The sequence below is a fragment of the Bombyx mandarina genome, chromosome 18 (assembly GCF_030267445.1).
Source record: "Bombyx mandarina strain Sakado chromosome 18, ASM3026744v2".
Classification (NCBI taxonomy): Eukaryota; Metazoa; Arthropoda; class Insecta; order Lepidoptera; family Bombycidae; genus Bombyx; species Bombyx mandarina.
The window spans coordinates 3,421,383-4,574,815 of record NC_143224.1 but is presented as its reverse complement, the minus strand read 5'-3'; the positions used below and the strand labels follow the sequence as shown (position 1 = coordinate 4,574,815).

General features: G+C 37.8%; 24 protein-coding genes, 4 long non-coding RNA genes, 2 other non-coding genes and 1 pseudogene across 80 annotated transcripts; 17 read left to right on the top strand and 14 right to left on the bottom strand.

The window, feature by feature from the left end:
- The first annotated feature begins 18,600 nt into the window (after positions 1-18,600).
- Positions 18,601-46,509, top strand: Ork1 (open rectifier K[+] channel 1). Its single transcript, XM_028178833.2, has 6 exons — positions 18,601-19,184; positions 41,333-41,512; positions 42,395-42,516; positions 43,031-43,271; positions 43,551-43,813; positions 44,078-46,509. The coding sequence occupies exons 1-6, from the start codon at positions 19,040-19,042 to the stop codon at positions 46,274-46,276; spliced, it is 3,150 nt and encodes a 1,049-aa protein (XP_028034634.2). The 5' UTR covers positions 18,601-19,039; the 3' UTR covers positions 46,277-46,509.
- Positions 46,510-46,707: 198 nt separating this feature from the next.
- On the bottom strand, positions 46,708-230,690 carry IP3K2 (Inositol 1,4,5-triphosphate kinase 2). Of its 3 annotated transcripts, XM_089734744.1 has the most exons (8): positions 230,370-230,690; positions 187,291-187,366; positions 186,170-186,880; positions 54,400-54,579; positions 49,960-50,032; positions 49,542-49,669; positions 48,055-48,306; positions 46,708-47,569 (listed from the first exon to the last, which is right to left on the bottom strand). In XM_089734744.1, exons 3-8 carry the CDS (start codon positions 186,872-186,874, stop codon positions 47,237-47,239), a joined length of 1,671 nt encoding a protein of 556 aa, XP_089590870.1. In that variant the 5' UTR covers positions 186,875-186,880; positions 187,291-187,366; positions 230,370-230,690; the 3' UTR covers positions 46,708-47,236. The 3 variants fall into 3 exon arrangements, with proteins under 3 accessions (XP_089590870.1, XP_089590871.1, XP_028034697.2); XM_089734745.1 differs by lacking the exons at positions 186,170-186,880; positions 187,291-187,366; positions 230,370-230,690 and adding an exon at positions 119,790-120,358; XM_028178896.2 differs by lacking the exons at positions 186,170-186,880; positions 187,291-187,366; positions 230,370-230,690 and adding an exon at positions 99,496-100,876.
- Positions 213,151-218,477, top strand: LOC149500949 (uncharacterized). The gene is made up of 2 exons (XM_089734948.1): positions 213,151-213,160; positions 213,976-218,477. Exons 1-2 carry the CDS (start codon positions 213,151-213,153, stop codon positions 218,475-218,477), a joined length of 4,512 nt encoding a protein of 1,503 aa, XP_089591074.1.
- Positions 230,691-256,748: 26,058 nt separating the features above from the next.
- On the bottom strand, positions 256,749-265,990 carry sbr (nuclear RNA export factor small bristles). Its single transcript, XM_028178818.2, has 10 exons — positions 265,562-265,990; positions 264,753-265,346; positions 264,248-264,438; positions 263,708-263,817; positions 262,216-262,252; positions 261,845-262,092; positions 260,890-261,058; positions 260,070-260,234; positions 259,337-259,506; positions 256,749-259,212 (listed from the first exon to the last, which is right to left on the bottom strand). Exons 1-10 carry the CDS (start codon positions 265,617-265,619, stop codon positions 259,113-259,115), a joined length of 1,842 nt encoding a protein of 613 aa, XP_028034619.2. The 5' UTR covers positions 265,620-265,990; the 3' UTR covers positions 256,749-259,112.
- Positions 265,991-267,778: 1,788 nt separating this feature from the next.
- mnb (minibrain) lies at positions 267,779-395,426 on the top strand. Of its 6 annotated transcripts, XR_016324635.1 has the most exons (13): positions 267,779-268,811; positions 284,378-284,556; positions 285,457-285,558; positions 380,902-381,090; positions 381,984-382,131; positions 382,680-382,853; positions 384,559-384,671; positions 386,966-387,175; positions 387,773-387,861; positions 389,080-389,209; positions 389,538-389,676; positions 391,143-391,237; positions 392,691-395,426. XR_016324635.1 is itself a non-coding variant. In XM_089735000.1 (12 exons), the coding sequence occupies exons 1-12, from the start codon at positions 268,748-268,750 to the stop codon at positions 392,807-392,809; spliced, it is 1,656 nt and encodes a 551-aa protein (XP_089591126.1). In that variant the 5' UTR covers positions 267,781-268,747; the 3' UTR covers positions 392,810-395,426. The 6 variants fall into 6 exon arrangements, 5 of the variants coding, with proteins under 5 accessions (XP_089591126.1, XP_089591128.1, XP_089591127.1 ...); XM_089735000.1 differs by lacking the exon at positions 391,143-391,237 and having other exon boundaries at positions 267,781-268,811; XM_089735002.1 differs by lacking the exon at positions 391,143-391,237 and having other exon boundaries at positions 267,782-268,811; positions 284,378-284,499.
- LOC149500948 (uncharacterized) lies at positions 306,351-316,645 on the bottom strand. The gene is made up of 3 exons (XR_016324636.1): positions 314,980-316,645; positions 311,031-314,948; positions 306,351-307,022 (listed from the first exon to the last, which is right to left on the bottom strand). It is a non-coding gene; the product is annotated as an uncharacterized LOC149500948 (long non-coding RNA).
- A 2,956-nt stretch (positions 395,427-398,382) lies between the features above and the next one.
- Positions 398,383-398,454, top strand: TRNAH-GUG (transfer RNA histidin (anticodon GUG)). The gene has a single exon. It is a non-coding gene; the product is annotated as a tRNA-His (tRNA).
- Positions 398,455-398,803: 349 nt separating this feature from the next.
- Positions 398,804-775,506, top strand: LOC114244342 (uncharacterized protein CG43867). Of its 19 annotated transcripts, none has more exons than XM_089734982.1 (31): positions 398,809-399,122; positions 457,032-457,053; positions 497,682-498,084; positions 501,150-501,309; positions 707,393-707,455; positions 747,822-747,917; positions 749,428-749,613; positions 750,051-750,170; positions 750,908-751,081; positions 751,580-751,679; positions 751,886-752,037; positions 752,438-752,563; positions 752,783-752,909; positions 753,556-753,795; positions 755,053-755,227; positions 755,615-755,822; positions 756,051-756,212; positions 757,185-757,325; positions 758,142-758,286; positions 759,267-759,379; positions 760,152-760,364; positions 763,706-763,825; positions 765,050-765,207; positions 766,158-766,335; positions 766,878-767,033; positions 767,672-767,846; positions 768,696-768,867; positions 769,242-769,371; positions 770,185-770,316; positions 771,850-771,930; positions 772,316-775,506. In XM_089734982.1, the coding sequence occupies exons 3-31, from the start codon at positions 497,933-497,935 to the stop codon at positions 772,694-772,696; spliced, it is 4,536 nt and encodes a 1,511-aa protein (XP_089591108.1). In that variant the 5' UTR covers positions 398,809-399,122; positions 457,032-457,053; positions 497,682-497,932; the 3' UTR covers positions 772,697-775,506. The 19 variants fall into 19 exon arrangements, with proteins under 19 accessions (XP_089591107.1, XP_089591108.1, XP_089591111.1 ...); XM_089734985.1 differs by having other exon boundaries at positions 749,425-749,613; positions 757,185-757,316; positions 760,152-760,325; XM_089734983.1 differs by having other exon boundaries at positions 749,425-749,613; positions 757,185-757,316.
- Positions 402,634-405,157, top strand: LOC149500946 (uncharacterized). The gene has a single exon (XM_089734999.1). It carries the CDS (start codon positions 403,594-403,596, stop codon positions 404,227-404,229), a length of 636 nt encoding a protein of 211 aa, XP_089591125.1. The 5' UTR covers positions 402,634-403,593; the 3' UTR covers positions 404,230-405,157.
- On the top strand, positions 609,796-609,867 carry TRNAM-CAU (transfer RNA methionine (anticodon CAU)). Its single transcript has one exon. It is a non-coding gene; the product is annotated as a tRNA-Met (tRNA).
- Positions 655,455-656,224, top strand: LOC149500945 (uncharacterized). The gene is made up of 2 exons (XR_016324611.1): positions 655,455-655,610; positions 655,881-656,224. It is a non-coding gene; the product is annotated as an uncharacterized LOC149500945 (long non-coding RNA).
- A 243-nt stretch (positions 775,507-775,749) lies between the features above and the next one.
- Positions 775,750-783,768, bottom strand: LOC149500944 (uncharacterized). The gene is made up of 3 exons (XM_089734978.1): positions 783,557-783,768; positions 777,056-777,169; positions 775,750-776,323 (listed from the first exon to the last, which is right to left on the bottom strand). The coding sequence occupies exons 2-3, from the start codon at positions 777,156-777,158 to the stop codon at positions 776,244-776,246; spliced, it is 183 nt and encodes a 60-aa protein (XP_089591104.1). The 5' UTR covers positions 777,159-777,169; positions 783,557-783,768; the 3' UTR covers positions 775,750-776,243.
- Positions 783,769-786,947: 3,179 nt separating this feature from the next.
- On the bottom strand, positions 786,948-808,471 carry LOC114244356 (uncharacterized). The gene is made up of 16 exons (XM_089734966.1): positions 808,314-808,471; positions 803,372-803,541; positions 802,778-802,938; positions 801,277-801,650; positions 800,179-800,402; positions 798,815-798,917; positions 798,317-798,447; positions 797,778-798,065; positions 795,286-795,570; positions 792,673-793,163; positions 791,973-792,156; positions 791,311-791,506; positions 790,006-790,775; positions 789,588-789,780; positions 788,252-788,365; positions 786,948-787,521 (listed from the first exon to the last, which is right to left on the bottom strand). The coding sequence occupies exons 1-16, from the start codon at positions 808,408-808,410 to the stop codon at positions 787,442-787,444; spliced, it is 3,861 nt and encodes a 1,286-aa protein (XP_089591092.1). The 5' UTR covers positions 808,411-808,471; the 3' UTR covers positions 786,948-787,441.
- LOC149500941 (uncharacterized) lies at positions 789,409-1,025,422 on the top strand. The gene is made up of 2 exons (XR_016324633.1): positions 789,409-789,464; positions 1,025,286-1,025,422. It is a non-coding gene; the product is annotated as an uncharacterized LOC149500941 (long non-coding RNA).
- LOC114244338 (uncharacterized) lies at positions 821,672-822,729 on the bottom strand. Its single transcript, XM_028176098.2, has 2 exons — positions 822,613-822,729; positions 821,672-822,335 (listed from the first exon to the last, which is right to left on the bottom strand). Exons 1-2 carry the CDS (start codon positions 822,680-822,682, stop codon positions 821,959-821,961), a joined length of 447 nt encoding a protein of 148 aa, XP_028031899.2. The 5' UTR covers positions 822,683-822,729; the 3' UTR covers positions 821,672-821,958.
- On the top strand, positions 824,988-826,062 carry LOC114244472 (uncharacterized). The gene is made up of 2 exons (XM_028176312.2): positions 824,988-825,100; positions 825,416-826,062. The coding sequence occupies exons 1-2, from the start codon at positions 825,031-825,033 to the stop codon at positions 825,802-825,804; spliced, it is 459 nt and encodes a 152-aa protein (XP_028032113.2). The 5' UTR covers positions 824,988-825,030; the 3' UTR covers positions 825,805-826,062.
- LOC114244460 (uncharacterized) lies at positions 827,990-840,454 on the bottom strand. 4 transcript variants are annotated; one of them, XM_089734976.1, is made up of 3 exons: positions 840,204-840,454; positions 830,816-831,025; positions 827,990-830,300 (listed from the first exon to the last, which is right to left on the bottom strand). In XM_089734976.1, the coding sequence occupies exons 2-3, from the start codon at positions 831,009-831,011 to the stop codon at positions 829,426-829,428; spliced, it is 1,071 nt and encodes a 356-aa protein (XP_089591102.1). In that variant the 5' UTR covers positions 831,012-831,025; positions 840,204-840,454; the 3' UTR covers positions 827,990-829,425. The 4 variants fall into 4 exon arrangements, with proteins under 4 accessions (XP_089591102.1, XP_028032099.2, XP_089591101.1 ...); XM_028176298.2 differs by having other exon boundaries at positions 830,816-831,022; XM_089734975.1 differs by lacking the exon at positions 840,204-840,454 and adding an exon at positions 832,114-832,788.
- Positions 833,060-833,955, top strand: LOC149500943 (uncharacterized). Its single transcript, XR_016324634.1, has 3 exons — positions 833,060-833,215; positions 833,548-833,577; positions 833,782-833,955. It is a non-coding gene; the product is annotated as an uncharacterized LOC149500943 (long non-coding RNA).
- Positions 835,279-840,196, bottom strand: LOC149500942 (uncharacterized; annotated as a pseudogene). The gene has a single exon (XR_016324632.1). The product of XR_016324632.1 is annotated as an uncharacterized LOC149500942 (transcript).
- Positions 841,756-847,904, top strand: LOC114244375 (uncharacterized). Of its 8 annotated transcripts, none has more exons than XM_028176164.2 (5): positions 841,756-842,282; positions 843,657-843,955; positions 845,141-845,232; positions 845,312-846,646; positions 846,906-847,904. In XM_028176164.2, the coding sequence occupies exons 1-5, from the start codon at positions 842,171-842,173 to the stop codon at positions 847,216-847,218; spliced, it is 2,151 nt and encodes a 716-aa protein (XP_028031965.2). In that variant the 5' UTR covers positions 841,756-842,170; the 3' UTR covers positions 847,219-847,904. The 8 variants fall into 8 exon arrangements, with proteins under 8 accessions (XP_028031965.2, XP_089591099.1, XP_089591098.1 ...); XM_089734973.1 differs by having other exon boundaries at positions 845,312-846,660; positions 846,924-847,904; XM_089734972.1 differs by having other exon boundaries at positions 845,312-846,660.
- On the bottom strand, positions 848,995-895,151 carry PCB (Pyruvate carboxylase). 6 transcript variants are annotated; one of them, XM_028176124.2, is made up of 26 exons: positions 894,982-895,151; positions 879,815-880,153; positions 876,217-876,365; positions 875,626-875,766; positions 874,905-875,020; positions 873,862-873,956; positions 873,227-873,395; positions 872,690-872,796; positions 870,761-870,885; positions 870,216-870,425; positions 869,701-869,791; positions 869,195-869,330; positions 867,587-867,769; positions 865,611-865,625; positions 863,984-864,034; positions 863,014-863,263; positions 861,967-862,114; positions 859,808-860,067; positions 858,573-858,787; positions 857,753-857,963; positions 855,753-855,959; positions 853,953-854,061; positions 853,059-853,184; positions 852,507-852,668; positions 851,355-851,430; positions 848,995-850,771 (listed from the first exon to the last, which is right to left on the bottom strand). In XM_028176124.2, exons 2-26 carry the CDS (start codon positions 879,902-879,904, stop codon positions 850,599-850,601), a joined length of 3,615 nt encoding a protein of 1,204 aa, XP_028031925.2. In that variant the 5' UTR covers positions 879,905-880,153; positions 894,982-895,151; the 3' UTR covers positions 848,995-850,598. The 6 variants fall into 6 exon arrangements, with proteins under 6 accessions (XP_028031925.2, XP_028031924.2, XP_028031923.2 ...); XM_028176123.2 differs by lacking the exon at positions 894,982-895,151 and adding an exon at positions 894,533-894,777; XM_028176122.2 differs by lacking the exon at positions 894,982-895,151 and adding an exon at positions 888,088-888,242.
- On the top strand, positions 896,703-903,257 carry LOC114244369 (uncharacterized). 2 transcript variants are annotated; one of them, XM_089734974.1, is made up of 6 exons: positions 896,703-896,808; positions 896,932-897,103; positions 897,518-898,415; positions 898,951-899,110; positions 901,137-901,283; positions 903,041-903,257. In XM_089734974.1, the coding sequence occupies exons 2-6, from the start codon at positions 896,954-896,956 to the stop codon at positions 903,237-903,239; spliced, it is 1,554 nt and encodes a 517-aa protein (XP_089591100.1). In that variant the 5' UTR covers positions 896,703-896,808; positions 896,932-896,953; the 3' UTR covers positions 903,240-903,257. The 2 variants fall into 2 exon arrangements, with proteins under 2 accessions (XP_089591100.1, XP_028031954.2); XM_028176153.2 differs by having other exon boundaries at positions 896,735-897,103.
- Positions 917,335-976,906, top strand: Ugt50B3 (UDP-glycosyltransferase family 50 member B3). Its single transcript, XM_028176155.2, has 7 exons — positions 917,335-917,577; positions 931,307-931,405; positions 967,276-967,415; positions 970,394-970,577; positions 971,376-971,873; positions 972,464-972,692; positions 973,740-976,906. The coding sequence occupies exons 2-7, from the start codon at positions 931,403-931,405 to the stop codon at positions 974,300-974,302; spliced, it is 1,617 nt and encodes a 538-aa protein (XP_028031956.2). The 5' UTR covers positions 917,335-917,577; positions 931,307-931,402; the 3' UTR covers positions 974,303-976,906.
- Snmp1 (sensory neuron membrane protein-1) lies at positions 974,584-1,006,869 on the bottom strand. Of its 2 annotated transcripts, XM_028176309.2 has the most exons (10): positions 1,006,745-1,006,869; positions 1,004,010-1,004,131; positions 996,652-996,809; positions 989,868-990,018; positions 988,328-988,585; positions 985,554-985,765; positions 984,456-984,741; positions 983,797-983,922; positions 980,554-980,695; positions 974,584-979,960 (listed from the first exon to the last, which is right to left on the bottom strand). In XM_028176309.2, exons 2-10 carry the CDS (start codon positions 1,004,121-1,004,123, stop codon positions 979,839-979,841), a joined length of 1,569 nt encoding a protein of 522 aa, XP_028032110.2. In that variant the 5' UTR covers positions 1,004,124-1,004,131; positions 1,006,745-1,006,869; the 3' UTR covers positions 974,584-979,838. The 2 variants fall into 2 exon arrangements, with proteins under 2 accessions (XP_028032110.2, XP_089591004.1); XM_089734878.1 differs by lacking the exons at positions 1,004,010-1,004,131; positions 1,006,745-1,006,869 and adding an exon at positions 997,474-998,064.
- Aox2 (aldehyde oxidase 2) lies at positions 1,010,831-1,028,003 on the bottom strand. The gene is made up of 16 exons (XM_028176144.2): positions 1,027,843-1,028,003; positions 1,027,164-1,027,333; positions 1,025,995-1,026,155; positions 1,024,590-1,025,017; positions 1,022,300-1,022,523; positions 1,021,886-1,021,988; positions 1,020,885-1,021,012; positions 1,019,826-1,020,116; positions 1,019,245-1,019,532; positions 1,018,665-1,019,164; positions 1,017,998-1,018,181; positions 1,017,719-1,017,917; positions 1,016,884-1,017,650; positions 1,016,433-1,016,625; positions 1,015,924-1,016,034; positions 1,010,831-1,015,586 (listed from the first exon to the last, which is right to left on the bottom strand). The coding sequence occupies exons 1-16, from the start codon at positions 1,027,880-1,027,882 to the stop codon at positions 1,015,516-1,015,518; spliced, it is 3,858 nt and encodes a 1,285-aa protein (XP_028031945.2). The 5' UTR covers positions 1,027,883-1,028,003; the 3' UTR covers positions 1,010,831-1,015,515.
- Positions 1,028,004-1,047,059: 19,056 nt separating this feature from the next.
- Aox1 (aldehyde oxidase 1) lies at positions 1,047,060-1,069,929 on the bottom strand. The gene is given in 18 exon segments (XM_028176134.2): positions 1,047,060-1,047,201; positions 1,047,758-1,047,868; positions 1,048,518-1,048,536; positions 1,048,538-1,048,585; positions 1,048,588-1,048,710; positions 1,048,940-1,049,709; positions 1,050,371-1,050,566; positions 1,052,246-1,052,429; positions 1,053,013-1,053,512; positions 1,053,910-1,054,194; positions 1,054,553-1,054,843; positions 1,056,604-1,056,731; positions 1,058,717-1,058,819; positions 1,059,331-1,059,554; positions 1,059,889-1,060,289; positions 1,060,628-1,060,788; positions 1,063,798-1,063,967; positions 1,069,670-1,069,929. Coding segments are annotated over 18 exon segments (3,828 nt in total). The 5' UTR covers positions 1,069,713-1,069,929; the 3' UTR covers positions 1,047,060-1,047,130.
- A 19,286-nt stretch (positions 1,069,930-1,089,215) lies between these two features.
- Positions 1,089,216-1,095,875, top strand: LOC114244390 (pancreatic lipase-related protein 2). 2 transcript variants are annotated; one of them, XM_028176181.2, is made up of 6 exons: positions 1,089,216-1,089,311; positions 1,090,131-1,090,289; positions 1,091,012-1,091,380; positions 1,092,481-1,092,723; positions 1,093,426-1,093,548; positions 1,095,670-1,095,875. In XM_028176181.2, exons 1-6 carry the CDS (start codon positions 1,089,302-1,089,304, stop codon positions 1,095,828-1,095,830), a joined length of 1,065 nt encoding a protein of 354 aa, XP_028031982.2. In that variant the 5' UTR covers positions 1,089,216-1,089,301; the 3' UTR covers positions 1,095,831-1,095,875. The 2 variants fall into 2 exon arrangements, with proteins under 2 accessions (XP_028031982.2, XP_028031981.2); XM_028176180.2 differs by having other exon boundaries at positions 1,089,278-1,089,401.
- Positions 1,095,876-1,096,944: 1,069 nt separating this feature from the next.
- Positions 1,096,945-1,136,317, top strand: LOC114244478 (ionotropic receptor 75a). 3 transcript variants are annotated; one of them, XM_089734827.1, is made up of 9 exons: positions 1,096,945-1,097,066; positions 1,102,525-1,102,775; positions 1,124,446-1,124,598; positions 1,125,427-1,125,594; positions 1,126,573-1,126,796; positions 1,127,912-1,128,120; positions 1,129,261-1,129,411; positions 1,130,460-1,130,571; positions 1,131,685-1,136,317. In XM_089734827.1, the coding sequence occupies exons 3-9, from the start codon at positions 1,124,453-1,124,455 to the stop codon at positions 1,131,911-1,131,913; spliced, it is 1,239 nt and encodes a 412-aa protein (XP_089590953.1). In that variant the 5' UTR covers positions 1,096,945-1,097,066; positions 1,102,525-1,102,775; positions 1,124,446-1,124,452; the 3' UTR covers positions 1,131,914-1,136,317. The 3 variants fall into 3 exon arrangements, with proteins under 3 accessions (XP_089590953.1, XP_089590952.1, XP_089590954.1); XM_089734826.1 differs by lacking the exon at positions 1,102,525-1,102,775; XM_089734828.1 differs by lacking the exons at positions 1,096,945-1,097,066; positions 1,102,525-1,102,775 and adding an exon at positions 1,101,526-1,101,593.
- Positions 1,099,704-1,104,018, bottom strand: LOC114244391 (uncharacterized). 4 transcript variants are annotated; one of them, XM_089734829.1, is made up of 5 exons: positions 1,103,786-1,103,995; positions 1,101,402-1,101,575; positions 1,101,020-1,101,185; positions 1,100,271-1,100,358; positions 1,099,758-1,099,829 (listed from the first exon to the last, which is right to left on the bottom strand). In XM_089734829.1, exons 1-4 carry the CDS (start codon positions 1,103,909-1,103,911, stop codon positions 1,100,294-1,100,296), a joined length of 531 nt encoding a protein of 176 aa, XP_089590955.1. In that variant the 5' UTR covers positions 1,103,912-1,103,995; the 3' UTR covers positions 1,099,758-1,099,829; positions 1,100,271-1,100,293. The 4 variants fall into 4 exon arrangements, with proteins under 4 accessions (XP_028031984.2, XP_089590958.1, XP_089590955.1 ...); XM_028176183.2 differs by lacking the exon at positions 1,100,271-1,100,358 and having other exon boundaries at positions 1,099,704-1,099,829; XM_089734832.1 differs by lacking the exons at positions 1,100,271-1,100,358; positions 1,101,020-1,101,185 and adding an exon at positions 1,100,146-1,100,167 and having other exon boundaries at positions 1,099,711-1,099,829.
- LOC114244392 (uncharacterized) lies at positions 1,109,198-1,113,734 on the bottom strand. Its single transcript, XM_028176185.2, has 4 exons — positions 1,113,480-1,113,734; positions 1,111,401-1,111,589; positions 1,110,495-1,110,639; positions 1,109,198-1,109,457 (listed from the first exon to the last, which is right to left on the bottom strand). The coding sequence occupies exons 1-4, from the start codon at positions 1,113,564-1,113,566 to the stop codon at positions 1,109,327-1,109,329; spliced, it is 552 nt and encodes a 183-aa protein (XP_028031986.2). The 5' UTR covers positions 1,113,567-1,113,734; the 3' UTR covers positions 1,109,198-1,109,326.
- Positions 1,136,318-1,136,975: 658 nt separating the features above from the next.
- Positions 1,136,976-1,147,980, top strand: LOC114244321 (uncharacterized). 2 transcript variants are annotated; one of them, XM_089734834.1, is made up of 5 exons: positions 1,136,976-1,138,039; positions 1,138,168-1,140,159; positions 1,140,996-1,141,169; positions 1,142,766-1,142,934; positions 1,143,237-1,147,980. In XM_089734834.1, exons 2-5 carry the CDS (start codon positions 1,140,073-1,140,075, stop codon positions 1,143,344-1,143,346), a joined length of 540 nt encoding a protein of 179 aa, XP_089590960.1. In that variant the 5' UTR covers positions 1,136,976-1,138,039; positions 1,138,168-1,140,072; the 3' UTR covers positions 1,143,347-1,147,980. The 2 variants fall into 2 exon arrangements, with proteins under 2 accessions (XP_089590960.1, XP_089590959.1); XM_089734833.1 differs by having other exon boundaries at positions 1,136,976-1,138,369; positions 1,139,390-1,140,159.
- Positions 1,147,981-1,153,433: the final 5,453 nt, after the last annotated feature.

Here is a 1,153,433-nt window from a genome sequence, read left to right as displayed (position 1 = left end):
GCAGTTTTATTTTTCTTACAACATCGAATCATTACGCTCATCGAAAATATATACATACGTATAATATATAATATGCAGCACGAGTGATCACTGACCATTGCCACTGGGTTCGTTTAGGTGACCCGTATGTACATCTGCTTACGTAATGCATAAAAAAATGCGCAAAATTATACATTGTTTGGATTCAATTTTAATACATTATTTATACAGAGTGGTATAAATTAGACGTCTTGTATTTACGTTTTTCAGAAAATGTATTTATAATTGTATCGTCACAAAGAGAAAATTAAATTCATAGTAGACTTTTCTAAACCAATAAACTATTTTTAGTGATAAAAACAAAAAATAAATCCATGAAGCCTTCGCTCACATATAGTTTAACTATGTATGAATAGTGAGTAGATAGCTTATTTTTTTTTTGCTAGGATTATTGTTAGGAAATTATTTCAAGTTGATCCCGTGAGCTCAACTAGACGTCCGAGAATGCCTAGAATAGGCCCTTAGGCTACCAGCGAATAGGCAGGGATATATAAAGTTTACACCTCCCACCAGTATATCTATCACCTTTTTTGCCGATAAACAGGCTCAGCCTGGACAGACCTGCACTAAGAAATGTATTCATTGATGTGAATGTCGTTCGTGAACACATTAGCTACAAAATCATACAGAACAATTGCGAGTACACCGACTGTCTTAAGTCAAGGACGCTTCTTAATCTTAAGTACAAGTGAACTGTAACTTTCAATGCTGCGCCTACAACAGATCCAGTCAACAGCTTTACAAATGTTTGTCTGTATCACTACATAGTATAAAACAAAATCGTTTTCTCTGTCCCTATATCCCTATGTATGCTTAAATCTTTAAAACTACGCAACCGATTTTGATGCGGTTTTTTTAATAGATAAAGTGATTGAAGAGGAAGGTTTATATGTATAATAACATCAATTAAATAGTGGAGAAATCAATAATAAATTACAGTTTCCGAAGCGAGGCGAGGGCGGGTAGCTAGTACTAAATAAATTACTAGCTCTCGGTCTACTTCAGTTGTAATTACTTAGATTTGCAATGTCATCGAAGCGCTAAATAGTCGCAGCCGCGTACGATCACACGTGAAACGAGTGTTTGAGTGTTAATGTACCGATACTTACCAATTTAACAACTTAATCAAACCGCTAATTTGTCAAGGAAGACATCTGGTTTTCGTCGCTTCGTCTCTTTTGAATACCTTGTTCATTATGAGAAAGGTCAATTCCGAAGTGTACATTTTATTTATTTATTTTGAAGTTTATGGTGGTAGCTATTATTTAAAAAGAAATTAACACTTCAATCACACTTCTGTTCGCAGTAGCATTCAGTGTCAATACAGATTGTATTCCCATTTTATACCATACTAAATAGGATCTTTGGGATTGTTGATAGTCTAGATTTCAAGATTCATTTTGTAACTCAAGGTCCAAGTTTTTACGAGGCTTTCGGTTCTCTCTGTATTTGATACTGCATATTCCATAGATATTGCTGTGACTTTTGATATGACCGGGCCATTTCCATTTTACTACCAAACTACTGACTACCAAAGCAGAATCTATCCAAACTATATAGCTCAATACGGAAACCCATAGAACGAATGTAGAAGCTTTTACGTCCTTACTGATGGTATAGTGTTTTATAAGCCCGGACCGGCAGGCATCCATCGTCTTGCCCAACTTTACAGCCATGCAGTTCTGCGTTCCGATTTGAAGAGTGAGACAGTCGTAATACAATTAAATGGAGACTTCGAACACCGACAGGTAGACCGCGAGCTCGTTCACACGTCCAAAAAAAAATGTATCCCACCAGCTGAGATGACAACTTACCTTCATACTGCGCTCACTAAGCAACATACTTTCTTCAAACATCATTTGAAAATAGACCCAAGGCAAAGGCAGTGGCACATATATACTTCTGGCATTCCTGATGTTTTTGGATGTCGTATAAAGGTATATTATCAAATGAGCTCTATGTTTGTCTGTTCAACTATGGCACTTTCACTGACGTCTTTTCATTACCGAAACAGAAATTCCAGTATTCTAATTTTAATTCTTCATTTGTTTAGCTCGTTCATTTTTTCTGGCCTACAAATAAATGGTACCGTAAAATGGGAATAAGACGGAGATCACAATGGTTCCGGTAGTTTCAATTTTCATTTCTAATGGATTAAGATATAGCTTATTAAAAAATAATCATAAAATGTTACAAAAACTCACTTGTCCCTATTCACTCAGGCGTTGAGGTGAATCGGGTCGCTTAAGAGGTTAATAGAGTTTTTCGCTAGGGCTGGCATTATTTAGTTGTTAGACAGGTACCTAACTTTAGGTAATTAATGTTTTTAATATCTTTAATGAATTACAAAACTTTAATGATTAAATTAAACTATTTAATATTCTTAAACACTAAATAAAAGTCATTTGTAGTTCAACAAAGCGAAATCTCTAACAACTCAACAAAAGTATTGTGACATCCCAGATTTGTCCCTATTCTACTCCCCAATCTGCTGTATCAAAGTTTGTCCACACAAAGTAGGGAATAAAAAGTTCAATTAAAATCTCTCAAACACATTCACGTATACCATTGTTTCATTTTATTGCAATTTACAGTTTCCGCTACGTAAATATGCTATTAAACTTGAATAAACTAAAATAAACCGTGAAATCAAAACATTTATTTCGTAATAAACCTTGTTTCTATGATCAAAGCCTATGAATTAAAAAAAAGGATCCGTGCACTCATTAAGCATTCACGACATTAGCTTTGGAAAACTGTATAATACATACATGAATGCAAACTTACTCCGATATTGTCTTTGGATTGACGAGCTGAATGCTAATTTGTCGAAAGATAGGAAACTGTTGCAAGTACAATTAATGTTGAGGTCAAGGCGATTTCAATCTTGGCGAGGAAACGTCTTGTTGTGCCGGGTTGCCTTCTTGTCTCAGGGCAAATATACAAAAAAAAAGAAGAAAAGTTCTAAAATAACTATGTTGTTACGCAATTCATTGGTTTTAATCATATTTTAAAAAAAAAACCAACACTTTTATCCAAATAAAAGTTCAGCAATCAGATGAAAACTTTTGCTTACATCAGAATATCACGCAGTTTCTTTATTTAACAAGATTTTAGTCTCATAAGCGAAATAAATAAAAAAAACCCCGGAAGATTCAAAAAAATATTTTTTACTCATATAACAGTATAATATGTAACAATAAAAATAGCTGGTAATGTTATAGTATTATTACTTTATCAGGAGTAAAACACACAATTTTTTTACTCTCTCGTTCAAGGCCAACATAAATAGTATAAATTGGTTCATAAACAAAAAGACTTGCCTAAATATTCTATTATGAAACAATAAGGGCGATCGCGATACAGTAGCATAACTATAAACAAACAATACGAGTGTAAAATGATTTCATGGGACAGAATTATCTTAACCTAGCCTTTCAACAAAGTGGATTTCAAATAGTTAATTTTAATTTCACAGTTTGACAGCACTGACAAATGAAAGTTTATGAATGAAGACTTAACTCTGTACACAAATGAAAAAAAAGAAGAATTAGATAGTTGCCTAGCAGGATACGAGGTTCATCTCGCGGAAAATTGCCCGTGGACATCGCCAATGCTAAGAATGTAATCGTGCGTAAAATTTTCAATTTAGTTTGAATAACGATACACTGTTATGCTCAGAAATCTGTATTTTAGGAGCATAATGAATAAATTATGAGTTTCATAAAAAAAGTGTGACTTTAAAAAAGATGGTTCACTTTTTTGCTCTATTGCCTGTAGGTACTTTAAATCCTGTCCGTTCATAAATATGGATCAAATTGTATTTGTAAAAAGATTCCTTCAAATATAACTTAACTAGTACCTAATAATTATTCATATTAATTGAGAATCATATTTGTGGCTTATTACAAACATGACACAAGCGAAAATGCTAGTTTGGGGCTAAATAATATTTAATTTATAATTGCACGTAACAAAACATTCAACGCATCAATATGACGTGTTTGATTTTTGATACATTTTATTGCAAACTAGTGAATCCCGAACACGCGGCTATGACTACTGCTGGGTATATGTAAGACTCACATAATTATGTACGTTGTTAAGTGGTAAATGACATACGTGATTTAGAACATACCAGAAACTTTTCTTTCAATGCTCACAATAGCCTCAGTACGAACATACGAATACGCCCGAACTTACAAACAAACCAAACGCAATATTTTCATTTTCAGTATTATTTGTTTAAATGAAATTTGTTTCACAATGAAATGTACCAATAGGAACGAAGAGTTTGCTAAATGATAGTGACCCTTACTTACGATAACCATTAAATAATGAGTAAATTTTCCAATCTTAAATAAGATTTAACATTTATACTATGATTAGCTGACCCGGCAGACTTCGTAGCGCCTCAATCGATAAATAAAAGACCTAAAGTTTTGTATAAGATAAACTTAAAACAAACAAAAGGAATCCGTCCGACGGGGGACACATCAAAAACAAAATTGTTATTTTTATTTAATTCCCAGCATTTTCATATTTATCTACCTTTTAAACCTTCTATGGACTTCCACAAATAATTCAAGATTAAAATTAGCCAAATCGGTTCTGCCGTTCTCGAGTTTTAGCGAGACTAACGAACAGAAATTCATTTTTATATTTATATAATGATATTGGGTACTCCAGAATAAATAAACAATAAAAGACTTAATTGCGTTTTCTGTTATGTGTATAATGAGAAAACAACATTTAAAGCCCTTAATTTAATAAAATTATTATATTAACAAACTGAACTTTCTTTTTACTTAATGTCAAACTTCACTGAATGACATTTAAGAAAAATCCTTTTTATAAAACTAAAGAGTTTTAGACTATGAAGGTTTTTCTTTACATCTCCCCCCCTTAGGGAAACAATTACGTGTAATTGTTCATGTAGGAACTGATACTGGAGATAATTTTGTAATGTGATAGAGGTTCGATTCCATTTTTTTGTGTCCGATATCAACTAAATATATTGAATTTGAAATCTTTTTTAGAATTTTGAAGGGTCCAATTCTCAATTCATCCATTTTTTTCCTATTTAATCGATTTCCATTTTCTACATAAACTTGGTCTCCAACTTTCAGTTCACATTCTTTTCTATTAATATCAAATGCTTTTTTGTTATAATTGTGAGATTTAACTGTATTCTCAAAAGCTAATTTTCTATCTCTCTCAAGATCTTCAATTGTACCATTTGCTTTTAGTTCCAGTGGTAAAACATCCACATTTTTACCTTCCAAAAGGTATTTAGGGGCAAACCGCGTGACCGTGTGTTCAGTTTCATTGTATTTTTCCACACATTTCTGTGCAATCGATGTCCATGCTATTTTTTTATTATTTTCATTAATTTTACATCGAATCTTATTAACTAAAGTTTGATTCAATCTTTCATTAAGCCCATTTGAAAATGGTGCATCTACAGCAGTGAAAACCATTGTAATATTTTCCTTTTTCAGAAAATCTTTAAATTCTTTCGAATTTATGCCAGGATATTGGTCTGTTAATACTATGTCAATATTATAGTTTTGTGTCACACTTTGTATAAGTTTTATAAAATCTCCAGAGCTTTGGTTCTTAGATGTTAAAATAAATGCATATCTTGTAAAATGATCTACTAAAAGATGCATATATTTTTTTGTAGATCGTGACCCTCCAAAACCTCCAACTGTGTCAATAGATACTATCTCGAATGGACGTGTTGCTGGACCCAAATGTGACATTAATCCAAATCTTGACTTTCTTCTTGACTTATTCCTTATACAAATTTCACAATTTTCACAAATATTTTTAATGTTTGCGATCATATTTTTGGCCTCGTAAAAAGGCGTAATTTTTTTTATTAATTGCGATCTCCCTATATGGCAGTAGCTGTTGTGAACAGCTTTTATGAAATTCTTACTAAATTCTTCTGTAAGTACGATTTTTTTTCTTCTTCTGTTTAACTTGTAATATATTCCATTTTCGAAGATATGTTTTCCATTTCGTAGATCTGTATTTGTGTTCTGATCATTTTTTATGTCATTTAGGCTTATTAAATTTACCACTCTTAAAAAATCATCAGTGTTTTCATAAGACTCTAGAACAGGATTTCTGCTCAAACAATCAGCTTCCTGATTCGATTTTCCTGGATAATATTTTATTTCAAAATTATATTGAGATAAATAGTACATCAAATCCCCTAGTTCTTCATCAGTTCTGGCTCTAACATTCATATTCTCTAATGGTTTATGATCTGAATATACTATAAATTCTCTTCCCATAAGCAAGTGCTGCCAATATTTCACAGCTTCTTTTATTGCCAGACATTCTAGATATATTGCCTTCTTTTTCTTCTGGGCCTCTGTTAGTTTTTTTGAAAAATAAGAAACAGGTTTACTTATACCATTTTTTTCTTCTTGTTTTAGCACCGCTCCCACTCCTTTGATACTTGCATCCGTGTAAATATTTATCGGTAATTCAGGATCGAAAATCTTTAAAACTGGTTCTGAACATAGCAGTTCTTTTATTTTATCAAATGACTTCTGACATTCTGTAGACCAGATAAACTTCACATCCTTTCGCAACAGATTGTGTAACGGGTCTAGTATAATTGCACTATGAGGTACAAATTTGTGGTAAAAGTTTACTTTTCCTAAGAATTGACGTATATTTTTTCTTGTTTCTGGAACTGGGAACTTTTTTACAGCGGTTAAGTAATCTTTTAGAGGTTTAACTGAATTATTTTCTATTATATGACCTAAATATTTGGCGGAATTATTTGCAAAACTGCATTTCGAAAATTTCAGTCTAAATCCTTCTGTTAGTATTGCTTCCAATAGTCTTGATAGGTGCATTAAATGCTCTTTAAAAGTTTTCGAAAAAATTAAAATGTCATCTATAAAATTCACTACAAAACTCGAAAGTTTATGTTTCCTAATTACGTTACTCAATATTCTTTGGAAAATGGCAGGCGCTGTCTTTATTCCAAATGGAAGACACGTCCATTGAAAATGGCCTTCTTGTGTAACAAATGCAGTTTTGTATCTGTCTTGAATTTTCATTGGAATTGACCAAAAAGCTGAATTTATGTCAAGGGTTGAAAAATATATACAATTTACAGTTTTTACCATCAAATCCTCTATCAATGGAAATGGTTGTAATTGGGGTACAATTATTTTGTTCAATTCTCTGAAATCTATACATAGCCTTGATTTTCTCCCATCTTCTTTTTTATATGCCAGAGTTACTGGAGCAGCAAATGGGCTGTAAGACTCCTCGATCAAATTCCTTTTTAATAGTGTTGATATTTGGGTTTCTATTTCTTTTCTATCTTCAACCGTGCATCTGTAGGGACGTTTGAAACAATACTTATCCACCATTAAGTCAATATGAGCTTCATAATCTTTTACTGTCCCCACGTCATACTTATCTTTGGCGAAGACTGCTTTGTATTTTTCTACTAATTTATTAATTTCCGACTGCTGGTAGGCATCAAGATGGCTTACAACTATTTCAAATCCTTCCGAGTTTATGTGTTCATTAAAGTTAATCTCACCATTGTATGTAGAATTAATTTCTTTTTTTAATACTTCAGGTTCTGAAAAACCTCCTTCATTTCTGTTACTTAGTACATTAGGAATTTCGACAGTTGTAGGAGAATAATTATAGCTTTTTTTATCTTTCAGATTTTCTTCTGAATTGTAGCATTGTTTAATTTTTAGTTCTTCCGTTTGTATTAGTTTGAATTTTGTTATACAATCCAAACCAATTAAAAAATCATAATTAAAGTTGACGTTATCTATTATAAATACATCCATAAAACCTTCAATATTATAGATTTTTATTTTTAATGTTACAATACCTTTTGTTTTCTTCTCACCATTAATAGTTTTCAAATTAACTTTTTCTATATCACCTGAATTTTCTTTGGGTTGTATTTTCAATAATTTTGCATTGATCAAAGACACATTTGACCCAGAATCATAAATTCCAGATACTTTTAAAGTATCATTTAATGTTAACTTGACTTTTATTAATGGTGGCACCTCTAGTTTTTTGGATTCTTCTCATTTAATTCGATTTCTAATTCAGAATTATTTATGTTTCGTACAACTGTTTTTTTATTATTTTCCTTAAACCAACAGCTTTCTTCGGGATGGTAACGTTTACCTTTTTTTTCCTTTAAACATATTAAGCAAGGTTTTATTTCTTTATTTTTTCTATAATAATATGTAGTATCGGAATATTTAATATCAAATTTATTATCAAATTTATTTTTCCCTACAAGATGTTCTAGTCTTCCGATTTCGTTATAAAGATCTTCTGTTCCCTGTATGTTTTCCCTATCTATTTTGTCAGCAACATAATTAGGTAATCCGAATGCTATCAGGTCTATGAGTGTCCCAGTATCAATCGACTTCCTGACTTCTAGCAACAATTTTTCTTTCTTTAAAGCATAGTCAAGTAAAGATCCAACTTGATATTTGAAAGCTAGAGCATATTTAACGGGTGACCAGCCTTTGCTTGCAAATGTCCTGCAAAAATTTTCTTCCCATTTTTTCCATTCTGAGTCTATATTCAATTTCATTAACATACAATTATACCAATCTACACTACTGTACTCCAAAAAAAATTTTAAAATTTCTATTTTGTTTTTGTCTTCTATTATTTTAAAACGCTCACATTCCTTATTGAAATCTTTAATCCATTGTGAAGCGTTTGGATTTCTCCCAGAAAATTTTTCAATTATGAATTCCTTAGAAATTTTGTTTAAATTTTGAGTTTCCGTTTTATTTATTTTTTCTTCAAGCATTTTTTCTAATAATTTTTCAACGTTCTGATTCGAATCGTCAATAGACTTAGCATTGCTCTCCGAAATTTCTTCCAAATAAAAATCATCAAATTGTAAATTTTGATCCTCGTCTAAATAAATTCTTGACATATCATTTGTCAAAGTAATCCATACTTTTCTGGTTTGGTGTCTTTTGTTTAAAGATTTTTTTACCTTTGCATAATTTGAAGTTTTTGTAATTTCTTCATGAAAGTTGGCATTTTGATATTCGGTTGGTATCCCAAAAATCTGTCCATCAGGTGTAGCAATTGAAGTTATGCATATAACATTTGATTTTCCATCTTCCGTTGATTTCACAGCAAAATCAAACCTTAATTTTTCCATTTTATTCATGGTGTTGCAAAAAATGTTGTTTTATAATGATATTGGGTACTCCAGAATAAATAAACAATAAAAGACTTAATTGCGTTTTCTGTTATGTGTATAATGAGAAAACAACATTTAAAGCCCTTAATTTAATAAAATTATTATATTAACAAACTGAACTTTCTTTTTACTTAATGTCAAACTTCACTGAATGACATTTAAGAAAAATCCTTTTTATAAAACTAAAGAGTTTTAGACTATGAAGGTTTTTCTTTACATTTATATAAATTGATAGATTCAATAGTCATAGGTGATTTTTAAATGCACATGATATGCACACAAATGATGTACATAAATGTCTATTGGCGTCAGTCTATATGATCTGGTGCCTAATGTTAAATGACTATCAAATTCATATACATAACAAGTTGTGATTCTAATCGAGAATGCCTCTGTCCACTTGTAGAAATAAACCTGCATTTGCAAATAACTGCTTGAATACCTTTCACACTTACACGCATGACTATTTGGAGCCGCAATAGCAAGGAAAATGATGCTCAATACATGGTCAATCAGTTTATAATAGATAATTTAAAAACGTATCAAATTATCGTTGTTAATTTTCTTTCCTTGCTCCAAATAACACAGAATTACCGCCACTAAACTGTTATTAGGGACTGTTTAGCGCAAGGTACAGAAAACACAAGAGATAATCTGGCTTTCATGATAATGCCTTAAGCCCAAGTGCGGGATTAACCGAAGATTATGTTTGAGAAGTTAAATATTTGAGGCTGAGTGACGGTTTTATAGCAGTGACCGGCGTCTCATGGCCATCAACGTTGGATTACTGAAAATTCTGTGACGTCATCATAATTTTCTCATTTTTTTCATTTAACAATATTTTCAACTCACTGTGATTGAAATACTCTCTACTTTTATAATGACGATCCCCTCAAAAAGATGTGGACTTTCATATCTGCTAACTGTCAAACTTTAAGATATTTTCATTTCTTTCTGTCTTTAGATATAGTACTGCTAGAGATATATAGTCTCATAAGTAGTTATTACTGATTGTATGTGAGACGTTAGTTCCCGGCTCGGTAGTTTGTTTTAGCCGGTTATCGTAGCGACACACACACTGGGTCTGGACAAACCAATCGATCCCTGGTCGGGGATGGCTACGGAACTTGCCCAGCAAGGTATCCTAGGTCCCCGATGTACGTCTAGGATTCAACAAATTGTGTAAATGCACATACGCACCTGGGACTGCCACTGGAGCTCCTGGACGCGTGCACTGTTCTAGAATCACTAGGCCTTTGTTAATGTATTATAATTTAACTTCACCCGCGGTCGTCGATTTCGGTTAAGTTTAAATGTTCTAGATTTGGTTGCATGTTGCTCGGCTCCCGTTCGTAATCGATGTGTGTGTGCATGCGATGTAGCTTCGCTGTCATTTGATGGATCCGAACGTGGAGATCGATTGGCGTTGTAAAATGTCAGATTTAAAATTTGCCGCGAAGACGGCACACTGATTGTTATTAATCAAGTTTTAATAGCATCCCAGTGCTGGCGAGAACGATCAGTGCCGAAGATTTTATTGACCCGTAACTGTTTACTATTGCTAGCTCGGCAGCCCATTCCATGCACTATGACTTCTGGTCTATACCTTTATATTAAGCTTCCAATAAGAGTCTACTGTCAAAGGTAGGCAATGGCTTGGCTCTGCCTCTGGCATTGCTGAAGTCCATGAGTGGCGGTAGACGGTAGCCGGTAGGCGGAGCCCATAGATACCTACAACGCAAATGGTACCTCCAGATATGAGTTGTAAGGTTCACGTCCTTACGGATCCATCAGATCCATTAGACGCCTTCAGCTCTAACACTAGGAGCAGGCTTAGGGGCCCCGGTAACCGTACTCGTTGAACTCGATAAAGAGGTCGACGTGCAACCTAACCCATACATCAGCCCGCTGAGTTTCTCGCCGGATCTTCTCAGGCGGTCGCGATTCATTCGCGAAGCAATTGCTCTTGAGTTGTTTGGTCTCCTTCGGAGGTGCTCGAGCAGTTGTTAGCAAATAGCACCCCTCCTGGCTGAGCATTTGATCGCTCACTTGTCCTGGTGAAACTGGAAAGGCCTTCGGGCCACCAGTAATCTTTCAATCAAAAAAAAAAGTTGAAAGGTCTCCGTTTTTGGTGGTGGTACCTACCCGCGCGGACTCAGTAGAGGTCCTACCCCGAATAATTACGCAAATTAAAATTTGCTGGTTTGATTTTTATTACACGATGTTATTCCTTCACCGTGGGAGTCAATCGTGAACATTTCTTGAGTATGTATTTCATTAGAAAAATTGGTACCCGCCTGGGATGCGAGCACCCCGTGCATCGCTCACGACGAATGCACCGGACCTCTTATCCTTTAGGCCACGACGACTACCGACAAAAAACATTTATTTGATTGAATGACTACATTAATTATTATGAATAAGCAATTATAAAATATAGACCCAACGAAGATGACTTTTCGCATTAATTGAGGTAAAACATATTATTCAACAAACTCAGCTATGTTTCAAAAATGTGACGTTTGCGTGATTCAAAACCACGTGTATTTCCTATTTTATGACTATTTCCGATTTCATCATCAACATAACAGACATAAGGCGTTCGCTTTTGGACATAACCCATGGATAGATTTCTATAGTGACAGGTCGGACGCGGCCTACATCTGACGCATCACATGACCTCTACCAACTGGTATGTCCATATAATATGTGGGCGTAAGCAACGCTTGTTTCAAATCTCCATTCTAGATATTTTCTAGCCCTAACTGGCTGTGCTGGAACCTTGAATTCGTCTACAGACTTCCTCGTTTCAGATTTAAGTCGGATTTGTTATGATCTTAAATGATCATCGTATTCTATGCTACAGCTGAATAGTACAACAACTTTCCTATTATGTGACCGGTATCGAATAATCTTCATCTATTTCTTTAGCCAACTCCGTAAATTACTAGTTTCACCGGTCATCGTTCTCGTCGAACCCGTCGTTTGCGACCAAGGGCTCGACGAGTAAATTAACCCACAGACACAGCCCACTGAGTTTCTCGCCGGATCTTCTCAGTGGGTCGCGTTTCCGTTCCGGTGCTCTTGCTAGGGTCAGTGTTAGCAACACTCCGGTTTGAGCCCCGTGAGCTCACCTACACACGTTAGGGTGAAGCTGATATAGCCTCTCAAGGCTCTCAGTTTAGGTAGGAAAAAAAAACTTGTTCCAGTTCAACGTAATCATGGTATGCAATGCGTTTCGCTTTTAAGGGCCGAGAGCTCCAACTCAACCCAGCCCCACAGTTCCATGTCAAAAACAAAATTCTTACATATTTGTATGAAAATTGAATGATAATAAAATATTATCCTGTTATAAGTACTAAAATTGAATGATAATAAAATATTATCCTGTTATAAGTACTAAGTGAGTTATTAATGAGATAATAATAACTTAATAAATCATAACAGACAAAACATCTACGACCTACTGGTACTAAACAAGGATTACCTGAACTATGGAAACCAGAGATTGATACACATATTTAAAGATATACTTTATTATTACGACGACATAAACACACAAAGAGCAGATAATTTTTTTCGCCACACAAATGTTTGCCCGAAGTGGGAACGAATCCACGACTCTGTCCAGTGGTCAGGGGCGCTGACTAATAGTTCATGTCTATATGTAGGGTACAGTAGACTTAATTTATTTCTAGAAAAAGATAATACAATAAAATAATATCTTGAAAATAGGAATTAAGATCTTATTAACAGAATGGGATGGTATTGCAAATAATTAGCAACTGTAGCTTAGTTAGGAAATAGTAAAAATCAGACATGTGTCCTATGAATACAAGATCGTTTTTGTTTAAGTTAGTCTGAAATATTATAGCGATCAAGAAAAATTGCACTTAGAATCAAACTGTTAGGATACTGATTGTTTTATTTTATCTCACTTAATACGTAAAAGAATGTGTTAGCGTACGAAAATATTACAGCTATCAAGATATACGTAATAAAAATGCTATCTCAGTATTTTTATTCTATTTAATCAGTTATTTGACTCATATGTGTTTGTTTGTTTACATTTCATATCTCGCGAGAGTAATTTAAACTAAATTATGATTTTGTAGTATTCAGAAGGTTAAGTCTCGCAGCTTTTTATGATGATTCTACCATTTAAAATTGAACCTTAGAGCCCACATCTCAAGGTCTATGGATTCCGGGAACCCATAGACAGGTGATCTCGGGATCTACATATAGCAAGCCATTGTCGTGCAACAAAATAAAATCTTTAAAGACAATAGACAACTACTATAGTGCATAGGAGGTGTGATGATATATAACAAACAATCAAAATATCGATAAGTTCCTAATATAATAAGTTCTTTATCAAAACATCACCATCAAAAGTCAAAATACTTCACGTGTTTTTTGAATGCAGTTTTAAGTTTAATGCTAATGTGAGATGAACGAGGTTATGTCGAAAACGAATGCATGTAATACACGCAATACCTCTGTAACAATACCCTTGGATCTAGAATCAAGAACACTAAAACAACTTCTCAGTTTCCTGGGACAAGGAGCAGGAAATTCCGCAGAACAACAGCTGTACTAGTATTATTATTTTTTCATACAATTGTCGCGTTGCCGAAAATGTTTCTAAGATTTTTTCCTGTGTTATTGCTGCTAAGGAAATTACTTGTTTCTGTCTGATTCGTCCATGAGGCTTATCAATTTGAAGGCTTACAAGATTCCAATGCAAACGAGACTTTGAACTTATGACTCTGATCTCTAATCGAACCTCCGGTACTGAACACTAAATTGTTCGATAATTTGTAATCAATCCTTATGTACGTCAACAAAAGCATGCTCATATGTTTTTCTGTGACCCTTTGCCAGTCGAAGTTGGAGAAATAAAAAAAGCTGTTACACTTGCTAGTTTGATATTTAGTTATTATTAAAGTGGAAGGTGAATGCTACCATTAATAATATACTTAACTAGCTTTTGCCCGCGACTCCGTCCGCGCGGAATAGTTACTTGGCATAACGCTAAATTTATCCCCCACTTCATTTACGTAAAAACTGAAAATATATTAGAATTATAGAATGTTAAGGAGCCATTGAAACCCCTTATTTTGAAACATTATTTATTGGTGCTCCACTTGTATTGGTCTTACCGTGATGTTATAGCCTATAGCCTTCCTCAATAAATGGGCTATTTAATACTGAAAGATTTTTTCAAATCGAACCAATAGTTCCAGAGATTAACGCGTTCAAACAAACTCTTCAGTCTTATAATATTAAGTATAGATATGCAAACTAGCGTTCACTCTACCTTATTAAGCGTAAAGTGGGTTCATTGTCCTTTTGTCCGATGGCCATGTGAAAATCCCGACTTCAATCAATCAATTTCCACAAACCGAATGAAAGCAACCCGATTTCATATTGGTTTCATGACAGCTACAATATTTGTATTCAGCGGTAGGCAGTGGCTTAGTTGATGACGGCCATTGTCAACGGTAATTCACGATCAGGTGAGACGTAGGCTTTTGCCTGCCTTCTTCTTCTTCTTATCAGCCCACAGAGGTCTACTGCTGGACATAGGCCTCCCCCAAGCCTCGTCACAAAGACCGGTCCTGCGCTGCCTGCATACAGCGGATCCCCGCGAACCTCGATAGATCGTCGATCCATCTTGTGGGAGGCCTACTCACGCTACGTCTTCCGGTACGCGGTCGCCACTCAAGAACTTTTCCTGCCTACAAGGGACATAACAAAAAAAACTGTTATTAACTTACTAATAATTAGAATTCCGCACAAAAGATAAATTTAATAGTTTAAATTTGAACATTCAATTGAGTTTTAAAGCTATTTGATTTGTTCAACCTGAAAATTTTAAACGAGCAAATGTATTTTAATCATTTTTATTTATTTACTTATTAAAAGGTTTTCTCTTACAAAAAGTATATGTATATTAGTTTTTGACAGCACTAATTTTAGATAAGAGCACTGCTTTCGTATTTCTCTGTTATAAAACACTAATTACCCGAAATTGCTGCGAACTGCTATAATTAAATGGATTATAATTATTACCATTTTTACGGCTTAACAGCATTCTTATTAGTTTTAATTCGACAATGTCTGAATTTTAAAAAACTCCACAGTTTTCGTGGACACGGACGACAACTAATATATTATATGCTGTAAAAGTTAAAATCAAGGCTGTTTTTTCAGCACAATCAGTCAGTGAGACCCCAAGCATCCAGACTCAGAATATGTCCTTCCAGTACTTATTGAAGATTGAAACTAGACTTACAGTTACGAAGGTAAATGAGTGAGAGTGAGTGAGTAAATGAAGGTAAGCGGTTATTGACTTCTTGAAACCTATATTCGAAAATATAGATAGACTTGGAGAATAGTTTCAGAGTTTGTGACACTGTTAAGTTAAAAAAAAAATTCGTCATTCATCAAATTGATGAAAATGATTAGTATCGATGGCTGATGTCGTTATCGGTGGCCAGTTGACTGTTGGACTGAAGTTACATGGATACGAGCCCACTTCAGGTAAAATATTCTCGTGAACAAACACGTTCGCTTGCCCTTTGTCTGACTATTTATCATCTATACAGCGAGACATAGCAAGATATAGACCCTTATATCTATATCAGTATCTAGTCCCATAGTACGGGGAATGCCCGTGTGTGATTTGGTTACCGAAAAAATTCATTAAGAAACTTTAATAGGTGTTGAATTTCATGCTTCCTCTTTCAAACGTAGCGATAGTTATACTTTACGGGTACATTTTTTAAAAACGCCAATTTTTATGTGTATTTGCAATTGCAATTGCAATTGCCTACTACCTGCAATGAGAAATGGTATCATTGCAAGTAGTAGGTCGTCTTGTGAGTTCGGACGGGTAGGTATCACCACCCTGCCTATTTCTGCCGTGAAGCATGCATCTTGGTTTGAAGGATCCAGCAGACGTTGTGCTGTAAAAACGAAGACCTTAGAATTCAGTCTCAAGGTGGGGTGCCGCAATTACGTTGTTGATGATTATAGATTCCGGTAACCACTTAACACCTGGTAGACCGTGAGCTCTTCCATTCCATTCTTCCATCAAAGCAATAAAAAAAAACGAGAATAATTTTTACGTATGTATAATTATAATTTTGACGGGCTTATTTTTATTACACGATTTTAATCCTTCGTCGTAGAAGTAATTTATAACCGTGTGTTAAGTACGTGTATATTTCATTAAAGCAAATTTTTATCTGCCGGCGGATTCGAACACGGGCACATTCACATCGCTCGATATGAATCCACCGAGAGTCTTATGCTTTAGGCCACGACGACGAATTTTTACTTGAAAAGTAATTTGGTTCAGGCAACCGGCAACTGTTTAGTTTATTTTTTATTTTTTATTGCCCTTGTATGCAGACGAGCATACGGCCCACCTGATGGTGAGTGACAACGTACCGGAACACGTAGCGTGGGTAGGCCTCCCACAAGATGGACGACCTATTGAGGTCCGCGGGGATCCGATGGATGCAACCAGGTTTTTTTTTTCCTATGCTGATAGCCTTGAGAGGCTATTTCAGCTTCACCCTAACGTGTGTAGGTGAGCTCACGGGGCTCAAACCGGAGTGTTACTAACACTGACCCTAGCAAGAGCACCGGAACGGAAACGCGACCCACTGAGAAGATCCAGTGAGAAACTCAGTGGGCTGTGTCCACTGTTTACCATTGGGTCTATAGGATCGGGTATGTAGTTTCCAGCGGCCACGACAAGAGGGTTCTCATGTCGTGCCGCCTTCTCGAAATGGCGCAATTATGCCGACTGTAGATACATACTGACAGAGTCGAACTCCAGGTCATCGTGGAGATCCACGTTCCTCAGGAACTATGGTGCTCCGACGGCTATCCTGCAGAATCGGGATTGAATAACCTGAAGGGGCTTCAAGTTGGTGCGGGCTACAGCAACCAGCGCAGGACCGATCGTTGTAGTGAGTCTTGGGGGAGCTCTAAGGAGACCCAGCAGTGGACACATGTGGGCCGATAGAATAGATAATATGCAATGAATTAATGTTATTATTTTATCAATCCAAAACGTTTTTAGACAGACGTTTCAATCTTGTCCGTGATCTTAAAGTTTTCTATTTCAAATCAACTTTAAGTGGGGTTTCCTGTACAACAAAAATACATTTTGATTCCAAAACCTTATGGACATATGTATATTATAATGACATCACACAAAAACCCGGAAAATGGACTTGGAAACCGCGTGCTTAGAGACCACGTCCCAATTAACGTGTTAGAAGACACGTACCGAATTTAAAACCCATTCTCGATAAAATCGATACAATAGTGATGTTCGCGGTTTCGTGGGAGCTAGGAGCATATTCCGAACTGCATACGTCATAACGGCGTCACATTCTGTCGTCCATTCGATTTCCTCACGTAATACCTATGTCGAAAATGAATCTTTAAGGATTTCCCTGCGATGACCGAAATACCTGTTTAATGCTTGTAATGCTCATGACAATTTTACTGAATGGATTTCGACAATAAGTTTACCGGTAAGGAAAGAATGAAGAAGATTGGTGTGAGCATTCCAATAAAAAGAAAGAGAGAGAGTTATAGAAGTCGAAGGAAAACCTAAAGTGGTGAGTTCCAAAATTTGCCTTACCCTTCGGGAGCATTAAAGGTCTCTAAGGTCTTACCTTATTGGACATAAGCAAAAAAAAAACGAAATCAGCGTAGATGGACTTCTAAAAAGATTGTCATGAAAAGAAGTATAACCAGGTCCAGAAAGGATAAAAAGACTATATAGAATGAATTTGCAAGTTCATCATATATATTTGTTAATAAATTTAAATTAATGTATCTCATTTTACTAATAAAATTAGATTGATTCTGCAATATATCTCATTTTACTAATAAAATTAGAGATTAGAGATTCTGCATAAGAATATTCTGATCGAAAAAATCCTCAAATGTATTTTAAATGTATTATAATAAAAAAAATTCGAATTTAGAATGTTTTTTTCTCTATACTAGTTATGTTATTTAAATGCTAATAAAAATTAAAATTAGAACAAGTTATATACATTCGAAATAGATTCTTTTCGATGCTTAAAATCAACAATAATGATAAGAAACATAGACAATTTTCTTATTTTAACAAAAAACACTATCGGAGTGTGTGATGTAACGTTCTCTTCGCACACACACTACATTATCAAATGCAGAATCCTCTTTAATCCCACGTTGTAAACGAAATCTTTCCCATCGCGGCGAAATTATCAATGCGTCAGTGCCTCTATAACTATGTCGGTTACAGCCTTACTTATTATCCTTTACGACGAGCTAATGCGTAATGTAACTCGGATATTCAGAACTTGTCGTATAAAAAAAGGACATCGCCGTACGACTGTCGTGCAAGCGCCCGCGCCGGGAAAAATCATTCAATCACAACGTTCGCTACGTACCACATCGACGCATCGGGAACTAATAAAAAAACAACTTAGTTTTCCATCGACTAATCGAATGAAATGAACACAACATGACCACGCTGTGTCGGTACCGATCGGATCGTCGTGGGATATTGACGATGAAGATCATGAAACTTCAATTAGTGAGCGCGGAATGGACGAAACGGATTTTTTAATTGTGCGTGACAGTTTATTGCGAACATTTCGGTGCTGTGTTTCGAGGCTGGGGTGCTGTATATATTTAAAAAAAAAAAAAAAAGATTTTTTTTTATAAAACCTAGTCAAGATGATGTCCACAAAGCAACTAGCTTGTATGCTTGCTCTCCACATAATTTACCTTTTGGTGGGCGCAAGTATATTTTATCACATAGAAAGTCCTTTAGAAGTGCAACAGAGAGCCGAAGAAAAACTGGAAAGACTCGAAATTCAAAGTGAGTTTTGTCTTATTATTATTATTTTTTATTACCGCGCTTTCCATTTCCTACAATATGTTGTTTAAATTCAAAAGTTTTTTTAATGTTGAATGTTCTTTGTTTATTTAGACTTTGTTAATAAATAAATAAACAGCGTTTTCCTAAATGAATCTAATCAAATTTTCTTAATAAATAATATTTTTTTTTTTTTTTTCTGTAATGTTTAAACTTGTTTACGCTGTAAGAGACAGCTGTTGATATTTGAATAAAAATTAACATTATGATTATTTCGTTAGATTATTAGCGACAAATGAATGATACAATTTATTTTCTGAATATGTTATTTTTTTATTCTTATTGTTCCTATTTAGTATTTTTTTTAATACAAATTATAGAGGAAACTACCAGTGCATTAATTATTGACTGTTTTCTATTATACTTATAGCATTAAGATAAGTTTTGGCTAGGAATAAAAATTTAATAAATTACGTTATATTCAATTAATTTTCCAAGAAAACGTTTCATCTCTTTCAATATTTAGCATAGTAATAATGTTATGATACTAAAATTCATTAATGTTTTTTGAGTTTTATGTTGCCTTCGAGGGCACTTTCAATTATCTATGGTTGAGTTGCATAAATTTCCTTCTTTCACATTACTAAATACGCGAACGTAAAATACAGGGTGTATTTTATTCTTCAAACGGATTCCCATTCTCACGGATCGTTTGGAACCTCTGGGTCTGCGGAGGGACTTCGGTTCCCTCTGTATTTTGTACCGTGTGTTCCATGGGCAGTGCTCTGAGGAATTGTTCGAGATGATACCGGCATCTCGTTTTTACCATCGCACCGCCCGCCACCGGAGCAGAGTTCATCCATACTACCTGGAGCCACTGCGGTCATCCACAATGCGTTTCCAGAGGCCTTTTTTGCCACGTACCATCAGGTTATTGAATGAGCTCCCCTCCACGGTGTTTCTCGAGCGCTATGACATGTCCTTCTTCAAACGAGGCTTGTGGAGAGTATTAAGCGGTAGGCAGCGGCTTGGCTCTGCCCCTGGCATTGCTGAAGTCCATGGGCGACGGTAACCACCATGAGGTGGGCCGTATGCTCGTCTGCCTACAAGGGCAATAAAAAAAACTAAGCCTGTATATACTGTATAACTATAAACAAGTGGGTTGGGCGTATTGTGAGCCTGAAAGCGCAGGTACTAGCTAAATAAATTTCCTTCTGAACATAAGAAATAGTTGAACTTGCGTAGCTCTGATTTTAATTGCATTACATTGCCTGCACAGTCAAAACATTAGTGAAATTTAATATTTCAATCTCCTTTTTTAAATGACTTTTTTTTATTGCTTGGATGGGTGGACAAGCTCACAGCCCACCTGGTGCTAAGTGGTTACTGGAGCCCATAGCCATCTATAACGTAAATGCGCCACCCACCTTGAGATATACGTTCTAAGGTCTCAGTATAGTTACAACGGCAGAAATAGGCGGGATGGTGGTTCCTACCCGTGCGGACTCACAAAAGGTCCTACCACCAATAATTACGCATATTCAAATTTTTGCGGGTTTGATTTTTTTTACACGATTATTCTTTCACCGTGGCCTTCAGTAACCACTTAACACCAGGTGGGCTGTGAGCTCGTCCACCCAACTAAGCAAAAAAAAAAAAAGCTAGCTCGAATTTGTATGGGGTTTGGAACAGCGCCCCTAGCGGCAACCGAAGAGAAACTCGATCAAAATTTTTCAAAACTCACACTAATCACACTGATCTTTAAACCAACGAGACATCCATACGAGAATGAATAAAAAAGAACACAAGAATATTGTATTCATTTCTCAACATGTATTTAACAGTATTTGTCGATAAAAATAGTCGTCAAGGGCCGTAATAAGGTAATCGATCAGATAAATGACTTTTCAATAGAACACTTGAGTTATATTTACTGGTCACTTATAACGATATTCTAGTTAGCACAATAGTTGCAAATATTACGTTTAAGTTGAAAGCGTGTCCTTATTCTGTTTTATCAATACATTGTTTTGTGATCTAATTATACAACGTCTATTACGCTTAGCAAATACTTATAAAAAGTGTTTATTGTCCAGTCTAGAAAATAAAACCAGTCATCATTAACAGCCTATTTTAGTAACGACTAACTGACCCGGCAGACTTCGTAGTGGGTCAATCGATAAATAAAAGACCTAAACTTTATTTGGTTCCGAGAATTTTCATATTTATTTACCTTTTAAACCTTCTCTGCACTTCCACAAATAATTCAAGACCAAAATTAACCAAATCAGTCCAGCCGCTCTCGAGTTTCAGCGAGACTAACGAACAGAAATTCATTTTTATGTATATAGATTACTTTTTGCCTATCTACACCTGGCCGATATACTGACTTCAGTAAGCGTTTAACATGAAAGAGGCCAACAGCGGTGATTTAGAAATTATAAGGAAATAAATTTGATGTTTTCACAACAAATATTCGATAAGTTTTTTTTTTTATATATTGTATTGGGGTGAATGCCACGGCTCACACAGATTCATGAGGCGAAGCTTCAATTTTATTAAACTAGTGCAAAAAAAAAGACAAAAAAAAATTAGAATCCGTATTTTTTTCAAGATTACTATGAAACTACTGAAATTAAAATTTGAATATAAATTTGAATAAAAAATTAAATAAAATTTGACGTCTCATTAGATATATGGAAATACGATGTTTTTTTTTTTTTTGCTTTACGCCCATTGTCTCTTCAAAAGAAACGCCTATTTAATTATTTTCTACATATAATGGTAGAATTCATGACTGCTTCACAACAGGGCTGCTTAAGTAACTTACTTCAGTTTAAAATGTCATAATTTCCACACTAATACTAACACTCTCTACAATGCCTGGTAGATAACGTCTCAGGAATTTAGTTCGCCATCTATATCTTAGTAAACACTTAAGCAAAATAAATAAATTCCAATTGAATTATAAACATTTTTTTTATTGCTTAGATGGGTGGACGAGCTCACAGCCCACCTGGTGTTAAGTGGCTACTGGAGCCCATGGACATCTACAACGTAAATGCGCCACTCACCTTGAGATATAAGTTCTAAGATCTCAGTATAGTTACAACGGCTGCCCCACCCTTCAAGCCGAAACGCATTACTGCTTCACGGCAGAAATAGGCAGGGTGGTGGTACCTACCCGCGCATGAAATTTATGACATTTTATGTACATTCTGAACACCTTTTTTGAAGCGTAAAACTCATCACTTGATGAAATATGTAAGTGAAATGTGTACACCCACTCGCGTGTAACATATATTCATAGTACGTCGGTAGTAGTATGTCGGAAAACTTCCGTGATATGTTAACAAAAAACTATACGATACTTTAACTCAATTGGATAAACGAAAGACAAAGCAAAAAAAAAACTAGTAATGTTTTTTTTATATATCTATTAGACTTTCTTTGCGAAATCGACAGTATCATAAAGATGTAATAGATTACGGTTTATTATTGATTCGAACACAATTAAAATCATTAATCAGTCGTTGTATTGACCAATAGTGTCAGACATGAAATTCTAGAAGCAATTTTATTTCGCAAGCTTCAACAAAATTATATAAAGACGAAACTTTTAAGAAACATGTCTTCGTTCAACAGCGGTGATTAAAACTTTATGATTAGATTAACCATTTAATTGTGCAAGGTTTATATCATTTGTGCCTGCTTAGTAATTATTTGGGTTATTTAGTGTTAAGTAGACGGAGTGGTGTCAGTTACATAAGTGTCAACCAAATGGCATCTAATGTAAAGTAAGCGTCCTGAATAAGGCTAATTTCAATCAGAGTGAAATTTCAAATGGTAGAAAAAGAAAGTAGTGAAATACAGTTTAAAAAAATTAATTTGTATAATATATTGATAAAAATTTTAATTAAATATAGAAAAACATTTGTGAAAGAAAGACGAGATATATGTATTTTACATATTTAAAGAAAATGATGAAATATTTAGTTAAAATTTGTTGAGAAATTGTAAAATAAAAAATGCCTTATCACTGACTAGTTTTGACTATAAATTTGGATTCACTGGGAATTTAAATACAGTAGTGGCATCTTAAATTTTATGTTTTTCAGGATGCCGTTAGTTAACACACAGAGAGTTATCCCGTTAGTCTGTTGGATAATTAATGGTAATGCATTGAGTTTAAAAGATATGTTTGGAAAACAGTCCATTAGACGTATGGTGTTTAGGTATTGTCAATTTACAACGATCTTAGTTCAGGTGAACATTCAGAGCAATTTTTGGTTAATAAACTTCAAATTATCAAAAGGATAAGGTTCAATATAATAATTTGGTGCCTCTGTTTTTTTATCAAATTACGCGACAAGATTAGCTACATAAAACCAAAAAAAATCCACTCTTTTTCGGGGCGATTGGAACGTAGTAGATTTCTTAAGCCTTTTTTTTTTTTGAGAATATAATGAATTTTCTTCCTCATCGTTCCTTCACTGCTGAGGATCGCGACCATATGTGACTTTCTTCCGTAGTGTTCGGTCATGGGTGGCATGGGCGGCATAGTGTAGACTACCACGAACCACTCTCTTAGCCAGTTCTGATCATATGGATGGTTTTCTTCCCACGACGCGTATGCCTTCTATGCGATGTTATTAATGAAATTTATGTGTATTAGGAGCCTGCTTATTTATTTCACAAAGTTTCGATTTGAATAATGAGAAAACGTGTCTCACCAGTTACACTATTCAGATTACGGCGTCCATGACTTACAGTAATTACTAATAAGTTGTTGGCCATTCCAAAGCTCTAAAAGACTTCTTCATTAAAAATCATACATCTGCTAAGATTGATGATGATTTAAAAATTTTATGTGATTCAAGATTTAATTCAAATATCCTATTACACTAAATACTACTACTATTCACAAAAAAAACACACAGAAAACGTGCAAATTACGTGCAAAGAATTTATTTCAAAATACGGATATAAATACATAGTTGAATATCAAAAAGTTTTTACTAAAGCAGGTATTGAGGCGCAAATTTTTTTTGTCTTAAGCGCGCTAAGTAAATACCTACACTGTCAAATAAATTAGTATAATCTGTGCCAAATTAATTTATTACAACTAAATATTTACAAAAATTAGATAATGATGAATTATCTCGATTATATACAAAGAGTACTTGAGTTTTATATTAACTCGCCTATAATCTGATAAAGTGGATGTTTTTTTTTATTGCTTTATAAGACAACTAGCTACTCACCCGGTTTCACACAAGTGAATCAGGATTATAATATTGAATGCATCGACGTTATGGTTACAATATAAACTTCTTATTCATTGCTTACATGTGTGAATAATCTCACGGCCGACCTGGTGTTAAGTAATTACCAGAGCCCATAGACATCAAAAACTTAAATGAGAGAGATCTTGAGAGATGAGTTCTAAGGTTTCAGTTTTTACAGTACAACAGCTGCCCCACCCTTCAAACCGAAATGCATTACTGCTTCACGGCCGAAATAGGCAGGGTGGTGGTACCTACCCGCGCGGACTCACAAGAGGTCCTACCAGTAATAATTGGTTGGGAGTCCGTCATTATCAAAGTATCCCGTCAGGAGTGAAATACATCTTAAGTGGATGGGAATAGTATAAAGACATCAATTGTGAAAGTTTCAAGTTTTGCAGTTTTTCGATCAACCCGTAGACCCGACTAGACTTCGTAGTCAGAAAATAAGGTTAGAATATGTAAAAAATGGCAAAATTACCCAAAAGAATATCTGAACTAATATGATTTATTAATTATACGTAATTAATAACAACAAGGAAATCGCATAATTGACGCGAGAGATATAGATTGGCGTTAGAACAAAAATACAAAAATTAAGATGGAATCCGAAATGGATTATTCAGAAAAATAGAAATAGAGTAACCAAAGCACGATACTTGTAGCAAAAACTAAAATGTTTCAAAAATGATTGTGTTCGTAAGCACCAATATTAAAATTATAAATAACTAGCCCTCGCTTCGCTTCGGAAACTGTAATTTATTATTGATTTTTCTACTATTTAATGGATGTTATTATACATATAACCCTTCCTCTTCAATCACTTTATCTATTAAAAAAAACCGCATCAAAATCCGTTGCGTAGTTTTAAAGATTTAAGCATACATAGGGACAGAGATATAGGGACAGAGAAAGCGACTTTGTTTTATACTATGTAGTAATATGAAGGACCAATTGCCAATTGATGATCCTCTTTGAAAATTACAAATCGAATTTCGAAATATAGATCTGCACACCCCATTTACGACTTTCAGAGAATTGAAAGTAAAAATGGTGAGTCTCTGATTTTAAAATGTACAATCATTATCATACACAAAAAACCCCGTTGAGTAAGGGACTAAACGAAAAACAGCGTTGACCACACTCGTGAATAAGACTTGACGTTAATATCTCAACGTACGATTTCCTATGATACCGAAACTATGTCACTTTACAATAATTACATACCGACTCAATACTATCTATTGTTTTCGCGTCACGCGATCGATTACACATCACAGCCGTCAGGATTTTTCCTTGAGCGATGAAAACTGTAAATAATAGAATGTCTGCACGTACCAAACTACTATCATTCGTTAAAACAAACCTTTTACAGTTGGTTCTAGTCGTTGAAATTTCGAATACAGTTTTCGTGGTCACGCGAAACAATTGTTTTTGTTCTTGCCCACGTTTTTTTTATTTTTATTGCCCTTGTAGGCAGACGAGCATACGGCCCACCTGATGGTGAGTGGTTACCGTCGCCCATGGACTTCAGCAATGTCAGGGGCAGAGCCAAGCTGCTGCCTACCGAAGCTACGTCGCTCGAAAGATACATTCGAGTAACTCAACACCCAATCTCCACATTTACTTTTTAGTGACTACTGTTACTCTGTCTGAGATATGAGGAGCAGTGTGCTTAGTACGAGTGTTTTAAAGTTCTCGATATCGTAAACGTTAAATCAAATTTGTATGCAGTTGGAACAATGGGGGCGCAGCCCAATACGTTGGTCCGACCAGATCCGCACCGCTCTTGATTCCACGTTTCACAACGCCCTCCACACCGCCAGAGACAAGAATGGATGGAAAAAGATCGTGCGTGCGAAGGTGATACAAAGGGGTGGTCACGACCCTCAGCAATGAGGAATACGACGCAAGGAGGAGGAGGAGGAACAATGGTCCTAGCGGAAAATGTAGGTAGCCGTTCCAACTCCATACAAATTTAAGTTAACTTTTACGGTATCGAGAAAGTTAAAAAACTCGCACTAAGAACACAGATCTCACAGGCGTTGATGCAACGGTTTGTGCTTTACGTTACCATTAAGATGCATAACAGTTACTATATAAATAACATTAATTGATTCAAGCCCTACACTCCAGCAGATAGAATAAAAAATATTATAGAAAAAAATATATACACACCATTATTGAGATGAAAAGTATATAAAACGTTTTCTTATATGAAAATGAAGCAACAGCTCCAGTTTACACGTCAATAGCTAACCAATGTTAATTCGTTACGTTTAGTTCTGTTTCGAAATGTTCTAATAAGTTTTAATGTGACTCTAGGTAGAGACGAGGTCACAGTTTAGTCCTACGGATGTTTCTGTTTGTAGCACTCTAAAGGCTTTACATGATTTGAGTTAATAAAAGACAGCTTTGGATGAACAACCTTTATTATATTATACATAAAAAATAACTACAAGTTCAAAAACTAAATTCTATTGAGCTAACCCTAATTAATTAAATTTTTATTATTTTATACGGTAATAAAATTTCATGAGGTACATATATAAAAATAACAAAAAACATTACATATAGAATCATTGTTTTGACTTGTAAAATGTTTTATTAAGAAACTCGGTGATATATATAGACCAATCAAGTACAAACTATGAATCTGCTTTAGTAATTACGACTCGTGAAACCTATGAAACTATGATTTGCTTAAATCGATAAATATTAGTAAAAAGATTTTTTTTTTTTTTATTTCTTTTTTTTTATGATTGAAGGATTACTGGTGGCCCGGAGGCCTTTCCAGTTTCACCAGGACAGGTGGGCGAGCAAAGGCTCAGCCAGGAGGGGTGGGATTTGCTAACAGCTGCCCGAGCGCCTCCGAAGGAGACCTAACAACTCAAGAGTAGCTGCTTCGCGAATGAATCTACTACCGGATCGGAATCGCGACCCGCTGAGAAGATCCGGCGAGAAACTCAGCGAGCTGATTCATGGGTTAGGTTGCACGGCGAACTCTTTGTCGAGTTCGACGAGTACGGTTACCGAGGTCCCTAAGCCTGCTCCTAGAGCTGAAGGCGTCTAGTGCAAAGGTTATTGGATCTGATGGATCCGTAAGGACGTGTCTAGGGCGTCGACGGTGACTGGCTCCTGCATGATCAGGATTCGGGGAGTAGTCAGCGGCGGCTACGATAAGGCGATTATCATGACGGGTAAAAAGATGTGTGGTGTCGTGGGACACCGGATAGGAACGAAGTTCCTTATTATAAAAATATTAATTTAAAGTTCTATTCGAGATATAAAGAAAATAATTATTCGGGTATACATTTTTTATTATGATTTTTTATTGATAAAAAAAACTACTTTACAAAGTTATGAACTTTATTCCGGGAAAATAATAAAAATCTTACATTACGGACGTTTTTTCCCGGTTAGAGTACCCCTCCGAATCGTCCCATAAGGAACTTCGTTCCAATAAAAGATAACAGATTTTTAGAAATTCTTAGACAAAATATATTGAAGCAAAATATAATAATATTGTAAATTTATCGTAAGATGCGTCTGGGGACTGCCCATTAGTACCGCTCGAAGAGGTCCGCGGGATTTTTTTTAATAATAACGTCATTGCCTTTTAGTGTCGCACTATGAAATAGAGTAATGGGATTGTTGAACGTATTAATGTTTTCGAATTCAACTGACCAGGTGGACGTTGGCTCATCTAGACCAAAAAAGGATATCCAAGAAATGTTACTTTTCGCCCAAGTAATAGATATTAGACGCGTCATTCATTATTTTATGACGCATTGCTAATAGTTACGTTTTTAGTTCAAGAGGCAGAAATAAGCCGACGATTCGATTGGTTGACGTGAATTCTGTATTTAAAAATCATTATTTCGGCAAAAAGTATTTATATCCTCTTACGAACTGTCTAGTCTTTGATAAAGTATTTGACATAACAGAAATGTCAGAATATTTCGAACAATATTCACAGATAATACACAAATTACGGTTTTTCGACACGGTGGATTTGCGGCAACATATGAAGCACGGTGATACCATAAACGAGCAACACGAGATTAAAGATAATTTATTAAAAGAGCTGAGTCGTCATGGCCTAAAGGATAAGACGTCCGGTGCATTCGTATATAGCGATGCAACAATGTTCGAATCCCGCAGGCGGGTGGGTAACAATTTTTCTAATGAAATACGTACTTGACAAATGTTCACAATTGACTTCCACGGTGAAGGAATAACATCGTGTAGTAAAATTCAAACCCGCAAAATTATAATTTGTGTAATTACTGGTGGTAAAACCTCTTGTCGCTTCGCACGAGTAGATACCACCGCTCTGCCTATTTCTGCCCTGAAGCAGTAATGCTTTCGGTTTGAAGGATGGAGCAGCCGTTGTAACTATACTAAGACCTTAGAGCTTCTACCGTAAGGTAAGTGGCGACATTTAGGTTGTAGATGTCTATGGGCTTCGATGACCACTTAACACCAGGTGGGACTTGAGCTTGTCCACCCACCTAAGCAATAAAAAACAAAACAAAAGTATATTTTAATAATGAAACCTTAGAAAAACTGTTACTATTTCGTATTAATACATATTGTGTTAGATATGAATGCAAGACCCGCATTGTATATTGACTTGTACATAATAATATGTTAATAATGTATTTCCGAAGCCATAAATTACTGAACTAGCATACTTAATAATTGGTACTTGTGGTATGTGGTATATTATTTCCAATTAAAATATATGTTTAATGTTCAACCGATTTTATTATTATTTATCGAGTAGCAGTTAAAACAGGCAAGATGACTGTACAGACTCGTCTGTAATCCAGTCCTATCCACGAGTCATGATGCAAATTTTATTTTCGGTTTGCGTTTTTAATACAAGATGCTACTTTACTTTCATTTAATTAGGTAACAACGTGCTCTGTTAGTATTTCATTTAAAAAATACTATTTATTTACTTGCGGGATTTCAGCAAAAGTATAGGCGCATCGCTCGATAGGGCCAAAAAATATGAATGTACTTCATGCTGTCATCCACACCCTGTATAACAAACATTGAATAAGACCTGACACAGTTTTGTCTGGAACCCTCTCTGTCTCAAAGGAGAATTTGTTCTTTTCCCGCGACGCGAAAGAATAGTCTTCATGAACAATGACGTCATAATAGTAAACATAATTAGAACTAATTTTACTTTCGTATCAATTTCGCTTTCGTTATTTTCGACTTACGGTGACGGTGACGGACGGCCACCAAAGACGTAATAGGACGTAATTATTCGAGCAAATTAAATTAATATAATGCCATGTACTATCTATCTATAGAAAAAAAATGATATATCTATCAGCCCAGAGATGTCCATTGCTGGATCCAAGTCTCCCCCAAACCTGGCCACAACGATCGGTCCTGTGCTGCCTGGATCCAGCGTATCCTCGCGAACCTCAATAGGTCGACGGTCCATTTTGTGTAATGTATGCACACAATGCATGCAATGAACAGAAACAGCAATTGGTGACCCTAAATCATGAGCAACAAAAAATTCTAGAAAATCACAATTTTCATGCACACATTACATGCAATGAACAGAAACAGCAATTGGTGACCCTAAATCATCAGCAACAAAAAATTCTAGAAGATCACAATTTTCATGCACACAGTACATGCAATCAACAGAAACAGCAATTGGTGACCTTAAATCATCAGCAACAAAAAAATCTAGAAAATCACAATTTTCATGCACACAATGCATGCAATGAACAGAAACAGCAATTGGTGACCCTAAATCATCAGCAACAAAACAAATCTAGAAGATCACGATTTTCAAATTGTTTGATCAAATATCCTAAAACCATCTAGAGTTCTAGCTGTGCGTAATTTAATAAAATGCTTAACATGATCATTAATAATAATACAGTGGCGACCTGTTTGTGTCATATGCTCATGACCGAGATGTAATTTTAAGGCAATCCGCCTGGTAAAGCGTTAATCTTAAGCATTTCTATTGGCTTTATTTATTCAATGAGGTAACTCTTTGGATGCATTTTTGATGATTTTGTTGTATTTTCTATGCTCGATGATGTTCTCTGGTCAAAATTAACAAAATTTTGAATTCAGAACCTTCTAAAGTTTTCACCAAATGCATACTTTTTGGTAATTAGAATTGGAGCGAATTTAACTTTTTACTAACATATCTATGATAACATAGATTGGGGCGATCTTATCTTTTCGGTAACCTATACTAGATTGAGGTCGTTTTAAGTTCTTAAAGTAAATTGGAGGTATTTAAAATTTTTAGTAACGTACAAATTAGGGCGATTTCAAATTTTCGATAAAGTATATATTGGGGGGATTTGAAGTCCTAGCAAGCAACCCATGACTAATTTATTTGACGACAATGAGTCTATCCTTGAGACATGAGCTTGAACTCTTAATATGATTGAAAGTGCTCTTATTCTAGAAATTTTATGATAATATATGATTACTGTATAGAAGAAACAGAGCTGAAATGCGAGCTTCTCGCTAGAAAGGGCATAATAAAATCCTTTGAGCAAGTTTTATTTTATTAAGAACAAAATATTTCAACAATTACATTCGGTAAGCCATGGTCGCCTATCAAATTACGGCAATAAAAAACGGCTTGCTATAAACATTGAATTCATTGAATGGATTATGTTAGAACAAGACAAGATTTTCCTGCAAAATATCCGACAGGTAAATTTGAAATTCCCAATGCTAAGGCTTACTCACTTAAGCTGCATTTTTCTAATACGAACAGGTGAGATTATCGTATGCAATTATGTTATACAGAGATGTGAATGTTGTAGGATTATCGCCTTCAACAGTTCGCCCGACGAGAATGCTAAAAATAGTAACGCTCGAGAAATTTTAGGAACATTAAAGGGCAAAAACTCGGTTTTCAATAATAATAATGGTAATCATCATCATCATCATCATCATCATTCTTTCCTATTACCCTCTGCTGGGGTGTAGGGCTCGAATCAAATTTTACCATTTACATCGGTCTTGGGCAATCTGTTCTAGCTCCACCCACGTCATGCCCAAGACCCCTAGCTCCTGCTCCACCGAGCGACGCCAAGTTGTTCTGGGGCGGCCTCTCTTCCTTTTGCACTTTCCAGTTCAGTGCTCTCTTTGATAGGTGGGTATCGGGCTTTCTTAAAATGTGACCAATCCAATGCCATTTCCGCGTAAGGATCTCCTTCTAATGGTAATAATAGTAGTAATTAAAATTTTCGTGATCACGGCCAACTCGATGACGAGTGAGCGATCAGTCCTCAAACCGTAAATGTAGTTTTAATTATGTACGACACACAAAAACCCAAAGAATATCTTAATTGACTTTGCGGTTCAGTGTATTTTTAAATTCTTCAATAAATAAATAAATTCGTTGATTCACTAAACCAAGAAACGGGCTTTAGGAGTTTACATTTCGATTTCTAGCAAACATGTGATACGCTCATAAAGTAGTTTACATTCTGAGCCCGTGTGAGGAAGACACGAGGAAAACTGTTGTCGACAAGGGGACGGGTGCCAACGTCCTTACTAAATGGCACATCTGAATGTATGATTACGAATGAACAGAAACAACTTTTTCCTTAAAATAAACTTTTTTTTAGATTTTTCGCGATTAGTTTCGGTACTTTACAAAATAAATATCATTATAGAGGGATTATGAGTCCAAATGGATACATAACATTCTGCCGTAGAGCTCACAGCAGAGATATGCAGATAGAGATAGTTGTACATTCTGCCAGCCTAGGGACCGTGGGGTGAACTACGAGTCTGGTTATACGGTACCCCTACCTTACCTAGATTCTGTCTCGAGCAAGGACCAGCGTCATACAAGCTCGCAGGGTCTCGTTCAGTGGGTCAACCTATGACAACTCGGCCTCCAAGTCGCACATATCCCGCGCGTTGTATTAGCGCGGAAATCTCCAGGGAACTTTAGTTCCTACCCCGAAAAAAAAGAAAATGCTGGCGGTATATTCCTATAGCGACTCACACGAGTGATGCTGACGACGGACAATGCTTTTTCAAAAAACTGCTGGACAGATTTTGACGAAACTTAAACGTATTCCAAAATCAGACTCTCGATCCAAGGACTCTTAAACTGTGACGTGGAATTTCAAAGAACATACTTGAACTTCACGTGCTTAGTATAATATGATCTCGTACACAAACATCCGTCGGCCTCCCGTTCAATCGTGATGCGAGAATTAGTCTCTAATTAGAGATGTCGTATGTCGTCCAGCGTTAAGCAAATAATCCATCAATCGAGGAAAATACCTTCTCAAGTTTGTATTTAGTGAGCGACGTATTAACGATTGGTTTTTTTTTTCCTTCTTCAATGAAGAGCCCGTTCTTCTTCTTCATCGAATTTCTTCGATTCATTGAAATCTTAATTGCATTTCGGCATGAAGAAAGACGCGTAATGGCTTCTTCGGAAAAATGTGCTTCTTAAACACAACTGAACTTAATTTTTTAAATGATAATCATTTCGGTAGGCAGCGGCTTGGCTCTGCCCCTGGCATTGCTGGTCCACGGGTGACGGTAACCACTCACCATCATCAGGTGGGCCGTATGCTCGTCTGACTACAAGGGCAATAAAAAAAAATCAGTCCCTATAATAAAACTCTCATGTTACTACTATAGTCCTGATAGTCTCTTTACCTGCCTATTATAAATTTACGTGAGTTATAATACGTTTGACATTTAAAAGGAGCATAGATAAATTGGTATTGTATTATTGTAGAATCCCCTAACTTCGCTATCGCCCTAAAGGGCCATAATTTTCAAACCTATGACTATTTAGCGCATGATGGGTGTACGAGGTCACGTCCTACTCCGTGCAAGGCTTCTGGAGCCTAGAGAGATCACAACGTGACTGCCACCACCAACTTCGGGACATTAGGAAGTCTCTGTTCTACTATACAACTTTACTACCATTTAAACCGAGACGCTTGCTTCGTGATAGAAATAGACCGATCGCTGCATCCTACTCGTATGGGCCTATTGTCACCCAAACTCCAATGAATGCCGGTTGGCGCAGTACCCTGGCAAAATAGTGAAAAAACGCTACCCCATTTTCCGGCGGATCACATAATCTACTTTTACGACACTAACGAAAAGACGCTATTCTAGATGGTGCTATTCCAGACTGAGACAGCCAAAATTGTCCAAAAAAATCTCTCACGAATACTTTCGGACAACGGATAAAAACGGACAATAATTTTTACATGCTTTAAAGAAATAAGCCCAGGTTTTCATACTTAGTTTGTCGTACATCATTTTATTAGGCGCTCACGATTTCACGATGAATTTGTCACATTGTTGACAGAAGACACGATATTGAGATACTAATGTTATGAAACTGATGTTTTCTTAACACATTGAACGCCATGCGGTCCATCGGTGGGCCCAGCGTACTTATAACCATTCGGGCCAAGCCAAATCAGGGAATCGGTAATTTTTATCAACCTGAGATTTTATTCTAAAATTTATAACCTTAGCGTCTAATTTTTATGGTATTTGAAAAGGTTATAATCTTGATAAAAACTACAAATTTCTATTGAATTTGAAAATCAAGGCGTTCGGTTCGCTAAAGGACCACGCGGCACACTTCCATTCGCATTTTTTTTATAGCTGCAAAGTTTGGGTTGTAAGAAGCGTTCACGTTGGAACCCTCACGCGGCTCACGAGTGACCCTCGTGGCCCAAACGGTTCAGTAAGATAAGGCTCACCGGTGAGCAACGTGGCTTAAACGAAAATACTCGATTTGTCATGTAGCGTTCAACGTGTTAATATATTTAAAGATTTACCAAACGCTGTTCGCTTTGCTACCCGATCTTTGATCCGATCTCTAGGATATAATCGACTTTTGTATCTATACTTTATTTTATTTATTAATATTATAAAGCTGAAGAGTTTGCACGCGCTAATCTCAGGAACTACTGGTACGATTTGAAATATTATTTCAGTGTTAGATAGCCCATTTATTGAGAAAGGCTATTATAGGCTATATAACATCACGCCAAGACCAATACAAACAGAGCACCGATAAAGAATGTTTCAAAATCGAGGTTTTTTTCTTTCTAAGCAAATGAAGTCGCGGGTAAAATTTAGCGTAATGCCAAAGTGATTATTCCACGCGGACAAAGCTGCGGGCAAAAGCTAGTATATAATAAAAACACACACACACACACACAACACGTACACAGCATAATATGTGAATCTTTCTTATGTGCATCGAAAAGAACAATTGAAATTCACAACTAATAACTGTTTTAATACATTTGCTTGTCAATGTTTTCCTGTGATACTTTATAACTTGAAAAAAAAACAAATGTTAGAAACCCACGTAACTAATCGGCAGTACATTAAAATTACTACTTGTATTCATCCCAATATACTTAGGGTACTTCAACCTCAAGTTCCCATTTAGCGACAGCATTAGGCCTCTCTACAAAGCTGATTATTAGAAATCCATAAAACTTGGCAACTATGCGTGTTTTTTTCTTGCTCCAAAATTCGAGTCTATAAAAATTCAGTACCTACTGATTACTAATAGCAAAAAATGCAGGCTAGTTGCGTTCACTCATCAATTTATTAGTTAGTTTAATTGCAAACGGTATTCTCCATAATTTTATGGATATATGCGTAATTATTAAATAGTAGAAATCAATAAAAATACCACAATCAGTATCGTTTTCCGTAATGAATAAACAATGTTAATTGAGGCAGACATGATTTCAAGTAAAGTCTAATTTCTTTTTGTATGATCACATACATTTTTATTGTAAGAATCATTATGCTAAGGAGTAATAAACTCTAAGCCCTAAGATCGAAATAAAATAAAGCGCTCACCGCATAAGATCAATTACACCATAAAGTCTTTTAGCTGCATTATAAATATTTCCTTTTATTGTAATGCAGTCAAGTTGCCATACCAACTTGTTTTCACAGGCACGCTCTGTTTTAAAATAAAGTTTAAAAGAGTCCTCAATGGTAGGCTTGCTAAATGCTAGCTCTTTGGCTTGACTGTGCTCTTTCTACATGCCTGATGTTCCATAGCAAATCCGTCACAAACAAACGCATTTGTTTATATCCTTCTGTGACGATAAAAGTATCTGTAACATAATTTTCATTCCAAACTCTTAATCGTTGTGAAAATGAGACAAATACATAAATTTTCTGGAAGCATTTATAAGTTATGGTACAGCACGCGTCCTGTGTCCTTGGCAGTGACATCAACCAAACCCACAATAGTTCGATTCAATCTAAAAATCGTAAAAAGGTTTTATGTATGTTTAATGTTAATCAAACCACAATGATGCGTCCACCGCGCCTTCTTGTGTAGTCTCTTTTGTGAAACATACAACAATAGCTTAACGTTTACTGTCAAACGAATTATAAACTACTTTTTTTTCCTATCTAAGGTGATGGTCTAAAGAGACTATATCAGCGTAACCTTAACTAGTAGGTAAACTCACGGGGCTCAAACCTGACGATGTTGCTAACACAAATCCTAGCAAGACCCGTGCTTCGCAGAATCTACCACCGGATCGGAAACGCGACCCACTGAGAAGATCCGGCGAGAAACTCAGTGGGCTGTGTCTGTGGGTTAAATTACTCGCCGAGCCCTTCGTCGCAAGCGACGGGTTCGACGAGAACGATGACCGGTGCTTGGGGTACCTAAAAGTACTGTTATTGGATCGGGAGGATCCGAAATGACGTGTTTTGGGCGACGTCGACGGTTTACCATTTGGTCCGCAGGATCGGCTATGTAGTTTCCGGCGGCCACAATGAGAGGGTTCTCATGTCGTGCCGGTTTATCGAAGTGGTTAACTACCACTTAGATTACTTAGTTCATGATTTCGTCACCTGACATTTGTTCCAATATGCGTAATATTATATATCACTTCTTTAGGTGATCGGAAAAGTGTGCATACATTCTTTAGATCATCGCATAACATCAGATAAGTAACTTTCAAATAGACATATAATATTTCGGCGACATAAAATGTTGTCATTTGATAAATAAATTAAAATCATGTCTCAATAAATCTGACTCAAAAGAAATTTTACCTTGAGAATTATAGGTGTAATACATAGGGAGCGGACTTAAGCTAAAACGAAACAAATTCTAACGAATTAAACTTTGTTTTCTTGGCTACCTCTGGAACTAACTGTCTTCTTTGGCATTTCTTGAGCGAAGAGGGATTTCATGATTTTTTTTGTGATCTAGAATAGGTGGGGTCACGATTTGGAAACGTTGTGTCGTGGCTTTAGTTACATTGGAAATAGTTGTTTCACTCATGCAAGCATTAATAAACCTGTACATACGTAGTACAACATTAGAAAGTGATTGCTTAGGAGCAGTAAACGCGAGGGTAATAACACAAGAATTGAAAAAAAAAAAACTAGCGTTTGAATATAGCAGGAGCTGTAAGGTGGTTTGGTGTTCAGAATCTAATTCTTTTGTACTTTTCAACAACGTTTACATTATAAAATCCGTCAACATTATTTGCTATGAACCCTTTAACATGCACACAACGCCCGTCGAAAGCGTATCAATGGACCAATTATCAGCCATAAACGTTGTTCAATGTTCATAAGCATTCGTTTAACCACATGAATACTAATCAAAAAATGATTTGCGTATCCAACAGCTACACAAGTCTACTATTAGTAGAATAATATATGCTTAAATCGCGGCTTTTTCCCCTACCTAATCTCTGGAAACCTAAAAGGCCATTCCAGCAACGCTCGAATGGGTAGCTGAACTCACGGGCTCAACCCAAGAGAATTTCTAGCAGTAGCTCTAGTAAAAGCAGTGCTTACCAGAATATACAACCTGATCGCGACCCATTGAGAAGATCCGGCGAGAAACAAGAAACTGTGTTGAACTCGCCCATTTCTTACTCTAGAGCCAATTCTAAATATACAGATACAGAATTTTTGTATATTATTAATAATCAAGCAATGACTTTCACTGATAATACTATATTTAGGCACAGTCACGTTTAAGCACCAATTTATGTAAAATATAAGCGAAATTAAACCGTAAAACTGCTTTAATCGGGTCATCAGTCACTGATTGCTACTTTAAGTTTGTTGCTGTTTATTTGTCACTGTGTTTACCGGTCACCGTTCTTATCGAACCCGAAGGGCTCGACGAATAAATTAACCCTCAGACACAGCCCACTGAGTTTACTCGCCGGATCTTCTCAGTGGGTCGCGTTTCCGATCCGGTGGTAGATTCTGCGAAGAACGGCTCTTGCTAGGGTTCGTGTTAGCAACGTCGTCAGGTTTGAGCCCCGTGAGCTCACCTACTAGTTAAAGTTCCGCTGAAATAGCTTGAGAAAAAAAAAACTGTGTTTATATTAACGACGCTGCAATAAATGGTTTTAATCAAAAACTTTTGACACCGATACGTAGTTTTTTTTTTACCTCCAAACATCAAACGAACCGATTACTCTGTTCGATTTAACACCATACAATTAAAGAACTAGTTATACAAAAACAATCAATCAGTGTTGAGCGGCCCGTAAATTGTGTCCCATTTATAAAAACCTATTCAATTCCTAATTAACCTATATCTTGTTTCTTTTTCAACCTAATCGAATTTTAATTAATATCAAAAGAGTTTCAGCATGTCTTCTTGTAAATTCATCGTGAAATAATATTTAGGTAATTATGTTGAAATAATAAATTCATAATTTCGGTGTTTTGTTTGTTCCATTAAAAATTCTCACACTAAGCATGCCTTAATATAAGTCTTTTGGTACTAAGTTTTCATGCATTTCATGAATCAAATTCAATTAAAGAAGTTTTAAAATGAAACGGTCATGAAACTAAAAAAAAAAAACTTTACAAAAATGTCAACGAACTTGGTGGAAATGGCGTAAGACTGCTTAATAAGGAGGATTAACGTTCACGTTAAAATTCTAAAGTTGATAATTAACAAACAAAACGTGTCACAGTGACTGAAATACGAAATGAGTACCAAATTACAAGTAATATTTTCTTCGCTTTTTACTTTACGGTTCTATCTCGCGTTTTTTTATTGTCATATAATACTTATTTCCGATGTTTCGGATGCTTGACACTTTTCCTTGTCCAAATTATCACGGCGTTTAGAGCAAGCCGTACTCTCTAAAACTGACCATAAATCATAATCCAGCGGATTAAGATCGGGACTAGACGACGGCCAGTCTTCAGTTCTGATGAAGTCCGAAACGTTCGTTTCCAACCAAGACTGCGTAGACCGAGCTTTATGACCTGGCGCCGAGTCTTGCTGGAAGGACCATTCTTGATTATTGAACATGGTGTTGTTAAGGGGCTTCACTACCTTCTCAAGAATGGTATCTTGAAACACTTGTGCCGATGTTTTGATACCTTTTTCACAAAAGTATGGCTCAGTCACTCCTTCATAGCTAATACCCCACCAAACCATCACTGAAGTCGAATAGTGGCCACGTTGCACTCTGTGGACTAATTGGGAAGCTTCCTTAGAGCTTTGAGCATAAATAGGGTCATTTTGTGTGTTAAAATGTTGCTCAATTGTAAAAATTTCTCATCCGTAAACAAAATTTTTCTATGACCTCCCTTTGCGTACCGCTTCAGTAGTTGTTTCGATTTTACCACTCTATTCTGTTTTAAATTATCAGTTAAGAAATTACCAGTACGTCTCTTATAGGCTGCAAGTCTTAAATCATCTTTTAAAATACGCGACATGGTTCTAGGTGCTATTTCATCTCCCGAGAAATATTTTGCTTTCGGACAGAATTTCTTCGAATTCTTTCCCTCACTGCTTTGACCACCTTTTTCGTACGAACACTACGTGGACGGCCAGATCTTTTTCTGTCACAAACAGAGGAGGTCTCATTGCACCTATTAATAGCCCGGTACACAAACATTTTACTAATACCAAGCGTATGGAGAGTTTTAAAAATTGCATTTGGCTCCATACCTACTTTGTGTAATGCAATCACAGCGATTCGGTTCTCTTTATCACCCCACTCCATTTTACTATCGCAAAATATTGTACAACGTATTGGCGCCAAAATGAGAAAACTCAATGAGCAATCATATAAAAATGACAGATTCCAAACTCAAATGTAATATTTTGTTTATTTTTAATTGTAACAGTATTTATGGCCAGACTAAGTATATATGTATATGTTTTAACGTGAATACTCTAAGGCACAAGATCGAAATCTTTGTTTTTATTGCCTTAAGTCAGTAAACCAAGCTATTTGGTTGTATATTTTGGTGTTAAATGATTAGAAAGGTTAACAAAAAATCTTGAATTGAACACGCGGTGATAAACATCGTGTGGACTTTTCAAAGGTATTGTAAGCAGTCCTATCAGATTATGCGAATGATTAGTATCTGTAAAAAGTTGATTTTAAAATTGTCAAAAAGATGATAGTCTGTTAAAACACACCACCACTTAAGACGTATAAAAGCAATGCAGCATCAATAGATACAGCTATGGAATAATTGATAGTAACTATATGTTGTTTACTCAAATGAAATTACAAAACTTATAAATATAAATATAATTTGAAGACCCCGTGCTTTGGAAGGACTTTTTAACGTTGTTATGTATATCTTCTTTCATATACCTTATTTGACGAAACCTAATAATAAAATTAAATAACAATTATTTAGTTTTGAAAATCCATCAAAATTTACTACAGAGGATCTAAGTACCCGCGATCACGAGTAAGTGGCAAGTAATAATAGATCTTATTTTATCACTACAGGAAGCTCAGATTTAATTGTTCAAGTAATTTCTAGGATGTAATTAAGAACTAGTATTATTTTGTTTACTGATATTGAAAGCTGATTTTCAAGATTATGAGGAAACATTAGAGATTCTATGCTTAATGTACATACATAACCATGACTTAATGTGCGAAGGTATTAACGTTTTAATAAAACACTTTAATATCTAATAGAATTTTTTCTGAACAATTGTAAACAACAGGTACGTCCTGGCAAGATCCCACACTACGATTTACACATACTTATCCTTAATATTTTTATGAAAATTGAAAAAAAATACATTTAAGCAGAAAAACAATAATTTAAAATCAATTCCTAATTAAACTAAATCTTGCTTCATTTTCACTCTAATTATTGTCAAAAGAGTTTCAGAACGTCTCGTGGTAACCAACAAAAATGTAAGTTTCTCGCCGGATCTTTTTTAGCGGATCACGAATTCGATCCGATAGTAGATTCAATCGCGAAGCAGTTGCTTGCGGCAGACCTAACAACCGACCTAACATCGGATCGGACCTAACAACTCAAGAGCAACTGCTCTTGAGTTGTTAGGTCTCCTTTGGAGGCACTCGGGCAGCTGTTAGTAAATCCCACACTTCCTGGCTGAGCATTTGCTCGTCCACCTGTCCTGATGAAACTGAAAAGGCCTCTGAGCTAACAGTAATCACCCATTAAAAAACAATTATTATAATTTTTGTGAACAGTCATTTCTTGTGAAACAAATTTCGAAGTAATTTTTCCAATTAAATTTCTCACTCCAAACATGTCTTAATTTTCCTATACATTTTCTTGATCATGAGCCCACTGAGTTTCTTGCCGGATCTTCTCAGTGGCGATTCCAATCTTGAGATAGATTCTGCGAAGTGTTGCTCTTGGGCTAGTGTTAGCATATTCTCTTAGGTTGAGCTCGTGAGCTCACCTACCCGTCCAGACGTAGCTGGAATAGCCTCTAAGGCTACCAAAAATAGGTAGGGGAAAAAAATTGGTTATGCGACATGGAAATTATATTTTGAAAAATTGCCAAAAATAATCTATATTTTTACTGAATCACAGGTCTCCTTAACGAGTACTATATACCGGACGACCCGGAAAAACAAGAGACGATCCTGCGGAAGCTATCAGCCTACTGCGGCAAGTCTGTCCTCAACTCAACGACAGAAGATACAGAAGCTCCATACAAATGGGACTTCTACCATTCATTCTTCTTCTCTTATACGGTCGTCAGTACTATTGGTTAGTGTTTTCATTTTCTAAATAAATTACTGTCTATTTTTACTTATACAATGGTACTAGCTGATCCGGCAAACGTGGTTTTGCCATTTACATTATATCTAGGGGAAATTTTTTTTTGGGTTCGTTGACCCGATATGCACACAATATTTTGTGAGAATCGGTCAAGCCATTTGGTATTGGCAACCAGCACCGCAACACGAGAATTTTAGATAATATAAGTATTTTGCTGTTATGCAAGAATTGGTAACACGTACCAATCTATATGGGTTTTTGGCTCGCCTTACCACCATCCTCTAAAATGGGAATATTGAAGAGAGTAGTTACTGTAGCTCTTGACCATCTGAAATACCCAAGCATAGGAATTCCATTGAGGATCATTTATCTAAATAACGAATCTCTAACTCTCTAAATACTGCCGCAAAGCACATGCGAGCATGTTTGGAGATGAAGAGCAGATGATAAGGTAATGATAGTAATGAACCTCAAATGTGTAACAGTTCGGAAAATATCTGTAGATCCCCTTAAATAATGAAACTTGGAAATAATAATAGCACACAAAGACGGTAGTCGCGTTCTTATTAATTTGCATGATGACCGGAGAAACTATAAACACATCTCCGGACATAATCTTTAAAAACAATTGTTAAAGCTAGTTTTATAGAGAAAAGCGAGACATTTATAATTTTCATTTTATTATTTCCGAGCACCTGATAGTTTATTTGGCTTAGACCACAGTCCGAAAGGTAGTTTTAATTATGTCTACAAGTCGCAAAGCTCACAGGAAATACTGATTTACTGAAAATTTAACTCGGCATCAGGGCATGTAATCCATCTATAAATTAAGAAATGAACGACTTTTGTTAATCCTACTATATTTTTCAGGTTACGGTAATTTGTCCCCGACGACCCATTTATCGCGTATTCTTATGATATTCTACGGTCTCTTTGGCATACCCATCAACGGTATTCTACTTGCAAATCTCGGTGAATATTTCGGGCTTCAGGTGAGATATTTTCAAATTGTAAAATTTACGAGTACCTATATTTTTTCCAATATTCCACTTCAAATCAACAAGTAAACGACATTGGAAATGAAATAAGTGATCCCAATGGATCCCAAAAGGAAATGAGATAAATAATCCCAATAGGGATCGCCTTTTTCCTTGGTTTCTCGCTTAAAGTGGAGATCTTTATTTGTGACTAGCTGACCCGGCAGACTTCGTAGTGCCTCAGTCGATAAATAAAAGACCTAAACTTTTTGGATAAAATGTACTTAAAAGAAACAAAAGGAATTCGTCCGACGGGAGACACGTCAAAGGAAAAACAAAATATCATATTTATCTACCTTTTAAACCTTCTCTGAACTTCCACAAATAATTCAAGACCAAAATAAGCCAAATCGGTCCAGCCGCTCTCGAGTTTTAGCGAGACTAACGAACAGCAATTCATTTTTATATTATATAATATAGATTTATAACTTCTAATTTAAACCTAAAATATTTTAATTTTCTATTACAGTTAATATCAGTATACCGTAAATATAAGAAGAAAAATGAAAAACGAGCCGATAATTTGGACTTTTTCTTCAATAACCTTGGCATGCTCGGGCAGATTTTCCTTTATCTGGTCCCCGGATTTCTGTTCTTCATATTCTTGCCAGCTTGTATTTTCGTCGTGTTTGAAGGCTGGGATTATGTTGCAGCCATATATTACGCTTTTGTCACTCTCACGACGATTGGATTTGGTGACTTGGTTGCAGGTACGCGGAATGTCTTCGCAGATTTAGTTTCGTTCACATTTCATTTAATTATTCAAATTACTTCCATATTTTATTTAAAGAGTTATTTTAAAGAAAATAATGAATGTTGACTTTATTGAACCCAAAACATGCAAATTAAAATGTCTTTATATAATACACGTATACGTTTTGAAGGTTTTTGTGGAATTGTTTCATAAGCCATTGTTGCAATCAAATCTCCGTAATGATTTTTCAAATCAAATAATTTCATTTTTAATCGAGTTACTTTCTATGTTCCAGGAACTGTCAACAATGGTTTCAAGTGGGGATACTTTTTTACCTACCAGATATTCCTGATAGTCTGGATCACATTTGGACTTGGCTACATCGTGATGTTACTAGGTTTCATTACTAGTGGCATGAGATCAGAACGCATACATAGAATAGAACAGAAGTTTGCCTATCAATTTAAGGCCACGCAGAACAAGATTCTACAAGGATTCACCAAAGACATTTCCGCTCTTAGGAAAATCATAAACGAAGCCAATTTGATCAAAATTAAGGTAAGCTACATTTGGATGCTTTTATTTTGTTTTCCTTATCTAGTTGATTCCTTTTCTGTATTTTTTTTTTGTTTTGATGCGATTATCATCATTTCCTACTTTAGATGTTTTGTCGTGAAAATATTAGAAAATAATCCTTTATAAAATGTAACTTGCACTACATCGTACACTTGCATAACATTTGACATCGTCTGAATCAGTACTATAAAAAATCTAACATACATTTACTTTCACTTACCAATTTCTGCTTTTTACTATTTTCAGCCAATATATGTCGATACAACACCACACATTACGAGAAGTGCCAGCTGTCCAACGTTCACCTTTGACGTTGAACCAAGAGATCCAATCGTGAAACGAAAACGAGCAAATTCTGAAAATATTCAACTTTCTGCCAAAGATATGCTACGAATACAATCAGACACTGATTTACTAGGAATAGACAAAGAAAAGACATTCACAGCTTCTGCTCTCGTAAAACCAGCGGAACTCTTAGCTCGAGTAGTAAACGTACTCGGAGGCTTTGAATCACCTCAGCAAAAGTCTGGTATCAACTTGTTTGATGATGATCATATTTTAGCAAATGAAAAACCACCATTATTTAGCATAGGCCAAGATCTCATTACTAACTCACCAAAGAGAGCTAGGGCGCTCAGCGTGGCTGTACCGAATTACAGAAAAGAATCTTTGGCCACAAAACTAGATCATGATTTCACATGGACTAGCGGAGAATCAGGAGATAAGCTTAGACGAGAAGCTAATATGAGAAGTGGGAAATTATCACTGCCCTCTAAAGTCCCTCATTCAGATTGCTCTCAACCGCAAAGTATTATCTCAAAATTCTTCTTCAGAAAACAAAGTTCAACTGATAATCCGGCCGAATATATCAAAAGCTCTATGAGGGATCGGGTTAACAGTGCACAAGGCAGCACTGAAAGCATTAAAGACAATGGAAAACCTAGGCGTGGAAGTATATTTCCTTCATTTATATTCGGATCGTCTGAAGGAAAAAACGAAGCTGATGCATACAAAGAAAAGACTAAACGAGGGCGCCATAGTATCTTTCCCACTTTCGATTTCCATCGTAGCGAAGAAGATTCTGCAAACGCTTACCTAGAAAAGACTAAGCGTGGTCGTCACAGCATTTTTCCCACATTTGACTTCTCGGAAGACGAAGACTTTGCTGCAATGCGAGCTTACCAACAGAAACCTAAGCGGCACAGTATATTTCCTACTTTTGATTTTAGTGAAGATGAAAATGCATCTGCTGCTAAAGCCTATAAAGAAAAAACGAAACAAGGAAGACGTAGTATTTTCCCTACATTCGATTTTAGCGATCCTGACGATGATATGGCTGAGCGTTATAAAGAAAATACAAGGCGTGGTAGACGCAGCATTTTCCCATCATTCAATTTCAGTGGTCTTACAAGTAATGATGAGGATGATACAGTAGACGAAGATGAAGTGCAGAGATATCAAAACCGTACAAGGAAAGGTCGATTAAGTCTGTTTCCTACTTTCGGCAAGTCCAAGAAGAACGACGACGATAACTTGCCTGAAAGCTCTGACGAACTTGTAGATTATAAAAACAAGACCCGCCGCGGTCGCAGTAGTCTGTTTCCTTCTTTCGGAAAGGAACGTAAAGACAGTGCACAAACAGATGATCCCAGTGATCTCGAAACTAGTATTCGACAATACCAAAAGCAAAGACTGGGACGGAATAGTGCTTTCGACGGAGATGATTCCAGGAATTCTACTCCAGATAGAAGAAACAGTATTTTCTCTAGTGAAATAGAAAATTATAGAAGTAAAACAAGAGGCGGCCGTCCTAGTCTTTTTGACCCAGATGTAAATATTTCAAACTTACCACAATCAGAGCAAGTGGAAGTTTTAGAGCATACTAGTGTTGCTGATTTACTGAGAGCTCTCGCAGCATTAGAGGCAGCTGGTCAAAATCCTTACAGCTCCAATACTGGTGAGCCATCAGGCTTATTAGAAATGATATCTGAACCCTTGTCTGACACATCTAGAAGACGAGGCTCCTTGAGACATGATCTTCAGTCACAAACTCCTCCTGGTTGCGTAGAAGACTGTACTGGTCCACGCCGTCGTCGAATATCAGCTAGAGCGGCTGCTCCTCAATTTACTCCAACGCTGGCAACTGTTGTTGCTGGTACGGAATTACAATTAAGTACCGCAACAGCTGCTAGAGAAAATCGCATGTCCTTGTTAACACAACCTCCTCCCCCCTACTCTGAAACCCCTAGTGAAGAAGAGAACAAGCCTCGTCTTAGAAGATATTCTCCTGCACCTGTACCTAGTGATCCTGGAAGGTCTGCAGGTCCTGTACCGAGACTGTTTTCAAGGATGCGCAAAGAAAGCGCTCCCAACGCGGAGGACGGAGACTCAAGAAGAGGTAGCCTAACCGATATAGTCATTGATAGTTTTAAAGATAAAACGTGATACGATTCCATTAGCGAAATTTAGTTTTAAGTATTCTATTTATTGTTAATATAGTTATAATTAAATAAACGTCAACACAAATTCATTGGTTGTGGTTTTAATTTTTCTATTCGAATTTAAAAGGCAAATAAACACAAGAACTAGGTAATTAACAATGAAGCTTTGATATTTAACTACATCATGTTACAAAATGATATTCATCCTAAATAGGATATGCTCTGCTTAAGAAGATAACATTAAAATTTCCTACTAAAGTGGTTGTTGTAACCTTGAGAGGTTTATATCATAAGCAAAAGTAACACGTGAGATTTCGCACTCATCTGCTTAGTTTATGGATAATAGTATAATGATCATAAAATCATGGGTAAATTCTCTAATCTAAGACATTTTAGCCATATGATATTGCTCCAAGAGAAAACAAAATAACGTAATAAAATTGTTCAACATATTTATTTAGTACCATATTTTTGTACATTATACGGATAGTGTCTTACAAATATAAAATCAGTAAATAGTCCTCACACTAATATAGTGTATTTACAAGAAATAAATACCTATTTAAAATTAGGTTTTTTATCAGTTCCGTCGATAGCGCAGATCTATCGAGATCTGAAAATGAATACAAATTCGACAATACAATAAGAACATAGTGTACGTAATTTAAAAAAATATATATATTTAGGTTAATGAATCATAATATATTCAGTTAATCGGATGGAATTAAAACTATTGGTGGTGCTGTAACTTAAAAATTATTTATGAGTATTTCAAGATTATAATTAACACAAAAATGTATTCATACACAAATATTTACAGTTAAACTATAGGTAGGCACGGCGTCAAACTTTTAAAACAATAATGCATCTCAGATCTATACATCGCAGTCATACTGCGTTACGGCAACACGCCAGTGTTGAGATTGTCGTATATCATGAGAGTAACCTCTCGCGTCATATCACTTCAAGTATCAAAACTATCCTGTCTTATATTCTCTATTCTTTCAACTTCTATGTTACCGTTGTCATCTTTGACGAGAGATTCAAATATTGTTATCAAATTGTCCAGGCCAATGAGGTAGCCGTCTTCGTGATTCCCGACCTTCCAAGTTGTGTTGTGATCAATGCTCACGTTTTCTGGCACAGGAACAGTCTTTGCGAAATCTATCATCCAAACGGATGCTTTCCTTTTGTCATGAACGAACAACAACGAACTCCCGATCAGTTCGTGTGTTCTGAAGAAATGAGATTCAGTCAGTGTTGCTCGAATGCTTCTTAGCCTTTCTAAGTATCTCACCTGTAAATTAAAACAATATTTATTGAGTACTATGTAACTATACTGAAACGTTAGAACTTATATCTCAAGGCAGATGGCGCATTTACGTTGTAGATGTCTATGGGCTCCAGTAACCACTTAACACCAGGTGGGCTGAGAGCTCATCAACCCATCTAAGCAATAAAATAAAAAAATACAAAATATTGATACTCTCTGATTTTGTGGAATTTGAAACAGTAAGTTTTTTGTAGAAGCAAAAGCTTTTTCCTCATTAAGTTTATGTAAAAACTTATTTTAATATTAAGGTTAAGTGCGTACATATCTTAAGGTGCATAAAAATAGAACTATATGACCAAGACAAACTTTTAATCGTCAAGCTGAGTTAGTAAGTAGGTTTTTACTATGAAACCCTTAACACTTAAGACCATTAAGCACTTAACAAAACTGGGAGCATTCAATATGATTTGGGATTTCAATATGCTAACTAGTTAATATTACAATCTTACCGCAGCATTTGGACAACTACTTGTAAAGTCCTTGAAGGCTTCAGCTATTTGCTGTCTCGTCTTCGTGGTTTTGAAGTCTTTAGAACTTGTTCCATCAGCTTTTTTCACCCCGTCTATCCTGAAGCCTAAAGTTGAGGTAGAGCTGATAGTCTCCCTCCAGATCATGTACCTTGGCTTCGTGACTCCTTTGCTTCTGTGCTCTTCTTCTGAAGGTGCTTTTGGGTCTATTTGAATCATCTTTTCGTACATATCCTGGAATGATGAAAATAAACTTATTAGTATTTTTTTTTATTAGAGTTGTTAGATATTAAATATTACTTAGATTAGATATTAAAATGTTATTATATATTATTTCATTAAAAAGCTTTTACTAAATGTTTATTTTTATCCACTTGAGAGGTATTGTCTCAAGATATTGACATAAGGTTTTTAAATATTATTTTATTGCTTAAATGGGTATACGAACTCACGGCCCACCTGGTGTTAAGTGGTTACCGCAGCCCATAGACATCTACAATATAAATGTGGTCACCCACATTGAGATATGAGTTCTAAAGTCACCGTTTTTACAATAAAACCGGCTGCCCTCAAGACGTTCCCACTGCCAGTAATAGCACAAATAATATTTTTACGGCTTTGTTTTTTATTACATAATGTTATTCCTTCACCGTGGAATTCATTCGCAAACATTTGTTAAATACGTATTTCATTAGGAAAATTGGTAACTGCCCGCCAGATTCGAACATTGAAACAGTCGCATCGCACGATACGAATCCACCGGGCGTCTTATACTTTAGTCCAACAATACTTCAGTCTGTGGACCCCAACTATTTTTCTAGTACCAAAATGACGTATTTTTTCCCACATCACTATCCCAAACCTTTACTTGTGACACTTTAATGTGATGTGAAAACTATTTTTAATACAATCTCGTCTTTAAAGAGCCATTATGTTACTTTATCACTGACGTAAAAGCCTAATAATAGCGGCTTTATCTGTATGTTTATAAATTAATGACACCGTAAGATAAACTTTCAGAGATGCTTAAAAGTGGTTTTTAAATTTAACCCTTTCTTTGTCTTTTAAGAAATATGAGATCATTCTGGATATTAATTATTAATTCGTTGGCTTTATATAAAGTTTTAGACAACTGTCTCTATCACACTTTCTTGTTTTTTTTCATCTTCTGTCTCCCTCTTTCCCAAAAATTGTTTCAATACATAATAATATTTAATAACCAAATGATCGGAATAAACTTGTTTATTTAAGGCGTTTCACTGAAATCGCAATAGTTAAAAATACATGGTTCAATGATCAAATTTATATCTTATTATTTCAACGGTGCTTTTGTAGATCACATCAATTTTAAATCAGCTCAATTATAAACTTGCTTAGAGCTCCTACTACCTAAGATTCATCGACCGATTAAGATTTTTCAAATGTACTAGAGATTCCCGAATTTTTTAACACTGTAAGAAGATACTCACTTTTCTTAATTTAGTTTTTTCTTTCGCTTTGGCTAATTCTTCTTCTAAATACGTCCTGACTCCTATCTTGCAATCCATCACACAGGGACTATCGAAATCGCTCAACAGGTCTTGTAATTGTAGGTACACTGTATTATTGTGCTTGGTTAAAGAAATTTTTGAGATAGAAAATTGTGTATTTCAGAAAAACTGTAATATTACAAGTCACATAACTAACTAATTCGATACTCACACTGCATCAAATTTTTAAATTGAAGTTTAAACATTTTTGTAGTATAGTGGGATAAGCTAGTGGGATTATAAATTTGAAAACAAACAGCAATAGATACTGAAACGTGAAAAAGCCGTGAATAACTATCCCTTATATTATTATAATGTCTGGTGTATGAGAATTCATATTTTATTGTCAAAAGGATACGTTCTCCATCTTCACATGTAACTTGACCCTTGAATTCAGGTACAAATGGCCGGAGGATATCCTTCATCAGCAACTGGAATAAAAAAAAACATTTCAACACGAATTCGCAGAAAATACTTTAGGACTTATTGATAGACAAGTGCCTTTGAATTGTAACAATTTGAACAGACGCGCTCATAATTCATTTGATGCTCAACGTCTCAATAGTGTTGCAATAAAACTGGCTTTTCTTCAGAATAGTATGCATAATTTTATTTTCGTGATAGAGTGGAACCGTGTTATAAAATATCGTGTTATAAGAGGATTACGTGCATCGCTTTTAAAAAAAAGACGACCTTCTTAGTTACATAATTGTGTAAAAAAATATCTAACAAAGAAATTCGAATTATCAATAGCGTCGCGACTATTTCTAGTTCACGTTTTTGAATTTATTATTTCGTGATGAGAAGTACCTGTACACTTTTATTCTCATGTTGATTTCGTGTTCTTTAAAACTTATCGACGTCCACTCGTAAAAACCGGGTAAAAATTCTACAACTATTCCCTCAAAGTTTTAAATCTAAATCACTAGTTAGATTTTTCGTGTTTTCGAAAAGAATGTACCTAACTTATAATTTTATTTACTAATGAGTAAAATGTTTTTGAAGACACAAATGTCCAAAATCATAGGTACTTTTGATGACAACATCACAGTTTAAAAGCAAATTTCGCCTTTTTGTGTGCAATTATGATGTCTTTGCAAATATTCAAAAAAAATTTAGGTAACCTAGTCTTGTATTACAATAAATAATGTAAAATACCAAAGCGATTACATATGAGCGCACCTTATAGAAAAGTTTAAATTTAATTAGTATAATATATATAATTTGACTCTTCTTCTTTTCTCTTTTGGAATTAGCATATTTTTGTTGATGTCTCTTAATACATTTTAATTAAGTGGTCAAATTGATACCTCCCAAGAAACGATGCACCCTATTTATTTAGCCATCTTACCGACTAAATCACGATTGGTATTCACCAACGTTACCATCGAAAAGTTAATAAAGAACATAGCCCAACAATAAATCAAAAAGGACAATTTCAAAACGGTAATTCATGGCTGAATAATGTATAAAAGTTATTTATCTGATTCGAAGCAATAAATTGCTACGGTTAGACAATGCAAAAAACTTACAAGTTTTACTTTGACACTGATACGATTTATGACCGGTGACGTCAAAACATATTTGTCTCAGTTTTACTGGTGAAAATCCTTTTATTCTGGTCTCTAAGCTAATTTTACGGATATCGGTTCTGTTGTCGTCTTTTCATATAAAATTTTGTATTTTTTTGGGATTGCGACGCATACAAAATTCTTCTTTTTGTACCTACTGAATTAATAAGGTTACAACGTAATTTATTCGTTAACTGAGTACTATCCGAAATAAAACAATGAAATGATTAATTAAATTTAATGATAAAAATCATGTATAATGACGCGTACGATCCTAATCTTCGTGAATGACGTAATTGGTATCAAAACAAGCACAACAATAAGGACAAACTTAATAAATCAGACAAACTAAAGACTGTTAGTATCATCAGAGAAATGATCAGCACAATACTCTATCAATAGTAAATTAAACATGAAGGGCAGTTCATAGCTTTTATTATTCCTATGATTCGATTGAAAACAGGTTCGGGCTTTTAGTACATAAAAAGAACTTAGTTTAAGTACTACGTAAAAAGAAACTTTGAAGATAAAGGGATAATAACATCATTTAATAATGTTTCAAACTTTCATACACTTATAATTTGCTAATAGCAAAGGGTTTTTTTAGCCCAAGGGTTTAGCGTTCTTGTTCGAATGGCCGGTAATTTGCACAATTTAGACTTCTCAAAAGAATTCACTGCTTCACTTGACTGAGCTACGACAAAAATTAATACTTAGGCCGTGAGCACATCTTAAGCTGTATAAAATCCCGTTAAAAATTCAATGGCGGAGTAAAATTAATGAAATCTTTGCATTGTCTGTGGCAATTATTTTTATCATCTTAATAGTTAAGCGGGCATATAGCCAGCTTACTTGTGAGTGGTAACGGATTTCAGTAGTGATGGAACCTGGAAAGGCTTCCGGACCACCAGTAATCCCTCAATCATAAAAATAAAAATAGTAATATAAATAAAAAGTAGTGACGAGGCAAAGCCATGCTGCTGCCTAACGCTTTATTCAAGCCACGTTTGAAGAAGTCAGAAGAAGGGTAAATCGGAGCAGTCAGGAAACACCTGGGAGCTCATTCCAGAGCTGAATAGTAAGCACTCAAAATATTTCTGGAGTAGAACTATGCGCGACATTTATATTATAATATTATCGTGCAATTCATTAAGCGTTTAAGAATTTACGATTGTAATATGTTTAATTGGGGTTTTACGCCTGACGCTGGTGTTAACGATATGAGTAGTCATTTTTTACGTTTTATTTACTGTAGTTCTATTGACTGGTGGTGGTCTTTGGTCTTTTGCTCATGGTCAGCATGGTCTTTTTCTTCTACAATACCATTTAATCTGATCAAAATATACTAAAAAACATGCATAGGTAATTTTAATTTTACTAAATATGTAATATTATTTCCCACCTACGTTAACGCTTATATTTTACTTTTTAACTTCGGTAATGATTATGTCACACAGTGTTCGAGTTTAAATTTATATTTGTCAAATTATACGGTGAGGAGAGGGAAGAAATTAGACGTTCATTCGAATTATATTATACTCGTACGACTTTTATGGTTTAATATCAAGCTTTTCATTATATTATTTGTTGAAATATATTATTTCCGACATTTCGAATACCTTAGAGCTTTCGTGGTCACCTTTTTTTTTTTAAAGCTGGCGAATCCGTTTACGTATACTCCAGAGAGACCAGGTCATGTCGGACTCCGGCGTCTCCAGAGAAAAAGAGGGAGAAGAGGAAGAACCAGGTCCTACTCTTCTTCCAATTCCTGCCCGGAGACTACGCCTTAAGAAAGGCGCGACGTGCTGCGCGGCTCGACGACTCACTTTTACGGTAATATGTTTACTAGTAATGCTTAGCCAGGCTTAGTAGGCTTAGCCATATTCTCTAACTTTCCAATCCCCAAATTCCGCTTATTTCGCTTATTGCTGTCGCGAAGCAATCGTGTTTTAGGCTTTTATAGCCATATCATTATAGACTTGAAACCTCCATCTAAGTCTTAAACTTGGATACGGTATTCATGTCATGAATCATATTCATGTGGGCTCTAAACATCAGGTCGTTTGTGATTTCTCGCGAGTAAATTAAAATGATCTGGACTGTTTTCGAACAAGACTATTCTTCAAAAAAGAATTCAAGCTATAAGCAGATGTCAAAAAATTTTGTGGATACAAATGTTGATCAATTACAAATACAATACAAAAAATCAAATACATTATAAATCAAACAAAATACAAGAAATACAAAGAAGGAATACCGAAGACTGGGCAAAGTGGAGGAGCTTAAGTAAGAAAGCGATCCTTGAATCTAGACCGAAAAAAAATGTAGGAAGAAGAAGAAGAAGACAAATGTTGATTATAAATTGTAATCGGATTTGTAGTCTGATTATATAATCAGATTTGTCAAATTTCAATATGAAACATCAATTTGTAGGCAGCGACTTGGCTCTGCCCCTGGTATTGCTGAAGTCCATGGGCGACGGTAACCACTCATCATCAGGTGGGCCGTATGCTCGTCTGCCTACAAAGGCAATAAAAAAAATGTAGGATCAATCATATCTAAAAGCGAGCTAATGGTATATAAATCGCCCTTCTGCCTAGAAAGACCTACGAAACTGTCACTCCTGTAAACGTTTTTTTTTTAGTAATTTTAGTAATTTATATAATAACTTTTGTGACATTCATTTTAATTTTATTCCGAATTTATTGTTATATTTTGTATATTCTATTCTATGTGAAATGTTATTTTTAATGAATGTAATACCTGAAATAAATGAATATAAATAAAATAAATAACAGGGTAGTATTAAGCTAATCTCGCAAAACTCAATGTCAATTAGTGATGTACTTAGCGCTATAATAACAATAAGTTTTTGTTCAACTTCGGAAGTTCAACTCTTATTGGTAGTTCAAAATCATCCGCAACGTTTTCAATTTGAATGATTCATTCTAGGAAAGTGGTTCCAACATCCTTTTTTTTGGGATTTCACTTAAGATGATTTAGTCACTAGTTTTTCCTTGGTGATTAAGGCAAATATTGAATTTCGGATGATAGGGTAAAAGCATTTAAGTCAATTCATACCATTGAAATATTGTAGGCTCTTGTGAATGTCGATGAATAAACGGGTCTACCTGAACTTAATGGCGCTAACATCGTGAGGCTTGAGGTAATAGTCTCAATAAAATTAAACGCTGCTACCGTTTCATAAAATGTGTTCTTTAACTAACCTCAAAGCATTTTTCTTCTTGCGGGCTCAGTTTCTTCAGGATAGTCCCTTGGTCAGGTCCCGCTTTGAAATTTCCTTGATGGCCAGCTAACTGGACCCAGGGGTACCTCTGCTTCTTGTACGTTTGGAAGAACGGCGTCCATTGCACGATGTTGCGTAGTTTTCGCCAACGTTCTGATTGCTGGAAGAAGATAAACAGTCTTCTTAAAGACATTCGTTTTTTATGTTCGAAGCTCAGTGGTATATTGTTTATTATGTGCGTGTGTGAGTTCACGGGCTGTAGCAGTAACAGCCGGTATATAGTAATAATCAATCGATTTACTGAAGCCATTTACCCTCTACTACATTATTTCATCAGTCTCCTGCCCATCTATCTCCTGTTTTATGGTATTGAATCACCGATACAGGACGAGCCTCTTAAGCTATAGAATTCTGATATCTATGATCTGGTCTGATAACGTTTTAGATGTCTATGGGCTCCGATAACCACTTAACACCAGGTGGGCCGTCCTAGTCCACCTATATAAGCAATAAAAAAATACTAATTTATTTTACGAGTGAAACACAAAAATAATTAAATGAAATGAAAAAAAATCTTGCAATTTAAATTTAATATACTGGCAACGAATGCGTGTCGTCTAGCGGATAAATACGAAAATAATTACATTAACATGACGCAGATAGTAAAATAATTAATATTAATTCTAAATATAATAGATTAAATTGTCAATTTACATTTTGATATCGTTATTTACTAACGTCAGTGGTGCTCAAGATAAGCTTAAAATGTTTTAGAAAAAAAACACAAAATATTACGTAGAAACTAAAACTTCAAATGATTTTTAGTCTCTATTTGGAGCTTCTCAATGCAATATACGATTGCCTGCTGCCTATTTGTGCCGCAAAGTTATGATGCGTTCTAGTTTAAATGACAACTGTAATACCAATGCAATAATGTATAAATCTAATCTCAGACGAGCGCAGAAATATAAACTGTAAATCATATTTCATAAGAACTATTTAACCATGGCGCAACGCACGTAGACATACGCTGTTTAAAGTATAAAAATAAATACACTTTAATTTTTACAGTTACACGGGAGATTTTTATTATATTTCAAAGAGAAGTTAATAAAAAACCTATCAATATTAACAAAGGTCAACTCCGAATAGTTTATTCATTAGAATATTTTTAAAAACAAATATTATAATATTATAAAGACCGCTTTAAAATCAATTTATTTAACAACTAGCGACCCGCCCTCGCTTCGCTTCGGAAACATTAAAACACACATGAAACCAAAAAAATAAATAAAAAATAAATAAAAAAAAGTAGCCTATGTTCATCAGGGACAATGTCGGCTTCTAATGGAAAAAGAATTTTTCAAATCGGTCCAGTAGTTTCGGAGCCTATTCGAAACAAACAAACAAACAAATCTTTCCTCTTTATAATATTAGTATAGATATAGACAAGGTATTTTTTTTGTTTGTTGTTTAAACTTTAAGCATTTCGGATTTAAATGAATTATATTCTCATTTTCTCAAGACATGAGAGTCGAGACTCGACATTTAAATGTCCAATAATTTAAAATAAGTGACCACCGACCTTAGTGTTTGAAACGTAAACGCAAAACACAACATCCGAGAACTCCTCAATCGTGAAGCAAATATCTTTGGAATACATTATAGACACAAAAAAAACTTCACTTTAAAAACCAAACGAAATTAATCAACGAATCCACAAGATAATCGCAAGGATTATAACTATAATTAAAAACTCCCGAAATCGTATCACACACGACAACGTTTTCCACGACACTGTGCCTTCTGAAGATCGCTTCGCTAATATAAACGGCCGTATCAATGAGTCAGGCTGGATTCAAACCGCAAAACTGATACAATGACGTCAGTAGAATACTATATAAAAAAAGGCCATAGGTGGAATTTACAGTTGCTGGCAGCGTGAACGTAAGATATTACGTTTTATGCGAAGCAACGTAATCAGTCAGTTCTCCGTAATTTAGTTAGTTTAGTTAATTATTACTGGCGGTAGGACCTCTTGAGAGTCCGCGCGGGTAGTTACCACCACCCCGCCTATTTCTGCCGTGAAGCAGTATGCGTTTCGGTTTGAAGGGTGGGACAGCCATTGTAACTATACTTGAGACCTTGGAACTTACATCTCAAGGTGGGTGGCGCATTTACGTTGTAGATGTCTATGGGCTCCAGTAACCACTTAACACCAGGCGGGCTGTGAGCTCGTCCACCCATCTAAGTAATTAATAAAAAAAAAAAGTTTCTAGTGATGATCATTTTAGAAAAATTGACATATTCAGACCTTTTTTGTGTAGAGTAAGAAAAAAACTTGAGTTTCTGACCGAACCTTCACAGTTGTCAAACTGATTTACGAATCAGTGGTAAAATTGCGACATTCTGAAAGTGACCGGACAAACCTATTTGAATATAATTAAAGTAAATTGAAGAACCCACTTAGTTTTTATTTCAAATCACTAAATCACTAGTTGTGTTAGGTTTAATCAGTGTTTTAATTTTGTTTCGTTTCGTATTAAATTACTTTGTATTACCTTGTTTTACTATATTATAATAATATATCGTATCTTCTAATCCTAAATTTTTATTTTTATTTTTATTGTCGTGTACAGCAAAAGAAACCCATAAATATTTTGATTATAATTCATCGTTTTTCTGTATTGGGCCCCCGCAAATCATTTTCTGTGACAGGACTGTGATTAAATTCACACTCAGACCACCGCGATACGTAATACGGAGCAAGTCGCCTGCCTTAAGAATTGAAATACAAATTACGGTTATTCTGTTCTTAAATACTTGTTGTAATCTTTATAGCCACAGATTATACGTGCTGGTGGTAGGGAGTCTTGTGAGCCCGCACGAGTAAGTAACTCAACCTTTTTTCCCCCCTAACTATTGGTAATTGGCTAAGGGGCTATTTTAGCTACACCCAGACAGATAAGAAAGCTCACGGACTCAGAGAATTTGTCAACACTAGCCCTTCCAAGAGCAGTGCTTCGCAGAATCTACCACCGGATCGGAATCGCGACCCACTGAGAAGATCCGATGAGAAACTCAGTGTGCTACAACTACAATATGGTTACCGCTGCCCTGCCTATTTTCTGCCCTGAAGCAGTAATGCGATTCAGTTTAAAGAGTGGGGTAGCCGTTGTACTGTACTGTAAAAATTGAGACTTAGAACTCATGCCTCAAGATGGGTAGCCAAATTTACGTTCTTTATGTCTATAGGCTCCGGTAACCACTTAACACCAGCTGAGCCGTGAGCTGGTCCACCCATCGAAGTATTAAAAAAACACTTACCTGCGTGTTATGTAACCGTCAAGCCAGTTTTATTATATATTATATATACACGTATATTCGTAATAGAAGGAAATATCGTTTAATACCTTTTTTTGATCAATTTATTATAAACGAATGATACAAAAAATTAACCGTAGGGAAATACTCTGTGCTATAAATAAAACAATATTATTATAATTGCTAAGTTATTTCGAATTCTAACCCGTCATGATAATGTTTAAAATCATTTTTTGGGAAACTAACAATTAATTATGTGAGGTTTTTACTGCTGCCATAATTTAATGGATTCGTGTTTAATCTCTGAACGTTATAATTGGTAATTACGCTAATTTAGTAGTGAGTATTTATAATATCAGATAGGCCAGTAATCAGCTTTTTTGTATTTGACCGAATGTTTGATGACACATTGCGCGAGAGACCATTGCGGCTTTTAGTAAAACAGTCAATCATGTTATAGACTAAATTCAGATATCAAACTATTTCTTAAGGTTTTTTTGTCTTATCATCATCATCATGATAGTGTGTGCCTACAGCTAGATTACTAAAAAAATCTCGTTGCATTAGATTTCAAAATTTTAATACTTTTTTTTATTGCTTAGATCTAGATTCTAACTCTCAGTTTTATAGTCCAACGGTTGCCCCACTCTTCAAACCGAAATGCATTACTGCTTCATGGCAGAAAATAGGCAGGGTGATGGTACCTACCCGTGTGGACTCACAACACACCCTAATACCGGTGTACTGCAGCGAAAATGTTCCGCAATATTACTCAGGCTATTTTTCAAAGAGTCAATAAAAACTGTATAAAGACAAAACGATGATAGAACGTTTCACTTCACGGAATATTTTACAAATCGGCTGATGTTATAGGCAAAACCCGAGTACATGGGCTAAGGAAAATATAAGTTATACAATAATAAACGTCCTATATAAGCAAGGACGAAGTTCATTCGAAATATCTTTAGTAATGTTATCATTCTTTTAAAAATGTATTTTATAATATTTTTCGATCTTCATCAATAATATGTAATTACTTGCTCATGTTTGTGAACTTCGAAAGCAAAAGTGATGCCTATTCAAAAAAAAATTAAATAATTTTGCAGGTTTGTTTGATTATAAAGAAGTAATGACAATGGTTATTATTATTTTTAATATCATAATGATAATAGTATCTTTAAGATCTTTAAGATCCCTTATCTTTAAGATCCTTTGACTTCGTCACACAAATAAGACACAAAACAAACATTTACTTACTAGTTTACATTCTAGAACAATGTGTGACGTGAATTAGCGTATTTATTCTGATCGTAAATGTACAATAACACCACCCAAAGAAATTGCTGAAATCTAAATCGATAATTTGGACATAACTTTTTATTTATTTATTACCCTTATAATCAGACGAGCATACGGCCCACCTGATGGTGAGTGGTTACCGTCGTCCATGGACTTCAGCAATGCCAGGGGCAGAGCCAAGCCGCTGCCTACCAACTGAATAACTGAAATATTTAAATGAAATTAGAATGTCGTCTTAAGAAAGATTCAATTCAAAATACGGAAAATGGTTAAAAAATGGACATGATTTTCACGTTTTCAATTCTCCGTGTTTTCAAGACCATTTAGACTTCCCTAATCTTTTTGGTTTAGTCATTGGAGAATTATAAAGCACTTCGAAGTGCAAGTTCAACGCTCTCGAAAACAAAAGGTTTTAATTGATGAATAGAAATACGATTCGATGAACGTGACTTCCAATTGCTGGTTCAACTAGAGGTCATTGATGTTACGAAATAGTTATAAAAAAATATTGCTTGCCGTATACTTACTTATGAACTGTGTGCTTAGTGCGAGTTTTTTAACGTTCTCGATAGCGTAAAAGTTAACTCAAATTTGTATGCAGTTGGAACAGCGCCCCTAGCGACAAACGTAGGCAAACGTTCCAAATACATACAAATTTAAGTTAACTTTTACGCTATCGAGAACGTTAAAAAACTCGAACTAAGCACTTTGGTTACAGAGTGGACGAATTAGTAATCTGCTCAATTCTGCTGCGAAGCAGCTGTTCGTAACAACGATTATACAGTACAACTGAGATTTCGATCTCACTTCTTATGGCATGTATTAAATGCCAGGACTTCGCAACAAATGGGTAAGAATACATCAGGCGTATAAATAAAGCCCAGAAAAAAAAAACACAATCGGTTATAAATTTTGTCCTTTATTTTGTCTATGATCTTACATGTGCAAAATGAGTACGTTAAGTTAAAGACAACTTTACTAAGATAAAATTAAATCACTTAAGACGTGAATCCAGAACATTATCCCTTCTTACTACTATTCACAAACTAAGGATATGCGTCTCAGCCTTTTTTTTTAACGCTGGGGAATCCATTTACGGACACCCGGTCGAGGAGGGTAACAGACCGGGTTATCGGACTCCGGCGCCTCCAGAGAAGAAGAGGGAGAAGAGGAAGACCGAGGTCCTCTTCTTCTAATTCCTGCCGGGAGACTACGCCTTCAGATAGGCTACTGCAACTAACTCCAAGAATCCGTCCATATTAAGTAGTGTTATATTCTAGTTTGAGGGATAGGAAAGACGTTTTCCGAATATCATATATGAAACTTCGATTTACTTAAGGGTGAGCAGCCACGCTAACTAGCACCAAGCGAACTACTAAATCGTTTATCCGTCTCAACGAAAAAAGCATCTTTCATTTGTTTTTTTTTTACAAAAAGTCATAAACACGTCACATCAACATGTTTATTGCAAGTTATTCTCGGCGCATCAAATTATTAATTATGTCTAATTTGGAAATCCTTGATGTCCTTTTAGAATTCTCAAAACGAATTATCTTATTTATATCATTATGATCGCTCCAGTCAAATACAATGCTTAATCATTGATTTATTTTAGTAACTTTGGCGATGTCAGTCGCTTGATCTTCAAGAGGTCAATAATTCTACCACATCCGTTCTGCGGTTTCCTCACTTATTACTATCGATTTTATCGTGTGACGCTATACTTCGTGGTATATAGGTATTAACTGACTAAAACGTCATTAGTATATTTGCAAGGGTTTTTTTTTGGAATCCAATTAAGCAAAAGTCTTAAATCAGTTTTTTTCCCACAGTGTGCTGCGATTAAGATCCGTGGATGTAGTAGGTAGTATCATAATAAACTGGTCATAGGGCGTGGTGCGATCCTGTATAGGTAGGTCCATCATTATCTCTTTTACTACTGGACGTTACCCTCAACGTTCAACAATTCAAAGAATTCAATCTATCGTCTCAAGATGGGTGGTAGCAATCACGTTGTGATCTTCAAGGACTTTGGTAACTACTTAAAATCTGGTAAACTTGGATATCATCTGCTTGTGAATAACTATACAAAAATATCATAATTATTATATCAGGCACAAAACATCCCAAGCCACTGATCGTGAACGGGATCCTCAGAGAGTGCAATATTCAAATACACTTACACGACTGAATTGCGTCGAAAAAAATAATTAATTAAATACCACGTCACAGTAAGCGCATTAAACATTTCATTAAATTAATAATGGAATGAAACAACGTCATTCTTACTCACTGACGTCTGCAGTTATACTAAGCGAGTCATACTTAACCATCTCAGTCCACTCACGTATCAAATAAATCTAATCTAAGATACCATATTATATAATACTATTATACCACGATGAATTTATCTCTAAACGGATTAGTAGTTATAAATATTTTATGAACAGATATGAGTGGAAGGGTTATTTTGATAATATCCTAAGAAGCACCCCACGCTTTTGTACAAAAAAAAAAACATTTTTTCTTATACTATTTTTAATTCAAATTTATTAAAATTTATTTTCTATTTTTTAGTTGGATTTTCTATAAAAGCGTATTTTTTTAGTTTTTTTAAACTATTATTTATTTTTCCTTTTTTAGTTGAATTTAAATTTTTGCAATTTTTTTATATTGAAATATTGAATTTTCATCGGTCCATAATAATTATGCCAAATTTCGAGTTAATCCGACGTTTTAAAGGGGGTCAAAATCATGTTCAAAGATTCCGTTACATACTAACATACATACGTCTGAAGCTAATAAAAGCGTATTAATTTTAAAACATTACTATCAATTAGGATTTAATAACCCTAAGCAGATATAAAACATAAGCAAATTGAGAGTTAATGCAAACAAAACAAAAACTACTGCAAAAATCATAAGCTTAAGCCGTCACAGTATTGATACCTCAAGAGCAATTGTGACGCATTTAACGGCTTTGAAGATAGCAAATTAGGAGAGGCGTCTTAATATTAATCTAAGCATTTAGTCGACGCAGGTAAAAAGCATTTGGTTCACTTTGTTTCTAAGGTCGCGTAACACGGCTTATAACGAAACTCTTAACCTCATGCCATTGCATTGTTGCAAATTTTGCGTGTCTTTTGTTGGTATCTTCCTATCCCACCTTGAAGAGCTGTGTAAATATCCTCCCGATACTTCGGCTTCGGCTTTTTTCGCTTTAGTATCCAGAAGATTTCAGAATCTAATATCCAAAATCGTCCTGCCCAAATAGCCCGGTTGGAAGTCTATAGATTTCTTGGTTTGAATAGCTGTCGCGTTTGATGCTAAGTACATTCGTTTCTATTTCATGATATAGCAATATAGCTTATGTACTATTGTTCACTTCACTTCAAAAGTTTCTTAGTGCTAAAGTGTACTACAGGAACAGCAAGCATAAAGAGACATATGATCGACCTCTAAGAAGTGTATTCGTTGACTTTGTCCTTCGGGCCTTCACTTTATGATCTATAATCCTGGCGGATCGTTGGCCAAAGGAACTCACTTTTATTACTTAAAATATGTTCAGTAATTTAGATCAAAGCATACCCCCTCTTTTTGTTTACAAAATTCTCTCGACTTTTTTGTAATTAATACACCGTTCTAATTACGTGGATACTATCTACGTTCTAGAGCTAAATACGTGGCGGCAAGCTTTAATCCACTTCAAAAAAGCAAGGTTATCAATCAATTCGACTTTTTTTTGTGTAGCTGAGGTAACTTGTGGTAGCTGAATCGATTTTGATAATTTATTTTTTAAAGGTGGCGTATCTCATCTGATCCCATTTCAATTTTATCATGATGGTGACCCGTGGTTTTTGAGCATTTTACAAGCTGACTACTAAATTGATGATATTCTCATTTTATTTTGTTGAATTCGGTTTTTCGCTTATTTTTAGTTTGTGTTATGTACAATGTTTTTTGATGAATATAAAGTTATGATGACCTTAGTAACGCTTAAGATGATGTATAACTGCGTTACTGAGTCAAGAGCAGGTGTGACGTCAGAAGCGACTTTGAAACACATCCACTAACAAACACGAACCTTCAACTCTACTTGACTACTTGTTGTTTGAATCTTGTATGAAATTCCTGAAGATTGTCGAGGAAAAGGGTATTCCCCTGAATTAATTAACGCTCATCAGGTTTAATAAAATATATTAATTAACATTATCTAAACGTTATAGTTGTAGGTCACGTGGAAGGAAAGAGAAGTCGAGGAAGATTGCCAGGTGGACGGACATTGTCAAGGAGGCCACCAATACCAGCGTCCCGGACGCCATTAAGCAGGCCGAATGCCGGTAACATTGGAGGAAGCTGGTGCAAAAATTGGACCAAGGTGGTCACGACCCTCAGTAATGAGGAAACGACAAAGAAGAAGAAGAAGAAACGCTAATGCCGGGCAGTATGAGATTGTCCCAACGTTCATGAAGCAGACTGACTACTTCCCTGTAAGAATAGGAAGGACTTTGGTGCCTACCCGCGCGAGCAATTACGCAAAGAAATAGGAAGGAATTTTGTGTCTACTCGCGCAATTGCGTAATTAGGCGAATTGAACCATAAATGTACGAAAAAACAAAATTATTGCGATTCCTTGTAACTTCAGTTATTAAAACAAATCAGTGGTGTCACCAATACCAGACGCACTGACTGTAATCAAAGGAATTCAACGTAAATGTACCAATTAAGTTATAACAGAATTTATTAGCTCAATAATTATTATTATGTTAGTCATAGAGTTCATAATTCCCTAATTGTCTTAAAGGAAAAACGTGTTGCACAAATGTAAAACATTGTTTTAATTTTGTAAATATTCTGCTCGACGTCTTTCATTGAACGGATTCGGTCAGAAGCTGTACAGGATTCTTCTACTGTTCTCTCTAATTTCCAACTTCGGTAATGGTGGTACACAACAAAAACTCGCGAATCAATCTCGCAAATAATCTACTTATTCCGGTGTAAAGAGTAAGGTAATCGAAGTCCTATTAAACAAAACGATTGAGGTTTCGACCTCATGCCTCAAGGTGCATGGCGTTATTTACATTTTAGTGACTATAGACTCCGTAAGCCGCCGAGCACTAAATGAACTGTGAGCTCAACCCCTGTACTCTATTTAAGAAGAATTTATTATATCTTATCGGTTTATTTGAATTTTTGACGTCACTGTTAAAAAAAAAACATTTCAATTGGCACATGTTTATGTTCAACAATTTTAGCTCTTAAGGAATGAAGTTTAAGCAAAAATTCGATTGAAGATATTCAATAGTTATTGTTGAGCCCGTCATGCATATACAAAGAGGACATCGACACAATAGTTCCATACAAAAACTCAAGACTAGATTTTTTCTAAATACGTATGTATGTATTTTTTTCTTCATAATGGCTACATTAACGTCACAAGGACGTTTAGACTAAAGAAGCGCAACCTATAATTTGACGAAATGCAAAAAAATATAAAAACAATTTAGACTAATGAAGTGATGTAAGCTTTGTAAGAGCTAATTGGTAATTTAATTTGATTTGCGAATTTTTAATGCCGTTCTGTTTTTGTTTTTCTTTCATGCTAAATTAGTCCTTCCCGATAGCCTCTTCACCAATAAACTCAGTAATCTTTATTACATAGTCGGATTTCATCTGTATAGATAGATGATTCTAAATGTACATTTTTACATAATCAAATGGAAATAAAATCAATAGCATTAAATCGGTTTCATTGTTATCTCACACTGGATTGCTTGTTACTCAAGATATTATGTAAATTGTACTGGCGCCGTTCCCGTATACGTCAGTTTATTTATAAGATTAAGGTTATGTTAACAAAAATATAATCAACTTTTTACATTTACTTCTTATTTGAATTTAGATTCAGTGATTTTTTTGAAGTGAAAACCTTTAGAATCGTTGTGATTTCAAACCGGATGCAACGGAAAAAACGACAGGTAAGACACACAAATACAAAAATGTGTAGGATAAAGCCAGCAAAGAATGAGATAGAAATATACATACTATTTAATACAGCGCCATCTGTGAGATTTTTTAATACTAACGTGTGTATGAAAGCTCTTGTAGTGAATTTTAATTTAGGATTATACGTGAAATTAAAATATCAATTCACAGAGGGCGCTACCTTACAATTATTTACTAATGACAAAATTTTACATATACTTAAGACGTTTAGGATAATTGTATTTTAATTTTGGAAGGTTTCACTTCTACCACGTGTGAATTGCACACATGTATTTTTTTTCCTTAATCTGTTCATGATGGTCTAATATTACAAAATAAATAATAGCTTAAAAAAACTAACAAAATACGTTTTTATAGAAAATCCAACTAAAAAATAGACAATAAATTTTAATAAATTTGATTTAAAAATAGTGTTAGAAAAAATGAGTTTATTGTAAAAAAAAGCGTGGGGTGCATGGTATCAGTAATTATAAATATTTTATAAGCCGATATGAGTAGAAGGGTTATTTTGATAATATCCTGAAAAGCACCCCACGCTTTTTTACAATTAAATAATTTTTTCTTACACTATTTTTAATTCAAATTTATTAAAATTTAAACTATTTTTCATTTTTCATTTTTTACTTGAATTTAAATTTTTCCAAAAAAAAATTCCAAGTTTTTTTTAAATATTTAATTGTCATCGATCCTTAATAAGTATACCAATTTTCGAGTTAATCCCACGTTTTGAAAGGGGTTTAAATCATGTTCAAAGATTCCATTACAAACATACATGACATACGTCTGAAGTTAATAAAAGCGTATTAAAAAGTTCAAAATAAACAGACTAGCTGTTGAATCACATTGTGTCACATGAGACAGCTGCACTCAAATTTTGAAGTCTATTGACTCGGGTGAACTCTAATGGGCCGTGAACAGGCCTGCGCATATGAAGCTATAAAATAAAATAAAAGTATTTGATTAGCGGCGAGTGATTTGAATATGACGTCATTGAGGATGTTGAGGCAGGTCAAGACCCTTAAAGGGCTGCAGTGCCGACGCTGTTCATGCTGCTACTACGAATAAATGTCATGAAAGTACCGAGATTCGACGAAAAGCCATTAGTATCAACCCTAAAATGATTCCATTAGGTACCCGTATTAAATATTCATGGTTTTGACGGCAATTTACGGATATTTTAATATTTACCGAATTCACGATATATCAGTGCTGTTCCATGACCTAAATATGCTACTCTAATTTAAACAGCCGCGAAAGCTTAAAATATTTCGTCACTCGTATTGGTTGTAACAACGAAATAAGAGAGAATGGAATAATAATTTCTAAACATCAGTGACCATAGACCAAAAACAAGAACTTTATGTTTATACTAGCTGACCCGGAAAACGTTGTTTTGCCATGTAAATTATTTCTAGGAAAGATAGCTCTGCCGGGCTGATTTGTGAATCTAAACCATCCAGGTCGCCACTCAAATGCATACAAAAAAATCATTCAAATCAGTCCAGCCGTTTAGGAGGAGTTCAGTGACAAATTTACGCACAGAAAATATATATATATATATATATAAAGATTTATTATGAAAATATCGACGTAACGTAGCCTATTTTATTATTTATTTTCAACATCTACTAAATACACAAGTCATATGGTGACAGCCCTAAAAAACTCCCGAGAACTACCTGTACTATTTCGTTGACTCGATTCCGTTTATCGCAGACTTAGATCTAACAATTTAACATATCTTCATTGAATACTAGCTACTGCGGTACCTTTTTAGGTAACACGCCTGTGCCGTTCGTAAACTGTACCTAATTACATATTGCAATTACATTATATGTAGTGTATTAGATGAACAAACTAACAATCTGACAGTTTAATTATTTATTGCGTGTCTGATATTGAATAAAATGTCAACCGTATTTGTTCAAGGGCATTTATATCATTCCAAGGCAACTAAAATTAATTTACGCATTATTATGAGTATCGAAAAAAAAAAAACATTAATAATGTTTATGTATACTAAGTTATATGGGTTAATAAGTCAGTGTTTATACAGGCCGTTAGAATTATAATACACTTATTAGAATATTTTGTGATTATATTATTATGATATGATATTACGAGTATACTCCTTATAATAATATTCCAAGCAGACATACCTAACATATTGTACATTTGATTATTTCTCCAGATCTGTCTGTAATCGTAATATCATGTTACAAATTCTGTTTATATTTTTTTTCTTTCTTTCAGAACTATTGTTGAGTTGAAAGCGATTTCGACTTATTCAGCCGCGTTCATATTTTGTGGTGTGAGTTTGGGTGAATGGCTCCCCTATCTCAGATAAACATAATTTTAAAATCTCAGAAAGTTTTTGGCATAATAGCGTCCATCGCACAGGTAAAAAGGTGCGCGATGCGAATCAACAAATGGGTGTATTTGACCCAATACTGTTTAATAAATAAATAAAAAAGACAAAAATATCTCTTTTTTTAAGACAATTTATGACTTGGTAACTAAGACCTTTAGGTCAAGTCTTATTTTAATCTTATTTTTATGAAAAATGATAATATGGAGTGAAATTAAATGAAGATGTGTAATTTTAGACATTAAACAACTGAGATGAAATGAGATGAGATGATATGGGATGAAATATAATCTCAATAAAATGGTGGTTATTTACTTTTTGGAGGATCCCAAGAAGCGACGTCCAGCGGCTTTGTTTCATTTTCCCACATTTTTGCACTTTCACAAATATTAAACACAGTTATTAAACCACAGTTATTACACATTTAAACCTGAAGAAACACTAAATAGACAAAATAAAATAAATCACACAACTCCGCTCCTTGTGTTCCCCCAAAAAAATATCTCGTTTTTTCTTATTACCACAGAACATTTTTATTTATTGCTTAGATGGGTGAACGAGCTCACAGACCACCTGGTGTTAAGTGGTTACTGGAGCCCAGAGACATCTACGACGTAAATGCGCCATAGAGATATAAGTTCTAAGGACTCAAGTAAAGTTACAACGGCTGCCCCACCCTTCAAACCGAAACGCATTACTGCTTCACGGCAAGATGGTGGTACCTACCCGTACGGACTGACAAGAGGTCCTACCACCAGTAAATAAATATAACGAATTCGTAGCAAAGAAAAAGCTGAATGTGTTAATCAGGGTTTACTACTTTCCATAATACGGATATGGTAATGCAACATGTTTGAATATACATATAAAACTAGATTGTAACTCTAAGACAGAAAAAATACATTGATTTTTGTACACAATACCGATTTATTTCACTATGAAATGTGCCGATTATTGAAATTACCGGGTTAAGAACTCGAAAAACTGAGATAGGCATTTAAATATGAAAATATTCATAAAAATGGGTAGCCAACAAAATATATATTTTAATAAATTTCTTTACACGTAATGTAATGTTAAAAATGACCTGACACGCGAGATCAACGATCTCATTTGTGAATTGCAAGTTAAAAAAAATATATATTTCTTCTGCGCGTGTGTTTGTCACTGAACTCCTAAACGGCTGGACCGATTTTAATGAAATTTTCTGTGTACCTTCAGGTGGATTCGAGCATGGTTTAGATTTACGAATCAGCCCGGCAGATGGCGCTGCCTTCGGTATTTCGGTTATTTATCTTTCCTAGAAATAATTTATATGGCAAAACAACGTTTGCCGGGCCAGCTAGTATGATCTAAAATTACGTATATTTTGAGTCACAATACATTTTTCTTTGGTTCGGGCTTATTATTAAGATTGGTTCTGGTTAAGTTAACTAATTTTAAATACACATTATAATCCTCTTACAAACTAACAATAAAGGTAAAACTTTTGAAGAATTTTTATGGTATAGTTGGCCTAACGAAGTCATAGTTAAACTGGCACTAAGCAATTACCGGAGCCCATGGGCAGCGACGTGAATGCCGCAACTCATCTTAAAACTTTCTCGCAGTCTCTACAAAAATATACAACAGTAATTATGAAAAATTATAATTAACTAACTATAATTAACTAATCCTTCGTCGTAAATATCGTTCAAGTACAAAATTTATAAAACAATCTATTATCATGTTGAATAAGCCGCACAACTAGTCGAAATGTGGGCGGAGTTTTGTCTCTTTCGTATACATTCGGCTTCATACACGATCGAAAGAGACAAAAACCGGTATAAATTAGAATGAATTCGTTGCACTGCTTTTATGAATAAAGGGCTTGACCCTTAGTATATTTTTCGAAAATTTTATTACCAACGAAGTTGCTGGCTTAAGCTAGCGTGTAATTAATTCTGCTATCCAACAAGCAATTACATGCCTATTTCGAGAAGGGAGCACTTGTATATGGATTGGGTTGAGATTCCATATGCGGGCTATGATGTCACGTTTTGCAAAATCAAATTCATTAATTATTATTAAAAATATGGAGAAATAATCGTGAAACAGTTTTTGTTTATTACTTATGCCAAGGCCCGCGTGGACAACTACTTTTTGGCCTATTCGTGGCCTATTCGTGCCACGAATCAATTTTAGCGGCAGTAATAGGCAAAATGGTAATACCTCTGCCAGTGCAGGTTTAATATACACACTTCTATCAGTAAGTTTTAACAGTTAATGTTTGATCTATGGTTAGCTCGTATTCGGCCACAAATGACGTCACACTATGCGACTCTTAGAAAGTGATCAGGAAATTTTTGAAAAATTAAAACTGTCTAGATCCTTAGTCACCCAATTCAATAATATGAAACCTGCGTTTTTTTTTTGTTATAACTAATTTAAAATTTCTTACTCAGCGCATCGAATGTTCAAGGTTTTTTTCCAGGAACGGCAGAAATTACCTGGAAAGAAAAACAAGGATAAGTACTGAAAGCTGTTTGAATTATTTCGATATGTTAGCCCATATGTCCTCATTACATATGTATGTGTATTACAAGTATTTTTAGTTGCAAGGAACAATTTTTTTAAACAACATTACTATACGTACATCACTTAAAAGAATAGACGTATTAAATTAATTTCATACAATTCCATTATCAAAATACTTTATTTAAAATTATTTATTTGTATTCCTGTATAAAAATCCTGAATAATTTTGACAAATCAACAATCATAATTACTCCGGTTTTAGTCATTACGCACGTCAAATTTAATTATAACTGAATTACGTGGTGCGTCACAATAAGCTATTGTAATGTAACCGTAATTGACGTAAACTTTACCGGAAATAATTTAAAACGAGCCTTATTGAAAATTACTCGAACGCATCCAATCGAATAGAGGCAAAGCATCGGAAAAGGCGACTATGTTATCCACTGGAAAAATTGGCAGCAGTGTTCTCTAGAAAATTCTAGAATATTCCGCTTTCACCAAACAGTCGTGTACTTGTGCTATTACTACTCGCTACTTCTGCCGTGAAGCTATCATACGTTCCGTTTTGTAAAGTACACTGCGACTCTGACCGAAAATTGGTCTCAATGAAAATGATGTAGCAGTTAGTAAGCAAATTACTAACTTATCTAAATCATCTGGAAACCTTAACAAGAATATGTAGTATGAATACAAACTTCGGTATGAAAATAATTTGAAGCCTGAAATCTGAATCTTTAATTTCATTAAGCTCGAGTATTAACGCTAGAGAATAACTAACCATAATAAAAGAACAAGAAGGCGAAACTGCCGCCGGCGCAAAACTTGTGTAACCATACATTTTAATATTGTGACGTCCAGCACAGATTTATCGGGCAAAGCGTACTAATCTTATACCTTTAAACGAGCAATTCTTGAATCTCTTATAATCTGAATCTCGGAAACGGCTCCAACGATTTTCATAAAATTTAATATACAGGGGATTTCGGGGGCGATAAATCGATCCAGCTACGATTTATTTTCAGAAAATGTTGTTTTATTCGTGTTTTCAATAATCAACTCGTCCCGACATCTATTGGCGTATAATAACACTATTTTTCTTAATTGAGGGCAACTAACCGCTTTAAAGACGCAACAAGATGACGTTGTCAAAAAAAGAAAGCGAGCAAAGCTCGGTCATCATCTACTTATATTTAAGCAATACGATTCTTAACCAACCGAATTAAATATTAATCTCCAACAGCTAAACAATTATGTTTATCAATTACCTCTAAAAGTCAAAATCCACTCTATTTAACTGCAAAATGAAATAGGTTACGTAACAATTGTACTGCGCTAAATATTTTGTTTTGATAAACTTGTTAAGGTTTAAATGTATTTATGAAGAAAAAAAAACTGTGGAATGCGTAATAGCTAGCAATTTATCTATCGTACAAAAGTCTCGTTCGCTTAGTTCAATACAGTTATTAAATGTTTACAAGCAAGTAATTGTCCAAGGACAGCCCTATCGATAGCATAATAATTGCATTGATTTATAATATCTGGTTTGAATACTTATTTACTTTGATTGAAAATAATATTATTATTTTTTTACAAAATATTTAATACATTATATTAGTTGACGAAATCAAAGCCAACCTGGTTTACCCTAAGAGATTAAAAACCCTATGAACATCAGAACGGGAATGTTGAAATTTGCTCGAAGTGCCAATATGTTACCTATTATGCTCTCCCCAGCCCACGGAGTTTCTCGCCGAATCTTCTAAGTGGGTCGCGTTTCTGATCCGGTGGTAGCTTCTGCGAGGCACGACTCTTGCTAGGTTAGCCTTCGTGTTAGCAACAACGTGAGACTTGGGCCCCGTGAGCTCACCCACTCGCCCGGTGACGCTGATATGGTCTCTCAAGACCATCAGCTTAGGTAAGAATAAAAGCGCTCTCCTGTTCTTCGAACCGAATCGCATTACAAGAGTAAATTGCGACTCAACTAAGCAGAAAAGTGATACCGATCCATTCAAGTTCTGAATATGGCCTATCATGACAAATCACCCGAATTTATATAATGTGGGGTTCATTTTTAACCTTCTACGCTCAGACCAAACAGAAAATTCGAACATATCGAACAATAGAAAATATAGGTGTGAAAAAATGATAGGTTAGTATCTGAAAAAAGATTCAAAATTTAATCTAACATAACATAATTTCTTAAAATATGGATTTTGGACAATTTTGTGTATATCGCTCACATTCCTCAATACCTTGTTCTGCGATTACATATCACGCACTCAAAATAAACAGTAATATCACATACACAAATCTAGGCAATTCCAGTTCGCTTTACTGGTCAATCTGTTGACTTGATCGCCATTTTTTTTTTCTACCTAAGCTGATAGCCTTGAGAGGCTATATCAGCGTAACCTAACAAGTAGGTGAGCTCACGGGGCTCAAACCTGTCGACGTTCCTAACACTAACCCTAGCAAGAACAGTGCTTCGCAGAATCTACCGCCGGATCGGAAACGCGACCCACCGAGAAGATCCGGCGAGAAACTCAGTGGGCTGTGTCTGTGGGTTAATTTACTCGCCGAGCCCTTCGTCGCAAGCGACGGGTTCGATGAGAACGATGACTGGTACTTGAGGTACTTAAAAGCACCGTTAGTGAATCTGAAGGATCCGAAATGACGTACTTAGGGCGACGTCGACTGTTTACCATTCGGTCCGCAAGATCGGGAATGTTGATCGCCAATCCACAACTACCAAATTTCACGTGATCACCCAAACTGACGATTTTCTAATAATTTCACCGAAACACGTCCCGTCGTATCCGAGTTTAAAGGAAAACATACAAATATAGACGCACAGACGTCGACACCTATATATTAATACGTGAAGCAAAAACTTTATACCCCTTTTTACGAAAATTGCGCGGACGAAGGAGTATGAAATTTCCCACACTTATAGAAATATAGAGAAGGAGTGCAGAATGCTAAAATTTTATTTGTAATTATGCATAAAAAATTAATTAAAATTAAATCAGTAAATAAAAACGTTACACTACCATGCATTTGACACACACACACACACACACATTTAAATACTCTTTATTTATTGTCAATCTTTTGTTATTCCTTCAAGTCTGTGGTCAAATTGAGAATAGGTTAATATTGTTTATCTTTAATATTATTTGTATATAGTGGAGTCTTGGCGAAATCTGTGATTATAGAAATATAATAAATAGCCTTCGACAATAGAACCATAATAATGGTCAAACTTATAATTTTAATTAATTATAGTCGAATTTCGACTACTGTGGGACCACTAGTATACATAAATGTATAAAATGAATTGAATCTTGTTTAAATACAAAGAGACAAATACGCGTCACGACTTAACAGAAATCTGCCGCTTTAAGTTTTGACACACTTTACGCACGCCCTACAGCATGCATGATACTTTAAAGTAGGCCACCGATGACGTCAGCGCTTAAACACGAGTCCAGCAAGCTAATGTGAAACGCTTTCTATATTGCAAAAACAATTACTATAGTATAACTGAAATTTAACGTCGCCATAAAATTTACGTCACGCAATCTATATATTACTAATACGTGAAGCAAAAACTTTGTATCCCTTTTTACGAAAATTGCGCGGACGGAGGAGTATGAAATTTTCCACACTTATAGAGAATATAGAGAAGAAATGCACAATGCTAATATTTTCTTTAAATAATGCATAAAAGATGCATTAAATCATTAAGAAAACATTACACACACTACATACCATGTATTTGACGCACACACGCATGCATACTATTTATTGTCAAACTTTTGTTCTTGACGTCTGTTGTCAAATTGAGAATAGAATATGGTTTGTCTTTGTTAATATTTTTTATAGTGTAGTCTTGGCGAAATTTGTGATTATAAAAGTATAAAATACAATCATAATAGTGTACAAACTTACAATTCCAATTAATTATAGTCGAATTTCGACTAATGCGAGACCTCTAATACAAATTAATTACATCCAAGCTCTGATGCAAGCTTGACTTCAATTCATGAGCGGCGATGATTATTTACAAACCGAGCTATACAATTCGTTCATTACTTAGAAATATAAGTACACCGATATTATAAGTAGCAAGTACATATATGTACATACACACAGCTTCGATCGCGTAAAGGATAAAAATCCTTTGGGTATAACATTAAGATAATATAAACTATCCAGAACCGTTTTTATACTCTAAACAATGCTTATTGCTAATTTCCTTAGAACGGGTTGAGTAGTTATAATGAACAATAAAATAAATCAACTCACTTTCACGTTAGAATATTATGCACAGATTGAGAATCAAAACAATAGTTTCAATTTCGACAAATAAATTATTAAAACCATCTTGGCTATTTTTTACAAGCTGTTATACAATTGAGACTTTGAACTCATGTCCCATGAGCAGATACACGAGTACATGATATATATAAAAAAGAAACAAAATTAGAACATGGCAACTTATATACACACGTTCAATAACAAATTATCATGAATGTCAGCTAATGTGACGTATTTATAAGCTTGGTATTTGGAATGTAACAGATAACTGCACCTTTTAGAGTCAAAATAAACATAATATAAGTATTGAACTAAATTCATTTTCGTAAGACAGTGGAAGGCTACGATGGTCGAGCCGTTTGATTTATTTGACCTCGCGTGTTTGAAGTAAAGCGATTGATATCTGTAGGTACCTAAACTCATCAAATGGAAAAAAGATAGCTGACTTTTAATGCATCAAACGCAAAATGAATATGAAGTTTCATCAAACATCATTCAATACCACGTTGACCCACCGACCAAATTAAAGAATCAGTTGAGAGTATAGAATTAAAGACAGTATAGAAATAAAATAAAATCCGCAAAATTATAATTTGCGTAATTACTGGTGGTAGGAGCTCATATGAGTCCGCACGGGTAGGTACCACCACCCTGCCTATTTCTGCCGTGAAGCAGTAATGCGTTTCGGTTTGAAGGGCGGGGCAGCCATTGTAACTATCATGAGACCTTAGAACTTATATCTGAAGGTGGGTACATTTACGTTGCAGATGTCTATGGGCTCTAGTAACCACTTAACACCAGGTGGCCTGTGAGATTGTTCACCCACCTAAGCAATAAAAAAATGATATAACACAATAATAACACAGATATTGGTTTGGCCCCTGGAATTGTTGAAGTTCATGAGTGACGGTAATCACCAGACAAGCCGTATGCTAATCTACTAAGGTAATAAAAAAAAGTTTTATTTACTTCGCACGCAATGTAATTTCAACAAAAATAAATGACGGTAGAGGTCAACGGACTCGCGTGACGTTGGATGTACCTTTGCGAACACGTCAATTGATTACGAATTTAGAAACTACTAGCTGTCACCGTCCGCTTCGCTGGGCATTTAAAATTGACAGTATTATTTTATTGTCATTATTATTAGGGAGTCGAACACTCATATAAATATTTAGCCTATCCATTAAGTACATGTATTTTCTACATGGATACCAAGTATCAAGTCAATCGGATGCATGGTTCAGTAGTTATAACGGAACATCCGTAAAACCACTGTAGATTTATATAACTAGTCAGGTCATAAGTATTGTCACACAGTAAAAACTTTTCTTTTAGAATGCTGGCCACAAAAAAGTTTATTGAAATCGAATTTCGAATTGTTCATGAAAATAAAAATGTATAGGTACTTTTAGAATTTTACTCATTTTTAAATATGGAGTGGACGCTTAAAGAAGACCGTGTTGCAGTTATTGCGTTGCATCGTTGCGGTTACGCGCCAATTCAAATTTTTAACATACTGAAAAATTTGTATATAACCAAAAGATTCGTTTATCGTACCATCAAACGATACAATGAAGACTCTAGTGTAGATGACAGGTCAAGAAGTGGTCGCCCTCGGTCTGTTAGGACTCCAGCAGTGATAAAAGCTGTGAAGGCGCGAATTCAAAGAAATCCCAAACGTAAGCAGAAACTGTTGGCCCTTCAGATGGGGTTAAGCAGAACCACGGTGAAAAGGGTGTTAAATGAGGACTTAGGCCTTCGGGCATATCGAAGAAAAACAGGACATCGTTTGAATGCTCGTCTAATAGACCTGAGACTGAAGAGATGCCGCGCTTTGTTGAAGCGGTACGCGGGAAAAAAATATCGAGAAATTCTTTTTTCGGATGAAATTTTTTTTACCGTAGCAGAGAGCTACAACAAACAAAATGATAAGGTGTACGCACACAGTAGTGAAGAAGCGAGCAACCGTATTCCGCGTGTCCAACGAGGTCATTTTCCATCCTCGCTCATGGTATGGTTGGGAGTTTCTTATTGGGGCTTAACAGAGGTACATTTTTGTGAAAAAGGTGTAAAAACGAATGCAGTTGTGTATCAAAATACAGTCCTGACGAACCTTGTGGAACCTGTTTCTCATACCATGTTCAATAACAGGCACTGGGTATTCCAACAAGATTCGGCGCCAGCTCATAGAGCGAAGAGCACACAAGACTGGCTGGCGGCGCGTGAAATCGACTTCATCCGGCACGAAGACTGGCCCTCCTCCAGTCCAGATTTGAATCCGTTAGATTACAAGATATGGCAACACTTGGAGGAAAAGGCGTGCTCAAAGCCTCATCCCAATTTGGAGTCACTCAAGACATCCATGATTAAGGCAGCCGCCGATATTGACATGGACCTCGTTCGTGCTGCGATAGACGACTGTCCGCGCAGATTGAAGGCCTGTATTCAAAATCGCGGAGTTCATTTTGAATAAACTTTAGTGTCATAAGAATCTATGTTTTGTTAAGTTCATTTTGGTATATGAATAGTTACATAATGAATAAACTTGTTTCAATTATTTTACATTAAACATGTGACAGAATTTATGACCTGACTAAGTATAGATAGGTGATTATAATTATTAAGTTAGCAGTTAAATTAAATTAGGAATGTAGTGTTCGCTCGCATTGTACAAATGGGGATGTCTTACCGAAGCGTTTTATGTACCAAGCCCTGTCTATTTTGTTATAGAGAATACAGAGATGTATTTTGGAAATGTAAAAACAACAGTTTAGTTTATATTGAACTCCATACTACTCTAGGGCCTTAACATCCTGACTATAAAAAAGACGAGCTGCCTTCACGGTAGTCACTACATAGTATAAAACAAAGTCGCTTTCTCTGTCCCTATATCTGTCTGTCCCTATGTATGCTTAAATCTTTAAAACTACGCAACGGATTTTGATAGTTTTTTTTTAATAGATAGAGTGATTGAAGTGGAAGGTTTATACGTATAATAACATCCATTAAATAGTAGAGAAATCAATAATAAATTACAGTTTCCGAAGCGAAGCGAGGGCGGGTCGCTAGTAAACAAGAATTAAAAATAATGTAAAAAAAAAAACATTGCCATAAAAAAAAATCAACCCAATAAAACGTATTCAAGCTACGTTTATTGCTATAAACTCAATAAAATAAATGCTAATGTAAAAAGTGGAATTCATGTTTGTTTATAAGACTTAATGGATTTTTAGATCTACGCACGTGTCATACGTTGTATTATTTATTGGCAGTTGTTGCAACATACATAAAGTTGGATTGCTTAAGTTACGTATGCTGTAGAATCAGTCGTAGCTATATATGTTTTATCGCCTTGCCGGGTGATTAAGTGTTTTATTTTAAATATCTAGACCAGTGATTCTCAACCACTGTTCCGCGGCACTTTTGTGTGCCGCCAAATTTCAAAATATATCATTTTAAAGGAAAAATATTTTAAACATGAATATATATTAAATCCACAAAAAAAAATTATAGTATATTTTAGTTTATTTCGTATATTAAAACTTTTTGATAAACTATTTATGCAGTGTGTTGGAGTAAGTAAATAATTTTTATCTTTTTTTTTGTGTGCCGCCAAATTTTGAAATCGTTAAATATGTGCCGCAAAAAAAAAAGGTTGAGAATCACTGATCTAGACGATTGTGTAAATTGTAATTTACAAACATCACTCGGGGTGTTACGGCATGCAATAAAATGGTATTACTTTCTGAAAAATTATTCCAATTCTTATCCTATTTTCACTGAATTTAAGACTTGTATTTATTTGGTCATATTATTATGCCCCGAATTGTTTAATTAAAATAAATTTTTCGCAAACACACTTTTGCTCTGAAATTTACGTAGGTCTTCGATATTTCTACCCAATTCAAATAGCTGGAGAAGTTAATTATGATTTTTTTTTCCAAATTTTAAACTTTATATGGCTCTCCTGTAATATCGCAAAAATCTGGCTTAAACCAAATAGCCTTCATCTCTCGACATATGGCATCACTGATGTTAAATAGTTACTGGAGTCTAAAGAAACAACAATATTGAGATATGATACTTGAGAAGCGGCACAAAAAATGTCTTAACAGTAGTCAAACCAGCAATACCTTTTTTTTAACAAATATAAAACCAATAAAGTGTCACGAGGAATTTCCACACCATCACACATTTAATACGAAAGCTGATGTGCATGAATATAATGGAAATGATGCGTGAAGTACGTAACCGCGCGTTACTCCGTACAATATATCATAACTTTACATATAAGGAAATTCCCTTCAAGCCTTTAACACTGTTATACGAGAAATAGATATTAGCGTAGAGCATACTTAATTGCATATCAAAAAATCGATCACAAATAAAATAAAACACAAATATATAAAGGATGGTGTTATCCATTACAGCATTCTCTTTCAAATGTCCAGCGAGCGAAAATAAGACCTAAGTGCAATTACGGTACACACTCTAACCAACGCCATTTAGACGGGCTTCGGATAGCCTGCCGACCGAGAGGACTGATGTTCGTGGCGCCGACGACTGCCGGTCCAGTGTCCCGAGGGGGAGGGTAATGGGAGAGATGTGCTCGGCACTAAACGCTTCACTTTCCCCCCTTTGCCTTTTCATGAGCTCTATCTCATGCGAGGTTGGGACGCGAGAGGTTTTAGTCAGTTCGACTCCGACATGCCCGCCCTCCATCCCCAGTGGAGGGAGGAAGTCAGGCGCTTTCCTCCTCATAAAAAAAAAAAGTGCAATTACGGTGCGTTTAAATTTACATTAATAAAACTTAGCAAATTAGTGAAAAACTTACGTTATTCTATTTAATTTGAAATGAAATTCGTTGGCAATCGCATCAATGAAGAGCTGCTGGACCGATTTTAAGGCGGCATTAAAGTGTTTAGGTCGTTTTTAGTATAAAAGAGGATATAATCTTCTGAATCGACTGTATTGTTGTATTTTTTTTTATGTAAGTGTATATCAGTCCGTGATACGCGTGGAAATTTTTAAGTTAATTAGACAATGACTCGTTAGAGTGGCAATCATTTTATAATTGAATATTATTAGGAGCCAAGAACCTTCGTAAATTATATATTACTAAAATGAATAGCAAAATCAAAATTAAAGAAGAGCAAAATGAATAACCGAAAAACTTTTGTGAGTTACAAAGAAAACCAGCAATGTATTAAGTACATCCTAAAAAAATATTAGTAGTTAACTAAATACTAAATGGCTAGAGAATAATGATACCGATCATGACTCACCCAGAATCAGGGTTATGACGTAAAAGGGAACACTATTTGGTCCGTAATGATACCACGTAATTGCTAACCTAATAGCAATGCGAGACTGACTAACAATTGCCATTAACTACGTACTCAGGCTGGTGAAGCTGACGTAGCATCCAGAACTAACAAAATGAAGCCGTGAGCAACTAAGTTGCTTTAGAAAATTTTGTTACGATAAAATGTTGGGTTTTTTTATTGCTTAGATGGGTGGACGATCTCACGGCCCACCTGGTGTGAAGTGGTTACCGGAGCCCATAGACATCTATAATGTAAATGTCGCCACCTATCTTGAAGTCTCAGTTTTCACAGTAACGGTCCTAAGCCTTAATGGAGTAAAGTCGAATTTTCTAGACTTCTAAAAACGTTGGCGTGATATTGAGTTATCTATTTGTCGCGCACGTACTTAATGCAAATTTAAGGCTTATGGTTTTCTCATGGATACCATTAGCAGAACTGGACTAAATTGAAATGAGACCACACGCGTCAGCTCAGCAGCGTCAGCATTCACCTAGTCAACAGTTATGAGGTAACAAACATAAAATCTTACGTTACGGACGTTTTTTCCCGGTTAGGGTACCCCTCGGCATCGTTCCATAAGGAACTTCGTTCCAAAAACCTGGAGATGTATAGAAAGAAAAGCTTGAAGGCCAAGGCCATTTTTGGATCCATGAGCCGCTTCAAGAATTAAAAACCGTGCGTAAGTTGGATGAGTTACTAAAACATATGAGTACCAAATGAGCCATAAACAAATTTAAGATCTTTTTTTCCATCAATTGAAACTCCCACCATATTTATTCGACACAATTCCTTGCCCTAAACGCTACGCGTTGTACGAGCCGCATAATGACAGTATAATTATTTTGATCGTTTCTTGTGACGTCTGTTTGTTTATCACACAATGATCGCATTCTCACAATAGGCTCGACATTGTTGCTAACCTTCCATTGAAGGCATGGAATTTGTTAATGAAAAATAAATTACAATTATAAATTAATAACGAAAAAAGTGAGCGTCGTGTCGTGTTTTTTTTTTAAAAGTATCTACACATTTTCAGTTAATTTTATTTTTAAGCTTAAATCTTTATATTACTAAAATGTGTAGATGAGATCACGGTTCACCTGGTGTTAAGTGGCTTACGGAGTCCATAGATATAAACAACTTAAATGCCGCAACCCCACCTTGAGATATGCGTTCTAAGTCTCAGTTTTTTTAGTACAAGGTTGCTCCACCCATCAAATCGACACGAATTACAACTTCACGGCAGAAATAGGCAGCGTACCTACCCGTAGACTGTAGCTACCTGTGGGGGCTCAGAAGTCCCCTACCAACACTTTATAGCTATACTAACGAACCCAACAAACGTCCTGTTTACGCACATTTTATATCTGAAAATTACCAATTTTCTTGAATAAGTTGTAACAATCTGGACCATCTTGAAGGAATTTGTATAAAAAAATACTATTCAATATCTATCAAAATCGATGAAGCCGCTTAGGAGGAATTCTTTTTTTCATACCTATGCTGATAGCTTTAAGAGGCTATATCAGCTTCTCCTTGACGTGTAGGTGAGCTCACGGGGCTCAAACCGGGTATGTTGCTAACACTGGCCCTAGCAACAGTAGTGCTTCGCAGAATCTACCACCAGATCGGAAACGCAACCTATTGAGAAGTTTCGACGAGAAACTCAGTGGGCGAAGGAATTCACTAAAATGCACACGGACACAAGAATTATATATACATACCTACATATTAAGATATATAACGCTACAGAATGGTAAAATATGTCTCAGCTATTCCAATCTCCCAGCAACGGAAACCTAGATTTAAATTTAAAATTATAACTCGACTATTGCAATAGCGGTTTGAAAATAAACCAATTATTTGTACTCAGAAATTTGCTTCGAACTCACGAGCCATCAACAAAGTATCCACTATAACTAGCATGCACAGTTGCGAAGTGCTTTTGAACATTGCGTAATCTGAAAAAGCTCATTAAATTTAGCGATACTATATAATAATATAACGAGTAATGAATTTTCGTTTTCCATTTTTTAGTTTATCTTTGGTGAATAATAAAAAAATCTCAAAAAATTATCATTAAAATTCCTTTTTATATAATACTAGCGGCCCGCCCCGGCTTCGCTTGGGAAGTAGCGCACGCGATGTAAAGAATTTTAGATAATTTTTTTACACATTGGGTTACATTATTGGAGTTTCAGTAAGGATCCCAATTTTTTTTGAAAATATAATAAATATAGCCTATGTCACCCGGGGATAGCGTAGCTTTCCAACAGTGAAAGATTTTTTTAAATCGGTTCAATAGTTTCGGAGCCTATTCAATACAAACAAACAAACAAATCCTTCCTCTTTATAATATTAGTATAGATAGTTGACGATACAAGTGATATTAGATATTTCCATTAAATTAGTAATCATTATTATTCAAACATCTAATAACTACTATACCGTGGTTCACGTGGGTACGAGTCAAAGATTTAGTATCTGTGGCTTTTTTTTTAAATCCCTTCACATTATGCACCATTATCATCATCAGCCCACAGACGTCCACTGCCGGAATCAGGTCTTCCCAAGGTTCGCTATAATGGCCGGCCCTACGCAACTCGCGTCCAAGAATTCCAGTGACCTTCAAAACGTCGGTCTACCACGTTATTACTACGGTCTAAAATTGCCTGATTACATAGTATCACTATACTAACAGCAGTGATTACATGATACCATATTATAGCATAGATACTTTTTGCAATGACAATACAACACACAAAAGACCACCTCGGTGAAATCCTGATACATCTATGTCCACACTAGTCCGTGACATGCGTTTTAAATTGATCTTTACCGTTTTATTACCGAGTGACATACAATGTCGCAGTCAATATTGTAAAAAAAAAGACTGCTGTTGTAAGTTTTGTCTATGTGAAATCACAGCTCTGTGTACACATAAAATATCAAATTTTTGGCTCCATAAAGTCTTTTGACCTTGTCACACATTTTTTTTAAAACATCAAGTTCGCATGCATACATTATCAAGGAAAAACTTAGGTGCCAAATGAAAATCGTTTTCGCAAAGAACACAACAATGCAAAATAGCAATGATTGCACGAAAAGAAAAGCCGATACAATCTCAATCAAGAGCTCAATTAACTTCAGTTATTTTTCATTAATAACAAAAAAAAACCAGTTGCAATTAAAATTAAACTCGTTAACGAAAATAAACAAAAGTCATAACGATAGCACGTGTAATGATAATTTTTTTTATTATTAATTAGGATTATTAGAGACGTTACGTCGTAGCTTCTTAAGTCACAACATAGCACGTGCTAAGTGCTTGTGGGCGTGACTTAGCTTGTGTTTATTTCAAACGCGCTTATGAGTCAAAAGTTTGGTGGTTCACACAATAGTTTGTTCTGCTTGCTATGAAATTAGAAGATGAAATATGTTTCCAACTCTTACACAGTAGATATGAGTAGATTTCTGGGCCGGATGATACGTAACAAAAAGATTTCTAGAAACGTCCTGTAGATAAACGCAGCGCTTCCAGACCCTATAGAGGCGCGATGGTAATAAGGAGTGGAATGGTTGATCATCTCAAAGAATTCCTCAGACAGCTCTGACAGATACTAACTTTTTTATTTATTGCTTATCGATAGATGAACGATCTCACGGTCCACCTGGTGTTAAGTGGTTACCGGTGCTCATAGACATCTACAACGTAAATGCGGCCACCCATCTTGAGACATGAGTTCTAAGTCTGAGCTTTTACAGTATAACGGTTGCCCCGCCCTTCAGACCGAAACGCATTACTGCTTCACGGCAGAAATAGTCATGTTGGTGGTACTGGAAAAATTGGTACTATATGGTATGGTGTTGGTACTTTTTTTTTTCTTGTTTAGTTGGGTGGACGAGCTCACAGCCCACCTGGTGTTAAGTGGTTACTGAAGCCCATAGACATCTACGACGTAAATGTGTCACCCACCTTGAGATATAAGTTGTAAGGTCTCAAGTATAGTTACAACGGCTGGCCCGCCCTTCAGACCGAAACGCATTACTGCTTCACGGCAGAAATAGGTATGGTGGTGGCAGGTACCTACTGGAAAAATTGGTAATATATGGTATGGTATTGGTACTACATAATAATGAACGGGACGTCTTATCATTTAGGCCACGATTACTTAACTGAGCTAACCTTAGTAAAATTTTGTAAATTTTCATGGATTGCGTCATTCGCATCCTAAAACAAATATCGGAACAGCGTGGGTTGGATTGTACTCAGCGTTGTTCGTACAAATAATGAATACTAAGTAAACTGTTTTTGATTGCTCGGTCATTCACTAGAATGGAAATAGCTTGATACAAATAAAGTATTCACTTACTACATTCATAACTAACATTCAATTCAATTTGCAAAAGCCTTTAGTCCCTCAACCTTAATAAATAATAAAACAGTCAATTATTTAACTGTCACCCATCAAAAAGGATAAATTATTTATGTTGTTAACGTTTTGTGTAACCAATTTAACTGGTTTTATAGTGACTATTCTGGTCAATGGAGCGACATTTGTAATGGAAAACTAATAGTTTTATTAATTTACTATCAAAATAAAAAGACGATTTCTTTTTATCGCTTTTGATCGCAAACATGATTTCCCGTCCTTTAAATATTGTCACAATTTGTTCATTAAATTCAAATGAATTAAACATGAAAATGGCATCATGTACTCGTAAAACGGTAGAATATTACCTCTCCGCTATTAAACATAACATTTAAATGTAAAATTGGTTCGGAGGTTTGGCTTTTAGGAAGATTTTATGACTTACACTGATTGAGATAGTCACGAGAGCATAATGATAAAATCGACAACTGGATCAGACACCAAAGTCATTTAACCTAAACGAAAAATAAGAAGACAGAAAAAAGCAAAGGTCATGAATAAAAACTGGATCTGATATTGTTGCTAGAAGGAGGATATTTCGAAAATGTAACGAAAGACTTCGATGATCTATTTAAGTGTAAAATTTACGTGTCTTCTTTTTTATTGCCGTATATGCAGACGAGCACACGGCCCACCTGATGGTGAGTGGTTACCGTCGCTCACGGACGTCAGCCATGCCAGGGACAGAGCCAAGCCGCTGCCTTCCGTTAAGTACTCTCCAAAAGCCTCGTTTCAAGAAGGATATGTCATAGCGCTCGGGAAACACCGTGGAGGGGAGCTCATTCCAAAGCCGGATGGTACGTGGCAAAAATACCTCTGGAAACGCACTGTGGATGAACGTAGTGGCTCCAGGTAGTATGGATGAACTCTACTCAGGTGGCGGGCGGTGCGATGGTAAAAACGAGAAGATGGTATGAAAATGTCTTTACATACATCACGAAATCGTGACTGCTCACTTTAAAACTAAAACGTTGCCCAATTCATTTACGGCTTTTCAGCTGTATTTGTGTGCATAATTAACTAAGACATGTCAAAGAATTTAGTGGAGTTCTCAGTAAATTCGGATGCTTTTTTGATACCAAAAGAACGTTAAATCCAACCTAAGCATTTGCTTTGAGTTGCAAACATGGGCTTTTCTATCGCCATTATAATACATACATATTCATGTACTGGTGGTAGGACCTATTGCGAGTCCACGCGTGTAGGTACCACCACCCTGCCTATTTCTGCCGTGAAGCAGTAATGCGTTTCGGCTTGAAGGGCGGGACAGCCGTAGTAGCTATACTTGAGACCTTAGAACTTATATCTCAAGGTGGGTGGTGCGTTTACGTCGTAAATGTCTATGGGCTCCAGTAACCACTTAACACCAGGCTGTGAGCTCGTCCACCCATCTAAGAAAAAGAAAAAAAAAATGTGTTAGAGTTACAATTTGACCTGATTTTGTTATGACTAGACTAAAGTGGAAAAAATCATTTAAGTGGCTTTAAAGATAAGGAGACGACGTTATTTGTTAGTAATGATAGATAATTTGGCGGCAAGTTATCAGACGGGGCGCGTTTACACCAATCAATTCTTATACAACAATAAAAATTCGGACTCCCGTTTCTTTCCATTCTTAAACGATACTACTTCGATCAAGAATAGTAACTTGTTGATCGAAGCGACACTAGAACAAATATTTTTATAGCCTACCTCCAAACCTATTATTACCATTCGGCTTCTTTATTTTCGTTTATTCATAAAAATAAAATAATGAATGTCCCGAGGAAGAGGGTGACGGGAGAGATGTGCTCCGCACTAAAAGCTTCCCTCTCCCCCTTTGCCTTTTCATGAGTTCTGTCTCATGCGAGGTTCGGACGTGGTTTGTTGAGCGACAGGAGGTTTTTGGTTGGTTCGACTCTCACATGCCCCGCCCGCCATCCTCAGTGGAGGCCGGAAGACCGGCGATTTCTTACAGTCATTTTATTTTCTAGTTTTAATATCATATCCTTGATAAATATACAATATTTAAATATACAATATTTATTTCGCGGATAGATACCTTATTTTTATTTTATTCGTCTATTAACATCATTTTAAAGCAACCAACGTTCTAATTGATCTCCGGCGACATCAAAACAAAAAAAAAATCATCTGCAATGTTTGCTTCCTTATCCACGGACACGACACAATTTTGTTAGGAATATTCCTCTAAGCGTATATTAGATATGCTCGTGGTATTTATGTCAGGGGTATAAAGTTCAAATTTGTTTAGACGCAGAACCTGACATGATTACAGTTGGATGTGCCAGGAAGGTTATCACTATTGCTGCAGACGATTGCATAATGCGTTTCGTGGCGCTAACAAAACGTATTCCATCTACGGCACGGCGTTAACAAAACATTAGGTTTGTTCAACAAACTTTAACACAGTTCCGAGTGTGTCAAGTTTTGAAAATAAGCGATATGTTACTACAGCTATCGACTTAATGTTTAATTATAATTATTTGTTAAATAATAACAAGGCTTCATACATAATGATAGTGTTTGAGCATGTTGAAATTTTTGATGCTTGTTTTAGAATTTTGTATTGATCTAATTTGTCTCTGCTGGAAGCTGATGCCTAGATTACTAGGAATGATTAATAATATTTATTTTCTACGAAACAAAGTCTATGAATTAATCTTGATTTATATGTTCCTTGAATTTAATCCAAGAATGACCTCATAATTACTGGAACTCTAAATATATTGACCCAAAGCCTTGACCACCAATACAGTTTTATTAAAATTGACGCGGTTTAACAATGTTTCAAGATTTTATTCTTTAATTGAACACAATTCAATGTATGAGCTCATTCGTTTAGTCTTTTAACAAGCTTCCAGAATGGCTGTTAAGTAATCACTGGTGTCAATTTAGTAGTTCCAGACTAATAACTCCAATCTCCCTCAATCAAAGTGTTATTATTCTATTATTTGATAATTTTCGCTGGCAAACGAGCAGGCAGAAAGACTACCACAAATACCAGTGGCGGGCAAACTTTTTTCGACTACTACCCTCTCAGACTCCTGTAGTCGTCGTGGCCTAAAGGATAAGGCGTCCGGTGCATTAGTATGTAGCGATGCAACGGTGTTCGAATCGCCCTGGCAAGTACCAATTTTTCTAATGAAATACGTACTTAACAAATGCTCACAATTATAACACGGCGAAGGAATAACATCGTATAATAAAAATCAAACCCGCAAAATTATAATTTCCGTATATACTGGTGGTAGGACGTCTTATGAGTTCGCATGGATAGGTACCGCCACTCTGCCTATTTCTGCTGTGAAGCGGTAATGCCTTTCGGTTTGAAGGATAGGACAGCCGTTGTGCTGTAAAAACTGAGACCTTAGAACTCTTATCTCAAGGTAAGTGGCGGCATTTACGTTATAGATGTCTATGGGCTCTGATGACCACTTAACATCAAGTGGGCGGTGAGCTCTGGACGAGTGACGTTAGTGATAAATTCCAGCCTTTACTCACCTTGAGTCATTTTCGAATTTTTTATTGTACTGGAATAAAAGTAACAAGTAAATTAATTTAATAAGCAATTAGTTTAACTCTACAGCAATTGCAATTAGAAAACATTCATCGCCTTCCGTACTCGCCAGACCTTGCCACAACGGACTACCATTTTTTTCGTGATTTGGACAACTTCCTACCTGATAAAAAGTTTTCTTCCCAGGAGGCAGTACAAAATACTTTAACACGGTTTGTCTAGAATCTAGCACACCAGAGTTCTATCGCAAAGGCATAAATGACCTTCCTATTAGATTGCAGCAATGCATAGATAATAATGGTAGATATTTTGATTAAATAAATATGTTAAAAGAAAAAAAAAAAAATTTCAATTTTTCAGTACAATTTTCATACTTTAACTCCTAATATTAAAATATAATTTCTATTATTCGGTATATTCGGTAATTATGGTCCTTACCTCTAATTAAGAAGTGAATACAAATTCATTGCGATAACAGCATTTCTCCTAACCTTCGATCAATAATACTACTATTGATCGAAGCTCCTAACGCTAAGCATCCAAGAATCCAAGTAATGGCGTGTTTAAATAAGACTAGACGATGACCACCTTGTTGTGTCTTTAAAGCGGTTAGTTGCCCTCAATTAAGAAAAATAGTATTATTATTCGCCAATAGATGTCGGGAAGAGATGATTTTTAAAAACACGAACAAAACAACATTTTCTGAAAATAAATCGTAGCTAGATCGATTTATCGCCCCCGAAATCCCCTGTATACTAAATTTTATGAAAATCGTTGGAGTCGTTTCCGAGATTCAGATTATATACATATATATTAATATACAAGAATTGCTCGTTTAAAGATACTAGAGGTCCCGCAGTAGTCGAAGTTCGACTATAAATAATTGAAATTGTAAGTTTCTACACTATTATGATTGTATTTTATACTTCTATAATCACAAATTTCGCCAAGACTACACTATAAAAAATATTAACAAAGACAAACAATATTTAATCTATTCTCAATTTGACAACAGACGTCAAGAACAAAAGTTTGACAATAAATCATCAATAAATAGTATGCATGCGTGTGTGCGTCAAATACATGGTATGTAGTGTGTGTAATGTTTTCTTTATTGATTTAATGTATTTTTATGCATAATTAAAAAAAATATTAGCATTCTGCACTCCTTCTCTATATTCTCTATAAATCTGGGAAATTTCATACTCCTCCGCCCGCGCAATTTTCGTGAAAATGGGGTATAAAGTTTTTGCTTCACGTATTAATATATAGATAAGATAAAACACTCGCGGAACTATCTTTATTTTATTAAGCCAATGTTCCAATGTACGTTTGCTATGCAAAGACCTACTGCGGAGTTACTTGGCGTGATCTCGCCGTAGAGTTCATGCAAATTATTTACAGTAGAAACAGCATTCCTTTCGAAACTGCGTAGTGTTTTAATAAAGAAATAATATGTTTCTAATTTTAACGCAGCTCATAACATGTCGCTTAAGCCTTGTTCGGACTAGGCGAGTATTTTAGTCGAGTACCGAGTAATTTAGTGGCTAAACTACTCGCTACTCGCCCGAAATAATAGAACAAAATGGATTGACTTGACTAAATTCTTTACTAAACTATTCGACTAAATTTTTGGTGCTCAGACACATTTAGCTACTAAATTACTCGGTACTCGACTAAAATACTCGCCTAGTCCGAACAAAGATTTATTGTGAGAAGTTTAATCGAAATACGTAATATATTTGGAACGTAAACTCTAATGAATAATTGGTTCTATATATACTACTTTTTTTTTTTTATTGCTTGGATGTGTGGACGAGCTCACAGCCCACCTGGTATTAAGTGGTTACTGGAGCCCATGGACATCTACAACGTAAATGCGCCACCCACCTCGAGATATAAGTTCTAAGATCTCAGTATAGTTACAACGGCTGCCCCACCCTTCAAACCGAAACGCATTACTGCTTCACGGCAGAAATAGGTAGAGCGGTGGTACCTACCCGTGCGGACTCACAAGAGGTCCTACCACCAGTAGTTCTCGGAGAACAAGTTTCACTTCTTTCACGTGCACCAAGTTAAACGCGCATCATTTTTTTTATTACGAATGTTCTATATTTTGAAATTAAAAAAACTCGAATCCAATTTAAAACAAGAGACTGTTCAAATCAACATACCTGAATTGAGTGCCGGTCTGGGATATTACGTCACGAATCAAAATAAACGCGTCATTCGATAAATTTCAATGATGTTTTAATGCTTTTATAACGACAAATGTTTTAATTTACTGTTTGGTTGTTATTTTTTGTTATTATTTGTTATTTCGCCTTGTGGAAATCGTCAGATTATATGTTTTTCGTTATCTTTGAATTATTTCCTTTTTATATTACTCTATATTTTCAGATTTTCTTAAATGTTAGAAAACACATAGCATATTTAATATTATTAATACGTAAGTAGCACTATTAAGCATTCGTACCTAAGCAACTGAACCGATTTTACGGTTTGAAAACAGTTTGAATCCCACGGAAAGAACCCTCTTGAAGTCGTCCGGGACTAAAAGATGAGACGCCCGGTGCATTCATAACAAGCTATGCAACGATTTTCGAATCCAGCAGACAGGTAATATTTCTAATCAAATACGTACTTAATAAACGTTCACGATTGATTTCCATCATGAAGGAATGACATTGTGTAATAGAGATCAAACAGACCCACCCTGCCTATTTCTGCCGTGAAGCAGTAATGCGTTTCGGTTTGAAGGGTGGGGCTGCCGTAAAAGCCTAGAAGCTTATAACTCATATCTCATTGTGGGTGGTGGTGACATTTTACATGTTTACAATATAAGCAATAAAAAAGCCTGCCCACTCACTGATTGCTTAATGGACTACTGACTAATTGATGGATAAAAGAACAGAAAAAAATGTTAATTTATTTAATTCACGATTTACGGAGGCAAGCGTTACTCTATCTGTCATCTGAAGCACCTGCTCTGTGCTAGGGATATATTAAAAAAAGCGGGATTTGGATAAGGAAGGTCAAAGACGGAATTCAAGAACACGTTTTGGAAAAGCCTTTGTCCAGCAGCGTACTGCTGTAGGTTTTTAATGATAACACTTTATTTACGCTATCTGCAACGGATACATTGGACATTGAGAAAAATATATTATTATATTATAAGTTCACCTTTGAATCGTGTGCATCAAAATTGTACGATCGCTAAAATAGTCAATATTGAGTATGAAGCTAATTAAGTATTTAAACTAATGAAAGTGTTCAGCAAAGTGTAATAAAAATAAGAAAGGAGTAGCCACTACAGGAAGAGTAGTGCTGGAAATATTATTATAACCACAAGGAACCTACCAAATTACCAATTATCCTATGGATTGCGCTCTAAATGTAAATTAAAAACAAGAACTAAAGAACCAAGTCCAAACACACCGTTCATGTCAAAGAAATATATACGGATGTAATTTTATCATTAACTTCTCTCTATATTTCTATTTAACTCTTTATTTTATTTAAAATGTATCCCTGTGCGAAGAGAATTGATGCAACGGGACTAATTATTCCAACGATTATGTATATAATGAATATTTTCAGTGACTTCTTTTCAGTGTGCTATTTAATGGGATCTAAACGAGAGTGCTGAAGATTAAAAATCAGCTTCTGAAAGCTAAATAATGACAATAAACAAAAGAGCTAAAATCATAAAGGTTATCTGGGTCATTGAACCGTAACCGCATTCGCTTTGAATGTCAAATAAAAATATATAATACTGTCTGTCTGTCATCACCGCACAGAACGTATTTCGTCACTTATCATCTAAACTTCCGGTCAACTTGTTAAATCGATCCAAAATACTATCGAGCTTAGAGCTGCACAATCGTACAGTACAATGTTTAATTACAAATACGCAGATATGTTGTGTGGTCAAAAAAAAATTTCAGTACATTCGCTTTAGTGGCAATATTTTTTAAATCAATCAATTTATATTTAAATTTTCTTTGAATTACAACTAACAGTCACATTTCTGCTATATCGGAATACTAAGAATGGAACTGAATAGCCTGCGTTAATAGCGTGATATCTAAGATTCCAGTGGCCTCAATCTTCATATTAGTCAAAAGATGGTATTTGGAAAAAAGAGAATTCCTATAACATATTCGGGCATCATAGTTTATAGGCTTCTCGCCAAAATAGATATCCGTTGTTAAGTTAATGACCATTTCGAAATCCGAGTGTATTTCTTCTATTACCCATGTAAGTAAACGAATTTACGACCCACCTGATGGTGATTGTTTACCGTCACCCATAGACTTCAACAATGATAGAGCCAAGACGCTGCCTACCGTTAAGTACTCTCCACAAGCCTCATTTGAAGAAGGACTCTACTCTGTTGGCGGGTGGTGCGATGATAAAAACGAGATCTCAAACAATTCCTCAGAGCATTCCCCTTCCCCATAGAACATACGGTATAAAAAACAGAGAGAAGCAAAGTCTCTCTGCAGACCCAGAAGCTCTGCCTATCGTTAATTAGTTGAGCAATAATAATATTATAAGAACAAATTTACTTAATAGTAAAACGCGTTCATGCTCACTCATTAAACAATGCAATTAAAACTCATTCATAATGGCTATTGGGCTACAGTGGGAGCATCGGTGACCTACGCAATAAAAAACAAATATTATTTTATGCCTGCATAATGATTGATCAAATTCCATGCTAATACCTACCGACTAATTCGACATTTAAGACACAATTGGGATTATTGCTGCGACTTCGAAATCGAAACAAGCATTCAAAACAAGCAGTCAATAAAAAATAGCCTTAATTCAATAAATAGTGATAGCTTTCATAGTATAGCAGTCGTCGTGGTTAAGGGATAAGGCGCCCGGCGTGCGAATGTCAAGCGATGCGAATTTACCGTCCTTCAATTCTTATGAAATACGTACTTAACAATGACTTAACACACGTTCACGAGTGACATCGATTATGAAAGAATAATGTCGAGTAAAAAAAAATTCTAATTTCCGCAATCACTTGTGGTAGAGCGTCTTCTGAGTCGCTTTTTTTTCTACCTATGCTGATAGCCTTGAGAGGCTTATTTCAGCTTCACCCTAGCGTGTAGGTGAGCTCTCGGGGTTCAACTGGAAGTGTTACTAACACTGACCCTAGCAAGAGCAGTGTTTCGCATAGTCTACCACCGGATTGGAAACGCGACCCACTGAGAAGATCCGGCGAGAAACACAGTGGGCTGTGTCTATGAGTTAATTTACTCGTCGAGCCCTTCGTCGCAAGTGACGGGTTCGGCGAGGACGTGACCGGTGCTTGAAGTACCTAAAGGCACCATTAATGGATCGGGAGGATTCGAATGAAACTATTTGCAAATCTATTTAAATAAACATTAAAAATTTGTTCAGTCAGAGTTAGAATAGTTTTCTGTGACAAGTATGTCTCGTACAGTCATATTGTAATGTGATTTCTGTCATCATCATGATGTCATATTATAATGTGATAATATAATGTGATGTTGTTAGAATTTTACAGCATGTAACTTCTGTTTGAGGGGGGGAATTGTAACTTATATAATGCAACTATTTTCGAAGCTGATAGATTTTTCTTATTAAATCTTAAACTTAAGACCAAATTATATATTTATATGTCTGAATCTACATCACATATATATAGAAGTGCCCAGCTCTTATACAGAGATCATATTCGACTCAGGCAACGAGGTAACAAAGCAAAGCCACGTCACCCGAAACATGTCTTGTCCGATTCCCCAGATCCACTTTCGGTGCTTTTAGGTTCTCTAAGCACCAATCACTGTTCTCGTTAAGGTCATCTAATTCAATGCAACCTAACGATAGCCTATGCCCTTCTCAGTGGTGGATTCCAATCGGGTGCTAGGCTTAGTGCAGCACTACTCTTACTAGGGTAGTGTTAGCAAATTCTCTCAGGTCGAGCCCGTGATCTCATCCACTGCGCGTAGCTGAAACAGCCCCTTAACCTACCAACGATTGGGTAGAGAAAAAAAAACTGCTCACAGTTAGTTAACAGTTAAATGTCACGTATGCTGAACACTACTAAAAAAACAATGTAATTTTCACAAACAATTATTTAGCGCAAAAGTAAACAATACATTCGAAAGGAACCTCTCATCATTTTTAATGCACCGGCTACAGAGTTAAGAAAACGTGACCTAAAACCTACACAATGTAAACCCGAAACTCGCTACCGCCATTGTCTTGAACACTAACTCTCGTGGCCTAGAAAGGGCTTTACCACAGCCCTATTGTTGAACAATAAGCGTCACCTGTGTGAGTAGGGCTGCCATCAACTATTTTAATTTTGAAACAGTTATATGATGACAAAAAAAAAAAGACGTTGGGCGATAAATCCAATTAATGCTTAGTTTTTATGTTTATTATTTAAATTTTGTGGTTGAATTATCTTCTTCTTTTTAACAGCGAAATAATAACTCGAAGAGACCAAAGTCGCTCACACGTACATTTGGATTAATATCTGGACATACTAGTATAATGGACGATAATTTCGTTATTATTTTATTATTGCGTACCTTTATTATATGAGAAATGAATTGCAGTGGAATGTAATTAAGCTATTTTATCTAAAATTTAATGAAACGAAACATCATGAAAATGTGGTATCGCAGTAGTACTATGGGTATTTATTGAGAATGCATTATTCAGACTCAACAGCTCATAATTCACCATCATATTACATTACTAAGGAACATTTAATTAACAAAATAAAACAATTCACATAACTTCTCCTATTGCGTTCCAGCTAAAGCATAATATTAAGACAATCTGACCTCTATTAACATCACATTTACATTTTATCTACGAAATAAGTGTTAAGGGAAATTTATCAATTTCGGATTGACCGACAATATTATTTCATATTAGTTTCGGTGGTAGGTACTAAAGATTTGTTTTTAGTTTCTTATATGGGTGGACGAGCTCACAGCCCACCTGGTGTTAAGTGGTTACTGGAGACCATAGACATCTACAACGTAAATGCGCCACCCACCTTGAGATATAAGTTCTAAGGTCTCAGTATAGTTACAACGGCTGCCCGACCCTTCAAACCGAAACACATTACTGCTTCAAGGCAGAAATAGGCAGGGTGGTGGTACCTACCCGTGCGGATTCACACAACATTAAATTGTTATTTTCGTATTTTCTTATTACGATGTGTCAATGAGCTTTTAAAGGTCTTTTAAAACCTTCTAAACAATTCTTCCGAAGGCCCTCTAGGTCACTGCTATAAAAATTGAACGAAAAAAAAAACACTCTGTCAACCCTGTGTGAAAGTGACCCGGATAGTAACCGTGTGACGCGCAGTGAAAGCTGTATCGATTTGACGAATGGCCGATGCGTACTCGTAATGCAATATGTTATGATCATGAAAGGTTTTGAAGATAAAACACAAATAATATTAGCCAAAAAACCTGAGGCCACGAAATCTCAATAATCTATTCAGAAATTATTCACTTCAACAGATTAATTTTGTAGACGAAAGTACCTCACCTTATTTCAACTCATCCAAGTTTCAGATTAAGGTTGTTGAGCTAGAGGAATTTTTAATGAGGATTTTTTTTGTAAAAGGTTTGGTATTCGCTTTACTTATCGTAAGCGTGGGCCCATTGATTATAAAAAGTAAACATAAAAACTAACAGACTCTTCATTTTAAATTGTTCTAGAACAGATAAATTTAGTGATTTAATCGTTTTTTTTTATTTCTAAAATTTATAGACCAATCACGTGACTGTGTTTATGCTTTTTAAAACTGGAAATTGATCATTAAGAGACCAAACTTTGAATCGTGTTTGATAATCGGATGCTCGGTATTATAAAAGAAATATTAACTTGTTAGAACTGGTATCGCCTCACTGTTTACTTCTGTTGGCGTAACTCAAGACCTGATCAGACACAAGAAAGCAAGTCTAACCATCACTTTATTTTGCTCATGCACGTATATGAAACTGATAGCGCACTCAATATTGAGTCAATACTGGAGCACGCAGACAGAACGTGAATGGGGCTTGAGATACGAGGTTAAAAACGGTTGGCAGCGGGTCGGCTCTGCCCCAAGCATTGCTGACGTCCATGGGCGACGATAACCACTCACCATCAGGTGAGCTGTATGCTCATCTACCTACAAGAGCAATAAAAAAAAATCCTTTAAAATCGAACCGAAACATACCGATTGCGACAGAAATACGCAGCACGGTAATGTACCAATGAATATGCTCTCACAATACAATCAAACAAATAGAACTCATAATACACTAATATAGAAATAACGAAATAAAATTTTCATTCAAACAGAATTTCGATTGTGTACGCTCTTACGAAACACAGCGCTGATACCGTCTCATACAATTCACAAATTATCATTTCAATTAATTAAAATTCAACAACAGAAGGACGAATTTTACGAACAAAATTTTAATTTTAATTCAAAGTGATAAATAAGGTCAAAGTCGCATGAAGACTGGTTCTCGCAGCGGACTCAGAATTGCATATTTATATGTATGTTCTTTGAAATCAAGAGAATTTCAACAAAATCACTACATAGTATAAAACAAAGTCGCTTTCTCTGTGCCTCTATATCCCTATGTATGCTTAAATCTTTAAAACTACGCAACGGATTTTGATGCGGTTTTTTTTAATAGATAGAGTGATTGAATAGGAAGGTTTATATGTATAATAACATCCATTAAATAGTGGAGCAATCAATAATAAATTACGGTTTCCGAAGCGAAGCGAGGGCGGGTCGCTAGTTTATTTATAAACCATACCAACTAATAGAGATGCATGAGAAATTCAAGGGTCGGAGCCTATGGAAGGATTATGGCAAGAAAGCCAGTGGGTTATGTTTACGAGATTGAGACTGGAATTCGTTAACATTTTTTTTTATAGCTGAGATGTTGGGGCGAGCTCACGGGCCACCTGGTCTTAAGTGGTAACCGGAGACCATAGACATCTACAACGTAAATGCCGTGTGGACTCACAAGATTTCCTACTACCTGTACATTATTTATGATAAATGGAGTGCATTGCAAAAAAACTTTCATAAATTTTTATATGCTCTACCGCCTGTCATTGTTTTGGGGACGGTTTTTTTCCCTACCTATGCTGATAGCCTTGAGAGGCTATTTCAGCTTCTCCTTGACGTTTAAGTGAGCTTACGGGATTCAAACCGTGTGTGTTGCTAGCACTGGCCCTAGCAAGAGCAGTGCTTCGCAGAATCTACCACCGGATCGGAAACGGGACCCACTGAGAAGATCCGGCGAGAAACTCATTGGGCTGTGTCTATGGGTTAATTTACTTGTCGAGTCCATCGTCGCAAGCGACAGGTTCGGCGAGGACGGTGACCGGTAAAGATAAGGGGACGGAGCCGAAACCCGTGTTCATTTATATATTTTTTCGCATTCACGAATTCACGAACATTTCACAACAAAAGATGCTCGCTAAATCAAATGCGTAAAATTTAAATTTACATAAATTTTTCGTTACTTTGAAAATACACCGGGCCCCTTCGATGTTCAAACATTACAATATGATACGTTTGATTTGCAATTCAATCGGCCGATAATTACCTATTCTTCGTGCGTTGTTCAATTGTTTTCGGCAGTAACGATTTCATTTATATCTATTTATTACCTTTCGAATTATGGTGTGATGTTCATTATCTATGATTTTATTGCACTTCCAGCTATTTTTATCCAAGGAATTTTATTCATATATTGAGTAAGCTACGAAATTTGCATGACTAAAATACAAAGTCCCTCGTGAGCTATGGTAGTTTAAGAAAAACGAATCCAAATTCAATCTAGCCTCCTTCGAAGTCTTCACATTCACACAATTTAATGGTTAATTAATATAAGTATTACATCTTTAATAAATAAAAATTACGATTACGTAAGATGTTTCTTATTACCTATACCCAAACATCGTTCACCCACGCGATGTTTTTTCAGCTTGTAACTAGCTGCCTTAAGAAAAAAATAGGTAGAGTAGGACATAATTCAAACTGATATGCGCATATTAAGTGGCTTGGCTATGCTTCTAGCATTAGTAACGTCGATAAACGAATTATATTTTCAGGATTCCTGCGATCAGTAGTGAAACTGGAGTGAGCGAAAGGAACCACGTGTCATTAGGTGTATACCATGTTCAACTTGAATACAGTAACAATTAAAATATAGGTTTTTGATCTAGGATAAGTGATATTATTGACTGCAATAAAAATATTTGTTGAAGATATTTTATATTCGGAGCATATTTAAAATTAATCTGATGAAAAATAGAGTTTGGGCGCATTAAATTTAGAAAGTTTAATGAAGAGAAAACCTCAATTTGCACTCTACACTTACATACTACGTATACAGAAATGTTGTCAGCGAAATAATGAGAAGGAATACTTCAGAATGTTTCAATTTGAATACGTGTAAATTGTACAGTTTCATTTTTATTTCTATTCATACATTTCAAGGTATTAATGAATATATTTTTTATATCAGGTCCTTGTTTTCGTCATTATAATCAAATATACGAAGGAAGTAAATGTGGTTTCGAACACACCTCACATAGCAGCGACATTAACATGATCGTAGAAAAAGTTTAATATTTTTTTTAAATAATAACTAATAGTCAGATAATACCTGCGTGTGGTGGATACAAAGCCTCTTTAGATCTTTAGGCGAGAACCAAACCAACTACCGATTAAAAAAGTTTTGATAATACAACCCTAGTTAAACACACACTATACTAGTCGATTATTTCAAAGAAGAGTTTTAAATCGACATTAATAACTAGAAACTGCTTACATCGACGATAGTGGCGGTAGTTTTACCGGTGGCAGGGCCTTTTGGGGGCAAAACCGGTAGTTACCTACCAATACCCTGCCTATTACCTACCCCGGAGCAGTAAGGCGTTTCGATTTGATGACTGGAGCAGCCGTTAGTGTGTAGTGATACAAATGACACTTAGAACGCACGTCTCAAGGCGTGTTCGACATTCATATTTTAATGGTCATGTCCACCGATAACCAATTAACACCAGTTGTACCGGGAACTAATTCGCCCGTCTAATAAAAAAAATCGTATGCAATAATAATGCCTTCGTTGTCTCATGCAATATACGAGTGTAATCCTCAATCGTTGGATACAAAATAAATTACCGAACTATTTTTGGATAATTGAAACATGATTTAATGCTTATTTAAATTGGACATAAAAAAAAACGGTCATTCTAAATTTAAATTAGCTGCGCATCGCAACGCTTCAAAAATGAGAATAGTATAGAAAGCGCCAAAAGTCTGTAATAATTATCATGTATGTGTATACTTAAAATTTTATCACACGAAACATGTGTGTGAGAGAAACCTGTTATCGACTGATCACACGTTTATTGAGATGTAACTTGTATTTAATGTTTTTTTAAGATACATACACGGCCTTATGTTCACAATATAAATTGCAAACGTATATATAATCTACCTACGAAGCAAAAACAATGATTGAAGAAAAAAAAACCTGGTCGGTCTTTGTTTATCTACCGAGAGATTAATGATGCATGACGTGTTGATTATTTTAAAGTAACTTATTTCAAAGTCAATGCTACAATCTGGTTTCATAAGCATTTATTTACAAGTTATCAACAATAATGTTTTTAAAACTGAAATAGCTTGCGAATAGTCGTTTCCGTTCTATTAACGTAATAGAATTATGTAATAATCTGATACGCACGCACTAATTGAAGATTTTAGTCTCTAAACTACTTTCAAGTCTTTTAATTTCGATCTAAAAATCTAAAAGAAGTCACGTAATACTTATACGCAATTACGCTTCATCAGTATCACAAAATAGAGACATTAGTAGAGATAAATATATATTTATTCTTTGATTATTCGTAACTCTACCTTGTATGTTTGAGCAGGAGCTGGTTCTGGTACATCCGAATCCCATTCCGAACTGAGATCATCGCTCGATGCCTCCGTGTAATCCTCATTCCAAGGGACGTCCAGCAAAGAAATCTTCATCTGGTCATAACCAGGCGATAGAGTTTGCGGCCCGTAGCCAGGGGGTAGAGGACTTGACGCCCTGCACTCCTCACAATTACACGGCTTTGGTCCCATAGTCTCTTTGGTGGGAGATTCCTCTTTCGCGCCACTCTTAGAGTTGCTCTTAGAGTCCCTTCGCCGCGCACTTCTAGGGGAAAGTCTGTTATTGCACTGCGGAGGAATGTAATACTTCGTTGGCTCGGAAGACCGTCTCCCGCTGTCCGGTGTCTCGATCTTCACCGGCGTCAACAGAGACATCTTCTTGGTGATCGCCTGCCTTTCCTCGGCCGGCCTGTCGTCCTCCATCGTGTAACGTATTACAGGAATCGTGAACGCGAACTGTTCCGTACACTCGGGCATTTTAAATCACTTGACACGTTACCGAGTCGAGCCGCGTTGTTGATAACATTTTACGAGGGTCACGTTGAGTTCGTTTACGTGGCGACGTGTACGGGTGTCTTACGAGCCGGCGTGCTGCGTACTGAGGACTGAGGAGTGAGAAGTCGGGTCGCGTTCACGTCGGCGAACGGACGCTTCTAAACGATCCGTGTGTGCTTAGTTAGTGCGAGTTTTTTAACGTTCTCGATAACGTAAAAGTTAACTCATATTTTTTTATGAAATAGGATCGTTTGCGTACGTTTGCCGTTAGGGGAAATGTGTAATCGTGTAATAAAAATCAAACCCGCAAAATTATAATTTGCGTAATCACTGGTGGTAGGACCTCTTGTGAGTCCGCACGGGTGGGTACCACCTCCCTCCCTATTTCAGCCGTGATGCAGTAATGCGTTTCGGTTTGAAGGGCGGGGCAGCCGTTGTCATTATACTGAGACCTTAGAACTTGTATCTCAAGGTGCGTGGCGCATTTACGTTGTAGATGTCTATGGGCTCCAGTAACCACTTAACACCAGGTGGGCTGTGAGCTCTTCCACTCATCTAAGCAATAAAAAAAGGGCGCTGTTCCAACTGCATACAAAATTGGGTTAACTTCCACGCTATCGACAACGTTAAAAAACTCGCACACCGGGCGCTTGGTGTCACGGAACTGCTTCGACAGCTAGGCCGCCGATATGCGGGTGATAGTCCCGGATGGTGGCCGTTTAGAAATCGACTAGACTCGACTTCGTGACTAGAATGCAAGCGCACGTATCAACATTTTCGGAATACCTCGCAATGACGTCAAAGATTACTCGTGCAATTAATGTCTCCGCTTTTCGTGTTCAATGTCCTCATTAAATTGATTAGTAGGAGACTAGCTTAATGATCTAAGTCATTTAGGCGATTTATAAAAAATATACTGGTAGTGAATCGTAATGAGCTTGCACAGCCAGTTCCATCGTTGTAACTTGTTCCGCCACGAAGAAATCATACAGCAGATACTTCAAAATAATCGGTATTCTACTTACAATCGAACGATCGATTCTAAAATTGATCCTTATTATCGCCTAGAGCCCTCTCTATCAATCATACAACAATATTCTACGCAACACTATTGATAATTGATTTTGCTTTCATTAAATCAAAACAGCTTGGAGTAGGTAGAGACTTGACTATGCCTCTTACTAAGGTCCGAGAGCGAGACAAACCCCTTACTACTGTGTGGGCGATATGACCGTCTGTTTACAATGGCAAAAAAAAACTTTTTCAAATATATTCAAAAAAAGGTTCAATTTATCGAATGATTTGAAAAAACCCGGCACTAATAGGCTTATCAAAGTATCGTTTTCTGTTGAAATAATAATTTTCAACCATAGAACTTGGTTGGCAACAAATTAAAAGACATTTTTTAAGCATGATTACCTTTTATGCGTTACAAATAATACTATCGGCCAAGATTACAATTACTAAATAATAATTTTAAAATATTAAAAGCATTTTTGTAAATTTCGTTCGTCATTATCGTCGATTTCCGGGCAAGTATTTTATCCTATTTTTCTTTTTCTTAAAGTATTTGTAATAATAATAAGCAGCATAATGTAATAAGAAGCATTAAAAATACTAAAACAATAAATAAATCCTAAAGTTGACTAAAAGAAATCGCTATTGAGGTTACGTTGCTTCAATAAGAAGTCGTTAATTACATCTACATTTCTTCATTTATCTATATAAAGTTGTCATACTAAAGCGCTGGTAGCGTCGACGGGCTATTCCAGTTATGCACGATTTAGGTAGACGAACTCACGGGGCTCAACCCGAAAGGAGTTGCTAGCAGTAGTCCTAGCAAGAGCAGTTTTGCCCACTGAGTTTCTCGCCGGACCTTCTCATCGGTGGTAGATTCTGCGAACACTGCCCTTGCTTGGGCCAGTGATAGCAACACTCCCGGCTCCAACCCCATGAGCTCACCTACACGTCAAGAAGAAGCTGAAATAGCCTCTCTAGGCTATCAGGATAGGAAGGAAAAAAAGCATTGCTTCGCTGAAACTGACTTGAAGATTATAATCTCAGAATAGTAGTATGACTATAAAAACAGACCCCAGAAACACGGGACATTAGACACGGAAGAGGTTCTGGCAAATATTTGTTAAAGCTTAATACTTATAAGTACTATTGCATACATTTTGAAACCCATGTCACAGCTCTAGTCGTGACCCTAATTACCTGAACAATAGGTTTCAAAATAGCATTTAAAATGCTAAGTACGAATCGACACCTCCAAATTGTCATGGCGACGGTATACGTGGGCGAAAAGCAAATTGAATGTTTACATTACAGTTTTTAAAACATAATATATTTTTATACAAATCGTGACTTGAATTACAATAGTTTGTATGCAAGCATTTCAGTTTTATTATTTAATTATTATAGTACTAGCGACCCGCCCTCGCTTCGCTTCGGAAACATTAAAACACACATGAAACCAAAAAAAAATATATTTTTTTTTTTTTTAAAAGTAGCCTATGTTCATCAGGGACAATGTCGTCTTCTAATTTAAAAAGATTTTTTCAAATCGGTCCAGTAGTTTCGGAGCCTATTCGAAACAAACAAACAAACAAATCTTTCCTCTTTATAATATTAGTATAGATTGATTCAATTTACGACACTAAGATGTTATTAAGATAAGAAAATAGTGATGTCGTTTCATAAAATTCATTACGTAACAGAACAAAAATACGCATTTACTATTATTTAAAAAAGATGACTTTTTTGTTCTGTTCTGCGCGTTCAAGTATACGTAAGTATGTATGTATGTACATTTTCTTTTTAGACGTCCATAATCTACTGTTATAGGAATTTAATTGATATAGCCGGAGAATATCCTATATATTATATTTGTGTAAATAGAAGACATACTATAAAATTATAAAAATAGTATAGGAAAATAATGCAACCTCATTTATTTACGGCACTGAACGAACTAATCAAATGAAAATATATTTAATCATTCATTAAATTAAATGAATCCAATCATCGAAAACGATTTACTCTTTTAACAATTAAAGAGTAAAATCTTAAGATGAACTGAAAATAGAATAAATTATTTTTTATTTTATTTATGTAACGTCTATACGATTAATCCTTAAAGAGGTTAATATGTTATTTATATCATTCTTCTATAGATGACATAAATAGAATTTCGATTATTGAAACATTAGAACATTAGACATATAAAGAGCATTTTTGCAATATTAAAATATAAAAAGATATAAAAATAGTGGTAAAGCAATAGCTTTAAATGTTGTTTCTCTTTATAAGAGCAACTCAATTGCTATAGTTTTACAAAGCTAAACTGTATTTTGATTTAAATAAATAAATACATTATATTTATAAAAGCCCATAAACGTGGCCAACATAAATACACATTGATATATATCAAATGCTAACGTTTTCCAATTTTCTATGATATATACCTAATAACGGTTACCTTATCCTTCAAAAAGGAATGCAAGCTTATATATAAGATTCCTTAAATCGGAAATAAGTAGAGCATTAGCAGCTCAATGAACACACACATGTTGCTTTACAGTTACATATAAAAAAACATGATATATAAAGTATTTTCTTCGGTTTCCCTGACTCATTCAAATTTATGTCTTATTTTATACGTGACTAGCTGACCCGGCAGACTTCGTAGTGCCTCAATCGATAATTAAAAGACTTTTGTGTGTCCGACGGGGACACATCAAAGGGAAAACAAAATTGTTATTTTTCTTTAATTTCGAGCATTTTCATATTTATCTACTTTTTAAACCTTCTCTGGACTTCCACAAATAATCCAAGAGCAAAATTAGACAAATCGGTCCAGCCGTTCTCGAGTTTTAGCGAGACTCATTAGTCATTAACAGCAAATCATTGTAATACATATACATATGTAGATACGTATTATAAGATAGCCAAGAATGACTTACAATGAGATGTGAACGCGCCTGAGGCCCTGTTCTCATCTGGACAACTAAATAAAATACTTCAAATTTTCAAATTGACGTCGCTGTAACGTAATTGCTAGTTTAATAAAAAAAAACTGATAAGATTTTCAATTAAATAACAGCTATTCGGATTATGATCTTGATAACGCAAATGTAATTTAAAAAATAATATCGGGCGTGAAGAACGAGAGAAGGCGATTTAAACAGTAATTTAAGACCTTGGAGATTTTCGTTTAAAATTAATCAATTAATCTGGTAGGTTTACATATTATAAAAACGGCTGTCTGGTGTAGTGGTAAGTGACATGGTCACTACACAAGGGGGTTGCGGTTTCGAATCCCGCCAAGGGAAGATATTTGTATGATAAATATAAATATCTTTTCCAGGGTTATGGATGTATATTAAATATATTTATGTGTATAATAAAAACCTTACATTTATTCCGTTATCTGGTACCTGTAACACAAGTTCTTTACGAACTTATCACGGGACCAGTTAACGTGGCGTGATTGTTAGTAAATATTTATTTATTTATTTATTTATTATCTTTAAGTCCTAAAGGGGTGGACGAGCTAATATGATTGTATGGAAAGGAAGACTTATGGTTATCTATATTTAAACCGGTTAGTATGACGTACAGGACGCACTCAATATCGGTGGAGAAACCAACGATCGTGCTCAGTGGCGTGCAATAGATTCAGCAGTAGACTGTTATAGGCTAATAATGATGATGATGACGAGTATGACATTTCGTTATACTAAAAGTACACCGTCGTGGGTAAGATGCCCGGCAGAGCCGAGTCCTGTTTCAAGTGATACTCGAATTCAGTTCACCGTCTCCTAGGAGAAGATGCGAGAGAGATACAACTATTATTTTGAACCGAGAACGGGAGGAGTGCTCAGGCCCAGGTCCAGCCTTTGTAGAGGGTGGCCTCCATCGGTGATCTTGTCTGAGGTTAGTACAGAGCTCGGAGCGCCGAGAGTTGACATTTAAGAGCGGCCGGTTACAGGCCCAACCACATTAACCAACTGAGGCCAATAATATCCTTGTTCCATTGTTAATCGCAGTCGCTCTTTCTACCGGTCCAGACTCTGCCCCGGAGACTTATATTTTCGGGCGAAAAGCGGGTCAATGAATCGTCGGCTTTCATCTGCGATGAGGCATAGAGCACCAATACCCGATTCAAACGGGTACAACACAAAGGTCTTTTTTTTGGACAGGGGCCCGAACCTAATGCACCAGGTTTTCACGCCTAAAGAGCGCACGGGGTATTTGGTAGATGTGGTGGTATATTTTATTGTATAATATTTGAAACATTCTGTTACTTATAAATTGGACCATCTCATTCAAAAGTGGGGTTCATTGGTGGGGCATCATTGTATTAAAAAGCACATTATATGAAAACCGGTTCTGTTTTGTAAATTTAATACGTAGCTAAGCTCAGTTTATGTGTCCGCTTTTTGTGCTTATTAAAAAAAAACAAAGGTTACCATTAAGTGTTAAGTGATTTATTTGCCGTTTTAAATCAGATAAATTCACTTACATTTCTGTACCTGAATTTTTACATTTTGTGATAAAATCGTATTTTTGTGTGTAAAGAAAAACCTTTGGTTTCAAACCTTTAAAGCTCTTTAGTTTTAAAAAGATTTTTCTTTGACGAGCTCACTCACCTATCATTAAGTGTAGAGAGTAACTAGTTCAGTCTTAAATAGTACAATAAAAACTTTATAAAAAATAAATTTAAATGGAAATTAAGAGCTTTAAATGTTATTTTATAATGATATTAAATACTCGAGAATGAATTAATACAATAAAAGACTTAATTGCCTTTTCTGTAATATAATTAAGAAAATTTAAGAAAATCTTTTAAAAACTAAAGAGTTTTAAAGGTCTTAAACTAAAGGTTTTTCTTTACATGTATAATAATATGTCTTTCGAATATTTGTTGTCACTGTGATTGAATGAATGTAAAGTTATAATTATTAATTGTTTATTTATTTTTTAAATACACTGATACCAACTAGCTTCAAAGTTCAATTTTCCCTACCCAACCGCTGGGAGCCCTTAGGCTATTCCAATTACTCACAAGCTGGTAGGTAAGCTCACGGAATCGACCTGAGAGTGTTTGCTAACACTGGCCTTAGCAGGAGCACATGAGGTCTGACTACACCTCGGAACATCATGTCTGTTTTCATTGTATAAAGAAAGAGTTGCACTGTAAAATCCATATTACATAAAAACCGTCATATGTTCTTGTGTCTCTCGAAAAGAGTTATCAAGAGACATACGAATTTCGACATAATTAAAGTAAATTCACGACTTAATTTTGCTTTTTTATTGTCATTCCAATTATTTCCAATATTTTGAATATTTTAAACTTTCTTCTAGGACGTTGACTATGAATAAACTAATCAACTAAAACCAACTTAAATTTACATATAATACTATCAAATTAAAGTGTATAAAACTGTAAGACAGTACAAATAACATATAATATGTGCAAACTAAGAACTCAGCGATTTAATCTCCAATAGCTCAATGCCAAATATCAACAATGAAATGATTTAAGTTGTATATTAACTCAATTTTCACGGAAAATATGCATGAATGTTATACCACCTATAAATTATAATGTTTATGAGCCTCAGAATAACTTCATAAATATTTTCATAATTCATATTCATCATTATTCATTGTTTTCATAATTCTACGGATCATTCAAAAAAAATTCAATCGATATGTTGAAGTATGAGTATGAAGGTAGTATGCAATGGTCCTCCTCCTCCTTGCGTCGATAATCCTCAGTGCTGAGGGTCGCGGCCTCCTCTAATAACTTTCTCCTGCATCATCTTGCGCCATTCCTGCCTGTCCTCGGCTGTGTGGATAGCAACGTGGACTGAGGTATTGAGAGTGGAGCGTATTTGGTTCGACCAGCGCATTGGTTTATGCCTCTGTGCCTTCTCCCGCATACCTTGCCTGTCACCAGCAGCTTCTCCAGATTGTCACCGCTCTTTCTGGCTATATGTCCAAAGAACTCGAAACTCCTCCGCGCGCATGTAGTGCTGAGGCGCATTGGGATCTTGAGCTCGGTAAGAATGGATTGCAATGGTAAAAATGTGTAAATAAATACGTAAGACAAAACAGTTGAATACCATTTTCTTTACTGTCAAATGATTTTTGTCTGTTTATTTATTAGCTACTAGCTGTACCCGTCCGCTTCGCTGGGCATGTAAAATTAACATTATTATTTCTCACCCCCACAAAGATGCTCATCATTAACACCCCCCGCAACTGGTGTAGGGAGTCCAACACTCATATAAATATTAGCCTATCCATTAAGTATATGTATTTTCTACATGGATACCAAGTTTCAAGTCAATCATATGCATGGCTTATTAGTTATAATGGAACATCCGTAAAAACCACTGTAGATTTATATATTAGTATAGATATAGATTGACAGACTTTAGTACTGTCAACAAAACAAAATGGATTGTTTTTTATAAATAAAGTTGATCTATTTCTTTAGTGATTAGGGTCGAATTTCGATTACTGCGCAAACGCTAGCGCTCATAAAACCTTCACAAAAAGAAAAACAATATTCATGTTTCATATAGGCTTACTATATAGTTATCGGTTCATATTTTGCAAACCCGCACGCTGCTAATACCTAAACAACTGCCATTGACAACATTGTTTATTTATTTAAGGATTACCAACAGGGTTTACAGTAAGACATAAAATAACACTGACATGTATAGAGCAATTACCAACTCTAATTAGAGGCAATCACAGCATGCATTACATTAATATAACAACAGAGATTTAACAATATTAATAATAATTAAAAAAAAGTAAAAACAAAAGAAAGACAACAAGGACAGTAATACCCGAGTACTCAGACCTAGGCTGAGGTTGAGGTTCAACAACAACTTTTTATAATTTTGTTTTATAGTTTTGTTCTCTAATACAACGAATAAAAAGTCCAGGAATAAATTATAAATTAATAAATAGTTGGGAACAAATCACGCACGGTCATCCGACCTCAAATTATGAGTCCCTGTGTTATAAGGTACGAGAGACTGACATAAATATTTACTTATATACGATTAAATATACTGGGTGTCAGAGACCGCTTCCGAAAACGAAAATTTTGTACCTACAAAGTTGTAAGTTTTGGGGGGCCCATTTCTGCCGCCAATCGACTGGCGTGAGCCCGATGTAATGAGTATGGGTAATGGTTATGAGTAAGGGCCATGAGGAGTACTGAGATAGCGGGAAAGAGTGTTAGGTAAGTAAGAAGAAGTGCATCGGGAATGTATAATAACAGTTCGAAGGGTGGGACAGACGTAATCAATACAATTGAGATGCTATGAGCTTCGGTGAGCACCTAATAGCCGTTGAGCATTGTGCTTGCTTTACCTTTATTAATAAAAAGTTGATAATAATCGACTTGGGTTTTTCTATCTTGCAGGGTACAAGGGGCCAGAAGCATTAGCCTACTGGGGCCAGTGAGCAAGAAGGACCTGTGTACCTAAAATTAAATAAGGATCTCATTAACTACATCTCCTGCTTAAAGATTTCATATTGATCCTACATAAAAATTTTAAATGTAACACACTTATACAATAGAAACATCCCACGTAAATTTATGTGGCTGTGATTTGCCGCCTTTTTAGCGACTACCTACTAAACGAAAGACACTGGTATGACGCAAATAACTGTTCTGTGTACACAAGCTGTGTAATGGCGTGCGACAGAAGACCTTCAGAGATATTTATAATGGAAATTTGATAAATGAATTAAGTTTGACTTATTTTTTTTGTTCTGTTTTTCATTTGCTACAAAATATAATTTTATTAAATAACTAACTGACCCGGCAAACTTCGTAGCGCCTCAATCGATAAATAAAAGACCTAAACTTTTGTATACACAATAAACTTAAAACAAACAATAGGAATCCGTTCGACGGGGGACACATCAAAGGAAAAACAAAATTGTAATTTTTATTTAATTCCGATAATTTTCATATTTTTTTAAACCTTCTGTGTACTTTCACAAATAATTCAAGACCAAAATTAGCCAAATCGGTCCAGCTGTTCTCGAGTTTTAGCGAGACTAACGAACAGCAATTCATTTTTATATATGAGTCGACTATTATCAAAGCCGGCAATGTGACTTTTACACAATTATTGGTAAATCAGAAAAACGAATTATTGACTTTGTATTCCATTGGCAGTCACAAAACTCTTCTGAACGACATCTTAGATAAATAACAGCTTAAGTATTAACCTTTATTTAATGCAGGTTTTGAACCGTATTCTTTGAAGGAGACGATTATATTCAAATCAATCTGTATTGACATATCAATAATTTTTTTTGTCCAAATGCACAGATTGCAACCTTTGATAATAGACGACTCATATATAGATAGAAGAAGATAGATTATTTTTAAATATTTCAAAAAATATATCTTGTAGATAGAGAAGATAAGCATAATAGCCTGTAGCGTCTTCATCTATGAGTAGCCCTCTGAGTTTCTCGGCGGATCTTCTCAGTGGGTCGCGTTTCCGATCCGGTGGTAGATTCTGCGAAGCACCGCTCTTGCTAGGGCCAATGTTAGCAACCGGTTTGAGCCTCGTGAGCTCACCTACTCGCTGGCGAATCTGACATAACCCCTTGAGACTACCAGCATAGATAGAAAAAAAAAACACTCATCTTCAGGTAGGGTTCGTATGTTCCTCTGCTTATAATGGCAATCAAAAAAACTCTGAAACTACAGCGTTCACCCACAGTGCGTGTTCTTATAAACCTCTTCGAGTCCATTCACATTCAAGTCTTAGATGAGATTAGACACATATTTTATGATTTTTTTTTATATTTTTTTTATTGCTTAGATGGGTGGACGAGCTCACAGCCCACCTGGTGTTAAGTGGTTACTGGAGCCCATAGACATCTACGACGTAAATGCGCCACCCACCTTGAGATATAAGTTCTAAGGTCTCAGTATAGTTACAACTGCTGCCCCACCCTTCAAACCGAAACGCATTAGTGCTTCACGGCAGAAATAGGCACGGTGGTGGTACCTACCCGTGCGGACTGACAAGAGGTCCTACCACCAGTATACGAGTTAAACCATCCATTAAATTTTGGTGGAACTAAATTTTTTTCGTAAACAATAGTCAAGATACCTACGTGTCTTAGGGTTAGCGTTATGCGGTCGCTCAGCACGTATGATCTGTATCGATCGTTTCACAACGTGACTGACGGCATTGCTCTGGCGTCACAAAAACCACACTTGATACTGGACACGTAGACCTCGGAGTTCGTTGGCGAATGTAATGTGTTTAGTGAAATTCAAATGAAAAGACGTCAAAGACGTAAAATATATCTTACAGGAACTCCCTTAGAGCACTCCTCGTGGAAAAATTAAAAATTAAAATACAGAGAGAACCGATATATCTACGTAGACTCAAGAGGTTTAAAACAACCCGTGAAAATGGGATTATCGACAAATCGAGACGAACTCTACGCCGGCCTTAGGTAGTGAGATTATAAAATGGAAATGTCAGGGTCATCTGAAATAATACCTCACAGCTCTCCATAGAGACGGTATTACACACGATGATAACGATTGACTCAAGAATTAGATTCTAAACTCGCTAATAGCTCGTACTTTGCTGAAGGTCCTACACAAATCCATTTACTCTCGACTCTTTTCGTTAGGCAGATGTTACAGTTAGTAGCATTGTTTTATTGAACTAGATCTTTGAACGAGCTCACGGCGCGTCTGCATTTGGTGGTTATTGGAGCCGCCACGTATGGTACAGACCGGAATGACGGTTTACGGCATAAATAAGCAGGCTCATATTACGCCTTACCACCAGCCGAGTGGCCGGTCACCGTCCTCGTCGAACCCGTCGCTTACGACGAAGGGCTCGACGAGCGAATTAACCCATAGACACAGCCCACTGAGTTTCGCCAGATCTTCTCAATGGGTCGCGTTTCTGATCCAGTGGTAGATTCTGCGAAGCACTGCTCTGGCTAGGGTCAGTGTTAGCATCACTCCGGTTTGAGCCCCGTGAGCTCACCGACTAGTTAAGGTTACGCTGAAATAGCCTCTCAAGACTATCAGCTTAGGTAGGAAAAAGAGCCGCGTGGATATTTAACACTATACTTTCTAGTCTTAACAGTTGTATCGAATTGACAGACAAATAGTCCATTATTAGAGCCTTTTTCCTAGTGGCTACGGATATATGTACATACATCTAATATATAAAATTCTCGTGTCACCGTTTTCGTTGCCATACTCCTCCGAAACGGCTTGACCGATTTTGATGAAATTTTTTGTGCTTATCCGGTATCTATGAGAATCGGCCAACATCTATTTTTCATCCCCCTAAATGTTAGGGGTAGTCCACCCCTAAATTTTATTTTTTATTTTTTAGACAAATTTTTTAATTTCTATTTTTTTATGATACAACATACAAAAATACATACAATCCTCAATTTTCACCCCTCTACGATCAACCCCTATTTTTTATTGGCTAATTATAAACTTTCATTTTTTTGGCAAGATTTTCATTTTTATTTTGTCATGAATTAAAATAAAAAATCTGATGTTACTCTCAATTTTTCATCCCTCTATGATCAACCCCTATTTTTTATTTGTTAATTATAAACTTTAATTTTTTCGGCAAGTTTTTTATTTTGTTTTGTCATGACTTAAAATAAAAAAAATCATATTACTCTAAATTTTCACTCTTATACGATCAACCCCTATTTTTCCATTCCGATTAATATTTTTTTTATTCTATGCACAGATCCGCAATAAGGTTGCAAGATGGCAATCAAATATTATAATTGTAGTACGATAAATTCTTATTCAGAGTTTATAATATCAAGTTCCTTTAATTATGATTTTTTTTAAATTGAATTTGATCTCCCGCCCTCGGCGGTCGACTACTGATCAACTATCAATCGATCAGCTATCCCCGCCAGGTGTCACCACTCATCCAGCAAACATCACGTAGTAGGGATGAGGACGAAGCCGGTCTCCTGTCTTACGTACTCACTATACATAATAGATTATACACCTTAATATATTTGAGAGCTATACAATACTATACATTTTTCAGCCATGTTTTTTTGGTTTTATTTGTGTATCAATAGTATGTTCAGTAGGTCTGAGAATCGGCTACTATCTGTTTTTCATACCCCTAAGTGAATTTTTTTGGATTTTTTTTTTTGTTTATAATGAGGTATTATGTGGTTAAAGGAGGTTTTTTTTTCTACAGTAGAATTTCCCTAGAAACTTATTTAAGGCAACACAACGTTTGCCGGGTCAGCTAGTGTAAGAATAAAATTCTAATAGTTATGAAAGTTTTAAAAATACCGTTTTTATTTTATTTTGTTGTTTATTTATTATTCGTAACCAAGATACAAAACCACAACAACATCGTTATGTATTAAATATCATTACGTTCAATTTGCGACACCTCAATGACACACACGTGTAATTTATATTGCCATTTCATCAGCATTAATTGTTACTTAATCGGTATTTAATTAATTTTAGCCGTTTATTTCTCGATCTTATTTTTATATTGATCATTTATATCAGCCTTTCTCAAAGTGGGCGATAACGCCCCCCTGTGGGCGCTGCAGGCTTAAAAGGGGGCGGTAAGAGACCCAGAAAAAAAAGGGTGCGTTGTGTAGAGGCTTCGAAGGCGATTTGTAATTTCATTTAGGAGGACTCATAGACACCGACTGAGCTCTCGCTAGAGTGGTTTTTGAGTAGGTGAGAAAATTGGGGCGCTAAAAAATAATTTATTCTCAAAGTGGGCAGTAGACAAAATAAGTTTGGGAACCCCTGATTTATATCAATTAGCTTGTATCGAGAAATTTTGAAATGAAAACTTCATAACTACATTGTGATTTATAGTTAATGAAAGGATATGGAACTCAAAAATGACACCATATACCTTACATCTGCAGGATTTAGCCTACAAGAAAACGAAATAGAATTCTAGAAATACATCTAGCATTGTTTTTGCTAGTTTATGTTTCTAAATACAAACAGATCTATTTATCCAGTGGTCAACAACTTTGTCAACCAAAAGAGCCAAATATAGATAGCACACAATGGAAATTTGGTGAAAGAGCAATTTTTTTTTTAACATGTGGAATATACTTTTATAGCCTCGCGTTTCAAAAATATTTATTCGTCTCTTATAAGACAAGGTAGCATTCTATGCCTGAACAAAACAATTTTTTTTTATTACTTAGATGGGTGGACGAGCTCACAGCCCACCTGGTGTTAAGTGGTTACTGGAGCCCATAGACATCTACAACGTAAATGCCCCACCCACCTAGAGATATAAGTTCTAAGGTCTCAGTATAGTTACAACGGCTGCTCCGCCCTTCAAACCGAAACGCATTAGGTACTACTTCAGGGCAGAAATAGGCAGGGTGGTGGTACCTACCCGCGCGGACTCGCAAGAGGTCCTACCATCAGTAATTTTCGTGAAAAAACCGTAGCCGTGGAGTCAAAGAGCCACATACGGGTTGCCGACCCCTGTATTCATCTACTGATAGCTTTTTTTTTTCCTACCTAAGCTGATAGCCTTGTGAGGCTATATAAGCGTAACCTTAACTAGTAGGTGAGCTCACGGGGCTCAAACCTGACGACGTTGCTAACACGAATCTTAGCAAGAGCCGTGCTTCGCAGAATCTACCACCGGATCGGAACGCAACCCACTGAGAAGATCCAGCGAGAAACTCAGTGGGCTGTGTCTGAGGGTTAATTTACCCGTCGAGCCCTTCGTCGCTAGCGACGGGTTCGATGAGAACGATGACCGCTTGATAGTTTATGGATCATAGAGTACACAAGCAAAAAAACAATCCTGCGAAAATGCAATGTGTTTATTTATTTCTGAATCATAAATAAAACGCATGTAAAACCGCGAAACGAGCTTAGTACAATTTAATTGACACTTTGACCTCAAATTTCACTGTAATGGAATTCTTATTGTGATAACAATGACCTCAAGCTATCACTTAGCTTCAGAGAGTCCGTTGATTAAGGTTAATACATATAGATCTATACTAATATTATAAAGAGGAAAGATTTGTTTGTTTGTTTGTTTCGAATAGGCTCCGAAACTACTGGACCGATTTGAAAAATTATTTTTCCATTAGAAGCCGACATTGTCCCTGATGAACATAGGCAATTTTTTTTGTTTTGTTTTGTTTCATGTGTGTTTTAATGTTTCCGAAGCGAAGCGAGGGCGGGTCGCTAGTTATTTTATAATATCAATGAAACCATTTAAGCCAGAGTACACTAATCGAACAAAACCTGACAACAACAATAATTTATTCTTTGGACGTAACAAACGAATGAACATACAATTACCTCGGAACCAAGACCATAACGGAGCCTCGAGGCCTGCATCCCAAAAAACTAAACTGGAAAGGTTTCAAAAGAGAGCGATTGACGTCTTTCTGACGCACAAACCGAAGGCAAGGCATCTGAGCCGTGTCCTATGACGTCACAGGCCATAATTCCAACAATTCCAACGAGATAACTCTAAGCAAACAAAACTCAACTCTATGCCCTTTGTTTAAAACATAATTAAAATAATTATTCCAATCTCAAACAAATTCGAACCATCGTGCTGTCATGCAATATTGAATTTTATTTCATAGAGCAGAAAATGGGTATTCGCAAAGAAGACGTTTAATAGGGTGCCGACTGCCGACTCGGAGAGATGTTACATGCTAATCATTTTAATGTGAACTTAATAAGAACATCACTGAAGTAGCAACACTAAAGAGAGTGACTCGACAGAAATATGCGGATTACAGTTCAATTGTTAATCTGAGTCGATACGGAACGCATTGATTTGTGTGCACAATAAAAAAAAATACATAATTCCAACCGCGGGGACGTTGATGAAAATGATGTTTTTCATATTTTAAAATAAAATAACTAACTCATTATAATAATCACTACATAGTATAAAACAAAGTCGCTTTCTCTGTCCCTATAATCTGTCTGTCCCTATGTATGCTTAAATCTTTAAAACTACACAACGGATTTTGAATCGGTTTTTTTTAATAGATAGAGTGATTGAAGAGGAAGGTTTATGTGTATAATAGCATCAATTAAATAGTGAATAAATCAATAATAAATTACAGTTTCGGAAGCGAAGCGAGGGCGGGTCGCTAGTATTTTAAATAATTAAATAGGCCGCTTCTTAATAAAGGATGTCATGTTGTAAATAGAGTGCATATTTCGCTCTTTCTCCTTTTCAATGCAGCTTAAGTTCGGTATGCTCAAATTTGTATGGAGTAGGAATGTTTGCCTACGTTTGCCACTAACTGAGGGCGCTGTTCCAAGTGCATACAAACTTAAGTTAACTTTTACGCTATCGAGAACGTTAAAAAACTCTCACTAAGCATACAGAGTATGCAATCCTGAAACGTTTCCATCGAAGACTCCATTGAAACCTCCACGAAATCATACATCGCTGTCATCATCTTACATTTCATAGTCTTGTTCTTTCAATGAACGATACATAGCACATATCATCGCATTTCATTTAATATAATAATCTTAATTAAATTTATAACGCAGACTCCCTTGTCCTTCATCGCTACATATCGACGGAAGAAAGCGTTTTCGTAAATTTATTTATTTATTTTTTATTGGCCTTGTAGGCAGACGAGCATACGGCCCACCTGATGGTGAATAGTTACCGTCGCCTATGGACTTCAGCAATGCCAGGAGCAGAGCCGAGCCGCTACCTACTGTTGAAAATTTACTTGAAAATTAAGTATAATAAAGTGAACTTGAAAAACCCAAATTAACACCAGAGGCATACAACTATTTAAAAAATTCATAACTCATAATTATTATATTTATAGAGATAGAAAATTGAAAATTGTTATAAAATTTGATGAAAAAAAAGATGAACATTTTATTCGTAAGAAAACGAGACCCAAATCATTCGAAGCGGTATGCTGTTTAAACAAGAATATGGTATAAAGTGATTCAGCCAAAAATGCAAGACATATCCGCTTTCTCCCATCGATGTAATACTTCGCATTATAATTAGGCGTGCGAAATATGAAATGAAAAATATTTGTGAAATAAAAAAATAAAAAAATTAAAAAGTAATTTATTTATTAAAGAAAATTAAGAAAAAATTTAAAAATAATATTTATTAAATGTATACGTATGCATTTCATTGTCAAGTAACAGGAGTCACGGTTATAACTTTGATCTTGCCTAAATTTGAATACATTTTATTTCAAACTTTTATATTATCGTCTGCACTCCACATCCTTATTTTAATAAACACCAATAATGGGGTGATATTTACGGGCCCAACCAGATCCTATAGACATCACAACGTTAATGTCACCCACCATCACTACCTTCACTCACACAAGGGGTTAAAGTATATTATAACGACTCGCCCTTAAACAATTGATCTACTATCGGTTCTTTGCCCATATGGTCAAGGGAGAGTGTCGATATAGTTACCCGCGGGAATGACAGATTTTTTTGAGGATAAAAAGTAGCTTATGTCATTCTCCTGACTTAACACTATCTGTACATCTACACTGTAAAAAAATACTATCTACACTGTAAAAAAATATTTTAATCATTGCTCGGTTTCCACATGAAAGAAAGACAAACAAACACTTTTATAATATTACTAGGCGTACTCGCCCGCTTCCCTGCGCATTTAAAATTAACATTATTATTTATTGTAATTATTATTAGGGAGTCCAACACTCGTATAATATTAGCCTATCCATTAAGTACATGTATTTTCTACATGGATGCCAAGTTTCAAGTCAATCGGATGCATGGATCGGTAGTTATAACGAAACATCCGTAAAAACCACTGTAGATTTATCTAATATATAAAATTCTCGTGTCACAATGTTCGTTCCCATACTCCTCCGAAACCGCTTGACCGATTCTCATGAATTTTTTTATGCATATTCAGTAAGTCTGAGAATCGGCTACTATCTATTTTTCATACCCCTAAGTGATTAGGGTTGTCCACCCCTAACATATTTATTTTTATTTGGACTTTTTTTTTTTGTTATAATGAGGTATTATGTGGTTGAATGGGGTTTTGTTATTTTTATTATATATTCCCTCATCGTTCACAGCACTACATACCTCTTTCACTCATTTATCACATCCTTACACACTTACAATAAGTTTTTTTTTTTTCTACACTAGAAATTCCTAGAAATCTTATATAAGGCAAAAAAATGTTTGCCGGGTCAGCTAGTATTAGTATAGATTAAAAGTTCAAATACTATGTATATAGTTAAGGTATGTATAGTCTACAAGTCGAATGTCCCAAGAATGAATGACACATCCAAAGAAAAGAGAAAAACAACTGTACTTACGAGTATTTTAGTGATGTCGAGATTTGTTAGACATGTGAAAAAAAAAGAGAATTTCAGCCCAGAGGTCTTCCCATTTTCACCAGGACAGGTGGACGAGTAGGGACTCAGCCTGGAGGAACGACAAATTTATTGACCCAACATGAATTCTAAAGTGATTTCTTTATGCCATAATGATTGCTTGTTTGGTTATCTCTTATCAAGCAATATGAGTGTGCCACCTCATCCTACAACTTTCACTGCATTCTCATTTAATGTATACCAAGCTCCATCTATTTCTCCTCTAATTTCCACCTCCATTACTGATCGTAGATGTATGTATTTACAACATGATCAGCCCCTTAAAACTTAAAAAAATGATTGAACAAACTAAGTCAGCAACTGAATTATTTATGAGATTGACTGACCATTATACCCTCTTATTTTATATAACTAAATTAAAAGTACTATTCAAAATAGAACCAGTTTACTAAATATACTTCACGAAATCAACTTGCTTGACAGTATAGACTTCACTTTTGTTGTATATTGTAGGCTGTAAAAAATTGAGTTATTCAGTTACAACTCTACTATTATCAGCTAACTCAAAGCTCATCATTTTGAAAATCTACAATAAAATTATTAGTTTCAACTCAGGCGATTTAAACAATATGATCATTGATGGTATCTGCTCGTTCCGATATCGAGTCGAGGGAACGCGTTCCCGGCCCCGTCACGTCACAGCCGGAGTCCCGCAAGGCTCCGCCCTCTCCCCGTTACTATTTAGTTTGTATATCAACGATATACCCCGGTCTCCGGAGACCCATCTGGCGCTCTTCGCCGATGACACCGCCATCTACTACTCGTGTAGGAAGAAGGCGTTGCTTCATCGACGACTTCAGACCGCAGCTACCACCATGGGACAGTGGTTCCGGAAGTGGCGCATCGACATCAACCCCACGAAAAGCACAGCGGTGCTCTTCAAAAGGGGTCGCCCTCCGAACACCACGCTGAGCATCCCCCTCCCGACTAGGCGCGTCAACACCTCCGCCCCCGCCGTTCGCCCAATCACGATGTTCGACCAGCCCATACCGTGGGCCCCGAAGGTCAAATATTTAGGCGTCACCCTCGACAGTAGGATGACATTCCGCCCCCACATCAAGACGGTACGCGATCGTGCCGCCTTCATTCTAGGACGCCTCTACCCGATGATATGTAGGCGAAGTAAAATGTCCCTTAGAAATAAGGTGACACTCTACAAAACTTGCATACGCCCCGTCATGACCTATGCAAGTGTAGTGTTCGCTCACGCGGCCCGCATACACTTAAAATCCTTCCAAATCATTCAATCCCGGTTTTGCAGGATAGCCGTCGGAGCCCCGTGGTTCGTCAGGAACGTCGACCTCCATGACGACCTGGACTTAGAGTCCATCAGTAAGTATCTACAGTCGGCGTCCATGTGCCACTTCGATAAAGCGGCACGACACGAGAACCCTCTCATCGTGGCCGCCGGTAACTACATTCCCGATCCTGCGGACAGAATGGAAAGCAGTCGACGTCGCCCAAAACACGTCATCTCGGATCCTCCCGATCCACTAACGGTGCTTTTAGGTACTTCAAGCACCGGTCACCGTTCTCGTCGAACCCGTCGCTTGCGACGAAGGGCTCGACGAGTAAATTAACTCTCAGACACAGCCCACTGAGTTTCTCGCCGGATCTTCTCAGTGGGTCGCGTTTCCGATCCGGTGGTAGATTCTGCGAAGCACGGCTCTTGCTAGGGTTCGTGTTAGCAACATCGTCAGGTTGAGCCCCGTGAGCTCACCTACTAAAGTTAGGGTTACGCTGACATAGCCTCTCAAGGCTATCAGCTTAGGTAGGAAAAAAAAAAAAGGTATCTGCTTAAAAAAACTTTATAGATCAGCGCCATCTATTATCTTTACTCTGTACTAAAAGGTACAAATGACCATGCTGTTACCGCTACAGGGCGCGTGGTCAAACAAATTCTATCATCCGCAAAACTAACATCCGCACTAGATGGCGCTAGAAGACACAAACATACATTATGATTCTTCATCGGTATTTTTGAAACATTTCAAACATTGACAGCTTAATTAAAATTTGTTACATATTACAACAATAAAAATAACATTTAAGGGAGGCATAGCCACATTAATATTATACAATTAGATTAGATATAGACCTTATATTTCTATTTTGTTAGCGGCATTCACGATGTGATTAATGTCTATAGTGTCCAAATACACCTGGTCTGGTAAAACTGGAAAGGCCTCCGGGCACACCAGTAAATTCTCAAACATAAAAAAGTGTCCAAATTAAACCGGTAAACAAAAAATAAAATAAAGGTTATTGACACGTACCTTTTTCAGCGTCTTATTCACTTCATCCGGGCTGGGCATGTAGAAATCCACAATTCCGAGCAAGCAATCATCGCATCGGCAAACATCACTTGGCAGAGATGACATCGACCCGAAGCTGCTGCAACTATCCATCGAGTCCGCTCTGACCAGTTTCCCCGTGCTCAAGGCCTCCATTTTGGCCACCAGCAACGACTCCATTAGAGATCTAGGTCGAGCCGGGGAGCGGGAGCGTCGTGGAAAATCTGGGGTTACAGGTCTAAAGTCCAAGACGTCTGGTGAGAGCGGCCGGTGTCTGGCGAAGTTCAGCGAGATGTCGGGCGACAAGGCTCGTCGGGTGAGATCTGGTGAGCGAGGAGGCAGCTCCGCGGAGGACGCACGCGACAGTGGAGGCGTCACGCTGCGACAATGCGATGACGTCATCTTCGTACCCCGCATTTGTGTAGTCAATTATTCACTGATCTAATTTCACTTTTACGAGAACTCTGTCACTTGTTTTGATAATCAAGAACGTTGCTTCTTCATAGTCAAAAATTAATTTCGCTTAATTCATGCGTCAAGTCTATTATCTCATATATGTACAGTGATGTGTGTGAATATGGTTGTCGGCTGCGAATACCGATTATGTTATGAATCAAGATGAGGCTAGTGTAGACCGAGCGAATCTTGTATTTTTAACTTATTAGCTGAGATTTATTATTTTACTTGTGGCAGGACCTCTTGTGAGCCTGCACGGGTAGGTACCACCACCCTGCCTATTTCTGCCGTGAAGCAGTAATGCGTTTCGGTTTGAAGGATGGGTCAGCCGTTGTAACTATACTGAGACCTTAGAACTTATATCTCAAGGTGGGAGGCGAATTTATGTTGTAGATGTCTATGGGCTCAACGCCCCTAGCGGCAAACGTACGCAAACGATCCTATTTCATACAAATATGAGCTAACTTTTACGTTGTCGAGAACGTTAAAAAACTCGCACTAAGCACACGGATCATCATTAGTCGCGGGCCCACCCGCGGCGCACACACATGTACTAAGTGCTATTATAACCGCGTGTTGGAATTGTGCTCTACATGGCTCAGAATGTGGGCCTGGCCTCTCGGATATGGAACATTTTATTGCGACAAAAATGCTCAGTATCTTCGTGCTTGCTAAATGGTTTTGGGGTAGCGTGAAATGTATTATTTCGAAAACGGGAGTGGCTTCTGTTGATTTTTAATACGCTTTTATTATTATTATTTTTTTTAGTTATTTATTGTGGGCTGATAAGAAGAAGAAGAAGTATGTATTAGTATGTAACAGAATCTTTGAACATGATTTTGACCCCCTTCAAAACGTCGGATTAACTCGAAATATGACATACTTATTAAGGACCGATGACAATTCAATATTAAAAAAAAATTTAAAAAAATTATTGAAAATCGTTTAAAAAAAACTAACATAATACCCTTTTATAGAAAATCCAACTAAGAAATAGAAAATAAATATTAATAAATTTGAATTAAAAATAGTGTAAGAAAAAAGATTTTATTGTAAAAAAAGCGTGGGGTGCATGGTATCAGTAGTTATAAATATTTTATGAACAGATATGAGTAGAAGGGTTCTTTATTGTGATAATATCCTGAAAAGCATTAAAAACTATTATTTATTTCAAAAAATAATCTGATTTGAAATACTAAAGTTCACTTGTTTTATTTCCAATGCAATTCTTGTGATATGCCAAAATAAATAAAAAATACCACCAAAAACAATGGGTATAGGATAAAATTTATGAAACAAAATAATGAGAAATTGAGAAACTAAAGTTAACCTTCGAATGTGTTTAATAAGAACGAATTTCCTTAGCACTTTAAGAACGGTTTTTGGAACAGTATCGTCAATGTATGTTCATACATTGGATGACGAATGACGCCATACGATGTTTAAAAAACTGTTTTATTTCATATACCAGGGGTGGCCAACTTGATTAAATATTTTTTTCCTACCTAAGCTGGTAGCCTTGAGAGGCTATTCCAGCGTAACCTTAACTAGTAGGTGAGCTCACGGGGCTCAAACCTGACGACGATGCTAACACGAACCCTAGCAAGAGCCGTGCTTCGCAGAATCTATCACCGGATCGGAAACACGACCCACTGAGAAGATCCGGCGAGAAACTCAGTGGGCTGTGTCTGAGAGTTAATTTACTCGTCGAGCCCTTCGTCACCGCAAGCGACGGGTTCGACGAGAACGGTGACCGGTGCTTGAAGTACCTAAAAGCACCATTAGTGGATCGAGAGGATCCGAGATGACGTGTTTTGGGCGACGTCGACTGCTTTCCATTCTTTCCGCAGGATCGGGAATGTAGTTACCGGCGGCCACGATGAGGGGGTTCTCGTGTCGTGCCGCTTTATCGAATTGGCGCATCGACGCCGACTGTAGATACTTACTGATGGACTCTTAGTCCAGGTCGTCATGGAGGTTTACATTGCTTAGTCTGTTCCATGTATTTATATTTTTTTGTCTTGCCACGATCAACTGAACTAATAGCCACGATCGACCAGTCGATCGCGATCTACCGGTTGGCCACCCCTATACCGACCGATTGTCAAGGTTTGCAATGGCCGAAAATCGCCGATAACGAATAAAGAAACGCCAATTCCAGTCTCCTGAAGAGACCTCACGAAATGTAATTATGAACATCAACACTAAAAATAACCAGGCACTTTAAAGGAGATCTTACAGGCACCGATAATCATTAACATTCGCGTAATTAGGAGCAATTAATTCAATACGCAATATAGAAGACGCGAATTAGCTTAATCGCCTTAATACCGGATCGCTTCGAACGCGAACATTTGTAATATTAGAACATTACAACTGTCTTATTTATTAAAGACCTACTATCAAACAATACGCAGCCAAGAACTACAAAGACAACATAACATAGGAAACATATTTGATCACTATCTTGCACACGAAACTTTATATGCGATATGATTTATTTATTTATTGCTTAGATGGGTGGACGAGCTCACAGCCCACCTGGTGTTAAGTGGTTACTGGAGCCCATAAACATCTACAACGTAAATGCGCCAACCACCTTGAGATATAAGTTCTAAGGTCTCAGTATAATTACAACGGCTACCCCGCCCTTCGAACCGAAACGCATTACTGCTTAACGGCAGAAATAGGCAGAGTGGTGGTACATACCCGTGCGGACTCACAAGAGGTCCTACCACCAGTAATTACGTAAATTACAATTTTGCGGGTTTGATTTTTATTACACGATGTTATTCTTTCACCGTGGAAGTCAGGCGTGAACATTTGCTAAGTACCTACATATTTCATTACCCGCCTGTGGGACTCGAACACCGTTGCATCGCTAGATACGAATGCACAGGACGTCTTATCCTTTAGGCCGCGACGACTTCAAAAGAACTTGAAAGACATATTTAACGCATGCGCATGTCATTCGAGCCTAATTCCGGGATTCCCCCCGGATCCACTCTCGGTGCTTTTGTACTCTTCAAGCACAAGTTCGATGGGCGAACTAACCCATAGACACAATCCACTGAGTTTCTCGCCGGATCTTCTTAGTGGGTCGATTCTGACCTGACGGTAGAAGCAATGCTCTTGCTAGGGCTAGTGTTAGCAAATTCTCTTCAGATTGAACCTATAAGCTTACCCACTGGTAAAGACTGAGGATAATCGAATTATATATTATTATTATATCATTTAAATGCATTTTTCATTGGTTCGATTAAATTCTCTGTGAATTTAAATAGGCAAATGCAAAGATTACGAGTTAGATTGTAACGAAAGATGTGTGCCAAACTGTTTACGACGTCCGCTTATTTAGCTGTTTAACTATCTAATAAATTATTCACGTTATCTATACATTTAGGCTTTTGCATTTTGGATCTTTGGATTATAGACAGCGTTTATTTTTTAATTTTATTCGTTTTGCGTGTGCAGGTAAGTTAGTTCACGGTCCATTGCTTGTCACGGCTATCGGAACTCATAGACATCACACCTACATCAGATCGGAACTAACCCGAATGCTGAATATCATAACAACTACAGATGCGACTTGGATACGGCAGAACACACGCTCGTGGTCTGCCCCGTAAGGGAGGGGCGGCGCCTAATCCTCGTTGTAAAAAAACAGAACTGACTTATCACTGTCACAACGTTTGGCTTTTATTTCCTACCTATGCCGATAGCCTTGAGAGGCTATTTCAGCTTCGCCTTGACGCGTAGGTGAGCTCACGGGGCTCAAACCGGCAGTGTTGCTAACACTGGCCTTAGCAAGAGCAGTGCTTTGCAGAATCTACCACCGGATCGGAAACGCGACCCACTGAGAAGATCGGCGAGAAACTCAGTGGGTTGTGTCTGTGGGTTAATTTACTCGTCGAACCCTTCGTCGCAAGCGACGGGTTCGGCGAGGACGGTGACCGGACGCTCGGCTGCGATTTTCTTTCTCAACGCCAAACCATCGCTATTGAACTGAGAACTTGAATAGGGTTATCGCTTGAACTTTTAATACTTTAGGTCTACATATGCCAGTTAAAGGACTGACGAGAGAGACCTATAAAGATGACTTGTAAACTCCTCGATGTGTACGTTGCGAAAGAGAAACCAAGTGACGGATGACCGCACTTTCCGACCCGCAAATTCATCACCCATCATTCCAATATTCACCCAACGAAAAGAAGAAAAAAAAACTATTAACAACGAGCATTTCAAAATTCCGTACCAACATAACACAATTTCTACAGCAACAAAAAACCCTTGGATATAAACGTAATTACAACACTAGTATTCAGCCTGACACGAGCTTTATTAACTTGTATGCGTTTTCGCCATATACGTCTCACAAATCGTAAATAATATATAAACGGGAATGTGAACTATGGACGTTTGTGTATTTGGCCGCAGACTGTTTCGTTTTATGGAGTGTTATTGTAGTAACTTGTAATAGTATATGACATAATGAGGTCAATAAATCACGGGATATTAATTTGAAATTTGTTATCATTTTCGTGGCGGCGAATTGAAAAATAAAATCGTCGGAGCTTATAAAACATTGGAAAATATGAAGAATATTGCGAAAGGATTATGAATTTTTAAAATGTTAGCATAGTTGATTTAGTAATCAGTGAACTGCTCTTCGTAAAGAAGTGAGAAAACTTGCATAGGCACGGGCATGAGCTATGCAAGTGTAATTTTCGCTCACGCGGCCCGCATTGTGCTTATACCTCCAGGTCATTTAATCCCATTTCTGCAGGGCAACCGTCGGATCACCGTGGTACGTGAAGAATGTCGATCTTCACACCGACATAGATCCCTTAAGTAAGTATCTGAAGCGTCAGAACGCTCATTCGAAAAAGTGGAGCTTCACAACGACCCTTTCATAGTACCCTTTCTTTCGGAATTCTTTCAGGTTGATTCCCGTGAGGTTACTGGTAGATAAATAAGAAAAAGCACAACAGGGGTTCAGAGTACGTTAGGGGTCGATCCGGTATCTTGGAAAAATGATTTATTCGTAGTTAATTCTTTAATGAAGACTTTTTCGTTTACTTATGGTTCGACACAAGGAACGGCCTCTTAAGACCCTGTATTTATATATACCCTGTATGACAAACGAATGTAGTTCACAAAGTTCTATGCAATATCGCGATGGTAAAGTTGTATATCTCCATTTTTTTTTTAAAACAGTCACACCATTTCATGACAATGTGTTATTGTTCTTTATCCTAAGAACGTAACTATACTTGAGAGCTTAGAACTTATATATCTCAAGATGGGTGGCGCATTTACGTTGCGGATGTCTACGGTCTCCAGTAACCACTTAACACCAGGTGGGCTGTGAGCTCGTCCACCAATCTAAGCAATAAATAAAAAAAAAGAACGGCTACAAGAATATGTATATAACTAGTCAGGTCATAAGTATTGTCACACAGTAAAAACTTTTCTTTTAGAATGCTGGCCACAAAAAAGTTTATTGAATTCGAATTTCGAATTGTTCATGAAAATAAAAATGTATACTTTTAGAATTTTACTCATTTTTAAATATGGAGTGGACGCTTAAAGAAGACCGTGTTGCAGTTATTGCGTTCATCGTTGCGGTTACGCGCCAATTCAAATTTTTAACATACTGAAAAATTTGAATATAACCAAAAGATTCGTTTATCGTACCATCAAACGATACAATGAAGACTCTAGTGTAGATGACAGGTCAAGAAGTGGTCGCCCTCGGTCTGTTAGGACTCCAGCAGTGATAAAAGCTGTGAAGGCGCGAATTCAAAGAAATCCCAAACGTAAGCAGAAACTGTTGGCCCTTCAGATGGGGTTAAGCAGAACCACGGTGAAAAGGGTGTTAAATGAAGACTTAGGGCTTCGGGCATATCGAAGAAAAACAGGACATCGTTTGAATGCTCGTCTAATGGACCTGAGACTGAAGAGATGCCGCGCTTTGTTGAAGCGGTACGCGGGAAAAAAAAATCGGGAAATTCTTTTTTCGGATGAAAAAATTTTTACCGTAGAAGAGAGCTACAACAAACAAAATGATAAGGTGTACGCACACAGTAGTGAAGAAGCGAGCAACCGTAATCCGCGTGTCCAACGAGGTCATTTTGCATCCTCGCTCATGGTATGGTTGGGAGTTTCTTATTGGGGCTTAACAGAGGTACATTTTTGTGAGAAAGGTGTAAAAACGAATGCAGTTGTGTATCAAAATACAGTCCTGACGAACCTTGTGGAACCTGTTTCTCATACCATGTTCAATAACAGGCACTGGGTATTCCAACAAGATTCGGCGCCAGCTCATAGAGCGAAGAGCACACAAGACTGGCTGGCGGCGCGTGAAATCGACTTCATCCGGCACGAAGACTGGCCCTCCTCCAGTCCAGATTTGAATCCGTTAGATTACAAGATATGGCAACACTTGGAGGAAAAGGCGTGCTCAAAGCCTCATCCCAATTTGGAGTCACTCAAGACATCCTTGATTAAGGCAGCCGCCGATATTGACATGGACCTCGTTCGTGCTGCGATAGACGACTGGTCGCGCAGATTGAAGGCCTGTATTCAAAATCACGGAGGTCATTTTGAATAAACGTTAGTGTCCTAAGAATCTATGTTTTGTTAAGTTCATTTTGGTATATGAATGGTTACATAATGAATAAACTTGTTTCAATTATTTTACATTAAACATGTGACAGAATTTATGACCTGACTAGGTATATATCGGATTAAAATACAATTAGATTTTTTTTAAATTAACCTTATGACGAGACATGTAAAATAAAAATTGCATTGTATGTGTGCCTTATGCAGTAGATAATTTATTAATAACTCAACTATGACCTGTAACATTTAAGTGAAATACTGCGCAATATATAAATTGCACGGTTAGAACATATACATAATAATTTTAATATTATCATTTAGTTAGACGATATAAAGTATACTGATGTCTGTTTCTATGGTCGCTATTTATCTATCAATATCAATAATAATGCTCAGTTTTATAATTTTGCGCTGAATTTAAGTTACATTGATGACAATCTCTCGGCTCCCGGAATTAGGGACATAGGTTAAAAAATTGCATAGAAAAGTCATGAACAGATGTTAGTAGATTGACGTAATTAATACATATCTTAAAACTTAATGGTAATAATCTATATATTAATACGTGAAACAAAAACTTTGTATCCCTTTTTACGAAAATTGCGCGGACGGAGGAGTATGAAATATTACACACTTATACAGAATATAGAGAAGAAGTGCACAATGCTAATATTTTTTTAAAATAATGCATAAAAGATACATTAAATCAATAAAGAAAACATTACACACACTACATACCATGTATTTGACGCACACACGCATGCATACTATTTATTGTGAAGCTTTTGTTCTTGACGTCTATTGTCAAAATTGAGAATAGATTAAATATTGTTTGTCTTTGTTAATATTTTTTATAGTGTAGTCTTGGCGAAATTTGTGATTATAGAAGTATAAAATACAATCATAATAGTGTACAAAATTACAATTCCAATTCATTATAGTCGAATTTCGACTAACGCAGGACCTCTAGTCTAAATAAATAATAGTCGAACAAATTTTTACCGATAAGAGACGTTGAAGATTGCAAATGCGTATTTCGCAATCGCGAACCTTTGGTTCAGAACCGACAGGCGTGCCAAATTAAATCCTTTCACGAACATTAATTATAGTTGTTATTTGACAAATTACTTTTCGTAGCAACATGTAATTTAATCAACAGGCGTTCTCGTAAATGCAACAGTTGTCTGTGTGACGTACGACATTAGGTAAGGCTACGAGTAATTGTAGGTTTCAAGATTAGATAAATTTAAAATGATAAGTTTTTTTTTATTGCTTACTTGGTTGGACGAGCTCACGGCCCACCTGATGTTAAGTGATTACCGGAGCCGATAGACATCTACAACGTAAATGCCGCCATCTACCTTGAGATATGAGTTCTAAGGTTTCTAGTTACAGCGGCTGCCCAACCCTTCAAACCGAAACACATTACTGCTTCACGGCAGAAATAGGCGGGGTGGTGAAACCTACCCGTGCGGACTCACAAGAAATCCTACCACCAGTAATTACGCAAATTATAATTTTACGGTTTTCATTTTTATTACACGATGTTATTATTCCTTCACTGTGGAAGTCAATCGTGAAGATTTGTTAAGTACGTATTTCATTAGAAGAATTGGTACCCACCCGCCTGCGGGATTCGAACATCGATGCATCGCAAGATACGAATGCACCGAACGTCTTATCCTTTAGGCCATGATGACTATAAACCTATTATATAATATATAAACCTATATGCTATAATTAAATAGATATCTGCGTAATTCCTCGTGTTAAGGCGACGTTTGTCGGTAATTTGTTTAATGCTAAAATGGTTAACGAGCACAGCTCTGCTAATGGTGAATAGTTACCATCACTCATGGACGTCGGAAAGGGCAGGGGCACAATAAAGTTTCTTTTTCTTTCTTATTGCGTAGATCGGTGAACGAGCTCACAGCCCACCTGGTGTCAAGTGGTTACTGGAGCCCATAGACATCCACAACGTAAATGCGTCACCCACCTTGAGATATAAGTTCTAAGGTTTCATTATAGTTACAACGTCTGTCCCGCCCTACCCGTGCGGACTCACGAGAGGTCCTACCACCAGTAAGTCTTTGCCTACCGCTGACTTTGAAGAAGAACCTGTCATAGCACTAAAGAAGCACCGTGAAGGAAAATTCAATCCAAATTCGGATGGTACGTAGCAAAAAAGTCTCTAGAAATCCACTGTGGATGAACACAATGCCCTTCGAAAGATATGAAAGCTAATGCATTGTAGCCTACTGTAGAAGATGACGTGTCAAATACAAGTAATAATTGAGAAAACACCTTTTAAAATTATGAGATTGTTTGAAATGTTCTTTTAGTCAGTTGAGAGTTGTTGATCCTGAGATACGCATCATAGGATGTCAACAATGTGTACACAGGTACTTTACTGGTGGTAGGACCTCTTGTGAGTCCGCACCGGTAGGTACCACCACCCTGCCTATTTCTGCCGTGAAGCAGTAATCGTTTCGATTTGAAAAGTGGGGCAGCCGCTGTAACTATACTTGAGAGCTTACAACTTATATCTCAAGGTGGGTGGCATTTACGTTATAGATGTCTATGGGCTCCAGTAACCACTCAACACCAGGTGGGCTGGAGCTCGTCCACACATCTAAGCAATAAAAAAAAATAAAAAAAAGAAGAACGCGTAAGAACTGCTAAGGGTTGTGAATTTTTGACGCATCTATAAAAACAGTGACACGCTTTTGTTATTTATTATTTATTTGGTTTCAGAACGAGAACCACATTCATTAGTTCAAAACAATGGAAGATTTCAAACTATGTATTTGATTTTTAAGTCAATCACGGAAAATCATCTTAAAATCGAATGTAAGTAACGAAATTTTAGAGGAAAATCTAACAATTTAAATCAATTATTACAAAATGCTAATATGTTTAACAGGCTTAATAATTATCTTCTGGTGATTTGACGCAATAGAAATTCGCAGTAGAGACCTTCGTCGTAATGTGACCGGACTGTCATTAGTTCGCGTAAATCTTAAATCACTCAAAACTTGTATATATAACTTAATATTCTTTGAGATTTGGTCAAGTACCTATTTGTCAATAATGTGACCAATGTGAATATTGAATTTTTGGAACGAAGTTCCTTATGGGACGATGCGGAGGGGTACCCTAACCGGAAAAAAAGTCCGTAACTTAAGGTTTTTATTAGTAATGCACACAGTGTACGACTTAACTTTGTAATAATGTACAAAAAATAACATATTTTTTTTTAATTCATTGACCACGATCTCAGAGCGTTCGTTTGCGCAATACACTAACTCTTAAGCAAACAACCGTGAATGAAGTGTACCACAATAAGTTCGCACGTTACCGTATGACCGTGGGTTGTTGCGAAAGCTCCAGTTTTTTTTTCTTTATTCCTCGAATAGTACTTAAAATTAATATTTTTATAATAAGGAACTTCGTTCCTATCCGGTGTCTCACGACACCACACATCTTTTTTTAAAATTAAATATTAATTGGCTTCAAATATTATTTTATGACCCTAATAAATGCTGAATCAAACTCATAGACACTATGAACTAAGGTGACCGGATGGAAGAACTATATTCTCTTGTATTCCACGGTCCCTTGTACGGTGCATACATAATAATAAAATAAGCAAATAATCCAACATAATTCGCTCGCTTATTTAATACGATTACTACATTTACACATAGTATCGTAAGATCTTAAGATTTTTACATGAAATTTCATATTAAAGTTATCATATATTTTTTTTATAAAAAAATTAACAAAATGTCATAAATTACAAAAAAACAAATGTCACAAAATTACATACAAATACAACAAAAATTGTTATGGCAACAAAGAAAATGTCGCGGGATTATAAATTTTCACTCGCCATCAGGTAGGTCGTATGCTCGTCTGCCTACAAGGGCAATAAAAAAATTAAATAAAAAAAAACTAAATAATATACAAATAATCCAAAATAACAAAGGTCTTTCAGAATACATGTATCCACCTGAATATAATATTTAGCATAAGATCTCGAAATGAATTAGCAATGATTCACAAAATAAATAAATAAAAGCAATCACCATTACTGTTATACAAAATACTGTCTAAGCGTGACAGAGTCGTAAATCCTGCACCCAATAAATTCTTCGCGGAATTATATAGATTTCAACACATTTAATGCATACAAAATTACATTGAACGCACACCCGACGGCTATATTCATAGTTGTAATACTAACGAAATGTTTATTGCTATTATCATATGGCAATATAAAATTTGCAAATAGGTAAATTTAGTTGGGGAAACGGTTTAATTTAGAAAAAAAAAAACACATTATTACCCAGAATTTGTATACGGTTTAGTACAAAAATTAAATTCATTTACAGTGGAATTCGCGGTCTTGTGGAAAGCGACGAAAAGTTCGACATGCGTATTAGTAAGACTTCTCAGGTTGAGCCCCGTGATCACACTTACCAGTCCGCGTGTAGTTGGATATCTTTACCGACTAGAAGCGTCGTGCCGAGCAATGACACAGGCAATCGGTAAGCTGCGGCCTGGCTCCGCCGCCCCCTGGCATTTCTGAAGTCCATACGCGACGATAACCACTCACCAACAGGTGGGCCATATGTTCGACATGGTGGTTACTGGTGGTAGGACCTCTTGAGAGTCCGTTGGTACCACCACCCTGCCTATTTCTGCCGTGAAGCAGTAATGCGTTTCGGTTTGAAGGGTGGGGCAGCCGTTGTAACTATACGTGAGACCTTAGAACTTATATCTCAAGGTGGGTGGCGCATTTACGTTGTGTATGTCTATGGGCTCCAGTAACCACTTAACACCAGGTGGGCTGTGAGCTCGTCCACCCACCTAAGCAATAAATAAATAAAAAGTAAAAGCAAGCGTTCCTCTCTCACCATACTGACCCGCTGCTCTAAGGACCGGGACAGTGAACTGGCCGGAATTTTGAGCCTCTATGCGTTTCAAGTCGATCTAAGAAGACGACGTGTGAGTTGCTCCACACGCGTCTTACTACGATGATCGTACTAGGCTGCACTAAAAGTATCGGGAATGGAATATTTCCACTGTTCCTGTCATATTAAAACCTTTTTAATTGAAAACTCCTTGGTTTTAAAAATCGAATACCATTTATTTATTAAAAAAAAGATTCTCGGTCTTGTCACGAGGTTTTGTCAAACTTGTTTAGTCGTTGAGAAAATGGAATTGACTCGAGCAATTTCAAGAGCGATGATTTATTATGACTTTCGAAGTGGTTTAACACAAAAACAGTGTGTTTACCGGACGATTTCTGCATTTGGTGATGAAGCCCCATCCAAAACCACAATTTATCGCTGGTTTGCTGAGTTTCAACGTGGACGTGTCAAGCTCAGTGATGATCCCCGTCAAGGTCGTCCAAAAACTGCAGTCACCCAAGAAAACGTTGATGCTGTGCGTAAGCTGATTGAGGAAGATCGACATGTGACATACCGCGAAATTCAGGCAACTTTAGACATTGGCATGAGTCAAATACAAATAATCTTGCATGAACAATTAGGTGTAAAAAAGTTGTTTTCCCGATGGATACCGCATTCGCTCTGTGAAGAGCAAAAAGTGGCTCGCGTTACTTGGTGCGTTAGAACTCTCGAAAGATTCCGCGCAGGATCCTCAAATGCTGTATACAACATTGTATCAGGTGACGAATCCTGGATATACGCGTACGAACCCGAAACAAAAAACCAGTCACGAGTTTGGGTGTTCAAAAATGAGTTAAAGCCAACAAAAATTGTTCGTTCACGGAGTGTTGCAAAAAAAATGGTGGCCACGTTTGTCTCCAAAACAGGCCATGTTACGACTATTCCTCTTGAGGGACAAAGAACGGTTAATGCAGAATGGTATGCTAGCATTTGTTTGCCACAGGTCGTTTCTGAACTCCGTAAAGAGAACTGCAACCGCCGCATCATCCTCCATCACGACAATGCGAGTTCTCACACCGCGCACAGAACAAAAGAGTTTTTAAAGCAAGAAAACATAGAATTATTAGACCATCCGCCGTACAGCCCCGACCTAAGCCCTAATGATTTCTATACTTTCCCTAAAATAAAGAATAAATTGCGTGGACAGAGATTTTCATCACCTGAAGACGCTGTGGACGCCTACAAAACGGCCATTTTGGAGACCCCAACTTCCGAATGGAATGGCTGCTTCAATGATTGGTTCCATCGTATGGAAAAATGTGTCAAATTTCGCGGAGAATACTTCGAAAAGCAATAAATACATTTTTAAATAGTAATGTTGTGTCACTTCGTTAATTCCCGAAATTTTCAGTGCCGCCCTCGTATTTGCCAACCGAGAGGCCATGTCATCGTGGCGCCGACGAATACTAGTTCAGCGTTCCGTAAGGGAACGGTTGTGGGGGTAAAATGCAAAGGAGACAATAGCGCAGAACCCGTACCTTTTCCCTCCGACTTCGATTGTCTATATCATTCGAAACAACTGCCTAATCGCTACCACCCCTTCTTGAAATCGGATCAAGCTTTAAATCACTTGCAAATTGGACAATAAGCTTCATTGTTTATGACAGCTGTCAGAATAAAACTGAATTATTATTGATGAGTATCAGAGTCAAATAGTGAAGCAATAAAAGTAACATTATTCAAAAATGTTTTTGAATACTATTTAAACTGATTATCTGTTGATTCATTTCTTAAATCGATGTGTAATTGGCAATTTGTACAGGAATGGCAAGTACCTACGCCAAATTTTGTGTAGGTTCTTCACTCATGTACATACATACATAAATATGTCATTATTTTATTATTATAATATCTGTTTAATGGGTAGATGGTTAAAAATTGTTACGGGAGCTCATGGACAACATAACGTGAATGCCTCAACCAACCTTGAGGTAGGTATATTGTCTTGCTTGGTATGTACCTAATCACGCAAATTACAATTTTTACAGTTTTTATTGCACACCACTATTCCTTCATTGGATAAATATTATTATTAATATTCATGAATATGTATAAAGTGTGTATTTCCTAACAAAAATGGGTATTTGTCTGCGGGTTTTGAACACCGATATAGTCACATCACTCGTTACGGGTACACCGTGCGTCTTATTGTTCAGGCCACGAGAACTTCAAATAACAAACGGCAAATAAAAAGATAATACATGTTAGTTTCCTAAGCAATCATAACTCAGCTCAGCCCACAGCTGCGTTACTACCGTCCTACCTATTTCTACCATAAAGCTGCACGTTCTAATTAGAACGACAGGATTTCTATTATTTCAATAGGATTGAAAACTTAACTGCCTCACAAACAATATCCCATAAACCAAAGAAATAGCCGAAAAGTTCTTTAGTTGGGATAAATACGCATTGTTACATAATATTTTGCTTAAACTAAATTTTAGTGAATAATCATACCAAAAAATTATTATTTTTTCAAATTTCTTTTGAAAATGACCTCAGTTGCCTACAATTAGCTGCCTAGCTGTAGTTGCTTTTTCAATTTTTTCCCTACCTAATTGTTGGTAGCCGAAGGTCATTCCAGCCATGCCCGGTAGGAGATAGCTGTCTATGGTACAGCTCAGCATAAAGGAAACGCCACGCCGTGGAAGAGATAACCCATTCTGAAAGGTAATTATCCAAAATAATAATGATGATGAATAGATATTAAGTACATTGCTCTGGTGGGGAATGGTTTGCGTGTAAAAAGAAAGGTAACAAGAATGTCTCCGACATTTTTTAATTTTCAAAAGCTCGGCTTTTTTTCTGAATTCACCACGCAATATGAAAAGTTAAAACCCTTTTCACGAATTTCGAAGCGCATTAACTTAAATGTAAATCAATCAATCTGCCCATCAAGTTTGCTCTCGCACAAAAAAGTGACATGGACTTTGGACAATCAAATCTAAAAGAATGGTTCCCGCTAGCCTCTGTTCTTTTCTTTTCATTGCCGTATTCAACGGGTTGAATTGAACCGAATTCAATTCAGAGTCATTCTTCATTTCAGAGCTCTCCACTTCAGACACAAGTTTTGATCGGCTCTCTTGCACTACGCTCCAAGAGAAATTCTGATGGCCGATATGTCGGGTATCCCCTGTGCTGTCATCCGCATAACAGTGCATGCCATTAACAGATAGCATGTCATTGATACACAGGATGAAAAGCGTGGGGTAGAGCACCGAGCCTTGTCAAACGCTAGCGTTAATGCTCATGGTATCGGAGCAGCAACCGTCTAGAACGACCGTGATGCTCCGTCCATCCAAAAAGCTAGCGATCCACTAGCAGAGTCCCTTGGGGATTTCGTAAGATGGTAACTGAAGTGCCCTATGCCAGACCCTGTCGAACGCCTTCGCGATATCAAGGCTTGCAGCGAGAGCCTCGCCCTTGCTCTCCAAAGCTTCAGCCCACCTGTGAGTACGGTATACAATAAGATCGCCATCTCAGCGACGACATCTCGAATTATTTCTCAGATCCTTCCTCCGGAAACCAATTTTCGGGAATTGAAACCAATGATCCGAAGTAAACAAAATTGCGCATAAACTTGGTCATCCGTTACCACGAAGTAAAGTATTCGGAACGTTGGAAATAAAATAATTTCATGATAATAAAAAACGCGATATTAAACCGTAACAACATTTTTAATTTTGAACTTAATGCAGGATTCAATTTGGTGTGTAAACAAATTCACTCGCAAATAAACATATCTATATACACACGGAACTCTAAAACGAGTTGTTCACACAACAGTTACTCGTAAACTGACAGCTATATAAATGTTCGAACGAGAACAAATAATTCATTTATATAATTGCACCTGTACACTATTAAGATCTCTGATAAAAGCTAACAACGTACTGCCTATTTGTCTCTGTCTTGTTTTGGGATCCGCGTCTCGTTACTAAAGTATATTAATTTATTAGGTAATATTTATTCGTTACTTTTACCTGTTTGGTATGAGCTTCACTGCCCTAAAAAAATCTGCATTTAGTGGAAGAAAATTAAATTGTCGAAGCATGACAGAACGTTTTGGGGTTGTGTGTTATGGATTAAGAGTACAGCACAATAACTCAACAGTGCGATCCGCGGAAGTACAATTAATTTTGCGTGATAATCGAAGCGATTAGATGAGTCCTTACTTAATTTACATAAAAACTGAGTAAACTGTCTACCGGCGCCTTTGTCATGCTACTTCCCTCAATGGCTGGAACAATTGAATATGCAATTTCGAAAAGGGCACATGTCGTATATTTTGTCAAATACGTTTTTTCATATACATGTAGTTTTGAGGCTTACCTACAACCATTTTATAATAACTAGAGGGCCCGCAGTAGTCGAAATTCGACTATAATTAATTGGAGTTGTAAGTTTGTACACGATTATTATTGTATCTTATACTTCTATAATCACAAATTTCGCCAAGACTACACTATAAAAATTATTAACAAAGATAAACAATATTTATTCTCAATCTGACAACAGACGTCAAGAACAAAAGTTTGACAATAAATAGTATGCATGCGTGTGTGCGTCAAATACATGGAATGTAGTGTGTGTAATGTTTTCTTTATTGATTTAATGTATCTTTTATGCATTATTTAAAAAAAATATTAGCATTGTGCACTTCTTCTCTATATTCTCTATAAGTGTAGAAAATTTCATTTTCCTCCGTCCGCGCAATTTTCGTAAAAAGGGATACAAAGTTTTTGCTTCACGTATTAATATATAGATTCCAGTAATTTTCAATTGCTAATTAACACTAAAATATATCACAAAAGTTAATATTTTAAAATTTACACTGCTTTAGAAAATAATCGGTCTTTTTCATTTTCTAAAAATTTTACATTTTCAGAGATGTGCCCTTTTCGAAATTGCTTAGTCAATTGAGTATGAATTTTACATAGGTAGGCTTGTGTGCAAGACAAAAGTAAGACGAATTTCTATGTGAAATCGCATGCTAATTTACTAAAGTCTTGTGAACAAACTAATAGGTTAAATATCCTGTGTTTATCTGTAAAACTAAGCGCTTCGATAAATCTATAGAAATGGGAACGACAATAATTTATTGAATAGAATATCGAACTAAAGCCGATGAACTTTTCAAGTATATATAATCTACAAACGATTTGTTATTAGACAAGATCGCTTTATCAGTACAGATCGTACTACGACAAATCATACGTACAATAACTACTTACGTAAAGGACTGAAAAGAGTTTTAATACCAAAATTAATAAACTAAAATTTGTAAGTTATTAAATATCTGTTACCTATTTTTCTGAAGCGAGCAAGATAGAGAGGGAACTTTATAGTACGTACTAACATCGAGGCTCAAATGCTTTACAAATTCTATACTATCTCCCGTTTCGCATCGCAGGGCTTTTTTATTAGCTGGTTCTTTTCACTTAAAATCATCACTAAGTCCGGTGATTCTTATAAATACGTCAAATCAACCACTTTATTAAAATGACTTATTGTTCAATCCTATTTTACTTGAAAAAATATTGAAGCTTTTTTTATTGCTTAGATGGTTGGACGAGCTCACAGCCCACCTGGTGTTAAGTGGTTACTGGAGCCCATAGACATCTACGACGTAAATGCGCCACCCACCTTGAGATATAAGTTCTAAGGTCTCAAGTATAGGTACAACGGCTGCCCCACCCTTCAAACCGAAACGCATTACTGCTTCACGGCAGAAATAGGCAGGGTGGTGGTGCCTACCCGCGCAGACTCACAAGAGGTCCTACCACCAGTAATAAAAAAATGTGTGTGTGTGCAAGTCACACACGGTAGAAGTGACTCTTATAAAATATAAAAATAATCGCAAGGGTCAACCACTCCGCAGTGCAATGGAACAGCCGCACCCCGGGGGAACCGCCTGCATGATCACGGTATCGCGACGCCAGGTAGGTATGATTTTGCAAGAGAAATACGAGAACGTCTATCACCGTGTAACATCTCGTCACCGCGATTCAGGAATTGTTGAATTTACGTGCAGCGACATCTGTTGATAACAAACTAAATAAAAATAAAATAAACGTGGCGCGTAACGGAAAAATGTATAGAAATTAAGATGGCGCGTAACCGAAAAACGTAACATACGTTTTTACATGCTCTAAAATTCCTCCCTACGTCGATAAAGAAGTCTCACTTCAAAAAGCTACTGAACTCTATAAATAAACTAGTTCTGCTTTAGCAAACGGATCGCTTTACACCGTATATTATATTTCTGCGAATGTGACAGGCTGGCAGCTCTAATAACGGTAGCATTTATTTAGTTCCACCACTCATTATCATAGCACATGTCAATAGATAATCTCTGACAAAAAGCTCTTCGAATCCATCAAGTCTGAAGCTAGTTATTGACGACTAAAAGTGGTTGCCGGTTTAAATTGTTTGACAGGTCTACATCCACTTACCGACCTAAATGCGCGTATCAAATTTACGTTATAATTAATAAGTACTGATTATTTGAGAAATAAAGAAAAATCTTTTTTTTTTAACTCAATGTCGGCAAATTATTATTTTATTCCGAGACAACTTTAAAACATAGAAATGAAGTGAATATAAGCTTTGGAAATTTAAGAATAATGTTTTTTTTTTTTTTTTTCAGAAGGAAATCGCCGGACTTCCGCCCTTCACTGGGGATGGAGGGCGGGGCATGTCGGAGTCGAACCGACTAAAACCTCCTGTCTCTCAACTACCAACGACCAAACCTCGCATGAGAGAAAACTCATGAAAAGGTAAAGGGGGGAAAGTGAAGCGTTTAGTGCGGAGCACATCTCTCCCATCACCCTCCCCCTCGGCGGTCGTCGGCGCCACGACCACCAGCCCTCTCGGTCGGCAGGCTATCCGAAGCCCGCCTAGATGGCGCCGGTTAGAATGGTCTATCCTACGGAATACCCCGCTGGGTCAGAATCAGCGTGGGTTGAGGATAGCCGGCCTTCCATCACCCGGATGCTCATGCATAAAACGCGTGCAGAGCAGCTTGCACGTCGTCTTCTTAGGCTCCCTTCGCCGGTCCCCAGGCCGACATGTGAGGGAGACCCGAAACACTTAGAGGGCCAGGGCTTGGGCGAGATCCGCCTTCCTGGCCCCCGCTCGACGGCGGCGGGATTGTGCGTCTCTCACGCGCCCCGCCGCCTCCTTCTGCGAGATGGTGCACTCGCAGAAGTCGAGCATCGCCTTCCACGACTCGTCGGCACCGAGCATCGATGCCACAACACTCGGCAACGACAAGTCGTTTCCTATTTTTGCAACGAGGACACGGCGCCACCCCTCCCATGCGGGGCAGGCGACGAGCGTGTGCTCCGCCGTGTCCAAGTCGCAACCACAATGGTGGCACTCTGCCGTCGGCTCGGCTCCGATCCGGTGCAGGAACTCACCGAAGCAACCATGCCCAGTGAGTACCTGCGTGAGCCGGAAAGTGAGGCGTCCTCTGTCACGATTCACCCAGTTCACAAGAACCGGGCGAATCGCCTCGACGGTCCTACGACCAGCCGAAGAATCGGCCAGCCGTCTGGACCATGACTCCAGCAAGAATAATGTTACTGGCATATGTTAAAACATGTCATTGGTACGATTATAATTCCTGAAGTTCTAATTATCGTCTGCACTTTGGTGTGAATTACAAACACTTTGTAATAACCATCCAATCTCTCGGAAACATTATTTAACAAAATTCTCATTATTTCTTTGTGAAAATGCCGACGACTTCAGTATTGAATAAATCTCACTGTTATTTTGTAATGTATGGGTTGATAAAGGAACATATATCCTTTTAAAGGAAATAAAGTTATTTTAAATTTAAAATAAAAAGATTGGACTAAAAGTATGTAATAAAATTTATTTTAATATTAAGGACGGTGCGATAAACAGGCTCTAGGGCGGCATAAGTTGATCCAATTATTGACACTCCAGGAGAGGTTTACTATGATAACACTCAATTAGAGTAGGTAGGACGCGGGTTTTTTCCAGAATTCGATATTTATTTACAATTATATTTTTAACGGTAATCAGCGGCTTGGCTCTGCCCTGGGTTGCTGAGGTCCATGGGCGATGGTAACCACTCACCATCAGGTGGGCCGTATGCTCGTCTACCTACAACGGAAATAAAAAACAAAAAAAAATCCCAATACTAACAACTACAAAACGTAACCGGATTAGACTAGTGATTATAACAGAAAATAAAAAAATATCTAAGCCCATTTCTATTCAGCTGTTTATTCAATCAACTTCGGAGATGCGTGCCTCCGATAAAAGCAATGCCTTTCGCAGCCATCAAGATTATCTCGTGAAAAGGTTAACCCGTCTGGATGCAATTATACAAACGCGTTTAGTAGCGAAATACTTGAGAGACTTAGGGCTTATGCAGACCTTACCATTTTTGTTTCATGCAAAGTATATGTTAACGCATACGCCGTGGTTTTACATCTGGTTTTGCCGAGGTCTATGGATAGTGTACCTATAGTTTAGTGTGTAGTCTTAATGCTAGTCTATAAATGATTTAAAACTTTTTCGTGTAGGCTGTTTCTGAAGAAGAATATGCGCTCTGGATCGCACGGCTTGCTTGATTTTGCTAACGTCTACGTACGTATTTAATAAGTCAAACATAGACACTTATATTGAAATAATTTTAATTTTTATGAACCCGCAATGAACGTGTACAAATCGAGGAGTCAGTTACCTCGCAACTGAACGCCCTAGACGCTGCGGCGAGACCGTAAAGAGCGCCACTTCGAGAAGGCGGCACGACATGAGAACCCTCTTGTCGTGGCCGCTGGAAACTACATACCCGATTCTGTAGACTGAATGGTACACCGTCGAAGTCGCCCAAAGCCCGTCATTACGGATCCTCCCGATCCATTAGCGGTGCTTTTAGACACCACAAGCACCAGTCACCGTCCTCGGCGAACCCAACTCTTGCGACGAAGGGCTCGGCGAGCGAATTGACCCATAGACACAGCCCACTGAGTTTCTCGCCGGATCTTCTCAGTGGGTCGCGTTTCCGATCCGGTGATAGATTCTGCGAAGCACTGCTCTTGCTAGGGTCAGTGTTAGCATCACTCTGGTTTGAGCCCCGCGAGCTACACACGTTAGGGCGAAGCTGAAATAGCCTCTCAAGGCTATCAGCATAGGTAGGAAAATTAAAGAAACAACGTGAAGAGCGTGTTTATTTGACGTTAACTAAATCGAAAACAATGATTCGAGAAAATGATAAAATTTCAAATAACCTGTAAAATACGCAACGGGCTTTGCAAGAAAAAAAATCATGCCTGCACAAAGGTGCGATTGCATTAAATACGAATTAAATAAACATGGCTTCGTCCTAAGATGGACATCACTTACGCCGGAATGCATCTTCGCAGGGCGCATACAAAAACTGCCACAACTATCGACCGCTCGATATAAATAAAAATTGCTAATTGATCGATACTAAAAACTCGATAACAAACTCTTTGGAGTTGATACCAAATTAAGTGTACCCTGTAAGGTCGGTGTTCTGCAAAATAGAGGCAGACTAAAAATAAATTTTATCCCAACATTAAAATAGACATTTATTTTTATTCTTCGTTCCGTATTCCAGTGCCAATTTCATTACCGGATCAGGTATCGGTGGCGCTTATCGATTCGCGAAAATTTGAAGACTTCAAGTTTCAAGACGACTTTTGCTTAGAATTTAGATCACTTTTTCGGAATCTTGTACAAAAAGCCGATTGATAGTTCTTTACATGAAATTATTTTTTTACTAGCGAGGAGCGTACTGTGAGCTCTATGCGAGGTTCCACTACCGAAACCACAGAATAAAATCCCAACTTGGAACTGTTGAATGAATGTATAATTAATTATACGATACGAAAAACAAAATAATCACTATTGCGAGCACTAGTATAGTGAGCCGGTACGAGTAACGCCACCTGTCGTCAAATAGCAAAAACGTTTTTCGAAATTGAACTGTAATATCTCTCGAACGTTCTGGAAATGTTTCTTGAATGCTCAGAAACATTTCTTCAAGATTCTAATGGTATTGATAATAGCTTCGAGGAGAATGTTCTGTTCGAGAATGAATCTCAACATAAAAAGTCTACCGAAGTTAAACAATTTCTCGAATCTTCCTTTGGTATTAAGAGTTTTCTTACGGTTGTTCCTGTTCCATCAGAAATGTTCTTGACTATTGAAGATATAATCAAAACGACTAAAAAACCGTGACATAAGGGACATGAGACAGTTCTATTATAAAGGAAGCAATGAACGAATCACCTCAAGATAGCGAAAAAGTGATTTGTCTCAGAAGTCTCTGCTGGTCTCTAGTGCTCTGAGGAATTGTTTGAGAACATACCATCATCTCGTTTTTACCATCGCTACGCCCAGCCACCGGAGTAGAGTTCATACATAATACCTAGAGCCACTGCGTTCATCCACAGTACGTTTCCATATATCTTTTTTGGCACGTAACATCCGGCTTTGGAATGAGGTCGTCTCCATGGTGTTTCTCGAGCGCTATGACATGTCCTTTTTCAAAAGAGGCTTGTGGAAAGTATTAAAAGGTACGCAGCGGCTTGGCTCTGCCCCTGCCATTGCTGAAGTTGATGGGCGACGATAACCACTCACCATCAGGTAGACCGTATGCTCGTCTGCCTTTACGGCAATAAAAAAAGTCTACCTTAATTATCGTAATCATTAAATACGTTAAAAATGTACATCGAAATACCATAAATACTATTGCATACCGGCGTCCATCAAACCTCCAATAAACTCGACTAATACAAAGAATGAATAGCTTTACAAATCACTTTTAGTTCCATACGTAGAGCGGTCATGGGAAAAAACTTATAAACCTAGTATTGACCAACGTTTATATCGCAACTAGAAAAATTCAGCCAATACAGCGTACAGGACGTGCTAAAAAATAAATCCACTACCACGAAACTGTATGTTTGATGAAAATATTTTTGATAACAATTCTATTAGTTATAGACTAGATATGACTCGCAATGAAACTCAGTCTAGATTTTTCAAATGAATATTAATAAATCACTTGTAAAATAATTATAGACCCGTGCATATCTTTGGAAATCATCCCGTAGTCGTAGTCATAATGAGTAAATCACTACTTATCAATGAAACTGCCATTTTAAAACATTAGTAGAAAACATTTAACTGCATTAAAAATAAATTTCGCCTTTACCATTTTCCATTCAGATTCCGTTGAAGTTTTTCCAAAATTAATAATAATGATTTGATTTTACTCTCGCGTTACCTATTATATCCAACGCTGATCATAATATATTTATAGCCTTTCTGCTATTCTGGCTTGTAGTACATTATTAAATTTCCTCAAAATCGCTCTAAGAAAGCGCAATAAACATCTACAATTCCCACAAACTTTCACATGCATAATTTGAAAAGGATTAGAAAAGAATAATAGCATATTCCTTTGCTTTTTTAAACTTTAAAAATAAAATCGGTTTTATGGTAATATACATCACATCATCATCATCATCATCAGCCTTTATCTGCCCACTGCTGGACATAGACAAAAAAAAATAATTAATTTTTTATTTAGGCGAATGGTAAACTACAAGGAAAAAAACCAATTTTATTCTTCAAAATAACCATGCAGACGGATCACAGTACACTAATAACTCTTTTCGTGTTAACATTCTTTGGTGCAAAAACTCCTAACCCCAGGTATTCCATTTTATAATCTCCGTCCGTGACTCTGGGTACATTACCTACAATTCCAATAGTAGGGGAACGTTTTATCAGATTAGATTTTATCAGTGAAATATTTGACGAAGTGGCACATTCTACCTACGCGCGGTTATTCCAATAGATTTATCACCTCGAACAAATTTAATTGTTAAGTGCTCGCACGCGTTCGATTTGTATTTTAATTTATATGTAAAATAAAAACTAATAAATCTATCAATGATTGGATAAATTACTGTCCACGAACTTGTAAAGTGTGTTACATAGACAATATATTATGTGGATAATCGTTTGAAGTGATCCTGTTTTTACAACAGTACTACTTCGCTATCAGATTATTGGGATATTTTTTTTTTGCTAATTAGGACCGCATTATACGTTAATAAATATTAGCATGACTGAATTTAATGATGAAATTAACTCTCTCTTTATCTCTCTCTCTCTCTCCTTGTTTCTCTTTAATCTCTTTTTTTCTTGAAACGAGCAAATTTTTAAAACGAAAAATTTCATTTCTTTTTTTTTTCTAAAAGACTAAGTACACTTTCCGTCTCTTCCAAATCATGCGCACACTTTAAACTTTAAGGTATGATGCGTTGTAAGGCTTAAGTATAAAAATCGAAACTGAAAAACTACAATTTCTCAATTAAATTTTTTGCGTTTACCAAAAAACAAGAATGTTGCCTTATACTTTACATCTACAACTTACAGCTTACTTACGCGGATATTACTTATTGACAACTAGCTGACCCGACAGACTTCGTGCCTTAATCGATAAATAAAAGACCTAAACTTTTGTATAAAATAAACTTAAAACAAACAAAAGGAATCCGTCCGACGGGGGACACATCAAAGGAAAAACGAAATTGTTATTTTTATTTAATTTCGAATATTTTCATTCATTTATCTACCTTTTAAACCTTCTCTGGACTTCCGCAAATAATTCAAGACCAAAATTAGCAAAATCGGTCCAGCCGTTCTCTGTTCTTTAGCGAGACTAACGAACAGCAATTCATTTTTATATATATAGATTTGATATCAAATATATCGATGAATTTAAATGATACATTCTATTTAGGTACGCAAAAGACAAACTTATATACAAACAATATCTAATTATTTTAAAACAATCTTCGATCAATAACGGGCATTCAATTATTATTGTCGAGCGTATTAAATTCAACAAATCGGTTTCCTATTTACAATCGACAGCTATTGTTTTGTTCTATACAACAAACAATTGTTTCAGAGAAGCCTTTTACGTCAACACCGATCGATACAGGAACTAACTATAAGATAATCGAGTTATTGCGGGCTCTGGTGATGATAATTTATCAACTACGGATGAATGTTTTATTAATTTATCAATCAATTCGTGAGGCAATGTAATGACACGATTATGAGTTGTCATCGACATTCACGGGCATCAGAAAAATCAAGAAAAAGATGACGTCATTGAGTTTCTGGTGACCACTTAACGAGCCCTCACCCCGTCAATTATTAAGTTAATAAAAACAAATAAATATCATGTTCACTTATGACATGTCTCAAAGTGGGTGGCGGCGTTTACGTTGTAGATGTCTATGGGCTAACCACTTAACATCAGGTGGCCCATAAACTCGTCCATCCACATTGAAGCAATAAAATAAATATGCAAAATCTACTTTTTAAAGGTTTTGTAACATAGATGGGTGAATAAACTAACCATTGAATTGTTAAGAAGTGTTTACCTAAGCTAATAGTAATAGCAATATAAATTCAGCCACCTTTATTGAGACATGCGGTCCACAGCTCAATTAAAGACCCTTCCAACCCAAACACATCAATGCTTCACGACAGATACAACCAGAGTTTTTTTTTGCTTAGATGGGTGGACGAGCTCACGGCCCACCTGGTGTTAAGTGGTTACCGGAGCCCATAGACATTTACAACGTAAATGCCGCCACCCACCTTGAGATATGAGTTCTAAGGTCTCAGTATAGTTACAACGGTTGTCCCGCCCTTCAAACCGAAACGCATTATTGCTTCACGGCAGAAATAGGCAGGGTAGTGGTACCTACCCGTGCGGACTCACAAGAAGTCCTACCAGTTTTGGTATATCTACAAGTAAAATACAAATAGTCAAATACTTAAGCAGCCAAGTCATTACAATTCAACGTCGATTGTATTTACAGATTTTTTTTTAAATTTAAAACCGGCCAACATTTGTTACCATTAGTTCAGCTTCATAAATTTGCTTTAATTGGCTCCAAGCCCAGAGCAGTACACACCGCCCATACACATAATATTGAACGATTCAAACAATTTGTCTTATCCACGTTAGACTTATTTATTTATCGGTTTATTATTTTCGGTTAATTCAACGATATCACATGACCTTTTACGTGAACATCTGACTGATTTACTAATTGCAATCTGTAAGTTTTACAAGTGGGTAATTCATGTGGCTGAGGTAACGGAAAATGCTATTTTTCTTTCGTCAAAGCATAACTAACTGAACGCTAAAAATCATTGCCTTACATTGAATAATATTAGCGTATTTTGGACGAATATGTCACTGTTAATATTTTTTGTGAGTGCACTTCTTCAAGCAACACTTAATAACCGTTTAGTTATATAGGCTTATATTATGGCTTTTAATATTTTCGTATTTTAGACCGTTTCTTTAGACCGTTTAGTATTTTACTGATTTTAGGACCTCTTTTGAGTCCGCACGGGTAGGTACCACCCTGCCTAAATAGACAAAAATTTGCCGTGAAGCAGTAATGCGTTTCGGTTTGAAGGGTGGGGCAGCCGTTATAACTATACTGAGACCTTAGAACCTCAAGGTGGTAGCGGCATTTAAGTTGTAGATGTCTATGGGATCCAGTAACTTGACACCAGGTGGGCTGTGAGCTCGTCCACCCATCTAAGCAAAAAATAAAATAAAAAATATATTTAAAAGTCCACAGGTATGGGTAAACAAAATCAAAGCACTGGACTTGACTTCTGGGATTCTTCCCAAAAATTCCACTGAAGTCACAATTGATTCCCATTGTTTTAGTAAGACATTATATTTAATTTCATATCATCTTGTTGCATTCGATTGCAAAAGACTGAGATTTTGTAAGCAGCGCTTTAGTTGTAACTTGGTATTGCTGATTATCATGCGAAGTTATCCACTTGCCACTTAGCATCATGCTCTTGAAGGCAATAAGAAAAAAGCGCCGATTAGTAGTAATATATAAATAACATCATTAAAATGATATACTAAATTGCAATCGCATTTATTTTACTAGTAAACATTTTCAATAAAGTAATCCTACTTACGCATATTTCAATATTCAGTATAGAGGTTTCATTAATCTTCATTTTCCTTTTTTTTCTAGTAGATTTTTATACAAATGCTGATTTTTTCGAAAATGCACAAACAAAAAAAATACCTTTGGCCTTTTTCCTCAATACTTCCGTAAATTTATACAGGGTGCATTCGAAATGTTTCCAAAAATATACATTGTAATTCAAAATGAGTTTCAAGTCGTTAAAAACTTTAAATGACGTCCGAAAAATACAGTGTATTCATGAGTTCCGCGTAGCACGGTGAATACAGACGATATTTTTGACAGGTCGTTGCGACTCGGACTGCATTTGTGAATTTTATATTCACTTCATACATTTTTTTGGCAATTTGGTATTGTCATAAAGTGTAGTATTCCTCCGGTTTTCGCGAGGCGTAAATAATTGTTTATACCATTATATAAACAGAATATACAAATGTCAAGGAATAACGCCGTAGTCATCTGATCTGTGACCGCGAAAATTGTAAAGTATTTGAAAATTGTAAAGTATTTCTTCTTCTTTATTTTTTGGCTCCGGCACGGTTTGTGCATTAGCCAGCGTCAAGTAGTAAGATTTTTATAATTCGCCATTTCAATCATTTACAGTTTACGAATAATAAAAAACGAAGGTAATCTAAATTAATCAACTGAGATGAAATTATACGAAATGAGATGAGATTATATGGGATGAAATATAATCTCAGTAAAATTGTGATTATTTACTGAGACTTTTTCATTGGACTTTTTGGAGGATACCGAGAAGCTACGTCCAGCGATTTTGTTTCATTTTCCCACATTTGTGCACTTTCACAGATATTAAACAGTTAATAAACCACCGTTATTACACATTTAAACCTGAAGAAACACTAAATAGACAAAATAACAATTCACACAACTTCGCTCTTCGCATTCCCGCCAAAAAGTCGTAAGGTATCTATCTGAAAAGTCGGTAATAATAAGCGCAAGATTAAATAATTAATTTCAGCAAATGAAATATTCACAAGCCCACACGTTCTACTACCACCGTCCACTCGGTTAATATTCACTCACCTCGACAAGAAGCTGCTTTGGGAAAAACTCTTTTAAAATTGTATTTTAATGTTCTGATAACTTTTTTAACCTACATTTTTTTGTTCCGTGTTACATAAAAGATTACAAGAATGTATTAGTAAGATATTTTAAATGTGATTGTCATTTTAGTATCAATTTCTGTCATTAAATACCACTTCAGCATATTAACTAATAAACCTGACCCACTGTTTTAGTATCCATTGAACGGATATTTTAATGTTCTCGCAATCAAATAAACCTCAAAACTATCGCGTTTATCTGACAATAGGCTTTATTTACCATTCATGAACTAAATTGAAATATCGCGAGTCAAATAAATACCGAGTATCGAAATAAACTGGAGGGAACTATTAAGATAGCCACTTCTCTTCTTTTAAAAACTCCCATACACAGCTCTAGTCGCCATAGTGGCTCTTTCACAATACAAGCAGTGCGATTATGGAATTCTCTCCCTCAACCTATTCGTGCTAGTTCCTCTCTAGAAGTTTTTAACAGTCAAATGAAGAACCATTTCCTGTCACTTTAATTGTATTTAAGTTATTGTTTCATGTATGTTTATTTATATGTATTTTTCATTTTATATTAGTTTTTTTTTTTAAAGCTTAGTTTAAAAATCATGCTTTAATAGCTTTTATATTGTAAACTATTCCCCTCTTATACATCGTATTTCACTCTGCTAATGGTTTGCTGGAAGAAAACTCATGAATGAGTTAAGCTCGCCTTTGTACATAGTGTTTAGACATTCTTTAAATCTGTTTTTATCGTATTTTCTTTTTGTGTACAATAAGTATAAATTAAAAAAAAAAAATTAGATAGTTCACCCCACGTTCTATCATTCGTAAATAGAAATTGCGTTCCCATGAATGCAAATACAGCACGAAACGAATCTTTGTAGCGAAACAGACATTGTTGAACACAAATGTATTCGAAAGATGACCTTTGGGAAATGTCATCGGGATAAATCCGAACAAGGCGCAGGTAATAAAATAAATAATAGTTTAAAAAAGTAACAAAATACGCTTTTATAGAAAATCCAACTTGTAAAAAAAAGCGTGGGGTGCATATTATCATTAGTTATAAATATTTTATGACAGATATGAGTAGAAGGGTTATTTTGATAATATCCTGAAAAGCACCCCACGCTTTTTTACAATAAAATATTTTTTTCTTACACTATTTTTAATTCAAATTTATTAAAATTTATTTTCTATTTTTTAGTCGGATTTTCTATAAAAGCGTATTTTGTTAGTTTATTTAAACTATTATTTATTTTTCATTTTTAGTTGAATTTCAATTTTTTAAATTTGTTTTTAATATTGAATTGTCATCAGTCCGTAATAAGTATACCAAATTTCGAGTTAATCCGACGTTTTGAAGGGGGTCAAAATCATGTTCAAAGATTCCGTTACATACTAATATACATACGTCTGAAGCTAATAAAAGCGTATTAATATTAATAGCACATTTCATTTGCCTTAGCCTAATGCTATGTAGAAATGTATTTGAAATTAGTGAAGTCCGACTAATGTTATTTATTTACTAGCGACCCGCCCTCGCTTCGCTTCGGAAACATTAAAACACACATGAAACCAAAAAAAAAAAAATTTTTTTAAAAAAAAGTAGCCTATATTCATCATTGACAATGTCATCTTCTAATGGAAAAAGAATTTTTCAAATCGGTCCAGTAGTTTCGGAGCCTATTCGAAACAAACAAACAAACAAACCTTTCCTCTTTATAATATTAGTATAGACTATCAACATGTGACGTGTTCCTCAGAGGAGACTTTTACTCGAAAAGGGTCCGTACAGAAATAATACAAATAATAATCAACAATAAATTAATATAAGAAAGTTACTTTTTAATCCATTAATGTATGTTCAAATTGTTTATAATTAAATGTTAGCTATTTTTTGTATGAAATAAAGAAAGCTCTATTATTATTATTATTATCAACGTATACTGCTGAAAGAATGCAACAAATGAGAATGCCAATTAAACACACAACGTTAATATCATATATAAATTGTTTGCTTAAAAATTACACATATATAATTATGTATATGTAATCGAAATAATCGTCGTCCGAGGTGATGTGGGTTCTATCTACGTAAAAAAGGATAGCTTACCATCGTTCCTAAAACTAGAAATTACGATTACCATTAGGCTTGGCAGCGGTTTACCGGTAGGCAGCGGCTTGTCTCTGCCCCTGGCATTGCTGAAGTCCATGGGCGACGGTAACCACTCACCATCAGGTGGGCCGTATGCTCGTCTGCCTACAAGCGCAATAAAAAAGGCTTTGTTATTTTTGGCCAACCTATGCCAGTAATCTCGACTATACTATAATAGCTTCACAGAACGTGTAGGCGAGCTCACGGGGCACAGCCTAGCCAATTTGCTAACACTAGCCCTAGCAAGGGGAGTGAGTGCTTCGCTAAAATCGCGGTTCAATGTTAGCGCTTAGCTGCCCACTTTATATAGCAAAAATTTGAAACAGAGAAAGGTTCAAAGTGAATTAATATTTTACAATGTAATTTTAATATTTTTCTCAGATACCTCGAGTGGTGGACATAATTAAAAGTACTTTTACGGTTTAATATTGAGTTTTTTTTTCGTTTTCTTTACATTGATTTCCAACGTGCTTTAGAGTTTTCGTGGTCACGGAGCCGTATTTTCAATTATGTAATTTAATAGTAATAATAACAATCTATTTACTGGTGGTAGGACCTCTTGTGAGTCCGCACGGGTAGGTACCACCACCCTGCCTATTTCTGCGGTGAAGCAGTAATGCATTTCAGTTTGAAGGGCAGGGCAGCCGTTGTAACTATACTTGAGACCTTAAAACTTATATCTCAAGGTGGGTGGCGCATTTACGTCGTAGACTCCAGTAACCACTTAACACCAGGTGGGCTGTGAGCTCGTCCACTCATCTAAGCAATAAAAAAAGTTATTTAAATTCGTAATGTCTTGAACTGTTTATACATGTTCACATATACCCTCCTATCATAAATAAAAAAGTTAAAATATTAGAAAAAAAGCACTTAAAATCCTTATTACCCAATTATTAATTATTACACTACAGCGTAAGTAATATCGTTATGTACTTCTTGTATATGGTATGAGATACTTCGTTTTTTTTTCAATATATCATACAAGCAAATTGAAGTCTACAAGATTGTGCACGATTACAGAATACATTATCGTCTTTCGGTACGTGTGGAATTTAAACGAAGACGTCACGACTTGTCTTAAGATTTTATCAACACTAAAATATTCTTCAAGGAAGCCAATGAAAATTGAGAACATATTAGTGTTAAGAAATGGAAAATGTTCCTTAAATTCATGCGAGCAAAAACCAGTCGTTCAATGGTTTTGTGGTGATATTTTCGCTAGAGGAAGAAGTAGACCTAAGAAGAAATGGCGAAAGACGATATGTATACGAGAGGAGTGAGCGAAGAAATGGTTTATGAAAGAGGAGTATGGAACGAGAAAACATGTTGCGCCGACCCCAGGTGACTTGGAGAATGGCAGGAGAATGACGATGATTTACGATAGTGTCCCCCCAGAATATGTTACAGACCTATTTCAAGAAGTCACAGCGACTGTCACTGACATGTATGAAATGTGTAGCGCATATAAATATACAATAAATAGCGCTTTAAAAAACAGATATAAAATTGATATTAGCTTGTATATTTGGAACAATAATCACAGCTACTCTTCAGAAAACTTACTTTGTTGTCATTATTACAGATTACATTAAAAAGAGATATCGAATAACTCCTGAAACTAGACGAAAGACTACACAGGTGGAATCGCGACGCTTAGCTCCGGAGTCAAAAATATATAAACCGACATAAGGATTTGACCAATGTATTGGGTTATAATACTTTTTTTTTTCAATTACGGGGCACATCTGAACTTGCAACGCTAGTGACGTAGATAAGTCATTGCTTTTTAAAGGTATGAAAAGGCACACGGAAACTCAAGAGGTGTTATTCCGAGAGAAATTGTTACTACGAAAGCAACGGTTTCAAGGACTAAGAGTGAACTCTGTTGGCAGACAGTACGATGGTAAATAGAAAATAAAGGGTCGATCTAAAAAAAAAAATTCTCGGTACAACGAACTAGAAACATATGCTACAAAATACAGACAGAATTTAATTCAGCAAAATCAAAGGTTTGAAACGGTTCATGAGTATCGATAGCTATATAATCCGAACCACAGTCTTCCTAACGCTATTGTATCTAAGAAGCCAATATCAATTTTCTAATTAACGATTTAGCAAGCATTATTAATTATCCTTAATCGTTTCTTTATTGCTAGTTAATAAATAGGCAATCACTTTTCAAATAAGGCGATCTGCATTTAATTAGTTGGTTAGTTGAGTGATTTTAAGATTTCAGTGATAAAAGATACGACTTCATAAGATTCAAAGATAGCGATCGATATGTCGCATCGGCGCGCCTTTGAGCTCCTTTTAACGCCAATAAACATGTCTTGGAGAAAAAACATACCGGCAATAATTATTACCTTACATTCAAGTTTTTTTTTTATTGTAAGAATTTATCAACAGCGATTAATTGTTTATATTTCGAAGCAGATACCTTTGAATTTTTGGTAGCTCAGGAGAAGAAAAACACAAAAAGTATTTTCTCATGGTAAAATAAATATTTTAATATACCTCGCTAGAGTCGCTAGAGAGAAATATATATTACCATTGAAATCATCGCCAAATATTCATTATAATACATTTTTATTGCCTTTGTAGGCCTTGGACTCCAGGATCAAAGACTCTACACACTGCCCAGAGGACAAGAAGGAATTGAGGAAAAAAGTCCAAACTAAAGTGCTCCGTAAAGGCCACGACCCTTAGCACTGAGGAACACGAAGCAAGGAGGTAGGTAGAGGAGCTAGGTCATTTACTGGGTGGTACTGTGCGAACGATGCTCTCGCTGTTTGGATTTTCACTTGGCAATATGCGGCGGCGTGGATGTGCCCCTGGCATTTCCACGAAATACGTTGACCACTGAACTACCTCGCCAGATGTACCGCATACTCGTCTGCCTTTTTTTTTTTTTTATTGCTTCGATGGTTGGACGATCTCACAGCCCACCTGGTGTTAAGTGGTTACTGAAGCCCATAGACATCTACAACATAAATGCGCCACCCACCTTGAGATATAAGTTCTAAGTTCTCAGTATAGTTACAATGGCTAACCCACCCTTCAAACCGGAACGCATTACTGCTTCATGGTAGAAATAGGCAGGGTAGTGGTACTTACCCGTGCGGACTCACAAGAGGTCCTACCACCAGTAATTACGCAAATTATAATTTTGCGGGTTTAATTTTTATTACCCGATGCTATTCCTTCACCGTGGAAGTTAATCGACAAATCAAGTAAATCAACATTTGTTGAGTACGTATTTCATTAGAAAAATTGGTACCCCCCTGCGGGATCCGAACACCGGTGCATCGCTAGATACGAATGCACCGGACGTCTTATCCTTTAAAAAGTATTGAAATAAAACACAAAACTATCGCCTAACTAATAAACTAAAATCATATAAGAAACTCTGACCTTACCATACGTTTTCTCAAGAACGATTCGCGCATGCGTCTGTTTGAATTACACGGTAAAGAGCACACGCTATCAGTGTTATATCTGGGCTGGATAGCGAGTACGCAATAACAAATACAACACACTACTTTCACACATTCTTTTATACATACGTATTACGTACGCGGTAGTACGGTGAGATTATGACATTGATCGATAACGTTGCCTTAAGTACATCTTATTTTCGTTTTAAATTAGTTTAAAACGCGTCAAACTTAGACGGTTTCGTGCGGAAACCAACGCCATCAAAGTTAGGGCGAGCGCCATTCGATATAAATCCTAAAATAAAAATGACAGCTAAACAAAGAACTGCAACTTTGAGTTTATCAACAAAGGACAGGGAATTTTCTCAATTAAAGAGAGAGAGAGAGAGAGATAGATATAGACAGAAAAATACAGCTGGAAGACCGGACTTTTAACGGAGGGAAAGTTAAAACTAATCTATTTCAAAATGTAGTTTTATTTTTGACGTGCACGTTCGCGATTCATTTATCCGATTAATTACAATTGCATTTTTTTTATTGCTTAGATGGTTGGACGAGCTCACAGCCCACCTGATGTTAAGTGGTTACTGGAGCTCATGGACATCTACAACGTAAATGCGCCACCCACCTTGAGATATAAGTTTTAAGATCTCAGTATAGTTACAACGGCTGCCCCACCCTTCAAACCGAAACGCATTACTGCTTAACGGCAGAAATAGGCAGGGTGGTGGTACCTACCTGTGCGGACTCACAAGAGGTCCTTCTACCAGTAAGATTATGTGTTATGTGTAGTTTTTGTTTTAGGAAACGTTTCTAGCGTTTTCAATGTACCTACTTACTACAGACGACGCGGAAGCTGTTTCAATATTTCAATAATTTATCAATTGTTATGAAACAGGAACGACGCACTAAGCTTTTACTCGACTAATATAATAAAAACATTTTAAATCAAACAAGAATAGCAAACACATTAGACCCAAAGGGCAAAATTCAAAAGTTATTACCTCGATAATCGTTCATTTGAAACACTCAATTGAAAATCGAGACCGTAACATTTCGAATGATACAATTTATAAAACCGTGACACAAAGGCAGACCGACAAACTCGTAAACCATAGGATAGTTATTGGTTCAGGACAACTATAAATAAGGTTCGGTTCATGCTCGAGCCGTTTGTAATAACATTAATTCTGCATATGATTTACGAACTCGACTAAAAGCATGTTCAATATGCACTAATAAATTAATAACTGGATTATTATTTCGGTGTCATTATTATAAGTTGCTTATACAGCAATTTATATCTGTTTTGTTTGTTTGCACATTTGTGACGGTAGTCTGTGTTCAGCTGTGAACATCTTTTACATTGTAATAATGTTTGTTTATTTATTTATGTTTAAACTATTGAATAGCTTTTATCATGGGCTTTGAGCACGGCGAGCTAATCAAGAAATTCCGTAACGAAAATAAAACCTAACACCCCCACTCCGCCTACCATGTAGCTCGCGTTCCACACATTCTCACGTTGCGTTTGTGTAGTGTTTGTAAATAAGCGCGCGGCGTGACGTCGCACTGTATACGCATCATGAAAAGTCCGCCCGTGTCTCTCTCGCGCGGTCTAGCTTATGAGTGTGAAGGGGACAGTTAATGTTTTGCTTTTGTTAATGTTTTATTAAATAATTAAATAATTATTGTCTAATTATAATTGCATTAGTTGATAAAAATGCTATGCAATAGCTTTACTGCGCCAGTCCCCGAGTGCCACACGTGTTTTTTATTTATGGTTCAAGTTTTGGCCTCAAGTTTATGGTCTCAAGCTTATTTGAAAACCGCTTAGATTAAAAAATTTAGATCGAAAAACTTGAAGCTACAAATTTAAATTGCTGTACGGCCATTTTTACAAGATACAAATCAAGTCCTATTAAAAACCACCAAAAAATATTAAATTTTTTGATCCCTTATTATTCCACTAAATTATGAGACGCATCAGGTCATGATGTTCTAATCACACAGTCACATCTAAATGTTCCTAAGTATCAAATATTTTATCCCTATAATGCTTATTTTTCCAGAATCGAAAACAGCTTATTAATAACTAGAAGATTCGATACATTGCATTAATTCTGTTATATGATATGTAATGTGTAACCAGCAGCTACCGGATCGATTAAGAATATCACTAATAATTAATTTGTGTGAAACCGTCGGTACATTTCATTTTGAAAAATACAATAATATGTCATATGCGTAATATGCCTAATACAGGCTAACGTATTACCTGCTTTTTGACAAAGGTACTAAAGTAATATTTTGTATGTATTTTGAAATCTTACGATCTCTCTGTAGTGTCATATCTTTATGTTACTTTTTTGTTAAAGATCAATTACCATAAGAACAATAGCATTATAAAGTCATATCTATACGCGTTTGAATTTATATGTAGTAAAACTGAACATAGAGCACACACTGTCGTTTCTTTATCAGAAAATAATTAAAGTTTGGTTTTGAGAAAGGAAGCACGGAGCGAAAAGTCGTGATAAAATCATAAGGAACAAAAAGACATCGTATATTTTTTTATTGTCCCTATAGGTAGACAAGCATACGGCCCACCTGATGGTGAATGGTAACCGGCGCTCATGGACGTTAACAATATCAGGGGCAGAGCCAAAACGGTACCTATCGTTAATTTAATGGCGATTTTCCGATCCGAACTTCAATTGTGCCTTTCATGCTTTAAGCTGTGTCGGTTTTGAGACGCCGCAATGTAATCTAAAAAAGCCGTGTCCTGATGAAATGCAATTATTGACTGGTTCAATATCTGCGCTATATTGAACTCGCATTTAGCCTACCAACGTGTCTCTTATCCGAGGGGTCCGTATTCCAAACGTATTACAATTGCAAAAAGTTTCTGACAGTATTTTATTGTATGTATCGTTACGCGATCTGACCAAAGACTTCGTTTAAGAAAATCTTTGACATCACAAAACTTTCTTCATTAATAAAATTCCATAAAATAACACTTTAATATTACGACTTCCTAAACATTAAGTAAACTATAAGAGTTGCGTCCGCGGCGGCTTCCAGACTCTGCCTTTTGATTTTTGATTTCATTCAGCATGTAAACTTAAAATTGATGAGTGTGAAGGAAAAATACAAGAATGATATAGCTGCCGATTTGGTCAAAGTCGCATTGTTGAATGTGTTATAACGCTATGCTCAATATCAAATGAGTGCTTACTATTAAACTTATACTACACGATAATTGCCGACGTTAGAGAAACATAATATAGTGAGTCATATTTTTAAAAGTGAATGATCCGAGAACACCTTCAGTATGGTGGTAGGACCACTTGTGAGTCCGCGCGGGTAGGTACCACCACCCTGCCTATTTCTGCCGTGAAGCAGTAATGCGTTTCGGTTTGAAGGGTGGGGCAGCCGTTGTAACTATACTGAGACCTTAGAACTTGTATCTTAAGGTGGGTGGCGCGTCTACGTTGTAGATGTCTATGGGCTCCAGTAACCACTGAACACCAGGTGGGCTGTGAGCTCGTCCACCAATCTAAGCAATAAAAAAAAATGTAATTCAAGTCCAAAAAAATATATATAAATAACACCCTGAGTGAAAAGTCAAAAGATATAAAAAAAAATCTGGCTATGGTGTTAGCTTTGAGAGACTATTTCTGCCTTACCCTAGCGAGTAGGTGAGCTCTCGTGGCTCAAACCGGAAGTGTTGCTAACACTGGCCCTAGCAAGAGCAATGCTTCGCAGAATCTACCACCGGATCGGAAACGTGACCCATCGAGAAGATCCGGCGAGAAACTCAGTGGGCTGTGTCTATGGGTTAATTTACTCGTCGAACCCTTCGTCACAAGCGGCGGGTTCGGCGAGGACGGTGACCGGTGCTTGAGGTACCTAAAAGCACAGTTAATGGATAGGGAGGATCCGTAAACACGGGGGATACTGTAGTTAAAGAAACAGAAAACCATTTATAAGTAACAATTAGAATTATTAGCAGTTTGAATTTCTGAAACAATAAGATTCCTTCATCGTAATTTAACAGTGAAACGAAGCGTTTGTCATGAGCTAAAGCTTCAAGGCGTCTAGTTTGATTTTCTAAAGCTTTAAGGAAAGCATACATAGAGGAAAGTGCATTATAAGTATCTATAACGTAGTGAGTTGACAATTAAGATATGTAGTATTTTCATCGATTTTTTCCGGTGATTGTTATTGTAATTTCACTAGAGAGTACTTAAATGATAAACATTTCCAGCGTTTAAACAAAAGCCCCTTTTATGTTCTCGGCATATTATATTTAATCCAAACAAAAGGAGGGGGTTCTCAATTCCACTGTATTTTTTATGTTTTATACATTACAACTTTTTTATAAGTAAGCCGAGTTTGATGATTCTTTTTGTTTTTTTTTAAAGCTAGTGCTTCTCATGTGATACCAACATTTATCAAGATCTTACCATGACTTTTTTGGATTATCATTCTCACTCTATATTATTGAAGACAGTTTGCTTTTGTGTTAAGGTTTTGTATTGTTATTGTTACTAGTGGTCCCGCAGTAGTCGAAATTCGACTATAATTTATTGAAATTATAAATTTGTAAACTATTATGATTCTATTTGCAAAGATTATTTATTATACTTCTATAATCACAGATTTCTTAAAGTACTCGTAGTTTACTTTATAGTACATTACTTGTACAGTAGTTTGTGTAATGCTTCGTTATTGATTTAATGTATTATTAATGCATAATTTAAAAAAAACATAGCATTCTGTACTTGTTCTCTATATTCGCTATAAGTGTGGGAAATTTCATACTGCTCCGTCCGCGCAATTTTCGTAAAATGGGTACAAAGTTTTTGCTTCACTCATTAATATATAGACATCTCTGTTTTCAGTATGGGATCGTTTGGAAATTCTGCATGCGTTCGTACTACTGCATCTTTTTACATATTTCTATCGCGAAAAATCACATTTTCCTTGAACATTAGACGGTGTCCGTGGTACGGTAATAGTGGAAGAATTGTTGAAACTAAAAAAAGGGCGATTTAACAACTTTGTAATTATAATTTACGGTCAATAGCTTAATAATGTGTTCGTTTAATGAACCAAAATTTCCAGTTTTCAAGTTCAATAATATGTTCATCCCAGACGTAACATATGTCCACCATATTTGTCTGTATATTTTTTAACGTGACTTCATCGCAACGAAATATTTATGGTTTGTTTAAATTCGTGGACGGTAAAACATTACACAAAAAGAACTATGAACATTTTTTATTTATTTTTCCTACCTAAGCTGGTAGCCTAGAGCGGCTATTCCAGCGTTACCGTAACTAGTAGGTGAGCTCACGGAGCTCAAACCTGACGACTATGCTAACACGAACCCTAGCAAGAGTCGTGCTTCGCAGAATCCACCACCGGATCGGAAACGCGACCCACTGAGAAGATCCGGCGAGAAACTCAGTGGGCTGTGTCTGAGAGTTAAGCGAACATTTCACATAAAGCATTCGCGCAAAAATATAGATACAAAAAAAAGGTTCGTAAAAAGTTAGTGATTTACGCTTCGGAATCGTAAATGCATCGATACGATTGAGATGTGTTATCGATGTATCGTAGTGGCAATTAGCGTCACAGACAGCGTGAAGATCAATTTGAGAGATTACTTCAATCAATCGAAATCATTCTTAAAATCTGACGTGTAATGGATCCGGTAATTATCGATAGTATTATAAATAACGTAATTGTTAGAGAATCGTTTTGTTACAATTTAAGTTGTATAGATTTTTGTGAATTAAATCGATTTTTTTGTTGTTCGTAGCTTTCTTTAAAGATTTTCTCGTTACATTAAAAACATCACTCGTATCGCACTCGTGTTTCTTCCTGTAGAATATTTTTATATATTCGTAATTAATAATCAATCAAACACAATGTCACTCGCACTAATTAGTAACTTATTGCGTCAACTCGATCATTGAAACGATTGCAAAATTCGAGCACAGAGTTTATCTGTAACGACAGAGGATCCGATTAATTAACATTCACTGTCACCGCACGAATCACTCGCGACACTTTCGAATAACCGATTAACCTTAATAAATTTATCGATAGCTTTCAATGAGCGTCACTAGTTGGGTGCGATTTTTTTTTTTTAATCTCTGTCAACGTCAATTCCGTTCATAGTTCGTATGCGTGTAAACAGTTCGCGGGTTTGACGAGTACTGGAGTAGACGGGCAATACAATCGCGCAGAATCACGCTTTAGAGGCACTGGTTTATGAGAATTGAGCCTCAGAGGCTGCGACCAATATATTAATTCATGATTTAAGATAAGTCTTGCCACAAACGTGCTCTGTTACGCACAGTGTTTTTAGGCAGACCTTCTATGTAAGTACAGACAGAAAATTTTTGACACTAGATTTTTTCGTTATCTCCGTCAAGGCGATTACCACTAATGAATACATTAATGTACATTATTAAATGCTAATGTCTATTAAACATAGAATTTGTTGCATTAATTCAATTAAATTAATCCAGTTTCAAAGCAAGTCAATATATACAATTCAAAGTCAAATCGTGTTGCGTTCAAATCTGCTTCTAAAATTCTCCATTGTCGTATAACTGCGATAAAATCGCGGGCAAAAAACGCGTTACGAGTACCGTGAATTGACAGTTGAAACAGGAAATAAGATATCACGTGCTCACACGAACGAATTCCAAAATGAAGGAATAACATCGTCTAATAAAAATGAGACCTGTTTAGGCTGGTGATTCTTGATGGCAAAAGCTACGGCAGTGAAACAGTCATTTAAAGAAACTTACTTGCGTGATCCAGTGGTATTCTCTTTAAAAAAAGTCACATTTTCTAAATTGGGCAAGTCTTCAATATTCATATAAGCGAAATGCTCACGAGTACTCCCGTGCGGTTATTAGTTAATACATTATCAATGACGAGTGATAGCTGCCTTTGAGCTACTCAGGTTTTTTTTATTTATTGCTTAGTAGGGTGGACGAGCTCACAGCCCACCTGATGTTAAGTGGTTACTGGAGCCCATAGAATCTACAACGTAAATGCGCCACTCACCTTGAGATATAACTTCTAAGGTGTCAGTATAGTTACAACGGCTGCCCTACTCTTCAAACCGAAACGCATTACTGCTTCACTTACGATCTACTTACGAATCTGAATCACGACCCGCTGAGAATATTCGGCTAGAAACTGAACGATTAGAGTGGTAGAACGATGGAGTTCTCTGAGGAATTGTTCGAGATAATACCGGCATCTCGTTATTACCATCGCTACGCCCCCCACCGGAGTAGAGTTCATCAATACTACCTAGAGCCACTGCGTTCATCCACAGTGCGTTTCCAGAGGTCTTTTTTGCCACGTACCATCCGGCTATGGAATGAGCTCCCCTCCAGGGTGTTTCCCGAGCGCTATGACATGTCCTTCTTCAAACGAGGCTTGTGGAGAGTATTAAGCGGTAGGCAGCGGCTTGGCTCTGCCCCTGGCATTGCTGGAGTCCATGGGCGACGGTAACCACTCACCATCAGGTGGGCCGTATGCCGTCTGCCTACAAGAGCAATAAAAAAAAAAGATTAGATTCCACGTCGAACTCTTCAACTAAGTCGACGACTTACCAAAATTTAATTTAACGTTAAAAAGTAAATGATAAATTGGTTTATTAAAGTCAATCATTAATCAAAACATCGTTGTTGGTATTATAAGTTGCGCAACCCGAAAAGCAATCGAAAGGATTTGTGTCAAAATAAAATTAATCGTGATATTGAATATGATGATGATGATCAAAATGGCGTAATAATTGAGCTCACAGCTACTTAATAAAAACTGATTTTACGGTATAAACTCGCGTATATTATTTTCACTATATCATTTATGACGATTCGAATCCAGTTTTCGTGGGCACGGACAACTAAGTTGTAGAGTATTCGTAAAATCGATATTTGATTGTATTATCTACGACTCTTAATAATCGCCGAAAACATTGATGTTAATTGTTACACTAAATTGAATATGTACCTAATTTTTCTCAAAATGCGTGAGTTATCATACAATCGTACAATATGCGTGTGTATGGATGTGTATATGTATGTGTACATATATGTATTTCACTGAATTGGTACACCGCACGTAGTTCGTTTCGAAATGATTCTTGTCCACCTGATGGTTGTCTGGAAGAGATCGCTCTTAGCGATAAAACCGCCAATTGTACTTTTTTGTATTTAATGTATCGCACTGTTTAGTTGTTTTTTGGTGTACAATAAAGAACACTCTCTCTCTCTCTCTCTATCTCTACGATGAATCAGCGAGCTACAAAACTACAAATGTATGTATATCAAACACGAGAGCTCTGCTTATGCTCGTGGCGCTGTGAATGACCCTTTTAAAACTATAATGCTTACGTAAGCTAAAGTTTAAGAAAAATAAGCCGATCACAGCAGAATAAAGTACTATATGAAATAGAGTTTACTAAACATTTAAAAAAAACCTAACATCATTCAATTAAGTTGTACTAACAAAAACTATAAATATACCAACTAATAACTTATTTTCAGTAGAAGAATTACGAAGATTAATGACATTCGCAACAACGCAACAACAATCAACCGCGTAAACAACAACAATCAACCGCGTAATTCCGAAACACATAAGACATTTGCTTATTGGAGGCATGGTTATAATAAAACTGGGTACAGTCGATGACTTTTCAGGGAAGTTTTCGTCTGTTGTCTTATTGTTGAGGTGGCGCCCATGTTAGCTTACATTTAACTATAGTCACAACATACCGTTTCCGAGTTTTACCTACTAATTTTTCCTTTAACTTTTAAAAGTATGTATATGCTATTTTTAATTACTCACCAACTGCTCCCCAAATGTAGAGAGGACATACCTGCGAAACAAAGTGTCTATAAAATAAAAAGGTTTCCTTATATGTTTGTCATATATGTACTAGATGGATGTGCAATATATGAAGCATTTTTTAAAGCTGAGATTTCCGCGTCGAAGCGTTAAGTATTGTATGTTTAAAGGACAGCCAAAGCAATCTACTAAATGATTACCCTTCTTCCAAATTGTTAATTTAGTGCAATTAGGTATATATTGGTACTTCGAGGTAGGACGTCTTGTGAGCCCGCACGGTTAGGTATCACCACCCCGTCTATGTCTACCGTAAAGCAGTAATGCCTTTCTGTTTGAAGGGCGAGACAGCCTTTGTACTATAAAATTGACGACTTCGTGTTTCAAAGTGAATAGCTGCATTTACCTTGTTGATGTCTATGGGCTCCGGTGACCACTTAAGAGGTGGTCCGTGAGCTCGTCCACCCTACAACGCAGTTAAAAAAATGAGCTTGGAAAGTCAGTCGCATGAAAATACAAAACTTCTTCAGCCTAAATTGAATCTATCTAGTGTATTTAAAATACACTAGTGGCCCCGCAGTAGTCGAGATTCGACTATAATTAATTGAAATTATAAGTTTAAACATTATTATGGTTCTATTGTCAAACACTATTATATTTCGATAATATAATCACAGTATTCACCAAAACTGCACTATAGATCAATAATATTAAAGACAAACAATAGGTATTAATCCATTTTCAATTCGACCACAGACTTCAAGCAATAACAAAAGTTTCCCAATTGACAGTAAACAAAGAGTATATTTTTATGTATGTGTTGTGTCAAATACATGGTAGTGTGTGTAATGTTTTCTTTATTGATTTAAAGTATCTTTTATGCATTATTTAAAAAAAATATTAGCATTGTGCACTCCTCCTCTATATCTATACTAATATTATAAAGAGGAAAGATTTGTTTGTTTGTTTGTTTCGAATAGGCTCCGAAACTACTGGACCGATTTGAAAAATTCTTTTTCCATTAGAAGCCGACATTGTCCCTGATGAACATAGGCTACTTTTTTTTATTTTTATTTTATTTATTATTTTTGGTTTCATGTGTGTTTTAATATTTCCGAAGCGAAGCGAGGGCGGGTCGTTCTCTATAAGTGTCAGAAATTTCATACTCCTCCGTCCGCGCAATTTTCGTAAAAAGGGGTACAAAGTTTTTCCTTCACGTATTAATATATAGATTACATATATCGAGGGGTAGAAAAACTATTTTGGTTTATGCGACATTTCACTTAATTATTTTTCTTCTTAGTCGCATACTTCATTGCTGAAGGTCGTGTCCCTGAAAGCCCTTCGCGGCTCTTTGTACCATAAAACCACTTGCTTAATACACGATATATTTTATCTTTGTAATTAAAGGTCCGTTTTATTAACCGACTTCAAAAAAGGAGGAGGTACTCAATTCGACTGTATGTTTTTTTTTTTTTTTATGTTTGTTACCTCATAACGTTTGACTGGGTTAATCGATTTTGATGATTCTTTTTTTAAAAGAAAGCTGACGCTTCCCGTGTGGTCATTACAATAACGGTATCCATGAGAAAACCATATAAGTCTTAAATTTGCATTAAGTAGGTACGTGCGCGACAAATAGATGGATAACTCAATAATATTACGCCAACCGATTTCGATGATTATTGTTTTTAGTGTATATTAATTTGTTTTGGAATATCTTTTTTTTTTTTCTATTTAAATTCGGTTTTTGTTAAAGCTTATCTATTTACAATTATTTGGTATTAGTATCAACAGTTCGATATTTTAATTTAACTTCAATTAAGTTTACTCCGTTCAAATAGATGAAGAAGTTTTTTGTTATGATATTTTTTCCAAATTTCAAACGGCTCTCCTGTAAAATTGCAAAAATGTCGCTTCAACCAAATAGTCTTTCACCCGTCAATACAATCTTTGTATAAACTGTGACATCTAAATTGACCGGATACCGTAAGCAGCGTGGGACTGTCACCATGATTGACAATGTCCACGAACGGTAATGACTACTCTCCATCGGCAAGCAAAAAAAAAGTATTAATTTTTTTTTGTTTATTAATGTTGCTTTTCTAGTAAATAAATCATTCAACATCAATCCTAGTTCGGTTGATTTCCACGAACATAGAAATTTCCAAATTAGAATTAGATCCAGTTCAAACGGAGATCCTTTCTGGCTATAATTTAGCGCGAGCTCCGCAAAATACACACTGTTTTTTCAATCTATATGACATTAAACGGCTAGATTATATGGAAGCGGATTTTGATAAAAAATAAATCCTACACTGTATTTATTTGATATACCAATATATGGCATCACATTAACTACCTTTCACTAACTTTTGCGTCCCTCTAACATTTTCAATGTATGTAACGTTCACGATTGACTTCCACGGTGAAGGAATAACATCGTGTAATAAAAATCAAACACGCAAAATTATAATTTACGTAATTACTGATGGTAGGACTTCTTATGAGTCCGTCCGGGTAGGTACCACCACCCTGCCTATTTCTGCCGTGAAGCAGTAATGCGTTTCGGTTTGAAGTGCGGGGCAGCCGTTGTAACTATACTTGAGACCTTAGAACTGATATTTCAAGGTGGGTTGCGCATTTACGTTGTAGATATGTATGGGCTCCACGAACCACTTAACACCAGGTGGGCTGTGAACTCGCCCGGGTGGATCTAAGCAATAAAAAAAATGTAAAGAATGCAATTGCAAAGTATTACGTATGCATACTATCTATGTATTTTGTATATTATTCATGCATTTACATTGCATTTAGGAGCAGAGCCAAGCCGCTGCCTACAAAATGGAATGGTGGTAACTATAATATATTGGGGTTCACAATATACCCTTAAACAAATTTAGAAATAAATATAATTTCATTATTAATCGACAAAGTCCTTCTCCATATCCATATAGCTAGTGCAAAACTCACGCAACTCCATCGGTGCTCGTGCGAATAAATTACGCACTGACACCTCATATATCTCCGAGGCCAATATTGTTACTAGTTTTCATTCGATACAAATTATATCGAGATATCGATCGTTGGTATTCTCCGCGTATAAACGGTCGCCTTTTACGAAATATTCACGAGTCGTATCGATTCTCCTAGGGACGTAACAGGATTATGAGTTGAGGATTGATGTGTTTTCATTATTACCTTACGTTGGCAGACTTAATCTTGAACAGTTAACGGAGCGGCCACCCAGATCGATAAGCTTGATAGCAGTTTCACTACTACTTCACGGCAGATAGGGGCAGGATGACGGTACCTACCTGTGCGGATTAATGACACGCCCTACCAGGAAAGATATCTAAAACAAAACAATATTAGAAATCCGCGCGAAAATGAATATACTGAACCAAATCTAGTGGCGGAAGAGAGATACCAAATGATATGACATCAGCGGTTCGTGTTAGAACGCATTCCTTTTAATATTAGTGAAATCTAATAAACTTCATTACTGATTTCACAAAAAGTTTGATGTAAATGTTATTTATAACTGACAAACATCCAAGATTCTTACGAGTATTAATACCTGACCTGTGCTCGTAATGCATAAAAGCATGAGGAATCGATCGGAAGGATCTGGAATGACGTGTTAAGGGCGGTGGCGACTCTATGTAGTTCGGTCGTCTCGATCTGGTATGTAATTTGTGGCGGCTACGATAAAAGGATTATGATGTCGCGCCGCTTTTTCAAAGAAGCATTCCGTCGTGCCGTCTTCAGATAGTAATTGTAGGTCGTCGTGAAAACCTACATTCCTCTACGCATTTCATTATGCAACTACATATATATCAACTATTTAATTGTTCGACCCCGAAAATAAAATACCTACCCGTCGGGTAAAATGCGCGTCGCATATACTATCTTTTCAAATGTCGAATTATAATGTGAATGAGATGTTTCGGAAGTATTTTTTATTGCCTTAAGTAGACGAGCATACAGCTCACCTGACGGTGAGTGGTTACTGTCGCTCATGGACGTCCGCAAAAAAAAACCATTGCTGATATCGATAGTAATAATCAGACATGGCGTTCTTAGAAAAAGAAATATTTAAATATTTTACAAATGAATAAACTTATTCCACCGTAGTAGGTACATGCAATATATTTTTAAAGTCTTAACTTGTTTCATTCTAGTAAATATTCGCTTTGCTGTGTCATTTCATCAGGAGCAGTCATCTACACTGTATTGCTCGAATAAAAATGTCAGGAGGTATACTTTAAAAATATTCAAACACTACAATAAGGATTATTCTACACTTAAATTTCGAAATAGCAATTATCAAATAATAATTTTAATATGTACGGTAAACCTTTCATCGGTTTTCGCGACTCATAGATGTAAGAAAACTACATATAGAACTTAATCTCACGTTTTCGTCTTCACGATAAGAGTTTCACGGTTTTCTGAAACTTGCAATCCTCTAACGGGTATGTTATCGGGTAAAATCTAATATTATACAGTAAAAGAAGTTTTAAATTAACTTTATAATGTACTAGCTGACCCGGCAGACTTCGTAGTGCCTCAATCGATAAATAAAAGACCTAAACTTTTGTATAAAATAAACTTAAAACAAACAAAAGGAATCCGTCCGATGGGGGACACGTCGAAGGAAAAACATAATAGCTATTTTTATTGAATTCCGAGCATTTTCATATTTATCTACCTTTTAAACCTTCTCTGGACTTCCACAAATAATTCAAGACCAAAATTAGCCAAATTGGTCCAGCCGTTCTCGAGTTTTAGCGAAACTAACGAACAGCAATTCATTTTTATATATATAGATAGATGAATCGTTGAAACATCATCGGAATTACAATTACATATAATTACTGAGAGACAAGGTAAGTTAATTCAAAAAGACGGATACCATAAAAATAATTAAATAGGCTACAGAAATCTAAAGCTTACAATATCTGAAAATTTTGAATTTTTTGAAACTATCCGGGTTAAGTCTAGGATCGATCTGAGTGTCAGTCCGGTGGTGGAATGTCACCTTAATGGAAGGTAGCGAGCTGGCTAAACTTCTGAAGTTACCGATATCTTTGGACAGTGATGACCACTGAATACCAAGGAATGGTAAGCTCGCTTGTCCTGCAATAAAAACAGTCCTTTTCCCTTTAAAACTTGATAAGATGATAAAAGATGATAAGAGCTTTTTGTGCGACTAAGGAGTCATGCGTGTCAGTTTTGGAGGCAGGAAAGCCGTTATTACAATACAAATAAGGCTTCGACCTCATGTCGCACGTATCATGTCTCTCAATAGTTTAGGGTTCGTGACTTGATTTGATAAGTCAATTCTATCGAATAAATCTTTAATACCCCACATTTCGAATAAAAAAAGCTTACCACGGGACTGTGAATCATTTTAGGACACCCACGTGAAAAAATGAGGTGAGGTGCTACGGTAGTGCATTCTAGGCACACGGCCAGACTGTGTCCCATAGAATTCCATACCACATAGCGAATAGACTTGCTTTGAATTGCTGGCTTGAAAGGCAAGACATAATGCATTATGACGTTTACAAAGATGCCTTGGTAAAGATTTAATCAGTTGGACTGACAACTAGAAAATAAAATATACATATATGTAGCTTAAAAACTAAAAAAAACTAACAATGAATTCCATATTTTTTTAACCTGTTGATATCGGTCAGGACATTAGAGTGAACTTATAACATTATTGTATTGGCATTGGTTCTAGATACATACTAAAATTGTAATTTTAGATCAGAAGATTCGTTGTTTGTGATTTCTTTGCGAAGATTTCTTTGTGCGTTTACTGTCATACGAGGGCTGCGGGAATGGAATATTTCCACTGTTCCTGTCATATTAAAATCTTTTTAATTGAAAACTCCTTGGTTTTAAAAATCGAATACCATTTATTTATTTAAAAAAAGATTCTCGGTCTTGTCACGAGGTTTTGTCAAACTTGTTTAGTCGTTGAGAAAATGGAATTGACTCGAGAAAATTCAAGAGCGATGATTTATTATGACTTTCGAAGTGGCTTAACACAAAAACAGTGTGTTGACCGGATGATTTCTGCATTTGGTGATGAAGCCCCATCCAAAACCACAATTTATCGCTGGTTTGCTGAGTTTCAACGTGGACGTGTCAAGCTCAGTGATGATCCCCGTCAAAGTCGTCCAAAAACTGCAGTCACCCAAGAAAACGTTGATGCTGTGCGTAAGCTGATTGAGGAAGATCGACATGTGACATACCGCGAAATTCAGGCAACTTTAGACATTGGCATGAGTCAAATACAAATAATCTTGCATGAACAATTAGGTGTAAAAAAGTTGTTTTCCAGATGGATACCGCATTCGCTCTGTGAAGAGCAAAAAGCGGCTCGCGTTACTTGGTGCGTCAGAACTCTCGAAAGATTCCACGTAGGATCCTTAAATGCTGTATATAACATTGTATCAGGTGACGAATCCTGGATATACGCGTACGAACCCGAAACAAAAACCCAGTCACGAGTTTGGGTGTTCGAAAATGAGTTAAAGTCAACAAAAATTGTTCGTTCACGGAGTGTTGCAAAAAAAATGGTGGCCACGTTTGTCTCCAAAACCGGCCATGTTACGACTATTCCTCTTGAGGGACAAAGAACGGTTAATGCAGAATGGTATGCTAGCATTTGTTTTCCACAGGTCGTTTCTGAACTCCGTAAAGATAACTACAACCGCCGCATCATCCTCCATCACGACAATGCGAGTTCTCACACCGCGCACAGAACAAAAGAGTTTTTAGAGCAAGAAAACATAGAATTATTAGACCATTCGCCGTACAGCCCCGACCTAAGCCCTAATGATTTCTATACTTTCCCTAAAATAAAGAATAAATTGCGTGGACAGAGATTTTCATCACCTGAAGAAGCTACGCCTACAAAACGGCCATTTTGGAGACCCCAACTTCCGAATGGAATGGTTGCTTCAGTGATTGGTTTCATCGTATAGAAAAATGTGTCAAATTTCGCGGAGAATACTTCGAAAAGCAATAAATACATTTTTAAATAGTAATGTTGTGTCAATTCGTTAATTCCCGAAATTTTCAGTGCCGCCTATGTATGAACAGATCTAGCCCGTAGACACAGCCCATTGATTTTCTCGCCGGATTTTCTCAGTGGATCGCCATTCCGATCCGGTGGTGGTTTTTGCGAGGCACTGCTCTTGCTAGGGCCAGTGCTAGTACACTCTCTCAAGTTGAGCCCATAAGCTCACCTATCAGTCCGGGAGTAGCTACAATAGCTCCTTAGGCTATGAGCAATTAATTAAGGGAAAAAGTAACCAATATTCTCTGAATTGTTCTGGTTTGTTTCACACATTCGACTCCCATCTCGAACCACTCAATATAAACATTTCCTTTTATAAATCAACCGTATCACTCAAATAGGAACTATCAAAACAACATTAACAATTAATAGAATTTTTATTCATCAATAATCAAGATCAACATTTCGAAGCCCGATTGACGTCATAAGAACTAATGGTAAAACATAACTCACGATCATATCATAGAAATTAAAGCCTTATTTACTAGGTTATTAAGATTAAACTCTTAGGCAAGATGTGTGCACATTAATATATCTCATTATATTAGGAAGTCTTTCTACTCTAAAGCGAGGTCATATAATACATATATTTGTTTTGATTTCGAACAATAGACTGTAGTTAATTTTTAAATAAGATATTAAAATAACCGCTATTACTTATTGTTAGAAAACGGAAGGGGATCGTTTAATAAAATACTCTGATACAGTTGAATATATTTAAATAATTTCAAACAAATACTGTAGTAATAGTATATTCATGTATGATGCTAATTAAGAAATTAAATTTAAAACATTCCTCAAAACGAAAGCGTGCTTTATAAAGCTGACGATTAGTGACACGAAAACACTAAATCGTTAAAATATAATATTTAGTGACAGGAGACAGCAACTTGACTGTGACCTTGCTGATGCCCATGAACAAAGATAACCGGACATCACCAACACATATACTCATCTCCCATTGAATTAAAAAAAAAATGTTAATTGTATACATTGCCTAGTCTGTGCTAAGTTTAAAACAGCTTACCTGACTGATATCAACATTACTTTACGGTTCACAGAAAACACATTAATGACACTGCATTCTCTCAGCTTAGTATACGAAAAATTGCATTTACTTAGGTAGACATAATAAAAATTAAATACATTTACGATTTAATCTCGCGTCTTACGCAGTTTTGTTTGTAATAATTTAAAATAGACGGTAGTTAGAACAACAACGAATATTGGAACGAAAAGTAGGAAATTAAATAATGAAAATAATAAATGAAATATCAAGTGAAAATTGTTTACGTATCAAAGTTCATTGAGAAACGGTCTCTACGCAATTAGCTTTAAGGCTTAGATTTAAATTAAAATTAAAAATCATTATATTACTAAATTAAGTAATGATATGTCGTTATTCTTTGTTATTCTTGATTGAAATTTAGTAAATAATTTTTAAAATTACCTATATTAAATGTAAGTAAATCTATTCTCAAAATAATACTCGGATAATAACAGAAATACTTATAAGATATTTTTTTAAACATTTTAAAAATAGTAAGAACAATAGTTTATAGCTGCTATTTGATCCTATGAATATTATGAAATAAAATTAAGCAATCATTTTACTATCAGCTGCTCTAATCTAGAATGTTTTCTCGTGATTTCTTGTTTTTTTTTTTTATATCTACAATACATATATCATAGGCATTGAACTGAAATGCGATCTTTCATCAAACAATCAATTGAACAATTAATTTTCAACATTTTAAAACGCATCTTATCAAAATTACATACATAAATAAATAAATAACAACAACAACAATATATACATAAAACTGGAATGTGCCTTTTATAGTTACGTTACAAAGAAAAAGTATACAATAAATAAAAGAAGATCATAATAGAAACGTCAAAAATATTAAATAAATAATAATAATTTATATAGTTGATAAAGCTCAGGAGAAGATAAGAAACATTCAAACAAAGCAAATACATGCTTCAATAGACTATATATGCAAACAGAGGATATCGAGAATGCGGATTCCTTGGCTCAAATGAAAATTTAAACTTAACAAATAACACAATTATCTGAATAATCCTTATGATAGAGCCTAATTCTGCAAAATTCTTAATAAAACCTTTTCATTAAAGGTAATAACTTTATATAAATAGAATTATGATTTTTCTGAATATAATTGAAATAACTACTGAAATTAGGTTCTTTTAGCGTATTTTTGCTTATTAACCTCCTTAGTAATAAAATATATTCTATTCTAACAAACATTTATTTTCTTCATAAATCTAATAAAGAAATTTTATATATATGTACGTAACTAAAAACGCAATGGCGCACAGCGCACTAGCGATACAGAATCAGCACAATTTAAGAAAAAAGATGTTATTTTCGAGATAAACATAGTTAATTTTGATTTTTATTCACGGAACATTCCGGAACTTTTAAAACTAGATACGCTATATTTTGGTCCCAGCTATTAATCGTATCAAAGAAGGAGGCTTCGCATCACGATTTCGACTCAAATTTAGATCAAAGTTGTACGTATTTTTCTCAACCGAATAAATTGTGAACACATTTAAAAGCAATACATTCATTTTAATTATTTATTTAACACATTTTTTTAGACACATTCATAAACGGCTTAGCATCATAATCAGTTTATGTAAACCTTTTACTTGGTCCGACTTTCTAATCTTTCAGTTCTAAGTTTAGCTTTACGCTTAGTAAATCTAAGCTATATCAGTTATTTTAGCCTCTAGTTTAATTCATATCGATTCTTCATTTATGGTTTAGCTTAATTAATCTCCCATAAGTATACTATTCCGGTAATGCAGCGCAGGTGACAGTTGACAGTAGGGGTCCCCGCAAGCCCGCAGGTCGCTCAAGTGTCATCCGTGCCCTCAATCAGCGTTTATCATCTGGAACAAGCAATTTTTACTTTTTAATATTTCCAATCGAAAATAAATTAAACATTTATAATGTTGAAGAGACCCCTGAGCGACCTGTCGGGAACCGAAGACGACAACGTTAAATCGAAAAATATTCGAAAATTGAGCATTTATAATAACAATAAAAAAACAAAAGAAAAACTATGATCGGCTCTTCCAGAGTTGTTTATATATCTTCGTTTTATCTTCGGTTCCGCACAGCTTTGTAGGTCTTAAATACAAATTATATTTAATGTATGGACATATTATTTGATGATTTGAGGTTAAAGTTTTATACCTAATACATAAATATAACGATATTGCGCATAATATAAATTTTGTTTAAATTTTATTGACTTTTTTTATTGCCCTAGTAGGCAGACGAGCAAACGGCCCACCTAATGGTTAGTGGTTACCGTCGGTGTTGGACGTCAGCAATGCCAGGGGCAGAGCCTAGCCGCTGCCTACAGTTACAAGCTATAGTTACAACGGCTGCCCCACCCTTCAAACCGAAACGCATTACTGCTTCATATTTCATATTTAACCTATTTCATTTTTGTTCTATATATCTATCGTACGTTAAATTATATTTGTTAACTTATATATCTGATAATATCTGATAATCTGATATAATTAACAAGTAAATATAGTAATCAGCTCAATAGTTGATGTAGTTGGGTTATTAAATCGTATATATAACTAAAGGAGTTTATACATACTTTTTTTACTTTTAGTATAGCTGTAAACCATCCTAAAAGTAATTATGAAGTATTAGAATATTTACTGAGATCATTTTATAGAATATTTGAAACATTCTTAGAACTGTATTTATAACAACATTAAATGTCAACATGTTCACTTTGTGATAAACACATCAATGGACTTTATGTTCTGAGCCTTACAGACGATTTTGCAATATCATTTTAGGAACATTCGACTTAACGTATCCGAGAGAGAAAATTCGCTTTAATTAAAGGAAGGAAAAACGCAAATTCCTTTTCAGTATAATAGGAATAAAACATTCCTAAGAAACGAATAGCAAACACATTGAAAACTGGATCAAATTGCGCAGAACATTTTTAGAGATTTGAGAACATAATATGGCATAACAATTAATTTTATAGTGCACATTCAGTGTTACTGTGCTCTTTAGAAACTGTTACAAACGTAAAGTGACCATGTCTTTTAAATATTTAATGACAAAACATTAATTTGAACGTCTTCGGAGTGAAGAGCGGAAAGGTCTTAGTGCGAGTTTTTTAACGTTCTCGATAGCGTAAAAGTTAGCTCATATTTGTATGGAATGGTTTGCCTACGTTTGCCGCTAGGTGCGCTGTTCCAACTGCATACAAAATTGACTTAACTTTTACGCTATCGAAAACGTTAAGAAACTCGCACTAAGCACACTGAATGCTTAGTGCGAGTTTTTTAACTTCTCGATCGCGTAAAAGTTAACTTTCTGAAACAGCTGTCCTTTGTTTGCCGCTAGGGGCGCTGTTTCAAACTCCATACACATTTGAGTTAATTTTACGCGGTCGAGAAGTTAAAAAACTCGCACCAAGCCCACTGCTGTGTGTGCGATTTCTTTGTAAATTTCTCCTTACGTCATGTGTATCTCAAGCGATATCTCAACTTTCATATACAAAATTTAAGCGGCAGTTTAGCATTAAGGACCTATTGTGAGAGGGAAAGCGTGGTACAATTTTTTTCCGGCGCGAAACACTCATGCGTTCTACTTTGGAGGGCAGAATATCTGTAATATAATACAATACTTCGACCTCAAATTTAAGTTTACAAGTCGTCGTGGCCTAAAAGATAAGACGTCCGGTGCATTCGTATATATAGCGACGCAACGGTGTTCGAATCCCGCAGGCAGGTACCAATTTTTCTAATGAAATACGTACTTAATAATTGCTCACGATTGACTTCCACGCTGAAGGAATAACATCGTGTAATAAAAATCAAACCCGAAAAATTATAATTTGCGTAATTACTGGTGGTAGGACCTCTTGTGAGTCCGCACGGATAGGTACCACCACAGATCATAGAAACACAGGGTACCACCATCCCGCCTATTTCTTAGAACTTATATCTCAAGGTGTGTGGCGCATTTACGTTGTAGATGTCTATGGGTTCCAGTAAGCACTTAACACCAGGTAGGCTGTGAGCTCGTCCACAAATCTAAACAATAAAAAATTTAAAAAAATGCTAAGAAATAATAACAACCTGCGTACGTTCTACAACGTCTTTTATTTCCCCTCTCTCCCTAAAAATCCTTGGCCCTCCGCACATCTTAAATCGTTTTGATAATAAAAAACGTGTTTACCTCTTTGAAATGGATTATAGGTACACAGTAACTTAACACAGAGTCACGTACAGTGCAAGAGGATGACGATTTAAAGAGCGTGAAACGCACACGCGAATGTGTTATTTATGTGTGTGCTCTGTAAAGTTATTTGACACTGACTCGGTATGATTAGGGCTGTCAAGCATCGAATATTTTTTTGTATTTTTTTTTAATTGTTTGTTTCGAGTGGACGAGCTGATGTATTTTTTTTATTGCTTAGTTGGGTGGTCGATTTGATGGCCCATAGACATCAATAGACCTTGCGACATGAGTTCTAAGGTTTCAATTTTTTGCAGTACAACGGCTGCTCTACCATTCAAACGGAAACGCATTACTGCTGAAATAGGCAGGGTGTTTCCAAAGCCGAATCTTGCCAAATTTAATTTCGTATAAAAATATATTTATAGTATGACCCTTACACGGCTTAATATCGCGTTTGTTTAATATTACATTTCGCAGTAATTCTTGTGGTTACTGTTTTCATGGTAAAATAAAGAAAAGTAGCATGGTAAAGTAAAATAGTCGTAAGGTTAAACAATTAGTCTATTTTAATCTTCTCTTTTCTTGTTTACTACATAACAGAATCAAAGCTGAAAACTATTGTTTAAAAAGAACAATTTCATTCTTCCTTATGGAAACTTTATCACAAAAAAATTACGATCGAAAACTCTAAAATGAAACACTAAAGATATCTGCTAATATATTTCTACAGTGAACCCTTCGAATTCACTTAAGTTTCTTATCCACCTTTACAAACCGGTTTACTTTATATGACATATTTCATGATAAATTAATAAATATTTATGTATTCTGAGGGTAAAAAAAAACGTTTTACATAATATTATTTATACAAAAGCCATAAACGAGTTCAACACTTTATGAATTATTGAGTCATCTATTGTTTATAGAATTATATTGTATTATTTACACGGTTCTCGTCGCTCTAGAACTACCGACGGTAATCAATCAGCTTTAGGCGTGCTCGTCGGGTAATAAAAAAAAATTAAGCTAAGCTAAGCATACTCGTGAAAACATCGCTTCTTAAGATAATTAATCTGGTAATCCGAAATCGACGGGATTCTAGAACTATGTATTAAAAGTGGCTTACGTTATCCACTTTTTTTTTATTGCCGTATAGGCGGACGAGCATACAGCCCACCTGATGGTGAGTGGTTACTGTGGCCCTTGGACGTCAGCAATGCCAGGGACAGAGCCGAGCCACTACCTACCGTTTCAGGCTCTCCATAAAACTAGCTGTGCTACTCCACATTATTGTATTTTCATCAAAGCTACATATAAAATCGACAAGAAAATTAGAAGAACACAATCAATTAGGTTACATGACATATGGATTTATCTATAACTTAAGTCACATAATCATCAAACAGGCAATGGCGGCTTGTACAGTTCTTTTAATGCGGTTTGAGAGTTCTTAGTGAGGCCATCATCGATTCAAACATAAAACTTTGAACGCACATCGGACTTGTTTGAGATGATTCCATCATCTCGTTTATACAATCGTACCGCCCGCCATCGGAGTAGAGTTCATCCATACTACCTGGAGTGGCTCCAGCGTACCCTCCAGCGTCTCCACCGTGGCGTCCATCCACAGTGCGTTTCCAGAGATCTTTTTTGCCACGTACCATCCGGCTTTGGAATGAACTCCCCTCCACGGTGTTTCCCGAGCGCTATGACATGTCTTTCTTCAAACGAGGCTTGTGGAGAGTACTTAACGGTAGGCAGCGGCTTGGCTCTGCCTTTGGCATTGCTGAAGTCCATGGGCGACGGTAAACACTCACAATTAGGTGGGCCTTATGCTCATCTGCCTAAAAGGGCAATAAAAAAAATATACTTAAGCGATTGTGACTACATCCAATTAAGTAGACCGTATACTCGTCAGTCTCTCTGCTTCTCTTACAATAATAATTAACGTCAAATATCCTCTCAAAATGGCGAATACCTACTTACATTTAAATATATTCAATACTTCCCTATTCGCTTGTACGCCTATTAATCAAGGGCCATCGTTTTTTTCTCGAAAGCAATTCTCGTACCTAAACCGGTTTTTTATTGTGTTTGAGCCCTGAAGCGGGACTGTATGTACGTACACTCACACCCACAGACACATGTGCCGCGCAACCGTCCGATTGACGTCAATCGTGGGTGGAGACGTGCACATAAAAATTAAAACTATTGCCGTATGAAGATCCTTTTATAGCAGACGATTTTATCAAATCGTATGTTTAAATTTTATTGACAAATGGCGACAAAGCAAACTTACTAACTTTAATTATGAATGTCGAAGGCTTTAGAGGAAGAGGTAGAACTAAGAAAAAATAGATGGATTATGTGAAAGACGATATGTTTAAGAAAGAAGTGAGCGAAGAAATGGTATATGATAGAGGAGTATGGAAAGAAAAAACATGGTGCGCCGACGCCAAGTGACTGGGAGATAGATGGCCAGGAGAATTATGATGATGGCGACAAAACAAACATTAGTATTAACTCTACAGAAAATCCTATTACATAGTGTGTTTTTTTTTATTGTTTATTATTTACCTTTGCGAATAAACTTACGGCTTGAACAGAGCCGTTAACAGTGCCACCAATGCCAACAGTTTTACAATATTCGTAGCAGAAATAAGAAATAAGAGGCACGATGATGCTATCAATATATGTGAGCTCAGAGCACTTAGCACCGGCTATTGTGAATTGTGAAAGACCACAGACGTTGATTAAGTTAAAAATACACTTTAAAGTTACAAAAGCCGCATTACAGTATACCATTTTTTTTTCCTTTGTGATCTGTCATAGCCAAAACAACATACGTAAGACAAAACCATGTTTTCTTGACTAGTAGAGGAATTACAACATCTTTTTTTTCTTTTCTTTACTGAATGTTTGTCACCATAGAAAACGAACGTTATTTAGGCTGTAGCAAAATCGTTCCAGCATCGTATCGGGTTATATAAAGGTAAATCGTTTAGTCGGTATGTACGGAATACGAGACAGCCATAAGAAGCCATTGTTTCCCCATGCTCATCAACGAATAATGACACAACGCGGTCGTATAATAAATATGACGTTTTAAAAGCGAACGTGCTGGAGTTTACGTCCTTTTTCAAAGGAACTGAAAAATTAAAGTCAGGGCTTTGCTGTCCTCATTACCATTCAAATAGAAATTTAATTGTTTTAAAGTGTATACACATTCACATGGGTAAGACGTAAGGAGCTGTGAGAAGACGCAAAATTCCATGGTTTCTAACCTAACCTAACCCCAGATGTGACAACTTTAACTTTACGCAATCTCACGAAAAACGCGAAACCTTACGAATTCTCAATTACGCAGATGGCGACTAGCTACCATCACTAATCAGCCTTAGCAATATAGAGCGAATTGAAAAATGGACATTATATACCTGTATGCAGCGTGGGTAGTTCGTATTTCATCCCAGAGCTAAAGGTAACAGTTCTGCACATTTTTCTCCTGATTATTAACAAGATTCGTATTTCCAGAGCTAAAGGAAACAGTTCCGCACATTTATCTCCTGTTTATTTCTCTTTGTTTCATTTAGAACATTTTTACAAGCCCTAGAATTATGAATAAACAAAATTGTATGCAGTGAGTATTTTAGAGTAATATTTTTATTACTGGTGGTAAGACTTGTTGTGATTCCGCACAACCAGAAACATGGCAGAAATGGGTGGGGTAGGTACCACCGCCCCACCTATTTCTGCCATGAAGCAGTAATGCGTTTTGGTTTGAAGGGTAGGGCAGCCGTTGTAACTATACTGAGACCTTAGAACTTATATCTCAAGGTGGGTGAAAAAATATATCATTCAAACTACTTTTATGATATAATCTTAGGTTTAAAATTGTCTTTATATTAATTCCGAATTTCAGTTTTTAATATTGTTTTACAGTTTTCGTGGTCACCGGACGACCATCCTGAATGGCAATAGAAACACGAGATTAAATCGTGGAAGTGGTTTTAATCTTGTCTAAGAAGAAAATATTAATATGTAATGCAATAGATAAAATCTTAAGGTGTTACTAATTATATTATGATACAGTGAAAATATATTCAAAATATGTCTTAACTATCCGGCTGTTCATTCTTAGATTCGTGCGTTTGAGCATCACGCCAAAACTACAGAATCAATTTTAATACAATATAAAGTATTCTCGTGGTTAAGTTATAAAAAAACCAGCATGAGGATATCTTGAGATAATGACTATGGAATCAATTTAAATAAACACCTGTTTCAAATACATTAATTCTATTAATTCTAAATCGTACTGTTACGCGCTGGGGTTCGGGATAAATAAATGTACCACCAAAGTACAACTAAACACTGTATTCAATACTTAGAACACTTAAAACACTTCACTAACACTTTAAAATTCTCAATTCACTTCTTCCGCTTCGCTTCGAACTCGACTGCGTGCCATCTATGCAATACTTTTATAGCCGATACCAAATCCCTAGAACTATCGAGAATATTCCACAAATCTTGAGTATTGTGTTTCCACTATCTGACAATAGATGACGTTGTACTTCTCGAGCGTTTTAGGTGCTACTAGATCCTTCGATATTCGTTCGACTATTCGCCGATAGATGGCGTTACTCTTACTGGCGTAACAGTACTCTTATTGTGTTACATTGGTAAGAGTCAGAAAAATGAATTCGGATTCAAACGGCATACGGAGTACTTACTGGGAGTCGAATATTTTCAATTTGTTTTGGGTTAATTTAATGTGTCACGTTATTAACATGTTAACGATATATTTAAAAAAAACCCCAACTTTTATTATATTTTATACGTGCATTTCGGTGAACAATTTTATCATTCCACATCCGGTCGATGTAACAAACAATACATTTGTTGCGTGGCCCTGATATAATGTCAATTTTGATATCGTATTATTTAACGGTTTCTTACCACAATTTTAAATTTAACTCTTTACGATTACTTTAATTTTACTGAGCACGAAAAGCAATGCATTTTGAAAATATCCAGAAAAAAAATTCGGCTAATTATTATCGGAGTAATTGTCGAGTTCTAGTGGTAACATCCAAAAATGAAATAGAAAGAGATAGACGGATTTGTCTGCTCCTAACATTCTACCCGCAGTCTTCAGTTTACCACATGATTTACAACAGCGCCGAAATAAAACCTGGAACTCAATGAAATCTATTTGATTTAGATTTGCTAAATTTACGAATACCATTCTTGCCATCCATCTTATCACATTTAAAAAAACATTATATTAAAAAAATCTATTTATTGTCATATTAAAAAGACATCTAATATGTTTGAAAATACTCAATATAAAATTCTTTTTAATTTTTGTTTAAAATAACGTAACATCTCATATTTATGGGTATCAATCAGTAACAATAGTTCGTACATTTCGCTACTTCTCTCACATGCCTACTGTTTTTTTTCATGAGCCCACAAACATCCACTGCTGGACTTAGCCCTTCTTCAATGTTCGTAATAACCGTTCCTATACAGCCTGCATCCAACGGATTCCCTTAAAATTTCGCAAGTCACCGGTCCATCTTGTAGGCCTACTCACTGTGAGCTTTAAGGTACGCGGCTGCCGCTCGAGAAAAAAAAACATATTCGTAAAAGTTGGTAACGCTACTGATATATCTGCTGTTTGCTATTCGAGCGCTACCCCATCGCCAGATAATCATCAGGTACCATAAAGGAAGGAGACACCAAATTTTGTGATCCCGCACGCGCCTAAGCTAATCTAAAAAAGACTGGGTCCAGTTTTATTCATTCGAAAACTCAACCGACTCCCAAATCATTTGAAAGCATCAATAGCGGTTATTGGCCTAAATCACCTACGCGCATGGTCTCTCAACGTTTGGGGTCACGTTACCGAAACACTCAATTTCTATGACGTCAATTGTGTCCGTGAAATAACACCGCTCTATGACATGTTTTGTAATAGACACCGTATCTTGAACGAGATTTTTCTTTTACCGCCTTTTTATTATCTCGCTTTCTTGTACGTTTTTATGAATGGGACGATTTAAAAATGTACTAAAATTAGTATAACCTCACCGTATTATCTTGCACTGTCGTCCGATTTTGAGCTGTTCCAAATTTTTAGCACATTGAAAAGTCAGTTTAAATTAAGTATTATCCGTTCCGAGCAGGTTTGGACACGGCTATCACCATTGTGTGCAACAAAGGTTAATGTTTTTAAAAGGCTGCCACAGCGAGCTGTCGTATGAACACACACTAGATTTTACACCCAAATTATTTATTGCACATATTGAACAGATATGTTCACAGCTCACCTGATTTTGAGAGGTTTCGCCATTTATCCTGAAGCGTGAGATGGAAACCCCAAAGTACATTATATTTGAAAATTTTGCATAATAATATGATGTGCGGATAATTTAGTTATTTGAAAAAAAGTGTGAGTCGTGGCCTCCTATGAAGGGGGTTTTGGTCATCTTTTTTTTAATTGTTTAGATGTGTGGACGAGCTCACTCACAGCTCACCTGGTGTTAAGTGTTTACTGGAGCCCATAGATATCTACAGCGTAAATGCGCCACCCACCTTGAGACATAAGTTCTAAGGTCTCAAGTATAGTTACAACGGCTGTCCCGCCCTTCAAACTGAAACGCATTACTGCTTCACGGCAGAAATAGACGGGAAATAGATAGGACTCACAAGAGGTCCTACCACCAGTAAAGAAGTATAAAAGCCTGCGATTCTCTCGTGTTCATGTTTGTGCGTAAACCGTCTCGATTTTATCTGATAAAAAGTGGAAAAAAAAAAGGAATTACATACTTTCTTTTGACTAGATGCCAAGAACTATATAACGACCAAAGAGAATAATTTTTACTTACATTCCAAGATCACGCAAGGTTTTTGTATCCGTTAAAACGACCACGAGTAGGTACACGTTTATCGCACTTGCTGCTCTTATTGTTCAACGTATAGAACAATGGTTGTGTCAGTACGTATTAAGTCTTAAGTAATTGGCTTGGATTATAGCCACTTTTCGAACTATACGACAGAGGTTTCTGTACAAAAAAAACAGTACTTGTTAAATTTCCATTTGTAGAAATACGTAAATAGGCATCGATAAATAGGCATTGTTAGACTCAAGATTCAAACGCGGGGCAAATTTAATTCACGCAAACTAATCGCCCTGTTTCAATCCCGGAGAATGTCTCAAAAATATGATATTTTATGTCATACGAAAACACTTTTAACCACTGCCAGGTCCCTGGTTTTTTTAAATCCTCTGCGTTTCCAAATGTCTTGTATGGAATTGAATAAGTTAGGATGCGTTTTCCAATCGTGTTTTTTTTTAAATAGTCCCTGAAATTCTTGCTGTGCGTGAGCATTGATGAGCCTCACTCGATCCCTCCAATATTATATTCAGTTCTCGTGATTCGTGCTTAAAACCACTGCTCGACACAATTTTCAAATATTCTTCTTCTTGTCCTTATCTCACTATATGTGGTCGGCGTAGCATGTCCAAATTTTTCCATTCAGACCTAACATTTCGCACTCACACCCTCCCTAATCTTGCATATCCACTTATATACAGTCCATCAAGTCTTTTCAGGCCGCCATATTCACATGTCAACTATAAAACCAAATACGGCCACAACAGTGAAGAAAAGCATCCTAAACATAAGTATCTGTTAGTTTTTATCCTGGGAAAACAAAACGTATTAAAATTGCTTTCATAGCATCGACAACCGAAATACATCACTCAAGTACATATGTATATCATTAACAAAGTTAATGTTGCGAACTTATTAACAACGGAACTGTAGTGTACGATGAGAGAGACATATCACAGCATTCATGGTCCGGTAGTCATAACAAAGCCAGGTCAATGGAACGCCGACACAGATGACAGAATATGCAAAACGCTTTAAAATTCATTCGTGTTCCTGTCTTTGTGTTGGGACTATTTGAAGGTCTCAGCTCACCGGACGACGCGACGCGGCTGACGCCCACTGAATCGCGCCCTAATTGTAGATATGATGTATTATGTGTAATATATAAAATATAAGACAGTATAATGTAATACTTTATTGTATGACACATATATATACACACACAAACACACAAACATGCACGCACACACACACACACACACACGTACGTACTATATTCTTAAAGATCCCTCTTCCTGGTTATCTTACTTTACCAGGTGACCTAGCACTGAACCACTGACTTTTATAAAACAGGATTTCCTAGCATAAAAAAGTCATTTATACTAATATACTAGTGTTATAAATTCTTGTATGTGTTTGTATTTTAAGAGGCTTGAATAAATATTATTATTATTATAATTTCGTGCCCTAATAAAGCACTAAAACAGCAGGTTCTTTATCCTAGTGAACGACAAATTAATTCGGTTACCGTGTCCCTGACCGTATAGCCGAGGGTCGTGACTTATTTTTCAATATCGTGCAGTATAATGAACATATGTTTGTCCTTTATTCCGTTGTTTAATATTTATAAATATGTGTGTATGTATTTAAATGTATATGTAGTATGGTCAGTCTCTGGTTTACATAATACATGGAATCCTAGTTTAGGGCCAATTGACTGCGTTTAGCTTGTCCCAGGTTAAGGTTACTTATTATATAATTTTATTAATTAGAAACAGGTAATGATCCAATTTGAATTTGAAATGAAATAACAGCGAAATGTTCCATAGGTAGGATAAAAATTTGATAAAAAAAAATTAATGTCAAGAAAAATTTCATAAAGTTATAGAATTTTGGAGTGGGTATCTCACCAATTATTATTGTAATATTAACATTTTCTTTTTATTTGTTCCAACGTTTCGAATACAGTTACAGTTTCGACAGTTACAGTTTCACTTTCAATTCAATAACAGTTATTATGGTGACCTATGACTAAGGTATTTTTATCGACATATGTTTATACTATCGTGACAATATCCTCATGATCATAGACATCATGTAGCTGCTATCTATCAAGTTGCTATCTAGCACTAATCTAAGGCCTCTCCCAAGGTTTGCCATAATAACCGGTTCCGCGCAGCCGTCGTCCAGCGGATTCCTGTGACCTTTAGCAGATCGTTGTGGACCAAATCGTGGGAGGTCTACCCACGCTGCGTGTTCCGGTGTACGATTACCACTTTAGAGCTTTTCCGTTCCAGCTGCCATCTGTTCTTCTAGCTATGTTCCCTACCGACTGTCCCTTCCATCTTGCAATGCTATGAACTATGTCCGTTAATGGGTTCTTCTGCGATTCTCCTCATTTCTAACTCAATTTCGCGGGCAGATTAACTCCGAGCATAGCCCTCTAGTCATTCGTGAATACGAGCGTAGTGTGTAGTGTATTTCATTAGAAAAAATAAATAAAAAACCGGCCTAGAGGATTTTGAACATCAGCATAGTCACATCGCTCGATACGGGTACACCGGACGTCAAGTATAATTTAGACCAGCCTTTCTCAAAGTGGGCGATAACGCTCCCTTGTGGGCGCTGCAGGCCTAAAGGGGGGCGGTAAGAGACCCAGAAAAAGAAGCTTTGTGTAGAGGCTTTGATGGCGATTTGTAATTTCATCTAGGAGGACTCTTAGACACCAACTGAGCTCTCACTATACCGGTTTTTCGGTAGGTGAAAAAATGGGGGCGCTACAAAATAAATTATTCTCAAAGTGGGCAGTAGATGAAATAAGTTTGGGAGCCCCTGATTTAGACCATACAGACTTCAGACTATTAACGTCATTACAACCGCAAAAGTATCACGTCACACTTCACCGAGGAAAACCGTAACCGAGTTAAACCAGATACCTACACAATTACCAATTATACAATAGAATGTAAACGAATTTAGAGCTGCTCCAGTTACCAATAAACAGCGTACAAATTGGACACGTATTTGACGGATGCGGGCATCCGTTTTGCATACAAAACATACATGAACCGTATCAGGAAGTCAGCGGATAGGATGTGAGATGTCAACAAAGTTAAAGCATTCAATGTATCGAGCGAAACGAGTGAATGACCGGCGCTATGTGAAAATGTACCTCATGAATTTTGGACAAGCAATGTCGAAGCAATGAAAATACTTGTTCAAAGGCTTGGTTTTATTTTTATGAAACATGACGTCCTCTCTTAGCGACGGTAGATTACTGAATTAATGAAACGCCCATTTTAGGAAGTCTAATATACGAAAACAAATAATGTTTATCTCGCATTAGCCATCTTTAATATGTTTCGAATAATTTACGTTTTCCCCTTTTTTTAGGGTATGGTGTTATTTCTCGAAATAAATACAAGGATTTAGCGAATCGAAGCGAAAATCGATTCAAATAGGTAGTGACAAAAAGAGATATTTTCCATAACCGGGTTCTACTCAAAACTTATATTGGAATTTGAACCAATGGAATTTGAACAAGAATGAGCATGTATTTCAAATTATCTTACGCAATAAACGTCCTAACTTGATATCAATGAAAAAACATTCGCATCGACATCTGAAACAGCATCTTCTCATGTTGAAATTACTAGACTTAACACAGATTTAAAACACTATTGTATAATTTTTTTCGAGGACATAAACGAGGGTCGTTATCAAATAAAATATTACAATGTATCCTGTTGTTGACAAACAATGTATCGTTAACTACAAATCCAGTTAGTATCACGCGTGGAGCACTTGCCATTTGAAATTGTAATTTGCGATTTATTATACATACGTACCTACATATTATTATGTACACACGGGACATGCTCTAGCAAAAATATCGGTTCCCTTCAATCCGATAAAAGTTATAAATTTTTTAATCGATTGAGAGTAGTGTGATATATTAATACATTTTCTGATTGGAATAGGTGAAAGCTTAGCTTAGCAAGCGTGATTATGGGATTATTAACTTATTAGTATTATTATTATATTACTACTTTTATTATTTTTTATCATCAAAAACGACATAATTACACTCCGTTGTTACACATTACCGCCGTCAAGATTTGTGGAATCCACGAAATATATCAACGGTGTTAAACTTTACTGCAATAATTGATTCGCGGGCCTTCACATTTCATAAACATGTCTCAAGTTTATCTTTATCGTACTGTACATACATCTATATACGAATATCTTTCCTAGGCGTGCTTTTTTCTAACAGGTAAAAAATGCACATTTGACCGTGACACAGATTTACCACTAGAAAAACATACGCGTTCAGTACAACTCATGTTTCTATGAATTAATCACCTACAGAGTTCTGAGAAACGGACGTAATAAAATGAATGAATAGTTTACTGACCTTTTTTGGCATTGTAGGCGATTCGAACTCCTCATCTTCGCGACTAGACAGAGTCGAACACGACGAGCACGCGGAGTCCGCCGACAGAGACCTGGACCTCAACCAGTTCACTTCTTCTTCTGTAGCACCCACTGCAACTCCATCCGAGTAGTCGCTGACAACGACACTGGGCGTCCTGACCGTACGCCCTCTTGTCTCACAGCCTTCGCTGTCTCTCCTGCCCAGCTCTACCACATGCGCCTCTACGAGAGTCCTCTCCCGTCTCGGCGACATGGCCTCCGGTGGAGGGGTAATATCGCGTGGATGCGAGTGCCTCCTAAGCCTAGTCTCGAGCTCAACGGCGGAATCGTCGCTTAGGTCTCGACTGCGTCTTCTGACGGCAGCTCTGTCGTCGTCGTCCGATGAGGAGATGTCGTCGGACGGTGAGGGCGCGCGAGGGGGCCGCAAGTACTGCATCGGAGCGGGTTCGAAGCGACGCAAGAGCTCGGAGACACGTGGTTGCGCGTGTCGTTGGAAGCGGGTTGTCGGCGGCGCGCGCGCCACCGCACTGCCGCTCGGCCTCCGCGCTGTGGGCGACTGCGGCTCGCGAGCAACATCCGGCGTCATGCCGGCGCCCAGCTTCAAATAAAACAAGCTGTGGCTTAATGCCTTTTCACGTAACACTCTACGGAAGTCCTCCGTTGGGGGGTTTTCCAGGCGCGGCATCGTTATCTGGAAAACAACAGAAAGACCGTTATAAAATTCAAATCAGTGCCTATGTAAACATAAAAATAATAATCTAATATTTATATTTCATCCCATATCATGTCATCTCATTTCATTTCATTTCATCCAAGTTGATCTCAAATTAATCATCTTCATTTTATTTGGTAGGCAGCGGCTTGGCTCTGCCCCTGGCATTGCTGACGTCCATGAGCGACGGTAACCACTTACCATCAGAAGGACCGTATGCTCGTCGGCCTACAAGGGCAATAAAAAAAAACACTATTCAATTTTAAAATTAATAATATAAATTAAAATAAGATATGACTAAAGGTCTTAATTACCAGGACGTAAAATACCCTTTAAAAAAAATTATAATAGGCCTAGCGATCATAGTTTATAAACCAAACAGTACACACCTCCGTAAAATATAAGCGGCTTCCAAATAAAAGGCTCTTGATAATTTTGTCACTATTTGCACATTTCAGCTCTTATCTGCAACATATAAATAAATGACTTAACATGGTCGTAATTTACATGAGGAATTTGTTCGAAATATAATACTAGATATTATATAAATTACAGTAAATACGAAACATCATCTCAACACAGCGGAATAAATTTTTAAACGTTCTCACTTCGTCTTACTGGTACAGTCTAGGAATTCGGAGAAAAAAAAACAATGGCCTGATCGTAGTTAATATATTTAAAAAAGTGCAAATTAAATTCGGGAAAGTCCAAAAATACTAATGCCACCAGAAAACAACATTTGTTTGCACAGAAATGTTCTTACGTAGAATGATTAACGTAAATTTCATTAATCATTTCATAACTTTTATTTACTTAATCGCATTATATTCACTGTATTTTTTTATTATTATTATTATGCTTAGATGGGTGGACGAGCTCACAGCCCACCTGGTGTTAGTGCCCCAATCGATAGATAAAAGACCTAAACTTTTGTATAAAATAAACTTAAAACAAACAAAAGGAATCCGTCCTACGGGGGACACATCAAAGGAAAAACAAAATTGTTATTTTTATTTAACTCCGAGCATTTTCATATTTATCTACCTTTTAAACCTTCTCTGGACGTCCACAAGTAATTCAAGACCAAAATTAGCCAAATCGGTCCAGTCGTTCTCGAGTTTTAGCGAGACTAACGAACAGCAATTCATTTTTATAAATATAGATATATATATAGATGAATTATGGTTGGCCCAGAGGGCTTTCCAGTTTCACCAGTACAGATGAGCGAGCACGGGCTCAGCCAAGAGGGGTGGTCGCTAACAGCTGCCCGAGCGCCCCCAAAGGAGACCTAACAACTCAAGAGCAACTGCTTCGTGAATGAATCTACTACCGGATCGGGATTGCGACCCGTTGAGAAGATCTATCAAGAAACTCAGCGGGCTGATGCATGGATTGGATGGTTGCACACAAGCTCACAAACCAACCGATGTTAAATACTACTAGTGTAAAATTACTACTACATACTGCTACTACTGCACTTACTAGTATCGTATAACGGCACTCTCGACTTATATAAACATGATTAACTGATCGTATCACTCGACACCGATTAAACTACTATTGAACCCGTAACTAACAGTTGATCGACTAAAGAAATACTAGAGTAGCACCGGCTAACGGCACTATAACAGGTTTACGATTACTTCTAACAACCGACACAGAAAAAAATAATTACACGCGCTGAGAAAACAGACTTTTGCTGAATAAACTTGAACATGATTGCGAGCAGTACGATTTACTTTTTAGCGCATTTAAACTTTTCTGGCATTAAATAATCGATTCGAATTCGGTCGCAACCTACGAATAAATAATTATTTATAAACAATTTATATACAAATTTATAAATAATTATTTATTCGTAGGTCGCAACTCAATATGATTAACATACGCGAGGGAACATAACAATTAAAGGTAACGAAGTTTATTTGTATTTTATATATTTTTTTGTCCTTTTTATAAGGTCTCGGCTATATTCTGATTTTAAAATCAAATGGAATTTTGAAAATTCTTTCGATTGGGCATTATGTATTATCTACTGTCGAGGATTACTTGTGTTTAACTGGTGTAGCCTGCACTGCTTCCGCACTGTATGCTGTATAAGATAAAACAAAAATCAGATATCGCGTTTCCAATATCCCCTACCACCGAGCTTAAGGAAACGCTAATAATCAAAGAATTAATCAGAGTTTTACAATGCGGCGGACTATAAAAACAAATGAATAAATAAATAGTATCTTATAGCAGTAACTTTCCAATTTATAGAAACCTAAGTATTAAAAAAAACCGTAAAAAATTCATAGCCTTTTTAAATAACTAGTGGTCGCCCGGTAGTCGAAATTCGACTATAATTAATTTAAATTATAAGTTTGAACATTAATAAGGAACTATTGTCAAAGACTATCTTAGCCTTCTATAATAGCAAATTTCGCCGAGGTTACACTATAGATAAATAATATTGAAGACCAACAATATCTATATATTCTGAATTTGACCTGACAGACTTTAACAATAAACAAAAGAGTATAATTACATGGTAGTATACGTAATATATTTTTATTGATTTAATGTATTTTTATGTATAATTTAAAAAAAAATTAGCATTAATATTTTTCCTATCCTATTCACTCCTTCTCTATATTCTCCATAAGTGTGAGAAATTTCATACTCCTCCGTCCACGCAATTTTCGTAAAATGGGGTACAAAGTTTTTTTTCTTCACGTATTAAATATAAAGATTATGTGGTCTTTATTTTTTGAATTCTATCCCGTTTCGTACGTGCAAAAATTTTTACGACGTCACAAACTATATAACATTAAATTAGCATGTACCACATAACACATTATTGTGTTCTTAAATTTACCTACGATTCCTATTGATCTATGACTACTACGGGTACGTGTGGGGAATCTCTTATCGTGCGCACACTCGAGTTAGTTGTAAAATACATGGACGTGCGAAAATAATTTCCAGTTTTTTTTTTGGATCTTCATAAACCGATTAGAAAAATCATGTTTAAAAAAAATCCTTGATAAATTTACTTTAGTTTAGTAAGTTAGTATTATTTCGGGCTTTATTAGAGTTTCATGAAAAAAACCTATCTTGCTTTATAAACAAATATAATATGTAGGTAATATCTATAACAATTTCTACAATATACATTGTAAATTGATTTTTGAATCATGTCGTATATAAATCTTCTTTAGATTTGAAGTAATATTTGCTTTCTGGCACAATGATTGTGATGATAATAGTATGATACCTAACGATTGTCAAATGATTTATTTTGAGCAGAATCCTGGGAAAATTGGATATGTTACTTACTTTTTTGACGCAATATAGCTGTTTGGTTTCCCCAATAAATAGATGTTAATAAACTATAATATAACAGTAATATGTAATAAACATAATTACTATCAATGTACAGAGCGTGTTCAAATTGAATTAATTGAGACTGCTTGGCTTAATCTTAGCATCAAAATCGATTAAATCAGATTATAATGGAATTTGTTGCAAGCCAACTCCCATACTCGTATTAAGCGATGCGACTAGCTTAACTCCCGCAGACAGATAGCATTTTTTTTACTAAATTACTTAACTAGCACGACATACTAAATAAACCCACCCAGCCTATATCGATGACAAAGTAGTCATGTCAGTAAGTCACTACCTACGATTAAAACTTACAATTAGACCTGCCTCAAGGTCTGTGGCGATATACACATTGTGAGGTCTATGGGCTTCGGCAACCCCTCCACACCAGGTAAGCTGTGAACTTGTTTACGCGCAATAAAAACATAAAAGCTAAATAATTTAAAGTCATCAAAATTAAACATTCTTCCTGTTCTCCTTGAAGATCGCAAAGAACACGGAATTTCATTTGCCAGTTGTGAAAGTTTGCATACTGATCATCAATTACTCGTGACGTTCGAGGTATGATGGGTCACATGTGCCACGACCTCCGTTGTTTATTTATTGTTATTATTTTAAACCATTCATAATTATTCCTGGTTATTAGGATTGCATTCATGGTTCGAAGAAAATGAATTAATTGATATAAGATTTTATAAGATTTAATTGTTTCGCTGCGCCCAAGATTATGTTTTTACTTCAGCTGACTACCAGAACCTATAGACATCACAACGGAAAATGTCGTCTTTCACATTTTAATATGAGGTTACTTAATTGAGGTTAATATGAGGTTGCTTATAATACATATAGCGTATCACAAGATACGGTAGACTAGTAAATACGAAATTATATAAAGATTATTATATACTTATCGAAATACAGGATTTTATCCTCTTTTTATTGCTTGTGTGTTAGGTAAAGCGGCTACCGGAGACCTCAACAATGTAAATGGCGCAACCCACGTTTAAACATGAGTTCTAAGTCTCAGTTCTATAGCACTTATAATGGCTGCCCAGATCTTTCAAATGAATGTAAGTGATCTTTGACACTGATGTTCTTAGAAACATTTTTTATAATAGCTCATACAAAAACATCACATTTTGTGAAGAATTAAGCAGTATTGCATTGTGGGTATTATTAATATTGACAATCAGGAGATTGGGCCTCGACGTGGCGCTCAGTAAATCCGAGGCCATGTGGTTCCACAGGCCCCGGAGAGTGCCACCTGTCGATGCCCATATCGTGGTTGGAGGCGTCCGTATCGGGGTCGGGGTGCAGTTGAAGTACCTCGGCCTCATTCTGGACAGTCGTTGGACCTTCCGTGCTCACTTTCAGAATCTGGTCCCTCGTTTGTTGGGGGTGGCCGGCGCGTTAAGCCGGCTCCTTCCCAATGTCGGAGGGCCTGACCAGGTGACGCGCCGTCTCTATACAGGGGTGGTGCGATCAATGGCCCTATACGGGGCGCCCGTGTGGGGCCAGTCCCTGGCCGTGGGGGTAGCGAAGCTGCTGCAACGGCCGCAACGCACCATCGCGGTCAGGGTCATCCGTGGTTATCGCACCATCTCTTTCGAGGCGGCGTGTGTACTGGCTGGGACGCCGCCTTGGGTCCTGGAGGCGGAGGCGCTCGCTGCTGACTATCAGTGGCGGGCTGACCTTCGTATCCGGGGCGTGGCACGTCCCAGCCCCAGTGTGGTCAGAGCGCGGAGGGCCCAATCTCGGCGGTCCGTGCTGGAGGCATGGTCCAGACGGCTGGCCGATCCTTCGGCTGGTCGTAGGACCGTCGAGGCGATTCGCCCGGTTCTTGTGAATTGGGTGAATCGTGACAGAGGACGCCTCACTTTCCGGCTCACGCAGGTGCTCACTGGGCATGGTTGCTTCGGTAAGTTCCTCCACCGGATCGGAGCCGAGCCGACGGCAGAGTGCCACCATTGTGGTTGCGACTTGGACACGGCGCAGCACACGCTCGTCGCCTGCCCCGCATGGGAGGGGTGGCGCCGTGTCCTCGTCGCAAAAATAGGAAACGACTTGTCGTTGCCGAGTGTTGTGGCATCGATGCTCGGCGACGACGAGTCGTGGAAGGCGATGCTCGACTTCTGCGAGTGAGAGACACGCAAGCCCGCCGCCGTCGAGCGGGGGCCAGGGAGGCGGATGTCGCCCAAGCCCTGGCCCTCTAAGTGTTTCGGGTCCCCTTCATATGTCGGTCTGGGGACAGGCGAAGGGGGCCTAAGAAGACGACGTGCAAGCTGCTCTGCACGCGTTTTACGCAAGAGCATCCGGGTGATGGAAGGCCGGCTATCCTCGACCCACGCTGGTTCTGACCCAGCGGGGTATTCCGTAGGATAGACCATTCTAACCGGCGCCATCTAGGCGGGCTCCGGATAGCCTGCCGACCGAGAGGGCTGGTGGTCGTGGCGCCGACGACCGCCGGTCCGGCGTCCCGAGGGGGAGGGTGATGGGAGAGATGTGCTCCGCACTAAACGCTTCACTTTCCCCCCTTTGCCTTTTCATAGGTTCTGTCTCATGCGAGGTTCGGACGCGGGTTGTTGAGCGACAGGAGGTTTTAGTCAGCTCGACTCCGACATGCCCCGCCTTCCAACACCAGGGGAGGGCGGAAGTCCGGCGATTTCATCCTGACCAAAAAAAAAAAAAAAAAATTATATTGACAACGCACTATCTTTAAATGACTATAGAATTGTGAATTGACAAATAATTCTCGGACTTTATTACTCTATGCATTTATTATAATAATTGCTGTAAACGCATTTGAATGACACGCATCAATAACGTCATTGAATTTTCATAAATCACGAAAGAACGATTTGTAGTCAATTACCGCATCCAAAATTTAGTTTCACACTTCAATAGTTTCGTGTCCTCAATCCGTATGACGTCAAACGCAGCCTTGTCGCTTTGTAAGGGCAATACAACGCCAAAATAGCTTAATTTAAACTGTTCTATTGCTCGGTTCCACAAAAAAAATATTTGTTCAATGACTACAATTGATTTTAATGCCTACACAGTCTATTGATCGTTTACCAAACAACAAAAAAAAACTAGTACTTAATTGAATTGATATTGGAAATTACCAACCTCTTGAAGTAGAATTAAAAGCATAGGCGATGTCATTTTTGAAAATAGAATGTTTTATGATTCACGTGATATTGAAAAATGATAGAGAGTTCTTATTTAATTATTATCGAATGGCCTAGATTCTGGTCCTTTAGCCAAACTTCCAGTTCGGTTTGTTAAAAAGGTGTGTTGGTCTGTTTTATTTTTAAATCTATATTTGTATTAATTGTATTAGAGATCATTGCCGATTTTGCTATTGGGTTAAACAGCATAATCTTTGAAGGTCTTCAACAAACAAACTCTTCTGTTGCAAAATTTGAGTAAGATTAGCTTTACGTCCGCAGCATTGCCAGCGTCAACTACACTTCATTATATCTCGTCAAAGGAGACTCACGCTGTGCAGTGGAATGAAAAGTGGTATATTCTTCGCAAGAATTTTAGCTCGATGACTTTTGGCGGGAACGCAAACAGCGAAGTCATGTCAATTGGTTTATTTTGTTAATTTAATGTTCCTTCTAAATGTATTTTAACGGTAGTTTTTTTAACTGTTTAGTATCTGTGAAAGTGGACAAATATGGGAAAATGAAACAAAGCCGCTAGAGGTGGCTTCTCCGGTTCTTCCATTGAGTCTACAGATAAATTATCAATAGATCATTTTACTGAGACTTTCATCTCATATCATCTCGATTCCTTTAAATTGACCTCATACTTCATCTCATTACGCTTCAAATCATTTTTCATATTCTAACAGTATATAAAAGAAGAAATTATAAGACTTGGCTTAAACGACTCGTTGCCAGGACATAAATTATTTAAAAAAAAACAAGCTCGGTTCAGTAGTTTGCACTTGAAAACATAATAGACAAATGCTTTCGCATTTTTAATATCTGTACCGATAAAAAAATACAACGCTATAAAAAAAGTACAAACGTTAATAAAACCATTTTGAATTCGGTATTCTAGTAGGGATGTCAAGACCACTTACTGTTGTTCTCTTTTTTTTCGTTCTAATGTCTTTAAATATCGAACGCTAACATTTTTCTTTTTTTGATCTGAGCAAGTTAAATCTCAACAAAAAATAAAATCTGGAAAGTTAACCGCGAATAGAACTGTTGCGGGATATCTTCTTATTTGACGGCCGTCTGGTGTAGTGGTAAGTGACATGGTCACTACACAAGGGGGTCGCGGGTTCGAATCCCGCCAAGGGAAGATATTTGTATGATAAATATAAATGTCTTTTCCAGGGTTATGGATGTCTATTAAATATATGTATGTGTATAATAAAAATATTACATTTATTTCCGTTATCTGGTACCTGTAACACAAGTTCTTTACGAACTTACCACGGGACCTGTTAACGTGGCGTGATTGTTAGTAAATATTATTTAAAAAAAAAAATCTAAAGAAACACGCCCATAAAAATTGGTGAGCAGCATTACATTTGTAATACGAGTAAAACAAAGAATAGTACCCTTCAAGTTAGAAGAAGTAGCGAACAGAACCATGCTAAGCCATTATTATTATTTAGCAGGTAAAAAAAACGAAAAAACTAGGCAATGTGATAACCCTGTAGCGGTGGCCTAGATATAACCAGATAAAACAAAGTTAATGATAACGTCCAAAATCGGACTACACTGGAACACTGTAGACCACCTTAGAATAATGTAGTGTATTTCAAAGAACATGTCTATTAATTGCATAGCTGGGTGCACGATACATACTTTTGAAAAAGTAATACAGATTTATTCGGATATATCCGCAAACGGACCACACCAAATACATATGATCCTACAATTTCTCATTATCTGTATGAATTTACTGTCAACTTAATATTGGCAGAGAAAAAGCGTACGTCATGCTAAAATGCGTATTAGTTTAACCAGACATCAATGCAGTTGAACACAAAAATCGCAACACAAGGCGTCATAAAAGATGATAAATCTCACTTTCAAAGCGAAATTTAAATACCTAACTGTTAATTGTTAATTCAAATTCATTCAAGATTTCTGCCCTCGAAACAAAAGACTTAATTGAACTCCTCATCGTCAAACAATCAATAAATATTTACAATTCAAAATCAATTCACGACAGGTTTTAGTAAACTTGTTTTTTATTTATGCCGTTCCGAGCCTATTGTGAATATGGCACAATCACGTGTGAAAACCACTACATGTAAGTTAATTCATTCGAGTACGTTCGAATTGATAATACGATTTGAGGCGAATTCTAGCACATTATCACAATAAGTTTGCCAACAACTTTTGTTAGGTACCCTAATTCGGATGTTTTTCGGTCTTTGAAGATGTAAATATAAATGTTAATAATCTTCCTAATGCCGCTCTATCATAAGATATGTGGTGAAAATCGCGTGTAATGCTTAACGGTTCCCCTACCCTTCAAACCGGAACGTATGGCTGCTTTGTAGATGATAATGTTTGGGCGACGCCATTCGCGCTGCCTCCACTGCACAACACTTTATCGCCGTTGTGCAAGAATACGCCGACGTATACGCGTCATTAAATACGTACGTCCTCCCCTCACTCCGCCGGTAATCAATGGCGTATATAAGTAGAATAAAGCCCCTATCCGTAACGATAGGATTTTTTAACGCTTACGGTCTCGCAAATCAACGTGATCAGGTTTCTGACTTTTTGCGTGACCATCAAATTGATATCTTTTTAGTGCAGGATACCCTACTTAAGCCCGCGCGCCGTGACCCTAAAATCGCGAACTATAACATGGTCAGGAACGACAGGCTCTCTGCCCGTGGTGGTGGTACCGTCATTTACTATAGAAGAGCCCTGCATTGCGTCCCGCTCGATCCTCCCGCGCTCGCTAATATCGAAGCATCAGTGTGCCGAATCTCACTGACGGGACACGCGCCGATCGTTACCGCGTCCGTTTATCTTCCACCGGATAAGATCGTTCTAAGCAGTGATATCGAGGCGCTGCTCGGTATGGGGAGCTCTGTCATTCTGGCGGGCGACCTAAATTGTAAACACATCAGGTGGAACTCACACACCACAACCCCGAATGGCAGGCGGCTTGACGCGTTAGTCGATGATCTCGCCTTCGATATCGTCGCTCCGCTAACCCCGACTCACTACCCGCTAAATATCGCGCATCGCCCGGATATACTCGACATAGCGTTATTAAAAAACGTAACTCTGCGCTTACACTCGATCGAAGTAGTTTCAGAATTAGATTCAGACCACCGTCCCGTCGTTATGAAGCTCGGTCGCGCTCCCGATTCCGTTCCCGTCACGAGGACTGTGGTGGATTGGCACACGCTGGGCATCAGCCTGGCTGAATCTGATCCACCGTCGCTCCCGTTTAACCCGGACTCTATCCCGTCTCCTCAGGATACCGCTGAAGCCATAGACATCTTAACGTCACACATCACCTCGACATTAGATAGGTCATCGAAACAAGTTGTAGCGGAGGACTTCCTTCACCGCTTCAAATTGTCCGACGATATTAGGGAACTCCTTAGAGCTAAGAACGCCTCGATACGCGCCTACGACAGGTATCCTACCGCGGAAAATCGTATTCGAATGCGTGCCCTACAACGCGACGTAAAGTCTCGCATCGCCGAAGTGCGAGATGCCAGATGGTCTGATTTCTTAGAAGGACTCGCGCCCTCCCAAAGGTCTTACTACCGCTTAGCTCGTACTCTCAAATCGGATACGGTAGTAACTATGCCCCCCCTCGTAGGCCCCTCAGGCCGACTCGCGGCGTTCGATGATGACGAAAAAGCAGAGCTGCTGGCCGATACATTGCAAACCCAGTGCACGCCCAGCACTCAATCCGTGGACCCTGTTCATGTAGAATTAGTAGACAGTGAGGTAGAACGCAGAGCCTCCTTGCCACCCTCGGATGCGTTACCACCCGTCACCCCGTCTGGCACAATGGTTTGATTTTCAAACTATTCAACATGGGCGTACCGGATAGTCTCGTGCTCATCATACGGGACTTCTTGTCGAACCGCTCTTTTCGATATCGAGTCGAGGGAACCCGCTCCTCCCCACGACCTCTCACAGCTGGAGTCCCGCAAGGCTCTGTCCTCTCACCCCTCCTATTTAGCTTATTCGTCAACGATATTCCCTGGTCGCCGCCGACCCATTTAGCTTTATTCGCCGACGACACGACTGTTTACTATTCTAGTAGAAATAAGTCCCTAATCGCGAAGAAGCTTCAGAGCGCAGCCCTAGCCCTAGGACAGTGGTTCCGAAAATGGCGCATAGACATCAACCCAGCGAAAAGTACTGCGGTGCTATTTCAGAGGGGAAGCTCCACACGGATTTCCTCCCGGATTAGGAGGAGGAATCTCACACCCCCGATTACTCTCTTTAGACAACCCATACCCTGGGCCAGGAAGGTCAAGTACCTGGGCGTTACCCTGGATGCATCGATGACATTCCGCCCGCATATAAAATCAGTCCGTGACCGTGCCGCGTTTATTCTCGGTAGACTCTACCCCATGATCTGTAAGCGGAGTAAAATGTCCCTTCGGAACAAGGTGACACTTTACAAAACTTGCATAAGGCCCGTCATGAGTTACGCGAGTGTGGTGTTCGCTCACGCGGCCCGCACACACACAGACACCCTCCAATCCCTACAATCCCGCTTTTGCAGGTTAGCTGTCGGGGCTCCGTGGTTCGTGAGGAACGTTGACCTACACGACGACCTGGGCCTCGAATCAATTCGGAAATACATGAAGTCAGCGTCGGAACGATACTTCGATAAGGCTATGCGTCATGATAATCGCCTTATCGTTGCCGCCGCTGACTACTCCCCGAATCCTGATCATGCAGGAGCCAGTCACCGTCGACGCCCTAGACACGTCCTTACGGATCCATCAGATCCAATAACCTTTGCATTAGATGCCTTCAGCTCTAATACTAGGGGCAGGCTTAGGGACCCCGGTAACCGTACTCGTCGAACTCGACAAAGAGGTCGACGTGCAACCTAACCCATGCATCAGCCCGCTGAGTTTCTCGCCGGATCTTCTCAGCGGGTCGCGATTCCGATCCGGTAGTAGATTCATTCGCGAAACAATTGCTCTTGAGTTGTTAGGTCTCCTTCGGAGGCGCTCGGGCAGTTGTTAGCAAATCCCACCCCTCTTGGCTGAGCCTTTGCTCGCCCACCTGTCCTGGTGAAACTGGAAAGGCCTTCGGGCCACCAGTAAAGTTTCAATCATAAAAAAAAAAAAAAAAAAAAAAAAAAAAAAAAAAAAAAAAAAAAAAAAGATGATAATGTGGTTTGTTATTTGTTGTTCGTATTCGCGGGATATTTTGACTCCGAACATATAAAAGTCAAACACACCATTTCAACAATATCTATAATGTGACAATTTAAAAATTTTTACATTCAACTTAAATCAACGCGCGCGAATCTTGTTGCATGACGTCACAGGACACCTGCGCGTTTGGAAACTCCGATAACGCCCGATGACGCCCGAGTGCGCCCGAATGTTGCACGCTACAAAAATATTTTATACAACGCAATTTTTTTAATTTTTCGTATTCGATCTTTATTAGGTACATGGTATTGTTGCCTTTATTATAGACGTTGTTGATGAATATGCATTAGATTTTTTTTGAAAAATCGGTATCTACTAAGTGCCCTTTAACCGGAATTTAGGTAAGCTCCGACACAGTCAGCATAGTCGATCTTTTTTTTCTCCCACCTAATCTGATAGCCTTGAGAGGCTGTATTAGCGTAACCTGACATGTAGGTGAGCTCACGGGACTCAAACCTGGGGACGTTGCTAACACTAGCCCTTGCAAGAGCATGCTTCGCAGAATCTATCACCGGGTCGGGATCGCTACCCACTGAGAATATCCAGAGAGAAACTCAGTGGGTTGTGTCTATGGGTTAGTTTACTAGCCGAACCGACGTATTGTTTTTCCGGTCCGTTTTTTATTTTGTATTTTAATTCTAGATATCCTTTCCAAACCTTGTGATTATAACCTTTAAAACAATCGTGTAGCTTAATACTAATTATTAGTTTAAATTAGACCGAAGTCCAATATATCCTGTTCGTACAATCACTTAAAAATTGAAAGGCTCGAAAAACAATTTTTAAATCAAAATCCCGATTAATACGCGAATTCGAGCTCAATGCCATTTATTTCATTCCAGGTCATTTAAATTCAATATTATTAGTTACCTTATGCTATTGTTATAAAGGTGTTAGTACCGTAACCGAATCAACAAAAGGCGTTTAAGATTAGAAACCGTAACGATCACGTGAGAACGGTTATCTGATAAGTAATGTGCTTTCATTGTGAAAGAAAATACTTTGAAGTTTTTTAAAACAGTATTTTAAGAGAATTTTTAATATTATTATTTTAGCAAGTAACAGTGTTGTGCACTTTCGTAATTCGTAATGAATCGTTTGAATTGAGTTCGAAGATTATCGAAGTAAAAAATTGTGTTAAATTCGATTGAGGCCATCATGTTTTTTTTAATCAGATTTAGTTCGTTATCAGTGTGCTTATTCAATATTACCTAGTGCCACAGTGCTCATTCAAAGCGCTTTTTTTTCCTACCTAAGCTTATAGCCTTGAGAGGCTATATCAGCGGAACCTTAACTAGTAGGTGAGCTCACGGGGCTCAAACCTGACGACGTTGTTAACACGAACCCTAGCAAGAGCCGTGCTTCGCAGAATCTACCACCGGATCGGAAACGCGACCCACTGAGAAGATCCGGCGAGAAACTCAGTGGGCTATGTCTGAGGGTTAATTTACTCGTCGAGCAAATTCGTCGCAAGCGACGGGATCGACGAGAACGGTGACCGGTGCTTGAGGTACCTAAAAGCACCGTTAGTAGATCGGGAGGATCCGAAATGACGTGTTTTGGGCGACGTCGACTGCTTTCCATTTTGTCCGCAGGATCGGGAATGTAGTTACCGGCGGCCACGATGAGAGGGTTCTCGTGTCATGCCGCTTTATCGAAGTGGGGTTTCAAAGCGCGTGTTACTGCTTTTTTTTATAAAAAACCATCACACTCTGGAATTAACTCTCACAGTGCTTCCTGTGTGGTTAGTGCGAGTTTTTTAATGTTCTCGATAGCGTAAAAGTTAGCTTATATTTGTACGGAACGGGATCGTTTGCCTACGTTTGCCGCTAGGGGCGCTGTTCCAACTGCATACAAAATTGGGTTAACTTTTACGCTATCGAGAACGTTAAAAAACTCGCACTAACCGTACTAAGCGCTATATCCTTTTTCAAGCCGGGTTCAAAGAGAGTCTTGAGCAGCAAGCATCAGTTTGTTTGTGCCGCTGGTATCCCTTATAACAACGCCTGTCATATCATAAGCATTACAGTTTTAATAAGATTGTCTTCAAAATTTCTCGATTCCCGCGTTTTCCGTTAAAATGCTGTTAGATATGTCCACAATATATAGCTTGGCTTTGTCTATTCCACTTTAACAGCTTCCGAGTGCCACAGCATGTTCTTTTTTCAACGAGACTTGAATACAGATTTTTTATGGGATTTTATGACCTGGTAAGTAAGACCTTTAGGTCATGTCTTATATTACTTTATATTCTTATTGTGAAGAGTGAAATGAAATATGGGATGAAGTATAATCTCAGTAAGATGATAGTCATTTACTGAGATTTTTTCAGTGCACTTTTTGGAGGATCCCGGGAAGTTACGTCCAGCAGCTTTGTTTCATTTTCCACATTTGTGCTCTTTCACAGATACTAAATAGTTATTAAACCACCGTTATTACACATTTAAACCTGAAGAAACACTAAATAGATAAAATAAAACAAATCACACAACTTCACTCCTCGCGTGCCCGCCAAAAAGTCCCTTGAAAACAGAGCATACATCGACAAGTCGCTGGTATATAACCTGTATCAGTGCCCCTGCCTTTGCTGACGTCCATGAGCAACGGTAACCACTTACAATCAGGCGGGCTGTGTGCTCGTCTGCCTACAAAGGCAATAATTAAAAAGAAAACTTCAAAATCAAATAAACAATCTTATATAAATCCCACATCGGTAAACATTCGTTTGATCAACAACTTCGCTGGCTACGAATTGTTTTAGACTACCGGCTATTTATGTTATAGAGACTATTATTCAATAGTTTCTTACCATATTAGAATCGATTTCCACATTTAAGGAGTTCCCAATTCATTGAATGTTAAAATCGTGTGTTCTGGCTTAATCATGTTGAAATAAGGTTTGCGAGTTCTCTGTTTGCTCTTTATGTGTTCAATATCTATACATGTATATAAATAAAGGTTTATAAAGACTTTTTGGCGGGAATGCGAGGAGTGAAGTTGTGTGATTTGTTTTATGTTGTCTATTTAGTGTTTCTTCAGGTTTAAATGTGTAATAACGGTGGTTTATTAACTGTTTAGTATCTGTGAAGGTGCACAAATGTGGGAAAATGAAACAAATCCGCTGAACTTAACTTCTCGGGATCCTCCAAAAAGTCCACTGAAAAAGTCTTAGTAAATGACCACCATTTTACTGAGATTATCTTTCATCCCATATCATCTCATGTCATTTTCATTTCATTTCATGCCATGTTTCATATTAATCAACTTCATTTCATTTCATAATATCATTTTTCATTTAAAAATAAGTTTCCACTAAAATTAAAACAAGACTTGACCTAAAAGTCTTAGTTACCAGGTCATAAAATCCCTAAAAAAAAGGTTCATAAACGTAGCGAAAGCACGCCACCTAGTGGATTTAGGCTGCAACTACTCGTCAAACGTCGGCTTACTTCGGATAGTGTGCTTTGGCCAGAGTCGAGGTGTCATCGCTCGAACTGGATCGATGCTCTTAAATATTATGTTTATTAACTACAAGCGGCCCGCTCCGGCTCCACTCGGGCTTTAACACAAATTTCAACGATATTTGACGTTGTTTTATTTTTTTAAATAAAAGAACACCTATTGCGGCATGACTATAATAGTTAGACATATGCTGTCGCGACACTTTTTGTTAATGTGTTCTACAAAGTCATAGTACATTGTTTAATTCTATCATCAATAGTCTTCGCAGGGTACGCGATGTAAAGAATACTTTAGGTAGTTTTTTTACACCTAGGTTTACATTATTGGAGTTTTAATAAGGATCACTAATATTTTAAAAAAAAAAATTTAGCCTATGTCACTCCGAAATAATGTAGCTTCCAAACAGTGAAAGAATTTTTCAAATCGGCTTAGCAGTTTCGGAGCCTATTCAATACAAACAAACAAAAAAATCTTTCCTCTTTATAATATTAGTATAGAAGTATAGATGATCGAAGCACATTCATTGCCTAACTTAAAAAGAGTGAAGACGTTCTCGGAACTTCAATAACGTTTCGCGCTGCGCTACCACAAAAAAAAATGTTTATACATAATTGAAACAGTATTTCAGTACATTACTACCCACTACACGCCCGCCATGTCAGAAGATAATGATTTCGGGCTCTCTGCGACAGGTGTGTGTAGTCTCGCAGGGAATCATAGTTAGGAGGACACCTTATAACAACCATTAAATTTTAAAAAATAATGATATTGCTCTACGCGGTATCCGATCAAATGTGCTTTTACTCTATTAATTAAAAAAACATGACTATTACAAAGAGAATCGAACGCTAGAGCTCATTAAAAAATTGTTAAAATTATTTTTAATTACTGATACACAATCAGTACAAGCAATACCGTGACACGGCGAAACAAATGCTAATTAATTGAATTGTTTTGCAAACATCAAAAACGGTTCCGTTGGCCTTCTAATTACAAAACATTTCATAGGAAATGAAAAAAAAAAAACTATGTAATCAACATTATTCTTATCGCACCGTTATAGTTATTACTAAAATGCGTTACGAAAATGTGCTGTACCAACATTATTTATGAAGGTCTTTGTTAGCCTGTACCGATAGAGTAACGCGTAGTCTACCCATGCATCAGCCCGCTGAGATTCTGACCGGATCTTCTCAGTGGGTCGCGATTCCGATCCGGTAGCACATTTATCTGCGAAGCAGCTGCTCTCGAGTTATTAGGTCTCCTTCGGAGGCGCTCGGACAGCTGTTAGTCCCTTCCCTCCTGGCTGAGCCTTTGCTCGCCCACCCGTCCTGGTGAAGCTGGAAAGGCCTCCGGGCCACCAGTAAGCCTTCAATCATAAAAAAGTAGCGCGTAGTCTATTCAAATAGTTTGTAATATTGAATATAAGAAAACTGCCCATACCCAAAAACAGAGTTAGGTATAGTGTTAATTAGATCTTTAGTAAAATTTACTACTACTAATGTACCTGGAAGTCGTCGTGGCCTAAAGGATAAGATGTCCGGTGCATTCGTATCGAGCGATGCACTGGTGTTCGAATCTCGCTGGCGGGTACCAATTCTTCTAATGAAATACGTACTCAACAAATGTTCACGATTGACTTCCACGGTGAAGGAATAACATCGTGCAATAAAAATCAAACCCGCAAAAATTCTAATTTGCGTAATTACTGGTGGTAGGACCTCTTGTGAGTCTGCACAGGTAGGTACCACCGCCCCGCCTATTTCTGCCGTGAAGCAGTAATGCGTTTCGGTTTGAAGGGTGGGGCAGCCGTTGTGACTATACTGAGACCTTAGAACTATATCTCAAGGTGTGTAGCGCATTTACGTTGTAGATGTCTATGGGCTCCAGTAACCACTTCACACCAGGTGGGCTGTGAGCTCGTCCACACATCTAAGCAATAAAAAAAAACCTGTTGCGAGATTTAAGAACCAGCATAGCATCGCCTGATACGAGCTCGGAGACACTTTTTTTTTCTAATTCCGGAAAACGTTGAATCAACATGACGCACACAATGTTTTAATTATTTTATTATCAAGGCAGGATCGTTCGCGTTTTTAGTTACAAACTAGCTGTGCCCGTCCGCTTCGCTGGGTATTTAAAATTAACATTATGTATTATTTCTCACCCCTACAAAGATTCTCATCATTAACGCCCTCACAACTGGTGTAGGGAGTCCAACACTCATATAAATATTAGCCTATCCATTAAGTACATGTATTTTCTACATGGATACCAAGTTTCAAGTCAATGATATGCATGGTTCAGTAGTTATAACGGAACATCCGTAAAAACCACTGTAGATTTATATATTAGTATAGATAATACTTAATTATAAACGATTTTCGTAAGTTTTAAAATTCGGTTGTTTCTATTTTTTGAAAATAACATTTCACATTTGGCAAACTCGAATTAAACATAAGTAAGTCATAGCAACCACGGACCAATGAATAAGACGTTCGGTATTCATATCGAGTCATGCTTTCTGGGGCTCAAATTCGAGGGAAGGTGGTATTTTTTTATGACGTACTCACAACATCTGTTCGCCCGCATTGAAGGCATGTCCCAGGGTGTAAGGGCAGCTGTTGTAACTATACTTGAGACTTAGAACTTATATCTTAAGGTGGGTGACGTATTTACTTTGTAGATGTCTATGGGATCCAGTAACCACTTAACACCAGGTGGGCTATGAGCTCGTCCACCCATGTAAGCAACAAAAAAAAAATCTCGACACAGTCATTATATAAATGTGGGGTCGCGATCGTCGGTCGAGTGTCAGTAATACGCGGTCCCGGATCACTCAATTGTGGCCGCCAACTGAATAGGATGAATCAATTTATCCTCAACGAGCGGTGCACAATTTGCACCGTGACGTTGATATCTCAATCCAGTACAGACAGAGCGATTATGTGCTCTACGTCATGCGTTTTAAAGTACACAAAGTCTCATCAATTTCACTTTGCATCGTGATCTGACATTACTATGCAACCGCTTTAATTGGTACTAGTGGTCCCGCAGTAGTCGAAATTCGACTTTAATTAATTAAAATTTTATTTATAATAGTATATTATATAACGCATCGAGGGAGAAAAGTAGGACATTCACGCCCGCAATTTGTTGCCAGTGGTGACAATCGCTGGTGGAGATGTTCTACTTTTCTCCCTAGGTGCTTATGCAATTTTTTTTCATCCGGAATGAAAAGTTCTCTCGGAGAGAATCGGGTACTTTTGTCCCGCGTGCCAGGGATTAAAAGCGAAATTTTCACCCCGGGGTGAAAAAAACATTATTATTATAGTTGTATTGTCAAACACTATTAAGCTTCTTTAATATAATCACAGTTTCCGCTAAAACTACACTATAGATAAATAATATTAAACACAAACAATATTAATTTATTCTCGAATTGAGACATTAAACAATAACTAAAGTTTGACAATTGACAATAAACAAAGAGTATATTTTTATATGTATGTGCTGTGTCAAATATATGATAGTGTGTGTAATTTTTTTAAATGATTTAATGTACATAGGTATTATTAATGCATAATTTAAATAAATACATTCTGCGTTTCTTCCCTATATTCTCTATAAGTGTAGGAAATTTCATATTCCAACGTCCGCGCAATTTTTGTATCAAAGGGGTTTTCAAAAAAAAATAAAGTACAACGTTTTTGCTTCACATATTAATATATAGATACTTTTATATGAAATAATAATTTAAATTCACTTCAAGACCATTTTTTGAATGTAATTGAAACTTTGACACCATACGTCAAAACTAACGGCTGTAGTTTGTGGACAATCCAGAATACCAGTTCAAAGTAGGTAGGTTGATCTGATGAAAAGAGTTTCCCGAATTCACGTACTTCACTTGCGTACATAAAGCGATATATCAAGCAAACTCCCAGTTATTAGAAGAAAAATGGTTTGAGCATTTAAAAATATGCTTTTAATGACTTGGGTTGAAAGTAGTAATGAAAACCACAAATTTAGCCCAAACTGATCTGTGCGCTACTCTATCTAAATACAGGAACAAACTAACTCACTAAAGTGTTACATTCTAAAGGTACCTCATGTCTCAACGTGGGTCAAGTAATCGAGTTCTAATATCTATGAAGCTCATCGCCATGTCATGCAATCAATACACATGTATATAAACGCTTTTTACAAACTCCAAACTTTCAAATGTATTTTATCTCATTTTTTTTAATTTTTTCACAGACAGATTTATTTATCTGTTTTTAGTGTCGCTTTCTTAATAACGTTTCCGTTTCATCGTTTCATGGCCCTTCAAATCGTAGCGATGCTAAAAAAATATACTTCACAATACCTATACCCAAATCAGTAGAAGAGCGGTTTTTTTTTAAAGTACATACCAAATTAAGTTTCCGATGTCGTGATTATAATTCTCAGCACGAGAATGGGTGTTTCCCAACCTAACCTAACTTGGAATTTCGTGCTTGCATTCAAAGAGGAAAGAAATGCGCTTACGTACGTAGACGTAGGTGGCATGCTTTGAATTTCATTATGTTTTCCTTAACGACTCACTAAAACATATCGTTTTGCAAATGAATTTGATATTTTTTTGTATATTTTTTTTTAATTCGTAAAATCAAAGCCTCTTCAAAACTACATAGTCGACTCGATTGTAAGACATTCTATCAGCGCGGCGGCCGGACAATTTTCAGCCCACTGATTTCTCGCCGGATCTTCTCAATGGGTCGCGTTTCCTATCCGATGGTAGATTCTACGAAGCACTGCTCTTGCTAGGGCCAGTGTTAGCACCACTCCGGTTGAGCCCCGTGAGCTCACCTACATATTAGGGCGAAGTTGAAATAGCCTCTCAAGGCTATCAGCGCAGGTAGAAAGAAAAAAAAACGAACAGTTTTTTAAATGTTCAAGGATTTTAGATTAACAGATGATGTAAAAATTTTAAATTAATAAATCAGCCATAATCTTAAGCAAATGTAGTTGTGTTGGTTCTGGACTGTCTGAGTTTTGTACAGTGTAGTACTGTGTACCTATAGTAGATTTTTCTACAACGAATCTTAAAGATGAAGAGGTCCAGTAAAATTTATTTCACTTCTTGGATGAATGATAACATTAAACCAGCCTTATTTACTGCTGTTTCGTTCTTTTTTGTCGTAAACGAATTAAATTTTAATAGTCCCAAAATGACCTTAAAAATAAACCAGATTAAATCAGGATAACAGATTGGCTATATACATAATCTATCTACAAAGCCAATAAAAAGGCCACCAATTGAAATTCTTTTTAGTTGATAATTACGTAGTCAAATCAGACAATGTAAAACACTAAAATGATTATTTCGAACTACTTTTACGATTTCATTTAATCCGGTCTTTTTTTTATTGTCTTTATATTATTTCCGTCGTTTTGAATACTTTAACGTTATCGTGGTCACGGACGACTAAGGTTGTCAATAACAACTTGTCTTACTTACTACCTTAGTCGCGAGAAAAAGCGAGATTAAGGGCGAATTTACATTATGAAATTAGTAGCATGAAATAAATTTCGTGACATTAGTTTTACCAACAGTTTCACGTCTAATTTAATATTTTCGTAATGTATGCATTAAATTCATGAATGCAAATATAGTTTCGTGCCCTGCGCGATTTTTTGGTGAAATTAGTGTCATGCAACTAATTTCATAGTGTAGAGGTGACGTGAACTAGTGTCGCGAAAGCGCCTGCGCTTTCATATCAGCGACAAGAGTGTCTCTGGAACCCGAAACACCTACAGTAAAAAAATAAAATTATTATGTAACTATACTTGAGACCTTAGAACTTATATCTCAAGGTGGGTGGCGCATTTACGTTGTGGATGTCTATGGGCTCCGGTAACCACTTAACACCAGGTGGGCTGTGAGCTCGTCCACCCAACTAAGCAATAAACAAAAAACTTCACTCATTCGAAAATAGTTTTTATAGCTTTCAGGATCTTCATCTGCTAATTCAGAGACTAACTTCATGGCACCTAAATGCTTTCTTGTTAACCATCCTCGGATCTACCAACGTTTTTTTTTTCTTGAGTCTTTTTTTATGTTTACGTATAAGCATTTCTTTAGGTACATTGAATATAGCAAAATATAGCTTTGATGCTGATGGCGCCATGGTTACTGCGATACTGTGGATTTTGCGACACATTTTTTTTTTACGAAATTACTTTCGCATATAATAATAATGATAATAATAATAATTGCATTTATTTACTCCAAAATACAAATAAAAATAAATTTTCAATTAATATGACATAAAAATTCTAATTCTAAGCAATATTATACTAACACAGTGGAGATAAAAAAGCCGCGGCTCAGGTTTGTGATAGCTGAAACTATTATTTATATCGAAACTACTTTCGTGAAGCTGAGTTCAACATGCATGACACTAATTTCGTAATGTAAATTCCGCATAAAGCGTAAAAAAAATTATAATGATTATGTCCAAAATTCGCGAGAACCGAAGAAAATCTATATACATATTAATAAGTGAAGCAAAAACTTTGTATCCCTTTTTACGAAAATTGCGCGGACGGAGGAGTATGAAATTTTCCTAACTTATAGAGAATATAGAGAAGAAGTGTACAATGCTAATTTTTTTTTTAAATAATGCATACAAGATACATTAAATCAATAAAGAAAACATTACACACACTACATACCATGTATTTGACGCACACACGCATGCATACTATTTATTGTCAAACTTTTGTTCTTGACGTCTGTGGTCAAATTGAGAATAGATTAAATACTGCTTGTCTTTATTAATATTTTTTTACAGTGTAGCCTTGGTGAAATTTGTGATTATAGAAGTATAAAATACAATCATAATAGTGTACAAACTTACAATTCCAATTAATTATAGTCGAATTTCAACTACTGCGGGACCTCTATCTAGTACATATTATTATGCTTTGTTAGGTTACTGCTTAGTCACTAATTACCCGATACGATACGATAAAAGACGGCTTATTAAAAGTCATCATTCAATAACCTGATGAGAATTTACGTCAGTCGAAAATCAGAACGCAAACTATGGTGTCACGTTGTACGTTTTATCATAATCCTTACGGCACACACACTTCAACGTTGTTGGTCAACGACACTCTTATTTCAATGACGAAAAAGTCGAATATTGCGTAAACTATCTACTGAGATAAAGCAGATTTATTGTTCACTAAATTCTCTTTCAACTGATCCCGTCAAGTGACATTGTTTGTTAGTGTAAAGTTCTGAAACTGATACATCGTTGTATTCACCTCCGTTATTCATGTTTTTAAAACAACAATGTCTATTTAGCACGTACACAATATAAAAATCTACTTAATGGTAGCGTTGTACTAGTCAAAAGAACTTTCATTAAACATAGTCTTTCATGAAAACAACAAATCTTCCTAATCTTCTATTTAAGTTTTAACTCTCATAAGATTTAAAAAGATATGAAACCGAAAAGATTTACAATTTAAACAAAGAAGATGTTACTCGGAAAGCATTTAACAGGCTGAAAATCGAATAATTTCATACTGGTGGTGGTAGGACCTCTTGTGAGTCCGCACGGGTAGGCACCACCACACTGCCTATTTCTGCCGTGAAGCAGTAATGAGTTTCGGTTTGAAGGATGGGGCAGCCGTTGTAACTATACTGAGACCTTAGAGCTCATATCTGAAGGTGGGTGGCGGCATTTATGTTGTAAATGTCTATGGGCTTCGGTAACCACATAACACTAGGTGGGCGGTGAGCTCGTCCAACCTTATATGGAATAAATAGTAAAAATAAAAAATCATACGACTAATCGAAATAAAATAAGGCAGTGCTCTTAAGCTGTTTTCACCTCAGCTCCTCAAACACACAGTAAAAAAAACTAAAACGTTATGTTATAATTAATGCAAAACTAGCGCTATTCGACTGAATGCGTTCAATTTCACATTTTCCCTTCAAAATCGTTGTGCGAATAATTTGATTGTACAACTGTGACAAATGGCAAATGATCTTTTTTTTCTACCTATACGTTGGAAGCCGATTGGGCTCTTCCAACTACGCGAGAACGACTACAGGTCGAACTCTTCGACAAGTTCGACGAGAACAGTGACCGGTGGTCGGAGAACCTAAAAGCACTGAGTGTGGGTCTAGAGGATCCGATAAGACATATTTTGGGCCCAGAATCTGTAGCATGCAAACAATATTTACTAATGGTTAATGCCGATAGTTTTTTTTTAGGATTCAACTCAAGAGCAACTGCTTCGCGAATGAATCTACTACCGGATCGGAATCGCGACCCGCTGAGAAGATCCGGCGAGAAACTCAGCGGGCTGATGCATAGGCTAGGTTGCACGTCGGACTCTTTGTCAGGTTCGACGAGTACGGTTACCGGGGTCCCTAAGCCTGCTCCTAGTGTTAGGGCTGAAAGCATCTAAGGCAAAGGTTATTGAATCTGAGGGACCCGTAAGGACGTGATGCCGATAGTTACTTGAGCACAACAGACAAGCAAAAAACATTTCCGTCCAATGAGACAAAGCGACAAAAAATACTTCGACTCGGAAACGATACATTCTACGGCACAAGTTCTGTTCGGTCACGCAACTTCGCGCCGCCCGCCACAATAAAAACTTGCGTTCGCTTCCGTACGTATGCACGATCTTCTGTTCATGTCGATTTGTTATTAATTGATTCGAAACTCGACTATAAAAAATAATTGTGTTATATCTGTGATCGCAGTCAATTTTTTCGTAGCACGACTCATGCGGCAAGTCATTTTTAAGTCACGCGAAAATACACAAATTACTTTTCGAATCTATTTATAAATATAAAAGTTAGTGTGAACGTGAAATCTTTGAATATGTTTCATCAAACGGTGATGTATTACCGATGCTGCAATTATTACTGATACGAAATGCTGAGCCCTTCTTTTTTTTTTTTTTTCGGGTAGAGGGCCGAACCTCCTTCGAGGTCCCCGCGCAAAAGGGGCGCGCGGGGTATGTGAGACTCAACGATCTGCATGGTGTTGTGAGCAGACCGCGGGCTCAAGGATTTTAGGACCCACCCACTAAACGACTCCCCTGCACTCTTACACCCGACGTCCGATCCCCTCCGAGGTCAGAACCCGGATGAGGTAGGGGGCTACCGCGGTCAACACTACAACCAGACGGCTCACCCCAAGGACGCCCAGCCGACGGAGTCTTCGAGGCGAACCGAAGGCTCTGAAACGTCGGCCGTCTCGGTACGGCAGCCCGTCGGGCCGCCCAGACGGTGCCGCTGGTGTCCCGGAATACCCCGCTGGACCAGAACCAGCCTGCCGGGTCGGGACGCGATACACCGTCGACCGGTCGCTCTATTCACTCCACGGCAGCGCGCTAGAGTGCTGGTAGCGCGCCGCGCGGCTTCACCCCCTCAGGTCGCCCCTTGACCTTCACCGGGGGGAGGCCGCTACCTACAGGGGCCGGGACGTACGGGCGTATTACCGCCTCCGGCCCCCGGCTCGACGGCGACGGATCGGTGCGGAAAGGGAAGAGCTCTCCCTCTCTCGCTCCGCCGCCTCCTTCTGCGAGATGGTGGACTCGCAGAAGTCGAGCATCGCCTTCCAGGACGCGTCGCTGCCGAGCATCGTAGCCACGACGCGCGGCAGCGAGAGGTCCTCTCCTATGACCGCGACGAGAGCGGCGCGTTGCTCGTCGAATCCAGAGCAACGCGCCAATGTGTGTTCCGCTGATGCTGAGCCCTCCCACATAAATTTCCTGACGGTTTTTTTTTTATAATGAGGGTTTACTGGTCGCCGGAGGCCTTTCCAGTTTCACAAGGATAGGTGGGCGAGCAAAGGCTCAGTCACAAGGGGCGGGATTTGCTAACAACTACCCGAGCGCCAGTTCCTGATGGTATATTGTATGCATGCCCATAATGTAAACTGGCACGGACTGGGCACACCCAACCTGCCTTCCTCTAACGCGAATCACTCATGCGTTCCAATTTGAAGAACAGTACAACTGTTTTATATTTATTAAAACATCTACTTCGTATCTCGAGATGATTAGTGACATTCGCGTTGTTATGCCTCCGGAAAACACTTAACACCAGGTGGGTCGTGAGCTCGTTTACCCGTTTAAGCAATTAATATGTTATTGTCATAAATGTTAATAAAATTTGAGTCAGAGGCAATCTATTTAAGCGGTTATGCAACGTCACTTATTTTATTAGAATGGCAACACTGTACAACATGACTGACGTATTATAAGTCGTCAGCTGTCAATGTCAAGGTATCTGTCAGTAGTGTGAGCGTTTGCCGAAGCTACCTTGCTCGGGAAACACCACATATTAATATATTAGAACGTGGGGAACACTGCCTGTGCCGGACTTGCGCACTGACTGAAATAAAACAACATATTGAGCGACGATGGCAATGCATTGGAATCTGGAAGCTTCACGACAGAAATCAGCGGGGTAGTGATACATACCCGTGCGGGCTCTCAAAACGTACTACCATCAATTCACATTGTGGTGTTCAAAAAAAATATTAACAAGCTGTATCTGAGCTCTTGTAAGCAGACTTCACGCTACTGAGTGTACTTAAATTAGTTTTTTAGATTAAAATACTGTATCTTCTTAGGTCTTCTTGAGTCGGCGGCCCGATTGAACAACACTTTTACGGCTTAATCTAGACTTACACACGCTCACACTAAACCATGGACCGTGACTATTAATGTATTCGAGAGTTCAGAAATAATAAAAAGAAAACAATAAACACGAGATAAAATCGTAGATGCTGTTGTTACTAACCTTATACTCTTTGCTAATTACGATATTTTTACTTGTCAAAAGTGAAGTCAGTCGCACAATAAATGTCGTTGCAACCACACACAGTTTTTCTTTACGGATAGTACGCAAACCAAATTGAACCTTAATTACATCATTCATATTGGTCCTTCGAGCCGGATTTTTTGAACATACAAGCTATCGAAGATGGACGCCGGTCAGTGAAAATATTGTTTTCCAGTAAGCCGTAAACCACATTCCAGTGATTTAAAGACAAATAATTTGTACATAATTTATAAATATTACAATTTTATTCCGTTTTCTGGTTGGACGGTACTATGGATGAACTTTTGAATGTTTTAGAAGATACCGCTGAGCTCTTAAACAAATCTCAAATTAATTTAAAGAAATGTCCAAAAGCCAGATTGACAAGAGGTTATGTAGAAGCAAGAATCAAATGTATCGAAGAATATTGGACTACATTTAAGCAAACGCATCTACAATTGGTAAAAATAACACCGAAAGAACAAAGACAAGACCTACCATATTTTCAAAATGAAGATTACTTCGTGTTCGAAGATTTGTATCTCGTCTTGTTAGCCGATTTAAAAGATCTTTTGCAATCTTTCACACAAGCAGCCGCGCCGAGTACTTCAACGTCCTCAGCAAATAATTCTACGATTATTGCGGATACTGAAAACCTTGTTCGGTTACCGAGAATCGAATTACCTAAATTCACTGGAAACTATGAAGATTGGCCTACGTTTCAAGACCTATTTACCTCCTTAGTGGATAAGAACCCGGCTTTAAGTGACGTACAAAAGTTACATTATCTTAAGAGTACAGTCACCTGCGACGCAGAAACATTATTAAAACCTGTTCAAGTCACGGAAAATAATTATAAAAAAGCATGGAATATTTTGAAGTCAAGGTATGGAAATAAAAGATTAATAATTAACTCAGTTTTGAAGAAATTATTTAATCAGAAGAAAATTAGTTCTCAGTCTGCAAATCAATTAAAAAATTTATTAGACGTCACGACAGATTGTTTGAATAATTTAGAAAATTTAAATATACCTACGACCTCCTGGGATCCTATAATTATATTCCTTGTGATACAGAAGTTGGACCCGGAGTCCCACAAAGAATGGGAGCAGACAGCTTATTCAAAATCAGAGGACGAACTACCAACTTGGGAGAATTTAAAAGATTTCCTGCAGTCAAGATACCGTACCTTAGAACTTGTATTGTCCGTGTCAGGGACTTGTAGCAGCCGTGACAAACCTGTAAGAGAACGTCCACACTTAGTCACTGCCACGACTACCACGTCACAGCCAAATGAAAGAACTTGCGTGCTCTGTAAAGAAAAACATACATTAAGTCATTGTAAGAATTTTACCAAACTGCAACCTAAAGAAAGAGCTGATTATGTCAAGACCAACAATCTGTGTTTTAACTGTTTGGTGCCTGGGCATTCTGCTTACCAGTGTAAGTTACGAATGTCCTGTCGCTTATGTAGAAGACGGCATCACACTCTTCTCCACCGCCATCAAGACTCGGCACAAACTGAGGAAAGGAATCAACCGAGTGCATCTCACCACGGAGTAGAAGAGAAAGAAGAGGTTATAAATAGCATGGTGGCGTCACATCACAGTACTAAACAAAGCACAGCACTACTAGCCACAGCGATGGTTTTAGCGAGGAACGAGCATAACCAAACCGTTGTTCTTCGTGCGCTAGTAGACCAAGGTTCGCAGGCTTCATTTTTAAGCGAGAAGGCGGCTCAAATGCTCAAACTTACCAGGCAATCAGCGAGAGGAAGTATCATCGGGGTGGGATCTACTAGGACTAACGTTGATCACGTGGTTCAACTTAAGATTGCCTCCCGCTGGAATCCAAGCTTCGAAATCAACATACAAGCATATGTTATGAGTAAACAGTTGACCACGAAGATCCCCTCCAAAGCTGTAACTGTCACACATTGGCCACATCTAGAAGGACTCAACCTGGCAGATCCAGACTACTTCCAACCAGGTTCTATAGACTTACTTCTTGGTGTTAAAGAGTATGCACAGATTGTGCAACCAACACTTATTAAGGGCCCTCCAGGTTCTCCATGTGCCCAAGAAACCAACCTGGGGTGGATCCTCTTCGGAGAAATCGATAATAACCGTGAAAATGAATCATTTCTGGTCCTTCATCATCAAGTCCATATAGATCATATGTTGAAATCCCTCTGGGAAATTGACAATGATAAAAAGAGAATATTAACAAAGGAAGAAAAGCTATGTGAAACAATATATGAAAGTACACATACGAGAAATAGTGAAGGAAGATATCTAGTAAGGCTGCCATTTAATACAAAGAATCCAATTTCGATTGATGGAAATACAAAAGAAATAGCTAGAAAGAGGTTACTTCAGCTAGAAAGAAGATTTAAGAAAGAAACTAAACTGAAAGAAGATTATACAAAGGTCATGCAAGAATACATAAAAGCTAACTACATGGAAGAAATACTTAAGAATGAAATAACTGAGAGAAAATCAGTATACTTACCTCATCACGCCGTGGTACACGCAGACAGAGAAACTTCTAAGACACGCGTAGTATTTGATGCTTCAGCGAAGGGCTCCAACTGCGTTTCTCTAAACGATGAATTGCTTGTAGGTCCACAACTGCAAGAAGACTTAAGGAATATACTTATGAGATCGAGATTACATCGTGTTTGCTATGCAAGTGATATACAAAAGATGTACCTGCAAATATTACTTTATGAAGAAGACGCCGATCGATATCAACGCCTTTTGTGGAGAGAGAATGATACAGACCCAATTAAAGAATATCGTATGCTTCGTGTTACATTTGGTACAGCGGCGGCCCCTCACCTGGCTGTAAGAACGCTTCACCAGGTAGCTGAAGATGAGGGTCGAAATCATCCAATGGCTGTTCGAATTATTAAAGAAGATTTTTACATGGACGATCTAATGTCGGGGGAAAGCAGTGCTCCTGAAGCCATAAAGAGAGCACAAGAAGTAGATAATATTCTACAGAAAGGTGGATTTGTATTATCAAAATGGTCATCCAATTCTGCTGAATTTTTGAAATCTATAGAACCAAACAAACGTACATCTCGAGCACAGTTGGATTTTAAATTGGATGGAAAAGTACAAGCCCTAGGTTTGATATGGAACCTGGGCACGGATCAATTTCAATACAAGGTTAACTTACCAGCAAGGTCAAGCAATATTACAAAGAGAGGCATACTATCTGATATTCAAAGACTTTTTGACCCACTGGGATGGATCGCCCCTAGCTTAATTTTGGCTAAGATACTCATACAAAGGCTATGGCTAGAACCGATTGGCTGGGATGACGATATTAACCAATCGCTGTTACACGATTGGCTGACAATAAGAGAAGACTTTGAACATGTAAAAGAGATAGGTATTCCAAGATGGCTAAACACAGTAAGCACACAGATGGAAAACATCGAGGTTCATGGTTTCAGTGATGCTTCCATGAAAGCCTATGCCGCGGTGGCTTACATTCGTGTGAAGAGGGAAGATGGTTCAGTATTCACCAATCTATTAGCTGCCCGTACTAGAGTGGCACCACTCCGTACCGTGTCTCTACCACGCCTGGAGTTATGTGGAGCACTGTTATTAGCAAGGTTACTTAAGCAAATAGAAAACGCAATGCGTATACCTACTTCTAACATCTATGCATGGACAGACTCATCAATTGTTCTTGCATGGCTATCTGGTGATCCTCATAGATGGAAGACATTCGTGGCGAACCGGGTCGTAGAAATTGTAGAGAATGTAAACACACACCGATGGTTCCATGTAGCTTCGGAAGAGAATCCTGCAGACATCGGGTCGCGGGGCATGCTGCTGGCGGACTTGAAACAGAAAGAGTTGTGGTGGACAGGGCCCAAGTGGTTATGCAAAAAAGAAATAATATACAGTAAGCCTGGAATAACGGAAACAGAATTAGAAATGAAACCAATAAAATTAAATACTTACCACAATGCAGAAGAACTAAAACCTTTAACCGCTCAGTTTGAAGATTTTGATACGTTACCAGAATTACTAAAAACTATTATTTACTGTAAAGGATTTCTAAGATACAAAAGTAATTTAAGTACGAGCAAAGAAATAACTACACAAGAATTAGAAGACGCGCTTATCACATGCATTAAGTTAGTACAACAAGAATTCAAAGAAGAAATAGATCGGCTAAGAGATAAGAAACAAGTTAGAAAAAAAAGTAAATTACGATCGCTAAACCCATACTTGGATGAGAATCATATCCTCAGGGTGGGCGGTCGCCTTAAACATACTAACTTACCTGATGACCGAAAACACCCAATTATTATTGGAAATAACAACACCCTAGTACACTTGATCGTTGCTGACGCCCATATCAAGACACTACATGGAGGGGTTCAGTTAATGCTATGTTATCTCAGATCAAAATATTGGATCATAAGGGCAAAATCAATAACAAAGAAGCATGTACATCAATGTTTAATATGCGCCAGAATGAATGCTATTACCAGAACCCAATTAATGGGAGACTTACCGGAGCAGAGAGTAAACCCATCAAGACCATTTATAAATAGTGGGGTTGACTTTGCAGGGCCGTTTCACATATTGATGTCGCGGTTCAGAGGATGTAAGACAGTCAAGGCCTACGTATGTATCTTCATCTGTATGGCTACTAAGGCGATCCACATTGAACTAGTTAGTGATCAAACTTCAGAAGCCTTCATCGGAGCTTTTAAGCGTTTTGTGTCCAGAAGAGGCAAATGCTGTCACCTCTGGAGTGACCAAGGTCGAAATTTTATAGGAGCTGATAAGGAACTGCAAGATGCCTGGAACGAGGCTCAATTACAGTTCCCCGGAAACATAGCAGAAAAGCTTGCTACAGAAGGTACCCAATGGCATTTTATTCCGGCCTACAGTCCTACGTTTGGCGGATTATGGGAAGCGGGAGTTAAGTCTATAAAATTTCATTTAAAAAGGATCCTTAAAACTCACCTTACATTTGAAGAAATGAGCACCATTCTCTGCCAAGTGGAAGCTTGTTTAAATTCGAGACCGTTATGTCCGCTGGATGACACAGATATAGAAAATTTAAACCCATTGACACCCGGGCATTTCCTAATTGGAGAAGCTCCTATCGTCGTACCATCGCCTAACATGAAGGAGGTACGGGTACATCATTTATCTAGATGGCAACACACACAAAAGCTGGTCAATGATTTTTGGCGGCGATGGCAGGACGAGTACTTATCCAGACTGCAGCAGCGTCCTAAGTGGCTAAGAAGAGAGGAGGAATTTAAAATTGGAGATATAGTCTTAATAAAAACCGATTACTTGCCGCCTGGAAAATGGTCTTTGGGAAGAATAGTCGAGAAGCACCCAGGTCCTGATAATCTCACGAGAGTTTACAGTGTGAAAAGTGGCAGTTCTGTGACAAAAAGATCAATAACAAAATTATGTCGTTTGCCTGTGGATTCCACTCGGTGAAATGTCATCTTGTAATTTTGTCAAGATTCTCTACCAATGTCACTGTAGCAATATTATACTAAGTCTCAAGTTAAGCATATTGTATTATGATGTCTAGTATTTAAGCAACCTTTATTTCGTTTTGTAGAATATTGTTTTGAAGTCACCTTGACGTTGTAATTAGTGCAATAGATTTAGAAAGAACTTAGTAGTCCTTTGGTGGGCGGTATGTTGTTACTAACCTTATACTCTTTGCTAATTACGATATTTTTACTTGTCAAAAGTGAAGTCAGTCGCACAATAAATGTCGTTGCAACCACACACAGTTTTTCTTTACGGATAGTACGCAAACCAAATTGAACCTTAATTACATCATTCAGATGCTTTTACACGCTTTCTATATATGTACGTAACTCTATCTTATTTTATTGCTTATATGAGTGGACGAGCTCAGAGCCCACCTGGTGTTAAGTGGTTACTGGAGCACATAGACATCTACAAGGTAAATGCGCCACCCACCTTGAGATATAAGTTCTAAGGTCTCAGTATAGTTACAACGGCTGCCCCACCCTTCAAACCGAAACGCATTACTGCTTCACGGCAGAAATAGGCAGGGTGCTGGTACCTACCCGCGCGGACTCACAAGTGGTCTTACCACCAGTAAATACGCAAATTATAAATCTTTATATAAGAATATGTATTAGTTTTATATACAGATCCTCGGCGTTGAGGAAAATATGCAAATATAAGGTATGTAACATACATCTGCATACCAACAATATACGTATAAAATGTGGGTGTGCAGAAATTTATAAAAAACTTGAAATTAAAATTTCAACCACTTCCAATGTTTGTATTAGAATAAAAATTCGTAATTGTGTGTATTTCTGATAATAATACAATAACGGCTTTCTGTGGAGTTGATATGCAGAACCTGGAAGGTGGAGAACGGAACTCTTAGAAGGTCAGTTAGCTCATCAAATTTGGACTCTATAGGCTCTCAGTGGGGACTCAATAGCCTCAATCAAGTACCGTTTACAGAGCGTACTCTTTCAGTTCTTACTTTTGAGTAGGTAACATAAGACAAACGCCATAATGTAACGCAATCTCAAGACATGAAGCTAATTTCTCACTAACATTACAACCTCCAGTATGCTTAGTGCAAGTTTTTTAACGTTCTCGATAGCGTAAAAGTTAACTCATCTTTGTATGGAATGGGATCATTTGCCTATGTTTGCCGCTAGGGGGCGCTGTTCAAACTGCATACAAAATTTGCTTAACTTTTACGCTATCGAGAATGTTAAGAAATTCACACTAAGCACACAGAGCTGGGACGCGTGATTTTACGCGATCGAAGTAAAGGTAGGTATTAAGAATATAGGGTAGATTAAAATCACAGCAATCTACCCACTTTTTCTATTAAATACTGGTATCGCTTAAAGCGATAAGACAGCATATTGATGTTTTATGTTATTATTTGTTATTACGGTGCGCTTTAAAGAACTCAAATGAAAGATTTTTTTAGGGCTGCAAGTTCACTGCTCTCTGTCCGCAGTCAGTCAGTACCTTAAGGTATTCCAAGCACCGGCAATCATTCTCATGGAACTCGTCGAATGCGATGAAGAGCTAGACGAGCGACCCATAGACATAGCCCACTGAGTTTCTCGCCGGATCTTCTCAGTGGGTCACGATTCTGTTCCGGTGGTAGTTTCAGTTAATTAACTCTCTTAGGTTGAGCCCCGTGTCCTCGTCCACCAATCAAGGCGAAACCAGAATCGCCCATTGGCAGACAGGCAGACAAAATATTCCGTGGTCTTAATTTTACTGTGGCGTTAAACGGACTATTCTAACTGCCTTTTATTGTCGGGGGCCGAACCTCCTACGAGACTCCAGCGCTTAGTGGCCGCGTGGGTAATGTGGGACTGGTCGGTCCGCAGATGTTGAAAGTGGACCGTTTCCTCGTCGGACTCGTCGATTACAATGAAGAATTCGACAAGCGAACTAACCCATAGACATAGCCCACTGAGTGTCTCGCCGGATCTTCTCAGAGGGTCGCGATTTCGATCCGGTGGTAGATTCTGCGAAGCCTGCTAAGGCTAGTGTTAGCAAATTCCGTCCGGGCGTAACTGGAATAGCCTCTTAGGCTCCCAGCAAGTAGGTAGGGGAAAAAAGTGGACCGTTTTAACTATTCTAACTACATGGACGAATACGAACGAACGAAGGCCTCGCGTCAGAATAGTATCAACAATGGCTGTTCACAATACCCCGCCCACGCGGAATACGCGTATTGCAGAGCCAATTTTCATTACACGATATCTTTAATCGTGAAAGTCCTCAAACATGTGTAGATACCATACGTATCGCTTTTTTTTTCAATTAACCTCACCGGTTCGATCTCGAAAACGTTGCGTCAATTCCAAACAATCGTACGTCTCTGCAACCGACTATTGCACAAATAAAATTTATGTACGGACGTCATCTACCGTGATTAATTTCTGACACGCGTGACATTAAGCAACAGTTCAACGACCTTTCGAAGCTGGTTACTCTCCACATATACTTGAATGTTTTGTTGTAAATTTGTAATACATAACGATGGAATTGGAGGTATGTGGAGATTTGACGCTCTTTTTAGCGAACGTGAGTAGCCTAATGAAAAACAGCCTATAGATACTACAGCGTGAATATCGCCACCTACCTTGAGACATGAATTCGAACTGAGACTTTGAAATTATCTATCTATATATATAAAAATGAATTGCTGTTCGTTAGTCTCGCTAAAACTCGAGAACGGCTGGACCGATTTGGCTAATGTTGGTCTTGAACTATTTGTGGAAGTCCAGAGAAGATTTAAAAGGTAGATAAATGTGAAAATGTTTTAGTAGTCGTCGTGGCCTAACGGATAAGACGTCCGGTGCATTCGTGTTGAGCGATGCACCGGTGTTCGAATCCCGCAGGCGGGTACCAATTTTTCAAATGAAATACGTACTCAACAAATGTTCACGATTGACTTCCACGGTGAAGGAATAACATCGTGTAATAAAAATGAAACCCGCAAAATTATAATTTGCGTAATTACTGGTGGTAGGACCTCTTGTGAGTCCGCGCGGGTGGGTACCACCACCCTGCCTATTTCTGCCGTGAAGCAGTAATGCGTTTCGGTTTGAAGGGTGGGGCAGCCGTCGTTACTATACTTGAGACCTTAGAACTTGTATCTCAAGGTGGGTGGCGCATTTACGTTGTGGATGTCTATGGGCTCCAGTAACCACTTAACATCAGGTGGGCTGTGAGCTCGTCCACCCATCTAAGCAACAAAAAAAAAAAAAAAAATGCTCGGAATTAAATAAAAAATAACAATTTTGTTTTTCCTTTGATGTCTCCCCCGTCGGACGGATTCCTTTTGTTTGTTTTAAGTTTATTTTATACAAAAGCTTAGGTCTTTTATTTATCGATTGAGGCACTACGAAGTCTGCCGGGTCAGCTAGTATTAGAATAAAGATAGGTTAAATAGGGTTTCTAGTGGCGATTTCATAAAAGTCGATTGCTATCTATCTCTGTCGCACGTCAACATTGTAATGTCAGTGACGACACGAACCATTATTTTTAGCATATTTTTTGGTAATTTTAATCAACCAATAATCCTTATTTATTATGTACAACAGTATTTAATTATAATCTAGTGAACGTTCCCACTTTATTAAATGAAAAAAAACTAAGATTCTGTCGTCTTATCTGGAGCATTAAGATTACAAAAAGTTTAGTAAAATACTAAAATACGTATTATAACTAACGTCAAACTCAAATGATTGATTCATAGCATTCAAGGCTATCTCTGGGCTGCGGCCTACTAATGTTGCATGAAGTGAATAGAATAATTCTAAGGTTTAAAATGGTGCAAATAAGGCGTAATCAGATTGAGAGGAAACAATGGAATAATTTAAAATAACCGTTACAATGTCGAGTTTTCAATTCGTTCAACTTTAAGGTTTCACTTGCATTAATAAATAAACAATTGCAATTAAATATTTGAGGAAGTCTGATTATCTTGTCCAATTAATGAGTTTATCTTGTAAATTTTACAATATATGCTTCGTATTAACTTACGTCGATTATTAAGGATTAATAGTTAAAAAAACAATGGCCGTGAGGGAAAGATAAATTTTTAATGTGAAATATTTTGAGATTATGATTAAAAAAAATTAGATACTCTATCCTTTTACAAACCAAGTTCCGTTATGTGAATATTGTCGTCATTATTCACAGTACTATTTATCTATACTAATATATAAATCTACAGTGGTTTTTACGGATGTTCCGTTATAACTACTGAACCATGCATCCGATTGACTTAAAACTTGGTATCCATGTAGAAAATACATGTACTTAATGGTAGGCTAATATTTTTATGAGTGTAGGACAACTAAAAATCCATTATGTATGTACAAACAGCAAAGACAAGAAATCCTAAGTACCATTATCACCTCTATTGACGAGCTTTTTCCATGTATCCAATGATGTTTCAGAAATGTACATTAAAAAAAACCACATTTCAATATTATTCTTTAATGTTTTACTTACTTTTTTGTTAAAAAGGTCATAGCCGTTTTTTGACATTTCGTATGTTTTGAAAATTAAATGTCAATGATCAAACAAAAGTCAAAATGAATCTACATCTTGAAATTTCACACACAGCGTACATTTAACATAAATTAGTTTAAAAAAATTAACGATAATTACAATTGAACCGTTACATACATTCCCACCATTGATCCAACAATGATCTCAGATAGGATAATTACTGTAACCAGTTTGATAGATCCGACAATCTTGCGTGACAATGAATCACGCATGCCTTGCAATTGCTACAGATTATGCTTGTTGCTTTTTTTTTAAACGCAAACTATAGATCCGCTTTCTAGTTTTAAATTTTCCCAGTTCCCGTCGTGTCTTATGTCTTTATAATAGTACAAAGACATAGGATACTTTTTGCGCCATCTTTAGTATAAGATTTCATTGAATAAACATCCAAAAAAGAAATACTTAGACACAAAAATTATTTCATTAAAAGTAGATTTGATATTTTTTTTATAGCTTAGATGGGTGGACGAGCTCACGGCCCCCCTGGTGTTATGTGGTTACTGGAGCCCATAGACATCTACAACGTAAATGCGCCACCCACCTTGAGATATAAGTTCTAAAGTCTCAAGTATAGTTACAACGGCTGCCCCACTCTTCAAACAGAAACACATTACTGCCTACCTACTAAGGTACCTATATTTATTTTATTGATTTCAAATTGAGCACTTGATCAAAATCGCGATGCATAACCGAAAATTAAATTTTATTATTTATGTATGACATTTTCTGCATAAATTGTACAATTAACATGTACCAAATTACAATAACACAAAATAGAGTAATTCAAAGCAATACACACGTTTGTCTACCATGCATTTAAACTTTTTTCAAACGGTAACAATGATTCGTATATACTTTTGTCTTTTTCTTTTGGTCTGACGATAAATGTATCTCTATTTGAATTTCAATATTTGTAAATCTATTGTGACTAGAGGACCCGCAGTAGTCGAAATTCGACTATAACTGATTAGAATTGTAAGTTTGTACACTATTATGATTGTATTTTATTCTTCTATAATCACAAATTTCGCCAAGACTCCACTATAAAAAATATTAACAAAGACAAACAATATTTAATCTATTCTCAATTTGACAACAGACGTCAAGAACAAAAGTTTGACAATAAATAGTATGCATGCGTGTGTGCGTCAAATACATGGTATGTAGTGTGTGTAATGTTTTCTTTATTGATTTAATGTACCTTTTATGCATTATTTAAAAAAAATATTAGCATTCTGCACTTCTTCTCTATATTCTCTATAAGTGTGGAAAATTTCATACTCCTCCGTCCGCGCAATTTTCGTAAAAAGGGATACAAAGTTTTTGCTTCACGTATTAATATATAGATTAGAAATAATATAACCGAAATCAGTATGAAATATTTGCTGTTGACAAATTGTTATCCAATTTACTCTTATGGATGAGATATTGCACCTTGTAGGTTAATATTTGACAATGAAAGGATTAGTTTGAAACAACAAACACGTAACGAAACTCAAATTTTCAATAGACGTTCATCTTACATTCTAATGCAAATTTTAAAACACAGGCTACATTTTAAATCTTTGAAACCGATGTAATAAATGATTCTTATTTATTCTTGTATTTTTCATTCTCATTTCATGATGCCATTTTCTTATTTTTAAATTAACTTTCTCAATGATCATAAACCATGTAAAGTACAATATTGTGTTTAGTTATCTTTTTTCTATTACTATATCCTACATTTGAATTTTTAGATTCGGTCTTAAATTAGTATTTTCTCGGTTTTACGCAAACATTAGAGATAATTAAAATTCCTGTTAAGTTTTAACTATGCCATTTTTCAGGCGCTTCGAATACTGTGATACATTTAAATATTTTATTAACTACCGCCAAATAAAATCTATATATATAAAAATTGATTGCTGTTCGTTAGTCTCGCTAAAACTCGAGAACGGCTGGACCGATTTGGCTAATTTTGGTCTTGAATTATTTGTGGAAGTCCATAGAAGGTTTAAAATATGAAAATGCTCGGAATTAAATAAAAATAACAATTTTGTTTTTCCTTTGATGTGTCCCCCTGTAGGGCGGATTCCTTTTGTTTGTTTTACGTTGATTTTATACAAAAGTTTAGGTCTTTTATTTATCGATTGAGGCACTACGAAGTCTGCCGGGTCAGCTAGTATATATATAAATATTTCGTGATCACGGACATAATCATTATAAACCAAGTGTTACAGTTTATTGTTATTCATGACCACGAAATCTGTAAGGCATTCGAAATGTCTGGAATGATGAAATGAAAATAACAAAAGGCGATATTGAACTTTTGAGATTCTTAACGTGCAGTTTTATGATTTAAATCTTAAAATAGCTTTGTTGTGTATATTTTATGCGAAATAATTCTGAAATCGACTTTAAAGAAATGTTCTTGAACAACTGGTTAACGTATGGCTTCTTAAATCAAGCACTTTATTCCAACTTATGATATATACTTATGTGTGAAATGATATGAGGATGACCCTAAGATGTCTTATGAGCCCACAATGATACTACCGTCCTGCCCATGTAAACAAAGAAGCAGTAATTCGCTCCCGTTTGAAGATTAAAGCAGCTGTTGTACCTACTACGAGGGCGGCACTGAAAATTTCGGGAATTAACGAAGTGACACAACATGACAAACGTGGCCACCATTTTTTTGCAACATTCCGTGAACGAACAATTTTTGTTGGCTTTAACTCATTTTCGAACACCCAAACTCGTGACTGGTTTTTTGTTTCTGGTTCGTACGCGTATATCCAGGATTCGTCACCTGATACAATGTTGTATACAGCATTTGAGGATCCTGCATGGAATCTTTCGAGAGTTCTGACGCACCAAGTAACGCGAGCCGCTTTTTGCTCTTCACAGAGCGAATGCGGTATCCATCGGGAAAATAACTTTTTTACACCTAATTGTTCATGCAAGATTATTTGTATTTGACTCCTGCCAATGTCTAAAGTTGCCTGAATTTCGCGGTATGTCACATGTCGATCTTCCTCAATCAGCTTACGCACAGCATCAACGTTTTCTTGGGTGACTGCAGTTTTTGGACGACCTTGACGGGGATCATCACTGAGCTTGACACGTCCACGTTGAAACTCAGCAAACCAGCGATAAATTGTGGTTTTGGATGAGGCTTCATCACCAAATGCCGAAATCATCCGGTCAACACACTGTTTTTGTGTTAAACCACTTCGAAAGTCATAATAAATCATCGCTCTTGAACTTTCTCGAGTCAATTCCATTTTCTCAACGACTAAACAAGTTTGACAAAACCTCGTGACAAGACCGAGAATCTTTTTTTAAATAAATAAATGGTATTCGATTTTTAAAACCAAGGAGTTTTCAATTAAAAAGATTTTAATATGACAGGAACAGTGGAAATATGCCATTCCCGATACTTTTAGTGCAGCCTAGTATAAAACTGAAACATAGACCTCGTGTCTCAAGGTGGGTGACGGCGTTTATGTTGTTAATGTCTATGATCACTAGTAACCTCTTTTTTATTTTTTATTTCATAGATGGGTGGACGAACTCACAGTCCACCTGGTGCTAAGTGGTTACCGGAGCCCATAGACATCTAGAATGTAAATGCCGCCAAACGCATTACTGCTTCACGGCAGGAAGAGGCAGGGTCGTGGTACCTACCCGTGCGGACTCACAAGAGGTCCTACCACCACTATACTACTTAACACCCAGTGGACCATGAAATCGTCCAATGATTTAGGTAAAAAAAAACTGGATTCAATATGAAGCTTAAACAAAAGACCATACTTTTTATGAGCTACGTTTTTTCAAAAGCTTAAATGACTACATATATATTTTACTAGCTGACCCGGCAGACTTCGTAGTGCCTCAATCGATAAATAAAAGACCTAAACTTTTATATAAAATCAAAAGGAATCCATCCGACGGGGGACACATCAAAGGAAAAACAAAATTGTTATTGAGCATTTTTATATTTAAACCTTCTCTGGACTTCCACAAATAATTAAAGACCTAAATTAGCCAAATCGGTCCAGCCGTTCTCGAGCTTTAACCGAGACTAACGAACAGCAATTCATTTTTATACATATTATTATAGATTATTTCGTATCGTTATCTTCCCGTTGCCTGAAGCGATCACTGTATTTCCTCGTCGTGGTATAGAACATTGGACTCATAACGCGCTGAGCTACAAGTATTATCTTATTATAGAAGATTCGTGAGTGAAACACTACACAGCGTAAATGCCACACGATTTCCCGACGTTACTGAGAGATAGATGGCCATTAATGTTTTACGAGAATTAAATTGTTTTCAAATGCCACTGGCAATAAACAATTGCCACTTTCACATTACGAATTTAAATAAAACAGAATAAAATTAAAAACAGAATAAAATTATTTTTTTTTATTGTTTATTGCTTAGATGTGTGGACGAGCTCACAGCCCATCTGGTGTTAAGTGGTTACTGGAGCCCATAGACATCTACAACGTAAATGCGCCACCCACCTTGAGATATAAGTTCTAAGGTCTCAGTATAGTTACAACGGCTACCCCACCCTTCAAACCGAAACGCATTACTGCTTCACGGCAGAAATAGGCAGGGTGGTGGTACCCACCCGCGCGGACTCACAAGAAGTCTTACCACCAGTAGATGTAGTTGTTTTGCAAAGTCCTTTCTCAACTGCCTTTACGACTATATCTCTAATCCTGTATCCAATTGCTAGTAGTTCCACAAATAAAACACATTGTTTCCGAAATTACTGACCTCCTAGCAATTGATATGCTGCAGATGTAATCAAATGTCACATGAAACTTGAGTCTCCAGATCAGTTTTGTATACAGCTATACATTTATTACAACAATTTACTATTTGATACAAGAAATCTCTCTCATCTACTGTAACAGGATTCTTTTGCTAATAAAAATAAGGTTCACTGAAACATACATACCTACACATATAAAAGAAAGCATCGCCAATTGAAATATTGTTTTAACATTACACTTACAATAAAAACAATTCATTTTTATTGTTATTACAAAGGAATTGCTGCAACTTTTTTTAGCAATAAAATATGTTATGGTAATTTATGTGATCGTAAAAGTTAGACATTAAAATAAATGCTACCGGCCCATTACATGAACTGTCCGCTAACTATAGAGTTTGTGGCATCTAGTCAAATGCGCAGCATTCTTTCGAAGTGTAATAAGACAATGTTTTTACTGGTGGTAGGACCTCTTGTGAGTCTGCACGGATAGGTACCACCACCCCGCCTATTTCTGTTGGGAAGCAGTAATGCGTTTCTGTTTGAAGGGCAGGGTAGCCGTTGTAACTATACTGAGACCTTAGAACTTATACCTCAGGGTGGGTGGCGCATTTGCGTTGTAGATTTGCATGGGCTCCAGTAACCACTTAACACCAGGTGGGCTGTGAGCTTGTCCGCCCATCTAAGCAAAAAAAAAGTAATAATAATAATATTCCAATGCAACGGATTGTGATTTAAATATAGCTAAGAAATTGTGATACTGTGTAACAAGCTGTGAGTGAGTTGTTAATGATGACTTTGTGAAGTTGCCATTTTAAATACATATAACAGTTAATTCCTATTTTAGATTAATCTGTAATTTTAATTATCAATTTTATTGAAATTTTCGGATAGTGTTCGAATATTGGCGCAAAATTGCATTAATCTCCAAAACAAACACAAAGAGACTTGCTTACCGATGATTTGTCAACTTGCTCACTCCTTCTACGGAATTAAAATTGCTCCAATTCTAAGAATTGAGGCTAACTTGCAATAACCGAAGTGACGCATTACACCTTAGCGGCTAATAAACACGATATACCTTAGAAATCGTTGCATTGAATTATTATTTTTACATTAAAAGGCAACTTCCAGCACGATCGAAAGAGATAGAGCAAGTGTCAACTAGGAATTGTTACGCTGTACTTAGGTACTAATAGCAGAGTGGTGTTACTGGTGATAAGTTGTACTGAAAGCCCACATAGTAAGGCCCTGCCTATTACCACTGCCCATACCACCGCCCTGCCTATTTCTTAAGGATAACAGTTATCTGAGGTTTTCATCTATACTAATCTATACTTCTATACTTCTATACTAATATTATAAAGAGGAAAGATTTGTTTGTTTGTTTGTATTGAATAGGCTCCGAAACTACTGGACCGATTTGAAAAATTCTTTCACTATTTGGAAGCTACACTATTCCCGAGTGACATAGGCTTATAATCTTTTTTGAAAAAAAATAGGGATCCTTACTAAAACACTAATAATGTAACCCAAGGTGTAAAAAAATTACCTAAAATATAATAAAATAATGTACTACGACTTTGTAGAACACATTATTATTCACAAAAGTTTCCCGACAGCATGTCTAACTATTATATTTATGCCGCAATGAGTGTTCTTTTATTTAAAAAATAAAACAACGTCAAATATCGTTGAAATTTTTGTTAAAGACCCCAACGGAGCCGAAGCGGGCAGATAGTCCTTTATACAGCCGTTATACAATAGAATTTGAAAATTTGACCTTCATATCTCACGAAATTTACCAGTGACTTAAACGAAGACGATAGTGAGCTAGTTTTCTCAAGTAGATCCAATCTTCTAATTTCGTTATTATTATTTCGATATAAAATATTGGGAGGTACCCTACCAATATTTTAGCTCTGTCTGCCGGTATACGTAATTAAAATATCCATGTTGATAAAAACGGTCTCGTTCGAGACCCTAATATTTAAATGAACGAAAACCAATTTAATAGTTGTTGGATTCGGGCTGCTTGGATAGACCCAATTAAAGTTATTTTCAAACCTACTATAAAGAAATTTATCATAAGTTGTCAGGTAACAGCTAACCAGGGTAATTTCAACGTTAATACTATTAAAACAATGTTCCTTTTTCGTTATCATTCTCTGATCTCAGTTTCATAAAAAGCTACCTCACTGTTCATTTTACAGTAGTAATACGACCACGTACATTTTCCTATTGTAATTCTAAAATACCGGTAACAATGTAATTGTGAAAGAATTAAAAGTATAGTAAAAATGCTAATGAACACGCTACTTTGCAATTAAAATGGATTCTTATCGATGCAAACACATAATATGTAGTGGGTACGTCGAATTCTAAAACTAAAAATATTGGTTCGTTCGAATTATCGGGTACCTACCTACATTATAGAAACACGAAAGCCGTAAATCAATTCAATTTCAATTTAATTTTTTTTTTTATCTATCTACACTCACCTCAGATATATGTGTTCCCTGTGTACAGTTACCACGCACATTCACTGTTCGTTCGCGAAGAATTATGCCAAATACCACGTACAGACGCTACGGTATTCACAAACTGACTAAACGCAAAACTACTGCGGGTAAGATAAATGTGTGATCAAGATAATGTGAGGCGAAGGCTCGGACTACGAACAAAGCAATCGAGTCGTTTGACGAGCACGCGGTTATTATTCGAGCTTTATTGTTGTTCACTATCGCGGTCACTGTCGCAATGGAGACCGCTTGGAACCCAGAAACTAAGAGCGTAATATTTAAAGCTAGCAAAATATGACTGGTTATATTTCAATTCTGGAAATTATCTATGGTAGTGTAGCACAATCAAAACACGCCTCTAAACATAGTAGACATGAAGTAAATTAGATATTTGTTCTAAAATCAATACCTAATAAACGTTTTATCAGGGCCGGCCCACAGTGGGTCGATACTGTGATTTTAGTGACTTAGGGACCAACTTTGTTTTTTTATATATTTTTTTATGTAGATAGATAGAGCTCGTTAATCTCAATAATAATTGTTTTGGGCAAAAATTACAAAAACTTTATAGTTTGGTCAGAAAAATGTGTTTTGTGATTTTTTTGTATGGAGCGGGTCACATTAAATTAAATTCCTGCTAAGTACCGCGAGGTCCCGCTTTGAAACTTTATTTTCCTTATACCTTGTCTAGTCTACTATCATTTGATGCTATGAACATGTGCATAAAGTTGCAACTCTGCCAAATAAATGGATCGAAAAAAATTAATAAATACATAGAATAAAAACCTTTATATTTTTTTTCGTAAGTGCTTTTAAGTTAAATTTGATATGGATTAGTAAGTAAAAGCACGTAATGATACCCATAATTACATAATACCTAACAACAATACATTTAGTAGGTCTCTAATTATGCAATCTCTCTAAATATTATATATTTTGTTTCACCTTTCGATCTTTGGGTCAGAAGACGAAAGAAGATTGTGTAAAATATCCTCATTAGTCGACGTTCTACTTCTCATTCTTGAATAACATCTCTCTGTATATTTCCGAAAATCTTTATTGCGAGCTTCCGCTGCCTCTTCCGAGAGTTTACCTATACGAATGGCACCAAAGTTCTTCATTATTATATATCACTGCCATGTGCTAACAATTTATGGATACTGGAAGGCATATATAATACCAGGGATATACATTAACATACAATTCTGCAGTATATCTAAAAAATTCCGAAAATTTGGAAACGCGCTCTCCAGATGCAACAGAGTGAAGAATCACGTGAAGCCTCCCTATTAAATCTTTACGTATTCCTGTTATGCGGGCTGTTTCTTCTGCATCCCTGAAAAATCTTCTGGCAGTATTGCCATCATTGGTTGTTCCTACTCCTTGCTTGACAACATCTATAAGTAAACCGCATTCTTTTTTAAACGCTTGCTGTATAGCGCTCTTTCTGATTGATATTTTTTCTTTGTCATCCCCCCTTGCAACCCCATTTCTTGAAGTCCAAACGATAAGACGCAAACAAAAAAGTGTCATATAAAAAATAATCTCACAGGAAACTACATATGATGAAAAAATTGTGAAGTAATAAAATTATATTTACCGATATGAAGTAAGCACTCCATGGATCTTATCCAGGCATGTAAAGATGGCATTCCATACTGGAATATTTCTTCATTATTTTCTCTTTGATAAGCAAGTCACTCCAAAAAACTCTGACGGTTTTGCTTTGCAAATATCACAGACAGCAGAAAATGTTTCTGAAAAATATGAGGTTATTTTGCTGTCCATCATCATCATGTGCAATTGATGCTTAACTTCAACTTGTTTGATTTTTGATGGCTGAAGTCTTTCTATTTCTTCTGTTATGCTAGCTTTTATAATTGTCACTGTTGACTGCGTTTGTTTATAATTACTTTGACCTGGGGCTCTATCAAAGCCTATTTGCTTATAAGCAGTAGCTCTCTTGCAGAGTCCAAATCCGAAGTAATCACATCTAAAAGCCTATATAGCGCCAAGTTTAGTAATGCTTGCATTTTAATAACAGCTCCTTCTTTAGTAATAATTACCTCGTCTTTCCCTGGATAACATTTGGTCTTTTCTTGCTTAATTTTATATTAAGAAGGGTATAAATCAGACCCATTTTCACTTGCTGCTTCTCTTAGGTTTATATACTGCCACTTAATTTAAGTGAAACTAATATTGCCTTATCGGGAGAATATGTACTACTTTTCACTTTACTTGTAATTAAATACTCATTAACTTTTTCTAGATCTTCGGGGTGATTTGACAAGTGGTTCATTATTTCTCCTACATCTTCATTTCTAGTGTTTCTCAAACTAGTAATTGTAGTAGTTTTCATTTCATCCGGGGATAACGAAAGCGATTGGTAAATTTTTTCAATGCGTCTTCGTTTTTGCCTGGATCCCAATTCTTCAAAAGGTTTTCGAGGTGCAAAAATAGATGTCGAGGCTTCTGTAGTACATTTGAGGGTGGTACATTTTCAACATCTTCAGTATTAGAAATCTCGAGCCTTTCATGTGCAGTGTTGATAGCTTCAGGTATCATTCCTTCAGGCCAGTTTATTGCACATTCTAACCAATCACATTTTTTTCTTATAAACTGTGCTAACATGCGACTACTTCGTTTCCATATTGCACTTATATTTGATCAAAATTGCGTACTGAATTTTTTGAGCTCAACATTTTTCTCTTCGGTCACGTTTATTTGATTTTGTAGGAATTGAAGGAGTTTTTTATTATCAGACAGCGACTGTAGTTGCTCTCTTAAAATCATAAATAATCCTAAATTGTTAACAAAATTATCAATTATAACGGAAACAGCAAGATCACAACGACAATCACGAGTAGTAGTACGAATAAACGAACACTAGTTAGTATATAATAAACATGGTCATTTTATACTTCCAGAGACAAACAAATGTTTACTATATTTTCTACTACCCAGTAATGGCTACTTAACTAATTATCCTCATTAAATAATGTTAACTATCTTAATAATTAGAGAGATTGCTTAATTAGAGACCTACTAAATGTATTGTTGTTAGGTATTATGTAATTATGGGTATCATTACGTGCTTTTACTTACTAATCCATATCAAATTTAACTTATAAGCACTTACGAAAAAAAATATAAAGGTTTTTATTCTATGTATTTATTAATTTTTTTCGATCCATTTATTTGGCAGAGTTGCAACTTTATGCACATGTTCATAGCATCAAATGATAGTAGACTAGACAAGGTATAAGGAAAATAAAGTTTCAAAGCGGGACCTCGCGGTACTTAGCAGGAATTTAATTTAATGTGACCCGCTCCATACAAAAAAATCACAAAACACATTTTTCTGACCAAACTATAAAGTTTTTGTAATTTTTGCCCAAAACAATTATTATTGAGATTAACGAGCTCTATCTATCTACATAAAAAAAATTATAAAAAAACAAAGTTGGTCCCTAAGTCACTAAAATCATAGAATCGACCCACTGTGCGGCCGTATGATTTTAGTATATTTTATCCAGAGCAGCGGGCCTCACTTCTATAGTACGGAACGCTACATCAAGCTCATCGTGTAGTTTATAAGTGAAGTTAACGTAAAGGCGCTTCCACACTCAATGTCGATTTGCCGGTCAATGAATTTGTTTTTGTAATCAGATTGTAAATATCATTAGAGAGTGACTGTTCCCGCTTCCTGTAGCCATGAATGTAGTCTGACGGTTTCAATGAACAACTACGAACTTGACCACTTAAATACATTGATTTACGATTTATACGCAATAATGGCGAATACAAATAGTGAGCAATTATTTATGATTAAGCACTTTCAATCCTGTGCGCATTTACGATAGCTAGATAAAAAAGGCTACTAAGGCATTAGCCTTTATTATTGGTGGTAGGACCTCTTGTGAGTCCACACGGGTAGGTACCACCACCCCGCCTATTTCTGCCGTGAAGCAGTAATGCGTTTCGGCTTAAAGGGTGGGGCAGCCGTTGTATCTATACTGAGACCTTAGAACTGATATCTCAAGGTGGGTGGCGAATTTACGTCGTGGATGTCTATGGGCTCCAGTAACCACTTAACACCAGGTGGGTTGTGAGCTAGTCCACCTATCTCTGCAATAAAAAAAAAAAAAATGGCATTAGCCTTTATTATTATATGGAGAATGTTGTAAGGTAGATTATTGCGTTACAACATTCTACATGTCCAATACCTATATTATATCGAAGGGTGAAAGGCTAATAATTACGCGACATTTATCTTCGTAATTTAAGTTCCGTTTTATTTGGTATTAGTATTAACTATTCGATGTTTTTAATTGGATGTCAATTAAATTTATCTCATTCAAATAGCTGTATAAGTTTTTTGTTATGATATTATTTTCCTATTTTTATACTCTAAATTGTTCTCCTGTAAAGTTGCAAAAATGTCGCTTAATCGAAGTACCTTTCACCCCTGGATATATATTTAAAAAACAGAAAAACCCGCTAAACATAATTTCATCTATTCTTTATCCCGTTGATACTAGGTCAAGATATTAAGAATGGAGTTATAAAATTATATATTTCGTATGCAAATTTTCAATAGTTAATAGGACGCTTTAAAGTCGGTGAAAAAAACGTTCAAAGACTCCATTACATACAAACAAACATATGTACGTGCATACCAAGCTAATAAAAGGGCTTTAATAAGAGAACTTTCTCGGTTAAGTTCCATCGCTGATGTTCTATGATCGATTCGGTCGCTTTCTGTATCCCAACTCGACAAAGATCATGACCTCGTATTATGTATGACCCGAAAGAAAGTGAACCGTGCATTCAAAGAAAAGCTTCGGAATGGGGCCAATGGATCTGTTCCCAATGCTACTAATCATTAGCTATTAGCATTGGTGCTTTTGGGATTTAAGAACATAAAATACCGCTGTTAGGTTAGTAAATAGAAATAGTTTGCCTGATAAACATTGCCTGGATTTGCCTGATAATATTTGAAATCGTCGTCTCGTGTTAAAATCGTAAATTTGTTTTGCTTTTGTGATCTAAAGAAACAAAAAATAAACTTAAGAAATAAAGAAACAAACGAACAAGAAACAAAAAAAATAACAAATAAACTAAGAAAGAAACAAATAGAAAAACCCTAAAGGTGAATTTGTTAAAAATAACGAACGTTATCGATGTGGTTAAAATCAAGACGCAACTCTTATTTCTGTTAACAAACACCAGAGACAGTCAGAGACCAGTTGAACGTCTCCGACATTTCTCGCGTTAAAGCATTCTCCCCAAACCAAGGAAATGTTTTTTTACTAAATAACACATAATGGAAATCATGACGTGATGATATGTTATCTATCAAAAAAACTTTTAATTTTTTTATTTTCTGCAGTGGGCATGTTTTTCTCGACTTCAAAAAAAAAAAGGAAAATTTCATCTCTTTTTTTTGTGACAATTTAAACTCATTGTAATATATTTTAGAGTTTTAAAATATTGACTTAATCATTTTATTATGTTGATATTTTAATCGCATAAAAGTATTTACATGTAAGTATATTATAATTTAAAGTAAGTATCAAAAGTATTTTACTATTTATAATATCACTGTGCAATTAAATAGTTCAGTTTATTCTTGAAAGAAGTTTTGTCGGGTTAAACTCAGTTTTTAAACCATTGCAAGAAATGCCATATGATCATAATTACTTACCTCCACATAACAACAACGGTAACTTTAATTAAACACGCGATAAAAGTTATCAAAAAACAAACGCATCCCATACCTACGGCACAAAAACTTTACGAAAAACGAATTTAAAATCGTAACAGAACACTGCACTCGCCTTACTGGCGAACAACTAAATACTTTTAATTTTTCTATCGCAAAAAAAAAGCCAAGGTGAACCGAGTAACTAGACAAGAGGTAAGTTAAGTTACCCGGCGTGTTCGGTCGATGACTCAAGCGACCAGCCGTGAAAAGTGTAACAAGAAACAAATGCTTTGATAATTTTTTTTATTGCTTAGATGGTTGGACCAGCTCACAGCCCACCTGATGTTAAGCGGTTACTGATATACATCTCCAACGTAAATGCGTCACCCACCTTGAGATATAAGTTCTAAGGTGTCAGTATAATTACAACGGCTGCCCCACCGTTCAAACCGAAACGCATTACTGCTTCACGGCAGAAACAGGCAGGGTGGTGGTGCCTACCCTTAACGTGTAGGTGAGCTTACGGGACTCTAACCGGGAGTGTTGCTAACAATGGCCCTTGGCAAGAGCAGTGCTTCGCAGAATCTACCACCGGATCGGAAACGTGACCCACTGAGAAGATCCGGCGAGAAACTCAGTGGGCTGTGTCTATGGGTTAATTCACTCGCCGAGCCCTTCGTCGCAAGCGACGGGTTCGACGAGAACGATGACCGATGCTTGTGGTACATAAAAGCACCGTTAATGGATCGGGAGGATCCATAATGACGTGTACAATTGCATAACAATTAACCACCTATTATGATTATTTATTTGAACGCAAACCTCAACGTTCGATATCAATACACCGAGAGTCTCGTCCTTTAGCCCACGAGTGAGTACTTCAATTCATTGAATACCTAAAACAACGTAATCCCACTTTTGACCTTTGACCTTCGATAGTAACACAAAGGTAAAAAAATAATTATGTATTAATGAGACTTAAATTTTAAAAATACTTCTTACGCGTTTACAATTTAAATGAATAACGGTATAATTATTCGAATGCAAAAGAATTTTAACTGAAGTGAATTAATGTGTGCGGAAATAATTGGTGTTTGAACGTTTCCTTCTTTTCATTTAGATTCTAATGGTTTTGATTAACAAAATAACAGGTTGTGATATGTAATATTTTAACCTTTAAAATTGTAAATACGTTTTAACGGCGGAACTAAGATTTGAATAATTCATTTTAGATTAGTTAAAGAGCGCACGGTAAGGGTATAGACATGTGATGCGTAGAGAGGAGATGCATGTGACTAGGAGATGTATGGAAATGGTAGTGCAAGGTAGAGGGGGAAGAGGTACACCGAAGAAGACATTGATGGAGTGTGTGAACGTGTGTGTGACGATATGAGAGAGAGAGAGGAATGAGTGTTGAGATGACAGCTGATAGAAGAGAATGGTATAGAAAAAATCGCTGTGTCAACCCCACCTGGTGAGATAAGGTGGAGACAAATAAGAAAAAGAAAAACACTCATAGATATTGTAGCAGCAGCTATCTTAGAATACAATATATTTGACAAACACCTCAACATATCTTCGACTACTTTCGAGATATGTTTACATAAATATAGGTTCTGAACACTAACACTCGGAACGGCATAGCAAGCAATACCAACATGATAAAGATCTTCCCTTTGTGCGTATCAACAATGTTACTTATATGTTCAACCTACGTCCCAAAAAAGCAGTGCCCAATTTTTTATATTTTTATATGTAAATGTGTACAATTCATTTTTATCATTTACCAGGCAACTACAAAAACTTGTGGTTTACATGTCTTATCACACGAAAATCTTTATGTTTAATTTTAAGAATCCCATGACTAACATATGCGCGAAGTATATCTGTATTGTGTAAAGCAATTCTGTTAAAAAGTAATGATTTTTTTTATTTCAGTTTAATTAAAATTTGGGATGCTGCGGAACATTTAGTTTTACTTTTTTTCCTACCTAAACTTTGGTAGCCTAAGGGGCTATACTAAACAGACAGGTAGGTGACGCACACGCGCTCAACCTGATATGAGAGAATTTGCGAATGCTAGCCCTAGCAAAAGCAATGCTTCGCAGAAGAATCTATCACCGGGTGAGAATCGCAACTTACTGAGAAGATCCGGCGAGAAACTAAGTGGGCTATTGTTAACTTAAGATGAATTTAGTAGTCGCCACCAAAGACAGTAAGTAGTAATAGGAATAAACCAATTACTATCAATTTTAAGGCTGACAAGCTGACGTGATCATGTCACCTGAAAATTCGAGTTTAAAATATAACATAGATACATACATATATTTAGTCTTTTACTAAGTTTAATATCGTCATATTGTTTACATACACAAAAATTGCCTGATAAGATTAAGATGTTCGTATGTTTGTAGTGCGATAACAAACAATGTCAGCGATCTACATTTTTACTTATTAAATATATCAAAGCTTTGAATAATAAAGTATGAAGTTAAAAGGAGCTAAAGGCTAGTGCCCAAGGCGGTGATATTACATAAAAGAATGCTACTTAATCCAAAAAGACAATAAATACAGTAAATACAGAAAAAGTTAAAAAAAATCTAGGATTTTCAGTATACATTTTGTTTTGTTTTTAAATGTAATTATAAATAATGCGGGTAGGCCTCTCACAAGATGAATCGATGACGTATTGGGGTTCGCGGGAATCTGCTGGATGTAGGCAGCGGAGGACTCGTCGTTGTGGCGATGCTTGGGAGCCGATGTCCAAGAGTGGACATCTGTGGACTGAAAGATAGATAGATAGATAAAAAATACATTATATGTAGTTTTTTTTTTATGTGAACTAAATAACTATTCCACTGCTATTGCATATTATTGCATAACGAATGCTGTAGACCCGTAAGAAAAAACCAGAGAGAAACAAACTATGCTCTCGATTAATTTAAATGACTAATAAATAATTGCATTTCAATTCATTGCATGCATTAGGTAAGGGCTTTTTAAGACCGATTTTTCTGTATGCATTATGTTCTTTGTATTTGCATATGCATGTGTGTATGTGTATAAAATGCAAGTGCAATATGAAATTTATATGGCTATTTAAAATCATGGGCTCTGATTCTTTGAACCTTTATTAAATTTATGCAGGATTAAAGTAATGGGCTGACATTTTTAACGGTGCCCTAAAAAGGCGCTTTAGGTTAATTTGGCCCTGTAATGGAAACGGGATTGCAATTCATCAATCGGCATATCGAATCATTATATTTATCTCCTGGAAAGCCGAACGGAAACGAACAAATCAAAGAATTCAAAGAATCAAAGAAATCAAAGAATAATCAAATATTAAATGTCTGACTAGTGTCTGAATTAACTTTGTATTTAAAAAAAGCAAGAACAAAATAGACTCTGATTTTCCTAATGTTTGTCTGAATAAGCACGTAACATAGACGTATTCTGTGGTTCACAAAACCTACAAAAGAGAGGCAGTATTAAAATAGATAATTAAAAACATTGTTTGGGTGGAGTCAGTATTAAAGTAGATCATTAAAAACATACTTTGGGTGAATCGGCATTATTGTCGAATAAATCTTACATGTCTATTACTACGTCATTATACATTAACACTCATTATGAATTCAACAAAATGCATTCACATAACTATTCGACGTCTTTTTAGAAAATTTAAGAATATCATCAAAACGAAATTTTCGAGAAATATTTTCAACGGTAACTGAACTCGCGGTCACACACCCATCGTCACGGAATGACGCACTTCACTGGTATTTGTGTCGTGCAATCAACGTGATCCTTATTTCTTTCGTAAAATATTTAAAGCGTAAAATTTTTAAGCTATTGCATAGCTTTTATCGCGGTCCTTCAGCGCGGCGACCGAATCATGAAATTCCGTAACGAAAAAAACCTAACACCCCTCACTCCGCCTACCATGTAGCTCGCGTTCAACACATTCACACGTTGCGTTTGTGTAGTGATTGTGAATAAGCGCGTGGCGTGACGTCACACTGCATGCGCATCATGAAAAGTCTGCCATCTCTCTCTCGCGCGGTCTAGCTTATGAGTGTGAAGGGAACAGTTAAGGTTTTGCTTTTATTAATGTTTAATATAGCGTGGTCTTGTTTTATTATTGTTTTAATATTAAATTATCATTGTCTAATTATAATTGCTTAAGTTGATAAAAAATGCTATCATCATCATCATCATCATCATCATCATCAGCCTTTATCTGCTCACTGCTGGACATAGGCCTTCCCCAATGCCTTCCACATAATATAAAATGCTATGCAATAGCTTTACCGCGGCAGTTCCCGAGTGCCACACGTTCTTTTTATTTCTTTTTTTATATTACGAATAGAATCCAAAATATTTTTAATACATTCGAAGACAAACTAACGTACAGTACAGATGAGTGCTCACCTTGAACCATAAACTTCAGTAATGCCAAAGGCCAGAGACACATCCAAACCGCTGTTTAGACTAAGACTAAGATCATTTTATTAGATTCCTACGCTTATTTTTGCTTTTTCTCAAACGAACTTAATGCCCCAGCATACGGAAAACGTATTGTGAGTTTACTCTGTGTGCTTAGTGCGAGTTTTTTAACATTCTCGATAGCGTAAAAGTTAGCTGATATTTGTATGGAATTGGGATCGTCTGCCTACGTTTGCCGCTAGGGGCGCTGTTCCAACTGCATACAAAATTGGGCTAACTTTTACGCTATCGACAACGTTAAAAAAACTCGCACTAAGCACACTGATCACCATCCACTCAATAACACCTTACAACATAACACCAGTTGTCTGTCAAAGGACAAGTTCTTCTTTCGAAAGATGAGTTCAATGACCATTCAACGATGCATTTCATTGTGTTTCCAAATGAAAGTTCGCAGTCCTTCGCGGTCCAGTGACCTCTTTTAGCGTCTTTAGAAAAAAAAGATGGAGGTGTTATTTACGTTTTGTGCGTATGTGTTCATTCTTTTGTTTGTACTGTTCACACTACTTAAGTTAATTTCACAGGATTTATTAACAGGATCACCCACTTCTCATTGCGTTTAATCAAAATTGTAATAAATATGTATACATAAAGGCAGTCAATTAATTTAGTTAAAACTGAACGCTGATGATATACAATCGCCATTTTGATCTCTTGGCACACTTCTGTTAATCATTCCTTAGCAATCTTAGCATACTCGATGGCCCGTCTTAAAAAATAATAAATATAATAACTTACACTTAAGAAATAATTTAAATACAATTTAATAATGTGCTGAGATTTGCATTAAAACTTCTTTTTAATACGCTTTTATTAACTTCAGACGTATGTATGCTTGTAACGGAATCTTTGAACATGATTTTCAAAACGTCGGATTAACTCGAAAGTTGGTACGTATACTTATTAAGGACCGATGACAATTCAATATTAAAAATTATTGAATAAATTAAAATTCAACTAAAAAATTAAAAATAAATAATGGTTTAAAAAAACTAATAAAATACGCTTTTATAGAACATCCAACTAAAAAATAGAAAATAAATTTTAATAAATTTGAATTAAAAATAAGATAAGAAAAATTTTTTTTTTGTACAAGAGCGTGGAGTGCTTATATAATATTTATACCTACTGATACCATGCACCCGACGCAAACTATTATTTATTAGCACTATACTATAATAGTTTTGAAATGTGTTTGCCACTCGCTATATCTTTGTATCGGCGACGTAAGCAAACGATTATCGGTAAAATGCGCAAAATTTATTTGTGATATTTAATAACCATTTTGCTGTGACCAACAAACACTAATTGCAACTTTAAAGAAATTGAGTGCCTTGCTGAAACTCAATGGTCGTCCCTAGCCCACTGAGTTTCTCGCCGGATCTTCATCTTCAGTGCGTCGCGTTTCCGATCCACTGGTAGATTCTGCGAAGCACTGCCCTTGCTATGCCCAGTGTTAGCATCACTCCGGTTTAAGCCCCGTGAGCTCACCTACTATAAAGGTTACGCTGAAATAGCCTCTCAAGGCTACCAGCTTAGGTAGGAAAAAAAAAGGTCGTCCCTGGCTGCAGTTACTGAATGAACCATTGAACAATGGGAAGCATTAATGAAATGTTATTAATGCGTTCCGTGGCAGTTGACTCGAGAGTCCGATCAATCATTCCGATTTGAGCAACCGACGCGCGTGGACGTGCTCATTGTTTTGTCGGAAGTGACTACCGGTGATAATAGATCATTGTTCGTGGCACATCTGTGGCCCAAGTGTTTCTCGGAATTTGTACCTGCGCCTAATTGCAAGGCATTGCCGCCCGGGAACTGTGCAGTAGTTCTATTCACTCTAATTCTATTCTACTTGTTCTATTCACTAAAATTTCTAAAATTCCTAGAATCGCTTCGGCCAATTTAGTGTTACCGACGCAGGGGCCTCGCCGCAAGGCGAGCGCGTGTTTAAGTCCCGGGGCCGCCCCCCCCGGGCGAAAATCACGTAAAGATGGAGGAAAAACTTTTCATCGACTTCATTCGGGAAAAATATCCGTCAATCGCGCCCGAATTTGAAGCCTATAGGGCCTCATTTGGTAATTATTCTCCCCCCGCATCTCTCGCCGCCGTCGCCAAACATGCCTCGCAGGCATGCCTCGCGTGCCCCGCCGCCGGTCCGTGTTCAAGCGCACGTACGCACGCCGCCGCCGTAGCGTCTAACGCCCCCGCCCCCGCTACCCCCGCGCCCGCGTCAATCACGTCAGTTTCGTCCGTCGCGACCTCAATAGCGTCTAGTTCAGGCTCCGATACCGAATCGGAGATGGACTTCGAGTCCGCGACTAGCCCTCAACCCGGAACCTCGGATGGGTTCCAAACTGTAACGCGCGGTAAAAAGCGTACTCGCGTCGTGGAGTCCCGGAGCTCCATGACGAAGCAAACCAAGTCCGCGACCGCCTCCCGACCGCAGGTAGTCGTAACGCCAGAGTCGGACTCCGCCCGCCGCGTAATCCCACCGCCGCGCCCAAAAACCGCGCCCGCGCCTAAAACAGTTGTCCCGCCCCCGCTGATACTCCAGGAGAAGTCAGCGTGGAATCGCGTATCCCAGGCCCTTCAGGCCAACAAAATTAATTATACCCATGCGCGTAACGTCGCGCATGGGATTCAGATTAAGGTCGCAACGCCGGGCGACCATAGGGCCCTCTCTGCTTACCTCCGAAAGGAGAACATAGGTTATCACACCTATGCTCTTCAGGAGGACCGCGAACTCCGCGTAGTGATACGTGGAGTCCCCAAGGAACTCGACATAGACTACGTAAAGGAGGATCTGATCGGTCAGTCCCTCCCAATAATTAGTGTGCACCGGATGCACAGCGGACGCGGCAGACAGCCGTACAATATGATTCTCGTCGCGCTAGAATCAACCCCGGAGGCAAAGAAAAGAATCTCATGTCTCAAAACGATATGCGGCCTCTCCGGGGTCACCATCGAAGCCCCCCATAAACGTGGTACTCCCGGGCAGTGCCACAGGTGCCAGCTCTATGGCCACTCAGCGCGTAATTGCCACGCGCGCCCCCGCTGCGTGAAATGCCTCGGCGATCACGCAACCACAGAATGTTCGCGTGTTAGGGAAACCGCGACGGAACCCCCAAGCTGTGTCCTATGCCTTAAGCAAGGGCACCCGGCAAACTACCGCGGATGTCCTAGGGCTCCGCGTAAACGCCTGAACCACCCAGCCCCCCGAACCGTCGACCCAAAGACTTCGGCGCCTTCAGTGCCGAAACCAGCCTTCGTACCGGCTGCGGTTCCCACCGTCTCGGCGTGGAAAAAACCGCTGCCGTATACGAAGAAGGGAACACAAAACGTACCCCAGCTCCCGCCTGCGACACGTCACGCGCCTCAGCCCCTGCTTGCACCTCGCCCCGCGCCCGCGTACCGCCCCCCGCAACCCTCAGTCGTCAACGACTTCGCGCTCGTGCGCGACTTCGTCACCGCGGTAAACTTTGACCGTCTGCGATCGTTCGCAGATGCTATCCGTAGGTCGGTAACCCCCGAACAGCGGCTCGCGGCCGCTTTCGATCACATGGACGTCTACGAGTCCGTGTCTCGCACGTTATAAAAATTCTTTACCGGTAATCAATGGCGCAAAAAGGTAGAGAAAAACCGTATTCCCTTACGTTAGCATTCTACAATGCTAACGGACTCGCGCGGCAACGCGATCAAATTTTCGAATTCCTCCGCGATAATCTTGTAGATATTTTGTTAGTGCAGGAGACCTGTCTGAAGCCCTCGCGTCGTGACCCGAAAGTCGCGAATTACGTCATGGTTAGGAATGACAGACTCACCGCCTCCAAAGGCGGGACTGCCATTTACTATAGGCGGGCTCTGCACGTTGTTCCTCTCGATACTCCCTCGCTCTTACATATCGAGGCGTCAGTGTGCCGTATCTCGCTGACGGGACACCAGCCGATCGTCATCGCATCCGTTTATCTCCCCCCGGACAAGCCCCTCCTGAGCAGTGACATCGAGTCACTGTTTGGCATGGGAGACTCCGTCATCCTGGCAGGCGATTTAAATTGCCACCACACTAGGTGGAACTGCCATCGTACGAACGTTAACGGTAGGCGTCTCGACGCGTTTATAGACGACCTCACTTTTGAAGTAGTCGGTCCCCCAACTCCAACATGTTATCCGTATAACATCGCGCTCCGTCCGAGCACTATAGACCTGGCATTGCTTAGGAACGTAACTCTGCGCTTACGTTCCATCGAAGCACTGTCAGAGCTCGACTCAGACCACCGACCTGTCCTTATGCAGCTCGGTCGCCCTCACAACCCAGCCACTGTTACGAGGACCATGGTGGATTGGAATAAGCTGGGCACGTGCCTAGCCGAAGCCGCTCCGCCAATCCTCCCTTACGGCCCGGATTCGAATCTATCCCCCGAGGACACCGTCGAATCCATAAACATCATTACCGATCACATCTCTTCCGCGATCATTAGATCTTCAAAAGAAGTCGATGTGGAGGACAGCTTCCACCGCATCAGACTGTCCTCCGAACTTAGGAATCTCTTAAGAGTTAGGAACGCGGCAATCCGGGCCTACGATCGTCTTCCCACGCATTCAAACCGGATTCGGATGCGTCGTCTACAACGCGAAGTCCACTCCCGCCTAAGTGACGCGCGTAACGATAATTGGCATAGTTATTTAGAACAACTCGCGCCCTCCCACCAAGCATACTGGCGACTAGCTAGGACTCTCAAATCCGAAACTACCGCTACTATGCCTCCCCTCGTACGCCCTTCAGGCCAACCACCGGCATTCGATGACGATGACAAGGCTGAGCTGCTGGCCGATGCACTGCAAGAGCAGTGCACCACGCGGACCCCGAACACACCGAGTTAGTCGACAGGGAGGTCGAGCGCAGAGCTTCCCTGCCGCCCTCGGACGCGTTACCCCCCATTACCACTGACGAAGTTAGAGACGCGATCCACAACCTCCAACCTAGGAAGGCACCCGGCTCCGACGGCATCCGCAACCGCGCGCTAAAACTCTTGCCAGTCCAACTGATAGCAATGTTGGCTACAATTTTAAATGCCGCTATGACGCACTGCATCTTTCCCGCGGTGTGGAAAGAAGCGGACGTTATCGGTATACATAAGCCGGGCAAACCGACAAACGAAACTTCTAGTTACCGTCCGATTAGTCTCCTCCCGACGATAGGAAAAATTTACGAACGGCTCCTTAGGAAACGCCTCTGGGATTTTGTTACCGCGAACAAAATTCTCATAGACGAACAGTTCGGATTCCGCTCTAAACACTCGTGCGTACAACAAGTGCACCGCCTCACGGAGCACATCCTGATAGGACTAAATAGGCGTAAACAAATCCCGACCGGCGCCCTCTTCTTCGACATCGCGAAGGCGTTCGACAAAGTCTGGCACAACGGTTTAATTTACAAACTGTACAACATGGGAGTGCCAGACAGACTCGTGCTCATCATACGAGACTTCTTGTCGAACCGTTCGGTTCGATATCGAGTAGAGGGAACTCGTTCTCGTCCCCGTCAACTGACTGCCGGAGTCCCGCAAGGCTCCGCGCTCTCCCCGTTATTATTTAGTTTGTATATCAATGATATACCCCGGTCTCCGGAGACCCATCTAGCGCTCTTCGCCGATGACACGGCTATCTACTACTCGTGTAGGAAGATGTCGCTGCTTCATCGGCGACTCCAGATCGCAGTAGCCACCATGGGACAGTGGTTCCGGAAGTGGCGCATCGACATCAACCCCACGAAAAGCACAGCGGTGCTCTTCAAAAGGGGTCGCCCTCCGAATACCACTTCGAGCATCCCACTCCCTAATAGGCGCGCAAACACCTCCGCCGTTAGCCCCGTCACTCTCTTTGGCCAGCCCATACCGTGGGCCTCGCAGGTCAAATACCTAGGCGTCACCCTCGACAGAGGGATGACATTCCGTCCCCATATTAAAACGGTACGCGACCGTGCCGCCTTCATATTAGGACGTCTCTACCCTATGCTTTGCAAGCGAAGCAAACTGTCCCTCCGTAATAAGGTAACTCTCTACAAAACTTGCATACGCCCCGTTATGACGTATGCAAGCGTAGTGTTCGCTCACGCAGCCCGCACCAACTTGAAGCCCCTTCAGGTTATTCAATCCCGATTCTGCAGGATAGCCGTCGGAGCACCATGGTTCCTGAGGAACGTGGATCTCCACGATGACCTGGAGCTTGACTCTGTCAGTAAGTATCTACAGTCGGCATCGCTGCACCATTTTGAGAAGGCGGCACGACATGAGAACCCTCTCATCGTAGCCGCTGGAAATTACATACCCGACCCAGTAGACCGAATGGTAAACCGTCGACGTCGCCCAAAGCACGTCATTACGGATCCTCCTGATCCATTAACGGTGCTCTTAGGCACCACAAGCACCGGTCACCGTCCTTGTCGAACCCGTCGCTTGCGACGAAGGGCTCGACGAGCGAACTAACCCATAGACACAGCCCACTGAGTTTCTCGCCGGATCTTCTCAGTGGGTCGCGTTTCCGATCCGGTGGTAGATTCTGCGAAGCACTGCTCTTGCTAGGGTCAGTGTTAGCAACTCTCCGGTTGAGCCCCGCGAGCTCACCTACAAACGTTAGGGTGAAGCTGAAATAGCCTCTCAAGGCTATCAGCATAGGTAGGAAAAAAAAAAAAAAAAAGAGAGTGCAACAATATTCATCATTATTTAAATGGTCTACAATTTAAGGGCTACTATTTTTTTTTTAAATGGATGCTGATTAAATTAGCAAGTTCCAATAATCATGTCCAATTTTCACCAAAATACATATCATAATGAACGAGCTATAAGCTATAACCGTGAAATATTGATGACTTATACTAAATATAAAACATAATATAAATATAAAACATTACAAACAATCTCAATAAACTATTTATACTTTACTTTGAAAACCGCGCCATCGCTTTCAAGCTTTTGGCATTCTTAGGCAAAACTAGTTTAACGCTCTGAGATTAAAATAAACGCAAATAATCCCTTTCGGAAATTTTTCTCTCGTACAACACTATCAGTTAGTAGTTTCTAAATCACTTAATTCCGAAGCAAATAAAGAATAATGAGCAATTTATGCATAAATCCTTTTATCGGTGGCAAAATACCCAGATTTTCACAGATATACTTACTTGCTCATACTCACCGAGTTGGCTTGACTTTATTGAAGAACCTATTACGTATTTCGAACGGAATTTGTCATTATTCTTATTTTCAATAAATAATCAGGAATTAATCCCAACACTTTCACCTTCTCCTCACCTCAATTTTATTGTGTAACGTATCCTACCTTACGTAATTCTATTTTTCAACTGAGAATGAACTACTACCGTACTTTGTGGTAGACGTAGGCAGTAAGACGGTACTTACTCGTGAGGGCTTGCAATATGCCCTTAATACAAACATGCATAATAAAAAACACTTTTTTCTTCCTACCTAAGCTGAGAACCTTGTGAGGCTATTTTAGCGTAACCTTAACTAGTAGGTGAGCCCACGGGGCTCAAACCTGATGACGTTGCTGACACGAACCCTAGCAAGAGTCCTGCTTCGCAGAATCTACCGGATCGGAAACGCGACCTACTGAGAAGATCCGGCGAGAAACTCAGTGGGCTGTATCTGTCATGATCGCATCTACCCGAACCATCACTTGGGTACCATACTGTCACCTGTTTGCTCCATTTTTCCTTTTTGCAGCGGAGCATATGCCCTGCCCATTGATCACCATTTGAGTTGATCAATATGACTTTTTTCATTAGTTTCAAGCCTAGCATGCTCTTTTCCATACCCCTCTGAAATCTTGCTAGTTTCTCCATATGGTGTTTCATCAAAGCTCAGGTTTCATAACCGTATGTGATGCAGGGTAGGATACAGGTTTCAAAAGTCTTCTTCTTGGTCTTAATGCCCAATTCCTGATTTTTCGTAATTTCTTTCAAGGCCCAATATTTTATCCATCCAGTAGCAATTCTTTTGTCTATTTCTTTAGACATTTGGTCATTGTGTGATATTATCTGGCCAAATATATACATAGGTATTCCTCTACATACCTATTCGATTCGTTTCGGTCCACTGGTGGCTATAACTAGTCAGGTCATAAGTATTGTCACACAGTAAAAACTTTTCTTTTAGAATGCTGGCCACAAAAAAGTTTATTGCATTCGAATTTCGAATTGTTCATGAAAATAAAAATGTATACTTTTAGAATTTTACTCATTTTTAAATATGGAGTGGACGCTTAAAGAAGACCGTGTTGCAGTTATTGGGTTGCATCGTTGCGGTTACGCGCCAATTCAAATTTTTAAAATACTGAAAAATTTGAATATAACCAAAAGATTCGTTTATCGTACCATCAAACGATACAATGAAGACTCTAGTGTAGATGACAGGTCAAGAAGTGGTCGCCCTCGGTCTGTTAGGACTCCAGCAGTGATAAAAGCTGTGAAGGCGCGAATTCAAAGAAATCCCAAACGTAAGCAGAAACTGTTCGCCCTTCAGATGGGGTTAAGCAGAACCACGGTGAAAAGGGTGTTAAATGAAGACTTAGGGCTTCGGGCATATCGAAGAAAAACAGGACATCGTTTGAATGCTCGTCTAATGGACCTGAGACTGAAGAGATGCCACGCTTTGTTGAAGCGGTACGCGGGAAAAAAATATCGGGAAATTCTTTTTTCGGATGAAAAATTTTTTACCGTAGAAGAGAGCTACAACAAACAAAATGATAAGGTGTACGCACACAGTAGTGAAGAAGCGAGCAACCGTATTCCGCGTGTCCAACGAGGTCATTTTCCATCCTCACTCATGGTATGGTTGGGAGTTTCTTATTGGGGCTTAACAGAGGTACATTTTTGTGAGAAAGGTGTAAAAACGAATGCAGTTGTATTAAAATACAGTCCTGACGAACCTTGTGGAACCTGTTTCTCATACCATGTTCAATAATAGGCACTGGGTATTCCAACAAGATTCGGCGCCAGCTCATAGAGCGAAGAGCACACAAGACTGGCTGGCGGCGCGTGAAATCGACTTCATCCGGCACGAAAACTGACCCTCCTCCAGTCCAGATTTGAATCCGTTAGCTTACAAGATATGGCAACACTTGGAGGAAAAGGCGTGCTCAAAGCCTCATTCCAATTTGGAGTCACTCAAGACATCCTTGATTAAGGCAGCCGCCGATATTGACATGGACCTCGTTCGTGCTGCGATAGACGACTGGCTGCGCAGATTGAAGGCCTGTATTCAAAATCACGGAGGTCATTTTGAATAAACTTTAGTGTCATAAGAATCTATGTTTTGTTTAGTTCATTTTGGTATATGAATGGTTACATAATGAATAAACTTGTTTCAATTATTTGACATTAAACATGTGACAGAATTTATGACCTGACTAGGTATTTATGGGTATTGAATTTGTCATCATTTTAGTTTGGCTGGAGTTAATTTCTAGACCCACTTCTATACTTTTTTGTGCTAGGACTTGTGCCATGGATTCCAGTAGTAGCGGGTCCTCTTCTAATAGAACAAGATCATCTGGAAATCTTAGATGATTCAATCTCGAGCCGTTAAACAAACATGCATATGCATACGTAAATGCCGGTTGACGATTGCAATACGTTGGTATAATTATATATAGAGTGCCTTTTTGCGCATTTTCCGATGAATCTTAGTCGCCTTTTACGACACAAGAGATGATGCTCTTCTATATCGACATCACACAATCCAAACGAATACAATTCAAGTAAAATTAATCTTCACGACCACGATCATGCTACTTGTGTTACAATCCTATTGTTGCAATTGTTAAAGTCTTTGATTGCCTAGTTAGTCAGCTATGATTTTTTTTTTTTTTTTATTGCCCTTGTAGGCAGACGAGCATACGGCCCACCTGATGGTGAGTGGTTACCGTTGCCCATGGACTTCAGCAATGCCAGAGGCAGAACCAAGCCGCTGCCTACCGCTATGAATCTATATAATGTAATATAAAATAAAACCACTCGCGCTGCGTTTGTTCGACAGACTCCATAGAGTATTTTTTTATTTCTTTTAACCATAGACACAATTTTATGTTTCTAACAGCAATATGTAATTCTATAATATAATGTCGAAATATTGTTTGTGAAACATTTTTTAATAATATGTTAAACAAAAAACTTCGTTGTATTGTGGGTATTCACGTTGACAGCTCGCTATCTTTAAACAACAAATGGTAAAACCTTAAACAGTAAACAAACATTTCAATGAAGGAGGCAGATGTGTGTATGTAGTATTGTTATGTAATTAAATCAAGTGACTCCTAAAGTTTTTACGTCATTTTATTTTTCAATTTGTAATAATTTGTAATATTGATCGTACGGACACTTTTTGGGATTCCTTACGGCCCGAAAGCCTTTCGAGCTTGGTCAGAAGCTTAAAATTCCATCGAGGATCTCTAAAAGCTCATGGAATAGTTGCTTTGCGCCACCACAGTTGTTCACTATTGGACGCAGACCTTACTTTTTTTTATTGCTGAGATGGGTGGACGAGCTCACGGCCCACCTGATGTTAAGTGGTTACCGGAACCAATAGACATCTAAAACGTAAATGCCGCCACCCACCTCGAGACATGAGTTCTAAGGTGTCACTTTTAACTACGGCTGTCCCGCCCTTAAACCGAAACGCATAACTGTTTCACGGCAGGAAAAGACAGGGGTACCCTACCCGTGCGAACTCGCAAGACGTCCTACCACCAGTAAAAAGTTAAGCCTCTAAGCCCGGTTTTCTCTCCAGTATCATTAATAAGTAAGTACCATTCTGAAATCACTTTTAATTGAGCGTGCTTTACAAGCTATTAGTAAGTTATAAACAAAAGATATCTAGGTAATTATTTTACTAAGTCCGAGGATTACCTCGAATTCATATAATTTATTTTGACAAAAGATATCTTGGTAATTATTTTACTAAGTCCGAGGATTACCTCGAATTCATATAATTTATTTTGTATTTTATGTATGTATTTTACCGATGTATTTTAACTAGCATTCGTTACTCAATAAAGTTTGTTAACCATCAGTTGATGTAATGATTGCCAAGGTTTTAATAAAAACTAAAGGAAATGAGCAATAGAATATTCGTTACCTTCGCGATAAGCATACACACATGCATATGTCTTACTTTCAGTTTTGATGGTGAAGCAGTCGTATTACAATACAATTAGCCGTTGTGGCCTGAAAGATAAGACTCCCAGTGTGCCCTTATCGAGCGTTACAACTAAACCAGCATTTAATTCTAATAAAATAGTTCTTAAAGATCTGCTTTACGAATTAATTCCACGGTAAAGGAATAATGTCGTGTATTAAAAATCATACCCGCAAGAATTATATGGGTAATTAGTAAACAATTGACACGTAGACCTCAAGATTCAAGGCAGCATCCAGGTTGTGATGTCTAGAAACTCCAGAAACTTCTCAACACGCGGTGGACCGGAGGCATGCTCGTCCAAGTGTGCAACAAAATTTTGAGAAACCTTACAGCGTAGTGTACGATTGATTTTTATAGAGGTTATTCCTTAATCATTTTTTATTATTTATATCAAACATATATATGTAGGTAAGTATATCTTCGACAAATAATAGTATATCGGCTGTTTGTTTCAATAGGGTATTATCATTGAGAGTATTCTCCACGATCTTCGTGAAAAACATCAAAAGCTACAAACAGCTGAACGGTATCGTGCGTGTAAATAAGAAATGAAATTAATTTCCATTCTCAAGTATCAGCAGAAACATTTAATTATTTAAACAGTTAACGTGAATACATCACATTATCTTCATAAGCAAATGTTATTTTATAGCTAAGAGTATTCAGTGACGCGCAAAGACTGCGTTGTTACGCGCCGCGGAAGATTTCCGCTACATTTCACACATAACTGATAAAAAATCTGAGCAAGTCTATGATTGAGTACAATAATGGAGTTACATTATCAACTAAGGGACAAATCACTACCTTCCTTCTTCTCAAGGTTTGGAATAAGATATTTCTGTCATTAAAACTCAGGTATACATTAATAAACAAAATCAAACTTCAAGCGTTTGGAGACAGTCAAGAAAATTCAGTGCATATTTGAATGGATCGCTAAAATCAATGACCGTCTAAACATGAGCAATGTCTAGTCTAAGTTTAGAACTCTCGTGCAAGTCTCACAAACGCTACCTTACTTTAAGCAGCAGGGCGTAACTGCTTATGGCGTCTGGCAACGTAAGAAAAACGTGTCGCATGATAGATTCAGCCAAATCGTTCACATTTCGTTTAGACTTTTTATACTTATGCGGCTACAACAATAGTTCCGATTTTGTGAAGGGTTTTTCAATTAATTATTAAAAAAAATTAGTTCTACGGTCGTTTTTAAAAAGGTACCACCAAAAATGCCATAATCTATATATAATTCTAGATAAATAAATAGAGTAAACGGTCGGAGCATTTTTTTTTCGCCCAAATCTGTCCTCACAAATTTTGCTTGTCTTGGCTCGTAATGCCTCTTCTGTAAAGATAACTAATTTACAATAACTATTCAAATCTTAACAAATGGTACTATTTCAAATCTATGGTTTTCATTGGGGGACAATGGATGAAAGATCTTGCTTTCATAAAGCATAAAGTGGCATGTCACAGCTCAACCTCTTATTTAATTGTTTACTTAAGCTATCCTACCTATTACCTGTCTATTATTGGGGGAATTTTTGGACTTGTTGAATTCGACTGCTTTAGGACTCAAAAACAGAAGATTACTTTTTATAGGCGGAAAAAGTACTCTTCTCTTTTAAACCAAGGACAGAGGCCATTTTTGTTATTTTTATTTCGTTTTAGTAAATAGGAATTTGCTGTTTCTTTCATCAATGCTATCAATGCCGTGTAATGAAATCATTGACCTTGGTATGACACAATCACTGTCAGGATAATATTACTATGCTGAAGTACCTGTAAATAATTGTAAGACAAACAAAAAGATAAAAAAAACACGACAGAATTACAATGGCCACGGAATCCGAAAAACGAAAGATTTTAAGTCGTATCGCTCCGAATATTACCTATTTGCTAAAAAGTTATTGCTAGGTAGACGTCAGCGTGGTTTATGAATTTGTGGATATTAGTATCAAAAAAGTGGGTCACGTTATTTTTAACTTCTTTATCTTGTGACTACAAAAGCCTTGTTATAATTGATGGATGCGAGACTATGCGACTTCTTAAACGTTTCACTTACTTCTATTAAATTTAACTTTTTTAACGTTTATATAGTGATTTTTATAAAACTTAATTAAACAAAGTCATCAAATTAATTTGGTTAATATGCCAATAAATTAAATACATTAATTTCGACAATATGTAGAACAATTCTGTTTGTCTTGGATCAAGAGATCAAGTGTTGTGTTCTAGTAGGCATTTTGATTTGGAATGCAGTTTCGCTGTTGAGAAAAATCGGCAAATCAGGATTTGCTCTTTTCAAAATAAACTTGAGTCCTCTATAGTGGAGTGGGGGTGCAGTTGAGGTACCTTCAACTCGTGTTGGACAGTTGGTGGACTTTTCGCGCTCACTTTTTTTTTTTTTTATTGCCTAGATGGGTGGACGAGCTCACAGCCCACCTGGTGTTAAGTGGTTACTGGAGCCCATAGACATCCACAACGTAAATGCGCCACCCACCTTGAGATACAAGTTCTAAGGTCTCAAGTATAGTCACTTTGCGAAGCTGGTCCCCCGATTGATGGGGACGGCCGGTTCCTTGAGCCGGCTACTCCCGAATATCGGGAGGCCGGATCAGGTTGTGCGCCGCTTCTACGTGGGAGTGGTGGTGGTGGCGCTGGCTGTGAGCGGCAGGAGTTTTTGGTAAGACTTCCAACTCATGCCTTAAGGTAAAAAAAAGGTGGCGGCATTTATGTTGTTGATGTCTACGGGTTCTGGTAACATCTGAACACTAAGTAGACCGTGAGGTTGTCCACCCCTCTAAGCATAACGAAATTTCCTTTTTTTGTTTCCGGTACAACCACTCGGTGTTGCTGATTTTAGGTAGCGATTACCGGTTCCTCTAAAACTCTAAATGCGGTGCTTCTCGTTCTCTCCGGAGCCGAAGGACGTATTCTAAGTGAATTAAATGAAAACCCTTGCTTACAAATGGTTTTTCATATCGCAATTACTCTGATTACAAAGCTATTGCATGATATAAACACACAAGACTCGTTTGAGAGTATCGTTTATCAAAATAAACAAAATGATAAGCTTTTGTCAATCTCTCTTATTTAAATTAAATTTAAATACCGTTTAAATTGATATAATCTGACAACCGACAAGATAGCAGCTATCAATGTTTGTTATGTATTTCTCAACGTTGATAAAGCGATATGTTTTGAAAATTGTTTGTAATCATGAAAATGAAGACGGAACGTCAGAAAAATGGTCGTTAAATTTTCCTATAAATTTAAAAAATTGTATACTCTGTTAAAGCCTTTCTATTAAAAATAAACGCTGACATAGGATATTTCTATGTTATTATAATTTGCGAAACCGAGCAACAATCTCGACAAACATAAGTTTCGCTTTCCATTATATTATATATCGACGCTTGAAAGGCAAAAGTGACTATGTGACAATGCGTGAACGTTACAGTAGACTAATTTAAAGTTGAAATTAATTTAAAATATACACGAGAAATACCTGAAAAAATATCTATTTTAACGAATCTAGCTGTAGGATTGAAATGATTTTAATAGACCTAGAAAATTTTTTTTTTTGCGCGTCGAATATGGTTATTGCCTATCATTTATGTACAAATCAGTTATTGTCGCTTATTCAAGTTTGCCTTTCAAGCGTCGATATTAGTTTTCAAATTCGTAGGTACTTTCTTTTGACTTTACGCCAGTCGACCGTAGAAACTGTGAAGTATCCGAAACGTCGAGAATAATATAGAGGCAATAAGAAACGCGAGTTTAAACCGTAAAAGTAATTTTAATTATGTCTAACACTCGCGAAAAGCGAAGAAAAATTTTTTCAGCTACCTACAATTCTATGATATAACATTCATTAAAAAAAAACAATATAAGTCGAGGACCGTATATTAGGTAAGAAAAAACTACACAAAAAGTCCAACGTTGAAGTCGTCATGGCTTAAAGGATAAGAAGCCCCGTAATACCGGTGCCGGTCACCGTCCTCGTCGAACCCGTCGCTTGCGACGAAGGGCTCGACGAGCGAACTAACCCATAGACACAGCCCACTGAGTTTCTCGCCGGATCTTCTCAGTGGGTCGCGTTTCCGATCCGGTAGTAGATTCTGCGAAGCACTGCTCTTGCTAGGGTCAGTGTTAGCAACACTCCGGTTGAGCCCCGCGAGCTCACCTACAAACGTTAGGGCGAAGCCGAAATAGCCTCTCAAGGCTATCAGCATAGGTAGGAAAAAAAAAAAAAAAAAAAACGGTGTTCAAATGCCACAACTACAATTTTCCTTATGATTTTTTCCCCTACCTAATCGTTAGAAGCGTAAGGGGCTCTTCCAGTACGCGCGGTCTTGTAGATGAGCGCACGTAGGAGAGAGCATCTGTGAGACTGTTAACATCTGCACTAGCAAGAGCAGTGCTTTGCTTGTTTAAGTTATACCGATGTATCGATAACCACTTAAGGCCGACTGAGCTGCGAGCTCCTTCACTCTAGCAATAAATTTTTTTATTAAATCCTCGAAATTGACTATTTACTTTTTTTTCTTTTTTATTGCTTAGGTGGGTGGACGACCTTACAATACCTGGTGTTAAGTGGTTACTGAAGACCATAGACATCTGCAACGTAAATGCGACACCCAGCTTGAGATATAAGTTCTAAGGTCTCAAGTATAGTTACAACGGCTGCCCCACCCTTCAAGCCGAAATGCATTACTGCTTCACGGCAGAAATAGGCAGGGCGGTGGTACCTACCCGCACGGACTCACAAGAAGTCCTACCACCAGTAAAAAATTATAAAAGAAAATAATAATTATACTAAAAAAAAAATCTAACTAATGTGTAATAATGTCGCTATTTAAAGCGACTAGTTACGAATTTAATGTCTGGAGCAAGGAGAAAAAGAGACAACGAATGCTAAAATAAAACAACAGGTAATTTTAATAGATTTATTCGTATAAATCCCTGCATTTCTTAACGTATTCTTATATCGTAGCCCTATGCTTTCCCCCCACAGCGCACGAGAAGGCAGCGCGTTCGCAAACAAAACACGACCAAGCGTCAAACGTCTTCGATCTAAACATAACATTCATTCGACCACACGACTAGCCCACAAAATAATTTATTAAGGGGTTCCGTCGTAATCGCATTGAACCGTGTCCACTGCTTCACGCACTCTGGACTATTTGCTGGCTTTGCAAGAAAAACAAGCAATGTAATCGACGCGACAGCCTGCCGGTTTGTGCAAAAAAAGTCGCTAACCGCCACGAAGCGCCATTATAATTTGTAGCCCCCCAAATCTAAATTTAAATGTATATACAAGATTCGAGTTTCGAATATCTGTTCTTTTTTCTTTTCTTTTTTTCACATTATTTTTAATGAATTAAATTTAAAATTCACAACAATTTATACACTGATGAACAACTATTTACGTAATATGTACATCGGAACCAAAGCTAACACTAACAAACTTAAAAATATCTAATTAGTATAAGCAACAAGTATCAGGGTGATATTAAACGTATTTATTACAAATTATGAAGTCAAAGCCATAAGATTAGATGTTTTTTTTAGCTCGAGTTAAGAGCTGGTAAAAATGGTACATCAGTTCCGTCTCTCATGCTATCAAAGATATCAGAGTTAACTTACAAACAGCCAATCGATGGCACTCTATGTTCTTTTTCAATCCAAACTTAAGCATTTTAATTGAAAACTTATACAAACTTCGTCTTTAATAACATTCTTAGAACAACATATTCTTTAAATTTTATTTTAATATTCATTGAATACAAATGTATTTTAGAATGACATTAATATACAGGATACTACAAAATGTTTACTGTTCTAAACTTACACATGTTTAGACAAGTCCTATTTTGTTAAAACTCCAATTTGATTAGTATATTATTTTTGCACTTTATGAGAGCATTATAACATACAATTGCATTACATTGCCTCTTTTATTTAGGCCCGTATACGAAGAGAGCAAATTTAATTTCTTTACTAAACACTTAGGGTTCATTTCACAATTTCATTTTATTCAAATACAGTTTGTGTTTACGAGCGTGACGTTAATGAACCTTAAGGCTTTTTTCATGGCTACGATTCGTGAAAGCATCATACAAACTCACTGATCTCGTATTACTTGGGCAGTTAAATGGCAAGAGAGAGAACAAGGCACGGTAATAACAATAACGTGTGCGCTCAAAGAATACTGCGCAATGGAGGACTATGCTTTCAGATTTAACAAGTCAACTATTGCACACGCCACTTAGCAGGGTTTGCTTGAATACAATTCTGCATAAATTAAGGCGGAAAATGCGCAGTATTTAATTACAGCAATTAAGAAAACACAGTTGTCTCAATGTAGATGAAAGATAAAGTAACCGATGAGAATTAACACGATTTTACATATAATGCATTTATAGTGGTACAATAGGAGCAATGTATGTAAAAATATTTCAATGGTGTATTCAAAAAAGTAAGATCGCGTAAATTCTCTTTACAATATAAAAATGTAATCACGAAATCGGATCCATAAAATCGAATTCGATTGAAAATAAAACAAGTTCCACCCTACTTCGCGTAAGGATATCTGGCTATTTGCGAAGCGACATTTTCGATCTTATGGTTCTGATATCGAGATCATGTTCATTCGTTTTTAATTTTTGTATTTGACAGAAGTATATATACTTCTATGATATGTATATACTTTTGTGATAAATAAAAAATAATAATTACCTAATTAATGAATCGTAGACACCAATATCTGCTCAGAAATTGTTGTAATTCTTGTCTAATCCAAACCACCATAAAACAAATTTTAGATTGGATGCTATGGAGGGGCAAACATTTTGCAGATGATAAATAATTTAGTACTATAATTTCTACAGTAATTTGTTTCAGCATAAATTTCAACTATTACAGAAAAAAACTTATTTAAAACTTATTTTGGTAATAGATAACTCTTCGCTTTTGTATTGTTTCCGTCTTTCAAAAGCATTCTTGACTTTCTTCTGTAAACCATTATTTTCTTATTCTTCTAAAAAGTTTGTACACAAACATGTACTTCCTTAAAGTAATTCTCTTCACATAAACTGCATATCCTTTGTCGACTCAGACATACATTCCTCATTTTATGACCATTCACTTTGTTGTGTAGATTTTTTATTCCAACACCAACAAAAAAAATTTCAATTCCATATAATCTTCTGATAATTCTATAAAATATCTCACTATTTCACTCTTTTCACTATTTACAAAGTTATAATTTAAGCTCCAAATGTTTTTCACATTCATTCACTTTACAAAGGCTTCAGGCGGTATCTTGCCTTCTGAGTGTAGTTGATTAAAGATGAACATAGCTCTTTGCAAATCCCAGCCAGTTTCCTGAAGACAACTAAAATACCAAAAAAACTAATGTGAACAAGTAATTTACACTAGTGAAAATAATTAAAGAATAAAGACTTATTGAAATTAAAAAGTTACAACTTTGTACCATGAAATAGACTTTTTCTACATACTTGATACTCCAATGCTCATTCATTCCCGTCTGTTGACCAAGCATGTTGAGTAGCTGCATCTTCTGAGAATCATCTGGCGTCCCAGCTGCGAGTGTGGGAGTAGGAGTAGGCGTGGGCGCTGGAGTAGGTGGTATCGGTTCTACAGTACCCGTTGAAAAGGCCTTATCCTCCTGTATGGGCAGTGTTTAATTAATATTAGATAATGGGCTATCTAGCTAATCATAAGAGTCTAAAGCAAAGATGGAGCTCCGACGTACAGTTGTGGTAACTAGCCTCTAATATTTATTAATGAAAATTATGTTTCATCATCATCCATACATATTATAGTATACTACTACCTACCTACCTACCTACATATACCCAAAGTAGGTAGTCGAAATTCGACTATATTTAATTGAAATTATAAGTTTGAACATTATTATGGTTCTATTGTCAGACTTCTACTACATACTACTTCTATAATCACAGATTTCGCCAAGACTACACTATATAAAAATAATATTAAAGACAAACAATATTAATCTCTTTCCAATTTGACCACAAGCTTTAACAATAAACCATATATGTGTGTTTGTTAAACACATGGTAGTGTGCGTAATGTATTTTTTATTGCATGCATGCTCGCAACATTCATTAAAGCAATAATTATATTAGAATTAAATCAATCAGAATTTAATTAGGCACAGATGTTTCAAACTTAATTTTCATAATTCGTTTGTTAATGGTCACTAACCTGTTCTTTAGTAGTATTCGTGATATATAACATATCGTTGATGATTGAGAAGCCACCATTCGCATTTGGAACTATCACGAACGTCCGATGAAATGAACGCATCGGGTTATTGGGAGTGTTTGTTTCTTTGAACACACCGTTCATTGTAAGGACGATCATGGCCGGCTGTCGACAAAAAAAAATCAATTTAGCTAGTCACTAAAAAGATAAATTTCAATCAACTGAAACCGTGAAAACTGAATTATTCAGTCTGAAAATCTATAATAAGCAAGCTTAAGGTTGAGACTGAGATATAAACTTTTTTTTTGGATTAGTTGGTATTCTAGGACACCACAAATTTAATATACGTACTTTTATGTTATTATCCTGTAAATATTAATTTTTGGAGTATTAGGTCATTTTCTGTGTTTCGTACACCATTTTTTATGCATATTATATGTATTTAATGTTTGTTTTTCTTAACACACTTTTTTTTTTCAATGTATAAGTACCCTTATCTAACATCTATAATACATTCTGTTTTTATTTAAAGTAATGGAATTTAAAGTTACAACACATAATATATTGAAATTAGGCAGTATTTCAATAAAACTACCTTACAAATTTATTTATTCAACATAATATAAGGAACTCAAAAACGAATTCTTCGGAGAGTTAGAAATAAGAATATAGAATAATGGTACATTTCGAAAGATTGGGTATCACTATAAAGCAGTACAGTAGCGGACAGTTACTGACTGACACTAGACAGGTCATTCACACATCTGCCTCCCAGGCTAAATGTAGATAAACATGTATAAATAAATCAGTAAAAACTTACAGTAAAGACTAGTAAGTCAACAGCAAAACCCATTAAATCGTGTGTTGTTTTTGGCAGATCTGATAGGAAGGAGACTACTTGCAGCTTTCCGGTACGTAGGTAACGCCTTCTCGACTCCCTTTCTGTTATTCGGGTTAAATTACGGCTGTTCGATATGTAAGAGTTTAACCTGTAATTAAAAAATATTTTTCTCAAATACTTAAAAGCAGTTAAGGCATTAGCAGTGTATATTGGTTTGTTGATGGAAAATCGCGCTCGACTCCGTTTTAATGTAGTTACGAGATGTGCCTGTGAAATCGTGACAAATATCGTAACTAATACAGTCTAAAGACATCCTCTGATGGAGTTAGCCGAGGATGTCAAGTTTGACTTCGACAATCGTCCCCAAAAAGTTAGTCTAATTTCACACATTTATTTAGATATTATTTATTGACTCACTAATTGCCGATTTAAGTCTTTTAAGTCTTGGGTGTTTTTATATATACCAGTGGTCCTGCAGTGGTCCAAATTTCACTATAATTGAAATTATAAGTTAATCATTATTATGGTTCTATTGTCAAAGACTTCTTTAATCACAGATTTCGCTAAGAATACACTATAGACAAATAATATTAAAGATTGACAATAATAACCTATTCTCAATTTGACTACAGACTTTAACCAATAACAAAAGTTTGACCATAAGAAAAGAATCTTATTATATGTGTGTGTGTGTGTCAAATACATGTGTGCAATGTTTTGGAAAAGTGTGTTTTGGAAAAAATTTCACACTCCTCCGTCCGCACAACTTTCGTAAAAAGGAATACAAAGTTTTTGCTCCACGTATTAAAATATAGATTTATAATAGATGACGACTTTACGACCTACACGGTAGGCGGTTACTAAAACCCATACACATAACATTCTAAATTCCAAACAGAATTAAAATTTATGAATCTAAATAAAAATTACACACCTAGTTGTCGTAGAATTCCTGCTGTCATTCGTTAAATAATTTGCAGCCATCGACATTGTAGCATTTTCATGGTACGCCTCTAGAAGTGGTTGCCGGGATTCCGAGTCGTATATCGCATAGTATTGAGTGAGAAATTCCCTGACAAGATCCTGACCCGCCGGGTCTACCAGGAACGATTGTTGCCGAGGGGGAAGCCCCATATCTTCAGCCACGTCGAATCCAATAGCCGGTGGAAGATCCGCACCATCCTAATTTATTTATTTATTTTATATTTATTTACAATGTTGAATAAATAGGCGTGATGAGATTATATAAACTGCAACAAATAGTAAGGCATAAACACAAGTCTGAAAATAAAAAATAACACTTACCAATCTTGTCAGCTTGGGAAACTTCTTCCGGACATCACTGGAGAGAACAAACATTATGGAAACATGTTTCAAATTTGAACTCTGAAACTCATAATCGTTAAGAAACACACAAAATGTTTTTCATTTATTGAGATTACATGAAAAGCAGATTTGTTAACAATAATTATTTAGATATTGAAATTTCTATTGTGAGACACCATAACATTAAGTAAAAAACTTGTTAAAAAATATCAAATGTATAATTAGGGAAAAATCATTGATTAGTTTTTTTTACTCTTTGATTTTTATTTAATGAAAATATTGAAGCATAATTATATTTCACAAAAGGTTGTGATGTCACACAGATAAACTCTAAATAGTAGTAAACAGTTTTTGTAGCAAGTATTATTTAAACACTGTTTACATACTTTTACTTTTATAAAGTATTGTAAACAAATGTGCTTCAATGTTGTGTTTGTGTGCATTATTTAATAAAAACTAAATAGATAACTATTTTTATTTGAATTATTGCTTAAAATTATATAATTCAAATTTAAACCTCAATATTGGAGGTAAAGAGGTAATAATATATACTATTTAAAAAATATATACATATTAATATAATAATATATTTCTGTCAAAAATGATTCTTTGCAACCATTTTTAGATGAATTATTTAAAAAAACCTTTCTATCTATTTGCGATGCTCAAGTTAGTAATGATGGATATCAGATGTTATTTATGCCTCTAATATTGAGAATTATTTTGACAAAAAGGTTATACGGAGTCATAGTACACAGGATGCAGGGTAACCTCAAATAAAATCAAAATAGTAAAGTAACAATAATGAGCAATAGAATACCCAATTTCCTTAGTGAAGCCCAAGTACTAATAATTTTAGTATAATTTCAAAACAGCAATGTACAATGGGGATGACAGTCTGATTTTAAATTATTCCACATATTTGATATTATGTCTCATACTGCATTAAAACTCTTCCAAGATTACTAAACAGTTGAGCCATTTTTACATATAATGCTGTGAGTGACCTATTCTTAGGTAAATATTTTTAAATGTTACTATTTTGTATCAATTATTTTAATCTGCAAGTCAGAGGAATATGGAAATAAGAAGGCTCATTGTCTGTTGGGACATTTCCCAAGAATTTTATGGAATTATTGATCCTGACAATTTTTTGCTATGTAAAATTGTATGTCTTTTAAAAAGATTAGTCAATTATAAGTATATTTTATTAAGGGATATTTTACTGATTTTGTTATAAACAGTATAGGAATATAATATATGTTATCACAAATTTTACTTAAGATAAAAAACATCTTTACTCATTTCATCTACTTAAACATGCAAAATTCAACAACAGTACTGCCACAGTTTGATTTTATATAGCTGTCAAGTTTCCATGGCTTAACGCTAATGGTAAACTGTGTTATAGGATATTCAAAATATCTTAGGGTGTGACCCCCAAAGATACTGTCTACAACATTAGTGTTACCTTATGTAGATTTCGTGATCATGAAACCTGTTCACCAGTGGGTTTCCTTTGAGGTATAGCTCAACTAGCGGTAATGATCTGATTGGGTCCAGTGATCCAAGGAATGGAATCTGAAAAAGGTTTAAATGATAATTAATGTACATTATTGGTTTTTTAATAGCATTCATATATTTTTAAAGATGTCTTTCTTTTACTACATTTATTTTATATTTTACTAATGTAATGCAAATGATGAGTTAGTAGAAAAATAGTTACACTACACAAAATTGAGAAAAATGTCTACCTTAACAATCATAGATGTGAAAACAAATTAATTGCAAAGATTGTTAGTTGGGGTATATAATAAAGAAAAAAAAAAACACATAAATGTAATTGTCAAATGTAGATAGGGATTTTATATCCTACATAATTGCTGTTAGCTTGTGGGGCTATTCAAACTATGCCTAGATAGGAATGTGCACTGAAGATGATGATATGAATATGAATCAGTCATTTGAAATTTTACACTGGTCTAATTTGTCTTAAATGTATTTGTCTTACCCTATTATCGCCCATATACAATATTTTCAAATTCTTCAGTTTTGAAGACAAAACCTTGAGATGCTGCAAACCATGAAGCTTATTATCATTTAGGTTCAAAGCTTCTATGTCTGGAATATTCTCTGCTATTATATCTATAGCAGCCAACATTATCATTGGACGGAACAGTGCACAAAATATATCTTCTAGATCTGAAAAATAGTATTATTTCAATATTCACCCAGTAAAACTATTGTCTTTACATTCTATAAAATAACTAGTTATAAATATTGTTGTTACATTGCTGCATTATAAAAGGGCAAACCAGTATGCACTCTTAAATAGATTATAGCTTATGTGGGCCCATAAGAAATTATTCCCAAAAGTCTAGCTTATTATATCTCTAATTGAATGAAAAAGAAATTATAATATGTATTACTAAGCTATAGTTGAATTTTAGACATTGCAATGAATGTATTGTAAATAATGAATATGTAAAGCAATAACAATATAATTGGACAATCACCTGGATCAGCATGGAATTTTGTTAAATCTAATGCCTTAGTTGTAGCATTATACCTCTTCGCCATTGTCAATTTCATCTTCTCTTTCATGGCAGCATCAATGGCCATGTTTGGAACAGCATTCCTCACAATAACAATTAACTTAAAACCATCTGACATAGTGATCTTTCTATCAGCATTATAAAGTTTTTCAGCTGTTTTAACATCATCAACATAGAATACCGCAGCATTACCATTGACTTTATAGTAATGTGGAATGAATATGTCGGGTGAAAGAAAACCCAACAAGGCTCGGAGGATAACATCTTTTTCATGTTTTGCTCCATATGGAATGATTATTTGGTACCAAGGCAGAACACCAGGAATAAATTTCTTTTTAGTGTGTCCGTGGCTTCCTTGCGGAGCTGGAGAGTACATTCTCCCACGTCCCCTGAAAGAACTTTTCCGGACCGGTCCTTGAAGAGCAGAACTACCCATGTCAATATCATCATCAAGGAGGGCTAAAGGATTTTTCCAAGTTCGAAATTTATTTTTTCCTTTAGCTCCAGGTTTAAAACTGACATGTCTCGGCACACTATTGACACGGTCATCGTGTTCTGAAAGTATATCATTTGTAAATCAAGTATTAATAGTCAATAACTTTAAAAACTCATATATTATTCATTGGTATCATGAACTTTATGATGCATGATTTTGCCTTTATGTATTAAACATAAGTAGTGCTAACAACAATGGAATACATTATTTTTTGATAATTCACTGTAGGAACTACAAAATCACAACAGAATATAAATAAAAGTGTTCCACTTACCAAAATGGTCAGTATCAGCCTTCCAATTTCTATTCCTTCCACCGCCACGTTTTGGCATCGTGTCGAAGAAGCTTTAATCACCAGTATACAAATACCGTGAAAGTAGTTCTTTAAGGTTTCCTTATTTTCTCACATGCGTGTAGAATAGTTAACTGAGATAAAGCCAATGATAATTGAATAATAGCTTTTTTAATTAACAACGCAATTACAAAAGAGTTAAACAGCTTTGATAGTGTAAAATTGCCCTACACTCCATAAATTTTAAGTATGGTTAGTTAAATTATATATTTGGACGTTATTAGCAATCCAAATATTTCCAAATTTAATCACCAAAAACTAAATAGCGTCTCTCTTGTGAATCTTAAACCTGTTCTGTTTCAATGTGAATTGTGAAACAAAATGGATGGCGACATTTGTAGATTATACACCTGTATAATCTATGGATTACACTTCGTCTTTATTTTTGGCTCCGTACGGTTTGTGCATTAGCCAGCGTCAAGTAAAAGATTTTTATATTTCGCTGTTTTAATTATTGAAAATAGTTTATGAATAATAAAAAAAACGAAGGAAGGGTCTCAAAAAAAATGTCATATTTAAAAATATAATTTAAAAAAAAGTAAGGAGTTTATTGAAAAAATGTTTATTACATATTAAAATACACTGTTTGGGAATTTATTTTTTAAAAATGACATCGTCGAAATGTAAACCGTTGCGTTCAGGGCATTCGTTTAATCAAGCACTAAAATTGCCTATGACGGCTCGGTAGGTGTTCTCCGTGTTGGCTGCGCTTTCGTGATGGATATTTTCTTTTAATTGTGTGTGGAAGTCGGTTTGTTGGTGTAAACTTTGGATTTGATATAACCCCACAGGAAAAAGTCCATAGATGTCAAATCGGGACTGCGTGAAGGCCAACTTATGTCACCTCTCCTGGAGATCAATTTGCCAGGAAAAAATTGACCTCTGACCAGTATCCTGAAGCTTTAATTCTTGCACCAACTGAATTTGTACGGGTGCAGTTTTAAATCTTTATGCAAAATAGGGCATCACGACGATCTGTGCACGTTTAAGGCCACCGCACGCTTCCTAATTGAAAGGTTCGGATCGTCCCGAATAGACTGGGCAACACTGTCTACGTTTTCGACTGTTCTCGAAAATCTTGGACGACCGGATTTTGGTTTTTCCAGGTTATAATAATAAGCAGAGAAACGAAAATTATAAAAGAACGAAATACGAACCTAACATTACAAATGGTGAAAAATAAAATTTGTCAAAAAAGCAAATAAGCATAAAAAATGTCCCTGACAATGACTCGTCAGGGGAACGCACATAAATAAATAAATAAATATTACCATAAGACGAATTGTTGCTGAAGGCAGATCTAACAGAGATGTATCTAGTACGCAGGGTAAAAAGAGGAAAGGTGGCAAAAATACTGCGCCTTCCTTGTCTTCCTCTTCTGATGAAGACTTTTTTATGGATGTGCAGTATTTGGAACCATTTTTAAGTTCTGATAGCCTATAATTAATTTATAAATTCATGAAGAGTAATTGGAGTTTTCATCTAAATTTCGAACCCCACATTCGCCACAGTAAGATTTTCAAAAATTATCCTTGATCATTGATTTGTTCCCTTTTTGCCATCAGATCCTGGTAGACCTATACCAAACATGAATTATAATAAAAATTATTATTTAAATTTATTGCAAGAGTGCTATCACATTGCAAGATTAGAAGACTAGTGAATTTTTCAGTTCACTCAGAAGTTGTGGAGAGTATTAAGCAGTAGGCAGCGGCTTGGCTCTGCTCCTGGCATTGGTAAAATCCATGGGCGACGGTAACCACTCACCATCAGGTGGGCCGTATGCTCGTCTGCCTACAAGGGCAATAAAAAAAAGGGAGGAGGAGGGAGGATTATTTGGTTAAAGATTAAAAACATATTTCCATTAGAAAAAAATTAGGAGGATCTCGGCAATATTTATTAATTGGTAGCATTATTTTGTCTATGGCATTTTTTTGGAAAAAATTATGTTTGATGATTAAATCTTTTTGTGTTTATTTTATTGAACATGCTTAAAAAATCATAATCTTCGAAAAGAAAATGAAACATTTTACTAAAAACCTAAATACCGCAAATAATGGTTTTAAGTCTATTCGATAAAAGAAACGAAACGTATAAAGTCGCTTTTAAAAAGAAATTGACCACAGACAACAGAAGTGCTTTTCAAGTCTGCCATGTTTTGTCCTATTTGTCGCGCTTGATCAACGCGATCGCGTTCACTGTTTAAAATTTGTTTTCTGTATGTATTACGGGATATGTTTTGTTTACAAATATAGTTTGGTTGATAGTGCTAATACTTATAAAATGAAACTATTTAATGAATCTATATCGTTACGGGAGTGTGCAACTGTGTAGTTCGTATTACATTAAATTTTGTATTTGCTTGATGCCTCGCAACTGACTTTATTCTGAGAAATTTCGTCGCAGTGTCTGAAACGTTTAAGCTTATATTGTATTTTTCCAAATGTTGCTGATTTTTTGGGAATGACACAACCCACGTGCACCTATTATATCGAACAGCCCATGCATATTTGTTATTATTTTGTTCCCTATTTCAATTCGTAATTCGTGGCTCGTATTGTACCAGTCTCGTTCGAGTCTAGGAGTGGGGAACCGCGTCGCGCGTTATGTCGTTTCCCGTGCGTTTCGCTCTTCAGTAATTAATTGTTTCGGAATAGTTGACAGCGGTTTCTAATCATATTGTGAGTATAATTTGTGGTAGTGAGTGTTTTGTCGGTGCAGCGCACACGGCGCACACGTGACAAGGGACGAGTGTTTGGGTGTCAGTCGGCTGCGACTCGCGGGCGCCGGCACAGTTCGCCTGCAGTGCAGAGCACGCGACGGCCGTCAGAGGTGAATCACCGACGGGCGCCGTTTTCATCGCGCTTGTTTACCCGCGTGTGCATAAGTGCGTAGAGCGGAAGTGCAAGGCATGTGCGCCGCGCGAGGGCGCCGATGACATCGCCGTCCAGGGCGACGGCGTTCTAAACGCGAGTGTGTGTTAGATATGTTCCTTAGGTTATGAGTGTGTGACAAAGTTATAGTGTGCTGAGGACACTGGAGCCCCTAGACGGAGTTGGGCCCGCCGGGGCGGCCCTGGTGCTTCTCGGGGCTCCTCACGAAGGCAAAATGGCAGCGTGGAACCGCCATCACCACTTCAACATGCTCATGGATGAAAATGCCAAAAACAAATGTAAGTAACAATCGTACTACACTAAATGCGCGGCCTACAATACAAATTGTTGGAATCTTTGACCCTTAGTAACTAAATGTACCAGGAACTTATGCACAAAGCTTGAACATAGTGGCATGTAGTTCAATAACCTTTGGACAAGCATCAGATATTTGTTTGATACATGTAAACATTACCACATGGTTGCTTTGATGTGACATGTCTTGTTGCGTTTTAAAAGTAAGCATTTAGTATTAAATCTTATGAAAAAAGTAAATATGCTACAAAAGTCCATATTGAAAATAAAGTAGAAAATAAAAGTTTCAATTTCGAATCTGTATAGAAAAAATCATCTCATGGAATGAGATATCCTATAAATTTCATAAGAATAATATATCACACTGAATGGTCATAACAGAAAAAAAACCTATTTAAATGAAATATTTCGATTCATATAAAAAATATATATTTTTGTCAAAATGAGATTAACAGAGATTGCCGAATAATAGGCTGTTTTACATTAGCCACGCAAATTAACTTTATGGTAAAATTTCTCATAAAGCATTTTTCCCATTTATTTACAGCTGCACATTTTTTCCAGAATTTATTGTGGTTTAGAGTAATCCAGAATTCCGGAATTATATTGCCGTATTTTGTTATTTTTGCCAGTCTGTTCATAGCTCACTTTTTAAACTAAAAAACAATAAAACATAAAAATATGACGAGCCTTAAACAATTAACTTTTCAGTTAATATTAACCAAATATTCTGTTTTCTATATGAGAAACAAATTTAATATCAAGGAAGCTTTTATACAAATACAAAAATGAACACTGTATCTACTGATGATAATAATTTAATTTGAGGAAAAGTAATTCATTTAATCACTTCAATAGCCTTGCACATTTTATTTATATTTCAGTCAGTTCAGTCATTTTGTACAATGGATTGTGGATGTACAACTCATGCAAAATAGTCACAAGTCAGGAACTTTGATTTGCAGAGAATTGCCTGTTTATTGTATTGTACATTGTAAATTTAACCTGTCAATGTTTTTCTCAATACTTAGAAATGATAAATGTCTACAGTATCAGTGATTTAAATGTTTTGCTGATAAGTAATTCAGATAACTTATAATGCTATATCAACCCTCATAGGAAACTTGACATGCCTCATTTTTTGCCAAATTTAAGTTCATAATTATGTTCATCTACTTGAATATTCATCTACATCTACGGAATGAATATGTTAGAGGAAGTCTGAAAGTGGCACCTGTGACAGAGAAGCTGAGGAGTGCGCGTTTGGGATGGTATGGACATGTGATGAGACGAAATGAAAATGAGGTTGTTAAGAGAGTGTTAACTATGAATGTGGAAGGATATAGAGGAAGAGGCAGACCTAAGAAGAAATGGATGGATTGTGTGAAAGACGATATGGGCAAGAGGGGAGTGAGCGAAGAAATGGTATATGATAGAAGAGTATGGAAGGAGAAAACATGTTGCACCGACCCCAGGTGACTGGAAGAAGGGCAGGATAATGATAATGATGAATTATGTTCATCTACAATCTTTAAGTCATATGTAGTGTGGAACTTACCAATTGCTAGTTAAAGTCAGAAAAACAAAAGTATCTGAAAACATCTTAAAAATAAAGATGAATTTTCCATTTTGGCAAAATTCAACATTCCACTAATTACTATTAGTCTGTAAATATTCGCATACTTTACAAGAAAAACACTGTAATATATAAGCAAGATATGTTAATAATAGAAATCAAAAATATCATAATAAAATAAATTGTTCAACAATTGGTGCATGAATTTGGGTTAGAGCATAGAGGTAATTGAAAGTAAGATAACCAGAAATTAATTTCATCATCATCATCCTCAATAGCCCACAGTCGTCCACTGCTGGACATAGGCCTCTCCCAACCCACCACTGAGCCCACTGACATAATTTAAGTGACAATAAATGAGCATACAACATTTACACAGCATTTACACTTAATTAATAAATAATACAAAACGACTACCCACTGATGCTGGGACATACAAACATATGCATCAGCCCAAAAATGTCTTATAAACTAAAACCTACCACAAAATAATTGGAATACACATTGGAATTTAAATTCTGTTCTGTAGCTTTGAAACAAATAAACAATCATTTCATTAATTCAATCTTTAATTTGTTATAAACTGTATTTGGAGCAGATATAAAATGTACCCCCTGCTATTCCTGTAGCACCAACATAAAGCTAGCATTAACCTATTTGAAGTTGTTTCATTGGGCACAATACAATTTTCCAATCTATCACCTCCTTTGCCGGTACACTACACAATTGCAGCTTGATACAGCCCTATGGGGGTACATTGTTGAATGCACACAGCCCTCTGTATCTCACAACTCACCTGTGGGTTAAACATACTGCCCCACATCCCTTTGACCCAGTTAATTCTGACATTTACAGTTTCAGTTTGTTTGTATTAGACTTTATTGGCTCAGTATAGGTCATAGTTTTTTGTTTTTTTTTTTAATTCAACACTTTATTTGTTTAGTGTTTTTTTTTCGCTAGTACTGGTTGGTTTTATTCTTCAATTTGCCTAGTTTGGCAAACACCAAGGATAAAATGCTCCTTTAAGTAACTCAAAGTATATTTTGTGTTTTACACACTTGGTCAGATCTCAGTTGCTTTTGCAGTGATACCGCTGTAACCTAGCAGGCCAATTTCGTGAATAAAAATTCACACCCCGCATATCCGTACAGTTTTTATTGAGCTTGTGACAAATCGACATCCCCCACAAATTGCAATATCAACAATTTTAAATGCGCGCGACCGCCCTTCCCAACCTCCAACATAATTCTGTACTCTGCCCTCGCTGATTGCTCATATTGACGTTTTATTGCATAACAATCCTCTTAAGTCCAAAAAAATTCTTAACTCGGTAATATTTTCAATATAGTTGCGAATTACGAGTTCATCCCACAGAAACGACCCTGAAACCACTGAGTTTCTCGGCGGGTCGCGATTCTGATCCGGTGGTAGATTCAGCGAAGCGCTGCTCTTATGCAGCGCTGCGCTGAATAATGGGCAGATGTTAGCCAATTCTCTCGGGCTTAGCCCCGTAAACTCTCGCCTATTTGTTTGACGAAGATGGAATAGCCTCTGAGGTTAATCGCGACAAAATAGAAAACAAAATGAGCTCACAATCAAAATCTCAAAATTGCTTTACACACTTCCACCATCATAGAAAACACTGACGGAACTTTGTTCTGCCAAAGTACAATTTTTTTTAACGCAATCGACGAGTGTCTAAATAATATTATACTTACAATATTTTATTCACTCGTGCAATGATCTGTTAAGCTTTATTTTATTCACTATTCAACAAAGCTCCGCCGACTACTTTACTCCCACGATTTTGGCAGTTGCATTCGATGGACCTAAATAACACTAAGGTAACGCTCTTGATACCCAGTTTCTGTGAATTGTAAGGTACCTCTATATAAAAAATACAATGATAATTATATTTTAATTACTGCAATTGATCATTATATTGTGTAGACAAAAGCCATTTAAAGATTTGATTCAATAAAAATCAGCAGTAAAGATAAAATAAAAACAACTGTATGGAGTAAATAAAGATGATTAATATTCACGTAGTTTACATTTGTCAATAATAAACGAATGGAATTAAAAAAAATACAATATAATCTAGACTTCGGTCTTGATCAATACTATTTTGTAGAAAACGAAACGGTTAAAAACATTTTGTCTATAAATGGCGTGAAAAAATTAAATATCCTATTTGACAAGACTAAATTGTTATAAAATAAATTCCGGGACTCTTCTCCACAAGCCGTCTTGTCACCAATATAGCAATGAAGACCACTGACAAATTTTTAACAACCTGTTTGAAATTCATGAAGACGAAATAAAATATGCTAATTTCCGTTGAAATGGTTAGGGGAAACAAAAATTTTGTTGAATAAATTAGGTGTCAGGCGACGGCACGGCCAAAAATGTAATAAGTGAAGCTACTTTAAAAATTTGGGGGCTCCGAAATGTTTGTAAAAGGGGAATGCCCATTTCAGGCCCAAAGCGGACAATAGATTAGAGAAAAAAAAGAAGAAAATTAACCTCAAAACTATTTTTTATTTTTATTTAATTTTTATAATAGTGGCATCAATTACATTATATTTTTTAGATATCTAATACATTTAAGAATTTAAAACAGTCCATTTTTATAGTAATATTTGATGTCCATCTTGGGCCCAGCACACTATGGAGAGTGGGCATTCCCCTTTGTGATGCTACGGTTTATGGACCGCAAGAATTGAGTACCGAATATTTACGGAGATCGTTTTTGCCGGAACCGATACGGAACTTGCATTTTTCCGGCGCGATCAACTTTCGTTGAGTGTCTGAAAGTTGTTGCTACGCGGATGCTGGCCACACGGTGCGCCTTCATTAAAGCCAAGCGCTCGTGCACGCTCGTCATGTAGATGATATCGTGCGCTTTGGAAAGTTAGTTTACTTTGGAGTCAGTGCCATTTATTGCTTTCCTTTGAATTTCCAATGATAATATTCGATATCAATTATTATGCTTTTAGCCCTTTATTAGTGATTTTTGTCTGTCTTGAAGGGACATATACTTCGGATTTTAAATGAATATAACAATCTTTTATCGTTATATAATTAATACTTACTACCGCAAACTTAAGACACAATATTTACCTAGGAATGCGAAGCAAGTGTAGTATGAATAAAATTCAGTCATCAAGCAAAGCCAAACCAACGTGGAAGCGGAGGCCACCTCACGAGTCACGGCGGTCGGTGAATGGTCACCTTTCTCCGACACACAGTCTAGACGACTTCGTTACGACCAGTGAATGAATTTCACATCGGAATGCGGAACGACGATTTATCGCGGCCTCACCGAAATTTTCGGTACATACATACCTACGTAAGCGGTATCAGTGAAACTCGTTCGAATAATTAAACGAAACTTAACTGTAGCACTTTGACGCGTTCAACTTTTCTCCCAACGATATTTGTGCGTTTGGCGCGTGTAATATTTGAACACCAGTAAAAATAACTTCGTAACTATCGTTTGAGAACAAGAATAAACTTAGGCATAATGTATTTTAACTTGAAAATATTATACAATTCAAAAACCTATCTTTTTTTTTATTGCCTTTGTAGGCAGACGAGCATACGGCCCACCTGATGGTGAGTGGTTACCGTCGCCCATGGACTTCAGCAATGCCAGGGGCAGAGCCAAGCCGCTGCCTATCTCCCGCTGCGCCATTCCATCCATATGAAATGTTCTCCAAAGTAGTGTGAATGGGTTTTTAGCGTAAACAAAAATTATTCATGTGTAGGTATTGGCTAAGTACACCAATTTAGTTTACTCTTCGACTGCCATCACAAATAAATACAAAATCTTACGCGCAATAGGCAGCTAATGCGCAGTATTAATTTGATTCTGAGAAACCGAATAACCACAGCTTTATCGAGGATTGATTGGTTATTAAACATAATATTAGGTCGAACAGAACATTATCTTTGTATGTAAAATTTAATTGACCATGATTTCCTTCTTTTAAAACGAGGTAAATTAACATGATATACCACGAAATTGTCGAAGTGTAACGAGCCAGCCCTAAAGTGCCCCTCGGTGTCAATGACCGGCCGCTAAGGTTTTTGCGCGTCCAACGGTTCTGTTATTTAATAATAATTTTGAATGAGTATAGAAAGCACCAAGTCTTAACGGTAAACAAACTATCTCTATCAGATCTTATTAATTATTTGCGATAAAATAAATATACTCTTTTATGTAGTTAAACCATACTAAACTTAGGTGATATTTCACTATGAATTTACGTTCTGTTCACAATACAAACTCGCAGAACCTTTTTTTTTCTCAAGTTGTCCGACCAAAGCTCTTGATTGGTTTGTTATTTTATTTTTGCGACCTTCGCACTTTGGTGTTCATTGCCCTTAGCTGACTTCCTGTTCGAGACCTTTCAAGACCAAACTGAATTGATCGCCATTTAATGGACATCAGAAAGCGGTCTACTTTGGGGATCACACGAAACAAACGTATCGATCCAAATAAAATTATAGCATTTGTCGTGTATTTACGCTATATTTTAGCCTAGTACTTAGTTGAAATTTTGAGTTTGAATTTTATCATAGATTTTAAAAATAAGATAGTTCCAAACGAATATCAATTACTCAATGTTTCGTTTAAGTCTGACTACTCCAAACTAATAAACACTAAGATCAGTAAGGTTTAAGAAGAAATGCAATAATTCAGCATCTGTTTCAGATTGATATGAATCCGTAACCTTAACCACTGTCATCAGAACGTATTATTTTCTTCGCCCCCACAAATTAAAGTAAAAACCGAAGCATGTTCAGTTTTCGACAGTGCCAAACTACATGTATGATATAAAATAATAAAATCGGTTTTGATTGTAATGCACAGCCCCATCGGGCCCCGCGTCGTTGACCGCCGACAGTTTTTGCACATGAAGCAACATCGTAGGCTGCTCTGCATTATCTAGAGCGACACACTTAACTCGCTTAGACGCTGGACAATGCAACCTCTTTGGACGTAGCGGAAATGTTCCGCGAATTTGCCGGCCGGTACTCGTTGAGAACTTTCAAATCGAACATTTCTCAGAACCTTGCTTTCCCGTTTGAGACCGTATCAGACAGATTATAATGCTGATAAAACGCAGAGTAAATCCGTATTTCCTTAAGTAATTTTAAGGGATAAAGTTGACGGGGTTTGACCGCGAATGTAATTTGAAATCTTACGTAACGGAACAAGGAAAAATGTAATAAAATATCTGGTACGGCACATTCACTAAAATGAAGGAAATGCCACAGAATAACTCGGGAAATGAAATGTGTACTGTGATTGTTACTAATTCAACGGCAATTATGAACTAATACAAAAAAGGAACGTTAAAGAAAATCCATTTATTAGAAAATAGTCTCAGATTATCAACATTATTAACAACTAGCTGTACCCATCCGCTTCGGTGGCCATTTAAAATTAACATTATTATTTTTCTACCTCACAAAGATTCTCATCATTAATGCCCTCGCAACTGGTGTGGGGAGTCCAACACTCATATAATATTCTCCATTCATAAAATATGAAGTCTATCCATTAAGTACATGTATTTTCTACATGGATACCAAGTCTCAAGTCAATCGGATCCATGGTTCACTAGTTATAACGGAACATCCGTAAAAACCACTGTAGATTTATATGTTAGTATAGATAAATATAGTTCATTTTAAAGCATTCTGTAATTGTGTTATAGAAAGAGAATTAGTGAAATGCAAATTGATGGCGATATTATTTTTTGGCACGATTTTAGGAATTTCCACGAACACGTTTTCGAGAATCGGAGAAACGATCGCGAAAATTACACATGCCAAATTTTATTCGAAATTCTTGCTCGAAAATATGGGTTTGTAGAACTGTGCAATGCACGTGTTTTGTTCAGAACAAAGGCCAAATAAACATCCCAATACATAGCGACTAATTTTATTCGTCTAAATGTTTAGTTTGAATTTTTATTAAAAATATGTTGCCGCTTTAACTTCAAATTGTTAGCATAACGTTATTTTGAAATTGAAAATTGTTTTTTTTTTTTTAAACATAAGATTAATTTAATGTTTACTGTATGCACTAGGTTTGTGTTCCTAATTCTTCTTTCCTTCTGCAGGCCTACTGGAAGAGATTTCAACATGAAATAAGTAGTGCCCTTGTACTCTGTATCCTTATTGTCGTGTTTCTTATGTGTGTACAAAATATCTATCTTCTTTCTTCTTCTTCTATCTTCTATATATGTATATAAAAATGAATTGCTGTTCTTTAGTCTCGCTAAAACTCGAGAACGGCGGGCCGATTTGGCTAATGTTGGTCTTGAATTATTTGTGGAAGTCCAGAGAAGGTTTAAAAGGTAGATAAATATGAAAATGCTCGGAATTAAATAAAAATAACAATTTTGTTTTTCCTTTGATGTATCCCCCGTCGGACGGATTCCTTTTGTTTGTTTTAAGTTTATTTTATACAAAAGTTTAGGTTTTTAATTTATCGATTTGAGGCACTACGAAGTCTGCCGGGTCAGCTAGTATTAAATAAACAAAAATTAATATCGCTGTGCATTCTCTGACAGCAAAAGATTAACAAGAATTAAAGTATAGGTGACCTACTGCGTCCGCGTAGTCCGCGGTAGAAGCGAGAGCGTTGCTGTGTGATAACGGCGCGGGCGCGGTGTTTTCGCGCACGTTTCGCCCCCCGCGCGGGCCCCGGGTGAACGGCCAGACAGGCGGGCGGCCGGCCGTTAAACCTGCCTCGGACTTGTCCTGCGGCCTCGCTGCCTCCGCGCCACCATCTGCTACGTCTTAGTAGCCCCCGAGCTCAGTGCGAGTTTTTTAACGTTCTCGATAGCGTAAAAGTTAATTCATATTTGTACGGAATATGATCGTTTACCTACGTTTCCCGTTAGGGGCGCTGTTCCAACTGCATACAAAGTTGCGTTAACTTTTACGCTACCGAGAACGTTAAAAAAGTCGCACTAAGCACACAGAGCACTGTACAACTTAAAACATAGGCAATGGGATAGAAAATAGTGTACAAATTCGTACACTTGATGTAAAAAAATTGCTGGATGTATTCATACACTCTTTGTAGGGTTAATTTTGATAAAAATGTGCTACATAATAGTTTCTTCAACCAGAAGAATTATTTCAGTTTTCGTGCTTAGGAACTTTTATTTTCAGCAATGATGACTAATATAATTATGATGGTCGTCAATGGAATACTTATTTCTTAAAATTGACACGTTTAACTAGCTAGCTCTTACTTTTAGAAGACGGTTTGAACACTAATCGTTTTAATAAATAGACAATCCACGTGTAACACATCACATAAAATATCAACGGTACTTGTTTTGGAAAATTTTAAACTTAGTTTTTTTAATGTATAATGCATAAATATTTAGTTGGTATTACATAATTTCTGAACAAATAAATTAATTACTATCTTACTCATAGTCGGTATGTCACAATATTTTATAACTTGACGGTACAATGTAATCTTTATGACATGTACGTTTCTTATTATGCCACATATACTTATTAAAGCACAAATTTGTCTCCGCCGATCTCAGGCCAAGGTAAATGACATGTAATAACTTGTATAATGTATAAATGTCTCTGACGAAAGCTCCCTTTGTTTATGCAGTGTCGCGAGACACCCTCACATCTATGAAACTACTAGATGCATTATTCTTCTGCTAAAGCGCTTAACAGACCACCCCCTGAATTATTCAAAAATCGAAGGCTGTTAATATAAAAGCGTGCTCGACAAGACGGTCGACGTGTAAAGAGATGTGATCAGTTCAGGAATAATATCGTGGCTGTTTACGGTGCGGCTTTTGGTCGGATTCCGTCGCAACGGTCCATAGTTTGCCTGCAGCTCAGACCGAGCGGGACGAAAGGTACACAGGTGGGACGAAACGAAGGTCTGCGTCGTCGGTGCTTTTTCACTCTTTGTTTGCGTCGAGGATTTGCATACAATCGGTGAAATTGCGTGGCTGGCATTAGTCGGGCAAAAAGGATTCATGTAAGTTTTATTATGCATATGACTGTTTCGCAGGACGGATCCTGAACTGTCGTGTCTAAAATGGCGAGTTTGTTTGTTTGAACGCGCTAATCTCAGGAACAACTGGTCCGATTTGAAAAATTATTTCAGTGTTAGATAGCCCATTTATTGAGGAAGGCTATATATAGGCTATATAACATTATGCCAATAAAAGACCATACGACCAATAAAAACGGAGCACCAATAAAGAATGTTTCAAAATCGGGTTTTTTTTTTCTTTCTACGTAAATGAAGTCGCAGGTAAAATTTAGCGTTATGCCAAAGTATACTTAAGTATAGTTACTCCACGCGGGCGAAGTCGCGGGCAAAAACTAGTCAAATATAATTAAAAAATTGGAATGTATCATTTATTAATGTAACATTTTTATAAAAAACCGATCGATTAGTTTAAAATCTGTTTTCGAAAAAGTGAAAAATTATATTTGACATCGTCACTGATTCGTACGTCGGTAATATAGCTGTGATAAGTGGCCGTCGACGTCAAGTTCAGAGATGGATTTGTCATAAGCATCACGTGGCCTTCCACTAGGTTATTACTAGCCAATGTTGCTTTCGCGCGCTTAGTTGTATCGGACTAGTCGTGCCGGCATAGCGTCCTTATCGACGGACGCTAAGTACGTATCAACTTCGCCACGTGTATAAACATTGTTTCACAACAATAACATTCGGGTGACGTGAGCAAGGACGCGTCTCTGCTGGCGACCACTTACCGATCATCGATAGATTCATTGTTTTATATAGTATTTGCGCATCACGTTCATACAAAGTGTGTAAAAAATTAAATCGAATTCAAACGAGGTGCTGATTCTATGGACCATGATAATCGCAATAATTCTAAAAGATGTGTTTTCTCGTGTTAATAAAACGTTAATATTAAAACTTGGTCATTATGTGGAACGTTAGCTGACTAATTGGAATGTAACCGTTGAGTTTGTGTTATATAAAACTTGTGCTGTGTGATGTTCGCTGATACAAAAGGCGTACTTGACAACAGTGAGTTTTGCAATTATTGTAATCGTTCACTGGTTTCTCCGGCGGCATTGCAGCCAGTAATGCGTCAAGGAGATCGCCTTAATGGATTCCTCGAAGTATAGTCGACTCTAGAATTGCGCAGTTACGATCAAGTTCGACCTTCTATACATTTTTACTTAAACTTCCATGTCATGGATTTAAAACGGCCTTGTACTCAATACTAATAAATTAAAAGTACTTGAATGAATTGACGAATTGATTGAAATTTTATAAATATTAATTGAATACAGTAAAAATTCTTGCGATAAAAATGACTGCAGAAAGATTTCTTAAAATTGAGATAAAAATGCGAACTTAATTTGCGTGCAACGAATTGTAATCGTAATTAATACGAATGCTATTTTTTGAGAAAAATAGTTTTTAATTGTTCGTTTTAATGTTGGACAAATCAAAGCCGTAATAAGTAATGGGGAATGTGAAACGTTGACTGCGTTTACACTTGAAACGGCAAATCTTGGTTCGTATGGGCCGAGTCGCATTCTTCGAATACCGGCTGTAGGTTGTCGGCACCGGAGCCGGTTCTAACAGCTTGCACTTGTGACGTAGATGTTGTTATGTGGCGACGCGAATTGTGTGTTAGTTCGTAACGAATGTCCACAATGTGCAGCGGCTTGGCTCTGTCCCTGGCATTGCTGACGTCCACGAGCGACGGTAACCACTTACCATCAGGTGGGCCGTATGCTCGTCTGCCTCTTAGGGCAATATTTTATTTATTTATTAAAATATGTTTAAAATTCTAGTCGTAATTTCTTGTGTTTCATGATTATCGTAAACATGTAGAATATGTAAAAAAAACGTTTAACTGTTTACATTGCGAAACTTTCTATTGCAAAAGTCTATTACTAAATTTATCAATCAGTTTTTATCGATTAAAGTTCCGCGTTCCGTATACTCAATAGATCAGAGGAAGCAGTCTCGTTTTACGGAACTAGTAAGAATGTTTATGAATGCTAATAACCGGATGTGGCCTGATTTTCAATCGGCGCGGTTGTCGTACGATGTACATCCATTGAACTAGCCGCCCGGATTTATCCGGATGTTGATAATTTTAGCGCGCTTACGTATGCCGCAAGAATGTTAGTAGAGCAACGATTCTGACACGGTTGACGTATGTATCAGCTGTGCTAGTTCACGAAATATTATAATAACATAAATTTTATGTAGATAAATACATTTTCGATATTATTTATAGAATCATAATCGTAAATTATGACATCGTTTAAATAATAATTAGTCAGTTAAATTTTATGAATGGTTTTTCTGAGCTCGTGTTCGGATCGTGATAAAAGCAAATAAACCTTGATACAAATAACCTTTTAAGTATAAGAAATAACAGATGATTTTTACGTAAATAAAACTGAAACAAATATAAAAAAAAAATCACAAAGGAAAATCATACAATCACAAACTTTACGAATCGTATGAAAATAATCCTTTCGTGTTTTTCTTCTTGCGAAACGTCAGGTTCAAAGGGCGAAATTTCGGCGACAGATAAAGAAAAACATATTTGTTTATCGAGAATATTTACGTGTACATTTTACTTGCTGAAATGTTTTTTTGCACATCCTACACGTTTCACAATAGAACTACGCAGTTGCATACTCCGTTGCATGTGTGCGTGTGTTCGTTTTGTTGGTACAATGAAATGCGTGTGCACTGCGCATGTGGTACTAGCCTGATAATAGATGCCTTGTGTATGAACGTTACGTTTTCAATCATGTGACTTAGGTTTCGATCTAAAGGCAGGGCGGTTATTCCTGTGCAATTGTGGCTTCGACCTAATGTCTCAAGGTGGGTGGCAGTATTGATGTAGTAGTTTCCAGTAGATGGTAATACATACTTACACCTATTTACCTCTTAAATATTTTTTTTAATGGATACATGGGTAGACGAGCTTACAGCCCACCTGGTGTGTTAAGTGGTTACCGGAACCCATAGACATCTACAGCGTAAATGCCGCCACCCACCTTGAGATATGAGTTCTAAGGTCTCAGTATAGTTACAACGGCTGCCCCGCCCTACAAACCGAAACGCATTACTGCTTCACGGCAGAAATAGGCAGACCACGTGCGGATTCATAAGTTGTTCTACCACCAGTAAGTAATAATTCCTAAAAGATGCTTAAATTAATGACTGAACTGTGTTACATCGATACCAATGCTATTTTTAATTTAAATGAAGTAAGCACGTAATGCAATGTATGCTCGCGAGAAGTTAAACGAACTGATGCCCTGAATGAAAGTTGAATTCGAGGCACGAATGTTGTGTTGTTGTATAAACTAGCGACCGGCCCGACTTCGCAAATCTCATTAAACGCTCTGTGGTTTTTGGAATCTCTAAATGCTTCCATATGCTTAATGCTTACGGGCCGCGTGCACCTTTCTCTTAAAGTTTTCTAATTGTTTTTGTGAAACCGCATTGGAATCAAAACGATATGACAAGCCAGATACTATGCGGGTAGGTACCACCACCTTATTTCTGCCGTGAAGCAGTAAAGCGTTTCGGTTTGAAGGGTGGGACAGCCGTTGTAACTATACTTGAGACCTTAGAACTTATATCTCAAGGTGGGTGGCGCATTTACGTTGTGAGATATCTATGGGCTCCAGTAACCACATAACAGCAGGTGGGCTGTGAGCTCGTCCACCCATCTAAGCAATAAATAAAAAAATGTTACAATGTACCAGATGATACATAAAAAGACCGAATTAACACTTTGATTGTGTTACCTATGCGTTTTAAAAAGCCCCATGCGCGACTGTCAGGTGAGGCAGTCGAAATCGCGATCTTTCGGTTGATGCGGGAGACGAATATGTACTAGCGGATGTGGATATATTAAAAAACGGTTCTGTGGGAGGGCTCATACGCACTGTAAAGAGGTCTAATCTTGTCACGAAAGGTTCTCATACACACTTGCTGAAATTTCCTCAAATATGATCCCGCAGTCAACGTGTTAACTTGTTTGCGACCTCTGCAGCTAACGCCAAATTTCATATAACAATAATAATTACAGCTTGGATTTAGGTTTTACCTGGATATTTTTTATAGGATTCGCGTTATCATTGATTGTTTGGTATTCTTACTACACTGAAAACTGCGTAAAGGGAATCAGAATCTTCGTTTAGTGCTACTTAAGATTCTACATTTTTAGAAAAGTGGAAGGCTTCGAGCCATTTCCGGAGGCCCATGAGGTTGGCCTACAATCGGCTGTATGAAGCTGATGATAATATTATAACGATGTCATAGAATTCGGTTGTCCAATTATTGGATTAATATTAATTCTATTAAAAGAGGTTTTTAAAGTTATTAATTATTAATCAATCGATCAAATGTGCAGCGACCTAATCGTCCGGTCCTAACCTAATCATCATCATCATCATCATCAGCCTTTATCTGCCCACTGCTGGACATAGGCCTTCCCCAATGCCTTCCACATAATCGAAAAGTAGTCCGGGTCGAAATGCATTAATTTTGTTTTATATCATGACACTACGTAGGGAATTCCCAGAATCGAATTTCTGCTAATGCATAAAGGTTACTAACATGTCAACACTCGATACTGATTTATTTTCCTGTAAAAAGTAAATATAAATTCTTGGTACAATATTGAAATAATTCAAAAAATAACGGCCCATGAGGGACCTTTGAGGTACAAGATGTCTTATTTTCAAAAAGACAGAGGGAATATATTTATTTATAATAAATTGTAAATGGCCGCGCATAATAAAGACTCTTTGCTCAAATCTTGCCCACGCACGCGTATCATCACTACATAGTATAAAACAAAGTCGCTTTCCCTGTCCCTATATCCCTATGTATGCTTAAATCTTTAAAATTACGCAACGGATTTTGATGCGGTTTTTTTAATAGATAGAGTGATTGAAGAGGAAGGTTTATATGTATAATAACATCCATTAAATAGTGGAGAAATCAATTATAAATTACAGTTTCCGAAGCGAAGCGAGGGCGGGTCGCTAGTAATAGATAAGACACAGCGAGAGAAAGTCCTGTGTAGAAAACATAGCGCTTCTTTTTCCAGTCAACTTCTACTACAAGGCGTGTCACGGAACGTCCGAAAAAGTAGAAGTCATATAAATAATAAATAGAGCTATAAACCTTTTTCATTTTTAACATCGTAATAGACTATAATCCCTCAATCGCAATGTTGGCAAAGGTAGCATGTAGCAACCCCCCTAAGTCTCTCTAGTGATACTTGAACGTCTACATATTTATCTATTTCAATACCTACTACCAATTGCTAGGTACAAATTACCCTCTACTGACGACACGGATCAATTCAATGAAATTGTATATTATAATTTCTGAGTTGCCCGAGCGCGAAAAAAATTAAATTGTTTCAATACATCTCCATAAAAGCTATGTCGTGTATATTTAAGTCATCATTCATTCACCTTTACATCTGAATTATTTGGGACTGGTGTGGGCGTGTGGGCTGTGTTTAGTTGTAAAAAGCTGTTACACCCGGTAGGATGAGTTCGTATTGTGTAGATTGATAACATTTTGTTTTAGATCAATGGTAAATTGTACAAAACGATATAAATAAGGGCCTTTAAGGGAACTTTATGGCTCCAACAGCCAACCGTTCTACGAGTAATATGTCCTGACCACTGCCACTTCAATGTCGCAATCCTTTGGGCTATGTCGGACTATGTCGGTTACCATGGTTTTCCTGCGAATCTCCTCATTTCTAAGTAGACCTATTGAGGGTCGCGGGGATCCGCTGGATGCAGGCAGCGCAGGACCGGTCTTTGTGGCGAGGCTTGGGCAGGCCTATGTCCCACTGCTGGACGTCCGTGGGCTGATAAGAAGTAGTTCGGTATTGTAATTGTTTGTGATTGTTACAGTGGGCGTTGTCGGCGGCGGCATGCCAGAAGCCGCCGGTGGCGAGAGGCGGCACGTGCCGCTGTATGGCCGGCTGGTGGCTGAAGAACAGCTCGCGTCCATGAGCGCGCCTTCAGACATTCAGGTGAGCGCCGTAGTGCGCAACCCTCGAGCTTTCTGCTGCTACCGTACCCCCACTAAGGTAAATGATGCACGAGGCAGTTTGCCGGTTTAAAACACGCGAGACACCGGAACTAAAATACCAAAATCAGCTTCGAGGAAATCACTTGATCGCGAAATGAATGTGTGTATGTACATTAAAAAGTGCATTTAAACAATTGACGATGTTAGTAGCACGATAACAAATTAGATAAAAATTAAAAGACCCCAAATTCGCATGTATCACACGTACCTTCTGTTTGTTTAAAAGAGCCATTAACCGGTCGCGTCTAGACATTACGCGCAAGTTGTTGCAAAATAAATTAATCGATGAAGTGCCACTAATTACCGATTACAAGTGCGCTCTCTTTCGCTCTAACATTAGTATGCTTTTGTCCAATACGCCAAGAGTACGGATCGATATGACAACATTTTGAATCATTAGTTCAGACCGCGTTGAGAACATGTTATAACACGATGCTCCTAAATTCTAATTAATAAATGATGCAAACTAAGATTCTCATGAAAACATGGGTCTTCTTATCTCATACAATTCATTTCGAATGCATCAAAGTACGTTAGTTCAGGATAGTACTGAATGAGAACTGCGCTATATTATCAGGTGTGAGTCGATTGTTTATAATTTTCACATCGTTGAATGAGTGTTTACACAAACCGTCTCGTGTATTATCATACATCATGCACTTTTTGTTGTGGAATGTAGATTGGCAATTGCGTAATTGTTTTATTTTCTTCTATTAATATTTTTTATTTTGTTCATTATAATATAATATTACACCAAACTTAAACTTATACTTTGTAGTTAGTAGTTTTATTTATTTATTATTTAGTAGCTCTCGACAATCCGCTTGCTTTGCAATTTCACATTGCCAATACTATATTATCTCCAAATCTATTGATTTCGTTTATTTCTTCTGCCTAGGCTATGCAAGCCAGAATACCACATCACTTTCGGGATCCTTCGACAGCGCCGCTACGGAAACTTAGCGTCGACCTCATTAAAACTTACAAACACATAAACGAGGTAAGTACCAGATTTGTATTGAAAATTGTAAAGGATTGTTAATCGTACGTACAATTTTTAGTTAACAACGTCTACTGTTATTGTCATGAAAAATAGGGAGAACTAATATAAAACAACAATCGTTAATAGTGTGGACGGTCCGATAATTCTTGTATTAACAAACTTTGTCATTCGTGGTTATCAAATATCTACTCGTTGCTACGTTTTGAGCTACACTTGTTCGCTCTCGTCCGAAACTCACTTCGATAAAGCGGCACGACACGAGAACCCTCTCATCGTGGCCGCCGGAAACTACATTCCCGATCCTGCGGAAAGAATGGGAAGCAGTCGACGTCGCCCCAAACACGTTATTTCGGATCCTCCCAATCCACTAACGGTGCTTTTAGGTACCTCAAGCAGCGGTCATCGTTTTCGTCGAACCCGTCGCTTTCGACGAAGGGCTCGACGAGTAAATTAACCCTCAGACACACAGCCCACTGAGTTTCTCGCCGGATCTTCTCAGTGGGTCGCGTTTCCGATCCGGTGGTAGATTCTGCGAAGCACGGCTCTTGCTAGGGTTCGTGTTAGCAACGTCGTCAGGTTTTAGCCCTATGAGCTCATCTACTAGTTAAGGTTACGCTGAAATAACCTCTCAAGGCTCTCAGCTAGGTAGGGGAAAAAAAAGTCCGAAACGATTAACCTACGCTCACTGTCATGTAATTATTGTTTACCTGTTCTACTCGGAAATAATAGTGCGACCTTTGTACAATAATTTTAAATCGTTCCATTGTTCGCGAGTTTGATTTCACGAGGCACGTGTTTTGATGTTGTACATAACATATTCCCACCCACATAAGGGCACAGGATTTGTATATACCAGGCGATGTCTGTTGCGACCTTTTTCGACGGTCGTGGGCGATCGTTCGAAATGAAGCCGAGCTATTTGCGTGGGATCAAATTTATTGCATCGTAAATAAAAAAACTCAATGAATTAACCAACTCTTGAATGAAACGTTGGTCTGGTTAGTTATATGTAGCATTTTGTAGATTACAGAATGATGACAACCCTTGACCACGGAAACTAAGTTTTCAAAACGGAAACGAAAAAATGAATAAACACAAGATAAAACCGTAAAAGTGAAATTTGGTTAATTACGTTTTATTTGAATTTTGTTTTTATAAATTTCGCCCTTCATTGGGATTCATGCTAAGATTTATAGATACTTACGTTTGATAAAACAGAAAAGTGGATTGGAATGGCCGGCAAAAATTAGCGGCAAGGTTCCGTAAAATATTCAAAGGTCTAAAAATGGGAATTATTTTATTTGTGAAAACTCGTCGTTACGTTGAGCAAATTTCGTATACCGAAAACTCACAGACCTCATCCCGACAACTTGTAAAATCCAATTAATTTCATAGGGACAAGATTTATTCCTACAATCTCTTGTTTGCGATTAGGCGCTAGAGGAATGCGTTGTTTTAAATATCACAGGAGACTTCAAGACCGATCTGGTGTTGGCCCTGCCACTGACGTAGCTGACGTCCATGGGAGACGGTAACCATCAGGTAGACCGTGTGCTCGTCTGCCTACAAGGGCAATAAAATAAAGCTACTATGCTTAGATATGCCAATACGCCAATGGTCGTATAACGCACTAGCACTAGCAGTCCAAGGAGGCCGTCATCGCTTTTTCTGATTAAAAGCCTGACGTGTGACTTAAAGTTTGACTTGAAAGTATTCAAAATAATTTGATGTTTCCTCAAGAATATTCTCTAACATCAATCTTAATAATAACACATTTCGACTGAGCGCCAATTAATGTTAAATATCATCTTAATTGTTGAATTGTTTAGTTAGTTGCTTAGTTAAACTTCCAAGGTAATGCAAGGGCTAGTTAAAGTGACCTTCCCCATGGCACGTGTAGGATGTTTTCATTGGTTCGTCGCGGTTTGCGTCAATTTCAGCGCCTCGCGATAAAAACTGCGTCACAGTTTTTTTTATCCGAACAGATGACGCGTCGTTTGGAAAACATCGAAAGTTATTGCAACATATGTGATTTTGGATATAAAACAGCACAGTTGCCGTTGAAAATAGGTGAAACCCATTGAATATGAATTCTGACTGATTTTTGTTTTATATTTTCATTTCATTCAATTTCAATTTATTTATTGTTTAATTTTGTAAATTTGAAATTGTGTTTGGTCTACTGTAACGTTGAACATCTCATTCCCAATACACTGACGCTTTTCCTTTATCGCGCGAACGAAGCCACGGCTAATAGCTAGTAATTTATATTATCGAAATCCTAAAAACTTCAAGAATTCGTTATATCAGTTTATAATTTCATAATTTAATATTATTGAATATTTGACAGTAACTTTCGCACATAGTTTTTTTTTTACAGTAACTTACGCCGTATTTTTTTTTAGATAGGCCGTGAATGCGCTGTTTTTTTTTAAACGCAACAAAATTATTACAAATATTTTTTCTAACCCGGAAGTGGCATCCCTAATTGCTTAAGGTTAACGAGCTCACGGCCCACCTAGATTAAGTAGTTACCGAAGTCCATAGACGCACAACGTAAATGCCGCTACATTAAGATATGGTATTGAAGTTTCAGTTGTATTGTATAAAGACTTTAAACTGGAACGCATGATTGCTTCGGTAGAAATGGCAGGATGGCGGTACTTATTCGTGCGGATAGGTACTACCACCATTATACTCTTGTGCAACAATAAAGTAAAGATCCATAAAATAGATCAAAATCGTTGAAAGTTACGTTGTAATTGAATTTAATTCAAATAATTTTCGAATTAAATTTATTATATACTACCAAAAAATCATAATATAAATCAATTGATGTTTTAAAATCTATACTATAATAATATTATAAAGAGGAAAGATTTGTTTGTTTGTTTGTTTCGAATAGGCTCCGAAACTACTGGACCGATTTGAAAAATTCTTTTTCCATTAGAAGCCGACATTGTCCCTGATGAACATAGGCTACTTTTTTTTTACTTTATTTTTTTGGTTTCATGTGTGTTTTAATGTTTCCGAAGCGAAGCGAGGGCGGGTCGCTAGTAAAATATAATTTAAACACACAAACACGGGTGAATATTGTTTTTTTTTATATTTTAATATACTCATATATTTAATGGCAATGACGTACTTGGACTGATTGACATAATTGTGGGCTCTGTTTAAGTCTCATGAAATAGTTTAATACATACCTTTGAGTCAAAAGTGTTCATATTCATAGCCTTGTTTTCATTGTCAGTTGTGTCGTGTAAACATCAAAACTAAATGAGCTCTCTGTATACACGTGGTTTATCCATTCGCTTTTATTTACGTTATGTTTATAATTTATTAATAGAATTATGGTGGTCATTGCCCTATTTGGTGGTATATTTACATGACCGCTGCCAGAATAATGTAGGTACTTGGACGCGTGCTGCGTGGGAGTCGGTGAAACATGTCACTGCACTCGTGAAATCTAATTTTCGTTTTTCTATTACAATTTACGTTTTATTATTTTGGACATATAATAATAATAATAATACGGTAGATATTTTATAAACATTCAACGTTTCCGCTATGACAAGTCCTCGAAACCTCTAGAAGTGGGTAGGCAGCGGCTTGGCTCTGCCCCTGGCATTGCTGAAGTTTATGGGCGACGGTAACCACTCACCATCAGGTGGGCCGTATGCTCGTCTGCCTACAAGGGCAATAAAAAAAAGAGTCCTTGATCTCTCGTTAATCCATTTTTCATCACAAGGGTAGTAGACAGAAAATAATGAAAATTTATATAAATATTACTATTATACTTGTGTTGTTGAGCAATCCAAACAAACGAGGCTTTGTTGTGTTGTGTTATAAAATACGATTGTATTCTTAAAGTCGCTGCGATCGTAAATTAATCTTTGGAAACTATTTTCCTCGATCCGTCTTCCTTGATGGATTTATGTAGGGAATAAGTTGTAATGTTGAGATATGAGATATGATCCTTTTATGACGTTCTACTAAACCGGAGTCCTAAATAATAGATTAATAATAATATACAGTACTCTGGTTATGAGGGTAGGATGAAATCACAACCCCGTTTTATTGAATCAAAATTCGAATCTCAGTTATGATTATGTTGTCAGACTTCTTCTAGTCAAAAAGTATTATTTCAAATATAAAATATGCACGTGAATTATACGAATAATTCGCCGACAAAGGAATAATGAAAAATTCTTGGTATTTCATCTTACGTTTTGATGAGTTATTGCTAATAATAAATGTATCTGAAGCTACGTAAGTCAGATCGATCTATGTTCAACGCCTGTCGGTTTACAGCCGTCTATTAATACCGCATTGTGGTAATGCGGTCTGACTGATTGGTTCCGAGTGATCTGATTACGTCATATATTTTTTGCCGTTCGCACTTCGGAACATGGGCAACGTTACGTTATCGTGTTTGCGAAATGAAAATCCATCAGTTTCTCGAGAATTACGTTCGTGACGTAAACTAAATTATCTGTGATGTTGGAATGACGTCGGAGTGCGCACGTGAAGCTGTTGTTAACTTAATTCTCGTTGATTGTGTGAAGAGAATTTTGTGTAACTTGTCAATTCGTGAACTTTGAAACTGGATTGAAGGATTAGTTGTTTGATTTGTTCGTTATCAAGAAAAATCCAAACATACAAATGAGTCGACTATTATCAAAGCCGGCAATGTGACTTTTGGACAATTATTGGTAAATCAGAAAAACGAATTATTGACTTTATATTCCATTGTCAGTCACAAAACTCTTCTGATCGACATCTTAGATAAATAACAGGTTAAGTATTAACCTTTATTTAATGCAGGTTTTGAACCATATTCTTTGAAGGAGACGATTATATTCAAATCAATCTGTATTGACATATCAATAACATTTTTTTGTCCAAATGCACAGATTGCCACCTTTGATAATAGACGACTCAAATGTTGAACGCTCACTAATATCCTGTTCGTGTGTTCATATCAGTTTCAAATTGATTTTGATTACAAAACTGATTTAATGATCGTCGAAGATATAGTTTTGCGAATGCAACACGCGTACCTCTAGCTATGAAGCAACAGTCTGCACTGGATGCAATAGGCGACAATGACTAACGCCTGCGGCCTGTGGGCGAATTTCGCAAGCGGCGGCCCCTTGATGCCAATACGATTCGAGTCAAGGAGATACTACTTAGATATCGAAATGTACTGAACGTTCGACGAGATCGGTTGTCCTCTTTTTATCCTTATCGAAAGTCTAGACCTCGATTAGATCTGCCGAGATTTCACTTAGAACCTATACAGTGAGATGTCTTTGAAATGCTCAGAGTTGTTTGTATCTTGTCAAAGCACAAATATTAATGTGATTAATATCTATATATTAATACGTGAAGCAAAAACTTTGTATCCCTTTTTACGAAAATTGCGCGGATGGAGGAGTATAGAATTTTCCACACTTATAGAGAATATAGAGAAGAAGTGCACAATGCTAATATTTTTTTAAAATAATGCATAAAAGATACATTAAATCAATAAAGAAAACATTACACACACTACATACCATGTATTTGACACACACACGCATGCATACTATTTATTGTCAAACTTTTGTTCTTGACGTCTGTTGTCAAATTGAGAATACAATATGGTTTGTCTTTGTTAATATTTTTTATAGAGTAGTCTTGGCGAAATTAGTGATTATAGAAGTATAAAATACAATCATAATAGTGTACAAACTTACAATTCCAATTAATTATAGTCGAATTTCGACTATTGCGGGACCTCTAGTCTTATCAAATTGTTATTTAAGTTATTGTTAGATACGTTTGCATCACGATGGAATATGTGTTGTTATAATATATAGACATGCGTGCTCTTATCTATTAAACCTTAACACTTTAATTATCCAACAAAAACAAAAACAAGTTCCGTGTTAGTAAGTACGACTTAGATAATTTATTTTTGTCAACGAAATTCTAGAAAACACTTATCGTCGTCTAAGTAGGTATGTGATGTTTTCGCCCCATGAATACTATCGTGTGGATACAACACTACTGGCGGAACATCAGCTGTGCCAGTTATCTGCGTAATTAATTGCGATATCGCCCATTCATAGCGTCGGTTAGTTTCACTACGAAAACATATTTTTCTCCACGCCGATGGCTCTTCAGGAAAACATTATAATTAATGTTTTCCATCTTAGGTTTACGTTCATTATCAATATTACATTTGTTGGTTTAATTGAAAGTATTTTCTCCTCATTTTTCCTGGACTGTTTACTTAACGATGTTCATTGAACTTAAATCGCTGAGTGCAAGAAGCCAACAGAAAATTGATTACAAGCTCATCGCTTATTTTGTTTGTTATACAATTATTTTTCTAATCATGTTCAAAAACCTCCGAAAATACTGTATTATAATAGAAATTATGCTTTCAGTTCTATTTATATTACACGAAAATGTTATCGATCCGAGTTTATTGATTAGCGTTCACGGAATGTTGATTGAAATTCTTAGAAGTGATATTTTCTTGAGGAATTAGTGATATATGTCTCAGTCTGTCGACTAATCACGAGTACACGAGTAGCAAACAGTGTAATGCAAACGGGCCAACTAAAGTGAGTCAAGGTGAGTGCGCGACGTCACGCTCACACTGTTGCCACCCGGATTATTGTGTCGGCTGTCGGCGCCGTTAGGGCGGAGAACTGTCTACATACTCTTGGAAACACGCTTTTCTCCATCCATATGGCACATCTATTAACGAAACTGAATCTAATATATAAAATCGTATCAAATTGGAGACAATAAACAATGTAACAACATATGTAAACACGAAAAACTTATATGACCGTATAATTACTGGCTTATCCGTTTGTGGAATAGACTGTCCTGGGAATTGTAAATGTTAGGCGAAACGAGTTACACGATGTCCCATACCCATTGTATGAGTCGTCATTAAGGCGCCGTTTTTTGCTTTCTTTCTAATTTTTTTTTGTTTTTTGTGACTTAGATTGGTGGACGAGCTCACAGCCCACCTGGTGTTAAATGGTTAGTGGAGCCCATGGACATCTACAACGTAAATGCGCCACCCACCTTGAGATACAAGTTCTAAGATCTCAGTATAGTTACAACGGCTGCCCCACCCTTCAAACCGAAACGTATTACTGCTTCACGGCAGAAATAGGCAGGGCGGTGGTATCGCGCGGACTCACAAGAGGTCCTACCACCAGTAATAAATATTGCCAGTAATTTATGCCAGTTTGACAGAGTATTCAGTACAACAGTACGTGATTCGCTACCGATTCCGTTTGTGTACGTAGATGTTCTAACGCGAGCTGTAATCGACACGTGTATGGACTTAAAAATGAGGCAATCCAATTATTATTTCCTATTTTAATGTTCATGTTATCAAATGACATTGTAACTATCATAGTTTATGAAGTAAATACTTGATAATCACACGGAAATCTGAATATCGCGATAAAAAACGGCACGCTTAGAGCGCCTCGTGTTAAGCGGTAAACGAAGTTCATAGACATCTCGACGTGAATGTTGTCACCCACATTCAAAAATCAAAATTTTTTTATTCAACATAAATGAAAGTACATACTTGTTGAACTTCAAAAGAACTACCGCCAATTCACAAGAAGTAGCCTCCGTCCTGAGAAGAATTGGCAAGAAACTCTGCGGGCATGTCTTTTTTTTTTTTAAATATTGGTTGTTTTTTTTTTAATATTAGATTTTTTTTAAATATTCATTTTACAATGATTATTATAACAATTATTACAATATTGAAATGCCCGGAGCGAGCAATTCAGACATAAAGTCGAAATCTCAAACTATATTGTTTTTATAACCGTCCCGTGCCCTAAAACCGAAACGCTATGTCTGTTCCGCTGCAGAAATAAGGTTGTTGGTACCTACCCGCACAGATTTACAATAACTGCTTTACCCAGATTATCGATACGTCTTGTCGCTATAGCGCTAACATAAATACTAGAACATGCCTTAGTCGATCAAGGCATTCGATAATAAGACTGCGAATTTTCTCGAAACATTTCATCTACGTACGAAGTTTTCAGTTATAGTGACAGACTTCAGAATAAACCAGGCAGTTGCGGTCCTTGAACCACTCAGTCGATCGGTGCTAAGGTCTTCAGTCAGGCTGCTAATTGCGTGTTAAATTTTACCTGACATCGTTCAACCTTCGGCGGTGCACCGTTATAACTTGAACCGTGTCGGAAGTCCGCGCTTCAAGCAAACAATCGTCCATTACAGATCATTCATATATGGACGTACAGCACGAATGATTCAGAAAAGTTCACGTTGCTTCTCAGGTGGTCCAATACATACAGCCTTGTCACAAATAACTCTTAACACTAACGTAGTGAAACTTCGGGAACAATAATGTGATTTAATTAAAACACTGCCATATAACGTAATAAGAACACATGATAGTATAAAGGCAAAAAAAACAAGCAGAATCGATTAGGATAATCGTTATGTCATATCGAGTGGGACTATGACCTCTTTTCCAAATTGTGGTGCTGTGAGTGGTACTAATGGACTCCAGTCCGGAACTGGCCTACCTATTAATTTTAATAAAATTGCAAACTCTTATGAACCACTGGTTTACATACATTTTTATGTAAGTCTGATACATAGTTGCAGCTTCTAAAACAGATATGTAGCGTAAGCTAACGGAGTGTACTACTAAAATGTGTGTCACGCCCATAACCCGTCTGATAATAAAGTGTTTCAAGGAGACGATTAAGTAATTTTATGACATGTTACACACTTGCGCACTAATAACATATACACTTGAATTTACTCAATATGCATTGATTTTATTATCATGTCGGATTATTATAAATAGTGTTCGTCGAATGCACGATATTCTACCAGAATCATTGACACCTAAAGAATTAGATTACTCTTACGTATTATATTATTGATTTGTTTTGCGATTGACATGGTTTACACCTGATGTTAAAGGCTTACTGGAACCGATAGATATCATACCGTGAAACTCGTCCTCTTTCTTGAGAAGTAGAATCGAATTAGAAATTAGAAGTCACAATTTTTTTGTATAACGTTTGTCCCACCCTTCAAATCGCAACGCGTGTTTGCTTCGCGGCAAAATTAGTCAGAACGAACCAGCCTAGCCATTACCGCTTACGATAAGCCAGACCACCAGTAAAAACGATTCCTTATTAATCTAAACCTAGCTGTAAGTTCCCTTAAATTTATAAATAAAGAAATGAAAATGTTTTAAGTATACAGCTCGCGTTCCTACTCTATTATAGCAAGCACAAGGTGGCCGAACCCATTTGCCTTGCAAACGAGACTAAAGAGGATTAAATATTTTTCTGCCCAGTAATAACACGTAATTAACACAAAATCAACTTTGAGCGGGAAATATAAGCAGTAAGAAAGTAAAATTTTAAATAAAAAGAAATGAAACTCGAATATAAATAATAAAAAAAACAACCATTTTATTCCGTAAAATATTATAAAGATCTAATATTTGTGCAAATGCAAATGTGTTTAGATTATTTGATTTTAAATAAATAATATTTGTGCATGCTTAGTATTTTGCGTGCTAGTTCTAGTGCGAACGTCCGGTCCATTCCTTTCTCAAAGAAAATCTTATTCTAACGCCATTGCGGATTGTCCTCATTCATATCAGTGTGCACGACGGTATTCGCATTGTTCTGTCAAATGACTTTGAGGTTATCACAAGTGCGTTTAGATGAATTATGTGTCTTAAGGGGCCATCCATAAAGTACGTCACACGAATTTTAGGACTTTTGAACCCCTCCCCCCCTCCTTGTCACAGGTTGTCACATTTTTATAACCCCCCCCTCCTGATGTGACGTCACACATTTTTTAAATTTATGTATGTATTTAAAAATAATCGAGAGAAAACAGCTATTTTCATTTTTTACTTATTTTTATTAAATAATAATCTAATAAAATCAACATAAAGTCCAACATTTCATAAAACCGAAAAAACAAACGACTAGTTAGAAAATAATAAACGATTAATTATATTAATTAAAGATAAAAAACTTAATTATCGAGTGTCCATGGACTTTGGATCCACTCTTTTATTAAATTTTAACATGTGACGTCACAAAAGTATTGACCCCCCCATGCCCCTTGTCACACGATGTCACACTTCGGTGATACCCTCCCTCCCCATTAACGTGTGACGTACTTTATGGATGGCCCCTAATTACCGTGAATATAAAAACTACAACAAAAATATATAATGTTTTCTTTTAATTAATTTACATTTGAGAACAGTCTGACACCGTTGCCGAGTTGTACCGAAAGAATATCTTATACAATTTAGGTTGAATATAATTTGTCTCTCCCTAATTAATTTCTAAGTTGGTTGAGTTATTATGACGCCCCCGGTCTACGTTTAATTGTGATTCTTGTCGATTCTTACAAGATGCTAAATTTGGGTTAGTCGTTTCAGTACGGAAAAAATATTTTAACATTTCAGTGTCTCTGTTTTACGTTCTATATATTTAGATGTGAGAAAAAAATGGAGCCATTACAGTTTCATCTTTTTAGGTTGCTCAATACGCGAAGGGCGAGCAAATATATTAGACAATTTGAAAGCTAATTACTTGACTGATTTCATGACGTGTACCTGATCATTCTGTGTAAATTATAGTTAGCAGCAATAATTAAAACTAGTTCCACTTGGGAAATATTGAATGTGAATGAATGTCTCATTACAATACTGACTTTATGTAGTTAATTATATTTTTAAGTATTTCGGATTCTTTTCACATTGCCACTTGCAAATGACCTTCAAATCGACTTAATTTCTAAATATTTTATACGGTTCTTGAGCGCGCGTGACATCTTTATCTGATTAATAATGGTTAACCTTGTTAACAAGCTATGGAACGTCTAGCATTGTTTAGTATTAACATTTAGGAAAAAACACTTGTAAACATAACCTCTAACTGTAAAGAAACGAGAAATGAAAATAAAAAGTCAGATATTCAATATGATCCAAATATGTGCTGGTGGTAGGACCTCTTAAGTCCGCGCGGGTAGGTACCACCATGCCTATTTCTGCCTTGAAGCAGTAATGCGTTTCGGTTTGAAGGGTGGGGCAGCCGTTGTAACTATAATTGGGCCTTAGAACTTATATCTCAAGGTGGGTGGCGCATTTACGTTGTAGATGTCTATGGGCTCCAGTAACCACTTAACACAAGGTGGGCTGTGAGCTCGTTCACCCATCTAAGCCATAAAAAAAATGCAACCCAAATAGTAAAAGTAAGTATAAAATGCCGGCGGATAACAGTTACGTAAATTGAACGTACAATAAGATTATTAAATTTGCATCGGGTAAAGGATCATGTTTGGCCTTCCGTCCGCAATTGGGGGCGTCTAAAGCCTTTAACTCTACCCTAGGACGTGGGCTTCCAAGAGGTAATCACATTTGTAAAGTGAACAGTTGCAGACAATTAGCCACCGTTTTTCGACTTTCCTGATCCCTGTTACACAGTACGTTGTTAGCGTGCTATTTCTGGCACGAGGTCATTGTTTCGGAACATTTTTAGGCACATTCAGCGTTGGGCATGATATGAACATAATTCAAGTGTCGTTAATGAGATCATTGCTTCGGTTCCCTATATTGTGCATTGCCTTTTTGTCTCTGATTTGATTTTCTAGCGAAATAGCTTGGTACCAAAATGATAAATTGATTTTATAAAAAAAATAATTAATAAATACACATTGTTAGTCATAAACCATTTTAATTGTGTCTAAAACGACATACATGGTAATTACAAGGATTTGACAGCATCGATCATTTACTTAACCACTAGCAAGTAGTTCCATTTCACGACGATTATTTGAACGCAAGTAAAGTTTTTATTGCAAAGTTTCTCTCCTTGATTAAATAAGCTTTTTAGTAATTAGTGGTGTTTTAGAAGGTACACCGGCAGAGACAAAGAGTCATCTCCGTTTAGTGCCTTTATAGTAAGCGTTAATCTCGTTTTGCGCAATTAGTTAGCCGGTGGTACTCTTGTTGTCCGCCCTGGGAGGGTAAATACTCCTCATTTTTTATTTATTACTTTTGTACTTTATCTTTTTAAACCAAACGTTTTCTTTGTAAACTGAAACCACTTCATTGAAAGTCGGTTGACTTATGTACAGCATGGACAATTAAAAGTTTTTATTTTAAGTATTTTTAATGGATTCAGTGAATGCCGACAAACACACGAGGTCGCAATTTAGTGGTTATTTGTATATTTAGTAACATGAAATTTATTCTTCAAACAGCAGAAGATGGCGGGGTTGTGGAGAAGTAGTGTGTGCGGGAGTACGAATCCATGTTACAGTAGACCACCAGTAATGTAACTTCCTGCACGTTATTATGTCTATAGGCCTCAGTATCCACATAACACCAGATGGGCCGTGAGCTTGTCCACCCGCTTAAGCAAGAACATATTTTTTTTCTTAGAAATTATTCCTTTGACGTTTTGTTTTTCTCTATCGTAGCATAGAAGGATTCTATTGGAGAAGTCAACGAAAACAGTTTTGAGTTCGTTGAACTATCGTAATGCTTTTTAGCTCGGAGTCACCTTTCGGTCGTTTGTGTCACCTTGTTACAGAAACTTGAACGTCTACAGTTGTTACAAAACATCGACTGGGTCTGATCCGTGAATTTTGTATTATGTATTCTTTAATATGTAAGAAACGAATTTTGTTTTTTAAATTTTTAGACGGCAGAGAGTTTAAATTCAATCACCATTTAACCCATGAATAGTATAGAGGCACGTATGTTGAATGTATAATATTATAAAATTTGAAAGATCTTGACTTTTTTGCTCTCAGCACTGTAAAAACTTGAGTAAAAAGTCGAATAACTTCCCTTTGCTTTTTTTTTTGACATTGAACGTTTTTCAGTAGAACCAGGAAGAAAAATTTTCACATAATAATTTAATAATCGTCGTCTTCACACGGAAGGCCTGTAGCTAGGCTAAAAATAACCGTACAAACGTATTATTTAGTTGGTATTTACCTCGAGAACATCCTTCAACAAGACGAATGATTAACGCTACTTGTGTATTCGTTCTCACAGCCGGCGCATGCAAGGCCGCTTACCCGGCGAATGAATCAGCTGATGCCAGTCACTGATTCACAGCTACACACCTTGCATTGTCTAACAGCTGATTTCCTTAAGACACCAAACACGATGCATTTCCCAAGCCTTCTGCATTCAAGCACGTTTTAAATCGTTTTCTACGTCCTGTATCCTGTTGCGAACAATGAAGACGGTTTAATTTCTTCTACTGGCTGAATTTAATTGACGCATTACTTGTATTTTGATGCTGACAATTCGATAAAACGATATCCTTGCTTAATCTTTTCAAACTGCAAATTTAAACGATACCTGTTATCGGTTATTAGAAAAAAAGTCAAATTAATTGTTCAACAGAATGTATTTATTTTCCGTAATAATTTTTTACTGGTGGTAGGACCTCTTGTGAGTCCGCGCGGGTAGGTACCACCACCCTGCCTATTTCTGCCGTGAAGCAGTAATGCGCTTCGGTTTGGGGGGGTGGTAAGTATAGCAGATGGCGCATTTACGTTGTAGGTGTCTATGGGCCCCAGTAACCACTTAACACCAGGTAGGCTGTGAGCTCGTCCACCCATCTAAGTAATAAAAAAAACAGAATGTGTTCGTTTTCCGTAATCACTAGTAATTGCAATTATGATTGTAACCTCTTGTTTTATGGGCAGCGGTGCTCGTGCTATGAGACTTATTTGCTATGGTACGTACATTCCTAGAATCACGGTAAAATCGTTTAAACGTGCTCAAAATCGATGCACGTAAATGGTCACGACAAATAAACATCGCAATACAGTTCAGTTCCGACCAGTCCAGTGTTAAATACGAAAATAGGTTTGACCTAGCTACTGTGTAATTGCGTGGGATTGCGGATGTGTCACACGGGCTTACCGAACCGGAATAAGTTGGATACACACCGTCCCTATTAAAATAAACGAATGTCAGGAAAATTGATTTAAATGACGGATTCGTGTCTGTGTCTGTTGATGTAATGACCTAAGTTAAACTCCGATTAATGCTGTCCCGCTTGGACTGAGTGCACTGATGAAATTTTATATTATTACACAAGGTTCGAACCATTTTCAGACGTATAGCGCGGGTAATAAAACTTTCTTTGAACATATGTTGTTATTTTCCTCATCGTGTTCAAGTAAACACTAATAAAGTCGTGTTCGCAATAACACGCAACGAGTCCAAGGTCTTGGTTTAATTCTAATTAAAACATATTTCTAGATTGTCGAATTTTCCCCATTTTTATTAGTGTAGATCCTCTGCCGACCTCTCATACTCCCGAAACCTAACTTCCATAGTGATCACAAGGTGAATGTCGAGGTCGATTTTGGAGGTCGAGAATCTTACGACACGCTCTAACACCGTTCTATAAGATAGAAATCCAGAAGTGGATATTATGTAAGAAAGTAAGCTGAGAATTAGAAGTATTACTTCTGAACGAAGCCAAGGTATCACCTGATTAATATCCTGGTAGATTGTTACCGTGTAAGAGGCTCTGGCCTAAAACTTTTTTATTTTGCATGATGTTTTTTTTGTCTACAAAAAAACAATGGATATCCCATCGTCGTCCAGCGACAGGACACGTTGACTCACTTGGACGTAGCGACCGTCTCTTGTGACTCATATTATTTTTATGATATTTTGCTATTTTTGTAAATGATGCATCAACAATCAAGTTTGCATGCATTTCGTAGATAAAGACGACGTGGAAATTGAATTTAGCTTTCGCCGAGCGGGGGAAATCGATGCACGCCCGTAGATAAAAAATCGATTTACAAATTATATTCAAATTAAAATTTAATCTACATTCAGGAAGTGAATGCTACTCAGCGATCCCGGCTACTTATAATAAACCACTTAATATTGCAGTAATTTTTGTATCATAGGAGGTCTTACTTAATCTTTTTATTTATTTATTTTTTATTGCTTTGATGGATAGACGAGCTCACAGCCCACCTGGTGTTAAGTGGTTACTGGAGTACATAGACATCTACAACGTAAATGCGCCACCCACCTTGAGATATAAGTTCTAAGGTATCAGTATAGTTACAACAGCTGCCCCGCTCTTCAAAGCAACACGCATTACTGCTTCACGGCAGAAATAGGCAGGGCGGTGGTACCTACCCCTGCGGACTCACAAGAGGTCCTACCACCAGTTAATCGAAGCAAAAAAATATATGAGGAAACTAATTAAATTTCAATGTTTTTCCTACAAAAACTTAAGTCGATAGTTTACGCGAAGACTGAAATTATAATGGTTAGATAAGGCTGTCAGTGACTGTGTATTCTTTTTATTTTATCATTTCAATAACATGAGCTGTTGGCGCTCACAGAAGAGGTGGTAAATTTGAATCCGACCACGTATCGCTCTGTTAGCAGATGATCTGAAAAGCAATAAGTAGTGAATTCACAACGGGTCGACTGTTAGTATGCAATGATTAATGTTCTAAACGTGATAGGCAACGGTTGCGTTTACATCATTTGCTAGAAAGAAAACATTAGCAATAAATTCAGCTAAAAGAATATTACAGATGTACATATATCTATTACTCTTTACTGATGTTAGAAAAGATATTATGAATCAGGCACGAATACAGTGCCAATTATTTATCGTAAAATAGTCATGTGTTCTGGTTTGTACGGCTCATGTCTCGTGTTGTGGTATCAATAGGCTACGGTTAACCAGGCATGTCTTGGGATGCGTTTTCCGGAGGCTTACGCAAGGCTGACGTTGGCTTGCGAACGCGGGTGACGTGGTGGACGCGAGCGCAGCCCACGATAACCCGCCCACTCTCGTTTTCAACGTGACGTGTTCGTTGATAAGCTGATGAACCGTTTGTTTATTGTGGGCTAACTAGATCGTCACGGTGTTTAATTGGATTTTCTTGTAGCTATGTACTATGCTACCGTTGTTTTGATAATAATCAATCAGTACCAGTGTTGTGAGTCAGCATGTTTTGAACCTATCCAATTCTTAAAGCAATTAGGAGTCTGAACTCATTTTTCATTAATGCTGGGAAAAGCACCCTGTGTTATATTCTATTGTGCAGAAGATATCTCGGTGTCAAGTGGCCACTGGACCACAAACGTGAATATCGCCGCCCACCTTAAAACATGAGTTTCGGGTATGACATCATTGAATACAGATCCGGATTTGATAATCAATAGGGCGTCAACTGAAAGTTTATTTGCTTACTATATTTATTTAAATTACGTGGAAAATGTATGATTAAACACGCAAATCCAAGAAAAGGTGACACATATCGATCAATAAATAATATATGACTAAATGCGGATAATGTTTTTATTTTAAACGTAGATAGATAAGCGATCTTATAAGCTACTTTATACTAAACAGTTAACCGAGCCTATAGCTCCCGATAAGAATAAAGACATGGTGAGGTAGGGAAATAAAATCAAGATATTGTCAATGCAGACATCCCTAATATCTATCTATAATCCCTAATATATATATCTAATCTATATATTAATACGTGAAGCAAAAACTTTTTACCCCTTTTTACGAAAATTGCGCGGACGGAGGATTATGAAATTTCCCCCACTTATAAAAGATATAGAGAAGGAATGCAAAATTTTAATATTTTTTTAAATTTGCATAAAAATAGATTTAATCAATAAAATAAAAACATTACACACACTACCCTGTTTTTGACTCACACACGCATACTTACTATTTATTTATTGTCTTTGTCTTAACTTTTTTTAATGCTTATAGACTGAAATAGAGTTTTGGCGAAATCTTTCATTATAGAAGTAGTGTTTTTGAAAATAGAATCATAATAATGTACAAACTTATAATTTCAATTAATTGTCGATCGATCGAATTATCGAATTTCGACTATCAAGGGTCCAACTAATAACAATTAGTACGTACCGCGCGATATCGAAACCGTGTTATACGAAACATTGGAATAATATAAATAAAAACAATGTGTACCGTGTTATATACAAAACATGTCTGAAGGTGTAAAAATTAATGTTTCATAGTAGCTTCGTTCAACTTTAATGATTTTTCATCGATTTTAGCCTTTCTCCGCACCTAAAACGATCTAAAAATTCCGATTCTTCGTATGAAATAAATTTTCGTTTAATTTTTTGCTTCTTGATCTTTTCAGACATTATCTAAATTTAAGGAGCCAAACAAGATTTATCATAAACGTAACAACTTAATTTTTTTACATACCACAAACTAAAACTATTATGTACCTACTTATAAACATGCAAAAAAATTATTATTAACCTTTTTCACTTTTCACTTTACTTTCCAAAATGCTAAAAACAAACTAAGCAAATACTTTATCATTATCTATACTTCTATACTAATATTATAAAGAGGAAAGATTTGTTTGTTTGTTTGTTTCGAATAGGCTCCGAAACTACTGGACCGATTTGAAAAATTATTTTTCCATTAGAAGCCGACATTGTCCCTGATGAACATAGGCTCCTTTTTTTTTTTTTTATTTTTTTTTTTTTGTTTCTTGTGTGTTTTAATGTTTCCGAAGCGAAGCGAGGGCGGGTCGCTAGTCATTTATAAAGAACAAAACGCTCACTGTCACTTCTCAAAATGAATCGAGAAATTTTTCAGTAGCAATAAAGTTGACGATTTCCCTTATTGAACGCAATTCAAAGAAACAATCAAAAGTTCCAATGCATATTCGATTTTTTCAATCGTGTTGTATTAAAACCGTGTTAGAATTTTTCTTAATTTTTTTACCGTGTAATATTGAAAGCGTGTTATACGAGGCACGCCTGTACCATAAGTGTTTGGGAAGTAAAAAAATTCTAAAATTATTATTCTAAAAAATTATTGTACCTAGTTAAGTCTTAACATTATACTACTGGCGTGTGAGATCGTCTGACCCGCTTTAGTTTTATCAAATTATTGTTATTATTGGAGACTCGTAATATTGCGGGCAAGTAATGTTTATTGAAATCAATTATTAATGATACTAGATATTACTAGATAGTATAATAATAGATACTAGATATTTTCGCGGTATTCGAATAGCCGTATACCGACAACCAAACGCGTATTTTGCTTAGAAATTAACTAAAATAAATATGTAAATTACATATAATTAAAATTTCGAAGAAACCGTATACATACGAGTTTTTTGAAATAAAATTGCTTTGATCGTACATTCCAAGAATTAAGAACAAAAAAACATTTAATTAAATTTAATATTAGTCTATTTTTTTGGGTTTTTTGTATCTATAATTCGGTATAACCCTAAAATTCCACGAGTTCTAATAATAAGTGATCTGTTTAAAATTTCCAGGCGATATTTACAATAGTCTGGTTTAAAAAAAAGTTGACGTAACATTTGTAGAAAAGTCGAGGAGTTCAATAAACTTCCGAACTTGCAAATATACAAACATCCGTTCCGATGTGTGGAGAGCACCTTCGCAATAGTTGGCGGTCGTGCCGACGACCGATAACCCACGATTATTTGCACTGTAGGTACAAATACTTTTTTTTAACAAATAATTTAATAATGTTCGCGCATACGCTTTGTAAAGGATAGCAGTAGATTTTTCTCTATAATCTATTATTTGCTATTAGCAATTCATCACTACGTTTTTGGTGAACTAATTCATGACTAGAGGAATACAATGTAAACGAAATAGTTTTCCGGGAAAACTGACTAGCATCAAAACAATTTAACGCCAAACAAATATATACGCAATAATTATCATATCATTTGAATAGTTTAGACATCACAGAACCTAAAATATAATATGAAGCCGTTATCAGTAAATTAAAAAGATTGTGTCTCCAGCCAGCTCGTGCTACTACTTCCCCAATTATTCTTTGATAGTAGTGAGGATGTTTCAAACGGGCCTCTTCGTTCGTGTTTACCGTTCCCATATAGTTAGAATGTCAATTCCCAAAGCAGACAAGGCGTATCAGGCAGCCGGCCGGCCGTCGTCACGAAAAGACGCTCGGTCGTAAAGTCAATCAGAATTCAGCATAGAAATATGGTATATTTTAGAAAATTTATAAATTTAATTCAAAGGATTTTATGACCTGGTAACTAAGACCTTTAGGTCAAGTCTTATTTTAATTTATTACTTTATTTATTAACTAGCGACCCGCCCTCGCTTCGCTTCGGAAACATTAAAACACACATGAAACCAAAAAATAAAAATAAGAAAAAAAAAAAAAAGTATCCTATGTTCATCAGGGACAATGTCGGCTTCTAATGGAAAAATAATTTTTCAAATCGGTCCAGTAGTTTCGGAGCCTATTCGAAACAAACAAACAAACAAATCTTTCCTCTTTATAATATTAGTATAGACTAGCGACCCGCCCTCGCTTCGCTTCGGAAACATTAAAACACACATGAAACAAAAAAAAAAAAAAAATTTTTTTTTTTTAAAAAGTAGCCTATGTTCATCAGGGACAATGTCGGCTTCTAATGGAAAAAGAATTTTTCAAATCGGTCCAGTAGTTTCGGATCCTATTCGAAACAAACAAACAAACAAATCTTTCCTCTTTATAATATTAGTATAGATTACTTTCACAGATATTAAACAGTTAATAAACCACCGTTATTACACATTTAAACCTGAAGTAACACTAAATAGACAAAATAAAACAAATCACACAACATCAGTCCTCGCGTTCCCGCCAAAAAGTCATTTAGAAAATTAAGAAAAATATTTTTTAGAATACCCGGAACTGCTGGATAAATTGCTCTCGTACCGGTTTTATACCAATTCAAAATATAATTCACAGAGTATGATTAAAAACTGCTACACGGCTTATCTCGCTTTTATTATTTTTATTTTGCAATGTCCAACGTTTAGCAATACATTACAGTTTTCGTTATCACAGGCGTTAAGGGTGTTATTTGTCGACATTTTCGACAACTACCGTCAAGTAAATTTATATTATGATAATATGATTGAAGTTTAAATTTATTGCACACAGAATGAACTTAGTAATTTTCAAGTTCTTCAATTTGTAAGAGAACCGTGTATACATATATTATATTCATATTAGAATTACTTAATTTTATTCGTCAAGAAATAAAGCAACAGTAAATTTTATTTTCTTTCTTTTTCTTTCTTTGTTTTCTTTTCATTTTCTTAGAATTCTGTTATAATTTATGAAAGCCGTTTAAATTTTCTCATTTACATTTTCTGAATGCAATGCGAACCAAACAATCTAATTGTAAACACGGCACCCGGAACTTTACATTATTAAATGCGGTGCTAGCTCTCAATCCAATTACCTTTTGACATTCACACTCAAAGGGCTGTATTGTTAATACGGGCACTTCTCTCGGCAAACTGTTACGTGCTCTGTATTGCTTCCTGCTGTCTTGAGTAGTTGAGATGTTTGAAGTGATAAATGAATGTCGGAATTTAATAGTTGAACTAGAGAAATACATCATCCGTGTTTTGAATTGCTGTTTGTTTGAGGAATCATAGCCATAAATTACAATTTTATTTGGTGTTCAGAAACATGAAAATGTTTAAGAAATCTATCTTCTATCTTCTTTCTATATATATAAAAATGAATTGCTGTTCGTTAGTCTCGCTAAAACTCGAGAACGGCTGAACCGTTTTGGCTAATTTTGGTCTTGAATAATATTCGTGGAAGTCCAGAGAAGGTTTAAAAGGTAGATAAATAAAATGCTCTAAATTAAATAAAAATAACAATTTTGTTATTTATTTTTTTTGGACACGGCGGAGCATACGCTCGCTGTCTGTCCCGCTTGGGAGGTGCAGCGCCGTGGCTGCCTGGCGTCGTGGCGTCGATGCTTGGCGGCGATCAGTCATGGAAGGCTATGCTCGACTTCTGCGAGTGCACCATCTCGCAGAAGGAGGCGGCGGGGCGAGTGAGGCAAAGCTCTCCTCACTACGCAGAAACCCACCGCCGCCGAGCAGGGGGTCGGGACCGGGGTCGTATCCGTGACCTGGCCCCCTAAGAGCTAGGGGTCCCACCCGTTTTGTGCGGGGAGAGACCCAGACGTGGTGTGGCGTGCTTTGCACGCTCACCCGCAGTAGGAAGCCGGGTGATGGTAGACCGCGTTCCCCCGACCGCTCTGGGGGAAGGTGTAACGCGGCGCCATTAAAGCGGGCTCTCGGCCCGCTGAACGAGGGAACCGGTGGTCGTGTCGCTGGCGGCCGCCGGTCCGGCGTCCGTGGGACGGTGGGATGGATGTAATGTGCTCTGCATCAACCCTGTCCCGCCGTTTCAATAGCCCTGACTGGGCTCCGGCCCGGTCCGAGGTAGGGCGCCGGTTGTGAGCGGCAGGAGTTTTTAGTGAGGTTCAACTCCCACATACGCGGGTGGGGATCCGGCGATTTTCTCCTGTGGAAAAAAAAAAATTAAATAAAAATAACAATTTTGTTTGTCCTTTGATGTGTCCCCCATCGGACGGATTCCTTTTGTTTGTTTTAAGTTTATTTTATACAAAAGCTTAGGTCTTTTATTTGTCGATTGAGGCACTACGAAGTCTGCCGGGTCAGCTAGTTTTTAAATAAAATAGAAAGCAATATTGGCTCTCGTTAGGTAGTAAAAAAAATCGATTAAAACGATTGAATTATAGAATAATGTTTTTATTTTATTTTAGATTCATAAAAAAGACAGTCGATTAGTGAAAATAGTCAATTGTATTATAATATCGAGTATTGAATGGAGCTGTGTGAACAATGCCACACGCAACCAAACATCCGGCGAGTTATCGGTTGAAAGTTTGATAGTACGCTAATCTTTTATGAATGGATATGGCTACTTTTTTGCTGCTCAGCTTAGACTCGCGTTTCCTGTTGTTGGTGGCGCGTGTTTGTATCGGTCGTTATCGGAAATTTTTTTAACAGTCGACCGTCAATTTCTCGACAATAACCGATTCGCTTTAAATATTTTTCGTTATGATTTTTGCCACGTTTCGTATTGTCAAACAGTTGGGTAGATTAAAATATTTTTTTTTGTTATTTCCATCACGAGAACGACCGCTGCGGTCGTAACCGTATCACGAAATCCAGACATCAATTAAGACCGCCACGTCATAGATTAATGGCTAGTCGGAAACGTGTTTCTAGACGTCGGGTATCTATTTTGTTGCTATGCGTGTCCGGGGCGGATGAATGGTAGTCTCCGTGCGCGTGAGTCGATTGCGCAACGGTCGTCGGTGACGCAACCTGTCGACGTTCGGACCGTTGCTTGTTAGTATGCAAAGTAAGTTGAATATTCGTGTCGGCTTTGCGACCGAAGGCATGCGCTTGCGGTCTCACCGCCTCGATACATGTGCGTGTAATTGAGAGTGCCCCGTGTATTTTTATATTTAGAACTTCTAAATCGACCGCCGGATACGATCATGTAATTCTAACTCGATGTGAACATTCGCATTTTTAAATATATTACAATAGTGTTTGTTATTCAGCTTAAAGCGACAGTATGACTTTCTTATTTCATTAATTTAATAAGACACGTTCGCTCTTAAAGAATGTAATCGGACATCATTTTTGAATTGACTAACATTTTGTTATTTATTCTAGTTCATAATAAAGGTGTTCCATGTTCTATCCGCGATTAACTTGTATTAAATAATCTAAATGCACGTGTATGAATGGTAGCTCGTTTCACGCTGATCTCACTGTATTAATGGAAATTTTGTTTTTGCGCAATGCTCACAAACCAAAACACAGAAAGACATTAAACACAAACAAACACGAAATATTGGGTGATTTGGGGTCAGGAACATACAAACATTTATACATCAGTTTTTTTTTAACCTTTAAAGTCTTCTGTAACGCTTTTATTATCAAATATATAGATATAAAGGTATGCCTCTGCAAGTATTCACGTGAATATTTTATTCATAGCTAGCATTGTTTGTCATTTAGTATCAGTAAACCGAATTGACGTCATTACATTTTTACAGAGTGATTCATTTTTTCGTTCCTCGTTTAATGGTCATTAGATAAAGTGTGGACTCTAATTAAAACATGATTAAATAGATTTATGATATTTTGCTGGAATAAGTCATACTACTAATGGGCGTTGGTACAAATGTTGAATAAAAAAATATCTAATTATTCGATACCTAAAAACTATGTTGTTTTAGTAGTTTTGATTTTCTTGTAATTTATTATGGCCATTCCATATATCAATTGACAAGTCGAATAAAATGTATATTAGAAACGCATTATTAAAAGTGTCGTCGCCCCTATGTTGAGGCCTTTACAGTCGGTCATTCCACTGTACCGCGAAGAATGCGGAAGTGAGGAAATTGTGGTACATAAAAATCACGAACGCGCATATGCATATAGCACGTGACGAAACCGAAATATTTAAAATTGGTTAAACGATTCGAAGAAGTACCTACAGACAGTCATTTTTAATCGGTTTAAAGTATTTCGATATTGGTTTAATTAACCAACTAAACGTATTGTTGACTAAAATCATGAATCATTTCTCGCGAAATCTTCTCCAGGTGAGCTTTTTATTATTATACTATTGCATGAATTTCTGGTGCACCTGTGTGCTTAGTGCGAGTTTTTAAACTTCACGATCACGTAAAAATTAACTCAAATTTGTATGGAGTTGGAACATATTCCCTTCGTTTGTCGCTAGGCGCGCTGTTTCAACTCCATACAAATTTGAGTTAATTTTTACGTGATCGTGAAGTTTAAAAACTGGCACTAAGCACACTAGAGTATAAAATGGTAAACAGAGCCTATAAACATCACAATGTAAATAGCGCCACCTATTTTGAGTAATAATGTCGAAGTAACAATGGCTTTACGTACTGGCTGTCTCTCCTTTCAAATCAGGCTTTACTACTACTCACCATATGACATAGAAAGGATGGTGATTCTACCTGTAAGGGTTTCTTGCTGTACAACTAACAACAGAATATATCATTTAGCGTTCGATTATCGTCTCGTTGTGCATGTATTCTAGGTCACCTTCTAGGACGGGACTCAATCGTCACAACTTCTAGCAGCTTATCCCTAGGTGTGTGATTAGCTCGGTTACTCGTTATTTCTAAGAAAACTTACAGACCATAACGACCCTGCATGCTTTAAACAAAACGAAATTCTCTCTCACTCTTTTAATTATTGTTGAAATTTCCGACATTTACTTTTTGGACTGATTGTTCATCGCTCATCGCTTTTGTTTTACTTATTCGTGAGGCGTAAATGTGACTAAAACATTTCTCCGACCGTTATGAAACCTGTGTAAAACATGTTTCGTAAAACATTATACTTAAGACTTTGTGAAACTTTGTCGCTGTGTTTGAGTGCATACAGAAGGAAAGTTGTTAACATCAGTTGCTCTCTCATGTACGATGATTACACACAGGCTGTCAAATCGACATGACAAATATGAATCACGAATGTTGTAATATTTTGAAGTTTATCGTTAAAAGCTGAAAGGATTATTTTGGAACGAAGTTCCTTATTGGGACGATGCGGAGAGGTACCCTAACGGGGAAAAAACGTCCGTAACGTAAGATTTTTATTAGTAATGCACACAGTGTACGACTTAATTTTGTAATAACGTACAAAAAATAACATATTTTTATTATATATTTTTTATAAATCATTGTGAATAAAATAAAGTTGATAACTTTGTAAAGTAGCTTTTATTTATTTTAATCAATAAAAAAATCATAATAAAAAATGTATACCCGAATAATTATTTTCTTTATACCTCGAATAGAAAAATTAATATTTTTATAATAAGGAACTTCGTTCCTATCCGGTGTCCCACGACACCAAACATCTTTTTTTTTAAAATAGCTGAGAAATATAGTGTGTAGAAATAATTTTTTTTAGATGGAAATAATAGACTGTCATGCAAATTAGCTCGAATATGAAAAGGAAAATCGTAACATGAAAATATTACAACAGAGAGCAGCAATGCATTCCTGACACTGCGGTCTGTGTAGGATGGTCACTGTAGGTATAACGAGATACACAGGGCAAGCTAATATAATTCTTATATTCTTACCGTGTGTTGCTATGTTTCAATACATACGCCAAAAAGCGCGTTCGGGCGTTGGCCTGCCGAGAATGTTTGCCGCCGACCTAAGTGCAATAGTGATCTGTGTAGTTCAAACTGCGTATATAATAATTAATTTTCCTGATAAAACAACAAAAGGTATTTATTTCACACTAGCTGACCCGGCAGACTTCGTAGTGCCTCAATCGATTACCTAAAATATCGAGACCTAAAATTTTGTATAAAATAAACTTAAAACAAACAACAGGAATCCATCCGATGGGGGACACATCAAAGGAAAAACAAAATTGTTAGTTTTTTTTAATTCCGAGCATTTTCATATTTATTTACTTTTAAATACATACTTACATACTTTTAAACCTTCTCTGGACTTCCACCCACTTCGATAAAGCGGCAAGACACGAGAACCCTCTCATCGTGGCCGCCGGTAACTACATTCCCGATCCTGCGGACAGAATGGAAAGCAGTCGACGTCGCCCAAAACACGTCATCTCGGATCCTCCCGATCCACTAACGGTGCTTCTAGATACTTCAAGCACCGGTCACCGTTCTCGTCGAACCCGTCACTTGCGACGAAGGGCTCGACGAGTAAATTCACTCTCAGATACAGCCCACTGAGTTTCTCGCCGGATCTTCTCAGTGGGTCGCGCTTCCGATCCGGTGGTAGATTCTGCGAAGCACGACTCTTGCTAGGGTTCTTGTTAGCATCGTCGTCAGGTTTGAGCCCCGTGAGCTCACCTACTAGTTACGGTTACGCTGGAATAGCCTCTCTAGGCTACCAGATTAGGTAGGAAAAAAAAAAAAAAAGGACTTCCACAAATAATTCAAGACCAAAATTAGCCAAATCGGTCCAGCCGTTCTCGAGTTTTAGCGAGACTAACGAACAGCAATTCATTTTTATATACATATATAGATTGCGATGCGATTACGATATTGTGTTATTTGTGAAAATATTAAAGTAAGTTATACCTTTGTGTAGCTCCGTTGTAATTAAAACGGCATCGGAAGTTAAGTTAAGACTTCATCAGTGCACGGTAAATCTTACTGTAACAGCGACCGTCTAAAATAATAGTTTCGCTTTTGTGAGCTTCGTTCTCGTTAATTATGATTTTGTTGTAGTCTGTATTTCGTTCGTGTCTATATATTATAATACTTCATTATTCGAATTACCGCAATGCTTTAAATAAAAATAAATAATAGTTTAAAAAAACTAACAGAATAAATACGCTTTTATAGAAAACCCAACTAAAAAATCGAAAATAAATTTTAATAAATTTGAATTAAAAATAGTGTAAGAAAAAATGATTTTATTGTAAAAAAAGCGTGGGGTGCATGATATCAGTAGTTATGAATATTTTATGAACAGATATGAATAGAAGGGTTATTTTGATAATGTCCTGAAAAGAAAAAAATATTTTCTATTTTTTAGTTGATTTCCTATAAAAGCGTATTTTGTTAGTTTTTTTAAACTATTTTTTTTTCTAATATTGTATTGTCATCGGTCCTTAGTAAGTATACCAAATTTCTGGTTAAACCGACGTTTTGAAGGGGGTCAAAATCATGTTCAAAGATTCCGTTACAAACATACGTCATACGTCTGAAGCTCAGTTCTTATTAATGAAGCTTTTTGATTTCTGCATCGGGCAGTCGAGAAATCGAGCACTTTACTTAGCGCGATCAAATGGCCAGACGAATCCGAGATTGCTTTTTGAATATTTTTGTTTCTCTTCCAGCACGATTAAATCGATTGGTATCGTGGTCTTGTACGGAATCGTAAATTAAAATCGCAATTTACCATTAAATTCGATTCCGTAGCTTTTTCAGTTTTCAAGACGCTTTGAGGTTTTTATTCCCTGGTAAAAAACACTCCATCGTGTTATGTCAATCGATACACATATTGGATAATTATTACTGTTTACTTTCTATAGTATCTTATAGTATTTATATAAGAACAATAGTCAATACAATATTAAAGTTAAAGTATATATTTTTTTAACAACAAAACCTTGTATGTTATTGTTTTAATTGCTTATCTATCTGTACAAATATTAACATTTTCACTTTATAAATAAATTACGTCAAATACATTATATTTCTCTTATTGCTCTATTCTTAATTTGTGAGCTGTTGACATATATTTATGTGTATAATCTGGACATACAACGCACAACTTTAATTTAGCACATGTAATTATAAAATTAATGAGAACTCATGACCTGACGCACTTTCCGTTGTATTTTCGTCTTGTTTTCACTTTTATCCTTAACTTTCAACTTAACAATTCACCCACCTTGTGAGTTCTCAAGGGCACCGTGTAGATCGAAATAGACATCGGATCCGTGTTTGAAAATACTTGGAATTGACGAGAGAGACACCGGCTTCACTGAGATGCGTAGGCGTTGCTATTGACAACCGTTAAGGGAATCGCCAGTAATAAATAAACTCTAAAAATAAACTTTGCTTTCACAGGGATTACGTGTTTTTGTTTTTTTATAGTTTCACCCAGTTTTTTCATGAATATAATTTGGGTCGGTATTCTACAATTTAAGATTTTATTTATAGATTGCTGTAAATGTACAGGCGAGCGGACAGCTCGATCAGTTTTATGTTATGACCGGAACTCATGGAGACCACACGACACTGTGGCTCACCTTTAAGGTGTGAGTTCGATTGGTTGCATTCGCTGATCCCAACACGTAATACTACCTACAGGTCTACGACCGAAGATCAAGAAGATATTATGATTTTTATAGGAAAATACATGACGGCTCATGGCAGACTATTCTGCATTGAGATATCTTCATTTTTTATTGCTTAGATGAGTGGACGAGGTCACAGCCCACCTGGTGTTAAGTGGTTACTGGAGCCCATATACATCTACAACGTAAATGCGCCACCCACCTTGAGACATAAGTTCTAAGGTCTCAGGTATAGTTACAACGGCTGCCCCACCCTTCAAACCGAAACGCATTACTGCTTCACGGCAGAAATAAGCAGGGTGGTGGTACCCACCCGCGCGGACTCTCAAGAGGTCCTACCACCAGTATGTTGTGATGATTTGTATTCACAAGAATTCCCTGTGACGTTTTTTCAACGACGTTACATCCGATGCGAACATTTAAACTGTAATGTGACAAATTAAGGGTCCAATAAACGTTTGAGTGAGTAACGACCATTTACGATGAGACCATCCCCTGAACCCCTATCGAGAGTCTTAATCCCATTTAGTATCATTCACGTGTCGTCAATATGTCGGGGTTGGGGTGTGCGTGGGCCGTAATGTAGGCTTTAAGCTTCCGATTTCGCAAAAACGTGCGTCATTCCTATTCATTCGACGTCTTATTGTATTTTTAGCAACGGCTTAATAATTTAAATAAATAAAAAAAATACAAAAGTGGGCAGGAACGATCGACACAGAATATTAAATCTAAGACAAGTGAACGCTGCGCGCGCTTCCAGCAAAAGTGATCCGAGGTGGCGTGATGTCCCCGCTGGTCGGTCGGTTGCCCCTCCAGATGACGAGTTGCCCCTCCAGATGACGTCACGAGTCCACGTGAGTGCTCGTCGTCAATGGCTCCGCCCATCGACTTTGACTTAAGAGGGAGTCGCCTCTAATACGGCCTCTCCTGACTGGTGGACGTCCACGTTCACCTCGATGTCATGACCGTCTTCAATCTCTGACGATGCAGGACTCACTGTGTGCACAGCGTTGCTATCGGGGTGTTCTATGATATCGTCATAGAAATAGATTGTTTGCATTACAATCATGATTTTGGTACCATGAACCATTAGTAAAAGTTAGTAGTTTTTGTGAGCATTTTACATCACATTTCAGTGCGTTCATGTATAGTAGGCTCTTGTTGAGTTACGTTAGATGTACTGACGACACGGCACTGTTACCATATCGGGTGTATAATATACTGTGAGAGTAAAGTCTGGTTGACATGGCCAAGTTAACATGTCAAGCTAATACACTCGTAACGTGAACTGCTTTACCACGTCACACCTTTACGTGAACTTTGTTACCACGTCATAACATATACGTGAACTATGTTACCACGGTACAACATCTACGTGAACTATGTTACCACGTAAATCTCTGCGTGAACTATGTTACCACGTTACAACATCTACGTGAACTATGTTACCACGTAAATCTCTGCGTGAACTATGTTACCACGTAAATCTCTGCGTGAACTATGTTACCACGTTACAACATCTACGTGAACTATGTTACCACGTAAATCTCTGCGTGAACTATGTTACCTCGTTACAACATCTACGTGAACTATGTTACCACGTAAATCTCTGGAAGCATGCAGTCAACCCCAAGAATGTTTGACATTACGCGTCACTGGTGACTCAACTAGTGCCTGAACCCTACGAGGACTCGGCCTAACCTGACCTCCACCAAAAATTAAATCAACTCGTGAATCTGTAGACTAGCGTTCGCGAGTCAACCAGAGGGCCCATTATGCCCCGTATCATTATTAAAGTTCCGAGTTTGTCAGTCAGACCTCTGACCATCTTAATACAGAGCAACGATCTCCTGGCGCACTCGACGTATGAGGCAAAGCAATCTGATGCTAATTGCATAGCATTATAAAGAATATTGGCATACTCTAACTTTCGCGGACACAACGGCTTAAAGTCTTTTACGAAGTTACCCCACGTCCGGTCACTAGACAATCACACGTGTAACTAAGTACGCTCATCACTCTTAAGACAGCCCAAAACTCGTGACAGATACTCAGTGCCTTCCCAGTTAAGGATCTAGTCCATTCTACTTCCTTACACAATGTGTCTATGTATTGCACGGCAGGGTAAAACTTAGAAATAAAGTAACCATGAGCTAGATCTGAATTTACGAATCTAATGGATTCGGTTAACTTCCGTGCTGGTGTGGTAGTTGCCTTTTTATTGTCACAACGCGTGGTGGAACTATTTTACATCTATTCTCAAACGCGGGTACAATCGACACGGCGATGGAGCAACACGGCGTCCCGTTTGCATGATCACCGACCTGGACAGTCGGACTGTTGTCTAATTGACGTATTGATGGAGTGTGTTGCCGACTAGTAACATTTTGAACCCTTCGAATGTTATTTCCACCCATCGAAACTGAGCATTCAGTCTCGAGCATGTTCTATCGCGTCAATAAAAATAGACCGTAAGGTCGGTTGTGATAAAGTCGTTGAGCTAGTTACTTGGTGATTTATTACATTTCATAAGAGGGTATCCGACAAAAAAATCTACTTCGCACCAAGAATCGATATCATTAACGCTGGGGTCAAAATTAGAAATATAAAAATGGTTCGACCTTACTTTGGACAGTGCACTTAATGCTCCGATGATCCTGTCTGTAGCGTCGTACGCGCGGGACTCTGACGGCGGCGGTGATGTGATTCCCAACGCCACCACGGGTCCGGCGCCACCACCGTCCGCGGTCGAGGGACGTGCGTCTTCTATCTGCGACCCTAGCGGGCTCGACTCACGCGCAACGTTCACATTTGAGTTTTAAGCAATTAAACGCGCCAATATTATTCTCCAATATTGGTCTCGAACATTCGGCGAATGCGAGCGTCCTCCAGTTACACGTATATCGGTCATTACGTTGTTAATTTAATGCAAATTTTAAAAATAAACTGTACGCCAGGATAACCCAAAAGCGGATAGGGCACAAGCCCTATCCCACTTCTGATTTTAGCAACGGCTTAATAATTTAAATAAATAAAAAAATACAAAAGTGGGCAGGAACGATCGACACAGAATATTAAATCTAAGACAAGTGAACGCTGCGCGCGCTTCCAGCAAAAGTGATCCGAGGTGGCGTGATGTCCCCGCTGGTCGGTCGGTTGCCCCTCCAGATGACGAGTTGCCCCTCCAGATGACGTCACGAGTCCACGTGAGTGCTCGTCGTCAATGGCTCCGCCCATCGACTTTGACTTAAGAGGGAGTCGCCTCTAATAGTATATTTAAGTACATGAATTATTCTGAATTTAGGCGATGATGAAACAGAAATAGAGTTCTTTAAATAGAATGTGTATGTATATTATGTATATGTATTTTGGTTCATCATGATATTTAGATATCAACCCTTTGATGTTTACCGGTGTGGAAGCTTTAAGAGATTGTTTCTTTTAATTTTTTTGTAGCGTTGACTCAATTACTTTAAGCTATATATTCGAATAAAACGTATAATGGCTTAGTGTCCTTTCCAAAGGATGCCATGGTGCGGATCTCTGCAGTAAAGCAAGATTCTTTAATTTGATGCTTAGACCTAATTATACATATAATACACATAAATTGTACATCTAAGAATAACAAAAAAATTCCGACATTTTCATTAGTTTAAATGTTATTTGTAATGCGCTTTAAAATTAACTGTATAAGCTCTGTGTAAATGATGATGAATAATGACATACAAAACTATATATATGCTGATTACATAAAATACTTTTAAAGCCATACTGATATTCCTTTTTACGAATGGAGCATCTATGTCTATACTAATATATAAATTTACAGTGGTTTTACGGATGTTCCGTTATAACTACTGAATCATGCATCCGATTGACTTGTAACTTGGTATCCATGTAGAAAATACATGTACTTAATGGATAGGCTAACATTTATATGAGTGTTGGACTCCCTACACCAGTTGCGTGGACATTAATGATGAGAGTCTTTGTGGGGATGAGAAATAACAATCAAATTTAATTGCCCAGCGAAGCGGACGGGTACAGCTAGTATTTTCATAAAAGTAGCTCCTCATCAGCATTCGTCTAATTAAAAATACTAGTATTAAATGAATAAATTTGATAAAACAAATATTCAGTATGCAGTCTCCACGTACAAAATCACAATTGTTGTTTTTATCTGGGTAAATGAAAAGAAATGTACAATGACAAAATTTGGCATTTTTAGATTGTCCCTTTCTCTACAAGATAACTTTATATGTCTTTATTATTATTTATTGCAAACAAAGAAACAATAATAATTTGTTAAGGAAATTTATTACTACATTCCTTTTAATACTGTATAACCTATTATATGTATATATGTATGTATGTATATATTAATGTATGTATCTATTTGTAACATATAAATTTCATTGCACCAACCACTATTTACTCTGCATTCCCTTTGGTTGACTGGTAGAGAATGCCTTAGGCATTAAGTCCGCCAATGTAAATATTACATGAAGTGTAATGAATAAAAATAAATAAAATAATAAATATATAAAGTTTCGATAAAGCGTTATTGGTAATAGAAGGTTAGAATTGTACTAGAGTAGTTGTTGTCAAAACAAATGAATTAATAAATTGAAAATTACCTTGACTTAGTACATTGTTCAAGAACAAACATTACGTTTGAAACGGTACAAAATAGAAGCTTAAAATCGACTGTTTCCATAACAACCTATCCATATCAATAAACAAAAATGAAGTCGGTAACGAGTAAATACTGGTAATTTCTCTCTAATCACTACAGAATACCGTTAATGCTTTCTGAGAATTATAAACGGACCTGATAATAATGCAGTCTGATTACCGAGAACCGGGAGTGTTTATTTATGGAGTAGTGACCGGCGCCGACAATGACTTATCTGTTCCAATTAATGTTGACACAACACCTTGAATTCCCAATAAAAGTGAACGTTTTCACCCTTTTTATAACTTTCCCTTTTGTTTATTTACAAGCTGTCAACGGAAAACAGAGGCCCAACGCCGACCTTGTGGCGAATTTCGCACAATAAAAATTCCCGAATTGTTTCGAGAACATTTTCATATTTCCCTTCGAAGATTTAGCTTGGCAACGATTTTTACATGGTAATAAAGAAGTTCACGAACACGCTTCATTTAGCAAGGAAATAGGCGCTATTTATGATAACCACAACCTTGGTTTTACGTATTGTATCTAAGAGATCGGCTTTATGAGTTTCGTTGTTGCTTGTTTTTTTAGCTAGATTGTAATTAAGAGCACAAATTTACTAGATAAAATAACTGAAACCAAATAAGCTGATATCATTTTCGATGCATAGCTAATGAAAACAAGATAATCAATTAAATGAAATAACAATAATACAAAAGTTTGAAAGTGAGTATCACAACTAATTTTGCTAACACGAAGAGCAATTTATTCGTCTCGTAAATCGGAGTGGCTACAGTTCGTTGAACACTAATACCATCGAAGTCTAGACTAGTCAATAGCTAAGTAAGATATGCAAATTAGAGGTGTAAGCGCGCTGTTGTAACTGTACAGACCACACCGGGCGGTACGATTCAATGACTCTGTGTTCATTATGTCAATAAAAAAAAAAAAAGTTTTCTTTTTTGGAGTGTAATTATTTGATTTTGCGGGTTTATATACATATATAATAATAGCCACTCTACTGCGATACCTGTTGGAGTATATTCGCGTTTCAAGCAGACAAAGTTTTAGAGAGAATGGAGGATAAAATTAAATTCATAAATTTTACCAACAAAAAAAGCAACGAGCAGTATGTGATAATTTTATTATTTTATGTTAAATTAAAATTACTTACTAGTTTTAATAAGACTAGATTGTAGTAGTAAATAATAAGATACATTCTGTAGTATAGGAAAATTAAATAACCTAAAAGTTCTTTGAAAAACGAAATGAAACATTAGGTACAATTTCGAAGTGATTCTTCTCTTGATTGTAAAGAGCACGTGATCACATCGCGTTCCGCCTTATCGTACGTTGAACTGACCTATACCAAAGCCCTCCTAACACTCCCATCAACTCATTGACTCAACAATTCTATCAACTGAACAACTGTCAACTAAATCGCATGAGCGGCACGGGAACGCATACATAACGAAGAAAAGATACACAAAAGATGCGTTCGTTTTACACAATCGATCGAATCATACCTAATTGAACACAACTCCAACTTACGTCATACGTGGTAGGTATGAAAAAAAACATTTTTGTCACCATGTCGGTTTTTCTTTAACCGCAATATAATAAACACTACAATCAAACACACGTATACACATATATTGATAAAATTTTCCTTTCGTTTATACATTCTTTTTTGCAAATCGCGAATTATTATTGTGATAAGATTAAAGAATACCGTCAATGATTATTGCATTCGGCAACACCAATTTAATTTAAATTAAAAGCAATTGAATCGTTTAGATAAATTTACAGTCGATTTCCGTTAAGATATTTTTGGCAAATGCTGTGTTTCTTAGCTGAACTATGGCACCACAATACTGCCCATTTCTGCTGCGAAGCAGTCGTGCGTTGCGGCTTTAAGGGTATGGCTCCGGTAATCACTTATCACCAAGCGGGCCTTGATATTTTCTACCCATCTAGTTTCGTAAAACAAAATAAAATATAATTGTAATGTAATTGTAAGACATGCTTTAACAAAAACAGACTTCAAATAGAAAGAAAAAATATATTACAAAACAAATTAATATACACTAAAAACAATAATCATCGAAATCGGTTGGCATGATATTGAGTTAGTTATACATCTATTTGTCGCGCACGTACTTAAATTTAAAACTTATATGGTTTTCTCATGGATACCATTAACAGAACTGGACTAAATTGAAATGGGACCACACGGGAAGCGTCAGTTCTAATAAAAAAAAAATCATCGAAATCGATTCACCCTGTCAAAAGTTATGAGGTAACAAATATTGAAATCAAAATAATGTTTCACGTTATACGCGTCTGATTATTAAGATCGGGCGAGCTTAGAGACCAAAATTACCGAAAGCATGACCCTTACAGAAGCCTCATATTGTACATAATTAATGTCTCCAGTACATTACAAGTTTGTACAGCAACCTCTTTTCCTTGAAAAGTGTCGCTAGACCTGTTATTTCGTTTTCCAAGTTTTAATTATCAAACGTGAATTCAGTCAAAATTACCGTGCGTAATTATACGTAGAATACACGCGATAAAATTTGTTATATTGAGAACTAAGGCCCTGTTTTGACTATTCAATGAATAAGTTAATATGTCATGATATTCGCTGTCTGGAATCTGAGAACACAAAATACGCGGTCCTGTAAAATGTTCGGAAAGAGTTGTATTTCGTTCTTATTACACGTAACTAATGCGACATGCATACATCATTGTTTAACATAATATACAGTCATTTTTAGTACATAACAAGATGATGACAATCTCGAATACTGGTGTTACAAGTGACAGGGATTCGCTGGTAATTTTTTTTTATTGCTTAGATTGATAGACGAGCTCACAGCCCACCTGGTGTTAAGTGGTTACTGGATCCCATAGACATCTACAACGTAGACGCGCCACCCACCTTGAGATACAAGTTCTAAGGTCTCAGTATAGTTACAACGGCTGCCCCACCCTTCAAACCGAAACGCATTACTGCTTCACGGCAGAAATAGGCAGGGTGGTAGTACCTATCCGCGCGGGCTTCACAAGTGGTCCTATCACCAGTAATTACGCAAATTATAATTTTGCGGGTTTGATTTTTATTACACATTTAAAATACATCTTTACAAGTACTAATGAAATATTTAAAAAAAATTAGAATAGAGTTATGAAGGCGTTTAAGCTTTACTAGTAACTAGTGTTCGTCTGATGATCGAAATTCATCTTTGACAAAGTTCGTGGGTACAAAAAATAAAAAAAGATAACTGGTTGCCAAACAGAGGAGATAATCTCATATAGCCATTGACACATATCCCTCGATTTAATAAGCGGGAAAATACATCATGGAGACTTTAGCAAGTTAATATTGTACTTAGAATTAAAACCCTTTCCTTACGTCAAAATACTTCTATATTTAAAATATACCTTTCTGTTCACAATTCATAGTGACAAGTAAAATGAATGACATGGCACAATAAAATTATAAAAATGAAATGAAATTATTCCACTATTCCGTTTTACCTAAGAATTATGTACGTCCGTTTTGTTTTAAAATGGCTAACCTATTCAACCCTTTACCGAACACAAGCGCATTAAAATTTCACAACGGCTCTATTTTGTCGGAACTATGAAAGGAAAAAAATAAACCTCGCTCTTGTTTAAACAGCGGTTCCGAAACCACAAGTTGAATTTTTATGTCGTTTTTATTATTACACAAGCGTATATTGGCCAACGTAGTATTAAGCGGTTACCGACGCCCAGAGACGATAGACGCAGTCCACCCTGAAACTTGAAATTCTAAAAAATCGATTCGAATAAAATCGATATATAATAGCTAGGCTCTCTTATTCTCCAAAGCGAAATTCATGATTGCCCCATATTTTCATTTTATTAATTTATTGCTTTTTTTTATTTCCAGGTATGGTACTATTTTGTTATGACATCACTTTTAGCCTAAAATGTAAGTGATCTATTAATATAATGTAATAAACACTATTGCCCGTATCTTTAGACGTTTCGTAAAATAGTCCTCCACTCTTAACTCATCCGATGATGCTCAAGAATTCCCTCCAAACTTACTCGAGTTTGGTATTTTTAGTCGACCATTACAATATTGCTCAACTGTCCTCGAGTGAGGTAATAATGATGAAAATTTGATCAAGCTAGCATCAAACCCATAGAGTTCTGTAGTCTATGGTCATTGTTTAATGTCAAAGTCAAGCTGCCGCTGTCTGTTTGACACTAGATGAACTTGTTTGACGTTTTGGTTGCTGAGTCATTCGTAAATATGTGTGCGTGCGATAAATCTGAAAGTGTATTATTTATTTTCTAACCTATTATTATTTTAGATTTCGGATCCGGCTTTGTATTTTTATTCGCCGCTTTTGTGTGATTTTGGTTGCATCGTGTTGTTGAAGTGCTTTTCCACAACCACCAGTTTATTATTATATAAATAAAACTTATAATCGCATTGACTTTATTTATCAGGTAGTAAGCAAAATATGTCTCTTATGTAGGTAAATAAAATAAAGAGTTTCAAATGTCTAACCTCGAACTATTTACTTTATTAATAAATATTATCAAAATTAAATTATCAAAATATGCGGGAATCATGCACAGATCCAGGCCATTGCACAACAATATCATATTTCCATTTGCGGTCCACATACTATTTGGACATTGATAGAAAACCAGCCTTGAGGAACGTTCAAGGTTCGTCGCGACGTACCTTAACTTGACAGTTCGTTCACTTCACTCCGTTTAGGAAAATTTTCCAAGGACGTTTGAGTGGAGTTTATTTTTACGACTAAGCATACCAAAACGCGCGTTGGAGGTTGAGTCGAGTCGAGTTAAGCTCGTGTGAACGACTAAAGATACGGGTGTAACACTTTTCACTTCCAAACGAATGCTGCCAGCATAGATGGAATACCAAAAGGCTAGAAAACATGATTATTTATTTCAGCTATGGATTTATTTCTTACCTTTTTGTACTTGTATATTTCATTAATATATTTCATAACAAACAAATTTCCCCATTAGCGCTACAAAAGTCTTAAAACGATAATAATCATTAAAAACCTATAAATTAGCAAACAGTCGCATAATTTTCATATAATTTATAACGCGAAATGCAATTCTTGAACAACTTGTTCCTATAGAAATCTATAGAAGAAAAAAAAACGCAGCTGGGGAAAAGATAATAAATAATTTCAGTTTTTATCTCGATGTCGGTCAATGCAGACAACTTAATATATCATTGTGAAAACCTGACTCGCCCGGTTTGGGGTTCCGGGAACTAACTATCGAATCGTTTCCTCTAAAAGGGAAACTGTTTGTTGGGATCCACGTGAAACAGACGAATCACGAATTTAATAAGTATTGTTTTTTTTTAATTTTTTTATTGCTTAGATGGGTGGACGAGCTCACAGCCCACCTGGTGTTAAGTGTTTACTGGAGCCCATAGACATCCACAACGTAAATGCGCCACCCATCTTGAGATATAAGTTCTAAGGTCTTAAGTATAGTTATAGTTCGTTCGGAATGTTAGTTTGTATATTTTCGTTAATTCTCCGACTACGAAGCTTTATGTTTTTATTACCTAAATTCTTTGGTACGGGATTGATCTTGGACTAACCGTAATGTTATTTAATAATAATAAAAAATCATGATACTAAAATAGTCTGTGAAACTCGACCATTTTGAGAGAAAAATCGAAACCTGCTTTATTTTCATCAATGCAAACGTCTTTAGCGTAAATCTATTTATATCGATTAGTTTTAGGATTGATGTAAAATTTCACTAAAATAATGAACTTAAATATTAATGTACAAATTATGATTATTGTTAATGCTCAACTTTAGATTGACAGGTCATTTACTAGTTCAATATACATAAAAATAGATCGCTTTCGGAACTTATTACGAAACTCATTTAACTTTAAATTTTATTTATTGTTTTGTCAACAGTATAGGACTTTGATCATTTCTAAACGACGATACAAAATGAATTATCTAAAGCATAAAGTTCAGAGAACCCGTGTCTCGTGTAGCCGAATTTCTGCTCGACCTTTCGCAACGTTCTTGCTGACTAATACCCACACCTTTCGGCCATTACACTTTGTACTTGCAGTAACATTGGACTTTAATCTCGTTGATTACTAGAGCAGACATTGTGATACGAACAAGTATCGTATGTAACATACAATAAACAATTGGTAACGATATTAATAAACGTAATATTTATTATTATCTAGAAACAATAACGAATGGAATTCTGTTGTTTAATTGATTAAATTCTCCTAATTAGTATTATAGAGACCACTTTTTTAGATGCGTGAATGTTGTAATGCAAAATTTTAAACTTGTTTAAAATTGTTTTAAGATATGTCTAATGTTACAAATTAAATACAACAGGCAATCACGCCTACCACATGGCCCGACGACTTAGTGAGAATAGCTGGACCACGTTGGATTCTTTATTTGTAGTCGTGTTAAAGAGCAGCTATTGCATGTTGTACTTTAGGGAGGTAACGACAAAGAGAAGAATTTTGACTGAGCTGGTGTAATCGCTTCGTAGACCGATGGCCCGAATGTTATTGTTCGAAACTTGTACATATGCAAACTTATCTTAAAAATGTCGTTAGCGAGATTAAGACATCTATTAAATATCTTGTATTCTGTGATAGCCACCAGCTACAATAATACTTCATATAAATTGAAATCTTTTTCAAATTACACTTTATCTCTGTTCAACGTTTTTTGAAAGATATGCAAGCAAAGAATCGCGGGCAACGGACCGGCCGCACTGGAGATCACATGGAGAGGCCTATGTTCCGCAGTGGACAGTGGACAGGCTGAGATGACGATGATGATGAGGCAATCACGCAGTCAAATTACTGGTGGTAGGACCTCTTGTGAGTCCGCGCGGGTAGGTACCACCGCCCTGCCTACTGCCGTGAAGCAGTAAAGCGTTTCGGTTTGAAGGGTGGAGCAGCCGTTGTAACTATACTGAGACCTTAGAACTTATATCTCAAGGTGGGTGCCGTATTTACGTTGTAGATGTCTATGGGCTCCAGTAACCACTTAATACCAGGTGGGCTGCGAGATCGTCCACCCATCTAAGCAAAAAAAAAATGACGTACGTACTCGTGAAGCTTAGACCAAGAAAAGTTATAAAAATCTTATTTGTTGTTTCGAAGTGCACATAGAAACGCTAGGTGAAACATATGAACAAGTCCATTTCGATTGACAACTAAAATTAATTATACCAATCGAACAATAAAATGATCGAGTTGAATCCATAACAACAAATAATTGATAATTGAAAAACTATAAAAACATAATAAAATTCTTACATAACATTTTTTCGTGCTTCTCCGATGGCATCATTTTGATAAAACACAATTTTATAAATGTATTTCACGCCAATATAACGTGTTCGGTACAAAGATACGTAGGGGCATGTGTACTCGTGTGAAATTAGAGTATTTTATGTAGGTTCGCAACCTTAGTGGACCCATTCCCAGTATTTCACTTCACTTCGCATTCTTTGCTATCACATCGTACCCACTGTGAGAGTGCGTGATTCCCGTGTGGGAAAGTTTTTTTTTTATTGCTTAGTTGGGTGGACGATCTCACAGCCCACCTGTTGTTAAGTGGTTACTGGAGCCCATAGGCATCTACAACGTAAATGCGCCACTCACCTTGAGATATAAGTTCTAAGGTTTCAAGTATAGTTACAACGGCTGCCCCACCCTTCAAACCGAAACGCGTTACTGCTTCACGGCAGAAATAGGCAGGGTGGTGGTACCTACCCGCGCGGACTCACAAGAGGTCCTACCTACCTCCAGTGAAACCATAACCATTGAAAGTATGAATGCCAAATATAATTTACAATACATGTATATACAATATGGTATTTTCTTTGGTTTTCGCGTTGATTATAACAAATGCTATGGCTTAATCTCGTGTTTTTTTTTAATTTTATTTCCATTATATTATTTATGATGTTTCGAGTACGAGTTTTTAAATTTTCATGGTCACTCGTCCGTAAACGTCCGTGACGTAAAAGTAGTTATAATTATATACAATAAATATGAATGTTATATTTTTACTTAGTTAATTATTGTATTATCACGCAACTCAACCAAACTACCACACAAAGAAACATACTACGAAACTACTTAATCAAATAATTCGGGAATTAAACATTTGTTGGTTAACCTGCTTTTATTGACGTGGTGGTCTATTGATTGATTTCGATTTCGTTGCTGGGCGGATAAACTATACCCAGTTGTTTTTCTATCGCATAATGTGCTGTCGCTTACTAAGTATTTACATATGTTGAACACAATGAAGTGAATGGTAATTCCTTACCGCTGTTAGGAAAGGACCTGATGATAATCTTGAAACGACGTAAGAACTATCTCGATTTTATCAGCCGTAAACACGCATCAAAATCCATCTGTTTCGAAGCTATGATGCTAAACAAATGCTTAAATTTATAGCATGTCCCGTTTTGTAGTCGAAGACCGTTTTCAAAATTAATTCGATTGTAATGGATCTCGAAAATGACCGTTTCTAGCAACAATCTGTAATAGACATCTACAACGTAAATGCCACCATCGACCTTGAGATATGAGTTCTAAGGTATCACTTTTAACTACGGCTGCCCCGCCCTTCAAACCGAAACGCATTACTGCTTCACGGCAGAAATAGGCAGGGTAATAGGCGGGGTAGCCGTGCGGACTTGCAAGACGTCTTACCACCACCAGTAAATGATTGATGATTGCTCTTTAAAAAACTAATGGAATCGATTTCGCTTCTGTTCTCTGTTCTTGATTCGATAATTAAACTTTAAAATTATAAAGTTGAAGACTTTGAGCATCGATGTTGAAATTCTTGTAACTTGTCTCGATAACAAGTTCCTGGCTATAAATTAATTGCGTCAGAACTGAAGTGTGAGAATGACATTTTATTATTATTAATTCATTTAAAACTATATGAAAACGAAAGGAATTCATCTAATTTAGCATTCTTAAAACGAACTTGAAAAATGCTTAATTAACTATATTGACTTTTAATGTCTTTAAGTTGATTCTGATTTAAATTTTATTAATTTAAAATTATTTTAAGTGTACGTAGGATGACACAGTGAGTTTTTGGGCGCCAAAATTAATCTTATCATCCTTGGAAACTAGATCATTACTTATCACACCTACGTCAAGGCGAACGTTACCAAGTAACAGGTTGATGATAACACGCAGATATAAGTGAAATAAGAATGTATTTAATCATCGTTTGATAACGGTGTATGTTGCACAATGTTATGGCGTCAAAGTTTTGTTTACTTGATAAGGGACTGCAATGGATAACGTCGCGGAATCTTATCGATAATTTCGCACGGAAATATAATATGAGCTGCACTGATAGACGCCCATCGCTCCGTATTGGTTATCATTTCTCGTATGGCATAGGGCAGTTTACTAGTCAGTTGTTCGTGACCAAGAAATCTGTATTTAATTAACGCTTTTTTTTTCCTACCTAAGCTGATGGTCTAGAGAAACAATATCAGCGTAACCTAAACTAGTAGGTGAGCTCACGGAGCTCAAACCTGACGACGTTGCTAACACGAACCCTAACAAGAGCCGTGCTTCGCAGAATCTACCACCGGATCGGAAACGCGACCCACTGAGAAGATCCGGCGAGAAACTCAGTGGGCTGTGTCTATGGGTTAATTTACTCGCTGAGCCCTTCGTCGCAAGCGACGGGTTCGACGAGAACGATAACCTGTGCTTGGGGTACCTAAAAGCACCGTTAGTGGATCGGAAGGATCCGAAATGACGTGTTAATTAAACACGATATTAATACGCGAACCGTAAAATCGTTTTCAATCAGTATAGTACAATATACCTAGTCAGGTCATAAGTATTGTCACACAGTAAAAAATTTTCTTTTAGAATGCTGGCCACAAAAAAGTTTATTGAATTCGAATTTCGAATTGTTCATGAAAATAAAAATGTATAACTTTTAAAATTTTACTCATTTTTAAATATGGAGTGGACGCTTAAAGAAGACCGTGTTGCAGTTATTGCGTTGCATCGTTGCGGTTACGCGCCAATTCAAATTTTTAACATACTGAAAAATTTAAATATAACCAAAAGATTCGTTTATCGTACCATCAAACGATACAATGAAGACTCTAGTGTAGATGACAGGTCAAGAAGTGGTCGCCCTCGGTTTGTTAGGACTCCAGCAGTGATAAAAGCTGTGAAGGCGCGAATTCAATGAAATCCCAAACGTAAGCAGAAACTGTTGGCCCTTCAGATGGGGTTAAGCAGAACCACGGTGAAAAGGGTGTTAAATGAAGACTTAGGGCTTCGGGCATATCGAAGAAAAACAGGACATCGTTTGAATGCTCGTCTAATGGACCTGAGACTGAAGAGATACCGCGCTTTGTTGAAGCGGTACGCGGGAAAAAAATATCGGGAAATTCTTTTTTCGGATGAAAAATTTTTTACCCTAGAAGAGAGCTACAACAAACAAAATGATAAGGTGTACGCACACAGTAGTGAACAAGCGAGCAACCGTATTCCGCGTGTCCAACGAGGTCATTTTCCATCCTCGCTCATGGTATGGTTGGGAGTTTCTTATTGGGGCTTAACAGAGGTACATTTTTGTGAGAAAGGTGTAAAAACGAAGGCAGTTGTGTATCAAAATACAGTCCTGACGAACCTTGTGGAACCTGTTTCTCATACCATGTTCAAAAACAGGCACTGGGTATTCCAACAAGATTCGGCGCCAGCTCATAGAGCGAAGAGCACACAAGACTGGCTGGCGGCGCGTGAAATCGACTTCATCCGGCACGAAGACTGGCCCTCCTCCAGTCCAGATTTGAATCCGTTAGATTACAAGATATGGCAACACTTGGAGGAAAAGGCGTGCTCAAAGCCTCATCCCAATTTGGAGTCACTCAAGACTTCCTTGATTAAGGCAGCCGCCGATATTGACATGGACCTCGTTCGTGCTGCGATAGACGACTGGCCGCGCAGATTGAAGGCCTGTATTCAAAATCACGGAGGTCATTTTGAATAAACTATAGTGTCATAAGAATCTATGTTTTGTTACGTTCATTTTGGTATATGAATGGTTACATAATGAATAAACTTGTTTCAATTATTTTACATTAAACATGTGACAGAATTCATGACCTGACTAGGTATTATTACGTACAACAACTCTTTCATAGTGTTTAACGTAGATTCTGTTATAATTCTAAAATAGATCTATTATTAGTCACATTAAAAAAAAATTTAACCCGAAATTTTAGGGTTCCGTGGCCAAATTACAAACTACAGAACGCTAACCTCAGTTAATAGAATTATACGTGATTTTTAAGAGATATTTGAAAGTCATTTTTATCATGTCTGCGACTGTAACACAAACAAAGTATTAAGTATTATAATATATGTTTATATTCATATTATTATATAACAACTATTTTAATAGGATTTTAACTGATCCAATGAAATAAAAATATTATACTATTTTTGAAATGATATATTGAAATACTATTATATTTGCAAGGAATATAGCTTTTCACTTTGCCCAGTCGTATGAATAACCCCTGGGAAATTATATGCTGTTTCAGAAAGTCTTTTGTGCCGAATGCATATCGATACAAAATATAAACAAATAATTTTTACTATAAAGTAAAGTCAAATTTTTCGTATAAAAAAAGAGAATAGTTTTAATATTTTAGGAATGGTCACAAATCATCGATGAAAACGAATCTGGTAGAGAGCGTCAAAAAGTCAATTTCCTGTAATTACGCTACATCACTCCGCTTTCGTTCAGTTTTGAAGTTGACGCGGCGGTACAGCGTCAACGGCACGCTTAAGGTCGTTGTAATTATACAAATACAAAGAAAAAACGACCTCCCATAGGCCTGAGGGACACCTGTCTCCATCGAAACAGGTTTGTGGCATCGTGGACCGTCGACACCGTGTGAATGAAACTGATGAATCCTCACATAATATGTACAAAAACTGGTTTCGGTGAGAAATATTTCATAAATAATCCTAGACAATGGTCGTGATGTTTCGCAGATTCATTTCGAATATTTTAAATTAGTTTTTGACTGACCAAAAACACGTAGGGAACGCGAACGAAGCCGCAACAAATAAAGATTAACGAATTAAGTTAGTTCGCAGAAGGATATTGAATTTGTACCTGAGCCGCGATCAGTTCTCGGAATCACGTGTTCTAGACGAAGGATTACATCCGGGAGTTTTGCATGCTGCACCGTGTTTTGGAGACCGTCAATTTTAATAAATATAAAATATGTAGACGAAACATTATTGTTTTGAAATTGGGTAGATTTTGCAAAAGGCTTCGAATAACCTTTATCCTCTTAATTTCAAATGGTTGTGTTTAGACGTGTTTTATATAAAATATTAAAGAACGGACTGTATTCGCTAACTAAAGAAAAGTCAGATGTTTCATAATACCCACTGAAAGAACATTAACAGTATTAACAAAAATAAACTCGTCATAATAAACTGTATTACGCTGTTTCTTCCTTGTGCTCGATCATCATCAATCCTGAAATGTGACGTGTCCTCAAAAGCTTGACGAATCGGAGGAAGTTTCGCGGCTTTGCTGAATTTCTTTTGATGTTCTCGCTGCCATCAATGTGATTTTTAATTATCATAAACTGTATTGTTTTTATATAACACAGATACTTAAATCAAAACTTTATTTTGTGGATTAACTTTATCGATCCCACTACGATGTCGGGACACAGCCAAGTGTAACCAATATTAAAATCGAAAATCAATTTTGTGTGCATTCATATTTAAACTCTAAACACATATTATGATGATTGAAATATGGGACGTTTTGTTGGTAAATTAAGTCCTACTGAAATAGTCTGAAAAATACATGAAGCGAAGTCAAGTGCAAGACATTATTTACACGATTCAATAGATCTTTTATATCTCATTAGCGTTGTTAAATAAGCTATGCAAACTGTAATAAATAACATTGAAAAATCAACTTTATGGCGTAGAGGCTCACATAAGGAAATCGCATGCATGTTTAATATTGGATCCTTACCAATATGACAGAGTACCAGTTTGAGAATTGGTTAGTTTTTTGTCCCACGACCGAAATATTAACTCGGACGCATATTGTAGCTGCATACCAGTGCGGTGAGTTTTAATTCGTAACGTAACCATAAAGACATATATCGAATAGATATATCCACTAGAATTTACATTATTACTGGTGGTAGGACATGTTGTGAGTCCGCACGGGTAGGTACTACCACCGCCCCGCCTATTTCTGCCGTGAAGCAGTAATGCGTTTCGGTTTGAAGCGTGGGGTAGCTGTTGTAACTATACTGAGACCTAAGAACTTATATCTCAAGGTGGGTGGCGCATTTACGTTGTAGATGTCAATGGGCTCCAGTAACCACTTAACACCAGGTGGGCTGTGAGCTCGTCTACCCATATAAGCAATAAAAAAAAAAAAATAGATTGCCATATCTATTGCATAGATCTACGTAATTTTAGAAAATACGGATATTAGTAAATATACGAATAGTTCATCAAGTGAGCTCCTTAAAAACGGCCAGCTTGATTGCTTATATTTGTTACAAAGTCTCGTACGCATCAGTATAAGGTAAATAACTTCTAGCAAATAAACAGAGTTGAGCGAGACTTGTGGTAAATAAGTCAAATGTAATCTACTCAAAACACCGCATCGTTCGACTGGTGTGCGCGCAAATATTCACTGAAATATTGTATGATGGGATTTCCCGTAATGGTGCAATCGTTTCATAGCGTGACTTCCTTATTTAACGACACACACACACACACACACACACATTAGGTACTTATGAATTCAGTTGTAAAATTTAAATATATAACCATGTGTAATTAGACTTTGGTTGCCTTTTTTATTTAGAGAATTTATGTATTTTCTCAAAGCGTTCTTATAGTTTACGCGTTTACTTTATACAATATTGTGCTAACTAGGGCTAATGAGATTAACTTAAAGCGGTGCTTATAATTACGGCGGTAGGCTTCATTTTCTTTCTTCATTAGTGTCTGAAACATTAAAGACTTATGAACAAATACATTATTTCTTTTGTTTAGAATTAAGGGTTTATCAAATTGAGACTACTTTTTTTTTATTGCATTAATGGGCGAACGAGCTCACTGCCCACCTGGGGTTAAGTGGTTACTGGAGCCAATAGACATCTACAACGTAAATGCGTCACCCACCTTGAGATATAAGTTCTAAGATCTCAGTATAGTTACATGCTGTAAGTTGGGCTGTGGCAATCACTCTGTAGTATCTAATGACTCCGGTAACTTCTTTACATGCTTAAATACATGAGCGCGTCCGTTAACATCAAGAAAAAAATAATTTCATTAAAAGTCGATCACAACACGTTAATTAAAAAAATATATTTTAATATCCAATTAAAATTACACATAACAATAAACTTCCTTACTAAATAATTGTAACACAATTATGAACTATGGTTTTTGTTTAATACATATCTGCGGGCTAGTTCAATTGAAAAAAGAAGCTCACAACTTTAAAATTATAAAATTTCACATTTTGACCAGATCTCGCTGAACGTAAAATAATTCTACAATTTCTTATCGTGCATTGTAATGTGTATTAGATTAATATTAGATTAAAAAAATGTACACATACTTTCGTAATGACGTTATTCGGTTTTTTTTTTGAATTGTCATTTTATAATGAAAAATACTAGTACTCAAATTTACTCGATATGCCAGAGTTTAATTGCTGGGATGTGACCAATTTAAAAAAAAACAGCCTTGACATCATCACCTTTGTATAGACAGTTTATCCAAACATCCAAGTTTGAAAGATCGAAATTGTTTGCTTTAAGTACTTTTAAATTGTTTCATTTAAAATATTTATCATGGTATCTATTGTTTTTTTACTTTTAAACAGGGTGCGACCGTTTAATCGTAATTCAATACAATATAGACATCGATATTTTCGTGAATCGCTATCAAGTTGCCTACGTGTCGCAGCACATCATGGCTTCTCTATGTATCTCTTATGTGATCCAATTTCGTTTTTTATATTTTAGGTTTTCGATAAACATCTAGTAACAGCTTATACATACATTAGAATTAACGAACTGTGATCTTGGTACATTCAATATGCTGACTTTTGGACGTTAAGAATAGCCTCAGTGTGGACGGATAAGTTTAAAAATATTGTAGTATTATACTAAAATGTACACAGCATAGATGCAGAAATGTTCACAAAGCACTTTGGAAGTCGATTCAAAATTTGTTGATTATCTTGGACATCCTACCGCTGATGTTAAAGTAAACTTTTAAGCTGTCTAATTTTAGAAATAAATATACTTAAATATAACTTGAATAACTTGAAATCGGGACCGCACCTACATTTATTAGTTGCATACCGCAAAATTCATTCTTTTGATTTGTGTTGTTGAAAATGGTACTGATTATAGTAATTAGGGTTTAATTATCTTTCGATAGACATTGATCGTGGGCAATCGTTGATAAGCGAGCTAGATTTTATGAAATGAGTCAATTTTATAGGGCTGCATGTATTATAACTAACTGCCTTATAATTGTGTTATGCCCAACAATATAGGGTAAAATATTTCCGGTTTTATTAAAATTTTAATTGAGAGGAAAAACAAAAGTACAGCACGTCAAAAATTATATTATGTGTTGTTTGCTTATATTTAATTTGTGACACGATTTTATGTAAATACATAAATAAAATTAAATAACGAAAGTTACTAACCAATATTTATCCAAATCATTGTTACCTTTTGGAATGTTAACGACTTTCTGTTTTCATAAAAATATTTGTGAATCCATAACTGACGAGAAAATGACGTCAAAAAAATTTAAATTCTGAGTAAATAATTTACAATTTCTAACTTAAAAATTGTACAAAAAATGGATTAGTAAAAGTGATTCTTTCCATTTAGTGCCCAACAAATGATGATTGTAACATTATTAATACCGAACCGTATCAAATTTAAATGGCAAATGTGTGAATTTTTTAAGTGTGACGTCATTGAATGGTTTGCCGCTTGAATATTAAGCATACACTTTTCTGTGGCCCAAATAGCTTTTGCATGTAACTTGCGAGTTCAAGGAGGTTCCGGGACTCGAAGTTAGGTTGACTCTCCTGCGTTTTGAGAAAGTCCATGTAGAAACACATGAAGGTTTAGCTAGTTCAGACGTACACCTAGCGCTTAAAACAATTCAATATAATAAAAATCAAGAATGTACAAAAATTCTTAGTATTAATTATATATTTAAATTTCAGCATTTTAATTTGCGTTAATAACACGACTAGCTCATCGCCTTCGCTAAGAATTAAAAAAATGCACCTCTGTGAATATTCATGAAAATGCCCACTTAAATGTAAGAAGCCTATATAAACATTTATAGGCAAGTCAAATAAAGGTATTCGAAATGAAAGCTAATCGTCACCTCGACGAGCCTCCGAGAATTCGTTCATCGTTATATTTATACAGAAACAGGATATGTTAAAAGAACATTGACATCGAAGAAGATACAGGTGGCAAATCTTCGGGTTTCCGTGTCGTCCATCGAAATCATTATTTTACATTCCAATTGTGATAAAAAACCGGTCGAAATGTCAACGAAAAATTGTTTTACTTTTTATTTCGTTTTGATAGCGACAAAAAGGTTGTACGGTTTTAAGTCTTTATTCTGGTTTTGTCTTTTGATTATACTCGTTAACCAGTGTTAAACTATAGATTATTAATTATTAACTATGCCAAAAATTCATTTGAAAGCCTCAACACATTGCAATTACAACTAGTTTAGCTATTTACGAGCATTCCATTGCCACTCTCCTCATGTAACCGGATGTTATAAATTGTTTTTTTATTTATTTATTTATTTATTATTATTTTATATCTGACGCAGAAACGTGTCGCCGAGCGCATTATAAATTCAACACAGATGGTATCGTATGAGCGCGGTGTGTTTTAAGCACGAGTGTGCGGACGCGGGAGTCGTCGGCTCGTCCTTGACTCGGTCGGGTCGTTGACGCCGGCGCCGCGGGGATACCTTCGCGTCGGCCCTACATCACGCACACGCGACCGTCACTCCTCCCTTTGATACATTTGAGACGCTTTTTTTCCCCTACCTAAGCTGATAGCATTGAGAGGCTATTTCAGCGTAACCTTAACTAGTAGGTGAGCTCACGGGGCTCAAATCTGACGACGTTGCCAACACGAGCTCTAGCAAGAGCCGTGCTTCGCAGAATCTACCACCGGATCGGAAACGCGACCCACTGGGGCTTTAGAATTGTCAACACACACTCGACACTACCGCAACTAGAGTTTGTCTGTCAACTTTACATATAAATCGTAATATTTTAAAACCTAATTTAGTTGTAGGCAATTGCATTTTTAAAGCATCGACCCTATCGATCGAATCGTATCTCAAAAAACGCCACAAATTTTTCATATTCAATTGTTATCCGTTTTTCTAACCTCAGTATGTTTTTAATGTAACTATACTTGAGACCTTAGAACTTATATCTCAAGGTGGGTGGCGCATTTACGTTGTGGATGTCTATGGGCTCCAGTAACCACTTAACACCAGGTGGGCTGTGAGCTCGTCCATCCATCTAAGTAATAAAAAAAAATGACGAAATTAAATCTTAAGACTTGTATATTATAAATTATTGAAGAAGGGATACGCCTTAAATAATGTTAATAAATTTTAATAGCAATTGTTTTAAATGCAATGAAATTTACTACACGTACGATACTTTCGTAACGTTTAAGTTTATTCACGACATATAACCAGACACCATTAACAAAGCAATAGAATTAATCGTAAGGGTTGTTGGTTTAAATTAAAAAATATCATGCAAAAAAGTTTTTACTAATCGTTGGATTTTGGCCCCAAGTGACGTCACGTAATTATTGATGTTCCGTCAACATGTGAGGCTCACACGGTAACTTAAAAAATAGCGGTGCGGTTCCACTCTACTTCTTCAATAACGTTAAATAAAAATCTGGACATAATTAAAACTGCTTGTACTACTTAATGCCGCGTTTATTATTTTTACTTCATAAACTGTATAAGTAGTTTTAATTTTGTCTACCTATCGCGAAAACACTAAAAATCCGAAGTTTGAAGAATCAGCCGTTTGTATAAATTTGTATTTTGGATAGAAAATTAATTGAAAGTACATTTTCTTAAGTGAGATTAATTATTTAAATATTGAGAAAACATAATGGCTTCTAAATTAGGAACAAAATTTGTTTGTGTTATGTTCTACGTGTACCTTACAAGTATACATTTATTAATGGGAAACAAAACATTTTCTTCGTGTAAAATGTTGGCCCAAGGTTCAAAGATGAGGATTTCCCGCCGCATACTTCATCCCAGAGGAAATTAGCTTCTTATGTTTCACGCGTCTCTCTCGCCTGCAGACAATTGAATCATTTCGAAGCAAATTGATATTTTTTGCGACACCCGATTGCCCGATGCAATTTCCTTTCTGCTTTTAACTGTGACTCTGATTCATCTCATACAAAGTATGGATACCGTTGTTTCTATTGTTGATTGCTTTTTATTACATTTTTTTTTGTTTGATTTAATGTTTTCATAGCAACGTCTCATAAAAATATCTAAAGTAGAAGAAGAACGTTCATTTTTATTTAGGACTAGCGACCCGCCCTCGCTTCGCTTCGGAAACATTAAAACACACATGAAACAAAAAAAAATAAATAAAAAAAAGTGTGTGTGTCCGCTCCGACGCACGACTGGAGTTTACTGGATATAAAAAATTAAACGAAACAATACGAGAAATAGTTCTATATTACGACAACACGATACACTACAGATTATTAACAAATTAACGAGACACAAAACAAACGACTAACAAATATATGAAAATACAATAATGAGAGAAACGCGCGATCAGTACGAGGCTTTGTGGCGGACTGCCGGCGCAGCAGCCCGGCGCGCATTTCGTGTGACATGCGCATAACGCATTTCGTGTGACATGCTAGTACGATTTTGGTCCCCATAATTTTCATACCCCGGGCCTATATATGTAAATCGATTCTAAAGGAGTAAACTCCAAAAAAAATAAAAAAAAGTAGCCTATGTTCATCAGGGACAATGTCGGCTTCTAATGGAAAAAGAATTTTTCAAATCGGTCCAGTAGTTTCGGAGCCTATTCGAAACAAACAAACAAACAAATCTTTCCTCTTTATAATATTAGTATAGATGTCCTGTCTGAGATATTGGACATGGTACCGGAAATAATAACATTCAAATTCAAGACGTCGAACTCTTTGTCGAACTGTAAATTAAACATACCAAGGCGTAAAGGCAAAATTTTTCGATGACAGAAAACTTTATTGCTTTGGGAAACTTCAATAACGTTCTTGGTACCCCCTGTGGTAATTAGTTATTGAAAAATAATCATAAAAGCTATTGGCTAATTTCATTGCCACGCACTCTTTTGAACTTTTTAATATTGACGTTTATGTTTTGGTTTGATAACTATAGTTTAAACTATACAATCCTCCTCGACGCGATATTTGATCAATTGTTCTGTCGTCGAATACTTATTTTTATGGCTCATAAATATTATTTTTGTTCCATGGGCGCTGTCTCAAATACCCGAATAACCGTACGATAATCGATTCAGAGCGCATGTTACGTGTTTCGGGGACCTCATAAAGCCGTATTTCCGCACTGCGCCTATTATAACTGTTTTATGAGCGTCGACAAGGTATCCTCAATGCATGCGCGTTTGTTTTCACTAAAGGTCTACGTCTACACTGTAAGGCCTATGTCTCGACGTAACGGTATAATCGTTATCGTTTTATGGAAGGTTATATTCGAGGTTGATTGTAGCCAATCGCGCCATTTCTGCCCCCGAAGGTGCTTCGACTAATGTCGCTGCTCAACACATTGCTTTACATTGTTCTGTAATCCGTAAACGACTTGGTGGTCGGTTACTGTTGTTCGTTTTTACTGATTCTTGTGTGTGTGAATATATGCCAGTCAGACTTCTTGAATTATTGTTACCCGAGTGGGCGTCGAAGCTGGTCCAATTCATCTTGAATATTTCATGCTCTAAGGACTTAAATTTATGGCTCGATGAACCGCGTGGACTAAATAACATAAGTCAATGTTGTTATCTCGTAAGATTTTTTAATAAACAATCTGCTCGGTCAATAACAAACACTAAGTTCCATTTATATCTCGGATATGCGTATTCAGGAAGCCATTTTACAGGCAAGAAACAAACTGGGGATTACGCACATTACATTAGCATACAATGGTGTTATTTGCATTCGATCGCAGAGCCTTATGTTACGCCTGCTTATTTTTCAGAAATCTAAACCGTCCAGTGCACCGCGTAATTTATGCAAAATACCTTACATGATTGGACGGCGGACCCTTTTTTGTACAGACTTCTTGTTTATGTTTCGCCCGTATTATTCGCAGTCTTTGACCTGATTATATTATGGTAATTCGATGAGCTTATTTTCGATATTTTTTATTATTATTTTAGTTAAAACAGAATGTGTTCGTGGTCAGACCGATCTTTTCTTTTCTCCATCTTATCCCAAATAGGCGGTGTCAGCATAGTTAATTTTTCTCTTCAATTCTCTTCTATTAGCCGTTCTCTCAACGCTTACTCTTCTCTCTCTGATATCGTCATTCACACACTACATTCAAGTATTCTTCGGTCGACCTTTTCCCCCTCTACCTTCCACTACCGTTTCCATACATTTCCTGGTCACATGCATCTTCTCTACGCATCCCATGTGCATACCACGCTAACCGTGGTAATGACGTGTAGATGTACAGACTGATTTTTGTTTAAAACGACCGCGTTATCTATAATACCAAAAAACAAGTTTTGAAATCTTATAGTTCTGTTGGTACGAATTTCCACATAAATCAGATGCCGTTTCAAATAACGTAGCTGCTCTCCGCTCGGTGTGCTAGACATGCGGTCCGGGAAAGAATTTCAATAAGTTGTTTTCATTTGCAAATTGCGCGCCGCAGCGACACCTAATGGTTTAGGGTTCCAGAGGACTGCGTGCCGGTCGTCTCCTTAGTTCCGCTTATTGGATTATAAAGAGCTCTCTCTCTCTTTGAATTCGAATTTCTCCAGATTTCTTGACGCTTAATGCAATTTCTCTTTCAAGACGTTTTACAATACGTAAACTGCTTAAAGCTATTTAACGTTTTATGAGTCGTCGTGGCCTAAAGGATAAGACGTCCGGTGCATTCGTATGTAGCGATGCACCGGCGTTCGAATCCTGCTGGCGAGTACCAATTTTTCTGATGAAATACGTACTTAACAAATGTTCATGATTGACTTCCACGGCGAAGGAATAACATCGTGTATTAAAAATCAAACCCGCAAAATTATAATTTGCGTAATCACTGGTGGTAGGGCCTCTTATGAGTCCGCACGGGTAGTTACCACCACCCCGCCTATTTCTGCCGTGAAGCAGTAATGCGTTTCGGCTTGAAGGGTGGGGCAGCCGTTGTAACTATACTGAGACCTTAGAACGTATATCTTAAGGTGGATGGCGCATTTACGTTGCAGAAGTCTATGGGCTCCAGTAACCACTTAACACCAGGTGGGCTGTCAGCTCGTCCACCCATCTAAGCATAAAAAAAAAGTCAATTAATTTTCATTTCCGAAACGACCGACCGCCAATGATGAGGGATCTCTTTCAGCAGTTACGTATACAGTTGAAAAATGCGAGAAACGCGTTATTAGCATCCTGGACACAAATTGGTATGCCGCGGGCTCGTTCCGTTCGACCGCCATTATTCATTTATTCATGGAGCACTAAGTGCTGGAGGGAGCTTGCTATCATGCTTAGATATATATGTCGTAATGGATGATCGAGAACTGAATAGACTTTTGAATCCCATCAGACACGCCAGATCGTACTATCTTATTAAATCCTAAAATAATGACCATTTCAGCAATTCAAATCATCTTTCTTGGTGAAATAAATATCTTTATTAACATCAAAAAAACTGAAGTAACTAAACGATCTATTACGTTATTTCTTGAAACACGTTCGCGGAACGACCTTCGAACAAACATACCATGAACGTAATAAGATTAGATACAAAAAACATTTTCGGCTAGGCACTCCAATCAAAATAACCAATCAGGTTAGCCCTTTAAAGTACCAAACGGAACTGTTAAACGGTACACGTGTATTCGGTGCGGACGTACCGAGCTATCGATATCTATCTATATTGTTATAACCCGAAATATCGATGAGACCTACTCGATACGTTTGTCGTCCATTATGCAAAAGCGTAACGGTATTTCTCGGTGCCAAGGAACGCGGAAGCGTGTTTTCCTATAAAGCGAGCAATAAACGTGTACCTCGTGACCGGCGCGGATGTACCCACTCGCCGCAGCGCCGCTGGACATTCCTCGTGCTCATTGAAAAGGTTCTATTAGATGTAACTGTCATGAGAAATGTTCAGGTCGCCCTCTACTAATAAACGCTATTCCAACTAGTATCGAAAGTACATTTTTATTACGCGATGCTCGTTGGTAGAACTTTTGTACGTATTGCAATTTATACTGGCATAGTGCAGGGTAGGTAGACAAGCACCCTACTCTGAGCGTGGGAGATCGGACATCGGGTAAGAGAGTGTATGGCGCAGTAGCGCCCTAAAAATATCCTTGGGCCAGCCCTCTGCCCCAACATCTGCAGATCGTCAAGTCCCACATACCCCGCGTGCCTCCTAGACTCAGAAGCCTAGTAGAAAGTTCGAAAAGATGCAACCGGTCACAGTCCTCGTCGAATCCGTCGTTTACGACGAAAGGCTCGGCGAGTAAATTAACCCACAGACACAGCCCACTGAGTTTCTTGCCGAATTTTCTCAGTGGGTCGCATTTCCGATCCGGAGGTAGATTCTGAGAAGCTCTGCTCTTGCTAGGATTAGTGTTAGCAACGATGTCAGGCTTGAGCCTCGTGAGCTCACCTACTAGTTTGGTGTATCTAGTATAACCCGGTCGAGGTTACTAGAATAGATAGAAGAAGAAAAAAGAGTAAACAAGCGTTGCTATACTCGTAGCTGTTCGATAACCTAAGAACCTGGCACGATGCGTATACCGTCACACATTGAGACTTCAAGTCACAATGGGTGATTCTCAAATTTCCATTGATCGGAATTTCACAAATCACATTTGCAATATTTATGACACAGATTAACCGTTTTAACAAAACAAACAGAACGATTACGTGCGAACTGTCTTATTTATAATTCTTAAAAATATCAAAGAACATATTGTTATGTTGTTGTTCACAATAATAATATCCATGAAAGTCCCTTACATTGCGATTGCAAATTGAATGATATAAAACGATGTTTCGAGGGAACATCTCGAACCCCATCTAACGTGTACTAAAGTGCATTTATTTGTCGTGTAAGCAGTTCACTTTGCATAAAGTAAATGCGGTGATACTGGTATAAGAGAACGCTCGTAAACATGCCTTTAGCGAAACGGCGTAGTGACCCGAGCCGAGCCCGCCCGAGGCGCAACATTGTTTCGTGTTTTATGAAATTACACGGAAAAGAACCGTCCCATAGGAATCGGCTACGTGCTAAAAACTTGTTAAAAAAATGTTTATATAAATTTACAATGTTTTGACTGGTGACGCTTTAGAAAAAATGCGAAATTATAATCCTCCTCCTCTTTTCGACGTTTTCCTCATTACTGAGGGTCGTGACTCCCCCGCTGCATTAGTTTCTCCCGTACAATTTCCCTCCATCTGCTGCGATCCTTAGCTTCATGAAGGGCATTGTGGAAGTTGATGTTTAGAGAAAATCGTATTTGGTCCGACATCTCGTGTGACTCCGTCCTCTGGGACGTTTGCCATCTACCTTTCCTGTCATCATCAGCTGTTCTAAATTGTGACCCTCTTTACGAGCAATATGTCCGAAGAATTCCAGCGAAATTATAATGCCCACTACGATTTCTAAACTTTTTATATGAAGAAATTATTACATCTACTTTTGGTGATTTAAATCGAATTATTTAAAATGTTATTGCGTACACGTGTACAAGTTGTTTAATTTCCATGTTCGTAATGAAATATGTACATATAAAGTCTTAAACTACAACGGCGTTATTTCACAATGCCCCGGTGTCGAACATAAACTAAGTAATAGAGTATTGGGTGGTGGTAGCCTGTAACCGCACAACGATCTCGTTTCGGATACTTTCTTGTTATGTTTTGTAAATGTATTAATATAATTCGAAGTGTAAAAAAAAAATAATCGCGGCATGTTATACATATTTTTGCTGCTTCGTATTCAATGGTTCGCGTTTCCTATCCGGTGGTAGATTCTGCGAAGCACTGCTTGCTAGGGCTAGTGTTAGCAACGTCGTCGGGTTGGAACCCCGGTAGCTCACTTACTTGTTAAGTTACGCTGACATGGCCTCTCAAGGCTATCAGCTTAGGGTAGGAAAAAAAAACAAGAGGTTTAATAATTCAAAAATATTGATATACTACCTGCCCGAGGATTGAATCACAGCATAATCGTTGCAAAACGACCGCGACTGAACGCACATAACTATGTACGTACCATATATTGATACAATAAATTCAGTTTTACATTAAGTCTCCCTAATGCGATGCTCCTCCTTTGTCTTTATTTATATTTAGTACTTTATTTATAACCGTTTCGGCGCACGTTAATGGTTCGAGACGGGATGTAGACAGACGGAAATAGTCCTACGGCTGCCACACCGCACATTTACCCCTAAAATTACATTCGACGAGACTAATGCAGCTGTATATTTCTGTGTCTCGTAGCTGTGTATCTCGTTATACAACACTCGCTCTGATAAAGTCAATACTACGATACGATGTTTAAACATATGGATAAAAGAGCCTGTATTGTTTTGCGGGGCCTCTTTAGTTTTTTTTTTTGTTTTGGATTGGGATCAGTTTTTGTTTATCTTATTTCTCCAGAGACATGTTTCTGGTTCTTAATCTGTACTAGCTTGATGTTTTATAACATCATTTTTATTAAAAACTGAATCAAACTTGCAAAATTATAATTTGCGTAATTATTGGTGGTAGGACCTCTTGTGAGGCGGACGGGTAGGTACCACTACCCTGCCTATTTCTGCCGTGAAGCGGTAATGCGTTTCGGTTTGAAGGGTGGTGCAGCCGTCCTAACTATACTGATACCTTAGAACTTATATCTCAAGGTGGGTGGCGCATTTACATTGAAGATTTCTATGGGTTCCAGTAACCACTTAACATCAGGTGGGCTGTGATCTCATCTACCTATCTAAGCAATAAAAAAAAAGTTGAAATTTGTTCCAAAATGCACCATATCTTTTATCGTGACCAAACTCAGTTAATGAACTAACGTTTCGCTTTAAATTTGTCACCATTTTGATTTTTCTTTCACGTAAATATACCCACCTACATTTTCCAAGAAAACTTATTTTCAATCAGCATCACATCGCAATGCAAACGTTTTTAAGTTCAGCTCGTACCCGACGACCGATTTCATAGTGAATATAAAAATGCATTTCAAAACGTTCTCGTTTGAAGAATAAGAATCTCTGAGGAGAATTATAGCGCAGACGGCGTCGATCTCGGCATGAGGTTTTGCGTGACATTTACAACGAGTGCTAATTGTCGTTCCGCCCGCGGTCGTTACGGGAACTGTCTTGTATATCGAGTGCACCTTTGCGGGGTGGGTGAATTTCTCTTGTCTGCATCTGATTTGAGCCGATGCAACTTTCGCTTCAGGCACGGCTCGCCTCTCGGTCTGTCTCTAATTTAAACTTTATTGTTTCGTTCGAATTCACCTGGAATCGCCCACCTTAGCGTACGACGAGCTCTATAGAATTTATTATTGTTGACTAAATCTTATTTTAATTATTCGTTCGTAAACTTTGAAAACTTGAGTGTTGTATACGGAATACAAATTAAGTACGATAGTTGTAAAATTATGAAAATTGTGCAATTATGAAAGGAATGAAATTTTGGTTTTATTTCTTAAAATAAATAAAACTGGAATCGATTATTTTTGTTGTTAGATGTGTACGTTTGTGAATTTAGAAAGGACACTGGACTAGACTCGGTTTAAAGTGATGAAATAAAAACTTTCAAACCAACGTTTTTTTTATAAGCTTACTGGACACAAAATAAACAAGAGTTTCTTATAAGTTGAAAAGGCTTTCAGTTGTCGTATACAATAATCTCTTAATTGTTTAAACTCACGCATATTTTATCCATTTTGTAATTAGCAACGTTTAAAATGCTTTATTTATAGTTTTGTTGCCGTCTAAAAGAATTGTTTAAGATTCAAAATTTTGTAGCTGAATGAAATTTGATAAATGTGGCAACTCAATATTTTAATGAATTATTTTTTTAAAGATTAAACTAATTGTAATCCATATTGATTCCATAACAAAGGTACTACTAAGTGTATCATGAAGTCGAGTAATTTGTTCCACTTGAAACTTCCTTCACAATAACGGATCGGGAGGATCCGAAATGACTCAATTTGCACTAAGGACGCCTACTACAGTAAACTCTCGAAAAAATTATATAATGCTTGTTGAGTTTTTCCGAAGAATGGAGACAAAATATTATTTCAAATATTAACTAAGTAATCAAATTGCTATTAAATTGTTTTCAAACTTGTAAGTGCACTAACGGAACATCTGTATTTATTTCTCTGTTGAATTTCACTATCTTCAAATTTGATAATAAATACACAATAATATCTACTTATTTATTTCATGTATTCAAGACCTTGCTACTAAAAACCTCTAAACAAGCATGAGATTAAACCGTAAAAGTGTATTAGTCATGTGTACGACTCGTTGAAATCCTAATAAATTAAAACTAAATGAATATACTTTTTGTCCGCATCTCATTACATTTGTAAATTTTGTCAGGTTCTGAAGGTCTTCCGTTAATTTAAAATACAACATTCAATCAATTGCCGCCAGAAAAGTAAAAGACTTTGTCTAAAAGATATTGTAGGTAATATATTTCTTACTTTTAGATTCCCACTGTCTGACTGTTATGTCTTTTCACTTAACCAAACAACTGCCTATTTCTGCCGTGAACCAGTAATGCGTTTCGATTTGAAGGGTAGGGCAGCCGTTGTAACTATACTGAGACCTTGGAACTTATATCTCAAGGTGTGTGGCGCATTTACATTGTAGATGTCTATGCGCTCCAGTAACCACTTAAGACCAGGTGGGCTGTGAACTCGTCCACCCATCCAAGCAATAAAAAAAAATTGAACGCCTTTCCAAATACATTTTAATTGCAGTCGTTCCGATGATCCATAGTATACTTTGAAAATGTAACTATAGCTTTGTTTTGATTGAAAATTTTAAGATAGGACTGGACTTTGACCGCAAGTTTGTTTCTCGGTTCGAACGTTTCGCCAACCATTGCTCAATCGACCCAGAATTCAGAATGCATCGTCGCGCTAGCTGATGCAGGACTTCAAGAGCCAATAATAAATAAGAATTTTGGCTCCGAAGTGCTTAAATTAAATACGACATCGTTGAATGGGCCGATTTTTTTAAGTATTTATATTTTTTTTTTGTGAAAATTGGAAAGTTACTGCATTAAAAAAATGTTTACTGATTAATTTAAAAAAATATTATAATTTTCTTCCAGCTGTATCCTAAAATTGATAAGAAGTATTTACAAAAATAAAGTATTGGGAAGAGTGATGTGTTTGTTCGCTGGAAAATCTATTTCATAAAAAAAAATGTTGATATTAATGTATCATAAACATCGTTATTTTTTTCATGTATCTGCGGAGCTTAGCGGATGATCAAGCTTATAATATTTTTAGTTAGTAGGTTATTTAATGTTGAAAAAATATAAGCACCCTCTATGAAACCGCTACGGTTCACACGCTTCACGCCACATCACAGGGTCTAACGTTGCATCTATTTTGATACGGTGCAATATGTTTTTATTTATAGACATACAGACAAAAGTCTACGTACTGGATATAAAGCGTTGGCAACAACGTTCGCGATGGATATTCCCGTCGCCACAAATATTTGAATTATGTTGCAATCGCCTCGGATTTTCCAGTTTGTTTATAAGCGAACGATAATGTAATCCATAACACATTAAACAACGTAAAACTGTATTTGATATTGCTGTAGTTTTTTTTTTTCAAGGGCAATGTTTTCTTTTTATTTTATTTTTTCTTCAGTAATTTTTCAATGACGTCTTTGGAAGACCATAAACGATTCCATCAATAATTTGTGCGTATGAGTTGTGCTTTTGTAACTTGTACTACAATTCGTGATGCTTTTTTTATTATTATTACAACGATGCTTTGTGTGATCCGGTTTGAAGAGTTTATAGATATTATCCTAGTACAATTAGGTCCGAGTGCATAAAGCATCTCTCTCGTTGAATTAGAAAAGAATGAATGATCGGTCAAGTTTCCACCATTTTATTGGATCTAAAATACGTCTTTTTATACTACCATATATGTATAGTATGTATTTATATTATGCTTAAACTTGCCAGCGCCCATCGGAATTTGACCGGTTAGAAACGGGGGTACAATTTGCGCCACAGTTAAGGCTTGGATCTCTTGTTTCAAGGTTCATGTTCGTGTGGCGGCGTTCATGTTATCCCTTCAATATGATCCAGTAACCTGTGAACCTTTTATATGAGTTATATGTAATACGTAAAAGATATTCATTAAGTTGAAAATAAACTAATAACTTGTTAAAATGCTCAAACCTTAAGCTAATTTAATAAATTAATTCATGTAAGGAATTGTCGCGACGTCCTTTTCATTTTCATTATAATAATAATAATAAAGCCTTTTAATTCCGAACTACATGCATGATGCAATTTAACATTTTTGTGTTTATACATTTTATTTTTTATATTATATCTCGCAGTTCGGCGTGCCTCGTGGCATAGGCCTCCTCCATCTCTCTCCATTCAGCTCGGTCCTCTGCAACTCTGGTCCAGTATGGTCCTAGGGTTAGACGTATATCGTCACTCCATCTTATTTTCGGACGCCCCTGTCTTCTGATGTCCCCTCTTGGATACCATAAAGTTACTTGTTTACTCCACTTATTTTTTTTTTTGCAACGTAGTATATGTCCTGTCCAACTCCATTTAAGATTTTCTATACGAGTTATTATATCCGTTACTTTTGTCTTCCTTCTTATTTCCAAATTTTGAATTCTGTCACTAAGTCTGATACTCAACATGCTTCTTTCCATTGCTCTCTCTCTTTCATTTTCATAGTGAATACAAATAAAATCTGGAATCTGTTTTTTAGTCCTCATTGTTACGAAGCGTGCAATTCAACAGTTACCGTATAGTGGCCGTGACGGTCACTTATCATGATTAATATCTTCAAGTTAGTACTAAAGTATTACACGTAAAAAAAAAACTAAATTTCTTTAATCTCAAGTTGTAAATAATTTGTCATGTTTTGTGAAAAAATTAGATGAATAGTTTTTTCCTTTGAAAATAGAAAATACCTATTAAAGTTTCTAAGATTAAATTTAACCTGCTCGACGATCAATCGAAGCTTTTTATACACACATGGCATACAATATTAAATTTACAGATTATGTTGATCTAAAAGTTCTTGATTATCTACACTAAAATTTATCTGTTAATTTATACTAATATATAATAAATCTACAGTGGTTTTTACGGATGTTCCGTTATAACTACTGAACCATGCATCCGATTGACTTGAAACTAGAAAATATATGTACTTAATGGATAGGCTAATATTTATATGAGTGTTGCACTCCCTACACCAGTTGCGGGGGCGTTAATGATGAGAATCTTTATGGGGGTGAGAAATAATAATGTTAATTTTAAATGCTCAGCGAAGTGGACGGGTACAGACAGCTTAGTTAGTAATTTATAAACTTAAAATTAAATATCACGTGAAATTTGATTGTGAAGCCAAAGGACCTTGATCACAACATATAAGTCTTCGCTCAGCTTGCAAGTGAGCCTTCAATTTCTATGTTGGGGTTGATCTTCAAGCTGGAATATTCCCTAAAGGCAGACCTAGTCTTTTATAAATTTACCGTAATTTTGACCTGAAACTCGAAACAGTTCAGGTTTGTTTGTTGATAAGTGTTATTAGCCGGGAACCGGGTGGATGTCGTACTCAAGTCCTTGCGGACATCTACGTAATGTGCATGTGTCAAAAAAAGGGAATGACCTAATTCATATTATGGTCTCACTTTTCTCTATACCGATATCAACCAGCATAAAGCTAGTTTTCGTTCGTAAGAAGACTTTTCCAATTATTTTATAAATGAAGTTATTAATCATCATACTGTTTATAAATTAACCTATAATTTGGATAGTAATCAAATCGCTAGTGCTGGGAGATGTCAAACCCAGGCAAAGCCGCTACGCAAAAAATGTCATGTCGGATCCCCCAGCGCCACTCTCAGTGCATTTAGACTCTTCAAGCACCAGTCCTCGTCCTGGTGGAACTCATTGATTACGACAAAGAGTTCGGCAGGTAATATAACCTAACCCACTGACCTTCTCGCCGAATCTTCTCAGTGAATCGCAATTCTGATCCGGTGGTAGATTCTGCGAAGCGCACTGCTCTCTCTAGGGATAGTGTTGTAATTACCCTCAGGATGTCGACGTCGCCCCAAACACGTCATTTCGGATCTTCCCGATCCACTTACGGTGCTTTTAGGTACCTCAAGCACCGGTCATTGTTCTCGTCGAATCCTTCGCTTGCGACGAAGGGCTCGACGAGTAAATTAACCCTCAGACACAGCCCACTGAGTTTCTCGCCGGATCTTCTCAGTGGGTCGCGTTTCCGATCCGGTGGTAGATTCTGCGAAGCACGGCTCTTGCTAGGGTTCGTGTTAGCAACGTCGTCAGGTTTGAGCCCCGTGAGTTCACCTACTAGTTAAGGTTACGCTGAAATAGCCTCCCAGCTAGGTAGGAAAAAAAAAACCGCAGGTTGAATCCGTGAATTCGTTCGCCCGTACCTGCAATAGCCCCTTAAACTACCATTGAACAGATTAGCGAATAAATTTTTAATTAAAGTCTCACTGCTCTTTTGAAGCAGTCGATATGAGTTTATAAGAAGAGCTGTGACAGGCCCGCCCCTCTAGCGGGATGAGGATTGAAAAAGTATATTATTATTTAATGTAAAACATGCAGATTAGGTAGTTCGATGCGAACAAAGCATGTCGCCATGACAATTCCACTAATAACTTTCTCATTGTTCGTGCTGAACGTTGCATAAGGGTCCTTGTTACGTAAATAATGCTGTAGAAATGTGTTGTTATTATTTATTCTTTAAATAAAATAATGTTTTCAGTTAATTTACTGGCATAGATTGATCAAGCGACGCGCGTTTGACGTTTTTCATAGTATAGATTTCGTAATATAGGGCATGTCTTTTTTCTGATCATTCTTTCGGTAATTTCTTATTTTCTGAACCCTACTTCATTAGGTGTGACGTCATTTGGGCCAAAATAAGTGACGACAGATAAAGATAATTGCGCATAAGATCATGGCTTCTGATTCATGTAAAATATGTTATTATTATATGTAATTGAAATACTATGTTTAATTAAGTTATTGATAATATATAAATAAAAATAAATCATTAATATTTCACAAAAAAATAGTAGTGGATTTCTCTTTGCAATTTAATTAATAAACATTTTGCTTTTGTTTGACTCAGCAAAGTTTTGTTATTGGTGTCCGGTTGTATATTGTTTCGGAAAGCTACTCTAGCTTACCTTTCAAAAGCATCGTTGCAAATATTGTAAATTAATAATTAAAAAGGTATTGGTTTTGGCATTTGGCTGTAGGTAAAACGAGATCCAGGGGAATTTCCAAACGTCAAACACTAAATTTGTTTAAATGATAAGAATGAATTATAGCTGTCTTATTGTTATTAATTACATAAAGACGTAAGTAAGTGTATTGTTTGAAGATAAATTAATGTGGCTTTATTTGAAATTAAGAAAAAATCCTATCATCATTTTTTTTATTTATTGCTTAGATGTATGTATACATTTATTTTGAAACAATTGACTGAAACGCTGATCAAAAGCATTTATCCATCGCATGGAAATGTAAGAGATTGAATTGATTAGTTTCGAACAAAGGCACAGGCAAACACAACAAAAATCCTCACGATTTTAGCATAGGTAATACTAATGGACCCCAGTTATTGTTTGCTGTATTATTGCTAATTAACAAAAGTAAATATACTCAATTGCTGGATTCTACGAAACTTATAATAATTCATGCTAATACACCAGAAACCATCACTAAAGTCGTAAAAACTATTGGACAAAGTTGAGATGAATAAAGAATGTGCGAACGCCTAAGTCCACCACAAATAAATAAAATTTTCATTTTTACATAAAGTTATGCATGTGTACACAGATAGATGGAAATGTACATTATGCATTGACTGTTTCAACAGTACCCCTCAGTTTATCTAAAGTAGAAATTGTGAATGCGGGTGCGTCGATGCCTACATAAATCTTTATTGATGAATTAGACAATTTATCTAAGATAGGGTGGGGTTGGTGTGCATGTGGCCCTCGTTGGGTCGGTGGGATAATCGAAAGTTCCCGTCATGTTTGGTTTGCTTACTTATGTTGTTTTGTGTTTGAATTATTTCTATGGTCGCGACGTTTGAGACCAGATTCTAGGTATTCTTAGTTGACCACAGACTGGCTTGGTTTCTTTTCACGAAAACTGTAAGTTTGTATGGCACACGTTGTATATTTCACATACCGTTGTTTTTTTTTTAGTTTGTGTATATCATATATTTAGGTGGCAAAGTGGCCTTCGTCAAATTTCCAAACATTTAGACGAAAAAAACTGATTCCATTCTCAAATAAAGCTGTAAATAAAATTGGGTGTAGTGTGTCCATTATATATTAGACTAGCCCTAATTTGGTACGTCTAGAGAATAATTGTTGGTCATTTTGAAAGTGACAAAATCATATTAAAATATGTAACTTTCTTATGGAAGTAAGAAGCAAGCATACCCGATTCGGCCCTCTAGCTTCTGAGCATCATTCGAAACTGCGTCATAACATAAAGTGTTGACGACCTCTGCGTGATGACTTGCATAATTCGCGGCTATCTCGTATCGATTTGCGCTAGTCTCGCCCACGTTTTATCATTTTAGGGTTTGCAGAATGGGATATTTTATTTTGTTTAAGAGTAGATCGGTCAAGGGGTTAATGATTCAACTAGTGTTGGCCAATCACTGGAACCTTTAGAGTACATAAAAAGGATACCATCGTTCATTTTGAGACGTGCGACGAAATTAGTTTAATTCATATAAATTAGTTCATGATATGTGACTTTCAGAAAACCTGAAAACGCTCTGATATTGGACACGACCTTTATTTATTACTAAAATGGGTGGAGGTGGTAACTAGCGGGCTCAGAATACGCCCTACGTAAATTATAATTTTTGTGGGTTTGATTTTTATTACACGTTGCTATTCTTTCAATGTGAAAGTCCTTGAACGTTTGTTTAGTATTTGTTTAGAAAAATTGGTACCTGCCTACGGAATTCGAACACCAGCGCAGTCGCAATACTCAATGCGATTGCACCGGGCGCTTGATCATCTAGGCCATGCCGACTTCTATAAGTACTTGCCTAGTTACGAACTTGCGACCTCAAACGTAAATTGAATGCGTGATACAAGTTGTAACACAAAAATAAATAATTAACTCATCAAGAGATTTGAAGCTGCAAGCTTCTTGCCTTCAATTTATTTAAAAACTGTAATATTTGTTTGGACGGTAATATGCAGTATACTTGTTATAATTAGAAACCTTCATTAAAATGTATTTATGTCAACTCAAACTGAGATACAGTAGAGTCTCATGATAAACTGTAAAAACTACAACAAAAACATTATCACCTTGTCTCATAGCTTCCATCTATTGGCACAGGATAAGGATAACGTAATCTTAATTAAATCTGTATTCACGTGAAATTTCCTATTAAATAACGAAACTTATACATTCTGTTTTGAAAAGTATCTTAACTTGCATTTGAATTAATGGAAATTGTTTTGTTTCTTTCAGGTAAGCAACATCGATAAGGACACACGTAAATTTTTTTTTTTACTCACTGGGGTATGTGTTTGTTTGGAAAATGACAATTCTCACAAATACACAAATCCTGTTCGCAGGATTCGTCTTCGTATCCTCTTGAGTCTATTTTACTGCAGACAGTTAACATAAATCGGTAATGAAATCCACGAATACGTCATAAACTCCATTTGGCTGAGCCGATCGATCATAAATTCGAAATTAGGTCGATTGTTCGTGCTTGACAACGAAAAAAGAAAACGCGTACTGTGTTTGGATACGTTTTTCACTTTTCCCTACAAAATAACATGTGTTACATTACAAAAAAATAAGTGGCTGAAGTTTGTGTCACAATCTTCGTATCTTTAGGTACACCTTGAAACAAATTGTCATTATGACGACGTTACCTGTTTGTTATGTTACACGCATCAAACTGGAAAGTAATACGTTGTCTGTTTTTTCTTTCTTTTTTTCCTACCTATGCTGATTGCCTTGAGATGCTATTTCAGCTTCGCCCTAACATATAGGTGAGCTCACGGGGCTCAAACCGGAGTGTTGCTAACACTGACCCTAGCAGGAGCAGTGCTTCACAGAATCTACCACCGGATCGGAAACGCGACCCACTGAGAAGATCCGGCGAGAAACTCAGTGGGTTGTGTCTATGGGTTAATTCGCTCGTCGAGCCCTTCGTCGCGAGCGACGGATTCGACGAGGATGGTGACCGATGCTTGTAGTACCTAAAAGCACCGTTAATAGATCGGGAGTCTGTTTTTTATAGTGACGTATGCGTGTTGTGTACGATTTGAAGATGTTTCAATAAAGCCGGTCAAGGCATACTGCATTGGCGGTAGGCATCTGGCCACCATTATTTTGGCACCGAGTTTGATGGCCCAATATCTAGATGGACTTCACCTACAGTGAACTAACTAGACGTCAAACTGATAAAATTTTCTTGTAGCCATACACATGCGTCACGTTCCGTTGATAAAGAAATCTTTGAATAATGTAGGAACTAACAATATAGTAATTAGGACTCAAAGAGTAAGGGAAATATTTACAAATTGGTTAAAATTCAAAACTCATTAATTTTCTTATCAATCTTCACGATTGTTTGTATGGCATTATTATATATTTCAATAAATGTTTGGTATTCAACGTTATGATTAATTTCATATAATTAATTACTCAGCTGATTAAATGCCTTGATCAAAAAGGTCGTGTACATAATTGTTAGTTAATTCTTTTTCATAATTGAGATTTTGTATAGTGCGTATGAAAGTGCATCGCGGAAACTATAAATACGACTCCATTCGTATAAAATTCATAGGGAGAGGTCAATATCGTAATGCGAAACACGGGCCTCGAGTGTGGCCAGCTATCGGCAGTCCCGATCTATTTGATGGACTCACCGTGCCTCGGAATAAAACCCCCATTCCATGCATCGTCCGCTAATCTTATTATGTGATCTAACTGCGATGTTTTTAGTAATTGAGAAATACATGTATGTGTCTATTTATTGTTTGTCGTATAGATATTGCATTTTTCAAGACGATTTATATTCAGTATACCGAAGATAATTTTATTTTGATAATGATTTCGCGAATAGATACTACCTATATGAGTTGCTGCAAGTACCGTTAAACAATTTGTTGAAAGTGAAAACGTTTTGGCAAATTTTGTTAAATGGATTACAGTCTTATCTATTTCTGCTGAGAAGCAGTCCAGCGCTCAGGTGGGAATAGTGGGTCAGTCCTCATTCAATAAAATGGAAACATTTCAAGGCGGCTAGCAACATTCACATTGTGGTATCTATTCATTCCGATAAGCACTTAACAACACGAGATGAGCTTAAATTAAATGCTAAAGCTTTGCGACAACAAACACATAACCGACTAGCAGATTCTATTTTATTATTAAAAACATTATTAGTTCACGAGTTCCGGTTAGAAGTACAGTAATACTACTAGTAATAGTACTACTAAGTAATAGTACTACATACATATTCTATAGATACAGTATTTTGTCGTCGACATTATTTCGAATCTAATTAACAAGTCCCTGAAATAATTTGCATGCGGTTCCCATATCAAGCAGTCAGGAAGTTGGCCTCACGTGATTTATAACGCGATCGGCAACAGAACCGTGACCGTGTGTGTACGCTATGTAAAATTCAATTGGCAATACGATGGCGATTTGAATTTTAAAACAGAACTGGTAATAACGTTAGCGGTAGAATCGTGCGGTAAAGAGAGGGTTGGAACAATAAAGAGTGCGCACGCGCCGTCTGTCTAGTCGGCGCCGTAGCGCTCCAGTTGCTCGTGTCTGGTCAACACACTCTGCGGTACTCACGACTACTACTGCCCTCTACTCATCTGTTTACGATGCTAACTTGTGTTTGTATTAGAGAAACGTCGAAAATAGGGCACATATATCGTCTTTTCGCATTAAAGGTGTACAATTTTCAAAAATATTCGAAATTGAGTTAATATGCGGAATCATTTGGTATCCACCAGTATTTTTCTCATAAATACTGTCAAAGGAGCGGTAGTTTAGTTTTAGTATTTTTTTTAGTTTACTTATGTTTTGACTACTATAAAAAAAATTAATATATAGTTTTATCTTACTCTAAAACACAGATAATGTAACTGTGCTGCAAAGATGATTAATATTAAAAATATCACATGTTAAACTTTAAAAACACTCTCCTGTAAATTTAGTAAGTTTTGAGAATATACAGGTTTAATTTTTTTATTTTTTATTTTTATTGCGTAGATGGGTGGACGAGCTCACAGCCCACCTGATGTTAAGTGGTTACTGGAGCCCATAGACATCTACAACGTAGACGCGCCACCCACCTTGAGATACAAGTTCTAAAGTCTCAGTATAGTTACAACGGCTACCCCACCCTTCAAACCGAAACGCATTATTGCTTCACGGCAGAAATAAGCAGGGCGGTGGTACCTATCCGCGCGGACTCACAAGAGGTCCTACCACCAGTAATTACGCAAATTATAATTTTGCGGGTTTGATTTTTACTACACGATGTTATTCCTTCACCGTGGAAGTCAATCGTGAACATTTGTTGAGTACATATTTCATTAGAAAAATTGGTACCCGCCTGCGGGATTCGAACACCGGTGCATCGCTTCAACACGAATGCACCGGACGTCTTATCCTTTAGGCCACGACGACTTTTAATGCGAGAAGATGATATTGTTTTCATACTTTCTACATCTTTATTTAAAAATTCGGTGAGCAATTAATATTCGATTCTAGCAGTTAACTATTTAAAATACTTTCATTGGAATTTGTCTTGTACTACAGTGGAATCCGGTAAAATTTTATTATGTTCCGTTTGAAAATTCGACAGTCAGTTGTTAAAGTTGTCTCATTAGCGAGTCGTGGTATTTACATCTAAATATAAATTTGTATAGAGGAAATTAGTTTGGAACAGTTAAAGTGGCGCTAGCGTAGGTCTTAATAATAAATAATATTATTATTAGCGTGTGACGGTCGACATACGCATGTAGTGTTTACGTTAATTATGTTCTATATTGTTTTGTTTGTCTTCTATTGCGTAGTCGCGAACAGTGAATCGAGAAGATGTTCACATTTTTGAAAAGCGTGAGTATTCCACTCACGCTATTTGTTGAAATTTTGTTATATGCATAAATGTTATATGCACATGGTGGTAGGACCTCTTGTGTGGTGGTAGGACCTCTTGTGAGTCAGCACGGGTAGGTACCACCGCCCCGCCTATTTCTGCCGTGAAGCAGTAATGCGTTTCGGTTTGAAGGGTGGGGCAGCCGTTGTGACAATACTGAGTGAGACCTTAGAACTATATCTCAAGGTGCGTGGCCCATTTACGTTGTAGACTTCTATGGGCTCCAGTAACCACTTAACACCAGGTGGGCTGTGAGCTCGTCCACACATCTAAGCAATAAAAAACGTAATTTCAACGCTTTACCGAATAACACGTTTTACTTTAAATTTAAAGCATGAACGCTTACGCAATATCATCGCTGCATTTCAACTACGTAAATTAACACATGATGACTGAAATAATAAAATACAAGAGTAATATTTATTCTATATTTTCGTCACATCATCCACTCTATATTTTAATAATATGCTCTCGGGTAGAATATAGAAAATTCAAACTCTTTAATTGGTATACGAGGTCTAGGAATAATTACATCGCTTTTTTTAATAACAGGTATAAAAACTGACCTCGTAATAAACCAGCGACTACATGATGGGACTGGAATGATTTCATGCGAATGCTCTTTTTATCATTATCATTTATAATTGATCACATAGAAAACAAAAGCTTGTATAAATTGGGCGATAATAAAAAGATGTAATTATATACATGCCTAAAATCCCGCTCTTTTTTGTATGCTAGTTCTAGGGGAAAAGCAGCAGGGCTATAAAATTGACAGACGATCTAATTCATTTTATTAGCGTATCCTACGGTATCCTATTACGGTTTCTTCTAAACTTTATAATGGTCAAGAAAAAAACGATTTCTCATGGATCATTGGTACAACTATTGCATTGGTAATATTGGTATATATATAACCTTATAGATCGGAAGGCATGTGTTTCCTTAGTAGGAGAAATAGTTGGGACGGTACCTACCAATACCAAAGGACCCGTCCTTGTGCAAACAGTACTCAAGATTGGAATTAAAACTAAATTTAGGTAATACTATACACATAGTTGAACTAGTAATAATCTGGAGACCAGGGTCACATTATCATATACGATTTTCTAAATCTATTCTATGAACTTCCTTTTCTCAGATGTCTACAAGTAACTGCATTGTTGACTTGAATATGCGGCGTATAAAGTTCCGCGATCTTATTTATCTGCATTTTTGGTGTTGAATGGCAACTAGTACAAACTTTCACGTACCCCTTCCGATAGCGAGACGGGTTCTAGACGGCATTTTAAAAGATCAAAATTGACGGTCCGCTGAAATTTTACCAACACAATTCAATACCGTTGCCCGTTCAGGGTACATGTTAACAGAATAACACGCGCACGATGTTAAATTTCACCTCGAATTACCTCAGTCGTTTTTTCTAATTTAAAAAAAAATCCAATCCGACTCTCAAATGTATTGTGATCTCTGCGGGTCATAAAGAGGGCACAGGCCGGCTGGCGACCTTGCGGTCGTATTCTGATCGGGCGCGACTGTTATTTCGGCGAGGCGACATCGATCTGCCTGAGAAAACTAGAGTGACCTCATTACCAATTGAATTGCATTCGATTAGGACATTAGAAATTACACTGCCAACTCCGCAAATGCATATTTTGCATATTATAAAACACAGAACACAGACCCTGTTTGGTGGAATAAGAATTTGTGATAAAGTGAATGACACATACCTAATATTAGTGGTACCGCAGTAGTCGAAATTCGACTGTAATTAAATTATAAGTTTAAACATTATTATGGTTCTATTGTCAAAGACTAGTAATATATTTCTATAATATAATCACAGATTTTGCCAAAATGACACGCATAGATAAATAATATTAAAGACAAACAATATTAATCTATTTTTAATTTGACCACAAACTTTAAACAATAACAAAACTTTGACAATTGACAATAAACAAAGATATGTATGTGTTGTGTCAAATACACGGTAGTGTGTGTAATGTTTTTTTTATTGTTTTGATGTATTTTTTATGCGTAATTAAAAAAAATTAGCATTCTGCACTCTTTCTCTATATTCTCTTTAAGTGTGGGTAATTTCATACTCCTCCGTCCGCGCAATTATCGTATAAAGGAGTACAAAGGGTCCACGTATTTTTTTTTTATTTTTTTATTGCCTTTGTAGGCAGACGGGCGTACGGCCCACCTTATGGTGAGTGGTTACCGTCGCCCATGGACTTCAGCAATGCCAGGGGCAGAGCGAAGCCGCTGCCTACAATATTAATATATAGATTTTGTCATTTGTCACTTTAGATGATTTAGGTTTTTTTTCTAGCCCGGCAACAGACGGCGTTATTAATTATACAAAAATAAACGTCAGAGTTTGGTCTCGCCTGGCCGCTTGTTCATGACGATACCAGTACTTGTTAATCATTTAAACATTTACGTTGTCGCCTTTTGTTATCGTCTGTGAAATATGTTGCTACGCTGATGTATTTTCAAACGTACGTAATCAACTAATCGGTGTCAAAGTCTTCAATGGCTTATTACGCAAAACTAACACAATACAATAATAGCGTCTATTTTTCAAATACAACATTCACGTATGCGTTCTATTAATTTCGTAGATTCATTGACGTTCGAGTTTTACGTGTTAAAATTCATTTGAAAAACATAATATTTCGGAAACGTTTTAAGAAAATTAATAAAAATACAATTATGATAGAAATAAGCAAAGATATTTTTACTGTCGTTGCACTGGTCGTAGAGATCATAGTACACTATTGCTGTTTGCAGTTCAACGCCGGCACATTCAACCTAACCAACATCTAAATAATGAGTACGATAAGATAGCATGACATTGGCCAAAATTCTCTCGCACATATTTGTGTGGCTCGCCGATTCAAGGTGACCGGCGGGTGCGTTGACATTCAGACGCCTTTATCACGAACCGGGCTCGTTCATGACGCGCCTATGATTAATAGCAGCACCGTTGCCTAGTACCTACTGTCGATGATCCGCCAAATTTAATAAAATTATACTCAGTGACACATCTCAACTATGAGTCCGCACGGGTAGGTGCCAAAACCCCGCCTATTTCTGCCGTGAATGCGTTTCGGTTTGAAGGGTGGGGTAGCCGTTGTAACTATACTGAAACCTTAGAACTTATATCCCATGGTGGATGGCGCATTTACATTGTAGATGTCTATGGGCTCCAGTAACCACTTAACACCAGATGGGCTGTGAGCTCGTCCACCCATATAAGCAATAAAAAAAATCTATTCAACCTATAAAATGATCTGAATCGAAAAATATGACAGAATTTCACATTGATCTAGGTAATGGTCGTGTATTTGCATTTCTATTTTACTGCACGTTCCGAAGGCCGGTCAAGGCATCCGACGATACGGAATTCAGCATCGTCTTGCCCGGAGCCAATTCGTCGGCTAATAGCTTGAATTGTGCGCCGCTCTGACGACCGATAGATTTATTGACCGATACCGCCTAAGCCAGAGGTTTGACGGCCTATTTCTCAAAGACGAAACCAGAAATGTACCCGCAAAATTGCATAACTGACCTATGGCCAAATCGTAAAATGTCGAATTCGATGAATATAAACGTCAACTGTTTATTTATTTTACGAAGTCGACTACTGAATAATTTCGTTTGTCTGCAGTGGTATTTGGTGTATTGGAGCCAGTAATTGGTTGCAACGAAAAACTATTATAATCCACATCCGTATCTCCGCACTGTTGAGAGCAGGTCGCCCGCGGCTTTTTCTGAAATATCCCGTTTAAATTTTAGCGGTAAGGAGAAAAAAGAATCTAAATTGATTTTCGTTTCGTTTTTTCAGCACTAAAACCAAATCAATAGTATTAAAAAATATAAACGATATTAATGTAGTTTAAAAACTAAAATGACGCATTTAAATGACAAACCGAATTAACAAAATTAATTTGAGCTTTTGTTTTTGTTTATCCTAGTCAGGATAATAGAGCGAAGTATAAGAATGATGGTAAGACCTCTTGTGAGTCTGCACGGGTAGGTACCACCACCCTGCCTATTTCTGCCGTGCAGCAGTAATGCGTTTCGGTTTGAAGGGCGGGGTAGCCGTTGTAACTATACTGAGACCTTAAAACTCATATCTCAAGGTGTATCATTTACGTTGTAGATGTCTATGGGCTCCAGTAGCCTCTTAACATCAGGTGGGCTGCGAGCTCGTCTACCCATCTAAGCAATAAAAATAAATAAATAAAAAGAATGTTGTGAATATTGCCATCGGTCCTTGTTGCGTGTGCAAATATTCTAGATCATCCGGTTTGAAGTCGGTGAAAATTAAATTCAAAGATTTTGTTACACACCAACAAACTAACGTACCACGTTAATTAAAGGATGTTAAAAAATCTACTGATGCGATTTGTGGAACTGAAGTGACTAAAGAAACAAACTTTAGTCAAAATTTCAATCTTGAAAAGACATTTTTACAAGTTGATTATATAGCCCTTTGTAATAATTCTAAATTCCAAATTGACAAAGTATGACAGGATTGCAATAACGAGTCCATCAGTTAACATAATTGGTAAGCGCGGTTGTCTTCGTCAACACTGCCGGGGGCGGCGCTCGATCAAAGGCAATAATGGAAATTATCCGCAGCGTCGCGATCTGCGAACGTTTATCGATGGAGGCAATTTGGCGAATAAATGGCCCGGTAATGATTGGACCCCTCACGGCTTCGGTAACCACTCGATGTGAGGTCTGTTTGCGCACGTACTCGACTTGCTTTGCTCGTGACGGAGGTACCTGTGGCTTTTCTTGGTAAACCCCATTCTGCTTATTGTTGGCTCTACGAGCTTTGTGATATCGATGAGCGAAAAGGTCGTTCCTATGGAGTAGGACTTTTTTGTAAATACATTTGTGAATTCGAAAAATTCGAAAGTAAATTGTTTATTGAGCGTGAGAATATGTTTTTTTTTAATAAATGTTTATGCGTTCCTCTTACTAAAGTGAAAGCAAAACGACTTGTGAGTATTTTTAATTTATCTCTAATTATGCACCGCTTTTTCAGGCGTTGGCTGTTTTAATCAGCTTGATAAAAATGAACTTAAGATATATAATTAAAACAGAAAATGATTATTTTTGTCAATATTCTTCATGTGATGCATCTAAATGAAGAACTGCAAATCACGAATGCGAGTCCACATCCTAGTGTGATCTAGCTACTAGTGCTCGAGATGGGGAAAGAAGTATTTATTTGATAGAACAACATATTACTAATTTACCAATAATTAATACTACGGATAGACAATGGATAAGCTGTAGTGGTCTGATACCAGGATTGCGTATCTTCCGAATGTCAATCGTATGGTGAAATCCTGTAGCCTTAGGACGCAAACGTCATAAAAATATGTGTGCAATTCACACGCGGTAGATTTCTTTTTCCTACCTATGCTGATAGCCTTGAGAGGCTATGTCAGCGTTACCGTAGCGTGTAGGTGAGCTCTCGGGGCTCAGATCTGAGGTGTTCCTACCGCTGGCCCTAGCAAGAGCAGTGCTTCGCAGAATCTACCGCCGGATCGGAAAGGCGACCCACTGAGAAGATCCGACGAAGAAACTCAGTGGGCTGTGTCTGTGGGTTAATTTACTCGCCGTGCCCTTCGTCGCAAGCGACGGGTTCGGCAAGGACGGTGACCGGTGCTTGTGGTACCTAAAAGCACCGTTAATGGATCGGGAGGATCCGTAATGACGTGCTTAGGGTCACGCGGTAGAAGTGAAACCTTTGTACTTTATCTCATATTCTCGCAGATTAAATAGTATCTATTTATAATATAGATGATTGTCTTTTGACTCTTTTTAGTGTTGCATTACGAGTTTCACAGCGCTACTAAAGAAGCTTTCACTTCAAAAAGTTAAAAGACCTTAAAAGAAACTTCAATATGAAGCACCGATTATCGTTTCAGTGACGCCCCGGGGCTCGATATTTTGACGTTAATAACACACCGGCTGCCGACTACCGCGACCGATCGGCGACCCCCGTCGGTCAGTCGGGCGGGACTTGATTATTGTTTCCTTATTTTACACGTCAAATAATGCACGCGAACGTTTTGTGTGTACGCCATTAAAAAAACAAAAACAATTATTTTGATTAAATGTGTAAAACGGACACGGCTTCAACACAAGTTTCATGTTGTTTGGTGTATTTAATTTTAACACGATAACCGATTATTCGTCGTGCGCTATTAAGTACAAGTAAGGAAAATACTGATTTATTATTATTATTATTGTTATGATTTATGAATTTTGGATTGGTAATTTAGGAGGAAATACAAGCTATGGTACTTATTTTATTGCTAAGGTTGGTGAACGAGCTCAAGGCCAAACGGGTGTTAAGTGGGTACTGGGACCCATAGACATCTCAACGTAAGAGCCGCTACACCCACCTTGGCACGCGAGGTCTGTCTCAATTGCATAGTATAACAATGTCCCATCCTTCAAAACGGAACGCCATTACTCCTTCACGGCCGAAATAGACAGGGTGATGGCACATTTGTTTTTATTGCTTAGATGGGTGGACGAGCTCACGGCTCGCCTGGTGTTAAGTGGTTACCGGAGCCCAAAGACATCTATAACTTAAATGCCGCCATCCATATTGAAACATGAGGTGTAAGATCTCACTTTTAACAGTACAACGGCTGCCCCTCCCTTCAAACCGAAACGCAATTACTGCTTCACGGCAGAAATAGGCAGGGTGGTGGTACCTACTCGTCCCACCACCAGCAAAACTGATCACAAGCCACCTCACTGTCACTGATTATGCGATTAATGTTTGCTTTTCGTTACACGATGTAATAATAATTCCTTTGTCGTAGAGATAATTCGTGGATACGTGCAAAATACATATTTATTGGAAAAAATTGGTAGTGGCCTGCGAGACTGAAACACGGGCTGTCGCATCGCCCGATACGAGTGTACCGGGCGTCTAATCCTTTAAGTGGTTGAGTTATTATGATGTAAAAAAAGCTATATTTAAAGATCGTCATATTATTGTCATATCATCGTTTAAAAAGTCATATTTGAAAGGTGTTCGTAAACATATTATGAAGGAACTGTACTATAATTATTTAACAACAAGAATAATATTTACAATCAGTTCCATACAGTAAAGGTTTTTTTACTTGTGCTTGTTCGTGGACTATCATTTTAAAATCTCAGGCTCTTTATAATTCTATATATCTTATATTAGAAAATAGTAAATTTTTCATGTTTTCCTTAACTGCATGATACAGAAACAATAACACTGTAGTATATAATAATACATTTTATGCTTTGGAACGGAGGTATGTTGATATCTGTATTCAAAGCATGAACACTTCAAAACTAATAAAGCCATTAAATTAAATATTCCAGACGCATGATTCATTTGAAAACGCAAATAATACCACGACGCTGCCGTATAACTTGTATCATACATTTTAAAAATGATGTCCTTTAATTACTGTTAATCTCCATTATTTTTCTAGTATTCGTTATCAATATTGAATCTCTTTTTTTAATACATACTTATATTTATTTATTTTCCTACCTAAGCTGATGGTCTTGAGAGACCATTTCAGCGTAACTTTAACTAGTAGGTGAACTCACGGGGCTCAAACCTGATGACGTTGCTAACACTAACGCTAGCAAGAGCAGTGCTTCGCAGAATCTACCTCCGGATCGGAAATGCGACCCACTGAGAAGATTCGGCGAGAAACTCAATGGGCTGTGTCTGTGGGTTAATTTACTCGTCGAGCCCTTCGTTGCAAGCGACGGGTTCGACGAGAACGATGACCGGTACTTGGGGTACCTGAAAGGACCATAAAGGGGATGGCCCATTTTAGGCCCAAAGCGGACAATAGATTATAGAAAAAATACTTAGTGCATTAATTTTGTCATAAATAAATATGCATTTACTTTCTTGCAAATAAGCGCCACTATAGTTTACAATAAGTAGTTTAAAAAAAGTAACTCTATTGAAAAAACAAGGATTTTTATTTTTGCGGGAAAAATATTGCCAGCTTCAAATCCTTTTACGTATGAAGTAAATATTTTGAGTATATAAATAAAACATATAAATAAATCATTTTAAGTATTATCATTAATCAAACGATTTTAATGGATTTTATGCACATAAAATAACATCGAAGACATACCCATTGGACTTTAACTTGTAACTATACTTGAGACCTTAGAACTTATATCTCAAGGTGGGTGGCGCATTTACGTTGTAGATGTATGTGGGCTCGAATAACCCCTTAGCAACACCAGGGTGGCTGTGAGCTCGCCCACCCATCTAAGCAATAAAAAAAACTTTACTAGTATTGTTATTTAAATATGTACAACTAAAACAAAAACATAAAAAATAATGTGTACTCGTAAAAAAAAGATTAAGATATAAATCAATTATCGGTTATTTAAAAAAATAATTGATATATGAATTTCATGTAATTATTTTTCTTTATACTGACAACACTGAATTTAATCTGACTGACTGATACTTCGCTTGCTGCTTGTGGTGTTGTGCTTGCGTACAAAATGGATGCGTTTTGATTTTTCTTCGATTTATTTTACTTTTATCAATAACGTTTCATACTACGACTAAAAAACATTGTGTGAATTGTGGTTTTACCCTGACCGAGATTTAAAACCGTGTATATGCTCTCCTTTGCTATTTTTAGATGATACTAATTGTGTATGAAGATGAAGAAAATATAGATATTTAAAGAATTAAGTGTGTTTTTATACCCTATTGGATAAAAATACATTAGGAACATCTTAAACATTAAGAAAAGAAAAGTTCTTGAAGTATCTCACAATCCGACACTTATTTATATAGAAAATTAACCTCAAAACGAGTTTTTATTTTTATTATATTTTTTATAATAGTGGCGTCAATTTCAATATATTTTTTAGATATCCAATACATTTAAGAATTTGAATCAGTACATTTTTATAGTAATATTTGATGTCCATCTTGGGCCTAGCACACTATGGAGAGTGGGCAATCCCCTTTGTGTTTTTTTCAACTTCAGTTTTCTTTATTTTCTTTTATTAATAGCTGCTTACTCTGTATTGTCTGGTTTTACATGACATAAACAATTTTGTGGTAAATAAAATAGGTCTGTGCCTTGTAGAAGTTTTGCGAACGGATATTTGAAAACGGTTAGATAACGTCAATCCGGAATAGATAAAACTTTTTTATTTGAACTACCACTGTAACGATCTCAATGTAGATCTTCGATAGGGGATTAATCTTAATTTATTATTAACCGAAAACTTCAAAGAAAACTTACAAATTGCTTTACGTGGAAGGGGAGACTTATCATTTCATATTGATTATTATAACATTGAACAAATGATGACATTGTATGAAATGACCGCTCACCTTCATTGCATGTGCGTGGCAACTTAATGGTACGGTTTGTAATGAAAATTACATAGGAGGCTATCGTCGACTACAAGTCAACATTGCTATTTTTTGCTTCAATAATTGATAATTTTTTGGATTGCAAATTTTTGCTTACCGAAATTATTAATTGTGGGTGCTTTATGTCTTAAGAAAACACACACACAAACACCTGACATATTTGCTATATTTTTTTACTGCCCGTGTAGGTAGACGAGCATACTGATGGTAAGTGGTTACCGTCGCCCATTAACTTCAGCAATGCCAGGGGCAGAGCCAAGTCGCTGCCTACCGCTTAATACTCTTCACAAGCCTCGTTTGAAGAAGGACATATGTCATAGCGCTCGGGAAACACCGTGGAGGGGAGCTCATTCCAAAAAAGATCTCTGAAAGCGCACTATGGATGAACGCAGTGGCTCCAGGTAGTATGGATGAACTCTACTCCGGTGGCGGGCGGTGCGATGGTAAAAACAAGATGGTGGTATCATCTCATCTCAAACAATTCCTCAGAGCACTCCCCATGGAACATGCGGTACAAAATACAGAAGGAACCGAAGTCCCTCCGCAGACCCAGAGGTTCCAAACGTATTTCTCGTGGTTAATTTAATTTTTATGCCTACTTGTCGTAAAGAATGCAAATTACTGGCGATACAGTAAACGTGTCCCTGTCAACGACCTAATATCATATACAAGTACTTACACTTTATATTAGCCGAGTGATCGACCTGGACTCCTGCCACGATTTCAGTGTCTGACTAATTATTATAAACACCTGTTCATAGAAGATTCAATTTAATATAAACCTTCCCAAGGTTCATATTAGCTTATGTTTTAAATGCATAAGGAGATTGGTGTCTTGTTAAAAAGTATATATACATTATTGTTTCTGATAAGGTAACTCCAATGACACGGTGATTGTGTACAGCCGACCGGTTAAAAAAAAGTTAAATGTACCAACTAATAAATTCACAAAACAATGTATCCATTGCCAAAAATAACCTCGACGCGATCTTCGTTTCGTTCGTCGAATTCGAGAAAAGTAAAGCAGGTTCTAGAATCGGGTTCTGGAAATGACAGGAAAATCACGTATGTTGTTTTAGAGAGCGAGATATTAACGGCCCCCACTGTGTCGGTTGACGTGAAAAATATGCCCGGCTTCTCAGCGTGGCGTATTCGGGACGCGCGTCAGCTGACCAAAACAACGAGGTCGGGCTTGATTCACGTATGCGGAATCGTCTACTTGGTCTGGAGAATAGGTATCGTTTGCGATAACAACGAGCCAGTCGCGTCCTCGCAGCCGATTATTGCGGTTGCTACAATTATTTTATTTATTCTCACGAGGTTAACTGAGACCCGCTATACGGTACGGCTCACTCAAGGGACCAGGTGTCGCCTGCGAATTTCCGCTCTAGCCTTGTGTTTAAAATCGTCAAGGCGAACTAAAACGGCTAGCGTTACGCGAATAGAAGACAGCTTAGATGATTATGTACGAGTGAGCATAAGTGCAGTGACCCACCAACCGTGCGTGAAGTTGGGACGATGGTACGCAAAGGGGAGAGGTCCTCGGGTGCCTTCCTCAGGACTCTGGCCGACACGCTTCGGTGGCAATCGCTGCGGGCTGTCACAATGGTACGTTGAGAATGTAACTTTTCATGTCAATATTATTATTATTATTTTTTTGCTTAGGTGGATGCACGAGCTCACAGCCCACCTGATGTTAAGTGGTTACTGAAGCCTATAGACATCTACAACGTAAATGCGCCACCCACCTTGAGATATAAGTTCTAAGGTCTCAGTATATTTACAACGGCTGCCCCACCCTTCAAACCGAAACGGATTACTGCTTCACGGCTGAAATGGGCCGGATGGTGGTACCTACCCGTGCGGACTCACAAGAAATCCTACCACCAGTAGGTAGATTAATTCGATAATATATGTAAAAAAATACAGTGACGGATAATGTTCATAATAAACTATAAACAGTGCGTAATAACGTGTGCTTTAATTGTGAAAGGCATAATTATAATCAGATGCTTTAGTTGTTGACATTAAAGAAGTATTGTAAAAATAATAATGATTTTATCAAATACGGCGCCCGCCAAATCGCGTTTGATGTTTATCTACAAACGTGTTACATTAGAAACAAATTGTCATGTACCCGCGAAGCGTCCGTGTGACCGCGCTATACACCCCGAGTACACGTGTAGTTATCTGTCGCAATCTCTGACCTCAGGGTGAAGTTGAAATCACGTTTTAATGTAAACAGCAACGGGTAATCTTTTCGTTTTCATTTTATAACACTTACTCCCAACTATATCTGTATAAATTATACTAATTGTATCTATACTTTGAAAATTAAAAAAAAACGATCCGATGTAAGTATATGCCTTAATCACAATTACGAATATTTTGTTTTGGTTTTTATTGCTTTTAGACGTTGTTAGAAGGTTTGTGGCTATAGTATAGACAATCTGTAGTATAGACATAAAGCCTTGATCTCCGCCTCCGGCAACTTTGAGGATTTTGAGTAAAAGTCTCAATTCGATCTTTCGAACAGGAAAGCATTACTGTTTCACTGCAAAAATACTTGTATCATTTATGTGGTCGAATAATGGTAAAATTGTACAAGTATTTATTATATAATATTCGCACAATATGGTATTCGGTAGGGAGCAGGTTGGCTCTGCCCTTGGCATTGCTGACGTCCATGGGCGACGGTAACCACTAACCATCAGGTTGGCCGTATGGTCGTCTGCCTACAAAGGCAATGAACATAGTAAAATAGACTGAAATGCGTTTTAAAAAAAGTATATTACAATCATTTGTAGTTTTATTTGTCCGCGAATTCAACTAAAAATTACTAGATTTAAAAACTGGTTAATATTTTATTTCTTCACGGCAATGGAAGCCAGATATATAACAACAAAAACGCATATTAGCAGCCAATACAGCTAGTAGTCATAAGGTGAGCTCTAATATCAAGTACGTGCATTCATATCATTTATAATCTGTCCGCATTTTATCTTGCACCGCGAACACTAATAACAAGTCGTCATGAACTTTTTACGATCTATTGGTTTGATGCGATTAAAGTATTCTTGTATATATTAAGCGGCTCCGGAGCTCACGGGCATCTCGACGTGTATACCACCATTCATTTATTTAGAGACATTAAGTCAAGTTTATTCAGACTTTTTTTTTGTTCCTACCTAGCTGAGAGCCTTGAGAGGCCATTTCTGCGTAACCTTAACTAGTAGGTGAGCTCACGGGGCCCAAACCTGACGACGTTGCTAACACGAACCCCAGAAAGAGCCGTGCTTCGCAGAATCTACCATCGGATCGGAAACGCGACCCACTGAGAAGATCCGGCGAGAAACTCAGTGGGCTGTGTGTCTGAGGGTTAATTTACTCGTCGAGCCCTTCGTCGCAAGCGACGGGTTCGACGAGAACGATGACCGGTGCTTGAGGTACCTAAAAGCACCGTTAGTGGATCGGGAGGATCCGAAATGACGTGTAAATTCAGACCTGATTACTTCGCGGCAAATATAGACAGAATGGTGGTATCTGTACGTGCTTACAATAAGCCCTACAATCAGTAAATCTCGCTCTTATAATAATTTGAATGGCTTCAAGAATCTTGCCACATTATTCGTTTTGCCGCCCTCCGTAGCCTCTTCGAGCCCGGGGCAGAAGTTAAAAGTTTTAAACGGATTAATTAAGTTTTCGAACCCCGGTTTTTGGAGGCTAAACCTAAGATAACGTTTTGAAGTATGTTTTATTTATTTTGCGAATAAACACATCTTAATCTATTTTGGGGCTTGCTTTTACTTAAAATGCAACTTTTTTTTTATTGCGTAGACGGGTGGACGAGCTCACAGCCCACCTGGTGTTAAGTGATTATCGGAGCCCATAGACATCTACAACGTAAATGCCGCCACCCACCTTGGGATATGAGTTTTAAGGTCTCAGTATAGTTACAATGGCTGCCTCGCATTACTGTTTCACGCCAGAAATAGGCAGGGTGGTGGTACCTACCCGTGCGGACTCATAAGAGGTCCTACCACCAGTAGAGGAGTATTTTCTGAATGATCACATTTAAAGTAGGTTAATTAAATTAATAATATGACTTTGTAAAAAAGAAAGGCCCAAATATGGAAACATTGAAAAAAAAAAGGTTTATTAAAACAAATATTTTCTGGCGGACCAGATTGTACTGAACTAACTGTATTACGTAATTAGTAATTTCTTGAAACTGGAATGCTCTCGAAACTTTCGCCATAATTAAGTAACACCCACATTTCTGCTAGTAGTCAATCCGTGGGCGTAAAATGTTAAACCCGTCGTTATGTTAACCAAGTTAAAGTAAATCTCGTGATCAAATATTTTTATTTCATCCCTCGCGGCAGTTTACCTTCAATAAAATTGCTGCAAGGAATTCCAAAACGTCGCTTAATAGACATAAGGAGGACTTTAGATTGTCATTCGAACTCGTTTGTATGTCGCCTGAAAATTTGTTTTAGCCGTTCAACGTTAATTTCGGCGGAATATTGCCCTCAATATCGTTTCTCTAAACCATAAGTAAAATAAAAAAATGTCGGGAAACAATTTCAAAATCATAATAGTACTTCGTTATAAGAAACAACTATCAAGGACACTTTCAATATATTGTACAATTGTTTTTTATACTGTTGTAAACCATTCGTAATCTCAAAGGTATGTAATGTAGCACGCACATTGCTATGTGAATCGTACAAGCGAGGGTTGATGAGTGTTCGATTCGTTATCTCGGCGGCAAGCAATACATTGGATCGGCAAGGCAGCTAGCTAGTCTCGACGTTAGCGGCGCCGGCGTCGCGGCGTGCCCTATCATAGGAACCGCCATCCGCAGAGATGACTATGCTCGCTCTCATTCATTAGAGGGGAGCGAGGCAGGGCTGGGACGCAAGACGTCGCGCGCCGCCCGACGATATCGATTTTGTCCCACTCATCCCCGCGCGCCTCCTCTCCATTCCCGCACTCAGCATCCGACCTCGAGTGCTCTCCTATCGCGCCCACGGAACACCTCCAACAGAAAGTACGCCTTAACGATATCGCGGCATAGCTCAAAATGCCGCTCCACTCGCCGAATTGGACAACCTCCTGACGATCCCTAATGGACCCTCCGGCCTAAAGTCACTCGGTCGAGATTACAATGACACCGGTACCGTTCACACCATGCGAAAAAATAAGTTTTTTGTTACAATTAAAATGGTAAATCAAACCAATGTTAGTAATTGCGAGGTCAAACTTTGAAGAGACGGCGCACACTAAATGCGTTATTTTTAATGGGGTACTTACTACCCCAAGCCTTGTGTGTATATCGACATATATGTAGACGGTAAAATTTGCTGTATCGTGCAGGTTGGATGATGGATATACTCAATGGTATGATTGTCGGATCCGACATGATAGTTAGAATTGATCAGATTTCAGGTAATTATATTGTAATTATATCTGAAGTTTTTAAATCTAACGCTTGTTTTTAGCGAAATAGGACTGGAATTTTTTTACTGTATAGATTTTCATCGATGCTTCAATACTGTTTCTAATCTGTTTAAGGGACTAGTAAAAATTTTTTATCTCTTAATGTAAATTATATTATCACATACTACTTGAAAATCATACAAATAAACAATGCATGCCCAATGCACAGTCCATACAATCAATCGCAAAGCAGATTAAAATAAATAGAAATATTATTAAATTCTATGCAGGCTAAACTATTTCGGAGCAGATACTAAAGTACATAAAACATGACTAAGGTATTCTGTAGTCTTTGATAACTAATTTCTAATATTAGCACAGAAAAATGCTGTCTATTCTAAATCCGTTCTATTTACAAAACCGGCTCGGTACGAACCGACCCACGCAAACGACAACTTCAGATTCAAAATATACGAGTAAGACGTAGGTAGACATACCGGACCGAGAGAGAAAATTAGGCTACATCGAGCGCTTATGATTAAACGTATCTATGTGTATATACGTATATATGTGTATACAAAGCTTAATAAGTATGTTGTCAACCAACAAATTAAAGTTCTCGTTTATTCGTGACGTCACTGCTGAATCAGCTCTATCATGCAAGATTACTGCTCACATTTTACAGACTTTTGCACATAGCAGGGAGTCTACTGATGTAGTTATTTTTTAGTACATTAACCCGACAGCCTAGCCTACGGACCCCATTTGTTCTAAGTGAATATTTTCACTCTGCAAGTCATGAGTTGAAATTCTTTATAGTACTATTAATACGGCTGTCCTACACTTTAAAGTGTGTGTGTGTGTGTGTACCACTTTATGTGGTATCAGAAAGACTGAAAATAGAAAATATGTGCCTAAGTCATCAACGTAACCCGCCATTTGATAGCCGAACAGATTATTTACCTCTTGGCCTATAAAAATAATATTATAATAAATAATAAAAATAGAGTTATTTTTGATAAGTCTGAACAGATAAGTTTTATTTGCTTAATCCAAGTCCGCAAAAAAATCTAAAGCAAATCACAATATCCAAAAGACGTTACCGATGTTCGATTTTTCATTATCGACACATTTAATTTCATCACGTGTCTTTGAAGTTTCGAACAGGTTGCCTTTTTTTGGAATTTAACTATAGTCGAGAAAATACTCTACAGAACTCAATATCATAATCGCTAGTATATTGGACGGGTTTACTATATGCTTCAGGGTGAGTTCAATAAAGTGGCATTACATTGGTAAAAGATTTAAGTGTAAATAGCGGCGAAACTCTGCGCAAATGACATATTATTGTTTATCATTGAATTCTAATTTGTTCCGCAAATCATTTCCGTATCATTGAAAATTTTCAAATCTCTCTCAATCACTCTTACACCCGACGTCCGATCTAGGCCCCGGGTCAGAAACCGGGCAGAGTAGGGGGTTACCGCTGTTAACACTACAGCCAGACTAGCAGCGTCACCCGGAGGACACCGAGGCGATCATCAACGGCCAACGAGGTCGTTCTCCAGTCAGTTAGGCCGCCCAGGCGGTGCTGCTGGTGTTCCGGGATACCCCGCTGAATCAGAACGCGATACGCTGTCGACTGGGTTAGTCTTCCGCAGTACGTCCAGTGACGACAGCGCGGACCGCAACAGACGCTGCATTGTCCAATCCTGGTGCATCGGGTTAAGGTGACGGCACCGTGCGTAACCTAACCTCTTCAGGTCATCCCTTGACACTCACCGGGAGAAGACCTTCTCACATGTGTCAGAGCTGGACCAACGCCCTCCACCGACCACCGCTCGGCGGCGGCAGCACGGGAAATAAAAAGAGCTCACCCTTTCCCGTTCCCTTACATCTTTCTGCGAGATGGAGGACTCGCAAAAGTCGGGCATCGCCTGCCAGAGCTCATCGCTGCCGAGCGTCGTAGTTATGACGGTTGGCAGTGACAGATTCCGACCCTACCTTCGCGACGAGGACCAGGCGCTGTTCTTTTAAAGCTCCGCCGTGTCCTCGTCTCCGCCACTGCAGTGGCCACTTTCCTGTCACCGTGAATGTCTTGCTATTTATTATCCGAAGGTCCGCTTTGTAGGTCCCAAAACTGGCATAAAATAAGGCCCGAATTTGGAGATAGCTAAGAAATTCTCGTTCAGAACGAGTTCGTATCGTAGTGAGATGATGCTAGGATCGGGTTGATCGGTGCGACGGGCCGCCGAGATTGAATTCTTCGCGTTCCCATCACATGCAGGGTCGGCGCAAGGAAAAATCAAACTCGAATTAGTGATATCCAGGGCCAAGTCAGGATAAGTGATATAGAAATGTCTACCTTAAGTATTTTTTTTTATTGCTTAGTTGGGTGGACGAGCTCACAGCCCACCTAGTGTTAAGTGGTTACTGGAGCCCATAGGCATCTACAACGTAAATGCGCCACCCACCTTGAGACATAAGTTCTAAGGTCTCAAGTATAGTTACAACGGCGGCCCAACCCTTCAAACCGAAACGCATTACTGCTTCACGGTAGAAATAAGCAGGGTAATGGTACCTACCCGCGCGAACTCTCAAGAGGTCCTACCACCAGTCTCTAGGAATGTGACACGTTGTAGTGATTGTGGACATCGGTAGCTTAATTTCAGACGGGCCGTAAGTATTTCTCATTATGTAAAAAAAAACTACAAATTCCGAAACTAAATGATGAACACAGTTCAAGTTGAGGTAGGCTCAAGGTTTATGCATCGCTTTCATTGCTAATCGCTCTTCTGAATACGAAGTTATCGGCTAAATTTAATCTCGTTTCATAATGAAAGTTTGTAAGTGATTTATTGCCGAAGGTGAGAACTGATTTAATTAAGAAATTTTGTTTATTATATACCGATAACTGTTAGATATAATTGGATTTGAAAAAAAAGACAATTTTCGAAATGGACCGTTTTATTGGCTACTTCACTGTTTATCAGTGAATTTTTCAAATATAGTATGATTCGTAATGTCCAGATTACAAGTTAACTGAAAGTAGATTGTTATTGTTTAGAATAAAAACGATCGAATATATTTATAATCATAATGTAACTTTGAATGAAACTTAAATTCGTTTTATAATACATTTATAACAATATAAAGAAAACAATGTATTTCCATGAATAAAGAACGAAGGAACGGCGCCATACGTAAACAATTTCCAAATGAATAACTTTTGTCACTGGCAAGAAAGAGGTATGTGATAACTATACGCGTAAATGCATTTAAAGTCATCGTCGGGACCGTCTCGGGACATTTACATACAGTATCGACTACATTTACATAATCTCGGGCAGTTTAAACGTTGCTATTGCTCTATTACTTGCTTTAATATGTTCGTTACACGATTAATAAATCGTGAATGACGTCACTTATTCAATTTGTTTACCACCGTAGACTGATAATCTGTTGATTCATTACTCGGTTATGAAAATGCACCATCAAAAGCGTCTGGCCGGACCTGCCTCAACGAGGGGCGCCCCTGGGGTAGGTTATGGCAGTGCAACGAAACGAGTGCACGGGTGGTTTTCGTAAATACCACTATAACTATAGTTCTATGTTTGCACAGTACTCAATGACTAAACAATGCGATGCGTTTAGAATGCTCGGAATTATCTGAGTGCACGTTTCATTCTTACACATTAATCTGTTTGAATACAATACGTTGTTACGTACTTTGGTTTGTTAATCGATCAAACGAACGAACTTAGTGTGTTATAAATTTTAAATCAGCTGTTCTAGACTGGCGTCGGAAATAAACACGAGAGATCGATATGGTTCGGGCAGCTGGATCTTCGCCCTTTGGCGGTCTATTTATGGATATACGACGACACCAGACACGTACTAATTATTAAGTTAATCCGTGAACAGACTGTTAAATTTGTAGACTTTAGTAATTTTTTGTTTGCTCATAACAGCTCGTACATACACACGCACCGAACTCGATGATTGTAAAGTATGCGTGCCCACTTGACGTACGATGTTAGCTTTTTGCATGTGCGGTGTATGCGGTGCCACTAATGAAACGGGGCCCGGACGTGTGCGTCGCGGCGGCCTACGTACGCGGGCCTTGCATTGGGTCGGGTCAGTGAACCCGCCCGCCCACTATCGGGGTAAATATGCCGAATGCACACAGATGCGCGCGCCGCCCCACGCCACCCTCTCCCGGCGTCGTTGCACTCTGCACGCACACACCCCTAACCCCTCTTAAAACTCCTAATTGATTGCACAAATTTTCTCGCAATAACTGTCTTTTTATGGTGTTAATGGTATAAAGTTGTACAGTTCCCTCGTTTTAATTGATATACTAGTCGTCGTGTTCTACTGTAAATCGGAGTCTAAATTCGATAGGAGACGTATTCTCGTTTGCATATCACGGCGTTACGACTGCTCACGGCGTCAGAGTGTCTATGAAAAATGAACTACCAATCTCTTAAATTTTCTCGGAGAGAAACCTGCTTCGATCTTTTCTCGTTGAAATGGAATGTGAATTTAAGCGGGCGTCGAAGTTGTTCTCGTTGTTATAACGGGTCATCTTAGGTTATCAGGGCCCATAAACATGACACGGTTAGTACCGCCACCTATCATGAGATATGTGGACGTAGTTTCATTTGTAATATCAGCTGTCGCATCCTTGGAACCGGAAATAACCTGGATGTTGCGGGTCAACAATTATTTCAAACTAACCATAAAAAAATTTTTTTTTACAGATTTTACCCTTATTACTGGAATGTTATTTCTTTAATTTAGAACTCTTTGGTCGCTTTACGTTGTGGATGTAACGGAGAGTTGGATTCATGTGTGCTCGAAATGCCAGTAATTTGCCAGCAACCTTTGCAAGAGTATCAGGGAAAGACATTGCTATTACCTCATTCGATTAGATGCGCGATGGACGACAATATACGCAGTTACTTTACTTTATATAACTAGATTAAAAAATATGGCATGGACAAAAAGTAGTGTTATCTATCAAAAAAAATAATGGAAACATTTAGATAAATTAATAAGAAAAATAATACTCAACTCTGACCGAAAATATGTTGTAACAATCTAAATCTAAGAAAAACATTCACCGTCTCGAAACTTCCGAATTCCTAACGAAAGAGCGAACACTAGTTTATTTATAGGCGAATCTGCGAAAGAAGATATCGTCTTGACACGAACCGAGGTGTAATAAAAAAAAAACATGAAATATTTTCATGAACAGCTGTTAAATATACCTACCACCTACCACCAACGTTTCGAAACGTTACTCGACGCAGGCCCCCGAGTGATCCAATCGTTACATCATCGGGTGCATTCAGATGATATCACAATGACGTCACGAGCTTGTGTATATATAAATAAACTTCGTTGTAACTGGAGCGCATTCTGGGATTGTTCGAGGGCACACAATGCCCCGAATTGTGCAGTAAACTGAGTAGTGTCGCCTCTTTGAAAATAAGTATAAAAGTAGTTTACGGCAACGATAGTTAGTGTGGATTTTTTTTTCTGCTATTGCTGTCGACGGCAGCCTACCTATTTCTGTCGTGAAGCAGTAATGCGTTTCGGTTTGAAGGGTGTGGCAGCCGTTGTAACTATACTGAGACCTTAGAACTTATTCGAAGGTGGGTGGCACATTTACGTCGTAGATATCTATGGGCTCCAGTAACCATTTAACACCGGGTGGGCTGTGAGCTCGTCCAACCATCTAAGCCAAAAAAAAGCTGAGCTCTACAGTCATCATTCTCCTGCTCTTCTCCCAGTCTCCTGGGGTCGGCGCAACATGTTTTCTCCTTCCATACTCCTCTATCATCTGCCGTTTCTTCGCTCACTCCCCCCTTACACAAATCTTCTTTCACGCAATCCAGAAGCTGAGCTCCACAGTATATGGTGGTAATTTCTTACATCGCGAAACGAGACCAACAATATTTGGGTCAGGGCCAAGCAGTCTATTTACAATCCTCTCAAGAAATACTTAATAGCTTCTTTTTTTCCCTACCTATGCTGACATCCTTGAGAGGCTATTCCAGCTTCTTGACGTGTAGGTGAGCTCACGAGGCTCAAACCGGATGCTGTTAACACTGGCCCCAGCAAGGGCAGTGCTTCGCAGAATCTACTACCGGATCGGAAACGCGACCCACTGGAGAAGATCCGGCGAGAAATTCAGTGGGCTGTGTCTATTGGTTAATTTACTCGTCGAGCCCTTCGTCGCAAGCGACGGGTTCGGCGAGGACGGTGACTCGTGCTTGAGGTTTAATAGCTTTTGGGAAACAGTATGAAGACTGAGGCTTTTTTACCACTTTTAAAAGTATGGAAACGCTATCTATGGATTTGTATGTTATCTGAACATAAAATCTGACCTTAGATTCAGACTCATTCTATATTTTTCCATATTTGTTAATCGAATGCAACGCAATGCAGCTAACATAATATCTTTATTATGCATGCAATAAAAATCTCATAGAATTGCTAAATCATCACAACTTTGGGCTCGTTTTTGGCACGATTACTACTTCATTTTCTGCGTTCGTCGCTTGTTTATTGTTCCTTATTGTGCTAAGAAGTCAAATAAATCACAATGCACTTAAGTCGCCTGCCTATTATTTTTGATACAGCAGTTCATTATAGCGTTTCCATTTGATTACGCCGAGTTGATCAAGAATTTTGCTGTTTTTATTTAAGAAATATTTTAATATAATATGTTACAATTAAACCATTATTTAGTTAATCGTAATGTTATACTCTCCATTTTTTTTATCATTAATATTTAATAATGAAAATAATCGAAATTTATATGCCTTATTATAGGACTTGTCTAATTTTATGGATATGATTTTTAAATATAATAGTTAAATATCGTGCATGTCAATAAAAAAATTGTACGTAATGGTAAACTATTTATCTTTTCGATTTAATTATTAATAATTATTAAATGTTTTATTAATTAGTAATTATTAAATACTCTTGTGATAAAATGGATATTATAAATAAAATTTGTAAAATTAATTTCTTGTAGGGAAAGAGTGGGTACGGAAAAACAGCTATTGCTCAACTAAATTAAAGCCAATAGGATATAAAATTTTAATCTTGGCATGTGATAAAATGAATTTTCGGGACTCAGTTTTGCTATAGACGAAAATTTTCTGCAAAAAAAAAAACCTTTGACCGTGAATCTTGCGAAAATGTTACGTTCCCAAAAAGTAATGGACAAGATATATTATTGGGAAGAGACCGGCTTCGCATTGCCGGGACCACATAATTGAATAACGGGACACGGCGATGCTTGGATAACAGTGACTAGAAACGACAACATTTTAATTTGTTAATATTTGAAGTATCTAAATGTCGAAGATAATAAAATGAAGAATAAAAGAACCAAGCCCAAAATAAAAACTATTACGCGCTGTTTATTTTTATGTTAACGTAAATACCCATTTCTTGGATGGTAAATATTACATGAAACATAAACTTCAAAATAAAAATTACAACTCATATAGTTTTGAATAAATAAATTCCCTTGAGAAATTTTACTACAACTTTTATGTTTACAAATTGAAATTACCAATATTGCCTATTTATAATCGAAATACACAAAAAAAAAACAACAATTGATTTGCCACTTAGGTATTGTTTATTATTATTTTGCGTCGCAATTTAAGCTCTGGTAAGGTCGCGATCTTCTTAGTCGGTGATGCAACATTAGGTCGTCAGTCTATTTCATTTTTCCTCTCAACTACTATAATAATATTATTATATTATAGTACTTGTCCAATCCTGCGACCTTATTAGTTTTCTGTATCAAGAGATCCGGATTGCGATTTGCAATTCAAGTTTTCCTTTTAAATCATTTAAGATGAAATTTCTTCATTTTGGTGTCCGTACATGGAATGATACGGAAGTCTGATGTATACAGGTGGCCTGAATTTGTGCTTTGTAAACTCTTATGACATCCATACAGAAGGAGATACTAATTTAAAATAGCTAATTATTATTTTTAATAAACGAGAACTCTTTCGGTCTATGCGTTGTATAATTTAATTATTGTTTTTCTCTATATAAACTTTCGTAAATCGTGATGAGCTTAACCATCATATTGTTTACATAGAATAATTCAAGGAAGTTCTCGGCAGCTCACGAGTCTAGATGTCGTTTACAGATTTGAATCTAACGGTAACTTCCGACCGACACGGTGTTAGTTTCGCTCTTCGCATTTCCATCTCCGGCGCGACGTCCATTAGATAGTTAACCTCGAACCGTACAGTGGATCACATCTCGCTATCAGGTGTGCTGCAAACAAAACGTTGAATAGAGGCCGGGTTAAACATGTACGACGGGTGTACGGGTATAATTAAAGTTTAGGAGACGCTCACGTCGCCCGTTAACCTCGTTATCGGGGGCTGGAAGTGGGTGAGACGCGGAGGGGGGGAGGTAGAGCCGGCGAGGGGCGGAGGGGGAAACGGGGAAAATCAATGACAGCCGCCGCGCGCCGTCTCTCCCCGGCCCGACGCGCTCATCTCGCGACCACGTGCCGCGGTCACTGGCCTAACACATCATCCTCATCCGGCATCACCACCTTACCATAACATAACGGTCTTAATTCCTAGAATAAACTTCATTAAAAGAATCGTCTTTCTTGTTTTAATGTTATTCCAGACAAGAGAAACGGTAGATAGGTCGGACGATCCCATCAAGTGACGCCGGTTGCCGGCTGTCGGGCCGCGCTCGGTCGTCTGTAAAATATACGGCGTAATATGTAGGTCGCTGTCGGATATTTGGGTTATCGTTCGGCCGAGTCGATATGCGACACTTCCGCACCGGCACGATGCGAATGTCGTGCATTCGACGTTATTACTGCTAAGTCAAACCGAAGTTATGTAACAGAATCCGAATGACATATCGAGGTCACATAACGATTAGTGCACGTCGTTGGCGGCACGAAACTATTTCGTGAAATTACACCAATATTAAAACCACCGCCGACGATTCAGGTTGTTCACCCGAGCTTTAAGCCAGGTATGGAGTTCGCAAAAACAATGACTCACAATATGAATCAGCTTCGTAAAAAAATGTAGCAATGAACTTCCTATTTCCAAATTCGGTAGTCAGGTTCTGTACAAATATTTTATACCGGCACATCGTGACCCATCGTCGATCAATGTCAGCCTCATATCTGGGTCAACGTCCGTCACCCGAATTCCCGCGCTCCCTCAACTATTCATTTCCTATAACGCATACGACCTGTATTACCTAGGATTTGTGTTGGTTATTGCCCCGGTATCTGTAGGGTTGACACTCGACAGGTTATCCTAACATCTCATATTTATATGGTTGTTCAAAAATATTTTTTTTAATGATTTTTTTTAACCATGATTTATTGCTGAGAACTGGGAAATACGAAATCAAAATGTTTTTTTAAAGTCGTCGTGGCCTAAGAGATAAGACTTCCGGTGCATTAGTGTCGAGCGATGCACCGGTGTTCGAATCCCAGGCGGGTACCAATTTTTCTAAAGAAATACGTACTCAACAAATGTTCACGATTGACTTCCACGGTGAAGGAATAAGATCGTGTAATAAAAGTGAAACCCGCAAAATTATAATTTGCGTAATTACTGGTGGTAGGACCTCTTGTGAGTCCGTGCGGGTAGGTACCACCGCCCTGCCTATTTCTGCCGTGAAGCAGTAATGCGTTTCGGTTTGAAGGGTGGGGCAGCCGTTGTAACTATACTGAGATCTTAGAACTTATATCTCAAGGTGGGTGGCACATTTACGTTGTAGATGTCCATGGGCTCCAGTAACCACTTAACACCAGGTGGGCTGTGAGCTCGTCCACCAAACTAAGCAATAAAAAAAAAATTATAAATATAAATATAATACGGTTATAATAATAATAATTATTGTTACTATTATTATCGCAGTCACTCACTTATTAACTTTCATTTAGTTTACTATGTGTTGAATTATTTTAAAACATTTTATAAATGTTTAAATTTTTTTTTTAACAGGTATATTACGCGAAGAAAAAACGGAGAGCGCAGCAGTACCTGGGCGAGGATGGCTCGCACAAGAAGGAGAAGAAGTTATACAATGACGGTTACGATGACGATAATCACGATTATATTATTAAGCAGGGAGAGAAGTTCCTCGACCGGTACGAGATCTCCTCACCGATCGGAAAGGGATCCTTTGGACAGGTAATTATAAAACATTATTATTGCGTTATTAAGATTATTAAGACGTAGCGTGGATAGACCTCTCACAAGATGAATCGACATCTTATTGAGGTTCGGGGTATCCGCTGGATGTAGGCAGCGCAGGACCGATTTTTGAGGCGAGGCTTGGGAGAGGCCTTTGTCCAACAGTGGATGTCTGTGACCTGATAGAAAAGAAAAAGAATTGTGTTTTACCAAAGTCAAAATGAATTACAGCTTAGTCTCGCAATCGTAGTGGACTATGCCACTATCGGTCCGTAATATTAGTTTTCTGAACTAATTATGCTTTGCTAAGTAAAGCATAATTAGTTCATTCCCTTGCCTGGTGCACCCTCCTTATTATTTCGACCGTGAACAATCGTAGTTTTCGCTTTGAATAATAGGATACTCATTAGTATATTATACCATGCAGATTTCAACCTAATGTCAGTAATTTCATTGGGGTGTGTACAAGAGTTTCGGTTGCTTATTAACATCAGAAGAGCGTATAGCCTGCTGCTATTTTGTGTCGGTAATATAGTAACGATCCTTATGACTTTTGAAATCTAGTCTAGCCAATTTTAGTCTACAATTTTTCATATTTTCATTTGGGACAGCCCTCCCGCCTTTCGTTGGCCGCAAATCTCAGTTACTTTGATGCTCACGTAGTAGTTCCATCCTAGTTTTGTGATGGGAATGAAGCAACCCATATTTTCTCACAAGAATTTCTTAGATTGCATTGTTGACATAGTCGTCAATTCAAGGAATTTTAAACTGTTAATGTTTCCACGTAGCGACGAGTGTCTGGTTCTTTTCAAAATATAAAACATTACAAAAACGATTACCAAGATGTAACTGCGTAGTTTTAATACAGGTAAACTACTTTTCTATTCCAGGTTGTGAAAGCGTATGACCATGAGGAACAGTGTCAAGTAGCGATAAAAATTATTAAGAATAAGAAGCCTTTCCTAAATCAGGCACAAATAGAAGTCAAGTTACTAGAAATGATGAACAGAGCGGATGCTGAGAATAAGTATTATATAGGTAAGAATCGTGTACTTGTATCTAATTTACCTAGTCACCTTATCAAAATTGAATAGAGTACAGTAATCCTCCTTATAACACGGTACTCTTATAACGGATATTCATAATACGCGGTTTCAATTCCTCGTATAACACGGGCATTCCCCCTTATAACGCGGGGATATTACACTTTATTTGTATTTCTGTATTGTGTAATTTATAATGATTTTTACAGTGCATAATTAATTTCGCGTACCTTTGCGCGTTGTGTTAATTGTGATGTTATAAAAATAAATTAATTTAATAAATTTGTGTTCCTAGTTTTTGAATTGTAAAAACATTGGTTATATTGTATTATATTTGTACATAACGCGTTATAAGGGGTCACACATGCGCGTTACGCGTGAATACTTCTATAACACGAAACCAATCTACTGTGTTATAGGGGGAATTACCGTACATTTGTTTTGTAATTAAACTAACGGCGACGTCGCCAGTCGTGTGTTAGTGTTTTTTAATGATTTTCCTGTTTCCACGTTGCTGTCACGATATGCATTTTCATTTTCCAGTAAAACTGAAACGTCACTTTATGTGGCGGAACCACCTGTGCCTAGTGTTCGAGTTATTATCGTACAACCTTTACGACTTGCTCCGAAACACAAACTTCCGAGGTGTTTCACTGAACCTAACCCGGAAGTTTGCGCAGCAACTATGCACCGCGCTTCTGTTCCTTAGTCAACCAGGTTAGTGCCGATTTTGTGTTATTCTATAAATATAAGTTTTGACTGTACGTTTTAGACTGACGGTAGGGCGTCTAGTGAGCCCGAATGGGTATGTAGATACAGCCTAGCCTATTTCTGCAGTGAACCAGTAAGTAATACGTTTCGGCTTGAAGGGTGAAGCAGCCGTTGTGCTATAAAAACTGAGATTTAGAACTCATGTCTCAAGTTGGGTGACTATATATGAGGCCATCAGCGCAAAAGTGGCCTAACCCACAATTTTGCATATTCAAGCTTATATGACGTATAATGGAATTTATTTAAAATATAATAAATTTTGATGCAAAACCGGCCTATCCATAGTTTCACCCATAGATAACACAGCATTGTAAACATTATTTTTGCGCGTATTGTTTTTTTTTGCCTACTCAAATTCAAATTCATTCAAAATTCAAACCTAATTACCTCCATACCAACTATGGTAAGCTTAGGCCAATTTTGCGCTGACGGCCTCATATATAGGGTCAATGGGCCGAAAGCTCGTTCACTTATCTGACCAGAAAAAAATACGTTTTAGGCTCCGTTTGAACTCCAAATTGAACAATCATCAGCAGCAATACCGTCTTTACCATAAGGGCACACGGGGCCCGTGCCCAGGGCCCCCATTCTCAGGGGGCCTCGAAAGACCGACAATTTCTCTCACACGTTTATTCTCAAAACATTTTTGTCGGGCACATTACACTTTTTTCACAAATCAGTAATCAGAAGGTATTTAAAAGGCATATACTATGCCTATAATAGAAGATTTTGCTCAACAGAAACCCCGAAAGAAACCGTTATCGAAATCGTTACCAAAAAACCAGCAGCATTCTAATATCATTAATGACATATATACCATACTGTATTTGATTACCTATAATAAATGGTCTCAAACTCAGTAAAAAAATGTTATTATAATTCGGTTTTTTTACTTTCCAAAATGGCCTCAAATTCTTGTGTGCCCAAGGGCCCCATCCTAGTTTAAGACGTCCCTGACCAGCAGTACTACTATATTAAGTATATCGTCGAAACTGTGCCCTTATTACACCTTCACGTATGTTTTAGTTGTTATCTGGCAATGTCACGAAAGATCGCATGAATGTCAATGTTGAACTTTGAATCGTTATTTTACGTTATACAATAATTAAATCTCATAAGATTGTGTTATAATTATGGTTACATTATATTTGTATATAATATGATTGAAATTTCGGCCTCACGTCCTTAAGCATCGGTAGCCACGTAACACCTAATGGTTTTTTTATTTTTTTTTATTGCTATTGTAGGCAGACCAGCATACGGCCCACCTGATGGTGAGTGGTTACCGTCGCCAATGGACTTCAGCAATGCTAGGGGCAGAGCCAAGCCGCTGCCTACCGCTTAGTACTCATTCTATATCCCCATCATCACATATTCCTCTAGTGGGTTAAAATAAAAATTGTTGATTGCTTAAACAATACAATCGTTGGTTAAGTTATGAACCGAATGATTGAATTAGTAAAGTAAGATTCACATGTTATTGTAATGAGATAAATAAATAATTTTTATTATTATTCACTAAGAGCGATATTTTAATGATAGACTTATCATTATTTAGACTGATCTCACTGTAACACTTCTTGCGTATAGGAGGTCTGTATGATATTATTAAGTCTAATGATAATTTAAATTGTATTTTTTAAAATTTCAGAGTTAAATATAATTCACTGTGATCTTAAACCAGAAAATATATTACTATGTAATCCAAAACGGTCAGCGATAAAAATCGTGGACTTCGGCAGTTCGTGTCAACTAGGACAAAGGGTGAGTACTTGTTACAATGTTTCACCAGATTTTTTAAATTACTAAAATACCAGCCTTCTCAGTGGGTCGCGTTTCCAATCCTGTAGTAGATTCTGCGAAGCGCTGCTCTTACTAGGGCCAGTGTTAGCAACACTCCGGTTTGAGCCCCGTGAGCTCACCTACACGTTAGGGTGAAGCTGAAATAGCCTCTCTAGAATAGCATGGGTAGGAAAAAAAAACCGCACTATGCTTTATAAAAATATGTTTTTAATCGGCAAATAAAAGATCGAATCGGGACAAACTTTTTATTGACCATTTTAATGAATAGCTTATCATACATTTATAATGCATCATCATCATCATCATCATCATCATCAGCCCACAGACGTCCACTGCTGGACATAGGCCTCTTCCAATCCACACCACTGAGCCCGGTCTTCGGCTCTCCTCATCCTCTTCTTGCCGACCACCGTTCGGAGGTCATCGCAGCACACAGCTAGCCAGGGGGCGTTCCACGATACGTTTTCCGCTGCGTGATCTCCACTCGAGAACTTTTTTTTTTATTGCTTAGATGGGTGGACGAGCTCACAGCCCACCTGATATTAATTCAGTCGTGTTATATTATTAATGTCGTATGCCCCGCGGCAATGTAGTTCGGTTATCATTTCGGTCATCATCGCTGACCGGGGCGTGCTGGGCAGGTGACGAACTGCCCAAAGAACAATTCGCTCGCTACATTACCCGTTAGAAACCTAAATGTCCACCGGCTTTATCCGTTAAGTGCTTGTGGCTCACATACTGCTGGCGACGCTTCAGTGGGATCGCGCTATGACAGTCATGATGTTGTTCTACCGCAATATCTGAAATAATGGAATTCGTTTTGAGAAGAACCTAGGGAATCTTATTAGATGTTACTGAGGGTAGGACCTCTTGTGAATCCGCACGGGTAGGTACCACCACCCAACCTATTTCTGCCGTGAAGCAGCAATGTGTTTCGGTTTGAAGGATGGGGCAGCCGCTGTAACTATACTTGAGATCTTAGAACTTATATCTCAAGGTGGGTGGCGCTTTTACGTTGTAGATGTCTATGGGCTCCAGTAACTACTTAACACCAGGTGGGCTGTGAGCTCGTCCATCCATCACAGCAATTAAAAAAAGATGTGGAATTGAGATCTATCCTATTTGGTAAAGTCCTAGGTCGTATCGGAGCTTTGATATAACAGACCAGATCTTATATGATAAAAATCTATAAAACTGCTTATTGTTTTTTCGTCATCCATCTGAAACTTGGACCGATGTGTCTTGCCGGTACAAACTAAATGATAACCTACAGCGAAACAAAGATAAGACGCCTAAGCTAAGGCAGCTAATCTAGAAATTTGTTGCGTGCACATCAACAACTAAGCAAAAGCCAAGTCATTATTGTACAACTAGTTCAGTTTGAAAACTAAATGGTGACAAAAATCTGCGTAACGTGAGGCTAGAGAGGATTAGCTTGGCTCACGTAGCAACAGCGGATCGGCATACGCAACTGATTTAGCTTCACATAGCTTAGCTTACGTAGTTTGTATGAAAAATTACTATAGCTGTGTGAGCTAAATTAAACTAACTTAGCTAAGCTCTTGGTCTGCAACCCCTTAATGGGCTACTCTAATTACGTGATCCGTTAAGTTCGGTTCCGGGTGAACACTGAGTTTATATCGCCATTCATCCAATATAAAAACCACATAACTACCAAATGGCCAAATCATATCAATCTGAATTTCTATAATTCCTACATGATTACATTAGGCATCTAAATCAGGAATCGAATGCTCTAAAACGAAATTATTTTTAACAATTCATATTTGCCGTTCTTCTATACGCTAGTTGTAATAAATCACATCAGTCAGTGCCCTGTGATTTAGGATCCGATGTTTCCTAGGATCATCGTAAATTGTGTCTTGTAAATTCGTTATTATCTAACATCCCAATTAAAGGATTGCCTTGTTTCGATAATGGCACTTCATTCATGAGTTTTAATGGACTTGAAATAAATAAAATATGAACGGTTATCAGTTCAAGGCGTATTTTTGTTTTGTTACGCGCGATTACTCTCGCGATAATTAGTGTGTGGAATATAATAAAATAAATGAAGTTTTCGTTTTAATAAAACTGAGAATGACGATGAAGAATATTTAATTTTCGAATAATAATAAAAAACTGGAAAATACCTATTGCAAAAAAATATTTTAAAATACTTTTATTGTACCGTTTTAATAAAGACTAAGGAAAACTAAATTTAACACGCTGATATTGTATTTTTGACATTTTAGATATACCAGTACATCCAGTCGAGGTTCTACAGGTCGCCGGAAGTATTATTAGGGATCCCATACGATCTCGCGATAGACATGTGGTCGCTCGGCTGTATATTGGTCGAGATGCACACGGGCGAGCCACTCTTCAGCGGGGCCAACGAAGTCGATCAGATGAACAAGATCGTCGAGGTTCTCGGAATGCCACCGGATCATTTACTAGATCAGGTTTGTTGCGATTTTATTGTACGAGATGACGAGAGAGGGGGTGCTGATATATCTGTCATATTCGAGTGTAAAAGAAAATGCGAAATCAGCCGATATGACGGTAGATTTTGATAGGCAGGCAGCGGCTTGGCTCTGCCCCTGGCATTGCTGAAGTCCATGGGCGACGGTAACCACTCACCGTCAGATGGGCCGTATGCTCGTCTGCCTACAAGGGCAATAAAAAAAAATGTTTGATACAGAACAGATTATATAATTCCGAAGTAAAAAAAAAAACTGAGACAGGCTAAGTTTGAATTTTGTAAAATATCAGCTTATGGCAGAGATTAAAGATTTCCCTGATTGCGTGTTAAAATTTATAAACTTATGTCGCGGTACATGGTTCGAATTTTACGTCAGAATAAACAAAACCGTGAAGTTCACGAGTGTACACGTACATTTGATGACAAAGCTGATTTCGTAAAATGTTGAGGAAGCGATGTACGTGACTTGGTATTACTTCTGTGAACGATTTATTTATTCTTCATTAAATGACTACTAGACTGTATTACAGTAGCACTAAGTAAAATATCAATAATAATTAATTATTAATGTTCTTAGGCACACAAAACGAGAAAGTTCTTCGAAAAATTGCCGGCGTCTGACGGCGGTGGTTACGTTTTGAAGAAAGTCAATGGAAAAGATGGAAGGTAAAACTTGTTAACATATCTAGTATAGTTCAAGCTTAAGATCAAGTTTTAGTTAATTTTAAATATACTTAATATATATTTTTTACTGTATTATTGTAAATTTTGTAAATGTTCCATAATACTTGCCACTGATTAATGAAGATGCATTATGTATATATTATTCTTATCACAAAATTTGCTTAAATTTTGATTTAATTTAATAAATAACCTTTTCGTTAAAACACGAAAATGCGATCGCGAGGGTAGTTGTCAAAAACTTAAAAAATAGATGTGCTGTGTGCACAGCGGCTTCTAATCTGCTTAGTATATGAAATTTATTGCTGAAATATCCAAAGTTAACCGCTATAACGTCAATGGCCTAATTGGTGAAACGTCTGTTATACTGGAAGTAGAATGATGAATGAAAAATATAATGGGAGAAATCTAATCTGTAAAATTAAGAAAGCGTTTTTACTTGTTTTTCGGCGACTGAGGTATTCATTGTGATTAGAATGAAGTCAGTGACGTTGATTTTCAAGGGGCAGTGGTAAAATGTCCTAAAATCACATCCGTCACCGAAATTAGACAATATAACATCTATTTTTGTAATTATGACACTACCCTCCATTTGTTTAAATATAACATCAATAGCTATTATTTCTACAGCTCAGTTTTGTTTGAGATAGTCGTGATATGCAGACGTGATTACATTCGTTTATGTGGCTTAACATGGGAAACGAAACAAACTAAACAAAATTGTATTTCACGAGTCGATATTCATCTAACTAAGCGTACATAGCACGATTCGTTGGAGGCTATATTTAGGATAGTGTTACCAGCCGACGAAGTCCTGAGTCCGTAATGGAAAAAATTTTGTTCATTTTTTAATTTTTCTGAACTCACGGCGCACCTGATGTTAAGTGGTTACCGGAGCCCATAGACATCAACAACGATAATGCAGCCACCTACCTTGAGATATAAGTCCTAAGGTCTCAGTATAGTTACAACGGCTCAAACCAAAACGCATTATTGCTTCACGACAGAAATAGGCAGGGTGGTGGTACCTACCCGTGCGGACTCACAAGAGGTCCTACCACCAGTAAAAAAGGCGTGATTAGACGTCAAAATGGTATTCCGTGGTTTGTTCCTGAACTTAGGTCGGAAGTGTTAGTAGATCAAGCCTTAGGTAGGTCACACGGTCAAAGAGTTGAGTTAAAATATTGTTGTTTGTTTCAACAGCGGGTACAGAAAGTACCGAGCACCCGGCACGAGGCGGCTCCACGACATCCTCGGCGTGGAGGGAGGAGGACCGGCGGCCCGACGACGCGGCGAGCCCGGGCACTCCGTCTCCGACTACCTTAAGTTTAAGGTATTAAACTTTATTTTTCTTTGTTCACTTATTTGTGACATTGATGATGGAAACTTGTTTGGTTTTTGTTTTAGCTATTTTTTAATGTAATATACGTATGTGTTTGGTTTCAGAAATACATAAATAAAGTAAATATACACATAATTATTTATCCTTGTTTTTTTACCATTACCATAATGACAGCGCCAATTTTTGTTTTCAATGAGACCAATCCAAAGTTACATAGAAAGATTTCGTAAAATAGACACATATGACCGCGGAAATGTACAGAAAATGCCGAAAAGTTGCGGCGTACATGTGATCTAATATATTTCTTCTCTATTTCCAGGACCTCATACTCCGCATGCTGGAGTACGACCCGAAACAGCGCGTGACCCCCTACTACGCGTTACAGCACAACTTCTTCAAGCGGACCGCGGACGAGTCCACCAACACGCAGCAGCAGGCCACCTCGCACCACCAGCACGGTTAGTTGCGCCTGCACGCCTCTAGAACGATCCATTCACACACGCACACACACACACTCATACACACACGCACACGTACACAATAACGCACCCACACTCATGCACACACACACACACACACGTTAATCGTCTAACTTTAACATCCCGTACATAATAAAAACTACCATTGCGACCTTATTTTACTTATGACGTTTGAATATCGCGCTAATCAACAATGTAGACAAGGGCTCTCTGAATTACATACCTTTGCGGGCTGAGTAAATTTACTACAAAAGCTGGAGGGCCGCAGAAAAAAAAAGTCTTAAAAAACAAAAGACTTTTCGGGAATTCCCCTAATAATAGTAAAACATAGCTTCACTTTTACATGTTGTCATGGGAATGGAATGTTATAAGAATAAAGATAAATTATGTCAAATGTTGATTTTATGTTTTGACAAAGAATTATATTATTCTAACTATTTTCTGATTATTTAGACAAATAGCACTTTAGTCGTGTATGTGACTACGAAAATTGTAAAGTATTCGAATAGTCAAAAATAATATTATGTATAATGACAGTAATATAGCTCACATAAAAATTTAATGTGATATTTTTGAAAATCAAACGACACTTTCCTTGAATATCATACATACTCAGTTTTAAAAATAATTAACACAATTACTTGTGACACAAAACAATGGTTTGGGTTCTCATCATACTTACGTTCATGTAATAAATACATTTCATTTAAAAATAGTGTGTGTAAGTCATCTTCACGCTTATTGTTTCGTACAGCCATGACATGCTTCGTCGCTGCAACCTTACAAACTACTGGACCGCTGAAGTATTGGAAATTAATTAAAGGATTCACCCGATTCCCATGTTGCCAGCTATGGAGTGTGCTTAGTGCGAGTTTTTTAACTTCTCGATCGCGTTAAAGTTAACTGAAATTTGAATGGAGTTGGAACAGCTTCCGTCGTTTGCCGCTACGGGCGCTTTTCAAACTCCATATAAATTTGTGTTAACTTACGCGATCGAGAAGAAAAAAAAACTCGCGCTAAGCACACTGGACCTACTGTATGATTTTTGTTTTGTGACAAAATCCATGTGCGTGGTGTTCGTAGTGGATTCAACTCTGACGTAGTATGAATGTTTGGAAAAATGTTTACAAATAGTATATTATTGACTAACAATTTAGGACTACGGTATTAAAAAATATAAAGTTTTCCGAAATTAATTTTACTAAAACATTGGTGTATCAAAAAACTACAAGCTCGAAGTTTTAGAAGAAAACGCTTAATACAAAAATTTTATGCTTGGTGCTATATCATGATGGTACGGTAGAGAAGTTTCAAACAACCACATATTTAAGTAGATCAATCGCGATTTCTACTATTTTAGTAGAAAACGTTGTTACTCTAGTAACACGTGTATTAGAAATATATTTAAATAAAATAAATTGGGTTGTTGGAATGTGTGTGGACAGATCCGTCGGAGTCCCGATGACTAGAGCGCGCGCGGGCCAGCGGCGACCACACCCGTCACTAGCCGCGCTCGCTCCGACTCTCTCCTAACGTTCACGTAACCGATACATTAACATTCCCCCACCACTCTCCGTTCCCGCGCTTTACATGGCATGGCTTTTGTTTCGTTTTCTTACAATCTAGACTTTGGGATCACGAGTTCGGGTTTGATCTTTTGAAAATATTCGTTCCTACACGCATTTTCACGTGATTGAAAATGTAGATATCCGAGCTTGTGCCTCTGATGTCTAGAAATATATGACGCGTTATCTGCACCTATCTATGATTACACTGAAATTTCAGTGTTACCAACATAACACATTATTTTTGATTACCGTAGTGATAGAAGACAATCAAAGAATTAGTTCAAATCTACCAGTAGACGGTTGATGCAGTTCATTAAAAAAAATTATAATCTTTGTATAATCTTGGTTAGTAGTACTATTTCTATTCTTGTAACTCAATATTTTACAGTGCACAGTCTTTGAACTATATGAAAGAATGACTTATGGTTGGTTGGTTATCTATGCGCTACTGTCTGAGATTTCTTTCATAGATCGTGTATTGGCAACATTGAAAGTTTTTAGTAATTAACGCTACTTTTTAGTAAATAAAATGCGATTCCAACCTATCTACTGGATGAACAAACAAACACATTTTGTTTGGATTTGATGTTATAAATTCTCTCAACTTATATATCTAATCGTGATTAGGTAGTTGCAGATTTTTATTATACTTGTGCATTACCGTTGTCTAGTTGTAGTAATTTAGAATCCCCATAGATGTCTCCAAAAACACTATTACTTTTAGAAAAAAATATATCGTATTGAAACTGTAATAAATGGACATGTAATTAAATATATTAATAAATTAATAAAAAAGTGATGCATGAATTGACCGACATACACATCAGTGTTCAACTAAGGAATTAGGTTTAAGTGAAATAAATAAATAATACAAGGAGCATGATTGTTAGAATTAGATCAAGATAAATGAGTTATTCGATTGCCCATAATGATTTCATGAGAACCAGGAACTCCATTGTTGATATTACTGCTTCAGAAACACTATAACATTTGTTTATTTTATTAAAAAGTAAAGAATGTATATTACAATTTTGTAATCAGATCTGATTCAAAATTGTAAGTACATTTAGAATTTTTTCTCAAGATGATAAATCTAGTTCTCACGATTCATGGGATATAAATGTACTCTCGCTTTTGATTTGAAATTTTATGAGTTCATTGTTTATTTCTAACTAATTTAAAGATATAAAATGTGACGCACGTTGCATTGGTTAGTTGTGGAGATTTACACTAGTCGATTTCTTGGCTAGTCTTTAACCGCTGCAAAGGGAGAGTTGTATTCAAAATTAAATGGATAAAAAAAAACAAGAAAAGCCGGCCTTTTTAATTTTTTTGTTTTGGTGTCCACTTACAAAAACGCATTTGTTTTTTGGATGTATAAAAATTTATAGATTTTTTTATATTCATTGTACGTATACGGTACAGGTGCAGTCGCGGGCGTTGGACGTGTGTGGGGCGCCGAGCGGATGGACGTTGAAAGCGCGCGGCGTGATGACGACATGCTGCCCGCAGTTTGCACGCACAGCCCCGTCGCTATACACTAGCGCTCCCCGCCCCCCCGCGCCCCCCGCACCGCCGCGGCTGTCGCGCGACCCACGCGCGCGCGGACTATCGACAGTTGTGTGTGTGTGTCGGTGGAGGCGAGCACGCCGCGATCGAACGGTATCGTCCGGTGTCGGGCGTCTGCAGTGTTGGTTCGTAACGTACGTTATATGACGCGCGATAAGTCTGACTGTTAAACAAAAAAACAAACGTAAACTGTTGTGGTGACCGTGTATCTCGTATTATTTGTTCTTGATCGCTTCAACGACAGTACTTAGAAGAATGTTCCGGGCGATCGTGCCGTTCCTGTTCTGAGCGACCGGACGCGACGGGGGCATGAAGGCTACGTTTTTTTATTGTTACGCAATGCATATCAAGGACGCAATATGGTAGTAAATAAATATTGTATATATATTTAAAAGAAGAAAAAAAAATAGTAAACAGGACTAATCGATACAGACTGCAACGTTAACTGGATAATGTATAGTTTAGTTACGATCTATGGCTAGTTAGGCTTTCTTTCGGTTATATATAAAATAACGCGAGCTTTATATAATTTCTAAACTGTCGGCAACTGATGACTGAAATACAAAGGGCCAATCAGAATTTGATTTATAAAAAAAAAAACATTAACGTAAACAAAATATGAATAAAAATTTCACTGACAATTTGTATTTGTGTAAATAAATGTTGCGATTCGACACATCTTTTGTGTTTATGATTATAGTTTTATATATATATATATATATATCTATAAAACGACGCCCTCGCATTTCAGTGTTGTTGTGTAATGGTAATTTGAGAGTCGACTGCGGCGGTCCACTTTCAACCGCCGGTATCAAAATAAATATATACATAGTTATTTTTGACCCATCGGATTATTCAAACGATGCGTATAACAGTAATAGTGAATAGTTAACATCTGTAAACCACGAAAATGTACATGTAGGTTACGAATGTTGAAACATATATAAATATAACAAATATATATATTATATAAATATTTATTAATAAAAAATCGGGTATTTCAAAATAGGACTAAATTAAACTGAATTAATGACTCGTTCAACTAATTTGGATTTGAATCTACAATAGTATAAAAACCTCAATGCAACAGACTGCTCGAAAAAATATTTGTAATTAAAATATTTTGTATAGCGTACACTGGAACACTGCCTTAATGTGCCGGAATATTTTATGTGAACGGCTCGCCACACAAGAGCAACTAAACAGTGCAGTTCCTCAATGATTTTAATGGTAACTATTTTATTGCCTACGATTATTAGGCAACTATTTTAGTTGACCACGATTTCTTTTGTAAGCCTTACTTATTGTACCATGTTATACTGTGATCAACGATTTTAAACTAAATTTTTGCATATAATTGAACAAAGACATATTGACATAATAATTACGTGTTAAATGCGTTGATAACTATTTATAAATTTATAAATAATAAGTAAGAATTGAAAACTTTTATATTTTTCATAAATATGTAAATATTGAAAATTGTGTATAAAGTCGTGCTTAATCGCTCGTTTGTGGCGGGCCTATTAGCCTCGGCGACTTTATTGTGGACACGGATTAGCGAAATTTTAAGTTAAATTTTAATTTAGTTGAATTGACTGAAAGGTGTGCTCATAAAGAAGTGGCCGAGGCCAATAAATTGATAGCCAATTATTTCATACTGTGAGATATTATAATGAATTTTTATAAAATTCCCCCTCTCCTATAATAACATGTATTATTTTATAAAGAACATAAGGCTCTTTGTTTTGCGCATGAAGCATTAAAGTATTTTCAAATTATAGTACTGTATTTTATTCGAATGCGTATTGCTCTCGGTTTTAGTTGTTTGTAGATTTGAATCTATTTCTAATCTCACTGTTTTTGTACTATACATTATTCACTATGTAATGTACTGTCTAATACTTTATTGCTTCATGATGTTAGGGATCGTTAGCAGATGTATAAGGTTTAGGTATGGGATGCATATTTAATTTTCAATACGGAAATAGGATGACATTACCAAGTCAGGGCAGGTTTCCGTTTAAAAAACTTCTAAGATTGTGTTCATTTCAGTACCTTATTGTAAATACATGATATCTACACTATTAAAACTTATATTTTAGTTCACTGTATTGTATGATTGACACAATAAAAATGTATGTATAGAGAATATACAGGTTGTACAATGAACATGCATGTTATATGTGACATGGAACATTTTTCTTTTAATTCCCAACGACCGTAATGTATTATTTATTAATTTAAGTAACGGCCGAGGGAATCTGCCGCACGGACGCTGTGTAAACTACGAGCTAGTCGTGAAGTTAACTGATAGAGAACACAAAACACCAACATTTAATTATTATAGTACTAAAACTACATACTCGAGAACGGCCCTAGAATGTTTGCGCTTGGGTGTTATTGTAAACGAATATATTTATTTGTACTGTGACAAGAGGGACACTTGATTGTAAGAGCTGGTGGTGCGCGCGATGAGCTATAAATGTTTATTTCCTATCGGATTGTCAGTTCGCAGGCAATGTAACAATAAAAGGATAGAGCTTTATGTCACTAAGTTTTGTATTTTAAATCAATAAACGATAGCAATGATTGCGTATTTTTTATTTATCTTCTGATTTGTAAGTGTAAATTTGTATCCCACATCATCAATAATGACATTTATTGTCATCTGTCACAAAAAAAGTAATATCGAAACAGAAATTCACAACATCATACATACCATTCTTATTTCTCAGAACCCTATTAACCAATGTACTATTTTTCTAGAAGTGTCTCTTCTTCAATATAGTAGAATTATTTTGTCCGTGCAGTTTGGGTCATAAAACATAGCTCATAGGGCGGTGAACATGTTGCGCGAGCGCAACGCCATTATCGATAAAAACAAATGAGTCATCGAAGGCAGGTGCACGGCGGCGGGGTGGTATAGGAAGGGTGGTGAGACATTTTTATGTTATGAGTCATTTGTTGTACCTACCTGCAAATTATAGTACATATGTCGAAGAGAAATGCGATTTTGTGCATTCGCTTTCTGAATTTCTTTAGTGACACAATGACAACTCCATTGTTTTGTACCAAAACGGCAGGATTTATTCAAGTATTTTGCTTGTTGGCAAAAGTATACCAGCACAAGCACGTGCTATTTGCAACAATGTGTTAAAAATTTTCACTGAATTGAGAATAGTAGAATAGATCCCGAAAAGTTATAGTGTTAATTTCTGCCGTTCTCGCTAACTTACTGCGGCGCTATGTGGTGTAAGTTGATTTTTGAAGTGAAACTTCGTTAGAATTGTTGGGTGTGATTTCAAACTCGATGAAACGAAAAAATGAAACGTGAAGTTAAACATCAATTCACAGAGTGCGCTACTTCATACTATAAAAAATAATTTACAATTATTTCTATTTAGTTTCGAGCTCGAGAACGTCTGTCTATCAAATGTATAACATCTCGTCATCGCAATTCAGGAATTGTTGAATTTACGTGCAGCGCATCTGTTGATAACAAATGAGAAATTTTCTCTTGATAATTCATACTTACCTGGCGTAGAGATACCGTGACCATGCAGGCGGTTCCCCCAGGGTGAGGCTGCTCCATTGCACTGCGGAGTAGTTGGGGGTTGACCCTTGCGATTATTCTTATTTTTTATAAGTTTCACTTCTACCGTGTGTGACTTGCACACACACACACATTTTTTTTTCTTTCATTTTTATCATTACCCCACAAAATAACAAAAATAAATACACTGTCGATAACGCTTATCGACAACAATAATGCGCATCACTATGCCCGTCCATAAGGCTCGTGAGTGAGAGCGAAATACTCGCTGCACCGCTCCGATTTTTTATGACTCAAACTGCACGGACAAAATAATTCTACTATACTATAGGTGTGTGTATTCTCCGTACTATAGTCTCAGTAAATGACCACCATTTTACTGAGACTATATTTCATCCAATCTCATTTCATTTCGTTATCATTTCATTTTATTCCATGTTTCATGAATAACTTCATTTCGTTTCATAATATCATTTTTGATATAAAAAAGTTTTCATTAAAAATAAAATAAGACTTGACCTAAAGGTCTTAGTTACCATAAAATCCCTTAAATGTGTGGATTGCGGGATTGGATGCGGGATTCAAATTAATCCCTCCCTGTGGTTTTAATTCGAATCCCGAAATGTTCTGTCATATCATTTTCTCTTTTCAGTGTATCAATAGATGTACATATTTGCAGGATAGCCACCGGAGTCGCATGGTTTATCTGAAACGTGAACCTCTACGACGATATGGGTCTAGGGCCTGTTAGTAAGTATCTACAGTCGGCATCAGTGCGCCATTTTGGAAAAGCGGCACGACGCGAGAACGCTCTCATCGTGGCCGCCGGAAACTACATTCCCAATCCTGCGGACCGAATGGTAAACAGTCCACGTCGCCCAAAACACGTTATTTCGGATCCTCCCGATCCACTAACAGTGCTTTTAGGTACCCCAAGCATCGGTCATCGTTCTCTTCGAATCCGTTGCTCGCGACAAAGGGCTTGGCGAGTAATTTAGCCCACAGACACAGCCCACTGAGTTTCTCGCCGGATCTTCTCAGTGGGTCGCGTTTCCGATTCGGTAGTAGATTCTGCGAAGCACCACTGCTCTTACTAGGGTTAGTCTTAGCAACGTTGTCAGGCTTGAGCCTTGTGAGCTCACCTACTTGTCAGGGTTACGCTGAAATGTTTTTTTTATGATGGAAGGATTACTGGTAGCCCTGAGGCCTTTCCAATTTCACCAGGACATGTGGGTGAGCAAAGGCTCAGCCAGGAGGGGTGGGATTTGCTACCAGCTGCCCGAGCGCCTCCGAGGGAGACCTAACAACTCCAGAGCAACTGCTTTGCGAATGAATCTACTACCGGATCGGAATCGCGACCCGCAGAGAAGATCCGGCAAGAAACCCAGCGGACTGATGTATGGGTTAGGTTGCACGTCGTCGACGGGTACGGTTACCGGGGTCCCTACGCTTGCTTCTAATGTTAGAGCTGAAGGCGCCTAGTGCAATAGTTATTAGATCTGATGGATCCGTAAGGACGTGTCTAGGGCGTCGACGGTGACTGGCTCCTGTGTGATCAGGATTCGGGGAGTAGTCAGCGGCGGCAACGATAAGGCGGTTATCATGATGCATAGCGCTGAAATGGTCTCTCAAGACCTTCAGCTTAGGTAGGAAAAAAAATCGAGATTTGTAATTATTTCGTCTTTTTTATGTTAAATCTGGGTTTACATTTATTCTGACGACAATCCTGGTGTTACGAACTTGTGACATGCATACATATTTTATGAATAAATATGTCAGTACACAAAACTAAGTTCAGTATTAATAAAAAGGTTATATATAGTCTTTAGCATAATTTTATATTTCGAGTTACTTAATTGCGCGTATTTTTTCGGTGGGCCTAAATGGAGCAGTTTTGTTATTTTTATGATGATTATTTGTTATTAAATAGATGAAAGTTAATATGTCATAATAATACTTATAATTTTGTATCTTACATCAACTGCTCCGATAGCCGTGATCGTCTAGTGGTTAGGACCCTACGTTGTGGCCGTAGTAACCCAGGTTCGAATCCTGGTCACGGCAGTGATAACACTGTCGCGGCGGAGTTTAATTTTTTTAATTATTTTATTTACTACACATGACAATAATAATTATTAGGAATTAAAACGAGAAATTACTATTATTAACTATTATTTTTCTTTAAAAAAATATTCCATTTTCAAAGATGAGTTTTGTATACCTAAAGTAGCGCCATCTATGAAAAACTATTTACATTAAAAGGAATCGTACGTTCATGTCATTAAATAACGAGTTTGTAGCAGTGGAGGCTACACAATTTCTCTCTGAGTATTTTACACACAATGGATACTAGATGGCACTATGAGTTTTTGTTTTGGTAAAACAACGTGCCGCAGCTGTTTGAGTTCGCTATCACAGAAGTCTGTAGAGAAAAGGAGTGGTGATTAGGTATGTCTTTGCCTAAATATTACGTGTTTTCTACAGTTCACGGGTACTGTGCAGTTACTGTGCGTTAAAATGTGACAGATTAAGTTGTTCCACGTATACTCTATCGTTTGCAGTGTTTAAAATCCACGCTAAATAGTGTAATTAACGATGTAAACGTTGAAAATGACGTTTACTACGGTGCTGTTGTGAGTGTGTGTGTGAGTGACAGCATTGCTGAGCCGTTGAAGCGAAACTCAATGGAATAGGTACCTATATTAGAGTACTGGATGTGAACAGATTTTTTGGTAAGTATTGTTTTGAATTGACACGGACTTAACCTATTCGATGCGCGCCTAGAGGTCGACGTTCTTTATGAAACATTTTACGAGAAATATTTTGACCTCGATACGCTTCGTTCAAGTTGGCTCCCTTTGAAAGTCAATTTCTCGCGTTAGCAATTTTTTCTCTGCTGCCTTAGCCGCGGTCTTTCCGCACGAACGTTCTGTTTGATTAGCTAATTTATAGTTACGGCTTTAACTTGTATGGAATTCGAATTGAACCTTTACCATATTGCCTTTTCCGAGAACTAAGGTTGAAATTCGTGTTTTGTATTTCAAAAGTTTTGAACAATAACTGATGCAGCTGGTGTTCACTTATTCCTAAAAAAATTAAATAGCTTTATTAGAGTGATCGAAATTTAGATTGGACGCGGTACAAATGATTTAAACCCGGTCGTAAACGTGTTATGTTTTTTTAAATAACTACCTACGTCATAACAATAAGTTCCTATACTTAATAAATTTCTCGTTTAATTGTTCATAAATCTGTTTCGTTCTGTTGCTATTCTTAAATTAAATTAAATATATTCACTAAACTTTGACAGCTTACGTCACGTCGACATTACCTAGGTACTTAGTTTAAGCTAAGAAAGTCTTTTAGGCAATCAGCAGGAACAGGCGATATCGGCTTCCTCATTGCTAGGTATTACTGTAAAAAAATAAGCATTCTTGTTCTACAGATAAAATAGCTGTTGTTGTTTAAATGAGCAGATAAGCACGAGTTGACTAACAACCGCTTAAAATTAACGTTTAAGTTTTGAATCGTTACATAGATGGGTAGTTGAACTCACTTCATACCCGTAATTACGGGAGGAAATACAAACGTCATCCGTTACTTAGTCGGAAGGTTGAAACATAAATTGTATAGAAATAATATCTATTCTACGTGATCATAGTCGGAACATATTATGTCTTATTTGGGGCAGAAATAGACTGCAAGTTCATTGCAGGCCCTCTGCACTTACAATGTTTTTATTCAATATAGACACGATAATAAAAAATTTATTCTTTTTGCATACGCCATTTTGAATAGCAAAGTAGCTGTTATTATTATTACACACCTTAACATTCAACGCATCTTCACACTTGAACGCCTATTTAAATAATAATATGACATGAATTCATTTATATACATAATAAACAGTTTATTACAAGACAAAAAATTAGAAACATGATCGATGCTTCTATTCGACCGGTTCGCCTATTTCTGCCGTGAAGCAGTAATGCGTTTCGGTTTAAAGGTGTGAGGCAGCAGCTGTAACTATACTGAGGCTTTAGAACTTATATCTCAAGTAGGGTGGCGCATTTACGGTATAGATGTCTATGGGCTCCATTAACCACTTCACACCAGGTGGGCTGTGTCGTCCACCCACCTAAGCAATAAAAAAAAGTCATTGCAGGCACTAAACAAAAATCTGAAACACTAAATTTTAATATTGAATTGCGAATGCACACTATGGTCGCTAATTTTAGTATTGAATTACGAATGCACACTGTGGTCGCTCTAGGCACAAATTCCTAAACTGGTTTTCAAGGTCCGAATCATAGACGGCGACTGTTTTTATCGTGATAGATGATAATTCCGTTCTACTATTCTCGAAATGAGACTTCAAAGTGTATTGACCTTGCTTTAAAACTACTTATCAGTCTGTGAGGTTTGAAGAATTTAGATATGCATAATGTGACTGTCATATAGAATAGTACGTACACTGAAAATAAATAAATAAAGGTTTGGAGTTTTTTTAGTGTGTATATTCATCAGAAATTTTTTGCAGCCAATTTTGCACATTTCGGAATACAACTAATAAATATATAATTATTCAATATTTACAACAAATAAGGAACAACATAGTGCTTATTATTAAAAAAATGGCGCGCAGATTTTGAAAAACGCCGATGCATCGAACACACCATAACGTCGCCGCGACGTTCGATCTCAAAATGTACTAACAGTTAACCATAGTTTTTTTTCCTACCTATGCTGATAGCCATGAGAGGCTATTTCAGCTTCACCCTAACGTTTGTAGGTGAGCTCACGGGGCTCAAACCGGAGAGTTGCTAACACTGACCCTAGCAAGAGCAGTGCTTCGCAGAATCTACCACCGGATCGGAAACGCGACCCACTGAGAAGATCCAGCGAGAAACTCAGTGGGCTGTGTCTATGGGCTAATTCGCTCGTCGAGCCCTTCGTCGGAAGCGACGGGTTCGACGAGGGCGGTGACCAGTTAACCATAGTGATGATGACGTATAATATGTTGATTTGGGAAACGGGGATTTGCTTCTACTGAGGCGTATTGCGTTAGTATGTGATCCATGAAATTTTCACTAAAACACAAGTATTTACTGCTTGTGACCTCAAACTTGTGATTGGTGTTAAAGAAGAATTAATTTGGTGATTTTAATACCAAATAATGATTCTATTTTGGAGATTACTGTATTATGCTGGGTCTCCGAATATACCATTAGAACAATACCAAAACAAATTTATAATGATTTAAATTTAACAATTACTGTAGATCTGTCAGTAATGTCAAAGTCAAAATACTTTTGCCATGTTGTCACTTTTATATTTATACTCTTAAAACTTTGGGAATGTCGACGTAGTTAGTAAAGGTGGCGGTTTAGTAAAACAACGCAATTATTATGAAAGCTGTATTTAAAATGAATTAAAATATACAACATTCTAGAATTAAAATATTATTTGTGTCATTTTACTTGTTTTAGTTTTGGCGGGATTTCTGTCTCTCTACCATAGACTATAAAATGTTTGTAGACAACGCTGCCAGTGGCTATAGGTACAACTACAATTCGCCACAAAATGATTATTAAGAAGAAATTAGTGTGATCTTTCTAATTTATTCAATACCCCTTACGACGACTTTATAGCCTTTAGCGACTACGAGACCAAACTCGACTCTCAGTTCGCTACGATCGTACACCGCTATATCGTTCATTATTCAAAAACTGCTTCAATTATATAATAGTAGACATTTCACACTTTCAACACACCATATAGCTTTCTCATCTGCGCACCCAAACGCGCTCGAGACCTCAATCCAGCTCTGCTCTGATTCTATTATAATGTCATTACTGATCATGCCACTTCATTTATAATTGTAAGGTGTTGTTTGTTAATGAATCACCGCTTTCGCCACATCCGATGTAAACAAAAGTATCTTTGAAAAAAGCTTTGAGACAATCAGTACTAACCATTGTGATCTCGATCTTCTTCTATATTTACAATGTAGAGTGTATATATTCTTAGATTTAGGTAAGGCAGTTTTAATTGAGTACTCGCAGTTCCTAGTCAGTATATCTTTAAATTATTTAATTGAAAATTTTTTTTGAATAATAATATGAAGTTACGAGTATAAATGCAAATAACCATATCTGCGGTTCTACCGATTCAATAATAATATTTTTTTATTGCTCATGTAGGCAGACGAGCATACGACCCACCTGATGGTGAGTGGTTACCGTCGACCATGGATTTCAACAATGCCCGGGGACAGAGTCAAGCCGCTGCCTACCATAGTATGAATGCTCTTTACGTACCTAATATATTACAATAATTTACGATATTCTACGCCAGTACATATGTGCCTTTTGCTTGTCGCTCTAACAACCAACACACATTCATAAAGATGCGTTGATTTGACATTTGTTATGTTATAAACTATGTAATGAGAAAATAAAAGTTTGAACTTAGAATAAATATCACTTACTTATTCACGAGGCTTCCCGAAAATAGAAAATTAAAACTCATAATTTACTGAAGCAAGTTCTGGGTTGCTTCTTCCCACGAAGTTTCTTTGCCAAATTTACATTTGTAGTGTGGGCGTTCAAATGATTACTACGCCAACACAAAGTTTAATGATTCGCACTGCCTGTTATTAATTCGACCAAGACTGTTATTTACGGCTTTTAATTTCAAATACGGTACGAGACTGTCAAAGCAGACTAGACGGAAAGATTGCGAAATTTCAAATCGACATTAGTTTTGGTGGCAATTGTAAAATTATAATCTATAAATATTACCTGTTACGGTGTGGACTATGTAAGTAATTGTGAGAGTTTAGTATTCAAATTTAGTACATAAAAAAATCTTTGTAATTTTATGTTACTACAAAGCTAAGTAGGCATTGGTTTGGCTGTGGGGGATACTAGGGGATTGCTTATGTCCGTAAGCCACGGTAATTACTGACCATTTGGCGGACCTGCTGTGCCTATAATGACAATAAAAAATAGTAAACATAACATTTAAGCATCTTTAGGATATCACAACGAATCTAAAAAGTTCAATTCAAATAATGTCATTTTTTTATGTATAACAACTTGTCAGATGTGATTGATGTTTTAACAAAAATCTTTAGGAATAAATTATATTTAAAAAATTTCGTGTGATCGAATTCGCAAACACATATAAAACAACATAAACATGTCTAAAAATTCCTCAGCAACGGTCTCATTAAAGAAATCATCCACAAAACGTCCCAGAGAATTAGGTGAAAAGGTAGTTGACCACCCACAAATAGCCTTGGCTGCAATAACATCCTACAAAAAACAGATCGAAATAAGTGAATTCATAAACTTCCTTTTAGAAGCACTGGAGCGTAATGCCGTGTGGTTGAATACTCTAGTTGGGAACCAGAACAATTTCAAATGTGCCTTAATGGTTGGAGCTGGCCCGAATCGATTCCAGATCCAAGAAATCATTTATCCAGCAGGGAATAACCATGTAAAATTAGAAGTCGAGCTGAAAGACTCTGAAGATCACGACAAAATAGCAGTGGCCGCAGTCTTGCAACTTAGCAATGCGGACATTACTAATCTTTTAAAGTACATTAAGACCCGCCTATTCGAGAATTCGATGTTGAAAGACGATCTTCTAAAAGGCAAATCGATGGGAGTAGGTTTCGCCTTATTGAGACCTTTCAACGATAAGCAATATCGTGTAATGGAAAGAATTGTTATCAGCAGCCCTACTAAATGTCTAACGACAGTCAAGAAACGGAAAGACGAGAAAATATTCAATGCACCACCTATAAAGCGTACAAAAAAGATCCTTACTTAAAATTACGACACTAGAGATTTTAACACAAACAGTTTGTGCATAAAATGGAATATCGTTATGGTGCACCACGGGGTCATGTACGGCTTAATGGACGCAATTTGGACTGATTGTGAAACGGAGCTCAATAGTAAATTATACTCATTTTTGCAATGATCGTTTCCGATTACCTATGATGGATAGGGCGCATTAGCGGTGATGCGGCCACTGAATATAAACTGACAAAGTTATTTTCGTTACGGTTTTTAAATCTTAAATTGTGTTTTACGTTTCGAATAGTTTTGTGAAGCGACTTATGAAAAAATTATTAAATAATAGTATTTATTGGATTTTTCTTCTCACAGTTAAAAGAACGCACGTCTTATTGGATGGCCTAAAATACAATCATTGAATAATTTATAATATTTATATACAAAGGCAAATTTTTACATAACTGAAAATATTCTAAACGCACCGTGTATGTACTTAACAAACTTGTAAAAACACGGTTCCTTTTTTCTCTCACTGGGGAAGCCGTCTCGCCAAAGATCAATATCTGTGAAATCGGACCAGTCGTGCGCGATCTAACTTATAGCCACAAATCCTTCCAGCAATAACTTATTATGTCGTCACACGATTCATGCTGGTCTTTATTTAATAATTGATGTTTTACTGTACAAAATACAGCTTCGGTTGAGGGATACTAGTATAAATTTGAAGAAAAATCTCTGGGAAACTCGACTAATTTAAGTACATTAGAAAAAAATTGGCGAGTCGTAATGTAGGCGAAAGATTGTGGGACCGGTTAGGTAGAAAGTTTCATTTTGAAATCAGGAAACATTTTGTCAGCGCCGTTTTATATGTATAATGTAGTTCCCTGAGGCGATAGAGATCTCGAACCTATTCGTAAGTATACGAAGACAGCATCAGTGTTATCGAAGCTGCCGCTACATAATATATTTTAAACCGGCTCACGCAACAGCCAACCATCGTCGGCGCCCTATGATGTCTTGATGGACCCACCTTACCCACTCTCGGTGTTGTTGGATGTGACTAGTTCTAAATTTTCTAGCCAAAGTATAGTTCCCTGATTTTCAGGCCATAACACCAGTCTGTTTCGTGCCGGATATTTTCAGCGGGTTGCGATCCCAATATAGTGATAGATGCATTTGCGAAACCGCTGTTTTTGAGTTGTTAGGCCTCTTTCGGAAGCACTCGGGCAGTTGCCAGGAAACCGCTTTTCTCTAACGAACCCTTGAGTTTCGCCTGCATGTCCTGGCGGGAAAAGCTTCTGGGTAGTGACCACCCTCCATCCACCTCCATCGGTCAAGACCTGCTTAGAGCACTAATTCTATTGTGGTTTTAGTTCACTTGTATTATACTGTAGTGGACAGAGCTCAGCATAACTATTATTTTATTAGTATTTCTGAACATCGGAAAATAGCCGGGAAACTTCTCGATCTGCTTATCGGCGTACATAAATCAATTTGAATCATGGGCCCACAGCGAAGCTAGATGTAAGTCGGGTCTCAAATCCCTTTTTCTAACTTGGGACCTTTCGGATTAAGGGCGTTCTGACCGTTGTGTAATTGGCGTAATAGTTGCTTGATTTATGGCTTCTTAGGGTGTTCAGTTTATGCAAACACATCGAAATACAGCTAAGATGGATTCTGCTAAAATAAATGCAAATGTTTTGTTTAATGGGGAAATGGTTATATGTAATAAGTTTTGTACCTATGTAGGTTGGCAATTAAAGAAATATCCATCGAAAATTGTCGGTTTACCGTAGGACATGATATTTCGAAAATATCATTGACTCTAATTAATACCGAAGCCCAAAGTTTTAATAACAGAGCCAAAATTGGGAAATACATATTTTTACGTCGACTGCCCTAAGTTCAGATTTTATCAGTAATCAACAACACAGCCAGGCTACTGTAAAGCTCGCCCTTTGTTGTATAGTTTTCTAAGATTCTTAAGCAAACAACTCTTGTTAAGTGTAATTACAGAGGTCGTAAACAGATTCCTATCGACTTGAAGGAACTTGTTAGTTACCGGGTTACTACTTCAGTTATAATAGGCGCTACTGACGAAGGCAAACACATATGTTTTGTAGAAAATATTCAAATAAAAAACGGCCTTTGTTTGAACTGTATCACAAAATTCACAAAAGACTTTCAGTGCCAGGCTATATAGGATACTTTGACGTGAAGTAGCAATACTTGTGACAACAAAATTAGGTCATTTGTTTCTTAACCAAAATACCCATGGTGAATAGCATGGAATAGAAGCGATAAAATTAATTAAATCTAGGTCTTTGACAGTATAACAAATTTATCACAAGTCCTCGAAGATTTATGTGCTTGTTTCCTTTTGTATTTTGGACTTTATCTATAATACAATTTTTTTATTTGGACGACAAGAACAGTATTCAGTGAATCATCTAATCACATATCAATGTTTTTCTTGTCAATGACAAGACGAGACAAGACAAGAGTGTAGATGGGCTTTAGCTCACGAAATTCGACACTTATTGCTATTTGGTGACACGTTCATGCATTAGTTTTTATATCACTTGTTTCTATCAGGTTTTGTGTTCTTTCCGAAAAATATTTGTTGTATCTGAATCCTGTTATTAATGAAATGAATTTTTAGCATAAAATTAAAATAAAGACCGTATTTTTTGTGTCTTTGGTACGATAACAGAATCCAGTATCCCATCCTTGCGTTTTTAATCAACATTTAAAATTATTGTTTACAATGTTTTTCCATAGTGTTATGGCCCTTTTTTATTAGCTTATTGTAGCTAACGAGTGTACAGTTACAATGTGTCTGTTTGATGTAATTACGAAGTAAATACAACGCTGACATGCTACTAAACATGAGCATTTGCAATGTGTTGGTGTTACGTTAGGTACATACTCTTCTTTGTCTCCACCTTATCCCACTAAGTGGGGTCGGCACAGTGATTTCTATTCCATTCTCCTCTATCAGTCGTCATCTCAACACTTACTCCTAGTCACATGCATCTCCTCTCTACGCATCATATGTCTATGCCCCGTTGACCGTTAGGTACTAGCGTATGTACCTAACGTAGCCGTGAGGTACATACGAAATTCCGAAAATACTGAACTAGTCCTAAAAGCACAAACGTTGCTTGTCACCCAAGCGATCGATTTCTAGCGGGGCAGAGCCTTAACTTGGCAAGGGGAGTAAAATGACGTGGCACCATCAGCACGACGACTTCTTCATCCGGTTGGAGCACAGTCTTCAGTGCTGGGAATAATAATAATCGCTAACGAGGCAGACATATAATGTACCTACGGAAATAAATTGACAAATCTTTTAAGTTAAGAGCAGACAGACATAGCTGGACGGAAAGTACGCGGATATAAAAATGGTCGGAGTAGATGAATAGAACGTTTAGAATTGGATAATGTGAGTCGGATATACACATATATTTTGAAGTCGTCGTGGCCTAAAGGATAAGATGTCCGATGTATTCGTATCTAGCGATGTACCGGTGTTCGAATCCCAGGCGGGTACCTTCTAATGAAATACGTACTTAAAAAATGTTAACGATCGACTTCCACGGTGAATGAATAACATCGTGTAATAAAAACCAAACCCGCAAAATTATAATTTGCGTAATTACTAGTGGTAGGACCTCTTGTTAGTCCGTACGGGTAGATACCACCACCCTGCTTATTTCCGCCGTGAAATGCGTTTCGATTTCAAGGGTGGGGCAGCCGCTATAACTATACTGAGACCTTAGAACTCTTATCTCAAGGTGGGTGGCGGCATTTACGTTGTAGATGTCTATGGGCTCCGGTAACCACTTAACACCAGGTGGGCCGTGAGCCCGTCCACCCAACTAAGCAATAAAAAAAAAACATCCGGTTGTTAACCACAGATCTGTTTAGTATTTCTCCTGATTTGCCTTAAGCAATAACTGTTAAGTTTCACACGAACATTTGAACAGTAATTGAACATGTAATGTTTATGTAAAACTCGAAAGATATGTGTAGGAAATTGTGAAAGGAGGTAATAACCGTTTTGTTGGAACAAATGCATCCTCGATGGCGCCCAACATAAAGTACCTCCATAAAAGGAAACTGCTTTAAGGGTTAGATTTTTATTTTAAACATAGAAAGGGATTTTGATGGCCTCTCAAGTCGTGAGGCGTTAGATTTAGAGCTTGTGAACAGGAATAATAAGACTGCGTAAAGATTAATACTTTGATGAAATGTGAAATTGGCTAAGGTGTGTGAAATTATCTAAAATGATTTTGTCCAATAGTCCACATGTGATATTTGTTGGTTGGACGAATATTTGCGAGAATTTTTTGCATAAAAATTCACGTTGATTATAGACAAACATTTCCAACGGCCGTCTGGTGTAGTGGTAAGTGACATGGTCACTACACAAGGGGGTCGCGGGTTCGAATCCCGCCAAGGGAAGATATTTGTATCATCATCATCATGCTTTCCTATTACCCTCTGCTGGGGTGTAGGGCTCGAATCAAATTTTTCCATTTGTATCGGTCTTGGGCAGTCTGTTTTAGCTCCTCCCACGTCATGCCCAAGACCCCTAGCTCCTGCTCCACCGAGCGACGCCAAGTTGTTCTGGGGCGGCCTCTCTTCCTTTTACCAGACACTTTCCAGGTCAGTGCTCTCTTTGATAGGTGTGTATCGGGCTTTCTCAGAGTGTGACCAATCCAATGCCACTTCCGCGTAAGGATCTCCTTCTCCATTGATGTCTGCTTAGTGATCCTCCACAGCTCTTTGCTAGTGATGATAAATATAAATGTCTTTTCCAGGGTTATGGATGCATATTAAATATATGTATGTGTATAATAAAAATCTTACATTTATTTCCGTTATCTGGTACCTGTAACACAAGTTCTTTACGAACTTATCACGGGACCAGTTAACGTGGCGTGATTGTTAGTAAATATTTATTTATTTATTATTTATTTATTTATTACGTATTTATTTATTATTTATTTATTTATTATTTATTATTTGTGATCTTTCAGTTTAAGCTAATGTAGAAGTTAGCTGCTAAGTCCTTCACAGAGCAAGTCTTATAGATAAAACTGGTTGTTTTTCTATACAGGAATCATTTCGTTTATCAAATAATTATAATAAAATTTCAATATTACAGTAGAAATTTTCCGGTTTTTTAATTTCAGCGAACGACGTTTAAATCCCTGCGATTCCTTCACAAGGATCCTATTAAAATAAATCCGATGCAGTATAATTCAGGCTAATGTGCCCTGTGTGACACCTTTCCCCTTAATGCTCATATTAATTCAACAGTAATGGCTATTAGATGAGAAGCCGGATCGGGATATAACGATTTCGCTGTAGTCATGTTTAAATAGTCATAACCGTAGGGCTGGGGTGGCCAACCGGTAGATCACGATCGACCGGTCGATCGTGGCTATTAATTCAGTCGATCGTGGCAAGACAAAAAATATAAATAGCTATATAGAACAGACTGCGCAACGTAATCACCAATTGCTGCACGCATCATCTTCATCTTGTATAATTTGTTAATGACCATTACGTCACATTATTTATCCTCTCTTCTACACGATAGTTTTCTTTTAATATATAATTTCAGGTGTATTTTAATCTTTTTAATACTTTTTTTATTTTTTATTTTATTTTTATTGCCTAGATGTGTGGACGATCTCACAGCCCACCTGGTGTTAACTGGTTACCGGAGCCCATAGACATCTACAACGTAAATGCGCTACACACCTTGAGATATAAGTTCTAAGGTCTCAGTATAGTTACATCGGCTGTCTCACCCTTCAAACCGAAACGCATTACTGCTTCACGGCAGAAATAGGCGGGGCGGTGGTACCTACCCGTGCGGACTCACAAGAGGTCCTACCACCAGTAATTACGCAAATTATAATTTTGCGGGTTTGATTTTTATTACACGATGTTATTCCTTCACCGTGGAAGTCAATCGTGAACAATTGTTAAGTACGTATTTCATTAGAAAAATTGGTACCCGCCTGCGGGATTCGAACACCGTTGCATCGCTATATACATATACGAATGCACCGAACGTCTTATCCTTTAGACCACGACGACTTCAATTAAGAAAATATGCTACTTATTTGTATACTGAACTACATTGTTTCATTAAATTTCAAGAAAGGTCATTTGGTGTTATAGATCGCAGAGTGTTTCGTCAGTAGACAGTAGATCTTGGTTCTAATCAAGTTGGCCACCCCTGCTCTAGGGTATCAATTTGTTCCTCAAAATGTGTTTTAATTTTCTAATCCGTGAGATTATAGTGATGTAGAACAACGTTGAAAGTATTATAGATTCTTTTTTTTTACCTATTCGCCAGTAGCTCTACAAGGGAGCATTGTGGCTCCAGCTTGGTTGGTGAGAGAGCTCACGGGGTTCAGCTTGAGAGAACTCTATAAGAACTGTCCTAGCAAGAGCAGTGCTTCGCTGAACTGCGACCTACTGAAAAGATCCGGACAGAACATCAGGTGGTTAATTTAAAAAAAAAAATTTAGATGACCAATAATCGAAAAATGTCAGATGTTTTCCTTTAAAATATTAATAAAACATTATAAGTAATCGAAAAATTACAGTATTTTATTTTTCAAATATTGATAAAACTTTACTATCATTTTGTTTGGTTAAGCACCTACTGGTAGTTTTTGTTAGATATCCAAAGTGTAAGAGACGTGTGACAAATCAGGAGAATCGATGAGCATGATACTACTGTGGCAATAGCCATCATACAACGCAAGATATTTGATGATGAGATACCTGAATCTCGCTTACGACATTTTCAAGATAAGCTTGCATATATACAAGTTCCGAACAACAACATTCGGACCGTCGGTTTACCGAGCCATATCACCCGCTCTGTGGAAGATCTTCCCTTTCGTCGTTTAAGCCCCCCATACTACTTTAATATTATTATATTTCTAAACATCATTTTTTTAAGTATGTTATCCATTTATCATATGTTTTTTTTTGTATTGCTCTTGTAGGCAGACGAGCACACGGCCCACCTGATGGTGAGTGGTTACCGTCGCCCATGGACTTCAGCAATGCCAAGGGCAGAGTCAAGCCGCAGCCTACCATATTCGTAACTTATTATTTCGTGAGCTTATAAAAGCTTTCAAGACTTTCGTCATAAATAATTTTGATGTTTTTCCTAGTCTGAGATCGGCTTTGTCGTATTTCAGATACTTTTTTTATTACATATATCGGTGAATAAGCTCACGGTCCAGTTCATGTAAGTGTCGCCACCCACCCTGAAACATGAGATCGGAGTCTCCATTGACATATAACGGTTATCCAGTCACAGCTTTTGAACAGGAATCCGAGATTGCTTTGCTGTTGAAATTGGTGATACCCACTTATGCGGGCTTACAGTGTAATCTACCACTAATAATTACGCAAATTTTTGCGACTTTTTAATTTTAATTTCACGATGCTATTTCGTCATCTTGGAAATCTTTCGAAGCACATATTAAGTGTGTATTTCCGAAGACCAATCGGTACCTCCCCGCGTGATTGAACTTTTTTTTATAGGATTGAAGGATTACTGGTGGCCCGGAGGCCTTTCCAGTTTCACCAGGACAGGTCCGACCTGCTCGCATCGGTCGATACGACTACACCGGGCTACGCTACGATGTATTCTAAGCTAAGACTTATTTAACTACGTCTTAACTTTTAAGCTACGATATATTCTAAGCTAAGACTTATTGAAGTACACATCTGTGTACAATCTATTTTTCGTTTATTACATAACTCGATTACGTTCACGCAACAGCGTGTGTAAAGTGGGCTCCTTCCATTAAAAAGCTGCTTGCTAAAACGTGAATGCATTTACACATCTGTCCTCGAGGCGAAACCGCGCCCAACAATGCGAGACCCGGTTTTGTAAGGTTTCCCATAATTGCGCCGGCTCTTGTATTGTTAGACGAGTTATAATTCATCGACCCTCTTAGCTGTCCACCTGCTTCCTTTCAGGTTATGTCAACGCGTGTTAAGGGAAAGGTATGTACAATTTATTTGACGACGATAATGTTCTTAAAACTTTACAATATATTTAGGTCAGACGTGGAAAGTTGTTAAAAAATATCAATTACCCCCTAAAAGACCTCAATAAACAATCTATAGCAATGAGCTTTATTTACACTCAAATCTTATGTTCCAAATACAATTCTGTCAATTAAAATAAACTAGAGGAACAAATCAAAGAATAAAACAACGTTGACAAATCACACCCACAGAGGTTTCGCACGCGACCGAATCACAAAATATAGGAGACATTTTCCGCACTGGCTCTTACAGGTAGCGGCTGACTACCCGCAAAAAATAACAGATCAATCAATAATATATTGTTTTATAATTATTACATTGTGCTTTATATTTACCATTAATTGCGAATATAACAGACGGACTGATTTGTTTTTTTTATGGTAGCGGGTAGATAAGCTTCCACAACGTTAACAAAACCACTTCGATAAAGCGGCACAACATGAGAATCCTCTCATCGTAGCAGCCGGAAACTACATAGCCGATCCTGCGGACCAAATGGTCGACGTTACCCAAATACGTTCATTTCGGTTCCTCCCGATGCATAAACGGTGCTTTTAGGTACCCCAAGCACCAGTCGTCGTTCTCGTTGAACCCGTCGCTTGCAACGAAGGGCTCGGGGAGTAAATTAACCCACAGACACGGCCCACTGAGTTTCTGGCCGGATCTTCTCAGTGGGTCGCGTTTCCGATCCGATGGTAGATTCTGCGAAGCACGGTTCTTGCTAGGGTTCGTGTTAGCAACATCGTCAGGTTTGAGCCCCGTATTAATTAAGGTAACGCTGATATGGTCTCTCTAAACCATCAGCTTAAGTAGGAAAAAAAAGGTAACAACGTTGTTAAACTGCATAACGAATTGGAGTACATTTTTCTTTTGTCGGTTTTGAGAAATATGTTCTCCGTAAAGCGTAAAGTATCTTGAAACTTCCCTTTAAAAAGCTGGCCTATTTTGTCAAGGGTACCCTTTTTCATTTTTGACAAACGAGTCTCCAGATCGAACCTCTGTGAACGGAGGGTCCCGGGTTTTTTGATAATATCTGGTCACGGGACAAATGTGTGATGTGGCCTTCATTGTACCCTGATTACAATGATAAACTCTGTATTTTGAGTGGTATGTTACCGAACGGATGCTGTATAGAACGGTTTTTATCTATATTTCTATACTAATATTATAAAGAGGAAGGATTTGTTTGTTTGTTTGTATTGAATAGGCCCCGAAAGTACTGAACCGATTTGAAAAATTCTTTCACTGTTTGGAAGCTACACTATTCCCAAGTGACACAGGCTATAATTTTTTTTGAAAAAAAATAGGGATCCTTACTAAAACTCCAATAATGTAACCCAAGATGTAAAAAAAAAATACCTAAAATATTCTTTACATCGCGTGCCCTGCGAAAACTATTGATGATAGAAGAAAATAATGTACTACGACTTTGTAGAACACATTATTACGTACAAAAAGTGTCGCGACAGCATATATCTAACTATTATAGCTATGCCGCAATAAGCGTTCTTTTATTTAAAAAAATAAAACAACGTCAAATATCGTTGAAATTTTTGTTAAGACCCGAGCGGAGTCAGAGTGGGCCGCTATTAAATATATTTTGAATTAAGTTTAAGTTGTCTCAGCTGTGAAAATTTGTGTTCTTTGTCATCATACTTAAAAACTTCTACCTGTCTATTGACAGTTATTTTTAAAATAATCCAGTTGCACATTTCATTTTAATCAACTTTGTAGGAAATCCAAAAGACCTAGAAGGTCAGATAAAAATACTATTCTCTAAAACTTGATCTCCGACTTGAAATGTTTTTCACGAATATTCCATTACTTCCAGAATAATTCATAACAATACCTATATTATCGATACTTCGACAATCCCTATAAAGTACGAGCACATAAACTTTAAATATGAAAAGAGTCGCGAAAGCTACGTGCCTACTTTTGACTATAAATAAAGTTAGATAAACGCGTATTATTGTCCTGTGACAAGCTCTTGTAGTTTCGATTATAATATTTCTTTACATTGGGGGGCGACAAATCAAATCTACGGATCGAAAATAAATGGATGAGAGTCTTCAAAGAGCTCTCCCTTTTACCTACTACGGCGAATTTGACTTTAGAGTCAAAACAGGTTGTTTTTCAGGAACGTTCGAGAAAACACCTTTTGTGTTTGTAAAAGAAGTAATGCATAAATTGTGTATGTAATGTAGACTACATTAATATTAAAGAAGAATCCTAGATTATTCGAGAATGTGGTACCTGTAGAATCATAATAAGAAAGCAACAATTTTCAGGATCGAGGTTCTTAAGTTACAATATTTTGTCGTGCTACTCATATTTGCAAGAAGATTTGTTATGTTGGTACAGCACACTTTTTATTACTATTGGTTCTCTCTCTGAATCTCATCTCGAGTACTAGTGCTGAGGCGAGTCAAAAGATGAGTTGGTACTGATTGTTGTAATTTACGACCGTCCTAGTACGCGGACGGTAGCATTTAGGTTTTGTTGTTTTGTTTATTTCTTTTATTGCATCGGTCAGCATTTTATATCAAGAGTGTCGTAAGCTAGTATTCCCTTGCTACTATGTCAAATGCCAAAAGTTTCGTAAGAATTGTTTTTGTTACACAATATGAGGTCGTGAATTAAGTTCACTCCTAACACGTGTTATTGGGTAATAAGGTTTCCTCGTAAGAACCCAAATAACGTAGTTAAAATCTAATTTCGTTCAGTCACGTTTTTAATTAAATCGTCTTTGTTGAACGTTACTAGTATTGTGCAAGTCACATTTTCTCGTGTGTTTTGCTGTCGATTGAAAGCAAAAATGGCACCCACAGTGTTGCAATGATCATTATTATTTCTAATCTACGAAGAAATTTAGAAAATAAAGTTTTTAAATTGTGCAATAGGTTTAAACACGATCGTAATTATAAAAAATATTAAATAATAGCAAAAAATTTGGATCTTTTTTTAAACACGATCGTAATTATAAAAAATATTAAATAATAGCTAAAAATTTGGATCTTTTTCAATTTTATAGATTTCTTGCTCAAAGTTGATTCTGCTGTTTCATACATGACATACATGTATGTATATATTCACGTTTAAAATTACTTCAATCAAGTTTTTTCAACTTGTTTTAAGTATTACTAAAATGTAAATTCTTTGCTTTTGAGTTAGTGTATAATGTTTAACACAATGCACGTAATTTATTCTTTGACATAACAGATAAATCGGGGTCCCCCTTATAATATATGTGCGGAATATAAATCTGTAAGCGGATACAAGTTTATCCGTCGTTTCGGAATAAGGGTACATTGGTAGGTCCGACGCTCGCGGAAGTCACATGACGAATGCCCAGATCTTAACCCCAGGACGGGTTATGTAACGCATAAAATTACTGTCTTCAACCATACGCGATATTTCTTCTCTAACGTTAGTTTTTCGCTGAATTGTGTTGTTTACATTTGAGGTTTGGAACTGTTTAGGTATTTAAAATGCATCTAGTAGCAAATGTACCTTTTATAACGGATCAGAGAAATAAATATATTGAAAGCAATCTGTTTTTTTTTATACATATATTCATTTTTATTGCTTAGGTGAGTGGACGAGCTCACAGCCCACCTGGTGTTAAGTGGTTAAATGTGCCACCCACCTTGAGATATAAGTTCTAAGGTCTCAGTATAGTTACAACGGCTATTCCACCCTTCAAACCGAAGCGCATCACTGCTTCACGGCAGAAATAGGCAGGGCGGTGGTACCTACCCGCGCGGACTCACAAGAGGTCCTACCAGTAATTATGCAAATTATAATTTTGTGGGTTTAATTTTCATACACGATGTTATTCCTTCACCGTGGAAGTCAATCGTGAATATTTGTTGAGTATGTATTTCATTAGAATAATTGGTACCCGCCTGAGATTCGGACACCGGTGCATCGCTCAACACGTAGGCACCGGACGTCTTATCCTTTAGGCCAGAACGACTTCAATGTATTTTTGTTAAGGAACCGACAAAAGGCTCTTAGGGTTTTTGTACTAGTTGATGATGGATAAACCAGATTACGGTCCACTCAATACTAAGCGTGCACCCTGGAAGTTAGGATCAATCGTGGTTCTTAAGATTTAAGGTCAAAAATTTGTTAATTAAGGTTTATTTTGTTTTGTTACAATATTTGTTATAGGAAAGTTGTAAAAACACTGCTTTTTATTTTTTTTGTTAATAACGTTCAGAAAATTCGTCAGCTATTAAAAATTAAAAAAAATCGGTTGACAAACACAAGAGAAAAGGCTGCTTAACTATTTTCTCTTGTCTATTGTTTATAGGTTTATAGACCAGAAACAAAGGGGATATTTCGCAAAAAAGAATACAACTTGTTATGTTATATATACTTGTTACGCTTTTGCTTGAGTTTTTTTTATTGCTTAGATTTGCGGACAAGCTCACAGCCCACCTGCTTTTACTTATTAGTAATTACGCAAATTATAATTGGATAGAAAAAAATCACTGGTGGTGAATCAATAATGGCTTTCGGTTTGAAGGGTGGGGCAGCCGTTGTAACTATACGACCTTAGAACTCATATCTCAAGGTGGGTGGCAGATTTTACATTGTTCATGTCTATGGGCTCCGGTAACCGCTTAACACCAGGTGGGCTGTGAGCTCGTCGTACCATCTATACAATAAAAAAATACAACACATTTTTGAAGAAAACTGAAAATCCGTCTCGACCTGTCCTGTGCAAAAAAACTCATCGTGTCCTAAACCGCCTTATTTACATCACGCTGTACGTATTCATTGACCCAATTCGGTATTATGATACAAGTTCGCAATCCTTCATCGTGCTCGCGTTCCATCTACGCACCTCCTTAAATGAATATTCCGTAGCGTTTTTCTACGTGAAACCGTTGGCGACGAACGTAAGTCTTTATTAAAAATTCAGATACTAGGGATAAAGTTGCTCGCGTGAGGGATGAAGAGAGGAAGCGATCTGCGAGATCATGATTAAACATTTTATATTCACTCTGGAACGATAACGCCTACACACAAGGTGAATTATGAATGTTTCGCCACGTACTTTCTGTGATAAGGGCGATTTGTGTCTGCCCCGTTTGCGGTATTTTACTTGTGCGTGTTCGATGATTTTCTATTAGATTAATTAAAATATATTTGAAGATAAGAATAAGTATATTTTTACTGGTGGTAGGACCTCTTGTGAGTCGGCACCGCAAGTATCACCACCCTGCCTATTTCTGCCGTGAAGCAGTAATGCATTTCGGTTTGAAGGGTGGGGCAGCCGTTGTAACTATACTGAAACCTTAAAACTGGTATCTCAAGTTGGGCCATTTACATTGGAGATGTCTGTGGGCTCCAGTAACCACTTAACACTAGGGGGCTGTGAGCTCGTCCACCAATAAAAAATAAATAAAAGATATGGCACCGTTTTACTAATGCGATGAGAGTCTTGGTAACGCCATTTTTTTTTTAGTAACCGTTGACTGTTCGGTCTAGATTCGTAAGATCGATTCGCATATCGGGCAAACATACATGTGGTCTACGTCTAGGAGTTTATTATCTGTGTAATTAATTATAAATTAATTATTTAAACGTGCACACTATATCAGCATGTCTATCAGACTCTGGTTTCCATAGCACAGGTAATCCTAGTTTGGGGTCAGATGACCGTGTGTGATTTTCTCGATTTTTTTATTATTTTTTTATTTTTTATTGCCTAGATATGTGGACGAGCTCACAGCCCACCTGATGTTAAGTGGTTACTGGAACCCATAGACATCTACAATGTAAATGCGCCACGCACCTTGAGATTTAAGTTCTAAGATCTCAGTATAGTTACAACGGCTGCCCCACCCTTCAAACCGAAACGCATTACTGCTTCACGGCAGAAACAGGCGGGGCGGTGGTACCTACCCGTGCGGACTCACTAGTGGTCCTACCACCAGTAAAAATGTTGATGTATACCTTCCAAGAAACGATATGTATATGAATATTGTTTTGAAAATCAGTCAGTTTCTATTCGTAATGAAAAGCGACTTACAACGTGATATTTAACACGATAAATAAATCATACGTAATTAAAGATTCTGAAAAGAAATTACGTGAAATGAAAGTCTTTTTGGAACATTTTATTTAATAAGGCTTTGTGCAGCCCTTCGTACGTAATTGTAAATTAATTGCGTTCTCAGGAAAAAGGGAGCTCTAATGGCTAATTAGGCGAACGATAAATACATTTCGGGGGCAAACTCAGAATTTCTTGATTGTATGCCTTTTGAATTATGCATTAATACTTATGAATTTATGATTTTAATTTCTCTTCGTGTTTACGTACGCTTACGGACTGCAGTGTACTCGTAGTTACAACGGGATAACTCTTCAAAAAGCTCCGAAGAATTTGCAATTAAAAATTCTCGTCGTAAATCTAAACGTCGGTTTGTTCACTATTACCTATTCCCGACACGGCGAGCTTTCAACCGGCGAAGAAGAGAAAAAAAAAACGTGACGATATTGTATTTCTCACGGCGAGAGGTTTCAATCGTGGCTTTATTTAATTAAACGCATCCTCACGGGGTCCTACGGTCTGTGTTACGTGCTGATTTTACTTTCTACCCTCGTCGGGAAGGATTTTCGCGAACACTATTTTCGAGGTTCGCGTTATCGTGTCGTTAATCATACAATTATGTGTAAATTGAATTTGTGCGATTTGTTTTACTAAATAAATAAGTGTATGAAACGTGTTACGCTTATAAAAAGTATTATTTAATTGTATGATGAACTTTTGGTTGCGTCGATACAATGACTGTTGTTCAATAATAATTTTATTGGCTAGCAGTGCATTGGTCTTTGAATAATATTTGTTAAACATTATAAATAATAATACATTACATAAATATTACTCGTGCTACGCTAATAATAAGAAAATAAATTAATTAAATACTAAATTAATAATATTAAAATAATATTAATATGTAATTATAAATAATAAGAATAATAATTTAATAACTAAAATATATTATTAAAAGGAGTCCCTTTAGGCAAGGTTCCGAAGATACTGGCAGCGTTCCCCCTTTAAATACACGTTTAATAATAATAATTTCTTCTTCGTCGTGTCCGGTGACTGCGACACCGTTTTTAGCTTGCCAACTTGAAAACGTATCTACAAAACTTTACACAAGACCCATATTTCCAATACCAAAAACACATTAACAGGCAACGCAGATAACAGAGTTAATGGGTTGCTGATATGTGGTCCGAAGTCAATAGATAGTTTTGTGTTAACAAATCAATCTATTGAAAAGACATGACTAATTTTTGCCAAAAAAAAATCAAGTAATAAACTAATGAATTAAAATCACTTTCAAAAGCGTGGTAATGTTCATTTCTAGATCAAAGGACTAATCTATATTTATAAAAATGAATTGCTGTTCGTTAGTCTCGCTAAAACTCGAGAACGGTTGGACCGATTTGGCTAATTTTGGTCTTGAATTATTTGTGGAAGTCCAGAGAAGGTTTAAAGGGTAGATAAATATGAAAATGCTTGGAATTAAATAAAAATAACAATTTTCCGGACGGATTCCTTTTGTTTGTTTTAAGTTTATTTTATACAAAAGCTTAGGTCTTTTATTTATCGATTGAGGCACTACGAAGTCTGCCGGGCCAGCTAGTTGTTAATAAATATCAAAAATTATACTTTGAAGTATTTTAATTATAGGCACGGTATTCGTACCAATGGTTATGAAGTCACTAAGAGATTAATTAGTCAATACATTTTTATCTTCGTTTTGATTTTATTCTTTATTTCTGAATTTGGTGCCATTATTTATGAATTTTTGTTTTATTTTGAATTAAATGCCCTCAGTTGGTTCTGTTTTCGGTAGTTCTTAAGGTTGCGGTTCACAGGCCAGTTAGTTTTGTTAGGAAATTAGAAGGGGAACAGACAATTCGTTCCCTACTGCTACTTATTCATTATCAACTTACCATATACTGCTTTCAAATTACGTTGGTGTCGTGGCCATCTCCACGGAAGTCTTATATAATACGGCCTCAGTTTTCTTATAAAAATGTCTCCATGTAAACTTTGGCTATTAGCCAGACCTACGCCAATAGCCATGTTTTTGTACAAGAAGTTGAACTTATTTTAAACCCGATGACGTATTTTATGGTGCAAGTTCCTGGAGTTTTACTGTAACTCTGTTATCGAGCGTTCTTTAAAAGTTAATACTTCTAAAGTAAAAAATTGCAGGTATTCGTAAAATTATATGATATATGATATTTAAATACTAAATATATTTCTCTGATACCGATGATTCTAAAATTAAATGAGAGGTGAGATACAGCAAAGTTCAACGGTGATTCAGTAGGGGAACAAATCGCTATTAGAGTTGATACTGATCCTGTCTGAGACAATAGACTGATAATAAAGGTGGTGTTCTTTCTCCTCTTCTGTTTTCTGTGTTTATAAACTCTGTCACTAGGCTTATATCTTCTAAATTCCACCTCTACGCAGACGATCTCCAGCTATATCGCCACTTCTCGGAGCCTGACGTTGAATCGGCTATTGCTGCGATGAACAGTTATCTGAAGTCTATCAGTGAATGGGCAAAAGCCTACGGTCTACAACTTAATCCGGGAAAATCACAGGCTATCATTATAGGGGGTAAACAATTGCGCAGTAGACTCAGCGATCCTATACTCCCCCCAATTTATTTGGATGGGACTCAAATAACTCTAACCGATTCAGTTAAAAACCTGGGTGTTACTGTAGATCGACATCTTTCGTGGAGTTCTCACGTTGCTGAGATTAGTAGGAAGGTGCACTTCGCCTTGCACTCGTCGAGATGTCTGCAGGGCTTCTTACCTCAGCATACAAAAATATCTCTCGTCCAAGCTCTCATTCTACCCATAATTGATTACGCCGATGCCTGCTACTTGGATGCCACTGAGGAGCTCTCAAACAAGATTGAGAGGATGGAAAATCTATGTATCCGTTTTATATACAATCTCAGAAAATTCGATCATGTTTCTCATTTTCGCAAAGAACTTAAATGGCTCCCTATACGCCTTCGTAGGAATACTCGAATATTATGTCTCCTATTCAATATCCTACATAAGCCCACTTCTCCCTTATATTTACGTGAGCGATTCTCTTTCATTCGTTCTCCTGATGCTCCCTGCAGGTCCAACTAACGTTCTGTTTTGTTTATTCCCTTCCCACAAAACCAATTTCTATTCTCACTCCTTTACTGTGCACGCGGTCAGACTGTGGAATTCGTTGCCGGCTGACATCCGAGTTTGCAAGTCTGTTTCTGTTTTTAAATACAAGGTCAAACAATTTTATCTCTCATCAACCGAATGATCATGGTTCTATACTCTTCGCATTTACGAGTGTTACTGTGTTACTTATAATATTTGCTATGTGTATGTGCTATAATTCTCATGTTGTATTTATTATTTTAGTTATGTGTTATTTGTTCTACACACACTCATCACTTTTTATTATTATTCTTTAAATAAATAAATAAAATAAATAATAAACAACAGACCACTGCTGGACATAGGCCTCCCCAAGCCTCGCCACAAAAATCGGTCCTGTGCTGCCTGCATCCAGCAGATCTTCGCGAACCTCAATAGGTCGTCGGACCATCTTGTGGGAGGCCTACCCATGTTACGTCTTTCGGTATGCGGTTGCGTTTCAAGAACTTCCCGGCCCCAACGGTCATCCGTTCTACGAGCAATGTGCTCTGCCAACTGCCACTTCAAAGTCCAGCAGTGGACGTCTGTGGGCTGATAGAATATATTAGAATATATATTATATATAGAATATATATTAGAAATAACAGACCTGGTCCTCGCATTTCTTTTTAATAAAGACTATTTTGAACTTTCTCGAGTTTTGTAATAATCAAATGTTTGACGTGTTCATCTTTTATAGAATCAAAATTCATACCTCTCTCGATCCGCGGTGAGTGGCGACGTTACATCCCAGTTTTTTGTCTACCATATATCCACCAGCGGCTCGTCCATATTTGGTTACCAAAATAAAGTAAGCAATTCGTATTTCGTTCGTCACGTTGCAGGTTGCAAGGCTTTGGTATTATAAACCATTTAGATTTACTTTTTTTTGCCTACCTATTCGCCGGTAGCCTAAGTTGCTATTCCAGCTACGCCCGAACAGGTAGGTAATCTCACGGGCTCGACCTGAGAAAATTTGCTAACACTAGCCCTAGCAAGAGCAGTGCTTTGCTGAATCTACCACCGGATGGGAATCGCGACCCACTGAGAAGATCCGGCGAGAAATTCAGTGGGCTAAATGTACAAAATCTTGCAGTATTGTATGCAGGGTACAATGCACGCTTTGTACTTTGGATACAGTGTAGCATATTTAACATAATTTCAACGTGTACTTATTATTTATAACACACTTAGTTTGCTTTTCATTAAGTTAACAGCTTTGGAGTGTGTGTTAATGTTGTTTATCGTCTCATATGCTGTTTCAGTGCATTCAAGATTTAGATCTTGACTCTCATTTCGAACAGTTCCACTGTTTTTATGATGTAGACTTGTTTTATGTAACATCATAGGTAAATGCAAAACTGTTACAAATTGGTGGCGAATTAGTATCGCTTTGACCGCGACGTGAAAAAAACACAAACTGAAAAGTACAATTGTAATCAGTCTTGTTTATTTATGTAGTTGGTGTTTATTATACAACCAATTACACATAACATGTTTGATCTGACATTCATTAATTTATTACTTATTTTGGGCATGGCAGGACTAGATATGCCGTTACGTATTTTTTATTATTTTCTTAATTGTAATCTGAGAGGCAACAAGTTCCATTTAAGAAGAAAAGCGTGTGTGACAAGTGTAATAGACGATAAGAAACCATGCCGGAGAAAGCTGATGAAAATAGAATAATTTTGGTTACTTCTTAAAATACATATAGTATCGCTTTTTATGACAAACTTAGCTTCTCAGTAGCTGAAATACTGAGTTATTACATATCATTAGTCTGTATATTATTTAACGAACAAGAATTTAAAATTACATTTTAATGAAGTATGTTCTGGAAGCGAAGTCCGCTCAAAGTAGAGGTTTTTATTTAATTTTCTACAGCTAAATTACACTATTATAGCAGAGACGTCTGTGCTCTCGATTTTTTCGCTCTATTCAAATTGAATCAAGTGTTAGGGCTGCCAGGATTTTTTGTATACATATTGTCCAATATCTCTAATATTGAATACGAGTGAGAAATCTTTTATGCAGCTTGCGTTTAGGATTTGGATGATCGGTGTATGTTTTAAAGTATAGTCTGACTATTATCAGAATGTAATATAGATTGGCTATTAACAGCTGCCATTTATTCATCCATCCGTGGTAGTGACCTTTTATACTCTAAGTGGGAGAGTTCCCGTCCTCGGTTCTGATGTTATGTAACTTTGAGTCTGCTTTGACCTTGGTACTGGTCTCCACTACATAAAGGGTAGGATAAATGTTGATTAAATGAAATTTCGGGGAGTGGTAGGCACGTTTTAGTGTCTATTAAGTCTAGAGGTTGCGCAATATGAACGCGTATACTCAATTTTAAAATATAACAAAAAAAACATTGACTTTAACCAGTCGCCCTAAAAAAATTGGGCTTTGAAATAATTCATCACTGATGGTACTTGGGTCATAAGAACTAGTCTTGTGGCGGGTAGCCCTGATACTACACAAAATGTTTGACAGATGCCTGAATCTCGCTTACGACATTTTCAAGATAAGCTTGCACATATACAAGTTCCCAACAAATCATTAAGACCGTCGGTCTACCGAGCTATATCATCTGCTCGGTGCAAGATCTTCCCTTTGTCGTGTACATCCACAGTCTCAAACGAAACTCCTAAAATAATTGCGCGCATGTTGTTTTGTACTAACCCTATTAACACGTTTAGCGCCCAAGGGATTTATCTCGTAGATTAATTTGGTTCTGTGCGCTTTGTAGTTGCGGCTACCTATGAGTTATTGTTTGGCTCGACTCAGATGGTACATACAGCTGTACGCTAAATATGAGTGCCCGGTGTGTTATTATTAAATTGTTGGTTTTGTATAATGTGGATTTTTTTTTATATATAATTTTTTTTATGGTTTCGTTGACAGATTAGCAAGTCTTTGTTGATCTACTGCTTAAGGAGGGCTAATAGTTAAATAATTTATTTGAGACTTTGAGGTTATGTCACAAGGTATGTAGGTGACGCTATTTAGTTTGAGATATCTATAGACTTCTGTAACCCCATTATATTATTCGGAGCAATTAAATAAACGGCCGAACAGATTATTATCTAATAAAATCACCGGAGTACAGTGACTAGTTTTTAACAGACTTCAAAATAAGAGGTTCTCATTTCGTTATGTTTTTTATGCATGTTAGAGAAGAATTTTTTTTCTAAATTTTGAAGCGTTTTGCGAGGATTCTTTTTTTGAAAGCTGGTCCTTCGTATGTGGTCACAAATCAAATCAAACCAAATCAAAAAAGTTTTATTCAACATAAACGAAAGTACATACTTGTTGAACGTCAAAAGAACTACCGCCAATTCACAAGAATTAGTCTCCGTCCTGAGAAGAATTGGCAAGAAACTCAGCGGGCATGTCTTTTTTTTTTTTTTTTAAATATTAAATTAATTTTTTTAATATCAGATTTTTTTAAATATTCATTTTAATAATATTTTAATATAACATAACAATTATTACAATATTGAAATGCCCGGAGCGAGCAACTCATTCCCACTTTGTGCAATCTTCTATACAGACAACAGTTAAATGTTATCAAGCACGCAATAGTAACTTTTGAGTCTTCTTCTTCTTGCTTCGGTTTCCTCAATACTGAGGGTGGTGACCACTTCCTCGCAACAAGAATTTATTGCGGACCATTCCACGCCATTTGCCTCTATCTAACTTTTGCGTAATCCTTAATAATACATATTTAATTGATTTTGAGTATATTGCTGAAATTCTCATTTTATATCGTTAAACTCTGTTTTCTTTTTTGTTAAAACATTGTATTGTTTAATTAAATTGTGTGTGTTGCAATTCACAATCTGTGAGATGCTTAGATGTGTTGACGAGCCCACAGCCCACCTGGTGTTAAATGGTTACAGGAGCCCATAGACATCTTTTTTTTTATTTTTTTATTTTTTTTTATTGCCTTTGTAGGTAGACGAGTATACGGCCCACCTGATGGTGAGTGGTTACCGTCGCCCATGGACTTCAGCAATGCCAGGGGCAGAGCCAAGCCGCTGTCTACCGCTTAATACTCTCCACAAACCTCGTTTGAAGAAGGACATGTTATAGCGCTCGTGGAGGGGAGCTCATTCTATAGCCGGATGGTACGTGGCAAAAAAGATCTCTGGAAACGCACATCTACAACATAAATGCGCCACACACCTTGAGATATAAGTTCTAAGGTCTCAGGTATAGTTACAACGGCTGCCCCACCCTTCAAACTGAAACGCATTACTGCTTCACGGCAGAAATAGGCGGGGCGGTGGTACCTACCCGCGCGGATTCACAAGAGGTCCTACTACCAGTAAATGTCACGTTTGTGTTGCCATTTACGTTCATTTTGTTTTTTTACTTGAAAGCTGTAACTCCATAATTTTGTGAATTCATGATGTTTTTTTTGGAAATAATATCTGTAGTTCAAACATTCTCGGAGACGTTTTAACTATCAATCATCTTTGATACAGTAAGAAAAACCAATCGAAAATATACCGCGTTGTCGTTGAAGTTAATATTTCGCTGGTCTTATCAAAACCGCGATAGATATAATTTCGGAAACAGTACACTAAACTCACTGGACACACTCGACGAAAGTGATACTATTTATTTATTTAACAAGAAAACTCTGATGTGACGTAATGGATTCTTGAAAAATATTCATCGGGGACCTATTCCGGAGAATTCGTTTCAGTTTATTGAGACAAATAGCTTTCCTTAAGGGCCGTGTTTCACTTACATTGCGTAGTTCAAGATTATATCTGTAGTTCAAATTGTTGTTGATTGGGAATGCGACATCTCTGTTTCAAGGTGGGCAGCATTCACATTATATATTATATTATATAGTCTATAAAGCTGTAGTGACCACTTAACAAAAGGAAGGTACCACCACCCCGCCTAATTCTGGCGTGAAGCAGTAATGCGTTTCGGTTTGAAAAGTGGGGCAGCCGTTGTAACTATATTGAGACCTTAGAGCAGATATCTCAAGGTGGGTGGCGCATTTACGTTGTAGATGTCCATGGGCTCCAGTAACCACTTAGCACCAGGTGGACTGTGAGTTCCTTCACCCACTTAGTGCACTGTATAAATAATGCCGCTTTTTAGTGTTGAAAACTTCTTAAACTTAAAGAAGGATATGTTTGAGCGCTGGGATACAGGTTGTAATGGAATGTGTCCCAAAGCGCAAAGGTCCGTGACATAGATGACTTCTTGAAGTGCACGGTCATTGTACGCAGCGGTTTCTGGTAGTAGGGCTAAATTCTACTCTAATGGTAGTAGATGCGGTAAAAAGCCGAAGTGATGGGTTCATATGAAGCAATTTCTCAAAGCATTACTTAAAAAAATTAGCTCTTTTTTTATTACTTAGATGGGTGGACGAGCTCACAGCCCACCTGGTGTTAAGTGGTTACTGGAGCCCATAGACATCTACAACGTAAATGCGCCACCCACCTTGAGATATAATTTCTAAGGTCTCAGTATAGGTACAACGGCTGCCCCACCCTTCAAACCGAAACGCGTTACTGCTTCACGGCAGAAATAGGCAGGGTGGTGGTACCTACCCGCGCGGACTCACAAGAAGTCTTACCACCAGTAGATGTAGTTGTTTTGCAAAGTCCTTTCTCAACTGCCTTTACGACTATATCTCTAATCCTGTATCCAATTGCTAGTAGTTCCACAAATAAAACACATTGTTTCCGAAATTACTGACCTCCTAGCAATTGATATGCTGCAGATGTAATCGGTAAGCTAGTGTCTGTCCCTTTTGGATAGTTCATGACTTTGGCTCAGGTGTACTTTGAATTGTATCTCAAGATAACAATTTAGTCTGATAGTTCTCGGTCACTCCCTAAAGGCTGTATTAAGGACTTTTTGTTTATTTGTTCAGTATTATTTTGTTCGATTGTATTTCAGTTTATTGCGAAGTGTCTTTTAAGACAAAACGTGCTGCCGAATTTCGAAGATTCAACTTTTACGAAAAACAAAAGATGGGTTTAGTTAGACAAACCTTATCTATATGTATAAAAGAAAGTCGTGTTAGTTACACTATTTATAACTCAAGAACGGCTGAACTGATTTGGCTGAAAATTGGTGAGGAGGTAGTTTAGAACCAGCAGAAGAACATAGGATACTTTTTATCACATTCGCGTGGGACGTGTCATAAAACGTGGTGTAACAAAACGCAACTGACAGCTAAACGTAATATATTCTATGGTTAATTATAGTAGAATTTTGAAGTTGACCGGTTGATGTGTTTGAAACAAACCGTGTTGCAGAACAAAGTTCGCCGGGTCCACTAGTAGGTATATAAAATACACTTGAGGCTTCGATCTTATGTTTCAAAGTAAGTGATACTCACGTTCTGATGTCAATGGACTCTTGTAATCACCTAACAACAGATGGGCCGTTCCCTCACTTATGAAATGAAAAAAATCTAGGTAAAAATCTTCAGCTTATCAGCTCTCTGAATTCAAAAAAATAATGATGAAATCAGAATGGACGAAAAGTGCGATAACTTTCAAATAATCTGGAATATACATTAATTCGCCGAATGGAATCGTGAACGCGAACCACTGAAGATATGTACGAATCTAAAAATCTTTATTCAAAGACCCTCCCAAGTTTCCGAAGACGGGAATCTGGCTCGGAACTCTTGAGATTCGCCCTCGTAAATCACGTGGTTTCAATGAACACGTCATCCGTGATACGACTGGCAAACTTCACCTGACCTCTGAGATGTTCGCTGAATCACAAGATTTTATCTCTACAATTTGTCCGAGTGTCTGTAAAACATTACTGGTGGTAGGACCTCTTGTGAGTCCGCGCGGGCAGGTACCACCACCCTGCCTATTTCTGCCGTGAAGCAGTAATGCGTATCGGTTTGAAGGGTGGGGCAGCCGTTGTAACTATACTGAGATCTTAGAACTTATATCTCAAGGTGGGTGGCGCATTTACGTTGTAAATGTCTATGGGCTCCAGTAACCACTTAACACCGGGTGGGTTGTGAGCTCGCTCACCTATCTAAGCAATAAAAAAAAAATTAAGGTAAAGCACAAATCTTGCGTTAAGTAAGCGATATAATGCTGATTGCTCATCTCGTCGGTCTACTGGCTAGTAGTCGTGACTCCCTGTGCTTAGTGCGAGTCTTATAACGTTCTCGATAGCGTAAAAGTTAACTCTAATCTGTATGGAGTTGTAACGGTTGCCTACGTTTGCCGCTAGGGGCGCTGTTCCAACTGCATACAAATTTGAGTTAACTTTTACGCTATCGAGAACGTTAAAAAACTCGCACTAAGCACACTGGTACTACGGATCGGTATCTTTAAGAATTGTTTTAAGTTTTCGCAGCTAAATTACGAGTACTTTGACTGTATCGAGAAGTCACTAAAATTGAAAACCGTGAACTTATTAAATAAAACTGTTGGTTAGATTGGAACTGTTGGATCTTTGTTTGATATTCGCAGTGTGCGTGTTTTTTATTTAATTCCAATTCAAATTCAAAATGATTTATTTGCCAAAGACATGGTACATAAATAACGGATTTACAAAATTTTAGCATTCCAACATTTTCTTACTTGAGTAAAAAGTGGGAAAATATAAAATAAATATAGAATTAATTGAAGATTACTAACATGTCAATTTGTAATATAACATTCATAAATTATAGTCACAAAGAACTTAATTCAAAATTCATTTAAAATCATTTAATGTCATTATTAACATTGTTCTCGTATGTGTTTATTCAGGAGGATTTCCCTAGAATATGGTAGGTTTCTTTGTATTCTTATTTAGAACACTCGTGCTTATTCTATTATTATAGATTTGAGACTATCAATTCCGGAAAGCGCGTATTTTTGTACTATGATTCACTTTTATTACTGACGCTAAAAAAGGAGAGGTTGTATGATCCTTGGTATTTGTATTATTTATTTATTTGTATTTTTTGTATTTTTTATTTTATTTTTATTGCTTAGATTGGTGGACGAGCTCACAGCCCACCTGGTGTTAAGTGGTTACTGGAGCCCATAGACATCTACAACGTAGACGCGCCACCCACCTTGAGATACAAGTTCTAAGGTCTTAGTATAGTTACAACGGCTGCCCCACCCTTCAAACCGAAACGCATTACTGCTTCACGGCAGAAATAGGCAGGGCGGTGGTACCTACCCGCGCGGACTCACAACTGGTCCTACCACCAGTAAAGTTTGTATTTTGAAAAACCTTTTTCTTTGAAAGTGTAAACTCTCATTGTCTCATTATTTCATAAATATATTTTACTTTTCAAGTTCATTTTAAATTTACGTTTTCCAATTTTGTTGATTAAAGCGTAAAATAACTTTTTGAGCTATTCTACCATTAAATATTGCAAGTGTTCTAAAATTCTAACTTAAAATTGAAGTATTACCTACCCTATGCTAATTCTAATTTAATTATTCATTGTCGTAAAAATGTAATCTACTAAAACTTAATTCATGCATGCACATTTTAAGCATAGTAAAATGTTTGAACTTTGTGAGTGAAATATGAAAATTCATTTTAAGTCCAATTCGCTCTTCGACTTTGAATGACGTCGTTCGCCTTTCATATCCATTGTGGGTTTGAGGTACGATTTGAATCGGTACTATGCAGGCACGTGTCAAAGGATTTGAGGGAATCAACGTGATCCATTGTCATGTGCCGATTGCGTATGTCCTTGAGCATGTTGAGAGATATATGATTTCGCGTATATTGTATTATACATTTGAAAAGGTTAGTGAATATTTTACTTGTACGAAATAACGCACGTATTCGTAACAAAAACAAATGTTATACAGTGAAGGCTGGTGGTAAGACCTCTTGTGAGTCCGTTCGGGTAGGTACACCACCCCACCTATTTTTGCCGTGAAGCAGTAACGCGTTTCGGTTTGAAGGGTGGGGCAGCCGTTGTAACTATACTTGAGACCTTAGAACTTATATCTCAAGGTGGGTGGCGCATTTACGTTGTAGATGTCTATAGGCTCCAGTAACTACCTAACACTAGGTGGACTGTGAGCTCGTTCACCCATCTAAACAATAAAAAAATAAAAAATAAAAAAAATATGAAAAAAGATAAGCTGTTTGAATTATTTTCGAAATTACTTACCTTTTCATAGGACTGACGCTCTTTATGGGACGATAGTAGTGTTTACATTGACGTTCAATACGACACAGGATATTCTTATCGAAAGGAATATTTATTTCAATTTTCAATTACTTCTCGTTCTTGCTGTTCCAATACACAATGCACTGTGGAGTATTTTTGTAATCAACGAATTGGTAAGTCGCGCCCAGACTCCAGGACTGTTACCCGCAGTATATATCATGCACCATTGGTACGTACATACATAGTTCAATTTCGTTTATAGGAGATCTAGGTATATTGAAGAACATCTAGAAAAAGACCTATGTAGTTAGTAGGTTTGGAAGTCGTCGTGGCCTAAAGGATAACACGTCCTGTGCATTCGTATGTAGCGATGTTCGGTGTTCAAATCCCGCCGGCAGGTGCCAATTTTTCCATTGAAATAAGTAGGACGTCTTGGGAGCCCGCATGAGTAGGTACCGTGCCTATTTCTGCCGTGAAGCAGTAATGCGTTTCTGTTTGAAGGGCGGGACAGCCGTTGTACTGTAAAAAGTGAGACCCTAGAACTCATATCTCAAGGTGGTTGGAGCCATTTACCTTGTAGACGTCTATGGACTCCGGTAACCACTCCACCAGATGGGCCGTGAGCTCGTCCACCTATCTAAGCATTAAAAAAAAATTACTAAAAGGTACTACAATTGTTTCTGTGCGCAGACTTAGAAACGTTATGACGTTTTATCTTTTAGGCACAGCTCATTTTTCTATTTGCGAAGAGGATTGTCAACGAAGAAATCTGGGCCACTTGAAATTTTAATATTCCAACTCCTTTGTAGACTTTGCGGCCGTCGTACAATTTCTTGAGATGAACGCTTTATCATTGTCTTTAAATTAAATACTGGAATGAATCCGCTATTGTGTTCCACTCTTTCATAATCGAAAAAATAATTTTCAGGCTCTCCGTCGTTATGAACCTTCAAAACGTACGTAAATCTGGGAAATTTATCATAATGTACCATCCGGCTATGGAATGAGTTCCCCTCCACGGTGTTTCCCGAGCGCTATGACATGTCCTTCTTCAAACGAGGCTTGTGGAGAGTATTAAGCGGCAGGCATCGGCTTGGCTCTGCCCCTGGCATTGCTGAAGTCCATGGACGACGGTAACCACTCACCATCAGGTGGGCCGTATGCTCGTCTACCTACAAGGGCAATAAAAAAAACTTAAATGTCTCGATATTCAAGTAATGTTTCCATTTCGTATCGTGGTTTCATCCCACGTTTCTTAGATTTAATATTTGAAGCTCATTAACAATTGTCGATCAAAGATCATGTCATCAAACATGACGGTGAACAAATGTTTGACAGAGGCATCTGGATAAGGTAATAATATTGAAAACGTTTTAAGACGCTTTAATGTTCCTCAAATTCTTTGCATAAAGCCTGTGCAAAGAGATTGTTCCTTTTTTCCGTCAATCTCAATTATGAGATGAAAAATCCTAATCATGAAATGTAAGGGCGACGAGACGAAGAAACGTAACGGCACCTGGGAGACGGCTAATGTCTCCGCCACGAATCGAGACGTAACAGAAATGTATAAATATGACTCTCATTTTGTTTTCGAATGGGAATTTCAATGATGAAAAAAAAGCGTCCAATGATTCTTCTGCGAGTGTCTCATTACGTTAATGCGCAACATTATGATGATTAGGTTCTGTCAGCATTGTCATTACATGGATAATGTTTTTTTTTATAGGAGCTGAAGGGTGTCGAGCTCAGAACTAACGGGCGGTCATTGATGTCCTTACCCTAATGAATAAAATAATGATTATTTAATTTAGTCCCTGTATTCATGAAAAGGCAGCTTCTGTTTAACCCATACCTGTTCCCGATATCTGGGGTCGGGTCTCCTCACTCTACGGCGCCAGGTTGATCTGTCCTGGGTTGTCAGTTTTGGCAATTGGGCTTTTTTAAGGTCGCTTTCGTTGTTTGACCACCAGGTCGATGGCGGGCGGCCTCTACCTGTCTTTTGTTCTGGCAAGCTTAATGCGATTTTCACTACATGACGTTCGTCCCGTCTCATGATATGGCCATACTATCTAAGGCGATTTTCCGTCATTTTGTCTGTGATTGATGCGACTTTAGATTTTAGAGAAAGCTATTGCTTATGCGAATGCGATGCGATGCGAATCTAAGAATGAAAACGCTGGAAGAACTTATTGTATCGCAGCATCGTAAATTCAAAGAATCGCCATTTTGAATCTGAACACGTACTATCTTTAAAAATTCCTCTAGAGATTCTAATGCTTCACATCTTACTCGTATGTTTTATGGAGTATCGTTTGGTACTGCTGTTTAGTTCGTTCTACCTAGTTCTGCTGTCAGTCGAATATTTTGAAAGGATTTTTTAAGAGGCAACAGAGATTTTGACGTCACGTTTGAAAGATAGAGGCAATTTTTACGTCCTCACATTGCTCAAAATCAAGAAACCGTGAGCTTGTTTGCATATCCACGCTAAAGACAACATAGGTACATGATAAATAATGACCATAGAATAAATACTTCATTTTCAGTAAGTCGATCTCATTTACATTTTTATTAAAAGCGATTGGGACTCTTTTTAAAGATAAGTCAGGTGTCTCCAAAAAAGTACTGTAATAATATATCAGTGGTGTGATTGTATAAAATGGATGGTGTAGGTAGATCGACGCGTACCTAGTCGTTATAGGAAGCTCGCCATGGCTTACCTCTAGATTATACAGTTTCAAAGTTACTTTAAATTACAAGTCGATCCACGTAAAACCATTACGTGACAAAGCTTATACTCAAGGTCTTGAAAGCCTTCGAGAATTTCTCAAAGTTAGGACTTAAAGGTTGTGTAAGTTTCCATACATTAAAACTGAAATCTATGTGCGCTGTTCTACAGCACACAAGAGCTCTGGAGAGTTGGCTAAGTTTTTTCAAATTTATTACTGCTATAAAAGTCAAACTTTTGTATTGTGTTGGATTCTAGCTTGACGAGAAATTGCAACACTCGGCATTAGGAGGTACATCAACGTATGTATTATTATCGTGATTATATCTAATAATATCAGCCGTAAGATGTCCTTAACTCAATATAAGGCTTCATGAAATGTTTAATTTTTAGAGACTAGTAATCCATTACATGGAAATAATGAAGAGCATTTCAAATTTGCATTACTTTGTTGAGTCCATCGAGACATTTCGGTTGTTAAATAGACGATATCTATTTTTGGCCTTACACTAGACGGTGTCTTTGAATGACCTAAAAGAAACACATTCAAAAAAGAGATCTAGAAAGAATGGTTCAAAATTACGTATGAGGAAAAAAAAAGAGGGAAAAAATGTGATAGATCACGTTTGATGGGCATTCAAAATTATACATAAGATGTACTATCTAAATGAGATATTTCCTTAAAGCAGAAGAAGGTAATGAGATATGCACTTCTAAAGTTGTGACAGAGACTTAGTTAATTTTGAAAAAACAATTAGATTCGATACCGTAAAAGAAGTTTTTGCCGAAAATTTGTTTGGACAACATAGTATAATATTCAGTAATTGGAGTTTACTCCTTTAGAATCGATTTACATATATAGGCCCGGGGTATGAAAATTATGGGGACCAAAATCGTACTAGCATGTCACACGAAATGCGTTATGCGCCTGATTGGCTCCTGATTGCGTGATGCGTGCGCGCGCCAATCAAAATCGTACTAGCATGTCACACGAAATGCGTTATGCGCCTGATTGGCTCCTGATTGCGTGATGCGTGCGCGCGCCAATCAAAATCGTACTAGCATGTCACACGAAATGCGTTATGCGCCTGATTGGCTCCTGATTGCGTGATGCGTGCGCGCGCCAATCAAAATCGTACTAGCATGTCACACGAAATGCGTTATGCGCCTGATTGGCTCCTGATTGCGTGATGCGTGCGCGCGCCAATCAGGAGCCAACGCGCGGCCGCGTTATCGCAGGTGACGCCGGGCTGCTGCGCCGGCAGTCCGCCACAAAGCCTCGTACTGATCGCGCGTTTCTCTCATTATTGTATTTTCATATATTTGTTAGTCGTTTGTTTTGTGTCTCGTTAATTTGTTAATAATCTGTAGTGTATCGTGTTGTCGTAATATAGAACTATTTCTCGTATTGTTTCGTTTAATTTTTTATATCCAGTAAACTCCAGTCGTGCGTCGGAGCGGACACACACACTTTTTTATTCACAGATGGGTTTTTTTTTTTTTTATTGCTTAGATGAGTGGACGAGCTCACAGCCCACCTGGTGTTAAGTGGTTACTGGAGCCCATAGACATCTACAACGTAAATGCGCCACCCATCTTGAGATATAAGTTCTAAGGTCTCAATTATAGTTACAACGGCTGCCCCACCCTTCAAACCGAAACGCATTACTGATTCACGGCAGAAATAGGCAGGGTGGTGGTACCTATCCGTGCGGACTCACAAGAGGTCCTCCCACCTGTAATTACGCAAATTATAATTTTGCGGGTTTCATTTTTATTACACGATGTTATTCCTTCACCGTGGAAATCAATCGTGAACATTTGTTGAGTACGTATTTCATTAGAAAAATTGGTACCCGCCTGCGGGATTCGAACACCGGTGCATCGCTCAACACGAATGCACCGGATGTCTGATCCGTTAGGCCACGACGACCTCATATATTCTGTAAACACGCCTTTTAGAAGTGTGCGATGTAATCAAGCTGAATAGCTAGTTTGAATTTTAGCTCTAAACATTCTAACAAATTGTAATATAACAAATTGCGTGCTACGGAACCAGGAACCCCATTTATGTACTGTTTTTCCCGCGCTTAACCGATTATTAACTCTTTGATATTTCAGCACGTCAAGGTTTATGTTTAAATCGTGCGATTTTCTTTATATTTTCAGCTGAATTTCATTAACAGTAACATTGGGAAAAGCGCCACGCGTAAATCTTGAGGCGTAGGCAATGTCGTAAACCTACAGTTAATTTTGTAAAGTAAACGATCTTGCACTAATAAGTCTTCTTGTTGCTTCTCCGGCCAAATACCCGGTAAATTATAAAGCGTACGAAACATTGTTCCCTAGATGGAACATTTCATAGTGGAAGCTTTGTTCTGTAAGCTTCCGGTTCCGTCGTGGAGGTTGTGGGAGACATTAAAATGGCCAGAGAATATTTTTTCTAATACCAACCAAACAAAACAAAATAGTTATTTTTGGCGCTACACTAAATTTCTTTAAGAGCACGAATTATCGGTGAAATAATTAGTCTAATTTATTTTTTGGATTCATGCTACAAAGGATAGTTATAATGAAGGGACCTAAGTACACAAAAATATTTGGCAAACAACGAAACTAAATTACTAATCTAATAAGGTTCTTTTTGTAATAATGTGGTTATTATCTGGGTTTTAACATTTTTATAACCGGTGTGTCGATTGTGTAAAGAAGTGTTTTATAAAATTAAGTTCTTTTTGCTGTCTCTATGACATGTGACAGATTTTTTGCCAAAATATTTTTTTATCAAACTATGTTCCTTGTCTCAAATAAGATTCTCAAAATAATACAATAGTATTAATAGTTTTAGTAGAAAAATACTAAGATAATCTATTATTTTTCAAATTTTGGTAATGAATATGACGACAGAAAATAATGGGTTGCAAAATAATAGTCAAAGCAGTAACTCCCACCAACTACAGGAAGATGAAAGCGACGAAGGAAGCTGTTCTGGTGATCATAGCACCACACAAGCTCAAGCATGTGAAATTCAAAATATAATAGCTATGGATTTGTGTTCAGCTGATGATATAAGGTACACCATATCTACCTACCATATGATCCTTTGACTGATATGATCTTTACGTTAAATTTAATCTTGACTTGTAGATAATAACAGTAAGATGGTTTTATTGTACATAAATAAAATTCTAACAGCTGTTTTAAAATTCGGGTTTCAACTTCTACATGCTTAGAAATTCTTTCGGTGTTCTATTCCTTGAGAATCCAAATCTAAATCCAATAATGTTCATGTCTTTTTGTACATATATTTCTTACAGACAAAAAATGAAATCCGTCCTAACGGCCAAAGTTCTTAAAAAACAAACATCTGAGCCAATAAGCGATTTTCCAAAAAAACACGAACAATCGCCATTGAATTCTCAAAAGAGAGATGGGCCAGTCGAACAGAAAGTTGAACATTCACAGAACGCGCCAGATAGCAACCCTAACAACTTAATTACATTAGAAAATGAAGGAACATCAAGGAAAAGGCCAGGACGACCGCCGAAGGCAGGCTGTTCCAAGAAACGAAAAATTGTACAAAAAGTTGATTTTTACATGGGAAAATTGTCGAACGTGGTTTATTTTAAAGGAAGATATAATTATTAGGACACTTGTGCTTTTTAATCGATATGATAATAACAAACAAATGGGACTACAAACCGGAGTTTCTTTTTCATTTACCGTGTTTATTTTGTAGTCTGGACTCTGGAATCAAATCAATTGCTAGTTTTTCTTGAATAGTATTTCGTTTCCTTTTTCTTTTATCAGCCGCGTTGAGACCGTTCACGTCGCAGTGTATCCCTGTGCAGTACTATCGTGTTCCAGCAATCTCTTAGCGGATCGTATCATATCGGAAATTGAATTTCCGATTGGCTCCGAGTGCAAGCAGCCTGCCCGTAATGGATGGTCCCGCGGACCCTGTTTCGCGGAGTTCATGAGAATGATAGATAGAAACACTTGGAACTCGTATCTGAAACGTTTCGATGTGGAAATTGACGGATATTGATGTAGTCCCTTTTCTTGCCTCTGTTTATTGTGCCTTTCCTTCGAATAAATAGTGTTTATTTGGCTGAAATGCTGAATCCTTCGAGCTTTTGCATGGTAAATTTTATTGTGAGCGAAGTGTTTTTGGTCTGAAATTGATCTGTATTGTTATTGACACTGTTTACTCTATAGATACTTTGTACATTCTTGTGAAAATTTATTTATTTAGTACATTTCATGTAAACATTTACATTGGCGGAGTTAATATTAATAATAATTATGCTTAAAGCATTCTCTACTAGTTGAACAAAGGCAGTGTAGAGTAAATTAATTATAAAAAGTAAAAAGAGTAAAAAAATACTACATACTGCAGGCACAGTTAAATCGTTGCAGAGCTGAACTTGTGGACACAGTGATAACTTGTATTGAAGATTTTAGCGAAATGTTGATATTTCTTCTTCTGAGTCGGTCTCTTCATTGCTGAAGGTCGTGTCTAATTTGAAATGCTGACTTTTGTTTTTGTTCACTACCAACTAATGGGGCCCAAGGTTCAAAATGGAGTGTCTGCTCTTGGGGCAATAACCAATATGTCTAACTAGTGATATTTCTCCACCCTGAGTTAAAAAATGAGGTGTACGACGAAGGAATAATACTGAATTTAAAACTACTAGATGATGACTCGGTTTTTTTTATAACGCCATCTTGTTGTGTCTTTAAAGCGGTTAGTTGCCCTCAATTAAGAAAAATAGTATTATTATTCGCCAATAGACGTCGGGAAGAGTTGATTATTGAAAACACGAATAAAACAACATTTTCTGAAAATAAATCGTAGCTACATCGATTTATCGCCCCCGAAATTTCCTGTATACTAAATTTTATGAAAATCGTTGGAGCCGTTTCCGAGATTCAGATTATATATATACAAGAATTGCTCGTTTAAAGGTATAAGATTAAGTATTTATACATAGGACTCTAGATCACTCAAACTGATTCCTAAAATTTACATTCGCTTACATCGATAGGGCACCCAGCGGAGATGGAGAACAAACTAGACACGTTTCAAAATATATTTGTAGATATTCCCAACGTGTTGCACGTCGCGAGTATTTGTACGCGTTTTGACAGCTAATGTATTATGTAGCCGGATAAATTGGGTCTGAGAACACACCCGTATTGACGTGTAAACTGATATTAAGATAGGCGCGAGTGAAGGAATGAAACTTTTTTCATAAATTTTTTAGGAGCTTTTACTATTACTATTTCGGACTTAACTTTAGTTTATGCATGAGAAAATAGCTATTCGGAATACTGAGGATTGATAGTTTATATTTTTGAGAGGAAAAATTGTCTCGTGGCTCTTTGTTTCAGAGAACAACATTTATTTAACAAGATTTTATTAGCTTGGCAATTCACATACGATAGACAATATCCAATACTTTGATAACTACGCTCTAATCTCGTGACCAGTATCAACAAATTAGTAATTCGATTTTGATATACAAGCGTTTTTTTTTAGTTAATAGATTACGTTTATTATTTTAACTGTAAACTGACGTGCCGACGGACCACTTCATCATTGCGTTAAACGGTTTGTGAGACGTCTATTGGCGTGCCTTGGCTTTATAATCTAATCCTATGCCGTTACTTCAAGTGGCATGTTGCTCTCTCGTGTCGTCATACCCTGTCTATGCCGTCTAAGATTCTCGCCAAATCATCGCCGTGAGCCGCGTTTCCGATTGGGTGGTAGATTCTGTGAGGCACTGCTATTGCTAACGCTAGTGTTAGCAACGTCACCAGGTTAGAGCCCCGGAAGCTCACCCACTCGTCCGGTGAATCTGGCATTACCCCTCGAAGTTACTAGAATAGGTAGGACAAAAAAAAACGCGTGTCCGTGTGCATACTAGCCGCTTCGTTGTTTCTGTGCATGTACGCCTTTTTATTCGTTTGCTTGTTTACACACTTTGCATTTCTTTCCAACATCATTTTCTTAGTCCGTTTTATTCAACATTACTCGAATAGTTTTATTTAATTATAAATTCTAAAATCAAGATTAATATTTAAATTATTTAAAATTTCTACAGTTGGTTTATAATAATAAAATTACCGCTTGAATAAGTAAATTCTCAATACGATTTATGTTGACGTTCTAAAGTAGCAGAACCAAGTAATAGGATAATCATCTAGTAGGGTCATAGTGTATCATATCAATTGATTACTACAGCCGACAGATGATGTGAAGATGAGTGAAAAAAAAAGAAAAAAAAAAGATTATGTGAATAATAGATTATTTTGCTTAAAGCCGGTTTTTTGTTTCATCTTTAACTGGAGCAAATGGATTTGATCATTGTGACCATGCAAACTGTATAGCCCGAAATAATATAATGACAATAAGAAACGCGAGAATAAACCGTAAATGTAGTTTTAATTTGCGAGATCCAAATAAAATAGTAGATTCTCATACATCCTAGTTTGGCGTTTGGTCTTTTGTCATCAACGAATTTTTGTGGCCAATATACGTACATATGAAACAATGAAATAACAGTATATTTTATTGTAGATTAATTGTCGATGTCGCAATCTACCAGGTACTTTGCGGTATTATTTGGGCTACTCCATCGAGTGCTAAACTTGATCGGATTTATAACCCTTAGCCCTCTGAATGGGCGTACCGTACGGATTCTGCTAAGATGGTACCACTTGCTTCCCGGGCTCGACCTACGAGACCAAGGCCAGTTTCATCTTCAGGTTACTTTAAATTATTTAGTACCATAAAATTTGTTGCAAAACTTTAATCGAAAACTAGTACTAAAATTTAAATTAAGAACATACCGGGCACTATGTTAGCTACTTTTGGTACCAACGCTTAGGAACTTAGGGATTGGATTTTGGAACTTCGGTAATGGCTTTGGAGTTTCACGATTCGAATTGTGTCCCAGAGAAAATTAGGTACGAAATACGAGCTTGCATCAAAACGAACGTGTTGTCCGACAGCTTCGTTTACTGAAGCCCCCGATCACGTTTCAATTTTTAAACGAATTTTTGGTTTCATCAGTTCCCCTTTCGTTTTTCATCAGAAAAATAAAGCTCTATGTATAACGTGACCATACGTCCCGCTTTGGGCGGGATTGTCCCGCTTTCAGGCTATCCGTCCCGCTGTCCCCAACGAGAACAAAAATGTCCCGCTTTCATTTATCTGTTATGTATGTGTTTATTAGAAATGCATTGCATTAGAAATTATTTATAAATATTATTGTAAGAGCAAGTTGGTGTAAAAATTAAGATGTCAGTGAGCGTAAGAAACCTTTTTTTTTTTTTGGTCAGGAGGAAATCGCCGGACTCCCGCCCTCCACTGGGGATGGAGGGTGGGGCATGTCGGAGTATGAATAGGCAAGGGGGGGAGAGTGAAGCGTTTAGTGCGGAGCACATCTCTCCCATCACCCTCCCCCTGGCGACGACGCCGGCCAGCGATCGTCGGCGCCACGACCACCAGCCCTCTCGGTCGGCAGGCTGTCCGAAGCCCGCCTAGATGGCGCCGGTTTGAATAGGTTATCCTACGTAAGATACCTTAACAAATTATCAACTCATTTTTTAAACCATATTTTTTATTTTGCACTTGAATATTACATCTTACCCCGACTTAACCTATATATGTATTTATTTATATACGAAATTCCGTAGCCGTCCCGCTTTGACACGAAAAAAAAAAATGGTCGCGTTATCTGTGTATCGGTTTCAATTTGGTTTCAATTGAATGTTTTAATATGTCACTCCAAGAGCCTTACATACGCGATCCTTTCGCCAATGGTGATTAGACCAAACAGGGGTAGGCTACTTTTTTTTTTGCATTAGTCGATCTGTTAGATACACATTATAATCTGAATTCGGCCACCATCTTTGAAATTATGAGATCTATGTTTCAATAGTGCAGTAATTATCAAACTATATTTTTTGTGGATTTGAATAGTAGTACACGATGGTATTTCCTTATCGTAAAAGTCATTAGCGAAAATGCGTTAGCTACGTATTAAAATTGTTATTTGTGCGCGGAATTTGAACACGAGCATAGTCTTATCGCTCCGGTATCATATCCTTTAGGCTACGACGACTTAGGCTCTAGGAAAATATTTTTGAAATCAAAGCTACGAATCTAGTGTAAATTTAAAAAAATCGGTTCACTTTGTCAACCTTGCCACTTTAGTACCCACATTAATAACATTGGTTTGTTTTATGTGTGACGGACGGGTCGTCATGAAGCTGTCTCTAAGGTGTACAATAATTGACCTGAATAACTTCATGTTCAATTCAACAACCTAACTTTAGGGTTCTATTTCGGACTCACTGAAATGGACAAGACATGCTAGTCTCTCTTTTACTGTTATTGTATTGTTTCGGTTTTGTCGTTACCTGAGTTTTGGCATTAAAAACGGTTTTGTAGTTAAATGAAAACTTACAATCCTGAGAGATGTAAATTGAACAAAGTAGATAAATTTAGGTTCGAAATTCTTATGTCATTATTTATAATTGATTTATTATTATTTCAGAGAGTACTTATTGAGTTTGGGATACCAGCAGTTTTTCGATATTTTCTGGATTGGGACTGAGTTGCCATTACCACAAGGGCTCGACGAACGAATTAACCCACAGACACAACCCATTGAGTTTCTCGCCGGATCTTCTCAGTGGGTCGCGTTTCCGATCCGGTGGTAGATTCTGCAAAGCACTGCTCTAGCTAGGGTCAGTGTTAGCATCACTCCGGTTTGAGCCCCCTGAGCTCACCTACTAGTTAAGGTTACGCTGAAATAGCCTCTCAAAGCTATCAGCTAAGCTAGGAAAAAAAAGGTTACCATATCAGTATCTCGGGTGTTTGGGTCATTGAATCTATTAGCGAGACACGTCTGTAAACACCATTGGATGCATACTCGAATCGGGGATATCAATGACACGGCCCTCATTTACCTCACTGTCGGAGACCTGTTCAGATTCCAAATAGACGATGCCATGTGCGTCTCAGAATTGGCTCACTGGGTCTGGATGAGGGAATCCCATCACCCGGTCGCTTTCATAACGTTGCGTGAAATAGAAACGCGTTATCATTATTCTTCTTCGCTTTCCGAAACGCAAAGGGATGTGACTGTCGCAAAATGGAAGCCTCAGTATATTTACGCGGAACCTATGAGTACGTACAGTGCGCATGCGAATCTGAAACTCACTGGCTTTATTAATATTTAATTAATGCATCAGCTAAGTTCTTAGACAGGAAGTTAAGGGAGCGCCGTTTTCAAGTTGAGCTAAATCCATCGTTTGTACTTTAATAAATGTAGATGTATTCAATTGTAATAAATTTTCGTAAATGGACAGGCTACTTTGTAATAAGATTCCCAACTTTAAATTTAAAAACTTAAAGTTGGAAATCACAAATTTTGTTATTAGAAACTGCCTGAGTTTGCTATCGGGTCTTAAATATCATCGATCTTGAGAGAAAAACAATCGAAATTTCTATTAGTTTTGAATAATCACTATTCTGCACTTCAAGACTGATACTAGGTCTAGTCTATAGATCCTGCATTTGAGTTAATGACGGCTCTTAGAATATGCTTCGTTCCATTAAGTTTCAGATTTCTTAACTAGTTCGAATTCAGTCTTTAGTTTGTATAGGATCGCATAAAGGAGTATATTATGATAAGTTTGTAAGGGTGATTACAATTCAGTGGTCATGATGAAGCTTTGTAGTTTTGCGTTGTTTGTAAGCCTTTTCAATTTTTAATTTGAAAATGCGTGACCGTTGGCCAGTTTATATAAAATTGATAACGTTTTCTCCCACAGTAAGCAATCATACTAAACATATTGTCTTGACATTAAAGGTGGAATATTATTCTTTTCACTTTTCATTTCAGTTTTTCACAGTCAGTTCTCTTAGTGATGATTTTTTTTAATTGCCTAGATGGGTGGACGAGCTCACAACCCACCTGGTGTTAAGTGGTTACTAGAGCCCATAAACATCTACGACATAAATGCGCCACCCACCTTGAGATATAAGTTCTAAATTCTCAAGTATAGTTACGACGGCTGCCCCACCCTTCTAACCGAAACATTACTGCTTCACGGCCGAAATAGACAGGGTGGTGGTACCTACCCGCCCGGACTCACAAGATGTCCTACCCCCAGTAAAAAAGGATGTGGCTGATATTTTTGGCCTCTAAAACACTTTGGGTTATGAAGTCCTCTTGTTTTTTTATTCGAGTGAAAAGTACGTAGATACTTTCCCTAAATGTTAAACGATTTCGGAGCAGAGATACTACATTCTGAAAGTAACTGATAACCGTGAGACAGTCGAGGCATAGATTGCAGTTTCAATCGTGTTGGTACAAAGGCCGTGACAGCCTCAAACGGAAGCGGATGATAATATTACCAAAAAAAGGATGGTACATTGATAAAACGAGAAAAGCGACATTAAGGTCTTTAAGGCCTTTTAGTGTTACCGCTTGTGAATTGCACGTATGTTTGTTTTTCATTTTCTGTTAATCACTTAAATCTGTGAATTTGCTTTCGGTTCACCAGCTATTATATGGCTACCTGGGCCCATAAGCATCATCATCCCATCAACATGATAGCTTCCCTTCCTATATAATTGTAATATCTGAACCATCCACGCAATTCGGAACGTGTGACTGCTTTGCGGCAGAAGTAGGCAGGATGATGATGCTAACAGCAACCCTACCCTTCCACCATTAAGCAAACTTAGCGGATCTGATTTTTATCACTCAACGTTCTTCCTTCTTAAAAGAAGCTGTTCGTGAACATATTGCAAATTGGTGTTTTCATAGAAAAATTGGCACCTGCCTGCGAGTATTGAAAACAGGCTATAGAATGGTGGGCTTATGAATCGATAAGCGTGTGTGCCCGCTATACTTGCATGAAGCGTGAAACTATGCAGATTTTCAAGGTTTATCCATTTGGTATGTCGAGCTGCTTTGTATTATTTACAAAGTAGAGGGTTAGGTATTAAAAAGTTACGTAGGAAGATAATGGTGCAGACGTTTGACAGCGAGGTACATGGTACTCGCTTGGGTATACCGATGTTACATCACGCAATCTTCTGACCGGTAGTCGGAAAGAACGAGGCCAAGTAGATCTTCTATGAAATGCCTTGCTTTGGATAACAAAAGCGGGGATAAAGGCATATTACTTCGAGTTAAAAATCACAAATTCGGCACTCTAGTTTGAGATGAAATACGAAAGTACAAAAACAAACAGTTTCCTTGTCTATTCCTGTGGGATAACTGCATATTGCATCTTCACAATACACTATAAGGATTTATACGGCTAAATTCGCGTCACCAACCCCATCAAATGTCAGATGGGGCATGTAGCCTTCAACGCGTAAAAAAAGAAATATTTTCCCCTCGAAATCCGACTGGCCTTATGTCAACGACGTAATCAGTTATTATGGACGAACGTAAAATATTCCATCATTCCAAATAAAGGCCGTTTACCCAATATTGCAGTATAGCCTTTCACGGCATGAAAAATTGTTTACTGGCTTTGCGACACGTTCCCGACTAGAGTTCCGTAGTAAAAAACCCTAATTTCCTGCACCCTTTCATTTATAACCCGGCAATCTGGAGGCCCGTAGCTTATTTATGGGGGTCGTGGGTGTTTGATGGGTGGGAGTCAGAATGCGTAATGATAAGGTTCTAAAAATATGCAGTCCCGCGACTTGCGGGATATTGATGCGACAATTTGTTGTAGGAAAATGTAGTAAATTCTACATCTTTTGCAACAACTGTCGCCTAGTTATTCCTAGTTCTATCTTTATATGGGAAGTGTCTCCAGTATATTAGGTAAGATGCTCGATGTTTTGCGATTATGTGATGGTCCGTTTTTCGGTTAGGTATGAATCTTTTAAGCAATGAAACGATGAAGGTAAGACGATGTCTTTGATCTTGACGTAAATAAATGAAAAACGCTAATGAACTAAACATTGTCAGATCTCTTTACTGAAAGTCTAAATTACTCAATATATCCCCCGAAAGCCTTATTTAAAGGCCTTTCAATTTTCTACTAGAAAACGCAAATGCTAAGCATAAAATACCCTCACAGAAAGTCTCAAGTTTGTAACATGACGATCTATCCACTGCATTTCCATGTAGAGCAATTTTACGAGTGCTAGTTTGGGTGTTTGGCGATCTTTGTGATATGTTATCATCGCTTTCATTCAAGCCCGCGGTAACAACTCTTATCTCGCCTTTATTGTACCGCAAGAGGCTCAAAGGGATTTTTGGAAGATCTAGTCTACGATTGTGATTTAAATAAAGCTTATATGTTTTTTTTTATTTTTTTTTGTTTTTTTTTTGGCATTTTAAATCCAAACAGCGCAAACTTTTAACGATTGAACAACTTATCTAATTCTGCCGACACGCGTTTAAGCAATTTCTGCGGTAGACTTGCCCGCGGAATATATCGGCTTACATTTTATTTTGTTCACGTTGTGACAATTATCATTTTCATAAAATTTTAATATTAGGACAAATGATAATTTGATTTTCTCATAACTTTTCGCGAACTAAATATTTTCTTTAAAAAATTTTTGAGGTCGAAACAGCCCCTTGTTTCTATCCTCTAACTATGATTTTTTTTTTTTTTTTTCACGGATCTTAAACCTGACGAAGCTATGATTATAAGCTATTTATTATATAAAATATTTTCTTTAGTGTGCATGGTATATCGGTATGTAGTAAATGGGCGTCTGGTTCTTTCCATACAAAATTAATTTAATTCAAAGGCCCGACATTTATGGCCAGATAATAAAAATTCAATAAAGGAAAAAAAAAAGACTGGGTTTATTATGCCTCAAAAATAATTTAAAACGAGGCCTAAGTGTATTTTACTTGGAGCAATAAATTTCGAAGCCGTTTCACTAGCCTTAATCGCTTCGTATTTACTTTTTTCCCGGCTTTTCTCGCTGCAATATATTAAGTGAAACCTTTTCACAAAATCCTTGCAAATTACTGACTAAACTCGGGGGCTCTTTAAAGAGATAGATTTAAAAAAGTTATTTTCAGCGAAGATTAAAAAGAAGGGTTGTCTTTGAGAATGGTGTTTTCAGTTTTTTTTTTAGCTACGGGAGTTCATGGAAATCGAAATTAAAATGCCGTCGCCAATCTTGAGGTATAAGGTTGCCTTGGTTTTATTGGAATTGATCTCTTCCACGCTTCAGACGTATAGTTATTGTGTTGTTGTTAGTATTTTAAGTTTGTGAAGTTAATTTACGTTATGTTAGCTTCATGCTTATTCGTATTTCATGCTGTACCGAGCGTGCTCAGATTTGTACTGCCGTGCTGACTGTTTCAGCTACGATGCAATAAGGCTTTGAGATCTAAAGGTCTAATGGTATCTGTTATTTCAATGTTATTGTGACAGGTCTCTCGTATCCTAAGGGCACCACAGGTCGTTGACGTGGGCGAATACAAAAGTAATTAAAATCACTTTTAACGTTCTTTTTTTATTATTTTGTATTGCTTTGGTAGGTGGACGAGCTCACGGCCTGTTGTTAAACGGTTACCGGAGTCCATAGATATCTACAACATAAATGCCCCCACCCACTCTGAGATATAAGTTCTAAGGTCTCAGTATAGTTACAACGGCTACATCACCTTTCAAACCGAAACACATTACTGCTTCACGGCAGAAATAGGCAGGGTGGTGGTACCTACCCGTGCGGACTCACAAGAAGTATTTTTAACTGTTTTCGTGAAAAACATATAAAATATTAAAAATGAAATCTTCATAATATAAACTCATAAAAGTTACCATGATAAAAATCCTTGTATTATCATTGTGTGTAGTATTATGTATCTAATCTGTAGACGTTCATTTCTTTCTAGGTCTATTTAAAGTCAAACTTATTAGTAAAAGTCGTAGAGTAACTTAAATAGATACAGATTAACTGAGTAGCTTAATAATTTACGTACATTACTGTAACTCGGTTTCATTGTAACGTATTTCGACGGATTTTCATTTATTTCGTTTTCTGGAACCCATAGAGATATCACGCACACGCTCATCATACTAAGACCATAGCTAGGGTAGCCCTTATTTATGAGCTTCGAACATGGGCTAAGCGTACGTCCAGACTAATGGTAAGTGGTTACTGTCACTCTTAAACAGCAGCAATGTCAATTAATTCCAAGACCGAATGAGGTGTAGCAAAAATGATCTCTACTTTTTTTTTCCTACCTATGCTGATAGCCTTGAGAGGCTATTTCAGCTTCGCCCTAACTTGTGTAGATGAGCTCACGGGACTCAAACCGGAGTGTTGCTGACACTGAACCTAGCAAGAGCACTGCTTCGCAGAATCGATCTCTACAATTCACTGTCGACGAACGTAATGGTTTTGTGTGGTAAAATAATTCCTCAATCTGCTGTAATTTTAAATTTAATATAGTTCCAATCGCGATTCAAGTGAGTTAAATTGGTAACGTTCACTGCTCAGTACTATGTAGTACGTTTCCTTTAGTTTAGTAGTCAGTCTCAGATAAGATTCAAGATAGCTCAAGCGTTACACAACGGTCTAAATTCTGGTATATCAGTGTAACTGAGAGGTTTATTCGCACTAAAACTATACTTAATAGTTTCGCAAGAGACTGTTGTGTTCGTTGTTTTCACAAATTATAATTGTACGCTATTAGAATACGGTATACGGTGCTCGTGTTTATTTTGAATGGAGTAATTTGAAGCAATAGTACTCGCAAACCTAGCAATGTAATTAACATGGATAAGGTACCATTTAATAGTATTACGGTGCAATGTTTTTTCTTTCTTATCTTCTCTAGACCGCCACACTTACAAAATCTATATGTCGTGGATAACGACTTTTAGTTGTCGTGGATAACGACTTTTAGTAATATTAAGACGGTGGTTTTGATTATTATTTTAAATGATGAAATGTTGTTTTGATAAATATCACAAAATGAAGGGTAGACTCCGTAACGCCACAGTATAAAATGGCGGTACGTGGACAGAGTCGTGGCATTCCGTGTCAGACAGTCATTCCGTCCGTCTTAGTCAGTGAATCTCTGACAGTCAGTCAGTCAGTCAGTCGGTCTGTCGGTATGTGGACCGAAACTGTCGGTTTACCCTGTAATTGTGAAAGTTGTGTGTGTTCAGTTTCAATAAATATTATTGAAAAGTTTCATTGACTAAACTGAGTTCAATCGAATACGAGTGATGGCGGAACCTACGGCTCAGCCATCCCTGACGTGTGCTGACATATAACTAGTCAGGTCATAAGTATTGTCACACAGTAAAAACTTTTCTTTTAGAATGCTGGCCACAAAAAAGTTTATTGAATTCGAATTTCGAATTGTTCATAAAAATAAAAATGTATACTTTTAGAATTTTACTCATTTTTAAATATGGAGTGGACGCTTAAAGAAGACCGTGTTGCAGTTATTGCGTTGCATCGTTGCGGTTACGCGCCAATTCAAATTTTTAACATACTGAAAAATTTAAATATAACCAAAAGATTCGTTTATCGTACCATCAAACGATACAATGAAGACTCTAGTGTAGATGACAGGTCAAGAAGTGGTCGCCCTCGGTCTGTTAGGACTCCAGCAGTGATAAAAGCTGTGAAGGCGCGAATTCAAAGAAATTCCAAACGTAAGCAGAAACTGTTGGCCCTTCAGATGGGGTTAAGCAGAACCACGGTGAAAAGGGTATTAAATGAAGACTTAGGGCTTCGGGCATATCGAAGAAAAACAAGACATCGTTTGAATGCTCGTCTAATGGACCTGAGACTGAAGAGATGCCGCGATTTGTTGAAGCGGTACGCGGGAAAAAAATATCGGGATATTCTTTTTTCGGATGAAAAAATTTTTACCGTAGAAGAGAGCTACAACAAAAAAAATGATAAGGTGTACACACACAGTAGTGAAGAAGCGAGCAACCGTATTCCGCGTGTCCAACGAGGTCATTTTCCATCCTCGCTCATGGTATGGTTGGGAGCTTCTTATTGGGGCTTAACAGGTTGAAAGGTGTAAAAACGAATGCAGTTGTGTATCAAAATACAGTCCTGACGAACCTTGTGGAACCTGTTTCTCATACCATGTTTAATAACAGGCACTGGGTATTCCAACAAGATTCGGCGCCAGCTCATAGAGCGAAGAGCACACAAGACTGGCTGGCGGCGCGTGAAATCGACTTCATCCGGCACGAAGACTGGCCCTCCTCCAGTCCAGATTTGAATCCGTTAGATTACAAGATATGGCAACACTTGGAGGAAAAGGTGTGCTCAAAGCCTCATCCCAATTTGGAGTCACTCAAGACATCCTTGATTAAGGCAGCCGCCGATATTGACATGGACCTCATTCGTGCTGCGATAGACGACTGGCCGCGCAGATTGAAGGCCTGTATTCAAAATCACGGAGGTCATTTTGAATAAACTTTAGTGTCATAAGAATCTATGTTTTGTTAAGTTCATTTTGGTATATGAATGGTTACATAATGAATAAACTTGTTTCAATTATTTTACATTAAACTTGTGACAGAATTTATGACCTGACTAGGTATATATAAAAATGAATTGCTGTTCGTTAGTCTCGCTAAAACTCGAGAACGGCTGGACCGATTTGGCTAATTTTGGTCTTGAACTATTTGTGAAATTTCAGAGAAGGTTTAAAAGGTAGATAAATATGAAAATGCTCGGTATTAAATAAAAATAACAATTTTGTTTTTACTTTGATGTGTCCCCCCCTTCGGACGGATTCCTTTTTATTTTATACAAAAGTTTAGGTCTTTTATTTATCGATTGAGGCACTACGAAGTCTGCCGAGTCAGCCAGTATGTAATAAAATAATTTTGCTCCGTCGCTTTTAACCTGTAGTTTTCGCTTGAAAGAAGTGACTAAAGAATCAGGTCCATTTTACGTAGATTCTTTCCGGGGGCGAAATTTCCCGTAAGAGCCCCAAGTGAATCTCTGAGCTGACTTCTACAAAGCATTTTGGTTTGTATGTATCAATTTTCCTTACATATTATTTCCTGAGATATCGCTCTATGCTATATTTAGTTTATTAACTGGAAATCGGATTTTACGTTAAGGGGATAACTTATTTGTATTTTCGCTTCATGGCCATACCTTTTACATTCTGTACAATCTCTGAAAACTAGACAAGAGGTTTCTATGCAGTGCGAAGGCTATCGCACGTAACCACTAGGTTTTGCAATGTAATTTCGCCGGCTATCATATCTGTCTAGTTGCCCAGATGCAAGGCACGTGATACCAATGTGGAAGCAATTTGAAGTCGGCAGTCGTTTTATTGAAACGACCTCCACACTTAGTTTCAAGAACAGAGACGCCAATTTTGCTATTGTCGGCCTGTTTAGAGTAGTTTTTATGAAGTGCAATCACATTATAGAAATTTATTGGCGTGAATGGGTCAAGGTGTGGATGACCGATTTAATATCCTGAGCTATGTTCTAGCTATTTTTACATTTGACAAATTTAAAAAAATCGGTTTGTTATTTCATTCTAAACAGGGTGCTAGTTATTTTGTATAATGGCGTCATCATTCAAAAAAGCCATAAGTACGTCATTATATACTAAATTACACATTGTGCAGAGAGATTTTCTATTGAAGTGTTGTCCTAGTAAATAAACAATTAAGTGTCCATGTTTCAGAAAATTGTTCGTTGATAAAGCATTTATTCAATGCACTAACTTACATTTCAAATTTATTGTTTTTAATAAACTGCTAAATCGAATTACTGAACAACCCAAGTAGGAAACTGCCTGTAGTACAAAATAGAATGGCGAAATAGTATTTTTAAAATGCCTTTGCTAATTATGAGTACTTGTCCTCTGGACATTGACACTCGGTTCTGTTTTCGTTTTATTCTTGTGTAAAAAATAAATAGGTCATCATCATCATTCATCATTATCCTGCCCTTCTCCCAGTAACCTGGGGTCGGCGCAACATGTTTTCTCCTTCCATACTCTTCTATCATATACCATTTCTTCGCTCACTCCCCTCTTACCCATTTCGTCTTTCACACAATCCATCCATTTCTTCTTAGGTTACCTATTCCTCTATATCCTTCCACATTCATAGTTAACACTCTCTTACCTCCTCAACCTACCAACTCTACCTACCAACCTCATTTTCATTTCGTCTTATTATTTATTAAATAGGTATTATTATTTATTCAGCCAAAATTTAATAGAAACTAGGTATATGATGGGTTTTTTACCAGGTAAATGAAACGGGTAATCAAATTGCAGATAATCAAACTACATAAGTCATGTGGAGAAATCTTTGAACTCGTCTGCACTTTCATCTTCAACAATTTAATCTAACGGAGTGACGGAACTAACAAAATTGGACTTGACACGAATTTCGCTGGCTTCAAGCTGGTTCTTGATTAGAGCTATTCACCCTTCAAGAATGGCAGTCGCCAAATGAGGCACCAGTGTCAGAGCGGAATAAAGCCGCTTCAATTTACCAAAGCGAATGATACGTTTGGTTCAGTTAGTTTTGTGGTGTTGGATGTAAAAATTGAGCACTCGTTTTGAGAAGTTTCATACATTTAATTGAAATAAATTTATTTAGAATGCCTTTATTGCTGCTTCGAAAAGTTACAATTATTTTAGAAAAACCCAATATATTGTCTTTGTTTTTCCAGTTAAATGTGACAAGCCTTGGATAATCACTGCCAGGTCCTTCCATTATCTATACTAATATATAAATCTACAGTGGTTTTTACGGATGTTCCGTTATAGCTACTGAACCATGCATCCGATTGACTTGAAACTTGGTATCCATGTAGAAAATACATGTACTTAATGGATAGGCTAATATTTATATGAGCGTTGGACTCCCTAATGATAAAGACAATAAATAATAATGTTAATTCGTTTCCAAATGATTCTTGTCCACCTGATGGTTGTCTGGAAGAGATCGCTCTTAGCGATAAGACCGCCAATTGTACTTTTTTGTTTTTAATATATCGCACTGTTTATTTGTTTTTTGGTGTACAAGAAAGAATACTCTCTCTCTCTCTCTCTCTTAATTTTAAATGCCCAGCGAAGCAGGCGAGTACGGCTAGTACCTTATAATTCTTTATCTGTATGCAAATCGCATATCCTGCTTTTGTTATGTCATTGACCATTTCTTTTTTAATTTAGTTACAAGTTTTTTTTGTTCTGCGCCCATTTTTCTTTGCTCCCTTTCGTTCCGAACTGTTTTGTTCACCATTATTTCAACCGTTTTTTGCGATTAGGTAATAGTCATTGATGTAGATTTTATTACAAATCATTACGTCATTATTTTGATTTTATAGAGAAGAACACGGAAAATCACATATCAAAATACATAAGAATATTGGACTCATTATAAATTGATAAAAACATTACGTTTACCAAAACCTTTTTGGAGGAAACTTTGAGGCCATTCGTCCCTTTCGCGAAAGCTATTAACTTCAACCAAAAGGTTTCTATAATGGTCTTGGGGCATTAGTGACCCCGCTGAGCGTAAGGAGCTTTGCCGTTTAGCGCCTCCCGGCGGGCTTCCGATTGTAGTGACGGTCGAAACGTCATATCCGGCCGCTAAGATTGCTTTCGATGATTGATTCCTTGAGTGCTGATGAAGTGTAGCCGTGAGTGCCAAGCAATCTGGTATTCTGGAATTGCGAATGATGGAAAAAACGGACCTTTCGGTTTCGCTCACAAGATTTGTTCCAAATTTTACCTCAATGAAGTTTATTTCTAAAATATTTCAGCGCCATGGCTCGCACAGAAAGAAAGAATGGAAGAAAATAATATAAAAGCTCGTTTAATCTTCGATAAAGTCTCGTTCGAATAAAAGGTTTCATTTCACCCCGAAACTTAGTTCGGAATGGCACACAAAATATTCCATATTTGTATCTCCAGGCGTAATTTCCTCGATTCTCACACAATTCCGTAAAATGCAATCCGATCCCCGTATAAAGTTTTTATTTACCGCTTACATTGTATCCCTTCGGCTGAGTTTGGCGGGGCATCAGCATATACACACAGTAATATACAATTTAAATTGTGTCCCAAACTCGTAAATGCGAAGCCCGGACTTATGGTATTCATGTGGAGACGACCCTTTAGTTTTTACAGCCCTTATGCTTTGGACGCCCTAAATAACTTTCGAGATCTGTATTTGATGAGCAATTTGCATCATTTTACTGACGATTGCAGCGATACACGGTCTGTTTGTGGATTTTTGTTTTTATTTCAAAAGTTTGTTTGATTTGTCAGTACTGGGTAGTTGCCGATATTGAGAGATATTTTTGTTTGTTTTGAGTTTATTTTCAAGGCATGGTCCGCGTTTTCGTCCTTTTTAAACTTGTGATATAATTTCGGGAAAGAAGGCTGTAGCTAAACTAATTCACTGTTAAAAAAAACCATATCGATTCGTTGCTCTGAATAAAATTTCGCATTTATAGCGTTGGTTGTATATTCATGTATTGATGTATTGCTGTCAGTGCTGCACAAATAGCACCATGCATGCAAATAATTATTTAAATGCAAGTAAAACATTCTGTTCTTTTGTGTAACCATTTATTGTTGTTGAAACAGTAAATAATGTAAATTATTTGATTTTCTAACATGAATTCAAAGACGCCATCTACATAGCAGCTATATAAATAAAACGTAATAAGTTATTGGATATTTATCCTTTCAATTGTACTTTCTGCGATAGCATGGAATTGTCATCATTCTCGAGGAATTTTATTAACGTAGTCGTATTTTTCTACTAGTGGTATTGTGTACAATGGCTGCGCCTATGCTCGCCCCAAACCACCCATGTCCTGTTTGAGGCATGGGACAGCCGTTATGCTATAGAATTGAGACAATCGTACTCGTGGAACTCGACGTACAACCTAACCTACTAAACTAACATATATCAGCCCGTTGAGTTTTTCGATGGATCTTCTCAGCGGGTCGCGATTCCAATCCGGTAGTAGATTCTTTCGCGAAGCAGCTGCCCTTGAGTTGTTAGGTCTTGGAGACGCTTGGACAGCTGTTAGTCCCTTTCCTCCTGGCTGAGTCTTTGCTCGCCCAACTGTCCTGGTGAAACTGGAAGGGCCTCCGAGCTGCAAGTAATGCTTCATTAAAAAAAACAATTGAGACTTAGACCTAATGTCTCAACGTGGGAGACGGTATTCAGATTATGATGTCCATGAGGTCCAGCGATCGGTTAACGGAATGTGGACCGTCTTAACCCTTAAATAATTAAATAAATAGAAACTTGTCTATGGATTTTTTTTGCAAACGTCTAATATTTGTATTCGGCAATTACATCTATCTTGGATACTGAATAAATAATTAGAAAAGACAAAGAATACTTGTCTGTTACGTAACACAAAATGTTATTGTTATTGTAATATTCTAAATTATTATAAATCACTCACCTGAGAATCAAATTAGGTAAGCCTCTGCGTGCAAGAGAGATTCAGAACTTAATAATTACTGTTATAGCCAAACTTGTGGGTAGTACGGAATAATTAAAATATTGTCCTTGTGCAAAGGGGCACTTGGTTCATCTGCCTTGCAATATTGTGGAATAATGGAAAGAAGATCAGTTTTTCGATGCTGTTAATAATACAGTGCGTGAAGGATTTGATTTTCTCAATATATCCTTGTAGATTCTAGAACTAAATAATAATTACACTACGAAGGTCAAATTTAAGTATAATGTTTGTGATTTATGTTTTAAATTAATAAATTAAATTAAATCCGTCATTTTTCATGTTAATTACAAATCAAAACGCATCGTGATTTGTGTCTAATCTATGGTTCATTGTAAATTTAGGCTCTAATTAATGTCAAGCGAATCGAATTTGTGTTCAGCCGAGTGTTGGGAAAATTGATTTGAAAAATAAAAGTTGTTTGGTTGCATTGGGTTGGATTTGGTTTGCAATGTGCTGTTTGTGAAGATTAGTTGATTTACCGCCGTAATTATTTATGCCATGATAACAACTGTGAGAGATGATTATTTTTCTTTGTTTGGTACGATATCAACCAATGGCGAAACAAGGTTTGCTCTGAAGTCACTGCGTTCATAAACAATGTATTTCCAGTTTTAGGTTTTTTTTATTGCTTAGATGGGTGGACGAGCTTACGGCCCACCTGGTTTTAAGTGGTTAGCAGAGCCCATAGACATCTATAACGTAAATGCCGCCACCCACCTTAAGATATGAGTTCTACAGTACAGTACAACGGCTGCCCGACCCTTTAAAGCGAAACGCATTACTGCTTCACGGTAGAAATAGGCAGGGTGGTGGTACCTACCCATGCGAACTAACAACACGTCCTACCACCAGTAATAAAATATCAGTAATAATGAAACCCTTGACTTAATTATCAGGCTCTTGAATAAATTTGCTTTCACGATATTTTTCCGAGCTCTATATAAATTAGATGTCCATTTTCTAAGCATTTTTGAAAGTATCAAGCAGTAGTTAGTTGTTTAGCTGTTTCTTTGACAATCTTATTTATGAGCTACGACCACCACTCATTAAAAAAGCCAAAGATTACAAATACATAGTGATAAAAATGAATAGAAAACGCATTTGCTTAGAGCGTTATTTAAATTTATATTTTGAAAGATCTGAAACATATTTTATTGTATCTCAAAAAATAATAAGTAACATCAACAACCCAGTCTTTTGCTGTAAGTAAATATATTTTTTCAGACGCTACATCTTTTACTTTAGGCTTATGCAAAAGGGTAATCCCTGGCCCTTTCGTAAAGTTTGTCAACTGCTTCCAAGGGAGCGATAGCTCGACTTCAGTAATTTTAACTAATGACTCTTCGCGAGACACAGTGCGAACCCTAACACCTAAACTACACTTCATACTTTGAAGGATTCAACACTTGAGAAATTACATGTTTCACGCACGTCAGTTCATGATGTTACGTATTAAGTATAAAGAGATGAAAATCCTTGTCCTGTCATTACATGTTCATTTGGAAACGGCGGGTTTTGCATTTGTCTGAGGTCGTATTGTATTTTGCGTTTACAGTTAGGGGTGTGCTTATGTTTTGTTGCATGCATCTTTACGTGTAAAATTAATGTGAAAAAATGATGAAATATTTCGACAGTGTATTTCGTAGGTAATTATTGTCACGAAATTTAGTAACAATGCCTCTCCATTAAATTGGTTCTATGTAGGCTGGACTCTGTTCGGGATTTCATGAAAAAGATACTGAAAATTTTAGAAGTTCATATTTTAAAATATAAAATTTGCTTGCTTTGTAAACAAAAACAATTCTATAAAAAACAATTATTAAAAAAAATATATAAAAAAGATAAAACTGTCCGCAGCGACATTAAAACGGCAATTCTAAAACTCAATTCAGCGTTTGAAACAATGGGACTCGTTATACCATTGAACTGAGTCCAAAGTCCTCTAATTTACATGCAAATAATTGTAACAGATTGAGATCTACGCGAACCGTTTTACGCCACAAATTGTATTCATTTCGTAGCTTCGCTGTGCACTGTACTGCTTGCTCCTGTTGTTTTCCAACGGCTTTACTGTTATTCTCATTTTCTCTTTTGCTTTCAGACCATACCGACCGCCAGATTATGTAAGTAAATTCAGTTTTATGTTTTTGTTCGTTTGTAGATTTATTTCATAGACTTTTTTAGGTATTCGGCCTTTAAAGATACTACATTGATTTTGCTTATGTAGTTGATCTAGCTATAGCGTAAGTATATTTGTCTGCCAAACCAGTAGGCAGCGATTTGGAACGTTAGGCAGCGGCTTGGCTCTGCCTCTGGCATTGCTGAAGTCCATGGGCGACTGTAGCCACTCACTCCCACCACGACACGAGCATAGGGCCCACTAGCCCACTCAAGTCGGCCCTATGCTCGTTTGCCTAAAAGGGAATAAAAAAATGTTAACCGTAGATACTGGAAAAATCTTCAAGACATAAATTTTTAAAAATAAATCGAAGGCTGCAAATATTTGACCGAAAACATCTAATCGGTACTCGTCCATTTTTCGTATAAAAATCCACACACATAACTTTTACAATGATCCTTAAATTGATTTGAAAGGTCGCAAGCAAATGCAGAAAAGTATTTCTCATTTGGCCATGTCTTAGTTACACCACACAGCAGCTGTAAACAAACACTCTATTCCGTAATAAAGCATTTCGTAGACTAAAGAGCCAAGCCGTCAGCAACATAATACCGCAGAGCAATTAGCGCAACAGGACACAGTATAATTGTTTATACAGGAATTTCCTCCGTCGAATGAAAAACGTCCAGAAGTTTGTCTCCAGTTCTTTATTGCCAAAGTTGTGCGGCTAAGACTTAAATTATTTTAAGTGCTCCCGTTTCAGTGCGCGACTTGCGGTTATCGTCTACTCGATGTGATTAATGTAAACCAGCCCGGGTTTTGAGGGATTTGCACTGGCAATTTGGCGTGTGTTGGCTTACCTCCAGTAGCTGGGAATTTGCGAATTTGTACGACAAATAGTCCTCCATTAAATTGAAATCGATTCACTGATATTTTAATTAAATCTGATTTCCACGGATACTGATTTGACTTAGGCTGAATCGGGGAACGAATTCGGCGTTGCATTTACTAAAAGCGTCTTCAAATAAATCGGAGTTTAAATATTGAATGGGGGCCGTAAAGGATGTTACTTATCTCAGTCATTAAATGTATTCCATTTGTCAAACGAAATGTATCAAAGGAAACAAGAAACTCCTCTTTCTAAAAGCTTTTACAAAACATGAAAATAAGATTTTTCATGGAGACCCCATTTGATGTTATCTTTTTACGGTTTAATTAAAAATTTCAACTATCAGATGGGAACGAGGACTCAGCAGAATACGACAATCGTAAAACTTTTGTATTGTTTTGTAAACGTTAAAACTTCTTCATTCAACTTCCTCAAAAGACTAGAGTAAAATGAGAAATCGTAATGAAAAAAATCTCGAAACACTCACGAACGTAAACGGAATTGAATTAAAATTTTTATTTCGGCTCGCTCGTGTTCCATATAATGTTTGTTTTAATAAAACGAAATTACTAAGGACGGTAGTAAAATTTGAAGACTCCCGAATTAATGTAGGGAAGCGTAATTGAGTCTGTAGGATTTATATTGCAAAGATGATTTCGAGTTTATTCGATTTAGTGGGTATATGTATGTGGTCTTTTCTGAAATTGTCATTTGCGAATTCAAACTATTTGGAATAATAATTTATCATTCCATATAATCATAAAGTGTGGTCTATTTCCGCCGTGAAGCAGTAATGCGTTTCGGTTCGAAGGGTGGGGTAGCCGTTGTAACTATACTGAGACCTTAGGACTTATATCTCGAGGTGGGTGGCGCATTTACGTTGTAGATGTGTATGGGCTCCAGTAACCATTTAACACCAGGTGGGCTGTGAGCTCGTTCCATCCATCTAAGCAATAAAAAATAAATAAAAAAAAACTTTGTAGAAGATTTTTGTCATAGTATCATCATTGTTTATTAGATATAGCCAATAAAGTAAAAAAAATTGTATTTGCTACAATACGATTAGTTGTAAATAACAACACTCTCCTTTGGGTAATACGGATTACCTTCAGTGCTCCTCGGAAATGTTCAAAGATTACTGCTTTGAGCACTTCTTTAAAGTTGTCCGGTGTCAGGCAATCATCAGGAGAACTGTGAGTTCGTTCACCCGTTTGGACAAGGAAATGAAGAAAAAGGTAGCCAACGCGAAACTGTGACCCCTTGAGTTTTACATTCAAAAGTGAAGCTTCTCAAATAGTCAGTAGGGTACAATATGCAAATTATCGGGCTTCGGCGATGGTTTGGTATGTTGGTGTTAGCTACCAAGGTGTAACCGCGACGGTTTTTTTTTATCAAAAAGGGGTCAATACAACGGCCCTGGTGTATCAGTAAATTATGACGTCATTAAATCTGATTATTTGGACAAAAAATATATATCTCGACATTAGATCCAAATTGAACATATTTATTTTCATAATCAATCTAAAATTATTAAGTGTGAAATTAAAAAAAAAATTACAGTTAGATTATAATGCATCATCATGAATGATAAACTCATACTGAATTCTATGTTGATGTTTAGAAACTACGATTTATGCATTATTACCTGTTCGCTTCTGCCAACGGTGAGTTTGCACTGTACACAACGGGGGATCCGGGGGGGGGGTCATGGGGGTCATGACCCCCCCCTGAGCTAGTTCCAGGACTTGAACTAACTTGGACTAATTGAAGAACATCATGATTTATTTATTATCTATTGTTATCGAAATTAAATTATAAGTTATTAACTTGCCCACGACTATGTGACCCCCTCTTGGCGCCAAAGCTGGATCCGCCCTTGACTGTACAATAAACAGAAACAAAGGATGTTACAAAAATATTGGAACGATAAGGAACATTTATCGTTATTTATTGACACTCCGAACAATAGTTATATATAATAAGTTTTGTTTCGTTTTGTGTGAGAGAACTTCATACATTTAACGCGTTGCGGCGAGAGTTCTCCGATTTATTGGCTATGCCCTCGCGCTTGGTGAAAATGTGTAGACTAGTTTATTGGTTAATGAAATTGCGAATCGGCGCTACTGAAATTCGGTCGCGAATCAATTGCGCGTTCATATGAAATTCCTCTACAAGTAGAGTGTTTAATGTGAATGTTGGTGATTTTAATAGCTCATTATGGATAATGATTACCGTTTTTATTGATAACAGCAATATTATGTCAATTGGGGATCAGTGAAGCCGCTACTAAATTCTACGAGTAAGTGTCTTTTTAAATAGAAAGAACTAATAATTACTCAGAAAAAGTTCCACAGAAAATTGAATACAGTAAAAACCAAAGTCTCTCCGTACACGCAGAGATTCTAAAAGATTGAACATAACATTTGGAGGATGCTAACATGCAGGGTCTAAAAAGTTCGTTTTCGAAGCCTTAACGACCATAACTGACCTAAAGTTAGCCGATTTATTTTTCATTAATTTTTTTATTATTTAGATTAATGGGCGAGCTCATGGCCCACCTGGTGTTAAGTGGTTAGTCCATAGAAATTTACAACGTAAATGTCACCACCCATCTTGAAACATGTGTTCTAAGGCCTCAATTTTTACGGTAAAACCGTCTTCCTTCCTTCAAATCGAAACGCATTACTACTTGACGACAGAAATAGACAGGGCTGCAGTTCCCGTGTACCCGTAGTACCAGTGATTACGCAAATTATAATTATTTGCTGAACAAAACACAGAATGTTGCAGTTTTCGTAACTTCATATTTAGTGATCGTCTAATATGAAACAAAGATAGCTAACAGCGCCTTTCCCCCATTCTTTTGCTACCTTTTACTATCTTTAATATTACGCGCCATAGTATTTTTTGTAATGTGATGTTTTGAACGCTATCCTTAGCTTAGAAGCGGTTCGAGTGTTAAAAGGTTCAGTTAAATGACCTTTGGTAGAGAAGGAAAAATATATTTAGAGCTGACCTAACTTCGTTGGATAAGAGCGCGAGATAGGCAAACTAGAATACTGTAAAGTTTACTCGTTTTAATCCAGCCAATGCTCCTTTAGTATTCGCTGATAAATTATTCATTCTGCAAGCGGTTGGTTCTCGCACTTCTTAAACTTGCTTTAAGGTTTGTATTTTTAATACGCTTTTATTAGCTTCAGACGTATGTATGTAACGCAATTTTTGAACATGATTTTGACCCCCTTCAAAACGTCAGATTAACTCGAAATTTAGTATACTTATTAAGGACCGATGACAAATCAATATTTAAAAAAAAATGAAAAAATGATGAAAAAATTTAAATTTAACTAAAAAATTACAAATAAATTTTAATAAATTTGGATTAAAGATAGTATTTTCTATTTTTTGTTGGATTTTCTATAAAAGCGTATTTTGTTAGTTTTTTTAAACTATTATTTTTTTCAGTCCTATCCAGTAGTTCGTTGATTATAAATATATGTTCCTGTTTTGAATTGAAATTGTACAATTAAAGATAATTTATAGCCAATACTATATGTTTCGTACAATCAGTTCGATCCAAGAAGTGGCCCTTACTTGCAGTCTGAAGACTAAGAGTCCCCGTTTTAATGAAGCTAGCTAATGGACTAGCGTTGACAAACCAAATATATTTTTTGTGTATAACCACTCCTTATGATTGGTCCTACGGTCAATTTGACATTTCCTATCCGTCACAAAATGGAAACTGACACTGTATTGACATTATTTTTTCTGTTACTATTTCGTATTTTGAGTTGACTGAAAACTATTTTTATATTAACCAGGAGAAGAAATGGGGTAAGAGGATTAAGCTTATTCCAAAGTCGCCTTGTTTATGATTGAGTGAATACTGAATGACTACAGTTTATGTGGTACACATAATATTACTAGTAACTAGCTGTGCGTTCGACTTTGCCCCCGTGAAAACGAATTTTAACATTAAACCTTGTATTATACTATAACTGTAGAGCGATACAGAAAACTAAGAACGCTATTAAACTATTATAATATCAATCAAGAATCCCTGAAAGCGTAACCACAAGCTTTAAGCTTCATAATAAATGTAGATATGATTTTTTTGTAAATAAGGCCAATTCATAGAGAATTGGAACTAAAAAGCTCTGATAAACATCTATCAGCTTATTAATAATATAAATATATACAGATGAGTTGTGTAGTTGATAACATTGTATTGGCACCACTCCATCACAATGTGTTAAATAAAGATGATATTGTAATTAAAAATACATGTACTTGTCGGAGACGGTCAGTAGTTTGGTAGCAAAACGAAGCGCAGCACGATTCCCCAGAGGTGACAACACGATCGTAATGCAGTCGGAGCTTGGCTAACTCCGTGCTGCGACAGAGCCTAGTCGATGGAGGTGCGCTTAGACGCCATCACACTTACCAACCTGCCTTCTGAAAGAGCGGTGCCTCCATCTTAATAACTGTCATTTGTTTTCGTTTGCTAACGTCAAGAGATGATTTCTAAATTGTTCTAACACAACAAACGTATTTTGTGTACTCAATATTTCTCTTGACTCGATCATACTAGGTATGATGTCTGACGATGGTCTTAATGCGGTTTCTCCGACATATTTCTTTTGATTAAAAAAAATAAACATCTTACGAACGATGAATTTGCTTTTTGAACCTACACAGGTGCTTTTTCATTAACTCAATTTGTTCGACGTATGTATTCTCAAAAATAAACAACTGTATCCGTAAAATGTTTTAAGCTATAAACGCACGAGGGCAATATCAGTAATTTTGGCTTGGTGCGTTATCTGCTTGCCCTAGTCTTAATTACGACGCCATTAATACGATAAACCGTCCGGCTTATTTTATTTTCCTGTTTTTTCCTAACGTTTCCGATACGATATGACTAATTGTTTATTGATCGTTACGGTTGTTAAGCCTTTTTGTTTTGGGGTTAAAAAGTTTTGATTGTTCTGGTTTGTGTAACGGAATGGGGGATAAACCAATCAACCGTTTGTCAATCTATTTTAGAGAAAAATTCGAAAGTGGATTAAGAAAATTAGGGCTTACTATTTACTTTTCGTATCCAGAAGAGCGAGCACATTAGATATTTTAGGTCAGAAGATCGCAATGATTATGGTCTAAGCACTTCAAACTGTTAACTTGTCGATACCGGTATGCAATTGGGATCTGTGGTACGCGTTACTGCGGATACTAGAAGTAATGTTAATAACATCTTGTAGTAAAATATGAAACTCCCAAAAGTTATGGCTTTGGACCATTAGTGTTGGTACGGTGTGTTGTGAGCGCGTTTGGACAGATATCACACTTTTATCTATTTGTACGACGAATCCATATCCATTCGATCCATCCTATCCGATTTGAAGAATGGGCGGCTAATCTCTATATATAAAAATGAATTGCTGTTCGTTAGTCTCGCTAAAACTCGAGAACGGCTGGACCGATTTGGCTAATTTTGGTCTTGAATTATTTGTGAAAGTCCAGAGAAGGTTCAAAAGGTAAATAAATTAATGAAAATGCTCGGAATTAAATAAAAATAACAATTTTGTTTTTCCTTTGATGTGTCCCCCATCGGACGGATTCCTTTTGTCTTTTATTTATCGATTGAGGCACTACGAAGTCTGCCGGGTCAGCTAGTATTCAATACGATTGAGATATTGACCTCACGTGTCAAGGTGGGTGACGGCATTCACGTTATGATTTCGAAGGGTTTAGCTAATTACTAAACCCTAGTAGGGCCATTCATTCCTGTATGTTCAAACAATAAAAAAATTGTACGTAGTAACGTCGCCCATGCTTCTATGAGGATCTAAAAATCCATTAGCTAGGTTAAACACACACTACAACCCACAAAAAAAGACGTAGAGGTGCCGGCAGACGATCTCTGTCCAAAGCCCGTCCGCAGATAAGGATTTCCAAGACAATGACTGATGTTCCACGACGACAGACCGTGTCGACATAGCTTATCGCGCGCTTTTTAAAGCGCGTTGCTACAATTTTTAAAGACGTTGCTTTAGTGGACAGTTTTGTTTAGTTTATTTGGTTTGGCGAACGGAATTTTTTTTAGACCCAATTTTATTTTGAAACTTACCATATAATTCGTTCGTGACACACTGCTATGCTACGGTGTAATATTTTTTACGAAATCATTAACGTGTTGTTGGTGACCACGAAAGCTAACTCGTATTTTTTATTTAAACGATATCTTAGTTTATTATTTAATGACGTAATTTTTCGAAGCCCAATGTCTTTGATTGGGACAGTTAAATTTGATGTCAGTACTTAGATTAAATTTTAGTTTTAATTTTAATAGGTTTAAGATTTATTTACAATTATGTTTATTTGTTACTGAGTCCTCCTCCTCCTCCTTGCGTCGGTTTCCTCATCACTGAGGGTCGTGATCATGGCCTTGAAACAGTTTTTATTGCGTACATAGTTTTAATTTGTGTAATTTGAGTTACGTTAATGATACATTCTTGGAGGAACGCATCGTTGTTTTGTAGTAGAAACAGCATGCTACCTACCCATCACAATGCGCTATACCTTTAGCAATTACACATATTTTCGAATACATAGATGACGACCTGATCGTATAGTGAGAGGAATATAGCTTCGAGAAGAAACAAAAAGCAATTCAATGGTGTGCTAACTCATTTTTAATTTGGCTTTTCAACTTTCTTGTCGGCTAACAAAACTGTCTAAAAGAATTTTCGTAAAGTCTCAAAAACTCGTGAAACGAAATTAAAGTTTATCACAAAGCTCCATAGATTCTTTGTTCTTTAAAGTACAATTTAAAAGTATCCCAGTTTGTCTGCGAATGTTTTCGTCAAAAGGCTTAATTGCAACGAAATTAATTCTTTCAAGTTTACTTGTAATTTATTTGCCTTTGAATCTAGTTAAGCATCTAACGTTTTTTTGCTTAAAATTTTAAATTTTACCTTTATGTTAAACAGTTTAATTTCTGTAGACTTAACTAAAATTTAGATCAATTTTTTTTTTAATCATCTAATTTTATGGATTGTTGAATAGATAGATGTTCTTCAGTGTTAGTACTATTACGTTTCTCAGTTTTGTACGAGCTCCAGGGAAATCATGTCGTTTTTAATATTTTGTAAACATTGCATTGAATGGTCTCAAACTAGAATTTTCTCCTGTATTTCCGTGAGTAAAAACAAGAACATCCAGACCTGGAATGTCCGATGTTTTTAAGAAAAATTGACTTCTTTCCGTCAAACTTGAATAAAATGATACCTTAGTCTTGTAATTTTTTAACTTTGACGCTGTTCCTCAAATGGGCAACCATGAGTTATGGTAAAAGACCACATTAGACTTTGCACTGATTCTTTGTCCTTTAATCTAGAAATCGATAATTGGAATTTTTTTATAATAATTAATAGTAATTTCATAATAACACCAATAATCTCTGAATCGTTAAACTTCTTCCAGAACACTAGGGAACTTATGAGAGTTTTACCCAAAACAAACCGAGGAACACGTAAAAGTCACGTATACAGTCACAACTTCTGTAGCCGGCCACAAGCCTTGCAACTTGTTCTTGTAGTCGAGTTTAGTACTTGGTATTTGACGGTGTATACCACAAGTCTCTTGATTTATGTCTTGTAGCACGGATTGTTTGCATGATATGTATACTGTATACCGTATATATTTGCGTGATATGTAAATAAGTTTCAAATGATTTGTGGAATAATTGGAAATCTGTCCAAATTAAATGTCCTTTCTTATTCGATTTTCAGATTTGATAAGTTTCTGATATTTGAGACTACCCTATAATATAATTATATTCCGCTTGAAAGTAACGAAAGCGTAAAACATATTATTAAACATTATTATATTGTGTCCCTAATTAAGGTGATTCTTTTGCAAACATGTGTGTTAGCGACTTTAAGTCGTTATTATAATTGAACTTGTGATGTGCATTTATTTAATTAAATGTTAAGGGTTGAAGACGATAACTTGCTATTACATACATACGTGTGTGTGAATGGCTGTGGTCACTAAGTTTGATTAGGATCGAATTCTCAATCGTATTGCATAAAGGCTCTTAATAGCTCTTGACACTGAACTGCCTGACTGTTTTGCTTTGGGGACGAGCAGGATGGGGGTACTTATTCAGTACATACGGTACGTACGGTAACACGCTCTACCTCTGCTGAGTACATAGTAGCATTGAATTGATATGAGTAAACTAGATGACTTAGCCTTGAGGTACCGATAACTCCATAATATTCATGTGTTCTAGTCATTAACCTGATGGATTTAAAATTGGTTACAATTGCTGTTGGTGGTTTAAAACCATTTGTTACCGCACCTATAATGAGCGGGTTGGCGCGTGATTTCTCAGTAGATGGCTGTATTTCTATGCTATGGTTATTGACTTCGAAGGTAGTTGCGCTAATGAAAATCCCTCCTAATTGATCAATGATCATTGGTTGATTGGCGCATCTCCTTGAGCGCGCTGAATTAATGAAATAAGCGATATTTTCCCGAAGACAAATGCGATAGTATAAAACAAAATGAAACACCATTCTACAACAATTCATTATTCAACTGTTCATTCTTAATCACTTAAACTTTCTTGATAAATCTTCTGAGACTAAATAGGATACAAAGTTTCAACTGTAGTTTTAATAGAGGGCATTAAAATTCATCTTCGTCGAGTGAATTTGTTAATATTAATCCAGGAATACGAGATACACCGAACTTCGTACGTTAAATGCAAATCCGTACACGTTCGGAGAACTGGTTAGTATCTGTGAAATGTAACTTTTTTGTGGCTTATGGCTATTATACATTTTTTTTGGCCTTTAAATGGCCTCGAGCAGGGAATGATGGCGGGACATCGTGAAACGCATCATGTCTGCCCTCTCCAACACAACATGATGATCACGAACACTCTGTGAAGAGTGACACGATTCAGAATAAGAAGAACTTTTGGAACGAAGTTCCTTATGGGACGATGCGGAGGGGTACCCTAACCGGGAAAAAACGTCCGTAACGTAAGATTTTTATTAGTAATGCACACAGCGTACGACGTAACTTTGTAATAACGTACAAAAAATAACATATTTTTTTATCATTCATTGACCACGATCTCAGAGCGTTCGTTTGTGCAATACACTAACTCTTATGTAAACAAACGTGAATGAAGTGCACCACAATAAGTTCGCACGCTATCCAATGACCGTGGGTTGTTGCGAAACCTCCAGTTTTATTTTCTTTATACCTTAACTTAAAATTAGTTTTTTTTATAATAAGGAACTTCGTTCCTATCCGGTGTCTCACGACAGCACACATCTTTTTTTGACAAAATGTCGCATATCACGTTGCGTAAAATCAAACGGAATCCGGCCGTAAGCCCATAATTAATTCACCGTAATCGTTGATATATTATATACAACTATAATTATGTCCTATAAATTTATTGAACGTTCCAACTGCATTGGCGTGTCAGAAAGTTATTAACGCGGAACAATTACCATCGCAATATCTAGATATGAACGCACGCTGGTACGTTACGTCTCCGTGCCGTGGCAATGAATTAATTTAACTATTTATTAGATGCTTGGGTTTTTTCTTCGACTATACTGCGTTAGCCAAAAGCAAAGAAAAGGCTTAAACGCAATCGTCACCTTCCCGTGTCTCAGCAATTGAATGATGATGATCAGTAGAAATGGCCGTTTTTAGAATTTTACACGAAAACATGTCCAATATTCACGATTGACTTCCACGGTGAAGGAATAACTTCGTGTAATAAAAATTAAAATATAATTTGCGTAATCACTGGTGGTTGGACCTCTTGGGAGTCCGCAGGGGTAGGTACCACCACTCAGCCTATTTCCGCCGTGAAGCAGTAATGCGTTTCGGTTTGAAGGGTGGGGTAGCCGTTGTAACTATACTGAAATCTTAAAACTTATATCTCGAGGTGGGTGGCGCACTTACTTTTTAGATGTCTATGGGCTCCAGTAACCGCTTAACACCAGGTGGGCTGTGAGCTCGACCATTCATCTAAGCAATAAATAAAAAAAAGCATGCAAACGTTTTTGTTAATTATAACCTAAGTGCTCAGGTATGACTTGTGTTCTCCGAATCCAAAACTTGGGTCGTGGTTGTCGTTTAAAGTGTGTTTTAATTGCTTATTGAACACAGATTATTTTCTTAAAAACTTTAAAATAGGGAGCGTTATATTTATTTTCATTTCGCATGATGATTTCGTAGGAGAAGCAGGGAGCAGTATATTCCCATTCCCACGTACGATATTTTTTATTACTAGTGTAAATGGGTTAATTTATAAGCATCTTAAATGTTTTGAGGAATTCTTTGAGATGATTCCATCATCTCTGGTTTGTCGTCATATCGCCACCGGAGCAAAATTTTTTTTTTTTTTAGTTGGATGGACGACCTCACAGCCCACCTGGTGTTAAGTGGTTACTGGAGCCCATAGACATCTACGACGTAAATGCGCCACCCACCTTGAGATATAAGTTCTAAGGTCTCAGTATAGTTACAACGGCTCCCCCACCCTTCAAACCGAAACGCGTTAACTGCTTTACGGCAGAAATAGGCAAGGTGGTGGTGCCTACCCGTGCGGACTCACAAGAGGTCCTACCACCAATAATCACGCAAATTATAATTTTGCAGGTTTGATTTTATTACGCGATGTTATTCCTTCACCGTGGAAGTCAATCGTGAATATTTGTTGAGTACGTATTTTATTTCAAAAATTGGTACCCGTCTGGGATTCTTGAATGATGGTTCCGACTTGAATGATGGTTCTTCGAATTATTAATTATTAAGTCATTGCTAACTGTTTTCGATATAATAAATCACATTTAAATAATTCCATTTAACTCACTCGACGATGATCTGAAGCGAGAAGCTCAAATCTCGGGGAAAACTCGTATTCTGTTGTGCGCGCTGATATTTCAATTCCTCCCGGCGGCTGTCTGAATGCTCGTTTTGTTTCTTTTAAACGAACTGCGACAGAATGGATATGGTTTTTGTTTACCGAGGATTTATGGTTGCTGAGAACGAAGGAGCACCGTCTTTAAGTTGTGTGGTTTTAAAGTTCTGTTATAAAACTAATTGCATAGTTTTACTATTTCTCGAACTGATTTAGTTTATTCATTTATATTGTACATAATAAAATCATTGATATGTGTTATAATCAAATATATTTTAACATTAGTATTATGTGAAAATCCAGAAAATAACTTATTAAGCTATTCCACAGCTTTTATCGCGGGCTTTGAGCGCGGCGACCGAATCATGAAATTCCGTAACGAAAGTAAAACCTAACACCCCCACTCAGCCTATCATGTAGCTCGCGTTCAACACATTCACACGTTGCGCTTGTGTAGTGTTTGTGAATAAGCGCGCGGCGTGACGTCGCACTGCATGCGCATCATGAAAAGTCTGCCCGTCTCTCTCTCGCGCGGTCTAGCTTTTGAATGTGAAGGGGACAACTAATGTTTTGCTTTTGTTAATGTTTATAATTTTTTTTTTATTGCCTTTGTAGGCAGACGAGCATACGGCCCACCTGATGGTGAGTGGTTACCGTCGCCCATGGACTTCAGCAATGCCAAGGGCAGAGCCAAGCCGCTGCCTACCGCTAAATAAAGCATGGCCTTATTTTATTATTGTTTTAATATTAAATTATTATTGTCTAATTATAATGGAATAAGTTGATAAAAAATGTTATGCTATAGCTTTACCCCGGCAGTCCCCGAGTGCCACACGTGTTTTGTTTTTCATTTAACATGACATTCATTTCATGTAACTATAATTGAGATCTTAGAACTTATATCTCAAGGTGGGTGGCGCATTTACGTTGTAGATGTCTATGGGCTCCAGTAACCACTTAAAACCAGGTGGGCTGTGAGCTCGTCCACTCATCTAAGCAATAAAAAAAAAAAAAAAATAACAGTACGAACGCGAAAAATAAAGACAAAATGCCACATCGTATGCAGCTAAGTCTACGGTTTTTTTGTATTATCAAGAGATCCCTGCCTCTGACTGGTGATTAGAAATGTGGATGCGTAATGAATCTTTGCCGTTTTGTTGTTTAAAACACGCCCTTCATTCAATCGCTTAAATTGGGTTTACCGCACGTTCTTCACTGAATAGAAACGAGTTTGCTGGGTTCAGTCGCTGATGTTAGATTAAAACGTCCTTTTTCGAGATTATTTTCAAGGGTTTAAAGGATTTTATTCATGGAGCTAATTCGGTTGCTGTCAGACCCTTTATTTAAGATTCGAATTAACAATTTAACTCTCATGAATTCTGTATTGTCGGATAACAAACATGTTATCGTTTTTGACGGATGGTGTTACGTATAGTGAGACCGCATCAGCGAATCTAGATTCGCCTTCAGGAATGCTTCTAGTACACTTGACTGCATAACGTTCTCTACCCACATTAACAATGAAAACTAATTGAAATTACAATACACTACTTGCAATACATTTATTATAAATAGTACATATTTGGAAATAATGAAGATCAGATATCTAAAATGTATATACAAAAACTTTGAATACGTCCGTGTAATTCATGTTACATAAAAAATGCATTTGCGAGACGCAGTATTGTAATCAAAAGTCTTTTGTTCTGGAGTCTATCTCGCATTCATGTTCCAGCCAATTGTTATGTCCGCATTGAGCGTTCGCAGCTCGCGAACGATAGCTTGTTCCAACAACGCACAAAGCACGCCAACGTATGGACAACTAATTGGCTAAAGTTGGACGTTGCTAACTTTGGCCGGAGCTGTTCCCTTAGTGGCCACAACTTCGTTTTTTGTCACCGCTTATCTAAATTCGGCCAATGATCGGAGGCGCTGGCGGGACATTACAAGGAGCAAAATCTTGTCGACTTATAATGGTCACGACCCTCAGCAGTGAGGAAACGACGCGAGGAGGAGGATCTAAATTCGAAACAGCGTCGGTTCTTCTGGACAAAATAAAGGACCTCGTCTCCATTCAGCAAGTTGAGCCACAAGCTTCACAGATACTCGCCTACATTGGCCATTAGTATTTGTCTTATTGACCAACATCCGAATGTACGAACAGTACGCCAACGTATGGACAACTAATTGGCTAAAGTTGGACGTTGCTAATTTTGGCCGGAGCTGTTCCCATAGTGGCCACAACTTCGTTTTTTTTTGCTACTGCATATCTAAATTCGAAACAGCGACGGTTTTTCTGGACAAAATAAAGGACCTCGCCTCCATTCAGCAAGTTGAGCCACAAGCTTCACAGATACTCGCCTACATTGGCCATTAGTATTTGTCTCATTGACCAACATCCGAATGTACGAACAGTACGCCAACGTATGGACAACTAATTGGCTATAGCTGGACGTTGCTAACTTTGGCCGGAGCTGTTCCCTTAGTGGCTACAACTTCGTTTTTTTGCCACCGCTTATCTAAATTCAAAACAGCGTCGGTTTTTCTGGACAAAATAAAGGAACTCGCCTTCACTCATCATGCTGAGCCACAAGCTTCACAGATACTCGCCTACATTGGCCATTAGTTTTTGTCTTATTGACCAACATGCGGATACCAATCGCTTTGTGTTAATTCATCTACGCCCGCATTGGCGGACGCTTGGTAATTAAAGGCCAGCAGATATGGCATATAAATACATTGGACATATAAAAAAGTAGAGCGTTCAGCCGTTTTTTAATTAACTAAATGGAAATAGTACCTTCTATTATGTTGCTATTATTTTGGCTCGTAATTGACATAGTTTTGTACGCTTCATGTTTTATATGGCGTGATTAGAATATTTTACGGCTTCTACACAATAATAATATGTTGTTGTTTTTATGGATTTATTTAGATGTAGATATGGATCTATTTAGATGTAGATATAGATCGGTTTGAAGGGCGGGGCAGCCGTTGTAAGTATACTGAGACCCTAGAACTTATATCTCAAGGTGTGTGGCGCATTTACCTTGTAGATGTCTATGGGCTCCAATAGGGTGGGCTGTGAGCTCGTTCTCGTTCTCGCAATAAAAAAAAATGTATATGTAAGTATATATTTAAACGTATGTAAGTATGTATTTCAGTCACTGGTACCAGGGAATCCTAATTTAGGGCCGCATGACCGCGCGTGACTTGTTCCCAGTTATTATTGTTATTAGTTATGATTATAATATAACATGTGTGAGTTTTTGTGTACTGGAGAGTATATAAGAAATATGAAAATAGTCACGCTTCAAAACCAATACATACATATTCTAACTACATCTGCACCGATGTTGAGGCATTTTCAATTAATTAAATTCCTTTGAACGGTTCACTGCATTTTTTCGATTCGCATAACAAACGTCCTAATTAGAATTCCCAGCGGTGGGCAACGCCTGGAAACTATTTCCCGGCGCGGCGTCGTATTTTCCTCTGATAAGATCTCGACATGATTATTTATGCCGCCATTAGGGGAACTAACCCTATCGATATGCCACTTTATATGCGGTTTTTGTACAGTGACGTGGATAAGTAAAAAAAAAGCAAAAAAAAAAAAATGCATATTAACAAAAAGTCGTCTCGTTTCAACGTGGCAACAATTAGAAGTTTTAATAAGGAATGTTAAGTTTTTTTTTTCATTGCTTATATGGATATACTAACTCACAATTAAGTGGTTACTGGAGCTCATAGACATTTACAACGCAAATGCACCGCCCACCTTGAGATATAAGTTCTAAGATCTCAGTATAGTTACAACGGTTGCCCTTTTTTTTTTCGGGTAGAGGGCCGAACCTCCTACGAGGTCCCCGCGCAAAAGGGGCGCGCGGGGTATGTGAGACTCAACGATCTGCATGGTGTTGTGAGCAGACCGCGGGCCCAAGGATTTTAGGAGCCACCCACTAAACGACTCACCCTTCAAACTGAAACGCATTACTGCTTCACGGCAGAAATAGGCAGGGCGGTGGTACCTACCCGCGCGGACTCGCAAGAGGTACTTTTTTTTTTTACCACCAGCAATAGTGTCAATTTTTTTTTAATTGTTATGCTTCTAGTTTTGTAGAAAACTTTGTTGTCTAATTGTTTTTATAGCCAATATACAGAGTCGAATCACATCGCTGAGCCTTTAGCCTTAGTTGTTATTTAATGTGTCTGTTACTCACTCCAACATAAGTGATTGCTCTTACACTGCGAAACATCGTGACACATCGTCAATCGCCAGAGCTTCGGTATTGCAGGTTTCGACTGATGCCAGACCACGACCACTCTGTCAAGAGTGTACGATGATCATAGGAGCCGAATTTACACCCAACCAATTTAAAAAATGTATACCCGAAGTCTTATCTTTTAAAACGCATAACTGCTGTATGACAGAAATAGGCAGAATTGTGGTAATTACCAATGCGACCTATCACTAATCGTTAATTGTAATTTATTACGTTTTTGATTTTTATTACACGATATTGTTCCTTTATCGTGAGCTGTCGTCAAATCAGAGCGTGACCTGGTTTTTATTTAATTGTTATTGCTTAGGTGGGTGGACCAGCGCACGGCCCACCGCATGGTGGTTACCGGAGCCCATAGATATCTACAACGTAAATGCCGCAACCTACCTGGAGATATGAGTTGTAATGTCTCCGTTTTTACAGTAAAACCGCTGCCCCACCCTTCGAGCAGTACTGCTTCACGGCAGAAATAGGCAGGGTGGTGGTACCTACCCGTGCGGACTGACAAGACGTCTTACCACCATTTGGTTACGCTAACAATCTTCATAAACAAGTTGATGTTCTTTTCTAGCGTCTGTTATTTGTTCCCCGCGGAAGCTGATCCAGAACATCTTAAACTACTTTCACTTCTCACTCTCACTTCTCACTTTAACTACTATCGCGGCGTAATTTACTCTTAAGCTCTTACCCTTCCTTTTATCAGCATTATCAGTCATACTGACATACTCCCGAAATACATTGATATCATAACGCATCACACTTACGTATATCTGCTTACAAGTACCCCACCTTTATAGATTTCGTTTCGTTCGTCATCATATTTCTTCTAAGTGCGTGTTTCTCTTCTTTTTATCATGACATATCCCAACTTGTAAATGATTTTCGTAATGCTCAAATCTATAAATATTAGTTAACTTATCTAACTGCCCTCGATTAGTTATGAAAAAAAAAACCAAAATATTCGAACACTTTTGTATACGACTGTACTGTGCGTAGGTAAGATTCAGATAAGTTTTTCAGTTCATTCGTTAAGTGGGCCGTGAATGAGAAATTTATGGACTCTTTAATGTTAATCTGATAGTGTTTGCCGTTTAAAGGGGGGGGGGGGTAATGTAATGAAACTGTGGCTCTATTGATTGTTATTAAACAGACTTCAGCCTTGATGATTGTAAGTATTTGCCATCTGATGGTAAAGGGTTAGATTTAAAATCGCAATATGAATTTGGGCATCCACAATGCGATATGAGATCTCCAGATCCAGATCTCCATTCTATTGCTAACGTCTGTTCCAATCTACCAAAATACATATATGACTGCTTTACGGTAGAATTATTCGTGATATAATATCATAATGAAAATACGTGTTTAAAAGAGATCTACATTGATCTTTGGATAGCTAAATATTGAAGAATAAAAAAAACATTCACATGATTAGAAAACATTTTAATGTTTAATCTAGTAATTAAGATACATATGTATGTAAATTTGAACATTGACGTGGTTCACGGAACTAATTTTAATTAAACAGAGAATGAAACGTGAAATTTCCTTTTTAATCCTGAGATATGCTAAAATTATGTAATATGTTCATTTAAAAAAATATTATTAACCGTAATATTTTAAAATAGTATCAAAAGATCAAAAGGAAAATTTCAATTAATTTTGTTAATTAACTATAGCAAGTCCATGTTTCTGAAGGAATACCGTGAAATGAGTTTATCCAGAACGCTTTGAGATAAACTTAATTAAATGAAACGAATCGTTATTACATTTTATTTTGGTTTATTAAATAGCAAAATTATTATATTCGTTTCTGTAGGCACTGTGGTTTATGTAAGGAACAATTAAAGATACAAGACCTTTTGTGTTTTGCGAGCTGCATAAAGAAATAAATGTAGGTATAAAAAAATCATTGAGTTCGGATTTTTTTTTTAATTTAACAAAACCATGGCGGATTTCTGTGTGAAAGTTGCATTTAAAATGTACATGAAAATGTGGTTACAAGTTTTTTTTTATTGCTTAGACTGGTGGATGAGCTCACAGCCCACCTGATGTTAAGTGGTTACTGGAGCCCATAGACATCTACAACGTAAATGCGCCACCCACCTTGAGATATGTTCTAAGGTCTCAGTATGGTTACAACGGCTGCCCCATCCCTCAAACCGAAAGGCATTAGTGCTTCATGGCAGAAATAGGCAGGGTGGTGGTACCTACCCGTGCGGACTCACAAGAGGTCCTACCACCATGAATTATGCAAATTATAATTTATCGGGTTTGATTTTTTCTTATTGCACTATGTTATTCCTTCACCGTAAAGTCAATCGTGAGCATTTGTTAAGTACGTATTTCATTACAAAAATTGGTACCCGCCTGCGTGATTCGAACACCGGTGCATCGCTCGATACCAATGCACCGGACGCCTTATCCTTTATGCCACGACGACTTCAAAATGTTTTGCGAGCTGTACCCACTATTTAAAAAAAACATTGAGTTCCTTTTTTTTATATTTAACAAAAGCATGGCGGATTTCTCTGTGAAAATTGCATTCAAAATGTACACGATAATGTGGTTGCAAGATTTGTATTGGTACTGTTAGCTCACAAGGGACGTATATCCATATCGTCAATATCTACTCTAATCTATCAATGATTAGCGAATTTCACCTTTTAATGTCCACAACTATACTATTTAACTTGAGTGGGGTCTTGAATTGGCACAATATTTACCTCTGTTGTAATATCAGGTAGGCAGCGGCTTGGCTCTGCCGCTGGCATTGCTGAAGTCCATGGGCGACGGTAACCACTCACCATCAGGTGGGCCGTACGCTCGTCTGTCTACAAGGGCAATAAAAAAAAATCCTTGTCTAACCCGGAGTGCTTAAACAAGGTTTATATACTTAGTTTTCATATTCGAATTACCTAAAATCTTCCTAATACGGTTAGGACGATACCTCGTTAAATTCAGTCCCCACACGGCCCTGAGGCAATATAAAATATTGATTCGGCTCAAACCGTTGAATGAATACGCGATGGTCCATCAAAATACCGTTTAATATTTCGCACCGTGGTCGCCGATCGATCGTACGGACTAATTTGCTTGTCGCCTAGCTTGGCGTTGTTAATTCAGATTTTTAATAATACTAGTGGTCCCGCAGAAGAAATTCGACTTTAAGCAGTTTGAATTTTATGTTTAAACATTATTATGGTTCTGTTGTCAAATACTATTGTAGGTACTTATATAATATAATCACAAAACTACACTATACATGAGTAATAATAAAGACAAACAATATTCATCTATTCTCGATTTGACCACAGACTTTAAACACTAACAAAAGTTTGACAATTGACAATAAACAAAGAGTACATTTACATATATGTGTTGTGTCAAATAAATGGTAGCGTGTGTAATGTTTTCTTTATTGATTGAATGTATCTTTTATGCATTACTTAAAAAATATGAGCATTGTACACTTCTTCTCTATGTTCTCTATTAGTGTGGAAAATTTTATACTCCTCCATCCGCGCAATTTTCGTAAAAAGGGATACAAAGTTTTTGCTTCACGTATTAATATATAGATAACGTAATAATGTACTAAAATAAAATATTTAGTATAGGAACCTAGCTCGTATTTTTCTTCGGACAGTTTCTGGACCACAGAACCGGGATATAGTACATCTTGTCGTGCAAGGAAGTGTGGACGGAATAAGACCCTGAGCGCGGAAGGTCTTTCACGCGGTGGACCGACCAAATTAAGTCTAATGTGGGAGGTCCCTTAACACGTTGAACGCCAGACTAGAAACCATGCTTAGAATGCAGTGGTCACCTGTGATCTCCAAGAACTCCAGGGAGTCCAGGGGATCGCAACGGACACCACGTGTTGCCATTTGACATATCCCCGGAAAATAATGAGTAGTCACTGTTTTCGTAAGTCGCCCATTATTTTTGAGTTATTTCTTCAGAATATTTGCGAAAAAACACCTCAAGTATTTATGGACGATTCTTGATATACTGGTGAGAGTGTGATGATTAAAGAGCAGGCTTAAAAAAAAGTAATTTAAAGTAGATCAGGAGGGCCGTGTGCTCCTCCACCCATGCAAGCTATCAAAGCAAAATAAATATCAATAAATAACATCTTAGGCGTCCATGACCACGAAAACTGTAAAGTAACGTATAACATAAATAATAAGATAATGTAAATAAATATAAAAGCGGCATTAAACCATAAAAGTAATTTGAATTATGTATACGATTCGCGAAGTCCAAAGATAATACAATAAACGAATGAACATTATCGAAAAATAAGATGGTTTTAAGATAGAAAATGTTAACATAAATCAAAGATTGAAGTTCTTGCAGATGTAGCTAAGGCCAATAAAGAGGTTTATATCATGAAACTTATCACAAAAACTATTTTTTTATTTAGTCCTTATTCTTAGAGAAACTCGTTTTGGAAGCGAATAAAATCAATTTCACCTCATACCTAGACCATACGATCCATTGTTTAATGTTACAGAAATACATAATACATGCCACACTTTCCTCTATTTCACGTAGGAGACGACGCGTGCACACGATCAGTTTTATTTATTACAGCGATTATATTTTTATAACTTCGCGAACTAGGAAACTGGAAGACTTTATGCAATTTCCGAATGGATATTTCTTTATTGTGTGCGGTGTGCTTAGCTTTATGGGGCACTCGAGAGCAGCCGAAGTGACTCTTCGAGGAAATTTCTAACTAAAGTCGCAGTTTATGGTAGCCTAGTAGCTTGTTTAGATTACGTTGAATTTAATATCTTTAAAAAAAATTATAAAGTTTTTGAGCATCATACTAAGATACTATGAAAGATTTAGCTTCTAATGGGCTTTCAATTAGCCATCCAAAACTAGTAACAGCTACTAATATTAAAATAAATAGAGTATAATAATAATAGCTCAAATGTAATTGTTTTTATCCTTATGATCTTAACGGAATTTTACTGGTGGTAGGACCTCTTGTGAGTCCGCGCGGATAGGTACAATACTATCCTCTGTATGTTAACAAAAGGGTTATATAAAATTTCAATAAATAAACAAAATCGAAAACGTTATAATACGTAAAATGAATCTTTAACGCGAGGTGTCACTGATTATAATCGACTATTATTACGACAATAGTCTTGGTGAATGAACGAATGAATTTCCAAACGTTCCTGATCACAACAAACGATTATCTGGCAGCCGTAACGCGAATGCGAATGATCGACTAGTGCCGACCTAAATCGATTTCCGTTCGTGAATCGGTAACTTATTTAAATGTTGGAACATCGATTGTTTATTGGGGTCGTTGATTGTGTTTATTAATTTTAATGCGGTGACTGATTGTCGAAATTTTAGAATTTTCTATTATGGTTTATTTAAATATTAAAACTATCTATATATAATAAGCTAAGTGTGTTTTTTTCAATTGACTATTCAATTTTACTGTATTTTTTTAAAATAATAATTTAGAAGCCAAATAAAAAGTAAACCAAAGTTCAAGATGATGTTGATAAACGTGATGAAATCTTAAGAATAGTTTAATATGGTATTATAGATATCAATAGGTAATAGTATAAAGAACCAAATTATTTCTATAGTTTTCGGAACATCTAAAAGATAGTTTAATTTTATTGGTGAACTAGCTCACGGTTCATATGTTGTTAAGTGACTATCGGAGCCAATAGAAATCACAGCGTGAATGGTGCTATCCATCGCGAGATCAGGTCGAAATTCGAGAATTGGCCGAAATCTCAATTGTATTGTAACGCAAATAAGAAGTTTGGTTTTCATTTTTCAGTCAAGTAGTAAGCGTATTAGGATCGCCGTTTCTTTTTATGTACACTTCCTACCAACGTTTTGCAACAACAAGCCAACTTAAACCATAACAATCACATGCCAGACAAATGTTTGACGAACAACCGTCGTCAGGGAACTAACTGATCTTCAATTTAGACAGCACAGACGCTGAAGAAAATTCAATTAAACGCAATGCGAATTGTTTATGTGCATCGTATCATCCGCCAGACGGCCTGTCAAAATGCTGATGTCGTAAACTTTAACGCTAGCGTTTATCGCCCATTCTAGTTTGGGGCCACTAAATTTAGGTTTTTTTTAAAATATACTTCTTACCTCAGTGGCACTTCATCTTCTTTGCCGCGTCCTTATTACTGAGGGTGGTGACCACCTTGGTCCAGTTTTTGCACTAGCTTCCTCCAATGCTGCCTGCATTCGGCCTGCTTAATGGCGCCCGGGACGCTGGTGTTTGTGGCCTCCTTGACAATTTCCGTCCACCTGGTTGGCAATCTTCCTCGACTTCTCTTTCCTTCCACGTGACCTACAACTATTAATTTTTCCAAGTTCTCAGGATTTTGTCGGGCTATTTTTGGCTCACTGATCCAAAAATAGTCATGGACACGAGAGTCCTCCGTTATTCTTTCCTCCATATAAATATGTGTCACCCTTGGACGGAAAGCACGCGACGTGACAGTCAAATATTTTAGATTCGTGTACTAAATTGGTTCTCTTCACCGTACACTCATTTATCGAATCTACATTTATAATATTTAAGTTGGCAGAAGATTTAAAGATTTGCTCATAGTCTGAGAGTGCAAGCAAAGACATTTGATTGAGATTGGTGAATACAAGGTGGCTGTCAATCAAGTTAAATGTCAAGGGGTGACCAGTTGCTATGTTTGCAATTTCATTGCATCGTTGCTATATGTCCAAATTTCCAAATATTTTTTTGCAAGCAGTTTAATAAAAAATTAACATTTAATAAAAAAATCAAACCCGAAAAATTGTTATGTAATTTACTTACTAAACAATCGTGACATGAATCTCAAGTTCGAGATAGGGGCTTCGATAACCCTTTAGTACCAAGTGCTACTGTGGGCTAATTGGCTCTAAGTCGTTTGCGTAATAAAAAAATATCATTGTGAGTTTCAATCCCCAAGAAGAGTCGTGGCATTAAGACTTTACTGGTACTTTACTTACTACTATTATTACTGGTGGTAGGACCTCTCGAGAGTCCGCGAGGGTAGGTACCACCGTCTGCCTATTTCAGCCGTGAAGCAGTAATGCGTTTCGGTTTGAAGGATGGGGCAGCCGTTGTAACTATACCTGAGACCTTAGAACTTATGTCTCAAGGTGGGTGGCGCATTTACGTCTATGGGCTCCAGTAACCACTTAACAACAGGTGGGCTGTGAGCTCATCCACCCATCTAAGCAATAAAAAATAAAAATAAAATTTTAGTATCTGTTGGCTAGATGATTTACCGAATATGGACTACGAGTATATGTCTCTTTGTTTGTGTTGATCAATGATTGAGATGACATTATATCTCTATATTTGAATAATCGCTTCAGCCCGTCAAGCCGTGGTGCTAATGGCTCCACCTCGACACGCACCTCCATCAATCATTGGCGCCGCTCGCGGACATTGTAAACGGTGCTTAATTTCAGCCGTCTGCCAAATTAACTTTTACTGTGTGAGGGAATTTCAGGGAATGGCTCAAACGTACTGTCCTAATTCTTTTGATGTGTTTTTTTTATGCTATTGTTGTTCTTTTTGCCAACTTTGCGTAATAAATTATTATACCTTATCAAGTCAGATCTATGAACTTCATTAACGACAAATTATTTAGTTATTATCGTATAGGACGCGAAGAAGAGTGAGTAGGCAGAAAAATACATACACTATTGTCACGGAACGTAACTTTGGTGATCTGAGTCTGGCAACACGGTCTTAAGAAAGAAACACTTGTCAAAAATATGTGAAACGAACTGATTGTAGTTTTTTAGTTTTACATATGTTTATATTGTAAATATGCTAAATACACGGTCAAACGGAAGAAAATGTCGTATTAATCCATAACAAGTATTTTCCCTCAAGATCCGTCACAACTATTATTATTTTTACTGGTGGCCTGATAATTAAATAAGGGGTTTCAGTATTACTGGTATTTTATTACTGGTGGTAGGTCGACTTGTGAGTCCGCACGGTTAGGTACCGCCACCATGCGTGTTCCTGCCGTGAAGCAGTAATGCGTTTCGGTTCGAAGGGCGGGATAGCCTCAACTAACTCATATCTCAAAGTATGTATGTGTGGTGGCCGTTACGTTGTAGATGTCTATGGGTTCCGGTAACCACTTAAAACCGGGTGGGCTGTGAGCTCGTCCATCCATCTAAGCAATAAATAAAAAAACAAAAAAAAGGAAAAAAATACAAACGACCTATCCCGCTTTGTCTTTTCCCTCTCTCCAGGGTTCGCGAGACGCCCTGTCTATTTTCTCACTCTCGCTCGTCCTAAATTGTATCCTTTCTCTCTAGCCGTAACGAATCTGTCGCGAGTAAAATTTTACTCTCGTCGCGCCTAAATAGCTTTCATTTCAAAAAATTACGTTTATTTTCCCATCCCTCATTAACACACAGCTTTGACAAACAAAGTTAATGAAACCGAGCAAATCGGGAATCGACAAACGCTTTAAAACAAACATCGGTACATGTGAAGTCTGCGAATGAAAGTCAAATAGAAGCATAATTAAAACGTTTGCGAGTGTGCCCTTATAACACTAATGACATTTTTTTATTTTTATTTATTGCCTTTGTAGGCAGACGGGCATACGGCCCACCTGATGGTGAGTGGTTACCGTCGCCCATGGACTTCAGCAATGCCAGGGGCAGAGCCAAGCCGCTGCCTACCGCTTAATACTCTCCACAAGCCTCGTTTGAAGAAGGACATGTCATAGCGCTCGGGAAACACCGCGGAGGGGAGCTCATTCCATAGCCGGATGGTACGTGGCAAAAAAGATCTCTGGAAACGCACTGTGGATGACCGCAGTGGCTCCAGGTAGTATGGATGAACTCTACTCCGGTGGCGGGCGGTGCGATGGTAAAAACGAGATGCTGGTATCATCTCGAACAATTCCTCAGAGCACTCCCCATGGAACATACGGTATAAAATACAGAGGGAACCGAAGTCCCTCCGCAAACCCAGAGGCTCCAAACGATCCGAGAGAATGGGATTATCGACAATCCGAACGGCCCTCCTCTGTATGGAGTAAAATGGAAGAAGCTGGTATTTGGGAGCCCCGGCCCAGAGATGAGAGCAGTACTCCATGCGAGGCCGGACTTGTGCTTTATAAAGCAAAAGTCTTTGTCCAGGCGTGAAGTACCGCTTCGCTATGTTGAGGACTCCCAGCATTTTGGACGCCAACTTGGCTTTGCCTTCCAAATGACTCCGAAACTGGACATCGCTCGAAATGTCGACCCCAAGTATCCCGATATTCTCGGAAGGTTGCAGGGATACTCCTTGGAATTGCGGCGCCATGACAAAGGGGTCCTTCTTCGCAGTGAACGCGCAAACTTGTGTCTTTATCGGGTTGAATTGAACCAAGTTCAATTCACCCCATTCGGAGACTCGCCCCAGAGAGTTCTCCACTTCAGACACAAGTTTTGATCGTCTCTCTTGCACCACGCTCCGAGAGAGACTCTGATGGCCGATATATCGCGCATCCCCCGTGCTATCATCTGCATAGCAATGCATGCCATCAATAGACAGCATGTCATTGATATACAGGATGAAAAGCGTGGGGGAGAGCACCGAACCTTGTGGAACGCCAGCGTTAATGGTCATGGTATCAGAACAGTCACCGTCTACAACGACCGTGATGCTCCGCCCATCCAAAAAGCTAGCGATCCACTTGCAGAGACCCTCGGGGATTCCGTAAGATGGTAACTTCGATAGAAGTGCCCTATGCCAGACCCTGTCGAAGGCCTTCGCGATATCAAGGCTCACAGCAAGAGCCTCGCCCTTGCTCTCCAAGGCTTCAGCCCACCTGTGAGTAAGGTATACAAGAAGATCGCCAGCTGAGCGACCGTGACGGAAACCGTACTGTCGGTCACTGATCAGCTGGCGATCTTCAAGATACTTCAGGAGTTGTGTATTTATAATTCGCTCCATCACCTTGGAAAGCAAGGAAGTTATCGCGATAGGCCTGTAGCTCGATGGGTCCGACCGGTCAACCTTCTTGGGGATAGGGTGGACATGAGCAGTCTTCCATGAAGACGGAACCTTGTTAGTGCAATAAGAGAGGCGATACAAACGCGTTAGCGCAGGTGTCAGCTCAGGGGCGCACGTTTTCAGAACCACTGCGGGGATGCCGTCTGGCCCACTCGACTTATGAACGTCCAGGAGTCGGAGCTCCCGCCTGACCGCACATTGTGTGAAGCAGATATCCGGCAGGGAGCTATCACACCGGGGGATGCTCGGTGGTGTGGCACCCCCGTCGTCCACAGTCGAGTTCGAGGCGAAGAGTTTGACCAGAAGGTCAGCCTTCTCTTTCGCGCTGTGGGCCAGATTGTCATCGGACTTGCGCAGTGGTGGGAGACTAGACCTGCAAAAGTTTCCTTCTGCAGCTTTGGCGAGCGACCAAAAAGCACGGCTCCCGGAGGGATAGCTCTTCAATCGCTCGCCAACTCTAGCAACGTGCTCCGACTTCGCCTTGGCAATTACCTTCTTGTAGGACCTGGAAGCGGCGTTATATTTCCGCCTTTCCCCTGAGATGTTAGGATCCCGACGTCTCCTGGCATTATCCCATGCCACGTATGCGGACCGCTTGAGGTGTGCAGCATCCCTGCTGGCATTGTTATACCAGGGTCTGCTGCGACCCCCAACGGGCACTTCAGAGGAGGGAATGAACAATTCCATCCCCTGGAGCACCACGTCTTTAAGTCGGTCCGCACAGACGTCAGGATCAGCAGAGGAAAAGCAGAACCGCCCCCATGGGTAGGATGCGTAAAATTCACGCAATCCATCCCAATCTGCTGACATATACCGCCAAACTCTTCGATACCCGGTCGTCGTTCGACGATCAGGACGAGAGAGTGGTACGGCATCACGAATAAGGCAGTGATCAGACGATCCAAGCGGAGCGTCGACCACCACACTGTATCCGGCCGGATCTGTGGTCAGCAGAAGGTCCAACAAAGAAGGCTCGTGCCCCTCGATATCTGGGACACGGGTGGGCTGTGTCACCAGCTGGGAGAAGCCGTAGGCCAAGGCGAAATCGTAGGCAGTCCGACCCGGGAGGTCAGTGGTTCTGGACGCCAATCACTCTTGGTGGTGAGCGTTAAAGTCTCCAAGAACCACCACCTCCGCAGATGGGTACTGCTCAAGCACGCGGTTAGTCCCCTCTTGCACATGCTCAAACAGAGCTGAACCTGCATCACTGCTGTGGGACCTGTACAGGCACGCGTAGATTCGGCTACGGCCCCCGTGATCTACGCGCAGCCTCAAGAGGGACAGGTCCCGTTGTTCGAGGCCCCGAAGACGGCGACAACAGACATCAGCCCGGACGAATACGCATACCCCGGCTTTACGCAGGAAGTTGTGCTCCAATACGTAGCCGGGATACTCAAGGTATGAGGTATCATCCGGAGCAGATATCTGCGTCTCCGTTAAAAAAAGCAGGGCAGGCTGCGCCGTCTCAAGGTGGTGGTGTACGGCGTCAAGGTTGCTATGTAGGCCCCTGACATTGCTGAAATCCACATTAAATGTGGAATGGGGAACCGCCTGTGAAACCCTTTTCTTTTTTTTTGTCGACTTCATAGTTGTAAAATTTTCGGAGAGTAGGATTAGGAGAGGTAGGATGTTGGAGGTGAGATCGAGGCAACACCTGAATGAAGCGCGGAACATAGTCCATGGATAGTTCCATAGGGCATGGAAGGGCCCCCAGTCCACTCTGCGTGCGATCGCCGGGATCCACTCCGGTCTCCGACTCCGGCACGACGACCGCACGACAGGATTTTACACCGGTTGGCGGGACAGCTTCCCGGGGCGGAGTTTAGTAGAGACACCCGGGTTCAGGTCCCCTACTGACCGGCGGGCGGCAGCGGGTACCGTTTCACTGGGTCTCCCTATACCCCCGTCAAACAATCACGCCCCGCGAGTTCGCACGCACGTCTGCTCCGCAAGTTCCAGGCGTCACCAAGACTCACCCCCAACAAGGAAGGGGAAAAGGAAGGGATAGAACTGGCTCTCCAACCCACACGCCGGAACACAGCTAGGCTATTTGGCGGCGGACTCTAGTTGGAGGGTGGTCGCCAGCCAGTCGGACTAGGTCCTACCACCGGTTATATACCATGGACATACCATGGAGTAAACAGAAGGCAATGGTTTTCAATACATATGTACATATGATTTATACTGTTCTCATATAAGTTCATTTTTTCCAAACTCGCTAGGGGAAGTTGTTTAAGACTAGCAGAAGATAAAATTCATTTGTTTATCCACTAATTTACTAATCAATTCTACTCACTAATTTACTGGTGGTAGGACCTGTTGTGAGTCCGCACGGGTAGGTGGTACCACCACCTTACCTATTTCTGCCGTGAAGCAGTAATGCGTTTCGGTCTGAAGGGTGGGGCAGTCGTTGTAACTACGAGTATACTCAGACCTAATATGCTCAATGGTTTTCTGAAAGATAGGCCTGTTAGCGATATGAATGCTCATTTTATATTGTCATACATATGATTTTTTGAGACCGGATGTGCCCCTTTTGGTGCATGAGGTCGATGTCTCATTGTATTGTATCACGGCTGTCCCAGTGGAGACCTTCACGAGTAACAGGCAAGAAGGTGCGAGCTCATAACCTGCACTATGAAGTATTCGCGAATATAGAGATAAAAATATACACATAAATTTCACGAATTTCTCTACGAACAAACATATCGCTTGTAGACACATACAGGGTCTACAAAGTAGAACAATAGACGTACGCCTCAGGCGGTACGCGTAATTAAAATCTGCCTTTTGGATTTTGTATGTTGTATAGTGATGGGACAGCGTGCAGAATTAATTTTCCTGTGAACAAAAACAAGACATTTTTGAGGTAATTTAGATATTATTAAATATTCTTCACATTCGATACTGTTATAAAAATATAGATTGAAAGTAATCTAGATCATTCCATTGAAGTCAGGTCCAAATACTGGCTGAAATATTTATCTTCTATAATTATTATCTTCGTAGTTTCACTGAGTAGAGCCCTAACATTCTCTTTCATGACTTGTACATGATATCAGAAACGGATGTTAAATCTATGGCAGTCTAAACCCCTAAAGTATAACAAGAAAGTTTGCCTTTAAAAACTAACATGATAGTAAATGCCTACGAGACCGGTCTCAATGAAATCAATGTGTGCAAAATGCTTCTATTACAATTAAGTTGCCCATCATGATTATCAGCTCACAGATCTCCATTGCTGGACTTGGTTCACCAAGGTTCATTATTACCGGCACTATGCCCATCAAACGCAAAATTTCAGACATAACAGTTTTGGACTTAGAATATTTATATCGTACTAGCTGACCCGGCAGACTTCGTAGTGCCTCAATCGATAAATAAAAGACACATCAAGGGGATACATCAAAGGAAAAACAAAATTGTTTGTTTTTATATAATTCCGAGATTTTTTTATATTTTCTCACCTTTTAAACCTTCCCTGGACTTTCACGAATAATTCAAGACCAAAATTAGCCAAATCGGTCCAGCCGTTCTCGAGTATTAGCGAGACTAACGAACAGCAATTCATTCTTATATATACCTAGTCAGGTCATAAATTCTGTCACATGTTTAATGTAAAATAATTGAAACAACTTTATTCATTATGTAAACATTCATATACCAAAATGAACTTAACAAAACATAGATCCTTATGACACTAAAGTTTATTCAAAATGACCTCCGTGATTTTGAATACAGGCCTTCAATCTGCGCGGCCAGTCGTCTATCGCAGCACGAACGAGGTCCATGTCAATATCGGCGGCTGCCTTAATCAAGGATGTCTTGAGTGACTCCAAATTGGGATGAGGCTTTGAGCACGCCTTTTCTTCCAAGTGTTGCCATATCTTGTAATCTAACGGATTCAAATCTGGACTGGAGGAGGGCCAGTCTTCGTGCCGGATGAAGTCGATTTCACGCACCGCCAGCCAGTCTTGTGTGCTCTTCGCTGTGCTCTTCGCTCTATGAGCTGGCGCCGAATCTTGTTGGAATACCCAGTGCCTGTTATTGAACATGGTATGAGAAACAGGTTCCACAAGGTTCGTCAGGACTGTATTTTGATACACAACTGCATTCGTTTTTACAGTTTTCTCACAAAAATGTACCTCTGTTAAGCCCCAATAAGAAACTCCCAACCATACCATGAGCGAGGATGGAAAATGACCTCGTTGGACACGCGGAATACGGTTGCTCGCTTCTTCACTACTGTGTGCGTACACCTTATCATTTTGTTTGTTGTAGCTCTCTTCTACGGTAAAAATTTTTTCATCCGAAAAAAGAATTTCCCGATATTTTTTTCCCGCGTACCGCTTCAACAAAGCGCGGCATCTCTTCAGTCTCAGGTCCATTAGACGAGCATTCAAACGATGTCCTGTTTTTCTTCGATATGCCCGAAGCCTTAAGTCTTCATTTAACACCCTTTTCACCGTGGTTCTGCTTAACCCCATCTGAAGGGCCAACAGTTTCTGCTTACGTTTGGGATTTCTTTGAATTCGCGCCTTCACAGCTTTTATCACTGCTGGAGTCCTAACAGACCGAGGGCGACCACTTTTTGACCTGTCATCTACACTAGAGTCTTCATTGTATCGTTTGATGGTACGATAAACGAATCTTTTGGTTATATTCAAAATTTTCAGTATTTTAAAAATTTGAATTGGCGCGTAACCGCAACGATGCAACGCAATAACTGCAACACGGTCTTCTTTAAGCGTCCACTCCATATTTAAAAAGGAGTAAAATTCTAAAAGTATACATTTTTATTTTCATGAACAATTCGAAATTCGAATTCAATAAACTTTTTTGTGGCCAGCATTCTAAAAGAAAAGTTTTTACTGTGTGACAATACTTATGACCTGACTAGTTAGAGATGAACATAGACACCGCCCTGTAAATGTTTTGAGTCTTCGCTTATTGATATGTAATTCGAGACTACGTTTTAGACGTTTCCCAAGTGCTTTGGCATCGAGGTAACCCGGTAGTGCAGCAAGGTATTGGGTAAGTCGTAAGCCTTAAGACGTCAAGTCTAGGATATCGGGCACAGAGCCAAATCGATGGAGGATTAAATTCGGCCCGTGAAATACGTGCCATCAATACAAGAATCGTTCGATTTAATGTAGGTTAACTTTACTGTGATGTTTGGAAATTATCTTTGTAAACAATTTAATTTTTTATTTAATTAAAGTTACTTTTACGGATCAATCTTACGTTTTTATTGTCACGTTATTTGCGATGTTTCGAATACCATACAGTTTTCGCGGTCACGGACGACTAATAGTCGTAGCGAGATTAAGGCGTAAAAGTACTTTTAATTTTGTGTACGATTCGCGAAAATCGATGAAAACGTTTATTCATATGAATATTTATTCATTTTAGTTGATGTTTTCAGAGCCCATCACTATTGGATCACAGAACGCGGGGGATTTCAGAAGTCCCCATCGCTGTGGTTACCTGGTACTGTTACCTATGTTTAATTCATTCAACATTCTGAACCTTAGTAATATTTAATTAAGCACCATATTCTTGCGTGACCCTTGTTATTTGTTTACGATTTACAGATTTGTGGATGATCGTGAATTTTTTACCCGAAATCTTGAGAAGTTTTGAGTATAGAATGCTAATTATATTTGGTGTATTTAGGTAGTAGTCCTGTACATAATAGTTGAGTTTCGTACGTACTATAATGAAAAATAAAAATAGTTTAGCAAAATTACAAAAAAAGACCATGTGCTATCATGTATGAAAATGAAAATATTTACTCGCGTGTTATTTTCCGAGAAAAGAGGAAAACTCCTGCGCTATCAAAGACCTTAAAATGTCCGATAAAGTTATCGAAGGTTCCTTAAGTGTTCATTTACTTTACCCCTTGAAGGATCGATTACCCTAATTTTAGGGGGGTGCCTAAATATCTTGCGATACGACCCGCCTATTTATTCGACCGTAACCGAGAAGGAATGACCTGAAAATCGCTTACTGTCGTTGGTTCTTGCGATAGGGTGATTGATTTGTTCAATCGTAATTGGATCTGAAACATATTTCGTTAGGTTGTTTAAACATTTCTTGTTTAGTAACGTTCTCTGGTTGTTCAGAAATGTTTGACGAGTATTTCAGTTAGCAGAATTTAAACGAAGTTTTGGAAAAACCAAAGTATATTACTAACTTAGGGTACGTATTGTTATAAAAAGTAAGAAGATTTCGGGAATCAGATATTAAACACAAAAGGTCGTAGATTTAATGTATCGAAATAATAACAAATAACACGAACACGTAACTGCAAATAAGAAAGCATACTTTGCGATGGATAAAGACAGGATAATACTGCAGACCCATGCGGATTCAAAACATGGTCAAGCATAAGTTAAATTTATTGCTACCTTGCAAAAGGATTGGCTTTGCCTGATGTTACGCGATACGGGAGCTCATCGTGAATGTGAACCCACTTTGCCTTAAAATATCGAAGTCCTAATAACCTTTATACCATGGTTGTCATATTCTTAAAATCTGAACTGTAAATATGTACATATTTAAATCAAACATCAACTTTTTTGTTAGATTAGCTTTTGTTGTCATGACTGCGTATATGACCTAAGAAAAGTATGTATAAATCACTTCATACCTGCAAAACTTTGTTAACAAGAAACAAACTAGAGCCCCTGTTAAAACTATCATTAAAGAGCAAAAACATCTTCAGCTATTCTTCACTAGTAGAGTGTAGTTCTCGTAAAAACAGTGGCCATTAGGTACAAAGACATCGTCTAAGGCACTAATGACAGCTTTTTACGACAAAAACTTCCACTTACAACGTGCAGACGAATTACTTATATAATGTATAAGACTGCTAACATCTGTTGTTGGTGATGACGTATATTATGAACCCACACAAGTATATACAAACGTTCTGGTTATTTCTACCCCAACGCAGTCATGTGGTTTGAAGTTGGGGGCAGTTATTAAAATACAGTTGTTGTTATTTCAACCTCATTTCTGAAGATGGGTTAAGAAAAGGTCTAGTGCACGATTGCCGATCTACTTACCATACTATTGGCGGCAAATATTAGTTTTGGGTTAATTTAAAATTGGGAGAAAAAGTTATTGAAAAAACTTCTAACCTCAGTATCTTAACTAATACGAAACCGGCTGCATCAATTTATTGGGGCTCAAACGGCTTTGTGCATGAATGGTAAGCCCTTCGCCCCTGTGAGCTGCTTCGTGTATTGTACATGAAGTAAATCCCATATAATCTGCACATGTCAGTTTTAAGCTAGCGTCTTTAATCCCAACGTGCTATTTGTAGGTGAATAACATTTGTAACTGTCAATATTATACCTACTGTGTTTTGTTTTCCAAGGGCAGTCGAAGATATGGCTTATGTCCAAAGTGGCTATCGTCGATCACAGACGCGGCGATTTACCATATTTTTCAAGTTTGCCTTTTAAGGCAGACTTTAGTCTGAAACAAAGATTAGGAATTATTAAGGCTTGTTATGCTAAATGCATATCAGATTGGGCCAACAAACAAATGTCTTTACCATAGTTAATTCTATTAGCCTTCTTTAAATCACTAGCAACTACTATTAGCTGCACTACTCGCAAAATGTTTATGTTATTTTTAAAAATAAGACAATCTGATTATTTTTTGTAGAAATTATCCGAGGGGAACATTTAATATCAGAATCGTGAAACTGGCATTGCATCTAAGTACAGTTTTTAATACTTTCCTCGTCATAATTTACAACCGATCTTGATTAGAGTTTTTACTGCTGTACCGTAGATAACCTTATTCGAATTGTATGAAACAAAAAGGACTGGGCCTAATTTCGAATCCTTTACAGATAACGGCTTTGAGAACATTAATCAAAGTTAACGACTTAGTCTAATTTGATTCAGTAATCCGATTAATTGAAAATCGAACAGGATTTTTCTGAGCTTTCAGATGATCGTGAGCTTTCATGAACACGATAAATACAGGATATAAGAGACGATGTTAGAAAATGTATCGGGAATAATAATTTAGAGCGTTTTTTATTACACTTGGCGGTGGATTGTTGGATGGTACACGAAATCGTGGCTCACTTGGTTCAAGTGGTTAAAGTATTACATCACAACGCGAATACCCCTACCCACTATGAGACATGGGATCGAAATCTGAATTGTCTTGTACATCGGCTAAAATGCGTGGTTTCTTCGTGGAATATATAGAAAGGATGGTGGTAGCCATACTCACGGGCTCACAATATGTCTTGCCACTATTAAATCCAGGTTGACCATCGCTGTGTGCACACTACTCAGAGAACGCTACTGCATTCTCCAGTGAATCCCTTAGTCGCCTTTTACGACAGCCACCGGAAGAGATACGCTGCTTACATTTTAAGCCTTGATGTTGCAAGCATTCACTAAGGGATCATATATTTGCGTAATTACTGGTGGTAGGACCTCTTGTGAGTCCGCGCGGGTGGGTACCACCGCCCTGCCTATTTCTGCCGTGAAGCAGTAATGCGTTTCGGTTTGAAGGGTGGGGCAGCCGTTGTAACTATACTGAGACCTTAGAACTTATATCTCAAGGTGGGTGGCGCATTTACGTTGTGGATGTCTATAAGCTCCAGTAACCACTTAACACCAGGTGGGCTGTGAGCTCGTCCAACCATCTAGCAATAAAAAAAAAAGAAAAAAAAATACGAAAATTTCGCTGCTAAGGGGATATTTTTTATTTATTATTATAATTACTTTGTGTAGTTGACGAGCCCACCTGGTGTTGAGTGGTTATCGGAGCCCATAGACATCAACAACGCAAATACCGCCACCCACCTAGACACATGAGTTCTAAGGTTTTTATTTTAAGTTTTTACGTACAATACGTACATACATCAACGTCCAATGGATAGCATACGAATAGTTTAAAGAAATCGATATTTTTCATACAATTAGTGTTAATCACAGCGGAGCGTCACCGGCTTCACTAGTTTAATTAAAAAGCGAAGTTCACGTGTAGCCGTATTCTGAGTTTTGTCGAAAAATTCATATCCCATCCGTCGCCAATAACAAAACCGCTTGCGAAAAAATTCACGAATCAACTGATGAACATCGACAAACATGGAAATACCGTCCATAAACACAGACCAACGTTTTGAGTAGCTCCCAAAAACTCAAACCGTACGGTAAATAGCGTGGCGAGTACCGAATTCACTCGATACACACTCGCATTCATGCCTATTCGTATATACTTCTCGAGTATCTAAATGAGGCATCAAGGCTTGATATTACCGCGTGTACCAAGTATCTTCGATTTGGAAAGGGTTATACAACCTGTATATTAGGCATGAACAAATAAACAGAAAAACGTACCTCTATAAGAGGTCTCAATCTACTCATTAATGTTTCTAACGTTTCATACCACTTGGCTATGAGCGAATCATTATTGGTATTTCTTTGGTATAAGCATGAGTATCATTTTGAATATCGTACTTCCTCACACATAAGTTGGATCTGTCTCTGTTGTCTCTAGAAATGTGTGCTCTATGAAAATACCAATGTAGATTTTTAATGAAAACGTCATATTAATGTGTATGATATTTTTGAGTTACAACCTTCTGGATCTACGATCGATTAAGCCATTAAAATCTCTAGGTGTGTATTATTGAAACGAAAATCATATGCTATGGATCGACAGCTCATATTTTCCATACTTTATTGGGCAAAATTTTCAAAATTCTATTCCACTGCACTTCATTATGCGGGACTTTATTTAGAGCCAAAATATACGACCGAATAACCATAGAATATACCATAACGTACAAAAATAACTCTCCTAAAATATATATTATGCAAATCATTAATTAATATTTGGAAAAACTGACTGCTAAAAGTTTTTCTATTCTTTTGCTGTTAGTTTTTGGTTGCTTATTGAAAAATCAATATAGAAACATATTATTTGCGTAAAAAATTCACAGTATATACCTGTTAAAAAAACAAGTTACCGAAAAAAAAAATGTAGGCCGTAGCCTGAGTTTTACAATTTCGGCGTCCACTCGCCAATTTTCTGGTCAGTGCCCTTGTAATTTCTGTTTCCTCTAAGCAATTTTTCACTTCAGCTGAGATATAATAAACATTATCCGATAAATTCGGGCCATCTAAATTGACTAAAGGAGGGGACCAATCCTATAACTATAGCTATGAGTCCTGTTGGAGGCTTGAGTCGTTTCATTTGTTAAATGTTCCTGAAATTGTTGGGTAAGCTTCCGAAATATTTCCTTTTTAATGTCAGCTCTTTGTGCAGTATTGTATTGATCTATATTTTAGTGATCAGAAATTTGTTTTGATTTTCCATTGCACGAATGGATGATATGAAAATCTACTTATTGTTCTGTGCCTACCGGCCTCTTGACATTATTAAAGCTTTCAACAACCTTGAGACCGAAAATCGTGGTCTCAAATGTATTGTACGAGTTTAATGGCTGCTCTGCCCAGTTGGACTCCAACGAAGATCATTTGGCCATCTAAACAACAAGAAGTACTTTTCGTATCGTTGCGAAAAGTAGTGCTTCGTGGCGAAAATTGGGCAAACAGGCAGGATGATATTCATAAACCGTGTGGCCTTCACAATACCCTACTTAAAATGTTAAATAGTTCGGATATTGATATCTTCTTATATGTAAATAGCCAAGTTTTTTGTGTTCGTGAAGCAATTCGCGCATTCTGGAACGAGATCTCAAACACAATGATACAATGGATTTACCGTAAAAATGCCCATAACCCTAACAATTACAAGGCTCGAGTTTACGCACGGTCAATATTGTTCAGAACGTTGATTAGATGTAAATACTTTTTCAGATCTCAATCAATCCGTTTAAAAATGATACACCACGATATTTCCTTGATATTTTACTTCATGTGTTCATATTAGATACTTTGCGAGTACATATTGACTTAGGTATTGACATTGTTACCGATTCGACGACAGTTACATTTGAAACTGTTTGCTTGTTAGACCGCGTTCTTCCTGCACAAGAATGTTATTCAAAATTCAGAATACCGGAGACTATAATAAAGGCATTAACGATCGCACGTGTTCACACATCGGGCTCTTTCATCATTCAAATGAGATGTTAGCCGTTAACTGTGCCGACGGTGTTTCTCTAACTGTCGGTGCTTTAGAATGAATGGGATAGCTAGTGAATGTAAAGCGAAAATAGGTTTCATTTAAATTGAAAGCAAATAAGTAATCTTTTAGTATCGTGTTATATGCAAGTGCAGTATTGCTGCTGGTTTGAATATTTTTTTAAGTGAAACTTCTTTAGACGCATGATGGTAAAATTTTTACAGAACGTCACGCAGGTATGCAACGGAAGTGACATCAAACTACTATTGAAATGAAGTACTTGTCAAATGTCAGTAGTAGTAGTTGTTGTATTTTTCCAACTGGAAAGGCAAATGTGTCATACCATACAGCCTAATATTTTATATATTTTTTTGTGAAAAATGTTAATAGGAATTGAAATGAAATGAAAAGAATTTGGAACATTAATCAAATAGCATGAAATTAAATTAGTCAATTCAATTGGAAAAATATTAGTCATTTACAATTTAGAAATCTAATTATAATGTGACTGTCAACACTGAGGTTTGAGATTGACATTTGACAGACTTTTGGCGGGAACATATCTTCCTTTTTCCCTTCCTCTAAGTCTCGGAAATCTAAAGTTTTAGATTTCTATAAATATAAGCAAGACTTATAAATTAGTTCGTCAAAAAAGTTTCTATTCTGACATGTGTACTTAGTACGCACGCACTTTTTTTTTTTTTAAGTTAACCTGATGTCATCATGAAACGGTATTTCAAATATATTTACGTTATATTTATGTTACCTAAAAAGGAAATACTTAAAATGTTTTATATTTGTGTAATATCTAAATATTTATGTTACCTAAATTACAAGAGATTGTAAACTTGAAAGCTAGTTAGAAACTTGAAATTATCTAAATATTTATGTTACCTAAATTACAAGAGATCATAAACTTGAAAGAAACTTACTACTGCAAATTAATATATCTATATATTAATACGTGAACTTTTTACAAAAATTGCGGGAACGGAGGAGTATGAAATTTTCCACACTTATAGAGAATATAGAGAAAAAGTGCACAATGCTAATATTTTTTTTAAATAATGCATAAAAGATACATTAAATCAATAAAGAAAACATCACAGACACTACAGGCTATGTATTTGACGCACACATGCATGCATTCTGTTTATTGTCAAACTTTTGTTCTTGACGTCTGTTGTCAAATTGAGAATAGATTAAATATTGTTTGTCTTTGTTAATATTTTTTATAGTGTAGTCTTGGCGAAATTTGTGATTATAGAAGTATAAAATACAATCATAATAGTGTACAAACTTACAATTCCAATAATTATAGTCGAATTTCGACTACTGCGGGACCTCTAGTTCAAATTAAAATCAATTTCGATTATTTGAAAGGGTTTTGTTATTATAAAAATCATTACAGCAGTGAAACGTAAAACTCTTGAATACATTATACATATTACTGTAACCTCCTCGAATTTATCTCTTGCCATTTCTCATTCATCGTTCCCCCAACTTTGAGTGCCGTAGCTTAAGGTGTGTCAACTGTCAGAATTGAATGTGAAAGAGTAGCAATTCGGTGCCTTTTGAATTTAGTGTCCCATGTCTCTTCTCGTGTGTGACATTAATGCTAAGTTCTCATTAAAGATTAAACGTGTTTGCCTGTTAAACTTTTTAGTACTTCGTGATTCGGTGAAAGGTTCGTTTTCGTTCGTGTAGTGATTTATGTCAGTTGAATCGACTAATGCTTTTCTTTGCTAATGCTTTAGTATAATTAATTAGGATTTAAAAGTGGTGCTGGCTGTTTTGGCCGTCACCTATATTTTTAAAAACGAGGTAATATATTTTATTTATTTATTTATTGCTTAGATGGGTGGACGAGCTCACAGCCCACCTGGTGTTAAATGGTTACTGGAGCCCATAGACATCCACAACGTAAATGCGCACCCACCTTGAAATATAAGTTCTAAGGTCTTAAGTATAGTTACAACGGCTGACCCACCCTTCAAACCGAAACGCATTACTGCTTCACGGCAGAAATAGGCAGGGTGGTGGTATCCACCCGCGCGGACTCACAAGAGGTCCTACCACCTGTAATATCTGTTAATATTTCCCGAGCAACTTTTATGGATATATCATAATCATATCGAAAGGTGGAAAGGCTATTTCTTTTAAGCGGAATTTTTGCAACATTACAGGAGAGCCGTTTAAAGTTTGGAAAGGATATCATAACAAAAAAGCTTCTTCAGCTATTTGAATGGAATAAACTTAATTGAACTTCAATTAAAAACATCGTACTGTTGATGCAGATCTATACATATAAATAAAATTGGAGTGTCTGTTTGTAATATTGAAATAACCGCTTTTTACGATGTGCATATGAATATATATACTGTAATACACCAAAATATATTTTTTTACAATTTTTGTCTGTTTGTTTGTTCCGGCTAATCTCTGGAACGGCTGAACCGATTTTGACGGGACTTTCACTGACAGGTAGCTGATGATATAAAGAGTAACTTAGGCTACTTTTTTAGACTAGCTTCGTCCCGCGGCGTCACCCGCGGTACGACATCGCGGTACTCAACTATCAATAATAAAATTTAATGTTTCCGAAGCGAAGCGAGGGCGGGTCGCTAGTACCTTTAACTACAAAAATGAATGTCGCGTAAATCAAATTGAGAAACCACACCTCTCGATACTGTTATTTCATATTTTATGTGCAGTGTGTAAAACAATACTGAACTAATCTCGCGATTTCCATTTGAAAAACAACGACTGAAATGAAAAGAAACAACCGTAGGTACGGTTTCATTTTTACGACGCCATTCATCTCAGACGTCCGGTTGCTTAAAGAGAAACAAATTCGAGCCAAAACGCAACGAGATAGCGGATTTACGCTTATTGAAGAAGCCGACTAAAATAAACTTTACGTTCTCGTTAACATTATTAATAAAATGTTAACTCTTCGTTTTATGATGTCGGTTTTGTCCAGCTTTTATTTTTTTTTCGACGTTTTTCAACATTAGAGTATTACCAAACTTTGTTTAATTCATTGTTATACAATATAATATTTACTTACATGGATCCATGAATGTTACAGTCACTGTTATAATGACTATGATATATTTAATGTATCATGTGTTTACATTTAATTAATTCATTCATATTTTATTACGTATGTAATCTTGTTTTGCTTTTAAATGTGTTGTCATAATTTTAAATTTCATACTTTGAATGGGGAACACTAATTGGCCCATTGGCTCGCCATCTCAAAGTCTGTACACGTGCCAGCTTACGTCGACATATCGAATAATCTCTGCTCTTTCTTTTTCAGCGCTCTAATTACGGCGCCGATCACACGAAGCCAGCGAATACTGAAAAAAATCACAAGCGGCAAGATGACGCCGAAAATTTCGCGCCAAAACTCGCATTTATCGCTACAACGCCATCTATTGATCCGGAGTGACATTTTCCTTTCGGATCGCTTGAAATAATCACTTGTGTGCGAACTGTTTAGTGTTTTACTGCTAGGGCCGTGATGTGATATATTGTTGTTTAGTTTTATGTGTTTGTGCCGTGCGTAACATGTCTGAGGAGAGATCGCGTCGTTTATCGCAGATCTTCGACCCGCTGTCGAGGTTTACCGACCACAGTGGGGCGGGTCAGTCTGCTAGTACACCGAACAGCCCGCGATTGTTGCCGAGGAGATCCCGGGATCCACCGCCGCCGCCACCTAGGTAAGTTACAATAGTGCTCATATAAATATGAAATTTTAAAATCATCATGTATTGTATGTAGGGAGAGGTTTTTGTCCATATATTTTTTTATTATTTCCGACCTAACGGTGAGTGGTTGCCGCCGCTCATGGACGTCAGCAATGACGGGCAGAGCCAAGCTGCTGCCTACTAAGCCTCGTTTGAAGAAGGACATGTCATAGCGCTTGACAAACCCGGAGCTCATTCCAAAGCCGGATGGTACGTTGCAAAAAAGATCTCTGGAACGCACTGTGGATGAACGCAGTGGCTCCAGGTAATATGGATAAACTCTACTCTGGACAACTATGGGCTGATGATAATAATGATGACGTAAATCTTTTACTGGTATTATATGTCTAAGTCTTTGAAGTTGTTCTACGAGGTCCTACACAAAAGGAAATGTATTTATTTTGAGATTCTGTTTTTTTATCTTATTAAATTATTCGAATGTGTACTGTGAACAGGCGTGTCTGTTGAACTTAAGATTAGAAAACAATCCTATCCTGCAAACCAGAGAGCATAATTACTTCCCGGCAGAATCAAGCAGGGTGGTGGTACCTACCCGTGCGGGCTCAGAAAACGCTCTACCATAAAATCGTACCGTAAAATCAATCTTTGTATACCAAGACTCACAAGAGGTCCTACCACCAGTGAAAATTGTATAATTCAAACATAATAAACAAAAAAAAAGATTACATTTTTCACTGCACTAGAAGGGAGCTTATGACTCACCTAGTTCTAAGTATTTGTCCTTCTGATAAATAAGAACTAAATAATTCGGTATCAATAGAAATCTGGTCTACCCAGTTATTAAGCCACGCACGTTTGCCTAATGCCATTATCTGTAATTACTTCACTAGATCGCGCTCTGCTAAATAGCATCTCCATTACGCATAAGCACTCAATTTATAGGCATTAAAATACAGTGTCAACATGCTAAGTACACTCAGTACTCAGTCTACATTTAATCTAATAATAATAGTAATAGTTTATTTTACAATCGTTAAAATACTGGTAATTACAATTGTGTTTGTTGTCTGAAGGCCCACCATCAGGATACCAAAGGTATTCAATTATACAATGAATAGTCATTTGAATACAGCTAAAAGTAAATAATAATCTTAATTGCATTGTATGAAATAAAGAATAATAATAAAATATATATGAAAATGAAAAAAATACATCAATAACCTATCAACTTGTATAGTATTGTCTATATACTTACGAACTATAATAGTTTAAAAAAATTTCTAAATCACAAAGGTGGAGGATGTAAAAAAATTACGTATCAATTATTCGAATTTTGCTTTATATGCGCATATCATCATCATAGGCCTTTATCTGCCCACTGATGGACATAGGCCTTCCCCAATGCCTTCCACAGAATGCGGTGCGCACTAAGTTGTCAGTCCACCTGGTTGGAGGACGCCCAACGCTCCTGGCACCCATCCGTGTTCTCCATTCGAGGACTTTCCTCCCCCACCCAGCGTCACTGACGCGACAGATGTGACCGGCCCATTGCCACTTTAGCCTGCTAGCTTTGAGAGCTATATCGTCGACTTTGATTCTCCATCGAATTTCTTCATTCTGGAATTTGTCCCTTAGAGAAATACTGAGCATAGTGCGCATGTGAATATATAAATATTTGATCAATGAAATCAATCATCAATTATATATCAAGTTGTATAGTTATTGCTGTATTTATAAAATTCAGACAACAGGTGCTATTGTATTGGCGGTACGAATTCAACCGCTTTGATAACAAATAGACAAACATACACAAAAGGCGAAACGAACCGAGAACTTGTTTCACCAAATCAATCAATTTATACCGCACTTCCCAAAAACGAATTAATCTGATCTGAACGGTTCGGTAATCGTTTAATGATAAATAGTGCCACGCAAATAAATCGTATTCATATTAATGAAACCTTTGGTTATTTATTAAATGCTATATCGAGGGAATGTGGTTCGACAATGCAGCGAAATTAATGGTTTATTCGGTATAACAAATGGTGGTATTTCAATTGCCGATTACTGGGTGCCGAACTATGTACATATGCTGATGAGACCGTCAGATCAATTTTTATTAGTAACCTGGAGCCACTGCGGTCATCCACAGTGCGTTTCCAGAGGTCTTTTTTGCCACGTACCATCCGGCTATGAAATAAGCTCCACGGTGTTTCCCGAGCGCTATGACATGTTCTTCTTCAAACGAGGCTTGTGGAGAGTATTAAGCGGTAGGCAGCGGCTTGGCTCTGCCCCTGGCATTGCTAAAGTTCATGGGCGACGGTAACCACTCACCATCAGGTGGGCCGTGTGCTCGTCTGTCTACAAGGGAAATAAAAAAAAACGCTATCAATTTTCTGAGGCCCCATTGCAATATACATCAGTAGTTTTATAAATATGGTGATAGGACGTTTTATGTCCACGCGGGCAGTTACCACTGGCCTGTCTATTTCTGCCGTGAAGCAGTAATACTCCTATCTGACCGCGACGGGGCAACGCAAAGCCGCCGTCGCCAGAAACGTGTCTTGTCGGATCCCCCGGATTCAATCTCGGTGCTTTTAGGCCTCTCAAGCATCGGTCATCGTCCTCTTCGAACTCGTCGATTACAACGAAGGGTTCGACGAGCGAACTAACCCATAGACACAGCCCACTGAGCTTCCCGCCGGATCTTCTCAGTGGGTCGCGTTTCCGATCCGGTGGTAGACTCTGCGAAGCGATGCTCTTGTTAAGGGCTAATGTTAGCAAATTCTCTCAGGTTGAGCCCGTGAGCTCACCTAGCCGTCCGGGCGTAGCTGGAATAGCCTCTTAGGCTACCAGCGAATTTGTATGGAAAAATAAAAAAAAGGCCAGTAATATGTTTCGGTTTGAAGGGCGGGGCCGTTTTGCTTTAAACACTAACCTTACAACTCATGTCTCAAGGTCTGTGGGGCCATGTACGTTGTAAATGTCCATGGGCTCCGGTAATTATTAACACCAGGTGAGCCGTGATATAGAATTAAAGATATATAGAAATAAACCATGAAATGTCAACTCTCCAGGCCTCTCGCTCATTCGTCACGTCTGGATCCCCTGGAATATGAGTTGGCGACGGCACAAGTGGACTCCGTCAATTGGCAAGAGCGATGTCTTGAACTGCAGTTGGAGTTGCACAGGAGCCGACACCAGGCTACCAGAGTACGCGACATGTTGAGAGATAAGGTAAGAATTTCAATTTGAAGGTTTCAAATGGAGATACGTGGTTGCTTTGGAGTCGTAGGTACAGTGGTGGCATCTACCCACGTTGGCCTACATTACGCCCTACCATTAAACCACGGATTCAACTCAATTCTTATATCTATATATTAATACGTGAAGCAAAAACTTCGTATCCCTTTTTACGAAAATTGCGCGGACGGAGGAGTATGATATTTTCCACACTTATAGAGAAGAAGTGCACAATGCTAATTTTTTTTAAATAATTTTAAAAAGATACATTAAATCAATAATGAAAACATTACACACACTACCATGTATTTGACACACACACGCATGCATACTATTTCTTTATTGTCAAACTTTTCTTATTGCATAAAGTCTATGGTCAAATTGAGAATAGATTAGATATTGTTTGTCTTTGTTAATATTTGGTCTTGGCGAAATATGTGAATACTAAAGAATATGTCAAAGACAATAAAATCTTAATAGTGTACAAACTTATAATTTCAATTAATTATAGTCGAATTTCGACTACTGCGGGATCACTAGTTAACAATAACTGACCAAATATAAATCGTTAATTATCTATGTCAATAAATGAAGTGTACCACAAATTCATTGTTGCTCAAAAAAATCTAATCTATAGGTAGCAACTATTGCCTATGCCGATGTCATTGTCACAAACATCATTTAAGTTGTCCAATTATCCTTATTAATGCAGTCATTTAGCAACCGAACCGCGTTCAATGTCTCCGTGATGTAAACTCCCGCATTAACAAGTTATATTAGACAAGTCGTCCTGACGTTAAACCTTGTAGCGATATATCACAATTAGAGTCAGCGCATGTGCTCCTAATTCATCTCTGTTACCCAGCATTAGGCATGTCAGCTTACATAAACGAGGTTTCCATTGGTTGAGGTCACAAATTGAAAGCGAAGCTAAATAATTGGAGAGTATTAAGCGGTAGGCAGCGGCTTGGCTCTGCCCCTGGCATTGCTGAAGTCCATGGGCGACGGTAACCACTCACCATCAGGTGGGCCGTATGCCCGTCTGCCTACAAAGGCAATAAAAAAAAAAGACTTCATTACTGTGGAATGAACCTACATCGGCCCTTGACATGTTCTTTTTCAAATGATTTTAATAGAAGCCAAGCTACGTAAATAATTAAATCAGAGATTAATCATAGATGGTAATTTCGCCTCAAACTGCAATTGCCATTATTGTGAGTGAGAATTACAAACTAATACACATTTCAATAAACAATTAATTTTAATAAAGACATAAATATTAATCACTCAGATAAAGATCAAATAAATCAGTTTGTCTTAGCAGCCAGGTGGGCTAAGTACTGAGCCTTCGAGGAAGTCAGGTAACGGAATGATTATGTCTCTCACATTGCCAATGCATCAATAGATTACTGCCACTAAAATAGAAAAAAAAAAGATGTGTGGTATCGTGGGACACCGGATAGGAACAAAGTTCCTTATTATAAAAATATTAATTTTAAGTTCTAATCGAGGTATAAAGAAAATAATTTATCGGGTATACATTTTTATTTTTGATAAAAATAAAAAATAAAACTACTTTACAAAGTTATCAACTTTATTTTATTCACAATGATTTGTAAAAATATATAACTAGTCAGGTCATAAGTATTGTCACACAGTAAAAACTTTTCTTTTAGAATTCTGGCCACAAAAAAGTTTATTGAATTCGAATTTCGAATTGTTCATGAAAATAAAAATGTATACTTTTAGAATTTTACTCATTTTTAAATATGGAGTGGACGCTATCGTACCATCAAACGATACAATGAAGACTCTAGTGTAGATGACAGGTCAAGAAGTGGTCGCCCTCGGTCTGTTAGGACTCCAGCAGTGATAAAAGCTGTGAAGGCGCGAATTCAAAGAAATCCCAAACGTAAGCAGAAACTGTTGGCCCTTCAGATGGGGTTAAGCAGAACCACGGTGAAAAGGGTGTTAAATGAAGACTTAAGGCTTCGGGCATATCGAAGAAAAACAGAACATCGTTTGAATGCTCGTCTAATTGACCTGAGACTGAAGAGATGCTGCGCTTTGTTGAAGCGGTACGCGGGAAAAAAATATCGGGAAATTCTTTTTTCGGATGAAAAAATTTTTACCGTAGAAGAGAGCTACAACAAATAAAATGATAAGGTGTACGCACACAGTAGTGAAGAAGCGAGTAACCGCATTCCGCGTGTCCCCAACGAGGTCATTTTCCATCCTCGCTCATGGTATGGTTGGGAGTTTCTTATTGGGGCTTAACAGAGGTAAATTTTTGTGAGAAAAGTGTAAAAACCAATGCAGTTGTGTATCAAAATACAGTCCTGATGAACCTTGTGGAACCTGTTTCTCATACCATGTTCAATAACAGGCACTGGGTATTCCAACAAGATTCGGCGCCAGCTCATAGAGCGAACAGCACACAAGACTGGCTGGCGGCGCGTGAAATCGACTTCATCCGGCACGAATACTGGCCCTCCTCCAGTCCAGATTTGAATCCGTTAGATTACAAGATATGGCAACACTTGGAGGAAAAGGCGTGCTCAAAGCCTCATCCCAATTTGGAGTCACTGAAGACATCCTTGATTAAGGCAGCCGCCGATATTGACATGGATCTCGTTCGTGCTGCGATAGACGACTGGCCGCGCAGATTGAAGGCCTGTATTCAAAATCACGGAGGTCATTTTGAATAAACTTTAGTGTGATAAGAATCTATGTTTTGTTAAGTTCATTTTAGTATATGAATGGTTACATAATGAATAAATTGGTTTCAATTATTTTACATTAAACATGTGACAGAATTTATGACCTGACTAGGTATAATAAAAATATGTTATTTTTTGTACGTTATTTCAAAGTTAAGTCGTACCCTTTGTGCATTACTAATTTGTACGTTATTACAAAGTTAAGTCGTACACTGTGTGCATTACTAATAAAAATCTTACGTTACGGACGTTTTTTCCCGGTTAGGGTACCCCTCCGCATCGACCCATAAGGAACTTCGTTCCAAAAACACCAAATCAACCAAAAATCAACCAAATATGATAAATAAACTATAACAATAAATTTAATTATGTCGAAAGGCAAAAAACTTTAAATATACGTAATATTAAAAATGCTAAAGAGACTCACGAAAGCTAGATAAAATTTGCAAAACATGAATGAGCACAGAGTGAAATAGAATTCATTGTTCGTGCGGTTTGGATCGTTCAAAAGGACTAAAGCATGTTCGTTGTCAAAGAAAGTTTTTCTGCAATAAAGCAGTTAAGACTGAAAACGAACGAATAAAAAACGATTCCCGCCTAAAGTTGGAGATACAAAGCGCATTCTATCTTCAGTGCCGGAGAAGTCGACGGCGCCCTGGTAACACGTCATCTGTTTTTTATAGCCCGGGGATTTAATTTTGCACGACATTATTCACATCTCTCCCGGTAAGTTTTTTCTTGCGTTTCTGCTGAGCATCGTCGAATGTAAAGAGTGTATGATAGATGGTTGATCCATTTTTCATTACTCTAACGTGCACTCGAGCGAGGATCCTGTCTGGTGCTGTCACGCTTGTCCCAGTTACGGAATGTTTTTCCGGTACGATGTTGAAATGCTTTGGTTCGTTGTTTGGCTCGAAATATTTTGATAGGATGATTACTGTGCTGATTGACATCATTACATTTTTATGATCAAATTAATCAAATCTTAATAACAAACTCAGAACTTGAGATTAGAAATCTACAGATTGTTTCCTTAGTACTTTTTTTACACCGTAAAATGTATTATCAGAATATATAAAATATGACGGAGTAGGGACGTCCGTAATATTTGTAAAAAGTGTGACGTCAGCACCGCTGACGTCGCGGTCATCACTTTCTTGACGAATGACTCATGTTTGGGTTTCCGAAACAAAACTTCACGAGAACTTCGTATATTGCACGAGAAGCATAACAACGTTACAGAGATATCCGTACAGTACAACGGCTCGGACACGAATGCATCAGTGCTAGACAGCACGGCCGTATTTATGAGGCTTCGTACCCGTGAGCGTGTTGACACGTTTTAAACACGTGAGCGTGTTTACACGTTTTTCAAACACCTGAGCGGGCTTACACGTTTTTCAAACACGTTTTAAAGTATTGAAATTACAATAAAAGGAACTGTTTAACATCAATTTCTTATCACAGAGTAATTAGTTGATGATCAGTAGGTAAATAGTCATATTTGCGCCGACACGGCCATACTGACAGGCGGTGCGCGCTCTGCACCAGCTGCCCATGTATGGTGTATCACCAGAGAGTTCTTGGAGTCCATCTGAAACAATGGAATGTCTGTTTCTGAGATTGGTATCTGTGTACCTTTTTATGTTACTTTGAAAGTAACTTATTTTGTGTAGTTTTATATTGTGACGTACACTGTGGTACTTATGTAGTGAACGTACACTGTGGTACTATGTAGTGGATGTACACTGTGGTACTTATGTAGTGGACGTACACTGTGGTACTTATGTAGTGGACGTACACTGTGGTACTTATGTAGTGGACGTACACTGTGGTACTTATGTGGTGGACGTACACTGTGGTACTTATAGTGGCGTACACTGTGGTACTTATGTAGTGGACGTACACTGTGGTACTTATGTAGTGGACGTACACTGTGGTACTTATGTAGTGGACGTACACTGTGGTACTTATGTAGTGGACGTACACTGTAGTACTTATGTAGTGGGCGTAATTTTATTAATCAAAAATAAAAACTTATCCTTATGCCGATTGTTGATTTTGTTGTTCGACCATCCTGGTTTGTGAAGTAGATGGTAGAGGTTCATCGGCTGATGCTGGTGGGTAGTCTTCTTCCGCCGATACGGTTATCTGGTCTCCAGGTTGTTGCTCAGCGGAGGCGGCATGTGATCCCACTTGGGCGGTGCGCGCTCTGCACCAGCCTCGTTGATTCTCGTAGGTTTTCTTTGATTCCCATTGATCTGCAGGAATAAAAAGTTTCTCTGAGTAGCGCATCTGTTATACTTGCGTTACTTGTAACTATGTAAGTTTGAGACTATTAATGCGATTTTATTGTAGGGTTCTCGGAGGTTTTTGTAGATTTCTCGGAGGTTCTCGTAGATTTCTCGGAGGTTCTCGTAGATTTATTGAAGGTGGGATAAGAATGTGTAAGGTGTTGTTCGTTGTGTAAGGATATCATGGTCTTCAGATGAATTTTGTGGTGAAATTTTATATCTTTTGTATTCATTGATCAGTTGATTGTTGATTCCGTCGCTCGACCATGCTGGTTTGTGAAGCAGACTGTACAGGCTTATCGGCTGATGCTGGAGGGTAGTCATTATCCGCCGATACGGTTATCTGGTCACCAGGTTGTTGCTGAGCGGAGGCGGCGTGTGATCCCGCTTCTGATGACGGAGTAGAGACGTCCGTAATATTTGTAAAAAGTGTGACGTCAGCACCGCTGACGTCGCGGTCATCACTTTCTTGACGAATGACTCATGTTTGGGTTTCCGAAACAAAACTTCACGAGAACTTCGTATATTGCACGAGAAGCATAACAACGTTACAGAGATATCCGTACAGTACAACGGCTCGGACACGAATGCATCAGTGCTAGACAGCACGGCCGTATTTATGAGGCTTCGTACCCGTGAGCGTGTTGACACGTTTTAAACACGTGAGCGTGTTTACACGTTTTTCAAACACGTGAGCGGGCTTACACGTTTTTCAAACACGTTTTAAAGTATTGAAATTACAATAAAAGGAACTGTTTAACATCAATTTCTTATCACAGAGTAATTAGTTGATGATCAGTAGGTAAATAGTCATATTTGCGCCGACAAATAAGATATGGGTTTATTCTTAACATTTAGTGTTCACTCATTTCTCACATAAATTTATACTTTTAAAACAATGCGATACTTAATATATGTACTTCATATTAGTTTTTTTTACGACATATTTTAGACGGCACTGCGCAATCTAAAAACAATATGTTTCATCTGAAGATGGGTGGCGACATTTACGGTCTAGTCTCTATGTGCTTTGTAAACTACTTAATATCCGACGGGTCATATGGTAGGTTTTTAATCTCCAACAAAAAAATTGCTCTACAAAAAATCATTTTCATTGTAAGACGGGATTAATTCGAAAATATGATCTATTACTTCTATATCGTTCCTTCACTGCTGAGGATCGCGACCACATGTGACGTTCTTCCACTGTGTTCCAAAACCACATGAATTATCTATTAACGCAACATGAAAACCAATATCCACCTTAAAGCCCCTTGTTCATTAATGGTGAGTCAACGAAGCGTATTAAATCATACGTCACCAGTCTTCCACTATGATGTTCCATAAAAGTCAGTCGACTGGAAAAGCTGATATGAAAAAACAAAAAGGGTTCACATAGGATGCTTAGGTTCGAGTTTATGATGAGTAATTTGTTTGAAGTATCTTTTCGGAGTTATGAGATATTTGAACTACGTATTTGTGACATTATTGTATATTTTTATAACTGTTATTATGTTAGTTTAAATTCTAAATTCATGATCATCTTGCCTAAGTATAAATTTCAATTCACGTTTACGTCTGTATTTTGAGTATTTGCTGATCGCCAATCCGAAAATGTTACAGTATGTTACTATAATAAGGTCCAATGACTCCAAATATAAAAAAAAATTAGATGATTAACGGAGCATCAATATTTTTAAATCTTTATTGTTCTGGTCATTGCATTAGTTAGTAAAATTTAAAAGTTGGTGAAAATTAAATACATTGAAATATCCCTTTCCATAGACATAAAAATATAGGATATGAAAGCGTGTTGAAAGGCAATAGCTTTGAATACAACAATATGTTGTTCATAATTCGTAGCTATTCAAATAAGGTAGTTATAGTTAACCAATAATGGAATAAAAGCTTAAGGACGTACGTATTAGGAGCTCACGTAAAAATGCCAATTTACTTTCCGACCGCACAAAAAATCCGAGCAATCGCTTTGAAATCGATCAGCGTTCAAGCGAAACGTTTTCGGCTTCTTCTGTTGACACTCGTTAAAACTTCACAAATTGCCTCAAACGACGTTAACGTAAGTTCCCTTTACTTAATTAAAACTTTCAGCTTTCAGGTCTGTCGATTCGGTCTCTGTAAAAATTAATGTTTTAAAAAATAAATACTTGTGTATTTTATTTCCTACAAGATTTCTGCCTAATCTATATATTAATACGTGAAGCAAAAACTTTGTATCCCTTTTTACGAACATTGCGCGGTCGGAGGAGTATGAAATTTTCCACACTTATAGAGAATATAGAGAAGAAGTGCACAATGCTAATATTTTTTTAAAATAATTCATAAAAGATACATTAAATCAATAAAGAAAACATTACACACACTACATATCATGTATTTGACGCACACACGCATGCATACTATCTATTGTCTAACTTGTGTTCTTGACGTCTGTTGTAAAATTGAGAATAGATTAAATATTGTTTGTCTTTGTTAATATTTTTTATAGTGTAGTCTTGGCGAAATTAGTGATTATAGAAGTATAAAATACAATCATAATAGTGTACAAACTTACAATTCCAATTAATTATAGTCGAATTTCGACTACTGCGGGACCTCTAGTACAATTGGATTCGCTACAATCATCTCCGTCTATTAAACATTTGAAGTTTGGTGTTGAACAAATGTCTGTCAGTCATGGGATGTGGGCGTCAGCTTCCAGAAACATCCTTCAGATCAGAAATATCAACAGAAAGATCCTTCTTAAAACTCGTTTGAAGAGGGATAATTTCAACCGTTTATTATGCAAAACATAGACACTGGGCACCCATAACTTTTTATAGGTAAACGTTTTTCGGTTAAATCCCAACGGTTCCCAGTTCCGCCAGATTGCCGTACATCTCCCGAATGCATAGTTTATCGTCTAGCCTGTTTCCACTTACCGTTGTTTCACACTGAAATATTTTGTTATTAGATTTTTGTGTCGAAGCTATGCACGAAGAATGCTTGTGCTGTTATTGATTGCTTTCGTTCTTGGGCTCATGTGCGGTTTTGTTATGTTTATGAATGTACTTAACGATTTCTATGTCAAAGTTTTTGAGATGTCTTAAATGTAAGTGAAGTGTCATATTAGTTGTGATTTAATAAGTGATAATAGCCGAGTAACGCTAGTCAGTAATTAACGACAACAACGAATTGAAGAATAAGTAGTTATAATGTATAAACTAAACAAAATCGCCAATATGGAAAGCGAAATAAATATTCAAAAAATTTGTTTCACACTTGGTCATCGGTTCTTTTTACGTGTGTAACTTTTCATAATCATCTGATGTTGTGAAATTGGATAGCATTACGTTGAAAGATTTGATTGATACTTACAAGTACAAAGTAATAAAAGTGTGTTAAAAATACAACAGTCACATGCCTAAGAGTTGCTCGTTTAAAACGTGCTTAATTTTCTTGTCCTACATATTACAAAATTGAATGGTCATAAATCTGGTAGTTGTGTCTTTTTGGTAAACAGACATCGAAAATATGTAGACGTAGCAATGTTTTGACTTACGTTCGGACACCCATTGAATAAATATGGAGATGTGTGGCGTCCGTGTAATTTGGTATTTGATGTATGTTTATTTGGTTCGATGTGTATGGAATATATGATATTTGTGTGTGGTTTGATATTGAGGTCATTCTTCAATGTCGACCAACGTTTCCATTTGAAGTATAATATGTTTAATAATTTAGGGTGTATTTTTTTTCACAAATTGAACCTATTTTAACCACCGGTCCAGTTATTATTTCATTATGCCTTCCGCACAAGTTTACCTTAATACTACATCAATCGCCACATATTTCGATAAATCTACTTAAGTAACTCACGATAACTGTTTGGTATAAATTCTGTATCTCAGCTCACCTCTCCTCGCGAACAAGATTTACCAATCTAACCTTCCGTGTGAAATGGTTATTGAGAAATGAATGGTCATACCTGTGAATGAACTACCAAATGAATATAAATAAAAACGTATATTAATGTGATCTTGTTAAAAAGTTTACATAAATGATAGTGGTCTAACTGTTAAAAAGAATATACCTAACTTCCTTTTTTTTTATGATTGGAAGAATACTGGTGGCTCGGAGGCCTTTCCAGTTTCACCAGGACAGGGGGCGAGCAAAGGCTCAGCAAGAAGGGGAACTTCCTAACTCTTTGCCTCCTAAATATTTAAGTTAAATAATATCTAACGTATTAAGATATTTTACAATGTATCCAAATCATGTCCACATCTGCTGTAAAGTAATGTTTTTGATGATGAACGATTGAACTAATTCATTAGACATTAGACTTAAGACGTTGTGATGTATATTGGCTGCGGTGACAACTTGATTCCATTAGCTTTGAACCAACATCGCGACTTTGCTCTACCTCTATGTCCAATCTGAATTTACTTACTCTGAGGCATTTATTATCTGCGAACACAAAGTATTTTTTTTTTTTATATAATGACGGTTGTTTTGTAACAAAATTTGAACTTTACAAGATTTATTAAACATCTCATCCCATTGAAAAATTTCAGTTTTGATGCTGTCAGCTCTGTCAAGATATGCGTGTGCCGAACTTTAAGCACCGCCAAATTTGCATTAAAAAGCAATCCCCAAAACTCAGGGTGATATAACGTGAAATGTAATTACACACAACTACCCTCAAGTGCGCTATGAAATAAAAATCTCCTAGATTATGCAGAGCAGAATGCCGTTTCGTTCAAAATTCTGGTCGTCTCGCTCGACGACGGTTTTCAAATCTGGGCCAATAAAATGGAGATACTGCAAATGGAATAGAGATGGCAATTGCATTTCATATAACCGACTTCTGGTATGTCGTGAACGTGAGACCTCTTCTATGGTTTTATATTCTTTGAAATTACTTCTTGGTTTATAAGTCTACGTCAAAGTTTCGAATTGTAATATTTATTTTTAGTGTTTAGTAGCGATTGCTATTATCATATACGACTGTTTCGTACCTTTAAATCTACCCTTAGGGTAAAAAGGTTACGTGTTTTATTAAATAATTTTATAAAATAACAAATTATATTTATTTGTACATGAATAATAATACACATGAATAAAAATTACCATACATCTTTAATATAGGAATACCAAAAAACCTTTCCACGTATGAAGACAAGTTGTATAGGGCAAGTCTCAGACCATGGGGGTGCCGAAACGAGGGTCAGAACTATATTATTATAGGTTATCACACTATCTCTTTGATGTGTCTTAGAGGGGACATCGCTTCAGATTCTGGAGAGGAGGAGGCAATCGCCGCTGACTGCCTACTGCAATGGCGGGTCAATATTCGTGGCCTGGTGTGTCATCGCAGTGTTATCTTTTCGGCTTTTTGTTGGTGTTCTGTAGGCGTAATCTCGGGAGCTTGCCAGTTCTGCAACCGGCCTGTGGACCATTGAATCGATTCGCACGGCCCACGAGGACTGCAAGAATTATGACTAAGAACACCTCTCCTTTTAACGGGTGCAGATGTTAATCGACCACGGCTGCTTCAGGAAGTACTTACACCAGCTGTGAGTGTATGCAATTTGGATAAGACACAGCACACGCTCGCGATTTGCCTCGCATAGGAGGGGTGGCGTTGTGTCCTCTTCGCACAAATGAGTGTTGGCCTGTAGTTGGAGATACTCGACTTCTGCGGGTGCATCTCTTGTATATAGGTTCGATGTGGATTATCAAGGGATTTTACCTAGTTAGTTTCCGGCATGCCTCGCCTACGGTCTCTAATGTGTAGACTGAATCAGGGTGATTTAATCCTGAACAAAAAATTATTTAAGATTTCGTTCACGGTAAGCCTACTGCGCTTCTGGTTTAAGGGGTCACCTGTTAAAAAATATTTAGATAATAAGGTTGAAAGCGTCGCGATTATCATTGGGACCGTTATAATCTCCGAAAGTTGTTTTACTTTGTAAAATATATGAATGTTTTCATAGGCTATTTTACCAAAGCCATAAGAGAATCTGTAATATCGTGGCGCAGTGTCAGTAAATATATATAATGTGGTTTCGTTCGAGCACACATTGTCAAGATGTGCCTCGAGTTAAATGTTACAAGCGATAACCACTGTTCTTCCAAAATTCGAAAATATTGTTTTGTTGTGAAAATTTTACATCAGAAATGTTTTTCGTGATGCAAAGCCTAATTGACTTGCTGGTTTAGTTTTAAAACGCTACGCTTAACTGTAATCTTGTATGGCCATATGAGCAAATACTGTTCAAGTTCCTATGAGAAAATTAATGACCATACGCAGCATACCTGTTTACGTTTTGTATTGGTTTTTTTTTTCCTATCTAAGCTGATAGCCTTGAGAAGCTATTTCAGCGTAAGCTTAACTAGTAGGTGAGCTCACGGGGCTCAAACCGGAGTGAAGCTACTAAGACTGGCCCTAGCAAGAGCAGTGCTTCGTAGAATCTACCACCGGATCGGAAACGCGACCCACTGAGAAAATCCGGCTAGAAACCCAGTGGGCTGTGTCTTTGGGTTAATTCGCTCGTCGGGCCCTTCGTGGCAAGCGACGGGTTCGACGAGGATGGTGACCGGTGCTTGTGGTACCTAAAAGCACCGTTAATGGATAGGGAGGATCCGAAATGACGTGTTTTGGGCGACGTCGACTGTTTACCATTCGGTCTACAGGATCGGGTATGTAGTTTCCAGCGGCCATGACAAGAGTGTATTGGTTACTGTCCGAGATACTGATTGCTTATTAGCGTGATGATCAACAAGTATGTTCTCTTTTGACTTGTACCAAAAAGGCGCCGACTGTTGCCGCTGACCGCAGGGCATGCAAATTTATCCTCTCTGCGGCGTGGCGCGCATGCTCTCTTAATTACGGCACGGCTAATGCCTTTCCGATGGCCGCCCGAGTCGACCTTAATTAGAGAGCGGATCTACGAAGCATTGTTTGTGTCGATTGTTCAGGCAGTCACAACCGCTGTAGGATCGATCTGGAGAGACCATTTTAATATGTTACTAAGACTTCGTTTATAGGTGTTCCAATCTCAGGCGGGTACCAATTTTTCTAATGAAATACGTACTCGACAAATGCTCACGATCGACTTCCACGGTGAAGGAATAACATCGTGTAGTAAAGATCAAATCCGCAAAATTATAATTTGCGTAGTTACTGGTGGGTCCTCTTGTGGGTCCGCGCGTGTAGGTACCACCACCCTATTTCTGCCTATTTCTGCCGGGAAGCAGTAATGCGTTTCGGTTTGAAAGGTGGGGCAGCCGTTGTAACTATACTTGAGACCTTAGAACATATATACCTAGTCAGGTCATAAGTATTGTCACACAGTAAAAACTTTTCTTTTAGAATGCTGGCCACAAAAAAGTTTATTGAATTCGAATTTCGAATTGTTCATGAAAATAAAAATGTATAACTTTTAGAATTTTACTCATTTTTAAATATGGAGTGGACGCTTAAAGAAGACCGTGTTGCAGTTATTGCGTTGCATCGTTGCGGTTACGCGCCAATTCAAATTTTTAACATACTGAAAAATTTGAATATAGCCAAAAGATTCGTTTATCGTACCATCAAACGATACAATGAAGACTCTAGTGTAGATGACAGGTCAAGAAGTGGTCGCCCTCGGTTTGTTAGGACTCCAGCAGTGATAAAAGCTGTGAAGGCGCGAATTCAAAGAAATCCCAAACGTAAGCAGAAACTGTTGGCCCTTCAGATGGGGTTAAGCAGACCAACGTTAAAAAGGGTGTTAAATGAAGACTTAGGGCTTCGGGCATATCGAAGAAAAACAGGACATCGTTTGAATGCTCGTCTAATGGACCTGAGACTGAAGAGATGCCGCGCTTTATTGAAGCGGTACGCGGGAAAAAAATATCGGGAAATTCATTTTTCGGATGAAAAAATTTTTACCGTAGAAGAGAGCTACAACAAACAAAATGATAAGGTGTACGCACACAGTAGTGAAGAAGCGAGCAACCGTATTCCGCGTGTCCAACGAGGTCATTTTCCATCCTCGCTCATGGTATGGTTGGGAGTTTCTTATTGGGGCTTAACAGAGGTACATTTTTGTGAGAAAGGTGTAAAAACGAATGCAGTTGTGTATCAAAATACAGTCCTGACGAACCTTGTGGAACCTGTTTCTCATACCATGTTCAATAACAGGCACTGGGTATTCCAACAAGATTCGGTGCCAGCTCATAGAGCGAAGAGCACACAAGACTGGCTGGCGGCGCGTGAAATCGACTTCATCCGGCACGAAGACTGGCCCTCCTCCAGTCCAGATTTGAATCCGTTAGATTACAAGATATGGCAACACTTGGAGGAAAAGGCGTGCTCAAAGCCTCATCCCAATTTGGAGTCACTCAAGACATCCTTGATTAAGGCAGCCGCCGATATTGACATGGACCTCGTTCGTGCTGCGATAAACGACTGGCCGCGCAGATTGAAGGCCTGTATTCAAATCACGGAGGTCATTTTAAATAAACTTTAGTGTCATAAGAATCTATGTTTTGTTAAGTTCATTTTGGTATATGAATGGTTACATAATGAATAAACTTGTTTCAATTATTTTACATTAAACATGTGACAGAAGTTATGACCTGACTAGGTATATTTCAAGGTGGGTGGTGCATTTACGTTGTAGATGTCTATGGACTTCAGACTGGTGTTAAGCACCAGGTGGGCTGTGAGCTCGTCCCCCATCTAAGCAATAAAAAAAAATAGCACGATTCATGTGCTGGCATTACCGTTGGTATTTTATTGGTAGCAGTGCGGATTGTTAGTCCGCACGGGTAAGTAACTCTATCCCGCCAATTTTTGCTGCAAACCATACTTTCCATTTGGAGGATGGAATAACCATTGTACTTGTATAACTATACTTGAGACCTTAGAACTTATATTTCAAGGTGGGTGGCGCATTTACGTTCTAGATGTCTATGGGCTCTCGTAAACACTTAACACCAGGTGGGCTGTGAGCTCGTCCAACCATCTAAGCAATAAAAAAAAGCACATATATACATATATAGAACTGAGACTTAGTTGGTCTCGAGATGAGTAAAGGAGTTTACGTTCTTTTGTCTATAGGCTACACGTGTACAGTAAAAAGCAAAATGCTCATTTTGTTAGAAATTGTTAAATACTAAAATTTTCCTTCCGACGTTAAAACACAATTTAAAGGAAATTAACTTGTTAAAATTCAAAAACAATTTAATTGTGTAATCTTATCGAAAGTTCACTTACGGCAGCTTAATGGGTTAACATTCATAACAGAAATGCCAGTTGTAATAAATTAGTTTTATCGTTTTCGTTAATTGTTTTTTTTTTTATTTGATTTAATTAGTGCCTTATGGGGAATTGTTTGGTTTTTGATGACCTCTATAAGAGTTTTATTTCTAGGCTTTGATGACCTCAATAGGAATGTTGTTTTTGAGCTTTGATAACCTCTAAGCGGTGTTGTTTTTGGGTTTTGATGACCTCTTAAGGGTGTTGTTTTTGGGTTTTGATGACCTCGATAAGAATGTTGTTTTTGAGCTTTTATGACCTCTAAACGGTGCTGTTTTTGGGTTTTGATGACCTCTATAAGAGTGTTATTTCTAGGCTTTGATGACCTCAGTAAGGATGTTGTTTTTGAGCTTCGATAACTTCTAAAGGGTAATTTTTGGGATTTGATGACCTCTATAAGAGTGTTATTTCTAGGCTTTGATCACCTCGATAAGAATGTTGTTTTTGAGCTTCGATAACTTCTAAAGGGTATTGTTTTTGGGCTTTGATGACCTCTATAAGAGTGTTATTTCTAGGCTTTGATGACCTCGATAAGAGTGTTGTTTTTGAGCTTCGATAACTTCTAAAGGGTATTGTTTTTGGGCTTTGATGACCTCTATAAGAGTGTTTTTTTTTCTAAGAGTCTTACTCAATACGATTGCCGCAGCTCACCTTGAGCCGTGAGTCGATTTGATGTTTTTGTTTTCATAACGGCTGCCTTACCTTTCAAAACGGAATCCATTACCGTCATAACAGGTGCATCAGTTCTTCTCAGGACGGAGGCTAGTTCTTGTGAATTGGCGGTAGTTCTTTTTGACGTTCAACAAGTATGTACTTTCATTTATGTTGAATAATTTTTTTTTGATTTGATTTGATTTGACCAGTGCTGAATCGACGCATAATTCAATTCGCATAGTTCTGAGGATTGAACTAAGAAAGTAATGTACATGTAACAGTATTCATTTTAACAAAAGAAGAAGCTTACAGCTTCGAATTAATTATTTATGTACTGTATATGTCTTAAACTATTATTCAGTTTTTAAGTGCGTGGTTCTTCAAATGTAAAATAATATGACAGTGAATTAGTTTTAGTGCTTTGAGAAATATACATAGCCGGCTAATGCTCATATCTTCTGGTCAACAGATAGAACCTAATGGCTATAATCTTTGGTTTTTTTGGTAAAGGTAAAGTATACCAGAAAAAAATTGGATGCACGAATTCATCATTCTAAAGTTATCATCACTTTTTCGTGGCGTGATTTAGGGACAGGAAAAACGAACATTGTGTATTCCTTTGAGTGTCATTTTTTTTGTTATTGCGTTATAAAAAAATTATGTAAATGAGCTTCGAAGTGTGTCGTAAACGTCTTTGTCCGTGTTAGCTGTATCGTTGTCATGTAGTGTATGTAATCACGTGAAGATCATGCGTTTGTTCACACACGGTTGTAGCGAACGACGAACCTTGTGGAAGATATGCTGGATACATTAAAAGGAAACGTGGGTTGTTCGCGTTTCGTGGATATACTACTGGAGGTTTTTTTTCTTTTTTCGGGCCGGGTGCCGAACCTCCTACGAGGTCCCCGCACCTAGGGGGCGCGCGGGGTATGTGAGACTCAATGATCTGCAGGTGTTGAGAGCAGATCGCGGGCCCAAGGATTTTAGAGCCCACCCACTAAACGACTCCCCTGCACTTTTACACCCGACTTCCGATCTCCATCCGGGGTCAGAACCCGGTCAGAGTAGCGGGGTTCCCGCGGTCAACACTACAACCAGACACGAGGCGCCACCACGAGGACGCCCAGAGGTATAACCCAAGGTGGCTTGACTTGGTGGCTTGACTTCAGACAAGCAGCCGGTCGTGAGACTCATGTCAAATTTTTATGCAGCATGTCAAAAGGGGGTGCTGCGCCGACATCAAATAGTGTGAAATAAGAAGAAGAACTTGGTTGTTCGTGTTTCCTCAAGCGCAGGGTAAATTTACTTTCAAGTGTGTATCTTTGTTATCTGTTTGTTTTTGGGATTACTTACCCGTTTGGGTTTACAATACCCTACCACTAGTAATTACGCAAAACTTATAAACACCGAGCATCTGATTCATATCGCCCACAACGATTTCAAAAGGAACTAAGTTGAGGAGTATAAATATTTTATCGGACCTGTTTCGAATGATCATATGAAAATTAGCTCTTTCGAGGTAGCATACCAATCTAAATTACTTAAAAATAAGCGACATCATGCTTTTTTTTATTGCTGAGGGGTGGACATGCGATGGGGCAGCCGTTGTAACTATACTGAGACCTTAGAACTTATATCTCAAGGTGGGTGGCGCATTTACGTTGTAGATGTCTATGGGCTCCAGTAACCACTTAACACCAGGTGGGCTGTGAGCTCGTCTACCCATCTACAGATTTTTAATTAGTGATGCTTCGATAAATCTTGTACGATAGGTTTGGATGACGGTGTGTATCGCTTTAGGCTCGCACGAATTTCTAACACGGCATTCCGTTTAATATTCCCTCGGTCGCTTCAGCCCCTGCATACTAATTAAACTAAAGTTTTATTCTTTATGGTGCCTCCGTTAATAAATCAACTATGACGTGATGTATGTTCGTGTACAATTTGTTTTTATTTATCGGCGTACATTACGCGAGCCGCGGTGAAAGTTTCGTTCGGGAAAATAATGTTTTATTTTTATTTTTATTTTAATGTTTTTGTTGTGTTGTTGCGAGCTCACGGTTAACCGCGATGGCTGAAGTGAACATAAACCTCATGTGAGTCAAACCTTGGGACGCTTTCTCGTTCGGGGCTGAATGCCTACCAAAACCCTCAGATATCACAAAGTGAATACAGCCGTTCACCTTGAGGCATGAGACGAAGATCTCAAGAGTATTACGTCTCAATATTCGGTGGTTTTAGATATATATCTAAAGAGCTGTAGAAATAGGCTCTATAGTTTATTATTATTATTATTTATTATTGTTAATTATTTATTTCAATAAATAAATAAAACAGTAACTTTTTGTTAGTAAGTATTACTTATAATCTATGTTAGTAAATGCATTTGTAATGTACATATATATTTAAACTATTATATGTATGTTATTGGTAATGAATTTAGGGTTACGGAGCAAAGCCGTCGTGACGTCATCACTCATACGTCAGAGTTCGAACTCTCTAATGCAACTGAAATTGCCTGTCCGCACGTATATGAGCAGAAACTTTTCAAAGCGTTGTAAATTTTCTACAATGGCGTACTTAATGGACGATAACGGACGATTGGAACGGTGTCGCAAATAATTTGTTACATGAAAACGGTATTAAAGCTATCATAAAACTTAGCGGTGGTAGGTATTGGAGGTCTGTCATGAAGCAGGCATTCGTTGCGTTTTGAAGGGTGGGGCTATAAAATTCAGACATCATAAAGGCAGGTCCCGACATTCACATGACATATCCTTCTCCAAACGAGGCTCGTGGAGAGTACTTAACGGTAGGTTGGTGGAGCAAGTTGGTTCTACCCCTGCCATTGCCGACGTCTATGAGCGACGGCAACCCTCACCATCAGGTGAGTAGTATGCTTAAGCCTACATAGGCAATAAAAAATTACGTTATTGTGTCTATAAGCTCTCGTGGCTTAATACCACGTGCGTCTTAAGCTTGCCTCTCCACTAAGTGCAATCGGCTAAGCGCTTAAAATGAAATAGGTTGTTTGTTCGTTTGCTCATTTTCTTCCTTTTCTCCACCTTATTCCACTAGGTGGGATCGGCACAGCGAATTTACTATTCCATTCTCTTCTGTCAGCCGTCATCTCACCACTCCCTCCTCTTTTTCTCATATCCTCATTCACCCACTCCATCCATGTCTTTTTCGGTCGACCTCTTCCTCCTCTACCTTGCACTACTATGCTTGCATCTCCTAGTCACATGCATCTTCTCTCTACGCATCACATGTCCATACCACGCTAACCGCCCGCTCTTTAATTTGTTAATTACCAGGGCTACTTTCACACTTCCTCTGATTATTTTGCTCATTAAAAAAGCATGTAGTAGCAAGGTACAGGTTATAGACTACCCCTACTTGATGGACCGATCATATCTTTAGTGAAACGAGGTCTTTATCATATCTTTAGATTTGGGTGGTTCACCGAAAGAAATGGCGGTATGTCGTGCCGTAACATCTACCTAATTTAATTTCAATAAAAATAAATGTAGCTTAAAAACGAAGAAAGTTTTAAAGTTATTGTCATTAGACTTTTAATGCGTAAGCTAATTAAAAAATTGATTGGATATCCCGAAGTCAGTAAAAATAACGTTCAAAAATTCCGTTCCAATGTCAACAAAAATGTAGACACGCCGAATTAATAAAAACATTTTAAAATATCATAGTTCTGCCAAAAATTTGTCTGTTTTAATTTATGTTTAAAACAATATATCTAATTTATAATCAACTGTGAAATTGTAGGTCCCGTTCAATTAGACCTAATGGGTGCTTGACAAGAAATCTCATTTAATCTAAGCATCCGAACATTTTTCACGAAAAGGAGCTAGCAATGAACACGGGAGAAATCTCAGACAAACACCTTCAATTAAGGGGAATTGACCTCCGAAAGCCTGTTTGTCTGAGTCTACGAGAAATTAAAAAAAAAAAAAAACGGCCTACCAAGAACGCGTCCCTTCATCAAACCGAAGCCCGTCGTAGCAAAGCGTTTGATTGAATTAACGTGAAAGTTTCGGGTCTGTTTCGTGACGAATTTATCGCCATAGGATTTTTCCAGCGTACCTACTCGTAAAACGGTAAAGTAAAACTTTTGGAATTGCAATTTTTTTTTTATTAGGACTCCTCCGAGTTTTATGTGTTTCAATTTCGTGTATTTCGTTACAGTCCGTCGATTATATTTCCGATACACTATTATAGTAGAATTTACCTTCACGCCCCGATTAACGCGTACTGCGTTTTCATTTTATGTAAACATTCTTTTTTCGGTCGGTGATTGAATTTAACAATATCGTGTCGAATATTCTGTTAATTTTCATTGTTTTTAATAGATTATTTTGCGGGTTTTTGCAAGTATCAGATACGTTAAAAATACTTAAAGTACAAATTACAAAGTATTTGAATCGTTGGAAGATGCCACAGAAGCCGAAAGTTTGCATAAGAAAACAAAAATAATAATTTAAACTAGAATCATATTTTAATAAACCATACTATAATATATAGCAATAGTAAAACTATTGCTTCTTGCTATAAACAAACTGACAAACCCGTTACCCTACTTTTTTTGAGACATAACATGCTTATAACAAGTACATTGCTTATGCATAGAATGACACCGAGATTGCAAATAAATTTGATTAAATGAATAAAATTTTTTTTTTTTTTTTTAATTTAAACTCCTAAGCTACACATAGTAAAAGAGTACAATCGTAACAAAAAAAACAGCATAGATGAATAAACATTTTTGCATAAAAATAAATTGCAGTCATATTATTCTCCAAACGTTTTTTGTTCCGTGACGCCATGTCTAAACGTAATTAATACGCTCTTTGTCAATTCTCTGCGTTTCTCAAATTTTATGACGTCTACGCTAAATAAATAGACTTGTACACGAACAACATTACCCTGCTTCAGGGTGACGAAAAAAAAAATACAACAGAAAACCGAAATAAAACAAAAAATTATCAGTGGACAGTAACTTATCGCTATCAAACGTGCACAATCATTAGACGAAACATTCGCAGGAGAAGAAACGGGAACATCTTAGAATCGAGAGCGATGCTTAAGCGCGTCGACCTTCCGAGAGGCCGGTCATTAAACAAGATGACTATCATAATTGAATTAAAAATTCCGACACGAGCGCTTAAGTATAGGAGGGACTTTTTTTTATTGCTTAGACGAGCGAAGGAGGACTACCCCCGTTCTGCCAGTGCACTTTTCAATTCGAAAATGTTTTTCTGTGATTATCATCGAGGTAAACGAATACCGTGTTTTTGGAGCATCCTATTTGAGATTTAATATTTTTCTTATTAAGTTGCGTAACAAATTAAAATAATTTTAAATCTTGAAATTTGTTGAAATCTAAACAAAAAATTGATATAATGTTTGCGAATTAAAAATTGACATTTACAGAAAACTTGCACTTACAAATATAAATGTTTTTTTTTTGTTTAAATTTTAAATGCACTGTAAAGTTATTATGATTTTATTAAATCATGTAAATCTGACCGGAAATAAGTTTTTGGGAGACATTTTTTTTTTAAATTACAATTCCGTGACGAATTCTAAAAACCAATCGGGCACATGTACTATGCTAACATACGCATCAGAGACAATGACACACGTGAGATTATGAAATGCTTTTGGGATCAAGCTCTCTACCTCAAATGAGCTTTGTTTGCCTTCAAATAGTATCATCGAATGTTGAACGAACAATGTTTAAAGAAATGTTCACTTTTTCTCTAGTATTTCCCAAATCTGAATTTTTGCTTAATTGTACAAAACCAATTAATTATGTCTAATAATTGAAGTAATAATAGACGTAAGGCTAAAAAAATACGACAATTATAATAATATTTTCTTAAATTCAAAATATTTTTCCATTTCCATAACCAACCATAATTTACATGAAGAAAACTTAAAAAAAAACGTCAGTGTCCCCACGAAAACGCCAGAGAATAAAGAATAATGTTAAGACGTTAATAACAACATGAGCGTATTCGATCGCGGCAACAAAGTTTAACAAAGGATAATTTGAAATGTCATTAAACGAATAAGCCTGCGAATAAGCTGAAGGCGTGGCTGTCAAGTTGTCAAACCGCGCAGACACGGCCGCGGGCGTTCCAGATAAGGCGAACTTCGCGATTTCGGACTTGTTTACAATGCAAGAGTGTTTATCTCTATTATATTAATGATTAGTTGACCCGGCAGACTTCGTAGTGCCTCGATCGATAAATTAAAGAACTAAACTTTTGTAGAAAATAAACTTAAAACAAACAAAAGAATCCGTCCGACGGGGGGGGATATATCAAACGGAAAACAAAATTGTTATTTTTATTTAATTCTGAGCATTTTCATATTATCTACCTTTTAATCCTTCTCTGGACTTCCACAAATAATTCAAGACCAAAATTAGCCAAGTCGGTCCAGCCATTTCCGAGTTTTAACGAGACTAACTAACAGTAATCCATTTTTATATGTATAGATAGATGATTTAAAGAGCATAGTGAGCGAGTTTCTTGCAAGAACTCACAGTCCGCCTGGTATCGAGCAGTCCAAGTACAGTCCACAAGAACATACGCTAGGAAGGCACAGAAGTTGCTGGCAATGACATAAATTTCCAAGATATTTTGCCCAGCGGCACCAAATTCGCATTAATTTTCCAGAAAGTGCCAATAACTTGTGCTTTTTTAAATTCCCGAATCAGTTTCCAACGTTTCCACGGTAGGCAGCGGCTTGGCTCTGCCCCTGGTATTACTGAAGTCCATGGGCGACGGTTACCACTCACTATCAGGTGGACTGTATGCTCGTCTGCGTACAAGGGCAATAAAAAAATACACACGTACTAGGTTTACTGCAGAAGCTGTGGCATTAGAACTCTGTGTTGTTTTAGAAAGTCTAAAATATCCGTTTCTTTGTTTATTTCTGTGCCTACCAATTATTCAATTCGTAATTCACGGCTTTACATTAAACGCTTTATGAGTATTTATGGACACTGATATATAAATCAGTAGCGTGTAGTATCATCGCCTTTGGGCACACTTACTCGGTTTAACAAAAAACCTTTTTTTAAACTTACCTAAAATCGGTTGATATCTTTATTTATAACACATTAACTCGCTCTCAGTACAACCATAACCTTTGACAATTTACTTAAACCAAAACTTGCTCCAACTACAGATATTTTGTAATATTCATAGTTGTTACATAGTTGTTATTTCTCTCTTCCTTACTGTATTGCACTAGATACATTCATTTATATAGGGCTTTTGTACGGTCCATATCATAATTAATGTTGCTGGAGAATTATGCACTATGATTATTATGATCGATAAGATTACTTGGTACCTTGAAGTCCGTAGTGTCCGTATGACGTCAGAGTAGAGAAGTAGGGTTGGCAAAAAAAGCTTTATTACTTTTTTCATTTTCTATTTCGGTTGATGTCCAGTCGAGGTGTCCACGGTTATGTACTTACCGTCCTGCCTATGTTAGTAGACATGTCTAATAATGCTATCCAGTTTGATAGACGAGGCAATCGCTATGCAATCCAATTTCAGACCATCCTTCGTTCTCAAAGTGATTAGTAGCATTTTGCTGTGATACGTGTGCGAATTTATTAACGTTCTCGATAACGTAAAAGTTAACCCAATTTTGCATGCAGTTGGAACAGCGCCCCTAGCGGCAAACGTACGCAAACGATCCCATTTCATACAAATATGAGCTAACTTTTACCCTATCGAAAACGTCAAAAAACTCGCACGAAGCACACTGATCCTTAACATACGTAAAGTTGTAAAAAAAAAACGTAATACCTTGCAGACTGGTGAGCTGGCGGCAGCTACGTCTTTTCACAGAAGCCGGTCGATATTTCTATTTCTATAGAGGTGACTTCTCTTTTCATTTGCCATACGTACAGCCATGCTCTTAAAGGATTGGTGACAAAGATGACTTTGGACTTGAGAATGTTCTTTGATGAACTAGTTCTTATAAACTTTTTTTCTTTGTTAAATAAAAATATTTTTTTGTTATTTAATTAACCATCTATCTTGCAATATAACGTTTATATTAAAAAAAAAACAAAACAAATTTACTATTCAAAATCGATTTTCAGAAAATCGGTAACCCAGAGACAAGTCTTGAAACAAAACGCCTCAAAAAATCAAATACGCTGCCTTCATTATGATTAAGTTATTATCGCTTGCCGTAATATATATTCGATAGATGACGTTGTTAGTTTTGTGAATTGGCTATGATATTGTTGCGTGAATTAATATTATATAAAATGCATTACACAGAGTCGCGACCCCTAAAGCATCATGCTATTGAATTTTCCAAGGAAATCTAATAATATATTGCATATATATCAAGAGCGTATAAGTAGAATCTTAATACAAAATTTAATTTAACCGTAAGGCTCCTAAATCCTTTTCCACGTGCCAACAAGAAACGTGAAAATTAAAAAAAAAAAACAAGAGAGAGAACGCTAAATCTTTCCGAAATACACGTCGACGTTAATCCACTCGAACTCCAAGACGTAACAGAATAAGTAACATTTCTATACACAAATCCCGAATTAAATTTTCCGCTATTTCAATTAGGAGGCCTATTCCGGAACGCTCGCTGTTGGCTTAAAGTAATAACGCTTTGTCGTTTGACGTCAGCTCGCGTCGTGTTCCTTACACCTGCCGTGCCTTAATGCAGAAATTCTGTCGTGTAATACAATTATGTTATTCGTTCGATTTGTGTGCGAGTTTTGATTTTTTATTTATTTATTGCCCTTGTAGACAGACGAGCATACGGCCCACCTGATGGTGAGCGGTTACCGTCGCCCATGGACTTCAGCAATGCCAGGGGCAGAGCCAAGCCGCTGCCTACCGCTTAACACTCTTCAAAAGCCTCGTTTGAAGAAGGACTTCAAACCGAAACGCATTACTGCTTCACGGCAGAAATAGGCGGGGTGGTGGTACTTACTCGTGCGTGCCCACTGAGTTTCTCGCCGGATCTTCTCAGTGTGTCGCGTTTCCGATCCGGTGGTAGATTCTGCGAAGCACTGCTCTTGCTAGGGTCAGTGTTAGCAACTCTCCGGTTTGAGCCCCGCGAGCTCATCTACACACGCTAGGGTAAGCTGAAATAGCCTCTCAAGGCTATCAGCATAGGTAGGAAAAAAAATCCTACCAGTGCGGACTCACAAGAGGTCCTCCCACCAGTAAATTTAATTAATAAATTAGTAAATTTAATCGACGCACTGTTATCTGTCGTATGTACATTACAATCAGCAGGTTTCATTGTCGGCCGTCGTGGGCTCAGCTCTTAGTTTACGACGTCGAATCAAAGAGCGACCGGCTCCTTTGTAACGTTTGTTTGATGGTAATAACCAAGGGATCACGGTCTTTGTACTAAATTACTAAGTACAAAATTACTATGAACGTTCGATTAGTTCGAACTACTAATCTATCTTTGTTATTAATTATGTACTAATTATTCCTAACTTGTATTGGTGAGCTACTTCAAAGGTATTTTCAATCGAGTTTAGCTGCTTTGTTTATGTTTAGCTTCCAAACCTTAGCTACGCGGGAATGTGCTTTAATCTCACTCGGCAGTGGGATTAGAAAGTAGCGTATTATTTCCCAGATTTTCAATGATTTCAATCATCATCATCATACTCGATTGCTCTTGGCAGAGCAGTCGTGGTCATGTGGGATTCTTGTTTATTAAAGCCCTGATAGATGCTTTCCATAGCTAAGTAAGGGGAGAACGCAACTAAGATCGTATTCGACCGTATTGTCAACCCCACCTGCACGCACAGACGGTTTAAATGTTTAAACTGTCTGTGGCGATGTAATCACCCTGCTAGATAACGGACGGGGCTCTGGCGACCGAGCAATGGCGGTATAACCATACTCCCAACTGAGATCAATCTGACCTCGGTTGGATGAGGCTACAACGGCCTTGCTGGCTTAAATCCCCCCTTAAAAGGTTGGTGCAGAAACCACTGCACTATATTCCCAAGAAAGTCATGAATAGGTAAAATTATTTCAATAACTGTGTACTAATAGCGCCGTTCAGTTAACAACCAGCATATTTGCTAACAGCACATATATTCTGGCAACGAAAATAGCAGTTTCACTGCCAATAGATTCACCACTTAATGTCCTCCCTAGGTCTTTAAGGTTTCAAAGAATCGTTCCGCTACGTTTCGAATATCACAGAGACTTTACGATGAAAACGTTGTTCGAAATTCAATTGCATTAAAATGTACAAACGTATGCCCTGCGGCTCAGAATGTACACTGTCAATTTATAATATAAAAAATCCGTAGACACGAGATGATTCTCGAGTTAGGTAACACGCTTATGTCTAAAGACGGACAAATTTATTTGTTGATGTTTTTTTTTAAGCTATTGCATAGCTTTTATCGCGGGCTTTGATAGCTTTTATGGGCGACCGAATCAAGAAATTCCGTAACGAAAATAAAACCTAAAACCCCCCACTCTGCCTACCATATATCTCGCGTTCAACACATTCACACGTTGCGCTTGTGTAGTGTTTGTGAATAAGCGCGCGGCATGACGTCGCACTGCATGCGCATCATGAAAAGTCTGCCCATCTCTCTTTCGCGCGGTCTAGCTTATGAGTGTGAAGGGGACAGTTAACCTTTTGCTTTTGTTAATGTTTATAAATACAGCGTGGTCTTATTATATTATTGTTTTAATATTAAATTATTATTGTCTAATTATAATTGTATAAGTTGATAAAAATGCTTTGCAATAGCTTTACCGCGGCAGTCCCCGAGTGTCACACGTGTTTTTAATACGCTTTTATTGCATAAATGGGTGGCCGAGCTGACATCCCACCTGGTGTTAAGCGGTTACTAGAGCCCATAAAAATCTACAACGTAAATGCGCCACCCAGCTTGAGATATAAGTTCTAAGGTCTCAGTATAGTTACAACGGCTGCCCCACCCTTCAAACCGAAACGCATTACTGCTTCACGGCAGAAATAGGTAGGGTGGTGGTACCTACCCGAGCGGACTCACAATAAGTCCAACCACCAGTAACGGATGTCTCTTTGCGACGTTCTTGTCCCTATATTGGAGACTAGTTGACAAGAGTTGACAGATATGATGAAGAAACGCTCGGTGTACCAAATTATGTTTCGGTATTTGAACTCTGGTATAGTCGCGCGTCAGTCGCAATGAGCACACCTGAGGCAGGCGTTTCGAAATTCTATTTAAATATCACAGTAGCTTCACAAACCGAAACCTCAAGTCCGACCCGACATCACGACCATCAAACAAATCCTCATAACACGGAAAGACATGCGCGATCTCAGCGCTGTCTGGAGGGTTGATAGTTTACGTTCGAAATGCTCTGTGAAATTCAATTTGAAAACGTTTACGTACGGTAAATTCAGGCTTTAGTATGAAAATTTGCGTCGCCCGTTTGAGACTGGGGTGTTCATTTCGTGGCGGTTTTTTTTTTAGTTTTTATATTCTCTACATTCTTGGTAGCTATTGGTAGAGTTTGGTCTGAAGTTTGGTCTGACCAGTACCGCCCCATTCTGGATTCCATCGTCTCCGAAGCTTACCGGGATAAGATATACTAGCATTGTGAGAACAAAGTCACGATGGAGGAGAGCGATTTTTTATGGAACCATGATATCTTAGTTGTCTGTACTAAATGGAGGTCCCCTAAATGGGTGCAATAGGATGACCTCGAGCAGGGAAAGATGACGGGACATCGCGAGACGCATCAAGTCTGCCCCCTCCAACACCACATGACGATCACGAGCACCCTGTCAAGAGTGATCCGATTGAGAAGAAAAAAGTAATAGTGTACGAGTATTTACTGGTGGTTTGTTTGTGGTGGGTTTATTGTACGCTCGCAAAGGCATATATCACCATCTTACCGCGAAACAGTCCGTTTGAAGGGTGGGACAGCTCACAGCTGTAACACAATTGGGCTTTCATCCTCCTGTCTCAGAGTGGCAATAACATTGTCATGTCTATGGACTCCAATCACTTTTCCACTAGATGGGCCGCGAGCATGTTTATTCGTTTTTTTTATTGCTCTTCTAGGCGGACGAGCATACGGCCCATCTGATGGTCCTCCATGACCAGACTGTAAAGTATTCAGAACGTCTGAAATTATAATGAAAAAAAAAAAACGAAATTAAAACGGTAAAAATTAATTTAATTATAGAAAAATAATAGTTTAAAAAAACTAACAAAATACGCTTTCATAGAAAATCCAACAAAAAAATAGAAAATAAATTTGAATTAAAGCACAACAAAAGCGTTTATTATTAGTTTTTTTAAACTATTATTTATTATTCATTTTTTAGTTGAATTTCATTATTTTTTTTTATTGAGTTGTTATCGGTCCTTAATAAGTATACCAAATTTCAAGAAATTCGACGTTTTGAAGGGGGTGAAAATCATGTTCAAAGATTCCGTTACAAACATACATACGTCTGAAGCTAATAACAGCGTATTAAAAAAAAACCTTTTAGTCGTCCAAAAAAATAAACAACAAAAAATCCTGTTCTCTCATAATACGTACAAATTATTTGATATCTAACCAATAATGCTAAAATCAACTACATTGTGATTGCAATATAAATCGCCTTTGAACAAGATCCGACTGACTGCATTAAACCCGTTATTAGTTTGAAAACCTGAATTAGTTTATAATGTTCCGAATAGGAAGCGCTTAAGCTTGTCTGAGCCGGAAACTGGCTTAACAAACTGAACTTTAGTTAGTTGTCTCAGAGTAAACGAGAATTTGACAGTGGAAATGGATTTTGATGATCTTCTCACAATATTGTTATAACTATTGTTGTATCTGTTTATGATTTGTTTAGCTGTAATCATTGGTTCCGTAGTAGCTATTTCAAATTTGGGTAAATATTCAATTTAAATCGGCGTTTATTTAAATTTTAAGGGCAAATACTCATTCGTTATTAGCAATCTATCTATATATTAATACGTGAAGCAAAAACTTTGTACCCCTTTTTACGAAAAATACGCCGACGGAGGATTATGAAATTTCTCAAACTTATAGAGAATATAGAGAAGGAGTGCAGATTGTTTTTTTTTTTTTATTATGCCTTAAAAAGGTATTAAATCAATTAAAAAAAAACATTACGCACTCTACCATGTATTTGACACACACACACGCATGCATACTATTTGTTTATTGTCAAACTTTTCTTATCGCTTATAGTCTGTGTATAAATTGAGAATAGATTAAATATGTAATGTTTGTCTTTATTAATATTTATCTAAAGTGTAGTCTTGGCGAAATCTGTGATTATAGAAGTATAATAGTCTTTGACAATACAATCATAATAGAGTACAAACTTATAATTTCAATTAATTATAGTCGAATATCGACTACCGGGGGACCACTAGTATAAATAAGAATTTTATTACCACACACATTTGATGAGGAGTTCAGAAATTCCTTCGCTATAGAGCGCCGGAGAGAGTAAAAATGCAGAGTGCATACCTATCGCGAGACACGGGAGATCCAATAAAACGGGATTATGGTGTTTAAACCCCGCAGCTTATAGAATGCATTTATCTCTATAAGAAGGGTAAGGATGAATCACTTTTGCTTGCTTACTGTTTGCGTTAAAAATACTAAGGTTTGTTATGTTCTGTATCAAATTACAGGGCTGAATATTTGTGCTGTGTGAATGTTTGAAACGGATTTGTATATTAAAGAAGAAAGAAGCAATTTAGAAATAAAAGACCTAAACTTTTGTATAAAATAAACTTAAAACAAACAAAAGGAATCCGTCCGACGGGGGACACATAAAAGGAAAAACAAAATTGTTATTTTTATTTAATTCAGAGTATTTTCATGTTTATCTAACCTTTTTAAACCTTCTTTGGACTTCCACAAATAATTCAAGACCAAAATTAGCCAAATCGGTTCAGCCGTTCTCGAGTTTTAGCGAGACTAACGAACAGCAATTCATTTTTATAGATGTAGATTATTTCTTTCATATTTTAACCGGGAGTGGAACTCGCAGATCAAATTTTCACTTTTGACCACTCATTGTTTTTTTTGTATCATCAATTCAAACTATATCAAACGAAGCTTCATTTTTTCCCTCCACCGTTTTGAATCTTCCCCTACTCGTTTACGGACTTGTTCATGCAATCGAAAGTTCCAGACGATTTACGTGCACAACGTGAATGATGTCCCCTATTAGTGCTATCAATCTCACTCCAACCTGAATTATTTATAGGAAAAGATGCAAGTGCAGCAGAGTGGCTGGATGTAAAGATTAATAGGGAAAAAATCCTTATTTATCGATGTTGAAATTTTTGTAATATTGTTTGTTTTGTGTTTGTTAATGTAATGCGAATGTGATATTGCATTAAAATCAAACGAAGTCAACCGCTTTCGCAAAATTTTAATAATTTATATTTTAAATTAGTGAAATCCGACCACGCTAACCTACGCCTATCTGTAATTGTTTGAAAAGCGTTTCGGCTTGAAGGGAGGGGCAGCCGTTGTAACTATATTTGAGACCTTAGAACTTATATCTCAAGGTGGGGGGCGCATTTAAGTCGTAGATGTCTATGGGCTCCAGTGACCTTACCAGGTGGGCTGTGAGCTCGTCCACCCATCTAGGCAATAAAAAAACATAGATCTCTTAAAACCACTCGCGTGCCAAGTTTCATTGAATTCTTTTGCTTCTTATAATAGGACAAACATACCTACATATGCATCGAAAATTGGTAAGAATAACTTGTCAATTTAACTTAATTTTTAATCTGGTTGTAAATGAATTAATTAATAAATTAATTAATGACCAAAAAAACCATTCAATACATTATTTTATTAATCCGGTTTTTTTTCATTACAGATGAGCCAAAACCGACCTTAGTTCAGACTCTTGCATTAGAAACCCACAACATTGTATTATCTAATGATAATAAAGGAACGCTTCCGCAAAACGTTGCTAGATCATTGCTACACTATGCATTAAATGTTTCTAGACTGCTCCGTATAAACTAAGCAATAAAACTGGAGTGCTTCAGAATCGGAAACACACTAAGAGAGCTTACTTAAAAGCGTCCTTGTCTATGTAGTATACATAATTCAAAAGGAGTTGTTTTATGAACATACATAGTGCTGTTTTTTCATTTATTATATTATCAAGATCATTAGTGAAATTTGTCTGTATCTGGTCGCCGCAAATATAATTCAAAAGGAGTTGTTATATGATTATACATAGTGTTGTTTTTTCATTTATTATATTATCAAGATATTAGTGGAATTTTTCTGCATCTGGTCGCTGCAAATGGCAATAAGAGACAATGGTTGCTTGTTTCCCTTTCTATAATACACTAGTTCTGAATATTTATTAAAAGATTTCTCCGTGGGAAGTGGGTTGGCTTGAGTAATGATAACTACTTATTACCAAATAAATTCGTCAGGATGCTGGTATAATGCCGTGTTGGCTCACAGCACACCTACTACTCCCACTGAAGATAGGATTTAGATGTAGAAAGAGAAGGAATCAAATTAATAATTTAATATGCCGGGGTCGCATTGCCTTAATTTAAAGCAATAGAGCCAGTCAACTTAGCTATAGATTGCGGGCTTATGAAATATTAACTCCTAAAACCATGGCTAATCTATTGGTTGGCAAATGAGTTCTGTTTTGTATTTATGCTTCAGCGTTCCGACTTCGGGAGTCTAACACCCTGTATAAAATAAAAAGCATTCAATACGAAGCTTTAATACGAAGCGTCTAAGTTCTATTTAAAACAAACGTAAACAAGCTATGGTTTTTTTGTTCAATATTTAAATTTTTATAACGTTTATTAATTACCACAACCGCAACCCCCGCCCTAACGTGTCCCACACTGCGTCAATCTAAAAACAATATCGCTAAAGTATTCATGACAAATCGTTGTCTAACGAAGAGAAATAACTGTAAACACTGGTTGTCTTTAGCTTAGGGGACATAAGGCGGGGCGGCTGTGCAGGTGATTGGAATAGCCTGAGAAAACTTTATTACGATTAGCAGCGGTAAAATAATTTTTTTCATCAGAACTTTTTTGTTTCATACATTTTAACTACCTTCGTTCAAAAGGCCGTAAACGTGAGTCGGGGTTCGAATGCAGAATACTTTAATTTAAATTTAAACAGATTTTTTTTTGAGGTAATGTTCAGATAGGCATAACGGGGGAATTCTGTGAAGTTCCCCAGCAATCAGAGCAAAGTCAAATTACGAAGCAATTATCATGGACCATAGGTTATCATTTTTCAGTAAAATAATCGAGGCTTTTAATCGATTTTTTTTTTTTTTTTATTGCTTAGATGGTTGGACGAGCTCACAGCCCACCTGGTGTTAAGTGGTTACTGAAGCCCATAGACATCTACAACGTAAATGCGCCACTCACCTTGAGATATAAGTTCTAAGGTCTCAGTATAGTTACAACGGCTGCCCCACCCTTCAAACCGAAACGCATTACTGCTTCACGGCAGAAATAGGCAGGGCGGTGGTACCTACCCACGCGGACTCACAACAGGTCCTACCACCAGTAATTACGCAATTATAATTTTGCGGGTTTGATTTTTATTACACGATGTTATTCCTTCACCGTGGAAGTCAATCGTGAACATTTGTTGAGTACGTATTTCATTAGAAAAATTGGTACCCGCCTGCGGGATTCGAACACCGGTGCATCGCTTCAACACGAATGCATCGGACGTCTTATCCGTTAGGCCACGACGACTTTATTTTACACGATTTTATTTTGTTTTTATAGATAACAAATTCACATACATTTCATGTAATAATTAATGATAATTATGATAATAATTCTTGAACTTTGCTGATCGGTAATGATATTTTCTTTAATTGTACATCCTATTTACGTCAAAGACACAAATTGTCCTAAGCGTCTTCGACAAATAGCTTATTTTTTTTTTATAAAAAGTTTCTGATACTTAATTTTTTTCCCACATTTATCGCTGTAACTCAAGCCACGTACTGCGCGCATCTCCGCAGTAGGGTGCGTAACTACATAACGCCGTTTAGATTGATGACTGATGCAATTTGCGACGGACTGGGATTGATTGTAGCTGATAAAACTGCGGCTGTGGCTCTGTGTGACAAGATAACCGGAATCACTTGGAATAATCTGACGTTTTCTGTTCACCAATTATGTAAGAGTCGAGAGTTTTGTAAGTCGGCGTTAAGTAATTAATGGTTTTTGTGTATTTTAAAAGGTCTCGTTATTATAGTTGTGGCGGGTAGAAAAAAAAAAAAAAAAAAGGGTAGCCATCATACAACACAAAGATATTTGACAGATGCTTGAATCTCGCTTACGATATTTTTAAGATAGGCTTGCGTATATACAAGTTCCGAACAACAACATTTGGAACATCGGTCTACCGAGCAATATCACCTGCTCGGTGGAAGATCTTCCCTTTGTCTTATACCGACAGTATACTCTCGTTTACGTGGAAAAACGACTATGGATTTACTCGAGATTAAAATCATGGAATAGGTTATTCCTCGTATAGTTACTCGAGTATAAATTTAAGTTTGGTCGAATCCACCCTAATTTAACTACGAGTAAAGTTCAAACCTCGATATCCTGTTCCGAAGTAAGACGCGGACTGTGATATCTTTCCGCTCATGTATGTAATAAAAAAATAATAAAAAAATATTTAAAAAATACAGTTAATTTTAAGAGCTAGTTTTAACAAAGAACATTCATTTAAAATCTTAAAAAAAATACTCGCTGTCCCATTGTTATCCTGGAATTGACTAGACTCCGTCTGTGCTTATTACTTAAGAGAGCGAGACAATTTCTTAATCGCACGGAAGGGGAGACAAATCACCGGCACCACACTGCAGTGAGTTGCGGTTTTAGTCCCCAGAGATCTGGACCGGCTGTCCCTGCACTACATCGGGTGTTGGCGTGAACTCAAAGCGAACAGCGAATTAATGGATAGACTACAAAAAAATAAAATCTTTTGAGCTTAAAATTATTTACTTTTTTTCCTACCTATGCTGAGATAGCCTTGAGAGGCTATTTGTCCTTGACGTGTAGTTGAGCTTGCGGGGTTCAAACCGGGTGTGCTGCAAAACTGGCCCTAGCAAGAGCAGTGCTTCGCAGAATCTACCACCGGATCGGAAACGCGACCCACTGAGAAGATCCGGCGAGAAACTCAGTGGGCTGCGTCTATGGGTTAATTTACTCGTCGAGCCCTTCGTCGCAAGTGACGGGTTCGGTGAGGACGGTGACTGGTATTTACTTAACAAGTCTTTACAAGCAAACGAGTACGGCAATGTAGTAGTAAATTGTGTAGTTAAAAACAAACCAAAGAAGCAACCTCGTAATCACTTGTGCATGGCTGTTGACCCTACGGTCACAGACCTTAAGAAACATTTTACATTAGCAACATACATTATTACTGATATCGTTTAGACCTCTATATTTTCCTTGAATTATTTCTGATAAGAACGTTATTAATTTATTTATTTATCGCTTTTACCTGTCGATTGTACCACAGCCTCCAGGGACAACTGCAAATTGCGGTAAAATGGGTTGTAACGATCCACACTGCCGACTTTGACGGATGTACAGATGCGCACACAATAAACTAATGTATTTGTGTGAAGCGACTGTATTTTTTCCCTGACGATTTGGGACATAGATTACTGAAGTGCAATATAAATAAATTACCGAGGGTTCGAGTTCATAGATGAAGTTTGTTAATGTTTCTTTAAGGTTCTATCTAGGTTTGCTACTATTTCAGTAATTTACAGTATTTTTGAGGCATTTTATCTAAAAGAAAATTTGTAAAAGATAGCTGTGTTGTGCTGCTTTCAATTTTATAACATGTTCACAGGTGTGTAGAAACATGAATACATCATTGAAATACAGAAATGAAAATTTAAGCATGTGAAAATAGAATAAAATTATAACTAGATTACGTAATATTTACAAACAAATAAAATAAATGATTAGAACAGATCAACTTACAGAACTGAAGAACAAACAAAAATCGACAACAAACGTATTTCTGATTAGGGAACTCTAATAAATTGTAGTATGAAACATTAAGTGTTTTGTAAAACTATTCGCATTTAAACGAATTTGAAGTTTTGTACGGTTCTGATTCTAAACGACGCAAAGACGTGATTTTTTTTCCGATAGACTCTGAACAAAACTGTCACAGACTATTCACCAACTTGAAAATTTTTTTTAAAACTAGCTGAGCCGGCACACTTCGTAGTGCCTCAATCGATAAATAAAAGACCTAAACTTTTGTAGAAAATAAACTTAAAACAAAGAATCTGTCCGACAGGGGACACATCAAAGGAAAAACAAAATTGTTATTTTTATTTAATTCCGAGAATTTTCATATTTATCTACCTTTTAAACCTTCTCTGGACTTTCACAAACAATTCAAGACCAAAATTAGCCAAATCGGTGCGGCCGTTCTCGAGTTTAAGCGAGACTAACGAACAGCAATTCATTTTTATATATACAGATAATATGTTTATTTAATAGAACCATTGGTAACCTTTGGTGTTTTTATAGAACGCACTTCAAGAGTATTTCAAAACTAGAACATCGAATTCGTGTTAAAGAAAGTAAGCGGACATTTTCAAAGCCCTTTCGGATCACCTGAGACGCCCCTCCAATACACTTACTACAAAAATAAATGAATGAGATCATTAGAGTTTCACCCGCCACGTTCTCTAGTCGTTCCAGTGAATGATGACTCAATACTCCGGGTTGCAGGTGTCACACAGGATCAAGTTATGGCACCAATCATTGAGTACAACGTTGATGCATGATGCGAGAAGCGGATAAAATGCTAGGGCGTAGTGAAAGGAGATTGATAGTGTTTTTTAGAGGAACTTTATTTCTTGTCAGTTTGTTTTTCAAGAAATTTAATGCGTAATACCAGATTTCTATCGACAAAGTAACTGGTTATAGCTCTGACGAATTCAGTGCTGTTGGTACAAGTCACAATTCCGTATGTATACAAAGTCATATTCTGCAATAGTTGAATATTTTCTAAATTTAAAGACTCTAGTCAATTAGAAAATTTTACAGATTAAGAGTAAAAAGGAAATCTCGCTGAATGTTGTGTGCAACCCTGTATACGGCTCCAATCCTACGTGTGATGTATTCAATTTGTTTTATCGCTCGTTTGCGGAGGCATTCGTTCTTTCTGTTGCAAAAACAAGAACCACATTTATACATTATGTATATGTGTAGAGAATAATATAAATAAACTCAAATCCGCATTCTTGCCTATATTGTTGTGAATCAGTCATGCGTTCTGGTTTGAAGAATTTCTCAAGTACGCGCTGGATGTAAATCCCCATTCATACGTTTGCCGGTCACAGAGTCACTTTAGAGTTTTACGAGAGAACCGTTTGTGTAATGGTTACCTGTTGCTGTCGATATGACAATAATGCTGCTATTGACTGTTTCCAGTCCAGCTTTACTTGGCCCTTCATGCCTGATGTCGAAAGCTGGAACCGTCCAATGCTTATTTTTAGGTCTAGAAGTATTCAAGATAAAATACCAGAAATCGGCCCTTAATTCAACACACTAAAGAATTTTTCAGCCCTAAATGCAATGCAGTCAATTCATTTTATTTTCCATTTGTGGGCCTACACGATATATTTAGTGGATTTACGTCGCTCCGGACGTGTTTTAGTGCGACGTTTCGGTGATTCAAATGCGAATGCAGATGCGAAATGCAGTACGCTACTTAAATTTTGGCCATTAGGACCGGGCCGGTTTTGCAACATGCGTTTTCCGAAAGGAAATTTAAAGCTCTGTCTTAGGTGTGGTTAGGTGTCTCAATCAGTAAAGTAATATTTAAAATTGAAATAATCATAAAATGTTGTAGCACGTGCAGTTGACGAATTCCTAACAGAGGCTTTTGATTTTTGAAGTAGGCCGCGCGTATTTTTGGGACAGAAATTCATTAAATTTAATCATGTATGTAGCTAGCAAAATTTGTTCACGAATACATTAATAAAAAATTGGTGCCACAAAATATAAAAATATAAGAAAGCCACAATCGAAAGATGCCCTGAGTCATTCCCTTACAATCACAAATTGTTTTCTTTTACCCAACTTTGCAGAAACTACAAACATTGTTTCTTAGGGGGAGGTAGCAGTTTCTGTGATACCTTGAATTTAATTGCGCGGAATGATAGCCTCGTTAAATTGTTCCGGTGCAGTGGATCGTTCAGTTACATTGTATTTCGAAATAAATATTTTATTGTCAGAGTTCTTGTTTCGGTTTATCCAATCTTATTGTATTTTAGTGTACGACCTGAGATTGTTGCTAGAATTCAAATCACTGAATTGTACGTTCATGAGACACGTCAATACGTTTCGATTGCTACCGAACACTTCAAGTTGGTCTCCTTTATGAATTTAATGCTCTACTAATTAATTTTGGTGTTTTCTTGGAGCATTAATAATAACTAGTGGTCCCGCAGTAGTCGAAATTCGACTATAATTAATTGGAATTGTAAGTTTGTACACTATTATGATTGTATTTTATACTTCTATAATCACAAATTTCGCCAAGGCTACACTATAAAAAAATATTAATAAAGACAAACAATATTTAATCTATTCTCAATTTAACCACAGACGTCAAGAACAAAAGTTTGACAATAAATAGTATGCATGCGTGTGTGCGTCAAATACATGGTATGTAGTGTGTGTAATGTTTTGTTTATTGATTTAATGTATCTTTTATGCATTATTTAAAAAAAATATTAGCATTGTGCACTTCTTCTCTATATTCTCTATAAGTGTGCAAAATTTCATACTCCTCCGTCCGCGCTATTTTCGTAAAAAGGGATACAAAGTTTTTGCTTCACCTATTAATATATAGATATTAGATATGTGTTTTACGATTTAGTAAATCATCAAGCGATTGTGTAAATATAAGTTATTAAGTTAATGCACTAAAAATGTAAAAAGAAACGTTTATAGCTGCAAGAAGACTTCATGGTACGATCCACACGGTAATACCTTTGTAGCTCAAACAAGTTTTGAAAAGCAAAGCCATAAAGGCTGCATAAATTGAATTCTTTAAAATGTTCACGGTGAATTTTATGAGATGTTGCAGCGAGGATGTAAAGGCGTTCGCACATGGCACGCGCCGAACTTCCAATAAACCTGCAATCACACGTTCTGAAGAGCGTTCAAATTGTCTTTTTATAACACGACCACATTATATATGAGTTCGTCAGTGACATGAGAATATTAATATTGTATTTGTATGCGTTATTTGTATGGGTGTCACGAAAATAGTTTAAAAAGGACATTTAGGTGCCACCCTTTTGCATATTTCTGTCACCAATTTGTCTGTGTTCTGGTTCACCCAGTTCACCTATCTAATACAATAAACTATAGATTATTTTTTATGTAAGACCCTTTAGCAGTGTTTTTCTTCATATATTCGTTCATTCATCATAAATTCCTTATCGTATAATGGCAAGTATTTGGTTTGGTATGGTTTTATTGCTCGGTTAGTCATATGGTTTATATTGTATCTATGACTAACTTTTTTTAGGAAGATTTTATTACTAGTGCTAGAGCGTCTTGTCAGTCCGCACGGGTAGGTACCACCACCCTGCCTATATCTGCCGTGAAGCAGTAATGTGTTTTGGTTTGAAGGGCGGGACAGCCTGTACTATAAAAACTATTTGATCTCATGTCTCAAGTTGAGTGGCGGCGTTTACGTTGTAGATGTCTATGGGCCGGCTGACTACTGAACCGTGAGCCTGTTCAGCCGTGTAAGCAAGAACAAAAGAAGATTTAAAATCTCAATTTAATAGGCAATCTATATCTATACTTATACTTATACTTATTATTAATATTATAAAGAGGAAAGATTTGTTTGTTTGTTTGTTTCGAATAGGCTCCGAAACTACTGGACCGATTTGAAAAATTCTTTTTCCATTAGAAGCCGACATTGTCCCTGATGAACATAGGCTACTTTTTTTTATATTTTTTTTTATTTTTTTTTTTTGGTTTCATGTGTGTTTTAATGTTTCCGAAGCGAAGCGAGGGCGGGTGGCTAGTCTCTTAATAAATGTGTCTCAAATATTAGAGCGTAAGAATTATATAACTACACCTTGTCCAGTTTCTCTTATTCTTTGTTCTTTCAGCGTTTGGTATGGTAATCTAAAGAAAATGCACGCTAGAGCCCTGCATACTGGATCGGATATAAAATTTCGTTTCAACGCCTCCTTTGTGGAGTCAGATACGTGTGACATTGTGAACGTAATACGTTTAAAACATTGTCTTTATTTATTACGCGCAACAATGTTTAATTTTAAATTGAAACTTTTGTATATTTGATTTAACTTTACTGTCTTTCTGAATATTTTTTAGTAAAATGTTTTGATAGTGCATTTTAATGCTCGGAGAATTTTTTGTTAACTTTCTGGCCGCCTTAGTTGATTGCTCGTCCACAACGCTCGACCTCATATGGTATAACAGACGGTAACTAAGCTACAAAAGTTGGGTTTGTGTCATCCACCTTACTCAGCACACCTTGCATCGCTAGACTTCTACTTTCTCCAAAGCTTTTACAATTTCTTGGCAGGAAAAACTAATACCCAAGAGGAGTGCAAAATGTCCATGGAGAATTTGTTGGCACCCGTGCCCCTGGATTCTGAAGAAGGGCATTGAAAAATTACCATTGCACTGAGTGAGATTCATAGATATCGTCGGCGCTTATTGTGATTGATAGAAGTAAAAATATTATAAAAATATAAAAAATAAGGATTGCGACATTGAAGTGGCAGTGGGCAGGACAAATTGCTCGTAGAACGGATAGCCGCTGGGGCCAGAAAGTTCTTGAGTGGCGACCGCGAACCGGAAGACGTAGCGCGGGTAGGCCTCCCACAAGATGGACCGACGATCTATTGAGGTTCGCAGGATCCGTTGGATGTAGGCAGCACAGGACCGGTCTTTGTGGCGAGGCTTGGGGGAGGCCTATGTCCAGTAATGGACGTCTGGGAGCTGATAAGAAGAAGAAGTAAAAAATATATAGACAAAAAAATAACTTTAACTATAGTTTATTAAACGACAATTTCGTTGGTAAAGACCTAATATTTATCATAGACCTTATATTGTAATATTTGTACGTAATGCAATAACTTAATACGCAAAAAAGTAAAAAAGCGAGAAATAACCGTAAAAGCAGCTTTAATCAAGTACAAAAGTTATTTGAATTCGCGAATACATACTCTAGCGTTGAATTATTGTTAGTACGAGCCATTGAAGCGATCAATATTCGTAATTTACAGACGACGAAACACGTTAATTAACTGAAGCCTAATAAAATAAACTGTGAAAGTGAAATCGTATAAATAATCCAACGCCCTACAAATCTGCTCTGCTCCTTTGGGCCCCATAACCCTTCGCTAACTCCTAATTAAAGTTACGGCTAATAATTCGAAACTTCCCGATATGTACATTTGACGCGCATTTCTCTTTAGGTTTGTCGTTTGTCTTATTACAATCTCAAGACGTTTGCATTTCTGCAGTAGTATCTGTGTACTTCATGATGGGCCGGCCACATATGCCGTTGCACTCGCAATCGGTGGGGCACAAAAGTAATCTCGTACTGGACGTCGTAACGTGAGCAGACAACGAATGAAATGGACCGAAAACTTGGACAAAGTAGCTGGTAGGGACTGGATGCGAAAGTTATGAGACTCAAGGCAATGAAGTGCATGTGAAGAGACCTATGTTCAGCATTAGGTGGACACGTGTTGAAGAGACGTTCATGTTGATGGTATTCTGTAATTCAGGGCTACATACCCGATCTTGTAGACCGAATGGTAAACCGTCGACTTGGCCCAAAACACGTCATTACGGATCCTCCCGATCCATTAACGGTGCTTTTAGGTACCATAAGCCCCGGTCACCGTTCTCGTCAAACCCGTCGCTTGCGACGAAGGGCTGGACGAGCGAATTAACCCATAGACACAGCCTACTGAGTTTCGCGCCGGATCTTCTCAGTGGGTCGCGTTTCCGATCCGATGGTAGATTCTGCGAAGCACTGATCTTGCTAGGGTCAGTGTTAGAATCACTCCGGTTTGAGCCCCGTGAGCTCACCTGCTAGTTAAGGTTACGCTGAAATTGCCTCTCAAGACTATCAGGTTAGGTAGGGAAAAAAAAATGGAGGGCTCTTTCTGGATGGTTATAAACAATAAGTAAAATGTATTTTATATAAATACTGCTAGTTCTTCAACATCTTAATTTAATTTGTGCATGTATATGTCAGTGAACGGGTCGGAGACGCCTCGGGGTGCCCAGTTCAATAATTCGATATCCCGCTGTTGGAAAACAAGGGAGGGCCTTCAGAAATAACGAGCGCTGTGCAGTTTCTCACGGATAAAACAAATATGCCGGCGTATTGAATACAAACACCATTAGACCGTTTTAGGCGATGTTTTTAAAGTTTTTTTTTGTAGCGTAATTTAATCTCGTTTCGATAGAATATGTTATCTTTTTTTTATTGCTTAGATGGGTGGTCGAGCTCACAGCCCACCTGGTGTTAAGTGGTTACTGGAGCCCATAGACATCTACGTCGTAAATGCGCCACCCACCTTGAAATATAAGTTCTTAGATCTCAAGTATAGTTACAACGGCTGCCCTACCCTTCAAACCAAAACGGATTACTGCTTCACGGCAGAAATAGGCAGGGTGGTGGTACCTACCCGCGCGGACTCACAAGACGTCCTACCACTAGTAAATTATATCACCATTATTATATCTTATATTCGCCGGTTGGTGTTTCTGTTCGACCGTGGAAACAAAATGGCGTCTATAACCAAAATTATTGAAAATTTAAATAAAAAATTATTATTTGCATAGTTGAAATTGAACAAGTATTCGAAAAAATAAATAAAAATATTCTTTGAAGCAACCTTTTTAAAATGACAAGAGATTTGCTTGTTCTCGCTTTTTTTTTATAAACAAATAAATCTCATTGGAAGTAAAACAGCGCTCCTGTTTTGTAGTGATTTCGACACATTGTGAGTTCCTAAAGTGCACCTTATAGTTTCAATAAAAGCAAAACTAAAACTGTCATATTTGAGACATGGTTATTTGTTTTTCTATTATGAAATTTGCACGTTTTTGATGTATTTGATTGGCAGATGAACGCCCAGTCAAGCTAATATTAAGTGGTTACCGAAACCCATAACACCTCGTCCTAAGCCATGAAGAAGAAGCCCTAATAATATTATATAACAGTTACTACTCTAATCTTTATATAGATACTTCGCAACAGAAATAGTTAAACCAAGAGACCAAAGAGAGTCGGAAATCAGAAAATAATTAAGTAGAAGATTCTGCTACCAGGGAACTTAGTAACTGTAGTTTGGGTTTGCCTATAACAGTCCGTGACAAGATCACACTTAGACTTTGAATTTCATAGGTACTTAAATCTGGGCTCCATTCTCCGCCGGTATTCATATCTTTATTATACATATAGGATAAAGATTCAGAGAAGATATATCGCCTAGGGCAGTGGTCGGCTAACGGCGGCTCGCGATCGGCGTTCGCTTCTTTGACGCCTATGGCTCTTGTGCGAAATGTTTAGGTCAGGCACGGTATGTTACACGGTATCTTATCTTGCCTTGTCAAAGACGAGTTACCATTTTTGAAATACAAGACTATTTTAGAAAAAAGAAATGGGTTTGAATAAAATTCAATTGTGCGTATTTGGCTCTTTTAGTTGAGAAGATGGCCGACCATTGGCCTAGGGGATTGCTCGGTAAAGCAATAATATGAATATTGTTGGTTGCGTTTTGTATAATAGTGCAGGATTTACCTCATACACCGATCACCGTCCTCGTCGAATTAACCAATAGACACAGCCCACTGAATTTCTCGCTGGATCTTCTCAGTGGGTTGCGTTTCCGATCCGGTGCTAGATTCTGCGAAGCACTGCTCTTGTTAGGGCCAGCGTTACCAACACTCCCGGTTTGAGTCCCGTGAGCTCACCTATACGTCAAGGAGAAGCTGAAATAGCCTCTCAAGGATATCAGTATAGGTAGGAAAAAAAATGCAGGATTTTGTCTTAAATGTTGCTGTGTCTTTTGTGCACTGGTACCTAAAAACCTATTGCGACCTTAGAAGCACATGTCACCAACTATTTACTAAATAAATATACAGTAATCTAGAAACCTTCAGACCAAGGCCACTTAAGGCCTATCTTGGGATGCTTCTAATAATTAAAACCGTTGTTACTGCAAAATACCATGGAGAAATTGGACTTCGTATCCCAAGAAGAGCCATTTCACAGTCTCTGAATATTGTACCATTCAATTTTTGTTGGATTCCTGGTCGAGCAGAGAATCTTTGTTAGAAGTGCTTAGTGTTTGGGGTCTTGATGTTGTATTTTCTGTGAAAGCGTCAATTGAACTAAAATGTACAAAAGTAGCTTTTTAATAATGTTTCTATGATTCGTTTACTATGATTAAAATAGTTAAGAAATATATAAGAAATGGCGGTATAAAAATATTTTTTTTACTGGTGGTAGGACCTCTTGTGAGTCCGCACGGGTAGGTACCACCACTCCGCCTATTTCTGCCGTGAAGCAGTAATGCGTTTCGGTTTGAAGGGTGGGGTAGCCGTTGTAACTATACTGAGACCTTAGAGCTTATATCTCAAGGTGGGTGGCGCATTTACGTTATAGATGTCTATGGGCTCCAGTAACCACTTAACACCAAGGGCGCTGTGAGCTCGTCTACCCACCTAAGCAATAAATTTATTTTGCAAGGGTTCCGTGTTTTGTGTTTCGTCCATGGATCACTAAAAAGTGTAATTCGTCTCAAGCTAAGAAACTCTTCAGGATTCACGACTCGAAATACACGTTCTCTTGAAAAGATTCCCTTATCTTTAATAATAAACGTGACTTTACAACGTTTTTGTTATCTACGTCCACAGTTGGCTATGCTTTCTTAAAGTCAACGTAAGTTTTAGAAGCTGGAATTAATTGAATAATTTACGTGACTCCAAGCTATCAAGTTTTATGTTTGAACAACTATAAAGTTGTATTAATGTATTTTGTAAAATCATTTAAAAAAAATCCAAACCGGTGCATTCGTGTTGAGCGATGCACCGGTGTTCGAATCTCAGGCGGGTACCAATTTTTCTAATGAAATACGTACTCGACAAATGTTCACGATTGACTTCCACGGTGAAGGAATTAACATCGTGTAATAAAAGTGAAACCCGCAAAATTATAATTTGCGTAATTACTGGTGGTAGGACCTCTTGTGAGTCCGCGCGGGTAGGTACCACCGCCCTGCCTATTTCTGCCGTGAAGCAGTAATGCGTTTCGGTTTGAAGGGTGGGGCAGCCGTTGTAACTATACTTGATACCTTAGAACATATCTCAAGGTGGGTGGCGCATTTACGTCGTAGATGTCTATGGGCTCCAGTAACCACTTAACATCAGGTGGGCTGTGAGCTCGTCCAACCATCTAGCAATAAAAATAAAAAAAAATTGACGATAACACACAAAACGGTATTAGATTTGGTATTAGACCTCCTATGCCGGAAACTAAGCATGTATTTCATTTTCTTTTACCGTTCGCGTTAAAGGTACCAGATAAAAGTTTTCGGACAGACATGAATACATAATTGGTATGAGACATGGTCATTGACAAAGTAATTGATAAAACACTCAATAAAAAAAATTATACGTGAAAAGTACACCTAAAAATTATTTTTTTCTCCTACCTACGCTGAAAGTTCGGTTTTCCTCCCGCTGTACATACAGAGAAGAAAGTGTAACTTTTCCTCCCGCTGTACAGGGAAGAAAGTGTAACTTTTCTTCCCTGGGTATTGACAAGTGCGCATGCGCGTAAGTGTCTACGTTTGCTCTCACGCACCTATAATTCTCCGCCATTGCTGTGCTCGGGTAATTTGCAATATTGTGTTTAGTGTAAAAGTGAAATAAACAAAAGGCAATAAAATTTAATAGTTAAATTGTTTTTTTAAGAGTAAAGGGGGCTCCGCCCCTCTACCTGTCGCCAGGGCTCGCCCCTGGACCCCGGCTCGGTACTCCACGAACTTTCGGCCTGGTAGGTGAAAAAATAGTATGTGCACCGCGGGAAAAAAGTAGGACATCTCATCCCGCGGGAGGAAATATCCTACTTTTCTCCCTTGGTGCAGAATGTACTATTTTTATTGTGCAGCAACGCTAGTACAGACCCATTCAAGATTCTCGATTGCTTATGGTTTTATCAAAATGGACTGCTTTCAAGATTCATTGATAGCACAATCTACAATCAGCTATAGTTGTAATTAAAACAGCACTCGTCAGCCTGATCACATAATTGCGTTTTTCGTGCGGCTCATTACGTTGTCAAATTACACCAGTTTTCGGTTTTAATTGTTTTTATCGTACAATTTTTTATAACTGACTCATGAACTTTGTTTATACGGACACTATCGGACTATGTTTTTTAATTGTTTGAATTTTCATCTTTATTTTATCGCTGCCTACTGGCTTGCTTTATCATCATAGCGGCTATGACAGTATTCCAATTTTGTCCGGAAATTTTTTTCCTTGTAAAACTAGATTGTTACAAAACTGGGGCTCTGACAGAGGAAGATGCAATTCAGGGTATCACAAACAATGACATCGAGAACAAAACTGCAGAACTTATTAAGTTAACTTATTAAGTTCTTATATACATTTTTATTCCTTACCTTCTAAATTTTATTATAGTTGTGTTTTTGTAAATGTTGCGTTTTTCTGCAATTAAGGGTAGTTCATATGCTGAATATCATTTATACTAATTAAAAAAAACGCGATGCGAGTGTATCGGTGTTTAGTAATCTTGGAGGTAGGTACCAATTTTGGTATTAAAAGACTTATTTAACACAAGTTCACGAATGAATTCCATGATAAAGGTGGCAATAGCAGTGAGAAATAAAAATTAAATCCGCAAAATTACAATTTCCGTTATTACTGGAGGACTTGTGATACCACACGAGTAGGTGCTACCAATCTGCCGATTTCTGCCGGAAAACAGTAATACATTTCGGCTTAAAGGGTGGAGCATCCGTTGTACTATAAAAACGGAGATCCTAGAAATCATGTCTCAAGGTAGCTGGTGGCTTTTCCGCTGTTGATGGGCTCCGGTAAGTTCTCAACATCAAGTGGGCCGTAAGCTGATTCACCCACTTAATCAATAAAAAAGTATTAATTCAGTCAAGCTCAGAGCACAACCAGTTTCTAATTATCATTATATGCTTGAAAAACTCCATTGAGGGTATCCATTCCAATTGATTATATAATCACAAAATATTTGTTCCTTCAAAAACCCAAGTCAGTTCACCCTACAGATTTTCACGGTATAATATGTAAATGTTCTTAAAGCTATCAACGTAACGCAGGGACCCGGGTAACCTCATTACATCGCTCTATTATTTATGTGTCAAGTTATGTTTATAAATGACGATATTTATACAATACGCACACTTTATTTCACTCCCTTTTCAGAGAATTATGGTCTTCATAATTTTGTATAATACAATGAAAAGGAAATTACCGCGATTTTAGTTTTGAATATTCTAGAGAATTGAACCACAGAGGGTATCTTCGTTCTGTCTTTCGTGTCGGGAATAAATGCGATCCTGTTTAGAAAAGGGCCGTTTGTTGGACATGTGCAATTGAAACTTCAATCTTTGTCTCGATACTTCAATGTTATGTCTTGATGCTTCAATCTTATGTCTTGAAACTTCAATCTTATATCTCATTCAGAAGCGAAATTTGTATGGTAGATTTGGTTTATGGACTCTTCTAATTGTTTAAAATCTAAACAATAATACAACCACGAATTTTTCACCAGGACAAAATTCATTAAAAAGCTTCATATGTATGTTATTATGAATTACACAAGGATAGGTTATGTTCCTCGAGTTTTATGTACTTATATTTTACAACATATACCAGATAAAATGTTTTAACATTTAGAAAATGAATTAAGAGTTGTTTGATATACATCCCATTTGACATTTTCATATTTTCTATTTCATCTCTCAGAAACTAATCTACCTTCTAAATAAATTAAATGTTTATTGCTTTGGATAAAGTGTAAACATTTTAGCCCTTTTTGAATTAACCTGGACCGAAAATTCACACATGAGAGTGCACACAATCTTTGTAATTCCTCATTCGCATACCTAGTCTCATCGGCAACATCTCGCTCGTAAAACTGAAGTTGTCAATTTAAATTTAATTCGTATTATTTCAGGAATGTCGTCTTATGTATTCTAATGTACTACAATTTTGCTTTCATTTTATTTGGTTATGTAAATGTTTTATGTCTCGGAGGGTTGATTTGTTTTTAAATTGCTTCTTAAGTGTGAATTATTGCCATCTAATTTACTTTCAGGATACATTGTTTAAGATTATTCACTGAATACCCATTTATCTAAAGTATGTCTTCAAACGACTTTTAGTTAATTTATAATACAATATTGTGTCTAAATCAACACGGATATGTATTGGATTACAAAAATATGATCCCATATAATTAATAAAATATTTCCTGCACTTGATTTAGAAACATCAGGAATTTTTTGCTGTACTAGGTATTGCATACTATAATTAATTGTGTAATATGTATTACTATGTACAATACCGATTTGTAGCTTTTGTGTTTAATTTACTTATTATTCGGAAGAGATCCCCGTTAATTGCAGCTTTTGATTCTATTGTTTCTTATTTCGTGCATACCAAAGAACTGGTTTACTGTGATACATTTTAGCGGTTTTTAAATATTAAGTGTTAACCAAATTATTATTTTGAATTCGCCTTTAGTTCCTTTACTAGACTTTTACAATTTAAAATTGTCTATTTATATAAAATTTTATATATGTATCTGTCTAGTAATAAATAAAAAAGCTAAAATATATATGTATTTGACAATTTTAAATTATCTCTTTCAATAACATCATTACGATTATCTAAGTAAGGAACTTATGTAATTAACAGATTCCAAAATTCTATCAATCGTTTTACATAAGCATTGATTATTCCAGTAGACGTTAAGAAACCACGTCTCGACTTCTCAGTGATAAATGTGGCGCCGATGTCTGATTTTGAGTCATGCCACTACACATATTTCACTGGTGCCGAAATAATTAAATTTTTTTGTTTATATGTATTTAAATGGGAAATGATAAATGAATTTATTGGTGGTAGGACTTCTTGTGAGTCCGCGCGGGTAGGTACCACCGCCCTGCCTATTTCTGTCGTGAAGCAGTAATGCGTTTCGGTTTGAAAGGTGGGGCAGCCGTTGTAACTATACTGAGATCTTAGAACTTATATATCTCAAGGTGGGTGGCGCATTTACTTTCTAGATGTCTATTGACTCCAGTAACCATTTAATACCAGGTGAGCTGTGAGCTCACCAGTAATGAATATTACGAGATATGTATTTATAGCTTTTCTTTTTGAAATAAGTACAAACGGTAGTATAAATATGAATATCACATTAGAATAAATCTAAAAAGATTCATAACACAATCTTTTATAATTTGCACCATACGAATATTGCGCTCATAAATCTGCGATGCTACTTGAAACCTTCTCATAAAAATGTATTGTGTGAATAGGTTTAAATGTTCATTCGCGGCACTAAACTCGGAGTGAATAGGTTATCTGCGAGTAACGAGCTACCCTGCTGTTTACTGCCTGTATCTCGAGAAATTTATAAGTTAAATAGAGCTCTTCAATTGATAAGACCAGAGTTTTTTTTTTTATTGCTTAGATGGGTGGACGAGCTCACAGCCCACGTGGTGTTTAGTGGTAAATGCGCCACCCACATTGTGATATAAGTTCTAAGGTCTCAAGTAAGTTACAACGGCTGCCCCAGCCTTCAAACCGAAACGCATTAGTGCTTCACGGCAGAAATAGGCAGGGTGGTGGTACCCACCCGCGCGGACTCATAAGAGGTCCTACCACCAGAAATTATGAAAATTATAATTTTTGCGGGTTTGATTTTTATTACACGATGTTATTCCATCACCGTGGAAATCAATCGTGAACATTTGTTGAGTACGTACTTCATTAGAAAAATTGGTACCCGCTTGAGATTCGAACACCGGGTGCATCGCTCAACACGAATGCACCGGACGTCCTATCCCTTAGGCCACGACGACTTCAAACGACGACGACTTTAGTATTTTAGAAGAAGCTATTTAGAGAAAACTGTGCTCGTGGCCTAGTCACCTAATAGTATTCCAAATTATTCCAAAGGATTCCATGGTGTTCCAAATTGGTGTTTTTGGTATGAGTCTTTGGTGTCCAAGCACATCTTGTGAATTAATGTTTTTTTTTTTTTTTTTATTGCAGTAGCAGACGATTATACGGCTCATGTCAAAATGCCAAGAGCACAGCCAAGTCACCGCCTCTGCCGCTCGCAAGCCGCCTTGTACCATTGCCTACCATGTGTACCTTGTGTACCATTGATAATCAATGGCAAGGTGGAGCACCAATAAAGAATGTTTCAAAATAGGGGCTTAAACAGCTCCTTAACATCCTGTAATTCAAAAATATTTTCACTTTCTACGTAAATGAAGTGGGGGTAAAATTTTGCGTTATGCCAAAGTAACTATTCCAAAGCTATGTTGTAAATATAACTACTTTTAGTACTCTAGTAGTCATTATCAGTCCACAGACGTCCACTGCTGAATATAAGTCTCCTCCAAGGCCCACAACATGATCGGTCCTAGTCAGATTACTATTTTATAACTTAAAATTTGCCATTCGCATAGCACGTAAACAAAATTCGAACCCTTCTGTGCATTTATCCTGTTAACATTTACCGATCGCGATTCAAAGTAAACAAATAGGGGGAGATTCAGCACGACCTACTTACGGGGAGACGCAATTAAAAAATCCTATTATGGAACAACATCAAAGCTGTCGTCGACATCATTCGGTAGTCAAACTTTCGCATCAACATACACACAGTTTGTTCCGGTTCACAAACTCCGGTCTTAGCATTGGCTTCCGATGATGATGAGTCTTTTATATATAAAAGCTTTATTAATTATCTTTACATTTACGTCACAGTTTTTCGGACTTTTTTTTGGGGTCATTGCCACTGAAGTATTGGAGTTACTAATTTAACAGTTAATTTACTCATTGAACACTTTTTCTTGTTAGTATTAGTAGTATTTTTGATAGTGTAATCTGGGTCATAAGTGTAATTGTCGCCATATTTTATTTATTTATTTATGTACACACAGAAAAGAAGACATAGTACAGAGTAATAGGAAAATTATGTACAAAGGCGCTGCTTATTTCTTTCAGAAATCTCTTCCAGCAGACCTGCGAGAGGATTATGAGAATAATAATTAAAAGTGATTTTACCTAGTTAGTACTTTATAAATACTTTGTACGTTTAATCTACCATTTCGTTCCTTACTTTATCGATAGTTCTCGGATGTCCGAATTCATTATGCTAATAGGCAGCGATTTCACTCTTGAATTCCGCGGTTCCAAGTTATTTTTTATAAAAAAAAATACAATTTTTTTTGACAACTCTAATCTTCAGCTTATCTACCCAACACTAATAAATAGGACTAAAGTGCCAATTCAATAAGATTAATTTTACCATAATTTGTAATTATCAACGTATGCTTCAATTGGTTCTTGTATTTGTCCTTGTTCTATTACGTGGGGTTGGGGCAGCATATCTTCTTTCTCTATTCAGGCTTATCATACGTCATCTCTGCACTCATACCTCTCTCGCATATCCTCTTTCACATCGTCAATCACAAGTCTTTTAAGTACGTCCCCTCCCCATTACCGTTTACTGAATAGATAATTTGTTATATAATGAATGTTTAATAAATAAAAATAAGGTTGATTTCAATTTGTATAATTTAAAACGAATTAAAAATACGTTGGATCGTGATATCTGTATATCTGTATATCTGTGTAGACTTACTTACTAAGTACCTTACCATCAGTACCGAAACATAAACTAAGTTTCAGGATTTTCTATAAAACCTTTTTACTTAGATGGAGCATACGGTCCATCTGAGTAAAAAGGTACGGTCATGAGTGGTCACATGAAATTAAAAGCCCAGAGCACCATCAAGCCATTGCCTGTAGTATTAGGAAGAATACTATACAATACTAGAATTTGTACGAAAATCTGTAGCTCGAAAGGCGAGGTCACATTCCTTGAGGTCATCTTCTAAAGCCGGACATACAATTATTTGTAATTAAAGTTCTGTGAACCCACTACATATCTTGGAATATCTTACAAATACTTTCCAATTTCTGGTCAACGGCACTTTAATCCAAAACTGCTTCCGACAATAAATTTAAAACTTCGTACAACCCAGTCATCGAATTTTAACTAATAGATACGAACGTTTTCGTGAATTTATTGAAATATCTAGAATGCGTCTAGACCGGACCATTTGAGATCATGGAAATAAATGTTTATGGTACATGCTACGGCTGGGCGCGTACTGAAGTGAATATCATTCTTTTTTTTGTTTCCAAATATTGAGTTTCCCTAAAACGAAGTATTTGTAAAAAGTTTAGATAAAATAATGGATGTCTTAAGTTGAATAGTTGTTTATTTATATCTTTAAGGGAATTAAAATGGGTTGTGGGGAATGAAAAAAGGTTTGTTCGTCCTTAAAAGTAAAAATAATATGACCGGATAATTATTCCCTTTTTGAAATAGAAATATACAGGCTGCATAAAGATACTTGTAAAGTATAATTCTTTTTATGTAAAGAGTCACGGTTAGCTTGATGGTGTTTAAAAATGAAGGTTATTTTACGTTTTAATATGAAACTTGTGTAATTGCTCTCAAATATATATTCATAAGAGATAGTTTATTTTTAACTTTAGCATGATATTTGTATATGAGGTTAAGCCTTAGGTAGACAAAGTAAGCAATTTTTTTTACATTTAGTTTAATACGGATGAGTTATTAAAAGCCTTTAAAAAATCTAAACACACTTATTGTATACAATTTGAGTCAAAATTACATAGTATTACATATTGTAAACAATGTTAATTATTTTCCACGGTAAACACAAATAAGCATCGACCTAAAAAAAATGTCTTTATCAAGCCATAAGTATGGCTGCTTCAGCGTAACGGGGGTTCCACATTAGTTACGATATCACCCTCCGACGTTCATTCACCAGGATTTTTCTTTAGGAATTTATAGGGAATTCACACGCACTGGTGTGTTTCCCGACGGTTTGTCAATTGTCGGGAGCGAATTTTATAACCGCCCAAAGTGACCCACCGTTTTAAGAATATTTCTGTATTTGCGTGCGTTCTGATAAACCAAAGAAGTTTGACGTAATGATTCTTTGTCTTTGTGATTTGCTATGGTTGTTATCACAGCTAGAGATGACGCCCCGTATAGATTGACGCCTCCCCCTTGATTTAGTTAGTGTGTGGAGTTGTAGTTTATGAAACTTCTCAGAATATATTTCTCATTGGACTGTCTCACTCTAAGATTTTGAAGTAAACGGTATTTCCAGAATGTTATTACATGTTTTCTTTCAAGTGAAGCTTAAGGACAGCATTTTATTGTAGGCAGTAAACGGGGCAGCGCCCCTGCAGTGTCAGTGTTTATGACCGTAATAATTGCTCTCCGTTATATATCCTCTTTAAAACGAGATTTAAGAAAAGTACATAAGAGCTGGATCTGGATGCCAAGACCGAAGAGAATGAGGTGCATTCGAAGAGACCTACACTCAGCATTGGGTAGACACGGGTTGAAGAAGAAGATGACATAAGAGCTGGATAGCCACTTTACATTCGGAGCATAAACTCAACAGAATAAAAAAATATTAGTCAATGACACATAATGTTTAATTTTTGGTATTACAATTTATTTCACTGGTGGTAGGACCTCTAATGAGTCCGCACGGGCAGGTACCACCACCCCGCCTATTTCTGCCGTGAAGCAGTAATGAAGCAGTTCGGCTTGAAGGGTGGGGGAGCCGTTGTAACTATACTTGAGACTTTAAAAGTTACATCTCAAGGTGGATGACGCATTTGCGTTGTAGATGTCTATGGGCTCCAGTAACCACTTAACACCAGGTCGTCCACAAATCTAATCAATAAAAAAAAGAAGGAAATATTAGATCAATTAAGATTATCTCTTAAACTTCTGATAAATTTCGACTATATTTTAACGTAAGGTACCAGCCGATCGTCATCGCATCCGTCTATCTCCCCCCTGACAAACCCCTCCTGAGCAGTGACCTCGAGACACTGCTCGGTATGGGGGACGCGGTCATCCTGGCAGGCGATTTAAATTGCCACCACACTAGGTGGAACTGCCATCGCACGAATGTGAACGGTAGGCGTCTCGACGCGTTCATAGACGACCTCACATTCGAAATATTCAACCCCCCGACCCCCACGTGCTATCCGTACAACGCCGCGCGTCGTCCGAGCACAATAGATCTGGCACTGCTGAGGAACGTAACTCTGCGCTTACGCTCCATCGAGGCAATGTCAGAACTCGACTCAGACCACCGACCTGTCGTCATGCAGCTCGGTCGCCCACTCAACCGCGAACCAGATACGAGGACCATGGTGGATTGGAAGAAGCTGGGCACGTGCTTAGCTGACACCGCTCCACCAATCCTCCCTTGCGGCCCGGATTCAACTCCATCCCCCGAGGATACCGTCGAATCCATAAACATCTTCACTGATCACGTCTCGACGGCGATCATAAGATCCTCGAAACAAGTCGATGTGGAGGACTGCTTCCACCGCATCAGACTTTCCCCCGATCTTAGGGACCTCGTTAGAATCAGAAACGCGGCAATCCGGGCCTACGATCGATATCCCACGGATTCAAACCGGACTCGGATGCGTCGCTTACAGCGGGAGGTCAAATCCCGCTTAAGCGACGCCCGAAACGAAAACTGGGATAGTTATTTAGAAGAACTCGCGCCCACTCACCAAGCATACTGGCGACTAGCTAGGACCCTCAAGTCCGAAACTATCGTCACTATGCCGCCTCTCGTACGCCCCTCAGGCCAACCACCGGCTTACGATGACGATGACAAGGCAGAGTTGCTGGCCGATGCACTGCAAGAACAGTGCACCACCAGCACTCAACACGCGGACCCCGAACACACCGAGTTCGTCGACAGGGAGGTCGAGCGCAGAGCTTCCCTGCCGCCCTCGGACGCGTTACCCCCCATTACCACTTCCGAGGTTAAGGAGGCGATCGATAGCCTACAACCACGGAAAGCTCCCGGCTCCGACGGCATCCGCAACCGCGCGCTAAAACTGTTACCAGCCCAACTGATAACGATGTTGGCCACGATATTAAATGCTGCTATGACGAACTGCATCTTTCCCGCGGCGTGGAAAGAAGCGGACGTTATCGGCATACACAAGCCGGGCAAACCGAATAACGAAACCGCGAGTTACCGCCCCATCAGTCTCCTCCCGGCGATAGGCAAATTATACGAACGGCTCCTTCGTAAACGCCTCTGGGATTTCGTATCCGCGAATAAAATTCTTATAGACGAGCAGTTTGGATTCCGCGCCAGACACTCGTGCGTCCATCAAGTGCACCGCCTCACGGAGCACATCTTACTAGGGCTGAACAGGCGGAAACCCATTCCGACAGGAGCCCTCTTCTTCGATATAGCGAAGGCGTTCGACAAAGTCTGGCACAACGGTTTGATATACAAACTGTATAACATGGGAGTGCCAGACAGACTCGTGCTCATCATACGAGACTACTTGTCGAACCGTTCGTTCCGATATCGAGTCGAGGGAACGCGTTCCCGGCCCCGTCACGTCACAGCCGGAGTCCCGCAAGGCTCCGCCCTCTCCCCGTTACTATTCAGTTTGTATATCAACGATATACCCCGGTCTCCGGAGACCCATCTGGCGCTCTTCGCCGATGACACCGCCATCTACTACTCGTGTAGGAAGAAGGCGTTGCTTCATCGACGACTTCAGACCGCAGCTACCACCATGGGACAGTGGTTCCGGAAGTGGCGCATCGACATTAACCCCACGAAAAGCACAGCGGTGCTCTTCAAAAGGGGTCGCCCTCCGAACACCACGCTGAGCATCCCCCTCCCGACTAGGCGCGTCAATACCCCCGCCCCCGCCGTTCGCCCGATCACGATGTTCGACCAGCCCATACCGTGGGCCCCGAAGGTCAAATATTTAGGCGTCACCCTCGACAGTAGGATGACATTCCGCCCCCACATTAAGACGGTACGCGACCGTGCCGCCTTCATTCTAGGACGTCTCTACCCGATGATATGTAGGCGAAGTAAAATGTCCCTTAGAAATAAGGTGACACTCTACAAAACTTGCATACGCCCCGTCATGACCTATGCAAGTGTAGTGTTCGCTCACGCGGCCCGCATACACTTGAAATCATTCCAAATTATTCAATCCCGTTTTTGCAGGATAGCCGTCGGAGCCCCGTGGTTCGTCAGGAACGTCGACCTCCATGACGACCTGGACTTAGAGTCCATCAGTAAGTATCTGCAGTCGGCGTCCATGCGCCACTTCGATAAAGCGGCACGACACGAGAACCCTCTCATCGTGGCCGCCGGTAACTACATTCCCGATCCTGCGGACAGAATGGAAAGCAGTCGACGTCGCCCAAAACACGTCATCTCGGATCCACCCGATCCACTAACGGTGCTTTTAGGTAATTCAAGCACCGGTCACCGTTCTCGTCGAACCCGTCGCTTGCGACGAAGGGCTCGACGAGTAAATTAACTCTCAGACACAGCCCACTGAGTTTCTCGCCGGATCTTCTCAGTGGGTCGCGCTTCCGATCCGGTGGTAGATTCTGCGAAGCACGACTCTTGCTAGGGTTCGTGTTAGCAACATCGTCAGGTTTGAGCCCCGTGAGCTCACCTACTAAAGTTAGGGTTACGCTGATATAGCCTCTCAAGGCTCTCAGCTTAGGTAGGAAAAAAAAAAAAAAAAAAAAAAAAAAAAAACGTAAGGTAAAAAAATAAAAAGCAATAAAACTATGTTTTATTTCCTTAACGAAATCAGCAGCGAAATAAACAGCACTCAAAGTAGACAAGTAAAGTGATGCCTATAAATAAACATTAACATAATTATTGATTGATGCTTAACACGCATTGCCAGGATTATTGACTTTCTCGTCGAGGAAAAGTTTTCGTTCTATTTTCAAATTGTTTGATTTAATTTAATGGAATTTCTTAGTTATAAGAATATATAATAGCAATTTCTTAGTAATAAGTTGCAATTTTGTCGTATACATTTTTTTATTCTTTCCACTGTTTTCAGGAAGAAAAAATGGTGTCAAAACAAGATCTTATAAACTCTTTTCAAACATAATAAAGATGATAAACAGTTTTTCTCGTGCCCTAATAATGGTCAGAGTAGGGTTTTTAAACATATTTTACTATAATCCGTGCTTTTAGGCTCTACGCTCCAAATCCTCTCAAACGTAAGTCGCCTCAGAAATAAGGTTACTTTGTATAATCCGCTAAAACTATTTATATTCCGTCTTTCGTGACTTCGCTAAGCTCTGCCGTTTGTTCCTTACAATATTTAAGTTTTCGGAATATTAAAAAAAATACTTTCATTAGAAAAACATTGTAATTTTCTTCTTGGTTCTCCTATGAACTTAATATTATTATTTTGCTTTTGTTATGCTAGTCATAGTCTTTTTCCCTCTTTGAAACTTATGCTAAATAGTGAAGTCATCTTGGGAATGTCGTTAGCGCATTTCAGGTTCGTATCGTATATGCAGCCTCAATAGGTGATGAAAAATATTGATTTTTGATACGTTGTGTATGTTCTCAAATTTTTTTCATCTAGTTTCTAAAATTCTAGTGCCATACCTACGTATAAAGTAAACAATGATAATTTTCTAATTGTAAAATGAGAATCATAACCATAATTTTAAAAGTTACAGTGATTTCTGACAGCTTCATCTGTCATTGTCGGTTGATCTAGTTTATATCTCAACGTATCTCTGTCTTCTATTCGATTAATAAAGATTTTCTTAAGCTAACGCCGCACAAGACGTTCTTCTAAAAAGAAGGTTCATTAATTTTGATATCTATAAACAGTTTATTTTACCGGAAGTTTAATTTTTTCATTACAAATTATTGATTGTGTTTCTAAACTAAGCCAATAATAAATACATTGATCGTTATTTTTCAGTGACCATAAAAATATTGAACAGATAAAATACCACCAACATACGAAAAGGTATTTTTAATAAAAAAATTGGTGTATTGCATATTACCTGTCCTGTAAACAATACTATTTGTATCCCAAAATCTTTGAATCCATTTCAGCCCTGAGGTTTCCGTGTCTTCCTTTGGCTGAGTCCTATAATGCCTTCAAGGCTGCTACAATAAGCCTACGCCCCACCTCACTGGCACTTATCTGATTGTGTCAGTGTTATTTACTTTACGGTTTTACTTGGGGTTGGGGAGAAATGCCATAACGGACAGTGAACCTGAAGGGAGGACGTTCACAAGGCGAATAAAATCACGGGGACCTTACTCAAATTGATATAAAGATACTTGTTGAAATGGTTATTGACGGTGATAATGTAAGAAAAAATTGGTAATGTTAAAATAAGCGAAGGCGGTTTAAAGGTACGGCTAGGGGCTCCAAAAGGATAATTGATTTAAGACTACAGTGTACATAAAGTAATAAATTTGATAAGAAACTGACTATTAAAAGCAAAACTTAATACAACCCTTAAATATTCGTGTTTAAACCTTTCGAAGCAGAGCAATACAAAGAGCATCTCGATTACGCATCTACTGCAAATACCTTAAAGATTGTCTTCGAATTTGATATAAAAATTCATAGAATTTGATGCTATACTTATAGATTTTTCATTAACATTTTGTGTTAGGTCTTCACGCTGTTACGATGCCTATAAAGAAGGAGACACTCCAAACAAAGTACCGACGTAGGTAATACCTATCTTCTTAAATCCCGACCGAAGTAATGTCCAGGGGTGGAGTCAGTAGCTCGGTCATCGGCAGGCTTAATTACTATCGGAATAAAAAGCTTGTTATTTAATTTTATATTGTCTTTGTAAACAGACGAACATATGGCCTACCCGATTGGGAATAGCCAATGTGGCTCATGGACGCTTAAAAGGCAAAAAAAACGCCGCTACATTCTGTTAAAGAATGTCTTCAACCCTAACTTGAAGAAGGAATAATTTAGTTATTATATTATTATTGTCGATGGCAAACGAATGATTGGTAAGTAGTTACCGCCAACTGTGTTGGCAGTGTCAGAGGCACAGCCAAATTGTTACTTACTGAAAAACACGAACAGAAACAAATGAAATTATAGCATTTTATGTGCTTAACCGTTTTATAATAAAAAGCTTACAGCTAAAATGTGAAAGATAAGAACTAATGTTGTAAAATAGGCAGTATATTCTGGTGTTAATGGAAACATATGTGGATAAAAAAGACGTTGAAATAAAAATAACTTTGCAGATTCAGCGATCATGCAACATTTGCCTTATTTTTCCACATAAACTCATTCACTAATATATCAATCTTGAAAACCCCTAAACTTTAGATGATTATGGTCAAGTATAATGTCTTGGTTTTTAGAAATAAATGTTCATGAAAATACTATATTTCTTTTTTTCATTCTCTCTTTACTTAAACATTTTGACCAATAAAGGATTCCTTGATTCGTGCCCGTGAAAGTGTTCCCAGAGGACGGTTTACTGTTATTGCCGCTCAGCGAAAGCTTAAATATATGGTCAGAGGTGGACTTCTTCGGTGCCACTTGTGCTGTGCCTTTACGAGAAACCTCATTCCGATTTTCCGCTTAATTAAATGATCAGCAGTAATCTACTTTTATATTATTCTTCAAAAATATTATTTCGAGAAGGATTCCCAGAATCCCATTACACGTAGGACGTGAATAAAAAAAGTCGACCCCAATTAGTACCCATTGAATTTTCTTCTAAAATAAGAATTTATAAATAGCCCGGTGAAATGAATCGTTCGTGTCCCTGATCTACAAAATCACAGTAATAAGGATAGAGGGCAGATATGATCAAAATTTCGGCATTCCCTATCTCGACAGGCCGATGGAAAATCTATATTAATAGAGGATTGGTCTCCGGTGACTCGACCAGTGTAAAAGGACTCGGCACCGTTGGTGGTACACCTGAAATTTCAGCGCGAGAAATTTCACACGTACATTTAGTATGGTTCAAGTGAAACTGGACTGTGATTATTGGTAATAGAGCTGACGATGCATTTTGTAGATTATTGTACTAAACGAAAAACAAATCTGGGTCAACGAAATTGCATGAGGTGCGTTTCTGTTGAAATTGTACGGAATTGTGCATTTGGTGAACATGTACCAAAAAAAAATGCAATTTAACCAGAATTAGAAAGATCCCGGCTCACCACAAACCGGGAGCAATGGCGATTGCTCGTGAGGCGAAAAACTTCTGCCCATAGCAATGATATTGACTGACCCCCGCGATCGCTCTGATAAGAGTGATACGAAATATGAGAAAGAATACGTTCATGCTTTACTAACCCTCCCAAAACCACCAAGCAGCTGTAAATGGTATTGTATCATTGTATGTATATATTAGTACATAGATAACGATACCTTATTGTCATATACCACAGGGTAACTTATTTCTAATTCATCTATCAGTCTCGACATGTACTCTTTTGATAAGAGTTATATTCACTGCACTTTTTTCCGCTATTTTTACTCAGGGAATGCGTGTATCCTCAATCAATCCAAACTTATATCTCAAGGTGGGTGGCGCATTTACGTTGTAGATGTCTATGGGCTCCAGTAACCACTTAACAACAGGTGGGCTGTGAGCTCGTCCACCCATCTAGCAATAAAAAAAAAAAAAAAAAAAAAACACATTCATCCAAACTTGATTGGTCACTAGCTAAAATAACACAAATACCAATCTGAAATTCGATTTGATCCTACTTGTATGTGTGTTGCGTTGATTTCATAAGTTGCTTGTGAATTTCATTAGACTATAATTAATTGGAATTGTAAGTTTGTACACTATTGTGATTGTATTTTATACTTCTATAATCACAAATTTCGCCAAGGCTACACTATAAAAAAATATTAATAAAGACAAACAATATTTAATCTATTCTCAATTTAAGCACAGACGTCAAGAACAAAAGTTTGAAAATAAATAGTAGGCATGCGTGTGTGCGTCAAATACATGGTATGTAGTGTGTGTAATGTTTTCTTTATTGATTTAATGTATCTTTTCTGCATTATTTAAAAAAAATATTAGCATTGTGCACTTCTTCTCTATATTCTCTATAAGTGTGGAAAATTTCATACTCTTCCGTCCGCGCAATTTTCGTAAAAAGGGATACAAAGTTTTTGCTTCACATATTAATATATTTCATTAGATGTAATTATTTTTGTTTGTTGCTGTAGTAGAGGCGACATAGATGGTTAAATAGTGACAGGAGTACTTAGACATCATAAGATATGAGATCACCCAGATTGAGACATTTGGTCGGAGTCTCACTTCAAATTTATAACAGTTCTTCTCGCCTTTCCTTCAAACTGGAACGCATGACTACTTTAGAGCAAAAATAACCAAATTAGAATTTTTGCGGGTTTGATTTTTATTACACGATATTATTCCTTCATCGTGTCAAATCATTCGTAAACAAATGTGTGGTTCAAACTTATTAAAAAAAATGGCAGTACAAATGGCATAATACATAACGCTTGATATAAATACGCCGTGTGTTTTATCTTTCAGGCCACCACGACTTCATCGACATAGCACGATATAATAACTGCTCTATGAATATAATTTTTGTATGTGAAGTAGTTAATGGAATTCCAATTGCTTTTTCATTGAACTAGTCTCGGCTACATACTTCGTCTCAAAGTCAATATAGCTAGATTGTTCTCGGTATGCACATTTCTTCATACATTCTTTTCTATTTTCATATTAAGACAGAAACCTCTTCCTACTAGTAAATAAACATAATGTACTTTATCTTGAAAACACAAATGTAACGTGACCTCTCATGAACTTAACATTTCCTGCATTTAGTGTTGTTTGTTTAGTATTACAGAGGTCAGAGATAATAGGTGATAATGTACATCGTTGGGTCCCCTGGGGGCTTTTAACACAGTGTTTGGGTCTTCGAGCTAAACCCGTGTAATTACCAGGGATGTACTGGGACCTTCTCGAGGATGACTTGTGTAAGCTTAGTACGTTGGTCGTCTAAGATATATCTTCTATTTAATCTGACTTCCGCCCTTTGTCTAGTCTCCGGTATATTCAGGAGGTTTGGGTGCAGGATGAATTGCGAACTTATCAGCTCATGTAGTCGTTAACTTTGCTTTAGAGCGATTGCTTTTGTTATCGGAATATTCGAGAATATTCCTGTTTTTGAAATATTCGCGTTCTATGATGCTAACCGGTTACTAGAGTGTACTTACAAGAAATTGGGAGTCGAATCGAATATGAGGCTCAATTAAAAGGTACGTTATATTTAGCACAAAAAAAAATCTCTTTCTCCTATTTTTATGATAATAGCTTCTCCGTAGTATACAGATCCATTCGCGAAGCAGTCGTCCTTGAGCTGACGCGTCTCATTTGGAGGCGTTCGGGCAGCTCTTAGCAAACTGTGGCAATTGACTAAGCTCGTACTCGCCCTCCAATCTTGGTGAAGCAGAAAAGGCCTCTGGTCAACCAGCAATGGTTCTGGCCACAAAAAAAGGGACTGAATAGAATCTATTCATTAAAAGGGAGTTTTTAAAAATCTAGATTTAGAAATAGACCTTAACAATGACAGTGGTAAACTGAGGCTCCTAATTGATGTTTCAAGGTGATGGCGGAATTGAACTTGTTGAAGACCATAGGCTCCGGTATCTAACAGCAGACGGGTCGTGAGCCCGTTCATTCGCTTAAGTAATAAAAGTTAATCATAATCAAATTTTCAGACAAGTTTGTGTTTTTCCGAATATTTGAATGTATGTACGTATTTATAATTCCCGATACAATATTTTCGAACATTGATGTTGTCTGTGAGTATCCACAGATTAATAATATAATAGTCTTTTATTTAATATATAATATGACCTCAAATTAAAATTCTTCATACAAATTAAATAAAATTATATTTTTAATTTTATTCCTGATGTTTCAAAAGCCATCGTTACCGGGAACATCTCAATTTAATGAATCCATCTGAATAATTAAGACTAATCAAGGGGTCGATCCACGGTAATTAACTGAGTTCTCGATATGTTTTTATACTGTATAATTAATTTGCTTAAAATTGAATTGTGTTTTTTATTTCCATTCAAATGAAAAAAAAAACACTCTTCAATAGGAAACAAAACGAACAATTAAATTCATTTTTTTGAGTTTGTTCAGGGTATTAGTGCGAATTTATAAAATTATCGTATTGTCATGAATCCTTGATGCCACGAAATTTCGGATCCTCCCGATCCACTAACGGTGCTTTTAGGCATCTCAAGCACCGGTCACCGTTCCCGTCAAACCCGTCGCTTGCAACGACGAGGTCGTCGAGTAAACTAACACAAACTAACACAGCCTACTTAGTTTCTCGCCGGATTTCCTCAGTGGGTCGCGTTTCCGATTCAGTGGTAGATTCTGCAAAGCACTGCTCTAGGGTCAATGTTAGCAACTTCGCCAAGTTTGAGCCCCGTGAGCTCACCTACTCGTGCGGTAACGCTGATATAGCTTCTCAAGGTTATCAGCATAGGAAGGAAAAAAATTGTACGTCTAAGAGTCATGAAGAAGTAGTTTCATTACATACAAATAAAGATACATACATACCAAGCCAAATTTTTTTTTAAAATAAATAATAGTTTCAAAAAAAACTAAAAAATATGATTTTATATAAAATCCAACTAAAAAACTGAAAATAAATTTTAATAATTTTTTATTAAAAATAGTATAAGAAAAATGATTTTATTGTAACAAAAGCGTGTCTCAGGCTCTCAGGGAAACAAAAAATCGCTAATTCTAATTATCCTAGCCAGGATAACGGATAAAACTGTTTAAAATATTGAATTGTCATCGGTCCTTAATAAGTATGCCAAATTTCGAGTTAATCCAACTTTTTGAAGGGAGTCAAAATCATGTTCAAAGATCCCGTTATACACTAACACACGTATGAAGGTAATAAAAGCTTATTAAAAATATGTCGTAACAAGAATGAAACAATGAAGTACTATTTTTTCCTTTTATTGTAGTTGTTGAAAGGTTTGTGTTATGATACCAAATTTATTATTATAAACAAAATAGTGTATTAATAGATATTTAAAAAAAAAAACTTGATTTCAATAACGACAATAATTTTAGAACACAGCCAATGAGGTTTCTGGAGACAGGTATGTATACAACAGACTTACCACTACTATACCATAGAATTCTATACTATAATACCTATACTATTAAGAATATGAATTAGCTGCGGCTTAGAAATAATCACCAATTAATAAGTCTTTATACAACTGTTGTGGATTGACGTAATATTTTCGACCATTTTTCTCTCTTTTTATTCATCCAATAAGGCAATCTGAAACGTAAGACTACGTAGATATAGTCTAAAAACATATTTGATCGACGTAAGAGGAAAGTAGAACTAACGTAATGACGAGGCTTTAACGGCCCATTATATGTTGTGGAGCTTCCTCCAATTACGGGGATCTGATATTAATGCTCTGTACATTTGCGGACAAAAAGCTCTTCCCGTATCTACACTGTGCTATTTGTATGGCTGTATGTAATAGGCTAAAGACGTAGTGAGTCATTTAATAAAATAATAATGATAGACGTAAATTTTTTACATTTTTGTTTGTTGATGTTGTTGATGAATTGTTTTTTTTCTATTGCTTAGATGATTGGACGAGCTCACAGCCCAACTGGTGTTAAGTGGTTACTGGAGCCTATAGACATCTACAACGTAAATGCGCCACACATCTTGAGATATAAGTTCTAATACTATAGTTAGTATTCTATAGTTACAACGGCTTTTTTTTTCTTTTTTTTTTTGTCATGAGGAAATCGGCGTCGGCGCCACGACACCAGCCCTCTCGGTCGGCAGGCTATCCGAAGCCCGCCTAGATGGCGCCGGTTAGAATGGTCAATTACAACGGCTGCCCTACCCTTCAGACCGAAACGCATTACTGCTTCACGGCAGAAATAAGCGGGATGTTGGTACCTACCCGCGTGGACTTACAAGTGGTCCTACCACCAGTAAATTTACTTTCAAGTGTGTATCTTTGTTTAATTAAAATTAACCTTTTCACAGTTAATATTATGCTAGATAATTACCGAGCTCGCTCGGTATTTTTTTTTTGTTTGATAAATTTGTTTTTTCTGTAATGCCCGATCGCCATCTTGGCCATTTCTCCTTTTTTTTTTTATTGCTTAGATGGGTGGACGAGCTCACATCCCACCTGGTGTTAAGTGGTTACTGGAGCCCATAGACATCTACAACTTAAATGCGCCACCCACCTTGAGATATAAGTTGTAAGGTCTCAGTATAGTTACAACGGCTGCCCCACCCTTCAAACCGAAACGCATTACTGCTTCACGGCAGAAATAGGCAGGGTGGTGGTACTCACCCGCGCGGACTCACAAGAGGTCCTACCACCAGTAATTACGCATATTATAATTTTGCGGGTTTGATTTTTATTATACCATGTTATTTTCCTTCACCGTAGAAGTCAATCGTGTGAACATTTGTTGAGTTGAACATTTCATTAGAGAAATTGGCGTTATGACGTTAACGTTAATTTAAATATTGCTATTAATTCTCAGCTTTCTTGTTCCATGCAAACTCTTGGTATTATAGATATAGCGGCTAAATAAATATCACAAATGCTTACTATCCACCTTAAAACGTACGGTCCGATTCTAAATACTAATGTAGCCTTTTTTATTATTTTATATTTTTGGTTGAAGGCGGATACGCCTCATGTATATAATGAATGGGTGGGTCGTATTTTTCCCTACCTTTGCTGATAGCTTTGAGAGGCTATTTTAGCTCACGGGGCCCAAACCGGGAGTGTTGCTAACACTGGCCGTACCAAGAACAGTGCTTCGCAGAATCTACCACCGGATCGGAAACGCGACCCACTGAGAAGATGCGGCGAGAAACTCAGTAGAATGTGTCTATGGGTTAATTTACTCGTCGAGCCCTTCGTTGCAAGCGACGGGTTCGACGAGAACGGTGACCGGTGCTTGAGGTACTTAAAAGCGCCGTTAATGGATCGGGAGGATCCGTAATGACGTGTTTAGGGCAAATCAATACCAGGGACACAGTCAAATTTAAATTCACGCTTTTTTATTGTCTCTTCATCATTTCCGACATTCATCATTTTCAAATACTTTACAGTTTTCGTATTGAACCGTAAAATTAGTTTGTATTGAATAACATGGTGTTAGCGACAGTGTACTAATACAGTGCACTATTCCGGATAAAAAAAAAATACGAATGAGAATTCGTAATCCATATCACATTAATTAAATTCGATAAATTAATATTTTAAAAAAAACTTGTGTTTATAAATGCAACCGTGCACTGCGGTTATCTCACGTTATATTTGTAATTCGAAAATAATGAGACACGTTGCAATGTCAAGAGCTGGTTGTCTCATATTCCAGTTTATAAACTACCAACCGATTAAATTATTAGATCAGTTAGTACATACGTAAATTAATGCATCAGCGAATAGGCCGTCCTATTAATTACAGCAGATACACCTAGCGTTTCCCGTTTCATATACCCTGATAAAAATATTAAACGTATCGATGTAAGTTAGAAGTATCTTTGGGAGGCTTCATTCAAATCCGTCCAGTAGTAATTGCGTCAAGAGTATTAAAATATTAAGTGTATCAATGTAAGTCAGAGGTATCTTTGCGAAACTTCATTCAAATCCGTCCAGTACTAATTGCGTCAAAGAGTAAAAAACCTCGGATTATCATCATAAATGTTAACTTTTATAATGTTAATAGAATTAGATATTTCTGTTTACGAGGAGACTCGTTGTGTCATCAACCCAATACTAATCGGATTGCAAACTCCATGCTCATTGTTTTCACAACAATTGTCGAGAGATTACAACGGAGCTTTGCTTTTACTTAATACCCTTAAGAGTCTCAAAGCCTTTGTTTATCAAAAAATGTTTGATATAAATGTATTTGTTTTCTCAGAGGAATTCCAAGATCTTGAAAAATTCTATTCTCATGGGAAAGTAAATATTATCTTCAAGCAATTTCGTTAATACTTTCAATTCGAACTCAATAGAATAAGCTTTAACTAACTTATTTTAATAATAGGAGTATTTTTAGATAATTAATAAACAATATGAAAATGTATTTATTTTACCAAATAAAAATGTTGCTTAATATTCCATAATTATGATCGTGTGGAATTACGAGTATCTAGGAATAAATTCATTTTCATTTTTATTAAAATTGCAGTCTAGTCTTTTTATTTATTTATATTAGGCTTAGAATCTCACGACCCTCCTCATGTTAAGTGGTTACCGGAGAAAATAGGCATTAACAACGTCAATGCCGCCCGCTATCTACTTTGAAATACTTAGTCTGGCCAAAAATACTGTTACAATTAAAAACAACAACGATTCGGTTCTCTTTATCACCCCACTCCATTTTAATATCGCAAAATATTGTACAATGTATTGGCGCCAAAATGAGAAAACTCAATGAGCAATCATATAAAAATGACAGATTCCAAATTCTAATGTAATATTTTGTTTATTTTTAATTGTAACAGTATTTGTGGCCTGACTAAGTATACTTAGTAACAGTATTTATGGCCAGACTAAGTATTAGTTATAAGTTATTATAGTTCTAAGGTCTCAGTTTTTACAGTCTCCAGAACTAAAATATAGTAAATTACAGCTTTTAAAGATGCGTTTTCAATTTATTATTTACTTTTTAAAATCTTACTTTATTAATTACTTATTCTTACTTAAAATCATTGTTTATCTTCGATCGTTCGTGTCTAAGAAAATGTCTCACAATTTGTCCGTTTTTATGTAACCGAAATTCGCAGGACATATTAAAGATTCCTTGATCCAGTTATTCAGTGAATTTCCTTGTGTTTTCCACTTGATGAACAGCGGTACCTCACGTAATATGGCGTCGCAAGTATCCCAACGAAATCCTTAACACGTAGTTGAATTAAAATACCTCGTGACCCTTTTTCATTAATAAGAGATCTTCGCCCCACACTGAATATTTATGCTTTTGCTGTACAGTCCAAGTTTCGTGCTTATGAGGTTCAAAATGTTAGGAATAGTTTCTAGAATTTTTGGAATGATTACTTTGAGTCATTGTACTAAATATCAAAATTTGTTTGTCTTCATACCTTTGTTTTATTTGTCATAATTATTTTTCTGCGCACTGTCAAGTTAAGGATTTTGAATAGAAATAAACAGAAATACTAGAGATTAAAGTCCAATGACGTAACTACGTTAATAACTCAAATGATTTTTCTATAGAGACTTTTACAAAATTCGTATTTGGTTTTATTAATCATAAATTATCATTATATAATAAATAAACCGAACATAAATTACAAAATAAATAAATGTATTTATAGTTTGAATGGATTTTATAGAGATTGAATAGATAAACGAATAAATGGTTAATACACACATACACACTGAAATGGGTGGATTTAAACTAATAGTTTATAGTAAAAGGAACAATATTAAGTGACTAAATTAAAAAGAAATGGTTAATTTAATTATTGATTGCTATTTGTCATTGCATTAAATTCGTGTTTGCGATCAACGTCTCTGGTTGCGATGTCTAAATTAGACGTGGCGAGTAAAACGCTACCTCTCTTGAATTAGATTCACACGTAGCCCAAAGACGTGGAAGTGGTTACTTGATTTTTCTGATACATTTTCATGAGGCCAGAAGCTCATAGTCGGCCCTTTCTAGTCGAGATTGGGCCTCTAAACGGATTAGCTAAGACACGCTGCGGCATTAAGGCCGTGTATAAATCCTTATTCGTATACATTCGTGATAAACCTCGTTATTAACAATAAAATTAGCAATAAAAAGGATGAATGAAATCTCTTTGTTGGTGATTTTAATAATTATTATCGTCGTCCGATACGCATTTTTTGTAATGAAACAAGATGAGTTAGGAATGCTCACATTGTGTGCTTAACGCTAGGTTAGCTATAAAGTAAACGACAAAATGTAAATCTAAATACTCATCAGATGAAATTTATTCTAATCGTAATATCTATATGGTATACATTAAAAAGAGTTTTAAAATAATCTAAACGTCGTTCTTGAAAGAGAAAATAATTTACCATTGAAATTTGCTAACTTCACTTAACTTAAACAGAGAATTTATTCGGTTAAGTTAAAGCGAAAAAAAAAAAAAAAAAAAAAAAAAAAAAAAAAAAAAAAAAAAAAAAAAAAAAAAAAAAGAAAGATTGTGAATGACGTTATGAATATAAAGTCAAATTTCTCTTAGTTTGTTGTTTGAATTTAACCTTGACATTAAAGGAATAAGGGATATTGTCATTGGTTATATTTTTCTATAGATAATTATGGGACCATTTTTAAGATTTAGTGAATTTTCTTTTCTGTTTGTCAAAACAAGCTATAGTGTTGTCGGTGCTCTCATCTTTGGACCTTGGCTCCCATTTGATTATACAAAAGAGGGTAGGTTTTGATTATAGATTGATGATAGATGGTTTGATTATACAAAAGCCCCATAGGGTCGTTAGAGGTTGTGGTCCTCGTCGAACTCGTCGATTACGACGAAGAATTCGACGAGCGAACTAACCCATAGACACAGCCCACTGAGTTTCTCGCCGGATCTTCTCAGTGGGTCGCAATTCCGATCCGGTGGTAGATTCTGCGAAGCACTGCCCTTGCTAGGGCTAGTGTTAGCAAATTCTCTCAGGTTGAGCCCGTGAGCTCACCTACCCATCCGGGCGTAGCTGGAATAGCCACTTAGGCTAGGGGATAATAAAAAAGAAGTTGGGACGGATCGCTAGCATCTATCGAGGAACTTCGGATCTTTCTGTTTTGTAATTGTTCGATATTATCCTTCATCTATTTTACCTTTCGCCGCCGGAGCAGAGTTTTTCCATACTACCACTGGTGGTAGGATCTCTTGTGAGTCCGCACGGATAGGTACCACCACCCCGCCTATTTCCGCCGTGAAGCAGTAATGCGTTTCGGTTCGAAAGGTGGGGTAGCCATTGTAACTATACTGAGACCTTAGAATTTATATCTCGAGGTGGGTGGCGCATTTACGTTGTAGATGTCTATAGGCTCCAGTAACTACTTAACACCAGGTGGGCTGTGAGCTCGTCCATCCACCTAAGCAATAAAAAAATTAAAAAAATACTATCTGATACTGTTTTTCATCTACAGTACATTTGCAGAGGTATTTTTTGCGACGCGTTGTCCGACACTGCAATGGTATTAATGTCAGTTAGTGTACTTATAAGATAACGTAACCATCAAAAATTTATCAAATAAAATACAAACAAAATATTATACAAATATCTTTGTTTTGTAAAACATTTTGTTCATCGAAAATATTTATAACGACATTTCGATTAAGTTAACCTCTCCGATTTAACAATGTCACTGACACTGTTGACGTAAATGTTAGTGAGTGCTCGTTTCTATTTAGGAAAGCCGCGACTTTGACAAGGGTGATATATTCGCTTGTGGTTTTGAACTGAAGGGATGCAAGGGTTCGGGCCTAGTCAAACAAACACACTTGATAAATTTGAATCACAGCAATAGCTATACTAAAAGTGTAGAGTACCTTTTAGATTTCATTAGTTGAAATGGGAATCAGAAGGGGGGGAAATTTGTGGAAGGTATTGAGAAAAAAATCAAAATTTATGAGCATCTTTAAGGTAACTAAGTACCCCCTTTTTTAAGATACGATAAACTGATGAAAATATGACGAAAACAAAAGCCAAATAACATTCAGTTCGAAAACAGCAATCAATCAGTTATGGCCAAGAGTATTGGGCCATAATCTATCTTCTATCTCTATATATATATATAAATATGAATTGCTGTTCGTTAGTCTCGCTAAAACTCCAGAACGGCTGGATCGATTTGGCAATCTTTTTTTTTTTTTAATTATTGCATAGCTTTTATCGCGGGCCTTGAGCGCGGCGACCGAATCATGAAATTCCGTAACTAAAAAAACCTAACACCCCTCACTCCGCCTACCATGTAGCTTGCGTTCAACACATTCACACGTTGCGCTTGTGTAGTGTTTGTGAATAAGCATTAATGTGTGTGTTGTGAATAAATGTTTAATATAGCGAAGTCTTGTTTTATTATTATTTTAATATTAAATTATCCTTGTCTAATTATAATTGCATAAGTTGATATAAAATGCTATTACCTTAAAATGCTTTACCGCGGCAGTTCCCGAGTGCCACACGTTTTTTTATTTATTATTCAAATCAAATCAAAAAAAAAATATTCAATATAAATGAAAGTACATACTTGTTGAACGTCAAAAGAACTACCGCCAATTCACAAGAACTAGCCTCCGTTCTGAGAAGAATTGGCAAGAAACTCAGCGGGAATGTCTTTTTTTTTAAATATGAAATTATTATTTATTTATTTTTTAATATATATTTTTTTTTAAATATGAATTTTTTTACAATGAATATTTTAACGTAACAATTACTACAATATTCAAATGCCCGGAGCGAGCAACTCATTCATGAAGGTTATATTGCCCTTGTAGGCAGATGAGCATACGGCCCACCTGATGGTGAGTGGTTACCGTCGCCCATGAACCTCAGCAATGCCAGGGGCAGAGTCAGGCCGCTGCCTACCGCTTAATACTCTCCACTCGCTTTTGGGCTTGAATTATTTGTGGAAGTCCAGAGAAGGTTTAAAAATGAATGAAAATGCTCGGAATTAAATAAAAATAACAATTTTGTTTTTCCTTTGATGTGTCCCCCGTCGGACGGATTCCTTTTGTTTGTGTTAAGTTTATTTTATACAAAAGTTTAGGTATTTTATTTATCGATTGAGGCACTACGAAGTTTGCCGGATCAGCTAGTTATAAATAAAAATATCTCCTTTGTAAGGTTACCCGAAAATTATTTGGTTTTGATTTGATTATTGACAGCAATGTGCCCAATTGTTTCACTTTAAATGTAAAACTACTATTACTACTAAAAAAAACTATATAGAAACAGATTCGCCTGACATCTGCCGCCAGCTAATAAATTTAATAAATAATAAATTCATGAAAGTTATATTTATACTTATTCCAGCAAAATATAAACGTGAAGTTCTAACATTCAGAACGTGACGAAAAACGAACCTCACCAAATAATATCGCTATCAAGTAACTCAAACCCGAGTCTCGCTGACTCCATATTTCTGTTTGCTGAAATACTTTATTGGAAACTAAAAGTTTCACGTTCACATATATGTAAAGTAAAATTTATTCGTACTTCGGCCGCTCCGATATCCGCATTAGATTGCTTATAAACTTTTCATATTACTCCTGAAGATGCTCGTGTGGCTATCAGGAAGTATCCGTGTATGTTGACTTCATTTTACATTGACATCATTTACTGGTGGTAGGAGCTCTTGTGAGTGCGCGCGCTATGTACCACCGCCCTGCCTATTTCTGTCGTGAAGAAGTAATGCTTTTCGGTTTGAAGGGTGGGGCAGCCGTTGTAACTATACTTGAGACCTTAGAACTTATATCTCCTCAAGTTGATGTTAGGTTTTATTTTCGTTACGGAATTTCTTGATTCGGACGCCGCGCTCAAAGCCCACGATAAAAGCTATGCAATAGCTTAAAAAAATGCAATATTTCTAGTCTGTATTTCATGGTGATTTCTACTCAGCAAACAAACAAAGATATACCTCACCATTCCGGGATTCCCACAATGTATCTCCGTCACATTTTCCTCAACTTAAACGTTTCTGTTTGAAGTTCTCTCGTTCAAAGACGAATGTATGGAGCGTATTCCAAGTAGGCCAAGTTTCAGCGATGTCCCAGCTCTCGGATTTGTCTTTGTAGTGAGAAATATGTAGGTTAGTATACTTTTAAATAGTTTTTTTTTTCTTGTTTTGTTGTAACGCTTTTGTTATGGACACGGAAATACGAGCGTAGTGCGATCTAAGATGACGAGAAATGTATTCTCATAACTGGGATGGTATTTTTTTGAAATTTTATACAATTAAGTTACGTCACTTATCTTTGAACAGAATTCTTTTTGCTTTTTAAACTACAATAGGTTTTATCAGTTTTCTGTTAGAGTCAAAGATAGACTAGCTTAAAGCTTTTGAATAAGCATGTATATAAAAACAATTTTTAACACGATAGCAGGGAATTCACATAGACATAAAATTCGTCTAAATAATAATCACAACAAGAATATCACAAATATTGCATCTTATTCTTGTTATACAAACAAATAACATTACATTACTGTGTACTTAATACGAATCTTAATACATTACTGCGTAATGTAATGTTATTTGCTTATTCTTATTTATGTGAAAAAAAGGAAAATTATTATTATATATTGTGTATTTGTGTGTATATTTATAAATATGTATATGTAATGTTATTTGTGTATGTAGTGTATGTGCATATATATGTATTTATATGTGTATGTGTGTGTACCTGTGTGTATGTATATGTTTCACTGGATTGTTATACCTTTTACCATACCATATTATTCTTGCCCACCTGATGGTTACCTGATGGTAGTTTTTAATGTTTCGCATTGTTTTTTTTTTTGGTATACAATAAAGACCACTCTCTCTCTCTCTTTATAACAATATCCTTTAAAGTTAGTTTTATTTTCTTTAGGCAGCGGTTTGGCTCTGCCCCTGGAATTACTGACGTCCATGGCCGACGGTAACCACTCACCATCAGGTGGGCCGTATGGTTGTCTGCCTACAAAGGCAATAAATAAAAAATTGTATTTCACTCAATATGTCGAAGCGAATAAAACGACTTCTAATATTAAAGACAAATTTTATAAATTCGTACATAATAAACATAGTGTAGGTACAGGTATAAGACAAAGGGAAGATCTTCCACCGAGCGGGTGATATTGCTAGTAGACAGGCGGTCCGAATGTTGTTGTTCGGAACTTGTATATATGCAAGCTTATCTCGAAAATATCGTAAGCGAGATTCAGGCATCCGTCAAATATCCCGTGTTGTATGATGGCTACCGCCACAATAGCAAATTATTTAACTAATGAGGGAGCAATATTATTATTATTAACTGCACGTGTTATATCAGCCTGAAAACGTAAGTATTCTGTCTCTTTTCTAAGGTAAAGCAATCGTGTATTTCAAATTGAAGGTTTGGATATCCGGTATACGATAAAAATGAGAATTTGGCTCTATAATAGCGGTGCTAATATAGATGGATAGCGGTGCTTACATTCATGTTGTATATGGGTTTTGGTAACTAAATCACATCACTTTATTGCACGCGGTTTCATCCGTCTACAGTTAATCAATCGGCAGAGAGACCCTGTAGACAGAACCCGCTGAGTTTCTCGCCGGATCTTCTCAGTGAGTCGCGATTTCGATTCGGTGGTAGAGTCAGAAAAACAATCATCAAGCTAGGGCAGATCTAAGAAGAAGAAGCAATAATAGACCCCGAAACTACGAGTACTAGGTAGACAGAAAAAAAACGGTAACACGACAAATCATAATTTAAACATATAATTAAGTCCAAATCTCATATCTCTAAAGAGTAACATATGCTTTTTTGTTCAATGAATTCCAAAGACTATGAATACAAAGCAAGGATGTTGCACATAAATATTCAGAAAGTAAATTTACTTTATAATGAAAAAGCCCGGCCGGTTAATTTAAATTCTAAGTAAGATGACGTGACGTGTGATGACGTAAAGCGCGGTGGTAATACACAGTAATGCGGGGCACGGTAATGCTGAGGCACGGTAATGAGAACGCCCGAGAATGATCTATGCGATGATTTGGACAAATGAACCGTGTGTACCGCGTAATTTAAATTCGAGGTTGTGCTTTGAAATATTTCTTGTGCTTGTAACAAAATTGAAGCTCAAAAACCTTTGTTTCAGCAGAAATTTCGTTGTTAATTTCGGCTAAGTATATATTAGTAATATTAAATAGTATTATTTACGTATCTCACAGATTCGTTTACATCGGTACTAGATATGCTTTTACCGTAAATAATTATACTTTGACAGCGACCCTAGCGGCAAACGTAGGCAAACGTTCCAATTCCATACAAGTTTGAGTTAACTTTTACGCTATCGCGAACGTTAAAAAACTCACACTGAGCGCACTGATCTATCCATCACTGTATTAATTACGAAAGTATATATTTTAAACGCCAGATTATTCGAATATTTGTATAATGTGAAGCCATCAAATATTTGACGAGCGCAATATTAATGAATACCTTAATTTGAAAACGTTCATAAAATACATGAGATTATTATGTATGTGCTACGTATGTTTTCCTGGTAACGTGTACATAGCTGGGGGCTTGTGTGAACAGTATTTTGTTTGTAACCGAAATATAGGCTACATTAATTATTTTCGGTAGGTATATGTATGTTTGTTGTCAATGTTTGAAGTCGTCGTGGCCTAAAGGGTAAGACGTCCGGTGCATTCGCATCGAATGATGCACTGGTGTTCGAATCTCGCAGGCGGGTACCAATTATTCTAATGAAATACGTACTCAACAAATGTTCACGATTGACTTCCACGGTGAAGGAATAACATCGTGCAATAAAAATCAAACCCGCAAAATTATAATTTGCGTAATTACTGGTGGTAGGACCTCTTGTGAGTCCGCACGGGTAGGTACCACCGCCCCGCCTCTTTCTGCCGTGAAGCAGTAATGCGTTTCGGTTTGAAGGGTGGAGCAGCCGTTGTGACTATACTGAGACCTTAGAACTATATCTCAAGGTGTGTGGCGCATTTACGTTGTAGATGTCTATGGGCTCCAGTAACCACTTAACACCAGGTGGGCTGTGAGCTCGTCCACACATCTAAGCAATAAAAAAAATGTAAGTAATTAACTATATTATTACACTGAAATAGTCTCCACTAAAGTACACCAAAGGCATTATAATTAAAGTCTTAAACTAACATTAACCTCATTAATGAGTTTTGTTTATTGGCTCTATAAAGATTATGTTGACAGTGCTTGACGGTGTCTATGGCATTGCTGGTATCTTTGGGCGACAGTAATCAAAATCGGATGGATCGTACTTGCTATAACAATGAAACAAATAGCAAGCAAATAAAACATAACATCGAATTTATCATTTTAATTCCTATGATTTCTAATGATTCGAATGCTTTAAAAAGAAAATTAGATTAAAACGTACCTTAAAAATACCTTTAATTAGGTACATTATCGTATTGAAGATACTGTATCAGAACTAAGATCGGATTAAGTACACGCGTTATACTCTTCAAATCTCTAGTGTTTAAAATATAATCAGCTATAATGTTATAAATTTGTATAGTAACTGAGGCTAAGAACCCACGCGTTTAGTTGCCATCATTTCTGATCATTTCTACTGCAAGTAAAATTTACCTTTCAGTTTAAGGGTAGAAAGGGTGAAAATAACCTAACGAAACACTAAGTGAGATGAAAGGGTTCAATCGTGGAAAGAAAATGAAAATTAAATAAACTAAACTATTCAAAATGTTTTTTTTTTTAAGAAAATACAAGGGGTCCACTTTAATTCCCAATTTTTAACGAAAACAGTGACGCAGTAGGGTCCTGACATTATTAATACGTTGAGGAGCAACCGTTTACCAGGGTTAACGGTATGTCTTTCTTCAAACAAGGTTTGAGCAATGTATGTTACGGTAGGATCTGACTTACAATGATTAATTTTTCCCCTCAATTGGGCCCTATGCCTGTTCTACGTGTCGAACAAAAGCAAATAATATAAATTTGTCGAATCCGGATCACAAGAGAGAGAGAGTATACTTTATTGCACCCAAAATACAATTAGCATTGTAAAGCAGTCAATAAACGAACAAGAATCACTATATGAATCACTGTTTGATATCACTTCATAAAATTGTTCGGCGGACCTTCGTGCGTAGGTACTAATATATTTTGAAGAAAACATCTTACACATGTTGCTTTACTACGTGTTAAAACGATACATTGGCGACACGCGAACAAGCTTGTCTTGTCTGATATTAGAATATATGGAAGAGCTTTAATTCGGATATTTTTAACGATAAAATTTGTGCCTGTGGGTTCAGCAGTTGCAGTCTTAAGATGCACAATTAATTGTGTTTGAATTGTGTATAGAGAGCGACAAATATATATTTTTTATTGCCCTTGTAGGCAGACGAGCATACGGGCCACCTGATGGTGAGTGGTTACCGTCGCCCATGGATGTCAGCAATGCCAGGGGCAGAGCCAAGCCGCTGCCTACCGCTATATGCGGAAGATTTGCAATCGAATGGGGAACATCGCCCGGTAGACTGTTACAACAACCTGAATGTTAATATTGCTTATTTATACGTAAGATTATCTTGAAATTGTTGTTAACAATATCCAGGTTTAGGTCTATTTTTTCTATGTCATCTACCACCACAGCTTGTAGTTTTAACATTTACCCGTTATGATCGTGCTTTGTATATAAAATGCGTAGATTGTCGAAATGCTTGTAATTTAAATGGTTGATTTAAAGTAAATTTCAATTAATATTTATGAAAACCTCTTACTGGTTTCCAGTAAAATAATATTTCTGTACACGAGAACATTTCTAGTTCATTTATATTTAAGATACACGTTGAACGAAGCTGCGTTATGACGACAGCTGTGCACAAAAGTGCACAAGTTCCCAGGACAACAATGCGATAATACCCACGAGGGCAACCGTGTTCCGTAATAAGCGAACAAATCCGGTTATAATGAAAAACGGAAAGGCTCTGCGTATATGTAAGACTGGTTTTGTCATCCTTATATATTTTTTTTTATTGCCCTTGTTGGCGGACTGTCATACAGCCCACGCGATGGTGAGTGGTTACCGTCGCCCATGGACTTCAGCAATGCCAGGGGCAGAGCTAAGCCGCTGCCTACGGGTTAATTATATGTTAAAAGATTTGTATAAGGCTGGGCGGTTTTCACTATATTCCACATAATGCATGATAGCTTTTTTGACAGTATTAACTTTACCATCCCAACATATATTTATTAATGTCTAATACATTTTCAAAACTTAATAGATTTCGATTTTTATTATTGAGTTTTAAAATATAATTAAATTTGGACTTTATTTTTATTTTTTATTGTTTAGATGGGTGAACGAGCTCACAGCTTATAACCTGGTGTTGAGTGGTTACTGGAGCCCATAGACTTCTACAACGTAAATGCGCCACCCATCTTGATATATAAGTTCTAAGGTCTCAGTATAGTTATAACGGCTACCCCACCCTTCAAACCGAAACCTATCACTGCTTCACGGCAGAAATAGGCGGGTTCATGGTATCTACCCGTGCGGGCTCACAAGAGGTCCTGCCACCAGTAAATTCCTCGATTGCCCCAAAAATATCTGAAATACGAAATGAATAACTATAATAGTAGGAAAAGCAGAAGAATAAACTACGAAAATACATACTAATGTTATTTTTCATTCATTTTCACATTGAAACTCCCCCTATTTTTTTAGAGTTACGATAATACTAATAAAAAAAGATGTGTGGTATCGTGGGACACCGGATAGGAACGAAACTATTAATTTTAAGTTCTATTCTATTCTATAAGATATAAAGAAAATAATTATTCGGGTATACATTTTTATTATGATTTTTGTATTGATAAAAATTAACTACTTAGTAATAACTACTTTACAAAGTTATCAACTTTATTTTATTAACAATGATTTATAAAAAATATATAATAAAAATATATTATTTTTTGTACGTTATTACAAAGTTAAGTGGTTCACTGTGTGCATTACTAATTTGTACGTTATTACAAAGTTAAGTCATACACTGTGTGCATTACTAAGAAAAAATCTTACGTTACGGACGTTTTTTCCCGGTTAAGGTACCCCTCTGCATCTTCCCATTAGGAACTTCGTTCCAAAACAAGAAAACCTTAGAAATGGCAAAGCGAAATATGCCATCAACGCATTCAATTAACGCATTTACGCGGAGCGGGGGACCGAACCAATTATCGGGGGCACTTGATTTTTTTTCACACGGTACCTTACCACAAAATTCAATACTGAAAATATGTTTTACCAAAATTATAATTTGCGTAATTACTGGTGGTAGGACCTCTTGTGAGTCCGTACGGGTAGGTACCACCACCCTGCCTATTTTTGCCGTGAAGTAGTGATGCGTTTCAGTTTGAAGGGTGGGGCAGCCGTTGTAACTAAACTGAGACCTTGGAACTCATATCTCAAAGTGGGCGGTGGCATTTACGTTGTAGATGTCTATGGGCTCCGGTACGTCCTACCATCAATCATCGATTCATATATTTCAATTCTTCCAAGTTTTCCTGTCACAACAACTTTTTAAAAACTTACATACCACATACACAACCACGAACGAACACTCGCGAGCTTTGTTCGCGCGAACAACATTCATTTCGTAGTAGGCCTGCAGTCGATATTCTTTCTTCACAACTTCGGCTATTAACGGTCGGCACTTGTTATGAATTGCTTGCAAGGTGCAACAATGGCCCGTTCAATTAAGAATTATTGCGAGGGTCACGAAACGGGATATTCGGAGTTCGCCGATATTATTTTTGTTTGCAGAATGTTTATGTAAGTGTTTTCATAAAAACAAAAACGTAACTAATACAAAATAAATGTATTTTGCAATATTTTGTAAATGCATCGTTGTTTTAGTCATAGCGATTGTTAAATGACGTTCATTAGAGTGTATTTGTGACGCCTGCACGTCATTGTCTATCAACATTCGGCCCATTTCTGTTGCAGAGCAATATGAAGCGGTAGGCAGCGGCTTGGCTCTGCCCCTGGCATTGCTGAAGTCCATGGGCGACGGTAACCACTCACCATCAGGTGGGCCGTGTGCTCGTCTGCTTACAAGGGCAGTAAAAAAAAATATGTTAAGTTAATAAACTGCTAATAATAAGTTGCGTTCAATTTTGAAAGATGGTACAATAATTTTGTTATTGAGATTTTGACTCAAAGTCTCAGAGTTTTTCATCTCTATGGAATCTAGTAACCACTTAACACTATGTGGTCCCTGAGCTCACATTTAGTTTCATAAATAAAAAATATATGGTGTAGCTTATGTGTGAATTGACTACGAACTACTAATCAAATAGTTTTCTCTTTGTTGCAGGTAAACAGAAACAATATTTCGGATATGTGATAATATTAATTAGATATACAAACGGTAAGGTGTTCTGTCTTATTACTATTAAAAAAAGACATGTTTTTCATTGAAATTCTCAGTGTTGTAACGCTTCAAAATTATTGGTTAAAACGTTTATATCCTAAATAAAACTTCGCCAATATTCTGATTCGAACTATATCTTTGTTACAAAATTTTGTTTGTTGTTTATACTGGCGGTAGGACCTCTTGTGAGTCCGCACGGGTAGGTATCACCACCCCGCCTATTCTTGCCGTGAAGCAGTAATGCGTTTCGGTTTGCAGGGCGGGGTAGCCGTTGTAACTATACTGAGACCTTAGAACTTATATCTCAAGGTGGGTGGCGCATTTACATTGTAGATAGATATCTATGGGCTCCAGTAACCACTTAACACCAGGTGGGCTGTGAGCTCGTCCAACCATCTAAGCAATAAAATAAAATAAAACATGAAATTTCCACCTCAATTTAAAGTTGAAAAATTATATTTCGTATTTTTTTTAACTTTTTTAAATCATTTATTATATTATACAAAAACAATTCCTGAGAACACAAGCCATACGAGTTTGTTTTAAATAAAGCGTTTTATAGCGTAACAACGTTATCCGTTATAACTGCTTATTATTCATAAACATTATTGGAACTCAATCAAAACTTATTTATGCTATGAATAAAATTTAGAACTTGGCAGACGGTTCCGCGTTGGACCGATGGAGTGTTTTTTATTACGCCTTAAAAATGTGTGCGAGGTGCGTGTGTGCGTGTTGACTTAAAAACTTAGTTTGTAATAAAAAAATAAACAAAGCTCTGATTAATGAAAACAAAGCTGAAATTGGCTTTAATTTCATGGTAGACAGAGAGTGCACAATGACGTCACTGTTCACATGCGATACTCTAATCTGTTACTAAACCTCGTTTTTAGGGAAAGGAAGCAATTATAATCTATTTATTCTAAGTACCTACAAAACAATTCAAATGTCAGAATCTTATAATTCGATTACAAATATTTCTTCAATTAACTGGTTCAAGTTGACATAAACATTGTCCATGGAATGAGGTTTCTGGTAGTTCGCTTCATCACCAAAACTATTGCAAAAAAAAAGAAAAAAAAATGCAAGTCTAATTTTGTTATGGGTGGACAAGCTCACGGCCCGCCTGATGTTAAATGGTTAGCATACTCTATATACATCTACAACATAAATGCCGTCATCCATCTTGAGACATGGGTTTTACAGTACATACAGTGGCTTCTTCATCCTTCAAACCGAAAGGCATTACTGCAGAAATAGACAGGGTGGTGGTACCTACCCGTTTGGGCTCACAAGACGTCCTACCAACAGTGAAATCAAATTAAATTAAAATTGATATCACTAGTCTAATGGAATTGAAATCAAATGTCCATTAGTGTATTATTATCTATACTAATATATAAATCTACAGTGGTTTTTACGGATGTTCCGTTATAACTACTGAACCATGCATCCGACTGACTTGAAACTTGGTATTCATGTAGAAAATACATGTAGGTACTTCATGAATAGGCTAATATTTATGAGTGTTGGACTCCCTAATAATAATGACAATAAATTATAATGTTAATTTTAAATGCCCAGCGAAGCGGACGGATACACCTAGTATTCAATAAAGACATACAAGACAACAAAATCTTTTATCGCTGTAAGAATAGTTCAAACATTCGTAAATCAAGTCTCAAAACCTCTCATCAGTCACCCCCTACGGTATTCCTTCGCTTGTCCCGTAGTCATGACAACGCAGCCTTAATTTCATCCAACAAAGGCCACTGCCGTTTTCTCATTTATACATCATGCTCCAATTATTGTCGATTCACAAAAACGAACCGCTTGTACGGACGGATTCTTATAGGTACGACTTATAAAGTACGTAAAGTCATTTTGAATGTCCTTTGTCATAAGTTTGCGGAAATTCTTTGAATTTTATTAAGGTTGTGTTTTTTTTTTTTTTGACTTCGCTGTCAAAGGAAATGAGATAAGTTCCCAGAGCGGTGCTTTAATGTGCCCTGTTGTTTGTCGTTGAAATATAATTTAGGCGTGTTTTTGCAGTTTGCTAAAATGCATGTTAAATTCTTTACATCAACCCGAGTTGTGGGGCTCAACTTTCTGAAAACTCGTATTAAAGTTTCCAAGATGATTTGTATTCCAAACGAAATCTCATACCGTAATTAAGCTTCCTGATAATGTGATTTAAACAATTTTCGACTTTCGCCATTGAAGAAGTAAAATTTAATGTATGTTTATCCACTTGTTTTACAACGGTTACCGTAATAATAAAAATAACTGGAACAGTTACGTCGAATACCTTAGTAATTTAAACACCTTTTCCAAGTTCAACTATCTCTGGAAAATAATAATGTTTTTAGACACGACCCTATGTATTGGTCTATTGATGAAATATTCTGAGCAAAACCAATAAGCACATTTAATTTGTTCTTGTTATAGTTAAGTGAAAAATAAAAAACTTGATGGCGGATATAAGTAAATGCCAATATAAACTCATAAAACTATTTAAATTGGTTAGTCAAATACTGAGACGTGAGCATTTAAAGTTATTGGTGGGGATTGAAATAGGTTGCTCTGTTTCTTTTAAAGCATGTAAATGAACACACTTAAAACTTTGATAGCTCTTTATTTATATAAACTTTTTTATTTTATTGATCGGCTGTTAAAATTTTTAGAAAAAAAATAGCTTAGCATTTTCCTTTTATTCTATAGATCATGGTAATAAGGCAATTGTGAGAATTAATTTGATACACAGATAGAATAGTTGCTAAAAATACTAGGTACAGGTATAATAACATTTGCTAAAAATATTATTACAGGTAGAACAGTGGCTAAACATACTAGGTATAGGTAAAACGGTTGCTAAAAATACTAGGTACAGATAGATCAGTTGCTAAAAATATTAGATACATGTAGAACGGTTGCTAAAATATTAGGTACAGATAGAACAGTTGCTAAAAATACTAGGTACAAGTAGAACAGTTGCTAAAAATACTAGGTACAGGTAGAACGGTTGCTAAAAATATTAGGTACATGTAGAACGGTTGCTAAAATATTAGGTACAGATAGAACAGTGGCTAAAAATACTAGGTACAGGTAGATCAGTTGCTAAAAATATTAGGTACATGTAGAACGGTTGCTAAAATATTAGGTACAGATAGAACAGTGGCTAAAAATACTAGGTACAGGTAGAACGGTTGCTAAAAATATTAGGTACATGTAGAACGGTTGCTAAAAATATTAGGTACATGTAGAACGGTTGCTAAAAATACTAGGTACAAGTAGAACGGTTGCTAAAAATATTAGGTACATGTAGAACGGTTGCTAAAATATTAGGTACAGATAGAACAGTGGCTAAAAATACTAGGTACAGGTAGATCAGTTGCTAAAAATATTAGGTACATGTAGAACGGTTGCTAAAAATACTAGGTACAAGTAGAACAGTTGCTAAAAATACTAGGTACAGGTAGAACGGTTGCTAAAAATATTAGGTACATGTAGAACGGTTGCTAAAAATACTAGGTACAGGTAGAACGGTTGCTAAAAATATTAGGTACATGTAGAACGGTTGCTAAAATATTAGGTACAGATAGAACAGTTGCTAAAAATACTAGGTACAGGTAGAACGGTTGTTAAAAATATTAGGTACATGTAGAACGGTTGCTAAAAATACTAGGTACAGGTAGATCAGTTGCTTAAAATATTAGGTACATGTAGAACAGTTGCTAAAAATACTAGGTACAGGTAGTACGGTTGCTAAAAATATTAGGTACATGTAGAACGGTTGCTAAAATATTAGGTACAGATAGAACAGTGGCTAAAAATACTAGGTACAGGTAGAACGGTTGCTAAAAATATTAGGTACATGTAGAACGGTTGCTAAAAATATTAGGTACATGTAGAACGGTTGCTAAAAATACTAGGTACAAGTAGAACGGTTGCTAAAAATATTAGGTACATGTAGAACGGTTGCTAAAATATTAGGTACAGATAGAACAGTGGCTAAAAATACTAGGTACAGGTAGATCAGTTGCTAAAAATATTAGGTACATGTAGAACGGTTGCTAAAATATTAGGTACAGATAGAACAGTGGCTAAAAATACTAGGTACAGGTAGAACGGTTGCTAAAAATACTAGGTACAGGTAGAACGGTTGCTAAAAATATTAGGTACATGTAGAACAGTTGCTAAAAATACTAGGTACAGGTAGAACGGTTGCTAAAAATATTAGGTACATGTAGAACGGTTGCTAAAAATACTAGGTACAGGTAGAACGGTTGCTAAAAATATTAGGTACAAGTAGAACGGTTGCTAAAAATACTAGGTACAAGTAGAACAGTTGCTAAAAATACTAGGTACAGGTAGTACGGTTGCTAAAAATACTAGGTACAGGTAGAACGGTTGTTAAAAATATTAGGTACATGTAGAACGGTTGCTAAAATATTAGGTACAAGATAGAACAGTTGCTAAAAATACTAGGTACAAGTAGAACAGTTGCTAAAAATACTAGGTACAGGTAGATCAGTTGCTTAAAATATTAGGTACATGTAGAACAGTTGCTAAAAATACTAGGTACAGGTAGTACGGTTGCTAAAAATACTAGGTACAGGTAGAACGGTTGCTAAAAATATTAGGTACATGTAGAACGGTTGCTAAAATACTAGGTATAAGTAGAACAGTTGCTAAAAATACTAGGTACAGGTAGAACGGTTGCTAAAAATACTATCATTCAGAAAGACATTAACTTCCTAGGTCCGCTTTCGTCTGCAAAGCGAAAATATTTGTTCGTATCTCGACAGTTAGCGTGCGACATGCCATATTTGTGAACCGTTGTAAGAATTCTCTCACAAAACAAACCCTGAATTTATAGAGATGTCAACATTAAAAAGTTTCTGAAATATGTCGTGAACTATGAGAATTTATGTTACGTTTGGACAATAAAATACTAGAATTCTGAGTTAAAAAAATCTAACTGCTCTTTTCCATGATTTTAGAGCCATAGTGCAGTTCTGTTTATTACATCTGACAACAACAACCATGCTTGTAGACTACATTATCTAGATTGATTATCATAACTCATGGAGGCAGGAAATTTCGAGAGTAGGGTTAAATACCGTGGACTACATGCATTTTTATGGGTGAACGAGCTCTCTGTCCACCCGGTGTTAAGAGTTTACTGGACCCCATAAACATCTACAACACAAATGCCATTAACCAACTCAAGACATGAGTTCTATGTCTCAGTTTTTTAGTACAACGGCTGCCCCACTCTTAATGTCACATGGCTTGTTATTAGTACTGCGTATTATCGTTTAGGTTGATTTCAATGATGCCCCAAGATCTATAATAAGGTATAACCCCATCACACCGACTACACAGGGCCTTTTATCTACAGACCACCTCTTTTGAACACATCCATTATTGAATCTTCTCCTTTGTTTTCTCATTAAGATATTTGAGTTATTGAAATGATTGCTAACAAGATAAAAATCAAGATAAAATTGCGTAATTTATTTGGGTTTTATGTAAAATGTTAACATTGTAATGTAAAATGTATAGTGGCTGAATTTCGGATAATTATTGGTTACCCAAACATATGGCAGTAAAAAATATTACTTTGGTGACAAAATAAAAAAAAAAACCCACAATTGGTGTTGACACCCACAAAAAAAAAACATCTAAAAGGTTTCTCCCCAAAAAGTTGCTTTAAAAATTAAGTTGCTTTAATCCTTTAAGCTCGCAAACAACCCTTTCCGGGGAGCATTAGCATAATGCGAGAACTTCTTATTCCGGCTCATTACATACATGCCTTCACTCGCTAGCTCGTTCGCTTAAAGCCCGTGCTAGCGCACCTGCCGCGATATATTGGGCCCATTGCTTTGAATGCTATCATTTGTTAAGTAAAACGTACTTGTTAGCTGGGATGTGTTTTAGAAAATTTAATCTTCTAAATTTGAAGTTCCTTTGTACCTTTCTTCATTAATTTCGGTGGATTTCGTTTTAAGTCGTATATTATTATTTTAGAAGTTAAACAAATAGCTGAGTACATTGTATCTATCTAAAGAAGACCAGCGTTTCGAATATTTCTTACCAAAAATTAATACATCAGAATCATAAAAATAAAACTTGCTGTATCATTTTTATACAATCAGACATATCAAAGTTAATAGCGTTAATTTAAATCTAATTTTAGTTCGGAGTAAGTTTAGATAGTACCGAACCAAATTTTGGATCAACGTTGAGAAAACTCAATTTGTCTTAATAATAGAAATAAGTTTAAAAAAATCATTTCCCGTAGTGTTTCTAAAAAACACTTACTTCTACTACTAGTCCCCTGAAATTAATCTTGGCAAGTATTTAATTTTTTTGTAACTCGATAAGTAATTAAAACATGATACATCCAATTCTGTCGAAACATGAAACTTCTCCAGACCCTTCAAAAGCGGCCATCAATCATAGATGAACCCAGTAGCCTCCGAAATAAAGTATTAAACACCCATTAAGATCAAACTTTAACATTTCATCACCATTATAGAATCGAGTTTCTAAAGATAAGCTTACCAAGTAAAATCCTTAAGAAACTAACGATCCGAATATAACTGACGAATACAAAGAGAGATAAAAATAACAAAGTAACCTATGTTGTGTGCCTGTCTTTTAAATTTTGCCGAGACTTTTGTGGGGGAGCGAAAAGCTATTGTATTTTCTACTTTACAACCTTGAGATAAGGCTCAACGGTTCAAGGTTGTTTTGAACAAGGCTATTGAAAATTTATTCTAAGTACGCGTGGATGTTTGATGGTTACTTATGGTACTGCTTTTCAGGTACGAACCGATTTAAAAAGAACTCTCTGTGTTTCCGACGAAAGTGTAATGTTAGGTCTTGTGTAACTGGATATTTGTGTAAAGTACACGGGCGTACAATGTAAAAGATATAGTATTTTTTGCAGTGTAAACGAGTGTTTATTTTACTATGGTGTTAACATGAGATGTTGGTAGAATTTCGGGGATGTTCGTGTTTCTTTATGGTTTTTAAAATCGTCGGTTTGTTGTCGTTGTCTCAAATGGTAACATACAGCAGATTTCACTTTCGTATTCGTCATAAGATGTCTTTTCGTGTTGAAATAATTCATGTAGAGAAATAGAAAAATAACACTATTTTTCTTGTGATGACGTACCGGCTTCCGAAATCAAAGACTACCTACTGCAAGATGAAACTGATGATTCCTAACACGAAGTCACTAAATAGAAGGTTTGAAAAATTTTAATTCACTAGTGAATGCGTTTGACGCGAAATGGGTTCGCAAGAGCAGTGCTTCGCATAATCTACCACCGGATCGGAATCGCGACCCACTGAGAAGATCCGGCAAGAAACTAAGTGGGTTGGCTGCATTGCATGCGTTAATTTACTAGAGTACTGTATCGCTCTATACAGCTCACAGAGTCAGTAAGCTGAAGTGACAGTGGGTTGGTCACATGTCGCAGAACCGATAACCGTTGGGGTAGACGTGTTCTGGAATGGAGACCGCGAACCGGCAAATGCAGTGTGGGACGCTCTCCTGCTAGATGAACCGACGATCTGCGCAGGGCAGCTGGTAGTAACTGGATGCGTAGAATGAAGATCGGGTTCAGTTGCGAGCTTTGGGAGAGGTCTGTGCCCAGCATCGGACTGCCGCAGGCTGATGATGATGATGACATCCTAGCTACACACTAGTGAATCTGGATATTGTGAAGTACATATTAATAAAGTCAATAAAGATCTTTAATATTGAATTAGGGCGTAATGTAAATCCACCCCGATTATTTCCCTCATTTTCCTACCTGTTTTTGACGCGAATCATTCACGCATTCCGGTCTGAAGAATGAGACAACCTTTATACAATGTATAGTAGATTCATCGAAGCACTGCTCTTGCCGGGGCTAGTATTAGCGAGTCCCAGGCTAAGCCGCGTAACCGGCGTATAGTTTGAAACGATTAGGCAAGAAAAAAAACTACAATCTAGACTTTGACTTCATTCCTCAAACTGGGTGTTGGAACTCGCATTGTTAGGAGTCTAGGCTCCGGCAACTTCGCACCAGATAGACCGTGAACTCGTTCACCAATCGCAGCAATAAAGAAAGGGTATAGCATCTATCAGCTTCCGTAACCGAAACTTATTTCAGAGATGTCCAACAAAATATGCAAATACATTCCAGATACGAGACCCAACATTTTTTTCCAAGATTACGTATTGTTTTTATGAAGCCGGATGTGGTATTTTCTGAACATATTTCGGATGGACTCGACTATCCGAGACACAGAATAGATGAAGTCGTAACACAAATTCGTTACGACATATTATTATATGTATTTGTTTTATGGTTGTTTTCCAGAATGTTATCCACTTCCAATAAAATAAAAAGACAAAGAGTTTTATTACCATTATCGCATTTTATTAACATATTTGTGTTTCAAAACATACGTGATTTTTAATATGAATAGTCGTGTCAAAAAATCAAAAGAAAAAAAAAAAAGAAAAAAAAAGAATTTTACTGTAGGCAGCGGCTTTGCTCTGCTCCTGGCGTTGCTGAAGTCCATGGGCGAAGGTAACCACTCACGATATGGTGGGCTGTAGGCTCGTCTGCCTACAAGGGCAATAAAAACAATAGACGTAGAGCTTGAAATAAAAATATCAGAATTGGTTTTAAGAATAAATTTGGTCTTACTGTTCCGAATCGATTCTGTGGCACATTTGATTGTCCAGGGGTGGATTTAGCACGGACCGACGAGCGCATTCTGCACAGAGCCGGCCAGTGATTTATGATGGATTCCGAATGCGGCCCACTCGGCCTTCGACATATTTTTCGCATTACTCGAATGAAAGAAAAAGCTATGGTATAGTGCAGTGACGCGTGCTGGTTCCGAGATTATGTGCTATCATATACTGGTCTGTAAAACTGCTGTTTTATAGGCAACTTAGAGCCTCTTACACGTACGCAGCTGTTGAGGCTGGATACAAAGCAAGAACGTGAAAATTGCAAATTTACTCGTACACTTAAACCTGTGTATCTAAATACATCAATTTTTAATGTCACTGACCGCTACAGATTTCAATTGTATTTAAAAAAAGAATACATAGATGCACATATTGCTGAAACAACCTTTTAAAAGCTTTGGGAGGATTGCATTAATGAAAATAACGATCATTTCAAAATGCGACCACGAGATTCAGCTTAGCTGGGAGAGTTAATAATTTTAACAAAACCCTTTTATTTAAATTGATTTCAATTCTGATTTTGATTAAACGAATAATTGTCAATTTGAAGGTAGCGTTTGAAATTAGACAAACTTTCAACGAAAGAATTTCTTGCTTTTAAAATATCTGATGAATTTCGAAATTCTTTGGAGTCAGAAATGTTTTAAGATTTTCCAATAAAACTAAATGTCTGGGGACAGACTGAAAGGGTTTATTAATCTTCGTTCTACGAAGAGGGGTCAACGTATCTCAGTCCTGTAATTTTAAGAAATGATTTTACTTAAAATTATACCTGATTTTAAAGTGGATATTACAAAATGATGTGTTAATATTACGTACTGAAATTAGAAGCTGTATTTGAAAAATAAATTAAGGCATTGTATATAGATTTGTTCACTGTACTTTAAGTTTCATTAATGAGATGCATTGAGTTCAAAACTTTGTACAATTTGTGACACTTCGGATATGTTTTTTTACCAACAGATAAATTATAATAATGTGCGATAGTTGGCGTAGTTTTGATAAATGCATTTTTTTTTTGTTGCTCAGATGGGTGGACGAGTTCACAGCCCACTTAGTGGGCCACCACCCATAGACATCTACAACGTAAATGCGCCACCCTTCAAACCGAAATGCATTGCCGCTCTGCTTGTGAGACCGTAGGTATAGTTCTCCGGATCTTTTACTGTAGTTTCTACCTTCTTAACTTAATCCTTAAGTTCAAATGCGAAAGGTTTTGTTTGCCTTGCAATTGAAACTGCCGACTTAATATGAAATGTCGAAATGTAAATTTAATGAGCAATCTCCAATCAGTCCACAGAAATTCTTCTGCACTCGAAGAAACTCAAACATTTGCCCCCTAAGCGCGGCGTGTTAATTCGCAACAGGCAGCGGGAACTAACCAAAAAAACACTCCCTCGTTTCACTACGAGAAGTAACGATGCGGAAAGTAAATAGGTGAACTTATAACAAGCGGGTAACAGGAGTTAACCCGGACCGGTACAACTTAGTAATGAGATATCCCCCTCAGCAACGGATTTACTGCCTACTGTGCGTGGGTAAACTCTTCGACAACGCGGTCTGGTCGGCCGGTTTTGACGACTCTTGTCTGGTGAACTTACTTGATTATACTGTTTATGTTTTTGTCTGGTTGTTGTACACTTTGCTGCCTGTTTGTAATTTGATGTTGAATGTTCAGGGTATTTCTGTATGATTTATCTATTTTATCATTATAATTATGTTTATCGTTTTTTTTATCAGTGCTACAACTTATGTTTGTCTAAATGACGTTTCACGGATTAATACGGATAATAAGTATAATGCTTCACGAACTTCAGAAAATATTATCAATATATCACGTCGTGAGTATGAGTGACACCAAAAGAGCGCTCGTTAATTTCACTTATTAAAAAAAATATAAATTAAATATTCAGAAGAATTATCTTTCTCGTAACTTTGAAAAATTTCATTCTTGATTCAATCAAACATTATGGTTTTTCTGTTTAGAAATACACCACGCTGTATCTGTATACAGCGTGATGTATCTGTATACAACGAAACACATTCTACATAAACATGCCGGTGGATTTATATGTAGAATGTGTTTGTTAACTGTGTAGTGAGATTAAAGCCCGCCCTAAGATGCATCGGTGCTTAGGGAGCACTGGCTGACTTACCAACATCACTGTGAACTCTTTCGAGGAAAAGGAATGAATCTTAATTAAAGCCGAGCTTTAGAGATGCGTGTTTTCTCAGAATTCCTCCACGAGTAAATACATTGCTTAGTGTTGAGTGTTTTCTGAACTTCAAGTTACGTTTCTCAAAGTTACCAGTTACTATTAGGTCCGAACTGCACCTTTTTAATTTAGCTGTGCTATCTTATTAACTAATAATTGAGAAAAAATTAAGCAAGGTCATCTGGTCCCAATTTAGGATTCCCTGTCATATAAATGACATAGATATTTATATACTTTTTTTTAAATAAATACATATATGGATAGTAAACAGCCAGACAAAGAGCTAACAAACCTTTTCATCACACAAATGTTTGCCCAAGGTGGGAGTCAAACAAACGACCCTCGGCGCAACAATCAGGAGGGCTAATTTCTGCACCACCGAGTCACGTAAATCATGAGTACTAGTGGTACCTAATTTATTTTTGGTGGTACAAAAACTAAGAAGATTGCTTGTGCAAATTCTATGCGGATTTACAACGCATCTACCACAAGTACCAATTGCTGTTTAGATTCTTATTGCAAGATATTGTTCGTTCTTTGTAGATGTTGTTTGAAAGAGTTTTGTTTTGTTATTATTATTATTTTACATTTGATTCTTACTTAAGAAACATTAGTACCTTACTGTATCATACACCAATTTGTGGGAAATGGAACGTTCATAGTGAAAGGGATGAATGTATGGGTAAGAAAGGAACGGAGGAGAAATGGTCAAGATGGCGATCGGGCATTACAAAAAAACAAATTTATCAAACAAACAAAAAATACCGAGCGAGCTCGGTCATTATCTAGCATAATATTAATTGTGAAAAGGTCAATTTTAATTCCAATAATTCCAAGCGCTGTAAGTAGAATATTTCAAAATTGAATAACTTTCAAATTTAATACTCAATTATGTTGCACAAATACTCCTCTTTTAAAACGTGCAAGCATTGCTGGATTACGGCAAAAATTCGGAGAATGGTGATACATAGTTTGTTAACATATTATTTTGCTTATAACTTAATAGTATTTATTACTGGTGGTAAGACGTCTTGCGGGTCCGCACGGATAGGTACCACCACCCCGCCTATTTCTGCCGGGCAGCAGCAATAAGAATAAAATAAAAACCTAATATTTTCATCTATAAGCTTTCTTTCTGGAAATATAATATTATCTAGAGACATTTCCTCTCTGGCAAATCGTGCTGTTTGTCTATCATTTTTCAGTATTTACGTTGTGACTGATCCATTATCATCGTATGATAAATATATGTTGTTGAAAAGATCACAAACACCAAAATACAACAGAAAAACAAACGTATAAATCACTTGAGGTTCCCTTCTAGAAAGTGTCAAACAATAACCTTGTATTCACAACACGCAAAATAGTTTTATGCGTGTTTACTACTGAATGCGATGCGATAGAATGAATGTAGCTTTGAATTTTTAAATTTCTCGAGCAGTAAAGATTATAAATTTCGAGAATAAAATATATTCTGATAATCTTTATATGTATATTTCTTCCGTGCGTGTGTTTGTCACTGAACTCCTCCTAAACGGCTGGACCGATTTGAATGTTTTTTTTTGTATGCGTTTGGGTGGCACCCTAGATGTTTAGATTTACAAATCAGCTCGTCAAATGGTTCTGCAGTCGGTATCTAGGCTATTTATCTTTCCTAGAAATAATTTATATGGTAAAACAATGTTTGCCGGGCCAGCTAGTATAATTGAAAAAATTTAGAGGTCGAAACAAGCTATTTAATGAAGCAAATAATATATGTAAACGTGTTTATTTAAAATAAGTAATATTTTGATTCTTTTTATGTGACCTTAAGTATGAAGTTAAGTTCAATTAAGACAGCAGCTTGACTGTGCCCCTGGCCTTGTTGACGCCCATAAGAGACTGTAACCACTCACCATCAGTTACGATGTAAAATAATAAATATCGATGCACCTAAGTGTGCTTGAAAGCTTAGAAAGACACGTGATACTATAATTGTCACTTTATTGGATGGTGTACCTAATAGAGAATGATAAGGTAATGAACAGAAGCGCCGTTATCTGTTATTCGAAATTTGAATAGGGATTTTGGAAAATGTCCAAAACAACATCTTAACTTGGTGTTTTATTGACGTGATAACTAATTGTTTTAGAAAGTTCTTTTTGCTAGTAATAAATATTTTAATGAAATGCTTTTATTATTCAATGGGTATGACCCACAGAAAATATGCCTTGTTTGTAGGATTTACAAAACTTAATGCCACATAAACGTATTATTTTTACTAATTTCATGTTCTATATAACCGAATCTTTCAACGTAATTCTTAATACTTTCCAATCCTAATACGTTCCATTCACTTTATTACTTTGGCCTAATATTTTGAGTAAAAAAGTATCATAATTTATATTATAAAATTATAATTCAACCCGCTATTTAAGCGCCTTAAAAAGTAATTAAATCATTTTACTTATCGTTTATCTGTTTATGTTTTCGCCGGCTAATGACGTGGAATTAAAAGTAGAAAGAAATGATTCTTAATAACTATAGTTTATTTTTTGGTGACGTGACATATGTAACTTATAAAAAAGTAGCGAAAAATTAAAAGTCTGCTCATCTCTGGAATTTAAATAATTAATTGTATATTTGCAGATAGATCATGATAAGCCTCAGAAACTCCCTACATTACGTGATCACGTAGCTATGCCGTTTATGCATTATAGCTATCCAAACTTGTATGTTAGTTGAGCATTCAGTCTTAGACCTCTAGCATTGGAGGATCTCTGGACACGACACTACGTATTGAGTGGGTCAATAAGCCTAATGTTCAAATTTTAATCAATACTCACTCACCTGAATCATGAAATTTCAAAATTCAAATGATTTTCTTATAACAGCATCCTTTAAGAAGTTCTAGACTGCAAGGTGAATATTTCACCGTCCTTGAGACATGAGATCGAAGGCTCAATGGTATTTTACTAGGGCAGTTCCAGCCTCAAACTGAAATGCATGATTGTTTCGCAGCAGGAATAGGTTAGACGGTACTACTAATAGGTCTAGAGTAACATTTTGCTCACCATTAGTGAATTTTTTCCTACCTATGTTGATAGCCTTGAGAGGCTCTATCAACGTTACCCTAGCGTGTAGGTGAGCTCTCGGGGCTGAAACCGGAGGTGTTGCTAAGACTGGCTATAGCAAGAGCAGTGCTCGGAATTTACCACCGGATCGGAAACGCGACCCACTGAGAAGATCCGGCGAGAAACTCAGTGGGCATAGTGACTAAAATAGGTGAATTAGTAGACGAAGTTACGTAGAAACCGAAGGATACTGTTATGAATGAGCCAATATGGTTTTCTGAGACCGACAGACAATGATCAAGACGCCCTGGCCTGTAACTTATTGCGATAAATATCTTATGTAATCTGGAACAGTTCACGGCTGCCGAGACCATTAGTAACTGTCGACCTACGACGATCCCAGACTACTCGTAACTTATTGATAATTTTGCCGCATGATAAATAGTTGTTGGCAACTCGCGTTCTTCACGGATGTTGCGTGAAATCGCCAAACATCGGTATAATGTGAACGATGTCGATTTATCCGCCGAACTCCTTTTATTTTCGTGATTTTTATTTGTCACGGAATATTGCCTTTCGTGTCTGATTTTCATCTGTTTGTTCTTTGAATGTTTTTGTTGGTGAATGCAAGTTTTGTTTTTGTGTACTTATCGTTTCATGTCTTTGTTTTATTTGATATATATAATCGATTCTGACGTGATTTAAAATTCACTAGATGATGACCGAGCTTTGCTCGTTTTTTTTTTTATAACGCCATCTTGTTGTGTCTTTAAAGTGGTTAGTTGCACTCAATTAAGAAAAATAGTATTATTATTAGCCAATAGATGTCGGGAAGAGTCATAAAGTTGATTATTGAAAACACCAATAAAACAACATTTTCTGAAAATAAATTGTAGCTAGATCGATTTATCGCCCCCGAAATCCCCTGTATAGTAAATTTTATGAAAATCGTTGGAGCCGTTTCCGAGATTCAGATTATATATATATGTTACCGGAAATGTATGTAATCCGTCATTGTATACAATTCCTAGGAAATGTATGTAATTCCTAAAATCGCACGGAAATGTGTGAAATAAATTATATTATACTTACACATTACACATTTCCTAGGAAATCTATACATTTCCTAAATAGCAATCGGAAATGTAAAACATTTAAGATATTGGTGGGTACGCGGGGACAGCGGGACGAGTCTTGCACTACGGTCAGTTGCCAACTTGCAATCCACTGGAACCGGCCAAGGATTTAAGAAGTGCCTTTGCAAGAAAAACTGTGCTACATCAAGATGTCTGGGTTTTAAAAATAAAGTATTATGTACTTCCAAATGCCATTCGAGCTTACCCTGCAAAAATAAATAGCTATATGGAGTGACAAAGTATTTTAATATAAAGATTTATTTTTATACTTTGACATTTATAATAACTTAATTATCAGACTGATTACTTGCCAAATGAAAATTTGATTTTATAAGAATAAATATAAGTTGATTTTGTGATACGTTAAAAGTTAATAGATAGTTGATTTTAGAAGGTTTAATTAGTAAGATAATATGAACATATTATTATTATTTTACGGTATAACTGTTACCCGATTGTCTCAATAGTGTTATAATAAAAAAATATTATTAACAACGTGTTTTATTACAGAAAGCATTTACTTTATACATTTCCTAATACGATATTGGAATTATATACAATTCCGAGGAAATTTATACATTTCCTAGGATATCTATACATTAAATAGTTTTTCAAACAATATTTTATACATTTCCTAAATAGTATCGGAATTGTACACATTTCCTAAGATTTGTATACAATTCCTTGATTTCATACATTTCCGGTAACATATACAAAAATTGCTCGTACAAGCACCGGTCACCGTCCTAGTCGAACCCGTCGCTTGCGACGAAGGGCTCGACGAGCGAATTAACCCACAGACACAGCCCACTGAGTTTCTCGCCGGATCTTTTCAGTGGGTCGCGCTTCCGATCCGGTGGTAGATTCTGCGAAGCACTGCTCTTGCTAGGGCGGTGTTAGCAATTCTCCGGTTTGAGCCCCGCGAGCTCACCTACACAAGCTAGGGTACGCTGAAATAGCCTCTCAAGGCTATCAGCATAGGTAGGTAAAAAAAAAAAAAAATTAAAGGTATAAGATATATAAAAAAACAGTGTTTTTTCACACACTTTTTCGTATTTAAATAATAACTTGGATAGTTTTATAGAATTTATTAAACATTACTTTTTAGACACAAACAATCTGTATAAATTTTGCAGCAGTAATGGCGGGAAAAATGCAATGACACAGATTATACCGATAAAATAGATTAACAAACTGAACACACAGTGAAAATGAATTCGGTACTTTTTGAGACGGACTTTGCGTTCTCTGCTCTCTTGTTGTAAATGCTAATTTAGATTTTGAAGGTCAGTGCACTAAACGACCTTATTCCTCTTGCATTTGAGCTTATGACAAATATCCAGCCGAAACAGAACTCTCATAGGATAGAAGTTCTTAGGTACCGTGGGTGAATCTTGATCTGGGGTACAATTTTACTACACGCAGACCTACTTACGGTGTCTCATTGAGAAATGTGGAGACCATATAAATCAAATATACCTCCATCTTGAGACATCCGGTCGCAGTTTCAGCTGTACCACCATCCTCTGAATCAAGAACGGATCGCTCTAGCTATAAACAGAATGGGGCTACATCTAGCTATGTGGGGTACAATAAGTTCCATCACCAACAAAATGTGTCAGTAACGACCAGTGGCAGTCGCACTTAATGTGAAAACTAATGTCTAATACACGTAAACTAAATAAAATAAGTGTACGTACATGTGCTTATGTAATGTTACTAAAACGTTTATGAAGTGGTATCTGAGCCTCTTCTGCGATGTAATTGGATATTCGTCGTACCCTTTGACAGGCTAAGGCAGTGATTCTCAACCACTGTGCCGCGGCACTTTTGTGTGCCGCCAAATTTTGCAAATATATAATAATGTTAAAATTATTAAATTATATCATTTAAAAAGAAAAATATTTTTAACATGAATATATATTTAAATCCACAAAAAAATAAATTATTTTATTATTTGCTTTGCAACGCGGTTTTTCTTAGTGCCAAATTATGATCAAGCGGCGTGCATAGCAATAGCAAATGTCTCAAGTCGGCACACACTTGCCACTTCTGCGTACAAAACGTGTTGTTTTAGTGATAGTTGGGATTCACAAGGTGTTGCATAGTAGTTACTGCACCTTTTCTTTCGTTAAAATTGGCAAATGTATGTCATTCGGTAGTAAGTAAATAATTTTTATCTTTTTCTTTGTGTGCCGCCAAATTTTGAAATCGTTAAATATGTGCCGCAACAAAAAAAGGTTCAGAATCACTGGGCTAAGGTGATGTCAATTACCGTTTGTTCGCGTAATAGCGTCGCCTGACGAAGAGGCACTTACAAGGAAAAAGCATAACGCTTTTGACATCACTTAGATGCTTTAAATTGTAAGCAAATCTGTGACGGATTAAAGAAGCAAAAGATTAATTTACATTGTTTATCATCACAGTTGTAACAATTGATTATTATTGTTGTTATATACCGTCATAGTGGTTTTGTAGTGTAAATACTTTACCGGTATGCTTTTAAAAAGTAGGCTTCGCAAATATTTCATCAGGTAGCTTATTCAATTTTCTTACGACCCTCTTTGTGAGTAAAACGTTTGTGGGTAAAGCAGGTTGTCAATTTGAAATGATGTCCTCTGAGGCGGGTATTACCGTTTTGTTTCAGGGTACTTTTCTGAAAGTCGCGTCTATTTACTGTTCTAGAACAATTGGGAAATAATAAGGATAAGTTAAATTTAATATACTAAGTAAAACAACGACCCTATGAATGTTTTCTCTAATACAAGTTCGTTAAAGACACATCGAGTCCTTTTTTTTCTACCTAATCATTAGCAGCCTAAGGGCGTTATTCCAACTACGCCCGGTTTGGTAGGAGAGCTCACAGGGACTCACCTGGGACTTATTAACAAGCAATAACTAAGCCCTAGCAAGAGCATTGCTTCCCTGAATCTACTACCAGAACGAAAAAGCGACCCACTGAGGAGATCTGGCGAGAAACTCATTGGCTTAAACACTAATCAATAAGCAAAGAATTGTAAAGTTTTAAATAAAATTCATTTTAATTTAGAGTTTATTGTCAGCCAAATTGTGTTTCAAATTGCCAGTATTGTTAAACGGCAAGTTTATAAGTTTAATAAAAATACAGTTTAAAAAAGGAAGGCTTAAAAACGAATGCTTAAGTAGAAAGCCCGTTTAAAGTTAAAATATCCTTTTTTTCTGGGTGATATCTGATCTCGGTGATCCTGATTTTTAGGATTTGGATCTGGAATCTCAAGCTAAATAGTAAAATTAATGTACCGTCATTTATCTTTGATATGTGTGCGAAATTTTTTAGTTAATCCGACGACGCGTTGAATTGAGTAAAAACTGCATTGAAAAATTTAGTTACATAGATAGATACATATTTATGTGGGCATAGGTCAAAAGAAAAGGTGTTTTAACTACATTGATTCATTGCAGTTTTTCTGCCTTCACTTTTGTTAGTGCCTGATGCAACAGCGACCATGGCATAGCTGATAAGAAACTCTTCTTTAAAATCAAATCAACTTTTTTTATTGTCCTTGTAGGCAGACTACCATACGGTCCACCTGATGGTGAGTGGTAACCGTTTCCCATGGACTTCAGCAATTTCAGCGGCAGAGCCAAGCCACTGCCTACCGCTTAATACTCTCCACAAGCCTCGTCTGAAGAAGGACATGTCATAGCGTTCGGGAAATACCGTGGAGGGGAGCTCATTCCATGGTCCGGATGGTACGTGGCAAAAATACCTCTGGAAACGCACTGTGGATGACCGCAATGGCTCCAGGCAGCATGGATGAACTCTACTCCGATAGCGGGCGGTGCGATGGTAAAAAAGAGATGACAATTCCCCAGAGCACTCCCCAAATTAAACATAACGTTATAAGTACATACTGTTTATATATTTCGAACACGAACATTAATGTATTTTAGCATTGCTTATAAACCCATTAACAGCTATGAACATCAAAAGCAATGTAGAAAGTTTAAACACAATGCGAACTCGCCCTGAACCGCTTTTGAAGCAAAACGTATTAAAGTTGCGGAAACTGCACGTGAATACGTTACTAGAATTCTGATATTTGTTTGATTAAATACGTAACTTTTGCTGTTTGAATGCACGAAGAGAATTGAGGTAGATGTATGTGTATTTTGATTTAATTAATAATGATGTATCTTTAAATACGTGGGACTTCTGATGTGAGACAGCTGTTATACACCAAAAATCAAACTTCTTCAACCTTAAGGTGGGTGGGTGGTAACATTCATGATGAGATTCCTATAGGCCCGATAACCTTAAGTAAAAAACATGACATAACCATTTTAACTGTGTTAGTCTTCTGAAGGTGTCTTGGTCGTTGGATTCCGGCTGAAAAACTTTTTTTTTTGGTCAGGAGGAAATCGCCGGACTCCCACCCTCCACTGAGGATGGCGGGTGGGGTATGTCGGAGCCGAACCGACTAAAACCTCCTGTCGCTCAACAACCCACGTCCGAGCCTCTCATAAGACAGAACTCATGAAAAGGCAAAGAGGGGAGAGTGAAGCGTTTAGTGCGGAGCACATATCTCACATCACCCTCCCCCTTGGGACGCCGGACCGGCGGTCGTCGGCGCCACGACCACCAGCCCTCTCAGTCGGCAGGCTGTCCGAAGCCCGCCTAGATGGCGCCGGTTAGAGTTAGTTATCCTACGGAATACCCCGCTGGCTCAGATCCAGCGTGGGTCGAGGATAGCCGGTCTTCCACCACCCGGATGCTCTTGCGTAAAGCGCGTGCAGAGCTGCTTGCACGTCGTCTTCTTAGGCCCCCTTCGCCGGTCCCCAGACCGACATATGAAGGGGACCCGCGACTGAAAGGCTGGACCGATTTTGATGTTTTTATTGTTTGTGTTTTAGTGAATATCTGATTTAAATATACAGTGAGTTGTGGGGATTGGTGCCGCGATAAGATTTTGTGATACTATTACTCTCTTATTTACAACCTTTGTCGGGCCTGCTAGTTACTTACAAATACCTACATATATATATTATTTAATCCATAAAAGGAAAGTAATAAATTAAAAATAATAAATGCCAGATTAAACCCAAATAGTTTTAATTGTGTTTACCATTCGCAAAAACCAAAGTAAACATTAAACAAATAATTATTTTATGTATTGTTCCTCTCGTATCCGATTGCGAGATACAAAAGGTACAATAAACAAACTGAACATAGAGAGGGGCTAAACAATGAAACTAGGAGAATTCAATTCACTCAACGTTCGTCCCAACAAACTTGATACACATCAAACCGCTACACTATCAATTGAAAGCAGCCCGACAGTGATTCCTTTCCGTTCTTCCCCTGAGCGAATCGCAAATTAACAGCGTAATCACTTGTTGCACTGCTATTGAAAGTCAGCTCTACTGTAGTTCTATTATAGTCGTATTTTATATAGTGATTGAAGGAACTTATTACGTTTTTAGTTTCAATAAGACGGTCTTCATTGTGAAGTTCTCTACTTCGTTATTAATTGCACAAAGTGCATTTCCTAGTAAGTTCAGTTTAAACATGAAAGTTTCGTAAAACTTTCTGAAGTTTCTTTTGTTCGACTATAATTTTTAATTAGATTTGTTTGTAGGTTTGACTCTCTTAAATAACGCAACAGCTACAATGCGTGGAGTCGAATAGGTAACTTCATGTTTTTTTTATACTCATATCAAACATAATTATGTTGCGATTAACTATACAAATTAATAATGATATGTTTAATAGTTACGTGCCATAGTTAGATAAGTTTGGTATAGTACCAACAAGTAGTTTAACTCTCAGATACAGCCCACTGAGTTTCTCGCCGGATCTTCTCAGTGGGTCGCGTTTCCGATTCGGTGGTAGATTCTGCGAAGCACGGCTCTTGCTAGGGTTCGTGTTGGCAACGTCATCAGGTTTGAGCCCCGTGATCTCACCTACTAGTTAAGGCGACGCTGATATAGCCTCTCAAGGCTATCAGCTTAGGTAGGAAAAAAAAACTATAGTTTCGCGCCGTAAAATAAATACCCACAGATTAAGTATAATAAAAACTGGTCATTGTTGTGACGCGCCATTTCGCTTACACAGTTTTGCCGCGCGTTGTATGCTCGGCGGAACAGGCGGACGCAGAAGTGTAAATCATTCATTAATTACGCACACTATTACAGGTTTTACAGTGAAAGCCCTGGATTTACGAGGGTGTTATCACCATACAGGGCTAATTGTGTTGCGGTGAGTTATGGACCGAACCAGACGTAATAATATCTTAGTTTGAGTACCCTTTTATATTGCTTAGATGAGTGGACGAGCTCACAGCCCACCTGGTGTTGAGTGGTTACTGGAGTCCATATACATCTACAACGTAAATGCGCCATCCACCTTGAGATATGATTGTTCTAAAGTTTCAAGTATAGTTACAACGGCTGCCCCACCCTTCAAACCGAAACGCATTACTGCTTCATGGTAGAAATAGGCGGGGTGGTGTTACCTAACCGTGCGGACTCATAAGAGGACCTACCACCACTAAAAACGCAAATTATAATTTTGCGGGTTTGATTTTTATTACCCGATGGTATTCCTTCACAGTGGAAGTCAATCGTGGACATTTGTTGAGTACACATCATCAGCCTATAACACTCCATTGCTAGACATAGGCCTTTCAGGGCTGTGAGCTCGTCCACCCATCTAAGCAATAAAAAATAAAAAATAAATAGGTGGCTAAGAACGAACCAGGCGGCCGTTGAAATGAATGAAATAGACGACAAAAAACGAACCGACCAGGACCGTTCAGCATGTTTTATACATTTTTTTTGTTTACATAAAAATACGTTGTATTTGTTATGAAGCGCTCACGAAATGCGCAGTGACAAATATTATTTGATTCATAGTTACATTTTTTGAAGTGAAACTGCTTTAGGATCGTTGTGATTTCAAACTCGATGAAACGAAATGAAACGAAACGAAAAAATAAGTGTGCCGCGATTGGCTTGCCGAAGCGGCTCCGAGCGGCGCCGACAAATCACGAAGCGCTCCACACGGTCTCGCGTCCTCGACTACTTCAGAGTGTTTTTTTGACGTCCGTGCACGCTGTCGTGGCTCTCGGAGTGCCCTGAGATACTTTTATTTCTATTTAGTCTGTTATCAACAGGAACGTAAATTCAACAATTCCTGAATCGCAGTTTCTCTTGCTAACTCATATTTACTTGGCGTAGGGATATCGTGACTATGCAGGCAGTTCCCCCCGGGTGATGTTGCTCCATTGCACTGCGGAATGGTTGACCCTTGCGATTATTTTTATTTTTTATAAGTTTCACTTTTACCGTGTGTAACTTGCACACACACATTTTTTTATTTAAACACTCACTTATTGTTTGAAACTTTCGGGGCTATCTATATTTTTACACATTATTCTTCAACAACTAGAACTATGATCAGGGCGGGCTGTCGACCAAAATATCCGGAACGAATGAAACGTGAAAATAATTGTAAAAAATCTTTAAATAATACTGGGTATAATTTTCCTATCCGTTTAAATATCTCTATTGGAACTACGTCAACACATCAATGTTGACAGACATAACATTACATGAAAAGATATGGATGATCCATACCGCGAACAATTCAAGTACTCACGAAAGCAAGCAGGACGGCGCTGTACGAGAGTGTAACACGAGACCTCCATTAGTCCTCCGACTTGTTACAGATGGCGCTCAAAACGCTTGTGACGAGATAATGGCCGCGAAATTTCGCTTTTAATATTTTCCGTCTCTTAATTACGTTATGAATGATGTCACATAGGATACCGTTGTGCCCGGACAGCCCATTTTAATGATTACGGGATCTACTCTCGTGCTGTTTGAGAACAATATTGTTACGTAAACAAAAGTCATTTTTTGTGCTGCTGTAACTTTGGGTGCAGTAATATCGAAAGAAAAAACAGTACAATTTCGTAAAATTTGAAGATTATCAATCATTATTTGCGCAACCGCCTGTCTCAGCTATAAGCGAAATGATGAATATTTAATACTATTTGAATATCACTATTTTTGATTAATTCATCGAAAAAATAATTAATTAATTGTCAGTAAGTTCGGTTTACGGACGATAGTTTTACGTAATAACGTCAGTGGCAGAACTATTCGAACTGTTAGCTCTGACGTCAGGCTAGAAGAGAGATAAACGTGTCACAAGCCAACATTTGGGCCGATCATGCTTCTATCGCTTTTTCCGCGCTCTCGCTTGCACGCTCAGGTTCAAGTGGAACGTGACACTTTTTCGTGCATGCAGCCGGTGTTCATTGATTTACAAGGCCTTATCACGTCAAACAAAAAAATATTCTTCTCAGTCGTACAATCCTGGCGGAGTGGTCGTGGTTACGTATGTGTTAATGTTTGGTTGCGGCTTTTGAGAGGCTTCTCCATATCTCTCTATTTGTGGCGGTACGTGTACACTCAGTAAGGGAGCACTTCGTAGATAACTTAACCAAGTCTGTCCACCTTGTGGATGATCGGCCGTGAAAGCGTCGACCGTCTACTCTTCCTTGAACCACTAAACGTTCCAAGCTTTCATTACGAATGGTATGTCCAAACATATTAAGGATTCGCAATTGCACAATCGACGAAAGCCTTTGTTTGATTTGGAGCTCTTTGAGGATGGATACATTAGTGCGGTGAGCAGTCCATTTTATTCTCAGCATGCGTCTCCAGCACCACATCTCTAGGGCGTCAATCTTTTAACAACATTTTTGATGGGTCGTCCATGTTTCTGCTCCATATAGGAAAATTGCAAGCACCTCATCAAGCGAACCTTGGTGTTTTTAGTTATGCGGCGACCTTTCCATCTTTTTGTGAGCTATGAGCAAAAAAATATGTTGGTATTGAAAAATAAATTGTTCAAACCCACGTAAATTCAATAGAAACTTTTTAACGAACACCATTTACTGTAGAATCGAATTGTACTAAACTCGTTACTGCATCGCAAAATGTCGTTCTATTTTATACAGAACATCCCCGGGCTCTTGTAGTTAGGGACATGCCTGGACACGTCTGTAAACAATCAATATGCTAATTCATTTAAACCGGTCCTCAGGTGGCCAATGCCCGATACATACAGATTTGGTTGTACCGTATCTATTAAGTGGATTTTACATATAATCAAGGCTGATTTGTGTATTGCACGCTTTAGTAATACAGGGACTGCCTTTAAAATTAGGTTTAAAATTAATAAATAGTGTTAAACGATATTGTAATGTAAGTAGGGAATCAGTCACACTATATTCTGACTTTCATTAATACGCTTTTATTAGCTTCAGACGTATGTATGTTAGTACCTATGTAACGGAATCTTTGAACATGATTTTGACTCCCTTCAAAACGTCGGATTAACTCGAAATTTGGCATACTCATTAAGGACCGATGACAATTCAATATTGAAAAAACAAATTGAAAAAATGTAAAAAAAAAAACGGAAAATAAACAATAGTTTAAAAAACTAACAAAATACTCTTTTATAGAAAATCGAACTAAAAATAGAAAGTAAATTTTAATAAATTTGAATTAAAAATAGTTTAAGAAAAATTATTTTATTGCAAAAAAAGCGTGGGGTGCATATCAGTAGTTATAAATATTTTATGAAGAGATATGAGTAAAAAGGCTATTTGACAATATCCCGAAAAGCACCCCACGCTTTTCAATAAATGTGCTTTTTTTATAAATTCATCTTAAAGTGGTCGTGAGGAAGCATAATTGGGATCTAATAAAAAAAATTAAATTAATTGTGATATTATGACAGTGCATCGTTTGTTAAATATGAAAAGTTCAACAAAAATGTCTACGGTAGGACATCAGTAGTCTGTTTTAACAAAATGCACAAAGGTCATAAAACTTTATTACCGGCGTGGTCGTTCCACGCACCCATCGCTTCGGTATGTTTTTTTTTATTATTTCTATTTCACGCACGTGCCGGCCATTTTAAATCCAAATGTAATTGAGAGTTATGTAAATGTCTGCGCCTCGGTCAGCCTGTCTGCCATTTGCGAAGTAAGCCACGCCGTGTTTTGTGGAAATAAATAAATTTGGTAGCATTGTAAACATGAAAAACTTTTTGGCCGGATTATCAACAACTCATATATATATATCTCGCTTCAAATTAAAATGACACACCACCACCCTGACTATTTCAGCCATGAAGCAGTAATGCGTTTCGGTTTGAAGGGTGGGGCAGCTGTTGTAACTATACTGAGACCTTAGAACTTATATCTCAAGGTGCGTGGCGCATTTACGTTGTAGATGTCTATGGGCTCCAGTTACCACTTAACACCAGGTGGGCTGTGAGCTCGTCCACTAATCTAAGCAATAAAAAAAAATATTTAAAGTTGTGCCTGACACAATGTGATTTAGATGCTTTCATTTCGTCACATTTTTTTTTTATTGCCCTTGCAGGCAGACGAGCATACGGCCCACCTGATGGGTAGTGGTTACCGTCGCCCATGGACTTCAGCAATGCCAGGGGCAGAGCCAAGCCGCTGCCTACCTACCAATGCCAAGGCCGCTGCCTACCAATGTTATTCCTTGCCTCACATGCAAGGAATAACATTGTAAATCATATTTAGTTAAAACTGAGTTGCAATTGTTATTCCTTGCAATGCCTATTGATTTGGGGTTATAAAATTTGAAAAAAGAATGTCATTAAAAAGGGAATAAAAATATTGAATACAGATAAATTCGTTCGGATAGAATTAAGTTGAACATAATTCTGCACAAATAGAACATAAAACAAGTGTACAACCTCAACATTACTTCCGATACAAAGTAAAGGCAATGAATGCAAAACGAGTTTAGAACAAAGAACCCGAAGTAAACAAACGGAAATTAATTTCATGAAGACGCAACGCAACTAAAATCCATAATTCAACAACATTATCGCGAGTTTCCGGACCGCTGGTCTCTTACGACCGATTTACCTGCAACTCCATGAAAGCCTTCGTCGATTGAATAGCCCATACATATCCGTATAACCGGGGATCTTTGAACACTGGTTGATGTTTTGCCGACCATTTCAGCATGAGCTTCCGTGCTTTCTTGGAACATGAGCATTTCCATCCGAAAGGGAGTAAGGGAGGGGCGATGAAGTATCAAGTTGTATTGGATACATTTCCTATGTAGCTGAATATGACATGAGAAATGAAGTGGAAGTGGTGTGGAATGGATCTATCAGCGGCATTGGTTAGTCCAGTACGTTTTAACGGTTCGTCAGGTAATGAATATGCTCAATTCAGTTCCGATGACCGTCAATGTTCACATGAAACTCTGAATAATATATATGTAGTAATCCTTTTATATCGTTAAACAAATATCCATGATCTTCAAATTAAGAGACCCGAGTAGCTCTATGATGCAACAAAAAATTTAATTAATTTAGTTTTATTGTTTAATTGTATATTGTGAATAAAATTATTTCCTTACCTAGTTAGATTCGTTAGATTAGTTTTTGTTATCGTGTTGTTTTGTCGTATAGTTGTAAGGAACATTGTGTACAAATTCAGCACTTTATCTTGTTTGGTCGTGCGCACATGACTTATGTTGCAAGCCAGATTTTGTTTCTTTTTACTTGTGTTTTTATGTATCTTTTTAGCTTGTGATGTGTAATGTGAGCGTAATAAAAAAAAATTGAAAAAAAATATGAGATAGATAATGGCGTCCGCGAACTGTGGGCAGCGTGGGTAGACCTCCCACAAAGTGGACCAACGACCTGCTAAAGGTCGCGAAATCCGCTCGATGTGGGCTGCGAATAACCGATCATTGTGGCGAACCTTGGGGAGGCCTATGTCCAGGAATGGACGGATTATGATGATGAATTATTTTTATGAATCTTGTAGTCATGTAACAGCTTCAATGATGAACGAATAAAGTAGACAGGCGTAAAAGGGCCTTAAGTTGGCGAGACTTGGTGGCGTTATATCGCGTGACAGGGATGAAACAGTGGCTTGGAATGGCGCAGCGGCCAGTGACGAGCGCTGGCATCTTAGTACTATTGAGAAGTCAGAGACAGATAGAAGTTGTTACATCGAAGTCACTTTAGCACCTAATACGATTTGTAAATATGTTTAGATGGATTATTCCTGTAGTAATTCGTGTTGACTAACGTCCTTTTTATTAAAATTAGTTTTAGAATTATTATCGTAGTGTAGCAAATATCAAATTGCACGATTAAAAAATTTCCGTAATCGCTGGTGGTGGAGGCTTTCAATGTATCCTGCATTGGTTACGCCATCCTGGCAATTTCTGCATTGATATATCACAATCGTTTTACCATTCAGTTGAAATATCCACCTCTGTCTAAGATTAATGGCGACATTCACATTGTGACATCTATGAACTCCTTTGCAATAAAAATTTAAGACGGGCGTTGCGTCCACTCGAATCCTTAGACTGCTTCTTCTACTTACCTTTACTTCACATTGTGCGGAGTTGGCGGTTGGTGCATGATGCCCTCGTATCATTCATGCGTTCTGATTTTGCATCAGTTTTACGACCGACCAACTGTTTGACCCGTCAACTCTCCTTGTGTTATATCTCCATATATCCATTGCAAAGTGCCATAGGAAGGGACTTTACAAAATTTTTTTATTGCCTAGATATGTGGACGAGCTCACAGCCCACCTAGTGTTAAGTGGTTACTGGAGCCCATATACATCTACAACGTAAATGCCGCCATTCACCTTGAGATATAAGTTCTAAGGTCTCAATATAGTTACAACGGCTGCCCCACCCTTCAAACCGAAACGCATTACTGCTTCCGTAGAAATAAGCAGGGCGGTGGTACCTACCCGTGCGGACAAGAGTCCTACCACCAGTAAATCACAAGAGGTTCTACCACCAGTAAACGCAAGAGGTCCACCACCAGTAATTCTTACTAATTACTATTTCTTCTTTTGGTTTTTCAGTTACTTTATTCGTTTATTTTTGCATTTTAATCTTATCATCTTAAAGTTTAACAGTAAAATTAAAAATTTCACTCTAGATTTCGTGCGTCAGTAAACTTACACCATGCATTGTGCGCGATAATGAAAATCTCCAAATACAAAAACCCGTTCTATCAGTCACGGATTCCACGAACGTACGACAATGTCATAATTCGTCCATTTCCGAGTTTCGCATGCCCAGGTCGTGTACGTGCATGCTACATTAAAATTCAGGTATAACACGAGATAAATCTTAACGCTATAGCCCGCTAGGGGACTGCGGGACAGGTGATGTTATTTTTGCCCCGGAAATTGGGCGGCCACTTTAATTTTGGATACATTACTTTGATACACACGTCCTGAAGCGTGGATGGAGTTATAGAGGCGAGGACCATTAATTAAAACACGATCTAATTTAAGGAAACATAAAGCAGAGCTGGTCGCGGCATCGCATTAGTTCAGTTTTGATTTATAGTACTAGAATTTTAATGAGTGGAAATGTGGTTTTTGTTTTGGTGTTGGTGTGATGTCTCAAGAAAATTATTTTTGTTCAAACGACAAACTGACAGAATGAATTCTGATTCATCATAGATTTTTTAATATATTGCGTCTCCAAAAAAATATAGATAGATAGATGGGATACATAGATGGATGCATTCAAATGTTCATTGGAATATGGGAATGGTAAAATTAAATTTGAAAAATAATCTAATAATCTTCGTAATTAATTTTTAGTATTTAAACAAAAAATTATCGTGCATGCATAAACCGATCCTTCAACCCTTGGAAGAGTATCGGGTCCGGGTTTTTTACAAAAACATCATGCCACGCGCACACTTAACCGGAACTTCCTTTTGTCCGTTAAAATTGCAACACATATTTATTTCATGGATCGTTCTCAATGTTTGGAATGCTTAAATATGTTTTTGTTCGTATCGACGGAATAAAGAGGAAATGTTCATTACTTCAAAAACTAAAATTTACACCAGAGCTATAATAATAATAATAATATTTTTATTGCAAGTAACCATGACTCATATAAATTGTTAATAAGACTTTGTTAGTAGTTATATTTACATCACAATGAATTACTGTCGTAAAATCCCATGGGAGATGGCACCACAGCGACCCATGTATACACAGTCCAGCCTGCTTGCGATCATGCTCAGGATACTGTTGGAGCTGGCCCTCACTCTGCTTACCAGAGATGCACACCTCTTACGCATGGTAGCGTAAAAACAATCTATGTGCGCGTCTGCAAACATCCCTGATGCGCTACAAAAGCGGGGCAGCACCACCAGCACCCTAAACGCGTTATTACATAACTCATATTATATTTATAGAATAAAAAATTTTATTGTAGGAAAACTAGACCCAAATTCTATTAAAGCGGTATTTTTATAAGAATATAGTAAAAAGTGATTTAATCCAAAATGCAAGTTATGACATTTTCGCTTTCTCCCGAAATGTCCATATCCTCAGCTGTTTTGACGTTACCAAATCCCAAATAAGTTATCCGTTGTCCCCAAAATAACCCAGGTTATATCGTAAATGTAGTTTTATAATTAGGACTCGCAAAAACGGATGAAAATACCTACTACATAGGCTTAAACCCTACCAGAATGTCTAAAGAGTGTTTCGTAAAAGCAACAGATCGCTAATTTTAGATTATACGGAACTAAAACGTCTTGATAAAAAAAACTTGACCAGCGCGTCATCTTTGCGTGATGACGTCACTAAATTTAAAATAATAATTCTGTCGTTACCTAGTATTACAAAATTTCAGACATCGTATCGTAAGCAGAGTGGCGCAGTGGAAGCGTGCTGGGCCCATAACCCAGAGGTCCGTGGATCGAAACCACGCTCTGCTAATCTTTTCGCATTTTATTTTTATTTGTAACTCCAATTATCAGTATATATTTGTATTCCACTTAATTGTAGTTGTTTATACCTTTTTTTTTAATAAATTTAAGAGCTACACAAATAAGATTTTGTATGTACTTCCCATTTTTATTCTGCATCAAGAAAATTTTATAAAACATAATAAAATTGATGCTTTTGTAATTGTTAAAGTTAATCGGGAATAATAGATAAAAAAAATGGACGAAAAATATGTTCAAATTCAAGAACAATCACGCGTGTAGTCAACAATTATTTTTTTTATTTTTTTTATTGCCCTTGTAGGCAGACGAGCATACGGCCCACCTGATGGTGAGTGGTTACCGTTGCCCATGGACTTCAGCAATGCCAGGGGCAGAGCCAAGCTGTTGCCTACCGCTTAATACTCTGCACAAGCCTTGTTTGAAGAAGGGCATGTCATAGCGCTCGGGAAACACCGTGGAGGGGAACTCATTCCATAGCCGGATGGTACGTGGCAAAAATAAGTATACCAAATTTCTAGTTAATCCGACGTTTTGAAGGGGGTCAAAATCATGTTCAAAGATTCCGTTACAAACATACATACGTCTGAAGCTAATAAAAACGTATTAAAAAAAGCCATCACTCCCCTTTGTTTCATAAATCCGCAGCGCTTATTCCCGTCAAACGAGAATATTCTGTTCTGATATTTCCGTCTGTTCGTATTCTAGAAATCTCCTCGTATAAAACAGTCCTTAGATCAGCTGCAGATTGAAATTAGGAATTGGTTACGTGTCGTTGCCTAGCAACGGAGTGACGCTGAACTTCGAACGACTCCGGATCCTCTGATAAGCTCTGAGGATCTTGAATTCGCTTTGGTAATACGTGTTTCCTTGTGCTTAGAACAATAATGTTTGTGTTTCGTTGAATAAGTTTGCTTGTAACTTATTAAGTTGCAGATATTTTGTTACACTAAATCAATGCTCACGTCCACCCTGGTTGAGTGGTTATTGTAAACTGACGTTACTACTTGATAGCTGTCACCCTCCTTGTGATATGAGGTCGAAAATTCTTTTGACGTGATAACGTCTTAAAAATCGATGAACACGTGCTGCACACATGAAAAAGTGTCACGTTCCGCCTGAGCCTGAGCGTGGAAGCGAGAAAGCGGAACAAGCGATAGAGAGGCCCGATCGGCCCATGCTTTTTTTTCCTACATATACCAGTAACCTCGAGGGGTTATTCTAGATTCGCCGAGCTTGTAGGTGAGCTCATGGGACTCAATCCTGTTAACGTTGCTAACACGAACCCTAGCAAGAGTCGTGCTTCGCAGAATCTACCACCGGATCGGAAACGCGACCAACTGAGAAGATTCGGCGAGAAACTCAGTGGGCTGTATGTGTGGGTTAATTTACTCGTCAAGCCCTTTGTCGCAAGAGACGGGTTCGATGAGACGAGAACGATGATAGCCCATGCGTTGGCTTGTGACACATTTATCTCCGTTCTCGCGTGACGTCAGACCTAGCAGTTCGAATAGTTCTGCTAATGACGTTATCGCGTAAAACTGTTGTCCGAAAACCGACTGTACAGACAACCAATTAAAATTTTTAAAACCATAACGGCTAGTCTTCTTGACCTCCTAAATAAGTTAGACTGTGGTACTTGTCCGCGTCGGCCATAATACAACCAGAAGTAATGCGGCAACTGCATCCTATATTTATAAATGCTTATCGCTGCGCACCGCCTAAGCCTAACATAACGCAACTGGTTTGGGGAAGCGCCAAATTGTATTTTTCCTGAAAATATTTCAGCGATTATGACCTTTAAATTCATTGAAGTAAAGTTTAAAAAAGCTTGAGGTGCGTTAAATGTAGTTAGCTACCGAGTAGCTGTTTGCGATGCTTAATGTATATATGCATATGCAAAGGAATAGAATTGGAAATTGCGGAATGCACGAGGGCTTAAAAACATTAATTTATAAAAATCACACGATAACGACCTTTAACTCGGAAATGTTAAAGTTTGAAATCGTACGGGATTCAGAAGTTTACTCTGTACAATATTAATTTAATTACTTCGTTGACTGCGCAGTATTCATATAGAATTTTCGTTATTTTTTCCCTTGAACAGAAATTCTATCTTAATAAATTATATTATACACAACCACTTCAGAGCAAGAAATTATTCTGTATGCTCTGAAGCGAAATCAAATTACGCAAAATAATAAACCGCCTACAATTTCTAAAAATATTATTATAATATCCATTATACTCGTATATATACTGAAAGAAATTAACTTTAATGTTCAGATGAACTGAACTGAACTAAAATTTTATTTAATGTTCAGAAATGAACACTAAAAAAAAAAAACATACTGTTTTTTTAAATAAAAAAAACATACTATGTTTTTTTTATTTAATGTTTATTTCTTTTAGATATACTAAAGAGATATATCTAGATAGCTTAGAAATATAAATGCAGCTTTTGTTAAGGCCAGTGAGCGATTGCAAAACTCGATCGCAAGTAGACAACGCTTAAGCGTGGACAAACGTTTCGAACTATTTTAGAATTTCAATTGAGAAACTGAACAATTGTGCAGTTGCAACTGAATAATTCTAATAACGAATTCTAATTTTATTTAGTTAACTAGCGACCCACCCTCGCTTCGCTTCGGAAACATCTGAGTCCCGCGATGTTACCCGCGGTTATTGTCGTACAGCGGGTGAAGCCGCGGGGCGAAGCTAGTCTGAAAAAGTGGCCTTATATCATCATCTACCTATCAGTGAAAGTCCCGTCAAAATCGGTTCAGCCGTTCCAGAGATTAGCCTGAACAAACAGACAGACAGACAAAAATTGTAAAAAATGTTATTTTGGTGTATGTACCGTATATCTATATATTAATACGTGAAGCAAAAACTTTGTATCCCTTTTTACGAAAATTGCGCGGACGGAGGAGTATGAAATTTTCCATACGTATAGAGAATATAGAGAAGAAGTGCACAATGCTAATATTTTTTTAAAATAATGCATAAAAGATACATTAAATCAATAAAGAAAACATTACACACACTACATACCATGTATTTGACGCACACACGCATGCATACTATTTATTGTCAAACTTTTATTCTTGACGTCTGTTGTCAAATTGAGAATAGATTAAATATTGTTTGTCTTTGTTAAATTTTTTTATAGTGTAGTCTTGGCGAAATTTGTGGTTATATATAAAAGTATAAAATACAATCATATCAATTATAGTCGAATTTTGACTACTGCGGGACCTCTAGTAATATATTCATATGCATGTAGTAAAAAGAGGCTATTTCAATATTAAAAACAGACACTCCAATTTTATTTATATGTATAGATAAAGGAACACTTATTGCGGCATAACTATATTAGTTAGACATATGCTTTCGCAACACTTTTTGTATATAATAATGTGTTCTATAAAGTCGTAGTGTATTATTTTATTCTATCATCAATTTATAAAGAATATTTTAGGTAATTTTTTTACACATTAGGTTACATTATTGGAGTTTTAGTAAGGATCCCATATTTTTTTCAAAAAAGATTATATATAGCCTATGTCACTCGGGAATAGCTTAGCTTCCAAACAGTGAAAATATTTTTAAATCGGTTCAGTAGTTTCGGAGCCTATTCAATACAAATAAACAACCAAATCTTTCCTCCTTATAATATTAGTATAGATTAAAACATATTAAAAACTTACTTAATTAATGTTAAAGTTAATTAATGTTAAAATAAACTTAATAAAAAAAAATACTTGTGGTATGATCTCTTGTGAGTCCGTACGGGTAGGTACCACCACCCTGCCTATTTCTGCTGCATAGCAGTAATGCGTTTCGGTCGGAATGTTGGAGCAGCCGTTGTAAACTATACTGAGACCTTTGGAACTCATATCCCAAGGTGGGCGGCAGCATTTACCTTGTAGATGTCTTTGGGCTCCGGTAACCACTTAACACCAGATGGGCCGTGAGCTAGTCCACCCATCTAAGCAATAAAAAAGAAATGTTCTTTGGATTTCGTAATGAGTTACACAAATGCTATGTGCACTTTTTGCATTGTCGTATACAAAATGCCAAATTAGAAGACTTTATATCTAGAGGTAGTTAATTATGCGGTTGTCTAATAAATAATCTTGAATAAAGCCCGTCGATTGCGACTATTTACAGAGTAGGAGGCTTGTATAAACGTCGATATCGCCTTTCTAACATCAACTTTTATATTTATCAAACAGCTGATGTGTTCAAGGTCTCGTGCTGTCGGCGTGGGCGCAATTCGATTTCATTCATAGTTGCGTAACACGAACCAGTAAAGTTACGGTAGGGCAGCATTCAACATTCTCTCAAATTGATATCGAACCGTCGTATAGTGGAGATTGCACATCAAAACCCGTATACAATAATGAACGTGAAGTCGCGATGTAGCGCGCTTGCGAGTTCGGACTCATAGATACCATCATCATCATCAGCCTTTATGTGCCGACTGCTGGACATAGGCCTTCCCCAATGCCTTCCATACAATGCGGTCCTCCGCCTTCTGCATCCAACGACTTCCCGCCGTGCGCACTAAGTTGTCGGTCCACCTGGTTGGAGGACGCCCCACGCTCCTGGTACCCATCCGTGGTCTCCATTCGAGGACTTTCCTCCACCACCTGGCGTCGTTGGGGATAATTTAATTAATAATTAGTAAATTTGCGTAATTACTGGTGGTAGGACCTCTTGTGAGTCCGCACGGGTAGGTAGGTCCGCACGGTTTGAAGGATGGGGCAGCCGCTGTAACTATACTGAGACCTTAGAACTTATATCTCAGGGTCGGTGGCTCATTTACGTTGTAGGTGTCTATGGGCTCCAGTAACTACTTTACACCAGGGGGCTGTGAGCTCGTCCACCCATCTAAGAAATAAAAAATAAAAAAACTGCCCAGAAGCAGTAATGCGTTCAGGATTGAAGGGTGGGACAGCCGTCATATTATACAACTAAGACTTAGAAATATATCTCTCTGAGACGTCAACTTCACCTGTTTAAGTAACCAATTAAAAAAAACAATAAAAAAAATTTGTACAGTGATTCTGATTTTTTATTGATAAATAAATGTTATTAGAATAAAATACAACACGAAGAAGTCTATGTGAATAAATATTGTAGGTATACAATAATAATATTGTTTATATTTTAAATTCAGTCAGATCATGATTGATTTGATATTATTAAAAATCAAGCCGATACAATCTATTATTTAGGAATGTCAAACAAATTTTCGTTTTTTCTTATTTCGCGAAAATCGAAAATCAAAGTAGATTTTTAGTATTTATTAGAAAAACTGAAGAATGTGCCCGAAAATTTTACTACGAGTCTATCCAATTTTCTCTAGCACTTTACCTACTGTGACTCTAGTATAAGTTTCAAACGTCGTATGATGTAATTTAGAACGTATTAAATAAACATAAACTAACTATGCATAAAATGGGCTGGTGTGTCATATTAAATTAGGTCAGAAAACATTACATGTTTATAAACAATGCCTTTGTCTTTGGATGCCAATAGAAAACGATTACCTCACTGTTTCTTTTCATATCTGTGACAGTATTTCTTGGTGACTATCGAATTTCGAACCGTAAATCTTTTTAGTAGAACGCATTTTTGTTTGTACTAATTTAGAGGTTATAATACTTCACTGATTATTGTGTAAGAACGTAGGCGCTAGACGGTTTCATATTTTAATGAGTCAGTATATTTTCTTGTTTGTTTTATTAAACTACGTATTTTAATTTTGTTGAAATCTGCAATACTCATGTAAGCAAATTTATTTTAATTTGTTATTATTATTTTTTCAAACAATTTATGATATACGGAAGTCAACTTTAAATTTACGCTGATTATGTACTTTTTTGCTGTGTGCGGGGCCAAAAAGCTACCGATCTGCATTTAAGTTATTACGAAATCTAAATATGAATAGGCAAAGTGTCAATAAGAAACTAGACATTTCTTATCTATATATTAATACGTGAAGAAAAACCTTTGTATCCCTTTTAAGGAAAATTGCGCGGACGGAAAAGTATGAAATTTTCCACACTTATTGAGAATATAGAGAAGAAGTTCACAATGCTAATATTTTTTAAAAATAATGCATAAAAGATACATTAAATCAATAAAGAAAACATTACACACACTACATACCAAGTATTTGACGCACACACGCATGCATACTATTTATTGTCAAACTTTTGTTCTTGACGCCTGTTGTCAAATTGAGATTAAATATTGTTTGTCTTTGTTAATATTTTTTATAGTGTAGTCTTAGCGAAATTTGTGATTATAGAAGTATAAAATATAATCATAATAGTGTAAAAACTTACAATTCCAATTAATTATAGTCGAATTTCGACTACTGCGGGGCCTCTAGTAATATATAATAGATAAACAACAATTACCTACGTATTTTGACAAGCGTTCTGATTGCTGTTAAAAGAGAATTATTTTAATTTGTCTGTACTCTTACTAAGCACTCAGAATATAATGTGAATGTAATGTTTTGAAATAGTCAGACGATGACAAGCAATTCCAGTAAGCAAGGTCCGTTTCCAAGTAAAGAATTTAAATGCTAGATCACCATGTTAATACATCTATTTATTGCATTTGATTGTAAATGTTTTTTTTATATGTCCGACAATAGTCGCAACAACGTTAAAGTAATCAGTGCTAACATTTTTTTAATTGTTAAAACACACACAAAATTTAGAGTCGATCAATATGACTACCCATCAAATTTTCCACTTTAAAATCTGTGCATCTTCCTGCTTCCTTCTAATTCACATGTTTTATAAACTACTAACGTTTATTCTTTAGCTTTGGTCTTTACGCTTTGTACAGGTAGGAAGTCAAGCACAATACAGCCTAATGTAGTAGTAATTTCTATTTACTGGGATTGCTTAGAGTAATCGACCTTAAAATTATGGTTTAAAAGTGAAGGGATATATGTAATGTTAAAATTCTTCTTCTCAGTCGCATGCACTCTTGGCAGAGTGGTCGTGGTCATCACTTCGGGTGGTAGTGCGCTTCACCAGACGTCGCCATTCCTCGCGTACCGCGGCCCTTCTTGTGCACTCGTTAACGGAACCGTTTAGAGCTAGCTGCCTTTATTTGGTCGATCCATCGTAACGGTGATCTGCCGCGCGGTCTTGTACCCTCTATCATGCCCTGCCCATGGTAAAATTAATTTTCACTAAAACTAAACTGGACGATATAGGAGTTATTATAGGAATGCAAAAGGTCTGAAGGATGTTTCATGGAGACTAACGCTCTGTGTAGATAATAAGTCAGATATGTACTATACGACTTAATAGGGTAGTATTTTTGTTTTTTTTTATTGCCCGTGTAGGCAGACGAGCATACGGCCCACCTGTTGGTGAGTGGTTACCGTCGCCCATGGACTTCAGTAATCTCAGGGGCAGAGCCAAGCCGCTGCCTACCGCTTAATACTCTCCACAAGCCTGTAAGTATTTATTATTTATTTCTATGATACACAATGAATGTGTCTTTTATTTATTTATAACATTTATAAAGCTTTCCGCAAATAGCCTCTCCTGCATGGGTTATACTTCATATAGGGTGGGCGGAAATCCGTGTTCAGAAGTGGGATGAAAGGTAGCCTTCAATATTTTTTCCCAATATTTCCTATTTCCATACCGAGCTTCGGCAAAATCCTTTAAGTAACTTAACAGTGTTACTTTCGTATTGACGATGTCACATTATTTTAATATAGAATTTTTAACATCTAACTGTATACAAGTTAATTTCCATATTTTTTTAATGACGATAACTTTATTGCAAGCTCTCATTTTTATGAACACTTTACTGGTGGTAGGGCATATTGTGAGTCCGCACGGGTAAGTACCACCACCCTAGCTATTTCTGCCGTGGAGCAGTAATGCGTTTCGGATTGAAGTGTGAGGCAGCCATTATAGGTACTATAAAATTGAGACTAACTCATGTCTCAAGTTACCTGGTGCTATTTACTTTGTTGATGTCTGTGGGATTCGATAACCATTTAACACCAGCTGGGCTGTGAGCTCCTTCATCGATCTAAAAAAAATAATAATAATATAAAATATTATTTTCCAAATTTATTCTGTTCTGTTGATAATTTGTTTAGTCGTTCCGAAGATTTGCGCAAACAAACAAACACGCAGACAGAAAACAATTCTAAAAGTCACCGGTTTATGTTTTATTTGTATTCTTTGATTTTCTTTTAAAATATTTCTATAACTTTACTATACAATGTACCGGCCGACACATCGGACTTATATTGCTTTATTATATGCATTGATTAAACTTTAATTTCGTAACAACAACAAGAGGTTTAATGAATATCGCCCCAAAATCTGGGGTCATTACGCCGATCTGTAGCATTTCGGAGCTCTTCTATTGAATAGTTAATGTATTGAGGTCCCTAACCGCATCCCTTATTACTTCATAGTTAATTCAAGATCAATCTGTCAACGCATCTGCTCTTATAGGTTTGTAGATAGATATTTATGTATTTTTTATTAGGTGATTTGATGCATATCAATTTATTATGTATTTCAAGTTTTATATACATACATGCGGCCGCTTATGTGATTTCAAAGGTATTGCTTTGTACGTCTAGAGATAAATTTATCAAGTTTATTTTACTAAAATTTGTATGATAATAGCGATAAGAATTTCAATAAAAATGCATCTAAATCAATACAATCGCAAACACTCCTGGTTTGAGCCCCGTGAGCTCAACTACACATTAGGGAGAAGCAGAAACGGCCTCTCAAGGCTATCAGTATAGGTAGGAAAAAATACAATCGTATTCTTGTCAACAATGGTAATAAACAATATCATAATATAAATATAGTTTCTAAAATAAATAAGATTTATAGGTTAGGTATTCACATCATGAGATTAACTTTGTCGGTCAGTAAATATGATTTTAGCTGCCTTAAGCATTTAGTGAGTTCATGATTTGTTGAATTACTACAGGCCGACTGAAACAGTCGCAACAGACGCATTTGCCTACAAGGTCTAATTTAATTGTTGTTTTGAAATTCGATACAACTGTGCCGTCGTTAATGCTTAATTTTGATGAAAAAGCAATTTTGTTGTTTCAGGTCAAAAGTATCGATGAAAATAAATTTGCAAATTCAATTTTTATTTATCGACCGAGAACGGTTGTTTTATTTTAGAGAACATTAGATTTTTTTTATTTATTGCTTAGATGTGTGGATGAGCTCACAGCTCACCTGCTGTTAAGTGGTTACTGGAGGCCATAGACATCTACAACGTAAATACGCCACCCACCTTGAGATATAAGTTCTAAGGTCTCAGTATAGTTACAACGGCTGCCCCACCCTTCGAACCGAAACGCATTACTGCTTCACGGCAGAAATAGGCGGGGTGGTGATACTTACCCGTGCGGACTCACAAGAGGTCCTACCACCAGTAATTACGCAAATTATAAATACGCAATAAACTTTGACCTGTCGTAGTACATCTAAATAGCTTAACTCATAGCTTAATTAATTCACTGCGTACAGATTCTCCAAGTCATGTTTGAAACGCAACTCGACTTCGCACGTCCTTAGCGCAAAACTGTACATAGCGCAACGTAGGTACATTCGTAGCGCGTAGCTACGACTCGTAGCCGGCGGCTGCTATAGTAACGGCAGTTCGCTGGCCGCCCGTCCCAAGCGTAGACGCGCGTCCGGCGCTACGAAAACCGCGCGCCGTACGTTTTCCTACAGCCGCTATTTCGGCGTAACTCAAAAAAACCTGTTTTAATTAACACCGACCGATGTTGGCGGTTCTCGTGTCGCGCGTTATTCGCGAGGTCTCCTGTGTGTTCGGGTGTGTTCAAATTTTCCTTGCATATTTACGTGTGCGGTCGTAGTTAGTGTGTGCCGTAATTGTGTTAGTGTGCCCGATAAAGTATGCCGCTTTGTTCAACGTACGTCCTCTTACGGGCTTCGCTGGCGTACGTAATCTGAAATTATGAATTTTTTTTGATGCCGATTTTGAAACGTTGAATTATTCGTCATATACATAATTCTTTTTAGGATCCCGTTGCGACGTAATGCTCGTAGCAAGCACAGTTTTTATTTCATAGGAGAATTTCATACGAATATTATGACCATTGAATAGTGAATCCCGAATAGTCGTAGTCTATAATATTTATATTCCAAAAGGCGTCTGTTTGTTTGATTCGGATCGTTTTCTCGAATGATTTTCTAAGATAATATTGTGTTTGAGATATGCGCGATTCCTTGAAGAATGTTCTCGTTTTAAAATTTCCTCCTTTGACAATACAAGAGTATGCGTTTTTTCTATATTAGAATTTTGAGAGAAATTAATCAGCCGTACTACATATTTGGATGGCAAGCAATTTTCTTCATTTCAAAATAGAACCACCTGTATATATTTTTCTAAGAAATGATGCATATTTGGGGTTTATCTCTATCGCCTTGTTTTCGTGGAATATATTATTATTATAGTGTGTATTGTATTGCAGGAGTTAGGATAGGAAATTTTAGAAATTTCACCAGGTTCATTAACCTGATTTAAAAAAATATTTTGATGAAAATACTAGGACATCTTGTTATTTAATTTAAATACGCGTATAATTACTTGTCCCGACTGACTAATTACAGAGTCTGAACCAGTGGAACTATAAGCTGGAAGTGGCAGCTATGTTCTTGTATCTTCTATCTATGGCAGCCTTTCATGTTTTAAAAATCAACTAAGGAAGGATTTTGGTAAATTCCACCCTTAAGGGAGTAAAATGAGGGATGAACGATTATTTTAAATTCCGTCATTTCCGTAAAAGTAAGAAGCCGAAAATTTCATATACCTGATTGACTAGAAATAAGTGTTCAATGTTTTTCCATTTTTTTTGTCTAAGATAGTGAATTAGAGTTTGAACATTTATAAGGTGATGTCCGCGCAGTTTAAGCTTCAGAAAACTAGTTAATTATGTGAGATAAGGGCTAGTATACGGTAAAGAATTTTCGATATCACGGAATAATGTAACTGGATAAAGTATAGAAGATTTCTCATAATACACATAGCACATACGGTGCTATAAAGTTACTTAGGCGATTTTTGTTAAAACTGAACCGAGTATGAGAAAATATATTTTTTAATGGTTAATTATCAGTGAGATGTTTGCTTTTACTGATGAAGTTTAAAGTTTTCGTTTAAATATTATCATTTTTATTTCTTTAGTCTAGCAGAACTATAAAAGAACTATCTTCTATCTATATATATAAAAATGAATTGCTGTTCGTTAGTCTCGCTAAAACTCGAGAACGGCTGGACCGATTTGGCTAATTTTGATCTTGAATTATTTGTGCAAGTCCAGAAAAGGCTTAAAAGGTAGATAAATATGAAAATGCTCGGAATTAAGTAAAAATAACAAATTTGTTTTTCCAATGACGTGTCCCCCGTCGGACGGATTCCTTTTGTTTGTTTTAAGTTTATTTTATACAAAAGTTTAGGTCTTTTATTTATCGATTGCGGCACTACGAAGTCTGCCGTGTCAGTGCTAGTATATAATAAGATGTTGAATTCTCCAACGTTTCTCCTGAAAAAATACATAATTTGCATAAGTGACGTTATTGCACCGTATGTGCAATATGTTCTCTTTAAAATTTTAAAGTCTTAACCTATGAATTATTATATTCATTCATCACAAGTAATTAGTAGTAATACAGTCGTTTGTTATAATATTAATTTCAATTACTGATTGTATTCGATTTCGTAACAGACCATCAAGAGCATCTCTTATAGATAAAAGCGAATTGGAGGCTGCTATAATTGTCTATAGTATTGTAATTAAACGTAAATATATATATATATATGGTGCTTAGATGGGTGGACGAGCTCACAGCCCACCTGGTGTTAAGTGGTTACTGGAGCTCATAGACAATTACAACGTAAATGCGCCACCCACCTTGAGATATAAGTTGTAAGGTCTCACTCAGTATAGTAACAACGGCTGCCCCACCCTTCAAGCCGAAACGCATTACTGCTTCAAATAGGCGCGGTGGTGGTACCTACCCGTGCGGACTCACATGAGGTCCTACCACCAGTAATTGCCCAGGAATCAATTCTGAAGTACAATTAGAACCTTGATAAGTTAATTGTAGAATATAATCGCATAGATGGGTGCATGAACACAGGCAACCTGGTGTGAAAGGCTTAGGGACGTTTATTGATAATACAATGTAAAACTATCCTTCTCTTTGCGGCAGAAACGCGGCAGAAATAGACAAGAAAATGCTTAGTACTCTTGCGGGTTTGTAAAAAGTACTTATGCGTTTAAATAAATCTATACATGACATATAAATAGAATTGGACTGTCTGTTTGTAATATTGAAATAACCGCTTTTTACTACATGCATGAATGAATATATACATGAATATATATATTCGGTACATACACCAAAATAGCATTTTTTACAATTTTTGTCTGTCTGTCTGTCTGTTTGTTCCGGCTAATCTCTGGAACGGCTGGACCGATTTTGACGGGACTTTCACTGATAGGTAGCTGATGATATAAGGAGTAACTTAGGCTTTACTTTTTTTAGACTAACTTCGCCCCGCGGCGTCATCCGCGGTACGATGGGACATAACATCGCAGGACTCAGCTATCAATAATAAAATTTAATGTTTCCGAAGCGAAGCGAGGACGGGTCGCTAGTAATAAATATAAATGATTTTTGAAACATACAGGGTGCTACTTTTTCATCGTGGAAATCGATCGTGAATCGCAAGTTAGTATTAGCTGAAAAAAATTTAGCACCTACCTGTGGAGTTTGTGGCAGTAGTCAGACTTAGGTTTCTTATCTTATGCGTTTCTCGTACTCGTAATATAGGAGAAAATCTAGATTGGGACCATTTAAAATAACAAAATAACAACAATCTATATGTATAAAAATGAATGCTGGGCTGAAGGCTGGACTCGATTTGGCTAATTTTGGTCTTGAATTATTTGTGGAAGTCCAGAGAAAGTTTAAAAGGTAGATAAATATAAAAATGCTCGGAATTAAATAAAAATAGCATTTTTGCTTTTCCTTTGATGTCCCCCGTCGGACGGATTCCTTTTGTTTGTTTTAAGTTTATATTATAAAAAAGTTTAGGTCTTTTATTTATCGATTGAGGCACTACGAAATCTACCGGATCAGCTAGTTTAAAATAAAATAACATAATGGTGATCGGTAATGTTATAATTAATGTAATCACCACTGATTCTGTAATATAATCTCGTGATTACTCAGTAAGTAATCCAGCTCATTATGTTCGCTCAGACCTGTCCGTGATGGATTGTATGCAATTAGTGAAGTTATGAATATTATCGTTGTTCGGTCAGTGTTTGAAACTGTTATTTGTGGTAATCGATCCAAATTTACATTAAGTTGTAAATTACCAGTAATTCAACTAATTCGATATCTCTTAAAGATCTAATAATTGTAATCTTTATTAAAGAAATTATATTCATTATAAGTTAAAAATAGAATATATCTGGAAAATATTATAGTAAAATAGTGATTTTTAAATAATTAATGAATACAGTGACGTCACTGTTCATTTTTGTTACGAGCGTGTGACAGAGATAGTGTGATGTGCCCTCTACATCCCCACTCTTTCTTATTTAAAATATGAATGACTACGTCATTTTCCTTTTCATCGACGCTATAAAATAATACACAATTAAACCTACGGAATGCCGCTATGATTCAGAGTAATTGAAGAGTTTGGGTCAGACTGTTGTGTTCTTAGGCTGTCAGTGTCTCGGTTGACTTGCCCATATCCGTGACTATATAAAAATTACTCCTGCCACGGATCCATCGAATGTATTTTGTGATAAACGTCTTGATTCAATTCCAGCTTCTATTTATAAAGTAAATAAGTGCGTTTATTCTATCATACTAAAAAAACAAAACGCTCGAACTACACTGCTGCTACTACAGTCGGAAAACGAATCTTTTGATCGTTACAATAACAAAACCTTTTCCGAACACCGAGCCCTTTCATACAAATTTTAATTAAGACATTTCCTTTGACTGTTTTTCTGCGACAGAACAACGTCTTTTATTACGATTAAAATTTTTGACAACAAACAATGGTGCTTTTTGTTTTTAATACACCAGGAAAACTTATCTTTTTAAAATACCTTCATTACATAGTTAAAGCTTTATTAGTTTGAGCTGTATCTATATATCTGTATAACGGAATCTTTTAGCTTAATATTCATCAGTATACTAATATACAATACACTATATATACAATATAATAGTTTTATTGCTCACATTCTGGCCGGGATTAAGAAGATAAAAATGACTTCTTTTTGTTAGTTCTCTTTAAGTTTCAACTAAATTTATTCGTGTAATAAACTCAATGTCTTAAATCTTGAAGACTGTAGCCGAATTCAATAATAGGAAAAAAATACCAACATTTTTAAAGGTACTACCGCTCTGCCTATTTCTTGCGTGAAGCAGTACATAAGGCGTTTCAGTTTGAAGGCTAGGGCAGCCATTTTAACTGTAACGAGATCTTAGAACTTATATCTCAAGGTGGGTGGCGCATTTACGTTGTAGATGTCTACGGGCTCCAGTAACCACTTAACACCAGATGGGCTGTAAGCTCGTCCACCCATATAAGTAATAAGGTATTTTGAATCCTCGTATCTCGTATGTCGTATCACTCTTGTCAGAGCGGTCGTGGTCGTCATCCAGCATTTTGAACCCTACATATATGTATTTCTCTCGCGAAGATTTTTTTTCGTCTCCGTCTGAAGAGCACGATATCCCTATTAAAATGCTATTAAGATTTTCAGAAATAAATGCACTCACGAACGAACATTCCAGAACGAATAATACTCGTTTTGCATATCATTAACTTTTAGGTTTCAAAATAAAATGATATCGATCGAAATAACGTACCGCATTAACTGAAAACAAAGCGAGTTAATTACGCGAACGTCATTACCGTAATAAACCGGAAGCGTGTCAAATTAACGTTTAAATTGTCTCTTTCAAAGTTTACTGGTGGTAGGACCTCTTGTGAGTCCGCGCGGGTAGGTACCACCGCCCTGCCTATTTCTGCCGTGCAACAGTAATGCGTTTCGGTTTAAAGGGTGGTACTGAGACCTAAGAACTTGTATCTCAAGGTGGGTGGCGCATTTACGTTGTGGATGTCTATGGGCTCCAGTAACCACTTAACACCAGGTGGGCTGTGAGCTCGTCCACCCATCTAAGCAATAACAAAAAAATAAGATCCTCGGCTTCTCTCATCCGGATCTTGTCCAAGGCTTACTTACAAAGACAATGTAATAATTAAACAGTACCCCTTAGAGCTTAGTATTCCTTTTTATCATCGCACCTCCCGCCATCGGAGCAGAGTTCATCCATATGATCTTGAACCGCTGCGTTCATCGACAGTGTGCGTTTCCAGAGGTCTTTTTTGCCACGCACCATCCGGCTATGGAATGAGCTCCCCTCCACGGTGTTTCCCGAGGGCTATGACATGTCCTTCTTTAAAAGAGGCTTGTGGAGAGTATTAAGCGGTAGCCAGCGGTTTGGCTCTGTCTCTGCCTACAAGGGCATTAAAAAAAATATTAGAAACTTTAAGTTCCTGTTTAGCTGTACCGTTCCTAACAACTTGTTCTTCGCTACCTATTATTTTAATTTACAAAGCTACAACTTGAGGCTTTGTCTCGAGAACTTTTACTTGGCATTAATGAAGCACTGAAGCCTCCACATATTTATAGTTCTCTAGACGTTTTCCAGGCTCCTTTGAAGGAAAACTTTCGTATTGTTTTCGTTGTTACGTACTTTTATCGTCTGTTTGTTGTGTTTATGTTCGTTCTTATAATGTTGCGCCTTTATTATTTTAGTTGGAAATTTTAAGATGTTATTTGGGTGGTTTTCTTTTTTTTTTATTTGAAACTAGCTGACCCGGCAGACTTCGTAGTGCCTCAATGGATAAATAAAAGACCTAAACTTTTGTATAAAATAAACTTAAAACAAACAAAAGGAATCCGTCCGACGGCGAACACATCAAAGGAAAAACAAAATTGTTATTTTTATTTAATTCCGAGCATTTTTATATTTGTCTACCTTTTTAACCTTCCACAAATAATTCAAGACCAAAATTAGCCAAATCGGTCCAGCCGTTCTCGAGTTTTAGCGAGACTAACGAATGGCAATTCATTTTTATTTATAGAGATAGATTCTTAAGAAATTTTGCATTCACAGTACACAGAATTAATTCACCGTATAAAATGTGAATAAGAAAATTATTTTAAAACAATTTTAACAAAGAAAAAATAATAAATTCGCGCTCTTAATAAAAAATATAAAATTGAACGCAGGGAACATCCTTATTGATGTGCAGTCAGTCTCCTTACGAGACACGGTTTGCGTTTAATCCAGACAAGTTTATTCCCTGCCTCTTCGCTAGATGACCCTACGGAAAATATTTTATTTACGTTTTGTTTATTTTTCTCTATAAAATAACGATTTTAGATATCCGGCCCTAACATTTTTTATAGTAGCACGGAATAAAAGCGAGTCTATAAAAAACTAATTCTTAAAGAAAAATATTATTTTTTTCTTCTCTATAAAGCAATATATTCGCTAATTTTTTTTAAATATATTTTCGACTTTTAAATAGGTAATGTTCGTCTAATGATCGAGATAAGCGTCAACCATTTTCTTTATTACAGTTACGAAGTTTTTATTTAATTCAATAGCCACGCGTCACTTTCATAGAATTAATTTATTTCCATTAGCGAGTATTTGGCTTCTGTCAAATCTTTATTTTAATTATGTCTACGGCTCGCGAAATCCGAAGAAACTATATCGACAATACAGTCCAGTCTGGAAACTGCGTTCTCTCGTAATGCCGACACTGCAATATTCAACAAGAATTCTCTAAAATCGTGACTTAATAAATCTGTACTAGTGGTCCCCCAATAGTCGAAATTAGAATATAATTAATTGAAATTATAAGCTTGAACATTATTATGGTTCTATTGTAAAAGACTATTATTATACTTATTTAATCACAGATTTGGCCAAGACTACTAGACAAACATTGCAAATCTATTCTCAATTTGACCACGGACTTAAAACAATAACATAATTTTGACGATAAACAAAGAGCATATATTATATAATATGTGTTGGGTCAAATACATGGCAGTGTGTGTAATGTTTTTATTTAGTGATTTAATATATTTTTATGCTTAATTAAAAAAAATATTAACATTCTGCACTTCTGTATATCTATACTAATATATAAATCTACAGTGGTTTTTACGGATGTTCCGTTATAACTGCTGAACCATGCATCCGATTGACTTAAAACGTGGTATCCATGTAGAAAATACTTGTACTTAATGGATAGGTTAATATTTATATGAGTGCTGGACTCCCTAATAATAATGTCAAAGAATAATAATGTTAATTATAAATGCCCAGCGAAGCGAGCGAGTACGGCTAATCCTTTATAAGTGTGGGAAATTTTATACTCCTCCGTCCGCGCAATTTTCGTAAAAAGGGGTACAAAGTTTTTGCTTCACGTATTAATATATAGATATATCACATACGGTTGCAATACGCTGAATCGAATTATATAACGCATTAACGCAGCGCTTTGGTACAGCGCTAGAATAATAATGTCGCGTTCGATGCCCGGAGTGAGTGCGACCTCGGGGGTTAAGGCTCCGTTTGACTTGTTAGGTAAACATCGCTAATAAACACACGGCTTATTTGATCTTTATTGATGTAGAAGTCTTCGTGGCTTAAAGGGTAAGACGTCCGGTGCATTCGTATGTAGCGATGCACCGGTGTTCGAATCCCGCAGGCGGGTACCAATTTTTCTAATGAAATACGTACTCAACAAATGTTCACGATTGACTTCCACGGTGAAGGAATAACATCGTGCAATAAAAATCAAACCCGCAAAATTATAATTTGCGTAATCACTGGTGGTAGGACCTTTTGTGAGTCCGCACGGGTAGGTACCACCACCCCGCCTATTTCTGCCGTGAAGCAGTAACGCGTTTCGGTTTTTAGGGTAGGGTAGCCGCTGTAACTATACTGAGACCTTAGAACTTATATCTCAAGGTGGGTGGCGCGTTTACGTTGTAGATGTCTATGGGCTCCAGAGACCACTTAACACCAGGTGGGCTGTGAGCTCGTCGACCCATTAAAGTAAGAAATAAAAAAGGATATACTTTATATTTCATTTTAGATGAGTAAATACGGGTCTATCTACATGTGTCACAATATGTTTACGAATCATACGATTTTGGGATTTTTATTATCATTATGTTATTTTCGGTTTTTCGGACAATTAGGGCGTTATTCTTCGATGTATGAATGTATAATTCAAATTTCGATATAAACACACATTGCTAATGTGGGAAAAGGGCACCTTAAGAGACTTGGATGGATTGTGTGAGAGCAGGGTGTGAGCGCAGAGATGACATATGATGGAAAAATAGGACATGCCCCCACATAATCCGACAAAGGGAAGAAGAACATACGTTTGAATACATAATTCGATAAATACACACAATATGCGTCAAATTGAAACGCTAATTATGTCTGACTCGCGCCAGACATCATAGTTCAGGTCGGCATCAAATCGTGATTTTTATTGAAGGGATCTTCTTTAGAATCGTTGTGATGTTAAAATCGATGAAACGAAATGAAACGAAACGAAAAAATAGTGTGCCGCGATTGGCCTGCCGAAGCGGCTCCGAGCGGCGCCGACAAATCACGAAGCGCTCCACACGGTCTCGCGTCCTCGACTACTTCAGAGTGCTTTTTTGACGTCCGTGCACGCTATCGTAGCTCTCGGAGTGCCCTGAGATACTTTTATTTCTATTTAGTTTGTTATCAACAGGAACGTAAATTCAACAATTCCTGAATCGCAGTAACGAGATGTTACACAGTTGATAGAGGTGTTTCTCTTGCTAAATCATACTTACCTGGCGTAGGGATACCGTGATCATGCAGGCGGTTCCCCCAGGGTGAGGCTGCGCCGTTACCCTGCGGAGTGGTTGACCCTAGCGATTATTCTTATTTTTTATAAGTTTCACTTCTACCGTGTGTGACTTGCACACACACACTTTTTTTTCAGTCTAATTTGTTAGTAAACTTTCTATCATTACCCATAACTAGGTCCTATTGCTGTAATACCGAGATGTCGGGTACCATCACGTTTTCTATTTCTGCAGCCAAGCAATTTTGCTTTTCCGCTTGAAGTGCATCTTTTCGATTTGCTGTCGAATGCAAGCTTGCGCTCTAATTCCAGTTACTCTACTTACATTTCTCTTGAAAAAGAACATTGTGTAACGCGAATTTCGGCACTTGATCATAAGGTGATAAGAAATTACCTAAACTCACTTTCAGTTAATATAGGTAGTAATCTATCTATATATATAAAAATGAATTGCTGTTCGTTAGTCTCGCTAAAACTCGAGAACGGCTGGACCGATTTGGCTGATTTTGGTCTTGAATTATTTGTGGAAGTCCAGAGGAGGTTTAAAAGGTAGATAAATATGAAAATGCAAGGAATGAAATAAAAATAACAATTTTGTTTTTCTTTTGATGTGTCCCCCGTCGGACGGATTCCTTTTGTTTGTTTTAAGTTTATTTTACACAAAAGTTTAGGTCTTTTATTTATCGACTGAGGCACTACGAAGTCTGCCGGGTCAGCTAGTCATTAATATACGTAATAGGTTTTAGATTTATAAGTGGTTATGAAAATATCAGTAACAAACCTCGCCTTAAGCGACTGACCTCGCCCATACGCGTAGGAGCGAAATGAATGGGCGAAGTGCGAACTTGAATGAACGGTAACCATACCAGATTTCAAGTCGATTCGCATAAGGCGTAGTACGTATCCTTTGTGTTGAGTTATAAATTTATAATGAGTATTAATAATGCAATTTAATTTGCATAATTAACGTGGCCTTCGATGCCAATTTTCAAATATACAAAACGAAATTTAAAAAAGACAATTAGAATACGCAACTTGTATGTAATCAGATTTTTTTCTATTTCAAAGAGCTGTCAACGAGCTCACGGCCCATTTGGATTTAAGTCATTACCGGAAGTCTCTAGATTTAAGCGTCATTGTATTGTTTTACGGCAGTCCTAATTAAGGCCACAACGCCTGACTGCTTCGTTGTGGAACTAGACCTGTTGGAGGTACGAATCCGGATTGGATTAAAATCAGTACGACTTTCACGATGAACGAAGAATATACTTATTAAAAAAATGATAATGAAAAGTGCAAAAATCTAAATATGCGTGTTTACTAGTTCACTAGATGATGACCGTTTTTTTTGTTGATTGTTGATTGAAGTTTATTATTGCAAACACGAACAAAACAACATTTTCTGAAAATAAATCGTAGCTTGATCGATTTATGGCCCCCGAAATCCCCTGTATACTAAATTTTATGAAAATCGTTGGAGCCGTTTCCGAGATTCAGATTATATATATATACAAGAATTGGTCTTTTAAAGGTATTTATTGCTATTTTTAGTAGGTACTAGGTACCACAATCCGATTAAAGGCGATTGCATGCAGTAGAGATGCGAATGCTACGATGGATGTGTGGAGTAACAAGAATGGATAGAAAACGGAATGAATATGTTAGAGGAAGTCTGAAAGCCACACCTGTGACAGGGAAGTTGAGAAGTGCGCGTTTGGGATGGTATGGACATGTGATGAGACGAAATGAAAATGAGGTCGGTAAGAGAGTGTTAACTATGAATGTGGAAGGATATAGAGGAAGAGATAGACCTAAGAAGAAATAGATGGATTGCGTGAAAGACGATATGTGTAAGAGGGGAGTGAACGAAGAAATTGTATATGATAGAGGAGTATGGAAGGAGAAAACATGTTGCGCTGACCCCAGGTGACTGGGAGAAAGGCAGGAGAATGATGACTAGGTCCTACAATCCTTCAGATGTGCCACAAAGCAGTCAAACGTTAGACTCTCTCACTTAACTTCAAGGTTAGCGTGAATTCTTTGCATAAAGTCAAATAAACCAAGATTTGTTAATACTTAAAATTCGCTACAGGCTGCCATTTGACAGGAGACAAATTCTTAGGTTGGTTCTTAGAAATACATAATATTATATACTTAAAAATTAAATTGTGTGTGCGGAACGTGAGCACGCTTGTGCATCGCAACGAATTGTATATGAAACTGTTTAAATATTTTATGTTAAAGGATTCACAACAATTTGTTCTATTATTTGTTGACATTTGGAGAACTAACAGATTTTATGTTTGTTTATTATACTTCATGATTAAGAAGTCAGGCTTATGTCTTAAGCATTGTCTGTAGCACAGAGTACAGTACGTGCATTTGGTTGATAAATTTCGCATGTGTTTTTGTAGCGCTACATATCAATCAGCCAAGAGAATAAATCCAGTCAAACTTGTATCGACAAATAATATAGTGCTGTCTAGAAACAACGGTAACTGATTTAATTCTGCCATAAAAAATAAACAAAAAAACTACCCGGGTCGGTGAACTTTCTGAATTTTCCAAGAGGATTTTTCTAAATCTGTTCCCGATAAAAAAATCATATATTTTTTGAATGTAATGTATGCCACGTGCTTTGTCGGGGTAGTTTTAAACGGTCATAGGCGCTGAGATGAGGTCACTGACACTTGGCAGCTAGATGATACCGTCGGTTCACTATATAGCCAAGGCTCGATCGATTGCTATCTATTTTACATGTAATTACAAGGCGACGAACGATAACAAAATATTCATGTATATATGTACAATTTTTAATGAAATATATGTATTTAACAAATATTAACGATATACTTCCACGGTGAAGGAATAACATCGTGTAATAAAAATCAAACCCGCAAAATTATAATTTGCGTAATTACCGGTGGTAGGACCTCTTGTGAGTCCGCACGGGTAGGTATCTCTTTTCTGGCGGAAAAAAAAATCTCGTAAAAAGTATTAATAATTAACAAAAGCGCTGTATATATACCGGAGAATGTGGACAAAGTGTGGTAAGAGTTAAAACGGTGGAAAATAACATAGAATGGTCTCATCTAGATGTAATGTGGTTTTTACTGGGGGTAGAATCTCTTGTCAGTCCGCACGGGTAGGTATCACCACCCCACCTATTTCTGCCGTGAAGCAGTAATGCGTTTCGGTTTGAAAGGTAGGGCAGCCGTTGTAACTATACTGAGACCTAAGAACTCATATCTCAAGGTGGGTGGCGCATTTACGTTGTAGACGTCTATGGGCTCCAGTAACCACTTAACACCAGGTGGGCTGTGAGCTCGTTCGCCCATCTAAGCAATAAAAAAAAACAAGCGTCTCTTTCTTTACATAATGATTCGCTACAACCCTTCGCTTCTTGATTCAGTTAAGCAAACACAATTATCCTTTCTAAGCACCTGAGATCCTTGAGATTTCGTCAGCGGTAACACTGCACTGATTACAATCTGGAATTTTCAAATAACACCCGCGTAATGTTTTCGCTAAACTTCATTATAATAACGAATCTGTTTTGGTAGTGACTTTGACTTTAGTTTTATGAGGTTCAAGCTGCCATTTTAAATGCCTTGTCAAAGATAATACACAAGATAGAATCTTTGATTAGATAGTTGAGTGAGTATTTTTCCTATTCAATATTTAAAACCATTTTTACAAAATAAAAAATGTCAAAAAAAAGGAGTTATACCACGGCATACAACGCAAAAAAAGCCATAACATTCAGTGGTAAAATTACAATATTAACATAAAATAAATATACTTATCGTAACATTTAAAAGCATATTACCAGAATACGAATTACTATGCTGACCTAAACCAGCTATCGGACAAGCTGTACCCATAAATCCGGGCTAAGCTGCTTTCTGTGTAGGCAAATAGCTTATTTACAATCGCAATTAGCACGTTCTAAGTTACACGTTTGCTAGTGTCCTAAATACTCGGATATTTTGATATTATTTATTAGTTATTGATTTATTATTTATACTTATATATAAATCTACAGTGGTTTTTACGGATGTTCCGTTATAACTACTGAACAATTCATCCGATTGACTTGAAACTTGGTATCCATGTAGAAAATATATGTACTTAATGGATAGGCTAATATTTATATGAGCGTTGGACTCCCTACACCAGTTGCGGGGGCGTTAATGATGAGAATCTTTGTGGGGGTGAGAAATACTAAAGTTAATTTTAAATGCCCAACGAAGCGGACGGGTACAGCTAGTTTTGTATATGCCTCAAAAATCCTTACACTCTATCAACGGGGATATGTTCTTTTTTTCGAAAAAAATATTTTATTCAATTATATAATTAAAAAAAGCCCAAATAGCGCATACGACGTAGTTGAATAGTAGTTGGATATTCCACCTATGCTTAGGAGGCCTAGCTTCGTTATAAAAATTAAGATATCATTCTTGTTTTTCCAATGCTAGTCTATCAGTATTGTGAATGCACAATTTACAAATTGTATGTAGACTTCGGTAATCCCTTAACACCAATTTCGGTTGTAAGCCTTTTGACTGTAGCTATCGGAACAAGAATAATAGCATTCAAGCTTTGGTGGTAGGACCTCTTGTGAGTCCGCGCGGGTAGGTACCACCGCCCTGCCTATTTCTGCCGTGAAGCAGTAATGCGTTTCGGTTTGAAGGGTGGGGCAGCCGTTGTAACTATACTTGAGACCTTAGAACTCATGTTTCAAGGTGGGTGACGCATTTACATTCTAGATGTCTCCAGTAACCACTTAACACCAGGTGGGCTGTAAGCTCGTCTACCCATCTAAGCAATAAAATGAAAAAAAAAAGTCCAAGAGAAAAGCGACGTTATGAACACCATCAATTAAGCATTCCTCATTTCGATGCTAATGCTTGAGTGAAGGGGCATAAGGCGGTAAATGTATGCGAGAGCACACGATCCAACGGTCCCCTGCTATCATTGTTTGTACAGACTTACCTCGTCCGGATTGCGAGGTAAAATAATCGATTTTGTTTTATGAAAATTGTCACAGCGCAGTCTGTATTTATCCGTAAAATAGCTTTTTATTTATGCTTAATAAGTAGCTTTGTAGATATTCTCAATATTGGTGATTGATTTTATTTACACACATGTACCGACAAAATTGGAATATGTTTTAAAACGTTGGTACATATACCAGCAGATATACAAGCTCCGAATAATAACACTCTAGACCGTCGATCTACTGAGCAATTTCACTTGCTCGATGGAAGATCTTCCCTTTGTCGTTACCCCTGGTGGTAGGACCTCTTGTGAGTCCGCGCGGGTAGGGACCACCACCCCGCCTATTTCGGCCGTGAAGCAGTAATGTGTTTCAGCTTGAAGGTTAGGGCAACCGTTCTAACTATACTGAGACCTTAGAATTTACATGTCAAGGTGGATGGCGCATTTACGTAGTAAATGTCTATGGGCTCCAATAACCACTTAGCACCAGGTGGGCTGTGGGCTCGTCCACCATCTAAGCAATAAAAAAACCCCAAATTGGTCACATCGACGTGATGCAGCAGTTGTTGGACTTACTTCTCAAGAGACTTTGAAATCCAGTTAATCAGCTCCGACTTTAATCAAGGCATTTCACTTCGAGTTAGGAAAGGTACAAATTAAATATTTGTGCAAAGGTTTTAAGGCTCTTTGTCCTAATGTTAGAAATCTAACTTCGCTTAGTAAGCTGTATTTTTGTTTTCGAATACGCGAGATGATAAATATTGTAGTATCTTTTGTTCATTCTTTCGTGCCGAACATTTCTTACCGAGCAAATCGTCTCGTCATATCTGAGTATAGTAATTTGCTTATAAACCGCTGCCTTTGCGACTGTTACCCGGGTTAGATTCGACTATGTAACAACGCGCGATTCCTCACGAAGCGATCTTGATATAAGTTAAGATCGAGTTATTCGGTATTTTCTGTGTGAGCTATTATTATAATATTTGTGTTTTTGTGATTTAAGGCAAGATTGGGTCGGTCAACAAAGTTTTTTTTTTGTCTAGAGAATATTGTGGCCGGTTTTGTGAATTACTTATTTGATTCGAAGCGTATTGTGGTATGCTTGAGGCTTGAATTTAGTGCTGTTGGATTAATAGATCAGAAATTCAAATATCGCAATGTTACTATAAAACCTTTTTAATACGCTTTTATTAGCTTCAGACGTATGTATGTTTGCAACGGAATCTTTGAACATGATTTTGACCCCCTTTAAAACGTCGGATTAACAAGAAATTTGGTATACTTATTATGGACCGATGACAATACAATACTAAAAAAAGTTTAAAAAGAAAAAAAATTGAAATTCAAAATAAATAATAGTTTTAAAAACTAACAAAATACGCTTTTATAGAAAATCCAACTAAAAAATAGAAAATAAATTTTAATAAATTTGAATTAAAAATAGAGTTAGAAAACATGATTTGATTGTAAAAAACTATTATTTATTTTTAGAATACGAGCAAATTCTAGTCATCCTTAAGCAATGTAGTCCATAATCTAGTGCGTGTAATGTACCTTGATAATTTGATGAAGTGATTTACGTAAATGGTAAAAACATAAAGTGAGTGACAGTTAAAAAATTGCGGACCGCGTTAGTGTCGTTTCACATGTTGCGGTCTTGGCGAACGAGGTGGGGTGCGGCTCACCTATGACGAACAACAATAACGGAGTGAATGGAAGAGCGGGCGGCGAGCCCGCCTCCGCCGACATGGATTCGCTCGAGGAAATGCTTCGCAAGGTAATGTACTTTTCGTCTTAAAACTTTTTCGTCTGTGTGTTGCATGTCGCGTGACGGTCGGCCGCGGAGTAGGGATAAAGTGAAAGGCGCTCGTCAGAGCAGCCAAAACCAATATGGCAGCACCTATAGTTCGCAGCAGCTGACCGTCTAGTGTGTAGACTATTACTCATTTGTGCCAGTGCTCCACGCTATTTTGTTTGTTTTTGTCAGTGTTTAATCTAAATGTTGTTTGTCAGAGTTAAATGTCTATAATGTGAAAAAAAATTCAATTTTACTGTGGTTTCATAAAACCACACAATCCTTTTATTACATTTAATTTATATTCGCCACTAGCTGACCCGGCAGACTTTGTAGTGCCTCAATCGATAAATAAAAGACCTAAACTTTTGTATAAAATAAACTTAAAACAAACAAAAGGAATCCGTTCGACGGGGGACACATCAAAGGGAAAACAAAATTGTTATTTTTATATAATTCCAAGCATTTTCATATTTATCTACCTTTTAAACCTTCTCTGGACTTCCACAAATTATTCAAGACCAAAATTAGCCAAATCGGTCCAGCCGTTCTCGAGTTTTAGCGAGACTAACGAACAGCAATTCATTTTTATATATAAAGAAGAAGAAGATTATAAAATCGTGTTTTCGTTAATGAATCTAAAACACAATATTTTCAATATTAGCGTGATAATAAAAAATAAGAGGCTCGATAGAGAATATAATAAACTAGCTGTGACCCGCGGCTTCGCTCGCATGCTCAAGGACGAATGTCAATGTATTTTCTGGTGGCAATGAGATGTTTTTGCCGGATAAGATATAGCCTAGGTTCTCGTGACCTAATAGTGTCACTTTAAAAAAACATGTCAATCCTTTGCTTGATTTCCACGTTAAAGTAGGGATAAACAAACACAACATTTATAATAATAGCATGAAAGTACATATGAAAATCAACAAACATTTTAAATTGCAATAATTTGACAAAAAGACAAGTTCTGTGTCAACCGATTTCCAATAAAAATAAGAATTGTTGGAATCAGAATTTTATTTCCTTGAACTATCGTAATCACAACTACACTGTCGCTAAAAATGAACACCAAAAAACTAAAAGTTGAATATCACGAAATTTTACCAAACTGAAACGCCTCAGTAAAATTTCGGCCCCAAAAAAATCTCCACAGTACCAATGCCTTATAACATAGTTTGAAATTTCCAACTAATTTTGATTCAAAGCAAACATCACACAAACTTGGCTCGCGTGATGGGAAACATTGTACGATGTAATCCTACCGGGTACCGTTGATATTGTATTTTAAAAGGTAATTTTAGGAACGCACATCCGACGCGAACTAAATTACATGCCCAAATGAATACTCTACTTTAGATATCAGTCTAATATTTTTTTCGTACAATGAACTTTAAAAAAAAATTAAGCATATTTGACACGCCAACAGTACTTTTTACACAGCGCGCCCTTGTTGTTATTAACCGACTTCAAAATAGCTGGAAGTTATCAATTTTTTTTTATGTCTTATATGGGTGGACGAAGTCACAGTCTACCTGGTGTTGTGGTTACTGGAGCCCATAAACATCTACAACGTTTTTTTTTTTTTTTTATTGCTTAGATGTAAATGAGATACAAGTTCTAAGGTCTCAAGTATAGTTACAACGGCTGCCCCACCCTTCAAACCGAAACGCATTACTGCTTCACGGCAGAAATAGGCAGGTTGGTGGTTACTACCCGTGCGAACTCACATGACGTCCTACCACCTAGTAATTCACCACCATCAATTCCATTATGCTTCTTTATATGTGTTCAGAACTTTGAGAACCTTAAAATTTTCTCTAGGTAAAGCAGTTTTGTTGACTATATCATCATTAATTGAAAGCTGGTGATTCTCATGTAGTCCAATTTCACAAAGATCTGACCAATAGTTTTGGAGGTATTTTTTTATAATGCATATTTAATTGACTTCATCGATATTAATCATATTCCCATTCTTTTTTTTAGTAATGGAATGCTGATTTAATTTAATGCTATTTTTGCTCTATTTCTCCAATTTAATGCTCTATTTTCGTAGAACATGACCGATTTAATACTACCGCCTCCTTTTAGCAGCTATGTTATTTCAAGGGCGGTATAGCCGTAAAACAAAACCATTATGACATTGACCTCCTATCTTGGTAATGATGGTGGAATTGTCATTCTAAAATAAACAAACAAAAATACTACAGTTTATAATCAAAATTACTTTTACAGTTAAGTCTTGGTTTTTTTAAGCTATTGCATAGCTTTTATCGCGGGCCTTGAGCGCGGCGACCGAATCATGAAATTCCGTAACGAAAAAAACCTAACACTCCTCACTCCGCCTACCACGTAGCTCGCGTTCAACACATTCACACGTTGCGCTTGTGTAGTGTTTGTGAATAAGCGTGCGGCGTGACGTCGCACTGCATGCGCATCATGAAAAGTCTGCCCATCTCTCTCGCGCGCAATCTAGCTTATGAGTGTGAAGGGTATAGTTAATGTTTTGCTTGCGATAATGTTTATAAATATAGCGTGGTCTTATTTTATTATTGTTTTAATATTACATTATTATTGTCTAATAATTATAATTGCATAAGTTGATAAAAAAAAAAACTATGCAATAGCTTTACTGCGGCAGTCCTCGAGTGCCACACGTGTTTTTTTTATTATCATCATATTATTTTCGATGGTTCGAATATTACACAGTTTTCGTAGAGTTTCGGTCCTGCGGTCTCTTTATTGAGTCGTCGTGGCCTAAAGGATAAGAGGTTCGGTGCATTCGTATGTAACGATGCACCGGTGTTCGAATCCCGCAGCCGGGTATCAATATTTCTAATGAAATACGTACTTAACAATTGTTCACGATTGACTTCCACGGTGAAGGAATAACACAGTGTAGTAAAAATCAAACCCGCAAAATTAAAATTTGCGTAATTACTGGTGGTAGGACCTCTTGTAAGTCCGCACGGATAGGTACCACCACCTCGCCTATTTCTGCCGTGAAGCAGTAATGCGTTTCGGTTTGAAGGGTGGGGCAGCCGTTGTGACTATACTGAGACCTTAGAACTCACGTACGTAGTACATGTAACCATTTAACACCAGATGGGCTGTGAGCTCGTCCAAACATCTAGGCAATAAAACAAAAAGAGTTCATATACAAACGCGATTTTGAAAGTCGCTCTTTTGTTAACAGGAAAAAAGTATATTTTATTTTTGTCAATAACTAACATCCGTATTGTTATTGTAGTATGGATCAAATTCTCAATCGACGTTGTTCGGATTGAACAACAACACGACCGGTCGCCTCTGGCGTCTGTCGTCACTCATGCCCGCGCAATATGTTTCAATTTTCTCTGAACACAGCGTTTTTCATTTCAACGCTCTTTGTTATGCGCTGTCGTGGAAATTTCATTGTTATCTCGAAATGCATTCATTTTTCATCTTTTCAATATTACAAAATTAAGAACGGTATTTAAAAATAAAGATGTGTGGTGTTGTGGGACCTTATTATGAAAATATTAATTTTAAGTTCTATTCGAGGTATAAATAAAATAGTTATTCGGGCATACATATTTTACTATGATTTTTTTATTGATAAAAATAAAATCTACTTTACAAAGTTATCAACTTTATTTTATTCACATTGATTTATAAAAAATATATAATAATAATATACAACGAAACAGCTATTTATATATGAATAATAATAATCGTCATCACGTAGACTATACATTAGACACTGTATAGCCATCATACTAAGACTACATAAATAATAAAAATCTTACGTTACGGACGTTTTTTACCGGTTAGGGTACCCCTCCGCATCGTCGCATAAGGAACTTCGTTCCAAAAAATTATTAACGTCGCCAAGCCGCTTGGTTTCGCTTTGAATAAGGTTTGCAAAGGACAACTCTGGTTTAAACTACACCCATGGATACATGACAATTATGAAGTAAAAACTAGGGATCTGTCTTACATAAAAAAAAATGTGAGCCGTCACGGGATGCCTGGCAGATGTGAAACATGGACATTATTTTGTAAAAGTAATATGCAGAAAAGAATAGATTGTGATAGGAACTAAATATGTCATAATGATAAAATAAAATATTACGAAAAAATAATTTGTTTTCAAGTAAAACACAGGTTATGTGTACTGTAGTAAACAACATTGTATACACTATAGCTCGCTCAGTGTAGCGAGAGAGATGGCTTAATGCCGGATCGAGTGGGAGAGAATCGCACAGTCGATTGCGCATGGCGACGCGTCGCCACGGCATGCGTCGCCACGCCAGAAATCGGTTTTACGTGCGGCTATAGATGTTTCACATCAAAAAATACAAACATCATTACATTTTTACGTTTAACAATTCAGAGATTAAACAAAAACGTTCATAAATTGAAAGGAAAAACGTTGAAAACACAAGGTACCTGATCAAACAGAAAATATACAAAGCGCTCTCGTCCCCTAAAAAATTCTTTAATGATTAGATTATTAACAAAATTTTTGTACCTCTTTTCTGGCGGAAAAAAAAACTCGTAAAAACGTCATTAAAAACTAACAAACGCGCTTAATGTATACCGGAGAATGTGGACAAAGTGTGGTAAGAGTAAAAACGGTGGAAAATAACATAGAATGGTCTCATCTAGATGTAATGTGGTTTTTACTGGTGGTAGAACCTCTTGTGAGTCCGCACGGGTAAATACCACCGCCCTGCCTATTTCTGCCGTGAAGCAGTAATGCGTTTCGGTTTGAAGGGCGGGGCAGCCGTTGTAACTATACTGAGACCTTAAAACTGATATCTCAAGGTGGGTGTCGCATTTACGTTGTAGATGTCGATGTGCTCCAGTAACCACTGAACACCAGGTGAGCTGTGAGCTCGTCCACCCGTCTAAGCAATAAAAAAAACCTGTTCAAGGTTTCCTCTAATTGTTCGACTTCCGTGAAACCAAACTAATAGATGCACGAAAAACAATATAATTAGTTATCGTGGCGGTAATTGTTTGATGCTCAAGCATTTGTTTTATTTTCAATGTTTACTGAATCCGATTTACGTTCGTATCAAATTTAATTGGAGGATTATGTTTGTACTCAATGTAACTGAGGAAATATTTGTATTGGGTGTGCCAATTAAACAGTCAATTTAATTGGGTTCAATGTTTTACTAATTAATACGTTTGGACCTAAAATGAAGATTAAATATATTGTTAGCGAAGATTATGTAATCTAAATATTTCAGAACGGATTTCAACATATAGTACCAGAAGAAATCTAAAACTGATGTATTGAATTTTAACTGAAAGTCACCATTATTAAAGGAGCACTATCTATCAATTTAGTATTACTTATATGTATTTATTTTATGTATTTCATTATATATGTACGTGTATGTATATGTTTACGTTATTTATGTGTGTATATATATATGTAGTCTGATATATTATGTATTAGTGTTCTTTTTTTATTTTTTTATTATTGTTATTGTTTAGATTGTAAATTGTAAATTGATTAGATTGTATTCTTCTACCCACTCATTTAAAGCGTTCCTTCGTTAAGAACGGTTAGCTGGTAGAAAACTCAATTGTTGAGTTAAGCTCGCCATTTTTTATATCTTATCGCAATTACTGTAATCTTAACTGTGTGTACAATAAAGAATAAAGACATTATTATTATCATATATGTTTTTAATTATAAATGAACTCAAAATAATGAAAGACATATGGTCATGTTCACGTTGTAGATACGATTTTTTTTAATCTATAATAGATAGATGCTGGAATCGTTTTCATATCGGAATCTGTAAACAGCTTGCGGATCCCGAGTCATAAAAGCGTTGACCTCGCGCTTCATATCATAGCGATTTGTTGTTCATTGCGTGCTCTACAAAACCTTTAACGGTAGGCAGCGGCTTGGCTCTGCCCCTGGCATTGCTGAAGCCCATGGGCGACAGTAACCACTCACCCTGAGGTGGGCCGTATGCTCGTCTATCTATAAGGACAATAAAAAGTATTCTAAATCAGCATTTTAATTAAGTATATATATACATTTTAATTTTAAATATGGATAAAAAAAAGTAGGCAGTGACTTGGCTCCGCCATGGCATTGCTGATGTCCATGACCGATAGTAACCGCTTTTTTATTTTATTGCTGAGATTGGTGGATGAGCTCACAGCCCACTTGGTGTTAAGTGGTTACTGGAGCCCATAGACAACTACAACGTAAATGCGCCACCCATCTTGAGATATAAGATCTAAGATCTCAGTATAGTTACAACGGCTGCCCTACCCTTCAGGGCGGTGGTACCTACCCGTGCGGACTCACAAGGAGTCCTACCACCAGTAAGCTAGCTTTAACTTTAGCAATTAGCTTACCATCAGGTGGGTCGTATGCTTGTCTGCCTGCGAAGGTAATAAAAAAAACGCGGATTTTTCGTGTGAGAATCACGAGAACTACCAGCGTCTTCGATTTCGGTAATTAAATTTCACAATAAATTTTACCTTTATACTGTATGTGTACCTACTAATTTAGTTGATTAAATCTCTTTTACGTCCTCGACTGCGTATAGCCGTCGTTAAGGGCAAACAGCATTTGTATTAAAGTTCGACCACAGCACCCCCAGGAGTTGCCCGCTTTATTATTTATTACCCCCATAATAAGTTCTGTTGTTCGCGTTTTATTTGTTTCCTCAACTCGTTACGAAGATTACGTTGAAATTTCTTGATGTCGCTTGTTTTATTTATTGAGAAAGCAGACGGGCGCCGAAGGCCTGTTTCATTAAATGTAATAAATATGCGCGGACGTTGAAACAATATTCAAATGTCGACGAATAAAACTTTAGTCGTCCGTGACTAAGAGAACTGTAAACTATTTGAAACGTCGGAAAAAAAGGAAAATGAAAATGACAAACTGAGACTGAGACTGGGGCTGAGAGACTAAACGATTTTGGGGTTATGAAGTTCCTTATGGGACGATGCGCTGGGGTACCCTAATCGGGAAAAAACGTCCGTAACGTAAGATTTTTATTAGTAATGCACACAGTGTATGACTTAACTTTATAATAACGTACAAATCAGTAATGCACACAGTGTACGACTTAACTTTTTAATAACGTAAAAAAATAACATATTTTTTGTATTTTTTTTTATTAATAATAAAATCATAGTAAAAAATTTATACCCGAATAATTATTTTCTTTATACCTCGAATAGAACTTAAAATTAATATTGGAACGAAGTTCCTTACGGCAGGCTTGGAGGGTATAGGGATTTTGCTGCGCGACCGAACTGAAAAAAATGTGATAGTAAAACCGTAAGAAAAAATCCGTGGAAAAAAGTGCGTGGAATAAATCCGTGGAAAAAAGTGCGTGGAATAAAACCGTTAAATGAGACGTGCGCAGGCGCGACAGTCGCATACACAAGCGAGTTAATACCTTTCTCTTTCTCCTTCTTTCTTTTCGTTCTCTAATCCCTTCTTTCTCTATTTAGTAATTATTTATATTTCTATGTAATTTTATGTTGTCAACCAAAAATAAAGAGATATATTTTGTTATTTTAATTGATAATTTTAATTACTATTTTTTTATTTTACGTAATTTATTATTTCCTAAAATACTGAATTTCCTAAATACTTTCCCGTACTTAAATAAAAACTAATCAGCAAAATTTAAGAGAAAAACCAAGAAAACCTACATAAAATTGAGCACCATTTCTTTTTTTGCAAATTGTGTCGATTCTACATTAGCCGAAGGAACTTCGTTCCTACCTGGTGTCCCACGACACCACATCTTTAATTTTTATAATTGGTAACTTCGTTCCTATCCAGTGTTCCACGACACCACACATTTTTTTTCTTCTTCGTCGCTCTCTTTGTTACTGAAGGTCGTGTCCCTGAAACTTGACCGGGGCCTGTCTTGTGAGCTGTTTCCACCTCGTCCAGTCCTCAGCTTCTCGAATGGCGGCTGCGACTGGCAGCCCAGTTAGGGTGGTTATTTGATCACACCAGCGGCTATGAGTACGGACTCACCAGAAGTCCTACTACCAGTAAACTATAACTACATTAATTTATATGTACACTATAATTGGGCAATCAAGAATATCGACACAAATTTTAATACTATTAAAGCTCAAGCATTGCGGGATGTAACAAAGCATTAATTATCCAGTTTAAAATAAACAGTTTTCATAAAAATAACAACAACTACTGCACTTAAGCTTAAAGCACTCGTTTTGCTCGGAACAACAGTAAAATACTCGGTTTTAATTGTCCACAAACTTTTCCACCGAGCTGTATCGTTTTGTTGACGTTGATTTAAGCTCGGAAATTCAGCGCTTAATGCATTCAGATTCAGGGTTCGGTTTTAATTATTTTAGAAGATGCCGCTATCCACCTTAACACGAAATCAAATACAATGACAGCTTGTCTGAAGAAACAGACACGATGATGGCACTTGTATATACGAGCTCAAATGATGATTTAACGGTAGGCAGCGGCTTGGCTCTGCCCCTGGCATTGCTGAAGTCCATGGGCGACGGTAACCACTCATTATCAGGTGGGCCGTATGCTCATCTGCCTAAACGGGAAATAAAAAAAAAATTGTGATGACTCATGTTTATCGACAACGTCAGAAGATAAAAGCACCCCTATGGACTCTCTTTAGACTGAAGAATAGCACATAGCATCAAGGAAGAGGTACACGGATACACAGATACACGGCGATAGGTAGGCCAGAGTTTGTACTTAAAATCTTAATGTAAATCCACCCTTTTCGTTACATCTCTCCAACTATTTCCATGATTAGTAATGTAATTTCTTATTTATCGTTAAATTTACCATCAAATATCAATAATAGCTACTGAATTCCTTAAAAAGATCAACCAAAGCGTTTTCATTTGGTAGTGCATTTAAACTACGTCCGCTTGCGCTAAACTGGGCCACGTTTCCGGCTCCAACAAAGATAAATGCCCTCAGAGCTAACAAGAGCTAAAAGCTAATAAATCAATAGTTGCTCCGAAATGTGCCGGTCATTATCGTGGGGCCGGATTAAACGCGCGGATATTCACACCCAAATGTAACTAAATAGCTTCAATATTATATACTACGTCATTTAAATACGATAAATAAAATGATCTATTGCCACATGTACTTTTTTAACATTGATACAAAATAGGTTATAAATGCTGCTTGAACCAATTGTGGCTTACGTGAAAATCTTAATAATGCAACGAACCACAATGTTTAAAATTATAAAAAAACATATTTTACATTTAGCCATAAATCGACTTAGGTAAGATTATTTTTATAATGTCACTCGCGTTTGTAAATGATCATCATCCCCAAAATAGAAAACAAACAAAAATTGAATTAATATAAATAGATATAATGCTTACTTCTTCTTCTTCTTCTCCATCGCTCCCTCATTGCTGAGGATCGTGACTCCGTTTTAGCTTGTCGACTGTCAGCCTAATGCTTACTAATTTGGCCACAAAATCATTTAAATTTAGAAAAATGCATATTTTCTAAATAGCTTTGTCGGAAGGCTCGTTGTTTCTTTAGTCCAATCTAATGTTTATACCATAAGGCCAAATTCGATTCGAGTGTGGTATTGATGTTATAGTGTTGATTATAGGATAGCCAACATCAGTTAATAGGCGCGAGCATGTCTGCCGATTAGTAGAAAATACCTATATATTTCTTGACATTGCTTAAATCATATTCTGCAAAAAAAAAAAAATATATATTTCCTGGATGTATGGACGAGCTCACAGCCCACCTGGTATTAAGTGGTTACTGGAGCCCATAGAAATCTACAACGTAAATGCGCCACCCATCTTGAGATATAAGTTCTAAGATCTCACGTATAGTTACAACGGCTGCCCCACCCTTCAAACCGAAACGCATTACTGCTTTACGGCAGAAATAGGCAGGGCGGTGGTACCTACCCGCGCGGACTCACAAGAGGTCCTACCACCAGTAAAAAAATCACGCTTAGTAAAACCAACAAGTTATTTGTGCCACTAAAAACGTTGATCACTGTCGGAAATAGTCAATCCGTATTTAGTTTGTGTATAATTGAATCTAATTGTAATCTAGTTAAATAAAATCTAGGTCATGATGATCAAACATACAAAGAGCATGCAAATACCAGCTATAAAATTATTCTGTCAGAGATTAAAGTATTATTGTGACGTGTTTTTGAACATCGAATCTGTAGTGTAATGTTTATGGTTAGAGAAATGTGTTCCCTTTATGGAGCTTATGAGCTCCAGTGATCACTGCAAGTATCAAGAGATTTGAGAATCCGAATGCTTACATAGTTAATAATACAGTGTTTTTTTTTACAATTTACAATATAGAAACTAGACTATTCATTTTTAAATCTAAAATGTATCTACTAATTAATAGCCAGAATAACATATTAATCGAGGAATCTCATTATGTGTCCCTATAATTTCTAATTATCTCGTCTTGCCTATTCAGAAAAAAATCACATAAATATGCATTTAATTTTTAAAGCCAATTACGACGCAAAGATGAGAAGTTCCCCAAACTCGACATATAAACAGAATTCCCTTCCCTCTATTATGAGGGTAATAAAATTGTCTTGCAACATGCAAATAGCTGACGTTAGAGAAAATGCCAGAGGACAAAGCCGGAATGACGAAAGTAGGCCAAGTGAAGGCCGACGACTCCGGACTGCGTCCCTTGATATGCAAATCGATCCCTGCATGGAGACGATGCTGGATCTCCGTGAATTACCAACTTTTGAATGTTCCACATAATAAATTGGGATAGCTGAATAGTTACAGTTTTAATCAACGCGATTGGTAATATAGATTGATAATTAGCGCCTTAAAAACCCAAAAAAGAAACGGTCGCCTTATGGTTTTTTGTTCTTATTTAGGAAATTGTTATAATAATAGGGTTTTATTTAATAATTGGATGAGTATTTTTCGAACAGCTGGCATGGCTGGTTTCCATTAGTAAATATGGGCTCCTGGTACAGACGACAAGGAAAAAACATCTCAATTTACCTCAGTTTATAGATTTCCAGTACAATACCGTAAAAAATTAGCATTTGAGAAATTTCAGTAGAACTAAACGAATTATTTAAAGTTGATAACGTCTCTAAAAGAAGAATATTGCATTACTTACAGAAAAAATTTAATAATTATTCAAATTAATTACCGCAGCAGTTCAAGATGTGCCCAAAGTGTGTCACGGTCGTAAATCAAAGAGCGACTAGATTAACCGGGGCATATCTTCACCTTAACCGGGCTTGGTACAGTTCGACGTGAATCGAATACATTAGCGGATATTTCAGCCTCCGGTGGATTTTATACGGATATCCGCGCACATCGCTGCGTTTACCCGGGTTGCCTCTACTGCGTATTTCATTTTGTTTTTTTTACTGCTCTTCCATCCTTTGTTACTACGGTGTTTGCATTACCAGGTAACGTATTTCAAATCATCTTAATTGCTTAAGGGTTTGGGTAAGTTAATAACAAGAAGTTGAATTCTAAGGATTTCTTCTGGATCTCTAACCCTATAATTTTCATGCGATCTCTCCGCATTAGTTTTTCAAAAATTATGGGTGGTTGAAGCCTGTAAACCTGTATCTTGTCGCAGATAGTCATTAATACCTGTACAAATCCTGTAGGTAACAATTTTTCCTAGTATAATAACGTACCTAAAACGTGGCCCGGAACCACTCCAATCATCATATGCCACTCCAACTGATCTCCATTGCGGCCGCCCCAATGTCAACTGTATCCCACGTGACCCAGTGGGTTACTAGGTCGTCGCTTCATCTGGTAGGTGGCCGTCCCACACTGCGCTGCAATCCACCTTTGTTAAAGGTATTTAGTATTAGGAATCTGAAAGTACTTGTTTTTTTTTTGTCCGTCTGTTTCCCGTGACCCATAATATAAGAGCAAATTATAGCTTAAAAGTGTACCATTTAACTTAATAAAACTTGAAGAATTCAAGAATTTTAATTAGCGCTCCAAACTCTAATAAATGGTCGTCCAAACGTTGTCGAGTTGCGGGATTCACAGAAAGTTTCATCACAGCTGACCAGCGTCAAGGTCACACAATCAATTCACCGCTTTCAGAAGGCGATCCCAGTTTAACGATTGAGACGTCGAACGGAGCGAACAATTTTATCTGACCCTACGGGACTTTAAAACGTCCCAGAACTAAATTTTACACCTGCCGATAGTAGGAGCACATATAAATCTGCGATTTAGAAACTCCGTTCGTAGTCGTTTCGAAAAATGCGACCGTATCGTTCAAGTTAGAGAATGGAGCGTTTTTAATGATTATTTTTTATTGGTGTAGTTGTGGCGGTAGCCATCACAGAACACAAGATATTTGACAGATGCCTGAATCTCGCTTACGACATTTTCAAGACAAGCTTGCATATATACAAGTTCCGAACAACAACATTCGGACCGTCGGTCTACCGAGCAATGTCACCGCTCGGTGGAAGATCTTCCCTTTGTCTTTAAGCCTCCCCAAATAGTATTTTTCGTAGTATATTTGCATATATATTTGGACTGCCCCTAATTTTATTGTTCTTTGGAGATCCTTATAACAAAATAAACTATGTGAGTACAGTAAAAATTATAACCGTTATTTTGAAAGTGTAAAGTTGTAAAATCCTTCTCTCAAATTTATTTTCTACTTCCAAACAAATTGTACAAAATAGCAAATTTTGGGGGTATTTGTGTAGGGTTTGTCGTCAATTCGTGTCGGTTTTATCGAAACCTATAGCCTACCTAAATTTATGGAAGTCATGATCCTTAGTATAAATCATATTGTTTTATTTTATGTGGCTCTAAAGTCTAAAGTAAAATATTTTACCATATACGTGGTTAGATTTAAAGGGAAACCTTCCTCTTATTTCATTATATACATAATTACCTACCTAATTATATACCTACATATTTATCTAATAATACTCGTACTTTAAAGAATGGGAGTACCGACCTTCCATAAACTTCGTTTAAAGATTTTTTATAGGGCTAAGAGAAACCACAATTATAGCTCTTCTAAATGAAACAGGATTCGCTGGTTCTCCATTTTTAAATTTCCTCTAAATTGTTCAAGTCTTTCACGCAACAGTGTGGTCGCTAAACCAAACCTAACTTAGTTTAAGCCGTTATTGCTCCGTCGGTAATCTAGATTGAAATAAAACTTTATCAAACCTTGGTCGTTTTAATTAACCTTACACTGTTTGAGAGGTGGATGTAACAACGTTTTATTGGCATTATAATATTTTGTTCTACTTATGCTTATCTTATTATAATGTAGAGTTAAACTATGCCATGTTTTCCTGTATTTTTTCGTCAAAAATTACAGTTTATTTTAAATTTAATTTGAGGAATGACTATAGTGCCCATAATTTCAACATTGTTTCTACATTGCGAAGGCAGTTCACAGACTGATGATGTGTAACAAAAAATACCTTGCTGTGGTTTAAAGCAATATGGTTTCAGCTACGATGGTGGATGTTGTAAAATGGAGATGACAGGATTTTTTTCCCTAGAGCCCACCTCATGTGAGACGAAATTTAAAATTCTCGAAAAGTACAAAAAGATAACCATAAAAATATTCTCATCGTTTCTAATCAATTGTGCTTTGGCAATATTAAGGTATTTATGAGATTAATTAACTAAATAAGTTTTTATTTTTCCAAATTTTAATGTAAAACATCTCTGAATTGACAAATTTTTGAGCAACTTTCACTCATAAACACTTTACGAAGTAAGTACTTGACATTGTTCTTGTTTCGGTCAATTTGTAAATCCAATTTGCTTTTTTGTTATGATATCATTGATCCTCCTTTTTAATCATATTAAAAAAAAAACCTAAATGGCTCTAAATAAAGTAATGTCTTAAAAAACGAAAAACATACACAGGGGTCGTATAAAATTAAATGGTAGTAGATAACCAGCATCCAAACAATCAAGCCACAACAACTAACATGCCAGTATGTCTTGCCCGAGGCTATCATGTCAAGCCATGACATGTTTAGGGCGTCCCATAAAGGGCCACGTCAATTTGTCGTTCAGCCCAATGGCCCATTGTTTTTGACCGACGTACTAGGGTCCTTATTGCGGGTTTGTTATGGACTCGTCGAATCGAGATAATATGATCGATTGGAAATCGGTCGTATATCTGTTGGTTTTTTTTGTTGTTAAATTCAACGTTTACCTTTTTCGAGGCCTAATGTAAGTTGTGTGTGTGTGTGTGTGTGAGAGTATTCTTTATTGTACACCAAAAAACAAATAAACAGTGCGACACATTAAACACCAAAAAGTACAATTGGCGGTCTTATCGCTAAGAGCGATCTCTTCCAGACAACCATCAGGTGGACAAGAATCATTTGGAAACGAACTACGCGCGGTGTACCATTCCAGTGAAATACATATACATATATATATATATATGTGTGTTGCATTTTCTATCTATCTGTTTTCTATTTCAATATCTATGACGAAAAATGTAGCTGATATTGCATAATAGTAAGATTTGTTAATAAAAATTATATTATGTTTAGATATTATTTTTAATGTTATGTGAAACTTTTAAAGAGTAGGCAGATTAATCATAGCAAACACAGCGACTACGAGATTTTACCTTTTGTATTCTATTAGACTTTTGTTATTGCTGTCTGGCTGTTTAGCCATCATCTTACATTATTTTTCGTCATAATTTTTTAAACTGTACAAACTTTTTTTTTTATTGCTTAGATGGGTTGTCGAGCTCACAGCCCACCTGGCGTTAAGTGATTACTGGAGCCCATAGACATCTACGTAAATACGCCACCCACCTTGAGATATAAGTTCTAAGGTCTCAAGTATAGTTACAACGGCTGCCCCACCATTCAAACCGAAACACATTACTGCTTCACGGCAGAAATAAGCGGAGTGGCGGTCCTACCACCAGTAATTACACCAGTGTAAAAGAAACCTAAAAGTCCTAAGAGCGTTAAACAAACATCAGAGAATATTGCAAACAACTTTTCAGACGTGATTTCCGGGGTACGCCCGTATATAACTCGCCTATCGATACTACGCCGCTTCACCGCTATACGCAGCCTCCCATGCGAAATCACCGTCGACAACTACAGACGGTATTCAGTCAATAGTCACGTACTGGATCAACGTAATGCCACAGTGATGGAATTGAACAGTACAATAACTTGAGGACAAATTTGGAATGTTTTGTTCGGGTGTGCGTGTTTAATTCTATATCATAGGGCAAAATAGCTAAGGATTTATAGCATACCAAGTAAGCCCGCACGCTTAATTTTTGTCGCAAAGCAGTCATGTCATCCAAATTTAAAGGTAAAACAACCCTTCCATAATGCAGCTGAGATTTCAACTTCATGAATGAAGTCGAGATGTTATTAAACTCCTTTAATCAAATAAATTAAAGAGGGTATTAATGCGATGTTGATGAAAAAAATCTACATCTATTTCACAAGTCGTCGTGGCCTAAAGGAAGTCGTCGTGGCCTAAAGGATAAGACGTCCGGTGCGTTCGTATCTATCGATGCACCGGTGTTCGAATCCCACAGGCGGGTACCAATTTTTCTAATGAAATACGTACTTAACAAATGTTCACGATTGACTTCCAGGGTGAAGGAATAACATCGTGTAATAAAAATCAAACCCGCAAAATTATAATTTGCGTAATTACTGGTGGTAGGGCCTCTTGTGAGTCCGCACGGGTAGGTACCACCGCCCCGCCTATTTCTGCCGTGAAGCAGTAATGCGTTTCGGTTTGAAGGGTGGGGCAGCCGTTGTAACTATACTGAGACCTTAGAACTTATATCTCAAGGTGTGTGGCGCATTTACGCTGTAGATGTCTATGGGCTTCAGTAACCACTTAACATCAGGTGGGCTGTGAGCTCGTCCACACATCTAACCAATAAATAAATAAAAACAAGATATACAGTTTCATTTTTTATTATAGCTATGATCGACGCACACTTGCTTTTCTTATAAGCAAAAAAAGTACTATACTATTCATTTATGGCACACTGTAATCTGAAAGATCACTACAAAATGTAGCGAGTTCCGCTCGATCTTGTACATAAAATATGAGTTCCCTATATGCGAACTCTTCAAGTAGTTTCGAGTTATTGGAAACGTAACATGATGGATTTTATATATTTATGCAAACAAGAAGACGAAATGCGGGGTGAATATATTCAAACATTATTTAACATTTAAATTAAGAAACGCTTCATTCTTTTTTCTTTCTCCTACCTATGCTGATAGCCTTGAGAGGATATTTCAGTGCCGCCTTAACGTGTAGATGAGCTCACGGGACTCAAACCGGAAGTATTGCTAACACTGGCCTTAGCAAGAGCAGTGCTTCGTAGAATCTATCACCGGATCGGAATCGTGACCCACTGAGAAGATCCGGCGAGAAACTCGGTGGGCTGTGTCTGTGGGTTAATTTACTCAAGCTTCATCGAGAAACAGTAACAATTTGTTCCCTAGTAGTTTCTTTATATCAACTAGAGGTCCCGCAGTAGTCGAAATTCGACTATAATTAATTGGAATTGTAAGTTTGTACACTATTATGATTGTATTTTATACTTCTATAATCACAAATTTCGCCAAGACTACACTATAAGAAATATTAACAAAGACAAACAATATTTAATACAAAACTTGACAATAAATAGTATGCATGCGTGTGTGCGTCAAATACATGGTATGTAGTGTGTGTAATGTTTTCTTTATTGATTTAATGTATCTTTTATGCTTTATTTAAAAAAATAAATAGCATTATGCACTTCTTCTCTATATTCTCTATAAGTGTGAAAAATTTCATAATCCTCCGTCCGCGCAATTTTCGTAAAAAGGGATACAAAGTTTTTGCTTCACGTATTAATATATAGATACATTGTACCCATTGAAGGGCAAAGATATTACAAACGTTCGTTTTTTTTTCTTCGTATATAAACGTTAAAGTCACATAAATCGACGCGTCTATTAACTTTTTACGATTTGCCGTTATCTGGTCGGGAATTGCGCGGAACCAATATCGGAACACCGCGATTTGACACTTAATAGGGTTCTGCAATAAAACGAACGTTATTTGATGGTCTCAAGCCATGGATCACGAGTGAATTTGATCTATATTGGATACTTAATTAGATTGGAATTTTGTATGACAAATTCGTGATTTAATGGGTTTTTTTTCATTGTTTTGATTGCCTTCATAGGTGTGCTAACATACGGCCTACTGGTTGTGAGTGGTTAGCGTCGCTACTAGAAATTAACAGTGGCAATGACATAGCCAAGTAACTGCTAACCATTGAGGATACTCTGCGAATTTACATTTAAGAAGGAAATGTTATATAGTACAAGAAATACGGTGGAAGGGAATTTAATTCAGAATCGGATGCTATGTGATAAAAAGTTCTCTGGAAACATAATGTGGATGAAACGAAACTTTCATTTAAACTTAATTTGATGTTAAACAACTGTAGGACTTCGTAGAGTATGCAACGTAAATTATAACTAAAGTGAGTCCTTGGATTAAAGTGACGCTGGACTAAATTTGATATTTGAAGAAAAAATTGAACATCGATAGGCAGCGGCTTGACTCTGCCCCTGGCATTGCTGAAGTCCATGGGCGACGGTAACCACTCATAATCAGGTGGGCCGTATGCTTGTAAAAAAAAAATATATATAGAAGCCATAAAACAAAAAATAATCCTTGTTCCGTTAAATTTGAACCCCTTTTTATCTATTTATACGTATAAGTCAACTCAAAGAGCATGTTGTTATAAACTTATGACCAAAACCACGATTCAGGCCACGAAGTCTTACTTAACTTTTTATTTAACTGCTAGATTGCATGCGAAAGGGACATTAATGGATTTTAACGCGGACTGCGCACTTTATACCGATTTACGAGAGCACCCCTCCTTTCTACCCCAGAACTGCATTGCAGGAGATACTCAATATCCACTATCTGATTGACAATCAAATTAGAGCAGAACGAAGCAAGTTAAGCCGAGACAGAAGTTAAACCTTTACTACTTTACTGGTGGTAGGACCTCTTGTGAGTCCGCACGGGTAGGTAGGTACCACTACCCCGCCTATTTCTGCCGTGAAGCAGTAATGCGTTTCGGTTTGAAGGGCGGGGCAGCCGTTGTAACTGTACTTGAGACCTTAGAACTTTTTTTTTTTGTATATTTTTTGTTGCTTAGATGGGTAGACGAGCTCACAGCCCACCTGGTGTTAAGTGGTTACTGGAGCCCATAGACATCTAAAACGTAAATGCGCAACCCATCTTGAGATATAAGTTCTTAGGTCGCAGTATAGTTACAACGGCTGCCCCACCCTTCAAACCGAAACGCATTACTGCTTCACGGCAGAAATAGGCACTGTACTGCGCAGGACCTATCCTTGTGACGAGGCTTGCGGGAGGCATATGTCCAACAGTGGACGTATATGGGCTGAAAGATAGATAGATAGACAGATGCAGAAAAACATACGGTCGTCCAACGTATCATAATATGGCAGTGAACATTGAAATCCTTTGCTGTTCAACAAATAATACCAACCTACACATACTCTGTGGAATGAAAACACTACCAACATTAAAAAAAGCGATTATAAACGTCACCATAACCTAATTCTTCTGTCGAAGGGTTCAATTTAAACTATTTGAAGCACTAACGCTGCTGCATACAAATGAACATTCACGAACGCATAGGAATATTCATAAGCGAACAGAATCACACGAACCGTTCACTGTTCATTGAGGATTTAGGGTCATGCTACATACAGAGAGAGATGCTACAATTTTATAGCAACACAGATGCAACTTTTTTTTTTATTTTAATTAAGTACTTCCACATCACAAACATCTAACATTGAAAATAAATTTAAACTATTTAATTTATGGCCTGATGCATGTGACAACAATGGCGTACATAGCATTGGCAATTCATCGGCTCGAAAATGGAATACAATAATAATAATAAAAAAAAACGTACTATTTGTTGAAATATTAATAAAAATGTCTAAAAATTTCATATGACGGAGGAGAAACGCTGAAGGAATGTTTTTAAAAAGTGTGACGTCAGCATTGTTGACGTCATGGTCTTTAAGTTCTCGATGATGACTCATATTTGGGCTTCCAAAACAAAACTTCACGAGAACTGCGTATATTGCACGAGAAGCATAACAACGTTACAGAGAGATCCGTACTGTACTACGGCTCGAACACGAATGAATCAACGCTAGACAGCACGGCCGTATTTATAGGACTTCGTACACGTCAGCGTGTTTACAAGTATTAAACACGTGAGCGTGTTTACAAGATTTTAAAGTATTGAAATTACAATAAAAGGGACTGTTTAACATCAATTTCTTATCACAGAGTAATTAGTTGATGATCAGTAGGTAAATAGTCATATTTGCGCCGACACGGCCATACTGACAGGCGGTGCGTGCTCTGCACCGGCCTCGTTGATTCTCGTAGGTTTTTCTTTGATTCTCATTGACCTGTAGGAATAAAAAGTTTCTCTGAGTAGCGCATCTGTTATACTTGCGTTACTTGTAACTATGAAGGTTTGAGACTTATTAATGCGATTTGATTGTAGAGTTCTCGGAGGGTATCGTAGGGTTCTCGGAGGGTATCGTAGGGTTCTCGGAGGGTATCGTAGGGTTCTCGGAGGGTATCGTAGGGTTCTCGGAGGGTATCGTAGGGTTCTCGGCGGTTCTCGTAGAGTTCTCGGCGGTTCTCGTAGAGTTCTCGGCGGTTCTCGTAGAGTTCTCGGCGGTTCTCGTAGAGTTCTCGGCGGTTCTCGTAGATTTATTTAAGGTGTTCGGATAAGGATGTTGTGTAGTGCGATGTTGTGGCGTACACTGTGGTACTTATGTAGTGGGCGTACACTGTGGTACTTATGTAGTGGGCGTACACTGTGGTCCTTATGTAGTGGGCGTACACTGTGGTACTTATGTAGTGGGTGTACACTGTGGTACTTATGTAGTGGGCGTACACTGTGGTACTTATGTAGTGGGCGTACACTGTGGTACTTATGTAGTGGGCGTACACTGTGGTACTTATGTAGTGGGCGTACACTGTGGTACTTATGTAGTGGGCGTACACTGTGGTACTTATGTAGTGGGCGTACACTGTGGTACTTATGTAGTGGGCGTACACTGTGGTACTTTTGCCGAGGCGTACACTGTGGTACTTTTGCCGAGGCGTACACTGTGGTACTTTTGCCGAGGCGTACACTGTGGTACTTTTGCCGAGGCGTACACTGTGGTACTTATGTTGTGGTGTAATTTTGGTAATTAAAAATAAAAACTTATCTTTGAGTGTTGATTTTGTTGCTCGACCATGCTGATTTGTGGAGTAGATGTATAGGCTCATCGGCTGTTGCTGGAGGGTAGTCTTCTTCCGCCGATATGGTTAAATGGTCTCCAGGTTGTTGCTGAGCGGAGGCGGCATGTGATCCCACTTCTGATGACGGAGGAGAAACGCTGAAGGAATGTTTTTAAAAAGTGTGACGTCAGCATTGTTGACGTCATGGTCTTTAAGTTCTCGATGATGACTCATATTTGGGCTTCCAAAACAAAACTTCACGAGAACTGCGTATATTGCACGAGAAGCATAACAACGTTACAGAGAGATCCGTACTGTACTACGGCTCGAACACGAATGAATCAACGCTAGACAGCACGGCCGTATTTATAGGACTTCGTACACGTCAGCGTGTTTACAAGTATTAAACACGTGAGCGTGTTTACAAGATTTTAAAGTATTGAAATTACAATAAAAGGGACTGTTTAACATCAATTTCTTATCACAGAGTAATTAGTTGATGATCAGTAGGTAAATAGTCATATTTGCGCCGACATATCATATTATTGTAGTAGTAACCACCCGTGTGTTTCTCTTTAACATAACATAAACTTCTAAAACTAGTGGTGAGACGAATCGCGATCCCGCTTTGATGGGTTCACCACCACATTGGCTATTTTTGCTGTGAAGTATTGTGATGAAAATTTGTTCCGGCTATAGCTTAAAACCAGTTGGGTTAATGTTAATAAGAATGGACTAACTGTATAAATATCAAAATTGGAGACAGTGAAAGGAGACAAGCCATACATAATTTTTTATATTTTTAGAAAATGATGTGTTATTAATTTACATGCAAAATTTGCTTCGCGGCAAAATAGGCCAATGGAACAATAGTGTAATGAGTAAATTAGGAAGATAATTTGAGAAAGTTAGTTAGGAAAAACCAGGCGAGGATTAGCGGGAGCTCAAAAAGCCACTGTGGCACAGCCCTTATATTTTATTAACACGTAAGCTTAAACAAACAGATAAATACTATCTATACTAATATTATAAGCTGAAGAGTTTGTTTGTTTGAACGCGCTAATCTCAGGAACTACTGGTCCGATTTGAAAAATTATTTTAGTGTTAGATAGCCCATTTATTGAGGAAGGCTATATATAGGCTATATAACATCAAGACCAATACAATTGGTAAGACCAATAAATACAAGTGGAGCATCAATAAAGAATGTTTCAAAGTAGGGGTTTAAATAGCTCCTTAACATTCTATAATACTAAAAATATTTTCACTTTCTACGTAAATGAAGTGGGAGGTGAAATTTAGCGTTATGCCAAAGTAACTATTTCACGCGGACGGAGTCGCGGGCAAAAACTAGTGATAGATACGTGGGCAAGGTTTTTATCCATATTGTTATCATACACTTCGATTAAAAATTAAAATGTTCTAAAGTAAGTTCTGAAAAAAAAGTAGAACAATTGCACGTAGAAGATATTGCATTGTTAGTTATTTTAGATCGCTCATCGCCAACACTTGAATTGCTAGTTTAATCTAAAATTTCGTGAATATTATTCGCAGCACGGCTCTACCCGGTTAAAGGAGCGCCCGATTCCAGCTTCACTCGGTAACCGGTTAAGCTTTACGGCCTACCTTTGACGGGTTATCCGCAAATTGTGTATTGTTATGTTAATTTTGCTTATTAAGCCTTGACAAGGACCCGGATATGAACGTTATTCATGAATAGAATTAGTTGAAAAAGTTAAATCGCTTGGAACATTTTTGCAAATTAGCTTTTTACTATTGTTATTAACATGAGTGTTTTTTTTTTGTTTTCCGGGCATTCAAATTAGATTTTGTAATATTTCTTATTTCCTTAACTTCTTGAATCGTTTGTCTGCTTTGATCTCATATATAAAATTTAACTTTAATATTACTGGTGATAGAACCTCTTGTGAGTCCGCGCGGGTAGGTACCACCACCCCGTCTATTTCTGCCGTGAAGCAGTAATGCATTTCAGTTTGAAGGGTGAGGGTAGCCGTTGTAACTATATTGAGACCTTAGAACTTATATCTCAAGGTGGGTGGCGCATTTACGTTGTAGATGTCTATGGGCTTCAGTAACCATTTAACACCAGGGGGGCTGTGAGCTCGTCCAACCACCTAAGCAATAAAAAAAAATATCAGTTAAAATTGCTCGAGAATTTTGTCTTTTAAAAAAGTTGAATCACATTATAAGCTTCGGAAAAACATTTTTGAAAATTCATAATAAAAATACTGTTTGTACGGTACACGGGCTAGCGTTTAATTTTAAAGGCCTTTGATGCCGCTACGACTAAATCGCGTATGATATAACGAAGTAAAGGGCCGCCTCAAGGCGACTTGGCTCAGTCCTTCAGAAGTTCCTTTGATCGCACAATTGATTTAATGCTCTGTATAACAAGAATATTTTTACAAACTCGAAATACCCCGTTTCATATTTAACGTTTGAAAAAATAATGATTCGCCTTCAAAAAACATGTATGTATTATTCTCATATTATTTTTCGATTAACGCATGTGTAACTTCAATTTGTTTTATTCCAACTTAGAACTACAATGGGCTCGCAAGAGAGCTTTTAGATAAAATTAATTTTTCGACATAACGCAGTCTGAACCTAAACAGTAAATTGCGCCATATTCTCTTGTCTAGTGTTGCGACTATGCCGGGTCTCAAATTTTACAGACGATGATGAAGTGAATTAATGAATGTAAATTTCGCCATGTTCTCTTGTCTAGTGTTGCGACTATGCCTGGTCTCAAATTTTGCAGATGATGATGAAGTGAATTAATGAATGTAAATTCGCCATATTCTCTTGTCTAGTGTTGCGACTATGCCGGGTCTCAAATTTTACAGACGATGATGAAGTGAATTAATGAATGTAAATTTCGCCATGTTCTCTTGTCTAGTGTTGCGACTATGCCTGGTCTCAAATTTTGCAGATGATGATGAAGTGAATTAATGAATGTAAATTCGCCATATTCTCTTGTCTAGTGTTGCGACTATGCCGGGTCTCCAATTTTACAGACGATGATGAAGTGAATTAATGAATGTAAATTTCGCCATATTCTCTTGTCTAGTGTTGCGACTATGCCGGGTCTCAAATTTTGCAGATGATGATGAAGTGAATTAATGAATGTAAATTCGCCATATTCTCTTGTCTAGTGTTGCGACTATGCCGGGTCTCCAATTTTACAGATGATGATGAAGTGAATTAATGAATGTAAATTTCGCCATATTCTCTTTTCGAGGGACAAAGTTGTTCGCGTCCGTAGGAGCTACCTAACCACAACCCTATACGTGTCCCCTGGGTGGTGCTAAAGAACAACAAACGCTGAGTCGTAGGCGGCGGTCAACTAACCTACTAGCGGGCTTAGCAGCTAGCTCCTGTAGAAGTAGGAAATGACTTCTACAAGCCGTAAACTTGCGGTCATGTCTCGTGAGAACGGTGGCCTTGGCTTAATTGCCTGGGTTAAGAGGAAGACAACCTCCATAAAAAATAACTCCAATCCTAAGGTGGGAACCGCGCCGATAGGATGAATGGCTGAGGGAATTCAGTCTCTAGCGCCAACCTCGATGGACCTGGCCACATCGTTGTATAGTGCCTTCTCACAGGAATGGGCGTCACCCTGTGAGCTACCGATAATTCGACCCTACTCGTGGGAACAAAAATGAAGTTAAATCCCTTAAAAAACCCTCAACCACAACACAAACAGCTTACTCAACAAGCACTCCTTCCAGACTTGTTTGACAGACAACGTTCGTCATCTCTTTCTGTCCTGGGAATGTCACCACAAGACACGACCAATGTAGAGCAACCAAATGTAGCCAGTATCACACCGGTAGCAACCTTGCTGGAAGACATTCCTCAACCCCCTGCTCCTCCACCATGGCAAAGGGTACAATCACCCAATAGCAGAAGCAGTAAGACAAGAAAGTACTCCAGCTCCTCACCAGAGGCCCCAAGTACCACCGTGAAAAACCGCTTCAGCACCTTACCTTTAGACGCAACGGATGAACCATGTACTACCGACCGCCCTAAACCCAGCAAACCTCCGATGTGCGGATAAAACCAGACTAAATCGAGCTATTAAAGAACTCAAAGATCTTCTGGATTACGCTTCAAACGAATCACTCAAGCAGAGATTGGAAAAAATGTCTCCAAATGCAAATGGCTCTCACAACCTCTGGAAGGCAACAAAGTACCTCCCACAGCCGCAGCAGTGCTCTCCGCCTTTAAGATCCGGTAATAAATGGGCGCGAACTGACCAGGAAAAATCTCAGGCCTTCGCTATATACCTGGCTGAAGTATTTAAACCCAACAGTACGGATAGTCCAGAAGTTCCCGAATTAAACCGAGTATTAAAGCAAGACTTGCAATTATGCCTACCCTTGAGTCCTACTACACCAAAAGAGATAGCTAGAGAAATAGCCAAAATGGACCGTAATAAAGCGCGTTAAGTATCTTCGATTCCACTTGGACCGAAGGATGACATGGAAAGACCACATAAAAACGAAACGTAACGAAATTAACATAAGATTTAAAAACCTACTCTGGCTTCTCAGTAGACAGGCTGCCTTATCCCTATCCAACAAGCTACGGGTGTATTGCTCAATAATAAAACCGATCTAGACGTATGGAATCCAACTGTGGTCGACAGCCAGCAAATCCAACATTATGTGCCTCCAGAGAGCTCAAAACAGTATCCTGAGGGTACTCTCGTCGGCGCCTTGGTATACTCGAAATTCTGAAATCCACGAGTACCTGGAAATCCCAACCGTCTTGGATGAAGTTAAACGATACTCAGCTAACTATAAGAACCGCTTGAAAGCTCACCCAAACCCGTTGTCCAGCTTACTATTGCAGCCAAATCCGATTAGAAGACTCAAGAGAGCCGACGTGCTACCCTACTAAGGCGAGACGGAGCATTGGCTCTGTCCCTCCAAACCAATTGTTACATCACAACTCACCTGATTATAGTCTTGGCGACTGATCGCAGGTGTTAAAGTGGAAAAGAAAAAAAAAAAAAAATCTCTTTTCTAGTGTTGCGACTATGCCGGGTCTCAAATTTTGCAGATGATGAGGAAGTGAATGAATGAACGTGATGAAGAAGAAGATGAAGTACCAATTTTTTTTTTTTTTTTGTTGCTTAGATGATTGGACGAGCTCACAGCCCACCTGGTGTTAAGTGGTTACTGGAGCCCATAGACATCTACAACGTAAATGCGCCACCCACCTTGAGATATAACTTCTAAGGTCTCAATTATAGTTACAACGGCTGCCCCACCCTTCAAACCGAAACGCATTACTGCTTCACGGCAGAAATAGGCAGGGTGGTGGTACCTACCCGTGCGGACTCACAAGAGGTCCTACCACCAGTAATTACGCAAATTATAATTTTGCGGGTTTCATTTTTATTACACGATGTTATTCCTTCACCATGGAAATCAATCGTGAACATTTGTTGAGTACGTATTTCATTAGAAAAATTGGTACACGCCTGCGGGATTCGAACACCGGGTGCATCGCTCAACACGAATGCACCGGACGTCTTATCCGTTAGGCCACGACGACTTCAAGACGACTTCATTTATCCAAGTTAATGCGTATTTAACAATTGTTTACGGAACGAATTATCTTGTGTAAAGACAGCCGCAGCAAAAATGTATATTTCGAAGTAGCAATGCTTTCAGGCTTAATGGCTAGAACAACCGTTCTACACATTACAGGATACGGTAGAGTAATATTTAGGCAATAGGCAAGAACATGTCTCCACCGCAGCTGGGAACTTGCCAACACCATTATGTTACATCTATTATAAATACCAGCATTATCAAGTATAGCAAATATTTTTACGACTTAGTCTGTTTAATGTTATAAATGATTTACCGTTAATTATCTTTGCTCCTTTTATAATAAACTAGATAATGGAGTTACGATGATGAATGTGACGTCAGCATCCAAGCACAGGTGTCCTTAAACTACACCGATCTATAAGACTAGACGGGGTTGGGATGGGAATTAAGAATAAACCTATTGAAATCGTAAATGACAATATCGTTCGAAAAAATTCTTCACTAAAGGCTTTTAATATACTTCATATACAGGGTGTTGAGTTCGTTCCTGAAGCCTAATAAAAGGCAATTTTTTTATTGGCCTTGTAGGCAGACGAGCACGGGGCCCACCTGATGGTGAGTGGCTACCATCGCCCATGGATGTCAGCAATGCCAGGGGCCGAGCTGAGCCGCTGCCTACTGTTAAATAGTGCCAAGGTAATTGTTCGTTGAAAATGGGCCTAAAAATAATTCTATTAATCTCTGCCACAAAACAGCCTGATTTCAGGAGTCCTACGCCAAACAAGTGCTTTAAACAATTGAGACTTCGAGTTCATGTCTCAAAGAATGTACGGACGGCATTCAGGTCGTGATGTGTGTGAGCTCTGGTAAGCGTTAAGTACGTACGTATTGTAAACTCGTCCATCTGTGTAAAACAAAACCAGCAATGTATAACACAAAGCCGCAATACACGTTGATCAATAACTTTTTGTCACCGTGAATTTTTGCGTTTGCATTATCAGATTTGGAAACATAAGCGCCTTTAAAAAATCTTGAGTTCAATCAGTATGTAGTCGGTTTTCGGTCAGAATTACTGACACTTTAAAATTTAGATTCGTTTTTTCGATTAGAATTTACATTTTTATTGTATGCTTTTAAAAAAGAGACCTATTTAAAAAAAAAAAAACACTTAATGTCATCCACACGATCTTACAAAAGGGAAATGGTTTACAAGCAATAGAGAAAAACGAGCGAAGAACTTAGCAAAGTACATTTCTTTAAAATCACTTTTTCCGGTCTTTTCAGTTATGAAAAAATCTTACTTTGCTTTATTCATTAAAGTATAGGTAGAGCATACTTCAGTGCTCCTCATAATAAACACAAACACACAATTTGAACAAATACTAATAGAATGAACATACTTCATTTAAGGTACAGAAAAATATCTTCTACGTATTGATTATTAAAGTTTAAAATAGTAATTCTGCTTTGGAATTTATATGAAATCCTTTTCTAGTATATTGTGAAAAAAATAGCCAGTACGCTTCTATATCTGGATAAGGCACTCCGAGTGCTCCCTCAAGATAAAATTACCCGAGCGCAAAGAAAAACATCGTATAAATGTGATATTTCTATTGTTCACAGAATTCTATTACCGTGAGAACTTCATGAGTATCAAACATAGGGAGTGTATTTTGTTAAGTATGACAGGATTTTTAAGTTGTTGGGCAAGCAAGAGGTGGGGATTTCGAGCCTTGATTACGTCAGTTTGGTTAAGGTTTTAAAGTAACCTCTCGAGTTGTGTCCTGCACCGGTCTTTATGTTATGTCCTGTGTGATGTCTTTAGGTCATGTCCTTCAGTGCATAGCGGTCGTAAGCTGCCGATCTAAAGGGCAGATTGATGCGCCTCACGATGTCAGGACATCTATCCAATCTTTAATAAGTATGTTTCATAAAAAATATTTACGACAAACCTTTTTAAGTCATAAGCGTGTAGTCCTTCCACGTTTCTTTCAGTTCACATCACAAAGATTGAGGAGAGTCTTCAGTGATAGGTAGCACCTTGGCTTTAACTCCTGGTATTGCGCGACCGCTCACAATCAGATCCAACATTCGATGTTGAACCTACTATGATACCACAAAAATGACATTCAATAATAAATCTTCAATTTCCGTATTACACAAAGGTACATAATAAATTGTTTTATACGTACCAATACGCCTGCATTGTCAGGTTTCGAATCTGATCTCTAGATTTTAGTTCGCCATTTATATTTCACATTTGAACAAACATTTTTTTTTAAAAACATTTTCTTACCGGTTCATTAAAATAAGCAAATTTTGTATTTGTAATTAATCAAAAAAGAAGTCTTTACAAGTCTAAAAATCCTGACCAATGAAAATCGTCTGGAAATTGACCAAATTGACTATCACTAATTTATTGTTTCGCGACGGAAAGGATGACGTGGAGGTCTGGTACAAAATATTATATGAAGAGCGGACCTTCCGACTCTCTGATAACGATGATCTACCACGTCCGACTAGAGTGCATCCGGCGCACGCTGGCAACATTTTCGACAGAGCAATTTGAAAATGTGCGCACGTGCTAATATTAAATTTAGATACGGATGGCATGTGATGAACGATTTGTTTAACCCATAGACACAGCCCACTAAGTTTCACGCCGGATCTTCTCAGTGGGTCGCGTTTCCGATCCGGTGGTAGATTCTGCGAAGCACTGCTCTTGCTAGGGCCAGTGTTAGCAACACTCTGGTTTGAGCCCCGTGAGCTCACCTACACGTCAAGGCGAAGCTGAAATAGCCTGTAAAGGCTATCAGCATCAAGTAAACCGTGATATTATTCTTAATATTATGTTCAAAAAAGAACATCATGAACCAAAAACTTAATAAATACATTAAAATACCAATCAATCCGCTTCGATTGATACAAGATTTCTGACTTACAGGGGCTCAAAGTTATGAAACTTTACCTTAATAATAAAGTTTCAGGGAAATTCAATTAATTCGTCGACAAGGAACGAATAATGGCGGTGAAGTGTAGAAGTTTTTAATGTTGCCGTTATAAAGGCACGTTTTGGATGATTAAATTTGGTACTGAAACTATTTAGCATGTATTCTAAGGTATTGTGTATAAAGAGAACGATTAATTTGTGGTCTTCAACTTATACTCTTCTACTTACATATATCTTCTTCTTATTTTTCTCCACCTTATCCCACTAGGATATTCTACTTACATATATAATAGTATTAAAATTAAATGTACTGCATTTTGGCGGAACATCAAAGCCGTTATTAATGGCTAATACTATCGAATACTACCAAAATCGAGAATATTATGCTGAAATTTCGCAAGGTTCGATAATCTCCCAGGCGCTTTTATTTTCGCGAATCGCCTACTAAAAGAATACTTTGAATCTCGTTGACAATAAACTTGAGAAAATCTTACATACAGTATGTATGTATACAAGGTTTGAGCAACTGTGTTCCTACCGACGGTTAACCGAACAAAGACTGCTGCTCAGCGAAATACTTCTTAGGATATTTTTTACCAAGTGGCTCAGGAGATATCGGCTGTGAAATATCAAAACCCAGTATCTGCATAAAACTAAATTTTACAGAAGAGCCGAAAAACAATTTCATATCTTTGACAGCGTGCCGTTTCAATAATATTAGTCGTACCTTCTTGAGAGTGATTGCAAAATTTGAGGTACATAACAGGCTTTATAAAAAAGTAGATTTCATGCGTCTATCACAAAAGATGTACGTAGAGGAGCAGTTACTAATAAAAATATTGTTTTCTTAGATCAAACTTTTTGAGTGTGACAATTTCAAAACCTAGTAAGATCACTTGCTTTGTTTTCATCTAGTTCTAAAATATGATGAGTGGGGATAAACGCAAATTAATAGACTTAGTAAAATCACTTGCTTTGTTTTCATTTAGGTCTGAATTTACTGAGTAGGAACTAAATGCAATAACATAGTAAGAAAAAACAGAATAAAACAACATAAATATGGGCAGAAATAAGCAGTTTTAATGAAAAAGAAAAAAAAACACATAATCGGAAACCAAACACTATTTGTTCACAGTAAATCAAAAAAATCAAAAAATTATCACTAAAAATATTTGAAAACAGTCAAACAAAAATAAATTATTCGGTTATTAATAATTGTCCACTAGAAACTAAATTAGCTGGATTATTATTAATCGCTACACCTTGCCAAAACTTCTTCTCCAAAACTTCTGTTCATTGGCATAAGCTAAATAAAGTTGTTACTATGCCTTCCTTTTTACTTTCGTTAATGCCTCTTGGAATCTTTTTTAAGGTTGGCATGATCAAGGGATTGTGTTTTTTAATAAGAAAATCCAACTCGGAATACGGAGATTCAAAATCATTCCTATAAAACATATTACGGCACCCATTTACAAATATTACTTCAACCAAAGAATTAAGCAACAAATTATTAATGGGAACAAGGTCATCACTGCGTCGCGGTATGCGTTTCTTTTTTACCCACTCATACGATTTTTGGAATTCGATAACTTCAATATGCGATCTGCAACCCAAAATTACATTCTTATAGTCTTCAAAATCGTACACAGCATCTTTTGTTTTTAATCTGCCTCTCCATATTGCCATGAACTCTATCAGCTGACATACGTGTGTGATCTTGAGTTAGGTAGATATTACAAAGTCAAACTTTCTAAATTGAAAAACTCAGAGATTATTATAGTAACAAGTGATGTAAAGAGGATCCAATTTTTTTTTTGAGCTGTGCAATTATCACATCACAATATCAAATGATTCAAATCTCTTTCTTTTTCGATCATTGCTGCAATTGCATTAACAATGTCATGAGCATCTCGTCCAGAATAGGCTTCATGCCATAGAATACAAATATTATTAACATTAGTTTTCTTTCTGATTGGTGCAAATGTCAAGTTGAAAGTTATCATTCTACTCAAGAAAAACGATTCTTTGACTTTAGGCATGTCGGGTAACAACATAACTTTTTGTAAATCCATCGAATAGTATCTCACAGAGGAAGTATTTTCTAAGGAGGCATCTTCTTGACACTTTTGTATTGCTTTACTTGCTTTAGCTTTGTGATTCCCGTATGCAGTTTTAACATCCTCTGGAATATTTGCACCTTCATTTACTTTATGTGTCGTAGTAGGTTGCAATTTTGGAAAACAAAAACCTTGACAATAATAAAACATACTGAAGCGTACTTACATTTCACCATGTTGTTCTTTTAAAGCATTCAAGATCAATTTCGACCTATAAAACTGATTTTTACTCATTTTATAGACGAAAACACGAACGACGTGCAACGATTTTCTCACTTACTAAAGTTTCGCGGGAGTTTTGACGTTTATTTCAACAATTTCATTGACTTAGTATCTGCATGAACCATTTTAAATCCAAGTAACTACAAGCACTTATTAGGTTTTTAAAATGGTTGATGTTATATACTATGTTCTAATCTTGTAATTTTTGCATTTTGAAAACCTTTACTGTAGATACTAGGTTTCCGACTTTGTGTAACTTCGTTTTTTATAAATTTTTGGGGGTTTTTGCTATCCTAATATGTGGAGAATGGTCTACAAGGTCGAAAAATGCAAAAACACACTTTTTTTTTAATTTGTCAGATACTAGGTTTTGAAATTGGACAGCCGATATTCTTAATGCACTTTGCCTTTGCTCATTTTCTCGAAACCCTACAAGAAATACGATCAAAACTCGTGCTTGGAGTTGAGAATCTCCGAGGTGAATCTTCAAGTGAAATGTACTGGATCTTATGGAATTTAATTGTCATAAATTCAAATCATAATATTTTAGCTCAGTTACAAATTTAACTCTCTCTCTTTCTTTTTTATAATTATGAAATCTGCGTTAGCGTCCTGTTCTGAACTAACACCAGTAACACCCGACTGCATGGGAAATTGGACCGGAAATATTCCGCAAGTCGCAACCGGATGTGACATCATCAAACGTGAGGCGAATAAGCCAATCAGAGTGCATTCAATTATAAAGTCACTGAATGTCAAACCATGAATTCGTTTTACGTACAAAAGAATAGATATATTTTTCTAGAAATATTTTCTTAGAACTATCATGCTTTATTTCACACAGACCGAACTAATAGTATCGTGAGAACTGGCAGTTTGTTTGAGTTGGGCTTTCATCTTTACATAACGCGGATCCCAGATGTAAGATAATAATTATAAAAACGCAAGATAAAAACGTAAAAATGATTTTAATTATAACTGTGAACTATAAACAAAACTAATGTATTAATTTCTTTACAGGTACGATACTGATGGCAGGTTCAGTCATGTGGTAAGAATTTTTAAAGTTAGATATTTTTAGATACTATTCAAATATCACTGTAACTTCACGTATGGTTATAATTCAGGCTACTCGAAGATAGAGTAAAGAATTTTGGCAACCCGTCAAAAGATTTTTACAAGCGTATAGAAGATGATACTCTATACAACTGAAATCCTTAACCTTAGAGGTTGGCCAGTTTCTTTTTTTTTAATGGCAATCTGCCGATACTTTCAGCAATTTCTGCCAGAGTCGTGTTATGACTACACATGGAACATTGTCGAGCTATTTAAACACACTTTATATTATGAAAAGTATATAATTTTGATAATTCAGATTGATAAATCAGATTTGTTAGATGAATCTAACAAATCTGATTTATGCAATTCAATGTCATTAATCTGTGACAATTGTAGTTGTGTTCCCTATAAAAATTGTTATTGTCTGTGGTCGAGAGACAAAATGGCCGCCAACATAGATAATACATTTATGGCCGCCAAAACTAAAACAGGTACCTACATAATCTGTTTAATACAGATTAAAACAACATGCATAATGATTATGATGCGTACCTAAACATCATGTGTGTGTGGTGCATCGACATCCCGTAAAAATCTTTTTGGGTTGTATAGTTGTTGTTACTTCAACGAACATTCTTGATATAAATTCAAAATTCATTTGGAGATTATCTAAAGAATATTACTAGAAAATAGCAAACTAATAACAAAAAAAAAACGTCTCTCGATATGTTAATCCATCACACTCTAAACCAGAGTCTCCCATGATTCCCCCGCTCAATAAATTCACTTTCATCACATGGTGCGTCGACATCCCGTAAAAACCTTTTTGGGTTGTATAGCTGTTGTTACTTCAACGAACATTCTTGATATAAATTCAAAATTCATTTGGAGATTATCTAAAGAACATTACTAGAAAATAGCAAACCAATAACAAAAAACAAAAAAGGTCTCTTGCTATGGTAGTCCATCACACTCTAGACATGATTCCCCCGCTCATTAAATCCACTTTCACGCCTTCGCTTTCACCTGTCAATGTGAGTGCGTTATTAAATTTGTTCGAACTCATGCCATTGAGTGGCCCTTTGTTGCTTTAAAGGCATTTCGCGTCGTACGTGATATTGCAGTGCTCTTAAGCCTATAACAACATGTGCCTTATTTGTCGTTTCTAATGCTGTCTAATGGAAAAGCTTTTTCAATGGAACACATAGTTTTCGAGATCTCAGCTTGAATCTATCTGCAGGTTGTCACTATTGCCATAGCCGTGACGGAAACTACTACCCTTAAGTAAGCGGACACATTTTTTCAATTATCTATTCAATTAAGCTGTAAGAATGTAAGTTCCACTAACGGTTCTTTTAAGTACCCCAAGCACCGGTCGTCGTTCTTGTCGAACCCGTCACTTGCAACGAAGGGCTCGGCGAGTAAATTAAACCACATCCACATCCCCCTGAGTTTCTCGCCGGATCTTCTCATTGGGTTGCGTTTCCGATCCGGTGGTAGGTTCTGCGGAGTACTGCTCTTGTTGAGGTTAGTGTTAGCTACGTCGTCAGGTTGGAGCCCCGTGAGCTCACCTACTTGCTAAGGTTACACTGAAATGATCTCTCAAGACCATAAGCTTAGGTAGTAAAAATAAAATGTATACAATTCTGCCTTTAATAGCCAAACTCAACCACCAAGATCATATATTTTGCGCAAATTTTTAGTTGTCACACATTACGCGGATAGCATTGGCAGGCTATAAATAATCAAATGTGATTTTTTTAGTGATCTACTATCGCACTTCAAGAAGTTTTGTGTTTGTTTGGTTTAGCCGAGCAAAGCGCTAAATGTGTTCTTCCGATGTCAATGATCTTTTTAATATAAAAAAGAATAAATGGTAGAAAGTATTTTATCCCGCCACGATTACGGGGGTCAGATATTTTAATAATTTTCTATGCTATATCTATGTTGGGCAGATGTTAACAATGATGCTGGATGACGACCACGACCGCTCTGACAAGAGTGATACGACATACGAGATACGATATGTTATAGTATATTTGTCACAATCCCTCTTAAAATATGAAGTCCAAAAATCTAAATTGCATGCTTTACAGCAGAATGGTATCTATACGAGTTCATATTACGTTCTACTATCAGCAAAAATATAGATTTACGAAAATACTATTTTATTACAATTGAGATTATTTAAAAAAAAAATCAACGAATTACATCCTGACAATTCTATTAGTACTTTCCCGAATAAATTACAAACCTAAAGTTCTGCTATCCTAATTTCAATGAAATTACCATTTTACGGTATTAAATTCTCAACGTCTTCAGTCCTACCGCAAGGCTCCGAAACTTACCTAATAAACACTAAAGTCGATTGTGAATTCAGCTCGTGTATGCGTCCTAGTCGTGGATTTTCACCTATTTCTGGAAAATAGATTTCCTCGGAGCGGACGGAGTGCTAAAACAAATAGCGCTAGAGAGCTTCGTCTTCGAATTGTTTGTAGTATTAGAGCTTAAAGCTTGAAAAGTGTTTTATGATTAGACGAACTGTTCTAGATGCTCAAAACTTGGTTGTCGATGATTTCGTGCTTGCGAATACAGATTAATGGGACAACAAATCAAGCGTTACGGGACAACGACATTTTCATGTACTTAGGCTAAGTAAATAATCAAATTATATACTAATACGTGAAGCAAAAACGTTGTACGTTGTTTTTTACGAAAATTGGGCGGACGGAGGAGTAGGAAATTTCACACACTTGTAGAGAATATAGAGAAGGAGTGCAGAATGCTAATATTTTTTTAAATTATTCATATAAAATACATTAAATCAATTAATAAAAACATTATACACACTATTATCTGTATAATGACACACACCCGCATGCATAGTGCATACTATTTGTTTATTGTCAAACTTTTCTTATTGCTTATAGTCTGTGGTCAAATTGAGAATAGATTAAAATTAAATATGGTTTGTCTTTATTAGTATTTGTCTAAAGTGTAATATTAGCAAAATCTGTGAATAAAGAAGTATAATATTAGTCTGACAATAGAATCATAATAGTGTACAAACTTATAATTTTAATTAATTACAGTCGAACTTCGACTATTAGGGGGCCACTATTACACATAATTATTCTGATTGACATCTCGACAGCTTGCCCAAATCTCACCAATTTCCAGTACGGTACGCTCTTGCAACCAAATCCTATTAAAAGACTCAAGAGAGCCTATGTCCTTTCCTACTAAGAGGAGATGGAGATGTCTGGCCAAACGTGTACCTTTCGCAACTCCCATGATTTTAGTAACGAAAGATCGCAAGTCACATTGAGAAAAAAATATGTAAGAAAGACAGATATATATATCTCTTCAAACGATTTTCAAGCAAAGTACTTTAGGCAACTAAGAAATTATAATATTAATTATTAAACAAAAGAGTACTGACGTCATAACTTTGAATATTTGTTTAGGAATACGATGATAGTTAAAACCCAATACACATATAGTCGCCGTTTTGAAATATGTCCAAAGAGAAACGCAAAGCATTGCAAAATTTAATCGAATTCAAGAACAAAATTTTAAATTGAAAAAACTTACCTTGATATAGGATCGTAAAAAAAATCTAATCTCAAACCGTGCATTAAAGGGAGTATACCCTAAAAACATTTCAATAACGATGTTATCGCTGTCATAAAAGGTGTTTTACTTCATCTGGTTATAAAAATACGTCATTATGCTTTATACCACAATAAAGTTTATAATAAACGAGCGCTAGTAAAAAGCGTTCGTAGTAAAAATCGTTGAAGTTTCCTCACATCGCCTTCCGGAAATGATGGCTGCCACTTGTGCATCTATGGGTCTGATTTTACGGTTGTTCGGTGTCAAAATGTATATAGAGCCTTTCGTCTAGTGCTGATGAAAATTTATAGCTTTTAGACAAATGACCAATCAGGATATACCGCTCTTTAGGAATACGCGCCATAGTTATATTTCGCTGCCCTTGAGTTGTTAAGTCTCCTTCGGAGGTTTTCGGGCACCTGTTAGCAAACTCTGTCCCTCCTGTTAATAAGTTGTAAATTTTTTGTATATCACTTGCACACCAACGTTAGCTAAAACCTTCATTAAAGCTAAAAGTTTTTACTAGTGGCGTCTTATGAAGTGTTGACCACGGGAACTCCCCTACTCTGACTGGGTTCTGACCCTAGGTGGAGATCGGACGTCGAGTGAGAGAGTGCAAGGGGAGTCGTTTGGTGGGTAAGAGCGTCTTATGAGTCGGTTCAGGTAGGAACCACCACTCTACCTATACCTGCCGTGAAGTAGTCACGCGTTTCGGTTTGAAAGGTGATCCAAGCGTTAACTGTAAAACTGAGACATAGAACTCATGTCACTAGGTGGGTGGCGGCATTTTTAATGTCTATGGGCTCCGTTAATCACTTAACACCAGGTGAGCCGTGAGTTCGTCTACCCAAATAACCAATAAAAAAGTACTTAAATATTAAATGAATGCGATAAACTTTAACCCAACTTTGTTCGCCTTCGTCCCACCTTTTCGCATTTGCCTAATCCTTGGCAAATGTGTGTAAAAGGTTTACACGTCCCCTGTCGGGTTACGATGAAAAATTCATTGGTGAATAATCTTCTGGTCAATGTCTCGAAGCGCGCCCACCTTTTAATTCACTAAGGGATTTATTGGGTCCCTGTAACAAATGTACAATCTATGTTTATTCTGGTAGTACACGTATGTATCTTTCTTTAGTGTTCAGTGATCCGGCATAGTGTAGATTAGAGTATTGCTGGATCCGGGTTTGAAAATCGGTTGGAATCTTTAGCTTCACTAAGTACATTTTGTGTTTGATCTCTGGGTCAATTGCCTTAGTTTTTGATATCATAACACAGGAGAAAACATTGGTATTGCTTTTGAAATGTTGATCTAAGAAAACGGATGTTGATTTATTACTGATGTTAGTACAAGAAATAAAAAAAAAACCGTATTTATGTCAATGCTGTTAAGACTTCATTCGCAAAAAAATATTTCTTTTTTCTTCAATATTTTTAATTGGACAGTGAAATTGAGGTTGCAATGATTTTGTACCTCTGTAATTGCTAACATCAGGTATTTTTCCAAAATTCTTCGTTTGTAACGTCGTATTATTTTAGTTAATTTAAAACAAAGTATGGAGCATTGGAGAAATACCATTGGTTACACCCAACTATTTAACTTAAGATGTTTTAAAATTGTAATTTATTACATAATAATATGTGATATTTTAAGGGTATTATTACTATGGGTACAAGAACTTACGGTATTTTTAATCCCAAGCCTCTAGACATCTCAATGCCAATGCCGCTACCTCCTCGAGAAGTGAAGGTGAAATCTTAATTATTTTGCATAACGTTTCTCGAAAGTTTCAAACCGGAACGCCTGATTGCCCCGCGGCTGAACACCAGTAATAAATAGTTAAGTAAAACATAGTAATTAGAAACTGAAGTAAATAATTAATCAGACAAATATAGTCTAGAGGATTAGACCAAATACTTCCTACTACACGAATTCGGACGCGATTTTCGCCAAAAGTTAAACTCCACAAAAGCATATCCATAGTTCCGATCGTTTTTCATGTTAGAATTTAAAACTCTATTAAAATTCACACCGACGATGCGAGAGCACGTATCATATATAAATCCTTTAGCTCTCCGCAGTTTTCTTAGACCGTGTGTCGCGTACAATGTTCTAGAATGATTTGCGATATTAAAGATTAGACGAATGTTCAGACCGCACGCGAGACTGTTTTAACAATGGTAAAGTGTAAAACGAAAACTTGTTCCAATTTCAAAAACTTGAAGTTCATAATTAAAAACTGCACTTTTAAGCTATTGCACAGCTTCTATCGCGGGCCGTGAGCACGGCGACTGAATCAAGAAATTCCGTAACGAAAATAACCTGACACCCCCACTACGCCTACTATGTAGGTCGCGTTCAACACATTCACACGTTGCGCTGGTGTAGTGTTTGTGAATAAGCGCGCGGCGTGACGTCGCACCGCATGAGCATCATGAAAAGTCTGCCCATCTCTCTCTCACGCGGTCTAGCTTATGAGTGTGAAGGGGACAGTTAATGTTTTGCTTTTGTTAATGTTTATAAATATATAGCGTGGTCTTATTTTTATTATTGTTTTAATATTATTAGTGTCTAATTGTAATTGCATAAGTTGATAAAAAATGCTTTGCAATAGCTTTACCGCGGCAGTCCCCGAGTACCACACGTCTTTTTTTAAATATTATTATTAGCTAAGGATCTTCGAACTCACATGTATCACTCAAGCATGTATCCACTATATGTACCACGGGGCGTGGTCTGTGGGATTGTTTGCGATCCTGTCATCTCTGTTTTACTATCGCGCTATACGCAATCCCTCCTGTTACGAGATGTCCTCTATTTTATTTCCTGACTGCAATGACATTCCTTATAATGCAGTGGACTGTGGTATAGCTGTGTCCCTAGATTACTGACATTACCGACGATGTGCTCACGATCAATGTTGTATATACACTCATTTGTCTTCAACAGCTTAAAAAATCGTTTGATACAAAATCGCGTTATACATTTCACTTTTCGATTGCGATATCGTAATTTTCATCAAATCAAACCCGCAAAATTATAATTTGCGTAATTACTGATGGTAGGACCTCTTGTGAGTCCGCACGGGTAGGTACCACCGTCCCGCCTATTTCTGCCGTGAAGCCTTAATGCGTTTCGGTTTGAAGGGTGGGGCAGCCGTTGTTACTATACTGAGTGAGACCTTAGAACTTATATCTCAAGGTGTGTGTTACGTTGTAGATGTCTATGGGCTCCAGTAACCACTTAACCCCAGGTGGGCTGTGGGCTCGTCTACACATATAAGCAATAAAAAAAAAAAATCGGCCTAGACATCATACTCACCACGTCCTTAGTTTTCGGGAACTTACCTGTGACACCGGTTTTAATCATGCAGCCTGTCCATTACCGTATTGTAATTAAAGATGTAATGGATGTTTCGTATGTACAATAAACAGTAGGGGCGGAAACATAACTTGTACGCTGACCCAGTTTTTAACTAATTCATTTTAGGAGGGAGCGCTGTTGTAGTAGTAATGTTGAAAAATAAAGCGTTACAACCTTCATGCAAGTCGAATAATTTTAACAGCTTAGTGCGAGGAAGTTATTTTTTTTTTAGAACGAACACAAAAAAATGTTTCGATTTCGATTGGCGTAAGATTGAAAGTGTCAATTTGGGATTGTACTTCCAGCCATTAGACAAAAGTTCTCCGTGTAGTAAATTATTACATAACTGAATTAATTTACACATAAATTAATCATTTCCACTTTTGTTTACATTTTATCGTTTAAGTTTTTTTTTTCATTTAATGAAAACTCAGCTCTTAAGCCTTCCTCAAACAGAACGCGTACTTAGCGCCGCGTTTTAACGTCGCGCGCTTTTCATGTCACACAAATTGACTAGATGTGTCCAACGCTCCTTGACGCAACGCATTCGCCAAATCATAGTGCCTTTCGATAGCAGTGTGAAAATTTAAAAGTATTAAGATATCGAGTGATTCAGATGTGGCATTGTATAAACATGGGTATTTCCTAACTATTTCTAACAATTTTTCAAGCATTATCCAGTATTTTAATACACATTCACTCGGACGCTAAAATTAAATTTGTAAAAAATTACAACGCCTGACGTTAAAGCGTCCTAACACCACGACAGAGCGTTGCGTACTTATGGCGCTGGGGCTCTGTTTGACGGTATGTTACCATAGTAGTACAACACATCTCGGCGTGATAGCGCGCCGTTACTTTAGCGCTCTGACGCGCGCTAATTACGCGTTCTGTTTGACGAAGCCTTTAGTTCACACTACTAAGAAAACTCGGATCTAAGAGTGAATCGGATCCAGTGAATAATTTTTAGTACAACTTCTAAAATCGATATTAGTGTATATCGAGTTTAGAAGCTGTATTAAAAATTATTACGTACTTTTAAAATACGTAGATTCACATGTCACTTTCTAATTCAAAACTTAAAAACTTGAATGAGAGAAAAATAGTGGATTATTTTTACTGATGAAAAAACAAGCATAATAATACCTTTTAACTTACGCCGGAGCCGCCATTCAAAAAAGTTCCCGAAACCGGCTAAGAGCAGTTTAATCCGGTCGAATCCAGAAAATGCGAACACGGCAGAGGCGTGGCACAACCGTGTGACAAATGGTCAGCCGGGATGATAGTATTGACAGTAATGGTCGACGGCTAATGTCGGGCTTACTTCAGAAATATTACAGTCACTTAATACAAATACGTTTTGAAGATTGCGCCTTTTCGTACAGAATTTTGATTTCCGAATACTGCTCGGAATAATATATATAAAAGTTTGGTATCAAATTAATATTATAAATACACATTTACACAATATTCTCGTTTCTTTTAATTAATTATAATAATTTAATGTTACACGGTTTCAAACGAAATTATTTTTGGTATTTTAGACGTATTATGCGCCTAGAAATGGATGAGGAGAGATGAAGGCCGACCTCAGTGTGTAAATTGGGAGAATCCATTTCCAGCAAGTGAATGACTGTGGGAGCAGGCAGGGGATGATGATGATGATGATGCGCTTGAATAGATTTTCATCAACATTCTGTTGCGAAGCGGTGACGCGTTCCGCATAGATAATACACATAAATTAGTTATAGATAAGTCAAACACTCAACAAAAATATTTACGGGCGTCGGCCACTAGATGACTTCGTTTCAATTAGTTTTTGATTGCTCCTGTATATGGCAGTAACATATTACCTATCTTATATTTTATTTTTAATGAAGGATTTTGTAAATTTTCAGAAACCACAAATCGATAAAATTTAATCAATTTGTCTATAACAAATAAAACTTGTACGATTTTTTAAGTTATTTTTTTTTAGGTGGACAATAATTAAATGTCTTAACTTTAACAACATATAAGTTTAAGGGCATCCACTACAAGATGTCGCTACTTTGCATACAAAAAAAATATTTGTCTTAAACTATCGCAGCTTAAGGGGATTGGCGTTCCAGTTTGGAGACTAAGACAATTTACAATAGAACTGAGACTTGGGCTGCACGTCTCTATATAGACGATGATGTAATGTGTTGGTTCCGGTAATTACTTAACCTACCAATTCTATCTTGAGAACTGCCATCCCCGTCTACAGCAATAAAATAGATTGTAGACTTATAATAGACCTGCACGAATCTATACTACCATTTTATCGTCTGATAATAAAGCGTTAGAATTTTTTATTTATTACCCTTGTAGACAGACGAGCGTACGGCCCACCAGATGATAAGTGGTCACCGTGGACTTCAGCAATGCCAGGGGCAGAACCAAGTTCCACAAGCCTCGTTTGAAGAAGGATATATCATAGCGCTCAGGAAACACCGTGGAGGGGAGCTCATTCCAAAGCCGGATGGTACATAGCAAAAAAGATCTCTGGAAACGCACTGTGGATGAACGCAGTAGCTCCAGATAGTATAGATGAACTTTTTTTTTTTTTTATGTTTGAAAGTTTACTGGTGGCCCGAAGGCCTTTCCAGTTTCACCAGGACACGTGGGCGAGCAAAGGCTCAGCCAGGAGAGGTGGGATTTGCTAACAGCTACCCGAGCGCCTCCGAAGGAGACCTAACAGCTCAAGAGTAGCTGCTTCGCGAATGAATCTACTACCGGATCGGAATCGCGACCCGCTGAGAAGATCCGGCGAGAAACTCAGCGGGCTGATGCATGGGTTAGGTTGCACGACCTCTTTGTCGAGTTCGACGAGTACGGTTACCGGGGTCCCTAAGCCTGCCCCTAGTATTAGAGCTGAAGGCATCTAATGCAAAGGTTATTGGATCTGATGGATCCGTAAGGACGTGTCTAGGGCGTCGACGGTGACTGGCTCCTGCATGATCAGGATTTGGGGAGTAGTCAGCGGCGGCAACGATAAGGCGATTATCATGACGCATAGCCTTATCGAAGTATCGTTCCGACGCTGACTTCATGTATTTCCGAATTGATTCGAGGCCCAGGTCGTCGTGTAGGTCAACGTTCCTCACGAACCACGGAGCCCCGACAGCTAACCTGCAAAAGCGGGATTGTAGGGATTGGAGGGTGTCTATGTGTGTGCGGGCCGCGTGAGCGAACACCACACTCGCGTAAGTCATGACGGGCCTTATGCAAGTTTTGTAAAGTGTCACCTTGTTCCGAAGGGACATTTTACTCCGCTTACAGATCATGGGGTAGAGTCTACCGAGAATAAACGCGGCACGGTCACGGACTGATTTTATATGCGGGCGGAATGTCATCGATGCATCCAGGGTAACGCCCAGGTACTTGACCTTCCTGGCCCAGGGTATGGGTTGTCTAAAGAGAGTAATCGGGGGTGTGAGATTCCTCCTCCTAATCCGGGAGGAAATCCGTGTGGAGCTTCCCCTCTGAAATAGCACCGCAGTACTTTTCGCTGGGTTGATGTCTATGCGCCATTTTTGGAACCACTGTCCTAGGGCTAGGGCTGCGCTCTGAAGCTTCTTCACGATTAGGGACTTATTTCTACTAGAATAGTAAATAGTCGTGTCGTCGGCGAATAAAGCTAAATGGGTCGGCGGCGACCGGGGAATATCGTTGACGAATAAGCTAAATAGGAGGGGTGAGAGGACAGAGCCTTGCGGGACTCCAGCTGTGAGAGGTCGTGGGGAGGAGCGGGTTCCCTCGACTCGATATCGAAAAGAGCGGTTCGACAAGAAGTCTCGTATGATGAGCACGAGACTATCCGGCACGCCCATGTTGAATAGTTTGAAAATCAAACCATTGTGCCAGACTTTGTCGAACGCTTTTGCGACGTCGAAGAAGAGAGCTCCCGTGTATAACGATTTTGGTCGATTAAGCCCCACAAGAATGTGCTCCGTGAGGCGGTGCACCTGTTGAACGCATGAGTGATTTGTACGGAATCCGAATTGTTCATCGATGAGAATGCCCTTGGATGAGACGAAATCTCTGAGGCGCTTGTAGAGCAGACGCTCATACAGCTTGCCTAGAGACATGAGGAGGCTAATCGGGCGGTAGCTCGTCGGATGATTTTTTGGTTTACCGGGTTTATGTATGCCGATAACGTCCGCTTCTTTCCACACCGCGGGAAAGATACAGTTCGCCATAGCGGCATTGAAAATAGATGCCAACATCACGATGAGTTGGATGGGTAGAAGTTTAATAACGCGGTTAGATATACCGTCGGAACCGGGAGCCTTGCGAGGACGTAGGTCTTTGATCAAGTCTTTAACTTCCATCGGGGTGACGGGTGGTAACGCATCCGAGGGTGGCAAGGAGGCTCTGCGTTCTACCTCACTGTCTACTAATTCTACATGAACAGGGTCCACGGATTGAGTGCTGGGCGTGCACTGGGTTTGCAATGTATCGGCCAGCAGCTCTGCTTTTTCGTCATCATCAAAGGCCGCGAGTCGGCCTGAGGGGCCTACGAGAGGGGGCATAGTTACTACCGTATCCGATTTGAGAGTACGAGCTAAGCGGTAGTAAGACCTTTGGGAGGGCGCGAGTCCTTCTAAGAAATCAGACCATCTGGCATCTCGGACTTCGGCGATGCGAGACTTTACGTCGCGTTGTAGGGCACGCATTCGAGTACGATTATCCGCGGTAGGATACCTGTCGTAGGCCCGTATCGAGGCGTTCTTAGCTCTAAGGAGTTCCCTAATATCGTCGGACAATTTGAAGCGGTGAAGGAAGTCCTCCGCTACAACTTGTTTCGATGACCTATCTAATGTCGAGGTGATGTGTGATGTTAAGATGTCTATGGCTTCAGCGGTATCCTGAGGAGACGGGGTAGAGTCCGGGTTAAACGGGAGCGATGGTGGATCAGATTCAGCCAGGCTGATGCCCAGCGTGTGCCAATCCACCACAGTCCTCGTGACGGGAACGGAATCGGGAGCGCGACCGAGCTTCATAACGACAGGACGGTGGTCTGAATCTAACTCTGAAACTACTTCGATCGAGTGTAAGCGCAGAGTTACGTTTTTTAATAACGCTATGTCGAGTATATCCGGGCGATGCGCGATATTTAGCGGGTAGTGAGTCGGGGTTAACGGAGCGACGATATCGAAGGCGAGATCATCGACTAACGCGTCAAGCCGCCTGCCATTCGGGGTTGTGGTGTGTGAGTTCCACCTGATGTGTTTACAATTTAGGTCGCCCGCCAGAATGACAGAGCTCCCCATACCGAGCAGCGCCTCGATATCACTGCTTAGAACGATCTTATCCGGTGAAAGATAAACGGACGCGATAACGATCGGCGCGTGTCCCGTCAGTGAGATTCGGCACACTGATGCTTCGATATTAGCGAGCGCGGGAGGATCGAGCGGGACGCAACGCAGGGCTCTTCTATAGTAAATGACGGTACCACCACCACGGGCAGAGAGCCTGTCGTTCCTGACCATGTTGTAGTTCGCGATTTTAGGGTCACGACGCGCGGGCTTAAGTAGGGTCTCTTGCACTAAAAAGATATCAATTTGATGGTCACGCAAAAAGTTAGAAACCTGATCACGTTGATTTGCGAGACCGTAAGCGTTAAAAAATCCTATCGTTACGGATAGGGGCTTTATTCTACTTATATACGCCATTGATTACCGGCGGAGTGAGGGGAGGACGTACGTATTTAATGACGCGTATACGTCGGCGTATTCTTGCACAACGGCGATAAAGTGTTGTGCAGTGGAGGCAGCGCGAATGGCGTCGCCCAAAGCGTTAACGCGCTCAAAGTTGATCGACTGAAAGAAGTCGATCGCTAAAGCGAGATTGTCGGACGCGGTCGGAGGGCAAGTCGCGGGAGAGGGACGAGTTGCGGGGGCGGGAAGAATCGCGGAGGAGGGAGTTGTAACCGTGTTCGTGTACGGCAGCGGTTTCGCCCAAGCCGAGACACTGGGCACCGGCGCCGGAACGAACGCTGGCTTAGCCTGCGACACAGAGGGTGCCGAGGCTTTGATGTCTGGGCCGGAAGCTCGGAGGCGGTTTTGGCGGGCGACGCGGCGATTTATTTTCGGGGCTCGGGGGCATCCGCGGTAATTTGCAGGGTGACCCTGTGTACGACACAGGACGCAGCTAGGCGGTTCCGTCGCGGTTTTTTGATCGCGAGTGCAGAGGGCCGTGGCGTGATCTCCTAAACACTTGACGCATCGGGGGCGCGCGTGACAGTTACGGGAAGAATGCCCGTATAATTGGCAGTTATGGCACTGGCTAGGTGTGCCTTTCTTGTGTGGGGTTTCGACGGCGATTCCGGAAAGGCTACAGACCGTTCGGATGTTGAATATTTGCTTACCCTCGGGGGTAGGCTGGAGGGCGACGAGAACCATGTTATATGGCTCCCTTCCGCGACCTGTGTGCATGCGGTGTACGGAGTTAACCGGTAGGCCTTGTTCGAGAAGGTCGGCCTTGACTAGCTCGGAATCCAACTCTTTAGGAATGCCACGTATGACGGCACGGAGTTCGCGCTCCTCCTGGAGCGTATACGTGTGGAAACTTATACGCTCCTTACGGAGGTAAGAAGAGAGGGACCTATGGTCGTCGGGTGTTCGAACCTTAATTTGAATGCCGTTCGCGAGGTTACGGGCATTCGTGAAGTTGATATTTTTGGCCTTAAGGGCCAGGGAAACTCGATCCCAAGCTGCCTTCTCTCGGAGGATTACCGGGGGAGGGGTCGGGGTTTTATTTTGTGCCACCGGACGCGGCGACGGAGTGGCACGGGCTGGAGGCGCAACGGGAGTCTGAGGGCGGGGGCGCGACGCGTTCGCGGCTTTGCTAATTTTAGCGGCCGCGGGAGCTCGAGACTCCGCGGCACGCTTCTTACCCTTTTGTACCAGGGTGAATCCATCCGTCGATGAGACGGGAGCGAGGTCGACCTCCATCTCCGAGTCAGAGTCGGAGGACGAGGAGGCGGGCGCAGGTGACCTACGAGCAGGTGTTTTGGAGGGCACGACGGAGGCTGCGGATGATCGCGCTGCTGGAACGGTGGCCACGGCGGACGACGCAGCAGTTTTACTCGCCAGTATAGGCGACGCGGGAACGGCAGGCACGACGGAGGCTGCGGTGCTCGATGCAGAAGCTTTGCACGCAGGTACAGGCGACGCAGGAGCAGCGAGCTCGGCGGAGTCCACGAGAGGGCTCGCGGTGTGATCGGCCTTGAAGGCCAGAAACTCTGAGGCGAGCTGTGGGTGGCGAAGTCGGAGGAATTCCGCGAATACAGCGTCCATGATCGCTGAGTGCCCAGGTGGGGCGGCCCCGGGTCTTGAAAACACTCGCCTTGCGGCGAGGCCCCAACTTCTCGGACCTGAGCGGTTCTATTGAACACAGGTGGCGATGCGGCACGATTACTACAGGACAAAGAAAAAACACAACAAAACGGAAATAACAAAAAGAAACAGAACAATTAAACACTTCCAGGAAAACAGTTTGTCGGCAGATGTACCACGAACACAGAAACAACAAAAGGAAACAAAACAAATAAAAACTTCCAGAAAGAGCACTTAGTCGGCAGATGTACCACAAACACAGGCCGCGCGAACAATGGCCGGGCTAACAAAAGCCAGGCGAACAAAGACCGGGCGATCGAGTGGTCGATGAGCACGTCCGCACGTGACGGGTGCCTCTATCGGAATGAGATGAACTCTACTCCGGTGGCGGGCGGTGCGACGCTAAAAACGAGATGATGGTATCATCTCAATCAATTCCTCAGATAAATGAATATCTTTAATCTAATATCTCTAGCATTTATTTATTTATTAAGTTGCACCAACAAAGTGATCATCAATACAAAACATTGACAAACTGACAAAAGTTCATGGCAGATATCACCTCAATTATAGGTGCAATCGACAGTGCGTTAACAATAAAAATAAAAAGATTATATAACTAAGATTTCATTACATTTGATTTAAGATTACATTAAAGAGATGTATCCTTTTTTTTTTTCGTGCTCAAACTTTGAATGTTACTTCGCGAACTAAGTGAATTACTCCGAATTTTTAATCTAGCTTAATCGCTTGTAACAAAACTTTCTTCAATAAATAAAGAACTCCAAGGACGATTATTTAGGCACAGCTCGTCGTCTCCGACAAAAAAACCGAGATATGTCTGCGAGAATAAATTACTCGGACGCAGACCAGAGGGCGGACAGGGAAAAAACGTATTATTAGAATACGCTCGCCCGCCCAAGGTCGTTGTTGCTACTGAAATATCTGAAACGTTTTTTTTTTTTATTCTTTTTTCGAATCCTTTTGGAGTCGTTGTAATATTGAAAAAAAAAGGCATGAGTAAATGTGGTTTTTCTCGGCGATGTATCTTTACTTCTATACTAATATACTAATATTTTAACGAGGAAAGATTTGTTTGTTTGTTTGTATTGAATAGGCTCCGAAACTACTGAACCGATTTGAAAAATTCTTTCACTGTTTGAAAGCTACACTATCCCCGAATGACATAGGCTATATTCTTTTTCATTACTAATATTATAAAGAGGAAAGATTTGTTTGTTTGTTTGTGTTGAATAGGCTCCGAAACTACTGAACCGATTTGAAAAATTCTTTCACTGTTTGAAAGCTACACTATCCCCGAGTGACATAGGCTATATTATTTTTCAAAAAAAATTTGGGATCCTTACTAAAACTCCAATAATGTAACCCAAGGTGTAAAAAAATTATCTAAAATATTCTTTACATCGCGTGCGCTGCGAAATGTATTGATGATAGAATAAAATAATGTACTATGACTTTGTAGAACACATTATAATTAACAAAAAGTGTCATTATCATTTACAAAATAATTTTTATTTTGAAATTTTTGTTAAAATCCGAGCGAAGCCGGAGCGGGCCGCTAGTTGTAATATATCTTTACCGTATAAAATTAATAATGCCGTATCGTATGGTTTATTCTTCGGTTTTTCGCGAGTCACGGACATAATTCGAGCTTACTATTAATGGATTACGTTTCGCGTGTTTATTATGTTGAAACAGAAATCCATTGTTAGCATGTAGAATAATTTTGTATAGCATAATATAATATTGATAGGCTATAGATAATCTATTCTGTTAGTGGTTCGTAAATTATATTTGAAAATTGAATGCGGGCCTTTTAGTAAATTAATAGAAGCTCATAGGAGAAAGTGATCTAGTGAATGATTCAAGAGATCTAACTATTAAAAGCCAAATTAAAACAATTCGGACTATAGCTATTAGATATATACATATAGACACCTAATTCTCCAGCTCTAGATTGGATTTTATGGTCTCAAACACACTGGTGGTAGGACCTCTGGTGAGTCCGCGCGGGTAGGTACCACCGCCCTGCCTATTTCTGCCGTGAAGCAGTAATGCGTTTCGGTTTGAAGGATGGGGCAGCCGTTGTAACTATGCTGAGACCTTAGAACTTATATCTCAAGGTGGGTGGCGCATTTACTTTGTAGATGTTTATGGGCTCCAGTAACCACTTAACACCAGGTGAACTGTGAGCTCGTCCACCCATCTAAGCAATAAAAAATAAATAAAAAAAAAGTTGCGTTATGGGTCATCATTTTAAATGAACCTTGACTCTACTTTAAATGTAACGGTTTTATGTAAATCTAAAGCTGTTACAAGTCTCGAGCAAACTCGGTCTACGGAAACGTTTATTTCGCAACAGGATCATGTCAATAAAATAATTATAGCATCATAGTATGTAACACACAAGGAAAAAAATCACGAAGCACTTAGCCATGGTCTTTTTTTTATTTTTTATTTATTGCTTAGATGGGTGGATGAGCTCACAGCCCACCTGGTGTTAAGTGGTTACTGGAGCCTATAGACATCTACAACGTTAATGCGCCACCCGTCTCGAGATCAAGTTCTAAGGTCTCAAGTATAGTTACAACGGCTTCAAATAGTTACAACCCTTCAAACCGAAACGCATTACTGCTTCACGACTGAAATAGGCAGGGTGGTGGTACCTACCCGTGCGGACTCACAAGAGGTCCTACCACCAGTTTTATGCACTGTTTATTCTAAGAACGAAATAATTATTTTACGTTTTTACAATTAGATATCTTAACTAATAGTTTCCACTAAAATAGAGACAGTAAATCCTTTTCTTACGCTGTCTAGGGGGATCTAGGAGATCTACCCAGAAATGAGGGGATTCGCAAGATTACAAAGTCGGAAAAAATTACAAAGCTAAAAATAATAATGGGCAGGGACTATTGTTAGTTGAATAGATTACTGCCGGGGCTGAAGAGTTCTTGGGTCGCAGTGCGTAAGTGGGAGTTATGTTACCACAAGAACGATGACAGGTTGAAGGAATACGCAAACGACGGTCGTTGTGTCATAAAGGATAAGGCGTCCGGTGCATTCGTATTTAGCGACGAGTAGGAACTGAACTGTAATTTATTGATTGTACTGAGCACCTAGCCTAAGAACTGTGTACTCAGCTACTTTATGACACAAAACTGAGATGAAACAGGTCGTTAATAAAAACATTTAAATACTTATAGAAAAAGAATAGAGCTTATAGCTCCATAACTTGCACCGCTCTTGTCGATAAAAGCAAGTCGACGCTTAAAGTTCAGGGCTCGTTACACACGACTGCACCCTTACTGCACTCCAGTGTAATACAGCTTTAATTAAATGCGTTCATCTGTTCAAACATTTAGTTTTAAGTATGTATTAGACGTTAGTTTACTATGGTTACGTGAGTTGGGTTCAAAGAGTATGGTTTGATGGGTGATTTTCAAGTTTGTATTATGAATTTTAGCGATTATGATGAAGTTCTTTGTTAGTTCGATACTTGAGGAGAGAGCCTTTCGCCGTAACTGGAAGTAAACAAGAATCTTCTATGTGTTACTCATTTATAGTCAGTTTTGGGTGACTGGTTAGGTAGATGGGAAAAGACCTCGGGGGCGCAGCCCAATACGTTGGTCCGACCAGATCCGCACCGCTCTTGATTCCACGTTTCACAACGCCCTCCACACCGCCAGAGACAAGAATGGATGGAGAAAGATCGTGCGTGCGAAGGTGGTACAAAAGGGTGGACACGACCCTCAGCAATGAGGAATACGACGCAAAAAGGAGCCAGTTTTGTGTACTAGAACAGAGAATATGGTTAGGTCAAGTGAATCTCACATCAATTAGCTCATCGATAAGCATTATTCTTGTTGTATAAGGTCACGGTTACTGTACGAATCATTCTAATTAAAAAAAGTACTATTTCATAGACATCGTCTTCATAAAAAACTTCTTAGATTTCGTAAGTAAGATGTAAGAAGATGATTCTTGAACAACTGTTAAGGTACGTATGTGTCATATACATACAACTAATTTTAATAACCAAACAAAACAAAGTATCGGTAAATTTTCGGGCGATACATACGTGAATATTTCCTTCATAAAATAAAAGCCTTAGAATTATTTTACAAAACCCAGAAGCAGCACAATATTTCTTTTACATCAACATGCACACGTCTTATCTTTGTTGCGTCATAGTAAGCCATCCGTAACATAATGTTAAGACGATATTTAATTTATATCTTAGAAAGATCATACTCAAATATTTTTTCAAATAAATATTCTCTGAGGGAATGTAAATACATATATTCTTTTTCATACCTACATAAAGTTCTGTTTACATTGTTGGTATTATTAGGAACGCTCTGGACATAAAAAAGTTTTTTTAATAGATAAAAGCGGTAGTTGTTGATCAAAATTTTAGAAAATAGTGTATTAAGTTCCATCATTAGACTTGTTTACCAATCTGGATCATCCTCGTCTTAATTTTATTCATCAAATCAATCAAGACCTATCAGATGAGTCCTCGGACGATGATAAATTACTGTGTAACAAAGTTATGTATTTAATTGGTTCACATTGGATAGACGAAAATTTTCCATTGAAAATTGGATTTCAGTCCCAAAGCAAATTTTGTACAGAAGGCTTACTTTATGTAAATAGACAAGACAACGCAAGATAAACCCTTGGTCGTGACGAAGATTTTGTATTCAGCAAAGTCATTTTCGATCCAACAAATTCAATATTGACGACAGCAGTGTCTAAATATGAAAGTTATTCTTTCTAGGGTACATCATCAAATTTGTAAAAAAAGGGGGCAAAAGTCCAATTTCATTCTTTGTAGTGGTGGATTCTGCGAACCACTGCTCTTGCTAGGGTTAGTGTTAGCAACGTCTACAGGTTTGAATCCTGTGAGCTCACCTAGTTGATAAAGCTACGCTGAAATGGTCTCTCAAGACCATCATCAGCTTAGGTAGAAAAAAAATTTGCTCTGTAAACTTGATAGTACCGGAGCGAGCAGATCTGATAACGCGAATAGACCTTCTGTAATTACATTATTTGTGGCTGTAGCAGACATGTTGATGGATTGCGTCGTTTCCATTGATTGGCGGTCGCTATCTTCTATTTGGTCTGCACGCGACAGGCGGACCCCGATGTACGAATTAAAAAAAGTTTCATTTTTATTTGACCAGTTCGAAACCATTCTGCCTTATAAAGCGAAATAGCCATGAGCTATTTTAATCCAAGTAAGAAGACTTCTTGTCTCAAATTGGACCTTAAATTTCTATGTTAATATCTAAACCTGCTGTTCTTCAGGAATAATATAAATTCGAACGATATGCAAAACGTCAACTATGACATTTAAGGAAACACACTATCCGTGGTGTGTAAGTCGTCGTGGCCTAAAGGATAAGACGTCCGGTGCATTCGTATGTAGCGATACACCGGTGTTCGAATCCCGCAGGCGGGTACCAATTTTTCTAATGAAATACGTACTTAATTAATGTTCACGATTGACTTCCACGGTGAAGGAATAACATCGTGTAATAAAAATCAAACCCGCAAAATTATAATTTGCGTAATCACTGGTGGTAGGACCTTTTGTGAGTCCGCACGGGTAGGTACCACCACCCCGCCTATTTCTGCCGTGAAGCAATAATGCGTTTCGGCTAGAAGTGTGGGGTAACCGTTGTAACTATACTGAGACCTCAGAACTTATATCTCAAGGTGGGTGGCGCGTTTACGTTGTAGATGTCTATGGGCTCCAGTAACCACTTAACACCAGGTGGGCTGTGAGCTCGTCTACCCATCTAAGCAATAAAAAAATATATATATCACAACGCGAATACCGCTCCTACCTTCAGACGTCAATTGGAAATTTCAGTTTTATTGTTAAGCTGTCTGTCTGTCATAGTATTCCAAGCAGAACCCACAATTGTGTGGAGGCGAAAAAAAACGATGATAAATTAGTTACACTTTACAAATTTGCAGGTTACGTTTTCCTCATAAGATACCACTAAGGTATTGCTTTGTTAATTTAGGTAATATACTATTTGGCCGATGATTGTAACTTCGAAATCGGCACCCAAAATCGCCCTACGATAATAATTCCTTAGAAATCAGTTGGCCGAATACAAAATCTGTGGGGGCGTTATAAATGGATGCAGAGTTAAATTCGCCTGAACCGGCACTGAAAGCTGCAAGCGGGTTCCGTAGAATAATTTATTAAAAGCGCCCATTCGCTGCTTCCGTTGAACACAGCTTGGCAGGGTTGTCTATAAATTAATTTTCTTTGTGCTTTCCGAAAAATATTATATTAGCCATATTTTCCGGTTGGGATCGAAAAATGTATTTGAATAATTTAAGGATATAATTCTAGAAATAACTATGTATACAGCGAACGTAAAAATATAGGTTATTGTACACCAATAAGAAATATACATATCTATGGAGTAGCAAGGAATCTCAATCTATACAAAAATAGACAAAAATAAAACAGTTAAGTATAATTATCTCCTCAGTTTGGCAACTGACTTTCGATACTCATTTTCTTATTAGGTTATCAATGAAAGCATTTGTAAATAATCAGTTTTTTTCTTCTTCAGCGTTTCAATAATAAAACAAAAAAGAAAATATGATGCAAAAAATTAAGCCTGAGGGGCCAGTCAGTGGCTTTGGTCGAATTTCGGTCACTAAGCTAATGCTGGTTAAATTTTGACACAAATAAAAAACAATTGAAGAATTAAAACTTTCTGGCACCCCTGGCAACTGGTGCCACTAAACATCAATCATGCAAAGATGGCGTCTATCCCGTATACAGGCTGATGTATATTTACTCTAGTGCACACAATGCTGGGTGATAAGCAGTCTTCTAGTTGACTGGCTGCTAATCTATACAAATAACTTAATTACTAGGCCTTACTGACTAAGGCGATGCTCGACTTCTGCGAGTGCACCATCTCGCAGAAGGAGGCGGCGGGGCGCGTGAGAGACGCACAGGCCCGCCGCCGTTGAGCGGGGGCCAGGGAGGCGGTTCTCGCCCAAGCCCTGGCCCTCTAAGTGTTTCGGGTCTCCCTCACATGTCGGCCTGGGGACCGGCGAAGGAGGCCCAAGAAGACGACGTGCAAGCTGCTCTGCACGCGTTTTATGCATGAGCATCCGGGTGATGGAAGGCCGGCTATCCTCAACCCACGCTGGTTCTGACCCAACGGGGTATTCCGTAGAATAGACCATTCTAACCGGCGCCATCTAGGCGGGCTTCGGACAGCCTGCCGACCGAGAGGACTGGTGGTCGTGGCGCCGACGACCGCCAGTCCGGTGTCCCGAGGGGGAGGGTGATGGGAGAGATCTGCTCCACACTAAGCGCTTCACTTTCCCCCCTTTGCCTTTTCATGAGCTCTGTCTCATGCGAGGCTTGGATGCTGGTTGTTGAGCGACAGGAGGTTTTAGTCGGTTCGACTCCGACATGCCCCGCCCTCCATCCCCAGTGAAGGGCGGAAGACCGGCGATTTCCTCCTGACAAAAAAAAAGGCCTTACTGACTCACTGCATCATCGACGCAGACTTAGGTTCTGCTCCAAATCGCTCTAACTACAAACTTGATAGTTTGGCAGTTTTTACCTTTGGATTATCAACATCTACTCAGTAAGGTCTTTTTGGATAATAAATATAATAAACTAGCTCTTGCCTGCGACTTCGTCCGTATGGAATAGTTCACAAATAATGTTTTATTTTAGAACAAATTTGGTTAGCATAAAAAACGTTATATTGAGCCAACCTTAACATATAGACATATGCTGTCGCGGACTTTTTTTTAGATCTTTTAAAGGGGAACAATACTGTCATATATTATTTTAGCGAAACTTAAACGTTTCTGCAGCGCACACAGCAGAAGCTTTCAAAAGGGAAAAAAATCCCGTTTTGAAACATTATTTATTGGTGCTCCGCTTGTATTGGTCTTAGCGTGATGTTATATAAGCTATAGCCTTCCTCGATAAACGGGCTATTTAACACTGAAAGAATTTTTCAAATCGGACCAGCAGTTCCTAAGATTAGCGCGTTCAAACAAACAAACTCTTCAACTTTATAATATTAGAATAGATTTGAAATAAAAACAAAAATTCAAAAATGTACCCCGAAGCGATGAATTAGGGGCTACAGAAAAAATTAAATTCAATATGTTTGGAAAAAATGTGATTTATAATACGTTTAAAATTACCTGAATATGTATTTAACTCGTGCAAAGCCAATCCGGTTGCTGGTTACTCCATGTAAGAGACCAGAAATAGATTTTTTTTGGAAACTGCACGAATGGCTGCCATTGTATTTTTTTATTTCTGAGAATTATCTCATGATAGATAACCAGTGAAAAACTTCTGCAAGACAAACTGCTAATACAGTCGAGCTTTTTGGTTTGAAGCAACAGTTGGAGCACTAATCGCTGTCAGTACAATTGGAACTCATGTCTCAAGGTGAGGAGCAATGTTCGAGCTGAAGGCATTTGTCTTTTTTTTATCGCTTAGATGGGTGGACCAGCTCACAGGTGAGCACCAGGTGGGTGTTAAGTGATTACTGGAGCTATAGACATCTACAACGTAAATGCGCCACCCACCTTGAGATATAAGTTCTAAGGTCACAAGTAACGGCTGCCCTACCCTTCGAACCGAAACGCATTACTGCTTCACGGCAGAAATAGGCAGCGTGATGGTACCTATCCGCGCGGACTCACAAGAGTACCACCAGTAACCAGTCTGCAGTTATATGAGACTAAAATACATACCAATACGACGTATGGAAAGAACACGCTTTGCGATAAAGCTCATAAGATTCCTTGAATACAGTTGATATTGTTTAAGAAATTATTAATGAAAAATAAATTAATAAAGAAAATCGTTAAGAAACTTCCCCTAAAATATGTTAAATGGAAAATCCCGCAATAAAAATAAAAGTTTAAAACGTTTGTTGACGAGAACATTGTCAAAGTCGCCTTTTATAAGTCAGGCGGAAATCAAATTTTCCTCTCGGCAAATATGAAAAATATTTTTCCCGGCGACGGCAACTCCCGGGGAGAACTCAATTCATAAAGTTAATATTATAAATGATATTTTCATTTATATAGGAAGGGACTTTGGTGTTCCGCTTTCCTTGAAAGTTACGGATAATTAGGCGCAATAATAATTAGGTGTAATAATAATAAAACTGAAAACTTTTTAAAATGCCCACGCGCCCATTTCAATTAAGTAGTATATAATGAACATCTGGCGTCCTCGTATAATACATCAAGATACTGTTAGTTATTTCTGGTATTGAAGAACGTAATGTAAAATAATTATATAAAACATTTGACGGTAGTTTCACAATATTCAACGGAAACTGCGGAGTATCCGAAATTATGGAAATTGTAAAAGTAAAAATAATGAAATGCAGGATTAAATCGTAAAAGTTGTTTTAATAATGTACCTACGTTTTAAAACCGAGGTTATTTTCAAACGATATTAATACAACGGCCAATCGTAATTCCACAAGTATAGCTACCACTATTCCTTCTTTTCGTTCCAAAGTATGGCCTAATCAATTCTCGTGTCTAAGAATACCGCTATCTACTTTGGAACCCGAATTTAGGCTTCCAAGTGCATTGTAATCGTGACTAACCTGAGGCTTACAACTAGGAAACATGATTTCTTTACAGAAAAAGGTCGCTAGTATGATTTCCTACAAACTTTATTCTTTAAGAGTGCAAAAACGTAAAAGCGAATCACATTTCATTCGGCAACTATTTCTCGCTAAACTAGGCAAAGGACCAACGGCCTCTACAAGCCGTTTTACAGTAAAATAGAACAACCCCCACACGTTCTCTTTAAATTTAACCCGAATCCCGAAGCATTTCTGAATTTATAAAGTAAATTCTATTTAGTTTCCTGCCGGTGAATGCAGTTCGGTCTTTGTTCTCTCTAATTTCACGGTATGCTTTCCACTACGCTCATGTAAAATTAACATAGCCGGCACCATTTGTACGGTATCTGCTCATTTGCGTATATTGCTTCATTTTTTTGCGATGCTTTGAGATGTAAAATTAAGTGGATGATCGTGTAGCAGCTGTAAGATTTGGTCTTCACTACATATGTAGTATAAAACAAAGTCGCTCTCTCTGTCCCTATATCCCTATGTATGCTTAAATCTTTAAAACTGCGCAACGGATTTTGATACTTTTTTTTTTTAATAGATAGAGTGATTGAAGAGGAAGGTTTATATGTATAATAACATCCATTAAATAGTGGAGAAATCAATAATAAATTACAGTTTCCTAAGCGAAGCGAGGGCGGGTCGCTAGTATTATATAGGTCTTCATTTGATAAGTTTACTATTTAGATCTAGTAGATGTAGAAGTAGTGAACACATATCCGTCGGCTAGCTAGTAGATGTAGAAGTAGTGAACACATATCCGTCGGCTTTTGCATTACTTTTTTGGTGCTGCAGTGATCGTCATTAGAAGATAAAGACTACTATCTTGAAAGATACTAGTCTTACTTGTGTTGGAACTACGACTGTACAAGGATCGCTTTGCGCCAGAATTTTAGTATCCATCCGTACGAAGTTTTAATGAAAATGTTTTCGATACATGACATTTTTTTTATTGCTTTGATGGGTGGTCGAGCTCACAGCCCACCTGGTGTTAAGTGGTTACTGGACCCAATAGACGTCTACGACGTAACTGCGCCACCCACCTTGAGATATAAGTTCTAAGGTCTCAAATATAGTTACAACGGCTATCCCTTCAAACCGGAACGCATTACTGCTTCACGGCAGAAATAGGCGGGGTGGTGGTACCTACCCGCGCGGACTCACAAGAGGTCCTCCTACCACAAGTAAACAACATATTCAACGAATAAATTTTTTTTTGCTGCACATATCGTTAAACAACCACACGGCCGTGCCGGTGTGAATTTGTTACTGAAACTTATACATGAATACCATCACCTCAAGTAATGAGGTCGTACTCTCAACTGTTTACGGTAGGCAGCGGCTTGGCTACGGTAGGCAGCGGCTTGGCTCTGCCCCTGGCATTGCTGAAGTCCATGGGCGACGATAACCACTCACCATCAGGTGGGCAGTATGCTCGTCTGCCTACAACGGCAATAAAAAAAAAAAACTGTACTCAAATTCATGCAACAATAAACGAACACTTACAAGTCATCCCAGAAAATAGGTTCATTTGTTTTTGAAACATAATCGCAAACTCCACGAAGTTTTAGCAGAGCCTCCAAAACGAAGTCCCGAAGTAATCGTAAAATAAAAATAAAAAGCGATCAAAAACGGTTTTCCGGATTCCTTTAGAAAAAGTTTTTAGTCCCGAGACGTAACTAAAAGAGCTTTCCAAGGGAACTTACTTGGAAAACATTTCGTGTGTTTACTTTGGAAAATTTCTGTAATTTACGCCTTTAGTGCTTTGTTTATTTGAAGCATTGTAGGTCTTGAGGTCTTGTTAGAAGGTTATCATGATGTAAATTTTTCGTAGACAAAATTTGAATGTCCTTAGAATTCACTTAGTATATGTTTTTATAAACTAGCTGTACCCGTCCGCTTCGCTGGGCATTTTAAATTAACATTATTATTACTCACCCCCACAAGGATTCTCATCATTAACGCCCCTGCAACTGGTGTAAGGAGTCCAACACTCATATAAATATTAGCCTATCCATTAAGTACATGTATTTTTTACATGGGTACCGAGTTTCAAGTCAATCGGATGCATAGTTCAGTAGTTATAACGGAACATCTTAAAAACCACTGTAGATTTATATATTTATATTATAAATAGCCATATATCCTAATGTTACTCTATAAGTCGTGATACTTTTTAGTGGTAATATGGCGTAATGTAGAGTCTAGGGAAGGCACTATTTACGAGTAATTATTATACCATTTTCCTGCCTATAACTGCTGCGAAGCAGCCATTCCTTCTGGTTTAGAGGGTGGTACAACCTTCGCGCAAAACAATGGAAACTTCGATGTTATGTATCAAAGTAGGTGCCGTAACCACGCTGCGATGTCCATAGGTATGTCCATAGAAGTCCGGTAACCACTCAACACCAGTTGGTCCATGAGCTCATGTGAACGAAAGATACGAAGATACGAAGAAGTATCTTTTCTTCTCAGTTGTTTGTACTCGTAGGAGAATGGTCGTGGTAATCAGTTCGGGTGGTAGTGTTTTTTTTTCGTACCAATTCGCTGGTAGCCTAAGAGGCTATTCCAGCTACGCCGGATAAGTGAGCCCATGGACTCAAACTAAGAGAATTTGCTAACACTGGCCCTAGCAAGAGCAGTGTTTCGCAAAATCTACTGGATCGGAATCGCGACCCACTGGGAAGATCCGACGAGAAACTCAGTGGGCTGTGTCTATGGGTTAGGGATGGTGTGCTTCACAAAACTACCTTCAATATATACTCAATATGCATATATTCAATTCAATATTAATAATCAAATAGGTAATACCTATGTTCCTATTAATATCCTATTTGCGTGTGAAAGTGTGCTTGAAAACTCGACATTCTATCGATAACTATATTATTAAATCTCGTATTATTATCTATACTATATAATATTTAACATGTCATTTATTATGTTTGATTATGAAACACGCAGTTTCTGTTACTGTAATGATTCTTGAATCACGACAGACGATCTCATGGTGTTAAGTGGTCACCGGCCTACAGTCATAATACTATATATAAGTCTTGTATTACCTTAAACCGTGTTGCCTCTGATTCAATCACATTTCCCAATCCCAACGCAAGGTTTCAATGGGATAAAATATTTCTATCCTTTCAAAGCTTGTGGACCTTTATAAATCTTAGATTCCCACTTCAATACTCAGAAGAATTGCAACATTCCTCAAGGTGCGACCGTAAACCGCTACATTTGAATTACCATTACGGCGGGTAGTTGGTAAATATTTGATCGAGCGCGTCTTGTTTTGTCGAAAAGGTCATTTATCGTTCGAACACCGCGCCGACTGGACGTTTTAGCGCTAATGTAATAAACGTTTATTGTTTCTTGGTTCCGAAATCGTTGTTTACGTTTTTAGTAAGCGTTGTTAGCTTTCTGGCGTTAATACGTTATATATTTTGTTGCTAATAAAGATTTCATTCTGTGCATCTTGACGAATAGAAACAATGTTATGTAATCTTTAAGCGCGTACGTCTGCTTCTTAGAAAATATTTTACTATAAGATATAATATCGATTACAAAGTACATTATACATATTGCACGACATTAATTAATTAGTCTCAAGTTACTAAACGTTTGGACCAAACCAATAAAGAATTGTAAAAGTCACATCCTGTTCCCTAAAGGTTTATACAAACATGAAAGCAATCTACGATCTATTACTAGAGTAAACAAATTGTTTGATATACGGTTAGAAGCACCTTTAATAGATAGGTACACGATTAGTGTGGCGTGATATCGATAATTACTTTATCGCCTCATTCCACCTGCGGGGCGGCATGTGGAATAGTGAGGATTCAACGAAATCACAATACATTATGCATGAATGAATTTATGGTACATTCGGATTGTATGTCAATTATTTTCAGTGGTGGATTTACAATAGGGACAGTCGGAGCAAGTGCCCTGGGCGGCAAAATTTTTAGGACGGCAAAATTTTGAAAGTGAAACATTTTTTTTTAAATCGTATCAAGGTTGTTCAATATAAATAAATCATTCTATTAATTAATAATTTCTGTTTAATTGATAATTCAAAAAATTCAATTCGTCCATTATTTGTGAATTATAATTTTGGTACTTTAAAAAATTATAATCAAAATGATTTAATCAATTTATATCCTAGGACATTGAAAATAATTTATTTTTCTGTTTTCTGGAATTAAAGAAATTTAATTAGATTTTTTTGGATGTAATATATTTATGAATAACCCTTAGTACAAAATTTATAATTAATTGTTAGAAAAAAATAAACAAATATTTATTTATGTTTTTGGAATATATAACACATGATAACGTTTCTGCAATAAATTAGTTATTTTAATTTTGAAAAATAAAATATAGAAACTACAAAATTCCAATATTTGGGCGGATTTTTTTCCGGTGCCCAGGAGCGGCATTAAGTTTAAATTCGTCCCTGATTATTTTTGTTTATTTAATGCCTTAGATGGGCAGGTAAGTTAATGGCCTAGCTGGTATTAAGCGGGGATCGGACCTCATAGACTGCATGGTGAATGCCGTTACCTATCTTCAAGTCTGAGATTGAACTCGCAATTGCATTGTTGCCACAATCCTACCATTTAAAACGAAATTTGATGGTTTTGTGCCACATATAGGCACCAATGCTAGAGATACAATGCTACCTAGGGGACTATGTTCTAGAATGTTAGGTAAGAAAATAGCGTAGCTACTATTTACAGAAAATTGCGAATTATTAGCAAGCAGCACGAGGCCAAGCTTCACATATCCGTATATTCTGCTTAAGAATCAGACAGTATTATCATAATAAATGATTCCCTAACCTGTTACAATCTCTTGTAAATAATTTGCTATGTAAATCGTATTTTATTTAATTACTTCGTACATCGCGCTTACAGCCCTACTGGTATGAAGTGATTAACGAAGTCAATAGACCCTTAATCATCTTACGATGCGCTATGACTATGATTGTACCAATCTTCAAGATATAGGCAGGATGGTGAGCCTTACCCTTTACGGGCTTATAGTATGCCCTATCACGTCTAATAACGCAAATATAAACATTTTGCGATTTATACGACGATATTCCTAAACCGATTATATTCCTTTATTGACAATATACCTATACCGACAATATTCCTATACCGACAATATTCCTATACCGACGATATACCTATACCGAAGAAGTCATTTCTTAAAATAAAAAATGTTCATAATTGCCTGCGGGATTTGAGCACCGTTATTATTTCATTCCGTCATAAGAGTGCGCCAGACGTCCTTTAGACCACGACGACATCTTGGCTTGCCTCTCTTTGCCTCGATAATTATATTTGGTAAAAAAAAAGTGTACAATGTTTGCATGTTTTGGAATGTAATACCGGATGTTTGGAATTTTGTGGTATTTTATTCTCTTTCAGGAACTATTTGGGTATTGAACCATCGGGTATTACATTTAGAATCTACATACATTACCACATTCGGTACAGACTGCTAATCATAAGCATCCGTAAAAACAATTACGTGCGTCCTACGCTATGTTGTAAATTTCCGAAAACTTACCGCATAGAGTTGATACGTGCAATGTTACATTTCACGAGCGATTCCGCTGTACTTATGATCGTGAAATTTCTATTACATTACCAACTGCATCCCCAGACAGCGTACACTTTAAGTTCAAAGGACAATGCCCATTTTGTGAAGGGCGTTTGGGCCCCTAAAAAAAGTTGTCCTGTCATGATGGTTTTAACTGAATTTGATAGACAAAGAAATATCGTTTCATATTCAGAAAACGATTTTTATATTCTCACCCAGGTTTAAGAGAAATCTGTTTTTTTCTGCAGCTAAAATTAAGTTGTTAATTGTTTTCTTCGAAATCAATAATCGCTCTCATAATTATTTACAGTATTAAATAAGTTAATTGTGGTTAATGTTGCTAGAAATAAGCCCTTACGTACATTTTATTATTATTATATCCTCATATTAATAATAAAATGAAATGAAAATCCGGAAGCCGGCAACGATATTGTTGTTGTTGTTTTTAAATTCACCAATAAGCAGGCAAAGAGCGTAGCCTATACAGCCTAGTCTGTCGAAGTTATATATTTTTTATGTCAATAAAAAGCCGGTGTATCTCTTTTTATAGCTTTTTGGGAGTTTTGACGTCAACTCGACGAATACCATATTGACTGAGCATGAGTTTACGCAGACCTTTTATACACAATATTACAAATACAAATAATACAAATTACACAATAAACTATTAAAAAAACATTAAAATAAAACTTCAAGTGACGCTTCACTCGGGTTGCTGCCAAAACTCTCTGATCATATTATATTTAATAAGAATAGAGTAATGGTAGGCCATTAAGATTTTTACTAATGGAATCATTAATATCTAAAAATATTAAATAAAATAACTCATGGTTTTAAGTAATAATTATCATTACAATATATAAATATTGAATTGAACAAAAATAAACTAAAAAGTCTGTGAATTATAACCATTAGCTTTTTATTTGTTGTTCAAGTCACAGACAACTCTTTCGTTTGGCAGCATATAGGTTTACTATAAGGCTGTATGGACTAACAAGCCCTTTGCCTATTGACGAATTTAAAAACTATGGCACAAGTTTTGGGATGTTATCAAATAAGTAATTTATTTTTTTGTAAAACAATACCTGGGCGAAAGAAATGTTGATACATAAACTAAACAACGTAAAAAAATAAGGCATAGTTTTTCAAGTACAAATAGTTTAGACATAAAGTTGGCCCACTTTTGGGCATTGTCCTTTCATATTACTTTGTTAAAATAACTTCGCAGCTCACTTAATGTTACACACAATCGAAACTATTATACATTCATGTATCGAATAAAAACTCTTTGGGCTGAAATCTCGTTTATTAACCTCAAAAGAGCACATATTTTCGTTGGAGAAAAAAAAAAACATCCGAATCTCTAAGCCCGAACTGAAAACACCACAGTCAAATGAACTTAAACCGAAAGCCGTTTCAATTTTCTGCATCGCGTAGCTAAAGAACTGTAAATCGTGGGGGCTTCGACCGGACCCACCTTTGAGGTTGTTCCGCGGTTCGGAAATAACACGCGGATTTCGTTGAGGTGGAAATAAGTGGCAAGACTTCGGATTGCTCGTTTTGAAGACGAAGTCCAGTTCGGGTGCAATTTCAATGCATTTAAAATGGCTTCCAGGACGGCGATAGGTCGGTAATGTTGTTGAAAATGGGTGTACCTCAGGGTTCCATTTTGGGTCCTTTTTTATTTCTAATATATATAAACGATTTACCTAGTTTTATTGAGTCCCGACAATTACAAGTCTATGACGAAGTGAATGATGCGATTTCGTGTGTGGTTCATTGGTTCCGTATCAATAACCTATTATTGAATAGTAAGAAAACTAAATGTATTAAATTTACTTTAAAATGTATTAAACCATCTTTAAATGTGAGACAAGTGGATAGTGATGTAATTGTTTCTGAGGAATCATTGGAGCTTGTTGAGTCAACCGTATTTCTTGGTATAACAGTGGACTCCAAACTGCAATGGGGACCTCATATTCATAAATTGGCGAGTAAGCTCAGCTCTGCAGCATACGCAGTAAAAAAAATTAAAATGTTAACAAACGCGGACACGGCTCGTTTAGTTTACTTTAGTTCCTTCCACAGTGTCATGTCCTATGGCATTTTGCTATGGGGCAATGCGGCCGATGTAGAAATGATATTTATTCTGCAGAAAAGAGCAATACGTGCTATTTATAACATGCACTCAAGGGAATCCCTGAGGGAGAAATTTAAAGAAATTAAAGTTCTCACTATGCCATCCCAGTACATTTTTGAAAATTTGATGTATGTTCGTAAACATATTGAGGAGTTTCCTAAAAAGTCGGACATACATAATAGAAATACTAGGAACAAACACAAGCTTGTTGTGCCGATGAGTAGGTTACATAAGATACGAAACTCATTCGGGTGTTTGTCTGTGCGCCTGTACAACAAAATCCCACAAGATGTTCAGAACCTACATATACATAGGTTTAAGAAAACTAAACTAAAACTGTAAAACTGAGATTTATAACTCATGTCTCAGATTGGCTGATGACGTTTACATTCTTGACGTCTATGAGCCCTGATAACCACTTAACACCACCAGCCGTAAGCTCTGTCTAAGCAATAAACAAAAAACTTCACTCTCGACTCAGTTGCAACCACAATTCTTCGATATCATTGAACATTACATACCTAAACACGATTTGACATTGCGAGCGTGTTTAATATGAATACATCCCGGAACTTTATTTAATGCATCAATGCTTTAACGTGTCATTTGATGTAACGCTTTCAAGTAGAAGACTGGAGAGACGGCGCCTTTAAGATTCCGTCATGCAGGAAATTGTTTGCCGTATGTCATATTTTGTTTGCGAATAACACTGGCTCGGCTTGAGATGCTTTTCGTAAACATTGCGACACGAGAGATTTATTTATATAGTCTTCACTTGAGTCATGTCCGATTTTAAAGGCATGTAAATCACTTTGTATTTGCTTGTGTGCGTTGGGTTTTTAACAAAACTAGAGACGGTGAAGGAATAACATCGTGTAATAAAAATCAAACCCGCAACATTATAATTTGCGTAATCACTGGTGGTAGGACCTCTTGGGAGTCCGCACGGGTAGGTACCACGACCCCGCTTATTTCCGCCGTGAAGCAGTAATGCGTTTCGGTTCGAAGGGTGGGGTAGCCGTTGTAACTATACTGAGACCTTAGAACTTATATCTCGAGGTGGATGGCGCATTTACGTTGTAGATGTCTATGGGCTCCAGTAACCACTTAACATCAGGTGGGCTGTGAGCTCGTCCATCCATCTAAGCAATAAAAAAATAAAAAAAAAGACGAATAAACAATATTAACCTACTCTCAATTTGACCACAGACTAACAGAGCAACAAAAGTTTGACAATAAACATAGAGTATACATATGTGTCAAATACATGGTAGTGGATGGATGTGTGTAATGTTTTTTTTATTGATATAATGTATTATTAATGCATAATTAAAAAAAATATACCATTCTACACTCCTTCGCTATATTCTCTATAAGTGTAGGAAATTTCATATTCCTCCGTCCGCGCAATTTTCGTAAAAAGGGGTACAAAGTTTTTGCTTCACGCACCAGCTTGGCTAGCATTGCGGATGTCTATGAACAATGATAACTACTAACCATCAGATGGGTCGCTCGACTGCTTACAATGGCAATGAAAAAAGAAGGTATTTTTCATAAGAAACCCCACTTAAGTTATACATGAAAAGTATCTGTTATTGCTCAACCATTATCATGCAATATTGACATGGTACTACTATATTATACTACTAACGAAAACATTGTTTTGCTCAAGGAAGCAGTAGCTACGTATTAAGGAGCTGATACGCAAGGTAGAGTTCTGATTACGACAAGAAAATGCGGTGATTGTATTTAACAACCAAACAATATTCTTGGGGAAATTGTAAACAAGACATCTATAACTCAATAAAACATCACGAACCGGCTGTAAAGGTTCGAACAAATATAATCACTTACGAACTGATACGCTCGACCGTCAATAAAACTGACATTTAACTTGAAGAGTACTTGTCAGGGGCTCTGACCTAAATGTGTCATATTATAGGGCTATAAATACACATAACCATCACAAAAGGCCCTTCAATGTACTGCGAAACTACAGCCTGAAGGTTCTGCTTTATTGGCTTTCAACCCTTGGCCTTACAATTACGTCGATACTCTAGCGACACGGTGTCACGTGCCTTATCTGATTAAGTGTCACTTAACTAAGCACGACTGATGATCTAAACGTTGATAGTCAGATCTGAAGATTATTGAAATTATTTTTGTGGATATTTTTTTTCTCATACGAATAGCCACGAGAGCTTTCGTCATATACCTATAGGATGTCGTACTAATTTCAGAATTATCTGCTCAGCAGAATTGTTCTGATTTTATTTCCTTACATAAATCTTCCTTTGCCAATCCAAGGCTTATCAACTTCTAGGCGGGTTGATATCAGGTGGACGGCTGTTCGTGAAACTGTAGCTACATCGAATTATACTCGTAATACATATATAAATAAATACACGTCGTAAAATATTTGAGATAGCAAAACAAAAAAAAAAAATACTCGGATAACTGGCTTAACACAACTTATGCGATTATTTCATGGGACTTATAAGATCGCATATTACATTTATTTTCATTTAATTTGGTTGGGTTCGTTGGTTGTCGACTATCGCCTCGACGACTCGTCAGTCGGGCGTCCTCGGGGTGGCGCCGCGTGTCTGGTTGTAGTGCTGACCGCGGGAACCCCCCTACTTTGACCGCGTTCTAACCCCGGACGGAGATCGGACGTCGGGTGTAAGAGTGCAGGGGAGTCGCTTAGTGCAGGAGAGTCGCTTAGTGCAGTAGGGCCCTAAAACATCCTTGGGCACGCGGTCTGCTCTAGTCGTTTAATGAAAATTTTATTTTTCATTCCATACTGACTTTCGAGCCCTAGTAGGCTTTGAATTGTGGCAGGTTTTGAAGGTAGCCTACGGTAAATTAGAATAGGATGTTATGTGGGGTTCCGTATATTTAGACTCATCTGCTTCGAGGGCATTAAGTTGCTGGAAGTGGCCGGTGTCACAGTCTCGCGGGTGATTGTCACGTAGGATCTTAGTTCTTTGACCCCTACTACGGTACTTAAATGGATACAAGTTAACGTACCTTTTCCATTTACGGTGCTTTTAGGTACCTCAAGCACCGGTCACTGTCCCCGACGAACCCGTCGTTTGCGACGAAGGGCTCGGCGAGTAAATTTGCCCACAGATACAGCCCACTGAGTTTCTCGCCGGATCTTCTCAGTGGGTCGCGTCACCGATCCGGTGGTAGATTCTGCGAAGGACTGCTCTTGCTAGGGCCAGTGTTAGCAACACTCCGGCTTGAGCCCCGTGAGCTCACCTACACGTCAAGGCGAAGCTGAAATAGCCTCTCAAGCCTATCAGCATAGGTAGGAATAAAAAAACGTCCCTTAGTGGCCTAAAGGATAAGACGTCCGGTGCATTCGTATGTAGCGATGCACCGGTGTTCGAATCCCGCAGGCGGGTGCCAATTTTTCTAATGAAATACGTACTTAACAAATGTTCATGATCGACTTCCACGGTGAAGGAATAACATCGTGTAATAAAAATGGAACCCGCAAAAATATAATTTGCGTAATTACTGGTGGTAGGACCTCTTGTGAGTCCGCGCGGGTGGGTACCACCACCCTGCCTATTTCTGCCGTGAAGCAGTAATGCGTTTCGGTTTGGAGGATGGGGCAGCCGCTGTAACTATACTGAGACCTTAGAACTTATATCTCAAGGTGGGTGGCGCATTTACATTGTAGATGTCTATGGGCTCCAGTAACCACTTAACACCAGGTGGGCTGTGAGCTCGTCCACCAATCTAAGCAATAAAAAAAAAAACATCAGCAGATCGTCAAGTCCCACATACCCTGCACGCCCCCTAGACGCAGGGACCTCACAGGAGGTTAGGCCCCCACCCCGAAAAAAAAAAATCGGTTAGATATTGTAATTATTTACGTTCTTCTTAAATTTACGTACATTATGACAAAAAAATAATAGATATAGATATATATATCTGTACAACTTGCAAATATGCCCCAGAACTCACACTGGATCGTATATATTATGCAGGACTTGCAGAAATATAATTTACGATTCTAAAACACAAAAATGTTACTTTGTGAAAACAGTTTACATTTACAATGCACCATTACTAAATTGTATTTCGAAAACAAAAATTAAAATTGACATTAAGGATTTTTTTTTTTATTGCTAGATGTGTGGACGAGCTCACAGCCCACCTAGTGTTAAGTGGTTACTGGAGCCCATAGACATCTAGAACGTAAATGCGCCACCCACCTTGAGATATAAGTTCTAAGGTCTCAAGTATAGTTACAACGGCTGCCCCACCCTTCAAACCGAAACGCATTACTGCTTCACGGCAGAAATAGGCAGGGTGGTGGTACCCACCCGCGCGGACTCACAAGAGGTCCTTCCACCAGTAATTACGCAAATTATATTTTTGCGGGTTCCATTTTTATTACACGATGTTATTCCTTCACCGTGGAAGTCGATCGTGAACATTTGCTTAGTACGTATTTCATTACAAAAATTGGTACCCGCCTGAGATTCGAGGATGTATTGAATTAAACAAAATACAAATAACAAAACACATTCAATAAAGATTGATCGTTTTAAAGCAATTTCCTTCCGATTCGATTTCGTTTTCATAAAACAACAAGACGTCTTCATCGATACGAGGGATAAATAAAATTCTCTTCTTTTAAAAGCTCCGTCTCAATTTGATTTGCCGCATGCAACCTAAGGCTCCTTTGACGTTGTCTTGCATTCGGTTCGTGTATTGATTTTTATTTGTCAGTTCGTTAGATCTAGAATCTGGATTTGCGGATGCAGGTTCGCGTAAGTATTCGAAGACGTGTTCTGTAGACTTATAGAGTACTAGCGACCCGCCCTCGCTTCGCTTCGGAAACATTAAAACACACATGAAACCAAAAAAATAAAATAAAATAAAAATTAAAAAAAAGTAGCCTATGTTCATCCGGGACAATGTCGGCTTCTAATGGAAAAAGAATTTTTCAAATCGGTCCAGTAGTTTCGGAGCCTATTCGAAACAAACAAATCTTTCCTCTTTATAATATTAGTATAGATTTTGTATGTATGAAAAACGTTCGTAAAATGATTTGTTTTTGTCGTAATTTGCTGAATAGCTTACGACGGCAAACATTGTCGCTAAGGATAAGTATTGGGCCGTTTCAATGTTGTTTGAAGATGCACACACTGTGCTAAAAAAATCAGAAAGAGCGCAATATACTCGTATGTTATTTTTTAGTGATCGTTAAGTTGCTTCTTTAGCAACCATGGTAATGTTATTTATTGATCACTATCTTTCTGCTCATTACATCACCCCCATCACCCCGTGATCTTCCTCGTCCATCGCTCTTTCTATTGGTGAAAACCGTATGAAAATCGGTTCAGTGGTGTAGGAAAAGTAAGCGGAGGCTCTTGAAGCAACGGTTACCGTCCTCGTCGAACTCGTCTATGGGCTAGCTTTTTTTTCCCTACCTAAGCTGATAGCCTTGAGAGGCTATTTCAGCGTAACCTTAACTAGTAGGTAAGCTTTTTTTTATTGCTTACATGGGTGGACGAGCTCACAGCCCACCTGGTGTTAAGTGGTTACTGGAGCCCATAGACATCCACAACGTAAATGCGCCACCCACCTTGAGATATAAGTTCTAAGGTCTCAGTATAGTTACAACGGCTGCCCCACCCTTCAAACCGAAACGCATTACTGCTTCACGGCAGAAATAGGCAGTGGTGGTACCTACCCGTGCGGACTCACAAGAAGTCCTATCACCAGTAATTACGCAAATTATAATTTTACGGGTTTGATTTTTATTACACGATGCTATTCCTTCACCGTGGAAATCAATCGTGAACATTTGTTGAGTACGTATTTCATTAGAAAAATTAGTACCCGCCTGAGATTAGAAAATCGGTGCATCGCTCAACACGAATGCACCGGACGTCTTATCCTTTAGGCCATGACGACTTCAAAAGCTCACGGGTCTCAAACCTGACGACGTTACTAACACGAACCCTGGCAAGAGCCGTGCTTCGCAGAATCCACCACCGGATCGGAAACGCGACTCACTGAGAAGATCCGACGAGAAACTCAGTGGGCTGTGTCTGTGGGTTAATTTAGCGACGGGTTCGACGAAAACGATGACCGGTGCTTGATCGGGAGGATCCGAAATGACGTGTGGGCTAGTTCGCTCGTCGACACAACCCACTTAGTTTCTCGCCGGATCTTCTCGTTTAGTCGCGATTCCGAACCGGTGGTAGATTCATCGAAGCACTGCTCTTGCTCTCTTGCTAGGGCCAGTGTTAGAAAATGCTCTGATTGAGCCCGTGAGCGCACTTTCAAGCCAAAGCTTAGCCGGAATAGACCCTTAGGCCACCCGCGAATAGGTAGGGTATAAAAAGCATAGAAACAATGACAGACTCGGTAGGCAGCGGCTTGGCTCTGCCCCTGGCATTGCTGAAGTCCATGGGCGACGGTGACCACTCACCATCAGGTGGGCCGTATGCTCGTCTGCCTACAAGAGCAATAAAAAAAATTACGACTTATTGTAAACAATTTAAAGATTCACGTTACCTCATGTAACAAGATAGTTAGCGATATTCACGCTGTAATGTCTATAGGCTCCGATAACCAATTACCATTGGGCGGGCCGTGAGCTTGTTCATTCGTCTATGCAACAAGAAATTATAATACAAATATTTCCATTTAATTTGTGTTTTAAAATTAAATGTCAACTATTAAACTATTGGCCTCTGTATCTATCGACACATCACTAATATTTCACATATCCACAGTTCAGCTATTGAACGTGTACACACAAATTCATGTCGACACGTGCGCCTGTGGCTTAAGACAAATATACTCAGGTATATATATCATTGGTAAATAGTACAGCAGCTATGAGCGGAATAGACAAACTAAAAGCTGTACGTTCAAGAGACATCAAACACGCATAATGAACTTTAACCCCCTCTATATAAAGTACATACACTCGTAACGTAGTGAACAACGTGCTAAATATGTGTGTAAGACGTGTATCGTGTGTGTACACCTATTTTCGGAATCGCATAACACCCACGTTCGCTTCAGTAATATAAACCTTTCAGGAACACGCCGAACATGTGTCTCTCGTCCATATATCAACTTGGTTATATTTTGCGAGTATCTCTCACCCCTTTCGCCGCGATCCAATCCGCCCCGCCTTGCCTTGGAGACCGCACGAACACTACATATACACTTACATAACAATAATACCTTTCATACAGCCTCCGCCACATAGATATAAGTGCAAAGCACACTACCACGTGGTTCAATAAACTGAGCGCTAGTGGTGCCATCTAGCGGGTGGTGCTGGAACTACGTGGTCGCGAGTGTCGTGTAACAGGAAAACGTGTCGAGTTTTCCTTGTGACGTAATTACTGGATGGTTTTTAGTTTCAGCGGCCAAGAGATGGCGCTAGAAGTATCTTGTCCAAGATTTCGATTATAAATGAACATTTCTTAGGGCTTTATTTTTTTTTACTATCTTCAACAATATAATGTAGTTTGAAGTTAAATCAATATAATTGAACATGTTCAAAGTCTAATTGTTATTTTTGTTACAGCTCACGGAGCTGGAGCAGCGAGTCCTCGAAGCAGAGGGGAGGGCAGAGGAAGCGGAAGACAAGGTAATTTTTTTATTATTTAAATCATTACAAGAGCTCCCTCACTGTTCATCTGATGGTAAGCAGTTGTCATATGCTTAAATGAATGAATGAATGAATTATTTATTTCATTTCAGACAACAACGTCAAGTCCATGTGTGTACACAGTATCATTGAATCATACATAAAATTACCAAAACAAATCAAATAAAACATACATTATTATAAATAATTATCAGTTGAATACATTTAAAATATTCCATTCAACTGAACCAACCATTATTATTATTATTATTATTTAGTCCGCAAGCGAACCAATGTACAATGGTTCAAGTACCGACATAATAAGCATAGACACCATCACACCTGAAATCTCAGTTGGAAAACTGCCTGTCAGACGGTAACGCCTGATTACTTAGGTAACATTTAGATCACAAGGTATCAACTAGGTAACAAAAAAGCTATTAAATACTGGCTTCTCATCTGATATTTGTCATTAGGCATGTTTATCACCGAATTACGGAAAAAAAAAATCTCGACGGCTGCGATTTCATTGAATTTTTTCCCCGTGGCTCCCCTTTGTAGTGGAAAATTGTTTAGTCACTGGGCCAAAGGAGGTTTCATTAATCGTGACATTGTCAGAGCCCGCCCTTTGTCTGACGTAGGACCCTCGTCATCTCTGTTTTGGCTATCAACAAAAAAAAGGTGTTGTCGTAAGTTTCTATAGAATCGCATTAAATTTAAATAGGTTTTTTTGGGGGCGACCATTATCAATTTTGGTCATATACCTACCGTCGTTATTGTGTTAGTACACAATTAGGACATTAGCTATAGTATTTAAGAAATAAAAGTTCAGCGTATCTCAAGAAAAGACCAGCTTAGATTGTTGAAAATTGAACCTATAGCTGAAAAACTTTAGAATCTTGTCATGTATGGACTGTCGACATCGTAACTATCTGCTCTCTCGGCCAAAGAGAAAGAGAGATCTAAAATATACTTTATTACCAACAAAAGCAAATCAAGGTAGGTATAATTCATACAACGGGTAGTCTTATCGCTAAAAGCGATCTCGTCCGTCTCGTCCGTCCATTGTCTAACCATCGTCATCTAGATAAATTCAAAATCATTGAGAATATGCAAAGAGATCTATCAGAATAGACCAAACGTACCAAATATACGATTAATAATTAATAAACAATTAATGTTGGCAGTAACTGCACGAGGATAGTATGACATTTTCATCTATCCGCCTATGGTATTAAAAGTATGAAAAATGGAAGTAGAAAAAAATACATAAGAAACTAAAAGGTGTAAATAAATTACATTAACCCTTGTTTCAAGTTTTTAAACATAAAAATAACATGAAATGCATATGCGTGCGTGTGTACACATGTAAGTCACTGAAATTGTAACCTTCAAATCATAAAAGCAAGATCTTGCCATAGACCTTGGGCATCACGCTGAAATAATTTTAGAACTATGTCAACGATTTGAAGACAAGTCGTAAAACAGCCTTGCGCGGAGCATTTCGTCGGAGACGCGCTGACAACTGAGGTATGGGGGAAGTCTAAACGCGGATTACGTGGCTGGGTCGAGGGTGAAATGTACGGACAGAATAACAAACAATTATTATATAAAATGTATTTAAAATTCCACTTCCAATTCTAAATACAGTTTTAAACGTCATAGGTTATAAAGGTTGCTTTAAAATTAAAAATGAAGTTTATTTTATTTTATTTTGAGATACGATTGGTCTGAAAACTTAGAACTTAGTTGAAATTTTAGATATTTAAAAATGTTTTTTGACAACTTTACATTTCCTATCATGCTCATGTTTACAGGGTGTCCCATTTGACATAATAGTATCAGAATAAACGATTATAAGTGATCGTGGCGTCATCAACGTCAGACGATTGCTTCGAACGCTTTAGCGGGGGAAAAAACTTTTTAGATTTTCATAAATGGAAAACCTTTATTTTCGTGTTAGTGTCCTTCTTGAATTATCTTCAATCATCAATCTTCAAATATATTTCACAAAATGTATCATAACCATTACTGTAAGCTATTGTAACGACCATGAATAAGAAAAACATAAAATATTATATTGCCGTGTCTATGTAGCTTTGTACTAATTTCATCACATTTCCCGCCTCCTCGTCGACTCAACTAAAATTAAATTGTATTTCAGTAGGAACATTATTATAGAGGCTTAGACGGTATTATTACAATATTCAAATGCTAAACGAATAACACTTTAGGGGTGCGTGACCAAAAACAAAAAAAAAACTATTCGAAACATCGGCAATGTAAATTTTTTGAGTCAGTTTGCGATTGATAGTCTTACGTGATGACGTCAGTAGTAGAACTATTCGAACTGCTAGCTCTGATGTCACACGAGAAGAGACATAATAAATGTGCGACAAGCCAACGCTTGGGTCGATCGTGCCTCTGTATCGCTTCTTCTGCGCTCTCACTTGCACGCTTAGCCTCAAGCGGAACGTGACACTTTTTCGTGCGTGTAGCCGGCGCTCATCGATATATAAGCCGTTATCACGTCAAAAACAGAAGATTAAACTGTAAAGTATTTATTATATATAATTAATTATGTGTAATTTTAAATTAATACTGGCTTGATAATTTGAAGTCATCATCTCGGTTGATGATGAAGATGATGGCCGATATTCACATGGTTAAAATCGAAACACCATATTTTAAAATAGCACAGGTACAGTGAACCCTATAGAAAATAATATTAATATAATAAAATAACATGATTTTTTCGTTGACCGTACAGAGACGTTGAGAGCGCACACAAGTGCATTCTGTCCGACGTGGGGGATTGTCTTTATTGATTTTATGAATTGCCGGATTATGTGTGTATGACTCACTTTTCTCAGTCATAACGCGATGTTAATTGTTTAAGTATTGCTTTTAATATATCACTATTTTAAGTATTTTATGGGGTAAACATTCAAATATTCTCTTTCAGTAACGTAACTGTCAATAATTTAAAGTAGAATAGATATGATGGTCGATATCGTTTTTTTTTTTCAGTGTGTAAAGTTTCGTAGGAAAGAGTTTGCCATTGGAAAAGTAAATGTATGCTTGTTTAATAAAGTAGCATTTGTATTTGATTTTTCAGAACGTACATAGGTGGTTGTTGATAATGTCTAATGTCTTGTTGTCAGAACGTAGGTATTGTGAGTACGGCTCGGGGAAATCTCGCCTATTTGTATTGGAAGGATTCTTTAATGGCTTAATGGTGATATGTAGTGACCGCTGCTTATGGACATCAGCAATGCCAGAGTCAGAACTGAGACACTGTCTACACTAAACACAGCAACCGTTGCACAACATTTAAGACTACTCTCATGTGTCAAGATGATTAGTGGCATATCACTCGGGATGTCGGCGAGCGCTTAACACCCGATGAAGTGAAAACTTTTTTTCTTTATTTTATTGCCTTTGTAGGCAAACGAGCATACGGCCCACCTGATGGTAAGCGGTTACCGTCACTAATGCACGTTAGCAATGCCAGGGGCAGAGCTAAGCCGCTGCCTACCATTAGGTGCTCTCCGCAAGCCTCGTTTGAAGAAGGACATGTCATAACGCTCGGGAAACGTTCATTCCAAAGCCAGATGGTACCATGGCAAAAAAGATCTTGAAGGATCCTTTCTGCCACGAGAGGAAAGACTTACCCATGCTTAAAATCGCATATCCTGTGTATCTGGCAGAAAAAAGTCGTCATCGCATTTTATTATAATAAAATCTACATACACACAAAATAAATGCGAATTTACGATAAGGTAGAAAAATGTGTGTTAAATTTTAATGTATTCCTCAGTAATGTTTTGAAAGTACTTACATATATGCATATGAAAGTACGTTTTATATGCATGCCACCGATTCGAAGCAATAGAGCGTGCCATTAGGGAATTTTATCGTTCCTACGCGAAACGTTATAGTTTGGTCGAGAAATATATAACTAGTCTTGGTATAGGAAAACGGAGTGGGCTTCTCTAACGTATGGCACACTCGGGTTCGTACTAGGGTGCTGTGTGCTTCTGTCGCGAAACACACAGGTTTTTTTTCCTACCTATGCTGATAGCCTTGAGAGGCTATTTCAGCTTCTCCTTGACGTGTAGGTCAGCTCACGGGGCTCAAACCGGGAACGTTGCTAACACTGGCCCTAGCAAAAGCAGTGCTTCGCAGAATCTAACACCGGATCGGAAATGCGACCTACTGAGAAAATCCGGGGAGAAACTCAGGTGGCTATGTCTTTGGGTTAATTCACTCGTCGAGCCCTTCGTCGCAAGCGACTGGTTCGACTAGGACTGTGACCGGCGAGGACGGTGACTAGGAGTTTGGTCGAGAAATATGTTACTAGTCCCCGCATAGGAAAACAGAGTGGGTTTCCCTAATGTATGCCACACTCGGGTTCTTTGGCTCAGCCTTTGCTCGGCCACCTGTCCTGGTGAAACTGGAAAGGCCTTTGGGCCACCAGTAATCTTTCATATATAAAAAAAAACAAGGGTGCTGTATATTTCTGTCGCGCGAAGCACTTAGGTTCGAGGGCTTCGATTGTATGCACGCAGTATAGTTCAGATTTCGACCTCACGAATGCGATACTCATGCTGTAACGCTGCATGGGCTCTCGTAATTCAAAACCAGAAAGAGCTTAGTGCGTAAAAAAAATAATTAAACAATCGTTATCTCCCATGATAACATCAAAAAGATTATATTTGAGAACGCGTTGGTAACAAATTTAGAAATGTTAAACTACAGAACAGCTAGGTACCTTTTTCGCCTCTGTTTATAATTTTTGTTATAATAGTTATTAAGAAACTGTATTGTCATTAATAAAAAAAAATTGGAAATAGATTTTTCTCAACCCTACTACAAATACTCCTACCCCACAAATACTCATTATTTTTAAGATGCGTGGATCATCTCGCTATTTCTCTCGCATGTGTAACCAAAGATTTCGCTAACGATAACTCATACTAAAATCACGTGCGACACGATAATAATAATAGTACTGATTGTACACGGAATGTTTACCGTGCCTTATGACGTAACCCTATTGAATTCCAACCCTACCGAACGACCCCTGACATCACCCATCAAACAAAAACAAACTTTATCTCACAACAATAAAACACGTTTATCAATAAATAGTTTTTATTTGATCTTTTTATCGAAAAGTCTGGCAACAATGGAACGTTTCGGCCACCCTTCCGCGCATGCGTACACAAACGCGACCAACTTCAAATACATAAACCAAGCCACAGAACGCATCAACTTCGTCCCAATACTGTAAATACATAACAATTTCGAATCATTATTTAAATGTAATATTAAATACGAAACGTAATAAATCCGTCTCATTAAATAAAATATCGATAATTTATAAATTAGTTTAACGTTTGCTTATATTTAAGTGCACGCGGCATATCTAACACACACGGGAACAGTGTCTGGTATAGAAATACTTTTGATCAATAAGAACTCCTTATTAATTTATTTGTGTTCTAGATAAGAAAGCATCGCTTTTTGGTGACTTCGTGGACTCGACATTGTGATATAAAAACGTATTTCGGCCTATAATTAACAACGAAAAACTAGTTTATTACACGATCGTATAGTGTTTATTTTTGATCAATCGTCAATTCAGGAGTAATCGGGCTAGTGATAAGTGTTAATATGTCTAAACCTAACACGCTGAAGGCGCACAGACTGAGCGCGGAATTCGCTGAGAAACGAGGGCAATTCTTGAAGAAAACAGATCCTTCTAATTCATAGCAACCACCAGTAAGTACACCATATATCCCTTTTTTACTTTTTATTTTTTTCAAATTATAAGACACATGTGGTTGTTGATTTTAAAAAAATTCAAATCGTTCTAAATTCGAACCATAATTTTTGAGGATTTTAAAACAGATAATAATATATTATTTTATTTTATCGTGATTTATTGTTATTCGATTTTGAATTTAGAACTCGAACAGAGATCGTTTTGTATAATTATACTTTTATTTTAGTGTTGAACACGAAATAGTGTTGAACACATAAGCAGTGATTATTTACTCATCTCAATACCAAAATTATCTTTAGCATTTTTTGTTTTTAAAATACTTATATACGATAAAATTAGCAATTGACTAACTTCTCAAACTTATTGAACAAACGCAGGTATGTAGTATTTTCATGCCAAAGCGTTTTTTTCTAGTACTTCCTGGGTACCTTTAGCAGATTCTATGACAAAAGCAACATGGACGCCGCTCAGCTGTTCCGGATAGTACGCACGCGCGTTACGTTTCCCGCCTTGTTTGTAATTCATTCCATTTTCAAATATAAAATATGGCAGACACCTTTGAGTCAACAAAGACCGTGAACAAGGACAATCCTCTTTTCTGTCAAGTGAATAATTTTGAACGCGTTTTAAACGTATTTTTTATGTGTATGAAAACACCGAAACCGAATGACAAGTAATTACGTAAAACCAGTAAATATGTAATTTGTTACATGTCTTAAGTTAGTAGGCAAATAAGTTTAACAGTTAAATACATAACCTTCAAAGCAATAAACAGACTAACATAATTAATTTAACACAAAAAAACAAAACGGTAATTTATTTTTCGATATTAAAATAGCCCAATTAAACTTAAGAATATAGTAACAGCTATCTTTTTCATTTAGAAACTTAAACAAATAAGTTTATAGTTGACATAATTTAGACATGTATAGATTGTATATCGATTCACTTATAAATAGAAAACATAAGCGGAATTCTTTTATTTTCAATATATTGAAAGCTTCAGTTTTCTTTAACCAGGAAAACCATAAAATAATAGATAATTCATAGACAATAAGATCAACATTTACCTATTCAAAAAAATAGATATAAAAACCCAAAAATAAAGTTGGAGATATACAAAAAAAAACAATTTATAATCTTCAAAAATTTTTTGTACGAAACAACACGAGGATTCTATCAGAGCATCGACCTAAGTATAAAGAAACCTAATCTGGGATTAGGCTGCAGACTCGTTCAGTTCTGAAAGACTTAGCCGGTCTAGCTTTGATAAAGCTCTCAATTATGGCGAAATCACATACAAGGGGTGTTTCTAAAATATACTATGGAATAAGAACTAAATTAGGTTGTAATAATTGAACAACAGAAGATCGGAAATTGTTATATGTGACGTCACTAACAGAGTAGATAAAAAAGGAAGATGCTACAAAGATGACGATTTTTTGAATAACGAATTTTATTATTTATTGCTTGGATGGGTGGACGAGCTCACAACCTGCCTGCTGTTAAGTGGTCACTGGCCATAGACATCTACAACGTAAATGCGGCACCCACCTTGAGATATAAGTTCTAAGGTCTCAGTATAGTTACAACGGCTGCCCCACCCTTCAAACCGAAACGCGTTATTGCTTCACGGCGGAAATAGGCAGGGTGGTGGTACCTACCCGTGTGGACTCAAAAGAGGTCCTACCACCAGTAGAATTGCATGAATTCGGTTGAAATTCAACGGGCATACCTTTGTCCATCAACCGAATGACGCTAATGAAAATATTAAAAATACGGCCCGAATATTAAGGTCTTAATTATAGGAACTAGTGGCCCCGCAGTAGTCGAGATTCGACTATAATTAATTTAAACTGTAAGTTTAAACATTATTATGGTTCTATTGTCAAACACTATTACATTTCGATAATATAATCACAGTATTCGCCAAAACTGCACTATAGATCAATAATATTAAAGACAAACCATATTAATATTTTTTCCAATTCGACCACAGACTTTAAGCAATAACAAAAGTTTCCCAATTGACAGTAAACAAAGAGTATATTTTTATGTATGTGCTGTGTCAAATACAAGGTAGTGTGTGACATGTTTTCTTTATTGATTTAAGGTATCTTTTATGCATTATTTAAAAAAAAATATTAACACTGTGCACTCCTTCTCTATATTCTCTATAAGTGTGAGAAATTTCATACTCCTCCATCCGCGCAATTTTCGTAAAAAGGAGTACAAAGTTTTTGCTTCATGTATTAATATATAGATACTCACACATTGTGTTGTGCAGTCAGCTTTAAATATATCGAGGAGTGAAAGGTTATTTGGTTTAAGGGACATTTCGCTTAATAAATACGCTACAGCTATAATTGTAATTAAAAATGCATTTTATTTATTAAACTTCTTCAGCTTCTTCAATTGAGTTTACTCCATTGAAATAGTCGAAAAAGTTTTTTTTCTATGATTTTTTTTCCAAAAATTTAAACTTTAAATGGCTCTCATGTAAAGTTGTAAAAATGTCGCTTAAACAAATAACCTTGCACGGTCCACCCGTCGATATGGAAAGAGATTCAAACACCCTTGTACTAGTCAGGAGTAGGACGTTTACTAAACCAAGTCTCAGTGTTCCAACGAGTCAATGACTAACTTCATCTATTAGTGTGATTATCGCAAACGCTAGAGCTATTTATTAGTCATGAGTTATTGTTGTTTCGTAGTTGTCACTATAGACGAGGAGGCGGTCTTACTCAAATAATTATTGTGGCCATAATTGACATGTCGATGGACGCATACTCTGTATGTTTTAGATTACATCAATATGAACCATGTAATGGGACTTTTATCTCACCGAAACTCACAACCTGCTACGTATAAGCTTATTAAATTAAACTTATTAAAGATCAGATATATTTATCGAGAGGCCGGTTTTTCCTGGTAATGCAGGGAAGCAGTAATGCGTTGCGGTTTGAAGGGGGAAGCAGCCGTTCTAACTATACTGACACCTTAGAACTTATATCTCAAGGTGGGTGGCGGCATTGACGTTGTAGATTTCTATGGGCTCCGGTAACCACTTAACACTAGGTGGACTGTAAGCTCGTCAATCCATCTACGGAATAAACAAATAAATAATAATTATTAAAAATTATATTTCTATGATAATAATTATATACCATTGGTAGCCTAGGGGCTATTCAAACTTCACCGGTAGGTGAGCTCACGGGCTTAACTTGAGAGAATTGTTAACACTAGCCCTAGCGAGATCAGTACTTCTCTGAATCTACTTCCGAATCGGAATCGCGACCCACTGAGAAAATCCGGCGAGAAACTCTGTGTGTTAAACTTCTTCAATGAACATTTATGATCTAAAAATTAGAGTGAACTAATTCTGTTATGCCACTCACGTCATCGCCTCAACGTCATGCTACAATTTATCCTTATTTACGACTCTAAGTACTTCTTTGTATAATAATATGCAATAAAAAATAAATAAAAAAGGCCAGGCTCTAGCATGTGGTTGTTCATTCGTAAATTAAAGAGAACAAAAGTCCTTGCTGAGCGTTGAACTTCAAGAAACGTTGAGACTTCTAATTATTTTAGTTATACAGACCATTAAATTACTTACTAAATCAGAAATTACAATAATACTCAGTGATTTAGAGCCAATAAGTTTCCGTATGAACACCACGTGCGACCGCTGTCGACTATAGAACAAATTTAATTTGACGTTCGCACGCAATGACAAACTCATCTCCATCCGGTATTGCCCGCTCGGAATTAAAATTAGCCGAATACAAAACGATTGATCGTTATCAAAATAACAGAATAATTTACAAACGACTATAACTATAAAAAAAAAAAAATTTAATCGTCGTAATTTTTGGAACGAACTTCCTGATGGGACGATGCGGAGGGGTACCCTAACCGGGAAAAAACGTCCGTAACGTAAGATTTTTATTAGTAATGCACACAGTGTACGACTCAACTTTGTAATAACGTACAAATTACTAATGCACACAATGTACGACTCAACTTTGTAATAACGTACAAAAAATAACATATTTTTTTATCATTCATTGACCACGATCTCAGAGCGTTCGTTTTTTTTTTCCTACCTAAACTGATAGCCCTAGCGGCTATGTCAGCGTAACCCTAACTTTAGTAGGTGAGCTCACGGGGCTCAAACCTGACGATGTTGCTAACACGAACCCTAGCAAGAGCCGTGCTTCGCAGAATCTACCACCGGATCGGAAACGCGACCCACTGAGAAGATCCGTCGAGAAACTCAGTGGGCTGTGTCTGAGAGTTAATTTACTCGTCGAGACCTTCGTCGCAAGCGACGGGTTCGACGAGAACGGTGACCGGTGCTTGAAGTACCTAAAAGCACCGTTAGTGGATCGGGAGGATCCGAGATGACGTGTTTTGGGCGATGTCGACTGCTTTCCATTCTGTCCGCAGGATCGGGAATGTAGTTACCGGCGGCCACGATGAGAGGGTTCTCGTGTCGTGCCGCTTTATCGAAGTGGCGCATGGACGCCGACTGCAGATACTTACTGATGGACTCTAAGTCCAGGTCGTCATGGAGGTCGACATTCCTGACGAACCACGGGGCTCCGACGGCTATCCTGCAAAAACGGGATTGAATGACTTGGAATGATTTCAAGTGTATGCGGGCCGCGTGAGCGAACACTACACTTGCATAGGTCATGACCGGGCGTATGCAAGTTTTGTAGAGTGTCACCTTATTTCTAAGGGACATTTTACTTCGCCTACATATCATCGGGTAGAGACGTCCTAGAATGAAGGCGGCACGATCGCGTACCGTCTTGATGTGGGGGCGGAATGTCATCCTACTGTCGAGGGTGACGCCTAAATATTTGACCTTCGGGGCCCACGGTATGGGCTGGTCGAACATCGTGATTGGGCGAACGGCGGGGGCGGAGGTGTTGACGCGCCTAGTCGGGAGGGGGATGCTCAGCGTGGTGTTCGGAGGGCGACCCCTTTTGAAGAGCACCGCTGTGCTTTTCGTGGGGTTGATGTCGATGCGCCACTTCCGGAACCACTGTCCCATGGTGGTAGCTGCGGTCTGAAGTCGTCGATGAAGCAACGCCTTCTTCCTACACGAGTAGTAGATGGCGGTGTCATCGGCGAAGAGCGCCAGATGGGTCTCCGGAGACCGGGGTATATCGTTGATATACAAACTAAATAGTAACGGGGAGAGGGCGGAGCCTTGCGGGACTCCGGCTGTGACGTGACGGGGCCGGGAACGCGTTCCCTCGACTCGATATCGGAACGAACGGTTCGACAAGTAGTCTCGTATGATGAGCACGAGTCTGTCTGGCACTCCCATGTTATACAGTTTGTATATCAAACCGTTGTGCCAGACTTTGTCGAACGCCTTCGCTATATCGAAGAAGAGGGCTCCTGTCGGAATGGGTTTCCGCCTGTTCAGCCCTAGTAAGATGTGCTCCGTGAGGCGGTGCACTTGATGGACGCACGAGTGTCTGGCGCGGAATCCAAACTGCTCGTCTATAAGAATTTTGTTCGCGGATACGAAGTCCCAGAGGCGTTTACGAAGGAGCCGTTCGTATAGTTTGCCTATCGCCGGGAGGAGACTGATGGGGCGGTAACTCGCGGTTTCGTTTTTCGGTTTGCCCGGCTTGTGTATGCCGATAACGTCCGCTTCTTTCCACGCCGCGGGAAAGATGCAGTTCGTCATAGCAGCATTTAATATGGTGGCCAACATCGTTATCAGTTGGGCTGGTAACAATTTAAGCGCGCGGTTGCGAATGCCGTCGGAGCCGGGAGCTTTCCGTGGTTGTAGGCTATCGATCGCCTCCTTAACCTCGGAAGTGGTAATGGGGGGTAACGCGTCCGAGGGCGGCAGGGAAGCTCTGCGCTCGACCTCCCTGTCGACGAACTCGGTGTGTTCGGGGTCCGCGTGTTGAGTGCTGGTGGTGCACTGCTCTTGCAGTGCATCGGCCAGCAACTCTGCCTTGTCATCGTCATCGTAAGCCGGTGATTGGCCTGAGGGGCGTACGCGAGGCGGCATAGTGGCTATAGTTTCGGACTTGAGGGTCCTAGCTAGTCGCCAGTATGATTGGTGAGTGGGCGCGAGCTCTTCTAAATAACTATCCCAGTTTTCGTTTCGGGCGTCGCTTAAGCGGGATTTGACCTCCCGCTGTAAGCGACGCATCCGAGTCCGGTTTGAATCCGTGGGATATCGATCGTAGGCCCGGATTGCCGCGTTTCTAACTCTTGCGTTCGTTTGCGCAATACACTAACTCTTATGCAAACAACCGTGAATGAAGTGTACCACAATAAGTTCGCACGTTACCGAATGACCGTGGGTTGTTGCGAAACCTCCAGTTTTATTTTCTTTATACCTCGAATAGAACTAGGAACTTCGTTCCTATCTGGTTTCCCACGACACCACACATCTTTTTTTTTTATGAGTGGAGGTTTCAGTTGTATTAAAGCTATATTGGAACTTGATTCGAAAGATTTAACTGGTTATGGTGTTGCGAATACCAACAAACGTCTCGTCTGCCATTATCATTATAGTAATATCATTCATTAATCAACGACGATCATAATATAGTAAAAACTAAAAACTACCACTTTTGTAAATAGCTAGTGTTTTTCTCGGTGTACGCGAGTCGTAGATATAATTAAAACTGCTTTTAAGATGTCATCTGCCTTTGTCCTATTGACATTATATCGAGGGATAATAGACTATTAGGCTTAAGCGACATTTCACTTAATACGACATTTATTTTTGTAAATAAAGGTGCGTTTTATTTGGTATTGCCATCAACAATTCGATTTTTTTAATTCGAACTTCAATTAAGTTCACTCCATTAAAATAGCTGAGGATTTTTTTTTGGTTAATAGATATTTTCCAAAATTTAAACTTTAAATGGCTCTCCTGTAAAGTTGCAGATATGTCGCTTAAAATAAATAGCCTCTCGATATTATTACAGTGTGTTTACGTCGTCCGCGTGACCACGAAAACTAAAGTATTCAAAACGTAAAAAATAATAGAATGACAGTAACCAACGCAAGACTAAACTGTAAAAGTTATTTTAATTATGTAACTAGTAACTATGATTGTGTTGAGTCTCTATATCGAGCAAGGATTAATAAGACACGTGTTCAGTTAAGTAACTAACGTATATTGGGATTACAACCTAACGTGCTATCGACAGCCCGACAATCCCGAGACTGACGTATCATCATTGCATTATATTACCGCTAACACATACATATAATCGTTAGTTGCTATGGGGACATTTGTGGTCTCTACAATTGTAAACAGTTATAAATTGGGACGATCTCGACCTAACGATAAACTATTTTGAAAAACACTAAAATAAGCTGTTAATATTAGTGGGCGTTACTCAATAATTCATGAGCGCGCGTTATATGACGCATTGCGCATTTACATATATTTCAGCACGCCCCGGGCCATTGGGGGCAGCTGCCGATGCAATACAGTGTTTTATTGTTTTCTGTTTCGCTTTAAGGATTTCCATTTAGCAGAAATATTGCATTACGAACAACGTTAGATTGTTTGGGAACTTCAGCATTTATAACACTAATTGCACCTTTAAAATATCGTTAGTTTTCTTCCAGTCCTGCATGAATTTATAGTTTTGATGTGTATGATATGAATACGTGATAAATCTCAGAGTAGGAAGTGAAGAATTAACGATTCTGCAGATTACGACTATCACGCGGATGGTAAGCAGTTCTGTGTGCTTAGTGCGAGTTTTTGTACGTTCTTGATATCGTAAAAGATAAGATATGCAGTTGGAATAAGATAAGATACTTTAAATTAAGTGTATACTTTCTTGCACATCAAAAGTAACGTAAGTGTAGTAAGTAATACAGTATAAATTCAAATAAGTAAATGACATTATGCAAATGGTTGAAGAGTTACTGTCATTGACCCGTCTATCTACAATCTGTATGCAGCGTCTCCTCAAGTACTTCGGACACGTGGCCCGACAAAATCCTGAGAACTTGGAAAAATTAATAGTTGTAGGTCACGTGGAAGGAAAAAGAAGTCGAGGAAGATTGTCAACCAGGTGGACGGACATTATCAAGGAGGCCACAAACACCAGCGTCCCGGGCGCCATTAAGCAGGCCGAATGCAGGCAACATTGGAGGAAGCTGGTGCAAAAACTGCACCAAGGTGGTCACGAGCCTCAGTAATGAGGAAACGACAAAGAAGAAGAAGAAGAATTGAACAGCGCCCCTAGCGGCAAACGTTCCAACTCCATACAAATTTGAGTTAACTTTTACGCTATCGAGTACGTTAAGAAACTTGCACTAAGCATACTGATTGAGCCGGTGAGTCGTCACCGTCGTTACCAGGGGTGTTATAGTTTAACCAAACTATTTGGTGTCAAAGGAAAAAATGTTCAACGATATTTTGCGTTCCTTAATTAAATTGGACGATACCTTTTGCCTGAGAAACATAGTACAGGATCCCTGGTACACTTTTCATCATTTATTACTAACAAGCTGATTTTTCGTGAGTAGCTTCCTTTTTATTAGACGCCCAACTTTTTTCCTCACAGTAACTTTGGTAATTGGTAGCTTACTAGGTGTAGCAAGGATAAAATATGTTGATTTCACGAATTTAAAAAAAATATTACTTTTGTTAATTATCGAGATAATTATCTAAATAACGTGAAAAATATTATATATTAGTTGTGTGTACATCTACAACAGATACGTCGATCCTGAAAATATATTAAGCCAATTAAATTAAGATAAGCCCACGTATTGTGCAACACAAAACGTTATTCGTTCAGGAAGTCACGTCTCCAAATGTCTCTAGAAACGCGGCTGGGACTTCCGTCGGTGATTCTATATCAACTTATTGACATTCTTGATGCATCCGCACTACCTGAGCTTGATTCGGTAACGTTCTGTATTAGAAAAGTGTTGTATAGTACCACTGTATCAACCCGTGTGGATTCTCTACCACTACCAGTCAAGATAGGCATTAGAGAAGAAATAAAGAAAGTGAAGATACTATCATAAGTAATAGTAGTCGTCGATCAATGAGGCCATACATGCAAAGATAAATAGGGTGTTTCCATGGAAATTCCAGAGTCAAAATAATCCACAATTTTTTTATTAAAGAACAACAATTCTATATCCAAAAAGCTTTTTTTGCGATGTTTTGAGATTATGTTTAGTGTAAGCAATTTTATTCTAATTGAAAACAGCTATATCGCACTTTTTGAGTGTTTGTAATAGAGTACGCAACATTTATAACGATGCTTATGTGTGCAAATTTGATGATTAAAAAACATCATTCAGCAATTTAACATTTGACAGTTGCGAAATTGACCAGAAATAAAACTAACTCAACAAAATTACGATACGATTTTAGAATGATTATAAAATAATAATAAAATTTTAAAGTATATTTGAGTAATGTACCGGAACTTAAAAAAAAGAATTACTGTTATAAACGTTTTAAGAATACAGATGACCGTTGCAAGTGAATTTGTTGATGGTGTTTTTTTTAAATCAAGCATGATTAAACACAGGTGAAGCCATTCCAAAATCTGAGACGGATGTCATCAATACAAGGCAGTGATGATACAATCACATGTCATGAAATCCAACGAACGATCAAATAGAAGCACTACTGCGAATACTTATGATTGAGAATGTAGAACAGAACACGGAGGTCCTCATCACACATGGAAAGGAAATTATTGAAACGGGAATGGTCACTTACAACTGTTTTTTCTTTCTAGCTGAAAGTGTCCATTTCCGTTTTGATACTATGCCTATCATATCTAATAACGATGTCCATCTTCACCATTACAACCGCCCTCATCAAAAGGTCCATAGATGAAAAGCCATCGCGATTGCCAACTAATGAATCAAGATAACGGATGATGTATTTTCTTAAATAGTTTAATGTGTTCATGATGTCGTTTATAGATCACTAAAACTGTATAAAAATGTCAGAAATTGTAAAATGAAAATAAACGAGATTTAACTTTTAAGCAGTCTTGATTGTTTCCACGATTAATCCTTATTTCAATTACTACGTGTACGCCATATTCATAATTCTATGTGGCAATAATCATGTTGTCGATAAAAGTGTCAACAATTAAATGAAGATTACATACTATGATAATATATCGCAGATCGTTGGCGTATTTCTTAATGATCGGTCACAGTAATCTTTGTTGCAAGTATATGGTTTTTGTTTACTATTTATGTTTCCTGTACTGAAAACACCAAGAAAAACGTAGCTTGGAGCCGTTTAGTGCGAAACTTATTTTATTAAAGGAAAACTTCTTTAAGACCAGTGTGTTTTAAAACATGGCGAAACAGGAATGGTAGTCGAAAAGCGACACTAAAAGAGACTAACATTTGTATCTGTAGGGCATAGTGTGTGAGTTTTATATTTGTTTCCCTACTTAATTGTAAGTAGCCTAAGGGACGATTCCCGTTACAGTTTGGTAGGTGAACTCACACAATCTGGAAGGATTTGTTAACACTAGCCCTAGCAAGAGCAGTGTTTATACACCAAATCAGAATCGCGACCCATCGAGAAGATCCAGTGAGAAACTCTGTGGGTTATGTGTACCAGCTAGGTTGGACGTCGAACTCTTCGTCGCATCGATGAGTTCGATCAGAATAGTGACCGGTGCGATGCTTGGATGAGTTTGCGAGGGAACGAGTAAAAAGCTTCTAAAGACACACCAAGATGTACGCCATGTTTTTTTTTGGTTATTTCAAATACAGAAATTTAGAATAACAGATAATTACGTCTTTGATATCAGGCGAGTAAAGTAATATATAATTTTACCTATACTAGACACAAACAGACTTGACACGTACGCGAGAAGCGTTTCTGTATTTGGACACTCGCCAGACCGTAACTCCGGCGCCTGCGGCGGTTTTTCTTTTTGCGTAAGCGTTCTGAGGGACTGATAGACATCAAGCTATGCTGCCTCGTACTCCACTATACTCCAACCAATTCAATACTTTAATCGCAAACAAAATATGCTGCGCTTTATGCGGCGCCATATTTGTGTGTCCATTCTCAAACGGCTCACTTAGCACAAAAAATAAGCTGTCTACAATAAAATACAAAAATATAAATCATGTAAAGTGTAATAATAATCAAACCCGCGAAATTATAATTTGCGTAATTACCGGTGGTAGGACCTTTTGTGTGTGAGTCCGCACGGGTAGTTGCCACCACCCCGCCTATTTTTGCCGTGAAGGAGTAATGCGTTTCGGTTTTAAGGGACAGCCGTTGTAACTATACTGAGGCCTTAGAACTTATATCACAAGGTAGGTGGCGCATTTATATTGTAGATAACTAGTAACCATTTAACACCAGGTGGGCTGTGAGCTCGTCCACCCATCTAATTAATAAAAATATATATATATACTAGCGCATACTTATTAACTATTTTGGATACATTGCTCGCAATGTCGACCGGAAAGAATCACATGGTCAATCACCTATCCATTGATCCAAATTGATGGCATTCCTTATCGGCATGTGTATATAATATATGAAGCACTAAAGACTACCGGAGATTGAGAGAGACACGTGGATGAGAATCGTACAACGAGTGCAAATAGAACAATGTCCTCAAACTAGATACATTTAGAAATTAAGATACTGACTCGGAAGAAAAAGTGTGGTGATGTATATTTAAAAGCGGTACTTTCATCACACAGCAAGTGATGATAAGTCAGCAATAATAACTTAACACCATCCGCGAGCATGTTCCACCTGTGTTTCTCGTCTCTTAGTATCAAAAAACAGTGATTGCGTGATTTTCGCCTCGCATTTTGAGATGTGAGCTTTTATGTTCATCCCGTTCATTCTTAACTATAAGTATATTGAGCAGTACACTTAGCACATTAACTGTTTGTAAATGTATTATATTAAATACGGGTTCACATTTATTATAAATTGACTCGCTCGCTCCGCTTCGGGAACTATAATTTATTATTGATCTTATTGAATTTTCTTTTATACAAATCTGGCCCTGACAGTAACAAACAATAAAAAAAGTAACAAACAAAAAAATCTAATTATTCTTCTGCTTATAAATGATAGCCTATATGTTATTCTGATATGTAAGCTATATTATTGTTAAGTTTCATCAAAATCCATTCATTAGTTTTTGCGTGAAAGAGTAACAAACCTATACATCCATACATTCTTACAAACTTTCGCATTTATAATAGTAGTAGGATTAAGCCTTAGCTTTCTCGCCAATTTTTCACAGTAGGTAACGAAGTTTGCATTCCGAACTGGTGGTAAAGACACGACACTTAGGAAGAGCCCGCAAAGACCTATCTATACATTAATACGTGAAGCAAAAACTTTGTATCCCTTTTTACGAAATTTGCGCGGACGGAGGAGTATGAAATTAAATAGACACACTACATACCATGTATTTGACGCACACACGCATGCATACTGTTTATTGTCAAACTTTTGTTCTTGACGTCTGTTGTCAAATTGAAATTAAATATTTTTTATAGTGTAGTCTTGGCGAAATTTGTGATTGTAGAAGTATAAAATACAATCATAATAGTGTACAAAAACATACAATTCCAATTAATTATAGTCGAATTTCGACTACTGCGGGACCTCTAGTTTCAGTAAAAACTTACAGATATTACAGAAAACGAATAAGTTAGCTTAGCTCGGCTCAGCACAGCGCAGCGTAGCTTAACGTTAATTAGTCACCCTTACAGTCTAACAATTCGTTTTGTGCGTCGTAAACTATGAGCGGTCGAATTAGGAGATGTGATTAATGATTTCCTTTGGTTAATGTGTAAACTGTTGACGTGTACATTCTAATTTTAGTTGTGACCTGAGCATGAGATTTTACGTGAGAAGATATATCAATATACTCTCTATAATGACACGGTATTTAATACAATATAATGTCGTGGAATTGCACCATAGTAATCAGTAATCACAATAATTGTAAATAGACATGCTTTAAAAAAACCGACTTCAGATAGAAAAAGAAAGATATTCCAAAACAAATTAATATAGGTACACTAAAAACAATAATCATCGAAATCGGTTGGCGTGATATTGAGTTATGAGTTTATGAGTCGCGCACGTAAGTACTTAATGCAAATTTAAGACTATTATGGTTTTCTCATGGATACCATTATCAGAACTGGACTAAATTGAAATGGGCCCACACGGGAAGCGTCAGCTTTCTAATAAAAAAGAATCATCGAAATCGATTCACCCAGTCAAAAGTTATGAGGTAACAAATATAAAAAAACATACAGTCGAATTGAGAACCTCCTTCATTTTTGAAGTCGGTTAAAACAATAAAGCATTGGAAAAGTTGGAAATGATAAAACGAAACAAAATCAACAGGAAAATGTGATAATTTGCCTAAATTAATTCACAATAAATCTAATTATTATTTATTCATAATAACTAATAATTTGATCGCACAATAATGTTATCTACCAAAATTACAATGCTAATCGATTTCCTACTTATGTTTAATAATTTTTAAATGATGTGATCGGTAAAAGTTTTTTCGTAAAAAAAATACATATAGGAAAATGGCCTTTAGTGGCATTATTTAATCCAAAATCTTCATGACAAGCCCTCGTCATAACTCAAAAAGAACACGGGCCGACATTCTAGAAATTGCTCTCTTGTTTACTTTTTAGCAAGAGAATATATTAACATGACAAAGTGCTTCTCATGAAACAAAATTTTTACAAGGATGGTTACTGCAAAATATTTATATTCACTTACTATATTTCACCCTTACTGCTGTCAAACAGAAACACATGAAATGCACATTCATTTATTATCGTTTTCTCGATTATTTGTGCTCGTATGAAAAACACCCATGTTTTACATCTGGTATAGTAATATCACTTTGAAACCTACCATAGAATGCCAACAAAACTAGTTGCATTGAAATAGATGACGAACATCCAAAGAATCGCTAGTTTTTATTTATATAGATGTCTAACATAAGAGCCTTGATCAATAGGACGTCATTATCTATATATTAATACGTGAAGCAAAAACTTTGTATCCCTTTTTACGAAAATTGCGCGGACGGAGGAGTATTAAATTTTCCAAACTTATAGAGAATATAGAGAAGAAGTGCACAATGCTAATATTTTTTTAAAATAATGCATAAAAGATACATTAAATCAATAAAGAAAACATTACACGCACTACCATGCATTTGACATCCAGGAGTGGGGTGGCTTTGGCGGTGTCTCTCGACATCGCCAATGCGTTTAACACCCTGCCCTGGTCCGTGATAGGGGGGGCGCTGGAACGGCACGGAGTGCCCCCCTACCTTCGCCGGCTGGTGGGTTCCTACTTGGAGGACAGATCGGTCACGTGTACCGGACACGGTGGGATCGTGCACCGGTTCCCGGTCGTGCGCGGTGTTCCACAGGGGTCGGTGCTCGGCCCCCTTTTGTGGAATATCGGGTATGACTGGGTACTGAGGGGTGCCCTCCTCCCGGGCCTAAGCGTAATCTGTTACGCAGACGACACGTTGGTCGTGGCCCGGGGGGGGAGTTTTGCTGAGTCTGCCCGTCTTGCTACCGCTGGGGTGGCGCATGTCGTCGGCAAAATCAGGAGATTGGGCCTCGACGTGGCACTCAGTAAATCCGAGGCCATGTGGTTCCACAGGCCCCGGAGAGTGCCACCTGTCGATGCCCATATCGTGGTTGGAGGCGTCCGAATTGGGGTCGGGGTGCAGTTGAAGTACCTCGGCCTCATTCTGGACAGTCGTTGGACCTTCCGTGCTCACTTTCAGCACCTGGTCCCTCGTTTGTTGGGGGTGGCCGGCGCGTTAAGCCGGCTTCTGCCCAACGTCGGGGGGCCTGACCAGGTGACGCGCCGTCTCTATACGGGGGTGGTGCGATCAATGGCCCTATACGGGGCGCCTGTGTGGGGCCAGTCCCTGGCCGCGGGGGTGGCGAAGCTGCTGCAACGGCCGCAACGCACCATCGCGGTCAGGGTCATCCGTGGTTATCGCACCATCTCCTTTGAGGCGGCGTGTGTACTGGCTGGGACGCCGCCTTGGGCTCTGGAAGCGGAGGCGCTCGCCGCTGACTATCAGTGGCGGGCTGACCTTCGCGCCCGGGGCGTGGCGCGTCCCAGCCACAGTGTGGTCAGAGCGCGGAGGGCCCAATCTCGGCGGTCCGTGCTGGAGTCATGGTCCAGACGGCTGGCTGATCCTTCGGCCGGTCGTAGGACCGTCGAGGCGATTCGCCCGGTCCTTGTGGATTGGGTGAATCGTGACAGAGGACGCCTCACTTTCCGGCTCACGCAGGTGCTCACTGGGCATGGTTGTTTCGGTGAGTTCCTGCACCGGATCACAGCCGAGCCGACGGCAGAGTGCCACCATTGTGGTTGCGACTTGGACACGGCAGAGCATACGCTCGTCGCCTGCCCCGCATGGGAGGGGTGGCGCCGTGTCCTCGTCGCAAAAGTAGGAAACGACTTGTCGTTGCCGAGTGTTGTGGCATCGATGCTCGGCGGCGACGAGTCGTGGAAGGCGATGCTCGACTTTTGCGAGTGCACCATCTCGCAGAAGGAGGCGGCGGGGCGCGTGAGAGACGCACAATCCCGCCGCCGTCGAGCGGGGGCCAGGGAGGCGGATATCGCCCAAGCCCTGGCCCTCTAAGTGTTTCGGGTCCCCCCTCACATGTCGTTCTGGGGACCGGCGAGGGGGGCCTAAGAAGACGACGTGCAAGCTGCTCTGCACGCGTTTTACGCAAGAGCATCCGGGTGATGGAAGGCCGGCTATCCTCGACCCACGCTGGTTCTGGTCCAGCGGGGTATTCCGTAGGATAGCTCACTCTAACCGGCGCCATCTAGGCGGGCTTCGGATAGCCTGCCGACCGAGAGGGCTGGTGGTCGTGGCGCCGACGACCGCCGGTCCGGCGTCCCGAGGGGGAGGGTGATGGGAGAGATGTGCTCCGCACTAAACGCTTCACTTTCCCCCCTTTGCCTCTTCATGAGTTCTGTCTCATGCGAGGTTTGGACGTTGGTTGTTGAGCGACAGGAGGTTTTAGTCAGTTCGACTCTGACATGCTCCGCCCTCTATCCCCAGTGGAGGGCGGAAGTACGGCGATTTCCTCCTGACCAAAAAAAAAAAAAAAACCATGCATTTGACACACACACGCATGCATACTACTTATTTATTGTCAAACTTTTGTTCTTGACATCTGTGGTGAAATTGAGAATAGATTAAATATTGTTTGTCTTTATTAATATTTTTCTATGGTATATTCTTGGCGTTGAAAATACAATCATAATAGTGTACAAACTTACAATTCCAATTAATTATAGTCGAATTTCGACTACTGCGGGACCTCTAGTTTATATAGATTTCTAACATAAGAGCCTTGATCAATTGGACGTCATTATATCAAATAAATACATCATATTATACTTTTAGATAATAGTTTCTGTCATTAATAATGTAAACTAATGCCGTAAATAAATAAGTGACAAGCTGCCGACCGTAAAGACCTATTAACACAACATCAATCAATATAATTCCGCGGCCATTTGAAAAAGGGGCGATAAACTATTTTGACAATCATCGTTTCTAAATCCCAATCACCATACTTAAGTAAATACATTTCAAATCAGACGTGCTTAAACAACCAATTTAGTATTATAGATTTCACGTAAACAATAAAACCCGTGGCTGAAATCGAGACAAATGAACAACAATACTGAACCATGTTAAACTTAGCTGATGCTTGCTTGGATTTAGTGAAATGACTCGCTATTATGTTAGTTATTTACGTGTTTCGGCTCTAGTTGAAGCGTGTTTGTTAAAATATTAACTTCAGGCGAATACAAGCAAAGATCGGTAGGTTCAAAGATTATTTATTACTAGAATCGGCCCATGGTTTTATAATCGACGTTAAAGTTTGTTATTTAAAACAATGAATGGTTAATTTGATATCTCACAAAAACAATGCATGTTTTTTTGGATAAATGTTTTAGTTTATTATAATTTGAAAAATCCCGTACTTCCCAATGGAAAGAAAGATAAATTCTAGAAATTCAATTATATTTTTACAGTTCAGAACTTTAGTAGTTTTTTTCCTTTAATAAATCGTTGATAGAAGCCAGCGCGTGTAGGTACGTTTTGATACTGCACTCCGTTCATTTCATTCATTTTTCTGTTTTGTGGATGCGGTTGGGCAAAGAGGTTTTACACCCACCCAGTGCTATAAATAACGTATTAGATGTTTAGATGAAATTGTCGTTACAGCTTCGGGACTTAATACGAAAAAAACTAAAATTTTGTAATATTTCTTGGCCAGGGGAGTCGTTTAGTGGGTAGGACCCTAAATTCCATCCCTTGGGCCCGCGGTCCGCTTGCGTACCCCCTAGGCGCGGGACCTCGTAAAAGGGTCAAGTACCAAGTACAAAGAAAAAAAAAATTCTCGGTGGCCTGCCCATGTGTACTGCAATAATAAGTTTGGTTGTGCCCTAAGTAGTATTGCTATCAATGAGCGTCTGGCTCAAAAACCATTAGTAAGTATTTCTGTGCCATATTCCACACACACCTACTTCAAAAACTTAGGGCCACAGCTATCGCCTGTGAATCACTCTGGAAGCAGTATCGATTCGAAGCGAACGTAGACCGTAGAAACATTGAAGTCTAGTCCGCCTAGCCGGCGCCATTACTGTCGTTTAGGTTTAATATAGGAATATAATGCTGCGGGAAAATCGTATCACCAAAACTATTATGAAAATTAAAGCGGTAACCGATTTGAAAAATAATGCGTGAAGCTTAATCACGTTCGTTTTTTGTTTCAATGATCATTGTGGACTTTTGAAAAACTTTGGTCTCTAGGCAATTGTTCGATGGTGCTAAATTACTTTTTTTATTATTGTTTTAGCTCACGGCTCACTTGATATTAATTGGTTACCGGAGCAGACATCAGTAAACATCAACAATGAAAAGGCCGCCACCTTCCTTGAGATATGAGATCTAAGGCTCTGTTTTACAGTACAACGGCTGCCCCACCCTTCAAATCTAAACACATTACTAGTTATTTTATATATTTTGATTTTAATTACACGATGCTATTCCTAAATGGTGGAAGTCATTCGTGAACTTATGTTAAGTATGTACATATTTTACTAGAAAAAACAGTACCTGTCTGTGGGATTCGAACACCGGTACAGTCGTACGATTCACATGCACTGGGCGCCTTAACCTTTAGGCCACGACAACTTCGAACTATCTCTAACTCTCCGGGTCGGGTAAGATGGTGTAATAAACTCTGTAGCCCCATATCAGCTATTCATATTAACTGAAAATCTCCTAATGGTATTTAAAATGTTCAATTAGTACGTAGTTAAATACTTACGTTTCAGAAATTGCATTAGGACTCCATTTTTGGGAAAGAAACATTTTAATTGTTTGGTAAGACCGCCTTCTGTACAGACGAATTTGTCACTTTTAAAGTTATATTAGCGACGCTGATACCGAAGTAATAAATTTCTTTTCTTTGGTGGTGCCATTACGCTGCTGGAGATCGTGACTTAAGGAATAAATGGACGTGAATAGCTCGTTGCGAAACAAATGCCCTAGGTTGAATATTTATCTTTAGTTCGGATACGAACTAACGTTCTATCTTGTGAATTCTGATAGTTTCGGGGAGGAGCCAGTGACAGTTACTCGGTTTTATTGTTCGATCCAATAACAGCTTTATGTAAATTATGTTATGTTCAATATGGACTGTTATATACGCATTTGCATGCGTGAATATTCATAGTATGTTGGATCGTAAGATCTTCTGTTTAGACGCCATTGTTCATTATTGCATTTCAGCAACTAAGAGCATAACTAAGCTGTTGCCTATCACTGGGGACTTTCAAGCCACGTTTAAAGAAGGATATGTGGCGGTAGCCATCACAATATACAAGATATGTGATATTTTCCTGTTTCTCACCAAAGATATTTTCAAGATAAGTTTACAAATATTATATATATATTAAGATTTCCTAAATATGCAACTTGGTGTATTAGATCAGGGCCCAGGAACCAGTATTCGTATCTCTTAAATGTAAAATCCTCTGAACTAAGCGCTTGAAAAACAGTTAAGTGTCGAATTTGAAGTCGTCGTGGCCTAACGGATAAGACGTCCGGTGCATTCGTGTTGAAGCGATGTACCGGTGTTCGAATCCCGCAGGCGGGTACCAATTTTTCTAATGAAATACGTACTTAACAAATGCTCACGATTGACTTCCACGGTGAAGGAATAACATCGTGTAATAAAAATGAAACCCGCAAAATTATAATTTGCGTAATTACTGGTGGTAGGACCTCTTGTGAGTCCGCACGGGTAGGTACCACCGCCCCGCCTATTTCTGCCGTGAAGCGGTGGTGCGTTTCGGTTTGAAGGGTGGGGCAGCCGTTGTGACTGTGCTGAGACCTTGGAACTATATCTCAAGGTGTGTGGCTCATTTACGTTGTAGATGTCTATGGGCTCCAGTAACCACTTAGCATCGGGTGGGCTGTGAGCTCGTCCACACAGCGAAGCAATAAAAAAAAAAAAAAAAGAATCCAAAACCAATATAATCCGAGAAATAGCTGTTCACATATCGTCACCCAATTATACTCAACGAAGTTTGAAATTAACGGGCTTAATGAAATTTTATCATCCCCTTTGTACTAAAATATATAATCATGCAATATTTGAGCCGTGGAAAACAATTTACAGAGCCGAATTCGGTGATTTTGAGGGATTGCAGTTTATTACCATCGCAAAAGGTGCATTGTTGAACGTTAGGTACAAAGTTCTAGAAGAACTGAAAAGTATTCAATTTAATACACAAATATTCTAAGAGTAAAAGTATTTGTTTTGCGTATATCAAAGGTAAACAAGAAGGAATTTCGACGATTTTACATTATAATGAGATAACAGTTTTATGGAAATCGTTATATACTGTCATAATATATTTGTAAAGTATTTGTAAAAAAAAATTTAAAACATCCTGGTGTTGAAAAATAAAAATCCCATACTTGGTTTTTTTGAGGTATGTGACGTAATATTTCGATAAGTAAGCTTATTAACACCGTTCAAGCAGCGTACCACTCTAAGGAAAGAGACTATTACTTGAACCATTGCGCTTTCTGAAGTGTGTTTCCTGAGTTTGAAGATAACAGCGCAAGCAACGCAACATGTTTCAACAACACGTCTATCAATTCATATCTCGTCGATAAACTGAATTACTAAATACATCTACTTCTCCTCGCGTCGATAATACGTAAGCTGAAATAATTGATTTTGTTTATCAAAAACAGCGCAAGTCTAAGTCCTGCCCTGCATTAAGTCACATATGCAAGCTAAAATTAATGAGAGCGTCTAGGCTCTTGTGTACTTTACTCACGTATGGCATCCAGTTTGCACTAAACTTAAGTGAAAAATCGATTCAAACTATCCTAACCATTGAGCGTTCTCTATAAATGAATTCCTCATAACGTTTACCACAGTGACTTGATATTGATGCTCTCAAAAATAATTTGTTTTTAATTTAGGAATTTCAGTAAATAATGGGTCCCTGTTTCTGTTATGTAATTTACTTCAAACGGTCAACGTCCGTATAATTTTCTAATTACGATTGAACGTAGCTCGATGTATCGAATCACCGAACAGGGCTTCTAATCAATTGAGTGCAGCAGTCTATCTATCCAAGTCAATGTACCGTTTTAAGTAATTGAACTATTTCGTAATTACCTATCGACTGTGTTGAGTTAACAAAGAAAACAAAACCAGACACATCAGTATTTTCAGATCAGATCAGATTTATAAACTCTTTTTTTTTTAATTGGGCAGACTAGCATACGGCCCACCTGATGATAAGTGTTTATTGTTGCTCATATGCATCAGTAATGCCAGAGGCAGAGCCAAGCCGCTGCCTACCATTCAGTACTCTCCGCAAGTCTCGTTTGAAGAACGACATGTCATAGCGCGTAAAGGCGTATTGATGAAACTGCACAGATGAGCACCACCATCCTTCCCGTTTCCGCCACAAGACAATCGTTCTTCCCGGGTGAAACAATCTTTATATTATAATTCAGATTTCGAATCCTAACCATACACTACACTAAAGATTGATGGGCGGTAATCAATCACGTTGCCAAAGTCACCGCTGATCACTTAATAGAACATCAAACGGGCTATGAACTCGTCTCCCTTCGAGACAATAAATAGCTTATAACTATTATTCTTGATCGAAACGCGTATTTTACACATATGCTTGATATGATTTGAAAGATTAATGCTGTATCAAGCGGGCTCGCACGCTCTCGTAAACTGTAAAATTCAGACTATTATAGTTTAGCAATTTTTTTGACGTGACAACGTCTTATAATTCGATGGAGCCGGCTGCACGCACGAAAAAACATGACTCATGCGGCGTTGCCTCGCTCTGAGGCGTTCCATTTAAGGCTTGAAGTGCAAGCGAGAGCGCGCAACGAGCGACAAAGAGGTACAATCGGCCACCGCGTTCGGCAACGTTCAATATCTGTCTCTCTCCTACTTGAGTGAGCGATGCATCCGCGTGGACAGCTGCTATACAATAATACATTTACATGTTTTCGTCAAGTATGAAGTTCAGTGAAAAGTGAATGTAGTGTCAATTGTCCATACAAAATATCTATCAAACAAATAAAATTAAAATTTTCTTTTGAAAAATGAAACCATTCCATCAGTATTTTCTTATGACGTTGTCACGTTCAACTATCGTCAGTAAACCAACTTTACAGACAACCAATTTTTTTTTTGTGAGATAGTACAATACTCATTTAGATCTACTCTGAATAAAATAACGTTTAAAATATCTTATGCATTCTAATTTATCATCCGTTACAAAATTAATTTAAATGGTGCTTGAGTAAATCAGATATCTAATATAAATAAGTTGCGATACTTTTAATAAAAATAATTAGCAAATATTTGACGACGTTAAAGCCGTGCACGCCTTAAAAGCATTCGCAAATTTCCTAACATTGTCTTCGTTACAAAATAACCTTTACAGCCTCGAAATACAGTAAGAATTTATATGACTTAATTTTCCAGAGGGTATGTGTCCCTTATATGAGTCAGTGTGACAAAGTAAGGGTGTAGCAGACCCTAATTCACATTCTTAGGGTGGGTTTTTGACTCATCGAATCGCTTTGTTTTCTGGCACACATTTTATGAATAATCTTCATTTATAGTATAGACTAGTGAATAATGAAACAAATAAAGACAAACATACTCTACGACTAAATTTTACTGGTGGTAGGACCTCTTGTGAGTCCGCGCGGGTGGGTACAACCACCCTGCCTATTTCTGCCGTGAAGCAGTAATGCGTTTCGGTTTGAAGGGCGGGGCAGCCGTTGTAACTATACTGAGATCTTAGAACTTATATCTCAAGATGGGTGGCGCATTTACGTTGTGGATTTCTATGGGCTCCAGCAACCACTTAACATCAGGTGGGCTGTGAGCTCGTCCAACCATCTAAGCAATAAAAAATAGATAAAAAAAACACGCTTGCAAATAAGATTTATGTTAAAATATTCTCCAAGTTCATCACAATATTTACTGGAAAACAAATAAACATGACAACGAGTCTTCCAATAAAGCTATAACGATTCAAAAATTAAAGGTTTTATCCAATTAAAACGATAGTGAGTACATAATTTTATCCGTCAGACACATAATGAAATCAATACATAAAAACGCAGATAACGTTAATGTAATATATAGTTAATATAGCTGAATAATATCCATCCAAAATCCGTTTTGGAAAACATCCAGATCTTCACCCTTGACCCTTCTGCAGAGAAGGCAATTTACAAAGAAACACACAGCCTTACAGTTTCATCTAGGTTTTTTGATATAAGTACGCAGTAGCACATTTTTAAGCTACAAAACTAATGTAATGAGGCTGTTTCATGTTAATTATGCAGTGTTTGACATAACAGTTAACTGAGCGGAAAATGGAGTAATGTAAGCGGAAAACAATATTTATTTGCGAAGAGTAAAATGTTACAAAACTAAAACTTGAAATACTTGGCTCATGTTACTGTACCTACTCCTTTTTTATGAAATCAGTTAATTTATTAAAATGTATTCAATTTGTTAGACTACTCTTGATTGAGACTAAATAGTAAAATTCCAGCAAATCAATATCAAACTGAGCACTCTTAGCAGAGTTTTGTATTCGGTATAGGGAAGTGTTGACGAAATTGATTATGGATTGAGGCAATTAAATGTTTTCGCGAATACATGTTCAGCTACTGGTTCAGCAGGAAAAAATTGTCCCAAACATATTGGTTCGATGTTGACAAGCGAAGTAAGTATCTTAGAGAACATATCTGTCACATTCCTAAGACTCTATGAATTGTATGTGATGAATTAAACGCTCAAGCTATAGGTGTCCTTTTAACCGCACAGTTTGCCAGATAATGCAACGTTATGTATGAAACATGTGGATAGGTTCTGCCAACGTTAGTAGGTGTCAACGCAACCCTCTGTTGTGATAATGATAACAACTCCAATACTGATTAATTGCTGATATGCTTTCACTGAATGTTGACTGTTTATATGATAAAAATGACATTATGCGAGTTCGCGACGGTACACGACTGACTCGAAAATGAATGAGTTTGATTTAAAATGCATCGGTATGCAATATGATGTGCGCGCTGGCCGGTACAGTAGGAAATTAGTTGAATGGATTCCATAAAATACTGCAGTACAGGGAACAGACGTGGCCTCAAGCGCGATCCCTGGGTGACACCAGAAGTTACGTTAAATCTTTCAGACTTAAAACCACGAACTCCGAAATTACCAAGTCAATCAATTAGAAGGACACGATTTAGAAGACAAATGCCTTTCTTAAGTAGGTATTATGAATTCGATTATGTGTTCCACATTTTGGTTAATAAAATCTATATATATAAAAAAAGGAATTGCTGTCGCTCGCTAAAACTCGAGAACGGCTGGACCCATTTGGATAATTTCGGTCTTGAATTATTTGTGGAAGTCCAGAGAAGGCTTAAAAGGTAGATACATATGAAAATGGTCGTAATTAAATAAAAATAACAATTTTGTTTTTTCTTTGATGTGTCTGTCCCCCGTCGGACGGATTCATTTTGTTTGTTTTAAGTTTATTTTCTACCAAAGTTTTGGTCTTTTATTTATCAACTAGCGACCCGCCCTCGCTTCGCTTCGGAAACATTAAAACACACATGAAACCAAAAAATAAAAATAAAAAAAAAATAAAAAAAAGTAGCCTATGTTCATCAGGGACAATGTCGGCTTCTAATGGAAAAAGAATTTTTCAAATCGGTCCAGTAGTTTCGGAGCCTATTCGAAACAAACAAACAAACAAATCTTTCCTCTTTATAATATTAGTATAGATTAAGGCACTACGAAGTCTGCTGGGTCAGCTATACAAAATAAAATATTCACGTGATCAAATTGTGAGACTGTATTAAAAACACGTTTTATGGATACTGTACTTGTATTTTTCGCAAAAATTCTTATCTAGTATTCTACTTAAAAAACCTTCAAGACAAAACTGCAAATACCCTGTTAAGTACTCAGTGGTTCGCATTGATGACCACTTGTTTGCACTAAGCGGTGCTTTCATTTCAAAGAGGTACATGGTCGCAATCGGTTTTATGTCCATACATCTCATGCGTGACTAATTGAATGAGAACTATAAGTCTTTTGTACATGTTCGATGAATTTTCTAGGAGCCATATGAGTTCAAAGCAGTTTTAAATGCAGTAGCTTCAGAAATTTCTTGAATATACTTTATATTGTATGATTTGAAATAATAAATAAATCGTTTCATTGTATTTGAATTCACTATGTAAATCAAATAAATTTTAAATTTTAAGATACTGCTCAAAATAAAAACAATTTAACAAAAAAAAAAGTGAACCGTCACGGGACACCTGGCAGATGTGAAACATCGACATTATTTTGTAAAAGTAATATGCGGAAAAGAACAGATTGTGATAGGAACTAAATATGTCATAATGATAAAATTAAATATTACGAAAAAATAATTTGTTTTCAAGTAAAACACAGAGAGAATCGCACCGTCGATTGCGCATGGCGACGCGTCGCCACACCGTACACACTACTGCATATAGACTGTATATATACCATCATATAGCGTGGCGACGCGTCGACACGGCATCCGTCGCCACACCATAAATCGGTTTTACGTGCTGCTATAGATCATAGATCAAAAAACCGCTTCTTTGCTACCGATGGTTGAAAATAAATTAAATAGGTAGAAACAGAAATCATATTTAAATTATTATCGTTAAAATGTTACTACTAATCCACTTAATCTATGTATTAATATAATTAAATCAATATGGACATATAAACAAGCCTTTTAAACAAGTCAAAATCCAAAATATACTCTTTATAGTAAGTAGGGAATTTCCTCTAGCGCTATCGTATTTTACAGACATTCTCGGAGATTAGTCTAGTCCTTGGCTAGTCTAAAGGATTGTTGGAGCATTTCCAAGATGAATCACGATGTCCGTGAACTATAGGCTGTATAGATATTGTATACAATGTCTCGGTATTTTCCAAATAAAACGGTATACTACTCGTAGTACATAGATGTTTCCAGAAAATAAAAGTAAGTTCGTTGATCGCTAGATTTTCTATACGCGATTATTAATAGAAGTAGAGTCGAATCATCATCATCATCATCATCAGCCCACAGTCGTCCACTGCTAGACATAAGTCTCTCCCAATCCACACTAAAGTAATGTAATACTAGAGTCGAATTAATAATATATTTTTTTTTTGAAGTGAAAACTTCTTTAGAATCGTTGTGATTTCAAACCGGATGCAACGGAAAAAACGACAGGTAAGAGACACAAATACAAAAATGTGTAGGATGAAGCCAGCAAAGAATGAGACAGAAATATACATACTATTTAATACAGCGCCATCTGTGAGATTTTTTAATACTAACGTGTGTATGAAAGCTCTTGTAGTGAATTTTAATTTAGGATTATACGTGAAATTAAAATATCAATTCACAGAGGGCGCTACCTTACAATTATTTACTAATGACAAAATTTTACATATACTGAAGACGTTTAGGATAATTGTATTTTAATTTTGGAAGGTTTCACTTCTACCACGTGTGAATTGCACACATGTATTTTTTTATTTTTTATTTATTGATTAAATGGGTGGACGAGCTCACAGCCGTCCTGGTGTTTAATGGTTACTGGATCTCATAGACATCTACAACGTAAATGCGTCACCCACCTTGCGATATAAGTTCGAAAGTATCAAGTATAGTTACAACGACTGCTCCATCCTTCAAACCGAAACGCATTACTGCTTCGTGGCAGAAATAGGCATCCACCATAGTATCGAGGGCTCTCTGCCAGCGCAGTAGTAAACTAAGTAAATTACTTTTGAAATGGGTAGTACTGTAAAAGAGCTACTTCATGGGTATTAGATACCTATTCTTTTGCAGTTTTCCAAAGTCGATAATTGTATTTAACGTGTTGCATGTTGACAAATGTTCGTCAGACTGCAGTCGTTTTTATTGGCATAAATCCATGAGTTCGTCAACACCACAATACTGTACTGTAGCAGTAATGCGTTTCGGTTTGAAGAGTGGGGTAGCCGTTGTAACTATACTGAGACCTTAGAACTTATATCTCAAGGTGGGTGGTACATTTACGTTGTAGATGTCTATGGGCTCCAGTAACCACTTAACACCAGGTGGGCTGTGAGTGCGTCTACCCATCTTAAACAAAAAAAAAACTCTTAACATCAGGTACCATCGAGCTTTGCGACATAAACGATGGACTAGTACAAATAAGCGCGGCTGCAGACCACACCTCCAATTACCATAAACAGAACTGTTGGGTTTAAAACTGTTCTCTTCCCTGTCCAAGTTAATTCGAACCAGGCTTACATTCAACCAAATAAATTACCAAACGACGCCACAAAGTCGCCGAGTCGCGAAATCTTATCTCATGTAAAACATGATTTCGAACTGGTAACGTGAGATCATAGAGACTTATAAATCATGTTCCACCCCTAAACGCTGAAATACAAAGACGCTTTCACATACATAACAAGCTATTTAAATTTACATAAACGTCGCGACGCGTGCCCCGCTCGTTAATTTGATGTTAAACTGTATAACGTTCTAATTTTAATACTCACTTACAGCGTTGAACGTGATATTTGCATGTATACAAACACGCTTAAGCGAACAGATGCTATTTTCAAAATATTGCTGTTGATTCTAAAAATTAAGAGCATAATATTATGTTTACAATCAGCCAGTCACATCGTATTTAAGGCGATAAATGCAAAGATTTACGACCAAAAGTTGATTACCGATGACAAAATGCCTTTAAGCATTCCAATTACTTTATCAACAGCAATGTTGGCGATGATAAAAATTATGAACTCAATAAATTTATTAAAATAACTAGCTGACCCGGCAGACTTCGTAGTGCCTCAATCGATAAATAAAAGACCTAAACTTTTTTATAAAATAAACTTAAAACAAACAAAAGGAATCCGTCCGACGGGGAACACATCAAAGGAAAAACAAAATTGTTATTTTTATTTAAATCCGAGCATTTTCATATTTATCAACCTTTTAAACCTTCTTTGGACTAACACAAATAGTTCAAGACCAAAATTAGCCAAATCGGTCCAGCCATTCTCGAGTTTTAGCGAGACTAACGAACAGCAATTCATTTTTATAATTCATGGTTACAGAGAGATTGGCCTTTGCCCAGTTGTTGAACTAAATAAACCAGCTTAATCCCAATTCTCCAGTGTTATTTGTATCCACCTCACACTGAAAGAATTCTAACGCAGCAATCGTTTATACGAGACGAACACTTGCGTCCGTCATCGATATTTATAATGTTTTATAAATAGTCACGACACTTGATGAACTTCAGCTCCTTGGTTCTAAAAGAAAATAAGATTGAATAGTTTACAGATTTTTTGCATAAAACGATAAATAAGTGAAATTAAAATATTTAATTGTTTACGTGAAAACTGAACTTAATTATGTTCTAAATAATATATTAATTTATTTATTTATTACACTTCATGTAAAATTTACATTGGCGGAGTTAATGCCTAAGGCATTCTCTACTAGTCAACCAAAGGTAGTGCAGAGTAAATAGTGGTAGGTGCAATGAAATTTATATTAAGTTACAAATACATACACATACATACATACATACAACTATTATTATTATTATTACTGGTGGTAGGACTTCTTGCGAGTCCGCGCGGGTAGGTGCCTGCCTATTTCTGCCGTGAAGCAGTAATGCGTTTCGATTTGCAGGGCGGAACAGCCGTTGTAACTATACTGAGATCTTAGAACTGATATTTCAAGGTGGGTGGCGCATTTACGTCGTAGATGTCTATGGGCTTCGGTAACCACTTAACACTAGGTGGGCTGCAAGCTCGTCAATCCATCTTGCAATAAAAAAAAACAAAAAAAACAGTATACTGAGTTTTTTTCTTTTTTTTGCTGATCACAGTAAAGACAAAACGAAGCACTATGAGATCTAATTAATAGCAAATCGAATACAATTACAAACATCGCTCTATTGCATATTAAAACTATGTAAATATCGATCGTCTTGTACTGTATTCAAGTCCTGCAGGATATCCTCGCTCGGTTAGTTCGCTTGCGTGCCGCGTGAAGCGCGCTCGTCGGCTGCCTCGATCCGCTGAGTAAATGTTCAATCCCGGGACGTTGTCGTGTATATCGTGAGGAGTGAGAGTGTGTGTCGACCTTTATTTTTAGGGTGATTCGTAATGTGTCTTTTTTCGAACAATGATTATAAAGTGTCTATGGTATTTGATTGCTCGAAGAAAAATACCTACTTAATTATATTAGTTCCGTTTAATACAAAAATTAATTTGTATTTTTAAGTTAACAATATTTTAGCAAAAATATTAACAAAATCGCTTCGATGACAAACGAAAAACGACTCAAAGGAATGTATACATATACCGCTTGAAACTTCCTTCTCTGAGTTTCAATTACGATAAAGACGAATTATTAACAGTATTTCAAGTAATACAGATTTTAAATAATTTGTTTTTTCCCCAAACAAATAGTGACTAGTTTATTATTTTGTCATTCATAAAATAACCATCGCTCACGTCTTTAACGATTTCAGTAATTTGTTTCGCGTGTTTTCGCGCTTAATTAAAACAACTTTTAATCGAGTCATTATAATTATACAATATTGTTTCCATCGTCTTAGTCGTCCGTGACTTCGAAAGCGTAAAGCATTAGAAACGAGGGAAATATTTAATATAATAACAACAAAAAAAAACGAATTAAAACCGTAAAAGTGTTTTTAAATAAATTAAATTTTTTTTAACACGTTATTAACCCTAAGCTGTCTAAGTGAATTAAAAAACTGAAATATGGTGATATGTGGCCAGTTTATAATCAGTGACCACCTAAACAAGAACCACGCGTTATTTCACTGCACAAACTAGTGATTTTTTAAAAATTAAATCGGTTTTATTAATGAATTTTGATTTATCAATATTACGAGGTGGTTAACCCTAGAAGAATATTTTCCATTACGCCTGCACACATACGACGTGGTCCCTGGCGGTTCTACTTAAAAAGTTAATTAGAACTCTAGACCCGAGTGTACAAGTTTACGTGTTTATTCACGTACACTCGTAGATTCCACATGTTTATTTGCTGCTAGCTTCCAAGGAACTTTTTAATGTTCCATCTCGTGTACACTTCGCATCTTCTTTCGTGTATAGTGTAGGTCTGTCTGAGAAGCAGAAATAAAAATAACACGCGTGCTAAAATATTAGGTAGTAAAAAAATCGCGTAATGAATTTTAGGACAAAAACTCATTTTTAACAGAAATTAATGTAATCTTTTGAGATTCTATCGTTATTTGTGCGGGATGAAAATGAAAATCGCCATACATTGTACAGATATCACGATCAAACGATATCTGATGTTTATCTATCTGCCTACAGTGCCTACATAATTTGAATAGCATTTATCTATGGTAGTGACAGCTTTGATTAATTTCTAAAAATGTATACTTAATTTATCATTTCGTTCGAGTTGAATATGAATGAAAGAATAGGTAGTTATTTTAACTAGTTTTACCATAGTAACACTCATCTTTGCAGCATTGTTGTCACTATGGAAAGAACTCTCTTCTTCAGTGATGACATATCGTTAAAATCAGGTTGAAAAAAAACTCAACCTACCAATCATCAGACTAATCAAATACAATACCTAGTATTTAATGCCCTAATATTAATACATATGAATATGTAGCTTTTCCCGTCTCTAAAAAGATAAGTATTTTTTTTTCTTGGTAACGAACATCAAAATAATGTATAGTCGGAACTCCGGATGTCTCGTATCCTAGCATCATTCAAAGACCACTTTGATCTATTCTTGGCGGCAAATGGACGGTGTCGTGCATACACTTATTGATTGCAAGGCGTGATAATAAACATGACATTATTTATTGTGGCCTGGCTCCAGACTACTTCATAAAGAGAATTACGGGTTCAAAATGGTAATCATTTTTTTTTTTAAATGAACGTGACCTGTTAATGTTAAAGTAAATTAGACCTTATGTCTTCAAAGGTATTTTTTTAAGGGGCACCACTTCGACTGTTAGGCGATCTCACGGGGCTTAGTCTGAGAGAGCTTGCTACATCTGTCGAAAGATTTAGACAAGATTAGTGCTTCGCTGTATCTACCACCGGCTCGGAATCGCGACCCACTGAGTCACGCTACCTTGTGACTTTCGCTAATTCTTAGAAAAATATCGATTCCTAATTATATGTAATTATTAAAAATGTCGAAAAATGTCGAGCGCAACCTGTCGTACGTTGACGATAATACGGTAGAAACCTATACGTAGATTAGGCATATTAAAAGAACGCACGGGTAGGTAGCACAATCTCGCCCATTTCTTTATCGAAACTGCGAAGATCTGTTATCCAATACAATTAAAATATTGCTCTCGTGTCTTAATTTAAGTGATATTCACTTTATGATGTCCTTGGGCTACAGTGACCAACTAACACTGGGCGTGCATGACCCTTTTATCTTCTCTTTCACTGAACAAATTAATTAACGCGTATTTAAAAAAATGCGATGGACTGATATGAAACGTCACAACTTTAAAACAGTAACGAGGTTGCTAGGCAAACAAAACGAAATAAAAATGCAACATTCGCGTCGTGAATCAGTCGTTACGAGTGCTATAAAGACCCGAATTTATCAGGCGTGTACTATAAACTGAAAGATAAAAAATAACGGATTTAAAACTCGGAAACATGGAGCTTTTACACAATAATTTAGTATGAGCTTGTCTGAACAAAGTTTTAGTGTTTTAATTTTAGTTTTAATCGTTATATTTAGCTATATCATCTATATTTTAATGTTAAATAAATAACGCGTTTTAATTTCACAAATCTCGGCAAAAATGTAATTATCAATAGTCGATCTTAATGCTTAGAACCTGATAACTTAAAAAAAAGTTTGATGATGTTAATCTCGCCGAATGATTTGTTTGTAGTTGAATGAGTAAATATTTGGACGAATGTCCAACTGGTTTGGCTTAACCAGTTACAGTTTTGTTTTGGTAGTAATGTTAAAATAAAAATATATTTCAAATCGTGTATTATGAGTCCGCAACTAGTGTGTACCTACTATACTAGCGATTTCTGTCTCCAAGTAGTCAAGTATTCCAGTTTGAAGATTGAGGTATACAATACAATTGAAATTTCTAACTCATGGGTCAAAGCAAGTGGCGGTATTCACATTCTAAAGTCTAAGAGTTACGGTATAAAGTGCTAAAAAAGTTCGTTTAGTAACGTGCTATTTTCATTAATCGTTAAAAAGCAGCACGTCCCTAATACAAGCCAAAAATATCATGTTATTTTAAATCAAAAAGGAAGAGAAAAGTATTTCCGCCCTAATTAAAATTTTAACGTTTGTAGTTAAATCTACTTTAATATATCCCTTTTAATACTAATTTTCAATTAAATTAGAACTTCGTTCTATCTTAGCTTAGCTAAAGTCTACATTGAATATATGTAGTATGTATTAATGGTAGGATATCTTGTTAGCCCGCACAGATGGGTACCATCACTCTAACTATTTCGGCCGCGAAGCAGACATCAATTAGGTACCGTTAGAAAAGTGGCATAGCTATCATTTTATAAAATTGTGATTTCAATCTCATGTCACAAAATGGTGACGGCTTTCAAACTAAGAGATCAGATAATCACCAACAACCGGTATGCTGTAAATGAACATTAGCAATAAAAAACATTTAAAAATGTAACAAAATCGAATTTATCACGGCTTTCCACTATAAGGAGTTTTGAATCGCTACATACCTAATACGAGTATACGTCAAATATCGATATTCTAGATAGTTCTAGATAGTTCTTGTTCAATATTTAACAATTGAAAGAGAACACTTTGTAAGGTAGAGAAAAGCTTTTTAATAATTACTAAGCACCAAGAAACGATTGAATCATTTTCTTTAATATGCCGCCTCAAATTGTTGTTTATTTTTCTTAATCGACCGGAGTATTACCGCATTTAGAAACTTTTCGATATTCCCGACGTCCCTCGTGTCGTGAGTCAGGCAAATTACGGCTTTTGTGATTAATGCGAGCTATTCCTGTGCGTATCCTTCGAATTGTTCACCTTCCTTTGTTCTTCAAACTTCTATTGTTTTACATATCGTTGGACCGATTAGATGACAGTTATAAGGGCATTTATTGGTGAATAATAAGCAACACCATTCCGTTTAGTTGTGTATTCCTTTAAAGAGATTGTTGTCATCTACAGACATCAATCGATATTGTGATACAAATGTATAACAATAGTACTCTTCAAAAAATACTTGAAATAGAAAAGATTTTCGATGTAGATCTTCAACGAGAAATTAACTGTGAGCGGGAAGATGAATATCGTTTGATATTTCTAACCTCATTTACTACAAACATAAAAAACTTTAATTCGAATATCAGGGTCAACGCCCTAATATAACATAGTGTATAACTATTAAAATTCTCATGTTTCACACATCCGGACACGATAGCTCTGTTACCAAATTGAAAAGGTGTGTTGTGTGTATGTTTAGTTTTAAGCTGTGAAAGTTAAACGGTGGAAATTTGAAGTATTCAAAATGTTAAGCTTGACGCGACGCTCGGGAAAATGTAAGTAGACAGTTATCAACCACATAATAATAATAATAACTGGGAACAAACTACGAACGGACATCTGTCCCCAAATTAGGATTCCTTGTTATGGTTGTGAGTCCGCACGGGTAGGTACCACACCGCCCTGTTTATTTCTGCCGTGAAACAGTAATGCGATTCGGTTTGAAGGATTGGGTAGCCGTTGTAACTATATTGAGACCTTTGAACTCGTACCTCAAGGTGGCTGGCGGCATTTACGTTGTAGATGTCTATGGGCTCCGGTATAACCACTTATGATCGTCCACCCATCTAAGCAAGTAAAGTAAAGTCTATTTATTCTAGTTCGATTGATCAACAACCAGAAATTTGCTCTGTAAAGTATTAAAATGCCTACTTCGTTGAAATGATTGATGTTAATGATATAAACTGGTCAATCCATTAATTTAATTCAACACAATTTTTTTCAATACACTTTTGATTGAACGTGCATGTGATATCACCTAGTGTGGTTTAATTGTGGTATTTATTTGTCAGTATACTATGATACATTAGTATTCGAATTGCAACAGTCGATATCAAATACTGCGGTCTGTTTGCATCCCTCGTGCTACGTATTGTGGTCAGCTTTATTGCGCTGTGGCTTAACGTAAAGCTGCTTGGTCGTGTGCAGCTCACTGTATGCGTTTTAAGCTATTGTAATCCGAGTATTTGTGTTAGATTGTCAAGTTAAGATATGGTTTAAATTCAGTGGAGGTTTATTCAAATAATATCGTATTGTACTACTAGATATATGGACTAGATATTTGATAGATGAAAAAAAAAAAAAAAAGTGTGGTGTCGTGGGACACCGGATAGGAACGAAGTTCCTTATTATAAGAATATTAATTTAAGGTTATATTTTAGGTATAAAGAAAATAAAACTGGAGGTTTCGCAACAACCCACGGTCATTCGGCAACGTGCGAACTTATTGTGGTACACTTCATTCACGGTTGTTTGCTTAAGAGTCAGTGTATTGCGCAAACGAACGCTCTGAGATCGTGGTCAATGAATGATAAAAAAATGTGTTATTTTTTGTACGTTATTACAAAGTTAAGTCGAACACTGTGTGCATTACTAATAAAAATCTTACGCTACGGACGTTTTTTTCCGGGTTAGGATACCCCTCCGCATCGTCCCGTAAGGAACTTCGTTCCAATATTATATTACCCGGTTATAATCGCGTTCTAGTTATTCGCTCTAAATGTTTTGTTTGTATATTTCAGGTCCGCGCCATGGAGCAGCGGCTATGCGAATGGCCGGCGGGCACTGACGGTGCGCCTAAAGCCATCACGCGACTCGAGGGCCAAATTGAAGAACAGGTATGACATATTTTTTAGCAGAAGTCTGTTCAATAGCTATATTCCGATATTATGATTCATACGAACGTCCTAATGTGGAATCCTTTAAAACAGCGATTAAATCGCTATTCAGTTCAATCAACCCAAGCTACAGAATAAACTACAAACACAAAACAGATTTTTGAGATCGGAAATGTTTTCACATGAAGCGGCATTTCCAATTTTATATAGTTTAATAAGGCAATTTTATAAAGTTTAGGTCTTCTAATCCATAAAAAAGTGTAGAAACATAGTTCTCAGTTTGTAAAACAAAAATAAATTATAATTAGTATAGAGAACTTGACTAATGGAGAAACATCCTTACTCTTCCAAATAGTTAGACATTTTATTTAAATTATTGATTTATTTTCAATTATTTTGAACAAAAATACTTAGTAAACAATGATTTCTTCACATACTCACACTCTAGGATGGGGACAGTCATAAAATTAGAATACCAAAAATAAGTTATTGCAGTTGGACTGTTTCAAACTCTAAACATTAATTCTAGATACGAGTACTGAACATAGTATGTCGTAGTTTAATCATGTCTTACATAGCTACCTATTGGTAGTATCATATTTGTAACTACTCTGTAGTAGACCTCAACTATTCTTTAAACTGGGGATCTTTTGGCGGGAACACGAGGAGTGAAGTTGTGTGATTTGTTTTATTTTGTCTATTTAGTGTTTCTTCAGGTTTAAATGTCTAATAACGGTGGTTTATTAACTGTTTAATATCTGTGAAAGTGCATAAATGTAAATGACCACCATTTTACTGAAATTATGTTTCATCCCATATCATCGCATCTCATTTCATTTCATTTCATCCCACTTGATATCAAATTAATCATCTTCATTTTATTTCATTTCATTTCATTTCAGTCCATATTATCATTTTTCATAAAAATAAGAATATAAATTAAAATAAGATATGACTTAAAGATCTTAGTTACCAGGTCATAAAATCTTTTTAAAAAAATATTACATAAACTGTTTGTAAATAAAGCCTTGAAATAATTGAAATTAGTAACTACTTTCAAACCTTTTTCCCTATTATCTATCGAACCATGAACATTAAATAATAAATGGAAATCAATAAATTTTCAATTTATTATGTTCAAGGAAAATGCAGGTAATTAGAAATCAATTTCCTAAAAATTTATCTTAGAATATTTATCGCAAAGAATTGAGAAATTCCATTCACCGCAGGTTGTTCAAAACAGTTGTTCAACACAAAAATTAATTTGTATTGTTTGTATTGTATTCTTTGCAATTATCTATGCATTCAAAATTTTATGTAATCCATTTCTATTTCTTAGATATTTATTCCTCCATGGTGTGCAACCGAAATAAATTAATATTATATTAATTTCGTTTTATTTATAATAAAATTTCTACCTCAGGAATTTTCATATCTTTTTAGTTTATCAACGCAACCCACTTCCGGAAAAAGTATTAACACTTTATTAACACTTTCATTATTTCAGAAGCAGCTGAGACTCCAAGACGCGAAGCAAGTAGAGGCAAAAGCGGCCCGAATCAAAGAGTGGGTGACTAATAAACTTAAGGAACTTGAACAGCAGAATCAGCTGCTTAGAGAACAAAACGATAGGTGCAACCAACAGTTGGAACTACTGAGGAATCACATAGCAGCACAGGGGAGCAGAAATTCTACGGTAAATATAATTTGTCATCCTTTTACAAACAATTTATTGGTGATGGTTATTTAGTAAAACTGAAGTACATTTTACTAGATATTTTAAATAATGTAGAATTTTAATTATTGTCAAATTAAGGTATCATAACCATTTGACTACTTTCTCAGAACCTCAATTCCATGCTTGGTGATTCCTTTTTTAAATGGAATATGAATCACTACCTACTCAAGGACCCTTATGTTTTAATTCATCAGTCATTCTAGAAATAGTATAATATATTACCAAGTTCAAAAAATATTTAAAATACAAAGGGGTGATTAAAATAAAGAAGCACGTTTTAAATAGAGAACCCTCTTTTCTTTCAACTTGAAATTTCCTATTATGAGTATGTCTAAACTGTTAGTTAAGTTAGCTTCCCAAAGCTTGGATGTCTATAGCACGTGTACCCTCCTCAGTTTCTGCCCACTCGCGCAAGCCTCTCGCTAGAAGTGAGGACAGACGACAGCTCGTCCCGAGCTACGTCCAGTCTTTTGGCGTCCAACAGACGTCGCTCTGAAAGCCTAGAGGGGCCTAAGGTAGAACATAGACTGCCCTTAGGGCCCTACCACATGCTTTATCTGTTTCTGATCTTTATTTACTTGAACACTTTCAATTTACTTAAAACACTGCTTATTTTCTTATATCATTTGTTTAAGCAATAATTGATTTGCACTCAAACACAATTCACTTGCATTGCAAACAGCATGAATGCTGTACCTCTTTATTAATTTAATTTGCCTTTTAGAAGGCTGTCTGGAATAAATTTCCATGCAAGACCCTATTTTTGCCACATTTTTCATTTTTCATATCACCTTGAATGTTTTGTTTTGGTAAATATAATATTAACACTAAAAACACTGACAATCTACAGTTTGTTTACTAATACGTTTCAATTAGCAGCCATGGGCTCCAGTAACTGCTTAATATCATGATGCCATGAGTTTGTCTACTCCATCTATCTATAACTGTTCAGGTCATTGATACTAACAAGACAATTAAGACACATTTTTATTTACAAGCTCGAGGCTATTCCTTGGAAAAAGACAAAAAAAAACCCAAAGCACTGGCTAAGAACGAGTACTGGTGTAATACAAACTTCATTACCTTATGAGATAATATCTTGAAATAATTAAAAATATTTCTTTCACATTGATAAGTAAATGTGAATATTATGAATAATTTAAATACATATAGTATACAAAACAAAGAATAAAATAAAATGTTACAGTTTCATTATGCAATAAACAAAAAAATTAATTATATACTTTTTCAGCTACCAATAAACACGTCTGAGCCACACTACAGTACGCCTGTTAGACATAGGCGAAATCTTTCAATCGGCACAACCAATATCGCGAACAACATCAATACGAATTCAGCTCTTAACACCATGAATCGAACTATGGACGAGAGGACTACAGCCAGTTTATTGGCTGATGACCTAGCGGTAAGTCTTTGTCTACCAATTCAAATATAATAGTTCCATGTAGCATTTTATGTAATATCAAACATTAAATTTGATTTGTAGTACTTATTAATTTGTGTATAACGTGAATTAATAACTTATATGAATATTGAAAAATTGTACCTGTTAACAGTGTCTAACAGATTACATGGTGTAAAACAAGTATGAACTGCTTTTTGTTTTCTTTTTTTTTTTTTTTGAGGAAACCAAAAACCTTAATATTATGCAGAAAATTAGCTTTATGTGAGTTCTACAAACAATTAGCATTAGATATTTTTATGAATTACACTGCAGATCCAAGCAGTTTCAAAAATTGTCCTTTTTTTATATTGCAAATCAACACTATCTTTTAGCTCAACTGAAATATAGTTAACAGGGAAATCGTTCCAATTATTTTGATTCTTATACTGACTGAAATAGGATATATCATAACATCAACAGTAATAACTGTCATTAAACAAACAACTTATAAATTTCCAGACGGCTGTAGAGAATCTAGTGGTTCTACCCACAACTCCGAACACGTCTACAGATGGCGATACAACCCATGATTATGCTGAGATTTATACTCCAAGTAGAGGTAAAAAAATCTTACTCCCAATTAATCACTCACGACGAATATAGCGAAATAAGGTGTGTTGCAAGCAACATGACGTAATATTGCAAGTTTATTAAAATTGAACATGATACCGAAATTTATGCCTAGCAATAGAATGATTTTCCGTTCGTGTATGTAGCGTAATACCATTCTGAATGCTTCACAATAAACACTGTTATGCTTTACAGAGCGCACCCCGGCATGGCAAGGTGTGAACGTGGTGGTTCAAGGTAATAGTCGTGGTGGGTCTTCCACTGGTGATAGCGCTGCTTCGGATCCTCCCCGGCCGCCCACCCCACCACTGCACCGCTTCCCCAGCTGGGAGGCCAAGATCTATCAGGTATGACGTTAATATCATGGCCGACTGACCCAACAAGTAGATCGAACGAGAAATTTTAAATTTAGAATAAAAATTTATTGAATACATTTGATTCACAACAAAAAAACAGAAATCTAAAAAAAAAATTATATCTCACAAAATTTGAACCCTGACACAGTCGCTTCACTCTATACCAGGTATCGTAACTATTGGGCCACGATTTCAGGCGGTCACGTCGTCTCCGCATCTAGAGCCTTTAAAACCGGAATTAAAGACCAAAGTACTGGGATAATAGTGCCTATCACAATAGTGCCTAATACAGACTATAAAGACCTATTGAGACTTTGTATATCAAGCAGGCATGTTGGTGTTACTAGTCCTTAGCTGGCCTGGACTTTACATTCTGAATTTCGTCCCGCAGGTAGCAGACGATGGACTCCAACAATCGGTAGAGGAAGAACTAAGCCCGCCGCCGTGCTCCCGTCCGATGCACGAGTCGACCAGCTACCAGGACATATCCGTACCCGTTTACGCTACCGTGAAAGGGGTCAGTCTTTACTAGCTATATTAATTTGGTTCGGTACAAATTTTTAACTGTTTGTAGTATCAAAACAATGAATTGACAAAGATAAGAGAAAAGATACTAAAGCATTTAGTGTTTATATAATAATTTAAATAAATCAAACTGCCCGCATTAAGAACATATAATAAATAAATCTTTGCTATATAGCTAGAATGGCCACTTATATTAGTTTGTTTCCCACAGCGAGCCAGCCAAATAAGGTCGATGCCCTTCACCGGCGACTCGTCGGACGACTCCTCTGACGGTGAAGAGTCTATGGGTGTAACGGTCCATAACACTCCGCACCATCAACTAGTCAACACTGCGTATAGTAAGTTAGATCAAATCTTTGGATCTATTATCCGTTAGGCCTCGGTTCGTTCTAATTACCATTATTAACCATTATTAAATTACTATTACCATTATTACATTATGATCAATGTTCGCGTTTGCTATAATATAAGCAGTATTAACATCATTCATTTAACAACTACTATTATAAATTTTAAACTGAACATCTTCAATGTAATCATATCTATAATGTATTTAAAATCCAAATTGTATGTATATAATAATATAACAATTTTATATGATTAATGTTTGGTAAATATAAATAACTCTAAAATTGTTTGAGGTAAACGGTAAAGATTAGATTTCAATCGATTGGGTAAAATTGCCGACGATCCTAATGTTATTGTTCGGAACTTGCATATATGCATACCTATTTTGAAAATGTAATTAGTGAGAATCTGGCATCTATCAAATATCTTCTGTTCTATGATGGCTACGGCTACAAAGTATAAGTTGGACATAATGATATGTACTTAAATATTTTTTCAATATTCTCAGTAATTAAATTCAAATTATTGTAGATGGATATAATATAGAACATTTACCAATTCGGAGTTGGCATTTGAACGCATGGATAAGATCACAAACATTTAAGTTTTTTTTTATTTATTTTAATTTCTTTCCAGGCGGACAAACATCACAGATGCCAATAAACAACGTGAACCTAACAAGTGTTCTGCCGGCCTCCATACAACAAACCTCTAGTCACGGTCTAGTACTAACTAACAGCGCCAACGGACAGTGCAGTTCTTCTGACACCAGCCTAAGTGCCAGTAGTCCTTCGAAAAGTGTCAAGACCAGCTCAAGCTTAAGTCCCGCAAAGAGATCGAGCAGCGGGTCGCCGAGCAAACAGAGTAAAACTAGAGGTGAGTATCGATAAAAGAAAAGGTATCGATAAAATCCGCAACGATATAAACTTATAGAGGTTGTTGACTAGAAGTTTCTATTTTTGTCCCCCACTATCAATAACACAGAGTGCGATTTTACATATTTGATGGATCTAGTCGTCGTGGCTTAAAATATAAGACGTCCGGTGCAATCGTATCTAGCGATGCACCGGTATTCGAATCCCGCAAGCGGATACCAATTTTTCTAATGAAATATGTACTTAACAAATGTTCATGATTGAGACTTCAACGGTGAAGGTTATTCCTTCATCCATCGTATAGTAAAAATGCGAGTCTCCGCACGGGTAGGTACCACCACCCTGCCTATTTCTGCAGTGAAAAAGTAATGCGTTTCGGGTTGAAGGGTGGGGCAGCCGTTATAACTATACTTGAGACCTTAGAACATATATCTCAAGGTGGATGGCGGCTTTTCCATTTTAGATGTCTAAGGGCTCCAGTAACCGCTTAACACCAGGTGGGCTGTGAGCTCGTTCACTCATCTAAGCAAAAAAAAAACATGTCTAGGAAATTAAACATTTAAAAAAAATCCTTGTTTCAAATCATGGTTCATAAATCAATAAGACATTACGATTGGCAATCAAGGTTTTGGTTTTTTATAGAGATATTCTAATGTTCAGTTACATCTTATTTTTAAAGATCGTAGAAAGAAAAGAACATATTTTGTTGGAATACATTAAAATAGTAGGCTTTTTTCTTCCACAAACATTTATATAATTTTATTACTGAACTAGCGGCCAGGACGGGCTCTGCTCGGGTCTTTATCAAAAATTTCAACGATATTTGACGTTGTTTAATTTTTTTAAATAAAAGAACACTTATCACGGCATAACTATAATAGTTAAACATATGCTGTCGCGAAACTTTTTGTAATTAATAATGTGTTCTACAAAGTCATAGTACATTATTTTGTTTTATCGTCATTAGTTTTTGCAGGGCACGCGATATAAAGAATATTTTAGGTAATTTTTTTACACCTTGGGTTACATTATTGGAGTTTTAGTAAGGAACCTTAATTTTTTTCAAAAAAGATTACAGCCTATGTCACTCTGGAAAATAGTGTAGCTTCCAAACAGTGAAAGAATTTTTGAAATCGGTTCAGTAGTTTCGGAGCCTATTCAATACAAACAAACAAACAAATCTTTCCTCTTTATAATATTAGTATAGATTTACTAGTATTTTCAAACTTCATGTATCTAAATAATAAATTGTGTACAGACACGTCATTCGAGTCGGGCATGTCGGACGACTACGCGATCCCGCCGGACGCGGTGTCGTGCGAGAGCGCGGTGGCGGCGCGGCCCGCGGACTCGCCGCGCCGACACGACGCGCTCGAGAAGGCGGGACATCTCGCCAAGCTCGGCGGGAAACTCAAGACCTGGAGGAAGAGATGGTGAGGACTAAACGTTATCAGGCTTTTACTTGGGAACGGTCAAGCGAAGATCTTCCACCAAGGATATTGGGTTGATCGGATCTGATGTCACTTGTAGTTAAGATTATCTTGAGTTTGTCGTTAGCAAGTTTTCGATTTTTTTTTGTTAAAATTTTGCGACACTAGCGGCATCTGTTTTTCATGGTTAAAAGACTAAAATCAAATATGTCACTATAAGATACTTTTAATTAGACGGTACGCGATTAGCGGAGCCTATAAACACTGCAAGTCAAGTCTTAAATAATATTAAAACAAAAATTCCAAATGCCAGTCGCATTGGAATAACAAAATTTGTGACAGACATATTCTTTACTGCGAGTCTCAAGGTATATCATTGTATATTCACAGGTTCGTCTTAAAAAATGGTACCCTGTCGTACTGGAAGTCTCAGTCAGAGGTGAATCGGAAACCTCAAGGGCAGATAGGCTTAGGAGAAGCCTGTAAGATATCGAGGAACGAAGGAGCCGCCACGTTTGAGATATTCACCGGAAGTCGCACGTACTATCTAACGGCGGACAGTAATGCTACCATGGAGGACTGGATAAGAGTTTTACAGGTATGATTCGAGTTAAAGTTGTATGTGCTGTGACGGAAAAAAACAAAAACTAAAAAGTAAAATCCAAAAGTGTCATGTATCCTTTCCCTCGTTACTGAGCATAGTGATTCGTTTGATCAGTTTGTTGACCGTCTCTGTCTCCATCGACTTCGTTATTCGCTTGTATTTATTGATTATCTTTTTGTGAGAATGAAAATATATCTCTAAACTAATTCATTTGTTTTACAGAACGTACAAAGGAGGAACGCCACAAAACTTTTGTTAAGCAAAGAAGACAATAAACCGACGATCCAGGGCTGGTTGACCAAAGTTAAGAACGGACACGCCAAGAAGAGTTGGTGCGTCCTAATCGGGAAGATGTTCTTATACTTCAGATCGCCAGGAGACCAGGTATAATGTAGTAACTGTCAATTAATTACAACTACCCACTACTTACGACGGTAGTTAAAATATGATTAAAATGTCTATGAATAACACCTAAGTCTTCCGTGACCACGAAAACTGCAGTCTTTGAAATGTCGACAATAACACAATGATAATAAAAAGCGCGAAATCGAATAGTAAAAGTAGATTTGATTATGTTAACGACTCGAGAAAACCGTCCTAAATACTATTATCGTTACATTTAAAGAGAAAGTTTAGTCTGAATTAAGAATTATATAATTGAATTAAAAATAGTTAAAGAAAGTTTCCAATGAAACGTTAATGGTCATCGTGAAAGTAGTATCGACAAATTTATAGATAGATATTCTCAAAGGTTTCTTATATTAGTACGAGGTGCTTCTGGTCCACCATTAAAACATGTTCGTCACTCATGTGATTGGTTGGTTACCATGCCATAAAATATTTTAAAAAAACTTGACATGATATGCAAGATCGATGATCACCACCAATGCACAATATTTCGTATTTGCTCCCAATTTTCAAAAAATCTTTACAATGTGAAGTGTCCTCAAGACTGCTCAGTGCAGCTTGTGAACAACCTAATAACATTCTGTTCTAAAGTGGTTGTGATAACGCAGAGATCTTGTTAGCGCCGCTGCTTACTTGATACATGAGACTGGAGTATCTCAATCCAATCTTATATTGCACATCTCAACCGGAGCATATGACAGCCTTCCATAAGACATAGGCAGGATGGTGGTATCTAACACCGGTAAAATGGATTCAGGAAGAACCTCACCGGTATGAAGGACCATACAGGTGTACCGATGCAATTGAAACTCTAATATTATTTCTAAAGATGTGCTTTAATGTCCATGGGCCGGAAAGCTCATGTGCGTGCTCGTAGCGTTGCTCATCTGAGCACATTGTTTATAATAAACCTGATTAACTAATTTAACATATTCGTATGTACTCCAGAACCCAACAGGCCAGATCAATATGCGTGACGCACGCGTCGAGGACGTGGAACACGTCTCGGATTCAGATTCAGAGGAGAAAAACGACGACACTAGAAATCACCTCACTGTCGCCATCTACCCGCAGCAACAGGTAACTGGGGTTAGTGACGTCATCTTTATATTACGCACGCCTACACTAATGCATGATTGTGAAGTTTTAAAAGCTTAAACGTAGTTGACTTGCATGATAATTGGCTGATTAATAAACATTAAATTCGGTTTTAACCTAAGTTTTATTATCGATAACGGAAAATATTAAAGTTATAGAAGATCGTTCCGTATTCACTAGTATCGAACACTGACTGGTAGTCATTATATTGCTACTAGGTTACAATCTAAAGTTCGCATCAGATCTTCGTTCACTTTGAATTCTATTGTTAATTTTCGTTTAATGCTTTTTCCTTTAACTTGATGTCGCTCAGTCGCTCCGCCCCGCGCTCGCGAACACAGTCGAACCTTCTCGAACGTTCGTGCGATACGACCATTACTTAAGTCTTACAATTATTATATATCGCCGATCGCTCCCTAGTTGCTAGATGGCGTTAGTTGTTATTGTTGTATTTTTGTGCTATTATTATTATTAATTTTGTTTATTGCCCTTGTAGGCAGAAGAACATACGGCCCACCTGTGGTGAGTGGTTACCGTCGCCCATGGACTTCAGCAATGCCAGGGGCAGAGCCAAGCCGCTGCCTACCGAATTATTAAGTGTCACTATTCATTTGCGATTTTTTTAAACCATCATAAAATTCGTCGGTCGGTAGAGTAATCATTCTGTGTACTGCACCAATTGGTGCAGGTGTCGCTCCGATTTCAATGGTCGATATCAGTAGCAAACTAATTGACCAGACCGATAAAGTATCTAGATCGATTGTTTTCGTTTGAATTTCTAATATCAAAATTGTATTCTTCTTGCAGGGTCCAACGTACTTGTTATTCGAAAGCAAAGCAGACAAAGACTCGTGGTTGTACCACCTCACCGTGGTCAGCGGCGGCGGACTCAGCCAGGGAACGCACTTCGAGCAGCTGGTCCAGAAACTCATGGAAACCGATGGAGATCCCAGTATGACTTTTCCTAGTAAACAATATATAAGTATAACGGGCAGTATGGTGCCTTGTGAGCCCGTACGGGTAGGTACCACCGCCCTGCCTATTTCTGCCGTGAAGCAGTGACGAGTTTCGGCTTGAAGGGTGGGGCAACCGTTCTTTAAGCTGAAACTTATAACTCATGTCTCTTAATGGGTGGCGACATTTAGGCTGTTGATGTCTATTGAGTCCGGTAATCACTTAGCAACGGATCAATCTAAATAATAATAATAAAACTAGATTATCTGGTAGATAATGTTACCTTTGTAATGAATACCGCTATCTTTTGAAGGAGGCTACAATCAATGTGCCAATGCAACTGAGACTTGAGTATTAGTATGTTCTTTGGTTTATGTGAGACGTACTTAATACTTAAAACTACTTTAACGACGCAATCACGCGTTTATTATTAATCATCACATTATTTCATTCGAATCAAATATTTCACATTTTGCGTAGCCCCGGACGTGGTCAGTCTAAACTATAATTGTACAAGCGAGAAAACGTACCACAGACATTTTGTGCGCCATTCAAATATTAAGGTGTTCCGTGATTATAATCGAATTTCGATCACTGAACAAACTGTAGTAACAATAAGTTGCTTATGGCTTAAGTCATTCTCGTAATTCTCCTTTCATTGGGTACGGTCGGCACGACAAGTATCGGAAATTTTAATTTTTCCAACAGTTTTATGACCATTTCGGTTAATAGAAGTTGACTCTGCCTTAGAATTAGAAGGTTTGTGGTAGATTACTGGAAGAGTTAAATTGAAAATAACGTTTAAACGATCACTTAAACAAATTACTGGTTTCGAATTGGTAGTCCAGTTACATTTTCCGTACGGAGACCTGTATTTGTTCTTATATCAATTGTATAGGTTTCCGGGATCTATAACACAGAAGAAAATTCATTGAAAATTTCATCTAGCGTTCTCAATGTCCTCTCATTTGATTTTAGATTGCGTTTTATGGAGACATCCGACGTTGCTTTATTCAAAGGAGAATTTGACGTCACCGCTGACCTCGCTCAATTCAGAGGCTCTACAGGCAGAGGCACTGAAACTGTTCAAGGTATGAATGTTTGTATTTCTTTTAATACGTATCCATGGATAAATTCGTTTTATTCAGAGTGTCAACTAGGACTGTTTCATTCTCTGAGGTCGGGCAGAGAATAAGTGGCTTTGAAATAATCATTTATTTAATATTTAATTATTTCAAAGATAATTAAAAAAATGCTAAACTGAAGTGCACTTAAATTCCTGATTAATTTACATAATAAGATGTACACACTTAAAATGTTATGGAATATTATTTTTTTATTTACTTCGACTATCACAACATTTTGTTTATCATGAAAACTAGTTTTCTATAAGTTATTTTCAAGGTATTTCTTAAATTGTCAACCTCAGTTTGGTTAATAGAGTTTATGCAACAACAATAAGTTTATTTTTAATAATCCACCTTTCTTTTTGTTCTGATAACTTGTGAATATCTATAAAAATTATAAATAATTTCAAATGTTAAAATTAATTCCATCAGTCATTCCAGAATGACCCACAGTTCGAAAAACTGGCGAATCATAAACTTAGCGATTCAACTAAATATCTTTAAAAAATCTGTTGGACTGTATGTTATGTATTTTTCTGTGCATTTGCTATCTTGCTTCAAATACCCAGCGCTACTAACTGAATAAGACCAGAAACGTAAATATCTTCAAATCTTATGTCGTGTTTTGTGTATTTGCCTATCCCGCCTCAAATACCCAGCGCCACTAAATGTATAAGACCAGAAACGCTATCAGACTGGATTGTACTAAGCCACGTACGTATACGCCACGTTCCAGTGCGTGCAGCTGTTCATGTCGGTGTGCGTGGAGCAGGCCGGCATAGACTACCACGTGGTGCTGGCGCAGAACGCGCTGCAACAGTGCCTCGAGGTGACGGAGCTGCAGGACGAGCTGTGCGCGGCGCTCGCCCGCCAGACGGCGCCGCACGCGCCCGCCAAGCACGCCGTGCAGGTAACACGACACAAGCGCCTTAACGCCAAGCTTGCACACGTAAGTCCACACGCCTCTCTATATACTTACACGACCGCATGCGGGCACGTCGCCGCAACGTCACCGCCACTTCTAAACCTATTCGACGTTAAAACATCACGCTGTATATGACGCATGAGGCCGTCAGCGCAAAAGTGGCCAAAACTCATTATAGTTATTATGGAGCAATAGAGGATTAAGTTTTCATGAATTTGTATTTGAATAGGTAAAAAAATTATACTGAGACCTTAGAACTTATATCTCAACGTGGGTGGCGCATCTACGTTGTAGATGTCTATGGGCTCCAGTAACAACTTAACACCAAGTTGACTGTGAGCTAGTCCACCCATGTAAGCATTAAAAAAAAAACGCAAAAATAATTTTTATAAAGCCATCTGTTATCTATGGGTGAAACTATGGAAAGGCCGGTTTTGCATCAAAGATTTATTATATTTTAAATAAATTGCAATATACATATAAGCGTGATTATGAAAAATTCTTGGTTAGGCCACTTTTGCGCTGACGGCCTCATATAGCGTGTTAGCTTTCGTCAATTGTCAAATAAAATTCCATTATGAGGGTGATGTTACCGCGACGTGAACGTATTTAATTTAATGAAAAGGTAAACTTAGAACAAATAATAATGTCTAAGTTCATCTTTAAAAGCTTACATGAGAGATTGAACAAAACTTAAGTTACCTACGTTAAAAGTAAAGTCACCTAAAATATGTTTTATGATATCTCTCCTGTTAAGAAAACCTAGTGTCTCATAAATATTTTCCATTGCTTAAAATAATGGAAAACGTTTCATGATAGGCATGGCTTTCGATCTAACAATGAAAATGTTGTAATATTTCAAAAATGTACAGATAAAGTTGAAATTTAAAAAAAAATGCTTTTTTATCGGCGTAAAGCTTCGCTTCGGGCGGTACGCTTCAATGCTTTTCTCATATGTTATCGATCATAAAATCATCACTATCACCAATCGCATAAGTATCATTTTCGTTTGTCTTCGTATTTAGTGACTTCAGACACCTTGTAGAACATAGTCGCTCATAAATGTTGTGCTCTGAAAAAGTAGTGGCCACCTTGGGAGAATTGCGATTAAAGGACTCTTTGTAATTCAATTTCTAATAGCATTTATTTTATTAATTAACGATCTCATTGACGGGAATAATAGAATGAATTAACTAAACTGAAGATTAACGTGACCCGGAAAATAATAAAATTACAAAAAAATGCATATTTCAAAATAATTCGTAAATTCTCGACACTTTCAGGAAGCACATTAGAATAAAGAAAGCTTAAGAATAACTTTATTTTGATTTTTTTTTTAAATTATAATTATGTAAATATACACTAACAAGCCATTTTAATATATACAGTCGTTAGTAGCTTTGTGTGTTGCCAAAAATAAAAGGCTTCGAGTGTCGTTGATCAATTTGGAATTGTGTATGTGGTATAAAGGTTTATTGGCTTCTATAGGAAATACAAAAACTCGCAGTAAATAGCCTGGAATATTATTGAAAAAAAAACAAGAAATATTCCAATTTGGTCGTTTAAGTTCTGGCAACTTTTCTAATATGAAAATGGACGAATAGACGTGTTCCATATTCCATATTCAAAAGTGTTGCTAGTACTTACAGCGGTATGTCATGTTACTTTCAAATGGAATGTTGGTGTAAATTTTTACCCCTTTTTTGATCCAAGAATGTTGCCCTGTTTCCTTTAGACGTAGGGAATGTTTTTATTTTCGTTTTCTCATTCATATTCTATATATATCATAGCTAGTGTTTCTGGCACTGTTGGAACTCCTTTGTATATGAAGTGTTGCAAGTTTTTAGATTACATTATCCAATATCATTGTGATTATGTATAGTGTGTTGCTAGCTCTCTACTAAAGGTAAGTTTTTAGGGTAAATCCAATGTAAATGTTGTATGACTGTGTAAATGTAAGCTTCAAATTTATGGTTAATAATTTAAATAATTTGAACGTTTGAATTATCAGATCGAATTCTGTGCAATTCAATGCTGTGATTTGTTTAAATTTGTTTAAAATTAAAGAGGTTGAAGTACTGTGAAAATAAAATAAAAAAACTAAGACCCAAATAGGTATTATTTCTTATCATTTTGTATATGACCTTATGTTTCTGAGTTATGTTGAGTGTAAATATTGCTCTTAATTATTGACCAGTTTTTGTCTATATGTCTGCTAGCACTTCACCAATTAAGTTACACATAAAAAAGCTTTAAAAATACTAAATATTAAACGCCTAAATCTTGAAAATAGCAATAACATTCAATTCTCTTATCATTTTTTTACAATTAAACTTATACGTTTTGTTTCATAACTAACAAGATCAATTATAGAAACGCCTAACAAATTATGCAGTCATACAAAATAAGTACCTACCCGATAAAACTTTACAAAATTGTACATTACAAATTGAGAACCTATTAGCATGTATATACAGTTCAGAATGCGGAATTTCCTTATAAAATTGGGAGACATTGGTTTATAATGAACAGCACACACACAGCGATAAAGCACCTGCACTAACCAGAAGTAATAATATGTTTACTGTTGGTGAAATATTACCACCATAAGTGTTTCAAAAGTATTTTCAAATTTGTCTCTTATGGTATTGGGTACACAGAACAATTTTCTTCAAACATTCGATTTTAATATGTTTAACTTTCACGAAAAAAAAACACGTACTCATTTCCGTATACCCAAATATAAATAAATATTCGCAGTTTCATAACTATTCAATTGTGAATCATTAATTTAGCGAAAATATCAAACATTGTAACTTGTATGTAAAATCGTTTTTAAAAATAACACTTGTTTTACGTAACGAACAAGGTCGAAATTCGCATACACACTCGGTTCCGTAGTGACGTTATTGTATCTGGTATGTAAAATCGTTTTTACAATATAACACTTTCATTACGTAGCGAACAAGGTTGAATGTAATATTTATTTATTTTATTTTATTTATGTACTTTTATGTACACTTATGTACTTTTATGTACATGTATGTATTATGTACACTTCATGTAAAATTTACATTGGCGGACTTAATGCCTAAGGCATTCTCTACCAGTCAACCAAAGGTAGTGCAGAGTAGATAGTGGTAGGTACAATTAAAATTAATATTAAGTTACAAAAAGTATACACACACACACGAACACATACAATCAATATCTTGTATGTAAAATCGTTTTTACAATAAAACACTTGTATTACGTAGGGAACAAGGTCGAAATTCGAATACGCACACCCGGTACCGTATTGACGTTAGTTAGACCCCCCCCCCCCCCGGTTATACTGTTCGAACACCAACATTTCATTTGTTCAGCAACTGCTACTGTGCGCGACCCAGTCGCTCTTCACTTGCGACACGGGAGCGTCGTCAGTCGCCGGCGACGGCAAGAACGACTTGCCCCCCGACGCTGCCTCCTCGCCTGGCTCTGTACAGGTAAACCACACGACCACGACGCACCGTTGATTGTGAAACAGAGGAATTACTGATCATATAATGATGAACAGGAGCATATAATGATGAAAATAGGTTAAAAAAGATTAGCTAGAATAAGATAAGTATATAAAAGTTAGAAGAAGTTTATAACTGTTATACTAAGTTTATATGGTATTGCAAAACTTTATACAAAATAAATAAAACATTCCTGGTTTCGTTATTAATCCTAAAATAAATAAACAAGGGCTCTGATTATGTCAGAGGAGTATTCGCGGGCCGGGCCAAAAGCGCCCCGACAAAAAAATAATAATAATAACAAGGGCATTGTTGCTATACCGATGTTTAATATATAAGTGTACACAGGAAATACGTAATCAATCGAAATTATATCGAGAAATGAATACAGATTTAGCGTAACAAACTAAAAGTTACAGTATCATAGTTTTAAGTGAATTTCAATAAACGTCAGATACGTTTATGGACTGCAGTTTTCTTATTTCTAACATATACAGCTAAAGAAATTCATTTGATATAATTTAAGTATCATTACACCGAAATTTACCTTCCAAATCCGTAGTAATGATTTTCCCCAAAACAAGAACAAAGCACTTAGTTTACCCCGTCTGCAAAACCAAATGCTAAATCACGCATGTCCCGATTCGATAAATGATTTAATAAGTAATTTTGAATTAACATATGAGAAAGGCAATGTGTGTTATCCGATACCGAAAACAAGGTTGGTATTAAATAATATTCGAATCAAAAACAAACTTAGTAAATTTTCAAATTTCATAATTGTCTTACGAACGTGATTTTTATAATGTTGATGTTAAAACTGTATTTAAAGTTTTGAAACTTGAAATTTTGATAAATAATAATAATAAATGTAAAATGGCTAATAGAAGTCGTCAGCGCAAAAGTGGCTTAACCCACAATTTTTCATATGTCTGCTAATACATATGTTGCAATTTATTGATGCAAAACCGAACTAACCCTAATTCCACCCATAGATAACAGATGACTTTGTAAACATTATTTTTGCGAGTTTTGTTTTTGCTTACGAAGCAATGTAAAAGTAAATTCAAACCTCATTATCTCCATACTAACTATGGTAAGCTTAGGCCACTTTTGTGCTAACGGCCTTATTATTATAAGATGTACGTCACTACTTATAACATTAAATAATTAACGCGTACAAATGTGATACACTAAAGAAAATTTCAGGCTCCCCTACTATCGGTGGATTGCAAGAGTAATCCGCCGACGTACAGTTTCGTACAAGGTTGGCAACTTCTCGCTTTAGCCGTTAGCCTCTTCGTGCCGAGGAACAACCGATTGCTATGGTACTTGAAATTGCACCTCAGCAGGCATTCCGATACTAAGTGAGTGTAAATATTGTTTCTCAATCGCTTTCCTACCGTCAAATCGAACGCACATATAGTCCTCCCGTCAAATTCAACGCATATATACTAATGAGGCATTAGTCTTTGAGGAGTTAGTTAAGAATGTAAGCTATTCCAACTATAACCGCGCAGATATTTTGGGTCGAAATCATAACTTTCACTTTTAGTGGGTACATAAACAAAAATTCGTCTTCTCATATTAAAACTGTAGGTATAATCTCTAAAACTTACTAATTTTACAGGAGAGTGTTTTAAAAGCTTAACATGACGTGATATTTTTAATATTAATCATCTTTGCAACATATATTTTTTTGTTTTTTACCAGTTACATTATCTGTCTTTTAAAGTAACATAAAATTATGTATTAATTTTGTTAATAGTAGTCAAAACATAGGTAAACTAAAAAAAAAAACCTAAACTACCCTCTTTTGACAGTATTTATGGGAAAAATACTGCTGTTACCAAATGGTTCCGTATTCCGTACTTTTAATGCGAAAAGACGAATTGTCGAACGTCACTCCACGCACGCGCGAGGTTATTGACCTTTTAAGGGCATTATATTAATCTTTTAAGGGCATTACAATCAAAGCCCTTAATATATTTAATAGTCTGTAATCGATAAGAAATTCCCAATGCATTAATTGAGTATGCAATTTCGAAAAGGGCACATCTCTGAAAATGTAAAATGTTCAGGAAATGAAAAAAAATTGATTATTTTCTAAAGCAGTGTAAAATATAAAATGTTAATTTTTCAGATATATTTTAATGTTAATTAGCAATTGAAAATTACTGGAATTATTATAAAATGGGTGTAAGTAAACCTCAAAACTACATGTATATGAAAAAACGTATTTGACAAAATATGCGACATGTGCCCTTTTCGAAATTGCATATTCAATTGTAATTGAATGAATGACGTCGATTTACAGAACGGAGTGCGGAAAGTATGCGGCGTACTGCTCGCGCGCATTGGAACGCACCATACGCAACGGCGGACGCGAAGACAAACCGTCGCGAATGGAAGTTCTGTCCATTCTACTGAAGAACCCTTACCATCACTGTCTCCCGCACGCGATACCTGTGCACATGCTCAATTACACTTATCAGGTAAGGACTTTTAATGTACCTCGATGACGTCACCCACCCTTCATGACTTGAAACCGAAAACGCTACTTTAATATCGATAAGTGAAAAGCTATTTGGCTTAAGCTTTTTTTTTATTGATTAAATGGGTGGACGAGCTCACAGCCCATTTGTTGTTAAGTGGTTACTGGAGCCCATAGACATCTACGACGTAAATGCACCACCCACCTTGAGATATAAGTTCTAAGGTCTCAAATATAGTTACATAGAAGACAAGTCTTAGTTAATCTTGACACGATGATATCAGGAAAGAATCAATTTATATTAGTAAGATATTGTATATAAATAACCACTTATGTATATACAAGGTCAACTTACTCGTGCGTCGCGAGGGTACAACCGCAATGTACACAAAACTCTTACAAGATCCTTATAAAATACCTAAGTTTAACCATTAAGAACTTTGTGTAGTAATATAAGTGTTAGTTTCGACGTGAGTCCGCACTGAGATGCCCATCCCTAGCCTGGTGGGCGACGCTCAATGAAGGTATGATTGACTTGACCAGGTGATCAGCTTCGATGGCTCCACCACCGTCGAGGAGTTCCTGCACACGCTGAGCAGCGAGCTCGGCTGCCGGGAGTCGGCCGCGTCCGGCTTCGCGCTCTTCAGCGACGACCCCATAGAGAAGGACTTGGAGCACCACATCAAACCGGACAAAAAGGTAAATTTTTTTTTCTACTATAGTAACCTCAAGGGGCTATTCTAGGTTCACCGAACTAGTGCGTCAGCTCGCGGGGCTCAAACCGGGAGTGTTGGTAACACTGGCCCTAGCAAGAGCTAAAGGTAACAGTTGACCATCAATGTATCTATCTATATATATATATATATATATATATATATTACCTTTAGTACTTATATATATAAATGAATTGCTGGAAACGTGGATCAGTAATGCGTTTCGGTTTGAAGGGCGGGACAGCCGCAAACCGAAAGGCATTACTGCTTCACAGCAGAAATAGATAGGGTGGTGGTACCTACCCGTGCGAGCTCACAAGACGCCTTACCATCAGTAATTACGCAAATTAGAATTTTTGCGGATGTGATTTTTATTACACAATCATACTCCTTCACTGTGGAAGGCATTCGTGAACATTTGTTAAGTGCGTATTTCATTAGAAAAATTTGTACCCGCCCATGGGATTTGAACACCGGCACAGTTGCATCGCTCGATCTGAATACACCGGGCTTCTTATCCCGCTGACCATGACTTTAAAGTTGATCTTTATACATATTCAGGCATTTCAACTACGTACAGCATTAACACAATCATTAAGCTACACTTCTATCTGACTTCCCCAGCTGTGCGACGTGATATCAAAATGGGAAACAGCGCTCAGAGAGAAAGGCTCCGGAAAGTTCGAGAACACTCGCGTCATACGATTGACGTACAGAAACAGGCTGTACTTCAAGAACTCGGTCAGGACCGAAACGGACAAGGAGAGGCTGCTGCTCTGCTACCAGGTCAATCAACAAGGTATGTGTCATTTCGCGCTTATGAACTAAGGTCTCCGTGAATTCTGTCCGAAACATCAACAGAACCATCTCGAATCGATGTTCTATTTGTTTGTTTTTCTTAAGCTCATGTATCATGTATCATATATCCGAATTAATTTTGTAAAAATTACATACATTTATACACTTATGTATAAAATGCATTGATATTTTTATTTTTAGACTGGTAAAGAATTCTTCAAGCATTAAGTCTGTCAATGTATTTGAATACAATATGTTTAATAAACAAAATAAAAAATAAGCCAAACATCGAAACAAATAGTCTAATTTGATATCGATACATATAAGATATTAGGTATCTAGAACAAACAAAATCGGTGTTGCCATCTGTCGGCGACGATACCCAAACGAGGGGGGCACGCGGAAGCGGAGCGCGGGGTGACCCGGAACAAAACGTGGAGACGGACAGACGCGTGCGCAACACCAACAACATAAGCAATAAGCCGCAGACTTCATGTGAATCGAATAATATAAAATTATATATATAAAAATGAATTGCTGTTCGTTAGTCTCGCTAAAACTGGACCGATTTGGCTAATTTTGGTCTTGAATTATTTGTGGAAGTCCAGAGAAGGTTTAAAAGGTAGATAAATATGAAAATACTCGGAATTAAATAAAACAACAATTTTGTTTTTCCTTAAATGTGTCCCCGAAAAGTTTAGGTCTTTTATTTGTGGATTGAGGCACTACGAAGTCTGCCGGTTCAGCTAGTAAAATTATAAAAATATAATTTTATCATTTTGTTCAATTCCTGGATACCATCTAATCCAGTTTGAAGCATTATAAAATCGTGTATATCTGTATTTCCCAGTGGTAGGGGGTCGCTTCCCGGTGACCCGGGAGCTGTCGGCGGAGCTGGGCGCGCTGATGGCGCAGCTGGACCTGGGCGACTACCTGGCGGGCCACGCGCTGCACAACCAGCCGCTCGCGCACCGCTACTACCCCTACCGGTACCGCGCCGCGCTCTCCGCCGACCAGCTCAGGTACGCGCGCCAACTCGACAGACCCCCTTGACACTCTTGACAGCTTCACACCCTTGCCACCTTTCACACCATTGACACCTACGACACCCTTGACACTATTGACATCCTTGACACCCCTGACACCCTTGATACCAAGGACCACCCTGGCACTCTTGACACCCCTGACACCTATGACACCATTGACATCCCTGGCACTCTTGGCACCCTTGACACCGTGTAAATTATCGCATTTTCTAAATTTTAGAATGAAAGTCTCAGGTTGATAGAAATTACCGATTTTTGCTTGGCTCGAATGGTTATAAGTACGCTGAGCCCACCGGTAGGCTGCATGGCGTTCAACGTGTTAAATAAAGTCCTCTTCCTTGTTGCTACAGAGATTTAGAAGAGAAACTCCGTTCGAAATGGATAGCGCTGAAAGGAAGGAGCACATCGGATTGCGTCCGGATCTACCTCAACTGCACGAGGAAGTGGCCGTTCTTCGGAGCCACGCTGTTCCAAGCTAGAGTGAGTGCCTTCCAGCAATGTACACTTAATATTCATAAAAAAGGATTGTGTGGTTTTACGAAACCACGGTAAAAGTGTAACTTTTGACGTGACGTCTTATAATTCGACGCACGAAAAAACATGACTCATGCGGCGTTACCTCGCTCTGAGGCGTTCCATTTAAGGCTTGAAGTGCAAGCGAGAGCGCGCAAGGAGTGACAAAGAGGCACAATCGGCCTCCGCATTCGGCAGCGTTCGACATCTGTCTCTCTCCTGCTTGAGTGAGCGATGCATCCGCGTGGACAGCTGCTATACAACAATACATTTACATGTTTTCGTCAAGTATGAAGTTCAGTGAAAAGTGAATGTGGTGTCAATAGTTTATAGCAACGATAATTGCGATAATTCAAAAACGAAACCATTCCATCAGTATTTTCCTATGACGTTGTCACGTTCAACTATCGTCAGTAAACCGACTTTACAGACAACCGATATTTTTTTCACATTATAGACATTTAACGCTGACAAACAACATTTACATTAAACACTGACAAAATCAAACAAAATAACGTGGAGCACTGGCACAAATGAGTAATAGTCTATACACTACAGGGTCTGCTGCTGCGAACTATAGGCGCCGCCATATTGGTCTTGGCTGCTCTGACGAGCGCCTTTCACTTTATTCCTACTCCGCGGCCGACCGTCACGCGACATGCAACACACAGACGAAAAAGTTTGAGACGATGTAATAAATAAGACATGACTTAAAGGTCTTAGTTACCAGGTCATAAAATCCCCATCAAAAATATCTAGTTAATGACTGAACTGTTTCAGATAAAGCAGCCGGACTTGTCTATGGTGTGGCTGGCGGTGTCCGAGGAGGGCGTCACGGTGCTGGAGCTCGCCTCCATGGCCGTCATAGGTCGGTACGCGCTCACCTCTATCGGACTCTTTGGTGGATTACAGGTAAACAATATTCGTTTGTCACATCACTAGTGGTAAGGCGTCTTGTGAGTCCGCACGGGTAGGATGTTAGTGCTGTACGTAGTTTAAATGCCTGAATATGTGTAATGATAAACTTTAAAGTCTCCGACTTTGAATTCGGCCTGCGGGATAAGACGCCCGGTGTATTTGCATCTAGCGATACGACTGTGCCGGTGTTCGAATCCCGCTGACGGGTACCAATTTTTTTAATGAAATACGCACTTAACAAATGACGACGAATGACTTGCACGATGAAGGAATAACCATAGTGTAATAAAAATCAATTCCACAAAAATTATAATCTGCGTAATTACTGATGGTAAGGCGTCTTGTGACCCCGCACGGGTAGGTACCACCACCCCGCCTATTTCTGCCGTGAAGCAGTAATTAGTTTCGGTTTGAAGGGTGGGGCAGCCGGTGTACTGTAAAAACGGAGACTTTAGAGCTCATGTCTCGAGGTGGGTGGCGGCATTTTCGTTGTAGATGTCTATGGGCTCCGAAAACCATTTCACACCAGGTGGGCCGTGATAACGACGTTATTGTCCGATCGTCAACAGAATATAATCCAACACGAAATTCAAGACAAAGAATGTTTGTTGACGTTATGATTTATTTCTTAATAATATTATTCGCCTGTAGGGTAAATAAAGTGATAAGACCTGTTCTACGCAACTTCAACGTTGTTGCTTTCAAAACTAGTTCATCTGTCGCAAAGACTTGCCACGAACGCCTCCTCTTAGCGGCCGGGCTATAGAGCAAATATATTGTTGAGTCTGTGCTTATATGAGCGTGTGTGATATTATGCAGGGTGATAATTATTAATAAGACACGACAGTTTGCAACCTGTTTATTGTGCGACGACTCGACACAGACTGTCGAAGCTAAGCCCGCTACATCACTCCCCCCTTAAAAATAAGACATAAAATTTTATTACAATATTATACCCTGCGATACTATAAGTTTTTTTTTCATAGCTGTTAAAAAATATTTGATTCTCGTTATTTGCCGAAACATGGTAATTTTTTCTACTGTTTCGCGACACTTAAACAATTTAATGAGTTAAACAAGATAAAAGCAAAACCTGACGAGACAAACATCACACAGCTCGACCCTGGTACAGCGACTAGAGTCTGCAGGGGTGGGTGCCATCAGCCGGCTCGTTTCTGCCGAGAACCAGTAATGCCTTCCAGGTTGAAGGGTGGGAGAACCGTTGTACTATACGATTGAAACCTCATGTGTCAAGGCTGGTTGCACTCATGCACTGATGTCTATGGACAGTTATGGCCACTTAGACCGTGAGCTCATTTTTTTTATGGCCTTTTTAGGCAGACGAGCATACTGTCCACCTGATGGTGAGTGGTTACCATCGCCCATGGACTTCAGCAATGCCAGGGGCAGAGCCAAGCCGCTGCCTATCGCTAAGGCTTTAAGCGAATTTACATGTTCTGTAATATGCCTTAGAATTGTTCAAAGTTACAACATGACCTGCCGCTATATTTGTTGTATGTTCTCCAGGACGATCTCATGATGTTGATTGACGGCGAAGACGCGACGAGTCCGGTGCACAAGATGCTGATCAGCCTCAATAAACTCAAAGTGAGTAATTACGTAGAATCCACAAACAGGTTTAAAGCTACATATTATTGTCTCCATGATGGAGGAATAGCAGCTGATCAATACGATAATTGTGCGGCGAAGCAGTCGCTCATTACTGATCGAAAGTTAGGACAAAGATAATGTCACAGACAGACCGATCGTAGGAAGTAATTGTAAGAAGCTCCAGAAGCCGAAGTCCCATTCCGCTGTCAATATGGAATTGCCATGGAATGGCATGGAGATCTCATATATTACTGCCTTATAAAGATTCGGTGCCATTAATTGCCTTTGAAATTTAAATTTAAATAAAATTCTAATTAAATTACATTTTATTGATATTAAACAAGTGTTTCTTCAGCCATTTAATAGTCAATACAATTTCCAGATGGCCGAACTGACTCACTTGATAGCGGACTACAAGAACGCGCTGCTCCGCAACCCGGCCACGTGCACGCCCCAGCTGTCCCTCTCCCGCCACGGCAGCCACCGCTCCGTGCGCAAACACCCCTCCACCCTCCCGCACTCCAACCCCTCCACGCTCCCGCACGCGCACGCGCACCACACGCTCAACTCGCACGCCACCACCATGACGCTGGGCTCCGAGCGCAACGCCACGCTCACGCTGAGCTCCCACGCCTCCACCTTCAACCCGCACGCGGACGCCCGGCTGCTGTCCCACGGACAGCCCGACATACTCAAGTCCACGCCCGACCACCACAGAAGCGAGAAGAAGAGGAGCCACACACAAGACACCGGGGTCGCGTGAGCTCACTATGCTCACGACTAACATTACACAGCCGTTCTCGTGTCTATCCAGATCTAAATATCATTTGTATGAAATTTGTTTTCACAAGAAATAAGTCAAATGCATTGTCGTCTGCTTTAGAAGTCATTTGTCGGAATCTAGTGCAGCAAACATAATGATATCATTCCATCAGAAATACAACTAAGACAATCGAAATTAAAAACGAAGTTAGTTTATCGATTACCTCAGATTTTTTTAGCTTCAAATAATCGAGATTATATCTGAATTTACTCTAATAGATAATTATTATTATAATTTTATAATAACGTTTATTTCGATTTATTATTTCATTTTAATGTAAGTTAGTTTTAAGTTAAATAAGTAAACTAGTTTAAACCAGGGACAATGGACTATCTGGAACAATAATTAATTATAAACCATGTTTTTTTTTTCTCAAAATTATAATAGATATTTTTATTTTATTTTGTTTTACCGTAAGCTAGGTAATTAATTTACTTTGATAATTCTTATATTTATATCACCTAACTGTTCATTTCTTAATAAAAATAATAATATTTTTTTAAATAAATAAACATTATTAATGACAAACGTAAATAAATACTCACGATTATCTCTCTCGATATTCATAATTAACTAATTATATGATAAAATTGATTTGTTGTAAGTGACAAACATTAAATTAGTGAGACAAAATTAATTAAAACGAGTTATCTCAATTAATTCGTAAGATCTGCAATGAGATCTTTGTATAAAATCGATGGACTGATTCATAAATATAAGATCATCAACGAATATGACAAATTTCTAAATAAGTGTTTAGGATATAAGTTTGATCTGAATCTTTTTACAATGCACGACCTAATAATGAAAACTCATAGATATATTCGTCTTCTTCGCTCCTTTGTAGAAAATTGTAAGAGCGACAGAGACGAATATATCGACACTATTGACTGTTTAGGTAATGCCAAGAAATGTTCTAAAATAACATTAGATAACGTTTTAGAGGTGATATCGTGTTTCTAATACATGTTGCGTTTTATACGCTTTAGAATTTAGATGCGCCGAACCGGAGCGGTAATGTACGCGTCACTGTAGCGAGCGCATTCGAGAAAAGTGATGAAAGTTTTCAATAGAATTTAAAATTTATATGAAATCTCATGTGTACTTTTTGTGAATCGAAATAAGATTGAAATTTCATTACGTTTCGATATTCCAATATCAGACCGTAGACGTTTTGAATCGAACCACAATAAATGTAAATAGAAAATATTTTTTTGTATATTTTTGCCTTAATTATTTCGGGGTTATCCGTGGTGAATTAACAACTATCCTAATAGAAATAGTATGGATTCTTAATTCTGCGCAATTTATATTTAATTTTTGTAGATAGTCTTATGAGGAATATGAAATTATTTCTAGTCTTAGTATCATCACGGAACCTCCTGCAAACAAGAGTATTTTTTTGGTCATCCAATTTAACTATCATAATAATAAAGGATGATTAAATTTTCTACCATTTTCTAAATATAACAAAGATAATGTTACCAACTTCACAAAAAAAAAATTCTATGTTTACATACAATGAAGAAGGGTTTCCTTATTACTACATATATTTATTACGCACAATATCTTTTCATATTTGTTACACAAAATTACAATTCGAGAGTAATAAGAACGAATAATATTGTAAAAGTTATCTACATGCTACTTATTTGTGTCAAATCCAAAGACGTTGTCAATACATATAATATACTTATTTTAATTCTACATACAGAAATAAAGTTTTGTAAGTATTACATCAAACATAATAATATATTGAAGTATATTTTAGAAGTAAATTACTTTGTTGTGTGTAAATGAATAGCCAAATAATAAAAAAATGGGAAAAGCTAAATGCTAAATGAAACGGCAACTAAATAGTTGTAGGAATAAGTTAGTTATGTCATAATAATTTATTTAGAGGCAGGAATATCGAAAACGTAGACAGTTACAAATTTGAATGCAAAAGAAATCGAATGTCCTAATAATGGACCCTCTAGTGTGGACTACACTTTTCAGCCACAAGAGCATTTCCTTCTTCACACGAGAAGTCCTTAGCGGCCCTGAACCACGGTAACTACGTCTTCACGTCACGTTTTCTAACAACGAAATAGGCTGTTGATAAAAAATAATAGACTTACAAACAATAACAAATTTTCTATTTGACCATAGACTAAACAAAAATTTTTTTCTTCAAATGTAACTGTCTAGTTTTGTAATTTGACCAATCCGCTTTCGAAGGCCAATTGGTGCTGAGTGTGACCCACAATTTTAGTTTTTAAACCAATTGAAGGGACTTTTCGTTCAACTAATGTTTCCATCACAGATAATAAATAATATACAAACTGATTTTTAATCATATAAATACGAAATTTAAAAATATGACAGTTATGGTATAAAAACTAAAGTTGGGTGTTGCCATGTAGTGGAGCGTAGTCCGCTATGTAGTAAATAAAATTATATTTGGATCGCACTTTTTGCCCAACACGTAACTGTTTATATAATATTACATGTTATATGTAGGATTGTGTATATTTTACAGGAAAAAAAAACTAAGATTTCTTTATTCATTCAACTTTTATCGTCTTTTGATAATAAGAGCATCATACTATTTATTTATGTGATTAGTTCCACTTTTAATTTTTCATTAAAATTCTTTTTGGTTTTTAAGATTATCAACCTCGTGTTTTAGGCCTAAAGTGAACATTTTGTATGAGGCAATTTACGACCATTCTTTTGTTTGACGATGCGGGAATAAACGTATTAAAGAATTTTTGTGTATCATTGTAATTAGAAGGTTCTTATGACCTCTGATGATGAGTTCCCAAAAAACAGAAACTTTTTTACTGGTGGTAGGGCGTCTTGTAAGACCGCAAGGGTGGGTACCACCACCCGGCCTATTTCTGCCGTGAAGCAGTAATGCGTAATGTCTATGGGCTCCGGTAACCACTTAACACCAGGTGGCCGTGAGCTCGTCCACCCACCTACGCAATAGATAAATAAAAACAGCAAAATAACTGGAACAAAGTTTTATTCATTTAAACAACTAATAATAATAAGTGGTCATCCATAAATTACGTCACACGTTAAAGGAGGAGAGAATATCACCCGAAAGTCAGATTTTGTGAAACGGGGCAAAAGTTTTGTGACGTCACGTGTTAAAATTTAAAATACTAACTAAATTAGTCGTTTGGTTTCTCTGTTACCTGAAATATTTGACTTTATGAAGAGTTTATTAAATATTAATTACCAAAAATGAGAAACAAAATATTTTTTGTTATTATTTTTAAATACATGCATGAGATTGAAAACTGTGTGACGTCACATCCTAGGGGTGGGGATATAAAAATGTGACAAAGACGAGGAGAGGGTTAAAAAGTCCTAAATTCCTGTGACGTAAGTTATAAATGGCCTTTAGGGGCTAAAAAAAATTGTCTAAACAATTGAATAGTTTTTTTTTTAATACAACAATTTCACTAATTTTAACAACAATTAAAACTTGGTTATCCTAGTCAGAGGCGGTGAAGACAAACTCTTCTAACTTGACATCCAAGGCCTTTAATATTGCTTCTGTGTCATAAGGGACAGCTGAAAAAAAAATCAAGTCCATGTTTTTTTTTACATTAGATTATTTGGATACAGAATTTCATTGTTAAAACATTTTAAATCGTTCGCTCGACGTGACCAATGACACTCAAAATGAAATACAACCGAATTCAAGAACATCCTTGGTACTGAGTTAAAGGACAAATAATAAAATTTTAACAAAAGACAATCGATTTCGCCATAATAAAATGAGAATATTATTATTATTATCAACGTAGTCAACTAGACAGTTATATATCGAGGGCTGAAAAGCTATTCGGCTTAAGCGACATTATTTTAACTCTACATTGAAAGCTTAAAGAGAAGTAATAAAGAGATAGAGTGAGATAAAAAATGTCATGACTAAAAACTTCTTTAGCTATTTGAATGGGGTAAACATAATTAAAGTTAGCAACATCGAATTGTTGATGCTAATACCAAATATAACGGACCTTTAATTACAAAGATAAATAACGCGTATTAAGTGAAATGTCGCTTAAACCAAATAGTATTTCATCCTTCGGTATGCATTATCAAGGGTAACTAAAAAACTACTGGTCACATCTTGATAAAATTGGAATGGAGTCACGTGAAAAGCAGCAGCCGTCAAATAGCAAATCACCGAAATCAGTTCACCCCGAAACAAAGTTCTGAACTAACCACACATAAAATAGAATCGAATTGAGAACGACTTCTTTTTTTGAAGCTGGTTAAAAAGTTATTAATTCCACTTACGAATTGTAATCCATTGGGTTGAATCGTAACCAGAATCGATTCTAGATGCCATGATGCATTCTCGGAGCGCCAGGGTTATACCGTGAGCAGTACATATACCCATTTCTCCACATGCTGAAATTTAAGAACACTATTTCTATGTGCTTGAGAGTAGGTATGTAGAATTTTAAAAACCCGAATCGCCCTAACGACAACTTCAAAATAAGCTTCCACATCTACATATTGTGTGTTCGGAACATTTGGACCGTCGATTTATATTAACTATGCGCCGATTCACTTTAGAAAAACTGCCGATCCAATATTCCGCTTCCCCCAAAAATACTACAGCAACTTCTTTTTATTTTTAAGTCGGCTTTCAGTCACTAGTTAGACTATCTAAATGATAAGGCGCTCGGTGTACTCGTTTATTTTTTTTTTTTTTTTTTTATGATTGAATATTACTGGTGGCCCGAAGGCCTTTCCAGTTTCACCAGGACAGGTGGGCGAGCTAAGGCTCAGCCAAGAGGGGTGGGATTTGCTAACAACTGCCCGAGCGCCTCCGAAGGAGACCTAACAACTCAAGAGCAATTGTTTCGCGAATGAATCTACTACCGGATCGGAATCGCGACCCGCTGAGAAGATCCGGCGAGAAACTCAGCGGGCTGATGCATGGGTTAGGTTGCACGTCGACCTCTTTGTCGAGTTCGACGAGTACGGTTACCGGGGTCCCTAAGCCTGCCCCTAGTATTAGAGCTGAAGGCATCTAATGCAAAGGTTATTGGATCTGATGGATCCGTAAGGACGTGTCTAGGGCGTCGACGGTGACTGGCTCCTGCATGATCAGGATTCGGAGAGTAGTCAGCGGCGGCAACGATAAGGCGATTATCATGACGCATAGCCTTATCGAAGTATCGTTCCGACGCTGACTTCATGTATTTCCGAATTGATTCGAGGCCCAGGTCGTCGTGTAGGTCAACGTTCCTCACGAACCACGGAGCGCCGACAGCTAACCTGCAAAAGCGGGATTGTAGGGATTGGAGGGTGTCTATGTGTGTGCGGGCCGCGTGAGCGAACACCACACTCGCGTAAGTCATGACGGGCCTTATGCAAGTTTTGTAAAGTGTCACCTTGTTCCGAAGGGACATTTTACTCCGCTTACAGATCATGGGGTAGAGTCTACCGAGAATAAACGCGGCACGGTCACGGACTGATTTTATATGCGGGCGGAATGTCATCGATGCATCCAGGGTAACGCCCAGGTACTTGACCTTCCTGGCCCAGGGTATGGGTTGTCTAAAGAGAGTAATCGGGGGTGTGAGATTCCTCCTCCTAATCCGGGAGGAAATCCGTGTGGAGCTTCCCCTCTGAAATAGCACCGCAGTACTTTTCGCTGGGTTGATGTCTATGCGCCATTTTCGGAACCACTGTCCTAGGGCTAGGGCTGCGCTCTGAAGCTTCTTCGCGATTAGGGACTTATTTCTACTAGAATAGTAAACAGTCGTGTCGTCGGCGAATAAAGCTAAATGGGTCGGCGGCGACCGGGGAATATCGTTGACGAATAAGCTAAATAGGAGGGGTGAGAGGACAGAGCCTTGCGGGACTCCAGCTGTGAGAGGTCGTGGGGAGGAGCGGGTTCCCTCGACTCGATATCGAAAAGAGCGGTTCGACAAGAAGTCCCGTATGATGAGCACGAGACTATCCGGCACGCCCATGTTGAATAGTTTGAAAATCAAACCATTGTGCCAGACTTTGTCGAACGCTTTTGCGACGTCGAAGAAGAGAGCTCCCGTGTATAACGGTTTTGGTCGATTAAGCCCCACAAGAATGTGCTCCGTGAGGCGGTGCACCTGTTGAACGCATGAATGATTTGTACGGAATCCGAATTGTTCATCGATGAGAATGCCCTTGGATGAGACGAAATCTCTGAGGCGCTTGTAGAGCAGACGCTCATACAGTTTGCCTAGAGACATGAGGAGGCTAATCGGGCGGTAGCTCGTCGGATGATTTTTTGGTTTACCGGGTTTATGTATGCCGATAACGTCCGCTTCTTTCCACACCGCGGGAAAGATACAGTTCGCCATAGCGGCATTGAAAATAGATGCCAACATCACGATGAGTTGGACGGGTAGAAGTTTAATAACGCGGTTAGATATACCGTCGGAACCGGGAGCCTTGCGAGGACGTAGGTCTTTGATCAAGTCTTTAACTTCCATCGGGGTGACGGGTGGTAACGCATCCGAGGGTGGCAAGGAGGCTCTGCGTTCTACCTCACTGTCTACTAATTCTACATGAACAGGGTCCACGGATTGAGTGCTGGGCGTGCACTGGGTTTGCAATGTATCGGCCAGCAGCTCTGCTTTTTCGTCATCATCAAAGGCCGCGAGTCGGCCTGAGGGGCCTACGAGGGGGGGCATAGTTACTACCGTATCCGATTTGAGAGTACGAGCTAAGCGGTAGTAAGACCTTTGGGAGGGCGCGAGTCCTTCTAAGAAATCAGACCATCTGGCATCTCGGACTTCGGCGATGCGAGACTTTACGTCGCGTTGTAGGGCACGCGTTCGAATACGATTTTCCGCGGTAGGATACCTGTCGTAGGCGCGTATCGAGGCGTTCTTAGCTCTAAGGAGTTCCCTAATATCGTCGGACAATTTGAAGCGGTGAAGGAAGTCCTCCGCTACAACTTGTTTCGATGACCTATCTAATGTCGAGGTGATGTGTGATGTTAAGATGTCTATGGCTTCAGCGGTATCCTGAGGAGACGGGGTAGAGTCCGGGTTAAACGGGAGCGATGGTGGATCAGATTCAGCCAGGCTGATGCCCAGCGTGTGCCAATCCACCACAGTCCTCGTGACGGGAACGGAATCGGGAGCGCGACCGAGCTTCATGACGACGGGACGGTGGTCTGAATCTAACTCTGAAACTACTTCGATCGAGTGTAAGCGCAGAGTTACGTTTTTTAATAACGCTATGTCGAGTATATCCGGGCGATGCGCGATATTTAGCGGGTAGTGAGTCGGGGTTAACGGAGCGACGATATCGAAGGCGAGATCATCGACTAACGCGTCAAGCCGCCTGCCATTCGGGGTTGTGGTGTGTGAGTTCCACCTGATGTGTTTACAATTTAGGTCGCCCGCCAGAATGACAGAGCTCCCCATACCGAGCAGCGCCTCAATATCACTGCTTAGAACGATCTTATCCGGTGGAAGATAAACGGACGCGATAACGATCGGCGCGTGTCCCGTCAGTGAGATTCGGCACACTGATGCTTCGATATTAGCGAGCGCGGGAGGATCGAGCGGGACGCAATGCAGGGCTCTTCTATAGTAAATAACGATACCACCACCACGGGCAGAGAGCCTGTCGTTCCTGACCATGTTATAGTTCGCGATTTTAGGGTCACGGCGCGCGGGCTTAAGTAGGGTCTCCTGCACTAAGAAAATGTCAATTTGATGGTCACGCAAAAAATCACAAACCTGATCACGTTGATTTGCGAGACCGTAAGCGTTAAAAAATCCTATTGTTACGGATAAGGGTTTTATTCTACTAATGTACGCCATTGATTACCGGCGGAGTGAGGGGAGGACGTACGTATTTAACGACGCGTATACGTCAGCGTATTCTTGCACAACGGCGATGAAATGTTGTGCAGTGGAGGCGGCGCGAATGGCGTCACCCAAAGCGTTAACACGCTCAAAGTTGATCGACTGAAAAAAGTCAATCGCTAGAGCGAGATTTTCGGACGCGGTCGGAGGGCAGGTCGCGGGGGAGGGACGTATCGCGGGGGTGGGACGAGTCGCGGGGGAGAGAGTTGTAGCCGTGTTCGTGTACGGCAACGGTTTAGCCCAAGCCGAGACGCTGGGCACCGACGCCGGCACGAAAGCAGGCTTAGCCTTCGGCACAGAGGGTACCGTGGCTTTGATGTCTGGGCCGGAAGCTCGGAGGCGGTTTTGACGGGCGACGCGGCGATTTATTTTTGGAGCTCGGGGGCATCCACGGTAGTTCGCGGGGTGACCTTGTGTTCGGCACAGGACACAGCTAGGCGGTTCCGTCGCGGTTTTTTGGTCGCGAGCGCAGAGGGCCGTGGCGTGATCGCCCAAACACTTAACACATCGGGGGCGCGCGTGACAGTTACGGGAAGAGTGCCCGTACAGTTGGCAGTTATGGCACTGACTAGGAGTGCCTTTTTTATGGGGGACTTCGACGGCAATACCGGAGAGCCTACAGACGGTCCGAATGTTAAAAATTTGCTTACCCTCGGGGGTAGGCTGGAGGGCGACTAAAACCATATTGTATGGCTCCCTACCGCGGCCGGTGTGCATGCGGTGCACGGAATTTACTGGTAGGCCTTGTTCTATCAGATCTGCCTTGACGAGATCGGCATCTAGCTCCTTCGGGATTCCACGTATGACAACGCGGAGTTCGCGCTCCTCCTGGAGCGTATAAGTGTGGAAACTTATACGCTCCTTTCGGAGGTAACTTGAGAGGGCCCTATGGTCGTCGGGTGTCGTTACTTTTATTTGAATCCCGTTGGCGAGATTACGGGCGCTGGCAAAATTAATATTTTTGGCCTTAAGGGCCAGGGAAACTCGGTCCCAAGCTGCCTTCTCTTGAAGGATAACCGGGGGAGGGGTCTGAGTTTTAGATTGCGCCACCGGTCGCGGCGACGGAGTGGCACGGGCTGGAGGCGCAACGGGAGTCTGAGGGCGGGGGCGCGACGCGTTCGCGGCTTTGCTAATTTTAGCGGCCGCGAGAGCTCGAGACTCCGCGGCACGCTTCTTACCCTTTTGTACCAGGGTGAATCCATCCGTCGATGAGGCGGGGGCGAGGTCGACCTCCATCTCCGAGTCAGAGTCGGAGGACGAGGAGGCGGGCGCAGGTGACCTACAAGCAGGAGTTTTGGAGGGCGCGACGGAGGCCGCGGATGATCGCGCTGCTGGAACGGTGGCCACGGCGGACGACGCAGTAGTTTTACTCGCCAGTATAGGCGACGCGGGAACGGCAGGCACGACGGAGGCTGCGGTGCTCGATGTAGACGCTTTGCACGAAGGCGACGCAGGAGCAGCGAGCACGGCGGAGTCTTCGAGAGAGCTCGCAGTGTGATTGGCCTTGAAAGCCAGAAACTCTGAGGCGAGCTGTGGGTGACGAAGTCGGAGGAATTCCACGAATACAGCGTCCATGATCGCTGAGTACCCAGGTGGGGCGGCCCCGGGTCTTGAAAACACTCGCCTTGCGGCGAGGCCCCAACTTCTCGGACCTGAGCGGTTCTATTGAACACAGGTGGCAATGCGGCGCGATTACTACAGGACAAAGAAAAAGCACAACAAAACAGAAATTACAAAAAGAAGCAAAACAAATAAATACTTGCAGGAAAACACTTTGTCGGCAAATGTTCCACGAACACAAAAATAACTAAAACAAAACAAATAAAAGCTTCCAGGAAACACACTTGGTCGGCAGATGTATCACGAACACAGGCCGCGCGAACAATGGCCGGGCTAACAAAAGCCGGGCGAACAAAGACCGGGCGATCGAGTGGACGATGAGCACGTCCGCACGTGACGGGTGCCTCTATCGGAATGGTGTACTCGTAAGAAGCGATCCTACTGTGCCAGTTTTCGAATCCCACAGGCATGTATAATTTTTTATATGAAATATGTATATACTTAACACAAGTTTCCATAGTCTAGAGCCCATAGACATCTACAACGTAAATGCGCTACCCACCTTGAGATATAAGTTCTAAGGTCTCAGTATAGTTACAACGGCTGCCCCACCCTTCAAGCCGAAACGCATTACTGCTTCACGGCAGAAATAGGCGTGGCGGTGGTACCTACCCGTGCGGACTCACAAGAGGTCCTACCACCAGTAATATGTTCACGAAAGGCTTCGACGGTGAACGAAAAACAACGTAAATATTAGACTCGCACAAGTACCTAATACTTAGCGTAATTATTATAGACCTAAAAATAGACTTAAGATTACCCATTGTTTAAATGGGTATTCTAAATTTAATTAAAAGAATATATATATTAGAAAATGCACAAATTAAAGTCATTGTTAATGAATTAAATGCAAATAAACGTTAATCGAACTTGTTTCAGCGCATTTTAAATAGTTTAAATGTAGATTTATGTTTAAATTTAAAAACCCAATCCCTGAGTGTCATTTTATTTAAAAAAATAAAACAACGTCAAATACTGGTGGTTTACTGGTGGTAGTGAGTCCGCACCGGTAGGTACCGCCACCCTGCCTATTTCTGCCGTGAAGCAGTAATGCGTTTCGGTTTGAAGGGCGGGGCAGCCGTTGTAACTGTACTGAGACCTTAGAACTCATATCTCAAGTAGGGTGGCGCATTTACGTTGTAGATGTCTATGCGCTCCAGTAACCACTTAACAACAGGTGGGCTGTGAGCTCGTCCAACCAACTAAGCAATAAAAAAAAATCGTTGAAATTTTTGTAAAAGATCCGTGCAGAGCCGGAGCGGGCTAAATATAATTAAATAAAAATATAATCCAAACTCACTTTTAGCTCCCAATACACCCTTTGTATTTTTCTGGTTGTGTCTCAGTTTCACATTGTAAACAATAGGTATGTCCTGGCAGAGAGGAACGTGGTACGTCAGCGATCTATTCGTCAGTAGTTTGCCTGTTGCCTTGTCATACACTAGCTTTTCGCACGTGAAGTATCCCACACCTTGAATGAAGGCTCCTTCGACCTAATAAAAATGTGTTTTTTAATAGAAGTAAATATTTAAATTTCATTTAAATGTAATAATGATTCGATAGATTTGTTGTGTAGACCTCAAAATAAAACAAAGAAAGAAAAACTTTTATAGACAAACTAACTGTACCCGTCCGCTTCGCTGGGCATTTAAAATTAACATTATTATTTCTCACCCCCACAAAGATTCTCGTCATTAACGCCCCCGCAAGTGGTGTAGGGAGTCCAACACTCGTATAAATATTGTCGTCTGCTTTAGAAGTCATTTGTCGGAATCTAGTGCAGCAAACATAATGATATCATTCCATCAGAAATACAACTAAGACAATCGAAATTAAAAACGAAGTTAGTTTATCGATTACCTCAGATTTTTTTAGCTTCAAATAATCGAGATTATATCTGAATTTACTCTAATAGATAATTATTATTATAATTTTATAATAACGTTTATTTCGATTTATTATTTCATTTTAATGTAAGTTAGTTTTAAGTTAAATAAGTAAACTACTTTACACCAGGGACAATGGACTATCTGGAACAATAATTAATTATAAACCATGTTTTTTTTTTCTCAAAATTATAATAGATATTTTTATTTTATTTTGTTTTACCGTAAGCTAGGTAATTAATTTACTTTGATAATTCTTATATTTATATCACCTAACTGTTCATTTCTTAATAAAATTAATAATATTTTTTTAAATAAATTATCATTATTAATGACAAACGTAAATAAATACTCACGATTATCTCTCTCGATATTCATAATTAACTAATTATATGATAAAATTGATTTGTTGTAAGTGACAAACATTAAATTAGTGAGACAAAATTAATTAAAACGAGTTATCTCAATTAATTCGTAAGATCTGCAATGAGATCTTTGTATAAAATCGATGGACTGATTCATAAATATAAGATCATCAACGAATATGACAAATTTCTAAATAAGTGTTTAGGATATAAGTTTGATCTGAATCTTTTTACAATGCACGACCTAATAATGAAAACTCATAGATATATTCGTCTTCTTCGCTCCTTTGTAGAAAATTGTAAGAGCGACAGAGACGAATATATCGACACTATCGACTGTTTAGGTAATGCCAGGAAATGTTCTAAAATAACATTAGATAACGTTTTAGAGGTGATATCGTGTTTCTAATACATGTTGCGTTTTATACGCTTTAGAATTTAGATGCGCCGAACCGGAGCGGTAATGTACGCGTCACTGTAGCGAGCGCATTCGAGAAAAGTGATGAAAGTTTTCAATAGAATTTAAAATTTATATGAAATCTCATGTGTACTTTTTGTGAATCGAAATAAGATTGAAATTTCATTACGTTTCGATATTCCAATATCAGACCGTAGACGTTTTGAATCGAACCACAATAAATGTAAATAGAAAAAATTTTTTTGTATATTTTTGCCTTAATTATTTCGGGGTTATCCGTGGTGAATTAACAACTATCCTAATAGAAATAGTATGGATTCTTAATTCTGCGCAATTTATATTTAATTTTTGTAGATAGTCTTATGAGGAATATGAAATTATTTCTAGTCTTAGTATCATCACGGAACCTCCTGCAAACAAGAGTATTTTTTTGGTCATCCAATTTAACTATCATAATAATAAAGGATGATTAAATTTTCTACCATTTTCTAAATATAAAAAAGATAATGTTACCAACTTCACAAAAAAAAATTTCTATGTTTACATACAATGAAGAAGGGTTTCCTTATTACTACATATATTTATTACGCACAATATCTTTTCATATTTGTTACACAAAATTACAATTCGAGAGTAATAAGAACGAATAATATTGTAAAAGTTATCTACATGCTAATTATTTGTGTCAAATCCAAAGACGTTGTCAATACATATAATATATTTATTTTAATTCTACATACAGAAATAAAGTTTTGTAAGTATTACATCAAACATAATAATATATTGAAGTATATTTTAGAAGTAAATTACTTTGTTGTGTGTAAATGAATAGACAAATAATAAAAAAATGGGAAAAGCTAAATGCTAAATGAAACGGCAACTAAATAGTTGTAGGAATAAGTTAGTTATGTCATAATAATTTATTTAGAGGCAGGAATATCGAAAACGTAGACAGTTACAAATTTGAATGCAAAAGAAATCGAATGTCCTAATAATGGACCCTCTAGTGTGGACTACACTTTTCAGCCACAAGAGCATTTCCTTCTTCACACGAGAAGTCCTTAGCGGCCCTGAACCACGGTAACTACGTCTTCACGTCACGTTTTCTAACAACGAAATAGGCTGTTGATAAAAAATAATAGACTTACAAACAATAACAAATTTTCTATTTGACCATAGACTAAACAAAATTTTTTTTCTTCAAATGTAACTGTCTAGTTTTGTAATTTGACCAATCCGCTTTCAAAGGCCAATTGGTGCTGAGTGTGACCCACAATTTTAGTTTTTAAACCAATTGAAGGGACTTTTCGTTCAACTAAGGTTTCCATCACAGATAATAAATAATATACATACTGATTTTTGATCATATAAATACGAAATTTAAAAATATGACAGTTATGGTATAAAAACTAAAGTTGGGTGTTGCCATGTAGTGGAGCGTAGTCCGCTATGTAGTAAATAAAATTATATTTGGATCGCACTTTTTGCACAACACGTAACTGTTTATATAATATTACATGTTATATGTAGGATTGTGTATATTTTACAGGAAAAAAAAACTAAGATTTCTTTATTCATTCAACTTTTATCGTCTTTTGATAATAAGAGCATCATACTATTTATTTATGTGATTAGTTCCACTTTTAATTTTTCATTAAAATTCTTTTTGGTTTTTAAGTTTATCAACCTCCTGTTTTAGGCCTAAAGTGAACATTTTGTATAAGGCAATTTACAACCATTCTTTTGTTTGACGATGCGGGAATAAACGTATTAAAGAATTTTTGTGTATCATTGTAATTAGAAGGTTCTTATGACCTCTGATGATGAGTTCCCAAAAAAACAGAAACTTTTTTACTGGTGGTAGGGCGTCTTGTAAGACCGCAAGGGTGGGTACCACCACCCGGCCTATTTCTGCCGTGAAGCAGTAATGCGTAATGTCTATGGGCTCCGGTAACCACTTAACACCAGGTGGCCGTGAGCTCGTCCACCCACCTACGCAATAGATAAATAAAAACAGCAAAATAACTGGAACAAACTTTTATTCATTTAAACAACTAATAATAATAAGTGGTCATCCATAAATTACGTCACACGTTAAAGGAGGAGAGAATATCACCCGAAAGTCAGATTTTGTGAAACGGGGCAAAAGTTTTGTGACGTCACGTGTTAAAATTTAAAATACTAACTAAATTAGTCGTTTGGTTTCTCTGTTACCTGAAATATTTGACTTTATGAAGAGTTTATTAAATATTAATTACCAAAAATGAGAAACAAAATATTTTTTGTTATTATTTTTAAATACATGCATGAGATTGAAAATTGTGTGACGTCACATCCTAAGGGTGGGCATTTAAAAATGTGACAAAGACGAGGGGAGGGTTCAAAAGTCCTAAGTTCCTGTGACGTAAGTTATAAATGGCCTTTAGGGGCTAAAAAAAATTGTCTAAACAATTGAATAGTTTTTTTTTTAATACAACAATTTCACTAATTTTAACAACAATTAAAACTTGCTTATCCTAGTCAGAGGCGGTGAAGACAAACTCTTCTAACTTGACATCCAAGGCCTTTAATATTGCTTCTGTGTCATAAGGGACAGCTGAAAAAAAAATCAAGTCCATGTTTTTTTTTTACATTACATTATTTGGATACAGAATTTCATTGTTAAAACATTTTAAATCGTTCGCTCGAACGGACCAATGACAGTCAAAATGAAATACAACCGAATTCAAGAACATCCTTGGTACTGAGTTAAATGACAAATAATAAAATTTTAACAAAAGACAATCGATTTCGCCATAATAAAATGAGAATATTATTATTATTATCAACGTAGTCAACTAGACAGTTATATATCGAGGGCTGAAAAGCTATTTGGCTTAAGCGACATTATTTTAACTCTACATTGAAAGCTTAAAGAGAAGTAATAAAGAGATAGAGTGAGATAAAAAATATCATGACTAAAAACTTCTTTAGCTATTTGAATGGGGTAAACATAATTAAAGTTAGCATCATCGAATTGTTGATGCTAATAACAAATATAACGGACCTTTAATTAGAAAGATAAATAACGCGTATTAAGCTTAAACACCCCACCCCCCGATTTTTCACACCTCGATATGTATTATCAAGGGTAACTAAAAAGCTACTGGTCAAATATTGATAAAATTGGAATGGAGCCACGTGAAAAGCAGGAGCCGCCAAATAGCAAATCACCGAAATCAGTTCACCCCGAAACAAAGTTCTGAACTAACCACACATAAAATAGACTCGAATTGAGAAAGACTTCTTTTTTTGAAGCTGGTTAAAAAGTTATTAATTCCACTTACGAATTGTAATCCATTGGGTTGAATCGTAACCAGAATCGATTCTAGATGCCATGATGCATTCTCGGAGCGCCAGGGTTATACCGTGAGCAGTACATATACCCATTTCTCCACATGCTGAAATTTAAGAACACTATTTCTATGTGCTTGAGAGTAGGTATGTAGAATTTTAAAAACCCGAATCGCCCTAACGACAACTTCAAAATAAGCTTCCACATCTACATATTGTGTGTTCGGAACATTTGGACCGTCGATTTATATTAACTATGCGCCGATTCACTTTAGAAAAACTGCCGATCCAATATTCCGCTTCCCCCAAAAATACTACAGCAACTTCTTTTTATTTTTAAGTCGGCTTTCAGTCACTAGTTAGGCTATCTAAATGATAAGGCGCTCGGTGTACTCGTAAGAAGCGATCCTACTGTGCCAGTTTTCGAATCCCACAGGCATGTATAATTTTTTATATGAAATATGTATATACTTAACACAAGTTTCCATAGTCTAGAGCCCATAGACATCTACAACGTAAATGCGCTACCCACCTTGAGATATAAGTTCTAAGGTCTCAGTATAGTTACAACGGCTGCCCCACCCTTCAAGCCGAAACGCATTACTGCTTCACGGCAGAAATAGGCGTGGCGGTGGTACCTACCCGTGCGGACTCACAAGAGGTCCTACCACCAGTAATATGTTCACGAAAGGCTTCGACGGTGAACGAAAAACAACGTAAATATTAGACTCGCACAAGTACCTAATACTTAGCGTAATTATTATAGACCTAAAAATAGACTTAAGATTACCCATTGTTTAAATGGGTATTCTAAATATAATTAAAAGATAAGTATATTAGAAAATGCACAAATTAAAGTCATTGTTAATGAATTAAATGCAAATAAACGTTAATCGAACTTGTTTCAGCGCATTTTAAATAGTTTAAATGTAGATTTATGTTTAAATTTAAAAACCCAATCCCTGAGTGTTATTTTATTTAAAAAAATAAAACAATGTCAAGTTCTGGTGGTTTACTGGTGGTAGTGAGTCCGCACCGGTAGGTACCGCCACCCTGCCTATTTCTGCCGTGAAGCAGTAATGCGTTTCGGTTTGAAGGGCGGGGCAGCCGTTGTAACTGTACTGAGAACTTAGAACTTATATCTCAAGTAGGGTGGCGCATTTACGTTGTAGATGTCTATGCGCTCCAGTAACCACTTAACAACAGGTGGGCTGTGAGCTCGTCCAACCAACTAAGCAATAAAAAAAAATCGTTGAAATTTTTGTTAAAGATCCGAGCAGAGCCGGAGCGGGCTAAATATAATTAAATAAAAATATAATCCAAACTCACTTTTAGCTCCCAATACACCCTTTGTATTTTTCTGGTTGTGTCTCAGTTTCACATTGTAAACAATAGGTATGTCCTGGCAGAGAGGAACGTGGTACATCAGCGATCTATTCGTCAGTAGTTTGCCTGTTGCCTTGTCATACACTAGCTTTTCGCACGTGAAGTATCCCACACCTTGAATGAAGGCTCCTTCGACCTAATAAAAATGTGTTTTTTAATAGAAGTAAATATTTAAATATTAAAACTCAGTGGGCTGTGTCTATGGGTTAATTCACTCGTCGAGCCCTTCGTCGCAAGCGGCGGGTTCGACGAGGACGGTGACCGGCTATATTAGTATAGATGACAACGCATTTGCAATCTCCTCCGTTTTCGAACATATAGTGACGTCGGAATCGAATAGATCCCTCTAATTAAAGCTTACCTGACCGATGTCAACAGCAGGATTCACACTCATTCCAACATCCTCCAATAAATCTACTCTCAACATTTGAAACCTCCCCGTCAACACGTCCAACTGTATTTCGACAATCGATACAGCAAACGCACTGTATCCACTAAGAGATTCATCCTTATCGCTCATCATATAGCAGGACGTCAATTCTATTCCTTCTTCAGCAGCTGATTTCACGATATCCAACCACGTGGCTTGTGGCTTGCGCGACTTAACTGGAGCAAATCTTTTATCAAACGTTTCGCATATCTTTAAAATGCAGTAGCAAATGCTTTCTGTTGTGATACTCGATCCAGAGAAGACATCATTCGCAGCAACGAATGAGTAGTGCGAGATAACTTTGATAACGTCCAAAGGAATACCTAAGGCGTTGGCGCAAACTTGGGCGGCCTTCGTATTTGCCCCTTGACCCATTTCTATTCCTCCTGTCGTTATCGTAACTGTTCCGTCCATGCGATAAATAGAGATCATTACAGTAAAATTTCCGTAATAGATTACAGGGAATTCCATCACGTTGATCTTTATAGCACGCTTGACCCAGCGATTGTCTTTATTGAATTGCTGGATGTCGGCACAACGTTTATCATAATCAACATCTTGTTTCAAAGTTTCTATCATTTCTGGAATGTCAGTGTTATTTGCTTTCATGTTAGCTAGACGAACTGAGATTGCATCTTTTTTAACCGCAAACGCTATGTGCTCCATTATGTGTTCTATGCAGGCGATTCCTTCGCAAGCACCTGTGCAGACAAGAATTTATAAAGGAAACGGAATATTAACGGTTTGATTTAGAAGTATTATGCTCGACAAAAGAAGTATCCTACCATAAGCATCATCATGGAGTTGCGTTCGAGGTGGTTTCGGTTAATGAAATTTTAAGCACATGTGCTCTACATGTGGCCCTGTCTCATTTACTTTGTGATGTATACATACACGTGCTCTAAAAAAATCGGTCCGTGGCTGCTAGATTCGAACACGGGGATAATCGCATTGATCGATATGAGTGCACCAGGCGTCTTATCCTATAGGCCACGACCACTGACTAGGATCTTACATAATGATGTAATTATAAACATGGGTAATGACCCATGTTTATAATTTTTTCGCATTGTTCAATTAGGTACATTTTCCTCAAAATAATTAGGTGTCTATCTCTGGGTTTTGAACTCATAGCTAACATAGGTGCGTGTCAATCGATATTAGCTTAGACTGCGACGATTTATAAAACCCAACAGTTCGATACGTCTGCACAATAAAACCACAAAAATTACTTACCGGGTGCCCTAAAGAAAGTATTTGGTGGCAAATCAGTAAGTACTGTAGCGGTATTCAGGGTATAACCCGATATATCGTAACAGTTGCCAAAACTAGAGCTTGTGTAAGATGTGACATTGTCATTGTTACAGCATCCTGCATCCTCAACTATAGTAGCGTTGAGATATTGAATCTTGCCGTCGTCATTCACTCCTACCTAGATCATGAGTTATAATGGTTAATTTTTTATTTACCTATCTCAAAATTCAATCAGCAAGTAATTCCTGTGCTAAACTGTGATTCAGATTGTATTTCGCGAATAACTATAAAGATTTGCAAAGTTAGGAATTTTAAACAAAATATCTTATTGCTTTTATTATTTTTTAATCATTAATATCAATATTATTTTATTAAAGAATAGTGCATTAAATATAAAGATTAAAGATTAGATTTGCATAGTAGTACGTATCGTGATCCTGCACGGGTAGCTACCATCCTGTTTTTCCTGAATTTAGGGAATCATTTAATTGCAACGGGATGTTGTTCTGTAGAACAAAAATAATTTGGAACCAATTTACGAGATGACATTACGTTATTGAATTTAGTATTTCTTACTTCAATAGGTATCATTCTAGCTTAATGAATCATGCAAAACAATACTATAATTAGTGTACTAATCTAACCTCATATTCGCATTGGCAAGGCAATCTCTTTCCTGCAATACTCATATTGGTTTGTAAAGGCAGTATGAATCGACAGGTCCGATTCTGTTTGGACGCTACCAACGCACACGCGGCTGCCACTTGACCGTTTCTAGTAATTTTACCGCCGAACGCACCCCCTACTCTTGGAACTTTTACTACAATTCTGAGAAACGAAAAGAGATTATGAGAAAACAAATGTGGAATTTCATATCAAAAGTATGTTTAGATGAATTGTTTTAAGAGCATTCAAATGCAAGTGGAACGTCCTCAAAAGAATGTTCTAAACTAAAGAAAAAAAATGTGTGGTGTCATGGGACACCGGATAGGAACGAAGTTCCTTATTATAAAAATATTAATTTTAAGTTCTATTCCAGGTATAAAGAAAATAAAACTGGAGGTTTCGCAACAACCCACGGTTATTCGGTAACGTGCGAACTTATTGTGGTACACTTCATTCACGGTTGTTTGCATAAGAGTTAGTGTATTGCGCAAACGAACGCTCTGAGATTGTGGTCAATGAATCATAAAAAAATATGTCATTTTTGGTACGTTATTACAAAGTTAAGTCATACACTGTGTGCATTACTAATAAAAATCTTACGTTACGGATGTTTTTTCCCGGTGAGGGTACCCCTCCGCATCGTCCCATAAAGAACTTCGTTCCAAAATCTTAACTTACTTGCTTTGACCAATATTCAAACATCGGGCTATGGCCGTTTGAGTCATTTCCATCCACTGCGTTGAATCATATACCATAAACATATCGTCAACAGGTTGAACCACACACGTTAGCGGCTCCATATAGTAATGATATTGAGCTTCGATTTCATACACTCCCTTTATGATTTTCGTTACATCCGTGCCTTTGCTTGTTGGCTCCAAAGTTCCTTCTCCTGCTATATATCTTGAACTGTCTTTCTTAGCTTCATCTATGGTAATAACGGGAGCTGATTTTTTTGTATTTTTGTAATCGACGCGTACTTTTTTCGCTACCGCAGCCGCCAATTCCTCGGTTTCAGCCACAACTATAGCTATGGGCTGTCCAAAGTATTTGATATTAGTCGCTAGCGTCTCTTCTTTTTCGGTTTGAAGCTGTAATCCGGGCATTATGAACGTATTCTCACCTGGAATATCTTTAGCTGTGTAAATTGCTAGCACTCCTTCTATTTCCTGAAATTGGTAATTTAATTTCAATGAATAGTATCAAGCAATTTATATATATGCCTGTTTTAGTCGTCGTCTTGGGTTGAATTATAATGTCTTTCCAAACACAAATGGAGACAAAGAAAGTTTTTATTTAAGACGAACACAATATATAGAAAGAAGGAGAAAGTACACAAGAAATAGATAGTCCAAGCAACACAAGCGGTACACGAAACAAAAAGCAAAAATTATAAAAGGCGTAGAACAGAAAAGATAATACGGGATGCGCGCTCGCCAGTCAGATTTCGACTGGTGGCGGTGGATCGGTAAAAATGCGACGACAGGTTCGTCTATGCACCGATGTACTAGCGAAATATTATCGCCGCCGCTATACTGCAGTTATCGCCCGACTTTGCTTGTGAATTTTATTTTGTTTAGTGTAAATAATGTTTTGTATGATTGTGTGATAAATGAATGTGTTGAAATAAAATAAAGTATGTATGTGTTGTTGTGTAGTGTAATTATAATAAAATATTATAAAATAAATAAATACATGTGAGTCACCCACATCACTCCCCTCCGGAGACCGTGCCTACGGGCGATAATAATCAGGAAAGTGTACTCTCCTGCCTGATCGTGTTGTTCTTACTGGGAGGTGTTGGTGTGGTGGAGTGGGTGGTGTATCTGGTGTATCTGGTGCAGTGGGTGGTGTATCTGGTGGAGATGTGTGACTTAAGGTCGTGCCGGTGTCATTGCATAGTATATATGCCGGCTTAAGGCGATCTATACTTACCGTCACAGCTTTGTTTTTGACAAGAATAGAAAAATATTTATCGCCTCTTTTAAGTACTTCGTGTGGTCCTGTATAGGTAGGTTGAAGTGAGCCACGTAACAAGTCTTCTCGGAGGAATACATGACTACAAGTGGCGAGGTCTTTAAAAACGAATGTTTTTTGTGTCGAATGGTGTTGAGGAGGGACTGGGCGTATCTTCTCTGCAAAGGACCTCATACGAGCTAAGAAGTCGGTAACGTCGGTAGTGTGGTGTGTGATATTATGGCCGAAGAATTCACCAGGTAGGCGAAGAGGTTCACCGTATACCAGCTCTGCCGATGACGTTTGGAGGTCTTCCTTGAAAGCAGTCCTTATACCAAGAAGGACGAGTGGCAAGGTCTCAGTACACAGTTGCCCAGGCCGTTCGTCCCACGAGAGATGCGTCAGAAGGTATTTCAGTGCCTTCATTCACTCAGCCACCCTGGTCCCAACGCCTCAGCCAAACTCGTTGCACAACGATTCGTTTGGCCACTAATGCGGAAAAATTGCCGTGAATGGTCTAAGGCATGTTTGAATTGCCAGCGCTCGAAGGTCACAAGACACGTCACCGCCCCTGTGGGCACGTCGGGGTCACTAAACTTTAGTCGTCTTGTTAGGAGTTCTTAGTGGTGGGCAGTGTTAGAACTCATGTTTTAAGGAGGATTTACGTTGAGGAGCATTTACGTTGTTTATGCCCAAGCAATAAATATATACATTTATATTATATACTAGCTGACCCGGCAGACTTCGTAGTGCCTCAATCGATAAATAAAAGACACATCAAGGGGACACATCAAAGGAAAAACAAAATTGTTTGTTTTTATATAATTCCGAGCTTTTTTATATTTTCTCACCTTTTAAACCTTCCCTGGACTTCCACGAATAATTCAAGACCAAAATTAGCCAAATCGGTCCAGCCGTTCTCGAGTTTTAACGAGACTAACGAACAGCAATTCATTTTTATATATATATATATAGATTAATTGAACTAATTTAATTGTAATTGTAGCTTGATAGTACTCTGATAACTTAAGGCGCTATTCCAGCTACAAGCAGACGGGAGCCCGTTCAATGTGTTGAAATAAAATAAAGTATGTATGTGTTGTTGTGTAGTGTAATTATAATAAAATATTATAAAATAAATAAATACATGTGAGTCACCCACACCTGTTAAGGCCATTTATATGATTCGACTATGTTCGAATAAATATTTTTAAAAACAAGCCCATATTATCTAATTACCTAGAGTATAAAATAAAAACAATTTAACCATGCCAGTCTACTTCAATCTTTTAATACATACAGAATACATTTTTTATTTTCTTTGAAAAGACTCACCAAGATTTCGTTTTCATAAATTCTATCAACTTCTCCACTGTGGACGGTGGAAAGCACAAAAGCTCCGTAAACATCGCTCTTCTGCGGAGGAAGGTCATTGGCATATCGAGCTTCTCCAGAACATTGTATCAATGCTTCTAATTTAGGAACAGGTTGATTCAAGGGATACAAAGAGGAATCAGTCACATAGTCTTGTGTTGCTTCGGATACTGGCCTTGTGAATATATTCGCTCCAGATCTATAAATAGGCTCTGTAGAGGTGGTAGGGCAGATACTTAACATAAACTGAAACAAATGCTTAACTTAAATAATAGTAAAGTTTTTTTTCTTTTTATTGCTTAGGTTGGTGGACGAGCTCACAGTCCACCTGGTGTTAAGTGGTTACCGGAGCCCATAGACATCTACGACGTAAATGCGCCACCCAGCTTGAGATATAAGTTCTAAGGTTCCAAGTATAGTTACTAATAGTTATAGCGCACCAACGAAATGGTGAAAATTCTAAGAGAGGTGGGCAATAAATACTTTCAGCATAGAAGAAAAGGTCAAGAGACTAAACTCTCCAACGAGACCCTGCTATTGATGAAACAGCGAAGGGAAACTGCAGATGCTACTCCGTCAGATAGAAAAACTATAAACACTAAAATCAGAAAGCTGATTAGGCGTGACCTTCGCCAATTCAACACAATAAAGATTAAAGAGGCTATACAACAAAACAAAGGCTCCAAAGTGACAACAACTAGGCCGAAGCCATCTGACAAAGCTCAAAACTGCCGATGGAAGAATTGTTGAATCAAGATCAGAAGTCCTCACTGAAGTGGAGAGCTACTATCGTAGTCTTTATGCCTCATAGGCTCCCAAGCCCTTTGCCCACCCAGAGAATGATCACCGAGCCCCCTTAGTCCGCCACTATACGGAAGACATACCCGACTTCAGTATAGAGGAAATAAGGGCTGCTTTGGAACAGCTTAGAAATAACAGAGCTACAGGGGATGACGGAATCAGTACAGAATTGTTGAAGGCAAGTGGTACACCAGTTCTCAACCAATTATGCACAACGTTCGACACTGTCATTCAAAAAACTACTACACCGGGAGCCTGGAGCAAGGGTACTGTCATTATTTTCTTTAAGAAGGGTGACCGTGCTCTGCTCAAGAACTACAGGCCTATTTCACTTCTTGGCCATATTTATAAGCTGTTCTCGAGAGTCCTTACAAATCGCTTAGCCTCTAAACTTGACGAGTTCCAACCTCCGGAGCAGGCTGGGTTTCGCAAAGGCTATAGTATGGTAGACCACATCCACACGCTGAGACAGGTTATTCAGAAGACTGAAGAATACAATCGTCCTCGGTGTCTCGCATTTGTGGACTGCGAAAAAGCCTTCGACTCGGTAATAGTCGAATCCGCGGTACTCGAAGTTGTGTCTGAATAACCTTTTTTTTCTATTCTATTCTATCAGCCCATGGACGTCCACTGTTGGACATAGGCCTCCCCCAAGCCTCGCCACAAAGACCGGTCCTGCGCTGCCTGCATCCAGCGGATCCCCGCGAACCTCAATAGGTCGTCGGCCCACCTTGTGGGAGGCCTACCCACGCTACGTCTCCCAGTACGCGGTTGCCACTCAAGAACCTTCTGGTCCCAACGGCCATCTGTTCCGCGAGCAATGTGTCCTGCCCACTGCCACTTCAGTGTCGCAATCCTTATCTAGACCAAATTATTCAGCTAGGCAGGGCCAACTTTGAGAAGGAAGCTGATAGGCGCATACAGTTGGGCTGCGTATGGAAAACTCCGTCATGTCTTGAACTCAGCAATCCCGCAATGCTTAAAAACAAAAGTCTTCAACGCTTGCGTGCTGCCGGTCATGACATATGGCGCCGAAACATGGACATTGAACGTAGGTCTAGTCTGTAAGTTCAAAGTCACTCAGCGTGCTATGGAAAGGTGTATGCTCGGAGTTTCTTTGATGGATCGACTCAGAAATGAGGAAATCCGTCAAAGAACCAAAGTAACCGACATAGCCCTAAAGATTAGCAAGCTGAAATGGCAATGGGCCGAACATACGTGTCGCAGAACCGATGGCCGATGGAGCAGACGTGTTCTGGACTGGAGACCGCGTACCGGTAAGCGCAGCGTTGGGCGTCCCCCTGCCCGTTGGACCGATGACTTGCGGCGATATGCTGGGAGAGATTGAATGCGGAAGGCGGAGGATCGTTCATTGTGGCGGACAATGGGAGAGGCCTACATCCAGCAGTGGTTAGATACCGGCTGATGATGATGAGCTATAGTTACTAATTTTAACTTTAAAAAAAATATGTAATAATTAGTAAAGGGACAAATATCCTACAAAATATAAATTATAGTTGCGCAAATCATCCTGAAAACAAAAGCTTCGAGTGGAAAGGCAATATTTAAATAATTCTTAAATTACTTAACAGATATTCGGAGATAATTGAAAGCAATTTAATTGGTTTTAATCCAGGCCTCATATTTAGTACCTTATAAAACAGTCCAAGTGCCAACTTCTTCCTACAATCGGGCGTCGCTTCAGGTGGGTTATCTGAAGGCACCAATTCTCCGTCTAGAGCTTTGATAGCTCCTTGCAATGTTTCATTGCTAAATGGACATTTTCCTGTCAGATATTCTTCGGTGTGAAGAGCGTGAACGAATGTTGAGCTTATGTTCCCATACACAATAGATGCTTTTTGAACATTGTTTTTCGAATCCAGCTTCATTAAGAAAGCAGCATTGACTATAGCCAGTGCGTTTTGACTTCGGGGCATTATCTAGAAAACAAAACCTTGTACATTTAATTAAGTTTTGAAAAACAAAAATTCTAAAGTATACAAACAAAGAAAAACAAGCGTGTTAGTCCAGTAATGGTTCAAGTCAACTTTAAGACAGAGTGCTTTATTGGAAAAGACAAAAAGACTAAAGAATTAGCATTAGAATCATATATAGTTAGTGCTTCATTTGTTAGATACTACTTCTGTAGCTCAATCACAAATTTATATATCAGCTAAAAATTCTAAAGTACCTTGTAACTTTTAAACAGATGTGTTGTTTTGTTAAGTGGGGGAAGCATGAAATTAACAATAACAATTCCCTGCATATCATGGTGCAAGAATTCCTCCAATCTCAGAGTATATGTGTTACCCTTGCTATTTTCTGAAAATCAAAATTAATCATAAAATGTTTAATATCGAACACATTCTCAGTCAGCTTAACTAAAATTAAATAATATGTCTATATTTCAGAGCACGGGCGTCTAATGCCGGACTTAAAAAACAAATTACAGATTATTAAATGATAAATTGTTAACTAAAATTTACTACTCGTGATAAATTTTGTTCGCTAATGTTGAACGGAAATGGAATTCTATTGAAGACAAAAATATTAATGAGATTGGTTTATATTATATGAGGAAGGTTTGTTATACGTTCTAAACTATTATTGAATGCAACATTGCTGAAAGATAGAAATGAACGGTTAAGAAAGATTAACTAGCTGCATTTCGCAGTCGGATTTTACTTACGAACTGTCATCTCTGCTCCTAAGCATTCAAACAGTAGGAAGACATCGGATCGATACTGGGGATACGCACGTTTGTACATTAAGTTACCTGCTAAAGATGCGATCTGTAAGAGTAGGAATTCAAACGTGTAACACTTCAATAATTAGAACTCTGGCATTTTCAACTTTGTTAACAAACTATAGAAGGAATCCTACAAAAACTTAAAACCTGAATCGCGCTAACGATAATTTCAAATAAGGGCGTTCTTCTAGACGGTTAGTGATTGCATTTTTTAACGGTAAACCTTATCCCTGAGTTTCGTGGTTAATTAAATTTCTCAAGCTTTCTCCGAACCTCCAGTATTCTTTTTCTAGACCTAGGTCTTGAATTATAGGCAAATTCATACACTCGACAAATTTCATCTCAAATGTCTGCGAGATCATGAAAATCAGAAGACCTGACTGCGTCAGAAACATAATGTTTTTTTTTTATTGTTTAGATGGATGGACGAGCTCACAGACTCACGGCCCACCGGCTGTTAAGTGGTTACTGGAGCCAATAGACATCTACGACGTAAATGCGCCACCCACCTTGCGATGTCAGTTCTAAGGTCCCAGTATAGTTACAACGGCTACCCCGCCCTTCAAACCGAAACGTATTACTGCTTCACGGCAGAAATAGGCATGGTGGTGGTACCTGCCCGCGCGGACTCAGAAGAGGTCCTACCACCAATGTCCTGAAGCAAGCAGAGACACTGACATGTATCTGATAAAGCGACAGCTGTGGTGGTACGGCCATGTGTTTCGAATGTCAGAAAGTAGAATGGCGAAGCCCATCCTCTATTCAGAACTCCAGTACGGTAAGCGAAAACGCGGTAGCCGGTACCTAAAGTACAGGAACGCTCTGAAAAGGGGCCCACCCACTGAACGACTCCCCTGCACTCTTACACCCGACGTCCGATCTCCGTCCGGGGGTCAGAACCCGGTCAGAGTAGGGAACCTGCCTCAACATTCAAACCGAAACGCATTACTGCTTCACGGCAGAAATAGGTAGGTTAGTGGTAAATACAGTCGCCGAGGCCAAAATCAGACGACATCATCATCATGAAATTTAAGAAATCTTGCATTAATCTACGGCCGTCCGTTCATTGAGCAAAATGCTCGTTGAAATATTTTACCTTGCCATCAGATAATAATAACAAAAGCATTTCAAATTACGCCTGAAGAAAAACAAGTATTGGATTGATAACGGTATTAAATGTATTTTTATAGTTCAAGTTTTGTAATTGATGTCATAAAAAAAATTACAAAACAACGAGTCAGGATTACTTTGAAATAAAGCGCCTGTCCCCGCAACAATAAGGTATAAAATAACAATCTACTCACCTTTCTTACGGGTATATGTGCGATTAATTCAAAATGCTTGACGACTTCATCCAAATATTCAAAGTCAGACTCAGTTTTAGATATTTCGGTGAAAATGGTAATGCAATCTTCAAGCGACACGTTCGCACCAAGAATTAGGTTTTGATCGATTTTGAAAGTCTTAAGTGCCATCACGTCACTAATATCTATTAGAACTCTTTCGTATTCAAATGTTTCTACAATACCTAAAGCAGACAGGAAATTTCGTGAATGATATTAAATAGGCATTTAATTGACACAGGTGGCTTGAAATTCGATTCGGTGCTCGATGATTGCAAAAGGAATAACACATAAAACTATCTCTAAAATATTTTATTATTCCTTTGAATATTGTATTAACTATAAAATTACTATATAGTTATATGTATGTAAGTTATACATACATATCGACGCTTGAAAGGCAAACGTGACTAAGCGACAATAACTGCTTTATACATAAATGATAGGCAATAATCATATTCGATGCACAAAAAATATATATTTGTAGGTCTATTAAAATAATTTCAATCCTACAGCTAGATTCGTTAAAATAGATTTTTTTTCAGGTATTTCAACTTTAAATTAGTCTACTGGAAAGTTCACGCATTGTCGCTTAGTCACGTTTGCCTTTCAAGCGTCGATATATATTTACACTTATGTATTTTGTGAATGTATTTGTAATCTATATATATAAAAATGAATTGCTGTTCGTTAGTCTCGCTAAAACTCGAGAACGGCTGGACCGATTTGGCTAATTTTGGTCTTAAATTATTTGTGGAAGTCCAGAGAAGGTTTAAAAGGTACATAAATGTGAAAATGCTCAGAATTAAATCAAAATAACAATTTTGTTTGTCCTTTGATGTGTCCCCCATCGGACGGATTCCTTTTGTCTTTTATTTATCGATTGAGGCACTACGAAGTCTGAAGGGGCAGCTAGTTTAATATAAATTTCAATGCTAGGTACATTATTTACTCTGCACTATCTTTGGTTGACCGGTAGAGAATGCCTTAGTCCACCAATGTCCGCCAATGTAAATTTTACATTTAATAAATAAATAAAACTTGACCAGAGAATTTTACCTTTTCCCGTATTTCCATCTACAAGCATATAAGAATCCACGCCCTCTCTATTCAAAATATCAAAAATATCAACGATTTCGTATACTTTATAAAATTTGTACTTTCCAAAGTCCAATTCAATCTTCGTGACACTCCCAGAATCTTCTAGTAGACTCCAATCGCTACAATCACTCTTAACAGAACATTTTCTTTGACATTTTTTGGCGCAGATACTAATTTCTTCTATATCTTTAAGTCTCTGACTTAATTTGGGTGGAGCATCAATGGCGAACGATTTGATTATCTCGAGAATTGGACGGAATCCAGTACAGCGGCATGTGTTGCACCCAAAAGACTTTTCTAGTTGCGCCATTGTGAGATTCTTGTCTTTTAAGCTGAAATATGGCAACGTCAAAATATGGGTGATTTAAATTATTGTCTTATATAAGATTAAAACTTAAAATTTTACAATTTAAAAAAGTCACTATACACTGGTTTCAATCGTTTTTCAGGGCATTAATAGAAAATAAGCTATTTCGTAGAGTAGAAGACACAAATTGATTGTAATAAAAAGCTTAGTCTAAGTTATGGAGGGTAAAGGTAAGGAGAACCATCTCAGTATATTAAAAAGGGCCCACGGGAGGGCAGCAAATTAAGATGGCGTCATAATAGCAAGTAGAAAGATTTAAAAAACAGCGTCATAAATTACCACACTTCTGGTATGTTCCGATTTGCACTGCGAGCACTGTAAAGTGTCACATCAAATTAGTATACTGCGAAGTCGTTACTTTACAGTGCAGTATACTGTCATCGACCTTGCCATGGCGGTGTTCTTATTTCAGCAAAAAAATCTTGTTTATATTTAGTTATATTTGAAAATAGAATATTTAAGTTATTGTCAGTTGAATTAATCGCTAAAAGTAAGTATACTTTTTAGTAAAAGAAAATGTTATTTTTCAAGCAATTTAATGTATAATTAAATAATAATGTAACTTAATAACCGTAATGTTGAAATGATGCACGGCAAAAGTGATGAAATCATGTATTTCCTTAAGTTACTGCGACTGTATACTGTCAGTCCTTAACGTAACAAATATCTCCGCAGTAAGACCCCTGAACAGTGCTGGCAGTGTAAATTGGAACCTAGCCTTCACTGCAATCTAGCACACTTCACTCAGTTTAAAACTTCTATATTCATACTATTTCCTCTTGCTACACTAGCGTTAATTCGGTGAGTTTTCGAACTATAATATGCTTTTTATGACACTTTTTCAACTTGTCCCCTATACAAGATGGTGCTCCTTACCTCTACCCTCCATAGTCAAGTCAATCTTCCGGGTCTATCTTCGGCGGAGGTCAAATGTTCGGCCGATAGTTTCAGGGGGGATCGCTTAGTGGGTGGCTACAGTAGTCCCACATATATCGGGCACTCCGCGACGGGTGGATGTCGTGCGGAGATTCGGTACCGGGCCCAAAAAAGTAGTTAGTATGCATATAGCATTTATTCATAATAAAAAATCACCTATTTAAGTGCATAATCCACCCGGGTGTGCAATACCCACACTGGGTTCCGTGTAAAGCAGCGGTAAGCTTCTGAATATCACTGTACCCGTCCAATCTATTACCAGTGCTTTCGATTGTCCTTATATCCCAACCGTGACACGAAAATACAAGCACGAGACACTGCAAGAAAAAAAGAAATAGAACGGTCCAGATTATTGTAACTTATTCAAAAAGTTTGTAATTTTCATGTACATATTTAAAACATGTGTATAGGAGACAACGTCTGTCGGATCTGCTACTTTTACAATGAATAAGTTAATTTTAATAATAACGATATAGTTATAATAGTAAATTTTATCTTTTACCTTAACATATTTACAATAGTTTATTAAGCGAAGCTATAGTTGCTGTACTTAATTAAAATGTAAAAGAAAATTGTAAAGGATGTACTCAATTAAATTTTCTTTAATTTAAACTTCATTACAAAATATCACTATTTTTTATAGGTCTCATAACTCCATAATTGTTTTTTTTCTGTTTGAGTATCTAAGTACATATGCAAACATATTATTATTGTTGTTAACATGCATAAAAAGGTAATTAATTAGCTCACCGAATTTACGGAAAATGTTTCGGTCTTTCCACTGGGATACCGTTTGGCTCGTACTGTGACGATGCAAGCACCGCAGCCTCCTTCACGACACATCGCTTTAGTCCCGGTCAGACCACACACGTATCTGATGTACGCATTTAGCGACATATATCGAGGGATACTCTCGTCCACTATTAGGAAAATTAGTAATTAATTAAAATAATTGTCAAAAATATTCTTGTTTTTTTTTTAATTGCCCTTGTAGGAAGACGGGCATACGGCCCAACTGGTGGTGAGTGGTTACCGTGGTTACCATGGACTTTAGGAATGCCAGAGGCAAAGCCAAGCCGCTGCCTACCGTTAAGCACTCTCCACAAGCCTCGTTTGAAGAAGGAAAAGTCATTGCGCTCGGAAAACATCGTGGAGAGGAGCTCATTCCAAAGCCGGATGGTACGTGGCAAAAAGATATTTGGAAACGTACTGTGGATGAACGCAGTGGCTCCAGGTAGTATGGATGAACTCTACTCCGGTGGCGGGCGGTGCGATGGTAAAAGCAAGACGATGGAATCATCTCAAATAATTCTTCAGAGCACTCCCCATGGAATTATTATAATTTTTACCTGCCCATTTTGTGTATTTTTAATTATTGGTTATTATTATTTATGATAACTTGTATATGTCGGCGCAAATATGACTATTTACCTACTGATCATCAACTAATTACTCTGTGATAAGAAATTGATGTTAAACAGTTCCTTTTATTGTAATTTCAATACTTTAAAACGTGTTTGAAAAACGTGTAAACCCGCTCACGTGTTTGAAAAACGTGTAAACACGCTCACGTGTTTAAAACGTGTCAACACGCTCACGGGTACGAAGCCCCATAAATACGACCGTGCTGTCTAGCACTGATAGATTCGTGTCCGAGCCGTTGTACTGTACGGATATCTCTGTAACGTTGTTATGCTTCTCGTGCAATATACGAAGTTTTCGTGAAGTTCTCGTGAAGTTTTGTTTCGGAAACCCAAACATGAGTCATTCGTCAACAAATTAATGACCGTGACGTCGCAAGGCTGACGTCACACTTTTTACAAACATTACGGACGTCCCTACTCCGTCATATACTATTTGACTAATATTTTATTTACTAAAACAGAAATGCTAAGAATTATAATAAACATACTTTTGTACAATGAATGAGCGTATTATTGACAGTTGCTAACAATAAGCGTAATAAGTTTTATCACAATTAGATCGATGGCTTAGGAACACATAGAGAACAAAAATGTAAAGAAACATTCATTTTTGTTTACATGTGTCGATGTACTGTCAATAACATAGATTATAATCTAATAATATCACTTAATATATTTGATTTCAATAATACGCTCCACTGTCACCCATATGGGACTGGTCAAAGTGAGACTTAGAATTCATGTTTTAAGGTGGGTAGCAGCATTTTTGATGTTAATGTCTATGGGCCTCGATAACCATTTAACACCAGATTGGTCATAAGTTCATCCACCTATCTAAACAAGAAAAAACATAGATGGAGAGCCTTTTTTATTTCTTTATTGCTCGTGTAAGCAGACGAACATACGGCCCACCTGATGGTAAGTGGTTACCGTCGCCCATGGACTTCAGCAATGCCAGGGGCAGAGCCAAGTCGCTGTCTAACAAATACACCCGCCTGTCGGCATGTAACAAAACTTAATAAGTTTAGCCGTCTTCTTATACGACCGCGACGGGGCAACACAAAGAGGCCGTCGCCCAAAACACGTTTTATCGGATTCGCCGGATTCACTCTCGGTGCTTTTAGGCCTCTCAAGCACCGGTCACCGTCCTCATCAAGCTCGTCGATTACGACGAAGGGTTCGACGAGCGAAGTAGGCCATAAACACAGCCCACTGAGCTTCTCGCCGGACCTTTCACTGGATCACGTTTCCGATCCGATGGTAGACTCTGCGGAGCACTGCTCTTGCCAGGGCCAGTGTTAGCAACACTTCCGGTTTGAGTCCCGTGAGCTCACCTACACGTCAAGGCGGAGCTGAAATAGCCTCTTAAGGCCATCAGCATAGGTAGGAGAAAAAAAAAAGATGAAGCGTTTCTTAATTTAAATGTAAAATAGGCTACTAGCGAATAGGTAGCGCAAAATATTCAGCCGTGGAAAAATGGAGAAAGTTAACACAGGTGTTTTTTTTTTTTTTTAACTGGAAAACGTTCGATATTTGCAAAACGTTTTTTTTTTTAAAATAAAACACTATAATGATAAACGCCCTTCATGCGGCCAATGATCGAAGGTGCTGGCGGGTCATTACAAGGAGCAAAATCCTGTCGACATATAATGGTCACGACCCTCAGCAGTGAGGAAACGACGCGAGGAGGATATGATAAACATAGCTTTTCAAATGTTAGCCTTTTTAACTGACTTCAAAGAAGGAAGAGGTTTTTTAACTATACTTTTTTGGTGATTCTTTTTTTTTTAAGATGCATCTCACACGATTCCATTAAAATTTTATCAAGGTCTGACTGGTATTTTGACCGAGTTATTATTTTCAGTGCATATTTTATTAACTTCAATACGACATTAACGATATTCTCATTTTATTACGTTAGAATGAATATTTTTATATTATTGTTACTTTGGACTAGAGTTGCTCAATAGTCCAATTGTATCTAACGGCCGTCTGGTGTGGTCATGGTCACTACACAAGGGGGTCGCGGGTTCGAATCCCGCCAAGGGAAGATTTTTGTATGATAAATATAAAAAAAAATGTCTTTTCCAGGGTTATGGATGTATATTAAATATACGTATGTGTATAATAAAAATCTTACATTTATTTCCGTTATCTGGTACCTGTAACACAAGTTCTTTACGAACTTATCACGGGACCAGTTAACGTGGCGTGATTGTTAGTAAATATTTATTTATTTCTTATTATTTATTATTTATTTATCAAGGTATATTAATTGAGGATAAGATAATGTAACATAATGTTTATTTTTTTGCTGAAGAAACACTACCCGTGACAAGATAAGACCAAGTATCCAAACTTAAAAGTCTGGTAGTACGCTTTTGTTACACGATCTTTTTGTAAAATATTCGAGATAGGAAGACAATTTATAATGCTTCGATCAACTACTACGCCACATGTAGCAAGCGGTGTATTAGAAAAAATATTAAAATTAACATTTTAGACTATTCTAATTTGTTTATCACTTGAATAAACAGATTATATTTTTAGCATCCATATTATCTGGAACCACTGCGTTCATCGACAGTGCGTTTCCAAAGATCTTTTCTGCCACGTACCATTGTTACTGGTGGTAGGACCTCTTGTGAGTCCGCACGGGTAGGTACCACCGCCCCGCTTATTTCTGCCGTGAAGCAGTTTCGGTTTGAAGGGTGGGACAGCCGTTGTGACTATACTGAGACCTTAGAACTATATCTCAAGGTGTGTGGCGCATTTACGTTGTAGATTTCTATGGGCTCCAGTAACCACTTAACACCAGGTGGACTGTGAGCTCGTCCACACATCTAAGCAATAAAAATAAAAAAAACATCCGGCTTTGAAATGAACTCCCCTCCACGGTGTTTCCCGAGCGCTATGACATATGTCCTTCTTCAAACGAGCCTTGTGGAGAGTACTTAACGGTAGGCAGCGGCTTGGCTCTGTCCCTGGCATTGCTGATGTCCATGAGCGACGGTGATCACTTACCATCAGGTGGGCCGTATGCTCGTCTGCCGACAATGGCAATAACAAACCAAAAAAAAAAAAAAAAAAAAAACAAAATAAATTCATAATTCATAAATGCGTTGACATTGAGGTGTTTTACAAAATTATGACAATTTCATATTCCATGCGGGCGTATCGAGTTACACAATAGGCAAATTACCTACTAGCCTTCGCACGTTTTTTTTTATTATGTGATAATATTTTCAACCAATGACATGGTATTAGCAATGATTGTAAGTGAAGGCTTTAAGAGTGGAACATCGGTTATACAAATATAATTGACTCTGAGACGAGACTTGGACCTAATGTCTTAAAGTGGGTGGCGGGATTCACGTCTGTGTGCTCTGGTAACCACTAAACATCAGATGGGCCGTAAACTCGTTAACCAATTAACGTAATGAAAAATAATATATGAAGTTTAAAAAAAAGCGCTCAAATAACAAATCGAAGTAACAAATAATTTCATATTTTTTTTATTTACGAGATAATTTGGTCAGAGTGAATTTATAAAATTATCGAAAACTTTTCAAGTTAATCGGACGTCTCGAAGTCAGTGAGAATGAAGTTCAAAGGTTCTATTACATATAAACAAATATACATACAATACCTAGTTAAAAAATGTGTTCATATCAAAGTGTTTACCTAGAAACTCCCGATTTATTTAAATATATTATATACTGATATCCCAATAAGTATTAGGGTATTAAAAAAAAGAAATAATAAAAAAAAATATTGGTAACGTGCTTACGACCGTCTTCTAGGATAAAACAACTGTATTGTGTAATAAAAATAAAATCCGCAAAATTAATAAATGTACATGCAGGTTATTACGGTATGTCTGTGCCCCGGTAACCACTTAGCATTAGATGGGTGGACATTGAATGTCAGAACTGAGAACTACGTTGTCTTGCTAGCCTAGTCATTAATTATGGTTAACACAGCGAATACAATCAGAAAATTGTTTCAGATTGTATCAGATCATTGATATCAGATATCAGAAAATTGTTTTGGATTGTTTCAATAAAATTGTTTTGGATTGTTTCGCTTATTGAATTGACTTTTATGAAACACATTGTAAAAATAAACTATCAATAAAAATTACGAATTTATTGAAACTTTAAAAGATTCTAAAATTAAAAACAATTGATTACGTGACGTTGCGTTTTTTGCCTGATTTAATAATTCAATTCAATCTTTAGGGCGTCGTTATATAATAATGAACTTGCCTTTGCACAAACTCCCATTAATTGTAAATTCAATTTTCGCCATTGTTATACGTGCGTCGCGATTCTTGCTTGAGTTCAAATGAAGACAATCGACCATCGACTGGCTGCGGAACTTTAAGTATGTACATATATATTCACTGTATTTACTATAAACACGAAAGTAAGTCCAGCTGTCTGCGCAGTTGTCACGGAAATCGACAGTACTGATATTGCTGAAGTTCGGTATGACCTTAAGCCCTTTCTTCTTCTTCCGAGTCGGTATCTACATTTGTGAAGTTCGCGTCTAGTTTGACGCGACGAGGACGGCGCGCTGCTCCCCGAATCCAGAGCAACGCACCAATGTCACCTAATTTTTTTTTCGGCCGGAGTTAAACCTCCTTCTAGATCTACGCGCCTAGGGGGCACGCGGGGTATGTGGGACTGGTCCGCGACTGTGAGACCGCGGGCCCAAGGATGTTTTCAGGACTCTACCCATTAAACGATTCCCCTGCACTCTTCACACACATGAGATAAGGGGCTTGCCGCGGTCAACACTACAACCAGACGGCGCAGCTCACCCCAAGGACGCCCGACCGACGGAGCCTTCGAGACGAATCGAAGGCTCTGAAGCGTCGGACGTGTCGGTACGGCAACCCGTCAGGCTGCCCAGATAGTGCCGCTGGTGTCCCGGAATACCCCGCTGGTGTCCTGGAATACCCCGCTGGACCAGAACCAGCCTGCCGGGTCGGGATGCGATGCACCGCCAACCAGTTGCTCTTTTGTAATTATTTTTTTTATTGCTTAGATGTGTGGACTAGCTCACAGCCCACCTGATGTTAAGTGGTTACTGGAGCCCATAGACATCTACAACGTAAATGCGCCACACACCTTGAGATATAGTTCTAAGGTCTCAGTATAGTCACAACGGCTGCCCCACCCTTCAAACCGAAACGCATTACTGCTTCACTGCAGAAATAGGCGGGGCGGTGGTACCTATACGTGCGGACTCACAAGAGGTCCTACCACCAGTAATTACGCAAATTATAATTTTGCGGGTTTCATTTTTATTACACGATGTTATTCCTTCACCGTGGAAGTCAATCGTGAACATTTGTTGAGTACGTATTTCATTAGAAAAATTTGTACCCGCCTACGGGATTCGAACACCGGTGCATCGCTTCAACACGAATGCACCGGACGTCTTATCCGTTAGGCCACGACGACTTCATAAATCGTCGTGGCCTAACGGCGCGGCGGCTTAAAAATAAATCGAAGATATTTCTCCTTGGCAACGCTCTAGAGTGCTGGTAGCGCGCCGCGCGGCCTCGACTCCCTCAGGTCGCTCGGTGACCTTCAACGGGGGGAAGAAAAGACCTGGATCAGCTGAAGTGATTTTTTTTCTTACCTAAGCTGGTAATCTGGGGAGTTATGATAGCGTAACCGGGCGAGTAGGTGAGCTCACAGGGCTCTAACCGAAGGACATTGGTAACACTAGCCCTAGCCAGAGCAGTGCTTCGCAGAATCTTCCACCGGATCCGCGAAGATCCGGCGAGAAACTCAGCGGTCTTTGTCTGTAGATTAATCTGCTCACCGAACCCTTCGTCGCCAGCGACGGGTTCAACGAGAACGGGGAACCGTGCTGGATAGGTGTTGGATAGGTGTGTGAATAAGTGAATTCGATAAGGCGTCATGATAATCGCCTCATCGATGCTAGGCTCATGTAGAAGCCAGTCCCCGCTGACGCTCTAGACACGTACTTACGGATCCATCAGATCCAATAACCCTTGCATTAGACGCCTTCAGCACTAACAATAGGAGAAGTCTCTGGTAACCGTACTCTTCGAACTCGACAAAGAGTTATTACTCAATAGATATTCTCTATTTTTAATTTAAAAATGTAATTAAAGACGTCAAAAAGGAATAAACAAATGCTAGAGTTAGAAGCAATAGTGTCAGTGAGGTGTGCAGTCAGAGCAGTGCTCTGATGAATTGTTCGAGATGATCTATCATCTCGTTTTTACCATCGCACCGCCCCCAATCGCAGTAGAGTTCATCCATAGTACCTAGAGCAACTGCGTTCATCCACAGTGCGTTTCCAGAGATATTTTTTGCCACGTACCATCTGGATTTGGAATTCCCCTCCACGGTGTTTCTCGAGCGCTATGACATGTCCTTCTTCAAAAGAGGCTTGTGGAGAGTATTAAGCGGTAGACAGCGGCTTTGCTCTGCGCCTGGCATTGCTGAAGTCCATGAGCCACGGTAAACACTCACCGTCAAATGGGCCGAATGCTAGTCTACCCACAAGTGCATAAAATATAGCTGTGACAATTTAAATTAGATATCAGATATGTTTTTATCTTTACAGGCTATGAATATTAATTATATTTAAATTCGTAAATGCAAATATGCCACTTTTATTTAACTTACGTACATATTAGCATAAAACAAAAAGGAATTAACAAAAGCACATCTTTGTAATATTTTTTCACGTGAAGTTATTGATTTTAAAATTGGATTCATGTTTAAATAAGGTCATTTCGTTATCTCAATTCGGCGAACGAACGCATTTGTTTCACTTTTAATTATTCTAAACAATTTGTATATACATACATATGTATGTACAATATTAAGAATGATAATGCAAATTATACACCAATTTTAAGTAAAATATCAATTGTGTAAATAAATTATTATGTATTTATTAAATATTTCAATTATAATACATTGCTTTTTCCGTTTTGCGTATAGCAATTTTGATGTTATGGAAAGTTAATAGTTAAGATTTATTATCGTGAAAAATAAAATTCGAAGTGGGAAGAACCGAAAGTCGTGGGATCGATACAAAAGGATCAGATCGGGCATCAAATTGAATTGTTGTTGAATTGTTGAATCTCATAAGAGATTGCTTTTAAGGCTTGAATTGCCCAAGGGGAATTCAAGCCTTAAAGTAGTCAAGGGTCAAAGGTATTATTTAAGCAGCAGCTTAAAAGAAGCTGTTTATATCAAAACTCAAAAGCTTCGGTGGCGACGTCTTCTTCTTGCAGATGGGAATTCTCCTTGAAATTGAAAAATAGATAGACAGCTGTTTGAGTGCCGAGCTTACGCATCTTACACAGAACAGTCACGCGTTATTTCAACAATTAACTACATCAGATATGGCTGTGTGGACAGCTGGAGCAACAGATTTTTGAGTCGAAACGTAATCAGCGGCCAGGCGGAGAGATGATTTACGATGGGTAGGAGTGAGAAATGAATTGGAAGAGCCGAAGTCAGGCCCCAGCGGCGTAAATTGGGAGAGTATTATGTTCACCAGCTTCTGTTACTGCAAAAGTATCTCTAAGCGTATGCTCTTCCCGACCATTGTCCTACGTAAGCAAATTTCAAGGCCTCAAGATCCAGGTTGTCCTTTAGTGACAACCGATTATAGCCTATCGATTGTAACATGAAGGAATAGTTTTGTGCGCTCCGGCATTCAAGTAGGATGGTCTATTATTAATATTATTATTATTTTTATTGCTTAGATGGGTGGACGAGCTAACAGCCCACCTGGTCTTAAGTGGTCACTGGAGCCCATAGACATCTACAACGTAAATGCGCCACCCACCTTGAGATATAAGTTCTAAGGTCTCCTAGTTACATACCTATTAGCTCCGGTCACCACTTAGCTCCACTTAGGCTAAGAGATTTCAACTTGTAAGTACATTCATTTCAAGAAACTAAATAAATATAGTATAATTATATACTAATACGGATATACACGGACATCAGCCAATCGGCTGATTTATGAATACATTGTTCACTTTGATTTATTTTAGAGATATTAAAGAAGGTAAACAAATCATGCACGAATATGTTAAACTCTTTATTTTCATAAATAATTATTACAGAAAATAATTATTATACATACCTACCTACCTAGAGCGTGACAAAACTATGAAACATTTATTTTATAGTATATTAATAAATTTATTTCAATAGTAAAACGAATAGTAAAATATGAATTGTTCTTTGTTAAATGGAAAAATCTCGAAATTCGATAGAATTTATTAATGTGACATGGACATAGCCTGTAGTTAATGTTTTGTGATATTGATTCTAATGTATTACACACGTGATCTACTTTGCTCCATTGTTGTTGATTGTTAATGACAATTACTTATTTTAATGCCCAAAATAGGTGTAACCTCTATACGATTAATCCTAAAAGAGGTTAATATGTTATTTATAATGTTCTTCTTTAAATGACACAAATAGAATTTCGATTATTAAAAAACATTAGAACATTAGACATATAAAGAGCATTTTTGCAATATTAAAATATAAAAAGATATAAAAATAATGGTGAAGCAATAGCTTTAAATGTTGTTTCTCTTTATAAGAGCAACTCAATTGCTATAGTTTTACAAAGCTAAACTGTATTTTGATTTAAATAAATAAATACATTATATAGGTATGATAAATTTGCCACAAACTTACGAATAGACTACATTTTAATGTCAGTTTTGTAGGTTTTTTTTTTTTTTTTTTTATTATTGCTAGATGGGTGGACGAGCTCACAGCCCACCTGGTGTTAAGTGGTTACTGGAGCCCATAGACATCTACAACGTAAATGCGCCACACACCTTGAGATATATTTCTAAGGTCTCAGTATTAGTCACAACGGCTGCCCCACTCTTCAAACCGAAACGCATTACTGCTTCACGGCAGAAATAGGCAGGGCGGTGGTACCTACCCGCGCGGACTCACAAGAGGTCCTACCACCAGTAAGAGGTCCTACCACCAGTTTTTTTTTTTTTTTTTTATGATTGAAAGTTTACTGGTGGCCCGAAGGCCTTTCCAGTTTCACCAGGACAGGTGGGCGAGCAAAGGCTCAGCCAAGAGGGGCGGGATTTGCTAACAACTGCCCGAGCGCCTTCGAAGGAGACCTAACAACTCAAGAGCAATTGTTTCGCGAATGAATCTACTACCGGATCGGAATCGCGACCCGCTGAGAAGATCCGGCGAGAAACTCAGCGGGCTGATGCATGGGTTAGGTTGCACGTCGACCTCTTTGTCGAGTTCGACGAGTACGGTTACCGGGGTCCCTAAGCCTGCCCCTAGTATTAGAGCTGAAGGTATCTAATGCAACGGTTATTGGATCTGATGGATCCGTAAGGACGTGTCTAGGGCGTCGACGGTGACTGGCTCCTGCATGATCAGGATTCGGGGAGTAGTCAGCGGCGGCAACGATAAGGCGATTATCGTGACGCATAATAATAATAATAATAATAATGTTTTTATTTCAAGTATCCATGACTCATATAAATTGTTAATAAAACTTGACCTATGTTATTAGTTATATTTAGATCACAATGAATTACTGTGGTAACATCCCATGGGAGATGGCACCACAGCGACCCATGTATATACAGTCCAGCCTGCTTGCGATCATGCTCAGGATACTGTTGGAGCTGGCTCTCACTCTGTTTACCAGAGATGCACACCTCTTACGCATGGTAGCGTAAAAACAATCTATGTGCGCGTCTGCAAACATCCCTGATGCGCTACAAAAGCGGGGCAGCACCACCAGCACCCTAAACGCGTTATTGTATTGAACACGGAGAGCATTGTACGATCTTTGAGTATATCCAGCCCACAAGCTGCACGTGTAAAAGTTAGTACAGTTACATAGCCTTATCGAAGTATCGTTCCGACGCTGACTTCATGTATTTCCGAATTGATTCGAGGCCCAGGTCGTCGTGTAGGTCAACGTTCCTCACGAACCACGGAGCCCCGACAGCTAACCTACAAAAGCGGGATTGTAGGGATTGGAGGGTGTCTATGTGTGTGCGGGCCGCGTGAGCGAACACCACACTCGCGTAAGTCATGACGGGCCTTATGCAAGTTTTGTAAAGTGTCACCTTGTTCCGAAGGGACATTTTACTCCGCTTACAGATCATGGGGTAGAGTCTACCGAGAATAAACGCGGCACGGTCACGGACAGATTTTATATGCGGGCGGAATGTCATCGATGCATCCAGGGTAACGCCCAGGTACTTGACCTTCCTAGCCCAGGGTATGGGTTGTCTAAAGAGAGTAATCGGGGGTGTGAGATTCCTCCTCCTAATCCGGGAGGAAATCCGTGTGGAGCTTCCCCTCTGAAATAGCACCGCAGTACTTTTCGCTGGGTTGATGTCTATGCGCCATTTTTGGAACCACTGTCCTAGGGCTAGGGCTGCGCTCTGAAGCTTCTTCGCGATTAGGGACTTATTTCTACTAGAATAGTAAACAGTCGTGTCGTCGGCGAATAAAGCTAAATGGGTCGGCGGCGACCGGGGAATATCGTTGACGAATAAGCTAAATAGGAGGGGTGAGAGGACAGAGCCTTGCGGGACTCCAGCTGTGAGAGGTCGTGGGGAGGAGCGGGTTCCCTCGACTCGATATCGAAAAGAGCGGTTCGACAAGAAGTCCCGTATGATGAGCACGAGACTATCCGGCACGCCCATGTTGAATAGTTTGAAAATCAAACCATTGTGCCAGACTTTGTCGAACGCTTTTGCGACGTCGAAGAAGAGAGCTTCCGTGTATAACGGTTTTGGTCGATTAAGCCCCACAAGAATGTGCTCCGTGAGGCGGTGCACCTGTTGAACGCATGAGTGATTTGTACGGAATCCGAATTGTTCGTCGATGAGAATGCCCTTGGATGAGACGAAGTCTCTGAGGCGTTTGTAGAGCAGACGCTCATACAGTTTGCCTAGAGACATGAGGAGGCTAATCGGGCGGTAGCTCGTCGGATGATTTTTTGGTTTACCGGGTTTATGTATGCCGATAACGTCCGCTTCTTTCCACACCGCGGAAAAGATACAGTTCGCCATAGCGGCATTGAAAATAGATGCCAATATCACGATGAGTTGGACGGGTAGAAGTTTAATAACGCGGTTAGATATACCGTCGGAACCGGGAGCCTTGCGAGGATGTAGGTCTTTGATCAAGTCTTTAACTTCCATCGGGGTGACGGGTGGTAACGCATCCGAGGGTGGCAAGGAGGCTCTGCGTTCTACCTCACTGTCTACTAATTCTACATGAACAGGGTCCATGGATTGAGTGCTGGGCGTGCACTGGGTTTGCAGTGTATCGGCCAGCAGCTCTGCTTTTTCATCATCATCGAACGCCGCGAGTTGGCCTGAGGGGCCTACGAGGGGGGCATAGTTACTACCGTATCCGATTTGAGAGTACGAGCTAAGCGGTAGTAAGACCTTTGGGAGGGCGCGAGTCTTTCTAAGAAATCAGACCATCTGGCATCTCGGACTTCGGCGATGCCAGACTTTACGTCGTGTTGTAGGGCACGATACCTATCGTAGGCGCGGATCGAGGCGTTCTTAGCTCTAAGGAGTTCCCTAATATCGTCGGGCAATTTGAAGCGGTGAAGGAAGTCCTCCGCTACAACTTGCTTCGATGACCTATCTAATGTCGAGGTGATGTGTGACGTTAAGATGTCTATGGCTTCAGCGGTATCCTGAGGAGACGGGGTAGAGTCCGGGCTAAACGGGAGCGATGGTGGATCAGATTCAGCCAGGCTGATGCCCAGCGTGTGCCAATCCACCACAGTCCTCGTGACGGGAACGGAATCGGGAGCGCGACCGAGCTTCATAACGACGGGACGATGGTCTGAATCTAACTCTGAAACTACTTCGATCGAGTGTAAGCGCAGAGTTACGTTTTTTAATAACGCTATGTCGAGTATATCCAGGCGATGCGCGATATTTAGCGGGTAGTGAGTCGGGGTTAGCGGAGCGACGATATCGAAGGCGAGATCATCGACTAACGCGTCAAGCCGCCTGCCATTCGGGGTTGTGGTGTGCGAGTTCCACCTGACGTGTTTACAATTAAGGTCGCCCGCCAGAATGACAGAGCTTCCCATGCCGAGCAGCGCCTCGATATCACTGCTTAGAACGATCTTATCCGGTGGAAGATAAACGGACGCGATAACGATCGGCGCGTGTCCAGTCAGTGAGATTCGGCATACTGATGCTTCGATGTTAGAAAGCGCGGGGGGGTCGAGTGGGACGCAGTGCAGGGCTCGTCTATAGTAAATGACGGTACCACCACCACGAGCAGTGAGCCTGTCGTTCCTAACCATGTTATAGTTCGCGATTTTAGGGTCGCGGCGCGCGGGCTTAAGCAGGGTCTCCTGCACCAAAAAGATGTCAATTTGATGGTCACGCAAAAAATCACAAACCTGATCACGTTGATTTGCGAGACCGTAAGCGTTAAAAAATCCTATCGTTACGGATAGGGGCTTTATTCTACTTATGTACGCCATTGATTACCGGCGGAGCGAGGGGAGGACGTACGTATTTAACGACGCGTATACGTCAGCGTATTCTTGCAGAACGGCGATGAAGTGTTGTGCAGTGGAGGCGGCGCGAATGTCGTCACCCAAAGCATTAACACGCTCAAAGTTGATCGACTGAAAAAAGTCGATCGCTAGAGCGAGATTGTCGGACGCGGTCGGAGTGCTGGTCGCGGGGGAGGAACGAATCACGGGGGAGGAACGAATCACGGGGGAGGGACGTATCGCGGGGGCGGGACGAATCGCGGGGGAGGGAGCTACAGCCGTGTTCGTGAACGGCAACGGTTTAGCCCAGGCCGAGCCGCTGGGCACCGGCGCCGGCACGAAGGCAGGCTTAGCCTTCGGCACAGAGGGTGCCGTGGCTTTGATGTCAGGGCCGGAAGCTCGGAGGCGGTTTTGGCGCGCGACGCGGCGATTTATTTTAGGGGCTCAGGGGCATCCACGGTAATTCGCGGGGTGACCCTGTGTTCGGCACAGGACGCAGCTAGGTGGTTCCGTCGCGGTTTTTTGATCACGAGTGCAAAGAGTCGTGGCGTGATTGTCCAAACACTTGACGCATCGAGGGCGCGCGTGACAATTACGGGAAGAATGCCCGTACAACTGACAATTGTGGCACTGGCTCGGAGTGCCTTTTTTATGAGGGGTTTCCACGGTGATCCCTGAAAGCCTACAGACCGTTCGGACGTTAAAGATTTGCTTACCCCCGGGGGTAGACTGGAGGGCGACGAGAACCATATTGTATGGCTCCCTCCCGCGTCCTGTGTGCATGCGGTGCACGGAGTTTACGGGTAGGCCTTGTTCGAGTAGGTCGGCCTTTACGAGCTCGGCATCTAACTCCTTAGGGATGCCACGTATGACTGCACGGAGCTCACGCTCCTCCTGGAGCGTATACGTATGATAACTTATACGCTCCTTTCGGAGGTAGCTTGAGAGGGCCCTATGGTCGTCGGGTGTTGCTACTTTTATCTGTATCCCGTTCGCGAGGTTACGGGCACTGACAAAATTTATGTTCTTGGCCTTAAGGGCCAGGGAGACACGGTCCCAAGCAGCCTTCTCTTGAAGAATCAACGGAGGAGGGGCCTGATTTCTCGTTTGTGCCACCGGGAGCGGCGACGGCGTGGCACGGGGACAGGGAGCGACGGGGGTCGGAGGGCGGGGGCGCGACGCGTTCGCGGCTTTGCTTATTTTAGCGGCCGCGGAAGCTCGGGACTCCGCGGCGCGCTTCTTACCCTTTTGCACGAGAGTGAATCCATCTGTTAATGAGGCGGGAACGAGGTCAACCTCCATATCCGAGTCAGAGTCGGAGGACGAGGAGGAAGGCGTGGGAGCGGCGGACGCGACGGAGGCCGCAGACGATCGCTGAGGTAGAACCGTAGCTGCCGCGGTAGACGCGGGAGTTTTTCGCGACAGTATGGTGGACACGGGTGTGCTGGGTGCGACGGAGGCTGCGGTGTACGGCGCGGGAGTTTTGCGCGCGCTTGCAGGGGAAGCGGGAATGGCAGGCGTGGCGGAAACGGCGGGCGCGGCGGGCACGGCAGAACAGTTCATGGCGCGTTTAGCTTTGTAAGCTAAAAATTCTGATTCGAGGGCCGGGTATTTCTCGCTTAAGAATTCCGCGAGCAGTGTGTTGGTTGGAGAAAACTCCATTTCTTCGCACTGCCCTGGGGGGGCTGCCCCGGGACTTAAACACGCGCTCGCCTTGCGGCGAGGCCCCTGCGTCGGTAACACTAAATTGGCCGAAGCGATTCTAGGAATTTTAGAAATTTTAATGAATAGAATAAATAGAATAAATAGAATTAGAGTGAATAGAACCACTGCACAGTTCCCGGGCGGCAATGCCTTGCATTTAGGCGCAGGTACAAATTCCGAGAAACACTTGGGCCACAGATGTGCCACGAACAATGATCTATTATCACCGGTAGTCACTTCCGACAAAACACTTGGACGCCAGATGTGCCACGAACCGAGGTCGGGCAATCGAACGAACAATGAGCACGTCCACGCGCGTCGGTTGCTCAAATCGGAATGAGTTTTGTAGGTGTAATAACTTTGTTTCTTTCTTTACACGTAATAACGAAAGTTATATAACAAAACTACACCTGTAGGTACCATTTTCACTTTTTACTTTATTCGTGTGCTATTTAAAAACAGATTTTTATTTTTACGTGTTAGCCGTATCCATAGGCTGATGGGAACGGCCGGTGGATCATGCCGGTTTTTTCCCAACATCTGAGGTGAAGGGGGCGACTCAACAAGGCGATGTATGCCATCTGAGTGGGGCTGGTGCAGACAATGTCTCTGTATAGGGCTCCCGTATGAAGCAGTCCCTAACCGTCAGAATGGCGAAGTTGATGCAGAGGACGCAGCGCGCTGTCGCGGTCAAGGTTTTTTTTCATAGCTTAGGTTTGTGGACGAGCTCACGGCCCACCTGGTGTTTAGCGGTTACCGCAGCCCATAGACATCTACAACGTAAATGCCACCACCTACCTTGAGATTTAAGTTCTAAGTCCTCAGTATAGCTACAACGGCTGCCCCAGCCTTCAAACCGAAACGCATTACTGCTTCACAGCAAAAATAGGCAGGGTGGTGTTATCTACCCGTGCGGACTTAAAGGAGGCCCTACCATCAGTAATTACGCATATTATAATTTTGCGGGTTTGATTTTTACTACACGATGTTATTCCTTCACGGTGGAAGTCAATCGTGAACATTTGTTAAGTACGTGTTTCATTAGAAAAATTGGTACCCGCCTGCGAGATTCGAACACCAGTAGGTACATCGCTACACACGAATGCACCGGAAGTATTGTCCTTTAGGCCACGACGACAAATATAACAACTATACAAGGCTATCGAATAATGTCCTTGGAGGTAGCGTGCGTGATGGACAGAATGGAGCCCTTGAACTTGTTGGCGGAACCGCTCGATTCTGATTACCAGTGACGAGATGGCCTTCTTACCAGAGAGGTGGTTGATCGCCGTCCTAGTGTTATCTGAACATGAGAAGCCCAATCTCAGCGGATGTTTCTGAAAACATGGTCCAGGTGGGTAGAAGATCCGCTGGCCTGTACACTTATACGTTTTGCTCGGTCCTCAGAAACTGGATAATTCGTGACCGCTAGCGTCTCTCCTTCTAGCTTGTTCAGGAGCTGACCGAATACAGCTACTTCTGAAAGTATGCTTTGAATCGGGGCTGAGTCGACGACAGTGGACCATTAGTGTAAGTGCGACTTAGACATGGCAGACTACAAGCTCACGGTCTACCCCTTTCAGACAGCGTAAGCCGTGTCCAACCGTGTCCAACCGAAAAGAACCATTAAGGGATGAAGGGCCGCTCTATCTATATATTAATACGTGAATCAAAAACGTTGTACCCCTTTTTACGGAAATTGCGCGGACTGAGGAGTATGAAATTTCCCACACTTATAGAGAATATAGAGAAGGAGTGCAGAATGCTAAAATTTTTTTTTAATTATGCATAAAAAATACATTAAATCAATAAAAGAAACATTACACGCACTACCATGTATTTGACACACACACGCATGCCTACTATTTGTTTATTGTCAAACTTTTGTTATTGCTTATAGTCTGTGGTCAAATTGAGAATAGATTAAATATTGTTTATTATTAATATTTGTCTAAAGTGTAGTCTTGGCGAAATTTGTGATTATAGAAATTTATAAGTCTGACAATAGAATCATAATAGTGTACAAACTTATAATTTCAATTAATTACAGCCGAATTTCGACTACACACCGGGGGACCACTAGTTTTCATAATTACTTATTTTGAAGAAATAAAATGTCGCATATTCAGAATAACATTACTCATAAATATGTAACACACATTCATGTAACAATAATTTTATATAAGTACATTATTCAATTTTGAAACGTGTTATGAATTGTGTAAATTTGTATATATCAATTGTGAACCATCAATGACATATTTATCAAACATATATCTTTTCCGATTTCAATTTATTATATTTCCTACTACTAGATGCTTTTTTTTTGGTCAGGAGGAAATCGCCGGACTTCCGCCCTTTTCTGGGGATACTGGGCGGGGTATGTCAGAGTCGAACTGACTAAAACCTCCTGTCGCTCAACAACCAACGTCCAAACCTCGCATGAGACAGAACTCATGACAAGGCAAAGGGGGGAAAGTGAAGCGTTTAGTGCGGAGCACATCTCTCCCATCACCCTCCCCCTACTACTAGATGCTTAGGATCATTAAACGTGAAGCACAGAACTCGAAGTGGAAAGACAGGATGGTACAATGTGAATTGAGCAGACATCGGTAAAGTTGTTGAACCTTAAAAGTTTATCACATAAACATTATTTTCCATCCCCTCTTGTGTCAAGTGATTACCGGAGCCCATAGAAAACAATAATAACAATACGACGAAAATACTGCCACTATACTTGAGACATAACTTCCAACTCTTACTTCTGTATATATTTATATAACGGCCACTCCCTCCATCCTGTGTGGGCCTCAAAATACGCCCTATTTTTTGGCCGGTATCATTTTTATTATGCGATGTGGTATTCTAATCGGTGAAGTAATTCGTGAAAATGTGTTAATTGTGTGTATTTCATCAGAAAAATCGGTAACTGTCTTCAGGATTCGAACATCTGCGCAGTCGTATATCTCAATACGAACGCACTGGGAATCACATCCTTTAGGCCATGACGACTTCCATTACTGTTTCCAGAAAACTCCCTAAACTCAGCCCCTTCATTCCTATTGGCCCCTCTGGGTAACTTTGCAAGACCCTAAGTTCTACACAGCTCTCTTGCTCCAGCCGAATACTCAGGATTAGTTTCTTGAGTGGAGGCATTGATGCTGTGATGTCTATGAACACCGACCACCACTTTATTATGAGTGAACCGTGAGTCGTTTCTAAAAAAACAATACACTAAAATGTCTGCGTTTCATTTTCAATATAGTCTGATCTCGTTCCAAAGGCTGTCGCTTTATGAATACATAATTTATATCGATTTTTAAAGGATAATGATAAAAATAAAACGAAGTAAGCTGTTACATAGGTACATAGTTTATTATCATTATTTGAGCACCTTCAATTATTTTCATAAATTATTATTTACACAACATTATTTTCACACGTAGCTAGTGCATAATGAAACTATAAAGTATATACATATATTTTAAAGTATATTCAAAGTAAATATTTATTTTGGATCTATATCAATAACAGAGTTAATTAGATATTACAATTAACAATATAATATAGGTTTATAATAGTACAAAATCTTAATTTCTAGTACATTTTTATTTATATTTTTTATTTCATTCGCTGGTTTTGTTTTTAAACAGCTGTGTCCTTAGTCGTGGTGTTTTTGTAACTATTTTTTTGCAGATCTCCAAATTCAATATATTCTGGTAAATCGAAATCTATTCTTCTTCTAGTTATTTCAAGGGCAGTTCTTCTCGAGACATGACGTTTCGGTGTTCTTAATACGGGAATATGTTCAAAGCGTTCAGAATCTAATGTTGGGATCTCTTCGATGATTGATGATTCATGAAGTAATTCATTATCCAAGTATTCTTCTTGCTGTTCACTCCCACAAGAGTCTGTTTCACTGTCACTCTCGTATTTTTGAAACTTCGGGAACGGCGTCCTTCCGGGTGGCGCGATTGAGGCCCGTATATCAACATCTGGTGACGAAGTCAGAGAGCCTTTTTCTGTAAAATCATATTATGTTTGATCATTTTAGCACAGCCTAGTCTGGCAATAGAATAAAGTCACAATTAAAAGTACATTTGAAAATAGTCAGTTTTCATTCTTCAAATTGTTAATAACAAAATAAAAGAGAAGATCTAAGGCGTAAAAATATCTAAAACTTGAAGTATCAATGAGCGACTGAGGTTGAATTTTGATCATTCGACGAATTCTAGTAATTTTAAATGTCAAATCTGTATAAAACAATTCACACAGAATAGTTAGTTGGATGGTGCTCACTTGCTTCAGACGTTTCCGTCGTCTTTCCCGAAAATAAGCTCACAAACTTCAATTTGTAAATAGGAAACATTCTGAATTCGATCAAATTCAATTTAAATACTGAGACAGCAGCAGAAGCAACACTACAGGAGTACTAATGTTGCTGAAGGTTATCTCCTGTTTATATACTGTTGTGCTTTGTGCATTTAGTTCGAAAAATAGTTAGGGTCGTTAGTAAATCAGCCTGATTACTTAATTGATTGAGTGATTACTTAATTATACGGTACTTACGGTAGTTACCAGCAGGTAATTAGATTTCTAATAAACAAACAATACCGAATGCTTAATGCAACCCTTTTTATCTCCAAGTTAATGATTAGAAGTAACTTAAATCGATATTTTTCTTACCCAGTTTATTCATTACTTAATTTTAGTAATTTTATCAGTATCCACTGGGACAAACTAATAGCTTAAATGAAAGCGTCTCCCATCCAATCTTGAGTATAATTTAGGAACCTACGGTTAATATGGTTACTTTCGCCTATAACTTAACTTTTACATTGGAGTTACGACGCAATAGAAATAAGTCAAAACATGGACGCATTTCAAGAAACGACAATAAGCTGAAGCTTTCAGGATACAGGACGAGAGAGAGCATCCTAATGTAGAGCAGTGATGAGCAATCACGCCCACCAATTTAGGTCAGTGGTCCCGGAAGTGGTGTATCGACATTATCCCTACGAAGAGCGTAGCCGTGCTGTTCAAAAGGGGTCACCCTCCCGGCACTGCTGCTAATATTCGTCTTGAATTAGGCACAGTAACTCTATTCCCGGCATAAGAATCTTTCGAACTCGAATCAACCTTACCGATTACAAATAATTCAAAGACACAACCCAGTGAATTTCTCGCCGGATCTTCTCAGTGTGTCGCGATTCCAATCCGATGGTAAATTCTGCAAAGTAATGCTCTTGCTAAGGCCAGTACTAGTAACTGGTGGTAGGACCTCTTGTGAGTCCGCGCGGGTAGGTACCACAGCCCTGCCTATTTCTGCCGTGAAGCAGTAATGCGTTTCGGTTTGAAGGGTAGGGCAGCCGTTGTAACTATACTTAGAACTGATCTTAGAACTTATATCTCAAGGTGGGTGGCGCATTTCCGTTGTACATGTCCATGGGCTCCAGTAACCACTTAACACCAGGTGGGCTGTGATCTCGTCCACTCATCTAAGCAAAAAAAAAACATGCTCTCAGGGTGAGCCCCGACGAGAAGGTAGCTCATTAGGCTACCAGCAAATAGGTAGGGGCAAAAATATGAGCAACATATGCTTAGTTGACAATCTCCGATCTGTTAGGGAGTCTCATCCTGCCCTCAAAGTATTTAACCCCAGTAGACACTTACGCTCAAAGTCCTAACTGTTTCGATCTTTCAATATCTTGTGGCCTTCTGGTTTGAGGGCACCACAAGTTTTTAGTGTGGAGTGATGAATATTACTCCAAATCTAAGACGAAGAAAAAAATGGAAATTGTTCCTTGTTAAGTTATTTAGAAAACCAGTAAAATTTAATGTGTAAAGGTTGTGTTTGTGATTTTTCTTTTTTTTTTTTTTTGTCGTATACCGTGATGGTAAGCTTTGTTCATATAATATCCACATGACTTCATGACATGGATTATGGAGCTGTACGTAACCCTTGAGTGTTGAAGTATTTTGAAAACTATTTAGTTGGGTCTAAAAGTTTTCGAAAATTTGTGACTGAAACCCTGGTCCATACTCGCATCAAAATCCTGTAGACACGCACCAGTTTTTCTTAGTTGCTGACGTTACGTATTCTGACGCACTCTAGTAACGCGCTCTAGCAAGAGTCACCGCGATTCTGCCTATTTTTGAGTCGTAGCAGGAATACTTTCCGGTTTAAAGATAAAAAAAGTTACATGTGAATGAAACAGTTAGAGCAGCTCTCAGAAATAGTTCGGAAAAAATCAACGATCATTTACGTAAGCCCTCCGTAAGCCTAACTAGCTTGGCTGGGCAGACAATTCACGAGATATTTGATGTTTAAACGAAAATTACGAAAAAAGGTACGTTTTTATTTAAGCCATTCATTATCAAATATACACTGATATAATTTCTCAATTAAATAATGACTAAACTAAAAATAAATCGATTTTAATTACTTCTAATCACTGAATCTTGGAGATATAAAGGGTTGCATTAAGCACTCGGTATTGTTTGTTTACTGGAAATCTAATTACCTGCTGGTAACTACCGTAAGTACCGTATAATTAAGTAATCACTCCAGGGTGATTTACTAACAAACCTAATTACTTCGTGCACTAAATGCACAACTGTATATAAACAGGAGATAGCCTTCAGTGACATTAGTACTTCTGTAGTGTTGGTTCTGCTGCTAACTCAGTATTTGAATTGAATTTGATCGAATTCAGAATGTTTCGAATTTACAAAATGAAGTTTGTGAGCTTGTTTTCGGGAAAGACGACGGACACGTTTGAAGCAAGTGAGCACCATCCAACTATTCTGTGTGACTTGTTATATACACATTTGACATTTAAAATTACTAGAATTCGCCGAAAGACCAAAATTCAACCTCAACCTCTGTTATTACTGATTGATAGTTCAAGCTTTAGATATTTTTACGCCTTAGATTTCTCTTTTATATTATTTTGCTATTAACATTTTGAAGAATGGAGTTAATAAGAATAGTAACTCCATGATGAAAACGGACTGTTCTCAAATGTACTTTTAATTGTGACTTTATTCTATTGCCAGACCATGCTGTGCTAAAATGACCAAACATAATATGTTTTTATAGAAAAAGGCTCTCTGGCTTCGTCACCAGATGTTCAAGTATGGGCCTCAATCGCGTCACCCGGAAGGACGCCGTTCCCGAAGTTTCAAAACTACGAGAGTGACAGTGAAACAGACTCTTGCGGGAGTGAACAACAAGAAGAATACTTGGATAATGAATTACTTCATGAATCATCAATCATCGAAGAGATCCCAACATTAGATTCTGAACGCTTTGAACATATTCCCGTATTAAGAACACCGAAACGTCATGTCTCGAGAAGAACTGCCCTTGAAATAACTAGAAGAAGAATAGATTTCGATTCACCAGAGTATATTGAACTCGGAGATCTGCAAAAGAATAGTTACAAAAACACCACAGACAAAACCAGCGAAGAGAAGAATCAAATTTAAACATGTACCTACTGGAAATTAAGATTTTTCTTTTATACGTATTTATTTTTTAAAATTTTTGAATCATTTTAATGTCTAGTTATCTTATTTATTTTAACATTTAAATCAATTTTGACCTTTAATATACTATAAAATAAATATTTAAGTTTTATCATGCACTATATGAAAATAATATTTTATGGTCTTGTTTTCTAATTTGTTTATAACATTAAACTTAAATTTTTATATAAATAGACTTTAAAATAAATGTTTCATAGTTTTATCACGCTTTAAGTATAAAAATAAAGTTTTGTAAATAATTATTTATGAAAATAAAAAGTTTAACATATTCGAGCATGATTCGTTTACTTTCTTCATTATCTTTAAAATAAATCAAAATGCACAAGTATTCATGAACCCGCCAATTGACTAATATCCGTGTACATTTAGCTTAGTAGGTATATGAAAAAAAAAACAAGTTTCTTGAAATTAATATACTTACAAGATGAAATATCTACCTAAAACTGTCTGGCGCTAAGTGGTGACCGCAGCCAATAGAAAATACCACTTGAGTGCCGGCACTCACAAAAGTATTCCTTCATGTTACAATCGATAGACCAAAATCGGCGGCAAATATAGGGCAGCCTGGATATCGGGGCACTGGAAATTTGCTTACAGTGGACAATGGTAAGGAAGAGCATAGGCTTAAAGATACTTTTCCCGAAACATAAACAGAAAATAATATCTATGTAATAAACTTTTCATCGTCATCGTGTGCCCACAGAAATCCACTGCTGGACATTAGGTTCTCCCAATTTACACCACTAAGTTCGGTCTTCGGTTCTCCTGATTCATTGCTCACTCCTACCCTTCGTAAATCATCGCTCCACGTGGCCAGGGCGTGCCCCTATCTACATTTGCGGGTACGCGGCTTCCTCTCAAGAACCTATTGCTCCAGCGACCGACTCTCTGAACCATATCAATGACTTTCGTTTTCTATCGAATAGTCTCATTCCTGGAGTTATCCTTCAGAGAAGCTCTGAGTGTGGCTACAACCGTAATGAGCCGCAGTATCCGGCTTTGTAAATCATAAAGTTTCATTTTCAGTAACTGTGGAAAGGCGAGGAAAAGACCTTGCCCACTTTCGGTCAAGAGGTTAGCGGGGCCCATATACATACACAAAGTAATGCTACAAGGCGGCATCGACAACACCAGGCCAGTCGTAAGCCCTTCCACCACAGAATGATACTAATTCAGTATTTCAATTCGAGTAGAAAGTTTAACGATGTCAAGAAGTTGGTACTTTTACTATGTAAGTAGTAAACTGTGTGCTTAGTGCGAGTTTTTTAACGATCTCGATAGCGTAAAAGTCTTAGTTAACTCAAATTTGTATGGAGTTGGAACATTTGCCTACGTTTGCCGCTAGGGGCGCTGTTTCAGTTGCATACAAATCTTAGTTAACTTTTACGCTATCGAGAACGTTGAAACTCTCGCACTAAGCACACAGATGTAGATTGATAGACAGTTGTATAGATTATACACTTAATATAATAATATAACAGTTGGGTTTTTGAATACATCATTTATTTTAGGAATATTAAAGAAAAGTACCTAAACGAACCAAACAAGAATATGTCACATACATTTTTTTTTTCATAATTTATTACTTAGAAGACACTATTTTCATAAAATCTTGTGACCTAAGAAATTAAGAATACAAGTTATGGGGGATATTAAGAACTTTTTTGCTAAAAATTGAAACGAAAATTAAAACAGAAATGTTTTGATAAATAAAATATATCAAAAAACATTTTAATGTAACACGTATCTACTTGATATCCGTGTTTAATTGTACCACATATTTATCTCCGTTCTTTAACGTACAAAAAGATGTCTCTACCTTGCTCAGATAATGGCCCTGCATGATGTAAGATGGCTCTGTATGCCATGAATGTTGAATATTTTTCAAATTATTTAGCCTATAAATGTTTAATTTATGGTCTCCGCTGCTTTGTAGCAGACGTCCGGCCTATACTCGCATCGAAATCATTGCAGGCAGACATCTATTTTCCTTAGTAAATACACATGTTAACTAAACTGTAACCATAGAATATGTATGGTCTTTCACGATTTTTCTTATTACGCCGAATCAGTCAGTGGTTCCGGTTTGAAAACACCAAGGACACGTTTGAAAGGAAACAATGAATTATCAAAATAAAATTTTATTTTTTACAGAAAGTACACTTCTAAAATTACAGAGTTACAAACACGTAAAAGTTAAAAGTAATGACATTTGCTCTGCTATTACTTTCTATTAAGGCACAGGTGTTTAATGTGAGAACAGATCTGAGAGTAACAAGAAAAAACCTTACGTAATACACATTTTGATATAAATTATTGACCAAATCTTCGTTGCGACTAAAATGAGACCAATTTGTCCAAGATAATGTGTACTAAGTTTTATTTGTTGATGACAACATTCATTGTTTTTCAAATCGATATTACTACAACAATAAAGAGTTAATCCAATTTTTTTTTTTAATTACAGTATAATCCAAAAATACATAGAAAAAAGCTCTGTCGATGCAGTGTTGCCAATAAAAATAAAAAGGGTATCGTTATTGGAAAAACTGATTTGAGTACTAAAAAAGTATAAGTTAAAAATCTAGGCAAAATTTTGTGATAAAAGATTATAAGATATTTTAAGAATTAACACAAAATCATCCACTTAAAATAGTGAACGAATGTAATCAATAAATTTGAATAAAACTTCAAAAAACAAAGTTTGAGTTAACACTCAACAAAATAGGATAATTTTATATGAACGGCCAAAACGAAATTAAACATTTAAAAAAAACTGGCAAATAGCTTACAATATGTTTGTCTTAATCCTACATTTTGGCTAATTCACAGCTATGAAAAGAATCAAACTTATTATTAAAATACTCCATATTATTATGGAAGACGACGAAATTATATCTATCAAAAAAATACATTTTGATTCTTTTCTAATCAGTCAATAATATTGAGGTACAGAAAACGATTGGTGGAAATTTTGTTAAATGATTCGTTTGAATGACGCGAATATTTGATTGATGAAAAACTGTAAAATTCATATGTTCCTTTTAAACACATTTTATATTTAATGTTTTTATACTTAAAGCTTACAATGTGAATCTGCCAATTTTCTTTCAGAACGCTACAGATAAACACGTACTCATCCGAATTGTTTATGACATGTATGAATTAAGAATTACTTCAATAATTTAATTCAAACTAAAAAAGTTTCAAATTAAAAATATCAGCTCGTATAGGAAATTAATAATAGAGATTTACAAGATTTCCTTCAAATTGTTTACATTTCAAACAGTTGCTTTGTTATTTATTTCTACTTTCAAATACAATTATTCTTGTTACATAACAAATTTTTAAAGATAAAAAGGCACATCAAATCACTTGTTACGTCTCTTGAAATCGAATGATTTAAAACTCATTCAGTAATAAAAATGACTTACACACATTTATGTACTTATTACAATTATTGTATTGTTCTTAGATGTTAATGAATTTATCTTATTGTAGATAATCGGGTTTTAAAATTTTCGTTTCTTTATTAGAATAATGTGACAAAAAAGCACGGCATCAAAGTTGTCCCTGGACAATTTTCAAGCAGGAATGCAGCTCGTCGCTGTCACAGATCATTTCCTGCAGTTTATCTTGAACGTCGATCAGCAAGTCTTTCTCGAAGTTTCCTTTCTTTAAGGCCGTCAAACAGAAGTTCGTCAACGCTTTGAAACACTGTTTCCTGTGAGCGTTGTGGGGCTGATTGTCCCAAACCGGAGTCGATTTCACGTAGTTCCACGAGAGGAAGACGTAGTGCAATACGGATTCCCAATGCTGGGACTCCACAAGAACTTTTCCCTGATCAATGACGCATTTCTTAAACGCTGCCAAATGTGTGGACACCCTGGAGTACGCTGGGGAGTCAGTCTTCGATGTGAGGCGCGATGTAGGCAGACTTTTGAAGATGTTAGACTTCAGATATGACAGTTTCTCGTCCAACGGACTTAAATCCGGCAGAGGCATTTCCCTTCTTAGCTCTTGTTCAACCTCAGGATGTTTGTAAGTTATGTTCTTTATGATGTGTATCAGTTGCGTGGGACTTAAACCCTTAAGAGCTGTGTCAATTGGGCCTCTGTACTCCTTGTCCAAAACCTTTTCAACTCTCGACCTCTTCATGGGTGGAGTGTTCTTGATTGAGCATTCTTGATTGTTTAATTTGAACTTCTGTGGCGTGCTAATATCGCTGAAGTCGATTTTCTCTGGTGTTAATGGGATTCTCTCGGTTTCTCCCATTAGCAGACGCTTGCGCGGTGTGGATCGTAACGTGACTCCTAGTTTGGGAGGGGAAACACGTCCTGGTGTGATTTTAGGAGGAGTACGAACGGAGGAGTGGAAGGAAGAGTTGCGTTTTATGTCGATCTCTGGAGACCACGTTACTGGCAGTCGCTTGCGACCTGAAATTAATACAGTAGTGCTCTTAATAAATTATGAAGTCTATGGATTTCTCTTCATATCAATCAATTAGTAATTCAATAAAAATTATTATCTATTTTTTTTATTGACTTTTGTAGGTAGACGAGCATACGGCCCACCTGATGGTAAGTGGTTACCGTCGGCCATGGACGTCAGCAATGCCAGGGGCAGAGCCAAGCCACTGCCATCCGCATATTATGTTAGTAAAAGAATTTTATCTAACTCGGCAATTCTTAACTTAATTTGTTACTTTTTTGGAATCAATTCGAATAAATAATACAGAAAACTGTTCAAAGTGCTTTCAGGTGAGGAAAAGTTGCACGCGTCCCCTTCGGAAACAACGTCAATACACAATGTCAAAGACACAATGTCAGGGACACAGCCATGTCGCTACAGTAAACATATTATTGCATATGCATATCGGGTGTCGACACGTTACGTCACGTCGCGTTTTAACAATGTGTTTCCGCTTTAAGATTAATAAGAATACCATCACCTCTCTGCTGTATAAGTTGCTCGTCGGGCGACGGAGCCGGACTGAGGTAGCCTGCAGGCAGCGCTGGGGACAGGTCCCTTGTGTTGGTGAGGGTCTGCAGCGGAGTCACCCGCAGCCGGTCCAAGAAGCCCGGGATCTCGGCGAGCGCGGCTCGCGTGGTGCGCCGCCCCCCTTCCGGTGTCACCGCGCCTTCCATTGGCGCTGTTGCTGCTAATCAAGTTTTACTTTGTTTATTATTAAACCTTTTAGAAAAGGGCCAAAAATAGAACTATGACGGTTCCGAGTTGTTCTTAATTTAAATAGCACCAAATATTATTTTAATAATGAATACATAATGAATTTATTTAATTAACTAACATAGGCGATTTTTTTGTTGTTTATTTAAATAAGGAATGACACCGAAAGTTTTCTAATCTTCATTCAGAACGTACCTTAATGATATTTAATATCATAAATGAAGGTACTTTAGAACATAATTTTGGTTCTACCGCACCCTTTTTTAATGGGATCTTTATAATGGGGAATAACCTTCTCAAAAATTGCTTTTACGATTTTATATCTATTTTACTTTGTATATTTTAAAGCTCTTTATATTATTATGGTGTTCATTTAAAAAGTGAGGGCATTTTCAGAAATGAATTGAAGCAATTAATTGATAAGTAACAAAAAACCTTAATATACTGATATCAAGCGGGCACAATTTGATGGGGGTGCGTGCGAGTATCATATATTTATAGGTCTTTTTTTCTTTCGGGCCGGTGGTTCGGCTTCGGACCACCTACGAGGTCCCCGCGCCTAAGGGGCGCGCGGAGTATGTGGCCGTTATGGGACTTGACCATCTGCAGATGTTGTGGAGCCTAAGAGGCTATTTCAACTTCACGCGGACCCATAGGTGAAGCTCACAGACTTAACCTGAAAGAATTGCTAAGTCGTGCTTCGCTGAATCTACTACCGGATCGGAATCGCGACCCACTGAGAAGATCCGGCGAGAAACTCAGTGGGGTGTGTCTATGAGCTAGTTCGCACGTCGAATGCTTCATCGGAGTCGACGGGTTCGATTTAACCATTTGCGGTCCTAGGACTAATATACGAATAAACTATATGTCTAATACGTTTGGTCTCTGGACCTCAAAGGATTAAGCTTTATTCATTTAATTTCTAACGTTTCAAAAAGTTTGCTAGCGATTATTGATGGTGGAAAAATTACAAATATTTTTTTAAAGAGCGTCTATGGACTTCTCAATCGCGTCAAAATTACTAAAAATAAAACATTCAAAAAGAATAATGAAATAACGTACCGATTATTTGTCGATGATATCTCCTTGAGGAATTTAACGAATATTTCAAGAGAGCGTGTCTATTCACTAATAAAGCAGGATACTATACTAACAGTGGTGGCTAACTTAACATTTATATTTAAGGTTACAGGTTACATTGAAGACTAAATAAATAAAATTTAATGCTCCCTAATTAGTTAATCGTACCTAATAATGAACAAATGGTTTAAGAGATTTCCAAAATGGCCTGATAGAAAAACATGCTAATGGTAACACAGTTATATACTTAATTACTTTTGTTTGTATTTATTCGATTGTTGTAAATAAAGTTGATTTTAATAATATTTAAGTATGTTTGTTTAAATGAATATCGATTTTAATTAAGTTAATTAAATAACAAACTAGTTTTAATTAAAATAGGCCTTTAAACAGGATTATCGGAGCTTTTAAAACGTCTTGACTTAAATGCTGCGTTTCGCTGCTACTGCTGCTAGGTGAAGGAATAACATCGTGTAATAAAAATGAAACCCACAAAATTATAATTTGCGTAATTACTGGTGGTAGGACGTCTTGTGAGTCCGCACGGGTAGGTACCACCAACCTGCCTATTTCTGCCGTGAAGCAGTAATGCGTTTCAATTTGAAGGGCGGGGCAGCCGTTGCACTGTTTATCAAGCTTTCTTGTGCATTCTAGTATTTTATTGGCTCTATATGTATACGAGTTTATCCTGATTGCTTTACCACAGATTCAGAGTTCAAATCGCGGTCTTATACCCAAAAGATCGTCCAGTGTCGAAAAGTCGGTGTAACATCTTTACAACCGCTCTACCAATATCGTTGTTGCAGTTACATATTTAGAAAAACCCCTCCTGGCTGAGCCTTTGCTCGCCCACCTGTCCTGGTGAAACTGGAAAGGCCTCCGGCCCACCAGTAATCCTTCAATCATAAAAAAAAAAAAAAAAAAAAAAATTTAGAAAACTTATTCTCTATTAAAACTAGATTTACGGTTTAAATCTCGTCTTTATTATTTTTATTATAAGATTTCCGACGTTACCGTGATCCTATTTTGTAGACGGTAATTGGTACAAAATTAAAAATTTCGATGAATAGCACCTTAGTTGTCAGTAAGTAAAAATAGTTTCATATCTTCAAATCGCGAAAACTGAATAAAATACTATGATTAAGTTGGTTAGTAAGTTGAAGCAAGTTAGTAGACATACTTTTTTTTCCGGTTTTTTTTCAGTAGATATTCTTATCTCATGTTTTGTTGTTGGTATATTGCAGTATACTATTATACTCTCAGATGCATGGAGCGTTCATATGAATGGTATCATAAGTAATGGGTTTATATACATTACATTATTGACATCTATGGGCTCCAGTAACCACTTAACACCAAATGGGAAGTAAGCTTATTCCACTGTCAGCATTAAAATATACCTCTTCTATATTTCAGACATGGGGCCAGAGTGCGGTACATTGCTCTGTAAGTGTTACATTGCAAAAAGAGGAACCACTCTTGTTTATTTTTAAGTTGAAGTGAAACCACTATGTCTTGCTTTTCAAGGACCAACGAGAAGAGCACATACATATATTTATACATATTATTGCTCTTTAGACTCTTTATACTATACATATTATTTCTGTATTGATCTTTAGACACTCACTTAAATTTATCTTTTTCTTTTAGTCTTAGCTTAATGTGGAGCAAGAGTTGTCTGTGTGAGAGGATTACCATCGAGCACTGTGTCTTGGAGGTCCGGTCCCCTTGATCTTACACTATTTCTTCGGCAAATAGCCTATGCTGTATGGTTACTATTATTACATTCATGACTGCAGTTACCATACTCCCCCAAAAAATTAAAATGAAGGGAAATCTCTATCTTTTTTTCATAGAGATTCATGCTATACTTTGAAATGTATTATTCTTGTGTAATGAAAAAATATACAGTTAATTTTCTGCATTGATACTATATTTTGACTATATTTTTATATTAAAAGACAAGTCTTCAAAGCACTTGATTTATCTTATCCTATTTAGGTAAATATTTATTTCTTCTTAAATAATCTTAACAACCTTAACACTTAAGAAAATGTTGGCTTTTGGCTTATTGGGCTAAAAATGCAAACATAATTAATTTTATTATACTTAATAATATCATCATGTGCACATTTTTAAAGTCCCTTCTTTAAGTTTCATCATAGCCACTCCCTTTTCAGTGACAATTCAATTTAAGGTATCTTAAGAATAATATATATCTCACATATCTTAAGAATGTATGATATCAACAATATAACGTTTTCACTGTTGCTTTTTGTGAACATTACTGGGGTTATTTCGATTTGAGAATTGAAAGATCTATCTATCTCTTAGGTTTATGGCGTTTTCCTTTTAGATTTCGCCAATGTCAAGTGTATATAATACTCTGCTTTCTATAGCGGGCTTCGTGAACGAGCAAGGTCACAGATATTCACTAAGAATTAAGTGAGTAGCTAAGAATGTTTGATGACAGGATCTCTGTTGGTTTACCTAAAACAAATAAGACGCACACAATATATATACAGGGGTTAGTTCGATAAAAGACAGACAAACTACAGCTTAATGTTATTTTGGTTAATGAATGAACTAAGAATATAAACGAAAGGAGAGTTGACAAGGGAAAGAAGAGATTTGAGATCAATGGGGCGAGGAATATCAGGAGGAAGGAGATCATAGAGGGAGGAAGATAGACGAGGACAACTGAAAAACATGTGATTTGGAGAGCCTTCGTCAAGACCACATTCGCAAATAGAACTATCCCTGATATGAAGTTTAGCCAGGTGGACGGGGGTACACGTATGGCCTAGCCTTAATCTACAGATCGTACTTGTAACGCGTTTATGTAAATCTTTGAAGTTGCAGAACCAAGGTCGGGGAGGAATAAAGCCTTGAATATCAGCGTAGTGTTTACCTTTATAAAAACTAGTCTTTTGCCAGCAAGAATTCCAAGAAGAAAGCAATCGTTGTTTAGCTATTGGGATTAAATCATTAGAATAAATTCTGTAATGATCCATACAGCCAGTTGTTGTGGCATCTTTGGCACAAAGATCTGCAGTTTCATTACCTAAAATGCCACTGTGGCCAGGCAACCAAGCAAGGACAACTTCAATGTTTTTAGAATGGCAGCTGAAAAGTAAATTTTTAATTTTAAGTATGTAAGGAAATTTAGATTTAGATTTAAATTGGTTAGCAACGATAGCCTGTAAACAACTCTTAGAATCAGTAAGAATAACAGATTTATTTAGTTTATGGGACTCAATGAATGATAGTGCTTCCAGAATAGCTATGGACTCACCAGAGAAGACTGAAGCTTGAGGGGGGCATTTAAAATTGAGAATCATATTGTATTTGGGAATCCAGACAGCGGAGCCAACACAACCCTGGTCTGACAACTTAGAAGCATCAGTGTAAATGATGAGCCAATCGGGCCAATGCTTGGCAATGTATCTATTTAACTGGGAATTTGCAGAATTACATTTTTTTTCTATGCCGAGATCTAAAAGAACTTGAGGCTGGAAGATAAGAGCCTTAAAAGAGATGTCGAAAAGAGGAAATTTTTGATACTGAAATACAGGACAAGGAAGGCAGAGATAGCTGACAAAACTATTGAAAAGGCAGGGATAATCCTTGTGGTACCAATATTTATTAGAAGAGATAAAATCAGAAAGGATATGAAGTTTAGAGATAAGAGGATGATAAGGGGATTGAATGACTTTAGAAAGGAACCGGTCAGATAAGTATTGTCTTCTAAGGAATAAGGGAGCATCGCCGCATTCTACCTGAAGAGCATTAATAGGTGACGATTTCATAGCTCCACAGATTAATCTCAGACATTTAGATTGAAGTTTGTCAAGGGAACTCATAGCAGATTTGTTACAAGGTTCCAGAAGGAAAGTGCCATAGTCTAAGTGACTACGTACTAAGGCGTTATACATAAGTTTTTGAGTATAGGGGTGACAGCCCCACCAGACACCAGATAAGGAACGCAAAATGTTAATATTTTTTTCACATTTTTTAACAATATGATTAATATGATGGACACCAGTTAATCTAGAATCTAATACAACACCAAGAAATTTCACATTGTCTACAACCGAAAAATTATGTTGATCATAAGATATTGAAACGTTAGGACAAGATCTGGACCGAGAGAAAACAACCACTTTGCTTTTAGGAATAGATAGGGACAGACCGTGGTCTGAGAGCCAGTCTTGGAGATAGCCTATACCTGAATTTAGGCGAGAAGAGGCCTCATCAATATTCTTAGAAGAAACATAGAGTGCGAGATCATCAGCATATTGTAGAACTTGACAAAAGGAATTAACCGAAAGCTCCAAATCGTACGTATAAATACTGTAAAGTAACGGGCTGAGGACTGACCCTTGGGGGAGCCCCTTCCACAGCTGTCTGGGAGAGGAAGAATAATTTGGAGCACGAATATATACGAATCTAGGAGACAGGAGATTAAAAATTATGTTTACAATCTTCACAGGAATACTCAGCTGGAGCATTTTCTGCCTGAGCACTGGAAGAAGAACATTGTCATACGCAGATGATATGTCCAGAAAAACACCTACTAAAGACTCATTTTTAGAGAAGGAAATACGAACGTCTGTTAGAAATATGCTTAAACTATCCATAGTACTAAAACCTTTTCGGAATCCAAACTGAGATTTAGCTAATATGTTTCTATTTTCCACAATCCATTCCAAACGATTCTTGATTAAATGTTCCAATATCTTAGCCATTGTACAGGACAAAGCGATTGGCCGATAGCTAGAAGGGTCAGAGCTGGGCTTTCCAGGTTTTAAAATAGGGATGATAATCTGAGTCCTCCATTCGTCAGGTGGAGTTCCAGATAAAAAGATATTATTAAGAATGGAAAGGAATACCCGTTTTACAGAGTTACTGCTTTTGGAAATAAAAGAGTATGGAATCCCGTCAATTCCTGGGGATGAATCACTTAAACCCTCCAAGACAGCTGAAAGTTCCTCCCAAGAAAAAGGAGACTCAAAATCATCAGTAGAATTAGAGGAAAAAGCGGAGGGAAAGGTTTCTTCCAAGCAAGGTACAGAGGGAGGAGCTAACCTACAAGAAAAATGTTCAATCCAGTCAGAAGGATCGTTAGATGAGATGACAAGAGCAGGAACAGAGCAGCGATATCGTCTCATATTCTTCCAGACTTTAGAAGGGGGAGTAATAGGAGAAAGCTCCTCGCAAAAACGCAACCAACCAAATCTTTTCTTTTCTGATAAAAGCCTTACAGTCTTGGCAGCAATTCTCTGGTAAGAGATGAAATTTTCCGAGCTCATCGCAACCGAATAAGCATTCTCTGCCTCTGATCTGCTCTGGCAAGCTTGAGTGCACTCCGAATCCCACCACGGAGGAGAAGGGATTTTACATCTAACAGTGTTTTTGAGAGGTATAGAATTAGCAGCAGAAGAAAGAAGAGCGTTTCTGAAAATTAGGTAAGAAGAAAGGACATTGACAGGGTTAATCAAAGGAATATTCATTATCTCTTGATCTAAATGAGATCTGAATTGAGACCAATCAGCTCTGTGAATATTAAATTTTAAGAGAGGTGGAAGGGAAGCAGTAGGAATAGAATGAAGGGAATCAGGAATTGACAGAATGATAGTAAAGTGATCACTACCGTGAGTGGAAGAAAGGACAGACCAGGAGAGGCTAGAAGCCAAGGAAGGAGAAGTTAAGGAAAGGTCCACAGCAGTCTTTGGATTCTGAGATGGAGGAACTCTGCGAGTAGGGGACCCGTCATTCAGTAAACACAAATCTAGTTCATCACAGAGATCAAGAAAAGGAAAAGAAATAGAATCACAGTAATAACAACCCCAAGATGTATGGTGAATATTAAAATCACCAAGAATAAGGATAGGTGGAGGAAGACTTGTAATAATAGTTTTTAATTCAGAGAGAATAGCTAAGTTAGGTTCAGGGATGTAGATGGAGAGGAAAGAAATATTATTAGCACTAACAGCAACAGCAAAAATGCTATTACTGTGGGAAGGAAGGGAGAGTTGTTTAAATATCACATTTCTGGATACTAAAATAGCAGAGCCAGCATAACCATCTGATCTATCGTCCCGGAGACATGAGAAACCCGGGATCCTAAAGTTGGATCCAGGCTTAAGCCATGTCTCCTGGACAGCAAAGATAGAAGGTTTGTATTTGTTAATAAGAGTGATGATATCATTCTTCTTGTGACGAATGCTGTGACAATTCCATTGTAGGAATTTGGGCATTTTTAATAATTTTATTAAGCTCAGTAAGTTTAGACATGACATTGTTCGGTAGTTCAAAGTCCCCAAAACGGGAAAATATATTCAAAATTGTAGACAGTAAGAGTTCCAGGAAATTGTCATTGGGAGATACATCATCTGAAGGATAGGCACTCCCATTAGGGAGACTAGAAGGGGGAGTAATAACGATTGCTTGATGAGCTTGCCTATCATAACCTGGACTGGATGCCGGAGCTGGAGGGGATTTTTGTGTACAGTAAGTGCGACGGTACGAGACTGAATTGGATATGGCTTGGGTGTGTGGAGAAGGTTGGGTTAGGGTTTGGGAAGATTGAGTGGGAAAAAGGGGGGAGGCGTACGAGAAATGTCTGCAAAAGATCTTCTAACTTGTGGGAACCTGATTGCTGCTTCGTTGTATGAAATGTTCTCTTGTGACATCACCAGTTTGATAGATTTCTGTCTAGAATATTCAGGGCAAGATGTATCTATGGCTTTATGGTTACCAGAGCAAAACAAACAGGTAGGTATCGGAGATAAACTATTACATTCAATGCCAGAGTGAGATTTCGCACAGATAAAACAACGCGCATTTGACCGGCATTGCGTAGCAACATGTCCAAATCTGCAGCAATTATTACATTGAATAGTTGGTAAAATATATGTCTGAACTGGGAGGGAATTGAAAAAGCAGTAAACCCTATCAGGAAGCTTTTGGCCAATAAATGTAAGGACAACTGTCGGAGTAGGAGTCCAAATAGGAGTGTTGTTTTCAATTGATTTTTTATTGAGTCGTCGGGCTCTGATGACACGTCCAAAACCATCAGGAACTTCAATGGAAGAAACTAATTCTTCTAAGGTCCACTCTACGGGAACGCCTCTTACAATACCCATGCGAGTCACATTATAAGAAGGTATAACGGCATTGTATTTGGCTGCGGCAAGACCTGGGTGATCTAGGAAGGAATTTGCGGCAACAGCAGTTTTAAATTGGACTGAGACTCGGTTTCGGCCGATACGTTTAACACCATCTATAGCAACGTCCTTGATATTGTTGTGATGTAAAAAGTGACCGAACTTAATTGGGCGAAGCGAAGAACTAGACGAAATCTCACAATCTTTACTTACGTGGATTAAAAAAGGAGCAACATCCTGATCCAAATACCGTTTTCTGTTGCCCTCAAACTCTGGTAGAGTGTATACAGACTGAACAGATCCGATAACTTGCGCGACTGTATTTTTTTTTTGAGGTAAAGAATAATCAGTATTTGGGGGAGTTTGTCTTTTTCTTGAAGGATGTAGTGACTCCGTGTCCATTGGGATTGGAGAGTTAGATGGGTCAAGGATATAACCTCCCCCGGGATCGGGGGGGTCGACGCCGTTCATAATTACACTATTTACACTAAACTACTATATTATAATACTTACAAATAAGACAACACACTTATATAAACACAAAACTAATAATTAGTTAATCAACAAGGAATGGAACCCAATAAAACACCCGAGAATTATATAAATAACCAAAACACTTGCTTCGATCACTCAACCTAGGTACCTTCCTCTTCCAATTGAAAGATCAAACAAGGAATATAACGTGATCCTAATTAAAGTCTTTCAATTTATTTCATCTGATGAAAAACATTTATATTTAGTTATAGTTCACTATTCTAGATTTCTAAACAGTACGAAGCTTTGCAGTAGTTCTATAAACACTGACTTTCTCAGATCAACATATCTAAATCATACACAAGTTTGAGATTCGTTTATAAAAGCTATTACACACACAGTTGACGCCATTAAATGTATTTTTCTTACCTTAGTTGTCAAATACTGAATTTCTTCTCGAATTGAAAAACTAAATCAAAACTTACAACAGTAATTCAAATTAAGAGACAAACAACAAAATTGGCGCAAAAATTGACAAATGACAGATGCAGTGGCAATGTCACGGATCGGCATGCAGCAACGGTCACCAACGTTTTTTTTTTACTGTTAATGAGTCGGTGCGCATATTGTGAATATTCACCGGTCCGATAAGATTCCGATGCTTGCCGGAAGGATTCCTGCAGGTAGATCTATTTGTTATTGTGATGCCATAGACTATTTCTGTAATACGAGATGAGCCCGTGGTTTCACTCGCGTTAAATCTGGAATTTGAGACTAAGAGAAATTTTTTAATTTCGATTTTTTTTAATATATTTACAATACTATAATATATATAATATAGAATTAAATACTACTATACTATACTACTACATATATTAGTTACGATTCCCATTGAAAATTTTAAGTCAAATGAAACAGCATCGGATTATTTTTCTTATTAATTTGCTTAGATAATAATTTGACTATTCGCTGATGGAGCATAAATTAACAAAATTGGTTTTACTTTTCTCAGTTCATACAACTGTTTACATTAAATCTATAAAATTAAAACGTTCAAAAACTTTGTTATTTTACAAATGGTTATTTAGACAGGTATTTAAAGCGATCTTGCGAAAAAATTTAAGATTGAATGTTTGTGGTTATTTTGAGATTGCATTGCACTAAATTTCTAAAATTTGTTTATGAATACGCTGTTCAGCTTATATCTTAAGGGCCACTTAAAACTTCGAACGAATATCCATTATACTTATAAATTGAGAGTTTTCTTAAAAAGTCAGTCGAAAATAATTAAATTAAATTTTATACTAAATTATTAATTACGATTTTTTTTTTAGTTTTAAGGTACTTAATATCCTTAGTTGATAGTTTAACCATGTTTCGAGGTTCTTTTCGTTTTCAGCAACAACCTATCTTATTTAATCTAATCTAGAGACTTTTTCAAATACCAGCTAAAAATGATGTTGATACCAGGTTTTCAACTATTATATATCACAAGATTCACAAGTCATAGGTGACATGAAATGCGAAGCAGTAAAATATTGAAAATTTATTGAAACTTTGGTTGGCTTTTTAGAGGAACCTAAGAAACACTTTCACAAATATAAAACGATCAATAAGCCAATAATACTGCACGTTTAACCAAGAAGAAACACTGAATTAACAAACATAAAAAAAAACTATAACTTTACTCTTTGTGTTTCCCCAAAAAGACCCCTACGGTGATGTTTTATCTCAATTCATCTAATTCTATTCCATTTTCCTTTAATCCTACAACAGACATGGCTTTGACCTTAAATAAATAAGATTTAGGATGTGGCGTCTATTTCTTTTGTCTTTTTATTGGAGAAACATAGCATCGAATAACAAAAAATCTAGGGTATATGATTAGTTGAAAAATTATTGAGACTATTATTGAAATGCGGTATAGGCTTAGATCCCTTTGCCTTTTCTAATAAGGAAAAATTGTACCAAAAAAATCTATGGTTGAATCTATGAAAGAATTTCGACATTATTTCTCTGTTTTTGTGCGTTTAACTTAGAATAAACAGCAATTTTAAATGAAATCTCTATATTATGAAAATCCATTTAGTTTATGTATTAGACTATTTAGACTATAAAAATTAAAAGACGCAGTAGGTACATAATAAAAATAAAACAATCTATAAATTAGAAAAGGTGACCTGCAATCTGTGACTCGTGAATAAATTTTGTTAAGTTACAAAAAAGTTGAACTTGCTGACATATTTTAAATACAAATGAAAGTGAAGGTTGTAAGAATTAGATACCTACAACTTTGTGAAAGGGCTCCAAGAAGTGTGTCGATTGTAACGAAGTTTGAAGTATCCGCAGTATGTTCTAGATTTGACCGAAATGGGCTCATCTGAAGATTAATAGATATGGAGAGACTTTCTCATGATCTTAACCTAGCATTGGAGGAGAGTAACTGCGGGAGGCAAGAGCGCAGAAAAATAGGGCTTCGACGTCGTACCAGATCAGCGGGGAACCTGCGTGAGTGACGAATTGTTTATTTTTCATTAATTTGTTTACGTGCGCGGCGCATCACAGGTATTGCGTAAATATTTTTACAACAATCCTGCTTAGTGCTGTTAAGTTTGTATTTAATAATGTTTTGTCAAGAAATTGTCATATATATCCAACAAAGTAATATTATTTTAGTATTATAATGAGGTTGATTATCGTAAAATAAACATAGTAAATTTTTTAATCTTCATGTGAAATAAACTATTAAATTTAAAAATATTTTGTAGTATATTATGCAGCATACTTAAATCCACATGGAATAAGTTCTTTTTCAACAATATTTTCCAGTTTTAGGCCCAAATCATGGTATAATAGTATTTTTTAATAACTACTGCATGCCTCGTGTGTTGAAGCCAGTGTTTGTATATTAGTTATGAATTTGAAGATAGCGTTGATGCAGTGATAATTCATTACAACCAAGTAGATCAGAATCGTCAATTAAAAACGTCGCACAAAATAGACAAAACTTAGAACTTATTAAATTTTTTTTTTTACTGATATTATAAATCTAAGTTTGGATGTTTTAATATCGACGCTTGAAAGGCAAACGTGACTAAGCGACAATAACTGATTTGTACATAAATGATAGGCAATAACCATATTCTATGCGCAAAAAATATATATTTCTAGGTCTATTAAAATCATTTCAACCTACAGCTAGATTCCTTAAAATAGATTTTTTTTTCACATATTTCTCATGTATATTTTAAATGAATTTCAATTTTAAATTAGTCTACTGTAAAGTTCACGCATTGTCGCTTAGTCACTTTTGCCTTTCAAGCGTCGATATTGACAAAATTATTGATTTTGTATAAAGCTTACAACTTAGATTAAAATATAAGATCTGGTCTTTCTGTTTGATTGTTTCTGAATTACAAATTTAATGTTAGTGAAAACACAGGGTACTTTATTATTCTTCAAGCCAGGGGTGCTGTTACACCATTCACCTATGTGGATAATGGAAAAAATATAGATTCATAACATATTTCATAGTACATAATTCAATTTCTGGATTATTGGTATATGGAGTATTTTACATGTTTACATTTTTTTTATTGCTTAGATGTGTGGACGATCTCACAGCCCACCTGTTGTTAAGTGGTTACTGGAGCCCATAGACATTTACAACGTAAATGCGCCACCCACCTTGAGATAAGTTACAACGGCTGTCCCATCCTTCAAACCGAAATGCATTACTGCTTCACGGCAGAAATAGGCAGGGTGGTGGTACCTACCTTTGCGGACTCAAGAGATCCTACCATCAGTGAAACATTATTATATTATAAATGTCGCCTTAATTTTATGGAGTCTGCTAATATAAACTGTGTCTCCTTTCAGCAGCAGCAGTAACAGTGAGCATTGTCGAAGATGGCAGCTCAAGTAGTCCACCACAGGCCCCACTGATAACTCAGCCTCTCTCGGACTCTGATGACCCTCAACTGAATCTACACAAGTCTTCCACAATGAAATCTCGTCAGTATTGCCAGATTGGCAACTTTGAGTCTGATTCTTTCAATGAGAACTTCTCTCCAACCCGTCCTGCAAATGCAAGAAGGAAAAGGAAGTATAAGAAAATGCCAGTGGAATATGCGGATGGGAAAATGTCACCATCACTTGAAATATTAAGTGTGACAACAGAGGTATGTTTATAAGATTTTTCTATTTAATTTACTATGAATTATAAATGGGATTTATAGTTGAAACAAATATGGTGTTGCTCTGAAAACAAAGATTTTATTATTTTAATAACTTACAATTACAACTTAATAACATACACAACAGTAATAAACAGTGCATTCACATTATAGGTATCTCACCTGAAAACAAAGAAACGACATTTAATTTATAATAAATAAAATATAATAAATAAATTAATAATAAAATCAATAAAAAATTTACAAAAGAAAATTACTAGTTTTTAAAGCTGAAAAATATCTGAATTTTCAATTATTTTGTTATTAAGTGTATAAAATATATTGGAAAATATGCTTTCACATCTTTACATATCCAACTCCTAAATCTATCATTAGACTTCTTCAGCCCTAACACTAGGAGCAGGCTTAGGAACCCTGGCAGCCATACTTGTTGAAAAAGGCAAAGAGTTTGATGTGCAATTTGACACTGCCCCATGAGTATTTCACTGGATTTTCTTAGTGGGTCGCAATTCCGATTCAATAGTAGACCCATTCGTGGAGCAGTTGCCCTTAAGTTTTCAGGTCTCTCCGGAGGCGCTCAGGTAGTTGTTAGCAAATGCAAACCCTCCCGGCTGAACTCATGTTCACCCATCTATCCTGCTGAAACTGGAAAGGGCTTTGGGCAACAATCATACTTTCCACTTCGATAAAGCGGCACGACACGAGAACCCTCTCATCGTGGCCGCCGGTAACTACATTCCCGATCCTGCGGACAGAATGGAAAGCAGTCGACGTCGCCCCAAGCACGTCATTTCGGATCCTCCCGATTCACTAACGGTGCTCTTAGGTACCTCGAGCACCGGTCATCCTTCTCGTCGAACCCGTCGCTTGCTCATCGCAGGGCTCGACGAGTAAATTAACCCTTGAACACAGCCCACTGAGTTTCTCGTCGGATCTTCTCAGTGGGTCGCGTTTCCGATCTGGTGGTAGTTTCTGCGAAGCACGGCTCTTACTAGGGTTCGTGTTAGCAACGTCATCAGGTTTGAGCCCCGTGAGCTCACCTACTAGTTAAGGTTACGCTGATATAGCCTCTCAATGCTATCAGTTTAGGTAGGAAAAAAAAATTTTTTTTCTTCATAATTCAACAATGCAATCTAATGGTCCGAATTTATCATTTTACTTATTTTACAGCTCAATCCATTGCCAGGAACCATCACACTACAGAGTCAGGTCGCATCCTCAGTGATTCCTGTAAACAAACACAAACTCCTTAAGCCAGAGAGGTATAATGAAATATAGGAAATGTTGAATGAGATATTTGTTCTAGTTGTGCTTTGTGTATTTATGATTGATAATTTACAGGAACGCCTTCTGTGGCAAAAGGAAATGGTCACATCGAGATAAAGATGTCTGTGAAATGAGAGAGAGATCATTCAGTGGGGGATGTTCATCGAAATCTTCATACTTCAAAAGTGATTTGAAAAACAGGAAACATGACACTGATAAGAAGAAAGACTCGATTCTGCAGCCAGGGAAGATAATTCTAAAATCTCCAAATTTGGAAGATGTGAAATCTTCATCTTGTACAAATGCACTCTTTCTACCAAGTAGTTCCAGCTTTAATTTTATATATAAAAACACAGCAAAAGGTTGCACTCCTAATTTCTCTAAAATGACAGGTTATAAAGTAACAACAGATTTACCTCCTGTTTTTGATCCAGTTCTGAACAAAAACAAACTGGATTCAAAATACCATAGGAAAATCAAATTGTTAAATAAAACGCATCCACCGAATACACTAAGAGATCCATTACAATTTGATGACACCTGTGGCATGGAATGTACGGGCAACGAGTCTAGTTCATTGAGCAGTAGTGACTCTGATGGAGTTGTCACAAATGATAGTGACAGGGAAGGTGATGACGAACTCACCGACTGGCCTGGAATCGAAGAACTCAAAGTGTTTAACAAGAGTCTCACTTTCAAAACAACCAAGACTGTAAACAATCATTCCCAGAAATCGATCAGTAACATGCCCCCACCTAAACGCCTCAAAAAGGAGAATCATCTTGTGAAAAGCGGTTGGAGTAAAAACAGACTTAAGAAAAAACGAGCCAAAGTTGACTCCGGAAACGATGATGATGCAGTAATGTCCGATTCAAAAACCATTGTTGACGTTGAAGAAGAGGCAACCTTTAGAGACAACATCCTCCAGCCCCATTCTACATTCTCGAGTTTCAGTGACATTAAAAAAGCCGGCGGGTCCGGTCAGAATGTGAACGAGTCGTTTTTTCAGGCATTTCAGGCGTTTGAGGAAAAATCGGAGGAGCCGCTTAATCAAATGCCGCGAACGGATTTCTCTCTACAGAAAACATCGTCGAGTGATATGAATTTGAGCGAGAAATCTCCACAGAGCGACCATAATAATAGCGAACATTCTATGGGGATATCTTCGGTCGCAGAGGTGAGAGAGATAAGAGCCGGCTGCCGCAGGATACGCGAGGAGCGACCAGGGTTTCTGATCCTCAGCGCTGCGAACGAGCGACTTTCGAAGTTCCTTCAGGATTCTTGCCAAACTGAACTAAAGCTACCGTGTTTAAATGACCCGGAAGAAAAAGAAAAGTTGGCATCGTTAGCCAAATTGTACTCTCTGGAATTACAAGTCGAAATGGGTCGTCCTGTTTTGCGGAAGACAAGGTAGCTATTGAATTGTATGTAACCTTTTCACTAATATTCTAAAATGAGTGTGTTTAGAGCTTTCGTTTTTAGATTTTTAAATCATGTTTCATAGCTAACCGAGCGCTGTCTATTGTTAACGTAATCAATTATATAGCTTGGAACATGCTGCTTGTTTTGTTAAGTTTTACATGAAATCATTACGATAATTAACATAGTTACATTTAGCATCCATTAACCGGCTCCAGTTAATTTTTGTTTATTCCTCGTCAAATTACAGAGTTGTTTTTACCAACAGTAATACGATGCAAGCAGTGCGCGTGGAACATTCTTACAACAATTTCCCTATCGATCACAAGCGCCGTTGTTACCGAGACGAGACCGATGCCAGTCTGAGCCTCAGCGACCAGAACTCTGTCCCGTCAGTCGAGGAGCTGGAGGGTTCGCAGGCGGCGCCCGAGACTCCGAAAGACGACAAATCAGATCGCGCTGAATACACGTTTTCGGAAAGGTTCGTGGAAAACTCATTTTTACATTTACACGCCCTAAAAAAGTGGAATATAACTATGTTCGCCGATGACAACGACCAATAGTCTTGTTTTTTTTTTTTTTTTATGAAAACATCAAACACCCTACTTTCAAAGGGCTGTAACCTGGTTAAATTATTTAGATATATGTATGTTATGTATATGATACATGTTAGATGTTTTGGACATAGACAATTTATTAGATGTGGTTTTGCAAAAATCATTTATACTAACTAAGTAAGTAAGAGTAAGTAAAAATTAAGAAAGGCCATGGATGTTTAAAATTAATTGCTTATACACAATTTTTCTATGTGATATGTGTCGATATTCAAAACCATTAATTTTGTATGAAACTTCCTATGAATCAAAAGAATGAATGACATAATGAAATTATAAATTGTAGTCGCTCTTAGACTCCTAGTTTTGACTAGTTGATGTATATTATAATTAAAGTTAAGACACATTTCTCAAGATTTTGATGTAATATGCATTTAAGGGCTACAATCATATTTTCTAATAAAGACATTGGTATCTATTGCTACTTAATGTTAGGGATTATAGAATTTATTTAGTATATAAGATATTCATGTGTCTAGTTTATAAAAAGTAATTGTCAAACGAAAGTAGTGTATGTGTATAATACAACATTAAGAAAACCATGTGCTGCGGAATGTCCACAAGAAATATATTGGAATAATCATGTTTGATTGAGAAGAGAGTTTATTACTTTAATTAAATATATTTTCAAAATCTACTGGTGTTCTTTCTTGGTGATGGTCGACTATTTGAGACGTATGCGACATGAAGCGTTAAGAAGTGGAGACATGAGTTACTCTGTGAACTGTAGCTGTCTCTTTCTAGCATGTAAAAATCATGCTCTGATTTATATCGTTCTCTTTTTGGTCTTCCAATTACAATGAAATTTGTTGAAAGTATGTAGAAGTACATAACTAAATTACTTTTATTATTGCTAGCGTGAGTGGACGAGCTCACGGTTTAAGCGGGGACTGAAGTCCGTAGACATGAGTTTTTCAGTTTTTACAGTACAACGGCTGCCTGACCTTTGAGCCCTCAAGAGTTCCAACTAGTAAATTAACCCTCAGACACAGCCTACTGAGTTTTTTTTATTGCTTAGATGGGTGGACGAGCTCACAGCCGACCTGGTTTTAAGTGGTTACTGAAGCCCATAGACATCTACAACGTAAATGCGCCACCCACCTTGAGATATAAGTTCTAAGGTCTCAAGTATAGTTACAACGGCTGCCCCACCCTTCAAACCGAAACGCATCACTGCTTCACGGCAGAAATAGGCAGGGTGGTGGTACCTAACCGTGCGGACTCAAGAGGTCCTACAACCAGTAAAAATATATAGAAGTTCCGAACAACATTCGGACCGTCGCTCAGCGGAAGATCTTCCCTTTGTCGTATACCTTCACAAATATTATAGTATACAAAACATTTAACTAGTATAAGCCTAGTATAACTAGCCATTCATACGTAACGTAAAATGCCCAATCGCCCACTATGTTATAGCTTGGTCGCAAACTCATCAGAAACTAACCCTCGCGATAGAGACAGGTGCCTTCATATAATTTAATGTATAAATAATAAAATATTTCACACATTCATCACTTACCATGAATGTTGTTTGTATTTTATTGAAATAAATAAAAAATACATATTGTTTTACTTCAGAAATAATAATATACGTTTTACATTGTATGAGAAATTAACATTATATTTCAATCGACTAGAAAAAGTATTTGGGTATCAAATTAGGAACTAAATAAATCCCTTTGCGCAATGGCAATTTTCCTTATGAATCGTCATTAAAACAAATAGAAATTTAAATAAAATTTTATTAAATAAAATAAAAACATTATGCAAAAGGGATAACAAGATTTATCAACAAATGAGCACCAACATAAAAATAAGAGAATACATCTCACTCCATAGTAGAGAAGTCCCTAAAATGGTTTAATACATTACAATACCGAATTAAGTCTACCAGGTTTACTGGAATTAAAGAAAACATTGCGATGAAAGAGATAATTGGTTGGTCAAATTTATTTAAAAAAAAAACACCTCTAGGAACTTCTCCACTCTACTCATAACCCTGTTACATTTCATGGAATGACTAACATCTATATAATATTAATAAAATAAACTTTACAAGTATAACAATAACGTATCGTTTACTTAAAATTTGAATTTAAAATGACAAATATTACACCATCATAATAATATGTATAGTGATCATCACAAATCTCGATATATTGTATCTGTGCAGTATAGCAACATTTTTAGTTTTGCTCTGGACAAAATAATCTTAGCATTATTGTAAATATTCAATAAAATTAATTAAATAAGGTATAATAAAAACAACGTACCTAACGGATAATGTCAAGTATTAGTACATTCCATTTATCCTTCATCAGCTTTAGCAAAACTAACGGCATCTATCGGCGTGTAGCAGAAACCTGGCAAAGGACTCGATCGCGCTGCGCTCAGTTCACGGGAAAGAAGTAAACAGTGAATCATCTTTCAATCAACGTGATATGCCACATTTTTCGATAAACCGACAGTAGTAATTGTGTATTTGTATAAATAAAAATGAAAAAAAAAAACGATCGCTTTTGCCAGATCCTTCTATGCGACGATATGCACAAATAAAAACAGAAGCACATAAATACAAGTTAACATCTGATGTCTTTATACAAAACAGCCATAAAACGTGATGATGGATTCTCGCAAATAAAGCGCTGAGTAGTCCATCGTTGGTATTCAGACACTTTTGAAAATTATACGTTCACCAAATAATTCAACAAACTTAGAGAATGCTCTCAATGCCTTTCATTCAGAATTTTTAATATCAAACATTCTCTATAACTAAGCGTTGGCTCTAAACTAATGAACTTGTACAATTGAAGGCATGAGTGGATGAAGGGACTTTTTTCTTCTACCTACGCCGAAAGTTCGGTTTTCGTCCCGCTTTACAGGGAAGAAAGTATAACTTTTCCTCCATGGGTACTGACAAGTGCGCATGCGCGTTAGTGTCTACGTCTGCTCTCACGCACCTAAAATTCTCCGACATTGTTGTGCTCGGGTAATTTGCAATATTGTGTTTAGTGTAAAAGTGAAATAAACAAAAGGCAATAAAATTTAATAGTGAAGTATTAAACAAAGATGAGTTCATCAGACAGTTCTTATTCAATTGGTAAGTAGTTTATTTAAAAATAAAAAAAAAACTGTTAAATTGTATTTTTTATAATAAAAATTAACTAATTGCATCATATGCCCTTCATACACTCATGTCTTTAATTGTAGTTGAGGTAATATTACTTGAGATACGGTTTCGTGGCGTTTGAGGAATTTTTCAATATTTGTTTTTTAATTTAAAGCATTAACCTCATCGGATGTTTTTGTTGTTGTTTTTTTTATTATTGTTATTCGATAGTGCAGATCAAATCGTCGCCTTCTAGTTTTTGTCCGTTTGTAATGGAGACGGTCTTGACGGTACCAGCCTTGGGGGCTTGAACGATCATTTCCATTTTCATAGCGGAGAGCACGGCTATCGGTTGACCCTTCTCGACTTTGTCGCCTTCCTTCACTTTGATAGCTGCGGAATTGACACTGACGTTAGCTACTGTCAAACATCTGTCAACGGTGTCCGAGCGCATTCAAACTCACGAACCCAACGACTTGAGAGAAATATCGGACGCACAATATCAACAGTAAATTCTTACATTAAGAAAGAGTGCACAGAACCTATTAATTTCAATGTTAATAAAATCTTTGTTTTACCTTTAAATTAAAATAGATTGAAATTATTAAAAGAAAAAGCCATGTAATTTTATGTTTATCATTTAAACGCTTTGGTTTATGGACATCGGTAATGCTAAGGGAGGTGGTCTTTACACATTAGGGCTTTTCATGAACTTCGTTTTGAAAAAGTTTTCGTCTTATCTATACTAATATATAAATCTACAGTGGTTTCTACGGATGTTCCGTTATAACTACTGAACCGTGCATCCGATTGACTTGAAACTTGGTATCCATGTAGAAAATACATGTACTTAATGGATAGGCTAATATTTATGAGTGTTGGACTCCCTAATAATGACAATAAATAATAATGTTAATTTTAAATGCACAGCGAAGCGGGCGAGTACGGCTAGTCTTTAATAATACGATTTACTTACTGAGAACAGTTCCGGGCATGGGGGCACCCACTTGATTCTTATCGCCTTTCACCGCCTTCGGGTGGATCTTCATTTCCTAAAAGTTAATTTATTGCTCACATTATTGTGTACATCCATATATATACTTAGAGGTCGATTACAAATGAATTTCAATATTAGAGTTTTTAAAAAAGAGTCTATGAAGAAAAATACAAATAATATAAAACATGTTGATACGAAGTCGGAGTGCGTTGCTGGTTTGTCAGTAAAATCTTTATATACATATACATGTCGGAGACGGTCATTAATTTGGTAGCTAAACGAAACGCGGCACGATACCCGAGAGATGGCAGCACGATTGTGGTATCTGAACCCGGCTAACCACGACAGAGCCTGACGCCATCACACTTACCAACCAGCCTTCTTGAAGAGCGGTGCCTCCGTCCTAAGAACTGTCATTGGTCTTCGTTTGCTAACGTCAAGAGAGGATTTCTAAATTGTTCCAAGACAACAAACGTGATTGGTGCACTCAATATTGCTCTTAGCTCGATCACCTTGTTTGCCCCTACGATGTCTGACGAGGGTGTTAATAATTGTGGCTTCTCGATAGCGATAATATATTTATTGCTTAAATGTTTGGACGAGTTCACAGCCCACCTGGTGTTAAGTGGTTACTGCAGCCCATAGACATCTACGACGTAAATGCGCCACCCACCTTGAGATATCAGTTCTAAGGTCTCAAGTATAGTTACAACGGCCGCCTCATCCTTCAAACCGAAACGCATTACTGCTTCACGGCAAAAATAGGTGGTACCTACCCGTGCAGCCTAACAAGAGGTCCTACCACCAGTAATTACGTAAATTATAATTTTGCGGGTTTCATTTTTATTACACGATGTTATTCCTTCACCGTGGAAATCAATCGTGAACATTTGTTGAGTACGTATTTCATTAGAAAAATTGGTACCCGCCTGAGATTCGAACACCGGCGCATCGCTCAACACGAATGCAACGGACGTCTTATCCGTTAGGCCACGACGACCTCAAGGAGTCATATTCGACGATATGAGTTCAAAGGTCGGGTAGGTACCACACCTACCCGCGCGGACTCACAGGAGGTCCTACCAGCACCAAACAATTTTGCAATCTGCGCATATAAACATAGAGACCAACCTTGCTGGCGTTCTCGTCTCTGATGAAGACTGACCGCAGCTGCCCGTTGAGCTCGAAGAAGACCTCGCGCTCGCCGGCCGCCGTCATGTCCTCCGACACCGCCACCGTCCTGATGTCCAGGGTCTTTCCGCGCTCTATCTTAACCTCGATGGTGTCGCCGACCTGTTCAATAATAAAATAAAAGAAATAAATAAAAAGGGTGCGTGTACTTGTTTATGTACGCGCGTAAGAAGCTATACTTTATTTTTATTAAATTTATTTCTTTTTTTTTAATATTAAATAACAATTTTGTCATTGATATTACTAAAAAATGAATGCTAATAACACTTTTTTTACGAGTGTACATGCGCGAAAGTTCACCTGCGGCTATATTCAGACTCGCCAAGTTACGTCGGTCGTATTGTAATGAGCGATTTAGTGGGCAACTTCATTCTGTTAATTTTGTGTCACGGTCCGCACGCATCGTAAAATTTCACTCTCATAAATTTTTCATAACGCGCCTAAAGAAGTATAAGTTCAAAAAGAAAAATGTGGGGGTGGGCGCGTACTCACCGCGGGGCCGACCAGGAAGGTCTTGGTGTCCAGATGTTTGACGGGCCCGTACTTGTCCCGGAAACGGAAGAAGTCGCTCGCGACCTGCGGGTACATGGCCGCCGACATCACGTCCTCGTCGTTTATCTGTAATGATAAAACCGTCACTTGTATCAACGTCATTTCGGATCCTCCCGATCCACTAACAGTGCTTTTAGGTACCTCAAGCACCGGTCATCCTTCTCGTCGAACCCGTCGCTTGCGACGATGGGCTCGGCGAGTAAACTAACCCACAGACACAGCCCACTGAGTTTCTAGCCGGATCTTCTCAGTGGATCATGTTTCCGATCCAGTGGTAGATTTTGCGAAGCACTGCTCTTGCTAGGGTTAGTGTTAGCAATTTCGTCAGATTTGAGCGCAGTGAGCTCACCTAACACTTAAGGTTATGCTGAAATGGTTTCTCAAGACGATCAGTTTAGGTAGAAAAAAAAGGCTTTTGTTTTAAATGCTTTTGAATCTATACTAATATATAAGTCTACAGTGGTTTTTACGGACGTTTCGTTATAACTACTGAACCATGCATCCGATTGACTTGAAACTTGGTACCTATCCATGTAGAAAATACATGTACTTAATGGATAGGCTAATATTTATATGAGTGTTGGACCCTCTACACCAGTTGCGGGGGCGTTAATGATGAGAATCTTTGTGGGGGTGAGAAATAATAATGTTAATTTTAAACGCCCAGCGAAGCGGACGGGTACAGTTAGTGTACCTATACAGCTGTATAGAGCCGAGGTTTTGTAATCTATTAAAGATAAAACTTTCCGATTCGTTATTACTATGGTTACATATAATTTCCAGTAAATATATAAAATTATAAAACAATTTTGAGTTGAAACGTATTCGACTTACGTCTGGGAAAGATTCTTTAAGTTCACCCTTTAGTTTATCGAAGTTCAGAGAAGGCAATTCTTTTCCGGGACGTCCTTCGATCCTCGGCATGTCTTTCAGAACTTTCGACCTAAAAATAACAATATGTAATTATAAATAAGCACCATATATAATTGAATATGCAATTTCGAAAAGGGCACAAGTCGCATATTTTGTCAAATACGTTTTTTCATATACATGTAGTTTTGAGGCTTACCTACACCCATTTTATAATAATTCCAGTAATTTTCAATTGCTAATTAACACTAAAATATATCTCAAGTTAATGTTTTAAATTTTACACTGCTTTAGAAAATAATCAGTTTTTTTTCATTTCCTGAACATTTTACAATTTTCAGAGATGTGCCCTTTTCGAAATTGCATATTCAATTTGTGTTTTGATTTGGATATTAAACACAGTGGACTAAATAAAAATGGGCTGAGACCTTAACCTCAACTATACTGAGAACCTACCTACCTACAACTATACCTTAGAACTCATATCTCAAGGTGGGTGACGCATTTACGTTGTAGATGTCTACGGGCTCCAGTAACCACTTAACACCAGGTGGGCTGTGAGCTCGTCCACTCATCTAAGCAATAAAATAATAATAAAAAAAACAATAATAAGCGAAGAACTCATTTGAGCAATTCAAGTTTATACTGTATCTCTTAAATTCTATAATAGATACCGTTACAGTATCATTGTGCTCAGTGCGAGTTTATTAACGTTCTCGATAGCGTCAAAGTTAATTGAAATTTGTATGGAGTTGGGACGTTTCGCCTGTTTGCCGCTAGGGGCGCTGTTCCAACGACATACAAATCTCAGGTAACTTTTACGCTATCGAGAACGTTAAAAAACTCGCACTGAGCACACCGGTCGCGTCATCAGGCAGAGCGAGACGCCATTCCATGTTGTTATATTCATAGGCTACATTATCAACTTGACACCGAATGATAGCACTATAGTAGAATTATTTTGTCCGTGCAGTTTGGGTCATAAAAAATCTAAGCGGTGAAGCGAGTATTTCGCTCTCTCTTCCACTTACGAGCCTTATGGACGGGCATAGTGATGCGCATTATTGTTGTCGATAAGGGTTATCGATAGTGTATTTAGTTTTGTCATTTTGTGGGTTAGTGATAAAAATGAAAGAAAAACCACTAATCGAACACTTACAACACATATCGCCGCAGCAAGTTAACGGAACGGCAGAAAGTAACACTTTGTAACTTTTCGGGATTTATTCTTATTTCAGTGAAAATTTTTAACACATTGTTGATAACAACACGTGCAAATATTATTTTGAATAAATTCTGCCATTTTGATACAAAACAAAGGAGTAGCCATTGTGTCACTAAAGAAATTCAGAGAACGAATGCATAAAAACACATTTCTCTTCGACATAATGCACTATAATTTGCAGGTAAGTACAAATGACTCATAACATAATAATGTCTCACCACCCTTCGTATACCGCCCCGCCGCCGTGTACCTGCCTTCGATGACTCATTTGTTTTTATCGATAATGGCGTTGCGCTCGCGCAACATGTTCACCGCCCTATGGGCTATGTTTTATGACCCAAACTGCACGGACAAAATAATTCTACTATAGGCCACTAAATTAAAACACTAAATTAAAAAACTTCAGTTCTTAAGCAAGAAGCACTCTATTCCAAAATCCGATTACCTCACGATACTTTTCTTAAGTTCTCGATAATAGCTGATAGATGAAGTGATTAAATGAATGTGCACTTTATTAATATAGATAAATGGTTGGATACCTCAATGGTTCAGGGAATCCTCCATACGGTATCCCGATGGCTCCCTGCAGGTACTCCACCACCGATTTCGGGAAGGAGAGCTCCTCAGCTCTAGCGTTGATATCGGCAGCCGTCAGCTTATTCTGTACCATGAACTGTGCAAGATCTCCCACGACCTTCGACGATGGGGTAACTTTGATTATATCACCCAAGAGGAGATTTGCTTCCCTGAAAGATGAATCAAAAGAGAAGTAAAGTCGGATGATTATTCAATTCCGTTTTTCAAAGGGAGACGTCAGATGCATGATACAGATGGTAGGAACTCTGGTAAGTCCGCGCGTGTAGGTACAACCACCCTGGCTATTTCTGCCGTGAAGCAGTAATGCGTTTCGGTTTGAAGGATGGGGCAGCCATTGTAACTATACTTGAGACCTTAGAACTTATATCTCAAGGTGTGGCGCATTTACGTTGTAGATGTCTATGGGCTCCAGCAACCACTTAACACCAGGTGGGCAGTGAGCTCGTCCACCCATGTAAGCAATAAATAATAAAAAATAGTTTAATAAAAACTAACAATATACGCTTTTAAAGAAAATCACCTCACGGTTTTTTACAATAAAATAAAATTTTCTTAAACTATTTTTAATTCAAAGGACAATGCCCATTTTCTATGGGCGTTTGGGCCCCTAAAAAAAGTTGTCCTGTCATGATGGTTTTAACTTAATTTGATAGACAAAGAAATATCGTTTCATATTCAGAAAACGATTTTTATATTCTCACCCAGGTTTAAGAGAAATCTGTTTTTTTCTGCAGCTAAAATTAAGTTGTTAATTGTTTTCTTCGAAATCAATAATCGCTCTCATAATTATTTACAGTATTAAATAAGTTAATTGTGGTTAATGTTGCTAGAAATAAGCCCTTACATTTTATTATTATTATATCCTCATAATAATAATAAAATGAAATGAAAATCCGGAAGCCGGCAACGATATTGTTGTTGTTGTTTTTAAATTCACCAATAAGCAGGCAAAGAGCGTAGCCTATACAGCCTAGTCTGTCGAAGTTATATATTTTTTATGTCAATAAAAAGCCGGTGTATCTCTTTTTATTGCTTTTTGGGAGTTTTGACGTCAACTCGACGAATACCACATTGACTGAGCATGAGTTTACGCAGACCTTTTATACACAATATTACAAATACAAATAATACAAATTACACAATAAACTATTAAAAAAACATTAAAATAAAAATTCAAGTGACGCTTCACTCGGGTTTCTGCCAAAACTCTCTAATCATATATAATAAGAATAGAGTAATGATAGGCCATTGATATTTTTACTAATGGAATCATTAATATCTTTTTAGATACCAACCATGAATTATTTAATATTTTTATATTAAATAATTCATGGTTTTAAGTAATAATTATTATTACAATATATAAATATTGAATTGCACAAAAATAAACTAAGAAGCCTGTGAATTATAAGCATTAGCTATTTTTTTTTACATTGTTGTTCAAGTCACAAACAACTCTTTCGTTTGACAGCATATAGGTTTGCTATAAGGCTGTATGGGCTAAGCCCTTTACCTATTGGCGAATTTAAAAACTATGGCATGGATAGTTTTGGGATGTATCAAATAAGTAATTTATTTTTTTGGAAAACAATACCAGGTTGAAAGAAAGGTTGATACATAAACTAAACAACGTGAAAAAATAAGGCATAGTTTTTCAATTACAAATAGTTTCGACATAAAGTTGGCCCACTTTTGGGCATTGTCCTTTATTAAAATTTATTTTCTATTTTTTAGTTGGATTTCAATTTTTTCAATTTTTTTCAAATTATGAATTGTCACCGGTCCTTAATAAGTATACCAAATTTCGAGTTAATCCGACGTTTTGAAGGGGGTCGAATTCATGTTCAAAGATTCCGTTACAAACATACATACATACGTCAGCAGCTAATAAAAGCGTATTAAAAAAAAAAGCATTTCTTTACATGTCCAAAATTCAAAGTACCTGTAAGCTTTCTTGACCTCTTCGAACTGGCTACCCAGTCCTAAGGAGAACGCTTGGAATTGTAGATTGGTGTACTGCCCTCCGGGGATCTCATTGAGGTACACATCAGCGTTGCCAGACTTCATTGTGGCCGTACATTCGAAGGGTCCGTATAGGGTACGAGCTTGCTCCCAATAAGCTGAGTACTCTGACACCTTTTGTAGCGGTATCTCTGCGTGGAGGAAACAATTCATTATTGTTTCACCTTCATTGTACAAATTAAAACGTTTTAGATACACTCTTAACGTGATGGTGGTGGGATGTCTGAGTCCGCACGGGTAGGTACCACCACCATGCCTATTCCTGCCGTGAAGCAGTAATGCGTTTCGGTTCGAAGGGCGGGGCAGCCGTTGTGCTGTTACATGTGAGACCTTAAAACTCATGTCTCAAGATGGGTGGCGGCATTTACGTTGTCGTTACGTTTCGGCATTACGTTTTAATGTCTATGGGCTTCGGTAACCACTCAACACCAGGTGGGCCGTGAGCTAGTGCACCCGTCTAAGCAATAAAAAAAAAATTAAAAAAAAAAGTACTTTCAATATATTTCTCATAATGCTTTAGCTAGCGTTAAATGACCTCGAGGTATGTAAAGTGGCTTACACTAACCTCGCTGGATTAGACACGATGTTGTACCGACCCAGACGACGGGGCAACGCAACTGTCATCCCGAAACGAAATGACAACTTCGCGCCAGAATTACGCAGCACGGTAACACTTATCAACGTGGGCTCACATTACGGCCTTATTTAGTCAGAGTGGTAAATTTGAAATGATTACTGACTAGTGTCCAAGGGAGTGCCCTGTAAGGAAGCCACCAGAGCGCCCATGCTGGGCTGCGAGGTGAGTCCGGACACGGAGTCCACGGCGACGTCCACCACGTCCGCGCCCGCCTCCGCGCACGCCAGCATGGCGGCCACGCCCGCGCCGCTCGTGTCGTGCGTGTGCACGTGCAGCGGGACGTGCGGGTGCGCCGCGCGGATGGCGCCTATCAGCAACCTGAGTGCAACGCGGATGTTCTACGTAATTATAATGAAAAACCTTTTCTTTTATACATTATAAATTATTAACTGAAGGTCACCAAGCGCCTGCTGACTACGTGCCAGGAAAGGATCCGGAGTTTCTTTGGGCACATAATGCGATCCCCATTGCACAGCTTGGAGAAACTCATCATTCTCGGACAAATGGAGGGGAAGCGCGCTAGAGGAAGAGCGCCAGCTAGATTGGGTGGACCAACTCAAGGAGGTGACTGGAGGCCAGATGCAGGGAGCGGTACACATAGCGCAGAACCGGACCGAGTGGAGAAGATTGACATACAGCCACGATCCTCAGCATTGAGGGAACGACCAGAAAGAAAGAAGAATTATTAACTTAATGCATGCCCGTATTGATATATGTTGGAAATGACAAAACAAATTAAAAACATGTATGTATGATGTATGAAAAAACAAATTAAAGAATTCGCGCAGTAATTGGAACTGCTAATGCCAATACAAGATAGGGATGAGCATGTTTTACTCATAATTTAAAACTGCTTTTACAGCTTAATAAAATTACGCGTTTGCTATTGCTATTATATTACTTAGACAAACGAATTGCCAGACTACAAACTTAAGGTCGTTCTGTGTGACATGAAACGTCATAAATAATTTTTTTTTTTTTGAAAGTAGATTATAGCTAAAAAACAAAATTAATGTAATTTAAAGTGTACATACATATTCGAAATTTTGGATTGAATTGGAAAAAATTTAGTTACAATAAAAAACGCGAGATTAAACGGTAAAAGTGGTTTTAATTATGTTTACGGCTCGCTCAAACCGAAGAGACTGTGTGCTTAGTGCGAGTTTCTTAACGTTCTCGATAGAGTAAAAGTTAACCCAATTTTATAAGCAGTTGCAACAGCGCCCCTAGCGGCAAACGTACGCAAACGATCCCATTCCATACAAATATGAGCTAACTTTTACGCTATCGAGAATGTTAAAAACTCACATTAAGCACACTGTATAATGTATGACTCACTTCGCAGCCTGGGGCTTCAGCAGTCCGGCCATGTCTTTGATAGCGAGCACGTGAGTACCGGCCTTCACCAGATCGTCGGCCAGCTTCGTGTAATACTTCAGGTCGTATTTAGTTTTGCTGGGGTCCGAAACGTCGCCCGTGTACGAGATGGCGGCCTCGACGACTCCGCCTGCCTTCGCGGCTGCCTCCATACCCAGCACCAAGTTCGGCAGGTAGTTCAGCGAATCGAAAACTCGGAAGATGTCCATTCCTGCTTGGACCTGAGGATAAGCATTTATAAAAACATTGAACTTCTTTTTTTTCACCTTATCCTACTAGGTGGGGTCTTTTATGAAGGATGAATAAAAGGCGATCGCATGCAGAGATGCGAATGTTGCGATGGATGTGTGGAGTAACGAGAATGGATAGAATTCGAAATAAATATGTTAAAGGAAGTCTGAAAGTGGCACCTGTGACAGAGAAGTTGAGAAGTGCGCGTTTGGGATGGTATGGACATGTGATGAGACGAAATGAAAATGAGGTTGGTAAGAGAGTGTTAACTATGAATGTGGAAGGATATAGAGGTAGAGGTAGACCTAAGAAGAAATGGATGGATTGCGTGAAAGACGATATGTGTAAGAGGGAAGTGAACGAAGAAATGGTATATGATAGAGGAGTATGGAAGGAAAACATGTTGCGCCGATCCCAGTTGAAGGGCAGGGGAATGATGATGATCCCACTAGGTAGGGTCGGCACAGCGAATTTTTCTATTCCATTCTCTTCTATCAGCCGTCATCGCAACACTCACTTCTCTCTCTCTCATATCGTCATTCACACACTCCATCCATGTCTTCTTCGGTCGACGTCTTCCCCCTCTGCCTTGCACTACCATTTCCATACATCTCCTAGTCACATGCATCTTCTCTCTACGCTTCACATGTCCATACAACACTAACCGTCCGCTCTTTAATTTGTTAATTACCAGGGCTACTTTCACACTTCCTCTGATATACAATAAAAACATTATAGGCATTAGGTAGATGTTAAGAGGGTTTTGACGACGATCCAAATTGTTGACAATGTACACGATTAGCGTGCATTGCATTATGAAAAACATCATAGAGAATTCACGTCAAAATAATTTTGCAAGGAAGACGGTATTATTAATTGCAAAGAGTATATAATCACTACGTTTTGTGTAAAAACAAAACACCTTCCAATGCTTCTATTTTGTTTCCGTATGGGTATGAAGTTACAGAATAGACTAAAGCGATATAATGTGTTTATTGGTCTTGACGCGGAATGTGCTAATTATTCATTTATCAGAACACAATACTAATCGTTTTGTAAAGTCAACATTTCATGAGTCTGCAACGCCACGCGAAGGCACTTCTAATAGAGCTAAATAATTATAAAAAGGATATTTCAATGACGCTGACACGTCCGACTATTCAGAGATTAACTTCCCAACATTTTCACTTGTCTGTGTTTTTCTAGTAGTCACTGTTGGTGATGAGTGGAAATCTAAGCCCTTATGGATACTTTCTACCATCCCACCCCTTTTCCATAGTGAAGAATTTGGGCGTTCTGCTTTGATGGGCGGAACTATTATATCAGAATGCTACTGAGACTCCGAACTCATGTTTGAAGGTGAAATACTTTGGAACATTTTCAAGGGCTCCCGGCAGCCTTCGTTTTTTTGAAGTTTTTTAGACGCGTTGAGAGTAAAATTTAACTCGCGACAGAGTCGTTACGGTTATAGAGAAAAGATACAATTTAGAAAGACAGTGTTTCGCGAACCACTCGACCGTGGAGAGAAGGAAAGGACAAAGCGAGTTAGTTCGTTATTTAGTTTAGCGACATCTATTGCATTTCATATAAACTACTAGATTGCAAGCTTAGTTTCTAAAATATTTACAGAGAGCAGTATTTTAAATAAAAGTAATGTTTATCACTAAAAATATTATTAAGTAAAACCTAAGGACACGTTCGGTAATCATCGAATACCGGCAACAGTTTTATTAGTCAATTTAGTTTAGTTATTTCTCGAGGTACGTTGAAGTTTCACTTCTTTCATAGAAGTTTCACTTCTTTCACGTGCACCAAGTCGCACGCGCACCAGTTTTGTTTTACGACTAAAGTTATTATATTAATGGTAATAAGGTACAATTCACACTCACGGCCATGTCGCAGAACTTGAAGACGACGTTGTCGGGATAGTTGGTGTAGCCGACCGCGTTCGCGCCGCGGAGCAACATCTGGAACGGAATGTTCGGGATCAGCTGCCTCATGTCGTGGAGACGCTCCCACGGACACTCGTGGAGGAATCTGCGAACAACGTATACAAAATACAATACAATTCGTTTTTTTTATTAATCACTAGCGGCCCGCCCCGGTTTCGCTTGGGAAGTAGCGCACGCGATGTAAAGAGTTTTAGGTAAAAAAAAATTACATATTGGGCTACATTATTGGAGTTTCAGTAAGGATCTCTAATTTTTTTGAAAATATAATAAATGTAGCCTATGTCACAAGGGGATAGCGTAGCTCTCCAACAGTGAAAGATTTTTTTAAATCGGTTCAGTAGTTTCAGAGCCTATTCAATACAAACAAACCAACAAATCTTTCCTCCTAGTCACATGCATCTTCTCTCTATGCATCACATGTCCATACCACGCTAACCGTCCGCTCTTTAATTTGTTGATTACCGGGGCTACTTCACACTTTTTCTGACTGCGCCGATATAGTCTATACATATATATTTTTACATTGATTGACTTTTTGGCGGGAACGCGAGGAGTGAAGTTGTATGATTTGTTTTATTTTGTCTATTTAGTCTTTATTCAGGTTTAAATTTGTAATAACGGTGGTTTATTAATTGTTTAATATCTGTGAAAGTGCACAAATGTGGGAAAATGAAACAATGCCGCTGGACGTAACTTCTCGGGATCCTCCAAAAAGTCCACTGAAAAAATCTCAGTAAATGACCACCATTTTACTGAGATTATTTTTTATCCCATATCATCTCATCTCATTTCATTTAATTTCATCCCAGTTGATTAATGTCTCTCAAATTAATCATCTTCATTTTATTTCACTCCATATTATCATTGTTCATAAAAATAAGAATAAAAATTTAAATAAGACATGACTTAAAGGTCTTAGTTACCAGGTCATAAAATCCCATAAAAAAAAAGATTACATTGATTGTTACGAAAGGTAATTGTTACCTCAGGGCCACGTCGAATGTAGCTCCTCCCCAGTTCTCGAGCGAGTACAGGTTGTTGAAGTTGTGCGCTACGTAGGGCGAGACGGCGAGCAAGTCGTGGGTCCGCACCCTGGTAGCCAGCAGCGACTGGTGCGCGTCCCGGAACGTCGTGTCCATCAGGAGCAGACCCTTGTGCTGTCGGACCGCTTTGGCGAAGGCCTCGGGGCCACCCTCGTCGAGTATTTGTTTGTAGCCCTTCGGCGGTTGGACGGCTGCCGAGCGAATTGCCATTGCAATTAACTACAACTATACTGAGAAACTTTGAACTCATATCTCAAGGTGGGTGGCGGCTTTTACCTTGTAAATGTTTATGGGCTCCGGTAACCATTTAACGCCAGATGGGCTGTGAGCTCGTCCACCCATATAAGCAATGAAAAAAAAAACATGTTCAGTGTGGCCTTCGGTTTCCGCGACTAGACACAATTATAACAACTTTTACGGATTGACCTCGTTTTTTTTTGTTTGAAATAATTTACAGACTTTTGTGGTCAGAGGCGACCACATGCGGTCTGTCGTTCGATTAAACCGTAAAATTAATTTTAATTATTAAGTTATACCAAATAGTATAATTATATAAGCATAAATTTTAATGGTCATATTAATAAACATTACTATAACGGAACTTTGAATTACTCTTAATATGCTGTGTGTTAATTTAATTTTAATTAAGATTAATTTATCCGAAAATTATATTGAAACGTAAAATATTTGTTATTTTAGTGAACGTATTTTAAAAAAGAAACGTTCGATATTGAACCTTAGATTTTTGTTCAGATTGAGTTTTTGAACGAAAATCTGAAGATATTTATGTTGAACTGATATAATCAATTACAAAAATAATTTATTAGAAATTATAAAAGTTGTGCATTTTCAATAAATAGTGTATTTAGGTAAATGTAGGTATATGATTATAGGTGAAAATAAGTAAATACCTGTGTTTTCTCCGGTTAATTCCTGTCTTTTAATAGCCTCTGGGGAAAGGTCTGAAAAATATGGTTTTAGTAAAATGAATACAGTGCAAACGTGAGCGAATGAGGTGCCAATTACATATCTGAACTAATTAATTAAAGTAAATAAATAAAAAACCTGCAATGGAAGCGGTCAGGACGAAATAACGGTTCTCGACAAGGGAGGCATAATGTCGGACGTGTACGATTTGGATGACTTTTTACCACGTTTCTTTTCGGATCCAATTTTGTATAATATTTTCATTTTTGAAATGACGAACCTTTTGTTTAACATAATTTAAATGGTAACGCACGATGCTACGAAAAAAAATATTATTTTTATACTTTTTGCCTAAAAACTTATATTGAAAAATGCCTTTACGATTTTTTTTAATTATACTAAAGATTCTAGAGATCACGGTTTTTTTAAAGAAAAAAAAACACCATTTAAGTCATAAATACGATTTAGTAAATAGATTCGACCTTTTGCCTCTCATGTCGGGAATTTTAAAGGGTGTTAAAGAATCGTTCCTGAAGCAGACACGGTGATGATGTAAGACTACCCTCCAGAAACGATAAATAATATTCATTTACAATAAAACTTTTCGCATTGGCGGTACAAGTATCGCGAATGAGCAATGTACAGCAAAGGTAGCGCGAGAGAACGTTGACCTTAAGCGTCCGTTAATTGCTCTTACATTGCGAGCAGTAATCTATGTATGACTTTTCGATCGCGATTTATAAAATGTCGTGTCTAGTATTGCCGATATCATATCTACGTTTATAGTATACATGTCTAAGTTTTCAGGAACGTTTCCACCACGCATTTTTAAATACATATCGACGCTTGAAAAGCAAAGGTGACTAAGCGACAATAACTGCTTTGTACATAAATGATAGGCAATAACCATATTCGATGAGCAAAAAATATATATTTCTAGGTCTATTAAAATCATTTCAATCCTACAGCTACTAGCTAGATTCTACTACAGCTAGATTCGTTAAAATAAATTTTGTTTTCAGGTTTTAAATTAGTCTACTGTAAAGTTCACGCATTGTCGCTTAGTTACGTTTGCCTTTCAAGCGTCGATATAAATAAATAACTAACGAACCAACCGATTAATAAGTGAATGATGTAAATAATTAGTGAAGCAATTTCCATGGTGGCAACATAAGACAGTGTTGCTACTGTTTACTCATTACAAGTACATATGGTAATCAAATCAAATTATATTTAAGAAAACGCTATTTTTTTTTCTCTAAACCGCAGTATTTCTATGCAAAAAATGATACGAAGTACTGCCTAAATAATTTATCTATGACATCCATTTTAACTACCTACTCAAAGTTTAAAAAATGTTATTACCAGATTTATGCGTTGTGGTATGACTGCTAGACTTTTTGTTTTTAACATTAGCATTGACTTTAGGAACACCAGAGTGACGTTTTTCAATTCGACCTGTCAATACTAGAGGATATAATACCAATCGACGTATGTAATAATAATAATAATAAGTGTGTCACAAAAACAATAAGAAGCCCAAGCCAGTGGTAGTAAATTAATTTATAAAATTGGCAACAAAAAATATTTATTTATAAAAATTTAACCTACCAGAGCCAAAGCGTACTGTAAGAGAAAAAATTCAAAACGAATTTTAATTAACAAATTTTGAATTTAGGCTTTATATATATATTTTTTTTTCGAAGTGAAACTTCTTTAGGCGCGTTGAGAGTAAATTTTAACTCGCGACAGCTAAAGAGAAAAGATACAATTTAGGAAGAGCGAGAGTGAGAAAATAGATAAAGCGTCTCGCGCACTACTCGACCGTGGAGAGAAGGAAGAACAATACGAGCTAGGTTGATTATCTTATACACGGACAGCGTTGCCTATTACAAGAGAAATTTGATTTATTGATGAAAAATTAAGAAAACCACAATAGTCCACACCGCAAAAGAAGTTTCACTTCCACGTGCATCAAGTTGCACGGGCACCATTTTTTTTAAACTATGAACTAATAAATGAGTCTCTTGAATATGAAAATGTGTTAAAATTTCTATCAAATAATTCGTTGTTTTTAGTTTTATTATTCTTAGTGTGCCTAACATGTTATTAGCTATACTTCATATTAAGCGGTTGACGTTATTACGAGATCATATTTTCTCGTAAAAAATAATTGGTCAGCTTGTTGTTTACATATTAGCTTTAACGTAAGTAAGATGTATAATTATATAACATAATAATTATACTGGTGGTAGGACCTCTTGTGAGTCCGCACGGGTAGGTACCACCGCCCTGCCTGTTTCTGCCGTGAAGCAGTAATGCGTTTCGGTTTGAAGGGTGGGGCAGCCGTTGTAACTATACTGAGATCTTAGAACTTATATCTCAAGGTGGGTGGCGCATTTGCGTTGTAGATGTCTATGGGCTGCAGTAACCACTTAATACCAGGTGGGCTGTGAGCTCGTCCACCCATCTAAGCAATAAAAAAAACCTTAAATTTCGCCTATATTTATGCGAAATCCACGGTTTGTGGCTTTTTTTCATTATTAGTTCTTCTTCATTAGCGAAACCGACTACTGTACCACGGATCTATTTCTTTTGTAAGCATTAGGTATTCGAATTTTTAAAGTACTTTTTCTTAGCTTATATGTATGTACTAGCACTCATGACAGAGTTGACTAAGTGCCATTGAAGGTGGAATATTTTATTACTATCAATGATGTTATGTTCGCAACGCCTCAGCGCTGCGTTGTTAACAGAAAGATATCAAACGCAATGTCGTTACTTTTCTTGTATCGTACAAACTTAATCATGATTGAATACTTTCGTTGTACACGATTTCAAGTCAAATGACCAGCGAACAAATGTTATAAGGAGTTTTAAGAGCGGCACAGATTCCTCCAAAGTCAGACAATGTATCGAGTATAATTCTAGACCAGGGGTGAGCAACATTTTTTATCAATGGGCCAATTTAAATAATTTACGAAACTTTACAATTAAAAAACAACAAAAAAAAAGGAAAGATTTCATATACAAATTTTAATGCCAGATAAAAAAAAAGAACAGAAAAACGAACCGAAACGAGAAAGTCGATAAAATAATTTTAATTTTAGAAAAGCTTGGCGGCCGCGTGTTGCTCATCCTTGCTCTAGAGATGTGTATTGCCGAAGGTTTTACTTTTTTTAAAGTGATTTTATGACCTGGACCTTTAGGTCAAGTCTTATTTTAATTTATAATCTTATTTTTATGAAAAATGATAATATGAAGTGAAATTAAATGAAATGAAATGAGATGATATGGTATGAAATATAATCTCAGTAAAATGGTGGTTATTTACTGAGACTTTTTCAATGGACTTTTTGGAGGATCCCGAGAAGTTACGTTCAGCGGCTTTGTTTCATTTTCCCACATTTGTGTACTTTCACAGATACTAAACAGTTAATAAACCACCGTTATTACATATTTGAATCTGAAGAAACACTAAATAGACAAAATAAAACAAATCACACAACTTCATTCATCGCGTTCCCGCCAAAGAGTCTCGAAGTTTTTACTGAGTTGGGCGGAGTGAGAGACTGTGAATTCCTTACCCAGCGGCACTTGAGGTATGTAGGGCTTGACATCAGATGGGGGTATTTTCGTGGCAAGAGGAGTGGCCGGCCCGTTGACCAGCACGTAGCCGAGGTAGTTGAGGATCTTCTGCGCTCTGTTCTGTGAGGCTTTAAACATGAACAGTTGCGGATTTTCGTCTATGAAGTACGTATCGACCGAACCTGAAAATTCAATTAAATTTATGATTAAAAAATAATAATTAGAAAGTCGAAAAAAGATCGATGTTATGGTACTTATTATGAGCAGTTGAAGAACCATTTTCGAATGATGAAATGGTAGTTAAATTGGAGGCCTTATCGGATAAGGGGAAGAAAAAATACACACAAACGCGACCATAGTTTTCAACTTTGAAAATGTCGACAATATCGTTACAAAACATTACTGTATTTGTCTCTAATATATTTCAAATATATTGATATGTCTTGTCGCTCATTTATAAGCAAAGATGTTATTATTGTGTTAGTGTGTGTGTGTGAATTAATTGTATAATGATATAGACTGATTGTGTATATTTTAAATGATGTTCACGACCATGAACAAAAAATAATTATTCTTTCAAATTATGCGAAACGTTCTAAGAAGTGTCAAAAGGAACTTCGTAATTTTTTTATTTTTTATTTTTTTATTGCTTAGATGGGTGGACGAGCTCACAGCCCACCTGGTGTTAAGTGGTTACTGCAGCCCATAGACATCTACGACGTAAATGCGCCACCCACCTCGAGAAATAAGTTCTAAGGTCTCAGTATAGTTACAACGGCTACCCCACCCTTCGAACCGAAACGCATTACTGCTTCACGGCGGAAATAGGCGGGGTGGTGGTACCTACCCGTGCAGACTCACAAGAGGTCCTACCACCAGTGATTACGCAAATTATAATTTTGCGGGTTTGATTTTTATTACACGATGTTATTCCTTCACCGTGGAAGTCAATCGTGAACATTTGTTGCGTACGTATTTCATTAGAAAAATTGGTACCCGCCTGCGGGATTCGAACACCGGTGCATCGCTTCATACGAATGCACCGGACGTCTTATCCTTTACGCCACGACGACTTCTCAACTTTATTTAACCGACCACAATTAATTTAAATTATAAGTTAGAACATCATTAAGGTTCTATTGTCATATTTTTATAATAACAATTGTTCTATAATCACAGATTTCGCCAAGGCTATAGACAAATAGTGTCAAATACATGGTAGGGTGTGTAATGTTTTTTTTTATTGATTTAATCTATTTTATACGCATAATTAAAAAAAAAATTAGGCTTGTGCACTCCCTCTCTATATTATCTATAAGTGTGGGAAATTTCATTATTCTCCTACCGCGCAATTTCATAAAAAAGGGTTTTTTTTGCTTGCTTTTTGCTTCACGTATTAATATATATATTTAAAAGTAAGAAGTTCTACTTCTACTACTATATACTCCTCACTTTTAAAATCATTATTTGACTAGACGAAATGTCAGACCGCCTGGCGCACCCCACGCTAGGTCACTGACCTCCTCGGACCCTGGTGAGGACTGTGACGTGTCACCGGCAATGTCATGATCAATCAGAAAAGACAATCTCATAGCAGTTAGACTTACCGTTTAGGAATTTCTGGTTCTCGAGCACGTTGAGTAAGAAGGGGATGTTGGTCTTGACTCCTCGGATGCGGAACTCGCGGAGGGCTCTGTTCATTTTGGCCGCCGACGAGGGTAGGTCGTGAGCGTGAGAGATCACCTATAAACATACTCATAGTTATATATCTAACTATCTCTAGCCCCGTCTTCGTTCGCGTGGAATTTAACAAAATATAAGTTATTCCTTGACATCAGCTATCGGGCAGGGAAAGTCTCGTCAAAATCGGTCGAGCCGTTTCAGAGATTAGCCCGAAACAAACAGACAGACACGCAGACGAAAATTGTAAAAAATGTTATTTTGATATTGCATGTACCATACATTCATATGCATGTAGTAAAAAGCGTTTATTTTAATATTACAAACAGACATTTCAATTTTATTTATTTATATAGCTGTATAAAACGAAAGTTTGTCCCGTATGTATGCACTAGGGGTGTTTCTTGATTTGTCAATGAATATTTTTGCTTACTTTGACAAGTAAAGAGTCGTAGTACGGCGAGATGACGGCGCCGGCGTACGTGGAGGCTGAGTCGAGACGGATTCCCATCCCTTCACCGGATCTGTAATATATACATTTTAAAACTCGAGGCGTAAAATTTATAGTTCACCCACTACAACGAAGTGACTAGCCACGTATGACGTCAAACGTTGTGATTGAGCTTCGGGGTGACGTGAAGTAAAATCTTTGAAGATTTCGTTATTGGCATTCAAGTCTCTATGTAAATAGAAAGTAAGGCACCAAGAAGGGTAAAGATAAGGCACCAAGAAGGGTAAAGATAAGGCACCAAGAAGGGTAAAGATGACTAACATACAATTTAAGTTATAACTTATGTATATACACCTAATATCAGTGCGCTCAGCGAGGGTTTTTTAACTTCTCGATCGCGTAAAAGTTAACTCAAATTTGTATGGAGTTGGAATAGCGCCCCTAGGGGCAAACGAAAGGAAGCTAAAAAACTCCCATTTGATAAATGAATCCCTTACCTGAACACCTCGATCCTGCCCGTACTGGGCTGGAAGTTATTAGCCGGATCTTCGGTAGTAACACGACATTGTATCGCGTATCCCTGTGCTTGTATTTTATCCTGCGTCAACCCTAGTTCGGGCAGGGTCATCCCCTCGGCGATACGTATCTGTGACTGTACTAGGTCGATACCTGTGACTTCTTCTGTTATGGTATGCTCTACTTGCAATCTGAAAATATTAATTTTAGATGAATATAATATAATGAAATTATGAAAAATTGTGATATTATATTTATATATGGAAGAAAGACATCTAGAAGTTTGTCACATTATTACGTTTCCATGTCGGGGAAGATAAAGAATTTAGGCTAGCTTTCATTTGATTGTCGAGCACGGCGCTTCGTTGAGTCTCCGAAAAACTAGTCTAGTTCTAGTGGAGACCGCAATGAAAAGACAAAATAAACTATAAACGTATGCGTATAACAACTATTTTTGTCGAGCAGAGCCAACGTTATCTGACATGTCGTATAGTGACGTGCAGCAGTCAGTGTTTGAAACGCTCACCTGGCGTTGACCTCGATGAAGTAGAAGTTCCCTTTGTCGTCGAGCAGGAACTCGACCGTGCCGGCGTTCTCGTAGCCGACGTGCCGCGCCAGATGTGTGGCGCACTCGACCATTTTCTGACGAATCTGCGAATTTTATATAACTAGTCAGGTCATAAGTATTGTCACACAGTAAAAACTTTTCTTTTAGAATGCTGGCCACAAAAAAGTTTATTGAATTCGAATTTCGAATTGTTCATGAAAATAAAAATGTATACTTTTAGAATTTTACTCATTTTTAAATATGGAGTGGACGCTTAAAGAAGACCGTGTTGCAGTTATTGCGTTGCATCGTTGCGGTTACGCGCCAATTCAAATTTTTAACATACTGAAAAATTTGAATATAACCAAAAGATTCGTTTATCGTACCATCAAACGATACAATGAAGACTCTAGTGTAGATGACAGGTCAAGAAGTGGTCGCCCTCGGTCTGTTAGGACTCCAGCAGTGATAAAAGCTGTGAAGGCGCGAATTCAAAGAAATCCCAAACGTAAGCAGAAACTGTTGGCCCTTCAGATGGGGTTAAGCAGAACCGCGGTGAAAAGGGTGTTAAATGAAGACTTAGGGCTTCGGGCATATCGAAGAAAAACAGGACATCGTTTGAATGCTCGTCTAATGGACCTGAGACTGAAGAGATGCCGCGCTTTGTTGAAGCGGTACGCGGGAAAAAAATATCGGGAAATTCTTTTTTCGGATGAAAAAATGTTTACCGTAGAAGAGAGCTACAACAAACAAAATGATAAGGTGTATGCACACAGTAGTGAAGAAGCGAGCAACCGTATTCCGCGTGTCCAACGAGGTCATTTTCCATCCTCGCTCATGGTATGGTTGAGAGTTTCTTATTGGGGCTTAACAGAGGTACATTTTTATGAGAAAGGTGTAAAAACGAATGCAGTTGTGTATCAAAATACAGTCCTGACGAACCTTGTAGAACCTGTTTCTCATACCATGTTCAATAACAGGCACTGGGTATTCCAACAAGATTCGGCGCCAGCTCATAGAGCGAAGAGCACACAAGACTGGCTGGCGGCGCGTGAAATCGACTTCATCCGGCACGAAGACTGGCCCTCCTCCAGTCCAGATTTGAATCCGTTAGATTACAAGATATGGCAACACTTGGAGGAAAAGGCGTGCTCAAAGCCTCATCCCAATTTGGAGTCACTCAAGACATCCATGATTAAGGCAGCCGCCGATATTGACATGGATCTCGTTCGTGCTGCGATAGACGACTGGCCGCGCAGATTGAAGGCCTGTATTCAAAATCACGGAGGTCATTTTGAATAAACTTTAGTGTCATAAGAATCTATGTTTTGTTAAGTTCATTTTGGTATATGAATGGTTACATAATGAATAAACTTGTTTCAATTATTTTACATTAAACATGTGACAGAATTTATGACCTGACTAGGTATATGAGGGTACCTAGATTTAAAAATTATGACGGAAAACTGCTGGTGACCCGGAGGGATTTCGAGCTTCGTCTCCGGTCGCAGTCTTCGCCGAAGAAGGGCTCGACGAGTAAATTAACCCATAGACACAGCCCACTGAGTTTCTCGCCGGATCTTCTCGTTTCCTATCTGGTGGTAGATTCAGCGAAGCACTGCTATTGCTAGGGCCAGTGTTAGCAACCCTCCCGTTTTGAGCCCCGTGAGCTTACCTACACGTGAATGCGAAGTCGAAATAGCTTCTCAAGGCTATAAATATAGGTAGGAAAAAAAAAAAGAAGAACTTCGTCAAGACGGTCGGGCTTGAGTTCAGCCAACCAACACCTCATTGGGCTGCTCTTGCCACGATTTATCGTTACAATCAACGAATTCAAATCGTCTGATATTATTCGAGTGGCAGGTCTTATGTGAACATTAAATCCAAGACGTTATATAATTGACAAACCTTAGGGTCCAGTTTCGGTGCAGGAGCAATTTCGACGACTTTCTGATGTCTCCTCTGTACCGAACAGTCCCGTTCGTATAAGTGCACAACGTTGCCGGCTTTGTCGCCTGTTAACAAACACGACTTCATAATGTTTTCATAATTTTGCATTTTCGAAGTGAAACTTCTTTAGGCATGTTGAAATTAAAATTTAATTCGCGGCAGATTCGTTACGGTTAGATAGAAAAGATACAATTTAGGAAGAGCTAGAGCGAGAAAATAGGGCCTCTCGCGAACCACTAGATCGCGGAGAATACGAACTAGGTTGTTTCTCTTATACACAGCTTATTACAAGAGATATTTGGTTTAAGGATGAAAAATGAAGAAAACAAAACTACAGACCGCAAAAGAAGTTTCACTTCTTTCACGTGCACCAAGTTGCACGCGCACCATTTTTTAACAATAATTTCATTCACTTTGTTTGCCGTATATTTGTCTCCTAAATTGAACTGTTTTTTTATTAAATTCATACACATAAACAGAGTTTAAAAAACTCACCCAACAATTGTACTTCGATGTGCCGGGGTCGCTCGATGAATCGTTCGATAAACATAGAACCGTTGCCGAAGGCGCCGAGAGCTTCTGAAGAAGCTCGTTCGAAAGCCGAAGGCACTTCTTCCATCTTACGGACCACTCTCATACCACGACCGCCGCCTCCGTACGCAGCCTGAACACAATTTGTATAATTAACACAATATAGTACACTTACTATAACAGTAACTGATGATTGAAACAAAATCAATAAATTGTAAATTATGAAAATATTCAACAATGTGTGTTATATTTACCATTGCTTTAGACTTTAGAGCGATATCAATTCAGAGCCACGAGTCAGAAAATTTATGGTATAATTAGATTTAAGACTCAAAACAAAACAGCGCCCCTAACGGCAAACGTTTCAACTCCAGACACATTTCAGTTAACTTTTACGCTATCGAGAAAGTTAAAAAATTCGCACTAAGCACAATCAAGGTTAGCTGGGTACCTAATTACTTGGATATGTTGAAACTTTTCCGGCGTCGTTGATGATACGCATGCCCTATATATATGATAAGCCAAATGAAATACATATATGTTAACTCAAATATGTGTATACTCAATATGTTAACTCAAAAAAAAACAAAAATAGGCACCTTCAAGATAACCGGAAGACCGTGACTTTTGCAGAACTCCACAGCCTCCTCTTTCGTTGTGACCGGACCATCAGTTCCGGGAACAATGGGCACCTCTGTAATGAACGAAAATATTACAATATTTTTACAAAAAAAGAATACAAATTCTAAAATAATTTAATCTTATAGGAGTCAACTATATAATAAAACAATCATTTTTGAATTACCCCTGAGTTCATAATAACTGGATGTTTCCATAATGTATTCAGTGACTATCAAAGCTATATTTTTTTACAGATAATTCGTTTTAATGAATTCATATTTTAAATTATTGCTATTGAAGGCTATTGAAGTCTTAAGTTTTGAGAGAAATCTCTCTATTTTGAGAGCACTAGTTGGTTTAGAATTTGTGTTCATGAAAATTTACGTCATTGTTTTATTTTTAGTGGAAAATTACTGGTTTCCCGAAGGTCTTTCCAGTTTCACCAGGATAGGTGGGCGAGTCAGAAGACATGGTATTTGCTAACTAGCTGCCCGAGCGTCTCCTCAGAAGTCTTAACAACTAGAGGGTAGCTGCTTCGCGAATGAGTTTACGTCATTGTACAACACATAGAGATAATATGTAGAAATCGAATCATTTTTAGTATGATATTTTCCTCATTGTTCACCTTTCTTGATATTTATATTTTTTATTACCTTGTCTTTATTATATTTTAAATTCTTACATAATATAATTATTTGAGGTGTCTGCAAAGAGTTGAAAATCTAGCTGGAGTCAATTATCAACATAAATCTACCAATGCTGCGTTATGTATAGTTGGTTCGCTTCTTTCGCACTATAAGAGGGTACACAAACTATAAATAGTTCATTGGTTTTATTTGCGCCAACATCTAGTCATTTGGCGCTAAATGTAAGCCTACCTCTTCCTTTAGTGACGTCCAAACGGTGCAAGGATACTTCATTTTCCATCACAGATGTATATTTGTTGTATCAGTAACATTCGAACCTGGAGAAGATAAATAACAAAACATTCACATTGTAAATTGTAAACAAGAAAACTTACTTGCTTCGATAGCAGCTTTTCTGGCGGCTACTTTGTCTCCCATCTGCTGCACGACCTTCGGCGAGGGCCCGATGAACCGCAGACCGGCATTAATGATGGCCTGGGCGAAATCGGCCCTGCAGGGTTATATGCAGCTGTTTATTCTAAGTCTATATTTATCAATGGATTTATTATTAAAAGATTTTTTTTAGGATTGAAGGATTACAGGTGGCCTGGAGGCCTTTCCAGTTTCACCAGGACAGGTGGGCGAGCAAAGGCTCAGCCAGGTGGGGTGGGATTTGCTAACAGCAGCCCGAGCGCCTCCGAAGGAGACCTAACAACTCAAGAGCAGCTGCTTCGCGAATGAATCTACTACCGGATCGCAACCGCAACCCGCTAAAAAGATCCGGCGAGAAACTCAGCGAGCTGATGCATGGGTTAGGTTGCACGTCGACCTCTTTGTCGAGTTCGACGAGTACGGTTACCGGGGTTCCTCAACATGCTCCTAGTGTTAGAGCTGAAGGCATCTAATGCAAAGGTAATAAATAACCTTTCTGGATCTGATGGATCCGTAAGGACGCGAATTAAAAGATATTATTTAACAGCTTCAATAGGCTAAATATTTAGTCCACTGTTGGACCCGATCCTGGGCCTCTTCTCTCCATCCACTGACCGCAATTCTGCGCATATATTCTTCTAATTAATTTATCGCGATTTACTCGTGTATTTTTTATGGACATACCTTTCAGATAAAAGACCGTAGCCGGGATGTACGGCGTCAACGTCGTTCTCCTTCGCAACCCTGATGATCTCCGGGATGCTGAGGTAGGCCTCGACTGGTGGCAGACCTTTTCCGACTATATACGATTCGTCGGCTTTTTGTCTAAAAGAGTCAATTAGCTAAAGTTCGAAAAAATCATTAAAGCGAGTAAGTCAAAATTAAATAGGAAGTGTCACATTCATCAATTTGAAAAGACAACCCATTGTGTTTGCGAGCGTGTAAGTTATCGGTGGAAGGAGGTAATATAAAACTGTACATATGTTTACGCAAGATTTTCAGAGATCGCGACGCAAGACTTCTCAATGGCTGGAGCAGACATAGTACGCAAAATAAAAAAGATTCCGATCTCAAAGTCAAATGTCATCTTTCACTTTATGATATCTATGTGCCCCGTAAGCACCTAGCGACAGACCAAGAGCATTACTGTCCGCTTACACCGATAAGAATGACATAAGTTTGCGATGTTGTTGCAGCCTCTTAAATTACAGACGTCAATCACATGTCTTTTCTCACAAATAATGTTGTTTTAACGTTTCTGTGTCGTCTCCATACCTGTGCATTTGCAGTTTGTCTTGTTCGCTGTAAATAGCCACAGAACGGATGCCTAGTTCCGTGCATGCTCGGAAGACACGTATGGCGATCTCGCCGCGATTCGCAACAAGAACGCTTCTGATTGGTTTGTATTCCACTATCTTCGAGTCCTGGAATTAAAGAAATAAAAATAAAAATTTAGAATTTAAAAGCAAACAGTGATAACCCTAGCCATTTAACTGGGAATGTAGTGATTATAATTGTCAGCTAAAGGGAGGGCGGGTCTTTTTGACACGTTGAACGCCAGAGTAACAACCATGTTTAGCCCACTGGGTCACAACGGACACCACTAGGTCGGGGCGGGGCGTCTGTGTGTCATTTGACATCCCCCGGAAAATAATCAGTAGACACTGTTTCCGTAAGTCGCTCATTATTTTTGACTTATTTCCTGACAATATTTGCAAAAAAAAAACAACTGAACTATATTTTTGGACGATTCTTGACTAATTAGTGCGGCCCTAGGGAAAAGTATGTCGTGGACACAGTGTCCGTCATGGCGATGAACGTGTTAAATTATAGTTCAGACTACGATTTCTTGCTTCACCTTGGGGTCATTCAAGTCGAGATGTCGGAACGAATTAGCACCACGTGGACGTGACTTTGTCCGCAAGTGTAGAATAAACGTAAACATTTTCTTGTCAACGTTTCGTAGGATAAATCTGTTTATGTGTAAATAATTGATGATCAGAAGATAATATTCAAATAAAATTATTGAAAGAAAACAATTTAAGTATAAGATCAGTTTAGATATGCAGATAAATTCACTGTCCACCTGTTACTTTTCCTTACAACCGTCGTAATAAAGTCAATTAGTAATTTATCAACAAACAAAAAAATTTAAAACACAACGTGAAGGAATATGTTATGTACTTAAAGAACGCTGTAGTAAACTACATTTATACAGGGTGTATGGGAATTATTTTAATTATTTTTCCTTTGGACTCTAATCCAACAAATAAAGTAAATGATTAAATTAGTGATCGGAACCTACTATTGTTTGGAGCCGCGGTCTGCTTACACCCTGTACGGTTTTCGACAGAGTTATTTTTCAACAACAAAAAAAACTTTTCAAATACGCCATTGAACGATCGCAATAAACAAATAAATTTAATGCAATTATGTATGTGCTTTTATTACTATTATATAATGTTATAGCGGTTTACGTGGCATTGGCTTTGGCGATACAGATAACACGTATGCATGTTAGATAGCCTAATTTTAGAAAATCCATCACTATTTGTTTTGATAAGTTTTAATACCGTTATTAAGTTATTGCCGGAGTCTATGGACGTCAGCAATGTAAATCCCGCCACCCACCTTGAAACATGAGTTCTAAGTCACCGTTTTACAGCACAAGGACTGTACCAGCCTTCAAACCGAAACGCTTCACGGCAGAAATAGGCAGGATGGTACCTACCCGTGCGGACTCTGTGCCCTACCACCAGTAAATTATATACTCGCTTGCTCGTATACGACTCTTTTTGTGTAAATCCTGATCCTTATCGCGGCTTTAAAACTCATTTCCACATAAATATGATGGATTATATTATTTTATTGTAAACAAATTCCGTTATAATTCATAACAAACTTGATAATGCCTAATCGCGTTCAGCTTATTAATGTTACGATCGATAAACGTTAAGGAGCCTTGATGTGTGTCAGCCGATACGGTCTATCTGGTTATTGAACTTCGTATTTTTTTTAAATTTATATATTAGGCTCACAATACGTATCACAAGCTAAAGAATACATAAAAACACAAGTAAAAAGAAACAAAATCTGGCTTGCAACATAAGTTATGTGCGCACGACAAAACAAGACATAGGTAATGCTGAATTTGTACAACAACGTTCCTTACAATTACGACAAAACAACACGATAAAGAAAACTAATTCACTAAATAAAAACTTTTTTTTTTTATTGCCTTTGTAGGCAGACGAGCATACTGCCCACCTGATGGTGAGTGGTTACCGTCGCCCATGGACTTCAGCAATGCCAAGGGCAGAGCCAAGCCGCTGCCTACCGCAAGATTATTCAATAATGTATTATATTCTAAATTCACAATATAATACATTAAACAATTACATTAACCTACCTATTACTAACGTGGAGGATGCCCTTGAACATTTTTCTAAACGTAACTAACCTACAATCTATCTTCGTAACAGTCGTATTTTTTTTATACCTTTGCACTGGATGGATTAACGAGCACATTTGATTTTAATGGGGTCACCGGAATTCAGAGACATCACGGCGTCAATAGGCAAACGTAGTGTAGGACGGTCTCAGACTCCGTAGATTTACGATCTATGCAGGGTAGCTGGCAAAAGCTGGACGTGAGAACCAGAGGACGTGCAATTGGAGAGGTCTATGTCCAGCAGTGCTATAGGCTGGTGATGATGATAGTGATGATAACTAAGTCAATGACGTCATCTTTGAGTAGTCTCAGAGGCAAGACAGTCTTAACCCTTTGAGAGGCACTTTAGTTACACTATATTTTACAACCACCGTCACAACTTGCTAATAGAAATATTTCATAGGTTTGACAAAGAAGCTTTATTAAAAAAAAAAAAAAAAAATAAGAAAATATTTTATGAACATGGTAAAAAAATGAGCTTTTAAAATGACGTAATACTAATTACGTTGCCTGATGTACGCGTGTCATGGATAAATCTCGTTATCTCTCTCTTGCCTATTGCCGCTGACGCCATATAATATAATGAGGACAGACATTTGTTTTTGTAAATTGACAACGAGTTAAGTTTGTAACGAGATTGGTTCGGGTGGATTTTCGAAAAAAAAACTAAAAAATGTAACTACCTATACTTAGACCTAGAGACCTTAGAACTTATATCTGAAGATGGGTGGCGCATTTACGTTGTAGATGTCTATGGGCTGCAGTAACCACTTAACATCAGGTGGGCTGTGAGATCGTCCATCCATCTAAGCAATAAAAATTAAAAATGATTATAATGATTTTGGGGTGTAGGTAAGTGGTTTTCTATCAATACTTCGAAATCACGATTCGCAGCAAATGGGCAATGGGTTCGCCTGGCTAATATTTAGTGACATGTTAATGACACAATTATAAGTACTTTTACTGTTTAATCTCGATTTTTAAGTGTCATTACATTTTTCCAAACAAACTTTTTTTTTGTTTTTATTGGCCTTGTAGGCATACGAGCATACGGCCCACCTGATGGTGAGTGGTTACCGTCGCTCATGGACTTCAGCAATGCCAGGGGCAGAGCCAAGCCGCTGCCTACCGGTAAACCTACTGGTAGATCTCAAGCTTACAAGTACGTATTTCAGTGCGAATAGAATCCTAAGACAAGAAATAGTTTAAATAGAAAGATAGACGACGGTAGTAAGCACAGTACTCAAATGTCGACGAAAAACACCTTAGTCGTCCGTGACCACGTAAATTGTACAGTATTTCAAACGTCAGAAATAATATAATGACGATTAACCTTAAAACGTTTAATTATGTTGAGGACCAGCGAAAACCCAAGAAAAAACAATATTGTTAATGACTTTAAAAATGATTCATTTCACTCACCGTAGCAGCTGTCCGAGTTTTGGCCGAGCTCCACGCCTGGAATTGCGACGCTGTGGCGCGTAAAGCGAATCTTGCCTTTAGTATTTGCATCTTTATTTATACTAGTGAACTTATTAATTGATAAACTAAATAAGTACAAACTTAATAATTCTATTTAATATCCTAATAACACAGTTTATTTCATTTTAGTGATTCGTTACGTTTTTTTTGTTTTTTTTGTTTACAAGATTTCAATTATATTGTGAATGCTTTGACTAGACGTAGATATATTATATTCTTTCGATATTTTTTGTTATGTTTCGTTTTTTTGTGTCGTACTTCGGCGTCTCGGCTCTAAATCTGTAACAAGCGGAAAGAAAGTATTACATAACATGTATTATAATAATTTATTAGTTTAGGCCCTTTGGTCCCCAGACATCTATAGATGTCTATAGACATATGAATGATACCTGAGCTTCATGAACTAAAGGCTATAAGGTAAATGCCACTACCACCTTCAAAACGTCCGATCGTTCCAATTGGCACGCATGTTTGCTTCACGACAGAACTATGTAGGACAGAGGCATCGTACGGAATCACCACAGTAACTACGAGTGTTGACAAGATTTTAAGTTAAGGAAAGTCGGTATGAAAATTATTTTTTATCATTAATAATTATTATCATTCTCCTTGATTTGGGCTAAGTTTAATCACTTTGTCATTCAAAAATTTCCAATTAGGAAATTCTTTGAAGTGATATTATAGTAGAAAAATAATGCGTTCCTTATCGCAACGTTTCAAGTTATCTGTATGAAAACCGATGAGTTTTTTTTCCTTCAAATCTTTTTGTTTATTTACTTTCAAATTTCCTTTTAGCATATTTAATTCAAGTACTAAAGTGCCCTTAAGAAAAACGTTCACTTTTCGAGCCTTTCAAAACATTTACTTCATAAAAACAGCATATCACGAGTATGTATAATATTACGCCTTCTGCTGACTGAGTGACCTAAATGACATTGCGAGAAACTTGCTTTTAACCTCCAAGTGTCATTAAACATTGTGCCCACATTATTGACTACTATTAAATAATTTTAAGATAATTGGATGGATTACATGAATATTACCTTTTGTAACATGAAAATTATCAGGGCAATAAGTACTTGTTTATACAGAACATTCATTTATAGACACACGTGACGTAAGGCAGATTTACGATTGAAAATGGTGTCCTGAACATCGAGCGATGTGAGCTTTTGTGTTTAATTTTCTCTGTTATCCACTTAATTCTGCGGCCCAAGATTCACTCATGACAAATTGTTTTGTCAAATGTCATCTAGTTTACTCTAGGTGAAAGGTGCCAAAGAGTTCGTCCTAGCATAAAAACCTTCAGGGAAAACTACTTCAATCGTGAGGTGAAAATCGCGTTTATTATTGTTTATTAAAACAAATTGCAGCGATTAATGTCCAAGATACTTCTATCGACGAATGATTTAGAATCAATGGTGTAAAATAGAAATTATTCGAAACCGTCTAATCATAACCAAAAAGCCCAAGCTGCTAATTTATAAAAGGCATATCTTTACAGAAAATTCCTTACAGATATGTTAATGAAGCCTAATGTTGTTTATTCCGAAATAAATAAAGGTCGTGTTCATAGTACAGGTTACTCAGCATTTAAACTATTTATATTTTATATTTATTTATATTACTCAGCATAATTTAATAACCTTTCAAATTAAAGTAGATTTTATTTGTTGGTATATTTGTCCTTTATGTTATAAAAATACGAATTGAAATTTGGTTTGAATTATAGTTCCACATTCAATGAGATTATGATTATACACAATCTGTCCTTTTCTGTACCGCTCTGTTGCCGAATACACAATTAGGTAACTCAACTATTTTAAATTAGGAAATCAGTGACACTATTGAATTTCGTGGCCTATTTCTTTTTCGTTTTCGACTATTTACTTAATATTAACAAGCGCTTCCGTAAAACTGTTTGTTACTAGTAATATTTTGATCTTAACTTGTTATATTTCTATTTGTTACGCAGTATATTACTTGACACTGACACTTGGGATGTTTTGTTCTCAGATGGCACTTTCTGATTTTCTCTTACAAATCATTTAAAAAATAAAAATAAAAAACGGTTGCCTGTAAAGTCGGTTTACTGACGATAGTTGAACGTGACAACGTCATAAGAAAATACTGATGGAATGGTTTCATTTTTCAAAAGAAAATTTTAATTTTATTTGTTTGATATATATATTTTGTATGGACAATTGACACCACATTCACTTTTCACTGAACTTCATACTTGACGAAAACATGTAAATGTATTATTGTATAGCAGCTGTCCACGCGGATGCATCGCTCACTCAAGCAGGAGAGAGACAGATGTCGAACGCTGCCGAACGCGGAGGTCGATTGTGCCTCTTTGTCGCTCGTTGCGCGCTCTCGCTTGCACTTCAAGCCTTAAATGGAACGCCTCAATGAGTCATGTTTTTTCGTGCTTGCAGCCGGCTCCATCGAATTTTTCAGGTCAATAATGACTACAAACCTTCATTTATTTGAGCTTATGGATTTGATAGACTTTTAAACCCATATAACTTGTCCAGACGAAATGTGAAATATCGCTCGACATTAAAGACACAAAATTTAATTTCTTCTAAAACTTAGTTTCTGAAGTTCTAGATTTCGTGAAGAAAACAACAACAAAAACATACGAATAAAATCGATATTGAAGCGATTTACAAAAAATATAAATCCGACTCCACTGCCGATATTTTTTGTACAATTATTTTCATGTCTATACATGAACATTACACTATTGTAACAAATTTTGGCATTACAGCCGTGCACTTCCCAAGGTAACCTTTTTGTCTAAATTTGTTGAAATCTTTTGTTTTTATACTTAATTTGTAACAGCCGAGCAAGTTTTGTTTCGACTAACAAATATTTCCTCTTATCTCTAGACAGGTAGCGGCATTATCGTTCTGATGAACAGGTACTCATACACATTTTAAATTATTGCTTTGATGGGTAAAACGAACTTGTGGTCCACATTGTGTTCAGAGCAGGTTAACGGAGCCAGTAGAAGTCGCGAAGTGAATGCCGCCACCCACCTTGAGACATGAGGTCTAAGTTTTAATTGGATAACGGCTGTCCCAACAGTTCGAGCCGGAAAGCATGCTTGCTTCGCAGCAAAAAACACAGGCTGAATGCCACAAAATTCTAATTGAAAAGTTTTGTTAGACTGTTTTTTTTAAAAGTCAAATGTTATTATTGGATGATATATTATATCAATTTAATAATATTTGGAATCGACCAATAAAATGAACAAAATGAAAAAAATACTTAATAATAACTAAAATCGAGAGGTTAATTTTTATGCCAATTTGAAGACTAACATTTATTTTGTAAGTAAAAATGAATCCCGTTAGATAAATCATATATTTGCCGAATTGTTTAAGATAATGGAACCGTTCTGTGAAATTTGTTACATATGTATTTATTTGAATTTAATCAAAACAATAACATAAAATACTGTAATTTCGCGAAATGAAAAAGTAACTTTCTATTCTTGTCCCGCAAAGCATTTTTGATGGTGTAATTTTATACGTTTGTTTGCTTTCTTAAATTACCCAATAACACTGCAAAATTGTAGTCTTTATCATAATTTTTTGCATTACAATTAATAAGAAACTTAGGGTCAATTCCCACTGAAAGAGCAGCGGCCGGCAGCGTCTTTTTGAGGCAAAATATTACAAACTATTTTGAATCTTATCTACGTGATTAAAAAGTTCATAGTCGTTTGAAGGCAAAGGAGGGGTAGCGTGGCGTCGCGAGGCTGCACGAGCCTTCTACCGACTAGTCAAAAGAGGCGCCGCGCGGCTGATCGCGGCGCAGCTAGCTGACGTGCGGCCGACCGCGGTGCAGCTGACAGACTCGCGGCTGCGCGCGAGCGACCATTTCATACCTGCCCGACCTGCCGCTTGCGCATTTCGCGTCATTTTATTAGAGGGTATCAAGTTAGTTTTCAAAGCTACCACGCGGAGGCTCATTGCGGTGCCTCGGGATGCCGCGCTGCCTCTCGCGGCGCCGCACTGCCCCGCGCGGCGCCACACTGCGTCTTGCGGCGCCGCGCTCAGTCACTTGCTCTTACGGCCGCTGCGCGCCGCTGCTCTTTCAGTGGGAATTGACCCTTAGAATCGATATTGGAGCTGTGTTGTGCCCGGGTATCTTCCGGTAGTAAAAAAATATCTTCCGTGGCGTTAAAAGGTTACTAAGAAACTTCGTCTACTGTCTTCTTATGCCAACGATACTATTCTCCGGCAGACGTTAGACAGACAGGTCGTAAGATATATGTCAAACCAATATGCATCACGATATGAGATATCACTATCATCATCATCATTATTAAATGGACTATACTATATTAGAAGAGGACATGTTACGCTGATAATTTCAGATAAGGGCAAGAACAAGAAGGAGAATTATGTCACTTATTAATATTCTGTTTTAAAGCTACAAATTACTTAAAAACTTCGTAAGCCTTTTGTATTTGTAGCCTAATGTCAAATTTAACAAGTACTTACAGAATTACTATTTGCGATATAAATTTAGACCATTCATACATTATGCTCTATAAAACATTCTATATTAAGATCCAGCATTGCAACGGTGTGAGCGACACCAATTTAAAATTATTTGCAACCAAGAACACTGCATACGCTGGCCGCAATTGCCCACTTAAATTTAATAGAAAGATACTCCCTTATACAATACGTGAGTTCGTATAAGATATTTTTACTCGTTGGGTGTATCTTATAAGATTTTACTATGCTACTTTCATTACTTCATTCTAATTCTGAATTTATATCCATAAGATTATGAGTACTTTTATATAAGTGTCAAAAGGAAGTAAGTTATACCTTACATAGACTATAAAAGGTGGACTATTATCTTTCAGTCAGTGTTTCTAATTCCAAGCTGTCAAAAGTCTTATGAAAGGCTAAGGAAATAGAATAAATCTACAGCATTAAAAAAAAGACAAGCGTTTCGGATAAGTCGTAAAACCAGCACAATAAAACGAGTTAGACAGATCTGGGAATAGTACTGTTTACATTAGTAGGCAGATGCCGTATAACCAAAATGAGTGTCATATACGTAAACATTACAGTAATTTTCGTGACACCACCGAAGATGACGTCATCTAGATTTCCGTGCTATTGAGCGCCTTTAAGAGTCCATTTATTTCGGTGTGTACCAATATAGTTATGTATCTTTTTACCCCTACCTGTTTCACAAATAGCCTAAAGGACTATTCCAGTAACGCGCGGATGGATAGGTGAGCTCGCGGGTTCAACCTGAGAGAATTTGCTAAGACTGGCCCTAGTAAGAGCAGTTCTTCGCAGAATCTACCACCGCATCGGAATCGCGACCCATTGAAAAAATTCTGCGAGAAACTCAGTGGGCATATGTTTATGTACAATGCATGTTTACAAGGGAATTTTGAATTTTTTAGCGGTAGGCAGCGGTTTGGCTCTGCCCCTGGCATTGCTGAAGTCCATGGGCGACGGTAACCATTCACCACCAGGTGGGCCGTATGTTCGTATTACAAGGTCGTTGTACAAGGGCACACAAAAAAAAGAAAACTTCCCTTGACGGTGTTTCTGTAATTCTATAACCTATCTTCTAGTATGGATTTTTCAAGGGAGTACCTATTTTAAGCAACCAAATTATGTTATTAAAAAGTTTCGCGTGGTAAGGGAAACTCAAGACTTAGTTTCCGAGTCCTTTTTCGAACAGCAACATGCAAAATTAAGCTGGTGCTCTACGAAAGACTCGACATCTGGCTATATCTCACTTTATCTCCACCAATTAGTGATAATACAAGTTAACTGTAAAGCAGGTGACTTGTGTTAAAAAATTTAAGGAATAAAAGCAATAAATTTTAATACAACGATCTGTTTTATGCCTATATCTCTATTGTGATTTGTCTAAGGCATTGTGTAGGTTTCATTCTCTGATTAGTGACTATCGTATAAATGTCGTTCAATCTGAGTATTCAATTATGGAAGGCTTCGGACAATAATTTATTTGTTCTATTCCAAAATGTTATAAGTATATAATTTAACTAGATTGATAAAAATGTGTGACAAGTTTTTAATGTTCAGAAATAGTTTTAAAAAGCGCTAGAACAATATTCCTGTAGTAAATCGTTTTCAATTTACTACTCGCATGTTGCCACACTGCTAGATTAACTTGTCTTCGAATTTCGACCCTAGCAATCTTGTAAGTTGCGGAAGAGTATATATTTCAGTGTCAATCATCATTATTGTGCTCTTAGATGTATCTAGATTAAGTTGGCCTAAAGATTCTCATTGTAAGCTACAAGAATTATTTTCCCAAACACCACTTATATCCGATCTAAGCAGGCCCAGCTTCACAATTTACTGTGCTATTATAATTTAACCCATAAACAACTTAAAAGTATTACTTATAAGTGAAAATTCTCCATATCTAAACAAGATGTGTACTATTATCGCACATTGCACTACAATAAGGACAGTCGAGAGTAATTAAATGATAAAAATAATTAATACGCACAAATAATGTTAAATCTAGAAGATTATTCACGAAAATGTGACTAGATTATTTCTTAATGTTTTTGTTTATTGAGAACTTTGCCGTTTGATGAAAGAAGGTATGTAATGGCGATTGACAGACGAATTTACGAATGTTCTAGTAGTTCTGTGGAATGTGCAAAGGCCTCTTGGTAAATGATTTTCAACAAATACTAAGAAAAAACTTAACTTACCATAATTTTGGTAATGTTAACTTGCGTACTAGCCTATGGATCTTGTTGGTTTTGTTCGTTTCAGAGATTGTAAGTCGATATTACGTTTGTGGGTAGATAGATTTCTACAATACAAACATTGGCAAAGGGTGTGGTGAGGTTATATTACTAATAACAACAAGTATTACTATATTATACGTGTATGCAATACTCGCATTCTTTTTTATATTATATCATAGTTGTAGATTTTATTGTATAAAAAATATACACAATAGTATTTACTTCGTTTTTCACAAGTCGATAACTTAATAAAAAATACTTTTACAGTTTCATCTCCGTCGTCCGTGACCACGAAAACTGTAGTGTTGGAAATGGCGCAAATAATAAAATTAAAACGATATACGAGGTGGCAATATATAATCTGTTTTTTGAATAAGAATATTTCCAATACATGGCTTTTTTATTTACAAACTGATAGCGAAACTTAAGCAATCCATTTCGAAATTACATTGATCTTGAACATTGCACTTTTAACAGTTACGATGCCTAAAGAACAAACCAGTTGGCAAATCCAACGAACGCGGTCTTTTTCAATCTTAAGAGGAAGGAAAGAGAGGTCTCTTAAAGTGGTTTCGAGTTTGTAAACTCGCTGCGATTTCGACACGAGTACCAATGTCGGACGTTGAACCCTATGTAAATAAATAGCGTTATGCTAATTACGGATTAATATTACCGAGCTGCGCTTGAAAGCCTTCTTCGAGAAAATTAGGTGACTTTTTAAATAATTCTTCTAATTTTCTTCAAACTATTTTGGTATTTGAGTGACAAAAGAACAACGGGTTTTCATTGAATTTTGTAAGTTCGCAGATCAGCTAGAGACTTTAATCGAATGACGATAAAAATCCGTGTTTATTAGACTTCGGACTCGAATGCTACACGAGGAAACAAATACCAATTTTCGATTGTTTTATCAGTTTGTATAGCCGCATAACAGAGATATCGTATATAGAACAATTTGTAATGGCTACCTTACGACCCGTTTCTTTTTCGAAATTCTATGCCGGAACTACATTGAGAATTTACTTAATATTTTTCACCAATATTAGCAAAGTACTTGAAACCACTACTACTTTCATTGATTTCAAATAAATAAAAACGAATTAAATACACGTAGCACAATTAGAATACAAGTAAACGAATAACAGTTGCAACAGTTCGAGAAAAATTACAAAGAATGTCGCCATAATACGAATCAAGGTAATACACAGGCACTGAACAAATCTTCTAAAATAAAATGGACTTCGACAAATGGTAACCATTATTTCCTATTAGTTATCTCATTGAAACAATGATACTAAATATAGTACGTGTACTATGTTTATTGACTGTGAAACAAACATAAGTCTTGGATTTAAAAATCAATCACTCAAATCAATTTGTTAAACGAACGATGAATAATAACGAATACTCAATGCAAAATAATATTTACCTTTTTATATTTATTGAATACGAGGAAACGATAAAAATAATAGAAGGCTATTCACACGTCCACACGACACGGCTGCCGGCACGAAACTAAGGAGCACTAAGACTGTCTAAGACTTGCGTAATTATTTTGAATTTTCAAATGAAACAGCACAGCGACCTTTATTATGGTTTATCAGCTAGGTTCAATGGCAACAATCGGTTAAGTTTGCCTTTCGCAACGAGGATTTGAATTTCCAAGTTTACGAGACATTGGAATCTACAATGCAGTTTGTATGCTCCATTAACTATTGCAGATTATGATATTATTGTTTGAGATTTTGTCGATGAAGATACAATAAAAATTGTATTATATATATTTATTTGATTAATTTTTACTGGTAGGGCTTTCCAGATTCAGTAGGACAGGTGGGCAAACAAACGCTCAGCCGGGAGGGGTAAACATTGTTTCTGTGATTTGATTTCGTATATTGATTTCAGACGTCCCTGAGATTCGAATTTACAATTAGTAGGTATTCAAACTCGTGTTATGTAATTTAACATGATTTTATTATTTACTTATTGTTATTTCACAATAAATACGCAGACGAACCGGACTGATGCGTCAGATTGTTTAAAACAGGATTAATACAATAATTTTTGGTAATTACTGGAAAAACCTTTGAAGATATTGTTTTGAAAGATACGAATAGGTACATTGTGATAGAAATGGTCTGAATTACATATTTTGACAGTAACACGCAAAATAAACTTTTAATATTCAAGATGATACCGTACCTGGGGTACAAGGGCAATAAAAAAAAAGAAAACCTGGGGTACGTTACATATTTAAGTTCAGTTCTCTTTATATTAATACAGTTAAGTAGGGTGTAAATGGTTTTCATTTGTGATTGTCATTTAGGACTTTCTTAGTTGTCTCTGCCAAAAGAATATAATGCAGTACAGAAATAGAACGTGGATATTTCAGTAGGAACATTAACGTTCACTATGGAATTCTAAAATGGTACTTGGGTTATATTGGGTCTATGGGTTCTGGTAACTGTTTGCCAACAGGCGCGCCATGATTCCGTCCGGGCAAAACAAAACATATCCGGGCAATATCTATACATATAAATAAAATTGGAGTGTCTGTTTGTAACATTGAAGTAACCGCTTTTTACTACGTGCATATGAATATATATATATGGTACATACACCAAAATAATATATTTTTTAAATTTTTGTCTGTCTGTCTGTCTATTTGTTCCGGCTAATCTCTGGAACGGCTGGACCGATTTTGACGAGACTTTCACTGATAGATAGTTACTAGTTTCACCCCGCGGCGTCACCCACGGTCCGAAAATAACCGCGGGTAACATCGCGGGACTCTGCTATTAATAATAAAATTAAATGTTTCCGAAGCGAAGCGAGGGCGGGTCGCTTATCCGGACACGACAAACGAAGCAAAAGCGTGCCATCGAGTGGATGCAACTACTCGTCAAACATCGGCTCTCTTCGGGTGGTGCGCTTCGGCAGAGTCGAGGTGTCATCGCTCGGATTCAATCGAAGCACTTAGCACATTCGTTGCTCGACTTAGGAAGAGTGAAGACGTCACAGAACTGTTATCGTTTCGTGCTGCGCAATATCTTTGCACGACGACTGCCTACTGTGTCAAGAAATAATAGAGATATCGGCCCACTCTGCAACCTATAGTCGGATTTTTAATTAGACGAAGCCAGCTGACAGTAGCTAATGTCACTTTGTGAAATAATGTTGCTATATTTAAAGTAATAGTGATGCGTTCAGTTCTCGTTCAATCACATAAATGAACAATGAGTGTGAAGAGTTACTCATTAATTTCAAACTATAAAAGAATATTATTTATATTTTACAATAAAATTGTATTAAAGTGATCCAATATAATAATATGTTACTAGTAGTATGTAACTACAATCAGTTTTTTTTATTTTCATTACCTATGTACCTATAATTGTTATATTTTATACATCTATAGTTTCAACTATATGATGCATTGGAAATAGGACAGTCTTACAAGCTTCCTCGCAATGTTTTTCTTAATGTTTAAAACACTCGGTATTCAGTACAGGTAGATACCATAGGAACATAATGTTTCGTCGAAAACTCGTTGGTATGTACAAAGCACGGCTAAAATTCGAACCCCGTGCCCGATATCGGCAGTTCGGCACACTAACTATTCACTAGACAATCGAGGCAATTTCATTAATTCAGGAGTTTTTTCAATCGTTCACTTTGTCACAACACTATTTTTATTTCATCAAAAACTGACAACACAGTAAACGTCAGTTTACTTCGTCTAATAAAAAATCCGACTATAATATATGTACATACACTCGTTTAAACAACGATCCTAATCGAATGCATTTAATATTGATCTCTGTGAATGTCTTGTGAGTCTGCGCGGGTAGGTACCACCGCCCTGCCTATTTCTGCCGTGAAGCAGTAATGAGTTTCGGTTTGAAGGGTGGGGCAGCCGCTGTAACTATACTTGAGACCTTAGAGCTTATATATCAAGGTGGGTGGCGCATTTACGTTGTAGATGTCTATGGGCTCCAGTAACCACTTAACACCAGGTGGCCTGTGAGCTCTTCCACCCATCTAAGCAATAAAAAAAAACTTATTACTTAAAAAATCTAATGTTGCGAGAGCTTCTTTCGTAGTTTACAAATTTATTACAGTCATCACAGTGTATCGCCCTGAAAATGATGCCTACGAAGAAATCGTGACCGAACAAAGCCAATGTATTAAATCAATAAAAGCAGCACTATATAAGGTACAACAGTAATTCATTTACAATGGAGTCAGAAACCGACAGACCTTGGTCCACATTCACACAATCATTCGTAATTAGTGATTTATTATGCTGTTTACTTGTCTGAGATATGTACTAGTTTTTATATGATATTTTTTTATTACTATACGGTTGACCAAGCTCACTGTTCACCTGGTGTTAAGTGGTTATAGTTTACAGGTCCGTGGACATCACAACGTGAACACCACCACCCTATTTAAGACCCGACATCTAAGTCTCATTTTTATAGTACCTATAACGGTTGTTTGAATTATTTAAAGCCGGAGCGCATCCGGACTGGTTCGTGGCAAAAATGGGCAGGGTGGTATCTACACGTGCGGACTCACAAGATACTCAATCAGCACATTTTTTTATCAGTTTTATTTATTACTAGCTGACCCGGCAGACTTCGTAGTGCCTTAATCGATCAATAAAAGACCTAAGCTGTTGTTTAAAATAAAACAAACACAAGGAATCCGTCCGACGGGGGACACATCAAAGGAAAAACAAAATTGTTATTTTTATTTAATTCCGAGCATTTTCATATTTATCCACCTTTTAAGCCTTCTCTGGACTTCCAAGAATAATTCAAGACCAAAATTAGCCAACTCAGTCTCCAGCCTTTCGTGAGTTTTAGCGAGACTAACGAACAGCAATTCATTTTTATATATATAGAAGAAGAAGATAGAAGATTAATGTAGTAGTAAAGAACATATATCGAAGATATGGTTTTGACTGGGTTTATTACAACGTATCAGAGGTGTTATACAACAAATCGCATTCCGAAAAAATCTGATTAGTGCGAGCAGTTCTTGCACCCTGTGGGTTTTTGAAAATTCATTTTCATATTCAGCCCTATGAATGTGTATTAGGTTTAGAAGTCGTCGTGACCTAAAGCATAAGCCGCACAGAGTACTCCTATCAAATAATACGACTATGCCGATGTCGTAGGAACCATTTAATTCTTATTTAAGAAATCGAACGAACGAAATACTTTTATTAAATTGCATTAGTTTTTGTTTTTTCCTACCTAAGTTGATAGCCTTTAGAGGCTATGCCGGCATAGCCGAGCGAGTAGGTAAGCTCACGGGGCTCTAACCTGAGGACATTGCTAACACTGGCTCTAGCAAGAGCAGTGCTTCGCAGAATCTGCCGCCGGGTCGGAAAGGCGACCTACTGAGAAGATCCTGCGAGTAAAGACAGTGGGGTGTGTCTATGGGTTAACTGCATCGGTCGTGTTATAAAACTCATTATTATGTAACGTTTCTGAAATCGCGTAATTACTGCTTATTTCTGCCTAAGGGTCTAAAGGGCCGGACAGCCTCTATGCCATAAAATCAACACTTCGACCTCATAATTAAAACTATTTTACGTTTTAATCTTGCGTTTATCATTTCCTACATTACGTAAACATATTACTTGCGTAGATTTAATGTGTTTTAATTATGTAATTATTGAATAATTAATGAAATATAATAATTTAATGTCCGCCCCGACATTGTTCTCGTTGGAGAGTAAGGGCCTGAGGTACAGAGGAGAGAGAAAGGTTGGTAAACGTGGGTTTGAAGATCAGTAGAACAAAAACTGAGCACATGTTTTGTGATTTAAGTGTTTCTGCAGACTTCACGCCAATCGCCTTATATGGCGTATCTTCTTCGTAACTTCAATTGTAAAAAAGCGTGGTATGGACATGTGATGCGTAGAGAGAAGATGCATGTGACTAGGAGATATATGGAAATGGTAGTGCAAGGTAGAAGGGGAAGTGGTTGACCGAAGAAGATATGGATGGAGTGTGTGAATGACGATATGAGAGAGAGAGAGAGAGAGAGAGAGGAGTGAGTGTTGATATGACGGCTGATAGAAGAGAATGGAAGAGAATAATTAGCTGTGCCGACCCCACCTAGTGGGACAAGGTGGAGAAAAAGAATGTTAAGTAGGTAGATTTAAATTTTTGTCTAGAATTCGGAAAACGAGGCAAATATTTCGTCTTTATACCTGAAGATAAACAGGAGCTTTCACATTGTGTAGTAATCATGGAGAAGAAGTTTCGAATTTACAATGTGTCCGTGATGCTCATTTTCAGAAATGGAATGCAGCGGAATGTAGTTGTGGAGTAAATTTTAAATCTCGAAAATTCACTTATAACATAGTAGTAGAAATAGTAAGCTGTAAAGTCTATATCCTGCATCATGGTTATTCAGAAATGTCATATTCACAAAACTGAATAAAACTTCCTCACATTGATATTATACTTAAAGTTAAAAAAAATATATGCAAAATAAAACTAACAAAAGTAAAAAATAGTTATACATAAGAATATAATTAAAAGAGCCTTTAACACAGAACAGTTTAGTCTGAATGGCAATCTCTTAAACTTATTTTAAGTGATGACAATGATTAGGTCACACAAACAGCTGTATATTGCTAGAGTTAAAAGTATATGTAGTAGAAAGTATTGGAAATCATTGAAATTAAAACATTACATTTTTATCACTTTATTTCCGTAATGATACTTTTCAGTCTTTGAGAATATTTTAAACTAGCGATCCGCCCTCGCTTCGCTTCGGAAACATTAAAACACACATGAAACCAAAAAAAAAAATTAAAAAATAAAAAAAAAAAGTAGCCTATGTTCATCAGGGACAATGTCGGCTTCTAATGGAAAAATAATTTTTTAAATCGGTCCAGTAGTTTCCGAGCCTATTCGAAACAAACAAACAAACAAACAAATCTTTCCTCTTTATAATATTAGTATAGATTGAAAAAACAACATAGGAATCTTATGACAGAATGCTCCTAGCTTTTCCCTTTAACTGGATTGTCATCTTGAGCCGGCCTGTCAACCAAGGAGACACTACTCTAATTTATTTTGTGTACCTATCTAGTATTTATACCTATCTATCTAGTACCTAAATACAGGATTGTCAGAAAATACCTTACCACCATAATTGAAACTTTAGGTTAAAAAAATAATTTAGTTAACAACAATTTTACAGCTTAGAACAATAAAATAAATAAGACATAATCTATTTTAATTCTTTTTTTTAAGATTGTAGTATTACTGGTTGCCCGGAGGCCTTTCCAGTTTCACCAGGACAGGGATATTTTAAATGAAAAAATGGTGAAGAAGCAAATTCTTATTTACACCAATGTAAAATTATATTTAAACTATTTAAAGTAAGATATACCTAGGATAACACTGTAATCAAATAAAAAAGTAACTTTTTAAAGGAGTTTAAGGAAGGATTTTAATCAGTAAAATTTTATTTCTTTCGTTTTTTTTTTAATTTAACCTGGAATCGATATGTAGTAATTTTGTATTGTAAGTAATTGTAAGAAAATCTATTATAACATGGTTTATTTCAAATATAAATTTGATTGTCTCAATGTCTTTCTTATGATTATTGCCTGGCTACCATAATGTTCAAATACTAATCGTCATCGAAGTAGGTATCTTGTTTCTGATATTTCGGGGTATGGGTGCTCTAACTTATTCTTGTTTGCTAAGTATCAATAAAAGATGAAAATTCCTAGTTACAGGCCACTGGATATGTAACGTTTTATTTATGTCTCATTACATAAATAACTCATATTAGTACGTAGTTGATAGGCTATTGGAAATAGCATTAAAAAGTCTTACCCTGATTTAAGAGTTCATTCCATGAGTTTAAAAATAATTAAAGATTTAAGGTATGTACATTTTTGCAAAATTAATTTGTTATTACACATTACACAAGTCACAGTGACGAGCCAAGAACTACTCAAGAAAAAATACGGGACACGGGACAACCTAAAAGTACAAATACAGATACAACACTTAAAATTCTGGGTTATAAAATTAAACTTTAAACGAAACCCAGTACGTAGCCCAGTAGACACCTACATACTATTTTTTTAGGGATTTTATGACCTGTTCACTAAGACCTTTAGGTCAAGTCTTACTTTAATTTTAATGAAAACTTTTTTATATGAAAAATGATATTATGAAATGAAATGAAGCTTGATTAATGTGAAACATGATCTGAAACGACATGAGATGAGATAATATATGGGATGAAATATAATTTCAGTAAAATAGTGGTCATTTACTGAGACTTTTTCAGTGGACTTTTTGGAGAATCCCACGGAGTTACGTTCAGAGGCTTTGTTTCGTTTTCCCACATTTGGGCACTTTCACAGATACTAAACAGTTAATAAACCACCGTTATTACACATTGAAACCTGAAGAAACACTAAATAGACAAAATAAAACAAATCCCACAACTTCACTTCTCGCGTTCCCGCCAAAAAATCCACCTACATACCTTTTTTTTAGAGATTTTATGACCTGGTAACTGAGACTTTTAAGTCATGTCTCATTTTAATTTATATTCATATTTTTATGAAAAATTATATTATGGAGTGTAATGAAATGAAGATAATTAATTTGAAACATTAATCAACTGAGATGAAATTAAATGAAACGAAATGGGATGAAATATAATCTCACTAAAATGGTGGTCATCTACCAAGATTTTTTCAGTGGACTTTTTGGAGGATCCCGAGAAGTTACGTCCAGCGGCTTTGTTTCATTTTCCCACATTTGTGCACTTTCACAGATATTAAACAGTTAATAAACCACCATTATTACACATTTAAACCCGAAGAAACACTAAATAGACAAAATAAAACAAATCACACAACTTCACTCCTCGCGTTCCCGCCAAAAAGTTTCATAGATATAAACTAAAGCGCCTTATTCACGATCCATCTTGCTGTACGTCCCGCCAAGGCCATGCACGATGCACGATGCAAAAGGATCAAGAATAGGCTTGACGTACGTCGATAATTATTATTAATTGTTTGCTGGATTTGCACGACCGATTTTGCGTCCAGCGAGTGCCCCCACCACCGCGAACGTCGTGCAGATAGACAGTGAATAACGCTGACGTACGTCAGAGTGGTCCTGCGTCGTGCGTGCTTGATCGTGTATATACTTGCTGTACAGCAGATTTAACATTTGTAGCTTGTTTCGAGAGATACTGCACGTCAAAATGGATCGTAAAACACTTTCAAGATTTATTGAAAGATATAAGTTCCACATGTTTGTGGAATGTCTCAAGCGCAGACTATATGAATAAACAAAAAATAATAAACTTATTACAATTTTTTAGGCCCATTTTAGGGGAAGCTGCAAGGATTGATAGCGTGCGTAAAAAATGATATTAACTATTTGAGTATACTCTGCACGTTTAAAAAAATCATCCAAAACCTCTTGCTATTTTTTGCCTCTCTTCTGCTGCTGCTGACAACATCAGAAGGACTCCCATTTTTGGCGTTTTGATAAAAACAGCTGGCATTTTAAATAAATTAAAACCCTCTCATTTAATTCGTTCGATTTATTCTGTTCGCGCTTGATACATCCAGCACCGCAGCCTTGAGCTGACGTACAGCCGTGATGGATCGTGAATAAAGCGCTAAATGCATCGTGCATCGTGCATGGCCTTGGCGGGACGTACAGCAATATGGATCGTGAATAAGGCGCTTTATACTCACCCATAAAATAAGATAATACAGTCAATACATAAGTACCTACTTCATTTCAAATGTAGGGTAGGCTCACTGAATTGTATCCTGCTTATAAAGTATATATATACTAAGTTTATTCTTCCATATTAAATGAATTTCTACTAAATGCCTCTCAAACTTCGATTGTTGATCGAAGTTCTCAAAAATAAGAATCTAAATTAAAATAAAACATGACTTGAAGGTCTTAGTTACCAGGTCATAATATCCCTTAAAAATATCTATGCACACACACGCACACACACTACATAGGTACCGTACCTGCGTTATTTATTATTAAAATTTGTAGGTGCTTTAATTTTCTTTCCTGGATTAATAACCAAAGAAAGACGTTTATGTTCACAGATTAAAGTGAATTTCATTTTTGTAGTATTGTACCACTTAGTATTTTAAATTTAAAGTGTACCTACCTTTTGATACATTGCTTGAACTCTTATTCATATACTAAAATTTTATTTATAAATATTTTTTTAGCAAGGAATATATTTTAGCTATTATGGCTTGGCATGAGGATCTCATAAGTATACAATGTTGCTGTCGAACTTGTTTATCTGACATAGCAGAAAAAACATGTTATAATATTTTTTCTGAAACTGAAGAATCTAAAGCTATAAGGAATATTTTGCTATGCTGTACATCAATAAAGGTATATTGGGTGCTTCTAATTATTCAATAGTATTCTTTGCACTGGTTTTGCTATGAACGCAAATGACCATTAAGGTACTTCAGTTCAGAAATTAAATCAAGTATAAATTGTATTATATTGTATTGTATTAGTATTGTATTGTATTAAAAGGGTTATTATGAATGCAAATATGTTATTGTGTATTTATGATTTGGAAGTTTGATTTAAAGCAGTAAAAAGCCTACAGAGTTGTTTAACCTTGTCCAAAAATAGCAACTTTCATACTGTGTGATGTTTTTTTTTTGTTCTAAAAAAATAGAAAGGAGTTAAAAAGCTATCCAACTGTTTAAGTTCTGCCCTGCCATTTAGAATAAGCAAATAAAAAAAAAAACATTTTTGCTATTTTAGTTTAAACAGGTTTTAAATTATTTTCAGCTAAAAGCAGATGATCCTTTGCCAAAAATGCTATGTGAATCATGTTATAATGAAATCATGAATTTTAATGTTTTCAAGACATGCGTTGACAGAGTAGAAGAAAACTTTCAAAAATATCTTGAGACATATCAAATTGCTTTGGATAAAAAAACTGAACTCAAATATGACCAAGATGAAACAAACCAAAATTTATATGAAGAAAAGTTTTTTGAAGAACATTGTAAGATGCAGTCAAATAATACATCTACAAATGTATACCAAGATAAAAATAACGAACATCAAGTTTTAATGGGGAAATCCAAAGAGAAAAAAGACACAGTGCAATTTATATGTGATTTTTGTAGTAAATCTTTTAAACATCGTTACAAACTGGTTGATCATATAATATCACACAGTGCAGCTTCGAACGATTCTGTAGATAATAAGCAGAACGTGACTTATAGCTGTGAAGAATGCGAAAAGATTTTCAAAACTTTAAATTCTTTGTGTGCACATAAAAAGAAGCATGTAAAGAAAGGTAGAATACTTGTGTGTTCTTTTTGCAAAAAGGTATTTAAAAAGTTAAGTCACTTGAAGAGGCATGAGCTGTCCCATAGGCCGAAATCCTACAAATGCACAGATTGCTCTTATACATTCGCTGATGAGAATAGATTTAAAGAACATGTTAACCTTCATATGGGAATTAAACCGCATGTGTGTTTGTTATGTAAGAAATCCTTTCGGAACATGACAGGGCTAAAGAGCCATCTAAAGATTCATTTTGAAGATCACACTTACTTGTGTCCGATTTGTGGAAAAAGATTCAGCTCGTCCGGGAATTTGAATCAGCATGTGAACAGACACACTAACAATCGGTCGTATCTGTGTGAAAATTGTCCTAAGAAATTTGTAAGTAAAAGTAAGTACTTAATAATATAGGTTATTCAAAATATTAGGTTACTTTAACTGACTAAATTAAAGCAAAAAACGTGATCTATACTAATATTATAAGGAGGAAAAATTTGTTTGTTTGTTTGTATTGAATAGGCTCCAAAAGTACTAAACCGATTTGCAAAATTCTTTCACTGCTTGGAAGCTACACTATTCCCGAGTGATATAGGCTATAATCTTTTTTGAAAAATATTAAGGATCCTTACTAAAACTCCAATAATGTATCCCAAGGTGTAAAAAATTTCCTAAAATATTCTTACAAGGTGTGCCCTGTGAAAACTATTAATGATAGAATAAAATTTGATAGTTTGTAGAACACATTATTATTCACAAAAAGTGTCGCGACAGCATATTGTGGCTAACTATTATAGTTATGCCACAATAAATGTTCTTTTATTTAAAAAAATAAAACAACGTTGAAATTTTTGTTAAAGACCCGAGCGGAGCCGGAGCGGGCCGCTAGTTAAGAATAAAAAGAGTTCAAACTGCCCTTTTTTTTCCAGGCGACCTTAAAGTGCACATGAAAACACACACGGGCGAGTTTCAGCGTAGGTATGAGTGTCGGGAATGCAATGCTAAATTCACTAGCTGGAGTCGTCTCAGAACGCATAAGTATCAACATCTAGGAATAAAGCCTTACAAATGTAATGCCTGCACGAAAAGGTGAGATCTTAATAATTGCACAAGATTTACTATCAACTAATCGAGCAGCGGTTTAAAAACATCCAAGCCATTTAATCGGTTCACTAGCAGAGCATATATTATATTAATAATGGAAGTAAGAAATAATGTGTTTCGGCTTGAAGGGTGGGGCAGCCATTGTACTGTTACAACTGAGACCTTATGCCGGCCACTCACATGCGCGCGAACATTTGTACATTGTACGAATGTTCGCTCGCATGTGAAGGGCTGTCAGACATTCATTCGCAAACTTAGAGGCTGTGCAAATGGGTTCGGTATTCAATTTGCGAACCTGGTTGCGCTTCCTCCTACACTTGTTTACGAATGTCTCACGAATTTCTCTTCTTTTTTGATTCGTCAATAGAACATTGAAGAGAAAAAGAATTTTTAATTCTTTCCTAGACGTCATTAACGGCCATTCTGTTGTTATGGGATTTCTTTTGAGTGCTTCTTACTTAAGAACTGAAGTTTTTGGTGTTTTAATTTAGTGGCCTAGTGCTATCATTCGATGTCAAGTTGATAATGTAGCCCATGGATATCACAACATGGAATGGCGCCTCGTTCTGCCCGATTACGCGACCGGTGTGCTCAGTGCGAGTATTTTAACGTTCTCGTTAGCGTACCTGAAGTTTGTATCCAGTTGGAACAGCGCCCCTAGCGGCAAACAGGCGAACGTTCCAACTCCATACAAATTTCACTTAACTTTGACGCTATCGAGAACGTTAAAAAACTCGCACTGAGCACAATGATACTGTAACGGTATCTCTAATAGAATTGAAGAGATGCAGTATAAATCGATGCCTCCAATGAACACTACTCTAACTCAAAATTTTGAAATTTTCGTTTTTCACGCAAATCGCTTCACTATTTTAAAAGTATTACAAATTCATTATTAATGGGGTTCGAAGCAAGAGTAAATCAACTAGTTACACAAGAAAAAACCATAAAATCTTTATTATTGCTGATATATTTATCAACTTTTTTCGTTTAAACTCTCCTCTTGTAAACCTACGAATTTGGAGTTAGTGTTCATTGGAGGCATCGAAATTTGAATTGCTCAAATGAGTCTTCTTCGCTTATTATAATTATTGTTTTTTTATTATTTTTTTGCATAGATGGATGGACGAGCTCACAGCCCACCTGGTGTTATGTGGTTACCGAAGCCCATGGACATCTACAGCGTAAATGCCGCCACTCACCTTGAAATACAAGTTCTAAGGTCTCAGTATAGTTACAACGGCTGCCCCAGCCTTCAGACCCAAACGCATTACTGCTTCAGGGCAGAAATAGGCAGGGTGGTGGTACCTATCCGTACGGACTCACAAAAAGCCCTAATCAGGCGAATTATAAATTAACTAATTGATTAATTACACAACTCTACAAAAAAAAAACGTTCTTCGTTCTAGCGTTTATACTAGGTTTTTCCGTGTAATCATGCCCAAAAACGAAAATAAAATACATTTTTTTGGTATAAAGTTTGCTTTTGTGATAGTTATAGTAATAATACTCATTATTCAATTTTTTTATAAATTTTAATTAATTTTAATACTCTTAAAACAACCGCGCTATGAGAGTGGAGTGTTTACGTTTGCACATTGCCACTAGATGGCACTCGAGTCATAGACAACGATCAGGTGTTTTGTACAAGCCCAGAAAAACTTAAAATGTCACGAAAGTGTAAATACGATGGCTAACTCTCAGACACAGCCCACTGAGTTTCTCGCCGGATCTTCTCAGTGGGTCGCGTTTCCGATCCGGTGGTAGATTCTGCGAAGCACGGCTCTTGCTAGGGTTCGTGTTAGCAACATCGTCAGGTTTGAGCCCCGTGAGCTCACCTACTAAAGTTAGGGTTACGCTGACATAGCCGCTAGGGCTATCAGCTTAGGTAGGGATAAAAAAAAAAAAAAAATACGATGCTGATGCATTTTGTTTCATATGTGGTCAATTTATTAAAGTTCAAAAGCAAACTGTCATGCCATGTTATTAATTAAATACATTTTTTTTTCAGTTTCCCAAATAACTATAGCCTCGTAAGGCATCACCTTATTCATTCAGGCGAGAGGCCGTACCAGTGTGACCTGTGTGAGCGTGCATTCGCCCAGAAGGAGGGCTTGAATAGGCACAAACGTCTACACACCAGCGATAAATATCACAAGTTAGTTTTGTATTTATAACTAGCGACCCTTCCTCGCTTCGCTTCGGAAACATTAAACTTTATTATTGACTGGCGACCTGTCCTCGCTTCACTTCGGAAACATTAAATTTTATTATTAATAGTTGGATCCCGCGATGTTACCCGCGGTTATTGTCGTACCACGGGTGACGCGGCGAGGCGAAGCTAGTCTAAAAAAAGTAAAATTAAAAAATTATTAAAATAATCCTGAAATTATATAATAAAGTGTAGAAGAGAGAATAAATAATGTGACGTAATGGTCATTAACAAATGATACTATATGTAGACGACACGTGAAGCCATTAGTGATTACGTTGCGCAATTTGTTCTATGTATTTATATTTTTTGTCTTGCCAAGATCGACCGGTTGGCCACCCCTGTAATACATTTTTTCTTAAGGGATTTTATGACCTGGTAACTAAGACCTTTAAGTCATGTCTTATTTTAGTTTTTATTCTTAAAATATTTTTATGAAAAATGATAAAATTGAGTGAAATGAAATGAATATGATTAATTTGAGACAGTAATCAACTGGGATGAAGACGAGATGATATGGGATGAAATATAATCTCAGTAAAATGGTGGTCAATTACTGAGACTTTTTCAGTGGACTTTTTAAAGGATCCCGAGAAGTTACGTTCAGCGGCTTTGTTTGATTTTCCTACATTTGTGCACTTTCACAGATACTAAACAGTTAATAAACCACCGTCATTGCATATTTAAACCCAAGGAAACACTAAATAGACAAAATAAAACAAATCACACAATTTCACTCCTCGCATTCCCGCCATAAAGTCCAAAACAATTTAATTATTTAAAACGTTGTGTTAATGGACGATTGGAGGATGAGTCGTAGATAAACGTAAAAGTCGAACTATCTGCAACTAAATTTTAATGACGTCTCAAAACATTGCGTTCGATTCTTAGTTTTTGTAGAAATTCGGACAAGAACATGTACTTCGATAAGGCGATAATTGACTCATCGTGGCCGTCGCTACATCCAGTTGTAGCCAGCATAAAGAAGGCTATACCTAATTTTAAACAAATAAATGGGCTACACCTAATATTAGCTGTGAACAAATCTGTTACACCTAGGTTTAAACACCGAAATGCGGCTACACCTATTTTTAGCCGGCTAGAAGTAGGTGTAGTCGCACTTCGGGTATTAGCCGTAACATATATATATATATAGTGTACTAGCCGTACTCGCCCGCTTCGCTGGGCATTTAAAATTAACATTATTATTTATTGTTATTATTAGGGAGTCCAACACTCATATAAATATTAGCCTATCCATTAAGTACATGTATTTTCTACACGGATATACCAAGTTTGAAGTCAATCGGATGAATTGTTCAGTAGTTATAACAGAACATCCGTAAAAACCACTGTAGATTTATATATTAATAGCTGTACCCGTCCGCTTCCATGGCCATTTAAAATTAACATTATTTCTCACCCCCACAAAGATTCCCATCATTAACGCCCCCGCGACTGGTGAAGGGAGTCCAATACTCATTATTATTAGCCTATCCATTAAGTACATGTATTTTCTACATGGATACCAAGTTTCAAGTCAATCGGATGAATGTTTCAGTAGTTATAACGGAACATCCGTAAAAACCACTGTAGATTTAAATATTAGTATAGATTATATTTTATATAGTTCGGCTTGCTATCAAAACGTGCTTCTTTAGTTTTTAAGCTATGTACTTAAAATATATTTTACTTGTTTTCAGGTGTGACCAATGCTTCCAGACATTCCGTCTAAAATCCGACCTACAGCAACACTTGTCGGATCATTACAACGCGCAGACGCAGCTTATAGTTAGGGACGATAATGTCCAAAATAACGGCGTTTCCACCGATACTATTATACCAGAAGCAACGGACAGAGGCTTTGTTATTGTACCAACTAACTCGAATGGGAATGAATAATAATGCTTTTTTTTTTCATTTTTCTTTACTTTTTGTTCTCCAAACTTCTGCTCGCTATTGAATTGTTTATCAAACAAATATTTGTTAATGCTGATTGGCTAATTCTTATATAATACTAGCTGACCCGGCAAACATTGTGTTGCCTTAAATAAGATTTCTAGGGAAATTCTAGTGTAGAAAAAAAAACCTCATTCAACCACATAATACCTCATTATAACAAAAAAAATATACAAAAAAAGAATGATTGGGGTGGACAACCCTTATCACTAAGGGGTATGAAAAATAGATAGTAGCCGATTCTCAGACCTACTGAACATACTATTGATACACAAATAAAACCAAAAAAACATGGCTGGCAAGCTACGATTGATACACAAATACACAAATAAAACCAAAAAAACATGGCTGTAAAATGTATAGTGAATAAGACAGGAGACCGCCTTCGTCCTCATCCCTACTACGTGATGTTTGCTGGATGAGTGGTGACACCTGGCGGTGATAACTGATCGATTGATAGTTGACCAGTAGATGACCGGCGGAGGCGGGAGATCAAATTGAATTTAAAAAAATCATTAATAATTTAATATTACGGTTTTACATAACAATAAAACCGATATTATGTGCCGAGAAGGAAAACATACAGCATTGTATTATGAAGAAGCAGTGTGTACTTAGCTTAAATTCCTTGTATCGACTGGTATCAGAAAGATGTTTTTCTCTGTTATCAAAGAAACTGTCTTTAGAAATGTTGAGCAAAGTAAGGTCATTAACTCTGCGTCCAGTAGCCAGCAACATGGTTGTTGGTGTCCTTCAAGCTACATTGAGGCGTGGTCTGGTGGCAGGGTTTGAAGAAAACCAATTTAGAACTATTTTCGGATCTCATGTGAATGGGACTACACTTAGTAAAATTGTAATAAGTAGTTGAATTTTGTTTAGCTATTCCGATGGCTTTTTTAGAATAGCAATTTTTATTAGAGGGCTTGAGAATGTTTGCTGTCCTACATGTATTTCGCCCACAGAAAGTCGACAGCGCTGCTTTATGATGCAGAAGGATTGTTTTATAGGCAAAATTTTCTTTTTGGAAAAGAAGAAAGAATTTGGCAACATCTGCAGACTTAGGATCAATTTTAAAACTGTAGCACCATATGCACCATCTTCTAGTTGCTGGTAAGTATGCTGACAAAGTGGATTGACACCAGCTAATTTTCAATAAATCTTCTCCTGTGTAGACCAGTCTATTATTTGTACAACCTCCCCCCCCCCCTCTAAGCTTTCAGGGTTAATGTTTAACCTGTGGAGGAGGAAGGTTTTGGATTTAGTGCGAGTTATCTAGCGTTCGGGATCTGAGGGCTTGGAAACCCAAATGCTTTCGTTCAGTCTGGGAACACTACCAGGTAGGTTCCCTAGACACTGTTAAAGTGAGTCAGTACTCTGGGGAGAAGGTTGAGAGGAGGGATTCTCCATGCTAGTTGCATCCTCTACGGTATGCTGAAGGTCCAATCTTGGTCGGCGAATGGGTTCATATCCGAATGACCCCACTTTCGAAAAACTTTTGTGGTCACTTGTGGTAAAAAGTGCCATTTCGCAGGTTGATTTCCTCGTGATAGCCTGTCGGCTACGATGTTGTATCTCCCCGAGAGATTATAAGCTGACAGTTATCTTGAACTTATCGCTTAGGTTTAAAAATCGAAAGGTCAACGCTAGTGAAATACTTTCAGATTCATTTTGATTGTCACTACCATTGCAAATAGCTCTTTTGTGGGTGAGCAGTTTCTGTTGTTGAGCTGACCATAGACAGGACGTTAATATTTTGTCTAATTGTAACCCCTACCCATGTCCGAAGCTTCCGTTGCCAGGAAATGGTTGGTTTTGTGTCTCGGCAATGTTTGACATGTGGCTCCGCGTCAGCACTGCATTTGTAACCCCTACACATGTCCGAAGCTTCCGTTGCCAGGAAATGGTTGGTTTTGTGCATCGGCAATGTCTGACATGTGGCTCCGCGTCAGCACTGCATTTAATTGTTAACACATGCAGGATGGCCTGTTTTTTACGGGGGTGTTTTTTCTTGAAACTTCGCAAGAAAATTTGCAAGTTAGCGTAGATTGATGTAATTCCGTCAGAGTTTGGGCTAGGATGTTGTTGAGTGGCCACTTTATTTCTCGCAATTTTCCATCGAATCCCTAGACATGTCATCTCTTGAACCAGTGTACTAATTGATTTTTTGTAAGGCTGACTTGGCAGCCCAAATAATCCAAGAGCTTTACAGCTTATGTGGCCTAAAGACTCAACTTGGACTTCTTTTGATGAACCAGGTGGGATTTTGATGAACCAGGTGGGATTTGCGTAGGTGGGATAACACTCAACATCCCTTTGCACGCAATGTCTCCGCGACCGAGCATGCTATGCAAGCACAAAAGGTGTATTTGTCTTCATGGACCAAGAAAAAGTCGCGTAGGTAGGTTAACATTTGACTTCCCTATGTACGTAAGGTCTTCGCGACCGGGCATGCTATGGGAGCAAAAACGTTTATTTGTCTTGGTGAAACAAGATCAAGTCGTGTAGGTAAGCTAGCACTTCGATTTTGCACGCAGTGCCTCCGCGACCGAGCATGCTATGGAAGCAAAAAGGTGTATTTGTCTTCAAGGACCAAGAGAAAGTCGCGTAGGTACGTTAACATTTGACTTCCCTATGTACGCAAGGTCTCCGCGACCGAGCATGCTATGGGAACAAAAACGTTTATTTGTCTTGGTGAAACAAGATTAAGTCGTGTAGGTAAGCTAGCACTCGACTTTGCACGCAATATCTCCGCGACCGAGCGACCGAGCACCCTATATAATGGAAATTGACATGCCAGCCCAGATAATCCAAAAGCTTCACAGCTTCTGCAGCCTGAAGTTTCAACTTGGATTTGTTTTGGTCGACCAAAAGGAAGTTGTCTGGGTAGACTAGCACTCGAGTTCCTTTTGCACGCAAGGTCTCTGCGACCCAGCATATTATGGAAGCAAAAAAGGTTAATCCAAAAGCTTCACAGCTTCTGCAGCCTGAAGTTGCAACTTGGATTTGTCTTGGTCGACCAAAAGGAAGTCGTCTAGGTAGACACTAGCACTCGAGTTCCCTTTGCACGCAAGGTCTCTGCGACCCGCATGTTATAGAAGCAAAAAGGTGTGGCTCTGAAGCCAGACCGAAGGGTAGGCATGTCATTTCATACTAACTCATAAGAAGGTACCGATTCCTTCCTGAAGGTACTGATACTGGTACCTTGGTACTGATCCTCAAGAAGTATCGACGAAATTTTGCGACTGATACTAGAAAAATATTCCTGAGAAATGTTCAATTCTATCATCCAGTCCCCTGGGTGGAGAGAGTTTGGTACCGAGGTGTCCGAAAACAGTTAGGTGTTTTATCTTTACGACCTTGTTAGACTCTCGAAGATCGAAAATTGGACGCATTGATCCGTCGCTTTTCTTCCGCAGAAAAATTAGTGTTTTTTTTTTTTTTTTTACGATATTTGGTAACCATACATGGTTTACAAATTATTACAATTTTGGTGGCACTCAGTGCCTCTCGTCGGTGTCTTTAATTGCCCCCCTCTGGATTGTGCCAGATGCTACGGACTATGATTGTTTATAATGTTTGGCTTGCCTTTTGTACGAGGTCGTGACAAATAGGATTGTAGCCCTCCGAGGGACTGAATAAGATTTCAATTTAGTATTATCAAACAAAAATTCCTCAATGAGTGGTGCGTTGGCAACAGGATACTTTGTTAGAGACCACGGAAATTAAACTTTGACGTCTTATTTCTATCCATACGGCCCTTTTTTCCGTATACAATTTAAAACGCTTACGGGTAACTTGTACGACGGAGACGATTTGCCAAAGTTTTCAGTAATTATGTTACAAAGATTATTAGTTTAAATCTGTTGTGTTTTTGTCAAAATTTCCGTATTGACGAGATCAATTTGTTTACAACAATTTTCGTTACATTCAATTGTTACACACAGTTGATGCATTATTAGATTTACAACGTCACTGACCTGGTGGGATAACGAGCCGATTCGAAGATCGACCGTTACCTTTGAATCCCGTCGTTTCTTACGCAGAGACTCCTTTTGTTCTTTTTCGCTTGACGAGCTGTTCGAACGCGAGGCGTCTCCATCGCGTCTCGCCTGGACATCTTCCCTCTCGGAAATTATGGAGCTTGACTCAACATCACCTCCAACAGATGACGCGTGATTCATGGCGTCCGATGATAGGATTGGTGAATAATACTCGTAATGATTGCAAAATAACAATCATAGAAACACAAAATAAATATTTTTTGCAATTAATAAGAAGTCGAATAAATATTTGTGGACTTGCGACTTCACAGTACGAAAGTACACAACGCTATGAAGATCAAAGATGGCTGCGCTTCCTTTATACTTGCTGGCAGCACCTAGCGGCTAAAGATGGAACCAAATTGACTGTCTATGGTTGGACATAGACAAGGAATTTAAGCTAAGTACACACTGCTTCTTCATAATACAATGCTGTATGTTTTCCAAAGGCACATCAATATTCGTTTTTAGATTATTCGGTGTGCTTAGTGCGAGTTATTTAACGTTCTCGATAGCATAAAAGTTAACTCGAATTTCTATGGAGTTCGAACGTCTGCCTACGTTTGCCACTAGGGGCGCTGTTCGCTTCGGTTTGAAGGATGGGGCAGCCGTCGTAACTATACTGAGACCTTGGAACTCATATCTCAAGGTGGGTGGCGGTATTTAGGTTGTAGATGTCTAAGGGCTCCGGAAACTACTTAACATCAAGTGGGCTGTGAGCTCGTCGATCCATATATGCAATAAATAAATAAATCCTTCATGAGATATGATTGACAATCTCAAATTTTAGTTTTTGGAATTTTTGCACTTAACAACCAGAGAGCTAGGTAGCAGTGACCGCATCATTATAACTCCTAATTATTTTTCCCCTGTCTAATCGTTGGTAGCCTAAGGGGCTATTCCAAGTACGCGCGTACCAGTAAATGAGATTACGGTCTCAACCTGAGAGAATTGCTAACATTAGCCCTAGCAAAAGCAGTGCTTCGCTGTTTATATCGGATCCTCCCGATCCACTAACGGTGCTTCTAGGTGCCTCAAGCACCGGTCATTCTCGTCGAACCCATCGCTTGCGACGAAGGGCTCGACAAGAACGATGACCGGTGCTTGAGGTACCTAGACCGGTAAATTAACCCTCAGACATAGCCCACTGAGTTCCTCACCGGATCTTCTCAGTGAGTCGTGTTTCCGATCCGGTGGTAGATTCTGCGAAGCACCGCTCTTGCTAGGGTTCGTGTTAGCAACCTCGTCAGGTTTGAGCCCCATGAGCTCACCTACTAGTTAAGGTTACGCTGATATAGCCTCTCTAAGCTCTCAGCTTAGGTAGGAAAAAAAAAGCTTCGGTGAATCTGCTACCGCATCGGAATCGCGACCCACTGAGAAGATCCGGCGAGAAACTCAGGGGTTGTTTCAATGGGCTAGTTGGTTCGTCGAACTCTTTGTCGTAATCAACGTGTTTGACGAGGACGGTGACCGGTGCTTGAAGAGCCTAAAAGCACCGTACGTGGATGCGGGGGATCGGACAAGGCGTGTTTTGACCGACGGCGATTTTATCACTCCTCGTATAACGTAACGCAACGTACTGTATTCAATCTTTGGAATGTGTGCTAATGCCTACAGTGTGTATTTGCTGGTGGTAGGACCTCTTGTGTGTCCGCGCGGGTGGGTACCACCACCCTGCCTATTTCTGCCGTAAAGCAGTTATGCGTTTCGGTTTGAAGAGTGGGGCAGCCGTTGTAACTATACTTGAGACCTTAGAACTTATATCTCAAGGCGGGTGGTGCATTTACGTTGTGGATGTCTATGGGCTCCAGTAACCAGTAACACCAGGTGGGCTGTGAGCTCGTCCACCCATCTAAGCAATAAAAAAAATAACTAGGTAGTCTCACAACACTAGTTTAAATGAAAACCAAGGCTAGGTATTTAGTCCTAATATCACATTTTACCTCTACTTTAATAAGAAAAAATAGTCTACTCTTCAAGTTTATTTCATTTCCAGCAAAAAGTCCGTAAAATAAGGTTTTATCCTAACATTGTCGTTAACAATTTCTTAACCGCTTATTTCGAAGGCACCATTTCTGTGCATTATGTTCTTGATCTCTCAAGTGAAGGGCTCGAGGCGGATTTAAACTGCTACTGTTTTAGAAAAATGTAACTTTCTGCATAGACTTTAAAGTCTAATTTAATAGTTCCGTTATCAGTTTAGTATTTTGCGATAAAACACTCATTATGGTTAACCATAAGCGTCTTAACTGGTTAGTGGTTTTTGAAACGTGAGTGTTGAAGAAAATTGGTTACGTAATTGGTCTTGAACCTTTATAATTACAGAATAAATAAAAAAAAGATTTAAATATAAATAATAGATACATATACTTAATCTGGCCATAAATACTGTTACAATTAAAAATAAAATAAAAATCTATTGCAAATAACATTTATTACTTTTACAGTGTTAGTTTAATACATAAATATAGAACAATTTAAAGTATAAAAAGCTTATTCGAAGTGGTCTCCATTGGCTGCAATACAGTCCTTTAAACGTTAAGGCCAGTTATCAATAGAAGCACGCACTCTCTCCATGGGAAAAATTTTCACTGCCAATCGTACGGATTGTTTTAGGCACTCCAAATTATCATGGCGTTTAGAGCAAGCCGTACTCCCTAAAACTGACCATAAATCATGATCCAGCGGATTAAGATCGGGACTAGACGACGGCCAGTCTTCAGCTCTGATGAAGTCCGAAACGTTCGTTTCCAACCAAGACTGCGTAGACCGAGCTTTATGACCTGGCGCCGAGTCTTGCTGGAAGGACCATTCTTGATTATTGAACATGGTGTTGTTAAGGGGCTTCACTACCTTCTCAAGAATGGTATCTTGATACACTTGTGCCGATGTTTTGACACCTTTTTCACAAAAGTATGGCCCACTCACTCTTTCATAGCTAATACCCCACCAAACCATCACTGAAGTCGGATAGTGCTCTCGATGCACTCTGTCGACTAATTGGGAAGCTTCCTTAGAGCTTTGAGCATAAATACGGTCATTTTGTTTGTTAAAATGCTGCTCAATTGTAAAAAAAAAAATCTCATCCGTAAACTAAAATTTTCTATGACCTCCCTTTGCGTACCGCTTCAGTAGTTGTTTCGATTTTACCACCCTATTCTCTTTTAAATTATCAATTAAGAAATGACCAGTACGTCTCTTATAGGCTGCAAGTCCTAAGTTATCTTTTAAAATACGCGACATGGTTCTAGATGCTATCTTCATTTCCCAAGATAAAATCTTTTGCTTTCGGACAGGATTTCCTCGAATTCTTTCCCTTACTGCTTTGACCACCTTTTTCGTACGAACACTACGTGGACGGCCAGATCTTTTTCTGTCACAAACAGAGGAGGTCTCATTGCACCTATTAATAGCCCGGTACACAAACATTTTACTAATACCAAGCGTATGGAGAGTTTTAAAAATTGCATTTGGCTCCATACCTACGTTGTGTAATGCAATTACAACGATTCAGTTCTCTTTATCACCCCACTCCATTTTAATATCGCAAAATATTGTACAATGTATTGACGCCAAAATGAGAAAACTCAATGAGCAATCGTATAAAAATGACAGATTCCAAATTCAAATGTAATATTTTGTTTATTTTTAATTGTAAAAGTATTTATGGCCAGACTAAGTATATAAAAATAGGTTTAGTTTTAAATTTTATCAAAATCTAATAAAAGCAAGGAGGTTCGATTCAGGTGTTCGGGAATGTAGTAGTTGGATGCTATATTCTAACAATAATATATTGTAATGATAGAGAAATGTATGCCAGGCTATTGAATCAAAACTTCATTGATTATAGTATCATTAAATTTAAACATACCTATTTCTTAAATCGATAGAGCTAATTTAAAGGGTGCACTGGAAGGGTGTCCAAGATCGAAGTTTTTTTTTTATTGCTAAGATGGGTGAACGAGTTCACAGCCCACCTGATGTTAAGTGGTTACTGGAGCCCATATACATCTACAACGTAAATGCGCAACCCACCTTGAGATATAAGTTCTAAGGTCTCAGTATAGTTACAACGGCTACCCCGCCCTTCAAAGCGAAACGCATTTACTGCTTCACGGCAGAAATAGGCAGGGCGGTGGTTGCACCCGGCCCGGACGGCGTGCATGGTCGGGTTTGGGCCTTGGCTCTTGGTGCCCTAGGGGACCGACTCTTGAGGATTTACAACTCCTGCCTCGAGTCGGGACGGTTTCCTTCATCGTGGAGGACGGGCAGACTCGTGCTGTTGAGAAAGGAGGGGCGCCCGGAGGATACTGCCGCCGGGTACCGTCCCATCGTGTTGCTGGATGAGGTGGGCAAGCTGCTGGAACGCATTCTGGCGGCCCGCATCATCCAGCATCTGGTCAGGGTGGGACCCGATCTGTCGGCGGAGCAGTATGGCTTCCGAGAGGGCCGCTCAACGGTAGACGCGATCCTTCGCGTGCGGGCCCTCTCGGAGGAGGCCGTCTCCAGGGGTGGGGTGGCTTTGGCGGTGTCTCTCGACATCGCCAATGCGTTTAACACCCTGCCCTGGTCCGTGATAGGGGGGGCGCTGGAACTGCACGGAGTGCCCCCCCACCTTCGCCGGCTGATGGGTTCCTACTTGGAGGACAGATCGGTCACGTGTACCGGACACGGTGGGATCGTGCACCGGTTCCCGGTCGTGCGCGGTGTTCCACAGGGGTCGGTGCTCGGCCCCCTTTTGTGGAATATCGGGTATGACTGGGTACTGAGGGGTGCCCTGCTCCCGGGCCTAAGCGTAATCTGTTACGCAGACGACACGTTGGTCGTGGCCCGGGGGGGGAGTTTTGCTGAGTCTGCCCGTCTTGCTACCGCTGGGGTGGCGCATGTCGTCGGCAAAATCAGGAGATTGGGCCTCGACGTGGCGCTCAGTAAATCCGAGGTTCCACAGGCCCCGGAGAGTGCCACCTGTCGATGCCCATATCGTGGTTGGAGGCGTCCGGATCGGGGTCGGGGTGCAGTTGAAGTACCTCGGCCTCATTCTGGACAGTCGTTGGACCTTCCGTGCTCACTTTCAGCACCTGGTCCCTCGTTTGTTGGGGGTGGCCGGCGCGTTAAGCCGGCTTCTGCCCAACGTCGGGGGGCCTGACCAGGTGACGCGCCGTCTCTATACGGGGGTGGTGCGATCAATGGCCCTATACGGGGTGCCTGTGTGGGGCCAGTCCTTGGCCGCGGGGGTGGCGAAGCTGCTGCAACGGCCGCAACGCACCATCGCGGTCAGGGTCATCCGTGGTTATCGCACCATCTCCTTTGAGGCGGCGTGTGTACTGGCTGGGACGCCGCCTTGGGTTCTGGAAGCGGAGGCGCTCGCCGCTGACTATCAGTGGCGGGCTGACCTTCGCGCCCGGGGCGTGGCGCGTCCCAGCCACAGTGTGGTCAGAGCGCGGAGGGCCCAATCTCGGCGGTCCGTGCTGGAGTCATGGTCCAGACGGCTGGCTGATCCTTCGGCCGGTCGTAGGACCGTCGAGGCGATTCGCCCGGTCTTTGTGGATTGGGTGAATCGTGACAGAGGACGCCTCACTTTCCGGCTCACGCAGGTGCTCACTGGGCATGGTTGCTTCGGTGAGTTCCTGGACCGGATCAGAGCTAAGCCGACGGCAGAGTGCCACCATTGTGATTGCGACTTGGACACGGCAGAGCATACGCTCGTCGCCTGCCCCGCATGGGAGGGGTGGCGCCGTGTCCTCGTCGCAAAAGTAGGAAACGACTTGTCGTTGCCGAGTGTTGTGGCATCGATGCTCGGCGACAACCAGTCGTGGAAGGCGATGCTCGACTTCTGCGAATGCACCATCTCGCAGAAGGAGGCGGCGGGGCGCGTGAGAGACACACAATCCCGCCGCCGTCGAGCGGGGGCCAGGGAGGCGGATCTCGCCCAAGCCCTGGCCCTCTAAGTGTTTCGGGTCCCCCCTCACATGTCGGTCTGGGGACCGGCGAGGGGGCCTAAGAAGACGACGTGCAAGCTGCTCTGCACGCGTTTTACGCAAGAGCATCCGGGTGATGGAAGGCCGGCTATCCTCGACCCACGCTGGTTCTGGTCCAGCGGGGTATTCTGTAGGATAGCTCACTCTAACCGGCGCCATCTAGGCGGGCTTCGGATAGCCTGCCGACCGAGAGGGCTGGTGGTCGTGGCACCGGTCCGGCGTCCCGCGGGGAGGGTGATGGGAGAGATGTGCTCCGCACTAAACGCTTTACTTTCCCCCCTTTGCCTCTTCATGAGTTCTGTCTCATGCGAGGTTTGGACGTTGGTTGTTGAGCGACAGGAGGTTTTAGTCAGTTCGACTCTGACATGCTCCGCCCTCTATCCCCAGTGGAGGGCGGAAGTCCGGCGATTTCCTCCTGACCCAAAAAACCTTGGTACCTACCCGTGCGGACTCACAAGAGGTCCTACCACCAGTAATTAGGCAAATTATAATTTTGCGGGTTTCATTTTTATCACACGATGTTATTCTTCCACCGTGGAAGTCAATCGTGAAAATTTGTCAAGTACGTATTTCATTAGAAATTTGGTACCCGCCTGCGGGATTCGAACACCGGTGCATCGCTACATACGGATGCACCGGACGTCTTATCCTTTGGGCCACAACGACTTCAAATATATTAGACACGACACGATATATTAGAAGGCAGTGTCGGTAATTCCACATATGATAGCACGATTTCATTAATGTTTTCTGCATTGCATACAACGTGCAGGCGAAGCGACGCGTGAATACCAACTGTCTTTCCATTATACACATAAATTAATTATAGATAAGAAACTCAAGCATTCAACAAAAATGTTTACGGGCGTCAGTTACTAGATGGCTTCGCTTCGATTAGTTTCTTATTGCTCCTGTAGATTTCAGTAACATATTGCCTATATTTTATTTTTAATGAAGGATTTTGTAAATTTTCAGAAACCACACATTGATACAATTTAATCAATTTGTCTACTCTCATAATAAACTAGCAACCCGCCCTCGCTTTGCTTCGAAAACATTAAATTTTATTATTGATAGCTGAGTCCCGCGATGTTACCCGCGGCTATTGTCGTACCGCGGGTAACGCCGCGGGGCAAAGCTAGTCTAAAAAAAGTAGCATAAGTTACTCGTTATATCATCAGCTACCTATCAGTGAAATTCTCGTCCAAATCGGCCCAGCCGTTCCAGAGATTGGCCGGAGGAAAAAACAGACAGACAGACCGAAATTGTAAAAAAAATGTTATTTTGGTGTAGGTATGTACCGTATATATATTATTATATATTCATATGCATGTAGTAAAAAACGGTTGTTTCAATACTACAAACAGACACTAATTTTATTTATATGTATAGATGTATAGATAAAGACTTGTATGATGTATATATTTTTTTCTGTGTTTAGTTTTACCTAAATGAAATGCCTTAACTTTAACAACATATAAGTTTGGGGGCAGCCGCTACAAGATGTCGCTAGTTTCCATAGAAAAAATATTTGTCTTAAAGTATCTCAGTTTCGGGGCCCTGCATGAGAAAATGATGTGAATTCTTATTACTAAAACAGGTATTAATTATGGTTAGTAGTATTGTAGAAAGAGGGTGATATGAAAAATCATGATGTGCCCTGACCAATGAAACTATACATGATGATCACGATAGTTCTGTCAAGAGTAAATCGATGAAAAGAGAATAATGATGATGGAGAAATAGTTTATTCCCGTGCGTAATATTTTCGAAAACGGCTTATACAACAAAACTTCCAGTTTTTATTTACAACTGAAAATGAGGAAGAAAATTAAAACTCAAAATTATTAATTAATATTTATGGAAACACAGAATAAAACAACAAAACGAAATTAAAATTAAAATTAGGAGCCTCTTCTTTTTTTTTAATTCACATAAATATGTACATTATTTATATATGTAGGTAAGTAGGTTATGGCTTACAAGAAAACAAAAAAAAAGATCAATCGCGGGAAGGCTGGCAGATGTAAAACATTGATATTTATGACATAAATAGAATAGTTTAAGATAGGAAATTCATCTGGCATAATGAAAGTACGATATTATAGTGCGGTGACACGTCGCAACGTCAGTAATTGTTTTCACGGCTATGGATATTTTTCACATCAAAAAAACGTTTTGAGTTTAGGCGAGAGCCAGGTGCACGATATTTTATGCTAGCATTTTAAATATTCCGCAACCATTTTGAAATCATAACGTTGCATTATTCCGCCGTTCTCAGACCATACTATTATCGAACACATTGGAAAGCGAAAGTAAATTAATTTCATTGCTATTCAATACGTATAATCTCTTTCGATTTGTATTTAATATTATCCTTTTCCGTGTTGCTATAAGGATCGAAGAAAGTGCCTTTGAAATAACGATTGTATAGTGTTTAAACGTGAACGAATTATGGACGATTTACTGGTGGTAGGACCGCTTGTGAGTCCGCACGGGTAGGTACCACCACCCCGCCTATTTCTGCCGTGAAGCAATAATGCGTTTCGGCTTGAAGGGTGGGGCAGCCGTTGTTATAACTATGCTTGAAACTTCATCCACTTCACACCAGGTGGGCTGTGAGCTTGTCCACCCACCTAGAAATGTCTATTTCATATATTTATTTATTTATTGATTTATAAACATGACATAGAAAAACATTAGATAGTAATAGAGATATCAAGGACAAAGCTCCAGCTTATTTCTTTAATAAATCCAGAAATGCGTAAATATGAGAAACATATCATTACAACAACAAGAGCTCTGTAGAGAATGATATAATATTTATTAAACTTATATAATAAAAGTATGATCATGCAGATTTTAGAATACCGCATTATGCTTTATTGAATCGTATTTTTGTATAGATACAGATATCTTAGAATACATATATAGTTAGGGTTTTACAGTGATTTTGATGTTATTTTTGGTAACTACGAGTATTATAACAACTTGATAGAAAATATTACTAGTTTAAATAAACAAAGAGAGCGTATCGGCGCTATATCGATAGACAACAGAGAGGATGTTGATCGGTTTTAAAATATGAAATGAATTATTTACTTTGAATTAAAATGTCAACGTTCTTCTGCTTACTTACTTACTGGTGGTAGGACGTCTTGTGAGTCCGCACGAGTAGATACCACCGCCCTGCTTATTTCCGCCGTGAAGCAGTAATGCGTTTCGGTTTGAAGGGTGGGGCAGCCGTTGTAACTATACTGAGACCTTAAAACTCATATCTCAAGGTGGGTGGCGGCATTTACGTCGTAGATGAGTGGATGAGCTCGTCCACTCATCTAAGTATAAAATATAAATCTCTAAATATAAAAATATAAAAACAATCCGAACGTTTTCTGGCTTGGTTTCCTGCTTCTTTGTTCTTTTTGTTTTGTATGTGTATTTGACAATGTTATGTATGTTCCATTTTCGCTCGTGTGTTCCATGGGGAGTACTTTGAGGAATTGTTCGAGATGATACCATCATCTCGTTTTTACCATCGCACCGCCCGCCAGCGGAGTAGAGTTCATCCATACTACCTGGAGCCACTACGTTCATCCACAGTGCGTTTCCAGAGATCTTTTTTGCCACGTACCATCCGGCTTTGGAATGAGCTCCCCTCCCCGGTGTTCCCGAGCACTACGACACGTCCGTCTTGTGGCTTGTGGAAACGAAGCTTGTGGAGAGTATTAAACGGTAGGCAGCGGCTTGGCTCCGCCCCTGGCATTGCTGAAGTCCATGGGCGACGGTAACTGCTCACCATCAATCAGGTGGGCCGTAGGCTAGTCTGCCGATACGGCAATAAAAAAAATTTTTTTTTGAACAGTTCAATATGTATACTCTTACAAATGAATTGTTTTGGTATGACCTTGATGATTGTCCCGGTGAACTTGCCTTTGTGTTCAAAATTATTTTGTCTGAATAGTACTCGTTACTATGCCATAAAATATTTAAAAAAAATTAGATCAATACATGCTTTGTCAATCAAATTATAACAAACAAATTTTTGATCATATCTGTGCGAATTTAGAGACAATAACTACATCACGGGTCAAGAAATCTTGTAGTGGTGGTCAGGTGGTAGAACGGTAGGTGGTAGGGCGTTAGTTGCGAATGCGCGCGTGTTCAATGCGCATGATCGGTAACGAAATTTCGAATTTAGAACTGTCAAATTAATTTTTTTTTGTTGTTGTTTATAAACTCATGCTGTGAGGACTTATTTTTCAGGCAAGTCTTTTTATTTGATCTTAATTTTTTTTATCTTATGAATACAATCGGTAAAATCTATACTAATATATAAATCTACAGTGGTTTTACGGATGTTCCGTTATAACTACTGAACCATGCATCCGATTGACTTAAAACTTGGTATCCATGTAGAAAATACATGTACTTAATGGATAGGCTAATATATTTTTTTAATTTTTTTATTTATTTATAATAAATATAAATATTTACTAACAATCACGCCACGTTAACTGGTCCCGTGCTAAGTTCGTAAAGAACTTGTGTTACAAGTACCAGATAAAGGAAATAAATATAATATTTTTATTATACACATACATATATTTAATATACACCCATAACCCTGGAAAGACATTTATATTTATCATACAAATATCTTCCCTTGGCGCGGGATTCGAACCCGCGACCCCCTTGTGTAGTGACCATGTCACTTACCACTACACCAGACGGCATTTATATGAGTGTTGGACTCCCTACACCAGTTGCGGGGGCGTTAATGATGATAATTTTTCTGGGGGTGAGAAATAATAATGTTAATTTTAAATGCCCAGTGAAGCGGACGAGTACGGCTAGTATGATATATATACAGGAAATATTGTTCGAAACGTAACATTAAAATATATAAGTTAATGAATTCCTTCAATTGGCTCATTATCTAAACAGATGTACTCAAAGCCCATTGACATCGCTGCCATTGGGTCAATTAGAGCCTCAATCGTATCGGGATAACGATTATTCTACTCTTAAGCCTAAAAATGAGACTGTTTCGGCGCAGATATTGACCGGTCAAGGAGGGCAGTTTACCCCTGAAACTTCAAATCTTCTTTCACTGTCAAATCTACTCTTTTCGTTGACGTTGAATTACCGTACTTATTTAGTATTAAATCTACAATCTATATACGAAATATTTAAAAAAAACCCAGAAAGTTTATAGATATTCTATATTATTTAGACAAATTAAATTTGTCAACGTTCTCATTGTTTTTTCATTTCTAATGCTTAATCATTTAACAGTTTAAAAGTGAATAGCGTGCCTTAATTACTGTACTATTGCCTAAACGTAAATCTAGAAATCTAAAAGTTAAGTTACCGTGAAGTATTTATTGCAAAACCGTGAAAAACGTGAATCGTTTGTTTCAAAACGCTAATAATTTAAGAAATTCAAGTTTCTAATAATACCTTGATTAATTTTGTTCTGAATTCGTTAAGGAAATTAAATTGATTTATTAAGGCATAGAATTAGTTTCGAAAGAGAAACGTTGATTTAGGCGCTATTTCAACAATAGCGCGTAAAACAAACAGCTGTAGTTTTATCTTCCTACTAGCGGACCCGGCAGACATTGTCGTGTCTTCAATCTAAAAAATTCAAACTTAAAAACAAATGTATATATATTAAAAAAACTAGCTGAGCCGGCAGACTTCGTAGTGCCTTAATGGATAAACAAAAGACCTACACTTTATCGTCCGACGGGGGACATCAAGGGGAAAACAAAATTGTTATTTTTATTTAATTCCGAGCATTTTCATTATTATCTACCTTTTAAACCTTCTCTGGACTTCCACAAATAATTCAAGACCAAAATAAGCCAAATTGGTCCAGTTCCAAGTTTTAGCGAGACTAACGAACAGCAATTCATTTATATATGTATATATGTAGATAGATAGTGGACCGAATTGTGAATATAAGCTATTATCGACTTCACATGAACACACATTTTTTTTTATTAAAACAGGTCCAGCTTTTTTGGAGGAGTACACTAAGTATGTTACGGGCACGGATAGAAGATTAAGATTGTCTATTAGTTTATGTTCTCTTTACATATTCTGATAGAATATTGATGGCTTAACGACGGCTATCTGTAAGTTCAAATCTCAGGTATAGGGAGAGGACCAATTTCCCAAAAGAATATTTAAAAAAAACAGGTAGTTACGAATGAGTTTCACGAATAACAAGCAAAAGATCTTTCAGGGTCAAGGTTATCCTATTTCAAGACAGTCTTGGATTCTTCGATATCAAATTACAAGATGAGTGTAGGTGTTCGCGATGTGTTTTTCTGGGCTAGTATTAGATTTCATGGGCCTATCCGCACGTTTCCGGCAAACAAAATGGCTTTTATTACGAAATTAGATTTTTTACTGCTGCAGTTGAGCCGGATGCCAATAAACTTTTATTAAGAATCTATATATATAAAAATGAATTGCTGTTCGTTAGTCTCGCTAAAACTCGAGAACGGCTGGACCGATTTGGCTAATTTTGGTCTTGAGCTATTTGTGGAAGTCCAGAGAAGGTTTAAAAGGTAGATAAATATGAAATTGTTCGGAATTAAATAAAAATAACAATTTTGTTTTTCATTTGTATTCCTTTTGTTTGTATTAAGTTTATTTTATACAAAAGTTTAGGTCTTTTATTTATCGATTGAGGCACTACGAAGTCTGCCGGGTCAGCTAGTATTTAAATAAAAGTTTACGAATAAAGAGCTAAGATACTATTTCTTTTTCGTTTGTCTTTGAATGTGGTATTTAAAAAAAAAACAAATGCTTCTGTTTTTGTGGTTCGTAATCGCTGTGGTTTGACTCTGAAGATAGTTAGTGCTGACACCTCAAGGGATGTTTTTATTATCAATTCGTTTACAAATAGTTGCAGCGTAGCGTTGTTTCGTCTCATATATTTAATTCGATTTCGAACTTCACGAAAAGATAAGATAGGTTTTTTTATGGTCATATGTTTTTTTTTTAAGTCTTCGTGGCCTATTCGATGTCCGGTGCATTAGTGTTGATCGATGCGCCGGTGTTCGAATCTCAGGCGGGCACCAATTTTTCTTATGAAATACGTACTCAACAAATGTTCATGATTGATTTCCACGGTGAAGGAATAACATCGTGTAATAAAAATGAAACCCGCAAAATTATTTGCGTAATTACTGGTGGTAGGACCTCTTGTGAGTCCACGCGTAAGTAAGCACTTAAGACCAGGTGGGCTGTGAGCTCGTCCACCCATATAAGCAATAAAAAAAAATCATAACGTGACCTGAACAAGGCTTATGATAAATAAGACAGCGAGTCTGCTAGTCAGTAGCTTTACATACTAACGAATCTAGAAATCGACTGGTAGTTAACTAACCAGAGAGCGATACAAGCAAACTCTTGATCTCGGAGGTCAGCAAGATTTTATTGTATCTTAATTACAATTTTTTTACGCCTAAATCTAGTCCAGTTAATGTAAACTTAAGAACAAACAGTAGAAGATGAAAAACATTCAAATTATTAAAACGTTAAAACATTCTTCGAAATTTCTTATAGTATCAATTGAAAGTATTTACCTACGGTACATGGCGCCAACGAATATACAAGATATTATAATTATAACATAACTTGTAGCGTTCAATCATCTCTACTGCTATAATTACCTAATCGCCATTAAAGTTATATAACAAAGTCATTAGCCCTAGCTGGCGTTCTTGAAAGTGAACAATCCGGTTCGAAGGACCAGCATAACGTTATCATAAAACGCTATTGTTACTGTTATAGATATGATAATCTACATTTGTGTTAGTGGACATGCGAAAGCAACGTATAAGTTTTTTTTTGTTGCGAAAAGAGTAAAATGATTGGTTGCTTGGATTCGGTTGGTTTTATCTAGTATTAATTTTAGAGTAAAAGTTTTTCCACGTGACTCTGTACGTAGTTTTGAGGTTGGGCGCGGTTCCCTATACTTTATATTCTTAAATTAGAGTCTTACTTATTATTATTATTATAATCTTTATAGCTATAATTATTATAGTCTTAAATTACGATGGAGATGCTTTGCAGGTTTTTAATAATGCATTGCATTTTTATGACATTTACGCTAGTTTCGAATTTTGAACTCGGGCGGTTGGGGTATCGGGATGTTATTTTTGATTTTTATCCTTCTGTGCCGGGAAACAGATAGGCGTTCAATCGTGACGCATGTAGGTATGTAGGGCAGTTGTTGAAACATTGAAACCCGATCTTATATCTCGAGGTGAGTGGCAACATTGCGTTGTCTATCGGCTCTGGTAGGTCAATGAACTCACCTGCTATCCAGAGCATACTTGTATAATAAGGATTGTTTTTTTTTCACAATTTTCATTCAAATACTCAATACCGTTTTGCAATTCCAAAAGACCTCCATTCATTATGAGATGGAGGAGTCGTCTGGTCTACATTGTTATAGTGCATTTGTCCAGATCTGGCTCAGAAACGAACTCATTTTAACGATAGTTTAAAAACAGCCATGCTTACCGACATCGGCGAGTGGTAGAATAGGAGTCTCCCGGATATGGCCTGCGTCCATGCGCCACAGTAGCCCCTTTTTTATTACCCTTGTAGACAGACGAGCACACGGCCCACTTGATGATGAGTGGTTACCGTCGCCCATGGACTTCAGCAATGCCAGAGGCAGAGCCAAGCCGATGTCTACCGTTTCTTCCAACCATGCGGGCCGTCTGTCGTTGCGACCAACTAAAACAACATTTAAACTCATCGGCAATTAGTTAAAAACAAAAAAAAACTGGTAAAAAGGTTGAACGAAATTCACAGCAATAAAACACACACAACAAAACCCCTGCTACAATATAAACAATATTTCGATACGTGTACCTTTCCAAACAGGCGTTGCACATCTTACAAGCAACATCTTTCAAAGAGCGTCATCACCAAAGCGGTCATTAAAAACTAAGCCATTTTTATTGGCTTTGAAGGCTTAATGTGTTAGTTTCCTCGTAAATTCATGACGAAAGACTCGGTAAAGTTCCACAGAATTACGTAGCTGTTCCACTACCCCAGAACGATAGGAAATGCAGAACTGGCTATGGTTGCTTCATAAGCTCTTACGTTACGAACGAGACGGGTTTTCTAAGTAAACAACATTAAATATACTACGTAGTATTTATTTCTATAACCTTACAACAGATGCTGCCTTGCTATTCCAATTGACGTTGTGACGTACATTGTAATAAGTAATCTTGTATAGTGATTCTGAAAGCTGGTTATGAATATCTTTTGTCTGTAAGGTGTGAACGAATATCGATTTTATTAAGTTTACGCTAGTTGCAATATCGATTATCGTTACGTTTTGAGTGTAAAGGATACTACGAAATCTTTAATAAGATCGAACCGGAATTTCGAAATGTCTCAATTAAAAAAAAATGAATGAACCGACATTTGACTATTATTTCTTAATTGTTATTCATGCAGATTATCTTTTTATGGCGGAGCAAGGGTGCGTGGGCTCCCGCTATGGCAATAAAAATACTTAAATTGAGGCCAGACTTTAAAGTACGCTTTATAAATAAAACTACATTTAATATACATTATTAATTCGTTTCGAAATGAATGCATTGCGTTTTTTTTATCGAAGAAAATAGTTTGTAGTTTTTAATTAAAAATTATAGGTGCAGGCAATAAGAATAGCGTAGTTTTATATTCTGTGGTAAAGTTTAAAAAAAAAAAAACTTTGCCACTGACACACTGACACGATCGATTACGTCAGTACGAAGTGTCAATTGTCCTACTACATAATATTGAAACCATGTTACGTAATAAATGCCAATCGTATTTTTTTTAAGCGCTTTCTGGTGTTTCTTGGCTTAATCTTAATATTTTAATGTCCGGTCTCGTAATATTTTAAATTACTACATACTAATAACTCGAATTACGTTTCGCGTAGAACAAACTTGATAGTATACGTTCACTTGTGAATTGAGAAAGTCATATTAAACGTCTTCAGAGTTTGGCGCAACGGAAGAGCCAATTACAAATACTAGTGGTCCCGCATTAGTCGAAATTCGACTATAATTAATTGAAATTATAAGTCTGAACATTATTATTGTCAAAGACTATTTATACTTCGATAATCACGTATTTTGCCAAGACTACACTATAGATAAATCATATTAAAGATAAACAATATTAATCTATTCTCAAATTGACCACATACTATAAGCAATAACAAAAGCTCGACAGTAAATAAAGAGTATATATATGTGTGTGTGTCAAATAGATGGTAGTGTGTGTAATTTTGTTTTTATTGATTTAATGTATTTTTAATGCACAATAAAAAAAAATTAGCATTCTGTACTCCTTCTCTATATTCTCTATAAGTGTCGGAAATTTCATATTCCTGCGTCCCCACAATTTTCGTAAAAAGGGCTATAAAGTTTTTGATTCACGTATTAATATATAGATTATGTTTAGCGTTTTAGTTTGTAGAACAATACTTTTTGGGGTATATACAAAAGTCCTGTATGTTCAAGGTTCATGCTTCTAGGCCTTTCAAGCACCGGTCATTGTCGTCGTGGAAATCGTTGATCACGAGGAAGAGTTCAACAAGCAAACTAACCCATAGACACAGCCCACAGTTTCTGGCCGGACCTTCTCAGTGGGTCGCGATTCCGATCTAGTGGCAGATACTGCGAAGCAATGCTCTTGCTAGGACTAGTGTTAGCAAACTCTCTCAGACTGAGCATGTGAGGTCGTCGACCCGTGCGCGTAATTAGGAAAAAAAAGACAAAGTACGCGTTAAATATTTTTACGGTTAAAATAATATAATATACAGCTGTTCTATGCAAAACCATGAACGAGATTATATTTTAATCAGTTTTATAAATATTGTGGCCTTTATATATTAGCTTATATGAATGTACGTGTAGTAAAGACCTACGCCTTTCTCTGTCCATTATATAATTATGTAAAAAATTCATTACATCGACCTGCAAATAGCCGATTTTCTGGAAATCAACATCTCAAAGTCGAGCCTATCTTCCGTGTGCCTTGTTTGCATTGTACCTTTACTTCAACAAGCCGTGAAGTACGTAGGTGCAGGTACTCCAGTCCATTTGTTTCAGTACCTATTCATGCGTTGCACGTAAAACCATATCCTAACACTGTTGCGTGTTTCAAGCTGAACCCTGGGGCCAGTGATTGCGATTTATCGATTTGTACGAACCGAAAAAAAAAAGTGGCACTCGGGGATTGCCGCGGTAAAGCGGTAAAGCAAAGCATTTTTTATTAACTTATGTAATTACAATTAGACAATAATAATTTAATATTAAAACAATAATAAAAATAAGACCACACTATATTTATAAACATTAACAAAAGCAAAACCTAAACTGTCCCCTTCACACTCATAAGCTAGACCACGTGAGAGAGAGATGGGCAGACTTTTCATGATGCTCATGCAGTGCGACGTCACGCCGCGCGCTTATTCACAAACACTACACCAGCGCAACGTGTGAATGTGTTGAACGCTACATAGAAGGCGTAGTGGGGGTGTCAGGTTATTTTCGTTACGGAATTTCTTGATTCAGTCGCCGCGCTCAAGGTCCGCGATAGAAGCTATGCAATAGCTTAAAATCCTCCGTGGGAAGGAGGAGGGAAATACCGTGTCTGAATTGTATCTGAGAACATCGAATAAACGCACACATGCAAATAACACTGCTCTTGAATCTTTTTAACAGTGTCTGGTTCATTCATTCAATTCATTGTAAAGTTTTGGAAGGTCCAATATACGGAGCCATTTTTTTTTAATACACAAATTTTTTCCAAGATCAATTGCCAAAATCTATTTATTTGATTTATTTGTTGTTTGAAATCTGTTTTTACGGTGTTTTAATGTGTTTTATTTTATTCTGATTATATGACTTCCGACGTTTTTAATTTTTTACAGTTTTCGTGCCACGGAAGGCTGACGCGACGTTTGTCGTCAGGACAACAAAAAAAACGCTATATGAAATTGTAAAAATAGTTTTAAGTATATCTGCATCTAGCAAAAACCAAATAGAGAGAGACTATTCAATTAAATCAATTGCCTAAGTTTTACACAATAACGTTATTGTTTTGCACGAGATTTGTGTGCGTTTCGTAATTTCTTTATTGTGGAAAAGCGAAAATCGTGCAGCGGTCTATTGTGTGTAGGTACGCACAATTTACAATTAAAATTGTTGAAAGTTTAAAAAAGAATGCACAATGTCCGCCGAAAATAGTATCGTTTAGTCATAGCATAGCGTTACTTCTAATATACCAATTAATTTTAATGGTTCACAAAATTATTTTCCTATTAAACAAACGTTGAATTCAATTGTTAATTAATTCAGTCCAATCCGCAGATTGAATAATTATCGTTGTCTAATCTTAAAGCGAAGGCAAAGGGGAAATGGATTTATCAGTACAAAGAAAAAGTTTTTAATTAAACGATTCGTCTGAAGCTAGGATTTATTTTGCATTTGTTTCACTTTGTTTCAACGGTTGACAGATTTAATGGACGTCGGATTTGTTTTTTAACTTTTGATACTTTAAAATGTTAAGAGCCTTGTCCGGTCACCGTCCTCGCCGAACTCGTCGCATGCGACGAAGGGCTCGACGAGTAAATTAACCCATAGACACAGCCCACTGAGTTTCTCGCCGGATCTTCTCAGTGGGTCGCGTTTCCGATCCGGTGGTAGATTCTGCGAATCACTGCTCTTGCTAGGGCCAGAGTTAGCAACACTCCGGTTTGAGCCCCGTGAGCTCACCTACACTTCAAGGAGAAGCTGAAATAGCTTCTCAAGGCTATCAGCATAGGTAGTAAAAAAATATCCTTAAATAAATATGCATGATTATAAGATACAAATTTTTTGCACTTCCGCACAATTACAATATACATAATTTATTTATTGTTTTAGTATCACCTATATCTAGTACTGGTTAAAAATATCACAGGAAAAATTATATAAAATATAATATATATAACAATGTTCTTTAATTCACGTGTTTCTGCTTGAAACCAAGAGAACGGCCTTTATAGATTTATGATTTAAATCTCAAGGTAGGGTTCGATGACCATTTAACATTTCTTCTTGTGCTTGCCCTTATTCCATAATGTCTAGGTTCAGCGCAGCATGTCATTGTACTGTTATCACGTCGTTTAGGGATTAGGAATGAGTTTTCACTAATAGATAGAGATAATCACTTAAAACCACCCATCTACGAGTAATAAAATAAAAAAATTAAGATCTTTCAATTTTCCATTGTTTCTCTAGTTCATGAGTAATCGAAAATTCACTTTGACGGTGTCGATTAACTGACAATTTACTTAGAACTATGTAGTGTCGTTTCAATCAGTACTTGAAAGATCCACAAATCTATACTTCTATACTAATATTATAAAGAGGAAAGATTTGTTTGTTTGTTTGTTTCGAATAGGCTCCGAAACTACTGGACCGATTTGAAAAATTCTTTTTCCATTAGAAGCCGACATTGTCCCTGATGAACATAGGCTACTTTTTTTTGTTTTTTTTTTATTATTATTTTTTTTTTTGTTTCATGTGTGTTTTAATGTTTCCGAAGCGAAGCGAGGGCGGGTCGCTAGTAATAATATTATAAAGAGGAAAGATTTGTTTGTTTGTTTGTTTCGAATAGGCTCCGAAACTACTGGACCGATTTGAAAAATTCTTTTTCCATTAGAAGCCGACATTGTCCCTGATGAACATAGGCTACGTTTTTTAATTTTTTTTAATTTTTTTTTTTGGTTTCATGTGTGTTTTAATGTTTCCGAAGCGAAGCGAGGGCGGGTCGCTAGTGTATCAATAAAGTAAATAATTAGATTTGGTGAAGCCTCAAAGTTTTTAAGCCTTTGAGAATTCGAGTACGCACCGCCAAATATTAATCGTGTCGCGAAAACCTAAACAATGTAATATTCAGGTCAAGGATGCGCTCGGATTGTCACAGATTACGAAAACTTTTGATCAACTTATCACTTTGGATCGCAAACTTTATTAATGGTCAAAATAAACGATTGTCGTCATAAGCTGGATATTACCAAACAATTTCGCCTTCATTAATGACTTAATAGTACTTATTTAAAAGGTTTATGATGATAAAGACACAGTATATATTCAATATGGTCAAACAGGGTCAAGAGCGTTGTTCTTGACACGAAATTTTGTATTATCAAAAATTTACTCTCACTCATTAACGATCGGGGCAAGTAGTTATTAAATACATATAAACTTACAAAACATGAAATTAAAAAAAAACCCATGCTGCAAATAAAAAGTTCTGTCTTGAAGGCTTTTAGTAATTATGTTACATTTTCCATTTGCTAAATACACACTTTTGATAGTAGATGGGTAATAAAAATGGAAGAATAAGCCGTAGGAAAAAAAAAAGGTTGATTACCAAGGAGATGCTTAAGGACGAAAAAGGCGGGGAGGGAAGTCGTGTGAAACGTTGTATTTTTTATTTTTTTTATTTTTTTTTATTGCTCTTGTAGGCAGACGAGCATACGGCCCACCTGATGGTGAGTGGTTACCGTCGCCCATGGACTTCAGCAATGCCAGGGGCAGAGCCAAGCCGCTGCCTACCGCAAAATTAAATTTTGTTTAATTCTTCGGTTACAAACACGGAACACTTTTTTGTATACACAAAAAGAGATAAAAAGTTATATTTTATCGTTTAATATTTAAAAATTAAAACTTTATTGTAAATAATCATACAAATACCAAGGAACCAAAAACGTATGAATCAAAATAGCCACACAAAAAAAAAACGAAAAAAACCCTCGAAAGAATGGCACGTTGTAGTGGATATATGGAGATATTACCCAAGAAGGGTTGATGTTAGAAAGAGAGCCGGTAATAGAACTCATTCCAAATCCCTATGCACCATGATAAGAGGTATTGTTCCATGTCCGAGTTCATGCAGCGTGTTTGCAGCGTACAAACAAATAAATCTCCTTCATCTTATTCAGACTTTTATACATAGAAGTTTTTAAATAGCCTGACACTGGCAAGAATAGCATCGCAAGAGGCCGATTTTCATACTGAAAAAAGGAGAAGAATATCAACTATTATTGCTCCACCCAACAAACCATAACGCAAAGTTGCCTGTCAAGAAGGCACTAACTAAACTATAAATTAGTAATATACAAAGAATTTATTTTAATACGCATTGACGTGATTTGAAATACATTAGCAGTCGCAACAATCGATTCAAATACAACGATCATTTTATTCCCAAAGTCAACGATACTACACATAATGTGTTACTAACTTTTACCTAGAGCAAATTTGCAACAAGACCCGATGACCCCAAGACACATCGATGTTTTTTCTTCAAATCGATTCTCCTTGCATTTAAAATGCTCACAACATTTAAAAAAAATACTGAAAATAAATTATAAGCCCTTCACTGAAATAGTGGAAAACTTTCTTGGCCAGTCCACCAAAGAAACTTGCAACACGCTTTACGTAACCAAGCTGATTAGACCGTAACGTTAATCGTTTACTAACTGCAAAACCGTCGTATTGTACTAAATACCGCCGAAAGATAGCAAGTTGAGACTGCAATACATAGGTACGCTCATCGGGTTCGCGTTGTCGGTATTTGAAGTGTAACGATATAAGAAAATTAACGTTAATTAATTATTGATATAGGGCGTTTTGTTAATCCAGATATACTACAATTTTTTTTGCCGTGAAAAAATCTTTTGCTTTTTTTAGAATGGCAATAATAATTGGCTTCTTGCGATGAAACTGTTGCCACTGTCGAGTTTATAAAAATCTTCCGTTAAACCCAGACATCTATATTCTGTTTTATGAAAAAATTATATGGAGCAGAATGATACGAAGTTGATTTCTTTGAGACTGTACTAAATTGGGATGAAGCTAAATGAAACGTGACGAGATGAATGAAATCTCGATAAAAGATTGGTTATTTCGAGACTTCTGTGGACTTTCTTTGGAGGACTCGAGAAGCAATCTCACCGATTTTGTTTCATTTTATCACATTTGTGCACTTCCAGAGATGGTAAACCACCATATTGTATAAATATAAATATTAAATTAAGAAAAAAAGACATATAACTTCACTAATTCCGCTCTCTGCCAAATGATCACTTTGTCTGGACTGACTTTGAACTCAATGGGTGTTCAATGGGGCAACTATTCACAATATTATGATATCTATAGGGAAAGGTATTTGGGGAATTTTTGCACCAAACGAATATCTTGGTAGACCAACGGTTTCAATGTTGTTGCTCAGAGCTCGTTTAGTATAAGCAAGGTCATCTTGAAGCTGTTATTACCGCTATTCAGGTTTTTGCCTTATTTCTTCCATGAGCTGTAACCACCGTAAGCTGGTCTTTATCTATATTCAGTACGGTAGTCGGCTTCTTCCGATGTTAGTGTTGCCAGCTTCGAGTTTATCAAATTTTCTATTATTAGGTACCTTGTTAAACGAAAAATAAAATAAGACGAAGTTTTTTTTCGTTTCTTTTCGGACAGACAGTAATACGACCCACTTGAAGGTAAATAGTTACTGTTGCTCATGATTACCAGTAGCATCAATATACTCGGCAAAAGAAGTAGTTTTTTACTGGTGGTAGGACCTCTTGTGAGTCCGTGCGGTTAGGTACCTTACTGAGATCTTAGAACTTATATCTCAAGATGGGTGGCGCATTTACGTTGTAGATGGGCTCCAGTAACCACTCAACACCAGGTGGGCTGTAAGCTCGTCCACCCATCTAAGCAATAAAAAAAAAGTGTGCAATTCACACGTGGTAGAAGTGAAACCTTCCAAAATTAAAATACAATTATCCTAAACGTCTTAAGTTTTTTTTTTATTTTTTTTTTATTGCTTAGATGGGTGGACGAGCTCACAGCCCACCTGGTGTTAAGTGGTTACTGGAGCCCATAGACATCTACAACGTAAATGCGCCACCCACCTTGAGATATAAGTTCTAAGGTCTCAGTATAGTTACAACGGCTACCCCACCCTTCAAACCGAAACGCATTACTGCTTCACGGCAGAAATAGGCAGGGCGGTGGTACCTACCCGTGCGGACTCACAATAGGTCCTACCACCAGTGATTACGCAAATTATAATTTTGCGGGTTTGATTTTTATTACACGATGTTATTCCTTCACCGTGGAAGTCAATCGTGAACATTTGTTAAGTACGTATTTCATTCGAAAAATTGGTACCCGCCTGCGAGATTCGAACACCGGTGCATCGCAACAACGAATGCACCGAACGTCTTATCCTTTAGGCCACGACGACTTCGACTAAGTTCGAGTTCGACTAAGTATATGTAAAATTTTGTCATTGGTAAATAATTGTAAGGTAGCGCCCTCTGTGAATTGATATTTTAATTTCACGTATAATCCTAAATTAAAATTCACTACAAGAGCTTTCATACACACGTTAGTATTAAAAAATCTCACAGATGGCGCTGTATTAAATAGTATGTATATTTCTGTCTCATTCTTTGCTGGCTTCATCCTACACATTTTTGTATTTGTGTCTCTTACCTGTCGTTTTTTCCGTTGCATCCGGTTTGAAATCACAACGATTCTAAAGAAGTTTTCACTTCAAAAAGTAGATTTATTTGACATTAACACAATTCACACAAGTTCGCCTCCAAAAATTCCCGCCAAAAATATCGGCAAGCTCACCTGTTGTCATCTATAAGAATAAAATGAAACGAAGAAAAGTTTTTTTAGGCTTTTTTTCTGTGCTTTTTGTGCTCTCGGTCTGCCCCATAGTACATACATATTATCCAATTAGGCAAAGAAGTACAATTTTGTCTCTAGCAACAAAAATAAGTCGTGCACTATCTGAAATGTACTTGCTGCGTTGTATTCATACTGCTCCGAAACACTTTCACTGGCTCGGTTTTATTTTTTATTTGTATATTTTTTTCTTTTTGCAGATACAATAACTCCGAGGTACGTGGTGAAGTGCAGTGAACGTTCAGTGCTGTGGTTTTATACTGTGACAGTGTAGTGTTCGAAGACTTCGTAGAAAAATGGTAAGTTTTTTTTTTTTTAATATGACCCAGTTTATAGACTAATGAGTGCTTATCGAAAGTATTCTAACTAATAAAATAAAATCGATTATTTCAATTGATAATTCGCACGGCTTTAGATACTTTTGCCAACGTTCAATAAATATTTCACAATGCAAGTAAAATGTAATTATCTATAAAGTTAACGTGCTCGACACTTATTTATAATGAAAAAAAAAAAAGATATTAGCAGAACATAATTTATGCGAATTAAAATATTTTTAGTTACTTTAAATATAGTCTTGAGGGGGCAGATGTTACCTTGTAAATTCATTCAATTTTAGATTCTTTTACCAAAAATAAATTAATATTTAACAACGAGACTAATATGTAATTTGTTTTATATACACTTTCCTGGCTTCATTTATTTAAATTATTACTTTAAATATAGTCTTGCTGGGGTAGATGTTACCAAAGTCTGCATGACTGAGCCTCGTGAGCTACCAGCCATGTTGAAGCCAGAATAGCTCCAAGAGCTTACCGGCAGCTTTTTTTCTTTTTCTTTATTAGTGCCATACACCTATTAGGTTAAGTCGGCTACCTACAGGCAGTTAAACAGGCAAAAAAGAAACGTTAAAACAAAAACATCGTAGGTCAACAATAGATACTTAAGTGCGTACACAGATCGTAACGTTATTACAATGCTTACACGGAAATCACGTTGGCGACATTAAATTGAAAACGTAGAACAATAAGTAGAGAACAATATAAATGCATTCAGTAACTCTTATGGGTGAACTGAAGTGTTTTTTGTGAGACGTTTTAGACTTAATGTTGACACGCGTCGCTCTGTGAGGAGCTCGTAAAGGCATTTCTAATTTGCACGGTTTTTATTATTCATTTATTGTTTTTTTTTTAAATAAACATCATCATCAGCCTACATGGCTCGCCGCAATGACCGATCCCGCGCAGTCCACGGCCAGCGAATTCTTCCGCCTTTTTATAAATCTGTATATAAATAAAATAATATAATATATTTACAATAATAAATGTGTTATGATAAAAAAGGTATTGGAAACTTTGACCTGACGTCAAAACGTAGCTGGTGGTATACGCAATGTTGTATCTATGGAGCCCAGTCACTGCTGCTAACGCCAAGTTGCGCGGTGATCTAAAGAATAGTGCAATAGGGGCCTAAAAATCCTTAGGTCCGCAGTCCCAACATCTGGAGACCGCCAAGTCCCACATACTCCATGTGCCCCCTAGGCACAGACACGTGGTATGAGGTACGAATCCCTGAACTAAAAAAAAAAATTATATAAAAAAAAAATCAAAGACAACAAAAAAGGCATAGGAATTAACCGCGTTACGTAAATTCGCGTAGTTTGTAAATCTGATATCGTTCACGACATAATTTATGTCCGTATAAGATTTAACAGTCGAAAGATATCTTTGTTCGTTAAATCTAGGTTAATAACGAAAAAAAAAAAACGTTAATTTAAATCGCGTGATCTACAACGTTTATAGCGGCTTCATAAGCAGCGTGTGCGTTACGAATTAAAAAAAAAAAACGACTGTATAATTCTTACGTTTGTTACATTAAAAGAAATCAATTGGGGATCACATTTACAAACGGTTTTTTTATTTATTCCCCTTGTAGGCAGACGAGCATACGGCCCCCCTGATGGTGAGTGGTCACCGTCGCCCATGGATTTCAGCAATGCCAGGGGCAGAGCCAAGCCGCTGCCTACCGCTTAATACTCTCCACAAGCCTTGTTTGAAGAAGGACATGTCATAGCGCTCGGGAAACACCGTGGAGGAGAGCTCATTTCATAGCCGGATGGTACGTGGCAAAAAAGATCTCTGGAAACGCACTGTGGATGACCGCAGTGGCTCCAGGTAGTGTGGATGAAATCTACTCCGGTGGCGGGCGGTGCGATGGTAAAAACGAGATGCCGGTATCATCTCGAAAAATACCACAGAGCACAGGATTTGACGTTTTGCTAATCTAATTAAAAATGTTTTAAAGACAAATTCGGAGAGTTTTATTATTGTTTACTAATACAGGATAGTTAAACAGATAAACGAATGAATACAGATCTAAATTCAACGGAGCCGCGCAGATTGAATTTTCGTCTATGTGTTGATATGGATATTGGAACTAACATTCTACATCTATATATTAATACGTGAAGGAAAACTTTGCATGTACCCCTTTTTACGAAAATTGCGCGGACGGAGGATTATGAAATCCACACTTATAGAGAATATCGAGAAGGAGTGCACATTGCTAATTTTTTTTTAAATTATGCATAAAAAATACATTAAATCAATAAAAAAAACATTACACACACTACCATGTTTTTGACACACATACGAATATACATAATATACTCTTTTATTTATTGTTAAAGTATGTGGTCAAATTGAGAATAGATTAACATGGTTTGTCTTTAATATTATTTATCTATAGTGTTGTTCTGATGAAATCTGTGATTGCAGAAGTATAATAGGTCTTTGACCATAGAACCAGAATAATGTTCTAACTTATAATTTCAATTAATTATAGTCGAATTTCGATTACTGCGGGACCACTAGTACTACGAAAGAGCTGTGTGCAAACATCGAATGACTTTATCAAAAGCCTATTGGCTCTGGGAATTGAACACGGGCAATGTCTTGGATGTATTAAAAAAAGATCGAAGTAGCGGTCAACATAATAAAATATCAGTTTATATTTTTCAAATTAATTGGGTCGGAAACATTGCCCGTAATGCGATCCAATAATATCTTAGAGAATATATTTAATTGCTCCCCATTCGCGTCTGTTGGAACGCCGAGTGCTCAAAAATTACCGAAAGTATTTTTGAACGGTGTTCAACAATGGGAGGGGTAATTTATTAGATTGAATACATAATTCATTAGGACTATACTGTGTTAATTGCTGTTAATATATGAAATGTGGCAACTGTTAAAAATGTCAGAAAAAATTAGAGCCGCTAGGAGCTGTACTTGTATGTGAACTAAACTAACTAAATTTTTCTTCTTCCCAAAAAGATTTATTATGCCGTAGCACGACTGCATAATATCTATTTTTATAACAGACAGAAAGTAACCACAAATTTTCTAGAATTTTTTTGAAAAAACTTATTATCAAATTAAGCGAATTTTTGGGATGTTATTTACGTATTCTCATTCTATTAACTACAATAACATTGTTTGTAAACAAAACAATTCAGGTCTGTATTTTAGTTGTTACAAGTATTGTTTGCGCCGCTGTTTTTGCGCGGGAAAAGTGCTCTGCTACCTGTACCTTAGGGTAGCTAGTATCTGATAATATTATAATTAAAGTACATATTATTTCAAATATTGTTTTACAACCCTCTTAATTAAACGATTTTTTTTCTAAAGTAAGTTTACGTATGTTGATCGAAATTAGTGCAATTTAAAGCTACAAATAAACCATAATTACAATAATGTTTTGAGTTAAATGAGTGAGTTTATTACTCGTGGTAGGACCTCTTGTGAGTCCGCACGGATAGGTACCACCACCCTGCCTATTTCTGCCGTAAAGCAATAATGCGTTTCGGTTTGAAGGGTGGGGCAGCCGTTGTAACTATAGTGAGACCTTAGAACTTATATCTCCAGGTGGGTGGCGCATTTACATTGTAAATGTCTATTAGCTCCAGTAACCACTTAACACCAGGTGGGCTGTGAAGTCGTCCACTCATCTAAGCAATAAAAAAAGCTAGATTTAAAATGCTAACTCACAAAAAATAGGCTTTATATTTGGCTTTCGTATTTAAAGGATACCCTAATCTGTATTAAATTTATGTGTCTTTACAATGCAAATTCTCATAATATAAAGTCACATAACTCACAAAATTTTTAATTTGTGAAAAGCCCTGCTAAAATGACACATTCGGCCTACAATTACGAAGTTATATAAAACATTAAAATTTTGTCTTGTCATCTAAATGTACATTTATTTTAGTTTCAATGCCTAATATTTTTTTGAAAGCCGCGTTACGTCGCTTGAAAGTTAACGACTGAATAAAAAGAATGCCTTTACTACTCCGAGTAAAAAAAAAAAGAACAACTTTAAGATTGAACGTTCCAAGTTTGAATACTCATGACATAACGCGACAATCAAAACATTATTTTCTGATTTTAAATAATCGCATTTATACGAGTATGTAGTAATAACATCTTAATACTATCGCGTATTTAACATCACTATTCTAAACCGACGAACTCATTAAGCAAATCATCCTTCCTGTTCTTACGAAATTAGTTCCTCAATTTTTATTACAATTCTAAATGAATTTCAAATAGTCGTTGTATTTAGTGATTGGAATGTCCGGTTAATTTTCTGTGGGATTAGTCGTTATTTTTAGAACATTAAGGCTCACTATGCCTTGATATTATTATGTTGAGCAATCAGCGAAAGTGCGTTCATATTTTTATACTCTCACTATCAAGCGAGGTCACGGCCGATAATTTATTTCGTGTTTGGACAATAAAACAAAATGAGGCGCTAATTAAACGATAGAAATGACACACGTATAATAAATAGTATTCAGTGGTTTTTCTTGCATAATTCGATGCGAACATGCTTCGCAAAATAATTCGTTTTGATTTTAATGAATATTTCCTAAAGCAATTTTTATTTATTTTCTGCTCAGTACCGAAGATAAATTAAGCTGAAAGTACATACGTTATTGTTTTAAAATATTATTGGCGTAGTTTTTAGACAGAGGTTATAGAAATTACAGGGTGAATACCTACCACTGCTATTCTTGCGACAAGAAAGTCTTATCTGCATATTGGAACTACACCTTTCGATCATTGGACATTATGTATTATTATTCATTTTAAAACAGTTTACATATATAAGTGTTTATTGACTTGAAATATGTAAAAAATGTATGTGCATATATATAATATGTGTGTGTATATGTATTGTTTTGTATCTTATACACTAATATATTATTATATGTGAGTCGTCTATTATCAAAGGCGGCAATCTGTACATTTGGACAAAATTTTTTTATTGATATGTCAATACAGATTTATTTGAATATAATCGTCTCCTTCAAAGAATACGGTTCAAAACCTGCATTAAATAAAGGTTAATAGTTAACCTGTTATTTATCTAAGATGTCGTTCCGAAGAGTTTTGTGACTGCCAATGGAATACAAAGTCAATAATTCGTTTTTCTGATTTACCAATCATTGTCCAAAAGTCAGATTGCCGGCTTTGATAATAGACGACTCATGTAATGTTTACTGTATGCACTAGGTTTGTGTTCCTAATTCTTCTTTCCTTCTGCAGGCCTACTGGAAGAGATTTCAACATGAAATAAGTAGTGCCCTTGTACTCTGTATCCTTATTGTCGTGTTTCTTCTAACAGCTGTGTGTACAAAATATATTAAATAAATCAATAAAAATAAAAAAAAAAAAGTGTGTGTGTCCGCTCCGACGCACGACTGGAGTTTACTGGATATAAAAAATTAAACGAAACAATACGAGAAATAGTTCTATATTACGACAACACGATACACTACAGATTATTAACAAATTAACGAGACACAAAACAAACGACTAACAAATATATGAAAATACAAAATGAGAGAAACGCGCGATCAGTACGAGGCTTTGTGGCGGACTGCCGGCGCAGCAGCCCGGCGCGCATTTCGTGTGACATGCGCATAACGCATTTCGTGTGACATGCTAGTACGATTTTGGTCCCCATAATTTTCATACCCCGGGCCTATATATGTAAATCGATTCTAAAGGAGTAAACTCCAAAAAATAAAACAGTAATTTTTCCTATGACAATTAAAATCGATAATTCCAACTATAAAATTACAGAAATTCCAACTTCAGCCTTTTATTGTTTAGACGGGTCCGAGGAGAGAAGGATTTCGGGACCAACCCAATTAAGTCCTTTCAGACATCATCATAGACATCTAATGTTAGGTAATTGTATACTATAACGACTAAGCTGGTTCGAAATACGCCTTAACACCAATTATTATTTGTGCATGGTATAATACTTTTTGCGGTTTTGCTTTTTATCACATAATTTTATACCTTCTTTGTGAAAATCATCTGTGAATGATGATGTGAATGAATGACAAAGTACGTATTTTATCAGTATAGTACGTGCTATAATAGGAAGAAATTTCCAATGAACTTTGGAATTTGTTTGCTAATACAAAATGTCAACAAAAAAGAAAACCGACTTGAACAAAATAAAAAAAGAGATAATAAATAAACAGGAAAACAAATTATAAGCTCTTCACTGAAATAGTGGAAAACTTTCTTGACCAATCCACCAAAGAAACTTGCAACACAATTTACGTAAGATTATTGCAAATTTTAAATTTATTATCTATATATATAAAAATGAATTGCTGTTCGTTAGTCTCGCTAAAACTCGAGAACGGCTGGACCGATTTGGCTAATTTTGGTCTTGAGTTATTTGTGGAAGTCCAGAGAAGGTTTAAAAGGTAGATAAATATGAAAATGATCGGAATTAAATAAAAATTATTTTGTTTTTCTTTTGATGTGTCCCCCCGTGGGACGGATTCGTTTTGTCTGTTTTAAGTTTATTTTATACAAAGGTTTAGGTTTAGGCATTACGAAGTCTGCCGGGTCAGCTAGTCTCAAATAAAAATATCAAAATCGGTTCACCTCAATAAAACTTCTAAGGTAATAATAATAAGACACGAATTGATAACCTCCCTTTTTTAAGTCGCTTGAAAGTAGGAACTGTCTGTGGAACTTATACACCGGTCTAATCTTTGATACAAGTTAAGCGGACGTCTTATCCTCTAACCCACGGCGATTTCAAACTAATGAAACATTAACGCAACAGCGACTCACGTACGTACAGCCAAGATTGTACGTTTGATCTGATTACCGCTTCCTGGCCGGTGTATCAGTAATCAAGCGGTTTCACCGTCACATTACTGTTATTAGGGAAACGTGCCTTTGAATTTATTGTTTTTAAAGGTACGCTTCATGCGTGTCTGGCTAAGGAACGACCGATGTAAATGACCGTAACAATAAACTAGCAATTATGAAACTGTATTGTGACTGTCTCGAGTTTACGACGCAGCTGAGTTAAGAGTCGAGTGTAAAACTTAATTATCCTACAGACTAACGTATTATGTTTAAAAAACAGTCTCCTGTGTGCTATTGCGTCATTGACAGTCAGTCATTGACACAACAGTGTTAATAGTACACCGCAACATACCTGCTGTACCTTTATGTTTTCTGAATTTCTGCAAATAAAACCTTTTTTTTTTTGAAGAGATAGTTTTTAGCGATAAGACCGTCTATTGTAGAATCATATCTGATTGTTGACTTTTAAAAAAATGTTAATGTGTTTAGGTTTGCAATACGATCTCCTGAGCTTTGAAAATAGTTTCAGCGGAACGTACCGGCTGTGATGTGACCCTGCTTTTGTTGATGTCTATGACCGACGGTGACCTTTTACCATCGGTTAGCCTTATCAGCAGACTGCAAACATTCTTTATTAGGCTAATGAGCACTAGTGGACCATAATATTTCCTTTAGAAGAGGAAATCCTCCAACAGTCTTTTGTTCTTGAGCGAGGGTGTTTCATTGCCCTCCAGTTTTTTAGGAATCACTGCACGGAAAGTGAATTTTTATTACTAGCCTTTCGGCTGCAGTTTTGCCCTACTTATAATAACACTTTTTATTGTGTGTAGTATAGCTTAGGCGGATACCAATGTTCAGCAGTTGAATCAAAGGTAGCAAATATTATTTGCCGAGGCTAAATTTATTACCGTACCGTTTTTCTGCGAAAATCAGTTCGTCGGTCTGTTTTTTTTTATTGCTTGGATGGGTGGACGAGCTCACAGCCCATCAAGTGTTAAGTGGTTACTGGAGCCCATAGACATCTAACGTAAATGCGCCACCCACCTTGAGATATAAGTTCTAAGATCTCAGTATAGTTACAACGGCTGCCCCACCCATCAAACCGAAACGCTTACTGCTTCACGGCAGAAATAGGCAGGGTGGTGGTACCTACCCGCGCGGACTCACAGGAGGTCCTACCACCAGTAAAAAGTGTGTGTGTGCTTAGTACGACTTTTTTAACGTTCTCAATAGCGTAACAATTAACTGAAATTTATAAACATATATACAAACTAGCGACCCGCCCTCGCTTCGCTTCGGAAACATTAAAACACACATGAAACAAAAAAAATAATAAAAAAAAATTAAAAAAAGTAGCCTATGTTCATCAGGGACATGTCGGCTTCTAATGGAAAAAGAATTTTTCAAATCGGTCCAGTAGTTTCGGAGCCTATTCGAAACAAACAAACAAACAAATCTTTCCTCTTTATATAGGTAATATTAGTATAGATATAGTTAAAAACGGAGCTTGATTGAATTTCGTAGAAAGACGGTTGCTATACATGATTAATAGGTAGACTACTTTTTATCGTGCTATGATCCGGGCGATGCCGGATATATGTGCTGTGTGATATATGTGGATAAATACGACAGTGCATTCGATGTGGGTCGCGGTTTTACGCAGCAACGAATCTACAAATCAATTCATAGTTAATGGACAGACAGACAGTACTTTTTACTTGTGGTAGGACCTCTTGTGAGTCCGCGCGGGTGGGTACCACCGCCCTGCCTATTTCTGCCGTGAAGCAGTAATGCGTTTCGGTTTGAAGGGTGGGGCAGCCGTTGTAACTATACTTGAGACCTTAGAACTTATATCTCAAGATGGGTGGCGCATTTACGTTGTGGATGTCTATGGGCTCCAGTAACCACTTAACACCAGGTGGGCTGTGAGCTCGTCCACACATCTAAGCAATAAAAAACAGTGAAACAATTGAAGTGACAAGTGAAGATTTTAAACCGAAAAAGGAATCAAAAATCGGAGCACGTCTGGTTAATAATACAACTCATTAGTATTTCACATACAAATGTTTTAATTACCAACATTTAACCATTGAAAGCTTGTAAAGGTAAGTACTAAGCGCTTTCTCTTTGACAGCGCTTTTAGTGTGCACAATTATTGTGTTCATATCGACGCTTGAAAGGCAAACGTGACTAAGCGACAATAAATGCTTTGTACATAAATGATAGGGACTAACCATATTCGATGCGCAAAAAAAATATATTTCTAGGTCTATTAAAATCATTTCAATCCTACAGCTACTAGCAAGATTATACTACAGCTAGATTCGTTAAAATAAATTTTGTTTTCAACTATTACAACTTTAAATTAGTCTACTGTACAGTTCACGTATTGTCGCTTAGTCACGTTTACCTTTCAAGCGTCGATATGTAGAATAATCTCTGAGGCGGGAGGTTACTAGGTAAATATGTCGTAATTAAATCATGAGATTTGTATTTCCACCTCATTTTAGCATCGTACTTCGTATGTTAAGTATTATCTGAAAGGTGCTCAGCATTGGTTGCTCTCCGGGCACTGCTAGGCTTGCTAGGCTAGCTAAAAAAATGGTTTGAAATTATAGTTTTTTTAAATATCTGGTCTAAATATCGTAATTACTGGTGGTAGGACCTCTTGTGAGTCCGCACGGGTAGGTACCACCGCCCTACTTATTTCTACCGTGAAGCAGTAATGCGTTTCGGTTTGAAGGGTGGGGCAGCCGTTATAACTATACTGAGATTTTAGAACTTATATCTCAAGGTGGGTAGCGCATTTACGTTTTAGATGTCCATGGGCTCCAGTAACCACTTAACACCAGGTGGGCTGTGAGCTCGTCCACCCATCTAAGCAATAATTTTTTTTTATCTCGTATATCGTAACATGTCAAGAATGACAACCGAATTTCGACTTTGTGTCTATGTACTTTAGGCGATGATCGTTGCTCGATGGCCGTCTTGTAAGTCACCATTCTGCCTGTTTCTGCCGTGAAGCAATAAAGCGTTTCGGTTTGAAGGGTGAGGCAGCCGTTGTACTGTAAAACTGAGACTCAGAACTCATATTTCAAGGTGGGCTGCGCCATTAAGTCTATGGATTTCGGTAACCATATAACACCCGACGGGCCGTGAATTTGTGTACCAATCTAAACGTTAAAAAAGGGGGCACACTTCTTCTTTGTGTTTTATTAAGTTTCATATAACTAGTGTTTGTCTAGTGGTGGAAATTCGATCTTAGTCAGCGACTCTTCAAAATTTAGATCGTTTTCATGTACTATATTACATTTTCTCATTGCTTTTGTTGTTATTGATAATACTAAAGCTCGCTAATAAATACCAAATAAATAAATAAATAACTGACAGAATAAAACTGACTATATTAGTAATATGTATAACTGAAGCACGTATAATACGTGAAGCAAAAACTTTGTGCCCCTTCTTACGAAAATTGCGCGGACGGAGGAGTATGAAATTTCCCACACTTATAGAGAATATAGAGAAAGAGTGCAAAAAGGTTTTTTTTTTAATTGTGCTTAAAAAATACATTAAATCAATAAAAAAACATTGCACACACTGCCATGTATTTGACACAGCACATACATATAAATATACTGTTTGTTTATTGTCAATTGTCAAACTTTTGTTATTATTTGAAGTCTGTGGTCAAATTGAGAATAGATTAACATTGTTTGTCGTCAATATTATTTATCTATAGTGTAGTTTGGTGAAATCTGTGATTCTAGGTTATCTATACTAATATTATAAAGAGGAAAGATTTGTTTGTTTGTTTGTTTCGAATAGGCTCCGAAACTACTGGACCGATTTGAAAAATTCTTTTTCCATTAGAAGCCGACATTGTCCCTGATGAACATAGGCTACTTTTTATTATTTTTTTATATTTTTTTTTGGTTTCATGTGTGTTTTAATGTTTCCGAAGCGAAGCGAGGGCGGGTCGCTAGTACTATCTATACTTCTATACTAATATTATAAAGAGGAAAGATTTGTTTGTTTGTTTGTTTCGAATAGGCTCCGAAACTACTGGACCGATTTGAAAAATTCTTTTTCCATTAGAAGCCGACATTGTCCCTGATGAACATAGGCTACTTTTTTTTTTTTTTTTATTTATTATATTTTTTTGGTTTCATGTGTGTTTTAATGTTTCCGAAGCGAAGCGAGGGCGGGTCGCTAGTAGAACTATATAAGTATTAATAAAATTTCAATTAATTGTAGTCGAATTTTGACTAGTGCGGGACCACTACTACAATTAAATACATAACTTAGAATCGTAGCGAAGCGCAGCCTGGTTTGACGTTTCACCATTATAGTCACTTACAGCACTGGTTTCGCTAGGCGAGATCGAAATCTAGACTGAATATCCAGAATACCCGTATTAATGTAGGTTGAAAGTGAGTTTCGTAATGGAGACCCGTTTGACGCAACGTTACACGAGGAAGATACTACCGGCTTATTACGTAAAGTTATTTTTTTTTTTTTTTTTTTTTTTTTATTGCTTAGATGGGTGGACGAGCTCACAGCCCACCTGATGTTAAGTGGTTACTGGAGCCCATAGACATCCACAACGTAAATGCGCCACCCACCTTGAGATACAAGTTCTAAGGTCTCAAGTATAGTAACGACGGCTGCCCCACCCTTCAAACCGAAACGCATTACTGCTTCACGGCAGAAATAGGCAGGGTGGTGGTACCCACCCGCGCGGACTCACAAGAGGTCCTACCACCAGTAATTACGCAAATTATAATTTTGCGGGTTTCATTTTTATTACACGATGTTATTCCTTCACCGTGGAAGTCAATCGTGAACATTTGTTGAGTACGTATTTCATTTGAAAAATTGGTACCCGCCTGCGGGATTCGAACACCGGTGCATCGCTCAACACGAATGCACCGGACGTCTTATCCGTTAGGCCACGACGACTATTGATACTATCTAATATGGGTACACGTTTATGAATATTACGATCATTTTTATTGTACATTTTGATATTATTATGAAAATAAAGAAAAGATGAACAAAGTGGAAAGTGTTATTTAATTTTCTTTATTTTTTTGATATATATTATGTGTTTACGCCATCTATTGGTCAACTGGAACAGACTGCTTAATTCCATCATTTTAAATTTATCGAATGCGCCATCTACCGACGTAACTTTTTTTTGTTTGATTCATTCCGATTCCATTTTAAGTATGTTCAATTCAAGAAAACTTTTCAACGACACAATACGATTAATTTATAAAATTACATGTAATGTATCAAAGGAAGATTAAAGGTGGATTACTATTATAAAAACGGCCTATTTTCATTTTAAAATCGCTAATACGACGAGGAACGAACCTGCTCCTGCACATTTTGGACCTTCGATCACGGATTACCTAGCTGACGAAATCGGAAAGCAACCAGGACCAGCTAAGACGAAGATATTTCTACAATAAACGAAGAAGACGAAAAGAAAAAGCAACGGTCAGGTCTTTGTTCCCGGCTACTCTGTTCCTAAAACGATTTGTGCTAAAACCGTGTGTTTTTTTAGTTACAGTGCTACACTACCTACATACCATTTTGTTTGTTTCGCGCTGCGCCGTGGATGCTTTCACGTAAGTACCTACCGCTCATCACACGTAGACCATCAAAATGCCTGGCGATAAGGTTAGCAAATTGGAGGATCTTAAACGGCAAAGGGGAAACTTTAAAGGTCGACTAACTCAATTTAAAAAATTTATTGATACGTTTACTGGTGCAGTTTTAACACAAATACAAGTGGCTGAAATACAATTAAGAATACAGGCAGCTTGCGATATTTATAAAAGATATAATGATGTGGAGATGGATATAGAATTGCTATTAACCGAGGCCGATATGTCTTCTAACGCGGATTATGTCGAATCATTTGAAACATTGTATTTCACCACAATGGCTGTCGCCAACTGTTTGGTGAACAGTGCAGACAATTTTAACAGTTCTATAATGCTTAATCAGGAAAATTCATGTTCACAAAAACCGGTTAGTGTTAAATTACCTTACATAAAACTACCTTCCTTTGATGGATCATACGACCACTGGCTTGAATTCAAAAATTCGTATATTACTATGATTCATAAACGTACAGACTTAGACGAAATACAAAAGTTTCATTATTTACGGTCTGCGCTCGACGGAACTGCCCTGCAAGTGATCAGTGCCTTAGAGTTTACTCCTTCCAACTATCTTCACGCATGGGAGCTTCTAGAAAATCGTTTCCATAACACTAGGCTCTTAGTTAATAATCATGTAAGGTCGCTATTTAATATCCCTTGTTTAAAACAGGAATCATCTTCGTTAATTCGTAAGTTAATGGATACAGTGTTACGTAATTTACGCGCTCTTAACACTTTGGAGGAACCCACCGACGCTTGGGATACTTTAATTATCTATCTAATGGTATCGAAGCTTGACTCATCAACAGAACGCGAATGGGAGAACCATAAGGGTACGATATCGTTGAATAATTCTAATCAAAAATATACCTTAGACGACTTGCTATCGTTTCTTAGAAACCGAGCCGACATGTTGGATATGATTAGTGCCAATCATAGTAGACCTAAAGATAAGCCGTTAATTTATGGTAGTAAAGTTAATAGTGAAATTAGTAAGCGTTCTTCTAGTTCAAATAATTTTCATAGTTACGTTACATCAAAAAACGAGAAATCCTTTTCAAACAATAAATTAAATACGTCAAAGGGGGCTTCTTATAAAAAATGTGTATTGTGTGAGCAAAACCATGCACTTTATACTTGTATCGCCTTTCTTAACATGTCCGTTAAGGATAGGTTGAAATATGTTGATGATAAAAAACTGTGTCGTAATTGCTTAAGAGCAGGTCATATGATAAGTGAATGCGTGTTTGGTCCGTGCAAACAGTGTCAGCGGAAACACAATAGTTTACTGCATATAGGTTCGAGTAGCTCTCAAAACGAATTAAATGTGTGTGTGCGCGAAGACTCGGGTTCAGTGCCGAACCGGGTACATGCGTCTACGTCTAATGCGTTGCATTGTCTGCCCGATAATACGAGTGGCAGTTACGAGTGCAATAATAATAGCGAATTTAAGGTATTACAGACGGTCTTACTCTCTACAGCGTTGGTGGAGGTAGCCGATAATAATAACGTTTTTCATACAGCTCGTGCGCTTCTGGATAGTGGGAGTCAGAACTGTTTTATTACGGAAAGAATGTCAAATCGATTAAACGTGTCAAACATACAGTCCACGGTTCGAATAACGGGTGTAGGACAAACAATCACACAGTCTAGTCACTCGTGCGATATTAATATACGATCAAAACTAAACGATTATCATGCTAAGATTCGATGTATTGTCTTGCCGAGCATAACATCCAGTTTGCCCACGATAAACATAGATTCTAGCCTTATACGAATACCTAAAAACATAAAACTAGCAGACCCTAACTTTGACGTCCCCGCAGATATTGATTTACTGATAGGTGCCGATAAGTTTTGGGATCTTTTAGATGCGGATAAAATACGTCTTCCGAGTGGACCATACTTACAGAATTCGAAGTTAGGATGGTTAATAACCGGCCCTGTCTTTAATAATACGTACTCGCATACTACTAATAATGTTCAGTGTAATTTTACACAGGACATTGGTAGGCAGCTAAGGTTATTTTGGGAGCTCGAGGAGGTAGCCCTATCGCCTCGTGCAATGCTTTCGGAAGATGAACAAAAATGCGAAAAGTTATTTATCAACACGAATAAACGTGATCGAGAAGGTAGATTTTCGGTCCGGATACCGCTAAGGGAATCAGCTGATGTGTTAGGTGATTCATATACGTTAGCGAAAAAACGATTTTTATCACTAGAACGTAAACTTGAACGTTTACCGGAATTTAAACGTATGTATACAAATTTTATGCGAGAGTACCATGACTTAGGTCACATGTCTAAGGTAACTACGTGTAGTCAACCTAATTATTATTTGCCACATCACGGTGTTATTAAAGAAAGTAGTTCAACTACTAAGCTGCGTGTTGTATTCGACGCTAGTGCGGTAACTAGTTCGAATAAGTCCTTAAATGATATACAATTTCCGGGACCTGCGTTACAAAACGATATTTTCTCTATATTGTTGCGGTTTCGACAATATAAATTCGTAGCTTGTGCTGATGTAGAAAAGATGTTCAGACAAGTTCTCATTCAATCTGACCAACGGTCACTTCAACTAATATTATGGCGCGAAAATCCTACGGACCCATTAGAGACGTATCAGCTCAATACGGTGACGTACGGAACCGCTTCAGCGCCGTACTTGAGTATGAGATGCATCAGACAACTTGCGCTTGAGTGTGATAATGACGTCATCGCGCGCGTCATCACGCAGGACATTTTTGTCGACGATCTTATAAGCGGCGACGACGATTATCATAATTTGTTACGTATTTGTGAGAAAACTTCTCAAATATTACATTCCGGGTGTTTTCCTTTACGAAAATGGAAATTTAATTTAGACATTTCGCAGAATAAATCAGCAGAGCATTTTATAGGCGAACATGCACAAACTAAAACACTAGGGTTAGGCTGGCATAACACTAGTGATGAATTATATTTTGTAACGAATATTAATAGCGATCATTGCGAATTAAATTTAACTAAGCGTATAATGCTATCTATCATATCTCAAATATATGATCCCTTAGGACTTTTGTCACCAGCAGTCATAATATCAAAAATATTTTTACAAAATTTGTGGCTAAGCAGAATTGATTGGGATACTCCTGTTTCTGCAGACATAACTAAAGCTTGGAAACAATTTATTTATTCATTAAAATTTTTAAAGGAAATACGTATCCCTCGTCACGTAAGGAGTGAACATACTCAGTATACGGAACTTCATATATTTACCGACGCATCCCAGAGCGCGTACGGTGCTTGCGCCTATATTCGCACATACAGTGATGATTCGGAAATAACAGTTCGTTTGTTATGTGCCAAAAGTAAGGTGGCTCCCTTAAAATCGATTAGTATTCCTCGTTTGGAACTTTGTGGTGCGTTGGTAGGAGCCAAGTTATATAAAAAAGTTAGTGAGTCGCTTAGATTAAAATATAACAAAGTTTACTTCTGGACAGACTCGACGATAGTCATGGGTTGGATTAAGACATCACCACATTTGCTTAAAACATTTATACAGAACCGAGTAACCGAAATAAATGAACTCACAGGCGAGTTGGTGTGGTCACACGTAAATGGCAAGGATAATCCCGCAGACTTGTTATCGAGAGGTTGTAGTTTAGATTTATTAAGAGATAGTGATTTATGGTGGTATGGCCCGTCGTTTTTACGCGAGTCATATTCAATAAACATAAAAAATTCCGATATACCGAACTGTCAAACTTTACCAGAACTAAAATCTAAGCAAGTGAGTTTAATTTCTACAGAATACGATGATATAATTGACTTTAAGCGATTCGAATCATTTACGAAATTAAAAAGAATAGGTGCTTATGTACTTCGATTCATAAATAATACACGCGCGAAGGATAGCCGTCAAACCGGTTCCTTAACTCTTAGTGAATTGAACGCGTCACAGCGAATGCTCATTAGATTAGTGCAAATAAGGTCGTTTCCGGACATTTATAATAATTTAATCAACAAGATTCCAATTCGAACAAATTGTAAACAATACAACCGTATTTCTAGTTTGAATGTTTTTTTGGACGATTATGAAATAATACGAGTCGGTGGTAGACTAAGTAACGCGTCGTGTTTCAACTTCGATAAAAAACATCCTGTTTTATTATGTAGTAGACATCCTTTCACGGTTAGCTTATTTAGATACGAGCATAAGCGATTGTTACATGGCGGTCCTCAGCTAATGTTGGCTACTATGCGTGAATATTGGTGGCCGCTAAATGCTAAAAATTTAGCAAAGAGGATAATACGAGAATGTGTGATGTGTACACGTATTAAGGGTAAGACACTGACACCTATCATGGGTAACTTACCTTCTGAGCGCCTGGAACCTAGTTTTCCATTCATGAAATCAGGTGTAGACTACGCGGGGCCAGTATTCGTATTGAACCGTAAAGGGAGAGGAGCTCGTCTTTTTAAGGCTTATATTTGCTTGTTTATTTGTTTTACGACACGAGCTATACATTTGGAACTCGTTACAAGTCTTTCCACTAATGATTATATTTTGGCTTTAAAACGATTTATTAGTAGGCGAGGTAAACCCAATATCATATTTTCAGATAATGGGAAAAATTTTATTGGTGCCGAAAAGGAATTCCCTTTGTTTTTAGAAAACCATTCCAAAGTAATTACAGATTATGCAGCCGATAACGGCATTGCATTTAGATTTATTCCGCCGTATTCCCCACATTTTGGTGGTCTATGGGAGAGTGGGGTGCGATCGTGTAAGTATCACCTAAGACGCATAGTGGGTAATGCGAGATTAACTTATGAGGAGTTCACCACGGTTTTGACGCAAATCGAAGCCGTATTAAATTCTCGCCCTTTGTCACCGCTATCCACAGATCCTAGTGACTTTACTCCACTTACTCCTGCCCACTTCCTACTAGGCCGACCGTTGACAGCGCCTGCATCTGAGGATCTGACAGATAAGCCAACATTTCGGCTAGCGCGCTATGATCGCATCGAACAATTACGTCAACATTTCTGGCGACGCTGGTCTACGGAATACATCTCGGAGCTACAGTTACGAACCAAGTGGAAGATCAGGAAGGATGACATCGCCTTGGATAGCCTAGTTCTCATAAAGGACGACAATTTACCACCCTTGAATTGGAGGCTGGGTCGCATAGTACGTTTGTATCCTGGAAGTGACGGTGTGTCTCGAGTCGCCGATATTCGTACTGGTACAGGGACCATTCGACGTTCATTTTCCAAGATATGCCCTCTGCCACTCCAATCAGCGGAAGAAAATGAAGATGAAGCGTAATTTTATTTAGAAACCAGAGATTTCAAGGCCCGGGGGATGTTTACGCCATCTATTGGTCAACTGGAACAGACTGCTTAATTCCATCATTTTAAATTTATCGAATGCGCCATCTACCGACGTAACTTTTTTTTGTTTGATTCATTCCGATTCCATTTTAAGTATGTTCAATTCAAGAAAACTTTTCAACGACACAATACGATTAATTTATAAAATTACATGTAATGTATCAAAGGAAGATTAAAGGTGGATTACTATTATAAAAACGGCCTATTTTCATTTTAAAATCGCTAATACGACGAGGAACGAACCTGCTCCTGCACATTATGAATATGTGTATTTTAATGTAAATGCTTATAATAATAAAATGCTAATGATTGAATCAAACACGGATTAAGTCAAAGAAACAGCAAAAGAATAAACAGAACAAAGTCCCTGCCTATTTCAGGTTGCAGTGGATAACGCAATGGATATAATGGGTTATAATCCAAGAAGGTTTGATGTCAGTTACACGGCTGATGGTCAAACTCATGCCCGATTCCTATGCTGGTGGCTGCCTTTTACTGGTGGTAGGACCTCTTGAGAGTCCGCGCGGGTAGGTACCACCACCCTGCCTATTTCTGCCGTGAAGCAGTAATGCGTTTCGGTTTGAAGGGTGGGGCAGTCGTTGTAACTATACTTGAGACCTTTAAACTTATATCTCAAGGTGGGTGGCTTATTTACGTTGTAGATGTCTATGGGCTCCAGTAACCACTTAACACCAGGTGGGCTGTGAGCTCGTCCACCCATCATAGCAATAAAAAAAAAGCAGCATTATAACAGGACATGCTGCGCCGACCCCACATAATGTAGGATAAAGGCAAGAAGATCAATCAACTCGATCCACTAGCACTGTCATTAAACGGCTGCAGCTCTAGCAGATAAGAGCAGAGATAAGGATCCTGGTAACCATAGTTGTTGAACTCCGTGCGTCAATCCTCTGAGTTTCTTGCCTGATTTTCTTAACGTGTCCCAATTCCGATCCGGCAGTAGATGCATTAACGAAACAACTGCTCTCGAGCTGTTAGGTTTCTTACCGAGGCACTTGGGGTGCTTAGTGCGAGCTTTTTAACTTCTCGATCGCGTAAAAGTTAACTCAAATTTGTATGGAGTTGGAACAGCGCCCTTAGCAGCAAACGTAGGGGAGCTGTTACAACTCCATACAAATTTGAGTTAACTTACTAAGCACACGGGCGGCTATTAGCAAATATCACTCTCCTGATTGAGCCCGTGCTCGTCTACCTGATGAAGCTGGTAAAGCTTAAGGGCCACCAATAAGCCGTCCCTTCTAAAAAAAACCAGTATCGTTACTATTGTTTCGTTCAATGAAGAGAAGAACAAGCATAGAGGTATTTTGGAACGAAGTTCTTTATGGGACGATGCAGCGGGGTACCCTAACCGGGAATAAACGTCCGTAACGTAAGATTTTTATTATTTATGTATAGTCTTAGTATGATGGCTATACAGTGTCTAATGTATAGTCTACGTGATGACGGTTATTACTATATTTTGTATGATAGAACATAATTAGGCTTAATTATTATTGTAGATATAAATAACTGTTTCTTTGTATATTATTATTATATGTTTTTTATAAATGATTCAGAATAAAATAAATTTGACAACTTTGTAAAGTAATTTTTTTTTATCAATAAAAAAATCATAATAAAAAATGTATACCCGAATTGGCTCTGCCCCGGCTTGGCTCTGCCCCTGGCATTGCTGAAGTCAATGGGCGACGGTAACTACTCACCATCAGGTGGGCCGTATGCCCGTCTGCCTACAAAGGCAATAAAAAAAAAAACCTCGAATAGAACTTCAAATTAATATTTTTATATTATGGAACTTCGTTCCTATCCGGTGTCCCACGACACCACACATCTTTTTTAAATCATTATTGTTGTGGCACAAACCCGAATCGTTTGCCAATTTCGATTTCACTCCATTGGTTCATCCAGTAGCTGTGAACTCGTACGTTGAACTCATCATCACATTTAATTAAAGCTTATCAAAAGTAAGCACTCTTTCAAAATGGATCCGCTGGGACTCTAACTTTCGAACGAACTGATTGGGCGAAATTAACTTCTAAAATATTTTGCCTAACGCGTCTTGGGGGAGCCACAGTTGAAATATAATTGAAGTTGCAAAACTATACGTCATGTTAGAGAGAAAATTACTAAAAAATGTGATTTTTAGAATTAAATTTGCACTTCTACTTTTTGTTCTGGATTATGAGCGTACCGATTATATTAATCTCCTTTTCGCTCCTTCATAAAAGGCTATTTATTGTTTTAAACCTGTCCCACTCGACACATACAAACTTGAAAGTAGTTTTTGATTTTTGATTTATTGCTTGTATGTGTGGACGAGCTCACGGCCCACCTGATCTTAAGTGGTTACCGAAGCCCATAGACATCTACAATGTAAATGCCGCCACCCACCTTGAGACATTGAATTGTAAGGTCTCACTTTTAACACTACAACGGCTACCCCGCCCTTCAAACCGAAGCGCATTACTGCTTCACGACAGAAATAGGCAGGGTGGTGGTACCTACTCGTAATATGTCCTACCATCAGTAATATATATATACCACCAGTTGAATGTGGATAATTTTGAGTAGTTATATTTTATTTACCTATTTTTCAGTGCTTTGTTTTTAATAAATATTTTATCATGGTTTTGTAATTTCAAATTAGAAGATAGTAAATAGACTTTTTAAGAAGTATCATATTATTATTGAATTAGATGTACAAAACAGTGGTGGAGTAGAATTAATAAACGGAAGGAACTAGCCAATTCAAATGAAGTTTGAGGGTAGTGGTCGTTGGTGTGTACCGTCTTTACTGTGCCTTTGAAAACCATGAGCGATCGTAGCCACTTTCAAAGTGTGATTTGTATAAAAGGCAATAAAAAAGTTCATCTATAAGTAATGTATTGCCTAGTTTGGGTCTAGGTAACTATTGGGTTAATGTTAAAAAGCATATCGCAAAGATCTTTAGGCACTAAGGCATAGTATCGAATAATCGAAATATTTCTTTGAGGCTCAATTTTTTTTCCCCTACCATCTTAACGTGTAGGTGAGCTCTCGGGGCTCAAACAGGAAGTGATGCGAACACTGGCCCTAGCAAGAGCAGTGCTTCGCAGAATCTACCACCGGATCGGAAACGCGACCCACTGAGAAGATCCGGCGAGAAACTCAGTGGGTTGTGTCTATGGGTTAATTTATTCGTCGAGCCCTTCGTCGCCAGCGACGGGCTCGGCGGTTGGGGCCCAATCGAAACTTTGAGTACATGTCCCAAAGATCACCAAGACGTAATTACAGTAAAAGCCTGCTTATTCAATAAAGTCACTACAACATATTTATACTGTGCACTCAATAACGAATTAATTTGAAAACAAAATATATATAGATTCGATTTTTGCGAAAGATCAAGGTTGCGTGAGTTTTGAAGATATTTAAGATATTCCCATAAGTATACATCTTAGGTGTTGGAATTTTTCTCGCGTTTTTCATCACGACCCCTTAGCATTCAGTAGTTTGTACTTGTACCGCCTACTCATTTTTTTTAAATATTAATTGGTTTTTGGAAGTGCCCTATTGTGTTTTTTTTTAATTTCAAAATACTTTACGTACACAGATGTTGAACGTTTATATCTATCTATATATTAATACGCGAAGCAAAAACTTTGTATCCCTTTTTACGAAAATTGCGCGGACGGAGGAGTATGAAATTTTCCATACTTATAAAGAATATAGAGAAGAAGTGCACAATGCTAATATTTTTTTAAAATAATGCATAAAAGATACATTAAATCAATAAAGAAAACATTACACACACTACATACCATGTAGGTGACGCACACACGCATGCATTCTATTTATTGTCAAACTTTTGTTCTTGACGTCTTTTTTTTTTAAAGTGATTTTATGACCTGGTAACTAAGACCTTTAAGTCATGTCTTATTTTAATTTATATTCTTATTTTTATGAAAAATGATAATATGGAGTGAAATGAAATGAAAATGATTAATTTGAGACGTTAATCAACTGGGATGAAATTAAATGAAATGAAATGATATGGAATGAAATATAATCTTAGTAAAATGGTGGTCATTTACTAAGATTTTTTCAGTGGACTTTTTGGAGGATCCCGAGAAGTTGCGTCCAGCGGCTTTGATTCATTTTCCCACATTTGTGCACTTTCACAGATATTAAACAGTTAATAAACCACCGTTATTACACATTTAAACCTGAAGAAACACTAAATAGACAAAATAAAACAAATCACACAACTTCACTCCTCGCGTTCCCGCCAAAAAGTCCTCTTGACGTCTGTTGAGAAATTGAGAATAGATTAAATATTGTTTGTCTTTATTAATATTTTTTATAGTGTAGTCTTGGCGAAATTTGTGATTATAGAAGTATAAAATATAATCATAATAGTGTACAAACTTACAATTCCAATTAATTATAGTCGAATTTCGACTACTGCAGGGCCTCTAGTATAATATTAATACGTGAAGCAAAAACTTTGTACCCCTTTTACGAAAATTGCGCGGACGGAGGATTATTAAATTTTCCACACTTATAGAGAATATAGAGAAGGAGTGCACAATGCTAATTTTTTTTTTAAATAATGCATATAAGATACATTAAACAATAAAGAAAAAATTACACACACTACATACCATGTATTTGACGCACACACGCATGCATACTATTCATTGTCAAACTTCTGTTCTTGACGTCTGTTGTCAAATTGAGAATAGATTAAATATTGTTTGTCTTTGTTAATATTTTTTATAGTGTAGTCTTGGCAAAAGTTGTGATTATAGAAGTTTAAAATACAATCTTAATAGTGTACAAACTTACAATTCCAATTAATTATAGTCGAATTTCGACTACTGCGGGACCTCTAGTAATGATAATAAGACATAATATTTGCACGTTGAAAAATGGAGAAACACTAAGGGAGAAAATAAAATCATTCACATAAAACATCGCTTCTTGCGTTCCCGCTAAAATTGTCTTAAACATCTGGCAGCTGTGCACGTTTGTGGATCATAATAAGGAGCATTGTTTTTTGTTTATGCTAAGGCTGTATATCATTTCCCTTCGGCTTCAGGCTATATTTTCTTTACCGTTCATTCAAACTTTTTTTGACTGACGTCACGTTACGTGCTACGTTTTTTTTTCTTTTTGGTTCACACTTACAGGTGGTAAGACCTCTTGTGAGTCCGCGCGGGTAGGTACCACCGCCCTGCCTATTTCTGCCGTGAAGCAGTAATGCGTTTCGGTTTGAAGGGTAGGGCAGCCGTTGTAACTATACTGCGATCTTAGAATTTATATCTCAAGGTGGGTGGCGCATTTACATTGTAAATGTCTATTAGCTCCAGTAACCACTTAACACCAGGTGGTCTGTGAGCTCGTCCATCCATGTAAGCAATTAAAAAAAAACTTTTCAAATCATTTTTGTTTAATTCAAGTAAGCGTTTTAAAAACTTTACGAGTTGATACAGAATTCAGTTTCAACGCCGAAAAAAAAGGTGAGAAATTCTGGTATTATTGTTTCTCAACTTTTCTATAATATAATATAAGTACATCGTAGCATACAATTAAAAAAAATCATTATATAATAAACATGAGTAAAACTAAACAAGGTACATTAGCAAGCCGTAGCCACTTTGTTTTCTGACTTACTGGCTAACTGCTTAATGACAAGTGTTATGTTTGAAAAAAATCGATCCTCCTTAACTACTACTGCTGTTAGCACAGACGTTCACTGCTAGATGTAAGCGTCGCTAAGGTTCGTCACAATGATCTGTCCATCTGCTATCACAGGCCATATATCTATTAAAACAGGTCACAAACTTGTCCGCCTTTATAGTTCTGATATCAATACACATGTGCTCCTCCTTGCGTAGCTAAACCTCAATTTTTTTTTATGATTGAAAGATTACGTATACACGCTCACACTGTACTGTACTATATATTATTGGTTAAGTTTTTTTTTTTATGATTGAATATTTACTGGTGGCCCGGAGGCTTTTCCAGTTTCACCAGGACAGGTGGACGAGCAAAGGCTCAGCCAGGAGGGATAGGATTTGCTCACAACTGCCCGAGCGCCTCCGAAGGAGACCTAACAACTCAAGAGCAATTGCTTCGGGAATGAATCTACTACCGGATCGGAATCGCGACCTGGTGAGAAGATCCGGCGAGAAAGAAGAAGAGAAAGTTTACGCAGAACATATTACATCCATCCCGCCGATGTGTTGAGATTATAGCTTATCTGGTCCGACCAGCGCATTGCTTCTGGGCCTTCTGCCGCATACCTTACCCGTTATCAGCATATAGATACAACAAAATCGAATTCCTTTGTAGTAATTGTATGCGTTATTTATTAATCCGCAGTACTTTGGTACAATCTGGTAATTTGGTACAAAAAATGTAACTATACTGAGACCTTAGAACTTATATCTCAAGGTGGGTGGCGCACTTACGTTGTAGATGTCTATGGACTCCACTAACCACGTCCACGCATCTAAGCAATAAAAAAAAATCCTCTCCACATAGTCACGTGAATTCGGAATAATAAAATTTCAATACAATAACATATTTCAATTTTAAACTATTGATCCGGTGTGTTTGTAAACAAGTCAATTGGTTCCTTAATTACATTAGCTCTATTGTCCGCGTGTGTATGGGAGGTCGTTAGTGTTAACCAAACTTGTGTTGTTTGAAAGATCACCATTTAAAAACAGTTGTACTATGAATAGCAACTAGGCTTAATCGTCGTTTATTGAGTATTGTGTATATTAAAGTAATAGCGTGAATGTTACTGACGATTGAATTATATTGCTTTTAATGCAAAATATTTTTTTCCCCTATCTGTTCGCTACCTGGTAGTTTAAGGGGCTATTCCAGCTACGCTATGGTTGGTAGGTGAACTCTCGTGGCTCAACCTGAGAGAATTTGCTAACACTGGTCCCAGCAAGAGCATTGCAGAATCTACCGCCGGATCGGAATCGCGACCCACCGAGAAGTTCCGGCGGGAGCCTCAACAATTTTACGACAGCAACTGCTTACTATTATACATTTGTGGATCTAAAAAAAATTTTTTCAAATATTATGCTATTGAAACAAATTCAAATTGGATAACAAAAAATGGCGAGGGTGAAGCTAAAGTAAACACGCGTGGGCGTGCATACGGATTTTAAAGGGTGAGATGAGAGATTCTACTATGGAACTGAGACTAAGAGAGATATGAACCCGAGCCATTTGATTTGTAAAACTGTCTACCGCTAAAGTGCCAAAGTATCTCTAGGTCGCTGCTGGTATTTACGTTGTCATAACTACTCGTATAATAATAATAATATTTTATTAAAGCCTTTTAAAATACAAATACGTACCTACAAGAATTTTTAATTATATAACGCATAGCTCCTAATTTAAGATAAGCCATGACAAGACCTGCCATCTAGGTCTATTAACAACTTTTGCACAAAGATTCCATACATATAAATCCTAATCGAGACCGCCACAGATATAATCTGTGGTGAAAAGAATACCGCGCAAATTATAATTTTATACGCTCTGTCATATTTCCATTTTTTTAATATACAAAAGTTTTTCTATTTCCATAGTTATTATAGCAGTAGGCAGCGGCTTGGCTCTGCCCCTGGCATTGCTGAAGTCCATGGGCGACGGTAACCACTCACCATCAGGTGGGCCGAATACTCGTCTGTCTACAAGGGCAATAAAATAAAATAAAAAGTTGCTAATGTTAGGTCGTATTATGAATTCGCAAGTTACTTCCATTATATTCCTGTAACAAAGCAAAAAGATCCACTAGTTGTATGAATGTATTCTAATTGTGAAGTCAGAACATTCACATTTGCTTCGTACAAACAACACATCCTATTCAATTATCAAACCTGAGAAAAGTCCTATGAGTATTTCACGTAAGGATGTTACATCAAATATTTGCGGAGTCCGGTTCGTTGAGCCTTATTAATATGTTTAAACATACACTGGCCTATTCCAAAAATTGTATATTATATATGTATGTCCTTAAATGTTTCATGGAAATTGTTGTGCGTATTTGAATTTAAGTAGAAGTTTAATACTGTTAAGTTTATTGTATGTATTTTCATCGGTTCTTGCTGTTCTCAAAAATAATTATAACCATATATAGCAGTTCTTGTCTATTGTGTAATTCTTTTCATTTTATAATGATTTAGTCTAAGTTAGGTAATGTTTAGGGCGAAAATTACGTCAATTACAATTTAGTGTTCAAATCAAAATTAATAGGTAAAACCTTCGTAAAAAAACCATTTCGTAGTCTTTGAAATATTGTGTTGATTTCTCGAATGGGTTTATTGACACTCGTGTGTTATCTTAATACGTCTACATACGTCCACATTAGCATTGTGTTGTAATATTTAGCGCTTTCCACAAACATACGCTGGAAATCGAATGTTGTTCGCACTACACTATTGTGCCTTATGTAACTAGTGAGATAATTTCGATTGATTGAGACGAGATAGTTCTTAGGAGTTCATCCATACTACCTGGAGCCACTGCGTTCATCCCTAGTGCGTTTCCAGAGATCATTTTTGGCACGTACCATCTGGCTTTGGAATGAGCTCCCCTCCACGTTGCTTCCTGAGTGCTATGACATGTCTTTCTTCAAATGAGGCTTGTGGAGAGTGGTAGGCAGCGGCTCGACTCTGTCCCTAGCATTGCTGACGACCGTGAGCGACGGTAGCCACTTACCATAATGTGGGCTGTATGCTCGCCTGCCCGCACGGACAATAAAAAATAAGATAGTCTTGTCGCTCTAGGTTTTGGTATCTCGTATGTGTATTCGGTACAGGAGAAAGTCCTAGCTTGGAGACGTTGAATGTTAGGCATTTGTTATGAGGTATTGTTGTCATGAACATTTGTTTTATAAATAAAATATATTGTAATATATACCTATATATTTTATATTCAAACCGAATAAACGCTATAACCACGACCAGTAAAATAATATTAATTATTGATAGTTAAAACAATAATTACATACATCCTTCTTTACAATTACTATACTTATCTATCCATACTACGAGTATATATCAATTATTATTCCTATGTTACAAACAGCACGCACAGTAACGATTGCTTAATAAGTTGTCATGACATGCGATTTCATAGCGCATTGAGTTTTTCGCCGGATCTTCACGGTGGGTGGCGTTTCCGATCCTATGGCTTTTTATTCCTACCTAAGCTGGTAGCCTTGAGAGGCTATTCCAGCGTAACCTTAACTAGTAGGTGAGCTCACGGTGCTCAAGCCTGACGACGTTGCTAACACGAACCCTAGCAAGAGCCGTGCTTCGCAGAATCTACCACCGGATCGGAAACGCGACCCGCTGAGAAGATCCGGCGAGAAACTCAGTGGGCTGTGTCTGAGAGTTAATTTACTCGTCGAGCCCTTCGTTACAAGCGACGGGTTCGACGAGAACGGTGACCGGTTCTCCGATGGTAGATTCTGCGAAGCACTGCTCTTGCTAGGGCTAGCACCACCTAGTCGTTAGGCTACGCTGGCATAGCCTCTCAAAGCTACCAGCTTAGGTAGGAAAAAAAACATGCGCTAGGACGAACCTACTAATGTATGTATGCACATAGTTGGGACCTGTCCAGTCCTGATAGGTCATTAGTGCGTTTAATTCTATGTATGTTAAGGTTTATTATTGCGTAATACTTTATCATTATTAAAAGGCTTTAGAAAATAAACGACTTGGCCTCAAACTGTCTTTAATGACAAATTGAAGGTAGCACCGCAAATTATATTCTACAAGTATCATTGGGAATATTTTATGATGTTATCAATACTCCATACTAATATTGTAAATGCGATGTGAATTAATTTGAAGTTATCGTGGCCTAAAGGATAAGACGTCCGGTGCATTCGTGTGTACCGATGCACCGGTGTTCGAATCCCGCAGGCGGGTACCAATTTTTCTAATGAAATACGTACTCAACAAATGTTCACGATTGACTTCCACGGTGAAGGAATAACATCGTGTAATAAAAATCAAACCCGCAAAATTATAATTTGCGTAATCACTGGTGGTAGGACCTCTTGGGAGTCCGCACGGGTAGGTACCACCACCCCGCCTATTTTCGCCGTGAAGCAGTAATGCGTTTCGGTTCGAAGGGTGGGGAGCCCTTGTAACTATACTGAGACCTTAGAACTTATATCTCGAGGTGGGTGCCGCATTTACGTTGTAGATGTCTATGGGGTCCAGTAACTACTTAATACCAGGTGGGCTGTGAGCTCGCCCACCTATCTAAGCAATAAAAAAATTTTTTTTTAAATGTTTTCGCGTTTTGTCCACATAATCGGTCATGAATTTGTGCTTACACAAAGATACAGGAAAGAACATAGATCAAGGTAAAAATATATCATTCTCTAAGAATATTTTTTTCTGTCAAGCGTAGTCGCCTCTAAAAGCGTGTCACTCATAATTTTAAAGCGACTGCGATGACGCCATAACTGTTATATATTATGTACAGGATATAAGTCGAATATTCCAGACTCCAAGATTTCAAATTTTTTTTTTACAAATGTATCATTCAATTTACTAATGTAACTAAAATTAATAAATAAGGAGTATTGTGAGCTATCACGGGTCAGTCATTATCACAATGCCTATTTCGCCCGCGAAGCAGTCATGTATTTTATTTGCGTGGGTAAATTGTTCAATAATAGTAATTAATTTCATTATTACCTACTTTATAAAACAACAAAGAGCGAACACGCAGTGTGATGTCAAGCGTTAACAAATTTTTGATCACGTTAGATTGCGTCATTGATATTATAATCGTGGTCGTTAATCTTCGAATTTTTGTAATAAAAGATTCTCAAAAGAGAATCAGTATTAAGAAAAAGGACTTTGTAAGAATAAAACCGCGTCATCCTCCTCCATAACTTTCACTTTTCATACGAATATTGCAATCTCCTTTGTATGTGTGTCAGGATTATGTATATATGAGCACACTCGATTATTAAAGATATTTTTTTAGTCACACTATTAAAATCCTTGATATTTTAAACCGTGAACTGTTGTTCTAAAATATAAATTTCTCACAATATTACAGTGAACGAATGGAGTACTTTTGAGGTTTGGAATTCAAGGTTTATTTTTAACGGTTTTTGTTAAGCCTTCGGCCGAACTATCTAGCTTAGTAGGTAGATATATCTCATAGTTACATTTCGTGGTGTAGTGGCTTTGTAATTGTTCAAGATTCATAGTGCGTATTGAACACGTGTAGTATTCAGTGATCGTGTCATTTTCGATGCTTGTTTCCCTGAAAATCACTATAATGATTCACATTTACAAGGTTAAGTGGATTTATTCATCTTAACTGTATTGTTAATGATATTGTTGCGCGCTGGGGTTCGGGATAAATAAATGTTCCATCAAATTACAAGTTAACTGTATTAGCATTTAGAACACTTGAAGTACTTCACAAGCACTTTAAAATTCTCAATTCGCTTCTTCCGCTTCGCTTCAGGTGATTCTCTGTTTCGCTTCGAGTAGTTCCGATTACTAACTGACTGCGTGCCATATCTGCAACGCTTTTATAGTCGAGACGAAATGCCTAGAGTCGTCGAGAATATTCCATAAAAGTCTAGTATTGTGTGTTTCCGCTATCTGACAATAGATGGTGTTGTACTTCTCAAGCGTTCTAGATGCTACTAGAACCTTCGACATTCGTTCGACTATTTGGCGATAGATGGCATTACTCTTATCGGCGTAACAATATTAGTGACATTCACTTACGTAAATAAAATTATCGTTCAAAATTACAAAAAATAAAAAAAAAAAAATCCACAGGAGAAAATCGCCGGATCCCCACCCGCGCGGCAGGTGGGGTATGTGGGAGTTGAACCCACTAAAAACTCCTGCCGCTCACCACCGGCGCCCTACCTCGGACCGGGCCGGAGCCCAGTCGGGGCTATTGAAACGGCGGGACAGGGTTGACGCAGAGCACATTACATCCATCCCACCGTCCCACGGACGCCGGACCGGTGGCCGCCAGCGACACGACCACCGGTTCCCTCGTTCAGCGGGCCGAGAGCCCGCTTTGATGACGCCGCGTTACACCTTCCCCCAGAGCGGTCGGGGGAACGCGGTCTACCATCACCCGGCACAATAAAGGGCTTAGGAATATCTTAGTATAGCCTAACCACGTTCGATGTACCCAAGCCTAAATAACCTCAGATACAGCGTGTTGTTCGGTTCGATATGTTTTTATCGCAAAATCCGTGCCATCTCAGGCCTCATTCTTACATAAGTCGAATCTTTATGATCTCGTTTATGTATTAATTTCAGCAATCCGCGCGATGCATTGCGTAATAAAGCTTAATTTATGTTTATGTTTTTGTTTATTTACTTCACGGACTTTATGGGTTGCTACTGGATTTTAATTATGTATTGTTTGTGAGTGCTTTTTTTATAAGGCAACATTGAGATTTAAATGATTATTAAAAATAAATAAAAACTGCTCAGTGTTATTTCAATTTGATTTCATTTACAATTGACGATTCTATAAATTTATATTCAGTACTCAAACCGTGAAGTAATTCTAAGGATTTATCCTCAACTCGAGTTAACAGTAGAATACATGTGATTAAATAAATATATGTTTTTTTACATACAAACGAAAAAAAACACGCTCTCATGGCAATCTTAACTTATAATTTAAATAATATTCTTGGTTGATTTTGGATGCTAGGGTATTCGTATGCAAATTTTCAAGTCGACCGGATATCTTGAAGTCGATGTAACATTACGTTACATAGATATATTGATCGATACAGGTAGAGCTGATAAGAGGATATTAATATGGCGTAGATAATAATTGATTATAATAATCGGCATAAATATCTAATTGTAGTTTGAGAGTGAATTACGCTAATCGTAAATGACATAGTTTCCTATTTTTCAGTAATACAATTAATTAGCTTTGCTGCATACAATTGAATTCTTAATTTAATTACCAACGACTTCTTGTTAATGCAATTAACTACTAACGCTAATATATTGCTCGATTGGTATTTAGATTCCTACTGGTATGTGTCACCATTATACGATCTGGGTAGGTTAACCATTGTTCCAATGCATTGGAGACTTGGATTTTTTCAGTTTGATTCTGTTTTAAAAACTGTTATGGTGATTGGACATTCTCTCCACTCCCTAAAGCAACGACGGTAACTAAAATTAGGATTTCCGCACGTGTGAATCGGATTGTAATTGAGTAAATACTCTTACAAAAACACAATACACACCGTGGTAAATGTTTCCGTTTTCAAATGCCGTGGGAATATTCAAGTTCGTTGACCCGTAAAATGTATGTAAATATACTTATTTTATTTCTATTTTGATTCAAATACTATATAAAATACGATAGGATCTAATTTTTTCTAGCATATTTAAGGCTCGGTCAAGGCAAGGTTAAGGATTACATTAATTTTGAAACAACAACATTAGGTGTTTCCCGTGTTCGAGTCGTGAAGAAATATCTTTTGAGCTTAAGAACTATTTTTAATTAAAAACTGCGATACGAAAAAGTGATGAGCATTAAAATTGAGTGTTTAGATAGAAGCGTTATGTTCTTTTTCAAGTAGAATAATAATTTTAATTAAATTTACTTAATGATTTAACATTTAATTATAAATTTACCAGCTGACCAGGCAGACTTCGTAGTACCTTAATCGATAAATAAAAGACCTAAACTTTTGTATAAAATAAACTTAAAACAAACAAAAGGAATCCGTCCGACGGGGGACAACACATCAAAGGGAAAACAACATTGTTATTTCTATTTAATTCCGAGAATTTTCATATTTATCTACCTTTTAAACCTTCTCTGGACTTCCGCAAATTATTCAAGACCAAAATTAGCCAAATCGGTCCAGCCGTTCTCGAGTTTTAGCAAGACAAACGAACAGCAATTCAATTTTTATATATAAAGAAAAGATTGTATTAAGTTGTCACGCCTCATCTACCGCGCTAAAGTATATTTTCTATTTCCCTCTGCTGTGTATTAAAAGTAGGCAAAGAGGGCATAATTTACACAATATCAAAATTATCACAATGATTAACATAATGTTAAAATATCAGTTTGGTGATCACTATTTTTTATCAAGTTTGTTAGTTTATAATTTAGTTTATTATATCGTTTTTCTAGTTATAGTTATACACATTAAATTAATTCAATTAGCGCTATTTAAGTAAAACATTTTAAAATTAAATCACTTTGAAACAGAATTGTACATAGATCACAATTAATGGAAGCACATGTATGAATTATTTATAGTCATAGTAAATAGTAAATAGATAATAGTAAACTAATATTTACTATTATTTATATAGACGTGATTTCAGTATTTTATAAGATGCCTTTATTTACCTCCACTGCCCACTGTATATTCAATGACAGTCGCCCGATGGAGCTGATAATTTTACTGGTGGTAGGACCTCTTGAGAGTCCGCGCGGGTAGGTACCAGCCCCCTGCTTATTTCTGCCGTGAAGCAGTATCGCGTTTCGGTTTGAAGGGTGGGGCAGCCGTTGTAACTATACCTGAGACCTTAGAACTTATGTTTGAAGGTGGGTGGCGCATTTACGTTGTAGATGTCTATGGGCTCCAGTAACCACTTAACACCAGGTGGGCTGTGAGCTCGTCCACTCATATAAGCCATAAAAAAAAGTATATAAAAATGAATTGCTGTTCGTTAGTCTCGTTAAAACTCGAGAACGGCTGGACCGATTTATCTAATTTTGGTCTTGAATTATTCGTATATATAAAAAAAATCTATATTGTACAAATATTACTTAAAAGTTAGTTTGTTGTGAGCTTAGAATGAAACGTATGCATATTAACTAAAACAGGTAGAAGGTAAATACTGATAGATTTGAAATTTGAGAATTAAAAAGTAACCAGAGTTTCACAGCAAAACTTTGATAAGGGCAGATCTCAAAACAAGATAAATATATTAACTTTTATTGTTCTACCATTTTAAGTACGTGTCATAAAGTCACGAAAAATCTAAGGTTTTTTGCTTGTTTTTTTTTTTTTACAAATTAACATAAATCTCATGTATGGTAGAACAAGGGACGTTATGTAGCGGTCGCAATATATCATGACATCTGCTTGTGTGTTTTAAATTATTAAAACACAAATTAGTGAAAAGGCATTAGCATAATCGGATTTCAGATATAATTTTTAATGTTTTGTCTCGCGAACGGTATGTGGTATCACTCATCTATATACATAAATCTATGTGCGAAAAACTTTCAAACGAAAGTTTATGTTTGGCAATCAAATCAAATCAAATCAAATCAAAAAAGTTTTATTCAACATAAATGAAAGTACATACTTGTTGAACGTCAAAAGAATTACCGCCAATTCACAAGAATTAGCCTCCGTCCTGAGAAGAATTGGCAAGAAACTCAGCGGGCATGTTTTTTTTTTTTTTTTTTTTTAAATATTAGATTTTTATTTTTATTTTAAATATTTATTTTTTTTAAATATTCATATTACAATAAGTAATTATAACATAACAATTTTACAATATTGAAATTCCCGGAGCGAGCAACTCATTCCCACTTTGTGCAATCTTCTAGATAATCATTGACTTTATAGTAAGCTTTATTGCACAGATGTTCTTTAATAGTTTTCTTAAACCTATGTATATGTAGGTTCTGAACATCTTGTGGGATTTTGTTGTACAGGCGCACAGACAAACACCCGAATGAATTTCGTATCTTATGTAACCTACTCATCGGCACAACAAGCTTGTGTTTGTTCCTAGTATTTCTATTGTGTATGTCCGACATCTTAGGAAACTCCTCAATATGTTTACGAACATACATCAAATTTTCAAAGATGTACTGGGATGGCATAGTGAGAACTTTAATTTCTTTAAATTTTTCCCTCAGGGATTCCCTTGAGTGCATGTTATAAATAGCACGTATAGCTCTTTTCTGCAGAATAAATATCATTTCTACATCGGCCGCATTGCCCCATAGCAAAATGCCATAGGACATGACACTGTGGAAGTAACTAAAGTAAACTAAACGAGCCGTGTCCGCATTTGTTAACATTCTAATTTTTTTTACTGCGTATGCTGCAGAGCTAAGCTTACTCGCCAATTTATGAATATGAGGTCCCCACTGCAGTTTGGAGTCCACTGTTATACCAAGAAATACGGTTGACTCAACAAGCTCCAATGATTCCTCAGAAACAATTACATTACTATCTACTTGTCTCACATTTAAAGATGATTTAATACATTTTAAAGTAAATTTAATACATTTCGTTTTCTTACTATTCAATAATAGGTTATTGATACGGAACCAATGAACCACACACGAAATCGCATCATTCACTTCGTCATAGACTTGTAATTGTCGTTTAATTTTAAATAATAAAGATGTATCATCTGCGAATAATACGACCTCGTGTCGGGACTCAATAAAATAAACTATTATACTATTATATATATTATATTATACTATTAAAAGTAATATAACAGTTAAATCAAAATGCACACAGTCGTCTATGTTAAATACACTTCACACATTACAAACATTTATTGTTATGTTAACCTTAATAAATTTATCGTTTAAGGATATACAGTAACTTCGTTTATGTAGGCCATTGTTATCCTACTGTAGTTATTCTAGAATGTTTTTGACGTGGTAACGTCTTATAAATCGATGAACACCGGCTACACGCACGAAAAAGTGTCACGTTCCACCTGAGCCTGAGCGTGCAAGCGAGAGCGCGGAACAAGCGATAGAGAGGCACGATCGGCCCAAGCGTTGGCTTGTGACACATTTATCTCTCAACTCGCGTGACGTCAGAGTACTTCGAATAGTTCTGCTAATGACGTCGTCACGTAAAACTATCGTCCATAAAACGCATTTACAGACCACCGATTTTTTTTTTTATAAAAGTAACATCGCATATTGTGTGCAATATGAAGTGTAGAAATTAAACGATATAACTAAATGTTTCAGACCTATAGATTTTTTTCATAGTCTGTTTGAGGTGTGATCATAATCGTTTGTATCAACAAAGTTAAATCACCAACGGGAGCCGTTGCCACAATGCTGCCTTTTTTGCGGGCGAGGAATAAACAACAAAACTAGAATTTACATTCCTATTATAAGGATACATTGCTTAATGTTTGGTCCCGATCCTGCGGAAAGAATGGAAAGCAGTCGACGTCGCCCAAAACACGTCATCTCGGATCCTCCCGATCCACTAACGGTGCTTTTAGGTACCTCAAGCACCGGTCACCGTTCTCGTCGAACCCGTCGGTTGCGACGAAGGGCTCGACTAGTAAATTAAACCTCAGACACAGCCCACTGAGTTTCTTTTCGGATCTTCTCAGTGGGTCGCGTTTCCGATCCGGTGGTAGATTCTGCGAAGCACGGCTCTTGCTAGGGTTCGTGCTAACAACGTCGTCAGGTTTGAGCCCCGTGAGCTCACCTACTAGTTAGTTACGCTGGAATAGCCTCTCAAGGCTACCAGCTTAGGTAGGAAAATAATAATAATAATATTTGGCGGTAGGGGGTTTTGCGAACTCGCACGGGTAGGTACAACCACCTTGCCAATTGCTACCGCGAAGCAGTTATGCATTCCAGTTTAAAGGGTGCGGTAGATGATGTACCATAAAATACCAAGAAATCGTTTGTCTCATGTGGGCGGTGACATTTTCGTTGTTGATGTGTATAGACTCCAGTAACCACTTAATATCGGATGGGCTGTGAATTCATTCAGCCGTCGAGGCAATATTAATATCTACCAAAAGCGATTATCTAAAAACATTTCAAGTTATATTATATTTAATGAATCTGACGAGATATATTCATCTTACTATTTCTTTTTTGCAGGGGACTCGTTGGCCAATAATAGGCCTGCCTATACTGCTGGTGGCATCAGTGTGCGGCAGTGATATACTAATGATCACAATGGGAGGGACCAAGTCACATAAGATACCGTTCTGGTCGCTTGCTGGAGGACTTACCCGAAGGTGAGGAATAATTATATACATTTGTTCATTTAATAAAGTTACAAAGGCCTATACGAAATAAAGATAATTAAGATTTTAGAATTAAATTTGAACTAGGTGTTAGATACAGATATAGGCTACTAATGTACTAATGTAGATGTATGTTTTATTGGGTATACGGTAACGGAGGGCAAGACAGCCCGAGTTTGGCCTCCAGCCAAGTGGAGGGATGAAGTAATGGATTTATTCTCATCGAAGTTCAAGTCGGTAAGCGTCATGCACAGGAATTGATGGAGGGGAATTGCTTGATAAAAATATGGATTTATTTATGCCATAATGTTTGCGATTCTCAGATATGAGGGACAGATTACAGAGATAATATAGATATTTGCTCTACCATATATTTGAATCATCTCTAGGCTTGGTAGTTAGTGATTCTGTAGTTAGTTGTCCCAGATATTGGAATTGTTTTAATTTTTCTAAAAGTACCAAATTTAATTAGAAAAATATTTTCATTGTAGACTGTTTTATTATTTACAGAGCGTACATATAACGTTATTATGTAAATAGAATCTCTATAATTTTGAGGATCTCAAAGTCTTCAATAAATATTGAGTTCAAATTGAGTTGCTATCTTAAGGCTTATGAACCAAAAGTCAACAAAAATAAATTCTGCTTCCCGATCCATGTTACGCTTAAGAACAATTTCGAACAGAATAATAACGTTATTTTGAGTTAAAACTCCCTGAAACTTTAGAAGTTGAATCGAATGATTGTACAAGCTATGCATGACATTCAAAATGATATAAAGATGATAAGTTTGATAAAGAGTTGATGTTTACTTAAAATCTTTGCACGAGTGATTTTGGTTATTAGGTTGTCGATAATTCTGATCTCACAGACAGTTTGGAATCTTTATAGCGACGGAGTTATTCTGACGCTCACCGGCTTTATACCACCATGCACCATGAAAAGTTCTTCGAAAGATAGTCCCGTAATGTTATGGGCTGGGGTTCGGGATAAATAAAACTCCATCGAAGTACATATTAAAATTCTATTAAAAACTTAAAACACGTAACGAACACTTTAAAATTCTCCATTCACTTCTTCCGCTTCGCGTCAGGTGATCCGTTCGCTGTTTCGCTCCGAGTAAATCCGATCACTACTGCCTTCCTACCACCTCTGCAACGCTTTTATAGTCGGTACGACATCTCTAAAATTATCGAGACGATACCTGGAAAAACCCAGTCGCTTTGACATATGTTTCCGCTATTTGATAATAGATGGCGTTACTACTCACGAGCGTTCTCGATATTACTAGTTCTTATGATATTCGTTTCTGCTATTCGACGATAGATGGCGTTACTCTTAGCGGCGTAACACAAAGTTCATTCCTAATAACCTGAAACCACTGCGTTTATTAACACTGCTACTTAATACTAAAAGCTCTGAGCTTCTCTGAAAGCATTGTGATACAAGCGCGAATAGGCTTACAATGTAATTCACTTCATTTTTTGTCTTCCATAGGTACATTTAAAAAAAATTAAACCAAAATAAAAGAGACAGCACTGTCATTAACAGACAAAAAAAAATTATATTTATGTAGTGACCAACCGAAAAGTAGAGCAAATGGCCGCCAGTAATTATCCTTATAAGAAGCGGGTATTATCCAAGGTTGGAAGGTAAAAGAGGTTTCCGGACGCATGTGGAAACATTATACGGTCATTACGTTTTTATATTTGATTGCTACCGGCCCTGCTCGTCAAATAGGAACACTTGAATTTTTCATCATGAATTACAATGTGGACTTAAATAATTTTTGATTCTGTTGTAATATTTATTTCTGGAAATTGTATCGATAACATATTATTATAATAATCGTCGTGGCCTAAGGGGTAAGACGTCCGGTGCATTCGTATCCAGCGATGCACCAGTGTTCGAATTCCGCAGGCGGGTACCAATGTTTCTAATGAAATACGTATGTACTTAACAAATGTTCACGATAGACTTCCACGGTAAAGGAATAACATTGTGTAATAAAAATCAAAGCCGCAAAATTATAATTTGCGTAATTAGTGGTGGTAGGACACCTTGTGAGTCTGCACAGGTACCACCACCCTGCCTATTTCTGCCGTGAAGCAGTAATGCGTTTCGATTTGAAAGGCGGGGCAGCCATTGTACAAGTAAGACCTTAGAACTCATATCTTAAGGTGGGTAGCGGCGTTTACGTTGTAGATGTCTATGGGCTCCGGTAAGCACTCAACAACAGGTGGCCCTTGAGTTTGTCCACTCATCTTAACAATAAAAAAAAAGGTTGTGTATTTTTTATTGCCCTTGCAGGCATACAAACGTACAGACCACCGGAGTGGTTACCGTCGCCCATGGACTACAGTAATGCCAGGGGCAGAGCCAAAAAGCTGCCTACCGATAAAATTATTAATAATACAGTTAGAATATTATGATATTATGCAAATTAACATAAAATCAGGTTGTTTACTATTTCTGTTTACGTGCTCAAGTTTGAAGTGAGCGGTGAGTAATGGAATTTATTACAGCGTGATCTGAACTTCAGATTTAATCCCGTGGGCTGAGAGTTAAGCTGCCCGACTTAGATCAATGAAACAATTTACATAGCATTTCCAAGCAGTTTCCATAAAATCATTTTACAACTGTCTCTTCACTACACAGTATAAAACAAAGTCGCTTTCTCTGACCCTATATCCCTATGTATGCTTAAATCTTTAAAACTACGCAACGGATTTTGATGCGGTTTTTAATAGATAGAGTGATTGAAGAGGAAGGTTCATATGTATAATAACATCCATTAAATGGTGGAAAAATCAATAATAAATTACAGTTTCCGAAGCGAAGCGAGGGCGGGTCGCTAGTATTCATTTACCATTGTAATATCGTTCATAGGCAGTTGGATAAGTGGGAACAAAACGCATCGAAAAACTAACACAAAACACAAACTAATAATTAAACGTTTCAAATTGCAGAGGACACAATATTACTTTCATAAGCGCGTTTCTACCTGATTTCCACATCGCTGGCTTAGAAGAAATAGCTCCAGAAGGTCTGGTATCATACGTTAAAAGCTACATGTCCTGGGACCTTGTTGGTGCTAGAATGAGAGGAGAGGAGCCTTTGCCAGCTTTTGATATACTTCGCTATGGATATGAGGTCGGTATTTCGATTTAAGGATAAATAAAAAGGTTACTAAGAACAAATCCCTGACATCGTTTCAAGATTTAAATGTCTCAGACGAATATTATGATTTTATGTAAGCTTCCTTTTTTTGTTTATTGGGCTTATAGCCCAACCATACTCGATCTGGTGGAATCGTAAACAGTCGACGTCGCCCTAAGCACGTCATAACGGATCCTCCCGATCCATTAACGGTGCTTTTAGGCAACACAAGCACCCGTCACCGTCCTCGCCGAACCCGTCGCTCGCGACGAAGGGCTCGACGAGTAAATTAACCCACAGACACAGCCCACTGAGATTATCGTCGGATCTTCTCAGTAGGTCTCGTTTCCGATTCGGTGGTAGATACTGCGAAGCACTGCTCTTGCTGGGGCCAGTGTTAGCAACACTCTCGGTTTCAGCCCCGTGAGCACATCCACTAGTTCGGTGAATCTAGAATAATCCCTCGAGACAAAAAGAATAGAGGGACTCTGGACAATTTGTTTCCAAGTTACCATACCTATATATATATTTGACATATATATTATATTTGACAAACAATGTTGAATAATACAAGAGTAGGTCCATAATCTTAACTTTTAACAGAAATGCACGATGACTTTTTCACACTGTAGACTGACAACAGACAGACTGTAGTGTTGTATTATGTATGTTTCATGCTGACGAGCAAATGCCAAGGAAATACGCTTGCTAAAATCAACTAATTGCATTTAAACTATTAAAATTAAAGTCCAGAGGTATAACTATTAAAGGTCCACCACACATTTTCTTCAGGCATGTGACGCGCTACTCAAAGACTACGAGATGCGGTCTTTCCTGCAATCAGGAAGAACTTACGATCTCATCATCATCGACGGAACGTACCCTGAGTGCGCGCTGGGGATCACATACAAAATGAAAGTGCCTTTCATGTACATTAACACGGTCGGCTTCTATTCGATGCCTTTGAGTAATGCCGGAAACCCAGCACCATTCTCCGTCACACCATTCTTTGGAAGAGCTTTCACGGATAACATGGGAATCATTGAAAGAGCAATTAACTCCGCGTGGCAAATCGGTGCGATGGCGCTCCACGGTGTGAGCATGACCATACTTCAAGGGGTCTTAAGAAGACATTTCGGTAGCCAGATGCCACATGTGTACGATATGTCCAAGAACGTCAGCTTTATACTTCAGAACGCGCATTATACTGTGTCGTATCCGAGGCCTTATTTGCCGAATGTGGCTGAGATTGCCTGTATACATTGCATCGAACCAAAGAGATTGGATCCAGTAAGTTTTTACTTAATTTATATGGCTAATAAAATTTTCATCATCATATTTATATAGGGGTACTTAATTTGGAAGATTTTGGTGAAAACAGTCTGTCATCTAGAAAGGTCATCTAGGCGACTCTGGGCTTTAGATATATTAAGTAATTAATTCCAAACTATCTAGTTATATCCTAAACCATATGCTAAGTGTTGCTGTTAGGGTGTATATAAGCTCATGGATATAGCAGTGTTTCCATTATTTCAATTTGAAGGGCAGAACAGTTTTCTTAGGACTGTCTTTTGAATCTGTTAACCAAAGAAAAATACATTTTAATCTCAATGTGCTTTATTAGGTGGGTGGTGGCTTTATTAGGTGGTTGGGCAAATTTACGGCCCACCTGATGTTAAGTGATTGCTGGAGCCCATAGACATCTACGACGTAAATGCCACCACCTACCTTGTGACGTGAGGTCTAACCGAAGGAGGACCGAAACATATTACTGCTTCACGGTAGAAATAGGCAGAGCGGTGTTACCTACCCGTGCGGACTCACAAACCGCCCTACCACCAGTAAAATGTAGTGTAGTAAAATGAATATTGTTTCTATAGGAAATAGAGGAATGGATTTCCGGTGCAGGCGACACCGGTTTTGTGTATGTCTCCATGGGATCTTCCGTGAAGACATCGAAAATGCCTTTAACAGCTCATCGGATGCTCATTAATGCTCTAGGAAGACTACCACAAAGGGTTCTATGGAAACAAGACGCGGTACAAAATATGACCGATATACCATCGAATGTGAAGCTTCTGAAATGGTCACCACAGCAAGATTTACTTGGTAAGTTAGTTTATTCACAAATCTTCCTCTTTGTCATAGGACACGCTTGTGCATGTCAATGTCATTGGACAATTCTTTCCTCTTTGAATCTTCATTTCTGAGTCATAGATCTCAATGGTAATTGTTGTTAGTTTGATGCTGTTCTACCTATTTTTTAGTTTAGGAAACATTGACGTACTCTAGTGTGACTAATATGAAAGTCAGCTTAAAAAATTAAGACAAAGCAATTGTTTTAATATTTTATTCTCTGTTTGTCAAGCAATTTTCTTTTTTTTTTTTTTTGATTCAGTGCGTATTGACCAAACTATGGAAAAAGTGTTTTCTTTCTCAAGACTTCAGTAACAAACCTTAGAAGTGTATTACATAAAATTAATCTACTTTTTTTTTGCTTAGATGAGTGGAGGAGCCCACGGCCGATCTGGTGGTAGGTAGGTGATTATTGAATCCCATAGACAGTAACAACGTAAACACTGCCACCCACTTTGAGACATGAGTTGTAAGGTCTCACTTTTAACAGAATAACAGCTGCCCTGCCCCTCAAACCGAAACGCATGACTGCTTCACGGCAGAAATAGGCGGGGTAGTGGTACCCACCCGTGCGGACTCACAACACGCCCTAAACCTACTAAAGACGTCTAGTCTGGTACAATTTCGATCATTAGACAAATCAAATCAAATACAAATCAAAAAATAGTTTTATTCAACATAATTTATTCAACATTTTTCACTGGTGGTGGGACCTCTTGGGAGTCCGCACGGGTAGGTACCACCACCCCGCCTATTTCCACCGTGAAGCAGTAATGCGTTTCGGTTCGAAGGGTGGGGTAGCCGTTGTAACTATACTGAGATCTTAGAACTTATATCTCGAGGTGGGTGGCGCATTTACATTGCATATGTCTATGGGCTCCAGTAACTACTTAACACCAGGTGGGCTGTGAGCTCGTCCATCCATCTAAGCAATAAAAAAAAAAAACATAAATGAAAGTACATACTTGTTGAACGTCAAAAGACAAGCATTAATAACAGTAAAACTTTAATATACCACAGGCCATCCAAAGATAAAGGCCTTCATCACCCACGGTGGTCTATTGAGCATGTTCGAAACGGTCTACCACGGCGTACCCATCGTCACCATACCCGTCTTCTGCGACCACGATGCCAACGCCGCGAAAGCAGAAGTCGACGGCTACGCTAAAAAACTAGAGTTCCAACATTTGACTTCTGACAAACTGCACGAAGCCATCCAAGAGGTTATAAATAACCCAAAATATAGGAGGGAAGTTAAATATCGACAGAATTTGCTTCGAGACCAGAAGGAGAGCCCTTTGGATAGGGCCGTGTACTGGACAGAATACGTCATAAGGCATAAAGGGGCCTATCATCTTCAATCTCCCGCAAAGGACCTCAGCTTCATCCAATATTACTTGTTAGATGTGGCAATGCTATTTGTGATGTCCACTTTAGCCTTCTACGCTCTTATTTCCTTCGCGATAAGATCCAGTTTCCAAAGGCTCGCGGTTTTCATACAGAACCGACAAATGAAAATGTTATTCGATAATTCGACGGTACTGATTGGCAATTCTTTGATGGAGCAGAAAAAAAAATTGTGAGTTGTGATATTTGTATGATTTATTTGTATATATATTTGAGATTGTGATTGTATGTACATAATATCTATGTTTTAAAAAAGACTGCCCTTTTTACGTTCGAACGAAAATTGTTAATTGTTTTGTTATTTTTATTCAAAACCAAAATTGAGTGTTGATTGTGAGTGTATATTTTAATTTTGCTGTTAGAGAAACGTGTGAAAAGCAAACACGAAATACTATTTATATGTAGTCAAGTAGTTTCAATATATTTCCACGTATTCGAAAGATAATGAATCGGTGAATTATTTTTTCTTTATTCTTTATTGTACACACAGTTAATATTCCAGTAATTGCGATAAGATATAAAAATGGCGAGCTTAACTCAACAATTGAGTTTTCTACCAGCTAACCGTTCTTAAAGAAGGAAAGCTTTACATGAGTGGCTAGAAGAATTCTAGAATGAATTTTTCATACATTTTCTAGTTAATTTCTAAACGGTCAAATCAGTTAATTTAGAAACAGTATCTTGATTAATCGTGACATAGTGCCTCATATAATATGAGACATATTAGAGCAAGGTTACTTCTAATTATTATTATATTAAGATACTTGGCTACACACGTTACACATTTATTAAAACTAGAGGTCCCGCAGTAGTCGAAATTCGACTATAATTAATTGGAATTGTAAGTTTGTACACTATTGTATTTTATACTTCTATAATCACAAATTTTGCCAAGGCTACACTATAAAAATATTAATAAAGACCACAAAGACAAACAATATTTAATCTATTCTCAATTTGACAACAGACGTCAAGAACAAAAGTTTGACAATAAACAGTATGCATGCGTGTGTGCGTCAAATACATGGTATGTAGTGTGTGTAATGTTTTCTTTATTGATTTAAGGTATCTGTTATGCATTATTTGAAAAAAATATTAGCATTGTGCACTTCTTCTCTGTATTCTCTATAAGTGTGGAAAATTTCATAATCCTCCGTCCGCGCAATTTTCGTAAAAAAGTATACAAAGTTTTTGCTTCACGTATTAATATATAGATCCCTCCTGCGCCTTCTCACGTTTATGAGACCACGACAAAAATCTTCTCTGAAGTGCCAATAAGGACACCGTTCCACCTCTATCATACAAACAATCATTTTTAAATAACAGAAATGGCTATGTGCAATATTTACTAAAATCACAGTTATTTCATTAATAATAAATTCACCGTGTCTATAAATAACTTAATTTATAAATAACGAATTTAGGCTGTATTCCAAATTAGGCAGTTCCAGTAGATTTTGAATAATCTCTTCATGCGAAATGACCTATTAATAGGTTTAACCTAAACACACAAAGCTCATTAAATAAGAGCTAATTAAATACGTACACTTTATTTCAATATAAATAATATCTGTGTTGTTATAAATAAAATAGAGTGAAAGTAAGTTTATTAAAATTCAACTCATAGGCTTATGCGAATTTCAGCAAATAACATATCAATGGATCTGGTCGAAGATTCGCATACCAGTTGAGTTTGCTAGGGAATACAAATAGGCTCTTTAGCACACCGAAGTAACCGGTTCACTTTTATATATACTTTATGACGATATTTTTTTCCCTACCGATCCTCTGGTAGCCTAAGACTTCAGCTACGCTTTGACCAGCCATAGAGTGCCAGGTGAGCTCACGGGGCTCAACCTGAGAGAGTTTCCTGATACTAGCCCTAGAAAGAGTAGTGTTGAATCTATACTGAGACCTTAGAACTTATATCTCAAGGTGGGTGGCGCATTTACGTTGTAGATGTCTGTAGGCTCCAGTAACCACTTAGCACCAGGTGAGCTGTGAGCTTGTCTACCCATCCAAGCAATAAAAAATAATAAAAAATCTACCACCGGATCGGAATCGTGAACCACTGAGAAGATCCAGCGAGTAACTCAGTGGGTAGTGTCTATGGGTGACGATATATATTGAGTGCGCTAGGACTAATATAAGAGACCAGACTCTGAAATTTTCCTCTAAACGTGATTGTGTGCGTAACAAATGCCCGAGCTCTTCACAGATACTTTAAAATACGTGTATGGCGGATGTAAATATTGATATAGGTTATTTGAATAGGAAGGAAGATGGTAAAGTGTTCTTTTAAGATCTTATTTACACGATTTTGTTTTATTTTTTTAAGTACCTACAGTTGTAGTTCAATGAGTTACCAACAATGTTACCAATAGCTTAAGATGAATAACGTAATTGTGATTTATTTCTTTAATTGATAAATCATTAATCGATTTTTAAACATGATGGTTTTGTCTGTTTGAATTATTTTATTTGAGAAATTGTTATAATATTATTAAGATCTTTAGTTTCTGCCTGAGAGACGAATCAGGGAGATATTTAAATTGAAGCATTACGGTGATTATTATTATATTTATGCCGTCTTGCTCGATTCACATTTAAAACGTAGAGTGGTAGAGATGGTAGAGTGGTTTGGGACGGTAGAGTTCGATGAAAGTGAATCGTAGTAAATTGTGAGATAACATTAGTTACACGCTTTAAAGAAATAGCTTCCTAATATAAAAATATAAGATAAGATACTTAAATAGTGTAAATAAAACAATATGATCATTTAATTTGTTTTTTTTTTATTTCATTTCCCTAAAACATTTAGTTAACAGTAAAAAATTTCGGCGCGTGCTAATTTATAACATGATATTTTAATAAAGTGATATTAAATATGAAGGTGTTATTAAATTATATTATTATATTATTATAAGACTATTAAAATCGTATTCCAATAAACTAAGCATCTGTTTTTTAATTTTCTACCTTTTAATATTATGCTGCTTAGATTGTACTATGGTTTGTTGCCTAAAAATAATAATAATATTTTATAGTCTATAAATTATAATGAAAGTTTTCTAAGATCTCAGTATAGTTACAACGGCTGTCCTACCCTTCAAACCGAAACGCATTACTGCTTCACGGCAGAAATAGGCAGGGTGGTGGTATCTACCTGCGCGGACTCACAAGAGGTCCTACCATCAGTATCGGATATCTTAGCGGAATGCACAATAAAATTGTATCGCGGCAGAAATAGAAAGGACTCTGAGACCCGATTGAGCCAGCCCGCAACATGGTCTAACCTAAGTAGGGGTTATGAATTACTTTTTTTTTAAGGGATTTTATGACCTGGTAACTAGGACCTTTATTCTTTAGTCATGTTTCATTTTAATTTATGTTCTTATTTTTATGAAAAATCATAACATGGAGTGAAATGAAATGAAGATGATTAATTTGAGACATCAATCAACTGGGATGAAATTAAATGAAATGAGATGAGACGATGTGGGCTTACATATATAATCTCAGTAAAATGTTGATCATTTACTGAGATTTTTTCCGTGGACTTTTTACAGGATCCCGAGAAGTTACGTCCAGCGGCTTTGTTTCATTTTCCTACATTTGTGCACTTTCACAGATACTAAATAGTTAATAAACCACCGTTATTACACATTTAAACCTGAAGAAACACCAAATAGACAAAATAAAACAAATCATACAACTTCACCCCTCGCGTTTCCGCCATACAAAGTCCGTTATGAATTACAGAGTAAAGTGAAAAATAGGGAAGGCCACTGCTACTATATACAGGTCATTTTTATTTATTACTTTTATTATTTAATATCATTGTCATTATATTATTTCCAATATTTCGAATACATCACGGTTGTCGCGGACGACTAGAGTGTTTTTAGTGAACATTTGAATAATGTGCTAACTACCGTCTATTTTTCTATAAAAAATGTTTCTACAATTTTAAGTTTCATTTCGTTGATAATTATTGAAAAGAAATTTAATGATATATTATGTATGTATGATATAGTATATAGAAAGATTCAATGAAAAATTAAATTAAAGTTTAAATTAAAAGATTAAATTAGTTTAAACTTTTATAGAAAAGTAGATTTGATTATGCGTGCGACTTGCAAAATCGAAGTAAATATTATATTTTAAAATAAGTTCTTTTGACCTGAATATTATTTACCAACATACAAAAGGAAGGATCTACCTACCCGTGTAATAAAACCGTACTATGAAAAGTAAAGATGTTGATAAATGATTACTTATTGCTAAGCAGTTTTCCAAATATAACTATTCATATTTAAAATCCCTCGATAATTTGCTTGTAAAATTTATTTTTAGTAAAACAACTTGTGAGTCCGCACGGGTAGGTACCACCACTCCGCCTATTTCTGCCGTGAAGCAGTAATGCGTTTCGGTTTGAAGGGTGGGGTAGCCGTTGTAACTATACTGAGACCTTAGAACTTATATCTCAAAGTGGGTGGCGCATTTACATTGTAGATAACCACTTAACACCAGGTGGGCTGTGAGCTCGTCCACCCATATTAGCAATAAAAAAAAAAAAAATAAAAAAAAAAAAAAATATAGTGCCTACATTTTCTTCGAACAAGTTTAATTACGTTCTTGTTTTGAGAAAACTACATTAATAATATCACAGCGTATACTGAGTGATGAGAGGACATTTAAATATGTGATTATTATGAAAGTGAAGCGTTCGCCCAAGATTTACAGCTGTTTATAGATTTAAAAGAGTTTATGTAGCCATAACTAAATCATGCAACAACAGTGAATATTTTTTTTAGTTTGTCTTTGTTAATATTTTTTATAGTGTAGTCTTGGCGAAATTTGTGATTATAGAAGGCATAAAATACAATTATAATAGTGTACAAACTTACAATTCCAGTTAATTATAGTCGAATTTCGACTACTGCGGGACCTCTAGTTAATTTAATTTATTAATTAACGGCACTGTTCAATTGCTTGATCTGATATAAAATTGTTTACGTGTAGTGCTCGTAGTGCTAAGAATGCTCTAGACATAATATAGATGTAATCTAAAATTTCGTTACATTATTTATTACACAAACATCTATTGCTACAAAACTAAATAATAAAGTAATTCCAAGTTCTAACGAGACTACACATAGAATAATCGCTATCACTATCTAATATACTAATACCACAGCTATACACTAATACTATACTAATACACTATCTTATCTTATAGGTATATACATAGCCTATTGATATTATACTATTGATTGATATTGATATTATACAATATAAGTTTTTTTTGAAATATTATTAAGGTTGTTTTTCAACTTATTAATTTTGAGATGAGGAGCGCTACCATTAACTTGACTATAATGTTATGATCCTCACACTTTGAGTTAAATCATAAGAGAAAATACGGGTGATGATAAATTTTAAGCTTATTACTCTTACCCTACAGAATACAGCTTACGAATTAGAATATAATAATAATTTTAGAACCTATTTTAGATTATGATAATTTTCTAATCTAAGCTAATCAAAGCTGATGCCTTCTAAAAACTAAAATGTTGTTAGTTAAAACCATCACTAAAGTCTACGTCGGTTGATAATCAATCTAAAAACTTGCGTCCACAGTCCGTTGTATATGATATGGTACCGACGACTCCAAGGCAGAAATATGCCAAAGAATCGCCTTATCATCCATTACATCACTTTGGCTGGTTCTTGATTCTGGCCCATAACGCCTACTTCTTTATTTTCTTCGTTTTCAGGTTTTATTTTGGAAACTGAGTTGTCCCCTGCCACAGCCAAGTGCATTATATCACCTGATGGTTAGACAATAATATTTCAACGAAAAATAGTTAAAATCTGATAATGAAAAATTATGTTATTAGCATTGATGAACAGAAGATAAGTATTTCACAATTTCGCATCTAGAATATGTTAAATAATATAAACAGTGAAGAAATTTTGGTATTAAGAATATGATAATTTGTACATATAGAGACTGTTTTAAAGTTAAAACGATCCTATAATTTTGTAGTGGCGTAGTTGTAGAAAAATATATTTAGTACTAGCTGACCCGGCAGACTTCGTAGTGCCTCAGTCGATAAATAAAAGACCTAAACTTTTGTATAAAATAAACTTAAAACAAACAAAAGGAATCTGTCCGACGGGGGACACATCAAAGGAAAAACAAAATTGTTATTTTTATTTAATTCCGGGCATTTTCATATTTATCTACCTCTTGAACGTTCTCTGGACTTCCACAAATAATTCAAGACCAAAATTAGCCAAATCGGTCCTGCCGTTCTCGAGTTTTAGCGAGATTAACGTACAGCAATTCATTTTTATATATATAGAAGAAGAAGATAGAAGTTTGTTAACTATAAGGCACTTGCTAAGTACCTCCCAATACCTTTGAAATGGAATATCATTGCGGCTATGACCCCAAGAGAGCCAAAAGATATCATACACCAGCAAACCACGGAGACAACACGCTTCGGTATAAACAGCTGACTTTTAAGCATTTTCACGAATGTCTTGTTCAATGACAAACCCTGGAACATAATTTTTTTTATTATAGGTAATAAAATTTTACGCGCCGTACAAATGAAATCTTGAGAACTATTCTATGCCATTCCCTCGCAGACTAAACCTATAAAAGTAGATATATAAAGTAAATATAGTATTTGTTGTGTTTTTGGTTTCATTTCCATTACTTTCTAGATTCGAATCACAAACAGAAATAAAATGTTTTTTTTTTATTGTTTAGATGGGTACACGAGCTCACAGCCCACCTGGTGTTAAGTGGTTACTGGAGCCCATGGACATCCACAACGTAAATGCGCCACCCACCTTGAGATATAAGTTCTAAGGTCTCAAGTTTAGTTACAACGGCTGCTCCACCCTTCAAACCGAAACGCATTACTGCTTCACGGCAGAAATAGGCAGGGTGGTGGTACCTACCCGCGCGGACTCACAAGAGGTCCTCCCACCAGTAATTACGCAAATTATAATTTTGCGGGTTTCATTTTTATTATACGATGTTATTCCTTCACCGTAAAGTCAATCGTGAACATTTGTTTAGTAACGTATTTCATTAGAAAAATTGGTACCCGCCTGAGATTCGAACACCGACGCATCACTCAACACGAATGCACCGGACGTCTTATCCGTTAGGGCACGATAACTTCAGACCAGTTCCAAGTTAAAAGACCCTAAACTAGAATCTTCTATATGTGGGTATCGGAACGAGTGCTAACAAAGAAACTGATCCGACTAACCCCTAAAATCTAAGATTCGTGGTCATCATCATCATCATCATCAGCCTTTATCTGCCCACTGCTGGACATAGGCCTTCCCCAATGCCTTCCACATAATGCGGTCCTCCGCCTTCCGCATCCAACGACTTCCCGCCGTGCGCACTAAGTCGTCAGTCCACCTGGTTGGAGGACGCCCCACGCTCCTTGTCCCCATCCGTGGCCTCCATTCGAGGACTTTCCTCCCCCACCTGGCGTCGCTGGCTCGACAGATGTGACCGGCCCATTGCCACTTCAGCCTTCTAGCTTTGAGAGCTATGTCGTCGACTATGGTTCTCCGTCGAATTTCTTCGTTCCGGATTTTGTCCCTTGGAGAAATACCTAGCATAGCTCTCTCCATCGCCCGCTGTGCGACTCTTAACTTATGGGCCAGCCCTGCCGTCACTGTCCAGGTTTCCGCGCCGTAGGTCATAGCGGGGAGAATGCACTGGTTAAAGACTTTTGTCTTCAGGCATTGAGGAATTTGCGAGGTGAGGATTGCACGGAATTTCCCAAATGCCGACCAACCCAGTCGTATGCGTCTCTCAATCTCTGTATTGAAGTTACCCCGGCCAAGCTGGATAGCCTGACCGAGGTAGACAAAGTCTTTTACCTCTTCAATGACTGCATTCGAGATGGTAACTTGGCCCGGGACCATTTTATCATTGAACATGACTTTCGTCTTGTCAAGGTTCATCCGCAGTCCCACGCATCGGGAAGCAGCATTGAGATCGTTGAGCATACGACTGAGGTCCTCCAGCGATTCCGACATTAAGACTATGTCATCGGCAAATCGAAGGTGTGACATGTACTCTCCGTTGACGTTGATTCCACATGTTTTCCAGTCCAGCGTCTTGAAGACATCTTCAAGTGCAGCGGTGAACAGTTTCGGAGATATAACATCTCCCTGTCGGACACCCCGATGCAGCTTGATAGGTCTAGACTGGCAATCCTGGATTTGTACGGTCATCGTCGCGGCTTCGTGGTATTCGTGGTAAAGCATTCGAATTAATCGTAAAATAATGGAGTATACCACATATTTCACAAATTGGCAATTCTAGAGAATGAAAATGATAATGCGACGTAACCAATGCTGTTTATGAAAACCTTTTATTAACAGATACTTCTTCTAAATGTTACAAGGGTTGTCCCGCCCTTGAAAAGCATTACTGCTTCACTCACGGCAGAAATAGGCAGGGCAGTGGTCCTACCCGTGCGGACTCTCAAGAGTTCGTAACACCAGTAGCCTTTTTTTTTTTTGTTCAGGAGGTAATCGCCGGACTTCCGCCCTTTTCTGGGGATACTGGGCGGGGTATGTCAGAGTCGAACTGACTAAAACCTCCTGTCGCTCAACAACCAACGTCCAAACCTCACATGAGACAGAACTCATGACAAGGCAAAGGGGGGAAAGTGAAGCGTTTAGTGCGGAGCACATCTCTCCCGTCACCCTCCCCCTCGGGACGCCGGACTGGTGGTCGTCGGCGCCAAGACCACCAGCCCTCTCGGTCGGCAGACTGTCCGAAGCCCGCCTAGATGGCGCCGGTTAGAGTGGGTTACCCTACGGAATACCCCGCTGGGCCAGAACCAGCGTGGGTCGTGGATAACCGGCCTTCCATCACCCGGATGCTCTTGCGTAAAACGCGTGCAGAGCAGCTTGCACGTCGTCTTCTTAAGCCCCCTTCGCCGGTCCCCAGACCGACATGTGAGGGGGACCCGAAACACTTAGAGGGCCAGGGCTTGGGCGAGATCCGCCTCCCTGGCCCCCGCTCGACGGCGGCGGGATTGTGCGTCTCTCACGCGCCCCGCCGCCTCCTTTTGCGAGATGGTGCACTCGCAGAAGTCGAGCATCGCCTTCCATGACTCGTCGTCGCCGAGCATCGATGCCACAACACCCGGCAACGACAAGTCGGTTCCTATTTTTGCGACGAGGACACGGCGCCTCCCCTCTCATGCGGGGCAGGCGACGAGCGTATGCTCTGCCGTGTCCAAGTCGCAACCACAATGGTGGCACTCTGCCGTCGGCTCGGCTGTGATCCGGTGCAGGAACTCACCGAAACAACCATGCCCAGTGAGCACCTGCGTGAGCCGGAAAGTAAGGCGTCCTCTGTCACGATTCACCCAATCCACAAGGACCGGGCGAATCGCCTCGACGGTCCTACGACCAGCCGCAGGATCAGCCAGCCGTCTGGACCATGATTCCAGCACACCAGTAGCCTAGACTACCATTTTGATATTTCTGTCGTAATATATTGATACTTCCTTGTTTATAGAGCAGGAGAGTTGTTATAAAGAACACAATTGATGTTCTATTTCACGTCTTTACTTTAAAACATTATGATATAGATTAGAATAAATCGTACTTCTTCAATCCAGAATAAAGGAGCAATAGTTCCAGAAAGATCTTTGAGTAATTCCATTTTTTCTGATTTCAGCAGCTGTATGTTGAACTGAATGCGTTGCTTAGCAACCATCGGCGTACCACTGATCTAAAACCATAGGAAAGCAATAGAGTAGGAAATTAAAATAAATTTTATATTATAAAAAAAAAAAGTTTTTTTTTTGCTCACATAATTTGCCAGTATCAGGAAATATTTACTATTATTAGTCTTTATAAAAATCAATTTTGTATTGACTCGGAGTATTAACCATTCAAAAAAATTTATCTTCTGATGGTTGCATTGATAATGTAAACAGTAGGCAGCGGCTTGGCTCTGCCTCTGGCATTGCTGAAGTCCATGGGCGACGGTAACCACTCACCATCAGGTGGGCCGTATGCTCGTCTGCCTACAACGACAATAAAATAATAATAATAATAAATACATCCAATTACAATTTACGATGTTCGATTGGAAAAACTTGAATCACGAATAACCAGATTTATGCTTATAACGTAACATTTTGCTGATAAAGAATACAAATAAGGACTCCACAACAGCATCAAAAGTAAATGGTTTATTTACTTGTGACTTCGAATTACGAAAACGTAAGCGAATGTAATTTGTTTACATTAAATATTTACCGGTTCAAAATCGATTTCGATTCCGTGCTCCTTAGCATTAGGATTCAATCCTTTCACGTTCTGCAACAGTTCCGGGTCTCCCTCCAAGTAATGAGGCATGGAGACAAACATTGGAGCTTTGATGCACTTGTACAAGTCCATCAGGCCTTTTGGGGGGCATTTGTCAGGGCTGTCACAGTAGCACTGTAATTCTGGGTCGTTGGCAAAATCACCAATGTTGGCGACATAGCGATTCGTCTTAATCCCATTGTACGATGTCTTTTTTTGAAACCACGGTTTGAATGACCTAAAAAAATATACTATTTCAATCATGTATTATATATTTATTCTAATATTCTGTTGGCGTAAACAGAGGGTCATTTTATATTATCAGATGAGTACTTCTTCGTAAAATGGGAACATTGTATTCTACAGGGTAATGGAAAACGCCACGAAAGGTCAATACAAATATGTTTATTCCATTCAATTGTTATATTCTCCTTTTATTATTAAAATAACTGATCAAATATACAGTCTACCTGTTTCTTTTCACTATCAAAATACTAAGAATAAAGAAACAGAACAGTGTATATTACGGTCTATAAGCCCATAGCTAATATACATAAATTAGTTATAGATAAGCAACTCAAGCACTCAACAAAAATGTTTACGGGCGTCGGTCACTAGATGGCTTCGCTTCGATTAATTTCTCATTGCTTCTGTAGATGGCAGTAACATATTACCTATCCTATATTTTATTCTTAATGAAGGATTTTGTAAATTTTCAGAAACCACAAATTGATAAAATTTAATCAATTTGTCTTTAACAAATAAAGACTTGTATCATTAATTTTTTAATTAATTTTCTGTGTTTATTTATACAACAATTAAATGCCTTGACTTTAACAATATATACGTTTAGGGGCATCCGCTACAAGATGTCGCTAGTTTCAATACAAAAAAAAGTCTTATAGTATCGCAGTTTCGGGGCCTTGTATAATCCAATGGAGCAGTAAGATTGAATTTTCATACGAAACGTCTCTTACGCGCTACGTAACTAAGAGAGGCTAAAAGGAAACTAAACTAAAACGAACTAGTGAAGTGAATTTCAAATTAAACCTGCATAAATCCCCGGAAAATGACTGCAGGCGATCTTTGTGCGTCAGGAATGGCGGGAAAACGGTGCCATCAGTTCCTTGGTACTCGTTACAAGAGTCCCTCCAAACGTTCATTTTGGTTTTCCCGTCTATCGCCACGACTCGACCGACGTCCATAACGTTTTGGACTCCACGTTTGACTGTCACAACGTGAGGGTCCACCGAATTGTTACGCTGAAAGAAGTTTTAGGACGAGTCTAGTAACCTTGTCAACCATAAGAACCAATTATAGATAACAGAAAATTGAAATATATTCAATGAGCCAGTTTTAAGATAATAAGTAATATTCCGTTGCTGAATTAAATCTTTCGCGGAAGAGCCGTAGCTGATTAGTCAAAGAGCTGCGAGTTGCCGACCACTGATCTAGCCGGCTATGTAACAGCGTATTATTATTATTTATTTAATTTTTTATTGGTCTTATTGGCAGACGAGCAATCGGTCCACCTGATGGTGAGTGGTTACCATCGCCCGTGGACTTCAGCAATGCTAGGGGCAGAGCCAAGCCGCTGCCTGCCGTTAAGTCCACAAACCTCGTTTGAAGAAGGGCAAGTCATAGCGCTCGGGAAACACCGTAGAGGGGAGCTCATTCCAAAGCCGGATGGTACATGGCAAAAAAGATCTCTAGAAACGCACTGTGGATGAACGCAGTGGCTCCAGGTAGTATGGATGAACTCTACTCCGGTGGCGGGCGGTGCGATGGCAAAAACGAGATGATGGAATCATCTCAAACGATTCCTCGGAGTACTCCCCGTGGAACATACGGTACAAAATACAGAGAGAAGCGAAGTTCCTCCGCAGACCCAGAGGTTCCAAACGATTACTGTCACATCCAATTATGGGTTAAAAAATTTCGAATATACGTTCTGCATCAAAAAGGATTAAAAGTAAGATTTCTTTATGGGTAAGGGGACCACGAATTTCAAAATAATAGGTATCATAACTGTTATTAGACATGATCGAATCTGAACCATGTGGCTCGGTAAGGCTTATTAGTTATGACAAGATTAAGGAAGCGAATTGTACCATAAAATATTTGTTTTAACCTATTTTCGTTGATATCCCACTACTGGAAACCGTGCAGTCATAAATCTATAAAAATCAATGTATATTTATTTGTTGGCGATCTTTTTTTTTTATTGCTTAGATGGGTGGACGAGCTCACAGCCCACCTGGTGTTAAGTGGTTTCTGGAGCCCATAGACATCTACAACGTAAATGCGCCACCCATCTTGAGATATAAGTTCTAAGGTCTCAGTATAGTTACAGCGGCTACCCCACCCTTCAAACCGAAACGCATTACTGCTTCACGGCAGAAATAGGCAGGGCGGTGGTACCTACCCGTGCGGACTCACAAGAGGTCCTACCACCAGTGATTACGCAAATTATAATTTTGCGGGTTTTTGACTTTTATTACACGATGTTATTCCTTCACCGTGGAAGTCAATCGTGAACATTAAAATTTGTTAAGTACGTATTTCATTAGAAAAATTGGTACCTGCCTGCGGGATTCGAACACCGGTGCATCGCAACAACGAATGCACCGGACGTCTTATCCTTTAGGCCACGACGACTCTTCTATGCGCTGATCACCTTTTTTTGTTAATAAATTTGAAACTTTATTCAGTTACTTATTGGCATTTCTGAGTTTATTCATAGCATTATCAAAGTAAGGCAGGTAGCACGCGTTATATTTAAATAATTATAAATGTTTTATACATCCTTACATATACATACATAGTAATCGATATAAAGAAAAACAATATATATCTATATAAGCGCTCACCTCGACATAATTTGATTGAATGAATGCGAGCTTCGACCAGGATTTTAAAAAAATATTTCAATATATACAATGTCAAAGTATTGTCAATAGACTTTTCAAATCAACGCGTTATTATTAGTAGGTGTTAATTATTGTTAGAGCTAGCAGACATTACCACGTGAAAAATAATAATAATAAAGCCATTTAATTCAAATTTCACTTTCTCGCTTCGAATTAGGTATTTGACACCTGATGTCGAAGTTTTAAGCGTAGACCCTGATAACCTGCAGAAGCTCATGGTAGTTGGTCGAGTTTGCGGGAGAAGATCACGGGGACGCACACCTACCCGCTAGTCAGATTTGGTAAAGATGCTCACAGGCCTACCAATAACCGAGGCTATAAAAAACGCTGTAGACAGGAGGACGTGGAGAGGTATGGTGCACCAGGCGATCGGCGCTTCAAGCTAGACACGACCTTCAGAAATGAAGAGACCGACTAAGGAGGAAGGATTACAATTGATCCCTGACTCGCGACAAGATGGTGATACTGACCCGTGCTAATTGACAATACGGTCTTAACATCAATATTTAAATCCATAGCTTTACGATTTTGATTTCTATTCTTATTCTTAACATCGTGAAAGTGGTTTGTGAATGCGTGCTATCTTATATCACGACGACCTCTAAATTATATTCGTTGCTCTGTTATAGAAAGTAAATCTCCGAGTCATGAACGAAACATGTAATATTAACAGTGAATATAATTCAAAAGGTGATATAAGAGGAGACAGTACACAATTATACAATTAAGTTATTTGTCTCTATCTAACCCAATCAAAACTACCTTTACGGCTTAATCTCGTATTTTTTTATTGTCATTATATTAGTCTTAATTTTAAGTTTCAATTATTTTATTATTTAACCTATTCGAATATAATTTAATCAAATAAATAAGGCATAAATAATGTTTACGAACCACACCAAACAGAGAGAATCTGAGCTGATTATTTGGTTCGAAAACAATTCCATTGGGCGCTTCCTTCTTTATCGTGGTGCAGGCGGCTTTCGGAGCAAATTCCGTTCTGTCACAGTTGATGATTATGCCGCGGAAGAGGATGTCCAAGGCTTTGACCCTCATGAAGACGTCGCTTGGGCTGTCGAAGATTCCATTGATAGCTTTAGCAGCGACGTTCAGCATTGCAGGCTTTTCTCGATAAACGGTAAGCGCCATAGCCTGATGATGAATTCATGTTATTTCTTTAAAAAATAAAACACATAGAAAAGCATAACAATAGACAGGAATCTATACTAATATTATAAAGCTGAAGAGTTTGTTTGTTTGGACGCGCTAATCTCAGAAACTACTGGTCCGATTTTAAAAATTCTTTCAGTGTTAGATATAACATCACGGTAAGACCAATACAAGTGAAACACCAATAAGGAATGTTTCAAAATAAGGGTTTAAATAGCTCCTTAACATTCTATAATACAAAAATATTATCACTTTCTACGTAAATGAAGTGGGGAGTAAAATTTAGCGTCATGCCAAAGTAACTATTCCACGCGGACGGAGTCGCGGGCAAAAGCCAGTATTTGAATATAGGCGATGTATGAGAGGAGTAGATTATCAGAATAATAATTAAATTAATGTGTGTAGAAGAACTATAGAGAACGACATACTCAATTAACGTGCCAGTATATTAATAGCCAATAATATTAATAAAATCTTACTTACATAAACGCACAAATACACGTGGCCATAGAAAATATAGTAACATAAACATTGACATAGTGTACTACATTATAAATATTATAGACAAGAATTTAAAAGATATCAAAATGATAGAATAAATGGGTGCTGGTGACCATTTTCCGTCAAGTGAGGTGCATGATCGAAGGCGTACCGAAATGATAAAATAGGTAATTATTTTGCACTAATGTACAAATAATAAATAAAGTATATGTATAAATAATAAATAAAGTAAATATAATAAATAATATAAATAATAAATAAAGTAATCCAAAATAGAACTGTTTAATATAATACACCCAAAAAAATTTTTTTATTGCTTATATGGGTGGATGAGCTCACAGCCCACCTGGTGATAAGTGGTTACTGGAGCCCATAGAAATCCACAACGTAAATGCGCCACCCACCTTGAGATATAAGTTCTAAGGTATCGAGTATAGTTACAACGGCTGCTCCACACTTCAAACCGAAACGCATTACTGCTTCACGGCAGAAATAGGCAGGGTGGTGGTAGCCACCCGCGCAGACTCACACGATGTCTGGTGGTACCAGTAAAAAAATCCTCTAGATAAGTAGTAGGTAAGTAACTAAGTAAAGTGTTACTGTATGCTTAACTAACATCGAGCTTCTGCTAAAAAAGTTATATTTAATTTTGGCAGTGTTTCTTTTCACGAAAATTAACCTGGGTATTTGGTCAAATTCTCACCTAGTGAGTAAGAATTCCACACCACAATTGGCTCATTTGGGAGTAGCAGTAAAATCTTACCATCATAAAGATATTAGGCATCACGATGACTTCTTCTCCCGTCAGTCCTGGACCAGACAGCTCGGGTTTGAAGAGGAATACGTCGATTTTCTTATAATTTATCGTATCGTTTCCTTCGTTTTCTTCAATCTCCACCTTTTCTTTCCATTCTCTGAGTTAAATAGAAGTAAATTTGAAATTGAATGGCTGAAATATTTTTTAGGCTAGTTATGCTACTCTTCCCCACGGTATCAATTTTATTATCTTGAAAGCAGACTAACAAAAGACGCATCTTACAATGAGTAGATATAAGAGTATTAATGGTTAAATTTTTTTTGGTGGTAGGAAGTCTTGTGAGTCCGCATTGGTAGGTACCACCACCCTGCCTATTTCTGCCGTGAAGCAGTAATGCGTTTCGGTTTGAGGGGCAGGGCAGTTGTTGTACTGTTAAAAGTGGGACCTTACAACTCATGTCTCAAGGCGGGTGGCGGCATTTACATTGGAGGTGTCTATGGGCTCCGGTAACCACTTAACATCAGGTGGGCCGTGAGCTCGTCCACTCGTCTAAGAAATCAAAAAAAATTATGAAAATCAAGCACGCGTGAGACATGCTGCCTATCGGTGAGGACTCTTTTGAGGCGTTACCAGAATAATTTCGATAATTACGGGAGCTTGGGGAGGTTTTATTCTTTTTCCATTTAGGCCGTTTCATGCATCATCCCTGTACACCCTTCTCACGCAAATCTCGTCTGTCACAAAATCCATTTAGATCTATATATTTAATAGCGACCTGCCCTCGTTTCGCTTCGGAAACATTAAATTTTATTATTGATAGTTGAGTTCAGCGATGTTACCCGCGGTTATTGTCGTACCGCGGGGCAAAGCTAGTCTAAAAAAAGTAGCCTAAGTTACTCCTTATATTATCAGCTACCTGTCAGTGAAAGTCTCGTCAAAATTGGTCCAGCCGTTCCAGAGATTAGCCGGTACAAACAGACAAACAGATAGACAGACAGACAGACAAAAATTGTAAAAAATATTATTTTGGTGTATGTACCGTATATATATATTTATATGCATGTAGCAAAAAGCGGTTATTTCAATATTACAAACAGACACTCAAATTTTATTTATATTATGTACATATATAGATAAAATAAATCTGCAATAGTTTCATGAGTTTCATGAAATACACTTGTTTCAGCAAAAGCTCAAAAACTTCGTTAGTACAGTGCGTTATAACAGTAAACAATCTAGTGTACTTTACTCTGTAACTTTGCATTTAAGATCCAATTTCAATGTCCTTTACCCAAATTTGTTTTAACGACTGATTATGACAGAAAAGAACATAATTTACCTATGAACCTGTCAAATTTCTTACAGTTTACATGATATATTGTAAAGTCGTCGGAAACTTATCTAATCTTTCAATTTTAACCATTTTAATTTCTATTAATCTCTCTGCTTAGTTCTTGTTCTAGCAGCAACAGAATATTTCTTGCAATCGATTTAATACAGGCTACAACTTATTTAAAAATACGTTATTTGCTGTAATAGAAAATAACACTCGCTTGTCAGATTTAGCTAAGTGTGCAATCTGTGGGTTTTTTCTATTTATGTACAAGTTTAATCTCTAAATATTCAGAGGTAGTTTTTATATTTTTCGTGGATTCTCAATCGCACGATATCTTCCAATTCTCAGCAGATTAAGCCCCGTGCAACTTGCAGCCTAACTGTATCAACGAGATCAATCTAATGTATATACGTTCTAATGCTATTTAGAGGTTTGAATGGGAAAATCTAGTTTATGACTTCGCCCAATGATCGAAATTCGATCACAATCATTGACATGTCAAGATTCAAGTTAATTATGGTTATTATTAATTACTGGTGGTAGGACCTCTTGTGAGTCCGTACGGGTAGGTACCACCGCTCCGCCTATTTCTGCCGTGAAGCAGTAATGCGTTTCGGTTTGAAGGGTGGGGCAGCCGTTGTGACTATACTGAGACCTTAGAACTATATCTCAAGGTGTGTGGCGCATTTACGTTGTAGATGTCTATGGGCTCCAGTAACCACTTAACACCAGGTGGGCTGTGAGCTCGTCCACACATCTAAGCAATAAAAAAAAAATATATATCTTAACTGATTTTAAAAGATAATGTTAGCAATTCGTCACGTATGTACTTAAAATTATTATTATTGATATTGCAATAAATTCTTATACGGTAATATATATTTTTTGTTTTTTTATTTATGATTGAATATTTACTGGTGGCCCGGGGGCCAGGACTAGGGCAGCTGGGCGAGCAAAGGCTCAGCCAGGAAGGGTGGGATTAGCTAACAGCTGCCCGAGCGCTTCCGAAGGAGACCTAACAACTCGAGAGCAGCTGATTCGCGGATGAATCTACTACCGGATCGGAATTGCGACTCGCTGAGAAGATCCGACGATAAACTCAGCGGGCTGATGCATGGGTTAGGTTGCATGAGGAACCCTTGCCGAGTTCGACGAGTATGGTTACCGGGGTTCCTAAGCCGGCTCCTCGTGTTAGAGCTGAAGGCGTCTAATGCAAGGGTTATTGGATCTGATGGATGGGTAAGGACGTGTACTGCTTATTTTATTATTAACTAGCTGACCCTGCAGACTTCGTAGTGCCTCAATCGATAAATAAAAGACCTAAACTTTTGTATAAAATAAACTCAAAACAAACAAAAGGTATTTTGATATTTATCGACCTTTTAAACCTTCTCTGGACTTCTACAAATAATTCAAGCTCAAAATTAGCCAAATCGGTCCAGCCGTTCTCGAGTTTTAGCGAGACTAACATAGATAATTTGTGTTAGTAATAATAATTTTGATTCTATATTTCTGTAAAATTTTTCACGTTTCTACTTCGTGTATAATAATCTCGATATATTTTTATTTCCATGTTGGTGTTTATGTGATATTATATTCGTACGATTTGATGAACATACTAATATACATGTAGGATTGGTAAGAACGGAACGTATGAATAGAGTGTGGAACGGAGCGTTAAGATGTTAGTGAGAGAAAACGGAAAGAAAGAGAGAAGAGAATGACAGATAGGATGACAGGGAATTGGAAGATGGCGAAGACGGTTGAAAAATGAGTAAGACGTAATAAAATTAGTGTTCAATATTTAATTACTATTATAATAGAAGATTTTGGAATAGTGTAACTTTTATTTTATGCGCTGCGATCCCTATTCTACATACATATAATAATATAAAACAGTCTTAATAATAAGTACCATTGAAATGATCCGCTAGAAAATATAGACAGTCCGTTATAAAACACATTTCTCTACCCTAGTTACTAACTAGAACTTTATCGATTTTATAATCATTAAAAGAATGTGAAGTAATTTTAAAGTTGCTGCAAAGGTCAGTTCCAACGACTTTTTCCTTGAATATATAATTACAGAAAATAATAATTAGGCTCGCTTATAACTGGTACTTATATTAAATTACTGACTTTGGTAAAATAATTTATAGATAAAAGAATAAACTTGACATTTATGAATAAGTAAATTATGAAATAAATAAATAAATCACAATGAAAGTATTGGAAAATTACATATATAGTTTTATAGTCCCATAAGTGAGTAAGGAGAGAAATTTATATTTATAGATATATTTTTTATTACTATGTTTGTAAATAGCATTAGTAGTCTTTTTTCGTCAAAATGCGTTTTTTTTTTAATTTAACAACGGCAATAAACTTACTTTCCATAAATATACCGTTCAAATCCCGCAAGCATTTTAAAATATAATTATCTAATGAATTATCAACTTATAGTTTTATATATGACTTCCTTGATGAAGGACTGTCGTGGAACACGAATGAACTATCATGAGGGGACGATTATGTAATAAAAATCAAACCCAAAAAAAATATGATTTGTGTAATTACTGATGGTAGAACATTTTGTGAGCTCACGATGGTTTTAATCGGTTATCGGAACCCACAGAAATCACAACGCAAATACGTGAATGCCGCCAATTCTATTAAATACGGCCGTGGCCTTAAATCGGAATGTTCTCCCTGTGCGGCAGAGATAAGCCGCATGGTGTTTAAGAGTGATCGCTTATGGTACACTGCATTTGTGGGTCATCAACATAGACTTTAACAGATTCCTGAAACTTTTTTAGAGCAATCCAAAAACATGACACTTTTTATAATTGTTGTGCGTGCACGTAAGACCTGAAATTTTGTGCAACCGCAACTAACTTGTATTGCCATACTTACTAGTTTAATGCCACACTAAAAACAATTATAAATAAAATCCTAATGTCATGTTTAGAATTTCCCTAAGCACAAAGAACATTCTCATTGCATTTTTTTTTGTTTTGCCATATGTACTAGTGTGTTGCCACACTAAAAATAATTATATCTATACTAATATTATAAAGAGGAAAGATTTGTTTGTTTGTTTGTTTCGAATAGGCTCCGAAACTACTGGACCGATTTGAAAAATTCTTTTTCCATTAGAAGCCGACATTGTCCCTGATGAACATAGGCTACTTTATTTATTTATTTTTTATTTTTATTTTTTTGGTTTCATGTGTGTTTTAATGTTTCCGAAGCGAAGCGAGGGCGGGTCGCTAGTATTATATAAAATCCTAATGTCACATTTAGGATTTCCCTAAACACAAAGAACGTTCTCATTGCAAATTTATGCTAAGATAAAATGTCTTAAGAACCGTCAGCATAAATATAGTTTGCGCTATTTTTCGCTGTTCTCACGCTATCAATCTTAGTAATTCGCAGGACAACAAAGTAATGGAGTGCAAGAAACGGCTCTTTTACGACTGCGCATCCCCAGATAGCCTACGAAGTCACATTAACCGATCGACTAATCCTTAAACCACTAAATGCCGAAGCCCTCGCTAGTCCTTGACCCAAAATAGCATTTATACAAAGCGGAAATTAAAAAATAAAGCTGTCATATTGTATATACATACGAGAAGGTTGGGAAGAAGGAAGCGAAGAAGAGACTGATCTAATGTGTACCCTGTCTTATTCTTTAGGTTCAATGAATCTTTCAAGTCACACTAAGGCAGTATATATGTGACAATTGGGGATAATATCTGTGCCAGCAGCTAAGAATGTACATATTATTATATACGAGTTTTATTTATTTATTTTTTGGTCAGGAGGAAATCGCTGGACTTCCACCCTCCACTGGGGTTGGCGGCCGGAGCGTATCGGAGTCGAACCGACAGACTAAAATTATAAAGCTAAAGAGCTGAAGAGTTTGTTTGTTTCGTTGAACGCGCTAACCTCAGGAATTACGTGTCCGATTTGAAAAGTTATTTCAGTGATAGATATCTCATTTATTGAGGAAGGCTAGTTATAGATATAGAGAATGCTAGTTATTATACAGTGTGATTCTTTATAATGTGCACATATCGAAATGAGGGAATCTATGCTTAATTTTATCGAACGAAAAATATTTAAAAATGCTAAGTTTTTATTTTATTTTTTTATGGATTTTTTAAGATTTTTGTTCACTACTGTGACTCCAGTGTAAACAAAACGGTTGTAACATTTGAACGAAATGATCTATTGCGGTTAAACAAATTCCATAATAATTGGAAGTATTTAGGCGTCCTCATAAAATGAAATAGTGAGAAAACCTCCCCTCAATTGAAAATAAACATGTTTTTTTTTAGCATAAATCTGTTTTTTCATCAATTTTTACAACAATCCTAAAATTTATCAAAAAGACGCATCCTTTACCTACTTTTTTATTATTTAAAATTATTCTACATCGTATTAGCTACCCATTAGTAAAAATTTCTTATTTATAACTCAAACATAACATTTTCTATTAAGTGTGCCATCTGCCCGCAACTTCCAGGAAGTTCACAGAAGGTTGTCGATCACTGGACTTGGATCAAATAGAGATCGTCGCGAGCCGCCATTTTCATTTTATGAGGACGCCTAAATACTTCCAATCATTATGGAATTTGTTTAACCGCAATATATCATTTAGTTCAAAAGTTACACAGTTTTGTTTACACCAGAGTAACAGTGGTGAACAAAAATGTTAAAAATTCCATAAAAAATAAAAAATAAATGTTTAGCATTTTTAAATATTTTTCCTTCGATAAAATTAAGCATAGATACCCTCATTTCGATATGTGCACATTATAAAGAATCACACTGTATATTTGATAAAATTGAGCTCATGAGGCGAGCTAAACCTGAGAGATTTTGCTAACACTAGTCTTAACAAGAGCAGTGCTTCGTTGAATTTACCACCGGATCGGAAGCACGAAGACGACTGAGAAGATCCGGCGAGAAACTCAGTGGGCTGTGTCTATGGATTAGTTCCCTCGTCGAACTCGTCGATTACAATGGACGTTTATGACGGTGACCGGTGCTTGAGGGTCCTAAAAGCACCGAGTGTGAATGCAGGGGATCCGACAAGACATGTTTTGGGCGACGGCGGATTTGCGTTGTCCCGTCGCGGTCGGATAAGTAATTAGCGGCGACCACGATAAGAGGGTTTTCGTGTCACGCTACTTTTTCGAAATAGCGTTCTGACGCTTAATCAATGACATGTTGACGCATTATATCAATCCCTATAGCATAGAAGATCATTTCCACTCATCTGACAGCCATCCAACCATTCAAAAACAAACACACGACTCTTTTACAAAGCAAATAGGCAGAATGTTGGAACCAAAGCATGTGGTATTCATGCTCAAATAACATACATTAGATTGCAAATGATTTTAGATGGTATTTATTGAAATTAAGATAATTTAAAAAAAAACTTACTCAAAATAAAAAGGCCCAACTTCCTTCACGATCGGTACAGCTCCTTTCTGAACGTCTTCAGCGTTAGTGTAATTAAATAGATATATCTTGAAATCGAGTGCGAAAGGTATTTTTTCCCACATTTTCCGAACGTCCGTCTTCTTGGATAGCGCCATTTCCTATAAATATAAATTCGTAATTTCGGCCATTATCGCAGAATTTCTTGAATTTACCGAACATAAACATCCTTTGTCAGATACGTTACCTATTTATAAGGGCTTCTTATTATAATGGACAAAAGGGACCGGAAAGATCTTCGACGGGTTGTTGAGCGTTACGTTTGCATTAGGGTTATTTAAATTAAGATTTTGTTTTGGTTACGTACATTGCGTACACTTGCGCATACTTGAGTACACCTGCGTACACATGCGTACATTTGCGTACACTTGCGTACACTTGCGTACACTTGCGTACACTTGCGTGACTATTTCAATAAAACGAACTTCATTTCCTTTTGTTGATGTCTTATTGGAGTAAATGTTCGAGATTATCATCATTTCCTTTTACCATCGCCACCGCCCCTCGCCACCGGAGCAGAGCTCATACATACTACCTAAAATCTCTACGTGCATTTTTTTTAAAATTTTTTTTTTGCTTAGATAGGTGAACGAGCTCACGGTGTTGTTAACCGGTGCCCATAGACATTTACAACGTAAATGCCGCCACCTATCTTGAGATATGAGTTCTAAGGTCTCAGTTTTTACAGTACAACGGCTGCCACACCCTTCAAAGCGAAACGCTTTACTGCTTCACGGCAAAAATAGGCAGGGTGGTGGTACCTACCCGTGCGGACTCACAAGACGTCCCACCACCAGCAATTACGCAGATTATAATTTGCGGGCTTGATGCCATCCATATCCACGGCATCCACACTTATTATCAGATTTTTTTGTCACATACGATTCTGCTTGGGAATTATCTCTACATTGATGTGTTTCTGGAGTGCTATACTATGCACTTCTTCAAACGAAGCTCAAGGAGATGTCAGTCCTTAGCAGTAGGTAGCGGCTGTTCCTGAGCGACATTGACTGCTTACTTAAGTACTTGGGTACAACAACAAAATTTTTTTTTTTTCCGCAGAAATATTATAATATTAACAATAACTTTGATGATTCTAATGAAGATTCGGACAAAGTCGCTTTTGTTGAAATACTAGGAAACGATATTGTTTTTTGTACTTGTAAAATTTTAGAAGATGTAGTCTGTTTTATAAAAATCTTGTATTTTTACTGTTTTAATAGATTCTTGTCCTGTTACCGAATTATCATTTAGTTTTAAAATAATATACGAGTATAATTGAAATTGAAAGTATTCTGTTTCTTTTACAACTTCTTCGTTCGAAAATAATTTATATTTAACGATTCTCTGTCATTTTATATTCTAAGTTCATTATAAACCCTAAAAAATTTAAGCAATTACTTTAAGATCAAAAGAAGGTTAAGCATGTGGTAGTAGTTAAATTGTTTTTACCTAATAATATTAAAGTATACACTCTGACCAAACTTATTAATAAACAAATAAATACACAATTGCGGGAAAAAGTATTTGTTTGTGTGAAATTTCATTTTAGCTTGAGCCATCGCAATGGATTTGTACAAATCAAACATTGAGCTTTGAGAGTAGCAGTTGTTTAAAATGCTTTAGAGATTTTTTCGGTTCATCATGTCAACGATGAAGCGTTATTAGCGTTGAGAATTCAGTCTAAATTATTCTTTCTAAAATATAAAAAAGACATTTTCGCCGATTTAATTACAATACGTCATCATCATCAGCCTATACAAGTCCACTGCTAGAGATAGGTCTCTCCAATTGGACGCCACAGAGTACGATCCTCGGGCTCTCTCATCCTGCAATTTTTTTTAATTTTTTTATTCCCGTATAGGCAGACGAGCACACGGCCCACCTAATGGTGAGTAGTTACCGTCTCTCATGGACGTCAGCCACTGCCTACCGTTTAACACTCTCCACAAGCCTCGTTTGAAGAAGGACATGTCATAGGGCTCGGGAAATACCGTGGAGGGGAGCTCATTCCAAAGCTAGATGGTACGTGGCAAAAAAAAAACTGGAAACGCACTGTGGATGAACGTAGTGGCTCCAGGTAGTATGGATGAACTCTACTCCGATGGCGGGCGGTTTGATGGTAAAAACGAGACGATGGTATCATCTCAAACAATTCCTCAGAGCACGGGACAGAATACAGAGGGAACCGAAGTCCCTCTGCAGACCCAGAGGTTCCAAACGATCCGTAAGAATGGGATTATCGACAATCCGAACGGCTCTTTTTAAATCGAAGTAGCTGGTATTTGGGAGAGCCAGCTCAGAGGTGGGAGCAGTACTCCACGCGAGGCCGGAACTGTGGTTTGTAAAGCAAAAGTCTTTGTTGAAGGCCTTCGCGATATCAAGGCTCACAGCAAGAGCCTCGCCCTTGCTCTCCCAAGACTTCAGTCCACCTGTGAGTAAGGTGTACAAGAAGATCGCCAGCTCAGCGACCGTGGCGGAACCCGTACTGTCGGTCACTGATCAGCTGGCGATCCACAAGATACTTCAGGAATTGTATATTTATTATTTGCTCCAACGCCAAGCAAGGAAGTTATCGCGATAGGTTCGATGGGTCTGACCGGTCATCCTTCTTGGGAATAGGGTGGACATAGACAGTCTTCCATGAAGACGGAACCCTGTTAGTACTATACGAGAGGCGATACAAACGCGTTAGCGCAGCTATCAGCTTGCGAGCTACCCTACATAGATCGCCCCTCCGTCGGGCCTGAGGGCATTTTCTGCATCAGGTTTGTCAATTTACGGTCTCCAATCGAGAACCCATTTATCCCAAAGATTATACGTATACATTCTTCAAATTCATTCTTCATTCATCAAAGGAATGTCCGACGTTAAAATTTTGTAATATCCAGAACACAACAGTATTAGAACCGATTATTGTTATTAGAATACGAAGTAACTGAAAGGGTTTAGCGATGAACAACGTAGCTAGCCTTCCCACAGGGATCAACGAAAGGCATTACACACGGACCAAGAGAGACCTGTTTATCACACGAATATTTGCTCGATCCGAGGATCGAACCCACTCAGTTACTGAGTCAGTTAATGAGGTTACTATAAGCTCAGTAACTTTTCTCTCGTTATAGGGCGCTTTGTCAGCTCGCAGGCATGGGTACCACTATCCTATCTAATTCTGTCATGAAGCAGTCGAGCGTTCGGTCTGAAAGGTAGATTAGCTAATACAATTGAGGCTTTAGTCTCACATCTCAACGCGGCCTGTGAGTGAGTTTAGTTAGTGCACGCAAAAGTTAATAATTGTTTGTTAATAATAATAAAATGATAATTATACTAGCTAGCCCGGCAAACGTTGTTCTGCCACCCACCTTGAGATATAAGTTCTAAGGTCTCAGTATAGTTAAAACGGCTGCCCTACCCTTCAAACCGAAACACATTACTGTTTCACGGTACAAATAAGCGGGGCGGTGGTACCTACCTGTGCGGACTCACAAGAGGTCCTACCACCAAGTAGCTGCTAAACAACCGAGATTGGTCAATCGCTCTAGGCCACTGCTGCTTCACGACAACGCAAGATAACACACTGCACAGCAAACAATCACGACGGTGCATACTTTGATTAATTAAATATAGTTTACAACAAAATAAACAACTTTATATTATTTCCGTACAAAACGCCAATTTCATATGTAAGAACCTAATATTATTTAATCAAAACCTAAATTTAACCATAAGATCTTCTTTTTTTTTATTCTTTATTAGAGCCATACACCTATTAGGTTAAGTCGGCTAGATCTTCTTTTTAAATACGAAATAATCGATTAGGTATCCGATTTCGGATTCGGAAATGGCTTCTTTAGACCTAATTTAAATTGAATTTGAGCTACAAAGAAACATTTAGGGATTCATTAGAAGAAAAATGACTAATTCACAATGTACATATTTTGGATTACGCCATAAAAATAATAAAACTGTTTCAAAAAGTGGTATAAAGTATTAAGAACTTAGCTGAATGTCGCGTTGATTATATGAAAGTTCAAGGGAACGGGGTTGCACAGTATTAAACAATGGATATCGTTTTTAATTAGAGAATGGCTGAAGCAGCCAGGAAATATATGTAGAATTCGAGGCGCTCCCCTATTGTTTTCGGACATAATATAGGATGGAAAATACAGATTCAAATTCAAATTTCGCTGTGTTAATTAAGTGTTCTAATATGAATTAATTTAATAATCGTGCCTTTGTCTATTTATCGTATTATGCTACTTAGTGGTTTCATTTGATTATAAAGGCCTAAGGGTGGAGAGTTTCACAGTTACTTTTTTCGTGTCAGGTACAATAATTGGATTGAGCTTCAAAAAAAGAAGTACAGAAACATAATTCGAATTTTTTTTTTTTTTTACTGGTGGTAGGACTTCTTGTGAATCCGCGCGGGTATGTACCACCATCCTGCTTATTTCTGCCGTGAAGCAGTAATGCGTTTCGGTTTGAAGGGTGGGGCAGCCGTTGTTACTATACTTGAGACCTTAGAACTTATATCTCAAGGTGGGTGGTGCATTTACATTGTACATGTCGATGGGCTCCAGTATCCACTTAACACCGGGTGGGCTGAGAGATCGTCCGGCCATCGAAGAAAAAAAAATACACGTACCTAAAAATGTGGGCTTAAAATATCTAAGTAATCTTGACAGTTTTGTAAGTGCTAATTAATCTTTGAGATTCAAGAGTCTACAGTTCAGAAAGATCAAATCGGAGTTATTAAAAGGTAATTTTTACGGTTGTTTTATTGATTCACGATTATTTCTCGTCGTCCACACATCTAAGCAATAAAAAAAAATGTAATCACATTTGAAACTTAAGTTTAAAGTCATAATACCATTCAAAAAATTTACGTTTTGTTATCAGACCCGTAGGATTCAATATATTATTATGAGAATTGGCAGGGTTGTTCTCAGAACTAGACTCAAAGGTCGGATATCTATGACTTAAGCATTTTCTATTGCAGTTGGGGGAATGTATCTTAGATACGAAAACAATCATTTTGACTAAATTAGTCTTTGAAAATATTGAAATTATTGATCATAAAAATATAGTGTAGATATTTTATATGCAAAGGAAAAAATAAAAAAATACATGTACTTTAAAAACTAAACTAATAAAATACATGAGTAAGCCGGGCTGGCAGCTATTTTCACCTTTCTTATCCTGTTGATGTTTGTCGAAGTTATAAAATTATCGTATTGGCATTGGTCCTTCATGCGTGTGCAAAATTCAAGATAATCATATGTGTCTTAAAGTCGGCACAAATGACGTTCAAGAAAATGAAGTTTGCAAACAAACTAACATACAAAATTATACATACATATCAAGCTAATTAATACGTGAAGCAAAAACTTTGTATCCCTTTTTACGAAAATTGCGCGGACGGAGAAGTATGAAATTTTCCACACTTATAGAGAATATAGAGAAGAAGTGCACAATGCTAATATTTTTGAAGTTATACTTCTTTAGGCGCGTTATGAAAAATTTATGAGAGTGAAATTTTACGATGCGCGCGCACCGTGACACCAAATTAACAGAAATGAAGTTGCCCACTAAATCGCTCATTAAGTTGAGGAAAAAATGCTACCAACAAAACAGAAATGGAATCTCTGTTAGTGGCGCATGTTGGCACGCACGCCGCCTCTGTTCACTGTATATTTATATTTACTAGAGGTCCCGCAGTAGTCGAAATTCGACTATAATTAATTGGAATTGTAAGTTTGTTCACTATTATGGTTGTATTTTATACTTCTATAATCACAAATTTCGCCAAGACTACACTATAAAAAATATTAACAAAGACAAACAATATTTATTCTATTCTCAATTTGACAACAGACGTCAAGAACAAAAGTTTGACAATAAATAGTATGCATGCGTGTGTGCGTCAAATACATGGTATGTAGTGTGTGTAATGTTTTCTTTATTGATTTAATGTATCTTTTTAAATAATGCATAATCTTTTAAATAATGCATATTATTTTAAAAATATATTAGCATTGTGCACTTCTTCTCTATATCCTCTATGAGTGTGGGAAATTTCATAATCCTCCGTCCGCGCAATTTTCGTAAAAAGGGTTACAAAGTTTTTGCTTCACGTATTAATATATAGATAATAGTTATCCACATGCTTTGAGTTTCTACATTTAAAACACGTGTTTTCATTTTGTTTTCATTATACAAGTGCGAATTTTATATGTGCGTCTGAATTATAATCAGAAGTGATTTAAATTGAATATTTAAATCAATACTAATTAATATTAGAAAATATTTGTGAAAAAACTGTGCTCATCAACCTTCATAAGTGCTCCAATACAATTGAGGTTAACTATCCGTATGCATTATTTAGTAATATAAATGATAAAATTATTATTTTATATAATCCATACTAAATATTATTAAATTATTAACGTTAAATATTTATTATTAATTATTTAATATTAAAAAAATAAAAAAATTAAGTATAACTTCTTACGCGCGTACATAAGTACACGCACCCTTTTTTTTTTAATTATGCATAAAAGATACATTAAATCAATAAAGAAAACATTACACACACTACATGCCATGTATTTGACGCACACACGCATGCATACTATTTATTGTTAAACTTTTGTTCTTGACGTCTGTTGTCAAATTGAGAATAGAATAAATATTGTTTGTCTTTGTTAATATTTTTTATAGTGTAGTCTTGGCGAAATTTTTGATTATAGAAGTATAAAATACAATCATAATAGTGTACAAACTTACAATTCCAATTAATTATAGTCGAATTTCGACTACTGCGGGACGTCTAGTTAAGCTAATAAAACGTGTAAAAAACGAACAAGAGTTTGTACGAACAAAGTTTTTCATGAAATTAAAATAAAGTCTGATGTTAAGTAATTTGTTTAGAAAAGAAGTGGTTTTCGAAATGAAAATTTTTTTTGGCAATACTATGATTTGAAACGCATTGAAAGAAAAAGCGTCACTAAAAAGATAAGTCCATACGTCTATAGATTTCAATCTGCGAGAGAATGAAGAATAATTTTGAAGGTTATACTTGTGCTGTGTGTGAATTTGGCAGATCTGTTTTTTTATTTTATAAAAATAAATAGGGCTCTCTTCAATAGAATTGTATTGTTATCTCGTTCTTGATACCCCAAACGGAGCAGAAAAGGAATAACGCTAAACAAGATCAAAGTTAAAGTCGAAATTAGGTTTCGTACTCTCCAATTTCCTTCTCAAAAACTGAACCGACTAAATTTATATAACGTTTGTATTACCTTCTTAAGCTGACTCTTCAAAATGGCCGGAAATATCACCCATCCGAACATCAAACCCACGAACGCGACAATACCGCTGATTGCGGCATATTTAAGCGGCTTAGCCAACTGCATTCTGTCCTCTGTAACAATTGCAGGCTTATAGGACACTCATAACATTTCATTAGGTCCGTAAACATTTTGCATTGTAGGTTTTTAACTGTAAAAAAGAATAAACGCGAGATTAAACTGTAAAATTTGTCATAATTATACCCACGGCTCACGATACCCGAAGAACTTATTTTCATATTATACTAGCTGACCCGGCAGACTTCGTAGTGCCTCAATCGATAAATAAAAGACCTAAACTTTTGTATAAAATAAACTTAAAACAAACAAAAGGAATCCGTCCGACGGGAGACACATCAAAGGAAAAACAAAATTGTTATTTTTATTTATTTCCGAGTATTTTCATATTTATCTACCTTTTAAACCTTCTCTGGACTTCCACAAATAATTCAAGACAAAAATTAGCCAAATCGGTCCAGCCGTTCTCGAGTTTTAGCGAGACTAACGAACAGCAATTCATTTTTATATATATAGATAGAAGAAGATAGATTATTATCAAATATTTCAAAAAAGATAATAAGCGTGTCGTATACTTATGGCCTACAGATCACGTGCGATTCTTGTCTCTATTAGGCAAAGTGGTTTATCCTGAGCCAATTACTCGCAAGCCCATATTACGGACGAAAGAATTTAACATTTGCCAATTTATTAGGGGTAAAAGATTTTTTCTTGGGTGATTTTAAAACGTATCGGCCACTGGATTAGGTTCGGTTTGCTCAAAGCACACTTCCTTATGTAACATAAAATTCTAAATACGTAAATCAATTGAACCTGCTTTAAATTTTTTCATCGATTTTAAACTTCGTTTTACGTAACGCATCGGGCTTGTTTGTGTATGTTTTTTTTTTTTTTTTGCTTAGATGTGTGGACGAGCTCACAGCCCACCTGGTGTTAAGTGGTTACTGGAGCCCATAGACATCCACAACGTAATTGCCCACCTTGAGATATAAGTTCTAAGGTCTCAAGTAAGTTACAACGGCTGCCCCACCCTTCAAACCGAAACGCATTACTGCTTCACGGCAGAAATAGGCAGGGTGGTGGTACCCACCCGCGCGTACTCATAAGAGGTCCTACCTTGTGTATGATACAAAATTAATACGTGGAATTCATGTTTTGGTGTAGGTGACGGTATTTATGTTTTAACAGGGAACCAAAAGTTTGTTCCTTATTTATCTCGCTTTTGTAAAAAAACGTTGTCAAAATCTGCTGAGGTAAACAGTTGATATTTTCTTATTTGAATTTAGAGATTTAGATTTCGGTAGTCTTTAGAGACTGAGATCTCCTTATTATATTAGATATCAGCTACTACACGTTGAATGCTATGAGCAATATGTAGTTTTTGATAGTATCTCAACACTTTCCCCAATTTTTTGCCGACATGAAAGCAACTACATTGGGTTTGATAAAAGATAGTAAGAGAACAGAAATCAGACAAGCTAAGAGATCGGAATATAGTCGGGATTAACGGACGATAAAACGCCCAAGAACTTTGTCAACAGAAAATTTGAACCGGATAAATTATTTAAAAATGTAACAAAGTAGCAACTAAAGGCTGTTTTACTTTTAGCAAGCAGATAAAAAATAGGGGCACGCTTTTAGAGATGGTTTACAAACTTAATATAAATATAGGTGAACAATTTATTAAATGAGGAACATCGGCCTAAGTCAGTATTATCATAGGACGAACAAAGTGGGCGGATAATAAAACGCTAGTTCTGTGTTTAAAAATTCTATGAATTTAACCAGTTTATGTAGCGTAGATTATTTAAAAATAAAATTGTTTCAAAATTTTAATTGAGTGCAAACCATCTAAATTCTTGAAAAAATTAAATCCCTAGATCTTTTGTCGAAATATATAGACAAGCTCACGTTTAACATAATGTTAAGGGGCTATCAGAGCTCATAAAGATTCCATGATTGTCATCAACCACTTTCAACGTGAGGTTGAACCTTAATAAGTAGTAGTAAGTAACTAATGATGATGATGAACCTTAAGTTGTGTTATCTATCGATGGTCCCACCATTAAGCTGGAATTCATGACTTCTCAGCGACAGAAAGAGGCAGAACAAAGAGGCAGGACGATGGTATCCACCAGTGCGGGCTCATGCCGACACTGCCCAGTCAATGTCTGTTAAAGTCTATCGCGCACATCGATATTATATCGATGATCGCGCAGGGCGAAAGGGGGAATATTTTCCCCCCTTTCGCCAGGATATTCCCTTAATAAACCAAAGCCCATGATTCTTCGTAATTGAATAGGACAGTTACGCTGATCCCATGGACAATATTCTATGGGCCATGGATCAAGTACTTTGAGTTTCATTTTGGTAGTGATTTAAATTGCTATTTAGATCTAAGTTGTTCCACGTTCAAGAACCAGCATATAAAAATTCTTAAAAATAATCTAAATCCGCTCGACAATCGAACGAGGATCTCGTGGTACAGTATCCTAGTGAGCTAACCACAACTCCAACAATGTGAAAAAAAATGCAAAATTAAATAAAAAAAATTTATTGCTCGGTGCCAGTAATATTCAGGAAGCCCTTTTAAAACTGCAGTATTCATGAAAAGCGAAGCTACTGTACTAAATAAAAGTAGGATTTAAGGGAAAGTAATAAATACGTACACTTACGAAGACAGTCCGCTTGTGAGTACGATGGGAATGATACTTAACGGTTATTGCATTGTTTTTAATTTCTGGGCGGGGCGGATGGAGTACGGCAGCAGGTGAAAATCGATCGGATAATTAATAAAGAATGAAATTTATTATTATTCTAAAATACCTTGGACGCGTGAACTCATTTTTTTTAATGTCGTTCTATTAGAAATAAATAATTTAATCTATTCATTTATTTATTTATTAGGCACATACGTATTACAAGCTAAAAAGATACACGATAATTAACAACAAGTAAAAAATCTGGCTTGTAATATTATAAGCCATGTGCGCACGACTAAACAAGACAAATGTGCTGAGTTTCCACACAATGCTTCTTGCAATTATAGGACAAAACAACACGATAACGAAAACAATTTATAAACAATAACATTACTTAATCGACTATTAACATGGAAAATTCCCTTGAACATTTTTATACATGTAAAAATATCCAATTCAGTTGACGACTTTGCCATTTCGTTATAGGTGCGGGACATTTGAGTAATTGTTTTATAATAAGATATATTGTTTTTGTAAGTTAATAATGTAAACACATTGTTTTGGTTGACCCTACGAGCAAAGTAATTTATGAAAATAATCATTAGTAATAAAAGAAAATAAGCTCGATCTGATAGCTCCTGCTATTTGTAGCCTTTATCTAAATTCGTTCAGCTTAATCTGGTTTTCGAAGTAGATGTTAATAGTTGTACATATGTAAGCCTCCAACTAGTTTAAAGGGACTTTAATTTTGAACAAAAAACATTCAAATTTAATTTTGTACTTAAATTATAAGCATTACATGAATCTCATGTTTGATGAAAAAAAAACCGATTATTTTGTGTATGATACAAATTCTTTACTTACCGTACCAAATAATAGCGGTCCACCCCATTGACTTTTGAATAAAAATGTCGATAAGTATATTTATCGAGACCATTTTTTTTTACTTAGATGATTTTCATAATAAGAAAATAGTACATTACGCCTTCGGCTCGGGTGGCAATTTTACACGCGGGAGGAAATGTCCTACTTTTCTCTCTTGGTGCACATACTATTTTTTCTCCTACCAGGCCGAAAGTTCGTGGAGTATCGAGCCGGGGTCCAGGGGCGAAGCCCTGACTCTTAAAATACCAATTTAACTGTTTTTTAATTTTTAAATAAACTACTACTAATTGAATAAGAACTGTCTGATGAACTGATGAATGACTCATTTTTGTTTAATACTTCACTATTAAATTTTATTGCCTTTTGTTTATTTCACTTTTACACTAAACACAATATTGCAAATTACCCGAGCACAAGAATTGCGGAGGATTTTAGGTGCGTGAGAGCAGACGTAAACACTAACGCGCATGCGCACTTGTCAGTACCCAGGGGGAAAGTTAGACTTTCTTCCCTGTACAGCGGGAGGAAAAGTTAAACTTTCTTCCCTGTACAGCGGGAGGAAAAGTTAGACTTTCTTCCCTGTACAGCGGGAGGAAAACTGAACTTTCGGCGTAGGTAGGAGAAAAAATTAGTTTGATTTGATATTTGATCCAAATGTTTGTGAAGCAATTGGAAAAATTAGGCAAGTATCTATGTACATACGTCAAAATTTCTTTACTAAAGAATAAGCATGCATACTCGTACCTACTGCTTCTGAAATTATTTCCATTCCGTTTATTTTTTGTAAATATTGACGGAGAATCAAAATTAAAATTGAATAAACAAAAATGAATGAGAAATAATAAACATAAACAGCCTACAATCTTTTTATTGTAAAACAAACAGTCTAATGACGGTGCGAGGTGTTCAATCCTATAATATTCTTAACTTATAGTTTGTAAATTGATACGTTCCTGACACGAAACTAAAGGAGTGATGCCGATACAAATTTCATGAGTTGAATTTATAATGTTCTAAAGAACGATTTCTTTTTAGCTTCGGCCGTCATGCGACCTAGTCGGTAATGACGGGCTTAGGAACTGATTCATGAATTGTCGGTCATTACGGAATACTTTGTACCTAATACTTTATGTTTTTGCGTTGCGAATCGAAATCATGATGCAGGTTTTTATGTCATTTTGTGTTTCTTTTTGTTCGTCTACTTCTGATTTCTGATCATAGTCATATAAAGCCATGTATTGCATTGGACACCCGTCGTCGTACAACAGAAGAACTTCAAACTTGTGGTAGGACCTCTTGTGGGTCCGCACGGGTAGGTACCACCACCCCGCTTATTTCTGCCGTGAAGCAGTAATGCGTTTCGGTTTGAAGGGTGGAACAGCCGCTGTAACTATACGGAGACCTAAGAACTTATATCTCAAAGCTGGGTGGCGCATTTACGTTGTAGATGTCTGTAGGCTCCAGTAACTACTTAACACTAGGTGAGCTGTGAGCTCATCCACCCATCTAAGCAATTAAAAAAAAAAAGACGGCTTCGAAATTAGTTGGGAAATTACGATGTGCTCTAGTATTTTGAATTAAATATTTGGGACTCCTTTCTATTCGTTTCTTCGTCTTTTATGCATTCCCGTTCCGTTTAAATCAAAATTTAAAAATAACTTGAATGGAAATCCTATGTAATGTTTGATGGAATTTTGGCATAACTTTTTTACATCAATACGCGCGCTCCCAAATAGTTTGAATAAATGCACCCACTCATAAGGTTTCGTAATGGTCACTTATAAAAGGCTTATTACATTTGGCTGAATTTAGTCGTCTAACTACACTGTTCTAAATTCAGTTACGGAATCAATTGTCAGTTTAAACGCGACGAAGTAAGACGTGTCGCGTGCGTTAGAGGATAGCCCCAGTATTGTCTAGACAACAACAATTTTTTTGTTTTTGTTGATTGTTTCAATTTCTCAAAATAAAATAAAATAAAAACAAGAATATCGGTGAAGAAATATTTATTGCTGTGCGGAATGTTAGCAAATATGAACATTATGAGTGATTTAGAACCAGCAGACTTCAGAAATTTTCTATAAATGGATTCGATCTCGTTTGACCTAATATTAAACCTTGTGACACCGTTTATTCAAAATCAGGATACTATCCTACGATAGTCTATTATATATCTATTATATAATTATTATACATCTAATTCTACGATAGTATAAGTCCAAAAGAAAGATTGGTTGTAACATTAAGATTTCTTGCAACAGGAAATTCGTACCAAGATTTAAAATTTAGTTCTTCAATATCCCAACCCCTGATGACAAAAGCTATCCCTGAAACATGTCGGGCTATTTATAAATGTCTGGCACATTAAATAAAGGCGACCGAAATTAATACTTTTTATTCGGAAGCAAAAAATAAACTAAAACGTCCTCACGCACGAAGAGCTATGGGCCGACTGAAGCCATTCAGTAACTAAATACGATTACACCTTCCTAAATGCGTTCCTAATTAGGTTTCTAAATGATTCAGTCAGTCAGAAACCATCCTTGCTACTGAATTCAGTAGACTAACTTACTTAATGCTATTACACTTCACTGAAGTCAGTCGTCTGAATTCAGCCAAGTGTAATAACCTTATAAGTGTGACGGGGATTAGTTGAGTCTCGCGGTTTCTCCTACATTTGGAGAAGGTGACACAAACTGCCTTAATATTGTTCTTTGACAATTTCATTCTACATTAAATTTGATAACTTGATATTCATGAATTTGATAATAATAGTTTAAACGACTTTTTTTTACATTATACCATAATCTAAATAGAAATAGACAAAAACAGTAAAATACTATGTTGTGCTCTTTTTTTCAGACGATTTCTTTTGTATATTATTATTTATTGTTATTATTTAGTTTAAGTGTTTAACTAAACCAAAGAGAAAATAAATATTATCTGAAACCAATTTAAATCTTGAGTCTTTTCATTAATTATCGTGGAAATACGGTAGTTCAAAAAATGGAAATAAATTTGTTAATCATCTAAATAAAAAATCTAAACGAGATATTTTTTTTTGGTGTAAATCTCTTTAATTTTAAATGACCAAACTAATTAAACAGATCGATTAATTAAATAAGACACCGACTAAGTCGCAGTGAAACAAATAAAGCTAAAACACTATTTATTAAAACAAACATTTATTAAACTTCAGATGAAACAAAAACCTTGACAAACAAAGTCCTTATTAAATACGGATACAGGTGTTCTATTAAGTTTACAGAAATTAGCCGAAATCACACATACGGTAATATTAATTTAAAAGACTGTCTTAAGATAATGAAATTATTTTAATTAGAATGTAACCCTTTTACTAACTAGTCTGGCGACCCTAGGCCGGAGGACATTGGAGGTTGTTAATCGTAAAAACCCATATTTTTCTTATTTAATGGATTTCGCCATTGTTACTACAGTTGCAGCGTTTTATTTATTTTCTGCCGTAAAAGATACAAATTATTGTTACTATAATATTTTATGATTTTCGAATCTAATGGAAACTTCAAAACAAGCCTCAATTTAGTTAAAAAAACACACACCAAACCCTGACTAAGTGGAAATGAAAATACTAATGTACAAGCATATCCACCACCCTGTATATAAAAAAGATTATATTTTCATTTAGGTACCGTTGACAAAGTATTTGTTCCATGAACTTATTTGACTGTTTAAATTTTATCATACGCTTAGAACACTGTTGCCGTGACATGAAAGGGTTGAACGAATTTCGCAATTTATTGGGTAAGTACCTTCAGCGGTTTTTGGAACTAATTTTACTTCCCAGAAATCGTACAAAACAAATATATGTACCTACCTATGTTGTGGCTAAATATCATATAAAACTTTTAACCTTATTGATTCTGTTTCGATAAATTTACATTTGTAACAATGTATTATTTGAAAAGTAGGTAATTGGTTTTTTATGTTTGCAATGATATTAATGTTACTTATTGTTCAAATGTTCATGTTTATGATTTTATGTTGAATTTGTTCTTTTATTGATTGTGTTACGGTTGATACTAGAGTGGTGGAGTACGATTTATGTACAAGTAATAGTTGCGAAAAAGACAGAACGCAAATTTCATTATCCTCGCCCGTTATTTTATGTAATTTCACTTGTTCCCCTGTAAATGACTCTGTAATTCCTTATTGCTTGTTAATATTATGAGCTATGTTACAGGAGAACCCTACACACTAAAACACACAACATTGACACACGAAATTGGTAACAATGGTATTATGAATTGTGTTCAAAAATAAATTAAGATTATACCTAGTTAGGTCATAAGTATTGTCACACAGTAAAAACTTTTCTTTTAGAATGCTGGCCACAAAAAAGGTTATTGAATTCGAATTTCGAATTGTTCATGAAAATAAAAATGTACACTTTTAGAATTTTAGTCATTATTAAATATGGAGTGGACGCTTAAAGAAGACCGTGTTGCAGTTATTGCGTTGCATCGTTGTGGTTACGCGCCAATTCAAATTTTTAACATACTGAAAAATTTGAATATAACCAAAAGCTTCGTTTGTCGTGCCATCAAACGATACAATGAAGACTCTAGTGTAGATGACAGGTCAAGAAGTGGTCGCCCTCGGTCTGTTAGGACTCCAGCAGTGATAAAAGCTGTGAAGGCGCGAATTCAAAGAAATCCCAAACGTAAGCAGAAACTTCAGATGGCCCAGATGGGGTTAAGCAGAACCACGGTGAAAAGGGTGTTAAATGAAGACTTAGGGCTTCGGGCATATCGAAGAAAAACAGGACATCGTTTGAATGCTCGTCTAATGGACCTGAGACTGAAGAGATGCCGCGCTTTGTTGAAGCGGTACGCGGGAAAAAAATATCGGGAAATTCTTTTTTCGGATGAAAAAATTTTTACCGTAGAAGAGAGCTACAACAAACAAAATTATAAAGTGTACGCACACAGTAGTGAAGAAGCGAGCAACCGTGTTCCGCGTGTCCAACGAGGTCATTTTCCATCCTCGCTCATGGTATGGTTGGGAGTTTGTTATTGGGGCTTAACAGAGGTACATTTTTGTGAGAAACGTGTAAAAACGAATGCAGTTGTGTATCAAAATGCAGTCCTAACGAACCTTGTGGAACCTGTTTCTCATACCATGTTCAATAACAGGCACTGGGTATTCCAACAAGATTCGGCGCCAGCTCATAGAGCGAAGAGCACACAAGACTGGCTGGCGGTGCGTGAAATCGACTTCATCCGGCACGAAGACTGGCCCTCCTCCAGTCCAGATTTGAATCCGTTAGATTACAAGATATGGCAACACTTGGAGGAAAAGGCGTGCTCAAAGCTTCATCCCAATTTGGAGTCACTCAAGACATCCTTGATTAAGACAGCCGCCGATATTGACATGGACCTCGTTCGTGCTGCGATAGACGACTGGCCGCGCAGATTGAAGGCCTGTATTCAAAATCGCGGAGGTCATTTTGAATAAACTTTAATGTCATAAGAATCTATGTTTTGTTAAGTTCATTTTGGTATATGAATGGTTACATAATGAATAAACTTGTTTCAATTATTTTACATTAAACATGTGACAGAATTTATGACCTGACTAGGTAATTATTATTATTATAGTTTTTAATACTCATTTGTATTTGTAGGTTGCAAGAACGGGTGTTGTAACTTTTATAGCTGTTCTTTCAACACCTATCTACAGTTTTATGCCTCAAGATAGGTAGCAGAAAATACATAGCCGTCTCTAATCACCGCTGATATTTGAAAAATAACAAGCTTCTCCCTCCATCTTAATTCATAAAAACAAGTCTAACAAATTGCAGTAGTTATAGCAAATGCAAATTTAATATTATATAATTGTTACCTTCCTGTTATAAACGTAACCGAGGATGTATTTTTTGCAAACCACGTGCAAAGCTTTCTTTTTTAAATTTTATTTAAAAAAAAATGGTAGAGATAATTGCATTTAACTCAAACGCGGCATAAGCGCAACCTTCTGTAGAATTCTATCTCATTCTTTCGCAATCTAATCTTTATAGGAATAAATGTAAAGGTTTTTTAACCTACTTCAAAAAAGAGGAGGTTCTCAATTCGTGTGTATATTTTTTTTATGTTTGTTACCTCATAACTTTTGACTGGGTGAATCGATTTTGATGATTCTTCTTTTATTAGAAAGCTTACGCTTCCCGCGTGGTCCCATTTTAATTTAGTCCAGTTCTGATAATGGTATCCATGAGAAAAACGCATGTTATACATTGCTAAGCATAAATTCAGACCTTAGAATTTAAAATCAAAGCAGTACTAAAGAAGTTTTTACTTCAGAAACTGCTTCCAATATAACCAATCGTTTTCATACGGATTCTGTATTATCTGGTATATACTTTAAAATTTAAAAGTATTCTTTGAATAAGTCCCATTCAGAAATGCTCGCATATACCTAGTCAGGTCATAAGTATTGTCACACAGTAAAGACTTTTCTTTTAGAATGCTGGCCACAAAAAAGTTTATTGAATTCGAATTTCGAATTGTTCATGAAAATAAAAATGTATACTTTTAGAATTTTACTCATTTTTAAATATGGAGTGGGCGCTTAAAGAAGACCGTGTTGCAGTTATTGCGTTGCATCGTTGCGGTTACGCGCCAATTCAAATTTTTAACATACTGAAAAATTTGAATATAACCAAAAGCTTCGTATGTCGTGCCATCAAACGATACAATGAAGACTCTAGTGTAGATGACAGGACAAGAAGTGGTCGCCCTCGGTCTGTTAGGACTCCAGCAGTGATAAAAGCTGTGAAGGCGCGAATTCAAAGAAATCCCAAACTTAAGCAGAAACTGTTGGCCCTTCAGATGGGGTTAAGCAGAACCACGGTGAAAAGGGTGTTAAATGAAGACTTAGGGCTTCGGGCATATCACAGAAAAACAGGACATCGTTTGAATGCTCGTCTAATGGACCTGAGACTGAAGAGATGCCGCGCTTTGTTGAAGCGGTACGCGGGAAAAAAATATCGGGAAATTCTTTTTTCGGATGAAAAATTTTTTACCGTAGAAGAGAGCTACAACAAACAAAATTATAAGGTGTACGCACACAGTAATGAAGAAGCGAGCAACCGTATTCCGCGTGGCCAACGAGGTCATTTTCCATCCTCGCTCATGGTATGGTTGGGAGTTTGTTATTGGGGCTTAACAGAGGTACATTTTTGTGAGAAAGGTCTAAAAACGAATGCAGTTGTGTATCAAAATACAGTCCTGACGAACCTTGTGGAACCTGTTTCTCATACCATGTTCAATAACAGGCACTGGGTATTCCAATAAGATTCGGCGCCAGCTCATAGAGCGAAAAGCACACAAGACTGGCTGGCGGTGCGTGAAATCGACTTCATCCGGCACGAAGACTGGCCCTCCTCCAGTCCAGATTTGAATCCGTTAGATTACAAGATATGGCAACACTTGGAGGAAAAGGCGTGCTCAAAGCCTCATCCCAATTTGGAGTCACTCAAGACATCCTTGATTAAGGCAGCCGCCGATATTGACATGGACCTCGTTCGTGCTGCGATAGACGACTGGCCGCGCAGATTGAAGGCCTGTATTCAAAATCACGGAGGTCATTTTGAATAAACTTTAATGTCATAAGAATCTATGTTTTGTTAAGTTCATTTTGGTATATGAATGGTTAGATAATAAATAAACTTGTTTCAATTATTTTACATTAAACATGTGACAGAATTTATGACCTGACTAGGTATATCTAAAATTTTATACAAAATGTTTAAATATTGATATGCGATACAAAGTCGCCGTAACAAGTCAAGATATACTGAAATCCATATTTAATCACTTCAACACGAACTGGTCTAATCGGTGTCCCACAGCCATAAATATGTTTTCCACCGTGCAGGGATTAGCTGAAAATAGTTAAAAAAATTTGAAATCACTTTCAAACATGAACTAAAAAGTAAATGATGCCTAGTGTAAAGATACTTTTATTAAACTAGGTACCACGATGTCGCCTATTACTGTTACCAATCAGTTACGTCTGAAGGGCACGACAGCGGTTAAGTAATACAATTGAAATTTCAACCTTATGTCTCAAGGTGGATGTTAGCATTTACGTTGTGATTGATGTTTGTGATTGATGTATCTAGGACCCAGTAATAGCTTAACACCACATGGCACATAGCCAAGAAATCGATTTTCCATCTATGCATAATTTTTTTTTGTTTATTTAATTGATTTCCTTACGAATATCAATCCACTGGTCTTCGTAGGCAGCGTCAAGTCTAGCAGCCCTAACTGCATCCCGTATAGCATGAGTTATTACTGCAGCTAGAGAGAATGCCGGTTCGCCAGTTGCTGGTTAAAAAGATACGCATTATTAAAGAGTCAAGTCAACAAAAAATACGAGATTAAGCAGTCAAAGTAGTTTTAATTAAGTTTACTTTACCAAATGACAATATTTTTCGGTATAACTTTTTTTAAATAATAAAACGTTTAATAATTTTGACATTTAGAAATTGCCAAAGCTTTAAAAGGCCAGCTTAATTGCGTAATCAAATGTTTTTACTAACAAGTAAATACTAATATAGAAGGGTAGTAGCTCTGCTCACACAAATTCCCAAAGCATAATTTTCATTTTTTGAATTCTGAAACTTCAACACGCTCTTTGATTGTGGTTGGCTGCATTCACATTATTGTGTCTATTCGCTCCGATAAAAAGATGGACCTTGAACTCAATTGCTTATCAAAAATACCTTTAGATTGTAGTACTCCGGTAGGGTTGTTGGAATTCCTCCTGAAATATATTCGGAAATCTGCCGGTATATCCTTAAGACCAGGAGGCTTGTACGTCCAAGTACGATCCGTTAGGAGCTTTCCAGTTTCCTGATCATAAATCACTTTTTCCGATGTCCAATAGCCGAGACCCATGATGAACGCCCCCTCTATCTGAAAAACAAAACGGTACTAAAAGCTATGAGCCCTAATTAGAACTACTATCTATTTGACTCAACTTGATTATCTGTTTGAGACAATTTTCGTAATTAATCATCAAGTAATTATATTTGTATCAGGTTGATTCGTTTTCAGAACCCAATATAAGACTCTGTAATTCATGAATTCCTTCGTCAATTATGAATGAAAATCATTGAATATATTGAGTGAAAAAGTACATTTTTGTTCGGATTATAGATAATTATATCTTACCTGTCCAATGTCAATTCCCGGACTCATACTTCTGCCAGTATCTTCCAGTAAATCAACTCTCAGCACATCATGGTTTCCAGTTAAAATATCAACTTCAACCTCCATCACAACTACACCATACACATCATATGGCTTTAAGCCATCTTTATTTGAATACATATATGACGCTTGCAAATCTATATCGTTATTGAAAGCTTTTTTAATAATATCCTCCCATTTTGGATCATTCAATTCTTCTTTGATTGGTTTGAGGCGATCCATTATTATCTGGCAGGCTTTCATTGTTGCAAAAGACACACATTCACTACCAATACTACCACCTGTGGCCATTACGTTTGGACTCGTAAAGCTTGTACTAGGTTTTACGCTAATTTTGTTGAGGGGAATATCAAAAATGTATGCACATACTTGAGCTACTTTTGTGTTTAAACCTTGACCCATTTCAACTCCACCATGTATTATCACAACTGATCCATCTGCATGATAAACTGATACAACGGAATTATATGACCCGAAATAAAATACATCATAAGTCATTGGCATGAGTTTCAAGGCTCGCTTTCTCCATCTATTCTGCTTATTGTAATTTTGCACATCAATTATTCTTTGGTCGTAGTCCGAGTCTCTTTTTAGTTGGTCAATTAATTGTGGAATAGGATTTGTGACTTGCATCATATTAGTTAGTCTCACTTCTAAAGGATCTTTATTCAGATGATATGCTACCTTTTCCATTATGTATTCACACATTGCTATTGCTTCTGTTGAAGCTGAAAGTGTAAAAATAGTAAAAAATATTTAAGGTATTTTATAAACTTACATGCAAATTTAAACTTACAAGGAGCTCTACACCAAGTGTTAGATGGGCTATCAGTTGCGGCGCTATTAGCTTCGACGTACCATCTTCGACTATCATAGCAGTTCCCAACAAAATGGGCTGCAGTCACTGGACTAATCGTTTCATTCGCTGCACATCCATTATCTTGATAGAATATATTTTTAAGGTATTGTATTTCACCGTTATTGTCAACACCCACCTGAATATACCGTGCAAATAATTAAAAAAATATATCGAAATGAGTTTTATTTGGAGAAGCTTGAGTTTCGTAATACGTACTTCGAAGTTACATTTTGTTGGTAGCCGTTTACCAATAATTCCCATATTTTGTTGCAAAGGCAGAATAAACCTGCATGTTTTTCCAGTTAGATGGGTAATAAGAGCTGCTCCACATGCTATCTGACTAGATCTTGTAATTTTACCTCCATAACTACCACCAACTCTTCTAATAATCACGTTCACACTAAAAAGCCACATCTATCTTAATAATATTATTCAATATAATGTTACCAAGTAATTACATATCGAGGGGTGAAAGGCTATTTGGCTTAGCCGTCATTTTGGCAAATTTACAGGAGAGAGAATTAAAGTTTAATATTTGGAAATAATATCATAACGAAAAACACTTCTTCAGCTATTTACTTACTATTAACTTAATTGTAATTTAATTAAAAAGATCGAACTGTTGATGCTAATATCAACTAAATATGTAGTACCTTTAATTACAAAGATAAATGTCGCATGTTAAGCTATATAATATGTAATACTATAGACTAATATAATCCATATTTCTTATTAATGCTTATCAATCTATAATATTATAGCCATCAATCAATATTTGCTTAAGTCGAATTAGCTTATATTGAATTAATATTTCAAATTATCGGCCATCTTAATCAAGAGCACTAAAAGAAGAAAACAGAAACATTTATGAATATGCACTTGCCTATTTATGGGCATGCTTAGACATTGTGCAACAGCCATATTAGTCAAATCCAGCCATTGCGTGGAAGAATATATTTCTAAGCCGTCTTCGGTTTTCTTTGCGACGCAAGTTTGTGGCTCCATATAAAAGTGATGCTGTGTTTCAATATTTAATTCCCCATAAATAATACATTTCACATCATGACCAACTTCGACGGGATATATAACATTGTTTTTGGTTATTCGTGTATCTTTATCTGGACTTTTTAATGCGTCATCAATTGTTAGTACAGGTTTATTTTTATTGATAGATTCATATTTTATCGATACTAGTTTAGCAGCCTTAATGGCCGTTTTTTCTCTATCCGCTACTATTATTGCTGCTGGTTCGCCATAGTATTTGACCTGTTTAGAACACAATATTTCTTCATTTACTAAAATCAAAGGTACATTGGTTGGTGTAAATGAATTATTTCCGGGAATGTCCTGTGCGGTATAAAATCCTGAAACACCTGCTATTTTCTGCAAATAAGAAGATACAATTAAATAATCATAATTTTTTAGTACATCGGTATCCTGTTCAAAGTGTTTGGAATACTGACAAAAGCTTCTGTAGTATCAAAACCACTAATAATACTACCAGGTTTGACGTCAGCAGTTACAAAGGCAGCATATACTTCGTCTGATTCTCCTTTTAAATCATTGGCAAATGTAGCTTCCCCGCTGCATTGTGCTAAAGCTTCTAATTTCATCACAGGTTGATTTAAAGGCCAAAGATTTTCATCTGTCTCGAAAGTTTGTGTGCCTTTGGACGTATTCCGTTTAATAACATTACCGCCTGATTTATACTTCGGGTTGATTCGATCATCGGGACATTGACTTATTAATGCCTAGAATTAAAGATGCAAATGCTCTGATTTTCGTTCTATCAATATTTCGTTCTATCACTATATTATAGTATATATTATGTAAGATATTCATGGAGGACATTGATAGAAGCTGAAATGAATTACGAATTTTTAGACAAGGATTCCCCGATATCAGCTGCTTTTTGATAGTAAAATCAGCAGATCGAAAAGTCAAAGATTTTTTTGTTAACTCCAGTTATGATGGTTCTTTTTTATTATATAAAAGAAAATCATATCTAATATATCCATCCATGTATGCAATAATCCGAACTTACTTTGTAATATAAAGAAACAGCCAACATTCTTCTATAAGAAGCAGATGGCTCTGTTGGAGAATTTTCAGGCTTGACTTCATCATATAAAGTCTTCAATGCCTCCTGTATAGTTTCATCGGAAAACGGATCTGTGTTTGATATAATACTTTCGGTTTTTGACGCATGAATAAAGTTTGGTGATATTCCACCGTATACTATTATCGCTTTTTCCAGTATACTCGAATTTTGTTTGAATTTCCAAAGAAATCCTGCGTTGACTATCGCGTGTGCGTTTTGTGATCTCGGCATTATCTAAAATCCAAATTGTTTGATCAGTAATTTTACTTTTTTTTGGTATAATTTCTCGAAGCGTGGTCGTTTTCTTTAAAGTTTATGTACAAAAGCCCATAGACGTCTACTGCTGGACATAGGCGTAGCCCAAGCTTCACAACAATAATCGGTGTTTTGCAGCTCACATTCAGCCCATTCTCGCGCCCTTCAGCAGGTCATCATATCAACAGAAGGAAGCAGAATTGTCGTAGCTTGAGAAAATCAACTTCACACCAGATCCATATCACTACATAGTATAAAACAAAGTCGCTTTCTCTGTCCCTATATTTGTCCCTACGTATGCTTAAATCTTTAAAACTACGCAACGGATTTTGATGCGGTTTTTTTAATAGACAGAGTGATTGAAGAAGAAGGTTTATATGTATAATAAAATCCATTAAATAGTAGAGAAATCAGTAATAAATTACTGTTTCCGAAGCGAAGCGAGGGCGGGTCGCTAGTTTATAATATAGTATGGTAAAAATTGATTTAGCTCAAAATGCAAGTTCGACATTTTCGCTTTCTCCCATCGAATTATTATAGCAATACACTGCGATTACCAGCACGCATGGCATAACGGTTATGGCAATGCCACCCGCAATATGGCTGACAGAAACAACAGTTTGCATTACTAGAATTAATTTCAAAATAAATTAAATAGAAATAAGGTAAATTTATTAATGTAAAAATCCCTTGCAGTAACCTTGTTTGAGGCAATTCGAAAATTATGTGAATGAAAATATGAAATACCTTGTACGTTTTGATCTTCGTAGAACTTGATAATGGGGGTAACATCACATTGATTATTATTTTCCCCTTCATTTCTGTTTCGAGGAAATCTGTAAGGTACATTGTCGATATTTTGTCCCTTTTTTCGGCTAAAAATATTAGATGGGTTAATTCACTTTGTATACGAAAAACATAACGCCACCCTTAATTATTACAATTTAATTAATTTTTTAAAAAACAATTTTGTTGCTTAGATGCGTGAACGAGCTCACAGCCCACCTGGTGTTAAGTGGTTACTGGAGCCCATAAACATTTACAACGTAAATGCGCTACCCACCTTGAAATGTAAGTCCTAAGGTGTCAATATAGTTACAACAGCTGCTCCACCCTTCAAGCCGAAACGCATTACTGCTTTACGGCAGAAATAGACGGGGTGGTGGTACCTACCCATGCGGACTCACAAGAGGTCCTACCACCAGTAAAAAGTTTAAAGTTAATTATTATAGTTGAATTTTAATTATTACCCTATTATTAGTTAAAGTTGTAGGATTTCCGGCGGCATTACTTAGAGAAGTAGGTACACATTTTGTCGCTATTAGGAACATTAAAATTCGCGAACCTTTCGCTTCTTGCCTTTGATTATTTTAACTCTTTATTACATTGCGTGCCACTTACAATTCATTTTGGCATACCGAGCAACACAACCTATCTTACGGAACGGTAGGAACCTTGTTCAAGGAAATCGTTTCAATACACCCTGTACCTTGGATTGGTGTGGGAACGTCTTCTTGTATTCAATACTTATCGGAATCCATAGATATATGTATCACATTGTGAACGCCGCTATCAGCCTTGAGAGGTATGACATTGAAATCTAAATTGTATTGCAAAACTCTTAAGATCTTTGCGGCAGAAAACTTTGCAACTTTATCATTGGGTATAACTACTAAGCTTGGTTTTACAGCAATTCCGAAAATCAAATCAAACTCATTTCGTTTTACGAAATGAAAAATCGGAATTACCTATTGTAATCATAGCTCCAACAGTCTCGAATAGCAAAAATAAATCTGACTGGAATTCCTTGTTGCAGTGTTTCAAGTACAAGTTACCACCGATGGTTCCAATCTAAAAGAAATGTTGAAAAGTTAAATTAGCTATGATCAAATATCTTGTTCGTAAGGTTTTAACAAAGCTATCTAGTAACAGTATATGGTCAACATTTATAATGTACATAAGCAGACAAGCTCAGCCCCTAATGTTCGGTGGTAGCCTGAGCCCACAGATATTAAAGTGTTGATTTCTACGCTAATCTTGAGCCTTATAATCAAAATATTGTACTGTGGTTACGAGTAAACTGCGTTTCATGGTGGAAAGATGATTTCTAGAGATGCAGACTCACTTTAATTAAATATGAAAACCTTTCTTACAGTACTTACATTCCTCACTGGCAAATGAGCGACCAAGTCCATGTGATCATGAAACTCCTTCAAGTAATTAAAGTCTACGTTGTCATCAGAAAGCTTAAGGAATAATTCCATCATTTCTGTTAAAGTCATTCCGGCACCAAGTGTTAGATTAACATCCACGACATATTCTCTTATATCTGTTACGTTAGAAATATCAATGACAAGCTTAGGATAATCTAAGACATGATATACTCCTAAAACAAAAACGTTTCAATATTATCCGATTCTTTTACAATTTATTCCTGAAAAGTGATTCCATGCGACGGAGTTGGAACGAAGCCTAAAGGATAAGATAATCAGTGCGTTGGTATCAAGTGATCCAATCAATTATCCAACCAAAACAATCCAAGCAGGCAGTTACCAATACACATAACATACAGAAGAAAAGTTTAGAGTTTAAAATACTTTATCATTATTATAAATTAACAATTTAAATTAATTTACTTATTTCAACCTGAGCAGAAGTTTTCAAAAATAATTAATAACTTTAATGGTTTTTCGTAACATAGTAATATCACATTAGATCTCTGGACATGTGTTATTTATCTAACCTGTTGTATAGTATTCTCTCAGTTAAATGTAATTAATATGAATGAATCTTTAATTACAAGGGATACAGTTATTTGCCTCCAATGCCTATTGTATGTATATAACAATATACAATATAATTAGTCAGGTCATAAGTATTGTCACACAGTAAAAACTTTTCTTTTAGAATGCTGGCCACAAAAAAGTTTATTGAATTCGAATTTCGAATTGTTCATGAAAATAAAAATGTATACTTTTAGAATTTTACTCATTTTTAAATATGGAGTGGACGCTTAAAGAAGACCGTGTTGCAGTTATTGCGTTGCATCGTTGCGGTTACGCGCCAATTCAAATTTTTAACATACTGAAAAATTTGAATATAACCAAAAGATCCGTTTATCGTACCATCAAACGATACAATGAAGACTCTAGTGTAGATGACAGGTCAAGAAGTGGTCGCCCTCGGTCTGTTAGGACTCCAGCAGTGATAAAAGCTGTGAAGGCGCGAATTCAAAGAAATCCCAAACGTAGGCAGAAACTGTTGGCCCTTCAGATGGGGTTAAGCAGAACCACGGTGAAAAGGGTGTTAAATGAAGACTTAGGGCTTCGGGCATATCGAAGAAAAACAGGACATCGTTTGAATCACGTTTGAATGCTCGTCTAATGGACCTGAGACTGAAGAGATGCCGCGCTTTGTGGAAGCGGTACGCGGGTAAATATCGGGAAATTCTTTTTTCGGATGAAAAAATTTTTACCGTAGAAGAAAGCTACAACTAACAAAATGATAAGGTGTACGCACACAGTAGTGAAGAAGTGAGCAACCGTATTCCGCGTGTCCAACGAGGTCATTTTCCATCCTCGCTCATGGTATGGTTGGGAGTTTGTTATTGGGGCTTAACAGAGGTACATTTTTGTGAGAAAGGTGTAAAAACGAATGCAGTTGTGTATCAAAATACAGTCCTGACGAACCTTGTGGAACCTGTTTCTCATACCATGTTCAATAACAGGCACTGGGTATTCCAACAAGATTCGGCGCCAGCTCATAGAGCGAAGAGCACACAAGACTGGATGGCGGCGCGTGAAATCGACTTCATCCGGCACGAAGACTGGCCCTCCTCCAGTCCAGATTTGAATCCGTTAGATTACAAGATATGGCAACACTTGGAGGAAAAGGCGTGCTCAAAGCCTCATCCCAATTTGGAGTCACTAAAGACATCCTTGATTAAGACAGCCGCCGATATTAACATGGACCTCGTTCGTGCTGCGATAGACGACTGGCCGCGCAGATTGAAGGCCTGTATTCAAAATCACGGAAGTCATTTTGAATAAACTTTAGTGTCATAAGAATCTATGTTTTGTTAAGTTCATTTTGGTATATGAATGGTTACATAACGAATAAACTTGTTTAAATTATTTTACATTAAACATGTGACAGAATTTATGACCTGACTAGGTATATATCAATGTATATAACGTCAAACGCACTTAAAGAGTAAACCCAAGTCACGCGACGGAACTGACACAGATGCGCTTTTTTCATCTGCCTTGCGTCACCTTACATTAGTAGATTAACTATAAATATTCATTAAAAAAAATGCAAATAAATTAGAATATTTTCGGCCTATACTCGAAACATATTACAATTAACATTCCATAACTGATGACATATGACACCGATCTCTGGGTTTTTGGACTGGAGCGTATATAATTGTATTGTTGTAATAATATTTACCTTGTCCTGTATTTCCAGCAATCAATTTATAATCCGTACTCTTTTCTATGACACTAAAAACGTCACTTAAAGTGTAACATTTATACCAAGTGCGATCACCGCAATCTATTACAATCATTTTTGTGGCGATATCATCTAGGAAACACCAATCATCTAGAGTTTTCGAATTTAGATCCTTATTTGGGAAAGCACAAGATTTATTATCGCTGCACATATTTCTTTGTTCCTCAGTGCATTTGAGTCTGAGTGCTTTATTTCCCAAATCTTCTATGTCTGATAGTTTATCTAATAGTTCTCTATCTGCATCTTTAGCGAAAGTTTTTAAAGCGTCTGCTATTGGTCTATATCCTGTACAGCGACAAATGTTACTGGCAAATGAATTTTCAATTTCCTGAGTTGTTAAATCTGCCTTCTTTGTTTCAAGGATGCTAAAATATGTGTTTACTATTTATTTATTAAATGAGACATTGGGTTAATTACCGTGGTGTATAAGATCATTCCTGGTGGTAGGACCTATTGTGAGTCCACACGGATAGGTACCACCACCCTGTTTATTTCTGCCGTGAAGCAGTAATGCGTTACGGTTTGAAGGGTGGGGCAGCCGTTGTAACTACACTGAGACCTTAGAACTTATGTCTCAAGGTGGGTGGCGCATTTACGTTATGTCTATGCGCTCCAGTAACCACTTAACACCAGGTGGGCTGTGAGCTCGTCCACCCATCTAAGCAATAAATAAAATAAAAAAGATATTTTGTGTTTTTGGTGTTTGATATTTTTTCATTATTGATCTTTTTACGAAGGCCAAGCTTAAAACAAACCGTTTAATATATATATGTATAATAATGTATTATATCGGGAGTTTTCTACTAACTATTCAAGTGACCAAGATATTATTATGACTATTCAATTTGTAGAAAAAAAAATTAAAAAATCGGTTGTCTGTAAAGTCGGTTTACTGATGATAGTTGAACGTGACAACGTCATAAGAAAATACTGATGTAATGGTTTCATTTTTCAAAAGAAAATTTTAATTTTATTTGTTTGATAAATATTTTGTATGGACAATTGACACCACATTCACTTTTCACTGAACTTCATTACTTGAAGAAAGCATGTAAATGTATTATTGTATAGCAGCTGTCCACGCGGATGCATCGCTCACTCAAGTAGTAGAGAGACAGATGTCGAACGCTGCCGAATGCGGAGGCCGATTGTGCCTCTTTGTCGCTCGTTGTGCGCTCTCGCTTGCACTTCAAGCCTTAAATGGAACGCCTCAATGAGTCATGTTTTTTCGTGCGTGCAGCCGGCTCCATCGAATTATAAGACGTTGTCACGTGAAAAACGATATTCTCATAGAAATACATAAAAATCATAGATTGTAACAAAAAGTTCAAACGTTTTTTACCTGTACATGTTCATAATCCATCCAGGAGTGCAGTATCCACATTGTGTACCATTAAACTTGGCTAATCTGGTTTGGATGTCATGGTAACCAGTAAGCCTATTTCCTAATCCTTCCACTGTTGTTATTTCCCATCCATGACACGAAAGCACCGACACTAAACACTACAAAAAAAATAGTTTTGTTTCCAAGTAGATTAAATAATCTATTCAAATCATTAAACAAAATTATCAAGGTTACATTGATGTAAATTCAATATTCTTATATTATTAAATAAGAATTAAAATGTACTATTCTTGTTAGAAAAACAATAGAAAATCTTCTTTAAACTGCCTTAATATTCAACAGAAAAAATGTTTCTTCAGGACGTATGTTTTTTTGTATACAGCTAATTTTGGCTTTTTTTATTGCTAAGATAAGTGGACGAGTTCACAGCCCACCTGGTGTTAAGTGGTTACTGGAGCCCATAGACATCTACAACGTAAATGCGCCACCCACCTTGAGACATCTATACTAATATATAAATCTACAGTGGTTTTTACGGATGTTCCATTATAACTACTGAACCATGCATCTGATTGACTTGAAACTTGGTATCCATGTAGAAAATACATGTACTTAATGGATAGGCTAATATTTATATGTGTGTTGGACTCCCTACACCAGTTGCGGGGGCGTTAATGATGAGAATCTTTGTGTGGGGGTGAGCAATAATAATGTTAATTTTAAATGCCCAGCGAAGCGGACGGGTACAGCTAGTAATTTCTAAGGTCTCAATGTAGTCACATGTCACATCACACTTGGTAGCACAGCGGCCAGAATGGCGCAGGATGGTGAACTGCCAAGTACGCGAGTTCGAGGATCAGCGTAAAGCTGACCTTGATTACAAACGCGACCAGTTGAAGGCCCGCCTTCCTGCTGCTATAACCTATAATTATAAGAACGGCGTGCTTACGTGCCCTCAATGCGCAAGGAGTTTTGCCGCGAAGATAGGCTATATAAGCCACCTTACAGCGCACGAGCGCCAAATCGACGGATAGGAGTCAAAGCGGTCGCCATGGCCGAAATCGGTCGGATGTATTATCATCATCATCACATGTCACATCATCAATGTAAAATCAAATTTTTTTCTTTGAAATAAAAGAGAATGCTACAGAATATAGATAACTTACAGAATTGACTGAGAATATCTTCATTTCGTTGTTGGGCGGTAGCGATGCTCTGACGGCGACGACGCAGGCTCCACAGCCGCCCTCGTGACACATCGCCTTCGTACCTCGGAGTTCCGCCACATTCCTGATGAACTCATTGAGCGACACATCAGGACCAAACTTGCCGTCCACTGGACATGGAATCAAGTATTCCAAATCAGAGAAGTTTGCTCGTAAGAGAATTAATTATCTTGATAATTAATATTCCCGTAAACTATTTAACAATGAAACTAAATCAAATCTAAGTAGCCGCTCTGAATCAATACGACTAAGTATTGTTTTTTTAAAGTGCCAAGTGCTGTAGCACTTAGCACTGTAGTGCTACAGTGAGATCTATGAAGTTATTGTAAGAAGTAATTTTGAAAAAAAAGAACTTAAGAGATACTATGGCAAAATAGGGTCATATTTGCAAACAGTTACAGTTTCATTAAGTTTAAAAATCGTATAATTGGTTTTATATCAGTCGGTAAATCTCGCCGGAAGAACTATTATGCAAATGTATTAGAGCTCGTAAGTTTTACAGAAAACTTATTTTATCAACACGATGCCCGTCTTTACGACAATATATTTATCCCTCGAGGGTTTCAAATAAATAGTTTCCGGATACAAATAAACATCAGTCCTGTCATACGACGCTTACCTTCAAAATGCTTAGTATTAATTCGAAAGCTAATTTTCATCGCGTTTAATATATGATTAGCACTTGTATAATTTGCACAACACTCGCAGCCGGAGTCGGATCACATTGATAAATGTCACATTTTCTAACAAACCGTTGCAAGTCGTCTATTTGTTGACGTTAGTAATAACATGAAGTTAATTTTAATGACGAATGGAAACACTCAATTTCGGGTACACAATCACGGTAAGCGATAATCGGCCATGTCATTACGGAGATATGTTGATAATTTAACAAATGACCTAATGATAGGTAAATGATGTCTGTTTTAGGGTTGCGTTTTTGCCGAAAATATTAGGAGGAAACTAGGTGACCGGGCAAATGTTGTTTTGCCATATAATTTATTTCTAGGAAAGATAAATAATCTAAATACCGGCTGCAACGCCATTTGCCGGGCTGATTTGTGAATCTAATCCAGCCGCTTAGGATGAGTTCAGTAATAAGCACACGCACAGAAGAAATATATATATATATATATACAAAAATACCTTTATACGGGAGCCTTTATGCAGAAACCGTAATTATATTTTATGATAGTTATCGAAAAGTTATCGCAACAGGTCCTTCGCTCACTTCGAGTGATGGGGTCGGAAGTCTTCGTAGTAAAAAGATTATAATAAGATTAGACCTACGTCAGGCTTATAGTAGACCTAAGAGGTTTTTTTTAAAGAAACAGCAATGGATGACGCACCGCTTCACTTAAGTTCGTTAACCAAGGGCGTTCATTGAAATACATTGCGCGCAACACAATAACAAGTGGAATATAGTTTTGTTATTCTAATTTCTTTGTGCTGTCGTGCCATTATTAGTACTACCTTAGTCCTAAGTCTTGGAATTCGGCAATGCCTCGTACATGATATATTTATTATATCTATAGTTACTTCAGTTACATTTCTTTCAAACTTAATTAAATTTATTTTTCTTGTTAATTTATTAGATAAATCCTTTTCTATTTCGTTATTTATTATAAGCAGAAGGAGTTTTGCTGGAAGTAATAGAACTATAAACTTCAGGGGCAAAATGTTAATAAGGTTTTCCTCTAATGTACATGCATCGTATTACAAATTTACGCTTTTTGTATAAGAATAAGAGTAATTTGCCTTTTTATTTTTCATTCTAGACTTGCAGAGAATGGGAAAATAAGAAGCCTTATTGACAATTACATTGTCAAAATTAGTGCCATATTTCAGATCTCAAGTAGAGAAAAACTGTAAAAATGGTAGTCGAGATTGGGTTCGCACTCACTTTCATACTATTGGACTAATAGCTTCATACTACGTTTGCCCAAAAATTCATTCGCAAAATTTGAGATCGTGAAAGTAAATAGATTCTATTTTCTTCGGTTTTGCGAATAGAAAACACAATTTTAAAGCTATTATTATGGTTTTATTTCGCGCTTTTTATTGTCATTATATGTATATTTCTGAGGCTTCCAATCATTGACAGCTTTCGTGACCAAATCACAATAATAGACACGTAACTAAGTTTTGATTATAACTCGATTAATCAGAATTTTGTATTATAATGTGTAAATGTGCAAAATGTATATTGATTTCTTGTAACTATACTAAACTAGACTAAACATACCCTGGAATGCCAACAACAAATGTTTCATCACAATCCAAACAACGGCTTAGGAATACATAGATTACAAACAAAATACATACAAAAAATAACTAGTCAGGTCATAAGTATTGTCACACAGTAAAAACTTTTCTTTTAGAATGCTGGCCACAAAAAAGTTTATTGAATTCGAATTTCGAATTGTTCATGAAAATAAAAATGTATACTTTTAGAATTTTACTCATTTTTAAATATGGAGTGGACGCTTAAAGAAGACCATGTTGCAGTTATTGCGTTGCATCGTTGCGGTTACGCGCCAATTCAAATTTTTAACATACTGAAAAATTTGAATATAACCAAAAGATTCGTTTATCGTACCATCAAACGATACAATGAAGACTCTAGTGTAGATGACAGGTCAAGAAGTGGTCGCCCTCGGTCTGTTAGGACTCCAGCAGTGATAAAAGCTGTGAAGGCGCGAATTCAAAGAAATCCCAAACGTAAGCAGAAACTGTTGGCCCTTCAGATGGGGTTAAGCAGAACCACGGTGAAAAGGGTGTTAAATGAAGACTTAGGGCTTCGGGCATATCGAAGAAAAACAGGACATCGTTTGAATGCTCTCTAATGGATCTGAAACTGAAGAGATGCCGCGCTTTGTTGAAGCGGTACGCGGGAAAAAATATCGGGAAATTCTTTTTTCGGATGAAAAAATTTTTACCGTAGAAGAGAGCTACAACTAACAAAATGATAAGGTGTACGCACACAGTAGTGAAGAAGCGAGCAACCGTATTCCGCGTGTCCAACGAGGTCATTTTCCATCCTTGCTCATGGTATGGTTGGGAGTTTCTTATTGGGGCTTAACAGAGGTACATTTTTGTGAGAAAGGTGTAAAAACGAATGCAGTCGTGTATCAAAATACAGTCCTGATGAACCTTGTGGAACCTGTTTCTCATACCATGTTCAATAACAGGCACTGGGTATCCCAACAAGATTCGGCGCCAGCTCATAGAGCGAAGAGCACACAAGACTGGCTGGCGACACGTGAAATCGACTTCATCCGGCACGAAGACTGGCCCTCCTCCAGACCAGATTTGAATCCGTTAGATTACAAGATAAGGCAACATTTGGAGGAAAAGACGTGCTCAAAGCCTCATCCCAATTTGGAGTCACTCAAGACATCCTTGATTAAGGCAGCCGCCGATATTGACATAGACCTCGTTCGTGCTGCGATAGACGACTGGCCGCGCAGATTGAAGGCCTGTATTCAAAATCACGGAGGCCATTTTGAATAAACTTTAGTGTCATAAGAATCTATGTTTTGTTAAGTTCATTTTGGTATATGAATGGTTACATAATGAATAAACTTGTTTCAATTGTATTGTGAAGTATCTGGAGGATCGCCAGCTGATCAGTGACCGACAGTACGGTTTCCGTCACGGTCGCTCAGCTGGCGACCTTCTTGTTTACCTTACTCACAGGTGGGCTGAAGCCTTGGAGAGCAAGGGCGAGGCTCTTGCTGTGAGCCTTGATATCGCGAAGGTCTTCGACAGGGTCTGGCATAGGGCACTTCTGTCGAAGCTACCATCTTACGGAATCCCCGAGGGTCTCTGCAAGTGGATCGCTAGCTTTTTGGATGGGCGGAGCATCACGGTCGTTGTAGACGGTGACTGTTCTGATACCATGACCATTAACGCTGGCGTTCCACAAGGTTCGGTGCTCTCCCCCACGCTTTTCATCCTGTATATCAATGACATGCTGTCTATTGATGGCATGCATTGCTATGCGGATGACAGCACGGGGGATGCGCGATATATCGGCCATCAGAGTCTCTCTCGTAGCGTGGTGCAAGAGAGACGATCAAAACTTGTGTCTGAAGTGGAGAACTCTCTGGGGCGAGTCTCCAAATGGGGTGAATTGAACTTGGTTCAATTCAACCCGTTAAAGACACAAGTTTGCGCGTTCACTGCGAAGAAGGACCCCTTTGTCATGGCGCCGCAATTCCAAGGAATATCCCTGCAACCTTCCGAGAGTATTGGGATACTTGGGGTCGACATTTCGAGCGATGTCCAGTTTCGGAGTCATTTGGAAGGCAAAGCCAAGTTGGCGTCCAAAATGCTGGGAGTCCTCAACAGAGCGAAGCGGTATTTCACGCCTGGACAAAGACTTTTGCTTTATAAAGCACAAGTCCGGCCTCGCGTGGAGTACTGCTCCCATCTCTGGGCCGGGGCTCCCAAATACCAGCTTCTTCCATTTGACTCCATACCATAGAGGAGGGCCGTTCGGATTGTCGATAATCCCATTCTCACGGATCGTTTGGAGCCTCTGGGTCTGCGGAGGGACTTCGGTTCCCTCTGTATTTTGTACCGTATGTTCCATGGGGAGTGCTCTGAGGAATTGTTCGAGATGATACCGGCATCTCGTTTTTACCATCACACCGCCCGCCACCGGAGTAGAGTTCATCCATACTACCTGGAGCCACTGCGGTCATCCACAGTGCGTTTCCAGAGGTCTTTTTTGCCACGTACCATCCGGCTATGGAATGGGCTCCCCTCCACGGTATTTCCCGAGCGCTATGACATGTCCTTCTTCAAACGAGGCTTGTGGAGAGTATTAAGCGGTAGGCAGCGGCTTGACTCTGCCCCTGGCATTGCTGAAGTCCATGGGCGACGGTAACCACTCACCATCAGGTGGGCCGTATGCTCGTCTGCCTACAAGGGCAATAAAAAAAAAATATTTTACATTAAACATGTGACATAATTTATGACCTGACTAGGTATATTAATTTCATTTTTATAGATAGACATAGTTGGTTTAAATTATTTGATTTTGTACGGATTCACCTATAGCTTTTATACGATTTGAAAATACCGAAATTGCCAGTTTTTATTGTATACTTAACTCTTACGTCAGTTTTATAATCGGCCGTTGAAGTCGCGTGAAATTTAGAATTAGACAAAAAAGTAACGAAAAATCCTTAAAAAACGTCAGAGTAATTAATACTTGGATGCTAATTATATCATTGTGTACCGGTCGTCTTCGTTTTTATAATTACCCGGCTATTTTGCTTCGTAATTTAATTATTTTTTCGTATTAATTAGTGTTATCTCGTTCGCGTCGTAACAAACTAAACAAAATTAGTTGAGTTAATGCTGCTTTGATAAAAAAATATACTGGTTGTTAGGAGACCGTTTCCGAAAACGAAGACAGACTATAATACTAATGACACCTTTGATGATGGAACGGGAAAAAAATTTATCCTGACAAAAAAAAAATCATATTTTTAAAATGTTTATTAGCATTATTTACGCTCCAGCATGTTAGTACAGCTAAATGAAACAATAATTTCATGAAAAATACATTACTTTACTAAAAATAAAAACCAGCAATGAAATACAAAATCAAAAGCAGCTGATGCTCGGGTCAAGAAACTAGGAAGTACTTTCATCTGTCTTCGTTTTCGGAAGCGGTCTCCTAACACCCAGTATAGTGCACCATCGCGTCGTAGCCCAAAAATACATCATACATATCACATTCATGTGATATCGCGTGAGTTCGATACATACTTAGCACATATCAATATGATGAAAAAACCCTTTGATATATATGATAGGTATTCAGATTGTCTGAAAGTCAACTATGGCATGCAACTATGGCTAACTAGCATGAATTGTGTTCTCGAATGATTAGAATGTACATTTACATTTCACGTCAGCGCTTTTTGAATTGAACTAAAATAGAATAATATGTAATTTAATAAAAAACCACTATATACACGTACCAATACTTTAATACCGACATGAAGCTTTAAGCATTTTAAAGATTGTCACTGCGCTAAAGTTTCTTTTTAAAAAGCTCGACCCTGCTACGTTCCCCTGTGGCTATTCGTATAACAACGATTTTGCAGTACAACTATAAACCATAAGTATATTTACCGTTTTTACCGTTTATACAACATTTTTAATAACAAAAAGTTTAGCAAAGAGCGTCTCTGAACGTCCACATAGCATATTGTCCAGTAAAAAAATTTATTCAATGACATATGCTGACCGAGTTTCTCGTATCTTTTCAGCAGGTCGCGATTCCAATTCGTTAGTAGATTCATTCGCGAAACAGCCGCTCCTGAGTTGTTAGGTCTCCTTCGGAGGTGCTTGGAAAGCTGTTAGATAGCTCCACCTCTCCTGGCTGATCCTTTGCTCGCCCACCTGTCCTGGTGAAACTGGAAAGTCCTCCAGGTTACCAGTAATCATTCAATAATAAAGAAAAAACAAGTTATACAATCAAAAGCATATGGTTTTCACTGATAGAGAATAGCGCGTGGGTAGCTTATTCCACCGAAATGCCTCGCCTTGTATCCCGCTCATATTCTGCAGTCATCGTCACTTACCTGCAACAACCTACACCTACCACTTTGTCAATAAGTTACGATCTGCCAAGTATATCACGCAATAGAACTAAAACCAAAATCTGTGTATGTACAGATTAGTTTCGGAGAATACAGAAAGAAGTCTTACTGTTCTACGCAGTACTGGACGCCTGTCTAAACAGAGCCAAGCTGCTACAGATATAACTATGATAGTGGTCTCAACCAGTACGGGGTTATTTTATTTATTTATTTATTTATTTATTTATTAAGTTGCACCAACAAAGTGATCATCAATACAAAACATCGACAAATTGACAAAAGTTCATGGCAGATGTCACCTCAATTATAGGTGCAATCGACAGTGCATTAACATCAAAAAAAAAATATATATACAGGGTTATAACCAATACCGTCTTTACCATAAGGGCACACGGGGCCCGTGCCCAGGGCCCCCATTCTCAGGGGGCCCCGAAGGACCCACAATTTCTCTCACACATTTATTTTCAAAACATTTTTGTCGGGCACATTACAATTTTTTTACAAATCAGTAACCTTAACAGAAGGTATTTTTAAGTCATATACTACGCCATTATATCGATGACTATTCCTACTGCACTAATTAATAATATTTCCGAACGCATCTTACCTAATTTACTGAGTACACCATCTAGCGATCACGATGACGGTTTCCGTTAACGTAATCGTAACCAAAAAACCAGCAGCATTCTAATATCATTAATGACATATTATATCATACTCTATGATAAATGGCCATACTCAGTAAAAAAATCTTATTTTACTTTCCAAAAGGGCCTCAAATCCTTGTGTGCCCAAGGGCCCCAGCCTAATTTAAGACGTCCCTGGTTATAACGCGCTACCACCGTCCAGTATTCTTCATCTCTTGACGTTACTATTCCTAATTTACTATCGTCCATCCGTATTAGAATCTTCAATTGGCTTTTTAATTAATTTCCTCATCTCTATCCCTTAGATCTAAGTGGTCGTAATGTGAGTCTACAGTTCCAATGTAACAACGAAATTTGTCACAGCCATAATATTTTTTTCATACAGAATATTGGTCAATGAAACTACGCTATGCACCTACTAGTTTCTTCCATACGAAGTCGCTTGGACGGGTTAAGGTCTATTGATTATTCAGTCAAGACGATAATTTTAACGCCGTGAATATAACAGTTGGACTAAAGGTCAGAGATAATGGTCGTGGCTCTGCAGCTGATCGATTTTTTGTTCAATTTTAACGACATATGTGCAAATTGCGAAATTTACAAATTATAGAGTTACTATTCCGGGCCTGGGGGTGGTTATTTTGGTTTCACATATACGGTTTAAAAAAAAAAAAAAACTGTTAGCTTCGTTTCAGAGCCTTCGTTCTTCGCCTCGAAGGATCGGTCAGCCGTGCGTTCTTGGGATGAGCTGCGCTGTCTGGTTGCAGCAGCCCCCTTGCCCCATCCAGGTTCGGGCCTCGTGGGAGATCGGACGCTTGGGCGACAGCACAGGGGAGTCGTTTAGTGAGGCGGGCCCTAAATTTCATCCCTTGGGTCCGCGGTCCAATGTAACATCTGCGAACCTCTCCCACATATCAACTGTAAGACTTCGTAGGAGGTTCGGCACACGACCAAGAAAAACGGCTGGTTAAATTTGCAATTTTCAATTACTTAAAATAAATACTTAATAGCCCGATGATTAAAAAAGACGAAAATAGTCCTTCGCTTTTTTGTCTTGGTCTATTTATTTATAGGTAATTCATTAACTACGATCAGATCACGTTGGTGACTCAATTCCATTTCCAAAAGCGGTTGTCAAGTAATAGAAAGGTTTGTTGTTTTCTGACACGACCATGGAAGATGCAAGATGGTTAAAGGTACATACACGGTAAATTATTAATCTGTACATCATCAAATAAAAGTACTAAATTCGATTGTATTTTTCTCATTTGTTGTGGTAATTGTAAAATGAAACAAAACATATCAACTGTTTTGGCATGGGCCTTGTAATCTGTTTTGGTAGATGTGCTCTTTGCCCGAGTGATGGTAAAGACAATATGAATTCCAACACGCACTTTGAAATACTACGCCGAGATTTCTTTATGACTTTGGTACAGAAACAGCTGGAAAGGGTCCCACCAATACTTTCGTCAAGAAATCACTCCTTACATTCTGGACATGGTAGGAGTAACTTCTCCCAATACATTGCATTCAGGCTCGGTATCAGTTACCTCATTTAGTTGTTCTGTAATCTACAATAAACTTAACTATTGCTTATTACACCGATATGCAATAAAGAGATTAGTAAAAATAAAATAAAATGGGGGAAAGGAGCGGCCGCCCCGAAGAAGACGACGAGGAAGATGAAGAGGAAGCCGAAGAGAGAAGACTGAAGAAAGAAGAAGTCGACCCTCCCATTATCATCCAGCTAGCAAATATGGATCAAGCCAACAATTCATCACCCCTGCCACAAAAGACAGGGAGTTTCCAAGCCCGGGCAGAGGGGGTTGCCTCGAGGCCCGTTCCGCGCCCCTGTAAGCGGACGCGGCGACCCAGCAGCAAGAGATTCATAATTAATTTGAAGTCGACTAATTTGGATGAAGAGCATTTGATAAAATGTTGTTTTTTATTTATTTTTTATTGCTTAGATGGGTGGACGAGCTCACAGCCCACCTGGTGTAAAGTGGTTACTGGAACCCATGGACATCTACAACGTAAATGCGCCACCCACCTTGAGATATAAGTTCTAAGATCTCAGTATAGTTACAACAGCTGCCCCACCCTTCAAACCGAAACGCATTACTGCTTCACGGCAGAAATAGGCAGGGCGGTGGTACCCACCCGCGCGGACTCACAAGAGGTCCTACCACCAGTTTTAAATTTTGTTAAATTCAGTTTAAGCTTCTACCTACTGCGTAGACCATGGACTCCAGTAATTAGTACGTAACGGCTTTACGGTTGTAGTCTTAAATTAGTTATTGAAAAAGAAATGGATGTAGATTTACTTTTACTTTCTTACTATCCCTTAGTACAATAGTTCTGAAATTCATTCCGATAGAGGCACCCGTCACGTGCGGACGTGCTCATCGACCACTCGATCGCCCGGTCTTTGTTCGCCCGGCTTTTGTTAGCCCGGCCATTGTTCGCGCGGCCTGTGTTCGTGGTACATCTGCCGACTAAGTGCTCTTCCTGGAAGTTTTTATTTGTTTTGTTTCCTTTTGTTGTTTCTGTGTTCGTGGTACATCTGCCGACAAACTGTTTTCCTGGAAGTGGTTAATTGTTCTGTTTCTTTTTGTTATTTCCGTTTTGTTGTGTTTTTTCTTTGTCCTGTAGTAATCGTGCCGCATCGCCACCTGTGTTCAATAGAACCGCTCAGGTCCGAGAAGTTGGGGCCTCGCCGCAAGGCGAGTGTTTTCAAGACCCGGGGCCGCCCCACCTGGGCACTCAGCGATCATGGACGCTGTATTCGCGGAATTCCTCCGACTTCGCCACCCACAGCTCGCCTCAGAGTTTCTGGCCTTCAAGGCCGATCACATCGCGAGCCCTCTCGTGGACTCCGCCGAGCTCGCTGCTCCTGCGTCGCCTGTACCTGCGTGCAAAGCTTCTGCATCGAGCACCGCAGCCTCCGTCGTGCCTGCTGTTCCCGCGTCGCCTATACTGGCGAGTAAAACTGCTGCGTCGTCCGCAGTGGCCACCGTTCCAGCAGCGCGATCATCCGCAGCCTCCGTCGTGCCCTCCAAAACACCTGCTCGTAGGTCACCTGCGCCCGCCTCCTCTTCCTCCGACTCTGACTCGGAGATGGAGGTCGACCTCGCTCCCGCCTCATCGACGGATGGATTCACCCTGGTACAAAAGGGTAAGAAGCGTGCCGCGGAGTCTCGAGCTCCCGCGGCCGCTAAAATTAGCAAAGCCGCGAACGCGTCGCGCCCCCGCCCTCAGACTCCCGTTGCGCCTCCAGCCCGTGCCACTCCGTCGCCGCGTCCGGAGGCACAAAATAAAACCCAAACCCCTCCCCCGGTAATCCTCCAAGAGAAGGCAGCTTGGGATCGAGTTTCCCTGGCCCTTAAGGCCAAAAATATCAACTTCACGAATGCCCGTAACCTCGCGAACGGCATTCAAATTAAGGTTCGAACACCCGACGACCATAGGGCCCTCTCTTCTTACCTCCGTAAGGAGCGTATAAGTTTCCACACGTATACGCTCCAGGAGGAGCGCGAACTCCGTGTCGTCATACGTGGCATCCCTAAAGAGTTGGATGCCGAGCTAGTCAAGGCCGACCTTCTCGAACAAGGCCTACCGGTTAACTCCGTACACCGCATGCACACAGGTCGCGGAAGGGAGCCATATAACATGGTTCTCGTCGCCCTCCAGCCTACCCCCGAGGGTAAGCAAATATTCAACATCCGAACGGTCTGTAGCCTTTCTGGAATCGCCGTCGAAACCCCACACAAGAAAGGCACACCTAGCCAGTGCCATAACTGCCAATTATACGGGCATTCTTCCCGTAACTGTCACGCGCGCCCCCGATGCGTCAAGTGTTTAGGAGATCACGCCACGGCCCTCTGCACTCGCGATCAAAAAACCGCGACGGAACCGCCTAGCTGCGTCCTGTGTCGTACACAGGGTCACCCCGCAAATTACCGCGGATGCCCCCGAGCCCCGAAAATAAATCGCCGCGTCGCCCGCCAAAACCGCCTCCGAGCTTCCGGCCCAGACATCAAAGCCTCGGCACCCTCTGTGTCGCAGGCTAAGCCAGCGTTCGTTCCGGCGCCGGTGCCCAGTGTCTCGGCTTGGGCGAAACCGCTGCCGTACACGAACACGGTTACAACTCCCTCCTCCGCGATTCGTCCCGCCCCCGCAACTCGTCCCTCTCCCGCGACTTGCCCTCCGACCGCGTCCGACAATCTCGCTTTAGCGATCGACTTCTTTCAGTCGATCAACTTTGAGCGCGTTAACGCTTTGGGCGACGCCATTCGCGCTGCCTCCACTGCACAACACTTTATCGCCGTTGTGCAAGAATACGCCGACGTATACGCGTCATTAAATACGTACGTCCTCCCCTCACTCCGCCGGTAATCAATGGCGTATATAAGTAGAATAAAGCCCCTATCCGTAACGATAGGATTTTTTAACGCTTACGGTCTCGCAAATCAACGTGATCAGGTTTCTGACTTTTTGCGTGACCATCAAATTGATATCTTTTTAGTGCAGGAGACCCTACTTAAGCCCGCGCGCCGTGACCCTAAAATCGCGAACTATAACATGGTCAGGAACGACAGGCTCTCTGCTCGTGGTGGTGGTACCGTCATTTACTATAGAAGAGCCCTGCATTGCGTCCCGCTCGATCCTCCCGCGCTCGCTAATATCGAAGCATCAGTGTGCCGAATCTCACTGACGGGACACGCGCCGATCGTTATCGCGTCCGTTTATCTTCCACCGGATAAGATCGTTCTAAGCAGTGATATCGAGGCGCTGCTCGGCATGGGGAGCTCTGTCATTCTGGCGGGCGACCTAAATTGTAAACACATCAGGTGGAACTCACACACCACAACCCCGAATGGCAGGCGGCTTGATGCGTTAGTCGATGATCTCGCCTTCGATATCGTCGCTCCGCTAACACCGACTCACTACCCGCTAAATATCGCGCATCGCCCGGATATACTCGACATAGCGTTATTAAAAAACCTAACTTTGAACTTACACGTTCGAAGTAGTTTCAGAGTTAGATTCAGACCACCGTCCCGTCGTTATGAAGCTCGGTCGCGCTCCCGACTCCGTTCCCGTCACGAGGACTGTGGTGGATTGGCACACGCTGGGCATCAGCCTGGCTGAATCTGATCCACCATCGCTCCCGTTTAACCCGGACTCTACCCCGTCTCCTCAGGATACCGCTGAAGCCATAGACATCTTAACGTCACACATCACCTCAACATTAGATAGATCATCGAAACAAGTTGTAGCGGAGGATTTCCTTCACCGCTTCAAATTGTCCGATGATATTAGGGAACTCCTTAGAGCTAAGAACGCCTCGATACGCGCCTACGACAGGTATCCTACCGCGGAAAATCGTATTCGAATGCGTGCCCTACAACGCGACGTAAAGTCTCGGATCGCCGAAGTCCGAGATGCCAGATGGTCTGATTTCTTAGAAGGACTCGCGCCCTCCCAAAGGTCTTACTACCGCTTAGCTCGTACTCTCAAATCGGATACGGTAGTAACTATGCCCCCCCTCGTAGGCCCCTCAGGCCGACTCGCGGCGTTTGATGATGACGAAAAAGCAGAGTTGCTGGCCGATACATTGCAAACCCAGTGCACGCCCAGCACTCAATCCGTGGACCCTGTTCATGTAGAATTAGTAGACAGTGAGGTAGAACGCAGAGTCTCCTTGCCACCCTCCGATGCGTTACCACCCGTCACCCCGATGGAAGTTAAAGACTTGATCAAAGACCTACGTCCTCGCAAGGCTCCCGGTTCCGACGGTATATCCAACCGCGTTATTAAACTTCTACCCGTCCAACTCATCGTGATGTTGGCATCTATTTTCAATGCCGCTATGGCGAACTGTATCTTTCCCGCGGTGTGGAAAGAAGCGGACGTTATCGGCATACATAAACCCGGTAAACCAAAAAATCATCCGACGAGCTACCGCCCGATTAGCCTCCTCATGTCTCTAGGCAAACTGTATGAGCGTCTGCTCTACAAACGCCTCAGAGACTTCGTCTCATCCAAGGGCATTCTCATCGATGAACAATTCGGATTCCGTACAAATCACTCATGCGTTCAACAGGTGCACCGCCTCACGGAGCACATTCTTGTCGGGCTTAATCGACCAAAACCGTTATACACGGGAGCTCTCTTCTTCGACGTCGCAAAAGCGTTCGACAAAGTCTGGCACAACGGTTTGATTTTCAAACTATTCAACATGGGTGTGCCGGATAGTCTCGTGCTCATCATACGGGACTTCTTGACGAACCGCTCTTTTCGATATCGAGTCGAGGGAACCCGCTCCTCCCCACGACCTCTCACAGCTGGAGTCCCGCAAGGCTCTGTCCTTTCACCCCTCCTATTTAGCTTATTCGTTAACGATATTCCCCGGTCGCCGCCGACCCATTTAGCTTTATTCGCCGACGACACGACTGTTTACTATTCCAGTAGAAACAAGTCCCTAATCGCGAAGAAGCTTCAGAGCGCAGCCCTAGCCCTAGGACAGTGGTTCCGAAAATGGCGCATAGACATCAACCCAGCGAAAAGTACTGCGGTGCTATTTCAGAGGGGAAGCTCCACACGGATTTCGTCCCGTATTAGGAGGAGGAATCCCACACCCCCGATTACTCTCTTTAGTCAATCCATACCCTGGGCCAGGAAGGTCAAGTACCTGGGCGTTACCCTGGATGCATCGATGACATTCCGCCCGCATATAAAATCAGTCCGTGACCGTGCCGCGTTTATTCTCGGTAGACTCTACCCCATGATCTGTAAGCGGAGTAAAATGTCCCTTCGGAACAAGGTGACACTTTACAAAACTTGCATAAGGCCCGTCATGACTTACGCGAGTGTGGTGTTCGCTCACGCGGCCCGCACACACATAGACACCCTCCAATCCCTACAATCCCGCTTTTGCAGGTTAGCCGTCGGAGCTCCGTGGTTCGTGAGGAACGTTGACCTACACGACGACCTGGGCCTCGAATCTATCCAGAAATACATGAAGTCAGCGTCGGAATGGTACTTCGATAAGGCTATGCGTCATGATAATCGCCTTATCATTGCCGCCGCTGACTACTCCCCGAATCCTGATCACGCAGGAGCCAGTCACCGTCGACGCCCTAGACACGTCCTTACGGATCCATCAGATCCAATAACCTTTGCACTAGACGCCTTCAGCTCTAGGAGCAGGCTTAGGGACCTCGGTAACCGTACTCGTCGAACTCGACAAAGAGTTCGCCGTGCAACCTAACCCATGAATCAGCTCGCTGAGTTTCTCGCCGGATCTTCTCAGCGGGTCGCGATTCCGATCCGGTAGTAGATTCATTCGCGAAGCAGCTACTCTTGAGTTGTTAGGTCTCCTTCGGAGGCGCTCGGGCAGCTGTTAGCAAATCCCACCCCTCCTGGCTGAGCCTTTGCTCGCCCACCTGTCCTGGTGAAACTGGAAAGGCCTCCGGGCCACCAGTAATCCTTCAATCATAAAAAAAAAAAAAAAAAAAGTTCTGAAATTTCATCCCAAAAAAAGCTTAGTGGCTGTAAAGCTTTTTAGCAATACGTTTACTGTTAAAACGAAATTGTTTACGTTATAGGCGTAGAAAAAGATTTGCTTCTAAGCAAGAACATCAAAGGTCACTGATAATTTTCGATCACCACACATTCCGGAAAAAAATTACATTCACTTTGGTAAATCATAAAAGTTCCATACAATTTTAACCATTAAAATGTTTAAAACTCACCTTCATGAGTCGTTTTTAAGTAATAAATGACCTATAAATCAGAATGACCGATAAAATTCGTGAACACGCAAACAAGAGATTTAACATTAAGATGAAAATGAAATTAATACGCAGGTGTGCATCCCCCATTATTTTTGTAAATCAGCTAAAGTTTGAAATTAATGAATTACCGCAGATAGCCACGGGAGACCCTAATAAAATTTAACCTTTATGAATTTATAGAGTACACGTTTAAAAAACATTAAAGTTAGCAACAATTTTATAAATTACCGGGAGAGTTTTGCGGTTAATCAGGTATTGTATGTACATGCTGATATTAGGATATCAGATCTTAATTGAAACTAGAAATGCCCGCAGTAGTCGAAATTCGACTATAATTAATTGGTATTGTAAGTTTGTACACTATTATGATTGTATTTTATACTTCTATAATCACAAATTTCGCCAAGACTACACTATAAAAAATATTAACAAACAATATTTAATCTATTCTCAATTTGACAACAGACGTCAAGAACCAAAGTTTTGACAATAAATAGTATGCATGCCTGTGTGCGTTAAATACATGGTATGTGTGTGTAATGTTTTCTTTATTGATTTAATGTATCTTTTATGCATTATTTTTAAAAAATATTAGCATTGTGCACTTCTTCTCTATATTCTCTATAAGTGTGGAAAATTTCATACTCCTCCGTTCGCGCAATTTTCGTAAAAAGGGATACAAAGTTTTTGCTTCACGTATTAATATATAGATAAATGCAGATACTACCAAAAATACTGAATTTGTGTTCTGTTTCACATGCGAGGGATTTATATTAAAAAACTCTATGTTACTGTTTTGAATCAAAAAGCGGCGTTTTAATTTTTTATTTGTTATGTAGACAGGTAAACGAACGTACGGCCTACCTGATGTAAAATGGTTACCGAAATCTATAGACGTCTACAACGTAAATGCCGTAACCCACCTCGAGACATGAGTTTTAAGGTCTCAGTTTTTATATTGCTACGGATGCCCCACCCTTACCGAAACGCATTACTGCTTCACGGCAGAAATAGGCAGGGCGGTGGTAGCTACCCTTGCGGACTCACAAGACGTTCTACCACCAGCAAATTATGATTTTGCAAGTTTGATTTTTATTACACGATGTTATTCCTTCACCGTGGAAGTCAATCGCGAACAATTGTTAAGTACGTATTTAATCAGAAAACTTGGTACCTGCCTGCAGGATTCGAGCACCGATACATCGTTTGATACGATTGCACCGGGCGTCTATACTTTAGGCCACCACGACTATTTATATCTAAACCCATAAGTTTCTCAATTATTTTCGGTAGGCAGCGGTTTGGCTCTGTCCCTGGCATTGCTGAAGTCCATAGGCGACGGTAACCACTCACCATCAGGTGGGCCGTATGCTCGCCTGCCTACAAGGGCAATAAAAAAAGAATACAAATTTGTCCGTAAGTGATGCTGTCGCTGAAAGAATCTGAATTTCTCTTTTGTAATTATTTTATTTTATCCTTATCTAAATACAAATACAGATGCATACCAAAATTTGTTTTTTTTTTAGTGGATAGCATTAATTCGCAATTTTTTTTAAACTTCTGCAACATTAAATATATACTGTACAATATAGTATATATTATAGTGTAAATACTTAATAATGTACGTAGCTACTCTATGTAAGTGAGTAAGTGAAACTGTTGTTATTTTTTATTTATAATTGGTGTAAATATAATGGCATGTTCCCTGTTACACTCAATTTACTTGTAATGATATGTAGTACGTACACCATTTCACGGTCCGAAGATCTCAAAGGCTAGAAAAAATAATTGTCGGTTAGTTTTTGTGATGAGGACGCATGAGAGAGGTTGCGTTGCGTTCTCTATTGCTTAAGTTCTTGATTTCTTGTTGGTTTAAGTTCTTGACTTCTTGTTGTGCGATGTAGCAAGTTAGCCTAAGCTATTAATCAATAATCCAACAAAGTTCGCTTGGATAAGAGTCACCGTTATCTAGCTGAATAAATACAAACACATGCCGACGTATCGACAGAATAATCTAATGTAAATAAATGTTTAATAGAATTGAAACGGAAAAAGAAAATATGGTCTAAGTTTTCAGTGATTTAACTACTTAAACTATTATATAATTGAAGTAACACTAAATAGGTAAAACTTATTTTTAGACATTTATCCCAATTAAGGACATTGACTATGTTTTCATAACTAATTTGTTTTCAAATGTGTTATATAGACTATTGCAATATGTCTTTAATGAACAACCTCAGTGGGTGTTTGGATATTTTATGAATATAATTTTGATTTAGAAATATTTTTTTTCTTATCAACGTTATTCCATCATTTTGGTAGTTATTAGGGAACACATAACAAGGTACGTAATGTAAAAAATAGGTTTAGAATTCGTGTCGCTTGATAGAAATACACCGTAAGTCTTGTGCTTTAAGCCAGAATTTGGTCATTTATTTAGTCTTACGGTCCACTTTTTGTGAAGTGGTCACATAAGGGCCTTAATGATGCTCAACTTCAAACGAGGTTTACAATGGGCACCGACTTGGCTGTGCCTCTTTTATTGCTGATGTCCAAGAGCCACGGTCAGTACTCTTCATCGAGTAGGTCTTAGCTTGTCTGCCTACAGGGATTAAAAAACAGGTGATAAGCAGTCCGTGAGCCAGCAATGATTTTCGATTTCAGAATAAGATAAGGTTAATTTAAATATTATCTATCTATATAATTGTAAAAATGAATTGCTGTTCGTAAGTCTCGCTAAAACTCGAGAACGGCTTGACTGATTTGGCTAATTTTGGTCTTGAATTATTGGTAAAAGTCCAGAGAAGGTTTAAAAGGTAAATAAATATGAAAACGCTCGGAATTAAATATAAATAACAATTTTGTTTTTCCTTTGATGTGTCCCCCGTCGGACGGATTCCTTTTGTTTGTTTTGCGTTTGTTTTATAAAAAAGTTTAGGTCTTTTACTTATCGATTGAGGCACTAGGAAGCCTGTCAAGTCAGCTAGTTTTAAATAAGAATAAGCTTTGATCGTTGTGATGTAAAAATTCTTAGTATTATCTGTAATTTATTTGTGTGTCAAGACTTTACGAGTTTCATAAGGTTCCGATCTTCAAAATGAAAATAAATGAATGCTTGTAGGAACAATTTACTGTTCGTTCGTTTATTCGAGATTCAAAACCGTTTTTTCTCAGGAATAGCTAAAGTTAACAAGTTGAATTATTAAAAAATAACAAAGTCTACGATGGAACGAAATTTGTAATAAAAATCTCGAGCTGATAATAATAGTTTCATCAAAATGGAAAAGTCTATAGAAACGGACAAATTTGTAGCTTTGACACGTAAAAAAGGGAATTTCGAGGGCTTTATTCGTGGATTCAATTAACACATACCCATCCCGCATGTCTAATATAATGAATGACGAAACGTTGACCCAAACATCCGGTCACAAAATTTAACCATTGCATAAAAACGAATCCTGTTATAAGATTTTCTGAACAAAACGATTCACAGGCCGACTCAAATAACGTTAAATGGATCGAATAGACTAAATTATTACAGATCATCTATCTTATAATTGACCGCTGGAACTAATAGAACAAAATTAATTTAGCGTTGTCACCGCGAATTAATTCAGCATTGCAGCAGATTTGAATCAAGTTTTAGCAAGTTTGTGGTTCTTTTTTTCTATTATAACCCAAACTAGCACATGTATATCCGCTTGAGTTTAAGATATATCATTAATTCATCATGCATATAATAAAATACTTAAGCCTCATTTTTCAAAGTCGATTACGGCAATCGAATTGTAATATTGTGTATGTATTGTACATTACTGGTGGTAGGACCTCTTATGAGTCCGCGCGGGTGGGTACCACCACCCTGCCTATTTCTGCCGTGAAGCAGTAATGCGTTTCGTTTTGAAGCGTGGGGCAGCCGTTGTAACTATACTTGAGACATTAGAACTTATATCTCAAGGTGGGTGGCGCATTTACGTTGTGGATGTCTATGGGCTCGAGTAACCATTTAACACCAGGTGGGCTGTGAGCTCGTCCACCCATCTAAGCAATAAAAAATAAATAAATAAAAGTATCTTGTAACTTCTCCGTACGAGAAGGTGGGTATATTCATCTAGAGCTGACACACACGTACAAGCTAGTGTTTTCAATTTGTAAATAAAAAGACACACAAATCCAATTTAAAATTAGACTCAAATTGAATATTACCGAGAAAATCGTACTTGAATACCACCCAGACACTCATGCGCCAAACAAGAATATTTTCTAGAAACAATTTTAAATTTATGCAAATTCAGTCCTTATTGTTAATTAGCAAGGGTAAGTTTTGTAAAGTAGCTTCTTATTTGGATAGGATAAAAGGAGTCGGATACCTATTCCTTTTCTTAGGGTTTGAAGGTTGTTGTACAATATCCGTTGAAACTATTTTCCAGGTAGAGCTATCAACGAAATCAACATTTAAATGCGAATTTGGTACCTCAGTACAATATTTACATAATACACTCTTATTTGGTATGAACGCTAAGGAGAAATAATTAGTTCCATTCAGTAATAGAATAAATTTTGCTACAAACTTTTCACCGTGTGATAAAAAAATAATACCAATGTGATCGAATCGATCGTGTAAATTCATTACGATGCTTCTTTTGGGTCGAGAGAGTTCTTGTTGAGCTTGAGTTGTTGAGTTTCTTGCCGAAGGTGTCATGTATACTCGCGTGTTTCCAAGTTTTAACAAGTAATATTATAAAATTACCGAAATTACTCTAGTTAATTAATTAAGGTAGATGCTTATCTGTTTTATTATATAAATTTTAAATCATTTAACATCTGACATGACATCACGTTAATTTAAAATGTTCTATTACGTTTCCGGCTGCCATGAAGATATTTTCCACGGTGAATGGCAGATCTGTAAAGAAAAAAAATTAATAACTAAAGATTCCTGTCGCTTTGTGATATAGAATATAGCATAGTATAGCAAAAATTATATAGAATAAACGTTATCTTGTTTATAATAACGTTTACTGACGGTAGAGGGTCTTATGCGTCCGCAAGGGTAGGTACCACGCCTAATGCCGTGAAGCAGTAATGCGTTTCGGTTTGAAGGGTGGGCCAGCTGTTGTACTGTAAAAACTGAGACATAGAACCCTCAAAATAGAATTGACAATAACGTCTATGAGATCCGGTTACCACTTAACGCCATGTGGTGAGCTCGCCCAAACATATTAGCAATAAAAAAATAAAAGCATATTAACTTGTTACTAACCGTAAGCTCATGGCTATACAGCCATATAGAATACAATAGGAATCATTTTCAAATACGTTGTTATATAGGGGCAACAATAGACAGAAATTTTTTGTAATCAAAACAACTATTGCTTTTCCTCTCTTAGAAACCATTGCTTGCTAACCACCACTTTCTCTCTCTTACTCTCAACCTTAACAATTACAGTACATAAACTTACCGATATCTAGCCATTTATCTTCGTATCCAGCGTCCAAACGACTCGATCTTATGGCCTCACGGATAGCGTGGGTCACACCTATCGCCAAACAGAACGATGGTTCGCCAGTTGCTGTATAAAATTATAAAGTAGATTAACAAAAAAATCCATACATTTTTACTGCTACAGTTGGACAGGAGAGTTAAGGGTCCAACAAAATTCATGTTCGTGCTGAGAAAATACGAAGTCATATTTATTGTAGTAATTCAAAAAAGAAAAACAGGTAAATTTGGACTTTCGCATATAACCATTTGTCTTGTAAGCCAAAACTTACACTGAGATAAATTCTTCTGCTCGGTGTCTTACTTTTTCCAGTTTGAAGGAATGGAACACCCAACCTCATGTCTCAAGATTTTTGGTGGCATTCATGTTTATTTTGATTTATTTATTTGGCAAACCAACGGTACAGAACAAACATAATATAATATTTAAAAAAAAATGCTAAAATAATAACCCGACAAGTTTCCACCATTAAAATCACAAATAAGTAGAATGTGAACAAAGGAAAAAATGAGAAATTTAGAAATTTAAGCTTACACAAAAAGCAACGTAACCCAAAAGCAACACAATACGCTATAAATATGTACATCAACTTACACTTTCAAACTTTGAATACTCATCGGACTAAATCACCTTATAAATATTCCAAAATATTGTGTTGTTGTGATTTTGATCATGGGCTCATGGGGTATTTTGGGTCACAAGTTTAACAAAAATTTACCTTTCGACTGCAGAACACCAAATTCGTTTCTTGCGTTCCTCCGGAAATATATTCTCATGTCTGCTGGGATGTCTTTGATTCCTGGTGGCTTATAATTCCATGTTCGGTCAGTTAACAGTTTTCCGGTCGCGCTGTCATACATCAGTTTTTCAGAAGTCCAGTATCCTAAACCCATAATAAACCCTCCTTCGATCTGTAATTATTTAGTGTTCTTTTAATTTTCGTATTAAGGATAAACACTTCGTAGTGCGACAGATCTTAAAAAGTGTAGAAACATTGATTTATTCTTAAAATACCGTACAATTTACTTTACTATAAAAATATTAATAACGCTAAATAAATAGATATTGTAAAATAATGACTAATTAGGATTCATACTTTTTAGTGCTATTAGAATCTAAGTCTAATATTGTTTTTATTACCTGTGCAATATCGATTTCAGGACTCAAACTCCTACCGGTATCTTCAAGTATATCGACTCTTAGTACTTCATGATTTCCTGTTAAAATGTCAACTTCTACTTCTATAATGCCAACAGCATAAACATCATATGGTTTCACCCCATCAGTCACAGGCGAAAAAGCCGAAGCCACTTGTAAATTGATTCCAGCCGCATTAGCTTCAACAATTAGTTGTTCCCAGCTAGGATTATTCAGTTTCTCTTTTATTGGCGCTAATCTATTGTTTAATTCATTACACGCCTTCATGACTGCGAATGAAACGCATTCGCTGCCAATACTGCCACCGGTTACCATATTGTTGGGTGAAGTGAAACTAGAACTTGGCTTTACGCTTATTTTCTCTAATTTAATGCCTAGGGCGTAAGCGCAGACTTGGGCGGCCTTAGTATTTATACCTTGACCCATTTCTATACCACCGTGGGTGATCACGACAGTTCCATCACCGTGGTAAACAGAAATTATACAATTAAATAGGCCAAAGTATGTTATATTAGAGGACAGAGGAAGCAAATTTATTCCACGTTTCCTCCAACGATTTTGATTATTGAATTTTTTAACTTCTTTAACTCTTTCATCGTAATTTGCATCTATTATTAATTGATCTATCATCTCTGGTAGAGGATTATTATCTTGAGACATATTTTGCAATCGGACATTCAAAGGAATGTTTTTTGTGTAAAACGCGATCATTTCCATCATTTGTTCTATCATTGCTACTCCTTCAGTACTACCTATTTTAAAATAAATAAAGAAATATTGTAAATTTTTATTGTTTACATTACATACTGAGAGCTTATTAAAACAAACACTACGATACTAATTTTATGACTCAACTCTGAAGAGGGGTATTTACATATACAAATATGTCAACAACTACTTATTAACTAATATTAACTATACTATAAATACTAACTATAAATTGTTGTTGTATCATATTATTATCTGTGAAAAAAGGTAAATACTCTCAGAAATTATATAGGTATTATGTATTTGTATATATATTTTATTATGATAACTCTTGAGATTGTCAATAATGTTCAGATAATTTTTAGAGATATTCGGGCTCTGTTTTTTGTTCTATAATATTTGTGATAGGATTATAAATAAATACGCTGTTATATAAAATCCAACTAAATTATTTTTTAGTTCGATTTTTTGTAAAAGCGTATTTTTTTACTTTTTTTAAACTATTATTTATTTTTAATTTTTTAGTTGAATTTAAATTTTTTCAATTTTTTTTTAAATTTCAATTTTTTATTTATTGAATTGTCATCCTTAATAAGTATGCCCAATTTCGAGATAATCCAAAATCATGTTCAAAGATTCCGTTACATACTAACATATTTGCGTCTGAAGTTAGTAAAAGCGTATTAAAAAATCACCAGTACTTACATGGCGACCTGCACCAGGTGTTAGAAGCGTTGTCAGTCTTCACACTGTTGCTTTGTATAAACCAACGCTTAGAATCGTAACAGTTCTGGAAATGTTTAACTGTTAGAGGGGTGAGGACTTCATTAAAGGAACATCCACCGTCTTGATAAAATGTATTTTTAAGATTTTGAATTCTACCAGCTTTGTTTACGCCAATCTAAAAAGTAAACTATAATATTATTAAGTTTTACACAGCAGAAATCTGACCTTGGATTGCCAGATCAGCTATTTCTCTATAGTTTCATAGTAACGCTGGTAAGAGTAACGCCATCTATTGTCGAATAGCAGAAACGAATATCAAAAGAACTGGTAAAATCGAGAACGCTAAAGAAGTGCAACGCCATCTATAATCCAATAGCGGAAACACATATCGAAATGTCTGGCCTTGTGGAGAATGTTCTCGATAGAGATGTCGTATCGACTATAAAAGCGTTGCAGAGTTGACACGAAGGCAGTTAGTAATCGGGACTACTCGAATCGGAACAGCGAACCGATCACCTGAAGCGAAACAGAAGCAGCGAATTACGAGCTGTAAAGTGTTCTGTAAGTATTTTAAGTGTTAAAGAGAGTTTTGATTTGTACTTCGGTCAGTGGTGAATCTATACTAGGGGCAGTCGAGGCCCAGGGTGGAAAATTTTTTAGGGCGGCAAAATTTTGAAAGTAAAAATTTTTTTTAGTCTTATCAAGATTGCTCAATATAATTTATTTATTCTATTAATTAATAATTTTCTGTTTAATTGATATGAATTTTATTCAGTACTCAAAGGGTGCATCTAACATTTTCTTTGTCCATAATACTTTCAACGATCTCTTTGGCCAAGACAAATTTAGCGTTTTCCTATATTGGGACTAACTAAAAGGTCAAATACTCGAAAAATAATTATTACTACTTAGAATTACAAATCTACAGTTTTTTGTCAAAGAGAATTCTTGTTATAACTCTGAAATGTACCATTTCACAATGTATCTCATATATATCATTCTTAAGGCCATGTCGGAAAATAGTTCGAGATAGTTTTCACGTCTTGCTTGGACGTGCACTTCTGCCTTGAACTTATTAAAAAAATATGTACATAAAATCTTTCTACTACGATATTTCTTATGTGCTACACTACACCCAACTCAACAACAAGGTGTCACTTCTGCATTGGAAGGAAGGAATGTTAATTTATATCACTGAATAAATAAATAAAATACCGTGCTTTGTTTCTGATAATACGGGTTGTACTATTCTAAGTTGCGGGCGTAATTATAGTTATTTTGGGAATAATATTCAATACGGTTACCCCGTTTAGTAGAGGGGATAGTCCCAGCTACCTTCTATAGGTGCAGATAAAAATTGAATATCAAACAGAAAAGTAAGTCATCGTGGCCTAAAGGATAAGACGTCCGGTGCATTGTATCGAGCGATGCACCGGTGTTCGAATCCGGCAGGCGGGTACCAATTTTTGTAATGAAATACGTACTTGACAAACGTTTGCGATTGACTTCCACGGTGAAGGAATAACATCGTGTAATAAAAATCAAACCCGCAAAATTATAATTTGCGTAATTACTGGTGGTAGGACCTCTTGTGAGTCCGTACGGGTAGGTACCACCGCCCCGCTTATTTCTGCCGTGAAGCAGAAATGCATTTCGGTTTGAGGGTTGGGGCAGCCGTTGTGACTATACTGAGACCTTAGAACTTATATCTCAAGGTGTGTGGCGCATTTACGTAGTAGATGTCTATGGGCTCCAGTAACCACTTAACACCAGGTGGGCTGTGAGCTCGTCCACACGTCTAAGCAATTAAAAAAAAAAAAAAAAAACCGGTTTAGAGATGGTTTACATACACACCTCAAACTCACAATTAGTAGGTATACGTTTGCCTATAGCTTTCATATTAGTTTGTAGCGGTAAGATAAATCTACAAGTACGCCCAAGGAAACGGGTGACCAAGGCCGCCGCGCAAGCTATTTGACTGGCGCGAGTTATTTTACTTCCGTACCCTCCGCCTAATCGACGAACAATGATGTTGATACTGAAAATTAAATGAAAGGTTTAAATAAAACTCTAACATTAATATGTGGACATTTTGAAGTATCAAGGTATTTATATTATTTTATTGATTTATTTTATTTAGATAATCGATGTTTCAAATGTGTAACTTAAACGTAAACGATATCATCTTCTCGCATTAAAACTGTATAATCTCAAAACTTACTAAATTTTACTGGAGAGTGTTTTAAATGTTTAACATATGATATTTTTAATATTAATCTTCTTTGCAACTTTTTTTTTTTATTTTTTACCACTTACATTGTCTGTCTCTTAAAGTAAGATAAAATTATGTACTAAATTTGTTATTAGCAGTAAAAATATAGGTAAATTAAAAAAAAACCAAAACTAAACTACGCTCTTTTGACAGTATTTATGAGAACAATACAGGTGATACCAAATGATTCCGCATCCGATTAACTCAGTTTCGAATATTTTTGGAAATTGTACATTTTTAATGCGAAAAGACGATTTATTATGAAATTTTCATCTAAACAGAAAATTCAGCCCAAAAGCATTTGAGTACAGCAGTTTTTTAATGGAACAATTTATGTTTTACTACTCACCTATTGACGGGCATATCCAAACATTTTGCGATTGCTATGTTAGTTAAATCGAGCCATTGCGTTGAAGAGTAAATCTCTAAGCCATCCTCAGTAGGAGTTGCTACAGATGTTTGCGTTTCCATCGTATAATGGTATTGTGCATGAATTTTCATAGAGCCTTCAATTACGGTGCTTATATCGGATCCTGAGTCAGTTGGCTGAACTGTCATATCTTGCCTTACGAGAGTTTTCCGTTTAGGGGAATTGAGGACTTCGTGAATGGTCAGTAAGGGTTTTTCTTTGTTGACAAAATCATATTTGATTTTGACAAGTCCAGCAGCTTTGTTGGCTGTTTTTTCTCTATCTGCTACAATTATGGCTGCAGGCTGACCGTAGTATTTAACTGTTTTTTCGCATAGTAATTCTTCGTTTTCTACAGTAAGTGGAATAGATATTGGTACAAAGGAGTTAATGCCTGGTATGTTTTTGGCTGTGTAAAAAGCAAGAACTCCAGGTATTTTCTGGAAATATGAAGTTTCAATGGAATTATTGGTGAGCAGTAAGCGTGATGAAAGATACAAGAAAATAAAGTAAAACTCTAGCCGCTAAGATTTAAGTATGATAATATCAGAGTAAATTCTATATGTATCGCTTTTCAAACCGGTAAGGATAGCTTATGTCCTACTTTTTCACAAATTTGTGACAAAAATAAGCTAGAAGGTATTAAAAAACCACCTGAGTTAATAGCACAATCGACACCAGTATATTTTATTATTATTCTTTGTGTAGATACAAAAATAATTAAGATTTCGTTTTTCAACTTAGGATCTTTTTACATAAAATGCTTGAGGACATGTGCAAACTATTTTAATGATTATCAAAATAAATAATTATAAAATAAATCATTATTGAACTTACGAAAGCTTCTTCGGTATCAAAATCCTTAATAATACTTCCGGGCGTTGTGTCTGCTGTAACGAATGCACCAAAAACTTCACTCGATTGTTTAGGTAAATCATTTGCAAACACCGCTTCACCACTGCATTGTACAAGTGCTTCCAACTTAGGTACCGGCTGATTCAGTGGCCACACTTCTTTATCTGTTTCAAAAGATTGAGTGCCGTGTGAAACACTTCGTTTTATAACTTCCCCGCCACTTTTGTATATTGGATTTATTGATTCAGAGCTTAAACTTAAAATTGCCTGGAAACATATAAAGAAGAAATGTTTAGTTTATCAGATAATTGCATTGGTGTAAAGATTCCCTACTGAAGATTTAATCCCGATTTAATGCCTAAATATATGTTACAATAATTTATTATTGCTAGTATTTAATGTATTTCAATGTGTGAATAAGTGCATAAGTATAAGGTCGCCAATAGTGAAGTCTCTGTCTGCTCTGTTACAAGAGCTTAATAATCTTTCTTCTACTGAACATAGAAGTACATTGGCTTATTATTATAGTGATTTGTAAATGTCAATTATGGCAAAAAGTTATAAATTTGTATCTATCATATAAAATGTATTAATTACGAAAATAAGTATTCAAAATTTATCATACCTTGTAATACAAAGCCAATGCTAACATTTTTCTATACGCCGCAGACGGCTCAGGGGGCATTTCTTTAGGTTTTAACACCTCATTCAAAGATTTCAATGCCATTTGTAATGTTTTATCGGTAAAGGGATTTTGATTGATTAGTAATGCCTCGGTTTTCGAAGCATGGATGAAATCTGGCGAAATACCTCCGTAGACAATAGACACATTTTGCAGTACGTTTTTTGATTGTTTGAAGTGAAATAGAAATCCAGCGTTAACAACTGCATGAGCGTTTTGGGATCTGGGCATTATCTGAAAAATAATCTTAATTATATTATTTTATTTCAATCAATCAATCAATAAGTCCTTTATCATGAACTTTTGGTACTAATTGTTTTATTTCTTGTGTATATTATGGAATGTCACTCAGTTCAGTGCGTTGTTGTCTATCTTTAGCTACTCTCCCAGCTCCTTCCTGACAGCATTTAGCATAAATATTTAGTAGTCCTTCAGTTTGGACCGGGTGTTAACTTTTTCTCATTCTCCCATATCATCCCTTGCCTTCCTCTATTCCTTTTACGGTCTCTACCGTATTTTTCATTGACATCCATTAAAATAAATACCTTATAAAAAGTGAACAGTGACTTAGTGGGGGTCGAATGTATCTTATATTTGATTGCTAGTAGCAGGACAAACTATGACACCGCACGAATAAATTCCAACATTATGCCGCAAAGCAATCATATGTTTGGGTCACAAAAGACTCTTGGCAATCACGTTGTACTATTTATGAGCAGTGATAATAGCTTTATAAGTCTCCTAGTTATTGTTGGGTCTTCCTTTTCTTTCTCTACACATACACACACACACACACACACACACACACACACACACACACACACACGCACGCACGCACGCACGCACGCACGCACGCACGCACGCACGCACACACACACACACACACACACACACACACACACACACACACACACACACACACACACACACACACACACACACACATACTACTGCACACTCCATATCATTGGTAGATGCTCGAAGGGATACTAGGTGTGAAGAAGAAAAAAAATTAAGAGGATAAAAAATATGATGGTAAAACACAGTATCAACACTGAAAACTGGTTATGAATCTTGTGAATAAAACCGCCTAGAGAGCTCTCGAGATGCGAAAAATTAAACATGCATGAAGGATCTTTTGAGTGAGTCAACCAACCTATTATGTTTCCAGTCTCGACAAAATTGAACCTGTAGCAGCCATTATTGTTGTTGTTTTGGCTACGGAATATTAATCAGTTTAGTCTCTACCTTTCTTTATGTTCCTGAGGTATACGCATTTGTAATACGTAGACATGTGATCCAGACGAATACACGAAAGGAAATTTGTTTGTTTGATTCCCCTTCTCGTCTGAACTACTCCACCGATTATTGTGTAATTTTGCATACACATTGTCAGGAGTACAGATAGTGACATAGAGTACGTTTAATACAAAATATGAGTGGTTTCGTGGGACACCGGATAGGAACGAATTTCCTTATTATAAAAATATTAATTTTATATTCTATTCGAGGTATATAGAAAATAAAACTGGAGGTTTCGCAACAACCCGCGGTCATTCGGTAACGTGCGAAATTATTGTGGTACACTTCATTCACGGTTGTTTGCATAAGAGTTAGTGTATTGCGCAAACGAACGCTCTGAGATCGTGGTCAATTAATGATAAAAAATATGTTATTTTTTGTACGTTATTACAAAGTTAAGTTGTACACTGTGTGCATTACTATTAAAAATCTTACGTTACGGACGTTTTTTCCCCGGTTATGGTACCCTTCCACATCGCCCCATAAGGAGCTTCGTTCCAAAATTAGTACGGGAGTTTTTCTTTCATTACTTGAGCTAAGCTGCCCTATCTAATGTACAAGTCCGGTGCTCGTGATTTGTCTGATTTTATACGCGCCCGATTTCGTTAAGTTGAACATTTTACTTAATTATTGGTTAAGTTATTTAACGGTTTTCTCTTTAACTGAATGAAGCGTTTTAAGAAATAACTCACCTTGAACGTTTTGATTTCACATTTATTCGATAAAGGTGGCAGTATAATGTTTAGTACTATTTTACCATTCATTTCCATTTCCAGGAATTCGGGGAGGGTGACCGTAATTTCTTTTGTTGCGCTCGAGGCTATGGAAAGGTTTGTACGGTAGTATTAATTTAAATATATAGAATCCACTTAACCAAGAAATTACGGAGGGGTTTTTATTAATATTATGGCTAGGTGGTGCGATGACCTCCGCAGGGTGGCCGGCAAGAAGTGGATTAGGAGAGCCGCAGACCGGGCTCAGTGGTGTGGATTGGGAGAGGCCTATGTCCAGCAGTGGACGACTGTGGGCTGTTGATGATGATGATAATTTCAATAAAGGTACGATTCAGTCTCGTGCTATGAATAGTATATGAAGAATTACTATGTTTGTGTAATTGCTGTTGGTAAGGCATGTAATGTTAAGTTATTTTTATTACAGAAACTGCCTCCGAAGCAATCACGTGTTCTGCAATAAAAGGTCGGGTGGATATCTTAAAATAAAATTGAGACCAGCCTTATGTCATAGTCAAGAATCGCTCGGGTTATCACATACTAGGCTGCACTAAAAGTATCGGGAATGGAATATTTCCACTGTTCCTGTCATATTAAAATCTTTTTAATTGAAAACTCCTTGGTTTTAAAAATCGAATACCATTTATTTATTTAAAAAAAGATTCTCGGTCTTGTCACGAGGTTTTGTCAAACTTGTTTAGTCGTTGAGAAAATGGAATTGACTCGAGAAAATTCAAGAGCGATGATTTATTGTGACTTTCGAAGTGGTTTAACACAAAAACAGTGTGTTGACCGGATGATTTCTGCATTTGGTGATGAAGCCCCATCCAAAACCACAATTTATCGCTGGTTTGCTGAGTTTCAACGTGGACGTGTCAAGCTCAGTGATGATCATGTCAAGGTCGTCCAAAAACTGCAGTCACCCAAGAAAACGTTGATGCTGTGCGTAAGCTGATTGAGGAAGATCGACATGTGACATACCGCGAAATTCAGGCAACTTTAGACATTGGCATGAGTCAAATACAAATAATCTTGCATGAACAATTAGGTGTAAAAAAGTTGTTTTCCCGATGGATACCGCATTCGCTCTCTGAAGAGCAAAAAGCGGCTCGCGTTACTTGGTGCGTCAGAACTCTCGAAAGATTCCACGCACGATCCTCAAATGCTGTATACAACATTGTATCAGGTGACGAATCCTGGATATACACGTACGAACCCGAAACAAAAAACCAGTCACGAGTTTGGGTGTTCGAAAATGAGTTAAAGCCAACAAAAATTGTTCGTTCACGGAGTGTTGCAAAAAAAATGGTGGCCACGTTTGTCTCCAAAACCGGCCATGTTACGACTATTCCTCTCGAGGGACAAAGAACGGTTAATGCAGAATGGTATGCTAACATTTGTTTGCCACAGGTCGTTTCTGAACTCCGTAAAGAGAACTGCAACCGCCGCATCATCCTCCATCACGACAATGCGAGTTCTCACACCGCGCACAGAACAAAAGAGTTTTTAGAGCAAGAAAACATAGAATTATTAGACCATCCGCCGTACAGCCTCGACCTAAGCCCTAATGATTTCTATACTTTCCCTAAAATAAAGAATAAATTGCGTGGACAGAGATTTTCATCACCTGAAGAAGCTGTGGACGCCTACAAAACGGCCATTTTGGAGACCCTAACTTCCGAATGGAATGGTTGCTTCAATGATTGGTTCCATCGTATGGAAAAATGTGTCAAATTTCGCGGAGAATACTTCGAAAAGCAATAAATACATTTTTAAATAGTAATGTTGTGTCACTTCGTTAATTCCCGAAATTTTCAGTGCCGCCCTCGTAATACCAGAAATAAAGGATGTTAGCTTTATCGGCTTTCAGATAGCAGAATCCAGCACTAAGTTAAAAATATCCTGCTTTAAATATGACTATTTTTATCAAATTTAATCATAAATTGATGGAAAATACTAATATAGTCAAATAGTTATCAAATTAAATAATTAAACATCAGTAGATTTTATCTAATATGTATATTATTTATAATTAAATCTTAAGTCTAATTAAAAGTAATAAAGTTTGTCGTACCGATAGTGATCATTGCCTGTATAGTTTCAAAAAGTAAAAATACATCTGATTGAAATTCTCTGTTGTCGTGTTTCAGCATTAAATTACCGGCAATGGTTCCGATCTGAAAATTATAGAGACCCAAGATGATAATACATGTATTTGGTTGAATAAATAAGGTTAATGAGCATACGAACTGATCTTTCACACCAATATCCCTGTATTAGCAATAAAATGCACCGCTATAAGATATGGGGAAAGGTTTATTGAACAAATTAATCAAAGATCGCTTTGTAAGAAAAGTCGCCAAGAAATACTTGTAAAAATTTTCGTTGAAAACGATATCCGCTTTTCGGTCAGCTTCTGATGCTTAAGGAGGGTACGAAATATTCTACAGTAATATATCAATTGCTTATTAAGTTATTATTATACATTCTAAATACAACATACATAAGGACACCATTTTTTACATTTACTGCATCATTCCTCTATTAATAATTATTTAGCCAGATAGGAAAATGCGTGAATGATTAAAAATTTGTAGACACATAGCTATTTCATAAAAAATTACAGTATATAATATTAATATTTGGTAATATTTGATGTAATTTATTTTTAGAAATTAAAATACTCACATTTCGAACTGGAATATGAGCCACCAAATCCATATGATCATGAAAGTGTTTCAAATATCTGAATTCTTCATTGGAGCTGGAGAGCTTTAAAAACAATTCCATCATATCCGCCAAGGAGGTTCCGGCACCAATAATCAAATTAACATCCACAACGTAACTCTTCAATTCGCTAACATTAAAAATATCAATGACATTCGTTGGGTAATCTTTGATGTGGTAAACACCTGTAAATTGATGAGAGCAGATCTTGGGGAAAACTTTTTTGATTAAGTTAAAAAAACTCACTATGTTTCGGCAATAGTATGTTTTTGGACCAAATAAAACAACAACACAACAACAACAATACAAACAAGAGAGAGAGAATAGTATTCTAGAGAATAGTATTCTCTCTCTCTGAATGTGAAAGTATTCTCTCTCTCTTCAAATTAAGAAAGTTCTCACTAAAACTATTCTCATAATTACATAGCATGTTCTTCCGGAACTTTATCGAGCAGTTTCTTTTGTTTTGGAAATGATTATCCTGGAAATGATTAGTGAACACCATCAATAATTAGTTACCTTGTCCGGTATTACCGGCAATCAATTTGTAATCACCGCGGGCCATCACTTTGAAAACATCATCCAATTTATAAGTTTTAAACCATTTGTGAGTACCACAGTCAATTTCAATTGTTTTATTATCATTAATTACAGCAAAGTCTTCTTCCACGTTTCCTTCGTCGTGTTTATTTTTACATCCAGTTCTCTTGCAGCTGTTTTTACAACTAAAACCACAAGCTTTGAATACAGTCAGATCTTCTAAGTCGCAGATTTTGTTCAATAATTTTTGATCAGCATCTTTTGCGAAGGATTTAAAAGCATCTGCAATTGGTCGGTAGCCTGTACATCGACAAATGTTACCGGCAAAAGAGTTTTCAATTTCTTTTTGGCTTAATTTTTTGTTTTTCGATTGGCTTATACTGGAATGAAAAAAATATACTAAAGTTGCAGTAAATTAAAATGGTATAATGAAATTATTGTCTTTTCTGTCCTATTTCCCTTTCAACATTTACGTTAATAGTTTATGAAATTATATTTAAATTGTCGAGAAAGATGGACGGATCTTCCTACTTCCTGATTGTGGATGTCACTAAATTTCTTAATCCTAATGGATTACCGGAGGGTATAAAATAATTCAGTCTCATATAAGGTGGAATGATTTGTTGACTACTAGCTATAATGTGGGCTCGTGCACTACAAAATTAATATAATTAATAGAAAGACAATAATGACAATAATGAAAATTAAGAGTCCTCACCTATACATGTTCATGACCCATCCGGGTGTACAAAACCCACATTGTGTACCATTGAAATTAGCCAGTCTAGTTTGAATTTCATGGTAACCAATTGTTTTGTTACCTATTCCTTCCACAGTGATCACTTCCCATTCGTGACACGATAGAATTGACACTAAGCACTGAAATTCAGAAGCATTGAGATCAGTATCATAATAAAGGGTTTCGTTTTATCAAATGAATGTTATGAATTTTGGAATTAAGCCGGGATGTAAATACAATAAAAATACCAATGAAAAATACGAGCTCCTAATGTGCCCAGCTCGCACAGAATACTGCCAAATTGATTGACTCAGTGGTGCTCCCGATTGCAGGGCCGAAGATTGTGGGTTCGATTCCCACATGAGCCAAATATTCGAGTCATGAACAAGTTTGTTTGTTCTTTGTCTGGGTGTTGGATATACATATGTATTTATTTAAACGTATTATATATAAATGTGTATCAATATCTGGTCCATACTATAGGGAATAAATAGTAGTTTGGGGACAGATAACCGGGAGTGACCAGTCCGCGTTTAAAAAAAAGACCTTAAGCAGTCACGTATTCCAATCCAAATTTTCGGACAGCCGTCTCAAGATATGTGGGTTTCTTCAGGTTGTAATGTTTATGGACCCAAAAAACCACCAATTCCGTTATAGAATCTTCGAATCTATATCTAAAATAATTTAGAATGACACCCGCTCCTGAATTTGGGTTACTTACTCGATTGCATTGTCTTCTTAAGATTAGAACACAAATATTTTTTGTTATTGAGAAAAAAATACATAAAAGAAATGAATGAAGACAAATGCGTATTTCACGTATTCACGTGTATCTCTCTATTGTATTCCCGTAAGTTCTGTGTTACACCTTTATAGAACGAAAGAATTTGGCAAATGGATTTCTAGTGAATGTAATGTCGTCTAATCCCTTGAGGTGCTAGTTCTGAGAGTAACATTAGGACCATTACTGTTTGATTGACAGTATGACGTTGCGTGTTATTTGAATCTAGTCAGATTAAGGGGGATTGTAGTAGTGTGCGATGATTGAAGATGCCTAGATATTCGTGGAGATGCTTAGATTAATGGTAATACGTGGGAAACTAGACTAGAATAGTTAATTTATTTCAAGTAAATATTGTTTGAAAAATATATAAATTACGACATAATAGGTATAATAAAATTGTCCAAAAGTAAATTTGTTCAAAATTGTTTATACTTGTTTTTAAATAAAATAAAGGTGAGTTGCGGTGTTCATCTTGTGATGCACATAAGCTCCGATGACAATTTAATACTAAGCGAGAGCCGTGTGTTCATTTGGTCATGTAAAGCAATAATTTTTTTTTATGACAACAACTATTTTTGTTGAGCTTCATAGGGACAAAGAATTAATAAATTTATCCTTGCAAGTACAAACCACTTAAAGCTTGAGAGCACCAAATATTACGTAATAGCTACAAATAAATGTAAGGCTACGTTTTTTACGAGGTCAAACTGACAGGTGCGTGAGCACTTTTTGTAGCGGACGATGGGCGCATTGTCTAATTTTTTTTTTAAATTGCTTATATTGTTGGAAGAGCTGACAGTCCACCTGTTGTTAAGTGGTTACTAGAGCCCATAGACATCTACGACGTAAATGCGCCACCCACCTTGAGATATAAGTTCTAAGGTCTCAGGTATAGTTACAACGTCTGCCCTACCCTTCAAACCGAAACGCATTACTTCTTCACGGCAGAAATAGGCAGGGCGGTGGTACCTACCCGCGCGGACTCACAAGAGGTCCTACCACCAGTAATTACGCAAATTATAATTTTACGGGTTTCATTTTTATTACACGATGTTATTCCTTCATCGTTGAAGTCAATCTTGAACATTTATTGAGTAAATAATTCATTAGAAAAATTGGTACCCCCCGCCCGGGATTCGAACACCGGTGCATTGTTCAACACCAATGCACCGGACGTCTTATCCCTTAGGCCACGACGACTTCAAATTTGGACTCCCTACACCAGTTGCGGGGGCGTTAATGATGAGAATCTTTGTGGGGGTGAGAAATAATAATGTTAATTTTAAATGCCCAGCGAAGCGGACGGGTACAGCTAGTACTTGTATAAAAATAACTACTTAGTGACAGGTTAATTGAAACAGTGATAGATAAAAACATCCGGCTTTATTTTGCTGTGTCAGGCAATATTGTGCTATACAATGAGTTGAGTTAGTGCTGATTATGCAATAGCAAACAAATAAATTACGTTATAATGATGTTATAGAAATAATGAAAGAGAAACTGCCTTCAAGTGCTTTTAATTATTGCTACGTAATAGTGTTCATATCCTGTTTTTTTTTTAAATCTTAAAGCTTGGAAAATCTCTATAATATTTTTTATTATTTTTCTATTATGTAACCAGTGTTGCCGATGTTCTAATTTGACATTGACGCCACTGACGCACTATAAAGAACGTAATTATGTAAAAAAACTATTCACGTCTTGTATAATATGATCGTTTCAAGAACAAAAAAAATTTTTTTTTTTGCTGCTTATGTGGGTGGACGAGCTCACAGCCCACCTGGTGTTAAATGGTTACTGGAGCCCATAGACATCTACAACGTAAATTCGCCACCCACCTTGAGATAGAAGTTCTAAGGTCTCAGGATAGTTACAACGGCTTAGCAATACTAACGTTTGAGTCTGCCTCCAGAAAAACTCCCTAAATATTTGATTAGAATGTTTTGAGATCACTCAGTCGGCTTCATGGTTGAGATTTATCGCGTTGATATATTTTTTTAATTAATGTATTGTATGAAACTATGAACTATAGCCGTACACTGAGGTTCAGCAGGCATTGCTGATGCCCATGAACAACGATGAACACAAACCATTCTCTACTTTTTAAGGCCCAATTTTCAAGTCACTGGAGCCCATAGACATCTACAACGTAAATGCGCCACCCACCTTGAGATAGAAGTTCTAAGGTCTCAGTATAGTTACAACGGCTGCCCCGCCCTTCAAACCGAAACGCATTACTGCTTCACGGCAGAAATAGGCAGGGCAGTTGTACCTATCCGCGCGGACTCATAAGAGGTCCTACCACCAGTAAACCACCAGAACCTAAATTAGTAGCTCTTGTAACTGAGAAATGTAGATAGCTTACCGAATTAACAGCGAATGTCTTCATTTCGTTGTTGGGCGGTATCGATGCTCTGACGGCGACGACGCAGGCTCCACAGCCGCCCTCGTGACACATCGCCTTCGTACCTCGGAGTTCCGCCACATTCCTGATGAACTCGTTGAGCGACACATCCGGACCGAACTTGCCGTTTACTGGACATTGGATTTTATTTATGGTGGTAGGACCTCTTGAGTTCTGCCGTGAAGCAGTAATGCGTTTCGCTTTGAAGGGTAGGGCAGCCGTTGTAGCTATACTTGAGACCTTAGAACTTATATCTCAAGGTGGGTGGCGCATTTACGCTGTAGATGTCTATGGGCTCCGGTAACCATTTAACACCACGTGGGCCGTGAGCTCGTCCACAAACCTAAGCAATAAAAAAAAAAAACAAAGATCGACGATCAGAGATGACCCTTACGGCAAAAGTCACCGCTCTTTAAGGAGACAGATTGGGTTCAACCAGGGCCGTGTTCGCCGTAGGTACCTCACACCATAACTTTTGCTGTTTCGTTCATAGATAGTATTTTCTTAGATATTCGCTAGTCGTGCACACAGCTAAAACTAATGTTACGACTCAATCTTGTGTATTTTATTGTCATTATTATACAAACTTACTGACCGCGTCGTCCGTGACCGTGCAAAGCATCCGGCACGTCAGAAATAATAATCTTCTATCTTCTATGTAAATAAAAATGAATTGCTGTTCGTTAGTCTCGCTAAAACTCGAGAACGGCTGGACCGATTTGGCTAATTTTGGTCTTGAATTATTTGTGAAAGTCTAGAGAAGGCTTAAAAGGTAGATAAATATGAAAATGCTCGGAATTAAATAAAAATAACAATTTTGTTTTTCCTTTGATGTGTCCCCTGTCGGACGGATTCCTTTTGTTTGTTTTAAGTTTATTTTTTACCAAAGTTTAGGTGTTTTATTTATCAATTGAGGCACTACGAAGTGTGCCGGGTCAGCTAGTTTAATATATAATGAAAGTATAAAATTCCAGACTGAACCGTAAAGTACTTTTAATTATTTATTTTTAGATTATACATCAGTACAGAACATTACAGGTAAGATATACATTGATCTCACCCTAAATGTTACTACAATCAGAGGTATCGACAGTATGAAGTATGCATTGGTGAAAAAAAGCGATTCAATGTATAAATACTAGAGAAAAAAAAAACGATATATAACATTGTTTAGTTCATTCTAGTAATTGTAAACGCTTTGCTGATTAAAATAATTTCTATTATATAATAATTATCTACATATTTTTTTCTGAAACGTGATTTGTAGAATATTCTTTATCACTGGGGAAAATGAAATTACTCAAACTTGTTACCCGCAGACTGGAAGGGAGTTTAGATAATCTGTGAGAAGTCTACTATCGTCACTATGTCATCCGTAAAAATCAAATTTCTATGCATTATCCTAATTGTGATTTATGAATAAATAAACGGAAAGTTACGTCACCATGCACAATCTGTAGCCTGAGTTCTAATATAAGTGTAAGTGTATATACATACATATATGTACAATCTACTTTTTCTATTGAATAGACGGGGTGATGGAAGCAATCCACCATCCATCTAGTTCCGCCACTTTGAGAAGGCGGTACGACACGAAAACCCTCTTTTCGTGGCCGCCGGATACATGCCCGATGCTGTGAAACGAATGGTAAACAGTCGACGTCGCTACGCACGTCACTACGGATCCTCCCGATCTATTAACAGTGCCTTTAGGTACTTCAAGCACCGGTCACCGTCCTCGCGGAACCCGTCGCTTGCGACGAAAGGCTCGAGGAGTATATTAACCCATAGACACAGGCCACTGAGTTTCTCGCCGGATCTTCTCAGTGGGCGGCGTTTCCGATCCGGTAGCAGATTTTGCGAAGCACTGCTTTTGCTAGGGCCAGTGTTAGCAGCACTCCGGCTTGAGCCCTACCAGCTACACGTCAAGGCGAAGCTGAAACAGCCTCTCAAGTCTATCAGCATAGGTAGAGAAAAAAAAGGAAGCAATCCGTACCGACTCACAAGTCGCTTTACCGTAATGTAAACTATTTACCATTTGGACGTTTTTTATGTATTGGTTAGATGGGTGAACGAGCTCACGGCCCACCTGGTCTGAAGTGATTACTGGGGCCCATACCCATCTACAACGTAAATACCGCCACCTACCTTACGATATGAGTTCCAGGGTCTCCGTTTTTTTTACATTAAAACGGCTATCTCACCCTTCATACCGAAACGCATTACAGCTTCACGGAAGAAATAAGCAGCGCAGTGGTACCTATCTGTGCGGGCTCACAAGACGTCTTACAACCAGTAAAGATATGTGGATAATTGTATATGACGGCGTTAACGATATTTATGTTATATAGCACGTGCAATAGGAGTGACTCACACAAGCCAGGTGCGCCGGCTAGTATAAAAAGGCGGAACGTGCCTTGAAATGAACATTCGTTGGACTGCGCTTGCCTGGTGCACTTACTATATCCTTGTTACGTTGTGTGATTCAGTGACTGTTGTACGTACTGGTTAAAGTTGGACAAGTGTTAAAGTGAATTGTTAAGATAACATATTGTTGATTAAATCAGGAATCAAAAAGTGACATCGTTTTACTTGGTGTTCAACAAGATAATATCTACCTTTAAGCCAACATATACATGTAATTTACTTAGTAAGGAACAGAGAATAGTTTTGGCTGGGCGGTGTCAGTCTGGAATAGCACAACCCAATCTTTTCTCATGGGTGTCGGAAAAGGCGAGTAAGGGATTTACCAGAAAACGAGCAGCAGAGTTCTACCATCCTGCCTATTTTTATCACGTGGACAGAACGACGAAAACATGCTCTTTGCTTGTTCTACCTTATGCACATTGTATGTCAACAACACGAAAATGGCGCTTCGACAAAAAAAAGATTTACATATTTAACGGCCGTCTGGTGTAGTGGTAAGTGACATGGTCACTACACAAGGGGGTCGCGGGTTCGAATCCCGCCAAGGAAAGATATGATAAATATAAATGTCTTTTTAAGGATTATGGATGTATATTAAATATATGTATGTGTGTAATAAAAATCTTACATAACTAGTCAGGTCATAAGTATTGTCACACAGTAAAAACTTTTCTTTTAGAATGCTGGCCACAAAAAAGTTTATTGAATTCGAATTTCGAATTGTTCATGAAAATAAAAATATATATACTTTTAGAATTTTACTCATTTTTAAATATGGAGTGGACGCTTAAAGAAGACCGTGTTGCAGTTATTGCGTTGCATCATTGCGGTTACGCGCCAATTCAAATTTTTAACATACTGAAAAATTTGAATATAACCAAAAGATTCGTTTATCGTACCATCAAACGATACAATGAAGACTCTAGTGTAGATGACAGGTCAAGAAGTGGTCTCCCTCGGTCTGTTAGGACTCCAGCAGTGATAAAAGCTATGAAGGCGCGAATTCAAAGAAATCCCAAACGTAAGCAGAAACTGTTGGCCCTTCAGATGGGGTTAAGCAGAACCACGGTGAAAAGGGTGTTAAATGAAAACTTAGGGCTTCGGGCATATCGAATAAAAACAGGACATCGTTTGAATGCTCGTCTAATGGACCTGAGACTGAAGAGTTGCCGCGCTTTGTTGAAGCGGTACGCGGGAAAAAAATATCGGGAAATTCTTTTTTCGGATGAAAAAATTTTTACCGTAGAAGAGAGCTACAACAATAAAAATGATAAGGTGTACGCACACATTAGTGAAGAAGCGAGCAACCGTATTCCGCGTGTCCAACGAGGTCATTTTCCATCTTCGCTCATGGTATGGTTGGGAGTTTCTTATTGGGGCTTAACAGAGGTACATTTTTGTGAGAAAGGTGTAAAAACGAATGCAGTTGTGTATCAAAATACAGTCCTGACGAACCTTGTAGAGCCTGTTTCTCATACTATGTTCAATAACAGGCACTGGGTATTCCAACAAGATTCGGCGCCAGCTCATAGAGCGAAGAGCACACAAGACTGGCTGGCGGCGCGTGAAATCGGCTTCATCCGGCACGAAGACTGGCCCTCCTCCAGTCCAGATTTGAATCCGTTAGATTACAAGATATGGCAACACTTTGAGGAAAAGGCGTGCTCAAAGCCTCATCCCAATTTGGAGTCACTCAAGGCATCCTTGATTAAGGCAGCCGCCGATATTGACATGGACCTCGTTCGTGCGCGATAGACGACTGGCCGCACAGATTGAAGGCCTGTATTCAAAATCACGGAGGTCATTTTGAATAAACTTTAGTGTCAGAAGAATCTATGTTTTATTAAGTTCATTTTGGTATATGAATGGTTACATAATAAATAAACTTGTTTCAATTATTTTACATTAAACATGTGACAGAATTTATGACCTGACTAGGTATATATCCGTTATCTGGTACCTGTAACACAAGTTCTTTACGAACTTATCACGGGATCAGTTAACGTGGCGTGATTGTTAGTAAAAATTTTAATTTATTATTATTTATTTATTTATATAATATGTAGGTCAGTGCTCTCAGAGAATTAAATGACATTCATAAAATTTAAAATTGGCATTTAGAGAAATATATGCATTTTGACGTAGGTTTTTTTTATCGCTTCACCTTTAGTGCGATTTAAATATATATTTTTAGTTTCGGCTATGCTAATAAATACACTTTTTAACATTTCAAATCAATAATCTTTTAAAATATTCATATCCAGATTTAAATATTTTCGTTTGAACGTGTTTTGAACTAATGAGCTGATCGTCTATTAGAGCATTACGATTGTGTGAAGAAGCCAATAGGTTTTTTATAGCTATATTGCTAGGCAGGCGAGCATATGGCGTGCCGTGATGAGGAGTTATATCAGAAATGCACAGGACACAGCCATATCGCTGCCTACTTCTAGCTACTATATTCAAGGACGTCAAGCAAGAGTCTCTTCCAGCATCGTGGATGCCAGAAGCATATATCTAAGACAAGAATAAGTAAAAATATAATATACATAAAAGTTGACATAAATCTAATTATACATTAAATTAATTTCATGTATATTATGATATCCTTTTTTGGATTTTAATTTAAAAAAAACACTTGAAAGCAGATTGCATGACTGCTTCGCAGCAGCAATTAACATGACGGATTGCACGAGTCACATACCTTCATTTAAAAGTAACATGATATTAATAAACTTAATAACAATAATGAAATTCAATACGTTAATAATATACAGACCAATTAAATATTAAAATGAAGCGAATGGAAAATCGAATATTTAAAGACTGTCTTAAAAATATTCAACTAAAAATAGAAGACTGGATTTAATAAAATAGGAAAAAAAAATTTTTTTTTTCCAAAATTTAAATTCTAAATTTTAAGAATCATTCAAAGCAGTTTTACAATATTCGCCGGTCGGATTGAAATCCGAGTTTTTAGTTTTACTTGAATATTTTTGATGCAAGCTTAAAATATGCGATGTTTCCATCCATTCCATTTTTAATACTTAATTGGTTTCAGGTGATTTCAAGTTGAATGGGAAAAAACCCTTATACAATAAAGACTGCAACACCAAGTCTCAAGATAGATAGCTTTAAGCTTCTGTAACTGTTGAATAGTTTAAATTGTGGGAATTACGACTAAGGGAAGATCTTCCACTGAGCGGGTGATATTGCTCGGTAGACTGACGGTCCGAATGTTTTTTTTATTATAAAATGATCATCACATTTTGTTTTGACACTTATATTACTTGTCAATAGAATATCATATACCTGTCGTATATCTCCACAACATAATAGTCGGTAAGCTTTCCGTTTAGAGCTAAAACAAATAACCATCTATTTTTAACTTATGATCAAAACTTACCAGTGTAATGTTTGTCGTTAATTTTTAACTTTATTTTGTCCATGATTGTTTATTACCACCGGAATGTGTTTAATGTTTCATACATCCATTAAAATTGGAGTTTTATAAATTATCAAAGTTGAGATTTTTGGGTAAAACCACGGAATGATTCTGGAGAATTGATTTTAATGTGTTGAATGTAAATTAGAATTCACTTTTTGTATACGTCAATGCCGGTATGAATACTTTAGCATACTGAGGTGCAGGCTTATGAATTGCGAGCTTGATAGAATACCTTTTTAGGAAGCACTGTTGCTACGAGCTACTTTAAGATAACGATAGAAACTAGTATATATTATAAAGTTTTTCTGTTATTATAATACAATGTGGAATCGAAGCTATGATTATTTACGTAACTTTAATTTTCAAATATTTTTTTTTCCGTTGAAGGTTTTTTTTTATTGCTTAAATGGGTAGACGAGCTCACAGTACACCTGGTGTTAAGTGATTACTGGAGCCCATAGACATCTACAACGTAAATGCGCCAAACACTTTGAGATATAAGTTCTAAGGTCTCAAGTATAGTTACAGTGGCTGCCCCACCCTTCAAACAGAAACGCATTACTGCTTCACGGCAGAAATAGGTAGGGTGGTGGTACTTCATACGGGTTCTGGCTTCGGAGGGAATCGGACACTTGGGCGAAGAGTGCAGGGGAGTCGTTTAGTGGGTAGGGCCCTAAAATTCCTTGGGCCCGCGGTCTGCTCCCAACACCTTACAGATCGTCAAGTTTTTTTTTTTTTTATGATTGAAGGATTACTGGTGGCCCGGAGGCCTTTCCAGTTTCACCAGGACAGGTGGGCGAGCAAAGGCTCAGCCAGGAGGGGTGGGATTTGCTAACAGTTGCCCGAGCGCCTCCGAAGGAGACCTAACAACTCAAGAGTAGCTGCTTCGCGAATGAATCTACTACCGGATCGGAATCGCGACCCGCTGAGAAGATCCGGGGAGAAACTCAGCGAGCTGATTCATGGGTTAGGTTGCACGTCGACCTCTTTGTCGAGTTCGACGAGTACGGTTACCGGGGTCCTTAATCATGCCCCTAGTATTAGAGCTGAAGGCATCTAATGCAAAGGTTATTGGATCTGATGGATCCGTAAGGACGTGTCTAGGGCGTCGACGGTGACTGGCTCCTGCATGATCAGGATTCGGGGAGTAGTCAGCGGCTGCAACGATAAGGCGATTATCATGACGCATAGCTTTAGCGAAGTACCGTTCCGACGCTGACTTCATGTATTTCTGTATAGATTCGAGGCCCAGGTCGTCGTGTAGGTCAACGTTCCTCACGAACCACGGAGCTCCGACGGCTAACCTGCAAAAGCGGGATTGTAGAGATTGAAGGGTGTCTATGTGTGTGCGGGCCGCGTGAGCGAACACCACACTCGCGTAAGTCATGACGGGCCTTATGCAAGTTTTGTAAAGTGTCACCTTGTTCCGAAGGGACATTTTACTCCGCTTACAGATCATGGGGTAGAGTCTACCGAGAATAAACGCGGCACGGTCACGGACTGATTTTATATGCGGGCGGAATGTCATCGATGCATCCAGGGTAACGCCCAGGTACTTGACCTTCCTGGCCCAGGGTATGGATTGACTAAAGAGAGTAATCGGGGGTGTGAGATTCCTCTTCCTAATACGGGAGGAAATCCGTGTGGAAAGATCGTCAAGTCCCAAGTGTATATCCTTATTTTGCTTTTTATAGGAAGAAATCTAGTTACGAGTGTATCGAATCAAAGGAGAAATATTTTTAAATAAATTTATTCGTTTGTTTATTTAACTTTATGCACAATAGTCCAGTGGCGAACTTTATGCCTAAGGCATTCTCAACCAGTCAACAGTTTTTTTTTCTTAGGATTGCGTAGGGCTGGCCCAACAAGACAACATCTCTTGTAAATAATTAGCTTTACATTTGAAAATACGGATAGCAAATCGGTTAAGCATTTTGTCTTCGAAAGCCAAACGAGTTTAAGGCCTACCTGGTGTTAAGTGATAAAAGTATGTCGCTGTCTATCGTTGGGGACTCTTTTCAAACGTAGGTCAAACGATCCAATGGGGACATCAAAAAATAAGGTAAGCGGTATATCTATACTAATATATAAATCTACAGTGGTTTTTACGGATGTTCCGTTATAACTACTGAACCATACATCTGATTGACTTGAAACTTGGTATACATGTAGAAAATACATGTACTTAATAGATAGGCTAGATATTTATATGAGTTTTGGACTCCCTACACCAGTTGCGAGGGCGTTATTGATGAGAACCTTTGTGGGGGTGAGAAATAATAAAGTTAATTTTAAATGCCCAGCGAAGCGGACGGGTACAGCTAGTTAATGTGTAAACCTTGGGCCTACCTACAATTTATTGGGTTGAAAAGATTCGATCAAAATAAGCACAGCCCTAGACGTAATATAGCGAAATATTTTTAATGTTCTAATTGGACAGCCGTCTTCTCCGCTTACCTGGTATTAGGTGGTTATACTCGAGACCTTAGAACATATCTCAAGGTCGGTGGCGCATTTACGTTGTAGATGTCTATAGGCTCTAGTAATCACTTAACACCAGGTGGGCGGTGAGCTCGTCCACCCATCTAAGCAATAAAAAAGATGTGTGGTGTCGTGGGACACCGGATAGGAACGAAGTTCCTTATTATAAAAATATTAATTTTAAGTTCTATTCGAGGTATAAATAAGGTTAGGGTACCCCTCCGCATAGTACCATAAGGAACTTCGTTCTAAAAAAAATACAAGCCCATAGATTCAACAACGCGCTATCCAACATTGAACGGCCGTCTGGTGTAGGGGTAAGTGACATGGTCACTACACAAGGGGGTCGCGGGTTCGAATCCCGTCAAGGGAAGATATTTGTATGATAAATATAAAATGTCTTTTCCAGGGTTATGGATATATATTAAATATGTGTATGTGTATAATAACTAGAATGCGTGAGTGGTTTGCGAAAGCAGATGGTAATCTCTGCTTACATGTGCTCACATTAACATCAGCAGTAACGCAAGTTTCAAAGTCTGCCTGCGAGTTTTTTGACGTGACAACCTCTTATAATTCGATGGAGCCGGCTGCACGCACGAAAAAACATGACTCATGCGGCGTTACCTCGCTCTGAGGCGTACATGTTTTCGTCAAGTATAAAGTTCAGTGAAAAGTGAATGTGGTGACAATTTTTTATAGCAACGGTAATTGCGATAATTGAAAAATGTAACCATTCCATCAGTATTTTCTTATGACGTTGTCACGTTCAACTATCGTCAATAAACCGACTTTACAGACAACCGTTTTTTTTTATTGCTTATGAGGTGGACGAGTTCACAGCCCACCTGTGTTGAGTAGTTACTGGAGCCCATAGACATCTACAAAGTAAATGCGCCACCCACCTTGAAATATAAGTTCTAAGGTCTCAAGTATTGTTACACAATGGCTGCCCCACCCTTCAAACCGAAACGCATTACTGCTTCACGGCAGAAATAGGCAGGGTGGTGGTACCTATCCGCGTGGACTCTCAAGAGGTCCTACCGCAAGTTAAAGTTTGATTCCTATTAAACAGTCCTTGATTATGGAAATCTGTGAAGGCGCTATCGAGGGTTGAAAAGTTTAAGCGACACTTTAGTAATTTTACAGCGAGCCATTTAAAGTTTAAAATTTGGAAAAATATCAGTCTTCACAAAGAAGCTTCTTCAGTTACTTGAACGGGGAAACTTAATTGAAGTTCAATTAAAACACATGGTAATCTATACATATAAATAAAATTGGAGTGTCTGTTTGTAATATTGAAATAACCACTTTATACTACATGTATATGAATATATATATATATATATATATATGTCGGCGCAAATATGACTATTTACCTACTGATCATCAACTAATTACTCTGTGATAAGAAATTGATGTTAAACAGTTCCTTTTATTGTAATTTCAATACTTTAAAACGTGTTTGAAAAACGTGTAAACCCGCTCACGTGTTTGAAAAACGTGTAAACACGCTCACGTGTTTAAAACGTGTCAACACGCTCACGGGTACGAAGCCCCATAAATACGGCCGTGCTGTCAAGCACTGATTGATTCGTGTCCGAGCCGTTGTACTGTACGGATATCTCTGTAACGTTGTTATGCTTCTCGTGCAATATACGAAGTTCTCGTGAAGTTCTCGTGAAGTTTTGTTTCGGAAACCCAAACATGAGTCATTCGTCAAGAAAGTGGTGACCGCGACGTCAGCGGTGCTGACGTCACACTTTTTACAAACATCACGGCGGTCCCTAATCCGTCATCAGAAGCGGGATCACACGCGGCCTCCGCTCAGCAACAACCTGGTGACCAGATAACCGTATCGGCGGATAATGACTACTCTCCAGCATCAGCCGATAAGCCTGTACAGTCTGCTTCACAAACCAGCATGGTCGAGCGACGGAATCAACAATCAACTGATCAATGAATACAAAAGATAAGTTTTTATTTTTGATTACTAAAATTTCACCACAAAATTCATCTGAAGACCATGATATCCTTACACAACGAACAACACCTTACACATTCTTATACCACCTTCAATAAATCTACGAGAACCTCCGAGAAATCTACGAGAACCTCCGAGAAATCTACGAAAACCTCCGAGAAATCTACGAAAACCTCCGAGAAATCTACGAAAACCTTCGAGAACCCTATAATAAAATCGCATTAATAGTCTCAAACTTACATAGTCACAAGTAACGCAAGTATAACAGATGCGCTACTCAGAGAAACTTTTTATTCCTGCAGATCAATGGGAATCAAAGAAAACCTACGAGAATCAACGAGGCTGGTGCAGAGCGCGCACCGCCCAAGTGGGATCACATGCCGCCTCCGCTGAGCAACAACCTGGAGACCAGATAACCGTATCGGCGGAAGAAGACTACCCACCAGCATCAGCCGATGAACCTCTACCATCTACCATCTACTTCACAAACCAGGATGGTCGAACAACAAAATCAACAATCGGCAAAAGGATAAGTTTTTATTTTTGATTAATAAAATTACGCCACCACATGAGTACCACAGTGTACGCCACCACATGAGTACCACAGTGTACGCCACCACATGAGTACCACAGTGTACGCCACCACATAAGTACCACAGTGTACGCCACCACATAAGTACCACAGTGTACGCCACCACATGAGTACCACAGTGTACGCCACCACATGAGTACCACAGTGTACGCCACCACATGAGTACCACAGTGTACGCCACCACATGAGTACCACAGTGTACGCCACCACATGAGTACCACAGTGTACGCCACCACATGAGTACCACAGTGTACGCCCACTACATGAGTACCACAGTGTACGCCCACTACATGAGTACCACAGTGTACGCCCACTACATAAGTACCACAGTGTACGCCCACTACATAAGTACCACAGTGTACGCTCACTACATAAGTACCACAGTGTACGCCCACTACATAAGTACCACGGTGTACGTCCACTACATAAGTACCACAGTGTACGTCCACTACATAAGTACCACAGTGTACGTTCACTACATAAGTACCACAGTGTACGTCACAATATAAAACTACACAAAATAAGTTACTTTCAAAGTAACATAAAAAGGTACACAGATACCAATCTCAGAAACAGACATTCCATTGTTTCAGATGGACTCCAAGAACTCTCTGGTGATACACCATACATGGGTGGCTGGTGCAGAGCGCGCACCGCCTGTCAGTATGGCCGTGTCGGCGCAAATATGACTATTTACCTACTGATCATCAACTAATTACTCTGTGATAAGAAATTGATGTTAAACAGTTCCTTTTATTGTAATTTCAATACTTTAAAACGTGTTTGAAAAACGTGTAAACCCGCTCACGTGTTTGAAAAACGTGTAAACACGCTCACGTGTTTAAAACGTGTCAACACGCTCACGGGTACGAAGCCCCATAAATACGGCCGTGCTGTCAAGCACTGATTGATTCGTGTCCGAGCCGTTGTACTGTACGGATATCTCTGTAACGTTGTTATGCTTCTCGTGCAATATACGAAGTTCTCGTGAAGTTCTCGTGAAGTTTTGTTTCGGAAACCCAAACATGAGTCATTCGTCAACAAATTAATGACCGTGACGTCAGTAATGCTGACGTCACACTTTTTACAAACAATACGGACGTCCCTACTCCGACATATATATATATATATATATATACGGTACATACATCAAAATAATATGTATTTTTTACATTTTTTGTCTGTCTGTTTGTTCCGGCTAATCTCTGAACGGCTGGACCGATTTTGACGGGACTTCACTGATAGGTAGCTGATGATATAAAGAGTAACTTAGGCTACTTTTTTTAGACTAGCTTCGCCCCGCGGCGTCACCCGCGGTACGACAATAACCGCGGGTAACATTGCGGGACTCAACTATCAATAATAAAATTTAATGTTTCCGAAGCGAAGCGAGGGCGGGTCGCTAGTACCAAATAAAACGGATCTTTAATTACAAAGGTAAATGTCGCGTGCTAAGCGAAATGTCGCTTAAACCAAATTGCCTTTCACTCCTCGATATGTATTGTAGTAGGAATTGGCTTGGCTGTATGTTTGCCATCGACGTCAATAAGTGACAGGCACCATCGTTTTCAGAAAGTATTTTAGAATCGTTCACGTGGCGCTGGATAATCCAGGAGAAAGTTATTTAAAGAGCCCATGACCCTCAGCATTGAGGATTATCGAGGCAAGGAGGGAACGTACATTGGCAATAAAAATAACCATAAAAATAAGTTTACTAAGGCGCTGACGCAGGAATTTAATGAACACCGAGCGTTTTCTCATAAAGGCTGGAGTTTCTTTTTTTTATATTGCTTAGATGGGTGGATGAGCTCACAGCCTACCTGGTGTTAAGTGTTTACGAGAGCCCATAGACATCTACGACGTAAATGCGCCACCCACCTTGAGATATAAGTTCTAAGGTCTCAACTATAGTTACAACGGCTGCCCCACCCTTCAAACCGAAACGCGTTACTGCTTCACGGCAGAAATAGGCGGGGCGGTGGTACCTACGCGCGCGGACTCGCAAGAGGTCCTACCACCACTAAAAAATGGTGTGCTTCAAGACTACTAACACAGGTTCCGTAACGTAAAGTACCTATATTACCATTTAATTAACTGAGCAGTAAAAATAATATAGAGAAAATGATAGCGCAATACATCTTGTATTTACTCAGATAAGTACATATAAATACACATCTTTGTACTAATTAATTACCACCTAATTAAACATAGCAGGCAATTGTGACAGTAAATTGTTTATCTCATCGGGAGTAATTATAAGCTGTTTCAACCGTCTTAATAGTTGTCACAACATACTGTTAATTAGCTTAATACACGTGTAATCTACGCTTACGAACGCCGTAGACATGTTCATATGAAAAAAAAAGGAAATGACAGATAAAATTCCAAGCTGGCTTGTGTGTTTTGTTATACAATGCGTTCCAGTGTAGTACGTACAATGCAGTTGTAATATTTTACAGTTGATAATGACACATCATAAATAATTTGAGCTATATATATCAAGATAGAAAAGGATGCGCGTCATGTCAAAAAAAATACATAATCTTAATTCTTATGATTGATAATCTGATTAAATAAAGTTATATACTATACACAATTGAGTTTTAGACCTTAGGTCTAGAGGTAAGTGGCGGTAATCACGTCCTCTGACGTCACGGACTCCGGTAACCACTTGACCCTAGGTGGATCATGTGCTTACCTACCTATGTAGTAAAATGTGTAAAAAAGGCTTCTATCTTATCTCATCTTATACCTTTAAACGAGCAATTCTTGTATATATATGTTGGCACAAGACAGGGATGGCTGAGCGGTAGGTTCCGTCATCACTCGTATTCGATTGAACTCAGTTTAGTCAATAAAACTTTTCAATAATAATTATTGAAACTCAACACACACAACTTTCACAATGACAGGGTAAACCGACAGTTTCGTTGCACATACCGACAGACCGACTGATTAACTGACTGACTGACTGTCAGAGACTCACTGCTGAGACGGACGGAATCACTGTCTGACACGAATGCCACGACTCTGTCCACGTACCGCCATTTTATACTGTGGCGTTACGGAGTCTACCCTTCATTTTGTGATATTTATCAAAACAACATTTCATCATTTAAAATAATAATCAAAACCACCGTCTTAATATTACTAAAAGTCGTTATGCACGACACGGCCATTCTGACACGCCACACGTCCCTGTGTGACGCTCCTGCAAGGAAAACAACCTTCTGCAATATCTAACAGGTTTCGTCTCGGCCACTCCTGATTCATTCACGATGGAGGATTGGGATTCGTTTCATTACAAACCATAACGTTAGCTTTCAACAAGATCTTTAACAGACTATGTTAACCTGTGTGAGTAGATAACTTAATTACCCAACTATTAGTGATACACTATACAACTGAAAAATTTCATTAATGCTCAATAAGCATTAGGAACCCGAGTTATTACAAAACAACTCAATCTAAGCATTATTTCATCAGTATTATATATCAACCACAAACTATCGTTACAATTACTTCCATGTAGTGAGAGTAGTTCATGCCACCTATATCGAGTGACGATAACCCAATTCAAGTGCCACCTCCATCGAATAGCTCTTGACTATTTAGTGCCTCCATCCGGCAAATAAGTGGGACCTCCATCCAGTACTCAACTTCAACACAAAACACTAATACCTCCATCCGGCACACAAGTGGAACTTCCATCCAGTACCCACTTCAACCATAAAACACATCGCAATGCCTCCATCCGGCAATAAAACGAACACATCACCTAAATCGAGCGAGGTGTTTAATTACCAGTCATAAATAACACTGAATACTGTTCTTTACTAATCACACAAAATAGGACAACAAAATCCTTACTTTAATCAGTCAGTTGTATCGTGGTCATTTGATCCTACATCTTCTACATCACTAGTGTCAACAAAATCGTATAGAACGCTCCTGGCCTGGCTGCCGGCGCAGCTAGTGACATTGCCACCCACATTATCATTAAAACAAATGATAAAACCAATACACATCACTTCACAATATAGAGTCAAGGTCATTAGTAGACCAACACAACAATAGTCTCCATTGAGACCCAGGTCTCCGATGTACCAATCGATGGAGATACTCTCACCTCACTGATCAGTCTCGTCAGTAGCACTACTTAGAGGCAACCTTATGTAATCATAGGTTCTATTACCAGTTAAAGCCATCTATCTTCATTTCAACAAAATTCAACATCAAATTTTACTAACTTTCCAATGTTCTGGTCTCGTCAAAGTTAATCTCTTACTTTCAGTATCATTTTAAGTAAAAACCTTTAGGGATATGGCACGCGAACTATTAAGAATTCGAAGGGGCTCGCCTCTATTATTCTTTGGGTAGAACAATTTAAAAAAGATGTACGGCTTCTAGCGCTTCTTGTCAAGAACAATTCCATGAGCTCATCGCGAGCTTGGTCATCCATAACGCAAGTCTGGGCTTCGAATAAGGACACCAGATTTAAATGTTCTATTTCACTGAATGCTCAATCTCACTGAACCGATTAAAACAACTATCAGGTAGTACATGACATACAATGGGTAAGCTATAAACCATCGCATAGGATTAGTTCCGTACAGTTTTGGGTCAAAACAACAGAAACCTTTTATGAGAACCATCGTATAAAATTGCTGAATTATGAAGCTACTACTAATAGATTTCTTGACAACAGAGCATTCGGCACCCGAATCCAAATAAAAATAATACGACTCACCAGATTGTTCTTATTTACCAAAATTGCCCGATATTACGCAGCTACCGGCACGTCGCTCCGCTCGGCCGGTGAATAGTTGACCCATCGAGCGCCGACAGACGGCGCTTGCGTTCCATATCTCGTATTGGCTGCAGCAATCACGTATTGATTGCGACACGGCTTTCCTGATTGTACACGTCCTCGTGTGATGGTTAACCTACAATCAAAAACATCCACGAGAACACTTGTTCCGCTCGATCACTCCTGACTACACTTTACGACTTATCGGAAAATTTAAAGTCATCAAAGCTTTAAACTGTTTTAATACCATTTTAACCAAATCAAACAATAGGGTATACAAAGTTCACTATTCAGCAGCCAGAGCACGTACCACAGTCGTTCATCAAACTTCAAATTTACTCTGTACAAATCAGGCATAGCTTACAGGAACTCAGATCAAAGAAAATTTCCGAGTAAAAATATCTAACGCCACGGCTCTCCAGCCGACCAGCAATCGCAATTGCCCTCATGATGCGCATCCACAGCGTGGAACGCCCGTGTGCATCACCCGCTGACTACACACGATGGTCTTTACAGACCCCGACTTCCGCCAGAGCCAAACGCGCACCGTGCACCCACGGACTACTTGAGTTGCCTCAAGAGACACCGATTTCTACCGGGCTACGACTACGTAATAGCTACTGGTACGGTCGAACACAATACGGCCGATAGACTATCCTTACTCGAGTTTTCACCACAATTTAAGCTTGCTCTTCATCATCATCATTTACATCAACCTCGACTGGTATGTGTCATGCTGGCATTTTTCTTAGCCTATCATGTGGGTATTTGTAAGTACGTTTTGAATTTAAAGCTTTCAATGTGTAATGGTCACCATCCAATACTTCAACTACTTTAAACGGCCCTTTAAACTTCATATCTAATTTCGTTTGATTACGCTCTTCGATTTAATGTGTGGACGAGCTCACAGCCCACCTTGTGTTAAGTGGTTACTGGAACCCATAGACATCCACAGCCTAAACGCACCACACACCTTGAGATAGAAGTTCTAAGGTCTCAGTATAGTTACAACGGCTGCCCAAACCTTGAAACCGAAACGCATTACTGTTTCACGGCAGAAATAGGCAGGGTGATGGTACCCGTGCGGTCGATGGCACTATACGGAGCACCCGTCTGGTGCCACGTCCTTACCCACGAGAACGTCGCCGCCGGCAGCGCGCGATCGCAGTCAGAGTTATTCAAGGATACCTCACAGTCTCCTACGAGGCGGCGCGCCTTAGCGCAAGTGCAGCCGGAGCGCGGGGGATCCAATCTCGGCAGTCCGTGCTGGAGGCGTGGTCTCGTCGTTTGGCGGACCCGTCGGCCGGCCTCCGTACCGTCGAGGCGATCTGCCCGGTTCTCGCGGACTGGGTGGGCCGCGACTGCGGAAGTCTCACCTCCGGCTACCTGTGCAGACTCACAAGACATTTTACCACCATGCAAACTTCTTACCGCAACAAATCTTACCAGCCACCACGCAAACTACAATTTTACGGGTTCCACCTCTCCTACACGATGTTACTCCCACACTGAGGAAGCCAACTGCGAACACTTGTCAAGCACGCACAAGCACGCACTTCACCGGAAAAACCTGCATCCGCCAGCGGAACCCGAACACCGCCGCATCGCCAGACACGAATGCACCGGACGTCTTATCTTACAGGTCACGACGACTTCAGATGTGTACATTTTTCTTCCCCACGGAAACTTGCTTGCTTTCTTGTTTGCTTGCTTGCTGGAGCCCGAAGTCATCGAACGTGTAGTGTTATTGGTATTGAATCTAGTAGATTCTAAAATTTCAGCGACAATTCAGTCTCATGTCCTGGTTTACTGCACTAGTGCCATGTAACTCTAGCAGAAGTCAGCCGCTTAAAATAATTCTTGTCGGAACTACCCACTCGTCATGACAGATCCATTATTGCGATCGAAGTTTCACTTGAGATTTGCACTTGCCTTAATTTCTTGCAATAGCTTGTTACGTGTTGTATTTCCGCTAGTAAATGCCATGTGATGAAGTCGACAGTCAAACTGGGCAACATGAGCCAGAACGTAAGATGTGACGATTTCTTCGTGGCTAAGATCTTCCATCGAGGTAACAGAGACGTTATTACACGACTTACGTATGCTGCATTCACGCTCTTGTGGCGTACCACTACTAGTATTCTGATCTGCATCATGTTTTTCTGCTGTACTTCGAACATGTTCAAACACGTCACGCCAGTGAAAGTAGAGTCCTGATCTCACTTCTGATGTTGGCACACATTAGGGATGGCTGAGCGGTAGTTTCGACATCACTCGTATTCGATTGAACTCAGTTTAGTCAATAAAGGTTTTCAATAATAATTATTGAAACTCAACACACACAACTTCAACAATGACAGGATAAACCGACAGTTTCGTTGCACATACCGACAGACCGACTGATTAACTGACTGACTGACTGTCAGAGACTCACTGCTGAGACGGACGGAATCACTGTCTGACACGAATGCCACGATTCTGTCCACGTACCGCCATTTTATACTGTGGCGTTACGGAGTCTACCCTTCATTTTGTGATATTTATCAAAACAACATTTCATCATTTAAAATAATAATCAAAACCACCGTCTTAATATTACTAAAAGTCGTTATCCACGACATATATATATATTTTTTATATAATCTGAATCTCGGAAACGGCTCCAACGATTTTCATAAAATTTTGTATACAGGGGATTTCGGGGGTGGTAAATCGATCTAGCTTCGATTTATTTTCAGAAAATGTTGTTTTATTCGTATTTTCAATAATCAACTCTTCTCGACATCTATTGGAGAATAATAATACTATTTTTCTTAATTGAGGGCAGCTAACCGCTTTAAAGATACAACAAGATGGCGTTATCAAAAAAAAAAAACCATCATCTAGTATACTTAATGGGTAGATGTTATATATAGACAAATATTTCATTGAAACTTTTCTCCGACCATCTGTTTTTATATAAATATATAATACATTTGTATATACATATATAAATTTTCATTCACTCACTTCGTTAAATTTGTATTTTAACAAATATAATATCTGTACTTTGAGTATTCGTCAAACATCTTATAAAATACGTTGCCTTGTGTACTGTACTGCTTAATGACTCAATCAAATTTAATAACAAGCTTTCAACTAAAATTGCTATGCAACACACATCCGTACCTAGCGATCGTTAAATATACATTAGTCAGTGTATGTAATTTCGTGAGAAAAAATATTTGTTCACCAATGAATTTATCGAATGTGTGTATGTTTATAAAGGAAATGATTGTCGTATGCACTGAAGTGTACCAAAAGCAATTATTTAATACGAGCATAAAATAGGATAATGGATATGGATAATTAATTTCTCGCGATTATTCATTAGGCGATAAGTGTAAACGCATCGGATCAGCTGCTACTATACGTTCCTTTGACTTAATTTTCCCGTCTTTACGAATTATTTGTAAATATTTTTCCTCCCAACGCATAGAATAGGCATTTTTACTGGTGGTAAGTTGGTTTACTCACCTCTTGTGACTCTGCACGGGTGGGTACCACCACCCCACCTATTTCTGCCGTGAAGCAGTAATGCGTTTCGGTTTGAAGGGTGGAGCAGCCGTTGTAACTATACTGAGACATTGGAACTCATATCTCAAGATGGGTGGCGGAATTTACGTTGTAGATGTCTATGAGCTGCAGTAACAACCACTTAAAACCATGTGGGCTGAGAGCTCGTCCACCCATCTAAGCAATCAAAAAAAATGCACGTACCTACAAATGTGGGCTTTAAATATCCAAGTAATCTTGACAGTTTTATAAGCGCTAATTAATCTTTGAGATTCAAGAGTCTAGAGTTCAGAAAGATCAAATCGGAGTTATTAAAAGGAAATTTTTACGGTCGTTTTATTGATTGACGCAGTACTTCGCAAATTTTATTAGGAATCACTTTGTATGGTCTTGACGATAGTCTCTCTTTCGTGTAGCTCATGTAGTTTGTTTATATCCGAGAATTTTTTTGTTAGAATAATAATATACTAGATGATGATCGAGCTTTGCTCGATATTTTTATTTTTTTATTACGCCATCTTGTTGTGTCTTTAAAGCAGTTAGTTGCTCTCAATTAATAAAAATAGCATTATTATTTGACAATAGATGTCGGTTGATTATCGATAAAGTTGAATATTAAAAATACGAATAAAACAACATTTTCCGAAAATAAATCGTAGCTAGATCGATTTATCGCCCCCGAAATCCCCTGTATACTAAATTTTATGAAAATCGTTGGAACCGTTTCCGAGATTCAGATTATATATATAACTAGTCAGGTCATAAGTATTGTCACACAGTAAAAACTTTTCTTTTAGAATGCTGGCCACAAAAAAGTTTATTGAATTCGAATTTCGAATTGTTCATGAAAATAATAATGTATACTTTTGGAATTTTACTCATTTTTAAATATGGAGTGGACGCTTAAAGAAGACCGTGTTGCAGTTATTGCGTTGCATCGTTGCGGTTACGCGCCAATTCCAATTTTTAACATACTGAAAAATTTGAATATAACCAAAAGATTCGTTTATCGTACCATCAAACGATACAATGAAGACTCTAGTGTAAATGACAGGTCAAGAAGTGGTGGCCCTCGGTCTGTTAGGACTCCAGCAGTGATAAAAGCTGTGAAGGCGCGAATTCAAAGAAATCCCAAACGTAAGCAGAAACTGTTGGCCCTTCAGATGGGGTTAAGCAGAACCACGGTGAAAAGGGTGTTAAATGAAGACTTAGGGCTTCGGGCATATCGAAGAAAAACAGGACATCGTTTGAATGCTCGTCTAATGGACCTGAGACTGAAGAGATGCCGCGATTTGTTGAAGCGGTACGCGGGAAAAAAATATCGGGAAATTCTTTTTTCGGATGAAAAATTTTTTACCGTAGAAGAGAGCTACAACAAACAAAATGATAAGGTGTACGCGTACAGTAGTGAAGAAGCGAGCAACCGTATTCCGCGTGTCCAACGAGGTCATTTTCCATCCTCGCTCATGGTATGGTTGGGAGTTTCTTATTGGGGCTTAACAGAGGTACATTTTTGTGAGAAAGGTGTAAAAACGAATGCAGTTGTGTATCAAAATACAGTCCTGACGAACCTTGTGGAACCTGTTTCTCATACCATGTTCAATAACAGGCACTGGGTACTCCAACAAGATTCGGCGCCAGCTCATAGAGCGAAGAGCACACAAGACTGGCTGGCGGCGCGTGAAATCGACTTCATCCGGCACGAAGACTGGCCCTCCTCCAGTCCAGATTTGAATCCGTTAGATTACAAGATATGGCAACACTTGGAGGAAAAGGCGTGCTCAAAGCCTCATCCCAATTTGGAGTCACTCAAGAGATCCTTGATTAAGGCAGCCCCGATATTGACATGGACCCCGTTCGTGCTGCGATAGACGACTGGCCGCGCAGATTGAAGCCCTGTATTCAAAATCACGGAGGTCATTTTGAATAAATTTTAGTGTCATAAGAATCTATGTTTTGTTAAGTTCATTTTGGTATATGAATGGTTACATAATGAATAAACTTGTTTCAATTATTTTACATTAAACATGTGACAGAATTTATGACCTGACTAGGTATATATACAAGAATTGCTCGTTTAAAGGTATAAGATAAGATATAAATACATAGTATAACGAAAAATGGTATGTTCTTTAATAAGTGTTAACCCATAAACACAGCAACCTGAGTTTCTCGCCGGATCTTCTCAGTGGGTCGCGTTTTCGATCCGGCGGTAGATTCTGCGAAGCACGGATCTTGCTAGGGTTCGTGTTAGCAACGTCGTCTGGTTTGAGCCCCGTGAACTCACCTGCTAGTTAAGGTTACGCTGAAATAGCCTTTCAAGGCTATCAGCATAGGTAGGAAAAAAAAGTTAAAGAATATGATACATTTGTTTTTAACCTCACGTATTATAATTCTTCCCAGTAATGTAGTGAGAGGGAGGAGAGAGAAGGAGGGGAGGGGGGTTTATCATGGTCCCGGTTGCTACACACAAAGGGGCGCCAAAAGGTCCGCAAAACAATAAATGTTTTTTTTTTATAATTGATTTCTCGCAAATATATTTTCAATTAAGAGCCAGTGTAATATAATAAATGTTAAATCATAAATAAAAAGCTTGCGGCGAAGACCTTGTCAGTTTCACAAACAAATGCTCAGCCAGGAGGGTTGGGATTTGTTAACAGCTACCCAAGCGCCTCCGAATGAAACCTAACAGTTCAAGGACAAACGCTTCGCGAATGTATCTATTTATTACCTGAATCGGAATCGCGACCTGCTGAGAAGATTCAGAGCTGAGCACCACTGAGTCAGCCATTAAAAGTAGATATCACGTCACATACTATTAAATGTATAGTAAAACTTTAAGCCTTGAGAACCAGCTCCGCCGGTTTTTGTTCATATAATTTTGTATTTTTAAAATAACACTGACTTTGAAAAGTACAAGCCTAAAATCTTAAGTCAAACAAGGATTTGTTTGTCATGGTTTTTCTAATTCAGAATATTATGCGAATGTTATCAAGAGTACAATATAAAGTATTGGTGAAGGTCACTTTCCCTTTGGGAGTTAGTAGTTTGTGCACCAATAACAATTAGGTACAAAAGGTTAAATAAAATTTCATAGTTCTCAGTCACGTGTATTGATTTAACTACTACAAAAAATTAGCATCCACAGAAATAAATCAAGGGACCACCGCCCTGCCTGTTTCTGCCGTGAAGCAATAATACCACAGAATCGAGACTAAGAACGTGTCTCAAGGTGAATGGTGGCATTTACGTTGTTGCTGCCTCTGGTCTATGGTGACCGCTTACTAACAGATAGGCCGTGAACTCGTTAACTAATTAAAACAATAAAAAACAGAATTAACTAACTAAATAAATCAATAGTGAAGGTATACATTAACTAACAACAAATTAAATCCATGTCCGTTGTTCTTGGAGGCTTCTGGATAGGGGTCGGGGTGCAGTTGAGGTACCTCGCCCTCTTGTTGGACAGCCGGTGGGCTTTTCGAACTCACTTTGTGGGGCTGGTCCCTGATGATTGATGAGGACGGTGGGCTGCTCTCGAATATGGAGGGGGGGATCAGGTAGTGCGATCGATGGCCCTGTACGGTGCGCCTGTATGGGCTGAGCCGCGCATCCGGGCCGTTATGGCTCGGTTCCTGCGCCGGCCACAGCGTGCCGTTGCCATCAAGGTCATCCATGGATATGTCTCCTACGAGGCGGCGTGTGTGTTGGCGGGGACGCCACCATAGGAGCTGGAGGCGGAGTCGCTCGCTGCCAAGTATCGGTGGCGCAGCGAGGTCGTGCTCTGGGCGTGGTGCGTGTCTCTAAAAGTCAGCTGCGGGCGCGGATGGCCCATTCTCGGCGATCCGTGCTCGAGTCGGCTTACCCGGTCTTTGATGACTGACTGAATCGTGGTGGAGGCGCGCGAGATATGTGGGACTTGACGATCTGCAGATGTTGGGAGTAGACCGCGAGCCCAAGGATTTTTAGGGCCCTACTGCACTAAACGACTCCCCTGCACTCTTATACCCGACGTCCGATCTCCGTCCGGGGTCAGAACCCGGTCAGAGTAGGAGAGTTCCCGCGGTCAACACTACAACCAGACACGCGGCGATACCCCGTTGGGGCAGAACCACCTTGCTGGGTCGGAACGCGATACACCGCCGCCCAGGTTGCTCTTCTGCGACGACAGCGACGACGACAACGCTGACCGCTTCGCAGCCGCCGACGTGTTTTCCCGTCCTTCTGGCGCCAACGCGCTAGAGTGACGATAGCGTGCGGCGTAGCCTCAGCATCCTCAGGTTGCCCCGTGACCATCACCAGGAGGAGACTGCCTCCTCACAGGGGCCGGAGCAGGACGAACGCCCTCCTCCGATTCTCCGCTCGACGGCGGTGACACGGTGCCGAGAGGGAAGAAGAGCTCTCCCTCTCCCGTTCCGCTGTCTCCTTCTGCGAGATGGTGGACTCGCAGAAGTCGAGCATCGCCCGCCAGGATTCGTCGTTGGTGACCATCGTAGCCACGACGGTCGATCAGTCGGGGACCTAATCTTTCAAGGTGAGCACGGAAGCTCCAATGACCGTCCCGTACGAGACCGAGGTGCCGCAACCCGGTCGGCTCGATCTCGACGTGAACGCCTCCGATCACGAGGTGGGCCCCCTGAGGCGGCGCTCTCCGGGCTCCGTGAAACAACACGGCCTGAGATTTATCAAACGCCATCTTCAGACCCAACCTTCGGATCCTGCCGATAACGAAGGCACAGAAAAGACGGGCAGACTCGCGCAATTCCCTCCCCTGGGACACGACCAAAGTGTCGAAATTTGTGATCTAACTTATCTCTAAGACACCACTTCATTTGAGAGATATCTTCACCATTTAACACTCATACTCGTAGTACAAAGACCCTCCCGAAACTCAGATTGTATAATATTATAATTCGGAAATATCAAATACCATCTTCAATTTACCAACAGCTGTTATTATGAAACTAGATTTCGTTATCAAAAGCTTAGTTAATAATAATAAAAATATACAAAATTAATAGTCATTCAAAATGTACGCAATCAAATGTTATTAGTCATTGTTACATTGATCGTAAAACATATTTTGTGTACAGCGGAACAAAAGGTGATCCTTCAGGCGAATAGATTGTCATCATATGGACATGTTGCATAGTTAGTACACTAAAACTGTGAATACTGTTAAAATATTTCAATTTCTAGTCGTATTCCAGTGTCCTGATATCTTTTTTTTTTCCTACCTATTCTAGTAACCTTGAGGGGTTATTCTAGATTCACCGAGCTAGTAGGTGTGGTCACGGGGCTCAAACCGAGAGTGTTGCTAACACTGACCCTAGCAAGAGCCGTGCTTCGCAGAATCTACCACTCGATCGCAAACGCGACCCACTGAGAAGATCCGGCAAGAAACTCAGTGGGATGTGTCTGTGGGTCAATTTACTCGTCGAGCCCTTCGTCGCAAGCGATAGGTTCGACGAGGATGATGACCGGTGCTTGAGGTACCTAAAAGCACCGTTAATGGATCGGGAGAATCCGTAATGACGTGTTTAGGGCGTGATATCTATGAGCATATAATGACATGACCGATAAACGTTTAGCATCAGGCGGGCCGTGAGAACTACATCTTGCATAAATATGCAAATAGAAATGTACGGTGACAAAGCTATAAGGGTCAGTTTTAAAGGTGTGACAACTCTAATAGAATTCAATTCAGACTTTAACTTCATGGCTTGATGTTGGATATTCATAGTTAACACAAATGAGCTGGATCACCCTTATCGACAACAAAAAAGTATTCAGCTTTCGTAAACAAAAGAGCATCGGTCTGTTTAATTAAAATTTAAATTTAAAATTATATAAGTTTATTTTATACTTGCCGTACTCGCCCGCTTTGCTGGGCATTTAAAATTAACATTATTATTTATTGTCATTATTATTAGGGAGTCCAACACTCATATAAATATAGCCAGTAGTTATAACGGAACATGCATAAAAACCACTGTAGATTTGTATATTAGTATAGATTATCCTATTGAAATACTAATCGTCAATTGAACCACCACATATTAATTGATAAAACTGTACCAAGTCCGTGACTATTGTGGTCACACTCAATGGTGTTTGTACGAACTAATGTTCTGAAACAGAGCGGTTGATGTTCCGAACACAACTGAAATGATTAGCAGTGAGTTGTTTGTGTATTTTTTTTCTCTTCATTAGTATTATAATATTACAATGCGCATACGGATACCAGAATATTTTACGGGATTATCGAGTTAGTGGTAATTTGTAACTATAAGTATTTTTCTTCCTTGTCGTATTTCTTGGAACGAATATGTAAGCTGAAGCCTAGATAATAGATAAACATAAACTTCGCCACCTACTTTGAAGACATACGGTGGAATTCTCAATATTATTTACATCGTTTCCTTAGACACAGAAGAAATATGGTACAATGCCTTTTGACCAGTACATCAAGTGTGTGTAACAGCAGAACTTCCTACGCATTCCCTAAAGCTGTTTATTTCCAAATTAAAATAAATCTAAAAAAAAACCCAAATTATTTCTTCAAAATACAAACTTTTTGATTCGTGTGGTAGAATGTGTTCCAAGCATGTACGTGACTACCATCGATAACTAAACTCTCCGCAGGGATAAAATAATTGACTACATTAGATGGTCGCACGAACTTAGGGTCCACTTTGAAGATTTTAAGAGGTTACCGGATGTGATGACACCGCCATCCAAAGATACGAAGATTAAGTTGCAATTCTATATTAAGCACTTTTTTATTGCCCATGTAAGCAGACGAGCATATGGCCCACCTGATGGTGAGTGGTTATCGTCGCCCATGGACTTCAGCAATGCCAAGGGCAGAGCCAAGCCGCTGCCTACTGTTGAAAGCAAGTAGCCATCTGCAATTCTGATTACGAAAATTGACCCAAAAAATAGGATATTTCGTTTGGACCATAATTTGTAATTTGACATTGTTAACATCAATCAGCTTATCGATTCGAGTTTATTTATCTCGCGAGGATCTTCATGCTTGTCGGACTGTACGCTGCAGGCTTACCGCAAGACAGAGCTAAGTTGAGCATAAGTGACATCTTCGATACGGCCTTGCCAATTCTACACCCACTTATAGCGGCTGGATCGAACAGATGTGAGTTGTAATGACGTAATAATATATGTCTTTTTGTGTCAAATCATGTATGTACCGATTGAAAAATATTGATTTAATATTTATGTACAATCGGTAAGTCTTAGTATACCACGGTTGATTTATTTGGCTTAGATCTTTTTTTGTCTCAGTGATAGTTGTCTGAACAAGATTGAGGATAAGACCGTCCATTGTACTTTTGCATTTGTTTTCATTTCATTCATTTGGTTCATTCATAGTCTACTCTATTCGAAATGTGCGTTGAGAATTCAGGAGTGATGCGGCGACGTCATATTTAGTTCAGCCTTGATCATATGTGTGTGAGAGAGAGAGAGAGAGAGAGATCCGATTTGAATAGATTTCGTTTCGATTGTTTCACGAGTTGACAGTTATAAGACCTCAACGTTACATCCATTGTGTGTGGTTGTTCACACTGTGACGTCAGTCAATACCGTTAGCAAAACAAAGCGAATTTTTTTAGGGTTTCTTTACGATGTTGAGGTATATTTAAGGTACCCTTCGTTTTCTACCTCGAATTACGACTTGAATTCGAAGAATGGAACGACCTTTATACAATATTTTGATCTCATGTCATCTATATTAAGATGGATTTTGAAATTCAGGTCGCCGCGTCTATGCGCTTCAGTAACTATTTAATACTGGGTAAGCTGTAATCTTGACTCCGTATTGAGCATTAAAAAAACATAACGGCTGCTATTTTTCAGGCGAAACTTTAAAAAGCTTCTTTGGCTTAACTTATCAGCAAATGTTGGAGAAAAATGCCACAGTAGAAGAACTATCAATCGATTTGATTACGAAGAACGGAAATATTAAGTATAATCTTACAGCCACTTCGAGACTGAAGAGGTCTTTGGGCAGCGACAAACAAATTATCGTATTAGTACACGGCTTTAGGGAAAGCTCTGATGGATGGATGGTCGGAGGCGTAGCACCGGAATTACTCAAAGTCGCGGGTTTGAAAATCCTTGCTTTGGATGGAAGGAAAATTATCAATTTGGAGTATTTCAGATCATCAACATATACAAGGTTTATGGGAGAGCAATTAGGGTTATTTTTGAGTGAAATAATTAAGGGTAAGTACATATACCGCATATTTAGAATGAAATGCTCAAATGGATAGATATACTTAATTTTCGCTGTTGTTAGAGTGTCTTGTCAGCCCATACGGGTAGGTTACAATATGCCCACACTCACGGCCTATTTCGACCGGGAATTAGTAATTGATTTCGGTTTGAAGAGGGAACCAGCCGTTTTATAGAACTATGACTTAGAACACGTCTTAAGATGGCGGCTTTTACGTTGTTGAATTCTCTGAGCTTTAGTAACCAATTAATTTATGTAAAAAAGTCTTAATTGGACGTGATTAAGTTGTCACTAACATTTATAGACTAGCTGGTACCTGCAACTTCGCCGGAGTGGTCAAGGAAAAGTGTTTAACCTTTCATTAATAATAAAAAGGAAAGGATTAAACTACAAAGTTTTTTTTAATATAAACAGTCTTAGTCACAAGCAGCTTAGAAACTCTAGTATTTCAATTCACAGAAAATATAATTTATTGTTTGCGTTCATTCACGCAAGCATATGTGTACATTTTTTAATTGCTACGATAATGGACGACGCATGTCTCACGTGATGATAATTAGTTACCGTCGTTGATAGAGATCGGCAATGCGAGGAGCACAGCGAAGCCTCTAATTTTTGCAGTATAATTTAAATTTTTCAAATTTCAATTTCAACGATCCCAAGACAACACATACGCAACGAGAAAAATATCCCATCGCCATAGATCGCAATACCAATTATATTTAGCTTATGTGCTAATTCAGATTCACGCCGAGACCGGAGTTCTAAACTAGATTACAACAATGCCACCAGAGTAGAGTTCATCTATATTACCTAGAACCACTGCGTTCATCCATAGAGCGTTTCCAAAGATCTTTTTTGCCACAAACCATCTGGCTTTGGAATGAGCTCCCCTCTGCGGTGTTTCCCGAGTGCTATGACATGTCCTTCTTCAAACGAGGCTTGTGGAGAGTATCGGCTTGGCTCTGCCCTGGCATTGCTGACGTCCATGGGCGACGGTAACCATTCACCATTAAGTGGGAAATACGCTCCTCTGCCTAAATGGTCAAAAAAAGGTAGTGTTTATGATTATTACAATTCCCGACAACAGATGGTGTGGATCCAATGAAAATATACCTGATCGGTCATAGCCTTGGTTCGCACATTGCCGGGATTGCCGGAAAAAAAGTCCAGCAGCAAACTGGGCGGCTTGTCGGTCGGATCACGGCTCTGGACCCTGCCGGGCCGTGCTTCGGTAACGTAGATCCGTCCGGCAGGATCAGTCGCCAGGATGCGGTGTACGTCGATGTCATCCACACTAACGCTGGCCTACTGGGACTGAAAGAGCCTGTAGGTAAATTTTTTGAAGACGATTTGTTCTTATATAGAAATTTTGAAGCATTCATTGGAGCTATTTTTACTGGTGGTAGGACCTCTTGTGAGACGGCACGGGTGAGTACCATCACCCTGCCTATTTCTGTCGTGAAGCAGCAACGCGTTTCCGTAGAGCATCGGTTGTCATATAGAACTGAGACTTGAAGCTTACTTCTCAAGATGGGTGGCGGCGCTTAGGTTGTTGATGTCTATAGGCCCGGGTAATCCACTTGACGTCTTTAGTTAAGTTATAAAAAATCGCAATAAATTATTTGTTAATTATTATTTTCTGATGGTGTGATATTTTATTAGGCCACCACCCAGCCAAGTCCAATCAAGTATCGGTTTTACTATTGTTATCATATATATGTAGCTCTACCAATACTAGACTTTTAAAGCATTATATTTTTTAATTTGCCTACCTATGCTAGTAATTTCGGCGGCTATGATAGCTTCATCGCACATACAGGCAAGCTCACATGGCTGTACCTGGCGAATTAGCTAATACTAGCCCTAGCAATGGCAGCGCTTCGCTGAATCTACCACCGGATCGGAATCGTGGCCCATCAAGATCCGGAGAGAAACTCAGTGAACTGTGTCTGTAGGTTAATTTCCACGACGAACCTTGTGGATTGGGAGTTTCGGGAGGATCGAAGTGACGTGTGTTTTGTATTATTTTTAGGTGATAAGGACTTTTACCCAAATGGGGGCATGACTCAACCCGGCTGTATTCTGTCAACCTGTGATCACAGCAGAGCTTGGGAGTTCCTTGCGGAGTCTGTGAACTCACCGAAACATTTTCCAGGTAGTATTGGTTTAATAATTTTCAGCTTACCGCCAGTGTAACTTAGCTGAACTTAATAGTATAATGTAGGATTGCGTTTTTTTAATGTAAAGCAAAGGTATCCTGCACATCATCCTCTGCGCTATAGCTACGAATGTTGTTATTGGGAACTTGCATTGCAAGATTTGTTTTGTATTGTGGATAATGCAATAAAGCTTTTTTTTCGGTATTACTCTGATAGGGATAGAACTTTACGAACTTTACTTTAGAATGTTACCGTTTCTTGAGATCTTGAGCTTGAGGTCTGGTTAAAATCCGTTAAAGAACGCAATCGGGACTTTAAGCTCATATGGCATGGTCTATATGGCATCATTCACGGTATGTTGTGTATGAGCTTAGATAACCACTTAAATCATTATACGCACGCGAGGACTACCTCGCGTGCTACCTCGGTATACTAATACCTATCCACGGGAATAAATCAATATAAAAAACGGCCAAAATACCCCTTAAATGCTATTTATATCGAAGAAAAAAAAACGGATTATGTAAGTTACTTAGCTGGTAACCAGGAAAAAATCGTTAAATTTTAACAACAAGGAAGTGCGGTGTTGTACCAGATAATGATGGTTCATTGTAATGTTACATTTTTTATGTTATTCATTTATGAGCGCGAAATGGGGGTGCTCGACAGAATATGGCTGCGATGTTAATATCGATATTAGCTAATTATAGCTATAGTAGATATATAGCTATATAGTAGAAGTGGACTGGCCTAGTCGAGTCTTAATAGACTACACTAGACTAGCTACACTAGACTTAATAGACTAGACTACTCGATAAAAGTCAACAAGAATAATTCAATTTTTATATGGCTTATGTTACTTACAAGAAAGTCCCGAACATATTTCATTACAATTGCTATGCGATTTATCTATTAATAATCCAATTATTGATTTTTTTTATGAGGAAATATATACATACAGGAAGAATATGTCCGATGTTTTTGTATTTATATATGTATTGTGTATGCAAAGCCTTAAAAACAATTTTAAAATGCAACATCGAATATAGAAATGGTGAAGTTTCCCCTCCTGCCTGAGCCTTTGCTCGCCCACCTGTCCTGGTGAACCTGGAAAGGCCTCCGGGCCACCAGTAATCCTTCAATCATAAAAAAAAAGAAGAAAGAAATGGTGACGCGTTGGAACTTTTTTACATGTCTTTGTACAAGCAAGAGTGAGCGGCAACATCTCGTCGTCTCCCTTGCACGTTGACGGATTTGACGTCACGAACCATTAAGTACATTTGGGTCGTTTTTAAATTTGGAGCCAAAAGCGAGTTATTTGATTTAATTCTCATAACCTTAATGTTACCGTAATTATAAGTACGGTAAAATTGTTGTCATGACAACACGCACGTGTTCCTATAACTATATATTTGTAAACACTGTTAAATTAGGAGTTATACATTAAAAACTACCCCAAATCTCATTCGTATCACTGGTTCGAAATTCAAATTCTTACTTGTTTGCTATCTTTCCAGTAATGCGTGTTGAAATTTGGCAATTTTATTTAATCAGTATATAATAAATAAAGAAAAACTAACTGGATACTAGTACATTATTAAAAACAAAAGAAGTACGATTTGTAAGCTTTTTAAAAGGTTCCTATTTAAATTGTCATCCGTGTTGGTGTTATCAAATGCGTAAAATGAAAAATAATATATAAATGAATATTATATAATATTATCAAGAAATGAGTGATTGACTTGATTGCGATGAAGCATTTCTTATTCTGAACATGCCTAAAAACAAAAAAATGGAAAATTAGAGAAAGTTTAAAACGCATCAAATCGTTACTTTTTTGGTTACAAAATTAAAAACGATCCATTTTCTTCATTATTTTCGACAATAACAAACTAGATTAAAACATTTTACTCTCATTTCCGAACATATATAAAACTGCTGCTTTTGATTTAGACGCACAAAACGTTTTGATGATAGAAAAATATAAAATTAATCAACACATTACACGAATGCACACATATACAAGTCTTACCTGTACCACGTGCTTCTCGGAAAGTGTATTTTCCGACTGATATTTTATGGTTAGTTTAAATCGAAAATTATTTTTCTTTTGACAGCAAGGAAATGCGAGAATTGGACATCGTTCAAAGAAGGTTTCTGTTCTAAGAATTCGGTATCGTATATGGGACTGGAATCTAAGGCTGGAGAACCCGGGCTGTATTTCTTCACAACTGCCGCATCATCACCGTTCGGACTAGGACCAACTGGTAGTGGATAAAATTCTATTTTAATTTACATTAAATAACAATTATATACGTTCTGATATTTTGTTTTCATTTATTAATTAGGTTATCGCATCGGTTATACCTTATACGTAAAGATCAGCACATTTATCTGTGCCAATGGCATCGTTGAGATTTACTTCTTTAAATAACTAACTTTGCAGATTAGAAGCCCCAAAAAGCATAGCAACTATCATTCGCTCTGTCTCTGACCGACAAACGATCCCTGGACTACAGCAGCCAGTTGTATCAAATCCGATAACCACTTAGCACTAAATGAGCCCTGAGCTCGGTTGACCCATTCAAAACTCTTATATAATTGAATTAAGTCGCTTTTCACAAAATCCACGGGAAGAAATAGGGTGATGCTATTTTGGGCGAAGGCTAATAACATTCATCGCAACACTTTGTTTACGAATAAATTCAATAAAATGTTATTACCAAATTAGTACAACCTTATGTTAGTTTCCTATGCGGTTTATCTTATACCTTTAAACGAGCAATTCTTGTATATACTTAGTCTGGCCATAAATACTGTTACAATTAAAAATAAACAAAATATTACATTTGAATTTGGAATCTGTCATTTTTATATGATTGCTCATTGAGTTTTCTCATTTTGGCGCCAATACAATAAGTCAGTTTTAGAGAGTACGGATTTTTATAAAATTTAGTATACAGGAGATTTCGGGGGCGATAAATCGATCTAGCTACGATTTATTTTCAGAAAATGTTGTTTTATTCGTGTTTTCAATAATCAACTTTATCGATAATCAACTTTACGACTCTTCCCGAAATCTATTGGCGAATAATAATACTATTTTTCATAATTGTTTAAAGGTACAATAACACCAAAGCTATTTCAGCAGATGGCGTTGTTAAGCCACCCGAAAAACACAATTTATCAAAAATAATAATAATACCGAGCGAAGCTCGGTCATCGTCTAGGTTTTTTTAATTCGGAATAGTTGTAAAGATTCAAAGTTTCATGAAAACTAAGAATTTCACTCTCGTTAAACCAAAATAAACTATTAGATAGTAAATATCATTTTATGTTTGTATATATAAATCGTCACAGGTTATAAAAACAAAATTACATCGTACGACAGCTACTTATATAAACAGCGTAAACAGAGATATACTACTTTACTTGGAAGTGTCGTGACGACGAACTCGGTACAAGTGACGAAAAGGCGATTTTCTCGGGAATAGATACTTCCAGTGAAAAAGAGGTAAGTGTATATATACTACACTTATGTAAAAATAAAACGAAATTCAATTCAATATAAACAAGCAAAGGCGTTGAAATTCCGAGAATAGGCATAAATTGTTGCACTGTTTATTTTGTAGCTAATAATAAATTATTAAGGTATTAATTAAGGTATTAATTACGTAAGCAGTGCATATTATAATTTCAAATCAATCTTATCGAGAGGTGAAAAGCTATTAGGCTTAAGCGATATTTTTGCAAATTTACAGAATTGCCAGTTAAAGTATAAAATTTGGAAAAAAATCATATTAAAAAACAACATCTTTAGCTATTTGAATGGGGTGAACTTAATACCAGTTCAATTGCAAACATCAAATTATTGATATCAATACCGAATAAACCGAACCTTTAATCTTCTTCTTCTATATTGAAAATTTGATGTATGTTCGTAAACATATTGAGGAGTTTCCTAAAAAGTCGGACATACATAATAGAAATACTAGGAACAAACACAAGCTTGTTGTGCCGATGAGTAGGTTACATAAGATACGAAATTCATTCGGGTGTTTGTCTGTGCGCCTGTACAACAAAATCCCACAAGATGTTCAGAACCTACATATACATAGGTTTAAGAAAACTGTTAAAGAACATCTGTGCAATAAAGTTTACTATAAAGTCAATGATTATCTAGAAGATTGCACAAAGTGGGAATGAGTTGCTCGCTCCGGACATTTCAATATTGTAGTAATTGTTACGTTATAATACTCATTGTAAAAAATTCATTTTTAAAAAAAAATGTAATATTAAAAAATTAAAAAATAATAATTTCCTATTAAAAAAAAAAAAAAGACATGCCCGCTGAGTTTCTTGCCAATTCTTCTCAGGATAGTTCTTGTGAATTGGCGGTAGTTCTTTTGACGTTCAACAAGTACGTACTTTCATTTATGTTGAATAAAAATTTTTTGATTTGATTTTGATTTGATTTGATTTGATTTGATATATATAAAAATGAATTGCTGTTCGTTAGTCTCGCTAAAACTCGGAAATGGCTGGACCTATTTGGCTAATTTTGGTCTTGAATTATTTGTGGAAGTCCAGAGAAGGTTTAAAAGGCAGATAAATATGAAAATTCCCGGAATTAAATAAAAATAACAATTTTGTTTCCCTTTGCTGTATCCCCCGTCGGACGGATTCTTTTGTTTGTTTTAAGTTTATTTTATACAAAAGCGTAGGTCTTTTATTTATAGATTGAGGCACTACGAAGTCTGCCTGGTCAGCTAGCTATCAATAAAACATAGATTTTATTGACATTAAAGTTTCTTTATTGTATCTAAAATTCTCTTTTATATTCCTATATGTGTATAATACTCGAATCTACCCATTTTAAGAGCAGATTCGAGCATAATATTGAAATGTTGACGAATAGCACGTCGTCAACTTAGTCGTCTGTTACCACGAAAACTGTAAAGTATTGGGAGCTTAGGAAATAATGAAATGAAAAAATAAACGTCATCTTTTAATTATGTCTCAGGAATACCGAAGAAAAATACTATACTGTTTTTAATTTAATGCGTCGGATTATTACTGGTTGCCCGGAGGCTTTTCCCGTTTCAGTGGAACAGGTGGGCGAGCAAAGGCTCAGCCAGGAGGGAGCGTCGGCATGACGCAAGTTGAAACCAATATCGCACCTAAGCACAGGCTCGTAAAGTTGAAAATCGGACTTCGTTTTATCGTCCGATAGTGCCTCTGAGGTATGACTTAATTTGAGAGTTTTTCAATAATAATTCAATAATTAACTCTCCACTGAAATCCATGTGAAACCAACAAGTCAATTTTACTCTTTAAAGTTTTGGAACATTATGGTATTATTAAAATTTGTTATAATAAAAATGAAATATGTTTGATACTTTAAAGTAAAAGCTCTAAAGATTTCGTGAGAGCTTAAAGTTTTCGAAGCATCATTGGGTTCAAATTATGTTGTCATTTTATTAATAATTTTTCGACTTAGTTATATAATTCATAATTCACCAGTCTCAACAATGTTCCCGTCTAAGCAACGCTTTTGGTAAGAGTAGTGGACGATTTCGCGGTCCACCTGTTTTTTTTTATGAATGAGAGATTAGTGGTGGCCCAGAGGCCTTTCCAGTTTCACCAGGACAGATGGGCGAGCAAAGGCTCAGCCAGGAGGGGTGGGATTTGCCAACAGCCGCCCGAGTGCCTCCAAAGTAAACTCCAAAGGGTTAAGTTGCACGTCGAACTCTTTGCTGAGTTCGATGACTGGTGTAAAGCTTACCGGGGCCAATACAAGTCAACAACATAAATAGCCACCGTGTGACACGAGTTCTAAGTCTCAGTTTTATAGACAACAGTTACCCCACTCTTCATCAGAAACATATTACAGCTTCATAGCAGAAATAGGCAGGGCGGTGGTACCTACACTTGCGGGCTTACAAGACGCTCTATCACCGCTAATTAAGCAATTTTGATTTTTTATTACACGATGTAATTTTTTCAATAATTAGTATCTGCCTCCAGGATTCGAACACCGGTCCAGATAGCTCTATACGAATGCACCGGGCCTCTTATCCTTTAGGCCACGACTACTTCTTATTTCGGCAAAATAAGATTCATTTTCCAATAAAAAAGATTCATACAAAACGTTTTATTCAAGATTCCATGACGCATACCGGATCTACATCAATATTCCTGATGTAGCGAAAATTGAAGTCATTTTCGAACTTGTAAACGCCACTCCTTACTAGGATTGTCAAGTAGCAATGCAAACCTGCAAAACGCAAATGGACATTAAAACATTGAGGTCGGTATTCCGTTACTGGAGGTAGTTGTAGAATAACAACGAGACTTTGATCTCATGTGTTGAGGTTTATGACCGCTTTTAAGGTTAAATAGACTGTAGAAAACAAGAGGTCTCTTTTATCCTACGGCCCTCTGGTGTAGTGGTAAGTGACATGGTCACTACACAAGGGGGTCGCGGGTTCGAATCCCGCCAAGGGAAGATATTTGTATGATAAATATAAAATGTATTTTCCAGGGTTATGGGTGCTTATTAAATATATGTATGTGTATAATAAAAATCTTACATTTATTTCCGTTATGTGGTACCTGTAATACAAGTTATTTGCGAACTTAGCACGGGACCAGTTAACGTGGCGTGATTGTTAGTAAATATTTATTTATTTATTATTTATTTATTTATTTATCGTACCTAATCGCTGATAGTCTAAAGACCTATTCCAGACGGGGGGGTGAGATCACCGTGTGTCCAAGGGAACGGTGACCGGTGCTTGGAGAGCCTAAAAGTATGGAGAGCGGACCAGAAGAATCCGATAAGACACGTTTAAGACAACGTCGTTTTTGCATTGCTTTGTCGTCTGTGTAGGTCAAGAGGTACCGTCAACCGTAAACCATTAAATCTCGACTAATTCTCCAAACTATTTTCTGTAGAACATACGCTACAAAGTATGGGTCTATTTTGAGCAGAGGGATGAGTTTTCAAACTAGCCGTGATAACTAAAGTATAGATTCATCATCAGCCTGTATCTCTCCACTGCTGGATGTAGGCCTCTCCCATAGTCCGCCACAATGAACGATCCTCCGCCTTCCGCATCCAATCTCTCCCAGCATATCGCCGCAAGTCATCGGTCCAACGGGCCAAAGTATAGATTACGATTACGTTTTTTTAAATATTAACTAGCTGACCCGGCAGACTTCGTAGTGCCTCAATCGATAAATAAAAGACCGACTAGGGACACATCAAAGGAAAAACAAAATTGTTTTTTATTTATTTAATTCGAAGCATTTTCATATTTATCTACCTTTTAAACCTTCTCTGGACTTCCACAAATAATTCAAGACCAAAATTAGCGAAATTGATTGAGCTGTTCTCGAGTTTTAGCGAGACTAACGAACAGCAATTGATTTTTATATATAGTGATAAAGATAACAAACACTTACTAGTATCAAAAAAGTAGACCACAGATGTGGATATAATTAAATCATTATCATACCAATGGTTTAAGGACACCATGAAGATTATAATAAACAAAACGAAGAGTATTGTTAAGGCCACTAACAAACCTATCATGTAATAATAATAGGCCTGCATTGCTTTCCTGCTTTTCTGAAACAGTACGTATCAACATTTTAGTATGACTGAATATTGAGTGACTTAAGTAGCACCTTTTTTACTGCCTCAGACAGGAAGACAAGTGTTATCTTGCATCTAGTATTCAGTGGTCACCGAAAAAAGGCTGAGTTGCCAAAACAAGCAACGATCATGATTATTCTTGGTCATTTAGAATAGTAATCTTAAATCGATATATAGATTGATAATCACCTTATGAGCAGAAACAATGAAGACTATACTAAAAACTAAATCTGTCACTAATACCGCTATTGACAGTATGACAATCAATAACGTTACTACGTCAAATCCATTTTCCATTTTAAGCATTACAACCATCCACGCCAACGGCATAAAAGCTGTTCCAATGAGGACCACGGCCGAGACCTAAAAAAAACCCAACACGTAAATATGCTTTTTGAATTCTTCACGTTAAGATAAATTTCATTAGATTCGGGCTAATTAAACCAAACTAGAGAGAGAGAGAGAGAGAGAGAGAGAGTATTCTTTATTGTACACCAAAAAACAAATAAACAGTGCGATACATTAAACACAAAAACGTACAATTGGCGGTCTTATCGCTAAGAGCGATCTCTTCCAGACAACCATCAGGTGGACAAGAATCATTTGGAAACGAACTACGCGTGGTGTACCATTACAGTAAAATACTTATACATATATGTACACATACATATACACATACGTACACACATACATATCTCCGCAAATATATATACAATTAATACACAAAGTATTATAATATAATAATAATAAAAACGCAGTTTTGACGTAGATACTTCCATCATAATTGATTTACTATATTATTGAATAAGGCTCTATTTCTACCCCAGCTTAAATAAGATAAAGCTTCATAGACATTTTAGACGCGAAAGTTTAAGCTTGTACAGTGTCGCGAATTAAACTGATCCCATGGTTTTGCGAGGAAAATCTTCAATAGTTAAAGTTTCCAACCCTCCACTTAGGCTAATAGAATATTGTGACGTGTAATAATCTATATAAATTTTATAGGAAGTAATATATTAAAACTTTCACGGAGGCTCGAAAGAATCTCGATATTTTACGTGAACATAATTATTCTTATAAAAATATTTTTTTTACAGATTTGCATTAAGAACAAAAGCATTTTCTTCTTCAATATTAATGTCACATACAATATTTGGCCATGTTGTTGTTTTAAATGAAATATTAATTTGCTTTACCCAATTACCCAATTGAAAGCTGCGAAGAGACTAGTGATTTAGATTGACTTGTTTTTTTTCCCTACCTATTCTGATAGCCTTGAGAGGCTATTTCAGCTTCACCCTAACGTTTGTAGGTGAGCTCACGGGGCTCAAACCGGAGACACTGACCCTAGCAAGAGCAGTGCTTCGCAGAATATAGCACCGGAACGGAAACGCGACCCACTAAGAAGATCCGGCGAGAAACTCAGTGGGCTGTGTCTATGGGTTCGACGAGGACGGTGGCCAGTGCTTGTGGTGCCTAAAAGCACCGTTAATGGATCAGGAGGATCCGTAATGATGTGCTTTGGGCGACGTCGACGGTTTACCATTCGGTCTACCAGGTCGGGTATGTAGTTTCCAGCGGCCACGATGAAAGGGTTCTCATGTCGTGCCGCCTTCTCAAAATGGCGCAATTAACTTGTGGTTAAGTCGTAGGTTTAAATACGATGAGGCCACAAACTAAGTACCATATATCAATTTAAACAAACTATTTGTAAACTACTTGGACTGTTCCAGATGATCTCTTTCATAGCAATTTTATCATTTTTAAATCCCCGCCACCGAATTGAGTTCGTTCTTATAACCTGGAATCTCTGCTTCAGTAAGGATGTGTTTAACAGATCTTTTAACTATATATACAAGCAATCGGACTGTGGAATCTGCACTGCAGTGTTTTCTTTACAGTATACCTATATATATCCTTTATTCGATGAGTTAGAAGTCCCACAGACACAGCCCACTGACTTTCTCGCAGGATCTTCTCAGTGGATCGTGTTTCTGATCCGGTGGTAGATTCTGCGAAGCACTGCTCTTGCTAGGGTCAGTGTTAGCATCACTCCGGTTTGAGCCCCGTGAGCTTACCTACTAGTTAAGGTTACGCTGAAATAGCCCCTCAAGGCTATCTATCAGCTAAGGTAGGAAAAAAAAAATTAGAAGTAATTCCTGCGCGTTGGCAGTCGGTCTCCCGTTGCGATATCACGGGCTCTGATATCTACTTAATATTAAAAAGGCCGTCAGCACGTCTACAAAGGGTTTCTAAATAGAGTTACATCCCTGAGAAGAAACGACAGAAAAAAACCGGTCTTGTAAATTAAATTGGTATACACTTAACAAGGCAATACATCTGTAAAACAGAATTTTCATTTCTGAAAATTGTGGAAACCTGCTAACAGATGGCGTTGTTTCACAAAAATAGCAGTCTGTCAAGACATGTTCACATTTTTCTTTTAATTAATAATCGACAAGCACAAGTGTTTCTTAGCAAATTTGTAATCTCATATCAGAATCATCGAACTTCAACTGCAAACACGCTAAAAATATTCCGTTAAAATGCGAGTAACAAGTTTTATTACTCACCAATTTTAAATAGCCACAAAAAAGCAAACCCATTCTCAATGGAATACAACAGCAGCATTTTTGCAAATAAGGACACTCGCAACGTAATTTGTTTCTCAACAATTCATATCTACTCACGTTTTCCATATTCTAACATTTTAAAACGGCCACAAACAAACACGTTTTAGGGTGTCGTCACCTTTTGTAAGTCTAAAAAAAGACTGACAGTCGTATCCGTCTATATATGTACATATATGATAGCTGACATATTAAAGTATCGATTGCTTTAATATAGTGCAGAACGTAATGGCAAACGCCTGATGGGATTTTCGAAGCGTGATCTTGTAGAGTTTGCTATTAAATTAGTAATTCTAACATGTCATTTCATTTCTAGTCTTTAGTTTAGTAGCGTAACGTTATGGTGGTTTATAAAAAAAATGTTAACTCTTCAAGACATAAAATTTAGTATTCAAATAAATTTACAATTAGAAATTAATAAAATAAATTGAAATAAAATTGAAAAAAATGACTATTTCACCATTACATAGGTATTTAGCAGTACGTTTTTTCCAATACATATTTGAAGAAGCTTACGACCCATCTAATTTTAATAAGTCACTGGAGCCTAAAGACATCCTCGACGTAAATTCCGCCACCCCCTGGGACATGAGTCCTAAGTGGACCTCAATTGTATTTCAGCCATCTTTCTCATCAAACCAGAATGCGCGATTGCTTCGTCAGAAAGAAATCGGCTGGCTAGTGGATTCCCACCTTTTTTTATTTAATGCATAGATGGGTGGACGAGCTCACAACACACCCGGTGTTAAGGGGTTACCGCAGTCTACAGACCTCTACAACGTAAATACTTTTTTTTATGATTGAAGGATTACTGGTGGCCCGGAGGCCTTTCCAGTTTCACCAGGACAGGTGGGCGAGCAAAAGCTCAGCCAGGAGGGGTGGGATTTGCTAACAGCTACCCGAGCGCCTCCGAAGGAGACCTAACAGCTCAAGAGTAGCTGCTTCGTGAATGAATCTACTACCGGATCGGAATCGCGACCCGCTGAGAAGATCCGACAAGAAACTCAGCGCGCTGATTCATAGGTTAGGTTGCACGGCGAACTCTTTGTCGAGTTCGACGAGTACGGTTACCGAGGTCCCTAAGCCTGCTCCTAGTGTTAGAGCTGAAAACGTAAATACTGCCGCGCACCCGGAGGTATGGGTTCTAAGGTCTCAGGAGAACGGTTGCCCCACCCTTCAAATCGAAACGCATTACTGCTTCACGGCAGAAATAGGCAGGGTTGTGGTACCTACCTGTGTGAACTCACAAGAGGTCCTACCAGCAGTAATCCTGGTACCAATTGTGCGAGTTTACAATAAAGTACCGTCTTACTTATTTCCGTTGTGAAATAGTCACGTCATGCGTTCCAGTTCCAGTTGACGCATAAAATCATTTATCTATCTACCTATATAAAATAAAAGTTACAGTGATTTATACCAGAGGAATTAGCACACCTTTGACCCCTTCGTGACCCGAGCACTTCTATTTACGGTCACGAAATTCAAAAGGTCAACGAATATGACTGCATCCTATATTTTAGGTTCGTCTTATGGCCACTTATCCCAGACTCCACCTTTTAAATGACCCGTTCTACTAAATATGTTTGTGGCCACTCTGCCGGACAATTACCCTATTAAAGTGGATACATTTGAGGAAGTAGCCACGTATTACAGTCATTATATATGACGAAAGCAATTGAAGTTAACCGAGAGAAATGAGTTGATTTTAAAGAATTGTAGTTGCTATATAGAATTCATATTTAGGTTCTCAAAAGTTGATTTGAACACAAATTGTGGCTTACCCATTTTTTTTTTTTTTTTTTTTGGTCAGGAGGAAATCGCCTGACTCCCGCCCTTTTCTGGGGATACTGGGTGGGGTATGTCAGAGTCGAACTGACTAAAACCTCCTGTCGCTCAACAACCAACGTCCAAACCTCGCATGAGACAGAACTCATGACAAGGCAAAGGGGGGAAAGTGAAGCGTTTAGTGCGGAGCACATCTCTCCCATCACCCTCCCCCTCGGGACGCCGGATTGGCGGTCGTCGGCGCCACGACCACCAGCCCTCTCGGTCGGCAGACTGTCCGAAGCCCGCCTAGATGGCGCCGGTTAGAGTGGGTTACCCTACGGAATACCCCGCTGGGCCAGAACCAGCGTGGGTCGAGGATAGCCGGCCTTCCATCACCCGGATGCTCTTGCGTAAAACGCGTGCAGAGCAGCTTGCACGTCGTCTTCTTAGGCCCCCCTCGCCGGTCCCCAGACCGACATGTGAGGGGGACCCGAAACACTTAGAGGGCCAGGGCTTGGGCGAGATCCGCCTCCCTGGCCCCCGCTCGACGGCGGCGGGATTGTGCGTCTCTCACGCGCCCCGCCGCCTCCTTCAGCGAGATGGTGCACTCGCAGAAGTCGAGCATCGCCTTCCACGACTCGTCGTCGCCGAGCATCGATGCCACAACACTCGGCAACGACAAGTCGGTTCCTATTTTTGCGACGAGGACACGGCGCCACCCCTCCCATGCGGGGCAGGCGACGAGCGTATGCTCTGCCGTGTCCAAGTCGCAACCACAATGGTGGCACTCTGCCGTCGGCTCGGCTGTGATCCGGTGCAGGAACTCACCGAAACAACCATGCCCAGTGAGCACCTGCGTGAGCCGGAAAGTGAGGCGTCCTCTGTCACGATTCACCCAATCCACAAGGACCGGGCGAATCGCCTCGACGGTCCTACGACCAGCCGAAGGATCAGCCAACCGTCTGGACCATGACTCCAGCACGGACCGCCGAGATTGGGCCCTCCGCGCTCTGACCACACTGGGGCTGGGACGCGCCACGCCCCGGGCACGAAGTTCAGCCCGCCACTTATAGTCAGCGGCGAGCGCCTCCGCTTCCAGAACCCAAGGCGGCGTCCCAGCCAGTACACACGCCGCCTCAAAGGAGATGGTGCGATAACCACGGATGACCTTGACCGCGATGGTGCGTTGCGGCCGTTGCAGCAGCTTCGCCACCCCCACGGCCAGGGACTGGCCCCACACGGACGCCCCGTATAGGGCCATTGATCGCACCACCCCCGTATAGAGACGGCGCGTCACCTGGTCAGGCCCCCCGACGTTGGGCAGAAGCCGGCTTAGCGCGCCGGCCACCCCCAACAAACGAGGGACCAGGTTCTGAAAATGAGCACGGAAGGTCCAACGACTGTCCAGAATGAGGCCGAGGTACTTCAACTGCACCCCGACCCCGATACGGACGCCTCCAACCACGATATGGGCATCGACAGGTGGCACTTTCCGGGGCCTGTGGAACCACATGGCCTCGGATTTACTGAGCGCCACGTCGAGGCCCAATCTCCTAATTTTGCCGACGACATGCGCCACCCCAGCCGTAGCCAGACGGGCAGACTCAGCAAAACTCTTCTTCGTTGTCCCTTTCGGACCAGCCGCCTCGCCTTCGCTGACGAGCGCAGAGCGCGTCGAGCCAGCGCTGTCACACCTCGGTTCGACGGGTTTTCCGCTGCCCGTCGCACAGCCCCCTTCATGCCCATAACCGTAATCTTTTCTTTTAAACTTTCGTGAATATTTCAATCATAAAATATAATTTTTTTTTACATTTCTGTTTTTTCAGGAAACTTTCAAGACTCTTTGTTTTATAGTAAATTTATTCTCCTTATCCAATGTAAGATATTAAATAAACATTAAAATAAACAATTCGGGTTTACCAGGGGTCGCTCTACAACTGATGCAGGTGCTTATCTAGTCAAAAATATTTTTAAATCTTGGGAGGAATCACATGATTGTCTTGGAATTTTCTGTGACTTATCCAAAGCATTTGACTGTGTTGAACATGAAATATTGGTGAGGAAACTACATCACTATGGTATTAGGGATGGTGCATTGGAACTTATTACTTCCTATTTATCAGGACGGATACAAACAGTAGATGTGAAAGGTAATAGATCTTCAGGCACCTTGTTGAAAATGGGTGTACCTCAGGGTTCCATTTTGGGTCCTTTTTTATCTCTAATATATATAAACGATTTACCTAGTTTTATTGAGTCCCGACACGAGGTCGTATTATTCGCAGATGATACATCTTTATTATTTAAAATTAAACGACAATTACAAGTCTATGACGAAGTGAATGATGCGATTTCGTGTGTGGTTCATTGGTTCCGTATCAATAACCTATTATTGAATAGTAAGAAAACTAAATGTATTAAATTTACTTTAAAATGTATTAAACCATCTTTAAATGTGAGACAAGTGGATAGTGATGTAATTGTTTCTGAGGAATCATTGGAGCTTGTTGAGTCAACCGTATTTCTTGGTATAACAGTGGAATCCAAACTGCAGTGGGGACCTCATATTCATAAATTGGCGAGTAAGCTCAGCTCTGCACCATACGCAGTAAAAAAAATTAGAATGTTAACAAACGCGGACACGGCTCGTTTAGTTTACTTTAGTTACTTCCACAGTGTCATGTCCTATGGCATTTTGCTATGGGGCAATGCGGCCGATGTAGAAATGATATTTATTCTGCAGAAAAGAGCTATACGTGCTATTTATAACATGCACTCAAGGGAATCCCTGAGGGAGAAATTTAAAGAAATTAAAGTTCTCACTATGCCATCCCAGTACATTTTTGAAAATTTGATGTATGTTCGTAAACATATTGAGGAGTTTCCTAAAAAGTCGGACATACATAATAGAAATACTAGGAACAAACACAAGCTTGTTGTGCCGATGAGTAGGTTACATAAGATACGAAATTCATTCGGGTGTTTGTCTGTGCGCCTGTACAACAAAATCCCACAAGATGTTCAGAACCTACATATACATAGGTTTAAGAAAACTGTTAAAGAACATCTGTGCAATAAAGCTTACTATAAAGTCAATGATTATCTAGAAGATTGCACAAAGTGGGAATGAGTTGCTCGCTCCGGGCATTTCAATATTGTAGTAATTGTTACGTTATAATACTCATTGAAAAAATTCATATTTAAAAAAAAAATGTAATATTAAAAAATTAATAAATAATAATTTCTTATTAAAAAAAAAAAAAAAAACGTGCCCGCTGAGTTTCTTGCCAATTCTTCTCAGGACGGAGGCTAGTTCTTGTGAATTGGCGGTAGTTATTTTGACGTTCAACAAGTATGTACTTTCATTTATGTTGAATAAAATTTTCTTGATTTGATTTGATTTGAAATGCGGTATTTTTACAGAAGAAAAAAAGATAATGATAAATTAAAAAAATGTCATAGGTAAATTCTACATCTCTGCACTCCCCTAAGGTAGACTGTTAGAGAATACCTATGGCATTAAGTCCGCCTTTATACTTTCTAGTATAAGAAGTTATAAATAAAATAAATAAATTTAAAACACTCGAAAAACCAAAAAAAGTTTATTAACTTATGTTATGATATAAATTATTTGCAAAATGTCTTCGACATTCGTCTCACGTAGGAAAATAAAGAACTGAAGCATTCATTTCAGATTAATATCCTTAGTTTTCTTCTTCATGAAGGTCCTTCGCCCCTGTTGAGTTGGACCTCTACATTTGGTACATGATTCACATAATTAATGTCTCCGTGATACCGCAACTTAGATAATTCACTCCGCACTAGGAGAATCAAATATATTTGTATCACTGAAATGAAATTTTAATTACTATAGTAATAAGTACTATAGTCAACTTATAAGTTGACTTCGCTGTGTCTTGGGCATTTTAATATCGACGTGCGATGAATTTCAGGGTAAATAGAAAATATTGGACTGGACCCGATCCATTAACGGTGCTTTTAGGTACCACAAGCACCGGTCACCGTCCTCGCCGAACCCGTCGCTTGCGACGAAGGGCTCCACGAGCGAATTAACCCATAGACACAGCCCACTGAGTTTCTCGCCGTATTTTCTCAGTGGGTCGCGTTTCCGATTAGGTGGTAGATTCTGCAAAGCACTGCTTTTGCTAGGGTCAGTGTTAGCAACACTCTGGTTTGAGCCCCGTGAGCACACCTACAGGTTGGGCGAAGCTGAAGCCTCTCAAGGCTATCAGCATAGGTAGGAGAGAAAAAAAGGACTGGATTAAATTCTCGTAAAAAGAAACAGTAGATTACGTTACAGCTGGTGAATCCTAATAGGTACTAATAGTCCGAAACTACACAGGTACTATTATTATAAATTTGTCGTAACCTAAAACAATTCAATCTACTAATTTCGGTGTCCATGCTTATGAAGTATCTGTACAATATTCTTGCTTAGTAGATGAATATTATTTTCCATACCCTATATTTTCTTAATTTGTCGGCATAGATACTTTAAATTGGAGGACAAGAGTATTTACAGAATAAAAACCTAAAACACTGTCTTGAATATGTAGATTCGAGTTTCCAGATTCCATGGACACAAGACGCTGGAGCCGTCATAATATTTTCTATATAAGATGTAAAAATAATATTTTTTTGTAACAGACAACAATCTACCTTAATATAGCTACTATACTGCATTGTGGGTTTCGTAAAACACGAGATAAAATGTAAACGCCTGCCTCAAGTTACTCCACGGGGTTTACCTTTACTAATTATCCATTTACTACCATTACTACTACTACGACTACTACCACTGCTACTTAACCTATAAACACTAGGTAATTTTGAGTAGCACTAAAAAAAGGGGAAAAAAACTCACCAAATCCACAGAATATAGTAGCATAGTCCAAAGGAATGAATTGCATAGGAGTATTTATTGAAATATCTATTATGAAAATGGCGATACTAGCCAAAATTGTTGCTATTGAGTAGTAATAAAATAATTGGATTAAGAACGGACGTTTCTGTAAGAATTGAAGTAGATATTAAATTTTTTTTTTTTTTTTATTTTTTTTTTAAGAAACCTTGACTGAAAATCATTGCCTATTACAATATAATCATATTAAATTTTTTATCAAATTTTCATGCCAAAGGTATGACAGACAGACCGAAGGAATAATTCTGTTGCAAAATTTTTTTATTAAACTAGCTGTATCTTACAAGATGATCACTTTAATATTAATATATTCTTAATAAAACTTTTTTTGGTAACCTTACCAATTTTCATTGAGATTCTGATTAAGAGAAAACCTAGTTTATATTAAGTCATTTCAACGTATTCCACTGGTTTTGAATAAAAAAAAATTTGAATACTTGTAACACTATTTCACTTGTGCAAGCATTCGGTAACATCATATTATGGGTCTGCGAATCTTCCTGTCTCGAAGACTTTCTGATATATTTTGTCTTTCTAGGCTACTTCTTGATATTTATTTTGCAGGCCAGGATCCTTTTCGAATCACTGAACCTTTTTAGTAAGTAAATAAAGGCATTTGAACCAACAGTATTTCGCCCAGTATATCGATAATAAATATAAATCGCTAAGCTGACTATTTTATCTTTGCTAAATCTTTTAATTAACAGCCCATTTTAAATCTTTGAAACAAGTTGCTTGCTGTCAGTGTAGAAAAAAAAAAACATAATCCCTCCAACTCATATCATTTTTGGAATACAAAAATTACCTTTAAGGTTAACAATATTGTATAAGCGTGTAAAATATACATACCATATGGACTCCAACGAGTAATATACCACAGAATATAACTTCAACGAAATACAAGAAAAATGTCAACCACACATGCGCAAAGAAACCCACGCCTTTGTATATGATAATAACATCACTTATCATGGTAACATTCTCGGCATTCTTGTTCAAATAATGTATGTATGCACCGCATATGAAACCTGCAAACAACTGAAACAAACAATACGATGTTCTCATCATAATTAGCCTTCCGAATTTATATCCACTCGAATACTATTGTTGTTATTATAACTCTACTATTATTGCTGGTAGTATTCTAAGCCCATTTACGAGGATACCAATAAGCTACGTACCTCTGCGACGAAGAATCTATGGGCTATGTTCTGAATATTAGAGATAGCTGTTCGACTAATTCAAATTCTCATCTTACGCCCCAATATGTATCATCTACTTGATATCACCGAAAATCAGGGGATTTTTGGCTCAGCTGCCTATCTCTGCTTCAATAAGCCTCAGAATACCTTAGATTCCGTTTTTACAAGTTAAAAATGGTTCACCTACATAGTCTTCTAGAACGAATTTTGACATTTGACACCTGGGTATTATATAGGGTTTAATGGCAGTAATGCGTTTCGGTTTGAAGGATGGGGCATCCGTTGTAACTATACTTGAGACCTTAGAACTTATATTTCAAGGTGGGTGGCGCATTTACGTTCTAGATGTCTATGGGCTCCAGTAACCACTTAACACCAGGTGGGCTGTGAGCTCGTCCACCTATCTAAGCAATAAAAATAAAAATAAAAACTCCACCTACGGCGGAATCGCGGCGGTCATTTGTCTAAAATTATATTCCATACATCATGTCATCGAATATCCTTTAAAATAAAATTTAAAATTGTGGCATTATCACTTAAACACTTTTTATTTTATTTTTAAGTTCGAGCGCTCTTAATGAAAAACCTTTTATTAAAGATGTTTCTCTATTTAAGGAACAGCTTAGAAGACAACCCAACCAAATAACACAATAACATGTGATGAGCTAAAAATCTGATTGTAAGCAGGCCTTAGGTTTCGTCAATGAGAAGTTTTATAACATAGTATGGAGATAATTACTGCAGTCTGTAATTGGGTGTCTAAATTTTTATTTTTTATTACTTAATTGAGTGGACGAGCTCACCCACCCACCAGCGGTAAGTGGTTACCGGAATCCATAGACATCTACAACGTTAATGCCACCACCCAAGAAAGTTATGATCTCGAGATGTTTGTTTATAAAAAGACTTCACCGCACTTCAAATATGAGATAAATTTTCATAACAAATACCCTTCCAAAAGCATTAAAAATATATGAATAGTAAAACTTGTGAAAGCTGTGATTTATATTATGATAGCTGTACCCGTCCGTTTCGCTGGGCATTTAAAATTAACATTATTATTTCTCACCCCCACAAAGATTATCATCATTAACGCCCACGCAACTGGTGTAGGGAGTCCAACACTCATATAAATATTAGCCCATCTGTTAAGTACATGTATTTTCTACATGGATACCAAGTTTCAAGTCAATCGGATGCATGGTTCAGTATTTATAACGGAACATCCGTAAAAACCACTGTAGATTTATATATTAGCATAGATATGACTTTAAATTATGCCCTTCTTCAAACGAGGCTTGTGGAGAGTACTTAACGGTAGGCAGCGGCTTGGCTCTGCCCCTGGCATTGCTGAAGCCCACGGGTGACGGTAACCACTCACCATCAGGTGGGTCGTAGGATCGTCTGCCTACAAGAGCAATAAAAAATAAATAAATAAATAACCAAAAACATAGTAGGAAGTGAGTCTTTTATCAAATTTAAATTCTAAAGTGATAAACAATACAGTATATGATTATTATATTTTTGTATTTATTAACTGCAAGTCTAAATCAGTAAATCGTTTGTCGTTCTTTCACAAAAAAAAAAAAAACTTGTTATACGCTATAACGAAATTTATAGAAAGAATTCACTTACATTAAAATAAAGAACACTCATTTATAAGTTTAAAATATGTTATGGTGAAATACGTTTTTTTTTTTTTTTTATTAAAATCTAAAATACTTACCAAATTTAAATAACCAAATATCATAATGCCGTATCGGAGGGGCACAAAAAAACAGCATCTCGTTAATTCAGGTATTTCTAGACGCATGTTAGTAACTTTTTAAATCACGGAATTAAAATCCAAAAAAATCCCTTTGCCAACAAATAAATTTTGCGCCTTCAAAACATTATAGAGGCATCTATTCGGGGAAACATCTCTTCGAATCAACAATATTAATCTTGACTTTTCGTAGCTCTAATACGGTATAGGGTTATCAGTCAAGCGTCTGGCAGTAAACTGTTCGTATAAGTTCCATCCAATTGTCAATTATCTTGTTTATTTCAAGGAAGCAGCGTCTTATGAACGAGAGTGGGAATTATGGATAACAAGACGTTTAGAGCTGTCGAGATGCGTGTTAGTAAATATTGCAGAAGGATATACGTTAACCGGAAAAAAACGTCCGTAGCGTAAGATTTTTAATAGTAATGCACACAGTGTACGACTTAACTTTGAAATAACGTACAAAAAATAACAAATTTTTTTAACATTCATTGACCACGATGTCAGAGCGTTCGTTTGCGCAATACACTAACTCATAAGCAAACAACCGTGAATGAAATGTACCACAATAAGTTCGCAATTTACCGAATGACCGTAGGTTGTTGGGAAACCTCCAGTTTTATTTTATTTTCTTTATATCTCGAATAGAACTTAAAATTAATATTTTTATAAGAAGGAACTTCGTTTCTATCCGGTGTCCCACGACACCACACATCTTTTTATATATTATAGTCGATCCTTATCTTACGAGTATAATTTAAACGCCAACACGGAAATCATTAGACATAATTTAAATTATGTACAATGAAGGTGCGCAATGCGTACATGCGTAAGAATATTAATAGAAATAAAGAAACAAAATTGCTAGCATAAATTATACAAAATATTGAAAGTAAAATAAGTAGAATATTGAACAGAAAGAAAAAATACATTCCATATTAGTATTCAGGTCTGACTGCCGGCGCTTTCTAAATATTCATAGGTATGTGTGACCTTAATGTTCTTTTTTTCTATTCGCTGGTAGCCTAAGAGGTTATTTCAGCTAGGCACGGACGGGTAAGTGAGCTCACGGGCTCAACCTGAGAGAATTTGCTAACACTAGCCCTAGCAAGAGCAGTGCTTCACTGAATCAGCCACCGGATCGGAATCGCGAACCACTGGGACGATCCGGCGAAAAACTCAGTGGGATGTATCTATGGATTACTTAGCTTGTCGAACTCGACGTGTTCGACATTTCTCTGTATTCAAAGTTGTTGAATTCTCTGTACAAAATTGAATCGTAGTTGTAATATTAGCTTGTTTTATAATTTTGTCACTTCAACATGTGGTTCTAATGGCTTTGAAGTGGATTGCAGTTATAACTCAACGTTTTTATTAGAATTTCTCGAACATGCCTACAAAAACAAATTCCATGCGTGGGAAAAGAAGCACAGGCCTCATTATAAAATAAATATTGTTTCCTTAAGGTCATTAATTATTGACGACTCTCTCAGGCGGCAGGACGTTTCTCAAAACATTCCGATAGAGGCACCCGTCACGTGCGGACGTGCTCATCGTCCACTCGATCGCCCGGTCTTTGTTCGCCCGGCTTTTGTTAGCCCGGCCATTGTTCGCGCGGCCTGTGTTCGTGATACATCTGCCGACCAAGTGTGTTTCCTGGAAGCCTTTATTTGTTTTGTTTTAGTTATTTTTGTGTTCGTGGAACATTTGCCGACAAAGTGTTTTCCTGCAAGTTTTTTTTATTTTTATTGCCTATGTGTGTGGACGAGCTCACAGCCCACCTGGTGTTAAGTGGTTACTGGAACCCATAGACATCTACAATGTAAATGCGCCACGCACCTTGAGATATAAGTTCTAAGGTCTCAGTATAGTTACAACGGCTGCCCCACCCTTCAAACCGAAACGCATTACTGCTTCACGGCAGAAATAGACGGGGCGGTGGTACCTACCCGTGCCGACTCACAAGAGGTCCTACCACCAGTAAGTATTTATTTGTTTTGTTTCTTTTTGTAATTTTTGTTTTGTTGTGCTTTTTCTTTGTCCTGTAGTAATCGCGCCGCATTGCCACCTGTGTTCAATAGAACCGCTCAGGTCCGAGAAGTTGGGGCCTCGCCGCAAGGCGAGTGTATTCAAGACCCGGGGCCGCCCCACCTGGGTACTCAGCGATCATGGACGCTGTATTCGCGGAATTCCTCCGACTTCGCCACCCACAGCTCGCCTCAGAGTTTCTGGCCTTCAAGGCCAATCACACTGCGAGCCCTTTCGAGGACTCCGCCGCGCTCGCTGCTCCTGCGTCGCCTGTACCTGCGTGCAGAGCTTCTGCATTAAGCACCGCAGCTTCTGTCGTGCCTGCCGCTCCCGTGTCGCCTATACTGGCGAGAAAAGCTGCTGCGTCGTCCGCCGTGACCATCGTTTCAGCTGAGCGATCATCCGCGGCCTCCGTCGCGCCCTCTAAAACACCTACACTTGCTCGTAGGTCGCCTGCACCCGCCTCCTCGTGCTCCGACTCTGACTCGGACATGGAGGTCGACCTCGCCCCCGCCTCATCGACGGATGGGTTCACCCTGGTACAGAAGGGTAAGAAGCGTGCCGCGGAGTCTCGAGCTCCCGCGGCCGCTAAAATTAGCAAAGCCGTGAACGCGTCGCGCCCCCGCCCTCAGACTCCCGTTGCGCCCCCAGCCCGTGCCACTCCGTCGCCGCGTCCGGAGGCACAAAATAAAACCCAGACCCCTCCCCCGGTTATCCTTCAGGAGAAGGCAGCTTGGGATCGAGTTTGCCTGGCCCTTAAGGCCAAAAATATAAATTTCACGAATGCCCGTAACCTCGCGAACGGCATTCAAATTAAGGTTCAAACACCCGACGACCATAGGGCCCTCTCTTCTTACCTCCGTAAGGAACGTATAAGTTTCCATACTTATACGCTCCAGGAGGAGCGCGAACTCCGCGTTGTAATACGCGGAATCCCTAAAGAGTTAGATGTAGAGCTCGTCAAGGCCGATCTGTTAGAACAGGGCTTTCCAGTGAATTCTGTGCACCGTATGCACACCGGTCGCGGTAGGGTGCCATATAATATGGTTCTAGTCACCCTCCAGCCTACCCCCGAGGGTAAGAAAATCTTCAACACACAGACCGTCTGTAGGCTCTCCGGTATCGCCATCGAAGCCCCCCATAAAAAAGGCACTCCTAGCCAGTGCCATAACTGTCAATTGTACGGGCACTCTTCCCGTAACTGTCACGCGCGCCTCCGATGTGTTAAGTGTTTGGGCGATCACGCCACGGCCCTCTGCGCTCGCGACCAAAAAACCGCGACGGAACCGCCTAGCTGTGTCCTGTGTCGAACACAGGGTCACCCCGCGAATTACCGTGGTTGCCCCCGAGCCCCTGAAATAAATCGCCGCGTCGCCCGCCAAAACCGCCTCCGAGCTTCCGGCCCAGACATCAAAGCCTCGGCACCCTCTGCGTCGCAGGCTAAGCCAGCGTTCGTTCCGGCGGCGGTGCCCAGTGTCTCGGCCTGGGCAAAACCGCTGCCGTACACGAACACGGCTACAATTCCCTCCTCCGCGATTCGTCCCGCCCCCGCGTCTCGTCCCTCTCCCGCGACTTGCCCTCCGACCGCGTCCGAAAATCTCGCTTTAGCGATCGACTTCTTTCAGTCGATCAACTTTGAGCGCGTTAACGCTTTGGGCGACGCCATTCGCGCTGCCTCCACTGCACAACACTTTATCGCCGTTGTGCAGGAATACGCCGACGTATACGCGTCATTAAATACGTACGTCCTCCCCTCACTCCGCCGGTAATCAATGGCGTATATAAGTAGAATAAAGCCCCTATCCGTAACGATAGGATTTTTTAACGCTTACGGTCTCGCAAATCAACGTGATCAGGTTTCTGACTTTTTGCGTGACCATCAAATTGATATCTTTTTAGTGCAGGAGACCCTACTTAAGCCCGCACGCCGTGACCCTAAAATCGCGAACTATAACATGGTCAGGAACGACAGGCTCTCTGCCCGTGGTGGTGGTACCGTCATTTACTATAGAAGAGCCCTGCATTGCGTCCCGCTCGATCCTCCCGCGCTCGCTAATATCGAAGCATCAGTGTGCCGAATCTCACTGACGGGGCACGCGCCGATCGTTATCGCGTCCGTTTATCTTCCACCGGATAAGATCGTTCTAAGCAGTGATATCGAGGCGCTGCTCGGTATGGGGAGCTCTGTCATTCTGGCGGGCGACCTAAATTGTAAACACATCAGGTGGAACTCACACACCACAACCCCGAATGGCAGGCGGCTTGACGCGTTAGTCGATGATCTCGCCTTCGATATCGTCGCTCCGCTAACCCCGACTCACTACCCGCTAAATATCGCGCATCGCCCGGATATACTCGACATAGCGTTATTAAAAAACGTAACTCTGCGCTTACACTCGATCGAAGTAGTTTCAGAGTTCGATTCAGACCACCGTCCCGTCGTTATGAAGCTCGGTCGCGCTCCCGATTCCGTTCCCGTCACGAGGACTGTGGTGGATTGGCACACGCTGGGCATCAGCCTGGCTGAATCTGATCCACCATCGCTCCCGTTTAACCCGGACTCTATCCCGTCTCCTCAGGATACCGCTGAAGCCATAGACATCTTAACGTCACACATCACCTCGACATTAGATAGGTCATCGAAACAAGTTGTAGCGGAGGACTTCCTTCACCGCTTCAAATTGTCCGACGATATTAGGGAACTCCTTAGAGCTAAGAACGCCTCGATACGCGCCTACGACAGGTATCCTACCGCGGAAAATCGTATTCGAATGCGTGCCCTACAACGCGACGTAAAGTCTCGCATCGCCAAAGTCCGAGATGCCAGATGGTCTGATTTCTTAGAAGGACTCGCGCCCTCCCAAAGGTCTTACTACCGCTTAGCTCGTACTCTCAAATCGGATACGGTAGTAACTATGCCCCCCCTCGTAGGCCCCTCAGGCCGACTCGCGGCGTTCGATGATGACGAAAAAGCAGAGCTGCTGGCCGATACATTGCAAACCCAGTGCACGCCCAGCACTCAATCCGTGGACCCTGTTCATGTAGAATTAGTAGACAGTGAGGTAGAACGCAGAGCCTCCTTGCCACCATCGGATGCGTTACCACCCGTCACCCCGATAGAAGTTAAAGACTTGATCAAAGACCTACGTCCTCGCAAGGCTCCCGGTTCCGACGGTATATCTAACCGCGTTATTAAACTTCTACCCGTCCAACTCATCGTGATGTTGGCATCTATTTTCAATGCCGCTATGGCGAACTGTATCTTTCCCGCGGTGTGGAAAGAAGCGGACGTTATCGGCATACATAAACCCGGTAAACCAAAAAATCATCCGACGAGCTACCGCCCGATTAGCCTCCTCATGTCTCTAGGCAAACTGTATGAGCGTCTGCTCTACAAACGCCTCAGAGACTTCGTCTCATCCAAGGGCATTCTCATCGATGAACAATTCGGATTCCGTACAAATCACTCATGCGTTCAACAGGTGCACCGCCTCACGGAGCACATTCTTGTGGGGCTTAATCGACCAAAACCGTTATACACGGGAGCTCTCTTCTTCGACGTCGCAAAAGCGTTCGACAAAGTCTGGCACAATGGTTTGATTTTCAAACTATTCAACATGGGCGTGCCGGATAATCTCGTGCTCATCATACGGGACTTCTTGTCGAACCGCTCTTTTCGATATCGAGTCGAGGGAACCCGCTCCTCCCCACGACCTCTCACAGCTGGAGTCCCGCAAGGCTCTGTCCTCTCACCCCTCCTATTTAGCTTATTCGTCAACGATATTCCCCGGTCGCCGCCGACCCATTTAGCTTTATTCGCCGACGACACGACTGTTTACTATTCTAGTAGAAATAAGTCCCTAATCGCGAAGAAGCTTCAGAGCGCAACCCTAGCCCTAGGACAGTGGTTCCGAAAATGGCGCATAGACATCAACCCAGCGAAAAGTACTGCGGTGCTATTTCAGAGGGGAAGCTCCACACGGATTTCCTCCCGGATTAGGAGGAGGAATCTCACACCCCCGATTACTCTCTTTAGACAACCCATACCTTGGGCCAGGAAGGTCAAGTACCTGGGCGTTACCCTGGATGCATCGATGACATTCCGCCCGCATATAAAATCAGTCCGTGACCGTGCCGCATTTATTCTCGGTAGACTCTACCCCATGATCTGTAAGCGGAGTAAAATGTCCCTTCGGAACAAGGTGACACTTTACAAAACTTGCATAAGGCCCGTCATGACTTACGCGAGTGTGGTGTTCGCTCACGCGGCCCGCACACACATAGACACCCTCCAATCCCTACAATCCCGCTTTTGCAGGTTAGCTGTCGGGGCTCCGTGGTTCGTGAGGAACGTTGACCTACACGACGACCTGGGCCTCGAATCAATTCGGAAATACATGAAGCCAGCGTCGGAACGATACTTCGATAAGGCTATGCGTCATGATAATCGCCTTATCGTTGCCGCCACTGACTACTCCCCGAATCCTGATCATGCAGGAGCCAGTCACCGTCGACGCCCTAGACACGTCCTTACGGATCCATCAGATCCAATAACTTTTGCATTAGATGCCTTCAGCTCTAATACTAGGGGCAGGCTTAGGGACCCCGGTAACCGTACTCGTCGAACTCGACAAAGAGGTCGACGTGCAACCTAACCCATGCATCAGCCCGCTGAGTTTCTCGCCGGATCTTCTCGGCGGGTCGCGATTCCGATCCGGTAGTAGATTCATTCGCGAAACAATTGCTCTTGAGTTGTTAGGTCTCCTTCGGAGGCGCTCGGGCAGTTGTTAGCAAATCCCACCCCTCTTGGCTGAGCCTTTGCTCGCCCACCTGTCCTGGTGAAACTGGAAAGGCCTTCGGGCCACCAGTAAACTTTCAATAATCCTTTTCGATAAAGCATGCATATACTATATGCTTGATTAAAAGTAAACTGATCGTATTTTTCATTATTCACGATTAACCTATCCATAGCTTCCAAAAAAGTAATTATGATAAAGGCTTTGCGAATCATAGACATAATTAAAATAACTTTTACACTTTAATCTCGCGCTTCCGAAAACTGTAAAGTATTTAAAACGTCGGAAAAAAAACGTGATATTACACTGTAAAACCAGTTTTAATTATACTTATAATAGTATTTTTTTCAGTTTTTTTTTTATTGTGTAGATGGGTGGACGAGCTCACAGCCCACCCGGTGTTAAGTGGTTACTGGAGCCCATAGACGTCTACAACGTAAATGCGCCACCCACCTTGAGATATAAGTTCTAAGGTCTAAAGTATAGTTACAACGACTGCCCCACCCCTCAAACCGAAACGCATTACTGCTAAACGGCAGCAATAGGCAGGGTGGTGGTACCTACGGGACCACCCGTGCGGACTCACAAGAGGTCCTACCACTAGTAAAATATTTATAGTATAGTAAAATTATATAAACTAGAGGTCCCGCAGTAGTCGAAATTCGACTATAATTAATTGGGAATTGTAAGTTTGTAAACTATTATGATTGTATTTTATACTTCTATAATCACAAATTTCGCCAAGGCTACACTATAAAAAAATAATAAAGACAAACAATATATTTTATCTATTCTCAATTTGACCACAGACGTCAAAAATAAAAGTTTGACAATAAATAGTATGCATGCGTGTGTGCGTCAAATACATTTTTTTTTTTATTGCTTAGATGGGTAATGGTATTTATGTAGTGTGTGTAATATTTTCTTTATTGATTTAATGTATCTTTTATGCATTATTTAAAAAAAATATTAGCATTGTGCACTGCTTCTCTATATTCTCTATAAGTGTGGAAAATTTCGTACTCCTCCGTCCGCGCAATTTTCGTAAAAAGGGATACAAAGTTTTTACTTCACGTATTAATATATAGATTCCTTTCAAGTCTTGCTATTGCGTGACCTATAACGACCTATGAAATTATAATTATGTTAAAACAATCAAAGTATATCAAACTATGAAAGGCTATACTTGTTTTCTGCGTTACTTTTTGACATTCTGTTTGCTGCTCATTAGTGTACTAAAAAAACATATCTATACTAATATTATAAAGAGGAAAGATTTGTTTGTTTGTTTGTTTCGAATAGGCTCCGAAACTACTGGACCGATTTGAAAAATTCTTTTTCCATTAGAAGCCGACATTGTCCCTGATGAACATAGGCTACTTTTTTTTTTTTTTTTGGTTTCATGTGTTTTTTAATGTTTCCGAAGCGAAGCGAGGGCGGGTCGCTAGTTATTATTATAAATCTCAAGCGGATACTCGTACAGTAGTCAGTACACGTTCAGTCCTTTTGTTCGTTCCACGCGTCATCAGAACAAAAGATTAATTAAGGTAAATTTCCGAGAAAGGCTATTTCAGCTGCATCATTTAATTGTAATTTGATTCAACCGAGAACAATAAATGTTGTTTGCAAGCTTGCCTTAATAGATTTTCTAGAGTACTGTAACGAGATGCGAAAAAAATACTATGAATACGTATGTTTCAACAATACTTATTTCTAAAACAGCCGTCTGGTGTAGTGGTAAGTGACATGGTCACTACACAAGAGGGTCGCGGGTTCGAATCCCGCCAAGGGAAGATATTTGTATGATAAATATAAATGTCTTTTCCAGGGTTATGGATGTATATTAAATATATGTATGTGTATAATAAAAATCTTACATTTATTTCCGTTATCTGGTACCTGTAATACAAGTTCTTTACGAACTTATCACGGGACCAGTTAATGTGGCGTGATTGTTAGTAAATATTTATTTATTTATTTATTTCTAATCTATCTTATATATATATAAATGAATTGCTGTTCGTTAACTAAAACTAAAACTCGAGAACGGCTGGACCGATTTGGCTAATTTTGGTCTTGAATTATTTGTGGAAGTCCAGAGAAGGTTCAAAAGGTAGATAAATATGAAAATGCTCGGAATTAAATAAAAATAACAATTTTGTTTTTCTTTTGATGCGTCCCGCGTCGGACGGATTCCTTTTGTTTGTTCTAAGTTTATTTTATACAAGTCTTTTATTTTGTCGATTGAGGCACTACGGAGTCTGCCGGGTCAGCTAGTTAACTACATTTGTGTAACGAAGGTAGATATTCCCCCGTATCAAACAGAAACATTGACGCCAAGCGTCAGCGGTTTTTTTATTCACAATACATTACGTGCAGTGCAAAAATCATCATCATCAACTATATAATCGCATTTCTTTCGTCCCTTCGTAGGTAACCTTTATTTTTTAATGTACCTTATTAATTTAATAACTAGTCTTCGTGCATCCCGGGGTCATGGAACGGGGTAAAGCTCACTGCCCGGGCGAAATCTCCCCTCCTAATGGGGTAGAGTGTGATGATGTGTTATGTATATAGGGTGACATGGTAATCTATATATAGGCATAATATTGTTACGCGCTGAGGGTTCGGGATAAATAAAATTTCACCAAAGTACAACTTAAAAACTGTATTCAACACTTAAAACACTTCACAAACGCTTTAAAACACTCAACAAACACTTTAAAACTCTCAGTTCGCTTCTTTCGCTTCGCTTCAGGTGATCCGTTCGCGGTTTCGCTTCAAGTAGTTCCGATTACTGACTGACTGCGTACCATCTCTACAACGCTTTTATAGCCGATACCCGATAACCGATCCCTAGAATTATCGAGAATATTCTAACATCTCTAGTAGTCGTTTCCGCTATCTGTCAATAGATGGCGTTGTACTTCTCGAGCGTTCTGGGCGCTACTAGATCCTTCGATATTCGTTCGACTATTTAGCGATAGATGGCGTTACTCTTTATCGGCGTAACAGTATGTCACTGGGCTCAATGTGCCCAATAAAATATTATGAGATAGTTTTAAGATTTGATTAGAGCGTTCGAAGAATAGTGTACTTTGTGAATTACAATAGGATAGTGCGGTGCGCGCTTTAGAGGCGTCTTAGGGTGAGAGGTTACTTTCTCCCACGTTAAATCTTATGACTTTATGCTTTGGTCTCTTTTTACTGTCGCTTTTTCGTTTCATCGACTTTCAAATCACAATGATGCTAAAGAAGTTATCAAAAATACTATTAAGGTAACCATATTTACGTCTTCGATAGACCTTAAGCCCGTCTTCATGGTTAATATAAATGGATTTTTCAACGGACTCAGTTCAGCTACATATATATAAGGTTGGGGAAAAAGTTTCTTCGCATTTTTTAAGAAAATTCACAACATTTTTTAATATAGTTTATATACATTTAACTAAAGCATGTAGGTACCATTTTGTTCGATAACTTTTTGCTATCTTGTAGGTAGGGACATGATCCCATGGCTATAGAAATTTTGGAGCTTCTGATCAAAATAAAGCGATGTTAACCTGACACTGCCTAAAAAAATTGTTTTGTGGTCAATTCCCAGTTCTTCAGCTACGTCGTAACTACTGATAGGCCGATCTTGCTCCACTATTTTAAAAATGGCATCCATTTTATCCGTAATAGGGCGACCAGAGCGACGTGCATCTTTGACATCAAAATTTCCGGATTGAAAACGCTTAAACCAACTCTTGCTCTTGCAACTCTTGCAGCTTTGTGCTACTCTCACAGACACTGCACTAGGTCCATAAACATCGCAAATTATTCACGCGGCTTGCGTTGCATTTTTACCTTTTTTGTAGTAAAATTTTAAAATGTATCGAATTTCTTCATTAGATTCACTCATCTTCACAGTAAGAACAATAAATAAAAATCACACGTTTTCCTAATTTGAATTTGGAATTGTCTTCTTTGAAATTTAAACTTTTAATGATACCAAAACCAGCCAGATACAAATAGTATAGCCAAAAAGATTTTATTACAAGTTCATACATACTATAATGCGAAAAGACTTTTTCCCCAACCTATTACTTAAAAAATTCTAGTGACACAATGAATGCAACTTTCATCGTCGGCACGTTGTTCCATTGCGGGAACATATCGGAATATATGCACACACACAAATACGATCCTTTATGGAGACAAACGTGGACTGGTTGCGACATAATTAAAGTACTTCAGCACATTTACGAATTTAAGTAAGTTAAATTTTTCGTTGATAATCAAATATTTTTATTTAGTCGTAGTTGCACCGGAAAAAACGGAATATTATTTATTGGTTAGATGTTTGGATGAACCCACAGCCCCCCTGGTGTTAAGTGGTTACTGGAGCCCATAAACATCTACAACATAAATGCCGCCACTCACCTTGAGAAATGAGTTCTAAAGTCCCAGTATAGTTACAACGGCTGCCCCACCCTTCAAACCGAAACGCATTACTGCTTCACGGCAGAAATAAGCAGGGCGGTGGTACCTACCCGTGCGGACTCACAAGAGGTTCTACCACCAGTAGAAACCACTTGATGATATTCGATTTTCAACGATATCGAATTTCAATAATATTTATTACACGTTCCTTATGCTATACGAGTATAAGTGATAACGGTCGCTCGTGGCATCGACAAAACTATAAATAATAATAGAATATTATATTTCTCACGTCATATAAAATACGATATATCGTAAATCTGGAATATGTTTATTTCGGACTATTATTTTTTTATAAATACAACGCGTTTTTTTTTATTGCCCTTGTAGGCAGTCGAGCATACCGCCCACCTGATGGTGAGTGGTTACCGTCGCCCATGGACTTCAGCAATGCCAGGGGCAGAGCCAAGCCGCTGCCGCGATTCCTTCAGTTGAAGCTTTTAGTAAAAGCGTTGTTTGAATATTCGCTTAAAAAATTACATTGGAAAAAATATTCGAATCCGGTGTAGTTAACTATCATTTAGAACGTGTACAGCTATTAAGCTGTGATAACATAAGTATGGACATGAGAAAACCTAAGAATTTGTTTGATATTTCAGTGTCTCATACATTCTCCAGAGTGTGGACGTGAAAAACAATTGGAATGCGGACATACCAAAACTCCATCCCACAAATAATCAATCGATTCAAATTTACACCAAACCAATGAGTTACAGACATAGTTTACTGCAAGATTATTTTCCTGTACAGTCAATTTCGAATTGGAGGTCGGTGTGTAGAGTATCCCTTGTGCATATTTCTCATGTTCAATAATCTTTTAATTACTATTCTACGATAGAGGAGTATGGAAAGAGAAAACATGTTGCGCCGACCCCAGGTGACTAGGAGAAGGGCAGGAGAATGATGATGATGATAAGACTTATTGTGAGCCTCAAAGTTAATACTTTTTTTTACTGCCCTTGTAGGCAGACGAGCATACGGCCCACCTGATGGTGGGTGGTTATCGTCGCCCATGGACTTCAGCAATGCCAGGGGAGAGCCAAGCCGCTGCCTACCGTTGAGTATTCTCCACAAGCCTCATTTGAAGAACGACAAGTCATAGCGCTCGGGAAACATCGTGGAGAGGAGCTCATTCCAAAAGCCGGATGGTACGTGACAAAAAAGATTGCAAAAAAGATCGCTGGAAATGCACTGTGAATGAACGCAGTGCCTCCAGGAAGGACTCCGGTGGCGGGCGGTGCGATAGTAAAAATGAGATGATGGAATCATCTCAAACAATTCCTCAGAGCACTCCACATGGAATGTATGTATGGAGTCAAATGGAAGTAGCTCCCAAATAGGAGCCCCAGCCCAGAGGTGCAAGGCCGGACTTATGCTTTAAACAGCAAGAGTCTTTGTCCAGGTATGAAGTCCCACTTCGCTCAGTTGAGGACTCCCAGCATTTTGGACGCCAACTTGGCTTTGCCCTCCAAATGACTCCAAAACTGGACATCGCTCGAAATATCGACCCTAAGTATGCCGATACTCGTGGCAGGTTGCAGAGATACTCCTTGGAATTTTGGTACCATGCCAAAGGGGTCCTTCTTCGCAGTGAACGCGCAAACCACCTTTGAATGGCATATTTTTTTCGAACTAGTATAAGAAGAATCAGTGGTACATACATTGAAACGTTATTCCTAGAAGTTATTTCTACAAGCACGTCCGGTAAAATTTTAAAACAATTAAGCAGCAATTTTGCCTTGTAGATTTGGATTCATATTGAAAAGGCCAAACCAACCGAGCTACATAAAGACGTTCTATGGCAGACCTTTTACGAAACAGTTATGGGGGTGTTTGTATGGCGTTGCGTTCTTCGTTGCCATTGTTCTGTATATTATGAAGTGCTGGGAACGGCGGATCCTCGGTAACGGATTCGATTACGGCTTCAGTTATGAGATGCTAATGGTGACTGGAGCGTTATGTCAACATAGTAAGTTTTATAGAAGAATAGAGGGTAGCTAGCAATAGCAATATTTAAATGGATATATACCTTAATCGTCCGTGACCAAGAAAGCTGTAAAACATTTGAAACATTTTAAAAAACATAAAATTCCGTAAAATAACCGATGAAGGTATGTAGTAATAATGGTCCATTCCCGATCCTATGATATACGTATGGTAAACTGTCTGCGTCACCCAAAACACGTCATTTCGGATCCTCCCGATCCACTAACGGCGCTTTTAGGTACCTCAAGCGCCGGTCATCGTTCTCGTCGAGCCCGTCGCTTGCGACGAAGGACTCGGCGAGTAAACTTATCCACAGACTCAGCCCACTGAGTTTCTCGCCGGATCTTCTGAGTGGGTCGCGTTTCCGATCCGGTAGTAGATTCTGCAAAGCAATACTGTTGCTAGGGTCACTGTTAGCAACTTCGCTAGGTTTGAGCCCCATGAGTTCACCTACTCTTGCGGTAACGCTGATATAGCTTCTCAAGGCTATCAGCATAGGTAGGAAAAAAATAAAGTAATAGTTACTTCGTTATGGTTTCATGGACACGTCACATAATGATTTTCAACTGTATGAAATTTAAATTGAAGGTCCTTTTGTTTGTATTCTATAGTAGCGGCCCGCTCCGGCTCCGCTCGGGTCTTTAACAAAAATTTCAACGATATTTGACGTTGTTTTATTTTTTATATAAAGGAACACTTATTGCGGCATAACTATAATAGCTAGACATATGCTATGGCGACACTTTTTGTTAATAATAATGTGTTCTACAAATTTGTAGTTCATTCTTTTATTCCATAATCAATAGTTTTCGCAGGGCACGCGATGTAAAGAATATTTTAGGTAATTTTTTTACACCTCGATTTATATTAATGGAGTTTTAGTAAGGATCCCTAATTTTTTTCAAAAAACATTATAGCCTATGTCACTCGGGAATAGTGTAGCTTCCAAAAAGTGAAAGAATTTTTCAAATCGGTTCAGTAGTTTCGGAGCCTATTCAATACAAACAAACAAACAAATCTTTCCTCTTTATAATATTAGTATATCTATAGATATTAGTATAGATTGTAGTATAGTAACAATATAATATATTTTTACAGTTCCACCTGTCTACGCGAGCCTGGCTTCTCGCAGAATAGCATATTTCGTGCTCTTCATGTTTTCTTACGTCATATATTCCTATTACACTTCTAATCTCCTTTCGCATCTGGTGAACGACGAAGACCACGGAATGAGCTTAGACGCTATAACCCATGGCGACTATGAAATTGTTATGACCAACGACATCAAGTATTTAATCTATGAAGATGTAAGTATGATGTAAGTATTTAAGTCGTCGTGGCCTAAAGGAGAAGACGTCCGGTGCATTCGTATGTAGCGATGCACCGATGTTCGAATCCCGCAGGCAGGTACCAATGTTTCTGATGAAATACGTACTTAACAAATGTTCATAATTGACTTCCACGGTGAAGGAATAACATTTTATAATAAAAATCAAACCCGCAAAATTATAATTTGCGTAATTACTGGTGGTAGGACCTGCAGTGAGTCCGCACGGGTAGGTGCCACCACCCTGCCAATTTCTGCCGTAAAGCAGTAATGCGTTTCCGTTTGAAGGGTGGGGCAGCCGTTGTAACTATACTGAGACCTTAGAAATTGTATCTCAAGGTGGGTGGCGCATTTACGTTATAGATATCTATGGTCTCCAGTAACCACTTAGCACCCAGTGGGCTATAAACTGGTCCACCCATAAAAGCATTAAAAAAATTATCCAGATCTTACCTAAACGACGTTAAATCTAAAAACATTCGTTGCACAACACGCATCGATCGTTTTGCCTAACATACTACGAACTATCTAGATTTGCGTTTCAATTATAATTCTGAATTTGTTTTTTATTAATTCATTTGACATTGTTTGGTGTTTCTAATGCTATAAATCTAGTCAATTTCGTTGTCATGCACGGAAGATAAGTCTACCAAAATGCCCAGTACACACATGGCGTGGCTATGGCATATAGATTTAACATCTCATTTCTGAGGATTCATTTCAATGAAATTTCATTAACGTTCATATTAAAATTAAATATTAATATTAATGGAATTCGTGAATATCAAAATACATAATCAGAATCTTAGATTGATAAACCAATATCTCGCCAACAGGTGATTACGCCATTCAAAAAAAAGAAGAAAAAGCTAGTAATTTCTCGTGAGAGAAACAGTGATGTTTGTTTGTTCTGTTAGAAAACGAAATAAAAGAGAAAAAATAATACATAAAATGAACCTTAATCTTAACGTATCAGCGAATATCGAATTTCCATCACTGGACGATCACTATTCATATCATTAGTGGCAGAGCGTTTTGAGATTTAAGCCTCATGTCTCAAGGTGTACGGCAGTAACCGCATAGTATTAAGTTTAATTTTCACTAACACATTTGTTTACAGGCTATTTGCCATCACAAAAATTTTACAGCTGCGGAGAAGAGTTTGATGGAGTTAGAATCGGTAACAATTCCAGAAGGCTTGGACCGGGTGAAGAGAGGAAAGACAGCTTTACTATCGGACTACACGAGTTTATACAGTGTTTTAAAATTGAGTAAGAATTTTGTGACCCATTCAATCTGTTGAACACAAGTTTGCGTGTTCACTGCGAAGAAGCACCCTCTTGTCATAGCGTCGCAATCACAAGGATTATCCCTACGATTTTCCGCGTGTATAGCGATTCTAGGGGTAGATATTTCGAGCGGTGTTCAGTAACTGGAATCACTGCGTTCATCGACAGTGCGTTTGCAAAGATCTTTAGTGTCACTTTTTTTTATGTTTGAGAGATAACTGGTGGCCCGCAGGCCTTTCCAGTTTTACCAGGACAGGTGGGCGAGCAAGGACTCAGCCAGGAAGGGCTTAGTGCCACGTACTATCTGGCTGGCTGAACAAACTCTCCTCAACGGAGTTTTCCGAGCGTTATGACTTGTTATTTTTCGAACATGGCTTGGGGAAAATCTTGGTGGTTGGTAAAGACTTGGCTGTATTCCTAGAATTGCTGACATCAATGGGCGAAGCTAATCACTCACCATCTTGTGGGCCCTATGTTCGTTTGTCTACACAGAAAATGAAAGAACTAAATAGTAAATCCCATTATGAGCTTTGCAATGACAAGCAAAGCGATTTTATTTTATTCTACAGGATGTCCCATAAGCCTTTTGAACAAACAAAAAATAATAAAAATAAAACTATGTACAGTATGATTTTTTTATTGTGTAATCACATAGAGCGGAAATTATTTTTTTAAAAACTCTTCATTCAAATGTGGTCTATTTCGTTCTTGGCATACCTGTAAACGATGACTGAAATTTTCCAACACTACGCGGCGGGAATGCTTGATATTTCTCGTCGGATATTTTCGTTCAGTTCATCAATTGACCGCGGGTTTGTGTCGTAGACTTTATTACCCCTAAGGTAACCCTATAAGGAAAATTCCATTGGACTCAGTATAGCTTTTCCTTCCATCAGCGTGAATTCGTTTTCTAATCTACCAATGAAAGGTACCAATTTAATGGAAACAATGTGTATTAGTAATTTTACGGTCACACTCTTGCTTCAAATCGATAATTAGTATTTTATCCAAAAATAATAATTTATTTTAGCTTATGACATGCACGAGATCTGCGAGCTAATCCAGGTAGACCTGATCTCGGATGTCACGGAGTATTTCTTCGTGTCAAAGAATTTTCCATACAAAGAAGAATTCAAAATCGGGTAATACTCTAATATCTTTGCACGTTAATGTTTTTAGTTACTGGATAATTAATCTAAGACTCATCTGGTGTTGCACAGATGCCAGACCTATTAGACGCCAAAACACAGCAATTACCTTGAAACGTGAAGTCCAAATTGACTTCATTAGGCATTAAATACCACGTTCTCTTGTTACAATCAAAAACAAACGAAGCCTTGTAAGCATTGACAATGCCATAACTGATATAAATTTAAAGATCGTACCAGAGTCCTATCTTTAAATCGCGGAGCACAGGCAGTTACGAAATGTTAAGCTAAGATACTTTTATAAATTAGAATTAATTATGCGGATGTTTTAGAATTTTTTATCATAATCCCAGTTTTGTTATACTTCACGAATCGACAGACATTTTTTCACCTTATGTATATGTTTTTTTTTTTTTTTGTTAAGGATTTTCCATATCTATCAACTCCTACAATAGCTAGCCCTGAAGACATGATACAAAAACACAACTTTTACTATAAAAATTATCGAACTGTAAGACATATTCTATATCAAACATACAGCAGAAAACGACAGTGCTGACCTTGAAAAACCCACCTTTTCCCTAGCTCAAGCTGCGTCTCTATCTATTGATGTTAAAGAATCGTTGAATTGAAATTTAATTAACTTGAAGACGTCCGATTAACTTGAATACTTGAACACGTATCAAAGATCCAACAACACAACAATGTTATAATTTTGGTCTCACAGCCTAATTTTTTTTTTTTATTGCTTAGATGGGTGGGCGAGCTCACAGCCCACCTGGTGTTGAGTGGTTACTGGAGCCCATAGACATCTACAACGTAAATGCGCCACCCACCTTGAGATATAAGTTCTTTGGTCTCATGTATAGTTACCCTTCAAATCGAAACGCATTACTGCTTCACGGCAGTAATAGGCAGGGTGGTGGTACCTACCCGTGCGGACTCCCAAGTGGTCCTACCACCAGTAAGATCCAGTATAAGCCTAATATCCTGAATAGGATCGTCGGAATAAAAATGTCATTGTAATTCTTAGTTTCTATTTGCGATTAAGGAACGCACCTTATGTTTTTAAACAAAAAAAAATCATGCGGCATTTCCGATTTACAGAATGCTCCGAGCAAAGGAGGTCGGAATCCTGAAGAGAATCATCTCTAAGAATCATGACTTAGACTCGCCACTCGACTGCAAGAATTTGCATCATGCACAGGCAAAGATAGACCAACTTTACACTCCGATGTCGATTCTAGTCGTCATATATATCTGTGCAGCTGTCGTTGTGATAGGCGAGAGAATGTATTTTCATAAGAGATTTAAGTCTTGGCCTTACATTGAATGAATTGTTATTAATGAATTTTAATGAATTGTTTTTTGTCTTGTTTAGTCGTGCGCACATAGCTTATGTGGCAAGCCAGATTTTGTTTATTTTTACTTGTGTTTTTTATGTATCTTTTTAGCTTGTGATGTGTATTGTGTGCTAAATAAATAAAATAATTAAATAAATAATTAATGTCATTTGTATTGGCATAATTAAAACTGATTTTACAGTTTCGTAATCGGTTTTTTTTTGTTATTATACATTTGCCGATATTTCAAAGTTTTTAAAAATTGTAAAGCATTCAACAAAACGACAGCAATTCGTAAAGTTAGTTTTAATTATGTCTGTAACTCATGAAAACTGAAGAACATTGTATTAACGTTTAAGAGCTAAATGTAGTCACTAAGTTTCAAAGCCTTGATCATCGGAACTATTTTATTTATATGCAGATTCAAGTATACGTAGGTAAGTTAGTGATGAGGTAAGTAATAATTATAATTACATATATTTTGTGGAGTATTGTTTTAATTTAGTACCTAATGACACTAGGCTATGACACAAATAGATTTATTTAAAATAAAGAAAAATATATTTCTTTTTACTGTAGTAACAAAAGAGACGACAGTAAAATGTCAGAGATTGCCACGATTTTTATGGTAAAATAAAACTTTCGTTCTGTTCATTTTCGTGATTCTACAAAGATTTTCGTATGAAACAGGTGGACGTAAGTACAATTGCTCATAATAATTAAAAAAAATTTAAGTAAGATGTTTCGTGATGCGACCATTAATGTGTTTGCGAAAGAGGTAGCGAGATGTCCCCTAACGTAATAGGTTGGGGAAAAAGTTTCTTCGCATTTTTTTAAGAAAATTCACAACATTTTTAATATCATTTATTTACATTTAACTAAAGTATGTAGGTACCATTTTGTTCGATAACTTTTTGCCATCTTGTAGGCAGGGTAGGTAGGGACATGATCCCATTGCTATAGAAATTTTGGGGCTTCTGATCAAAATACCGCGACAATTGATTTCGGCAGTCCTCTCGTCCTGACACTGCCTAAAGAATTCTGAAGAGACCGAAACAGGTGGAAATCTGAAGGTACAAGGTCAGGACTATATGGCGGATGTATTAACACCTCCCAGCCAAGCTATCTTAATTCTTGCTGAGCTAAAAATGTGTGAGGTCTAGCGTTATCATGATGAAAAACCACACCCCTTCTGTTGATTAATACCGGCCGCTTTCTCTCAACTTCTTGCTTTAATCTCATCAGTTGTTCGCAGTAGAGTTCAGAATCGATGGTCCTGTCTGGTGGTAACAGCTCATAATGAATAATGCCCTTCCAATCCCACCACACACACAGCATCACCTTGTTGCGAGTTAACCACGGGTTTCACCACAGTCTGTGAAGCCTGACCGGCCTTTGACCACGACCTTTTTCGCACGTTCTTGTCGTACGTGATCCATTTTTCATCACAAGTTATCAGCTTCTTCAAAAATGGTTCGATTTCATTACGTCGTAATAAATAATCACAAATCAGTACACGGTTCATTTGGTTTCTTTCAGTTAGCTCGTGGGGTACCCAAATATCGAGCTTTTTTGTGGCCGGTTTTTTTTCAAATGCGCTAAAACTGTTTTGTGTTCGATTCCCAGTTCTTTAGCTACGTCGTAACTACTGATATGCCGATCTTGCTCCACTTTAACAAAAATGGCATCCATTTTATCCGTAATAGGGCGACCAGAGCGACGTGCATCTTTGACATAAAAATTTCCGGATTGAAAACGCTAAAACCAAATTTGTGCTACTCTCACAGACACTGCACTAGGTCCATAAACATCGCAAATTTTTTTCGCGGCTTCCGTTGTATTTTTACCTTTTTTGTAGTAAAATTTTATAATGTATCGAATTTCTTCATTAGATTCACTCATCTTGACAGTACGAAAAAAAATAAAAATCACACATTTTCCTAATTTGAATTGGAACTATCTTCTTTAAAATTTAAACTTTTAATTATACCAAAACCAGCCAGATACAAATAGTATAGCCAAAAAGATTTTATTACAAGTTCATACATACTATGATGCGAAAAGACTTTTTCCCAACCTATTATATTCATCATTAAAATATGAATTATGACGTCACTTAACAACCATTGCCGTATTCAGTCAAAAATCTTTATTTTTCGGCACTTGCTAATTAATATTGTTTAATCACGTAATTGTTATAAGAGTATACGTCGTTTATCCAACTGAGTTTATTTAGTACTGCAAAGAAATGTCGGACCTTTGTCCGTGTAAAATAAATGATTTTAATTTTATTTGTATTTGCAGCATAAATTCAATTTTTAAAAGTTGTAAGCAAATTGGAGTGGAGCCCTAAAACATACAATTTCCTCCTTTTTTTTGGGTGAGTTTCCTTTTAATATAAATTTAATCGAGAAAAAAAAAACACTTAATTAATCAATCCAGAGCAATAAGGAAATTTCACGAATAAATTAATTCAAGAATGCTACAGTTCGATCAAATTGTTTTTTGGGTAAGCGATTCTTCCAAAATAATGAAATTTCCGGATAAACAGCAACGAATTAAAGGAAACAACACTTCAGCACTGCAAGTTAATTTTTTTTTTATTGCCTTTGTTGGTATACGAGCATACGGCCCACCTGATGGTAAGTGGTCACCGTCGCTCATGGACGTCAGCAATGCCAGTGGCAGAGCCAAGCCGCTGCCTACCATAAATGTTAGCAAATTTAATATAAAATTAACTACACGGACCTTAAGATCTATAATGCTCAATATAACAAGCAAGGCTATTATTATTCCACACTGTAATGCAGTAAATATCAAAGAACCTAAGACACGACATTAAAATCTCAAACGATTTACAATTTTGTATTTTTTCACAAATTGGTCACTCCACTGAGGAAAAATTGGCTATCTAACAAACCAACATATGCTTTTAAACGAAATTCAATATTTGTGGAACCCGCAGTACTGACTATTTTTCCTTAACGGTACCCTAAGTCTAAAAGGAATCTTGGCTTACTTACTAAAGTTCTAGTCGTAATAATTTTAGTACGCGTACATACCTCTTTTTTTTTTTTTTTTTTCGGGTAGAGGGCCGAACCTCCTACGAGGTCCCCGCGCAAAAGGGGCGCGCGGGGTATGTGAGACTCAACGATCTGCATGGTGTTGTGAGCAGACCGCGGGCCCAAGGATTTTAGAGCCCACCCACTAAACGACTCCCCTGCACTCTTACACCCGACGTCCGATCCCCTCCGAGGTCAGAACCCGGATGAGGTAGGGGGGCTACCGCGGTCAACACTACAACCAGACAGCGCGGCTCACCCCAAGGACGCCCGGCCGACGGAGCCTTCGAGGCGAATCGAAGGCTCTGAAACGTCGGCCGTCTCGGTACGGCAGCCCGTCGGGCCGCCCAGACGGTGCCGCTGGTGTCCCGGAATACCCCGCTGGACCAGAACCAGCCTGCCGGGTCGGGACGCGATACACCGTCGACCGGTCGCTCTAATCACTCCACGGCAGCGCGCTAGAGTGCTGGTAGCGCGCCGCGCGGCCTCACCCCCTCAGGTCGCCCCTTGACCTTCACCGGGGGGAGGCCGCCACCTACAGGGGCCGGGACGTACGGGCGTATTCCCGCCTCCGGCCCCCGGCTCGACGGCGACGGATCGGTGCGGAAAGGGAAGAGCTCTCCCTCTCTCGCTCCGCCGCCTCCTTCTGCGAGATGGTGGACTCGCAGAAGTCGAGCATCGCCTTCCAGGACGCGTCGCTGCCGAGCATCGTAGCCACGACGCGCGGCAGCGAGAGGTCCTCTCCAATGACCGCGACGAGGGCGGCGCGTTGCTCGTCAAATCCAGAGCAACGCGCCAGCGTGTGTTCCGCTGTGTCTTCCTCGTCGCGGTCCGCGCAGTGGTGGCACTGCGCCGTCGGTTCCCTTCCGGCTATTTTGAAAAGATACCGGCCAAAACAACCATGGCCGGTCAACATTTGCGTCAGCCGGAAGGTGAGGCATCCGCGGTCGCGGCCCACCCAGTCCGCGAGAACCGGGCGGACCGCCTCGACGGTACGGAGGCCGGCCGACGGGTCCGCCAAGCGGCGAGACCACACCTCCAGCACGGACCGCCGAGATTGGAGCCTCCGCGCTCGAACTACTCCTTCGCCGGGGCGCCCTTCCCCCCTAGAACGAAGGTCGCTACGCCACCGGTAATCGGCAGCGAGCGCCTCCGCCTCCAGGTCCCAGGGTGGCGCCCCGGCGAGCAAACACGCCGCCTCGAAGGAGACGGTGCGGTATCCTCGGATCGCCCTGACCGCGATCGCGCGCTGCGGACGTCGCAGCGCGGCGACGTTCTGGCGGGTCAGGGCGTGGCACCATACGGGCGCGCCGTATAGTGCCATCGACCGCACCACCCCCATGTAGAGGCGGCGCGCCACCTGATCGGGACCCCCGACGTTTGGAAGCAGCCGGCTCAAAGAGCCGGCCGTCGCCATCAGTCGAGGGCCCAACTTCTCAAAGTGAGCGCGGAAGTTCCACCGACCATCCAGTTCGAGGCCGAGGTACCGAAGACCGGTCACCCCGACCCCGACGCGGACGCCTCCGATCACGAGGTGGGCACCCAGAGGCGGCGCTCGTCCCGGCCCGTGAAACAACAGGGCCTGGGTTTTGTCGAGCGCCACCTCGAGTCCCAGCCGTCGGATCCTTGTGACGACGTGTGCCACGCCTGCGCACGCCAGACGGGCAGACTCTCGGTAGTCTCTCCCCGGAGCCACGACCAACGTGTCGTCGGCGTAACAAATTACGCTCAGCCCGGGGAGAGGACCCCGTACGACGCCCCGCAGGACCCAGTCGTAGCCGATGTTCCACAGCAGGGGGCCCAGGACAGACCCCTGCGGAACACCGCGCTCGACGGGGAAGCGGTACATCGCCCCACCGTGTCCGATGCACTGGATCGACCTGCCCTCGAGGTAGGAGCCGATCAGTCGGCGGAGGTATGCGGGGACGCCGTGATACTCCAGCGCCCCCGCGATCACCGACCAGGGCAGGGTGTTGAAGGCGTTCCTTACATCTAAGGATAACGCCATCGCCACCCCGCCCCGGACGCGTACATACCTCTAGCTTTGCAGTTTTTTTTTATAGCCATCCCCAAGTCTTTAATACTCGAGTAAGAATTACTTTGATGAGAAATAATCCATGGCGGATTACCTTGCCTTCAAAGAGAACATCTAACGTTTTATCTTTTTATTGCTACTCTTTGTCCAGGTTTTACAAGTTGCAAGCTTAATGAATCAAGGTAAAAACGCAGGCTTTATGTATATTTATATAAGGATTATTATTACTTTCGTAGGTATTGTTCTGCCGGTAAGTGTAACGCCATTGTTGTCGTCAAATAGCAAAAATAAATATCAAACGAACTAGTAACATCGAGAACGCTCGAGAAGTGTACCGCCATCTATTATCAAATAGCGGAAACACACATCGAAATATTTTTCAGTTCATTGGCGAAACGCGAATGAAGTTTTTAAGCGACTTCAAGAAGAGATCCTAAACTCGGATTGTATATTTTTGATGATAACTACATTTAACTACCGTCATTTTTGTTTTATAGACCACTTAAGTTTTCTGGTGATAAGTGATCCTGATTATACTGCTCTATAGGTCTGGATCAGTCCCGGTCGGTGGTTCTTTGTTTTTTTTTTTAATACTTATTGTAAGCCCGCATACGCTAGTACCATTCGCCATCCAGCCGATATGTAAAGCAGTTCTTCCTTCCCAATTATGGAATAGCTGCTATATTTATCAACTGCATGTCTCAAGGTGGTAATCATGCTATAAGGTTTATCAGCTCTGAAAGATGACTAGTCGACTTTTGCCCCTCACTGCCATATAATCCAGAACATGAATCATAATAATACATTTATCTTTACGCTGAATCTATAATAATATAACAAACAAAGTTGTATCCATTACAGATGTACAAACATTAAATGCCTTGTTTATTCAGTGGATTTGGAACAAGTTGTCTTGAATAAAATATTAATGGGAATACAAAAAGAACAGTAATATGTATTATTTAAAGCAAACTATCCAAAAGTGAATCTATTGGTGGTAATCTATTAGCATGGCCAATAAAGTGAGAATTTATTATGTTCATATATTATATAGATTTCATGAAAAATAACTGGAAATCAAAATGTATGTCTTTTATTCAGTAAGCCTATACGGGCCCTTTTAAACTGTCTTAACTTTATCGTCTTTTAGTTGTAGGTTTAGTTGTAGGAAGGAAAGAAAAGTCGAGGAAGATTGCCAACAAGGTGGACGGACATTGTCAAGGAGGCCACAAACACCAGCGTCCCGGGCGCCATTAAGCAGGCCGAATGCCTGTAATGTAATGAGGAAACGACAAAGAAGAAGAAGAAGAACTTTATCGTCTTTTGCTCCGGACTACTAAGTACACGATTATGTATGTGTATGTGTAAAAATTATGTAATGCATAGTTTTTTTTTATTGCTTAGATAGGTGTAAAAGCTCACAGCCCACCTGATATTAAGTGGCCACTGGAGCCCATAGACATCCACAACGCAAATGCTCCACCCACCCTGAGAAACGCATTACTGCTTCACGGCAGAAATAGGCGGGGCGGTGGTACCCACAAGCGCGGACTCACAAGAGGTCCTACCACCGGGAATTACGCAAATTATAATTTTGTTTTAGTTTAAGTTTGTTTTTTAGCTAGCTGCGTTTCATAGATAATGTATTTTCATTCGGTACGATATTGTCGGCATTGGTCATCACTGTGTTGCAAATTGTGATAGCGCGTAATTTAATATCGAGTCGATATTAGTAACGCAGGTTGTCGCGTTTGTTTGTAATTTTATGCCACAAAACATTAAGTACATTTTACTGGTGGTGAGACCTCTTGTGAGTCCGCACGGGTAGGTACCACCACCCTGCCTATTTCTGCCGTGAAGCAGTAATGCGTTTCGGTTTGAAGGGTGGGGCAGCCGTTGTAACTATACTGAGACCTTAGAACTCTTATCTCAAGGTGGGTGGTGGCATTTACGTTGTAGATGTCTATGGGCTCCAGTAACCACTTAACACCAGGTGCACCGTGATCTCGTTCACCCACCTATGCAATAATTAAAAAAAAAAGTACATTACGATAATCTAACTTTAAATATAAAAACCTTTTTTTTTTGCCTACCTATTAAATCTTGAATGGTTATGCTAGTTTTACCGGACGTGTAGGCGAAGCTCACGGAAAATCTCCGAGACATATCCGTTGATACATGTTGCCGTTAATATTAAATCACAACTCAGCATTTCAGAATACTATAAATAAATGAAGTAGTTATATCACTGGAATGACCGTAATTTTTGCTTACCAGTCAACCTCTACCAGCTTTAACGGCCGCTCTGCCTCTTTGATTTAACTTTGATCCGATCGCTACAAAACAGGGTCATTCACTTTTTTTTTCCACAGGAGAAAATCGCCGGATCCCCACCCGCGCGGTATGTGGGAGTTGAACCTCACTAAAAACTCCTGCCGCTCCCAATCGGCGCCCTACGTCGGACCGGGCCGGAGCCCAGTCGGGGCTATTGAGACGGCGGGATAGAGTTGACGCAGAACACATTACATCTATCCCACCGTTCCAGGGTCATCCACTAGGCCAATTTGAAGATTTCCGGAAATTCTCATCGAAATCGACCTCCCTGTGTTTTTTTTATTGCTTTATCCTATGGACGAGCTCACGGTCTACCTGGTGTTAAACGGTCACCAGAGCACATAGATATCAACAGCGCAAATGCTAATACTCACCTTGACCTAAATCTCAGTTTTACAATACAACGGCTGCCCCGCCCTTCAAACGGAAATGCATTACTGCTTTACGGTAGAAATAATAAAGGTTCACGGTAAAAATTCACTGTTCAATCTACCCGGACTGGCTTAATTCCACAAATTACCGTCCACTGTACCATTCTTCTTTACAATGTGACCCAAATAGCCTCTCATAAATACCTGTAAAATCTGTGGTGTATGCCACGAGTATTAACTAGTTGTAATTATCTCGTAAAATGTCATTACAAAATTAAATATAAGGCAATCTGTTGTTTGTCGTTGCTACAACGAAATACATTTCATCATTGTTATTGTTTATTATAAAAATGAGATTCGAATTACCTGTGCTGCGAAGATGCTGCTTTTGTTTACCCCTCAGAAGAGGTTTGCTTGCTTGGGGTTATTTCAAATTGGTGAGTGCCTTTTATTTATGTCATCGAAAACTGGACTGGAAATAAGAGCGTTCGACAGCTGTTCAAAATTGCTACACGCAAACAGAAAATCTGCCTGACTGACATAATATCTCGATGGCCTGACTGTATATATTTATATACATTCGATATTATAAATATACGGGAATCTATAGACAGATATCGCAAACGTGTAAGTTTGAACATACGCTGAGACTTGGAGTCGAAATTCGAATTGATACGCATGTCGCTTAGACGTGTAGAAATTAAATGGATCTATCCTATATTCAAAGCTAAAAATTATCACAGATTGTTGTGAATGCGCAAGTTTACCTTTTAATGGAGGGAACAGAGATAATGTCTATACGGTTAGCACGGCAACCGCTTTATCAGCTATAAAAAACCATTCCGGAATGAAAACCAGGACCAGTGTGCGAACAAGTTTTTATTTTTTTATTCCTTAAATGGGTGGACGAGCTCATAGGCTACCTGATGTTAAGTAGTTACTGGAGCCCATAGACATCTACAACGTAAATGCGCCACCCAGCTCAAGATATGTTCTAAGGTCTCAGTATAGTTACAACGGCTACCCCAACCGAAACGCATTACTGCTTCACGGCTGAAATAGGCGGGGTGGTGGTACCTACCCGTGCGGACTCACAAGAGGTCCTACTACCAGTAGAAGTGAACACTGGATCATCCGAAGTTTGGACGATGGTTGTTGAGCTACACGTTTTAATCAGTTCAACTCTGACAAGATCCGCCTATAGTCGATGTCGTTCCAACCCAACTTTAAACAAAGGAAGAGTCACAATTAAATCTGCCCCTTTTTCTTTCAGCTCGCAATCGTAGTGGAAGTATATTTCACGATAACGGTGCTGTACCTGCTGTTTGTAGGGCTGGCGATGTTCATTGGTTTTCATTTAATACTTATCACTTTACCGCTTATTTTACTGACGTTGTTATGCGTCGACTTCATTTTCACTGTGATATTTTTGATCGCCGCTCATAAGGTAATTTAAATTTGTTTTTAACTGATCAAATAAGCGAATACTATTATGGGTCGTGATTAGTGGTAGGCAGTAGTTTAACTGGAACCATTGTATTATTTATCTATATATTAATACGTGAAGCAAAAACTTTGTATCCCTTTTTACGAAAATTGCGCGAACGGAGGAGTATGAAATTTTCCACACTGATAGAGAATATAGAGAAGAAGTGCACAATGCTAATATTTTTTTTAAATAATGCACAAAAGATACATTAAATCAATAAAGAATACATTACACACACTACATACCATGTATTTGACGCAACACGCATGCATACTACTATACTATTTACTGTCAAACTTTTGTTCTTGACGTCTGTTGTCAAATTGAGAATAGATTAAATATTGTTTGTCTATGTTAATATTTTTTATAGTGTAGTCTTGGCGAAATTTATGATTATAGAAGTATAAAATACAATCATAATAGTGAACAAACTTACAATTCCAATTAATTATAGTCGAATTTCGACTACTGCGGGAACTCTAGTAATCTTTGAACGACGGTAACAGCTAAGACGCTCGTCTGCTTTTGAAGGTAATAAAAATGTCACAAATATGTATGGCCCGAACACTTAACACGCAATATCTGCGGCTTAAGCGAGACACAATCAGAACTACTTCTACGATTTAATCTGGCTTTTTTTTTCACTATATTATTTTTATCGACGTGTCGAATCTTAACACTATATCGTCCATCAATTATCGTCTATTTCATTCTAAAAGTTATAAATTACTAGCTGTACCGGTCCGCTTCGCTGGGTATTTAAAATTAACATTATTATTGCTCACCCCCACAAAGATTCTCATCATTAACGCCCCCGCAACTGGTGTAGAGGGTCCAACACTCATATAAATATTAGCCTATCCATTAAGTACATGTATTTTCTACATGGATACCAAGTTTCAAGGATGCATGGTTCAGTAGTTATAACGGAACATCCGTAAAAACCACTGTAGATTTATACATTAGTATAGATAAAATAAAAAAAATACGGTAGTTAGCACAGTATTCAAACGTCGACGTTTTTTTTTTTTATTGCCCTTGGAAGCAGACGAGCATACGGCCCACCTGATGGTGAGTGGTTACCGTCGCCCATGGACTTCAGCAATGCCAGGGGCAGAGCCAAGCCGCTGCCTACCGCTTAATACTCTCCACAAGCCTCGTTTGAAGAAGGACATGTCATAGCGCTCGGGAAACACCGTGGAGGGGAGCTCATTCCATAGCCGGATGGTACGTGGCAAAAAAGATCTCTGGAAACGCACTGTGGATGACCGCAGTGGCTCCAGGTAGTATGGATGAACTCTACTCCGGTGGCGGGCGGTGCGATAGTAAAAACAAAATATAATAACAACATATAATAACAAAATAGAATAACACCTTAGTGGTCCGTGACCATGAAGGATGGAACGATCCATTAATACCTCATGTCTCGAGGTGAGTTAGTGTCAAGTTTTATCTTTTTGCGTGCTACTCTTTCAGTAAGGAAGTCTAACAATAAGGTTTCGTAATATGTCATATACGTCAATGTCATTTATAATAAATATTTTTTTTTTTCAGAAAAAGCATACGTTGATGGAAGTTTATTATTATTACCTAATTATTCTAGTTTCAATCATCATCGTCTTGTCGGTACTCATGTCTTCATTGCTATTAAGCGCCCGTACCAACAATGTCGAACTTCAAACAACAAGAATAGCTGTTGTAATTAGTAGCTTCTTGTATATTTGTAAGTATATAATTTTTTTATATAATATATGTAATGTAATGTAAACTTTTTATTTTATTTTTATTGTCCTTGTAGGCAGACGAGCATACGGCCCACCTGATGGTGAGTGGTTACCGTCGCCCATGGACTTCAGTAACGCCAGGGGCAGAGCCAAGCCGCCGCCTACCAATTTAGAGAGCTTAGCTTAGCTTAGATTACATTAGCATGTATGAATCGCGTTGCGATTATTGTACACCTATTAACAATTAAAATTTTAAAAAGCCGAAATTTATAATATATATATTTATGTTTATTTGTTACAGTTACACATTGCTACTTCTTGGTCCTAGTTAGAAGCGCAATAAAGAAAATAAAAGATCAAAACGTCACTCTGAGATTCGTCAATAACACAGGAGAAATTGAAGTATGCTAAAGTATTAATTAGGTGTGGTACCGATATAAAATGATAAACGTGGTTTGTAATGAGATATCGAAAAGAAAACTAAAGCATTGTATTTATGGTTTTATTTGCTAAATGTGGAAATACGAGTGTAAGAAAGTGCATAACGATGGATATTTTAGTCGCTGTTTAGCTCTGAATCAAAAGATAAGGAATTGCGACTCTATTGGAAAGATTGGACCGACCTTGAAGATCCTCTCTCTGTGTTTGCATCTCTTAATGTTTTACATCAGAGATAATGACACACGACAACTTAACCAACCGCGCAGTCGTTACATTCATAAGTATTTTGTATCAGTAGGACAAAAACCCATAGGCCCGATTTTAAATTACTATATAGTGTAAGTATATAGTAAGTACATAGTATAAAGACTATAGGGGTTTGAAGTACCCAGGTACGTTTTGGAAAAGAAGTCTTTTTTCCGAAATAATTTGCGGATCCCTGGTTTCAATTTACAATTCGATTCCGTGACTTGCAATGGAGTTCTAAGTTTATTTTTTTACAGTTAGGATCAGTCTCACCCGTCCTGCTAGTTATATCTATACTAATATATAAATTTACAGTGGTTTTTACGGATGTTCCATTATAACTACTGCAACATGCATCCGATTGACTTGAAACTTGGTATCCATGTTGAAAATACATGTACTTAATGGATAGGCTAATATTTATATGAGTGTTAGACTCCCTAATAATAATGGCAATAAATAATAATGATAATTTTAAATGCTCAGCGAAGCGGGCGAGTACGACTAGTGTACAATAAATATATTGATTGATTGATTGATTGATTGATTCGTTTTCGTTTGCTGACGTCAAGAGAAGATTTCTAAATTGCTCGAAGACAACAAACGTGTACTCAATATTTCTCTTAGCTCGATCACCATATTCGCTCCTACGATGTCTGACGATGGTGTTGATCATTGTGGCCTTCTCCGACATATATATAAAAATAATCATACAATACAAACAAACATGCAATAAAAGGGGCGTTGGGCTTGCTAACATTCAATTAAGAACGATAAAGACCATCAATATGGATCCATATAAATTATATGTACTTTGTTAATCGCGGAAAATACGTCAACAAAATCAGTTGGGTCGGAGTACCATACATCAAAATAAAAACTTGGTAATTTATTTTACCTATTAGTCGTCAGTGTCCGTGAATCTGTAGTGTTCGAAACGTCAAAAATAATATAAGGTCTGTCTGTCTGTATCTATGAAGCTGCCGTTTAGAATACAGACAATAAAATTATTTTTTTATAAAAAAAAAATATATTTCTATAAGTCAAAATGTGAACCCCTTGACATAGTGCATCAATAATGTCTTTAAAAAAATATTTCAAAAGTTTTTTGTAATTGGTTTTATCTCAACAAATTATAACAAAGCCGATAGATTGACAGGAATAATGAAAACGTATGCACAAACAAACGATATATCAAAGCAATATATGAAGATAAAATCGAAAACTATAGGTAAATTTAATACAAATTTTTAATCAAAAAAGAAAATCGACTTCCTAATGCACTTAAAATTTAGTAAATATGCATTATTTAGGGTAACTCAAAAAGTACTTACCGGACAGAAAAAGGAAGTACAAACTTACAAATAAAAAAATAAAAAATCATCAAAGGCGGTTTACCTAGAAAAAAAAAGTAATAACACATATAAAAAAAATCAATCCAATTGATCGCATTTCCCCTAAATTTTAATGTCTGTTTTCTCCAATAATCTTAACAACGGGTCATGATCTCAAACGCCCTCGTAGTACAATAAAAAATACTGCATTAAATTTCAATTATTATAATATAAAACAATAGCACAATAAGACAACAACGCTACAAACACAAACAGAGATAAAAATACAACTACAAATCTCCTAAAGCTAATTTAAAGCTTAGCAGGGGTTCACTAATCAGAAAAATAAATAATACTCCCGTATAATATTCGTTGGAAAGTTATAATAACTTCATTGATGTTGAGATCAAATTTACATTGCGTGCTTGCATTTATCGATTATGTTAGCACTGCAATAAATACACCCTTAGTATTATTCAATAAATGTCTGTGAAATTACATTATAATATAATATTATACGCACAGGAATGTATCTTTATTTGCTGGCGATCCACATGCTCGCGCCTTTTCTCCGATCGAGACGAAATTTTGTCGTTGTCATTAGTTCATTGAGTATTTTTGTTACAGTACCATCAAGTGCGGTAAGTGACGCGCTTCATCTTTCAACAGTGGGTGTTTCGAATAATCAGCGGCAGCTTAGTACTAATCATTGCATAGTATAAAACAAAGTCGCTTTCTCTGTCCCTAGCCCGGGACACCAGTGCGTCCAGGATATCCTTACTGTGTTGTGTGCTGTGCAGGAAGTGATCCTACGCGAGTGTGTTGTGATCTAGCGGTGCTGCTTCGGGTTGGAGACATTCCGAGCAGCGTAACGCAGGACCCGGGAACAGGTGAGTTGATTGACACTTTTATTCTTAACATTGGTTAATAGCGGGTAGGTGTCGATCAGCCTGTGAAAGCTGCGAAGCCGTTTTATTTGGTAATAAAACTGGTTTTCGTGAGCGCCATCGAGTCTGGCCGCCCGTGTCTGTTCCCAGTCCTCCCCTACCCTTCGGGGTTAGGAGGGGCTGTTACCAACACCCGAAGGCCAATCCTCCACAGGTCTGCGGCGTCGGAGCCCTTACAGGTGGGTCTTAGCTTCAGTTTAGTGTAGATTGTATATAATTGTTTTCCCTTTATAATTCATATTACTAGCTTTAATTTAGTTCAGATTTCTTATTCATAATTGTAAATAGTTAAGTAGTTAAGACTTTAATTAATCAATCATTCAAGTAGTTGGTAGTGCCGTCTCGCTCTAAGCGAATAACAACGAGTTGCAATTATATACAGACTGCACATTCAATTCATATCTTTTTCAATTCTACCCTCTTATACTTTAATATTTTCAATCCATCCAAATAAGCAGTATTACACCGTAATTTAAAATCTGGCATACCGATCGGCAATACTAAGCTGTCCCTGTCGATATTCATCGCATACTCATCGTTTATCTGGTGCACGGTTGTTGGCTGCGGTTTTCGGTCGTGTTGCCCTGTTAAATAGCATTTTGTGTCACTTGATTGAAACTTTTAACTTTGTTACTTATTATTTTTCCATTCATTATATTATTTTAAGAACCTAGTAGTGTTTGGTGTAGTACTGAGTGGGAAGGGGAGTTCGTACCTGGCGGTTGTGGATCGCTCGGCCGTTGAACTCTGGGCTTCCAGATCCAGAACTTGTGTTTCTGGATTTTCAAATCCGGGGCGATCCGGCCCTTACTACTACTACTAAAGGATATAAATAGTATTGAATTCATCTTTTATCTTTTATTTTTATTATTTTTATGTGATTGTCATTGTAGTATTCATTAGATATCAATATAAATTCCTTCATTAAACTTGACTTTCTTTTTAATGATTTAGGTAGTAATTAATAATTAATACCAGTGGTAGGCGCTGATGGCCGCAACCGCCTCCGTATTGTAGTTTGTTGTCTATTAATTATATTATTTCTAATTTTGTTCTCCTAATTCTTTTTTCTTATTGTCCAGTTGTTAATTGTTAATTGTTAATTTTGATTATTTTTGATTATTTTTCTAGTTAATTAAATTTAAGTTGAACATAGCTCTTATTGATAACTATAGATATTAGATACTATAGTAATACAGTACCTTTTCTAAAATTCATTCATCTTTCCTTCTCTCTCTATTTTAATAACTTGGTAGTAGCTGATAGGGTCAGCAATAGTTACCTGTCAACCGGTAAAGAACCTTGTTAGACAGTTTTTGTTTGACTTGCTAGTGAGAGTGCTCTTGATGTCCGCGCGACCGACTTAGGATAGCCAAATCATGTCTAGTGGGGCTTCTCCCCCCATCGTCAGCACACCCGGCCCGTCCCGGAAGGGACGTCAAGCAATGGACGAACTATACGCCCGTCGCCCAATCCCACGAACCCGACCGGTCCCGATCGACCCCGGTAAGGACGATTCGGCCGGACCTTCGGTCTCGGCCTGGGTCTCCCAGGGGATCGGACCGGGGGAAGGTTCCCTTCCCTTGTCGACCGATCACCCTGGGACTCCTCGGCCGAGAAAGAAGGCCAGGTCTGAGTCCGACCGAGGCTCATCGGAGGACCAAGACAAACGACCGCGACTAGGTCCCTCCTCTAAATCGGAAGGAGAGGATAGCGAGGCCACGTCCTCCTCCCCCTCCTCCTCCCAATCTTCCACTCCAGACTCATCACGATCCTCATCCCCTACTGGGAGTCCCATCCCAGCAGTCAAACCTGTTCCCAAACCGAGGGCCCCCGTCAGGACAGGGGTAGCCCCACGTCTACTTAGATCCCCTCCCCGATCCCCCTCCCCTACCATTTTCCCTATCCCGGTGGATTCGACTCGAGGTGCCCCCGCCCTAAGCGCCACGGCGGGCAATCTGGACTCTACCAGATATATGGACCTCGAGTCCACCAAAGCCCAACAACCCATCCCCTCTACGTCCTACGCAACCATAGCCGCATCACAACCCCCAGTAGGCACACGCCCCAAGCCTACCCAACCGCAAGTTCCCCCACCCCCGAGGCCGAGGGGTCGGGCCCAGGAGGAGCTCCGCCGTCATCCACCTATCATGGTGGAGGCTCTCCCGAACTGGTCTCACCATATGGCGGCCATTAGGGAGCGCCTCGGTAGGGCTCCTTCTGCCAGACCCCACGGCGCCGGTTTCCGCTTCCTGCCGTCATCGGCGGAGGAGTATAGCGTGATTCAGGACTACCTTTCGAGGGCCTCCGCCGCAGACAAAGCCATTAAATGGTTTTGTTATGCGCTGTCGGAGGAAATACCCTCGAAGGTGGCTGTCCGGGGTCTCCCTGCTGACACCGATGCGGCGGAAGTAACAAACGACCTCAAGGAGCTGGGCTTTCCTGCCCGATATGCCCGGTGCATCCAGGCTAAGAGGGGGAGACAGGGCTGCGTATTTTTCGTGGCCCTGGACCACCTCTCCAAGGGTGACCTCGCCCGGCTGTATTCAGTTAATGAACTGTTATACTTGCCGGGGGTGACGGTCGAGGGATGGCGTCCAACCCGGGGGCCTGCGCAGTGTCACCGCTGCCAGGCCTTCGGGCACGCGTCCACAAACTGTCACCGTGCGGTCCGCTGCGTTCGATGTGCCGGCGAGCACATTGTGGCGGACTGCCCGAGGCCATGGGATGGCCCATTATCCTGCGCTAATTGCGGGAAGGACCACGCCGCCACCGATCGGCGGTGTGTGGTATACCGCAAGAGGGCCAGGATGATGGGAGTAACCATCCCCCCTCCTGTTCCACCGGTGCCTCGGCCCAGGAATGTCCCAGCTCCAGTAGCTGCTCCTGTGTCCGCACCCATCCCGAAGGGGAAGGGGAAGGGGAAAGGGAAATCCTCCCAAACCCCAGCCCCTCTCCCTCCTAGTACCCTTCCGTCTGCCTCGGTAGTGGAGGCTATGCCGTCAGCGGCCACGCTGATGGCACAGGCAAACCCGCCGAGGCGAACAAACAAGCCTGTCCCTACTCCTCGTGGTCGAGCTTCCTCTACTACTACAACAGTAAGCAAGCCAGCGCCTCTCACTCAGAACATCCAGAGCACGTCCACAGTCAACAGAAAGAGGGAGAAAAATAGGAAGAAAAAGCTAAACAGGAAATTAAGAAAAATAAAAGAAAAAGAGGCAAATTGTAACAACCCACCTATTACGACCGAGCCAGTTGTGCCGGACCTTCAAACCACCCAAGCTGAGGCAATGTCTACTACTGAGGCCTCACACATCGACCAACCTTCGACTAATGAAGGCCCGGTATTATCCGAGGCCCATCAAAGCGCGCCACCTTACACTAGTCAGCCTCCTCTTCCCCCCCGCCCTCAGCGCGAGCAGCGCAGCGGTCGGCAGGCCTCACAACCTGCCGGCTTTGCTGCATGGCTCCTCGCGCTCTGGGAGAAATTGTCTGAGGTGATCTCCGGAATTATCCGCGAGATCGCCTCAGGAGCCAGCCCTTTCGGGGCTCTCCTGTCGGGGTTCTACCGAATGATTGCGCAGTTCAATGGCTAGCCAGGAACTGCGCATCATTTATTGGAACCCCGGCGGGGTAAAACCCCGCAAGAACGACCTCTTGGTCCTCGCCCGGGAGTACAACCCTGAGGTTGTGCTCCTGGGCGAGACCAAGCTACGTCCTCGGGATGTGTTCAGGATTCCAAACTACTTCATGTACCGACGTGACGAGGTGAGTCCTGCCGGGACGCCGTTCAGGGGCACTGCGGCGCTCGTCAGGCGAGACGTGGTGCATGATCAGTTGGATTTGCTGGCCTTCACATCGACAAGGTCGATCGGTGTGAGGATCCACACCTCGGGGGGAGATATGCGGGTTTATGCCGCGTATAGACCCCCGGGGCCTGATTTCCACCCCGGGGACATAAGACGGGTCCTGAATTGCGACAGCCGCCCAGCTCTGCTGGTCGGGGACCTCAACGCGAAGCACGTCGCGTGGGGCTCCCGACTGAACTCAGCAGTGGGCAGGCGGCTGTTAGAAGATGCCGATAGGGGCGACTACTCTGTGGTCGGCCCCGACGAACCCACGCACATTCCGACCGCCGCGCAACTCCAGCCCGACGTGTTGGATGTGTGCGTTCATAAGGGGCTACGGTGCCCCTTAACTATTGAGGCACTGTACGACCTGGGTACCCCCCATCTCCCTATCCTGGTCACACTGGGAATGGGGCTTACCCGGGTTGCGACCTCGCCCCTACGACCGAGGGTCGACTGGGAGCTCTTTAAGAGACGCCTAGTCGACCTTCCCGTAATTCAGGACCCCAACACCCCTGAGGGGGTCGACGACGCGGCAGTCCGCCTTGTCGACTCCATCAGGGGAGCGATCGACCAGGCGACGACTCTTGTGCCCAGCGGCGGGCCCAGAGGTATACTCCCGGCCCATCTGAAAGCGATTATTCGCCGAAAGAGGGGCCTGAGGAGGCTCTGGGCGACAACTCCTTGTCCCAGGATCAAGCGCGAGCTTAATGAGCTGGAAGCGGAGTTGGCGGCGAAGATTAGCTCCTATCGGGGCTATGCGTGGGAGGAACGGATCGAGGAGGCCCGTGAGGACCCCTCGTCCGTGTCCCTCCACCGACTTTGCCGCCAGCTCTCAAATCGGCCTGCCCCGACTTGTCCACTCGTGGACGAGAGGGGCAACCGATGCTTCTCGGCTCAGGCCCGCGCCGATGTCCTGGCCGTAATGCTGGAGCGGCAGTTCGCTCCAAATAACTCTGCACCCTCAGAGGCCGCATTCCACCAATTTGTGGAAGAGAGCGTAGCAAGCCTACTCTCCTCCCCGGTGCCACCGTTGGGTGATGGTGATTTCATCACTCCCAGTGAATTGCGCCTCTCCATCAAGCGGATGAAGAGGCGCAAGGCGCCGGGCGTGGACGGTATTCCCTCCCTCGCATTTTTCCACTTCCCCGAAACGGTCGTGTCATTCATGACACGACTGTTCAATTCCATTCTGTCCACAGGACACTTCCCGGGAATTTGGAAATTGGGCAAGGTTATTGCCCTGCCCAAACCCGGCAAGGATAGGAGAAATCCCTCCAGTTATCGTCCGATCACTCTGCTGTCGCATATGGGCAAGTTGTTCGAGCGGCTGCTGCTGAGAAGGGTGTCGCCGCACATCCTTCTCAGACCCGAGCAATTCGGGTTTCGCAGCGGTCACTCGACAACGCTGCAATTGGTCCGCGTTATGCACCACTTGGCGGATCGGTCCAACGCGCGCCAGTACACGGCCGCAGTCTTTCTCGATATCGAGAAGGCCTTCGACCGTGTCTGGCATGCGGGACTGATCTACAAGCTGTTGCAGAACACGGACCTCCAGTACGCCTATGTGCGGCTGCTGGGGTCGTACCTGGAGGGAAGATCCTTCCTTGTCGCGGTCGAGGGCGCAAAGTCGTCGGTGCGCCCAGTTACGGCCGGAGTTCCCCAGGGAAGCGTCCTGGCACCAGTCCTCTACGCTCTCTACACCAACGACATTCCCACGCTCGAGGGCAACCTCCAAGCGTGGGAAGCCGACGTGAAGTTGGCGCTGTTTGCCGACGACAGCGCCTACTTCGCGTCCTCAAATTTCCCCTCTGCGGCCATTTCGAGGATGCAGAGGCTGTTGGACCTACTGCCCCAGTGGCTGGACCGATGGAGGGTCGCGGTCAACGTGGGGAAGACCGCGGCTATTCTCTTCGGTCCGGTCCGCACAAGAGTCGTCCCAGGACAGCTCAGTCTTCGTGGAGTCAATGTCGAGTTTAGGCCCAGTGTCCGATACCTGGGAGTCAGTATCGACCGGAGTTTGAGGATGACCGCCCACGCCAAGTCGGCGTTGGCGGCCGCCCGCTATGCGAGGTTTCTCCTCCGGCCGGTGTTGGCCTCCAGGTTGCCGACCATGACTAGACTCGGCATTTACAAGACGTATGTTCGTTCCCGTATCACGTACGCAGCTGCGGCCTGGTATCACCTCATCCCGCAGATCATGCGGGTGAAGTTACAGGCCCAGCAGAATCTGGCTCTTCGCACGATAGTCGGAGCAGGGCGTTACGTCAGAAATGACGTAATCGCCCGGGATCTAGATGTGGAGTCGCTCGAGGAGTTCATTCGGAGGCTAGCTCGTAATATGTACGAGCGGGCTGACGGTGGACCCCGCGAGCATCTCCACAATATAGCTCCCTTGCACGCCAGACCACCTGATGGTAGGGCGCTACCAAGGGAGCTACTGGAACCCCCGGCTATGGTAAGATAGTCGGCTTAACCCGAGTGATATGGGAGTGCTCATAATGAGTGCCCCCATGGGACTGAGCTGTCCACACTCTACATTCCTTCCCCCCACACTGTTGGGGTGCCCCCCTATGGGGACCCATTCCTACCGCCCGTTTGGGTGGACCACTCCCCCTTAAGGGGAGTGATTTACGTCGGTCCCTCCCCGCGACGGTCTTCCCCTTCTGGGGAGTCCCTAGCGGGTGAGCGCCAAACCAGTGCTGCGGCTCCCCCTCTGACTTGTAGAGGTGGGGCCGCAGCATGGGGCCGGTGGTGGGCCCCACGGTGCTGACTGTTGTCCCGATTTGTATATAATGTAAATAGTTTAGTAAATAGTTAGTATAGTAGTTTAGTTCTAGTTAGTTATAGTTAGTAGTTAGGGGAAAAAAAAAAAAAAAAAAAAAAAAATATTCAAGCAGAGGACAGCAGCCGGCGCCGAGGTGACTCCTCCGCGGGCATCACTCCGCCCAACAGAACCAAGCCCATCGTATTATGTATAAGTATATATGTTTTGTCGATGCTATGCAACCGTATACGCGCTGCGAACAGTCCTCCCCCGTCTCGTCCTGCATTTATACCACCCCTGCCCTATGTGGCAGGGAGCTCCGTCCCGGGTAGTGGGGTTTGCCCCGAGGCCCGTTCCGTGCCCCCGGAAGGGGGTACGACGACCCTTCTTGTCTTGTCTCTGTCCCTATATCCCTATGTATACTTAAATCTTTAAAACTACGCAACGGATTTTGATGCGGTTTTTTTAATAGATAGAGTGATTAAAGAGGAAGGTTTGTATGTATGTAACATCCATTAAATAGTGAGAAATCAATAATAAATTACAGTTTCCGAAGCGAAGCCTAGCCGACAGCCTAGCCGACGGGTCGCTAGTGTCTAATAAACACAATATGTTTTAATCAAGGTAAATCAGTAAACTGAGTTTCTAGCCAGACCATCTCAGCGTGTCGCGATTCTGATCTGGTGGTAGATTCTGCGAAGCACTGCTCTTGCTAAGGCTAGTGTTCGCACTCTCAGGTTGAGCTCCTGAGCCTACCCATCTACTAACCAATACATAATCTACACCAAATCTTCTGGAACTTTTGTTCTGTCTAATGTGTTTTATTCTGTTTTCTATTAGAGAGTACATCTTGAGATATTCACGTCGTGTGCTCCTTTGTACCAAATCAGTGGCCCATACGTCTAAAAGAGTATT

What these genes read in the sequence shown, in the direction of transcription:
- Ork1 (XM_028178833.2), top strand. Translation starts at nt 19,040, where the DNA reads ATGATGTCCACAAAGCAACTAGCTTGTATGCTTGCTCTCCACATAATT. An exon ending in GGAAAGACTCGAAATTCAAA is followed by an intron (nt 19,185 to 41,332) that starts GTGAGTTTTGTC and finishes ACTGAATCACAG; the next exon opens with GTCTCCTTAACGAGTACTAT. An exon ending in TACGGTCGTCAGTACTATTG is followed by an intron (nt 41,513 to 42,394) that starts GTTAGTGTTTTC and finishes TATATTTTTCAG; the next exon opens with GTTACGGTAATTTGTCCCCG.
- IP3K2 (XM_089734744.1), bottom strand. Translation starts at nt 186,874, where the DNA reads ATGCCGCGCCTGGAAAACCCCCCAACGGAGGACTTCCGTAGAGTGTTA. An exon ending in AAGAAGAAAAATGCTTTGAG is followed by an intron (nt 50,033 to 54,399) that starts GTTAGTTAAAGA and finishes TTTTTATTCCAG; the next exon opens with TTGCTGATGAAGGATATCCT. An exon ending in TACATGTGAAGATGGAGAAC is followed by an intron (nt 49,670 to 49,959) that starts GTATCCTTTTGA and finishes ACAATAATACAG; the next exon opens with TGTACCTACAATTACAAGAC.
- sbr (XM_028178818.2), bottom strand. Translation starts at nt 265,619, where the DNA reads ATGCCAAAACGTGGCGGTGGAAGGAATAGAAATTGGAAGGCTGATACT. An exon ending in TGTATATGGGCGATAATAGG is followed by an intron (nt 263,818 to 264,247) that starts GTAAGACAAATA and finishes AACCTTTTTCAG; the next exon opens with ATTCCATTCCTTGGATCACT. An exon ending in TTGACTTACTAGTCTTTACT is followed by an intron (nt 260,235 to 260,889) that starts GTAAGTTTTTAC and finishes TTTTGTCGACAG; the next exon opens with CCGGCCATGATCGTCCTTAC.
- mnb (XM_089735000.1), top strand. Translation starts at nt 268,748, where the DNA reads ATGGCAGCGTGGAACCGCCATCACCACTTCAACATGCTCATGGATGAA. An exon ending in GCTACCGTACCCCCACTAAG is followed by an intron (nt 284,557 to 285,456) that starts GTAAATGATGCA and finishes TCTTCTGCCTAG; the next exon opens with GCTATGCAAGCCAGAATACC. An exon ending in CCGACTACCTTAAGTTTAAG is followed by an intron (nt 389,210 to 389,537) that starts GTATTAAACTTT and finishes CTCTATTTCCAG; the next exon opens with GACCTCATACTCCGCATGCT.
- LOC149500946 (XM_089734999.1), top strand. Translation starts at nt 403,594, where the DNA reads ATGTCTAAAAATTCCTCAGCAACGGTCTCATTAAAGAAATCATCCACA.
- LOC114244342 (XM_089734981.1), top strand. Translation starts at nt 497,933, where the DNA reads ATGTCTGAGGAGAGATCGCGTCGTTTATCGCAGATCTTCGACCCGCTG. An exon ending in AGGGGAGCAGAAATTCTACG is followed by an intron (nt 749,614 to 750,050) that starts GTAAATATAATT and finishes TACCCTCCTCAG; the next exon opens with TTTCTGCCCACTCGCGCAAG. An exon ending in TGCTCAATTACACTTATCAG is followed by an intron (nt 766,336 to 766,877) that starts GTAAGGACTTTT and finishes TGACTTGACCAG; the next exon opens with GTGATCAGCTTCGATGGCTC.
- LOC149500944 (XM_089734978.1), bottom strand. Translation starts at nt 777,158, where the DNA reads ATGGGTATATGTACTGCTCACGGTATAACCCTGGCGCTCCGAGAATGC. An exon ending in AACCCAATGGATTACAATTC is followed by an intron (nt 776,324 to 777,055) that starts GTAAGTGGAATT and finishes TTTTTTTTTCAG; the next exon opens with CTGTCCCTTATGACACAGAA.
- LOC114244356 (XM_089734966.1), bottom strand. Translation starts at nt 808,410, where the DNA reads ATGGTCGATTGTCTTCATTTGAACTCAAGCAAGAATCGCGACGCACGT. An exon ending in CACTTGGACTGTTTTATAAG is followed by an intron (nt 795,571 to 797,777) that starts GTACTAAATATG and finishes CATTTGTTTCAG; the next exon opens with TTTATGTTAAGTATCTGCCC. An exon ending in CTGCTGTTGACATCGGTCAG is followed by an intron (nt 789,781 to 790,005) that starts GTAAGCTTTAAT and finishes CATTTTTATTAG; the next exon opens with GTCGAAGGAGCCTTCATTCA.
- LOC114244338 (XM_028176098.2), bottom strand. Translation starts at nt 822,682, where the DNA reads ATGTTTCCTATTTACAAATTGAAGTTTGTGAGCTTATTTTCGGGAAAG. An exon ending in GACGGAAACGTCTGAAGCAA is followed by an intron (nt 822,336 to 822,612) that starts GTGAGCACCATC and finishes ATGATTTTACAG; the next exon opens with AAAAAGGCTCTCTGACTTCG.
- LOC114244472 (XM_028176312.2), top strand. Translation starts at nt 825,031, where the DNA reads ATGTTTCGAATTTACAAAATGAAGTTTGTGAGCTTGTTTTCGGGAAAG. An exon ending in GACGGACACGTTTGAAGCAA is followed by an intron (nt 825,101 to 825,415) that starts GTGAGCACCATC and finishes ATGTTTTTATAG; the next exon opens with AAAAAGGCTCTCTGGCTTCG.
- LOC114244460 (XM_089734976.1), bottom strand. Translation starts at nt 831,011, where the DNA reads ATGGAAGGCGCGGTGACACCGGAAGGGGGGCGGCGCACCACGCGAGCC. An exon ending in GCAACTTATACAGCAGAGAG is followed by an intron (nt 830,301 to 830,815) that starts GTGATGGTATTC and finishes TATTAATTTCAG; the next exon opens with GTCGCAAGCGACTGCCAGTA.
- LOC114244375 (XM_028176163.2), top strand. Translation starts at nt 842,171, where the DNA reads ATGGAGAGACTTTCTCATGATCTTAACCTAGCATTGGAGGAGAGTAAC. An exon ending in CAGATCAGCGGGGAACCTGC is followed by an intron (nt 842,283 to 843,653) that starts GTGAGTGACGAA and finishes GTCTCCTTTCAG; the next exon opens with CAGCAGCAGTAACAGTGAGC. An exon ending in AAACTCCTTAAGCCAGAGAG is followed by an intron (nt 845,233 to 845,311) that starts GTATAATGAAAT and finishes GATAATTTACAG; the next exon opens with GAACGCCTTCTGTGGCAAAA.
- PCB (XM_028176124.2), bottom strand. Translation starts at nt 879,904, where the DNA reads ATGCAAATACTAAAGGCAAGATTCGCTTTACGCGCCACAGCGTCGCAA. An exon ending in TACGGTCTTTTATCTGAAAG is followed by an intron (nt 875,021 to 875,625) that starts GTATGTCCATAA and finishes ATAACCCTGCAG; the next exon opens with GGCCGATTTCGCCCAGGCCA. An exon ending in GTCTTCCGGTTATCTTGAAG is followed by an intron (nt 873,396 to 873,861) that starts GTGCCTATTTTT and finishes AATTGTGTTCAG; the next exon opens with GCTGCGTACGGAGGCGGCGG.
- LOC114244369 (XM_089734974.1), top strand. Translation starts at nt 896,954, where the DNA reads ATGGCTTGGCATGAGGATCTCATAAGTATACAATGTTGCTGTCGAACT. An exon ending in TATGCTGTACATCAATAAAG is followed by an intron (nt 897,104 to 897,517) that starts GTATATTGGGTG and finishes AATTATTTTCAG; the next exon opens with CTAAAAGCAGATGATCCTTT. An exon ending in ACCAGCGATAAATATCACAA is followed by an intron (nt 901,284 to 903,040) that starts GTTAGTTTTGTA and finishes ACTTGTTTTCAG; the next exon opens with GTGTGACCAATGCTTCCAGA.
- Ugt50B3 (XM_028176155.2), top strand. An exon ending in TACTTCGCTATGGATATGAG is followed by an intron (nt 970,578 to 971,375) that starts GTCGGTATTTCG and finishes CATTTTCTTCAG; the next exon opens with GCATGTGACGCGCTACTCAA. An exon ending in AACCAAAGAGATTGGATCCA is followed by an intron (nt 971,874 to 972,463) that starts GTAAGTTTTTAC and finishes TTGTTTCTATAG; the next exon opens with GAAATAGAGGAATGGATTTC.
- Snmp1 (XM_028176309.2), bottom strand. Translation starts at nt 1,004,123, where the DNA reads ATGCAGTTGGCTAAGCCGCTTAAATATGCCGCAATCAGCGGTATTGTC. An exon ending in GATTCTCTCTGTTTGGTGTG is followed by an intron (nt 985,766 to 988,327) that starts GTTCGTAAACAT and finishes AACTTCTTTCAG; the next exon opens with CGTAACAATTCGGTGGACCC. An exon ending in CTTTATTCTGGATTGAAGAA is followed by an intron (nt 980,696 to 983,796) that starts GTACGATTTATT and finishes ATTATGTTCCAG; the next exon opens with GGTTTGTCATTGAACAAGAC.
- Aox2 (XM_028176144.2), bottom strand. Translation starts at nt 1,027,882, where the DNA reads ATGAAAATTAGCTTTCGAATTAATACTAAGCATTTTGAAG. An exon ending in TGGAGCTATGATTACAATAG is followed by an intron (nt 1,021,013 to 1,021,885) that starts GTAATTCCGATT and finishes TAATATTTTTAG; the next exon opens with CCGAAAAAAGGGACAAAATA. An exon ending in AGACCAGTGGATTGATATTC is followed by an intron (nt 1,015,587 to 1,015,923) that starts GTAAGGAAATCA and finishes AACTATTTTCAG; the next exon opens with CTAATCCCTGCACGGTGGAA.
- LOC114244390 (XM_028176180.2), top strand. Translation starts at nt 1,089,362, where the DNA reads ATGCGCATACGGATACCAGAATATTTTACGGGATTATCGA. An exon ending in TTTGAGTGAAATAATTAAGG is followed by an intron (nt 1,091,381 to 1,092,480) that starts GTAAGTACATAT and finishes TCCCGACAACAG; the next exon opens with ATGGTGTGGATCCAATGAAA. An exon ending in GGGACTGAAAGAGCCTGTAG is followed by an intron (nt 1,092,724 to 1,093,425) that starts GTAAATTTTTTG and finishes TATTATTTTTAG; the next exon opens with GTGATAAGGACTTTTACCCA.
- LOC114244391 (XM_028176183.2), bottom strand. Translation starts at nt 1,103,911, where the DNA reads ATGGAAAACGTGAGTAGATATGAATTGTTGAGAAACAAATTACGTTGC. An exon ending in TCATTGTTTCTGCTCATAAG is followed by an intron (nt 1,101,186 to 1,101,401) that starts GTGATTATCAAT and finishes GTACTGTTTCAG; the next exon opens with AAAAGCAGGAAAGCAATGCA. An exon ending in GGTCTACTTTTTTGATACTA is followed by an intron (nt 1,099,830 to 1,101,019) that starts GTAAGTGTTTGT and finishes TGCGTTTTGCAG; the next exon opens with GTTTGCATTGCTACTTGACA.
- LOC114244392 (XM_028176185.2), bottom strand. Translation starts at nt 1,113,566, where the DNA reads ATGCGTCTAGAAATACCTGAATTAACGAGATGCTGTTTTTTTGTGCCC. An exon ending in TACTCGTTGGAGTCCATATG is followed by an intron (nt 1,110,640 to 1,111,400) that starts GTATGTATATTT and finishes CAATTCTTACAG; the next exon opens with AAACGTCCGTTCTTAATCCA. An exon ending in TACTATATTCTGTGGATTTG is followed by an intron (nt 1,109,458 to 1,110,494) that starts GTGAGTTTTTTT and finishes ATTTCATTTCAG; the next exon opens with TGATACAAATATATTTGATT.
- LOC114244478 (XM_089734826.1), top strand. Translation starts at nt 1,124,453, where the DNA reads ATGAATGCAACTTTCATCGTCGGCACGTTGTTCCATTGCGGGAACATA. An exon ending in CAGTCAATTTCGAATTGGAG is followed by an intron (nt 1,125,595 to 1,126,572) that starts GTCGGTGTGTAG and finishes TTTGCCTTGTAG; the next exon opens with ATTTGGATTCATATTGAAAA. An exon ending in AAAGAAGAATTCAAAATCGG is followed by an intron (nt 1,130,572 to 1,131,684) that starts GTAATACTCTAA and finishes TCCGATTTACAG; the next exon opens with AATGCTCCGAGCAAAGGAGG.
- LOC114244321 (XM_089734834.1), top strand. Translation starts at nt 1,140,073, where the DNA reads ATGAGATTCGAATTACCTGTGCTGCGAAGATGCTGCTTTTGTTTACCC. An exon ending in CTTGGGGTTATTTCAAATTG is followed by an intron (nt 1,140,160 to 1,140,995) that starts GTGAGTGCCTTT and finishes TTTTTCTTTCAG; the next exon opens with CTCGCAATCGTAGTGGAAGT. An exon ending in TTTTGATCGCCGCTCATAAG is followed by an intron (nt 1,141,170 to 1,142,765) that starts GTAATTTAAATT and finishes TTTTTTTTTCAG; the next exon opens with AAAAAGCATACGTTGATGGA.